The 1,031,719-nt window shown below is 48.5% G+C and overlaps 14 protein-coding genes, 9 long non-coding RNA genes, 2 other non-coding genes and 14 pseudogenes across 116 annotated transcripts, besides 154 other annotated features; 24 read left to right on the plus strand and 15 right to left on the minus strand.

Moving 5' to 3' along the window:
• Window positions 5,797-5,846: an enhancer, noted in NCBI's record as "active region_9075". NCBI's record gives its function as "activates an Ori minimal core promoter by ATAC-STARR-seq in GM12878 lymphoblastoid cells {active_cell/tissue: GM12878}" and the evidence as "EXISTENCE:reporter gene assay evidence [ECO:0000049][PMID:35858748]".
• Window positions 6,128-6,943: an enhancer, noted in NCBI's record as "H3K27ac-H3K4me1 hESC enhancer chr14:103057589-103058404 (GRCh37/hg19 assembly coordinates)". NCBI's record gives its function as "activates a minimal SCP1, AML or CMV promoter by ChIP-STARR-seq in primed H9 embryonic stem cells {active_cell/tissue: H9 hESC(primed)}" and the evidence as "EXISTENCE:reporter gene assay evidence [ECO:0000049][PMID:30033119]".
• Window positions 6,128-7,831: a biological region, named in NCBI's record as "H3K27ac-H3K4me1 hESC enhancer GRCh37_chr14:103057589-103058404".
• Window positions 6,522-7,831: a silencer, noted in NCBI's record as "silent region_6126". NCBI's record gives its function as "represses an Ori minimal core promoter by ATAC-STARR-seq in GM12878 lymphoblastoid cells {active_cell/tissue: GM12878}" and the evidence as "EXISTENCE:reporter gene assay evidence [ECO:0000049][PMID:35858748]".
• On the plus strand, window positions 7,525-145,437 carry RCOR1 (REST corepressor 1). 2 transcript variants are annotated; one of them, NM_015156.4, is made up of 12 exons: window positions 7,525-8,063; window positions 8,142-8,201; window positions 96,771-96,854; window positions 116,154-116,206; window positions 122,227-122,388; window positions 123,341-123,459; window positions 125,811-125,889; window positions 129,299-129,493; window positions 135,883-135,960; window positions 136,196-136,253; window positions 137,063-137,292; window positions 141,344-145,437. In NM_015156.4, exons 1-12 carry the CDS (start codon window positions 7,763-7,765, stop codon window positions 141,380-141,382), a joined length of 1,458 nt encoding a protein of 485 aa, NP_055971.2. In that variant the 5' UTR covers window positions 7,525-7,762; the 3' UTR covers window positions 141,383-145,437. The 2 variants fall into 2 exon arrangements, with proteins under 2 accessions (NP_055971.2, XP_047287104.1); XM_047431148.1 differs by lacking the exons at window positions 136,196-136,253; window positions 141,344-145,437 and having other exon boundaries at window positions 137,063-137,207.
• Window positions 7,892-8,501: a silencer, noted in NCBI's record as "silent region_6127". NCBI's record gives its function as "represses an Ori minimal core promoter by ATAC-STARR-seq in GM12878 lymphoblastoid cells {active_cell/tissue: GM12878}" and the evidence as "EXISTENCE:reporter gene assay evidence [ECO:0000049][PMID:35858748]".
• Window positions 26,325-26,404: an enhancer, noted in NCBI's record as "active region_9076". NCBI's record gives its function as "activates an Ori minimal core promoter by ATAC-STARR-seq in GM12878 lymphoblastoid cells {active_cell/tissue: GM12878}" and the evidence as "EXISTENCE:reporter gene assay evidence [ECO:0000049][PMID:35858748]".
• Window positions 68,144-68,643: an enhancer, noted in NCBI's record as "H3K27ac hESC enhancer chr14:103119605-103120104 (GRCh37/hg19 assembly coordinates)". NCBI's record gives its function as "activates a minimal SCP1, AML or CMV promoter by ChIP-STARR-seq in primed H9 embryonic stem cells {active_cell/tissue: H9 hESC(primed)}" and the evidence as "EXISTENCE:reporter gene assay evidence [ECO:0000049][PMID:30033119]".
• Window positions 77,069-77,604, minus strand: RPL23AP11 (ribosomal protein L23a pseudogene 11; annotated as a pseudogene).
• Window positions 77,612-78,349: an enhancer, noted in NCBI's record as "OCT4-NANOG-H3K27ac-H3K4me1 hESC enhancer chr14:103129073-103129810 (GRCh37/hg19 assembly coordinates)". NCBI's record gives its function as "activates a minimal SCP1, AML or CMV promoter by ChIP-STARR-seq in naive H9 embryonic stem cells {active_cell/tissue: H9 hESC(naive)}" and the evidence as "EXISTENCE:reporter gene assay evidence [ECO:0000049][PMID:30033119]".
• Window positions 111,811-111,960: an enhancer, noted in NCBI's record as "active region_9077". NCBI's record gives its function as "activates an Ori minimal core promoter by ATAC-STARR-seq in GM12878 lymphoblastoid cells {active_cell/tissue: GM12878}" and the evidence as "EXISTENCE:reporter gene assay evidence [ECO:0000049][PMID:35858748]".
• Window positions 122,577-123,776: an enhancer, noted in NCBI's record as "MED14-independent group 3 enhancer chr14:103174038-103175237 (GRCh37/hg19 assembly coordinates)". NCBI's record gives its function as "activates an origin of replication core promoter dependent on BRD2, BRD4, P300/CBP and CDK7 cofactors, and independent of MED14, by STARR-seq in HCT116 cells {active_cell/tissue: HCT116}" and the evidence as "EXISTENCE:reporter gene assay evidence [ECO:0000049][PMID:35650434]".
• Window positions 136,950-138,149: an enhancer, noted in NCBI's record as "MED14-independent group 3 enhancer chr14:103188411-103189610 (GRCh37/hg19 assembly coordinates)". NCBI's record gives its function as "activates an origin of replication core promoter dependent on BRD2, BRD4, P300/CBP and CDK7 cofactors, and independent of MED14, by STARR-seq in HCT116 cells {active_cell/tissue: HCT116}" and the evidence as "EXISTENCE:reporter gene assay evidence [ECO:0000049][PMID:35650434]".
• Window positions 153,010-153,511: an enhancer, noted in NCBI's record as "H3K4me1 hESC enhancer chr14:103204471-103204972 (GRCh37/hg19 assembly coordinates)". NCBI's record gives its function as "activates a minimal SCP1, AML or CMV promoter by ChIP-STARR-seq in primed H9 embryonic stem cells {active_cell/tissue: H9 hESC(primed)}" and the evidence as "EXISTENCE:reporter gene assay evidence [ECO:0000049][PMID:30033119]".
• On the plus strand, window positions 157,593-176,538 carry LOC124903390 (uncharacterized). The gene is made up of 2 exons (XR_007064356.1): window positions 157,593-158,586; window positions 167,810-176,538. It is a non-coding gene; the product is annotated as an uncharacterized LOC124903390 (long non-coding RNA).
• Window positions 161,645-161,818: a silencer, noted in NCBI's record as "fragment chr14:103213106-103213279 (GRCh37/hg19 assembly coordinates)". NCBI's record gives its function as "represses an EF-1alpha promoter that drives an FKBP-Casp9 reporter gene in an ReSE screen in K562 erythroleukemia cells {active_cell/tissue: K562}" and the evidence as "EXISTENCE:reporter gene assay evidence [ECO:0000049][PMID:32094911]".
• Window positions 164,628-165,462: an enhancer, noted in NCBI's record as "H3K4me1 hESC enhancer chr14:103216089-103216923 (GRCh37/hg19 assembly coordinates)". NCBI's record gives its function as "activates a minimal SCP1, AML or CMV promoter by ChIP-STARR-seq in naive H9 embryonic stem cells {active_cell/tissue: H9 hESC(naive)}" and the evidence as "EXISTENCE:reporter gene assay evidence [ECO:0000049][PMID:30033119]".
• Window positions 169,340-169,539: an enhancer, noted in NCBI's record as "active region_9078". NCBI's record gives its function as "activates an Ori minimal core promoter by ATAC-STARR-seq in GM12878 lymphoblastoid cells {active_cell/tissue: GM12878}" and the evidence as "EXISTENCE:reporter gene assay evidence [ECO:0000049][PMID:35858748]".
• Window positions 169,610-169,779: an enhancer, noted in NCBI's record as "active region_9079". NCBI's record gives its function as "activates an Ori minimal core promoter by ATAC-STARR-seq in GM12878 lymphoblastoid cells {active_cell/tissue: GM12878}" and the evidence as "EXISTENCE:reporter gene assay evidence [ECO:0000049][PMID:35858748]".
• Window positions 172,672-173,172: an enhancer, noted in NCBI's record as "H3K4me1 hESC enhancer chr14:103224133-103224633 (GRCh37/hg19 assembly coordinates)". NCBI's record gives its function as "activates a minimal SCP1, AML or CMV promoter by ChIP-STARR-seq in primed H9 embryonic stem cells {active_cell/tissue: H9 hESC(primed)}" and the evidence as "EXISTENCE:reporter gene assay evidence [ECO:0000049][PMID:30033119]".
• Window positions 172,700-172,959: an enhancer, noted in NCBI's record as "active region_9080". NCBI's record gives its function as "activates an Ori minimal core promoter by ATAC-STARR-seq in GM12878 lymphoblastoid cells {active_cell/tissue: GM12878}" and the evidence as "EXISTENCE:reporter gene assay evidence [ECO:0000049][PMID:35858748]".
• Window positions 179,360-179,439: an enhancer, noted in NCBI's record as "active region_9081". NCBI's record gives its function as "activates an Ori minimal core promoter by ATAC-STARR-seq in GM12878 lymphoblastoid cells {active_cell/tissue: GM12878}" and the evidence as "EXISTENCE:reporter gene assay evidence [ECO:0000049][PMID:35858748]".
• Window positions 185,365-185,869: an enhancer, noted in NCBI's record as "H3K4me1 hESC enhancer chr14:103236826-103237330 (GRCh37/hg19 assembly coordinates)". NCBI's record gives its function as "activates a minimal SCP1, AML or CMV promoter by ChIP-STARR-seq in naive and primed H9 embryonic stem cells {active_cell/tissue: H9 hESC(naive and primed)}" and the evidence as "EXISTENCE:reporter gene assay evidence [ECO:0000049][PMID:30033119]".
• Window positions 185,870-186,374: an enhancer, noted in NCBI's record as "H3K4me1 hESC enhancer chr14:103237331-103237835 (GRCh37/hg19 assembly coordinates)". NCBI's record gives its function as "activates a minimal SCP1, AML or CMV promoter by ChIP-STARR-seq in primed H9 embryonic stem cells {active_cell/tissue: H9 hESC(primed)}" and the evidence as "EXISTENCE:reporter gene assay evidence [ECO:0000049][PMID:30033119]".
• Window positions 190,898-191,137: an enhancer, noted in NCBI's record as "active region_9082". NCBI's record gives its function as "activates an Ori minimal core promoter by ATAC-STARR-seq in GM12878 lymphoblastoid cells {active_cell/tissue: GM12878}" and the evidence as "EXISTENCE:reporter gene assay evidence [ECO:0000049][PMID:35858748]".
• Window positions 191,848-191,907: a silencer, noted in NCBI's record as "silent region_6128". NCBI's record gives its function as "represses an Ori minimal core promoter by ATAC-STARR-seq in GM12878 lymphoblastoid cells {active_cell/tissue: GM12878}" and the evidence as "EXISTENCE:reporter gene assay evidence [ECO:0000049][PMID:35858748]".
• Window positions 191,998-192,607: a silencer, noted in NCBI's record as "silent region_6129". NCBI's record gives its function as "represses an Ori minimal core promoter by ATAC-STARR-seq in GM12878 lymphoblastoid cells {active_cell/tissue: GM12878}" and the evidence as "EXISTENCE:reporter gene assay evidence [ECO:0000049][PMID:35858748]".
• TRAF3 (TNF receptor associated factor 3) lies at window positions 192,325-326,376 on the plus strand. 18 transcript variants are annotated; one of them, XM_047431738.1, is made up of 13 exons: window positions 210,998-211,269; window positions 211,542-211,667; window positions 245,210-245,348; window positions 285,061-285,322; window positions 286,793-286,844; window positions 290,500-290,604; window positions 291,234-291,401; window positions 301,065-301,145; window positions 304,436-304,510; window positions 306,201-306,293; window positions 312,137-312,277; window positions 318,131-318,305; window positions 320,089-326,376. In XM_047431738.1, exons 4-13 carry the CDS (start codon window positions 285,078-285,080, stop codon window positions 320,658-320,660), a joined length of 1,707 nt encoding a protein of 568 aa, XP_047287694.1. In that variant the 5' UTR covers window positions 210,998-211,269; window positions 211,542-211,667; window positions 245,210-245,348; window positions 285,061-285,077; the 3' UTR covers window positions 320,661-326,376. The 18 variants fall into 18 exon arrangements, with proteins under 18 accessions (NP_663777.1, NP_001372071.1, NP_663778.1 ...); NM_145725.3 differs by lacking the exons at window positions 210,998-211,269; window positions 211,542-211,667 and adding an exon at window positions 192,325-192,551; XM_017021617.2 differs by having other exon boundaries at window positions 210,981-211,667.
• Window positions 192,818-192,867: a silencer, noted in NCBI's record as "silent region_6130". NCBI's record gives its function as "represses an Ori minimal core promoter by ATAC-STARR-seq in GM12878 lymphoblastoid cells {active_cell/tissue: GM12878}" and the evidence as "EXISTENCE:reporter gene assay evidence [ECO:0000049][PMID:35858748]".
• Window positions 193,108-193,167: a silencer, noted in NCBI's record as "silent region_6131". NCBI's record gives its function as "represses an Ori minimal core promoter by ATAC-STARR-seq in GM12878 lymphoblastoid cells {active_cell/tissue: GM12878}" and the evidence as "EXISTENCE:reporter gene assay evidence [ECO:0000049][PMID:35858748]".
• Window positions 197,874-198,026: a silencer, noted in NCBI's record as "fragment chr14:103249335-103249487 (GRCh37/hg19 assembly coordinates)". NCBI's record gives its function as "represses an EF-1alpha promoter that drives an FKBP-Casp9 reporter gene in an ReSE screen in phorbol 12-myristate 13-acetate-treated (for megakaryocytic differentiation) K562 erythroleukemia cells {active_cell/tissue: K562(+PMA)}" and the evidence as "EXISTENCE:reporter gene assay evidence [ECO:0000049][PMID:32094911]".
• Window positions 204,367-204,467, minus strand: LOC124903426 (small nucleolar RNA U13). The gene has a single exon (XR_007064409.1). It is a non-coding gene; the product is annotated as a small nucleolar RNA U13 (small nucleolar RNA).
• Window positions 205,344-205,413: an enhancer, noted in NCBI's record as "active region_9083". NCBI's record gives its function as "activates an Ori minimal core promoter by ATAC-STARR-seq in GM12878 lymphoblastoid cells {active_cell/tissue: GM12878}" and the evidence as "EXISTENCE:reporter gene assay evidence [ECO:0000049][PMID:35858748]".
• Window positions 213,694-213,743: an enhancer, noted in NCBI's record as "active region_9084". NCBI's record gives its function as "activates an Ori minimal core promoter by ATAC-STARR-seq in GM12878 lymphoblastoid cells {active_cell/tissue: GM12878}" and the evidence as "EXISTENCE:reporter gene assay evidence [ECO:0000049][PMID:35858748]".
• Window positions 220,577-220,666: an enhancer, noted in NCBI's record as "active region_9085". NCBI's record gives its function as "activates an Ori minimal core promoter by ATAC-STARR-seq in GM12878 lymphoblastoid cells {active_cell/tissue: GM12878}" and the evidence as "EXISTENCE:reporter gene assay evidence [ECO:0000049][PMID:35858748]".
• Window positions 224,560-224,719: a silencer, noted in NCBI's record as "fragment chr14:103276021-103276180 (GRCh37/hg19 assembly coordinates)". NCBI's record gives its function as "represses an EF-1alpha promoter that drives an FKBP-Casp9 reporter gene in an ReSE screen in phorbol 12-myristate 13-acetate-treated (for megakaryocytic differentiation) K562 erythroleukemia cells {active_cell/tissue: K562(+PMA)}" and the evidence as "EXISTENCE:reporter gene assay evidence [ECO:0000049][PMID:32094911]".
• Window positions 226,529-226,638: a silencer, noted in NCBI's record as "silent region_6132". NCBI's record gives its function as "represses an Ori minimal core promoter by ATAC-STARR-seq in GM12878 lymphoblastoid cells {active_cell/tissue: GM12878}" and the evidence as "EXISTENCE:reporter gene assay evidence [ECO:0000049][PMID:35858748]".
• Window positions 228,327-228,436: an enhancer, noted in NCBI's record as "active region_9086". NCBI's record gives its function as "activates an Ori minimal core promoter by ATAC-STARR-seq in GM12878 lymphoblastoid cells {active_cell/tissue: GM12878}" and the evidence as "EXISTENCE:reporter gene assay evidence [ECO:0000049][PMID:35858748]".
• Window positions 234,139-234,218: an enhancer, noted in NCBI's record as "active region_9087". NCBI's record gives its function as "activates an Ori minimal core promoter by ATAC-STARR-seq in GM12878 lymphoblastoid cells {active_cell/tissue: GM12878}" and the evidence as "EXISTENCE:reporter gene assay evidence [ECO:0000049][PMID:35858748]".
• Window positions 234,479-234,678: an enhancer, noted in NCBI's record as "active region_9088". NCBI's record gives its function as "activates an Ori minimal core promoter by ATAC-STARR-seq in GM12878 lymphoblastoid cells {active_cell/tissue: GM12878}" and the evidence as "EXISTENCE:reporter gene assay evidence [ECO:0000049][PMID:35858748]".
• Window positions 234,799-234,908: an enhancer, noted in NCBI's record as "active region_9089". NCBI's record gives its function as "activates an Ori minimal core promoter by ATAC-STARR-seq in GM12878 lymphoblastoid cells {active_cell/tissue: GM12878}" and the evidence as "EXISTENCE:reporter gene assay evidence [ECO:0000049][PMID:35858748]".
• Window positions 234,949-235,018: an enhancer, noted in NCBI's record as "active region_9090". NCBI's record gives its function as "activates an Ori minimal core promoter by ATAC-STARR-seq in GM12878 lymphoblastoid cells {active_cell/tissue: GM12878}" and the evidence as "EXISTENCE:reporter gene assay evidence [ECO:0000049][PMID:35858748]".
• Window positions 242,942-243,441: an enhancer, noted in NCBI's record as "H3K4me1 hESC enhancer chr14:103294403-103294902 (GRCh37/hg19 assembly coordinates)". NCBI's record gives its function as "activates a minimal SCP1, AML or CMV promoter by ChIP-STARR-seq in naive H9 embryonic stem cells {active_cell/tissue: H9 hESC(naive)}" and the evidence as "EXISTENCE:reporter gene assay evidence [ECO:0000049][PMID:30033119]".
• Window positions 255,649-256,189: an enhancer, noted in NCBI's record as "NANOG hESC enhancer chr14:103307110-103307650 (GRCh37/hg19 assembly coordinates)". NCBI's record gives its function as "activates a minimal SCP1, AML or CMV promoter by ChIP-STARR-seq in primed H9 embryonic stem cells {active_cell/tissue: H9 hESC(primed)}" and the evidence as "EXISTENCE:reporter gene assay evidence [ECO:0000049][PMID:30033119]".
• On the plus strand, window positions 280,732-280,838 carry RNU6-1316P (RNA, U6 small nuclear 1316, pseudogene; annotated as a pseudogene).
• Window positions 300,542-301,741: an enhancer, noted in NCBI's record as "BRD4-independent group 4 enhancer chr14:103352003-103353202 (GRCh37/hg19 assembly coordinates)". NCBI's record gives its function as "activates an origin of replication core promoter dependent on BRD2, P300/CBP, MED14 and CDK7 cofactors, and independent of BRD4, by STARR-seq in HCT116 cells {active_cell/tissue: HCT116}" and the evidence as "EXISTENCE:reporter gene assay evidence [ECO:0000049][PMID:35650434]".
• Window positions 305,585-306,085: an enhancer, noted in NCBI's record as "H3K4me1 hESC enhancer chr14:103357046-103357546 (GRCh37/hg19 assembly coordinates)". NCBI's record gives its function as "activates a minimal SCP1, AML or CMV promoter by ChIP-STARR-seq in primed H9 embryonic stem cells {active_cell/tissue: H9 hESC(primed)}" and the evidence as "EXISTENCE:reporter gene assay evidence [ECO:0000049][PMID:30033119]".
• Window positions 306,086-306,586: an enhancer, noted in NCBI's record as "H3K4me1 hESC enhancer chr14:103357547-103358047 (GRCh37/hg19 assembly coordinates)". NCBI's record gives its function as "activates a minimal SCP1, AML or CMV promoter by ChIP-STARR-seq in primed H9 embryonic stem cells {active_cell/tissue: H9 hESC(primed)}" and the evidence as "EXISTENCE:reporter gene assay evidence [ECO:0000049][PMID:30033119]".
• Window positions 315,060-315,561: an enhancer, noted in NCBI's record as "H3K4me1 hESC enhancer chr14:103366521-103367022 (GRCh37/hg19 assembly coordinates)". NCBI's record gives its function as "activates a minimal SCP1, AML or CMV promoter by ChIP-STARR-seq in naive H9 embryonic stem cells {active_cell/tissue: H9 hESC(naive)}" and the evidence as "EXISTENCE:reporter gene assay evidence [ECO:0000049][PMID:30033119]".
• Window positions 315,562-316,061: an enhancer, noted in NCBI's record as "H3K4me1 hESC enhancer chr14:103367023-103367522 (GRCh37/hg19 assembly coordinates)". NCBI's record gives its function as "activates a minimal SCP1, AML or CMV promoter by ChIP-STARR-seq in naive H9 embryonic stem cells {active_cell/tissue: H9 hESC(naive)}" and the evidence as "EXISTENCE:reporter gene assay evidence [ECO:0000049][PMID:30033119]".
• Window positions 316,380-316,809: an enhancer, noted in NCBI's record as "active region_9091". NCBI's record gives its function as "activates an Ori minimal core promoter by ATAC-STARR-seq in GM12878 lymphoblastoid cells {active_cell/tissue: GM12878}" and the evidence as "EXISTENCE:reporter gene assay evidence [ECO:0000049][PMID:35858748]".
• Window positions 327,968-328,557: an enhancer, noted in NCBI's record as "H3K4me1 hESC enhancer chr14:103379429-103380018 (GRCh37/hg19 assembly coordinates)". NCBI's record gives its function as "activates a minimal SCP1, AML or CMV promoter by ChIP-STARR-seq in naive and primed H9 embryonic stem cells {active_cell/tissue: H9 hESC(naive and primed)}" and the evidence as "EXISTENCE:reporter gene assay evidence [ECO:0000049][PMID:30033119]".
• Window positions 328,558-329,147: an enhancer, noted in NCBI's record as "H3K4me1 hESC enhancer chr14:103380019-103380608 (GRCh37/hg19 assembly coordinates)". NCBI's record gives its function as "activates a minimal SCP1, AML or CMV promoter by ChIP-STARR-seq in primed H9 embryonic stem cells {active_cell/tissue: H9 hESC(primed)}" and the evidence as "EXISTENCE:reporter gene assay evidence [ECO:0000049][PMID:30033119]".
• Window positions 329,491-329,991: an enhancer, noted in NCBI's record as "H3K4me1 hESC enhancer chr14:103380952-103381452 (GRCh37/hg19 assembly coordinates)". NCBI's record gives its function as "activates a minimal SCP1, AML or CMV promoter by ChIP-STARR-seq in naive H9 embryonic stem cells {active_cell/tissue: H9 hESC(naive)}" and the evidence as "EXISTENCE:reporter gene assay evidence [ECO:0000049][PMID:30033119]".
• Window positions 329,599-329,648: a silencer, noted in NCBI's record as "silent region_6133". NCBI's record gives its function as "represses an Ori minimal core promoter by ATAC-STARR-seq in GM12878 lymphoblastoid cells {active_cell/tissue: GM12878}" and the evidence as "EXISTENCE:reporter gene assay evidence [ECO:0000049][PMID:35858748]".
• Window positions 331,586-331,725: an enhancer, noted in NCBI's record as "active region_9092". NCBI's record gives its function as "activates an Ori minimal core promoter by ATAC-STARR-seq in GM12878 lymphoblastoid cells {active_cell/tissue: GM12878}" and the evidence as "EXISTENCE:reporter gene assay evidence [ECO:0000049][PMID:35858748]".
• AMN (amnion associated transmembrane protein) lies at window positions 337,539-345,718 on the plus strand. 3 transcript variants are annotated; one of them, NM_001425246.1, is made up of 12 exons: window positions 337,539-337,626; window positions 338,587-338,705; window positions 338,811-338,855; window positions 343,302-343,389; window positions 343,634-343,851; window positions 343,997-344,134; window positions 344,304-344,412; window positions 344,531-344,613; window positions 344,800-344,962; window positions 345,041-345,203; window positions 345,282-345,369; window positions 345,452-345,718. In NM_001425246.1, exons 3-12 carry the CDS (start codon window positions 338,811-338,813, stop codon window positions 345,554-345,556), a joined length of 1,200 nt encoding a protein of 399 aa, NP_001412175.1. In that variant the 5' UTR covers window positions 337,539-337,626; window positions 338,587-338,705; the 3' UTR covers window positions 345,557-345,718. The 3 variants fall into 3 exon arrangements, with proteins under 3 accessions (NP_001412175.1, NP_112205.2, XP_011535505.1); NM_030943.4 differs by having other exon boundaries at window positions 337,539-337,607; XM_011537203.4 differs by lacking the exon at window positions 337,539-337,626 and adding an exon at window positions 337,914-338,374.
• Window positions 337,763-337,962: a silencer, noted in NCBI's record as "silent region_6134". NCBI's record gives its function as "represses an Ori minimal core promoter by ATAC-STARR-seq in GM12878 lymphoblastoid cells {active_cell/tissue: GM12878}" and the evidence as "EXISTENCE:reporter gene assay evidence [ECO:0000049][PMID:35858748]".
• Window positions 339,126-339,324: a silencer, noted in NCBI's record as "fragment chr14:103390587-103390785 (GRCh37/hg19 assembly coordinates)". NCBI's record gives its function as "represses an EF-1alpha promoter that drives an FKBP-Casp9 reporter gene in an ReSE screen in K562 erythroleukemia cells {active_cell/tissue: K562}" and the evidence as "EXISTENCE:reporter gene assay evidence [ECO:0000049][PMID:32094911]".
• Window positions 343,175-343,364: a silencer, noted in NCBI's record as "silent region_6135". NCBI's record gives its function as "represses an Ori minimal core promoter by ATAC-STARR-seq in GM12878 lymphoblastoid cells {active_cell/tissue: GM12878}" and the evidence as "EXISTENCE:reporter gene assay evidence [ECO:0000049][PMID:35858748]".
• Window positions 344,894-345,153: a silencer, noted in NCBI's record as "silent region_6136". NCBI's record gives its function as "represses an Ori minimal core promoter by ATAC-STARR-seq in GM12878 lymphoblastoid cells {active_cell/tissue: GM12878}" and the evidence as "EXISTENCE:reporter gene assay evidence [ECO:0000049][PMID:35858748]".
• Window positions 347,256-472,425, minus strand: CDC42BPB (CDC42 binding protein kinase beta). 8 transcript variants are annotated; one of them, XM_005268227.2, is made up of 38 exons: window positions 471,875-472,425; window positions 426,973-427,064; window positions 423,348-423,431; window positions 418,804-418,899; window positions 414,441-414,589; window positions 401,363-401,456; window positions 398,432-398,632; window positions 395,649-395,897; window positions 393,002-393,081; window positions 390,759-390,925; window positions 390,560-390,679; window positions 388,892-389,025; window positions 386,795-387,037; window positions 385,027-385,137; window positions 383,348-383,592; window positions 383,129-383,234; window positions 381,922-382,046; window positions 381,158-381,263; window positions 379,378-379,526; window positions 377,937-378,031; window positions 374,507-374,586; window positions 371,116-371,166; window positions 369,478-369,564; window positions 369,074-369,151; window positions 367,374-367,479; window positions 365,342-365,478; window positions 364,641-364,780; window positions 362,597-362,678; window positions 361,344-361,560; window positions 360,538-360,600; window positions 358,767-359,363; window positions 355,103-355,200; window positions 354,922-355,006; window positions 354,706-354,823; window positions 354,486-354,603; window positions 353,182-353,287; window positions 352,980-353,050; window positions 347,256-348,719 (listed from the first exon to the last, which is right to left on the minus strand). In XM_005268227.2, the coding sequence occupies exons 1-38, from the start codon at window positions 472,047-472,049 to the stop codon at window positions 348,588-348,590; spliced, it is 5,187 nt and encodes a 1,728-aa protein (XP_005268284.1). In that variant the 5' UTR covers window positions 472,050-472,425; the 3' UTR covers window positions 347,256-348,587. The 8 variants fall into 8 exon arrangements, with proteins under 8 accessions (XP_005268284.1, NP_006026.3, XP_005268285.1 ...); NM_006035.4 differs by lacking the exon at window positions 371,116-371,166; XM_005268228.2 differs by lacking the exon at window positions 369,074-369,151.
• Window positions 360,021-361,220: an enhancer, noted in NCBI's record as "CDK7 strongly-dependent group 2 enhancer chr14:103411482-103412681 (GRCh37/hg19 assembly coordinates)". NCBI's record gives its function as "activates an origin of replication core promoter dependent on BRD2, BRD4, P300/CBP, MED14 and CDK7 cofactors, with strong dependence on CDK7, by STARR-seq in HCT116 cells {active_cell/tissue: HCT116}" and the evidence as "EXISTENCE:reporter gene assay evidence [ECO:0000049][PMID:35650434]".
• Window positions 401,318-401,952: an enhancer, noted in NCBI's record as "H3K27ac-H3K4me1 hESC enhancer chr14:103452779-103453413 (GRCh37/hg19 assembly coordinates)". NCBI's record gives its function as "activates a minimal SCP1, AML or CMV promoter by ChIP-STARR-seq in naive H9 embryonic stem cells {active_cell/tissue: H9 hESC(naive)}" and the evidence as "EXISTENCE:reporter gene assay evidence [ECO:0000049][PMID:30033119]".
• Window positions 401,953-402,586: an enhancer, noted in NCBI's record as "H3K27ac-H3K4me1 hESC enhancer chr14:103453414-103454047 (GRCh37/hg19 assembly coordinates)". NCBI's record gives its function as "activates a minimal SCP1, AML or CMV promoter by ChIP-STARR-seq in naive H9 embryonic stem cells {active_cell/tissue: H9 hESC(naive)}" and the evidence as "EXISTENCE:reporter gene assay evidence [ECO:0000049][PMID:30033119]".
• Window positions 413,277-413,823: an enhancer, noted in NCBI's record as "H3K4me1 hESC enhancer chr14:103464738-103465284 (GRCh37/hg19 assembly coordinates)". NCBI's record gives its function as "activates a minimal SCP1, AML or CMV promoter by ChIP-STARR-seq in naive H9 embryonic stem cells {active_cell/tissue: H9 hESC(naive)}" and the evidence as "EXISTENCE:reporter gene assay evidence [ECO:0000049][PMID:30033119]".
• Window positions 416,939-417,038: an enhancer, noted in NCBI's record as "active region_9093". NCBI's record gives its function as "activates an Ori minimal core promoter by ATAC-STARR-seq in GM12878 lymphoblastoid cells {active_cell/tissue: GM12878}" and the evidence as "EXISTENCE:reporter gene assay evidence [ECO:0000049][PMID:35858748]".
• Window positions 423,848-424,142: a silencer, noted in NCBI's record as "tiled region #6354; K562 Repressive non-DNase unmatched - State 7:EnhWF". NCBI's record gives its function as "represses a minimal TATA promoter and a strong SV40 promoter by Sharpr-MPRA in K562 cells {active_cell/tissue: K562}" and the evidence as "EXISTENCE:reporter gene assay evidence [ECO:0000049][PMID:27701403]".
• Window positions 423,848-424,142: an enhancer, noted in NCBI's record as "tiled region #6354; HepG2 Activating non-DNase unmatched - State 15:Elon". NCBI's record gives its function as "activates a minimal TATA promoter and a strong SV40 promoter by Sharpr-MPRA in HepG2 cells {active_cell/tissue: HepG2}" and the evidence as "EXISTENCE:reporter gene assay evidence [ECO:0000049][PMID:27701403]".
• Window positions 434,806-435,361: an enhancer, noted in NCBI's record as "H3K27ac-H3K4me1 hESC enhancer chr14:103486267-103486822 (GRCh37/hg19 assembly coordinates)". NCBI's record gives its function as "activates a minimal SCP1, AML or CMV promoter by ChIP-STARR-seq in primed H9 embryonic stem cells {active_cell/tissue: H9 hESC(primed)}" and the evidence as "EXISTENCE:reporter gene assay evidence [ECO:0000049][PMID:30033119]".
• Window positions 438,171-438,438: a silencer, noted in NCBI's record as "fragment chr14:103489632-103489899 (GRCh37/hg19 assembly coordinates)". NCBI's record gives its function as "represses an EF-1alpha promoter that drives an FKBP-Casp9 reporter gene in an ReSE screen in HepG2 liver carcinoma cells {active_cell/tissue: HepG2}" and the evidence as "EXISTENCE:reporter gene assay evidence [ECO:0000049][PMID:32094911]".
• Window positions 448,728-449,022: a silencer, noted in NCBI's record as "tiled region #14595; HepG2 Repressive non-DNase unmatched - State 23:Low". NCBI's record gives its function as "represses a minimal TATA promoter and a strong SV40 promoter by Sharpr-MPRA in HepG2 cells {active_cell/tissue: HepG2}" and the evidence as "EXISTENCE:reporter gene assay evidence [ECO:0000049][PMID:27701403]".
• On the plus strand, window positions 456,312-457,002 carry RPL13P6 (ribosomal protein L13 pseudogene 6; annotated as a pseudogene).
• Window positions 459,130-459,179: a silencer, noted in NCBI's record as "silent region_6137". NCBI's record gives its function as "represses an Ori minimal core promoter by ATAC-STARR-seq in GM12878 lymphoblastoid cells {active_cell/tissue: GM12878}" and the evidence as "EXISTENCE:reporter gene assay evidence [ECO:0000049][PMID:35858748]".
• Window positions 472,097-472,176: a silencer, noted in NCBI's record as "silent region_6138". NCBI's record gives its function as "represses an Ori minimal core promoter by ATAC-STARR-seq in GM12878 lymphoblastoid cells {active_cell/tissue: GM12878}" and the evidence as "EXISTENCE:reporter gene assay evidence [ECO:0000049][PMID:35858748]".
• Window positions 472,267-472,766: a silencer, noted in NCBI's record as "silent region_6139". NCBI's record gives its function as "represses an Ori minimal core promoter by ATAC-STARR-seq in GM12878 lymphoblastoid cells {active_cell/tissue: GM12878}" and the evidence as "EXISTENCE:reporter gene assay evidence [ECO:0000049][PMID:35858748]".
• Window positions 472,807-472,916: a silencer, noted in NCBI's record as "silent region_6140". NCBI's record gives its function as "represses an Ori minimal core promoter by ATAC-STARR-seq in GM12878 lymphoblastoid cells {active_cell/tissue: GM12878}" and the evidence as "EXISTENCE:reporter gene assay evidence [ECO:0000049][PMID:35858748]".
• Window positions 472,912-473,562: an enhancer, noted in NCBI's record as "H3K27ac-H3K4me1 hESC enhancer chr14:103524373-103525023 (GRCh37/hg19 assembly coordinates)". NCBI's record gives its function as "activates a minimal SCP1, AML or CMV promoter by ChIP-STARR-seq in naive H9 embryonic stem cells {active_cell/tissue: H9 hESC(naive)}" and the evidence as "EXISTENCE:reporter gene assay evidence [ECO:0000049][PMID:30033119]".
• Window positions 489,690-490,281: an enhancer, noted in NCBI's record as "H3K27ac-H3K4me1 hESC enhancer chr14:103541151-103541742 (GRCh37/hg19 assembly coordinates)". NCBI's record gives its function as "activates a minimal SCP1, AML or CMV promoter by ChIP-STARR-seq in primed H9 embryonic stem cells {active_cell/tissue: H9 hESC(primed)}" and the evidence as "EXISTENCE:reporter gene assay evidence [ECO:0000049][PMID:30033119]".
• Window positions 490,475-490,924: a silencer, noted in NCBI's record as "silent region_6141". NCBI's record gives its function as "represses an Ori minimal core promoter by ATAC-STARR-seq in GM12878 lymphoblastoid cells {active_cell/tissue: GM12878}" and the evidence as "EXISTENCE:reporter gene assay evidence [ECO:0000049][PMID:35858748]".
• On the plus strand, window positions 499,086-504,903 carry LBHD2 (LBH domain containing 2). The gene is made up of 4 exons (NM_001330236.2): window positions 499,086-499,223; window positions 500,852-500,957; window positions 502,961-503,117; window positions 504,573-504,903. Exons 2-4 carry the CDS (start codon window positions 500,889-500,891, stop codon window positions 504,671-504,673), a joined length of 327 nt encoding a protein of 108 aa, NP_001317165.1. The 5' UTR covers window positions 499,086-499,223; window positions 500,852-500,888; the 3' UTR covers window positions 504,674-504,903.
• Window positions 506,207-506,676: a silencer, noted in NCBI's record as "silent region_6142". NCBI's record gives its function as "represses an Ori minimal core promoter by ATAC-STARR-seq in GM12878 lymphoblastoid cells {active_cell/tissue: GM12878}" and the evidence as "EXISTENCE:reporter gene assay evidence [ECO:0000049][PMID:35858748]".
• Window positions 506,817-506,996: an enhancer, noted in NCBI's record as "active region_9094". NCBI's record gives its function as "activates an Ori minimal core promoter by ATAC-STARR-seq in GM12878 lymphoblastoid cells {active_cell/tissue: GM12878}" and the evidence as "EXISTENCE:reporter gene assay evidence [ECO:0000049][PMID:35858748]".
• Window positions 508,470-509,039: an enhancer, noted in NCBI's record as "H3K4me1 hESC enhancer chr14:103559931-103560500 (GRCh37/hg19 assembly coordinates)". NCBI's record gives its function as "activates a minimal SCP1, AML or CMV promoter by ChIP-STARR-seq in primed H9 embryonic stem cells {active_cell/tissue: H9 hESC(primed)}" and the evidence as "EXISTENCE:reporter gene assay evidence [ECO:0000049][PMID:30033119]".
• Window positions 509,050-525,435, plus strand: EXOC3L4 (exocyst complex component 3 like 4). Of its 13 annotated transcripts, XM_011537330.3 has the most exons (14): window positions 509,601-509,716; window positions 510,239-510,427; window positions 513,763-513,794; window positions 515,080-515,489; window positions 516,994-517,648; window positions 518,817-518,928; window positions 519,143-519,265; window positions 519,614-519,714; window positions 519,868-519,948; window positions 521,661-521,775; window positions 522,300-522,419; window positions 522,507-522,659; window positions 523,272-523,393; window positions 524,907-525,435. In XM_011537330.3, exons 4-14 carry the CDS (start codon window positions 515,096-515,098, stop codon window positions 525,097-525,099), a joined length of 2,169 nt encoding a protein of 722 aa, XP_011535632.1. In that variant the 5' UTR covers window positions 509,601-509,716; window positions 510,239-510,427; window positions 513,763-513,794; window positions 515,080-515,095; the 3' UTR covers window positions 525,100-525,435. The 13 variants fall into 13 exon arrangements, with proteins under 13 accessions (XP_011535635.1, XP_011535634.1, XP_011535632.1 ...); XM_011537333.3 differs by lacking the exons at window positions 509,601-509,716; window positions 510,239-510,427 and adding an exon at window positions 509,050-509,512; NM_001394941.1 differs by lacking the exon at window positions 510,239-510,427 and having other exon boundaries at window positions 513,494-513,794.
• Window positions 509,610-510,179: an enhancer, noted in NCBI's record as "H3K4me1 hESC enhancer chr14:103561071-103561640 (GRCh37/hg19 assembly coordinates)". NCBI's record gives its function as "activates a minimal SCP1, AML or CMV promoter by ChIP-STARR-seq in primed H9 embryonic stem cells {active_cell/tissue: H9 hESC(primed)}" and the evidence as "EXISTENCE:reporter gene assay evidence [ECO:0000049][PMID:30033119]".
• Window positions 513,223-513,392: a silencer, noted in NCBI's record as "fragment chr14:103564684-103564853 (GRCh37/hg19 assembly coordinates)". NCBI's record gives its function as "represses an EF-1alpha promoter that drives an FKBP-Casp9 reporter gene in an ReSE screen in phorbol 12-myristate 13-acetate-treated (for megakaryocytic differentiation) K562 erythroleukemia cells {active_cell/tissue: K562(+PMA)}" and the evidence as "EXISTENCE:reporter gene assay evidence [ECO:0000049][PMID:32094911]".
• Window positions 519,434-520,184: an enhancer, noted in NCBI's record as "H3K27ac-H3K4me1 hESC enhancer chr14:103570895-103571645 (GRCh37/hg19 assembly coordinates)". NCBI's record gives its function as "activates a minimal SCP1, AML or CMV promoter by ChIP-STARR-seq in naive H9 embryonic stem cells {active_cell/tissue: H9 hESC(naive)}" and the evidence as "EXISTENCE:reporter gene assay evidence [ECO:0000049][PMID:30033119]".
• Window positions 519,434-520,218: a biological region, named in NCBI's record as "H3K27ac-H3K4me1 hESC enhancer GRCh37_chr14:103570895-103571645".
• Window positions 520,059-520,218: a silencer, noted in NCBI's record as "silent region_6143". NCBI's record gives its function as "represses an Ori minimal core promoter by ATAC-STARR-seq in GM12878 lymphoblastoid cells {active_cell/tissue: GM12878}" and the evidence as "EXISTENCE:reporter gene assay evidence [ECO:0000049][PMID:35858748]".
• Window positions 523,704-523,783: an enhancer, noted in NCBI's record as "active region_9095". NCBI's record gives its function as "activates an Ori minimal core promoter by ATAC-STARR-seq in GM12878 lymphoblastoid cells {active_cell/tissue: GM12878}" and the evidence as "EXISTENCE:reporter gene assay evidence [ECO:0000049][PMID:35858748]".
• Window positions 523,954-524,013: a silencer, noted in NCBI's record as "silent region_6144". NCBI's record gives its function as "represses an Ori minimal core promoter by ATAC-STARR-seq in GM12878 lymphoblastoid cells {active_cell/tissue: GM12878}" and the evidence as "EXISTENCE:reporter gene assay evidence [ECO:0000049][PMID:35858748]".
• Window positions 524,571-525,181: an enhancer, noted in NCBI's record as "H3K27ac-H3K4me1 hESC enhancer chr14:103576032-103576642 (GRCh37/hg19 assembly coordinates)". NCBI's record gives its function as "activates a minimal SCP1, AML or CMV promoter by ChIP-STARR-seq in naive H9 embryonic stem cells {active_cell/tissue: H9 hESC(naive)}" and the evidence as "EXISTENCE:reporter gene assay evidence [ECO:0000049][PMID:30033119]".
• Window positions 525,182-525,792: an enhancer, noted in NCBI's record as "H3K27ac-H3K4me1 hESC enhancer chr14:103576643-103577253 (GRCh37/hg19 assembly coordinates)". NCBI's record gives its function as "activates a minimal SCP1, AML or CMV promoter by ChIP-STARR-seq in naive H9 embryonic stem cells {active_cell/tissue: H9 hESC(naive)}" and the evidence as "EXISTENCE:reporter gene assay evidence [ECO:0000049][PMID:30033119]".
• Window positions 528,167-528,216: an enhancer, noted in NCBI's record as "active region_9096". NCBI's record gives its function as "activates an Ori minimal core promoter by ATAC-STARR-seq in GM12878 lymphoblastoid cells {active_cell/tissue: GM12878}" and the evidence as "EXISTENCE:reporter gene assay evidence [ECO:0000049][PMID:35858748]".
• On the minus strand, window positions 535,725-537,785 carry LINC00677 (long intergenic non-protein coding RNA 677). The gene is made up of 2 exons (NR_138038.1): window positions 537,485-537,785; window positions 535,725-535,907 (listed from the first exon to the last, which is right to left on the minus strand). It is a non-coding gene; the product is annotated as a long intergenic non-protein coding RNA 677 (long non-coding RNA).
• On the plus strand, window positions 536,345-552,315 carry TNFAIP2 (TNF alpha induced protein 2). Of its 7 annotated transcripts, XM_047431737.1 has the most exons (15): window positions 536,345-536,475; window positions 538,313-538,359; window positions 539,251-539,382; window positions 541,186-541,568; window positions 541,881-542,505; window positions 544,616-544,730; window positions 544,878-545,000; window positions 545,191-545,291; window positions 545,928-546,026; window positions 546,515-546,638; window positions 547,626-547,748; window positions 548,238-548,393; window positions 548,558-548,679; window positions 550,095-550,227; window positions 550,685-552,315. In XM_047431737.1, exons 4-15 carry the CDS (start codon window positions 541,334-541,336, stop codon window positions 550,877-550,879), a joined length of 2,151 nt encoding a protein of 716 aa, XP_047287693.1. In that variant the 5' UTR covers window positions 536,345-536,475; window positions 538,313-538,359; window positions 539,251-539,382; window positions 541,186-541,333; the 3' UTR covers window positions 550,880-552,315. The 7 variants fall into 7 exon arrangements, with proteins under 7 accessions (XP_047287693.1, XP_011535415.1, XP_047287692.1 ...); XM_011537113.3 differs by lacking the exon at window positions 539,251-539,382; XM_047431736.1 differs by lacking the exon at window positions 539,251-539,382 and having other exon boundaries at window positions 536,345-536,375.
• Window positions 537,268-537,800: an enhancer, noted in NCBI's record as "H3K27ac-H3K4me1 hESC enhancer chr14:103588729-103589261 (GRCh37/hg19 assembly coordinates)". NCBI's record gives its function as "activates a minimal SCP1, AML or CMV promoter by ChIP-STARR-seq in primed H9 embryonic stem cells {active_cell/tissue: H9 hESC(primed)}" and the evidence as "EXISTENCE:reporter gene assay evidence [ECO:0000049][PMID:30033119]".
• Window positions 537,801-538,334: an enhancer, noted in NCBI's record as "H3K27ac-H3K4me1 hESC enhancer chr14:103589262-103589795 (GRCh37/hg19 assembly coordinates)". NCBI's record gives its function as "activates a minimal SCP1, AML or CMV promoter by ChIP-STARR-seq in primed H9 embryonic stem cells {active_cell/tissue: H9 hESC(primed)}" and the evidence as "EXISTENCE:reporter gene assay evidence [ECO:0000049][PMID:30033119]".
• Window positions 537,999-538,278: a silencer, noted in NCBI's record as "silent region_6145". NCBI's record gives its function as "represses an Ori minimal core promoter by ATAC-STARR-seq in GM12878 lymphoblastoid cells {active_cell/tissue: GM12878}" and the evidence as "EXISTENCE:reporter gene assay evidence [ECO:0000049][PMID:35858748]".
• Window positions 538,579-538,628: a silencer, noted in NCBI's record as "silent region_6146". NCBI's record gives its function as "represses an Ori minimal core promoter by ATAC-STARR-seq in GM12878 lymphoblastoid cells {active_cell/tissue: GM12878}" and the evidence as "EXISTENCE:reporter gene assay evidence [ECO:0000049][PMID:35858748]".
• Window positions 543,086-543,851: an enhancer, noted in NCBI's record as "H3K4me1 hESC enhancer chr14:103594547-103595312 (GRCh37/hg19 assembly coordinates)". NCBI's record gives its function as "activates a minimal SCP1, AML or CMV promoter by ChIP-STARR-seq in naive H9 embryonic stem cells {active_cell/tissue: H9 hESC(naive)}" and the evidence as "EXISTENCE:reporter gene assay evidence [ECO:0000049][PMID:30033119]".
• Window positions 547,145-547,715: an enhancer, noted in NCBI's record as "H3K4me1 hESC enhancer chr14:103598606-103599176 (GRCh37/hg19 assembly coordinates)". NCBI's record gives its function as "activates a minimal SCP1, AML or CMV promoter by ChIP-STARR-seq in primed H9 embryonic stem cells {active_cell/tissue: H9 hESC(primed)}" and the evidence as "EXISTENCE:reporter gene assay evidence [ECO:0000049][PMID:30033119]".
• Window positions 547,716-548,284: an enhancer, noted in NCBI's record as "H3K4me1 hESC enhancer chr14:103599177-103599745 (GRCh37/hg19 assembly coordinates)". NCBI's record gives its function as "activates a minimal SCP1, AML or CMV promoter by ChIP-STARR-seq in primed H9 embryonic stem cells {active_cell/tissue: H9 hESC(primed)}" and the evidence as "EXISTENCE:reporter gene assay evidence [ECO:0000049][PMID:30033119]".
• Window positions 550,188-550,689: an enhancer, noted in NCBI's record as "H3K4me1 hESC enhancer chr14:103601649-103602150 (GRCh37/hg19 assembly coordinates)". NCBI's record gives its function as "activates a minimal SCP1, AML or CMV promoter by ChIP-STARR-seq in naive H9 embryonic stem cells {active_cell/tissue: H9 hESC(naive)}" and the evidence as "EXISTENCE:reporter gene assay evidence [ECO:0000049][PMID:30033119]".
• NDUFB4P11 (NADH:ubiquinone oxidoreductase subunit B4 pseudogene 11) lies at window positions 554,551-556,835 on the plus strand (annotated as a pseudogene).
• Window positions 555,193-555,242: an enhancer, noted in NCBI's record as "active region_9097". NCBI's record gives its function as "activates an Ori minimal core promoter by ATAC-STARR-seq in GM12878 lymphoblastoid cells {active_cell/tissue: GM12878}" and the evidence as "EXISTENCE:reporter gene assay evidence [ECO:0000049][PMID:35858748]".
• Window positions 555,273-555,322: an enhancer, noted in NCBI's record as "active region_9098". NCBI's record gives its function as "activates an Ori minimal core promoter by ATAC-STARR-seq in GM12878 lymphoblastoid cells {active_cell/tissue: GM12878}" and the evidence as "EXISTENCE:reporter gene assay evidence [ECO:0000049][PMID:35858748]".
• RPL21P12 (ribosomal protein L21 pseudogene 12) lies at window positions 563,433-564,314 on the plus strand (annotated as a pseudogene).
• Window positions 569,948-570,242: an enhancer, noted in NCBI's record as "tiled region #1324; HepG2 Activating DNase unmatched - State 10:DNaseD". NCBI's record gives its function as "activates a minimal TATA promoter and a strong SV40 promoter by Sharpr-MPRA in HepG2 cells {active_cell/tissue: HepG2}" and the evidence as "EXISTENCE:reporter gene assay evidence [ECO:0000049][PMID:27701403]".
• Window positions 570,967-571,705: an enhancer, noted in NCBI's record as "H3K4me1 hESC enhancer chr14:103622428-103623166 (GRCh37/hg19 assembly coordinates)". NCBI's record gives its function as "activates a minimal SCP1, AML or CMV promoter by ChIP-STARR-seq in naive and primed H9 embryonic stem cells {active_cell/tissue: H9 hESC(naive and primed)}" and the evidence as "EXISTENCE:reporter gene assay evidence [ECO:0000049][PMID:30033119]".
• Window positions 571,706-572,443: an enhancer, noted in NCBI's record as "H3K4me1 hESC enhancer chr14:103623167-103623904 (GRCh37/hg19 assembly coordinates)". NCBI's record gives its function as "activates a minimal SCP1, AML or CMV promoter by ChIP-STARR-seq in naive H9 embryonic stem cells {active_cell/tissue: H9 hESC(naive)}" and the evidence as "EXISTENCE:reporter gene assay evidence [ECO:0000049][PMID:30033119]".
• Window positions 579,070-590,301, plus strand: LOC105370685 (uncharacterized). The gene is made up of 3 exons (XR_944245.2): window positions 579,070-579,241; window positions 585,429-585,629; window positions 589,528-590,301. It is a non-coding gene; the product is annotated as an uncharacterized LOC105370685 (long non-coding RNA).
• Window positions 579,820-580,326: an enhancer, noted in NCBI's record as "H3K4me1 hESC enhancer chr14:103631281-103631787 (GRCh37/hg19 assembly coordinates)". NCBI's record gives its function as "activates a minimal SCP1, AML or CMV promoter by ChIP-STARR-seq in primed H9 embryonic stem cells {active_cell/tissue: H9 hESC(primed)}" and the evidence as "EXISTENCE:reporter gene assay evidence [ECO:0000049][PMID:30033119]".
• Window positions 599,033-599,947, plus strand: GCSHP2 (GCSH pseudogene 2; annotated as a pseudogene).
• On the minus strand, window positions 602,097-603,904 carry LINC00605 (long intergenic non-protein coding RNA 605). The gene is made up of 3 exons (NR_033938.1): window positions 603,468-603,904; window positions 603,253-603,323; window positions 602,097-603,146 (listed from the first exon to the last, which is right to left on the minus strand). It is a non-coding gene; the product is annotated as a long intergenic non-protein coding RNA 605 (long non-coding RNA).
• Window positions 603,973-604,022: a silencer, noted in NCBI's record as "silent region_6147". NCBI's record gives its function as "represses an Ori minimal core promoter by ATAC-STARR-seq in GM12878 lymphoblastoid cells {active_cell/tissue: GM12878}" and the evidence as "EXISTENCE:reporter gene assay evidence [ECO:0000049][PMID:35858748]".
• On the minus strand, window positions 611,071-623,746 carry LOC124903391 (uncharacterized). 2 transcript variants are annotated; one of them, XM_047432044.1, is made up of 2 exons: window positions 621,824-623,746; window positions 611,071-611,351 (listed from the first exon to the last, which is right to left on the minus strand). In XM_047432044.1, the coding sequence occupies exon 1, from the start codon at window positions 622,891-622,893 to the stop codon at window positions 621,967-621,969; it is 927 nt and encodes a 308-aa protein (XP_047288000.1). In that variant the 5' UTR covers window positions 622,894-623,746; the 3' UTR covers window positions 611,071-611,351; window positions 621,824-621,966. The 2 variants fall into 2 exon arrangements, with proteins under 2 accessions (XP_047288000.1, XP_047287999.1); XM_047432043.1 differs by lacking the exon at window positions 611,071-611,351 and adding an exon at window positions 619,763-620,506 and having other exon boundaries at window positions 621,738-623,746.
• Window positions 641,389-641,889: an enhancer, noted in NCBI's record as "H3K4me1 hESC enhancer chr14:103692850-103693350 (GRCh37/hg19 assembly coordinates)". NCBI's record gives its function as "activates a minimal SCP1, AML or CMV promoter by ChIP-STARR-seq in naive H9 embryonic stem cells {active_cell/tissue: H9 hESC(naive)}" and the evidence as "EXISTENCE:reporter gene assay evidence [ECO:0000049][PMID:30033119]".
• Window positions 641,890-642,390: an enhancer, noted in NCBI's record as "H3K4me1 hESC enhancer chr14:103693351-103693851 (GRCh37/hg19 assembly coordinates)". NCBI's record gives its function as "activates a minimal SCP1, AML or CMV promoter by ChIP-STARR-seq in naive H9 embryonic stem cells {active_cell/tissue: H9 hESC(naive)}" and the evidence as "EXISTENCE:reporter gene assay evidence [ECO:0000049][PMID:30033119]".
• Window positions 656,328-656,881, plus strand: RPL21P13 (ribosomal protein L21 pseudogene 13; annotated as a pseudogene).
• Window positions 658,435-659,634: an enhancer, noted in NCBI's record as "MED14-independent group 3 enhancer chr14:103709896-103711095 (GRCh37/hg19 assembly coordinates)". NCBI's record gives its function as "activates an origin of replication core promoter dependent on BRD2, BRD4, P300/CBP and CDK7 cofactors, and independent of MED14, by STARR-seq in HCT116 cells {active_cell/tissue: HCT116}" and the evidence as "EXISTENCE:reporter gene assay evidence [ECO:0000049][PMID:35650434]".
• Window positions 679,697-680,479: an enhancer, noted in NCBI's record as "OCT4-NANOG hESC enhancer chr14:103731158-103731940 (GRCh37/hg19 assembly coordinates)". NCBI's record gives its function as "activates a minimal SCP1, AML or CMV promoter by ChIP-STARR-seq in primed H9 embryonic stem cells {active_cell/tissue: H9 hESC(primed)}" and the evidence as "EXISTENCE:reporter gene assay evidence [ECO:0000049][PMID:30033119]".
• On the plus strand, window positions 694,099-694,831 carry RAP2CP1 (RAP2C pseudogene 1; annotated as a pseudogene).
• Window positions 696,287-697,085: an enhancer, noted in NCBI's record as "H3K4me1 hESC enhancer chr14:103747748-103748546 (GRCh37/hg19 assembly coordinates)". NCBI's record gives its function as "activates a minimal SCP1, AML or CMV promoter by ChIP-STARR-seq in primed H9 embryonic stem cells {active_cell/tissue: H9 hESC(primed)}" and the evidence as "EXISTENCE:reporter gene assay evidence [ECO:0000049][PMID:30033119]".
• Window positions 696,368-696,662: an enhancer, noted in NCBI's record as "tiled region #9453; K562 Activating DNase unmatched - State 12:CtcfO". NCBI's record gives its function as "activates a minimal TATA promoter and a strong SV40 promoter by Sharpr-MPRA in K562 cells {active_cell/tissue: K562}" and the evidence as "EXISTENCE:reporter gene assay evidence [ECO:0000049][PMID:27701403]".
• Window positions 697,086-697,883: an enhancer, noted in NCBI's record as "H3K4me1 hESC enhancer chr14:103748547-103749344 (GRCh37/hg19 assembly coordinates)". NCBI's record gives its function as "activates a minimal SCP1, AML or CMV promoter by ChIP-STARR-seq in primed H9 embryonic stem cells {active_cell/tissue: H9 hESC(primed)}" and the evidence as "EXISTENCE:reporter gene assay evidence [ECO:0000049][PMID:30033119]".
• RPL17P4 (ribosomal protein L17 pseudogene 4) lies at window positions 697,790-698,374 on the plus strand (annotated as a pseudogene).
• Window positions 702,010-702,813: an enhancer, noted in NCBI's record as "H3K4me1 hESC enhancer chr14:103753471-103754274 (GRCh37/hg19 assembly coordinates)". NCBI's record gives its function as "activates a minimal SCP1, AML or CMV promoter by ChIP-STARR-seq in naive H9 embryonic stem cells {active_cell/tissue: H9 hESC(naive)}" and the evidence as "EXISTENCE:reporter gene assay evidence [ECO:0000049][PMID:30033119]".
• Window positions 708,950-732,018, minus strand: LOC105370686 (uncharacterized). The gene is made up of 3 exons (XR_944246.2): window positions 731,843-732,018; window positions 714,581-714,780; window positions 708,950-709,453 (listed from the first exon to the last, which is right to left on the minus strand). It is a non-coding gene; the product is annotated as an uncharacterized LOC105370686 (long non-coding RNA).
• Window positions 716,722-717,222: an enhancer, noted in NCBI's record as "H3K4me1 hESC enhancer chr14:103768183-103768683 (GRCh37/hg19 assembly coordinates)". NCBI's record gives its function as "activates a minimal SCP1, AML or CMV promoter by ChIP-STARR-seq in primed H9 embryonic stem cells {active_cell/tissue: H9 hESC(primed)}" and the evidence as "EXISTENCE:reporter gene assay evidence [ECO:0000049][PMID:30033119]".
• Window positions 725,751-726,727: an enhancer, noted in NCBI's record as "H3K27ac-H3K4me1 hESC enhancer chr14:103777212-103778188 (GRCh37/hg19 assembly coordinates)". NCBI's record gives its function as "activates a minimal SCP1, AML or CMV promoter by ChIP-STARR-seq in naive H9 embryonic stem cells {active_cell/tissue: H9 hESC(naive)}" and the evidence as "EXISTENCE:reporter gene assay evidence [ECO:0000049][PMID:30033119]".
• Window positions 728,540-728,983: a transcriptional cis regulatory region, noted in NCBI's record as "candidate enhancer chr14.2493 targeted for multiplex CRISPR interference". NCBI's record gives its function as "positively regulates EIF5 gene expression in K562 cells {active_cell/tissue: K562}" and the evidence as "EXISTENCE:mutant phenotype evidence [ECO:0000015][PMID:30612741]".
• Window positions 732,019-732,159: 141 nt separating the features above from the next.
• On the plus strand, window positions 732,160-733,415 carry LOC105378183 (uncharacterized). Its single transcript, NR_135269.1, has 2 exons — window positions 732,160-732,210; window positions 733,126-733,415. It is a non-coding gene; the product is annotated as an uncharacterized LOC105378183 (long non-coding RNA).
• Window positions 734,150-734,199: an enhancer, noted in NCBI's record as "active region_9099". NCBI's record gives its function as "activates an Ori minimal core promoter by ATAC-STARR-seq in GM12878 lymphoblastoid cells {active_cell/tissue: GM12878}" and the evidence as "EXISTENCE:reporter gene assay evidence [ECO:0000049][PMID:35858748]".
• Window positions 734,220-734,309: an enhancer, noted in NCBI's record as "active region_9100". NCBI's record gives its function as "activates an Ori minimal core promoter by ATAC-STARR-seq in GM12878 lymphoblastoid cells {active_cell/tissue: GM12878}" and the evidence as "EXISTENCE:reporter gene assay evidence [ECO:0000049][PMID:35858748]".
• Window positions 746,548-749,536, minus strand: EIF5-DT (EIF5 divergent transcript). Its single transcript, NR_158216.2, has one exon. It is a non-coding gene; the product is annotated as an EIF5 divergent transcript (long non-coding RNA).
• Window positions 748,569-748,688: an enhancer, noted in NCBI's record as "active region_9101". NCBI's record gives its function as "activates an Ori minimal core promoter by ATAC-STARR-seq in GM12878 lymphoblastoid cells {active_cell/tissue: GM12878}" and the evidence as "EXISTENCE:reporter gene assay evidence [ECO:0000049][PMID:35858748]".
• Window positions 749,009-749,428: a silencer, noted in NCBI's record as "silent region_6148". NCBI's record gives its function as "represses an Ori minimal core promoter by ATAC-STARR-seq in GM12878 lymphoblastoid cells {active_cell/tissue: GM12878}" and the evidence as "EXISTENCE:reporter gene assay evidence [ECO:0000049][PMID:35858748]".
• On the plus strand, window positions 749,113-759,901 carry EIF5 (eukaryotic translation initiation factor 5). Of its 2 annotated transcripts, NM_001969.5 has the most exons (12): window positions 749,113-749,136; window positions 749,265-749,473; window positions 750,529-750,808; window positions 750,912-750,993; window positions 751,553-751,725; window positions 751,992-752,103; window positions 753,203-753,348; window positions 753,611-753,769; window positions 754,048-754,209; window positions 754,515-754,679; window positions 755,303-755,437; window positions 755,839-759,901. In NM_001969.5, exons 3-12 carry the CDS (start codon window positions 750,737-750,739, stop codon window positions 755,926-755,928), a joined length of 1,296 nt encoding a protein of 431 aa, NP_001960.2. In that variant the 5' UTR covers window positions 749,113-749,136; window positions 749,265-749,473; window positions 750,529-750,736; the 3' UTR covers window positions 755,929-759,901. The 2 variants fall into 2 exon arrangements, with proteins under 2 accessions (NP_001960.2, NP_892116.2); NM_183004.5 differs by lacking the exons at window positions 749,113-749,136; window positions 749,265-749,473 and adding an exon at window positions 749,764-750,061.
• Window positions 749,569-749,618: a silencer, noted in NCBI's record as "silent region_6149". NCBI's record gives its function as "represses an Ori minimal core promoter by ATAC-STARR-seq in GM12878 lymphoblastoid cells {active_cell/tissue: GM12878}" and the evidence as "EXISTENCE:reporter gene assay evidence [ECO:0000049][PMID:35858748]".
• Window positions 749,729-749,968: a silencer, noted in NCBI's record as "silent region_6150". NCBI's record gives its function as "represses an Ori minimal core promoter by ATAC-STARR-seq in GM12878 lymphoblastoid cells {active_cell/tissue: GM12878}" and the evidence as "EXISTENCE:reporter gene assay evidence [ECO:0000049][PMID:35858748]".
• SNORA28 (small nucleolar RNA, H/ACA box 28) lies at window positions 752,725-752,850 on the plus strand. The gene has a single exon (NR_002964.1). It is a non-coding gene; the product is annotated as a small nucleolar RNA, H/ACA box 28 (small nucleolar RNA).
• Window positions 769,408-769,702: a silencer, noted in NCBI's record as "tiled region #8941; HepG2 Repressive non-DNase unmatched - State 12:CtcfO, and K562 Repressive non-DNase unmatched - State 13:Ctcf". NCBI's record gives its function as "represses a minimal TATA promoter and a strong SV40 promoter by Sharpr-MPRA in HepG2 and K562 cells {active_cell/tissue: HepG2 | K562}" and the evidence as "EXISTENCE:reporter gene assay evidence [ECO:0000049][PMID:27701403]".
• Window positions 776,181-777,380: an enhancer, noted in NCBI's record as "MED14-independent group 3 enhancer chr14:103827642-103828841 (GRCh37/hg19 assembly coordinates)". NCBI's record gives its function as "activates an origin of replication core promoter dependent on BRD2, BRD4, P300/CBP and CDK7 cofactors, and independent of MED14, by STARR-seq in HCT116 cells {active_cell/tissue: HCT116}" and the evidence as "EXISTENCE:reporter gene assay evidence [ECO:0000049][PMID:35650434]".
• On the minus strand, window positions 779,091-779,720 carry HMGB3P26 (high mobility group box 3 pseudogene 26; annotated as a pseudogene).
• Window positions 786,925-787,582: an enhancer, noted in NCBI's record as "H3K27ac-H3K4me1 hESC enhancer chr14:103838386-103839043 (GRCh37/hg19 assembly coordinates)". NCBI's record gives its function as "activates a minimal SCP1, AML or CMV promoter by ChIP-STARR-seq in primed H9 embryonic stem cells {active_cell/tissue: H9 hESC(primed)}" and the evidence as "EXISTENCE:reporter gene assay evidence [ECO:0000049][PMID:30033119]".
• On the minus strand, window positions 788,839-789,868 carry RPSAP5 (ribosomal protein SA pseudogene 5; annotated as a pseudogene).
• Window positions 799,116-800,107: an enhancer, noted in NCBI's record as "H3K27ac-H3K4me1 hESC enhancer chr14:103850577-103851568 (GRCh37/hg19 assembly coordinates)". NCBI's record gives its function as "activates a minimal SCP1, AML or CMV promoter by ChIP-STARR-seq in naive H9 embryonic stem cells {active_cell/tissue: H9 hESC(naive)}" and the evidence as "EXISTENCE:reporter gene assay evidence [ECO:0000049][PMID:30033119]".
• Window positions 800,108-801,097: an enhancer, noted in NCBI's record as "H3K27ac-H3K4me1 hESC enhancer chr14:103851569-103852558 (GRCh37/hg19 assembly coordinates)". NCBI's record gives its function as "activates a minimal SCP1, AML or CMV promoter by ChIP-STARR-seq in naive H9 embryonic stem cells {active_cell/tissue: H9 hESC(naive)}" and the evidence as "EXISTENCE:reporter gene assay evidence [ECO:0000049][PMID:30033119]".
• Window positions 800,108-801,227: a biological region, named in NCBI's record as "H3K27ac-H3K4me1 hESC enhancer GRCh37_chr14:103851569-103852558".
• Window positions 800,291-918,707, plus strand: MARK3 (microtubule affinity regulating kinase 3). Of its 38 annotated transcripts, none has more exons than NM_001128918.3 (18): window positions 800,291-800,956; window positions 819,952-820,143; window positions 843,263-843,316; window positions 863,795-863,843; window positions 866,794-866,859; window positions 872,018-872,088; window positions 877,281-877,337; window positions 880,433-880,669; window positions 880,848-880,967; window positions 881,219-881,318; window positions 881,955-882,067; window positions 882,909-883,062; window positions 889,869-890,086; window positions 895,263-895,366; window positions 906,653-906,910; window positions 913,378-913,404; window positions 915,032-915,076; window positions 917,758-918,707. In NM_001128918.3, exons 1-18 carry the CDS (start codon window positions 800,906-800,908, stop codon window positions 918,101-918,103), a joined length of 2,262 nt encoding a protein of 753 aa, NP_001122390.2. In that variant the 5' UTR covers window positions 800,291-800,905; the 3' UTR covers window positions 918,104-918,707. The 38 variants fall into 38 exon arrangements, with proteins under 38 accessions (NP_001122390.2, XP_005267699.2, XP_005267698.2 ...); XM_005267642.6 differs by having other exon boundaries at window positions 882,957-883,062; XM_047431381.1 differs by lacking the exon at window positions 800,291-800,956 and adding an exon at window positions 813,707-813,917 and having other exon boundaries at window positions 882,957-883,062.
• Window positions 800,568-800,757: a silencer, noted in NCBI's record as "silent region_6151". NCBI's record gives its function as "represses an Ori minimal core promoter by ATAC-STARR-seq in GM12878 lymphoblastoid cells {active_cell/tissue: GM12878}" and the evidence as "EXISTENCE:reporter gene assay evidence [ECO:0000049][PMID:35858748]".
• Window positions 801,038-801,227: an enhancer, noted in NCBI's record as "active region_9102". NCBI's record gives its function as "activates an Ori minimal core promoter by ATAC-STARR-seq in GM12878 lymphoblastoid cells {active_cell/tissue: GM12878}" and the evidence as "EXISTENCE:reporter gene assay evidence [ECO:0000049][PMID:35858748]".
• Window positions 814,626-815,425: an enhancer, noted in NCBI's record as "H3K4me1 hESC enhancer chr14:103866087-103866886 (GRCh37/hg19 assembly coordinates)". NCBI's record gives its function as "activates a minimal SCP1, AML or CMV promoter by ChIP-STARR-seq in naive H9 embryonic stem cells {active_cell/tissue: H9 hESC(naive)}" and the evidence as "EXISTENCE:reporter gene assay evidence [ECO:0000049][PMID:30033119]".
• Window positions 816,146-816,265: a silencer, noted in NCBI's record as "silent region_6152". NCBI's record gives its function as "represses an Ori minimal core promoter by ATAC-STARR-seq in GM12878 lymphoblastoid cells {active_cell/tissue: GM12878}" and the evidence as "EXISTENCE:reporter gene assay evidence [ECO:0000049][PMID:35858748]".
• Window positions 817,787-817,886: a silencer, noted in NCBI's record as "silent region_6153". NCBI's record gives its function as "represses an Ori minimal core promoter by ATAC-STARR-seq in GM12878 lymphoblastoid cells {active_cell/tissue: GM12878}" and the evidence as "EXISTENCE:reporter gene assay evidence [ECO:0000049][PMID:35858748]".
• Window positions 826,963-827,668, minus strand: RPL10AP1 (ribosomal protein L10a pseudogene 1; annotated as a pseudogene).
• Window positions 833,348-833,457: an enhancer, noted in NCBI's record as "active region_9103". NCBI's record gives its function as "activates an Ori minimal core promoter by ATAC-STARR-seq in GM12878 lymphoblastoid cells {active_cell/tissue: GM12878}" and the evidence as "EXISTENCE:reporter gene assay evidence [ECO:0000049][PMID:35858748]".
• Window positions 833,468-833,537: an enhancer, noted in NCBI's record as "active region_9104". NCBI's record gives its function as "activates an Ori minimal core promoter by ATAC-STARR-seq in GM12878 lymphoblastoid cells {active_cell/tissue: GM12878}" and the evidence as "EXISTENCE:reporter gene assay evidence [ECO:0000049][PMID:35858748]".
• Window positions 869,929-870,429: an enhancer, noted in NCBI's record as "H3K4me1 hESC enhancer chr14:103921390-103921890 (GRCh37/hg19 assembly coordinates)". NCBI's record gives its function as "activates a minimal SCP1, AML or CMV promoter by ChIP-STARR-seq in primed H9 embryonic stem cells {active_cell/tissue: H9 hESC(primed)}" and the evidence as "EXISTENCE:reporter gene assay evidence [ECO:0000049][PMID:30033119]".
• Window positions 870,430-870,930: an enhancer, noted in NCBI's record as "H3K4me1 hESC enhancer chr14:103921891-103922391 (GRCh37/hg19 assembly coordinates)". NCBI's record gives its function as "activates a minimal SCP1, AML or CMV promoter by ChIP-STARR-seq in primed H9 embryonic stem cells {active_cell/tissue: H9 hESC(primed)}" and the evidence as "EXISTENCE:reporter gene assay evidence [ECO:0000049][PMID:30033119]".
• Window positions 922,276-926,526, minus strand: LOC112268130 (uncharacterized). The gene is made up of 2 exons (XR_002957595.1): window positions 926,401-926,526; window positions 922,276-926,090 (listed from the first exon to the last, which is right to left on the minus strand). It is a non-coding gene; the product is annotated as an uncharacterized LOC112268130 (long non-coding RNA).
• Window positions 932,620-933,507: an enhancer, noted in NCBI's record as "H3K4me1 hESC enhancer chr14:103984081-103984968 (GRCh37/hg19 assembly coordinates)". NCBI's record gives its function as "activates a minimal SCP1, AML or CMV promoter by ChIP-STARR-seq in naive H9 embryonic stem cells {active_cell/tissue: H9 hESC(naive)}" and the evidence as "EXISTENCE:reporter gene assay evidence [ECO:0000049][PMID:30033119]".
• On the minus strand, window positions 934,543-937,706 carry CKB (creatine kinase B). 2 transcript variants are annotated; one of them, NM_001823.5, is made up of 8 exons: window positions 937,642-937,706; window positions 937,177-937,381; window positions 936,899-937,053; window positions 936,694-936,826; window positions 936,139-936,310; window positions 935,345-935,468; window positions 934,998-935,187; window positions 934,543-934,918 (listed from the first exon to the last, which is right to left on the minus strand). In NM_001823.5, exons 2-8 carry the CDS (start codon window positions 937,367-937,369, stop codon window positions 934,740-934,742), a joined length of 1,146 nt encoding a protein of 381 aa, NP_001814.2. In that variant the 5' UTR covers window positions 937,370-937,381; window positions 937,642-937,706; the 3' UTR covers window positions 934,543-934,739. The 2 variants fall into 2 exon arrangements, with proteins under 2 accessions (NP_001814.2, NP_001349460.1); NM_001362531.2 differs by having other exon boundaries at window positions 936,694-937,053.
• Window positions 935,284-936,171: an enhancer, noted in NCBI's record as "H3K27ac-H3K4me1 hESC enhancer chr14:103986745-103987632 (GRCh37/hg19 assembly coordinates)". NCBI's record gives its function as "activates a minimal SCP1, AML or CMV promoter by ChIP-STARR-seq in naive H9 embryonic stem cells {active_cell/tissue: H9 hESC(naive)}" and the evidence as "EXISTENCE:reporter gene assay evidence [ECO:0000049][PMID:30033119]".
• Window positions 935,284-936,314: a biological region, named in NCBI's record as "H3K27ac-H3K4me1 hESC enhancer GRCh37_chr14:103986745-103987632".
• Window positions 935,945-936,314: a silencer, noted in NCBI's record as "silent region_6154". NCBI's record gives its function as "represses an Ori minimal core promoter by ATAC-STARR-seq in GM12878 lymphoblastoid cells {active_cell/tissue: GM12878}" and the evidence as "EXISTENCE:reporter gene assay evidence [ECO:0000049][PMID:35858748]".
• Window positions 936,325-936,394: a silencer, noted in NCBI's record as "silent region_6155". NCBI's record gives its function as "represses an Ori minimal core promoter by ATAC-STARR-seq in GM12878 lymphoblastoid cells {active_cell/tissue: GM12878}" and the evidence as "EXISTENCE:reporter gene assay evidence [ECO:0000049][PMID:35858748]".
• Window positions 936,535-936,584: a silencer, noted in NCBI's record as "silent region_6156". NCBI's record gives its function as "represses an Ori minimal core promoter by ATAC-STARR-seq in GM12878 lymphoblastoid cells {active_cell/tissue: GM12878}" and the evidence as "EXISTENCE:reporter gene assay evidence [ECO:0000049][PMID:35858748]".
• Window positions 937,948-938,833: an enhancer, noted in NCBI's record as "H3K4me1 hESC enhancer chr14:103989409-103990294 (GRCh37/hg19 assembly coordinates)". NCBI's record gives its function as "activates a minimal SCP1, AML or CMV promoter by ChIP-STARR-seq in naive H9 embryonic stem cells {active_cell/tissue: H9 hESC(naive)}" and the evidence as "EXISTENCE:reporter gene assay evidence [ECO:0000049][PMID:30033119]".
• Window positions 943,999-944,048: a silencer, noted in NCBI's record as "silent region_6157". NCBI's record gives its function as "represses an Ori minimal core promoter by ATAC-STARR-seq in GM12878 lymphoblastoid cells {active_cell/tissue: GM12878}" and the evidence as "EXISTENCE:reporter gene assay evidence [ECO:0000049][PMID:35858748]".
• Window positions 944,059-944,228: a silencer, noted in NCBI's record as "silent region_6158". NCBI's record gives its function as "represses an Ori minimal core promoter by ATAC-STARR-seq in GM12878 lymphoblastoid cells {active_cell/tissue: GM12878}" and the evidence as "EXISTENCE:reporter gene assay evidence [ECO:0000049][PMID:35858748]".
• Window positions 944,072-951,949, plus strand: TRMT61A (tRNA methyltransferase 61A). The gene is made up of 4 exons (NM_152307.3): window positions 944,072-944,137; window positions 944,826-945,185; window positions 947,458-947,724; window positions 949,426-951,949. The coding sequence occupies exons 2-4, from the start codon at window positions 944,855-944,857 to the stop codon at window positions 949,695-949,697; spliced, it is 870 nt and encodes a 289-aa protein (NP_689520.2). The 5' UTR covers window positions 944,072-944,137; window positions 944,826-944,854; the 3' UTR covers window positions 949,698-951,949.
• Window positions 947,744-948,243: an enhancer, noted in NCBI's record as "H3K4me1 hESC enhancer chr14:103999205-103999704 (GRCh37/hg19 assembly coordinates)". NCBI's record gives its function as "activates a minimal SCP1, AML or CMV promoter by ChIP-STARR-seq in naive H9 embryonic stem cells {active_cell/tissue: H9 hESC(naive)}" and the evidence as "EXISTENCE:reporter gene assay evidence [ECO:0000049][PMID:30033119]".
• Window positions 951,950-955,190: 3,241 nt separating the features above from the next.
• On the minus strand, window positions 955,191-968,357 carry LOC124903392 (uncharacterized). Its single transcript, XR_007064357.1, has 2 exons — window positions 966,831-968,357; window positions 955,191-966,516 (listed from the first exon to the last, which is right to left on the minus strand). It is a non-coding gene; the product is annotated as an uncharacterized LOC124903392 (long non-coding RNA).
• Window positions 956,982-957,701: an enhancer, noted in NCBI's record as "H3K27ac-H3K4me1 hESC enhancer chr14:104008443-104009162 (GRCh37/hg19 assembly coordinates)". NCBI's record gives its function as "activates a minimal SCP1, AML or CMV promoter by ChIP-STARR-seq in naive H9 embryonic stem cells {active_cell/tissue: H9 hESC(naive)}" and the evidence as "EXISTENCE:reporter gene assay evidence [ECO:0000049][PMID:30033119]".
• Window positions 958,424-959,145: an enhancer, noted in NCBI's record as "H3K27ac-H3K4me1 hESC enhancer chr14:104009885-104010606 (GRCh37/hg19 assembly coordinates)". NCBI's record gives its function as "activates a minimal SCP1, AML or CMV promoter by ChIP-STARR-seq in naive H9 embryonic stem cells {active_cell/tissue: H9 hESC(naive)}" and the evidence as "EXISTENCE:reporter gene assay evidence [ECO:0000049][PMID:30033119]".
• Window positions 961,801-961,850: a silencer, noted in NCBI's record as "silent region_6159". NCBI's record gives its function as "represses an Ori minimal core promoter by ATAC-STARR-seq in GM12878 lymphoblastoid cells {active_cell/tissue: GM12878}" and the evidence as "EXISTENCE:reporter gene assay evidence [ECO:0000049][PMID:35858748]".
• Window positions 962,091-962,140: an enhancer, noted in NCBI's record as "active region_9105". NCBI's record gives its function as "activates an Ori minimal core promoter by ATAC-STARR-seq in GM12878 lymphoblastoid cells {active_cell/tissue: GM12878}" and the evidence as "EXISTENCE:reporter gene assay evidence [ECO:0000049][PMID:35858748]".
• RNU7-160P (RNA, U7 small nuclear 160 pseudogene) lies at window positions 965,221-965,282 on the plus strand (annotated as a pseudogene).
• Window positions 968,358-971,426: 3,069 nt separating the features above from the next.
• Window positions 971,427-977,533, minus strand: BAG5 (BAG cochaperone 5). Of its 3 annotated transcripts, none has more exons than NM_001015048.3 (2): window positions 977,492-977,533; window positions 971,427-976,068 (listed from the first exon to the last, which is right to left on the minus strand). In NM_001015048.3, the coding sequence occupies exon 2, from the start codon at window positions 976,038-976,040 to the stop codon at window positions 974,697-974,699; it is 1,344 nt and encodes a 447-aa protein (NP_001015048.1). In that variant the 5' UTR covers window positions 976,041-976,068; window positions 977,492-977,533; the 3' UTR covers window positions 971,427-974,696. The 3 variants fall into 3 exon arrangements, with proteins under 3 accessions (NP_001015048.1, NP_004864.1, NP_001015049.2); NM_004873.4 differs by lacking the exon at window positions 977,492-977,533 and adding an exon at window positions 976,976-977,196; NM_001015049.5 differs by lacking the exon at window positions 977,492-977,533 and adding an exon at window positions 976,789-977,196.
• Window positions 976,138-976,651: an enhancer, noted in NCBI's record as "NANOG-H3K27ac-H3K4me1 hESC enhancer chr14:104027599-104028112 (GRCh37/hg19 assembly coordinates)". NCBI's record gives its function as "activates a minimal SCP1, AML or CMV promoter by ChIP-STARR-seq in naive H9 embryonic stem cells {active_cell/tissue: H9 hESC(naive)}" and the evidence as "EXISTENCE:reporter gene assay evidence [ECO:0000049][PMID:30033119]".
• Window positions 976,751-976,800: an enhancer, noted in NCBI's record as "active region_9106". NCBI's record gives its function as "activates an Ori minimal core promoter by ATAC-STARR-seq in GM12878 lymphoblastoid cells {active_cell/tissue: GM12878}" and the evidence as "EXISTENCE:reporter gene assay evidence [ECO:0000049][PMID:35858748]".
• Window positions 977,141-977,790: a silencer, noted in NCBI's record as "silent region_6160". NCBI's record gives its function as "represses an Ori minimal core promoter by ATAC-STARR-seq in GM12878 lymphoblastoid cells {active_cell/tissue: GM12878}" and the evidence as "EXISTENCE:reporter gene assay evidence [ECO:0000049][PMID:35858748]".
• On the plus strand, window positions 977,836-1,005,775 carry COA8 (cytochrome c oxidase assembly factor 8). 5 transcript variants are annotated; one of them, NR_126431.2, is made up of 6 exons: window positions 977,836-978,000; window positions 978,091-978,255; window positions 986,499-986,696; window positions 988,983-989,046; window positions 1,002,150-1,002,240; window positions 1,005,057-1,005,775. NR_126431.2 is itself a non-coding variant. In NM_001302653.2 (6 exons), the coding sequence occupies exons 1-5, from the start codon at window positions 977,878-977,880 to the stop codon at window positions 1,002,208-1,002,210; spliced, it is 534 nt and encodes a 177-aa protein (NP_001289582.2). In that variant the 5' UTR covers window positions 977,836-977,877; the 3' UTR covers window positions 1,002,211-1,002,240; window positions 1,005,057-1,005,775. The 5 variants fall into 5 exon arrangements, 3 of the variants coding, with proteins under 3 accessions (NP_001289582.2, NP_001357524.1, NP_001289583.2); NM_001302653.2 differs by lacking the exon at window positions 978,091-978,255 and adding an exon at window positions 996,445-996,532; NM_001370595.2 differs by lacking the exon at window positions 978,091-978,255 and having other exon boundaries at window positions 1,005,057-1,005,772.
• RNU4-68P (RNA, U4 small nuclear 68, pseudogene) lies at window positions 982,281-982,421 on the plus strand (annotated as a pseudogene).
• Window positions 1,003,396-1,003,570: a silencer, noted in NCBI's record as "fragment chr14:104054857-104055031 (GRCh37/hg19 assembly coordinates)". NCBI's record gives its function as "represses an EF-1alpha promoter that drives an FKBP-Casp9 reporter gene in an ReSE screen in K562 erythroleukemia cells {active_cell/tissue: K562}" and the evidence as "EXISTENCE:reporter gene assay evidence [ECO:0000049][PMID:32094911]".
• Window positions 1,005,160-1,005,661: an enhancer, noted in NCBI's record as "H3K4me1 hESC enhancer chr14:104056621-104057122 (GRCh37/hg19 assembly coordinates)". NCBI's record gives its function as "activates a minimal SCP1, AML or CMV promoter by ChIP-STARR-seq in naive H9 embryonic stem cells {active_cell/tissue: H9 hESC(naive)}" and the evidence as "EXISTENCE:reporter gene assay evidence [ECO:0000049][PMID:30033119]".
• Window positions 1,005,662-1,006,161: an enhancer, noted in NCBI's record as "H3K4me1 hESC enhancer chr14:104057123-104057622 (GRCh37/hg19 assembly coordinates)". NCBI's record gives its function as "activates a minimal SCP1, AML or CMV promoter by ChIP-STARR-seq in naive H9 embryonic stem cells {active_cell/tissue: H9 hESC(naive)}" and the evidence as "EXISTENCE:reporter gene assay evidence [ECO:0000049][PMID:30033119]".
• Window positions 1,008,573-1,008,712: a silencer, noted in NCBI's record as "silent region_6161". NCBI's record gives its function as "represses an Ori minimal core promoter by ATAC-STARR-seq in GM12878 lymphoblastoid cells {active_cell/tissue: GM12878}" and the evidence as "EXISTENCE:reporter gene assay evidence [ECO:0000049][PMID:35858748]".
• Window positions 1,022,057-1,022,106: an enhancer, noted in NCBI's record as "active region_9107". NCBI's record gives its function as "activates an Ori minimal core promoter by ATAC-STARR-seq in GM12878 lymphoblastoid cells {active_cell/tissue: GM12878}" and the evidence as "EXISTENCE:reporter gene assay evidence [ECO:0000049][PMID:35858748]".
• Window positions 1,022,147-1,022,546: an enhancer, noted in NCBI's record as "active region_9108". NCBI's record gives its function as "activates an Ori minimal core promoter by ATAC-STARR-seq in GM12878 lymphoblastoid cells {active_cell/tissue: GM12878}" and the evidence as "EXISTENCE:reporter gene assay evidence [ECO:0000049][PMID:35858748]".

Genomic DNA, 1,031,719 nt, shown 5'->3' on the forward strand with positions numbered 1-1,031,719 from the left:
TGAGACCCTATCTTGCAGAGCTTACAATTCGGGGTGGGGGCAGGGGGGAGGGAAACACAAGTAGCCCTAAGCATGGCTCATGACAACTGTCATCAGTGCCAGGAGTGGGGACACCAGGGCCTGGGACAGGGGGCTGAGGCGGTCAGGAGGTTCAGAAGGGCTCCTGGAGAAGGGGGCCTGCGAGCTGAGCTGTGAAGGCCAAGGGGCATGATCTGGGTCGCGTGGCCTGGTGGGAGCCTCACCCCTGGGCAATCCTGGGAAGAGAGGTCCCAAAAGTGGGGAATCTTGAGGCCAGCTTAGGCAGGAGGCCCTCTCCTCTCCTGGGCAGAGACCTGCTTCAGCCTAGGTCTGAGCTCTGCCCGAGCTGGTCTTCCCACATGCCTGCGGCCCCTTGAGGGAGGCCTCACACTGGTCCCAGGCCTGCTGCTGCCGTCCGCCCATGCCTCACGGGAAGCTTCTTAGACAGAGTGAAAAGCATTCCTAAGGGAATGTAAAGAAAGGGCGGGGCGGCTGGGCAGGAAAGGGCCTGGCTCACACTTCCCCTCGATAATCTTATCGCGATGACAAGCTCCCAGCCTGGCCTCCATTTGTTCATCTGGACCGGGAGGGTGCCCTGGCTGCAAGGCTGGAGTTAGGATTGACATAACCGTAAAGTGTGGACGTGACCCACCAGGAGCATGGGGATGAGGACTCCTCGGGGTGGCCTTGTGGGAACGGGGTGGGGCACCCACACTGGCCTTGGCACCCTAGCAAAGGTGTGGGTGTGGAAAGCCAGGCCTGAAGTCTCAAGTCCTGGCAGGGAGGCCATCTCCTCCAACACCCTGGCAAATGAAGGATGCAAAGGAAACGAAATCTACAGAAACGCGGAGACCCTGAATGATGTGTTCTTCTGTGTCTTCTTCCTCCTCATTCTTTCTGTTATTTAATTATCTCTATTTTCCAAACAGCTTCCTTGAGATATAATTCATAGTACATGCCATACAATTCACCCATGAGAAGTGTCCGATACAGCAGTTTTAGTATATCCAGAGTCATGCAACCATCACCACAATCAATGTTAGAACATCTCGCCGGGTGAAGTGGCTCACGGTTGTAATCCCATCACTTTGGGAAGCTGAGGGAGGTGAATCACGAGGTCAAGAGATCGAGACCATCCTGGCCAACATGGTGAAACCCTGTCTCTACAAAAAATTAGCTGGGCATGGTGGTGCGCACCTGTATTCCCAGCTACTTGAGAGACTGAGGCAGGAGGATCGCTTGAACCCAGGAAGTGGAGGTTGCAGTGAGTCGAGATTGCACCCTGAGATCGCGCCACTATACCCCAGCCTGGCGACAGGGACTCCGTCTCATACAAACAAAAAAACAAAAAACAACAACAAAAAGAACATCTCATTACCTCAGAAAGAAACCCTGTACCCATTTGCAGTCACTCCACATTCCTCTCTCCCTCAGCAACCAATAATCTGCTTTCTGCCTGTTGTGGACATTTCATAGAAATGGAATCATACACTATGTGGTCTTTTGTGACTAGCTTCTTCATTTAACCTGTTCAGGATTCATCCATGTTGTAGCATCCTTTTTATGGCTGACCCATATTCCAGTGTGGATAGACCACACTTTGTTTAAACATTCATCAGATGAGGGACATTAAGTATGAATAATACTGCTATGAACATTTGCCCACAAGTTTTTGTGTGGACATATGTTTTCAGTTGTTTTGGGTATATATCTCTGAGTGGGATTTCTGGGTCAAATGGCAACTCTATGTTTAACTTCTTGAGAAACTGCCAGACTATTTTCCAAAGCAGCTGCACCATTTTACATTCCCACCAGCAGTGGCTTCCAGCACTTGTTACTGCATCTTTTTGATGAGTGCTATCCTGGTGGGCAAGAAGTGGCATCTCTTTGTGGTTTTTTCATTTCCCTGACGGCTAACATTGAGCATCTTTGCATGAGTTTCTTGGCCTTTTTTTTTTTTGAGACAGGAGTCTCGCTCTGTTACCCAGGCTGCAATGGGGGGCGATATTGGCTCACTGCAACCTCTGCCTCCCAGGTTCAAGTGATGCTCCTGCCTCAGCCTCCAGGTAGCTGAGATTACAGGCACCCACCACCGCGCCTGGCTAATCTTTTTTTTTTTTTTTTTTTTTGAGACGGAGTCTCACTCTGTTGCCAGGCTAGAGTGCTGTGGCGTGATCTCCGCTCACTGCAACTTCCGACTACCTGGTTCAAGAGATTATCCTGCCTCAGCCACCCCATAGCTGGGATTACAGGAATGCACCACCATACCCAGCTAATTTTTGTATTGTTAGTAGAGATGGGGTTCACCATGTTGGCCAGGATGGCCTTGATCTTCTGACCTCGTGATCTGCCCGCTTTGGCCTCCCAAAGTGCTGGGATTACAGGCGTAAGCCACCGCATCCAGCCACAGCTAATCTTTTTTTTGTTTGTTTTTTTGAGACGGAGTTTTTGCTCGTTGCCCAGGCTGGAGTGCAATGGCGCAATCTCTGCTCACTGCAACCTCCGCCTCCTGTATTCATGTGATTCTCCTGCCTCAGCCTCCCGAGTAGCTGGGATTACAGGAGCCTGCCACCATCTGCAGCAAAATTTTTATCTGTAGGAGAGACGCGGTTTCTCCATGTTGGTTAGGCTGGTCTCGAACTCCCGACCTCAGGTGATCCATCCGCTTCAGCCTCCCAAAGTGCTGGGATTACAGGCGTAAGCCACCATGCTCACCCACACAAGTTTTAATTTTTATGAATTCCAATTTTTCTCTTTTGTTCCTTATCCTTTTGGCATCGTAATCAAGAAGACTTTGCCTACCTCATGGTCACAGAGATTTAGGTTTTCATCTGACAGTTTTATAGTTTTACAATTAGGTCTTACAATTAGGTCTACGATTTACTTGCTTAGTTATTAACATATTAAGTAACAAGTTCTAGCAGTGGGTCTAATAACTTCTGTGATTTTGGAGACGAGTATACGTGCTATTTTGAGGCTGGGCGCGGTGGCTCATGCCTGTAATCCCAGCACTTTGGGAGGCCAAGGTGGGCGGATCACGACGTCAGGAGTTCGACACCAGTCTGGCCAACATGGTGAAACCCCATCTCTACTAAAAACACAAAAATTAGCTGGGCGTGGTGGTGGGTGCCTGTGATCCCAGCTACTCAGAGCCTGAGGGAGGAAAATAGTTGGAACCCGGGAGGTTGCACTGAGCTGAGATCATGCCACTGCACTCCAGCCTGGGCGACAGAACAAGACTCTGTCTCAAAAAATAAAATAAAAATAAAATAAATAAATAAATGCTATTTTGAGATATTTCCAGTGACTGCAATGTGTTGAGATGGAATATCACCTACATTCATAAGTGAAGAAAATGCTGGATTTTGGTTAAAGGTTGATTTTTTTTTTGAGACAGGGGTCTTGCTGGAGGCCTCAAAGTACCTGGGATTATAAGTGAGTGCCACCGCACTTGGTGTTAAAGGTTAATTTAAATAAAGATGTATTTACCAGCTCTGGTTCATGGTCTCCAGAATTCTATCCATGGATTCCAGGTTCAGAACTCTTAGGATGGCTAAAATTCCAGCCTGAAGTCTCAGTTTTCCAATAGTCCTTTGGGGGCTTGAAACCTCCCAGGAATGGCTTTAGGGTGTTTTCCTGACACTTCCCAGCCCTGGCCCATACCCTGCCCTCTGCCTGGCTCCATTCTTGGGAAAGGAATTCCTTGCCAAACAGAATTTTCTAACAAGCCCAAATATAGTAATAATAATAATTAGCAGCAGGAAGAACTATAAACACTGGGGTAGGAAAGCCTGTACCCGTCTCTCCTTTTCCTGATCCCTTCCCTTCATTCCTGAACTGAAGGAGACGGAGCCCCTTTGGGCTTTGATGACTCCATCACTGGGGTATGTTCATTTGATGGTTGATTTTGCTGTACCAGGTACTTCCTTTCCCATTTTCTAATCATTTTATAACACATGCTGACTCTTTTCCCTTCCCTTTTTCTGGGAAAATACAATGAATACAAAATTATAAACACTGTATGTTTAGCATCAGACCAAGCATGTTGCAGACACCCTTGCCCCTGGCCGTCCCAGAATCCCTGGGGCAACTCTGGCCTTGGTTAAGAGGCTCCATAGCTCCTGGCTTAGCTGTGCCCCGGCTCCTCCCCTCATATCATGCCTGATCCTAGGAAGATATTTCACTTCTGGGTGCCTCAGCTTTCTCATCTATAAGGGTGGGGTATGAGATGGTCATGGTCATAGTTTTTGTTTTTTTTTAGGGTGGGGGGACGAGATGGTCATAGGGTCACAGTTTTTTTTTTTGTTTTTGTTTTATACAGACGGGATCTCGCTATGTCACCGGGCGCCATGGCTCAAGCCTGTAATCCCAGCACTTTGGAAGTCCGAGGCGGGCGGATCACGAGGCCAGGAGTTCAAGACCAGCCTGGCCAATATGGTGAAACCCCGTCTCTACTAAAAATACAAAAATTAGCCGGGTGTAGTGGCGGGTGCCTGTAATCTTAGCTACTCGGGAGGCTGAGGCAGAGGTTGCAGTGAGCCCAGATCGTGCCACTGGACTCCAGCCTGGGCGACAGAGTGAGACTCTGGATAAAAAAAAAATTAATGAAAGGAAAAAGGCAAGGAGGAATCCCAACGATGACAGGTTGAAAGCTGCAGAGGAGACTGATGGGGAGTGACCTGTGAGGTAGCAGGACCAGGTGAACTGGAATCCCCAGGTCCAGATAAGTGAGGGTTTCCAGGAGGAGGAGTGGTCGACTCAGCTGCTGCTGAGAAGCTCAGCGAGACCAAGAAGTGACCCCCGGATTGGGCAGCGGAGAGGTTGTAGGTTACCTTAGCAGCAGTTAAGGGGTGGGGACACAGCCCTGCTGGATGGGGTGATGAGAGGCTGGGACGGGAAGGGGTGGAGGAGGTGAGTGTAGGGAAGTCTACAGAAATGTCTGAAGGGAGGGAGAAATGGCCAGAGGCAGGAGAGGGTTTGGGGGCAGGAGTCGGTCCAGAGTGAGGCTGATGGCACAGAAAAGCCTCGAGGGGAGGGCAGCGGGATGGGGTCCTAGGCCTGAGGAGGACGTGAGTACCCGACAGGGAAGTTTGTCTGTTTGGGTACTGGGAGAGGAGAAAGATCCTGAAGGCTTTCGTTTTTCTCTGAAGAATGAGGTAAGGCCACGGGCTAGGAGCCCAGGCAGAAGGGGCTGTGGGAGGTGTAAGGAGAGGGGAGCAGGCATGAGGTCTCACTTTCAGAGTGGGAGTCTCACCGAAAAACATGATAGGGCTGCCGGCTTTGTGGATGCGTTAGAAGTGTGGGATCACAAATTCCCAATCCCAGGGCTGTGTGTGGAGCCCTCTCCCCAAGCGATGGGAAGGCGAGTGTCCTTAACGTTGGGGTTCCCTATGCTGGAAGGATGGACTCTATTACAGTCCATCAGGCCAGGAGGTAGGTACTGTTTCCTGTATTTTACGGTTGGTAAATCTGAGAGCTTCAGGCCAATACAGTATCGGTGTAGCATTAGGGTCAGACAAAATAGAACAGGGCCCGGCACATATTAAGTGTTAATATTCGTTGGAAAAAAAAAAAAAAGAATGCTTGTCAAGTCCACTGCTGCGCCCCTACTGGTAGCCCAGCCTGGCCTCAGCCTTGGGGGCTGGTGGGTGGAGAGGGCGGCCTTGTGTGCTCTGCTATCCCTATTGCCTTAATGACCCAGTATCACCTTTGTGCCCTTGTAGGTTGATCCTTCTAGTCTCGTGGCAGAACTTTGTAGACACCAAGCGAGCGGGGCAGCGTGTTCTGGACCTCATTCCTCACACAGGGCTCACCTCCGGATGAGTCAGAGGCCTTAGCCGGTGGCCCAGCCCCGGGAATGCCACCCCGGTTCTGTACCCTGCCCAGGCCAGCTGACAGGGTGTATTGGGGCACACACCTGCAGCATCCAGGGCACTCCAAGGAGAGGGACGTACTTTTGAGGAGAGTCTAAAAGTCTAAGTCCCCCACCTGAACTTGGTGGGGGAAGGGCTTCTATACCAGGAGGGCTCCCAGCCCTGTTTCTTAAAGGCCATTTAGGCAGAAGTGAACGTGGTCTCTTCAATAAAGTTAATAATGGTTCATGCTGCAGAAAATGTTCAAGACAAAACCCTGCTTATTTACTCAGGCTTTAAAACCATAAAACTCCCAAATTCTCCCTGTAGCTATTTATATCCAGAGCTAGTCCCCAAATTAAGCTCAGGTTTGAAGTAACTTAAAAGAAAAATAGCCTTCCCTGCTTTAAAAAGATTTTCCGTATAGACCTCCACTGGTCTAATTACGAAGGGCGCGTAGTTTCAGGGTTGGCTGGGGGTAGGGCACCGGGACCTCCAAGGCAGTTACACTCCTCAGCCTCCTAACAGCTGTACGGCTGCCCGGTGGTCCCTCTCCAAGGCAGCGGCTCTCAGGCTAGCCTCAGCCTACCCCACCCGCCCGCACCCCGTGTTCTCCCTCGTGGGGGTGCCGGGGGGAGTAGGGAGGCGGGGCGGGCGGCAGGTCCGGAAAAGTGGCTGCCCTCGCCCCGAAAGAAGTTGACCCTCCTCCCGTGCCGAGAGCTTGGGATGAAAATAGCTTCTTCCTCTTTACCCTTCCTGGACCCCCGCCCCAGGACGACTGGGCCCCTTCATTCATCTTTCAGCGGCCACCCAGGCGGCTTGGGCGTCCCCACGCCGGGACTCTGTGCCCCGGGGACCCACGGGGACCCTCCCTTGGGCCTCTGAAGCCGCGGCGCACCCCGCACCCAAGCCACCCCGGGGGCCCCGGCCTCCCCCACCCAATTAGCGGGCAGCACCGCAGACCCGAGTCCCCACGCAGCTCGCGCCAGGGGAGGCGGCCGCCTGGGAAGCCCGTCCCCCGCGCCGCGGCCCCCGCCCCCGCCAGCCCCGCGTCCCCTGGGAAAGGCGGGGGCGCAGCGAGTTTCCCCCAATTAGTTTCCTCTTTGTATGGAGTCTTAGCGCGCCCGTACTCCTCCGCGCAGCGGAAAGTAGTCCCGGCCGGGCGCTCCGCGGCTTCCCAGCGCCAGACACATTTTACTTTGAGAAGTCGACGGGACTCTCAGCGGGGTCCTTCAGATGGGGGGCCAGAGGCTGCGGGAGGCGTGCGCGGGCAGCAAGGGCAGGGGCCGCGGCCAAGGGTAGGGGGCGGGGAGGGCCGCGAACTCCTCGCCGCTGCCTGGAGAGATGGATCATGGGGCGTAGGGAGATGGCAAACCTCAAACCACGTACGGCGGGCGATACGCGTCAACCGAACCTCGCCAACGGAAGCCCGGAGCCGCCCCTCCCCGCTCCCCCGCCCCGCCGCCCCGGACGGACGGGCGCGCGGAGCCAACCCCGCTGCCGCTGGCTGTCCAAATCCCACCAGAGCCAATGGGAGCGCGAGGGGGGGCGGAGCCATCTCGCGTCAGTTGGGCTGCGCGCCCCCCTCCCCCGGCGCCCCTGCAGGCCCCGCCCCTGCCTCCTCCCCTCTCCGCTCGCTGCTCCCGGAGTAGTTGGTGCCAGTGAAGTGAGGGCGGCGATGAGAGCGAAAGTTGCGCTCGGCTCGTCGCTGGGGGCTTGAAGCGGCTCCGCGCTCTGCCCGTTTGGGCCTCCCCCGACTCGGACTCGCGCCCGTGGGCTCCCGCCGCGCCCGCCCGGCCCCGCGCCGGCCCCGCGCCCCCTCCCCCGTCTCGGCGCCCCCTCCTCAGGAGCCGCGGGTCCCCGCCACTTTCGCACGGCCCCGGCCCCCGCCGATGCCGGCCATGGTGGAGAAGGGCCCCGAGGTCTCAGGGAAGCGGAGAGGGAGGAACAACGCGGCCGCCTCCGCCTCCGCCGCCGCCGCCTCCGCCGCCGCCTCGGCCGCCTGCGCCTCGCCAGCCGCCACTGCCGCCTCGGGCGCCGCCGCCTCCTCAGCCTCGGCCGCCGCCGCCTCAGCCGCCGCCGCCCCCAATAATGGCCAGAATAAAAGTTTGGCGGCGGCGGCGCCCAATGGCAACAGCAGCAGCAACTCCTGGGAGGAAGGCAGCTCGGGCTCGTCCAGCGACGAGGAGCACGGTAGGTGGCAGCCGCCCCCGCGGCCCCGGGCCCCGCGCCCCGCGCCGCGCTGACCGCCGTATTCTGCTTCCCCCGCAGGTGGCGGTGGCATGAGGGTCGGACCCCAGTACCAGGCGGTGGTGCCCGACTTCGACCCCGGTGAGTAGCGGCCCCGGCCGGCCGGCGGCGGGGATGAGCGGGAGCCCCGGGTCCCCGGCGAGCCCGAGGGGGCGGGAGCCCGCCGACAACTTTCTTTTTGTGCGTTCGCCCTGCCGTCCGTGGGGAGAACAGCAGGGCGAGGACGAGGAGGCGCACACGCACACGAGTGTTCTGCAAACGTGCCTCTGCACCCGGGGGAGGCCAGGTCGCCCCCAGCAGGGCCGGCGCCGCTGCCCCCTTGCGCCTCCGAGGACTGCGGGTGGCGTCGGAGGTGGCCACACCTGGCCTGGGGGCGCTGGGGGTCCCTGCGTCCAGGTGAGCTGCGCCTCGGCCAGGGGTAAGGGTGGCAGTGCCGGAGAGTTAGTGTCCTGCGAGCGCCCCGGACTTAGGAGGTCCCCAGAGACCCCTTTCTCGGAACCCTTCCCAAAGGCTGCTCCCCACGCCTTTGCTCCTCCTCTCAGCCTCTGGGCTCTTGCTGGCTCCTGACTGCCCTCCCATCCAGAAGGCGAGTAGAAGAACGACCCCCCAAAACCAGTCAATAAAAGAAGTGTGTTTTCCAGAGGGCGCCTGCCTGGGGAAGAGAGTCTCGCGTGTGGCAGTTGGATTTTAGGACCTATTTGTAAATGTGTGTATTTCCTTTTTTTTGGAGGAAGAGATTGTGAAATTGAGAAGCATCAGAAGCTTTAGCCTAACAAATGCTTTTCACCTACAAGAAAGCCCTACACCCTAGAATGGAACACTTAGTTCCCTGGCTGCTATTCTGTGTAGAAGCAAATTTAAAGTGGTACAAGAAAAAAAATCCGATCAGACAAAGGAATTCGTCAGATTTTAATGCATGAGATTCTAGCCAGTGTCTGTATGAGACTGTCTTTAAAGGTTGTTGGTATGGAAAATGTTTGAAAGAACGTAGGATTTATTTCAGAAATAAAATTCAAAAGAGCATCTTGTAAAGCTGGAGTTAACAATCCTCCATGGTTGGAGGGCTTTAGAGCTGGGGTTCTGTATGTGGGTTATACCACTAGTTTATTTGAAAAGATAAACGCATACATGTTTTTTCCTTGGAAACAAGACTGCAGAAAATTGCAATGATCTAGTCCTTGAAAAAGGCGATTGCTCTCAAGCTGTTATTAAGGTACTAAACTGCACTTTGAAGTGAAAATACATAGAGGTCCTAGGTGAGCTCTTGGACACTCTGGAAATAAATGACTTCCTAAATTGGCCTTCTAAATTTTGATTTGTTGACGTAAATCTGTTAAATTTATTTGTCTAATACTCGCGTTTGTGTTTCTTTTAAGTCCATGTTAGTGTTTTTGATAGTTTCCTCTTCTCCCCAATTCTTTTTTTTTTTTTTGGTAGTCACTTCTCGTTTATGAGTGACAGGATAGAACTAGGTGGCCAGGCTATATCTCTTGTATGCTTGGCTCCTCCGTTCCTTGGTTGGCCACCAGGGGAAGCATACTGTTTTTTGGTTACAGTTGACCCTGTCTTCATTTTGTAGGTCAAGTCTATCTTTGCTTTAAAACACAGAACATAAAGCTTGTTACCAAATTTTCCTAATGTATTATTTTTAAAAATCGACTTCCACAAATCTTTGAGTAAGTTGGTAGGCTTTTTGATACATTTTTGTTAACATAAATTTTGAAAACTTTATGTAGATGTGTTGGATGTGACTAAGGAAAAGGGCATATTTGTCAACAACAGGAATTAGATTTCTGACATTCATCGAAATATTGACATCAGCTCTGCATTGTTAGTAATGAGTTTGACTTCTTTGGAGTTATACTTTTCTTTGAAACAGCAAATATAATATTTTGAACTGTCTTTGGGCTTTTTGTTGGAATAGATATGAGCATAAACTTGCTAGTGACCAGCTATTCTAAAATGGAAAACATTTATCAGATTGCAGTAGCTCACACCTGTAGTCCCAACACTTGGGGAGGCCAAGGCTGGAGGATCTCTGGAGCTCAGGAGTTGGAGACCAGCCTGGGCAATGTAGTCAGACTCTGTCTCAACAAAAAATAAAAAAATTAGCTGGGCATGGTGGCATGTGCCTGTAGTTTCAGCTACGGGGGGGTCTGAGGCTGGAGGATCTCTGGGAAGTCAAGGCTGCAGTGAGCAGTGATCTGGCCATTGCACTCCAGCCTGGGTGACAGAGTGAGACCCTGTCTCAGAAATAAAAAGGAAAACATCTAACTGTTTTGCTGCATAGTCTTGCTGCCAATTGGTTGAGTATTGATATTAAAATTTCCAAATTTCTTTTTTTTTTTTTTGAGACGGAGTCTTGCTCTGTCCCTCAGGCTGGAGTGCGCAGTGGTGTGATCTCAGCTCACTGCAAGCTCCGCCTCCCAGGTTCACGCCATTCTCCTGCCTCAGCCTCCAGAGTAGCAGGGACTACAGGCGCCCACCAACACTCCTGGCTAATTTTTTGTATTTTTAGTGGAGACGGGGTTTCACCGTGTCAGCCAGGATGGTCTTGATCTCCTGACCTCGTGATCCGCCCGTCTCGGCCTCTCATAGTGCTGGGATTACAGGCATGTGCCACCGCGCCCGGCCCCAAATTTCTTTATTTTGTGTTTGTTTTAATCTGGAAAGGAATCTAACTGGTGTAAAGTAATTTCAAACCTTGTTTTGCCAACCTAAGCAGGGGGACACAGTTTTCTAGATATGGCAGAAAATTGAGACTTTACTATTTCCTAGTGGTTTTTTATGTGTCTTTTCATTTAACTTAAAAGCTTAAGGGGAAGGAAGGCTTCCATTTTGGAATAGAAATGATACAACATTTTTTTTTTTTTTAATACGGAGTTTCACTCTTGTTGCCCACGCTGGAGTGCAATGGCGTGATCTGGGCTCACCGCAACCTCTGCCTCCTGGGTTCAAGCAATTTTCCTGCCTCATCCTCCTAAGTAGCTGGGATTACAGGCATGCGCCACCATGCCTGGCTAATTTTTTGTATTTATAGTAGAGACAGGGTTTCTCCATGTTGATCAGGCTGGTCTGGAACTCCTGAACGCAGGTGATCCACCCACCTCAGCCTTCCAAATTACTGGGATTACAGGGGTGAGCCACCGTGCCCAGCCAACTGATGTTTGTTTTATAGCAAAATTCTTTCTTAGCTGTTTAAGACTTAAGACAGGTTCTTTCCATGACTGCAATTTAAGAGTAGTGAATTGAGTAATAAATTAAGAATTGAGAGTTTGATCCTTACTAGTTTTTATTTCCTCCTCCTACTTGTTTTTTTCTTTTTTCTTTTATTTTTTGAGACCAAGTCTCACTCTGTTGCCCAGGCTGGAGTGCAGTGGCACGATCTTGGCTCACTGCAACCTCCACCTCCGAGGTTCAAGTGATTCTCCTGCCTCAGCCTCCAGAGTAGCTGGGATTACAGGTGCCCACCACCACGCCCAACTAATTTTTGTGTTTTTATTAGAGATGCGGTTTCACCATGTTGGCCAGGCTGGTCTCGAACTCTTTGCTTCAGGTGATCTCCCCGCCTTGTCCTTCCAAAGTGCTGGGATTACAGGCGTGAACCACTGTGACTGCCCCTCCCCCCGCCTTTTTTTTTTTTTTTGAGACGGAGTCTTGATCTGTTGCCCAGGCTGGAGTGCAATGGCACAATCTTGACTCACTGCAACCTCCATCTCCCAGGTTCAAGTGATTCTCCTGCCTCAGCCTCCCAAGTAGTTGGAACTACAGGTGCGTGCCACCATGCCTGGCTAATTTTTGTGTTTTTAGTAGAGACGGGGTTTCACCATATTGGCCAGGCTGGTCTTGAACTCCTGACCTCAGGTGATCTGCCCCCCTCGGCCTCCCAAAGTGCTGGGATTACAGGCGTGAGCCACCATGCCCTGTCCCTACCTCAGTTTTGAGTGTGTCTTTGTTCTTCTCTTTTACTAGAATTTGAACAGAGAGGTGGACGTGAAACTTAACAGGCAGCTTTTTTTCTTTTCTTTTTTTATTATAGTAAAATAAGTAACTATGGTAGAGATGCATGAATGGAGGAATTTGACTTTGATTTTTTTTTTTTGAGACAGAGTCTCGCTCTTTCACCCAGGCTGGAGTGCAGTGGCATGATCTCAGCTCACTGCAACCTCCATCTCCTGGGTTCAAGCGATCCTCCTGCTGCAGCCTCCTGAGTAGCTGGGATTACAGACGCACACCACCACACCCGGCTAGTTTTTGTAGTTTTAGTAGAGATGAGGTTTCACCTTGTTGGCCAGGCTGGTCTCGAACTCCTGACCTCAGGTGATCCACCCACCTTGGCTTCCCAAAGTGCTGGGATTTCAGGCGTGAGCCACTGCGCCCGACCTTTTTTTTTTTTTTTTTTTTTTTTTTGAAATGGAGTCTTTCTATGTTGCCCAGGCTGGAGTGCAGTGGCACAATCAGCTCACACAGCCTCTGCCTCCCGGGTTCAAGCAGTTCTCCTGCCTCAGCCTCCTCAGTAGCCGGGATTACAGGCGTGTGCCACTATGTCTGGCTAATTTTGGTATTTTTGCAATTTTTTTTTTTTTTGAGATGGAGTTTTTTTCTCTTGTTGCTCAGGCTGGGGTGCAATGGCATGATCTCGATCTCGGCTCACCTCAACCTCCACCTCTCAGGTTCAAGCAATTCTCCTGCCTCAGCCTCCCGAGTAGCCGGGATTACAGGCATGGGCCACCACACCCAGCTAATTTTGTATTTTTAGTAGGGATAGGGTTTCTCCATGTTGGTCAGGCTGGTCGTGAACTCCCAACCTCAGGTGATTTGCCTGCCTTGGCCTCCCAGAGTGCTGGGATTATAGGCGTGAGCCACTGCGCAGCCCTAATTTTGGTATTTTTGGTAGAGATGGGTTTCACCATGTTGGCCAGGCTGGTCTCGAACTCCTGACCTCAGGTGATCCACTCACCTCGGCCTCCCAAAGTGTTGGGATTACAGGTGTGAGCCACTGTGCCCGGCCTGATTTTTTTGTCAGATTTTACTTATTTGCGGTATGCCAGCTTGACCCTATTTAGGTTTGAAAGCAAATGGTTGGAGCTAAGACTATCTGATATTTCCTATGCAGTTCAAAGGAAGATTTAATTCTGTCATGCCTTACAAAGAGTGAATGAGGTGGATAGAGCACGTTAGTCTTAAAATCCTGATTCAGTTCTTTTTTTTTTTTTTTTTTGAGACGGTGTCTCGCTCTGTTGTCCAGGCTGGAGTGCAGTGGTGTAATCCGGGCTCACTGCAAGCTCCGCATCCTGGGTTCATGCCGTTCTCCTGCCTCAGCCTCCCGAGTAGCTGGGACTACAGGCGCCTGCCACCACGCCCGGCTAATTTTTTTGTATTTTAAGTAGAGACGGGGTTCCACCATGTTAGCCAGGATGGTCTCAATCTCCTGACCTCGTGATCCGCCCGCCTCGGCCTCCCAGAGTGCTGGGATTACAGGCGTGAGCCGCCACGCCTGGCCCTGATTCAGTTCTTATAAAATAATTAATACCTAGATTAGATCGGTGTAGTGTGGCATTGCTTGGTAGTTAGAATACCATTTGTGTTTACACTGAAATAAAAAGTTTTACCAACTTTTAAAGAGTTAAAAAAAAAAAGAGTTAAAAACCTAAGTGCAGCCCTACACTTTTAACTTAGGCTTTGTTCTTACATGTGTTGTCCAGACTGCCTTTCCATGCTGTCTGCCGCAGATTATGCTGAGTTGTCATTGGTTTCTTTTAATATTCAGTAGTTACAGAATAATAGGGTAAGAGGGGGGATGCTTATCTATCCTACCTCTGGTTGGTTCTTTCCTACATAAGCAAAGCATCACTTATTTTGAAATGAATAATGTTTTTCTTTCCTTTTTTTTCCTTTTTTTTTTGAGATAGGGTCACACTCTGTCACCAGTATAGTGGTGTGATCATGGCGGCAGTGAACTTGAACCTCCTGGGCGCACACTATCCTCCCATCCATACTTTACCTCGAAAGTAGCTGGGACTACAGATGTCCACGACCATGCCTGACTAGTTTTTTTGTATTTTTTGTAGAGACAAGAGTTTTGCCACGTAGTCCAGGCTGGTCTCGAACTCCTTGGCTCAAGCCATCTGCCTGCCTTGGCCTCCCAAAGTGCTGGGCTTACAGGTGTGAGCCACCGTGTTCAGCCATTATTATTACTATTTTTTAATTTTTTTTATTCTCTTTATACACGTCCTTGGTGCTTCAGAGGCGTACATTGTTAATGATGAATATTTTTGAGATAGTGGCCCTTTAAAAAAGCAACCTTTATTTTGAATGTTTAATCCAATGTATTTAATCAGATCTGAAAATTTGTGGTTGTCATTGGCTTAACTGTCACTTCAGAGTTGACTTCTGTCAGAAAACTGTGTTATGTTTTCATGTGGAATAGGTAATTTTACTGAACAGGGTGTCTTGATATGCCTTTCATTTGTTTTCACTGGTGATTCTATGTTCTGCTTTTTTTATGCTTTAGATCATTGTAAAAAAAATATGGTGAATGCTTTGTGGTTTTGTTTTGTTTTGTTTTTTTTTTTTGAAACAAGGTCTTGCTCTGTCACACAGGCTAGAGTGCAGTGGCCCTGATGTTGGCTCACTTCAACCTCTGCCTCCCAGACTCAAGTGATCCTCCCCCCTCAGCCTCATCAGTTGCTGGGAATACATGTGCACATCACCACGCTTGAGCCCAGGCTGGTCTCTAACTCTTGTGCTCAAGCAGTCTTCCTGCCTTGGCCTCCCAAAGTGCTGGGATCACAGGCATGTGCCTGGCAATGCTTTGTGATTTATTTATTTAATTATTATTATTATTTTTTTGAGACGGAGTCTCGCTCTGTCACCCAGGCTGGGGTGCTGGAGTGCAGTGGCGCGATCTCAGCTCACTACAAGCTCCGCCTCCCGGGTTCACGCCCTTCTCCTGCCTCAGCCTCTCTGAGTAGCTGGGATTACAGGCGCCCACCACCACGCCCGGCTAATTTTTTATATTTTTAGTAGAGATGGGGTTTCACCGTGGTCTTGATCTCCTGACCTCGTGATCCGCCCACCTCGGCCTCCCAAAGTGCTGGGATTACAAGCGTGAGCCACCGCGCCCAGCCAGTGATTGATTGATTGATTTTAGTTTTATTTTTTATTGTATTTTGAGACAGAGTTTTGCTCTTGTCACCCAGGCTGGAGAGCAATGGTGTGACCTTGGCTCACTGCAACCTCTGTCTCCCAGGTTCAAGTGCTTCTCCTGCCTCAGCCTCCCGAGTAGCTAGGACTACAGGTGTGTGCCACCATGCCCAGCTAATTTTTTTTTTTTTTTTTTTGAAGACGGAGTCTCACTCTGTTCCCCAGGCTGGAGTGCAGTGGCGTGATCTCAGCTCACTGCAAGTTCCGCCTCCTGGGTTCACGCCATTCTCCTGCCTCAGCCTCCCGAGTAGCTGGGACTACAGGTGCCCGCCAACACGCCTGGCTAATTTTTTGTATTTTTAGTAGAGATGGGGTTTCACCATGTTAGCCAGGATGGTCTCGATCTCCTGACCTCGTGATCTGCCCGTCTTGGCCTCCCAAAGTGCTGGGATTACAGGCGTGAGCCACCGCGCCCGGCTGCTAATTTTTGTATTCTTAGTAGAGATGGTATTTCGCTGGCTGGGCATGGTGGCTCACACCTGTAATCCCAGCACTTTGGGAGGCCGAGGCAGGCGGATCACTTGAGGTCGGGAGTTCAAGACCAACCTGGCCAACATGATGAAACCCCTCTCTACTAAAAACACAAAAATTAGCTGGGCGTGGTGGTGCATGCCTGTAATCCCAGCTACTCAGAAGGCTGAGGCAGGAGAATTGCTTGAACCCAGGCTGCAAAGGTTGCAGTGAGCGTAGATGGCACCACTGCACTCCAGCCTAGGTGACAAAGTGAGACTCTGTCTCAAAAAAAAAAGACGGGGTTTCACTATGGTGGCCAGGCTGGTTTCGAACTCTTGACCTCAGGTGATTGACCCGCCTTGGCCTCCCAAAGTGCTGGGATTACAGGCTTGAGCCACCGCACCCGACCAAACACTGATTTAATACTAGGCAATATTTGCTTCAGGTACAGCTAAAGCCTCATTCCCGCCTTCTTTCTTCATTAATTCACAGTTGGTTTATATTATTTCTGTGATAGTTTGCATCTTCTGAGAAGCAGATGACAAGACAGAATTAGATGTGCAAGAGGTTCATTAGGGTATGCTTGTGAAGGATAAAGAGAGGAAGGAGGTGTAGGTGGCAAGAGCCTTTACACTGGAAGCATGTGTGACACCTGTGAAAGAAGAGAGGGAAGGAATGATGATTAATGATTGATAGAGGAACCTCAAACTGCAGTGCAGCTTGCAGTTCAGAGAAAATCTCAGCCAGAGTAGATTGTTAGAAGAGTCTGTTGGGCAGGAATGGTCCTTCTTTGTGAACATCTGCTGTGTTCAGTCATTGGCTGGGAGCAGCCTAGAGTAGCCTAGCCTTGGTATGGGTGCTGTAGTAGATTTCTGGTAGCTGGGGCTGTCAGTTAACTACACTCCTTGCAACATTTTCTCTCTTGAAGGGAAATCTGAGTGGCACACTCAAGGCTGTCAGAATTCCCATACGTGTTTTTGTACTTAAATACATGTGTGTAATTCCAGCACTTTGGGAGGGTGAGGCGGGAGGATCACCTGAGATCAGGAGTTCGAGACCAGCCTGGCCAACATGGCGAAACCCCGTCTCTACTAAAAATATAAAAATTAGCTGGGTGTGGTCGCGGGTACCTGTAATCCCAGCTACTTGGGAGGCTGAGGCGGGAGAATTGCTTGAGCCCGGGAGGCGGAGATTGCAGTGAGCCGAGGTTGTGCCACTGCACTCCAGACTGGACGACAGAGCTAGACTCCGTCTCAAAAAAAAAAAAAAAGTGATAATATGTTTTCTTGTTATTGTTAGTGTTTTTGTAAATGGAATAATCTATGCTATTCATGTACTTTTATGCTTTCCAAACAAGTACATTTCCACTAGCAAGGTAAACAACTTTGTTTTCACCTTGTCTTCGTCATGGTGTTAGTTAGGTTATTAATTTTTTTTAAATGCTATCCTTTAATGGCTTATATTAGCATTTTTTTCTTTTCTTTTCTTTTCTTTTTTTTTTTTTTTTTTTGGAGATGGAGTTTCGCTCTTGTTTTGTTCCCCAGGCTAGAAATGCAGTGACGCAGTCTCCTCTCACTGTAACCTCCGCCTCCCCGGTTCAAGTGATTGTCCTGCCTCAGCCTCCCGTGTAGCTAGGATTACAGGCATGTGCTACCACGCCTGGCTAATTTTAAAAAATATTTTTAGTAGAGAAGGGGTTTCACCATGCTGGCCAGGCCGGTTTTGAACTCCTGACCTCAAGTGATCTCCCGCATCGGCCTCCCAAAGTCCTAGGATTACAGACGTGATCCACTGTGCCTGGCCTCTTCTTTCTTTTTTTGTAGACTTGATATCGTTCTGCCTCTTAGGCTGGAGTGCAGTGGCATGATCACAGCACACTACAGCCTCAGCCTCCAGGGCTCAAGTGATCCTCCTGTCTCAGTTTCCTGAGAAGCTGGGACTACAGGCATGAGCCAGTATGCCTGACTGATTTTTGAACTTTTTGTAGAGACGGGGTTTTGCCAAGTTGCCCAGACTGGTCTCCAACTCCTGGGCTCAACCAGTCCTTCTGCTGTGTCCTCCCAAAGTGTTGAGATTACAGGCATGAGTCACTGTGCCTGTAATTAAGTTTTCCAATTAATGATGAGGTTAAGTGTCTTATGTTTTTAATTTTTAATTTTTAATTTTTTTAAGACCTTTTTTTTCCCCTTTTTTGAGATGAGTTCTTACTCTTGTCGCCCAGGCTGGAGTGCAGTGGCGTGATCATAGCGTACTGTAGCCTTGAACTTCTAGGGCTCAAGTGATCTTCATACCTCAGTTTCTGGAGTAGTTTGGACTACAGTTGTTCACCACCACACCCAGCAAAGAATGTGACAAAAAGTACTAAGTGTGTTTTAGCTAAGTATCGATAAGAAAAGAGTGTCTTTTTATTTATTTTTTATTTGTTTATATGTACTTTTTGAGACAGGGTCTGGCTCTGTCATCCAGGCTGGAGTGCAGTTGTGTAATTTTGGCTCCCTGCATCCTCAGCCTCTCAGGCTCAAGTAATCTTCCCACCTTGGCCTCCGGAGTAGCTGGGTTTATAGGCTCTTGCCACTATGCCCAGCTAATATTTGTATTTTTTGTAGAGATGGGGTTTCAGGTTTTGTTGGTCTTAACCCTGGCCCAGGGGTGTCTGTAAATTTTTTTTTCTTTTTTTTGCCACTCAGTTTCCTCCTGTGAATGTATCTTTCTTTTGCTATTTTTCTTTTTTTTCCCCCTTAGGGTCTTGCTCTGTTGCCCAGGCTGGAGTGCGGTGGCTTAATCTCAGCTCACTGCAACCTTCATCTCCTGGGCTCACATGATCCTCCCACCTCAGCTTCCGAGGTAGCTGGGACTACAGGAGTGTGCCACCACGCCTGGCTAATTTTTGTGTTTTTTTGTAGAGACAGGGTTTCACCATGTTTCCTAGGCTGTTTTGCTGTTTTTCTATAGGGTGTTGGTTTTTATAGGTTTTGGTTTTTTGTATGGATTTGTGTGAGTTCTTTTTATTTATATATTTGGATATTCTTTGTTAGAATTGCACATATGTTTTTTGTTTTTTCTTTAATATTATGTGTGTTGCGGGGAGGAGGATTGAGTTTATTTGACTAGGAAGGGATAAAAATACATTCCTGACTGGAGACTGTACTCAGAGATTGGTCTTGGTGTATACCCCTGATTTCTAAGATGAATGTTACTGAGAATTGACAATTTTTTTTGTTGATTGTTGTGTTTCCACTAAGTTATTCATCTCATTTTGGCCTGCTATTAGCTAGTTGACCCAAATCACAGTGCTGGATGACTTGAAAAGCTCTGATTTAATTTTTGCCTAGTATATAGTTATAGTAGCATATAGGTTAAAGGTTAAAGTTACAGCTTTGATCCTATAATGGTCAGTTAGTTTCCCACGAAAGGTTAAAATGCTATAGACTAAAACTAACAGCTGTCTTAGGGATTTGCCACTCCTTATAAGGCAATGGGTAGTGTGTGGATAGGGAGGTACAACTTGTCATCACTAACAAAACCCTCGAAAGAATGATCTATCCAGGTTGCTTACTCTGTGCCAGGCTAGTTTTAACACACATCAAATCATTTGACCCTCACAACAGTCATATGATGTAAAGTTACTATCTCCATTTTCCAGATGAGGAAACAGAGGCATTGAGAGGCTTAGTCTTATGGTTGAACCTAATAACTTGCCGTGGTAATCCAGTCCGAGAGGCCCTCAGCTGTAAGAGGCACCTTTATTTTATGTTTCAGTAAGAAAGGAAAAGGATCAACAAGATAGACTGTTAATTTTAAGTATTATAAGAATTCTGATTTATAAGTATAATCAGAATTCAATTTAGTGTATTTTAGAGAGGGTCAGCCAGAATCCTCTTTAAGAGAAAACACTTAGGCTGGGTGCAGTTGCTCACTCCTGTAATCCCAGCACTTTGGGAGGCTGAGGCAGGTGGATCTCCCAAGGTCAGGAATTCAAGATCAGCCTGGCCAAAATGGTGAAACCCTGTCTCTACTAAAAATACAAAAAATTAGCCAGGCTATAATCCCAGCATTTTGGGAGGCTGAGGCGCGAGAATTGCCTGAACCTGGGAGGTGGAGCTACAGTGAGCCGAGATCGTGCCACTGCACTCCAGCCTGGGTGACAGAGCAATATTCCATCTCAAAAAAAAAAAAAAAAAAAAAAGGAAAAGAAAAAACACTTAGGAGCAAGACTTTATTGGATCCATTGATTAGTTGTTTCCATGTGGCCCCAGGTGTTGGGGAATTTTATGTTTCGGGTTGCCAGAGCCAACTTGTAGTCCAGTTACATTCCTCTTCTTCCTGGCAGTGAGAACACCGGTGAAATGGGAGGTGGTTAGCTTGGTTGCCTGGGGACAAATTGGACTGAGTTGCTTTATTCCTGCATGTATGTTGAAATAGTCATCTTCACAACTTAGAATATAGTTGGAGTTTTTTTTAGAAGAGCCATTTATTTTGATGGTGTGACTGAAGGCTATACATACAGTCATGTATTGCAAAACAAATGTCATTTTGGTCAAGGACAGTGGTCCCATAAGATTATAATGGAACTAAAAAATTTCTGTCGCCTAGTAACTTCACCTTGTCTATAGTGCAACAGCGTGTAGCATTACTTAGGTGTTTGTGTGGTGTTGGTGTAAACAAACCTACTGCACTGCCAGTCTTACAAAATCTAGCACATGGAGTTATGTATAGTACATAGTACTTGGTAATGACAATAACTGTATTACTGGTTTGTGGATTTACTATGCTATACTTTGTATGGTTATTTTAGAGTGTATTCCTACTTATAAAAATTATCAGTTTGCTGTAAAACAGCCTCAGGCAGGTCCTTCAGGAGGTATTCCAGAAGGAAGGCATTGTTACTCTAGAATATGACACCTCCATGGGTCTTATTGCCTCTGAAGACCTTCCAGTGGGACAAGGAAGGTATGGAGTTGGAAGATGGTGATATTGATGATCCTGACTGTAGGCTAGGCCAATGTGTGTGTCTTTGTGGTTTTTTTTGTTTTTGTTTTTGAAATGGAGTCTCGCTCTGTTGCACAGGCTGGAGTCCAGTGGCATGATCTCGGCTCACTGCAACCTCTGCTTCCCTGCTTCCAGTGATTCTCCTGCCTCAGCCTCGTGAATAGCTGGGATTACAGGTGCGCGCCACCATGCCTGGCTAATTTTTGTATTTTTAGTAGAAATAGGGTTTCATCATATTGGGCAGGCTGGCCTTGAACTCCCGACCTCAAGTGATCTGCCTGCTTCGGCCTCCGAAAGTGCTGGGATTACAGGCATGAGCCACCGTGCCCGGCCTAATTTTTGTATTTTTAGTAGAGACGGGGTTTTGCCATGTTGGCCAGGCTGGTCTTGAACTCCTGACCTCAGGTGATTTGCCTGTCTTGGCCTCCCACAGTGCTGGGATTACAGGTGTGAGCCACTGCACCTGACTGTATTTACACCCATACTCTCCCTGAAGGTTGTAGTTCCTGCCCTGCTTTACTTTTACTGGCATAGAAGCTGCTGGGCTTGGTGTTCTGCTTTCAAACTTAGCGTGGATATAGGGAGTTCAGCGGGGAGGAAGAGAAGAGTAGGTGCTTAACTAGTTTTGATCTTACTCAGTACCAGAGAGTGTTCTGGGAGCTAGTGGTGTCATGTATGTCTGATTTCTTTGAGGGTGGTAGCGTAGTTTTTTGAACCACCAAATCAGGTTTTAAGTTTTTTTTTTTTTTTTGGAGGGGAGATAGGGTCTCACCCTGTCCCCCAGGCTGGAGTGCAGTGGCGGGAACATGGCCCACTGCATGCAGCCTTGACTTCTTGGGCACCAGTGATCCTCCTGCCTCAGCCTCCCAGGTAGCTGGGATTACAGGTGTGAGGCACTGCACCTGGCTGTTAAGTATTATCTAGTATAAACTCGTCAGAGCTAAATAGGGGCTGAATTTTCTAAGAATATGTGCTTGGTTTGGGTCTTTTCTTGAATAGGCTTTTGTTTTTGTTTTTTTGATTTTTTTGGGTTTTGTGTTAGTTTTTTTTTTTTTTTTTGAGACGAAGTCTCACTCTGTCGCCCAGGCTGGAGTGCAGTGGTGTGATCTTAGCTCACTGCAGCCTCTGCCTCCCGGATTCAAGTGGTTCTCCTGCCTCAGCCTCCCAAGTAGCTGGGATTATAGGCATGCTCCACCACGTCTGGCTGATTTTGTATTTTTAGTAGAGACGGGGTTTTTCCATGTTGGTCAGGCTGGTCTCGAACTTCTAACCTTAGGTGATCCGTCTGCCTTGGCCTCCCAAAGTGCTGGGATTATAGGCGTGAGCCACCGCGCCCGGCTGAGTAGGCATTTTTTAATGGACATTTGATAAGGACCAAGTGCAACTGTATATCAAATGGAAATCTAGGGAAAAATTGTCTTTTAAATTGCAGTTAAAAGCTGATTATCCCTATTGTCTCTTGCTTTCCTTATAATGAATTTGTATAAATTGGAGATGCACATCTTGCATAGATGTGTTTTCTTTTTTTTATATAAAGTGGTGCAAGTCACATCACAAAATTGACTATTTTTTGGCCAGGTGTGGTGACTCATGCGTGTAATCCCAGTGCTTTGGGAAGCTGAGGCAAGTGGGTCACCTGAGGTCAGGAGTTTGAGACCAGCCAGGCCAATATGGTGAAAACCTGTCTCTACTAAAAATAGAAAAAAGCTAGCCAGGCGTGGTTGCTCATGCCTGTAATCCCAGCACTTTGAGAGGCTGAGGTGGGCAGATCACGAGGTCAGGAGTTTGAGACCAGCCTGGCCAACATGGTAAAACCCCATATCTACTAAAAGTATAAAAATTAGCCGGGTGTGGTGGCACCTGCCTTTAATCCCAGCTACTCAGGAGGCTGAGGCAGGAGAATCGCTTGAACCCGGGAGGTGGAGGCTGCAGTGAGCTGAGATCGTGCCACTGCACACTAGCCTGGGCAACAGAGCGAGACTCTGTCTCAAGAAAAACCACAAAGTACAAAAAATTAGCCAGGTGTGGCGGTGCACGCCTCTAATCCCAGCTACTTGGGAGGCTGAGGCAGGAGAATTGGTTGAACCGGGGAGGCAGAGGTTGCCATCAGCCGAGATCACGCTACTGCACTCAAGCCCGGGCGAAACAGAGAGACTCCATCTCAAAAAAAAAAACAACAAAATTAACCGTTTTACAATGAACAATTCAGTGGCATTCAGTGCACTCGCATTGTTGTGGAGCCACTGCCCTTGTCTAGTTCCGAAACATTTTCATCACCCTAAAAAGAAAATCTCACATGTGTTAGAATGAAGAATGAGTTACTTCTTATTCTCCATTCTCAGTACCAGGCAACCACTAACCTGCTTTTTGTTTCTGGATTACTTATTCTGGAACTTTCACGTAAATGGGTATGTGACCTTCATGTCTGGCTTCTATCACTTAGTGTAATGTTTTCAAGGTTCATTCATGTTGAAGCTTGAGTCAGTATTGGTACTTTCTGTGCTTCATTGCTTTTGTTTTGTGTTGTTGTTTTTTTTGTTTTGCCTTGTTTTTGTTTTTTGAGATGGAGTCTTGCTCTGTCGTCCAGGCTGAAGGGCAGTGGCGTGATCTCAACTCATTGCAACCTCTGCCTCCCTCGTTCAAGCGATTCTCCTGCCTCAGCCTCCCAAGTAGCTGGGATTATAGGTGCGCACCACCATGCCTGGCTGATTTTTGTATTTTTAGTAGAAATGGGGTTTCACCATTTTGGCCAGGCTGGTCTTGAGCTCCCGACCTCAGGTGATACACCTGTCTCGGCCTCCCAAAGTGCTGGGGTTACAGGTGCCTGGCCTAATTTTAAAATTTTTTTTTTGTGGAGAGACGGGGTTTGTTTATGTTGGCCAGGCTGGTCTCTAACTCCTGACCTCAAGCACTCCTCCTGCCTCAGCCTCCCAAAATGCTGAGCTTATAGGCATGAGCCACTACACCTGGCTCATTCATTTGTTGATGGACATTTAGCTTGTTGTTACCTTTTGATTATTGTGAACCGTGCTGTTATGTACATTCATGTACAGGTATTTATCTGTTTTCATCCTTTTAGGGGTATATATCTATTAGTGGAATTGCTGGGTTATGGAGTAATTCTGTGCTTCACTTTTTTTTTTTTTTTTTTTTTTTTAAATTTTTATTTTGAGACAGGCTCTTGCTCTGTTGCCCAGGCTGGGGTGACAGTGGTATGATCTCAGCTCACTGCAACCTCTGCCTCCCGGGTTCAAGCAATTCTCCTGCCTCAGCCTCCTGAGTAGCTGGGGTTACATGTGCATGCCACTACACCTGGCTAATTTTTGTATTTTTAGTAGAGATGGAGAAACATGTTGGCCAGGCTCGTCTTGAACTCCCGACCTCAGGTGATCCGCCTGCCTCGGCCTCTCAAAGTGCTGGGATTACAGATGTGAGCCACTGTGCCTGGTCTGTGCTTAACTTTTTGAGGAACCATTAAATTGTTTTTCACAGTAGCTTAACCATTTTATACTCCATGATTAACGTATGAGGGTTTCAATATTCTACTTTTTATTTTCTGTTTTTTGAGATGGAGTCTCACTCTGTTGTCCAGGCTGGAGTGCATTGGTGCGATCTCGGCTCACTGCAGTTTCCGCCTTCCAGGTTCAAGTGATTCTCCTGCCTCAGCTTCCTGAGAAGATGGGATTGTAAGCATGTACCACCAAGTGTGGCTAATTTTTTTTTTGTATTTTTTAGTAGAGACAGGGTTTCACCGTGTTGGCCAGGCTGATCAGGCTGGTCCTGACCTCAGGTGATCTGCCTGTCTCGGCCTCCCAAAGTGCTGGGATTACAGGCGTGAAAATGCTACTGATGACAGTGCAGAGAGTCCTGAGATGCTTAGAGTAGTGGAGTTACTCGATCCTTCCCTGTGGTGGAGGGTTGGGAGTTGAAGAAACCAGGAAGTCCTATATGAAATGGTCCTTTAAGGCCGGGTGCAGTGGCTCACCCCTGTAATCCCAGCACTTTGGGAGGCCGAGGCAGGCAGATCACGAGGTCAAGAGATTGAGCCCACCCTGGACAACATGACAACATGGTGAAACCCTGTCTCTACTAAACATACAAAAATTAGCTGGGAGTAGTTCCAGCTACTCGGGAGGCTGAGGCAGGAGAATCGCTTGAACCCTGGAGGTGGAGGTTGCAGTGAGCCGAGATTGCGCCATTGCGCTCCAGCCTGGGCAACAAGAGCGAAACTCCATCTCAAAAAAAAAAAAAAGAGAAATCGTCCTTTAAGTCAAGCCTTAAAACGTAGGAATTACCTAGTTAATTTGAATATTAATATTATATGATATATAAGCTGTACATGTTATAAAAATTATTTTGAAAAGTTTAATCTTTAAAATTTTAGTTTAGATTTTCCTTGTAGTTATCTAGAGCTGTGCTGTCCAATAGTGTAGCCACTAGCTACATATAACTATTGAAATTTAAATTAATTAAAATTAAATAAAATTAAAAATTCAGTCCTTCTGTTACACTAGGCACATTTTAGATATTCAGCCATCATATATAGCTAGTAGGTGCCATATTGGACAGCTCAGAATAGAGTATTTTTATCCTCCCAGCAAGTTCAGTTGGGTGGCAATGATCTAGACATTTTGATGAAATGAAAGCTTCATTATTATTGCTATTATTATTATTATTTTTGTGTGTGTGTGACAGAGTGTCGCTCTGTTCCCCAGGCTGGAGTGCAGTGGCGCCATCTCAGCTTACTGCAAGCTCGCCCACCCGCGTTCACACCATTCTCCTGCCTTAGCCTCCTGAGTAGCTGGGACTGTAGGCGCCCACCACCACGCCCGGCTAATTTTTTAGTAGAGACGAGGTTTCACCGTATTAGCCAGGATGGTCTCAATCTCCTGACCTCATGATCCACCCGCCTCAGCCTCCCAAAGTGCAGGGATTACAGGCGTGAGCCACCGTGCCCAGCCCAAAAGCTTCGTTATTATTAATTTTTATAATTCAGACGTTTTGCCTCTTTTGTCAAGTGCATGAAATTTGAGATGGGTACAGCTGAGAAATGTATGATGGCTGTGTGCTGAATTCCTCTAGGGGTGTATTTGTTTAAATATTGCCAATAAGGTGTTCAAAATAAGGTTATTTGAAAGAGCAAGTTGAAATGGAAAGCTTAGGAGAGCTTAGTTTTTTGTTTGTTTGTTTTTTTGAGATGGAGTTTCGCTCTTGTTGCCCAGACTGGAGTGGAATGGTGTGATCTTGGCTCACTGCAGCCTCCGCCCCCACACCATTCAGGCGATTCTCCTGTCTCAGCCTCCTGAGTAGCTGTGATTACAGGTGCTCACCACCACGCCTGGCTAATTTTTTGTATTGTTAGTAGAGATAGGGTTTCACCATGTTGGCCAGGCTGGTCTCTCCTGACCTCTGGTGATCCTCCCACTTTGGCCTCCCAAAGTGTAGGGATTACAGGCATGAGCCACCATGCCCGGCCTCAGCCTATAGTTCTTTTAATGCCCTTGTCTACTAATTCTATCATCTGTGTCATTTCTGGGTCAGTTTCAGTTGCTTGATTCTTTTTTTTCTTCCTCTTTTTGGGTTGTCTTTTCCACCTACTTTGCTTATCTGTTGATTTTTGGATGCCAGACATCATGAATTTTACTTTGTTGGAGGCTGGATATTTTTGTATTTCTATAAATATTCTTGAGTTTTGTTCTGAGATGTGGTTAAAATACTTAAAAATAGTTTGATGAAGTCTTGCTTTTAAGCTCTGTTAGGTGAGATCAAAACCATTTTAGTGTAGGGCTAAGTATTTCCCACTATTGAGTCAAAATCCTTTTGGGGATTCTGTGTGATAGCCCATGGACTATGTGGTTTTCCACTCTGGCTGTGAGGAACTGGCACTCTTCCTGTTCCCATGTGAGCCTTGTGGATTGTTCCATTTGATTCTTTTGGGTATTTTATTTATATTTTTAGAGAAGGTGTCTTGCTCTGTCACTCAGGCTGGAGTGCAGTTTTGTGATCATAGCTCCTTGCAGCCTCAAACTCCTGGGCTCAAGCCATGCACCCCATATAGCTGGGGCTATACCATGCCTGGTTATTTTTATTGTTTTAGAGATAGGGTCTCACTGTGTTGCCCAGGCTGGCCTTGAAGACTCCAGGGTTCAAGCGATCATCCCTCCTCAGCCTCCCCAGTAGCTGGGATTACAGGATTTTGCCATCACATCTGGCTAAGGGGGTGTGGAACCAGGGACAAAGACCAAATACATATTTCATAATATACTACACAAGGTAAATCTGGTTCATGTCACTCTACCTTGACTGGAAGCATAAGTATAGATTTTGCCATGTTGCCCAGGCTGGTCTTGAGCTCCTAGCCTCAAGCGGTCCCCTCTTCCCAAACCTTGGCCTCCCAAAGGTGCTAGGATTGCAGGCATGAGCCACTGCACTTCCTGAGTAGCTGGGATTACAGGTGCGCGCCACCACGCCCGCTAATTTGTTTTGGATTTTTAGTAGAGACGGGGTTTTGGGCCAGGCTGGTCTTGAACTCCTGCTCTTAAGCGATCTGCCCGCCTCAGCCTCCCAAAGTGCTGGGATTACAGGTGTGAGCCACCACGCCCGGTCTGATTTTTGTATTTTTTGTAGGGATGGGGGTTTCCCCATGTTACCCAGGCTGCTCTTGAACTCCTGGCTTCAAGCAATCCACCTGCTTCGGCCTCCCAAAGTGGTGGGATTTCAGGAGTAAGCCACTGCACCCAGCCTTGTTCATTTCAATATTCCTGATGAAGTACTCCATCTGATCTCATTTGCTCTTAGAAATCTGCTTGCTGGTTACCCTGTGCAGTGGCTCACACTTGTAATCCCAGCACTTTGGGAGACTGAGGTAGGAGGATTGCTTGATGCCAGGAGCTAGAGATCAGCTTGGGCAACATAGCAAGACCTTGTCTCTACGTGCACCTGTAGTCCTGGCTACTTGGGAGGTTGAGATGGGAGGATTGCTTGAACCCATGGGTTTGAGGCTGCTATGAGGTATGATCACACCACTGCATTTTAGCCTGAGAGACAGGAGACAGTATCTCTTAGCAAAAAAAAAAAAAAAGAAAAAACAAATCTGACTACCGTATTGATGATTCTAGTCCAGAATTTTCCAAAGGAGTATAGGTGGTTTTTTTGGTTGTTGTTGTTGTTTGTTTTGTTTTTTGAGATGGTGCGAGTCTCGCTTTTTTTGTTTTGTTTTGTTTTTTTGAGATGGAGTCTTGCTCTGTCGCCCACGCTGGAATGCAGTGGCACAATCTCGGCTCATTGCAACCTTCGCCTCCCGGGTTCAAGCAGTTCTTGTGCCTCAGCCTCCCGAGTAGCTGGGACTACAGGCGTGCGCCACCACGCCTGGCTAAGTTTTGTATTTTTGGTAGAGTTGGGGTTTCACCGTGTTGGCCTGGCTGGTATCAAACTCATGACCTCAGGTGGTCCGCCATTCTCAGCCTCCCAAAGTTTTGGAATTACAGGTGTGAGCCATCGCACCTGGCCTTTTTTTTTCTTTTTTAAACATATTTATTTATCATTTTTTTTTTTTTTTGAGACGGAGTCTCGTTCTGTCGCCCAGGCGGGAGTGCTGTGGCGCGATCTCTGCTCACTGCAAGCTCCGCCTTCCGGGTTCACGCCATTCTCCTGCCTCAGCCTCCCGAGTAGCTGGGACTACAGGCGCCCGCCACTGCGCCCGGCTAATTTTTTGTATTTTTAGTAGAGACGGGGTTTCACCATGGTCTCGATCTCCTGACCTCGTGATCCGCCCGCCTCGGCCTCCCAAAGTGCTGGGATTACAGGCATGAGCCACCGCGCCCCGCCATCCTTTTTTTTTTTTTTAAAGAGGTGGAGTATAACTATGTTGCCCAGGCTGATCTTGAACTCCTGGCCTCAAGCAGTCCTCTACCTTGGCCTCACAAAGTGCTGGGATTACAGGAGTGAACCACCGCGCCTGGCTGAGATAGGTTGTTTTTTGAATTAACTATTCTTTTTTTTTTTTTTTTTTTTTTTTGAGACAGAGTTTCGCTGTTGTTGCCCAGGCTGGAGTGCAGTGGTGCAATGATCTAGGCTCACTGCAACCTCTGCCTCCCAGGTTTAAGGGATTCGCCTGCCTCAGCTTCCCAAGCAGCTGGGATTACAGGCATGTGCCACTACACCCGGCTGATTTTGTATTTTTGGTAGAGACGGGGTTTCTCCATGTTGGTCAGGCTGGTCTTGAGTTCCCAACCTCAGGTGATCTACCCTCCTTGGCCTCCCAACGTGCTGGGATTATAGGCGTGAGCCACTGCACCCAGCCATGTTTTTAAGATTTTTAAACATCTGGCTCTTTTTTTTTTTTTTTTTTGAGACGGAGTCTCGCTTTGTCACCTAGGCTGGAGTCCAGTGGCGCCATCTCGGCTCACTGCAAGCTCCGCTTCCTGGATTCACTCCATTCTCCTGCCTCAGCCCCCCGAGTAGCTGGGACTACAGGCACCCGCCACCATGCCCGGCTAATTTTTTGCATTTTTAGTAGAGACGGGGTTTCACCACGTTAGCCAGCATGGTCTCGATCTCTTGACCTCGTGATCCGCCCGCCTCGGCCTCCCAAAGTGCTGGGATTACAAGCATGAGCCACTGCACCCAGCCCTTCTGGCTCTTTTTAAATGTCAGATATTGATAACTCCCAGACTGAATTAAGATTTTATATGTCAGATGATTAACTATCATTTTGAGTTGTTGCTTAGTTCTCTGCTTGCTTGGCAACAGGTCAGTTTCCATGGTATTGCCATTTTTGTACCGCATTCTTAGTGGAGCTGAGAGGTTGGGGGTGAGGCTACAGGGCCGAACTCTATAAACTAGAATAGCTAAACTTTTATCCAGTTTGGTGTATAAAATTTTTTGATATACAGCTCAGGAAAAGCATATAAAAAACAAAAATAAAAATAATTTCTGAATAATTTTTTTTTTTTTTTGAGACGGAGTCTCGCTCTGTCGCCCAGGCTGGAGTGCAGTGGCGTGATCTCGGCTCACTGCAAGCTCCACCTCCCGGGTTCATACCATTCTCCTGCCTCAGCCTCCCGAGTAGCTGGGAGTACAGGCACGTGCCACCATGCCCAGCTAATTTTTTGTATTTTTAGTAGAGACGGGGTTTCACCATGTTGGCCAGGATGGTCTCGATCTCTTGACCTCGTGATGTGCCCGCCTTGGCCTCCCAAAGTGCTGGGATTACAGGCGTGAGCCATAGTGCCCGGCCCCCCCGCCCCCACCTTTTTTTGAGACAGAGTCTTATTCTCACCCAGCCTGGAGTGCAGTGTTAACGATCTTGGCTCACTGCAACCTCTTCCTCCTGGGCTCAAGTGATTCTTCTGCTTCAGCCTCCCAAGTAGCTGGAACTACAGGTGTATGTCGTCATGCCTGGCTAAATTTTTTTTTTTAATATTTTTTAGTAGAGACGGGGTTTCACCATGTTGTCCCAGCTGGTCTCGAACCCCTGGGCTCAAGCAATCCACCCATCGTGGCCTCCTGCAGTGCTGGGGTTATAGGCATGAGCCACCTTGGCCTGCATAATTCTTTTTTTTTTTTTTTTTTGAGATGGAGTTTCGCTCTTGTCGCTCAGGCTGGAGTGCAATGGTGCGATCTCGGCTCACCGCAACCTCCACCTCCTGGATTCAAGCAATTCTCCTGCCTCAGCCTCCCAAGTAGCTGGGATTACAGGTGTGCACCACCATGCCTAGCTAATTTTGTATTTTTAGTAGAGACAGGGTTTCTCCATGTTGGTCAGGCTGGTCTCCAACTCCCGACCTCAGATTATCTGCCCAACCTTGGCCTCCCAAAGTGCTGGTATTACAGGTGTGAGCCACCACGCCTGGCCATTAATTCTTTTTTAAGAAAGAGTTTCATTGCTATTAAACAAGTTTGAAAATCACAGTTTCTGCTTGAGTAGAAAATACAAACTTGGGTTTCTACCACTACACTTTCACAACATGCTTTTGACTCCAGATTTGAGGGGGGATTTCTCCCCAACAGGAGGTAGGCCATCAGTTCTGCAGTGGGCAGCAGCTGGGCATCCTCTAATTGAATTCAGTTCTGACACTGTCTACACTACCCGCTTAGAGATGGATGGTGACACATCACACAGGTTGAGGACTCAGTCCTATCTTTGATAGTGAACGTAAACCTTCATTTATTTTGTCTGTGGTTCTGACCAGCCAGCTGCAAATTTCAAGAGTTCCTGCAGATACCTCCTTGACTTCAATTACTTTGCTAGAGTAACTTACAGAACTCAGGGAAATGTGTTTATCCATTTATTACAAAAGATACATGTGTATATGTGTGTGTGTGTGTGTGTGTGTGTGTGTGTGTGTGTGTGTGTATGTGTGTGTGTGTATATATATATTTAAATTTTATTTGAGTTAGGGTCTTTCCCCAGTTGCCAAGGCTGGAGTGCAGTGGTGCGATCACAGCTCACTGCAGCTTCAACTTCTTGGACTCAGGCTATCCTCCCATCTCAGCCTCCTGAGTAGGTGAAACTATATACACACAGCACCATGCCCAGCTAATTAAATTTTTTTTTGGTAGAGATGGGGTCTTGCTGTATTGCCCAGGCTGGTCTTGAACTCCTGGGCTCAAGCAGTCCTCCGGCCTTGGATTCCCAAAGTGCTGCAATTACAGGTGTGAGTCATCATGTTTGGCCTACAAAGGATATTTGGAAGGATGCAAATAAACAGTCAGGTGAAGAGATACATATAGGGCCAGGATTGAAATGGTCCCTAGCACTGGCACTTCTGTCTTCTTGGAGTTGGGATGGGCCACCCTCCCCTCACATGGCTGTGCTTCTCTTTACTCCTGCAATCCCCCATGTGTTTGGCTCCCTACAAGCCATGTTCAGCTCCCTGCAAGCTCTCTGAACCCAATCCTTTCAGGTTTTTATGAAGGCCTCATTACGTAGGGATGACTGATTAAATCTTTTGGCCATTGGTGATGAATTAAAAGTTCAGTCCCTCTCCCCTCCTTGGAGGTTGAGGTGGGAGTTGAAACCATTTGTCATCCTAAGCTAACAAACGGTTGCCAGCTATTGGTCAACTCATTGGCATACAAAAAGACACATTACTTTGAAGATACCGAGGATTTTAGGAGTTGAAGGGCCAGGAAACAGGAAGGCCAAATATATATTTCACAATATCACAATATGTTATTAAGAGCAAATAGTGATAGAAAAGTGAAAGTGATGATAGCAGAAATGTAAAGTGTAGGTTCTATAAACAGTGCAGATGAGAACAAAGCTAACAGTTATCAGGCAGTCTAAATGCATGCAGTTTTTTACCTTAGACACATTCGTTCGTTGACTGTTTAATTGTAAAGAAAAATCAATTTAAGAACATGTATGAAATTGCATTTATACTCTGGAAAAATGAGATGTAAGTAGGTATTTTGTATTTTTTAGCGTTTCAAGAGCATAATTCCCCTTATGGTATGTCTGTTGCCTTGCTTTCACACATTCCACTTGTGTACATGTTTTTGGGAACTCATTATGTAAGAAAGTAATGGACTTCTTACACTTCTGTTAGGTAAAACCATAGTAATTGGCTGGGCATGATGGCATGGGGTGGGAGGATCACTTGAGGACAAGAGTTTGAGCTTGCAGTACACTGATCTTTGCTGTGAATAGTCACTGCACTCCAGCCGGGGCAACGAAGACACTGTCTCTTTCTTTTTTTTTTTTTTTTTTTTTTGATGGAGTCTTGCTCTGTCGCCCAGGCTGGAGTGCAGTGGCACAGACTTGGCTCACTGCAACCTCCACTTCCCAGGTTCAAGGGATTCTCCTGCCTCAGGCTCCCAAGTAGCTGGGACTACAGGTGCCTGCCACCATACCTGGCTAATTTTTGTATTTTTAGTAGAGACGGGGTTTCACCATATTGGCCAGACTGGTCTCGAACTCCTGACCTTGTGATCTGCCTGCCTCGGCTTCCCACAGTCCTGGGATTACAGGCGTGAGCCACCGTGCCTGGCCCAAGACTCTATCTCAAATAAAAAAGAACACAGTAATTTTTCTCTTTTATGGGATACTACACTTACATAAGTTTCTTTTTTTTTTCTTTTTTTTTTTTTTTTGTGAGACAGAGTCTTGCTTTTCCCCTGCCAGGCTGGAGTGGAGTGGCATGATCTCAGTCACTGCAACCTCCGCTTCCTGGGTTCAAGTGATTCCCGTGCCTCAGCCTCCTGAGTAGCTGGGATTACAGGCGTGCCCCACCACGTCTGGCTAATTTTTGTATTTTTAGTAGAGATGGGGTCTCACCATGTTTTCCCAGGCTGTTCTCAAACTCCTGAGCTCAGGTGGATCCCCCCTGCCTCGGCCTCCCAAAGTGTTGGGATTACAGTCGTGAGCCACTGTGCCTGTCTGGGATGTTTGCCATATTTGTTTCATCAGTATATATTTCTTTGCTTGGGTTGAGTACAGGGACTGATGCCTGTAATCCCAGCACTTAGGGAGGCCGAGGTGGGAGGATTACTGGAACCCAGGAAGTTGAGGCTGCAGACCAACCTAGGCAACAGAGTGAGACCATGTCTTCAGGGGGAAAAAAAAAGCGCTGGGCATGGGCATATACCTATAGTCTCAGCTACTCTGGAGGATGAGGTGAGAGGATCGCTTGAGCCCAGGAATTTGAGGCTGCCATGAGCCGTCATCATGCCCATGCCAATGTACTCCAGCCTGGGCAAGAAAGTCGACCCTGTCTCAAAACTAAACTAAACAAATTTCTCTGGCTGAAGTTTAGTAATTTGCTTTTAAGTGACGTTTGTACATTTTAGAAAATAACTTTGTATATTAGACATCATTTATGGTACTTACCGTTTTCCATGGTCATAAAATACCTAGTCTAGTGTGATAAATGCCAGGTGATAGAGGTATGCCTGGGGCATAAACCTAGGGGCTTGGTGGGATGGGGTGAGATGGTTGAAATAGTATGTAGAAGGAAAGGCTTTCCAGAGTTTACTCTTAGGGTGGCTCTTGAAGGGCAAGTGAAGGAAAGACATTTCAGGCTGAGGGAAGACACGTTTAGATGGAGTCCTGTGGATGGAGAGTGCTGGACTTGTTTGCGAAGTCAGGAGTAGTTTGATATGATCAGATGCTTAGGGAGGTGATTGGTAAAGTGGTGGAAGGTGAGATTGTGGAACAGGTAGGCATGGACCCTATCACAAGCGTCCTGGCTTGTGTATCTAGCTAAAGGATCTGTCTGTCTGTCTGTCTGTCTTTATATTTTTTGAGACGGAGTTTCGCTCTTGTTGCCCAGGCTGGAGTGCAATGATGCAATCTTGGTTCATTGCAACCTCCGCCTCCCAGGTTCAAGTGATTCTCCTGCCTTAGCCTTCTAAGTAGCTGGGATTGCAGGCGTGCACTACACGCCCAGCTAACTTTTTATTTTTAGTAGAGTTGGGGTTTCACCATGTTGGTTAGGCTGGTCTTGAACTCCTAACCTCAGGTGATTCACCTCCCTCAGCCTCCCAAAATGCTGAGATTACAGATGTGAGCCACCCCACCTGGCCCATGCCTCTATCTATCTATCTGTCTGTCTGTCTATCTATCTATTCTATCTAATCTTTTTTTTTTTTTTTTTTTTTTTTGGAGTCAGGTTCTTGCTCTGTTGCCCAGGCTGGACTGTAGTGGCGTGATCTTGCCTCACTGCAGCCTCTGCCTCCCGGGTTCAAGCGATCTTCCTGCCTCAGCCTCCCTGGTAGCTGGGACTACAGATGTGTGCCACCATGCCTGGCAAGTTTTTATATTTTTGGTAGAGATGGGGTTTCACTATGTTGGCCAGGCTGATCTCAAACTCCTGACCTCAGGTGATCTGCCCACCTCAGCCTCCCAAAGTGCTGGGATTACATGCGTGAGCCACTGTGCCTGGCCTGTTAAGTATTACCATAAACTCTTCTCCTATCTGTCTTGTAAGTTATGTACACCTCATCTATGTTCTTGATGTAGCTTGTTACTTAGTCTGTTATAGTAATAATCTCTTTAATTATTAGCTTTTATGTCTTCTCCATTGTCCACTGACAGCCATAACTGCGTATATCTTTTTGTATACCTGTCTACAGACCAGCCATCCTAGGTTGAAGAATAGAATTACTTCTCATTGCTTCCACAGTTCCTGTCTTCCTTTAAATCATCATGTATAACACAAATTATACAGTAGCTTTCTTGTAAATCTCCTGCTTCTGTATTTTATATCTGTTAGGCTGGGTGCAGTGACTCACTTCTGTAATCCCAGCACTTTGGGAGGCCAAGGTGGGAGGATTGCTTAAGGCCAGGAGTTTGAGACCAGCCTGGGCAAAATAGGGAGACACCCCGTCACCACACACTTATACACACACACACACACCCCCCCACACCCACCATGAAAAAAATTAGTCGCGGCGGGGTGCGGTGGCTCACGCCTGTAATCCCAGCACTTTGGGAGGCCAAGGCAGGCAGATCACATGAGGTCGGGAGTTCAATACCAGCCTGACCAACATGGAGAAACCCCATCTCTACTAAAAATACAAAACTATCTGGGCGTGGTTGCACATGCCTGTAATCCCAGCTACCCTGGAGTCTGAGGCAGGAGAATCACTTGAACCCGGGAGGCAGAGGTTGTGGTGAGCCGAGATCGTGCCGTTGTACTTCAGCATCAACAAGAGCGAAACCGTCTCACAAAAAAAATTAGTCGGGCACAATGGTATGCATCTGTGGTCACAGCTATTTGGGAGACTGAGCTAGGAAGATTGCTTGAGCTCAGGAATTCAAGGCTCAGTGAGCTCTGATTGTGGCACTGCACTCCATCCCGGGCCACAGAGACTCTGTTTCTAATAAATAAATAAAATGTAAATTAGCTGTTCCTCTGTGGCTTACAACCTTCCAGTGGCTCCCATTTCACTTAGAGTAAAAGTGAAAGCCCTCACCGTGGTCCCCTCCTTTTTTGCTGCTCCATTACTCTTTCTTTATCTCCTTCACTTCATTCAGATCATTGCTCAATAAGGCCTCTCCTAACCTACCTATCTGCAAGTATCTCTAGAATATGACTTAAAAACAATCTAAACACAGATGTCACAACTAAAAAAAATTAATACTTAGTCCTTAGTGTCATTAAATTTCTGGTCACCTATTGTTAAATAGTTGCTTTGTTTGAAGGTCACTGCAACCTGCATTTCCTGAGCCCAAGCTATCCTCCTGTTTCAGCCTCCCGAGTAGCAGAGACTACAGGTGTGCACCACCATGCCCAGCTAGTTTTTTAGAATTTTTTGTAGAGACAGGATCTAACTGCGTTGCCTAGGCTGGTCTTGAACTCCTGGCCTCAAGTGATCCTCTCACCTTGGCCTCCCAGTATGCTGGGATTACAGGCACAAGCCACTACATCTAGACACGAATTTCTGATTTAAATAATTCTTTGTAAGAACACTTCTTAGGAGGCATTTGAATGGATAACTGTCTTAACTGTCTTGCACACCAGTCTTTGTCTTTTTTTTTTTTTTTTTTTTTTTTTTGAGAAAAGGTCTTGCCCTGTCACCCAAGCTGGAGTGCACTGGTGCAATCACAGCTTACTGCAGCCTTGAACTCCTGGGCTCAAATGATCCTCCCACCTTGGCCTCCAAAGTGTTTGGATTACAGGCATGAGCCACTGAGCCCAGCCTCAGGTTGTCTTTCTCCTGCTTTACTATTTCATTTTTTTCTTTTCGTCTTCTAGCGTACTGTAAATTTACATATATTTTAATGTCTGTACTAGAATATAAGCTCAACAAGGGTAGGGCTCTTTGTGTGTAGACATTGCTCAGTACATAGTTGGCACGAAATAAAATCACTTAAATGAATGAATGAGTGAAATACAAAGGCGGAATTTGACTGTAAAACAGTCTTGTTGGAGAAGGTATATGGGGAATAGGGGAAAGAGAGGGCCTCTTTTCGCCCTCCTACATTGATACAGATAGATCTCAGTTGGTCTCTGATCTTGTTTGTAGGGATTTTGTTGGATGAATGCAAGGTGGGATGGTCTTCAGATTGTACCAATTTAGCTGGCATTGCTAACCAACTGTTGGAATCTCTGAAAATAAAAGATCTTGAAATTCCTCCCCCTCTCCCCGCAAAGAGAAATACGAAGGCAGACAACTGGGTAAATTGTCCTACCCCTAACTGCCATCCACAGAAAAGTAACATTTTGTTTTATTTGATTAACTGTGCTTGACAACATTAGAAACAGTGGAAAATCATCTGGGACTTGGGCAGGTAGAAACTCCAGAGGTAGGACTGGAGGAGGGGCTGTGTAACCTCTCTTTCTTACTCTTAAGAATAACCTTTTTATCTACCCGAGATTTATTGGCTCCTTAAAATCATAACTAAAACCTGTAGCCTCTTTCAGCAGAAAGCAATGCTTAGAGTAAGACTTCTACTACACTGCCAGCCCGAAGGCTTGAACAGAAGGCAAGTGGAAGCCCTAAAACTTTGGCTGTTCCTGGCACGATTCCAGTCCCACTCTCCCTACCCTCACCCACAGCTTCCCCATCACTGTCTGCTTGGGAACCGTGAGCATTGTTCTCATCTTGTGCTTCTTTCTGAGTTATCAGGCAGCCGGAAGGCCAGATTCCCTTGTCTTCCCTCTTTTCATGGACTCTGCATTTTCTTTTCTGATCCTGTTTTTCACCTTGATCTTCTTGGAACTTTTCCCTGAGCCCTTTTAAACTCACGGTATATCAGCAAAATTCCCCTAATCTTCAGTTTCTTCTGTGATTTCCGCCCCCCGCCCCACACATTCTTATTCTGACTGAAAATAGGCCATCTCCTGATGACACTGCCTCCCTGCAGCCCTCCGAAAGAGTACTTGCCTGCCCCTCCATCCCTTTTGTGTTACTAGGCTTCACAGTAGCATGTCCTCTTTTTCTTTGTTGCCATTTCTTTACTTTTCTTCTCGCCTCCCTAAAAACACCTCTGAATGTGATGTCATGAGTTTGTACTATGCGCTCCTGATTTTTGCTGCTTAATCCAGTGTGCTGTGGAGGATTGAACCTCTTATGATGGAGTTCCCCTCTTTAACTCTAGTAATGCTTCTTGCCTTAAAGTCTGCTTTGTCTAATATCAGTATAGCTATGCCAGTTTTCTTTTTGTTCGTGTTTGAATGGCATCTTTTTCTGTCTTTTTTATTTTCAACCTTTCTTTATTCTTGATGTCTTGGTTATGTCTGAACAGGTTTTCATCCACATCTTAAAAGCACATCTTTGCTTTTAACTTGCATTTAGTTTCATTCACAGTTTCATTTAATGTATTTATTGATATATCTGTATTTAGATCTAACTCAGAGATTTCTATTTGACCCACCTGTTCTGTGTGGGTTTGTTTTGTTAGTCCTTTTGATCTTCCTTTGCATTGATTTAGTATTTATTGTTATTCTTCCCTCTTCCTTAGCTTGGTAATTGTGTGCTATTTGGAAAAAATACTATTCTCTGAGTAGTTATCCTAGAGATAACAATTTACTTCCTTTATTTATTTATTATTTATTTATTTATTTATTTATTTATTTATTTATTTTGAGACGGAGTCTCGCTCTGTCGCCCAGGCTGGAGTGCAATGGCGCGATCTTGGCTCACTGCAAGCTCCGCCTCCTGGGTTCACGCCATTCTCCTGCCTCAGCCTCCCGAGTAGCTGGGATTATAGGCGCCCACCACCACGCCTGGCTAATTTTTTGTATTTTTAGTAGAGACAGGGTTTCGCCATGTTAGCCAGGATGGTCTTGATCCCCTGATCTCCTGATCCACCCACCTCGGCCTCCCAAAGTGCTGAGATTACAGGCGTGAGCCACAGCGCCTGGCCAACTTCCTTAATTTATTAATCTCATGTTGACTTGGCTTCTCAAGAAGGCTTAAGAATCCTAAAGGGAAGCTGGGTGCGGTGGCTCACGCCTGTAATCCCAGCAGTTTGGGAGGCCGAGGCAGGCGGATCATGAAGTCAGGAGATCGAGACCATCCTGGCTAACACGGTGAAACCCCATCTCTACTAAAAAAAATACAAAACATTAGCTGGGCATGGTGGCGGGCACCTGTAGTCCCAGCTACTTGGGAGGCTGAGGCGGGTGGATCATGAGGTGAGGAGATCGAGACCATCCTGGCTAACATGGTGAAACCCCATCTCTACTAAAAAAAATACAAAACATTAGCTGGGCATGGTGGCGGGCACCTGTAGTCCCAGCTACTTGGGAGGCTGAGGCAGGAGAATGACATGAACCTGGGAGGCGGAGCTTGCAGTGAGCTGAAATTGCGCCACTGCACTCCAGCCTGGGCGACAGAGGGAGACTCCGTCTCACATAAATAAATAAATAATAAAATAAGGCTGTGCATGGTGGCTCACGGCTGTAATCCCAGCACTGTGGGAGGCCGAAGTGGGCGGATCACCTGACGTCAGGAGTTCAAGACCAGCCTGGCCAACATGGTGAAACCCTACCTCTACAAAAAATATACAAAAATTAGCTGGGCGTGGTGCCACCCACCTGTAATCCCAGCTACTTGGGAGGCTTAGGCAGAGAATCTCTTGAACCCAGGAGGCAGAGGTTACAGTGAGCCAAGATCATGCCAACTGCACTCCAGCCTGGGCATCAGTCTAAAATAAATAAATAAATAAAATTCACACCTAGGACATCACAATAAAATAGATCGCTTGAGCCCAGGAGTTCGAGACCAGCCTGGGCAACCTGGTGAAACACTCTCTCTACAAAAAGTACAAAAATTAGCCAGGTGTGATGGTGCGTACCTATAGTCACAGCTACTTCGGAGACTGAGGTAGGAGGAACACTTGAGCCTAGGAGGTCGAGGTTCCAGTGAGCTGAGATCTTACCCCTACACTCCAGCCTGGGTGATAGGACGAGACCCTGTCTCCTCCTCAGAAAAAAAAAAAAAGCATTACTTAATCTCTTAGCCTCTTAATGGCCCCCTCTGGAATAGGCAAATAAGGGGGAAACTGTGGGGGAAAGCCCAATACCTACACTTCCCTTTTGTTTTTTCTGGAAGTCTTCCCCTTTTTCCCCAGCTGGAATGCAGTGGCACAATCATGGCTCAACTGCAGCCTTAATCCCCTGCGCTCAAGTAATCCTTAGCCTCCCAAGTAGCTGGGACTACAGGTGCATGCTACCATACACCTGGCTAATTAAAAAAGAAAAATTATTTTTGTAGAGATAAGGTGTTACTGTGTTGCCCAGGCTGGTCTGGAACTCCTCACCTCAAGGGATCCTCTTGCCTGGGCCTCCCAAAGTGTTGGGATTACGGGCGTGAACCACTGTGCCTGGCCTGAAGTTCCCTTTCTGAAGGCAGCAGTCTCTCTTGCATTCCAGGTCTATCTTGTTACTTTTTTTTTTTTTTTTTTTTTTTTGAGGCAGAGTTTCACTCGTTCCCAGGATGGAGTGCAATGGCACGATCTTGGCTCGCCGCAACCTCCACCTCCTGGATTCAAGCGATTCTCCTGCCTCAGCCTCCCGAGTAGCTGGGATTACAGGCATGCGCTACTATGCCCGGCTAATTTTGTATTTTTAGTAGAGACAGGGTTTCTCCATGTTGGTCAGGCTTGTCTCGAACTCCTGACCTCAGGTAATCTCCCCGCTTCGGCCTCCCAAAGTGCTGGGATTACAGGCATGAGCAACCGCGCCTGGCTTTTTTTTTTTTTTTAAATAGAGACAGTGTCTCACTATGTTGGCCAGGTTGGTCTTGAACTCCTGGCTTCAAGCAATCCTCTTGCCTCAGCCCCTCAAAGTGCTAGATTACAGGCATGAGCCATTGTGCCCAGTTGTTACTTTTCTGATTCCTTCAAACAGATGTTAATATTTTGTTCACTTTTTCCAGTTGTTCTGTAGTGGGAGGGGTCTGAATGACTTGGTTTCCTAGAAGGGAAGTAGGTAGTTTCTACCTTTCTGTTACGTAGTCTAGTATAATTTCTGTGTCTTTTCTTATTTCAGTATGCCTAATGATATTCTTCCCAGAGCCGCTGTGAATGACTGCATAGGTTGAACACAACAACACAGTGACCCTAATCCTTCCGATACCTTGGCTTCTTAGTTCCTTGACCTCTATTCCTGGGATCCTGTTCTCTGCCCTACCTCAGCCACCCATTCCTTTGAGTTACTGTTACCTGAAATTCATACCCTTTTATCTCTGTTTCAGACTTAGCACTCTACATCCTCCTGATCTTTCCAGCTGATGCCCTTCCAGCATCCCTGTGATCTTTGACTCCATCATGACGTCAGTTCATTGATTATACCACCTTTTCCCTTGATGTTTCTTACGCTTTTGTTCAGCTTAAATTCCAGTCATTAGAACACAACCTCTCCTCCTATTCCTTTGTCTTCTTGTTTCATTAGTTCTTTTGGCTATGCCACAACCTGTGTTTTACTCTCATTCCCCGGAAAATAGAGCATACAACAAAGCTTTTACTGGGCTAATACTTTACTTGAAGTTAGAATGAAGGGGAAAATAGAAAGTGAGACAGGAAAGGAGGGAAAGCAAATACAGAGTGCTACGTTATCCAGCAGGCTACAGCATCATAAGAACCTTAGCTGGCTGCTCAGTCATGTTGGAAATCTCTGGAGAATCATGGCACCTCTCAGAATACTTCTGGGGACAGGTTTGAGGGAGGATGGCTGAGAGATTTATTTGTTGGCTCCCTCTCATATCCTGTCTCTTACTGGTCAGAGTTGCCTGAAGGATCTTAATTATTCTATACTTTTGGGTTTGTTACTTGGCTTCTCTATGCAGCTGCTGGAAAAGCAGCTGATTTGGGGTAACAGGGCTTCTGCCACAGCAGGCACAGTGAGGACCACCAAAGCCTACCTGTTAACACTGGGGAGGTAGAGACCACTAGTGGTAGGCTGAGTTCATATGATCCTCCCAGATTGCAGGATTTTGCTTGTGCTGCTGAGCCTGCTTCAGCTGGGAAGTAGAACAGCAGGCAGGACCGAGTGGATTTTGGAAAGTGTGTATGAGCTGCATTTGTTATACCTTGTGTAATCCAACTTTTTGCCTATTCTTTGCTTGCTTTCCCATAGCTCAATGTGGCTGGAGAAACCATACTGATCACTCTGACTTCACAGTCATGATTACCAAGACCAAGAGGCTTTTATTATAGGTTATAGTCTGTTTTCCTATTCCAATTACTCTTCTAGATAGTTTAAATGTCTTACTTTAATCCTCTAATTCTCCCTGCCTTATCCTCCCTTTATTTCATTGGGGAAAAAACCTGAATCAATTAGAAGAAAACTACTCACTCCCCTTACCAGATGTGCTACCTGTCTACATCTGTGCCTGGTACTCTGCCTTCTGTAACTGCTAGCTAAGGCCAAACCCTGTGCACGTATACTAGGCTCCATGCTTTTCTACCTGTTTAAGGATAATCACTCCAGTAGTTCATCCTTTATTTGCATCATCAAATTTTTCATCTCTGTTGTATCATTCTTATCAGCGTATTAAACGGGCTATTACTTCTTGTTTAAAAACTTTTTTGCCGGGTGTGGTGGCTCACGCCCGTAATCCCAACACTTTGGGAGGCCAAGGCTGGCGGATCACCTGAGGTCAGGAGATTGAGACCAGCCTGGCCAATGTGGGGAAACCCCATCTCTACTAAAAATACAAAAATTAGCTGGGCGTGGTGGCGGGTGCCTGTAATCCCAGTTACTCAGGAGACTGAGGCAGGAGAATCGCTTGAACCCGGGAGGCAGAGGTTGCAGTGAGCTGAGATTGTGCCCCTGCACTCCAGCCTGGGCGACAGAGTGAGACTCTGTCTTAAAAAAAAAAAAAAACACACACACACACCAAAAAAACAAACTTCTTTTGGTTATTCTGATTCTGTATATTCTTTCTTTTCTCCTATTCTTTTACACATTTCATTCAGGCTTTTGCCCCCACTGCTCCTCTAGAGTTGCTCTTGAGGTGATCAATTGCTCCATGTTGCTAAATCCAGCAATCTGTTTGCAGTCTTCACCTTATTTGAAATATCTAACCCAAGAGACATATGTGTCTGTGTGTGCGTGTATATATATATGTATATAATATGTATGAAGGGTTTATATATGCATAAATTTAAAAGGGGTGTGTGTGTGTGTGTGTGTGTAAAATTGACCGACATGACTGTGAAGGCCAGGAAGTCCCAAAATCTGCAGCTGGCAATCTGGAATCCCGAGATAGCTGACAGGGTAAGTTCCAGTTCAAGTCCGAAGGCACGAGAGCCAGGTGAGCCAGTGTCTCAGCTCAAGCAGTGAGACCCAGAGGAGTTCCCTCTTAAACTCAGCCTTTTTGTTCTCTTCAGGCTTTCTGTGGGTTGTATGAGTCCCACCCACATTAAGGAGGGCAGTCTGCTTTACTCAGTCCACGGATTCAAATGTTCATTTTATCTGAAAGCACTGTCACAGATAGACCCAGAATAATGTTTGACCAAACATCTGGGCACTCTATGCTGTAGTCCAGTTGATGCATAAAATTAACCATTACAGAACCTTTTCTTCACTTGACATTTAGAACAGGATGCCAATATAGTCCCTATAAGAGCTAGTCCCTGGCTTCAGCTCCACTACCCGCTCCCCCGCTTTTCTCTCTCTCTCTCTCTTTTCTTTTTTTGTTTTTTTGGAGACTGAGTCTTGCTCTGTTGCCCAGTGACTCACTGCAACTCCAAAAAAAAAAAAAGCCTTACTAATAAAACTCTTAGCCTCTTAGTGGATCCCTCTGGAATGGGCCAATAAGGGGGAAAGCCCAATACCTGAACTTCTCAATGAAAATCCTGGGTTCAAACAATTCTTGTGCTTCAGCCTCCCGAGAGGTGGGATTACAGGCACCCACCGCCATGCCCGGCCAATTTTTGTATTTTTAGTAGAGACGGTGTTCCACCAAGTTGGCCAGGCTAGTCTCGAACTCCTGACCTCAAGTGATCCACCCACTTCGGCCTCCCAAAGTGCTGGGATTACAGGCGTGAGGCACCACGCTCGGCCTCCCCTTTTCTCTACTGCAGTCAGAGGTGCCAACTTGCTCTTTTTTTTTTTTTTTTTGAGACGGTCTCGCTCTGTCACCCAGGCTGGAGTGCAGTGGCATGATCTCTGCTCACTGCAAACTCCACCTCCTGGGCCCAAGCGATCCTCCCACCTCAGCCCCTCCCCAAGTAGCTGGGACTACAGGCGTGCGCCACCACATGCCTGGCTCATTTTTGTATTCAACACGCTGTTTCCTGACCGTAGCTGGATAGGCTTCTGTGTTGGGGGCTTTGCACTCATTCATCTGCCTGAAGTGCCTCCTTGCTGCTGGGCACCTCCTCCCCATCCACATAGCCCATGGCCTTATTCTTGCCACGTGTACTGAAATGTGACATTCTCATGAGGGTTTTCCTCATCAGTCTGTCTCAGTTTTCAGCTGCATCCCCGGCACTTCCTGTTCCCCTTCCTTGTTTTTCTTTTTTCTCATTTACTCTTATCGTCATCTAACACACTTCCTTATTTATCTTGTTTATTGTATGATTCCTTCAACTAGACGGTAAACTGTGAGGTGAGAGGAGAGCTTTTTAAAATCTTGTTGCCTTAACAGCCTCCCCCCCCCCCACCACTGCTTCTAGAATAGTGCCTGGTGCAAATTTGCCTCTCAGTAACAAGTTTTCTGTTTATTTAAAAATACGGACGGAATTTCGAAGCTTTGTGATAGAGATAAAAAAAATGGACAGGAGCTTTTCCCAGGAGGTATACAAAGTATAGGTGTCTGGCCTGGAACTCTCCACAAAGAATACCTTTATTGCTCTACAAATGCTATTTGTAGTCTAAACATGGATGAGCTGATACAATTCTGAAGGCACCTTGCAGCCTTCTCTCCTTGCTTCTAGCTCCACGTGTGTGCGAGTCTGCATATGTGAGTGTAAGGGCAGCACTGTGTTAAAGAGATTTACAAACATCTTTTTAATCCTCATAACAATCCTACACCACACATGTCATCATCCCCTTTGTACAGACCATAAAACTGATATTTAGAGAGCTTAAACGTCTTGCTTGAGGCCTCAAGTGGTAAGTGGCAGAACTCAGCTTGAAGTGACTTGACTATTATTACATTATATGTGACCTCCTAGATAAAGAGATGCCTCCTTATTTTGTGTAAGGCAGAAGTGGGGAGTCTTGGGCAGATTACTTAACCACTGCTATAGTTTGGATGTGGTTTGTCCTTAGCAAACCTCATGTTGAAATTTGATCTCCAGTGTTGGAGGTGGGCCCTAATGGAAGGTGTTTGTGCCATGGGGCTGGAACCCTCATAAATAGATTAATGCCCTCCTGGGTGAGGGGTGAGTGAGTTCTTACTCCTTTAGTTCCTACAAGAGCTGGTTGTTAAAAAGAGCTGGCGCCTCTCTCTTGCTGCTTCTCTGGCCATGTGACCTCTTCACATGCTGGCTCCCCTTCACCTTCCGCCATGTGTGGAAGCAGCCTGAGGCTTTCACCAGATGCCCCATCTTCCAGCCGGCGGAATCATGAGCCAAGTGAATTTCTTTTCTTTGTCAGTTACCCAGTGTCATGTATTCCTTTATAGGAACACTAAAGGGACTAAGACAACCCCTTTAGGTCCTAATCATATACATACTTATAGATTCAAAGTATCTGCTTAGCATGTACTCCATTCAAAGCAACTGTTCAAAGGTAAGAATCCTATCAGGGATCAGTGCAGAAATACGACACCTTACACATTTCTCAGCTTTCACCTTCCCAGAGCTTCCTCGGATTGGTCCTCCTGTTAGTTTCCTGGATCTGAAGGTAATACCTCATCCAGAAGATAAGAAGGGTAGTGGGGACTGTCACCACGAAGGAGCTTTCCTTTTCTGGTTCAAGTTATTTCCCAGCTCCACTCACCTCCGGACTGTTTCATGAAGAATTCCAGAAGTCCCCTTCTCCCTCATAGGAAAGTGCACCGAACCACTCAGATTTAATGGCTTAAAACAACTGCTGGTATTTGAGGATTTGTTCAGGTGGGCAGTTGTGGTTCTGGGCTAATGGGGGCCGGTGTCATCTGCTTGCTCCACTGTGATCTGGAACAGCTGGGCCTTTTTTCTTGGTTACTGTGTAGTCTCACGACCTCTCCTTTTCCAGTGAGGTCTGCAGTAGGACCTGATGGCTTATGCAGTGGTTCAGGGCAAACATTCCCAGAGGAAGGAAACAGAAACTGCCAGTTCTTTTTGAAGTGTAGGCCCAGAACTGGTATATCATCACTTCTGTCACATTTCCCCGATGACTTTGTGTCTCTGACCATCCCAAACTCACTGTGAGAAGTGACTGCATGGGGTGTGGGAGTAGGTCCATTGGGAGTGGACTAGTCCAGACCTTTTTTTTTTTTTTGAGACGGAGTCTTGCTGTGTCGCCTGGGCTGGAGTGCAGTGGCGCAATCTCGGCTCACGGCAAGCCTCGCCTCCCAGGTTCACGCCGTTCTCCTGCCTCAGCCTCCCGAGTAGCTGGGACTACAGGCACCCGCCACCATGCCCAGCTAATTTTTTTTTTTTTTAAGTAGAGACGGGGTTTCACCGTGTTAGCCAGGATGGTCTCGATCTCCTGACCTCATGATCCGCCTGCCTTGGCCTCCCAAAGTGCTGGGATTACAGGTGTGAGCCATCACGCCCGGCCCAGTCCAGACTATTTTTGAGAATAAAAAGGGGCCTATTAAAAATTATGTCAGGTTGACAGACATAAACTGGAACTGTCCTCACCTAGTCTGGACATGTGGGTATCATTATCATCTCTACAACTTGGAGAAAACAACACATAGGTGTGACCTTGAATCTTGAATCTGTTTTCCTGCAGTTCTCCTAATGTGAAAATGTGACTGCATTGAGTATGCATGTGATGTTTTAAATTGAATATAGCTTCTAAGCAGAACCCATCAACTCTTCTTTTCTGTTCTGTTCTTTACTTTTCTTTCTTTTTTTTCTTTTCTTTTTTTGAGACAGGGTCTCACTCTGTCGACCAGGTTGGAGTGCGGTGGCGCGATCTCGTCTCACTGCAACCTCTGCCTCCAGGGTTCAAGCGATTCTCCTGCCTTAGCCTCCCAAGTAGCTGGGACTACAGACTACAAGCGTGAGCCACCACGCCCAGCTAATTTTTTTGTATTTTTAGTAGAGACGGGGTTTCACCATGTTGGCCAGGCTGGTCTTGAACTCCTGACCTCAAGTAGTCTGCACGCCTTGGCCTCCCAAAGTGCTGGGATTACAGGCGTGAGCCACCGTGCCGAGCCACCATCAGATTTTCTTGGTGGGCACTGAATGATGACAGAAAGAGTTTAATTTAACACTGGAGGGAAAAATTGGCTTTGAATTTCCTGAGAAATAATTTCGTTTGTTGGGTTTTTTTTTTTTTTTTGAGATGGAGTCTCGCTCTGTCACCCAGGCTGGAGTGCAGTGGCATGATCTCGGCTCACTGCAAGTTGCGCATCCTGGGTTCACGCCATTCTCCTGCCTCAGCCTCTCCAAGTAGCTGGGACTACAGGCCCCCACCACCACGCCCGGCTCATTTTTTGTATTTTTAGTAGAGACGGGGTTTCAACGTGTTCTCGATGTCCTGACCTCGTGATCTGCCTGCCTCGGCCTCCCAAAGTGCTGGGATTACAAGCGCGAGCCACCGCGCCCGGCCAGTTTGTTGGTTTCTAATAGAGAGCTTTCCTGAAGGATTTTTCGTTCTTTTTTCTTTTTTCCCCCCTGCAAGGGGAATTTTTCAAGACTGATTTTGACTGCATGCTATCCTTTCCTTTCCTTTCCTTTCCTTTCCTTTCCTTTCCTTTCCTTTCCTTTCCTTTCCTTTCCTTTCCTTTTCCTTTTCCTTTTCCTTTCCTTTCCTTTTCCTTTCCTTTCCTTTCTTCTCCCCTCCCCTCCCCTCCCCTCCCCTCCCCTCCCCTCCCCTCTCCTCCCCTCTCCTCTCTCCTCTCTCGTCTCTCCTCTCCTCTTTCTTTTCTTTTTTTTGAGACAGGATCTCACTCTGTCACCTAGACTGAGTGCAGTGAAGTGATTATAGCCCCCTGCAGCCTCAAACTCCTGGGCTCAAGCAGTTCTCCCACTTCAGCCTCCTGAGTAGCTGAGACTATTTGTGCCACTACATCTGGCTAATTTTTAAATTTTTTTTACAGATGGGGGTCTCACTGTGTTGCCCAGGCTGATCTTAGACTCCTGGACACAAGCCATCCTCCTGCCTCAGCATCCCAAAAGTGCTGGGATTACAGGCATAAGCCACTGTGCCTGGCCAGCTGTTTTCAACCTATATGCTGACCTGGATCTAATCCTCTCATAAGATAAAATTTCACTCTGCTGATTAATCAGATCATTTTAAAGGTCTCATCTAGCTCTAAGAGACTCTAATAATCCAATAGAAAGTGGTTACAAACACCGAAAGTACAATTGGGAAGATATAATAAAGGCTTTCACAGTTCATATGTGATCTGGGGTCAGATGGGATTCAGGAAACTCCATACTTTGTGTTTTTCTAATATTAAAAAAATTTTTATATAGAGATGGGGTCTTGCCATATTATATTGCCCAGGATACTGTTGAACTCCCAGGCTCAACTGATTGTCCCTCCTTGGCCTCTTAAAGTGCTAGGATTACAGGCTTGAGCCACCATGCTTGGCTACCCCATAATTTGAAGGAGAGTTAGTTGCAATTAAAAATGGAGGTTTTTTTTTCTTTTCTCTTTGAGACGGAGTTTTGCTCTGTCACCCAGGCTAGACTACAATGGCATGATCTCAGCTTACAGCAACTTCTGCCTCCCGCATTGAAGCGATTCTCCTGTCTCAGCCTTCTTAGTAGCTGGAATTACAGGCGTTCGCCAACACGCCCGGCTAACTTTGTATTTTTAGTAGAGACAGGGTTTCACCATGTTGGCCAGGCTGGTCTCGAACTCCTGACCTCAGGTGATCCACCCACCTCAGCCTCCCCAAGTGCTGGGATTACAGGCATGAGCCACCGTACCCAGTCCTGGAGTTTGTTCTTAACAGAATATCAAATCTTGAGAAGTTGACTATAAAAGAAAATTCTAAAATTAAAAATTCTATTCTCTGTATAATACATAGAAGGTAGATTTTTGAGGTATGACATTTAAGATGTGAGGTGCCTCTAAAATGTACACATACATGCTTGTGTACTCCACGTAATTGTGCCTCAAGGAGGTAGGGTGAGGCTTTCTGTCTTTCCTGAAACATGTTACTCTTGTTCAGTGCTTGGAAAAAGGATGTGGTTAGATGGAGTACTGGCTTGATACAATTCTCTGTCTTGCCCAGGGTTGAGGGTGGTGTCAATGAAAATTCTCAATTTGAATGCCATGTAATAGGCTCCTTATTAATCCTGACTACAGTATAAAAAACAGGCTGGGCTTCATGGCTCACACCTGTAATCCCAGTGCTTTGGTTGGCCGAGGCAGGAGGGTCACTGGAGGCCAGGATTTCAAGGCTTCAGTGAGCTATATGATTATGCCACTGCACTCCATCCTGGGTGACAGAGCAAAACCCTGTCTCAAAAACCAACCAACCAACCAACCCGCAAAACCAAAACAGATCTCTCCAAGCTTCGGCAGATTTGAGTAATTATGTGATCTCTTCTTGACTGAACAAGTCACTTGTCAGATGAATATCTGGTTCCCACTATCTAGGGACAGAAGGTTCCCACTAACATTGATTTCAGGTAATGCATAACAAATAAATACTAAGTTTTTTGACATCTTTCCACAACATGTTTATATTACGTGTGTGTGTGTATGTATGTGTGTGTGTATGTGTGTATATATATATATATGTATATATATATACACACACACGTACATACATATATATATGTGTGTATATATATATATTTTTTGGGACAGAGTCTTGCTCTATCGCTCAGGCTGGAGTGCAGTGGCGCGATCTCGACTCACGACAACCTCTACCTCCCAGGTTCAAGTGATTCTCCTGCCTCAGCCTCCTGAGTAGCTGGAATTACAGGCACGTGCCACCATGCCTGGCTAATTTTTGTATTTTTTTTTTTTTTTAAGTACAGAAGGGGTTTCACCACGTTGGTCAGGCTGGTCTCAAACTCCTGACCTCAGGTGATCCGCCCACCTCGGCCTCCCAAAGTGATAGGATTACAGGTGTGAGCCACCATGCCTGGCCTTTTTTTAAAGAGATGGAGTCTGGCTGTGTTGGCCTGGTTGGTCTTGAACTCCTGGCCTCAAGCAGTCCTCCTGCCTTGGCCTCCTAAAGTGCTAGGATTACAGGCATGAGCCATTGCACCCAGTCCAATGTTTCCTAGTTTTTCTTATGCAAACTTTTAAATTCTTCTCAGTATATATGTCTAAAATCTTCTGTTACAAAAAAATACTGAAGCTGCTGCACACGGCGGCTCATGCCTATAATCCCAGCACTTTGGGCGGCCCAGGCGGGTGGATCACTTGAGGTCAGGAGTTTGAGACCAGCCTGGCCACCATGGTGAAAACCCATCTCTACTAAAAATACAAAAAGTAGCCGGGTGTCATGGCAGGTGCCTGTATTCCCAGCTACTCGGGAGGCTGAGGTGGGAGAACTGCTTGAACCCAGGAGGCGGAGGTTGCAGTGAGCTGAGATCACTCCACTGCACTCCAGTCTGGGTGACAGAGTGAGACTTTGTCTCAAAAAAGAAATGGAAGCAATGTATATTTATTAAAATATGTATATACATATACAGAAATGAGCTAAAAGTAGCTATATTATTATTAAAATTGTATGCAATAATGATTGCATAGCATGTTGGTATGAATATGACCATAATTTGACGCAAGTTGACACATTTTTTTTTCTAATATTCTGTATTACAACTAATCTGCATGGATTGTTTTTCTGCATGTAATCTCTGCTTACTTGGTTTAACTTTTTGGTCGAGTCCTGGAAGTGGAATTGGTGAATTAAAAATTTAGATATAAACTCCCAAATTGAGCCAGGCGTGGTGTCATGCACCTGTAGTCCTAGCTGCTAAGGTGGGAAGATCACTTATGCCCAGCAATTGCAGTGGGCTATGATTGAGCCATTGCACTCCAGCCTTGGTAATGCAGTGAGAAACATAAAAGTTTCTCCCTCCCTCCCTCCCTTCTGACAGAGAGTCTCACTCTGTCGCCCAGGCTGGAGTGTAGTGTCACCACTGCAACCTCCGCCTCCCAGGTTCACGCCATTCTCCCACCTCAGCCTCCTGAGTAGTTGGGACTACAGGCACCTGCCACCACACCCGGCTAATTTTTTGTTTTTGTATTTTTAGTAGAGATGGGGTTTCACCGTGTTAGCCAGGATGGTCTTGATCTCCTGACCTCGTGATCTGCCCGCCTTGGCCTCCCAAAGTGCTGTGATGATAGGCGTGAGCAACCACACCCGGCAGTGAGAAACTGTTTCTAAAAAAAATTTTTTTTAACGTAGAAATCTTTTCCTTTTTTTGAGATGGAGTTTTGCTCTTGTCGCCCAGGCTGGAGTGCAGTGGCGTGATCTTGGCGCACTGCAACCTCTGCCTCCTGGGTTCAAGCGATTCTCCTGCCTCAGCCTCCCAAGTAGCTGGGATTACAGGTGCCTGCCACCACACCCCGCTAACTTTTTGTATTTGTTTACTAGAGATAGGGTTTCACTATGTTGGCCAGGCTGGTCTCGAACTTCTGACCTCAGGCTATTTCTTCCCCCAGGGCCTCCCAAAGTGCTGAGAATACAGGTGTGAGCCACTGCGCCTGGCCATAGAAATCTTTTCATATGTTTGTAGATCATTCTTCTTTGAGTATTCTCTATTTTTTACCTTCACCCGTTTTACTGAGTTTCTTATTGGTTTATAAGAATTTTTTTTGCTGGGTGCAGTGGCTCACACCTGTAATCCCAGCCCTTTTTGGGGCCGAGGCAGGCGGATCACCTGAGGTCAGGAGTTCGAGACCAGCCTGGCCAACATGGTGAAACCCCCGTCTCTACTACAAATACAAAAATTAGCTGGGCATGGTGGTGCACGCCTGTAATCCCAGCTATTTGGAAGACTGAGGCATGTGGATCACTTGAACCCGGGAGGTGGAGGTTGCAGTGAGCTGAGATCGCACCATTGCACTCCAGCCTGGGTGACAAGAGTGAAACTCTGTTTCAAAAAAACAAAACAAAACAAAACAAAACTCTTTGCATATTGAAGGAACTTACTAGCAAGCCTTTTGACATAGACTTTGTAAATGTTTTTCTTTTGATGATTATATATATGGTTAGTTTGGCTGTGTACAAGTTTTTTTTGTTTGTTTGTTTGTTTTTTTATTTTTTTTTTTTTGAGACGGAGTCTTACTCTGTCGCCCAGGCTGGAGTGCAGTGGCACAATCTCGGCTCACGGCAACCTCCGCCTCCTGTGTTCAAGCGATTCTCCTGCCTCAGCCTCCCGAGTAGTTGGGATTACAGGCGCCCGCCACCATGCCCAGCTAATTTTTGTATTTTTAGTAGAGACGGGGTTTTACTATGTTGGTGAGGCTGGTCTCGAACCTCCTGACCTCAGTTGATCTACCTGCCTTGGCCTCCCAAAGTGCTGGGATTACAGACTTGAGCCACTGCACCTGGCCGCATATATATATTTTATTTTTTTATTTAAAAAAATGTTTCTGAGACAGGATCTCACTATGTTGCTGAGGCTGGAGTTCAGTGGTGTGATCATGGCCCACCGCAGCCTTGGCCTCCTGGGCTTAGGTGATCCTCCCATCTCAGCCTCCCAAGTAGCTAGGACCACAGGCACCATCGTGCTTGGCTAATGTTTAGTATTTTTTTGTAGAGTCGAGATTTTTGCCATGTTGCCCAGGTAGTCTCGAACTTAGGAGTTCAAAACGATTTGCCTGCCTTGGCCTCTTCAAGTGCTGAGATTACAGGCTTGAGTCACCTCACATGGCTGCAAAGCGATTTTTTTTGAGACACATTTAGTTTTTTCGGTGATGTCAGTAATTTTACAATTAAAGAAAAAGTTATCTGAACAAAGGGAGAGTGCCCTTAAATTGCTAAGAGGGAGCATTGCTTTGTTTTTTTCTAGTTTCGTTGTGTCTTACAGTGTTCAAACACTGTACTGGAAGTAAATAATTAAGTTTAAAATAATTTTCTTCTCCAGTGTTTGATTATCCATTTCTTTTTGTTCCAATTTCTGTATCTGAAAAACAATATTGGCTTCAAAAACGAACAAAAAAAAATTTAACTTCCCCCAGATTGCAGATTTACCATGTAAATGTGTTTCCACCCTGTTTTCAAGCTAATGTGACAAATTTGCTACATTATAAAGAACAGAAACCTGTGTACAGATTTTGGGGATAGCACACATAAAATAGTCCAAGGACATTATCAACTCAGGTGCAGAAGTTCTTGCTGAAGTTCTATTAACAATTGTGTTTAAAAACACCAGATGGGAGCAGATTTAAAGAGGGAGATTCTAATGGAAGGTTAGTTGGGATTTGTAGGGAAGAGAGAGAAGGATTTTAATTGAAAAGATACTAGACCGTATTCTTACCTTTATAGCGTTGTCTTCTTTTCTTTCTTTTCTTTTTTTTTGAGTCATATTTTCGTTCTTGTCACCCAGGCTAGAGTGCAGTGGTGTGATCTCGGCTCACTGCAACCTCAGCCTCCCGAGTAGCTGGAATTACAGGCCCCTGCCACCATGCCCAGCTCATTTTTGTATTTTCAGTAGAGATGGGGTTTTGCCATGTTGGCCAGGCTGGTCTCGAACTCCTGACTTCAAGTGAGCTACTGGCCTTGGTCTTCTCAAAGGTTGGGATTACAGGTGTGAGCCACCTCGCCTGGCCTATAGTAGTGTTTTTTTTTCTTTTCTTTTCTTTTTTTCTTGAGACGGAGTCTTGCTATGTTGTCCAGGCTGGAGTGCAGTGGCACAATCTTGGCTTACTGCAACCTCTGCCTCCCTGGTTCAAGCAATTCTGCTGTCTCAGTGAGTAGCTGAGATTACAGGTGCGAACCACCACATCCGGGTAATGTTTGTATTTTTAGTGGAGACGGGGTTTCGCCATGCTGGCCAGGCTGATCTCTAACTCCTGATGTCAGGTGCTCCGCCTGCCTCAGCCTCTGAAAGTGCTGGGATTGCAGGCGTGAACTACTGTGCCCAGCCTAGTAGTATTTTCTATCCAAGTTTTGGATGTAATTCTCTTGGGATTTTTTTCCTAATTTGTACAGCTACCACTGTACTGTTCATGACTGTATCCATGGGAACATAAGTAGGATGACATAAGTTTATAACTTGTTGCTAGGCAGATCTAGCTTGTAATGTATTAAGATTTTCCCATTAAAAAGCATTTGGATGGTTTTCTTTTGTGCGGTGAAGGTAACTAAACAGCGTAATTTGGAATTAAAACTGTGAAGTTGTATAAATTCCTTCTAGGAGAACCAACTACTCTTTGTTTTCTTTCTTTCTTTTTTTTTTTTTTTTTTGAGACAAGATCTCTTTTTGTCACCCAGGCTGGACTACAGTGACATGATCAGGTTTCACTGCAGCCTGGACCTCCTGGACACAAATGATCCTCCTACCTCAGCCTTCTCCTCCCCTTTACCAGCTCCTCCCCTTCCCTTCCCCAGCTCTCCCCCTCCAGTAGCTGGGAATACATGTATGCATCAGCATGTCTGGCTAATTAATTTATTTTTTAATTTTTATTTATTTATTTATTTATTTATTTATTTATTTATTTATTTATTTATTTATTGAGATGGAGTCTCGCTCTGTTGTCCAGGCTGGAGTGCAATGGCGTGATCTTGGCTCTTTGTATCTTCCTCCTCCTGGGTTCAAGAGATTCTCCTGCCTCAGCCTCCCTAGTAGCTGGGATTACAGGCACCTGCCATTATGCCTGGCTGATTTTTGTAGTTTTGTGGAGATGCAGTTTCACCATGTTGGCCGGGCTGGTCTTGAACTCCCAGCCTCAGAAGATCTGCCCACCTCAGCCTCCCAAAGTGCTGGGGTTACAGGTGTGACACTGAGCTCAGCCTATTCATTCATTCATTCATTCATTCATTCATTCATGAGACGGAGTCTCGCTCTGTCCCCAGGCTGGAGTGCAATGGCATGACCTCGGCTCACTGCAACCTCCGCCTCCTGGGTTCAAGTGATTCTCTGCCTCAGCCTCATGAGCAGCTGGGATTACAGGCATCTGCCACCACACCCGGCTAATTTTGTGTTTTTAGTAGAGATGGCGTTTCACCATGTTAGTCAGGCTGGTCTTGAATTCCCAACCTCAGGTGATCCGCCTGCCTCAGCTTCCCAGAGTGCTGGGATGACAGGCGTGAGCCGCCACACCCAGCCATATATATATGTATTTTTTATTTGAGTTTGCGTTTTGCCGTGTTGCCCAGGCTGGTCTTGAACTCCGGAATTTCAGATCGCCCACCTCAGCCTCCTAAAGTGCTGGGAGCCGCTGTGCCCAGCCTAGTCATGTTTTTAATTAATTGAATGTCTGAAATGGAAGATAATGAGTTAAAATAATTGTGTCTTAAGCCTGTCCTCTTCAGCTAAAACAGTCAGTATTTAGATATGTATGAACGAGATGTGAACACTTGATCCATCCTAAAGTACATAGCAGATTTCAAGATGATGACAGGTATCTTGGGTAGTTCTTCCGACTCTCAAAGACTTGGTGGACTAACCAAGAAAACCTCATGGAGATCGAGACACCTGTCTTGTATTTTGGTTGCAATTTTTTAAAATTAATTTTTAAAAAATGTAATATTAGTGTAAAATAACTAAATTTCAAAAAAGTTTAGAATGAGATGTAATTGAGGTCACATAGCTCTTTTCTGCAGAGGCTATCACACTTAACACCTTATCTGATTGTAATTTAAAGAATTTTTTGAGGCTGGACACGTTGGCTCACGCCTGTAATTCCAGCATTTTGGGAGACTGAGGTAGGAGGGACACTTGAGCCCAGCCTGGGCAACATAGTGAAACCCCGTCTTACAGAAAATTAAAAAATTAGCTGGCTGTCGTAGTGTGCACCTCTGGTTCCAGGTACTTTGGAGTCTGAAGTGGGAGGATCACTTGAGCCAGGGAGGTTGAGGCTGCAGTGAACTGCCATTGCACTCCAGCCTGGGTGACAGAGCAAGATCCCTGTCTCAGAAGAAAAACAGAAAAGAGGCTGGGTGTGGTGGCTCACGCCTGTAATCCCAGCACTTTGGGAGGCTGAGGCAGGTGGATCACGAGGTCAGGAGATCGAGACCGTCCTGGCCAACATGTTGAAACCCCATCTCTACTAAAAATACAAAAAAAATTAGCTGGGCTTGGTGGCGCGTGCCTGTGGTCCCAGCTACTTGGAAGGCTGAGGCAAGAGAATTGCTTGAACCCGGAAGGTGGAGGTTGCAGTGACCCGAAATTGCACCACTGCACTCCAGCCTTGCGGCAGAGTGAGACTCGGCCTTAAAAAAAAAGAAAACCAGAAAAGAATTATGTAAGCAGTTATTCAATAATAAATAATATTTATGCAGCTGGGCACAGTGGTTCACACCTGTAGTCCTAGCACTTTTGGAGGCTGAGGCGGGTGGATCACTTGAGCCCAGGAGTTCGGGACCAACCTGGGCAACATGGCAAAACCCCATCTCTACAAAAAGTACAAAAATTAGCCGGTTATGGTGGTGTTCTCCTTTAGTCCCAGCTATTCAGGAAGCTGAGGTGGGCGGATCACTTGTGCCCAGGAGGTTGAGGCTGCAGTGAGCCAAGATGTCGCCACTGCACTCCAGTCCCAACAACAGAGTGAGACCCTGTCTCAATTAAAAAAAAAATAATAATATTTATGCCGTTTTTTTGTACCAGCTACTATGATAGGTGCTTTATAGGACAATTTGGGGAAGTAATTGCTGTTAACTCCATTTTACTCATATAAGGAAAGTGACGCTTGCACAAGGTTTAATATTTCTTGCCCACTAACATGTATGCTTCAAGAAAGCAGGGGCTATGTGTTACTTCTGTCTAGCCCCCTCCTGTATCTAGCATAGTTTCTTTGGGGTTTGGGTAGTGTGTCAAATACAGTGGAAAGGCTGGTTTTACAAAGATGATTGTTGTATCTTCATTTATTACCTTTGAACTTGTAGCTTCATAGGGAAATCATGGGAATTTGAGCAGCACTGAATCTGCATGTATTAAAAAAACTTGCATCATTTCTGGATTTCATGTGGTGAATATTTGATAGTACCTCTCGTGATTTGATAAGGTCCATTATTTGGGGACAAGGGTGGTTAACATAGGGATTGATGGAATTGTGACTCCATTCTGTTGTGGCGTGTTTAGTTTTTACCTCTTTCCCTTTACTCCTCGTGCCCCAGCTGCGTCTGTGTCCATTGTCCTTTCAGTTTCTTACTCTAATTGAAAGAATACATAGGTAAAGAAGGAATCTGATAGAAGGAATAAACTTCTTTGACGGTATTAACAAGTGTCTGATCTTGATTAGTGTAAGTTGTATTCAGTGCCTCATGTTTCTTACCTTTGAATTGTAGAAAATAAAATTTTAGATCTGGTTAAGATTCTTGAGATTATTTGGCAGGAGGAAATTGAAGCGCAGTTCAGTTCCATAGAATGTTGTTGAATGCGTTTCTTCATTTGTTAAGAGTGATAATATTTGTCTCATAGGGTTGATACAAGGAGGAAGAGATACTCTTTATAAAAAAGTCTTAGGCCGATTTGATGATAATACTAATAGTTAAACTTGTTCAGAAGTTAATCTGGGCTGGGCATGGTGGCTCACACCTGTAATTTCAGCACTTTGGGAGGCAGAGGTGGGAAGGATCGCTTGAGCCCAGAAATTCCAGACCAGCCTGGGCAACAAAGTGAGACCTCGTCTCTATAAAAATTATAAAAATAAGCCGGGTATGGTGGCACATGCCTATGGTCCCAGGTACTCGGGATGCTGAGATGGAAGGATCACATGAGCCCAGGAAGTCGAGGCTGTGGTGAGCTATGATCATTGCCACTGCACTCCAGCCTAGGTGACAGAGTGAGACCCTGTCTATTAAAAAAAGTTAGTCTGTGTTAGCATAGTATCGGCAGAAAAGTATTCTGACACAGTATAGGAGGGATCAGGGTATGGGGGAATGAGTCAGGAAGGCCATTTTAAAGATTTTACAGTGTCCTAAACTTGATAGTGAAGGCTAAGCATTAGAAATGGAAGAGATTGGCTGGGCGCAGTGGCTCACGCCTGTAATCCCTGCACTTTGGGAGGCCGAGGCGGGCAGATCACGAGGTCAGGAGATCAAGACCATCCTGGCTAACACGGTGAAACCCTGTCTCTACTAAAAACACAAAAAATTAGCCGGGCGTGGTGGCGGGTGCCTGTAGTCCCAGCTACTTGGCAGGCTGAGGCAGGAGAATGGCGTGAACCCGGGAGGCGGAGCTTGCACAGTGAGCCCAGATCATGCCACTGCACTCCAGCCTGGGCGACAGAGCGAGACTCCGTCTCAAAAAAAAGAGGAATGGAAGAGATTAGAAAAGATGTGAACAAACCTTATAGAGCTTCCAGGAAAGGAAGAAAGGTAAAAACATTGAGATTTGGAATGTTGAGTAATGGGATAGTATAAACAGTATAGCAGTATAGAGATGTCACTAATGTTTTAGAAACTGAAATAATAGATTAATGCATGGTAATTACCTTGCCAGAACTGAAAAGCGGTGGTAGTGATGCTGGAGGAAGCAGATTGCTGCTGCAGAACTGCAGCAAGGCCTAGGAGGTGGAGGCACCAGGTATCTTCAGAGGCCCAGGTGTGGTGTGGTTGGCCCTAAGCTGATGGGCTGACTGAAAGTCTCCAGGAATTCTTCCTGTCTCTAGATTATGCTTCATTCCAGCAGTCCAGGAATTAGACTTTCCCTAGCCTAGCACAAGACAAGTTTACTTTTGGTAGAGTTTGAACCAGAGCTGTACCCTAGACTTGAAATGGGGAGGACGGGTGGAAACTATCTGGACGTGGTGGGGGAGACGTATCTATGAAGTGAAAGTTTGTATATTGAATGGTCATTCCAGAATTCTTAATAGCCTGGCTTATACTCTCCAGCAAATTAGAAGGTTCTTCTTTGGGAGAAAACTGGCCCAGATGCTAACAATTGAGTGTTACCCTGTATTCCAGTTATTACCGCCTAACAACTGTTGCTGTTACTATTGTCTTTAAACAACAACAATCGTTTTATTATCTCACACTTTCTGGTGATGAGGATTTAGGAAGACATCAGTTGGGCAGCTCTGGCTTGGGTTTCTCTGACTTAAGTTGTGTTCACATGGTGGCTGGAGCTGAACAGTAGGGTGCTGAAGTGGCCTTGGCTGGCCAGACAGCTTTCTTCCTGGTGTCTCAGCATGGGCTGATTTGTGCTCCTCACAACATTATGGCCTCTGACTGCTTACAAGAAAGTGCAGGCTTCCAAAGCAAGTATCGCAAGAAAACTGACTATTAACTGATTCACTTTTCATGACCCAGCCTCGGAAGTCACATAGGCTCCTTTCCGATGTAGTCACAAGTCTAGTCAGCTTCAAGGGCAGGGAACATAGATTCCATCTCTTGGTAGGAGTACAGAAGTGGAATTGCAGTCAGAGTGTAAGGGGTCCCTGTGGGATGACATGAGAAACATTCTGTGACCACCTTTGGAAAACACAATCTACCACATTTTCTCATTTGGTCACAATAATTCACATTCCTCCTTCTTGTCACTTGTGCTCACACCCTCTCCCATCACATCGCTCCCCCTTCCTGCTATGGCATTAACTTCAAGTTCAGCATCTTGTCACCTGAATCAAGCCCAGTTGTGGCCACCCAAAGCTCCTCAGGTGTGGTTCCTCTAGAGCTGAACTCATGTGACGTCAAGAGAAGGAATCTGTTGCTTCCTCTGACTTAAAATGGCAGGACAAGCTTAGGATAATTGCTGTAGACACATCTGCCCAGAAAAGAGGAAACAGGAGGCACAGTAGTTTCTCATCCATTGCCATTCTGAAATTCAGCAGGGCACACGTTACCAATTCCTTGATTTGGTCTCAGTTCTGGTGCCTGGGAATGATTGTTTCAGGCTCTGGTTTCTGCTGAGAATTTTGTTTTGTCTTCTGAGTTACCCTTTTCCCTAAGAAATGGCTGATTTTTATAGCTGAGTAGTTTTCTTAGCCTTTGTGCTTTCGGTAGTTTTGGAGGAACAAAAAAACCTTCCCCTCATTTTGTACTGTTTTTGTCTCTTTCAGTCCAAACTGGTATAATTCCTTTGAAAATTTTGTGGGCTCTCTCTGTGTCAATTTGTAACCTACTACATTAGACAGGAACCACACTTAGCCTGTTTGTGGTAGGTCCTTCATTTCCTTGGGCTCCTTGTGTGTCACCAGCCTTAGTATTCTTAGAAGCCCTGTTGTTTGATGGAGAGGATCTTAAAATCCTTAGAAGGCTCTTGGTCTCTTGGAAAGGACAGTGCAGAACCTTCTTAGATCTTTTTGAGGTTTTAAGAAAGTATTACAGTCACAGTCTGGGTTTGTTCTTTACCACTGAGAATTTTGAGAATTGTTTCTTTTTTTAAAATTCTGCCTGGAAATATCCTTAGGTAGATCATGGAGTTTATTAGGTGCATTTCCTGTTTTCCACATTTCTAAAGGCCACATTTTCCACTACTTAGACAACAGGGGACCCTTTTCCTGTAATGTACAATAGTAGTTTTCATAGTTTCTATTAAGCTTTTCCTGATAGTTTCCTTGTTGAGGCCCTTCAGGCTTTTGCTGATAGCCTCTTAAAGGCCTTGCAATTTCCACCTGCCACCCAGCCCCAAAGCCAGTAGCACAGTTCTGGGTTTTTGTTGCAGCATCTCACTTCCAGGTGCCAAAATCTGTTCCTTAGTCTTGCTGCCTGAAAAATGACCCCCAAAAGTTAGTGACTTAAAATAATTCCGTGATTTCTGTAGGTCAGGAATTTAGGAAGAGCTTGATTGGGCAATTGTGGCTCAGGTTCTTGCTTTGGCTGCAGTCAGATGGTAGAGCTGAAGAGTAGTGCACAGGCAAGGCAGTGTGCACAGCTGGAGAGGGCCGAGCTGAGCCGCCTCCACAAGGTCTCTGTGTGAATTTGTTTGTGCTGCTTCTTCAGGGCACTCAGACTGCCCACATAGCTTTGTGTCCAAATGTATGTCCTGTGGGAGGATGAGCAGAATCTGTATTACCTTTTATGATGACTTAGTCTTGGAAGTTACATCACATCATTTCTGCTCTAGTCAACAACTTGCCTGGGGTTCTAGGGGAGGAAAACAGACCTCATATCTTAGTGTCAGTTGGCCACACTGTAAGAAGGTGATATGGGGTGGGAGATAATGTGATCAGCTCTAGAAAAATGTAATCCACCATAGCTCTTAGTGAAACAGTTACATCCCTGTCTGATCACCTTGCAGGGGAGTCTTGCCATTAATAAGCACCAGCTGTGTATGTGACATTAAAACTTACTTTTTAGTACTTCCTTCTTAACTGTGACTTAACAGTCAAGGATTATCAGGCACATGAAGAAAAAGCCATAACAGTCTAACACAGACAGATAAAAAGAAACCAAGTGAAGAAATAGGAAATACAGGTTGCATAAGAAAAGCTCAAATTTGAAAAAACAAAAAAGCTTGAAGAGCTAAGAGAAAATGCATGACATAAAAGCAAGAAGGTATAAAGTAGGGGTCCATTCAGAGAACAAGAAAGAGCTCTTGGAAAATAGGATTGCAGGACAAATTTTCAATAGGAAACCAAGGAAATCTTCCAGAAAGTAGTAGGCAAAGACAGACAAAAAGAGAAAGACAATGCCTGATTGGCTTCTTGACTGAAACATATTTAGGTGGGAAGAGGAAGTGTGGAAATGTGAATAAGGACTGTATACTAATGATAATGAATTAATATTAATTTTTGCTTAAGTGTGATAATAGCACTGTGGTTATAGAGGAGAATGCCCTTAGGCTTAGAAGATGCATACTAAAGGAACTGTCATGATATTTGCATTTTTCAGATGGTTGTGTGCACACACGTGCGCTCACACACAGTGGGAGAGGGAGGGAGAAGGGAGAGCGGTTATGTACAAGAGAGACAACTAAAGCAATTATGATATAATATTAGTAATTGATGATGAATACAAAAACAAAACAGAAGGGAATACTTTAGAGTTAATGGATTGGTTCAGGAGCTCCAACATCTGCACTGTTAGATGTTCTAGAGAGAGAAAAGATAATTGAGAGGAAACAATATTAAATCAACACATTAAAAATGTTCAGAAGTGAAAATCACAAATCTCCACATTGAGCAGACCCACTGAGTGCCCAGCGCAGGGAATAAAAGAAAAAATAGATTGGTACATCACACTGAGATTTCAGAACACTGAGAATAGAGAAGATCTCAAAATCCTCCAGTGGAAGCAAGTCAAGTTACAGCAGTGGACTGAGAATCTGTATGACACTAGAATCTAGGTGACAGTGGAGCAGTGTCCTCAGAATTCTAGGAGCATACCCATCTAGGATTTTTTTTTCTTCTTTTTTGAGATGGAGTCTCGCTCTTTCGCTGGGCTGGAATGCGGTGGTGTGATCTCGGCTCACTGCACCCTCCGCCTCCTGGGTTCAACCAGTTCTCCTGCCTCAGCCTCCCAAGTAGCTGGGGTTACAGGTGTGGACCACCATGCTTGGCTAATTTTTTGTATTTTTAGTAGAGACGGGGTTTCCCCACCATGCTGGCCAGGCTGGTCTTGAACTCCTGACCTCATGATCTGGCCACCCCAGCCTCCCAAAGTGCTGGGATTACAGGCGTGAGCCACTGCACCTGGCCCAATTTAGGATTCTATGCCAAACTGTAGTATGAACATAAAGACATCTTTATTTTTATTTATTTATTTTATTTATTTTTGAGACGGAGTCTCCATCTGTCGCCCTGGCTGGGGCCCAGTGGCAAGATCTCCACTCATTGCAGCCTCCGCCTCCCGGATTCAGGGAGTTATCCTGCCTCAGCCTCCTAAGTAGTTGGGACTACAGACGCGTGCCACCACACCTGGTTAATTTTTGTATTTTTAGTAGAGACGGAGTTTTGCCATGTTGACCAGGCTGATCTCAAACTTCTGACCTCAAGTGAGCCGCCTACCTTGTGCTCCCAAAGTGCTGAGATCACAGGCATATACCACCATGCTCGGCCTATTATTTTTAATTTGATGGTCATATTATTCCAGATTTGGCCAATGGGATTTCCTTCAAGCTGACTCCTGTGTCCTTTTGACAAATATCTATAATCCTTTATTTATTTTTATTTTTTTGAGACAGAGTCCTGTTCTGTCACCCAAGCTGGAATGTAGTGGCGTGATCTCGCCTCACTGCAACCCCCGCCTCCCGGGTTCAGACAATTCTCCTGCCTCAGCCTTTGGAGTAGCTGAGATCACAGGCATGCGCCACCACACCTGGCTAATTTTTGTATTTTTAGTAGAGACGGGGTTTCACCATGTCGGCGAGGCTGGTCTTGAACTCTTGATCTCAGGTGATCTGCCTGCCTTGGCCTCCCGAAGTGCTGGGATTACAGGCATGAGCCATTGCACCTAGCCCTCTATAATCCTTTAAATGCTTGTTTATGGTATCTTAGAATATTTCAAATTTATCTTGTATGTTCTCTGCCTCATCCTGGAGTCAACTGTTTGTCTAAGGAGGAGCCATTCTCTTGAAGTGGAGAATAGTATTATAGAAACCAATATCTTGGCACTAGCTGTATTTATTGCTGCCAGGATATTGTTGTTTTCAGCCCTCTTAGTGGGCAGAACAAGTAGATCTATGTGTATTTATTTATTAGACATATTTATTGTCTATATCTCTGCCTACACATATATATAACCATGAATTTTACCACAAATGCCACCATTTTGATCCAACATCATAGGATTCATTTTAGCCCTTTTCCTTTCCTTATTTGTAGCTCTCGTCTCTGACAGTGAGAATCTTGGTTCTCATCCTTAATATAGTTACTCATTTGCTTAATCTCCCTGAAAGCTTGGCCCAGACATGGAATCCAGCAAAGGATAAGGTGAAGGGAATTCTTAAAGAGAAATCTTGGGATAATAGCTGTGTAGGCATTCACCAGTTAGTCCAGATTGGTGAGTGAAGACAGGGCTCCAAAGGGGTGTTGTCAAGAAATAAACAACCAATAGATAGCCTGATGTGTTGAGACTTACACATGTAGTAGAAGTTTGGAGGTGAATTAGTGATACATATACAGAAAACCAAACAAGCAAAAAAAACAAAAAAAAAATAGAATTATTAATTCCAGGTAAAAAAATCACACATAATCACACCACTGAACTCTGGCCTGGGTGACAGAGTGAGACCCTGTCTCTTAACAAACATAAATTAAAAATCAGGTAAAACAAATTGTACAAGAATGGACTTACAACAACAGAATGCAACAGGATTCAGCTATGAATAGTATTTACTAGTCATAAACTACGAGAGTGCCATAACACTGAACTTAGGGAGCAATTTAGGGAATAAACTGAGAAAAAAAGTACACAGGGGCCTTAGGACCTAAGCAGCTAGTGTGATATCACTTGTGGATGTTTAGTATGCATTTTGGGTACCAGCCCCTTTTGAACACTGTCTTTGAGGGGAAATTGTCCACTCCACAGTAGAAGCTATTAATATGTTTTCCCATCCTCTCTTGTAGTTTGTCATAGATGTGTGACTTCTATTCCATGCACCAGGGCAAGACTAGGATTAGGAAGCAAGTGATGTGAAGTAGACAAGCATGGCTGCCAGGTTTCAGAGGCAGCGTTTTCTAGCGGTGGTGTCCACTATGCACTGCCAAGTGTCCTTGTGTTTAACACCTGCAGCAGTTAAGACCTCCACTGAAGCAGTTCTGTGGGGTAATTCTGGTGTTGTCCTAGTTGCATGGCTTGTAAATCTGGTTTGATGACCTTCCTGTAGAGCCATTTAGTTGCTTATATTAGCTAGAATGGGCTTTGTTTACTGTAAAAAATCTGGTTGACGAAATTGGCATTAGGAATGATCCTCAAGAAAATGAATTGGTTATCTAACTTGGTTGTGTATGAAGGCAGTGAAGAAAGGTGAGAGCTTAAAGAATCATAGTGGCCTTGGGCCGGGCGCGGTGGCTCACACCTGTAATCCCAGCACTTTGGGAGGCCGAGATGGGCGGATCACGAGGTCAGGAGATGAGACCATCCTGGCTAACATGGTGAAACCCCGTCTCTACTAAAAATACAAAAAGTTAGCCGGGTGAGGTGGCGGGCACCTGTAGTCCCAGCTACTCAGGAGGCTGAGGCAGGAGAATGGTGTGAACCTGGGAGGTGCAGCTTGCAGGGAGCCGAGATCGCACCACTGCACTCCAGCCTGGGCGACAGAGCGAGACTCCACCGCAAAAAAAAAAAAAAAAAGAATCATAGTGGCCATGGGCATGGTGGCTGGTGCCCATAATCCTGGCACTTTGGGAGGCTGAGGTGGGAGAATCACTTGAGGTCAGGAATTAGAGGCCTGCAGTGAGTGCCACTGCACTTCAGCCTGAGGGACAGAGCACAGAGCAAGATCCTGCTTCAATAAATGGATGGATGGGTGGGTGGGTGGGTGGGTGGATGGAGGAATCATAGTGATCAGCAGTGCTTAATGACTGAGATTAGTCTATTCTGAAGTATGTTAATAAAGCTTGAAGGATCAGAGGAAGAGAGTAGGAAAAAAGCACACACATTCTACAAACCTCGCCACATCCACTCAGTTAAAAGACAGAACAGGATTCCCTTGGATGTTGGGAAAGGGAAGTCAGACGTGAAAGTTGTAGACAGGATTAAGCCACTTAATTTTCCTATTAAATGGACTCTAGAGAGTAAGTTCATGCTTCTCATTTTACTGATGGAGAAGCAGTACCACATACTTGGTGAAATTCCTGTGTCTGCAAAACATTGGTTATTCTGCAATTGTTATATATAAAGGGATAAACATTGAAGTTATTGGTCTCTTCCTTCTCATTGGTATTGTGGGTGTTCTTTACCAACTGAGTTAGGAACTGACTTGAGATATTTTAAACTTACGGGACTTGATTTAGAGCACTTACTCTTAGATGTTAAATATTTGGTTTGCTCTTTATTGAATAACTTAATTATCTTATTACTAATAATTCCTGTATTAGACAATGAGACTTAGACTCATAATAGAATACAGGTATCTTAATGAGAATGTTCTCATTTAAAACACTAACTCCTAATTCACTAGCAGCTAATAAAACTAACATTGTTGCACAGTACATTGTTGACTAGTTAGAAGAATTTGACAGTATGTTTGGTGCTGAGACCAGCTCGGTCGGGGAGACCCTAACCCAGCGGCGCTAGAGGAATTAAAGACACACACACACAAATATAGAGGTGTGAAGTGGGAAATCAGGGGTCTCACAGCCTTCAGAGCTGAGTATTGCTATTAATAAAGGGTGTAGAATTTGAAAATAGGCCAGGCGTGGTGGCCCACGCCTGTAATCCCAGCACTTTAGGAGGCCGAGGAAGGCGGATCATGAGGTCAGGAGGTTGAGATGAGCCTGACCAACACAGTGAAACCCCGTCTCTACTAAAAATACAAAAATTAGCTGGGCGTGGTGGCGGGTGCCTGTAATCCCAGCTGCTCAGGAGGTTGAGGCAGGAGAATTGCTTGAACCTGGAAGGCAGAGGTTGCAGTGAGCCGAGATTGCGCCACTGCACTCTAGCCTGGGCAACAGAGTGAGACTCCATCTCAAAAAAAAAAAAGAAAAAGAAAAAAGAATTTGAAAATAGCTTGAGAGACTAGAGAAGAAGTGAACTGATTTATTTTATATTTATGTATCTTATTTTTTGGCTTGTTGACCAGAAGTGAATTGATATGAATAAGCACACTTGCAAAATAAATGGGTTATTTATTTATTTATAGAGACAGGGTCTTGCTTTGTTTCCCAGGCTAGAGTACAGTGGCACCATCATAGCTCACTACTGCTGCTGGCAACTTCTGGGCTCAACGGGTCCTCCTGTCTTGACCTCCCAAAGTGCTGGGATTATAGGCATGAGCCGTCATGCCTGGCCCCCTAATTATTTAGATAGCCCTGTAGACCTGATTTCTTGTGGCTGAAGGTCTCTCAAATTGATTCTCAGTAGGCTTCATAAATAAAAGGGAACTTACACTGGAGGATCTTTATGCTGAATTGGCTTAGAATAAGTAGAAATTGCTAGGAATGTTTTATTTTTGTTTATTTAATTTGCTAAATCTGCTTTAGATATGAGCCTTGTAACTGGATTTCTTAAAAGTGTCCTTATGATTGAATCTATTTGTGGTGTTTGGATTGATTATTTTAAGTTCCTACTATGTACCAGACGTTTGCTACTTGTTTTAACTTGCTGTTTAATCTCTTTGAAGAAGGAACTGTTTCCTCCATTTTTATAGAAGAGAAAATTGAAACTTAAAGAGATTAGAGAACTCTCCTTCAGTCTAGGCAGAGCTGGGATTCCATTTCAGGACTGTTATGCTACACCAAATAAATGCTTGCTGCGTTAAAGAATGACTTAACAGTGAACACCTTAAGTCTTCATTGCCCAGTTACGTGAATGGAAGAAAGGCTGAGCAGTGAATTACAAACACTCTCTCCTCTAGTCTTCTGGCAGTGTTCCTTTACCTAATTCTGTGTCCTCAAACGCCCTGTTTTCTTTAGGTGATTATATTATTTGTTTCTTTTAAGCTTGCCTGTCTGCTTGTTCTTCTGAACAGTTCCCTTCAAATGTTACACCATCCACCCACATCTGTATTTCAGTATTTTATTGTGTCCTTTCATTGAGACTCTAATTTGGGTGAAAATTCTCCAAACTACATTTCTTTTTAGCATATTCTATTTTTGTCACCTAGAATCAGCCTCCCAGCTGACTTTTTCCCATAGATACGTAACAACCACCTGCTTTAACATTTTCTATCTTCCACTTAACAAAAATATTACTGTTGATAAATAATGAATACTTAGCATGTATAACTGTGCAAATAAAATGGGAGGAATGTGTATCGGGAAGATTTGAGGGGAGTGTGGATAAAAAACTGTTTGAAAATACCAGCTGTTGAATTTTATAGTGTTACTCTTTTTATTTTTATTTTTTAGTTTTATTATTACTATTTTTTGAGATGGAGTTTCGCTTTGTCGCCAGGCTGGAGTGCAGTGACGTGATCTTGGCTCACTGCAACCTCTATCTCCTGGGTTCAAGCGATTCTCCTGCCTCAGCCTCCCGAGTAGCTGGAACTAGAGGCGCGCGCCAGCCAATTTTTGTATTTTTAGTAGAGACAGGGTTTCACCATGTTGGCAAGGATGATCTCGATCTCTTGACCTCATGATCTTCCTGCCTCGGCCTCCCAAAGTGCTGGGATTACAGGCGTGAGCTACTGCACCCAGCCTATTATTATTTTTTAATTGAGACTTGTCTTACTTTCACCCAGGCTGGAGTGTAGTGGTGCAATCTTGCCTCACTGGAGCCTCCGCCTCCTGGGCTCAATCGATCCTCCCACCTCAGCCTCCTGAGTAGCTGGGACCACAGGCACTCGCTACCGTGCCCAGCTAATTTTTTCTATTTTTGGTAGAGACAGGGTTTTGCCACGTTGTCCAGGCTGGCCTCGGCTTCCCAAAGCGTTGGGATTACAGGCATGAGCCACCACGTGCAGCCTATAGTGTTATTCTTTAGTAGTTCCTAAAAGGCTTGTGTTAGATGTTTATAGCTGATAGTTGTGGTTTGAATCTGTGTCCCCAGCCAAATCTTGTGTCGAATTGTCATCCCCAGTGTTGGAGGTGGGGGCCCATGATTGGATCATGGGGGTGGATATCCCCCTTGGTGCTATTTTCATGATAGTGAGTGAGCTCTCGGGCGATCGGGTCGTCTAAAAGTGTGTAGCACCTCCCTCTTGTCTCTCTTGCTCCTCCTCTGGCCATGTTATATGTGCTTGCTTTCCCTTTGCCTTCCACCATGATTATAAGTTTACTGAGGCCTCCCTAGAAGCTGAGCAGATGCCAGCATCATGCTTCCTGTACAGCCTGCAGAACCTTGAGCCATTGAAACCTCTTCTCTTTATAAATTACCTAGTCTCATCTCAGGTATTTCCTTCTTTCTTTCTTTCTTTCTTTCTTTCTTTCTTTCTTTCTTTCTTTCTTTCTTTCTTTCTTTCTTTTTTTTTTTTTTTTTTTTGAGACGGAGTCTGGCTCTGTCGCCCAGGCCGGAGTGCAGTGGTGCGATCTCCACTCACTGCAAGCTCTGCCTCCCGGGTTCACGCCATTCTCCTGCCTCAGCCTCCCGAGTAGCTGGGACTACAGGTGCCTGCCACCACGCCTGGCTAATTTTTTGTATTTTTAGTAGAGACAGGGTTTCACCGTGTTAGCCAGGATGGTTTCGAACTCCTGACCTCAGGTGATCTGCCCGCCTCAGCCTCCCAAAGTGTCGGGATTACAGGTCTGAGCCATTGCGCCCGGCCAGGTATTTTTTTATAGCAGTGTGAGAACAGACTAATACAATAGCCATCATGTAAAATACAGTTTCCATTTTGAGCCAGGCACTTGGGTAAAAATGAAGAGTAGGTAAAAGACAAGATGTAGTTCTAATTTGAGCTTGTCATTTAGTATTTGAGTAATGCCGCATAATGGCTGTGGGTTTCCGATGACACACACCTTTTCATGATGTGGGTGGCCTAGGGAGTAGTGTGTTTGTTGGAACCACAGTTCTCTGCAGAGGGAATATGATTAAGTCTGATCTTTGTAATTTAGAATTAATGAGGCCAGGCGCACTAGCTGACACCTGTAATACCAGCACTTTGAGAGGCGAAGATGGGGAGGATCACTTGAGCCTGAGTTTGAGACCAGCCTGGGCAAGATAGTGAGAACCTGTCTCTACAAGAAAATAAAGAAAAAAATTTTTAAAAAAAGAAAAAAAATATAGAATTGGTATCTTGGCCACACCTCTTTCCCTGTGGTTGAGTTTTTTTTTTTTTTTTTTTTCCTGTTCTTTTCCTTTTTTTTTGAGACAAGATCTCTTCGTCACCTAGGCTGGAGTGCAGTGACATGATCAAGGCTTGCTGCAGTGTCAGTCTCCTGGGCTTAAAGGATCCTCCTGTCTCAGTCTCCCAAGTAGCTGGGACTGGAGGTAGGTGACACTAGCCTGGCTCACTTTAAAAACATTTTTTGTAGAGATAAGGTCTTGCCATGTTGCCCAGGGTGGTCTCAAACTCCTGGCCTCAAGCCATCCTCCCTCCTCAGCCTCCCAAAGTGCTGGGGTCTCTGGCATTCACCACCGCGGACAACCTTTTTTTTTTTTTTTTTTTTTTTTTAAGCTAAATTTTGTTGAATATTTGGATAGGCAATACAGGCATATGGTACAAAATTAAAAGATGCAAAAGGGTTATGCACAAGAGAAGTACATTTCTTAGGCATTCCTGGCCTTCCATTTTCCCTTCCTGGAGGCAGTTTTCTGATTTATTTTCTACAAGGATTCTGTTTAAATACTGGAGAATATCTGACCTGTTGTACTTTACTTTAGAATGGCAGGAAGCTGAATGACTCATGGGCATTTTTCCCTTTGTGAAGCTCATTGACATTCCTTCCTCTCAATACCTTAACTATGGCATGTTTTATAATTTGCTTTTGTTTTTGCTTTATCACAGTATTTTCCTATGTTTTTTATAGTCTTAATTTTTAAGCACTGCTTTAGGTATCTATTAATAGTTCAGAAAGTTGCGAAGATTACAAGCTCATATTTGTGAAAGTGTCTGGCACATAATAGGTGATCAATAAATATTTCCTTCTAGCTTGTCTGTCCCCTATCTCCCACTGGTTGTATGTATGAAACAAAAAAATGAAGGAGAAGGCTGAGCATAGTGGCTCATACCTGTAATCCTAGCACTTTGGGAGGCTGAGGCGAGCGAATTGCCTGAGGTCAGGAGTTAAAGACCAGCCTGGCCAACATGGTGAAACCCCGTCTCTACTAAAAATACAAAAATTAGCCGGGTGTGGTCACAGGCGTCTGTAATCCCAGCTACTCAGGAGGCTGAGGCAAGAGAATTCCTTGAACCTGGGAGGTGGAGGTTGCGGTCAGTCGAGATCGCGCCACTGCACTCCAGCCTGGGCAACAGAGTGAGACTTTTTGTCACACACACACACACACACACACACACACACACACACGTGAAATAAACCTATGAACCAACTAATGCAGTGGATTCCAAAATTAAGATTAAGCTTGTGTAAGTTGTAATGTTTCTTGATGTACCCATTTATTTGAGTGGAAACAGATTCTTTTCATTCTTTGAAATCACTTTGCTGAGATTTTTTTATTTTTTTTATTTTTTTTTTGGAGACAGAGTCTCGCTGTGTCGCCCAGACTGGAGTGCAGTGGTGTGATCTAGGCTCACTGCAACCTCCACCTCCCGGGTTCAAGCGATTCTCCTGCCTCAGCCTCCTGAGTAGCTAGGATTATAGGCATGTGCCACCACACTCAGCTAATTTTTGTATTTCAGTAGAGGTAGGGTTTCACCATGTAGGCCAGGCTGGTCTCAAACTCCTGACCTCAAGCGATCCGCCTGCTCAGCCTCCCTGAGTATTGGGATTATAGGTGTGAGCCACGGTGTCCCGCCAAGCTGAGACATTTTTAAGAAAATGTTTCTGTTTTTTTGTTTATTTGTTTGTTTTGAGATGGAGTCTCACTCTGTCACCCAGGCTGGAGTGCAGTGGTGCCATCACTGCAACCTCTGCCTCCTGGGTTCAAGCAATTCTCCTGTTCCAGCCTCCTAGGTAACTGGGACTGCAGGCTTGCCACCATATACCTGGCTGATTTTTTGTATTTTTAGTAGAGATGGGGTTTTACCATGTTGGCCAGGCTGGTCTTGAACTTCTGACTCAAGCGATCTACCCACCTCAGCCTCCCAAAGTGCTGGGATTACTCCCACAGCACCTGCTCAGAAAAGGTTTCTTTTCTTTTCTTTTTTTTTTTGAGATCAGGTCTCACTCTGTCGCCCAGGGTGTAGTGCAGTCGCGCAATCTCAGCTCACTGCAACCTCCGCCTTCCAGGTTCAGGTGATTCTCTTGCCTCAGCCTCCCAAGCAGGTGGGATTTCAGGCATACACCACCATGCATGGCTCATTTTTGTATTTTTAGTAGAGAGGGGTTTCACCATGTTGGCCAGGATGGTCGCGAACTCCTGACCTCATGTGATCCACCCGCATCAGCCTCCCAAAGTGCTGGGATTATAAGCGTGAATCACTGCACCTGGCTAGAAACATCTTCTAAAGCCTAATCTTTTTTTTTTTTCCTTATATAATTTAGGTTGACTATGTAAACCCAAAACACATAGGGTAGAAACTCGTGAAAAATATTTTTGAGGATATCTTTGCAAAGTGTTGTGCCTCACGGTGCTGGATATGGATGTGTGCTTAGTGTCAGTGCATAGATTTAGGATTTCCCACCTGTATGTATGCTTTTGGTGAGTCCTTTTAGGCGATATGTCCTCATGTTCAAGGAGTAATGGCATACTGGTTCATTTAAACCCATGTTTTAATCCTAATTTAAGACCGATTTACTTCTTCTTGGAGCTAATTTCTTAACTTTTCTGATGATGTTTTTGTTGCTTAAGTTAAGACTAATATAACACAGAAGTCTTACTCATCCTTTTTGATATTAGAGATTTTGGTTTATTAATCTAGTGGAATTTTAAATATCATTTTACATGTTTACTCTCAAGATCTGATGATTGACTGACTGGGTGCAGTGGATCACACCTGTAATCTCAGCACTTTGGGAGGCCAAGGCGGGCAGATCACTTGAGGTCAGGAGTTCGAGACCAGCCTGGCTAACATGGTGAAACCCTGTCTGTAGTAAAAATACAAAAATTAGCCGGACTTGGTGGTGCGTGCCTGTAATCCCAGCTACTGGGGAGACAGAGGTGAGAGAATCACTTGAACCCCAGAGGCGGAGGTTGCAGTGAGCCTAGATCACTCCATTGCACTCCAGCCTGGGCGACAGAGTGAGACTCCGTCTCAAAAAAAAAAAAAAAAAAAAAGAAGATTGAATTAAGGGCAAACTTGGAACAGGCCAGTTTCCCATTATATTGCCTCTCTGAAACAAGTGAAAGAGTTTTCTTTATGAGGGGTGTTCTTTTTAATTTAATTTAATTAATTTTTATTTATTTATTTTGAGACAGAGTCTTGCTCTGTTGCCCAGGCTGGAGTGCAGTGGCATGATCTCGGCTCACTGTAACCTCTGCCTCCCAGGTTCAGGTGATTCTCCTGCCTCAGCCTCCCAAGTAATTGGGATTACAGATGCCCACCGCCACACCCAGCTAATTTTTGTATTTTTAGTGGAGACGGGGTTTCACCATATTGGTGAGGCTGGTCTTGACCTCTGAACCTCAGATGATCTACCCACCTCGGCTTCCCAAAGTGTTGGGGTTACAGGTGTGAGCCACTGTGCTGGGCCTTCTTTTTAAAAAAGGTTTTTCTGGCCAGGTGCGGTGGCTTTAATCCATATGTGTGAGACCAGGCACGGTGGCTCATGCCTGTAATCCCAGCACTTTGGGAGGCAGATCACCTGAGGCATGAGAAGTGCTTGAACTAGGGAGGTAAGAAGTTGCAGTGAGCCAAGATCACACCATTGCACTCCAGGCTGGGTGAGAGTGAGACTCTGAAAAAAATAATAATAAAAATGGTTTTCTTACTTTTATGACTTGAATTATGGAAAGTTTTTAGAATGTGACTCTTTTCTCAGGAACAGGATGGCTACCTACCTACCCCCCATCCTTTTCCTGTATGCTATGGATTATCAGACCCCTCACTTGGGTTCCTCTTACATCACCAAGGTGTGCTTGTCAATACCCAGAAACCAACACTGATACATTACTAAGTTCCACATTTTATTTAGATTCCAATAGTTTTCCCATTAATGTCCATTTCTGTTCTAGAATCCAATCCAGGTTACTGTATGCATTGCATTTAATTATGATGTCTCCCCAGTTTGCTGTTTTTCACATGACTAGACTAGGGTTATGAATTTGGGGAATTCATATGATTGGAGTGGTGGGAGGTGTAGTGCATGCTACTCCATGATTTATTGCTGGTAATGTTAATCGTGGCCAAGGTTGTTTCCCTACTGTATACACTCACCACCTTCCATACTTATTTTTTTGGAAACAAGTTAGTAAGTCCAACCTACACTCAAGTCGGGGAGATTTAAGCTCCATCTCCTAGAGGGGAGTGGGGAATATTTACATAAATTATTTGAAATTCTCCCACGAGGAAGCTGCTTTTTCTAGGAAAGGTCTTTGCCCGTTATTCTACCGACTTACTGGACTTTTTATTTGACTTTTTAAAAAGAAGCTCTTTAGATAAAATCTCCATAAATACTTAGATAAATTACTGCAATTTTATATTTGCATATGAACAAGTGGAGTTTTGTTGATGCAGGGTTGCATTGGCCTTCACTATCAAAACAAATGTCTCATCTGATCAGCATTTATAAATAGTGAGGTACCAGAATCATTAAGGCTCATAAAGTCTTCCGTTTTTATTTTGGCTATTCTGGTGGTGGGTAACAATATTAACAACAATAAAAATTCATCTTATTTTACTGGAGATTCCTGCAAAGTGGCAGAATACCAGGACAAGGAACCAATTCTGGCACACATGTGTCAAACAAGAAAGCTCTGGGAATGTAATAATGTAATAAAGTGTGGTCGAGAGAGCTCTGGGCTGGAATAGGCATGGGGTCCTTGACACTATCACCTCTGCCAAGACACTTCATGTGTATGGTTTCCCCACCTTTAAGTAAACTCTATTTATGAAGTTCTTTGTAGCTTTAATAGTTTCTAGAGTTGCTTGAATTTGGGGTGACTTCTTGCAAGGGTAATGTGAAGTAGTGTCACATGGACAGTAACGGAGAGGTATCTGCTGCTGCCATTTATATAATAAATCTGAATTTGGAGGCAGAGAAAGGAGGCAGAAAGTTTGGTAAGGACGTTATTGCAACCTGAATAAGCCACTTAGGGCCTAGATCAGTGTTTGGGAATGTGGGAGAAGACAGCCATAGTCAAGAAGCGTGAAGTAGTTAATGTTGAGTTATTTTTAGGTGGTTTTTCTGTTCTTTTTACTCCAGACACTGACTTTCGTAATAAGATAAATAATCTGGTGAGTCGCATGCTCATGGTGTGCTGAGGCATTTAGCCAAGCAGCTTATGCATGTATTATCTCATTTAATTCTGTCACTATGAGGTAGAGATTATCTTTAACCATTGGTTCCAAATGAGAAAGCCCTGTTTGAAATAATTTTTCCAGTGTATTTAAATTTTGTAGGTACACACCTAGAATTTCAAACTGATGGTCTGAGTTCTGAGCCCATCTGTTTAATTCATCCTAATGGGTTATCTTGTGGATATGCTGATTATAGTAAAACAACTTTAAGAATGTGATATACATTATGAGTGATACTTGTGGTTTGAATGGGTTTTTTTAAACAACATGAAAATTTGAAGATATTTTGCATAGATTTGCTTTTGGGTAAAACTTTTTTTTTTTTCATATCTTCTGTAATTAACTTCTTTCCCCCCTTTTTTGAGATGGGGTCTCATTCTGTCACCCAGGCTGGAGTGCAGCTTGATGTATGATCATGGCTTACTGCAGCCTTGGACTCCTGGGCTCCAGCAATCCTCCCACCTTAGCCTCCCAAGTAGCTGGAAGTACAGGAGTGCAACACCATGCCCTGTAGAGACGGAGTCTTGCTGTGTTTCCTAGGCTGATCTCTAACTCCTGGCTTCAAGTGGTTCTCCCTACTTGGCCTCCCACAGTTTGATTAGAGATGTGAACCACTGTGCCCAGCCAAAATTAACTTTTTAATCTATTCTAAATCAAGAAGAAAATAGATGTGTCTTTTCTGGGACTAGTAATGAGAAATTGACAGCATCTGGTTTTTGGCTGTTGTTAAAGTGTGATTATTACTATACTGGTATGCTGATAAAGAGATTGCATGGTAATTTTCATCCTTTCATCTAAAAACATAATATTATAAGGATAGATATTTCCTTAGTATGGGGTGACTTGTGTAGATTACTATCTCATAAATTGGTTCAGATTAGTTTTTAAAAAGGGCAAAATTGTATATTAGTGATATTGCTCAGCTCTTTTTCAAAGGGATAAAGCACTGTAAAGAGAGAATGTGGGGGTAGAAGTCTAATAAAATCCTCACAAATCTGGATCAGTAACAGAAAAGTCAGTTATAGGCCAGGTGCCATGGCTCATGCTTGTAATCCCAGCACTGTGGGAAGCTGAGGCAGGTGGATTGCTTGAGCCCAGGAATTCGAGACCAGCCTGGGCAGCATGGTGAAACCCTGTCTGTACTAAAAATACAAAAAATTAGCTGGGCGTGATGGTGGGTACCTGTAGTCCTAGCTACTTGGGAGTCCAAGGTGGGAGGATTGCCTCAACCCAGGAGGCGCAGGTTGCAGTGAGTCGAGATTGTGCCGCTGCACTCCAGCCTGGGCAACAGGGTGAGAACTTGTCTCAAAAAAGAAAGAAAGAAAAGTCACTTATAATTATGTGGGCTTTAAAAAACCTGACTGATAGTGCTCTGTTTTTAGTTTCACCAAAAGATAGGTAGTACTTCCATCCTCTTTCATGAAACTACAGTATGTCTATTCTCAATGTTTCAAAACCTTGTAAGACTCAGAGGGAAGAAATAGTTTCTCATTAAGAAAAATTTAGTCAACAGTATAATTATGTATTAAGTGCTTCAGGAAAAGCAATGGGGGAAAGTATTTCCTACAGTATTAGGTCTCTCATTAGAGGTGAGCAGAGGGAGTTCCTTCAGCGCAGGACGGGCATTTCTGCAGGTGAAGTGGGATGAGACAACCGGCTATAGCAAGATGTTAGCATATGTAGTTAGCTTATGGAAACATAATTTGAATTGGACATGAGTTTTTGTTTGTTTTTGAGGCAGAGTCTTGCTCTGTTGCCCAGGCTCTATTGCAATGGCACGATCATGGCTCACTGCAGCCTTGAACTCTTGGACTCAAGGAGTTCACCCACCTCAGCAACCCAAGTAGCTGGAACTACAGGTGTGAGCCACAATGCCTTGCTAATTTTTTTTTTTATTTTTTGTAGTGACAGGGTCTCACTTTGTTGCCCAGGCTGGTCTCAAATTCCTGACCTCAAGCAATCCTCCAGCCTTGGCCTCTCAAAGTGCTGGGATTATAGGCGTGAGCACTGTGCCCTGCCTATGAGTTGTTATAGACTGGGTGATTTTGTAGTAGGCAGCAGTTTGTTGTCATTTGCATGTTGTACTTCATGTATGGTTTTCCCAAGTCATTAAATGTACATACTTCTGCAACTTTTTATTTTTTATTTTTTCTGGTGAAAAGATATACATATATTTAGAATTAGCCAGCTGGACTCAGTTTAGATGACCCCAATTTTGTTGGCAACATCCAAAGCATCATAATCAGGAGCTAGTTGAACGTATGCCTCCTTCTCTCCATCAGGCCGAATCAGGGTGTTGACCGGGCCACATCAATGTCATAGAGCTTCTTCACAGCCTGTTTGATCTGGTGCCTGTTGGCTTTAACATCTACAATGAACACAAGTGTCTTGTTGTCCTCGCTCTTCTTCATGGCAGACTCAGTGGTCAGCGGCAACTTGATGATAATATGGTGGTCAAGCTTGTTTCTCCTGGGGGCGCTCTTCTGAGGATATTTGGGCTGCCCCTGGAGTCGCAGTGTTTTGGGCCGCTGGAAGGTGGGTGATGTGTGGATCTTTTTTTTTTCCGGCTGTGGACGCCTTTCAACACTGCTTTCTTGGCCTTCACAGCCTTTGCTTTGGCTTCGGCTTGAGGAGGGGCAGGAGCTTCCTTCTTTGCTTTCGGTGCCATCTTGTGAAAAGGGCTCTGCAGCTTTTAATGTGTACAGTTTCCATGATATGATTGTACCAGATTATAAGATTATGTTGGACATTTGAGTTCTTTCCAATTTATTGCTGTTTTCAGCAGCACTTGATGAATAACTTTGTAGATAAGTTTTTGCAAAGCTTTATGAATATTTTCTTTTGGGATAAATTGCTAGAGGCTCGGGTAAACATTGCCAAACTACCCTTCAGAAAGCCTGAACTTATTTACAGTACACTTATGGTATGGTTTGGCTCTGTGTCCCCACGCAAATCTCATCTTGTAGCTCCTATAACTCCCACATATTGTAGGAGGGACCTGGTGGTAGATAATTGAATCATGAGGCCAGATCTTTCCTGTGCTTTTCTCTTGCTAGCAAATGAGTCTCATGAGATATCTAATAGTTTTAAAAAGGGGATTTTCCCTGCACAAGTGCTCCTCTCTGCCTGCTGCCATCCACGTAAGACTGAGTTGCTCCTCCTTGCCGTCCGCCATGACTGTGAGGCTTCCCCAGCTGCATGGAACTGTTAAATCCAGTTAAACCTCTTTGTTTTGTAAATTGCCCAGTCTCTGGTATGTCTTTATCAGCATTGTGAAAACAGACTAATGCAACTTCTCTCAACATTTCTAGTGGACAGGTTTTCTATGTTCCCTTCTAACATCCTGTTTTGCCAAACTTTTGCAAAGAATTTCATATTGTCTTTTTTCCTAATTCAACCTTTTGTAAGGAACTCTTACAACATTGGTGTAAAGGTATGTCCTTAGCTGGTGGTACAGTAGTTAGAAGTTTTCTCTGGGTTATGGTGATATTGGGAGTAATTGTGTTATAGGATAATCTGGGCTCTCTGTATTTCATAAGATTGTGGTGCCTCACCATCAGTCAGACTGTAGCTTCAGGGCTTTTTTTTCTCTTGGATTGCTTGGTGGTGAAATATCAATACAGCCTTGCCCATTCTGATTAGTGTGTTACATTACTGATAGGGCAGTGTTAAGAGAAATAGGAGAAACCTGAGCCTAAAACATTTCACTGTGAAATTAATTGGTCTCTGAAGTGTTTTGTCTTTGTTTAGGTTTGACGATCGTATGTGGCGAAATTACATTGGTGGTAAATGATAAGCTTGTTATATTGATAACATGGAAGAAAAGTGTTTCTGGTTTCTCTTAGAGAAAATCGATTCCCAGTCCAAGGCACCTGTGAGTCCAAGAGAATGAGAGAAGGTAAGATGTTATTAGTTAGAAACTGACTATACAATTCCAGTTTCTAGTGCAGAGTTGACTTCAGTAGCATTTGATTAGCATCTAACTTCCTTCTTGGGGGAATCAGAAAAGGGACATAGATTAGGCATTAGCTGAACTCAGATTACTGGAAAGTGATTGAGTCAGTTCTATTTTTTATTTTTATTTTTTGAGACAGTCTCACTCCGTCACCCGCTGGAGTGCAGTGGTGCAGTCTTGGCTCATGTCAACCTCCGCCTCCTGGGTTCAAGTGATTCTCATCCCTCAGCCTCTCTAGTAGCTGGAATTGCAGGTGTGAGCCACCACGCCCAGCTGGGTTTGGTTTTTTTTGCATTTTTAGTAGAGCCAGGTTTTCACCATGTTGTCCAGGCTGTTCTTGAAATCTTGACCTCAAATCGTCTACCCGCCTGAGCCTCCCAAAGTGCTGGGATTACAGGTATGAGCCACCATGCCTGGCTTTGAGCCAGTTCTAAGGGAAATTATTCATTTATTTTTGTCAGCTTGTAATATTGCAAATCATAGTATTTTTGAAATAACCTTCCCATGGGAATAGAGTTTATGCCCTTAAAGGGTAGAGTGCTATTATAAAGAGAGATACAAGAAGAGAGGGAGTGGGTGGCATTCCAGAGATCAGGTCTACATGAGTTGCTGCCCAGCCTTCTTGGTTCTCAAACTTGTCGGTCTGGATTGCTGTGTTTAAGGAAAGGGAATAGAACAATATACTCCCTTTCTAAAATTTTTCATTAATTGGCTACCTAACCTATGTTATGCATATTAATTTACTTAACATTTATGAAGTACTTATAATATGCTAGACACTGAAGATACTATGGTCTGAAAGATGGCAAATAATAGAGGAGAAAGAAAATCATAATTGCTATTATTTATGAAGTATTAAGTACAGGCAGTTCTTAAGCATTCGACTTAGTATTTTTCAACTTTAAGATGGTACAAAAGTGATACACACTCAGTAGAAACTGTATTTTGAATTTTGATCTTTTCCTCGGCTAGCAATATGTGGTGTAATACCCTTACATGAGATATTCAACCCTTTTTTTTTGTTGTTTTTTGGAGACAGAGTTTTGCTCTTGTTGCCCGGGCTGGAATGCAGTGGCGCAATCTCACTGCAACCTCTGCCTCCCGGGTTCAAGCGATTCTTCTGCCTCAGCCTCCCGAGTAGCTGGGATTACAGGCATGCACCACCATGCCTGACTAATTCTGTGTTTTTAGTAGAGATAGAGTTTCTCCATGTTGGTCAGGCTGGTCTCAAACTCCTGACCTCTGGTGATCCACCCACCTCAGCCTCCCAAAGTACTGGGATTATAGGTATGAGCCACCACACCTGGCCTCAACACTTTTTTTTTTTTTTTTTTTAAATAAAATAGGCTTTGTTAGATGGCCTTGCCCAACTACAGGCTAATGTAAGTGTTCTGAGCATGTTTAAGGTAGGCTAGGCTATGATGCCCATTAGGTTAGGTGTATTAAGTGCATTTTTGGATTACAATATTTTCAATTTGTGATACATTTATCAGGACTAACACTGTTGTAAGCTGAGGAGCATCTGTATGTACCAGGTACTTAATATTAAGGTGGCCTTTCTAATTCTCATAGAAACCCATGCAAGGTAGGCATTATCCTCTCCATTTTTCTTTAGGGTTAGTGAAGCTAAGTAGCTTGTTCGTCATCACTCAATAACAAAGTGGTTAAAATGGGATACAAGTCCACCATGGGATTGAGTCCCAGATGGGAGTTCAGATGCTGACCAGTGTTAGGATCTAAGTGCAAGTCACTTAACTCCTCTTTTCAAATGTGGACTACAACAGTTCTTATCTCATAGGGCTTTTTTGGTGTGTGTTATGTGACAGATAGGTGAAGTGGTTAGCCCAGTTACTGGCACGTAGTAATAGTTAATAATTATATTAGATCATACTGGCTCAAAAGCCATTAATAGTAGTTACTGCTGGTAGTTGAGTCTTACAAAGCCATTGTTTTCTCCACATGTCTTTATGCAAATCATTAATGACAAGAGCCTAAACTGTGATAGAGAAGGTGTCCCCAGTGTTATGAGAGTATTGAAGAGGAATGGACTGCTAACCTGGACTAGGAGAGTAAGCAGACTTACAAAGATGGTGATCCTTGAGGGGTCTTGAAGCATTATTAGGAGTTAGCTGGTGGGAAAAGATAAAGAGAAGGAAGTGGGTTAGAGGAAAGTCATGGCAAAGCAAAAAGGCCCAGAAATGTAATGACTGTGTGAGGGATAGAGTCCTGAGGGTGAGACATAGGTTAGAAAGATAAGCAGGCCAGATTATGAAGGGTCTTGCATGCCATGGGTTTTTTCCCTAAAGACAGCGGGGGAAGCAGCAGAAGGACTTTTTATTTTGGAATAATTTTAGATTTACAGGAAAGTTGTAAAGATAGTACAAAGAGTTTCCATATACCCTACACCCAGTTTCCCCGTTATTAACATCTTACATTAGTATGGTACATTTGTTACAATTAGTGATTGATTGATTTGTAATTATTACCTGAAGTTCATAATTTATTCTTATGTTCTTAGTTTTTACCTAATACCCCTTTTCTGTTCCAGAATCCCATCGAAGATACCACATTACATTTAGTTGCCTTGTTGCTTTAGGTTCCTCTTGGCTGTGACAGTTTCTCAAGATTTTTCTTGTTTTTGATGATGTTTTAGTTTTAAGAAGTACTAATCAGAAATTTTGCAGGATGTTTCTCAATTGGGATTTGTCTGGCATTTTTCTCATTATTGTACTAAGGTTATGAGTTTGGGGTAGGAAGACCACAGACGTAGAGTGCCATTTCATCCCATCCAAGGGTACATACCATCAACATGACTGATGACTGCTCATGTTGACCAGTGTTGCCTGGCGGAGTACTTTACAGTGGAAACGTCTGAGTTTGTCAGAAGTTTCAGCTGTAAAGTACTCTTCCATCTCCTGCTCCGCCCCTTTCCATACAACCCCCTTTTTTGGAAAGAGGTCACTATGCACAGCCCACACTGAAGGGGAAGGGAGTTATGATCCATATCTCAGGAAGGACTTTTAACGTGGAAAGTGATTTGATCAGAATTATGTTCCAGGGCCAGGCACGGTGGCTCATGCCCATAATTCCAGCACTTTGGGAGGGGAGGCAGGAGGATCAGTTGAGCCCAGGAGTTTGAGGCTGCGGTGAGCTATGGTCATATCACTGCACTCCATCCTGGACAAACAGGGCAAGACCTTGTTTCTTAAAAAAATAAAGAATGGGCTGGGCGTAGTGGCTCACACCTGTAATCCCAGCACTTTGGGAGGCCAAGGCAGGTGGATCAAGTGAGGTCAGGAGTTCGAGACCAGCCTGGCCAACATGGTGAAACCCCATCTCTACTAAAAATATGAAAACTAGCCGGGCGTGGTGGTGGGTGCCTGTAATCCCAGCTGCTCGGGAGGCTGAAGGAGGAGAATTGCTTGAACCCAGGAGATGGAGGTTGCAGTGAGCTGACATGGTACCACTGTGCTCCAGCCTTGGCAACAGAGTGAGACTCTGTCTCAATAATAATAATAATAATGATAATAATAAAAAATAATGAATTGTGCTTCAGAAAGATTGCTCTAGCTAGTGGAGAAACTGAATCTGGGGAGACCGAATTTAGCCTGCAACCTTTAAGACAGGACAAGATGAGAAACCATGAAGTTGGAAACTGAAGGTCAGTGGCAGCAGGGTTGGAGAGCGATGGATTTGAGAAAAGTCGAAGAGATTAGTGGATGGGGCTCAGTGGGTTTTGCAGAGTGTGTGTGCTCGAGTGCTAGTAGCAGATGAGGGGACTCCAAGATGACTTGCCAGCCATATTGCTGGGAGTTGGTGACTATACAAGTGATAGTGTTAATTTTTTTAGGTAAACAAGAAGAAACAGCTTGTTGTTGATAGTGGGAAGGGTGAATGAGAGGGCAATAAGCTGTGTCAAGATGCTTTTTGAGTTGTTCTTGGCTTATATGCGTATTCTGTCTTGAGATAAAGATTTAGAAGTCATTACCATAATAAATGTGGTTTGAGAAATTTGCAGTGTTAGATGTTATGGCATAGGAAGAGTAATTAATACCAGATGAAAAAGAGGAACCCAGGGAACACTGATGTTTAAAAAAGTGGTAGAGAAAACGTGGGGAAAGGTCAACTTTTGTTAAAATCTCTTATTCATGTGGCTGTTTAATTCCTCTACATCACATCCTCTCTTCTGTTCACCCTGGAGGTGTAAAACACTATACCAAAGGACAGAACACACTATACACGTTTAGAACATTTCTTCTGAGGATAGTTACTGCTGCGGTAATGCAGGTACTGTTGTGGTGATGCTAATGAGAATAAATCTTGCTAAAATTAAGAATCAAGACAGCTGAAGACCTATGGAAAGCAATTGACCGAACAGTACTACTTCAGGTCAGGTAAGCAGTGGCAGTACAAGAATGAAGAATGGATTCTTTGTTACCAAGCAATTAACAATCTAGTTGGGTATTTACTGGGTAATACAATACAAAGTAAGCAATGGTAATTGGTTATGTGTATGTCAGTTGTGGCATGATAGTTTCTACCTCGGCTATCTGCTGAAGCCCTTTCTGTCTGTCTTCTCTCCCTGTCCAGCTTTGTTCTTGCCTGCCTTTTTATTTTTTACAGTCCCTCTCCTTTTTTGCAGGGGGGCGGGGCGGTGCTAGTGGGAGTATACATACCCCTCGTTAACCACCTGTGATGTAAGTTAAGATTTTTTTTTAAATGTTTCTGTTTTTTAAAAACAAGTGAATAGAGCATTTATTATCATGGAGGATAAAATCCTCAAAGAAAAAATCTGTTTAGCTTTTAAATTCTTCGTGAAATCGCTAATCTTTGAGGCGAAAAATTTTTTCCCGTAAATTTAGGAGAACATGAGATTTGAGTTTTTAAGGACTTTATAGCGTGCCTATGTTTATTGTAGATTTTAATTCCAGAGAGCTGGTGATTGGAAATCATGGACCTATTTGTTCCAATTTAAACTTTCAGCATTTAAAAAGGAAGAGATAAGAGAGAACCAGACAGGAGGTATATAGTTTGTAGAAAGATACAGATATTTAATGTAATCCCAGCACTTTGAGAGGCTGAAGCGGGCAGATCACCTGAAGTCGGGAGTTTGAGACCAGCCTGACCAACATGGAGAAACCCTGTCTCTACTAAAAATACAAAATTAGCCAGGCGTGGTGGCACATTCCTGTAATCCTATCTACTTGGGATGCTGAGGCAGGAGAATCGCTTGAACCCAGGAGGCGGAGGTTGCAGTGAGCTGAGATCGCGCCACTGCACTCCAGCCTAGGCAACAAGAGTGAAACTCGGTCTGAAAAAAAAAAAAAAGAGAAAAGAAAAGATACAGGTATTGAAATACCAAAGTTGCTTCTGACTTCCTCATTTTATAGAGAGTGAACTGTTGTCAGTTGAGAATTCTTAAGCCATTTAACTTAAATGCTAAAATACTTAATGTGGATATCATGGGGAGGAAAAATGTTCTTTACATTCTTTGGTTTTTGATCATAATGTATGGTGTCTTTAAAATCTAGGCATTGTAGCATAATGGTTAACACCACCGACTCTGTCTTCTGCTGTTTTCATACCTCTTCCTTAAGCTTCGACTCAGCTTCACTGCTCATAGGTGTGATGTTGGGCAGCTTACTTCATCTCTCTGTGCTTTAATTTTCTCATCTATAAAATGGATAGTCGTAAGATTGAAATGAACTAAGGCACGTCAAAGTACACAGTGCCTAGCACATAGTAAGCATTTATAACTGTTACAGCAATAGTAATCATATATACTCTTGCCATTCCCTTTGATTTCTATCTTTTTGATTACCCAACGTCAGAAGCCAAAAATTTTGGAGTCATAAAACGTTTTTTGGTCCCTAACATAATTAAGTTAAATTTACTCATGCGTAGCATCTCAGGATATATTGAAAGTATGGGTGGCCAGTCCATACATTTAAGAATAAGAATTATAAGAATTTAGAGACAGAGCCTTGCTTTGTACCCCAGGCTGGAGTGCAGTGGTGTGACCTCAGCTCACTGCAACCTCTGCCTCCTGGGTTCAAGCAATTCTCCGGCCTCAGCCTCCTGAGTAGCTGGGATTACAGGTGTGTGCCACCATGCCCGACTAATTTTTATATTTTTAGTAGAGACGGGGTTTCACCATGTTGGACAGGCTGGTCTCAAACTCTTGACAGCAAGTGATCTGCCTGCCTTGGCCTCTCCCAAAGTGCTGGGGTTACAGGCATGAGCCACTTCACCCGGCCAGAATTTACCTTTTTAAAAAGCTTTATTTATTATCTTTTTGAGTCCTACTGATGAGTAATTTGGAGTTTCATGTGTCCTTTTTATATAGGTATTAGAGTATGACAATGACATCTATAATGGGATAGAATTTAAATTTTAAAGCAAACCAAACAGCTGTCCTATTTATGAGTGCTAACTTAAAGATGGTTTGATAACATGAAGGTAACGGTACTATGAATGTGAATGTAATGACCCTATATATACACAATAAATATACACAATATATATACAGTTCTCTGTTTATACTTTTCAGCTTCAGTTTTCTTGTTCTGAATTTAAGCAAGAAGGTAGCATTTAATTCATAGCTTATTGTGCTACTCCTGTTTTCATACCTCTTCCTTAAGCTTCTGGTAAAATTAAAACATTTCAAGTAGAGTTTAGGATTGTAGAAAACAAGGCATGTTGTTAAAACCTGTAATTGTGAGCGTGTCTTAAAATGACAAGATTATTATATATATATATATATTTATTTATTTTACTTATTTATTGATTGATTTTGAGATGGAGTCTTGCTCTTGTCGCCCAGGCTGGAGTGCAGCGGTGTTGTCTCAGTTCACTGCAACCTCTGCCTCCCGGGTTCAAGCAATTCTAGTGCCTCAGCCTCCCAAGTAGCTGGGATTACAGGCACCTGCCACCATGCCTGGCTAATTTTTGTATTTTTAGTAGAGATGGGGTTTCACCATGTTGGCCAGGCTGGTCTTGAACTCCTGACCTCAGGTGATCCACCCATCTTGGCCTCCCAAAGTGCTGGGATTGCAGGTGTGAGCCACCGCACCCAGCCCTATCTTATAATTATTGATAGCAAGAAAAGCATATTCACCATTTGTTTCAGTTCTCATTGTTTTCGCTTCCCCTTCTGTGTTTATCCATTTGGCCATTCTCTTTCTTGTGTTCATCTTTCTGTTCTGACTCAGGTCATTGAGGATATGGTTGGACCCTGAATGGTAGAAACACAACTCCCTCTTCCCCTCGACTCCACAGACTTAATGTGATTTTTTAGGGTATAGGGGAGGGGGTTATGAGAATGTGGGAACCCAAGCAGGTGTTCTAATGGCTGTGGAGTAACCTGTCTTCTCCTTCCAGTTAGTTTCTGTGTTTTGTTTGTTTGTTTGTTTTAAAGAGACAGGGTCTCTCCCTCTGTCGCCCAGGCTGGAGTGCAGCAGGGTGATCATAGCTCACTACAGCCTTGAACTCTTGGGCTCAAGCAATCCTTTAGCCTCACCCTCTGAAGTAGCTGGGACTACAGGTGCTTACCACCATATCTGGCTAACTTTTAAAAACTTTCAGAGATAGGGTCTCACTGTGTTGCCCAGGCTGGCCTTGAACTTCTGGCCTCAGCTGATCCTCCCACCTCAGCCTCCTGAGTAGCCTTGCTTTTTAAATAACAGCTTTACTACAATAAAATTAACAAAACACGCAGTTCACTTATTTAAAATATGCAAAATTCAGTGGTTTTCGGTATATTCAGAGTTGTGTAACTATCACCACAAATCAAATTTAAAACATTTTATCATCCCATGAAGAAATGCTGTACCTGTTAGCAGTGGCACCCTGTTATTTCAAATGCCCTACAGCCTCTGGCAATCACTAATCATCTTTCTGTCTGGACGGTTCATGTAAATAAAATCATACAATAGGCTGTGGATTTTTGTGCATGTGACTGGCTGCTTTCACTTAGCATAGTGTTTCAAGTTTCATACTGAGCATGTGTTAGTGTTTTATTTTCATGGCAGTATAAAGTTCTGTCATATAGACATACTGCATTTTTTTATTCAATCGGTTGATGGGCATTTGGGTTGTTTCTACCTTTTAGCTGTTGAGTAATGCTGCTATGAAAATTTATATACAAATTATTATGTGGATATATGTTTTTATTTCTTTGGGCTGTATACCTAGGAGTGGATTTTCTGGGTTATATGATAATTTTTTTTCTTTTTTGAGATGGAGTCTCGCTCTGTTGCCCAGTCTGGAGTGCAGTGGTGCGATCTCGGCTCACTGCAAGCTCCACCTCCTGTTACGCCATTTTCCTGCCTTAGCCTCCCGAGTAGCTGGGACTACAGGCGCCCGCCACCACACCCAGCTAATTTTTTTTTGTATTTTTAGTAGAGACGGGGTTTCACCATGTTAGCCAGGATGGTCTCCATCTCCTGACCTCATGATCCGCCCGCCTCGGCTTCCCAAAGTGCTGGGATTACAGGTGTGAGCCACCACGCCCGGCCTCTGGGTTATATGATAATCTTTTGAGGAATGGCACCATTTTATATTCCCAACATTTTAGCCAAATAATCTGACTAAAAACAGGCAAAAGAGCTGAATAGACATTTCTCCAGGGAAGATACTCAGATGGCCAATAAACTTATCCAATATGCTCAACCTCTTTATTCAGGGAAATGCAAATCAAAACCACAGTGAGAGACTACTTCACACCTGCTGGCTAGAATCAAAAAGTCAGATAATAACAAGTGTTGGTGAGGATGTGTAGAAATTGGAACTCTCATACCCTGCTGGTGGGAATGTAAATGTAAATTGCTGTTCTGCTCCCAAACAGTTGACAAGTAAAATATAGCATTATAGAGTGAGAAATAACTCAGAGTTTCAGAGTAGAACTGAAAATATACTAGAAGAGTATTTTCCTTAGTGTTGGACTAGATGATTTTAAATTTGAACACAGACATTGTATCAGGTAACATCAAATCATACAGTGAAGGGTTTCTCACAATGTACACAAAATAGTATTTGTCTGCTTAACACTGGGATTTGCAAAGAACAGTGAAATATTACAGTGTTACAAAGCAAGATCTTCCTCTCTTTAAATGCCTGTTAACCTGATTTTAAGAATATCTTTATTGTATACATCTTATTCTTTAAATGTACCCCATAACTAATAGTACCAATTTTATGTTTTCAACATTTAAGTTATGATATTATACATTTCCTTTAACTTGCTTTTTCTATTCAAACTGGTTGATAGCTGTAGATCTGATTTTGTTTTCTATATTTAATTCCCTTGAAGTCACATACCACGGTTTATCCAATCCCTGATTTTTTTTTTTTTTTTTTTTAAGACAGAGTCTCCCTCTGTGGCCCAGGCTGGAGTGCACTGGCAGGATCTCGGCTCACTGCAAGCTCCGTCTCCTGGGTTCACGTCATTCTCCTGCCTCAGCCTCCTGAGTAGCTGGGACTACAGTCGCCCACTACCATGCCCGGCTAATTTTTGTATTTTTAGTAGAGACGGGGTTTCACTGTGTTAGCCAGGATGGTCTCGATCTCCTGACCTTGTGATCCGCCCGCCTTGGCCTCCCAAAGTGCTGGGATTACAGGCGTGAGCCATGGCTCACGTGAGACAGAGTTTCACTCTTTTTGCCCAGGCTAGAGTGCAATGGCACGATCTCGGCTCACCGCAACCTCCGCCTCCCGGGTTCAAGTGATTCTCCTGCCTCAGCCTCCCAAGTAGCTGGGATTACAGGCATGTGCCACCATGCCTGGCTAATGTTGTGTTTTTAGTAGAGACAGGGTTTCTCCATGTTGCTCAGGCTGGTCTCGAACTCCCGACTTCAGGTGATCCGCCCGCCGCCGCCTCGCCAAGTGCTGGGATTACAGGGGTGAGCCACCGCGCCCAGCCCCCGTTGATGTATTTTAAAGATTTTCCTCTATTTTTGTCCTATAGACGATTCTGTAGTAACTATCTATGTTATTATGTAGATAGGGTTCTTCAGATAAACAGAACTACTAGAATATGTATGGGTGTATCTATGTGTACATATATTCAGAGATTTATTTTAAGGAATTGGTTTATGTAGTTGTAGGGGCCTGACGAGTCTGAAATCTGTGCAGGCCTATAAGAAGGAGTTAGGGCCTTAGTCTCAACTTCTGGAAAAATCTCAATTTCTGCTCTTATGACCTTTAGGTGAACTGGATAAGGCCCACCCACATTATGGAGGGTAATCAAGAGATTATAGATGTTAACCATATCTACTAAATACTTTTCACAGTAACACCTAGATTAATGTTTGATTAAATAACTGGCTACTAGAGTCTAGCCAAGTTGACACAGAAAACTAAGCAACACACTGTCCTTCCATGTGCACCAGAGACTTTCAGACTTTAAAAAACCTCCACCAATAGTTTATACACATACTTAATGAAACCATATGCTGATGTTTTCTGTTCTTATTCTTTTTTTTAAAATGCTGATTAGGAACCCAAAATTCAATGTGAGTAGATCTGACCAGCAATTTGAAAAACATTGCATATATATGTAGTCTAGAAATGGAATTGCTGGCTTGCAAGGTATCCACACGTCCACTTTACTATACATTGCCAGTTTTTTTCTCTGAAGTAGTTGAACCACTGTACAGCCCTACTAGCCGTGTGAATAAACCTTCTTTCTTACCCCCTTGATGGCAACTGGTAATTGCAGTTTCCTTGTAGACCTAATTATTCCAGATAGGTCTGGGCTTATTTTTTAAGGTCTTTAAAACTTGATAAAAATCGACTTTAGGCCGGGCACGGTGGCTCATGCCTGTAATCCCAGCACTTTGGGAGGCCGAGGCGGGCGGATCATGAGACCATCCTGGCTAACACGGTGAAACCCTGTCTCTACTAAAAATACAAAAAATTAGCAGGGCGTGGTGGCAGGCGCCTGTAGTCCCAGCTACAGGCTGGGGCAGGAGAATGACATGAACCCGGGAGGCGGAGCTTGCAGTGAGCCAAGATCTGCACTCTAGCCTGGGCGACAGAGCAAGACTCCACCTCAAAAAAAAAAAAAAAAAAAAAAAAGTCAACTTTAAACAAAGAGACCTGCCTGTGTTGGCACCTTCAGCAAATATTAGTATCTACCCAGAAATTAATGACATTTCTTTATTTTCATTGTATTTATATTTTTTGATTTACATATAGCAAAACTGAATAATTTTTGGTGCACATTTTTGTGAGTGTTAAGACATGTATACAATACTCCTCCCTTATCCATGAAAGGTATGTTTCAAGACCTCTGGTGGATGCCTGAAACTGTGGGTAGTACTGAACCCTATATATATACTATGGTTCTTCCTATGCATACATACCTATGATAAAGATTAATTTATAAGTTAGACACACTGAGAGATCAACAACAAAAAATAATAAAATGAACAATTATAACAATATGCCAACATCGCCAATACTTTGGGGCTGTTAGTAAGTAAAATACAGGGGACTTGAACACAAATGCTGCGATGCTATGACAGTCCAGCTGATAACTAAGATGACCCAAGTGACTAATGGGCACATAGCACCTACAGAGGGGATGTGGTGCACAAATGGATGATTCAGGTACTATTCCTGGAATTTTCATTTGAATGTTTTCAGACCACAGTTGATCATGGGTAACTGAAATCACAGAAAGCAAATTCCAATGCGGGGCACCACTGGAGTTTCATATACCACCACCACAATTAGGATACCAAAGAGTTCCAGCTCCTCCAAAAGCTACCTCAGACTTTCTTAAGCTTCCTCACACTTCTAGACCCTGGAAACCTTGGATCTATTCATTATCCCTGTACTTTTGCCTTTTTCAGAGTGTCGTATGAATGAACTTGTACTGGCTTCTTTCACTCACTGTAATGCTTTGGAAGTAGGTCTAGGTTGTTGAATATATTAGTAGTTCACTATTTTTGTTGCTGTGTACTGTTCCAGTATATGGATGTACTACAGTTGGTTTATCCATTTACGCATTGAAAACATCTGAATATTTCACAGTTTTTTTTTTTTTTTTTCCCCAAGGCAGAAGAATTTTTCTTAGTACAGAACAAAATGAAAAGTCTCCCATGTCTACTTCTATCCACACAGACCCGGCAACCATCCGATTTCTCAATTTTTTCCCCACCCTTCCCGCCTTTCTATTCCACAAAACCGCCATTGTCATCATGGCCCATCCCCAATGAGCCGCTGGGCACACCTCCCAGACGGGGTCGTGGCCGGGCAGAGGGGCTCCTCGCTTCCCAGTAGGGGCGGCCGGGCAGAAGCGCCCCTCACCTCCCGGATGGGGCGGCTGGCCGGGCGGGGGGCTGACCCCCCCACCACCCTCCCGGACGGGGCGGCTGGCCGGGCAGAGGGGCTCCTCACTTCCCAGTAGGGGCGGCCAGGCAGAGGCGCCCCTCACCTCCCGGACGGGGCGGCCGGCCGGGCGGGGGGCTGACCCCCCCACCTCCCTCCCGGACAGGGCGGCTGGCCGACCCCCCCCCACCTCCCTCCCGGACGGGGCGGCTGGCCGGGCAGAGGGGCTCCTCACTTCCCAGTAGGGGCGGCCGGGCAGAGGCGCCCCTCACCTCCCGGACGGGGCGGCTGGCCAGGTGGGGGGCTGATCCCCCCACCTCCCTCCCGGACGGGGCGGCTGGCTGGGCGGGGGGCTGACCCCCCACCTCCCTCCCGGACTGGGCGGCTGGCCGGGCGGGGGGCTGACCCCCCCCACCTCCCTCCCGGACGGGGCGGCTGGCCGGGCAGAGGGGTCCTCACTTCCCAGTAGGGGCGGCCGGGCAGAGGCGCCCCTCACCTCCCGGACGGGGCGGCTGGCCGGGCGAGGGGCTGACCCCCCACCTCCCTCCTGGACGGGGCGGCTGGCCGGGCGGGGGGCTGACCCCCCCACCTCCCTCCCGGACGGGGCGGCTGGCCGGGCAGAGGGGCTCCTCACTTCCCAGTAGGGGCGGCCGGGCAGAGGCGCCCCTCACCTCCCGGACGGGGCGGCCGGCCGGGCGGGGGGCTGACCCCCCACCTCCCTCCCGGACGGGGCGGCTGGCCGGGCAGAGGGGCTCCTCACTTCCCAGTAGGGGCGGCCGGGCCGAGGAGCCCCTCACCTCCCGGACGGGGCGGCTGGCCGGGCGGGGGGCTGACCCCCCCCCACCTCCCTCCCGGACGGGGCGGCTGGCCGGGCAGGGGGCTGACCCCCCCTCCCCCCTCCCGGACGGGGTGGCTGGCCGGGCAGAGGGGCTCCTCACTTCCCAGTCGGGGCGGCCGGGCAAAGGAGCCCCTCACCTCCCGGACGGGGCGGCTGGCCGGGCAGGGGGCTGACCCCCCCCCCACCTCCCTCCCGGACGGGGTGGCTGCCGGGCGGAGACGCTCCTCACTTCCCAGACGGGGTGGCTGCCGGACGGAGGGGCTCCTCACTTCTCAGACGGGGCGGTTGCCAGGCAGAGGGTTTCCTCACTTCTCAGACGGGGCGGCCGGGCAGAGACGCTCCTCACCTCCCAGACAGGGTTGCGGCCCAGCAGAGGCGCTCCTCACATCCCAGACAGGGCGGCGGGGCAGAGGTGCTCCCCACATCTCAGACGATGGGCGGCCGGGCAGAGACGCTCCTCACTTCCTAGATGGGATGGCGGCGGGGAAGAGGCGCTCCTCGCTTCCTAGATGGGATGGCGGCCGGGCAGAGACGCTCCTCACTTTCCAGACTGGGCAGCCAGGCAGAGAGGCTCCTCATATCCCAGACGATGGGGGGCCAGGCAGAGACGCTCCTCACTTCCCAGACGGGGTGGCGGCTGGGCAGAGGCTGCAATCTCGGCACTTTGGGGGGCCAAGGCAGGCGGCTGGGAGGTGGAGGTTGTAGCGAGCTGAGATCACGCCACTGCACTCCAGCCTGGGCACCATTGAGCACTGAGTGAACGAGACTCCGTCTGCAATCCCGGCACCTCGGGAGGCCGAGGCTGGCGGATCACTCGCGGTTAGGAGCTGGAGACCAGCCCGGCCAACACAGCAAAACCCCGTCTCCACCAAAAAAAAAAACGAAAACCAGTCAGGCGTGGCGGCGCGCGCCTGCAATCGCAGGCACTCGGCAGGCTGAGGCAGGAGAATCAGGCAGGGAGGTTGCAGTGAGCCGAGATGGCAGCAGTACCGTCCAGCTTTGGCTCGGCATCAGAGGGAGACCGTGGAAGGAGACCGTGGAGAGAGAGGGAGACGAGAGGGAGAGGGAGAGGGAGAGCTGTTTCACAGTTTTTGATGATTGTGAATAACGCTGCCTATGTGTGCAGGTGCTTTTTTTTGTTTGTTTGTTTTGAGGTGGTGTCTCGCTCTGTCGCCCAGGCTGGAGTGCAGTGGCGCGATCTTGGCTCACTGCAAGCTCCGCCTCCTGGGTTCAAGCCATTCTCCTGCCTCAGCCTCCTGAGTAGCTGGGTCTGCAGGCACACACCACCACACCTGGCTAATTTTTGTATTTTTGTGGAGATGGGGTTTCACAGTATTGGTCAGGCTGGTCTCGAACCCCTGACCTCAGGTGATCCTGAGCCTCCCAAAGTGCTGGGATTACAGGCGTGAGTCACTGCTCCCAGCCTGTGTGCAGGTTTTATTGTGAACATATGCTAATTCTGTAGGGTATATGGCTGAACAGTGGGGTTGCTAGATCAGTCATTTGGTAAATATAATTATGTCTTTGTAAAAAACTGCAAAACTTTCCCAGAATGGCTTTATAATTTTGCATTTACACCAGCAGTGTATGAGAATTTCAGTTGTTCCCATTCTTGTCAGCACTTTGTAGTGTTGATGCCTTTTATTTTAGACAGCCTAACAGGTAAATAATGGTTTCTCATCATGGCTTTAATTTACATTTTCCTAATGGCTAATGATGTAGAGCATCTTTTCATCTAATATACCCCCTTTATATCTACTTTGGCGAAGTGACTGTTCAAATCTTTTGGCCATTTTAAAAAAATTGTGTTATTTTCCTTATTGTTGACTTTGAAAGTTCTTTATGTATTCTGGATAGAAGTCCTTTGTTGCATATGCGATATGCAAATATTTTCTTACAGTCCGTAGTGTATCTCAACAGTGCCTTTTGCAGAGCAAAAGTTTTTAAATTTTATTTTTAGTATACCATTAAAAAATGTTTGGTGGATTGTGATTTTGGTACTGTATCTAAGATCTCCTTTCCCAATCCAAGGTCAAAAAGATTTCCATGTGTTTTTCTTTAGAAATTCTATAATTTTTCAGTTTTACACTTAGTTCTGTCATCTGTTTTGAGATAATTTTGAGGTATGGATCCAAATTTTTTTAAAAAAATGTTTGTTTTGTTTTTGCATGTGAATATTCATTTGTTCCTGCATCATTTGTTGAAAAGATTATTATTTTTGGCTTGATTTTGCCTTCGTGCCTTTATGGAAAATCATTTGATCCTGTATGTGTGGTTCTGTTTTTGGACTCTATTCCATTTATTTCCCTTTTTTTTTCTTTTTTTTTTTTGAGACAGAATCTCGCTCTGTCACCCAGGCTGGAGTGCAGTGGTGCAATCTTGGCTCACTGCAAGCTCCGCCTCTCGCGTTCACGCCATTCTCCTGCCTCAGTCTCCCGAGTAGCTGGGACTACAGGCGCCCGCCACCACGCCCGGCTAATTTTTTGTATTTTTAGTATAGACGGGGTTTCATCATGTTAGCCAGGATGGTCTTGATCCCCTGACTTCATGATCCTCCTGCCTCGGCCTCCCAAAGTGCTGGGATTACAGGCGTGAGCCACTGCACCTGGCCTTTTCTCTGTCTTTATGCCAATACCATACATTCTTGATTACTGATTTTTTGTAATTAGTCTTGATTTAGATAGTGTAAGTCTTCCAACTTTGCTCTTTTTCAAAATTGCATTGGCTGTCTCATTTACTTTGCCTTTCTTTATGAATTGTAGAATATTTATCAATTACGGCAAAAGAAGGTGCTACAATTTTGATTGGAGTTGCATTGAATCTTTAGAGCAGTTTGGGAAGAATGCCTTCTTAATAATAAGTCTATATCTATGATCTATTTCTTCATCTTCTTAGATCATCTTTAGTTTCTCTCAGCAGTGTTTTGTAGTTTTCAGTGTACACATCTTACTTTATCCCTAAGTTATTTCATATTTGATGCTAATGATCTTTAATTTTGATTTTTGATTTTTTTTTTATTGCTGGTATATAGAAATAGAATTGACTATTTACTATTAATATTATTTCCTACAACCTTACTAAACTTGTTTATTCTGGTACCATTTTGTAGATTCTACAAAATGTAGATTTTCTACACAGATAATCGTGCAGTTTTGATTGTACCTTTCCACTGTGGATGCCTTTATTTTTGTTTTACTTTAGACTTTTATTGGAAATACAGCAGGACTTATTTGTCTTTGTATTCCCTTTGGGGTCCCTCCCCACACATACCTTTGATGACTTTTGTTTTAGATTCTTTGTAGCGTTAGCATTGTTCTGAAGTCAGAACTATGTATATATCTATAAAAAAGGTATACTTGGGCTGGGCGTGGTGGCTCACACCTGTAATCCCAGCACTTTGGGAGGCCAAGGCAGGCAGATCATGAGGTCAGGAGTTCGAGACCAGCCTGGCCAATATGATGAAACCCCGTCTCTACTAAAAATAAAAAATTAGCTGGGTGTGGTGGTGCACACCTGTAGTCCCAGCTACTCAAGAGGCTGAGGCAGGAGAATTGCTTGAGCCTGGGAGGCAGAGGTTGCAGGGAGCCAAGATCACACCACTGCACTCCAGCCTGCGTGACTGAGTGAGACTGTCTCAAAAAAGAAGGTAAACTCAAAGGCGGTCACTCCATCTTTTTTGTCATATTTCTTTCTCATCTACATCCTCTTCCCATCTGCAACAGAAATTCAACTTTTAATTTTACCTAATTCATACTTTTCACACTTTGGGTCCTTTTCACTATTCTGTTACGGTTCTTTAAAGTAACTGCCTCTCAGATTTTACTAAAAATGTAAAATTTCCTCTTTATGAAACCTAGAACACATTGGTAGACAAAATTAAAGATGGGAGATCTGGTGGTATCATAAAAGAAGAAATTCGTCAACCAGACTGTGGGTTTCCTAGATTTTTGTTTATAGTAGGTTGTATGTTATATTTAGTTGCATTTTTCCCCCTAGAGTTTAGGTTCCATAACTTTCATCATATTTTCAGAGTAATTTATTTAAAGGAAAAAAAGTGGCCAAAATTAACCTTTAGAATGAATAAGTCTGGGCCTAACCAGTGTGAAGGTATGGTCACTGAACCTCCTGTTTCTCGAGTCTTTGCCTTCTGAAGATATGTGTATTGTAATAGATGACAGCCGCTTGCGGTTAATTCAGTAATACATGTCAGCTCCACCCCTGGCACTTTTAAACCTTTTGGCCTACTATTTTGCAAAACAGATTTTTAAGAATTAGTATGCATTTTAGAAGTTTCCTTTCAGGTTAAACTTTTTAAATAGTTATTCTTTAATAATGCTGTTAAAAGAATTTTGGGATTTCTATTGCCAAGTCACTAAAAAGTAACTCAGGCAGAGAAGGGTAAGGGTGCTGCAAGCACACATGAAGAATTAACATTTTAAAAGAACCTTTGAGCACCTTGGCACCTGTGGATTTCTTCTTGGATGTCTCATGCCTAAAAGCAGAGCAGCATACTGTAAAATCAGTAAAAGTAGGAAAGGACTTGCAAGTAGAAATGTTTCAGCAGACTCTCGCCTCCCCCATCTCCATCCTCACTCTGATGTTAAGTGTGGGGCCCATTGGGCCAGATACAGGTAAAAAGGTGGGTGATGTCATTAAAAGGTATTGTTACTTATAGCTTATTATATGTGTTAAATTTTAATAAGAATTTTCTTTTTTCTTTCTCCCAAGCCAAACTGGCAAGACGCAGTCAAGAACGGGACAATCTTGGCATGTTGGTCTGGTCACCCAATCAAAATCTGTCAGAAGCAAAGTGTAAGTCTTGGAGCACTTTATTTTCCACCTTTCTTGTTTAATGTAAGGTTTTAAAGGTACCTTTGAAGGTAAAAGCTTCTATATGTATTAAATTTCTTTTCTATTTTAAGATAAATAATTTAAAGAGTTTTAAAGTGTATATTTCTTTTTTTAAAATTTTTTATTTTTTGAGATGGATTCTGGCTCTGTTGCCCAGGCTGGAGTGCAGCAGCACGATCTGGGCTCACTGCAATCTCTGCTTCCTGGGTTCATGTGATTCTCCAGCCCCAGCCTCCTGAATAGCTGGGATTACAGGCACCCATTACCACACCCAGCTAATTTTTGTATTTTTAGTAGAGATGGGGTTTTGCCATGTTGGCCAGGCTGGTCTCAAACTCCTGACTTCAGGTGATCCGCCTGCCATGGCCTCCCAAAATGTTGGGATTACAGGTGTGAGCCACTGCGCCCTGTGATCTGTTCCATTTTTGAACATGTTCTTTCTTACAGAGCACTAAAAATCTGCCTCCCTGTAATTTGTAAAAGCTTTGTTTTCCTGAACTTTGCTAAATAAGTTTGCTTCCATATGTGTCCTTTAAATGTTCAGTCATCGTATCTCCTTTACTGTCTGAGTCCAAGCTAGTTGCTTCAGGTGCCTTTTCAGATGGTTTTTTTGGGGATCTCTTTTCATCTCCTGTTGTCCTTCTAAGTGTGTTCCAGTTGGCCACAATGTCCATCTTAAATTGTACTCAGAACTGAATATGAAGAATACTGAGCATTTTTTGAACCTTTATGCCAGCACAGTACTAAAATGTTTTTCATACTCCTGTATCATTCAGTGTTCACAGTAACCCAGGAGGAAGATTTTTTCTCTGTTTTACAGATGGCATCCCATAGTTCAAAGAGTCAGAGGGTTGTAAAAGTAGCACAGATAGTGAGTGGCGGAACCCCAAGTAGTTCACTCCTGGGTCATAATCTCACTTATTTCTCAGGCTGTGTTCATTTAGCCTGTTAGCCACTATCTTTCTGTTATTACAGTTTAAAGTTGTATTAGTCACTTTTCCTATTGTATTGCTTATTGGAGTCTTTGGAGTCAGAATTTAATTTTAATGTTATCTTATTTTTCATAGACCTAGAAGAAAAGGGCAGAATATGTAAAGTTAATTGATTTTTAAACAGTGGTGTTGCCTATAAAATAAATTTACAGTTTTATTGTAAGCCCTGATTACAATCGTTTTAAGTTTAAAGTTGGTTAAAACTTTAAACTTTAAAAAAACTAACCTGTCCACTGAGGCTCCCAGTGGACAGCGAGCTCGGCTTGTGGCTGAGACACACTTGAGCCAGGCCAGAGGCATAGGAGGACCAAATTTGACAGATATCAATACACGATTCTTACTGAGGCCTTTGAAACGGACCCTTGTCCTGGAATTACTGTCAGAAAAGAACCGGCCAGAAAAACAGACTCCCGAGCCACGAGTCCAGGTTTGGTTTCAGAATTGGAGAGGTGGAGCACGGAAAAGAAGCCAGAGCAGCGCCAGCGTGGAGGCCACCTGGGCGCAGGTCCCCCCGATCCCAGACCCTGGTCAGCCTGGGGTGCTGACCCCTACTGTTCCACCAGCGGGGCTTCCCCGGGGGTCCCAAGCAATGTGGGCAACTTCTCTTGGGAATCGGAGGATGCTTTGGGCCAAGCTCTCCTCTGGGGGCGCGCTGATGTTCCGTGCGCGAATGTGGCCCCCGCTGACCTGGAGATGGCAGCCAGTGCGCTCGGCCACGCTTAGGGAGATGTCCCTTGATCTCCGCCCTCGGGCCCAGTGCTGCTTCCGGGTCCCTCTTGCCACCAGCCCTTCCCACAGCTGGAAGCTGGCAGTGCTGGGCCTCAAGTTCATCCCGGGGCACCCGGCCTGCTCCCCATACACCAGTCCCTAGCTCTGCGGGGGCTGGGGCTGCACCCTCCTGCTGTGGAGCAGCAGCCGAGGTGGGGCTGGCAGCTGGGGGAGGCGCCTGGGTGCGCCGTGACCTGGGAGCAGCCCTCTCCGCCCCAGCCCCCGCAGCTCTGACCGTATCCCGCCTCTCTGCCTCTTTCCTGGCCATAGTCACAGCCACAGCCATCGCAGGACCCGGCTGAGCGCTAGGAACAGGTTCCTTGTCTTCCTCCAGAATCCAACTCGCACGGGAGGCCCCAGCACCCCTGCCCCCAACCCGCTGCGGAGTCTGAACCTCAAGCGGCTGCATAGCAAACCCGTGGAAATGACCTGTCAGTGTCAGGCAGTGGAAGACAGATGAACTAAGCAAGGGCTCATCGGTAGTGTTCACGTTATGAAAATTGAAGAGAAATATCAAGATTTATTTACTTTGTCACGGAAGGGCTTCCAGACATACCTTTCAGGGAAATCGAGTTGTTAGGGTGGAAGGGCCTTGGGGTGCATGAGACCTAGGGGTTTTCCTTAGATGGCATAAAAAAGGATTGACTTTATAGAATACATCTGTCTTTCCATTTATTAACCGAGTAAACACGGAGCACTGAGAGTGAACAAAGTCCACTAGCGAGAAGGCAGGATGAGGACGGCTTTGTAGAAATGCATTATTTTCTATCAGGAAAGAGCAATGATTTCTACTCTGGGAAAAAAACAAAACAAACACTTACCTAAAAGTAATATTTACATATTGTTGAAAGTTCATAGATAAAAGTATAAAGAATAAAAAAAATTCACCTATTATTCCATCACCCAGAGGTGATAATCGTTAAACATTTTGGGGTATTTCTTCCAATTTTTTTTGTATGTATTTATATAAGTGAGATGATAGATTATCTGTGTGTGTGTATGTGTGTATTGTCTTCCTGAGCATCGGACCTAAGCAGTTTCCACGTTGTTAAAACTGCTTATAAAGGTTTTAAATAACTAGGTGTAATACTTTATTACATGGATATGTCAGTATGTTTAACAATTACTCTATTGAAAATTTAGGTGTCTCAGTTTTGGAAGAATATGGAAGTCTTGGTTGTCCAGCATTTATTCTGACATTAAGTAGAAATAAGTGATTTAGGACATATTTCTAGCAGATACTAAAAAACTGTGTATAGGATGTCTGGAGATCCCTGGCTTTTCTTGTGTGTGTGTGTGTGTTTTTTTTTTCCTCTTCTTTTCAAAGTGGCTGTTCAGAGTTCTGCCTCTTAGGGTTACTGAAAGCTTATAAAGTTATGTTGTAATTATAAAAATAAATGCTATTTTAGAAAATTCAAATAGTACATAATGCATAATATATAATTGTTTTCCACAAAATGTGAACTGTTATCAGTCTGCTCATAAGTACATCTGGGACTTTGTTTCATCTCAGTATATCTACAGTTATCTAATTTTTTTTTACTGTAACTAGTATGGATGTATCATAATTTAGCCTTTTTTTAAACAAAATTACCTGTATTACCTATTGATGAATATTTATAATCTTAGTTCTTTTTTTAAACTCTGTTTTTTAAAAAACCTGATCCGTAGAATGACTCTAGTTTAACATTAATGAATTGTACATTTCTTTTTTTTTTTTTTGAGACAGAGGTTTATTCTTATTGCCCAGGCTGGAGTGCAGTTGTGCGATCTTGGCTCACTGCAACCTCCACCTCCTGGGCTCAAGAGAGTCTCCTGCCTCAGCTTCCCAAGTAGCTGGGACTACACACGCAGGCCCCTGCACCTGGCCTTGAATTGTACATTTCAGAATAGCTAGAAGAGGGCTGAGTGCGGTGTCTCACCCCTGTAATCCCAACAGTTTGAGAGGCTGAGGCGAGCTGATCACTTGAGCTCAAGAGTTTGAGACCAGTCTGGGCAACATGGTGAAACCCCATGTCTCTCAAAAAGTCCAAAAGTTAGCTGGGTGCGTGGCATGTGCCTGTAGTCCCAGCACTTGGAGGCAGAGATGAGGATGCTTGAGCTCAGGAGTTCAAGACCAGCCTGGGCAACATAGATCTCCCCTCTATTAAAAAAAAACGGGGAGGCGGGGGCTAGAAGAGAATAATTTTGAATGTTCCTAATATAGAGAAAATGTAAATATTTAGGATTATGGATATCCCAGTTACCCTGATTTGATTATATGAATGTATCAAATTATCACATGTACCCTGGAAATATGTACATCTGATATGTATCAGTAAAATAAAATACATACATTTTAAGAGAGGATCTTGGCTCTGTTGTCCATGCTGGAGCTCAGTGGCACAGTCATAGCTCACTGCAGCCTTGAACTCCTGGGCTCAAGCTGTCATTTTAAAAAAAGCAATAGTGAAGATTTTTGCCCCTTAATACATTTCTTATTTTCTTGTTTAAAATAGATTTTATATTTTAGAGACATTTTAGCTTCACAGCTAAATTGAGCAGAAGGTACAGAGTGCCCATTTATCTTCTGCCCCCACACACCCACACCCTCCCCCAGTGTGAACATCCTGCGCTGGAGTCCACCAAAGGGATACGTTTGTTACAATCAAGCAGCCTACAGTGACACATTCTTATCACCCGAAATTCATAGTTTACATTAAGCTTCACTCTTGTGTTGTATGTTCTGTGGATTCCGACAAATGTATAATGACCTGTCCACCAATGTAGTTATCATCGTTTCACTGGTTTAAGAAACCTCTGTGCTCCACCTGTTCATCTCCCTCTCTGCCTCCTAAACCCTGGCAACTGTTGATCGTTTTACTGTTTCTGTAGAATGCCTTCCAGCTGGAATCATATAGTATGTAGCCTTTTCAAATTGGCTTCTTTCACTTAGCAATATGCATTTAAGGTTCCACTGTCTCTTTTCATGGCTGGATAGTTCATTTCTTTTTAGTGCTGAATAATATACCGTTGTCTAGCTATGCCACAGTTTATCTGGTGTATTGTCATGCTAGGAACCCCTCTCCCACCCCCACATTACAAACAGACTGATGTCTTCTGTCGTCTTCTCCTTTTTTACATCGTTGTTTCAACTGAAATTATTGGATTATATTTTTTCCTTCACTTACATTAAACTCATACATACTTTGTGCCTGGACTTCATTCTTTTCAGTGTACCTGGCTCTATATTTATTCTTTTAGGTGAATCTTAGATTTGTGGTAACAAGTTCTGTCCAAAAGTATCTCAATTCAGATTATACGGAATTCGTGTTTATCTACTGAGTTTTCATTTACGTTTTATATTGAACAGCTTTTTGTCTGGGAATGTACCAGGAGTGAAAGGTTCAGGAATCTCATACTGTAATGGAGAGACAGAAAAAATGAACATGTGAGCAAATAATTTATGTGTAGTTTTCCTAGGCAACTCTTCCTTTTTAGAGGTAGAAACACTGGGGTCTACAGAAGTAAAGTCAAGTGTTTAAGGTCCCATAGCCAGTTATTACAGTAGCCAAGTTTTAGCTAGATCTCTTGTCTCCAGACAATATTTACCACACCTGTCTGCCTTTGTAGGCTGCTTCATTTAATAAACTGTAATTCAACGCTTAAAACATTAATACTATACTAGTTTTTTTGGGCTGTGTCTAAGTAAAACCCATTTAATGAGAGATATAACTTATGGGATATGCCTAGAAAATGTGGCCTGTAGAGAGACATTTCATGTTGAGGAAGCGTAAATAATTCCCAATAACATAGATTAGAACAATGAGTTTAAATATTAAGTGATCATGGAAAATTACTTGATGAAACCATGGCTTGAGATTTCAGCAACAAAGGAGTGAATGAAGTACAATCTGCCATCATGTGTAATCTGGAGGGTGGCAGACTGAGAAACTGAAAAATGTTCACTTATTGGAGAAGAGTACAGTTGACTCATATGATTTTTACATCAAGCATCTCCCATGTACCACTGAGTCAGTATTCTGATGTTCCCGTTGGGACTCAGCAGAAGGTGCTAGCTTTCCTAGGTAGAAACAAAGAGTTGAAGATGGTTGACATTTGATTGAAATGTGGAAGAATGAGTAGGAGTTTGCTGGCTGGACCAGGGGCATAAGTGCACACTAGACAGAAGAAATGATAGCATTTCCTTTTTTTTTTTTTTTTTTTGAGATAGAGGTCTCGCTCTGTTGCCCATGCTGGAGTACAGTGGCGTGATCTTGGCTCACTGCAACCTCTGCCTCCTGGGTTCAAGCAGTTCTCCTGCTTCAGCCCTGCGAGTAGCTGGGATTACATGCGTGTGCCACCACACCCGGCTAATTGTGTGTTTTTAGTAGAGACAGGGTTTTACCATGTTGGCCAGGCTGGTCTTGAACTCCTGACCTCAGGTGATCCTCCTGCCTTGGTCTCCCAAAGTGTTGGAATTATAGGCGTGAGCCACTGCGCCCGGCCAGCATTTTCATTTTTAAAGGTGTGAAGATGTGGAGAGGAAATCCAGCACTTAATTTTGGAGATTTGCCTGACTGTGACAAGTGTTGTCCTGGGGCAGAGAGAAATGAAACTAGAAAGGCAGGCCAGCTTCTTAAAGGTTTGGAGGATCTCTTGACGGAGTTTTAGCTAGAACTGATATGATTTACACTGAAAAGCTCTTGACAGTCCTGTGGTTTAGAGAAGAGTAGAGAAGAGGTTTATTGGTGGTAGTAAGGTGTTGATGCAATTCCAAGTCAGAGAAGTTGATTGCCTAACCGGGTCAGTGCTGTTAAAAGGCGGCATGATGGAAATTCAGGAAGTCAAGTCAGGAGTATCTTAACTTGCCCCAAAGAGATGGAGACCATAGAATTGTGGGCTTAGTGACTGGTTCAGGCAGCCTTTAACATGCCTGTAAAGACTATTAAATGCCGTTAAGTATAGGTGCACTGTTCCATCATTTACTCCACACGTTTCTGTTGAACCCCTATGAGGCACTCCGTTGCTGTGATACGGTATCATCTCTCCTCAGTCCCCACTGTGATATTGTGCAGCCACCCTTTGCATGGATTCCACACCCTACCTCTGCACATCCTGTTTATACCATTCCAGGCTGCCCGCCTTTGGGGACTCCATCCTCATTCCAGTTGATCTGCACCCTAAATGCCCACCTTGCTCAGCCCTACCCACCAGCTTTAGGATACCACCTCTTGCCTTCATGCAGACACCACTGCACTGCGCAGTGTACTTTTGACAGTCCCCTCTTGTCACTGTGCTTACGTGTAGACCTACCTCAAGTTTGGACTTCGTTTGTTTAGAGAAGCAGCTGAACGTTAACAAAGTGGGCGTATTAGAGTTTAAAATATATGTAGAGTTTAGGCCAGATTGTAGGCCCAGTCTGGTTCCTTTTACTGACTTAGGAAAAACAAAGTTTACCCAGGCACGTGTGGTTAAATATAATGCAAAACTGTGGTCCAAGGGTCTTAATGAAATGGATAGATTAATCTGAGGATTTTTTTTTTGTTGCTTGATTATTATTATTTTTTTTAAGGTAGGGCTTGAAAAGAAGGGGAGTGGAACTAGAGGGGAAGCTCGGGTATAGCCTTGTCTGTTGTTTATAGTCTGCTTTTTAAAAATATATAATCAACTAAATTGCTCATGCTGAATGATGTTGATAGTTCCCAGAAGGAGCAAATTTCTCAGATGGGCTGCTGTTGCCTTGGGTGTAGAATTTAGCAAGGTGACTTTTGGCTATTGGATATCCATAGAAACAGATGGTCTTGCTCATTTATGCATTATGCATTTTATAAGTTATATATAGTAAGTGTTTGTGCAGTTATTTAAGTGTTTGCATTTTGGGTTTTTTATTTTATAAAAATGAGGAAAAACTGGTCCAGTGGTAAGAATCATGGATCTCTGTGTTAAAATAGACAAAAATGGAAATCGTTAGCTGTGCCAAAAACAAGCTGGCTGATTTTTTTGAGACAGAGTCTCGCACTGATGCCTGGGCTAGAGTGCAGTGGCGCAATCTCAGCTCACTGCAACCTCTGCCTCCCAGGTTCAAGCTATTCTCCTGCCTCAGCCTCCCTAGTAGCTGGAATTACAGGCACCCGCCACCATGCCCAGCTAATTTTTTGTATTTTTAGTAGACACGGGGTTTCACCATGTTGGCCAGGCTGGTCTCAAACTCCTGACCTTGGGATTTGCCTGCCTCAGCCTCCCAAAGTGCTGGGATTACAGGCGTGAGTCACCGCGCCCGGCCTGATTTTTTTTTTAAGCTAGCTATTAACTATATAAGGAAAAAAATTGCATGTAACATGGTGGAGGTAGATAATTTAAAGTTGTGTCAAAAGACAAGTTTAAGTTAGGGATTTAAAAGTAAGTTTTAGCTTTCTTGGAATAAGAGCCGTACCTATGACATACGCACAATTCATTTCTACTTTAGGATGTTTGACTTACTATATTGTACATGAAAGTTTAGAGTAATATGAATAATGTGTAATATATCATATATAATTCTAAACTTTCATGTAGATACATAGTAAATGTCAGGTGTCTCTATTCAGAGCATCCCAGTAGCTTTTCAATTCATTGTAAGTTAAAGTCAAAAGAACCTGACACACCCTGGGCAGCATGGCAAAACTCCATCTCTACAAAAAAATTAACCAGTCATGATGGTGCACACCTGTAGTCCCAGACTGTTGGGAGGCTGAGATGGGAGGATCACTTGAGCCCAGGAGGTCCAGGCTGCAGTGAGCTGTGATTGCGCCACTGCACTCCAGCCTGGGCAACAGCAGGACCCTGTCTTAAAAAAAGGAAAAAAGAAAATAATAATAACACAAAAAAAGAACTTGATGTCCACATGGCTCACCCCCCAGTTCATTCTGGTTATTGCTTAAGTGTCACTATATCAGAGAAGCCTTCTTTGACCACACAAACCACTCACTGTCTTAACTCACTTTCTTTCATTCTGCTTATCATCACCGGACATCGTATTATCTACTTTATGTCTCTCGTCTCTCTCCACTGTAGTGTAAAACTGAGTGGAGGAACTTGGTATGTGTGTTCAGTTCTCTGTCAGTCCCCTCTTGGCATGTGGTGGGTGTATAATAAATAAGTTATTGAATGAATGAGAAGGTGGTGGGAGTGCAGGATTCCCCTGGATAGAGATTTGCAAATACAGGCTTTTCTGCCATTTGCTCTGTAACTTGGGTTGTCTGGAATCTTATAACATTTCCTTCTTTGTCCCTTACCTTGTGGCTATCATTTGTTTACTCAGTAACTTGCACAACTGCTTGTGTACCAAGCGCTAGCAGGCACTGGCGAAATACACGAACAGTCCGACAAGTCCCTGCCCAAGTGTAGCTTACAGTCTACGGGAAGCTGCACTGGTAAATAAGTTCATTGAGCGCCGTGAAGGAGAAGTGTGCTTAAACAAATACCACATATTCTCACTTACAAGTGGGAGCTAAACATTGGGTGCACATGGCCATAAAGATGGGACCAATAAATAAGACACTGGGGACTACCTAGGATGGGGAGAGGTGGGGACAAGGGCTTAAAAAGAACCTGTGCTGAGTGAGTCATGGGTTCATTTGTACCCCAGACCTCAGCATCACGCAGTGTGTCTTTGTAACAAACCTGCACACGTGCCCCCGATTCTAAAATAAAAAGTTGAGGGAAAAAAACAAAACAAAACAACTTATTCTTTGACTTGGGTGTGAGCAGCAGTAGCGATAGGGTAAGCCTATATTGGCCTAGTTTTCAGCTTTTTAAAAATATATGGCTAGAAGAGGTTGAAACTTGTGATTAAAATGAGTCTTTTGAGTGTGTGAAAAGTATTTTCATCACTTTAATTTTTTTAAGTGCTCTAGAACTAGCTAAAATGGGCAAAACGTACTAGAATAAACATAGCTGAATGAGTTGAATTTACAAACTAGTGGAAGCCTTCTATTAAACAGTAATTTACCTTGTAATCATATTAATGTCTAATCTGTATCTTTATACAGAAAAACGTTTCATTGTGTTCAGTTTTAGTTTATCCTTTCTGTTGACAGTGGACATCCATTATCAGTTCTTGACTATTACAAATATTACTGCTGGGGAAGCATTCTTGGACCTATTTCTTGATGCCCATCTAGAATATATATGCTAAGTTCTGAGAGATCAGTGCCAAATTATTTTCAAAGTGGTCAAACTGGTTTACACTGCTACCAGCAAAATGCAGAATTTATTTGCTCCACATCCTCTCCAATAATTGCTGTTGTTGGACTTATACGTGTTAGACCAGTCTAGTGTGAGTATAACACTGTTTCATATACCAAGGAATTTTGCTGTTTTAGTTAGGTCTGTTAATGGCATTGGTGTTATGAAACAAATATTCCCACATTTTAAAAAGAGGTGTATATTGATATATGTAGGGATGAAATGAAATAATTGGGATTTACTTTAAAATTCTTCAGCACATGTAAAGCACATTTTGGGATCAGTTCACCAAATTGTTCTGTGGATGCAGATTAAAGTATTGTTTCCGTGTTTAATTTACTGTCCTGTGGTTATGTAGGACAGTATACCTACCCTTAGAAAACACTTGCTGAATGTTTAAGAGTACTGGGTCATAATATATGAAAGCTGCTCTCAAGTAGTTCAGGAAAAAGTTAACACACACACACACACACACACACACACACACGCTTATTTTTATTATTAAAAATAGCCTCTAACTTACCCCACCATGTGGACATAACCACTATTAAAGTTTGCTTCCGGATCTTTTCGGTATGCTTATATGCACTCTGATTTTAAGCACAAATGGTTACATCTTCTATGTAGTGGTTTTCAACTTTAATTTTCCTGCAATTAAAAATTAAACCGAGTTTTGATCCTGAATAATATCACATCTTGTAGCATACTTTATTCAACTACATCTCTCCTTCCTTCCTTCCTTCCTTCCTTCCTTCCTTCCTTCCTTCCTTCTTTTTCTTTTTCTTTTTTTTTTTTTTTTTGAGACAGTCTTGCTCTGTCGCACAGGCTGGAGTGCATTGGCACAGTCTCAGCCCATTGCAACCTCCGCCTCCCAGGTTCAAGCAATTCTCGTGCCTCAGCCTCCCGAGTAGCTGGAATTACAGGCATGTACCACCACACCTGGCTAATTTTCATATTTTTAGTAGAGTTGGGGTTTCACCATGTTGGCCAGGCTGGTCTTGAATTCCTGACCTCAAGTGATTGACCTGCCTCAGCCTCTCAAAGTGTTGAGATTACAGGCCTGAGCTTCTGCTCCCAGCCCACATCCCATTCTTGAACATTTAGATGTTCTTCTTTTTTCCTCCTATAAATAACACAAGTACACAGGAATTTATAATGTCCTCTCCCCAGTTGAAAAGAAAGCCCTCCTTAATTCTGCAGATCAGGTTTCTCAATTATGTGCATTCATAGTTCTTTTTCTCGGTCACTTACGACAATTGGAATTCATTTGTATGACTATTTCTCTCTCTCCAGTCAGACATGCGGGTTCCATAAGGGCAGAGATTGTCTATTTTAATCACAGCTATCAAAGCAGCACCAGGCACACAGTAGGCCTGAAAGATTTGTTAAATCAGTGGAGAATAATTTCAACATAAACAATATATTTTATAAAAGATCACTGTGTTGCAACTTACTTTGAAAGCTCTTAAATAACTTGTTTGTATAGCAGTGCTTATGGAAGGCTACTCTATTGGATGAAGAATAGAAAACCCTCCACATTGCAAACAGTGGGACTTAACAGTGGGAGGGCCTGCCCCTCCCAACTCCCTCTCACAGGCAGGAGAGCCTGCCCTCTCATACTCAGTCTCACAATGGGGTTTAGCTTCCTTTTCAGAGCTAAAGAACCCACCCAGCCTTCCTATAACACAGACTCTCTTTCATCTTTAATGGACAGAATCAAGATTATTGCTGCCAGAGATAGAAAGTTGGGGAAAAGTCCTCGAGGGTCCCCTTCTTTGTTTGGAGCAATTTGATGCAGGTAGCTTGTATTTCTGTTTATCTGCTTCCTGTTTCGTCTTTTATCTTTTATCCATCACCTTAAGCATTTATGCTTTTTTTTTTAATCTTAAGAAATGGGGGTTCACTGTGTTGCCCAAGCTGGTCTCAAACTCCTGGGCTCAAGTAATCCTCCCGTCTTGGCTTATCAAAGTGCTGGGATTACAGGCTATAAGTGTGAGCCACTGCATCTGGCCAATCTTTTGTTTTTTGTATGAGGGTAGCTGGAGCACTTTTAATTTTCTAAGGTTAAAAACTTACCTTTGCTTCACTTAAGGAAACCATGTGAGAGATCTTGAAAAATGCACTTTTCATTTTCATCACTGCCCTACCAGCAACTACTGGTGTACTCTGCCAAGATAAGCTTCAGACAAGTCACTTCTCTGGGGATTGGGGTTGGAGACTGACTTATTCTGTAAAGTGGGATTTTAACAAACTCCCACTAAGAAATAGCTTTAAAAAATTTATTTTTTTGAGATGGAGTCTTGCTCTGTTGCCCAGGCTGGAGTGCAGTGGCACAATCTCAGCTCACTGCAACCTCCGCCTCCTGGGTTCACGCCATTCTCCTGCCTCAGCCTCCCCAGTAGCTGGGACTATAGGCACCCGCCACCATGCCCGGCTAATTTTTTTGTTTTTGTTTTTGTTTTTGTATTTTTAGTAGAGATGGGGTTTCACCGTGTTAGCCAGGATGGTCTCAATCTCCTGACCTGGTGATCCACCCGCCTCGTCCTCCCAAAGTGCTAGGATTACAGGCGTGAGCCATTGCGCCCGGCCAAGAAATAGCATTTTTATAAAGAACGTACATTTTGTTACCTACTTGGAAGGACGGATTGATGAAATCCTCAGGCAGAGTCTCTGGCTTGGCTTCCTGTGCTGTTTTCCACCCCAGAGAGGGAGCGTTCAGATGTTTACTGTAGTAATGTCTGTACCCACCAGGTGGCACAATTGCTTTACTTAAATGATTTAAGCTCATTTTGATTCTCAGCGAGGTGTGATAACTCATTTCTTATTTTAATAATAAAAGATGCCACAATATTTGTTACTGTATTTTTAAAGAGAATTTTTGCATGTTCAGTTGAGTGATGAGAGAGAAATTGGTGTCATGTTTCCTCTGTGGTACCTAATCCTACAGCAAGAGTTTCAAAAATATTTTTTTAAAAAAGCTCTAAGAAGGCTATAAGCCTTGTCATCAGCCCACCATATGGTGCCAGCCTATTGCTTTGCATAGAATATCCAAGATCACACAGTGTTCTGAATATCTGCAGTATCTAGGGGGAGGGAAGGGTGAGTTAAGGTTACTGTGGCAATTTTCATCTGCATTTCTCCCTTCTTTTGCACTTGAGACTTACTGAGGGTACTAGGGCATTTCGTTCATTGAATTAAAATGAATATAGAAACAATTGAAGTTTAGCGTCCATCTGTTTCTTACCCCTGCTTTCTGTCACTTCATCAACCACAGTTCTATTAACTTCATTCAAGCTAGATACAGTATGTTGATTAGCCTTGGTTCCCTGTACCAAGGAGGCTGTTCTAATCTGAAGAGCCCTTCTGCCTCTATCTTCTCTCCTCAAGAGATAGAACTGTGTTGGCTGGTCCGAAGTAGTGAGTTATCTCAACTGATTCTTCACAATTGCAGATGGAACTCCTTGTTCTTCTCTCTTCCTGCTTCTCACTACTGGACCCAGCTGGTCTTTTTTAAAAGAAGGAAAGGAGGGAAGGAGGGAGGAATTGTGCATAGAGGTTGTTTGTTTTTGTTTTTGTTTTAGATGGAGTCTTGCTCTGTTGCCCAGGCTAGAGTGCAGTGGTGCGATCTCGGCTCACTGCAACCTCTGCCTCCCTGGTTCAAGCAATTCTCCTGCTTCAGCCTCCTGAGCAGCTGAGATTACAGGCATGAGCCACCATGCCCTGCTATTTTTTTTTTTTTTTTTTTAGTAGAGACGGGGTTTCACCATGTTGGCCAGGCTGGTTTCGAACTCCTGACCTTGTGATCCACCCACCTCAGCCTCCCAGAGTGCTGGGATTATAGGTGTGAGCCACTGCGCCCAGTGCATAGAGGTCTTAAACCTTATACCTTATCTGATATTTACCAGCTGTGTGACCCTAGCCAGACTACTTCTGTGAGCCTCAGTTTCTTTGTGAATGAGAGTGATAATGGAACTATCAGAGAAGATTAAAAAAAAGATTGTAAAGAGCTTAAAACAATGGCTCATAAATAATAAATTCTCAGACGTTAGCTGTTGTTTCTGCTTGTCAGTATAGATGCCGAACCTTTAGGAAGCATTCCTTCATTGATCATTATTATCATCTGATGACTTGGCATTCCCATACTGTCCTACATCTGTGTTGTTATTTCGTGTGTTTGTTCTCTTCTGTTGCCTGTGTGTTGTCTCAAGCTACTGTGGGAAATCGGTTCATTTTTGCTTATTTCGGCTTGCTATTTAATACAGTGCTTTGTTCATGGTAAGTTTAATTCAGTACATGCTTGATTAGGCTTTTGGAATTTTATAAATTTTCTTGAAGAATGAGGATTTCACATTCTGTCTTTAAGTGATATTATGAGGAAGCCCATAACTCATTCACCTATGCTCTCCATAATGGTAAAACGCAGTGGATGGATTCTTGTGCTTCTGACTGACAGATTGGAATGTCGGCCAGGTTGCACAGGCAGGCCTGCTTTGCGCACCCTGTACACTGGGGAAGGGTGATGGGTGCAAATGCCTGGGCCCATAGAAACGTGCTGGCATTTTCTTGAGCAGCGTGGACTTTGCTCATTGTCCTGATTAGCGTTTACTTCATGAGTCCCTGCCCTCAGTGGCTCCTCACTTCCAGATTGGTGAATTTTTAATCGATAAGGGACAGAATTAAGATTGTTGTTGCCAGAGTTGGAAAAGTCCCCACGGATCCCTCTTTTCTTTAAGAGCAGTTTTTTGTAGGTAGCTTGTATTTCTCCTGCTCCTCTTCCTTCCTGTTTCATCTTTTATTCACTGACTTTTAAGCATCTGCTTATCTTTTTTTTTTTTTTTTTTTTTTTATAAGGGTAGCTGGGAACACATTTTATTTTCTTGGGTTGAAAGCTTTTTTTTTTTGCTTCAGTTAAGGAAACCACGTGGGAGGTTTTGAAAAGTGCACTTTTCATTTTCATTGCTGTCCTACCAGCAGCTACTGGTATAACTCTGTAAAGGAACAGGGTAGGTGGTGGGAAGGGAATAGCATCAGGGATTCTGAAAAGTATGGCAGCTATGCATGTCCCTTGATTAAAGAAAACAAAAGCTGAGGATTATGTAGAGCAGGAATACAGTAAGAGACAAGGTCTGTCAACAGCATTGCTTGTGCAGATGGCTATATTCTGAGTAAACTCTAGTCCAGAACATTCTGTGAGGAGAGGAGGAGGAGTACCTACTGTGGTGTCATTTTCCCAGTTAGGTGATAACCTGGCTTTATTGGTGAGAACTAATTCTTGGGAAGGTCAGGGCGTTGCTAAAGATAACATAGTCATACAGTGCTGACTGTGTGCCATGCACTGCTAGACAAACTCATTTTATTTTGAGACAGAGCCAGAATTTGACCCGGGTCTTTCTTACCCTGTACATAACCTGTGCTGCCTTTTATCTTGTGGGACAGGAAACCTCATATGTTGACATTGTACATAATACAGCACCCCAGGCATTCATTCAGCAAATGTCTGTCTGATTTTTGTTGGACATTGGGAACAATGAAAAGAATGAAAAAGTGTATATTTGCTAGTAGGTATTAGATGGTAATTCCTTTTACAGGTTAGAGGGCTCCTGGTACATTAACTTACTTCATCACAACCTTCCGAGCACCTAGTAGACACACCATGTGTCTTCATTTAAGTAGTTACTACAGTAGAGTGCTTTCTTCCTTTACTTTAGATTTGAGTCATCAGGGTGATCTTCCAAGAATTTTTTTTTTTTTTTTGGACAGGGTCTCGCTCTGTTGCCCAGGTTGGAATGCAGTGGCACGATCTTGGCTCACTGCAACCTCTGCCTCCAGGATTCAAGCGATTGTCCTGCCTCAGCCTTCCAAGTAGCTGGGATTACAGACACGCACCACCGTGCCCAGCTGATTTTTGTATTTTTAGTAGAGATGGGGTTTCACCATGTTGGCCGGGCTGGTCTCGAACTCCTGACCTCAAGTGATCCTCTTGCCTCAGCCTCCCAAAGTGCTGGGATTACTGGCATGAGCCACCGCACCCGGCCATCCAAGAAAATCCAAAAGTTACATGACTTTAAAGGTTACCTTAGTAAGAATACCTTATTGTTTACAATATGGCAGATGTCCTATATAACCTCAGCTGCAGCATTCGGGATCTACTGTTACTGTCTTGTTGTTCCTGTCACCAGCTGATTCTTAAGATATAAAGCAAAAGAGGAGTTGAAAATGGAGTAGCATTCAACAAATGCTTGTGTGTGTCTTAAAATTTGTAGCTAAATCTGGTTGCAGACAGTGGGCACAGGCATTACAGGCCTTGTTACTGATGTAGCAGGAGGGACTCTGAGCAGATAACATATGCCCAAGAACCACAGGCAGGACTAGCCCCTGTGCTGGGCCACTCCAGGGACTCCTGCATCACTTTTTCAGCCTGTGCATGTGTTTGCTCAAAGATCGTGCTACTGGTGATCATACATACATTCCTTACTCAGTTAAGGTAGATAATAGTGTGCTCTGAGACTTGAGATTTACAGCAGAAGCTTAAGGTTCATTTGTTGTTCATTCACCAAGTATTTATTAAAGGAAGGAACCCTTCAAGCCAGTTTTAAACAAGCAGACCTTCTCCAGAGTTGACCCTCAATTTACCGCAGATTGTTTTCGCCTTCTGTCCTTACATATTCCTGAGTGCATCTCATGACCTGGTTTTTAATCAGCTGGCCTGCTGTCTGTTTCTAGGTCTGGTATGCTGCCATTTGCATCTCATCTCCTCCAGTATGAACCCCCATATTACCTGTGTCTCTCTGCAGGGTTCTGGCCAGGTATACAGAACCACCTGTTCGAGCAGCCTCATCTGACATTTTTTAGAATCTGAGAGCACTTTTATTTGGCATAATCTAATGTATTGTGAAGGAAAAAGCAAGGGACACACTTTGGAGTAATTCCCTGCCCTGCCTTTTTTTTTTTGAGATGAAGTCTTGCTCTGTCACCAAGGCTGGAGTTCAGTGGCACGATCTTGGCTCACTGCAACCTCAGCCTCCCAAGTAGCTGGAACTACAGGCATGCGCCACCACGCCCAGCTAATTTTTGTATTTTTAGTAGAGATGGGGTTTCACCATGTTGGCCAGGATGATGTTGATCTCTTGACTTCGTGATCCACCTGCTTTAGCCTCCGGAAATGCTGGGATTACAGGCGTGAGCCACCGCGCCTGGCCTCTGCCCTGCTTTTTAAAATCACCAGTTATACTTTTGTGACAAGCTATGGTCATTTCATTTGTCATTTGCTGACCTTCAAGTAAATTGAAATTTTACTGTAATCTGAGTGAAGTAACCAGTTTGTAACTATTTTAAATATTAAATCGGAAATTAGTGGCTTAGTATTAGAATTAATATTGAGCTGCAGTATATAATTAGTTATTGTTTGAATTAGGTTGACTTTTTCTTTTGTCAATGGAATATTTTTCCCCAATTTTTAGAATACATGCTTCTATAAGAGTTGGAATTCTTTTTCAAAATTGATTTCTGTTTCCTAAATTGGTTGACAGTTCTCCCAGAGCTGGGAGCATGCTTTTGGTATAATCGCATGGCAAACTAAGTTGTAGAAGCTCAGACTTTTATTAGGACTCCTCTGTTTACTCTTTGTGTCATAGTGGGAAAGTGGATCACTCTGAGCCTGTTTTCTCTAAGTTTGGCCATTGTACCTAGAGAGTAAGATTTAGGAGCCAAGAGGGAATAGGGGCTAGTCAGGATTTTACTGCCTACTTCATACAGTTCTATGCTCCTTGATTTTTTTTTTTTTTAGCTTGTGTTGTTGTTATTTTTTTAATTCATAAAGGAAAATCATGCATGAACATATGGCAGTGCTATTGACTAGTGCATTATTTTTTCTTGTACACTTGGGAAGAAAGACTAGAATATCCTCAGGGAGGAAATTGATTCATCTTTGGGGGTGGCAGCTTCTCCTAGAGGTTGAGTCAATTCATTTTCCTTGGTATTTTCCATGGTTCTTGAAAGCTAGCCACCTTATATTGGAGTAGTACATATTTGAAAGCAAATACCAAGCACTGGGTCACGTAATCTATCTCTTAAGAATTTTTTAAAACATAAAGAATAGTTTGTTCATTATTCAACCTGAGCTGAAACTAAAAATGACGCCCAATTTCATATTTCTTTTTACTGCTAGACATGTTGTTTAAAGTAGTACTTGTTTGTTGTAGAAAGTTTTAAGTAGAACTAAAGATTTTGTCTTCCTTTTCCCTTTTTCTTTTTTTGAGACAGAGTCTTGCTCTGTCACCAGGCTGGAGTGCAGTGGTGCAATCTTGGTTCACTGCAACCTCTGCCTCCCGGGTTCAAGCGATTCTCCTGCCTCAGCCTCCCAAGTAGCTGGGATTACAGGCATGTGCCACCACACCTGGCTAATTTTTGTATTTTTAGTAGAGATGGGGTTTCGCCATGTTGGTCAGGTTGCTCTCGAACTCCTGACCTCAAAGTGATTCGCCTGCCCTAGCCTCCCAAAATGCTGGGATTACAGGCATGAGCTGCAGCATCCAGCCCTGACTAATTATTTTTAAAAATTATTTGTAGAGACAGGATTTCACTATGTTATCCAGGCTAATCTAGAACTCCTGGCCTCAAGGGATCCTCCCGCCTCAGCTTTCCGAAGTGTTAGGATTACAGGCATGAGCCTTTGTTTTTCTCTTTTAAAGAAGACTCATAATCTCATCACCAGGTGATACTGCTGTTAATATTTGAGAATATTCATTCAGACGTTTCTCTGCAGGATCAATAACTATTATAATGGTTCTGTTTTGTTACTGTGTGTTCTTTATTTTTAGTCTTGTACAGGACAAGTGTATTAGTCCGTTTTTATGCTGTTGGTAAAGACATACCCGAGACTGGGAAGAAAAAGAGGTTTAATGGACTTAGAGTTTCACATGGCTAGGAAGGCCTTACAATCATGGTAGAAAGCGAGGAGGAGCGAGGAGCAAGTCATATTTTACATGGATGGCGGCAGGCAAAGAGAGCTTGTGCAGGGAAACTCCCCTTTTTAAAACCATCAGATCTTGTGAGACTTACTAACAGGAGAATAGCACAGGAAAGCCCATCCTCCATGATTCAGTTACCTCCAGTTGGGTCCCTCCTACAGCACTTGGGAATTGTGGGAGATACAAATCAAAATGAGATTTGGGTGGGGACACAGCCAAACCATATCAGCAGGCCTGAAATATACACGTATATCAATTCTAGCAGACCATAGGGTGTACTCTGTCCCTCAGTTTGTTTAATGGCATCTCTTCTTGTTTTTCAGTGGATGAATACATTGCCATTGCCAAAGAAAAGCATGGGTACAACATGGAACAGGTAATATCATGGTTTTCTTTCTTTTGCTGTTAAAAAATGAGTATTTGTAACTAAATAATTATATTTTTTTCTTCTTTGTATTGAGTAGCAGTGTTTCTTCATTAGCAACTTTTTGGTAATTACTAGTAGTGTTACACAAACTCTGGTCTTCTTTTTCTTGTTCAAGATGAATATTAGAGGACCCTTTGATTTGAAAGGCATATCTGTCATCTGCAGATCTACAGCCTTTAGGACACTGATTACTTAGTGATTACTAAGGAGCTGGATGCTTGAGCATAATGCTTTCTCATTTGAATATGTGATTTGTTTGTCATTCTTCTGGTTGTATCATGATGTTTTTTGACGCATGTTTTCACATTCTTACCTAAAGTGTTTTAATATTCACCATTTTGAATCATTTTCAGTTTGAGATGGAGTCTCGCTCTGGTGACCAGGCTGGAGTGCAGTGGCGCATCTCAGCTCATTGCAACCTCTGCCTCCGGGGTTCAAGTAGTTCTCGTAATTCTCGTGCCTCGGCCTCTCAAGTAGCTGAGATTACAGGTGCACACCACCACGCCTGGCTAATTTTTGTATTTTTAGTAGAGAAGGGGCCTCCCAAAGTGTTGGGATTACAGGCGTGAGCCACTGCGCCTGGCCAAGATTTTCTTTTAAATATTGTTTGGAATGTACTAATAAGAAATCCACAAGATTTATTTTTCTGCAAAAGTGTGGTGATACCTTATTTCAGCTTTAATGATTTATTTTAAACACATCAAGTTGGATTAATGCTTTCCATGGCATTAATCTAGATCTTACAACCTGGAAGTTACTGACATTTCTTATTTTTCTGAATGATGGAAGTTACCAAGAGTTTAGATTATGTGAAATTGTACCCTTTCTTTTGGACTTGGCCTTACATTTAATTACTCTATCCTGGTCATTGAAGCTACTTTTGATTGCAAAATATACCTGTATGAATTCTTAAGGATGGTAGTCTTGATCATTTCTCCTTTAAAAATGATCATTAGCATGAAAATTTCCTATATTATAATTCCAGCATAAAAATTACCATTAGCAAAGTATTGCTGGATCTCATCTTACCTCTTTTGTTGCTTATTCTATTTCTACTTTTTTTCTTTCTAAGCTGAGAAGACCTTTATATATCATATATATAACATATAAATATATATAATTTTTAAAATAAAAGAATAACAGCAATTGTTCTTTCATAAATTACTTTTTTCATTTATATATTGAGGCAGTAAAGTGTGATACTTGAAGAGCACAGATCCTAGAACTATGCTGGTTCTGTGACCAGAGGCAGGGAAAGGCAGTGCCTCAGAGAAGACCTTCAGTTTATACTCAGGCTGATCCTCACAATGGAGGCAAGCCTACAACCAAAAGAAAACAAAACTGTAGTAAAAACATAGCAAACCCTGAGGAAGAGTGTGATTATGAGTTTACTACATTATTAGATTCAGATGTCCAGGTTTTAACAGAAAAATCACAGAGCATACAAAGAAATGGTAAAGTATGCCCATTCAGTAGAAAAAAATTAATCAACAGAAACTGTCCCTGGGAAAAGACCTTAGTGGCAGATCTACTAGGCAAAGATTTTAAAACAACTATCTTAAAGATGTTTTTAAAGAACTAATGGAAGATACAGAAAAAATCAAGAAAATGATGTATGAACAAATGGAAATAACAGTAAGGAAATGGAAAACCTGAAAGGAAACCAAAATGAAATTCTAGACCCTAAACACTTGAAATGAAAAATTCACTAGACGTGCTCAAAGGCAGATTGGAAGAGTCTCAACAAAGAACATGAAGAAAGGACAGTGGAAATGATTTGAGTCTGAGCAGCAGGATGAGAAAAGATTGAAGAGTGAACAGAGCCTAAGGTACCCTAGGGACACAATCGGGTGGACTAACATATGCATGTGGAAGTTGCATAAGGAGTAAGAGAGATAGGGACAGAGAGATTACTTGAAGAAATAATGGCCAAAAATTTCGCAAATTTGTTGAAAGATGTGAATATAAACAAACATCCAAGAAACTCAGTGAACTCCAAGTAGAATAAACTCAAAGAGGCTCACCAGAGCACATAATGAAACTTTGAAAAGACAGAGAATCTTGATAGCAGCAAGAGAGAACTAACCTATTACATATAAGGGATCCTGAATAAGCTTATTAGGGTATTTCTTGTCAAAACCTTTGGAAGCCAGAGGCAATGGTCTGATATATTCAAAGCAGCAAGAGAAGAAAACTGTCAACTAAGAATTCTATATCTGAGAAAATTCTTTCAAAAGTAAAGGGGAGAAATGAAGATATTGTCAGTTAAAAGCTGCCGGAGAGTCTCTCTGAAGAGACCACAGTGGAGCTGAACTTGCCAACTGGTAATCCCATGGTCTATAAATTGGACAAGAACTTGAAGCCCATCAAGCCCATGAATAAAAAAAGTTCCTGGGGATGAAGAGACCATTCATAAAGCCATGGAAGCTGTGGCTGCCCAGGGCAAGGCCAAGAAGTGAAGGCCAGCAGGCTGACTGCTCTCTCAAGGAGCACTCTCCCTGCCCAACCCATTCTTCTTCACCTCCCTGCTGCACATGCCACACCGACCACATCTGCAGGCATCTTACGTTGGAGCTGCAGATGGGAACTCATGGCTCCCATTTTCATTGTAATCAGTTTTGTCTCCTGCACCCACTCCCTTCATATAATCTAGTCAGATAGCACCTCTGGTGCAGGGAGAAAGCTCCTCTTATCCAAGAGAGTTGAGAGGTAGTGACTAGGGCTTTTGCCAGGGCTTGTTTACTAAGGACCTTTGTGGGAGGAACCATGCTGTCATGACCAAAGAGGAGAAGCAAAGAGGGCCTGCTTGACCCCAGGACCCAATCCTGTACTCTTCTCTAGTCATGCCACTGTCAGGAGAGCTCTGCTCATTCCAGTGGAAGATGACAGTAACCTGCACGGTGATGTGAAAAAACAACGATTTCCTCCCTGATCCCAGGGTAGGTGGCTCTAGAAGGTTGAGAGCAATCCTGTATTAAGTTCATGTGTTGGATTTACTTTTACAAAAAATTGTATGTATAAATAATACAAAACAAAAACCCTTCTGAGATTTTTTATTTTATTTTTTTGAGATGGAGTCTCACTCTGTCACCCAGGCTGGAGGGCAATGGTGCGATCTCAGCTCACTACAACCTCCGCCTCTCGGGTTCAAACAATTCTCCTGCCTCAGCCTCCTGAGTAGCTGGGATTACAGGTGCCTGCCACCATGCCCGGCTAATTTTTGTATTTTTAGTAGAGACAGGGTTTCACCATGTTGGTCAGGCTGGTCTCGAACTCCTGACCTCGTGATCCACTCACGTCGGCCTTCCGAAGTGCTGGGATTATAGGCGTGAGCCACCGCGCCCAGCCCCCTTCTAGGATTTTTAGTGGCAGTTCAAATAGTCCCACATGTGGTCATCAGAAATAAGCCATTCCATCCTGGACAACATGGCAAAATCCTGTCTCTACAAAAAATTAAAATCAGCCAGGCATGGTGGTGTGTGCCTGTGGTCCCAGCTACTTGGGAGGATGAGATGGGAAGATTTGTTGAGCCCAGGAGGTTGAAACCAGCCTGGGCAATATGGTGACACCTCATCTCTAAAAAAAAGTTTAAAAATTAGCCAAACATGGTAGTGTGTGCCTGTAGTCTCAATTACTCTGGAGGTTGAGGTGGGAGGATCGCGTGAGCCTAGAAGGCAGAGGTTGCAGTGAGCCAAGATCATGTCATTGCACTCTAGATCACAACTCTATATCAACAACAACAACAACAACAAAAAAAAAGAGGGGGGAAAGAAGCCATTCCTCACACCAATATGGGATAAGCTCCTTGACCTCTAAGGGATAGGATTGCATCCTGCTGTGGGTTTTCGAATCTCTCCCCTACCTTGTTTTGTGGCTGTGAAATGCCTCATGATCATGTCCAAGTATGTCTTTCACTGGCTGATTTCCGAATCACGTTCTAATTGCTTGGCCCTGCCATGTGGACCCAGTATTCATTTTGAGCATAACTGTACTAAATCTTTCTTTCTAGATCAGTGTAATAAAGGTGTAATGTGCAACTTAAAATAAATAAAAGCTTGTGTCTTTTTGTTTGTTTTGTTTTGAGACAAGGTCTTGCTCTGTCATCCATGCTGGAGTGCAGTGGTGTGATCATAGCTCACTGCAGCCTCAAACCCCTGGGCTCAGTCAAGCAGTCCTCCTGCCTCAGCCCCCCAAGTAGCTGCAGTTACAGGCGCGCACCACCATGCCTGGCTAACTTGTTGTTGTTTGTTTGTTTTTCGTAGATTCATGGTCTTGCTAAGTTCCCCAGGCTGGTCTCCATGTTCTGAGCTCAAGTGATCCTCTCACCTCGGCCTCCCAGAGTGCTGGGGTTACAGGTGTGAGCCACAACACCCAGCCTCAGAAAATAGCTATAGAATATATACACAAGGAAATAGAAAGGAATTTAAATCTTTCACTATAAATAATCAACAAAACATAAAAAGGAGGCTGGATGTGGTGGCTCACACCTATAATCCCAGCACTTCAGGCAGATCACTTGAGCTCAGGAGTTGGAGACCAACCTGGGCAACATGGCAAAACCCTGTCTCTACAAAAAAAAAACTAGCTGCGCATGGTGGCACGCACCTGTAGTCCCAGCTGCTCAGGAGGCTGAGGCAGGAGAATTGATTGAGCCTGGAAGGGAGAAGGTTGCAGTGAGCCAAGATCATGACATTGCTCCTCCAGCCTGGGCAAGGAGAGTGAAACCCTGTCTCAAAAAAAAAAAAAAAAAAAAAAAAAAAACCTAAAAAAACAGTAATTCAGGAAATGAAGGACATAAAAAACTTTAAGGAATGTACAAAACAAATAGCCAAATGACAGAAGTCCCTCCTTATCAGTGATTACTTTAAATATAAATGGGTTAAACTTTCCAAAGGACAGAGATTGGCATAATGGGTAAAAATTACAGGATCCCAGTATATACAAGAGATTTACATTAGTTCCAAAAACACAATTTTAAAGTGAAAGGGTGGAAAATGGTATCCCATGCAAGTAGTAACCAAAAGAAAGCAGGAGTGATTATAATAATATCAGTCAAAATAGACTTTAAATTTAAACAGGTTGTAAGAGACAAGGACATTCACTGTTGGTGGGAATGTAAAATGGTACACCTGGTGGGGAAAACAGGATGGCAGCTCCTTAAAAAATTAAAAATAGAATTACCGTATTATCCACTAATTCTACTTCTGGCCAAAGTGGGTAGATCACTTGAGCCCAGGAGTTTAAGACCAGCCTGGGCAACATGGCAAAACCCTGTCTCTACAGAAAGTACAAGAAATTAGCCGGGTGTGGTGGCATGTGCCTGTATCCCAGCTACTTGGGAGACTGAGGTGATCAAGGAGGATTGCTTGAGCCTGGGAGGTGGAGGTTGCAGTGAGTGCCACTGCACTCCAGCCTGGGTGACAGATCCAGACCCTGTCTCAAATAATAATAATAATAATAATAATAAATTTTTTAAAATTTATTTTAGAAGAATTATTTATAGTTTCTCTGTGACCACTTCCCTGATGATACATATGTTGCCATACTTAACAAATACCACCTTCCCTTGTTGCTGTACCTAACAAGTTATCACCATCCTGAATTGTATACTTATCATTTCCAAGAAAAATATTTTTATTGTATGTGTAATTTCCAATTAAAACATATTGCATATTGTTTGAAAATTAAATAATTTATTTAAATTGCTTCACTCTTTCTTGATACTTATACCTATATTAAAAGACATTATACCTATAATAAAAATTACATCACCTGAAAAAAAAGTATGTGTATATTACCACAGTTACAAAGAATAGAAAAAGGGGCCTCTGACAGTGTCTGCCACTTAGCGCTGTAGATGAGTTAGTTTGTCTAAATATGAAGTCGTTTTTACTTTTCTTTTGCTGGTCTCATTTCCATTTTCATTGTTTTTTGTTTGATCTAAAATTTTACTGATATCATTTTTGTAGGCTCTTGGGATGCTCTTCTGGCATAAACATAATATCGAAAAGTCATTGGCTGATTTGCCCAACTTTACCCCTTTCCCAGATGAGTGGACTGTGGAAGATAAAGTCTTATTTGAGCAAGCCTTTAGTTTTCATGGGAAAACTTTTCATAGAATCCAACAAATGGTAAGTAGATGAGACCACTGAGTTCTATTTTTTTTCTCCTATCTAACTCTCTTTTGCAGCATACTTGAGATAGGGATATCATACTCAAACATAAATATTCCCATTTTTGATAAAGTTCCCCTTTAGATTCAGCTTAGTACATGCTGCTCTGTGGATGGGAGTTTTCCAGTTACAGGAGTAAAGCACTTCTAGCACTTCCCATCCTGTCGTCTGTGACTGGACCCTCCCCACCCACCCCAGTCCCTCTTGTTGGGACTCCCAAAAGATTAGACCCATACGAAGGACTTTTTTTTTTTAGACGGAGTCTCGCTCTATCACCAGGCTGGAGTGCAGTGGCATGATCTTGGCTCACTGCAACCTCCGCCTCCCGGGTTCAAGCGATTCTCCTGCCTCAGCCTCCTGAGTAGCTTGGGACTACAGGTGCGTGCCACCACGGCCGGCTAATTTTTTGTATCTTTTTTTTTTTTTTTTGAGATGGAGTCTCACTGTGTCGCCCAGGCTGGAGTGCAGTGGCGCGATCTCGGCTCACTGAAAGCTCCGCCTCCCGGGTTCACGCCATTCTCCTGTCTCAGCCTCCCGAGTAGCTGGGACTATAGGCGCCCGCTACCACGCCCGGCTAATTTTTTGTATTTTTAGTAAAGACAGGATTTCACCATGTTGGCCAGGATGGTCTCGATCTCTTGACCTCGTGATCCACCCGCCTCGGCCTCCCAAAGTGCTGGGATTACAGGCGTGAGTCACCACATCCGGCCTAATTTTTTGTATCTTTAGTAGAGACGGGGTTTCACCATATTAGCCAGGATGGTCTCCATCTCCTGACCTCGTGATCCGCCTGCCTTAGCCACCCAAAGTGCTGGGATTACAGGCGTGAGCCGCTGCGCCCGGCCTTAAACATTTGATTTTTAAAGATTACTTTTTTATTTAAATAAACCAACTCATTTTTTATGTTTAGCTTCCAGATAAATCTATAGCAAGTCTGGTGAAATTTTACTATTCTTGGAAGAAGACGAGGACTAAAACTAGTGTGATGGATCGCCATGCCCGGAAACAAAAACGGGAGCGGGAGGAGAGGTGAGCACATGGCTGGGGTGTTGTCTAACCACTTAGGGGACTATCTAAGAGCCCCAGATACACAAAGGCAAGGCAGAATGACTGGTTTTCCCTCCGCGCCTTCCTGGTGGAACCACATGTTCATGAGATGTATTAGAGCGTGTCACATTATTCAGGTATTTTTTCTCACCACTCTTTCCCTGCAGTCAGTGAACTTCCATTTTGAGTCAGTTAACTTTGACCCATTTTTTTTCCTTCCCATTTAGAAGGGGTGGCTCCTTTTAATAAAAAAGAATCTTTTATTTTGTAGTTTGAGGTTTAACGTGGTATATTTTTACAAGATTCATTTGGTGTGTTTTTATGTTTGCCATGTGGAAACAAAAATACAACTTAGAGTTGCTGCTTCTTTTTTTGACCATCTGTTTTTTGTGTGTGAATGAGAAAGAGAAACATTTTATAATCTCTTAGTAAGGATATTAGTTTTAAGGATAGCTCAGTATGGAGAATACTTCTTAACCATCACTTCCTCAGTCTTATATGTAGCATAGAGAAGTAGAAATGGCCAGGTACTCACACTCAGAAATGGGCTCTGGTCTCAGCTCTGAAGATTCCACTTACATGCCACAGGCTACACTGGGATGTTTAAGGTCTTTAATTTATTTTTTAAAATGTGTAAAATTGTACATACTCACAGGCAGGTGACTTCAACATGCGTCTTCCCCAAGCTTCTGTTTTCCTTAACTCTAAAATGAAGATGTTTGAAGTCCAGAAGGCAGCATGCAGACCTAGTGGTTTCCTTGTTAGGGTGGTGAGATATATAGGTGGGTTTTAAAAAATCCTATTTTCCACATTTCCTGTAATATTTTTATCAATTAATAATAAAAAAATAAAATGAAGGAGGATGAAATATATGGTCCCCGGTGTCCCATCTCAGGATGGAATTTTATCATTTCAAATGAAAGAGTAACATGTGAGAACACATTGAAAGTTGAGTATCACTTTTGGAGAATTCAAACCTCTTGGCCCAAGTATAAATTGAGAGTGATGTTAAGAACATCTCCAAAGCTCTTTTAATTGTAAGAGCCTATAAAATTATCGACCATGATACATCTGCATATTTTTGCCTCTGACTTATATACTAGTAGGTTTATTTATGGATGAGTACTCTTATTAACTTTTAATGAAGCTTTTTCATTTCCCTAGTTTACTGTCTATATAGTAAGTCTGTTACTATAAGCAGATGCAGTTTACTAAGCAGCAATCAAAATTAAATAATACAGAGTGGGATTGGATATCCTTGAGTGTGAAATAAGAATACCTGCCAACACTTCCATTCTTACTCCCTGGAGGCTTTTTTTTTGCATTAGTCCCGATGGGGCCAGGAAGTGCTTTGCCTCCACCTCCCATGTGCACCTCAACCACTTTTGGGATGCGGGGATGGAGGTGCTGCAGCAGCACCTGATAAATTGTTGGCTTTCTAACAGGACTTGCCTGTGAAAGTCATGGCAGGGACTGGGACAAAATTCCCTTAGCCGAAGGCTCTTTCTTGTTGTGGACACTCTTTCCTCAGCTAGAGCTTCCTGCTACCTTGGTGGAGGATGGGGAGGAGGTGGCGCGTAGTGGGCATGGTCCCGTGGGATGGATTCCAGAGGCAGTGCGAGGTGGGCAAACTGGGGCAGGCTACTTGACTTCTGTAGACTTAGTTTTCTTTTTTTACAGTTGCATTCCTACCTACATCGGGGCTTTTCTTGTTTCTTTGTTTTAAATTAAATGAAATACTACATTCAGGATATTACAAAAAGCATTTAAAGTGCTATACCAATGTAAGTTTTCTTTTTAAAATTAAACATAATTTTAAAACATCAGTTGTCCAGGACACCAGAAAAGCCTCAGACTTTGTGTGGCCTTGGGTAGAAAGACGGTACTTGGAAAAGGATTTTTTTACTGTTAGCAGGTTTATTCCCAATGCAGTGGAAATTTATTCTCCCATAATTTCTCAGTTTTGTTTAGTAATCATATCCTAGTCCTCAATAGATAATTATGAGAAAATAACATGTAAATGCATTTTCATTTTGATATTTTCAGTTTACAGATATAGAGCAATAGTGTTTTAGATCTGGATTGGGAAGTTAGGAATCTATTTTAGTAGTTTCTCATCACTTAGACTGAAAGAACTATGGAGTTGGTATTCTGTTTGAATTACAAAGATGTTTTTATCTCAGCAGCCTGAAAACATACTAATTTTATATTAAATCAGTTTATTATTTATATTTGGTAAAATTAGTACAAAATTTTCAGTTAAATCAATTTATCGTTTGTATTCGGAAAATTAGTACAAAATAATCATTCAGTAACTTGTTCTTGTCTTCCAGCGAGGATGAACTGGAAGAGGCAAATGGAAACAATCCCATTGACATTGAGGTTGATCAAAACAAGGAAAGCAAAAAGGAGGTATTTTTTCCCCCTAGTATTGTTTAGGCGAATAAATTTTATTACTAGTTTCATAAATAAAACATTCATGTTGCTTGTTCTACTTAATATATTAAGTGCTATGTGGAAAGCAGCATGATATGACTATTTTTCAACAATACTGTCTTTGCTTTATAGATTGTATAATTTTGTTTGCTAATAGATATGAATAAAGGAAGGCTTAAAGGATAGAAAATAGCACTAATGAGTAATGATGTTCCCTAGAACAGCAGTCCTCACTGACTTTCTTCGTAAGCCATTAGCTCAGTAGGTTAACAAGTGGTCTAGTGAATTCCAGGCAGCCTTAGGGTCTCCATTCACGCTATAGATGCCCCAGCGTCTGCCCATCCTAGGCACCCATGCCGTGCCTGGGGTGACTGCAGGGAGCTGGCAGGGACTCGGCACAGCCCTCCTGTTACTCAGAAGCAGCAATTTGGTCACACCAGGGGGAGCCAGGACCATCCTCTCTCACATGGTGACTGTTTCATCTTATCATTTTAAAAAATCATTATACAAGAGATTGTAGTTTCTGGATTCAGGGGGCTCGTGAACCTCTACAATTGCATGTAACTTTTACATAGGTTCATAGAGGTATTTTTCCAAAGACACAGTCTATAGTTTCAAAAAAATTTCTCAGAGAGTTCTCTCTCTCTGCTCCAAATTATAAGAATAGTTATTATTTTAAGCCTATAAAAACAGAAGGGTCTAAATTTATCTAAACTTTAAAATGACATCAGTAATATATGTTTCTTATAGACAAGGTAGGAAATACAGCTAACTGAAAGAAGAAAATTAAAGTGATTTATAATATTATCCATAATCACTGTCAACCTTTTGGTGACTTTTTCCTGAGAACTCTTTCTGTAAAATGTATATGCCTGTATATTCATAATTCTGAATCTAGTCACTTTTTAAAAATAATATAATGGAAGCTTTGTAATTTTTAGAACCTTTTAAATTTACTCTACCTTGATTTTTTTTTTCTCTTTTTTCTTTTTTGAGACAGGGTCTCCTGTGTCACCCAGGTTGGAATGCAGTGGCACCATGACTCACTGCAGCCGCCAACTCCTGGGCTCAAGCAGTCCTTCCACTATGGCCTTGCAAAGTGCTGGGATAACAGGCATGAGCCACCTCCAGCCCTTGATTTTATTTTTTTTTATTTTGTTTTTGAGACAGTCTCTCACTCTGTTGCCCAGGCTGGAGTGCAGTAGTATGACCTTGGCTCACTGCAACCTCTGCCTCCCAGATTCAAGTGATTCTCCTGCCTCAGCCTACCGAGTAGCTGGGATTATAGGCACATGCCACCACGCCCTGCTAGGTTTTTTTTTTTGTATTTTTAGTAGAGATGGGGTTTCATCATGTTGGCCAGGCTGGACCTTGAATTTTTTTTTATGTCAAATATATTTGTATACGTAGCTATATATTATTCTGTCACATGAATGTTTCATAATTGAGTTACCTTATCCTATGTGGATTTCCCAGTTGTTTATTCCTCCTGTTTTTTGCTTTTATAAACAATGCTGGATTGATTCTCACATAACTCACTATCTGTGCTCATAGATTTTTTTCATTAGAACCGATTCCTGGAAGTTGTATTGTTGAGTCAACGTGTTCTAGATACATTGTTAAGGCTTTTTTTTTTTTTTTTGGTTGTATATCACCAAATTGGAAATTGGTCGTTTTTTTCTGCATAATTTATATGAATGCCCAAATAAGATCCTGAGGGTTAGCTAAATTAGATTGTTTGGGAAATCAAATTGTAGTTGTAGTTTTTATTAAGCTTTGTGTTGATGTATTGCTATTTACTAGGTTTTTCAGTGGCACATTTTAAATGAGAGAAAACACTTGATTTCATACATTTTTATAATTCTTATTTATATAATTTCTGATTCAGAAAGAAAATGGCTAAATCATTGTTTTTTTTTTTTTTTTTTTTTTTTGGAGATGGAGTCTTGCTCTGTTGCCCAGGCTGGAGTGCAGTGGTCCGATCTCAGCTCACTGCAGCCTCTGCCTCCCAGGTTCAAGCAGTTCTCTGCTTCAGCCTCCCAAGTAGCTGGGATTACAGGGGCCCGCAACCATGCCTGGCTAATTTTTGTATTTTTACTAGAGACGGAGTTTCACCATCTTGGCCAGGCTGGTTTTGAACTCCTGACCTCAAGTGATCCACCCACCTCGGCCTCCTAAAGTGCTGAGATTACAGCCGTGAGCCACCACACCTGGCCCGTAGTTTCTTTTTTTTTTTTTTGAGACGGAGCCTCACTGTGTCGCCCAGGCTGGAGTGCAGTGGTGCAATCTCGGCTCACTGCAAGCTGCGCCTCCCAGGTTCATGCCATTCTCCTGCCTCAGCCTCCCGCCATTCTCCTGCTTCAGCCTCCCAAGTAGCTGGGGCTACAGGCGCCCGCCACCGCACCTGGCTAATTTTTTGTAGTTTTAGTAGAGATGGGGTTTCACTGTGTTAGCCAGGGTGGTCTCAATCTCCTGACTTCGTGATCCGCCCGCCTCAGCCTCCCAAAGTGCTGGGATTACAGGCATGAGCCACCATGCCCAGCCACCTGGCCCGTAGTTTTTTTAAGTATTAAAATGATACTAGAACAGACGTAGTCAGTTGGTGATCTTTATTAAACATCGTAGTCCCATACACAGCAGTTTATTGCCTACTAATATTTTTGTATTACCCACTTGTTGAAGAAATTATCACTACCATTATAGTTTTGCAGTGTCTTTAGCTCAGTCTTTTAAAATATGAAGCAGAAAGTCATATTTTCAGCTTTATCAGTGAATGCTAATGCACTAACAAGATGGAATTATGAGCAATTATAAAAACTTCTTGTTCTTAAAATGGTTACCAGTAAGTTATATTCTTTAACTTGACAAGATTTTACTGTGTTTCATTTCTGAAAGTTTTGGTTTTACAGAAATTAATAGCCGTCATGCATTTTAAAATGATAAGGTATATTATTTTAGAGTAAGTTATATAAGTTGCCGTAAAAATTGTGTTATCCAAAAATGTGTATAAAAAGCTGTAATTTCATGTAGCTAAATACAGATGTGTGTGTGGCCACAAAACTCATTAGCAGAGAATACAGATTTTTTTCTTTCTATATTACTAGAGGAAGCTGAGAATTCTTATTTTCATTGGCTTGAAACGATAGAGTAAGGAAGTATTTGTACAAGAAGGAGTGGAACACAGTTTCATTGTGTTTAGTCAAAACTCAGTAGCCCAAATTCTGTCTGTGAACTGCCTGTTAGAATTTATAGATCTCATTTGGTTCTGATAGGGCATGGTATTTGTCTTAGATTGTTTTGGTGCCATGTTAAGGAAATAAATATGTTTATTACTGATCATTTGACTTTTTTTAAGTTTCATTCATCACCTGTGTATATCATGCAGGTTCCCCCTACTGAGACAGTTCCTCAGGTCAAAAAAGAAAAACATAGCACACAAGCTAAAAATAGAGCAAAAAGGAAACCTCCAAAAGGAATGTTTCTTTCTCAAGAAGATGTGGAGGCTGTTTCTGCCAATGCCACTGCTGCTACCACGGTGCTGAGACAACTAGACATGGAATTGGTTTCAGTCAAACGACAGGTACTCATAAGCCTGGTCTTGGATGTAAAAGAATTAATTAGCACTTTAGAGGTGTTTCTGTTATTCATATATGTGAATGTTCTCTTTCCGCAAATCTCAAAGGAGCATTTTGTTTCGAAGGAATTGGACAGATCTTAAGTACCAGCCCATTGTTTTTCTTTTTAATGAACATATAAATTGAAGTGTATGGATATAGTGTGATCTGAAAGTATTTCTGAAGTATATAGCAAAGCATATGAATATCATATTTATATTATATATGTGTCTGTGTCTCCATGATTTCTCACAATATGAACATACCCTAGTAACCTGCATCTGGATCAAAAAATGGAATGTTGCCCCCAGGCCCATGCATTTTCCCTCCTGGTCACTATTCCATGGAATGTTGCATTCCCTCAGCAACTCCACCCCTCTTTTATTACCTGACTCCTCCTTGTAGGTGGCCACTATTCTGATTTTTTTTTTTTTTGAGACGGTGTCTCGCTCTGTCGCCCAGGCTGGAGTGCAGTGGCGCGATCCCGGCTCACTGCAAGCTCTGCCTCCCCAGTTCATGCCATTTTCCTGCCTCAGCCTCCCGAGTAGCTGGGACTACAGGCACCCACCACCACGCCCAGCTAATTGTTTTTTGTATGTTTAGTAGAGACGGGGTTTTACCATGTTAGCCAGGATGGTCTCGATCTCCTGATCTCATGATCCACCCGCCTCGGCCTCCCAAAGTGCTGGAATTACAGGCGTGAGCCACCGCGCCCGGCCCTGATTTTTTTTAATTTTATTTTGTTTTTGAGACAGTGTCTTGTCCTGTTGCCCAGGCTGGAGTGCAGCGGTGCGATCTTGGCTCACTGTAACCTTTGCTTCCGGGGCTCAAATGATCCTCCCATCTCAGCCTCCCAAGTAGTTGGGAGTACAGGCGCTTGTCATCACACCTGGCTAATTTTTTGTGTTTTTGGTAGAGACGGGGTTTTGCCATATTCCCCAGGCTGGTCTTGAACTCCTGAGCTCAAGTGATCTGCCCGCCTCAGCCTCCCAAAGTGTACTGAGATTACAGGTGTGAGCTACCACACTCGGCCCTGTTCTGATTTTTAAAACCATAAGTTGTTTTTGTCCATTTTTGAATTTTATATAAATGAAAGTCATGTGGTACTGTTTATTTTATGTCTGGCTTTCTTTCAACCTGAGAGCTAAACAGTTTTTCAAAGTGGTCCTGTCATTTTATGTGCGTTTTGTTTGCACATCAGCGTTTCCCAGCTGTAGCACTATCCTCATGATGGGCCGTTCTGTGCACTGTAAGATGTTGAGCAGCATCCCTGGTCTTGACCCAGTAGATGCTAGTAGCACCCTCCCCTACCAGTTGTGACAACAGAAATATCCCTAGGCATCACCAGATTACCTCACAGGGGCAAAATTGTCCCCATTTGAGAACCACTGCTCTACATCATTGCCATATTTTGGTAGTCTTAAATTTTAGCCCTTCTGATGGGTTATAATGATGCCTCATTGTACTTTTTATTTGGCAGTTCCCTGATGACTAATGAGGTTGCTCACCTTTTCATCCATTTGTTGGTCATTTGGATATCCTCTTTTGTGACATGTCTACTCAAGTCTCATCTGTTTTTTTTCTGTCAGGTTGCGTATTTTCTTATTGGTTTATAGGTGTTCTTTAGGCTCTGAGTTGTTTTCTACAACTTGTATTTTAAATGCTGTAAATATGTTTTGCATTCTGTGACTCTCAATGGTATCTTTTGATGAACAGTAATTCTTCATTTTAAGGTAGTTTAGTTTCTTAGTCTTCTGAGGTTAGTGTTTTTGAGTTCTGTTCACCTTTCTCAAGGTCATGACGATATTCTCTCATGTTAGTCTTAGAAGTGTTGTTTTACCTTTTACATTTTGATCTAGAAATGTTTTTCTGTATTTGTTGTTACATGTCGGATTAATAGTCACTGTTTTGTTTTCATATGAGTATCAATTTGGTCAAGTATTTATTGAAGAAACTGTCCTTTATCCTTTGCAACGCAGCAGGACCTTTGTTTTACATCCAGTGTCTGTATGCATATGGGTCTGGTTTGAGGTTCTCTGTTCCTTTAATCTCTTTGTCCATCCTTCACCAATACATACTGTCCTAACTTTATGTACTTTATTAATTTAGTTATCTGGTGTAATATAAGTTCTCCAAGATTGTCTTGGTTATCCCTGGCCTTTTACTTTCCATATAAAATTTAGAATTACTTTATCAATTTTCAGAAAAATAATTCTATTAGAGTTTTGATTGGGATTGTATTGCATCTATAGATAAAAATGGAGAATTAACATCTTTATTGAGTTTTCTGATCAGTGAACCTGATATACCCCTCTACTTCTATAGGTTTGTAATTTCTCTCAATGTTGTATTGTTTTCTGTGTAAGAACTTAACGCATCTTTTGTTAGTCATTCCATGATATTTGGTACTTTTTTGGTGCTCTTGTAAAGGATATTGTTTTTTAAATTACTTTTTATAATTATTTTTGCCTGCTATGTAGCTTATTATTTTAATCTGATTGCATAGTACATTTAAACTGAAAATTCAACCTAGTAGTTGGGTCCTGTCCTTTCATTCTCTCTCTGGAATTCAGTTTCCAGAAATCCATCAGCAAGTTGTTGACTGACTATTTTTGGTTTTTGCTGCTTTTGATTTATCTTGATGGTTCCCTTGGAAGGTCAAACAGTAGACCAACTGTCATCTCATAGACGCGAAGAGCAGGGCGTGCTGCTGTCTTTCTTGTGGTTTAGGGAGGCAGCCCAGACCAGGACCCAAGCACACTCTGTGTGCTCAGAGGAGCGGCTTCTTCTTGTGGCTGCTGGCACAGCTGCACTCTAATCTTAGGAGAATCACTTAATCTTTCTAGGCCTCTTTTCAAATGAGATTAATCCTGGCCTGCCTGATCTCACAGAATATGTCTGGGCTACTGTGTGAGAGAGCATTTGAAGTTCTGTTTGCACTGGAAGAACTGTCTCGGGCTGTGAGCTCTTGTTGACATTGTCATCTTCCTTTACAAGGATGCTCCTTTCTCCCTCTGCTGAGTGAGCTCCTGGTGGTTGCTGTTTAATATATTGAGAAAAGAAAAAGAGGCCTTCCTCTTGCACCGAGGTGTTATTGACTCCATAGGGTGAGAGAGAAAAGATTCTTTAGTTTTCAGAGCAGGGTCAAGAGCAAGAATTTTTAAAATTTGAAGGTCGCTCACAATTATGAAGAGGGAGGACTCAGCCTCACTCAGAGAGGAGGTGGGTGATTTCCTTTCCACAGCCTTTTAGCGCCACAGTGCAGCAGTGTGTTCATTGCCAAATGTGCTTCTAGACTCAAAATGGGCAGTCAGTCCACTTGGGCCACTTGTTCTGGAGGCCGCCATGTTTGGTATATCAAGGATATATTCTGAAAATAACAGCAAACTCGACTAACAACAGCTTAAACAATTTAGGGTTTATTTTTCTCAAATGGCAAGAAGTGCCAACATCAGTGGCTACTGGTGTTAGTTCATGTGTTCAGTCATGCTCTCAGGGACCCAGGTACTTTTCAGGTCTTCTACTGTGCCATTCTCAGCTGTTGGCTTTTCATCTTGCTTGTTGCCTCATGTTGGAAGCTACTGGAGCCATTTTGCAACCCTCACATCTGCATTCAGGGCAGTATGAAGAGGAGGTGGGGGTGGAGGTAACCTGTCTGTCCCTTTTAGCAGGACAAGCAAAAGCCTTACCGGAAGCTCCTTAGCTGAATTCTGTGTGCCCGTGCGTTGCGTACTGCTCTTCCTCCTTCCCAAGACATCATCAACCTCTACCAGCGAGAAGGGGGCTGGGCATGTCTCTTAAATTAGCCAGTGAACAGTGCTGGTTGCATCAGGTCTTTCTCTGAGTGGAGAATAAAGTGATCTGATGTTAAAAGAGGAATCACTGTGCCCACAGTAAAGTAGAAAACAGAAAGTTCTGTATGACTGAGGGTTGGGTGGGAGGGTGGTGTCTAGGTAGGGCGTCAGGACAAGTGGATGGCTTTTCTTTTTCATCTTGTTTTTTCTTTAAGTGTGATTACCTTTGCATCCTATTTCTTACCTATTTCATTGCCACTCACTTTCCAGTTAGCATGATGGTGGCAGTAATCTCTGTTTTTTTCCTGCTTAATAAACACTAGATGTTTGGCGGGGGGAAGGGGGCGTATTTTGTTTTTTGGAGACAGGATCTTGCTCTGTTGTCCATCCTGGGACTGTAGTGATACAGTCATGGATCACAGTAGCCTCAAAGGCCTGGGCTCAAGCAGTTGCCCACCTCAGCCCCCTAAGTAGGTAGGACTGCAGGTGAGCACCACCACACCTGGCTAATTTTAAAATTTTTTTGGTAGAGACAGGGTCTTGCTGTGTCACCCAGGCTGTTCTTGAACTCCTGGGCTCAAATGATCCTTCCTGCCTTGGCCTCCCAAAGGGCTGTGATTACAGGTGTGAGCCACTGCACTAGCATAATTTTTTTTTGGCAGGGTCTGGCACTGTCACCCAGGCTGAAGTGCAGTGGTGCGATCTCGGCTCACTGCAACCCCTGCCTCCCAGACTCAAGCTATCCTCCCACCTCAGCCTCGCAAGTAGTTGGGACTACACAGCCTAGATATTTCTTCTTCTTCTTCTTCTTTTTTTAAAATTATACTTTAAGTTCTAGGGTACATGTGCACAACGTGCAGGTTTATTACATATGTATGCATGTGCCATGTTGGTGTGCTGCACCCACTTCGTCATTTACATTAGGTATATCTCCTAATGCTATCCCTCCCCACTCCCCCAACCCCACGACAGGCCCCGGTGTGTGATGTTTCCCCATCCTGTGTCCAAGTGTTCTCATTGTTCAATTCCCACCTATGAGTGAGAACATGCGGTGTTTGGTTTTCTGTCCTTGCGATAGTTTGCTCAGAATGATGGTTTCCAGCTTCATCCATGTCCTTACAAAGGACATAAACTCATCCTTTTTTATGGCTGCATAGTATTCCATGGTATATATGCAGCCTAGATATTTCTGATACGGAAAATGCATCAGGAAGAGGGGTATAGGCTACTGAGCATTTAGAGCTAGCTTTTAGTTCAGAATTTTAGATGTTTTGCATTTACTCTCTCTGCTTCTTTTATAACGTTACTTAATCACAGTGCAATATATACCCAGTTTTGTACTATCTATGAACAACCAGCTAGAGTGACAAGAGTGGTCTGTTTCACTGGAATGCGAAGAGGACATGTAATATTCTAAACCTTGACTTTTTCCTGCCAAAAGTTGCTATGTTGCATTTTTAGCCAAAAAGGAATCCAGTGAACATAATCTGAGTACTTTGCAATTTTCCTGGGTTTTCGGTAACTGAAAGACCACTGAGCAAGATCCTAAGAGATTGTAATGTCTAGCATGGCAGCCAGCAGCCCCATGTGTGGTTGTTTAAATTTAGATTAATTACAAGTGAAAAAAATTTAAAAATTTTCGGGTAGCATCTTCTACTCATGAATGTCTTTTACATTTTACTTGAGAAAATCAAGCTCCTCTTCCGTTGGCTTTCTTAGTTGCTTGTGTGATTATTCAAAGATGAAAAATGCTGGAGTTCAGAGTTCCCTGGTGCTTGACACGGATATGCCCTCTACTTGGAGTAGAGAGAAAATAGCATACTTCCGTGACCTGTCTCATTCAAGGGTCCATGGGAAAATTAAGGAGCAGCCATAGCCTGGGAGGTTGGTATTGTTTGTGGTCTTTCTTTCGACTGGGTAAGGACAGTGAAAGATTACCTTGAGCCAAGGCAGTAATGTGGAAAAAGATAATTTGTAGGAAAGTGAAGACGTGACAGTTAATCAAAGTTAGACTTCTGGAAATCTCACTGACATTGTGTTTTCCTCGCCCCCCCATCATTAAAGAAATCTATGCTTGTGCACTTCTGCCCTGTGTAGAAGCGGTGGACAGCACAGTGATCTTGGGGCGCTGTGAGGCTGCACCCGCAGTTCTGTTGTAAAGACTGGGCCTTTTTGGTCCTTACTGTGGCTGCTCTGTTACTTCAGTTCAATCCTATGTGGTAGTAAGCCCAGGGATTTCTTCTGTCTTTTATGTAAGACTCCAGGTAGGTGTTTTGCTGCTCAGGTATCACCTGTTAGGAAGCTGTGGATCCAGGACTGTGTACGTGAGAGCCCTCCGTCCCCTCCTCCTTGGGTTGTACCTTATCTGTTGCTCTGAACAAGCAAATAATAAACCTAGTTAGATGCTTCAAAGGATACCATAGGGATCTCAGAATTCAGCTACAACAGATGTTAGTAACGTCTTTACTCTTGGGTTTTTGTTTCTTTAGGTTTTTAAGTTCTGTTTTCATACCTTTATATAGTTTTTATTTTTAAAATGAAAATTATTTTTTCCTTCCTAGATCCAGAATATTAAACAGACAAACAGTGCTCTCAAAGAAAAACTTGATGGTGGAATAGAACCATATCGACTTCCAGAGGTAGGATTATGTTAACATCATCTTAGAAGTCATATTCAAGTTTTACATGTTTAAGAATTTAATATCGGTGTGATACATCCCCAGTATACATCTCTTGGAAGAGTATATGGACATAATTTTATGAACCCAGTTGATGTTAAAATTCCGATAAGAGAAAATGAAAGGTTCGTTAAGCTCATAAGGACATACTCATCTCTAAATGTAATGTGCTAAAATGACTCATTTGGATATCCAGGTCATTCAGAAATGTAATGCACGTTGGACTACAGAAGAGCAGCTTCTCGCCGTACAAGGTAGGGGGAAGTTCTTCTAAAGAGTTTAGGAGGCCGGCTGTGGTGGCTCACACCTGTAATCCCAACATTTTGGAAGGTTGACGCATTTGCTTGAGCCCAGGAGCTCAAGGCTGCATTGATCCATGATCACACCACTGCATTCCAGCCTGGACAACAGAGGGAGACCCTGACTTTAAAAAAAAAAAATTTTTTTTTTAATGGAAAAAAAAGAGCTTAGGAGCATTGGTAGATTTTAGGGAAAAGTTACGTCCTGCCCTACTCCCAGCACCTAGATTCTTGGACAATTATGTCCTAGTGGATATCATTTTAGCCAAATTACTGTATTCCTTTGGGCTTTTTTCTTTTCCTTTCCCACTTCTCACAAGTTGTAAAAACTTAACCGGGAACCCTGAGTCTTCTAAAGGTGTATTTCATTTTACTAGTTACTCATCGAGCTCTGACTAGCCAGGAAGTACAAAACCCCAAAAGAAGCAGACAGAGTGTTCAGCTTTAAAGGTTGGGGGTGCTCTGGACCTGCGATACCAAAAGATGAATGCAGAATGTCCCCAACCCTAGGGCAATTGCTGGGTGACTTCAGCTGTTATGTGACATGTAATGGGAAGACAGATATCAAAATGACAGGGTCGGTCATCTCCAGAATGTGTCTAGAATTGGCTGGTACTTTTTCCTACTCTAATAATACACGAAATTATTGCCTGCTGTTAAAAGCCTGTATGTTTTCTTATCTGGATAAAGAGGTAAGTGTCACTTGTGGTTTTAAAAAAATGTTTTTCTCTTGTATTTTAAAAAATGCTTTCTTACATCCTTAGCCATCAGGAAATATGGCCGAGATTTTCAGGCAATCTCAGACGTGATTGGGAACAAATCAGTGGTACAAGTGAAAAACTTTTTTGTAAATTATCGACGCCGCTTCAACATAGATGAAGTTTTACAAGAATGGGAGGCAGAACATGGTAAAGAAGAGACCAATGGGCCCAGTAACCAGAAGCCTGTGAAGTCCCCAGATAATTCCATTAAGATGCCCGAAGAGGAAGACGAGGTAAATCTGAAACAAAACAGTCACTTCTCTTGTCAGGTTCACGCTTGATACTCCAGTTTCTAAAGTGATGAATTTTTTCAGCTATAGAGATTTTTAGGTATCAGCTGTATTAGTAACTTCACTCTTACCTGTAAATAGCCGGAATGTGTATGCATTGACTCCAGTTCTTGGTGCCTGTATATTATTCACATGTTAATTTCTGGGCAAATCCTGAATTACATCCTGATTTCCTCCAGCTACAAAATACTCTGCATTATCAGTTTTTCCTTAAATACAGTAAAATCTTGAGTGACAAAGACAGGGGAGTGGGGGCATAAACAAAAAGTAAAAATGCAGTGAAAGCTGTCCTGTCTGTGAGGGATGTCGATGAAGCTCCGTCATCTGCAATGTGCAGTCACATCATCATGACGCAGCACAGCGAGCCAGCCAGGAGCTCCTGAGGCCTCTCCCTGCTGTCCAGATCTTTCAGCCTTTGATGCTCTTTGGGGCTGATTGGCTTAAGTATTGATGGGGACAGTTCTGTGGCTGGCTGGAACTTCTGTGATGGTGGCTAATTTCTGGAATGATAACCCTGGTCTCATCTGTCACCTCCCTGCTTCCTGTGTCAGGGGCACCTGCCATTTCCCCATCTAGCCTGGCCTGCCTTGCTGTTACATTTGTCCCTCTATTCCCAGAGCAGATGAGCCTGGGGCTGGGCATAAGAAAGAGTTACTTGCCAATCACTTTGCATCTGAATTTGTTCACAGGCATGGTAATTTAAGAATTAATTTAGCTTTGTAAGGAAAGTCACTTTCACATCAAAGCCTTTTCAAACCATACTGGAATGTTTTGAGATTACCTATTTTGTATTGCGTGTGCTACCATTTTGCTCCAAGGGCCTGGCTCTGGAAACAGCCCAGAAGGCCCCTCCTGACCTGAGCATGGAAGTACCTCGTGAGGTATTGGCATCCCCTGGGAGCGTGGTGCCGCCACTCCATGCAGGGCCTCTTTGCTGACTGGAGAAAGGACCTCAAGGCACAGCCATCTGTAAGAACACCATTGAAACATATTAAATTTGTTAGAATTAGATTCTTTAGAGCCTTTTGCCAGAAAATCTTTATAATAAGTGTACCACGTCTATAATATTGCCAAGGTCAGTACCCCTGAATCACCCCCATGCATAGCTCTGCCTGAAAAGAGCATGTGAATTAAATGATGGTGTTTTTATCTTTCAGCAGTGATTTTTTTCTTTATTATTATTTCTTTTTATTTTCAGTGATTTTTGTACCAGCACTAATTGCCCCTGTTAGCACTCAGTTTCGGAAGCATTGAAAAGCTGGAGACTGCTGGGGAAGAACCATTAGAATTTGCAGGAATGAAAGCTTGCTTCTTGTGTGTGTGTTTTCCGGCTTCGGTCCCAGGATGACTGGAAGCAGAAACAGTTGGGAACGCTGGCTCTATTCCCTCTTCGCATTTGATCAAAGCCAGTGTTGGCTGGGCTGGCATAACAAATCTCATAGTAAATTTAGGACCAAGAGTCCCTACCAACAGGATGTCAGTTGTTGTGCATATGTTTTTTTCTTCATTCTCTTATTCTTGGATCATTGGTTGACTGACTTAAGTGAGTCAAGTATTTTTTTTTTAACCTTGTTATTAGCCCAGAAGGTTCTTCCGTAATGATCCACTTACCGTGTGGATTGCATTATCAAAGTACCGTCTTTCTTTTCACAGTCTAGTTATGGCTCCTCCAAGCAGCAGATCATAGTTTTTCCTTGGTGATTGATCTTCCATGTCTCTATTTACCCAGCCTTCTCTGCAAAACAAAATGAAGAATGGTATTATCTAACTCGTGTTTAGTTTCATAGTCCTTATATCCCTTTACAAACTTTTTCACTCCGCTAGTCATTTAAAATGTACCCCCTCATACCTTTCTTTTCTTTTTTTTTTGAGACAGAGTCTCCCTCTGTCACCCAGGCTGGAGTGCAGTGGCTCAATCTCGGCTCACTGCAACCTCCATCTCCCAGGTTCAAGTGCTTCTCCTGCCTCAGCCCTCAGCCTCCCTAGTAGCTGGGATTATGGGTGTGCACCACCATGCTTGGCTAATTTTTGTATTTTTAGTAGAGATGGGGTTTCGGCATGTTGACCAGGCTGGTTTCAAAACTGCTGATCTCAAGTGATCCGCTCGCCTCTGCCTCCCAAAGTGCTGGGATTACAGGCATGAGCCACCGTGCCCGGCCTATTTCTTGAGTTTCTTTCTTTTTCTGCTTCTTGTAGTGCCACCCCTGCCCTGCCACCTAGTTTTATGTTCTCCATATGTTAGTTTGCAGAAGGAAATTAATCTAGTGACCAGCTGCTTCTCTGTGTCCAAGGGCCTAAGGGAACTTGTTAGAATGCTGGCTTACTTGTCTGTCTGGTGAGTCCACAGAACTTGGGGTGTGTGTAATTTCACCTTTTTATTTGTCCTGTAGAGTCCAACAGCTGAGAAAGATGTCTGCTGGTGTCTTGCCTGTCCCTTCTGCCCTCAGGTTTTATGTATTATGCAGAAGCCACAGGGAGAACATGAGAATTCCTAGAAGTTCTAGTAACAGAATGGTCTGTCAGTTATAGATTATTTCCTTCAGGGCTTAGAGGCAGGTAGGTAGCCCAAGGCATTTTGAGCTTTTGAAATTCATAGTTATTTGACGTGGACAAGGGTGGGTTGGGAACAGTGTCATATCCAACCTTACACTGAAGAAAGGATGCCATGGATTGGACAGAAAGATGTCACTTAAAATTATGAAATGATTAAGTCTGTTACCAGTGAGGAGAAATCTCCTCCTGTATCTAAGAACAGTTCTTGTACATGGTATGGTTTTTAGCTGAAGGAACAATCACTTTGCGATTTTGGATGCATGGCCCAGTTGTTTCTCCAGCAATGAGATGCCATGAGCATGGCAGAGAGCAGTAAGACGCTATGCAGCCTTTAGGTTTGGGTCTGGGAGTCCTTTTTAAAAAATGGGAGAGGGGAGTTAGGAAATGCCTCATAGCTTTTAAAGAAGATCCTGGGATCGTATGGGCTCCTGTATCCCAGCTAGAACCAGTGACTGGGTGCTGAACGGGCTGGGTGCCACAGCATGCCCTCAAGCCAGTGAGAGGAGTTAGGGCTGCCACTGTGCTTATATGCCCTTTTCAGGTTTTTTTGTTCATTTGTGTTTTTGAGACGGAGTCTTGTTCTGTTGCCCAGAGCAAGTGGAGTGCAGTGGTACGATCTTAGCTCACTGCAGCCTCCATCTCCCGAGCTCTTGATTCTCGTGCCTCAGCCTCCCAAGTAGCTGGGACTACAGGTGTGCGCCACCACGCACGGCCAATATTTCTTTTCAGTAGATAGGTTTTGCCTTTTTGGCCAGGCTGGTCTCGAATTCCTGACATCAAGTGATCCACCTGCCTCAGCCTCCCAAAGTGCTGGGATTACAGGCGTGAGCCACTGTGCCGGGCCGTTTTCAGGCACTTAAATTTAATCCTGGTGAAGTAGGTATTATCACTATGTGTCTTCTGCACATGAAGAAACTGAAACTCAAAAACACTGATAACTTCTTTGCACATATTGGGGTTTGAGGCCAAGACGTCTGGCTGGAGAGGCCACACGCTTGCCCTGCCCTTAAGAACATGGTGGGCTGGGCGTGGGGGCCCACACATGTAATCCCAGCACTTTGGGAGGCCGAGGCAGGCAGATCACGAGGTCAGGAGTTCGAGACCAGCCCGGCCAACATGGTGAAACCCCGTCTCTACTGAAGGTACAAAAATTAGCTGGGCGTGGAGGCAGGTGCCTGTAGTTGCGGCTACTTGAGAGGCTGAGGCAGAGGAATCGCTTGACCCAGGAGGCGGAGGTTGCAGCGAGCCGAGATAGCGCCACTGCACTCCAGCCTGGGAGACAGAGTGAGACCTGTCTCCCCTCCAAAAAAAAAAAAAAGAACTCGGTGTTTGCTCTGCAGGTTTGCTGGCTACCTTCTCTTTTCAGTACACTGGAAATAGCAGCTTGTGTTGTTTACCTACTCTTTGATCCTTTTTTTTTTTTTTTTCCTCTTGGCCTCAGGCTCCTGTTCTGGATGTCAGATATGCATCTGCCTCCTGAGAAACTGGTGGCTTTGAACACTTGGTGTGGACTACTGTGTTATCCGGGATATCAGGTATTATGAGACATCACCTAGCCATCTGCATCACATCTCTCTGGACAAGCAGCTATTACCAAAAAAGGCATATACTTCCAGTCCTGTGCTCCATCTGCCTTAATTCTTTGCTCGTTCCTCCATGTTGGCGCCACTTCCCAGAGAGCTCCACTGCATCTCACACTCTGCCCACGTGCTGGGGAAGTCTCACGGCCTGCACATCTCTTGTGACTCTGGGAACCGCCTCTCCCGCCGGAGCCCCCGAGCCCCACCAATGGCAGCTCTTCCCAGTCAGCAGCTTCAGAGCAGGCAGTCTCCTTGGAAGGCCCGACTCTGTTCCTGCATGGCCTGCAGTTTCTACTTTGTGCATAGAGTCATTTTCAGAGTCACCGCGACCCTGTTGGCCTTCTAGAAAGTTTCTTTTGTTCTTTTCTGAGACAACCACCTAAGTGATAATACGCTTTTTTGGAAACTAATATATATTGCCAGACTGCATCATAACCTTTATCATGCCAAGCATCCTGATGCAACTCACATTTCCCTAAACATGGGGTACAGTTATGATTTATAAATTGAGTTGGCTTAAATCTCCCTCTTCTCCCTTCCCAAGTGTTACAAAGATCATTTACTGCAACTGTCGTTGGACACTGTAGCTTAAAGGGAACGTGGACCTCAATGCTTTCTGCCTTCAACTTTTCAGCATTGTGACCCCAGGGTGGTTGCCACCCCATCTTTTCCTGACCCCCCCCACCCCCCCACCTCCAAGAGGTTCGGCCCACATCACTGTACCTGGTGCTTGTAAATTTGGAATTGGTGCCTTCTCCTTTTGGCAACCATGGTTATCAATCCTTTTTCTGTTTTAGTGTCTTATTTCTTCTTTCAAGTTATTTGCTAGCCAAAGATGACATCACTGAGATTAGGAGACAGGGGAGAGCTTGCTGCAGATTCTGACAGTGCAGATTTTAAATGTCAGGATATTAGAATAGCTGGCGCTGGTTTATGAAAGCTGCGCGTTGTTCCGCGTTCTCTCGGTGTGCCTGGCCTTTTATGTGGCACTCTGTATGTCAGTTTGTGTCCTTCATGTGCTGATGTGATTACACAAACACCATGCACTCTCTTTTCATATCAGAGTACAGGACAGAGAAGTGATCAATGTATTGGTCTAGTGAGACTGAGATGAAAAGAAATAACCTACAGAGTGGTCTGTAATGCCTTTTGGTTGGACTGGGAACAAGTAAAAATTTCTAATAAACATTTTGAGACTTCCAGAATCACTTTTGTTATCTTATCAGACCATGGGCCTGCTGAGGGTTGAGCAGACAGCCTGCATTCTAACATACCCTGTTCCCACCCCACGGCCATTCAGACTGCACTCAATACGCTGAAGTCGCTTTTGTTGTTGTTGTTGTTGTTTGCATCATTTGGATTTTTTTCCTGCTTTCAATACCAAAAAAATGCAGATGCTTTAAGGCCTAAACAGAATTCTGAAGAATTTAAAATATGCAATTAAAGTTTGATATGTTTTGTCTCCCAAGCACCTTGTTTTTTGTTGTTGTTGTTGTTGTTGAAGTCAGCTGATTTTCTCTTTAGAAAGAGGGTCAGCTAGAAACCTAGGTTTTTTGGAATTGTAAATTTTTTTTTAGTATAGTCTGGAGAGAAAGGTCATTCAAAAGGAAAGTACAATGGGACTTGCTGCCCTTCATCATCTCGTTCCCGTGCCAGGTGTGTGTTGGTCACGTAAAAGCCTGGGAAGCATCAGAGGAGTCCCGGATTGCTGCTGCTACCTGGAGACAGGGTTAGCAAAATAACACTAGTGATGAGGGAGAGGCTTCTTTTCACCATAAGCCTGCTGTGTACACCGAGGGCGGCAGGAGAAGCATGGGAAGGAGTCAGCCTAAGTTTGCACATTGCATAAAGGGTACACTAAGGTATGAGCTGAAGCTTTAGGTTCTCCGTGCTTCCCTCAAGACCTCCTTCTTGCTAACAGAAGCAGTAGGCAATTGCTGCAGTGCGTTTCTCACCCTGCCAATAGGTCTGTCTGTATCTCTGTTAAGGAAAATAGCCTGGTCCCTCCTGGCAGTGCTTGGAAGCTTGATGCTAATTTTTATATAGCGTGGCAAACTGACCAGCAGTGCCAGGCCTTGATCTGTATTCTGCACTATCCCTTTACTTGGTTCCTGGCACTGAATGGTCTCCAGCCCTGAAGAATCACGTGTGATCACAGCAGCTGACCTGGGCTTTCTCCCCGAGAGGAAGGGGCATGTCATTTTTATTTGACAGAGGGAAAATGGGAGCTGTCCTTGACTGCCTTTGTTGTGCTTTCCCGCGTAAGATAGCACTGTGTTTTAAACTGTTGCATTACACTGTCTTTGCAATGATGTAAATGTAAGAAATCACTTAGCTTTAAAAGCGCAGTGGTTTGATCTTATTTATATGAAGACTTTTTAACATATCAAGAATTAGGTGCATTGGCAGGTAGGGTTTGGGGTGTGATAACTGCTTCAGATGGAATGTTCACTTAAGCTTTGTCTTCTTAAAAATTATCAATGTGAATGTCATAATTATATATATTTTTGTGGAAAATTTTCTCCTAAGTATAAGTTATTGTGCAAAATATAGTGTCATTGATGCAAATAATAGTTTAACTTTTAGTTTAGAACTCCTAAAAGATATAAATTGTATTGCATATGCATTAAAAGTTTGTTTTATTTAATTTTATGTAGATGTGTGAAGTGTTAGGTAAAATTTTTTTCACTTATCCATTTAAACACCTTGTTACTTGAATATTGTGTTGACTGGTCTGCAACAGTGATCCATTCTGTAATATAGCTCTTTTAACTGGGAAGGAACCACACCCCAGTTGTGCCGATTACATTAGTGTTGGCACACAGTCGGGTGCTAGTGTAACACAAATGCCGCGTTGTCTGGGTGTACAGTGTTTGTGGAGACGCCACTTCCTCAAAATGGTTTTTGATTGTTTTTAACCTATAAGACGTTCTGATGCTCACAAACCTCTATTCAACACACAAAACAAACATGAAAAGGTAGTTAGTTGGGTTGTAACAGCTTACTGGGGTGGACTCATAAAACAGTGGCTTTCTGTTCATCTAAAGTTTCCTCAGATACCACAGACCACTGTTAAGTGTGCTCATTGTCACTTTAAATTTCAACGATACCCTATTTTTGTCATTCTAAATATCAGATGTACTATTGGTATAATTGCACACCAAAAATAAGCCAAACAGTGCATTACGCTAACTGGATCCCTGCTTTTATGTGAGCTAAGGAAAGATGGAGCCAACTCCAACGAGGGCCTCTTTTTCTCTCTTGTCTAGCCTGTTTCTAAACCGAATGATCCAGGATTCAAGCTTCTATTGTCAAGTGAAACTTTCCTCAGATGGACTCCAGGTAGCCAGGTCACCTAAACCTAGTGGTCCTGTGCGATGCTCTTTCTGCCAGTCCCTGAATCTCTGCAGCTTCTCTTACCTGTCTTACCTGTAGTAAAGCACAATTGCAGTGGCGTCGCATTCAGAAGAAGGGAAGGTCAGCAGAGGCTATGCATGTTGTGTGATGATGAGTGTTTACAGCCACCTTCTCCTAAAACGAAATTTATACCGGGGTGGATAGTATTCCATTAGGTAGACTTATCGACTTTGCTAAGTGCTTTTTAGACAGCTTAAAAAATTTTCAAGATTTTAAAAGATGTATAAGGTTAAGTTTGCAAATATAATGGAAATGCTGTATATCTTTTGAAGTGATGAAATCCACGTTGGAATTTTAAAGAAAATATGTTGTAATAATGCTGTTGTAAGTAATATTTTAATGTCTCTTTGCCTGTTTTCTATTTCAGCACATTCATTGTGGTGAATGTTCATAGCATTATAACTGCTTAGCCATTGAATGATAACATTTGTTAGTGGAAATTGGAAAATTTATTTGTGAAATTCTGCAGAATTCATTTTTCTATTTCCAATATTTGCTGAGGTTAAATAAAAATTTTCAAGCCATTGATGTAATAAAATATGAAATGAAAGCATTTTCTGCACCCCCACGCTCCATCAAAGCAGTACCCTTCCCTGTAACAAAGTGGGGTTCTTTCTTTCCTTTTAAGTGAGGCTTGGGGTTTCCAAATGTTGAATTTCTTCCAAATCAGACCCTGTGGAAACACTGCCAGGGATGCCTTTTGTTTTTAGCCTTTTGCTCTACCTGAACTGACATTCTTTTTTATATATGATAATTTTATAGTTGGAATCAAGTTGAAGCACATGAATTCATAAAGTTTGTGATAGTTGTGGGTTTAAATGCAAGGGTTCAGTAAGAGGCATTTTTCCCCCCATGGGTGGATTTTCTTTTTTCAGCCTGACCAGGCTTTTGGCCTGATACCTGGAGGCAGGATGGTGGCAGTGCAGAGGCAAGATCACTGCCGCTGTGGCCTCTGCTCAGCCAAGAGTGCATGCACACCAGTGCCGGTAGTTTCCTGAGTAGCGTGAAGAAGCTGGCGGTGGCTGTGGTCTCATGGTCTTCCCTTTATTAGCTGGGATGTAGAATTTGATTAGATGACTACTGTAGATTGGGGCTAGAAGTCCAGTGCACTATCCATTGTGCCACTGAGCTTGCTCACTAGATAACTTCTATAGAAACCCAATTTCTAGGTCCAGGCAGATGGGGCCCCTGTGTGTGACTGCACAGTGTAGGAGGGTTGTAGAAGGGTGACCGGGTCCAGCCTTCCCAGCGTGGACAGTCTAGTGGAGGACACTGCACATATCCTCCAGGTGACAGCAGTCAGCACCACGGCGAGTGGAGCCACAGCTACAGGCAGGTCTGGGAGGGAGGCTGCAGCTGCCTCGCATCTAATTTAGAGAGTGCCTGTCCCGGAGCTGAGCCTGTGGAAAGGGGAGAGGGTCTGCTTGGGTGAGGGTGGCACCTAGGGGCCGAGGCCAAGAGTGTTGGGACCTCCGCTGTGATTTGTGAAGGTGGCTTGTGGTCTAGAACAAGAGGAAATGAGTGCCAAGGACAGAGAGGAGGAAGGTTGAGGCCAAGGTGGCCCCCTGCCAAGATGCTGCTGGACATCTGCTAGGTTGGGCACTGAAGGTGGAGCCATTTGGACTTGGCCTTTAGTGACTTCAAAGAACCCCGGGCGATGGCTGAGGCTGGGAAGAGGGAGCTATGGAGGGTTGAGGGAGAGCCCCTCTCAAAGACTGGCCTAACTTGAGCGCGTGCAAGGGCACAGGATAGGAAGGGATAGCAGGCGGGCTGTGAGTCCCGAGTCAGACACATGGAGGCCCTGGCTCCAGCTCCCTTTTCTCGGACTGAGGGGGAAAAAAACACCTGTATACAGGTGTAGATGAGGCGCCTCTGTGCCTCACTTCCCATCATCTTGGCCCTCCCCACAACCCCGGCTTCAGACAGGTGTGACTGCAGCACCCTGAGGTAGGTGACCTAGGGGAGCTCAGGAACAGCAGCCTGGAAGTAGCAGGGAGCTCCATCCCCAGGGGCAGCTCTGGGTAATCTGGGTAAGGCAGCCATAGACAGCAGCTCCCCCTCAGCGGCCCCCTGCAGAGACCAGCTCAGAAATGGTCTAGGACTGATTCTCCTTCCCTGCCTCACTTTTTCTGGCCCCCTACTTCTGTTGCCTGGGATTGGTTTCTAAAGCAAACCATTTACCCACAAAGCCTCATCTCAGGCTCTGCTTTTGCGGGGAATCTAGGCCAAGACAGCACCACAGTGAGAATTACAAGGCTCGGGAGAGGCCTGGTGAGGTCCCTGCCAGGCCTGTCCCAGCCTTTCAGCTTATGGGAGGGAGAGATCTTGAGAGCACTTGGTGCTGACACTGCTGGAAAGGCCATAGTACCCACGCCCAACGGGGAGCAGCTGCACTGCTTGGAGGCAGGTGCTGGCTCTCAGAAGCTCCCTTCCCTGCAGCTCCCAAGCACCGTGCTTCCCACGCGCCAAGCACATGCTAGGCACTGACTCTTGGAGCTGACAGGTATTTGAGGCTCTATGCAAATTGCTTGCCTTCTCGACAGATCAGAGGCCATGCCTGGGGCATCATTTGGGCCCAGACTAGCTCATGGATGACCCTGACTTATTCTTTGTTTTGGGGTCTTTTTTTTTTTTTTTTTGAGATTGAATCTTGCTCTGTTGCCCAGGCTGGAGTGCAGTGGCATGATCTCCTCTCTGCAGCAGCCACCTCCCGGGTTCAAGCAATTCTCCTGCCCCAGCCTCCTGAGTAGCTGGGATTACAGGTGCGCACCACCATGCCCAGCTAATTTTTGTATTTTTAGTAGAGATGGGGTTTCACTGGGTTGGCCAGGCTGGTCTCGAACTCCTGACCTCATGTGATCCCCCCACCTTGGCTTCCCAAAGTGTTGGGATTACAGGTGTGAGCCACCACGCCCAGCCGATCCTTTGGTTCTGGGCTGAATGGAACCCACCCCCCAAGAGAGCCCCCCAAGTACACTTTCCTGTTGTCCCAGAAGCAGGAGCACAGTCACAGGCCTTGAAGCATCCGCTTGCCTGCCCGCTCTGCCAGCTCACCCTCCCTTCACCGTTTCCCAACTGCCTGGGTGCTCCGTCAGCACCTGAGGACTCCACAGCGCTCACACCTAAAGCCCTGTTCCCAGAGCTCAGCTGCCCCTGGACCACTCCACCCCCATGCCCATCCGTGCCTCCAAATTACACAAAGTCTGAGACTAAAACCCTTTTCCCCGGCACCTGTTTCTGCATCTTCTGTGGTGTGTGACACTGCTGTGTATCTGGTCGCCAAGTTAGAAGCACTTTGATCGATCACTACTGCCAGGGACAGCACAAGTCCTTCTTCCCACCCGAGGGGGTGCCGCGGCCTCCTAACTAACCTGCCCCTAATCCCCACCATTCCTCTTGCCTTTTCTCTCCCACCCCCCACCTAATCAGGGACCTCTCCTGTGGAAAGCGGAAAGCATTGCATCTGTCTCCCAGAAAATGCACAGCCCTTCATTCTGCCCTAACCTGACTTCAGGGGTGCGGCCAGGCACCTTCCCTTCAGCTCGGCCTGCCCCGGGCCCAGTCATGCGTCCCCGTCCGTCTCTGGTCCTGACGAACCCCTTCCTCCACCTTCTGCAGGGGGACTGATTCTTGGGGCCTCTACAACTTAAGCCTCATTCTGTGCTGACCTCTTTGTGCTAACTGTAATGAAGTGATTTTAAATTTTTATTTTAGAAATAGTTAACTAGCGTTCCTGGTATAAAAGGCCTACGTGAAGTGTGAGTTTCTCATCCCTGTCCTCTGATCACCTAGTTCTCTCCATAGGCGGCCATTGCTGCCAGTTCCTTGCATATCCCTCAAGGGATGATCACACATTTGCGGGCATGCATGTGTGCACACAAATGACATACTCTACACACTAGCTTTGCCCACCTGACACACTGATAGTCTTCTTAGCCTTCCTGCATCAGCACATATGTCTAAAGTCACTGTGGGCCGGGCGCAGTGGCTCACGCCTGTAATCCCAACACTTTGGGAGGCCAAGGCGGGTGGATTACCTGAGGTCAGGAGTTTGAGACCAGCCTGGCCAACATGGTAAAACCCCATCTCTACTAAAAATACAAAAAAAAATCGCTGGGCATGGTGGTGCACACCTGTAATCCCAGCCACTCGAGAGGCTGAGGCAGGAGAATCACTTGAACCCAGGATGTGGAGGTTGCAGTGAGCCGAGATCGCGCCACTGCACTCCAGCCTGAGTGACAGAGTGAGACTGTGCCTCAAAAAATAAAAAATAAAGCTGCTTCATTCCTTTGTATTGGCTTCATGGTATTCCATTTATGGCGGAAATGATTTATGGAAACCATCGTCAATTGACAGGCACAGAAGTATCCTTTGTAACATCAGCAGAATGGAAATCACGTCACTTCACCTATGTGCCAGTGTAGTTGCAGGATAAATAGAATCTCTGGATGAAAAGATCTGGTTCATTTTTCCATTTGATACGTACTGCTCACTGGCCTTCCAGAGCAGTTGCATCAGTTTCTCCTGTCTGCGTGAACAAGGCCGCTTGTTGCCCCACGCCCTTGCTAACGCTGTGATAATTGCACATTTTGATCTGAGGTGTTTGATAAGCTGTCGGGCTCTCTAGATTGAGCTCCTTGAGGTCAGCACTGTTGTGCTCTAGTTCCCCACAGCTGGGAATAATAGGCACATAGATGTGTAGTAACGGAATAGAGAAATCGGGTGCATTGCGGAGGAAAAATAAACGCCTGCTGGCCCCGTGCTTACGGATCAAAGGCCCTGCCATGGCTTATGAGTGACTCCCAGGGAGTGGGATTCCCAGCTGCCAATTCCTGGGTGTCCAGAGAGGAATTAGCTGAGGCTTAGGGTTTTCTGGGCCTTTTTCTTGTTTATTGAGCTGTCTGCTACTTAGGTATTTATTGCCAAAGGACTAGGGGAAGAAACATTCAAATCTGAAGGCCTGGTGATTGTAGATTTTTTTTTTTTTGAAACAGGGTCTTGCTCTGTCGCCCAGGCTGGAGTGCAGTGGTGGGAGCTTGGCGCATTAGAACCTGCACCTCCCAAGTTCAAGTGATTCTCATGCCTCAGCCTCCCAAGTAGCTGGGACTACAGGCATGCATGCACCACCACGCCCAGTTAACTGTTTTTGTTTTTGTTTTGAGACAGAGTCTCACTTTGTTGCCCAGGCTGGAGTGCAGTGGCGTCATCTTGGGTCACTGCAACCTCCACCTCCCAGGTTCAAGTGATTCTCCTGCCTCAGCCTCCCGAGTAGCTGGGACTATAGGCGAGTGCCGCCACACCTGGCTAATTTTGTATTTTTAGTAGAGACGGGGTTTCTCCATGCTGCCCAGGCTAGTCTTGAACTCCTGACCTCAAGTGATCCACCCACCTCAGCCTCCCAAAGGGTTGAGATTATAGGCGTAAGCCACTGCACCTGGCTGTAGATTTTAAATGAGATTGAATTCCGGATTCTAAGTCCTCCCCCTCCCTCCATTCCTTGGTGCCCTTCTTACCATCCACGCTCCTTAATGGGGAGTTGGCTGGCTGATACATGTGAGGAGATTGGCCAAGTTCTGGCCTGGACAAGCTGAAGACACCTTCCTGCCAAGATGGGGCAGGTAGTGCTTCTCACAACTACACTGGAAGCAGGAAGGGATGGTCCCACCTGCGCAGTCATGGGGAAGGCATCCGGGAGGAAGGGACAGTTGAATAAGGACAGCGGCTCGCCCGGGCAAGGGTGAGTGGCAGCACAGGAGGAACTGGCCCCTTGCAGTCAAGTAGGCTGTTTCCTTGTCAATGGAGGGTATTAGAATTTTGTGTGGTTCAGGCCAGGTGCAGTGGCTCACGCCTGTAATCCCAGCACTTTGGGAGGCTGAGGCGGGTGGATCATGAGGTCTGGAGATCGAGACCATCCTGGCTAACACGGTGAAACCCCATCTGTAGTGGCGGGCGCCTGTAGTCCCAGCTACTCGGGAGGCTGAGGCAGGAGAATGGCGTGCCAAGTTGCTACTACTCCGAAGTAGCTGGGTTTACAGGCGCGCCCCTGCACTCCAGCCTGGGCGACAGTAGGACCCTGTCTCAAAAAACTAAATAAATATATAAATAATTTTAAGTGTGTCTTTTGCTATATAGCAAATTATTTATGTTTTTTAGTAATAATTGCTAGATTTATTGGTGACTGCTTTGCCCCTAAGGACCAAGCATGCATTTCATAATTTAATCTTTATGTTAACCTCACAAGTAGGGACTGTCATTATCTCTGTTCTATAGAAGAGGAAGCCAAGACTTAGAGAAACGTGTCTTGCCCACATCATGCAACTAGCAAGTGCCAGAGCTGGGCCAGAAGCACCTAAAACCGTAGCCCACCTTACAGCCTCTGTCACTCTCTCGGATGCTGACTCAAGCCCTCACTCCACTGTGAAATCTTCTTGATCTCATTCACGCCCTTAACTTCTCTAGGCCTGTCTCCTCACATGCAGAGAAAGGATAATGGGCATTTCTTTTTTCTTTTTCATTATTTCTGCCTCCAGAGATAGCAATTTTTTTTTTTTTGAGACAGAGTCTCTGTTGCCAGGCTGGCGTGCAATGGCGTGATCTCGGCTCACTGCAACCTCTGCCTCCCGAGTTCAAGCGATTCTCCTGCCTCAGCCTCCCGAGTAGCTGGGACCACTGGCACGCGCCACCACACCCAGCTAATTTTTGTAATTTTAGTAGAGACAGGGTTTCACCATGTTGGCCAGGATGGTCTCAATCTCTTGACCTCGTGATCCGCCCGCCTTGGCCTCCCAAAATACTGGGATTACAGGTGTGAGCCACGACGCCCTGCCTGTGTGTATTCATTTATAAACTTACTTACAGGCACTGTTCATAACCAGTTTGTTCAACATCGGTCACACTAACACGCCGTTTTCCTCGTGCACCCACGATTCTAGGCCCAGGCCATTGCTGTCCTGAGGCTGGGATGACTATGTGCTGTCAGGCTCCCACTTCTCAGAGTGGGGAACTGAGGCCAGAGAGTCAAAGTGACTTGCCCAGGGTCACTCAGCTCCTACACGGAGGCATGGGCTGGGGACCCAGGTGGACTGGCTTTGAAACAGAACTCCTCCACTGAGCTTGGCTTCCAGGGTCACTGGTAAGTGGAGGGAAGGTAGACCCCTTCAGCTGGGCTACAGCCCATAGCTGAGCCTGTCCTGAACCTCCCCACAGCCAGCTACAGCGACTACAGCCCCTTGGGTCTTGGGTCACAGACCCTAAGGACCACTGCAGGGATGTCCTCTTGATGGGACTGGCTGTGGGGTGCCCCACTGGCGAACATCCCTTATAAGCCTGGATTTCGTCTCATCGCAGGGGTACAGTAGGTGTGCTTCAGCTTTCCTGCTTCTAGCAGAGAGCACCTTACCCAAATCCTGGGTGGTTGCCAGGGCCGACCCAAACTGGAAGCCAGCCCTCTGCAGCTATGCCCTGGTCATTACCCCTCCGTCTCCTCCACCTTTCCACCCACAGCCCCAGGCTGTCTCAAGTGGACCCATTGGCCCTTGAGCTTTTTCAGGCCCTTGTTGACACGCTGCGTAGCCATTGAGATCGACCCCACCGGCCTCTTCCTTCCTGGAGTGTGAGTCTGGGCTCCTCTGCAGCCCTGGGCCACTGAGTCAAAGACCTCATGGGTGCCCACGGAGTACTGGCCATCAGTGCCATGAGGCCAGGGCCTGCAGCACCGAGTCGAAGACCTCGTGGGTGCCCACAGAGTGGTGGCCCACTCAGCACTGCAGGCTGAGTGTACCACTACACAGCCTCCACAGCAGGATTCTGCCCTTGCCCGGCCCTGATTGCAGGAGCGGCTCTAATGACCGCTGCACCCTGATCACCTTTCTCAGAAAGACTGTTACAGTCCTGGTCCCCAGGAATCATGCCTCCAAGTGTCCTTGCCTAGTGTCGTCCCTTTACCCACCAACTCTGGGCTGGGTCATGGACTTGTTTTGATCAATGGAACCTTCACAGGCTTGACATGAGCTTTAGGGCCTGCCTGCTCTTGTTTCTGAAAACTCTGTTACCCTGTAAAGAAGCTTGGGACAGCCTGCTGGAGACAGGTGGTCAGGCTGACAGCCACCACAAACCACCAAACCTGTGTGTGAAGCCATCTGAAGCCAGAAGGCCCTGATGGAGCACCCAGGAGACCACACGAGTGACCCAGGCAAGCCCCGTTCCAACTATTCACCCACAAGATGCGAGCAAGTAAAATGGCCTGTGTTTTCAGCCAAGTTCTGGAGCAATTTGCCACGGCAATAGGTAACTGAGATGGTTGGAGAGGAGTGGGACTCAGGGAATTTGTGGCAAATTTCAGGCTGCAGAAAAGGCTGGGCTCCCAGACTTCAGAGTCCTTGGGTGTGTGCAGGCACAGCCCGCAGTGGCAGGCCACAGATGCCTTCGTGGAGGATGCCAGAGCCTGCCTGGTGAGCACATGGGTGAGTGTGAGCTCCTACCTCAGAGGCTGGGATGCCACCTCCTCTGCCTCTCTGGGGCTGAAGGCACAGGGCTCCCAGTGCAACACCTTCCTATAGAGAACCTGGCAGCTCCTTGGAGCCTCACCTATGAGATCCTGAGCCAAGCCTCAGGACCCCTGCACGGAGTGGACTGAACACATTTAGTTGGGGGTGTACGTGGCTGCCAGGCCTTTCTTGGTAGCTGTCCTCTCCACGGCCCTCCAGGCTGCTGAGCCTCGGTCCTCTTGGTTGAATGCCTTGTTCATGAAGGAGATTCAGAATTGAAATGTGTTCCCCGCTCCCCACCCCTCATTCCTCTGGCCACATCCTCCTGGCCTTCCTGCCCCAGCCTACATTGGGCTGCAGCACCTTCCAGCTCTGTGAAGCTGAATCTTGCCTGGCTAGGAATCAGGGGCTTGGATTCTGTCCCTGAATCACTGTGCTGTGAGACAAGCCCCTCCCGCCCCTGGTGTTCTGTTTCTCCATTTGAGTGGGGCCGGCAAGAGCCAGGTACATGCCCTATCCCTTTGGATGCCCTGGTGAGGAGGTGGCCACTCAGCTGCCTCCCCAACCAAATGGCCGGTAGATCCACAGCTGCCTCCCACATCAGTTGAACTGGGATGGGGTGCGGGGCATATGGGGCTGGGGGAGGTTCCCAGCCTTTCTGGGAGTAGCCAGTAAGGACCGTGTCCCTGCAGGCCTGTCCCAGCAAAGTGCCCGGAGCTGCATGCTCTGCACAGCCCTTAGGCTTTCCTGGGACCCAGCAGGGTGGGGCGGGGATGCCTTGGGGGCAGCCAGCCTGAGGCAGGTTCCAAACCCTGCTCTGCAATGTGAGTCCTTCCAGTTGTTGAGTCCCTTCTTGGTAAAAGGAAATCGTGCCTTTGAGGCATTTGTCAGCAAAAGCATTTCTTGAGCCCCTGCAATGTAGCTTTGGGCAGGTGATGAGCAAGACAGACAGGGTTCCAGCCCTGAAGGACCCTGAATTCCAGTCGGGAGACAGAGAAATGGAAACATCCACACAGGGAGGGTAGCAGCAGGTTTCCTATGATTGGATTAGTTGGCTGAACTGTGCCACCATTCAAGCCTGGGGTGCTGGGATGGGCCAGGAGGTAACCCCAGGCCTCACCCCACCCTAGCCCAGAGACTCCCTCCCTGTGTAGAGTCCAGGAAGGCTTTGTCGGTGATTGATCTGACTTCCAGAGATGCCGAGCCCACCCTGCTAGGGGTCGTGATTCATCCGTGAGCCAAGTTTTACCACTCAGTGGTGGTCCAAGGCTTTCAACAGTGGGAAGGTAGGCCCTGGATGTGCCACATGAAGGCAGAGGCTGGCAGGGGCACTGTGACCTGCACCTTTCCACCTCCCCGCCCCAAAGCTGGATCGTGGTCTCTGAATGCCATTTCCCACGGAAAGGAACCATGTTCTTTGGAGAAGTGACTGGATTTCGCTATGGGAGGAAGGAAGTATACAAGGGGAGCCTGGGAATCTGATGCCAGAGATCAAAGAAGCACCCAAAATGATGGGGTCACGTCCGAGGGACTTGGGAGCCAAACTAAAGGACCTCCTACTGGCCTAACATGCCATTAAAAAAAAGGACATTGATCAAAACAGTAAAGATAAGAATACAAAAATTAATAATGATAGGTTTTTAAAAAATTTTTTTTTTCTTTTGAGATGGAGTCTCACTCTATCGCCAGGCTGGAGTGCAGTGGTGTGATCTCAGCTCACTGCAACCTCTGCCTCCCGGGTTCATGCCATTCTCCTGCCTCAGCCTCCTGAGTAGCTGGGACTACAGGTGCCCACCACACACCTGGCTAATTTTTGTATTTTTAGTAGAGATGGGGTTTCACCATGTTGGCCAGAATGGTCTCAGTCTCTTGACCTCGTGATCCACCCGCCTTGGTCTCCCAGAGTGCTGGGATTATAGGCGTGAACCACCCGCACCCAGACTAAAGTTTCATTTGAGACAGGGTCTCACTGTGGCCCAGGCTGGAGTGCAGTGGTGCGATCATGGTTCACTACAGCCTCGACCTCCCGGCTCAAGTGATCCTCCCACTTCAGTTCCCCTGCTAACCCGCCTACGAGTAGCTGGAAGTACAGGCACATGCCACTGTGACTGGCTAATTTTTAAATTTTTTGTGTGTGAGACAAGGTCTTGCTTTGTTGCCCAGGTTGGAGTGCAGTGGTGTAATCACGGTTCTCTGCAGCCTCAACCTCCTGGGCTCAAGCAGTCCTCCCACCTCTGCCTCCCAAGTAGCTGAGACTTACAGGCACAAATCACACCTGGCTAATTTTTTTTCTTTTAATTTTTTTTTGTAGAGACAGGATTTTGCCATGTTGTCCAGGCTGGTCTCGAACTCCTGAGCTCAAGAGTGCAGTGGCACAATCTCTGCTCACTGCAACCTCCATCTCCTGGGTTCAAGTGATTCTCCCACCGCAGCCTCCCAAGTAGCTGGGATTACAGGCATAAGCCACCGCGCCTGGCCAGCCCAGCTAAATTTTCAACTTTTTTTTGTAGAGACAGGGTCTTGCTACGTTGCCAGGGCTAGTCTGAAACTCCTGGCCTCAAGTCGTCCTCCCACCTTGGCCTCCCAAAGTGCTGGCAGTACAGGTATGAGTCACTGTGCCTGGCCCAAGAACTTAAGTACTTTTTTCAGTGCATGTCTGCTGTTGCTAAATTCTTTCCTTTAAAAAAAAAATCTGGCTGGGTGCAGTGGCTCACGTCTGTAATCCCAGCACTTTGGGAGGCTAGAGCAGATGGATCACCTGAGGTCAGGAGTTTGAGACCAGCCTGGCCAACATGGTGAAACCCCATCTCTACTAAAAATATAAAAATTAGCCAGGCATGGTGGCAGGTGCCTGTAATCCCAGATACTCAGGAAACTGAGGCAGAGGAATTGCTTGAACCCGGGAGGCGGAGGTTGCAGTGAGCAGAGATTGCACCATTGCACTCCAGCGTAGGCAACAGAGCAAGACTCCATCTCAAAAAAAAAAGCCAAAAAAAAAAAAACTAAAGTCATCATTATTTTGCATTTATATTTGATAGATGTAAAATATAAATTTTCTGTTTGTAAAATATTAGGGTTTTATTTTTGTCTTCTGGCACATTAAGGATGTAATTCCATTGTCTTCTAGCTTCCATAGTTTTAAGCAAAAGTCAACACACAACCATTTTACTTCTCTGAAAATAACATTACTTTTTTTTTTTTTTTTTTTTTTCTGAGACAGAGTCTCGCTCTGTCTCCCAGGCTGGAGTGCCGTGGTGCAATCTCAGCTCACTGCAAACTCTACCTCCTGAGTTCAAGCAATTCTCCTGCCTCAGCCTCCTAAGTAGCTGGGATTACAGGCATGCACCACCACACCCAGCTAATTTTTGTATTTTTAGTAGAGGTGGGGTTTCACTGTGTTGGTCAGGCTCGTCTCAAACTCCTGACCTCGTGATCCACCTGCCTTGGCCTCCCAAAGTGCTGGGATTACAGGCGTGAGCCACCGCGCCCAGCCAACATTCCTTTTTTCTCTGGCTGTTTTAAATTTTTTTTCTTTGTCTAGGGCTTTCATCTAGTTGATGATGATTGCCTGGATGTGGCTTTGCATTTGTTCTGCTTCATTATGCTCCTGGGGGGTTCACTGAGCTGCTCAACTCTGTGAGTTGGTGCCTTTCATTTATTATTATTATATTTTAGAGAGATAGGGTCTTGCTTCATCACCCAGACTGGAGGGCAGTGGCACAATCAGGGCTCACTGCAGCCTTGATCTCCTGGGCTCAAGTGATCCTCCCATCTCAGCCTCCCAAGTAGCTGGGGCTAGAGGCACGTGCCACCATGCTCAGCAAATTTTAAATTTTTTGTAGAGACAGTGTTTCACCATGTTGCTCAGGCTGGTGTTGAACTCCTGGGCTCAAGAGATCCACCTGCCTTGACCTCCCAAAGTTCTGGGATTACAGGCATGAGTCGCTGCATCCAGCTGAGTTGATATATTTATTTATTTATTTTGAGATGGAATCTCACTCTGTTGCCCAGGCTGGAGTGCAATGGCATGATCTTGGCTCACTGCAACCTCCGCCCACCGGGTTCAAGCAATTCTCCTGCCTCAGCCTCCTGTGTACCTGGGATTATAGGCACCCGCCAGCATGCCTGGCTAATTTTTTTTTTTTTTTTGTAGAGACAGGTTTTCACCATGTTGGCCAGGCTGGTCTTGAACTCCTGACCTTAGGGGATCCACCCGCCTTGGCCTCCCAAAATGCTGGGATTACAGGTATGAGCCACTGTGCCCGGCAAGTTGACATATTTAATCAGGCTTCAAAAATACTTGGTCATTGTTGCTTTAACTACTGCTATGTCCCTTTCTGTCTTTTGTCACCTTCAGGGGCTGCAGGTCTACATTTCACATATGTCTCTGATGCTCAATTTTTGTTTTCCCCGCAGTATTTTTCTCTGTGTGCTTCAGATTGGATATCTTATACTGACCTGTCTTTGAGTTCCCTAATTCTACCGTCTCTATGTCCTGGCTGCTATCAAACCCATGCAATTAGTTCTCAATTTCAGATGTTTTATATTGCACTACTAGAATGGCCTTTTATTTATTTATTTTTATTTTTTTCAAGACAGAGTTTCACTCTTGTTGCCCAGCTGGAGTGCAGTGACTTGATCTCAGCTCACTGTGCACCCTCCATTTCCCAGTTTCAAGTGATTCTCGTGCCTCAGCCTCCCAAGTAGTTGGGATTACAGGTACCCGTCACCATGTCTGGCTAATTTTTGTGTTTTTAGTAGAGGTGGGGCTTCACTATATTGGGCAGGCTGGTCTCGAACTCCTGGCCTTGTGATCTGCCCACCTTGGCCTCCCAAAGTGCTGGGATTACAGGCATGAGCCACCACTCCCGTCCTAGAATGGCTTTTTATAGACTAAGTCTCCACTGAAATATTTTTATCTTGTCATATATCTTGCCCATTGTTTTCTCTATTTTCTTTAATATACAGAGCTGGAAGAAAAACTGGCAGAAACTCTGACATGAGAGAATTGCAGAAGGGATGAGACCCAAAATCGGCATATAAGCTTTGCTAAATCTCTGGCTGACCGCAAAACTATACATGAGCTGGCAGTGAGCAGAGATCGCGCCACTGCACTCCAGCCTGGGCGACAGAGCGAGACTCCGTCTCAAAAAGAAAAAAAAAGAAAGAAAGAAAGAAAGAAATGCCAAAGCAAATTTGGGGTAAGTGGAAATGACCCTAGATGGCATCTCAGTTCTACAGATAGAAATGAATAGCAACAGAAGGGTACATATGTGGGTAGACATATTAATAAAAAACCAGATGGGGGGCTGGTGGCAACCCAGCACTTTGTGAGGCCAAGGCAGGAGAATTTCTTGAGCCTGGGAGTTTGAAGCTGCAGTGAGCTATGATCGCACCACTGCCCTCCAGCCTGGGTGACAGAGCAAGACTCCGTCTCAAAAAAAAAAAAAAAAAAAAGTTACTATTTATTTATTTGTTATCATTATTTTTTTTTCTTTTTTTTTTTTTTTTTATTTGACACGGAGTCTCGCTCTGCTCTGTTGCCCAGACTGGAGTGCAGTGGCGTGATCTCCGCTCACTGCAAGCTCCGCCTCCTGGGTTCACGCCATTCTCCTGCCTCAGCCTCCTGAGTAGCTGGGACTACAGGCGCCCACCACTGCACCCGGCTAATTTTTTATATTTTTAGTAGAGACGGGGTTTCACCATGTTAGCCAGGATGGTCTCGATCTCCTGACCTCGTGATCCACTGGGAGGACCTCGTGATCCACGCCTCGGCCTCCCAAAGTGCTGGGATTACAGGCGTGAGCCACCGCACCCGGCCTTGTTATAATTATTTTCTTTAAGAAATAATGTTTCAGTCTGTTGCCCAGGCTGGACTGCAGTGACGCAATCATAGCTGACTGCAACCTCAAATTCCTGGGCTTAAACAATCATCCTGCCTCAGCCTCCAATAGCTGGGGCTACAGGTGCATGTCATCATGCCCAGCTAATTCTTTATTTGTTTGTGTTTTTTTTTTGAGACGGAGTCTCGCTCTGTCTCCCAGGCTGGAGTGCAGTGGTGCGATCTTGGCTCACTGCAAGCTCTGCCTCCCAGGTTTACACCATTCTCCTGCCTCAGCCTCCCAAGTAGCTGGGACTACAGGCGCCCGCCACCACGCCTGGCTAATTTTTTTTTTTTTTTTTTTAGTAGAGACGGAGTTTCACCATGTTAGCCAGGATGGTCTTGATCTCCTGACCTCGTGATCCGCCTGCCTTGGCCTCCCAAAGTGCTGAGATTACAGGCGTGAGCCACTGCGCCCAGCCACACCCAGCTAATTCTTTTATTTTTTTAAAAAATTTTTTTTGAGATGGAGTCTCAATCTATCACCCAGGCTGGAATGCAATGGTGCAATCTCAGTTCACTGCAGCCTCTACCTCCCGGGTTCAAGTGATTCTCCTGCCTTAGCCTCCTGAGTAGCTGGGACTACAGGCACCCACCACCATGTCTGGCTAATTTTTGTATTTTTAGTAGAGATGAGGCTGGGCGTGGTGGCTCACGCCTGTAATCCCATCACTTTGGGAGGCCAAGGCAGGTGGATTACTTGAGGTCAGGAGTTCGAGGCCAGCCTGGCCAACATGGTGAAACTACTAAAAATACAAAAAAATTAGCTGAGCATGGTGGTGGGCGCCTGTAATCCCAGCTACTCGGGAGGCTGAGGGGGGAGAATTGCTTGAACCCAGGAGGCAGAGGTTACAGTGAGCTGAGATTATACCACTGCACTCCAGCCTGGGCAACAGAGTGAGACTGTCTCAAAAAATAAATAGGCCCGGTGTGGTGGCTCACGCCTGTAACCCCAGCACTGTGGGAGGCCGAGGTGGGCAGATCACTTGAGGTCAGGAGTTTGAGACCAGCCTGGCCAACATGGTGAAACCCCGTCTCTACTAATAATACAAAAATTAGCCAGGTGTGGTGGTGCACGTCTGTAAGCCGAGCTACTTGGGAGGCTGAGACAGGAGAATCGCTTGAACTTGGAGGTTGCAGTGAGCTGAGATTGCACCACTGCACTCCAGCCTGGTCGACAGAGAGAGACTCTGTCTTAGAAATAAATAAATAAATAAATAGTGGAGATGGGGTTTTACCATGTTGGCCAGGCTTGTCATAATAATAATAATAAAATAATAATTATTATTATAATTATTATGTAATTATAATAATTATTATTATTATTTTGAGATGGAGTCTCAATCTGTTGCCCAGGCTGGAGTGCAGTGGCGCAATCTCAGCTCACTGCAACCTCCACCTCCCGGGTTCAAGCAATTGATTCTCCTGCCTCAGTCTGCCAAGTAACTGGGACTACAGGCACCCACCACAACGCCCGGATAATTTTTTGTATTTTTATAGAGATAGGGTTTCACCGTGTTAGACAGGATGGTCTCAATCTCCTGACCTCATGATCGCCTGCCTCGGCCTCTCAAAGTGCTGGGATTACAGGCGTGAGCCACCGTGCCCGGCCAATTCTTTTATTTTTAGTAGAGACAGGGTCTCACCTGTTGCCCAGCCTGGTCTCAAATTCCTGGGCTCAAGCAGTCCTCCCACCTCGGCCTCCCAAAGAGCTGGCATTACAGGCGTGAGCCGCTGTGACCAGCCCTGACTTTACTATTTAAAGCGAAAATAAGAATGCTTTATTTTGTATGTATAATAAGTAGATGTGGTAGATGACTGCAGCAGCCCTGGCGATGGCGCAGGTGGAAATATTCTACTGCTCTATTTTACTTGAAGTAATTCAATTCTAATTCTGAGAAGACTGGGATTAGTTAAAATGCACATTTTCACCTCCAGTGCCATCACTAAAAAACAATAATGCAAACACATATAGCCAGAAATCCAATAGGAAATTGTGGAATACTAAAAAATATTGTATTAACACAAAAGAAGGCAGGAAAGGAGCAATAGACAAACCAAAAGAGATGAGACAAAATAAATATTAACATGGCGGACCCCACTCTACCTTAACTCCAGCCGAAATCCCACGTGGGTGAAACAAACCCTCCGATTAAAAGATCAAGACAGTCAGACCAGGCAGGGTGGAGGCGACGGTGTCTGGGAAGCAGGGGAAGCAGGCTGAGCCAGGGCTTGGAGGGAAGGAGCAGGGGTGGTCCCAGTGCCCATCTCTGCATGGCCAGGGCCACCCGGGCCACTCTGAGTCCCTGCAGGAAGAGCCGGGCAGGGACTCACGGTCCAGGGAGCCTGCTTCTGGGCTGGGGGAGGAGGTCTGCTCTGGAGGGCCAGGCACGGGTGGGGCAGGTCCTGAGGTGGGGGTTCCGCCTCTGAGCCTGATGTCAGCAGGAGATACTTGTCCTCCCCACCATTTCCTGGGCTGACTCTCGGGGTTGTCTCTACGGCCGGGTGATATGAGGCCTACACAGCGAACATAGGCCCCAGGCAGCTGCCTGCTGGGTGTGTACGTGGCGGTTCCTCGGGTACACGAACTAGCAGGAGTGACTGTGGAGGCAGCCAGGACGTGTGTGCGTGTGTGTGTGTGTGTCTGTGTATGTGTATATGTGTGTGTGTGTCTATGTGTATGTGTATATGTGTGTTTATGTGTGTATATATGTGTGTATGTGTATGTGTACATGTGTGTATATGTGCGTCCCTGGGCGCGTGGATGCGCCCTCCCCTCCCCTCCCCTCTCCTCCATCCTGTCTGCCTCCTCCATACCTAGCCAGGGGCTGGTACGCAGGGAGTCCCACGCCTGCTGGCTGAAGGGTGGGGCTTGTGCTTCCGCCCATGGGCAGCTTTGCCAGCGCAAGGAGTTTCTCACCTGCAGCGGCCCCCGTGCATGAACGCTGACGCCTGTGACACCACGGTTTGTGCTCAATGGATGCCTGATGCCCTGGAGAGGGAATGGCTTCTTGGGGACAGCAAATTAGCCTGTGAGTCAGCTTCTTGAGGGGGCATGTGGGGTTCTCCTGCTCCCAAATCTGCACCTTCTGGTGATGTGCACGGCGCAGCCCTAGCCCCAGACCGTCTGCCTGTGCCCGTTCCCAGGTGCCTGCTGTTTCGGGCCTCTTGACTGTAGACCTGGAGCCGCTGCTCACACTTGCGAAGACAATGGAAGGCCAATCCCCACCCCCACCCCTGCTCTTCTGGCCATGCTAGGAATGGTCATAAGGTGTGATATTTTGAAAACATGAGCTGTATGTCCAAGAGTGTGGCCCGGCCCGCTACACTGGCTGTCTGGCGCCCTGGCTGCTGTATTTTGGTGACTGAGCCTTTTTAGCTTGCAGAGCATGTCACTTCCAAGATGTTTTGGACTGAAAAACCAGCATGCAGAGGCCTATTCTTATCAGCTATCCAGGGACACCGGCTGTGCCTGGGGGGCCTGGATGGGGGTCCCAGACTCTGTCCCCTCTGTGACCTAGGACTGACACACTCATGACCTGCCTCACCCATTCACATGGCCCAGCTCTCGTCCACCTTTCTTTTTTTTTTCTGTTTTTGAGACAAGGTCTCAATCGGTTGCCCAGGCTGGAGTGCAGTGGTGAAATCACTGTAGCCTCAACCTCCTGGGCTCAAGTGGTCCTCCCACCTCAGCCTCCTGAGTAGCTGGGGACCACAGGCATGTGCCACCAGGACTAATTTTTTTTGTTGTGTTTTTTGAGACAGAGTCTCGCTCTGTCGCCCAGGCTGGAGTGCAGTGGTGCGATCTCGGCTCACTGCAACCTCCACCTCCTGGGTTCAAGAGATTCTCCTGCCTCATCCTCCTGAGTAGCTGGGACTACAGGTGCGTGCCACCAGACCAAGCTAATTTTTGTATTTTTAGTAGAGATGGGGTTTCACCATGTTGGCTAGGCTGGTCTTGAACTCCTGACCTTGTGATCCGCCCGCCTCGGCCTCCCAAAGTGCTGGGATTACAGGCGTGAGCCACCGCTCCCGGCACAGGGACTAATTTTTTTTTTTTTTTTTTTTTTGAGACGGAGTCTTGCTCTGTCACCCAGGCTGGAGTGCAGTGGCACAATCTTGGCTCACTACAAGCTCCGCCTCCCGGGTTCCCGCCATTCTCCTGCCTCAGCCTCCCAAGTAGCTGGGACTACAGGCGCCCACCACCACGCCCGGCTAATTTTTTTAGTAGAGATGGGGTTTCACCGTGTTAGCCAGGATGGTCTCGATCTCCTGACCTCTGGTGATCTGCCCGCCTTGGCCTCCCAAAGTGCTGGGATTACAGGCGTGAGCCAGCGCGCCCAGCCCACAAGGACTAATTTTTTTATCTTTTGTAGAGAGAGGGTCTTGCTATATTGCCCAGGCTGCTCAAGTGATCTGCCCGTCTCAGCCTCCCAAAGTGGTGGGATTACAGACAGGTTCAAGCCACTGTGCCTGGCCTTATCTACCTTTCAACTCCCTTCACACTGCTGTCCCTGCCCCGGAAACATTGGCCACAGGGGCTAGTCCTCTGTTGACCCCCTCAGCCAGGCTCCAGGTCCAGCCACCCGCTGTCTGCAGCACACACCTTCCCATCACCCTGGGAGGGCTGCGTGGCACCCATGGTGTGAGAGAGGAGGCTGCGCCTGAGAGGTGCGTTAGTGAGCCTGACACACAGCCTGTGTGTGGCCTGGAGACCACTAGTTCTGGCTCTGAAGTCCACTGGGGCTCTGGGACCTCGGTGGGCCCTTGAGTCCGTGTGGCTTGACCCTTGGTTGTTTGGGGCCTGCTTCCCAGCTGCCAGCAGAACTGGGGCTCCCGTCCTCACTCCTCCTGCAGCTCAGCTCCAGAGCTCCAGGGGCCTGGGCCCTCTGCCCAGCTCATCCTCTGCTCCCAGTAGGCAACCCCCCCACCCTTGAGAGGGGGTTGCCCTATGCCTGTCCCTCTGGGGTCTGCTTGCCTATTCCTGTCCCAGCACCTGCCGGGTGGTCAGGTGGAGTGGCTTCAGGGGCAAGGCCCCCGCTATTTTTAGCACTTTCGGCTCCTGTAAACACCTCTCCCAGCCTCTCTGGCCCTGGAAGCCTCTCCTCCCCAGCACAGCCGGGACCGCGGCTGTCACACGCCCCTGCAAGGCCTGGAGGAGGGTCCCTGAAACTTCGTGCAGCACCCGCCCTCTCCTGCAGCAGAGATTGGCGCTGCGTTCCCAGCCCCTTCAGCTGCTTCTCCCCAGAGCCAGGTGCTTGGGTCCAGCCGTGCGGTGTGGACCAGGCCATGCTTGGGGACGACAATCGAGGCAAGTCCTACCTGCAGGAATCGGTGTGCTGAGAAGCAGGGCTTTGCACACAAGCTATATGTGTTGCCACACAGCCACCACTGCCATCCTAGGGGAGCAGCGGGCCACTGCCAGGCATCCCACACCTCCCTGCGTGACAGCAGCCTGGCCAGCTTTGAGCAGCCCTGAGCCTGTGCGGGGACAGCTCTTGGTGTTCCTGTTTTGCATTACCTTTTCACTGTTTGTTGAGACAGCCCAGGCAGCATCTTGGGGGCTAATCCCGGGGGCTGAGTCGCTGGAGAGGGGTCAAGGGGAGTGGCCTGTGGCTGCCATTAGTGCCTGTCCCTGTGGCCTCGGTCCCCGCGGCCTCGGTCCCTGCAGCCGCAGTGGCGCCTGCATGGAGGGGGCCCCCTAATCATGGTGCCTCGGCTGTGGAATGTTCTGGGAGCTAGTCAGAACGGACATGGCTGCCGCAGCTGACCCTCCCGCCTGGCGAACTCTTTCTGGCTAATTGTTCTGTTTGTTTGCCCAGAGCAGGTGGGGGCAGGGCCTCTTCCATCCATTATCGGCTCACATGGTGCCAGGGAGGCACCGTGTGCACACAGGCTCAGCATTTTGGTTTTGCTTGAATTAGCAAGAAGCAGCAGGGAGTGGGGTTTGAGATATCTGAATATTTGTGGCTGTGCAAACCCAGAATCAACAAATAATAATCAGCAAATCAAGAAAAATTACATCAACAATCAACAAATAATAATACACCAGGAATCCACTGGTTATGAGCGCAGCTCAGCACAGCGACATTTCTCAGCTCGTTGATGTCCCTTCCTCGGTGCGTGCTGAGTCGTTCCTGTGTGCCGAGGCCGGTGCGGGGTGCTGGGGCCCAGTCCCCTGGGTTCACAGCCCAGGCTGTGACAGAGGTGGGTTCTAAAGACTCCCGAGCTGGTGTGCAGTCTCTTCTTACACCCTTGTCCAGATGGCCGCGGGGCCCATCCTGCGCCCTAAAGAGCAGAGTCAGGGCCAGGAGCTGGGCACAGGCGGTTTTTCTGGGAGATGTTCCCAGGGGGTCTCCTGGGGAGAGGCTGGCTGGGGCCACTGCAGGTTGGGGGATGGAGCTGGTCACCTCTGTGGGAACCCAGGGCTCAGTCCCCCCAGGGACCATATGAAATCATATGTCATGCGCCTGAGGACAGCCGGCAGATGGTGGGGGGCTGGGTGTTTATCCAGGAACTCTTGACCCAGGGTTGAGGGTTGCCTTGGGGGTGACAACACTCCAGCACTTTCCACTGCAAAGGGTCCTTGCTGGCTGCAGAGAAACCAGGGAGCTTGGGGGTCAGTTCCACCCCTGGGCTGGTGTGGGCCTGACACAGGACCTGGCCCCGTCGGCACTGTCTGTCATGGCTGCGCAGAAATTGGGGTGCGGGACAGGGAGGCGGAGAGCAGTCAGACCTGGGCTCAGGGCCAGCCCCGCGAGTTCTTCAAACCCCATGGCATCTGGAAAAGGAGGCAACAGGGATCGGGCCTCGGTGGCTGATGTGACAGGTCTGCGGGCATAAGAGGCCCAGGGAGCAAAGGCAGCACAACCCTTCCAGCACCCAGAACGGCATGGCGGGGCCTGCAGACACAACCTTTCCAGCACCCAGAGCAGTGTGGCGGGGCCTGCAGAGAGCCTCCTGCGTGGCCTGTGCAGGGTGCAGCGCCCGCCGGCAAAGCCTGCACGATGGGGACAGAGCCCCCTCTGGACAGGGGAAGAGAAGTCCGGGCTGGGGATGGTCAGGGGGTGAGGCCTGAGGCCCCTGGAGCAAGTTACAGGGTTGTAACAGGAAGCTAGGGAAGTTTGCACTGTGCCACGCGAGTGCTTGCTAGGGCGAGCTCATGTCCTGGAACTGCACCCTGGTGCTGCGGGAGGCGGGAGGCAGAGGGCACAGTTTTGTTTGTTTGTTTGTTTGTTTGTTTTTCGAGATGGAGACTTGCTCTGTTGCCCAGTCTGGAGTGCAGTGGCACAATCTCGGCTCACTGCAAGCTCTGCCTCCCAGGCTCAAGCGATTCTCCTGCCTCAGCCTCCCGAGTAGCTGGGATTACAGGCGCCTGCCACCATGCCTGGCTAATTTTTGTGATTTTTAGTAGAGACGGCATTTCGCCATGTTGTCCAGGCTGGTCTTGAACTCCTGACCCCAGGTGATCCGGAAGGCACAGTTTTGCCTGTGGTTGCTGGAGGTCCCCGAGGGTGGCTCAGATGCCAGCACTGGCCCAGAGCTGTGTGGCCCTGGGCAAGTTACTTCTCCTCGCTGGGCCTCAGGGTTCCCATCTCTAAAACAGAGATGATGGGCCCTGCCCCGTGGGGCTGTAGTGAGGATTCAGCAAAATCACCATGGGGTGTGTGTCCCACAGGCAGGAGTGAGCATGGGGTGGGGGCAGCCTGTCCAGGGAAGCCAATAACAACCATCATCACAAGGCACCGCACCGCTGTGCTTCCCTTAGGACCCTCGTGCAGGGCTCCCGTGTCCTTCCACATCCCCTTCCCCCTTCCCTGCGAGAGCCTGAATCCTGGGAAGGGCCGCCTGGGCAGGCCTAGGCCCTCCTTGTACAGAGGTGGGAACTGGGGTGGGAGGGAGCTGGGGTGCCCCTAAGGGGCCAGTGGGTGGGAGGCGGGGATGAACACACATCCAGGGCAGGGGGAGCAACCCCTCTTAATCCAGGGCCAACACAGTGAGCATGCATGGCTTTTTCCCCCAATTTAAAATGAAAATAACTTTATTGAGACCCACGGACAAAACTTCTGTCCTCGTAATACTGATTTCCTGAGCTTATTTCTCAGCACTGGCTGCTGGGTCACAGTTCTCCTGAGGTGTGACTGAGCATCTGGTGGGCACTGAGCTGTTCTGGGCCCGGGCTGCAACGTGGCTGTGGGCTGCTTGGCCTGTGCGGGCTAGACACCAAGGCAGCCTGGGAGGCCCGCTGGAGTGGGAGGCCCGCTGGAGTGGGAGGCCCGCTGGAGTGGGAGGCCCTGATTCCTTCCCCAAAAACCTCGGGCTCTTGGCAGAGTCGTTTCCTCCCTGATTCGACCAGGGTTGAGTGCCATGGCCTCAGCACCAGAGGGACTCTTGCACTGGACTAGGTCCACGGGGACCCTCCCTGCCCCCGCCCTGCCCTGGGTCCTCCCTGGGCCCCCATCTGCTCCACTGCAGGGCACCCCTTCCCTTCCTCCTAGTCTTTCCCAGATGCCTGATGACTGCCTCACCCCCTCACTTCCTAGGAACAGTCCACCTGCTGCGTGAGGACTCTGGCCCCGCACGCCAGGGGAATGACTTTGTCTGAGGTCACCTGGAACCTCCCACTCAACAAATGCAGCTCGGGCCCTACCGGCCCCCATGGCCCTGAGGAGGGAATTAAAATGGGGCACTCCCGTCCTCAGGATGCTTTGCTCCATGTGCCAGAAGGCAGCCGTGACATACTGATTAGTTACAACACAGGTCTTTTACTATACACAGGCTAAGATGTCTGCCCTGTGCAGTGTCCCACCTGTGTAACCTTACAAGGCTGCCCCTTGTGCAGTGCACCACCTGTGTAACCTTACAAGGCTGCCCTTTGCAGTCCTCCTCCTGCTCTTCCTTGTAAGTGTTGAAGCAGTTGCTCATTAACGGTGCAATTCGGATCGTATCAGTGCATGTTTGTCACTTGAGATGTGCAAAGATCCCTACGCTGTGCTCACCCAGTGCCCTGCCTGGCACCAAGTAGGACACCAATAACTGTAGAATGAGCAACATTGAAATGTAAATGAGACTTTTTTTTTTTTGAGACAAGGTCTTGCTATGTCACCCAGGCTGGAGTGCAGTGGCGTGATCACTGCAACCTTGACGTCCTGTTCTCAAGAGATCCTCCTGCCTCAGCCTCCCGAGTAGCTGAAACTAGGCACACGCCACCACACCTGGCTAATTTTCATATTATTTGTAGAGACGGGGTTTTGCCATGTTACCCAGGCTGGTCTTGAACTCCTGGACTCAAGTGTTCACTCGCTTCAGCCTCCAGAAGTGCTGGGATTATGGGTGTGAGCCACTGTACCCAGCACTCGAATAAGACTCTTGTTAAGAGATGTTTGGAACCAACCCCACCAGGGTGAATGGAAGACATAATATCTATCTATGCCTCAGAATGTGCAGGAAAGAGAACACTGAATTGATTCCGCCAGCCCAGACTTTCTTCTCTTCTCTCTGTTGTCCATCACAACAACCTCACCCCACAAGACATCTCCACTCTCACCGCAAGACAGCAATGGCCACAAAGGGACCCACTTGGAGGACCTTGGCAGGATACTCCCCAGACATGCTGGCTGAGTCCTGCTCCAAACTCCGGCTTTTGGAGGTGATGAGCTCACTGTCGTCCAGCGGGGCCAAGTTCCCCATCCTAAGTATAGATGAAGTTGCATTCTTGGAATATATATAAATCCTTATTTTGGGATGGGCCTATTGGTGTCAGCGTCTGATGTCTGTGTGATTTTTTTTTGACCTGCGTATCAGCAGGATGGTGACACACCAGGAAGGTCGTAAACTGGTCCGTGTCACTGTGAACAACACTGGCCTAAGAGAGGAAGAAAATGCATTTGGAAAGCCCAGCACTTGGAAATCCATCTGGTGGCGGGGAGCATGGAAAGGATCTGGTGGCCCCGAAGAGTCACTCAAGGACACAACGGAGCCAAACACCCTTTTTCATTTATTTGGATAGGTGGAATTTAGTTTTAATTATTTAAGAGAATACTTCATGAGATATTTTCAAAGAGAAATGGGATCTTAATAATCTGGGGCTCATTACACTCCTAGGCCATGAAATCTTTATACATCTCTGCTGGAGGTGCAGAGCAGCAGCCGGGCCTGGAGGACTGTGAACTTGGAGCGTGAGTGAGCAGAAGGTGGTGGCTGTGCTGTGTTAGAGGCTTCATTTCCTTGTCTGGGGTCCTGAGTTCAAGGGTGAGGCCACTTCCCAGGTGAAGTCACGGGAAGGAGCAATTCCAACAATGGCCATTGACAATGAGGAGAACGGAGGCAGGCTGGACACAGTCACCAGACTGCGAGAGCCGGCCTGAGGAGACTTGGAAACTGTCCTCCGCCAACCTGGCTGAATTTCACTCTTACTAAAGTTAACCCCACTCGAAGACTGGGGAATTCCAGCACCTCAGGGGAGAGGCTGAGTTATTTTTGCAACCCCAAATTAAATGATGCATGGTCGCTGGCTGTGCATGCCACGGGGCTTGATTTCCATTCCCCTGATTCACTCTTCCCTCCTCCAGGGCGCTCAGGCTCATGGAAACTGAGGGAAGCTCAGGGCCCTGACGACCCACCAGGCCCTGGCCAGGACACTGCATCCTGCTGGAAAGGAATGCCCCGTGAGGGGCTCACGGTGGATTTTTAATCCCTGTTCAGGTTCCCTGCCCTCACCCGAAAGGCCCCCACCCTTGAGCTCCCCCGGCAGCCCTGCATCTCTCTGGGGTCTTCCCAGGATGTGCTACAGAAGCCCCAAGCTGCACACGACCCAGCTCCTCACAGGCCTTTCTCCCAGACCCACTCTCCTTAGGCCCCCTGCCCTGGGTGTCTGGGCCAGCCAGACCGCTTGCAGCCTCAGCAACCCCCAACAGCCAGCTGATCATCAAATCCTGTCAATGACAGATCCTGAGCCCACCTCAGACCAACCCCTATGACCCACTTGCCAGTTGGAGTCCTGGCCTCTACTCAGACCCTTGACATCACTGTCCTCCGGTCTGACTGGTGGCCACAGTGGCCACCCACTCTGCCTGCGCCTGCCTTGGTCCACACTACCAGGAGTTTCCTTCCTGAAGAGGATCCAAGGATCCCATCACACATCTCAGCAGCCTTTGCCTGGACCCCTCCAGATAGGATTCAGACCTGCCCCTGACCTCCCTACTGGCCCTCTGTGTCCTGAGCACATGGCACCCTGGTATCTCTCTGCCACAGCCCATCTTGGGTCTGCTGCCTGAAGACCCCTCCTCTCCTCCCGAGCATGGAGGGCCCTGGGTGATCTTAAGAGGCGGCGGAAGCATTGCCTCCTTTCAGAGCCTTAGCAACTTGATGGACGTTATGGAATAAATGAATGAGTTCTTCTCCAAAAGAGGGAGCAGGGGTTCTGTGTTCCTTCTGTCCACCATCATCACGGAATCAGAGCACATCTGAGATGGGGGGACACAGCAATCCTTTGCTCCTCTTCATTGATTACAGGGAAACTGAGGCAGAGGTGGAGCCAGCCCCTGGCCTCCTGACTCCCAGGACAGGCCAGAGGCTACGAGACCACAGCCTCCCGAAGGGGACTCCCAAACTGCAAGACCGGACCCTGGGCTCCCCATGGCTGGAGCAAATGCCTCTGTATGTCCTCCCTCTGGAAATTCCTCCCCGAGGGACCCTCCGGAGAGAAGGATGTGACACTAACTCAGGACTCTCGAGGGTTCTTGGGGCACCTTTGAGAAGAGTCCAAGGCACTAAAATAGACTGGGTTCCCAGGAGTAAACAACCAAAAGGCTTAGTTAGACTCCTACTTGGAAAGTATGCCTACCTGTATCCCTATGCTGCTTAAACACCCCACCTCAGCAGAACCCCGCTAGGCACTGGGGCCCGGGTTCCCTGCATCTCGCCCACTGTGTCGGCTAAGACCATTTCAGCTGCAAGTATGAAACCTGACACAAATGGCTTGCGTGATAAGGAAAGTAGTGGCCTTTTCCAAGGAAGGACTCTTGGCTCTAGGCTCACCAGTTTGGCCCCTTGGTGGCATCTGCCTCCCTGCCTCCCTCCCTCCCTCCCTCCCTCCTTCCTTCCTTTCTTCCTTTCCTCCCTCCCTCCCTCCTTCCTTATTTCTTCTTTCTTCTTCCTTCCTTTCTTTCTTCCGGCAGAGTCTTTCTCTGTTGCCCAGGCTGGAATGCAGTGGTGCAATCTGAGCTCACTGCAACCTCCACCTCCCGGGTTCAAGCAATTCTCCCATCTCAGCCTCCTGAGTAGGTGGGATTACAAGGGTGAGACACCATGCCCGGCTAATTTTTGTATTTTTAGTAGAGACGGAGTTCTGCCATGTTGGCCAGGCTGGTCTCGAACTCCTGAACTCAAGTGATCCACCCGCCCCAGCCTCCCAAAGTGCTGGGATTACAGGCGTGAGCCACCACATCTGGCTGGCTCTTGGTGGCATCTTGAAGGCCATTTTCTCACCCTTTATCTCTGCCAAGCTCAGTAGATAGGATTCTGTGTGTCTTCTTTTGACCCAACCATCAGCAGCAGCAGGGAAGGCATCTTTGCCTCTGTCTTTTCTTTCTTTTTTTTTTTTTTAGATGGAGTCTTGCTCTGTCTACCAGGCTGGAGTGCAGTGGCGCGATCTCGGCTCACTGCAAGCTCTGCCTCCTGGGTTCACGCCATTCTCCTGCCTCAGCCTCCCGAGTAGCTGGGACTACAGGCACACACCACCACGTCCAGATAATTTTTTGTATTTTTAGTAGAGACGGGGTTTCACCGTGTTAGCCAGGATGGTCTCGATCTCCTGACCTCGTGATCCGCCCGCCTCGGCCTCCCAAAGTGCTGGGATTACGGGCGTGAACCACAGCACCCGGCCTTGCCTCTGTCTTCTTATCAGCCAAGAAGCCTTTCCCAGCATTCCTCAATAGCCACCCCTCACATCTCATTGGCTAGGATTGGGTCACATGCCCCAGGCTAAGCCAATCATTGTCTAGGAGAATCATTGGCTTAGCCAATCAGAGCCTATGCCTGAGGCACACAGGGCAATGCCTAGACCACAGGACAAAATTGGGCTTTGTCAGCAAGGAAGGAGGGGTGGCTGTTGGGTGGCCTGTGAGGCTGTCACCCATGTCCCCTCGCTTGTTCTGACAAAGGTTTTCATAAAAGAGCCACTTCTAGCCTGTCGTGGTGGGACCCTCAGATGTCCCTGTGCCCTCCAGCGTCTGGGCAACCTGAGGTTCTGGTAGGAGGAGAAGGCTACTTTGTAGAAGTCTGGAGGGCCTGGAAGAAGACATCTCTGCCCAGACAGTCCATTTAGTGTAGCTCGGGCCACCCCTTGCCATCCCGTGTCTAGCAGGTGGCCTGGTGAGTGTGGACTCGTCAGGAGCCGGGCCTCTCTTCCTGCTATCGCCCTCAGTCCAGCCGTGAGCTCAGCCACCACCTCACCAGTGCACACATCGGCCAGACAGCCACCAGCATTGCCTGCCTTGGGTGCCATGGGGGTTTGGCCTGAACTCTTCACCAAGCGCGGCTCACGAAGGAGCTCACTTCATCCTCACACCAGCCCCAGGCGTTGCTGACATCCAGAGCTGGGGAAAGGGCAGGACAGAGGTTGAAGGAAGTCACCCAGAGTCCCACAGCTGGAACGTGGGGGAGCTGGGATTCTAACCCAGGGCTCACACTGTCGCCCACACCCATCCAGGTGAAAGTTTGTTTTAAAAATTACATATAATTCACATGCCATGAAATTCACTACTTTTAAGTGTACAATTTAGTGGTTATTTACAAGGTTGTACAACTACCATCATAATCAATTTTAGAACAAGTTCATCACCCCAAAACGAAACCATGCACTTCTTAGCAGTCACCCCTTCCTCCCCGCAGCCAGCCCCTGTAAACCACGAATCTACTTTTTGTCTCCAGGGACTTGCCTATTCTGGACATTTCACATAATGTGATTTTATGGCATGTGGTCCTGGGTGCATGGAAAATCTTCCTTGACTTCGCATAATGTTTCATCCTTGGTGTGGCCTATGTCAGTGCATTATTCTTTTTTTTCGTTTTTTTTTTTTTTTTTTTTTTTTGAGATGGAGTCTTGCTTTGTCGCCCAGGCTGGAGTGCAGTGGCACAATCTTGGCTCACTGCAAGCTCCACCTCCCAGGTTCACGCCATTCTCCTGCCTCAGCCTCCCAAGTAGCTGGGACTACAGGTGCCCGCCACCACGCCCGGCTGATTTTTTGTATTTTTAGTAGAGATGGGGTTTCACCGTGTTAGTTAGGATGGTCTCAATCTCCTGACCTCGTGATCCGCCTGCCTCGGCCTCCCAAAGTGCTGGGATTACAGGCGTGAGCCACCGCGCCCGGCCTCTTTATTCTTGTTATTGCCAAATAATATCCCCCTGTGTGAGAAGTCCACATTGTGTTTATTTGGTCATCAGTGGATGGACATTTGGATTGCTTCTACGCCCTGGCTCTTGTGAGTAACCCTGATGTAAATATGTGTGTACATGTTTTGTTTTGTTTTGAGACAGAGTCTTGCTCTGTCGCCCAGGCTGGAGTGCAGTGGCACAATCTCAGCTCACTGCAACCTCTGTCTCCCAGGTTCAAACGATTCTCCTGCCTCAGCCTCCCAAGTAGCTGGGACTACAGGCACCCGCCACCACTCCCAGCTAATTTTTGTATTTTTAGTAGAGACGGAGTTTCAGCATGTTGGCCAGGTTGGTCTCCATCTCCTGACCTCGTGATCTGCCCACTTCAGCCTCCCAAAGTGCTGGGATTACAGGCGTGAGCCACCGTGCCCGACCGTGTGTACATGTTTTCGTGTGGACAGGTGTTTGCATTCTTCTAGGGCAGGTGCCCGGGAGTGGGATCTCTGGGTGGAAGTCATTTTGACAAAATGAAAGCGCATCTTTATTTAAGAGGCTATTGAGTGGCATCAGAGTGTCCTGAGCACTGGAGAGGGAGGTGGGAGTTGGAACTCTGATCTGGGCTGTACTGTGTGGTGACTATAGGACCTTGGTCAAAGGCCTTCTCTGAGTTGGTCACAATGACAAGGGGGCAGGAGTGGACAGGCCCAGCCCTTAGTGGATACTCGCATCCCCCAGCCCCTGGGGAAGGAGCTAAGGTTTTTCTGACACCTGTGCTGGGAGAGATGATGATACCCATCTAGAGGGCAGAGAAGGAACAGGACGTGGGCCTGAGCCCTGGCTCCCTGCCAGAGCCTTCTGCTGCTCAGAGCCAGGAAGACAGCATTTTCCTGCTGTAATCGCCACCAATTTTCATTTGCACTTGAATGTCTACCCCGTTTTACTCTATTGTATCTCCTTAGACTTGAAAGTAAACCTTAGCTCATTCTAATGAAAGCCATGCAAAGCTCAGCCAGAAATTTAATCGTATTTACTAAGAAGCTAATAAATATTTACTACAAAATTCATTGCTCCGTAAAATTGAAGACAACACTTTCTGCATGCTTTTTCAGCTGTGAGGCCAGGCTGGGGAAGAGGGGGAGACAGTCTGGGAAGGAGAGAGGAAGGATCCGACTTGTTTCCTTGTTAGAGCTAAACTGTGGTCTTCCCTCCAATGTTTTCTGCAATGGGAACCCATCACTTGCCATGACTTTGATCTGAGCTTGATCGTTTTATTCAGAAGGAAAGCTTTCCTACAAGCAATTCATTTCCGTTGCATTTCCAAACCAGATCTATTTGATTATGCATGGGAAGCTTACAACATTTTCCACTGAGACGGTTTTTGAATTAACTGAAAACTTAGCTGTTTCATAATTTCTGAATTGTAGATTTTTGGCTCCCCTTCTTGGTCTCATAACTCCATCGATGGGTCTTTTTAAATCTGAAATTTGCCATAGGCTGAGTCCTCAAAGAAAGATATATACCCTTGACATTTGAAAGAAATTAATGGAAAATCACTAAATCCCTTCAAATGCTACATCGAAATGTAGTTACAACTCTTTCCTCAGGCCCAGTGAGGATTGAATCATAGCAAAATCTTCATGTTTAATATTGAAATTTTATCCAGGAGACCCCCCCCAAAAAAATGCCTTGCAACGGGCAGCTCAGCATTTCCCAGACCTGCTGGGAGCGCTCTCTGGCTCTAACTTGGAGCTGTGGCAACTGGAAGATGAACCCGTGAACCTGGCTTTTCCCAAACTGCAAGTCTAAGGCTCCAGAGAAGTCAGAGCCCCAAGGGCTAAAGCATGAGCCATGGTTGGGGGTTCTCTGGAAACACACCAACAGCTGCTTCCCATTTGCCTCCAGAATCTTCAGGAGCTCAGAGCCTCTCAGTGTGTGTGTCACACCTGCTCACGTGCCGTTGGCTGAAGCAAGTGACATGGCTGGGCCCAAACGGAAGGAGTGGGGAGCAGATCCTCTCCGTAGAAGGAACAAAGTCAGATGCCAAGGGGCACGGGCGCAGAGATAGGAGGACGGTGCACCACCCTGCAGTCCGCACTGAGCCCTGCCAGCACCACATTCATGGGCTGCTGCACCCATTCCCTAACCGTGGTGAGTGCGGGCTGTTGACAGCACGCCCGCCTCCTTTTCAGAGCACGGCCTTGGCTGACAGGAGCCACACATCCTGGCTGTGCTCTTCCTCACTGCCTGGGAGTCACAGCCGATGGCTGGCCGGGCCCCCTTTCTTCAAGGCGGGGCAAAGCAGTGGTGTGGGCTGTGGTCCAGAGAGCACCTGACTTGAGCCTACACCCTTGCTCGGCTCTTTCCCCTTCCCCGTGCCGCTGTCTTCCCTCCCTCCCAGGCGTTTATTGAAGAGCCTTCCCTCAATAAGCCACGCGCCCTGAATCCCTGCTCCAGCTCCACTTCCCGGGACCTCCAGGGCCAAGGCGGTGCTTTCCAAGGGTGGTCCATGGTGTTTCCTGCCCAGCACGCTTTTCGACACTGCGGTCTGACGCTCCTTCTGAGATAGGGGAGGTCTGTGTCCCCTCCCCTTGAGTCTGGGCAGGCAGGTGACTTGCTTGTAGCCAGTGGGGTATGGCAGAAGTGACACTATGTGACGTCCGATGGTGGTCGTCAGTGTGGCACAGGAACACCTGCTCTCAAAGCTGCCAGACTGCCTGCCTGCTGCGAGGAGGCCGGGGGCACCCCTGTGGGCACACGCCTGGCCAGCCCCACACTAGTCAACTCCAGCCGTTGTCCGAAGGCAACTGCAGGACAGACTCCAGCTAAACCTTGCCCGAGTTCCTGACCCCCAGAAATCTGGAGAAAATAAAAAAAAGATCGTTGTTATTTAAGCCACTAGGTTTTGTTTGTTTGTTTTGTGTTTGTTTTTTTTTTTTTTTGAGACGGGGTTTCGCTCTTGTTGCCCAGGCTGGAGTGCAATGGCACGATCTTGGCTCACTGCAACCGCCACCTCCCCGGTTCAAGTGATTCTCCTGCCTCAGCCTCCCGAGTAGCTGGGATTACAGGCATGTGCCACCATGCCCGGCTAATTTTGTATTTTTAGTAGAGATGGGGTTTCTCCATGTTGGTCAGGCTGGTTTCAAACTCCCGACCTCAGGTGATCCACCCGCCTCGGCCTCCCAAAGTGCTGGGATTACAGGCGTGAGCCACCGCTCCTGGCTGAATGGTCTTTTTTCTCTGTTGGAAACCCTGGAAGCCTGCCCATTTCCAGAGGGCCTGAGGTGTCTCTGGGTCTCCTCTCAGACTTCTGCATCTCCAACCTGCTGGAGCAGGCCCACACCCTGGGCTGTGTGTCTCTGAAAGAGGAGCTGGAGTTTCAAGGACTAGGAGAGTGGGGAGGGGCCAGGAAACACGTGGCCCTGCAGTCAGAGCTCTCAGGAGTTGGGATTCTGTGTAGAGATGTTGGTGTTTATTCCCAGCCCTCAGGGGCTGCCCACTCTTCAGTCTTTGGGGGGAGGCTGAGGATGGTGAGCAGGTTGGGGGAGGAAGGGGGAAGCATGAGCAGGGTCGGGGACTGGTGGGGAAGGAATAGAGTGGTAGGGAATGGCAGGCATGGGGGGAATTGCAAGGGGGTTGTAGGGAGAATAAGGGAGGATGGTGGGGGAACTGGTTGGGGGAATGGGGGTAGAATAGGAGGATGGGGAGGGATGGGGGAAATGCTGGGGGGGAATGGTGGCAGGTATAAGGGGATGGGAGGGGTGGGTAGAGTCAGGGAATGGCTTGGAGGAAATTCCAGCACTTTTGAAATTTTCCCAACTTCAATGCATCTAAATGATGCTACTGGATTTTGCCTCGTTATGAAAAGCATTAGAAGTTGTATGTTTAGGGCCAGGCGCGGTGGCTCATGCCTGTAATCCCAGCACTTTGGGAGGCCGAGGTGGGCGTATTACAATGTCAGGAGATCAAGACCATCCTGGCTAACACAGTGAAACCCCGTCTCTACTAAAAATAAAAAAATTAGCCGGGTGTGGTGGCGGGCGCCTGTAGTCCCAGCTACTCGGGAGGCTGAGGCAGGAGAATGGTGTGAACCCGGGAGGCAGAGCTTGCAGTGAGCCGAGATTGTGCCACGGCACTCCAGCCTGGGCGACAGAGCGAGACTCTGTCTCAAAAAAAAAAAAAAAAAAAAAAAAAAAAAAGTTGTATGTTTAGGCTGATTTTTTATTATTATTATTATTCCTGACCAAATGTCAGAAATTCTATTGCATTTTTAGGGTTTCAGGTCCTTTGACTACCCACTGGCAGCTGGACACCCATTCAAGGGCAAAAAACCCCACAACCCACAGTTCTGAAAACAACGTCAGCGAATTCATGGCTGCCCCTCTTCAGAGTCCACGCAGAGGGTTATGAAGCCTGGGTGCAGTGAAGTTAAAGAGGTGGGGAGGAAAGGGGGCCACCGGCTCACATGTGTGGGGTTCACAGGAGGGCAGTGGCAATGACAGACCCCCAGCCCGGCTGGGCAACTTTGCAGGGTTTACAGTTTAACAGGCTCAGAAAAGACCCCGTTCTTCAACTGTACAGTGGACGGAGTGAACGAACGAATTTTTTTTTTTTTTGAGACGGAGTCTCGCTCTGTCGCCCAGGCTGGAGTGCGGTGGCGCCATCTCGGCTCACTGCAAGCTCCGCCTCCCGGGTTCACGCCATTCTCCTGCCTCAGCCTCCCGAGTAGCTGGGACTACAGGCGCCCGCCACCATGCCCGGCTAATTTTTTGTATTTTTAGTGGAGATGGGGTTTCGCCGTGTTAGCCAGGATGGTCTCAATCTCCTGCCCTCGTGATCCGCCGGCCGTGGCCTCCCAAAGTGCTGGGATTACAGGCGTGAGCCACTGCGCCCGCCCACGAACGAATATTTCAAAGACACACAGCAGACGTTACTCTTGATGGGTCCCAGAGCAAGCTCGATTCTTACTCATCCTTAAGAATGGTGAAAAAAAAATGGAATGCAGGCTGTGGACAAACTGGAGAATTTTTCTTTAATCCTATCCTTTTTTTTTTTGTTAATTTTTTTTGAGACGGAGGCTCACTCTGTTGCCCAGGCTGGAGTGCAGTGGCATGATCTCAGCTCACTGCAAGCTCCGCCTCCCAGGTTCAAGCGATTCTCCTGCCTCAGCCTCCCAAGTAGCTGGGACTACGGGTGCCTGCCACCATGCCTGGCTAATTTTTGTAGGGACAGGGTTTCATCATGTTGGTCAGGCTGGTCTCAAACTCCTGACTTCAAGTGATCTGTCCTCCTCAGCCTTCCAAAGTGCTGGGATTACAGGCATGAGCCACCTTGCCCGGCCTCTTTAACCCTATCCTAACTTTTGTTTTCTTTTGGGAATCAGGAGATGTCACATTTACCCAAATGAGTGCTAGGAAGAGGCATCCAAGTTCCACTTCCTAATTACCCTGGGAACTTGAGACAGCACACGCGTATTCAAATCATTTCCCCAGGGAGGACCAAGGCAGGGGGAGGCCCGGGGATGAATGTCATCCTTTCTGGGGGTGACCTGGAAGTGGCTGCTCAGAGAACTTCTGTTCTGGGGTGTTGGCTGCACAGTTCCGGCATTTGTAGTTGCAGAATGAGGTGCCCTAGTAGAAGAGCAAAATCCCCAAACGAAAGTTAGAGCATCCGATTTTGGTTCCTTAACCATCTGCAGGGAAATTTTGTAGTTTGCCACATACTCAAAAAGAAACAGCAAGGGAGGAAAGGCGATTTCCCGTGACCAAGCCGTCAGGGACAGCCACTCCAGGCTTCCTCCTGAGTGCTCAAGGGCCCAACCTGGCAGGGCCTTACCCTCCTCCAGCAGCTTCCTGGGGTGGCCTCACGCGAGCCTGGTGACTGACTCTTAAACAGACTGGTGCCTACATGATACCCCAAAAGAGGGGATGTGTGTCACCCCAGAGGCATAGGAATGAGCCCAAGACACCTGGGCCGGGGGCCACAGGGTCGGCAGAGAGCCCAGGTGGATGCTCACTCCAGTTCTTGGTCCCTTTAATCATGGCCTAAGGCTCCCTATGCTTCTGGAAGGAGACCTTAGCTTCCGGAAGGATAGCTGGTGTTCAGCAAACTCTTGTTAAACTGATGAAGCAGGGTTATTTCCATAGCTTGCTAATTCCAAAGAGAGTAATTATTTACTTAAAGAAGCTCTTAGGCCGGGCGCGGTGGCTCACGCCTGTAATCCCAGCACTTTGGGAGGCCGAGGAGGGCGTATCATAAGGTCAGGAGATCGAGACCATCCTGGCTAACACAGTGAAACCCCGTCTCTACTAAAAATAAGAAAATTAGCCGGGTGTGGTGGTGGGCGCTTGTATTCCCAGCTACTCGGGAGACTGAGGCAGGAGAACAGCGTGAACCCAGGAGGCAGAGCTTGCAGTGAGCCGAGATAGCGCCACTGCATTCCAGCCTGGGCGACAGAGCGAGACTCCAACTCAAAAAAAAAAAAAAGCAGCTCTTAGACTGTCATTTCAATGGTGAATGCCCCCTGTGACATGAGTTGATTTGGGTACCTTTAGAAAATAGTGGAGGAAGCTGGGTGCAGTGGCTCCCGCCTGTAATCCTAGCACTCTGGGAGGCCGAGGTGGGCAGATTGGTTAAGCCCAGAAGTTCGAGACCAGCCTGGGCAACATGGTAAAACCCCATCTCTACAAAAAAAATACAAAAATTAGCCAGGTGTGGTGGCACACGGCCACCTGTAGTCTCAGCTACTCGATAGGCTGAGATGGGAGGATCGGCTGAGCTTAGGAGGTCGAGGCTGCAGTGGGTCACGATCGTGCCACTATACTCCAGTCTGAGTGACGATGAGGCCCCATCAAAAAAAAAAAAAAAAAAAAAAAAAAAAAGAGGCCGGGCGCGGTGGCTCATTCCTGTAATCCCAGCACTTTGGGAGGCCAAGGCGGGTGATCACGAGGTCAGGAGTTCAAGACCAGCCTGGCCAAGATGGTGAATCCCTGTCTTTACTAAAAATACAAAAAATTAGCCGGGCATGGTGGCAGGCGCCTGTAATCCCAGCTACTCAGGAGGCTGAGGCAAAGAATTGCTTGAACCTGGGAGGCAGAGGTTGCAGTGAGCCAAGATTGCGCCACTGCACTCCCGCCTTGGCGACAGAGTGAGACTCTGTCAAGGAAAGAAAGAAAGAAGAAAGGAAGGAAGGAAGGAAGGAAGAAAGAAAGAGAAAGGAAGGGAAGGGAAAAGAAAGAAAAGAAAAGAAAAAAAAAAAGAGGGAAATTGAAAGTTGGTAGTTATGGAAAATCACCTACATTGCAATCATGCACGGGATTTAACGTCTTAAAACAACTAATTTACCACAGAGGTGCAATGAGACCCCGAATTTGTGAATCCACTGATTTTTTAAATTCTTGCTACCCAAGACAGAGAACACAGGGGATCTCTGTGTTATGGGGCTCATCAGACCCCTTTATTTAGCCTTCAGATGGGAAGCCCCACCCCACCCTGCCCTGGAAGAGCCGCCTTCTTGGGGAGTTGCTTTCATGGACCCAGCTCCAGGGAAGATGGGTGGCCTGGATTCCTTCATTGCTACTCACCCAACTCAGCCCTCCAGGACCTCTCAAGGCCTTACGGCACCCCCGAGTTTGGAAATTCTACTTGTAATTGGGTTTATTAATTAGAGTTCATGCTTCAGGTGAATAAGACACAAATACAATTGGGCTGCCCCACACATAACCTGGGTAAGAAGAACAAAGTCAGAGTTGGTCATTGAAACAACTCCCAGAGACAAACAGCAGCAGGGGTTGAGAGTGGATTCTTTTTTGGGGTAGGGGCAGGGGACAGGGTCTTGCTCTGTCACCCAGGCTGGAATTCAGTGGTGCAGTCATGCTCACTACAGCTTCAATCTCCCAGGCTCAAGCGATCCTCCCACCTCGGCCTCCTGAGTAGCTGAGATCACAGGCACACGTCACCATGGCTGGCTAATTTTTAAATTTTTTATAGAGATGGGGTCTCATTATGTTGTCCAAGCTGGTCTCAAACTCTTGGGCTCAAGTGATCCTCCTGCTTTGGCCTCCCAAATTGCTGGAGTTACAGGCAAAAGCCGCCGCTCCTACACAAACACATACACACACACACACACACATTTTATATATATATAATGTATATATATAGAGAGAGCGCCAGGTTTTTGATTGGCCTGGACTGGGTGGAGGTCTGGCCTTGAGTTTCTTTCATGTTCACACTTGGTGAGGCCAGGGGGTGGCCAAAGACCCTCAGTCTTTTTCTTTTTCTTTTCTTAATTTTGTTTTTGAGACAGGGTCTCAGTCTGTCACCCAGGCTGGAGTGCAGTGGTGCAGCCTTGGCTCACTGTAGCTATGACCATCTGGGCTCAAGTGATCCTCCCACCTTGGCTTCCCAAGTAGCTGGGACTACAGGCAGACACCACCATGTCCAGCTATTTATTTATTTTTGATATTTTGTAAAGACAGTCTCATTATATTGCCCAGGCTAATCTCGAACTCTTGGACTCAAGCGCTCCTCCTGCCTCAGCTTCCCAAAGTGCTGGGATTATAGGCATGAGCCATGGCCCTTGGCCAGACTCCAATTTTCAGCCCCGCAAATGCACTTCAAATTCACATATTAAATAAAGGAATCTTGCTTATTATGGCAATGAGAATTCAAGACAGGTTCCTCCAACTCTTCCAGACAGATGGCCCTACCATAAGCTTCTCCAGTGTGGACATGCCAGAGCCAGCCTCAGCTCTGAGCCCAGCCCCGGGCCACAGTCCTGTGTGGGCAGTTACTTATTATGAAGCATGACACAGTGAAACTGGAGGCGTATGGATGGGACAGATGAGACTTGGGGTGGATGGCCCACTTACTCATTCACTCATTCATTCATTCACTTAGTTGAATGTTCTGAGGGCTGCCCAGGGCTTCCTACCATGGAGAGTGAGCATGGTCTCCACCCTCTCCAGGCTGTGGGCAGCCCTGGGGAGAGGGAACCAGCCAGGAGGACCAAAGCCTCTGGCAGAGAACTGGGTGGCGAGAGGAGGCCTGGCATTCTCTGCTCAGGACAGTTCAGGAGCGCAAGTGAGTTGACCCATGATCATTTTTATTGACTGATTGACTGCTTTAGAGACAGAGTCTCGCTCTGTCGCCCAGGCTGGAGTGTAGTGGTGCAATCTGGGCTCACTGCAACCTCTGCCTCCTGGGTCCAAGCGATTTTCCTGCCTCAGCCTCCCAAATAGCTGGGACTACAGGTGTGCGTCAACACGCCTGTTTAATGTTTGTATTTTTAGTAGACACTGGGTTTCACCATGTTGGCCAGGCTGGTCTCAAACTCCTGACCTCAAGTGATCCGCCCGCCTCGCCCTCCCAAAGTGCTGGGACTACAGGCGTGAGCCACCGTGCCTGGCCCCCAGTGTTATTTTAATTATGTGGGGGTAGATATCATTTTTACCCATGGCAACTGATCATGGAGCCCAGAGTTAAACCACCTTTCACATACTGAGGAAAGACGGGCTGATCCTTCCACAGTATTACAGTGACAGCTTCCAAAAGACCGCCCTGTGCCTTTCTTCTGGATTATCATGGCACCCCCCAGGACACGTTGGCCTCGTTGTCCTCACCAGCACTGGCTGTCTTCTCGAAGCTCCCTTGGGGTAGGGCAGGCTAACTTATTTCCGCTGTACAAAAGGGGAAACCCTGGGTCAGGAGGTACAGAAGTGCCTTCCTAAGAGCATATGGTTAGTCATGAGTTGAGTTCTGCTTTTTCGATTTCTGGTGGAGAATTCTCTTGCTCTAGTGATTCCTCATGGGTTCATTTTTCCTAGGGAGCTCATCACCATTATTTTTTGGGGGGCCTCTTGGCAAGAAGAGCTGGGGGCTTGTCCTCTGGTGTCCTCCATGCTCCAGGCACGAAGCCACTGTGCCAGGCCAGGGGCCCATTTGGGGGTGAATATCACGGGTTTATCATGAATTTGCCTGAAGTTCAACAGATATTTATTGGCTGGAAGAAAGTGGAGATTAACTAGAAGGTTACTTTTGATAGAATACAAGCTGTCAATCAAACTTTACAGTGGCCGCCCCCTCTCAGAGTAAAACCAAAGTCCTGTCAGGACCCAAAAAGCCATGGATGTCCGGCTCCCGACACCCCTACCCCACCCTGGTGTCTATCCTTCGCGCCTCTCTCCCCGCGCACAGGCTGCAGGCACACTGGCCTCGAGGAGTGCTCACCAATTTCAGGGCCTCTGGCCAGGCTGTTCCCTCCGCCTGGGCGCTCTCCCCACTGGTCCTGCGGGTCTGCCCCCTTCTCTCAGGTCTACATTCACAGGGTACCTCCTCCACTGCCCTCCCTGGCCTCTTGGAAATGCACTCTTTGTCCAGAATCACCCCTCTTGGCTCTGACTGGAAGGAAGAGGGGAGAAGGCACACAGATACCTGGGGAGGAGTGTTCTGGGCAGAGGGAACAGCAGGTGCCAGGGCTGTGAGGAGCGAATCAGCGTGGGTGCACTAAGACTTCCTGGAGGCCAGTGTGCTGGAGCAGGTGATCGAGGGGAAGCACAGGGCCTGAGGTGACCATCACGGTCCCCATGGCTCTTCCGGGGACTCCACCACTGCGAGCAGCTCAGCCAAAGCTGCCCTTTGGGAACAGCAGTGACGTGGCCAGAGCCACCTTGGCACACAGACCATGCTCCGTGAGTGCCACGTGCCGTTTTCTCTCCACTGGTTCCGAAGTGGAGTTTTTAAAAAAGGACTAGAGATGTTTCTATGGCATTTGGAATTGACATTGAACAAACCTAATATGTATCCATTTAAAAACTAGATCAGCACTTTGAGAGGCCGACGCAGGCGGATCACTGGGGTCAGGAGCTCGAGACCAGCCTGGCCAGCATGGTGAAACCCCGTCTCTATTAAAAATACAAAAATTAGCCAGGCGTGGTGGCAGGCATCTGTAATCCCAGCTACTTGGGAGGCTGAGGCAGGAGAATCACTTGAACCCAGGAGGTGGAGGCTGCAGTAAGCCAAGATCACACCACTGCACTCCAGCCTGGGTGACAGAGGGAGACTCCGTCTAAACAACAACAACATCAAGCCAGGCACAGTGGCTCACACCTGTAATTCTAGCACTTTGGGAGGCAGAGGCGGGCAGATCATTTGAAGCCAGGAGTTCGAGATCACCCTGACCACCATGGCAAAATCCCCCATCTCTACTAAAAAAAAAAAAAAATAGGTGTGGTGGCGCACATGGGAGGTGGAGGTTGCAGTGAGCCAAGATCGTGCCACTGCACTCCAGCCTGGGAAACAGAGTGAGACCCTGTCTCAAATAAACAAACCAGATCAATAGGCCCTGCCTATTGGGCACCCACCATCACTTCTGTGGCAGCCACCAGATGAAGGGCGATGCCCCATCGCCCCCTTGCTCTGCCTCAGGGGCGGAGGCACCTAATGGTTTCCAGTGTTTGGTGTTATTCCTCTTGAAGAGTCCCAGATGTGGGGTCACTGGGTTGAGAGGGATTCGCCTCTGTTTTGAGCACTCAGGACGCTTGTGTTATCAGTTGCTGTCCACAGCTGCGTGCCGATTTTCACTCCCCCAGCTCCCACTTGCTGGAACCGAGAGTCAACTGTGGTCTGTTCATGACACAAGATAATGTCCCATGGTGGTTCAAATTTGCCTGATGTTCAACAGATGTTTATTGGCTGGAAGAAAGTGAAGATCAAATATGAGGTAGTTTTGATAGAATACAAGCTGTCAATCAAACTTTACAGTGGGTGCCCCATCTCAGACTAAAGTCCTGTCAGGACCCAAAAGGCCATGGATGTCCGGCTCCCCATGCCCCTACCCCACCCTCGTGTCTATCCTTCACGCCTCTCTCCCTGCGCATGGGCTGCAGGCACATTGGCCTCGCGGAGTGCTCACCGACTACGGGGCCTCTGGCCGGGCCGTTCCCTCTGCCTGGGTGCTCTCCCCGCTGGTCCTGTGGGTCCGCCTCCTTCTCTCGGGTCTACATTCACAGGACACCTCCTCTGCCGCCTTCCCTGGCCTCTCCCTCCAAGCCTCCGCTCTCCCTCCCCTGCCACTACTTTCTCTGTAGCTCTCATAGATTCACGTGTGGTGATCTGTTCTATCTCCACCCACGAGAAAGTAAGCTCCGAAAGGCCAGGCATGCAGTTGGTTTTGTGCTGGTGGACAGCTGGGGGGTGGGGCATGCCCAGCAAGCAGCTCTGGACTGAATAAGCACGGGGAAGGTGGGAGGGGTCGCTTCCGTCCCGCAGCCTGTGACCCTGCAGACTTGTCCTCAGCCTCGGGGGATGAGGGAGGGTACCGCATCTGCCCCTGTTCATGGTGGGATGCATAGTGCAATGTTGACAAATTAGATAATTTCTGTACTTTTCAAACATTTTGTTTCATTAATCCAAGACTTAATTTGGACCCAATAATTTCCCCCCTCCTAATTTCCAGTGTGCAGGGAGGACCAGGGCTCACTTCCTTGGCTGTTGCCACATGCGACGAGTTGGGCCCTCCAAGGGCCCACCAACCACTGGCTTTGCTGGCTGAGTGGAGCAGGCTGCTGAGGGCTGGGGCTGAGTTGCTCGGGATTAGGTTGGGGTTGGGGGCCACAGAGGGGCCATTCTGAGCCTGCAGGTCGGGGACAGTGATGAGACAGAGCGGTGCGGCCTCTGAGTGGGATTTTAAGGAAGGCATGAGGTGTTCACAGTGGGCTTCGTGAGTTTTGCTTCATCCCGATCCTCTTCCCGGTCTCCCATGATGCCTTCAGCAGAAGATGCTTTTTCTTAGGAGTATGATGGAGTTGGATCTATTTTGAGAAGGCATTAAAGGTCGAGGTGGGCCAGGTGCGGTGGCTCACGCCTGTAATCCCAGCACTTTGGCAGGCCGAGGTGAGTGGATCACCTGAGGTGAGGAGTTTGAGACCAGCCTGACCAACATGGTGAATCCCCGTCTCTACTAAAAAAATACAAAAATTAGCCAGGCGTGGTGGCGGGCACCTGTAATCCCAGCTACTCAAGAGGCTGAGGCAGGAGAATGGCCTGAACCTGGGAGGCTGAGGTTGCAGTGAGCCGAGATCATGCCATTGCACTCCAGTCCGGGCAACAGAGCGAGACTCCGTCTCAAAAATAAAGGAAAGAAAGAAAGGAGGGAAGGAAAGGAAGGAAGGAAGGAAGGAAAGAAGGAAGGAAGGAAGGAAGGTCGGTCGAGATGGGCGTGAGGCTCCAGGCAAAGCTGCCTGTAGGATGCCAGCCACGTCCAAGATTCATGTTCTCCCAAAAGATTTCGGGAAAATGCCAGAGATGTGTGTGTGTGTGCGTGTGCGTGCATACAAATCCCAGAATGGGTTCCCTAAAATGAGGATGGCTGGGGGCAGTGGCTCACGCCTGTAATCCCAGCACTTTGGGAGGCTGAGAAATGAGGATCATTTGAGCCCAAGAATTCCAGACCAGCCTGGGCAATGTAGAGGGACCGTCTCTACAAAAAAAAAAAGTAGTTGGGCATATGGTGACACACATGGTGACACACACTTGTGTTTTCAGCTATTCAGGAGGGTGAAGAGGGAGGACTGCCTGAGCCTGGGAGGTCAAGTCTACAGTGAGCTATGATTGCACCACTGCACTCCAACCTGAGTGACAGAGTGAGACCCTGTCCCAGAAAAAAAAAAAAAGGGTATCTTCATCTCCCCGAGTGGTCCACGGAGAAAATCAGAGCTGGTTTTCTTCTAATTGATTGTTATTATTATTATTTTTGAGACAGAGTCTGGCTCTGTCACCCAGGCTGGAGTGTGGTGGCACAATCTTGGCCCACTGCAACCTCCGCCTCCCATGTTCAAGCGATTCTCCTGCCGCAGCCTCCCAAGTAGCTGGGATTACAGGCGCGGGCCACCACGCCCAGCTCATTTTTTGTATTTTTAGTAGAGACGAGGTTTCACCATGTTAGTCAGGCTGGTTTTGAACTCCTGACCTCAAGTGAACTGCCCGCCTGGGCCTCGCAAAGTGCTAGGATTACAGGCATGAGCTACAGTGCCCGGCCTCTGATTAATTATTTTTATTTTGATTTTTTTGTAGAGACGAGATCTCATCGTGTTGCCCAGGCTGGTCTCAAACTCCTGGCCTCAAGCGATCCTCCTGCCTCAGCCTCCCAAAGTGCAGGGATTACAGGTGTGAGCCAGCTAGCCCGCTAGAACTGTTTTTCTGTGGCCGGGGACCCCAGCCTCTCACCTTCCCTGTCATCACTGCCCTCTCCTCCCCTCTCGAATATCCCGCGTGAGGGGTTTGCACACCCACGCCCATCTCGACCTTCCTTCCTTCTTTCCTTCCTTCCCTCCTTTCCTTCCTTCCCTCCTTTCTTTCTTTCCTTTATTTTTGAGACGGAGTCTCACTCTGTTGCCCAGGCTGGAGTGCAATGGCGTGATCTCGGCTCACTACAACCTCAGCCTCCCAGGTTCAGGCCATTCTCCTGCCTCAGCCTCTTGAGTAGCTGGGATTACAGGTGCCCGCCACCATGCCTGGCTTGCTCTGCCTCCCCACCCCCATTTCCTCTGCATTTGTTTACAAGCATCCCTGGCCCGAGAAGGGCACCAGCAGCTTGCTTCTTTGCTGGCGACCTCTGCTGTCAGCCAGGGTCTACTTCAAGGACAGGATGGGCTTCCCAGCCCAGCTGCCCCACTGTGCACTCACGACAGAGCGGGGTGCTTTGGCGCCACGACCACCCCAGCTCCCTGAACCCCCTTCGACATCTTCAGCAGCTCTTTCAGTCTAAAATGGTGTTTTCAAACTTCAGGTCATGAATCAAAAGTAAGCTTAAAGGGTAATGGCCACCATTAAAAAATAAACAGAACGGAAAATATCGGAGTGCGCCGCAGGTTTGAGATGATCTGTTGTTACGTGTGTGTACACACACAGGTTATGAACAACTGGGTTACCATGTAAAATGTATTCAAAGGTTCAGAAGCCACTTGTTGGAACAATTAGTAAAACTGTGATTCTGCCGTGCATCAGGGTCCGCCCCCCGAGGCTGGGCACCATGGCTCACACCTGTAATCCCAGCACTTTGGGAGGTTGAGGTGGGCGGATCACCTGAGGTGAGGAGTTCAAGACCAGCCTGGCTAACATGGTGAAACCCTGTTTCTTTTTTTTTTTTTTTTTGAGAGGGAGTCTCGCTCTTTCACCCAGGCCGGACTCTTTTGCCCAGGCTGGACTGCAGTGGCGCTATCTCTATCTCTGCTCACTGCAAGCTCCGCCTCCCGGGTTCAGGCCATTCTCCTCCCTCAGCCTCCCGAGTAGCTAGGACCACAGGCGCCCGCCACCGCACCTGGCTAATTTTTTGTATTTTTAGAAGAGACGGGGTTTCACTGTGTTAGCCAGGATGGTCTCGATCTCCTGACCTCGTGATTCGCCCGCCTCGGCCTCCCAAAGTGCTGGGATGACAGGCGTGAGCCACCGCGCCTGGCTGTGAAACCCCGTTTCTACTAAAAATACAAAAAATTAGCCAGGCATGGTGGTGTGTGCCTGTAATTCCAGCTACTCAGGAGGCTGAAGCAGGAGAATGGCTTGAACCTGGGAGGTGCAGGTTGCAGTGAGCTGAGATCGCGCCATTGCATGCCAGCTTGGACAACAAGAGTGAAACTCCGTCTCAAAATAAAATAAAACAAAACAAATCAAAACCAAGGTCCCCACCCCCCACCCCCAGGCCACGTGTAGCATGTTTGAGTGAGAGAAGTTGCCAGCACCCTTCAGCCCAAGTTGACCCACAGGGGCCAGTGGTTTTTGTGTGGGAAGGCGCCACCTGAGGCACAGACCATCACATTCAGGGAGAGTTATAAGAAAACCCCTTTCCTAGCCCCAAAGCCCCTGGCACTCTGCCACGAATACCTTTTCCTTCTCACTGAAAGACAAACAGGATGGCCTTCTGAGCTGTTGCATGTCTGTGAGTCACTTGAGTATCTGCATGCACTTCTCCAAAAATGCAGCAAGCAGAACATGTAATGCTACATCAACTCCTGTGAGAAATGCGTCCAAAGATGGTGTCGGTTTGTTGTTGGACGTTGCCATAGGGAACAGAGATCTGCCTTTGAAGTACAGCGAGGAGAGAGCTCTCCTTCCTGCCCATCACTGCTGCCCTGTGGCTCTAACTGCAGGGGCGAGAACACCCGCCACCAACCCCCAAAGCAGTTGCCCTGCTTGGGGCAAACTTCTTTGTCCTGTCCCCCTTCAATTCCCCACAGCAGAGGATCTTCAGAACTGCTCAATTGGAGAAGAAAAAGGAGGAGGAGGGGAGGGAGAGAAAGGGAGGGAATAGGTCTCACCAGCAGAGGGCTCAGCCTGGTTGTGCCTGACTTCATTCTCAATGTTGCTTTCTAATGCTAGGCTGGAGCATGAAAAGAGCCGCAGAAAACCCTCTCATGGGTCTTTGGACCTTCTGCCTTGCTTCTTCTTTTCTTTTCTTTAATTATTTATTTATTTTTATTTTTTTGAGACAGGGTCTCGCTCTGTTGCCCAGACTGGAGTCCAGTGGTGCCATCATGGCTCACAGCAGCTTCAACCTCATGGACTCAAGCGATCCTCCCGCCTCAGCCTCCCAAAGTGCTGGGACCACAGGCATAAGCCACCATCCTACTTTTTTTTTTTTTTTCCAGACAGAGTCTCACTCTGTCGCCCAGATAGGAGTACAATGGCACAATCTCAGCTCACTGTAACCTCCGCCTCCTGGGTTCAAGTGATTCTCTTGCCTCAACCTCCTGGGTAGCTGGGATTACAGGCACACTCCACCACGCCCGGCTGATTTTTGTGTTTTTAGTAGAGACGTGGTTTCACCATGTTGGCCAGGCTGGTCTCGAACTCCTGACCTCAGGTGACTTGCCTGCCCGCGGCCTCCCAAAGTGCTGCAATTACAGGTGTGAGCCACCATGCCCGGTCCATGTCCTGCTTCTTTTAAAACAACCAAAAATAGTCCAGCCTAGGAAAGGGAGTCTTTCCTGATTTTGGCAAAGTTAAACCAGGCCATAGGTAACACACAGCATAAGGCAGGCGTTGGGAGTGGGCCCCAGTCGACAGGGTGCCAGGACTGTGGGCTAAGCAGGGCTGGGGACATGGGAGGCCTCAGTGCCTGGGCTATGGGAAGTGGTTGGGACCCTGAGCCTGAGGTCAGTAACATCCCAACTCCTGACAGGCAAGAAAGGGCACCTGAGGCTCCCAAGGGGAGTCCACCATGGGGGTGGGGGAGACCGCTGGAGTCCATAGGTCCCTGTGAGGGACGGCGAAGGCGGGCCTGTCACCTCTAAAAGAGCTGTGCCTGTGGCGCAGACGGGGGTGCCACTGTGGCCTGGTGAGTGTGGCTGTAGAACAAGCATCTGTTGGGCTAATGGAGCCAGAGACATGGTCCAATGTCTCTGATGTCCAGATAGACTTCCAGCAGCCAGGTCGGACTATCTGGGGTTCTGGAACGTTCCATGGGTGAAGCTGTAGGAGGAGATGCTGGACTTCCTGCCTCCACTCACATGAGTCACTGGAGCAATACAAGAAGGCAGACTGGCCTTGGCTACTCACACTGGTCTCAGCTCTGGGGTAGGGCTCTTTATAAGCCTTCTTGAGAAGTGAAAAATGCAAAGTCCTTTCTGTCCCCTCACCACTGACTTGCAAACTCCAGCGAAGGCCTCACCCCTCAGCTGGCCCAGAGCCTCCCAGAAGCCCTCCCTTCGCTTCCCACCTCGCCAGGCCCAGCCAGGCTGGGTGCTGCCTTGGTGGGCCTAGGTGAATCACTGACACACCACTGATGCCTTTGGGGCAGAAGGCAGAGGCCTCGGGAGAAATGCGCAGGCCCCAGCGGCCTGGTGGAGGGTGCAGGGGGCGCAGGGGCAGCCAGGACCGCCGAGGACGCTGGGGGCACGTGGCAAACTGGCTACCCTGTCCACCCGTGAGCAAGACACCACTCCGGGGGCGTGGGAGGGTCCAAGGGAGGGAGAAAGGAAAGTGCCACCAAACTAATGTGGAGCCCTGCCCTCTGCATGCGAAAAGGGGCTCCACGGCCTGAGTCACCCTCAGCCCCACCTGCGTGTGCGCGAGGGTGCGTGGCCTGGTACGCGTGCGCACGGTGTTGGTGAGCGTGTGTGTGCGTGTCCGCTTGAGGGGAATGTGACCGTCGTGTATGCGTCCGCGACAGTGCGGGGGGCCGCATATCGGACCCGTGCGTGTGCGTAGGGGTCGCGTGTGGCCATGGGCACACGGGCGTGCACGCACGGGGGCTGCGTATGCTATGCTGGCGTGGGGGGTGCGGGCGAGGTGGCCGCGGGGAGGAGCGGCGCCAGCACCTCTCGGCCCCCACGCGGCCTGCGTGGCTTTTTGACCCGGAAAGGCGGGGACGCGGGGACGCGCGGCGGCGGGGGCGCGGCGGGGGCGGCGCAGAGCGAGGAGGCCCGCGGGGCGCGCGGCGGGGACGGGAGGGAGGCGGGGGGCGCCCGGGGCCGTCCCCGCCCCGCGCCGCGGCGCCGCCGTTGCTAAGGCCGGGCGGGCGGCCGCCGGGCGCTAGGGCCCTTAGCAACGGGTCGCGGGCGCGCGCGGGGGGCCGGCGGGCGCGTGGGGCCGGCGGCGCTCGCGGGCTCCTGCCGCTCCCACGCGCGCGGGCGGCGGGGGCGGGGCGGCGGGCGCGCCGGGGATTTCCAGCGCGCGAGAGGAAGTGCCTGCGCGGGGCTGCGTGAGGGAGCGAGGGAGCGAGGGAGCGCGGCGCGGCCGCCGCGTGCGCGAGCCGGGGTTGCAGCCCAGCCGGGACTTTCCAGCCGGCGGCAGCCGCGGCGGCCGCCGGCTCTTCCCCGCCCCCCGCCATGGGGCAGCCCGGGGAGCAGAACGCTGCGGACCGCGGCGGAGGACGCGCCCGGCGCCCCTGAGCCGGCCGAGCGGCGACGGACCGCGAGGTAAGGGGCCGCGGCGGGCGGGCGGGCCTCCGGCGCGCGGCCGGGCGCCTCCATCCCCGTCGCCTCCATCCCGCGCCCTGGGCGGCGGGGCCCGGGGGCCTCGGGGCTGCCCGGCGCGGGCCCGGCGCGGCGCAGGCCCGGCCCGTCCCAGCGGCGACGGCGGGGCGCGGCTTCAGCCTGGCCCCGCGCCCCAGCCGGGCTGCCTCCCGCCTCCGGACGCCTCAACTTCGGCAAACTTTGTCCCGGAGGCCGGGCTCGGGGCCCGAGGGGGCCGGGGCGCCCGCACCTTTTCAGGAAACGGGGCGCGCAGGCCTCGCTACGGCCGTGACCCCCGCTGGCGTTGAGGACCCGGCACCCCGCGGGGCCGCGGGTTTCACGCGGGGGGACGGGCGGCTCAGGGGCTGCGTGGCCGAGCGCGCTGCCCGGGCCGGCCGGGGGGGCCCGGGCGTTATTGGAAAGTTGGTCCTGAGTCATTCCGCCTCAGAGGCGCCTCCGACCGCTTGGCGGGCGGCGCGGGGGTCCGGGTATGGGCAGAGGGCGCGAATCCCCCTCGCGCGGCCGCCGAGGGCCGGCGACTCCCGGGGCACCGGGCGGCTCCTGGCCGCGGGCTCTGCGTCTTCCCCGCGGGCGCCAGGCGGCTCTCGGCGGGCTGGCCGGTTCCACGCCGCCAGCCAGCCCCGTGTGGGGACTTCGGTCTAGTATTTGGACCCGAGGAGATAATTCTGTGTGGAAAATTCTCTCCCTTCGGTTGGAAACAGTAACAAACTGGAAACGGATGAGGTGTTATGGACGTGCTTGGAAATGCAAGAAACCTTCAGATTACGAGCTGTTGACGGGACCAGTTGTATTTCACGTTTTTCGAATTAAGCTCAGAATCAGTTTTCAGAATGACATGTGATGCGTGGTGCGTGGTGTGTGTGCCTGTGTGTGTGTATGGATATAATTCATTCATTTTTGTGGCGTCAGAAAGGTTATGTCGAGCGTTGTAGCGGCTTCTTAATTTACATTCACGGCATACAACTGAAGAGGAGCCATTATTTATTTTTTTTCCTAGCATTTGCTGCGACTACACACTGCCGGAGCGTTTGGAAATGTTGTTTGCTGTTACCCTGTATTTGTCTATAAAATTCTTACTGTAGGGAATGGCCAAGTGGACCATCAGTTCGTCCTGAGATCTTCTCATGTCTCTCACGTCTTTGAAAATGGCCTGTGAACAGACTGCATCATATGTAGGATGTCTGGCAAAATAGTGTACAGCGTTCTTTTCTCAAATGAGAGGAAATGTGTACCTTTTCGCCGCGTTGTGACAATGTAAATGTTAAGAATTAGTCTAAAGATGAAAATTCTTTGGCCAAAACAAGATAAGCCTTATCGATATGAAAACTGGAAAACATCACATGGGACTGGAAATCCTGTGAGTGGGTGCTCATGACGGAAACCCTGACAGACCTTGGATTCCAGCATCGCTGGTGAAAATCAGACCTTATCATGGATAAGGGTTAAGATGTAAGGTGTCTCACCCAGACGCCATCTGTTCCAGCTGTCAATGCAGAAGCCAGGAAAGGAGAGAGAGCTGGCCAGGGAGAATTCCAGCTTTTTTTTTTTTTTTTTTTTTTTTTTTTTGAGACATTCATGTGAATTTCTCTGCGAGGGGAAAGAAGACCAATTATTTTCCTTGGATGCTGTCCCTTCTTTTGGAATTAATAAGATGGCTTCACTCAGTGAGAGGCTGTAAAGACATTTCACTGGAAACAGGCAGTAACAGTGGCCAGTTGTTTCTGTTAATACCATCAAAATATCCCTACTCTTGTTTGTGCCTTGAAGAAAGTCCTTCATTTAACTGAGACATCTGAGCCTGCGTTGCGGATTCTGATTCTCTAAATACTCCTGCAAGAATCCCTTTAATTTTTCACTGTGCAACTCAAGAAGGACCTTTCTAGGGTATTGTCAGGATACGTATGCTAATGATATTGTCAGGTTAGGTGAGAATGATTGATCACTCCCTTAAAATCCTTTTTTATGATGTTAAAGCTGTACTTTAAGAAAGATAAAACTGCCACTGTGGCGTTGCAAGTCTGAGCTAGCTCAAGCAAACAAAGGAAATTGCGTTAAATTTGCCCAACTCTATTTTCTCATCTTCATATAGCAAGACTCTCCAAACAGCAAGTGATCTAACCTATCAAGTATTATGCAATAGCTGAATTTCCTTGCAATGGTCAGTTTAAAGAACTGTTAACTTAGCAGAGGCGACGTCTCGTGGCCAAGGCCCTTAGGGTCCACTCCATGGAATCAGGACCCCTTGCTGCTGCTTTGCGAGTGTTCATGGAGGAAGAAAAATCACTTGGTGTTCTTTTTTTGCATGGAAGAGTCATAATAACTGACTTCAGATACAGAGAAAGTGGGAAGAGTGAGAAAGAAGGAGGTGAGGCCAGAGGATTTGGAAGGCTACCAGAGAGAAGCAGCCGAGGCCTGATTGTGGAAATGATGCTTAGACTTGCTTTCAGCAGGAGTGATGAAGCCAGAATGAGGGAGGCCCAGACGCCCGGGAGAGGTACAGGGGATAGGTGCCATGTGGTTTGCACCACCGCAGCAGGCTTTGGGTCCCAAAGACGCGAATGGAAATAGAAGAAAATGCAGTTTTAAATAGAAAAGAAAAAAAAAACCGAGAAAATGTTATGTGTGCTTGTGTAAAATTTATTATTCATAATTAAAATACAAAATGGCTTTCTCATTTGAGAAAGCCTTTATTGACTAAGTTCTGCACAACACTATTCCAGGAAAGGGGGTGGGGAGACAGACCACCCTAGGGAGAAGGCAGAGTTTTTTACTATTAAGCATAATACCTTTTTTTTTTTTCTTTCGGTGAAGCTTATTGTCGGCCTGTACAGATGACTTGGAGTAGGCTGGCAGGTAGTGGGATGTCATAAATGTTGATGCCTGTTGGTTTCTATCAACTTTAGGAATCAGGTTGGAATCGATGCTGCATTCTGTATTCCTCGAGATAAGTGGATTGTTAATTGGGACTTGGGAGTCTTTTTCTCATTTAATTAATATTCAGTTAATGTGCCCTGAGTTCTCATAATGTTCTGGTTACCGTGCTGGGAAGAGTGAGACACAGCACCCATCTGCTAGGGTGTGATTTGCAGGGATATAGGCCATCTTGGCCCCTGTGCACAGTGAAGGGACATGCCAGAAACCAGCAGATACTTGACTGAGACAGACCAGGACAGGAGCTTGTGGCAGGAAGGATAAGGAAAAATGCAAATCTACCATCCTGCCCTCAGGGTGCTAACCCTTCGGGGGAGAATACTTTCTCCCACCAGGAAGAAACCAGAAAGTAAAAATGTAGGATGAAATGAATTAGTGGATTGTGTAGAATTCTGGAAGCGTGGTGGGAATCCACCATAAGGGAAAGAGAAAGTCTTCTGGGAAGCGGCGTTGAGTTGAGGCCCAGTGTCAGGAAAGCTCTGGTATAGTGGGGCCATCTGGTCCCTCTTACAGGGCCCCCTCCCACTTTGTTTTGGTAAGATGGGATCTGACGGCTTGCCATCCTGTCACTCCTTGCCAGTAGATGCAGTGCTGGCCATGCTGCTGGTCATTGGGTTTCCAGTTGGGAAGTTGCATGTGCTGGCCTTTGGCTCTTGCCAGGCAGGGCCTTTTGTGACTGGGAGCTCATGTGGGTCATGCATACTGTACTGTGAAGGGCATGGTCTGTGGAGGGGAACAGAGCAGCAGGCCCTAACCTGGGTGGCACCACTTTGCTGTCCCTACCATTTTTCATTGCAGGTTGAAAGTCTCCAAAGTGGCAGGGGAAGGGGTGTAAATGTTAAACAGCCCCTTCCTAGCCTGGCATGCGCACCTGTGGTCCCAGTTACTCCAGAGGATGAAGTGGGAGGATCATTCTAGTCTGGGTAACACAGTGAGATCCCTGGCTCTAAAATAAATTTATTTATTTATTTTATTTTATTTGAAACAGGGGCTCACTCTGTTGCCCACGCTGGAGTGCAGTGGCCCGATCTCGGCTTGCTGCAACCTCCGCCTCCTGGGTTCAAATGAGTCTCCTACCTCAGCCTCCCGAGTAGCTGGGATTACAGGCGCCTGCCACCACGCTTGGCTATTTTTTTTTTTTTTTTTTGAGACAGAGTCTCACTCTGTCACCCAGACTGAAGTGCAGTGGCGCGATCTCAGCTCACTGCAACCTCCACCTCCTGGATTCAGGTGATTCTCCTGCCTCAGCCTCCTGAGTAGCTGGGGACCACAGGTGTGTGCCAACATACCTGGCTAATTTTTGTATTTTTAGTAGAGATGGGGTTTCACCATCTTGGCCAGGCTGGTCTCAAACTCCAGACGTCAAGTGATCCACCTGCCTCGGCCTCCCAAAGTGCTGGGATTACAGGTGTGAGCCACTGTGCCCAGCCTTCCCAGCTGATTTTTGTATTTTTTAGTAGAGACAGGGTTTCGCCATGTTGGCCAGACTGGTCTTGAACTCCTGACCTCAGGTGATCCACCTCAGCCTCCCAAAGTGCTGGGACTACAGGTGTGTAGTCCCACCACACTCGGCCTATTTGTTTTTTTTGAGATGGAGTCTTGCTCTGTTGCCCAGGCTGGAGTGCAGTGGTGCAATCTTGGCTCACTGCAGCCTCTGCCTCCTGGGCTCAAGCAATGCTCCTGCCTTAGCCTCCTAAGTAGCTGGGACTACAGGTGCTTGCCCCCATTCCCAGCTAATTTTGTATTTTTAGTAGAGAGCGGGTTTCACCCTGTTGGCCAAGCTGGTCTCAAACTCCTGACCTCAAGTGATCCACCCATCTCAGCCTCCCAAAGTGCTGGGATTACAGGCGTGAGCCACCGCACCCTGTCTTGGCTCTAAAATTTAAAAAAAGTCCTTTCCCCAACCTACTCCTCTGTCATCCATGTTTAAATGACCTAAGTCTCCTTAATTCTCAAGAACTGAAAAATTGGGGGCCCTACATTTCATTTCACAATTTACTTTTTTACTACGATTTGTTCCATGCTGATTTCGAGCATTAAAAAAAAAAAAAAATTAAATGGAGGCTATTTGGTGGTAACTTCTCATGAGGCCATTCTACCAAGAAAGATATGGCGACCTGCTGCTTGGACATTCTGATTTCCTTTCCAGCTGAAACACTGATTCTGTGGCAGAACCCAAAAGCGTATTTATTGGAAACTTGATTTCTTTAAGTGGAAAGAAAAGCTAAATTGATTAACCAAGTGGGGTAATATAATCTGTAAGGCAACAGTAGCATCAAAGTGGTGAAATGTGAATCTCCAGGAGTCATGAGAATTGTAATGAAGGTTTCCTGAGATTAATTTTGTGTTCTGGAAGGTTAATGCCCGTTAGGAGGCCTGCGTACACAAGGTAATGAGGTGCTCGTTAGGCCTTCCCTCCTTCCACCAAGGGCCAGGCACATGGTAAGCTCTGGGTCAGTGTTTGTGTCCAGATTCTGCAAGCCGGGGAGACAGGAGGGATGTGCCAGATGCCCACAGTGGTTCCATGTGTTTGGAATGTGTGTCGGCACTTGGGTGTGCCTTGTAGCTGCCTCCTTTAACGGTGTGTTCCTGGAGGTCAGGCTTCCATCCTCCCGTTCTGATAATGCTTAGCTCCAGGATTTGTTGCATTATGGGGGTTCTTTGATGGAAAGTTTTATTTGACAATGTAATTTTCTTGGATGCTTTTAATGACTTAAAAGCTGGAAGAACAGGAAAACTAGTTCTCTTGAGCTCTTTCATGTCCAGTAATTCCCAGAAATTATAACTTTATGCTGGAAATTAAACCTGCTATTTGAAACCTTATTACAGGGTGAATTAAGAGTTTAGGTTTCAGAGGCTTTTCTGTGTGACTTTCCCCTTAGTGGGAGGGGGTTTGGTATGCCCATTAAGTTTTATCTTAAAATTTAATGTGAATTTTACATTGTACTCAGTAACGTGGCTGATTGTTTTAATATAAACTTACTTCGTTCCCTAAATCTTTCAAAACTGTTGATTCTCCAAAAGATGTATTGTGTTTCTGGAATCCCACTGTGTATCCCTGGAGCTGTCCACCCCACAGCTGGAGAAGTGTGGCATGGTGGAGGGTACCAACTTTGAGGATCTGAATTCCAGTCTGCCCTCTGTATTTAGTGGTAGAATGACCTTGGGCAGGCTGCTTGGCCCCGCTGAATTGATGTCCCTATCTATAAAATGGGGCTACTAGCACCAGGGACATCACTTGCTTATTATGAGTAAGATGGATGGGAAAGCATTGTGCAAATGTTAATTTTCATAGTATTAGGGGATTGAGATGTAACAGAGTAAGAATGTTAAGATCTTACAATGTAAATATCAGATCTTGTTAGTTAGGGACCACAGAAGTTTTCTAGTTGAGGTCTCTTATTTTATGTGGGAGGCAGCTGAGGCTCTCAGTGTTTAGGTAAGTAATTCTCCCAAGGCAAATAATGACAAAGCAAGGGCTCTTCACGCAGGATAGGTTTTTCCCTGCATTTTTCCTGTTCCCAACGTTTGCTCCTGGGAAGATGCTTGGCCTTTTTTTTTTTTTTTTTTTTTTTTTTTGAGGTGGAGTTTTGCTCTTGCCCAGGCTGGAGTGCAGTGGCACGATCTCGACTCACTGCAACCTCCGCCCCCTGGGTTCAAGCTATTCTCCTGCCCCAGCCTCCTGAGTAGCTGGGATTACAGGCACCCGCCACCTCGCCTGGCTAATTTTTGTATTTTTAGTAGAAACAGGGTTTCACCACGTTGGCCAGGCTGGTCTTGAACTCCTGACTTCAGGTGATCTGCCCGCCTCGGCCTCCCAAAGTGCTGGGATTACAGGCGTGAGGTACTGGGCCCCTCTGATGCTTGGCTTCTGATTCCAGCTAGGGTCAATTGAGAATTATTGAATCACCCACACTTTCTTTGAGAACTTTCTAAGTGCTAGGGGCTATGCTCGTTGCTAAAGCTAAAAAGTCAGATAGGATGCCGTCTGATCTCTGTTTTCAAGGAGCTTCCATGTGATGAATGAGCCAGAAGAATAATTTCATTATGGCACCATGTAGTAGGTGCCACAACAGTGGAACAGAGGCTCTGGTGCATTGTGGAGGCGCTGTGCAGTTTCAACCTGGGTTAGGAGGAGGCGTTTCCCAAGGAGGTAACTCTTAGGGAAGCTAGCAGCAGGAGTGGGGAAGCCTGGGCTGGCAGGGAGTCGCCTGGCAGAGGGCCCGTGAGTCGGAAGGGGTTCTCCTGTGGCTGTCCTTCAGGGGAGAGGGTACAGGAAAAGGCACCCGGCCACTTCTGGGTGCTGCCTTTGTGACAGCCTAACTTCTGAGGCAGGAATTCTCCCCATTTTGCAGATGAGGAAAAGGAAGAGCAACAGGCCTGTTGGACCCCAGAGTTCATGGTTTCACCACAGCTGAATTACAGTGCAGTTTTAGATTTTCTTCAGATTCTAAACTTCTTAGTTTTGCTTTCAGAGTAGACTTAGTTTTGCTGCTGTAGAGTGCTTTTTAAACAAATTGTGTATTTTTCATGCAGCCTTTCCCTTCCATCCAACATCTGTTTTGCCTATATGGCTGATACTCTAGGCCGCACTCCGTTCCATCTCTGGCGTAAGTTCCTTTCTTACAGCAGCCTCCTCGGATTCACTCTCCTTTGACACATTTGGATGGGAGGTTCTTTACGCAGTGGCTCAGATGCTTCTTACAGCTTGCTGAGTAACAGTCCCTAACCTGATTTGCTAATGTGTTTTCTTTCTCCTTTCTCTCTTAATTTACATTTAAACTGGTAGTCTAGTAATAATGATAGTATTTAGTCATTGTGTCTTACAGGGTTTTACAAACATTAGCTTGTTAGTGATGAACAAGTCCCCAAGGCCTGGTCACTCTGCAGAGAGCATAATGGTTGCAGGCTAGTACCTATTCATCTTGAATTTAATTATAACTGCAGATTGCCTGTGGAAATATGAGTTAAAGGCATGGAAGCCCTTACCACTGTTAGCAGGGAAATGATGTTTGGCTATTTTGGAGAATACTTTAGCTCTTCTGTGAGAACCACTGTCAAGGTTTTGAACGTGCAACCAGGAGGGGTCAGTGGTGGCTGAGCAGAGATGTAGGGGCTTGTTTCATGGCCATTTGTACCTGCTCCAGGAAGGGCTGTGAATAACGGAATGCAGCCAGACACTGAGGCCACTAGGTCAGGTCCTTGGGATGACAGAGGGTAGATTTCTTTGTTCTTAGACCTAAGTTGGCCCTTGTTGGGTGGAGGTGGTGGCGTGAGAGCCTTCCCTGCCTTCTCCAGGTTGAAGGATATTTCTGTGCATCTGGGATAGGTCTCTAGGGTTGAGACGACAAGCTTCTCAAGGGTTGGCTCACTTCATTCTTTCTATTTCTGCAGTCTGGTCTATGATGTACACAGTAAAAAGGAGATCAGTTTATGTATGGAAGGAATTAGACCTGCTTTGAATTCTGGTCTGTCCTTCAGCTAACTATGCTGTTAAATTACTCTTCCTTTCTAAGCCTCAGTTTTCTCATCTATGCAAAGGTAACTGTAGAGTTCACAGTCACGTGGAAAAGCCTCTGAAACCTAAATTCTCCCTCTGGAGATGGATGGTGGTGATGGTCGCACAACATTATGAATGTATTTAATACCACTGGACTATACACTTAAAATGATTACAATGATAAATTTTATGTGTAATTTACCATAATAAAAAAGTAATTGTGAGACTTAAAAGTGAGCCTGGGCTGGGTGCGGAGGTTCATGCTTGTAATCCCAGCACATTGGGAAGCCGAGGTGGGTGGATCACCTGAGGTCATGAGTTCGAGACCAGCCTGAACAGCATAGTGAAAACCCATCTCACCTAAAAATACAAAATTAGCCGGGCGTGGTGGCACATGCCTGTAATTCCAGCTACTTGGGATGTTGAAGCAGGATAATTGCTTGAACCCGGGAGGCAGAGGTTGCAGTGAGCCAAGATCGTGCCATTGCACTCCACCCTGGGCAACAAGAGTAAAACTGTCTAAAAAAAAAACGAGCCTGTGCCAGGTGCAGTGGCTCATACCTATAGTCCCAGCACTTTGAGAGGATGAGGCGGGGGGATCGCTTGAATCCAGGAGTTCTCAACCAACCTGGGCAACATAGTGTTATAAGACCTTGTCTCTACAAAAAATTTAAAAATTAGCTGGGTCTGGTGGCGTGCTCCTGTAGTCCCATCTAACTACTCAGGAGGCTGATGCGGGAGGAGTGCTTGAGCCCAGGAGGTCGAGGCTACAGTGAGGTGTTACTGTGTCACCATACTTCCGCACTTTAGCCTGGGTGACTCAGTGAGATCCTGTCTCAAAACAAGAACAAGAAAAATCAGAGCATGTGAGAGAATATAAGAACCTAATATTTCAGAAGTGATCATTTCTCTTCCCCTTTCCTTTCCTGAGTGGTTTGATAAAGGGAATGACTTATTAGCAATGTGGATGACAGGCTGTCTTGGAAGTATGGCCTGTCCCTGGAAGAAATACCGGTGGGAGTAGAAGGACATTATTGGACTGCAAATAAATTATTTATAAAAAGGGTAAAATGTCTAGAAACTGAAATCACAGTATATTTGCACAAAAGGAACATCTATAGATATCTCCCTTTTTAAAAAGCAATTTTAACATATGAATTTTTATATATTTAAATTCGTATTTTAGCACTTTTTTTTCTGTTATTTAGCAATAATAATATTCTTCAATTTGGGCTGGGCGTGGTGGCTCACGCCTGTAATCCCAACACTTTGGGTGGCTGAGGTGGGCGAATCACTTGAGGTCAGGAGTTCGAGACCAGCCTGGCCAACATGGTAAAACCCCATCTCTACTAAACCAAAAAAAAAAAAAAAAAATTAGCTGGGTGTGGTGGCACATGCCTGTAGTCCCAGCAACCTGGGAGGCTGAGGCAGGAGAATCGCTTGAATTCGGGAGGTGGAGGTTGCAGTGAGCCGAGATGGCGCTACTGCACTGCAGCCTGGGTGACAGTGAGACTGTCTCAAACAACAACAAAAACAACAACAACACTTCGATTTATTCAGGCCTCTGTTCACATTTTACCTCTTCAAAGGGGTCTTCTGAACACCCTAATTAAACAGCCCATGCTGTTGCTGTGGTCACTTGCCTTGCTTTTTTTTTTTTTCCATAGCAGAAAATGGTTTTCCTTTCCTTTTTCTTTTTTTTTTTTTTGAGATGGAGTCTCCCAGTCACCCAGGCTGGAGTGCAGTGGTGTGATCTTGGCTCACTGCAACCTATGCGTCCCAGGTTCAAGCCATTCTCATGCCTCAGCCTCCCGAGTAGCTGGGATTACAGGTATGCACCACCCCACCTGGCTAATTTTTGTATTTTTTTAGTAGAGACAGGGTTTCACCATTGTTGACCAGGCTGGTCTCGAACTCCTGTGCTCAAGGGATCTGCCCGCCTCAGCCTCCCAAAGTGCTGGGATTACAGGTGTGAGCCCCCACACCCGGCCTGCAGAGAATGTATTTCTATTACCTTAACCTGTGTACTAGGAGTGTGCCTGGCATATGGTAGGTTCTCAAGTATTTGCATAAATGAACCAGTATATTATAGCCCAATGTTTTATTGAGGCAAAATTCACATAACATACAATTAAGCATTTTAAGTGTGCAGCTCAGCCGTATTTAGTGTATTCACAATGTTCTGCAACCACCAGCTCTCTCTAGTTTAAAAATCAGGCCAGGCATGGTAGCCCGCACCTGTAATTTCAGCATTTTGGGAGGCTGGGGTGGGAGGATCACTTGAGTCCAGTAGTTTGAGACCAGCCTGGGCAACAGAGGAAGACTCCATCTCAACAAAAATAAAGAATTAGCTTGGTTGGGTGTGGTGTCTCACGCCTGTAATCCCAGCACTTTGGGAGGCTGAGGCGGGCGGATCATGAGGTCAAGAGATCAAGACCATCCTGGCCAACATGGTGAAACCCCGTCTCTACTAAAAATAGAAAAATTAGCTGGGCGTGGTGGCGCATGCCTCTAGTCCCAGCTACTCAGGAGGCTGAGGCAGGAGAATCACTTGAGCCCAGGAGGCAAAAGTTGCAGTGAGCTGAGATCACGCCACTGCACTCCAGTCTGGGAGACAGAGCAAGACTCCATCTCAAAACAAAACAAAACAAAACAAAACTGGGCACAGTGGCTTGAGCCTGTATGTAGTCCCACCTACTCCAGAGGCTGAGGCAGGAGGATCGCTTGAGCCCAGGAATTCGAGGCTGCAGTGACCTATGATCACACCACTGCACTCCAGCCTGAAGGACAGATGGAGAACCTATCTCTTAAAAAAGAAAAACAACTTTTCATCCCCCTTTACCCATTAAGTAATCACTCCCATTCCCCAATCCTCCCATCCCTTGATAACCTCTAATCTGCTTTTGGTCTCTGTGGATTTGCCTATTTTAGATATAGCATCTAGGAATCATATAACTTGTTTTTTGTATCTGGCTGCTTTCACTTAGCATGATGTTTTTGAGGTACATCCAAATTGTAGCATGTGCCAGTATTTGTTCCTTTTTATTGCTGAATCATAATCCATTGTATGTACATACATGCCACAATCTGTCTATTCATTTGTTCATGGGCATTTGGATTATTTTCACTGACTATTAAGAATAATGCTGCTATAAACATTTGTGTACAAGTTTCTGTGTAGGTATGTTTTTATTTCACTTGGGTATATACCTAGGAGTGGAATTGCTGGTCATACGGTAATATCGTGTTTAACTTATTCCCACCAGCAGTGTTCCAATTTCAGGACATCTTTGCTAAATTTATTTTTTTTGTTTTGTTTCTTTTTCATGTCATATGGGTAATGTGCCGACGTCATAACAAGGTTTCAGAGTGGCACCTCTCACACCTTCATTTGAATACCCAATCACACTTATGAACTACAAAAGGATATATGTGTGTGTGTGTGTGTGTGTGTGTGTGTGGTATGTGTATATGTATGTATATATTTTTGTTTAAAGCTATTCTAGTTAAAGTGGTATCTCGTGGTTTGGGTTTGTATTTTCTTGATGAGCAAAGATATTGAATGTCTTTTCATGTGACTCTTGGCCATTTGTGTATTTTTGGAGGGAAGACAATGTTTGTTGAGTTCTTTATATATTCTGAATGTTAAACTTTTTTTTTTTCTTCTTTTTTTTGAGACCGAGTCTCCTTCTGTTGCCCAGGCTGGAGTGCAGTGGTGCAGTGGCATGATCTTGGCTCACTGCAATCTCCGCCTCCTGGGTTCCAGCAATTCTCATGCCTCAGTCTCCTGAGTAACTGGGACTACAGGCACACGCCACCATGCCTGGCTAATTTTTGTATTTTTAGTAGAGATGGGGTTTTGCCATGTTGCACAGGCTGGTCTAGAACCCCTGGCCTCAAGTGATCCACCCACCTCAGCCTCCCAAAGTGTTGGGATTATAGGTGTGAGCCACTGCACTCAGCCTCTTCTGAGTTTTATTGTTTTAGTTTTTACCTTTAGGTTTTTGATCCATTTCAGTTAATTCTTGTATATGGAATGAGATAGGAGTCCCAATTCATTCTTTGTATGTTCTTATTTAGTTTTCCCAGCACCATTTATTGAAAACACTATTCTTTCCCTATTGAATCGTCTTGGCACCCTTGTTAAAAATAAATTGGCCATAGATGTTTGCATTTATTTCTGGACTCTCAGTTCTATTCTGTTGCTCTGTAAGTCTGTTACATCAGTACCACACTATATTAGTCTGTTCTCATGCTGCTAATAAAGACATACCTGAGACAGGGTAATTTATAAAGAAAAAGAGGTTTAATGGACTCATTGTTTCACATGGCTGGGGAGGCCTCACAATCATGGTGAAAGGCAAAGAAGGAGGAAAGGTATGTCTCACATGGCAGCAGGCAAGAGAGTCTGTGCAGGGGAACTGTGCTTTATAAAACCATCAGATCTTGTGAGACTTACTATCATGAGAACAGCACCCCCACGATTCAGTTACCTCCCCCTGGGTTCCTTCCCATAACATGTGGGGATTATATGAGCTACAATTCAATATGAGATTTGGATGGGGACACAGCCAAACCATATCACACACTGTTTTGATTACTGAAGCTTTGTAGTAAGTTTTGAAGTAGTAAGTTTGGGAAGTATGAGTCTCCCAACTTTTTCATTTTCTATATTGTTTTGACTATTTGGGGCCAGTTGCAACTTTATATGAATTTGAATATCACCTTTTTCATTTCTGCAAAAAAGGTCATTGGAATTTTAATAGGGAGGGGATTGATTCTGTAGATTGCTTTGGGGGGTTGCAATCTTAACAGTATTGTCCTCCAATCCATGAACGTGAGATGTCTTTTCTTTTCTTTTTTTTTTTTTTTTCGAGAGGGAGTCTCGCTCTGTTCCCCAGGCTGGAGTGTAGTGGCACAGTCTCGGCTCACTGCAACCTCCGCCTCCCGGGTTCATGCCATTCTCCTGCCTCAGCCTCCCGAGTAGCTGGGACTACAGGCACCTGCCACCATGCCTGGCTAATTTTTTGTATTTTTTGTAGAGACGGGGTTTAACTGTGTTAGCCAGGATGGTTTCAATCTCCTGATCTCGTGATCCACCCACCTCGGCCTCCCAAAGTGCTGGGATTACAGGTATGAGCCACCGCGCCCAGCTGAACTTGGGATGTCTTTTCATTCAATTATGTCTCCTTTAATTTCTTTAAGCAATATTTTGTAGTGTTAGTGTACAAATCATTCATCTCTTTGGATAAATTTATTTCTGGGTGCTTTATTTTTGTGGGTTCTATTGTAAATGAAATTATTTTCTTACCTTTCTTTTTGTATTGCTCATTGCTGGTATATAGAAACAACTGATTTTTGTATGTTGGTCTTATGCCCTACAACCTTGTTGAATTTATTACCTCTAGTAGTTATTTTGTGGGTTCTGTGGGATTTCTTTATACAGAATCATGTCACCTGCATATATAATTTACCTCTTCTTTCTAATTTGAATGCCTTTTATTTCTTTTTCTTGCCTAATTGCTCTGGCTAAGACATTTAGTAAAATTTTGAATAGGAGTGATGAAAGTGAGCATCCTCATATTGTTCCTGATCTTAGGGGAAGCTTTTCACCATTGATTATGAAGTTAGCTGTGTTTTCTTTCTTTCCTTTTTTTTTTTGTTTTTGACACAGGGTCTTGCTCTGTCACCCATGCTGGAGTGCAGTAGTGCAATCATGGCTGACTTCAACCTCTGCCTCCCAGGCTCAAGCGATCCTCTCACCTCAGCCTCCTGAGTAGGTGGGACCAAAGGCACATGCCACAATGCCCTGCTGTTTTTTTTTATTTTTTATTTTTGGTAGAGATGGGTTTCGCCATGTTGCCCAGGCTAGTCCCAAACTCCTGAGCAGTCAGCCCACCTTGGCCTCCCAAAGTGCTGGGATTACAGGTGCGAGCCACTGTGCCTGGACTTTTTTTTTTTTTTTTTTTTTTTTTTTATCAGACCAGGTCTCACTCTTTTGCCCAGGCTGGAGTACAGTGATGTGATCATAGCTCACTGCAGTCTTGAACTCCCAGGCTCAAGCAGTGCTCCTTCTTTAGCCTCCCCGGTAGCTGGGACTACTATAGGTGCAAGCTGCCACACCCTGCTAATTTTTTAATTTTTGTGGAGACAGGGTCTTGCTGTGTTGCCCAGGTTGGTCTCAAATTCCTCACCTTGAGCAGTTCTCCTGCCTTAGCCTCCCAGGTAGCTGGGATTACAGGTGTGCACCAATATGCCCAGTTAATTGATTTTTTTTTTTTTTTTTTTTTTAGTGATGGGGTCTTGCTGTGTTGCCTAGGCTGATCTCAAACTCCTGGCCTCAAGCAGACCTCCTGCCTCAGACTCCCAAAATGCTGGGATTACAGGTGTGAACCACTGTGCCTGGCCACTGACTTTTTTTTTTTAATGGAAGGTTGTTGAGTTTTGTCAAATGCTTTTTGTGCATCTTCTGAGATGATCATATTTTTTTCATTGTTCTAGTAATGTAGTGTATTGTATTGATTTTGTTTTGTATGTTGAATCACCCTTGCATTCCTGGGATAAATCTCACTTTGTCATGGTATATAATCCTTTTAATGTGTTGTTAGATTGAGTTTGCTACTATTTTGTTGAAGATTTTTGTGTCTATGTTCATTAGGAATATTAGTCTGTAGTTTTCTTTTTTTTTTCATTTTTGAGACAAAGTCTTCCTTTGTCACCCAGGCTGGAGTGCAGTGGTGCGATCTCGGGTCACTGCAACCTCAGCCTCCCCAGTAGCTGGGATTACAGGCATGCACCATCATGCCTGGCTAATTTTTGTATTTTTAGTAGCGACAGGGTTTTGCCATGTTGGCCAGGCTGGTCTCGAACACGTGGTCTCATGTGATCCACCTGCCTTGGCCTCCCAAAATGCTGGGATTTACAGGCATGAGCCACTGCACCCTGCCTGTAGTTTTCTTTCCTTGTGATATTTTTGACTTCGGTATCTGGGAACCAATCTTTTTTTGAGACAGGGTCTTACTCTGTTGCCCAGGTTGGAGTGTAGTGGTACGATCTTGGCTCACTGCAGCCTTGGCCTCCTGTGCTCAAGTGGTCCTCCCACCCAGCTGCCTGAGTAGCTGGTACTACAGGCACTTGCCACCACACCCAGCAAGTTTTGTTCATTTTTTTTGTACAGATGAGGTCTCACTGTGTTGCCCAGGCTGGTCTTCGACTCCAGGCCTCAAGTGATCCTCTTGCCTCAGCCTCCCAAAGTGCTGGGATTACAGGTGTGAGCCACTGCTCCCAGCCCCCAGTTGTATTTTGACTGTGCATCATGTTTCTTCAGAATTTTGAAACCTGCCCTCTCCTAATTGAGAAAATTCTAAGAGGGTTTCCAAGCAGACAACCCTAACATCTCTGGCTGGGATGATGATGATTGTACCATGTACTTCCCCTCTTCTCAACACAGACACATTCATGTTGTAGTGCCAGCTGTAAGCATAGGAGTTGCACTTAATGGCTTACAGCTGGGGAAAATCATGGCTGATAGCACACCACCAGTGCAGGATCAGGGAAGGGAACTCTATTCCTGATGCCAGGACAGGAAAGAGATGTGCTTCCTTCATTTCATGAAAAAGCCACAGATTGTTCCGGATAATGGTTGCTGAATAAGAAACCACCCTAAACATCAGTGATTTAAAACAGTAATCTACTACTACATCTCATGGTTCTGTGGGCTGATCAAGCAGGGCTCAGCTGGGTGATTCTTCTGCTCCATGTGGCCTTGATGGAGGTAATTTATTGGTATTCATCTGTTGGCTGGTCCAGTCATGAGGGTCCAAGAGGGCCGTACACACATGCTTGGATGGTTGGAAGGCCAGGCTCAGGGGATCCTCCCTCTCCTTGTGCTCTCAGGTCCTCTGCAGATGGCCTTTCTCCTAAGGTGGTTGTGCTTCTTACATGACAACTCAGAACTCTTAGAGTGAGTGTTCTAGGAGAGGAAGTGGAAGCTGCCAGTCTCTCTCTCTCTTTCTTCTTTTTTTTCTTTTGAGATAGAGTCTCACTCTTTTGCCCAGGCTGAGTACAGTGGTACCATCATAGCTCACTGCAGCCTCAAACGCCTGGGCAGAAGTGATCCTCCCAGCCCAGCCTCCCAAGCAGCTGGGACTACAGGTGCATGCCACCTTGCATGGCTAATTTCTTAGTTTTTAACTTTTTGTAGAGACAAGGTCTTAACTACGTTGCCCAGGCTGGTCTTGAACTCCTGGGTTCAAACGATCCTCCCACCTTGGCCTCCCAAAGTGTTGGGATTACAGGCGTGAGCTACTGTGCCCAGTCTGGAGCTGCCAGTATCTTAAGCCTGGGCTTGGATATCAGTGTAGCATTATTCCTGCCATGTTCTAAAAAGACACAGAGTCCTCCTATATTTGAGGAGAGGGGACATGGACCCTAACTCTTGATGAAAGGAGGGTCGAAGAATTTGTGACTGTCCTTGATCTGGTATACGCATGGTGGCTAGATTCCATAGTGCTCTCAGTAATATATGTTAGATACCCATTTGAAAACTGTTGTGGATTAAAATGGAAATGCCAACTGTTGTGTGTTACTCATTTTCAGTGAGTACATTCTGTGTTCTGAATCAATAATTTCTAAAAAACTTTTGGAGTATACCTATTCATAAAATAATTACCTCTATAAAATGTATGTCTTATCAGCAGCCATCCTTGATCATGTGTTTGTCAAGTTTTTCAAGTACAGCTTTGGGTCCATACGTTTTTTCTTCCTATTACTAGTTCATTTTAAAAATTTGTTGAAACCTTCCCTTTTATTTTAAATAATATTGTGGGGTTTTAATATTTCTCTCTGTTCTTAAAAAAAGCTTCATTGAGAAAATATAAGTAAGCCTATATATCCTAAAGTTCCTTTCCTTTACTCTAGATCATTCTAGTAAATCCCCTAGAGACAGTTCTGGCTGTTTATATATAAAAGTGTGGTATAATTTGACAGTGTGTGCAGAGGTGTGTATGGATGTGCTCTCACATAGAAACCCTGCCTCCCCAGCCTGTCTCAGCTGATTGTTGCAACACTGAGCCGAGCAAACATGATGAGGTCACAGAGAAGTGAGGGAGTGGTTTTAAATAATGAAACAGGAAATCTCTGTCTTTGGCTCCAGTGGTGCCCCAGTGTTTTGGGATTAATGAGGGAAGAGCTATGTCTGCCTGTGTTCCATGAGTGCCCCTTGCTTGTACCTCTATGGAGAACCCCAACAACCCTGGCTGGAAAGCCACCTAATCCTGTGTTTCCCAAGCATAACCTCCCTTTGTTCCCAAGTAAGTCTTTCCTAGACACCTGAACTTCTGTGCAACATAGGCATGAATGAGGAGAGTGAGCTACTGTGGTGTTATATATATACACACACATATATACATGATATGTATGCATGATATGTATATATGTGTGTGTGTGTGTGTGTGTGCATAGTTTTCATCCATTGTTTCTGACTCATAAGTCCCATAGCCCTTGTTACAGTCTTTTGTTGTAATGTTGGGTGTCTTGCCTCCTTTCAGCTGCCCAAGGCAGGACTCTAATCTGACTGTGAGTCAGAAGACCCTTATTCCAGAGAGGGCCCTGCCTCATTCCCTAGAGGCAGGAATGCTGCACAGAGAGGCCAAGATAAGTCCGAACAGACAGGCCTTGCTGGGTTTAGATCATGGTTTTTTGTCCAGAAACATTTCTAGATGATTGTAAGTCATGCCTGTGTAATGAAGCCACCATAAAAACTCAAGGACAGGCCGGGCATGGTTGCTCACGCCTGTAATCCCAGCACTTTGGGAGGCTGAGGCGGGCGGATCACCTGAGGTCAGGAGTTTGAGACCAGCCTGGTCAACATGGTGAAACCCCATCTCTACTAAAAATACAAAAATTAGCCGGGTGTGGTGTCGGGTGCCTGTAATCCCAGCTACTTGGGAGGCTGAGGCAGGAGAATTGCTTGAACCCGGGAGGTGGAGGTTGCAGTGAGCCGAGTTGCACCATTGCATTCCCACCTGGGTGACACAGCAAGACTGTCTCAAAAACAAACAAACAAACACTCAAGGACAGCGTTCAAGAGCTTCCAAATGGCGGAACACGTGGAGGTTTCTGAGGATGGCCCGAGGGAGGGCATGGAGGCTCCCGCCTGGCCTCATACCTCGCCCTTTGCGTCCCTTCATCTGTGTCTTCTGCAGTATCCTCTACGATATACCGGTAACTGTAAGTACATATTTCCCTGAGTCCTGTGAGCCACTCTGGCAAATTAATCGAATCCAAAGAGGGCTTGTGGGAACCCCAACTTGAAGCTGGTGGGTCAGAAGTTCTAGAGGCCTGGACTTGCGACTAGTGTCTGAAGTGGGGATGGGGGGTGGACAGCCTTGGCGACTGAACCGCCAACAGCTTTGTTCACGCAATTCTTCTGCATTGGCGATTGTTGTCAGGTTGTGAGAGCAGGGGAAAAACACAGGTTGAGAGAGTTTTTCCCCAAACAGCCCCTGGTCGATGCCCCGGAATGACTGGCTGCTGCATGGAATTGCAGAGGCCTGAGTGCCTCTGCTTCTACCGTGATTCCTGAGGCCAAGACCTCTGGTCTGCATGGTCTGAAGTCTCTTACGAAGGTAAAATGTTATGTATATATTTTGAATAAGGGTACCTGTTCCTCATTCTGTCCTTTTGAATTCCAAAAGTGTGTTGGCCTGTGAGATAGCATAAGGGACAGAATCATTGCTCTCGTGAGCCTTTGGGCTTGCTTCCTTAGGCACTACGTACTTTCTCATTCCCCATTGCCTTCAGGATTCTTTCTGTCAGAATGTAGTGGCTGTGGCCTGGGGGTGACCAGCATAGGGGCCAAAGAAGGGTAATGAGTCTTGAGGCCTACAGAGGGTAGTAGGCAAGGCGGGAGGGCAAGGGCCAGGGGGCAGCATCATTCACACAGTTGAAAACGTGCCCTTGGCCTGTCTCCTCTCTGTGTTCTGCATCTTAGAAAATAGATATTGTCTTGTGTTAAGATGAATCAATATAGTTACCCCTTTTTATATTGTCTTAAGCTTCTTAGGAACTGCTTTGTATTTTAGTCACTCAGGCTTGGAGTGAAACATGTAATGTGTAGTTCAACCTGAAAAAATTGGTCTGAGAGGCGTCTTCATAGAGTCCCCAATTCTATATATGATGAGGTCTCATCAAGCTTTGACATTCTGCTCTTTTACGTGTAACACTACTAATGTAAATGTTTCTGGATTGTAAAGAATGGTGGGAAGCGTAGAGATTATCTGTTGGTAAGCCAGAGGCAGGAGGAAGAGGAGGAGGAGGAGGAGATAGTGGCGTCCCTCCTGCAGAAACCCCGCAGTGGAAGGACAAGATTGCAGGAGGAGTTAGAGACCAGTGGTCTAGTCCCCATCTGTCTTTGTGACCTTAGGCAAATCATTGAATCTCTTTGAAAGCCTTGTCTCCTTGCATGGCATATGGAGATTATAGTTGCTGTGAAAATAAAATAATCAGTTTTTAAAAATCCATAAAAATGAAAAATGGTATTTAAGGTTGAAGGCACTTGTATTTCTTTTTCTTTCTTTTTTTTTTTTTTGAGATGTAGTTTTGCTCTTGTCACCCAGGCTGGAGGTGCAGTGGCGTGATCTTGGCTCACCGCAACCTCCGCCACCCAGGTTCAAGCGATTCTCCCGCCTCAGCTTCCCGAGTAGCTGGGATTACAGGTTTGCACCACCACGCCTGGCTAAGTTTGTATTTTTAGTAGAGACAGGGTTTCACCATGTTGGTCAGGCTGGTCTCCAACTCCTGACCTCAGGTGATCTACCTGCCTCGGCCTCTCAGAGTGCTGGGATTACAGGTGTGAGCCACCACGCCCAGCCTAGGCACTCGTATTTCTTAGTCGGGAAAGAGAGGACAGGATATGTCCACCACACATTCACCAGTTCAGCATGTATTAACTACTGTGTGCCTGACTAAGCTTAGGTACTCAGTGTATTTTCATGTAAAGAAAAACAACATTTAAAACATTTAAGTGAGCACTGACCAAATCTAGCTTAGTTCAGAAAACCCTTTTTTTTTTTTTGAGACTGGGTCTTGCTCTGTTGCCCAGGTTGGAGTGCAGTGGTGCGATCACAGCTCACTGTAGCCTCGACCTCTCAGTCTCAAGTGATCCTCACTTTCTAAGTTTCCAACATTTTTTGGGCCAGGTACGGTAGCTCACACCTGCAATCCCAGCACTTTGGGAGGCAAAGGTGAGCAGATTGCTTGAGTTCAGGAGTTTGAGACCAGCCTGGGCTTTATGGAGACCTCATCTCTATAAAACAAATATAAAAACTAGCCAGGTGTGGTGGCGTGTGCCATTAGTTCCAGCTCCTCAGGAGGCTGAGGTAGGAGGACAGCTTGAATCTGGGAGGCAGAGGTTGTGGTGAGCTGAGATCGCACCACTGCACTCCAGTCTGGGCGACAGAGCGAGACCCTGTCTCAAAAACAAAATTTTTTTTGTAGAGATGGGGCCTCTATGTTGCCCAGGCTGGTCTCAAATTCCTAGGTTCAGGTGATCCTCCTGATTCGGCCTCCCAAATGGCCGGGATTATAGGCATGACCACTGTACCCGGCCTCAGCAGACCTTTGTAAAGCACTTCATGGGTGCCAGTCCTGCTGTTACAGTGCTAGGTAAATGCATAAAAATGCTCCATGAGGCATTCTGTGTTCTCAGGAAATTCAGACTGCCAGTTTCAGTCTGGAACGTGACACTTTATGAAGGAGGCAATAGAACAAAAAAAGGACAAATTACAGGATTAGTAATTATCAAAAGCTAATACCGAGGTCAGAATAGGACTCTTGTTCAGTTTACATGAGGAATTTAACCAAATGAGCTTCTGCAGAGAACCAGCATTAGGGTGGTGACCAGGCTGGGGTACATACATGTCATATCAGAAGTGACCTGAGACTGGGTGTGAGAAGCAGTGGCTGATTTGGACTACTGAAAGCAGAATTAAGAGTCTGGTGGCATTGGGGGGAGATTAGTGCTGTGGAAGTCCTGCTCAGAGTCTTTCTCATGATGGGTACATTTGGGAGGAGCTTAGCAGACATCAGAGGACCTGCAGAGAGTTGACACAGCGGGAGGAACCAGCTGCACTACCACTCATGTTCTTTTCCATCTTAGCATCTCGTGAGCATAATTCAGAATACACAGTTTGATTAAGTATGTGCAGATTCCATTCAGTTCATGAATTCATTCCCACAGTGTAGCCTAGCCCAAGTGTTAGCACTTCTTTACTTGTTTTTGTTGTTGTTGTTGTTTGTTTTTTTGAGACGGAGTTTCACTCTGTCGCCCAGGCTGGAGTGCAATGGTGCGATCTCTGCTCGCTGCAACCTCCGTCTCCCAGATTCAGGCAGTTCTTCTGCCCCAGCCTCCTGTGTAGCTGGGACTACAGGCACATGCCACCATACCTGGCTAATTTTTGTATTTTTAGTAGAGATGGGGTTTCACCATGTTGGTCAGGCTGGTCTTGAACTCTTGCCCTCAAAGGACCTGCGTGCCTTGGCATCTCAAGTGCTGGAATTACAGGCTGAGCCACTGCTCTTGGCCAAGCACTTCTTTTCTCATAGTCTTCTGCTAAGTATTTCCTTCTGTCAGCTGCCAGGCAGCAATAGTTTTCACATTTGTTTGTGGTTGTCCTCTAGAACTTGGCCTTTAGTGTGGTATGTGTAGGATTTTGTTGATTCCAAGGGAGGGTGAAAAATGCTGTGATCCCCAGAACCTGGGATGGCTGGGGTATGTTGTCTCTGAGGAATTTAATAACATTTTGTGGTCATTGCTGGAATCTTCCTAGACTCCTTTGATGGAAAGTAGGGACTCCAAGGGGAACTCCTGACTGGGCTTGCGGGCTGCCTTCTCAGAGCCCTACTTTATTAGTGATTTATTTCTCTTAATGGGCTATTAGAAATGACCACAAAAACTGAGGCCCCCACCCATACAATTTCTATCAGTTAAGACCCTGGAAATTCAGATTTAGAGGGAATTTTTAAAGAACTCCTGGGAGTGCTGATGCCCTGCTGGACTGGGAGCCTCTGGTCCAGTGGAAGCAGCACATTCCCTCCAGGAGCCCCAGTGCTTTAGGAATGCAGTTTCCCAGGCCCTGCCTCAGACCTGCCGACTCACAGTCAGCTCTCAGAGAGGCTGTTAGGTGATCATTGCGTTCATTTAAGTGTGAGAAGCACCGTGCAGGCTTTGGGTGAGAGAGTCGGGGTTCATACCTTGCCTCTCTTCTTTCCCAGCTGCATGAACTTGACCAAGTTATTTGGCCTTTCTGAACCAGGACCGTAGCACATAAAGTGAGTGCGATGGTGCAGGCCCCAGTTCCTCAGCCACAGTGCTGAAACCCCAGAGCCTCTGAAAATGGAATGTTTTTTCATAGATTTGGTGCCACTTGGCCTGAACTTATGTGAGGCTATTTATAATCTCTATTCCACTTAATATGAATATTTCATTATTTTACCACAGATGGTTAATTAACATGTTTCCTGTTCTTTTCCTTTTTTTTTTTTTTTTTTTTGAGAAGACTCTTGCTCTGTTGCCCAGGCTAGAATCAGTGGTGTGATCAAAGCTCTCTGCAGCCTTGAACTTCTGATCTCAAGAGATCTTCCCACCTCAGCCTCTCAAGTAGCGAGGACTACAGGCTTGTGCCGCCACACCCAGCTGATTTTTTAATTTAAATTTTGTAAAGAAAGGGTTCTGGCCGGGCGCGGTGGCTCACACCTGTAATCCCAGCACTTTGGGAGGCCAAGGCGGGCGGATCACGAGGTCAGGAGATCGAGACCACGGTGAAACCCCGTCTCTACTAAAAATACAAAAAATTAGCCGGGCGCAGTGGCGGGCGCCTGTAGTCCCAGCTACTCGGGAGGCTGAGGCAGGAGAATGGCGTAAACCCGGAAGGCGGAGCTTGCAGTGAGCGGAGATCGCGCCACGGCACTCCCGCCTGGGCGACAGAACGAGACTCCGTGTCTTCTCACTTTGTTACCTAGGCTAGTCTCAGACTCCTAGACTCAAGTGATCCTCCCACCTCGGCCTCCCAAAGTGCTGGGATTACAGTCAAGAGCCACCACACCCGGTGAATTAATGTGTTTTCTTATGGTTACTGCCTCAGACTTCCCTGGAGTGTTATATAATATATAATATATAAAATATGCGTACAATATTTCCTTTCTAAAATTCAAAAAATTCTGAACTCTGAAACACATCTGGCCTCGGTTTTGGATAAGGATTGTGGTGCTATAGATACCCAGCTTATAGGTGGGTCAGTATATGCCATGTTAGTGTGTTGGTATGTGTAGAAAACTCTTGGCAGTTAGCAGGCACCCAACAAATGCAGCTATTTTTGTTTGTTTGTTTTGAGACAGTGTCTCACTCTGTCACCCAGGCTGAGGTGCAGTAGTACAATCACAGCTCACTGCAGCCTCGATTTCCTGGGTTCAAGTGATCCGCCCATGTCAGCTTCCCAAGTAGCTGGGACCACGAGTATGAGCCACCACACCTGCTTAATTTAAAAAAAATTTTTAATTAAAAAAATTTTTTTTGGTCTGCTGCAGTGGCTCACATCTGTAATCCCAGCGCTTTGGGAGGCCGAGGCGGGCAGATCACAAGGTCAGGAGATGGAGACCATCCTGGCTAACACAGTGAAACCCCGTCTACTAAAAATACAAAAAATTAGCCGGGCGTGGTGGCGGGCGCCTGTAGTCCCAGCTACTCAGGAGGCTGAGGCAGGAGAATGGCGTGAACCCGGGAGGCGGAGCTTGCAGTGAGCCGAGATCATGCCACTGCACTCCAGCCTGGGCGACAGAGCGAGACTCCATCTCAAAAAAAAAAAAAAATTTTTTTTTTTTGAGACGGAGTCTCACTATGTTGCCCATTCTGGTCTTGAACTCCTAGTGGTCGTCCCACCTTGGCCTCCCAAAGTGCTGGGATTGCAGGCATGAGCCATTGCACCTGGACTCATTTTTTTTTTTTTTTTTTGAGATGGAGTCTCTCTCTGTCGCCCAGGCTGGAGTGCAGTGGCGCAATCTTGGCTCACTGCAACCTCCGCCTCCCGGGTTCACGCCATTCTCCTGCCTCAGCCTCCCGAGTAGTTGGGACTGCAGGCGCCCGCCACCATGCCTGGCTAATTTTTTGTATTTTTAGTAGAGATGGGGTTTCACTATGTTAGCCAGGATGGTCTCAATCTCCTGACCTCGTGATCTGCCCGCCTCGGCCTCCCAAAGTGCTGGGATTACAGGCGTGAGCCACCACGCCCAGCCAACTGTTTAAAGACATTTCAAGCCAAGAGCAGAAGTTGTGTTAGAAGGTGGCTGTATTAGTCCAATTTCACGCTGCTATGAAAAAATACCTGAGGCTGGGCGCGGTGGCTCACGCCTGTAATCCCAGCACTTTGGGAGGTCGAGGTGGGAGGATCATGAGGTCAGGAGTTCAAGACCAGCCTGGCCAAGATGGTGAAACTCCATCTCTACTAAAAATACAAAAAAATTAGCCGGGTGTGTGGCGGGCGCCTGTAATCCCAGCTACTCAGGAGGCTGAGGCAGGAGAATTGCTTGAACTTGGGAGGCGGAAGTTTCAGTGAGCCGAGATCGTGCCACTGCACTCTAGCCTGGGCAACCGAGCAAGACTCTGTCTCAAAAAAAAGAAATACTCGAGACTGAGTAATTTATTAATATAAAGAAAAGAGGTTTAATTGACTCACAGTTCAGCATGGCTGGGGAGGCCTCAGGAAACTTACAATCATGGTGGAAGGGGAAGCAAACACATCCTTCACATGGTGGCAGCAAGGAGAAGTGCAGAGCAAAGGGGGAAAAGCCCCTTGTAAAACCATCAGATCTCGTGAGAACTCACTGTCACAAGAACAGGATGGTGGAAACTGCCCCCATGATTCAATTACCTCCCCCCAGGTCCCTCCCATGACACATGGAGATTATGGGAACTACAATTCAAAATGAGATTTGGGTAGAGACACAGCCCTATCAGTGGCTTACGCTCCTGGCTTGGCCTCCTGGCAGGCTTTTTATAGAGGGAGTGGGATCCTTGCTGGTTATGAAGGACTTGTGTTCCTTAGAGTTACAGTCTTGGAATGTCAGCCCTCAGCTTCTTGTTTTTCTTTTCACCCAGATGGTGCACATAAGGAGGCAGCGTGAGGTGGGGTGGTGGCTAAGGGCGTGAGTGCTGGTGGCAGGCTGCCTGGTCTGAGTGACCCTGGGTCTTGGGCAGTTACCTTCCGTGTGTCTCAGTTCTTTTACCTAGAAATAAGGATAATGGTACTTACCCCCTGGAGTGTGAGATGGAAAGCATTTAGCATAGGTAAGCTCAGTAAAATTTAGCAGTTTTAGTTATCTAGGACTATAATGGAGGTTAAGTTGGCCAGAAGTATAATTTTTTTTTTTTTTTTAAGAGACAGGGTCTCGCTCTGTTGCTTTGGCTGGACTCAAGCTCCTGGGCTCAACTGATCCTCCTGCTTCAGCCTCCTGAGTAGCTGGGTGTGCACCCTGCACCCAGCCAGAAGTGGAATATCTTGTTGGGGCTGGGCTTAGAGCTGGAGCTGGTGGCCGGCTCTGCTCGCTTACAGAATTCTGTACGGTTTCTGATTTCTCTCAGCCCATCTGTCCTTCACTTGCAAGCATCTGATGACTGCTGCATGTACCATAAAAACATGCAAATATATAATTCTTGGCTTTGAGGAGGTGACCCTATGAAATTGACTTAAAAAAGTTGGGCTGGATATAGTGGCTGGCGCCTGTAATCCCAGCACTTTGAGAGGCTCAGGCCGGAGGGTCGCTTGAGCCCAGGAGTTTGATACCCTGTCTGAGAGAGAATTAGCTGGGCATGTTAGTGTGCGCCTGTGGTCCCAGCTACTCAGGAGGCGGGGCGAGAGGGATCCTTCCAGGCTGAGATGTGAGGGTTCTTTGAGCCCAGGAGGTCCATACTGCAGTGAGCCATGATTGGGCCACTGCATTCTAGCCTCAGTGACAGAGTGAGACTGTTTAAAAAAAAAAACAAAAAAAACTTCAGAGGAGTCATATGATTGACTTGTGTGTGTCTACGCAGACTCCCTTTTCTCTGTAGAGACTTACAATCTTCAGTTCTCTGGAGCGTTCTTCAGATTCCCTTGCTCCATGACTGACCTTGGCTAGGAAAATAATTGGGCCGTTTTTGGTGCACAGCAGATGAAAATTATCAGTATGTCCCTAGCTTTCCACTGTGAGGCCGCCGTAGCAACAGAGGACAGTGGATGTGTGACTTGTACCCTTTCAGAGGGCCAAGAACGCAATATCCTAAAGCAGCCTTTTCTTTTTTTATTTTTTGAGTCAGGGTCTCACTCTGTTGCCCAGGCTGGAATGTAATGGCATGATCTCAGCTCACAGGAGCATCAACCTCCTGGGCTCAAGTGATCCTCCCACCTCAGCCTCCCAAGTAGCTGGAACTACAGGTGCAAGCCACCACACTGGATAATTTTTGTATTTTTTGTAGCGACAGGGTTTTGCTATATCGCCCAGGCTGGTCTTGAACTCCTGGCCTCAAGTAATCATCCTGCCCCAGCATCCCAAAGTGCTGGGACTACAGGCATGAGACATCACACCTAACCCTGTTCTTGATACCTGGTTTTTGTGGTCCTTTTTTTCTAAAATTCATATGAATTTTGAGTTCTGCTGTATGATATGTAATATATATGTTCTAATATTACAAACTTCTAAAAATCTTTCTGTGCACCAAAATTGATCCTCCAGGACAGAAAAAATGCCAGTGGTTCTTGTCTATACCACCATATTTTGAGGAACACAAGGAAAGATTTTGACCTTCCCTGGACGTAGAAGAATTTGTATTGTGATTGACACATCTTTAATGCCTTAATTACTTGCCTTCAGTTTTCTTTCCTTTTGGTGCTTAAGGGAGTATTTGTTCTCCATGCATATTTGGTACCCTTTGGTTTAGATAATTTAGATAATTAGCAACTAGTTTTGGTCTCATTATCAGACATTTTACTCTGGACACCCCATCACCACTCCCATCATGGGGGAGTTTGGAGGCCAGGAGATTCACTGGATGCTTCTTTTCTAGTGTGTGCTCTTCTTAGATGGGAAGGAAAAAGGTAAAACCTCAAAAACTCTGTGGTAAACTGATGTGGGAATCTGATACTAAAAATGTCCCAAGTGATTTAAAGTGTGTAAGAATTACTCACTTTTCTGTGGAGAGCGATGTGCATAAAGACAGTGACAAGTGGAAGAAGATATCCAGATGAGACCCTCACTGCCCTCGGTGAGTGGATTGCAGGATGCTGGGAGCCCCCTTGCGTAGAGACTCACCGCTGGACTCCAAGCCCTCTGTGGCTTCTGCTGTGGCTGAGTCATCGCTGCCCAAGACTACTGTTGGGTTCTCCTCCCTGCTGGTGAGCAGTGAGGCACCAGGGAGCCCCTGCCTGCAGCCAGCTCGGTGATTCCATGCAGTTTTACATAGGGAAAGAATGCTCTACCTGGCTACGTTTTCCTGTGTCCTGTTGAAATGAAGAGGTTAGTCATGCATTCCCTCAGCTAGAGCGTGAGGCAGTCCTTCCGAAGATTGTCCAATTTAGACCCAGACTCTTCAAAGGAAATGTCAGCATGTTTTGATGTCATGGTTCAAAACCTCACTGGGATGGTTTGTGTGAGTACATACCTGTTTTACTTTTAGTTTCACTAGAGGATGTCATTTGGACTAGTTGTTTTTAAGTGAACATTTCAAACTTAACTAAATTTGATTCCTGTTTCCTTGGTTGTAGTTACATGGAAAGACCACTGGGTCTGGGACAGTGGTTCTCATCCAGAGATGGAGTTGGTGGGGTGGGGGTGGGGTGCAGTTTCGTACCCTAGGGGGCATTTTGCAGTGTCTGGAAACCTTCAGAAGTGGGGTGGGGGATGCCACTGGCATTGGTAAGTAGAACGAGGGATGCTGTGAACACCCTGCAGTGCTCAGCATATCCCTACAGCAAAGAGTTTTCGGGTTCAAAATGTTAGTTGCGCCAAGGTTGAGAAACCGTGGCTTGGAAATTGTTCATTCACCATACTCTTCTTGATTTCTAGTGAATGTATGACTGTTAAGATTTTATGTTTTCATAAGGTGAGGTACTTTCTACAGAAATTCAGTCTCTTTAGTCATTAAACAGCAGAGGGCACTTGGAGGCTAGAGTGCCCAGAAGTCCATCAAGCCAGTCTGGATAAACCCTTCCCAACATGCCATAATTTACATCAAAACTTTGGTTAGCAGAATGGGAATTTTTGAGTAGATACCATTAGAAAAATAAAATAATTTTCCAGCTGTGGTTCCCAAGTTCCCCAAACTTATGTCTTTAGTCCAAGCTGCCCCTTGAGCTTCAGCTTCGGACCTGCATATTTATTTAACAGCTATTGAGTCCTTGGTATGTGCCGGGCACCCTCCTGTGTACCAGGGCATGGCAGGAAATGATATGGGCAGCTCCCTGTAGTCATGAGGCCTGTGTTCTAAGGCAGACCTTGAAGACAGGGAAGTCCATGTGCTGATTCCAGAAGAATAGAGGGGGCCTGGCAGGGCTGGGGGGAGGTCAAGAGTGGAGTGCTTCATACAGCTGGTCTCAGAGGGGCTCATTGTCCCGGACCTGCAGGACAAGGAGGCGTTTTGTCCACAAACCTTGAGAGTGAGTGAATGGGGCATGACTGGGGCCACTGGGTGTTATTGCTTGAATGACACCTAACCTGTCTCTAGTGAAGCTCTTGATTCCTCCCTACCCCCATCCAGATGCTAGAAGACTGGGGAGCATTTCTTGGTCCCTCTTCTCTCACAATCTGTCGTTGGTGCTCACTTCTGCACCCTGTTTTCCCACGTCCCTGGTCCCCAGCCCAGGCAAGCCTTCTGCTGATGCCGGTGGCCCCAACTTGTCTATCCACTTCACCCCAGTTTTCTCCAGGCCTTTCTCCATGCTGCTGTCAGAGAGATCTAAACATAGGTGGCCTCCTGCCCTTCCCTGAAAACCCTTTACGGCCTCTGACTGCATTCAGTGCACCCTGCATTCCTCCTGATAAGGTCTTGCGTCTCCCTGCTGCCCCAGCTTCAGCCCCAGGAGCCTGCCTGCCCAGGAGGCCATCATTGTTCCCCCTGGACACTGCCTGTCCTGCCTGCTGCCTTGTCCTCCTTTCTCCAGGGGCCTGGGGCCTCAGTCTCTCCATGCCTGCACCTGGAGTCCTGTTGCCTGTGTCCTACAGTTTCCTCCTCAGCCATCCCCACAGGGCTGTGTCCCTTTCTACTAGCCATGTTTATTTTCTTGTGGAGATGGGGTCTTGCTATGCTGCCCAGGCCGGTCTTGGTCTCCTGGCCTCAAGCAGTCCTCTTGCTTTGGCCATCTTTAGATGATAACTCACTCACCTGTGCTGCCTTTCACTTGGAGGATGGGTGGATGATTCACAGGGACCTGCCCTCCTTCCCGCAGAGTTGGGGTTTTTGTGTAGGGGATTTTTCTGTCAGTTATTTTTTCCTCACCTTTCAGAGTATTAAAAGAACTAAGCCATTAGTGGTGAGGCATGAGGGCAGCGACCACAGCTCCAGGGGAGCTCTCTTATCCCTACAGCTGGCAAATGTTCCACCCTGTTTTTATGGCACACAGAAAGGTAGGCGCATAGTGATGTTGTTAGTAAGCTTTTGAAGTAGAGCATGGTGAGTTAGTTGGCCTTTTTACGAAAAAGGAAATGGAAAACTAGCACCATGGCCTTGGCATAATTACTCCAACATGCAAATCAGTACTGGAAGGAAGTTGAGGCAGCATACCTCTATGCTCCACTAGTCCTTAAGACACGTCTGAAAGAAATGAAATTTTATTTTGTTAGAGGTGAAGGAATGCATGGATGGAATGCATGGTCCAGGTGTTTATAACTGTGCATTTATTTGGCGGTTGTTTTGGATGGACAGGAAGTGGGAGGGGAGGGCACAGAGAGTCACTTTGGCCACGTCCCTGGTTTGCCACAGGCTGATACTGGAGCATTCCTAAGTTTCGCAATGGAGATGGATGTGAAAGAAGAACACACTAGGCCAGGTGCGGTGGCTCACACCTGTAATCCCAGCACTTTGGGAGGCTGAGACAGGCGAATCACCTGAGGTCAGGAGTTTGAGACTAGCCTGGCCAAGATGGTGAAACCCCACCTTTACTACAAATACAAAAATTAGCCGGGTGTGGTGGCACATGCCTGTAATCTTAGCTACTCAGGAGGCTGAGGCAGGAGAATTGCTTGAACCCAGGAGGCAGAGGTTGAAGTGAGCCGAGATTGTGCCACTGCACTCCAGCCTGGGCAACAGAGCGAGACTCCATCTCAAAAAAAAAAAAAAAGAAAAGAAGAACCATACTAGTCAGGTGCTAGAGGGCTTCCAAGGCAGCCTCCAAGGGAAGGAAATGTCTGAGAAGTTATTTAAGAGGATTTGTTGGAACAGAAAAACTTCCAAATTGGTCTAGAAGGTGGACCCTAGCTATAGACGCATTTTACAGGACATAATGTAAATATTAAAGGCACATTTTCAGTATTTGGGGAAAATATGTCCTCTGAGTCGAATGACCAATGGCTGTTTCTAGAAAAATTTTAGTTGTAGTTTTAATTTGATTGTCTTGAGCATGGTGATAGATTGACTTTTTTTTTTTTTAAGACAGTCTTACGCTGTTGCCCAGGCTGCAGTGCAGTGGCACGATCTCAGCTCACTGCAGCCTCCACCTCTTGGGTTCAAGTGATTCTCCTGCCTCAGCCTCCCGAGCAGCTGGGATTACAGGTGCGCGCCATCACACCCAGCTAATATTTATTTATTTATTTATTTTGAGATGGCGTCTCGCTCTGTCACCCAGGCTGGAGTGCAGTGGCGCGATCCCTGCTTACTGCAGCTTCTGCCTCCCAGGTTCGAGAGATTCTCCTGCCTCAGCCTCCCAAGTAGCTGGGACTACAGGTGCGTGCCACTACACGCGGCTAATTTTTTGTATTTTTAGTAAAGACTGGGTTTCACTGTGTTAGCCAGGATGGTCTTAATCTCCTGACCTCGTGATCTGCCTGCCTTGGCCTCTCAAAGTGCTGGGATTACAGGCATGAGCCACTGTGCCTGGCCGCACCCGGCTAATTTTTGTATTTTTAGTAGAGACGGGGTTTCACCAGTTGGCCAGGCTGGTCTGAAACTCCTCACCTCAGGTGATCTGCCTGCTTCAGCCTCCCAAAGTGCTGAGATTACAGGCGTGAGCCACCGCGCCTGGCCTAGAGTGACTTTCTTAAAGCTCTGTGTCTCCTGGAAATGGAATGTATCCCAAATGAGGATTATTTTTAAGCTTTATAATAAAATCTTTCACAGCATAGACTTTTTTTTTTTTTTTTTTTTTGAGACGGAGTCTTGCTCTGTTGCCCAGGCTGGAGTTCAGGGGCGCAATCTCGGCTCACTGCAAGCGCCGCCTCCCAGGTTCATGCTATTCTCCTGTCTGTCTCCTGAGTAGCTGGGACCACAGGCGCTCGCCACCACACCCGGCTAATTTTTTGTATTTTTAGTAGAGATGGGGTTTCACCATGTTAGCCAGGATGGTCTCAATCTCCTGACCTCGTGATCTGCCCGCCTCGGCCTCCTAAAGTGCTGGGATTACAGGCATGAGCCACCGCGCTTGGCCCACAGCATAGACTTTTAAAGACCATGTAGGCAAGAACAGATCTTTAAAGGGAAACCTCAGTTTGGCTTTTGAAAGTTCATCTGATTGAAGTTAAACTGATGAAACATACTCCATCCATGCATTACCAAAAACGTTGGAGCACGGCATGGCAGTAGTATCTAAAACAGATTGGCAAACTATGGGTCTAAGAATAGTTTTTATGTGTTTAAAGGATTGTAAAAATAAGCAAAGAAGAATATGTGACCCATGAAACATAAAATAGTTACTGTCTGGCTCTTTATGGGAAAAAAGTTTGCCAACTCTTGGCTTAAAGGGTCAAGAATGCTTTACCAAAAAACAAACAACCCCCTCCCCCCTACAACTGTAATGTTTGAGCAGGAGTTTTACAAGATAAAGAATTTTGATCTTGAGGGGATTTGGGTGAGGATGGGGCGGTGCAGTGGGAGAGAGAGTATAGATACTGTTCATCACACCCAGTGCAGTCGGCTCTGGTGGGAACATAGGGTGACCTCAGTGTGTGGTGAGGACAGTGATCATGGCCCCTTTTACAAGTTGAAGCTTAGTTCTGGAGTGGTGGACCATCAGAAGCTTTTAAGTAGGAGAATGTCAATGTCATAAATTAGAGTTAATTGTGAGAAATTGAAATAAGTATTCCATTTTTTTCTGAGATGTGCTCTCCTGAACTTATAAAGTAGTTCTTCAGAAGTGTTTGCAGTGTTCACAAGACACTGGCTCTGTGGTATTTGACATGCAGATGGGCCCAGAATTCCTGACTTAAGGCTAAAGATTTATCTTGAGCTTATCATGATGTGGGCTTATGATTGTTTTGATCAGCAGCTGACATCTGTGAAGCCTCAGTGATCCTATAAATTGAGGAACCTGAGAGAATCAAGAGAAAGACAACAATTCTTGCTGATGTCAGTAACTGTATTTCACCTGTTAAACTTCTGCATGGAGGAGGTCAGTGTTGTCTGCTGTGTCAGCATCAGCCTACCTGGGTGTGGACGTATTCTTTGGGAGATGAAACGTAGAAAAGGTACCCCGAGTCCATTACACATTCTGGATTCCCAGAAATAAGACATCTCTGAGGGCAGAACCTTTACAGTCACTTACATCAAGAAGGAATTCTTCAGGAGAAAGCTCGGTAAAGGTATCTTAACTTTGTATGTATACCCAGAGAAAACACATAAAGATAAAAATAAAATAATTTTCCTCATTATCCCCACACCATTAGCATCTTGGTGTATAGTCTTTGCATCTTTTTTCAGTATGTATGCACTTAGATCATCTTGTAGGACGCCAGTCCCATGCATTATACACTTTGTATCTCACAGTGGAGTGGAGGACAGCCTGATCCTTAAGGGGATGCCGAATTGCTGCATCCCCATGATTTTTGCTGCTTTGATTCTTCTCATGAGCCCCGTTGCTGCTGTCTGTATTAGCGTCCTTCTGAGCAAACAATGGGTACCTTTTTTTTTTTTTTTCTTAAGAGAGAGTCTTGCTATGTTGCCTCAGGCGGGAGTGCAGTGGCTATTCACAGGTGCTGTCGTACTGCCCTGGATGATAGTACACTGCAGCCATGAAGTCCTGGGCTTAAGCAGTTTTCGCCTCAGCCTCCTGAGTAGCTGGGACATTAGGCCCGTGCCGCCATGCCTGGCTCTTGACCATTCCCACAAGCCACACCTACAAGGAGCTCAAGGAGCTGTTTGCGCTGTAGGCGGTTTTTTTTTTTTTTTTTTTTTTTTGGTTTTTGTTTGTTTTTGTGCAGAGGTCAGATCTCTTGTCTCATAGTGCAAAGGCGATGAAGGCCTTCATTACAGTCTCTCAATTTGACTCTCAGTTTGATCGGAAGTTGCTAAGATGGGCTGACATTGTGAGGAGGATACTGCTACAGCAGTAGTGTGTGTGTGTGTGTGTGTGTGTGTGTGTGTGTTTGTACAGACTGTCTCACTCTGCCACCCAGGCTGGAGTGCAGTGGTGCAGTCATAACTTACTGTAACCTTGAACTCGTGGGCTCAAGTGATCCTCCTGCCTCAGCCTCCCGAGTAGCTAGGACTGTAGGCTTGTGCCACCATGCCTGGCCCTTTTTTTTTTTTTTTTTTTTTTTTTTTTTTGTACAGACAGGGTCTTGCTGTGTTGCTAAGGCTGGTCTCAAACTCCTGGCCTCAAGTGGTCTTCCTGCTTCAGCCTCCCAAAACACTGGTATTACAGGAGTGAGCCAGAGCACCTGGCCTGAAGCTATATATTATTGTTAACTGCAGTCATCCGACAGTGCTATAGAACACTAGACTCTGTTCCTGTCTAGCTCTCTCCCCATTTTTCCCATCCTCCTACCCTTCCTAACCTCTAGTATCCTGTGTTTACTTTTGACTTCTGTGAGATCAACTTTTTTTAGCTTCCACATGTATTAGTGAGAACATGTGGTGTTTAACTTTCTGTTTTTGGCTTATCTCACTTAATATAGTGTCCTCCACTTCTATCCATGTTGCTGTGAACGACAGGATTTCATTCATTTTTATGGCTAAATAGTAGTCCATTTTGTATAGATACCACATTTTCTTCATCTGTTGTTGGACACCTAGATTGATTCCCTGTTTGGCTATTGTGAATAGTGCTACGGTAAATATGGGGTATAGATGTCTCTTTGATGTCATGATTTCCTTTCCTTTGGATAAATTCCCAGTAGTGGGATTGCTGGATCATATGGTAGTTCTATTTGTAGCTTTTGAGGAAATTCCATACTGCTCTCCATAGTGGCTGTACTAGTTTACATTCCTACCAATAGTGTGTAAGAGTTGCCTTTTCTCAGGCCGGGCGTGGTGGCTCACGCCTGTAATCCCAGCACTTTGGGAGGCCGAGGGGGGCGGATCACGAGGTCAGGAGATCGAGACCATCTTGGCTAACACGGTGAAACCCTGTCTTTACTAAAAATACGAAAAATTAGCCGGGCACGGTGGCGGGCGCCTGTAATCCCAGCTACTCAGGAGGCTGAGGCAGGAGAATGGCGTGAACCCAGGAGGCGGAGCTTGCAGTGAGCCGAGATAGCGCCACTGCAGTCCGGCCTGGGCGAAAGAGCGAGACTCCGTCTCAAAAAAAAAAAAGTTGCCTTTTCTCTGCATCCTGGACAGTATTTGTTATTATTTATTTGTTTATTTATTTAGTTTTGAGGTGGAGTCTCGCTCTGTCGCCAGGTTGGAGTGCAATGGCACAATCTCGGCTCACCACAATCTCCGCCTCCCAGGTTCAAGCAATTTTCCTGCCTCAGCCTCCCGAGTAGCTGGGATTATAGGCATGTGCCACCACGCCTGGCTAATTTTGTATTTTTAGTAGAGACGGGGTTTCTCCATGTTGATCAGGCTGGTCTCGAACTCCTGACCTCAGATAATCCGCCCGCCTCAGCCTCCCAAAGTGCTGGGATTACAGGTTTGAGCCACTGTGCCTGGCCTGTATTTTTGATAATAGCCATTCTAACTGGGGTGAGATGATACCTCATTGTGGTTTTGTTTTGCATTTCCTTGATGATTAGTGATACTGAGCATTTTTTATGTATTTGGCCATTTGTATGTCTTTTGAGAAATGTCTGTTCAGGTAATCCCCCTGCCCCGGCTTTTTTCTTTTCTTTTCTTTTCTTTTTTTTTTGAGACGGAGTCTCACTCTGTCACCCAGGCTGGAGTGCAGTGGTGTGATCTTGGCTCACTGCAACCTCCACCTCCAAGGTTCAAGTGATTCTCCTGCCTCAACCTCTTGAGTAGCTGGGACTACAGGCGCACACCACCACGACCTGCTAATTTTTGTATTTTTAATAGAGATGGGAGTTTGCCATGTTGGCCAGGCTGGTCTTGAACTCCTGACCTCAGTTGATCCACCCGCCTCGGCCTCCCAAAGTGCCAGGATTACAGGCGTGAGCCACCCACCTGGCCAATTTGCCCATTTTTTAATTGGATTTTTTTTTTTTGCTGTTGAGATGTGTGAGTTCCTTGTATATCAATCCCCTGTTGGATGAATAGTTCGCAAATACTTTCTCCCATTCTGTAGGTTGGCTTTTCATTCTATTGTTTCCTTTGTTTTGCTGAAGCTTTTTAGCTTGATATAATCCCATTCATTTATGTTTGCTTTTGTTGTCCGTGCTTTTCAGTTACTCATCAAATCTTTTCCCAGACCAATGTGATGAAGCATTTCCCCTATGTTTTGTAGTAGTTTTATCATTTGGGTCTTATATTTAGGTCTTTGATTCATTTTTAGTTCATTTTTGTATAGGATGAGAGGTGGAGGTCTAGTTTCTATTTTCACTCTTCTGCATATGGATATTTAATTTTCACAGCACCATTTGTTGAAGAGACTGTCCTTTCCCCAATGAATGTTCTTGGCGCCTTTGTCAAAAATCAGTTGGCTGTAGATATGCAGGTTAATTCCTGGGTTTTCTATTCTTTTCCATTGGTCTGTGTATCTGTTTTTATAGACACATACCAGTTGTTTTATAGACCAGTACCGTGTCGTTTTGCTTACTACAGCTTTGTAGTATATTTTAAGGTTTGGTAGTGTGATACCTCCAGCTCTGTTCTTCTTGCTCAGCATTGCTTTGGCTATTTGGGGTCTTTTGCAGTTTCATACAAATTTTAGGATATTTTTTCTATTTCTGTGAACAATGTCATTGGTATTTTGATGGAGATTGCTCTTTTAATTATCTTGATTTCTTTTTTTCCCCCCCAAGACAGGGTCTCACTTCGTTATCTAGGCTGGAGTGCAGTGGCATGATACAGCTCAGTGCAGCCTTGACCTCCTGGACTTAGGTGATCCTCCCACCTCAGCCTCCTGAATAGCTGGGACTGCAGGCACATGCCACCACATCTGGCTAATTTTTTGTACTTTTTTTTGTAGAGACGGGGTTTTGCCATGTTGCCCAGGCTGGTCTCGAGCTCCTGAGCTCAAGCGGTCCACCCACCTCAGCCTCCCAAAGTGCTGGGATTACAGGCATACACCACTGCACCTGGCCTCTTTTCAATTTCTTGATGGTGTTCTTTGATGTACAAAAGTTTTTAACTTTAAATGAAGTCCAGTTTATCTACTTTTTCTTTGGCTTATTGTGCTTTTGGTATCCTTTTCTTTTCTTTTCTTTCTTTTTCTGAGACAGAATCTCGCACTGTTGGCCAGGCTGTAGTGCAGTGGCACAATCATGGCTCACTGTAGCCTCGACCTCTAGAGCTCAAGGGAGCCTACTGCCTTAGCCTCCTGAGTAGCTAGGGCTACAGGCGGTACCATTATGCCTGGTTAATTTTTTAAATTATTTTTTGTAGAGACAGAGTTTTACTATGTTGCCCGGGCTGGTCTCAAACTGCTGGGCTCAAGCAGTTCTCCTGCTTCAGCCTCCTAAAGTGTTGGGATTACAGATGTGAGCCACTGTTCCTGGCTTGGAGTCATTTCTAAGAAACCATTGCCTAATCCAAGGTCGTGAAGATTTACATCTTTCTTCTAAGAATTATATAGTTTTAGTTCTTTTCTGCTGTGATCATGTGTGTATGTGTTGGTTTTTTATTTTTATTTTTTTGAGACTGGGTCTTGCTGTATTGCCAGGCTGGAGTGCAGTGCTTATCCATAGCCATGATCATAGTGTACTGCAGCCTTGAACACTTGGGCTCAAGTGATCTTTCTGCCTTAGCTTCCCAGGTAGTTAGGACTACAGTGCATACCACTGTGCCTGGCTTATTGTGTGATCTATTTTGAGTCAATTTTTGTGGTGTGAGATAGGGGTCCAGTTTCATTCTTTTACATGTGTATATTTACATTTTGTAGTTCATTTGTTGAAGGGACTACTTGTATTAGTCTGTTCTCATACTGCTATAAAGAAATTCCCCAGACTGGGTAGTTTTTAAAGGAAAGAGGTTTAATTGATTCACAGTTCTACATGTCTGGGGAGGCCTCAGGAAACTTACAATCAAGGCAGACGGGGAAGCAGGCACGTCTTACATGGCAGCAGGCAAGAAGGAGCGTGTGTGAGTGCAGGAAAAACTACCATTTATAAAACCATCAGATCTGGTGATAATTCACTCACTGTCATGAGAACAGCCTGGGGACACCACCACTATAATCCAATCACTTCCTTCCCTTGACACATGGGGATTACAATTCGAGATGAGATTTGGGTGGACACAGAGCCAAACCGTATTACTATTCTTTCTCCATTGAATGGTCTTGGTGCCCTTATCAAAAATGTATTTTCCATAAAAAAACACCAATTGACCATAAATATAAGGGCTTATTTCTGGACTCTAAATTCTATTTTTTTTTTTTTAAGAAACAGGGTCTCACTCTGTTGCCCAGGCAGGAGTGTAGTGATGCCATCTCAGTTCTCTTCAACCTCCGCCTCCTGGGCTCAGGTGATCCTCTCACCTCAGCCCCCCAAGTAGCTGGGACTACGAGCACATGCCACCACCCTCGCCTAATTTTTGTATTTTTTGTAGAGATGGGGTTTTACCATGTTGGCCAGGCTGGTCTCGAACTCCTGAGCTCAAGCAGTCCACCCTCCTCAGCCTCCCAAAGTGCTACGATTACATGCATTAGCTACCATACACCGATTGTACAGGCCACAGGCTAGCCCCACACACCAGATTTTGAAGATTAAGTGTGGTTTAAAAAAATGCAAAATATCCTGTTAATAATTTTTGATAATATTACATGTTGAAATGATAAAGTTTAATGTTGTGTTAAATAATACACAGTAAATTTTACTGACTTCTTTTTACTCTTTAATTGTAGCTGCTAGGAGATTTAAAATTATTTTTGTGATTCTCGTATTTCTGTTGGACCAGAGGTATTTTTTAATAGCATGACATTCTGTTACATGGTTGATTATATGATGATCATATGATTGTGGCAGTTTCTTGATTCGATTCTCTGTTGTTGGACACTTAGGTTGTTTCCAGTCTTCTCTGTTTTCCACGGTGCTGTGATGACTGACACTGTGGATGGGTAGTCATGCACTCCTGTGCCCGCTGCCAGGAAAGAGCTCATAAGGAGGACCTGGGAAGCATTTGCTGCACTTCTGAATCTAGCGCATGCAGACTCGACCCTGTGGGTCGAGCTTTGGTGAGAAGTGGTTGGATTTGGAACGTATCTTGAAGACGAAGCTGACTGTCTTTGCTGATGGATTGGATGTATGGCATGTGAGGAAGGGGGTCCTTTATGATCTAAGGAATTGGATGGTGCCATTTCCTGAGCCAGGCATTGCCAGAGGCAGATCAGAGAGGAACGGGTACCAAGGGCTCAGTGTTGGACCTGTTAGGTTTGAGATGCCTTTTTGATGCTCAAGTGGAGATGTTGAGTTGGTTATTGGATATACAGGTCTGGGGGAATTACAGGGAAAGGGGTGCTGGAGATATATTTGAGAATTATGAAAAGCTGTTTGAGCATCAAGCAGGATGGGTGAGACTTGACCACTGGATTTTGCAACTTGAAGGTCTTTGGGGACTTGGACAAGACTGGTGTCAGGAGGCATGACAAGTGGAAGTTTTCAGGGGAGAATGGGATGTGTGTGTTAACAGCTTCTTGAAAGAGTTTTCTCTAAAGTAGAATGATGGGGGAGTGGGGGTGCTGGGGACACATTAGCACTTACCGTGCTCTGGAAGGCAGGGTGTTCAGGAGGGAGGTTGACAGAGGAGGGCCTGGGATCCAGTGCCAGAGTAGAGGGTGGACCTTGCCCATGGGATCTGGAGGGAGGGCAGAGTAGACAGGCAGGCCTTCCTTTCAGCAGTGGGAGGAGGAGAAAATACCAGCTTGCCCCTTTCCAAAAGCTGAGAGTAAGGGTGACAAGGGGGAAAGAGGTATTATAGGTATGCTATGGAGTTAAAGGTAAAGTTTGCATGAATTTCGAATACAAAATGTAATACTTCATATCCATTGAGTTGCTTCAAAGTGCTTATCCTCAGGGTTCTCTCTCCTGTGCCTTTGGGGGTACTTTGGTGAAAAAGTTTGAGAAGCCACTTCATTATTGTAGTCTATTGTTACGTTGTTAAGTCTCACCCAAGTGAGTATTTAACCTTAAAGAGTTTGAGATTCACTTGCCTATTTTGTTATCCATAATAGAGCTTTTGCAGCTGCTCCAAATATCCCTCCATTTGTGCATCTTAATAGTTGTTTGGCAATCACCTTATTCTGCACTGGGAAGGCTGGAGAGGGGTGGGGAGCTGCGGGGTGTCTGGAGGCAGTATGGCGAGCTCGAGATTCCCACCCTTTCAGAGATGAGGTGGTGGAGGCAGGCAGGGCCTACTAGGCTTCTGAAGCAACACTCGCCAGGGACATTTTAGTGACCTTTTCCCCGTGTTCTCAAAACACTTTACAAATACACCATTTGTCTTTAATTCTGGCAGGGTGGTTTGGGTGAGCTGGGGGTAGTGCTGTTAGCCAACCTTTTACAATATTTAACAATCAGTAGAGATTAAAAGCTGTTTGGCCTCTTTCCCATTGATCACATAGCCTTTTTCTTTTTGTACAATTTTAGTATGATTAACCCTCCCACCCCCATTAAAGTTCTTCAGCCTTCTTAGTAGAAAGCTCTGTGAAGTTTGATTCACCCACGGAAGTTACTTCATGGAGTGGAAGCATTTGAGAAATCAGATCTTGGCTTTCTTCTTGTGGACAGATCAGGTGGCTGAGGCCTGGAGGGAGCTTGATTTGAGATGAGTAGTTTGTATGCCTGACTAAGTCAAGTAGCCACTTACTTCCCTTCACACTTAATCAAATCCTAACTCTCTAACTGAAACTTTGTACCATTTGACCAGTACCTCTCCTTTCCCCATTCCCCCGCTCCCAGCCTCCGTAACCACTGTTCTACTCTACGCTTCTTCACCTTCTACTTTCTTAGATTCCACATATAAATAAGACCATGTGGTATCCGTCACATATTTCACTTAGCATAATGCCCTCCAGGCTCTTCTGTGGCCATGGATGATAATCATGTATTGTATATTTCAAAATTGCTAAAGAGTAGATCTTAAATGTTTTCATCACAAGAAAAGGAACTTGGTGAGGTGATGGATAGATTAACTAGTTTGATTTAATCATTTCACAATGTATACATAGATCAAAACATCCCATTGTATCTTATAAATAAATACAATTTTTTTTGTCAATTAAATTTTTTAAAAATTACAAGAGGCTGAGGTGAGGTTACAGTGAGCTGTGATCATGCCACTGCACTCCAGCCTGGGTGACGGAGCAAGACTCTGTCTCTAAAAAAAAAAAAAGTGAAGTTAAAAATTAATTAATTTAAAAAAATCCCAACTCTTCCATCACCCCAGCCCTGCATCCTTCTCCCTTCCCCCAAGACCCCCTCCCCTGCCACTATGCTCTGATTCCTAGAGCGGTGTGTCCCTGTCCTGCCACTCTTGCTGTGCCTGTGGCTGTCCCTGTTCCTTGGGTAGCTTCCCTGTTACTCCTCAGGGGCTTCCCTGGCCACCCTCTGCTCGGGCCCTTCCTGAGTGTTACATCAGCACCTTTCTTGCCCGCACCCACCACCAGCCACAGCTTGTGTTTGCCGTGTGAGCCGGAGCACTTGTTTGTCACCTCACGGTCTTCCCCTCCATGAGGGCAGGCACGGCAGTCTTGCTTTCATTCTTGCTTTCATGCAGTCTACCCAGCTGTGGGCGAGATGTGTGCACATCGCTCAGCATGTTTGTAGAATGAACACATGTATAAACTAGACTTGAATGGAGATTATTGTTCTCTCCTGGCCATTAAAGGTGCTTCTTCCTGCTGCTCATTTACATCTCAGGTGTTACCATCTCTGGCCAGTGCCTGCCCTGTTGTTGTCATCTAACAGTCATGGGACCACACCTTTGTGACTCTCAGGGCCAGAGGTGTTTGGGAATGTGGAATTTTTGAGATTTTTAGAACAGAAATAGTGAAAGTACCGTATAGTATAGGACATCCTAGGCAGCACCATATAATCAAGCACATTAAGATTTTTGCAGCAAAAAGTATATGAATATTCACACTAAGTGGGACAGTGAGACTATGAATAGCTTCACATCAGATCAGGGCATACCGCCAAGTGAGTTATGAACATGCTTTCAGTTTTCAGAGAGCTTTTTGGATTTTCAAATTGCAGAGAAGGGATTATGGACCTGTCTTAGTGAGCATCTGCTTGTCACGCATTATGCAGCGTGCTGAAATACAAAGGAAGAAAACATCACGCCTGCCCTCCCGTGTAGGGGGTGGGTGGTCACCACATGCGGGTGGTGAGCCCATGCTGGGAGGGCACTCCCGGCAGGTCCTGTTGTTCTCCCTGTCATCTCCCCCTTTCCTTTGCGAGCGTCCTCTACAGGTGCGGTTTCAGGTGAGCCACATGGGGGGCTGGCAGAAGGGGCACTGCATTGTGACGCAGGGTCAAATGTGTCCCTCTCAGAGTGTAGGAGGTAACCGTTCTGGATCGCCTGGATCCTGCCCTTGGGTCTGGCTGCCCGGGTCCAAGGAGGAAAGGGCCGACTCCAGGTGATGCTGCAGACCAGGAGCGCTGCCCTCACTTCCTAACCTTCTGCACTTGGGTGCCGGGGCCCCCTCTCTGCAGTCACACACTCTGCCCTCTTAGCTGGGCCTAGAGCTTTAAACATTAACTGGATTCAACATACGTTTTTCTGACTTTTTAAATATAATGAGTATAGTTTTATTTTAATGTTTTTCAGATGCATTTTGATGTAGGTAGGTACCTTTACATTTTAAAAATTTATTTGCTTTCTGAAATGGGACCAGCATATATATATATATATATATATATATATATATATATATATATTTTTTTTTTTTTTTTTTTTTTTTTTTTTTTGACAGGTTCTTGCTCTGTCACCCAGGCCAGAGCACAGTGGTGCAATCACAGCGCACTGCAGTGCAGCCTCAATCTCCTGGGCTCAAGCGATCCCCCACCTCAGCCTCTTGAGTAGCTGGGGTTATAGGCACCCACCACCACACTTGGCTAAGTTTTAAAAAATTTTTTTATAGAGACAGGGTCTCACTATGTTGACTAGGCTGGTCTTGAACTCCTGGGTTCAAGCAGATCCTCCTGGCTCAGCCTCCCAAAGTGCTGAGATTACAGGCATGAACCACCACACCCTCCTGGTACCTGCATTTTGAAAATGTTTCATTGCCAAGCCTGCAGGGAAGTCTGCCCTTTTTTTATTAGAAAATGAAGAGCTAATTCTGAAATATGCCTACTAAATATGCATATCTCAAGCACTTTAAAAGGATGTAGGGTGAAATAGTCTGTTCCTGAAGCAAATATCACTGTGTGTTCATTCCATTATTTCCGTAGCTTTTCTGTGGCTTTTGATAAGTTGTGTAGAATGTATTAAGTCTCATCTGAAAATGTATATTAAAGATTGTTCTTTTAATTTAAAATGATTTGTCCAAGGTACTTGACTTAATGATTCAAGATTTAATGAGCCGTGACACTTTTAGTAACACCGTCTCAATCTTTCAGATTTTATAAAAGATATTAAAGTTTTCAGAAAGTTGAGAATGGTCTTTTGTAATGTATTTTAAGATAGTTAAGAATAGAGTTTATATAATTAAGATTAGGATTTGTATTGCAAAAACTCCCTTCAAGACGCATTTTGGGCCTTTATGAGCGAGTAATCATGACAGGACAGAGTGGCTTCACCCACAGTTTTGTGGTTAATATTTGCAAGTCGTTTATTTAACAAGGTTGAAAAGAGGCTTCCTGGTGTCTTTTATAATTATCCTTTTCTGGGGACCAACTTATAAAGTAAAAAATACCTGGTGGCATTATCTTTGCTTCAGATGTATTATGTTTATGGAATTGGAAATGTTTGATTTCTTAGTGTGTGTGTATCAGTGGATTATGTAGTTTAAAATGTTTGCATCTGTATTGCATGCATAAACATGTCCGTTTCCAAGTGTGGCCTTTAAATACTCAGGGTTTTGTGGCCGGGCACGGTGGCTCACGCCTGTAATCCCAGCACTTTGGGAGCCCGAGGCAGGCAGATCATGAGGTCGGGAGTTCGAGACCAGCCTGGCCAATATGGTGAAACCCAGTCTCTACTAAAAATATAAAAATTAGCCGGGTGTGGTGGCGTGTGCCTGTAATCCTAGCTATTCGAGAGGCTGAGACAAAAGAATTGCTTGAACCCTGGAGGCGGAGGTTGCAGTGAGCCAAGATTGTGCCACTGCACTCCAGCCTGGATGACAGAGTGAGACTCCATCTCAAATAAAATAAAATACAATAAAATAAAAGACTGAGGGTTTTTTAAAAGGTCATAATAGAAAAATTTTATGTGTTTTAATTGTTTAAATGTTTTCTTCGGGATTAAAAAAACCTGAATGTATTCTGGGAAAATGTTAAATGGATGCAACACTATAAGATTTTCCACAGAAATATGTTATTCACCGTGAAGCACAATGGGAAGGCTCCATTAGCACTTTAGATGGTATCATAACTTTGGAAAAACCATTTCACCATGCGAGTATTTACAAAAACTGAAGCTGTCCCTGTCAGGTTTTGACAGAGCTTAGCTATATAGGTAGTAAGTGACGCAGTGCCAAAACCAGTCTTAAATTACCTATGTTGTCAATATGCAGATTTTCTCTATTTAGTATTTAAGCTATGAATTTACCAATCTGAGTAACTTGAAATGCAGTATCATAAAAAGAATCAGATCTACCAAACTGAAAATGTGTGCGTATCTAAAGTAGTTTCTTTTCTTGATTTTGGTTAAGTTAACAGGAGTATCTTCACATCTGTAATTTCTGGTAACTTAATGAGAACACACTGAACTTTTGGGTCACAATAAATTTTCCCATTATGTAAAATATTTTACACACCGGTTGACTCATTGTGAATTGTGAGTCGACATGATTCTCTTCCTGCGGAAAACAGAAACACATGCTGGCCGGGCGCTGTGGCTTATGCCTGTAATCCCAGCACTTTGGGAGGTGAAGGCGGGTGGATCACCTGAGGTCAGGAGTTCGAGACCCAGCCTGACCAACATGGAGAAACCCTGTCTCTACTAAAAATACAAAATTAGCCGGGCATGGTGGCACATGCCTGTAATTCCAGCTACTGGGGAGGCTGAGGCAGGAGAGTTGCTTGAACCCGGGAGGCAGAGGTTGCGGTGAGCCGAGATCACGCCATTGCACTCCAGCCTAGGCAACAAGAGTGAAACTCCATCTCAAAAAAAAAAAAAAGAAACACATGTTATTGTAATGATGATTTGAGCCAATTACAGGATTGTGCTTATGTTACCACATTGACTAGGTGCTTTCTGTGAGTTGGGTTGTTGAAGAGTTTGAGGTAGACAGATGGCAGTGGGTGGGAATGAGCGGGGAGCTTTTGTTAGGTTTAGGGAATGTGGTCTTTCCACCATCATTTAGTTGTTTATTTTATGCATAGGCTTATTTTCGTTCTTGTGAGCATTATGTTGAGTTAATGTGTTTTCTTTGACCTCAAACCTTCTGAAATGTTTCTGGGTCTTAAAGATTCAGGTATTATTTATTTCATAGTAGACAGAATCAAGTAAATGAATACTTTCTTGGGGGAGAGTGTTGATAAGTTCCATAGCGACACCTCTCCCTCATGATTAAAAGTGCTACATTTGCACAAATATGTGACTTATATTTTATATTAAAATTAAGATCAACTTTTTTCTTGAGAAGTTGTTGAACTTTTAGATTTGGGAGAGGGGGAGTTCTCACAGGAATTATGAATTGTTTTGACTAGTGAGAAGCTTATTTAACATTTTTGGAAGGAGTACCCCAAAAGTAATGCATCTTTTGGCATAGTGGAAACTTGCAGTAACGTTTTCTTGTTGTTTTTTAATTGATTGGGTGACCTGCATCTCATTAAGTGGTGTCTATTGGATGTTTGGCCTTTGGCTTGATTGTGTCCGCTTTTAAAAAATAACTTTATTGAAATCGTCACATTCCATACAATTACCTATTTAAAGTGTCCATGTCTGTGGTTTTTAGTATATTCACAGAGTTGTGCAGCCATTGCCTACTTTGGACATTCTATGGAAATGCGGTTGACAGGATGTGTTTTCTGTGTGCAGTCTCTGTCACTAAGCACCATATTTTCATTCATATTGTGCATGTATGCATCGGTTGTTCCTTGTTAATGTCGAATATTATTCCATTGTGTGGATGTTCCACATTTTATGTATTTGTTAGTCCATTGATAGACGTTTGGGTTGTTTCTACTTTTTGGCTGTTGTGTGATAGCGCTGCTGTGAACATTCATGTACAGGTTTTTGTGTGGACATGTCATTTCTCTTGGGAATATACCTAGGTTGTTTGTATCTGCTTTTGCTGCTTCTTTTACCTACAGTTCAGATTCCCATTTATGTTTGTACAGACAGTTTGCTACTTGTGACTGGGGCTTGTTTGACCTTTGTTGCTGACCTAGCGACTTCTTGTGTCATGTTTAAAGCCCCTGAGACCCTCTGTTGCCTAGAGAAACAGGCAGAATTGCAGTCTCTTTCCTTCCTAAGACCAGATCACATCTGGTGGTCATGAAATGGTCTTATCCTGTATAGATTTTTGGTAAATAAGTATGTATCTAAGCCAAATAAATTTTGTGTGTATTTTATATTATTTTTCTTCTCTCTGCTTCCTCTTGGGGACATCCTTTGTTCTGTGGCCCCAGTGGCACCTAGAGTGAATATGAATGATTTGTCTATGTTTTCCCTTCAGGCGGAATGCCGATTACTTGGATTTTTTCTTGTTAATTTTGGTGACTGAGTTGCCTGTTTTTGAAGTGAAAAATACCTGCAGATAGTAGGGTTGCCCTTTAGCATTTTAAGTGTCTAAATGAGACCTATTGGGATGTTTCCATAGTTTGCATCAAATTCATGTAAATGCGCGTTAATGATGTTAGCTAGTCTGCCTGAGCTAAATTACTAATTTCATTACTACTATTTAATAAAGGGGCAGGATTTGCCATGGTCATTCTAGTTAATGGTAAGAGCCCTGTAGGTCTCTCATCATATATCTAAGCTGAATTAAGGTTGAAAATATTACTGAGTGCCTTGTGGCTCTATTTGGTAACAGTCATGCCTTACATTTTGAGACAGCTAATCCTTTTACACACCAGGTGACTCATGTGAATTGTGAGTAGACACGATTCTCTTCCTGCAGAAAGAGAATGCATTCAGTCAGTTGAAAATCAACATCATGTGGTTTGTAGGATAGGTCTTACTCCTTTCTTAGACAAGGAATCTGGGATCCAGAAGGAGTGAGCGGTTGGTTAGGAGGAGTCAGTGCCAGAGGGAGGCAGCATGCCCTTTCTGCTCTGCCCACGCTGTGAGGACACCGGGCCGTGCCTTCGCCAGGAGGAGGTCATGCCAAGTCCAAAGCGTCAGGCCGCTCAGAGCCAAGCAGCTTTGCTGGAGCACCCACTGGTGCACTTGGAAAGTGATTTCTCCTGTTAAAGCCTCGCTGCCACCTCAACTGTAAACTGGAGACAGTAGGAAGCCACCTTCACAGGCCTGCGGGGACCTGGCACCCGTGCACCAAACCTTGCTGCCCTTAATCAGATGGTCGAATTGAGAGGCAGTTGGAAGGGTCCTGTGGTGTGCTCCTTCTGGGACCTTCTGCCACCCCTTGGAGGCAGGTTGCGCCCCTGCCCGTCTCTTCCCACCAGTGGACACTCCCTTCAGCCCTGGGCCAGCTGTGGGGCCCTCCTCTGTAGGCGCTGGCTGTTCCAGGAGGCACAAGAGTGTTGGTGTGGGACCTTCCCACTGCTCGAGATCCCCCACGGAGAGCCCACTCAGGCTACGCTTGGGCTTCTGGCCGTGTGGGTCAGCGTCACAGGACGGACAGATCAATGGGGGAAGAGTCATCCTGCAGCGCTGCCACCACTGGAGGCTGGTGAGAGTGGCGCTGCCACAGAGAACAAGCCTTGATCCCTGACTTGAAAGTCAGAGTTCTTCTGGAACTTCTGTGGGGAGTGCCCAGAGTGGCACCTAAATACGTCTAGAAGCGCTTGATGAAAGTTCCTCTGAGGCTTTTAAACTGCTTGAGTGAGTCTCTCTGAAGCACGGTGATGGCAAAAGGAAACCACCTCACGCTACCTCTTTGTGCCTTCTCTTCTCTCCTCATCTCCTGTAGGCCGTAGGTGTTCCCTGTCAGGAATTTACGCGGAGGCATGTCTGCTGTGGCCAAATGTGTTCATTCATTCATATCTCACAGTAAGAGGGAAGGATGGGGGAGGAAGACTGCTGTATTTCCTTAAAAGTTTTTCTGTAACTCGAATCCCTCCCACCCCCGTGAGGTAACAACGTCTTTTCCAGTTGGTGTCAGTGAACTCTGTTTTGGGTATCTACAAAAGCAGAAGGGGAGGTTAGGATGTGGCTGGAGGAGGCTGGTTCCTGGGTGTAAATCCTGGCTCTTCTGCTTGAACTGACTGTGCCTCAGCATCCTCGTCTGTCTGGTGGAGCCGCCTCACAGAGGAACAAGTGAGTTGTGCGTGTGGAGCAGGTGGCTGACATGTGGTGAGTCCTCCAGGAATGTGGCAGCAGAAGGAACACGTTGAGCACCGCAGATACCACCCTGACCGCCACTGCAGGGCTTCTGTGCGGGGGCAGCTGCAGAGCCGCCGCTTCAGGACAGCATGGGAGCTGCTGGAGGTCGGGGGAGCTCAGGGAAAGGGCCTTGCTGCCAGGGGTGGGAAGGGAGTCAGTGAAGACGTCCTGGAGGAGAAGATTCCAGAGCCTGAGATGTGAAGTAGGTTAGGTAGCCAGAGACAAGGCAAAGAAGGGCCATTTTCATCAGAGAACAGCATAACATTGGCAGAGGTCTGACATGTCATTTCCTGTTACTAGAATTGGGGAGTGACCAGTAGATTCTTTAATTTGTTTATTCATTCGTGCAGTCCTTCACCTCACACCTGTTCAGGGTCCGGCTGGGCTCTGGACATAGGGTGGAAGAAAACCATCTGAGCAGAGGCCGCGTGGACTGTCACCTCTGTCAGGGGTGCCAGGGCTGCCAAAGGACAGCTGTTACTTATGGGTGGCGGCGTGGTGAGGTCGCACAACACAGAGCTGCCCTGCTGTGTCCATGCCCTGGTGCCTCCCCGTGGTCACCATGTGCCTTGGGCAAATGGAGGCCTCAGGTCCCAGACATAGGCTCTGTCAGTGGTGGTGGCGGTGGCTGTACCTGCTCCGGGCTGCTGTGAGGGAGGGACGGGCTCCGGCCACAGGCGTGCAAGGTCCCCTTGCAGAGGACCTCCCGCACCTGCTGAGGAATGTGTACAGCCATCTGGAGGGTGTTCTCCCCCTGGCCCTCCCTGTAGTCCAGCTGAGTCCACGTCCTTCAGCCCCTTTTCAATGTTCCTTTCTCACAGAACCTTGTCCTGGAGGTGCACTCGGGCCCGGGTTCTTCCTCCTGTGCGGTGCCAAGCCCTCCTCCACCACGCATGATGGTGTGTTTTCCATGACTCTTCCTCCTAGAGCACCGGTGCCCGCCCTGACGGCGGTTCCCCACAGTCAGATTGAGTATCCCTTATCTGAAATGCTTGGGACTAGAAGTGTTTCAGATTCTGATCTTTTCGGATTTTGGCATATTTGAATATGCATAATTGGATATCTTGGGGATGAGACTTAAGTGTAAACACAAAATTCTTTTCATATACACCTTATACACATAGCCTGAAGGTAATTTTATGCAATATTCTTAAATATTTTGTGCATGAAACAGAGTTTTGACTGTGACCCGTCACGTGAGGTCAGTTGGGGAATTTTCCTCTTGTGGTGGTATGTTGGTACTCAGAAAGTTTCGGATTTTGGAGCAGTTTGGATTTTTGGATTAGGGATGCTCCATTTGAATATTCTTTTTATATACAGCACATGGTCAGTGCTCACTAAACTTAGTATTGCATGAATGAATGAAAACCAAAGGTCATTTACTAAGCGTGCTACTATTTCAGAAGCCTCTTTTTCCTGATTTGGTTCTATGGTCAGTGGTTTAATATTTCAAGTGCTCTGACCACGTAATGGTTGTTACCACACTGTGAAGGTGGCTGGGTGTTCAGTGATTGCTGCCCACAGAGGACCTGGAAGTGCTTGCTGTACTTGGTTTTCTGGAATGGAAATCATGGCTCATTCCCAGGAGCCCCTCAGCAGGGGCTTTGAGTCTGGTGCTAAGCAGCAGATGTGCAGATTCCCGCAGGGCGTACCTGAGCCCGGAGAGGGGGCGTCGTAGCGCACAGCGCACTCGTTTCCGCATTCCCACCCCGCACGGCCAGTTGTCACAGCCATCCTCCAGTAAAAAACACAAACCAGTCAACCTCTAGGAGACAGGTAGGAAATCTAGAAGAAGCCTCAGGTGTTCACAGCATTTTTTAAAGATTCTTTAAAAATCTTCGTGATTGGAAAGACTGCTTCCTGTGCCAGAGAGTCTCTCTCCAGCGCTTTTGCTTCTGAGGTTGGTAGCTTTCAGAAAGACTGCAATGCAGCGGTTACCAAAGTCCTTGTTAATATGGAAACAACTCGTGGTGAAGCCTTTTGCTCCCCTTCACAACTGCTGACTGTTGCCTGCAGTCGGAAGGAGGAGATAATGAAGGTAATACTCCTCCGGACCTGGCAGTTTAGTGATTAGAACGTACGCGATTCTGTGAATGCTGTGGCTGGCACAGCATGTCCTGCAGCAGCTCTGTCAACTTACTGATGCAGTGGGCTTCCTGGGAACGTGAAGCTGAAGATGTCTTTGCAGTTTGTGCACGATAATTTTGTTTTCATCTCTGTGTTCAGATGGTGGATTATAAGAAGGTAAGGGACTTTACAGATCATGCATATATGTATTTTAAATGTTTATGAATATCCCTAATCAAGGTAAAGAATTATGATTGAATAGACCTCTTTTGAACCTAAGAAATAAAACTTTATTTCTTGTTAATGACCCTTTTGACGTTTGAAGACTTATCTTATTTAGTCTTGACAAATGCCCTATATAAGTGAATTATTGAAGATGTTCTTTGAAGAGATCTGCTTTTTCTTTGATTTGCTAAACGTAGTTGGTTTCAGAGGTGTAGATACGCATAGAATATATTCATTTCTTTAACTTAAGCAATGACAGTTACATTAATCTGGATGGAACTTTTCGTCTTAAAAAATCTCAGCCACTGGCTGTAGATGATGAATTCTAATCTCCTTAGTTCTTATTTTGCCTTTAGAAGAGCATTTTCAGATGTGTGGAGCTCTGTGTTTATCCGTGGGGTGAGCTGGGTGCTACCTCCAGCTGCTGCTCTTCGTTTATCTTAGAGGGAGGCCAAGAGTCAGAGCGGAGATTTATTTTGCAATGAATTAGTGGCCCCAAACGGTATTAAATGCATTATGGGTGGTAATTTATATGTCCAATGCCAAGAAATATAATGTTGGGGTTACCATGGCAACTGCTTGCATTCTGAAAAGCTTGTGAATGGGTTCTGAACCTTCTGGCATTGGAAGTGAGCTTTTCCAGCTGAGGGCCTGCATTCGTGATTAGTGTAAATAAATTCAGCTTTCCATATGAAGCACATCCTTTCTCTTTGTTTACCAGAGTAGTCCATTGAGCTCAGTTCTTTCTCTGGTGATGTCTGCCTTGGTCTCTTGGTTCCTGGCAACAGAATATGGTTGAGACATAGTTTTCAACTTCAGGCTGAGGAACTAGCCTGTGTGTGTGTGATGACCTGCCACCTCAGTCCATGCACTGTGTAGAAGGGGCTGGCTCATCTGTACCTCCTGAGGGCTGGCAATGCATGATGTCTCCAAAAGCACAGTTGCAGCCGCATGTGCTGGTGGGCTCCTGGCACAGCTTTCTATCCATCTGAAGGGCTTGTTTCCGGTAACACTTGCTAGGGCTCTTCCTGGGAGGCAGCCCTGCCTGTTTCCAGGGTATCATGGGGATTGGTTTTGGGGAGGGAGGCCCAAGTTAGAAAGACCCATGTTTAAAATGTCAAGCTTGTGAAAATGATAAACGAGGGCCTATTGTCTTCATTGCCGAAGATCTGTTTGCTGTTTGTTAGAAATATATGTAGCATAGGCCGGGGATGGTGGCTCACACCTGTAATCCCAGCACTTTGGGAGACGAAGGCAGGAGGATCGCTTGAGCCCAGGAATCTAAGACCAGCCTGGGCAAAATAGCAAGACCTCATGTCTACAGAAAGATAAAATAAAATAAATAAATAAATAAAACTAGTTTCCCTTGTGCATTTAAAACAATGTTGACATCTTGATGGCCAGAGACTGAAATGTCTGTGTGTGATTTCAGGGGCCTGAGGTCGGAAGGTTGGAGCCTGGTGGTTGCTGCCGAGGCGGCAGCTCCTAGAGGGCCTGGCCAGACACTGGGAGAATGTTTTCATGCTCTGTAGAATTCATTCTCTTTGTTAATAAGCATTGAGATTATAGAATTTAAATGTTGAGCTTGAGGATAGACTGGCCTTGAGGCACACAGCGGGCATGCTGCTGTGGCTCACCTGTAGGCCTCAGTTAAGAATCTTTGTCTAATCCAATCCCTTTATTTTACAGATGAGGAAAATGAGGCCCAAAGAAGTGATGCCACTTGGTTAAGGTCCCAGAGCAGGTCAGAATCAGACCTAGGATCAGAAACCTGGCTCCTGGCTCCTGGCTCCCTACTCTTCTAAGGATCGCTGTCCTGACAGAAGAGGTTTGCTCTCAGTTAATTGATGTTGTTGTTGTTTTGCTTTCCTTTTGTCAGAAAGAGGCCTGTAATAACAACAGGCATCTAATTTAGACTCTGTAATTTAGAATTTTAAAAATTCTTGTCTTCCCTTCTTCTGGTTATTTATAGAATTTCTACTCAGTGTGCTGGAGTCACCCATAGGAGGGGCAAAGGGCATGACCTCTGCCCTTAACGCTGTGTGCTGTGATGAGAGATGGGTGCATAGCCGAGCCTGCAAACTGGAATGTTGGGATAAATTCTGGCTTGACATCTCCATTTCTGCCAGGCTGTGGTATTCTGTGTTCTTACAGAGAAGCTGCAGTGCCCAGCAGTTACCCAGGGGTGAATCTGAATCACCACCTGTTAAATCAAGGTCATGATACTGTATTTACTAAGGCAGGACAACATAGTAATTTAGGCTCAACTTACAAGTTGCAACTTATTACAAGTAATAAGAGGTTCGGCTTACAAGGTTTGAAATACAAATTGATTTTTTTAGCCAGATTCCATTGAACCCTGGTTTTTAATTTTCCAATCTTGAAAGAAGACTGAGATTTTACTGTATAACTCACTTAGGGTGACATTGTGTTTTCCTAAGTATTCTCAGTGATTTCTCCCATTCTCCCTATTCTTCTCACATGGGACTTTGACAGAGAGCTGCACCTGGGCTGGGTGTGTGGCCTCCCTCACCCAGCAGTATGGCCCAATGGTGCTATGTGACTGCTGAGTTAGGTCCTTAAAAGGGTGCAGTTTTTGCCTGGATGTTCTTTTTGGGGTACTTGTTTGCCATCCCTATGGTGAGGAAACCCATGTCGCCCACACAGGAGGACCACACAGTGAGCAGGGCATTGACATAACAAGGTGACTTCTGTTTTCTGAGTAACTTCCACCACAGTGGTGAAACTGTGTCCCCAAGCTCAGCAGGCGGAGGTAAAACATTTTTCAAAGAAAAGGGTAAGATAGGCTCTTGGTTTACCACATGGTGAAGAGAGGCCTCTGGCTCTTCCAAACTGTTGCAGATAGAGCGTGGAGTGCTGGGACTTCGGTCAGGCCAGGTCCTGCCGCCTCACTGTCCAGCTCTCCTGAGTGCTCCTGGTCTGCCTTGCTCTCTGCCCAGTGCTGCCTGCTGCCCGCTGCCCTTATGTGGAGTGACCTTCTGTCTCCCAGCCCCAGCCATGGGTCCCGTTGCCCAGAATACAAGAGCCTTTCTTGGCTTAGAACTTTAATTCAAAACCCTCAGTTCTTAGAGGGTTTGTTTTCCCTTTTTTTTTGGCCTGGGATTTTGAGAATATCTAATAGTGCTGGGCAGTTTTATCATTCATCATCATGGGTAGTTTGGTTTATTACAACTTGCAGCTTCATATCTTGTAAAACAAATTCATTTCTTGCTTTCAGATTTGCTTATCTAAAAGTTTTGTTCATAATAGTAACTTAGCACAAGGCTTCTAATATATGAGTTGATGAAAAGCACCTCCTGTATCACCTTTAATAAGGATAATTTTGAAGTGTAATTTAATGCCTGGAAGCCAGTTGGTACTGAGGTTTAATTTTGTACTTGGGAAAGAAGTGTGAGAAGAAAAGTATCCTTTTTTCCTTAAATTTATTTTTCTTAGTTGACATATAAAATTGTATATATATTTATCATGTACAACATGATATTTTGAAGTATATATATTATGGAATGGTTAAGTCTAGCAAATTAGCAAGTGTAAAGATAAACTCACAGTTATCTTTTTTTGTGGTGAGAACACTTTACATTTTTTCTTTCTTTTAAACATAAAATCTTTCAGAAAAGACGTCTACTTTCTCAGCATTTTTCAAGAAGAAAAGTATCTTTTTAACAAATACATTTTCTAAGCCCTGGTCTGCAACCCACTCCATTCAGTTAATATTTATCAAGCACTGGCCGGGCGTGGTGGCTCACACCTGTAATCCCAGCACTTTGGGAGGCCGAGGCAGGTGGATCACCTGAGGTCAGGAGTTCGAGACCAGCCTGGTCAACATGGTAAAACCCCGTCTCTACTAAAAATACAAATATGAGCCGGGCATGGTGGCAGGCACCTGTAATCCCAGCTACTTGGGAGGCTGAGGCAGAATTGCTTGAACCCGGGAGGTGGAGGTTGCAGTGAGCCAAGATTATGTCATTGCATTCCAGCCTGGGCAATAAGAGTGAAACTCTGTCCTCCCACCAAAAAATATATATATTTATCAAGCACTACCTACACACACACCCACTCTCTCTTATACACACACAAACACACTAATAGACATAGCAGTAATATATATTAAGCATGAATACAGCAAGAAGTTTGGTACCCTAGAATTAGAACGGGTTTTTTTTTCGTATATAATCTACAAAATGAGATGTTGAATTGATGTTTAATACTAAGCTACTTCTTAAGCATTTGATTTTTCTTACTGCATTTACCTATGTTTATAATTTTAAAATCTGAGAATTATAGAAAATACGTAATTTCTACTTATCTTTCAGATTATAGCTTAAATGTCCTCTCCTGGGGTGGGGGAGGTCCCCATATCCACATAAATGGGTGTGACCTCCATGTGCACTGTGCACTTCCCTTTGGTACTTTTCGTCTCACACACATGCACACCCTGCACAGACACACACACTCTTATTGCTGGTGTTCTGTCTTCTTGCCTGTGGACTGTCAGCTCTGTGAAGGGGAGGCTTCTGTCTTTCTTGTCCCTCTCCCTTCTGTGGCACTCAGTACATGTTGGGTGAATGAATGAATACTGGACACAGACGCTTTCCTTGAAGGTGGTTGGATGATCTACCCTTTCCTTATAGGACTTTTTCAGATGTTTTCAAATTCAACCAAGAAATCTTTTTTTTCTATTACTAAGTTACTGTTTTTCCAAATTATTGAATATTTCTATTTTCTCCTGCCTTTAAGGAGTAGGAAACAACTAAGAACAGATGATGTCTCATGTTGCGAATGGATCCTTCCTTCCTTTGCTTTTCCCTCAAGTTCTTTCTCATGCAAGCGAACACCCATATTGTGAGGGGTAGCAAATTTAAATGAGTCCTTTGCATTCGAGTATAGAGATGACTGAGGAGAATGAGGTAGTTTGGAAACACTAGAAAAATCTGCCTCAGTGCTTTTGATATTTTAATTTATAGGCAATTCTTTTAAGTTTCATTTTTCTCAAGACAAATGCCAGACTGTGGAAAGGGTGCTGTCATTTAAAAATATTCGGGCATGTGGCCGGGTGCGGTGGCTCACGCTTGTAATCCCAGCTCTTTGGGAGGTCGAGGCGGGTGGATCACGAGGTCAGGAATTCGAGACCAGCCTGGCCAACACTGTGAAACCCCATCTCTACTAAAAATACAAAAATTAGCTGGGTGTGGTGGCACCTGTAATCCCAGCTACTCAGGAGGCTGAGGCAGGAGAATGGCTTGAACCCGGGAGGCGGAGGTTGCAGTGAGCCAAGATTGCGCCACTGCACTCCAGCCTGGGCAACAAAGCTAGACTTTGTCTCGGGGGGAAAAAAAAGAATATTTGGGCGTGCATACTGCCCAAAGCGATTTACAGACTCTCTGCTATTCCTAGCAGATTACCGAGGACCTTCTTCACAGAACTAGAAAAACACTGCTTTAAAATTCATATGGAACCAAAAAAGAGCCCAAATAGACAAGGCAGTCCTAAGCAAAAGAACAAAGCTGGAGGCATTCTGTTACGCAACTTCAGACTATACTACATGGCTACAGCAACCTAACAGCATGGTACGGGTACAAAAGCAGACACGAATGGAACAAAAGAGAGAGCCCAGAAATAAGGCTGCACACCTACAACCATCTCATCTTCGACAAAGCTGACAAAAGCAGTGGGGAAAGGACTCCCTATTCAATCAGCGGTGCTGGGACGACTGGCTAGCCACATGCAGAAGATTGAAATTGGACCCCTTCCGGCTGGGCGCGGTGGCTCACGCTTGTAATCCCAGCACTTTGGGAGGCCGAGGTGGGTGGATCATGAGGTCAGGAGATCGAGACCACAGTGAAACCCCGTCTCTACTAAAAATACAAAAAAATTAGCCGGGCGTGGTGGCGGGCGCCTGTAGTCCCAGCTACTCGGAGAGGCTGAGGCAGGAGAATGGCGTGAACCCGGGAGGCGGAGCTTGCAGTGAGCCGAGACTGCGCCACTGCACTCCAGCCTGGGTGACAGAGCGAGACTCCGTCTCAAAAAAAAAAAAAAAAAAAAGAAATTGGACCCCTTCCCTACACCATGCACAAAAATCAACAAAAGATGGATTAAAGACTGAAATGTAAAACCCAAAACTATAAAAACCCTGCAAGACAACCTAGGCAATACCATTCTGGACACAGGAACTGACAAAGGTTTCATGAAGAAAACACAAAAAGCAATTGCAACAAAAGCAAAAATTGACAAATGGGATCTAATTAAACTTAAGAGCTTCTATACAGCAAAAGAAATTATCGACAGAGTAAACATACATCTTACAGCATGGGAGAAAATATTTGTAAATTATGCATCTGACAAAGGTCTAATATCCAGCATCTATAAGGAACTTAAGAAACTTAAGAACTACAAGAAAAAAAACAACCCCATTAAAAAGTGGGCAAAGGGCATGCACAGTTAGTTTTCCAAAGAAGATGCACATGCAGCCAACAGGCATATGAAAAACAGCCCAAATCACTGACCATTAGAGAAATGCAAATCAAAACCACAGTGAGATAGCATCTCACACCAGTCAGAATAACTATTATTAAAAAGTCAAAAATAAGATGCTTATTTTGAGGGTATGGAGAAAAGGGAATCCTAATACACTGTTGGTGGAGTGTAAACTAGTTCAACCATTGTGGAAAGCAATATGGTGATTCCTCAGCTAAAAATAGAACTACCATTTGACCCAGCAATCCCATTACTGGTTATATATACTCAAAGGAATATAAATTGTTCTACCATAAAGATATGTACACATGTGTGTTCACTGCAGCACTATTCACAATAGCAAAGACATGGAATCCACTGAAATGCCTGTCAGTGGCAGATTGGATAAAGAAAATTTGGTACATTTATATCATGGGGTACGATGTAACTGTAAGAAAGAATGAGATCCTCCTGTCTTTTGCAAGAACGTGGTTGGGAGCTGGAGGCCATTATCCTCAGCAAACGAATGCAGGAACATAAAACCAAGTACCGAATGTTCTCACTTATAAGTGGGAGCTAAGTGATGAGAACACATGGACACAAAGAAGGGAACAACCGACAGTAGGGCCTACTTGAGGGTGGAAGGTGGGAAGAGGGAGAGGATCAGAAAAAATAACCATTGGGTTCTAGGCTTCGTACCTGGGTTACAAAGTAATCTGTACATCAAACCCTGGTGACAGGAGTTTACCTGTATAACAAACCTGCACATGTACTTCTGAACCTAAAATAAAAGTAAAAAAAAATAATTTGGGCACGATGACTCATGCCTGGAATACTAGCATGTTGGCGGGAGGATCGCTTGAGGCCAGGAGTTTGAGGTTACACTGAGCTGTGATTGTGCCACTGCACTCCATCGTGGGTGACAGAACAAGACCCTGTCTCTAAAATATTTATCTACATGATATATACATTTGGTGGGTGCTTTGGTCCCAACTGTCTGTGACCATCTGGGGCAGAGCCAGTGCCGTGTGCAAGGTGTACTGCCTGCACACAGCACAGGAGGCTGGGGCTGGCCAGGGCCTGTGCACCTGCTCCTCTGTGCCTGGCTTGTGGATGCCCCTCACTCGCTGAGTCTTTTCTGAAGTCATTTAGCAGCACTGCCACTGCTCTAACCTACATTTAAAGATTTATTTTCATAATTTTCTGGCAGAAAATTTTATTAATGTAGCCATTTTATTTGTATAATGATTGTTGAGAATAGAATATTTTATGTTCAAGATATTGATTAATTTTTGGAGAAACTAAGAAATTTGATGTTGCATAACAAATCTCTATTTAAATTCACGGTGTAAACTGCAGTGAATCATTAGTGTATTAGGTAAAAGCCAACATTGCAGAATATAGTTTATTTGAAAGGCCGCTTAGATGAAAATTCTAGGGTGATCTGGAAATGTTTTACACTTTTGTATATGTGATCATTGGATGCTACTTAGGAGAGTTTGTACTAGTGTGTCTAGCAGTTGTAGCAAGGTGAGGTGGGTGGCCACATTTGATTATGAAGTAAATTTATTCTAGAGAGTTTATATAGCATGAAGAATATTACAATCAAAGAAGTGTTACACTACATATCTTAAACTTTTAACATGACTCTTATCTAGCTATAAAAATATGTCTGACATTTTGTGTTTTAGGAATGAAGTAAGTATGCAGTGGTAATGAATGTTTGATCATGATTTCAGGTGAGTAAGACGTCAGGGAAACCTATCACAGTTCCATAAGCAAAAATGAAAAAAACTCACTGAGGTATATTGCTACAAAATGGCTTCTTTCCCCCAAGAATAGCTGTAACTGTGACAGAGTAGCGCAGCACAGTCCTTCCATTCTCCCCTTGCTCTTTCCTCCTCCTCATCCAGATGCATTTGGATGATACTGTTCAAAAGTAAGATAAATAATTGTACTCAATTTTCATATTAGAGTAGCTAGAAATTAAGCAAGTAATTTGTGTGTGTGTGTGTGTGTGTGTGTTTTTTTTGGGGGGGGGTGAAGGTCTTGCTCTGTTGCCCAGGCTGGACTGCAGTGGTATAATGACAGCTCGCTATAGCCTCAACCTCCTGGACTTAAGCCATCCTCCCGCCTCAGCCTCCCGAGTAGCTGGGACCACAGGTGCATGCCACCACACCTGGCTAATGTTCACATTTTTTATAGACATGGGGTCTCACTATGTTGCCCAGGCTGGTCTTGAACTCCTGGCCTCAAGTGATCCTTCCACCTTGACCTTCCAAAGTCAAAGTGCTGGGATTACAGGTGTGAGCCACCGTGCCTGGCCTCCAAACAATAATTTAAATGATGTGATAAATTTTATTTTAGCCTAGCCGAGATCTTAAAATCTATTTTGAAGTCAGGCACTAGCCTTATTTGGTTCAGCTAAAGGTGCTCCCTGGTGCATCAGGTTGTGAATGTCATATATGAGTCCTAAGGGAGTAAACAAACTCTGGCTGTGTCAGTGCTGAAATTCAAAACAGTAAAAAAAAAAAAGATACTTGGTTTTAAAATGGGGTGGATGCATCTATTGGGCTTTATTGATATTTTGGAAATTTTGAGATATGTATTTTGCCTCTTGCTAAGGAATTAGATAATCGTGCAGGGTTTGAATTGACAGTTGTCAAAGTCAGCAAAAATACTATGGTCAAATTGCTGGGTCTTTGAGACCTAGGTTTTAGTCCTGTTAGCTCTGACTTTGGGCAAGTTGTTTGATGTAATTGTTTTAGTTCCTCAACAATCCAGACCCTGGCCAGCAGAGTTGGAGCATTGAATGATCTTTCTAAGATAATTTGAGCGTACAAATGGCAAATCTGATTTAACAGCATAACTGTTGATTCTTACGGCACAAGTCAGTGAGCCTGTCTTTGTTGAGGTAGTCGCGGTGTGATAACAGACATAGTAGTTAAGAACACTGACTCGAGGTAGACCGCTGTGCCGCTTAGTAACGTATCGTGTTGTGAAGCTGCTGAATCTTCGTACTCTAGTTTCCTCATCTCTATAACAGGCAAATTTGTAATTGTGACAAATAATAACTACAAGAAGTAAATTAATAACTAAGACCAAATGCATACTGTGTGGCCAGCACCATTGTAAGTGCTGAGGATACAAACCTGAACAAGACACATTGCTGTCTTCAGAAAGCTCACAGTCAGATGGGAGAGAGAGAAGGAAGCAAGGCAAGTACAGGCTTGTAAGTGTTGTGATGGGTGTCCTTACAGGACCAGGATTTCAGGAGGTAAGGTCAGTTTCCCTGGGAAGGGAGAGTTAGAGAAAAGATGCTCGCAGTTTAATTCAACAAACAAGTGGTACCTGCTGGGTGTGCCTGCCGTCCTGCTAGGCATTGAGACTACAGGATAAATTTAGCATGATCCCTGCTCTAAAGGAGCTTAAAGTTTAGTGGAAAACCATGAGTCTAGTGATAAATAGTAGTTGTCAAGATACTTGAATGGAGTCTTGCAGATGAAGTGTTTGACAGGCAGTGGAAGAACAAAAACACAGAAGGAGACAGTCGTTGCGGCTGGAGCAGAGTTTGCAAGTCCACTCCTGGTGAGGGAGGGGATGCTGAGCCAGCAGGGCAGGGTCTACTCACACCCAGAGGCTGGCTCGGAAGCAGCAGATGTAAAGGGAAGTGTGTATTGGAGGGGGTATGTTGTGAATTTGATGACGTCTGATTGTTACATTGAATTCCATGAGTTCTAGACAATTTCTTCATGATAATTACCCCCTTAAATTTCATAATCTTCATTCCCCCACTAAATTTAATACCATAACATTTTTAATTTAAAAAACACCTTTTTTGTCGGTACTTTTGAAAACATTTTCCTGCACCTGTGCCTTCTATGAAATGAACGCTGTAGAGAATCTGTGGAAATCGGCTCATGGTAGAAGCTTTCCCTGTCATATGGATGAGTCCTTTTGCTTGCCCAGTGCCCTCCTGGCATATTGATGAGGTAGGATTGGGAGTTCGGAACGCCTACAAAATGAGCAGGCTAATTTCGAACGGATGCTAATCCTGCAAAACCAAGAGAGATGCTTATTGGTTGATTTGCCTTTTTTTTTTTTTTTTTTTTTTTTTTTTGAAACAGTCTCACTCTGTCACCCAGGCTGTAGTGCAGTGGCGCGATCTTCGCTCACTGCAACCTCTGCCTCCTGGGCTCAAGCGATTCTCCTGCCTCAGCCTTCTGAGTAGCTGGGACTACAGGTGCACGCTACCACTTCTGGCTGATTTTTTGTATTTTTAGTAGAGACGGGGTTTCACCTTGTGGGCCTGACTGGTCTCAAACTCCTCACCTCAAGTGATCCGCCCATCTTGGCCTCCCAAAGTGCTGGGATTACAGGCGTGAGCCACTGTGCCCAGCCATTATTTGCTTTTAGTTGAATTTGTGTGTTTGGAGACTGAGCACTTACTTTCAACAGTGAAGAAATTGACTTGGCAGCAGTTGCTGCAGGTGGCTGTTTTCGGTCTACCTCATACTGTCAGTGTGTCGCCCAGATACTATATAATTACTCAGTTATTTTGCAGTCACAACATCTTTGTGTGTTTGTATTTATTTAGTAATTAGAAGAAAGTTTTTATGTTCTCATAGTATCTTCCTGTCTACACAGTGCATTTGTTTACTAATTTATATCCATTTGATACACATCTAATGATTGCCTCTGATGGGTATATGTGGGAACATGTACATTCCCTACTGTTAGCTGCAAATAGTGAGAAGTAGTTAGAGCATAATGTTTCACATCGAAGTAATCTCTTTTTCAAAGACATCTCTGAGAATGAAAACATTAAGTTTGGCAGTTCCGACAAACTCTTATAGTGATAAGGTATTAGTCTAATTCTACTTAGTAAGAAAGTTATTCCCGGAGACTTCCATTTCCACTATGATGGAATTAGAGGTGATTTACGCCCCCCAACCCAGGACTAGGGTAAGGCAAGTGAGGCACTTGCCTCAGTGCAGAATTTAAAGGGACACCCAAAATCTCAGTAATCGAGATTATTAATATTTTAATGCAGTGCTTTAAAAAAATCAAATTTGATGCAAAAAAAATCCATGATGAAAAACAAAATTATTTTTTACTTTTTAAGACAGGGTCTTGCTCTATTGCCCAGGCTGGAGTGCAGTGGAGCAATCATAGCTCACTACAGCTATGGTAATACAGATGGGTGGGCTCAAGTGATCCTCCAGCCTCAGCCTCCTAAGTAGCTGAGACTACAGGCACATGCCACCACGTCTGGATAATTTTTTATTTTTTTTTGTAGAGTGGTGTCTCACTGTGTTGCCCATACTGATCTCAAACTCTGAGCTCAAGCAGTCCTCCCGTCTTAGCCTCCCAAAGTGCTGAGATTATTGGAGTGAGCCACCACGCCTGGCCCAAAACCCAAATTTGAAAGACAGGATCAGTATTAATGATTTTTCTTTTTGTCTCAAGCTCCAGCATGGCTTGGCAAGACACCATTATCGATATTATATATAAAACTTTGGTATTTTGTACCTCGTGGATTTTTTCATTAATTTTGATTTTATCTCTATTACTGAGTTTTTTTGACACTCAATTAAGATTTGTGCCTAAGGCAAGTACCTCACTTGGCTTGCCCTAGTCCCAAATTGACTTCTATCTTAAACAACTTGAAAACCAGACAAAATATATGAAGTAATAGTTTTCATACATTTGACAGAAGGCTGGTTAGGACCATGTTCCTTGAAATAAGGGGAACAAACAAAACAAGCCCTGCAGTATTCCAGCTTATACCCCACAGCATGAGACTGCACTTTTTTCTATAAAGGGCTGTATAGTAACCATTGTAGGTTTTGGGGGCCGGATGCTGTTAATGTCACAACTACTCTGCTATGCTCTGTGCCTGCTTTCATCCTAAGTATGTAAGTGAATGGACGTGGACGCATTACAATAAAACCTTTCTGACACAAACAGCCTTAGTTTGTCTCGAGAGGCAGTTTCCATGTTTCAGGGCAGGAAGAGAGAAGTCAAACAGAACCCACTGGCTTCACTAAAGTGATGATACAGGAGAAATTGGGGAGGACAAGACAGCTAGAATTTGTGGAGGAAAACATAGGAGAGGAGGGAGCAGGTTAGAGAGAGAGCTCTAGAGATCTGCAGAAGGGCCCCCTTGAGGCGTTGGCTGCATCCTGGTCTGCACGTGGCCAAGAGGAAGCACCTCAAGGCTGGGAGGAGAACCACCAAAAAGGAGAAGGCCAAGCACTTCTTGGACATCAGTTGCACAGGGCTGGGAATAGTTTGTGTTCCCACCACCCAGGGTGGTCTCAGGTAGATCCTTTGAAGGGTTGCCTTTTCATCTTTGTTAGCGTGGGTTCAGAGCAGCTTTTTCATCTATGGTGTCAGGACGATTCCTCAGAAGGGCTGCCTTAGCAGTGGGGCTGAGTTATCCATAGACCAATGGGCTGCTCCCGACTTGCCCTAACTGATTACAGATAGCTTGATTACATTATCAGAACCAAAGCCCCGACTATATTTAAAAAGGATGTAATAAAACTAGCACCCAAAAATGTAAAAAGAAATTGTGTCTAGCATCTAATAAATAATTACCAGGTATGCAGAGAAGCAAGGAAATGTGATATTAACCAGGAAGAAAATCAAGAGAAACAGAACCCAGAAAGACAAGGGATGATGCAATTAGCACACAAACATTAAAATAACTTATAAATATGTTGCACACTCAACATAAAACGTAGAGAAAAACATAAGCATACTGAGTGAAATGAAAGACTCAAAAAAGATTGAAATAAAACTTCCAGAGATGAAAATAGAATATATACAATATATAAAATGCCGGGCGCAGTGGCTCACACCTATAATCCCAATTCTTTGGGAGGCTGAGGTGGGCAGATCATTTGAGGTCTGGAGTTGAAGAGTAGCCTGGCCAACATGGCGAAACCTCGTCTCTACTGAAAATACAAAAATTAGCCGGGCGTGGTGCAGGCGCCTGTAATCCCAGCTACTCGGGAGACTGAGGCAGGAGGATCACTTGAACCCGGGAGGTGGAGGTTGCAGTGAGCCGAGATCACACCACTGCACTCCAGCCTGGCGACAGAGCAAGACTCTGTCTCAAAAATAAATAAATAGATAAAAATAATATATATTTTATTTATATAATAAAATATATAATAAAATAAATTTATATATAGTAAAATAATATATACACATGTATATGTATATATAATGCAGTAGAGGGATCACAACAGGTTATTACGACAGAAGAAAAGAGTTCATGAGCCTGAAGACGTAGCAGTAGAAGCTTTCCAAAGCACAGCACAGAGAATCCAGACTGCGCGAGATCACAGAGCATCAGCAGCCTGTGGGACAAAGTCAGCTGACTTAAGATATGTATAACCTAGTTCCAGAAGGAGAAGAGGAGGGAATGGAAAAAATATTTGGAGAAATAATGGCTGGAAATTTTCCAAATTTGATGAAAAATGCAAACTATGAAGCTCAAAAACTCCAAACAGAGCAAATATAAAGAAATCCAAGGTACCTCATAATCAGATTGCCAGAAAACCAGTGATCAAGATCAAAAGCTTTCAAAGCAGCCAGAAGAAAAGACACATTACAGAGGAATACAGTTGCTAATAACAGCGATTCCTGGTCACATCTTGTGTGAACCAGAAGACAACAGAGCAACATATTCAAAGTACTGAAAGAAAAAAACCTGTTAGAGTTCTGTATCTGGCAAAAATGTCTTTCAAAAATGAAGGATAAATTTTTATTTATTTCAGAAGTAAAGAAATTTTTAGGCCAGGCATGGTAGCTCACACCTGTAATCCCAGCACTTTGGGAGGCCGAGGTGGGCGAATCACCTGAGGTCGGGAGTTTGAGACTAGCCTGGCCAACATGGTGAAACCTCGTCTCTACTAAAAAAAATTAGCTGGGTGTGGTGGCAGGTGCCTGTAATCCCAGCTACTCAGGAGGCCGAGACAGGAGAATTGCTTGAACCCGGGAGGCAGAGGTTGCAGTGAGCCGAGATCGTGCCACTGCACTCTAGCCTGGGCGACAGAGGGAGACTCCATCTCAAAAAAAAAAACCCAAAAACAAAAATAAATTTTTAGGCCAATAGACATCAGAATTTATTGCCAGCAGAATGGCACTAAAGGAGTATTAAAGGAAATTCAGATAGAAAGAAAATAATATTTGATGGGAAAAATTTTTATTTATATATATTTTGGAGACAGGATCTCACTCTAGTGTCCAGGCTGGAGTGCAGTGGGTGTGATCTCGGCTCACTGCAATCTCTGTCTCCCGGGCTCAAGCAGTCCTCCTGCCTCAGCCTCCCTAGTAGCTGGGACTATAAGCGTGTGCCACCATACCCAGCTAATTTTTGTATTTTTTGTAGAAACGGAGTCTCACTGTGTTCTCCAGGCTGGTCTCGAACTCCTGATTTCAAGCAATCCACCCATCTCAGCCTCCCAAAGTGCTGGGATTACAGGCGTGAGACACTGCACTCAGGCTTAAATAGTCAGTTTCCATCTGGGGCCAGGCATGGTGTCTCACACCTGTAATCGCAGCACTTTGGGCAGGAGGAGAGGGCAGATTGCTTGAGCTTGGGAGTTTGAGGCTACAGTGAGCTATGATCACACCACTGTACTCCAGCCTGGGTGACAGAGTGAGACCCTGTGTTTCTAAAAGGAAAAAAAAAAGTGGTAAAATTGACAAAGCTCCAGTGAAACTGATAAGGAAGAAAAAACAGATATAAATAATGAAATGAAATGAAAAAGGTGAAAACACTATGGATTCAGTAGACTGTTAAGATATCATAAAAGGATATTAGAATTAGCATCACGCTATATACATTTGAAAATTTAGATAAAATAGACAAATTTCTTTCAAAATGTAACTTAACTAAAAGTAACTGAAGAAATAGAAAACCTTAACCAGTCCTATGACTATTAAAAATGTTTAGATTTAAACAAATGTATGATTGAGGGAATGCTGGGAATGTGTGTAAACACATACATATGTTGTCATGTGTTACCTTAATTGACCTATACAGTTCTTGAGTACAAGATTAAAACCTGTTTCTGAGTATGTGATTGTATCAATGAGGGCTCTTTCTGATGTAAATTTTGAGAAATTCAACCTTAGTTGTTTTAAGTAAGTAAAAAGAAGGTTTATTGATCATCTGATTGAAAAACCTAAGGCAGGGCTAGCTATAGATGGTTCACTTGGGCCAGTTTCTTCCCCAGCATCCTCCTTCATGTGTTCAGGTTCTTTGGGAAAGAGGGAGAATCTCTATAAGTCCCATAGTGGGAAGAGGAGACCCATTAATCCTGACCTGGGTTGTGTGTTCAGAGATGAGCCAACTCTGGGCAGGAAAATAAGATGCTCTGAATGACCAGGTGCAAATCACAGGCTTTACCTGGGCCCAGGTGTTGGAGTCAGCGCCCCTGGAAGCTGTGGACTGAGCTGGGAATTTATACCTGACAAGGATCAGGGTGCAGGAACCATGGGGAAGGTGAACAAATATTTGGCTACAAAATTAAATCTCCATTGCAGTAATTGCCAGATGTAAAATTTCATGAATTCTTTATTCAAAATTATGATGAAATTCTATAATAAAGAATTCTTAGTTGGCCAGGTGTGGTGGCTCATGCCTGTAATCCCAGCACTTTGGGAGGCTGAGGCGGGAGGGTTGCTTGAGGCCAGGAGTTTGAGACCAGCCTGGGCAACATAGTGAGACTCCCACCTCTAAAAAAAAAAAAAAATGTTGTTTTTGTTTTGTTTTTTTTGAGACGGAGTCTCGCACTGTTGCCCAGACTGGAGTGCAGTGGTGCAATTTTGGCTCACTGCAAGCCCTGCCTCCTGGGTTCACACCATTCTCCTGCCTCAGCCTCCTGAGTAGCTGGGACTACAGGTGGCTGCCAGCACGCCGGCTAATTTTTTGTATTTTTAGTAGAGACAGGGTTTCACTGTGTTAACTAGGATGGACTTAATCTCCTGACCTCGTGATCCACCCACCTCGGCCTCCCAAAGTGCTGGAATTACAGGCGTGAGCCACCATGCCCGGCCCTAAAAATTTTTTGTTTTTTTTTTTGAGATGGAGTCTCACTTTGTTGCCCAGGCTGGAGTACAGTGGTGCAATCTTGGCTCACTGCAAGCTCTGCCTCCCGGGTTCAAGTGGTTCTCCTGCCTCAGCCTCCCGGTTAGTTGGGATTACAGGCGCACGCCACTAGCTCTGGCTAATTTTTTTATTTTTAGTAGAGATGGGGTTTCACCATGTTGGTCAGGCTGGTCTCGAACTCCTGACCTCAGGTGATCTGCCCACCTCAGTCTTCCAAAGTGCTGAGATTACAGGCATGAGCACCGTGCCCAGCCTAAAAATAAAAAAAAAATTTTTTTTTTTTTTCAAGACGGAGTCTCCCTCTGTCACCCAGGCTGGAGTGCAGTGGCGCCATCTCGGCTCACTGCAAGCTCTGCCTCGCAGGTTCATGCCATTCTCCTGCCTCAGCCTCCCGAGTAGCTGGGACTACAGGCACCTGCCACCATGCGTGGCTAATTTTTTTGTATTTTTAGTAGAGACAGGGTTTCACCGTGTTAGCCAGGATGGTCTTGATCTCCTGACCTCGTGATCTGCCCGCCTCGGCCTCCCAAAGTGCTGGGATTACAGGTGTGAGCCACTGCGCCCAGCCAAAAAAAGTTTTGAATTTGCTGGGTGTGGTGGCACATGCTTGTAATCCCAGCTACTGGGGAGGCTGAGGTGGGAGGATCTCTTGAGCCCAGGAGTTTCAAGGCTGTAGTAAGTCATGATCATGCCACTGCACTCTAGCCTGGGTGACAGAGGTCGACCGTGTCTCAAAAAAAAAAAAAAAAAAAAAAAAAAAAATACTATTATACCGCTGTTCAGTTAGCAGGAATTAAAAAGTTTGGCAATTGTTGTTGAAAAAGTTAAGCAACAGAAACTCTCTCATACCCTTCTGATGGGAGTGCACATTACAGCTGCTTTGGGAAATAGTTTGGCTTTAGAGTATAAGCTAGCAATCATACTTCTAGGTATGTACACCAGAGAAACACATGCCTAAAGTGATTGAGATAGCTGTACCAGAAAAATCTTAAGTCGTGTTTATATTTGCTCCAAAGCAGAGACCACCCTCGGGGATGAGAATGGATAACTAAATTATGGTATATTTACTGAGTAGAATATTACACAGCAATGAAAATAAACTACAGACACAGCAACAACAAAAAAGGCAAAGAAAAAAGCAAGACAAGAATATATGTAGTATGATTTTGTTATTTTCATCTGCTTCTGGTTTTTATATAAGTTATGTTTGGTAGGGCTGCACACCTAGGTGATAAATCTCTAAAGAAAAGTTTGGAAATGATAAACCATAAAAGTTAAAGCACAGTAGCTCATGCCTGTAATCCCAGCACTTTGGGAGGCTGAGATGGGAGGATCACTTGAGCCCAGGAGTTCCAGACCAGTCTAGGCAACACAGGGAGATCCAGCTTCTTAAAAAAAAAAAAAAAAAAAAAAAAAAAATTTTCCGGACACGGTGGCATCCTCCTGTGGTCCCAGCTACTTGGGAGGCTAAGATGGGAGAATTGCCTGAGTTTGGGAGGTCGAGGCTGCCGTGAGTTGTGGTTGCACCACTGCACTCCAGCCTGGGTGACAGAGCAAGATGCTGCGTCAACAAATCAAACAAAATCATTTTGTTAAAGCTAGTACTTACTTACGTATGTGGTGGAAGGGTTTTGGGGTCAGATAGAGGCACCCAGCCTTTCTGGAGTTCTGGCAATGCTCCATCCCTTGGTGGTAGTTGGACTGGTATTTATGTAATAACTTCATGAAACGGTATACATATGTTTTCTATGCTTTTCTATAAGTAAGTAATACCTCATAGTAAAAGCAGTTTTAAAATAATCAGATTTTATAGTGCATGTTCCATTAAAAAAATGTGGAAAATCCCCAAAGCACATGCATATACAGTAGTTAATCATGTTTTATCTTAAATTTATTCATATTATAGAAATTTACCTTTTGAAATTTCATTTTTATTTATTTGAGATGGAGTCTCGCTCTGTCGCCCAGACTGGAGTGCAGTGGTGTGCATGATCTCAGCTCACTGCAGCCTCCGCCTCCTGGGTTCAAACTATTCTCCTGCCTTAGCCTCCCAAGTAGCTGGGATTACAGGTGTGTGCCACCACGCCCAGCTAATTCTTGTATTTTTGGTAGAGATGGCGTTTTACCATATTGGCCCGGCTGGTCTCGAACTCCTGACCTCAGGCAATCCACCCTCCTCGACCTCCCAAAGTGCTGGGATTACAACATGAGCCACTGCGCCTGGCCTTGAAATTTCATTTTTAAAAGCTCTAAAAATTTTCCAGGTGAGAATTGACCAACTATTATTATTTTCTGGGTAAGGGACTCCACTACAGTAATTAAAGAAGGATAAGGTTGGCGTTGCTTTGCTCCTTTTTTTATTGAAGTCCTTCCTTCCTGATCAAGCTTCCATATATCTCCTTAAAACATATGACACACAGGTATGCCACTAAAAAACTTAATTTGTGTAGATTTCTTTCTTCAGCTGTTACTTTTTCATCTTGCATAAAAATCAAGTAATTAAATTTTAAAACATCCTGAACATATTCATTTTTGGCTTTAGCAATTTCATTCTTCAGCAGATGTATTTGACTTTCTATATACATGGCACTTTGGTTTGGTTTGTGTCTGACCTTATTTTTATTTTTCATTTTTTTTCAAACCAGTATTAAACTGAAAATAATAGACGTCATACCTCATGGCCCAGGAATGAGTGAATAAGTTGGAAAACCAAGAGTAGTGGCCTGCATCTCTTTGTCCAAGGCCTACTTTCCAAAATCTCTCGGCCCTACCCTTCCCTAGAAGGTTCCCCACTGCAAGGAAGGCACAGGCAGCCTGGGGGTGTGACCTGCCTCATGGAGTATTGCATTTTTTGATACAAGAACTATTTGCTCCTTAACATCTTTCTCTAGGAGTTTGAAAGAAAAGAAATTACTCTGTGTTTCAGTCTCTAACTTGTGATTGAGTGGCTGAGGTGGGAGGATCTCTTGAGCCCAAGAGTTCGATACCAGCCTGGGCAACACAGTGAAACTCTGTCTAAAAAAATAAAATAATTAACTGGGGGTGGTGGTGTGTGCCTGTAGTCCCAGCTACATGGGAGGCTGAGGCAGGCGGATCACTTGAGCCCAGGAGTTCCAGGCTGCAGTGAGCTAGGATCATGCCACTGCTGCCCAGGCTGGCCATAGACCAAGACCCTGTCCCTTTAAAACATAATAATAATCTTTCATATGTTAGAATGTTAAAAATAAGTATAAGAAGTTTGAAATGTTTGCATCCAAAGTGAGATTTAATACATAGCTATTTTTGATAAATTGAAAAGTGTCAAGAAAACTGCTGTTTAAATTTCATTTATAATCATGATCTCATAATAGTACCATTCAATTTTCTCCAATAGTCTCTGGTATTTTTAGTTTGTTTGAAGCAGCGTCCAAATAATTGCAGTTAACTGATAGGTCTGTTAAGTCTCTTAATCAATAGAATACTTTTCCCCATCCCTTTTTTCCTTGCATTTTATTTGTTGGAAAATCCAGGCTGATTGTTCAGTAGTCAGAAGTTCCCTCATTCTGGCCTTTGCTGTTTCCACTGGACATGTTCTTCTGCCTGTGGGTGGATATAGAGGCTCGATCGCTTTCTGGCTCAGCCTTTCAGCACAGGTACTTCAGAGGTGCGTGATGCCCTCACCAGGAGGCACACATCTGCACTGATGTGAGATCCAGTGTTGTTGTTGTTGTTTTTTCCTTTTGTCTTTTTTATTTAAAAATCATGGGGTCTTGCTATGTTGCCCAGGCTGGTTTTGAACTCCTGGCCTCAAGCAGTCCTCCCACCTCCGCCTCCCAAAGTATGCTGCAAGCTTAAGCCATGGCGCCTGGCAGATCTAGTGTTTTTTGAAATCTCATGTTTTATTCTAACAATTGATCGAAACATTATAATCTGCTTCTCAATATGGCCATGTTTTATGCTTTTCACGTCTTCAAATACAGTTGACACTCCAGGAAGATGAACCTTATCACATTTGCAACTTCTGCCCCTTATACAGCCCCGGGGCTCCAGCCCCATGTGGCAGGCGTGACCTAGGGGAAGCCTCCATCTGGAGAAGTGCTGCCTGCACTTGGTTGCATATCGAGTGGACTGAGCCCTTGGCTCCTCTCGCTGCTTCCTGTCCAGATGGCAGGACTCTGGTCGTGGGCCAAAAGAGGCACAGTGTCTTTGCATATAATAAGGATTGAATGAATACTTTTTAAAAATCCTAACTCTTATGAACCAAGGGATACTGACAATGCTGGGCCCCAAATAACTATTGTTTTCTCAAAGGCTTTAAGACCATGTGTTATACTGTGATTTAATCAGGTTCTTTCCTAGGAGTCTGCCTGAGTCACTTGGTCTGTGTGTCTCTCCCTCCCTGTCCTAAGGGGGCTTTTCATGTGTGACTGTGTTCTGCCTGCCTGTCTGGTAAGAATCCAGCCTCCTGTTACTTGCCCAGGATGCTGACTGTGGGCCCTCTCCCGCAGTGGAACATTTGGCATCAGGTACCAGGAACAGAGTCAGTATGCTGAAATGTTTGCATGAATGTGGATTTTCAGAAAGCTTTCTTATCAGCAGGGCACACCTGTCTGTTCGTGATCTTTGCCCTTCTCCCTTTATTGGCATCACTTGGACGATACCTTTAATTGCCCTGCTGGGCTTGATGTTGAGCTGCTTTTCTCCATGTGTGTCGTGTTTTGTGCTTTCTTGCGGCAGGAGCCTTTTGCTTTGTTTATCTGATGCTTCCCTTTTTTGGTTTTCCCCGGGCTTTCCAGCTCTTGGAGCACCCTTTTGTCAGCAGATGTACTTTTGTTTCCAGTTTTTAAATTCTAATTACAGTGTAACTCAACTAAAATCATGGAACTGGGGAACATAAAACAAATCATTAGGGTAATGGAGGCATAGAAGAAAGTGAAAGGAATCCAGTCCACCTCTTTGCTGTACTAGGTATGGATATGCCTCAGCTGTGAGTGAGGGCCTTCCTGAGTAGCTGACTACAAACTAAACTTTTATGAAAGAATTTTCTTAAATAATTAGAGATGCCTTTCATTTAGCTAAAAACAAGACCTCAAAATACAGTAAATTCATGTCTAAGACTGTAGCAAACAGTAAGTAAAGTAATAGAGTAAAAATTCTGCTTAAAGAAGACTGCAGAATAAGAATTGCAGGCCGAGCGTGCTGGCTCACACCTGTAATCCCAGCACTTTGGGAGGCCGAGATGGGTGAATCACTTGAGGTCAGGAGTTCAATACCAGCCTGGCCAACATGGTGAAACCCTGTCTCTACTAAAAATACAAATAGTTGGGCATGGTGGCACACACCTGTAATCCCAGCTACTCAGGAGGCTGAGGCAGGAGAATCGTTTGAACCTGGGAGGCGTAGGATTGAACCAAGATTGCGCCACTGCACTCCAGCCTGGGCGATAGAGTGAGACTCCGTCTAAAAAAAAAAAAAAAAAAAAAAAAGTTACAGCGCTCAGAGTGCCAGATGCTGCGCTCCTGGTAGTTTCTGGTCTTGGCCCTTCCTTAGCTCAAAGTGCACTGGCATAGGTGCCATTTTTTAGTCACACAATTCCCTTCATTGTAATTTTCTTAGCACTGTCTTTGCTTAGTGGATCTGTTGTTGCCATTCAGCAGTACATTTCTCTCTGTGTGGAAGCAAACATCTTCTCAAACCTGATGCTCAGTGAGGATAGGCAGTGGGCTATTAAATAGGCAGTGGCCTCAGATTCCCAGCATGTGTATGATTGCCGTGCTAACCAGAGGCGCATGTGTCCAGCATCTGGGCATTGGAACCTGCAAGCTGCTCCCCCAAATCAGGATGCCAAACATTAATTGGCAAGTTACTAAAAGTTGCCTCAAATACCATCTTTAATGCATTTAACTGAATTTGCATAATTTTTCTTTATCAGCACAATAATTATTATAAATATTGTAGAATTGCCATTAACTTATAATTGTCATATCTAAATTTTAGGATAAAAATAGAACTTAACTATTTTTATACCCATATATAAGCAAGTGAAGTAAAGGTATTTATGTTTAAATCAAGAAATCTAATCAAAGGTTTTTACAATCCTTCCAAATATGCAATCTCACTTATTTCTTGCCACTTCTGGTGATAGGTCTGTGTGTGGAAGACACGGGATTCCTGCCTGTCCACAGCTCAGTGTGAACGGACCAGATATGGTCACAGATTAGAATTTACCATCACAGGGCCGGGCGCAGTGGCTCAGGCCTGTAATCCCAGCACTTTGGGAGGCCGAGGTGGGCGGATCACGAGGTCAGGAGATTGAGACCATCCTGGCCAAGATGGTGAAAGCCCGTCTCTACTAAAAATACAGAAAATTAGCCAGGCCTGGTGGCGGGCACCTGTAGTCCCAGCTACTCAGGAGGCTGAGGCAGGAGAATGGTGTGAACCCTGGAGGCGGAGCTTGCAGTGAGCCGAGATGGCGCCACTGCACTCCAGCCTGGGCGACAGAGCAAGACTCTGCCTCAAAAAAAAAGAAATTATCATCACAGGCCTCGTGGGTGGTTCGTGTAAGAGGCTGAGGCAGGAGGATTGCTTGAGCCCAGGAGTTCGAGACCAGTCTGGGCCACATTGGCGAGACCTACCTGGGCAACATGGCGAGACCCTGTCTCTACAAAAAATAGAAAAGTTAGCGGGGTGTGGTGGTGCATGCCTGTAGTCCCAGCTGGTTGGGAGGCTGAGGCAGGAGGATCGCTTCAGCCTGGGAGTTCAAGGCTGCCGTGAGCCATGTTTGCACCACTGCACTCCAGCCTGGGTGACGGCAAGAAAAGAAAGAAAATAAAAGAAATAACCTCAAAAGAAAAAAAAGAAAAGAAATTACCTCAAAAGAAAATAAATTACCCTTACAGACATTTTATTTTTATTTTATTTTTTTTACAGACAAGGTCTCTCTCTTGCTCAGGCTAGACTCAACCTCCTGGGCTCAAGTGATCCTCCTGCCTCAGCCTTCTGAGCAGGCACTACAGGCACACGCTGCCATGCCCGACAACCACCACAGATAATTTAGAAAAAATTAGCCTTTTAGTTTTAGGAGCTTTCTTTTACAGTGATATTTAGTTTGGGGCCTTTGAACTTGGTCTTTGCTTTTGGAGCTGTACTTGTAGGTGTTGTTGTTCCAGCCTGGGAACGAGACATGACCGACTCCAGTGCGGCCTGCTTGCTGTCCTCACCATCAGTCAGTGTGGTCCGTGTGTGAGGCTGCAGTTGTCCTCTTGGCCACTTATTTCTCCTTAATTCTCTGCATGTAATTTAAAACATTATCCCCTGAAACTTAGTTTTTCATTGACTTCTAATATCTTTACTTCTCCTTTTAATTTTCCTATTGAGATACTTAGGATGACATGAAATTCTTTGGATCTACATATGGACAAACAGAATTGTGTCACATAAGGTTCAGTGTGCTAGCTGTTTAAAAAAAATTAAAAACAGTTTGTTTTTTTTAGAGACAGAATCTTGCCCTGTCACCCAGGCTGGAGTGCAGTGGCGTGATCGTAGTTCACTGTAACCTTGAGCTCCTGGGCTTAAGCAGTTCTCCCGCCTCAGCCTCTTGAGTAGCTAGGACTCACAGGCATGTGTCACCATGCCAGGCTAATTTTTATTTTATTTTTATATTTTATTTTTATTATTATTTTTTTGAGACAGAGTCTCACTCTGTCGCCCAGGCTGGAGTGCAGCGGCACAATCTCGGCTTACTGCAACCTCCACCTCCTGGGTTCAAACGATTCTCATATTCTCCTGCCTCAGCCTCCTGAGTAGCTGGGACTGCAGGCTCACACCACCACGTCCGGCTAATTTTTGTATTTTTAGTAGAGACAGGGTTTTGCCATGTTGGCCAGGCTGGTCTTGAACTCCTGACCTCAGACGATCCTCCTGCCTTGCCTCCTAAAGTGCTGGGATTACAGGTGTGAGCCATTGCACCTGGCCTTTATTTTTTTTTAGAGGCTGACTGAGTTTTGCTGTGTTGCCAAGGCTGATCTCAAACTCCTGGTACTTCAAGCAGTCCTCTTGCCTTGACCTCCCAAAGTGCTGGGATTACAGGTGTGAGCTACCACGTCCTGCCTGCTAGCCATTTTTTTATGTTCGTGGTGGTGGTAAGGAGTGGCTACCAGGCTGTGCGGGATTCAGGAATCTGGATGTTCCCCCCACCACCGTTTTTTACCCCACGAAAAAAATTGTAAACACTTTCTAATTGAGATAAAATTTACAAAACAAAATTCACCACTTAAACCACTTAAAGTGTACAACTCAGTGGCTTTGTGTATATTCAGAATGTTACGGCCGGGCGTGGTGGCTCATGCCTGTAATCCCAGCACTTTAGGAGGCCGAGGCGGGCAGATCACCTGAGGTCAAGAGTTCGAGACCAGCCTCGCCAACATGGTGAAACCCCCATCTCTACTAAAAATACAAAAAAATTAGCTGGGCATGGTGGCACACTCCTGTAACCTCAGGCAATTGGGAGGCTGAGGCAGCAGAATTGCTTGGGCCCGGGAGGCGGAGGTTGCAGTGAGCCGAGATTGCGGCACTGTACTCTAGCCTGGGCGACAGAGGCAAGACTCCGTCTAAAAAAAAAAAAAAAAGAATGTTATGCAACCATCACTACTATCTAATTTCAGAATATTTCATCACCCCAAAAAGAAACCCCATACCACTAAGCAGGCACTCTCCATTCTTCGCTTGCCCCAGCCTCTGGCAACCACTAATCTACTTTCTGTATCTATGAATTTGCCTATTCTGGACATTTCATGTAATAGGAATCATACAATATGTGGCCTTTTGTTTCTGACTTCTATAACTTACATAATGTTTTCAGGGTCCATCCATGTTGTAGCATATATAGTACCTCATTTTTTTTTATGCCTAAGTAAGAGTTCATTGTATGAATAGACCACATTTTGTTTATCCATTTACCAGTTGACCATTTGAGCTGTTTCTACTTTTTTTTTCGCTATTGTGAATAGTGCTGCTGTGAACGTTTGTGAACAAGTTTTTGCGTGAACAGACTGGTTCTCTTGGTATATACATAGAGATGGAATTGTTGGGTCATACGGTAATTCTGTGTTTAACTTTTGGAGGAACTGCCAGATTGTTTCCACAAGGGCTGCACCATTTTACATTCCTGTCAACAATATGTGAAGATTCCCATTTCTCCATATCCTTGCTAACACTTGTGATTTTCTGTTTTTAAAATTTTAGCCATCCAAGTGACTAAGTGGTTATAGTAGGTTTTGGTTTTGGTTTTGAGACAGAGTCTTACTTTTGTGTTGCCCAGGCTGCAGTGCAGTAGTGCAAACATGGCTCACTGCAGCCTCACCTCCTGGGCTCAAGTGATTCCCACCTCAGCCCCCCAGATAGCTGGGACTACAGGTGTGCACCACCACACCCAGCTATTTTTTGTATTTTTTTGTAGAGATGGGGTTTTTTACTGTGTTGCCCAGGCATGTCTTGAACTACTGGCTTCAAGTGATCTGCCCACCTCAGCCTTTCAAAGTGCTGGGATTATAGGTGTCAGCTGCCGCACCTGGCTGTTTTTTTTTTTTTTTTTTTAACAATGTTTTAAAATAAATTGTGGTGAGATACACATAACATTAGCCATTTAAAAGTGAATGATTCAGTGGCATTTTGTACATTCACAGTGTTCTGCACCATGATCTCTATCTGGTTCCAACACATTTTTTTCGTTCCCAAAAGGAAACCCCATACCCATAAGCAGTGAGTCCCCATTATGCCTCCTTTCAACCACTGGTAACTACCAGTCTGCTTTCTGTCTTGTGGATTTCCCTATTCTGTATGTTTCATGTAGATGAAATCGTAGTGTGTGCCCTTTGCTTCTGACTTACTCACTTAGCATGTTTTCAGGGTTCATCCATGTTGTAGCATGAATCAGAACTTGATTCCTTTTTAAGGCTGAATGGTATTCACTGTCTGGATAGATTACATTTTGTTTATTCATGTATTGATGGACATTTTGGTGGTTTCTACCTTTTTGGTTGTTGTGAAGAGTACTGCTGTGAACATGTGTATACATGTGTTTCTTTGAGTACCTTTTTTCAGTTATTTTGAGCATGTACCTAAGAGTGGAATTGCTGGGTCATATGGTAAAATGTTTTAACTTTTTGAGGAACTGCCAGCCTCTTTTCCTTAGTGGCTGAACCATTTTGCGTTTCCACAGCAGTATATGAGGGTTTCAGTTTTTCCACATCCTAACACTTGTTATTTTCCTTTTTTAAAAAAATTATAGGCCAGGCGCAGTGGCTCACACCTGTAATCCCAGCACTTTGGGAGGCCGAGGCAGGCAGATCACCTGAGCTCAGGAGTTTGAGACCACCCTGGGCAACATGGTGAAACCCCATCTCTACTAAAATACAAAAAATTAGCCAGGCGTGGTGGCACCAGCCTGTAGTCCCAGCTACTAGGGAGCCTGAGGCACGAGAATCACTTGAGCCTGAGGGATGGAGGTTGCAGTGAGCCAAGATCATGCCACCGCACTCCAGCTTGGGCTACAGAATGAGACTTTATCTAAAAAAAAAAAAAAAGGCCAGGTACGTTGGCTCATGCCTGTAATTCCAACATTTTGGGAGGCCAGGGTGGGAGGATCACTTGAGCCCAGGAGTTTGAGAACAACCTGGGCAATATAATGACACCCCGTCTCTACAGACAATAAAATAACTAGCTGGGCATGGTTGTGTATGCCTGTATTCCCAGGTATTCGGGAGGCTGAGTTGGGAGGATTGCCTGAGCCCAGGAGTTCAAGGCTGCAGCAAGTCACGTTCACACCACTGCACTCCATCCAGCCTGGGCAACAGAGTAAAACCCTGTCTCACAAAAAAAAAAAAAAAAAAAAAAAATTACAGCCATCCCAGTGGGTGTGAAGTGGGAACTCACTGTGGTTTTGATTTGTATTTTCTTTTTTAAGTGAAAGCAAGTTTATTAAGAAAGCAAAGGAATAAAGAATGGCTATTCCATAGGCAGAGCCCATTGCCACTCAGCTGCTTATACTTATTGTTACTTCTTGATTGTATGCTAAACAAGGGGTGGATTATTCATGAGTTTTATGGGAAAGGGGTGGGCAGTATCTGGAACTGAGGGTTTCTCCCCTTTGTAGACCATACAGGGCAACTTCCTGACGTTGCCATGGTATCTGGAAACTGTCATGGTGCTGGTGGAAGTGTCTTTTAGCATGCTGATGCATTATAATTAGAGTATAATGAATAGTAAGGACAACCAGAGGTCACTTTCATCGCCATCTTGGTTTTGGTCAGCTTCTTTACTGCAGCCTGTTTCATCATTAAGGTCTTTATTACCTGTATCTTGTGCCGACCTCCTGTCTCATCCTGTGACTTAGAATGCCTAACCTCCTGGGAATGTAGCCCAGTGGGTCTCAGCCTTATTTTACTCACCCCCTATTCAAGATGGAGTTTCTCTGGTTCAGACACCCCTGACATGTTTCCCCCCTCCCTTTTACAGCAGAACCCTTAATCCTAACAGTCGTAGAGGGACAAAGATCCATCTTCTGTAACTTCTTCAGGCTGAATGGGGCGATGATATTCCTGCCTAACTATGAGGGTCTCTTGTATTCAGGGTAGAGAAGAGCTCAGTCAGAAAGCATCAATATGGTGAGGGCCATTCATAGCTCTGAGTTCCAACAAAAGGTGGTATCTGGAAGATTAATAAGTGTTCAGTTTAAGAAAACATTCAGTAAACTTATCCTGCATTCCTACACAAAGAGTACAACAGCAATATATTCCACAACAGTAAAGTAGAATAACTAAAATTATCCTGAGTAAACTAAACAAGAAGGCTTTCCATGAACTGGGCAGTTGTTGAAACCAAACTGATACATCGGGTTGCTAGCCGACTCCAGTATGTGCCCAGAATTAGAATATTGATCCAGATTTTTACATTACCCATCTCTCTTGTTTCTTGTGAGCAGCAGCCAGAGATCACTGATTGGTTCACAGGAGTAAGCAGGGTTAGCCTAAGTTGCAGAAAAAAAACTTAAAAACAACTGATGAGACTAGAATCTAGTAACAGGTGTACCAAGTTCCTGAAACATAATTTATTTTCTCTCTCCGGTCTCCCATTTTTACTGAAGACAAATCATGGTACAACTGATTTGCTTTATTATACTTGGCCTGATTATTTGTATAAAGTGCAGCAAGAACAGTTATTTTTCACATAGGTTTTTAAAATTGGCTTTGATGAAACTTCATTCCATAAAAGGAAGCTTAGATAAGACTTTTTGTTAAAGCCAAGCCCAGCCATGGGTTTGTACCCTCAAATAACCTGTGAGTTGGGAAATTCCTCTCCTCTTGAGGTCCCAAGATGGCGTGGGGTTCCTGGGCCTGTCGGAAAGTGACATTCTTTACTAACCACAGGTCAGGAACCCTGCACAGGAACTGTGTAGACAAGGTATGAGGCCAGTTTTCCCAAGGAACTTTTATTGGCTCCATAAGTCAAGTTTGAGTCCTTAAAGGAAAGCACACCATTCCCATCAAAGTCCTGGTAAAACAACTAGTTTCTCTAATTGTGTCCTGTTGCAAAAGAAAACAGATTCTTATTGCACTTGTGCAAATAACTATATTGCCATAAGTTAATACTCACAAATAGTTTCCAAATTCCAGAGAAAGCAGGTAGAGAAAAACAAATATGCTCCAAATTTTGTTCACAGGAGTATACTTTACTCAATTGTCAAAAGCTGTAAGTAGCTCAAAAGTTTTCTTGGCTCTGAAAAACAAAAATGATCAGCAACGTTTTAAGCAAAAAGTCAGAAAAGATTACTTGAGTCTTTTGTTCAGTCCATGCAGTTAACTCCTGTTCTACTTGATATTCATAATCATTTCAGCTCTCCATGAGAGTCCTGAAAGAACCTCTGTTCTTCTTTTTTTTTTTTTTCTTGAGACAGTCTCACTCTGTCGCCCAGGCTGGCATGCAATGGCGTGATCTTGGCTCACTGCAACCTCTGCCTCCTAGGTTTAAGCGATTCTCCTGCCTCAGCCTCCTGAGTAGCTGGGCTTACAGGTACGCACCACCACGCCCAGCTAATTTTTGTATTTCTTAGTAGAGACGGGGTTTCACCACATTGGTCATGCTGGTCTCGAACTCCCAACCTCAGGTGATCCACCCACCTCGGCCTCCCAAAGTGCTGGGATTACAGGCGTTAGCCACTGCACCCGGCCTAAGAACCTCTATTCTAATGTCACAATCTCCAAAGTTATTAGAAACCTGCATCCAAGAGCACCTGTTGAAGTCCTATAATAGCTGACTATAAACCACCTTTTGAAGAGGATCAACACAGCAGTTGTCTGTGGTTGACAGAAAGTCTTAAGGCAGCCACTATTAAAGGCACAATTGACTAGGAATTTTGATTACTTTTGTGGCATACGATTTTACATAATAATTGTAATTATTAGTAACATATGCTAAGTCATATCACAATTCTAGGAGTTTCCCATTACTTTGGAACACATACCAATAACATATTTATATAAATACAGGTCAAAGAAAGCCAAACACCATTTCATATTTGACAGTGCTTCCTGTATGATTTTTATACCAAATAAGCCAAATTTCACCATTGCATTAGTGTACTATTAATGTTAAACCCAATTCTTAATAAAACATTATAGACAAATCTACCCAATTTTAATGTCAGACCAGAAGGTAAGATTCTTATAAACCTTTTATAACCCTTTACAAATTTTTGTTAAAGAGCAGATCAGTGCTCTAAGAAAACCTTGTTACGCTTTTATTCCAGTGTTCAATTTACGGAACTGTATCATACCCCTTTAACTTCAGCCAGTATGTTCACACACAGAATTTCTTTTAAAAGATTAATTTTTCACAAAATTTCCACAACTTTTGCAAACCTTCAGCTTTATCCTAACTTAAAACAATCCCTTAACCCTTTAATTTAGGCCAAAAAAAAAAAAAATCCACATTCACATGTCTCCTTCTCTTTTACCAAAAACACATTTCACTTTCCCTACACACCTTGCATGTAAAACTGTTTTTCCAGTAGTCTCAAGTAGATGTTACACTGTTAACTCTTAGCAGTGTTTATTTTTAGTGAAAAACTTGGTAAGCAATTTTAATTATGTACTAGGTATGGAGCCTAGGACACCAGGCAGAAGTGCAGATAAGGTCTGACACTTACTAGCATAGCTAGGAGGCATGGCTAACTCCACATGTCCCTAGGCCTTACCTAGAATCTAATGGCTGTAGGTAAGTTTAACAATTTTCAAAAGTCAAAGAGGCAGTTTATAAAGTTAAAGCGTTTAGCAAACCTAAAATTTGACCTGCCTGATTTAGACCGAATGTCTTTATTTTACCAATAATCTTTAAAATTTTCTTTACTTCCCACAGCTTAAGTCACACGAATTAAAAGGCATTACGCTTTTTATTTTTCTGACAAAATATTTGATTTAAACACTTATTTTTAAGCCAATTAATCAAAGCCTTTTATATCACACACACAACACATATAAATACACAGACAGAAGAAAATGTAGTAGTTGTAAGGTTTTTCCTTTGCCAGTTTCTTAATTGGATTAGTGGCTTTATGGTGGAGCCCTGGAGGAACAGGGCAAGGAAAGCATGCAGTTTCTATGGCCTAATAAGCAGGCACAATTGGAAGGCAAGACAGAGCCCCAAAACTTGAGGGTCCCATTTTTATATTGATCCTGGATCCCCCAAAGAGAAACGCTACAGAACACAACAGTGCAATGATTTTACCACATATTTCATTGCCAGGCAACCCAGAGCCAATCAGCCCTTTCTGAGATCAGCCCATCCCCCATGGGAGTCTTATCTCTCAGTGGGGAAGGGTGAGGACATCTCCATACCTTCCAGGTGGCCAAGAGCATGCTCTTAATCCAGACACACAAAGATCCAAGTATCCCCCACAGTGCCATTTAGCCATCCCCAAAAGTATTAAATGTATTTCCTACCTAGTTATATTACACACCAAAGTTCTCTCATAATGTGAAGTAATTTCTGATACCCCCAAAGTAAAAAACAGATAATGCAGTGCAAAACAGAACAGAGCCATAGATTTTGAGAGGGATCTATCCACTTTTAATAATTCTCGGGGTTCCATGAGGAAAATAGAGGTTTTTCCCAAAACAGGGTATGTGGTGCCTCCTCTGTTTTTCCTAAGAAGTCCCAGGCTGTTAGAGCTTGAATATCGACTTTTAATTAAGCTGACTTTTAACCATAGCACTCTTTAAAAAGTCGTTTTAAATATCTTATTACCCAACTTTAGCCACGCCAAACTGCCAATATTCCTGGCTTTTTAACTTTTCCAAATGTAACCTCCCAGGTGCTGAGAGAAAGGAAAATTTAAGACAGTTTATGAAAGGGAGGAGAATCAACAAATGGCACAGGTCACCCAAATGCCAACCAGAAAGTGCTCATTTTCTAGGCTAAAAATTGAACCTGAACTCAGGCCACCATTGTGAAAAGACAAAGCCTTAACTGCTAAGCTACAGCATTGGGCAGTTTCCACTGCTTTTCCCAGAAGGAGCCCAGAGCAGTAAATTTTGAGCTTGCAAAGGCTTTTAACTGCTCAAGATAATTTGTAGAGCTAACTACTACCCCAAAATCCCTGTTGCCTGGAAGGCAGAGACAAAGAGAAAGTACTGCCATATGATTACAAGGTCAAGCTCTCAGGGACATTTCTCAACATGTGGTCTTTGGGCAAGATGGTGGCCCTGAATAACAGAAAAGATAGGAAAGGGAAAGGAAAGAAAGGGAGAAAAGCATTGCCTGCAGCAGGCTGGGGAATGCAAGAAGCTCAGGGAGGCCAGAGAAAGACCCGCCCATTGCAGCTGACACTGAATCAGAAGTTCAGGTGGCTGCTTTTTGGGAGCGTAGGGATCTTTCCCAGCATTCCCATCAGCTCTAGTTTCCCCTTTTGGGGAGGAAAAAGCTCCCCATGTCCCATAATCTTGGACATGTCTAGTTCTGTCACCCACAGCCATCAGCAAAGAGTGCAAGGCAGATTAATCCAAAGAGAATAGCAGTTAACATCCCATAGTGCCAAACTGGTTCTTAGTCGAGAGGGACTCTACTGAGAGGGGCCTCCAACCCCCTAAATTTTAGGAAGGACTCTAACCTTCCTAAGTTGGGCATCAAACCCAAGTTCAGTCAAGCGTGCTTGCCTTTTATTAACAGGCACCTTTATCCCTCTCTTAGGAGAGACTCTAACTCTCCTAAGTTGGGCCTCTAACCCAATCCCATCCTTTACCCAGGTAACTGCATCCCACTTACCCAAGGTCGGCCAATCAGTGCTGCAGTCTATTTCCTTTGGGTTGGGAGTCTCCTCAGTATCATCCCTTTGGGGCTTGCCAGGAAGATGTTACCGGAAAGGGGTCCCAATCCAGACCCCAAGAGAGGGTTATTGAATCTCATGCAAGAAAGAATTCAGGGTGAGTCTATAAAGTGAAAGCAAGTTTATTATAGAAGTAAATAAAAAAGTGGCTACTCAATAGGCAGAGCAGCCGATTTGTATTTTCTTAATGATATTGATATTGGACATCTTTTTATGCGCTTGTTGAATATTTCAGTATCTTCCTTGGAGAAACGTTTATACAGATCCTTTGCTCATTTTAAAATTGGGTTGTCTTTTTGTGGTTGAGTTATAAGAGTGCTTTATATATATCCTGGATGCTAAACCCTTATTAGATATGTGATTTGCAAGTATTTCCTCCCATTCTGTTAATTGTCTTTTCACTTTATTGATAATCTCATTTGGTGCTCAAAAGTTTTTCATTTTGATGAATGAAGTTCAGTTTATCTAGTTTTTTATTTTGTTGCTTATACTTTTGTTGTTGTATCTAAGAATCCATTGCCAAATTCAGGGTCATTAAAGATTTACCTCCTGTGTTTTCTTCTAAGAGCTTTCTAATATATTTTTTGGGGATCTCATTCATTTTTGAAAGATAGTTTTACTGGATATAGAATTCTTGGTTGAAAAATAGCCAGACATGATGGCACTGGCCTGTAGTCCCAGCTCCCAGAGAGACTGAGGCAGGAGGATTGCTTGATCCCAGGAGTTGGAGACTGCCGTGAGCTATGATTGCACCACACTGCACTCCAGCCTGGGTGACAGAGTAAGATCCCTTCTCCAAAAAAAAAAAAAAAAAAAATTATTGGTTGACAGATTTTTTTCTTTCAGCCCTTTAATTTGTCACCTTTCGGCCTCCATGGCTTTAGATGAGAAATCAGTTGTTAATCTTACTGAGAAATCCTTGTACTTGAAGAGTCACTTCTCTCTTGCTGCTTTCTACAGTTTGGCTACAGTGTGTCTGGGTGTGGCTCTTTGAATTTATCCTACTTGGAGTTTGTCGAGCTTCCTGGTTATGCAGATTAATGTTTCTCATTAAATACAGGACTTTTCTACCATTATTTCTTCAAACTTTTTTTTGTCTTTTTTTCTCTCTGTCTTTCTAAGACCCTATAATATGTATGTTGGTACAATTGATGGTGTCCCACAAGTCTCTGAGGCTGTTTATTTTCTTCATTATTTTTTCTTCTGTTCCTTACACTTTATAATCTCAATTATCCTATCTTTAAGTTCTCTGATTCTTACTGCTGTTTATTTCTGCTGTTGAGCCCCTGCAGTGAATTTTTCATTTCAGTTTTTGTGCTTTTCAACTCCAGAATTTTTGTTTGGTTCTTTTTTTAAACTATTTTTTTCTTTATCAATATTTTCTATTCAGTGAGACATTGTTCTGATGGATCTTGTAGATTTTTGAACATGGTTTTCTTTAGTTCTTTGAACATATTTAAAATAGCATATTTAAAGTCTTCATCCATACGTCTAATGCCTGGGCTTCCTCTTAAACAATTTCTGTTAGTTGCCTTTTTTCTGCATGTGAACCATACTTTCTTGTTTCTTTGCATGCCTTGTGATATTTTGTTGAAAACTGGAACTTTTGAATTTTTACCGTGGCAACTCTGGAAATGAGATTCTTCCTTCTCCCCCAGGGTTTATTGACTGCTTGTTACAGTCATTGTTTGTATAGTTACTTTTCTGAGCTAATTTTATATAGTATATATTCTTTATCATGTGTGGCCTCTGAGTTCTCTGTTCCATTAATATAGTGGTCAGCTTGTGATTAGACAGAGATTTAAGCGCCTAGAACAAAAAATGTCTCCCAGTCTTTTGAGATGAGGTCTGTGTGTATGTTGGAGCACACCTTCAACACTCAGCCAGGCATTTGACGGTGATCCCTGAGCATTCGCTGCCTGCTTGCACAGATCCTGAAGGTCAGCCAGAGGTGAAAGCCTAGGGCCTTTTCAGGTCTTTCCTGAACATGTACACAGCCCTGGGCATTTGTGGAGCCTTCTGGATTTCCAAGAATGTGTCAGAGCTTTTCAAACCTTTATTTTCCAAAACATCTTACTCCTCAGCTTTTCTTCCCAAGCTTTTGGTTAAATCTATTGTTTGCCTCAACTGTTATTCAGTGCTTCAGGCAGCAGCAAATATGTTTGTCTGTAAATGTTTCCAATAACCTTTTCCCATCTTTCCCTAGTAGATGCCTCAGCACTGGGAGGTAAAGTCAAGCCCTTTGAGCCAGTCTTCCAGGGACTCAGTAGACAGGTCGAAACAAACAACTGCAGTTCTTTGCCGATGAGGCCCATTCTGCTCCCTCTGGGACCAGTGCATGCACCGGAGTGGCAGCCTCTTGTCTTCTAGGCCACTGCGGCAGCCAGGATGGGACCAGAGAAAGTTAAAATGCCATGGAACTCGCGGTTCTTGCTGAGATTCACCTGGTTTTTCTTGATTAAGCATTCTTCTGATTGCTGCAAGTTTTTAATTAGTTTTCCAAAGTTTTAAAATAGTAGATTCTAACGGTTTTTGCCTTTTTCTTTTTTTTTTTTTTTTTTGGAGACGGATTCTTGCGCTCTCACCCGGGCTGGAGTGCAGTGGCGCCATCACGGCTCACTGCAAGCTCCGCCTCCCAGGTTCACGCCATTCTCCTGCCTCAGCCTCTCTAGTAGCTGGGACTACAGGCACCCGCCACCACGCCCGGCTAATTTTTTGTATTTTTAGTAGAGATGGGGTTTCACCGTGTTAGCCGGGATGGTCTCGATCTCCTGACCTCGTGATCTGCCCACCTCGGCCTCCCAAAGTGCTGGGATTACAGGTGTGAGCCACCGCGCCCGGCCTAGTTTTTGCCAGTTTTTAAAATGTGTATATTGAAGGATGGACTTTGAGTTCCTTACTCAGCCATTTTTGTGGACATGATTTACTAGTCATAATTTAAATTGAATATTTTAGGACATATTAAATTATGATCAGTTTCGAGGTTGCCAAATTTACGTACACCTTACTTGGTTACACAAGAGATTTAAGATGGCTTACAAGGATAAATAGCATAAGAGATGCAATAAATTATCATTGTCAGTATTTGTTGGGTTGAGGGCATGTTAGTAAAAACTGCCCTCCCTGCTGTTAAGAACTTGATCCTACAGACAGAAATGTTTCCTTGGCAGCCTTGAGATTCTTGCCCTCTCTCTGTTACGTCAGTGGTGGGGAACCTGGGGCAGATTCGCCTCCGTGGCTTCTCCTGCATGACTGCGTTGGGCTGAGGGAGATATGCCAGGTTAGTGCCCAGCAGTAGGGATGGTTGTTACTGTCTGCCTCTGAGTTGATTGTGAGAAATGTGTCTCCAGTGTTGGTTTTCCTAAATCTAAAACTCTCCTTTGCTCAGGACAGGACAGGTAAGTGTTTATATCCTATTTGAGGACTTAAGACATCATGTCTATTGTCCTATTTGCTTCAGGAGGTGATCAGGGGATTCTTACACTTCAGATCAGAAGTGACTGCTCTTGGTGGCTGTTGATCACTGGGAGAGTCAAGAGTCATCAGTAAACCTGAGACTTGTCCATCCCCTGGTTCTGGTGCCTGTTGAGGTGTCTGTCTCCTGCTTTCCCAGGAGCCAGTTCAGTCCTGTGGCCACCTCATTGATATAGAAGGTCACGGGGCTGCCGGCTGGGCTCTGCTCAGGGTTCGTGTCATTTCTTTCTTCAGCTTTTGTTTAGAAAGCATATTTTCCTTGAGCAATGTCTGTCAATTTGACATAGTGGCTCATTTACTAGTCTTACTTGAGAACACCTCCTTTTGACATTGCTTCTGTGATAGAATTAGAGCTGCTTTCTGTTTTTATATATTGGATTGTCCCTTTTTCATCAGCATCACTCATAAGTTAATCTGAATTTTTTTTTTTTTTTTTTTTGAGATGGAGTCTCATTCTGTCACCGAGGCTGGAGTGCAGTGGCACGATCTCGGGTCACTGAAACCTCTGCCTCCCAGGTTCAAGCAATTCTCCTGCCTCAGCCTCCCAAGTAGCTGGGACTACAGGCATGTGCCACCATGCCCAACTAATTTTTGTATTTTAGTAGAGACGGGGTTTCACCATGTTGGCCAGGGCTGGTCTTGAACTCCTGACCTCAAGTGATTTAGCCGCCTCAGCCTCCCAAAGTGCTGGGATTACAGGCGTGAGCCACTGTGACTGGCCTAATAAAATTAAGATTTCTCTTCATTAAAAGACACTATAAATAAAGTCAAGCCATAGTGCTGGCTTTGGCAGCACATATACTAAAATTGGAATGATACAGAGAAGATTAGCATGGCCCCTGCACAAGGATGACATGCAAATTCATGAAGCAGTTCCGTATTTTTAAAACACATGCACACATATGTTTATTGCAGCACTATTTACAATAGCAAAGACTTGGAACCAACCCAAATGCCCATCAGTGATAGACTGGATAAAGAAAATGTGGCACATATACACCGTGGAATACTATGCAGCCATAAAAAAGAATGAGTTCATGACCTTTGCAGGGACATGGATGAAGCTGGAAACCATCATTCTCAGCAAACTAACAGAGGAATAGAAAACCAAACACCACATGTTCTCACTCGTAAGTGGGAGTTGAACAGTGAGAACACATGGACACAGGGAGGGGAACATCACACACTGGGGCCTGTCGGAGGGTGGGGATAGCATTAGGAGAAATACCTAATGTAGATGACGGGTTGATGGGTGCAGCAAACCACAACGGCACGTGTATACCCATATAACAAGTCTGCATGTACTGCACATGTATCCTAGAACTTAAAGTATAATAATTTAAAAAAAAGTCAAGCTATAAATAGGGAAAAGACATCTGTAATACATAAAACTAACAAAGGATTAGCTGTTAACATATTAAATAGATGGGGAATCTCCCCAAATCAATATTACGAGACAGGAACCCAATTAAAAAAATGACACCACCAGGCGCAGTGGTTCATGCCTGTAATCCCAGCACTTTGGGAGGCTGATGTGGAAGGATCATTTGAGGCCAGGAGTTTGAGAGCAGACTGGGGAACATAGCGAGACCCCCAGCTCCTGAAAAAATAAAAAAATTAGCTGGGCATGGTGGCATGTGCCTATAATCCTAGCTACTCTGGAGGCTGAGGTGGGAGGATTGCTTGAGCCCAGGGGGTCGAGGCTGCAGTGAGCCATGATGGCACCACTATACTCCAGCCTGGGCAACAGAACGAGACTCCATCTCTTGAAAACACACACACACACACACACACACACACACACACACACACACAAAACAATGACAAGAAGGCACAATTTGGCATTTCACGGAAGAGAAAACAAGTGGCCTCTCAGCATATGAAAAGATGCCAAACCTTTCTAATCAGGATAAGGGGCATAAAGACCATAGTCCTTGGTTGGTAGAAATTAAGATGACTGATAACTGTAAGTGTTGGTGAGAGTGTGGTTTCATAGAAATTCTTGTGCTGCTAGTGGAAGTATTTGTTGTTACCTCTGCTTTGGAGAGCAGTTTGGCACTCATTTACAAAACTGGCCTTTCGTACAACCTACACACCAGCGACTCCTCTCTGCTCTTTAGATGTAGAGTCCAGAGCAAGGACTGGTAAACTCTTTCTGTTACGGGCAAGAGAGTAAATATCCTAGGCTTTGTGGACTACATACACACTTAGTCTTTGTTTTTATAACACTTAAAAAATCTAAAAAGCATTCTTAGTTCAAAGACCTTACAAAAATAGGCTGCTGGCTGGATTTGATTTGCAGGCTGTAGTTTGCCAATTCCTGGTTCTCTGATCTAGGGGACGCATCCTGGAGAAACTTAGTTACATGCAGTCTTAGTGGCAGGAGGGCCAGGGGAAAAGCACAGAGCGGTATGGGGGAGTTGAGAGAGACTGGGAGGGTGGCCTCCTGGAGAAGGTCGGGGGCTGGACTGCATGTGTCTGGGTAGGCTCAGCCATGGCCTGGCTGGGTGGGCCTAGGGGAACGTAGAGCTTCTGAGGCACAATAGGCCAGTGTGGAGAGCAGAGTGGCAGGCAGGGCTGGGGGCTGCAGGTCGAGGCTGGTCAACCCTTTTACCTGGCGGGCAAGGCTAGTACCAGGTGCCCTTGCTACTTAGCTTGGAAAGATTAGTGAGCATCATAATGGACCGGCAAGTTTGTAAGCAAATGACATCTATAATACATATACTTTAACATTAATGTTTTGAAAACTTTGTTTTCACAAATAAGTAATTTCCCACATTTTGCCACAGTTATGTTCTATGAAGCTAACCCAAGTGTGGCTAGAACGCCAGTTCATCCATCTCTCAAATTGTCTGCTGCCGGCGTTCATTCCTGTTTGCTTCTAGCTGTAAAGTCAGGCTAGGAGTCTGTCAGCTCATGTGCCTGTCAGCTTCATGCAGGCAGCAAGAACGGGGCTCGGAAGCAAGGGCTCCGCCCGCCCACCCAGCAACTACCTCCCCAGGATGCCCAGGAGCTCAGGGGTGGAAGGAATTTGGCTCTTATTTTTCTAAGTAGCAAAAATAGATGAATTGGGTACAGGAACGCAGTGTATTTTTGAGGGAGCTGGTGAGTTGTGAAAGAAACTTCCTCTGTTCACCTGAGGCTTACCGTATCGTGAGAAAGGATGGAGGAGGCATGGAGGTGGGAAACTCTACACAAGAAAAATCCTATAGTGCAGCAGCTACTGATGTGAGGCGGCTGGTCTAGGCAGCGGTGTTCCCTGAGGCTCCTGAGTCTGGTTCTCACTGGGTCCCTCACCTCCCTTCACAGCCACTCCCTTCCTTACCAAGGTACATGGGAGTACAGGGCTGGCCAGGGGCTGTTGACAGTGGGGGAGTGGTGCAGGCTGAGCCTTAGAGACAGGAAGGGCATCTGTGCTGGAGCTGCCCTGCAGAAGCCTCGTAAAGGTCGTAAGGCACTGGGCAAAAACTTTTCCAAGAAAGTTCATGGTGCACACGCTGACCTAAACACTGGCCGACATTCCCAAGGTTTTTTTCATTATGGAAGTGCATGGCCATTGCATGGTATCCAGAAAACAAAGACCAGAGAAGCCAGACTTTATACCACCATCTGGAAACATTTAATTTGTGCTTTAGGTAAGTGTTAGCAAATATTTAGGATGATTGATCAAATCATTAGTGTGTTTATGAGTGCATGGTGTAATTTTTACTAAAGCTCACATTTCTTCAGGAACTCGATTCAACTCCTTTACATTCCTGGTTATTTTCATTTACTTGATCTTGAGGTCTCATCTGGCAGAGCTGTGCAAGCTGGGACCTTTGTGGCTTATTTTGAGGAGCTGTTTACTTTACCTGTTGATGGGAACTTGCAGGTGGGAGGCAGCCAGTCTTAAAGAGTACCTTGTTAGCAAGTGTGGAAGAGAGTCCGCGCAGACAGACTTGCCCTATGTGGTGTCCCCTCTGCCAGCCCAGCCCTTGGGCACATTGGCACCTACCTGAACCCGAGCCCCCTCATGCACACAGGGAGCCGCACCTCCCTCACACGCTCCTCACCAGTGTGACATGGTGTGACGTGCTCTGTGGGTCCACAACGGGCCCACTCCACAGCTCTGTGCACAGCATGCTGGGTCAGGGTGGTGCTAGATTAATAAGATGAGGGTGAATGTCAAAACTGAGCACTTTGAGTACTGTGGGCACACTGTCACAGGGTTTACCCAGGAAGGAACAACCCCTGGGCTCCAGAAGCAGGTTGACCAGGCCAGTCTGAGTTGTAGCATTGAGACTCATCTAGCGGAAGTCAATGAGGAAGGAAAACTGGCTGAGAACAGCTGTTGTTTCAGTTAAAATCTCAGAATGATGCATTGAATTCAAAGTTACAACACAGCAAAATAGTATATGTATTTTTTTAAACCTCAAAAATACTGTATTATTAACTTTAAAACATTTTTGGCTGGTGTGGTGGCTCACACCTGTAATCCCAGCACTTTGGGAGGCTGAGGCAGGCAGATCACGAGGTCAGGAGATTGAGATCATCCCGGCTAATGTGGTAAAACCCCGTCTCTACTAAAAATACAAAAAATTAGCCAGGTGTGGTGGTGGCCGCCTGTAGTCTCAGCTACTCGGGAGGCTGAGGCAGGAGAATGGCATGAACCTGGGAGGCGGAGCTTGCAGTGAGCCAAGATGGCGCCACTGCACTCCAGCCTGGGCAACAGAGCGAGACTCCGTCTAAAAAAAAAAAAAAAAAATTTTTGGAGACAGGGCCTCGCTCTGTTGCTCAGCCTAGAGTGCAGTGGTGCCATCATAGCTTGGTGCAACCTTCAACTCCTGGGCTCAGCAATCTTTCCACCTCATCCCAATTTATTAAGTATACTTTTTAGGAAGTTTTTTGAATAATAATATCAATAGTTACTATGTGTTTGGGTAAAATAGAAAGGATGGAAGCATATTTGATCATGTTTTGTTCCCAACACATATTAAAGTTGGGAAGGATTCTTGTGTTGCCTAAAACTGAAAGACAGCAGGTCTCAGGCACTTTTGCTTTCCCAAAGCTGTGTTTGTTTCCTTGCATGAGAGGATATGATGGCACTCTACTGTTTTTTCCCGACAGAACTCCTCTTTCCTAAAATGGAGTCGAGTAAAAAGATGGACTCTCCTGGCGCGCTGCAGACTAACCCGCCGCTAAAGCTGCACACTGACCGCAGTGCTGGGACGCCAGTTTTTGTCCCTGAACAAGGAGGTTACAAGGAAAAGTTTGTGAAGACCGTGGAGGACAAGTACAAGTGTGAGAAGTGCCACCTGGTGCTGTGCAGCCCGAAGCAGACCGAGTGTGGGCACCGCTTCTGCGAGAGCTGCATGGCGGCCCTGCTGAGGTAGGCGCCCTCGCCCGGCCCGTCGCCCGGCCCCTTCTCAGCCCTCGGCCTCACCCTCTCCTTCATTCGTTTCTCTAAAAATAAACCTCTAGAGGTTTAAAGCCCTAAAGAAGTCCATAAAAGCCTCCGGGCCCAGCTTGTGAATCCTTTAGGGAGGTGCAGTGGGATCCCACGTGTGGGTTTACTGAGGCCTCTGCGTGTCTCTGACCTGCCCCGCCCGTGTCTTCCCACTCCGTCTGTAGAGCCTTGGTGCCCCTCATATGTGTTGCTGTATTTTATTGAGGAACCTCACAGTTCCATGGAGGAGATACACCAGGAAATGACAAGCCAGTCATTTAAGGGCACGTGTGCTGGTGTGCAAGGATGCCGCAGAGAGGAGGGAGGATGGGGTCAGCTTAAAGGACTGGACAGGTCCCTACCCGAGCAGAAACCTAGGCCGCATGCTTACTCAGCAGGCGTGTGTGGAACATGCACCGAGCCCATGGCAGCCCTTTGCTGCTGAGTGCCAGTGCTGGTACCGCTGGTGGATCATGAAGGCAGGCTGGAGCTTTACTGCAGAATAGCATCGGCCAGAAGAGCACCTTGATTCACCCTGCAGGCCTCATGTTTTCTGGCATTGTGCTGGGTGCTGGGGTCGCTGCGGGATGCCCTGGTCTTGGCCACTGCCGTCAGGGCATGTCGGCCTGGGAAGGTTGCCAGCTCCTCCTCCCACAGCACTCAAGCCTGGGCTGCACCCGAGCCCCAGCCTGGGCACAGCAGCCAGCCCCCTGCCCTGTCACCTGCCTTCACCCTCCCCCTTCTCCATGCTTCCCTCTGTGGTCTTACCCACTCATCCCAAATAGTCAGCTAACCTTTGCCCACTTGGGGGCAAAATGACACTTGAGCTTAGTGACAGCACAGGAGACACAGAACACCGTGTCTCCTAACACAAGAGCCTGGACTACACCTCTGGGCCCAGGAGAAGCTTCCCGGTGGAGGAGGGGCTGGAGCCCCCATATATGGTGGGCCACAGGGGAGGGAGGCTGGTCCCCCTGTGCAGGTGCCATTGGCCTTCCAATAGACAGTGAAGCCAAATGGCCTGTGGAGAAGGGCTGGCTGCTTTTACAACGCAGGAGCAAGGCTCTCCAAGTAAACAGGTACTCACACTGAAGAGCTGCTCTGCAGACAGCTAGCTTTGGTTTCTGAAATAAAATTTCACTTTTACATTAAGTGGAAGGGGCTTTCCAAGTGGGACTGAACTAAACTGTTCTACTTGGTAACTTCCTTTTGAAAAATCAGCATTTTAAAAAATGTAGCCCTTTTCTCCCATGGCTTCCTATGTAAAGTGAATCACCAGGGCGTCCTGAAGCTCTGCTGGTTGCTGTGAGCCACTGTGCAGACCTGACCATAAAGTGAATGCTCCCAGAATCTCCTGAGTCCTCTCAAGAAAGGGACTTCCACTCTAATGCAGTCACTTGTGTTTCCCTGCAGCTCTTCAAGTCCAAAATGTACAGCGTGTCAAGAGAGCATCGTTAAAGATAAGGTATTCTGGGGTTTTTTTTAATCATTTTGTCACATGTTTTCAGCTGGGTAATACTTTTCACATAGTTTGCATTCGGCACTCTGGCACAACACATTCTCTCAGTTTTGGCAGCTGATGCGGCAGGCTCCCAGGCAGGACACTGTGCCATGTGATCACCTGGGCAGACAGTGGATTCAGATCCACTTGGCCACTTCCCTACTGTGTGAACTCTGTGAGCTACTTCACCCCCTCACCTGTAATAATCATATCACCTGCTAAGACCGCAGGGAGCTGGTGTGAGGAGTAAGGGGTTGATGTGAGCAAAGTGCTGAGATGCCTGTCTGTGGCAGGGCTGTCTGTGGTTGGGTCACTTCCGTCATTGCAGGTCTTTATCCCAGACAGCTTCTACTCAACTCTTACACTAGGTTTTACCTTCAGACTCGCTAGGCTGAGGGGTTCATTTGAGTTTGTGCTCCCTGCCCCCCAGGCCCCCTGTGATATCTTTAAGTCATTAGACATGAGTGAGATTAGCCCCTTCTCGCCCCCTGTGGCTGTCCTCAGCTAGAGCCCGTGGGCGTCTCTGCACATTCAGAGGATGGGGCTGCCCAGCCTGCCACCAGCTTCTCTCCTGGGGCCTGGTCCTTCTCATGGAGACTGACAGTCATCCATGTGCTGCTGTACCCTGCCAGGTATACTTGGAGTTTGAAACAATTCTTTTCTTTTCTTTCTCTCTCCTTTCTTTCTTCTTTTTCTTTTTTTTTTGCGACAGAGTTCACTCTTGTTGCACAGGCTGGAGCACAATGGCACGATCTTGGCTCGCTGCAGCCTCCACCTCCCAGGTTCAAGCAATTCTCATGCCGCAGCCTCCCGAGTAGCTGGGATTACAGGCACGAGCCACCACGCCCAGCTAATTTTTGTATTTTTAGTAGAGACGGGGTTTCACCGTGTTGGTTAGGCCAGTCTCGAACTCCTGACCTCAGGTGATCCACCTGCCTCGGCCTCCCAAAGTGCTGGGATTACAGGCATGAGCCACCGCACCCAGCAATTCATTCTTAAAGTGCTTAAAATATCAATAAAAATGTGTGTTTCCCTACTTTGAGTAATATACCTAACCATTTTTTAAATGCAGGTCACTAAGTTGTACAATAAAATTCTTACTCTGGGGTTTTCCTGTCTAAAGCACCTTGCAGATTGGGTTTGTTGGTCAGAGCAGCCCAGGTGAGTGCAGTGATTTGAGGATTGCTGGTAGTCAGTGTCCCTGGGCTGCCAGGCACACAGGCATCCAGTATAGCCGCTCTGGAAGGGGGAGAGATGGAATTGGCCACCTGGCCCTGTACCTTTTCTTTCTCTGCATTTACCTGCTGCTGCTGCAGGCTTGGTTAGTTCCTTGAGTGAAAACAGCCCCTCCCCTCCACTCTGTGCCTTGGCCTAGCATGGTACTCGGCCGCCTTGTTAACATGTGCCTAACGTGTGAGTGAGAGAGAAGCTCGCGACGATGGCTGAGATGTTTTTTTAGTATCTCTGTTTTGTTATGCAGAATCATTATCCCTATTTTTTAATGACATAAGTAGCTGAAGAAAAATGGCTAGTTTTATCAAAGAATCATGAACGAGATGCACTCAAGTTGTGGACCCTCATGGAGAGAATGGAGCTGTCTGGGCCCCGGGTGACCCGGATCCTCACCCGTCAGCAGGTCATCCAGGGGTGGGCGGGCCTCTGGTCTTCATCTGTAAACAGAGACATTTTGAGTAAATAGTCTCAGATCCTTTCCATTCCAAAGTTCTGTTGACTTTAGTATCTCAAGTCATGACCTTCTTTTTTTTTTAGTCATGTTTATGAAAGATAAGCTTTGGCTCCAAATTAGTTTATTTTTAACTCTTAACAGCTGTTGATTTTATTTCTCTCAGCAGTCCAAAAAGGCACATTAAGCTCCTGTTATTCCACTTTCATAGAGCAACAGGCAGGAGTTTCTTAGAAATAACCTTTGGACTAAGATGTTGTAGATCGTGTTGTTAGAAAGAGTGAGAGGGAGCTGGGCATGGTGCCTTATGCCTGGGATCCCAGGACTTTGGGAGGCTGAGGCAGGTGGATCACTTGGGCTCAGGAGTTCGAGACCAGAGTGGGCAGCATATGGAGACCCCATCTCTACAAAAATGAAAATTAAAAAGTTACCTGGGCTTGGAGGCATGCGCCTGTAGTTCAAGCCACTCAGGAGGCTGAGGTGAGAGGATCGCTTGAGCCCAGGAGTTTAAGGGTGTAGTGAAGCCATGATTGCACCAGTGCGCTCCAGCCTGGGTGACAGAGTGAAACCCACCCTGTCTCTTTTTGAGACAGAGTCTCACTCTCTTGCCCAGGCTGGAGTACAATGGCGTGATCTCAGCTCACTGCAACCTCCTCCTCCCGGGTTCAAGCGATTCCCCTGCCTCAGCCTCCCGAGTAGCTGGGACTACAGGCATGTGCCACCACACCCGGTTAATTTTTTTGTATTTCTAGTAGAGATGGGGTTTCACCGTGTTGGCCAGGCTGGTCTCAAACTCCTGACCTCAGGTGATCCACCCACCTCGGCCTCCCAAAGTGCTGGGATTACAGAGGTGAGTCACTGTTCCCAGTCAACCCTGTCTCTTAAAAAAAGAGTGAGAATGAGAATACTTGTGTTTTCTAAGGGAAAAATAAAATTAAAAGTTGAAAGGTTTTTTCTTCTTCTTTTTTTTTTTTTTAAAGAAATGGGGGTCTCCCACTGTCGCCCAGTCTGGAGTGCAGCAGTGCGATCATGGCTCACTGCATCCTCTACCTGCCAGGCTAAAGCAGTCCTCTTGCCTCAGCCTCCTGAGTAGCTGAGACTGCAGGCGCATATGCTGCCTTGCCCAGCTAATTTTTTAAAAAAATTTTTGTAGAGATAGGGTCTCATTGTGTTGCCTAGGCTGGTCTCAAACTCCTGGACTCAAGCAATCCTCCTGCCTCGGTTTCCCAAAGTGCTGGGATTTTAGGCTTCAGCTACCACGCCCAGCCTCGTTTTCATTTTCAAAGGGAAATCTTTTCATTATTAGACTAACTTCAGACTGCAATATATGTTTAAAGAGAGTGTTTTTCAACCACAGGCTAATGCTGCTTTTTTTGGTGAAAAATGAGTTTTAACAGCATGACCTTTAGAAGGAACCAACAGTTTTACAAATCATTCCCCAAATATGGTCTCTTATGTGGTCTCTCCATTTCTCCAGCAAGCGATCTATACAATGTATTCAGTTGTGTCCAGTTCTGCTCTTGTCCTCTGGTGACAGCTGCACCATAATGGCCACCTGCTCCGTGCTGGCTCCCGGAAGGCCCCAGAGTCTGAATGTGAACCTGGTCCTCCTCTGCCCTCATCCTGAAATTATGTCAAAGTTAATAGAAGATGTTTAGATGCTCCAGAGTGATCGTTAATTATCAAGTCTAATTCATTTTCTTTTGGCTTAACTAATAAAAGATAACAGTTAATGTTATTTAAATTGTGTCTCTTAGTGGGGGCAGCTTCTTCATTCTACTTCTAGAAATCAAGATGGTCCTTAATGCTTTCTGAAGTTCACTTAAGAGTTCCTCTCTTGTTTTTTTTTTTTAAGTGGTTTTGCCTTGTCCAAAGTAGCAGCATGTGGAGATTAAGAAATATTAATCCTCCAAAATAATGATCTTTCATTTTCAGGTGTTTAAGGATAATTGCTGCAAGAGAGAAATTCTGGCTCTTCAGATCTATTGTCGGAATGAAAGCAGAGGTTGTGCAGAGCAGTTAATGCTGGGACATCTGCTGGTGAGTAGCAAAGGGACACTGGAACCTTTTACATGAAGGAATTCGAGTCCCTTACATCCAGCTGATGAAGTGGTCAGTAGGATGTGGCACTTTAAGACCATGTTGACATTAGTTTTTCAAAACACAGCCAAATAGGAAAGCAGTCAGAACCACTTGAGTATAAGTTGTTATTTTTATGACATCATTGGCAGAATTGTCAACTGGTTTTTAAACACTCCCCCCCCTACTTAGAATAGAGAAAATCTGAATTGGATTTTAATTTTGGAAGGCCCATTAAAACCTTTTTTCACCATGAAATTCTACATAACTTCTTATTTTTTTAGTTAGTACCATATTTTAGCTTAGAAAATTATTTGAACTGGAATAAAACAAAGTTCTTAGCAGATATTCATTTATCCTGGAAGCAGAGTTGACTTAATTCTTCAACAACAATATGGTTTGAGTAATCATGAAATAGAATATGAAATTCAGTGTCTCTTGGCATACTTGTTACTCTTTGCTGTGGAAAACTGGTCTAACAGCAGATGAGAAACATTTCTTTAGGGTTTCATTGCATAGAGATTAGAATCTGGTATTTCAGATTTAGGGTTTTTTTCCCAATTAAGAACATTGAATGGTCTGTCTTACAGGTGCATTTAAAAAATGATTGCCATTTTGAAGAACTTCCATGTGTGCGTCCTGACTGCAAAGAAAAGGTCTTGAGGAAAGACCTGCGAGACCACGTGGAGAAGGCGTGTAAATACCGGGAAGCCACATGCAGCCACTGCAAGAGTCAGGTTCCGATGATCGCGCTGCAGGTGCGGGTCCTCCCATTCCACAGGCCTTCCACTCAATTCCTATATGATACATTCCACAGGCCTTCCGCTCAATTCGTAGATAATCCGTTCCACAGGCCTTCCCTCAACTCATAGATAATCCGTTCCACAGGCCTTCCACTCAGTTCATAGATATTCCGTTCCACAGGCCTTCCGCTCAATTCATAGATAATCCGTTCCACAGGCCTTCCCTCAACTCATAGATAATCCGTTCCACAGGCCTTCCGCTCAGCTCACAGATAATCCGTTCCACAAGCCTTCCGCTCAATTCGTAGATAATCCATTCCACAGGCCTTCCGCTCAGTTCATAGATAATCCGTTCCACAGGACTTCTGCTCAGTTCGTAGATAATCCGTTCCACAGGCCTTCCCTCAACTCATAGATAATCTGTTCCACAGTCCTTCCGCTCAATTCATAGATAATCCGTTCCACAGGCCTTCCCTCAACTCATAGATAATCCATTCCACAGGCCTTCCACTCAATTCATAGATAATCCGTTCCACAGGCCTTAGGCTCAATTCATAGATAATCCGTTCCACAGACCTTGTGCTCGATTCATAGATAATCTGTTCCACAGGCCTTCCCTCAACTCATAGATAATCCGTTCCACAGGCCTTCCGCTCATCTCGTAGATAATCCGTTCCACAGGCCTTCCGCTCAGCTCATAGATAATCCGTTCCACAGGCCCTCCCCCAACTCATAGATAATCCATTCCACAGGCCTTCCGCTCAGCTCATAGATAATCCATTCCACAGGCCTTCCGCTCAGCTCATAGATAATCTGTTCCACAGGCCTTCTGCTCAGTTTGTAGATAATCCATTCCACAGGCCTTCCGCTCAATTCATAGATAATCCGTTCCACAGGCCTTCCGCTCAGCTCATAGATAATCCATTCCACAGGACTTCTGCTTAGCTCATAGATAATCCATTCCACAGGCCTTCCGCTCAACTCATAGATAATCCGTTCCACAGGCCTTCCGCTCAGCTCATAGATAATCCATTCCACAGGACTTCTGCTCAGCTCATAGATAATCCATTCCACAGGCCTTCCGCTCAGCTCATAATCTGTTCCACAGGCCTTCCGCTCAGCTCATAGATAATCCGTTCCACAGGCCTTCCGCTCAGCTCATAGATAATCTGTTCCACAGGCCTTCTGCTCAGCTCATAGGTAATCCCTTCCACAGGCCCTCCCTCAACTCATAGATAATCCATTCCACAGGCCTTCCGCTCAGCTCATAGATAATCCATTCCACAGGCCTTCCGCTCAGCTCATAGGTAATCCCTTCCGCAGGCCCTCCCTCAACTCATAGATAATCCGTTCCACAGGCCTTCCGCTGAGTTCATAAATAATCCATTCCACAGGCCTTCTGCTCAATTAATATATACTTCTTCCACTGTACAGCTTCTTAAAGACTATTCTAATAGGACTAAAGAGAAAAGATAGGAATAAATAGCACTTTTTATCTGACTTTATTTCAGAATTAAGCTTTGTTTTGCCTATTTTGATTTATGTAGTTAACATTTTCCATTGCCTTGATTGACTATCATTTAGTATGTCAAAAAATGAATAGTTATTCAAAAAAGGTAAAATTTTTATCTTGTCCTAGGGAATTGCCTCAAAATGTTGATAGATTGCCTGGTCTTATTACAGCTCTGTGACATAACCATCACTTACAACAGGCTAATTTGTCCTACAGCATTGAAATGCAGCTGTTTATCTTGGAGAGAGACAGCTTCTCATACTTCGGTTACTTTGGCACAGTTTTGCATTGTGTGTTTCTGTGGGGGTGAGTGTGTGAATGTGGGTGAGTGTGTGGGGGTAAGTGTGTGTGGGGGTGAGTGTGAATGTGGGTGAGTGTGTGGGGGTGTGTGAATGTGGGTGTGTGTGTATGGGTGAGTGGGTGAATTAAAGAGGAAAGCAGAGATGTTGGGGGTGGAGGACACACTTAGAAAACAATGCATTTGTTGAACAAACACCTATTGGGTACCTACTGTGCGCCGGGCAGTATTCCAGGAGCTGGGGACTCAGTGGTGAGGCTCCTCTAGTGGGAAAAAATACTAACAAATGTGTAACATCGGGTAGTGATCAGTTCCATGAATAAAAATCAGGTGGCATCAAGGGAAGAGAGGTGATCAGCACTGGCTTGTCTGAGGCAGCCAAGGGACAGTGGGGGAGCATGTGGACCCTAAGCTGGAACTGGCAGGGCTGTGGGGTTCAGGAGCTGTGTGGAACACAGGTCAGATGTGAGGGCAGTGGGGCAGCCAGAGGGTGAGGGGAAAGGCACTGGGCAGCCCAGAACTGGGAGGGTGAGAGGGGCCCCGGGGCAAGGCCTGGTGTTGCTGGGGTGGGGGAAGGTTGTACTGGGGTGTGCCTGAGGGTGGAGCGGTAGGATTGGCCAGCAGGTGGGGTATGAGGTAAAGGTGACTCCCAGTGCTTGTGGAGAACCTAGGTGTCCTGCCGAGGGGGTGCCCAGTGAGTGGAGGGTGATGGGCTTGGGGGAGAATGGGGAGTGGAGCCATGCAGGCTGCAGATGGGGGTGAGTTTGGTGGCTCGCAGGATCATGGGGCTGGAGCGAGTGGAGAGGAGGACAGAGCTCGTGGGGGCCTGGGCACACCCTCAGAGGCTGCCTAGAGGCTGGGGTGGGCTTGGCCATGAAGTGACTGAAGGGAGGCACCAGGGCAGCTCAGCCAGGGCGTGGGCCATCATCCAGTTCCTGGTAGATATTGTGGAATGGTTTGTTTTGTTTGAGAGAGAGTCTCACTCTGTCATCCAGGCCTGGAATGCGGTGACACAATCTCAGCTCACTGCAGCCTCTTTCTCCCAGGTTCAAGTGATCCTCCCACCTCAGGAACCATAGGTGCATGCTACCATGCCTGGCTAATTTTTGTATTTTTTGTAGAGACAGGGTCTTGCCATGTTGCCCAGTCTGGTCTCAAAACTCCTGGGCTTAAGCCATCTGCCCACCTCAGCCTCCCAAAGTGGTGGGATTATAGGCGTGAGCCATCGCACCCAGCCGTGGAGCTCTAATGACCAAAATTTAGGGAGAGTTTCTTTTGCTTTTTTCTCTATGAAATGAGTTGTAGTCCTCTTAGGTTGGTGCAAAAGTAATTGCGTTTTTTGCCATTAAAAGTAATGGCAAAAACGGCAATTACTTTTGCACCAACTAAATACTTTATAATCTCTGAATTTGCCTTGCTTTCTGTAATTTTCCTGTGTCCATGTCTTTCTTCCATTGTGAAATCTTTTTCTTGTGTGGTACTTCAGATGTTTCCAGTTATTAAGAACTCTTGAGGCTGGGTGTGGTAGCTCACACCTGTGTGCCCAGCACTTTGGGAGGCTGAAACAGGAGGATCACTTGAGCTTTGGAATTGGAGACCAGCATGGGCAACATAGCAAGACTCTGCCTCTACGAAAAATAAAAATTTAGCCGGGTGTGCTGAAGCATACCTGTAGTTCTAGCTACTAGGGAGGCCAAGGTAGGAAGATTACTTGAGCCAGGGAGTTTGAGACTGGTAGTGAGCCATAATTGCACCACTGCACTCAGCCTGGGTGACAGAGTGAGACCCTGTCTCAAAAAAAAGAACTTTTAAGAACTGTGCCCTCCCCTTTGGAAAATAGCAGTAGTGTTTTTTTGGAGTCAAGTAATTCCTCCAGGCTGTGCATAATGGCTCATGCCTATAATCCCAGAACTCTGGAAGGCCAAAGCAGGAGGATTGCTTGAGGCCAGGAGTTCAAAACCAGCCTGGGCAACAAAGTGAGACCCCATCTCTAGAACGAAAATAATAATTTCTCCAGTTGTTAAATTTCAGTGAATGAGACACATGCCTAATTAACAAGACTTCAGGCTTTACATATGTTAATATGTTGCCATCTCATGCCAGTCAGAATGGCGATTATTAAAAAGTCAAAAAACAACAGATGCTGGCAAGGTTGCAGAGAAAAAGGAATGCTTTTACACTGTTGGTGGGAGTGTAAATTAGTTCAACCATTGTGGAAGACAGTGTGACGATTCCTCAAAGATCTAGAGGCAGAAATAACATTTGACCAAGCAGTCCTATTACTGGGTATATACCCAAAGGAATATAAATCATTCTATTATAAGGATACATGCACATGTATGTTCATTGAAGCAGTATTGACAATAGCAAAGACATGGAATCAACCTAAATGCCCATCAGTGATAGACTGGATAAAGAAAATGTGGTACATCTATACCATGGAATACTGTGTATCCATAAAAAGGAAGGAGATTGGCTGGGCGCCGTGGCTTACGCCTATAATCGCAGCACTTTGGGAGGCCGAGGTGGGCAGATCACCTGAGGTTGGAAGTTCGAGACCAGCCTGACGAAAATGGAGAAACCCCATCTCTATTAAAAAAACAAAATGAGCCGGGTGTGGTGGCAGGTGCCTGTAATCGCAGGTGCCTGTAATCCCAGCTACCTGGGAGGCTGAGGCAGGAGAATCGCTTGAACTCAGGAGGCGTAGGTTGCAGTGACCCAAGATCATGCACTCCAGCCTGGTCAACAAGAGCGAAACTCCGTCTCAAAAAAAAAGATCTGCCGGTCACGGTGACTCACACCTCTAATCCCAGCACTTTTGGGAGGCCAAAGCGGGTGGATCACCTGAGGTCAGGAGTTCAAGACCAGCCTGGCCAACATGGTAAAACCCCATCTCTACTTAAAATACAAAAATTAGCTGGGCATGGTAACACATGCCTGTAATCCCAGCTACTCGGGAGACTGAGACAGGAGAATCACTTGGACCCGGGAAGTGGAGGTTGCAGTGAGCCAAGATTGTGCCACTGCACTTCAGCCTGGGCGACAGAGCAAGACTCCGTCTCAACAACAAAAACAAAAAAAAAAAAAAAGAAAAAAAGGAAGGAGATCATCTACTTTGCAGGGACGTGGATGGAGCTGGAAGTCATTGTCCTTAGCAAACTAACACAGGAACAGAAAAACACCACATGTTCTCACTTATAAGAGAGAGCTGAACAATGAGAACACATAGACACATTTAGGGGATCAACACACGCAGGGGCCTGTGGGGTTAGGAGAGGGAGAGCATCAGGAAGAATAGCTAATGGATGCGGGGCTTAATAATACCTAGGTGGTGGGTTGATCTGTGCAGCAAACCACCATGGCACACATTTACCTGTGTAACAAACCCACGCATCTTGCACATGTACCCTGGAACTTAAAATAAATAAATATATAGCTATCAAAGTTATATTTTGCTTCTTGCCAAAATCAGTTACCTTTATTTGCAGAATAGAATCCAACAACTGATTTTTGTTTAAGAAGGAATCGTAGCGTATGTCTGTTAAACACCATATAAGTAACTGACTCTGAACACCAGATGAGGCTGTAACAGGTCAGGTTTAAGCACAAGCATATAGATTCACGAAATGGCGTCAGACCCTGCCCTGGTTGCTTAGGATGCACAGGAGAATAAATTGCACTCTCTCCTTCAGTTTGCAGTCTGATGAGAGAGACAGCCAGATGTACAGTTTAATTCATGTTAGTATGGGAAGTACTGGGACTGTAATATTAATAACATGCCAACAAGGAAGGACCAGTTACAATAGCTTAGCCGGAGTGTCAAGGAAGGCTTTAGTGAGGAGGTTGCCTTTCATTTGATCTGGGCCTTGAATTTGTCAACTAAAGACAAGGGAGAAAGAGAATAGATGGAAAGCACAGAATGATAATGAGTTTGGGGCCTGATTTGTGCAAACATTCCTTATAAATTGCACTTCATGCTTGAGATGAAACAAGTTGAAAACCGTTTGAGCAGTGTTGACAGTAGAGTGCATTTTAAGGTGTGTGTCAGCTTCTCTCAGGGCCTGCAGACATTTCAGCAAGCACGCGTGTTTGGGGTCCTGCCAGTGCATCTGCCCCTGCCTCTCAGCCTGACCAGGGGAGAGCAGTTGCTGGTTGGCTGCCTTTGCTCCAGGCCTGGTTCTGTGACTTGCCCTTGCCCTAGGCCACCTCTCTTTTCAGTGATGTGATTTAATTCCCATGTATTTTGTTTTTTTTTTTTTTCAATTTGAACACCCTTATTCTCATCCCCTGAGGCCTTCGTTGAGTTTATTTCTAGGAAGAACAGTCCTGATGTAGGGAGACCTAAAGCCCAGGTCATTCTAATTCTCCTACACTCCCTGTGTTCTGTGGTGTGTCACAACATCAAGTGTTGATAAAATGTGCTGAGGATGCATGGAAACCCTGGACCATTGCAGTTCATATAAGGATTTCTTTTCTACGTTTAAACTGTGGTGTAGACAGTATGCCAGCTATTTTCAGGTTTTATTATTACTTTTTAAATTTATAGGTTAGCATAATTTAAAGTGTCAGGAAACAAACCTTTTAGATTTAATCTAGAAATTCTGGACCATCATTCTTTAAACAGCTCTGTTAACTTGTGAAGGTCAGGATGATAAAGATCTCACCCTATGGGAAAGCATACGTGGTACAAGTCTGTAGGTATGACCGCTTTGGAAATCAACTGTCAGTATCCTACTAGGTTGGACATTCAGGCACTCAGTTAACCAGCAGTTCTTCTCCTGGATGTGTAGGAGAAACACACACGCCAGGAAATGTGGCCAGGTGTGACCAGAGCCGCAGAAATCTGGAAACAGCCGGAGCACCCATCAGCAGGTGGAAATTATATTACAGTGTTGTTATACGACAAGGAGATGTGTCATACAGTAGTGAAAGTTAGAGGCCTGCAGTTATTTGCAATAGGCAGATGAGTCTAAGAAGTGTAATACTGAGCGAAGTCCAGAAGACTCCTATGGTAGAATTCTGTATTAACAAAATTCAAAAACAATCAGAATGAAACAGTGTTTCATTTGGCACACATATGTATAGTGAAACCTTTTTAGAGGCAGAATTACAAAACTCAGGGTTGTGGTTTTAATGGGTACTCCTTGTGGGAGAATGAGGGTGAGATGGGAGAGGTAGGTGCAGAAGATGGATGTTATCAGTCATGCTCTTGGACCTGGGTGTTGGCTTCATGGGTGTTCACTATGTAGTTATGCTTTTTTTTTCTTTCTTTCTTTTTTTTCGAGGCAGTGTCTCACTCTGCCGCCCAGGCTGGAGTGCAATGGCACGATCTTGGCTCACTGTAACCTTCGCCTCCCAGGTTCAAGCAATTTTCCTGCCTCAGCCTCACGAGTAGCTGGGATTACGGGTGCCCGCCACCGCACCTGGCTGATTTTTATATTTTCAGTAGCGACGGGGTTTCACCATGTTGGCCAGGCTGGTTTCAAACTCCTGCCCCCAGGTAATCCGCCTGTCTCGGCCTCCCAAAGTGCTGGGCTTCCGCACCCGGCCTGTGCTTTTCAACTCACACATGTGTGCACATATATGTTTGTGTGATCAGAATTACATTTAATTTCATAGATAGGACTGATTTCATTAATAGACAAATGAAAAAAAATCAGCAGCAGATTCAGGGTTTTTTAAAAAATGAATGTGTTATTTTCCTTTGGCTTCTGTAACAAAGTAACCCAAAGTTGGTGGCTTGCAAAAAACAAATTTATCCTGTCATAGTTCTGGGTCTGGAAATGCAAAACCAAGGCCCTGCTGTCTCTTGACAACTGTAGGGAAGGCTTCCCTGCCCCTCTCAGTTTCTGGAGCCACCAGCAGTCCTTGGCCTTCCTTGGCTCATGGCTGCACCACTCCAACCTCTGCCCTCCATGTTCACGTGGCCGTCTTCCTAGTGCATGTCCTCACCTCTTCTAAGGGTGGCAGTCTTTAGATTTAGGGTCTGCCCGACGCCAGGGTGTCTTCGTCTTAACTGACGCCATCTTCAGAAATCTTATTTCCAAATAAGGTCACATTCTGAGGTTCCAGATAGACATGAATTTTGGAGGACATTATTGAACTCACTGTAGTAGTCAAAAGCTGTGAAAATGCCTTTTCACAGGAAAAGAAATAGAAATGATTAATAGAGAAATAGAAATGATTAATATCAAAAATATGCTTAAGACTGGGTGCAGTGGCTCACACCTGTAATCCCAGCACTTTGGGAGGCCGAGGCAGGTGGATCATTTGAGGTCAGGAGTTCGAGACCAGCCTGGCCAACATGGTGAAACCCCTCCTCTACTAAAAATACAAAAAATTAGCTGGGCACGGTGATGTGTTGCCTGTAGTCCCAGCTCCTCCGGAGGCTGAGGCAGGAGAATTGCTTGAACCCAGGAGGCGGAGGTTGCTGTGAGCCAAGATTGCACCACTGCACTTCAACTTGGGCGACAGAGTGAGACTCCGTCTCAAAAAAAAAAAAAGAAAAAGCACATATATATGTGCTTAACCACACATTACTAAAGAATTGCAGGTCCCACTCACCCCATTTTTTTACCTATCAGATTGCCAAAGATTGTGCGATAGAATTGGTGAGGATGTGGAAACGTGCATCCCCTGATACTGGGAGTGGAGACTGGTGTGGGCTTGTTGAAAGTCGAACACAGAAAGTTACTGAGTGGCCTTCTCTTCCCTGGCCACAGTGCTGCCCTCCACTCCCTTCTTTCTCAGCCTCCCTGCCCTGAGCCCCATCCCTATTCTGCCGCAAAACCACTGTGGGTGCCTGCAGAGTTGGGCCTTAGAAACATGCCGAGGAAAGCAAGCTCCTGGGGGAGAGGAGCAACCACGTTCCGAGGACGAGCTTCCCTCGGGTGGGCCGCTGCCCTCCTCAGCCCTCAGACCCGCCAGTCAGACTCTGGCTCTCAGCAAATCCCTCCCCAGTTCCTTCAGCAGAACAGCAACATAACTGGAGGCCAAAAGAGGACCTGAAAAGATGGATGGGGGAGGATTGAGGCATCCTGTGGCCACTGGGAAACCGCTGCCACAGTCTTCTGCTCAGCAGGGACTGTTCAGCGTGGCTCCATCTCTGGCTCTTCCTCATCAGTCTCTCCCCAGGGGCCCTGCAGTTGATGTCCTTGTGGGGAGTCCTTGCCCTTGCTCTGCTCATGGACAGGCACCCAGCAGGTGCCCATGGGATAGGGCTTAATAGTCGCCATCATCCAGCCTTAGCAAAGGTGAAGTTTGTGCTATTAGGGAAGGCCTAACCCAAAACCTATCCCAATTTTCTATGGACTAAAGATAATGTAGATTAAGGTTCTAGGTTAGTAATGTAAATACTCAGTAGGTTATGCTGCTCTGACATACTTGGGAAGCATCATTTCCAGACTCCAAACTAAGAGGCCAAGGGAAACCCTCCGTCTCTCAACCAGCAGAGGCAGACACCAGCTGGGTCCCCAGCTCCACTGTCCACCTGTGCTGTGAGTGCTGTGTGAGTGGCCATGCCTGCCTGAGCATTGCACGATAGGGGCTGTGTGAACCAGGAGCAGCTCTGGCACAGAGGAGGCGTGCTAAGGGGAAACCCTTGTGGCGAGGCCCCCACCAGCAGACTGTTCTGAGGCAAGCCGCCCTCACTGGTCAGATCTGACCAGATCTTTGGAGATACCTGTGGCATCCTGAGACACTCACACTCCGTGACAATAATGACTCAGCCATACGTAATGTGAGTGCCATAACTTAGAGGACAGCGATGGTGAGCAGAGCCATTCCTGGGGGCCCCATGGGGATCTCAGCGGGACTGAAGGAAGACAGGTTGTGTGTTTAAAGTTGATAGTACTTTCTCTCTCTGTAGAAACACGAAGACACCGACTGTCCCTGCGTGGTGGTGTCCTGCCCTCACAAGTGCAGCGTCCAGACTCTCCTGAGGAGCGAGGTAGGGGCGGCCGGGCCCGGCCGGGAGTCTGTGGAGTCCTCAGGGCTGCGTGCCTGGCTCCCCTTCCCTGCATAGCCGAAGCCTCACGTTTTCCCAGTTCGTGAGAGTCATGTGTATGGCAGACAAACAAAAACCACAGCAAAAAGCCTTATGCCATTTTTTGGAAGTCAGAAGCAAGCATTAGGGTTAAAAGCTACAGTGTATGGCCGGGCACAGTGGCTCACACCTGTAATCCCAGCACTTTTGGAGGCCTAGGCAGATGGATCACCTGAGGTCAGGAGTTCAGAACCAGACTGGCCAATGTGCTGAAACCCCGTCTCTACTAAAAGTACAAAAACTAGCCAGGTGTGGTGGCGCGCACCTGTAATCCCAGCTATTCAGGAGGCCGAGGCAGGAGAATCATTTGAACCGGGGAGGCGGAGGTTGAACAGAGCCGAGATCACACCACTGCACTCCAGCCTGGGCAACAAGAGTTAAACTCCGTCTCAAAAACAAAACAAAACAAAACTACACTGTGGTAAATTCAGAGCAAAGATTGTGAAGCATTAAGAAAATGGGAATATTTTACATACAGTACAAGCAAAGGTGACGAGGGGTTTTTAAAGCAATTTTAACTCTATAGAATAGTAATTGCTGTAAGATTATCTCAAGAACATGAATTAACTTAGAGACACTTCAGAACCATTTTGCTCACACATGCCGGGTGGAGGACAGCTCCCACATTTTAGGGCTGCCAGAAGGGCCCCTGTGTGGCCTCTCCCAAAGGTTGCACGTCTCACATTGCGCTTGGCACTCTTTCTTTGAGACAGGTAGATTTTGCATTGACTTCACTTGATCAGGATATGTCCAGTTGGGAAAATTTCAAGGATTCTTAATGTTTCTGCATCTGTCCTGACGGGGAGCTCCTTTAGTTAGTATTCTGGGAGTCATCTGGGGCTACCCTGGGCTCCCTGGATGTGTGGTACGCTGATCTAAGGAGCCGGCTCACCTTTTCACCTCAGCATTTTTCAACAGCCTGAAATTTTACCACTGGATACTGGGTAACAGGGAGAACCAGCCTCGCATGCCCCTGACTGAGCAAGAGGGCCCATGTGGGGCTAGGGCCAGGGACTCAGGGTAGAGGAGGGCCCAGAGAGCCACTCTCCCCCAGGGTGTGCCCTCCCAGCACCTTGAAGCTGATGGGTGAGGGCAAAGTCTTGCCTGATGACAGTGGCCTCTGGGCCCTGAATCTGCCCCTGGGAGGAGCTAGGGAAAAATAAATGTAAATTATTGCCACAACTGGACAATCCTCTGTTAATGTATAAAGAGTCTGTGCTGTTGAAATAATTTCTTTTTTTTTTTTTGAGACGGAGTCTCGCTCTGTCACTCAGGCTGGAGTGCAGTGGCGTGATCTCGGCTCAGTGCATGCTCTGCCTCCTGGGTTCACACCATTCTCCTGCCTCAGCCTCCCGAGTAGCTGGGACTACAGGCGCCTGCCACCACGCCCGGCTAATTTCTTGTATTTTTTAGTAGAGACGGGGTTTCACCTTGTTAGCCAGCATGGTCTCCGTCTCCTGACCTCGTGATTTGCCCGCCTCGGCCTCCTAAGGTGCTAGGATTACAGGTGTGAGCCACCGCGCCCGGCCAATAATTTCTTATTTAAAACATTGTTAAACCTGCATTTCTGTTGGGTTTCTGATGAAAGGTGCTTTTGAGCTATAGATTATTCTTGCCCCTATTCCAGAGATCCTGTAGATTCCCCGAGACTCAGAATACTGATAATAAAACCAATTTAGAAAAAGACCCAACACCGAATTTACTCTAGTACACTGAAAATAACATACATCAAACCCAGTGTGTCAGTGTGTCCCTGGCTTAACATGTAATAGCGTTGACACTCAGGTTTGTTATTGCAGTAATGACACTGGAAGAATACATTCCAAGTTTTTAAATGAACCTGGTTCTGCGCAGTCTTCACACTGCGTTTCCTTGCCAGTCACCTGTCACGTGCCTTGTGGGCGCTTCCTGCAGGGGCAGCCGGTCTGGGTTCTGAGGAGCAGCAAGGGCGTCAGGCTGCCAGGTTCCTACCACCTTGACTCTGCCCTGGCTCTGAGACCTTCCTTGAAGGTTGACCCTAGCAGTGGCCGCATGGGCCCCTCAGTCCCTTCCCGCAGTGTCCCTCCTCCTTAGTTTCGCAGCAGGGATCCATTTTCCCCTCTGTTGTAAATATCCACCTAGAGGGAAGGACCGCCTTTGTCCTGGTAGACTGAGAAGTTGTAGAACTTAGCTGCGCCCTCCAGGAGGATGTGCTCTATGAGCCTTGGGAACACATGCATGCTGGCACACAGAAGAACACATTCCCGGCTGCTGCACCCACACACCCATCCTCCCAAAAAGAGTCTGTTTTCTGTGAAGAAGATCTATCCCTAGAGTTTCCTGATGGGAATTTCTTCAATAAAAGACAAAACTTCTGCTCAGTCTTGGGGCATGATAAAGAAAAAGACCAAACTATACCTCATTTGTATTAGCCTAACACATGACTCTAAGTCCTTAAAATGTAATCCTTTCCATTCCCTTTTCTCTTGTTAGGGCATCATAAGTAATTTTTATTTGATAACTCACCAGCATTTGAGCTGAGCAAGGGACTTTTTTCTTGCAAAACGAGTTACCTGCTCCCAGCCCCACCTAATTTTCCTGCCATCAATTAGAGTTGACAGTAGTAAGAGTGTATGGTTAGACTGATCTTAGAGGTCTTTGAAAAGCTACCTGAGTTTCTGGCCCTTACAGAGGGAAAAAGTCTTTTCAGATGAAGGAAAAACTCATCTGCACTTATCTCAAGTATTATGAGTAATGGTACATTGTGTAAGCTTGCTTTGAAAATATATTTATTTTTGTGTACCGTATATTAGGTGTGTGACCCAGTTGCATTCTGAATGCTTTCTATTTTTTTGTGTTTTCATGCAATTTTTGTTTATGGTCTTTAAATGTGCATTTCAGTTTATGTTTTTTCTTTCTTTTTTAAATTCTGGCACTACAGATGGCATGTCACATTGAACAATTTGTTCTAAAGAAACTGGAAGTTTAAGAAATGTTATAGTAAATGTATTCTTGTATATTGGCGTATATGTGTATACACGTGACTAGACCGTATATTTACTGCATAGAAGTCTAGGCAGCAGATGATATATACACACCTGTAGCGATAAACACCATTCTTAATAGTACAGCTCAGATGCTATCTGTGCCCTAATATGTTTGAACATTTTCATGCAAACGTTTGTGCCACAACTCACGTCTCTTTCCCGTTGCAGTTGAGTGCACACTTGTCAGAGTGTGTCAATGCCCCCAGCACCTGTAGTTTTAAGCGCTATGGCTGCGTTTTTCAGGTCAGTATCCGACATTTGTCCTTCCCAGTCACTGACATTCTGCCATGAGAGAAAGTTATTATATTAACATTTTAACATGCAAGCTCTGGACTCCTTATTCTTTGTCATGAAACTGAAACACCCTGTTGCATGGGTGACGAAAGCCACATGCAGCAGGTGGGATGCTCGCTTTCCAGTTGGTGGTGCTTTGAGACTTCAGGGAGACACTGTGCTGAGGTGGAAGTTAATACATTAAGAGAAGTACTACATCCAAAACCAGCTAGTAATGCAACAGGTAGACTTGACATTTGGTGGGGTTTTCAGATAGATTGTTACGGAAATTTTAGCAGTTACCTGAATATAAGCGAATATCAAACTGAGCATAGTTTCAACAGCGTGTGTGTCAGTACACAGCCATAACGATCACACACGTGTGTATCCATAAATGCATTTGATGTACATGTCTGTGCTGACTCTGACCCCAACGGGGGACAGACGCAAAATGGAGCACAGCTCATAGAGAGCACACCTCCCCGAGAACAGTGTGGGGAGGGCATCTCTGTTGCTGCCGCACATGTAGTGTGAGAAATCTGCATCTGGTGTTTTGTTGTTGTTTATTTTTTAACACATCTGAGATTGCTAGTGAATTGGAACTGAGTTTTCATTTAAATATATGTATCTTAAAACTATCAAGAGGCAGTATATGTTACAATTAAAGTATTTTATATTTTATGTAGCACCAATACATTATTATGAAGTCAGTACAGAGAGATTGGCATCTTAGTATTTTCTGAGGAAGAGAACAGCCAAAGAGTAAGAATGACTGTGCCTTCCTTTGCTTTAGTCTCTAACAAGACTGAGCCTCCCCTGTTCTGTCGTACGTAGTATCATTCATTCTCTCTGTGTATGTGTATATATATGTTTATATATTGCAACACTTATATCAACATATATATATGAATATTCTATGTACAGAGTATATGTTTTGGAGATCATTAAAATGCTTTCTGTGGCTTCTTAATTTTCTAATAGCAAAACAAATTATATTTCAGACAAATTATTTTCTTAAATATATGAAGTACAATTTCATGTGCTTATTCCTGACTCTAAAATGGTCTACATCTTATGTACTCTGTAGATTGTATTTGTTTTGTATGTAACTTTTCTAAGAATACTGGAATGGTGAAGAGCAATACATCTTTGGATACAGTGTATTTGAACTAATACATTAATACTTTAGTAAATTCTTTTGAATCCTGCTTTGCTTACGTGTTTACTAGACTGTTGTGGCAGTATCTCGCTACAACTACAGGTATCTAAACATTTTCCACTTATGCTATATTTTAATGGGAAAAATAGCTTATAATAGGTCAAGAATGAGTTTAAAATTTAATTTCTTGATATTACAAGTGTCAACCCTTGATAAGAAGCCACTTGAGATGAGCTGAAGGGATGCGGAGATAACCCTGAGATGCTCACTGTGGCACTGCAGGGTGCTGGCTCTGCTGCTCCTGGCGGCCTCCTCACCTGCACGCAGTAGCCAGGTGGCCCTGAGCACAGCCCTCCTTAGGCGCAGAGATTCCCTGTTCACTTGACGCAAATAGGTCTCCCCTCTTTGTGTTTAGTGCTGCTTTTAGGGTCGTATGTTAGCCGTTCTGCCCTTTGAAATGCAGCGAGGTTCGCTGAATGCCTCACATGTTTGCTCTCGCAGGGGACAAACCAGCAGATCAAGGCCCACGAGGCCAGCTCCGCCGTGCAGCACGTCAACCTGCTGAAGGAGTGGAGCAACTCGCTCGAAAAGAAGGTGGGCTGCACACTTTCCTGCTGCTATGGGATTTGTATCATCTCTTCAGATTATTTAAAGACAAAACCTTTTTGTAGTTATTAATGGGTTTTGGATAAAAGAAACTATCAAGAGAATGTCAAAAAAAACTCTGTGTGATCTTGAGCTTATAAATGAAGGTGTTTTATTTTTGTTATTTGTTTTTTAATTGCCAAGCAAGTGTGAAGTGCTTTTTTAAAGTCAATCACATTGTGATTATTTTAGCATCCATCCAGCACAGAGATGATCAGATGCCCAGTCCCCACCCTGCTGTTTTTTTTTTGTAAACAAAGTTTTATTGGAAGACAGCCATCCTTACTCACTCTGTGTTGTCTGTGGCTTCTTTTGCTCGAAAGCAGCAGAGTTAAGAGACATGTGGACTGTACCGCTTGAGATACTGACTACTTGGCTCTTTACAGAATAAGTTTGCCAGCCCGGACCTGGGTGGTTACCCCTCTAAATGCGTTAAACTTCTGTGTTTTTTACAAGAGACAAACAGGAAAAAATATTTGATATGATTACAATTGATTTTGTCATTTGACACCTTGTGAAACTTGGTGCGCTCTCCACATAGACAGGGCCACTTCCCAAAGAGACTCTCCCATGCTGTTCTTTTTTTTTTTTTTTTTTTTTCCCCAAGACGGAGTTTTGCTCTTGTAGCCCAGGCTGGAATGCAGTGGTGCGATCTTGGCTCACTGCAACACCTCTGCCTCCCTGGTTCAAGCAATTCTCCTGCCTCAGCCTCCCGAGTAGCTGGTATTACAGGTGCGCACCACCACACCCAGCTAATTTTTGTATTTTTAGTAGAGATGGGGTTTCTCCATGTTGGTCAGGCTGGTCTCAAACTCCCGACCTCAGGTGATCTGCCCACCTCGGCCTCCCAAAGTGCTGGGATGACAGGCGTGAGCCACCACGCCCAGCCTCCATGCTGTTCTTAAGAGGCCTTCATTGCAGGCCTATAGGCGCAGGAGCAAGCACCTTCCTCCAGTAATGCTGGTTCTCAGTGGAGTTTGTTCTGTGATGTTCAGCTCAGTGGGGCCTTCTTTTCATGAGAAGATGAAAACCTCTAAGAATGGATAGAGAAGAAGTTGTTATAGGATCTACCATTGTGGCTTAATTACAAAAATATAAACTTAATTCAATATTCAACAAACGTCTATTGAGAACTTGTAGTAGGAGGATACTATGGTGAATTAGAACAGCCAGTGGAGTTGACATTTGAGTTTCGTAAAGATTTGAATGTCTTGTTTCCAGTGTTAAATCCCAGCAATTTAAAATGTAAATATACTGCAAGGAGTCTAAAATTTTAAATAGAAAGATTTCCCTTTAATCTGCCATAAGAGAGTGTTTCATGTAAATGCGTGAGCTGAGCTTGAGAAGCAGCAGGAGGATCGGCATCCTGTGCACACACACGGAGCAGAACAGCGCTGATGAGCAGCAGTGCCGGACTCATATTCGCAGAATCCTAGCCATCTTCCCGTGAGCATAGAGCATCTGCTCTGAGTTCAACAATGGTTTACCTAGGAATCTTTTTTTTCCCTCTTTTTGAAGCTGGCATTTTATTTCTGTCTTTTTAAAATTATAGGCATAGATCACAGGCTTTTTATCTTTCATAGATGCTGTGTTTCTCATTTAGAAGGTTCTTCCTTTCATTTTAAGGATAGGCTTTGTGGCCGGGCATGGTGGCTCATGCCTGTAATCCCAGCACTTTGGGAGGCCGAGGCTGAGGCTGAGGTCGGGAGTTCAAGACCAAGCTGGCCAACATGGTGAAACCCCGTCTCTACCAAAAAAAAAAAATACAAAAATTACGCCAGCATAGTGGCAGGCGCCTATAGTCCCAGCTACTTGGGAGGCTGAGGCAGGAGAGTTGCTTGAACCCGAGAGGTGGAGTTTGCAGTGAGCCAAGATCGCGCCACTGCACTCCAGCCTGGGCGACAGAATGAGACTGTCTCAAAAAAAAAAAAAAAAAGGAATGGGCTTTGTTACTGCTGTGTTAGATACACAGTAGTTGAACAGGTCTGCAGCACATGGTTATCCAGCAGGATGGTTGTGGACCGTGGTGTCATCTGGCAGCCTTTCGGGGCCTAATCCCTGTGGGGATTTGGCTCCTTCCTTCCTGTTCTGTGCTCTTTTCCCCACTGAAAGTGAATGGTTTGCATCATTGGAAACCCCAGGACATACCAGAGCAGCCTGCCCACACACAGTGCAGCAGTTTCTCACTCTGTCAATGCCTCATGTGTTTAAACTATCTCCAGCCAAGTCACGATGGAAGCCCCGAGAGTGCAGGATGCATAACTGTGCACTTCCCTCTTGGACGTTGCCAAAGGACTGATCTCTCCCGGACTCTGTCCATCAGAGCAGAGTCCTCGCCCTGTTGTCAGGCCAGCCAGCTCGGCTCTGCACGTTCTCATTGTGCTCACGAGAAGGTGTATGGTGCCCTTTGCTAGGTCCAAAAGCAAAGGCTGGACAAACAGCAGAGATATTTATGTTTACTTAAAATGGGAATTTATTTCTTATTATAGAATTATTTAGTTGGAATTTCTTAGGTTATTTTGTTCATCTGTCTTAGAAAATAGAATGTTTGAGCGGGTTCACAAAGACTGATCCTCAGCTGGGCGCGGTGGCTCATGCCTGTAATCCTAGCACTTTGGGAGGCCGAGGCGGGCAGATTGCCTGAGCTCGGGAGTTCGAGACCAGCCTGGGCAACACGGTGAAACCCCGTCTCTACTAAAATACAAAAAATTAGCTAGGAGTGGTGGTGTGCGCCTGTGATCCCAGCTACTCGGGAGGCTGAGGCAAGAGAATGGCGTGAACCCGGGAGGCAGAGGTTGCAGTGAGCCAAGATCATGCCACTGCATTCCAGCCTGGGTGACAGAGTGAGACTCGTCTCCAAAAAAAAAGACTGATCCTCACATTCATAGTCAAACTAAAGAAAAACTGCAAAATCTGGACTTAAAAACACCCATTTTATATTTTAAGAGAGCTTAAATGGAGGGGAAATGTAAAGCCCACCAAAGTGGGCTGGAGTAAAGGATGTTCTCATTGCAGAGAACCTCGGACCTCCTGGGCCGGTGTTTTGCCGGCTCCTTGGAACACACCTGCCAGGTGGACTTTCCTGTGCCTATGGCATCTCCCTGCTAGAAGAGTGGAAGCAGTGATCTGCAGGACCTGGGAGTTGGATTCTTCGATTAAATAAATAAATAAGTAGTTTAAATAAGGGAAGTCCTAAAGTGAAAGAAGTTGAGTTTAGTGTGGCATGATGTGTGTTCATTGCTGTAAGCTGCTTCTGCTCATACTCAACTGCTTGATTTGTTGGAGAGCAGTGGCGCAATTATGGCTCACTGCAGCCTCGACCTCCTGGGCTCAAGTGATCCCATCCAGCCTCCCCAGTAGCTGGGACTGTAGGCGTTTGCACCACACCTGGCTAATTTTTGTGTTTTTTTGTAGAGATGGAGTTTCGCCATGTTGTTATCCAGGCTGGTCTTCAATTCCTTGGGCTCAAGTGGTCCGTCTGCCTCAGCCTTCCAAAGTGCTGAGACTACACGTATGAGCCATCACAGCTGGCCTATTGACAATGTTTTGGAGACATTACTGAGATTTTTTCAAAAGAGTTGGCATACATGTCATCTTTTTGCAGGGATATGAGAATAAAGAGTCTGAGAATTCTGTCCCGTCTTTGACAGATGGAAATGAATGAATTGTTACTTTCAGAGGGACACAACTACCACGCGATGCTGCATATGGCCCGCTCCACATTCGTGCAGGTTGATCACTTGTAGGAGTTCATGGACGTATGAGGCAAGGAAGGAAGGAAAGCCTTTGCGGAGTAAAATCCTAGGAAAGTGAAGTTATATTTTGCCCATGAGACATTGCAAGTTTTGTATTCCTTAGTAAATACATACTTGTTTTAAAATAAGACGGTGATTGCTTCAAAAGATGTCTCTTGACTTGGCCAACTGTGCCGAATATGAAAAGGACACCCATCTTTAGGCTGGCTACCCTTTAGATGGACAGCATCGGGAGTCAGCTCTTTATCACATCTGGTTTTGTGCCGAGATGCCCTCGGGCCATCACCTTTGTGACCATTGGTCCCCACGCATTGGTGGTTTTAGAGCGTACATCGTTGGAGAGGCACACATCGGATCTGGCACAGAGCTTAGGGTCTTCTGGGGTGGAGACCACCACCCCAATGGATAGACAGAGACACTCGTTAATAGATGGGGGATCAAGATGCCCTTTGTAAAAATCTTGTGAGAAAGAAACCCTCGTTGGAGTTACCCTTGAACTTTTCATCTTTGAGACCAGGTGTTAATTTGTCTTTGGGAGCTAATTATCTTTCAGAAAGATTTTGGAAAGGTCAAATGTGGGGTTGGAAATGCTCACTCAGCAAGCCCTCCCTTTGGCTGATGTGGGTTGCAGGGGCTCTTCTGCGCTTCCGTGGAAGGGTATCCTCAGGCATCAGCTCTGCCTCTCCGTGTTGAGGGTGAGCAGGCTGGCCCCAAGGGTGTAGCACCCATGTAATTTTTTGTATTCTCGTCACGCTCTCATTATGTTGGCAGAGCTGTTCAAACTGCAGGGTGTGGCCCCTGGGTGGATGTGAAATAATTTAGTAGGTTGTGACCAGCATTGTTTATATTTATGGGGTACAGTGTAATGTTTTGGTATATACACACACACATTGCGGAATAATTAAATCGAGCTAATTAACATATCCATCACATCACTTTGTTTAAAATCTGCTCCCCCAGCAGTCTTGAAACACACGTTAGTATGAATCACAGTCACCATGCTGTTCAGTGGGCTCAAAAACGTCCGCCCCTCTGTCTAACTGAGGCTCTGTGCCCTTTGCCCAGCAGCTCCACAAGCCTACCCCCACTACCCACCTCCACCAGCCCGGGTAACCACCATTCCCTGCTTCTGTGAGCTTGACTTTTTTAGATCCCACGTCTAAATGAGAGTGCATCGTGTTTGCCTTTCTGTGCCTGGCTTATTTCAGTTAGCATAACATCCTCCAGGGACTAGTATTTTCTTAAATGAAATGGAATAAAAAAAATCAGGGTGCATTGTAAATTATTAGGGCAAGTACAGCTTTATGACATCTGTTTTCAGGGATACACACACACGTTGGTATAAGTGGGGTGATACATAAGCATCTGTTTCTTACTATGTTACCTGGTCAACAATTGAAAAATACTCTGATAAAAGATTTGCTAGTTTTTAGCAAAAACTTGAAAAAGCATCTGATTTATTCTGAAATTCAATCAGCCGCTGCACTTTGCCTCACCCTAATTACTGGAAGAGATTCTGAGAAACACTGTTTATAGCATTCCCTATTAAATTAGGACTGGCTGGGTATGGTGACTCACACCTCTAATCCCAACTCTTTGAGAGGCTGAGGTAGTAGGATCACTTTAGGCCAGGAGTTTGAGACCAGCCTGGGCAACATAGCAAGACCCTATCTCTAAAAAAATTATTTTTTTAAAGCCTAACCAGACATGGTGGTGGCATGTACCTGTAGGCCTAGCTTACTCAAGAGGCTGAAGTGGGAGGATCACTTGAGCCCAGGAGGTCAAGGCTGCAGTGAGCTATGATTGCACCACTGCACTCCAGCCTGGGGACAGAGCAAGACCCTGTCTCTAGAGGGGAAAAAAAAGAAAGAAAGAAAAGTACCAGGACTGTCATTTTCTGTGTGAAGGGATTTTTTTCTTCTGAAACTCTGTCAATAAGCTAACAGAAGGCCTATATTGTGAAAATTTAATTGATATTGTTGTTAATTAATATGAAAACCACTTTTGGTTACATTAATTAAAGAATTTCTTTTTTAGGTTTCCTTGTTGCAGAATGAAAGTGTAGAAAAAAACAAGAGCATACAAAGTTTGCACAATCAGATATGTAGCTTTGAAATTGAAATTGAGAGACAAAAGGAAATGCTTCGAAATAATGAATCCAAAATCCTTCATTTACAGGTAAGAATCTTAGGACTACGGCCAGATCAAAGGGTGGAGGAGCTTGCCTGTGTTCCCCTTAAGGGTTTCTTAGCAAACTCTTTGAGCTGAGTCCTTGACCTTTGCAAGCAGAAAGGCAACTGATTTCTCTGGCCTAAGTGAAGGCTTAGAAAAGGCAGCTGGACTAGCACAGGCCCGGCCTGGGAAGCCGCAGGTCAGCGTTTTCAAACTGCCTTTTCTCTGGAGAGCAAGCCTCCACCCCTCTTCCATGCCTTTGATCTACCGTTGGAGAAATAAGATGCGAAGCTTGTATTTGTTAAATTAGCTGTTTTTATTATTTAAGATTTCATATTGTTCATGAGTAGTTGCTGTGTGCAAAGTCTCACTTCCTGCAGTGAGGTGCTGTGCAGCCCAGCTACTCTGTGTGAGCTTTCCAGTGACACGCGCTCACCCGCTGGGTTTCACTGTGGAAATCCACACGCACCTCCAGAAGAACAAACCAGTGAACCTTTGCTCCCCTGAATAGAGGCGATGATGTAAAGGGGACTGATGAAATGTCGCTTCTCCTGTCTTCTGTCGTCACAGGTGTCTGTGGGGTGCTTGTTAATAGATGATCATTGTAGATGCTCTCTGCACATTCACTTACTCGTGTGCATTTGTGATAGCACTTCCCATGGGTGTGTCACACACCGTGGAAGAATCACTCATGTCACTGAAGGGCCTGAACTTAGACGGTGTGTCCCTAGATTATCTGGAAGAGAAACTACTTCTAATAGCACAGAGTCATGGCATCTTTGAGAATGCCTTTTCTCCAATTTTTGACATTGGAGATGAGTCATAGTGACTTGAATTGCGTAGGGATTTATTAAATTAATTTCATTTTTATTATATTTTGTAGTTATCCAGAGAGAGAAGGAGAAAACACAATGAAACATTAGATTGTATTAGAAAAGGCACAAGTCATTAGCATTAAATCAAGCCAAATAAAGTACAATGTTTCTTAAAACACCAAGCCTCCCGCTGGAAGCCCCTAGCATTTTGCTGAGGGCCCAGTGATGTGTCAGTCATCAGACTGGCCAAGGCGACTGGTCAGGCCACTGCTGCGGGGCCCTGGCCATCCTGTGGCCCGCCTGCACCTGCGCTCCCTGGCAAGCAGCTCTGGCTGTTCATGAGATTATTGCTGTGTTTTGACCTGGGGCTCAGAGAGGCACTGGAAAGGCCGGGGAAATCACCTCTTAAAATAGCCACAACAGAAGGAAGAATGCACAAGTACTGGATTCATTTACAACAAAAAGTTAGAATATACACAGTGATGTACCAACGCCCCATCCCAAACCTCACATTTCCTCTGCATTCATCTTCAGTTTCTCCCCTTCCAGTCAGGTGTTGTCATTTACTTTCCTTTTTAGTCGAGTTTAATCACTCTATGGTATGTGATTTCTACTTGAAAACTTTTGTGATTGGATGAACCAATGAAGCATAAGTCAGAAAGAAAGGGGGAAGCCAAGTTGCCAAGGGCAGAGAAGTGAGGATGGAGTGGTGACGGCAGCGGTCAGTGTCCCTTGACCTGTGACGAGTAGAAGGTGATGGCGCACCTGCCTCTTCCCCACAGGAGGCTGGGCGTGGCGGAGAGCAGGTTGTGTTTAGGGAAGGGACTCAGAGCAGGCTGCCCGCGCCTGATTCCCCTGAGTGCAGGGACACGGCTCTGCCTGAAACATGTGAAAACTCTTCTCCATGTGACCTGTTGAGCAGGCGTGGTCTACACAGAAGGTCCTTCCAACCGTGTGGTTTTTTGAAAGGGGAAATTCAGTGTTACCTTTGGGACCACTGTGGGGTTGGTGGTCTTTGGCCAGGAGGATTCTGCACTGTCCATCCTCAGGAAATGCTGATTGAAAGCCTTCTGATGCCCAGAGGTGCTGGCTGTGTGGGAGCTGCACGGGGCCAGGCCATCCCTCTGCTGCTGCAGGCCCCGCCTACCCTCTTGAGCAGCAGCCCAGCTCAGCCGTGTTCCCCACTGTTTCATCCTCAGAGCCCTTCCTGTTGCCCCAGGAAGGGTTTATCGTAAAATCTTACTGTGGCCCAGAAAACCTCTGTGCCTGGCCACCGGTCACCTTCCCAGCTTCGCCCCACTCCCTGCGCTAAAGTGGACCCGCTCATTGTTCCTTGACAAGCTCCATGCTGCTGCACAGATGTCTTTTTCTCCTGCTTCCCTTCCTGGCCAGCTCCAGGCACTCCTCCAGCCATGTTTGTGGACCAGCTAGGTGATGAGGGCACACGTCACTTGGGGTCTTCTTCTTTCTTCCTTGTCTGATTCTCCAGTAGACCCTAAAGCCCTGGTGATGGCGGGAGTCGAAGCACAGAGGGCCCGATGGCCTGGCTGTGGCAGTGGGGGTGCAGGCAGGGGGTCAAGGAGTGGAATTCAAGAGTGTCTTTGCTTTTTTGCCTGTCCGGGGAACGATGAGTTCTTAATATTTTACTTCTTAAATATCCTGTTTTTCTTTATTAAGAAGACAGCCAGGCCGGATGCAGTGGCTCACATCTGTAATCCCAGCACTTTGGGAGGCCGAGGCGGGCGGATCATGAGGTCAGGAGATCGAGACCATCCTGGCTAACACGGTGAAACCCCGTCTCTACTAAAAATACAAAAAATTAGCCAGGTGCGGTGGTGGGCGCCTGTAGTCCCAGCTACTCGGGAGGCTGAGGCAGGAGAATGGTGTGAACCCGGGAGGCGGAACTTGCAGTGAGCCGAGATAGCGCCGCTGCAGTCAGGCGTGGGAGAAAGAGCAAGACTCCGTCTCGGAAAAAAAAAAAAAAAAAAAAAAAGACAGCCTAGGCCGGTAGGCCGGACACGGTGGCTCACACCCATATTCCCAGCACTTTGGAAGGCCGAGGCGGGTGGATCACGAGGTCAGGAGTTCAAGACCAGCCTGGCCAAGATGGCGAAACCCCGTCTCTACTAAAAATAGAAAAATTAGCTGGGCGCAGTGGCAGGCATCTGTAATCCCAGCTACTCGGGAGGCTGAGGCAGAAGAATCACTTGAACCCAGGCGGCAGAGGTTGCAGTGAGCAAAGATTGCGCCATTGCACTCGAGACTGGGTGACAGAGCAAGACTGTCTCAAAGAAAAAAAAGAAGATAGCATAGGTGCGAGCATGACCCAGGCTTCTGGTGTCAGTGGACTAGATGAACTGGTGGTTCTTACAGTCAGGGGGTCCACAGGGCACACGTAGAGGAGCACGCACTGGGACAGAAGGCAGGGACGTCCATCCACGCGGCCTTCACTCAGGCTGCCGGCACCACCGGGCTTCTCACAGCGCCGGGCTTGTGTGCCAGGGTCGCAGTGGCCTGAGAGTGAGGCATCACAGCAGGTGACACGGTTGCAGCCCTGGCATGCAAGTGTATAAGGCTCACGGGCTGATGCTCCCTGAAGGCAAACCTTCTGATTTGGATTGTTGATGTGGAGTGCAGTCTGTCTCTTCAGCTCTGTGTCGGAGTCTTTTTTCTGTACAATTCCATACCTGCACTTGAGATTTATTTTTTATAGAAACTGCAGTGACTGAGTGTAGACCGTTCTTCAAGGATGAAATCACGTTTGCTGCGTTTTAGAGAACACTTGATGTGACTCTGCGTTCTGCTTTGAAATGGTGCCATTGATACAGATGAAGTGCCTGTTTTAAAAATAGCCCGAGTTCCCTTGCTGCTCATGGAGACGCCTTTTATTTAGTCGTGCTGGTCTGTGCATGCGGTGCACGCATGTTGTGTGTTCCTGACTCGGGGGCCCCTGCTGTGTGGGGGAGTCCTTGCTGGAGACTCCCCGTTCTGTGCTTGAGGTCAGGCGTGCCCTTGCGTAGCACAATCGCGGGGAGGGGTGGCTCGGTGCCATCCCCCTCTTAACCTCGGGGGCCTGAGGCTCAGCGTGAGGCGCAGCTTGTCTTGGGCCACCCTGCCTGGGACTCATGCTTCATTTCGGGGTTTGCTAAGTTACAAAGGGCGTCTCTCAGACCTCTGTTGATCAGGTTTTCATTAACTTTCCCCTGCCACTCGCGAGCACCCCTGCCAGCTCAGTGTGCGTGTTAGAAGGTGGAGATGCGAGAGGCTTCCGGTGCTCACTAGAGGAGCCGTGTATTTGGATGTTCAGTGTCGTCAGTGGTATTGTCCCCCAGCAAATAGACTTGGTGAGCTAATTAAATATCCTTCTGAACATGTATGATTGTGTAAAATAAAGGGACAGTGACAGTGTCAGTTTAAAGGGACAGTGACAGTGGAAAGAGGTGTTCTTTAGAGAAATTATCCTTACTTTTTAGAGGTTAACTAATATCATGTTTCTTGGAAAGAACAGGAAGAATAACACTGCTTTTACGCCCAAAAAGCCACCCAGACCTGTCATGTTTGTGTCTTTGTGGTTAATAACAGCCAGCAAAGGTGCTGAAACCTAGATGTTTAAAAATAGACTTCCAAAAGGAGAAGTGAATTCAGGGGGCCCTGGGGCCCGCCCCTCGAGCACCCGGTGTGGCCCTCAGCTTGTGAGGTGGCTCAGTCATTCCACAGCTGCATTGAGCACTGAACTCTCCAGCCATCACAAGCTGCTTGAAAATGCACATCATTTTTTGAAGTGAAAACCCTTTAAGTCCCTGGCTTCATCTCACAGGTGGACACTCCAGCCCCTTAACACAGACTGGGCCACCAGGGCGGAGTACAGCTCCCACCCCTCCAGGTAGTGACAAATATGAGCAGCCTGTGTGTTTTGGGAAAGGGCTTTCTGAATTAGTTAAATGAAGTAGCATAAAGTCAGGCCTGGTTACTGGCAGCCTCGTGTGTTCGTGGCAGGGTTTCTGCGTTCCTGCCTCCCTCGCTGGGGCCTGGCAGCCTGAGTGTGGAGCTGGAGGGGGAAGACCCCTGCGTCTGCAGCATCGGCCCACTGGGTTTCACCTAGGGCCTGAGGACATGCCTTGGGGCCCTTTCCTGCCACCATCCAGGTGGGAGGGGTCTGAGGAGTGGGAGTCTTCTCCTGGGACCCTGGGGTCGTTCTGGGGAACCCCCTGCAGCCACAGAGACAGGACTGTGCTTCTGCCCCAGACCCAGCAGCAGGGTAGGAGGCCTTTAGACGTTCCAAGGGAAGATGAGGCCACATGGGCATGATTCTGGCATCCTAAACCTGAGACCCTGTGGCAGCCATGCAGGGCCACCTGTCCCGTGGGACCTGCACTTACAGGGGTGAGGCCTCTCTGGGAAGCAGGGACCCTCTGTATTATGGCCCCCGAGGTATACGAGGGCTGCAGAGGAGATGTCCATGGGAGCCTTGTGGCCCCGCACAGGTGCTGTGGCCTGGGAGAAGAGCTGGGAGGGACACATGGGAGTGTGAGGGTGAGGTCGGATCCTGGTATCTGAACAGGAGAGCTGGTGGGGTTGGCTGATGCCAGGGTGTGGGTGTGTGAGAAACAGGCGGGCAGGCGGCACCAGTGCCACTGTGAAACAGGGAAGCCTGCTGTGGGCAGCAGAAGCATGAGCTGCTGCCTGCCCCAGAGACAGTGGAGACCTCTCCCCTGGTCTTCTGAACACTTGCCACCTGTCACTTTGCTTTCCTGATGGCTCTCTGTTGACAAAGCAAGCTGACTTAGTGGAGCCTCCTGTTGTTTTCTTCCATGTGGCTTCATGTCACCTCGAGTGCTCCCTGCCGGCACAAGCACTTGATCCCAGGGAGCTCCCAGGAGGCCTGATGCAGAGCCCCACTCCTGGAGTCAGAGCCGCGGGTGGCAGGCCTCATACAGGGGCCTCTGACTGTTCTGCTCCTAGCCTGTCTGTATTTGATGGAAGGTGGTGCAGCATTTTCCGAGTCCTAACTGTGTTTTGCTTTTTAACACCTTTGGTTTGGAAGCGAGTGATAGACAGCCAAGCAGAGAAACTGAAGGAGCTTGACAAGGAGATCCGGCCCTTCCGGCAGAACTGGGAGGAAGCAGACAGCATGAAGAGCAGCGTGGAGTCCCTCCAGAACCGCGTGACCGAGCTGGAGAGCGTGGACAAGAGCGCGGGGCAAGTGGCTCGGAACACAGGTGAGGCAGGGGCCGGGGCCGGGCCAGCAGTGTGCATCTGGGCCCCGGGCGAGTGCTGGGGCGGGGTCCGTGGGATGAGGGCTATGTTAGGTACATGTGCCTTAGGACAGTTTTTTCTAATTATGGGTAACACGCAGAGGTGTGATGACTTTCCTACTGAAAGTCCCCCAGCAAAGACAAACGTTTCCCGCGCAGGCTTGTCCCCTCCGTGTGAGGCCCTACATGGTGTAGAAAGTAGGGGCAGCTGCAGCCACGGGAAGCTGCAAAGCCCTCCTGGGAGAGACTGGCCGCAGGGTGACCCACAGGACAGGCCCAAGCGCAGATGGCAGAGGCCAGGACCTGCTGGTCGGGGCGCCCCAGACCCCACTCCTAAGGGCCAGGGGGCAGCAGTCCCACCGCGCTCTGCCAGCATGTTTCTGATCCACAAGCAGATGTGGGCCTATGGCTTTGGGGACTGAAAGAGTATTGGGAATATTTACATGAGGAGGATTAATGGCAGAAAGGAACACAGATTACCGGTGTGTGTGTGGGGCCGGATGAAGCAGGCAGAGAATGAGGTTGGAGGAGAGGGGAGCAGCTTCGCCTCCAAGAGAGCAGAGGCCACCTGTGGGTGCTGAGGCCGGAGGGAGGAGTGGGGAGAGCACAGCTGTCTCCTGCTCCCAGGAGCTCCCACCAGCGGGCTTCCCAGGAAGCCACAGTGGAGCACTCTGTCTTGGACCCTGCAGTGAGGTGTCCTTTGACACACAGGCAGGTCAACCGCCCAGGACATCCCCTGTCAGCAGTCTGTGCCTAGTAATGTGTCCAGACAGACAGGGCTGTGGGCATGAGAGCTGTGGTAGAACTGGGGCAGGGACCTGGGCTCTTCCCTGGGAGGCGGTGGCCTCAGGACATCTTCTACACAGTTTTGCTGGTGTTACCCCCAGAAACCACAGTGATTTTTATATTGTTGCTTCAGATGCTGGTATGACTGGGCATGGTGGTGTGGCCTATAGTCCCAGTGCTTTGGGAGGCTGAGGCAGGAGGATTACTTAAGCTCAGGAGTTTGATGCCAGCCTGAGCAACAGAGCAAGACCTTGCCTCTTTAAAAATTAAAAAATGAGGCCGGGTGCAGTGGCTCACGCCTGTAATCCCAGCACTTTGGGAGGCTGAGGTGGGCAGATCACGAGGTCAGGAGATTGAGATCATCCTGGCTAACACGGTGAAACCCCATCTCTAGTAAAAATACAAAAAGTTAGCCGGGCATGGTGGCGGGCGCCTGTAGTCCCAGCTACTCGGGAGGCTGAGGCAGGAGAATGGTGTGAACCCGGGAGGCGGAGCTTGCAGTGAGCCGAGATTGTGCCACTGCACTCCAGCCTGGGCGACAGAGCGAGACTCCATCTCAAAAAAAAAAAAAAAAAAAGAGCCAGGCACGGTGGCTCACGCCTGTAATCCCAGCACTTTGGGAGATCGAGGCAGGTGGATCACCTGAGGTCAGAAGTTCGAGACCAGCCTGGCCAACATGGCGAAACCCTGTCCCTACTAAAAATACAAAAATTAGCCAGGCGTGGTGGCAGGCACCTCTAATCCCAGCTGCTCAGGAGGCTGAGACAGGAGAATCGCTTGAACCTGGGAGGCAGAGGTTGCAGTCAGCTGAGATGGTGCCACTGCACTCCAGTCTGGGCAACAGAGCGAGACTCCGTCTCAAAAAAATGAAATAAAATAACGAGTGCTGGTGCAGCTTTGCTTTCCTAACCTCTCTGACGTTCACCTGTCTCATTCACCAAACCCTCCTCACCTGTGGCAGGCCTGCTGGAGTCCCAGCTGAGCCGGCATGACCAGATGCTGAGTGTGCACGACATCCGCCTAGCCGACATGGACCTGCGCTTCCAGGTCCTGGAGACCGCCAGCTACAATGGAGTGCTCATCTGGAAGATTCGCGACTACAAGCGGCGGAAGCAGGAGGCCGTCATGGGGAAGACCCTGTCCCTTTACAGCCAGCCTTTCTACACTGGTTACTTTGGCTATAAGATGTGTGCCAGGGTCTACCTGAACGGGGACGGGATGGGGAAGGGGACGCACTTGTCGCTGTTTTTTGTCATCATGCGTGGAGAATATGATGCCCTGCTTCCTTGGCCGTTTAAGCAGAAAGTGACACTCATGCTGATGGATCAGGGGTCCTCTCGACGTCATTTGGGAGATGCATTCAAGCCCGACCCCAACAGCAGCAGCTTCAAGAAGCCCACTGGAGAGATGAATATCGCCTCTGGCTGCCCAGTCTTTGTGGCCCAAACTGTTCTAGAAAATGGGACATATATTAAAGATGATACAATTTTTATTAAAGTCATAGTGGATACTTCGGATCTGCCCGATCCCTGATAAGTAGCTGGGGAGGTGGATTTAGCAGAAGGCAACTCCTCTGGGGGATTTGAACCGGTCTGTCTTCACTGAGGTCCTCGCGCTCAGAAAAGGACCTTGTGAGACGGAGGAAGCGGCAGAAGGCGGACGCGTGCCGGCGGGAGGAGCCACGCGTGAGCACACCTGACACGTTTTATAATAGACTAGCCACACTTCACTCTGAAGAATTATTTATCCTTCAACAAGATAAATATTGCTGTCAGAGAAGGTTTTCATTTTCATTTTTAAAGATCTAGTTAATTAAGGTGGAAAACATATATGCTAAACAAAAGAAACATGATTTTTCTTCCTTAAACTTGAACACCAAAAAAACACACACACACACACACGTGGGGATAGCTGGACATGTCAGCATGTTAAGTAAAAGGAGAATTTATGAAATAGTAATGCAATTCTGATATCTTCTTTCTAAAATTCAAGAGTGCAATTTTGTTTCAAATACAGTATATTGTCTATTTTTAAGGCCTCATCTGGTCTCTGTTTTAATAATTTGTTTGTCAGAAGACCCTGAAGTATATACCTAGGTCTTTTTTTTGAAAGTCTCTAAATTCAGAATCATTTTTTAATTTAAAGTTCTACAAATAATTGTTACTGCAAACATTTTATTTTAAAACGTTGATAGACTGATATTTCTTGGAAGAAAATATAAAATATCAAACACTGGTTATCACTTGTGATAGGAAAGAGAATATTCAACCTGTTGTTATTTCTCGTTAGAAATGTAAACCTTCAAATATCTGTCGTAGTTAATGACACGACTTCACAATTCTGAACGGAGCCTCGCTCATGGATGCTGTGCATCATTTTCAGATTTATAATTGTTTTCACCCTAAAATAGGGCATCCGTTGAACTTTGGAGTTCTAAACAAAATCCTGTAGGTGTTTGGATTCTGCCCCATGTGTTCGGACGAGCTCTCTGTTGCTGACAGCACCGGCCTTCGGTCTCCATGTCAGGGGTGGGCGGGTGACTGCTGAGGGAGGCCCGCAGGTGTGTTTCTCCATCCCGTCATCTTGCTGCATGCCGTCAACGGTCTCCGAAAGCAACGTTGTGCGTAGAGCTGGTGGCATACGGCCCACGTGCCTTAGATGGGACATGCTGCTTCTCCACCCTGGGTTTGCATTGAGCATCATTCTAGAAAGTGCTAGTTTAACCAGACTTTTCTCTCCACCACTAGATCTTTGTCTCTACAAGGGCCCTCAGACACCTCTGCACCTGCTGAGGGGAAGCCAGGCTCCACCGTCGGCTTCTGGAGCCTCCGCTGCTTAATTACCACAGATTCCAAATCTCTAGGCCCCACGAGTGAGCCGCCTGGTCCAAGTACGGCCTGGTCCCACCCTGAGGGAGGCAGGTGTGGAACAGAAGCCGAGCCTCTCCGTGTCCCCACCGGGGCCGTGGGCACCCCCACAGCCCGAAGCAGAACCCTCTGAGCATTCCAGAGACCGCTGCTCGGGGGCCTGCCCAGGCTGACCAACGGGCGCTCCTGACCACCACCCTGGCGGGAAGGGTGGCCACGGGGCCCGTCGTCCCAGCCTGTGCCTGCCCAGATGGCATTTTCTCAACTCACTGTTTACTGTCTCTCAGTGTCCAACTGTGATTAGAAGCCTGGAGCCTGCCCCCTGCACCCCTTTTGCTATGCACCACGCTTCATGGTGCTCTTACCACTGATGGGTGCTACACGCGACGGGTGCTTCTTAGGCAAAACCAATGTGTGCGAACTGTCACACCTGTGCCACTCGCCCACAAGCCGCGCCCACAATTGGCCAGCTGGGCCGTGCACGTCAGACTGCCTGCCTCGGCTCTCCCCGTGGCCGCGCGGGGACAGCTTGGTGGGTGCCCGGTGGCCCACCTGTCTCTGGTGCTGCCATCTGTCCTGGGTGTGCCTTCGCCCCAGTGCCTGCTGGAAGTGCCCTCCGTCGCACCCCTGTGCCCTGAGCTCCCGTGAGGGGCCCGCCGCGCCCTTTCGCGGTCGAAGCGTTCCGTTGTTCTTATCTGCCTTTCCTTTCCCCGCTCTCCTGGGATTACTTTGGGGGAATGAGTATCCTTGGTTCTGCCCTGTGAGGGAGTCGTGTGTCCCTGCTCATAAAGGAAGGACTTCCTGCAGAAGCTGCGGAAAACTACTGTTCCCTCGAAGGTGTCCCCCACCTGAGGCCTGTCCCCTACCTGCCCTCAGGTAGTTTTCCTGAGGCCAGGGGTTAACAACAGGGACATCCCTGCAACTTCCCCTTCACAAAATGTATAATATTAGATGAAGGATATGCAACATCTTGGTCTAGTAAGAACCGTTTCCTCCCCTCTGGGTTGAAGTCCTGGTGTGGCCCCCAGAAGCAGCAGTGCGTGTCACTGGGACGTCTCCAGTAGCCCTTCCCAGGCAGACGCTCCTGGCGGGACGCCATGGGGCCCACCTGAGGGTCCCACAGACGTAACCTGAGTGACAGGAGTCCTTGAGGATGGGATGGCCTATGTCACACACTTTGTCCTTGAACCTGAGTGATGGGGGTCCTTGAGGATGGGATGGCCTGTGTCACGCGCTTTGTCTTTGTGTTTGGTTGTATCGGGGTCTCTGTTCTGAGTGTGTCTTCCTCTCATGTACTCAACACAGTGGGCAGCAGCCTGGGACGGCGTCCCCTCTCCCGGCGGCGGGCAAGCCTTGCGCTGCTCCACCCTCGGCCTGGGCACCCTCACTTGGCGCTGGCCACCTGGGCCAGCCTGGGGCCATGGTCTCTCTGCAGCTGAGGCCCAGTGGCCCCTTGGGCAGTGATCGGCCCTCCCCGCATCACAGGGCCCTGGCAGCAAGCGGGAAATGGGGGCGCACACTGTGTGCTTGGGGGTGCTGCTTGTTTACCACACATGACCAGACTCCCAGCAGGACAGAGCTGCTCAGTACTTTACAGAAACCAACTGAGTCGTTTGTGCATGAATTAAGCCGGTCTGCTTCCCCGTCACCTTCGTAACAAAACAACGTCCCCTCTCCCCTCGCCTCGAGCAGTTTCTTCAGGACACCGTGGCTCGGGCTGCTCCCTGCTGCCAGGCACGCTGGTTGGCTGGCCTGGGCCCGGCTCACGTGAAGGGCACTGGCTCTTGTGACCACACTGAGCCACGTGCAAGCCGCAGCCGGGCCTGGAAGCCTGACCCTCTGGTTCTAGGGCTTGTCCCGCGGAGCCTGCAGAGCTAGACGTTGGGGTGTGTCCGTGATGATATGGGGGCCAGGCTGGGAGTAGGGCCTTTCTAGCAGGGTTGGGTGGCTCAGTGAGGGTGTGGAAGTGGGGGACCCACGGGGCCTGGCTTTGGGACTAGACATGCCAGCCCCAGCTGGGCTGGAGGGAGCCTGAGTGAGCCCCGACATACGCTGGGCCTTTCAGCTCGCCGTGCTCTGGTGACACACAGGCGGCCAGGTTGGGATTTGTGTCAATTCTAGGAGCCATCAAGCATGAATGTGGTTCTGTCTCCTGAGCGCAAGCCTCGCCGGACCCCTGGGCGAAGGCCTGGACTTGCAGATGTGTGTTCCCTGTGCGGGTGGACAGAGGGGGCCCTTATGACCCACATTGCAGCCCCATTCCACCACCCCTTCCTCCCCAGAGCAGTCTCTGCCGAGGGACAGCACCTGTGTCCCTTCGATGCCACAACAGCCAGTTGAACAGGGGAGCCCTTTGCTCAGGCAGCTTCTCCTGCCTCTCCCTCCTTTCTCCTTCCCTGCCCCATCCCCGTGCCCTTCTTGGCCTGTGGCGCTGGGGAGCCATGGTGTGGCATACTGGGGCTCCTGCTCCTTGGGCCACTTCCTCAGCCCGGGCCCCACAGGCCCACCACCTGCCAGGGCTCCCACTGCACTGGCTGTGGCAGGAGGCTTCCCCATGACCCCGTGTGGCCCAGCTCGGTGAGGATGCAGTTCTAGGCACAGCCCCTGGGACAGCCAGCTGCCTCCCAGACCACGTCAGCCTGCTCCAGGGTCCTCAGTCACCCTGGGCCAGGGGCCACGTGTCCCATGGATGTCGACCATGCCAACGTCACATTCCAGCACCCCTTTTGCTTGATGGCGTCTGGTGGTAGTCAGCATGGTGGACCCACATCCTACAGCCAGAGGTGATGTTGGACAAAGGAAGGGGAGTCTGGATGGGTCCTTAAACGACCATTCTGTCCGCAGCGGGGTCATTCCTTGTCAGCCCAAGGGAGGGCCGGGGAGTACACTGATCCCAACAGCTGGGCTGACACCTCCTTTCTCCCCTGCACGGGGAGGATTGGCCTGAGGACCGTCACCCTGTGCACAGCCCCAGTAGGGTGGCAGTGCCACTGTCTCCTTGGGCCGTTGCAGGATTGGGCGGGTGCAGACTCCCCTTGCGGGCCCCTTGCTCAATCCCCGGCCCTCCCAGACTCCTCCCTCTACTGGGGGTAATTTGTGTGTCAGAAGGGCTCTGGCAGAGCTGTAAAATACTGTTTTTTAAAAATTTTAGTCCAGATCTTTACTTATTAGACTGCAGAAGGAGAGCTAGGGAGAGTGGGGGAAGCCCCCTTGCTTTTGTATCTGTGAGGTGAATGAGGGTCTGTCACCCAAATCTACTTCTCAGCCCATGACCATAGTTCTGTTTTCCGTTTGCAAATCTCAGTAGCTCTGTTTTCTCCAAAGTAGAATGTGCGCACCGGGGTCCTAGCCAGGCGAGGTCAGTGTCGGCAGGCTACCTGGTCATTATTGCTGCCTCGTCCAGGCTGATGCTGATGGTCACAGGCACGGTGGCATCAGGGAGCCGGGCCAGCAGGCGGCGTGAGGCGGGGCCAGCAGCTCACTGCAAGGGCATTTTCCACCTGATCCTGGTGTGCCCCACATGCGGTGGCAGGGCAGACGTGTGAAGCCTCGGCCGTCTCGGGGCTGGCAGGTGTGCGGGTGAGGAGGCCCCGGTGGCCAAGCAGAGCCTGCGTTTCATTTCTCCTGCTGCACTGTGTCTAGTCTGTCTTGTGAACTCTCACCGTGAAAAGAGGCTAGAAGTCCAGGATCGCTGTACCGCTCCTGTAATTAGGTGATGACTGGATTTGACAACTTAGTCCCCTCAGACAAGTAAGATACCCTCCAACAGCAAATTCAATGACTTAATTGGAAAACACACAAGCTGGCATGATGTCCGGTGATTTCTGTAAGAAATGCCTGTAGGAGAAGGTCTGTGAAGTGTGGAGGGCAGTGTCGACGCTGCACAGCATCTGCAGATTCGCAGCCTCTTCTCTGCCGGTGCCTCTGTTCGGTTCTGTTACCCAAAAACAAAGACCAAAGAAGGCCAATCTCTCATTTGACCCTGTCTTTTTAATCTGCCTGTTTTAAAAGTTGCGTCTGTAGTAGCCGCTTGCTGTGAAGACACATCTTGACAGTCCAAGTGATTTTGTGACCAGTGATTTGGGTCCTGTTTTCCGCTCTTCTAAGAAAAAACAAAAAGACCGTGAGTTATTGCCCAGCAATAATCATGTTGTTACTGTGAGTTAGCAACATGCCTGACTTCCTGATAGCATTACTGTTTTCTAGTTTTGTTTATTGTATATTATGTGTGGTTTTATTTGGTATTTATTTGTGTTTTGAGGTCTTGCAATGTTTTTGTGTTTCTGATGCTAATAACTAAAGTTTGTAAGACTGTAGAATGCAAAACTCGGAGATGCTAAACTGTCTTATTAGAGGAAAATAAATCTGATTATGGAGTCTCAGTCTCTGATCACACCGTCTCTTGCAGGCTGGGCCCCAGGTGAGTGGCTTCCCTCCTGCCGGACTCCCCGGGCTGTCCTCTCAGTGGCTGGGCCCAGTATGGCCGCCTGGCCAAGACCTGTGTGGCCAGAGGCCCGTGCTTGGTTTGCTGCCCTCTGTCACCGTCTTGAAATACTTTGCAATTCTCAGCGAGGGGCCTGCCGTCGCCTTTTCCACTTTGCTTACAGTTTTGCCTGCGGCCTTTAACCTGAAGGGAATCCCAGGGGCCAGGCTCGCAAATCTGTGTCTTGGTCCAGAGCAGATAAGGCGGAGCTCTGACCTCCTGCCCGGACACGTGCCCGCCATCTGGCATGGTGGAAAGGGCGTGCTGGACCCACAGGCCTGGGGTCAGTCTCAGCTCCACGACTTCGTGGGACTTTGGAATCTTCGAGCCTCAGTTTCCTCCTCTGTCCGTTGGAAGGACAGCACCTCCTTCCACGCCGAAACAAGGTGGTTAATGAGGAGTGACACCAGTGCTGATGTGCAGGCGGCTGCAGGGTCTGGGCAGTGTCCTTCTGGCAGCTGCTCGTGGCAGTTAAGGGCTCCTGGGCTGTCACCGCCACCATGGCCTGCCTTCCATTTCTCCAGGAAGTTGTTTGGGTCAGGCCTGGTAGCAGGAAGCCCTGCATCTCCCCCAAAATTATCAGATGGGGAGAACCGCTCAGCCCTCCCCCACTGTCCTGCCACTCCCAGGGTCCCCTGCAGCCACCACAGCGCCCTGCTCAGTCCCTCCCCATCCTTCAAGGCACTGCATGGGGCCACATCCAGAACAGATGCCATCGGTCCCCACGTGTGGCCCACTGAGCAGGGAGGAGTGGACCTAGGAGCAGCACCCCAGGGTCCTCCCTCAGGGTCTCAGGGCCTCTCCTGAGGGTCCCTTGCCAGCGCAGCACCAGCCCCGCCCTCTCTGCGGGCCCACACCACCCCTGCCGTGCCCTGGCTGGTGGCAGTAGTGGGGCGCTGGAATCCTGGGACTGGCAGCCTCCACCCCACACACGATGGGGAGCCTGTGGTACCTTGGCTCCCGGGAGCTGCCCCAGGACACAGCCTTGCTGGTCCTTCCGTCTGGGGGATCCCAAATCCTCACACCCCTGTGGTGGGGGCCTGCGCTCCATCCATCTCCCTGGGCGCTCAAGCCCAGGGTCCTGCCGCAGCCTTGAGGACACCGGGACACCTATGGAGACCAGGCAGTGTGCAGTTGTCACCGCTGACCGCAAGTGTGAGCTGGGCCGGGGGTGGGATGGCGAGGACAGCCAGCGCGATGTGCCGATGAATGGGGAATGTCAGCTGGAGGCTTGAGGGATTGCAGAAACTGGATTCCTTTTTTTTTTTTGGAGACGGAGTTTCACTTGTCACCCAGGCTGGAGTGCAGTGGCGCAATCTTGGCTCACCACAACCTCTGCCTCCTGGGTTCAAGCAACTCTCCTGCCTCAGCCTCCCAAGTAGCTGGGATTACAGGCATGCGCCACCACGCCTGGCCAATTTTTTGTACTTTTAGTAGAGACGGGGTTTCTACCTGTTGGTCAAACTCCCGAACACAGGTGATCCGCGTGCCTTGGCCTCCCTTTTTTTTTTTTTTTTGAGCTGGGGTCTCTCTCTGTCACCCAGGTTGGAGTGCAGTGGTGTGATCTCAGCTCACTGCAGCCTCAACCTCTCAGGCTCAAGTGATCCTCCCACCTCAGTCTCCTGAGTTGCTGGGACCACAGGCGCATGCCACCATGCCAGGCTAATTTTTGTATTTTTAATAGAGACGGTTTCGCCATGTTGCCCGGGGTGGTCCGGAACTCCTGAGCTCAAGTGATCCCCCCGCCTCGGTCTCCCAAAGTGCTGGGATTACAGGCGTGAGCCACCCCCGGCCTGGATTCTTGCACCCTCCTGGGAGTCCTACAGGAGAGGAGATGGGCGGCAAACCCCAAGACCTGCTGGACTGGCCTGGGCTGAGGGTGCTGGTGGGGACATCTGCAGAGCTGGCCTCAGATCATGCAGCAAGAAACGGCGGGGGGGAGGAAGGGGAGCTTCTGAGCTGCTCCCCCCAGGGCATTGGGCAGGGACTCCCTGCCCCCAGCCTGACGTCCAGACCTCAAGGGGGTTGGAGGGACTGAGTCCAGCCCTCAGGTGCACACCGGGCCATCACCTGGCTCCGTCCTGCTGTGGGGCAGCCCAGATCTTGCAGGGAATTGGGAACCAGGGGTGTCACAGTCTAGGCCTAGGGAAGGAGGAGGCCGTGGCCCTCGCCTGCCTCCCCTCAGCTCAGGGGGCTGCTCTGTTCTGGCCCAGATGAGTGATGCCGGAAGGGGAGCGGTGCAGAGCAGGGAGGCACACGCTCAGAGCCCTCCGTGGCCCTGACTCTGCACTGCAGCAGCCCCCACGCCCAAGAGTCAACCCAGCATCCAAACCAGGGAAGAGTCTGGACTGAAAGCGCAACCGTACTTGGTGAGAGGCCGGTAATCTCGAGTTCTGGTAAGGAAAGCAAGGCCTGGGGCGGAGGCTGGGGCTCGGCTGCTGGGCTGGATCAGGCGGCACACCCGGCTCACACTGCCCTGCAGTCCTGTGGGAGACAGCGGCACTCGGACCCGCTCACAAGCCCTGCAGGACACCAGTGGAACCACATGGGTGGAAGCCTAGAAATCAGATTCTGAATTGAAGTCCAGGGGGTTTTCTGTTTTCTGAAAATGAGTAGTTGCATAATCTAACCCTAAAATCAACCATTTCTTGTTAAAAGACCAGAAGAACCAAAGTGCTGTGCAGGGGAGGTGTCCGCGCCGCCTATGCTTTTTGTCTTAGTTTTTTAATTTTCAAGGTCATCCTTAAAGCCTCTGCCTTGACCCTGCAGCCACAGGTGACTTGGAGGCTGGAGGCCAGGCCTGGGGTCTGTGTCCTTCAAATAAATGCCTCAGTGCCGCTTGGGGGACTCGGTCCTGTGCCGGAGTTACTCGATTAGAAGTTAAAGGTGGAGGGGAAAGACACCTGTGGGGCCATCCCAACCCACTTCCTCCACTCAGACCACAGCTTTGAATGGGCTCAGTCCCCAGGGACCCCCAGGCCCCAGGGTCAGCCTCGCAGGGCAGAGCTCAGAACCCCCTGCCCAGACCCCAGGGAGCCAAAGGGGCCCAGATCTGGGCACAGGGCAGGAAGAGGGCTGGCACCTGCTGGGAGGGGTCTAGGAGCCAGGGGCACAGCTCACATGAGTGCATACCCAGCACCTCTGCTTCATGTCAAAGGGAGATGATGCTGGCGTCCACCCGAGAGGCCACATGGAAAGCACTCGACATGGACAGGACATCGCCCACAGGAAAAACCCCTGCAAGGGACCTTGGACCTTGGGGAAGGCGGCTGTGCCCTCCCGGGCTGGGCCTTGCACCCTGGCCTGCAGCCATTCGGCTCGGAGGACTCCCGGCACCCACAGGCACTTGGCTCCCGCCACTTCCCTGGCCCCTGTGGCACTTGGGGCTCCACAGCTCTCCGACTCCCTGCTGAGGGTTGAGCCGTTTGCAAGCATGTGTCCCCATGTGTGCTTGAGGGCCGGGGGCACCTGTGCATATGGTCAAGGGCCTTCTGTGCACACATGGCACCTGCAGTGTGGTCCCAGCCGTTCCTCAGCACCCGTGGGCCCAGCTCCATCTCGGGCGGCCTGCTTGGCGCAGCTCTCGCTGGTCACCTCGTGCCGGGTGACTGCTCTCCATCAGCTGTGCCCGGGCTCCACATACATAGCCCGGGTCACATCCACTCACGTCCTGGTCCAGCCAGCCTTGCGGGGACTCTGCCCAAGGAGGGACAGTAAGGGTTTTTGAGTACCAAGTCAGTGACCCTGACTGCCAGCAGCGGCTCCTCTTGACCCGGAGGCCGGTGAACACCTGACAACATTTCCCTCCATACAGCGCAGGGGCAGGGGCAGATTAACCCTCCGTGCGGAAGGAGGAGTGGAGGTGGAGGCGGGACAGTGGCTGGCCCCTGGTCCAAGTCTTGCAGAGCCCTCCCCATCTGGGGTGGGGTTGAAGCAAGTCACTCAGGGGCAGCTTCCTAGCTGGTGCTCCCGAGACCCTCAGCTCCCCAACACCCTGATGTCCTCCTCCTTCCTCCCATTGTCCATGGATGGAGAAGGGACCAACGGTTCCTCCGGGGCTGAGCTCTCGTCTCCTGGTGCTCCTGCTTCCCTACCCCCCAACCCCCAGGCCAGGGCTGCAGCCTGAAGGGGCACTGGGTCCCTGCGCCCTGTGAGATGGGCGCTGCCACCCTTGCTCTGCAGGTGACGAATGGAGGCGAAGTGAATTGCAGTGTCATATGGCATTTGAGTCCTAGACAGCGCCCAGGACTGGTCCGACCACCGCTAGATGCCACCAGGGGGGCTCTGCCTGTCCCCCACCCCAGCAGACAGCAGGCCCAGCCCCATCCAAGCTAGGTGGAGACCCCTGGTCCATACCCTCCTGGGCTTCCCTCTGAGTTGTATCCAACCCACCCAGCAACAGCTGCTCTCAGCAAGCCTCCTGGCCTCACCTGCACTCTCTTCCCTCCTCTCCTGCCTCTTGCCTTCCTTTTTTTGTGAGACAGATCTTGCTCTCTCGCCCAGGCTGGAGTGCTGTGGCGCAAGCTCAGCTCCCTGCAACCTCTGCCTCCTGGGTTCCAACAAATCTCCTGCCTCAGCCTCCCAAGTAGCTGGGATTACAGGCACCCATCACCACGCCCAGCTAATTTTTATATTTTTAGTAGAGATGGGGTTTCACCATGTTGGCCACGCTGATCTCGAACTCCTGACCTCAGGTGATCTGCCTGCCTTGGCCTCCCAAAGTGCTGGGATTACAGGTGTGAGCCACTGTGCCCAGCCACCTTCCTTTAAAAACAAAAACAAAAAACCCCAAAAACCTGAGGTCTTGCTCTGAGGCCCAGGCTGGGGTAATCGCAGTTCACTGCAGCTTCAACCTCCTGGGCTCAAGCAATTCTTCCTCAGCCTCTGCGGCGCCGGGACCACAGGCATGAGCCACTGCACCGGGTGTTCTTGGCTCCCTCGAAGCATCCCTCATGTTCCCGTCTCAAGGCCTTGGCGGGCTCTTTCCCTGTCTTGCTGATGTCCCAGGCCCACCCCACCTTTTCCCTGGCCCTGCCATGTGCAGGAGGCAGGGCTGTCACTCTTGCTGCCTCCACACCTCAGGGGAGGCTGTGAGCCAGCGTGGCCAGTCAGAGCACAGCAACCTCAGGCTACAGGAACTGGTGCAGAGTTGGAGACAGGAACCAATCAGAGACCTCACTGAGACCCTCCTGCCATGGCCTGGTCAAGGAGGTGGTGAGTCTCACTCTCCCAAGACACCTTCCCTGCCACGTGGAGAAGGCCGTGCACACGGAAACCAACACAGGAGGGCCGCCAGCCATAGCGGAGACAGACACAGGGACCAAGAGACTGAGACAGCCTCTAGATGCTGAAGCCTGCGCTGAAGCAGTTGGGCCGTGAGAGGTTCTTCTTACTGGAGGAAACTCCGGGGCTTTGCATTTCTCCACGTCCCTGCTGAGGTTCTGAGCCATTTGCAAGTTTGTGCCCTCATGTGTGCCTGAGGGCCGGGGGCACCTGTGCATATGCTCAAGGGCTTTCTGTGCACACATGGCACCTGCAGTGCGGTCGCAGCCATTCCTCAGCTCACATCTTTGCATGTGAGTGGTTCTGGTACCGCTTGTCTGCCCAGCGCCCTGGTGCCTATCTGCTGCCTCATGTGAGCTCGCTGGGCCACCCTCTGACTGCTGGACCCACCTCCAGAGGCCACTCAGGGCAAGAGAGATGGATCCCAATACCCCACCCAGCCAGCCCCAGCCCCCTATGGTCTGCCACCTTCAATTCAACCTCCTCACTGTGGCTGCAGCTGTGATCTCATCCTTCCTGTCTCATTTTAATGCCACCTTTTTCAGGAAGCCTCCCCTGACCAGGAAGCCAAGTGGCCTCACTACCCTCTCCACACAGCACAATCTAGGAATGGCCTGCCCAGGTGGAGCAGCAGTAGTCAAAGAGGCTCCATTGCTGCCCCAAGTCCTGGCCGTCCAGCACTCTGGACTCCCCTGAGGCCCCACCATCAGGAGAGGGAGCCCCAGCCTCTGGGCCCTTTCAGTCCTGGCTGTGGCCCTGAGCACCAGGGGTGAAGTTTGCTGAGCCTCACCTGGCCCTCTGCATTTATGGTGGCGGTGGGGATGGGGGGCAGAGCCAGACACTCAGGGGTGAAGCCCAACGCAGCCCTGTCAGTCAAACTGCCTCCTTCCCACTGAGAAGCAAGACAAGGGGCAAAACAGTTGTGACCCCCAAGTATCCTGTTTGTTCCTGGTTGAGGACATGTGAGTCCAGCAAGGGGCAGCCAAACTCCAGGACCGTGAGGACCCACCCTCCCCGTCCTAGGCTGGGCCAGCACCACAGAGCCACTGAGCGCAGGGACCTCTGCTCAAGGCGATCCCTCCAAGGTAAGGGGCAATGCTGGTGGCATCAGAGATGTCGAGGCAAGGCGCCCACCCGGGACACAAAAAGAGGCAGAGCTCCCCCCAGTGGCGGCTCCTTCCTCCCCGGATGCAGCATATCACTCATGAAAGAAGCAAATACCAGGCCAAGCAAAGGGGTGCTCATGGCAGAGTCTGCAGATGAGGGGTGGGGGTGCAGGAAACAGCAGGATGGCCTGGAGGGTGGAAGGCCCTGGAAGTCTCCAAGACTGAGTAGTTTCCCTTTCACCTTCAGTCCTCTGCCTACATACCCACCTCCACCATCCTTCCTGCACCCTTCCCTAGTCACTCATCCACCATCCTGCCATTGGAACCCAGTGTAACCATCCACCATTCTCCCCCTTCCATCAGCTACAACCAGTGTCTCCCCAATCCACAAGGCACACCATCCATCTCTCCACCAGTAATCCCCTAATGACCAATTCACCACCCTCCCAGAAACTCATCTCCCCATCATCAAATCATCCAAACATCATGCACAATCCATTTGCTGTTCATCTTTCTACCTCTCTGCTTCCCAACACCCACAAATCCATCCTCCATTCACTCACCACCCAGCCATTCCAACGTGCATGATGCAGATCCAAGCATGCACTGCAGACCCATTCCCCCAACCCCCATCAATCATCCATCCATCACCTAGCGCACATTCATTCACAATTTATCCACCATGCTCTGTCCACCCACCCATTGATTTATATCCAGTAACTCCTGTACTCTTATCCATCTACCTACTGTCTCTCTACTTACTACTATCCATTCACACATCATCTAAAATTCATTCACCATTATTCATCCACCATCAATCCATCCCTCCACCATTTGGTCTTGTCCACCATCCATCTACATCCAAAATCCACAACTTTTTCTCACCCACCGTGCATTGCAACAACTATCCATACATACACATCTGTTCAACAGCTACGATTTCTCTTTCACCCATCAACCATCCACTATGCAACCATGATTCATTTTGCCACCGTCCGCCCTTTCCCTCGTTCTCCTTTATTCAACTACCATCTACCATCCATCAACCATCCTTCCATAATCACTCTTCTATCCATCCATCCACCAATAACATTCACCATCTGTGAGCTGCCATCCATACACTTACCCATTCACCATCCACAATCAACTATCTACTCTTTTTTTTTTTTTTTTTTTTTTTTTTTTTAATAGAGTCTCACTCTGTCGCCCAGGCTGGAGTGGAGTGGCACAATCTCGGCTCACTGCAACCTCTGCCTCCCAGGTTGAAGCAATTCGGCCCCAGCCTCCCAAGTAGTTGGGATTACAAATGTGCACCATCACATTTGGCTCATTTTTGTATTTTTAGTAGAGACAAGGTTTCACCATGTTGTCCATGCTGGTCTTGAACTCCTGACCTCAAGTGATACTCCATCCTCAGCCTCCCAAAATGCTGGGGTTACAGGCGTGAGCCACCGCGCCCAGCCAACTATCTGCTTTCATCTACCATCCGTCATCTGTCTGTTGATCAACTGTCCTTCTACAAAATACTATATCAACCCACCACCCATCATCCACCATTCATAACGCACCACCCATCTATCCCCATTCACCATCCACCATCACCTTCCATCTACCTACCATCCACCATCCACCATTCATAACACACCACCCATCATCCCCATTCACCATCCACCATCACCTTCCATCCATCTACCATCCATCATCCACCACCCATCTATCCCCATTCACCATCCACCATCACCTTCCATCCATCCACCATCCATCATCCACCATCCATCTATCCCCATTCACCATCCACCATCACCTTCCATCCATCCACCATCCATCATCCAACATCCATCTATCCCCATTCACCATCCACCATCACCTTCCATCCATCCACCATCCATCATCCAACATCCATCTATCCCCATTCACCATCCACCATCACCTTCCATCCATCTCCCATCCATCATCCACCATCCATCTATCCCCATTCACCATCCACCATCACCTTCCATCCATCTACCATCCATCATCCACCATCCATCCCCATTCACCATCCACCATCACCTTCCATCCATCCACCATCCATCATCCAACATCCATCTATCCCCATTCACCATCCACCATCACCTTCCATCCATCCACCATCCATCATCCACCATTCATAACGCACCACCCATCTATCCCAATTCACCATCCACCATCACCTTCCATCCATCTACCACTCATTCATTCACCATTCATTTATCCACCGTCCATTCATGCATACATCCACCATCCATCTATCCACCATTCATCCATCCACCATCCACTCCCACTATCCATCCATCCACCATCTATCCATCCACACATTCACCATCCACCCATCCACAACCTACCATCCATTCATCCACCATTCACTCATCCACCATCCATTCTCCACCATCCATCTACCCATCCATCCCTCTACCCATTCACATATCCACCATCCACTCATCCATCATCCACAATTCACTCATCCAGCGTCCATTCATCCATCCACCCATTCACACATCCACCCATCTACCATCCACCATCCCTTCATCCACCATCCACCCATCATTCACTCACCCACCATCCACCATCCATCCATCCACCCATCTATATGTCCATTCACCCATTCGCCATCCACTCATCCACCACCCACCATTCATCTATCATCCCTCATCCACTGTCTACCATCCACCATTCATCCATCCACCCATTCACCCATCCACCATCCATCCATCCACCATCCACTTATCCACAATCTGCCATCCACCATTCGCCATTCATCCATCCATTCATCCACCACCCATCACCATTCACATCCACCATCGGCCATTCACCATCCACCATCCACCATCCACCTATTCACCATCCACCATTCACTCATTCACCACCCATCCTTCCATCCACCCACCATCCACCACCCACCATCCACCAACCACTATTCATCTTACCATCCACCATCCACCATCTATCATCCACTATCTACCATCTGCCGCCCATCCATCCACTTAATATTCACCATCTACTCATCACCATTCACTTGTCCATTATCCACCACCCACCAACCATCATCCACCTACCATCCATCATCCACCATTTATCCATTATCTACTTATCTACCATCCATTACCCATCCATTTATCATCCTATCCACCATCTACTATCCACCCATTATCCACTATCCACTGTCTATTCACTATCCACCATCTATTCACTATCCACCGTCCATCTCCATCCACAATTCACCATTTATGCAACCATCATCCACCATCTATCCATTTACCATCTATCTATTCACCATCCACCATCCATCCATTCAGCATTCATCACTCACCAAACATCCACCATTTAACACCCACTTTTTTTTTTTTGAGATGGGGTTTCACTCTTGTTGCCCAGGCTGGAGCACAGTGGCGTGATCTCCGATCACCACAACCTCCGCCTTCCAGGTTCAAACGATTCTCCTGCCTTAGCCTCCCAAGTAGCTGGGATTACAGGCATGTGCCACCATGCCTATCTAATTTTGTATTTTTAGTAGAGATGGGGTTTCTCCATGTTGGTCAGGCTGGTCTCGAACTCCCGACCTCAGGTGATCTGCCCGCCTTGGCCTCCCAAAGTGCTGCGGTTACAGGCGTGAGCCACCGTGCCCCGCCAACACCCACTCTTTATGATCTACCTGTCGGCCATGTATCCATTTATGCCATTATCCATCCACCACTCCCTGATTACCATCCATTCCTTTTCCTTTTTTTTTTTTTTTTTTTGAGACGGAGTCTCGCTCTGTCGCTCAGGCTGGAGTGCAGCGCACGATCGTGGCTCACTGCAAGCTCCACCTCCTGGGTTCACGCCGTTCTGCCTCAGCCCCCCAAGTAGCTGGGACTACAGGCGCCTTCTACCATGCCCGGTTAATTTTTTTGTATATTTTTAGTATAGACGGGGTTTCACCGCGTTAGCCAGGATGGTCTTGATCTCCTGACCTCGCGATCCGCCTGCCTCACCCTCCCAAAGTGCTGGGATTACAGGCATGAGCCACCACGCCCGGCCATTCATTCATTTTTCACTCACCATCCTCATCCATCCATTCATCACCCATCCACCCTCTATCACTCACCATCCACCCCGTCAACCATTTACCATTCATCTGCCATGCGTCCATATGCCGTACACCATGCACCATCAATGTTGCTGTCCATCAGCTGTCCCCTACTCACCATCCACTACTCTCCACCATCATCCACAATCCACCCTCCTATACCATCCACATACCATGTTCCATCCAGGATCTTCCTTCTATCATCCAACCACCACCCACAGCCCATGGGACAGGGGCACTGCGTGGAGAAGTGGACACCCAGTTCCAATGGTGAGCAGACTAGCTCAGCCCTAGCAGCACACAGGACAGAGAAAGGGGTGAATTCAAAGGTCGTTTATTCCCCCTCCCGGCAAGACACCCATTTTACAGGGTAGGTCAGTCTCGCCAAGCCCTTCTTCTTTGCCCTTCTTCCTGAGAACCTAAGGTGTTCAGGCCCTGCAGGGGCGGGTAAGGGGAGGCTGAGAAGGTGCCTCCCAGGGGCCTGAAGAGTCGGCCCTGGGCGGGTCTGGAGGTAAATGTGTAACCGACCCTGGTGCCCCCACCCGACCTGCCTGGTCACGTGGGTCCAGTGGGGCAAAGTCTCCTGGTGGGGTGCAAGGAGCCGAGGCGAGATGGGCGTCCTGGGCCGGGTCCTGCTGTGGCTGCAGCTCTGCGGTGAGCCGGGACCACACCGGTGCGGGCCCGGACGGTAGCGGTCTGTCAGGACCCAGGGCCGAGGTCGCTCTAGGCCTGGAGGGTGAAGATCTTCCGAGGAGTGGGCAGGGAGGGCTTTGGAGGGTTGGGGGCGTGAAACTCGGCCCTGCCTCCCTCGTCTGGCGAGTGCGCAGCCCGGAAGTGCGCGGCCAGTGCATCGGGCGGTGCGGGAGAGGAGAGGAGGGGCTCCGGGAACCTCGGCCAGCCCCGGCCTCCGGCGGCTCCTGCCCTCGCGGTTTTTCCGTCTGCGAAATGGGCGCGGTCCCCAGAACCTGCCGAGAGCAGCGAGTGTGCGCCTGCGGGGCTCGGCAGACCGCCTCAGCTTCCCGGTCCCCAAGGGAGCACTGAGCCCTCCTCCGCCTTCACACCAGGCCGGCGCGTGTCCCTGGCGCCCCCTTCCCTAAACCCCTCGCGGCTCCCTCAGGACAACCCCACCCACCACATTCAGGGCCGGCCTGACCTGGTCCTGCCGCCCCCAGCCCCTTCTTACTTCTCATACCGGGTTGCGCTCTGTCGCAGCTCTTCCCGGCCCAGGTAGGACTCCTCCGGGAAGCCTTCCTGATTCCAAGGCCGAGAAGAGGTCTGTGCTGCCCCATCCTCCTCCATGCCCCAGTTGTCACTGTCCTTAACAACGCTGTCCTCTGCTCCAGCGCCAGGCAAACTGGGGGCAGTGCCGGGAGGCTATCTAGGCAGGCGTCCTGCAGGGCGCGTTTGAGCGGGCTCTGCAGGTATCAGTAGAAGTCCGTTGGAGAGCGCCCGGGCAGGGCGCCCACAGTCTGGCCGGGAGGGACCAGGGTCTGGGTCCGGGCCCCCGGGGATGGGGTTCCTATGCGTCCCGGGTGATCCGCGCGGACCTTCCGCACTTCTCTGGGTGGGTGGCCTTCCCTGAGAAGGGAGCATCCCGGAGAGCATCCCGGGCACTCAGTCGCCTCCTCCCCAGCACTGACCCAGGCGGTCTCCAAACTCTGGGTCCCCAACACGGACTTCGACGTCGCAGCCAACTGGAGCCAGAACCGGACCCCGTGCGCCGGCGGCGCCGTTGAGTTCCCGGCGGACAAGGTGCCTGGGAGCGCCGGCGGGGTCGGTGATGGGCCTGGACCCCTGAGACCGTGTGGCCCCGGTGGGGGTTGCTCCCGGCTCGGCTGAGGCAGCTTCTTCCTGCAGATGGTGTCAGTCCTGGTGCAAGAAGGTCACGCCGTCTCAGACATGGTAAGGCCGGGCTGCTACTGCCACTGGGCTGGGGGTTCACAGAGTCTCTGAAGCGCCTTCAGGGACTGCTGTGCCTTGAGGGCGGACCCCACCGGCATGGAGGCACTGCAGGACTGGGACTTTGGCCTCTGGAGAATATTCTAGGAGGCAGGGAGTGGGGGGGAACCTAGGGGAGCTTGGTCCCATGGTCCCAGCCAGGCTGTGTCCTGGGAGGGATGGGAGGCACCCCTGTCCCCACAGCCCTTGTGATGCCCAGCAGTGGGTGGTCTTCCCAGGAAGCGCCTGCTCCATGCCCTTCCCCCAAAGCCTTGCCTTGTCCTGGTGCCTAAAGCTCCATCTTTAGAACACTAGGGAAAGTGTCCCCAACACCCCCCCCTCTACCCACCATCCGGGTCCCTGGCCTGTTAGGAAGTGGCCGCCCAGGAAGAGGCGAGCCCACTCCTGCCTGGCTCTGCCTCCCTTCAGATCAGATCAGATTCTCCTAGGGACCCCTATTGTCACTGCGCCAGCGAGGGGCCTGGGTGGGTGTGCACTCCTTAAGTGGCTGACATCTGAGATGGGACAGCTTAATCCTGAAACCTTCCCCACTCCCATCAGTCCATGGAAGAACTGTCTTCCACAAAACTGGTCCCTGGTGCCAAAAAGGTTGGGGACTGCTGCCCTAGGGGACCTTTTTCTCAAACTGCTTCACACAACACTCCAAGAACATGATGGGAACTGGGAGGAAAGCGGGTTCCATGAGTAGGTAAGTTTGGGAAATGCTGCAGCCTGCACTTTCCTGGAGCTTCATCACGTATTAAAGGCTCTGATAAGGCCCCAGAGAAAGAAGCTAATTTCCTTGTTTAAGGTGGAGTTCCGCAAGCTACAGGCCAAATGCAGCCCCTACGGGTGGAGCAAGGAACGGTTTTTACACTTTGTAATCGTTGGGGAAAAAAAGAACAATCTTTTGTGGCACTTGAAAAATATATGACATTCACACCTCAGCGACAGTAAATACAGCTTCACTGGCACACAGCCTGCCCGCTTGGTTGAGTATCCTCGGTGGCCACTGTCCCATTGCATCGGCAGCCCACCAGCTTCCAGGGTGACTGTGGGGCCTGCAGGCCAAGCCTCTGGGCAAAAGCTTCCTTCCAGCCCCTTCACAGCCACTCCTGGGCTGCGTCCTCATCCTGTCACCTGCACACCTGCCAGCTCAGTCACTCCTGAGTGAGGGTCACTGGTGAGCTGGGTCGGGGTGTCGGCTCCAGATGTGGGGTCCAGGCCTGGGGCCCCCGCGTGTGCGGGTGGGGAGGATGGCTCAATGGGCTTGGCCTGGCCCATTCCTGCCCCATGCGGGGTCAGGGACCCTGGGCCTCATTTCCACCCCAGGGCCGCTTGGTTCCTTCCTTCAGGTTTTCCAAAGCTGCCTTAACCCAAAAGCTGCCACACACTGGGGAGGGCACCCACAGCAAGATGGCGACGCTCCCACCCGGGAAACAGGAGGAGGGCAGGGAGAGGGAGGCGGTTGCCCCTTGTGGCCCGGCCCCCAGAACCCACGCATAACCTTGGCAACCAGGCAGCCCGAGTGAGGGGGGCACTGGGAGCTGATGGGGGACCTGTGGGCAGAGGAGTCAGGCTGGGCTGGGGGTTCCAGGGCATGGATTTCCCCCTACTCCCCTCCCCTGCCGGCCTCCTTACTTTCATGATCTCCTTTGGAAGCACTTGGGCTCTGAAAGGAGGCAATACTCCATTCATTCATCTATTCAATAATTCATTCATTGATCATCCATTGGCCGGTGGGAACAGCGCAGGGGCAGGGGACAGTGGCCCCAGGGTCCCAGCCTGCAGAGGCCGAATTCACCCAGAGCCGCCCAAGCACCCCCATCCCCTGCCCGCGTCGGCTATGTTGCCCTCCACACCCCTGGCTCCCAGCTTCATCCATCTGCCTAGATGAGGCCCGAGTAACAGGCCGTGCACATCAGTGCCTTACTTTGTAATTCTGTGGTTGGGAGCGTCCCTCCCTGCGATTTTCCTTTTCCTTGCCCTTCCTCCCATTTCTACCTTTTGCCTGCTTTCTTGTTGGGGGAGTCTCCTGTCTTTCACCCATCCCCCTGCCTTGGCTGGAGGCTTTGCAAGTCTGCTCACTGTGGACTTGCCTGCAGTGTCCTGTGCTGAACAGAAACCTTCATTTTAATCGACCTAATGCAAAACGCCTTACCTTAGAACTGTGTTTTTTCTGTTTCGTTTGAGAATCGCGTCTGCTCCTCAGTCACAATGGTAATGGACTGTGTACCTATGGGGCACGTGCACCAGCGAGGGCTCCTGCTGTGTTTCTCTCCTTAGAGTGAACCCAGCTTCCAGCATCCTCCGCCTTGCCCTTTTGTTCTAGCACTGCTGGAATCCGTCGTGTGCCTGGGTGTTGTGGGTCTCTCTGAGCCTTGTCTTCAAGTCCACAGGCCGCTTTGCCGACCCTACACTATCCACACAGTGGCTCTGCAGGATGGCTTAATATCCATCCCCTTCACTCCTGCTCCAAGGTTCTTTGTGGATCTCATTGTTGCAGATAAATTGTAGAATAGGTTTGCCAGGTAACAACTACCACCACCACCACCAAAAAAACCCTGGATTTTTTTTTTTTTTTTTTTTGAGATGGAGTCTTGCTCTGCCACCCAGGCTGGAGTGCAGTGGTGTGATCTCGGCTCAGTGCAACCTCTGCCTCCCGGGCTCAAGCGATTCTCCTGCCTGAGCCTCCCAAGTAGCTGAGACTACAGGAATTTTGATTGGGATAAATAACAGCCTTATGCTGTCAAGCCATCCATTCAAGAGCATGGACGGACTCTCTCTAAATATTTCAGGTCATCCATGGCCTCTTTAGCATCTTAAAGTTTTCCCTGTAGAGGTCTTATATTGTATTGGTTAATTCATCAATACTTTGTTAAGTTTGTTTTTTTGAGACAGGGTCTCACTCTGTTGCCCAGGCTGGAGTGCAATGGCGTGATCACGGCTCACTGCAGCCTTGACCTCCCTGGGCGCAAACAATCCTCCCACCTCAGCCTCCCGAGTAGCTGGGACTACAGGCTTGTGCCACCACGCCCGGCTAATTTTTGTAGTTTTTGTAGAGATGGGGGTCTCACTATGTTGGCCAGGCTGGTCTTGAACTCCTGGGCTCGAGTGATATGCCCGCTTCGGCCTTCCAAAGTGTTGGGATTACAGGCATGAGCCACCGCTCCTGGCCTTAAGTTTGGTTTCTATTATAAATGTTGCCCTATATTTAAAAATTATATCCTCTTTTTATTTTTAAATTTTTTGTAGAGATGGAGTCTCACTATGTTTCTCACCAGGCTGATCTCAAACTCCTGGCCTTACCTACTGTGCTCGTCTGTTCAACTATTATGTTACGTTTCTATTTTTCCCCTTCGTTCTTTAAAAAACGGTGTTCTTGGTATGCTTCCTCCTGGGAACCCCTCCCTGTTCCTGAGGCGCTTTGAGCTATGACACATTCCGTCCCCACGGCTCCACCTCTGCACCTGTGGGGGGACTTGCCCTGCTGGCAGTGCCACACCCTCAGGTGTGCACGGAACTGAAGTGTGACCTCACGTCGCTGGGGGTGTTGGCCTCTTGCTCAGGTGCAGTGCTCCTGGAAGGGCCGAAGAGTGGGTCCTGCCTCGGGTGGGCGCGCCCTGCTGTGCTGAGCCCCTCACAACCTGGCAGCAAGGGTTGCCCTGGCCCAGCGCTCACCCTCAGCCCCTGAGGGAGAAGTGCAGAAGCAAGAAGGCAGGAGGCTGAGGTCCTGGCACTTGGAGGAGAGGGGGAGTGAGGGGCGGCCAGTCAGACCCCCCGTATTTCTGCTGACACCCGAGACTTGGGCTGTGGCCCCACTTCTGTGGTGCGGGAGCTGCACGGCCCAGCCCAAGCCTATAGGAAACAGCAGGGGCAACTCCACCTCCCCGCTACACTCCCTGCCTCCTCCTGCACCCCTGGCCGCCAGATGCAGCCTCTCCCTCCCTCCCTCACACACCAAGAGCGCGGCCTCAGACTCCCCAGGAGCCGGGCAACTTTCGAAACTTTAGTTCCTGGAACCTGGGAGCCCTGGGCCTGTGCACGTTCTCAAGGGGCTACGGGGGGAGGCGACAGGCCCTGGCCAGAGTCACCTCCGCCCCAGACTCCCCACGGCTCCGTCTCGCTCCCCGGCTCCGGCTCTGCCCCTGGCCTGTGAGACCTCCAGCTCAGGGACAGGACACTGGGCTGTGCCCGCTTCGGGGCCTTGCCCACGCGGCCCCATCTTTCCCAGGCCAGATCCGCTTCCTCTGCCAGCCTCAGCCAGGCCGAGGACCCCGGGCCTGAGCTCGCCCGGGCTCCTTCCGTGCACAGGGTCTCGGCTTCTCGTCCCAGGGGACTGGGGGCGGGGTGGGCGCGGAGCAGGCCCGGACCCCCGCGTGGCGCCGCCTCAGCCCGTGTCTCTTGCAGCTCCTGCCGCTGGATGGGGAACTCGTCCTGGCTTCAGGAGCCGGATTCGGCGTCTCAGACGTGGGCTCGCACCTGGACTGTGGCGCGGGTGAGGCGGTCGGGCAGGGGCGGGGCTCTGGAAAGGCATGTTCAGGGGCGGGGACTGGAGGGAAGGCGCGTCGAGGGGGGCGAGGACCGGAGGGAGGGCGCCTCCGGGGGCGTGGTTTAGGGAGTGGCGGAAGTGTCCCGAAGCGGGGCTTGGGAGGTCGTGCTCAGACGCGTGGCGTGGCGTGGCGTGGCGTGGTGTGGCGCGGCGCTTGTTCCGTGGAGCTCAGGGATGTGCTCCGGCTCAGGCGAACCTGCCGTCTTCCGCGACTCTGACCGCTTCTCCTGGCATGACCCGCACCTGTGGCGCTCTGGGGACGAGGCACCTGGCCTCTTCTTCGTGGACGCCGAGCGCGTGCCCTGCCGCCACGACGACGTCTTCTTTCCGCCTAGTGCCTCCTTCCGCGTGGGGCTCGGCCCTGGCGCTAGCCCCGTGCGTGTCCGCAGCATCTCGGCTCTGGGCCGGGTGAGCACTGAGGGGAGGGAGGCTCGGGTCCCCTCTCCCCACCTCGGCCCGACCCCGCCCCTCCTGGTCTGCACACGTTGGGTCTGAGCACTCAGGTGAAGTCTCTTCCTCGGGCTGGCTCCGGTGGGGACCCGGCTGCCCGCAGACGTTCACGCGCGACGAGGACCTGGCTGTTTTCCTGGCGTCCCGCGCGGGCCGCCTACGCTTCCACGGGCCGGGCGCGCTGAGCGTGGGCCCCGAGGACTGCGCGGACCCGTCGGGCTGCGTCTGCGGCAACGCGGAGGTGAGCGAGGCCGCAGTGGAGTCGCGGGGGCCGCGCGAGGGTCGGGACTGTGCCCGGGACAGGGCCGCTGCGCTCCCACGGTCTCTCGCCGGCTTGCTTCTCGGAGGCATCGCCCTTCTCGCTGCGGTCCGCTCTGGCCCTCCGCGCTGACCACCGCCCCTCGCACCAGGCGCAGCCGTGGATCTGCGCGGCCCTGCTCCAGCCCCTGGGCGGCCGCTGCCCCCAGGCCGCCTGCCACAGCGCCCTCCGGCCCCAGGGGCAGTGCTGTGACCTCTGTGGTAAGCGCCCCCGCCGGGCCCTGCTTGCTGGGAAGGCCTGGAGGACCAGGTTCGTCCCCCGCCTCAGTTTCCTGCCGGGCCCGGATCCACGGCGCTGACCCCTGCCCTCCCGCCGCAGGAGCCGTTGTGTTGCTGACCCACGGCCCCGCATTTGACCTGGAGCGGTACCGGGCGCGGATACTGGACACCTTCCTGGGTCTGGTAATGGGGCCGCGCGGGCAGCTGAGGGGAGTCCCGACCCCAGCCCTACCGCCTCCGCCTAGGACGCCCCTTCTGCAGGGTCCCTGCGGCTGCTCACTTGCCCACTATCTGCCTCTGCCCTTAGCGTCCCCATAGGCTCGGGGAGGGCGGGGGGCTGAGTCAAACCAACCCCGTCCCCCTCCCCAGCCTCAGTACCACGGGCTGCAGGTGGCCGTGTCCAAGGTGCCACGCTCGTCCCGGCTCCGTGAGGCCGATACGGAGATCCAGGTGGTGCTGGTGGAGAATGGGCCCGAGACAGGCGGAGCGGGGCGGCTGGCCCGGGCCCTCCTGGCGGACGTCGCCGAGAACGGTAACCGCGCCCGCCCCATCCCGCCCCGCCGCGCCTCGCCCCGCCGCGGGGAAGACTGAGCCGGCCCCTCCGTCGCAGGCGAGGCCCTCGGCGTCCTGGAGGCGACCATGCGGGAGTCGGGCGCACACGTCTGGGGCAGCTCCGCGGCTGGGCTGGCGGGCGGCGTGGCGGCTGCCGTGCTGCTGGCGCTGCTGGTCCTGCTGGTGGCGCCGCCGCTGCTGCGCCGCGCGGGGAGGCTCAGGTACGCGGGGCGGGGGCGCGGAGGTGGGGCTGGGGGTTGCTCCGAGGGGCTCACGCTGCGTCCCCGCTACGCCCTCAGGTGGAGGAGGCACGAGGCGGCGGCCCCGGCTGGAGCGCCCCTCGGCTTCCGCAACCCGGTGTTCGACGTGACGGCCTCCGAGGAGCTGGTGAGGGGGCTGGAGGGGGGACCGGGGCCTCCTCGGGGCCGGGACTCGGCGCCGACCGCCGCCTGACCCTGTCACCCCGCAGCCCCTGCCGCGGCGGCTCAGCCTGGTTCCGAAGGCGGCCGCAGACAGCACCAGCCACAGTTACTTCGTCAACCCTCTGTTCGCCGGGGCCGAGGCCGAGGCCTGAGCGGCCGCCTGACCGTCGACCTTGGGGCTCTCCACCCGCTCTGGCCCCAGTCGAACTGGGGGCTAGCCACCTCCTCGTCCAGCCCCCAAACCTCCCCTTCCTTTCCCCCTCCTCCGGGGGCCAAGGACAGGGTGGCCTTACTCAGTAAAGGTGTTTCCTGCACCTGCTGTCAGCCTGGCTATGCCGCCACCGGCCCCGCCCATGAGGACTAGGAGCCCAGCCTTGCGCCGCATTCGCACTGGGGGACATGGGAGGGGTCTAGCTGGCCACTGCTGGAGGCAGCGCTGGTCGTCACCTGGGCGGCCAGAGGCTGGGATCTGCGAAGTTGAACCCAGAACTAGGAGTGGGGCTTCCCCCGCCTTCCGGTGAGGGGAGGGTGAGGAGCTGGAGGGAGGGGCGGGAGAGAGGCAAGGGGTGGACGGAGCCAAAGGCCGTGCCTGGTGGGGCGGACGGAAAAGGGGTGGGCATCCCTCCTGGTACCAAGCTGCTGGGTGCGAAGGCAGATCATATGGGGTCACCCATGTGCAAGCGTGCGCCACTGCACCGACACAGACAAGGGTCCAGCCCTGTGTGTGCAGCTGCAACTGTGGCAGTGACCACTTCTGTGAAACCAGCATCTGGGGCTGGAGATGTCACCGGCATCCCCAGTCATGGCCTGGCCCCCATTTGGAATCTTCTGCCCAGGGGCCCAGCTTAGCCACCAGGACACGTGCTGTAACCCAGATCAGGGCCCCGTGCTTCGAGGTGCGGCTGTGTTGTGGTTGGAATGAGTCACTCTCAGTGCTGTGCAGTGTCCCGTTGAGTGACCGCCACAGTTCACGTGTGTGCTCCAACAGCTACCATCTCGCATTTTTAAAAGAAGTGGCCGATACTCCCACACGCACTTTTTAGCCACAATTTTCTTTAGTGTCAGGTGCAAACTGGAGAGCAAGCCTGAGCTGACCAGACACCACCTGCCACCCACTGCTCACCCGTCACAGATGGACTGTGCTGGCAGGGACCTGCCTCTGGTGTGGACTGTGGAAGGAGAGATGCTCTGGGCTTCCAGGGGAGCCGCCTGCTGCAGCAGCAGCCCAGGCCATGCTGCCTGGCACAGAGCTCAAGGTCCCAAGTGCCCCCGCTGGGTGCTGGGCTGCCTGCCCTGGCTTGCAGTCTTCTCCCAGGTCCGCACTCTTCTGCAGGGGCCATCACTGCCCTTGTCCTACCAAGGACAACTAGGTCTCAGTGAGTGGCAAATAGAAGCCAACTCCCTGCATAACTCAGGAAACTGACTCCGAGCATTCCCTCAACCAGGGACCACTCACCCTGGCCCAGACCTCCCCGAGAACTCCTGCCTCTTCCTGGGGCCTCTGGCCTACCCCATCCTGTCCCTTGGGGCTGCTGGCAGGGTTGGCGTGTATGGGTGTGGACAGGCAGACCCTCGCGGGCAGCCTGCTCCTGGGGCCCTGGCACTGCCTGGCTGGGGCTCACAGGCACGCTGCCCTCCTCCCTTCACTCCTGCCCCAAGGATGCCCTCTGTTCAGGCTGAACACCCCAACAGCAGCCTTTTGGGTGACCTCCGAGTGAGTTACCCAGAATAGCTTCTGCTGGCGAATAGCATCTTCTGCAAGGTGGCTCCTTCACTGCCTTTTGGAGCTCAGGCACTTCTGGGGCCCAGACACACGGGTGACATGTTACCACATCCAAACGGACCACTGGGAACTTTAAAACTGCCGTCTTCTGCTTTATTGACAGGTAAATTGTTCAAAAATGTTCTCACAATTCAATAATTAATTACAAAGACTGAGACTTACATTAAAAAAGTAAAAACCAGAACCCCCCAGGTGCCCATCCAGCAGAAGGCCCAGGAGGGCAGTGGGGTGGCAGGGCTAGGCGGTGCTGGGCCACTCAGTGCCGACTTGGGGAAGTGCACGTCCTGAACAGCCTTGCCAAGCAGCCGACCGGTGGGAGGACAGGGGAAGCCTGGCCCAAGCTGTGGACAAGCTGTGTCTGCCGCCACAGTTAATCACAAGCCTCTGACGACACAGGGCCACAGAGCTGGTCACTCAACATCTGGTACAAAGGGTGAGGTGAAATCCACGCGCAGGGGATTGCTGTGCCGTGGGCCGGGGCCAGTGTGCAGGAGTGTGTTGGGTGGGTCTACGTGATCATACGGGCTACTAATCACGGGGGCTCCATGCGGGGGCAGGACTGGTGGGGGGGGGGGCGGGCAGGGCGGGGCGGGGTGGGGTATCCCAGTGGCTGCTTCGTGGCGCCCTGGGGCTCTGACTTCCCTCAGCCCAGCAGGCCACAGGGCCTGCCTGCACCACGACACTCGCTGGTTTTATGGCAGGAGGCAGAAGCCGTGGAAGCGAATGGAAAACAGCACAGCTGACTTCACAGTAGTAGATACTGGTGACACTTCATGGCTGCGACCCAGAATGAACTTAATGCACACAGGGACGCAGGGTGTCACTGGTCCTGGGCCTTTGTCCATGACTAGGTGGTCAGCAGGACTTCTGCAGCTGACTGTGCAATGGCTAAATGAAAAAAAGGCCACAGACTAACCTCCACTTTCCTGTCTTCAAAATTCTAGTGACACTGGGAATGCTATAGGACCTCCTACTATTCTCTTAAGGTCCTAGGAAAGTTTCAGGAACTAGGGAAAAGACTGGGTACTGAGGCTGTGTCCCCAGATGTCTGCTTCCGAAGCAGCCGCGTCATGACGGGTTTCTGCTGAGGAAGTGGTGTTGGCAGGGCCCCATATGCCCTCTCGGGTTGTCAGGGGTGGGAGACAGGCTGTATGGGGGTCCTTCATGTGCAGATGGAACAGCATCGCCTCACAGCTGTGCAGACGAACAGATGTGGTCTACTGCCACGAACAATGCGGCATAAAACTGATCAATATTATAATAAAGATTTGTCTTCTTCATCTCCATATCTACAAAGTGATTCTACATTTCCTTGGACAACACTGGAGGGCCCGCTCAGTCTTGGCACTGACGCTGGAGGCCATCTCCAGCTCCCTGGCCCCTGTGGCGAGCTGGCGGCTTCAGGTGTCACAGGCCGGCTGCTCCAGGCCTTCGAGGGGGAGCTGGCTCCTGTGGGGGGAGTTGGGGCTCGGTGGGCCGCTGGGGTTGGAGCTATTCGATGGAGTTGAGTGTTTGGTGGAGTCCGAATCAGGCTGTGAACAGGAAGAGGGCAGGGTGAGCACCCGCTGCCCTAGCCTGGGGAGGCACGCGTGCCCAGCTGGATGCAAATGTTTGCTCAGGGACAACTGTCGCAACTGCTCTTCTCCCTTCATGTTATGAAAACACACACGCTCTACACCAGCGATTCGTGGGGCCCTTAGGCGTGCTGGTGAGAGTCACAAATTGATGTCTAATCCCACTCAAAAATAACATGGTAATTATCATTACAAAAGACAGCAACTCTGTAGTGAAGAAATCAGATGGGGCCGGACGCAGTGGCTCCTGCCTGTAATCCCAGCACTTTGGGAGGCCAAGGTGGGTGGATCACACTTGAGGTCAGGAGTTTGAGACCAGCCTGGCCAATGTGGTAACACCCCATCTCTACTGAAAACACAAAAATCAGGCCGGGCGTGGTGGCTTACGCCTGTAATCCCAGCACTTTGGGAGGCCAAGGCAGGCGGATCACAAAGTCAGGAGATTGGGACCATCCTGGCTAACATGGTGAAACCCCGTCTCTACTAAAAATACAAAAAATTAGCCGGGCGTGGCAGCATGCACCTGTAGTCCCAACTGCTGGGGAGGCTGAGGCAGGAGAATGGCGTGAACCCGGGAGGCGGAGCTTGCAGTGAGCCGAGACTGCACCACTGCACTCCAGCCTGGGCGACAGAGCGAGACTCCGTCACAAAACAAAACAAAACAAAAAAAACAAAAATCAGCCGGGCACAGTGGTGCGCACCTGCAACCAAGCAGTCAAAGTCACAAACGCGACACTCTTTCCTGAGAAAAGCACTAGGAATAGAGGGGAACCTCCTCAACAAAATAAAACAGCTAACCATACCCAATGGTGAGAGACAAAATTTTCCCCTAAGATCAGCCACGGGCCGGGTGCGGTGGCTCACACCTGTAATCCCAGCACTTTGGGAGGCCAAGGTGGGCAGATCATGAGGTCAGGAGATTGAGACCATCCTAACACAGTGAAACCCTGTCTCTGCTAAAAATACAAAAAAAAATTAGCCTGGCATGGTGGTGGGCACCTGTAGTCCCAGCTACTCGGGAGGCTGAGGCAGGAGAATGGCGTGAACCCAGGAGGCGGAGCTTGCAGTGAGCCGAGATCGCATCACTGCATTCCAGCCTGGGCTACATGTAGAGTGAGACTCTGTCTCAAAAAAAAAAAAAAAAGAAAAAAAGAAAAAAGATCAGCAACAAGGCAAGGATGCCTGCTTTCACCACTGCTATTCAACATGGGGCTAGAGGTTCTAGGCAGAGCGATCAGGGAAGAAACAGAAATGAAAAGGATTCCAAGTTAGGAAGGAAGTAAAGCTATCTCTCTTTGCAGATGACATGATTATACACGTAGAAAATCCCAAAGAAAAGAATCCACAAAAAACTAATAAGCTCAGCAAAGTTATAGGGTATAAGATCAACACACACAAGTCAGTTGTGTTTCTATACACCAGAAATGAACACACTGAAAAGGAAACTGAAAAAAAAAATTCAATTTACAACAGCATCCAAAAGAATAGCTAGGAATAGTTTAACCAGAGAAGGGAAAAATGTGTACACTATAAATTACAAAACATTGCTGAAAAAATAGCTTAAATAAATGGAACACATCTCATGTTCGTGGAGTAAAAATATTGTTAAGATGGCTGTACTAGGCCGGGTATAGTGCCTCACGCCTGTAATCCCAGCACTTTGGGAGGCCAAGGCGGGCAGATCACTTGAGGTCAGGAGTTTGAGACCAGTCTGGCCAACATGGTGAAACCCCGCCTCTACTAAAAATACAAAAATCAGCCAGGTATGGTGGCGGGCACCTGTAGTCCCAGCTACTTGGGAGTCTGAGGCATGAGAATCACTTGATCCCAGGAAACAAAGGTTGCAGTGAGCCAAGATCGTGCCACTGCACTCTGTCTCAAAAAAAAAAAAAAAAAAAAGACATTAATTATGAGGAATGTAAATAACGACAACCCATAGAACAAGAGAAGACATCTGCACATCACATCTCTCACAAGAGCCTGGTACTCAGAACATGCCAGGAGCTCCTACAACCCAGCCACAAAAGGACAAACCACCCATTTCAAAAATGGGTAAAGGCCTTGAGTAGACATTTCTCTAAAGAAGGTACGGAAATGGCCAACAAGCATATGAAAAGATGCTAAACATAAGTCTTTAGAGAATGCAAATCAAAACCACAATCAGGTACTACTTCATAGCCACCAGGACGACTATTAAAAAGAAGAAAAACAAGAACAAGTATTGGTGAGGATGTCGAGATATGAGAACCCTCACATTGCTGGTGGAATATAGAATGGTACAACTGCTGCAGAAAACAATTTGGTGGTTCCTCAAAAAGTTAAACATAGAATTACCACATAAATCCAGCAATCCCACTCACAGGCATAAACCCGAATGTGAAAACAGGCACTCAAACACATATGTGCACACACGTGTTCACAGCAGCACCACTCACAACAGCTGAAGGACAGAAACAGCCCAAATGTGCCTCAGGGGAAGAATGGGAAAACAAACCGTGGTCTAGCCATACAAGAGAATATTATTTAGCAATAGAAACGCCAGCACTGATGCATGCTACACAACGGGGGTGAGCCACAAAACAGTATGCCAGGTGAGAGCTAGGCACAAAAGGTCAAACACACTGCCATACGAGAGGCTGGGCATTCCATTTCCACGAAATGTCCAGACAGGGAAATCACAGGAAACTACTGGCTGCCCAGGTGCTGAGGGGAGGGAGGGACGGGGAGAGAGTGCTTAAAGGGCAGGGGGTTTATTTTGAAATGATGAAAATGTCTTTTTTATTATGTTTTAGAGACAAGATCTCACTACACTGCCCAGGCTGGCCTTGAACTCCTCAGGCCATCCTTCCACCTCAGCTTCACTAGTAGCTGGTACTACACACGTGAACCGTGGTGCCCAGCTAGAGTGGAAATGTTTCTGAATGAGAAAGAGGTGGTGACTGCATCTCTGTGGATGTACCAAATGTCACTGAGTAGTTTAAAGTAACTTTAAAGTAGTTATTTTGGGCCCGGTGTGCTGGCTCACGCCTGTAATCTGAGCACTTTGGGAGGCCAAGGTAGGAGGACAGCTTGAGCCCAGGAGTTGGGAGACCAGCCTGGGCAACAAAGTGAGACCCTGCCTCTATATTATTATGAAAATAAAAAAAACAAAAAAATTGTTGTTTTGTGAATTTCACTTAAATTTAAAAGAACAAACAAGGTCATGCAGACGAGACAGGCACTGGCTGCCTCAGGACACAGTACCCTAAGAGGGACACCATGTCCTCTGTATAATGTGACAGCCTAAGACACACTTCAAATCCCATGACCAGGAAACAGCGGACAAACTCAAACTCAGGAGCGTTCTGTAAAGTAACAGCAGTGCTTGCTACAAAAATGTGACTGTCCCACCAGACAAAGACAGGCTGGGGGCCTGCTGCAGAATAAAGGGTGGAACAGTAGGATGGACAAAGGATGGAGAAGACAAAGGACTTCCAGAGGAAGAGACGCTGACCTTGGCAGAACCAGCAACATGTGCAAGGCATCTGCCCGTCCGTTCGGCAGCTGATGTTAAAACATCTCAGTGCTGGGGCTGAGATGTGTGGTGGAGAGATGAGCATGGCCCCTCCGCCTGCATCCCTCCCTCCCTCCCTCCAAGGATGGCGCCGGGGGCTAAGCCCTCAGCTCACTCCTCAGCCCTCAGCACTGCAGCTCCTCGCCTCCCTCGACTGCATTCTCATCCCCATTCCGCACAGGGGAAACTGAGGCCAGAGCAGTGTGGCTGAGCTGCGCACAACAGTGGCGCTTGTCCTGGAGGTGGTCCCCACACTCTGACACCAAGCGCCATCCCAAGGGAGGGGCAGACAGACCAACCAATGTGGAAGGTCAGCCCAGACCAAAGAGACTGCTGATGTATCACATTGAAGTACATAAAACAACACAGGGAGTCCAGAGGAAAGAGGCAGGTTGGCGGGAAAGCTTCCATTCCTCCTGGGGCAGTGTGACAGCCCTGTCCCTAGTCAGCGTTCCCAAAGGAGCTTGGGGTCTGACCAAGAGATTGCTGCACGAGCCTCCTGGGGGAGGGGACAGCCACCCCGACCCCTGCCCCCGTCACCCTCACACCGCAAGTGGGGTGCTCCAAAAGGGCTGTGACACCACCCAGGGCCCCAGATCTTCGGGCTGCTTTTCCTCCTGCAGTGGTGGCTCATAGCCTCAGCACTGGACCTGGGCAAGTCTCACCTCTTTGTCAAAGTCCTGGTCTGGATCAGACATACTTCTCAGAGGCACAGTCACGCTAGGCTCCGATCCACCTACAGAACAAGGACAGCTTTCCTCTTAGGGAGAAAGTCAAGAACGGAATCAAATGCCTGGGGTCTCCCCATTCCAGCACCCCCTACCCCCCACCTCCCCCAGGGCTGCGGGGGCCAGGCTTCCCCTGTACCTGATGAGGGCCACGAGATGTAGGGCTTGTTCCTGGATGGAGGCTGGCGAGCCAGGTTGGTGGGAGCGGGGCCCGGCCTTTCCTCCTGGGAGGGGGGCACAGCACTCTGGGCAGAAATAGCAACACGTGAGCATGCTTGGTTGACACCCGGCAGGGCCGGCTGCGAAGTTTGTGCAACCTACGGTGGCTGTGGCCTCGTGACCTTGATGAGCAAAATGGGGGCCAAGAGGGCTCTCTGGATTGGACAAGGGTTCTGGACAGTCTGGAACTAAGAACTGGCAATAGCAACTTCAGGGCAGGTCAAATCCTATAAAAAGCGTACTTTTTTTGTTTGTTTGTTTGAGACTGAGTCTTGCTCTGTCCCCCAGGCTGGAGTGCAATGACGTGATCTCGGCTCACTGCAACCTCTGCCTCCTGGGTTCAAGCAATTCTCCTGCCTCAGCCTCCTGAGTAGGTGGGATTACAGATGCCCACCATCACACCCAGCTTATTTTTGTAGTTTAGTAGAGACAGGGTTTCTCCATGTTGGCCAGGCTGGTCTCAAACTCCTGACCTCAGGTGATCCACTCACTGTGGCCTCCCAAAGTGCTGGAATTAAGAGGCATGAGCCACCACACCCAGCCTAAAATACATAATTTTTTTTTTTTTTGAGACGGAGTCTTGCTCTGTCACCCAGGCTGGAGTGCAGTGGTGCAATCTCGGCTCACTGCAAGCTCCGCCTCCCGGGTTCATGCCATTCTCCTGCCTCAGCCTCCCCAGTAGCTGGGACTACAGGCACCTGCCGCCACACCCAGCTAATTTCTTTTTGTATTTTTAGTAGAGACAGGGTTTCACCGTGTTAGCCAGGATGGTCTCGATCTCCTGACCTCGTGATCCGCCCGCCTCGGCCTCCCAAAGTGCTGGGATTACAGGCATGAGCCACCACGCCCAGCCAAAAACATACTTCTTAAGTAAAAAAGAGAAAGTATGCTATCTGTTGGTACGAAGGTGTTACTGAGAAATCACCACCTCATGGCAAACGTCCTTAGGAAGCCCTCACAGGCCGAAACGTGGTGGACTCTCACAAGTACCTGCAGCATCACTGCCCAGGGCGGCCCGAGGCCTGTGCACAAGGCCTTGTGACAGGGTAAGTGCTCGTGAACAGAGCTTCAGCGGAGACGGGCTTGTGTGACAGGAGCGCCAGGTCAGAGCACAGCGCCAGCCTCGCAGGCACTGCCTTTGGGACAGTCTCAGCCAGCATGGCTGCCTGAGCGGGGAGGAGGAGATGGGGTGCCCTGCCCGCCCTATCCCGGCCGTGCACGCACCAGAGGCAGGTCCATGAGCACCTGCATGCCGTCGCCTGGGCCCATGTGGGCCACGTGGTTGAAGTTGGTTGGGTTGGATATCATTTTGGATCTCAATTCTGGGTCTCTAAGCATCTCTCTGGGGAAAGGACACACTTTTGAGATTCATGGATACGTGAGAATCCTCTTGGCCCCCTCCCTAGAGCGAGGCCCAGCAGGCCCCGTGAGGCCCCGCTCCTACCGCCTCTGCTGCAGTCTCTCTTCCTCTGGGACCTTGAAGACGAACCGCCTTTTGCTCCTGGTGCGCAGCATCTGCTTCTTGCTGTTGTCGGAGGTGTCCGGCACGTTGAGAACCGCTCCTGCAGAAGCAGAGCGCGCGGTGACGGTGCTGCGGCACCAGGGACACACGCCCCTCCAACTTCCCTTCCCTCCACTCCCGGTGCAGAGGAAGGCTCACCCGAGAACTTGCTCTTGAAGTAGATCAAGCGTGGAGGCTCGCAGTTGAGGAGGTTGAGGGTGCCTTCAGAGTTCAGGGGCCTTATCTGGATTGGAAACCAGGGAGGGACAGTAAGCGCGGCCACGCACAGACTGCACCGGGAGAAGCCCGCCCGCACAGGAGGGCACCGAGGCCGCCTTACCCTCCGCAGGCCGATGGTCTGCACCCACTCCATGGTGCGCACATCAAAGACGTCCACGCCATACTCGCTGTACACCGTGACGTGGGTGGGGCTGCAACCTAGCGCAGACGGAGCAGGGCGGGGTGAGCCACAGTGGCTCAGGAACTCACCTGCCCTCGGGCCGGAGGCCAAGCCTTGGCACTTGAACAAGTGCAGAGGCGGCAGCACTGCCCTCAGCTGGTTCACGTCACCAAAGACTTCATGTTCCCACTCTGGAATTCATCTTCATTTCAAAGTTTAAACAAACACAATCCAATGTTTAAATGCTCCACAATCACTTCCGTAACTAATATTTTGAATACTACAGTACAGATGTTGAAGGTGACTTTTAAAAAGTCTGGTTTTTCATTTAGCTCTCATGAGATGTGATTATCCTGAAAGCTACTAATTCAGGCTCAACACTTTGGAAATTCAGGTAGGGGCCGACTGTTCAGTATGGTGAGGCTAATTCTTCCGTAGGAGATGGCAAGTCCGGTTTCCAGGTAGGTATTAAAAACCACACAGAAACCACTGCTGACCTCTGGGCAACAACCCTGCCTGTCTGCCCTCCACACTAATGACCCTAGACCCCTAGGAACCCGTGCTATGGGGGCGTGGGAAGCCCCTCTGCAGCCCGGTCTGAGGGCATATGCAAGCGAGGCTAAGGGCGTCCTGCAGGGAGCTCTGGGGTCCGCGCTGTGCTCCTCACCTGCTCATCTGTTGGCTTACAGAAGCAACTCCACCCAAGGTGCCACGGATGTGAAACCAAGGACTGCAAAGCCTTTGGCCATTTGGAGTTTAAGGGGCTTTCTCCACGTTTAGAAGAGCAGTGACACAGCTGTGCCACACGACAAGGGAGCGGTGTGCGTCTTCCGCTCAGTCCCTCTGTGTGGGTGGCACGCTCACTGCCCCCACAGCCCCTCAGCGTAGCTTGGCTCCTGGCCATCAGCTTGCAGAAACGCAGAGCTGGGAGGCGGCAAGCCCCAAATGCAAGAGAGCTCCAGCTCAGTGCTCCTTCCTGGCTCTTCTGCCTCCGGAGTTCAAGGTTAATCCTGCATCAGGACACACCTCACTGTCTGAAGATGCATTTTAAAAGCCTTCTGCTCTGTTTCTATCACAGACTCCAAACAGGCTACAAGATCAGGACTTTTCTTCTGAATACAAAAAGGGAAATCAAACAGGGTTTGCAAGAAAGACAAAAGATACTGGCCTGGTCACCAAACTGTCTCAGAAGGAGCATTTCAGATGCACCTGTGAGGCCTCTGAGAACCAAGTCAAAAGCAGCCCCAGACACTGCCCTTCAGGGAACCACTCTCCACACGGGCTTCTGGGAAGGCCCTTGCCTGCCGAGTATGTGGGGATTCGCTTGCAAGGAAGCAGGAAGAAGTCTAGTTTGCTGACTCAGTGATAAACAGATGCCCAGTGAAAAGATTCTAGTGAAACAGATTCTAGTGAAAAGAACATGGGCTCTGGAGCCTGACAGATGTGACATGTGACTGATACAGAGCACGCGGCCCCTGTGGCCTTCAGCTGCCTCCTCTCCAACAGGGCTGATAACACCTGCCCTAAGGGATGGGGAGGGGCAGGGGAGGCCACCCACACAGGGCACTAGCAAAGGGTGCAGAATGAGCAGTTCTGCATCCTACAGGTGATGGAATTACTTTTGACCAGCTCTGAAACTCATCTGCATCTGCACTGTGCCCGCAGGAGAGAAGACCCACCAAGGCGGAGAACCGAGGAACTTCAGGTGTCTACGCCAGACACGTGTGGCCAAGATTATAAATACATTGCACTAAGTGACCTGGGCCCTCTTCAACGTTACGCTTTGCAAAAATGTAAATCCTGTGTGGTTTTAAACCCTGTGCTGGCTGCCTATGAAGAGGACAGGGTGTTGGGGGGTAAGAGTCCAGGACAAGGGGTGCTGAGGCAGCGGGACTGGCCCCTTCCTGCACCTCACCGCAGGCCCACGGCCCAGCCCCACTGCCCACACATGTCTGCTGTGGTGTGGCCATCGGGATGGAGCCGGGACACACTGCAGTAAGCCCGTGGGTGGAGCTGGCCGTGCACCTCACAGGCCTGGTGTCTAGCCACGACGCCCTGGGTATGATGCCGTCTCAGCAAGGCTGACAATGGGGCAGACAAAGGGGTTTAGCTTCAGGTAACTGAGGGAGAATGTCATTCCCCAACTCTTGGCCTGTTACCCCCATATGCGCGGCTCGTCTTCCTCCCGGCCTCCTCTTGATCTGTGGATTTGATGGTGCAGGCCACTCTGATAGATCAGAGGGATTCTGAGGTTTAAGGTTTCCTTTCTGTTTTAAAAGACAGGGTCTCACTCTGTCTCCCAGGCTAGAGTGTAGTGGTGTGATCATGGCTCACTGCAGCCTCCATCTTCTGGGCTCAAGCAATCCTCCTGTCTCAGCCTCCCAAGTAGCTGGGACTACAGGCATGTGGCACCGTGCCTGGCTAGTTTGTTTGTTTGAGACGGAGTCCTGCTCTGTTGCCCAGGCTAGAGTGCAGTGGCGCGATCTTGGATCACTACAACCTCTGCGTCCCGGGTTCAAGCAATCCTCCTGTCTCAGCCTCCTGAGTAGCTGGGACTACAGGCATGTGGCACCGTGCCTGGCTAGTTTGTTTGTTTGTTTAAGACGGAGTCTCGCTCTGTTGTCCAGGCTAGAGTGCAGTGGTGCGATCTCAGCTCACTGCAACCTCTGTGTCCTGGGTTCAAGCGATTCTCCTGCCTCAGCCTCCTGAGTAGCTGGGACTACAGGCGCCCGCCACCACGCCCGGCTAATTTTTTTTTGTATTTTTAGTAGAGATGGGGTTTCACCCTATTAGCCAGGATGGTCTCGATCTCCTAACCTCGTGATCCGCCCTGCCTTGGGCTCCCAAAGTGCTGGGATTACAGGTGTGAGCCATATTTTGTTATTTAGTAGAGATGAGGCTGGTATTGAACTTCTGAGCTCAAGTGAGCCTCCTGCCTCAGTCTCGCACAGTGCTGGGATTACAGGTGTGAGCCACCGCTCTCCACCCGGTTTAAGGTTTTAAAAGCAATCGGACAGCGGGCCAGTCGGGAAGTGTCCACTGGTCCTACCTGTTCCCCAGTGCCACCATTCATAGAGAAAGTCATGCCAACTAGGCGAATTCAGTGACCCAACTGTTTGAAAAACAGCCCCTACCACTTTCAGAAAATACTTGTCCTTAGAGGGACTGTAACTTAAGACACCAGAGGTGAATTATTTTCTGGCCACCAAAACCCCTCAAGCTTGTCTTTACTACTGTGTAAGTTTCTGTATTATCACGAGGAAGGCCTTTTAAATGAGAGATGAATGCCACGCCCCGTTCTCGGTTCGCCGAGCCCTTCTGCCCAGGGGCCTATGCCCGCCGACGGGGTCCTCTGCTGAGGCCTCTGGAAGAACCGGCCCCATGTGCTCAGGGAGAGAGGTTGCTGAGCCCGCCTACTGCTGGTCTGAGACGTGAGATCTGAACCATGCTCTCTGCTGCGGGCTGGCATGGGGCCCACCTCTCCCGATGCTCTGTGACTACTCAACTAAGGGACTGGAAGACAAACCAAAGCAAAATCGAACACATGCTGACTGTCGGTGGGAAAAGCAGCAACAGGGATATGCAACAGAAAACATATACATACTACAGGCGACAGGAGCCGCAGGCCACATGAGCTCCTGCGCGCGTGCCCTCCGGCCTTGCGGGTCCACGTACAGTCCCATGTGGCTGAAGCAAAGCAGGTACTCCTCGCTTTCGAGCTCCACAGCACAAAGGGCATCAAAAGACTGTTGTGAGAGGAACGCAAGCGAGGGGTCATTGGGATTTACCAGGTTTAGAGGCTGCCCGTCCCCCTGGATGCTCAGCAGGCAGAACCCAGAAGGGTAGCCCACACAGAGCCTGTCCCTGAGCACCGCCAGGCACTGCACGCTGCCGGGAGCCACAATCTCATTGAACTTTCTGTGGAATGGCTTCGTTCTCTGGATCTCATAGCAAAGGATCAGCCGTTTCACGGCCACAAACAGGCAGGTGCCAGAGTTCCTCTTGAGTGTGGCCGTGGCCATGAGCTGGCAGCCTTTGGTTTCCGGAAGCTTGATGTCAAAGCTGCCTTCCGCTCCATCAAGGGACGACCACGGATAGAGGTGCACATGGTGGTTCCGGCCACAGAGGAGGATTACGATCTTCTCCCTGGGAGCAAGCTCGATCTGGTGTACCTTCTTACAGTCAGCGGCACGGACGATCACTGTGGCAAGGAGGACAAGAGCGTGAGGCCGACGGGACAGCCAGCAGCTCCCAGGGGCTGACGGCCTTGGCTAAAGACTTGCCTGGAACACTCTGGGGCCCTCCCCTGGGCTCCCTTCCTGTGTGCACAGCCTGAGCCCGGCCCTGAGCCCGTCTCTGCCCACAGAGCCAGTGGCTTGAACGCCCCCCGGAGAAGCTGCCCCACATCCACAGCGCGCTCCTGGGGCAGCCTCGGGGGCTGGTCCAAAGGCTCCTCTGCCTCTGCTGCTGTGCACACCCCTCAGTGCACCAGGGCTCCAGCTGGGCAGCGCTTCCACCTGGGTCCTCGCGCAGCAAGGCCCTGGGGTGATCTGGGCCTCCTTCCAGCTCATCCCCGAACCAGAGGGCCCTCACGCTGCACATGAGGGACAAAGAGCTGTCCCCAACCCACTGGGACCCTGAGACAAATCCTCTGAAGACGCTGCCCTCACAGGGCCCCCAGTGAAGACACTGCCCTCACACTCACACGGCCCCCAGTGAAGACGCCGCCCTCACACGGCCCCCAGGCTAACCCAAGCCCCTCGCTTGCTCAGATCTCCCCACAGAGCTGCCAGGGTACGGCCTCGCCCAGCGGCTGCCCCGCCCTTCTCGCTCCACGGCCATCACATGCAGAGATGCTGGGTCTGTCGGGAAAGGACTATGGCTCACATGAAATGTCGCTGGATTCCTTGAGGGATGCTCCCCTGGGCCCCTGCCCCCTGCCCATGGCCAGTTCCAGTCTCCTGACGTTTCTGCTCCTAGACCCAGGGCTGTGGAGCGGGTGCATGCCAGGATACCTTTGCCCTTCCTCGCTGGGAAGACTGAAGTGTCAAAATTGGAAGCAAAGAAACTAAAGCTTCTCAAGTGAAGCCTCAGCACATGTGGGAAAGCTGCAGCTGTTCCTCCTCCCAGGGGGCTTTCCTTGACCCCCCACCCACTCCCGCTCAGTGCTCCCCTTGAAGAACTCGATGGATGTGATACGCAACTTAGCACCGCGTCGCCATGCACTCGATGCCGGTCTTCACGGCACGCTGGCCCCTCCGGCGCCTTCATCAAGCGCATTTGTCTTAACCCTTAGGAGCTACTGACCCTGTGCTGTCTGCAGAGGCCAGGCTGGGCCTGTGACATCCCAGGCTGGAAACGCCCTGCTCACTCACCATCTCGGGTGACCTCTATGACATAGAGCCCTTCTTCTAGGCCGACTGCAATCCTGTCTGCATCTGTGGAGGGGTAAGTAACATACACAAAGTCAGTACAGCCGACCGTGAACAATATGGGTTTGAATGCGTGGGTGGGCTCATTCACAGATACTTTTCAACCATATGTGGATGAGAATACAGCATTCCAGGGATGTGACACTTCAGTATCGGGGGTGACTTTCTCTCTACACGAACTCCACAGGGCCGGCTGACTGTGGGATTGAGTCTGCAAGGATTTGGGTGTGTGTGGGGCTCCTGGAGCTGACCCTCAGGCTTAGCCGGGGCCAACTGTACTGTCCGCACAGGTCATCTGCTTTTTTTTTGAGACGGAGTCTCGGTCTGTCGCCCAGGCTGGAGTGCAGTGGTGTGATCTCGGCTCACTGTAAGCTCTGCCTCCTGGGTTCATGCTGTTCTCCCGCCTCAGTCTCCCAAGTAGCTGGGACTACAGGTGCCCGCCACCACGCCCAGCTATATTTTATTTTTATTTTTATTTTTTTTTTTAGCAGAGACAGGGTTTCACCGTGTTAGCCAGGATGGTCTCAACCTCCTGACCTTGTGATCCGCCCGCCTTGGCCTCCCAGAGTGCTGGGATTACAGGCGTGAGCCACCGCACCCGGCCTCGTCTGCTTCTTAACATGCATGGAGAAACTGTCTACAAACCCAAATGGACCTGTGACCTTCATCTGATTTTCAGATGGGCACTGCAGCGCCGCCGGAAGTGCTGTTGCTTCAGACACCTGAAGGACACAACCTTTGGGACGTACCCACGATGGCAGCTGTCAGGATGGCCTTGATGAGAGGCAGCGAGCTGTCGTAGGCTTCCAAGGGAACATGCACGACCTGATTCCTCAGCCGGTTTTTATGAAGGATGGACTGGAGTCCTTCTAGAATCCCAACCCACTTCCTCTTTTCATTCTCATTTTCTGTCAGAATGAGCAGCGAGCTGGTCTTAGAAGGTGCACCTAAGAGAGAGGCCGTCACCTTCATGACAGGAAACAGAAGAGAAGAGAGAAGTCATCAAACGCCAAAGCCGCACGCAGCTACCACGGCCCTGCTGGAGCCACGCACCCCAGGAGCAACGGGGGCTGATGTGCTTCCCAGGCAGGGACCCCTGACTCCACCTCGCTGGGCGCCTTGCAGAGGCTCCCGCGGCAGGACACGGAAGGGGCGGGGTTCTAAACAGCCCCGTGAGATCGCTTCCTGGTCCCATTTTCGTTAATTCTGCTTTTGTCAAAACTACGAGTAGCTGCCTACTTTAAATCTGCTTTCTTGAATAATCATTATAAAAGTAGATTCTGAAAATGTGTCCAGGAAAAGCAGATCTCAAAAACACTGGCCCAAATCATGCCTCCCTGTGAGCAGCCTCTGAGCACGCATGCTACCAAATGACCATCGTTCCAGTAACAATGATGGTAATTTCCTGTACTGTGTATGACAGGGTTGTTTCTGAATAGAGCTGTGATTTAGTAAAAGCTAATTTATAGACTTAGTTTTGTTATCAAAATTTTGCTGTTTATAAGAAAATTCCCAGTGGAGGGGGCTGGAGGGTTTCTTTCCCCAATTCAGTCTTCTAGGAACGTCCTAATGCTACAATGTCTAACACTAACTCAGTGAGGGAGCACTCACTCAGTCAACAAAAACGCTGGCTCCAATTGGCTGGGGGGCACTGGAGAGGCACCTTCATGCCTAACCTGCCACAGCGCCCGCCTGGCAGTGCACACGCTGTGAGGACAGTGGCCGGGACGTGGACTGAGTGGAAGAGGAGTTTCAGATGTAGGAGAAGGGAGGGTCAGTGAAGAGGGGTGTCTGGGAAGAAGCCAGCCAGGAGGCTCCCCGAGACGGGCACAGGCTGCTACTTGGCCAGGACGGGACGCACAAGGACCTGGAGCCAGGCTGGAGGTTGAGACCCTAGGGCCACACTGGAGGTGCGCTGATGGCTGCCGCAGCACAATGACATGCCTAGAACAATCAGTTTTAACCATGTGCTTTGTTAAAAAGATTAATGAAAAATTCATACCCTGAATATACATGGAATATCTCGGCGTGTAGCATGAATGACATCTGAGGCCAGGACTGAGCTCACGGAAAACTCGTCATCTCTGGTAAGGAAGAAACATTGACCCCGCTGGGAGACACGCGCACAGGACCCAAGGCCCTCCCACGCCCTGCCCTGCCCTGCCCTGCCATGTCCTTCCACCACCGTGTTCTGCAGTGGAGGGCGGGTCCCTCGCCTCCCCAGATGTAAGAAACACGGGCAGGGCCAACAAACTCAAGACTCTGGCAGGTGTTTCAGGGCTTAGGGATGCCGCAAGGGAAACCCCGGAGCCTCATCCCCACTGTGCTGGTGCCTCCAGACTATGCCAGTTACAGAAGACTCGGTTTGCACTTGGCACAGCCAGGCAGTCCCTCCAACAGCCAAGTGCAGAGGACAAGTGGGGTGAGGGGTGTGGAAGTGAGGGGGGAGTGGGAGGGAGTGGGGGGTGGTGGGGGGTGGGCGTGGAGGTGACAGGGGAGTGGGGGGTGGGTGTGGAGGTGGAGGGGAGTCGGGGGTGGGGTGGGGGTGGAGGTGAGGGGGAAGTAGGGGGGTGGGTGTGGAGGTGAGACGGGGAGTAGGGGGGTGGGGTGGGTTTGGAGGTGAGGGGGGTGGGGGGTAGGTGTGGAGGTGAGGGGGGAGGGTGGGGTGGGTGGAGAGGTGACGGGGAGGGTGGGGTGGGTGTGGAGGTGAGGGGAGGGTGGGGGGTGGGTTTGGAGGGAGGTGAGGGGGAGTGGGGGGTGGGCTTGGAAGTGAGGGGGAGTGGTGGGTGTGGAGGTGAGAGGGAGTGGGGTGGGTGTAGAGATGAGGGGGAGTGGGGGCTAGGTGTGGAGATGAGGGGGTGGGGTGGGTGCGGAGGTGGGGTGGGTGCAGAGGTGGGGGGGTGGCTGTGGAGAGGGGGAGTGGGGGGTGGGTTTGGAGGTGGGGGGGTGAGGGAGTGGGGGTGGGTGTGGAGGTGAGGGGGGAGCAGGGGGTGGGTGTGGAGGTGAGAGGGGGAGCGGGGTGTGGGATCAGTGTGGAAATGCTGTTCTGAAGAGGTTCCCTAAAGAGTGCTGAGCCCTCCGATGGGGCCCCTGACTTGGGCTCATGCCAACTTTTCGTCTACCAGTGGCCCTTCACCACCAGGCCAGGGGCACACCTGTGCACAGCCAGGGACTGGCGGGTGCCCCGGGGGAAGGGACATGGAAAGTGGAGTATGCTGCCAGGTGATGCCGACTCACCCTCGCTGTCCTCAGGGTACCCACCCAGCAGCCCTGCCCCCAAGAACCAATGCTACAGATGGAGTACCCAGCCCCGGCCTGAGCCCAGAGCAGTCCCGTGTGCACCACACAACAGACGGTGCACGGGCACAGCACAGAGATGACACAAAGGCAGTAGCATGGCTCCGTGTGCAGGCCCCGGGCTGAGCTAGGCCTCTTAGTGATGCGTTTACCTTCACAACAACATTCCACATGCCAGTAACATGACCACTGTCCTCTTCTCACTAACAGATGAGCCACAGATGTCAACTCTAAGAGGAAGTGGGAAGGAGGCCCCGCCTGCTCCTGCAGCTGACACTGGGTGGCACTGAGACAGGGTCACATAGCAAACGCTACGGCCACGCACACCCACATGGCCCACGGCTCCAGACTTCTTCCACACACCAGCACCTGCTGCGGTCTCTAAAACGCACAGACGGCTGTGGGCCGCGTGGCTTTTCTCTGGGATATCTTCTGCTTGTTCTTGGGCATGTGGTTTTCTTATGTTAAATTAATTCCCCTGTGGCAAACTTCTCAACGCAAACACATGCGAGGCAGGAAGCGTCTACAGCGCTCCCGTTCCTGCGCACGCAGGCCCGTATGCATGTCTGTTCATACGCATGTGAGCGCCTGAAGTCATGACTAAGCTGTACCCATTTTTGCAACCATACAATAATGAAGCAGGTGAAGTACTAATGAGGTGAAAGACTACTAAGGAACACACCGTCCTTTTGGCTAAAGATAGCTGAGGAAGATTCACAGAGCAAGGACAGTGCTGCCCAAACGCAGACCTGAGATCCAAGACTTGGCTCGCAATGACACCAGGCTGGGTGGATTTTCCTTCAGGCAGATCATACAGGAAGAGCTTGCAGTCACAGACGACTGCATATGCGCGCTGCCATCCCTTCTTCACCCCCGTGGGCTTTGGGACCTATGAATAAAAACAAACAGTGGCCACGTTCCACCAGGCCAGGCAGGCCGCCAGGCCCCATTACACTCGTTCACAATCTCCTTCCAGCTGCCAGGCTGGCGGCAGAGCTGTTTGGACAGAGGGATGTTTGCCCAAGAAGGCTCAAGGCGTTGCTGGGGAGGGGTCCATGCGTGGCAGCAGACGGTGCCAGGGAAAGCTGGCAGCTCAGCCAACGCTGTGTCCACCCCATGCAGGGTGCTGTGGTACACGCAGCCCGACAGTCTCGTAGAGGTGGGCCTGGCACAGTGGCTTTCAGACTGAGCTTCTGCCCACTGGCTGGACACTCAGCCCAGGATGGACTCTGAGTGAGCGTCTGCGTGGAGGCCTCAGGATGCCCAGGCCATTCAGAACAGCGGCTGCGCCGACCTGATGGCCTCAGTGCCCAGGAGGGTAAGCCCCCTAGGACTGGCACCAGGGCCACCTGCCGCAGCAAGGGGCTGCTTTCAAGAGTGGCTGGGCATGGCTATTGGTCACTGCACCTCACAGGCACCGAGGGCTGAGGGCGGAGATGAAGCCGCCTACCTTGACATGGCCTTTGTAGGCTGTTCCGATGCCTCGCTGCACGTCCACGCCCAGAGGCCTCTTGGACTGCTCGGGAGGTATTGGGCACACCTGGGGGGCACCGTCTTTGCAGGACACGTGGCAAGCAAAGGAACACACTGGAAGAGAGCAAGAACACTGCCTTCAAAGCTTGCTGCCTACAGAGAAGTCACTGCAGAACCTATGCCCTGAGGAGGCAATTTAATAATCACCAGGTCTCGCCTGGAATCCCAGCACTTTCGGAGGCCGAGGTGGGCAGACCACTTGAGGTCAGCAGTTTGAGACCAGCCTGGCCAACATGGTGAAATCCCGCCTTTATTAAAAATACAAAAATTAGCCAGGGGTGGTGAAGCGCACCTGTAATCCCAGCTACTCGGGAGGCTGAGGCAGAAGAATCGCTTGAGCCCGGGAGGCGGAGGTTGCAGTGAGCTGAGACCACACTATTGCACTCCAGCCTGGGCCACAGAGCGAGACTCCATCTCAAAAAAACAAAATAAAACAAAACAAACAAAAAATAATGATCAAGTCTCACATCAAGTCCAGACACCCAAAAAGGTAAGAACAGTTGCAAGGCAGAATCCACACAAAAGCTCAGGGTTTCTGGCATGAATGCGTCTTCAGCATGCGCACAGGGAAAGGGCCCATGGCAGAAGCCTGCTTCCATGCTGTCCCTGCCAGCCCGGGCCGCCTCCCACACGTGGGAGTTTCTACACGGCAATTCAGGCCAGCGGTCATGGGGACGTGGGGTCTTGGCAGCCAATCAAAATGTGCATGAGTTGAAATAACAAAAAACAATGCTTCTGCTATAATGTAGAATGAAGGGCATCTCTGTTCACAGACCCATGGTCAGGAAGGCGTGAGTGCTCAGAGCCAGTGCGAGTCTGGGCTCCAGGACCCTCCCACAGCACTGGGTGGCTTGGGGTGGTTGCTCATCTGTGAAATGGGGCAATCACTGAGGGGGTAAGAGCATGTCGAATCCCAGCACAGGGCAAGAGCACAAGATATAGCCTTAAAAATATGATGGGCTGGGCGCAGTGGCTCACACCTGTAATCCCAGCACTTTGGGAGGCCGAGGCAGGTGGATCACTTGAGGTCAGGAGTTCGAGACCAGCCTGGGCAACATGGCGAAACCCCATCTCTACTAAGAACACAAAAATTAGCCAGGCATGGTGGCGTGGGCCTGTCCCCAGCTACTTGGGCGGATGAGGCAGGAGAATCACTTGAATCTGGGAGGCAGCGGTTGCAGTAAGCTGAAATTGAGCCACTGCACTCTAGCCTGGGCAACAGAGTCAAACTCTTGTCTCGAAAAAGAAATAGAAAAAAAGAAAAAAAATACGAATGACGACCAGAAGCAGAGACAAATAATTGTGGTTATCTTTAGATAATTTGACAGTGGAAGGTTTTACACAATTACTTTTCCTCTCTGATTTTCTAGAACAGCTGCAGATGATCTACTTCGTAGTAATTCTCAGTAGATGAGTTGAGTCACCACAGAGGCGCACAGCACAATGGAGCCCCCAGCACAGCAGGGATCCACGGTTCCACAGACCTTTACTGAGGATTTGTAAAAATAAACCTGCCAGGCTGGGTGCAGTGGCTCATGCCTGTAATTCCAGCACTTCGGGAGGCTAAGGCGGGAGATCACTTGAGTCCCAGAGTTTGAGACCGGTCTGGGAAACAAAGTGAGATCCCTCAACTCTCTACAAAAAAAATTTAAAAATAGCCAGGCATGCTGGTGGTGTGTGTGTCTGAGGTCTCAACTACTTGAGAGGCTGAGACAAGGGAATCGCTTGAGCTGAACTGTGATTGCACCACTGCACTGAAGTCTGAGTGACAGAGTGAGACCCTATCTCCCCACTCCCCCTAAAAAAAACCCTGTCCTCAAATCATGCCAATGACATTTCACTTTAGTTTGGTTTGCTTGCATCAGGGCTGCCCTGGAGCCGGCTGGTGCCCTTAGCTGCAGGGGTGTGGGGCTGTGCACGCTGACCCCAGGAGCTGCAACGACACTCACCCTCGCAGGCGTAGCCCTGCCGGATCAGCCCAACCATCAGGGAGGTGCAGTGGCTGCACTGAGTAGGGCTGGAGAAGGACTTGATGCTGAACTGGTGAGCTTTTGGCTGGAAGGAGAAAATCAAGAACACTGAGGTGAACCATGGACTCTTGAGAGTCAGATCCATCTGCCTGTGATCCAGTTTATACACAGCTTGGGCATTATCCTGAAAAGGTGGAAATGTGCAAGTTCTGGTCTTGGTCTACGTGTTCCCTAACAGGGCTCATCAAATAGTGGTGAAAACCACCTACGAGCCTGAGCCAGAGAGAGGCCAACAAATACTTCCTTCAGTGGGAGAGCACTGCTACCAAAAAGCGAGGTCAGCTGGGCCAGAGGGCCGAGGTGGCATGGCCAGTGCTCTTTCTGGCTCATGCTCCTGGCCTCCTGGAGACCAGCACCAACTGGCTCTTGGGGGCCGACCTGGGGCCACATTTAGGTTGGGCTGCACACAGGCCTTGCATGTGTCCAAGAGACACCCAAGAATCACCGACAGGAGGACAGTTCATAACAGCAAACGCCTGGAAAGGCTCACGGTCCCTCATCAGGAGTGGACACATTGTGAACCCAGCGGCAACTGCAGCAGCCCCAAGGCTGAACAGAGGGTCGTGGTGCAGGCCATGCGGGACCGCCTGTTTACCAAGCTCAGGCGCAGCAGAGACCAATACGATCCTCAGCAGGAAACAGATGTGGGTGAGACCACTTGCAAGAAGTAGGGGAGTGACCGACACAAACTCCAGAGAGCTGTGGGGGAAGAGGCTGGCTGAGGTGGGCAGGGAGGCCGTGGGGCGGTGGCCGGGCCATCAGGACTAGGAGTGACACACCAGCACTCTGCAGAGTTGCTATCAAATATGGTAACCAAATAAACGACCTCGCGACTTGGTCCCTGACTCTGCAAGAGTCTTAGTCCAAAAGCCAAACCCTTAGGTAGCCTCATAGAAGTTTGGCTTCTTACGTCCAGCCGGCATAGCTGCCTGTGGCAGGAAGCACAGGCAGAGGCCGTGTCTACATTAACAACAACAAAAACCACCTTAGGCCACAGGGCTACGTACTCGCAATGCTTGGAACTCAGGGGCCCGTCACCCTGGAGACTTTCTGATCTGCGTTGATGTTTATATGAAAGAAAAGGGGATGTTACAGAAGAAGCCGAGGCCAGGACAGGGGAGCAGGGGCCCAGTGGGGCCGCTGTGCTGGCTCTCCAGGATGCACTTGTGGAAAGGATGAGGCTCAGAACCGCACATGCACTGCAGGGCCGTTTATGCTGGGAGTCATTCTCACCCACCAGCCACATGGTTCTGTAAGGTTCTCTAAGTGCAGGCAGACAAATGAAAATCAATGTGGAGAAGTAAGCTGCCTACCTGTGGAGAGGGGAATATGGCTTGGGGAATGAGAGAAGGAGAGTGGGGAGACTGAATGCTGAACTTTTCCAATTAAAATATATTTGTGTAGCACTGGTATCATTAAGAAAACACAGGGTCCTGACAGCTTCCTGAATTACACACCATTCTCAACAACTTTCCTACAGAACATGAGGGTCGCTACTGTGTGTATGCAAAAATGACTAAGTATGTTTTATTTATACAAAACTTATTTTCTAAATAACTGAGAATAAATAAACAACTAAATAACTAAGAAGGCGCCCCGGGTGAAAGCAAGGCCCCTACCTTCGGTCCAGCCAGAGCCAGGGCCTGCGTGGTGGGCAACGGCACAGCGGATGGCCTCTGCGGGGGCCGAGCCATGTCCTGGGAGACAAGCAGGACAGGTGAGTGTCGGCCCAGCTCAGCATGGCTGAGACACCTGGCCCTACGGGGTGCACTTCTCTCAAGAATGTGTTAACAGTGAACAGTTCTGCATTTTTAATTTGCTACAATGTTGAGACATCTGCGGAAGCCTCCCTCATCTAGGGGAGGGACTGACAGTTAATTCTCAAAATGAAAGGTGGGCTTGAGCACCTGGGCAGAGGCCCTCGCTGCAAACTGTTATGCAGGGGCCAGGTGAGCAGCATCTGGTCACCTGGACACGAGGGCAGACCCCAGGTGGGAGCATCACCAGGGCAACGCTGTCTCACCTCCTGCTGCTCTGATGCAGCCACAGACATCGACGGGGACGCTTCTGGCTTCGGAGCTTGTGTTTCTTGCTCACTAGCTGAGCTGGTCTGTGAGAACCAAGAAAGAAAGAGTGGGGTGAAAGGACATATTCTACATGATCCAGACTCTACTTACAAGTTCTTTACTAATAAAAGCAGATTCTGTCTAGCCCAGAAGTCCCAGCGGTTCTTACTCCTGGATCCTATCACCCCTTGGGTCTCCTCACAGACCCCTGCTCCACTCCCAGCTGGCCGGCCTGCCCTGAGGACCCCTGCACTTGGCTTCCTCAGCTGAGTGGTGATTGCGTGGGCAGGTGGAGTCTGACAAGTCACAGTCACCCCGCTGAGGTGAGAATTTGCCTGGAGACACCTCTAATGCACAGCCCTGAGCATACCCGCCCCCTCCTGCAGCCTCCTTGCCCCGGTCACTGAAAGGGCAAGACCTGGAAATGCTGATCCTTCCTGACCTTTATTCATAAGTAATGTTATCTAAGCCTAGCAGCCTTAAGATCAATTAGCCAGGCCAGGCACGGTGGCTCACGCCTGTAATCCCAGCAATTTGGGAGGCTGAGGGGGGCAGACCACCTGAAGTCAGGATTTTGAGACCAGCCTGGCCAACATGGCGAAACCCCGTCTCTACTAAAAATACAAAAATTAGCCGGGTGTGCTAGCACACACCCATAATCCCAGCTACTCTGGAGGCTGAGGCACGACAATCGCTTGAACCCAGGAGAAGGTTGCAGTGAGCCGAGATCAAGTCATTGCACTCCAGCCTGGGCAACAAATCAAGACTGTCTCAAAAGAAAAAGAGAAAGAAGAAAAGATCAAATAGCCAAATGCTTCTTAACCTCATTTCAAGGATCAAGAAGAAATTCGAACATCAACAGAGGTCGGTGGGCCCATGAGTAGATTTAAGAATTTCCTTGAAAATTTTATGACACAGGGAAGCAATGTTTTGTTTTAACAAATTAAGAGTTCTAATTTCACAGTGATTTATTTGAAGCTAAAGCTACACTCTGAAACCACTTAAAAACAACTCTATTTCAACAAGTATTCCTGAAACTAATAGTTTATCATCACAGGCCACTGCTGTTTACAGACGCACATGTAGGTATGCTGAGTAGCAAGTGTTAGCACCAGCAAGCAGTGTGATGGGACACAGACATGGCTGGGTAGGCGCCTAAAGCATTGACAGCTGTATTTTGTGTTCCACATCAGAATCCCAATGAACCAAATCAGATAAACACTTTCCAACAGTTGCAATTAATTAGGCCACTGAGGAAGGAGCCAAATTCAGATGGGATGGCAGCATACACACATAAAACACACACACAACTGTGTACTGCAAATTCACAAGGGAAAGGCTAGCTCGACTGGCTAATTACCAAAGCTCAAAAATGTAAGCAAATCTGCCCCATAAACAAGGTATGTTAAGTGTTACGGTTCCATCTTTAGATAAATGAGAAAAAGAATATTAATTTTAGGCATGTAAAAGCCCCACTCGTTTCATTTAGTTGGTTAATTAATCAAAGGGATGCAGATTCAGGAACAGGAACATTGAGGAGGCTGTGCACTAACAGGAGTGAAAGCTGCGGGAAGCCAGCGCTGGCAGCCACTTACTTCTTCCCAAAAGGCTAGCAGGGAAGATGCAGACGAGGAGGAGAGAGAGTCCTTGGAGGTAACAGACAGGAGGAACAAACATCATTTCCCACCCAGTCAACACTGGCATGAAGATATATTGACTTAATCTTGGTGACAAACTGTTTCTAGTAAAAACCAACATGTTTCATGCAGGCAGCGTGGGATAAGAAGTTTCTCAAAGACAATTTTCAAAAGAGTCTGGAAGCTCTAACAGACCCAGCCCCTGATGGAGGGTTTTTTCTGTTCAACAATAAATGCCTTCCCATTTAAATCACAGAGGGATTAGCGGCCAGGCACGGTGGCTCATGCCTATAATCCCAGCACTTTGGGAGGCCAAGGCGGGCAGATCACCTGAGGTTAGGAGTTTGAGACCGGTCTGGGCAATATAGCAAGAATCCATCTCTACAAAAATTTAAAAATTAGCTGGGTGCGGTGGCGAGCACCTGTAGTGCCAGCTACTCAGGAGGCTGAGGCAGGAGAATCGCTTGAGCCCAGGAGTTTGAGGTTGCAGTGAGCTATGATGGTGGCACGGCACTCCAGCCTGGGCAGCAGAAGGAAGCCCTGACTCTAAAAAATGGTTAAGATGGTAAGTTTTATGTTATGTGTGCTTATATCACAATTTATAAATCAATTATGGGCCAGGCATGGTGGCTCACACCTGTAATCCCAGCACTTTGGGAGGCTGAGGTGGGTGGATCACCTGAGGTCAGAAGTTCAAGACCATCCTGGGCGACATGGTGAAACCCCATCTCTACTAAAAATACAAAAAAAAAAAAAAAAAAAAAAAAAAATTAGCCGGGCATAGTGGCGCGTGCCTGTAGTCCCAGCTACTTGGGATGCTGAGGCACAAGAATTGCTTGAACCTGGGAGGTGGAGGTTGTGGTGAGCCGAAACTGCACCACTGCACTCCAGCCTGGGTGACAGAGTAAGACTGTCTCAAAAAAAAAAAAAAAAAAAAAAAAAGGGAGGGATGAGGGATTAGCAAGGGCAGGCGTGCTGGCTGTAGAGAATGAGGCATGAAGATGCCGCCTCTGTCTCCATCTCTGCTGCCCACTCTCCACAGCTGTGACTCACACACTCATGGACAGTACTGGCTGTAAACTCACTTGCTACCGGGCCCTCTACTCTGTTAATGTTACAGAAAGCTACCGCTTTCCTGGCCGCCTCCATTCAGTGATCAAGCACCATCTCTGGTTCTCTGGAATCCACTTATTCCTCCCCACAGCAGTGCCCGGCTCCGCAGCAACGAGAGAGGCAATGACTTGTGCAGAAACAGGCTTATCAAAGATCTGGCGGGCACTTACCGGTTAAATAGATTTGCTTCTTCAAAACTGTGGATTTCAGGGAAAAGACAAGCATTGCCAGTTTGATAAAACAAACAAACATTTTGACAGGTGAAGGTGAACAGGTGTGCGTCCAGAGTGGCTGTGAGCAATGCAAGCCTGCTTGGGTGTTGTAATGACAGACACAGGCCAGGATGCTAAGAGTCCACCCCAAGGGAGGCTGCTACGGGCAGATGCCCACATGGGCACCTGCTGACTGCCCCCTACTCACACAGGCAGCAACCCTAGCCAACCCCACCTCAACCCAACGATCAGACTTGGCATCACCCACCCTGGGCAGGCCGGCCTCTGTGCGTGGAAAGGGCACAGCTCCTCCTGAGGAGAGTTTGTGCCAAAGGTTCAACCCACAACTGATGAAGATGAAACATCAGACAAACCCAGAGTGGACATTCTGCAGGACAACTGGCCTGGGTAACACCAAAATATCATTGTCATAAAAGGGAACAGATGGGGAACTGTTCCAGATTAAAGGAAACAAAAGACTAAATGCGATTCATGACCTCCAGATGGATCCAGAACTAGGAGGAAAAGCCAGCAGGAAAGGGCATTCCTGGGACGACAAGGGACACATGGATATGGGCTGTCCCACGGCATCAGCACAGAATGCCTGATGACAGTGACACTGTGGTTATGTGAGAGAATGCCCCAATCGTAGGAAATAACTGCTGAAGTATGTTGGGGTCGCTGATACCTTCAAGTCGCTTTCAAATACTTCAGAGGAAGAAAGTCTCTTATGTTGAGAGAGAGAAAGCAGATGTAGCAAAACCCCAGGTGAGGGACATGTACACATGCACCCTATTCTTCCCACTCGCCTGCAGGGCTGGAGTTTTCTAAATCAAAGGCTGGAACCACCTTCCCCACCCTGCACCCCATCAGGAGTTCCATTAGTGAGCTCCACTCTCCCTGCTCCAATATGCTTTGCGTGCTGCTATCAAGGGTGCATCCCTACAGGTTTCAAAGAGGAGGAAAGGCTGTCCTGCCTCCACGGAATGCCACCAAGAACCTGCGGCCCATGGAGGGAGGCAGTGGGGTCTGCTCCTCACTCGACAGCTAATTCCCAAGTAGATGACCAGCGGCTCCGACTGCCTGAGGGGGTTGGCCTCCTTGTGAGGGTCTCGGCAAGGCACCTGGTGCCAGACTGTTCCCATCAACCACCTTTCCCATCGATCCCCAATGCCGAACTCTACAGCTACACAGATGGAAACACAACTAAAGTATTTTTATTCGCTCTAGTGTGGGATTTTTTTTTTTAAGAGATAGGGTCTCGCTATATTGCCCAGGCTCGTCTTGAACTCCTGGGCTCAAGTGATCCTCCCACTTCAGCCTCCCAAAGTGCTGGGATTACAGGCGTGAGCCACTGCACCCATCCCAGTGTGAGAATTTGTATTATTTTCTTGAAATAATCGCTACAGGCTGGGCGTGGTGGCTCACGCCTGTAATCCCAGCACTCTGGGAGGCCAAGGTGGGTGGATCACCTGAGGTCAGGAGTTCGAGACCAGCCTCGCCAATATGGTGAAACCCTGTCTCTACTAAAAATACAAAAATTAGCCGGGCGTGGTGGTGGGTGCCTGTAGTCCCAGCTACTTGGGAGGCTGAGGCAGGAGAATCACTTGAACCCGGGAGGCAGAAGTTGCAGTGAGCCAAGATCATGCCACTGCACTCCAGCCTGGGTGACAGAGCAAGACTCCGTCTCAAAAAAAAAAAAAAAAATACTCACTACACAGCTGAGGCCAGTGCAGATTTCTCCCTGAAGAGGCTGAGCACTTTCTTAATCTCATCTCTACTTAATCTGAGTTGAGAAAGCTTCTCTGGGAGCACCTCAAATACCCTAAATGTCTGTCACCTGATGCGTTTAATGTGGGTTGATTACATGTGGGTCAATTACACAGTTAGCACAACGCTGAGATAAACACTGAATGTATATTTACTGGTGTGTTTGTGGCCCCATGAGTGGTAAAATCATATATGACACTATTTCTAACTTATCATAAACTCATCTGTCACTTAAAAAAAAAACAATGACTTACTCTAAATGTCAGGTCATGTGCAAGAGGAGCAGTGTTGAAATACTCAAAAATGGAATCCTGAAAATCTGGAAGTTTGAGCCCTGCAAAAAGAAACAAAGAATAGTCAAGGCAAAAAAACTAAAGTCTACATATTATTTTCAGACAGACTCAGTGTCTTCAAGATGTCAATTCTCCTTGAGTAACTGATACATCTGACATGATCACAATTAAAAAAAAAAAAAAAAAAAAAAGGGGTCAGGCTTTTCCCCAGAGAGTAACAAGAATCAAAAAGTTCACTTGAAAAAGTAACCAAGGGACTGGGTGCGGTGGCTCACGCCTGTAATCCCAACACTTTGGGAGGCCGAGGTGGGCGGATCACCTGAGGTCAGGAGTTAAAGACCAGCCTGGCCAACATGGTGAAATCCCATCTCTGCTAAAAATACAAAAATTAGCTGTGCATGGTGGTATGTGCCTGAAATCCCAGCTACTCGGGAGGCTGAGGCAGGAGAATCTCGAGCCCAGGAGGCAGAGGTTGTGGTAAGCCAAGATCATGCCACTGTACTCCAGCCTGGGCGACAGAGCAAGACTCTATCTCAAAAAAAAACAAAAACAAAAAACAAAACCCCTCAAAACCACAGGGGCAGCTGGGCTGGGCGTAGGTGGAGGAGGAGCAGATCTACCAGATATTAAAGCAGATTCACTAAGGCCTCTACAATAAGAATCATGGCCAGGCACAGTGGTTCACACCTGTCATCCCAGCACTTTGGGAGGCCAAGGTCGGAGGACTGCTTGAGGCCATGAGTTTGAGACCAGCCTGGGCAACACAGAGAGACCCCATCTCCATAAAAATTAAATAAATAAAATTAGCTGTGCATGGTGGCATGTGCCTGTGGTCCTAGCTACTTGGGAGACAGAGACAGGAGGATCACTTGAGCTGGGGAGATTGAGGCTGCACGTGCCACTGCATTCCTGCCTGGGTGACAGAGTGAGACCCTGTCACACACACAAAAAAACACATATCAAAAAACAAGAATCAAGTGGTTCTTCCCCATGAACAATGGAACAGGGGAGAAGATCCAGAAACAGACCCAAGCCCATGGTGATCCTGTACATGACAACAGTCATACATAAAACCAGCAGGAAAAATAGCTTAATAACTGGTATTGGACAACCAGCTAGCCATTAGCAAAAGATAAAACTGGATACACTCCTCGAACCGTATGTCAGAGCAAATTTCAAATGGATCAGTATTCTAATTTAAAAAATGAGGCTGGGCACGGTGGCTCACGCCTGTAATCCTAGCACTTTGGGAGACACGGCAGTCAGATTGCTTGAGTCCAGGAGTTCAAGACCAGCCTGGGAAATACGGCACAACCCCATCTCTAAAAATAAATAAATAAATAAATAAATAGCCAGGTGTGGTGGCACGTGCCTGTAGTCCCAGCTACTCAGGGGGCTGAGGTGGGAGGATCACTTGAGCCCAGAAAGTTGAGGCTGCAGTGAACCCTGATCGTGCTACTGCACTCCAGCCTGGGCAACAGAGCAAGACCCTGAATCAATCAATCAATCAATCAATCAATCAATCAATCAATCATGAAGCCACACAAGTATGAGAAGCATGAGGGAATCCCTCCAACAACTGGGAGTTAGGTGTATTTTCCTATTTATGACTCAAAAAAGGAAGAAGACTGAAAACTTGACACACAAAAAATTTTGAAAACCACCTTTTTTTTTTTTTCTTGACAGACGGAATCTGGCTCTGTCACCCAGGCTGGAGTGCAGTGGCGAGATCTCAGCTCACTGCAACCTCTGCCTCCCAGGTTCAAGCGATTCTCCTGCCTCAGCCTCCTGAGTAGCTGGGACTATAGGCATGCCCCACCACGCCCAGCTAATTTTTGTATTTTTAGTAGAGATGGCAAAACCCCCCCCACTTTTTTTTAAGACAGCGTTTTGCTCTTGTTGCCCAAGCTGGAGTGCAATGGTGCAATCTCGGCTCACCGCAACCTCTGCCTCCCGGGTTGAGGTTCAAGTTCAAACAATACTCCTGCCTCAGCCTCCTGAGTAGCTGGGATTACAGGCATGCACCACCACGCCCAGCTAATTTTGTATTTTTACAAGAGATGGGGTTTCTCCATGTTGGTCAGGCTGGTCTCGAACTCCAGACCTCAGGTGATCCGCCCACCTCAGCCTCCCGAAGTGTTGGGATTACAGGCGTGAGCCACCGCACCGGCTGCAAAACCACTTTTATTTGGCAAAAAAATAAATAAATGATAAGCAAAGACAAACTAGGAAAAATACTTGCAACTTACATCACAAACAAAAGGCACTAATCCCCAAAATGCAAAAGGCTTTTAGAAATCCGCAAGACTAACAACCTGAATTTTTAAAAGCGGGCAAACAATAAAAACATATAATGCACAAAATACAAAAGTCCCTCAAACATATAAAAAGATGCTCAATCTTACTTATGAGAAATATGCAAGTTAAACCTCTACGGAGATGCTATTTCTCACCTATTCAGAGCGGCAAAAATCCAAAAGTCTGAAATCCTACTTTGTGGGTAGGCTGTGGGGCAGAAACCCCTCATGCAAAGTGGGAGGAACGTCACTGCACAGCCTCTGGAGGCCTGTCCGTCAGCATGCAGCAAGAGTGTACAGGCATGTTTGCCCTTTGCCCTGGCAATCCCACTTCTAGAACTCTATCCCGAAATACACCGACAAAAACAGGAAATGTTCTATCCATACAGCCACTCCTGGCAGCACTTTCTGTGACAGCAAATGCCAGGGAATAAACCATCCCAGTGGCTGGCCAGCCCACGGCAGCGCACAGTGCAGCTGCAGAGGAGGCCGGGGTGGCCCCTCCAGCACAAAATGATGCCTTTTGTGTTATCAGGGGATACAAATGTGTGCCTAGATTTGTGTGGATTTGCCATATGCTTTCAAGATGAAAGGAAGGATAGGCTGGGCACGGTGGCTCACACCTGTAATTCCAGCACTTTGGGAGGCTGAGGTGGGTGGATTGCCTGAGGTCAGGAGTTGCAGACCAGCCTGGCCAACGTGGCAAAACCCCATCTCTACTAAAAATACAAAAATTAGCCAGGGGTGGTGGTGGTGTGCACCTGCAATCCCAGCTACTTGCGAGGCTGAGGCGGGAGAATCCTTGAACCCAGGATGCAGAGGTTGCAGTGAGCCGAGATTGTGCCATTGCACTCCAGCCTGGGTGACACAGCGAGACTGTCTCAAAAAAAAAGGAAGGATAAACCAAAAACAATGGCTACCTTTGGGGAAAATATATTTGAAGATGTTGTTTGAAAATGCTGATTTTGGAAAATACTGAATTTGGAATTCTGTAGGTGCTTCTAAAGTAACTATTAAGTCGAAAAGAAAATAAAAACATTCATTTGAAAAATACTTATATTCAAATAATGCAGAATCGCACAACATTAATTTACCAGTATCTGCTCTGAATTTTTCTTCCATCTTTTTCTTCAAAATTTCCATTTCTTCTAATAATTCTCTGTTTTTGGCTTCGGAATCCTTTAGTTTGCTAAAATAAAAAATAAATGGCTTTAAGTGCACTGAGAAGAGGTTGTCTGTGAGCTGGTATGGGGCAGGTCAGGATGAGAGAGCCGGGATTTCTCCCCAGCACTCAGGACTGTCCAGAACACGGTAGCTCATGCTGGGCCTTTCTACTGCAAACACCATGAACAGTACGAATATTTCAAATATAAACATTCAAACAGGAATTTAAAAAGTCATGGCTTAGGAAGGCGTGTCTCATGAAGGCCTAATGGAGCTCTTGACCTTCCTAATCTTGTTCCCAGGCGAGTCCTCTGTTCTTCAGGGACACAGGGCCCAGGCCGCTCAGCCGTCAGCCCCATCAATATCTTTCCCATAACTGGCAAGATGGTGGCTGCACCAAGAAGCACCAGCACCACCCGCACGGGTAGCCTTGCAATTCCAGCAACTTCGTGCAGGGGACAGAGGAAGTCAGGCTGCCACGGGGAACACCTGGCCGGGAGGGATGCAGTTTGTGGGGGCTGGTCCACTCATCAGTGGGGTGACAGTGGGCAAATCACCTGCGGAGTGTGTGTAAGTGGGAGTAACAAGACTGCCTACCCTGTTGGGCTGTGGGAGGGTCACAGGATTTAACAACAGAACAGTCTTACAGCAATTCCCAGTATAAAGAAAGTCAATTTAACTGAAACCTATTACCATTAATTTTTTAGCCCCAAACTAACAGGATTTGGGACTTGGTAATTCTGTTAGAGACACTGTCCCTTCCAGGTCCTCGCCTGCCTCATGGCACAGCAGAGCTGGCCTGGTTTTTATGAAACTGACGTTCATTATCGTATCCTCGTAAAACCAGATCTGCAAAGAGGAGACTCTCAGCAAATACTGACTGAATCACTGCTGTGTGAAAATGGCGTTCTCGTTACTGCTTGGAGTTAGGGAAAAATTTCAAGTGAGAATGCCATCTTCAACCTCTGTTTTAAAATATTCACGTTAGCTTGAAAGGAACAATCTTGAATTAGTGAATGGAGCGGCACGGAGGTGACTAAGCAGTGAGAGGGGCTCCTGTCAGACAGCGGTGTGAGTCTCGCTACCCAGCGTGGGGGCACAAGCACCCGCTGCCGTCAAAACACGGCTCGCACCGCACCACACCCCCCCGCGGCAGGCAAGGCCCTGCACCCTCGCGGCCACCTCAGTGCCAGAACGGCCTGCTATTCGGGGCTCCTGCAGGTGAACCCGACGTGCTGCCTCCTAAGGCTCCAGCAAACGCCGTGGCCCCGATTTTCCAGGCGAGGAGCATCGGAGCCCGTGAGGCTCAGGGCGGGCTCGAGGCCACACAGCCACTGCTCCTACCTGGAGTCAGACCCTGGCACCAAGTACCTTTCCAAGGTGAGGTTGGCGTCCTTGACCTTCCTGAGCTCCTCCTGGACAAGCTGCTTGGCCCGGATCTCCGCCTCCAGGGCCGACTGCAGCTCCAGCCGCGCGGACATGTCCAGCTTCTGGCTGCGGCGCACCTTCCACAGCGGGTCCTTGAGACACGGTCATGGCGTTAAAAATGCATTTTCAGTTATCCGCTTGTTAAACTAATGTTAACAAATAAGTTATCTTTGTCTAACCTTAAGCCATTACGGTCTCATTTAGATATTAACTCTAAATTATGGAGGTGCCTCAGGAGTTTTAGTTTTGATATTTTATGACTTTTTTTACTCTTCCTCAGAAATCTTCTAAAAAATAACTAAATAATTTACTTTATCTTTTAGAAGAATAAAAGTGATTCTGTAGTGCAATTTCTTTTCTTTTCTTTTCTTTTTTTTTTTGTTTGAGATGTAGTTTCGCTCTTGTTGCCTAGGCTGGAGTGCAATGGCGTGATCTCAGCTTACCGCGACCTCCGCCTCTTGGGTTCAAGCGATTTTCCTGTCTCAGCCTCTCCAGTAGCCAGTAGCTGGGATTACAGGTGCCGCACCACCATGCCTGGCTAATTTTTGTATTTTTAGTAGAGACAGGGTTTCACCACGTTGGCCAGGCTAGTCTCCAACTCCTGCTCTCGTGATCCACCCCCCTTGGCCTCCCAAAGTGCTGGGATTACAGGCATGAGCCGCTGCGCCTGGCCTCTGTAATGCAATTTCTATATGGGTCCACTGGACCCTGGACCCTTTTACAAACCTAAGGTACATTATAGGGTTCGGTTATCTTTTTCTCATAACTTGAAACGTTTTGCTATTTCACCATCCTGGGAATTATGTCATTACTCATTCCTACCTGTGATTAAAAAAAAAAAAAAAAAAAAAAGACTAAAATAATAAGGGAAGAATGACAGAGTGACCTAGGATGAAGCAACAGTGGAATAAGCCAGTTCACTAACATCATCCTCCTGTTTTCTTACTGAGTTGCCCAATGTATGACATCAACTTTCGAGAGGTATCAAAGAAGTCCAGAGATGCCATCTTGCTGTTTTTTCTTTTTTAAAACAAACTGAAAACCTTTCATTGAACACAATTGAGAATGCTTCATTTTCCATCTATAACAGTAAAGAGAAGAAAATGGACAGAGGAAGGCCAGGTGTGGGGGCTCATGCCTGTAATCCCAGCACTTTGGGAGGCCGAAGCGGGCAGATCACCTGAGGTCAGGGGTTTGAGACCAGCCTGGCCAACATGGTGGAAACCCGTCTCTACTAAAATACAAAAATGAGCCAGGTGTAGCGGCACACGCCTGTAATCCCAGCTACTCGGGGGGGCTGAGGCAGGAGAATCACTTGAAGCCGGGAGGCGGAGGTTGCAGTAAGCCGAGATCACGCCACTGCACTCTAGCCTGGGCAACAGAGTGAGACTGTCGCGGGAGGAAAAAAATAAAATACACACATCACTAAATGAACCAATGAAATTAATAAAAGCAAGCTCTCTGAGGGCAGAATCCAGTCTTAACTTGACACCACGGAGCTCAGTGCTCAGTAATTATTTGCTAAACGAATGAATGCTGTCGAGAGAAGCCATGATGATCTGAGAGCTGGCAAATGTTGGCGTTCCTTAAATTGGGGAACTGGTTACACAGAAGTCTCTTGCATCACTGTAATTCCCTAAATAGTACTTATATGTCACATTTATACTTAAAACCATTAGCGAATTATTCAGTAATAGAAATGCAGGCATTACACAAAACCTACCAGTGTTCTTGACCCCAGACTAGAACTCCTCAAAGCCTCGAGCTCTTCGGTCATCTTGGAAGCAAGAGCTTGAAGGTAACCCCGGGCATCTTTCTCGTCACTGACCCTGGAGGAGGGAACAGATGTTCTATCTCACGAAGCATGGCTATCAGGGAGAAGCCAAACAAGAAGGGGACGTTCCCGCCTTCCTCGGCACACAGTGACACAGTGTCACGTCAGCTAGAGTGCCCGCAGTGTACCCGTTGTATACACGGGATCTCATTGATGGATGCGTCGTTACATTGCACATGACTGCAGTTTAAAAAGACACCAAACTTCCAAGACTCAAGAATGAAAAAATTCTATTACTCCATAAATATATATACCTACTACGCACCCACAAAAATTAAAAATAAAAACTCTTTTTTTAATTACAACTTCACACCTTAGGAGCGGAGGGCCAGGTCCCAGCTCGCTCCAAGTCTCCCTGCTGCTTCTGCAGCCGCTTTGGGAGGGCTCTGCCTCCCCTGTCTCTGAGAACGCAAGGGGTGTGAACGGTTTGCCCCAAGTCCTTCAGTGGGTTGGTGGGGGCGTATCTCCACCTCTATTCCAACAGAACCACTGCCCCAGACATGAGAAGTTCTGGGGAACAGCAGTGAGACCTGCACCCCAGCCTGAGAGGCACGGCCTGGCGTGGAGCACAGGATCAGGCAGAAGAGGCGGGGCAGACCCCATGGACTGAGCAGGGAGCGGATTCACGGCCGCTAATGGGGCCGCGCACGTACCACTGAATGATTTCCGCAATCTGAGCTTCCCAGTGGGCCACTGACTCCTTCTTGGCTGCCAGATCCTGCAGCTCATCCTCCAGCTGTCTATTTTGAGCTGTGAGTTTATCCACAAAGGAACAGAGCTGAAATGAAACAATTTCACCACAGAACTTGTTAATCGGGCATCCTTTAAGTATGCTGGATTTAACACTGGAAGTTCTTTTGAAGACTCTGAAAGTTTTCTTTAATCGTCATGAGATTTTTCCAAACTAAGTTCATGATATGGATTTTTTTCACTGTATCTAGCTTAAGTCACATTTCAATTCAAATCTAAACCTAAACTGATGGAGCTGGAGCTAGTGACTTCAGGCAATTGGCATCTTTTCGCTGAATACAAACATCCTATTTAAAAGACCAAACACATGACTCCATTCAAAAATTAAAACAGTCACGTGTAGTGAAACAGCAAGAACACGGTCTGAGAAACGTGTCCTTGCACACACAGCGTGAATGCACTCACGCAAGCCTAGACGGTGCGGCTGCCGCACACCAGGCCCTGTGGTACAGCCTGTCAATTCCAGGCCCCAAGCCTGCATACCATGTTGCTGTGCGGGACGCTGCCGGCGGCTGTAGCACAATGCTAAGTATCTGTGTATCTCAACACAGAAGAGGTAGAGTAAAGTACAGTATTATGATCGTACGGGACGCCTGTTGTACACACAGTCTATCATTGATGGAAGCATCGTTATATGGCACATTACTGCACTGTAAAAAGACACCAAACTTCGGCCGGCGCAGTGGCTCATGCCTGTAATCCCAGCACTTTGGGAGGCTGAGGTGGGTGGATCATGAGGTCAGGAGATTGAGACCATCCTGGCTAACACGGTGAAAACCCGTCTCTACTAAAAATACAAAAACTTAGCCAGGCGTGGTGGCAGACGCCTGTAGTCCCAGCCACTTGGGAGGCTGAGGTGGGAGAATGGCATGAACCTGGGAGGCAGAGGTTGCAGTGAGCCAAGATCGCGTCACTGCACTCCAGCCTGAGCGACAGAGCGAGACTCCATCTCAAAAAAAAAAAACCAAACTTCCAAGACTCAAGAATGACGACATTCTACTCCCCCATAAATATATATACCTACTATGTACCCACACAAATTAAAAATAATTTTTTTTTAAATTACAACTTCCACACAAAGTGCTAACTCAGGTACTTTGAATTAATTACCTTTTCATTTTCAGCAGTTAGCTTCTTGTTTTCATCAAACAGCATCGCTCTTTCTCGTTCGTATTTATCTTTTATTGTACCTACTGCCTCCTCCATCTCGTTATGCCTGCCAAGGTGAGCGAGAAACAGTTTTAAAAGCTCGTAACTTCACTGATATTCGTATCTATGGCGTGGGTATCAGCTTGCATCTTCTGAACTGAGAAGCTCATGAAAACCTACCGTTCTCGCTTTGACTTTTCTAACTTATCTTTTAACATCAAGATTTCTTTCTGCAGGGCCAGCTGGTGGCTTTCTGAATCATGCACCTCCTTCTTCACATTTTTCACTTCTAGCACATGGGAGGCCTCACGTCTGACCAATTCCTCTTCATAAAATAAGACTTTCTTCTCCAGCTCGGATTTGATTTTGGAAATCTCTTGCTGGTGCTCTAAGGTGGCACCCGCTCCCCGGCCTCCTTGCTTCACCTGAAGACAAAGGTTAACATAAATTGACAAACCTCTGTGTCCTCAAGGGTCACACTGTCCTTTCAACCCCTTTCATCCCAAGCAAGTGCAGACACCTTCCCAAGGACTGTGTGTGCCTGGTCTACACCAGATGACGTAGCTGACCTGGCTAACGTGATCCAGGTTCTAGGGGGTCACAGCAGGAGACGGCCTTGCAGGGGGATGTGCCCAGGTCTGCCTGGGACCCCCGAAGCTCTGCCCCACACCCTGTTCATTCATGCTTGCAGCATTCTTCTGAGGGCTGACTCTGTGCTGGGCCCCCTCCTTGTGACTGGGGTGACACTGAGGTCTCTGCTCTCTTGGGGCTGGCGGGAACTGACAGCAAACCAGTAAAGGGGCAGAGGGGCCGTGCACCCCAGCCAGGTTGTAGGGAGTGGAGGGCGTGCCAGGATGGCTGGGGCGGCTTCTGTAAGGTGCTGGCCTATTAAGTGAGGTGTCAGGCTAGGGGCAAAGAACAAGGGCACAGGCTGGAGTGAGGTGGGACGTGTTGGCAGTGTTTGCAGCATGCAGAGAGGCCAGTGTGTCTGGTGTGGCGGGGCAAGGAGGGGCAGGAGAGGCACTGCTGGGCTGGAGCAGGCAGGAGGGTAGCTGCTGGACAGCTGCGGAGCCACGGAGGCCCTGCCGCACAGGAATGTGATCCGGCTTTGGTCTGCCAAGCTCACTCTGCCTGCTGTGCAGAGAGGAGACTCAAGGGCTGAGAAAGGGGCAGGAGCCTCGGGCACCACATGCCGAGGTCCAGCCAAGCCCGCTGCCAGGGAGGAACAGCATCTCAGGCCCACGTCCCAGAGGAAGAGTTGCCAGATCACTGAGGCGAAGGGAGAGGGCAGACCCATCGCACGCGGCTCACACATGAGGAGATCCAGGCCACGCCATACTGCCAAGGAGATCCGCCTCCGGCCCCTTGCCCACTTGGCCACTGTGGCCTTCCCCACTCCCGCCCTCCGCGGCCTCCCTGCTACCCTCCAGCCCCACCAGTGGGCCCCGACTGATGGCCAGCCTGTCTCTTCCCCAGTCAGCAGCAGGCTACGGGCTTTAAGGAGCTTTTCCAAAACTCAACTGCACCGAATTTAGAATACCACGATGTGAAGAAGGCTATGAATTGATGGGGCTGGAGTAGGAAATGAGCCAATTAGATATTCGTTTCCTAGGACTTACTGTGAATTGCCTGAAACTTTTATATAACAAAGGAAAAACATGAACTTGGCCTTTAAAAATGAAAGCAGTCACGAAGGCAGGGGTCACACCCCCCACCTCTCCACATGTGGGTCTTGTCTGAACAGCCTCGGGTGACACTCGGCCCGGACCACACATTACACAAGGTGACTTCCATGTGGTGGCGTCAGCAAAGATAAGCATCCCTCTCAGTTAAGGGCAGAGACCCCCGCCCAGCACTACCTTGAGGGCCTCCAGCTCGCTTTCCATTTGCTTGCAGAAGTTCTCGCTGTGCTCACGAAGCTTGCGCTCCTTGGAGGCCTCAGCAACAGCATCATCAAGCTGAGCTTCCAGCTACAAAAGGAAGATCCAGTTTCTATTAACAAAAAGCGAGCCCTGCTTCACCAGTTACAGCAGCACCCACGGGACCTCCACAAGAACAAGACCTCGAAGGAGCTCTGCGCGTGTTCACCCTTCATCAAATCTTATCACAAATTAAAGTTTGAGAAATACACTTCTGGGTTCAACTGGGATGGTTGGTTACTAATAAAACAAGGTTCAATTCTAGCTTAAATTGACACTTAAATTTCAAGAAAGGATACATTTCTTGAAATTTAAATTTCACTGATTCGTGAAAACCAGTACTTTTGATATCTGTAGAACTTGAATTCATTTATTAAATGGGCCATTTCAAACACGCACACGAAGAACGAGCAGAATAGCGAACACACGTGCCGGCACCCAGCTTCAACAGTGAGCTCCCGAGCCAAGCCCGCTTCATCTCTGCCTGTGCCCAAACCACTCGAGGGCAATCCCAGGCACTGTTATCACTTCCCCCATATGTGGAATGCTAATTCCTCATTAGGGGTATCACTAACTTCAGTTTTAACTGCCTGTAACTACAAATATATTTGGGTTGCAAAATAGACTAAGAAGAAAACAAACAGGTCCTCTGGGGCTAAAGAACAAAGAGCCCTGAACTTGAAAGGAACAGGAGCATGTGCTTCCAGGCCTTCTCATTTATGGGATTTATCAAGGAAATTTTAATAGAGTTCTAAACTAAGCATCGCTTACAATATGTCAACCATTCACAGCAGAACACTCAGAACACCCAGGGCGGCACAGGGCTGCAAACCCTGGGGTCCTGAGACATCAGGGGTGTGCAAGGCCCTTCCTTTCCTAATTAGCTATCTGTGGGGGCCAGGATTTCTTCATGTACTTTATCCAGAACGGTGTAGCAAAACGGATTGAAGAAACAGCCATGAGAACTCAACTGTTTTCCATTCAGCCAGATATTAAAGAACAGCTAACAAAATGTAAAAAATGCCATTCTTCCTGCCAAATTTTTAAAGAAATAGTTACTTTTCATTAAACATGTTACTTATGTTAACATGAAATGGGTTTTCATTGTATTAACAAGATTTTGTTTTAATTTCTGCCATGGTGCATGTTGAGAGCTGTAGCCTACATAAGAAAGCTCTTTGGGGTTGTAATCATTCCAACAGTGTCGAATGGTGCTGAGCCAAGACACTTCAGAAGCACTCACCTAAGCGGCGGCCTGAAGTGTGCTGAAGGGTTTTGCCATGTTGCTCAGGCTGGTCTCAAACTCCTAAACTCAACGATCCATCTATCTTGGCGCCTCCCACAGTGTTGGGATTCCAGGCGTGAGCCCCGTGCCCGGCCCGTGATTTGCCTTTCTACTGCCACCTGCCCTGTGTGGACTGCAGGTGTCTTATTCACATAAGCCAGGCTGCATCACAGCACAGCATAAACACCCTCTATTTACTTAAAAGGGAATTAAAGAAAATCAGCACCACAAGAACCTTATTGTAATTTCACCAATATTGAGGAATGAGAACAACAAAATAAATGCTCGGCCGATCAACTTACTTGGCTCCACAGAAAATTTCTGACCCCTTTTACAGTAATGCAGCCCAAGATTTCAAAGACGTTTTATAAAAGTCACACAAATGTCCAGTCGATACCATCCCTGAACCATCTCCACAGCTACCTCTTTCCTGAGCTTCTCAGCTCTCCGCATTTCCTGCCGCATGGCGTCCACCTTCTGCGTGGCCACCTCCATCTCCTCCTCCTTGTCTCGCAGCTGCCGGGACACCTTCTGCTTCTGGGCACGGAGCTCTGCCATGCGCTCGTTCAGCTCCGAGAACTCCTGCAGGGCCAGCTTTCGCTGCTGATGGGCATCTTTGAGTTCCTTGGCCTGGGATTTCAACCGCTCTGAGGCTTCAACCAGTTGCTGAACAAAAACAATTATAGATGTTTTACGTTTGCCTAACAAAGGCTTGGAAGGCTGGAGGTTCGGTCTTCCATGATATTGAGGAGTTAAAAGCGACAGCCAATGCTGGTTACAGATTAGAGCCACAGATCTGAGCTGCTTGGAAAAAGACCTGTGCTCTGTCTCGTGCCAGCCACACAGGCAATGGGAAGGCCGCCTGGGCTCAGGTGCTGAGACCAACTGCACACCAAGAAAGGCCCCACAGGCCGGGCACAGTGGCTCACACCTGTAACCCCAGCACTTTTGGAGGCCAAGGTGGGCGGGTCACCTGAGGTCAGGAGATCGAGACCATCCTGGCTAACACAGTGAAACCCCGTCTCTATTAAAAATACAAAAAAATTAGCTGGGCGTGGTGGTGGGTGCCTGTAGTCCCAGCTACTTGGGAAGCTGAGGCAGGAGAACGGTGTGAACCTGGGAGGCAGAGGTTGCAGTGAGCCGAGATTGTGCCACTGCACTCCAGGCTGGGCGACAGAGCAAGACTCTGCCTCAAAAAAAAAAAAAAAAAAAAAAAAAAAAAAAAAAAAAAAAAAAAAAAAAAAAAAAAGCCCCACAACCACATGGGGGCAGCGTGCTTACAGGAGGACGCTCCGTAATGTCAGCCTCTGCCCAGTGTCACCTGCACAGCCGCAAAGCTGAATGAAGCATTTGGGCACTCAATCTAGTTACTTAAACATAAGCAAAATCAAAAAGAACACATATGACACAAAGTGCTGAAGGTGAAGTCACAGTGAAGAACTGTATAAAAACAATCGCTGGACAGCCTGCCCTTCAATGCAGACTGATGTGCGGATACTGGCTGTCACTCTGCACTCACCACGCTGATGACCCTGACCTCCCTGCAGCCAATCTGGTCAACTATCTGGCAGTTCAGTCACTGTCACACCTGCTGGTCTGAGATGGAAGTGACAAGACCCTGAGCAAGCTGGCAGGGCAGCTCCCACACGTGAAGGGGAGGCCTCCCCAGGCCTCTCTGGGCCCGCTGGGAGGTACTATGACCCTGTCAAGCAATGAGATGCCATGTGCCCCACACTGCACTTCTAGACAAATCACTCACGTGGATGACCCACAGATTATCTTAAGAAACAATCTGGGTTTGATACCTGGCACATTTTAGAGAACAGATCACAAACTACAGGTTCAAGAATAACATGTATCAATGAATGTATTTTAGAAAACACGCATATAATTGTGTTAGTAACATGCTGACACCTGAGCATAAAAGTTTCCCATATATTACTAAAAATGAAATTTATAAACGAATTATGGGGGGAAATCACCCAGATTTTAACACAGGGTCTCTGCTGCAGTTCCCTGTCATTACTAAGGGTCCCCTTCTAAGAGCAGAGGCCTGGTGGAGAGAAGGGGAGGGCCTGGCTCGGGACGCAGCGTGTGTTGCCACAGCCACCATGCCCTATGCACAGCCACCATGCCCTGTGGACGGCCACCATGCCCTGTGCACGGCCACCATGCCCTATCGACATCTTTCCTCGCTTTAGAATGCAGTGGGGTGCTGCTTTCTCTGTGGGTCTGAAGTGGAGACTGGAGAGGCTGATTGCGAGGTGGATAACCGCTGGGGGCAAGGGGGTGGAAGGCACCTGCCACTGGGAGCCAAGCTCTGCCAGCCGACGCGGGGGCTGTGCAGCAGGCAGGCGTGGCAGGGGCCCCGGGGCCAGGCTTGGCCCTGGCGTCCTGCATGCAGCAGGGACAGCCCATGGGCAGGAGTCCCAAGAGGTCTTCCATCATCGGCATGAACGTGACCTTACAGAATTCTGCAAAGTCCCGTAAGCCTTTCTCACCCCAAACTGAGCCACCTACCTTGTGCAGCTCCTCCTTCTCCTGCCGGACCACGCGGTGCTGCTTCTCCAGCCCCCGCAGCCGCTGCGTGGAGTCCTCACGCTCTTGGCGAAGCGCCACTGTGTCCTCAAGCTGTCGCTCGAGCCTGTTTGAATCTGGACAAAAGAGGAAATAAACTCTGTTCCTTTATGTGCAATGACTATATGTAAACTTTATGTTAGCTGACTTACTGACAGGAAATTATTTAATAATTCACAACACTTTTTCATTCAGAGGTTTTTTTACTTACACACACACACACACACACACACACACACACACACACAGTGTCATAGGCACAGCTACCTGCATGCCTGTGCTGAACAGGCTCCCTAGACTTTACTCTGATCTGACAGCGATCTCCCCTGAGCACTGGGAGCCCTTGGGTGGCGCACACACTCGTCTGCTCAGTCCCTCTAACCTGTGTCACCCAGCACAGTGCCTGGCCCTTGTCCTTTCTCAGCGTGCAAGAAAAGTTTTAGTTAGTAAGTGACTCAATCAAAGAAGTCTGTTTTTGGATCAGGACAGTGGGGTTCCTGATAGGAAATGCAGAGAAGGTGAGATTCAAAGTGTGCTTTGGAGGTGAAGGTCAACTGCAGAGCCAACCTGTGTGAGGTTAAGGCTTAAAAGTGATTGGAGCCAGGCCAGGCGCAGCGGCTCACGCCTGTAATCCCAGCACTTCGGGAGGCCAAGGCAGGCGGATCACGAGGTCAGGAGATCGAGACCATCCTGGCTAACACAGTGAAATCCTGTCTCTATTTTGTAAAAATACAAAAAATTAGCCAGGCGTGGTGGGGGGCTACTTGGGAGGCTGAGACAGGAGAATGGCGTGAACCCAGGAGGCGGAGCTTGCAGTGAGCCGAGATCATGCCACTGCACTCCAGCCTGGGTGACAGAGTGAGACTCCGTCTCAAAAAACAAAAAAACAAAAAAACAAAAACTGATTGGAGCTTTTAGGGAACTTTGATAACCTAGGAACCGCCAAAAGAAAGTGGTGACAGCAGGTCTAGCACCTACAACACCAAGGAGCAGGCAGAGTCACTGATTAAGCTTTAGGAGGAAAGCAGCTCTAGGAACTGTCTGAAAGCCACAAAAAGGAAAACTGTAACAGAGAAGCAGAAAATAGCCAGAGAACGTACAGATAAAATATCAGGAACTGATTCTAGCTGGTGACTATAAAATAATATCATTAGAACTAAGCCAATTGGGGCTGGGCGCAGTGGCTCATGCTTGTAATTCCAGCACTTTGGGAAGCCAAGGCAGGCAGATCACCTGAGGTCAGGAGTTCGAGACCAGCCTGGCCAACATGGTGAAACCCTGTCTCTACTAAAAATACAAAATTAGCCGGGTGTGGTGGCACATGCCTGTAATCCCAGCTACTTGGGAGGCTGAGGCAAGAGAATCGCTTGAACCCAGGAGGTGGAGGTTTCAGTGAGCTGAGATCGCACCACTGCACTCCAGCCTGGGTGACAAAAGTGAAACTCCGTCTAAAAAAAAACAACTGACCAAAATTTGAGAACTCTAAATAAGCTTGCTAAAGCCTAAGCTTTTTTTCTGCTTTCCCACTTTATGAAAAGGACTCTGAAATTCCCTTTTAAGACAGTAATGACCAAAAATAGAGACTAAGAAGTCACACTTTTAAACACATACCTGCTATTTTATTCTTCAAGCGTTCGATTTCTTCATTTAGCTTTTTGATTTCTTTATCTCGGTTTGAATTGCTGAGGGCCCGAGATGAGCCGTGGAGGGACTGCACGGTCTGGGTGGACTCTGAGGGATGGAGAGACAGCGTGAGGTGCAGCCTGGCCGCAGCGCCCCCGCCTGGCCCCGGAGCCGGCGCTGCCCTCACCTTGCAGCTTCCTGCTCAGCTCCAGCTTCTCCTGTTCCAGCCTCCGAATCCTCCTCTCGTAAGCTTCCATCTGCAGGCTGTGCTCCAGGTCCCGCTGCACATCCTCATCTTTGGTTAATGTGTTGGACTGCATTATGCTCTTCAGAGAGCCTCGATCAGAAAAACAGCTGGGAAACCAAGCAACAGGTTTTTTTGATCTACTGAAAATTTAGCGATTTCATTAGCATTTTCAATCTTCCTGAGGTGAAAGATAGTCTTTTTAAATCAGCAAACAAAAACACCTGAGATAAGACTTTATGGTTTATGGAACCAAAGTTAGACAAGTGACCAGATGGTCAAGGAGACACTGACAAGGGCCCTCCCCATCGCTGGTCAAAGAAAGCGCCTCTGCAAAGGAGGGGAAATGGCATTTCTAAATCATCCCCCACACTTAACTATAAATGCAAAACCAGAAGGCATGGATCCTGCGTAAAGCAAGGCTTAGGGGGCAGCCCCAGCTCGTCTGCAGGTCAGCGGTACGCATGGACCACTGAAAGCTTCCTGGTTTGGCCACCAACTGGCCAAGCAATCCAGGACAGCTCTTTCAACTCTTCTTCCCCTGCAGGCTAAGCCACCAATTCTAGCACTGACCAGCACACTAAGCCCCTTACCAAGGACCAGACCACTCGATGACGCACACAGCCGAGGCACAGGCTGAAGCCCAGGATGGCTCTCATTTAATAGCTTAATTCTTGGGCTGCTTTAGGAGTTACTTAGTTCTGCTTAGCTCTTTATGTGACAATGAAGTCAGGGAAATTTTGAGCTCCTACGCAGAGTTCCATAAAGGCACCCAGCCCCCTTTAGAGAAGACCTGGTCAGTGTTTCTCCACAGGTGGTCTGAGGGTGCTGGGCTGCTCCAGCCCTGCGGGATCTGTCAAGAGGAGAGCTCTAGGCCTATCTGGCCAAACTACAGCCATGGGCTTGGGACCTGCAAGTGTGACAAGCATTTGGTGAGCTGGCATGTATTAGAAAGATCAAGAACCTCTGCACTGGGGGCTGGTAAATCAATATGCCCACCCAGAAAGCCTCCTGTGGGCTGGAAGACAGCAGCTGCCACTTTGGCTTATGGGCTGTTTAACCCTGGCCTCTCACACCAAAAGAGATTTCTTCCAAGCTCGAGCAGAAGTATGGGGATATCAGCCGGGCGCGGTGGCTCACGCCTGTAATCCTGACACTTTGGGAGGCCGAGGCGGGGAGATCACGAGGTCAGGAGATCGAGACCATCTGGCCAATATGGTGAAACCCTCTCTCTACTAAAATAAAAAAAATTAGTCGGGCGTGGTGGCGGGCGCCTGTAGTCCCAGCTACTCAGGAGGCTGCGGCAGGGGAATCGCTTGAACCCGGGAGGCAGAAGTTGCAGTAAGCTGAGATCGTGCCTCTGCACTCCAGCCTGGGCGACAGAGCGAGACTCCGTCTCCAAAAAAAAAAAAAAAAAAAAAAGAAGCATGGGGATATCTCCCTCCCAAGACATTTTCAACTGTGGTTCCAGCTGCCAGAGGACGCCAGGAATCAGATTCTGTGGCACAGTGGGAGCTTCCATTGTCTCATTTCACCTCTCTTTCTTCCTAACCCCTCTCCTCTTGGCCCCAGTTTCCTTTTAAAATCGAGGTGGACCATCTCAGGCGACACAACTTTGCAAAGAGGCCCATTTGGGACAGGGGCCCACAACACACAATCCTTACAAAAGCCAGCAGAGTGCTCTGATGGAAGCCAGCTCTCAGCTGAGTGCGCATGGCAACTGCTCTGCTTGCTGTGGCCACCGACTGGATCAGAGCTAACCCTGCCAATGCTGGCGGCCTATTGGTCAGGGGTTGGCAAACTACGGCCTCTGGGAGAAATCTCACCCCCCTGGCCTCTGGGAGAAATCCTGCCCGAGGCCTGTTTCTGCACCATCACGAGCATGAATGGTTTTAACATTTTTAAAGGGTTGTAAAAAGAAGAACATACAACAAAGGCCATGAAACCTGAATTCTTTACGACCTGGATATCTGTAGAGAAAAAGCCTGCAACCTTGCTATGGTATCACCTGTAGTCATCAGGTGTGCATATTTTAAGACCAAAAACCCATCTCCATCTCCCTTAAGTAATGGCCTCCCAGCGCACACACCACCCACTAGCCCGCCCCCAGGGACAGACTGTGGTGTCTGACTGTTCATCTACCACAGGGGAAGTGTCTCCCTGGGGAATGATAAATCCAGACATACCTTTCCGTTGTGAATGTAAAACCAATGAATGGCAAATGTAATCCAGAAAAGCCTGTGTGAGAACCAGGAGGTAATATTTCCTGCATAAGAACATATACAACACAAATGAAATCTACATTCAAACAAACAGGTAAAAAGAGGAAAGATGGTTACAGTCATGGTGACAGGAGGCACTGGGCAGAACATGTGGCCTTGGAGAATGCGGATTCCATGGTGTCCTCTGCAGGGGAGATGAGTATAGCAGATCTGTCTTTCTCAAGCCTGGCCCTGTACGCTGTATGTACAATAAAGCTCACAGGAGACACACTCTGATTTCGATGATGACAGTGGCACAGGCCGTCACCAGGTTAGTGATTTTCAAAGACTTCTTAAAGCCACAGAATTCACTGCTTAACACAACTGTGTGCAGAGTCCAACAGTGTGAACAGGTATGGTCCCTCTGAGGACCCCGGACAGAGCCTGGGGACTCTCAGGTTCTTGACCTAAGACAAGAGGCCCCAAGGCAAAAAGGAACCCAAAGGTAGATTATTTTAGATAAGTTTATTATAACTCTATTTTTCATTCTGAGGATCTTTCTTTATTAAAAACTATAACCAGGGGCCAGGCACAGTGGCTCACGCCTGTAGTCCCAGCAATTTGGGAGGCTGAGGTGGGTGGCTTGCTTGAGACCAGGAGTTCAAGATCAGCCTAGGCCAACATGGTGAAACCCCGTCTCTACTAAAAATACAAAAATTAGCTGGATGTGGCAGCACGTGCCTGTAATCCCAGCTACTCAAGAGGCCGAGGCACGAGACTTGATTGAATATGGGAGGCTGAGGTTGCAGTGAGCTGAGGTTGTATCACTGTATTCCAGCCTGGGTGACAGAAGGAGATCAGTCTCAAAAAATAAAAAATATAAGCAAAGTTCTTTATCTGGGAAATTTCAGTGTGGAAGGAGTTGGAGTCTGGAGTCAGAGTCTAGGACAACAATCCTTTCAACAATGACAATACTTTTCTCAGCATTTTCTCCATGTGGTCTGAAGTTCAGCCTTTATTTTGAATGTGAAGCCATCAAAGCAAGTATTCGGTGCAAATAGATTTAACTTTTCTTGTTTTTTTTTTTTTTTGAGATGGACTCTCGCTCTGTCACCCAGGCCGGAGTGCAGTGGCGTATTCTCAGGCACTGCAACTTCCACCTCTTGGGTTCAAGTGATTCTCCTGCCTCAGCCTCCCAAGTAGCTGGATTACAGGCACCCGCTATCATGCCCGGCTAATTTTTGTATTTTTAGTAGAGACGGGGTTTCACCATGTTGGCTAGGCTGGTCTCGAAATCCTGACCTCAGGTGATCCGCCCACCTCAGCCTCCCAAAGTTCTGGGACTACAGGGGTGACTCGCCGCACCCGGCCCAGATTTACCTTTTCCATGACCCTACAAGGGGTACTTCATAGTTTCTAAGAACCTCTGCTCCTCCCACTAAACTACTAGGAGTTTCCCCAGGTTCATGGTCATTCATTTCCAGAGGTCCTGGGGATGAAACATACAGAGTGAATGATGATGCTTCGGTGTAAGAAACTCTCTAAATTAATAAGCAACGAAGAAGATTTTCCTTTTATTTGGTTAAACCTCAGCTTGTCTATCCCCAAACGAAGTCACACATGTATGGGTTTGATGAGAACAAAAGAATTTTACGAGATATGAGCAAAATTCTCCAGGACCAAAGGTACTGGCTAGTGTGTCAAAGAGGCCCTGTCAGAGCCGACTGGAACACCAAACAAGTCCCACAGCTGGAACCCAACTCGGAAAATCCTGATCTTAAACATCAGTGCGGAGACTCAAAATCTGCTATTATCATCTTTATTCTGAACTCTTGCTGTATAAAGAAACACCAATGCAGACACAAAGCGCTGTAATGTTAGAAAGATTTAACGTGCTCTCACATGTAGGGAAAAGACCAGTAACTGAGAGGCCGCCACACTGCCTATGGGACTGTAGGCTAAGCCCATGTCTTGGTGTCTTTCAACCTAAAAAACCTAAAATGTGGTGACAGGGTCACAGTGAAGCTCTAATACAATGATGTATGTGACACTGCTTTGAAAAGTATCAAGTAGGCTGGGCGCGATGGCTCACGCCTATAATCCCAGCACTTTGGGAGGCAGAGGTGGGCGGATCATGTGGTCAGGAGATCGAGACTATCCTGGCCAACATGGTGAAACCCCGTCTCTACTATAAATACAAAAATTAGCTGGGCATGGTGGCGCATGCCTGTAATCTCAGCTACTCGGGAGGCTGAGGCAGGAGAATGGCTTGAAACAGGGAGTCAGAGGTTGCAGTGAGCTGAGATTGCACCACTGCACTCCAGCCTGGCGACAGAGCAAGACTGTCTCAAAAAAAAAAAGTATCAAGTACTGTGAAAATAAAAGCAAAAGTATTTCTGTTGAGTTGCAAAACAAATGAGCTGTTTAACTGAATTTTACTCAAATTGAGTCATCCATCATTTTTTAAAGGAATATTAAGGACCCAGCTGAAGGCTGGAATAAAAAGCACACTGTCTTAAGTGCCAAATTTCACAGCTTTATGGTGTACTGACTTGATAAGCAACGCCCTCAACACAGCACTGCATGTCAGACCCACAGCCAGCAACCCTGAGAACGGTGCTTTCACACTCACCGTGTTTCTCAGCACGTCGTCATCCACGTCGAAGTTGGATGTGTCAGAGGGACTGCTCACATCAGGAATATAAGGTGCTTCTAGGTTTCGTATATTTTCCCAATTTAGACCTTCAAAAAACGCATGCTTTTTGAAATCCTCTATTCCATTCTGCCCCAGCCGGCGTTCTCTACTGCAGATCAGTCTCTGGATGAGGTCCTTCGCTTCTTCAGATACATCCGTGACATGGGATGGGAACTGGAATCGCTCCTGCAAGGGGTGGCAAAAACACCGGTGGACAGGTGGACGCATTCAGAGAGTTTAAGGTGTACAGATATGATAGGAAACAAAGTAGAAATGGTAGCTTCAAAGCAGGTCACTTCATGGGAACTAAATGCAATCCAAAGCTAATAAATTTCCATTCCCAAAAGGCAAACAAGAAAACCAGTGGTCCTTCTGGTTTTACTCATTGTAGACTTGTGACCACACTGCATGTAAATGACACATTTTACCTATGGAAGTGGCAAGGAATGTGGGAAACATGCCGTGCGCGGGAAGAGGGACAGGCGCAGCCCCGTCAGAATGCACAGTGCACGCGTCACGGCAGCTCCGCTTCTGGAAACTCACACTAAAAAAGCAGTTACTAAGAGGAAACACAACATGCTCAGGACTGCACTGTATTTTGACCAAGAAAACTGCAAATTACCTACATGCCCATCAAAAAAGAGACTCGTTAAAAAAGATACCGGCTGGGCACAGTGACTCACGCCTGTAATCCCAGCACTTTGGGAGGCCGAGGTGGGCAGATCACCTGAGGTCAGGAGTTCCAGACCAGCCTGACCAACAAGGTGAAACCCTGTCTCTACTAAAAATACAAAAATTACCGGGCGTGGTGGCGGCCTGTAATCCCAGCTACCTGGGAGGCTGAGGCACGAGAATCGCTTAAACTCGGGAGGTGCAAGTTGCAGTGAGCCAAGATCGTGCCACTGCACTCCAGCCTGGGTGACAAGAGCGAGATTCCAGCTCAAAACAAAAAAGATGGGGCACAAAGAAAAAGGAACATGTCTGTGTGCTGCTATAGAAAGACACCACAGATACAATGACAAAAAACTGTTGATATGTAACATGATGCCACGTATCTAAACACACACATGCGCACGCACACACACGAGCTGAGGTCTGCCGAGGCCACACACCCTCATGGTAGAGTGGGCTGAGAGCTGAGCCACCACCTCTGTCATCTACAGAAAGGAAGAACAATGTCACCTGCTTCACGGAGTGCCTGACCCAAGAGCCCACAGGTGGTCGGCACTCAGTGACTGCTGGCAGGCTCTTAGTAATAACGAAGTCCCAGTTGTTACTTTAACAGAATTTGTCACTAAGAAGTGGATGAGACAATTTTCATTATCTACAATATGCATTTTTGCATTGTCTGAAGTTTTTATAGGGGGTATATATTAATTTACAAATAAAAATATGCTTCTACTTTGGGAAAAACGTTTTTTAAAACTGTAACTTTTGCTTTGCTTTGGAGTTAAATGGAAAACCAGTTCCCGCTTCAGTGTTAATCTGCTCCCTGTGAGAGCGAACTGTGGGAGGCCCTGGCTGGAGGACAGGCCAGCACTCAATCAGGATCATTCTGGGATCTGTCATGTGCACAGGAGACAGCGGGGAGGGAAATGCTATGAGCACGCTGGTAGAGAGGGTGAAATCGGCATTAGGAAGACACATGACTGACTGGGTGCGATGGCTCACGCCTGTAATCCCAGCACTTTGGGAGGCCAAGGTGGGTGGATTGCCTGAAGTCAGGAGTTTGAGACCAGCTTTGCTAACATGGTGAAACCCTGTCTCTACTACTAATACAAAAAAATTAGCCAGGTGTTGTGGCAGGCACCTATAATCCCAGCTACTCAGGAAACTGAGGCAGGAGAATCGCTTGAACCTGGGAGGCATAGCTGAGATTGCACCATTGCACTCCAGCCTGGGCGACAAGAGCGAAACTCCGTCTCAAAAAAAAAGATAAAAAGACAGGCAGGAGAATCGCTTGAACTCGGGAGGCAGAGGTTGCAGTGAGCCGAGACTGCGCCACTGTACTCCAGCCTGGGCGACAGAGTGAGACTCCATCTCAAAAAAGAAAGACACATGACTAAGGAAAATTTTTAAAAAGAAATAAAAAATATCAGACAGAAGAGAAAATGATAAAAAGGAAAACAAAGGAGGTGGAGAGAGGTGACATGGAAGTGAGAAAGTGAACAGTTCGGAAAGGGAAGGAGGAAAAGAGGAAACAGGATGGGGAGGATGAAGGGCTCCACCATCTGGAGACACATGATCATTTACAGGGACTGATTTCTGGGGAACAGACTTGAGAATCAAAGTTGGCACCTAACCAGTGAATCTAGAGCCACAGGTCAAAGGGCCCACCTGGACCTCCCCACTGGCTACCCCCGGGCGCCTCACTCCATGCGCCTGTGCAGACGACGCGTCTGTCTACAGAAACCTGCCTTCCCTCCAGGAAGCCAGCTTGGAGCAGGCCAGCGTCCTTCCCCTGAGAGTGGGGGTGGGGGTCACCCTCAGAACCTCCTTCCCCTTCCTCTGGCGCCCACATCTCCTGGTGCCGACCCCGCCTCTGGATGCCCTCTCCAATGTCTACTCCAATCTGCCTGTCCCCAGTTTGGTCCAAACCCCGTCACCTCTTCCTCAACTACTCGCGTTGCTTCCTAACGGATCTTCCTGCACTAGTTGTGCTCTCTGTACTTTAGGCCTGAGCCAGGTACCAAAAAAAAAAAAAAAATGCAACGTCTTACTTCATGGTTCATGATCTTCCCATAGGTCTCCACGAGTGACTCCGCATAAAACGGCGTTTCTCCATAGAGCATCTCATACATGCAGACACCCAGAGACCACCAGTCACACTCAGGCCCGTATTTGCCCATGCCGTCCTCCATCGCCTGCAGGATCTCCGGCGAGATGTAGTCAGGTGTGCCCACGGCCACGGAGGACTGCACCTTAGGGGAGAAGGAGGTGCTGAAGGAAACCCTAGGGCATCTCCAATCACATATTTCCAACTACTTTCTCTAAAATATAGCGGAGGCAGAAAATGAAATAATCATAGAATAAAACTGATGAATGATCGTGTTTTTTAAACCCAGTAATTCAAGCTGAGTATAGTGCCTCGAGCCTGTAGCCTCAGCTACTTGGGAGGCTGAGGCCGGAGAACCGCTTGAGCCCAGGAGCTCAAGGCCAACACGGGCAACATGGTCCCCAACCCTGTCTCTAACGAAACAAAACGGAATTTAAAAACCTCAATAATGCAAAATTCAATGCAAATAAATATCCTTTTGAAGCACTAAACATTATGCGGCTCCCAGAATGCATGAAACTCTTGTACACATGGTCTGTCAATACCCAAATACCAGCCACAGCCCCAAACAGTGCCTCTCCAATCCCCCAGGGTTGGCATTTCCCACTCTCTGTCACTGCTCCCAGTGTGATGCAGGGGCCACATGTGCACAGGCCAGCCTTTCTGATTTTCATGTGCAGCACGCAGGGAGTCTTGTGTAGGGTCTGTTTTTAGAATAAAGACTCCAGTGGGGCACAAGAGGCTGCATTTCTAATAAGCTTCTGGGGGTACTAAGGCTGCTCACCTGCAGCCGACCCTGTGGTCTTCCTCATGGGAACATGCAGAAGTTGGTCCAGGCATTAGCCGGGTGCTCAGGCATTCCCTGGACAGCGCACCAGGAGGCTAAGACCGCTCCTACCCCCGCAAGGGAGAAAACAGCTCCCCTGCTATCTACATCAGCAGGCAGGTGCCAGAGTACAGTGACACCTCTGCAGAAAGCTGCGAGGGCACGGGCCACCTCAGAGCAAGCGGGAGGAGCCTGGTGAAGCTGAGAAATCATCCAAGCAGAGAGAACGATGGAGAGTATAGGGCCATCCTGACGGGCTGAGTCTCTAAGACTGAGGCTCAGGCAGGAACTGGAGACAACAACCACAGGCCTGTCTGGGGAAGGCCAGGCTCTCCCGAGGGTCCCCTCTGGGAAGAGAGACACAGGGTCCAAGCAGCACCCCAGAGCCAGTGGTGTGAGAACTGCTCAGGCTGAATGGATCAGCAGAGAACTCCACCTCTATCACTTCCCTGCACGAGTGCGTGGCCAGCCCACAGGAGCTCCTACAGACAGCGGGACCACTGGGGTGTTGGGCGGTGACTCCACGATGAACAACTACTGTGACGGGGTGGAGTGGAGGTGAGGAGGGTAACCCATGCTCTGGTTAAACCATGACGGGGTGGTGTGGAGGTGAGGAGGGTAACCCATGCTCTGGTTATACCATGACGGGGTGGTGTGGAGGTGAGGAGGGTAACCCATGTTCTGGTTATACCGTGACAGGGTGGTGTGGAGGTCAGGAGGGTAACCCATGCTCTGGTTATACTGTGACAGGGTGGTGTGGAGGTGTGGAGGGTAACCCATGCTCTGGTTAAACCATGACGGGGTGGTGTGGAGGTGAGGAGGGTAACCCATGTTCTGGTTATACCATGACGGGGTGGTATGGAGGTGAGGAGGGTAACCCATGTTCTGGTTATACCGTGACAGGGTGGTGTGGAGGTGAGGAGGGTAACCCATGCTCTTGTTATACCGTGACAGGGTGGTGTGGAGGTCAGGAGGGTAACCCATGCTCTGGTTATACTGTGACAGGGTGGTGTGGAGGTGTGGAGGGTAACCCATGTTCTGGTTCAGACCTGTTCTAGTCACTGGAAGACTGGAGTGGAGGACAGCACCCGCCTACCAATTAATCAATATGTGGTCAAGACTATTAAAAACAAGAGACTGGCTTTGTGGAATGAAAATGAGCAAACTGCTTTATTTCTTATAAAACGCTGTCAACTGAAGCCAGTCACATGGGTGCTTCCACTACTGCTTGAAAATCCGCCAGTAGGCAAGAAAGGGATTGCTCTCTCGGAAAACTATTTGATGTTAGACCTTATGATAAGTGTAGGTTTCAAAAAAGAAAAGACTCCAAACATGTAAGAACAAAACTGCAACAGTGGCCACAGACGCAGTGAAAGCAGTTTGCTGCAAGCAGCTGCCAACAGGGTGTGAGCAGAGCTGGGACTGCCCCCATCAGGCTACTCGGCCATGACGCTGGTCTGACTGCGGGGTGGAGACCACAGGGCCTGTGGCCTGAGCCTGGGTCTCCTGGTGATAGCCGATCCGGGGGCAACCTCCTGTTCTTTCCCTGCTGGCGGGAGTGTCAGCTGGCCCCGTAACACTGAGCACCTAGGACTCTATTTCTAGGTCTACAACACCCATAGAGAGGAAACCCCTAGCAGGAAGTTACCTGCCCCAACACAAGTGAGAAAGTACAGTTACATGGTTAATGCCTGCCCACCCGACCAGCCTGGACAGGGCCCTTTAAGGAAGAAGCAGGGAGCGCCCTCGATCTGCTACAGGGCTGGCATGCTTTTAGCCACCTTGGGATTGAGGAAACCTGACAACTCCCATTCTGGAAGGCACACATATTACTTTTGTAAACATAAAAAGCAATAAAGATGCTTTCCAACTTAATTTTTATTTGGGAAACAAAACTCCCCAAACAGAAAATTTCAACTATCTCCAAAATGGATTCATTTTCTGAATTAATATACTTGGTTTCTTAATTGTACCTCAAATTGAAAACTTCCCTTCTGACTATATGCCAAACCCAAAACCAAATGGAAAATCTCCAACAAAAATACCTACAGTGCCATCATCATTCATCTTCAAACATGATCCAAAGTCAGCCAGGCGGATATGACCATTCACGTCCAAAAGGACATTGTCAGGTTTAATGTCTCTGTTTGTAAAATAAACACACAAATTAACCATCTCCATGCAACACATTAGGTAGATCAAAGCCCTTAACTAGTGGTGATCAGATGAATAAATGCTAATATCCTCTTGTGAACAGCTGTCACCATCCAGTACAAATGCCTCTGTGTGACATTCAGCTGGCATGGTGGCAGCCGAAGTCGTATCACTGCCCCTCGTTTAGTCCCCAGTTACCCTGGCGAGGCCCTGTGACGATTCCTACTCGTCTGCCCACCCAGCTAACGAGCCCCTCCTGAGCATCTCCTTGGTGCCAGGCACTGCTCTCCAGCCCACCCACCTATGCACGTGACAACGCTGCCCCTGCCTTCATGAAGCCTGCACACGAGCTGAGGTCTTGCAAACACAAATAGGCACTGCTGTCTCAGGCAGGCTCACACGGTGCAAGCTCTGTGCTGAGTACCACGGAAAACAGGAATGGGACAAAGGGACAGAGGGACACGTGTGGAGGAAGCTGGCTGGGGGCTGCCACACAAAGAGACGGCAGTGGCCAGACGAGGTCCAGGAGGCAGGTGGCGATCTGGGGGAAGACTGCTGCAAACCGCCCCATACCCCCAAAACTGCACTTTATAGATGAAGACATGGAAGCTGAGCCAACTGCCCACAGTTACAGAGCAGCACGTGCTGGAGCAGGAACATAAACACAGGTCTGTCCCACTAACGCCTGTTTCTAAACTACTTTCTGTGCGCTCTCAAACACATGTGCGGGTGCAGGGCACCTCAGAGCATGAATGCTTTTTTCTGGCACAATAAGCTTACATGACTCAACAGTATGAATGCAAACAAACTTTAAAAACAAAGACAGACATTCAGCAAAAGACAAGTACAAGCATGTTCCCAGCGGCACCACTTCTAACAGCCAAAAGGCAGAAACAATCTAAATCTCTGCCTCCAAGAGAATGGGTGAGTAAGCTGGGCTATACTCGTGTGATAGACACCACACCCCAATGAAAACAGACGGGTACCAACTCCCCCAGCCACATGAATCAATCTCACACAAACATGGGCAGATGATAATTCTTACCTCAAAACCAGAAACAAAACACAAAACCAGAAACAAAAACACAAGGCAAAAGAAACTCTAGCATGTAACACTCCAAACTAAAATAAAATATCCTCAAATAAACATTCAGGAATACGAAAAAGAAAACAAAACAAAATCCCACAAACACACAAACACACACACACACACACACACACACACACACACACGGCCAGGTGCAGTGGCTCACAAACTATAATCTCAGCACTTTGGGAGGCTGAGGCAAGAGAATTGCTTGAACCTTGGGAGGCAGAGGCTGTAGTGAGCTGTGATTGCGCCACTGCACTCCAGCCTGGGCGACAGAGCAAGACCCTGTCTCAAAACACAAAAACACACGTACACACACAAACACACACGCACGCACTAGACAAAAGCATGCAGAAAAGAAGAGCTGATTTAACTCAGGGAAGAAATAGAAGAAACAGATAAAATCTTATCAGAAATGAAATTATAAGAGGACCAAACAAGAACAAATTGAAACAAAAATCTAATGAAAAATTGAAGAAAGGGAAGAAAAGATCTAGAAGAATAAAATGAGGTAAAGAAACAAGGAAACGCAGTCAGATAGGAAGCAGCCAGAGGCTAAAGTGGGAGACAGGCAAAGAAGGCCCAACAGATGCATAACTGGAGTCCCTGAAAGAAATCAAAACAAAACATGACTAACATTTGACTACAATCCAACAGAACTTTCCAGAAATTAAAAAAAAAAAAAAAAATACCTGAATCTAGAATGAGAGGGCCCATAAGATTAAAAAAAAGAAAATATCAATGTCCTCTTTTTTGAAGCCAGCCAAGTTGATATTGATGCTCATATGAAAAGAAAAGCCAGAAAAACCCTGAAGAGTGAGCTGTGATGAGGATCAGGCCCAGATGATTTCAAAACACACTACACAGCCTCCCTAATTAAAGCAGTGTGGTGCTAGTGTGTGCAGAGGCAGAGAGAAAATGGAATAGAGTAGAATGTCTAGAAACAAACCAACTACATAAAGAAATCAAGTACAGGACAAAGATAATACGAATCACTGGGGTAAAGATAGACTTAAATAAATTGGTGTTGTGACAACTGGAGAGCCATTTAAAGATAAAATTAGAACTCTTCCTTGTGCCGTATATAAGAATAAACCTGAAATGGACCCAAGATCCACATGGAACAGATGAACCTATATGAATGAAAAAGTAAAAATACTAAAAAACAAAACAAAACAACCCCCCCTTCCAAAAAAAAAAAAAAAACAAACAAACCAACACGTGGGTTTTCTTTTTCTGGGAGTAAGGATTTCTCATTCGATTATGTACAAAAATGTTTAAAAATCTGTGTGGCAAAAAACCACAATGAACCACATCAAAAAACAAATGGCAAATTGGGGAAAAATATTTGTAATATATATTACAGATAAAAGGCAAATACTTCTTTAAGAATTGGGGGAAAAAAGCCAGAAATCCATAATAAAAGGGTAAAACCAATGAAAAAACTCACATACACACACACAAAAATACAAACATGATGGTCAACATCACGAGAAAGGTGAAAAAGAAAACTACAATTGTGTACCACCTGTCACCCATCAGAGGGCAAAAATACAAAAGTCTGAAAATGCACGGTTGGCAAAGCTGCAAGGAAACAGGCACTTTCATCCACTGCTGGTGGGAATACAAATTGGTAATGTCTATGGAGGGAAACTTACAACATCAAATAAACCTACGTATGTAATTTATTTCTCTCTTGATCCAGCAACCCCACTTGTAGAGATTTACCCTGAAGGCACACAACCAAAACAAAAACCACCTTGCACAAGGGTATTTATTTCTACATTTATAATTGCAAAATATTGGAAACTATCTAAATGTCCACTCTTAGGAGACTACTTGAATAAACTATGGTAGTTACCTATGGTAGTTCGCAGTATTATGCAAACATAAAAAAGAATGAAGAGCAGGCCGGGTGCGATGGCTCACGCCTGTAATCCCAACACTTTGGGAGGCTGAGGTGGAAGGATCGCCTGAGGTTGGGAGTTTGAGACCAGCCTCACCAACATGGAGTACCCTGTCTTTATTAAAAATACAAAATTAGCTGGGAGTGGTGGCGGGCGGCTACTCAGGAGGCTGAGGCAGGAGAATCACTTGAACCCAGGAGGCAGAGGTTGCAGTGAGCCGAGATCGCACCACTGCGCGCCAGCCTGGGCAACAAAAGCGAAACTCTGTTTCAAAAAAAAAAAGAAAAAAAAAAGAATGAAGAGCTCCATGAATTGATATGGAATGATTTACAGGATACATCACTAAAGTTTTTAAAGGTATCACCTTTTGCTTAACAAAGGATAAACAAGAAAACGCCTGCATGGACGATAGCAGAAGACAGCAGACTGGCTACGGATCCTGGGTTGCCAGCGGAGGTGGGCAGGATAAAGAAGGGGCGACGCTTCTGAGTACAACTTCATGCAGTTTTGGAAGCACGCTAACGTCCTACGTACTCAAAGAATAAAACTCAATCAACAAAGGCGGAAGGGAAGTCTAAAATGGAAAACTGATTCAAACCAATGAATCCAACTGTATTTCAAATAAATAACAACACTGAAGGGGGAGATGGGGTTAAAACAAAACAAAACAAAACAAAACAAATCCAAGTGACTTATGAACACAGAACTTGAATTACTGCAGGTGAGGGGTGCAGTCCCAATGAGATGGGGGAGAACCGCAAACAAACCCGGAATGCCTGCGGGCAGGTTTGCTTCTGTGGTGTCCTGGGCAGAGCAATTCTAAAGCTTTTTTAGACACATCTCAGGACTGAGTGAGTGCACGTACTAACGGTGCTGGGAGTCACAGTTTCAGTAGGAGGAAGACAAAAGTCTGGAAAGGGAGGAAGTCAGGAAGTTAACTCATGATTCCTGAGTATGCACAGGTAGACGTGTGTGTCCATGAGTGTGTCTATACCTCTGTTACTACCTCTGTGCACTGAGGGGCCTAGAAGCAGGCAACCCCATAGTAATGCGCATGCCCAGCACCCAGAACTTGGTCTTCAAAGCCGCTCCCCACTAAAGGGCCTTGAGCTCTTCTGAGAAACAACGGAGTGGGGACAGAGAAGGTATAGGATGAGCCAGAAACTAAGGGCATCCTCAAAAAGTGAAGAGGCACAGCGCAAACACAGGAGTCGGCTAGAATGCCAAATATGGGCCAATTTCAGCACAAAAATAACTAAGATAGTGAATTAAAAACCACTGGGAGAAAGAAGGATCCATGTAGCCACACTGATCACAAACAGACCAATACACAGGGAGAAAGGGGTTGCTTCCTTAGAGGAGAAAGCCGGATGACGACTGGTCAGCATGGTGGGTCTGGAGTTTGTGAGTCAATCTGCAACCATGCAAAGACTGGTCTAGGCAAAATTCATTAATGGGTACTAAATCTCTGGAGGAAATTTTAAAGAGGAAGAGGATATTTGCATGGTCTTAAAAGTATCTCCCCACAGGGAAAAAACTATATAGCAGAAAAATCTAACAAAATCTTAACTGCGTGATGGGTTTATCACCACCAAGGGGCTGATGGATATTGTACACCTGTGGAAATGACACCCTGAGAAGGACACAATATAGCTATACACACACATTCCAAGAGGAAGGAACACATCATCTCAATCTATCAGAAGGAAACATCAGACCAAACCAAAGAAGTCTTCTACTGAAAAAGCAAGGGACACTGTATTCGCCAAACACATCAATGTTCTTCCAACATGCCAATGTCACAACAAAGGAAGGATGAGGAACTATTCTAGATTAAAAGAGATTAAAGAAGACATGACAATAAATGCAACATGTGATCCTGGACTGGATTCTGTACTGGAGGGAAGAAAATACTGTAAGAGATGCTCCTGGGTCAACTGCTAAAATCTGAGTAAAGAGGGTATGATTAAGCATGAGTAGTGTAAGTAAGAATTTTGGGGTAAATGCTCTTGGTACATGCAGCTTATTCTTAGATGGGTGAGGAAAAATCTGTACGTGTGTGTACACATGTGGAGAGGGAGGGGGATGTATATAATAGGAGCCAAAATATTAACAATACGTGAATCTGATTAAAAGTATATGGGTGCTTTTTGTACCGTTCTTGCAACCCTTGTATAAGACTGAAATTTTTTAAGTTTGAAATTATTTGAAACATTATTTAAAAAGAAAACTTTTAAAAGAATGCACATGTAATATGATTCCATATATATAGTATTTTAAAACAGGCAAAGCTGATTTATGCTTTCAGAGCCTCACTGTCTAACATGGTAGCCCCTAGCCACAGAGGGCTATTCAAACTCAAATTAATGTAAATTACATAAAATGAAGAATTTGGTTCTTTTGTTGCACCAGCCACGTTTTGAGTGCTCATGAGCCACATGTGGCTGGGGCTACCGTATTGAGCAGTGCACATCTAGAACATTCTGTCACTGTGGAAAGTTCTGCATAGCACTGTGGGGGGGATGAGGGGTGGTGACCCCTGGGGAGGGAGTGATGGGGGAGCCCCAAGGGGGCTTATCTGGGTGCTGCTGTGAGCGTGCAGTTTTGAACAATCCACTGAGTTGCACCCCTCGGTTTGGGAGCTTTACTGAATACCTGTGACATATCTCAGTAAGATTTACATAAAGAAGTCAACTGAAATGGACTTTAAAGTTACAAAAAGCCCTCCTATCCCAACTACAGATAACAGTGATTTAAAGGATGTTTTTGCTGGGACCCAGAAATAAAACAGCCACCAGTTATAAATGGCAGACACAGTACCTGCCATGCATAAATTGTCACAATTGACCCTCAGGCCAGCCAGTGTGGTGGGGTAGAGACGGTGCTCCTCTCGTTACGGAAGAGGCAGCTGAGGAGCAGTGACTGCTGCCGCCTCCCAGCCTGCGCTGACAGCACAGTGACATCACGAATGCCAGCACCTGTGCTCACGTCACACGCTGCAATAACCTAAGAATCCACTCACCGCCTCACCAACTGTTTCAGCACATCAGAATTCAAAAACAATTTTTGTCTCACATTACTTTAGCAGCTTTGACACAAAATCTTTAAGTCTGAAAGAAAAAAATCAAAAGGAAAACATCTGCTGAATATACATATATTCAAAAATATATATATTCAAAAAATATATATTAAAAATATATATATTCAAAAATATATATTAAAAATATATATTTTATTTATTTATTTATTTATTTTTGAGACAGAGTCTCACTCTGTCACCCAGGCTGGAGTGCAGTGACACAATCTCAGCTCACTGCAACCTCTTGACTCCCTGGGTTCAAGCGATTCTCATACCTCAGCCTCCCAAGTAGCCGGGATTACAGGCGTGCACTACCACGCCCAGCTAGTTTTTTGTATTTTTAGTAGAGACAGGGTTTTGCCATGTTGGCCAGGCTGGTCTTGAACTTGTGAGCTCAAGCAATCCACACACCTCGGCCTCCCAAAGTGTTGGGATTACAGGCGTGAGCCACTGCACCTGGCCCATCTGCTGAATATATTATTTTCACTAATAAAAATCCTCTTTTCTTGGAAGTGTCTACTATACATATTTAAATACATCTCAATTAAATTTGCTTCAGAGGAACAAATTCTTCTTCATACGTTATATATACTACGTTCACTTCCCAACAGACTCCACCAGTGTTGGGAAGAAAGGCAGGTATCTGCAACTCTGAAGGCTGTGTGCACAGGGCATGCCGCAGGTGGGTTCTCAATGAGCCGCTCCACATGGGATGCGAGGCTTCTGGCCAAGAGCACGTCTATTAACAGCACTTTTGGGGACATCTAACAGACTCTCCCACGTCCACCAGTTTTTCTGCATTCTTTTCTCATGAAAAAAGAGTGAAAGGCAGAAAGAGAGAGGGAGAGTTGGAAGGATGAGAGGATGGAAGGATGGAGGGAAAGAGGGAGGGAGGGAGGGGAAATGAAGACCAACACTCCTGGAAGCAGAAGCAGACCCAGCCCTTCCCCTACCCTCCCCATGACCAGGGCACTCAGAAGCGCTCACTCGACCTCACAAACTTTTCACCATGGCTTCCTGCCTCCACTCCCTTCTGTGAGTCACCCATGTAAATAAAAGATGACCAGTTTTATGACAAGGAAGACTTGAAGCAATGCATACAGGACAAATGTATGAAGAGAAGCTCAAGGAGGTTGTGTAACAAGCTCTATACCTGGCTGCCGGGAAGAAATGGATTAAAGACAAGGATAATTACACTACTTTATTTAGACTGGAACAAACTGGTTCTTCTCCCCAAAAATCTCATCATTTAGGCTTAACTTTTTTGGTTTGGGAATGGAAGGCAGGGCAATTCAGAGAAATGGAGAAATGATTATATAGGAAAATGTTTAAGGCAAATAACCATAATTTCACATACACACGAAAAATGTCCCAAGTGGCCTGAGACAGGCTAGGAAGACACAGAAGAGAGTAAGGAGGCGCCGAGACACGCCACAACAGGTGTTCTATGGACCGAGTTAGCAGGAATGCAACGACCAGAGTCCAGGCTAAACAGGACCTGGTTGCCAGGAATTCCCTATAAAACAGGGATGTTTTTCCAGGGGCCACCCCAGGACCACCAACACAGTACACTCTGAGAAGACAGGCCGAGGAGGGGTCTCCGGAAGGCCATCTTCCTTGTATACCTTCCAGGGGCCATTTGCACGCACTGGGGGTCATCTGCGCCGTATAATTCTGTATTTAAAACATGTGGTGGTGGTTGATTTTTTTTTTTTAAGTGAACTTGCTGTTTGTGTGAGGAAAGCTCTCCTGACAGAAGAGCACTGGAGGTTCAGGGCAAGGGCTGACCTATGGCTCCCAACCGCCGAGGCCTTTAGATGGGCAGATGCCCAGGCCAACTGAGAGAGCTGACGGTCCCCATGGGCCACTGTGCTGGGACTGCCTATGTCCATTCTCCTCTAATGGCACAGCGGGGAGCAGCGGCGTCTTCAGGGGAGAGTCAGGCACAGCGCTGAGAAGCAGCTCTAGGCTCCCCCAAGTGCATTTTCTCCCAGCTGCTGAGATTCTGGCTAAAATCAGTGGCATCCAGCAGGTGTGGGTGAAAGAGCCATGGTGAATTGCAGGCTTTATGTCTCCCTTCCAGCTCTTCCTCTGACACTGAAAAGGGAGGCTGCTTCTGTCCCTCACCGTACCATTTCTGAGTGATGTCAACTCCCACTTCCATCCGTTCCCCTTGTGGAACTTCCTGCTGCAAAACCAGCAGAGGTCTGATTCCCACAGCAGGTGTGCCTCAGCCTCCAGAGCACAGTCCACCACCTGGGGTGTGGCTCCAGAGCCACTCTGACCGCCAGATCTTCTCTCCGAGGTTTTCTTTTCTTTTTTTCCTTTTTGTCAGATTTCCTCTACTTCATCTTCTGCCTCTTCTACTCAACTTTCTACTTTAGCTTTTATTTTCCAAGACTTTTTGTTTTCTACATATTCTTTTTCTTAAAATTTGTACTCTGTTCTTATTTTGTTCATACACTATACTCTCTGCTCTCTCTTTAGGGATGTGATGTTCTCTCTCTCTCTCTTTTTTTTTTTTGAGACAGAGTATCGCTCTTGTTCTCCAGGCTGGAGTGCAATGGCGCGATCTCGGCTCACTGCAACCTCCACTTCACGGGTTCAAGCAGTCCTCCTGCCCCAGCCTCCCGAGCAGCTGGGAGTACAGGTGCTCATCACTAAGCCTGGCTAATTTTTTGTATTTTTAGTAGAGACAGGTTTTACCATGTTGGCCAGGCAGGTCTCAAACTCCTGACCTCAGGTGATCCACCTGCCTAGGCCTCCCAAAGTGCTGGGATTACAGGCGTGAGCCACTGTGGCCGATGTTCTCTCTCTGAAACCCTTTGTGTCATTCATGATCTCTGCCTTTCCGGATATCATCAGGGGCTGACCTCTCAGGAAGGAGCTGTACCCACCTGTGAGGGGCACCCACAGGGTCCTGGTCTGCCACTGATTTCCTCACCCGGAAGGCTTTTGGGGTCCAGCTGCGGAAACCAGGCAGCAGCTGTGAAACCTGCAGACCCCCGCCTGCGGGGTGGGATCCCCACAGCACCCGACTAACCCCAGGAAGGGGCCCAAGCGGCAGCACAGTGGCACGGGCTCCAAACCATGCTGTAACGTCAGCCACGCCGTAAAGTTGGCCACACCGTAACATCGGCCAGCGGCACCACTCTGGCGCCAATGACATTTCTTTCTGACCCTACCAAATGTTCACAATGCCCCCACCTGAGACTGGGGTAAGACAGGCCTCCTAGAAAAATCTCTGTTCTATTTTTAGATTGCATCTGGGCACTCAGTCTGAATAATGAGTTAATTTGGGGGGAAAAATAAAGTTTTAAAATTACATATTTTGATGTCTACTATGCCCGGACGTCAAACGACTGAGCAAAGCTTCTACACAGCCAATTAAGAGAATGAGGATGGCTCACGCCTGTAATCCCAGCACTTTGGGAGGCCGAGGCGGGCGGATCACGAGGTCAGGAGATCAAGACCATTCTGGCTAACACGGTGAAACCCCATCTCTACTAAAAATACAAAAAAATTAGCTGGGCGTGGTGGTGGGCACCTGTAGTCCCAGCTACTCGGGAGGCTGAGGCAGGAGAATGGCGTGAACCCGGGAGGCGGAGCTTGCAGTGAGCTGAGATGATGCCACTGCACTCCAGCCTGGGTGACAGAGCAAGACTCCGTCTCAAAAAAGAAAAGAGAGAGAGAATGAGGAGAACGCTTTCTATTTAGGGGGAGAAAAACAATTTAAAAGGTGGTCAAACTAATTTCCCTGGAGATCTGTGATAAATACAAAGACATTTATTTCTCTATTGTGAATTAAGTTCTACCAAGAAGACAGTATAAAATCTAAATGTTAAAACCTATACTAACTTATGGGCCGGGGGAGGTGGCTCATGCCTGTAATTCCAGAACTTTGGGAGGCCGAGGTGGGTGGATCACCTGAGGTCAGGAGTTCTAGACCAGCCTGACCAACATGGAGAAACCCCATCTCTACTAAAAACACAAAATTAGTTGGGTGTGATGGTGCATGCCTGTAATCCTAGCTACTCGGGAGGCTGAGGCAAGAGAATTGCTTGAACCTGGGAGGTGGAGATTATAGTGAGCTGAGACCGCTCCATTGTACTCCAGCCTAGGCAACAAGAGTGAGACTCCATCTCAAAAAAAAAAAAAAACAACCTATACTAATTTATAAAAGCAAGCATAACTATGTTAAGAAATGTATTTTTTAAAAAGAAAGAAAGAGAAAGCAATGTCCACAACCTCATCACACTAAATGAGTGTCTGTTCTATCGGGACAGCTCCCTGTGTGCTGGGAGGTGCGAGCCATCAGCAATGAGGCTAAGGAAAGGCGCCCACCTCTCTAGCCTCAACTTCCTCCTCTAGCAACGAAGCAGCACTCCAGCAAGACGGAAGAGCTATAACTCAGCAGCGCCCTTGCTCCCCACACAGGAGGGGCTGTGTCTGCTTGGGAAAGCCTCCTGATCACCACGGAGGGGGCCCGAGCACAGGCCTACAGCTCAGAACACAAAGCCATGGAGACCACAATGGCCTCACACCTCTCGAGAGCAGCCTCAAGGTGGAAGACACAGACACATGTGATGCCTGCGAAGTCCCAAGGGGAAAGTGGTTTCCAACTAAAATCTCCACACTGGATAAAGCACCAGTCACAGACACACATGGAATAAAGGCACTGATTTCAAAAAACTCTCTCATATACCCCCCTTCCAGCCACCACTGGAGGACACGCGCTACCAAGCCAAACTAAAAAGCCAAGAAAAAGAAAAATGAACGGCTCGGAAAAGCTGGGAGCCAGTCCCAGAAAGGGAGAGGGGATCTCTGCACTTGAAAAGCCATCTCAGAATGAGTGCAGCACAGGACAAATGAGGAACCAACGTGGAAGAGAGGAGGGGAACGATGGAAGGGACAGCGCCAAGGAAAACCAGATCGAGACTACCCGATGCATGTCCGGTACGGAGCTTCATAACGTGGCCACAATATCTGGGGACAAATTAGTGACAGCTACAAAGAAAAGCTAATAAAAAGCAAGGCAATTATCAACTCCAGAGAAAGCAGAAGTTTATGTAAGTGTAGTTCTCAACTACAAGGCTGCTGTCATAGTTACGCAGTCACAGTATTATCAACACCAAATGCTGACTGAACCATAGCTGAAAGGATGGATTTTAACCATTCTAATCAGGATGACGTGGAGCCGGGCGCGGTGGCTCACGCCTGTAATCCCAGCACTTTGGGAGGCCGAGATGGGCGGATCACTTGAGGTCAAGAGTTCAAGACCAGCCTGGCCAACATGGCGAAATCCCATCTCTACTAAAAATACAAAAAAATTAGCTGGGCGTAATGGCTACTCAGGAGCCTGAGGCAGGAGAATCTCTTGAACCCAGGAGGCAGAGGCTATAGTGAGTGAAATCACGCCACTGCACTCCAGCCTGGGTGGCAGAGCGAGACTCCATCCTAAAAAATATATCAAAATAAAAATGAAAAGGATGATGTGGGAGAAAGGAAGACAGTTTGGAAGTATATGTGAGAGAGATGGGTGACAGAGAGAAAGAGGTAATTATGTAAAAGAGTTAAAATTTCAATTTCATAGATGTGATCTAAAGCCAAAAAAGAAAAGAAAGAAATTAGCAATATAAACCTGTGACTTAAGACACATGAAGGCAGATGCTGGAAAAATAATTTTACAAATTTACAATAGTTACCTGACCAAGTGTAATCAGCGGGGCCAGGGCTGGGCTTGGTTTTGGTTGGAGGCTCTATAGAACTGTTTGACTTTTTAAACCTATTACCATAAAATTATCTTGTAATAAAAATACAAGTAAAACTAGTTTTTAAAAACAACGAAAACCAAAACAAACCACAGGACTGAATCTTTGAGTCTCAGGACAAGAGGGATGTGAAGATGTGGACTCAGTGGCTGAGTCACTGGGGAGCTGCCCTCCCAGCCGAGAAGGCAGAGGGGGCCCCTGAGAGCAGGAGACGGAGCTGCTTTAGGCCTCTGCCCCACACGCTCTCTCAGCTCAACTCCTGCAAGTCGCAGTGATGGAAGCCTCTTCCTCAAGCCCTATTTCCTTTGTGAGTGTCCTGGGGCCCTTCAGGGGTCAGCACGGCACAGAGAAGACCAGAGTTGAGAAAGAATGTGGGGACAGAGGGCCCCAGGCCCCACACGAGACATTTCAGGGTGGTAAGGACAGAGGACCCTGAGCCCCACGTGAGCCCCAGGGAGCACAGGCATTTTAGGGAGGGGGTCTTGGGCGGTAGAGACAGAGGACCCCGGGGCCCACGTGAGCCCCAGGGAGCACAGGCATTTTAGGGAGGGGGTCTTGGGCGGTAGAGACAGAGGACCCCGGGGCCCACGTGAGCCCCAGGGAGCACAAGCATTTTAGGGAGGGGGTCTTGGGCGGTAGAGACAGAGGACCCCGGGGCCCACGTGAGCCCCAGGGAGCACAGGCATTTTAGGGAGGGGGTCTTGGGCGGTAGAGACAGAGGACCCCGGGGCCCACGTGAGCCCCAGGGAGCACAAGCATTTTAGGGAGGGGGTCTTGGGCGGTAGAGACAGAGGACCCCGGGGCCCACGTGAGCCCCAGGGAGCACAGGCATTTTAGGGAGGGGGTCTCAGACGGGGAGAAGTTGAGTCAATGTCAAATAAATATCAAAAGACACAGTGGCTTCGGCTGACAGCAGACCATGACAACTGCAACAATGAGAGCTGGGATCCACCGGCTGCTGGGGCTGGAAGACGGTGATGTGGGCAAATCAGTCTGTGCTGCGGCAGCTCAAAGTGGGGACTCGCTACCTACATGGCTTCTTGGGACGGCCTGGACTTGGGAGCTCTGAAAGGAGTCTTTTAACAATTAAACGTGGTTTCCATAAAATATATCAGAAGCCGGTTACCTGTGCACGTAATGAAGCTGATGGATGGAGTCAATGGCCAGCACCATTTCACCAATGTAGAACCTCGCCATATCTTCCGGAAGCTTGTCTTCAAATTTGCTGAGCAGGGTCAGTAAATCACCACCCACATAGTAATCCATGACTAAGTACTACAAATTGGAAAGAGAAGGGGAGAGAATACCACATTTAGTCACCACTAAACCTGACAGTTACAGGCCAGTCTTCCATGGCGAGGTTCTCAGGCTCCAGGTCTGGCTCGTGGCATCTCAGCTGCTCTTCTGTCACCCAAGACCCTCCTTCTGGAACATGCGCCCCGATGCGTCCACGACGCCGCCATCTTCAGGGGTGCATATGGCAGAGAGTGGACTTCAGTAAGTGATGTATTTAATCAATGGGAGGAATGATGAAAGGGCTTGAGGTTGGAGAGGGCACTCTAAAAGCTAGTGACCCAAAGCAGAAGCACAGTTAATAGCCCATCAATCCTATGGGTTTAAAAATAATTCTCCAGGCCCTCATGTTATGTGAGGACGACACCAGACCAGAGAAGGGAGGCAAAGTAGTTAACATCACACATGGTATCAGCAGTTCTTATTGGAAAGATTATATCATAAAAGAGCCGAAAGATAATTACTTATAGGTTCACTCCAACAGAAACCTCAGAAAAGCTCCTACTTAAGTAGAAATTGGAGTAATGGGAGAAAAAACATCTGCTAACAGGGCTGAGCCCGTCACTTCCCCGCGAGTTCCCTCGCCACCGGGCCAGCCGTGTGCTGGGAGTGGGCGACCCCGAGGTGAGCCTGCGTAGAGCTCTGCCTGAGGACAGCCTGTCTCTTGCAGCACTCAGAAAGCTCAGACCACAAAGCCCACAGTCTGTGGAGGCCCCAGTGGGGAGATCTCACAGGTCAGAGAGGCCCAGGACAGGCAAGACCATCACAGCCAGAGTCAGGGTGGCAGCCAACACCTCCATCTCTGGGGCCGCTGTGCCTCAGTGAATGCTGGGGAAGCACGTGGCCTGAACCTCACAGGAGCCGCCTTCCTTGGTGCAAATTTCCTGTGAAGAGATGGATGCTGTGGTCTGGACAGCTAGCTTTTAACTAACCCGCACAGGGAGTAAACGCCCTGTTTATCAGCCGGGGCAGGGACCCTGTAATATTTATGGAGAACCTAATCATATCAGCTGCTGTCACCATGAAGGCCCACGCTCGGGCCCAGGCTGTGAGACACAGGCCAGTGCTGTCCTGTTCACGCTCCCACCTGCCCTTGCCTCTGGCACCAAGACCCCATCGACACGGGAGGCTTGGGGATGGGCCCGGGGTCTCCCAGCAAGCAAGGACAGAGCAAAGACCTGGGCCCAACAGTCAGACTCCACGCCCATCACATTCAACCAGACTGCAGTGTCTCCAAAGGAAGGGAAGCACCACACCGGTGGGCTTGTCTGAGGAAGGGAGCGGCCCAGCTAATCAGAGGAAACGACAGAAGCCTTCATTTTAGGTCCCTGCTCTCAACAGAATCTTTACCAGCAAACTCTCATCCCTTCCAAGCCTCTCCACAGCTGTCCCACCCTGTGGAGTCTTCCTCAAGCCTCCCTGCCACCGCCAAGGGCAGCCCCAGCCTCCCCGCCCTGGCTCAGGCACTGCCCGTCCTTCCCCGCCGAGTTTTTCAATTTGTTCATTCGCTCGTGCACCCTCACTGTGGCCCCGCCAGCCCCTCTGGCAACAGGGGTGCTGGCATGCACGAGACAGCGAGGTCCCTGGCTCAGCAGAGCTCACACTGGGGGCGGGAGAGACCGTGGCCAGCATGGAGAGCAGGCAGTGGTGAGCGCCAGCTGACCGCAGGCCGCCTGGTGAGGTGCCCAGGCCAGAGGTTGCCAAGCAGAGGCCTGAGGGGAGCCGCGGTCGTGCTCCAGATGAAGGGGTGCGTGCAAAGCGGCTAGGAGGAAAGTGGCAGCGGCACCCTGGAGCCTGCCAAAAGGGGAGGGCCGGCCACAGTGGGGGCTGCAGCCCCACACTCAGAGCAGTGAGTGGGTGATGTTCCCCAGCTACGTTCAGAAGCCCAGGCACCGAGGTGCCACTGCGTGTGGAGGGCGATGCAGAGGGGGCGGTGGATGCACACTGCAGGCATTCCAGAGGGAGCGGCCCCGGCAGCTGACGGACACACACGGGGCCAGGGGAGATGCGGTGAACGAACGGCCAGGCCCTCGGGCCCCTAAGGAAGGCCGTGGGGTCGAGTCAAGCCCTTACTAGCTGAGCCCCAGCCGCGTCCACGTCTGCCGAGAACTCTAAGAGGAGGAGCTTCCTACAGCAGCACTGGGTCTGATCAACGGTCTCCTGGAGCATGGTCTCTGAGGAAAGCTAACGCGGGAGCTCGTGAGGCAGACGGCGGAGGCCCACTCCAGAATGAGAATCAGACCTAGTCTGTCCTGTCACAGAACGCGGGGTGCTGAGTTAAGCCAGTAAGTTTTAGTTAGCAGTCAAACAGGTTTAATTTTGATAAAACTCTGTGAGATAGCTCCAATAGAAACTGTAGCAGAACCCGCTCTGTGGGTGGTCAGAGGAACCCACGTTTCCATATCGCTATGAGAGGCACCTGACACCAGCCTGCACTCGGGCCAGCCTCACAACCATAGGAAGAGGAACTGGCCTAACCCTCAACGCCCCCGCTCAAGGTGGCAGGTGTGCACCGCAGAAGCCGGCCCCGCAGTCACGGGCCAGAAAGCTTCCAAGGCCTCGCCTTCGTTTTCTCATCCTTAATTTTCATGGTACGTCTACCTGGGCAACTCCAAAATCTCAAGAACATGGAATCTTCACAGGGGCTCCTAACTGACGTGTGTTAACTTAGAATAAACCTGGCAACACCTAACATTTCAGATGGCAGCACGCTATGCTAATTTAAAAAAATATTAGAAACAAAACAAGCATCATCATCTTCCTTTGTACAGATCCCAGTTGCCTGTACTCCCTGGAAACTTCACTCAGTTCTTATCGAAAGTGGAAATGAACTGGAGACAGTCCACCGGGGTCCTGGGAGCAGGGACACTGAGCAGGAAGCGGGGGGGTTTATGTGGAGGTGGCCCCAGAGCAGGGGATCCGGAACCTGCTCGCCAGGCTGGGGCTGGGTCTTGGTCACAGGTGCTGTCATCCATGTGGTCACTTTGGGCAAGTGACTTCGCCTCCCTCTGCCCCAGACACCCCCTTATGAAACAGTGGAATCACTGGGTCGTTGGGAAGACGGACGGGGACCCCTGTGGGCCTGAAACATCCTAAGTGCTCAACAAACACCAGCTGCCCCCTCTGCTGGGCAAACACATATATATAAAGTCTACATAAGTACACATTTTTCCCTAATCCTGGGTGTTCAAATCTCAGGGCTTTCTCTGATGCTTCAAGGGCTCCTTTAGGGTGAATGGAAGGATCCCACACTACTCCATCTGCTGTGAACCAATGGAGCGCACAACCCAGGAGCTTCAGGTGGACACGCACGTTGGCTGCCAAGGAAAAGGAAGCCTCGGGTCCCTGCTCTGAGGCTTGGTGACCACAGCGACCACGCCCCTCTCGCCACCACTGCAGAAACAGTGCCATTGGGAATGAGTTGGGCTGAGACCTCCTTCTCTGAGGTCTGCCCGCGTCACGTCCACCCAGAGCTCCAGCAGTGGACACTTTCAGGTTCAGGCAAACCTAGAGTCACTCTAGGAATAAAAAGTCCTGAACAAGGCGGTCTGCGGGTCACTCAGCGGCCAAGACCAAGGGCTGGTTTCCCCTTCACCGCCAAGTCAGCTGCCTTAGAGTGCCGTGGAGGCGAACACGCTTGACAATGCACATGCATGTGCGTCACGAGGCTGGTCCATCTGTCCTGAAAGCAAGCCCTGTTTAAATCGGAAAAATACACAGGCAGCGTGGAGACTAAGAGTCACCTAAAACCTGTCGAAAGGGCCTGGGGCACCCCCCCCACCGCGGGAAGACAGGAGGACTGCAGGCCCACGAGAGGCACTCCCGGACTCAGCCCTAGCTGAGATGGAGGCAAAAACATCCACGTGGCTTAATCCCCACTGCGGTTCCTTATTCTCAATAATCCAAGATTGAAAGTGTTTCAAACTCCCAGCTGATTTAAATGTAATAAACCCAGCAAACAAACGAATCAGCTTCTCTAGTGATTAGAAAAAAACAAAGTCCTTACTTCCACATGTGTATTTTAAAGAAGTTCTACCTGACAATTACTGCATGAAAACAAGCCCCGCCGTTTTATCGAGTCCAATACACATTTTTTAAATGTCAGTTCCACATTGTCTGACTGAATTTTTAGTGACAGCATAAAGGAATAAAGCCGGAGCGAATGCCCTGACCGAGTCTCTGGCTGTGCGACCTACCAGGTGGTTCTCGTCCTGAAAGGCGTAGTGCAGCGCGGTGATCCACTGGCAGTCGCCGTTCACCAGCACATCGCGCTCCTCTCGGAAGCACGCGGTCTGCAAAGCAACGAGGGGTGTCAGTCTGTGTTCACTGGGAAGCAGGCCAGAGAGCGTACTGCCGGTCTCGGGGTCCCTCCTGGGACAGTGGCTCCAGCCACGGTGTCCCTGCCTTCCGGGCTCCTCCTCGTGCACCACCCCGAGGCTGCTGAGGCTGAGCCATCCCTCATCCCTTCCTCTCCCAAGCCCCGTGCAAGTGCCAAGGGCTGCTGAGGAGGCACTTGCACCCTGCTGTCCCACGGGCACCATTTCTGTGGCTGACACTTAGATTCACCCCACCCTTATGTGGATTCCTGACTGGGCTCCTCCCACCTGGCACCTCCTGACTCCTCTACCAGATCAACCTCTGCCAAGTATCGATGGCATGGGCAGCCCCACGTGTCTGCCCTCTCCGTCCTATACCCACTACTGAGCTGCTGTGCAGCTGGCAGAAGGCGCACACGTTTGCTGAAATCACAGTATAGTGATGACACAATTGTCACAGATTCCACTAGGGAGGCCTACAGCCAGCAGCACAGGGCAAGAGGCTGCCCTCTACCCTGCTACGTCTTCCAAAAGAGTTTTAATGCCCAGGTGGCATCTCCGTTTAAAAGTCACCAGGCCTGGCCGAGCACGGTGGCTCACACCTGAGGTCAGGAGTTCAAGACCAGCCTGGCCAACATGATGAAACCCTGTCTCTACTAAAAACTAGAAAAACTAGCCAGGTGTGGTGGCAGGTGCCTGTAATCCCAGCTACATGGGAGGCTGAGGGGGGAGAACTGCTTGAGCCCAGGAAGCGGAGGTTGCGGTGAGCCAAAATTGCATCACCGTACTCCAGCCTGGACGACAGAGCCAGACTCCATCTCAAAAAGAAAAAAAAAATGGCTGGTCACGGTGGCCCACACCTGTGGTCCCAGCAGTTTGGGAGGCCGAGGTGGGTGGATCACGAGGTCAGGAGATCAAGACCATCCTGGCTAACACCGTGAAACCCCGTCTCTATTAAAAATACAAAAAAATTAGCTGGGTGTGGTGGTGGGCGCCTGTAGTCCCAGCTACTCGGGAGGCTGAGGCAGGAGAATGGCATGAACCCAGGAGGCGGAGCTTGCAGTGAGCCGAGATCATGCCACTGCACTCCAGCCTGGGCGACAAAGCGAGACTCTGTCTCAAAAAAAAAAAAAAAGTCAACAGGCCTTTGGCATAATTTTAACATGATTTCCTCTTTATTGAGCACAGAACAAGATTCAAACTGTCTTACATTTGAACTTGTCAAGCTTAACAAAAATATAAGTACATTACGGAGAGCTTGCTATGTGAGGCACGAGGGCACAGTTCTGACCGGCTCTCAGCTGAGTCTCACAGTGACCTCTGAAACTTATTTCTTCTACAAGGTTTTCTTTTCTAAACTTTAAAAAGTTTTCCTTTCAGGCTGGCCATGGTGGCTCACGCTGTAATCCCAGCACCTTGGGAGGCCAAGGCGGGAGGATCACTTGAGCCTAGGAGTTTGAGACCAGCCTGGGCAACATAGTGAGACTCCGTCTCTACAAAAGAATCTTAAAAATTAGCCGGGTGTGGTGTCACCCGTCTGCAGTCCCAGCTACTCAAGAGGCTGAGGTGGGAGGATCGATGAGCCCAGCTGAGATCATGCCACTGTACTCCAGCCTGTACAACAGAGTAACAGAGTGAGACCCTGTCTCTAAAACAAGAAAAAAAAAGTTTTTCTTTCAAAATGAAATGGTTGGCTGCACACGGTGGCTCACGCGTGTAATCCCAGCACTTTGGGAGGCTGAGGCAGACGGATCGCGAGGTCAGGAGTTCAAGACCAGCTTGGCCAACATGGTGAAACCCCGTCTCTACTAAAAGTACAAAAATTAGCTAGGCGTGGTGGCGGGTGCCTGTAATCCCAGCTACTCGGGAGGCTGAGGCAGAGAATCGTTTGAACGCAGGAGACCGAGGTCGCAGTGAGCCAAGATCGTGCCATTGCACTCCAGCCTGGGCGACAGGGAGAGACGTCTCAAAAAAAAAAAAAAAAAAAAGATGGCTGTTGCAGCTGTGTCCCAGTTCTACTAATGACAACATGACAAGCGGTCAACATTCAGCTTGCTAATGTCCAGACATGCAGAGACCAGCAATTCTGGAATCATCACAACCCCTCTGCCAACAGCCACCTCAGCCACAAGGGCCTGGTGAAGGGACAACTAAAGAAAACCTGAGCCTCAGTGTGCCTGACCTCCTGTCTTCCAGAACGCGCCCCCAAAAAGAAATGGTGATGGAGTGCTGAGTCCCAGGTGAGGTGAGACCGTGGGCTCAGGAGGCCGGGGCTGCCCCGAGGATCTGCGGCACCTGTGCCAACGCCTCCAGGAGACGCTCCCTGAAGCTCTGCCTGGCAGCTAGCTGCCCAGAGCATTTAGGAAAAACCCATTCTTAAACTGGGGACTGCCTGCAAGGTGACCTGCTGACAGGAAACTTATGTATTATCCAGCAGTTTTGTTTAAGGAGCAGAGAGAGAAACTTTTAGTATTTTTTAACCAAGTAAGATGAAATAAAGACCTTGCCTGGTAGAAAAATTATAAACTACACTGCTTAGCAACTCTTCTACTGACCAACCTCTTAATTCATGCTTTTAAGAAAATTTTTTATAAATCAGTATTATAAAATTTAATGCTTAAAATAAGTCTATGATATAAAAATAAAAAGATAAATTATTTGCAACTAGCACCATATTTATTTTTATATCTCTTACACACATATACTCTAGTATAATCACCGCGACTGGCAAACATTCTTGAGCTTTTCTGAGCATGCCAATTAAACTGGATCTGTGTCACCAGATTCAAATTAAATCAGCAATATTTACTCTTTTTAAATGTACTCATCCACCATGACATTTAGGTAAATACCAAACACCTGATACCTCTCTACACTTTCATGTAACAGTAGCTACTTTTTCCCCTAAAAATTTGCTCCAATAACATTCCTGTGTTTGCCACTGTTTGGGGCGGGGAAAGGGCTGCTGGGGCTGAGGGCAGGCCCAGCGGAAGCACACAGTGAGATGACTGAGTGAAGATGGAGGAAAAGAGAGCAAAGGCTTCTCCCAAAGAAGGAAGGGAGACCGTGTACACCCCAGAAGCTGGGAGACCCAGGGGGCCGAAGCAATCACAGGCCACCGACATTTTGAGACCAGGGTAACTACAAAATGGTGCTAACTCTGTCAACCAACACGCGTTCAGTGAGCAACAAATGGTTGTGAGACCTTGTGCTGGGTGCCATAGCAGGGAAAGGGGAAATGGGTGCAGAGCGGGGGAGGGAAAAGCCAGAATGACTGAGTCACGAGGAACCGATAACACCCACCAAGTTAATAAAACCCAGGGCCCCAGAGAGATCTGGCCCGAATCGATGGTTGTACTGTTGTCGGCCCAAGGTGGCAACCATCATGGGCAGCACAGGCACAAATTCCAGGACCAAAGAGGAAAGCGTCACCTCAAATTACTAGAAGGGTGAGAGGAGTAAGAGGAGAGGGTCTAGAAACCCAAGAAGGACTTCCCAAAATGAGGAGGTGGCCACGTCGAGAGGTTCAACTCCAGAAGCAAGCGCTGACCGCAGGGCTGAGCAGCCTAGAGCCACCGCAGCGCTGCCAGGCACAGGCCTCGCTCAGGGCGGGTCAGAGACACACGGGGCCACAGCAAACCATTGTGATGAATGGCAGCCTGCAAGGAGGGGACTGCCAAGTGCCTTCTGGCAGAGGCGGGAGTCACGGGAGAGGATGGAGCATGATGGACGGAGCAGATCTGAAGCAGGAAGCAGGTCAACTGGCCAGGAAGGGCCTGGGCTCTGAGTGCAGGGGAGGGGAAGACAACAGGGCGGGTGAGGACAGAAACTCAAGATGGCCAGAGAGGAAAAGCGTGGGCTCCCCAGCAGGCCTGGCCTGCCTTAGGCAGGCAGGAGGGAGACCAATGGCAGAGCACGCGGCTGTAGAGGTGGGGTCAGAGGCATGGAATGGCCACCAAGAAGACTGACACGGAACTAAGAAAAAGGAGCTGATCAAAGCCTGCTGGGCAGTGGTCCACTTCATTTCTAATCGTGAGGATCCTCTAGGTGGGAATCTAAAGACCTATTCTGTATGTGAGCAGGGTCCAAACGTGTTAATTCCTTTTGTGTATGGAGCAGAACTGCAATCAATGCTGAAACTCTCCCGATGCTTTTTATTTGCCTTTACAGTAAACAGGACCCGCCAACATTCTCGAGGGTGCACTCTCAGGAACAGTGTCCAGCAAGCAAGTGGTCGCTGAGGCGGGGAGCAGCAGGCGCCAGGGAGGAGACTGAGACCTCCTCAAAAGAGAGTGCTCGCTCTGTCCGGGGGGCAGGGAGGCCCAGGGCTGTGGGGTGGCTGCAGCTTTTCCCCAGCTGGCTTCACAGTCACTTTCTGCTCACCCCAAGCCCCATTTGTATGGCTTTTCAAGCTCCATACTTACCTCTGCTCTTTTCAGCATCTCCCACTTGTTGAGGATTTTCATTGCATAAATTCGTTCAGTATTCTTCATTTTGACAACAGCAACCTGCAGTGCAAATGTGAGTTGAACAAAGATGCGGTTCTTGAACAAAAGGCTAGCACGCTGGAGCTAAACTGTAGTGAAATCCTAACAGCCCAGGAGCCTGTGAAACCAGCAGTGACCGAAAGCCAAGTTTCCCACCTAGCATGTGCCAGTTCCTGCATCAAGAACCTTTTCTTCACAGAGAAAGGGACCGGCCACGTGGGCTCCGGAGTTTCACTCCTGCAAATTCACCCCTTTATGGCTCGGGTTCCACCACTACAGGAGGTTAATGGCAGGACCGGACTCCTGAGACACCTATGAGGACCCATGAGCACTGACAGTTAATGTGCCCAGCACACTGTGGGGCACAGTCAGCACTCAGCGCGCGGCCACCAGCCACATTCTTTAAAGAACAATTCAAGTGCCACCTCCTTCAGGAAGTCCTCTTGGACTTTCCAGTTTCTACCAAATCTTGAATAAGCTCTGCCATCACTACCAACACCCGTCAAGATGTCTGCACCATTGTCTGGTGCATTCCACCCTACGTAAGTCACTCACACACGGGCCCAAGTCTCCAACTCAGCACTTCCTGTAAGCTACTCACTGGCAGTGACAGCGGCTTCCATACCTTCTGGCTGCCAATGGCAAGCAGCCAGCATGTCCCCGTGCCTGCAGCAGCCATGGCCTGAAGAGGTCTTAAATGGCAGTATCATCTACCTGCCTGTTTCTAACATCAAATACCACACAGTCACATCGTAGAGTCACTGTGAGAGCTGCCATTCACCAGGCACATTCTGCGTGCCAGAGACGGTGTTGAGCCGCGCATCCGCACCCCCACTTCACCCTCACAGCGACCCCAGCTGCGGGGGATTTCTAAAATCCATCTTGTACAGATATGGACTCTGAGGCTCCAAGGGAACAAGACCAAGGAGGGAATCCAAGAAGCAAAGGCCGCATGGAAAGGACAGGCTCCCTTCAATCAGAGGAGCTCAAAAAGCGATCAATGTTATCTTCTTTGAAACTCACACAAAACTGAGTTTTGCATTAAGTTTTTGGCAAAAAAGAGTACTAAAAATAACCGTAAACCATTCTGTTAAAACAATTTTCTCTCTCATTCCTTCATTTCCCTTGGTCGTCTCTCTGCCCTGGTGTGCCTCTCCCTCCCTCCTAAATGCATTCTGGAAAGTCCTGCCATGGCTGAAGGGCTCTGTGTGGCCTGGGCCCTGCTCACCTCCAAAGCCCCCATGCCTGGCACAGCTCAATGCTTGGTAGCAGACAGACAGGCAATCACTTAATGCAATCTGTTTTTACTTTTAAAAGGCTTTCTCAACTAGGTACAGTGGCTCATGCCTATAATCCCAGCACTCTTGAAGGTGGAGGCAGGACAATCACTTGTGCCCAGGAGTTTGAGACTAGCCTGGGCAACATAGCAAGATCCCTGTCTCTACTAAAAAGAAAAAAAGAAAACAACTAGCCAGGTACAGTGGTGCATGCCTGTGGTCCCAGCTACTTGGGAGGCTGGGGCGGGAGGGTTGCTTGAGCCCAGGAGTTCAAGATCAGTCTGGGCAACATAGTGACACCCCATTTCTACAAATAATAAAAAAAATTAGCCGGGCGTGGTGGCACATGCCTGTAGTCACAACTACTCAGGAGGCTGAGGAAGAAGGGTCACCTGAGCCTGGGTGGTGGAGGCTGCAGTGAGCTGTGATCATGCCAGCACACTCCAGCCTGGGCGACAGAGCAAGACCCTATCTCAAACAAAATAAACAAACTCTCTGTCCCATCCTGGCCTGTGGTAAATTGACTTTGGCTGGTGAGGCCTGGATCCAGGGTCTGTACTGAGATAAACTGGGAGCTCCGGGCACGATGGGACGAGCCTTGCAGGGGCTGCTCTCCTCCCCTATCCCTCTGGTGAGACTCACTCATGGGGATGGTGCTGCGAGAGGGGGGCTATTTCCCTAAAGTACTGATTTGCCTTCTTTCACGTCTGCACACTGGAAAATGCACGCCCTGCACAGCAAAGGCCATCTCGCTTTGTAGTGGTGTCCAGTAGGTTTGCTGTGGGCAGAGCACACCTGCTGCTGGGATGTGACACAGGGCGTTTCCTTGTTTGATTTTTCCTCAGTGAACCAAAAGGCACAGTTCCCCAGCCAAGGAGAGCTTAGATCAAACCTCAGCATAGGTGCTAAGGCACTGCACAGTTTAAGAAGCAAAACTTGGCCAGGCGCGGTGGCTCACGCCTGTAATCCCAGCACTTTGGGAGGCTGAGATGGGCGGATCACGAGGTCAGGAGATCAAGACCATCCTGGCTAACACGGTGAAACCCCATCTCTACTAAAAATACAAAAAATTAGCTGGCCTGGTGGCGGGCACCTGTGGTCCCAGCTACTCGGGAGGCTGAGGCAGGAGAATGGCATGAAGCCAGGAGGCAGAGCTTGCAGTGAGCGGAGATCGCACCACTGCACTCCAGCCTGGGTGACACAGCGAGACTCCATCTCAAAAAACAAAAAAAGCAGCAGCAAAGCTCTTCCGGTGACTCACTGTCAAACCACCCGAGGCGGTACCGCGGCCGCTGAGGGAGCCTGACCTCTCCCTTGGTCTTGGCAGAACTGTTCTGCAAGGCCGAGGCAGGTCTGTGGAGATGGCCTGGAAGGCGAGGCCACACCGTGCCACGGGCCTCCTGGGGCAGGGCTCCCAGCCCCATACAAGGGACCTGGTGAGCCTCTCCAGCTGCACCTGCATGACTGGCCCTCCTCCCCTAGGCAAAGCCAACCGGACCCAGAGCCACACCGCGTGTGTCAACAGCAAGCAAGTACAGAGCATGAAAACAGCTGCTATTCGACCCTCTCTGTGTTTTTTAGAAAATGCCAAGAAGTCAAAATTCAATTAACAAATGGAGTTTTAGAAACTACGTCAGAAGGCTGGGCGTGGTGACTCACACCTGTAATCCCAGCACTTTGGGAGGCTGGGCGGGGCATCTGGGCAGGTGGATCACTTGAGGCCAGGAGTTTGAGACCAGCCTGGCCAACATGGCAAAACCTCATCTCTACAAAAAATACAAAAATTAGCTAGGCACAGTGTCAGCACCTGTAGTCCCAGCTACTCGGAAGGCTGAGGCATGAGGATAGCTTGAACCCAGAAGGCAAAGGTTGCCGTTAGCCAAGATCGCGCCACTGCACTCCAGCCTGGGTGACAGTGCAAGACGTCCATCTCAAAAACAAAAACAAAAAAAACTACATCTGAAGAAACTATTTTTGGTCCCAACAATCTCCCAGGTCAGTCAGAAGCTTTCGAGTCTCCTTTCTCTTCATTCTATCTTTCAGATTTTCTCCCCAGCTCCTTGGGAGGCCGAGGCGGGGAGATCACTTGAGCCCAGGAGTTCAAAGCCAGCCTGGGCAACATGGTGAGACCTCATCTTAGAAAGAGAGAGAGGAAAAAACAAACTCTCCAAATAATACTAATTACCTCATCCCCAAACCAATGTATAGGTGCACAAAAAGGTGAAATGGAAGCTGCTGATGTTTTGGCAATTTAGGCAAAGTTAACAAAATGAAGTTTATCTTACCTCACCAAAAGCACCTCTTCCAATTACTTTAATTATTTCAAAGTCTTCTCGATGAAGCTGCATTTCTTTCACCAGCTGTGTAAATGGTTTAGCTACAAGTAAAACAGTAAAACCAACAATTTAGTCTAATCAGTTCATACTATATAAAAATTTAATTGAGTGGGGTGTTGCACTAAGTTATACTTTTAAAAAAGTTTGTTTGAAAATATTTAATATCTGACATGTTTTGGAAAGTGAGCACTTATACCAATGGACACAGATGTGGATCCTGAGCAACTGCAGCCACGCACTGGGTAACACTGTTGCAGCCACGCACTGGGTAACACTGTTGCAGCCGACGACGGACCACATACAGAACAGTGATCCCACAAGATTTATACTACTGTATTTTTACCAAATCTTTCCTATGTTTAGATACATAAATATGGCCAGGCGCGGTGGCTCATGGCTGTAATCCCAGCACCTTACGAGGCTGAGGCAGGAGGATCACCTGAGGTCAAGAGTTCGAAACCAGTCAGACCAACATGGTGAAATCTCGTCTCTACTAAAAATACAAAAATTAGCCGGATGTTGTGGCGGGTGACTGTAATCTCAGCTACTCAGGAGGCTGACACAAGAGAATCGTTTGAACCTAGGCGCCGGAGGTTACAATGAGCCAAGATCGTGCCACTGCACTCCAGTCTGGGCAACAAAGCAAGACTCCATCTCAGAAAAATAAATAAATAAAAATAGACACACAAAAACCACTGTGCTACAGCTGCCTACAGTGTTCGGAACTGTCGCACGCTGCACAGGTGTGTAACCCAGGAGCAGTAGGTTGTGCCACATGGCCTAGGTGTGGAGTAGGTTTTGCCATCTGAGTCTGTGACGTGCTGTTGTCATGTTCGCACAATGACAAAAACCACCTAACCATGCATTTCTCAGGAGGTATCCCCATCGTTATGCAACACACAACAGTATACTTCAGTATCTATCATAGCAAACATCATCACACAAAAGTCTCCTAGTCAAAGCCAATAGGTGAACACCTATCGAGAGAGCAACTGATGGGTGCCCAAAGCCCACGTACAGGACACAAGTGCGTGAGGTGAGTGAGAGCTGAGCTCCACCTGCCTGCACGCAGGAGCCACGGGGCAGCTCAGGGAACACAAGACATTCTCCAAGGCAACACAAGTGCTGGAGTCTCCCTGGACACCCATGGCGGTCCCGAATAGGTCCTGTGGCGTCTGTAACAGTAATGTCCACCAGTCAGGCACCTTACACTGCTCTTCCCGGCCTCCTCACGCGGACTCTCTGAGACTAATTCTGTTATTATCCACACTTCACAGATGAGAAAACTCAGCCAGGTTTCTGTGGGCACTGTACTGGGCTGGATAGTGTCCCCAGCAAAACTCATGTCTGCTCAGAACCTGTGACTGTAACCTCATTTGGAAACGGTCCTTACAGACGTAACCAAGTGAAAATAATGGCACCTGCTGGAATAGGGTAGGCCCTAAGTCCAACAAGACTGGTGTCCTTCTAAAAGGAGAGAAGTCAGACTCAGACAGAGGTAAAAAGAGCCAAGTGGGGATGGAGGCAGAGGCGAGAGTGATGCGGCCGCACACAAGGAGCGCCAAGCATTGCCAGCACCCCCAGAAGCTGAGCGTTCCCCGGAGCCTGCGAGGGACATGGCCTGGCTGACGCCCTGCCTCTGGACTTCTGGCCTCCAGAGCTGTGAGATAAATATCTGTTGTTTAAGCCCCCCACTTTGTGGCAACTGGTTACATCCCCCACAAGAAGCTCCTAGAGGCCAGGCGCAGTGGCTCACACCTGTAATCCCGGCACTTTGGGAGGCCGAGGCGGGCGGATCACGAGGTCAGGAGATCAAGACCATCCTGGCTAACACGGTGAAACCCTGTCTCTACTAAAAATACAAAAAATTTAGCTGGGCGTGGTGGCGGGCGCCTGCGGTCCCAGTTACTCGCGAGGCTGAGGCAGGAGAATGGCGTGAACCTGGGAGGTGGAGCTTGCAGTAAGCCGAGATCGTGCCACTGCACTCTAGCCTGGGCGACACAGCGAGACTCCGTCTCAAAAAAAAAAAAAAAAAAAAAGCTCCTAGAGAGAGGTCAGGTCAACTCTTCCCAGGAACACAGAGCACAAGGCAAGGCCAGGACTGGAGCCCACACTGTCTGACTCCAGACCAGCTCGTGCCCGCCATGTATCCTGCCAGTCTGGCATCCGTGCAGTCAATTGTCTCTCTTGCACCTGTCTCTATTTTCACCTTCAAGCCCAAATCTGCATGTTTTATGCTAGGTTTTTTTTTGTTCTATCTGGTTCTTTTTCAAATTATCTATCACTACAGTTTTATGAAAGGTGCCTCTGGGGGAACTGAGTGAAGTGCACAGGGCCCTCTCTGTCCTATTTCTTACCACTGCAGGAGTGGCTACAATTAGCTCCAAAACACATGCGATCTGACACTTCCTGGGCTTCTGACTGAGTTCCATATTATTAATCTGACTAATCCTGTGGGTTTTTTCTCCTTTAATAGTTGCTCAACACCACTGAGGTTCGATCACCACAACTGCAAGAGCCACAGAAGGTTCCAGGGGCCTGGGAGACAGTGAGTTATGAACAATGGCCCCCATCACAGCAAATACACATCAGCAGAGATCAGGAAACAGAACAAATGAGTCCTGAGTTATTAAAAAAGAAAGAAAGGCCAGGCTGAAGAAAACCCTTGAGCTGCACTCCAGCCTGGGCGACAGAGTGACACTCTATCTGAAAAACAAAACAAAACAAAAAACAGTGAAGACAAAGACAGATGAGACGCAGGAAGCAGTTCGCACCAAGGCTGTGCCCGGAACGTCCTCTCTTTTCTTTCCACATTAATTACTCTCAAGTCACCCGGGCTTCCTTGTCAAGTTTCCCCCTACTCTTTTGATAAAACACATTTTGTTAATTACGTAGTTTAATAGTTGTGTACACATTTCCCTAAAGCGGGCAGACACAGATGATGGTGGCCAGGCTGGAAGTGGGAGGAACTTCGAGGCAAGCCTGGGGTGAAGGCTTGGAGAGGCAAAACCACAAAAGCAAAGCAGCAGGGGACCTGTGTGCAGGCAGGAGCAAGTTCCCAAATCAGAGGGCAAAGGAGAAAAGGGCCCAGAAGGAAAAGCCTAAGAAAAACATTATTTCTCAGAAATACCAAATATTTTCAAACTGCTCCGAGAACACTAACAATTTTGTACTGGTGTATAAAAATAATTAGGCTGGGCATGGTGACACGCGGCTGTAATCCCAGCTACTCAGGAGGCTGAGGCAGGAGAATCGCTTGAACCCTGGAGGCAGAGGCTGCAGTGAGCCAAGATCTCGCCACTGCACTCCAGCCTGGGCAACAAGAGCAAAACTCCATTTCAAAAACAGAAACAATAAACATAATTAAGACCGCATTAGCTACAACTAGAAAGGAAAGCCGCATCACAGTAGCAGAGCACCCTGCTAACCACACAGGTACTGAGAGCAGGGGACAGAACATTTAACATGAATAACTGCCAACTAGGTTACTAAGATGGAAATACCACATGGAGGTGGCAAATGCAGGAAGCACCTTCTGCCATTAGGATCAGGAAATTAAAGAAGAGGCTGGAATTTTTATTTGAGACAGAGTCTAGCTTTGTTGCCAGGCTGGAGTGCAGTAACAATCTCAGCTCACTGCAACCTCCGCCTCCTGGGTTCAAGCGATTCTCCTGCTTCAGCCTCCCGAGTAGCCGGGATTACAGGCACGTGCCACCACACCCAGCTAATTTTTGTATTTTTTTTTTTTTTAGTAGAGACAGGGTTTCACTATGTTACCCAGGATGGTCTCGATCTCCTGACCTCGTGATCCGCCCACCTCGACCTCCCAAAGTGCTGGGATTACAGGCGTGAGCCACTGCGCCCGGCCGAGGCTGGAATTTTTAAAACTTAGAAACCTGGACAAAGGGCCCTGTAAAACTGAAACTCAGACCCCTGAGGATGGGGTGCTGCTGGCCGGCACTGGGTCTCTGAGCTCAAAGGCAGCCCCACAGGCTGGGTCCCCAGTGACTGGAAGGAGTGCAGCCAGCTGACGCTGGGCTCTCTGAGGTGACTGTGGCAGGGCTGTTCTGCTGGCGTGGGGAAAACTCCAAACTGGCACCAGTGGCCGACTGCCAGAAGGAACTTCGCTGCCAGGATGGTACTGCTAGGGTGTCACTCTAGGAGGGAGCGGGCAGGAAGCTGCAAGTCGTCCTCCCGCCTCCCAGCCTTGTAGTCTCCCTCCAGCACCTGCTTCAGGCAGAGCTCAACAGGGAGTGGGGGGGTCAGAGCTCCCCAGGATTGGCTGGGGTGTGGGGTGGAGTGAGGAGGACATCAGTGCCGGTGAAGCAGGTGAGGGGAGGGAACCAGGTGAGGGGAGGGAACCAGGTGAGGGGAGGGAACCAGGTGAGGGGAGGGAACCAGGTGAGGGGAGGGAACCAGGTGAGGGAGGGTGGTCCTCTTGTTACCTACAGGAGGACTGATCAGATAAGCAACATTCAGGATGATGGGGCTGGGTTCCTCACTGTCCAAGTGAGGAGTTATAGATAAGGAAGAAAACGAGAATAAACCGTACAACACTGGGATAGAATTGGGTTATTGGTATGAACTTGCAGCTTCAATATAGACAGACAGATACAGGGATAAACACAGCCATATATGGGTGTGAACATACAGAGTCCTAGCTCTGTCTACCGAAGAGTATCCGGAAGCAGCAGCAGTTCAGCTACAAGCACACCCAGTGTGGACCATGGTCTCTAAAGACCATTCTCCAACATAGGACAGGGCTCCTCAGGCAGCTCCAGAGCTGGGTCAGGAAACCGCAAGGTGAGCCTGCAGCAGCCGGTGCCCAGAAGTGAGAGTGTGCTCAAAATGAACACAAGCAGTCACAGATCATAATCTATTCAATAAAACAGGGCTGGGTGCGGTGGCTCATGCCTGGAATCCCAGCACTTTGGGAGGCTGAGGCAAGAGGACTGCTTGAGCCCAGGAGTTCAAGACCAGCCTGGGCAACATGACAAGACTCTATCTCTACAAAAAATAAAATCATGAACCAGGGTGTAGCGGCACACACCTGTGGTTCTAGCTCCTCTCAAGGTGGAGGCGAGAGATCGCTGGAGCCCGGGAGGTGGAGGCTGCAGTGAGCTGTGTTTGCACCACTGCACTCCAGGCTGGACAACAGTGAGAACTTGTCTCAAAACAAAAACAAAAAACACCAGGAAATCAGGAGTCCACACTGATATTAACATATAAAATTTAAAAATCTGATGAAAAATGGGATATTTATATAGTTTCAAAGTACATCCAAACAAAATACCTATCAATTACGCAGGGAAAATGGTGACTTTACAGTGAAGTCAGGCAGACATCACCTGAAATCAAGCAATCAGAGCGGCCAGCATCAGTTACGTGATGAGACGCAACCGCACATCCCACAGGACACGAGGGGGAAACCATAGCCTCACTTCTGTGATTTTCCTGCAAAGATCCACAACCCAAATCCAACCACCGGGAAACACCAGGCAAACCTAAACTGAAGAACAGTCTCCAAACTGTCAGCCTGAAACCTTCAGCAGTGTCGAGGTCATGAAAGTCAAGGAAAGACACAGAACTGATCACACAGAAAGGAACAAGGTCATGGTGTGTGTGGCTCTGCAGCAAACCCTTCCTTCTGCTACAGAGCAGAGTACCAGAAAATCCGCAATGCTTCAGTGGAATCTGAAGGTTAGATACAGCAATGTATCAATGCTACATTCCTGATTGTGTTGGTTACACCGTGGTTATGTAGAATATCCCTGTCTGCAGGAAATACATGCTAAAGCAGTGGTCCCAACCTTTTTGGCACCAGGGGCCACTTTCATGGAAGACAATTTTTCCACAGACCCGTAGGGGGGTGGAGGAGGTGAGGTGATGGTTTTGGGATGAAACTGTCCCACCCTGGATCATCAGGCACTGGACTCTCATAAGCAGCATGCAACATAGATCCCTCAAATACACAGTTCACAATAGGGTTCGTGCTCCTATGAGAATCTAATGCCACGCTGATCTGACCGGAGGTAGAGCTCAGGTGGGAATGCTCACTCATCTCCTGCCGTGGAGTCTGGTTCCTAACAGACCATGGAGCTGTCCGTGGCCTGGGGGTTGGGGATCCCTGTGGTAAAGTATTCAATGGCAAACAGCTGGGGGAGGAGAGTTCTTCTGTTATTTGCAACTTTTCTGAAGTTTCAAACTATTTCAAAAATGTTTTAAAAATACTTTTAGAAGTTCATTTGTTGCTATTTGGAAAACTTAGAGGGGCAAGGAGGGAGGGCCCACTGGATACAGCCACCACCGCCCCATTAAGATAACAATGGTGGCTTAGAAATGAATGGGACAGTGGTCCTGGAACAGAGGAGGAAGTCGCATCGATAGTGTTGGAACTAGAGTGGATTGTGGCATGGGATGAGCAAAGAAGATTCCAGGATGTGCACTAGGTTTCTAGCCACAGCAGCTTGATGAATGGGGTGCTACACACCAAAGCAGGAGAGGCCAGGAGAGCAGCAGGTTGGGGTGAGGAGGGGAGTAGGGCCTGGGGCAACGGAATCCAATTACATCACGTAGTTAGTGCTACAGTCTGAAATCGTGAAGAGACCATCTCAAAAAATTGATTTTTCTTACAGGACCCTACTGCTGTTTTATATTTTCAAAAAGTGATCACTTCGAAACCACCAGCTTCCATGGGGATGGGGAGAGGTGAGGCGTGAGAAGTGGGAGAACCAGCCTGTTGTGAGGCAACTAGAGACAGACACAGCTTCCAGGGAGGATGCAGGCCATTCGGTTTTTTGGTTTGTTTGTTTTTGAGACAGGGTTTTGCTCTGTCGACCAGGCTGGAGTGCAGTGGAGTGATCACAGCTCACTGCAGCCTCCACTTCCCAGGCTCAGGGGATCTTCCCACCTTGGCCTCCCCAGTAGCTGGGACCACAGGCATGCTCCCATGCCAGCTAATTCTTTTTTAGAGACGGGGTCTTGCTGTATTGTCCAGGCTGGTCTAGAACTCCTGGGCTCAAGTGATCCTCCCGCCTTGGCCTCCCAAAGTGATGGAATTACAGGGGTGGGCTACCACACCTGGCCATCCTGAAATATGCTAAGGCCCTAGAGACACGGCCGCCCTGCAGCTCAGAAGCTGGGCCAGGCTAACCAGCCAGCACTCACAAGGCTCCAAGTTGCAGCAACTGGGAGGCTACTGTCCACCACGCCTTGCATTGCCCACACCATCACCCACAGCGTCAGCCATGGCACCTGGGCATCATCTCAGACTTCTCCTGAAGAGCCCGTAGCCCTCACCCAGCACAAAGCCACCTCTTCCTGCCCGTCTTCCTCACCAGGCTCTAAGGCAGGGTTGATCGCTGCTCCCCTGGACCTGCCACGCTGACAGGACTCCTTCAGCACAGCTGCCTGTGTCTATGGCATGTGGCAACTGACATTCACGAGGAGTCATCACCAAAGGGCGGCCTTCTCTACACAGGGGGTTCGCACCCCTCCTAAGATAAGGACATTCAACATCTTGGGAGATTTTCCATCCAAAAGGCTGAATAAAGCTTTAGCCTTTAGACAGCTTAACTTTTACTGGAGAAATTTTCTCCTCATCAATCTCTTCATTCCTCCTACCCCGAACTGTCCCCTAAAGAACTTCTCTTGATGCTCTAGAAAACAATGGATTAATCAATCAAGTGTAACCACCGACAAATATGAGATCTAAACTGTAAGGCAAAATGGAGCCCAGTGCTCCCTTTAAATAGGAAAAGCTTTGCCAAGAAGAACTGCAGGCGGAGGGAGGATCTTTGTCTAAAACTGACAGAAAACCATTGTGAAATCAAACAAGATGAGACCAGCTGGAAGGAGTGCCCAGGGTGGGAGGGTCTGAGGAAAGAGGACGGTGTCAAGAGCTGAAGCCTGAGGCAGGCGGGCAGGAAGTCCTGCTTTCCCCTGTCCGGCAGAAGCTCTCCGCCTCCCCCTGGATGGTTCTGTTCATCCGTGCCACCCTGACTGTTTGGGCCTCAGCTGCTTTGTGGCCACAATCAATACATTTGGAATTGGAAAGAGTCTGACAGGTTATCCATTACGAATAATACCTTTTACCAATGAAGGTGAACAGGGCCCCAATGGCCAAGCAACATGCAGAGGACACAAGGGACAGACGTCTCGCCCCCGAGTCGTCAACTCCACCCACAGCGTGGTTCTCTCCTGAGGTCCTCTCCTTGTAACCGCCAGCTACCACTCCGTCCCTTCAAGAGATGGCAGGACCCACACCTGCCTGGAGCAGCACCTCCACAGCTGCTGGAGCGCGGGGGCAGCTGCAGGGGAGGCACCTACCGACGGCCCAGCAAGACCTACGCGGAGGCCGAGGGCCAGAGGCCAGGCTAGAGAAGGTATGGATGTGTGCGAGGGCCCAGGCACACTGACGCGCTATGCATCCGGACCTCCTGCAGAGAGAGAAGGGGCCAGAGCAGCACCCCAGGGACCAAGGAGTGCAGCCACAGTGGACGGGGCACATGCTGAACCCCCGTGAGAGAGAGAGCACAGGGCGTGTGCCAGGAGTCAGCGCCTTGGCCCGCACGTGGCAGGGAATGCAGGCGCCTTCACAGGACCACCCTGGAGAGAGTTCACAGCTCCAAAGGCTTGGAATTTATTCTTACGGTTCAGACGGCTGACGCAGCTACGGAAGATTAGTACCTATCACAAAGTTTTAGAAAAATGTGTTCAAATTACACAAAATGTGTTTTCTTTGTTTCACAATAACTAAGCTCTTTTGTAAGATGTCAGAATACTGCCTTTGCAAGGAGCCAGCCACAGACCCCTCTCATCAGGAATCACGAGTCTGAGAAAAGTGACTCTTCCCACAAGCCCTCTTAACCCCAAATACAGTTCTCTAAATAGGAGCTCTAGCTGATATAGGAGCACAGGCTGATAACCAGGAAGTATAACGCTGTAAAAAGAACAACCATTAAATTTTAACTTAATGCAACTTGAGACTTTAGAGGATTAAAAAGGGAGCCCTTTAAGAACACGTGGATGTGGCCGCGTGCAGTGGCTCACACCTGTAATCCCAGCACTTTGGGAGGCCGAGGCGAGTGGATCACGAGGTCAGGAGATCGAGACCATCCTGGCTAACACAGTGAAACCCCGTCTCTACTAAAAATATTTTTTAAAAAAATTAGCCAGGCGTGGTGGCGGGCACCTGTAGTCCCAGCTACTTGGGAGGCTGAGGCAGGAGAATGGCGTGAACCTGGGAGGCGGAGCTTGCAGTGAGCTGAGATCGCGCCACTGCACTCCAGCCTGGGTGACAGAGTGAGACTGTCTCAAAAAAAAAAAGACATCAAGGCCATCCTGGCCAACATGGTGAAACCCCATCTCTGCTAAAAATACAAAAATTAGCTGGGCATGGTGGCGCGTGCCTGCAGTCCCAGCTACTTGGGAGGCTGAGGCAGAATCGCTTGAATCCAGGAGGCAGAGGTTGCAGTGACCCGAGATCGTGCCACTGCACTCCAGCCTGGGCAACAAAGCAAGACCTAGTCTCAAAAAAAAAAAAAAAAGAACATTCAGATGCAAAAGACAGGAAGACAAGTGAGACCACAGATTGAGTCTGAGAAAACCTGAGGAGCGGGGTGGGCCAGAGCGGGGGTCGTGTGGTACAGGCGGGGATCATGTGGTGCAGGCGATAGCAGTCTGGTCAGAAGCAGCGGTGAGATCCTGGCTGTTCCTGAAAGTGAGACGAGCGGATTTCCTGCTGGATGGGGCGTGCAGGTTGACACTCGCACAGAGCACTGGCCAAGCACTAGGACGCTGGAGTTGCCTGCATGGGAAGGCTGACAGAGGCTGGTGGGCTGAGTGGCAGGGAAGCAGCTGGACAGGTGATGCAGTTCCAGAGAGAAGCCCAAGGTGCCCAGTGTACAGCTGGTATCGGATGAGATCACCAGGAAGTCAGCAGAGAGAGGGGAGGGGCCAAGGACAGAACCCTGGGGGGCTTCGACATGAGGTGGCTGCGGGGAAGAGAAGCCAGCAGGGTGCAGAGAAAGCCAGGACTTCCATCCTGGAAGGTGGATGACAACCAGGAATTACCTACTGGCTTTTGCCACGTGGAGACCACAGGTGGCCTTGACAAAAGCAGCAGTTTTGAGGGAGGCAGGGGACAGAAGTCTGATTGGCCTTTTGAGAATGAGAGAGGTGGGGTGGAGACAGAAGAGAGAACCCTGAAGAGTTCTTGTTGCTGTTGTTTTTGAGACAGGGTTTCACTCTGTCGGCAGCCTGGAGCACAGTGATGCCATCACGGCTCACTGCAGCCTCCACCTCCTGGGCTCAACGGATCCTCCCAGTCTCCCAAGCAGCTGGGACTACAGGCACATGCCACCACGCCCGGGAGATGTTTGAAATCATTTTCACCAAAGTGTTTTGTTTAAAAAACAAAACAAACAAAAACACCACTCATCTTGGCATAGACGGAAAGCTGGCCCATTCCCCACGGGTGCTCACATCACACTCGTCAACTGATCCAGCTGTTAGGGGGCAGGGTATCACCCAGAGATCACAGAGGCTGGAGACAAGTTCATTCTCACTGGCTTAAGTGTTAACAATAAACCATAAATTAAATTCTAGGGTGACAAAATAAACGCCCCAAGCTTCAATAAGCAATTGTGAGAACACAGCCAATTCCTTGAAACGAACATTATTGGTGCTTGCTGCATCTGTGCCTCCACCCAGTCAGTAGGGGGTGTTTCTCTGGAATGGGCTCACCCACCCCCCTCAGGCTCCCACTGCACCAGTCCACACCAGTTCTCTTAAGAACTGTTCATTTACACACCATGAAAAAAGCAGCAACCCACAGATATAGCTATTTTTTTTCTTTTCTTTTCCTTTTCTTTTTTTTTTTGAGGCAGGGTCCCCCAGGCTGGAGAGCAGCAGTGGCGTGATCACGGCTCACTCCCTGCAGCCTTATCTCCTGGGCTCAAGTGATTCTCCCCTCAGTCTCCCGAGTAGCAGACTACAGGTGCGCATTATCATGTGGCTAATTTTTTTTTTTTTTTTTGAGATGGAGTCTCACTCCATCACCCAGGCTGGAGTGCACTGGCGCGATCTCGGCTCACTGCAACCTCTGCCTCTCGGGTTCAAGCATTTCTCCTGTCTCAGCCTCCCGAGTAGCTGGGATTACAGGTGCCTGCCACCATGCCTGGCTACTTTTTCTATTTTTAGTAGAGACGGGTTTCACCTTCTTGGTCAGGCTGGTCTCAAACTCCTCACCTCAGGTGATCCACCTGCCTTGGCCTCCCAAAGTGCTGGGATTACAGGGATGAGCCACCATGCCTGGCAGTGGCTAATTTTTTATTTTTTGTAGACACGGGGTCTTGCTATGTTGCCCAGACTGGTTTCAAACTCCTGGGCTACAGTAATCTTCCCACCTTGGCCTTCCAAAGTGTTGGAATTACAGGCATGAACCACTATACCTGATCCTAATTGTTTTTTCTTTGGTAGAAATTAATAATTTTACTCACTGGTTTTTCTTAATTTTTTCCTTTTTTTAACTGATTTTCGAGTAAAAACTTTAGTTTTGACAAAGAAAATATATTCATAAACATATACACTTTTATTAAGTCAACTACTGGTATTATATTAAATATATATCTTCTAATATGCAGAATATATATATTCTAATATGCAGATTTTGCAGCTCGCCAAACAGAGGTATTTAAGATCACGCACAGATCAATTTTCAAAGACAAAAGGCAGCACACAGTGCAGGGAAATCTAGTCCCAGAGGGAGCCCCCATGTCAGCTGGGCAGGACCCTTCACACCAGCAGCACTGATGGGGGCGGTGCCCACCCCGGCCCCAGGAACAGGATCACAGGAAATGAGCTCAGCTGCTGCACTGGAGCAGGATGAGAAATCGAGAATGAATCCTCACTCCTTCCTAGTACAACGCCAGAGTAGTCCTAAATATATACAGAGACGCTCTCCCACACACTCCAAACTGGGCTGGGACCGCCAGGACAGGAAGGACGACGTGACAGCCAGGAAGAGAACCGTCTACGCATCTTCCTCCTGGAAGGCCTCGGACTTGTCTCTGTTTAACTGAGGCGGAAGGACAGAAAGGAGCCCCAATGCTCTGGCCTCTAGAGTTCTGTAACAGAGTCCGTCCTAACTTACTCTTCCTGGCTCTCTAACCCTTGAGACTGAGACTTGCTAATACACTTCTAGAAGACAGTGGGCACAGCACTCATAACAAAGTACAGTGATTAAACGGTATCTACAGTGATTAAATGCTTCCTACCCCGCATTAAGAAGCAGGGAGGAAGAGTTTTGAATGTAAGAAAGTAAAAAGTTTGCAAAGCATCAGTAAATAAGGTTCAAAGGAGAGCAACTTAACTTCAGTAATTAGTAATTTGGGGAATTTTTAGCAACTATTCGTAACATCCACCAAACTCTTAGGATTAATTCAAGCTTATAACATAGTCCTTCCTATTTGACAGACTTGAGAAGGCAGGATCTTTTAATACTTTCAATTTGCTTTTTATTCTCTTATACCCTAAATATTTGATGAAATATTCAACCCACCCATTGCTAATGGCAGCTTCCACTTTCTGAACATCTACATATGGGTCAGGGATGTTATATAATAATATCTCTACAGGCATATGGTCTCAAAACTCCTGGGCTCAAGTGATCTGCCCACCTCGGCCTTCCAAGGTGCTGGGATTACAGGCGTGAGCCACTGGGTCCAGTCTAAATGTTTGGTATTTTTAATCCCTTGTTATTTGTCTTTACTCCCCACATAAGACTTTTTACGTGTCAGTTTTAAAATTCAGAGGCAAAAATTAACTCCACTCATTTTTCTTGTTGCTCTTAACTTAATCTAGTAGACAGTATATTTTGAAATTTCTTTGTGTCACTGCTGTGAATTCAGAAAAGTCTGGTTTTCTTTCTGCACAGTAAAATACCAGCTGCTCCTAATGTCATGATTAGTACCATCTTCTGAAGAATTGACAGTCCATGCAGCAAGTATCATTTTAGTTTAAGGTGAACTGTGTCTTTCAAATTACTTGAGAACTGGTAATTCAAGTAAGCAATTCTTTCACTCTCCTGTAAGCAAGCACACTGTCCGATGTGCCACCCCTCTCCCCCACCAATTGCACTTGGATCGCTTAGGCTAACATATGTGTACCCTACGGCACAGAAATTCCCTCCCAGGTAAACACCCAAGAGAAGTGAGCAGGTATGTCTACCAAAAAGACACACACAAGAATGTTCAAAGCAGCTTTACTCATAATTATCAAAAACTGTAAACTACCCAAATGTCCACTCACAGAAGAGTGGATAACCTGTAGTATTCATGTAATGAACTAGTACACATTAAAAAAAAAAAAAGAAAAAAAAAAGGAGGAGCCAGGTGTGGTGGCTCATGCCTGTAATCCCAGCACTTTGGGAAGCCGAGGCGGGTGGATCACCTGAGGTCAGACGTTCAAGACTAGCCTGGCCAACATGGTGTAACCCTGTCTCTACTAAAAATACAAAAATTAGCCAGGCGTGGTGGCACATGCCTATAGTCCCAGCTACTAGGGAGGCTGAGGCAGGAGAATCGCTTGAACCCAGGAGGCAGAGGTTGTAGCAAGCCACTGCACTCCAGCCTGGGTGACAGAGCGAGACTCTGTCTCAAAAAAAAAAAAAAAGGATGAACTCCTGTCATACACAACACTGATGAATCACACGGATGTATGTGAAGCTAAAAAAAAACCAGACACAAAATACTGCAGGATTCCATTACATGAGACTCAGAAACAGACACAACCCCAAGATCATGCAATGGGGGAAAACAGCATCTTCAAATGGTACTGGGGTGGCTGGACAACCACATGCTGAAGAATAACTGTGCGCCCCTACCTCACACCATATACAAAAAAATTAACTCAAAATGAATTGAAGGCCTACATGTAAGAACTCAAACTACGAAACACTTAAAACACGGCTGGGCGTGGTGGCTCACACCTATAATCCCAGCACTTTGGGAGGCCGAGGTGAGTGGATCATGAGGTCAAAAGATCAAGACCATCCTGGCCAACATGGTGAAACCCCGTCTCTACTAACAAAAATTAGCTGGGCATGGTGGCACATGCCTGTAGTCCCAGCTACTCAGGAGACTGAGGCAGGAGAATCGCGTGAACCTGGGAGGCAGAGGTTGCAGTGAGCCGAGATCACGCCATTGCATTCCAGCCTGGTGACAGAGTGAGGTTCCGTCTCAAAAACAAAACAAAACAAAACAAAAAACCACATGTAAATCTTTGTGGCCTTGGATTAGGCAATGGATTCTTACAGGTAAAACATGAAAAACAGGTAAGTTAAACTTCACCAAAATAAAAATCATTCTGTTTTTTAACTACAAACACCAAACCTGAACAAAAAAATGTTCAAAAGAAGCCATTAAGAAAGATGGCTGGGCATGGGTGGCTCACACCTGTAATCCCAGCACTTTGGGAGGCTGAGGTGGGCAGATCACAAGGTCAAGAGATCGAGACCATCCTGGCTAACACAGTGAAACCCCGTCTCTACTAAAAATATTTTTTAAAAAATTAGCCAGGCATGGTGGCGGGTGCCTGTAGTCCCAGCTACTCAGGAGGCTGAGGCAGGAGAATGGCGTGAACCCGGGAGGCGGAGCTTGCAGTGAGCTGAGATCGCGCCACTGCACTCCAGCCTGGGCGACAGAGTGAGACTCCGTCTCATTAAAAAAAAAAAAAAAGTGAGAAGACAAACAACAGAAGCGTAGGAAATATCTGAAATCACATATCTGATAAGGGACTTACATCCAGAATACACAAAAAGCTCTCCCAACTCACTCATAAAGACAAATATCCCAATTTAAAAATGGGCAAAGGATCTGAATCATCATTTCTCCAAAGAAGATATATTAATACAAATGCCCAATATGCACAGAAAAAGATGCTCAAAGTCATTCGCAATCAGGGAAATGCAAATCAAAACTGTAACCAGACCTCACTTCACACCCACTAGGGTAGCTACAATAAAAAAGACAAATCATAACAAGCGTTGGCCATGAGGTGGAGAGATGAACTCTTACACACTGCTAGTGAGATTGTAAAATGATGTAGCCTGGCAGTTCCTCAAAGTGCTAAACACAGTTACTACATGACCCGTCATTCCACCCCTAGGTATATAAACAGGAGAAATCAAAGCATGTCTGCACCAAAACTTGCACACTGCATGTTTACTAAGAACCAGGTTTTAAAAAATTTAATATAAAAAAAATTTGTACATGAATATTCACAGCAGCATCATTCGTAATAGTCAAAAAGTGAAAACCGAAATGTCCATCAACTGATAGCTAAATAAACAGAATGTGGTCTACCTAGACAATGGAATACTACTATTCAGCCAGAGAAAGTAATTAAATAACAATACAACATGGATGAACCTTGAAAAGATTATGCTAAATGAAAGAAGCCAGCTACAAAAGACCACGTATAGTATGATTCCATTTATATAAAATGTCCAGAATAGGCAAATCCATAGAGACAAAAAGTATATTAGTGGTTGCCAGGGGCTGGGGAGAGGGAATGCTAAGTACTGCTAATGGGTACAAGGCTCAGGGGCAATGAAAATGCTCTAGAATTAGACAGCGGTGAGAGCTGCACAAATGTGTGAATAGAGTAAGAACCAATAAATCATACACTTAAATCAAAAAGCCAGGCGTGGTGGATCACGCCTGTAATCCCAGCACTTTGGGAGGCCAAAGCAGGTGGATCACTTGAGGTCAGGAGTTCCAGGCCAGCCTGGCCAACATAGTGAAACCCCATCTCTACTAAAAATACAAAAATTAGCCAGGCGTGGTGGTGCGCACCTGTAGTCCCAGCTGCTTGGGAGGCTGAGGCAGGAGAATTGCTTGAACCTGGGAGGCAGAGGTTGTGATATGCTGAGATTGTGCCACTGCACTCCAGCCTGGGTGACAGAGCAAGACTCCTTCTCAAAAATAAGTAAATAAAACAATAATAAAAAACCAAGCACAACGAATCTGTGATATGGGTCACAACAGTGTGTACCACACATGAGGGGGTCACAACAGAGACTACTTGGGTGCACGATTCATTAATTTATTCAAAAAGTATTAAAGGTATTTAAAAATATTCCTGAAATGAAGCAAGACATTGTGGCTACGAGTAAGCACCTGAGTCCTTCAGACTTCACCGCTTACTGTGTTGCAAAATACTGAGCATGAACTCCAGTTTCCTTGTGGGTAAATTAAGGATAATCCCAGAACTGTGGGTGAATGTGACAGTGGATGTCAACAATGAGCAGTGCCAGGCTCTGAGACAGCCCCAGCACGCAGAGCCAGCCTAATCGTTTTGTGATCACATACGCATCACAGAAGATGTGCTGGGCTTCCCCTTTCCCACAGAAACAGCATGGAAGCCCCTCCCAGGAACACGCCCGTCTGCAGTGCAGCTCAGTGCCTGGTGCACAGCTGGCGCTCAACAGGTGCATGTGAGTGAAAAGAAACCCACAGCTTCCAGAAGGTTCTTCCTACGTCACCTGCCTCCTTCTATATTCTGTGCCCATGAACTTGGACATCCAGAACATACTCTCCTATCTAAATACAAGTACATGCAATTCTCCCTTAATAGGGCTGTTATTTATTTGTATTTTATCTTTTATTATTTTTAAACTCATTCAACTGGAAAATACTAGTGACAAGAAAAACAAATTCATGCCAGGGACTTTTTTTCATCCTAGCATAGATCCTGAGATCAGCAGAGTTGATCTGAGTTGCTGAAACCTTCTGCATATAAACCATTTTCAGCAGGGTTCTTAACAACTGTCCAGAGCCAAGTACTGAATTATCTGAGTCCAACTGCCAATCTTTCTAAATTGAATAGTCAATATGTCAGGAATACTATGGTGTTAAAAAAGAAAAAAAGGATAAAAGTAAACATTTTTATGGGAAATTTTCTCTTATCCAAAATTCCTTCAATCTTTTACCTTATTTAGACATTGACTCTGCATTTCTGCATGAGGAATAAGTATGTCTCTGGAAGAAAAAATACTGTTGCTAATTATATGAAACTTCTAGGACCTAATCCAGCACCAGAGAAGTGAGGCTAAAGAAATGCTAAATTACGCTTGTAATCCCAGCATTTTGGGAGGCCGAGGTGGGTGGATCACGAGGTCAGGAGATCGAAACCATCCTGGCTAACACGGTGAAACCCTGTCTCTACTAAAAAATACAAAAAAATTAGCTGGGCGTGGTGGCAGGCACCTGTAATCCCAGCTACTGAGGAGGCTGAGGCAGGAGAATGGCATGAACCTGGGAGACGGAGCTTGCAGTGAGCCGAGATTGTGCCACTGCACTTCAGCCTGGGCAACAGAGCAAGACTCTGTCTCAAAGGAAAAAAAAAAAAAAGAAATGCTAGATTGGCCAGGCGTGGTGGCTCATGCCTGTAATCCCAGCACTTTGGGAGGCTGACATGGGCGGATCACGAGGTCAAGAGATCGAGAGCATCCTGGCCAACATGGTGAAACCCCGTCTCTACTAAAAATACAAAAAAAAATTAGCTGTGTGTGGTGGTGTGCACCTGTAGTCCCAGCTACTTCGGAGGCTGACGCAGGAGAATTGCTTGAACCCAGGAGGCGGAGGTTGCAGTGAGCCGAGATCGCGCCACTGCACTCCAGCCTAGTGACAGAGGGAGACTCCATCTCCAAAAAAAAAAAAAAAAAAAAAAAAAGAAATGCTAGATTGGAGCCCTCAGTGGCCAGACACGCATGTGAGCGGGAAGCAATATTCAAAACAGCAATAGCAATCCATCCAGCAACTCCAGCCCTCCCAGCACCTGAGGGGCTCTCCAGCCAGCAACTCCAACCCTCCCAGTGCCTAACTGGCTCTCACAGGGTGGCTGCTCCTGAACCAGAGGAAGGGCCACCAAGCAAACCGCCCTCAGAGTGAGGCGCTCACTTTCCTTCCTGAACAGAGGAGAAGCGTGGAGCGGCCAGCCCGGCCTCACCTTGCCCGACAGGAGTGACCAGTAGTCGCCCATCTCCATGGGGCGTGCCCAGCACGGTATCAAAGCCCTCTCATGGCCAATGAGGTTGAAGGTGGAAATGGTACCTCTTTTTAAAACATTTAAGAATGTTTAGAAGAATCTGGTTCTTTTAAAAAAGAGGCAAAGAAAGTTTGAGGAGCATAGTTTGGATAACAATGGCTTCACTCATTTTAAATGTTATTTATTTCAGCCTCAACAATTAAATGTGTTCAGGTGGCCAGGCACAGTGGCTTATGCCTGTAATCTCAGCACTTTGGGAGACCAAGGTGTGTGGATCACCCGAGGTCAGGAGATCAAGACCAGCCTGGCCAACATGGTGAAACCCCATCTCTGCTAAAAATATAAAAATTAGCTGAGTGTGGTGGTGCACGCCTGTAGTCCCAGCTACTTGGGCGGCTGAGGCGGGAGGATCACTTCGACCTGGGAGGTGGAGGTTGCAGTGAGCCCAGATCCCATCACTGCACTCCAGCCTGGGTGACAGAGGGAGGCTCCATCTCAAAAAAAAGTGTTCAGGGCTGGCTCACACCTATAATCCCAGCACTGTGGGAGCTGAGACAGGTAGATCACTTACGCCTAGATGTTCCAGACCAGCCTAGGCAACATGGCGAAAGCCCGTCTCTACAAAAAAATTCACAAAAATTAGGTCAGTGTGGTGGCATGCACCTACAGTCCCAGCTACTCGAGAGGCTGAGACGGGAGGATGGCTTGAGCCCAGGAGGTGGGAATTGCAGTGAGGCAAGACTGAGCCATTGCACTCCAGCCTGGGTGACACGGTGGCACCCTGTCTCTACACACACACAAAAGTGTTCAGATTGGCTGCCAGACTACCCACCTCCAATATGTCACATATCCAACTGAACCTAAGCATTTCTGAGTTACTTTTTTTTTAATTAAAAAAAATATTTTATGCTGATATTTTTCAGTATTATAAAAACGCCGGCATGAAGGAAATGAAATAAAAAAAGTACATGACCCAGACACCAAGCAGAGAAAGATGGCCAGTGTGCTCCTGTATCGTCATCTTTGGCTCACCATCCCCACGTAAACGCAGTAATAAACAGGAAGGAAGGATGTTTTCACAGAAGACTTGAAAATGTTCTTCTGATTTCATGAAAGTAATTGGTAAGCCAGGAAAACTACCCTTTTCACCAGATGCCTAGAGATGAGACACTAAAATCAACAAATGAAAGAGCTTTCCAAATAATCAATAAAACTTTACGGCAAAGTCAGCAAATGTTTAACATTTTGCAAAAGGACATCTAGCTTTGTGCAGTCTGCATTTCCTTTCACAAGCTACAAGAGCTGTCAAAAATGCTTCTCCTTAAACAAACGCTGCAGTAAAAATACAAGATTTATACTACCAGGGTTTATTTGATTATGAAAATTGTACTTTTCCAGAACGTCTGGCGATTTCCAATTTGGGATGAGCCTGGTATTTCTCTACAGGCGCCCACACGCAGGCCTTTCCCCAGTGCTCTCAGCAGGAAGGGCCTGGGGCTCCCAACAGCACCAAGGCCCAGCCTCTGTGCAGCCTGATGTGCAGGTAGAATGCCCAACCCGTCTGGCTTCTAAGGGCTGGATTCCGGAAACCAACTAAAAAGCTGATGTACCAGAGACTACAGCATCACTCACATGGGTGGACAAGTATCAACTAATTTTTCTGAACTTCAATTAAAAAATCAAAAAGCTTAAGATCACATTTTAAAAAGTTGAGTCCTCACTAATTGTCAACTCCAAAGTGTCTCCAGTGAACAACTACTATAAGACCTGCCTTCTATTATTATTATTATTATTTTTTTTTTTTTAAGAAAAATGCCACAAGCCCAGGGCATCCTCACCCAGCAAGCAGCAGAGGGAGCCAAGAGCACCAGCCGGCGGCCAGCCTTGTGGCCTCAGGGCAGCGGCAGGTGTTTCTGATATGAAGGCCTGGAGAAGCAACACGTATTTCATTCACTTCTCCTTGTCCCCCTCTGCTGTCTCAGAGTGACAGATCCAACCTCTCATGCCCACCCACGAGGACCAAGGAGAAGGGAGGTAATAACGCACTTCTCGGCCTCTCTGCAACCCCGCGTGGGTGCACACTTGGGCCTCAGGCCTCACCAGCTCCTGACTGGAATATACTTTACCACTGCAACATCTGAAATGAAATCAGAAATGCCTATTTTTTTTTACATCGATTGAACCCCCAAATAGTTTATTTCCCACAAAATATACTGGGCCAATAGTATAGGAATGATCTGTCAAATGCCAAATTTGTCCAGCTAGGAAAACACTAGAAACCAGTTAAAACTTTTGAACAGGACAGGACAAATGCCAATTCTTCCACAAATAAACTGCAAAAAAAAAAAAAAAAAAAAAGGAGAGAGAAAGAGCTTACAGATTAAAAGAGATTAAGGAGGTGTACAATCCAAATGCCTATAAAACAAATCCACTTTTTTTTTTTTTTTTTTTTGAGACGGAGTCTCGCTCTGTTACTCAGTCTGGAGTGCAGTGGTGTGATCTAGGCTCATTGCGACCTCTGCCTCCCGGGTTCAAGCAATTCTCCTGCCCCAGCCTCCTGAGTAGCTGGGATTACAGGCATGCAGCACCACGCCTGGCTAATTTTTATATTTTAGTAGTTTCATCATGTTACCCAGGCTGGTCTCGAACTCCTGATGATCCACCTGCCTCAGCCTCCCAAAGTGCTAGGATTACAGGCATAATCCACCGTGCCCGGCCACAAATCCACTTTTTTTAAAAAAAAAAAAAAAGGAAATTTAAACAATGACTATTTTATGATATTGAGAAATTACTGTTATTTTTTAATGTCATATTATTATGGCTATGTTTTTAAAGAAAACCCTCATCTTCTTGAGACACACACTGAAATATTTACAAATGAGATGACAGATTTCTGGGATTTTCCTAAAATAATCCTTTTTGGGGAAAGGGAATAAAAGTGAAATACAACTGACTGTGAGTTGATAACTGTTGAAACTGGTGGTTCATTATTCTATATGCTCTACCTCTTTTTGTTTTATTTTTGTTTTTTTGTTTGTTTTGAGACGGAGTATCGCTCTGTCACCCAGGCTGGAGTGCAGTGGCGCCATCTCTGCTCACTGCAAGCCCCGCCTTCTGGGTTCACGCCATTCTCCTGCCTCAGCCTCCCAAGTAGCTGGGACTACAGGCGCCCACCACCATGCCCAGCTAATTTTTTTGTATTTTTAGTAGAGACGGGGTTTCACTGTGTTAGCCAGGATGGTCTCTATCTCCTGACCTCATGATCCACCCACCTCGGCCTCCCAAAGTGCTGGGATTACAGGTGTAAGCCACCGCACCCAGCTGCTCTACTTCTAAAGGTATCTGAAATTTCCTATTTGAAATTTTAAACTTTGAAATTTGAATAGGAAATATTACCAATTACTATCACTTTTATTAATACTCATTACACAAATACCACCATATAAAAAACTCAAGAGACTCCAAAAAAGGAAGAATGACATTTTCATACATGAGCTCATCACTATTTTCAATAATATTTAAATAGAGGATGGCTGAGTGACATGGGATACCAGCTAGAAGTTTCTGAAAAATTAGTTTCCTTTTACAAATACCCAAAACAGGAAGATTGAATCGAAATCACTACAAGCTCCTGCCCCAAACCACACAGCAGTTTCCTCACTGGAAGTGCATTGCGGCAGGAAAATCAGCCCCACGCCTGGTGTATTTGCCATGAGTACGTTTGTTTTATTGCTGGCATTCCTTCTGGGTCATAAAGCAGTTTTATGAGCTGATAAAACTTCTGTACGGATTCTACAAAGCTGCCATGGCAAACAGCTTCAGTATTCAGCGTAACATATCTGTCTCCATCTCCTGCATCTGATTGATACAGGCCCTTTGGACTGACTGGACTTTCAAAAAGTCTAAGATGGCGACTCTCTTACTGTTAAAATGTTTATCTAAGTCTTCCTTTCCAATGTGGTACTGGAGAACGCTTTAGGACAAACAAGAAACATTTAAAATTCTCCATACCAAACTTTATTTTTAAAAACATTTAAGGCCAGGCGTGATGGCTCATGCCTATTCCCAGCGTTTTGGGAGGCCAAGGTGAGAGGATCACTTGAGGCCAGGAGTTTGAGACAAACCTGGGCTCAACTAGTGAGACCTTATCTCATTTTAAAAATACACATTTAAAAAACAGTAAAAATGAAAACATTTAAAGTTCATTTTACTGAGAATATTTCTCTCAAATTATAAATGCAGTATTTTAAGCATCATTAAACTTGCAATACAATCAACAACAGGAATTACCATAGCCGGGAAAAAAATAAACTGTTAAGAAAAGGGAGGTAGAGGCTGGGTGTGGTGGCTCATGCCTGCAATCCCAACACTTTGGGAGGCTGAGGCAGGTGGCTCACATCACCTGAGGTTGGGAGTTCGAGACCAACCTGGCCAACATGGGGAAACCCCATCTCTACTGAAAATACAAAATTAGCCAGGTGTGATGATACACATCTATAATCCCAGCTACTTGGGAGGCTGAGGCAAAAGAATCCCCTGAACCCGGGAGGCGGAGGTTGCAGTGAGCTAAGATCGTGCCACTGCGCTCCAGCCTGGGCGACAGAGTGAGACTCCGTCTCCAAAAAAAAAAAAAAAAGAAAAGAAAAGGGATGTAGAGGGGACTATGAAATGGATACTAATTCAGAATAGCCTGGATTTTTAAAGTTTCTTTCCTTAATATTAAACAAAGTTTTATTTATATTACAAACCAATTATTATTAAAATGCTATTGGAGAAAAACTATAAAATCTGATCAACTGAGGATCTAGCAGTATTCAAAAATACCACCATTCAATAGGGGCAACTAGCAATTAATTCTATACTTTTTTTTTTTTTGAGACGGAGTTTCGCTTTTGTTGCCCAGGCTGGAGTGCAAGTGGCACAACCTCAGCTCACCACAACTTCCGCCACCCAGGTTCCAGCAATTCTCCTGGCTTAGCCTCCCAAGTAGCAGGGATTACAGGCATGTGCCACCATGCCCGGCTAATTTTGTATTTTTAGTAGAGACGGGGTTTCTCCTTGTCGGTCAGGCTGGTCTCAAACTCCTAATCTCAGGTGATCCGCCTGCCTCGGCCTCCCAAAATGCTGGGATTACAGGTGTGAGCCACCGCGCCCAGCTCAAGTGGTTTTATAAATGCATACTTTAAAATTTCACTCTCTAAAATATTTTTCAGGGGTCAGGTGTGGTGGTTTACACCTATAATTCCAGCACTTTGGGAGGCCTGCCAGGCAGGAGGATCACTTGAGCCCAGGAATTGGAGACCAGCCTGGGCAACATAGTAAGACTTCAACTCTACAAAATACTAAAAACAAGGCCAGGCAGCCAGGTGCGGTGGCTCATGCCGGTAATCCCAGCACTTTGGGAGGCCAAGGTGGGTGGATCACGAGGTCAGGAGATTGAGACCATCCTGGCTAACATGGTGAAACCCCATCTCTTCTAAAAATACAAAAAACTAGCTGGATGTGGTGGCGGGCGCCTGTAGTCCCAGCTGCTCAGGAGGCTGAGGCAGGAGAATGGCATGAACCCGGGAGGCGGAGCTTGCAGTGAGCGGAGATCACGCCACTGCATTCCAGCCTGGGTGACAGAGCAAGACTCTGTCTCAAAAAAAATAAAAAATAAAAAAAAATAAGGCCGGGCACAGTGGCTCACACCTGTAATACACCAGCACTTTGGAAGGCCAAGGCAGGAGGATCGCTTTAGCTCAGGAGTTCGAAACCAACCTGGGCAACATGACGAAACCTCATCTGTACAAAAATACAAAAATTAGCCAAGTGTGGTGGCACGCACCTGTAGTACCAGCTACTGGGGATGCTGAGGTGGAAGGATCACCTGAGCCCAGGAGGTCAAGGCTGCAGTGAGCCATGATCATGCCACTGTACTTCTGTCTCAAAAAATAAAAATAAAATAAAATATTCTTTTTTTTTTTTTTTTTGAGTGGGAGTCTCGCTCTGTCGCCCAGGCTGGACTGCAGTGGCGCGATCTCAGCTCACTGCAAGCTCCCCCTCCTGGGTTCACACCATTCTCCTGTCTCAGCCTCCCGAGTAGCTGGGACTACAGGCACCCGCCACCACGCCCGGCTAATTTTTTTTTGTATTTTTAGTAGAGACGGGGTTTCACCATGTTAGCCAGGATGGTCTCGATCTCCTGACCTCGTGATCCACCTGCCTCGGCCTCCCAAAGTGCTGGGATTATAGGCGTGAGCCACCGCGCCCAGCCTAAAATATTCTTAAACACAAGACTGAAAGCTTCTTAATTTTTCCTAAAACTACAGTAATTCTGACGCCAAAATATTCCAAAGATAACATACAAAAGTTAAAACCACAGACTATCTACAGACTACTCCTCATTTGGAAATACAGATTTAAAAAAATAATAAAAAAAATGAATACGATAGGCTCAACTGTGCAGTTAGAGAATAAAATGCCACAGCTAAGCATGTTTTATTCTGGGAATGCACATATGATTCTATAGCATGTATATCAATACAGACAATAAAAAATAGCCAAACTAAAATCACAGTTCTGATACATGCAATAACCATATTTCAACATTAATTTCTCATTAAAAGTCGTGACTTTTTATTTTATTTATTTACTGAGATAATGTCTGGCTCTGTCGCCCAGGCTGCAGTACAGTGGCACAATCATGGTTCACTGCAGCCTCGACCTCCCAGGCTCAAGCAATTCTCCTGCCTCAGCCTCCTGAGTAGCTAGGACACAGGCCCACACCACCACGTCCAGCTAATTTTTGTGTTTTTTTTTGTAGAGACAGGGTTTCGCTATGCTGCCCAGGCTGGACTCAGGTATATCTGCCCACCTCTTATAGGCGTGAGCCACCACGTCTGGCCATCTCAGACTTTTAGACTTATCAAAATCAGCTTTTAATGTTTAAAACAATCTTTCAAATTAACATTCAATTTTAATGGAAAAAGACTAGAACATGCTTTAAAATAAAAAAGCAAGAAAGACAATTATAATAAACTCGGGGGAAGGAGACTTTCACTTTTCGTGGCATACCTACTTCTTGTACTGCTTAAATTTATTTTATCATGAGCACGCTTTTCTTTTTCTTTTTGACAGCGTCTCACTGTGTCACCCAGGCTGGAGTACAGTGGCACAATCATAGCTGACTGCAGCTTCGACCTCCCCAGGCTCAAGCAATCCTCCCATCTCAGCCTCCCGAGCAGCCGGGATTACAGGTGTGCACCACCATGCCCAGCTAATTTTTGTATAATTTGTAGAATCGGGGCCTTGCTATGTCGCTCAGGCTTATTTTCATAATTAAAAAAAATTAAAATAAAAATAGTACTTGCCAAATGTACCTTTTGTGATTGGTATTCTGATACTTTCAATACATGGTATGAGGGGCAATCCCAAATCACAGAAAACCGCAGCTCAGCTTACCTACAACTGCCCTCCAAGGACGGGCCCAAAGCTAAGGGCTTTGTAAAGCCCAAAGCTAAGGGAGGTGGCTCAAGAGATATGTGGAGAGGAGTTTTTAAAGAATTTTAGGCCGGGCGTGGTGGCTCACACCTGTAATCCCAGCACTTTGGGAGGCCGAGGCAGGTGGATCACAAGGTCAGGAGATCGAGACCATCCTGGCTAACACAGTGAAACGCGTCTCTACTAAAAATGCAAAAAATTAGCTGGGCGTGGTGGCGGGCGCCTATAGTCCCAGCTACTTGGGAGGCTGAGGCAGGAGAATGGTGTGAACCCGGGAGACGGAGCTTGCAGTGAGCCGAGATCATGCCACTGCCCTCCAGCCTGGGCAACAGAGCAAGACTCCGTCTCAAAAAAAAAAAAGAATTTTAAAAACTGGCTGGGTGCGGTGGCTCATGCCTGTAATCCCAGCACTTTGGGAGGCCGAGGTGGGTGGATCACGAGGTCGAGAGATCAAGACCATCCTGGTCAACATGGCGAAACCCCGTCTCTACTAAAAATACAAAAATTAGCTGGGCATGGTGGCACATGCCTGTAGTCCCAGCTACTCGGGAGGCTGAGGCAGGAGAATAGCGTGAACCTGGGAGGAGGCGGAGCTTGCAGTGAGCCGAGATCACACCACTGCACTCCAGCCTGGACAACAGAGCGAGCGAGACTCTGTCTCAAAAAAAAAAAAAAAACCAAAACAACTTCAGCACTCCTTAATAGCCCCAAAGCGGGCAACCCAGATGTCCATCAGGAGTGGACAAAGAGAGGGTTGTGAATACAGTGGACACTACACAATAACCACAAGGAACTAAGCTGCAGCTATACCCAATCATGTGGATGGATCTCAGTTACTCTTACTTACAATTACTTTTTATTTTTTGAGACACAGTATCACTCTGTTCCCAGGCTGGAGTGCAGCAGCATGAGCTCGGCTTACTGCAAACTCCACCTCCTGGGTTCAAGCAATCCTCCCACCTCAGCCTCCCGAGTAGCTGAGACTACAGGTGAGCACCACCATGCCCAGCTAATTTTTCTATTTTTTGTAGAGACGGGGGGGGGGGGCGGGTCTCATTATGTTGCCCAAGCTGGTCTCGAACTCCTGGACTCAAGTGATTCGCCCACCTCAGCCTCCCAAAGTACTGGGATTACAGGCTACAATTACCTTTTATTATGGTAAAATATACGTAACATAAAATGTACAATTTTAACCGTTTTTTGAGATTGACCAAGAAAAAAAACAGCAGCAACTCAAATTGCTAGGATGGAAATAAAAGAAGGGACACTACTGACATTAACAGAAGTAAAGAAGATTATTAAGAAAAACTATGAACAACTGTATGCCAACAAATTAGATAATCTAGGTGAAATGGACGAATTTATAAAAAGACACAAACTACCAAAATTGACTCTTGAAGAAAGAGAAAATGTTAATAGATCTACAACAGGCACAAAGATTGAACTAGTAATCAAAAAAATACCAAGAAAGCTATCCAGGCCTGGACAGCTTCACAGGTGCATCTACCAAACATTTAAATAAGAGTTATTACCAATTCTTCACACTCTTCCAGAAAAAGGAGAACACTTCCTAAATCATTCTATAAGGCCAGTATTATCTTGATACCAAACCAAAAAAAAAAAAAAAAAAAAGACATACAAGGAAAGAAAACTAGAATCAATTACCTTTATGAATAGATGCCAAAATCTTTAACAAAATACAATACTAGCAAACGAAATTCACAAACACAGAGAAAGAATTATATACCATGATCAAGTGGGATTCATCCCAGGAATGTGAGGTTGGTTCAACAAACAAAAACCAATTAATGCAATACACCATATCAACAGAAGAAAACGAGCCACACAACTATCTCAATGGATGCAGAAAAATCACGACAAAATCCAACACCCTTTCACATCAAAAACTTAACAAACTAGAAATAGAAGGAAACTTCCTCAACCTGAAAAGGGGCATTTATGAAAACCCGCAGCTAATGCCACACTTAATGGTGAAGGCTACACGCTTTCTCCCTAAGATCAGAAGAAAGACAAGAATGTCCCTAGTGCTGTTTCTACCCTACACTGTACTGAAGGTTCTAGGCAGGGCAAGTAGACAACAAAAAGAAATTAAAGGTATCCAAGTTGAAAAGGAAGAAGCAGAACTATCTGTACTCACAGAGATAATTTTATATATAAAATTTATATGATTTTTTATGTAAAAATTCTAATGAATTCACTAAAAAAACTACTAAAACTAATTAAAAAGTTCAGCAATTTTGCAGGATAAAAGATCAATATATAAAAATCAATTTACCTCAGGAATAAATTTAAGAAAGTAAGTGCAACTCTTACCCCTGCACTGTGAATTTAATTAATGCCACTGAATTGAACACGTAAAAATAGATAAAGTGGCCAGGCGCAGTGGCTCACGCCTGTAATCCCAACACTTTGGGAGGCCAAGGTGGGTGGATCGCCTGAGGTCAAGCGTTCGAGACCAGCCTGGCCAACATGGTGAAACCCTGTCTGTACTAAAAATACAAACATTAGCCAGGCGTCGTGGCGGGTGCCTGCAATCCCAGCTACTCGGGAGGCTGAGGCAGGAGAATCGCTTGGACCCGGGAGGCAGAGGTTGCAGTGAGCCAAGATTGTGCCACTGCACTCTAGCCTGGGCGACAGAGCAAGACTCCGTCTCAAAAAAAAAGTTAAAGCAGCAAACTTTATGTATTTTTACCCCAATTAAAAAGAAAACTAAACAACTCTCACTCTGAAAACTGAAACTTTTTTTCAATTAAATTTAAATTTATTTATTTATTTGAGATGGAGTCTCACTCTGAAGCCCAGGCTGGGGTGCAGTGGCGTGATCTCGACTCACTGCAACCTCTGCCTCCCGGGTTCAGGCGATTCTTTCACCTCAGCCTCCCGAGTAGGTGGGATTACAGGCGGCTGCCAACACACCCAGCTAATTTTTGTATTTTTGTAGAGACAGGGTTTCACCATGTTGGCCAGGCTGGTCTTGAACTCCTAACCTCAGGTGATCCGCCCACCTCGGCCTCCCAAAGTGTTGGGATTACAGGCGTGAGCCACCATAGCCATTCTTTATTTGAATTTTAAAAGTTCTAAATAAGTGGAAAGGCATCTTATGATCGTGGGACAAGAGACTTTAATACTGTTAAGATGGCAATACTCCCCAAATTGACCTACAGATTCAATGAAATCCTTGTAAGAATCCCAGCTGGCTTACTATTAGAAACTGACAAGCTGTTCCTAAAATGCATATGGAAACTCAAAGAACTTAGAAAGAATTGTCAAAACAATCTTGAAAAACAACAAAGTTGGAGGACTCATACTTCCTAATTTGAAAACTTACTACAAAGCAACAGTAACCAAGACAGTGTGGTACTGGCATAAGAAGAGACACATATATTAATGGAATACAACCGAGAGTCCAGAAAGAAACTCATACATTTATGGTCAACTGATTCTGACAAGGATTCTAAGACCATTCAACGGGGGAAAGAATATAGTCTGTTCGACAAACATTGTTGGAACTGGTTATCTGCGTGCAAAAGAATGAATGTAACCCCTCTACCTCGTATCATAGCAAAAATTAATTCAAAATTGATCAAAGAACTAAACGTAAATGCTAAAACTAAAAAACTCTTAGAAGAAAACACATGTATAAAAGAAAACACAGGTATGAAACTTTGTGACCTTGCACTGCCAATGGATTGTTAGATATGACAGCAAAAAAAACAACAAAAAATATTTAAATTTGTTTTCCTGCACAGAAGGGGCTCTAGGCAGCCATGGCGCCCAGCCAGAATGGCATGGAAGCCCCACTTCCACAAGGACTGGCAGCTGGCTCGTGGCCACATGGTTCAACCAGCCGGCCCGAAGATCCGCAGATGCAAGGCCGGGCAAGCTAAAGTGCCCCACATTGCCCTGCACACCGCGTTGGGACCCATCCGGCCCATCGTGTGGTGCCGCACAGTGCGAAATCACACCAAGGTGCGCACCGGCCGCAGCTGCAGCTTGGAGGAGCTCAGGGTGGCTGGCATTCACAAGAAGGTGGCCCAGACCATTAGCATCTCTGTGGATCCAAGGAGGCAGTACGAGTCCACCGAGTCCCTGCAGGCCAAGGTGCGGCGGCTGAAGGAGCACCACTCCAACCTCACCCTCTACCCCAGGAAGCCCTCGGCCACCAGGAAGGGAGACAGTTCTGCTGAAGAACTGAAACTGGCCACCCAGCTGACAGGACCGGTCATGCCCATCCCAAACGTCTGTAAGAAGGAGAAAGCCCAAGTCATCACCGAGGAGAAGAATTTCAAAGCCTTCGCTAGTCTCCACATGGTCCATGCTGACGCCCGGCTCTTTGGCATACCGGCAAAGAGACAAGGAAGCTGAAGAACAGGATGTTGAAGACAAAAAATAAAGCCCTCTTGGGACTTGTAATAAATCAGCAGTTTAAAAAAAATAAGTTAAATTAGACTTCATCAAAATTAAGAACACCTGTGCTTCAAAGGATACCATCAAGATAGTGAAATGACAACCCACAAAATGGGAGAAAATATGTGCAAATCGTATGTCCAATATGGGGCTTGTATCTAGAATATACAGAGAACTCTTAAAATTCAACAAAAACACAACCCAATTTTTTTTTTTTTTGAGACGGAGTCTCACTCTGTCACCCAGGCTGGAGTTCAGTGGCGTGATCTCAGCTCACTGCAAGGCTCCGCCTCCCGGGTTCACGCCGTTCTCCTGCCTCAGCCTCCCGAGTAGCTGGGACTACAGGCGCCTGCCACCATGCCTGGATAATTTTTTGTATTTTTAGTAGAGATGGGGTTTCACCATGTTAGCCAGGATGGTCTCCATCTCCTGACCTCGTGATCTGCCCGCCTCGGCCTCCCAAAGTGCTAGGATTACAGGCGTGAGCCACTATGCCCGGCCAAGACAACCCGATTTTTTAAATGAGTAAAGAACTTGAATAGACATTTATCCAAAGAAGATATACAAATGTCTAATTAACACATGAAAAGATGTTCAACAACATCCGCTATTAGGGAAAAGCAAATCAAAACCACAATGAGAAACGACTTCACACCCACTAGGACAGAAAACAACAAGTGCTGGCAAGGATGCGGAGAAACTGGAACCCTTGTGGGCTGCTGGTGGGAATGTAGACCACTGTAGAAAACAACCTGGCAGTTCCTCAGGATGCTCAACACAGAGCCTTCACACGACCCAGCAATTCCACTCTGAGGTATACACTCGAGGGACATGAAAACATATCCCACAAAAACTTGTACATTAATGTTCAGAGAATAGGTATTAAAAATAAACAAAAGGTACTTTGGGAGGCCCAGGCAGGTGGATCACCTGAGGTCAGGGGTTTGAGACCAGCCTGGCCAACTAGGCGGCCAAAAGCCACCTCTACTAAAAATACAAGAATTAGTCAGGCGTAATCCCAGCTATTTGGGAGGCTGAGGCAGGAGAATCGCTTGAACCCAAGAGATGGAGGTTGCAATGAGCCAAGATCACGCCACTGCACTCCAGCTTGAGAGAGAGAGCAAGACTCCATCTGAAAACAAACAAAAACACCAAATAAATAAACAAAAGGTAAACAGATGTCCATCAACTGATGAATGGATAAACAAAATGAGAGCTGTCCACACAACGGAGTACTATTTGGCCATAAAAAGGGATAATGCACTATATACGCTACAACATGGGATGAACCTTGACAACATGATGTCAGTCATGAAAGACCCATATTATATGACGCCACTTACAGAAAATACCCAGAACAGGCAGATATATAATGAAAGTAGATTTGTGGTTGCTCAGGGCTGGGGTGGGGGTAGAGTTGGGGATAATAGCTAAAGGTTACAGGGTTCCTTTGGCGGTGATGGCGAAGATGGTTGCATGACTCGACGAATATACTAAAACACACCAACACTGAACTGTATGCTTTAAACAGGTAAATCATGCATGACTTGAATCTCGATAAAGCTGTTACAAAAAAAAAAAGGAAAAAAATTATCTGGTAATTGTAAATGGCAGAGAAGCCTTTCTTCTTCACTAAAATAAACTATTAGCAGTATAATTCAACTTAAATTTCTCTATATTGCTGACAGCTGGTTTCTGTTTAAAACTCCTCCTAACATATTATGTCACAAGGATTATCAAAACTTCATAAACACAAATCTTGCTTTTTAAAAAAAATAATTAAATATTTGTAGAAGGAAATATATCCAGGCTTATCATTTTGGTTACATAAAACCATGTCAATGTCTGATGTTTTGAGAAATATTTCTTGTTATGACACAGTATAATATCAATGCCATCCCTGACACCTTAATTAACTGGTAAAACTGGAAATAGAGCATTTCCAGTAACTTCTCAATTCGCTGCTAGTCAGACAGTATTTCCCACATATTTGAATTCAGTTTCATTTTAAAGGTACATCAGAAAGCTGCTCTATTAATAAACAAAGACTTTTCAACAATTTGGTTTCAAATACTTCGGGTTAGAAAACAAATATCCATTTAAGACAGAGCTGCAAAATTATTATTATTACTTTTTGGAGACAGAGTCTCACTCTGTCGCCCATGCTGGAGTGCAGTGGTGCAATCATAGCTCACTGCAGGTTCAACCAATCCTCCCAAGTAGCTGAACTACAGGTGCACACCAACACAGCCGGCACCTTTTTTTTTTTTTTTTTTTTTGAGACAGAGTCTCGCTCTGTCACCCAGGCTCGAGTGCACTGGTGCAATCTCAGCTCACTGCAACCTCCACCTCCCGGGTTCAGGCAATTCTCCCGCCTCAGCCTCCTGAGTAGCTGGGACTACAGGCGCCCGCCACCATGCCCGGCTAACTTTTTGTGTTTTTAGTAGAGATGGGGTTTCACCAACTTGGCCAGGATGGTCTCGATCTCCTGACCTCATGATCCGCCAGCCTCAGTCTCCCAAAGTGCTGGGATTACGGGCGTGAGCCACCACGCCTGGCCCTAATTTTTTTAATTTAATTTTGCAGAGACGGGGGTCTCACTATGTTGCTGAAGCTGGTCTTGAACTCCTGGGCTCAAGCAATCTTCCCACCTCGGCCTCCCAAAGTGCTGGGATTGCAGGCGTGAGCCACCGTGCCCGGCCTCCAAAATTAACCTTTAAGGATTGCTGCATAACCACTGATAAAATCAACATCTTTCTCAATAGTAAAGCATCAGTAGAAATGGTATTTCAAATTGAAGTATAAGATGGGTCAGGTGTGGTGGCTCACACCTGTAATCCCAGCACTTTGGGAGGCCGAGGCAAGAGGATCCCTTGAGCTCTGGAGTTCAAGACCAGCCTGGCCAATATAGGGAGACTCTGTCTCTAAAATAAATAAATAAATAAATAAATAAATAAATATTGAAAAATAAATTCGGCTCACCAGTTTTTTAAACAAAGTGATAGACTGAATTATTTTAATTCAATGATTTTGCACTAACAAGGGTGAAGTACAACACAGCAAGGACCCTGAAGTGCTGTTTTGGGTGCTGTGGCAAGGGAGTTCTAGTCACCTTTGCACCTCGCTACGTTATTTATGTTTTTAGAGAATGATGAGGGGCAAGAATATTTCTTATTCTGCTCTGGTTTATTTTCAATGGGTGATTTCCTACATACCAAAAGCTCTGGAGGTTAAACACAGCTCTATGACATTTCCAGAAAGATGAAGTTTCTATAGGCAACTCCTGCATCACAAAAGCCCAGCTGTGAACAGCCCCACATCACGTGGTCTCCACAGGGACCCCTGCACCCTCCCAGCCCCGAGGAGCAGGCGCTGTCCAGCCACCCGAGGAGCAGGCGCTGTCCAGCCACCGTATTTCCACTTTCAACACTTCCTTCAGGTACTCCCTGCTTCTTCACATTCTCATAACCCCCTTCTCCTCTCCTCCAATGCTTGTACAGCCACGAGAGAAAAAAGAAAAACCTGCTCTCCTGTCGTCCCATTTCCTCCTTCTATTCATGGGGGACTCTTTCAAGTAAGTAAGTGTAAGAATAGAAACAGCAACACATCCAAATCAAAACAAAGAGGAACTACACTCTGACTTCGTGCAGAGTTGAGAGCTGGGGCGTCTCGCACACCTGGAAACCACAGCGGCGCATAATCACACTGCCACGAGCCTCAAGGACAACGTGAGCTCCAGGAGAACAGGAATTTTGTTTTCTTCACTGCTGCAGTGCCTAGCACATCTTAAGTCCTTAAAAAATATTTGCTAAGTGTACGACAAGGGATGACAGCAGACTAGAAATGTCAACACGATTTTGCAGAGTGGGAAAAAGCAAATGGACGAGTGGTATCTAACTCAGCAAAGCCAGAAAACCAGAACTTAACTGCGCAGCAGGGGCAACGAGGCTGGGGAATGAGAAGAGGCGCTCAGATCTCTGAAGGCCTGAGGGTAATGGGCACAAAAGAGCATCCGCTTCAAGTCTGTGGGAGAAGCAGTCAGATCCTCCCCCACCAGCCCTCCTCCACCTCAGCCACCTTCCCAGAAACTGACAGCTATGCCCCCCAACCCCTAAACCCCAAGCAGGAGACTGGAAACTCCTCTCTAGGGAGACTTACAGCCCCAAAATAAAGAATTCTATCACTAACTTCTGGCAGTGGCCCTCAAATTGGCAGGGTCCATGCTCTATTTCCTCATGGTGAGACTCAACACTTAAAGTCGGCCCTATGCATACAGGGAGTTTCCAATCGTCCCATTCATAACCATGGAAAGACAGCCAGTAATCACCAGAGTTTCGGAGAGAAGCCTCTAACAAAGAGAATGACCAAAGTAGAAAACAGGTGAAAAAGAACGCACAGGAAACAGACAAGGTAGGAGGCAAAGGGAAAGAAACATCTACGTAACAAACGTGTGCAGGAATCAATAAAACATTAAACAAAGAAATGTGTCTAAAACGCACTGCCTTCATGAAACAGAAAGAGGATGTTACAAAAAGGAATACTGAGAACAACAACACTTTTTTTTGGAGACAGTCTCTCTCTGTCACCCAGGCTGGTGTGCAGTGGCGTGATCTCGGCTCACTGCAACCTCTGCCTCCTGGGTTCAAGCGATTCTCCTGCCTCAGCCACAAGAGTAGCTGGGATTACAGGCACCTGCCACCATGCCCGGCTAGTTTTTGTATTTTTAGTACAGACGGGGTTTTGCCATGTTGGCCAGGCTGGTCTCCAACTCCTGAGAGTTGATCCACCTGCCTCGGCCTCCCAAAGTGCTGGGATTACAGGCAGGAGCCGCCGCGCCCAGCCTTACATTGAATTTTTGTTTCTGACACTGTATCTTTCATTTTTAAGTGTTCTTGGCTGGGCGCGGCAGCTCATGCCTATAATCCCAAGCACTCTGGGAGGCCAAGGCGGGTGGATCACGAGGTAAGGAGTTCGAGAACAGCTTGGCCAACATGGTGAAATCCCATCTCTACTGAAAATACAAAAATTAGCTGGGCTTGGTGGTGGACGCCTGTAATCCCAGCTACTTGGGAGGCTGAGGCAGGAGAATCACTTGAACCTGGGAGGCGGAGGTTCCTGTGAGCTCAGATCACGCCACTGCACTCCAGCCAGGGCAACAGAGTAATACTCTCAAAAAAAAAAAAAAAAAAAATTAGAACAAACATTAAAACTACAGTATTATCAACAAAAGTTCCCCAGAGCTGAAGGACCCAAGCGTCCCAATCAAAAAGACCCACCAAAGAACATTAGAGATAAACAAGAGTTCCCTGAAAGCTTCCAGAGATTTTACAAAAGAAAAGTCCCACACAGAGACTTGGAAACCATCGTGGTCTCCGACTTCTCATTACCAACACTCTCAGTGTAGACAGCAATGCCTCCATGCTTTCAAACTTCTGAGGAACAATGACTTCCAACCTAGAATTCTGTACGCAGGCAAAGTGCCATTCAAATGTGAGGGAAGAAAGGGCATTTTCAGCCAGGCATGGTGACTCATGCCTGTAATCCTGACACTTGGGGAGGCCGAAGCGGGCAGATTCCCTGAGCTCAGGAGTTCGAGACCAGTCTGGGCAACATGGTGAAACCCTGTCTCTACTAAAATACAAAAAATTAGCTGGGTGTGGTGGTGTGCACCTGCAGTCCCAGCTACTCGGGAGGCTGAGGCAGGAGAACTGCTTGAACCGGGAGGTGGAGGTTGCAGTGAGCCAAGATTGCACCACTGCACTCCAGCCTGGGCAACAGAGCAAGACTCTGTGTCCAAAAAAAAAAGCATTTTCAGACAGACCTGGTTCAAAAAATTCACCTCCGATGAATTCTTTCTCAGGAAGCTACTAGAAGATTCACTCCACCAAAAGATGAAAGACACAGAATCCAGAAAGGGGAATTCAACAGAGGAAAGAGACACGAAGAATCCCTGCAAGGAATGAAAAGCACTCCAAGGAGGACTGCTCAGTAGCAGGCCCGCAGGACACCCGGCCCAGGCTGAAACAGAAAAGTGGCAGGCCTGGAAGGGATGAAGGTGATAAGATTATGTGAGGTGTTTAATGGAGGAGTTCTAGTTAAAAGCCTGGCACTAAATTCATGACTGTACATTGAAAACCAAGCTAAAGAAAATTCGGCCGGGAGCGGTGGCTCACTCCTGTAATCCTAGCACTTCAGGAGGCCAATGCGGGCGGACTGCTTGAGGTCAGGAGTTCAAGATCAGCCTGGCCAACATGGTGAAACCCCATCTGTACTAAAAACACAAAAATTAGCCAGGCATGGCTGGGCGCGGTAGCTCACGCCTATAATCCCAGCACTCTGGGAGGATGAGGCAGGTGGATCACGAGGTCAGGAGATGGAGACCATCCTGGCTAACACGGTGAAACCCTGTTTCTACTAAAAATACAAAAAAAAAAAAAAAAAAAAAAAAAAAAATTAGCCAGGCATGGTGGCGGGCGCCTGTAGTCCCAGCTACTCGAGAGGCTCAGACAGAATGGTGTGAACCCAGGAGGCGGAGCCTGCAGTGAGCCGAGATCGGGCCACTGCACTCCAGCCTGGGCGACAGAGCAAGACTCCGTCTCAAAAAAAAAAAAAAAAATTAGCCAGGTGTGATGGTGGGTGCCTGTAATCCCAGCTACTCGGGAGACTGAGGCAGGAGAATCACTTGAACCCGGGAGGCGGAGGCTGCAGTGAGCCAAGATCATGCCACTGCACTCCAGCCTGGGCAACAGAATGAGCCTCCATCTCCAAAAAAAAAAAAATTTACTCCATGGGATTATTATAAGAAAAGAAAATAAAGAAAATTCACTCCAATAACACAAAACTATTTCCCTTAGTAAACTGTATCTTACATGGCTTAGCTGTGAAGACAGTTACCTAACAATAAGAATGCAGACACTGAATTACCAATTTAAACAAAATTATATAAACATATTTGGAACACAGAAAAAGAGCAAGGGGTGAATGTGTTTCAGGCAGTGGAGGGACAATGTAGAACAGTTCTAAGGCCTCTTCTACAGCAGAAGTCAGCAATGTCTAAAATGGTAAAATCAGAAATTAGCAGTACCAGCATGCTACACAGAAATATGAAATTTAAGGCAGGCATTGCTAAGCACCCACCAATATCCAAGGATCTTCTATAGTAACATCCCACCCCCGGCCTGCTTGGCTGAAGGAGGGTGGGATGGCCACCGTCTCAGATGGTGGCCTGAGGGTGGGAAAAGGCCACAGCCCCGGAGGCCTCTTGGAGCAAGGCTGTCCAACTAGCACTGACTGCTGACACGTCAACTTCACGTGAGAGAAATCAACCTGATTTTATTTAAGTCACTGTCACTTTGTTCTCCATTACTGGCAGCTAAATGTGATCCTAACTAAAATGATAAGTAGAAACAGAGCAGTTAAAAGTGGTAGTCTGTGGGAAGTTGGAGCGCGGAGCAAGCGACTGGTAGAGGGACTGCTGTCTTGCACTACAACCCAGTAGTACCGCTTAGTTTCCAAAACTAAGTAAATGCATTACATTGATAAAAGTTAAATGATGTTAAAAGAAAATCACCCCATGGGGCATGGTGGGAAGTGCTGTTAACCTTAACTTTTTTTATTTATTTGAGACAAAATTTTGCTCTTGTTGCCCACGCTGGAGAGCAATGGCACAATCTCGGCTCACTGCAACCTCCGCCTCCCGGGTTTAAGTGATTCTCCTGCCTCAGCCTCCTGAGTAGCTGGGATTACAGGCGTGCGCCACCAGCCCGGCTAATTTTTGTATTTTTAGTAGAGACGGGGTTTCACCATGTTGGCCAGGCTGGTCTTGAACTACTGACCTTGTGATCCACCCGTCTCGGCCTCCCAAAGTGCTGGGATTACAGGCATGAGCCAACACACCCGGCCATAACCTTAACTTCTAAAGCTAAGATTAGATGCGTCTTTTGGGGTCAATTTCAAATTCTAATACTGAATTGTGGATATCAGACTTTTTATTTTAAAGGCAACAGAATATGAAGGCATTGTAGTTTTGGAAAGGCAGAGTGATGAAGAGAGTTTGAGACTGATCTGGCAGAGGTATTTAAAACTTCAAGTGGGAAAGGCATTCATTTAGGCCTGAGGACCTGAGAGCTTTACCTAGGTCCCTGACAATGAGAATAGAAAGAAAAGGCTAAAATAAAATAAAGATATTTCAAAGCAGGCACCTGCAAGGAGGCCTGAGGCTGACCGCAGTCCTGTGAAGGACAGAAATGCTGGTTAGAGGGCTGTTTGCCCAGAAACGGTTAGGGAAAATGCTCAGAACCTGGTTTACCCAACCTGAGTGGGGAGTGGGCTGGAGGGCAGGTTAACATGACCTCCCCAAATTCCTAACATAGCGGAGCGCAGTGGCTCACACTTATAATCCCAACATTTGGGAGGCCAAGGTAGGAGGATTACTTGAGCCTGAGTTCAATTCCACCCTGGGCAACACAGCAAGACCTCGTTTCCACAAAAAATAAAAAATTAGCCAGGTGTAGCGGTGTATGCCTATTGTCCCAGCTATTCAGGAGGCTGAGGCTGGAGGACTGCCTGAGCCTGGGAAGTCAAGGCTGCAGTGAGACATGACAGAGCCACTACACTCCAGCCTGGGTAACAGAGCAAGACCCTGTCTTGGGGGGAAAAAAAAAAATTCTTAACAGTTTTCCAACCTATGACTCTGCAATTTTGGAGGTCAGGGAAATCATCACCTAAATTAACACTGGGAATCACCTTACAATAGGTCCCAAATGTTCTCCAAAGACTCTCCAATCCAAGGACCGAATTTGAATGAAATTATATCATTCCATTCAAATTTATGTTTGAATTTCTAATTCCTAAGAAAAACAAAAATCCAAAGAAGTTCTCTATTACACATCGATTTTTTGCAGTTTTAATCAAAAAACAATTTTGTTGCCACTGTTACCTACCAATCAATAAAACTAACCAAAAACCTAACCCCCAACACAGATTGTTTAAAATCAAACTGAAACTTGACCTTTATCTCCCAGTTAGTGGCTAGTGTATTTGGGGCGGGGGGGCGGGAGATTACTACACGCAGTTCACATTGCCAAAACACTTCTGATTTTAGATTTAAGGAGAGGGTGTTTCCTCTCATCCATTCTCATTAGCAAGAGAGGCTTTCTGTGAGCTTCTCACACAAATTTAAGGTAACCATAACATACCGTCATCCCATAACACTAAGAATCTAAGAAAAAAACAAACGTGGTCAAGGACTAATAGGTATTATGTTATGGGTTTTGGGATGAGATTACATGGTAACATTGTTTTTAGTCTCTTCCAGCTAAAAAAAAAAAAAAAAAAGCTTTGTCTCTTTTCAGAGAAAAGCATTTGACAGTTTCACTGTATTTAATATAGTTTGGAATTAACAGTCCTGTGTGCCTGCCTGTTTATCCAGTATCACTAATGTCAGCGCAACCAGGAGACATCTAAGGGCACCTGGCTTGCGACAAGAGGCAGGGCGGAGGCAAGCAGAGGAGCTCTCTGTCAACCCTGCAGTGTTGTGAGTTCTGTAATTTACATGCATTTGAGTATTTTGCCTGAAGGGCAATTCACTGCACATTTTAAACTTTTTCAGGTAGCTCACACAGTGGTATCCTGAAGTGAGAACTATTTCTTCAAATCCAATTTTATTTCTTTGAAGTCTAGATTTAAGAGAGACACTGCTGCTCACTGTGAAGCCCAACTGTCATGGAAGGAAGAGGTTTTTTGTTTTTTTTTTGGAGACAGGGTCTTGCTCTGTTGCCCAGGCTGGTGTGCAGTGGCGCAATCTCAGCTCACCGCAACCTCTGCCTCCTGGGTTCATGAGATCCTCCTGCCTCAGCCTCCCAAGTAGGTGGGACTATGCGTGCCACCACACCCGGCTAATTTTTGTATTTTTAGTACAGACGGGTTTTCACCTTGTTGGCCAGGCTGGTCTCAAACTCCTGATCCACTCACCTTGGCCTCCCAAAGTGCTGGGATTACAGGTGTGAGCCACCACACCCGGCCTGAAGTTTTAAGACAGAAAAGGTAGGGCTGGGTTGTTAATGTTTAATGGTTTCAGCTGTCCTATCTCATGCTATTATAGTCAGTATCAAACAGCTACCATAGAATCTACATGATCTAAATTAGGTTAAACTAATTTTTATCATGCAATCCTAACATTTCCCTATAATTCAGATCTTACTCAAAAGATCTATTTCTTAAGTCTGTTATTTTTAAAAAGTGTTCCCATGTTATGCAAATATTCTATCCAGAGAAATCATTAAGATAAAAATGTATTTGAGCCGGGCACAGTGGCTCACGCCTGTAATCCCAGCACTTTTTATTATGAGATGTTTAGCACCGTGTCAGTTAAGCCTTACTTATTAAATTCGGTGGCATCATCCCACTCACACCTTGGGCTGGCCATTCCCACACTAACAGCTATGGGCATTCACATCCATGGAGGAGGACCGTGAGAAGATACTATCACACTCATGGTGAGAAAAGCCACAAATGAGGAACCACCCAGAAGACTAGGAGGATTAATTCTATTCATGAAGAGGAAGCACATCTCGAGAGAAGATGCCCGGACTGGGGACTGGAAACCCACGGTCCGCCTCTGTGACACCAGCATCAAGCCTGAGGCCTCCCTCCTGGTCTGACGGCCACACAGCAGCCAGGGCAGAGGACCACTGTGGCCTGTCCAATGCCCATAGGCTAGGATTTCAAACATCAGCTCCATCCAAACGCAACATTAGCTGTTACAAATAAGCTGTGGGAAAAATATTTAACACATAAGACAGTATTTGTATATGACAAAGATGAAAGACAACAAATTCATCTCACTGGGTTGTCCGTATTTGTTGCTATTTACTTTTGGAAACTGTAAAGTGTTTCATATGTTCTGCTTCAAATGGTATCAAGATATTTTCAAAATAGCTTAAAGAAATATACATGCAAGGCCAGGCGTGGTGGCTCACGCCTGTAATCCCAGCACTTTGAGAGGCCGAGGAGGGTGGATCACGAGGTCAGGACTTTAAGACCAGCCTGGCCAAGATGGTGAAACCCCGTCTTTACTAAAAATACAAAAATTAGCCAGGCGTGGTGGCAGGCACCTATAATCCCAGCTACTCGGGAGACTGAGGCAGAGAATTGCTTGAACCCGGGAGGCGGAGGTTGCAGTGAGCCAAGATCGCACCACTGCACTTCAGCCTGGGCAACAGAGTGAGACTCCGTCTCAAAAAAAAAAGAAAAGAAAAGAAAAGAATACACACGCAAAGCTGGGCATTAAGGTTCAAGATTTCATAGAGGAAACCAATCAAGCTATAGGAAAATTAAAGACAAAAACCTACAATGAAAGTTGAAATGACTCGGCCAGGCACGGTGGCTCACACCTGTAATCCAAGAACTTTGGGAGGCCAAGGGGGGCAGATCACGAGGTCTGGAGATCGAGACCATCCTGGCTAACACGGTGAAACCCCGTCTCTACTAAAAATACAAAAAAATTAGCCAGGCGTGATGGCGGGCGCCTGTAGTCCCAGCTACTCAGGAGGCTGAGGCAGGAGAACAACGTGAACCCGGGAGGCAGAGCTTGCAGTGAGCCGAGATCCCGCCACTGCACTCCAGCCTGGGCGACAGAGTGAGACTCCGTCTCAAAAAAAAAAAAAAAAGTTGAAATGACTCTTGTCCCATGCGACCACTGTGGCAATAAGAAAATATGAGCCAAAAATAATCATATTTTATTTATTTTTGAGACAGGGTCTCACTCTGTTGCCCAGGCTGGAGTGTAGTGGCATGATCATTGCTCATTGCAGCCTTGACCTCCCAGGCTCAAGTGATCCACCCACCTCAGCCTCCAGAGTAACTGGGACTACAGGTGTGCGCCACCATGCCCAGCTAATTTTTATATTTTTATAAAATTTTATTTTGACATTTATTATAGATACTGGGTTTTGTCAGGTTGCTCAGGCTGGTCTTGTCTTCCTGAGTTCAACCAATCCTCCACCTTGGCCTCCCAAAGTGCTGGGATTACAGGCATGAGCCACTGCACCAGGCCATAATCTTCCTTTAAAACTTAAAAAGTTTACTACCTATACTTTCCAAATTTCCTCACATATTCCCCATTAAGCCTCCAAATCTGGGCTGAATCAGCTACTTTTCTTCCTTAAGTTTCAAGAATTCTCCATAATTGTCATTAGATACCTGGCAAGATTTGGGAAGTGGGGAAAGGTTGGCTTTTCCACGTGACAGGAATCGACATATCAGAGGTTTCAAATGTCATGGAGTGGTGAATCCAAAAACTGAACAGTCCACTGATGGACAGCCTATATGTGTTTCCTGAGCAGAAGTAATTCCACTTGGAAGTTAGAGTACCTAATATTGCTCTATAAATAGTTTTATTCAAAAACATTATTCTGTGCTTTCCAATCGAAACAACCAGGCAATTCCAAGCAACATTAAATACTAACTGCACACATGTTAACTAGAAATACACCACTTTAGAGTTACAATGACGTATATGTTAACATAAATGAGTTTAAATACTTGTAAAATATATTGATATTTCATTAAAACACCACCTTCTAAGTCCATTCTTCCCTATAATTGAAAGTTTATACTTTTGTGCAAACTGAGTTCCTGAGAATAATGTAGTTTGTAATCACAATTTCCAAAGAGCCAGAATACAACTTTGAAAATATGTCTATGTTACAGCACAGTTCCCGTTTAGATTTGGAAAGGCCAGATCTCATAAAATATGACCTCCACACATGCTGACAAGAGCTTCCTCCAGGGAAGCCCACCAGTAATGCCTGGTGGAGAGAGGTGGCTGCACAATGGCCCCCAGGGCCCCCGCCCTCAGACTAATCTTCTAGGTCCCAGGCCAGAGGCCAGTGGGACCACATCTTCCCAGCAAAACCAACTTTCCCTCTGCTTCCTCTTCCCAGTCACACTCACAGGTGGTGCACCAAGTTGAACCTGACAGTGGAACTGTGTGGGTTTCAAGATCGAGTGATCAGAAAGGAACGGTAAACAAGCTGGGTGCAGTGGCTCACGCCTGTAATCCCAGCACTTTGGGAGGCCGAGGCAGGTGGATCACCCGAGGTCAGGAGTACAAGACCAGCCTGGCCAACACTGTGAAACCCCTTCTCCACTAAAAATACAAAAATGAGCCGGGCATGCTGGTGCGTGCCTGTAGTCCCAGCTACTCGGGAGGCTGAGGCAGGAGAATTACTTGAACCCAGGAGATGGAGGTTGTAGTGAGCCAAGATCATGCCACTGCACTCCAGCCTAGGCAACACAGTGAGACTCGTCTCCAAAGAAAAGAAAGAAAAGGTAAACAAAATATTCAGATTTTAACATGCACCAAAGACCTCACTTTCAAAGCAACGGTGAAGTCAATTAATTATTCAGTTGGAAATCGTGTCACTGACAAAGGACGCTAGAAAGCAAATACTCTTAATTTACTGATACTATAAGTAACCAAGAATGGTGGTTCCCACGGAAATAAAGCATCACAGGCTGTCCTTGATCTCAGGACCTCTTTCTACTGCTGCTCTCACAAGATACCGTGTAACATTTCACTACAGAGTAATCCAACAGAAGCCCTCTAAAGAATATTGCAACTTAAGTTTTATTTGTAAACAAAATTCCAAATTCCAGTCACCAATCTGGCAGAGTAGAGTAGGAGGCCTGGAGGCCTCACTGTGGAACACTTTCATTTGTTTCTTCGTATAAATATCAGCTTTATCAGCCCCAAAGATTAGAAATTACTGGTTCGAACTGAACAGTCCTAGCCCAGTGACGCAAATGACCCAAGGATAAGGTTTTCATAGGTTTGGCCTGAACATACGCATTTCCTCCTCCTACTCAGTGGTTTTAGGTGAGACAGTCTGAGGGTCTTGACCGGCACACCCGTTAGGGAGAGATGAAGTAAAAGAGTTTCACGCTGCACTTTTACCTGTCTTTAGGATCCTAATTATCGTTAAATGGTTTAATCAAATTTTTGTCCTAAAAAAGCATAATAGGTTAGCTGACCAATGATTAAAACATTATAGATCCGGAACGAACTAGAGAAGGCATGCAAAATTCAGATGAGAAAGTTTCTAAGTGATAGCTCCAGCTACCCCTCCAAATATCACAAAGGTCTAGCAGAATTGGAATTAAAAAAAAAAAGTCCTCTTGCACGGTTTATTTAAAATAAAGCCTTAACCTTAAAATTCCCTTGAAGGTGTTACAGCAAAGTAGGTATTCAGGCTCTGACCAACAAGGGGATGTAGACAGGCTGTCACCCAGGAGGGGCCGTTAGAGCTGGGCTCCCTGGGGATGCAAGGGGGTCCCACGGGGCAGTGGGCGAGGCAGATGCAGAAAGCACACCCAGCTGCCCCCACAACGCAGAGAAGCGTGGGGTGGGGAAAGGGAACTAATTCCACACTGCCTCCGGACCCCAAAGGCGAGGTGCGGGGGCGGGGGCGGGGGCGGGGGCGGATATCCCAGTGAGTGCTGCAGGAAATGATATCCAGACTCGGAGGGTGGATCTAGGAAGCCGCCAGGGCGAGGGCCCGGCGGGGGGGAGGGGGTGGGAGTGGGAACGTAGGATGTGGCTCCAAGGGGCAGGATGAGGGGGCGGGACGATCGAACGCGGATGTCGAGCCTAGGGAGGGCAAGGAGGGATGAAAAGCTAGCGGAGGGACGAGGGTGCAAGGAGCGGCTGGAGAGAGATGGGCTGCGGGCCTGGGGGCGCTGCCAGAGCGAGAGGAGGCGAAGCCCACGAGCTGGGTGGGCAGGAGGGCGGCAGGGTCTGTCCGGGCGGGGATGGGCGGGCGTGGGGATGCGCGGGCTGGGGCGCGGGGGTCGCAGAGCCGCAGGTCCGGCCCTGCCGGCGCGCACTTACCCCACTCGAGGAACTCGGCCACGTACTTGTCGCGGCGCAGGGCCGAGTGGCTGCACTCGGTGTACAGGCAGACGAGCACGTCGAGCAGCGTTTCCACGCTCAGGGCGCTCTCGTTGCGCCAGGGCCCGTCCAGGAGCAGCTGCTCCAGCTTCTTGAGCCGCACCTTGGCCGACATGGTGCCGCGCGGCCCGCTCCCGACGCGCCGGCCTCTCACCGCCGGCTCGGCCAGTCCGTCAGGGCGCGCCCTCGGGGGCTCGGCGGCTGCGAGCCCCGGCAGCAGCGGCGCCTCCTCGCCGCCCCGTCCGCGTCGTCGCGCCCCGGCCTAGGCCGACATCTTGGGCTCCGTCCCGACGGCGCAGAGTCTGGGGCGCCGGGCCCCGCGGGTCCATGGGCCGCTCTCCTCCCCTCGGCGCCGCCGCCCTCCCAGCTCGGGCGGCCCGCCCCCGCCGCCCTCAGCCCCGCCCGCGGCCGCGCCCTCCCCGCCGCCGCCGCCGCAGACTAGGAGCGGCGAGGAGCCTAGCGCTGCGCAAGCCCGGCCGGCGCCCGAGCCCGACCCCAGCCCCGACCCGGCGGCCCAGCCCCGCGGCCCGCAGCCAACCAGGGCGCGGCCAGCACCAGCGCAGCCAACCACTACGGGGCCGGCCGCCGCCGCGCTGACCTCAGCGCGCCGCCCCGCCCCGCGCCCGGCTCCCTGCTCCCGGCGGGCTCGGGCCTCGCCGCTTGCCGTAGGGAGCCGGGATGCTGGGAAGGCAGGGCCGGGCCTGGGGAGCGGCGCGGGGTGGGGGTGGGGGGGGCGGGGCGGGGCGAGTGGGCCGCTGAGATTGCGGAGCCCGCGCATGCGCAGAGCGCGCCTGGTGGGCGTGTGCGCCTTCGCCCTGCGGACCCGGTGCCTTCAGTATTCGGGGTCCGACCGCGCGCGTCGCGGATCCCGGGGCCGAAGACGACCCCAAGTATCGGAGAGGCAGAGTCGCGATCTCAGGCCGTCGAGCCCCGTCCCGCAGTCCGCGGGCCCATGTTGCCTGCGGGGCCTCGGACCTGCCCGGCCGAGGTGGGGGTCGAGGGCGGCCCGGCAGGCGCAGCTCTGATGGCCTCGGCGGGTTGTGGGCTATTTAAAACGGCTTGTCCCAGCTCGAAGCGGTCCTGGAAGACTCGGGCCCTACCCCTGACTTTACCGATGAGAGACTGAGGCCCAGACGGTGTGGGGTCAGGGCCCAGGCTTCTGGGGGATGCTGCCAAGGCGGGAGCCAGCGTCCCCAGTGCCCGGTGGATTCGTGATGGCTTGCAGAGGGTTTCAGTTTCCACTGTCCAGCCCTCCCTGCAGACCAATGCCTAGGTGTGACAGTTTGGTAGGAAAGGGGCCGGATATTTGTCTCCAGGCTGGGTTTGCCTAGCGAGTCGCTGCATTTACTAAGATTGTTGGTTAATTTGGGTGGCTGGGGGAGGGAGGCTGATGGAGATACCCCCCAACCCCAACAAACCCTTGGCGTCAGGAGAGGAGGGGCTTTTCCTGGAGCTTGCGGAAGGTCACCGAAATCGTGGGGGTATCTGAGAGCTTCTGGGGCGCGCGGGTGCAGGGGAAGGGGTCATGCTTCCGTGGAAGCGGTGGCCTCCAGGTGGAGCCGATGAAGGGGCAGATAGGGGTTTGAAGCAGGACGTTAAGGGAGCCTGAAGCAAAACTAATCTCTGGAGCTAAAAATAGGAGTGGGCCTGGCGCGGTGGCTCACACCTGTAATCCCAGCACTTTAGGAGGCCGAGGTGGGCGGATTGCCTGAGCTCAGGACTTCGAGACCAGCCTGGGCAACACGGTGAAACCCCGTCTCTACTAAAATACAAAAAACTAGCCGGGCGTGGTGGCGCGCGCCTGTAGTCCCAGCTACTCGAGAGGCTAAGGCAGGAGAATTACTTGAACCCGGGAGGCGAAAGTGCAGTGAGCCAAGATCGCTCCACTGCACTCCAGCATGGGCAACAGAGCACGACTCCGTCTTAATAATAGTAATAATAATAAGAAGAAGAAGAAGAAGAAGAGGAGTGGCTGCCTATGCCGGAGTTGTTGACTGGAACAAGAGGAGGAACCTTCTGGGCTGCTGGTAATGTTCTATGCCTGGATTTGGGTAGTAGTTACATGGGAGCACGCATAAGTAAACATTCTTCAAACTGTCTTCTTAAGATGAGTGCATGTCACTGTGTGTATGTATATATAATACCTTCATTTCTTAAAGGCAGGTGAGAACAATCTGGCGTTAGAGGTGAGAGTACTGGTTGCCTTTGGGGTATCAACTGGAAGGAGGCACAAGGAGAGGCCTCTAGGGGGCTGGGAACATTCTGTATCTTCAGCACAGCCGTTTTGTAACGTTGGGTCTGTAAATGTGTATAAATTCATCAAACTGTATTCTAAATATTTGCATGTTACTATTTGTGTATGACACCTTAAAAGTTTTTTTTAAAAAGTCTGAGCAGATCACCTGGCTCAAAATCAAAGTTAAATCTTCCCCCTTGGACCCCTTAGGGCCTGAGATGAGCAAGGGGAAAGGGGGCTGTGCCTGGTGCCATCTCCTTCCCCAAACCTCCCTCGGCTCGCTCAGCCCACTTCCACCCATCTAGAACCACCACCGGGAAGGGAGAAAGGGAGAAGTGGGGAAGGGCTCCAATCCCATCTGGATTGGCAGAGGGTAAAGCTGACCCTGTCTCTCCTGGGAACATTCATGGGCTCCTCGGTGGTTCCCTGCTGCTTTGTCTCCTGAAGTCCCCTTAACTCAAGCAGATGTGCCACTGGGTGGATGCTTACCTGGTGGCTGTGGAGGGGAGGGGCCCTCTGCCCTTCCTGAGGGACTTTTGGACAGGACCTAAATGGATCCATGGGTCTTGTGCTTGCTCATCCACCCAGCTCACATCTGTCCTCAGGAAACACTGGCACACTCCTCGCCCCAACATTAGTGAACAGGTGGGTCCCAGCACAGCAGCATAGCTCTGCCTCTGAAACAGCACATGAGCCCTTCCTGCCACTGTGCCCTCCAAATTGAGTGCCAAATATTGAGCTCTCTGAGAAATCCCTTGGAAGCCACCCTCACAGGCTTAAAGTGAAGGAAGGAGTGCCTGTCCTCTGTGTCCCCTGGCAGGATCACCTGACCAAACTTTCTCTTCCACTCTCATCTTTTATTCCTGAGTGTGGGACAGATTCCCAAACATTTCTCTTGACAATCTGCCCATGGCGATCTGACATAGCATTTGAGAATTCCACATCTGCTCTCTCTTCTTGCCTCCTGGAAATTTCCATTTACTGTTCTTATACATTTACAAATGTACAACAAAGGTCATCGTGCCTTTGGTGGACAGTCCTTGTATTCGTCTGCCCTCGCTTTCTCTCTCTCCTGAGCCCCATGCCCTGTGAGTCTGTGCTCCAGCTCCACTCTGATCATAGGATTCTAGAGGGGCTGGCACCAGGGTGGACATGTGACCCAAGACCCTAGCAGCACTTCATCCCCCTTCAGTCATGTGACTGAAGCCAGGCCAATCAGAGAACTTATTTGTTTATGTATTCATTTATCTATTTATTTTTTAGAGACATGGTCTTGCTCCGTCATACAGGCTGAAGTGACTTGGCACAATCATAGCTCACTGCAGCCTTGAACTGCCAGGCTCAAGTAATCCTCCCATCTCAGCCTCCACAGTAGTGGGGACTACAGGTGTATGCCACCACATCTGGCTAATTTAAAAAAATTTTTTTAGAGAAGGAGTCTTGCTATGTCGCCCCGGTTGGTCTTGAACTCCTGGTCTCAAACAATCTTGCTCCCTCAGCAGATAACTTATTTAGAATGTTTTATACTGGCTGGGTGTGGTGGCTCACACATGTAATCCCAGCATTTTGGGAGGCCAAGGCGGGCAGATCATTTGAGGTCAGGAGTTCGAGACCAGCCTGACCAAAATGGTGAAACCTTGTCTCTACTAAAAATACCAAAAATAAAAATAAAAAATTAGCTGGGTGTGGTTGTGCACACCTGTAATCTCAGCTACTTTAGAGAATGAGGCAGGAAAACTACTTGAACCCAGGAGGCAGAGGTTGCAGTGAGTCAAGATGGCGCCACTGCACTCCAGCCTGGGTGACAGAGCGAGACTCCATCTCAAAAAGAAAAAGAAAAAGAAAAAGAAGGCCGGGCGCAGTGGCTCACGCCTGTAATCCCAGCATTTTGGGAGACCGAGCTGGGTGGATCACTTGAGGTCAGGAGTTTAAGACCAGCCTGGCCAACATGGTGAAACCCCGTCTCTACTAAAAATATAAAAATTAGCGGGGCATGGTGGCGCATGCCTGTAATCCCAGCTACTTGGGAGGCTGAGGCAGGATAATCACTTGAACCCGGAAAGCGGAGGGTGCAGTGAGCAGAGATTGCACCAGTGCACTCCAGCCTGGACAACAGAACAAGACTCCATCTCAAAGATAGTAATAATGATAAATAAAATAAAAAATAAAAAGAATGTTTCATACTAAAACTGGGAGAGAGAATTTCTTGTCCTTTCCTTTAGACCAGGGGCGGGTAAACTTTTTCTGTAAAAGGCCAGAGAGTAAATGTTTCAGGTTTTATGAACCCTACAGTCTCTGCATCTACCATTATAGCAAGAAAGCAGCCATAGACAATGTAGAAACAAATGAGCATGACTGTGTGCCGGTAAAACTTTATTTACAAAACAAGCAGCAGGCTAAATTTGGCCTGCAGACCCGTAGCTTGCTGCTCCTTGCTTTACAACACAAGCTATGATGGTGAGACTTCAGCTCAACAGCCACAACACCTGTTAGAGAAAGAAAGAGAAAAATGAGAGAGAGATCTGGTTACATGAAACAATAAATTTTCCTTTTCTCTTGGCCAGGTGTAGTGGCTCATGCCTGTTAATCTCAGCATTTTGGGAGGCCAAGGCGGGCAGATTGCTTGAGCTCAGGAGTTCAAGACCAGCCCAGGCAACGTGGCAAAACCCCGTCTCTACAAAAAATGCAAAAATTGGCCAGGTGTGGTGGCGTGTGCCTATGGTCCCAGCTACTTGGGAGGCTGAGGTGGAAGCATCACTTGAGCCCAGGAGGCAGAGGTTGTAGTGAGCCAAGATCACACCACTGCATTCCAGCCTGGGTGACAGAGCAAGCAAGACTCTGCCTCAAAAAGAAAAAGCAAATTAATTTCTGCTTCTAGCCTAGATGGTGTGATCAGGACCAGATTTACTCTCTTACCTGAAACAATGAAAATAAAAGAGAAAGAAAATGGACAAAACACTTAAAACAAGGATTTTCATGACACTAGAAATCAGGCATCAAAGGACAGTAATCAGCCAGGTGTGGTGGTATGCACCTGTAGCTCCAGCTACTCTGGAAGCTGAGATGGGAGGATGGCTTCAGTCCAGGGGTTCAAGGCTGCAGTGAGTCATGCTTGCACTACTGCACTCCAGCCTGGGCGACAGAGCAAGACTCTGTCTCAAAAAATGCATAATTTTGAAAAAGGACAGTGATCCCTATCCCCGAGACACAGGAAAGAGGTGGCTCTGTGACTGCCCTGCCAGGAAGGGTAAAGAGGTGGCTCTATGACTGCCCTGCCAGGGAGGATAAAGAGGTGGCTCTATGACTGCCCTGCCAGGGAGGGTAAAGAGGTGGCTCTATGACTGCCCTGCCAGGGAGGGTAAAGAGGTGGCTCTATGACTGCCCTGCCAGGGAGGGTAAAGAGGTGGCTCTATGACTGCCCTGCCAGGGAGGGTAAAGAGGTGGCTCTATGACTGCCCTGCCAGGGAGGGTAAAGAGGTGGCTCTATGACTGCCCTGCCAGGGAGGGTAAAGAGGTGGCTCTATGACTGCCCTGCCAGGGAGGGTAAAGAGGTGGCTCTATGACTGCCCTGCCAGGGAGGGGCAACTGAGGTGGAGCTCAGTGGACTCCCTGAGGCGAGGAGACAGAGCAGAAACTGAAGAGACCAAGGCAGCTAGACCTCTCAGGACAGAGTACCATAAATGAGTGAGCTGCACAGAGAAAGCCCTGGAGATGGGTAGAGAGTCTCCTCAGGCATCCAGCAGCACACTGGCCAGTGCTCACGCGGATGGAAGCTACCGCAGGCTGGATTAGGGGAAATAGTGCCAAAAAAGATTGGAGGAAATGGTGCCTGATGCTCACACAGACTGAGAGTAGTGTTGTTTTCCACTGGCCAGACTGGAAAAACTAATAATTCACAGGCATTGGGTAGAATTCTCAAGAAAGTTGTACCTTGGTAATAGGATTCTACCACTAGGAAGTCATGCACTTGCCTTTCCCCCAGCATCCCAGAAAAAGCTCTAGACTGAGCACTGCTCCGGCTCTGCCTAACGAATTACAAATATGAGACACAAAAGTATTAAACAGTTTCCAAGTAATTTCATCCCAGAACAAAGCTCAAGAAAATGTATAGGAATACAAAATATTTAGCACCCAAAAAGGTAAAATCACAATGTCTGGTATCCAGTCAGAGATTACCAGACATTCAAAACACAACCTATGATGAGGATGCCGTCAATTAATCAAAACCAACCCAGAACTTACACAGATGTTAGCATTATCAGAAAAAGATATTAAATGTTATTATAACTGTATTTCATGTGTTTGAAAAAGCTAATAGAATTATGAAAATCATTTTTTAAAACTGTAATAGAATTTCTAAAGATAAGAAAACTATTTCTGGGATTTAAGATATACTGTATGGGATTCATGGCAGATTAGACATTACTTAACAAAAGGTTAGTGAATTTGAAGAAATAGCAATAGAACTTATCCAGAATAAGACAGTGAGAGAAAACAAAAACAAAAACATGAACAGAGCATCAGTGAACTGTGGGACTATTTCAAGTGGCCTGATACATGGATAATTGGGATCCTGAAGGAGAAGAGCAAGAAAGAGGAGGAACAGAAAAAATATTTGAAGAAATTACTGAAAAATTTCCAAACACAATGAAAATTACAATCTCACAAATTCAAGAAGTTCAGTTAATCCTGAGAACAGGAAATATGAAAAACAACAACAACAACAACAAAGCACCGAAGCACATCATCATCAAATTGCTCAAAACCAGTGATAAAGAAACAAAATAGGCCAGGCATGGTGGCTCATGCCTGTAATCCCAGCACTTTGGGAGGCCAAGGCAGGCGGATCACCTGAGGTCGGGAGTTCGAGACCAGCTTGACCATCATGGAGAAACCCTGTCTCTATAAAAAATACAAAATTAGCCAGGCGTGGTAGGCACATACCTGCAATCCCAGCTACTCTGGAGGCTGACACAGGAGAATCACTTGAACCCGGGATGTGGAGGTTGCGGTGAGCCAAGATTGCACCATTACAGTCCAGCCTGGGCAACAAGAGCAAAACTCCATCTCAAAAAAAAAGAAACAAAACAAAACAAAACAAAAAACCAAACACATCCAGAGAAATAAGACACATTACATACAGGGAAACAGAGGTAAGAGTGACACCAAATTTCTTATTGGGAACCACTAAGTGAGAAGACATTGAACCACATCTTTATTTATTTATTTATTATTTTATTTATTTATTTTTTTGAGATGGAGTCTCACTCTGTCGCAAAACACACACGTACACACACACACACACACACACACACACACCTAGCAGCATTCCATTGTAAGATGAGAGTAGGCCCAAACATTTCTGGGAGGAACAAGTAAACTTCCTGAGTAGGTGCCTTAGACTCTAATAGTATTTGCTCCTACTGTTTTGCAACATTTCTTTTCTTTTTCTTTTCTTTTTTTTTTTTTTTGAGACACTGTCTCACTCTGTCATCCAGGCTGTAGTGCAAAGACACAATCTCGGCTCACTGAGACCTCCGCCTCCTAGGTTCAAGGATTCTCCTGCCTCAGCCTCCCAAGTACTGGGATTACAGGCGTGTGCCACCACACCTGGCTAATTTTTGTATTTTTAGTAGAGATGGGATTTCACCATGTTGGCCAGGGTGGTCTCGAGTCAACCTCAGGTGATGCGCCCACCTCGGCCTCCCAAGCATGAACCACTGTGCCCAGACATTTTGCAACATTTCTTTTTCTTTTTCTTTTCTTTTCTTTTTTTTCTTTTGAGATAGAGTCTTGCTCTATCGCCCAGGCTGGAGTGCAGTGGCGTGCTCTTGGCTCATTACAACCTCTGCCTCCCAGTTTCAAGCAATTCTCACTTCTCAGCCTCTCGAGCAGCTGGAATTACAGGCATGCACCGCCACGCCCAGCTAACTTTTGTATTTTTAGTAGAGACAGGGTTTCACCATGTTGGTCAGGTTGGTCTCGAACTCCTGGCATCAAGTGATCCGCCCACCTTAGCCTCCCAAAATGCTGGGATTGCAGGTGTGAATCATTGCGCCCGGCCCTGCGACATTTCTTAACCTGCAACTACACCCTAATGGAAAATACTTTGTTGTGATCAGTCAACAGAAAATGAAAAAGTGGGTCTGGCCCACAAATTTTTCTGCCTGGAGTGCTAGCTCCCGTCAGAGGTAGACAACTAGTGCTTTACAGACAAAGGAGAGGCCCAGAAAGCCAGCATTGAAGAAAAATCCTTGCAGAAGGCAAAACTTGTACATTGATTCACAGGCTATAGCTAATGGGTTGGCTGGACAATTAGACACTTGAATAAAATTCTCCAGGTGGCCTAGGGGACAGGCAAGGGGATGGACTTCTCAGAATGGGCACAGAGTACCCATGGGAATGAATGCTTATTCATTCATGGGCACTTACTGGGGAGGAGGCTCTCAGTACCCAGGTGGACAAGACAGCCTCTTCTGAGGACATCCATTGGCCTCCTCCCTCCCCTTCCCAATGCTGCTCAAACAGCCCGTGGGCAGCTGACTGAGGCAGCAGAGATGAAGGCTATGTAGGGACTCAGAAGCATGACCTTTCCTCACGAGGCTGATTTGGTATCCATTTGGCTGAGTGATTTGGTATCCATATGGCTGAGTGCCCAACCCTCACAGCAGGGACCCACCCTAAGCTCCTAATGTGGTGCCATTCCCACAAGGTGCAGTTGCCCGGTGGCCAGCTTGATGACATTGGACCCCTTCTGTCATGGAAAGGGCAGTGATTTATCCTCACGTGTTTTATGTAAGGACTTGTTTTTCCAGCCACATCACTTCTCTCAGCACTACCATTTGTGGACTCGGACAACGCTTTATTTATCCCTCATCATGGCAACACAAACACCATCACTTTGGACTGAGGGACTCATTTCGTGTTGAAGGAAGTGTGGCGGAGAGCTCATGGCCATGAAATTCCCTGAATTTACCATGCTCCCCATTACCCAGAAGCAGCTGGTTTGGGAGAATGGAGGAATCATCTGCAGAAGACTCCGTTAAGGTGCCGGATGAGAGCCAATAGCCTATGAGGTTAAGCTGCCATCCTACAGGGTGTGGTGCATGCCTCAACCCAGCAAATGGTATGCGGTGCCATCCCCCGACACCTCAAATGCATGGGTCCAGGAACTGAGCAGTGGAGGCAGGAGGGGCCCTTCCCATTATTACACCAAATAACATACTGGAGGAATTTTGCCTTCCTTCCTGTGTGTGACCTTGGGCCAGTGTCCAGGAAAATGTTTCCATCAGGAAACACAGTCATGGTTTCGATGGATTACGGTGGAACTGCCCCTCCCCCAACTGGCAATTTCCGGTTCCTTGTGCCGCTGAACCAACAGGCAGAGAAGGGATCACTGTGCTGGCTGGGATGACAATCCCCATCCTCAGAGGGAGTTTGCATTGAATTGATTCTCACACCGAGGGAAGGCACGACTTAACCACAGTCATGCACCACGTAATGATGTTTTGGTCAGAGACTACCGCATCCATGACAGTAGTCCCATAAGATTATAATATTTTACGTATATATTTTTTTCTTTTTTTTTTTGAGACAGAGTCTCGCTCTGTTGCCCAGGCTGGAGTGCAGAGGCGTGATCTCGGCTCACTGCAAGCTCCGCCTCCTGGGTTCACACCATTCTCCTGCCTCAGCCTCTCGATTAGCTGGAATTACAGGCATGCACCACCACGCCCAGCCAACTTTTGTATTTTTAGTAGACACAGGGTTTCACCATGTTGGTCAGGTTGGTCTCGAACTCTTGGCCTCAAGTGATCCACCCACCTCAGCCTCCCAAAGTGCTGGGATTACAGGTGTAAGCCACCGCGCCCAGCCAATATTATATTTTTACTGGACCTCTTCTATGTTTAGAGACATAAATTCTTGCCATTGGGATATAGTTGCCTACAGTGTTCAGTACAGAAACGTGCTGCACAGGTTTGTAGCCTAAGAGCAAGAGCCTGTACCATGTAGCCTGGGTGTGTCCATCTAAGTTTGTGTAAGTTCACTCTCTGATGTTCACACAACAACACTGCCTAATGACACATTTCTCAGAATGCATACCTGCCACTAAGTGACGCATGACTAATTTTTTTTTTTTTTTTTTGATACAGGTCTTGCTCTGCCGCCCAGGCTGGAGTACAGTGGCACAATCTTGGCTCACTGCATCCCTGACCTTCCGCACTCAAGTGATCCTCCCACCTTGGCACCAACACCCCACCCCCTGCCCCTTCTCACGTAGCTGGGACTACTGGTATACACCACCATACTTGGCTTTTTTTTTTTTTTTTTTGCATTTTTTTGCAGAGTTAGAGTTTCATCATTTTGCCCAGGCTGGTCCCAAACTCCCAGGCTCAAGTGATCTGCCTGCCTTGGTCTCCCAAAGTGCTGGGATTACAGGCATGAGCCACCACACCCAGCTGTGACTGTACTTCTTGCTCAATGTTTTTTATTATCAGGAAAAGGGAAGGGAGCTCATTAAAGACAAGTCATAAAGGAATCAGATTCTGAAGGAACAAAAGTTTGGGTTATCTCACTAAGGCTGTAAAAAAACAAAAAGGGCTGGCCAGGCGCGGTGGCCAGCACTTTGGGAGGCCGAGGCAGGCAGATCACTTGAGCCCAGGAGCTAGAGACCAGCCTGAACAACCTAGTGAGACCCCCCTCTCAAAAAAATACAAAAGCTAGCCAGGTGCACTGGCTCATGCCTATAATCCCAGCACTTTGGGAGGCCGAGGCAGGCAGATCATGAGGTCAGGAGTTCAAGAACAGCCTGGCCAACATAGTGAAACCCCATCTCTACTAAAAATACAAAAATTAGCCAGGCGTGGTGATGAGTGTCTGTAGTCCCAGCTACTCGGGAGGCTGAGGCAGGAGAATCGCTTGAACCCGGGAAGGCTGAGGTGGGAGGATCACCTGAGCCTGGGAGGTGGAGGCTGCAGTGAGCCGTGATTACACCACTGCACTGCAGCCTGGGCGACAGAGTAAGACCCTGTCTCAAAAGAGAGAGAAAAAAAGTGTTGCTGCGGAGCCAGCCGAGGGGAGGGGCCATAGGATGGCGGCTGAGGAGCGCTGCCTAGGCAGCATGGCTGGGGGGCATCCGTCAGCGGGCTGCTTCCCTCCTGCCCATTCCCACCCCCTCCCACCTTAGTGAAGAGGCTGGCAGTGCCGGGCTCTCAGCCTTCAGGTTGGTGCACACACAGTCGAGGGTGATGGGACGTCATTTGCCCTGGGTGCTGAAGACACAGGGCAAGGGTGGAGACCAAAGGTCAGCAGGGTGGATAGCTGCTGGATAGCTGCCTCTGCCCCTCCAGACCCACTCTCCATCCTGCTCTGTACCCCAGGTGGGCTGCGCCCACAGGCCACCTGGCCCCCTGACTGCTGGGTTTGGCCAATGGGGCCTCTGGCATGTGGCTGGGAGCTGGGGGAGAGGGAGGGAATACTCGTTCCCCACGTTCCCCAGGAGCTGCGCCTTGGCCACATCTTTCTTCTGAAGTCTGGGGTCCCTCTCCTCGGAGCTCCTCTCTCCAGGATCCGGCCACTCCTCCCTCTTGCCGTCCTCAGAGGACCCAAAGGTGGAAACAGCTCCCACCCCTGCCTGACTTGCTGGCACCCTGCCCACACCTCGGTAAGGTGGCCTCTCTCATCCTCTCCTCCATCCCCTGCGTCAGTGTGACCCCTTCTGGGACTGCCTAAGACGCGACATGCACAGTGACACTCATAGCGGTGCTCCTCGTTTTAAAAACGAAAGCTTAGGCCAGGCACGGTGGCTCACGCCTGTAATCCCAGCAATTCAGGAGGCTGAGGCAGGCAGATCACGAGGTCAGGAGTTCGAGACCAGCCTGGCCAATATAGTGAAACCCCATCTCTACTAAAAAATATGTAAAAATTAGCCAGGCATGGTGGCATGCTCCTGCAGTCCTAGCTATGCGGGAGGCTGAGACAGAAGAATCGCTTGAACTCGGGAGGCGGAGGTTGCAGTGAGCTGAGATGGAGCCACACTCCAGCCTGGGCGACAGGGCGAGACTCCTTCTCAAAAAAAAATAAAGGCCGGGCGAGGTGGCTCACGCTTGTAATCCCAGCACTTTGGGAGGCTGAGGCGGGCGGATCATGAGGTCAGGAGATCAAGACCATCCTGGCTAACACGGTGAAACCCCGTCTCTACTAAAAATACAAAAAAATTAGCCGGGTGTGGTGGCGGGCACCTGTAGTCCCAGCTACTTGGGAGGCTGAGGCAGGAGAATGGCATGAACCCAGGAAGGTGGAGGATGCAGTGAGCTGAGATTGCGCCACTGCACTCCAGCCTGGGCGACAGAGCAAGACTCCATCTCAGAAAAATAAAAATAAAAATAAAATAAATAAATTAAAATTAAAATATATTAAAATAAAATAAAAATAAAAACAAAAAGCTAAGTGTCCATTGATAGATAAACAGGTAAAGAAATTACGGTGCATCTATCACATGGAACCCATGTAGCACTAGAGACGTAAGGCAGGGTCACTTGTTCCAGCAACCCAGAGTGGCTGCCACCCACGGCGTGCACGGTTCTGGGTGCTGAGGACTCCAGGGTGTCCCTTCTGGTCTAGGGGCGACAGGCTGTACACCAGGACACAGGGGAGTAAAAGAGAGAATCTGGGAGAGGGATGAGGGTTGCGAGGACAGCGGATGGGGCAACTGGTGTGTGAGGGGTGCCTGCCTTACAGATGGGGGACGCCAGGAAGCCTCTATCCAGCGGCGACCTTTTAGGGAGATGCAAACAGCCAGGAGGAGTCAGCCCTGTGCGGCCTTCCAGGCACAGCAAAGCTCAGGACACAGATGGGAGCAGAAGGTGGCTGCCCTGGGATGCTGGGGAGGTGCGCAGGGCCAGTCCCGCAGGCCTGGACGAGCACGGCTGGGCCTCACAGGTGGGAGTCTCTGCAGCTCCCCCTTCCCTGCCCGGCATGGAGGAGTCCCCAGGCCTGCGGCCATGTGACCCTGCCATTGGTTCCTAGGGTTTCCTGCTGCCTGACTCTGCGGCACTTCTGAAGGGTGTCTCTCCTCCTCATTCTCAACATCCATGCTGACCACATTGAAGGTCAAGGGCGTGGGCCAATACCCTGCCAGGGCCAGGTACAAAGAGAGTGCCCACAGAAATGTCTGTGAGATGGAAGGAGGCAGAGAGCCAGTGATGAGGGAGGCAGGAGGGGATGCAAGGGGCCATAAGTGCTGCGGGAGGTGGGGGGCCATCTGGAAGGTGGCTGGGTGCATCAGGTGGTGGGGTAGGGGGGGCGACAGCCTCTCTCCTCCTCTTTGTTCTGCTCTGCAGTGGTGGTGGTGGGCCAGGGAGTCAGGGGAGCCATTATCTTGGAGGCCCAAGTAGCCAGGGACAAATGCATAGTCTCAGAGAGCCAGGAGGCCGGTCCTGGAGACCCCACCAGGGCCCAGGAGAGGGGAGCCAGGCTGGAGACAGCCTCGGAGCAAAGCTGGACTGTGGGCCAGTGGCCCTGCATGCAGGCTTAAAACTTTCCTGTCAACCAGGGTCCCAGTAGGAAAGAGCTGGCACCCTCAAATTAGGGTAAGTCTAGGTGGGTCTATTTGGAAAGAGCCCAATGAGGGGGACCACCAGGGCTGGTGCAGGAAGGAGCTGGCAGCAGCACGGCTGTCACCACCCATGTACCACGTCTTCCAATGTCCCCAGGGCCACTGCCACCTCTCTCCTGGCTGTGTGTCTGGGAGGCCACCTGTGTGGGCGCCATCGGCCTGGGTCGTCTGGTTTGCACTTGGTGTCAGCTCCTGCAAGTCCTGATGGAGGCCGGGAGGGAGGGAGGAGACAGTAGAGGGTGTCGGTCTCCTGGCTCCTTCCCTGCTGCATGGCGCCGGGCAGTGACCCCGGCCAGAAGTCACTGTCCTGTCCAGACAGCCAAGAGTCAGCGACGCTGTCTGCTCTGTGTTCCAGTCTCTGCGGCCTTCACTTCTTCCTTCCAGCCGAGGGTGGGGCCAGCCTGTTCTCTCCCAGCCCCAGGGCTGGCGGCGCTGCCCGGCCTACGCTGTCCTTTCTGAGCCTGCTGCCTGTTGCTTCTAGGCACCCTGGTCTAGCCCTGGCCACAAGCCCTGCCCTCATGATCCCCTCGCAAATGTCCTTCAGGGCAACGCCCCACTGCAGCCAGGAATGTTCCCTGCATTGAAGAGCAGTGAAGCCAGCAGGGCCCACCTGAGACGCCCTGTGGGTCGGGGAGAGGGCTCACCCACTGACTCTGTGACCTCCGTGACCTCCAGTGCCTCCCCTGAAAGGGGAGGAGGAGCTGGAGGTCACAAAGTCTCCCGAAAGGGGAAGAGGAGCCTCTATTGTCATCCTCGTGAGGCTTCACGGAGGTTGCGGGTGCAGCCCGCAGTCACACTGGGGACAGAACGTACAGACAGCCTTCTGTGGTGCTAACAGGCAGCAGCCGATGACATGACGCAAGGTGAGAGGCTGGAGGCACTGACCAGCGCCGCCTGCGCAACCCGTCTGAGTGCCACTGCGCTCCCCTCCCCAGCGGCCTCGCCCAGCTTCCCTGGGCCGCCCGAGGCATCTTTCCCGAGGCTGGCGAAGCAGGCTTCTCTCCTGCCCAGAAGCCTGCCTGGGTCCTCACTGCCTTGGGGATAAAGCGGGGCTCCTGGGCCTCCATCCAGGCCCTTTGGAGCCTCTGATCTAGGATTTCCCTTCCCAGAGCCCACAGCACGACCTGAGGGAATTACTCACGCCCGGGTGGGGCGGGTGTGGAGGCTGGGCCAGGAACTCAAGGAGGGGCAGATGGAGAGGGCCGTTAGGAGGTACTAAGGATTCAGTCATGGCTGCAAACACTGCACATCAAGCCTGTCCAACCTGCCGCGGCCGAACGGGGCTCAGGATGACTTTGGATACAGCCCAACACAAATTCGTAAACTTCCTTTAAAAAAGGCCGGGCACAGTGGCTCACGCCTGTAATCCCAGCACTTTGGGAGGCTGAGGTGGGCAGATCACCTGAGGTCAGGAGTTTGAGACCATCCTGGCCAACATGGTGAAACCCCGTCTCTACTAAAAATTCAAAAATTAGCTGGGCGTGGTGGCACACACCTGTAGTTCCCAGCTACTCGGGAGGCTGAGGCAGGAGAATTGCTGGAACTTGAGAGGCGGAGGTTGCAGTGAGCCGAGGTCACACCTTTGCACTCCAGCCTGGCAACAGAGCGAGACTCTGTCTCAAAAACAAACAAACAAGCAAACAAACAAACAAACAAGAGCACTCATCTCAACAGCCTCTGTGTGCCCAGCGCTTCCCTCTCACCTGCTCAAATAGCTGCACGTGGCCTTGCTCCCCTCCTCACTGTGCAGATAAGGAAACTGAGGCTCAGAGTGGGCGAGAGACTCGCTCAGGGGCACACGGTGAACTGAGGGAGGTGCCTGGACTTCATCTAAGCTGGCGTGGTTGGCAGAGGCCGGGCATCGCCCCTGAGCATGGAGATGTCCACAGAGGCTTCAAGGCTGGCATATCCTGTCTGGGGTGCGGACTGAGGAGGCCCACTCTCTGGGAGAGGCGGTCTGAGGACACTCCTGTCCCTCTGGCCACCTTGTGCTTCTCAGAGAGTCGTCTCCAGATAGGACTGGCGGCAGCAGCGCCTGGAAACTTGTTTGAAATGCACCCCAGACCCACTCACCCAGAGTCACTGGGGCTGGGCCAGAGGGCTGTAGGCGATTCTGCTGCACACTCCAGGTTGACAGCCCCCGCTGTGGGCTCTAGAGTGACACCTGCGGTGCAGTTTCCCTCGAGGGCCTCTGCTGTTGGCCAGGACAGGCACTCACCTACCTCCTATTCCCAGCACCACCCTCCATCTCTGGTCAGGGCGAAGCAAGAGTGGAGGGAGGGAGGTTTGGGGACGTTCAGGGTGATATCAAGTCTGGACAGCTGCCATGGCCAGTCCACCACCTCCCTTGTCTGAGCCAGGGGCAGATCATACACTCATCAGCAGATTATTACTCATCTGTTAATGGGTAACACCTCGGCCCCACCATGCAAGGCTGAGAGGCCAGCGTGAGATTCTGCACTGAGCGGGGGTAGGGGTACTCCACACCCCAGGTCTCCATCAGTCACCACCATCGTGGGTCTGGCTCCTATCCCTCCCCAGCATTCAGAGGATAATCTCCCTACATGGCCTTGGACACCCAGCTCACTGGGTCGGGTAGCCTGAGGCCGGGATGCCAGGCCTTTGCACAGAGACTGTCTCAGAGGCCACCCCTCCCACCAGCGCTTTGGACCTTTCTCCACCTTTACACCCCACCCAGCCAACCCAGGCTGCACACCCCTCGGGCGCAGTGTTGGCACTGAGTCTGGTGACCGCTCGCTGGGAGGAAATGTTGGCCTGCATGACTGAGTGACCTGACTGCTGGGAGGCCGGGGCTGGGGGAGACGGGATGCCGGGGAAATGGGTGCCCAGGCCAGGACAGAGTGCGCACAAGCAGCCTAGCCTCAGGCATCCGTTCTCCCTGACTGCTCTGGGGCACAGAGGCAGGGCAGGGCCCAGGATGTCAGGCCCCACCCTGCAGCCATGATGCGGGACTGAGGCTAGCCGGGCCTTGAATCCTACCCCAAACCCCCGCAGGTGGGGCCAGGGCCATGAAGGGCTGGACCCCTATCTCCCTGGCGGCCACAGTCACATCTTTGCCCCTAGGGCTCAGGGGATTCCCTTGGAGGCTTTTAGAGCTCAGCAAGAATCAGTTCAACCTGTGGCTGCTGGGGTGTGGGCGGGTTCTGCATGATTTGCGGGCCCAGCACCCATCATGCCTGTCCGCAGGGCTCAGCGCCCCTGGTGCAGGAGGAGAGGGAGGGCAACAGGGCTCCCCTGTGGGCCGCTGGCCTTGGGGGTTCCTCCCTTGGCTCTGGGCTTCTCCAGCTGTGGTTCCAGGGCAAGCCTCTTTCCCTCCCAGTCTCAGTATGTGTTCCTGTACCGCCCCAGTGCTGTCCTGGGACTGGAGGTCTCCAGGCCCCAGCTGGGGTGTGGCCAGTGTCAATGTAGCTGCAGTGACGGGGTGTCTCCCCACCCCGGCACCTTCCTGCCTCCGGGGCCCCGCAGCCCAGTGCACAGTGTCATGGTGCACTCCAGGACGGAGCTCTCCCCTCACAAGCTCTGTGACCCCAGGCAGGCTCTTCAGCCTCTCGGTCCCTGGTTTCCTCCCTGTAAATGGGATACTACGCCATCTTTATAGGGCTTCCATGATTCAGTGAAGCCATCTGGTTTCAGGCCAATTGCCTGGAGAGTGCCTGCTCACAGGACATGCGGTGTGAGCTGAGCTAGGATTATGGCGTAGCTCTCCAGCACACTTGTGCACTATACACACACATACCATTTCCGTCTTACCCACCACCGTACTAAGGAGGACTTTTTAAGAAGGGGCACACACTTTAGAGTTAATGTTTGTTACACAAAGGTGGCCCACGACAATTAGTGCTCATTTAGCACGTGCCTGGCAGCAGGACCTTGCCCACCTCTGTGAACAGGAGCTGCCCCTTAGTGAGGTGAGACTGTGCTGGCCACACGGCAGGACCTGGCCATCCCCAGAGCTTCCCAGCTGGAGGCTGCCAGCTGCTGCCCTCAGCAGTGAGGAGTCCTCAGAGGCTCTGGAAGTTACAACCCTGACCCTCCGCCTGAGACCTGAGCCCTGCCAGGCCTGTCTGTGTGCACAGCACCAGGGTTAAAGTGGGGCCAAGTAGGGCAGGCGACAAGCAAGGTCCCCTGCGGTGGGCGGGCTGAGGGTGGGGCAGGCTGAACTCTGCCAGCCCAGGGCGGGCCGGATGACCTCAGCTCCGGGTGACACCGGTGGGCGTCGGGTGTGGCCTCAGACAGCTCCCTTCCTCCCCGGCTGGTTGCCAGGTCAACACCGGGTGGGACTAGCCTCTGGTGTCGGCAGTAGCCCCATGCTCCCGGCCTTTGGGTTCTTGCATGCGCCGTCCCCATCACCTGGCTGCCCCTCTCACTTCCGTCTCCACCTGTCCCGGGTCACCTGTCCTTCAAGCCAGAAATTAAGGACAGCACCCCCTCCCAGACCGCCTGGCTGCAGTCCCGGGATGGGCGCTCCTAGTCGCCTAGATCGGGCCCCCGCTGAGCCCGATCCCCCTCCCCGCTCCGCGCCGGAGCCGAGCTCCCTGCGCCGGACCAGCAAGCGCCCGGGCCTCGACTTCCCCTTCCGTGCAATGGGAAGCAAGCCTCGCTTTCCTATGAGCAGGGTGTCGGCTCCGCGCGGGCCCCGGCCCTGGATCCTGCTTGGCTTTGCCTGGAGCCTCATTCTCTCCGGCTGTGCCGGGGGAGGCTGGAGGCGGCGGCGAGGGGGACAGGAGTGTCGCCCGGCTCCTCCGCCCGCGGCCGCCGAGGGACGTGGTCGGGCGTTCCTCTCTCGAGCCGGGAGGGGGCGCTGGAGCACCGGGAACCCGGGGCCGTTAGCACCGCCCCTCCTGCCGACGCCCCGCCTCCGGCCGCGTTTCCCCGGGCCTGGTCCCGCTCCGCTCCGCGGCGCCTCCTCTCCGCAACTCCCACTAGGAGGGCAGACCCTCAGCCGGAGCCGAGGCCGCGCCCCGCAGCCGCGCCCCGGGGCTGCCCCTGTGGGTGGAGCCTCTTAGGACGACATCCAAACACCCCGGGCGGGCGCGGGACTCACGCCGGGAATCCCAGCACTTTGGGAGGCCGAGGCGGGCGGATCACCTGAGGTCAGCAGATCGAGACCAGCCTGAGCAAGATGGTGAAACCCCGTCTCTGCTAAAAATACAAAATTAGCCTGGCGTGGTGGTGGGTGCCTGTAATCCCAGCTACTCAGGAGGCTGAGGCAGGAGAATCGCTTGAACCTGGGAGGCGGAGGTTGCAGTGAGCTGAGATCACGCCACTCTGCACTCCAACCTGGGCGACTGAGCGAGACTTCGTCCCAAAACAAACAAACAAAAAAACCCACCAAAAAATAAAAAACTGAAACCGTATTTTTTTTTTCGACAGGGTCTTGCTCTGTAACCCAAGCTGGAGTGCAGTGATGCGATCACGGCTCAATGCAACCTCAACCTCTCCGGGCTCAAGTGATCCTCCCACCTCAGCCTCCCAAGTAGCTGGGACTACAGGCGCCGCCACTCCTGGCTCCTTTTTTTTTTTCTTTTTTGAGACGGAGTCTGCCTCTATCGCCCAGGCTGGAGTGCAGTGGCTCGATCTCGGCTCACTGCAACCTCCACCTCCCAGGTCCAAGCAATTCTTCTGCCTCAGCCTCCCGAGTAGCTGGGACTACAGGCGTGTACCACCGTGCCCGGCGAATTTTTGTATTTTCAGTAGAGAGGGGTTTCACCGTGTTGCTCAGGCTGGTCTCTCTCTCGTGACCTCCAGATGATCCGCCCGCATGGTCCTCCCAAAATGCTGGGATTACAGGCGAGAGCCACCGTGCTTGGCTAATTTTTTTTTTTTTTAGATGGAGTCTCTATCTGTCGCCTGGGCTGGAGTGCAGTGGCGTGATCTTGGCTCACATCAAGCTCTGCCTCCTCGGTTCACGCCATTCTCCTGCCTCAGCCTCCTGAGTAGCTGGGACTATAGGCGCCCACCACCACGCCCGGCTAATTTTTGTATTTTTAGTAGAGACGGGGTTTCACTGTGTTAGCCAGGATGGTCTCAATCTCCTGACCTCGTGATCCGCCCGTCTCGGCCTCCCAAAGTGCTGGGATTACAGGCGTGAGCCACCGCGCCCGGCCAATTTTTGTATTTTTAGTAGAGACGGGGTTTCACCATCTTGGCCAGGCTGGTCTTCAACTCCTCACCTCGTGATCCACCCGCCTCCGCATCCCAAAGTGCTGGGATTACAGGTGTGAGCCACCGTGCCCAGCCTACTTTTTAAAAAAAATAATAATTTTTTAGAGATGGGGGGGATCTCACTATGTTGCCCAGGCTGGTCTCGAGCTCCTGGGCTCAAGCGATCTGCCCGCCTTGGCCTTCCAAATTACAGTCGTGAGACACTGCTCCTGGCCATAAAAAACCCCTCTGAAACTGGGTGATTTGTAACACATCCAGAGGGAAACGTCTGGAAACTGCTGTCAACCAATACTTAGGGGCTGGGGATTTAGTGTGGGAGAAGACAGCTGGAAGTCCTTGCACCAGGGCTTCCTAGCAGGGTGAGATAGTCCCAGGAGAGGCTGGAGGCCTCTTCCAGTCACCTTCTTCTTTCACTCTCCATCCACCCGCCTGGCCCCTCCAACCTCCACCAGGGTTATTTATTTATTTATTTATTATTTATTTATTATTTATTTTTTGTTTTTGAGACAGAGTCTCCCTCTGTCGTCCAGGCTGGAGTACAGTGGCGCGATCTCCGCTCGCTGCAAGCTCCGCCTCCCAGGTTCACGCCATTCTCCTGCCTCAGCCTCCGGAGTAGCTGGGACTACAGGCGCCCGCCATCACGCCCGGAGAATTTTTTGTATTTTTAGTGGAGACGGGGTTTCACCGTGTTAGCCAGGATGGTCTCGATCTCCTGACTTCGTGATCCACCCGCCTCGGCCTCCCAAAGTGCTGGGATTACAGGCGTGAGCCACCGCGCCCGGCCCCAGGGTCATTTATTTAGGACCCCCTGCCTGCCAGTCTGCCAAGGGGCACAGGAGTTGGTCCTGGACCTGCCCTGTCAGAGGATCATCACGATCCTGTGGCATAGGGCCACAGTGCTCACATGGCCCAGCCTGGTGGCATGAGCCTGTGCAGTCCCAGCTACTCCAGAGGCCGGGGTGGGAGGATCTCTTCAGCCTAGGAGTTCGAGGCCAGATTGGGAAACAGCAAGGCTGCATCTGTTAAAAAAAAAAAAAGAAAGAAGGGAAGAAAGAAAAAAAGGAAGGAAGGGAGTAGCAGAGAGGAAGGAAGGAGGGAAGCAGAGGAAGGGGAGGAAGGGAGGAAGGAAGGAACGATTATATGTAGCAGAGACATGCATATAAAACACCCAAAGGAAGGAAGGAAGGAGGGAGGGAGGGAGGGAGAGAAAGAAGGAAGGAAGGAAGAAGGGAGGAAGGAAGGAAGGATTATATGTAGCAGAGACATGCAGGTAAAACACCGAAGTGGTGTATTGTCACTGCGCAGTCCTTGATGTTGCCCAGGCAGTCTGCGGTGTCTTACTCCAAGACGGCCACAAGAGGGTACTGAGAGCAAGCCTTTCTGGCCCAGGGCCAGGCTTTCCGCTTCCAGTGGAGCACCCCAGTAGATGCAGATGCCGCCCTCACCTCCGTTCTTTTTTTTTTTTTTTTTTTTGAGATGGTCTCACTTCATCGCCCAGGCTGGAAAATGCAGTAGTAGGGCAATCACGGCTCACGGTAGCCTCAACCTCCTGGGCTCAAGTGATCCTCCCAACTCAGCCTCCTCAGTAGCTGGGATTACCAGCATGCACCACCACACTCAGATAATTTTTTTCGTATTTTTTGTGGTCCACTATATTGCCTAGGCTGGTCTTGAACTCCTGGGCTTAAGTGATCCTCCTACTTCAGCTACCCAAAGTGCTGGGATTACAGGCATGAGCCACCGTGAGCAGCCTGTTCAAGCTTTGGAAGGTGTGGAGGCTGGGGAGCAGGGCTGGGAGAGGGTAACGATAGCCTCAGTGCAGCCAGAGGATGTGAGGGACGCTGCTTCTTCACTTAGTCCACCCCATGCCTTTACTGCATTGGCAGGGATGGGGAGGCCCAGAGAGGGCCAGGGGCTCCATAGACACACAGCAGACGCTGGGCATGGCCAGGCACAGCTCCTGCCTCTGGATCTGCCAGTCTCCTGTAGAGAAAGGCCCATGGCAGTGGCAGGAGAGAGGGGGAGAAGCAGCGTATCCGAGGCTCGAGGCAAAAACGGGCCCTGAGGCCAACTGTGCAGCTCAGCTATGAGCTCCAGGCCTGTCTTTACAGATGCTCCCTGCCCCAGACTCAATGGCTTGGTGGCTCAAGGGACTTGAGCATTTCCTGAGTACCCTATGCCCCATTGGGAGCAAGCCCTAGAAGCTGGGAGGCCCCTGCCTACCAACACCTTGGATGACAACTAACACCTTAGGTGATAGTTACCACTTGCACTAACAAGTTGGGAGAGCAATTTCTGCCCAAGTGGCAAGGGGGCGGGGTGGCCTTTTGGGGGATAGGGCGATGGAAGGGGAGCATGCCAGCTGACTTTCTGACGTGAGGGTGTCTGGGTCTTCAGAGGGTGCGGTTGCAGCCACAGTGATAAGGGTGTGAGGTGTCTGACCTACTCTGGCATTGGTGTGTGACACTAGGCCAGGCCCCTGTCCTTCTGGTCTGTGCTCTTGCCTGGAGCAGTGTACAGATGTGGGGAGCCCCTTCTCAGAATGTAGATGACTGGGGTTCTTGTCTGCCTCAAACCCTCCCAGAGCTCCTTGCTGCCCCCACATCAGGGATTGACCCCTCTGCTGGGCATTCTCAGCTTTGCACAATCTCTGCTACCTTCTTTTTCCAGTCTCACCTCCCGCTATGCCCACATCATCAGATCTCCTGAGCTGCAGCCACAGTGCCCAGGTCAGGCCTCCACCTACCCTGCTGTGATGCCCCCTTGCCCATCTTCCTCCTGGAGAACTTGTGCAAAGAGCTCTATCCATCCCACATCCAGGAGAACCCAATTCGCATTTTCACAAAGACACTTCTCTGCCTGACCTGGTTCTCCGTTTTGGACCATTGGATCGTGAATTTGGATTGGGTCTTATTTCTCTCAATGATCCCAGAATCCAGCATTGACATGGAGTCAATAATGCTTAATATTAATATTTATTAATACATGAATGTATTGTTTATGAATGAATGGGCAAAAGAATGGTGAGAAGATGGATGGATGAATGATGGGGATGGGTGGCGGTGAGATGAAGTGAGGACAGTGGACTGATGTTTATGTATGTGGATAATATAAGAATATAACTTAAGGGTAATAGATGAACACATGGACGAGTTAATTACTAGGTGGCTGGCTGATTGGTGGGGGATGAATAACTGTCTGTGTGAGTGATAGTGGATGAACGATGGACATAATGATGGAATGAGTATGTGGTGGGTAGAAGAATGTATGGCTAATGATTGGATGGGCACTGGAAGCATGGTAGAGGGTGATCCTAGATGGTGGATGGATATAATATGATGGATGGTAGATGCATCTATGTAGTTGGTGATTGATTAAGTGATGAAGAATAGATAAATACACAGTAGATTGATAGATGGAAAATGGACGGACGTGGATGCTGAATTGTTGGATCGATGGATACCACATGAATCCATACATAGTGGATATAAACTGCAGGCAATAAGTATTAATAGTAGATGGTGGATGCTTAGTGGGTAGATACATCATGGAAGTGTGGATGGATGGTGGATAAATAGTAGTGGATGATTGTGATGGATCTATCCACAGAGAATGGATGGGCAGATGGGACAGAAATACCAATGAGTATATGACTGATGGATGGATCATGAGTGGTGGACAAGTAAATGGTGGCTGCCTGGTGCATGAATGGGGACTGGATGGCAAATAAATGAATGATTGCTAGCTGGATGAATAATGGGTTGTGTGCTGTGGAGGTACAAATGGAAGGTGGATGTGGATAGATAACAACTGGATGGAATCTGGATGACTAATGATGAACAGGTGCTGAGCGGATGGATGAAGGTTTAAACAGTAGGTGGCTACAACTTGGAAAAGTGATGCATGAAAGATGAATGGTGGGTGTGTAGATGGAGAGGTGGTAAATGGATGCTTTAATGTACAGATGGAGGAAGATGGATACATAGCAAGTGGGTAGAGTGGATGATGAATGAAGATGGATACCGAATGGAGAAAGAATAACGAGTGTGGGATGGGCATGAATAGTGACTGGATGGATGGTGAGTGGATTGTAATGGTCGATGGATAATGGCAAATAAATGCTCACTGCTGTCTCTCTACTCTGTCCTCAGCACCTAAAACAATGTTTGGCACATAGAAGGCAGTCAATATTTTTTTCTAGAATGGATGAATATGAATGGATGCTAGATGGTACTTGGATGGATTTTGGATGAATAGTGAATTTTGGCTGGATGATGGGTGGATAGATAGAGGATGTTGTGAGATGGATAGTGAATGAATGGATACGTGGTGGATATGGATAAGAGATGGTGATGGTAGGCTGGGTGTGGTGGCTCACGCCTGTAATCCCAGCACTTTGGGAAGCCATGGCGGGTGGATCACCTGAGGTCAGGAGATCGAGACCAGCCTGGCCAACATAGAGAAACCCCGTCTCTACTAAAAATACAAAAATTAGCTGGGTGTGGTGGGCACCTATAATCTCAGCTACTTGGGAGGCTGAGGTAGGAGAATTGCTTGAATCCAGAGGCAGAGGTTGCAGTGAGCCGAGACTGCGCCATTGCCCTCCAGACTGGGTGACAGAGAGAGACTCTGCCTCAAACGAACGAACAAACAAACAAACAAATAAACACCAAAAAAGAGATGGTGATGGTAGATGGTTGGTGGATGGATGGAGGAATACAGTTAATAGAAATATGAATGGATGGCAAATGGTGAATGACTGGTGGGTGAATTGTAGATGGGTGACTTGTTGCTGATTGGATGGAGGTTAAGGGATAAATCAGGACAAATGAATAGTAGAGTGATGATTCACAATTAGATATGTGGATGGAGATGTGAATGGTAGATGGATGTGTTAAATATCTGATGGAAAGCTGTTACATAGTGAGTGATGGATGGATAGGTGGTGGATGGATCGATGGTGAATGAATGTTGGATCAATGGGTATTTAGTGGTGTATTGATGCTTGGTAAATGGTGGGTGCTGGTGGTGAATGGATGGGTGCATGATGGATGGGTGGTGGTTGCATATGGGATGGTGACTGGAGATGGATGGTTAATGGACATTGGATACTGGACGGTGGTTGAATGGTGGATTGTGAATGGATGGCTGGTGGTTGCATGGGGGAAGGTAGATGGTGGATTGTGGATGAGATGGATGTTGGGTTATTGATGGTAGATGGTGGACTGTGGATGGGATGGATGTTGGGGTATTGATGGTAGATGGTGGATGGTGGACGGGATGGATGTTGGGTTATTGAAGGTAGATGGTGGACTGTGGATGGGACGGATGTTGGGTTATTGAAGGTAGACGGTGGACTGTGGATGGGATGGATGTTGGGTTATTGAACGTAGATGGTGGGCCGGGCGCGGTGGCTCACACCTGTAACCCCAGCACTTTGGGAGGCCGAGGCAGGTGGATCACGAGGTCAGGAGTTCAAGACCAGCCTAGCCAAGATGGTGAAACCCCATCTCTACTAAAAATACAAAAATCAGCCAGGCGTGATGGTGGGTGCTTGTAATCCCAGCTACTCAGGAGGCTGTGGCAGATAATTGCTTGAACCCGTGAGGCGGAGGTTGCAGTGAGCCGAGATCTTCCCACTGCACTCCAGCCTGGGGAACAGAGCGAGACTCCATCTCAAAACAAACAAACAAACAAACAAACAAACAAACAAACAAACGGACGTAGATGGTGGACTGTGGACAGGATGGATGTTGGGTTATTGAAGGCAGATGGTGGACTGTGGATGGGATGGATGTTGGGTTATTGAAGGCAGATGGTGGACTGTGGATGGGATGGATGTTGGATTATTGAAGGTAGGTAGTGGACTGTGGACAGGATGGATGTTGGGTTATTGAAGGTAGATGGTGGATTGTGGACGGGATGGATGTTGGGTTATTGAAGGTAGATGGTGGATTGTGGACGGGATGGATGTTGGGTTATTGAAGGTAGATGGTGGATTGTGGACGGGATGGATGTTGGGTTATTGAAGGTAGATGGTGAATTGTGGACGGGATGGATGTTGGGTTATTGATGGTAGTGGTGGATTGTGGATGAGGTGGATGTTGGGTTATTGATGGTGGATGATGGATGGCAGATGGTGGGTCTCAGATGGTGGCGGGATGGCAAAAGATAGATGAATAGCTGTGAATGGTAGACGGACCGTGGCTGGACTGTGGGTATTGAATGGAAGTGGGATGTTAGATAACTGACGGTGGAGGCTTCCTGGTTGCAGGGTAGGAATTACATGGACCAGAGATTATGCACCTTGGCTCAGGTGTCAGGTCTGTGCACTGGGCTGAATGAGACAGCTTGTCCCAGGGCTGTTTTGCTCCTTTTTGGGAATGGAACTGGAAAGATGAGAGGGGGGCTGAGGGGTGACCCCCTCCCCCCCCCCCCCCCTGCTTCCTGCAGCGCATCCCAGTTTGGGTTTTTAGGTTTTTTTTTTTTTTTTTTTTTGAGACAGAATCTCAGTCTGTCACCCAGGATGGAGTGCAGTGGCACGATCCCGGCTAAGTGCAACGTCTGCCTCCTGGGTTCAAGAGATTCTCCTGCCTCAGCCTCCCAAGTAGCTGGGACTACAGGCACCTGCCACCGCGCCTGGCTAATTTTTTTTTTTTTTTGTATTTTTAGTAGAGACGGGGTTTCACCATATTGGCCAGGCTAATCTCGAACTCCTGACCTCAGGTGATCTGCCCGCCTCGGCCTCCCAAAGTGCTGGGATTACAGGCGTGAGCTACTGCGCCCGGCAGTTTGGGTTTTTTTTTTTTTTTTGGTCCTTTTTACTCCTGTCTTTATTCCCCAATAGGAAGGAGTCCTCTTTCCATGTATCTGGCCCCACCGAATTCTGCACCTCAAATTTCTGGACGCCAATCTTGAGGCTCAGTCTCAAGTGGCCAGGGGCAGGCCCTGGGGGAGGGGTCGGCTCAAGGGAAGATGAGGCCGGGCCCTTGCTGGGGGCTGGAGCTGGGAGGGCGCGGGCGCTGAGGACCGGCGGCCAGCCCCGCGGTGGGCGTGAGTGCGAGGGAGGCCGGGAGAGCGCGTGTGGGCGGGGAGCGCGAGAAGGAGAGCGAGCCGGGAGAGCGCGGAGCCAGCGGAGCGCGGAGGCCCCAGCGCCAGCACCCGCGCGGGCGGTGAGCGTGAGTGTGGCGCAGGGTCGCCCCTCCCCAGCCTGGCCCCGGCAGTGCGGGCCCCGGGAGCGCCCTGACGGCTAGGTGCGGGGTGGTTGGGAGCGGGAGGAGCATGGGGGGGGATTTGGGAGTTTTGAGTCGAGCTCCTTGGGGAACGGGACGGCGTGGGTTCGCGGGGTCAGCCCGGCTGTGGAACGCCATGCCTCCGCGCGCTTGTGTCCCCGGGGCTGTGCCCAGCAAGACCTGGGATCCCGCGGCGCTGGGGGTGGTGGGTGCCCTCGATGTGTGGTGCCCCGGCTGGCACTGGACCCTGGCGCCGGGCAGGGCAAGGCAGCCCTTGGGCACTTGTTCCCTGCTTGCCTGCCCCCGCCTGGCTCAAGCTGACAGCTCTATCATCTGCCTCTGTCATCCCTCTCTCTCTGGGCCAAGTGTCATCTGTGGGTCTGTTTCTGTCTCTCTCTCTCTCTCTCTTCTCCTCTGTCTCCAGCTCAGTCACCTCTCGCCTGGTCTCTGTGGCAGTATTTTTCTTGCCTCTCCCTCTGCCTCCTTCCCAAGGCTGGCTGGGTCTCTGTCCTGGCTGCCCTGGACTCTAACCTGAGTTCTGGGGTCCTGGGATGGGATCCAGAAGAGGCTTGATGGAGGGCCGGACCTGGGAGCAGTGGGGCACTGAGACATCCCTGGGCTTTGGGGTTGGGCAGAGGAGCCAGAGGTTGTGGCTTCACTGCCCGCTGCCCCGAGAGGCCTCCTGCAGTGTGTGCCCCTCCTAGCCCTCCCTGGGCCTCAGTGGGACCCCAGCTGACCTGAGTGGGGTGTTTGGTGAAAGAAACCTCATTTCTCAGAATAGCAGCCCTCTGCTTTGCTGGCGGCCACAGGACCACCCTCACCCACCCCAGCAGGACGTCACAGGCATTCCATCCTGCTGGTCTCTGCTCTCCCACTGCCTTGTCCCCTTCCTGCAGGGCTGCCCCCGCCCGTGGCCCCCTACTGCCTGCATGCCAGCCACTGCCACACCCCACCCCCATTTCTACCTCTGACCAGGGCGTAGCCCCAAGAGCCCACACGGCCCGAGCGCAGGTGAAGGGTCTGGCTGGTGCCAACTCCTGCCAGGGGCTCTCTTCCCAGAGCCCTTGCTGCCAGGGCTCCAGTGGGGCTCCCCCTGCTGTGGCCAGCCTGAGTGGGTGCGGCCAAGTGCAGGGGCAGGACTTCATTTCCCCCTGGGCTGTGGGTGCTGAGGGCCTGGCCCGGGGTGTGCAGGGTGCATGCTCTCGAGGAGGAAATGGGCACCTTGGCCTCTGGCTGACTTGAACCCAGTCCCTACTACTCCCAGCCTCCCGTCTCAGGAACGTTTAGGTCCCTAGGACACTCCGTGTCCTTCCTGCACTATTCCTGTCTCAGAATGTGCTTCTGTCCTCCCAGCTGGCCTAGCTACCTCCTGCTCACCTCTCAGGCCTCAGATCAGCAGACTTCTTCCAGGAAGCCTTCCCAGGTCTCCCCTCCTGCCTGTGCCCTCTTGCAGGCACACTGTGCGGCCAGGGTCCAGTGCCCCCTCTGGCGGCGGGCTCAGGCAGGGAGCAGTGCAATATAGGTCCAGCTGGAGCCATGGGCACTGGGCCTGGGCTGGGGTGGAGTGGGGTGGGCTTAGCACCTGAAGCCTTCGGGGGAGTGTGGATCCAGCATCAGGCCAACAGCAGACACCCCATTTCTGCTCCCAGTCCTCGTGCAGCTTAGTGGCGCAGTGGCGGCAGCAGCATGAGCACCCCCCGGCCTGCTCCACCACAGCCAGGCGCTGCTGAGGGGGCTGGAGGCCCAGAAGGGAAGGTATGCGCTCGGGACCCTGGGGGGGTCGGGAGGGAGCAAGCCTCAAACTCTGTCCCATGACTTGGGGCATGCCTTGCCTTGCTGCTGGCCTCAGTTTACCCATCTGGGTGGGGGAGATCATTGCTTATTTATTTATTTATTTATTTTTGACACAGAGTCTTGCTCTGTTGCCCAGGCTGGAGTGTAATGGCGTGATCTTGGCTCACTGCAGCCTCCGCCTCCGGGGTTCAAGCAATTCTCCTGCCTCAGCCTCTGGAGTAGCTGGGATTACAGGTGCCCACCACTATGCCCAGTTAATTTTTGTATTTTTAGTAGACTCGGGTTTCACCATGTTGGCCAGGCTGGTTTCCAACTCCTGACCTCAGGTGATCCACCTGCCTTGGCCTCCCAAAGTGCTGGGATTACAGGCGTGAGCCACTGTGCCCGGCTTGTTGCTCTTTTATAAAGGTATAATGGATAAAAAAAATTGAAGGCCAGCATTCCTGGCTTACTTAGCACTCCTTCCTGACCTGAGGACCCCAGGGATTGTCCCCAAGGCACGCTTTGCTCTCTGCTGAGTGAGGAAATGCCAGGGTTCCCTGCCCCTAGTGTCACCTTTTGGCAGGGGATGGGGAGGTGCTGATGAAACTAAAAAAAAAAAAACAAGCTCCCTACACAGGGTCGCAGCCTTAGTATTCTGAGTGCTAGAGCCCAGCTAGAGCCCAGCCATTCTCCTTGTTGGGGAGCAGTGGGGCTAGAGAGGGGGACCAGCCTGGAGTCATATAGGGACCAGTCTGGAACTTGGGGTTGCAGACACAGCCTCCCAGGCAGGGTGGACAGAGGTGAGCACCAGGACTCCGAGCTGCAAACGCTGCTGGCCTGGACCTCGTTCACCCCAGTGGGCAGACTTGGAGAGGAGCACCCTTGGTTGGGGGCAGGAAGGAGAATGGCACGTGGGGAGGGAGAGCAGGCTGGGGGATGAGCCCCCCTGGCTGGCAATGCCAGCATGAGGGTGGCCCCTGGGAGGATCCAGCCTTTGGGGTAGGGATGGGGTCCCTGCTCTGCTGTCCTCTGACAGCTCCTTCATTCCACAGACATCCCAGTCCAGTGACACCTGTTCTCACACTTGAGGGTCACATATGGTCCGTGGTTAAAAGAGAGTCTGGGCTGGAGCTCAGGAATGTGCACTGTTCAGGGATCTTGCTGCAGTGGCCGAGGGCCATTCAGCTAAGTCCCCCCTGCTGCGTGGCTGTCCTTCCTCGAGGCCCTTGTGCTCTTTTGGGAAGGTGGACCCAGCAGCTTCCCTTCTAGGTGGAGAAATGGGAGACAGGGAGCTCCAGGCAGGGCCATCTGCCCGAGCACAGGCGTGGGGGTGGGACAGGGCAGGCAAGTCAGGGCCACCGGGGCGCTGAGGGACAGAGTTCTGCACGTAGCACTGCAGCCTCAAAGACCTTGAACGGGAGGTGGAGATGCTGAGGGCACCGGGAAGGCCTGGGGACGCAGCCCCCGCAGGCTCCTGTGGGCACTGAACAATGAGCCAAGAGCAAGCCCAGAGCCAGCCGTTTGGGTTGCCATGGCAACTGCTTCCCAGCTCCTCTGAGCCTGGAGGAGGCCAAGGGCCCAGCAGGGAAGACCCCAGGAAGGGACTGGCAGGAGTCTGGGTGCAGGAGGCAGCTGGGGGTGCGCAGAAGCCTGGGCTCATTCCTGGTGACCTTGGCCTCTCCGGCCTCAGGCTCTGGCTGTGCAATGGGCTTCTGGAGCTGAGCACAGCTGCGTCCTATGGTGCCTCCTGAGAGCTGTGACCCCAGGGGCTGAGCACCCTACCCCCAGGGTTGGGACTGGGTAGGGCCTGGGACCTGTCTCAGGGATGTTCCTGTGTGAATACACATGTGCCCATCCCTGCCCTGGGGACTGGGTGGGAAGGGTCTCTGATCTCCCTAGTGGGGCAGTGTGCAGGACAGGGGTAGGGGGGAATAGGAGTGCCAGGCCTGGCATGGCCATGATCCTGCCCATCCTCCTTGCAGGCTGTGGCAGGTGCCTGGGAGAAGGGCCCTCGGCTGGGCCAGCGGCTGCCCTCAATCGTGGTGGAGCCCAGCGAGGCGGACCCTGTGGAAAGTGGGGAGCTGCGCTGGCCCCTGGAGAGTGCCCAGAGGGGCCCCTCTCAGAGCCGGGCTGCTGCTGGTAAGTGAGGGTGCCTGTGGGGGTGCTGAGAGGAGGAAGTGGCCACTGCCAGGGTCAGAAGCGGGGCGTGCTTCCTGCGGCTCCAGCAAGCAAGGCCTTCCCGCCTCCTGCCTGTTCACACTCCATCCTCCGCCCGCCTTGGAGTCTCTGCCTGAGACTCTAGGTGCTGCCTGGCCTTAACCCCCCTCCCTAGCACCGTCCTCCCTCCCACCTGCAAATGAGGTCCCTCATCCACTCTCAGCCGCAGGCCTGGGCACGGGAGGTGCACGGTGCATAATTGTTGAATGAGTGATGCCACATTCTCGCCCCTCCTTATCCAGTGCACCCTCGTCATCACCTCTGGAGCAAGTGTGCCTTGCTCACTAGGGCCTGGGAGGCTGTGAGCCTACAGGTGCTTGTGGTGGGGGGATGGGCTGGCCTGTTGGCAGGCTCCATCCCGCTGCAGGTGCCCTGTTTAAAGGCTGAAAGCAGGCCAGGCGCGGTGGCTCATGCCTATAATCCCAGCACTTTGGGAGGCTGAGGCAGGTGGATCAGTTGAGGTCAGGAGTTCGAGACTAGCCTGGCCAACATGGTGAAACCCCATCTCTACTAAAAATACAAAAATTAGCCAGGCATGGTGGCGGGCGCCTGTAATCCCAGCTACTCTGAAGGCTGAGGCAGGAGAATCGCTTGAACCCTGGAGGCAGAGGTTGCAGTGAGCTGAGATCGTGCCACTGCACTCCAGCCTGGGCGATAGAGTGAGACTCCATCTCAAAATAAAAGCTGAAACTTCTGGGAGGATTGTGTGAGCAGGAGGGGGCAGCCGGCGCCAGGCCCAAGGAACAGGAGAGGCAGCAGGCTGGGCTGTGGGGGCCTTGTGAATGGCTCTGAGGGCCACTGGGGGCTGGGCAAGGGGCATGAGGTGTGCCCTGTGCCCTGGGAGATGTTGTCCCCTGGAGACCCCTGGGAGTCTATTCCCTGAGGAGGAAGTGAATTCAGCCGCAGCTGGGGCCGCTCAGCACCTTGCCTGCCCTCTTCCCATCCCCAGACCTCAGCCTGTACTGGCCAGAAAACCCCCTTTTCATTGTGGCCAGAGGGGTTATCTGTCTGGACCCATAACCCCCACCTCTGCCCAAAGCCTCTTGTCAGTTTCTGCCCAGGGCCCAGGACAGCATCAGGGACCACCACTCGGGTAACCCCTGGGACTTGGGCTCTGGGGATATCCTTGAGTCTGCCCTGGACTTCCCTTCCCTCTGCCACCCCATCATCTGGTGGATGTGGGAGCTGCCCCTGCTCGCAGAGCCCAGCCTCATTCTGCCTCCCTGGCCGAGCACCCCTCCCGCTTCTCATCACCCGAGGGGACCTCCTGGCCTGCCCCAGCCCAGTTGCCTGCCAAACGCTCATTTCGGGCCCCTGGGATCCTCTCAGGCTGCACTCCCCCCGCCGACCAACACGGCCGCCTTTATGTTTCTGCAGCCCCCTCGCCGAGTCTGCCCGGAGAACCAGGGAAAGCTGCAGATAACGCTGGCAGCGAGTGTGCCTGCTCCGAGGACCCAGCAGCCCCGGCCCGGGGATAGGACAAGGACGTGGCTGGGCTCTGCTGTCTGACTGCTGAGGGCCTCTGCCCCAGGGTGGCCGGGCTGATGCACAGGAGGGCCGGGCCTGCCCAGCCTGGAAAGCCCAGAGGCTGCTTCCTGTGTCACAGGGTCTGGACCGCAGCCCTGCCCTCTTCTGCCCATGGCCCAGGTCTGGATCACACCCCGCTTTGTTCCGTGGTTTGAAGCAGAAATAAAGGCACTTCCTGGTGGCCAGTAGGCACACTTGATGGGGATGCAAGGGACTGAGGACAGTTTGGGCTCTGCCTGTGGCCTTCCAGGTGAGGGCCTCAGCTCCCAGCCCAGGCTGGCCAGTCCAGAGCGCCTCTTGGGTGACCACTTGGGCCTGGCACTGGGGCAGGCTGGGCAGGGCTGAGCTGGCTCTGTGGCTGGTGCCTCTGCCCAGGGACCCTCTCTCTGCTTTGGCCAAGGCTGTCCAGGGCAGAACCAGCCTCCTCCAGGTGGCCTCCCAACCCTCCGTGGGGCCTTCTTGGGGCCAGGGCCGGACCCTGAGGGCCTGCTACCCACTTGCCCCGGGTGTAGGAAAGCACAGCGATGGTGCCTGGGGTGGGCCGCCCCATTCCAGGTTGGATCTCGTTAAATCTTCGTGAAGGTCCCATTTTACACGTGTAGGAACTGAGGTGCAAAGCGAGGTGCTCAAGGCAAGCGGCTACGGAGGGAATTCCTGAGGTCAGGAAGCCACTGGGCTGCCACAGAACCTGCATCAGAGGCTGGTGGAGCAGGCATCTCTTCCTGCCCCATGTGGGGGTCCTGTCCCTCCACTGGGTCCATCGACATTGTCTCTGGACTCTGTTCTACTACAGGAGGGGAGCCCTGCTGCCTGGTTGCAGCTGGCATGGGGGCAGAGCCCCGAGTGTAACCCAGGGCCCCCTCCCCAGGTGTGTCCCCCCAACCTGGCCCTCTGCCCTTGGCCAGCCTGGGCCAGGATGAGGAAGCTTAGGGCCGGGCAGTGGTACACTCCATAAATGTCAGCTGTGCCAAGTCCATGGCCTTTCTGTGGCCCGGGCAGGTGTGCCAGGGGCCCATGAGAGGAGGGAGGCAGGAGACACTGCCCCTTTGTGCTTTCCCGCTGCCTCGCCAGCCTCCAGGACGAAGATGCACTTTTCAGATGCACTTTCTCCCACCGCCTTCCTTCTAAAAATAGCCAACCCCCCAATGCGGGAAAGGTGGGAGGTGAGGTGCGGAAGCTGGCCTGGCAGCCCGCTTCAGTTTTAAACCGCAGGACCCCGTGGGCCCTCCCCGGACTATAGCTCAGGTGAGGGGTGGGGCGGCCCTTCAGTCCTCTCCGTCCTCCTCCAGTCCTTCCCATCGGTCCTGAAGCCAGGGAGGGAGAGGCTTGACCAGGCTGGGGGACATGGGGGTAGTGTTGTGAAAGGGGACAGACATCTCGCAGGATGCCTTGCAGGCACGTGGGATGTGGGGTGCAGGGAGGCCGGCACGTGGGTGGGCGATGACGCCATTTACTGAGATTTGATCCCCACCACACGGCTCCGGGGTGAGAATTATGACATCTGGCTCAACACGGCTGCCCGGGACCCACACAGCCGAGCGGCCGAGCTCGGGCGGAGTCCCAGGGCGCCCACAGCACCCCGCCAGCGCGCCCCGTCCAGCAGGGCAGCTTTTGGGCGGAGGCGACCCCCACCGCAGGTCCCAGGACCCTGCGTGCTCTTGAGCCAGGGGTGGAGAGGCCCGACCGCGGGGGGCTGCCCCACCCCGCCGCCCTTCACCGCGAGCCGGGGCCCAGACCGCCCAGCCACGCCCAGAGCCCGCGGGCGGAGACGCCAGGGGCGGTGCCAGCGAGGTCCCGTCCCCGGTACCCCGTCCCGCCCCCCCACACGCGGTGACCTGGGGACGCCCCGCGGGAGTCGTTCTGCGGCTCCCCCTGGCGTCGGCTGGGGCCACCGCCCGGGCTCCCACCTCAACCCTGCAATATGGGGTTGGGGCAGAGTGGTCTGCTGCCCGCTGCCCGCAGCCGCTTCCGGTTAGGGAGGGAGCCTGGGCCTCTGGGTGCTCACGCTGCGCTTAACGCTGGTCCCGGCAGCAGTGAGGGTGGAAGCGGCCGCCTCTGGCTTCTACACCCCGGGTGTGACAGCCTGGCCTCTCAGTGAGCCCCAGATCAGGCAAGCATTTGGTGGTGGGGGTCCTGCTCCCTGGCCTTCCCTACCTGGGAGCCAGGTCCTCAGCCAAGGTGAACCCATTTGATCCCGACGACAATCCCATTTTCTGGAGGAGTAAACTGGGGCTCAGAGATTGAGGTGCCTCTCCAAGGTCGTGGGGAGCTGGGCTTGCCCTCTGGTGGGTGTCCCTGGCTAGGCCTCTCCCTCCTAACGGCTCCCCACCCGGCCTTCTCCTGACCCCAGACCAACCTCGTGACCCAGGCTTCTTTGAGATAAGGCTGGGGTTTTTCCAAAGGGATTTTACTGAGAAACTTCGGGAAAACATGGACATAGCATGAAAGAAACATTGCAACCTCATGCTGAAAAGCGGGCACAGGCTCAGGTGCCTGTGGAGAGCAGATGGGAGTTGAGGGGACTTCCAGGAGCAGTCCCCAGGCCCTGGGCACCACCAGCTTTTCAGGCACCTGTGTATTGAATGGAGCGACCCATAATTGGAGGTCCCAGGACCCCAACATGCCCTGGGAGCTGGGGGGCGGGTGGGAGAATTAGACCGGGAAGTCTCCAGTCCACCAAGGCCTGGCTGTATGGGAAGACCCAGTCCACAGAGCCAGAGACCTAGGTCGCAGTCCTGGCCTCTCTGGGCACCTGTGTGGCCGAGAGCAGGTCACTGAGCCCTGGGGAGCCAGCCACCTTGGACCCCGGCTGTCTCTGCTCAGTTTTGCTTATTCCCTGTTACCCCTCATCTCTGCCTGTTGGAGACAGGTGGGGTGGGACTCAGGCCAGCAGGTGGGACTGGGCTGGGAGGAAGGGCCTATGGGCTGCTGGGCACCTCTCGGGCTTGAAGTGGGACTCTTAGCACCCCACTTCACAGAGGGAACCCAGGGCTCAGGGTAGTGACTCAAGTGGTTAATTGGAGGGCTTCCTGGAGGAGGTGCTGGCATCTTTGAGTCTAATTTGGCCCCTCTGCAGATGGTGCTGCAGCATCTCAGGCACCTTCCAGTCTGTTATGGGCTGCTTTTCCCCCATAAAATTCGTATGTTGGGCTGGGCGCGGTGGCTCACGCCTGTAATCCCAGCACTTTGGGAGGCCTAGGCAGTCCAATCACCTGAGGTCAGGAGTTCAAGACCAGCCTGGCCAACATGGTGAAACCCCGACTCTACTAAAAATACAAAAATTAGCCGGGTGTGGTGGTGCGTGCCTGTAATCACAGCTACTCAGGAGGCTGAGGCAGGAGAATCACTTGAATCCAGGAGAATCACTTGAATCCAGGAGGCAGAGGTTGCAGTGAGCTGAGATCGCGCCACTGTACTTCAGCCTGGGTGACAGAGAGAGACTCCGTCTCCAAAAAAAAAAAAAATTCGTATGTTGAAGTCCCAATCTTAGAATGTGACCTTATTTGGAAAATTCCTTATAAAAACACGTGACCTTTAAAGAGGTAATAAGTTAAAATTAAGTCATTCGGGTGGACCCCAACCCATATGAAGAGGAAATATGGACACAGACACGAAGTGGGAAGGCCCTGTGTTGACCCAGGAAGAAGGGGGGGCGCTACCCACAGACCCAGAAAACAGCCCCAGGAGAAACCAGCCCCACACATGCCTTGACTGTGGGCCTCTGGCTTCCAGAACTGGGAGAGAATAAACGTCTGTTGTTGAGGCTCAGTCCCTGGTCCTGTCGTGGCAGCCCTAGGACACTGGATGCATGGGGCCGTCCCTGCCCTCAGCCCTAGGATGCTGGTGCACTGGCCTGTCTCTGCCCTCAGCCCTAGGACAGTGGGTGCATGGGGCCGTCCCTGCCCTCAGTCCTAGGATGCTGGTGCACCGGCCTGTCTCTGCCCTCAGCCCTAGGACACTGGGTGCATGGGGCCTTCCCTGCCCTCAGTCCTAGGATGCTGCTGCACGGGGCCACCTCTGCCCTCAGCCAGAGGATGCTGGTGCAGGAGGCTATTTCTGCCCACCTCAGCACCCTGCAGCAGCCCCATCACACACCCTGGTGGCCCCAGCCCAGGTTGGGACAGGCCTGGATCCGTTCTCCTTGGATTTTCCCTGAGTTGTTTCCTAAGACGCTCGCTGCGGAATCCCCCTATGCAGGGGTGAGGCTGCCTCTTCTGGGAAGTGTCAGTGGCCCTCCCTGCGGCACGTTGCCCGCCTGACCCCCTGGTGTGGGGAGTGGGGCCCCGCCTCCACATCTTTGCCCCTGCCCAGGATGCCGTCCCTTCTCACTTCTGAGTGTGTCCTGTCTGTCCCTAGGGCCCCATCCCTTTCTCTAGCTCCTGAAGCCCCCAGGAATGGCATGTGGCTCTCAACTGCTGCCTTTGCTGTCACCGTGAGCTTCCCTGACAGGCAGGGTGCAGGGGTCTCGGGATGAACTCGATGGACTGGCCCAGTGCTAGAGCCTCTGTCCTGGAGGGAGGGGTCCTTCTGGGCTCCGGCACTGTGGGCTGAGTGTCCCCCGAGGCCAGCGCCTGCTTCCGCTGGCCTCTGAGCAAAGGAGAGGTTGGTGGTGTTTTGGGTGGCAGGCAGCGTCCACCCCCTGCTGCCTCGAGACCCTGAGTGCCGAGCTCCGCAGCCTTCCCCTCCCTTGTTCTCTGACCCTTGGACTGAGCCCTGAGCTGTCTGGAATGGAAAGCTGGAGTGACTGCCTCCGGAACGAAAAGGAAGTGGGAACTTCTCTGAAAGTGAAAGTATGGGGTCCTGGTGGAGGGTAGGGCTGTGGGTGGGGCCGGGTGGGCCTGGCAGGCGCTGACCATGGCTGGGAAGTCCCAGCTGTTGGTCACTCGCTCAGGCTGCTCTAGAGGCCCCATAGCCAGGGCCCGGCTCTGAGGGCCCCACGGGCCAGCTTCTCAGGGGGCTGTGTTCTTCCTGGGCCAAGGCTGCGTGCTCAGCAGGTATGTTCTGGGCAGGTGGAGCAGGAGGGCATGGGGTGCTGTGGGCGGGCTTGAGGACCATTCCGGCTCTGCGTGTGGCCTTCCAGGCCAAGGGCCTCACTCAGAGCCCAGGCCGACCAGGCCAGAGGGCCAGCGCAAATCACAGTGGACACACACACACCCGATACACAGGCAGACACACTCAGGTAGAAAGCACAGATAGACAGACACAGAAGACACCAAGATGGGCATGCAGGCACAGACACAGACTCAGAAGCACTGGCAGACCCTCTGGGGACACTCCAGGGCAGAGTCATGCACATACAGGGAGACACTCTCAGGCCAACACACAGATGTGCAAAACCGACGCCCAGAAAAGTGTGTATATGCCCGCGCGCTCAAGCTCAGGCATCAGATTCACTTTCCTGGTTTCCCCGGGAAAGTGCCGAGTACTAGCCATGGCTGGGGGCTGAGTCAGGCTCACTCCCTGCCTTGCGGGTCTCCTGGTCTCCAGGCTCTGTAACTGTCCCTCCGTCATGGCAGGTGTGCCCAGGGCTGGGATCAGGCCCACAGCAGGAGGTGCCGAACATGGTATGGGCTCAGCTGGTCCGGGAAGGCTTCTTGGGGGAGGAGCCATTTCTGCTGAGCCTTCAATGAGTTGACAACTGAAGAAGGAGGGGCTGAGGTCATTGTAGGCAGAGAGGATGGCCTGTGCAAAGGTGTGGAGGAGAGGTGGGTACTTCTGAGTGATCAGAGTGAGGGAATGAGTTGGGACTGAAGCCAGAGGGGTCATTAGGAGAGGCCTTGAATGCCAAGCTAAGGATGGAGCTGTGCTTCTTCCGAGGGCAGCAGCGGCTCAGGGGGCTTATGCTTTGTTGCTACTGTGAAGGGAAGTCTTTTAAGTGTCTCTTTCTAATAGGCTTTGCTAGGGTATAGGAAAGGTGTTGCTTGTATTTACATAATCAATGCACAAAATTTACTAAACCCTTTTATTAGCTCCAATAATTTTCAGCCTCAGATTTTCTAAGCCAACAATCATATCACCTATGAATAATGACAGTTTAATCTGCTCCTTCCCAGTGTTTACATCTCTTATTTATTTTTCTTTCCTTATTGCCTTAACTAGTTCTTCCAGCCAAATGTTGAGGAGTAAGAATGGTGAGAACAAACATCCTTGTCATTTTCCTTATTTGCAGGGGCTGGAAGGAAAAGGAAAGCTTGCAAGGAAAGCTTTCAAAGGAGGTTTATAGGGCCGGGCATGGTGGCTCACTCCTGTAATCCCAGCACTTTGGGAGGCTGAGGCAGGAGGATTATTTGAGGCCAGAAGTTTGAGACCAGCCTGGGCACACATAATGAGACCCCTGTCTCTACAAAAAATATAAAAATTAGCCAGGCATGGTGTTGCGCACCTGTAGTCCCAGCTACTTGGGACGCTTAGGTGGGAGGACTGCTTGAGTCCAGGAGTTTGAGGCTGTGGTGAGCTATGATCGCATCCCTGCACTCCAGCAGTGGGTGAAGTGACACAGCGAGACCTCGTCTCTAAAAACAATAAACAAAGGAGGTTGACGTTTTGGCAAGATTCTTTTTTTTTTTGCAATTGTAAGATTTAGTAGAGTGAAAACAGAGCTCCTATACAAAAGGAGGGGACCCAAAGAGGGTAGCTGTTGCCAGCTCAAATGCCTGGGTTTATATCCCGATCATTGTCCCTCCCACTGTGCTCTCAGGCGATAGATGATTGGCTATTTGTTTACCTCCTGTTTTTGCCTAATTAGCATTTCTGTGAGCTCTCTTTAATACCTGATTGGTCGGGTGTGAGCTAAGTTGCAAGCCCCATGTTTAAAGATGGATGCAGTCACCTTCCCAGCTAGGCTTAGGCATTCTTAGTCGGACTAGGAAATCCAGCTAGTTCTGTCTCAGTCCCCCCTCTCAACAGGAAAACCCAAGTGCTGTTGGGGAGGTTGGCCAACGACCGTCTAAGTGCTAGGCAAGATTCTTATGACTGATCCGAGGAGGCAGCATTGAGGGGGCCTGGGAAGGAGAGCAGCTCGGAGGCTGTGATCAGGTGAAGGTGGATGGCAGGTGGGGAAGTGAGAGGGGACAAGCCCCGCACAGGGCTTCGGCCCAGGGCACAGTACAGGCAGTCACCTGCAAGAGGCTCCTTTGGAGCGTTGAGGAGTGGAGCGATGGTCCAGTCCCAGCGTAGTTGGGGAGGCTGGGGAGTGGGTGAGCACTGCAGAGTGATTGGGAGGATGAGGAGCAGCTACGGGAGGGAAGGTCTAGGGGAAAGCGGGGAGTAGAAGCTGAGGCTGGGGGTAGGGAGGGTGGGGAAGTTCGGACTTGACTTCTCGGACACAGCTAGGGTGGCCCAGGGTGGGAGCTCTCAGTGACTGTGTCTCTGGGTGGTTTCTTGCCCCTGCTGCTGGCCCCACAAAGGGTGTATTAGCCTGACCTGGGGAGAGTGGGACCCGGGGCTCAGGCCGGGCGTCAGTCTCTGGGGCCTTGCAATCAGGGAGCGGCAGCATAGGAGCCGGGGCCCCCTGGACTCTCCGGGCACTGGGGACAGAGAGACGCAGAGAGAAAAGAGAGCCAGAGAGAGTCCATGGGGGTGTGGGGAGGCAGGCACAGGGACAGGCCAGGCGAGAGCCTTGGGAGGTGGAGGGGGGAGTTGAGAGGGGCCTTCAGGTCTCAGCCCCGCAGGCGCCAGCATGGCAGCAGGCAGGCCAGCCGGGGGTGGCAGGGCGACCCTGATACCGATGTTCCGCCTGCTTCCAGGCTGTGCTCAGGGGTGACCGGGGTAGATGGACAGAGGCTGCCAGCCCAGTGCAGGAGGGCCACATCATCACAGGGACAGTGCCGAGTACCCACTGAGCAGATAGATGGTGACGGCCGGTGGTGCAAGGCATCTGAACCCCGAGGTCCTGAAACCCAAGTCAGGTTTGGAGAACAAACAGGGGCCAGGAAAGGGAATGGCCGGAGGGGAAGCTGGAGGCTGGGCGTGCAGCCGGGAGGACAGAGAAGAAGCTGGGTGGGGTGCAGGTTGTCCGTGAACCCCAGGGGAAGCTGGTGAGGTGTCATCAGCGGGAGGTGGGGGGTGGAGGAAGGAGGTTCCAGGATGGATGCCCGGCTGTGGGGCTCGGGCAGGAGGGAACCATGGAAGGGCTTAAAGCAGGGGAGTGACCTGGCTGGACTTTTGCTTTGGGAAGGTCGAGAATAGCTTGGGAAGCTGTTGGGAGCTGCAGGGTCGAAGGTGGCATGGCTGGAGGCTGAGGGGCCATCTGGGGACCTCACTGGCCCTTCAGCGAAGTTCTGGTTTGGGACAAAAGCAGGCTGAGTGACCCCCAAGCCTCTGCCTATGTAACCTCCTAAGAGATTCACCGCACAGCTGCCCCTCCTTACCCGGCGCTCGTCTGGGCTTCCTGGGAGAGAACCTCCACATCTGACCCCACTCTGGGACCTGCTGACACCTTGGGTCTCTCCGCCGGGAGGGGAGCTTCTGGGCGGCAGTTCTGAGTCCCTGGGGGTGGAGACGTGGCAGGTCCCGCCTCTGCTCCCAGCTCCAAGCAGGCTCCCCAGCCTGAGTGCGCGGCCAGGGGCAGACTCTGTCCCTCTGTGAGCCTCAGGTTCCTCATCTGTGAAATGGGCAAATGACAACCCCTAACTTTGATGTCACAGTAGCTGATCTGTGTCAGGCATCGAGCTGGGCACACAGTAGGTGCTTACTAAGTGTGAGTTCTCCCAAACAAGAAGGCGGGGCCTGGCTTGTCCTTCCCCACATCCCCGCCTCCGTCCTCTTGACAGCGGTGGATGCAGCATGTGCTGAACCGTTCTCTTCACAACACCCCTGCCCTGCTGGGCGCCGGCCCCCATGCCAAGCATGAAGGGGCACCGGGGAGAGAGAAGCGAGTGGAGGCTGGGACAGATGGTGCCCTGAAGTGTGGGTCAAGTCCGAATCAGGCAGGGTCCCTGAACCCTGGCGCTGGGGGAAGTCGCCGACCTGTGGCCAGGGCGGGGCTGATAAAGCTCCATCAATCACTTGACTGTCTCTCCTTCCTCGGGCCTCCATCCAGCTGCTTAGCCGCCTCTGGGAACCTCAAGGAAGGTAGGTAGGCTGCAGCTGGGCCCAGCAGGCACCTTGCTGGAGGGCGAGGGTGGGTGGGGGTCTGGGCCCTGCCCACTTTGGTGTCATTCCACCGCAGCAAACTGGGGCCTGGGGAGGCACACTTCCTGCCCGATGTCACCCAAGGGTTGGGTGGTGGGTCAGGCGGGTGCTTTGGTCCTGGCACCTGGGTGGGGGGCCCTGGGGCTGGGCTAGGGGCAGGTCCAGCCCTTCTTTGGCCCCAGTTTCTCCCAGAGGAAAGTGAGGTTTTGCTGGCCTAATGCCCTCCCCCACCCATGGCCCAGCTTGTGCAATGGGGTGGGTGGGAGGCCCCTCCCCTCTCCCAACCTAAAGCCAGGAAAGCAAACACAGCTCCTAACGCTGGAAGGGGGTGTGGGTGGAGCCTGGCAGGCCACGGTGCCGAGGGCCCTGGGGGAGCAGGAGCAGCCGCAGCTCAGCCACCCCCATGTCCCTGGGACACCCCCTCCATTCCCTGTGTTGGGGAGGGGCCAGAGCATGCTATGGTGGAGAGGGAGAGGAGTGGGGGGAGGAGGAGAGGCAATGGGTGGGAAACAGCATTGAGAACCCCCCCAGTCCCTGGTTAAATATAGACCCGAGGCTCCTCCTTCTGCCGCCCCTGTGGCTGCATGGCCATGATAAGCCGCAGGGTGGCCTTGGCCACTGCCCTCAGGCCCCACACCTCCTCGGCGGGCTCTGTGACACCCAGGGAAGGGGGTGGGCTCCCATGGGGGTCCCTGCCCTCCCCGTTGAGCCAAAGTAGTCAGGCCTTTTGGGCTGAAGGCGGGTGAGCTGAGGGACCTGGAGGGCAGTGAAGGAGCTGGTGGGGGCTGGGGGGAGGGTTTTAGGCCTCAGGACCTAACATCTGGGAAGGCCTAGATGTGGCTGCTGGTCCTGCCCTCGGGTGTTGTGAGCTGTGGTCTGGACTGGGCCCCAGAACTGCATGTCAGTGCCCTCCTCCAATTCTAATGGGAGGGTCTGGCCTGGCAGAGGCCGAGTGACGGTGGGCACCTGCGGAGACCCTTTTTGGGGGATGGTCTCAGGAAAGGCTCCTGATGGAAGCAGCTGTCTATATCTCCGTGCCCAGCTGCGGCCTGGCACACTGAGGGCTCTCGCCAAGAGAGTGGCCTGGTGATGCTTCCTTTTGACAGCCTGAGGGCTGCCTCCTCTGGAGAGCCTTCCTTGACCAAGCCCCTGGGTGTGGCCAGGCCCCACAGGGCCACAACAGGTTTCTGCATCTGCTCCTATGGCCACTCCTTCTTGCCCCCAGCTCTCCTGCTGCCAAGATGCCATCACCACAGACAGACACTCCTGGGCCGGAGCTGCAGAGTCCCAAGGAGGCTGAGGAGCCACAGACTCCAGCTCAGGGCTCCCGGCGAACAAGCAGCAGGAAAGAGCCCAATGCCCACCGCAAGGATGGCACAAGGCTGGGCCTGGGCTCCCTGAGGCAGGCCTTCTCCCGGGCCAGCCAGCGGGCTTTGACCCAGGTCTCCAAGGAAGATACGGGCCTGTTCCGGCGAAGCTCCTGCTCCCTGTTCCGGTCCTTCCGGCAAGCCCTGAATGACGGCCCAGCTACCGGCCATTCCCAGGCCACTCCTGAGGTGCCCTCGGGGGTCATGAATGGTGTCAGCCAGCAGGCATCCACTGGGGCAGCGTCTGAGGAACTGAAACCCGAGGCAGGTAAGGGCCTCAGAAACAACACGAAGCATGAAAGGAAACGGGCCAGAGGTCAGGGCAGCTCAGCTGAGGTTTCCGGAAAGGCTGTCCTCCCTAGCTCCCCAAACCCTGCCCCCGAACATGTGCAATTCTTTATTTATTTGAGACAGGGTCTCCACTCTGTCACCCAGGCTGGCATGCAGTGGTGCAATCACAGCTCACTGCGACCTTGGCCTCCTGGGCTCAAGCGATCCTCCCACCTCAACTTTCTGAGTAGCTGGGACTACAGGTGTAAGCCACTGCACCCGGCTAATTTTTTTTTTTTTTTTTTGACACTGACTCTCACTCTATCACCCAGGCTGGAGTGCAGTGACGCAATCTTGGCTCACTGCAACCTCCACCTCCCAGGTTCAAGTGATTCTTCTGCCTCAGGCCCCCAAGTCACTAGGACTACAGGTGCGTGCCAACACACCTGGTTAATTTTTTTTTTTGCATTTTTAGTAAGACGGGGTTTCACCATATTGGCCAGCCTGGTCTTGAGCTCCTGACCTCGCGATCCGCCCCCTCAGCCTCCCAAAGTGCTGGGATTACAGGCGTGAACCACTGTGCCTGGCCTAATTTTTTAAATTTGTTTTTATTTTTTTGTAGAGATATGGTCTTGCTATGTTGCCCAGGCTGGTCTCAAACTCCTGAGCTCACCCAATCCTCCTGCCTTGGCTTCCTGAAGTGCTGGGATTACAGGCGTGAGCCACCATGCCCAGCTGGACAATTGCACTTTAAATTCTTGCAGCATCTCTGCAATGGGAGCCCCCCCATTGGGCAGATAAGAAAAGTGAGGCTCAGAGAGGTGGAGTGACTTGCCTCAAGTCTCACAGCGTGGAGAATGGGACCTGAACCCAGATATGCATGGCCCTAGATCCCCACCTCTCCATGGCCTTTCACAGCCTGGCTCCTGGTCAAACTAGGGCCATGCACACAGCTGATCACAGGGTTGCAGAGGGTGCAAGGCTCGCAGAGGTACCAGGAGGGGAGGTCAGGGGGATTGCCCAGAGGAGGATACACTGGGGTGGGAAGAGGGGGACATGGAGGTGGAGAGCTCTTGTCGGGTGGAGGCTGGCGGAGAGTGGGGAGCAGCAGGAATGTAAAGCTGGACACGGGCAGGACACGCCCTGCCTGAGCTCCGACCCTATTAGACCTGCAATCAGGGCTGAGCATGAGGCTATCAGGTCCGGCTCAGCCGGGAGTGGAAGGTGGGTGTGGGATCCAGGCGGAAGGTAGGGGTTGACCCAAATTGCTCTGTTCAGCCAGGCTTGGGGCCCCAGGTTCTGCCTCTTCAAAGGTGACTCTAAGGGAGGGCTCCTGGCAGCTGGGGCCTGTTGTTCCTGGAGCAGGCCTTCAGCTGTGCTGGGGCATCTGGCAGAGGACAGACAATCCAGCCCCGATGGATTGAGCCGTGGCCTGCAGGTCTTCGTCCAGGTTCGGGTCTTGGGGCGGTCCCTCTCACCGCCCTTCTCGCCCGCCTGTGCAGAAGGCAAATCCGTGGCCGACCTCATTACTGAACGGCAACTGCTGGCGGCCTTCGAACAGCTTCTGCGCCTGGAGACGCTGCTGGTGGCCGAGAAGGCCTCGCGCACCTTTGAGCAGGACCCTACGGCCTTCGCGCGGCGCGCTATGGACGTGTGCCTGCTTTACGACGGGCTGGCAGCCGAGATCGGCGCCATCGTGCGCGAGACGCTGGACAGCGACGGTGTGGACGCGGCCGCGCTGGCCGAGCTGGCCCGCGTGGTGAGCGCGGAGGAGGAAGCCCACCCTTCTCCCCCCGACGACGGCGACTTCCTGCGCACGCCGCGCCGCTGGCGCCAGCACTGGGAGGAGGCGGTGCGGCGAAGCGCTCAGGAGCGCGTGCGGCGGCCGGGCGCGGGGTGGGCCTTCGGGGAGGCGGAGGGCGCGTCGGGTTTGGCCCAGCTTCTGGCCGAGCTGGGTGGCTTGGTTCGCCGCGACCTGCAGAAGGTGCGGCAGGAGGTGCAGCCCGCGTATGCGGCGGCCGGCTTCCCAGCGTGGGAGGTCTATCTGCGTGCCTTCCACAGCGCCGTGGCCCAGCGCCTCCAGGAGCTCGCGCGCGACGCCCGCGGCTGCGAGCAGCTCTATATCCTGCTGGACTGGGCCGCCAACGTCTACGGCAGGTGAGTCTCGGCCAGGGCGCCCAGTGGCGAGGACAGCTGCCGCTTCCTCCGCAGGCCTTGGGGAGCCGGCTTTGAGGAGCACCGGACCTTTCTTCTCTGTTCCCTCCCTGGGAGAGGGCTGAGAGCCGAGGGCTTCGACATGCTTTCCTCGGCGGGTTAGGCCGTGGGGCGCTCCCGCCCCAGGTTTTCTAGGGGTCACCCATACACAGTTCCAGAATTTGAAAAGTTTCCGCGGGGAGGTTCCCATGGGAGCAGGGCCTGTGCTGGTTCCACCAGGTGCCTTTGGGCGCATCAGAAAAGGGCACATCTTGGCCAGGCGCCATGGCTCACGCCTGTAATCCCAGCATTTTGGGAGGCTGAGGCGGCCGATCACCTGAGGTCAGGAGTTCGAAATCAGCCTGGCCAACACGGTGAAACCCCGTCTCTACAAAAATTAGCCGGGCATGGTGGCACGCACCTGTAATCTCAGCTATTCCGGAGGCTGAGGTAGGAGAATCGCTTGAACCCGGGAGGCGGAGGTTGCAGTGAGCCGAGGTCGCGCTATTGCACTCCAGCATGGGCGACAGAGCAAGACTCTGTCTCAAAAAAAAAAAAAAAAAGAAAGAAAGAAAGAAAAGAAAAAAGAAAAGGGCACCCCGTTAGGCCAGACGGGCATCTGGGTTCAGGGTACAGCCTGCGGGGAGCGGCCACCTCCCGCTCTCTGCCTGGGATGAGGATGGATTGCCTTCCCCGCGGAGCGGTTCCCAGCCCCACCGGCAGGAGCGCCCACGGAGGTGGGGGAGGTTGCCTGAAGTCCCGCACTCCTTAAATTGCTCCTTAAATTGTGTGGGGTCAGACCCGTGTCCGCCCTGCTGTGGGCCTCCGTGCTGCGGGTTGGAGGGTGGCCGATTCCTGAGCTGTGTTTGAGGAGAGGGCGGAGTGCCATCTGGGTAGCCGTCCTTCAGCGTTCTGCAGGAAGGCAGGAACCCAGCTGTCAGAGGCTTCCCGGGAGGGGGTGTGGCATGGCAGCCTAGAGGCGCGCGCGCGTGTGTGTGTGTGTGTGTGTGTGTGTGTGTGTACAGATGCCCAGGTTCGGGATTGGCGTTAGACTTTGAGCCTGGCCAGAAGAGGGGCAGCGGCTGCCGCATCAGAGCCGCTCCCGCCCCCAGCCCCCTGCCCTGTCTTCCAGTCCTGACTTCCTGGGCGCCCCGGGGCTGGCGCTGCCCGCCGAGCCGCTGCCTCCGCTCCTGGCGCCGGACGTGTGGGCCCGACTGGAGAGCGACTACACCAGCTTCCTGGAGGTCAGGCCGGGCGGGTCAGGCTGGGCGGGCCAGGCTGGAGGGGGCGGGCCCTGGGGGGATGTGCGGCGCCCAGGCTATCGGCGGCCAGAGCTGGCTCTGGTTCACCCTGTGGCCCCCGGCGCGGGCTTGTGACCCGACAGGGCGGCCCTCATCCCGGACGGCGCGGGACGGGGTCTGGGAGGGTCTCACCACGGCCCATCCCTTCTCCCCCCAGGCCAAGATCGCAAGCTGCTTCGACAGCATCTTGCAGCTGGAGCAGAGTCACTGGGCGGCCGCCGAGGTCCCCGAGGTGCTGCAGGGCCTCTACCAGGCGCCGCTGTCCATGGACGTCCATATGGTGCGGCCCGGGAGCAGGGGCTGAGAAGGGGCGTCTGTTCAAGCCTCACGCACACGGTGGCGATTTCCAGAACGAATTCCTATCCAGTCCCAACCAACCCTTCCGTTAGATGGGAGCCTGAGGCCCCACGCGGGGGGAAATCGGGGACCCCCGGCGCGCCGACGGGCAGGGAGGCTGCTGGATGGGAGTTTGCGGGAGTTGACTCTCCAGTTGGGCGGCTGAAAGCTGGAGGGGCCAAGACTGACAGGCACAGCGGGGCGGGCTGGAGGCGCAGCGGGGGCTACCAGGGGACCCGCGGCCTCAGGTCGGGGGCTGGGAGGCACGCTCAGTGCGGGGCTTCGCTCGCAGCTCGTGGCCGAGCACGTGAAGGCGGCCGGCGCCATCTCCGCGGAGCTGGAGGCCACCACCCTGCGAATCTGCACGCGGGCGCTCGGCCTCTTCGTGCCCAGGTGCGGACGCATCCTCAGTAGGGGAGCGACCTGGCCGGGTGCGCTCTGCAGGTGGGAGGGAGGAGTCTGCGTAGGGACCTGATTGGGAGGGTGGACCCAGGGTCATCGCGCAGCTAGGGAGGGTCCCCAAAGGCTCTGTGTATCCCGCCCCAGGTTTGAAAAGGCTTTTCTGGCGTCGGAGGCGGTGAGCGAGCCGCACCTGGGCGCCTACATCAACGCCTGCGAGGAGCTCAGGTAGGGCTCGCCCGCTCCTGTGCGGGCGCAGCGTGGCCAGCAGGGGGCGCGCGAGCGCCGGGAACCTGGATGGAGGGGAGTGCGCGCGCGTGGAGGGGGCAGAGGTGAGGAGTGTGTGTGTGTGTTTGTGTCTGTGTGTTGGTGGATCTGAGGGGTGTGTGTGCGTGTGTGTGTAGCAGAGTTGGGGGGTGTGTGTGCGTGTGTGATGGAGCTGAGGGTGTGTGCCTGTGTGTGCATGCGTGGAGAGCTGAGGCTGTGTGTGTGCGTGTTTGGCAGAGCTGAGGGCTGTGTGTGTGTGTGTGTGTGTGTGTTGGAGCTAAGAGGTGTTTATGCATGTGCGTGTAGGGGTGGAGCTGAGTGGTGTGTGTGTGTCAGAGCCTAGATGCGTGTGTCTTGTGTGTGTGTGTCCATCCGAGCAGGGGCCCTGGGGGAGTGTGGATGGCTCTTCAAGGCTGAGCAGAGGCCGAGGGGTTCCAGCTCCCTGCCTGCTGCCCTGGGCTCCATTTTTCCCTCCCTTCATCCCAGGCAGCATTTCTTCCATCTTGGGACACCTCCTTCTCTGGGAAGCCTCCCTCAGCCTGCACCCTGGGCTTTGCTGGGGTGAGGTCTGGGTCTCTGTGTCCCCAGAAGGCAGACGCCCTCCCTGTGGGCTGGCAGTAGCTGTTGGCCTTCCGTGCCCTCAGCTCCAGGCCAGGCCTCAGCAGATGCGGCAGCGCCAGAGGCACAGACTGAGCCTCCCCATCTGGGTTTATCCTTTTTTAAAAGTGTGTAAATTTTAGTGTCCCGAAGTACTTCTCATTTGTCTGACTTCAAAGAACAGCTGTGCCACCTGCTGGCTGTGTGCTCCGGGACAAGCCACCTCCCCTCTGTGGCTCTTTTGCCACCTGTCAAATAGGATCAGAGCACCTGCTCCCTGGGGTGGTGTGGGACCTCTGTGCCTCAGGGGACTCAGTTCCCATTGGCTCTTTGTGAGCACTTCTCAGTGCCAGGCACTTTGTGGGTGCCTTCCCTGCCTGACACGTCTCATCCCAAGCGCAGTATACCCACGCACAGGTGCAGAGCACAGGCCTGGAAAGGAGGTGCCACTTGCCCGTGGCCACGTAGCCAGGAAGTGGTGGAGCTGGGACTTGAACTAGGCCTGCCTAAATCCAAAGCATGACCATCAGGCACTGCTTCTCCAACACTCTCGTCCTTAATCTGTGCCAGGCTTGTCCTTGGTGCTGGGACCCTGGGGTTTCAGCTCCAGGGAGCGTTCTCTGCCCCTTGGTAGGCAGCCTCTGGCCAAACCCTTGATGGAACTCCAGCCTGCTCTACTGTGTCCCTGGCTGCGGGGACTGCGTATAGCCTGGCCCTCAGTTTCCTCAACAGTGAAATAGGGACATGGTCACCTTCAGGGGGCAGTTATAAGGCTCAGGGTAGGGTATGTTCCAGGCATGGCTATGCCGCACTGTTTATCACCAAGAGGGATGGAAGGTCTGTCCCAGAGCTGCCAGAGGGGAACGGGTCAGCCACCCCTGACCCACCCCTTTGTGACTGGCTCCCTGGGCTTCTGTGCTGTCCCCCACTTGACTCTGCTCGCAGACAGCTACAATGGGGAGCCCCACGGGCTGCCCTTCACATTGTAGTCTAAGTGAGTGGAGCTGTGTGCCCGGCTCTATTCCCCAGCCTGGTCTCCCTTGCCCACCTCATCGCTGGTCCTGGCCCCTCCCCAGGACCAGTCTTCTCTCCAGGTTCCCAGGAACCCAAGAGGAGCTGGAGAAGCCCCTGGTGACGGCCACCTGCAGCTTCCAGAAGCACTTGCTTCAGGGCTTGCAGCGTGAGTTGCAGGTGACTGTGATAGGCCCTCTCTCCCTACTTCCCATGCCCAGCAGGCACCCCCTATTTCCTAGAGCCTGGGGGCCCAGGTCACAGCATTCATTTATTCCAGGGTGAGCTCATGGGTGTGTGTGTAGGGTAGTGGGCAGGGGACCCAGGTGAGGTCCCAGCTGAGCAGGGGCGGCTGGGAGACGCCTGCCTTCTCACTTCAGTCTCCAGCTCTTAGTGGTCACCCCCGAAGCCTGGGATGGTGGGTCCACGGATCCAGGCCCAGGGTCCTCACCCAGTCCCTCAAGGCTTCTCCAGGGCATGCCCTGAGCAGATCTGACTGCACAGACTCAAACCCTGCCCCTAGAGCTTGGGGCCTGGGAGAGGCATTCTGGGAAAGGGCTCGTGACATAACCTGTGGCTAGGAGAGGGAATGGCACCCCAAACCCAGGAGGGAAGGGGTCAGGAGTGGCACACTGGGCTTCGAGGGAGGGGTTACGTTGCGGGCGTAGTGCACATTTGCAGACTCCCAGCCCCTCTGTCCCCAGCCGCTCTTCAGGGTTGTGTGCACCAGGGACTGGCTGACGCAGGACTGGCTGCATCCCCTCATGGACAAGGTGGTGACCTTCGCCGGTCATCTCCAGCGTGTGGCCCGGCCGCGGGCACAGGTACCACAAGGGGGAGGGCCCTGGCAGGGCTGTGCCCAGGATTGGGGCTGTTGACCCTGACCCTGACCCTGACCCTGGGCCGCCCAGGAGACTCTGCAGGAGGTGCACCGGTTCGTGGTCCGCGAGTACCTGGCGCGGGCGCTGAGGCCACGGGAGCGGTTCCGGGGCATGGAGCGCATGCATGGCTCCCAGAAGATGAGCCTGGATGCCCAGGCCATCAGCGACACCTTCCAGGGCCTGGTAGGGGCGGCATGACTGCCCTTCGGTGCTCGCCTCTGTGTGGGGAGTGGTGGCAGTGACTAGGGCCTTAGCGCCGGGAGGGCTTTTGGCAGGAGTGGTTCTCCCCACTCTGGATCAGGTGGAACAGGGACTGGGGCGCCTGTGGGGCTGGGGGGTGGAGGGAACCAGGTGGGAGGGCGGCACTTTGCATACATTTGCATACAGTTTGCAGGGGTGCGGGGAAGGGGCGAGGGTCACAGCCCCATCTCACGGTCAGGGCCTTTGGGAGGTGTCCCCCACCTCAGGCCAGAGCCCTCAGAGTGGAGGCACCAGCGCCCCTGCACACCCCTCGTCTGCCCCCTAGCAGTGCTTTCAGGCTGGCCTCGGTTTTCCTGTCCAAGCAGGATGGGATCGGAGGGGAGATGAAGGCTGTGTAGCCAGCCCATGAGCCCTCGGTGCCCAGGCACGCTCCCGTTCTGTTTTGGGGGAGGCAGTCCCGGCACCGAGCCAGAGTGACTACAGGAGGGCTGACGCTGCGGGAGGGCTGACCTCGCACTGACCTCGCGCTCTTGCAGGAGTTGGAGCAGCGGTGGGGAGAGGGCTGTTGGGGCAGGCGGTGGCTCTGTCTCGCAGGGTTCCGAGGCCACATGGTTGGACCAAGCCATCCAGTGCGTGGCTGAGATCCTGGGCGAGACCTACAAAGATGACATCCAGCGGCACCTGGAGACTCTTATCCGGAGCTACCCCGACATCAGGTGTGTACCCCACCTGCTTCCACTAGCTTCCTACCAGAGCTTCAGGGCCAAGGGGGCTGGTATTGGAGCAACCCCAGCCCAGACCTGACTGCCCAGGGGCCTGAAGACCAGAGGCAGGAGGTAGGCCTTGGACCCTCAGACCCTCAAGGCTGGAGGGGGAATGGAGAGAGCCCCTTCTCCTAATCTGCTCTTGGCCATCCTCCATCAGCCCCACCAGGGGTGGGCACGCCTCCAGTCCTGGAATCTGAGGGGGAGGCGGACCCCCCACCCCTGGGGAGAAAGCCCTCTCTGAAAGCCAGGGGATTCTGAGACCTGGTCAGGAGGAAGGAGGTTTTGATCCCGGGTTGTGCTGGGGGGTCGGTGAGTCATCCAAGCCTTTGGAAATCCCAGCTCGAATCTCTCCAAGTCCATTCTTTTGGAGATTCTGGGATGTGGAGCTCACAGAAAGCCCCTGGTTCATCCCCTTCCCCAGGCCACCCTGCCATGGGGTGGGGAAGGATTCCCCATCCCCAGCAGGCCTGTCTTCCAGGCTGTGGCTCAGAGAGAGTGGCCCTTACATCACCCTGGGAGTTCCCCTCCAACTACTCCCCAACCCCGTTGGCCCCGTCACCCGCAGCTGCATCACCCCCTCCCTCCCTCTCCACCACCTGTCCCCCGGTCTCCCTCTCTCCCTCGCCACCCTGTCCCCATGTCTCCCTCCCTCCCTCCCTCTCCACCCTGTCCCCGTGTCTCCCTCCCTCCCTCCCTCTCCACCCTGTCCCCATGTCTCCCTCCCTCCCTCCCTCTCCACCCTGCCCCCATGTCTCCCTCCTCCCTCCCTCTCCACCCTGCCCCCATGTCTCCCTCCTCCCTCCCTCTCCACCCTGCCCCCATGTCTCCCTCCTCCCTCCCTCTCCACCCTGCCCCCATGTCTCCCTCCTCCCTCCCTCTCCACCCTGCCCCCATGTCTCCCTCCTCCCTCCCTCTCCACCCTGCCCCCATGTCTCCCTCCTCCCTCCCTCTCCACCCTGTCCCCATGTCTCCCTCCCTCCCTCCCTCTCCACCCTGCCCCCATGTCTCCCTCCTCCCTCCCTCTCCACCCTGCCCCCATGTCTCCCTCCTCCCTCCCTCTCCACCCTGCCCCCATGTCTCCCTCCTCCCTCCCTCTCCACCCTGCCCCCATGTCTCCCTCCCTCCCTCCCTCTCCACCCTGTCCCTGGGTCTCCCTCTCTCTCCAGCCTGGGTCTCTCCACCCGGTCCCCAGGTCTCCCTCCACGCCTTTGCGTGGGCTCTTTCCCACTCTGCACACCCCTCTCCTGTGCCCCTTCAAGCCCAGCTATGGTGTCCCCCAGGCCCACGCCCTGCCCCCTCCCCCAGCACAGCTCTTCCTGGCCTCAGTCAATCTGACCTCCCTGACCATCCTGGAATGCAGAGTGACTCATACTAACTCCCAAGCCCGTGGGTTCGCCTCATGCTGGGGCTGGGGGTGTTGCGGAGGTGTAGGTCTGCAGTGAGTGCCCGCATGTCTCTGCAGGCGGGACCACATACTGGCCATTCTGGCGCTGCGCCGACTGGGCCGCCAGCGGAACCAGCATCTCTTGCAGCACACTCAAGACCTGCTGAGAGCTGCGGCCGGGGCGGCGGGTGCGGAGGCCCCTCGGGGCCGCGTGCTCTTCGAGGAGATCAAGGTGCCCAGTGCCATGGCTGTGCTGATCACCTGCGTCTAGTTCTCTCTGGCTCGAGGGGGGGCCGGCCGCTGGCAGGGAGCTGTGGTCAGTGGGGGTCAGCCAGGAGCCCAGGGAGTCACTCTGGGCCCTGCCCCCAACTCTGACACTGCAGTTAGGGAATTTTTGTCGTCAGCAGCCAAGCGCAGCTGTCAGGCCAGAAGGAGCAGCCGTGCAGGAGGCATTTCAGGCATCGTTGAGGGGAGTGTTTTGGGGCCGCAGAGCTCTCAATGCTGCCTATCGGGCGGGGGGGGGCCTCCCGCCCGACTGTCCAGCTTCACCCTCCAGTCTGAAAGTGAAGAGCAGAGTATTTATTTAAAAAATAAATGTGAATTAAAATGGTGCCTCCCTAAGGAGTGGGCAGGGGATGGGAGACCTGGGTCCCGGTGTGCTGAAGGGCCAGGCCGGAGGCTGTCTGGTGACACTATTTGGTGGGTGGCCCTCTCATGCCTGTGGAAGCCACGGGAAGACTGAGGCAGGTCCAGAGCAGGGAAGGCCCATGCCTGTGGCTGCCCCCACCACGGCCCGGATCCACTGGCCTTGTGCCTGGTCAGCCTTGTCCCAGCCAAAGCAGACTCGGGGCTTCCTGGGAACAAAAAGAGGATAAGGCTGGTTCTGCAGCTTGAAGAATTTGGGTTAGATGTAGGAGGGACTTCTCAGCAGTGGAAGTTGTCAAGTTACTGCAGGGGGTGTGTCACCCATGGAGTGTGTGTCCGGGGGTGACCCTGAGGTGTCAGCAATGGAGGCAAGCGTAAGGAGACTGCTCCAGCGTGCACCTGCGTCCCCGCTTCTCTCTGCAAAGCTGCCGCTGAAATTTGGCGGCAGCTGCGGGCTGGGGTGCTGGGAAACCTATTTGCATTGGCAGCCGGGCTGGCTGGGGAGGCTGAAAGTTGAGATGGGGAGATTTCCAGAGAGCAGCTGAGACAGGTGGTGACAGGTGCCCCTCCCAGCCCTCCACAGTGGGCCCCCATAGTGTCTCTGGGCCTGACCCTGACCCTGGCGGGAGTGGGGGGCAGGTGACTGCAGGTGGGCCAAGGTTCCAAGAGCTCCACAAACTTGGGTCGCCTGAGGACAGGGTAAGGAGTCTGAAAGGCTGTGGTGCCAGGCAAGCAGGGGGCGTGTCTATCCCCACTCCCTCCAGGCCCCCTCCCTGCACTGTGGACAGTCAGGGGGCAGTTCCCCGGGCAGACCTGCCCCGGTTCCTATGCCAGGGCTGGGGCCTGGAGCCTGAGTCTTGCTGGGGCCTAGAGCCTGGGGGTTGAGTGCCTGGGGCTTGTCTGTCTCTTCTGGGAGCAAGTGCTGGGGCAGTGCCCTCCTCCATGGGGGCACCAGGGCTGGAGGTCAGGAGCAGGGCAGGCCAGGGCAAGGGAATATCCAGACCTCCCCTGGCAGGGTGGGGCAGGTGGGGCAGGAATGAGGAAGTGGGAGGGTTGGGGTTCCCCATCTCCAGGGCTGGGGTGGGGGCAGGTATGTGATGCTGGTGCCAATAAGCGGTCCCGTCCCTGATGGGAAAACAGGCTGGCAGATGCTCAGGATCCTCCCAGCCAGGGGCCAGAGGGGCATGTCTTTTCCCAGGGGAGGGGTCCAAGAGGGGGCAGGTGATTGACAGGTCAGCCTGTCCCCTGCTTGACCCCACCCCTGACCTGGTGGCCATGAGTGTCCCAGGCAGGGTGCATGGGAGGGGAGAAGGGAGGGCTTGGCCTGGTCTGGTCCTGGTCAGGTTCTCCCCAAGGAGCCCCTGCCACCCCCTTCCCCACCCTTCTGTCTCAAGCTCCTCACTGAGCCACTTGGCTGGAGCCAGAGGGTCCTGGGGCAGGGCTGTGGGGTTAAGGAGGGGGTTCCGTCCTGGCTCTGCCACTTCCCACCTGTGAGAATGCAGGCAGGTTCTTTTATCTCACTGCTTCATTTTTTTTCCAGCTGTGAAATGGGGGTGCTGTTAGTGCCTCCTCGGCTGGGGAGGGTGAAGTCAGAGCCAGCCATAAGGCCGGGGGCCTGGCCTCCCTGTGACCCCATGTTCCCAGAGGCCCACCTACGGGAAGGCCTTGGGCACCCTGGGGTTGGGGTGGTGGGGTGCTGAGGCTGGAGCAAAACCTGAGTTGAGTGGAGGTCACTGGGAGTGGGAGGCCCCAAGAGAGGCTGGGAAGAGGTGCTGAAGGCTGAGCGGCTTGTGGCAGAGGGAGGGGGCCCGGCTTAGACCCTGAGGGTTCCTAGGCCCGGAGACAGGAAGTCAGGGTTTTCCTGGCAGGAACTGTGTGCACATGTGCACCTGTATCTCCATGCCAGGAGGGTGTGTATGCCATGTGTGCAGATCCTCCTGAACCCAGCGGTGGCTGGGGCTGGGACTTCCCAGGCCAAGCCAGGCCGAGCTGGGGGTGGGATGGCAGCTCCTAGAGGATGCAGTCAGGGAGGCTGGGGGCAGAGGCGGGGCTGAGACCGGGGCACCCTGGGTGCCTCAGTCCTGGGGTCTGGCCACTGGCCTTTCTGCTCTAAGGGGTGGAGGCTGAGCCCATGAGACCTTGCAATGAGCCTGCAGTGCTTCCTTGGCCATCTGTTGTCCAGGCCAAGCCTGCAGGGTGCCGGTGGGGGTGGGGCTGGCTCTCAGAGAGGTACTTGGGTTCTCATTGGCCAGGTCACCTGGCTGATAAGTGTGTGTGTGTGTGTGTGTGTGTCTGTGCACGTGTACCTATGTGCACCAGCCCCTGTCAGCACCCCCAGGATGGAGGCCCTTGCCTAGTCTCCTCACTCCTCTCAGAAAGCAGGACAGCCTGGAACCATCCTACTTGCCCCCAAGCTCAGCCCCCAGGCCCTGCCTGCCGGCCCCTGGCCCGCAGCCTTGGCCAGTGCCTGTTCCCTGCTGCATGGCCCAGGTCTCCTCCCTCTTCAGGGCCAGCTGGGCTTCCCCCAGTGCCACCGTGGCCTGGGGCTCCTGCATGTCCTGGGGTTCCCTCTGGTCTCTGTCCCTGAGCTTGAGGTCCTTGAGACTGGGTCTGCTCTGTGAATCTTCTGGGGCCCCACCCCAGGCCCAACTGGGAGGGCAGAGAGAAACCACAGAGAACCCACATGCCCCAGACCCGCACACTCTGGTCTGCAGAGATGATCCACTGTGTGTGTGTGTGTATATATGTATGTATGTGTGTGTGTGTGTGTGTGTGTGTATGTGTGTGTGTATATGTGTGTGTGTATGTGTGTGTGTGTGCACACACACACACCTGCTGGCCCAGCGACAGCGTGTGTGGGGTGAGAGGAGACTGGGGAGCTGCCTCCCCCAGCTCAGGCTGGGGCCCAGCAGCCCTCCGAGGCCATCTCTCCCTCCTGGTGTCTGGGCCTGGCCCCTGCTTGAGTGTGTCATGTGGGAGACACACGAGGCTGAGCCATGCAGGCATGTGTTCCAGTCTCAGCTCTGCCCCTTCTAGCGGGGGACCCAGTTTTCTTGTTGGTAACATGGGAGGGAGTGCCCAGTAGGGAGCCAGTGAACCTGTTCACAGCGTTCCTGACAAGAGGGTGTGCTGTGAGTGACGGTCCGTGTGTCCCCTCCAGGCCTGCACAGCGTGCCCTCTTCCTTCCTCGCCTGGTGACCCCAGCCCCTCCCTTCCTGGCTTCAGTACCCAGTGGGCCCCTATGCGTGGGGGCAGCATCCCCAGCGGCTGGAAGGTTACTGCAGGACCCCTCACTGCTGCCCACATTGGGAGAGGAGGCTGCAGGGTCCCCAAGGCTACCCCCGTCCCCAAACTTCCTTCCTTTGCCACCGCAAAGAAGCCCCAGGGCCGCCGTCGGCGCATGCAACTCACAGGCCATCATGAGGCCCAGGGGGGTGGCCAGGAGTGGGCTGCCCCACAACACTGCCCGTCCCCCCCCTTCCCTGTGGAAGGCTGGTCAGTGGGCACCTGCCGGCCACTGTGCTGCAACAAGACTGCCGCTGCAGAGGGCGGGGTCCACAGTGCCCCAGGTCACAGGATCAGATCCTGCTGGGAGCCACCCAAATCTCAGCCTGGCCTCCTGGGACCCTGGTCTTGGGAAACACTTGGAGGGGAGTGAAACTTGGACAAGTCACACCCACCCCTCGGTCCATCCTCTCCTGGGCCCTGGGGGCCTGGGCCTCTCCAGGGACACCCTCACTTCTGTCTGCACATATGCCCACCCATCTATTAGCAGCCTTAAAAATGTGTTAAATGCTTAATAATGTGTTGGGTAGCAATACGTTCACATAGGTCAAAATTTAAAAGATACGCAAAGGGTATAGGGTAAAAAGTCCCCTTCTTATCTCTAGTCTTCCTGCTCCCATTCCCAGAAGTGACCGAGGTTCCTTGCGGGACACTTGAGTTGTTAAAAAGGGATTCTTGCCCAAGGGATTTATATGAATGGTGACATTCTGGGCATTGGTGAGGAACCTGTTTTTGCTGGAGGTGGTTGACAGGATAGGGCAGTCGTTTCTTTTTTTCTTTTCTTTTTTTTTTTTTTTTTTGAGATGAAGTCTTACTGTGTCACCCAGGCTGCAGTGCAGTGGAGTGATCTCAGCTCATCACAACCTCCACCTCCCAGGTTCGAGCGATTCTGCTGCCTCAGCCTCCCAAGTAGCTGGGATTATAGGCACCCACCACCTTGCCCAGCTAATTTTTTGTATTTTTAGTAGAGACAGGGTTTCACCATGTTGGTCAGGCTGGTCTCAAACTCCTGACTTCAAATGATCCTCCTGCCTCAACCTCCCAAAGTGCTGGGGTTACAGGTGTGAGCCACTGTGCCTGGCCTGGGCAGTCGTTCTTGATCCCTATAAACATCAAATGAGGAACTCAAGGCTCTTAGACGGATAGAATCCTCAAATAATGGGCTCTTAGAATCTTGGGGAAAACAAAAGTCACCAGTAGAGGGTCGTGACTGCAAGTTGTCCATGTTCTTGGCGTTTTGAACAAAGAATTGGACAAAATGCCCAGCAAAGCAAAGAAAGAATGAAGCAACGAAAGAACGAAAGCAGGGATTTACTGAAAATGAAAGTACACTCCACAGTGTGGGAGTGGCCCGAGCAGCAGCTCAACAGCCCAGATACAGAATCTTCTTGGGTCCAAATATCCCCTAGAAGTTTCCCGTTGGCCACTTCATGCTCACCTCATGTAAATGAAGTGGTGGCCTGCAATCAACCTGATTGGTTGCGGAAAGCAGCCAACCAGAGGCTGAAGTGAAGTTACAAAGGTCACACTCCTGTGCAAACATCTGATTGGTTGCAAAAAGCAACCAGTCAGAGGCTAGGGTGAGGCCGGGCGCGGTGGCTCACACCTGTGATCCCAGCAGTTTGGGAGGCCAAGGCAGGCAGATCACTTGAGGTCAGGAGTTCAAGACCAGCCTGGCCAACATGGTGAAACCGTCTCTACTAAAAATACAAAAAAATTAACTGGGCATGGTGGTGGACACCTGTAATCTCAGCTATTCAGGAAACTGAGGCAGGAGAATTGCTTGAACCCGGGAGGCGGAGGTTGCAGTGAACCGAGACAGCACCATTGCACTCCAGCCTCCCTAGCAGCTGGGATTACAGGTGCCCGCCACCACGCCCAGTTAATTTTTTTGTGTGGGTTTTCCTTTCAATATAGTTCTAGGAAGTAGGAACGAAACAGCCTTAGGTTCCCTGCCTCCTATTCTCCTGCCTCATCATGAGAAGCTCTGCTGTTTGTGGGGCGCCCACCATGTGCTTTACTCTGGTGGTGTATGATGTTCCTGCTTTCCCTGGACTCAGGGCTGGCATTTCGAATCAGCTTCTGGACTCAGACACCTCTGGGCTGGAATCCTAGCTCTGCGCCTTCCTAGCTGTGTGACCTGTGTGAGTCACTCCACCTCTCTGGGTTCCATCTCCCTGTGTAAACTGGGGAGGATTACACAAGAAAATGCAAGAGTTGGCTGGAGGAGGGCCTGGCTCTCCAAGAGCATCCTCCTACCTGTGGCATTCGTTGTTATTTATCTGCACTACCTCCTTTAAGCCATCCCTGCCAACCCTCTGAGTGTGCCAGTGCCATCTCCAGGAGGTCCCAAGGAAATGTCACTGTCCCAAGCAATGTATGGAAAGACACAGCTCTAAGCAGTGGAGTACCAGGGCCCAGGTGGTCTCCACGCCTCAGCCCACAGTGGGATGCCCTCCTTCTCCAAAGTCTGGAAGTCAGAGCTCCTGGCTGTCCGGCAAGGAGGGGGCTCCCAGAACCTGGGCTGGAGGCAGTCACAGGGCCTGCGTGGTTTTTGAGCAGCCTCTGTTACAGTAGACAGACGTGAGCAGGGCAGGAGAGCACCTAGGAATGTCACGCAACCATCAGGTGATAGGCAGTTGTTACACTGTCTCTCTAAAATAATAATTGGTCGCAGCCAGCACCAGGGAAAGGCAGTTTCCCAACATAGGTGTTTCTCTTACATAGAAGCACCTAGTACTAGTGATCAGCAACTTCCCGATAAGATCTCAGGAGTCGGGTGAGTGGGCTCAAGCATAAGCACTAAGAGGCAAAATGGCAGAGCTTAACTCATGTATGACCTTCCTCGGGAAACCCTCGACGGGTAAGGGAAGAGCGCCTCACATGAGCATGTGCACCACTTCAGTAAACACACCGCGCATGCGGCCCCTCCCAGGTGCTGGCATGGCAGGCCATGGCGGCGCGTGCGGACAGCCCAGCCCAAGGGAAGAATCCTCAGAAAGAATGCAATGGCCCCCCGCCGGAAGTGGAAGCATGTCAACGTATAAAACCCCAAGTCAAAGGTCAAACCACACACTAGAATCCCTCAAGTCACCCGCTTGGCCTTCCAGGTGTACTTTCCTTCCTTTCATTCCTGCCCTAAAACTTTTTTTTTTTTTCTTTTTTTTTTGAGACAGAGTCTTACTCTGTCACCCAGGCTGGAGTGCAGTGGTGCCATCTTGGCTCACTGCAACCTCCGCCTCCCGGGTTCAAGCGATTCTCCTGCCTCAGCCTCACAAGTAGCTGGGACCACACCTGGCTAATTTTGTATATTTAGTAGAGACAGGGTTTCACCATGTTGGCCAGGCTGATTTCGAACTCCTGACCTCAGGTGATCCGCCTGCCTTGGCCTCCCAAAATGCTGGGATTACAGGCGTGAGCCGCCACGCCCGGCCACTTTTTTCTTTTTCTTTTTTTTTTGAGACAGTCTCACTCTGTCGCCCAGGCTGGAGTGCAGTGGCGCAATTTTGGCTCACTGCAACCTCTGCCTCCCGGGTTCAAGCCATTCTCCTGCCTCAGCCTCCCAAGTAGCTGGGACCATACCCGGCTCATTTTTTATTTTTAGTAGAGACAGGGTTTCACCATGTTGGCCAGGCTGATTTCGAACTCCTGACCTCAGGTGATCCGCCCGCCTTGGCCTCCAAAAGTGCTGGGATTACAGGTGTGAGCCAGCGATCCCACGATCCCAGCCTTTTTTTTTTTTTTTTTTTTTTTTTTTGAGATAGGGTCTTGCTCTGTTGCCCAGGCTGGAGTGCAGCCACATGATCTGGGCTCACTGCAACCTCCACTTCCCGGGTTCAAGTGATCCTCTCACCTCAGCCTCCTGAGTAGTTGGGACCACAGGTGCCCACCACCACGCTGGCTAATTTTTGTGTTATTATTTTTATTATTTGGTAGAGACAGGGTTTTGCCATGTTGCCCAGGCTCTTTCTCTAAAGCTTTTAAATAAACTTTCACTCCTGCTTTCAAACTTGTTGCAGTCTCTCACTTTGCCTTAGACTTCTCAGTTGAATTCTCTTTTCTGAGGAGGTAAGAACTGAGGTTGCTGCAGACCTGGATGGATTTGCTCCTGCTAACATACTTCAGTGCTTCATGACTTGGATATAGTCTCTCCCGGTAACACCTCCCCTCCCCTCCTCTTCCCTCCCCTCCCCTCCCCTCCTCTTCCCTCCCCTCCCCTCCCCTCCTCTTCCTTCCCCTTCCCTCCCCTCTCCTCCCCGACTTCCTTCTCCAAACAGCCCCATGAAGCAGCACTGGGCTTCCCAAGAGAGGTCCTGCCACGTGACTGGCCTCTGTCATTGGCAGAACCCTGCATAGGCCGTAGCTCTGCAGCTGTTTTCCTGGAAATTATGCCGGCTCCGAGAAGGGCCCATGTTCTACAGGAACCCCAGGCAGAAGGGACCGGAGCTGCACTTAGGCATTTTGCATCAGTACCAGAGAGCTGTGGTGAAAGACTAGAGTTTTAGGAGAGCTGAACTTGGGGAGGAGAGTGGCCGCTTGCAGCTGGCATAGAGAACTTCCTATGCCCATGAGTTCCACCAGGACCCACTCCTCCAGGAAGCCCTCCTACACCACACTATTTGGAAGGCCACTGGGGTTGGGGTCCTGCTGCCCCATAGGCCCTGCTTTCTCTCCCATGGCCCTTCTCCAGCAAGGACAGTGGGTCAGGCTCATGGAATAGCTGCAGAAGCCATACCTCATCAGGCCTCGGTTTCTCCATCTGCCAAATACGAAAAGGAATCCTTGGCCTGGCTTCCTCCTAGGAGGAAAGGGGCAGGGGGGCTATCAACAAATCGACAGTGTCCCGTGGGGCTGGGGTGGGGCACCGCCTGATGGTACATGTCTGGGCTGCTGAGGGTCCTCATGCTCCCTCCTTTGCAGGAGGGGATGTGCCGTGAAAGTGGCTCCTGGTCAGCTGTCCTGGCCATCCCACAGTCCCGGAGGAGGTCAGCAGACTTCAGCCAGGGTCTCATGGAGCTGTAGGTGATGCTGAGCAAGTCACTGCTCCTCTTGGGGAAGGCTGGGTGGCAGCAGGGACCTCAGGCTTAAGGCCTCAACCTCTGTGCCTGCTTCTCTGAGACTCAGTTTCCTCATCTGTCAACAGGGAACACAATGGCCCCACCCCATGCAGACAGTAGGGCATCCCCAGGAAGAGTCTCAGGGCTGGTGACAGCCTGAGAAGTGAAAGGGAGAAGCAGGGTGAGTGTTGGGGTCCTGGGAACCAGGGTTAGGGCAGTGGGAAGTGCAAGTCATCATGCAGAGGGAAGTGGGCCCGGGCTGCTGGGGGAGGGGCTAGGTGACCCACCCTGAGGTCAGCACCACTCTTGTGACCAAGGCTAGCAGCTGCAGCCACGCCTCTGGCCAGGCCCAGCCACCTATAGGCCCTCTGCCCCTCGTGATCACCCACCACCCTGGGCCCTGCTCCAGGTTGCTCTCCCTTCTGCCTTCGACTGCCCTCTTCTTCCTTTTTTTTTTTTTTTTTTTTTTTTGAGATGGAGTTTCACTCTTGTTGCCCAGGCTGGAGTGCAATGGCGTGATCTCAGCTTACCGCAACCTCTGCCTCCCAGGTTCAAGTGATTCTCCTGCCTCAGGCTCCCGAGTAGCTGAGATTACAGGCATGCACCACCACACCTGGCTAATTTTGTATTTTTAGTATTTTGTATTTTGTATTTTTAGTAGAGACGGGATTTCTCCATGTTGGTCAGGCTGGCCTCGAACTCCCGACCTCAGGTGATCCGCCCGCCTTGGCCTCCCAAAATGCTGGGATTACAGGGGTGAGCCACCATGCCCAGCCCCAACTGCCCCTCTTCTAGAGAGCTTTCCTCTAGGTGCCTTCAAGAATGCAGAGAGAGGGCCAGTAATGTGCCTCCCTGTGTTATTCTCTGGTCCGTGCTGAATCGGCCTTTTCTGCTGCCCTACAGGGCGCAGGTGGAGGTTTAATTAATGGACTAAATGAGGTAATGAAAAAGATTGGGAAAAATTTTTTTCAAGGTGAAAAAGGAGTGAAGGATAGTACCTCCCATTTCTGCATCTAAACTCCTTGGTCTAGAAGTCCTTTCTTGTGTCTGACTTAAATACATCAAGCTGAATTTCAGACGCTGAGCAACGTTGGAGGAGAAGCAAGATAACACTGTGCTTAGTGAAGGGGCTCCTAGCTTCACCACTGGCTGGCACATGACTGGACCGCTCTGTGCCTCAGTTTCCTCATCTGTGAAAAGAAGAGAGTTAGTGCCCACTTCATTAGGCTGTCCGATGAAATCGGCTAATGTATACAAAACACTTAGAACAACGCCTGGCACCGGTGGAGATCAACAAACATCAGCAGTCTACCCAAAAGAATTGAAAGCAGGAACGTGAACAGATATTTGCATACCCGTGTTCTTTTGTTTGTTTGTTTTTGTTGTGAGACAGGGTCTTACTCTGTTGCCCAGGCTGGAGTGCAGTGGTGCAATCATGGCTCACTGCAGCCTTAACCTGCCAGGCTCAGGTGGTTCTCCCACCTCAGCCTCCCAAGTAGCTGGGGCTACAGGTGCACCCCATCACACCTGGCTAATTGTTTGTATTTTTGGTGGAGACAGGGTCTCACTATGTTGCCCAGGTTGATCTTGAGTTCCAGAGCTCAAGCGATCCACCCGCCTGGGCCTCCCAAAGTGCTGGGATTACAGGCATGAGCCACCACACCTGGTATACACACCCATGTTTTATAGCAGCACTGTACACAGCAGCCAAGAGGTAGCAGCAATCCCAGTGTGCACAGAGAGATGAATGAATGCACAGTGTAGCCCATCCATACAATGGAATATGATTCAGCCTCAAAAAGGAAGGGAATTCTGATACCTGCTACCACATGAATGAATCTTGAAGGCATTATGCTGAGTGAAATAAACCTGACAACGCCCTCCTGGCAGATGCAGACACAAAAGGATAAACGCTGTGTGACTCTATTTATTTGCAGTACATAGAATAGTCAAGACCACAGAGACGAAAGGTAGAATGGCGGTTGCCAGGGCCCGGAGGAGAGGGAAAGAGGAGTTAGTGCATAGTGGGTAGAGTTTCCGTTTTGCCAGGTGACGATTTCTGCAGGTGGAGGGTGCTGTTGGTTGCACGACCCTGTGAATATACTTAATGCCACTGAACTGTGCACTTAAAAGATTATAAATTGCATTATGTATATTGTACCATAATAATTTTTAAACAGTCAGCTGTCATTGCTCTGGCAGACAGAAGGGAGGGAACATCCCATGTGTCGTAGCCTCTGAGGCCCTGGGTTGCGTGCGAGGAGCTGACCGTGGCTCCTGGCCAGGTGCTGGCACACTCGCCTTCTAGGCTAAATGGAGAGGTCATTGCCAGTCTGCTCCTGTCTGCTGCCCTCCCCACCAGGCAGAGCCCCCTGCTCACTGCCCCTGGCCTGTGCCCTGGGGAGCTGGGGAATGGGACAGCCGCTGGCCACTGGTCACAAACATCGCCACCCAGCATGTGATGCTGGCTTCCTGCTGGGGAGGAGCCGTAGGCTGGCCTTTGGCTCCTCTGGAAGTGCCTGGCCTCTTGGGAACTGCTTTCTGCATCTGCGAGAAGAGGGTAAGGACTGCTCCTGCCCTATGGGCCCCATTGGCTGTCATCCCTTGGGCCTCCATGCTGCCCCATTTTCAGAAGACTTTCCTTGTCTTGAGGACTTCACGTATGTTACCATTGACCCTCATGCCTGAGCTTAGAGAGGGGAAGTGACTGGTGCAGACACAAGTCCAAGGCAGCAGCCTCGTTTCCCAATCCCCAGCCGGTGCTCTGGGCGGGCCACTGCCGTCAGTGGGGGACAAGGGTGGCAGCCCCGCCTCAGCCCTGCAAAGCCCGTGGAGACCAGGGGCTGCCTTCGAGGGGACAGTGGGGCCTAAGGCCTGACAACGCCCTCCTGGCAGATGCAGACTTCCCGAGCAATTTCCCGATCTGCTTGGGAATGGGAGGGGGGGTGAGGGGGTGGGGTGGGGGAACAGAGTCTGGCAGGAGAGGCTTGTGGGGATTGCACAATGAGGCCACAGCAGCCAGCCGTGAAGGCAGCCACCGGCCAGGGCCCCTCAGCCCGTATCCTCATCGCCCCTGTGTGGATGAACTCCATCTGCGCGGTGCCGGTGGAAGGACCCTCCCAGCCCCGGGACACCGCGGCTCTGTGGACTCATCTGAAAAATGTCATCCCTGGAGTCCTAGGAGAGAAGGGGTGGGGTTGGCAGCCTTAACGCCCCATCCTGCATCCTGGCGGCCTCCCGCATCCGCTCCCCCACAGGTTCCCCAGAGACAGGATGATGGATGGCAATCCGAGTGCAAACCTGGCGCTTGGCCAGCACTCTGGAAGAGGAAGTTCTCAGTTCCCAGGGCACCTGAACCCACAGCCGCCCCCACTCCGCTGGCCCCCCTGGTCCTGGAAGACCTGTTACTAGGCTGCAGAAGGGGTGGCGGAGTGATCAGGGGGCGGGGAAAGAGGCCAAACAAAAGAGGGGAGGAGCAGAGGCCCCAGTGAGGCAGGAGGGAAGCCCCTGCCCAGCGGGAAATTCCTAAATGTCTGGGTCCTTTCCAGAGGGCAGGAATTCCTAGCCTAGAGTGTGAAATAAGGAAGGAAGTGAATCTCCAGTGGGTTCCCTTCACAGCCCCTTTCCATCCTCCCCACATGCCCCACCCCCACATCTCCCAAAACAAACCCTGAGAGACGGTGTGGATGGGGAGACAGGCCTGGAAACGGAGGCCTGCGCTGAATGGGCAAAGCCGGGTTGATGATCCAGACGAGGCCCTGGAGTCTGGGCCTTGGGCCCCTCCCCTTCTGCCTGCTCCGGCAGCCTGTGGGTCCAGCCCCAGCCCCAGAGGGGGAAAGGCTCCAGTGGGAGTCCCATAGGCCTGGCTAGGAACCCCACTCCGCTACTTAAAGTGGTGTGAGCCGGGTCAGCCACTTCACCTTTCCGCATTTACGCATTTCAAGCAAGGCTTGACGACCGGAGGGGCTCAAGGCCCTGTGCACAGCCGCGCGGCCAGCACTCTGGCCAGCCTTGTAGCCCCCTTCCCCTTAGGGGGCCTCCTTCAGGAAGCCCCCGTCCCCTGCCTCCTTGTGGCCACGGTGACACCGGAACACTTCAGAGGGGCGGCTGGGGAGTTGGGGTGGGACGGGCTCTCCCGCAGCTGGAGCCGGTGTGTGACGCGGGAACGCGGCCAAGCGCGCCCCATCCAGGCGGCCTATCAGGAGCCGTCGTCGGACAATGGCTCCGCGCCTGACAACCCCGTCGTCCCCGTGCCGTCCCCCGAACTCCACATACCATGCGACGCGCGGCCAGCCCCCCGCCCCTGCCCGGCTGCTGGGAGGAAGTGACAGCGCCCCGCATCCCCCGCTGGGCAGGCCGGGCGCGCCCAGCCCCTGGGACGCAGGGACACAGCCGGGCCGCGCTGGGCCTTGGCCTCCGCCCGCGGGTTTTCCGCGGTTGCGGCGGGGCGGGGAAGGAGGGGCGGGCGGGGCGGGGCTGACTCTGCGACTATTTCAGGCCTTGCGGAACCCGGGCCAGGACAGTGGCGGCCAGGCCGGGACACGGTAAGTGACCTCCGCTTCCACACGTCCATTCCCCGCCGCTCCGCGCGGCTTCTCGCCCGCCCCTACCCCGAGGCCAGGCCGGATTCCCCGAGGAAAGAGCCTGTCGCCGCGGCGGGGACAGGAGGGGGCTGGACGCTTCCAGGGAAACTGAGGCCCTGGCGCGCCCAGCGTCCGCGCGTCCGGGCGCAGAGGGGCCAAGGCTGGCTGAGGGCCCGGGCCTGCCAGAGGCAGGGAGGGCGGGGCTGGGGCAGGCGCAGGGGTCTCCCCTCCATTACAGCAGAAAGGCCCCAGGTCCGGCGTGACTCCCCGGCCGGGCGACACAGGCCGAGTCACTTCCTCGCCCGTGCCCGGGTGTCCTCATCGGGGGATGGGTGCGCCTTCCACATCCTGCCCAGGACTGAAGGAGCCGGGCCCAGCGAGCTCCCGGGAGGTGTGTGGACATCAGCCCTGACGGGGAAGGCGAGCCAGGTCAGTGGACCTGAGGAGAGGCCGGGCAGCAGGAGGCTGGGGGGCGCTGTTGAGCCACTGGCTGTGACCCCTCTACGAGCCTCCCAGCAGGCCCCTTCCTGCCTCAGTGGGCCCAACCAGCGGCAAGGCTCAAAGGAACGCCCCTCCTCCCCTTCTTCCTTTCTGGCTGCACCGGCTCGCTGCTGCCTGCAGGACAGACTCAGGACACAGGAGACTCACCCCCACTGAGGCCCAGCTAGGCGCCCAGCACTTGGCTGTGCGGTTTGGCCACATCCCCTCAGCAGCACTGTGGGGTGGGGGTCCTCATCCCCTTTTCAAAGACGGGGAAACGGCGGCTTGTGAAGGAAGGAGGTGTGCAGTCCACACACTAGTGAGAAGTGTGCTGAGCCCACACCGAAAGCGTTTCTCTTTCCATGGCACCAGCTGCCTCGGAGAGCGGAGACCTGGGGCGAGGCCCAGGGGGCTGCAGCAGGACCTTCAGGCGCTCTGGGTTTCGTGTCACAGAGGGGAGAAGGCGGTGATGCTGTGGGGGTCCTGCGGGAGCTGTGCCTGGAGGTGGGACAGAGCCTAGTACATGTGGGGTGGGACAGGGAAGGCTGAGGTGAGGCTGGCAGGGAGCATTGCTGGTAAGGGCCACCCTCCCCCACCCCAGGAGAATGGCAGAGGTGGGGCCTGGGCACCCAGGGTGGGGCTGAGTGGCCCTGCCAGACAGACCAGCTCCCGCGGGTGCTAGGCATGCACCTGAGAGGGGCTGGGAAGCGAAGTTGGGGCACCGGGTGGGGAGCAGAGGTGCCCCATGGCCTTGCCCCTGGGGCTCCCTGGAGCATGCCCCTCTTGGTCCTGGAGTGGAATGCTCAACCCAAATGGCACTAGGGAGGCCAGTGCCATCCAGGAGTGTGGGACTCTGCCCAGGGCACTGGGTGAGCATGGCAGGGGCTGGGGGTGGGAGGAGCCCAGGCTTCCTGTCCCTCAGGTGGCTCTGGCCAAGCCCCTCCAGGATGGGGACAGGGTAGTGGGGCTGGTGGAGGCAGCGGGGCCATGGGAAGAGTCGGATGGGCCCAGTCTGAGCCTCCATGGCTGCTGTGCTTGGGGCAAACACCTCCTACTCAGCCTCAGTTTCTCCTTCTGGATGGTGGATCATCCTGCCTGCCTTGCAGGGCTGTTTCAGGGGTCACTTGAAGTTACCATGATACATGAGACAAGGCTGCATGCATTTAGTCTTGGGGTGGGGCAGACAGGTGGCATCAAGGTTACAGGTCACCCCAGTTCTTGGGGAGGCCCAGCCCCTGCCTGCTTCCCCCTTTCAGATCAGCCATGCTCTTCTCCAGTGGACCTGGCCTTGCTCTGACAATGGTCAGGTGCTGGGCAGGGACTCTGGGGAAGCTCGGGTCTTGCCTCTCTGGATGTAGCTTGCAGGATAGCTGGGGATGTGGAGGCAGGGGAAAGCTGGGCTCTGGGACCGGGTGGCCTGAGTTCCAAGCCCAAGCTATTGACTATAGGGACAGTTTAAGCCGAAATAACACCCTTCCAGATGAGAGAAAGGAAGAGATGGGATGGGCACCCAGGAAGGCTGCAGAAACTGGAAGCCTTTGTGATGATGCTACGATCCCATTTGGGAGGGGGTGGGAGCCAGGAAGCCTGGGTTCTGGACCCGAGTTGCTGTGTGACTTCAGGCCGCCCTGTGACTTGCTGAGCCCCTTGCCCCAGTGATGTGTGAAAGGCTGTCTGAGGTCCCACCCACTGTGGCTTCTGTAGATCCTGGTCAGGCTCTGCCCCTTTCATGGCCCAGCTGGAGCAGCTGTGTTTCTGTGACCCCACCGCTGGATCAGAACTGGACAAGATGGCAGAGGGGCTGGGTCTGGGCAGGAGGAGGCTGGGTTCCAGTCTCAGGCCGGTTCTGGTGTTCTAGACCCCGGCATGTCCCAGACCTTTCTGGACCTCTGTTCCTGCTCTGTCCAAAGGGACAGAGCCCATGCCCCGCCTCTTCCCTAGGGTCCCGTGGGATCCAGGGAGGTGTCCATTGCCTGCTTCCTGCCCAGAGGGTGGGCTGGCAGGGAAGGATTTGCCCAAGTAAAGTGAAAGTCCCCCTCTGTGTGGCGGGCTTGGCGTCCCCAGCCTCTTCCTTGCTTCTGGGGCTGTGAAGTATTGGAAGGGGAGCTGTAGATGGTGAGATGCTCGTGGCCAGGGAGGAAGCACAGTTGTTGGTGCTCATCTGGGCCAGGAGATGAGCAGAGCCCCGGTGGCTGAATGGGTGAAACAGACTGAGTGTACTCAATGCAGCCAGCATAGCTGTGTGTCCAGCCTGGGAGCCAGGGCCGGTCCATGGTGACCACTGATGCCTTCACCCCCACCCCGCAGGAGCCTGCAGGCCTGAACCAGGGTGATGCTGAAGATGATGACCTTCTTCCAAGGCCTCTAGAGCCATCAGCCTGTGCCAGGCACCCTCGACTTGCCTAGAGGCCCCCAAAAGTTGCAGTCCACATCAGAGGCAGAGTCAGAGGCCTCCATGTCGGAGGCCTCCTCTGAGGACCTGGTGCCACCCCTGGAGGCTGGGGCAGCCCCATATAGGGAGGAGGAAGAGGCGGCGAAGAAGAAGAAGGAGAAGAAGAAGAAGTCCAAAGGCCTGGCCAATGTGTTCTGCGTCTTCACCAAAGGGAAGAAGAAGAAGGGTCAGCCCAGCTCAGCGGAGCCCGAGGACGCAGCCGGGTCCAGGCAGGGGCTGGATGGCCCGCCCCCCACAGGTGCTCTAGGACCCTGGGTTAGAGCTAGTCTGGGGCCTGGACGGGGTTGGCGCTCATCCGCGTGAGTGAGCCACTTGCACAGTGGGCCGGCAAGTGGGGCTGGAAGGCGCGTCTGTCTCCCTGCTTTCACCTGTGCCGCAATCTGGGGGGCTGGGAGGCCTTCAGCCTAGTCAGGGACACCGACATCACCCTTTAGGGTGTTGGCCGCCGGCCCTGTGCGCGTCTAGGGGAGGACGGTCCCGCTTGGCGCTGGCCGCCCCGCCCGGTGGGCGGTGGGCTGGGGCCGGGGCTGACGCGGCTTTCCCGGCGCAGTGGAGGAGCTGAAGGCGGCGCTGGAGCGCGGGCAGCTGGAGGCGGCGCGGCCGCTGCTGGCGCTGGAGCGGGAGCTGGCGGCGGCGGCGGCGGCGGGCGGTGTGAGCGAGGAGGAGCTGGTGCGGCGCCAGAGCAAGGTGGAGGCGCTGTACGAGCTGCTGCGCGACCAGGTGCTGGGCGTGCTGCGGCGGCCGCTGGAGGCGCCGCCCGAGCGGCTGCGCCAGGCGCTGGCCGTGGTGGCGGAGCAGGAGCGCGAGGACCGCCAGGCGGCGGCGGCGGGGCCGGGGACCTCGGGGCTGGCGGCCACGCGCCCGCGGCGCTGGCTGCAGCTGTGGCGGCGCGGCGTGGCGGAGGCGGCCGAGGAGCGCATGGGCCAGCGGCCGGCCGCGGGCGCCGAGGTCCCCGAGAGCGTCTTTCTGCACTTGGGCCGCACCATGAAGGAGGACCTGGAGGCCGTGGTGGAGCGGCTGAAGCCGCTGTTCCCCGCCGAGTTCGGCGTCGTGGCGGCCTACGCCGAGAGCTACCACCAGCACTTCGCGGCCCACCTGGCCGCCGTGGCGCAGTTCGAGCTGTGCGAGCGCGACACCTACATGCTGCTGCTCTGGGTGCAGAACCTCTACCCCAAGTGAGCAGACCAGGGGCTGGGCCCGGGCCGGCAGGGAGGGTGTCCTCTGTAGGAGGGGTGTCGAGGGGTGTCGAGGTGTGCCGCCGGCAGCTTTTAGTGAGGTCGGTGTTTGCAGAGTTTTGGGTCCGAGAATGCAGGGGTGGGACTTGGACTCCCTGGGGCAGAGCCTGGACAGGCAGAGACTGGGCCTGGACACAGGGATAAGGCTGGGGCTGGGTCTGCGTTGCTCTTGGAATCCTTAATTTCCTGGGCCTCAGTCACATTCTGCTGTTGGGGAAACTGAGGCACAGAAAATGGTAGGGATTTCATTCACGAGCGCCCAGTCTGAGGAGGGGGCAAAGCAATCAATAACCATCCAGAGCTGGAAGGGCTGTGGCAGCAGAGGCCAGGCCCCGTGCAGAGCATGGGCCCAAAGCAGGCCTGGAGAAGTCAGGGAAGCCAGCCTGGAGGAGGTGAAAGCCAGCGGTCCTTCTCTGAGCCAGGGAATCAGGCCAGGAGGCAGGAGGAGGGGTGATAGGGCAGGTAGGGGAGAAGGTGAGAGGAAGGTCGGTGCTCCTGAGCATGTCCTCTTCCAGGGCACTCTGGAGCTGAGCAGAGCTATGCGGGCACCCCCAGGCAGGAGAGTTCCAAGTGATGGGCTAGGGCCACGTGTCTTGTTAGACCCCCATTGTGTAGGGTTACCCTGTGAGCCCGCCGCAGAGCTGGAGCCCCTCAGGTGGGAGGCTGGCTGTGCAGCTGGTACCCCTGCTGAGTACAGCCTCAGGCGTCCCTTGACTCCATAGATCCCTGGGCGTGCCCGTCATTCGCACGGTCTGCATGGAGAGAGGCTTACTGCAGTGTGGAAAGGCCCAGGGCGGGGGAGTCCAGGGGCTGTTATTGTGGGGCTTGGCCACTGCTGGCCCCAGATCCTAGTGTGAAACTTTAGGAAGGAAGCCTGGAGGTATAGACAGTGTGGGCAGTGTCTGCCGTCTCGGGGGCCTTGGGTGGCCTGTGGGCTCAGTTCGTGTTGAAGGGTCAGCCTCTGGCAGAAGGATAGAGAAAGGGTCCAGTGGAGAGGGTGGGAGAGGAGTCAGCAGGGCATAGGGGAACTGGCACAGGGCAGGGGCCACGGGAGAGATAACCCAGCCCAGAGCCAGTTCCCGCTTGCTCGTCCTGACTCACCAGGAAATGCCGGGCACCTGCACCCCTGCCTGCCAGTCTTTCTGTCCCAGTGACCTCGGGGTCTGCTGGCCTGGGGTTAGCAACAGGCAACTAAAGCCAAGCTGGGCATGGAGCCCTGGTGAGAGGGTGCCCAGGGGGGCATCGTTGAAGCCTGTGTGCCAGAAATGTGGGGAACGGAGGGACACAGCTGCATCTGGATTGGGTGAGGGGCAGAGAGAAGGTCATTTGTAAACCTCTAGGCAGACAAAGGGCCCTTAGGAAGTGCCAGGGCTGGGCAGTCCCCTGGGAGCTCTGGGGCGCTGCAGAGGCGCCAGGACAGTGAGCCAAGATGCGTCTGTGGAGCAGTTTGGGGCAGCCCTTCCTGCCCATTCTGGCCTACCCCTGGGATTGGGAGGTGGCCGGGGCTGGTGAGATGCCCAAGACCTGCAGGGCTGGAGCGCAGTGGGCTGGGAGCTGGCTGGATTCCAGGGCTGCTGTGAGTAGGAGCAGGGTTTTATCTGGGTGACAGGTAGTCTTGGAGCAGGAAGAAGATCAGATCTTAAAGGTGGCTCTGGCTGCTGGGTGAAGAAGGAATTGTTGGAGGTGAGGGAAGGAGCAGAGAGGCCGGGAGGAGGCTTTTGCAGTGAGCCAGCGGGGAGCTGATGGGAGCCGGCCAGGGCGCCAGAGTGGCATGAGGCTGCTGATTTTGGGGGCTATTTTGGAGCAGGACCTAATGGGGGGGGGGTGGTGAGAGAGTCAGAGGAGGCATGATGACTTCAGAGTTTCTGTTCCAAACCAAACTAAGTAGATGGAGGACCCATCATCTGAAATGGGGACCGGGTGGGGGTGCGGGAGGGTGTGCTGGGCAGTCTGGGCCTGCCAGAGACCAAGGCTGAGGGCCTGGGCTCTAGCTTGAGTGGTGGTGCTGATTTGGTATAGTTGTCCTCATGCCAGCCTCCCCTGCCTGCAGTGACATCATCAACAGCCCCAAGCTGGTGGGTGAGCTGCAGGGTATGGGGCTCGGGAGCCTCCTGCCCCCCAGGCAGATCCGACTGCTGGAGGCCACATTCCTGTCCAGTGAGGCGGTGAGTCTCCACCTGGGCCAGGGAGGGGCAGGGAGGCAGCAGAGGAGAGGCTCGGAGACAGACAGGACATGGGCAGGGAGCTTGACGGGTCTTCCAGGTGAGCGAGGTGAGGGATAGTGCCCCAGTGACCTGCCCCTCCTCCTCCAGGCCAATGTGAGGGAGTTGATGGACCGAGCTCTGGAGCTAGAGGCACGGCGCTGGGCTGAGGATGTGCCTCCCCAGAGGCTGGACGGCCACTGCCACAGCGAGCTGGCCATCGACATCATCCAGGTACTGCAATCTGCCCCAGGGCACACGTACCGCCCGTGCACGTGCATGGGGAGCCCCACGCACATTCCGTCCTGTGTGCATACCCATGCCCACCTCGGGGCACCCCCTCTGTTCCCGCCTGTTTCCTCCCCGTCCCCTGCCCCCTTGTCCAGGCGAGCCCCTGCTCAGCTCACCCACCACCACCCTGCAGATCACCTCCCAGGCCCAGGCCAAGGCCGAGAGCATCACGCTGGACTTGGGCTCACAGATAAAGCGGGTGCTGCTGGTGGAGCTGCCTGCGTTCCTGAGGAGGTGGGTGTGTGCCCAGGATGGGGTCCCTGTAGCCACCGCTCTCAGAGCCACGGCCCCTCCCTAGTGCCTCAGGTGGGGAGCTGAGCTGGATCCCCGCCCTCTACCCCTGTCCCTGTCATTCTGAGCCAGGAGTTGTTTCCCACTCAGCCAGGGCACTGAGAGCCTCAGGTGGTCTGACCTCCACCAGGATTCAACGTGGGAGCCTCTTGCGCCCACCCCATCAGCAAAGCTCTCAGCAGAGCAGCCTCTAGCTTCAAAGAGGATACCCCAGGAGGGACTGAGACCCCGCCACCCCTTCATACAACACTCCTAGTCTCCACCACCTGAATTCTCTCTGCTCTCTCCCTCTCGACCTCTGAGGGCTTCTCCAGCCAACCACACGCTCACTCCTACCTGGTCTCCCAACTCTAGAGAGGGCCTGGGAGCAGCAGAGATGGGCTGGTACCCTCTTCAGGAGCCCAAGCCTTAGCTTGTGAAGCCAGTTCCATGATGCCCAGGGGCTAGCGGCCCCTCCCTTGGCTATGGGCAGCCAAACAGAAAAGTGAACCCCAGGAGCTGGCAGGGAGGGCAGGGAGGCTGCTGCTGTGGTCCCAGTGTTTGGGCTGGTCCTGAATGTGCCCCTTCTGGTTTCGCCAGCTACCAGCGCGCCTTTAATGAATTTCTGGAGAGAGGCAAGCAGCTGACGAATTACAGGGCCAATGTTATTGCCAACATCAACAACTGCCTGTCCTTCCGGTGAGAGTGTTGGGAGGGGCTTGCGGGAGTGGGAGTCACTCAGCGGGCAGGAGAGGGGAGCTGGAAGGTGGAGGGAGGAGGAGCTGCTTAGGCCAAGAAGTGGAATTCAAACCAGCAACATGTGTGAGGACTCCACGGCCTGCAGCAGCAGCAGCAAACATTTCCCAAGTGCTGGCTGGGGCAAGCACACAGGCAGATGTTTCACCCATTATCTTATCCTTAAAGCAACCCTGTGAAGTAGGTATAGTGATCTGTCTATTAGGCAGATGGGCAAACCACTGGAGGAGGCTCACTTGCCCCCAGTTACAAGGGGATGTAGTGGAGGAGTGTCCTGAGGGCATGGAGAACATGGATGGGAGGACTTGATCCCATAGAGAATGGGGAGCCATTGAGGGTTCTAGAGTGAAGAGAGGGGGCTGTCTGGCTCCCTGGGTATGGGGCTATAGGCTGAGCAGGGCTGGGGTGACCTCTCTGCCTCCACCTTCCAGGATGTCCATGGAGCAGAATTGGCAGGTACCCCAGGACACCCTGAGCCTCCTGCTGGGCCCCCTGGGTGAGCTCAAGAGCCACGGCTTTGACACCCTGCTCCAGAACCTGCATGAGGACCTGAAGGTAGCGGGAGCCTCTTGCCCTCAGGAGCCCAGTGTTGGGGGGTTCCCAGGGAGGGACTGGGAGGTGCCCCCAGGGAGGAGTGGCAGAAGCAAAGATGTGGGGAAGACACGCTCCAGGCCTGTGGACGGCACCGTGGGCCAGCTCTGGTGCAGCGGTGATGCCCGGTTGGGGACCCTAGCAGGCTCTGAACTCCGCCGATCATGTCCTGGGGTTTCACCTGAGAGGGGCCGCCTGGGGCTGGGAGGGGCCGCCTGGGGCTGGGAGGGGCCGCCTGGGGCTGGGAGGGGCCGCCTGGGGCTGGGAGGGCCTGGAAAAGTTTCACTGCCCCTCCCCGATTCAGACACAGCCCAGTCCCAAGCCTGCAGACACCTTTCCTTCAATCCCCTCAGCCCCTCCTATCCACCCCCATCCCCGCGCCTGACTCCCAGCAACTGAGGCTCAGGGTCATCGGCAGCTGGGGTTATATCTGTTATGGGCCAAGAAATCCACAGAAAATGCTGTGAAAACAAGTAGTTCCTTTAGCAGGGTGTAAAGTGGGGGGTCTCTCAAAAGGAAGGGGAGAGGTTCTCTTCCCGGTGTCAGGGACTAGCGGCCATGGGTGGCCTGAGTGTGGTGGAAGCCCGAGCGGTGACCCCACATCCCCTGGTACTGATCTCCCTGGCCCAGCCAAGCACAAGGTCTTGTTTATGAAGGAATTTATTTATTTAAGTGGCAGTGGACTTGGCCTCCGGGCCGGCAGACAGGCTCTCCTGGCTCCTGAGCCGCACTGGGTGACCTTGGATAAGGGTGCACAGAGCCGGCTCCCACTTCCTGTCTGTGAGCAGGGACCTGAGGTTGGCCCGGGTTCCCTGGGAGTCCTTGAGTGCCCCCCGCCCCTCCACCAGGCACATGTGTCGGTGTGTGTCTGTGTCTGCGTGTCTGCGTGTCTGCGGCTGGCAGCCCTTCCTCTCCAGGGCGTGACTAGACATCCTGCCTCTCCTGTCTCAGCCACTGTTCAAGAGGTTCACGCACACCCGCTGGGCGGCCCCTGTGGAGACCCTGGAAAACATCATCGCCACTGTAGACACGAGGCTGCCTGAGTTCTCAGAGCTGCAGGGCTGTTTCCGGGAGGTGAGGAGGCTCTGGGCTGGTGGCTGGGTCTTGGGGAGTTGGGGGCAGCCCGGACACGCACACTAGCACGTCTGTGTACACTCACGCACATGTGCTCACACGCGCACATGTGAACACACGTGAATGCACGAGCATGTGAACACGTGCACATGTGAACACACGTGAAGGCACGAACATGTGAACGCACGAGCATGTGAACACACACATGTGAATGCACGAGCATGTGAACACATGCACACATATGAACACACGTGAAGGCACGAGCATGTAAACACACACATGTGAACACGTGAACGCATGCACATGTGAACACACACGCATGTGAACGCATGAGCATGTGAACGCACACATGTGGACGCACGAGCACGTGTGCAGTCTTTTGCTCTGGCATCTGCCTCTCTCTGGAGGCCTGGCTACAAGGCTTCAAGGGAGGTGGCGAGCTCCCCATCAGCAGACAGCTCACACGCCCCTGGCTGCTTGCCCTCCCAGGAGCTCATGGAGGCCTTGCACCTGCACCTGGTGAAGGAGTACATCATCCAACTCAGCAAGGGGCGCCTGGTCCTCAAGACGGCCGAGCAGCAGCAGCAGCTGGCTGGGTACATCCTGGCCAATGCTGACACCATCCAGCACTTCTGCACCCAGCACGTAAGCCGCTGCCCACCTCTCCCAAGCCCCTCTGAAATGGCTGCCTCTTCTCCCCTAGCCCTTTCAGGGTCGGAGATAGGCCGCTGGTGCCTCTCTAAGCCCAACGAGTCGCTGACCCGAGCCTCTGGACCCCTGGGTCCCTCCAACCACACCCACTCCTGCAGGGCTCCCCGGCGACCTGGCTGCAGCCTGCTCTCCCTACGCTGGCCGAGATCATTCGCCTGCAGGACCCCAGTGCCATCAAGATTGAGGTGGCCACTTATGCCACCTGCTACCCTGACTTCAGGTGAGAACCTGGGGCACCTCAGGACCACTGTCACATCACTGTGGCCAAGGCCTCACAGGGCTGGCATTGGGAACCCAGATCCTGGCAGCTGCCCACGTGCCAGTCACTGTGTGAACCTCACCAGGGGCTCATTCTTGTGGCCTTCACCACAGCACTACGAGGACAATACTTCCCATTCCCGTTTCACAGAGGAGGCCTGGAGAGCTCACAGGATGTGTCCAAGGTGACACGGCTAGTTAGTGTCTGGCTGCATGGCCCACACTCTTAGCTTTACCTGACACTGCCTCTCACAGGGGAGACTGAGACCAGAGAGGCCAGCTTCACCCAGCCTGGGGGGCCTCTGCGGCCTAGGCCTATGCTCTGGGACCAGGGCTCATATTCGGGAGTGGAGGCTTAGCCCTTGGCTGCCTGAAGTTCTGGTGGGCCAGGGACATTGTTTCTTCCTGGGCTGGGTCCTCTGACATGTTAGGGTAAGTTTGAATGGGTCTTGACAGGGTTGACCCCAGCTTCGCCAAGTCCAGTCCCTGTCTGATCCATTCCACCCATTCATTCATTCACCCACCATACAAGCACCCATCTGCTCATCCACCCATTCCTTCACCCATCTGGCTATCCGTCTATCTTCTCACCCACTCATCACCTGTCTACCCATCCACCCACCCACCCACCCACCCGTCTATCCATCCATCTATTCATCCACCTACCCATGTAAGCACCCATCCACCCATCTACTCATCCATCCACCCCTCCACCCATTTAGCTATCCATCCACTCAACCACTCACCCACCCACCCATCCACCCATGCATCTACTCACTCATCCATGCTCCCATCCCTCCACCCATCTAGCTCTCATCCATCTGCTCACCCACCCACCATCCATCTACCTATGCCACCAACAATTATGGAGAAGTCTGCTAGGTGTCAGCCTCTGTTCTAGTTACCAGGATGCAATGAAGTACAAGGGAAGCCAGGTCTCAGTCCTCCCTTAAGTAGCTCATTCTGTTGAGGGCCAGCAATACTAATGACATAATCAGGCAAAGAAACAGACAATTACAAGTTGTAAATAGGGTTTAACCAAGGTTGTGAATGATAGGAGGTGCCGACTTTAGAGACAAGAAAGCCTTTTGGGGGTGGACATCTTAGCGGAGACCTAAGGGGTGGGAAGAGGCGGTCATCTCAGGGCCTGGGAAGAACATTGCAGGGGAACAGCCGGTGCGGAGGCCTGAAGCAGGCTGGGGCATGGCTGCTCTTGGGACCATCAGGTGGAGGGCATGGGTGAGGGAGAGTGAAGTGCAGCCCCCTCGTGGGCCGGGCGTTGGCTGTCGGGCCCTGTGGCACTGGCCGGGAGTGCAGGGAGCTGGTGAGTAGGGGTGTGGGTGACAGGCTGGGCTGACAGGATGCTCTCTTTGCCAGCAAAGGCCACCTGAGCGCTATCCTGGCCATCAAGGGGAACCTATCCAACAGTGAGGTCAAGCGCATCCGGAGCATCTTGGACGTCAGCATGGGGGCGCAGGAGCCCTCCCGGCCCCTATTTTCCCTTATAAAGGTTGGTTAGCTTTTCCTGTGGCCTGACCTGCCTGTGAGTGCCCAGCAAGCCTTGGGCACACCCCGCTGGGAGCTGTTAAGAGCAGCGCTGGTTCTCGGTTCCTCCCGGGTCTCCTGTGCTCTGATGCTACTTCTGCCTAGCCCTGGCGGAGGTGCAGGCCCTGTCAGCTGGAACTGGACAGACCTTGGTTTGTTTACATGTCCGATGGGGGCAGGAGCTCCCATCCTGGGCAGCCAACCAGGCAACACCAAGGACTCTTTGTAAACGATAGCTGATCGTGTGCACGCAAGGAAAGAACCAGGAGGGAGAGTGCAGCCAGGCTCAGGGATCCCCGGACACCTCTGTCCAGAGCCCCTCCACAGTCGGCCTCATGACTGTCCTCCTCGTGGGTGGGGCCGAGGGCCCTCTTCAGCTCTCTGGAGACAGGGGCCGAGCCTCACCCATCTGCCCTCTGCAGCCCAGGGCCGCCGTGAGCGGGATTCAGCAATGGTGGAATGGAAGACAGAACTGGAAGAGAAAGAAGGAAAAGATGAGCTCTCGTCTGGCAGGGGCTTTTAGGGTCCTGTGGCGAGCTGTGAGCACCGCCAGCATTAGACGTCACATCCAGGTGGCCCCACGGCCCCTACAGGCTGGCCCTGCAATGGGGCCCTGAGCCCTCCCTCTTCATCCCCCAAGGCCTCAACTAGAGGGTGGTCCCCCGAGGGCTTGGTGTCTACTACCGAAGGGCCCAAGACCTCCTGGGTCCTCTCAGGCTCCCCCTTCCCCAAGGCAGGGACAGGCCCTGGGGGTGCCACCGTGGGCCCTGCCACCCAGAAGTCTGGCTGAGGTCTGGGCAGGGGCAGGGCAAGCTTGACCTCTCACTGTTGACCCTTTGGCCTCTGTATTTGTTTCCTATTGCCGTGACAGGTTTCCACAAACTTCGTGGATCAAAACGAGGTCTTCCAGTTCTGCGGGTCAGAAGGCTGACCCGGGGCTCAAATCTGGGTGTCGGCAGTCCTGCACTCCTTCTGGAGGCTCTAGGGGAGAATTCATTTCTGGCCTTTTCATTTTTAGAGGCTGACCGTAATTCTTGACTTCAGGCTCCTCCATCTTCAGAGCCAGCTGTGGGTAGTTGAATCTTTTTCCCGTCACCTCATTGAGGCCTCCCCTCTCCTGCCTCCCTCCACCACTTTTTTTTTTTTTTTTTTGAGACAGGGTCTTGCTGTGTTGCCCAGGCTGGAGTGCAGTGGCCTGGTCATGGCATCAAGGCTCACTGCAGCCTGGACCTCCTGGTTCAAGTGATCCTCTTGTCTCAGTCCCCTGAGACAATCCCCCACGCCCAGCTACATATTTTTTGTGGATACAGGGTCTCATTCTGTTGCCTAGGCTTGTCTGGAACTCCTGGGCTCAAGGGATCTTGTAGCCTTAGCCTCCTAAAGTGCTGGGATTATAGGCATGAGTCACTGTACCCGGCCTGCTCTACCGCTTTTAAGGACGCTTATGATCACATTGCGCCTACCCAGAGAACCCAGGTCGTCTTTCTATTTTCAGGTCAGCTGATTAGCCACCTTAGTTCCATCTGCAACTTTAGTTCCCACTGGCTGTGTAACCTAACATAGTCACAGGCTCTGGGGACTGTCACGTGGACATCTTTGGGAGGCCGTTATTCTGCCCACCGCACCCTCCGTTCATCCCCTGCCCTGCCGGGCACCTCGCTCTACCCCAGGAAAATGTGAGCTCGTTTTCCTGCTCGGCATGTGCTCCCCCTAAGGCTCTGCTCCTCCCTGGGCCTGAAAGTTCCTTCTCAGCCTGAGAGGGGGCCCTTCGGACTCAGGCATGACTCAGCCCGGCTGATGCCTCTGCAGTGCTGAGTCAGGATTTGGGGCCGGCTCTCTTGGGTCCGTCCCCTTTTCCCAGGTACTGCCTTACAAAGCTGTGGCCAGGAAGTGGCCGGTATAAAGGATGCCCAAGGTCTTTGTACGTGTGTAGGAGTTAGCGTGTTTGATATTGTTAATATAATAATAATTATTTTTTAGAGTACTGCTTTTGTATGTATGTTGAACAGGATCCAGGTTTTTATAGCTTGATATAAAACAGAATTCAAAAGTGGCTGTGGAGTGATTTATTTTGGGAGCTGCACAATGATGGGGGGCCCAGCCAGGCAGCCTTAGCAGCTTTCTGAGCCTCTAGGGGTCCGGGCAAACCTACCTAGGTTCTGTGTCAATCCCCAGCCTGTCCCAGCCCCCAGAGCACCTCATGTGGTCCAGGCAGGAGATGGCCCACCATCCCCTCACTGTGAGCAGGAGCTTTGGAAGTGTCTGCCTGTAGGGCATGGACAGTCACTTCACCCTTCCGTGCCTCAGTTTCCTCATCTGTAAAAAGGGGACTGTGACCCTTTGGGGCTTCCTCCACCGTCCTTTACTGAGGAAGAGGGTGGGGTGGACACGGGGCAGCCATTTCAACCGCATGCACGGGACACAGAGTGGGAACTGACTCTTACCATGCTGGCATTGACCTGAAAGCTACAGCTGTGGACACAGGAGGTCTGGTTTGTATTCAGAGACGGGCTCAGCTGCCACGGAAGGGTGGGCCTCTCCGCAGCCAATCTGGCCTGGAATTTGGGAAGGAGCAGAGTCCCTGGAAGGGAAGAAGGGTACCTTGATGAACGTTGCACAGAGGCCGGGGAGGGCCCCAAGGGGAGCCGTGTGCACCTGAAGAGGGGTGTGGGCTTCAGCAGGGCCTGGGACAGCCCGGAGCTGGGGGTGGGGGAGGGCAGGCCCTTTCTCCTGAGTTCCATTCTTGGGGCCAAAGCGGATGGCATGAGGCCACCGTGCAGTGAGAGAAAGGAGGGAGACGAGGGCCAGGGGCAGTGCGGCTTGGCACGGAGACCCTCTGCCCGGCTCCTGGACCCGCCGGTCCATGTGGCTGCGAGGTCCTGGCCTGGTTGAGCCACGTGGGGAGCGTGGGCCTTGGGCGGGCGAGTTCCCGTTCCTCTCCTCGGAGCACAGGGTCAGGGGGAAGTGGGGGCAGCGCGACTCTCCCCTGCATGGCCCCCTGACCCTGGGCAAACGTGGGGAGAGATGGCGCCTGAGCCCCGATGGAAGCTGTCAGTGGGCCCTGGCACACATTCTCCCACGGGGGCGGACTTAGGTCCCAAAGTGACCCCCAGCCTCGCGGCGGCCAGGGCGGGCCGAGTCGTCGGAGCGCGGCGGGACCTGGGGCCAGGTGGACCCCCCTCCCCGGGCTGCGTCCACCCCTGGCAGAGGGGCGGGCTCCGGGCGCGAGGCCCCAGGCGAGGAGGAAGAGGGTGCGGGCGGCGCCTTGGAGGTTCCTGCTGTTCCTGCTTTTCGGGGCGGGGGCCTTCCGGGTCACTGTCCCGCCAGCTGTTGGATCTGCACCAGTAACTTCTCCAGGAAAATCCCCCGGAGAGGAGGATCTGCCCGGCGGAGGGGAGCGAGTCCCCCAGCGCGGGGACAGGGCGGGCGGAGCGGGGCCTGGGCCAGGCCTGGTGCCTTTGTGCAAGGACGGGCCCCGGGCTGCCCAGGCTCCTGTGAGCAGGGGTGGAGCGGGGAGGCCGCAGCCCCCGCGGAACACCGGGCGCCCCCGGCCTCCAGCAGTGGGAAGCAGCCCGGGGGCTGACGCTCCCTGCAGGAGCCAGGAGCAAGCAAACAAGCAGCTTGAGTGCAGGCGCGGGGACGGGCCGGGGGTGCCTGCGGGTGAAAGGGCGGCTCAAAGGGACAGTCGCTGGAGGCCCGGTCTTGAGGAGGTGCCTGGAGCAGACCCGGGCTGGGCGCTGCGGGGGAGGGAGGAGGTTGCGGAGGCCGGCGGGCGGGAACGGGGAGGAATTCCAGGTTTCAGGCAAAGAAAGACGGCAGGACTGGGGAAAAGGGATCCTGGACAGGAGACTCCGCAGGAGGAAGGAGGGGGCCGGTAAGTGGGCTCCTTCCAGCTGGGGAGCGGGGCTGGAAGGGGCTGGAGACGCGAGTTTCAACTCATGGGATTTATGGCTTGGAAAGACCCCTCTGCCCTTCGGGGGCGCTGGGGTCCCCAGGGGAGAGATGAGGGCGGCAGCGAGGGCCCCCTCGTGCAGTGAGATGGAGCGAGCTCTCGGTGGGCTGAGGGAAAGAGCAGCCCAGGGGCTTCTAAGAGACCGGGAGGGAACCAGGCTGCTTCCAGGGACAGGGAGGGCCTGGGAGGGGAGAAAGGGCTGAGGAAGCGCTTGGTCAAGTTCAGGGGGAGAGGTCCCTCCGCACTCGCAGTTGTGCCCTGTGTCACCACGATGTTGTTCCCAAAGTATTCTTCTGGTGTTTTTTTTATTTTTATTTTTTCCTTCTTTTCACAGGTGTTGACCCAAAGTATTTTCTCTCATGCCTGGCCACTCTGCCCTGGACCCTCAACCCAGCCGAATATGACACATCTCCAGAAACCCAGCAGGCGCAAGCCGCAGGGTTGGCCTTAAAATCCTGCTTAAACAGGAGACCCTGGAGGCCTGCTTCAGTGCCACCAGCCTAACCGCCAGGGCTCATCAAAGACGCTGCCCAGATGCATTGAACGTAAGCAAGATCAGCAAAGGTTTATCTCAACTTCAGACTCACTCCCAGAAACTCACTCTTGGGAGCTCTCTGTGGAATTGGGCCCCCCTTCTTCTGGTATTATGTTTTCAAAACTGACAGGGATATGAAAGAAAAACTTATCCAGGAAAGAAAATTGGGTTGAACATTTAACATCTCATTTAAGTCTTGCAATAATGGCTATATGTATTTTTGCTAAATAAATCTTCTATTAATCTTTTTTTTTTTTAAAGTTTGAGATGTCTGCAGAATGGGCATGTGGTTCATTAGAGTGACCAATACCCCGGTGAGTGACAACACTTTGTGTGCGAGGCTGCCGGCCGCCAGGCCCTCTCTCTCGCTCACTGCTTTGGGGGCATCATTTTGCACAGCCCCTGTGGAGGGTGATTTGGGCTTCCGGGTCAGGCTGACAAATGCAGGAACCTGTGAGGCAGCCATTCTCCTTCCAGGAATGTACCTTATCCATGCTCTACCAGCTATGCAAAGCAACTTGAGTGCCAGACTAGTCACTTCAGTTACAGTAGCAACATACTGGAAACTCCCTAAATGCCCATCGGCAGACACCAGGGAAATCACTGCAGTGCACCCAAACAATGGAGTACTATGTGGCGGTGAAAAAGAATGAGGAAGTTCTCTCTGTTCTCATGTTGACATTCAGGACACATAACGTTAAGTGGAAAAAAGCACAGTGCAGAGCAGAGTTTGTGGTGTGTGTGTGTGTGTCTGAGAGAGAGAGAGAGAGAGAGAGAGAGAGGTGAACAGGGTTGGATGGGGACAGAAGTTAGGAAGGAGGTATTTGGCCGTATAGCTTGTAAATTTTCATTATGAGGCATGTGAATGTGTTATATTATTAGCATTTTATAACTGAACATTTAACTGAGAAAATGAAAGTGGTGTTGCTGGAGATGGGAGGAGAGAGGAGGAAAATACTTTAGTGTCTCAGGGGTAGGCTCAACCAGCCATGTCCAGCGCCTCTTTGAAGTGGGTTCATCAGCAACCTGTGACTTGGCGTGAAGCCAAGTTCAGCGCTGAGGTGCAGACTGTAATCACAGGGCTGAGTTTAACCAAGACTCTGGTTTTGTCAGGCGATCACTATGGAGGATGATAGCTGAGCCGTGGGAGGGGCTTGCCAGGGAGAAGTCATACCGATGGGCGATACCCATACTGACTGCTGCTATACCCAGCAGTCCCTGGTCGCCCCCAGAACTCCCATCCTCTGACCCTGTGCTGCCTTGCAGCCCCTCAGCCCCCCATGCATGCCCCCCATGCATGCCCCCACCATCCCTGCAGTGAGACCCCGCAGCCTCCTGAGATGCCAGGTAAGCCATGCACAGCCAGGTGCTGTGCCTCAGAACTTGCTGCAAAGCTACTTATGCAAGGCGGGGGAAGCCGTCCTGGGAGGCTGTGCAGGTGAGCAGCCAATAAACAAGTGAAAAGAAACCCCCCTCCCTCCTTGTTTGTCTCTCCAGCGCCCTCTACTGACAGTGCACAGCACCGTGCCAGCAGGAGAGAGGGAAAAGTTCCAGAATCCCCAAGTAGGGCAGTGAAAGATGGGCTTGGGTCAGAGGCAGTAGATGGATAGCAGGCAGTTGCTTTCCATATGCACCCTTTTACACACGTTTAACCTTTTCTAAAAATTCCAGTAAATGCAATACATGTATCCTTCCCACAAGTGAAGATGCACTCACGCTGTCTCCAAAATGAGGAGACAGTGAGGACAAGGTGCCAATGGTTACTGTAGCCACTGTTGGCTCTGTTAATTACACCACAAATTCAACCACAGTCCACTGAATATCTTGTTACCTGAAGACTGAATGGTAACACTAACCTCCAAAAAATTGTGTGTACAATACAGATGCCAGCGAGAGAAAACAGGAAAATGGTTGGCATGTGGAAACAAACACGTGAAAACAAGCAAAGGAAACTAAGCAAAACTACTACACTCCTTGCTTCCGTGACAGTTGGGAGCCGAGGCTTGAAGTCCATGGTTCCTTCTCCCATCACTCATCCTGGATTTTCCCCTCCCTCAGCCGGGACCTCAGCTAGTTGGTGATCTTTACTTGATGAAACAACTAAAACTTTCATTTCAGAAGGTTCTGAGTCCTCAATTTTCCTGCCTTTCTATGGCTGGGGTAGTTTTCCATGAACCTTTTCTATTGGCCATGGAAATAGTCAGAAGTGCCGCAGAGAATGAATGCCCTGATTTCCAGACATAGTAGCAGCTGCCTGGTCTCCCAGGAGAATCAGAACCTATCACTGCAGTCAAGAGAGCAATCATTTTTTAGGTCTTTTGGTGTCATGACAGAATGAGCCCCAGATGGCCAGGTGGCGGCATCATCTTTCAATTTAATGAAACCATTGCTGTGTCTCCTGGTTGAAGGATGTTCCTCTCCGGGACTAAGACCTTCACATTAGCAGAGCTCAAAGTTGCTGCGACAGGAAGCAAAAATCCTGCCAGCTGGTTGTTATTGGGGGTAATAGTAAGTGGATCCCCCTCATATCAACTGGTTGCATGGAGTTCTAATCGGGGAAGAGGAGTCAGGCTGGGGGGAGCAGGGAAAGCAAAACAAACAAACAAAAAACAGATAAGCTATAAGCCTGCCTTTCTACATGGCCCAGGACACACAGAGCCCTCCTAAGCAAATAACTCACAATCTTCCTGTGCCCATCTTATCGCCAGATCCTCAGCCGATAGACAAGTGTCAGTTAGCTCGCTGCAACCTGGGCATTATCAGCACTGCGCGTGGCCCTCTCCAGCACAAGCACCATCCTATAAAATCCCCCACAAGTCTTTGTCTCCTTGTAGTCAGCTCCCCTTTTGCTGATCTGCCCATTGCTTTCTTGCAATGTATTTTCCTGTGTTCTCTAATAAGCCTGCCTGTCTTTACCTACAACTCTCTTGGTAAATTCCTTTATTGCATGCGCCACTGGTCCTAGTTAGTCACTACCTGTGACAGCTTGGTTTCTGGAGCCATGCATTTTGGCTATAAGGGAAGTAGAACCATGTGGTGGCCCCTGATTCAAAGCGTATATGGAATCCTGTAAAATAGAGTCCATCTTTCCTGGGTATTGCCACTCAGTCTTTTGCTGAGGCTAGCTCCTTCTGGGTGATAGAATAAGCAGTAAGATCAGTGAATTCCACGGCCACGAGCCACTGTGGCATTTCCTTGGTGGTGAAATGGGTTCCTTGGTCAGAAGCAGCCCTGCATGGAAGCCATGATGGTGAAAGGCATCACGTGAGGCTACAAGCAGCAGTGCTGCAGAAACACTCTGGGTAAGGGAGGCAAAGTGTGTCCCTTCCAGGAAGGTGAGTCTGTGTCCCCTCCATGATGGAAGAGACCAGGACCCACCTGCTACCAGATGCTGGCTGCTCTCTGTGGGGGAAGGTGCCATCAGGCACTCAGTGCTGCTCTCTGGGGTTGTGAGAGGGGGCTGCCAGCAGTGAGATTAGTCAGACCAGCCTGGAGAGATGAGCCCGTGTTGCTGGGCCCATGCGTAGCCTCCATCTTGGTCACCATAAATACATTGTTTGTGGGTTCATTGAAAAAGCGCTGGTGTGGCTAGGGAATTGTGTCCCCCCAAATTCATCTTAAAATCGTAACTCCCAATGTGGCCCTACTTGGAGCTAGAGTGTTCACAGAGGTAATCAAGTTAGAATGAGGTCATTGGGTGGCTCTAATCCAATACGACTGGTGTCCTAAAAAGGGGAAATTTGGAGACAGACACAGGGAGAATGCAGTGTGAGGATGGAGACAGATCAGGGTGCTGCTCCTGTCAGAGGCATTCGAACCAGAGTGACTCCATCTTGAATAGGGGCTGGGAAAAATGAGGCTGGGGCCTGCTGGGCTACATTCCCAGGAACTTAGGCATTGTTAGTCGCAAGAGTTTACGGTTGAGGGAGCAGATTAATAATGTTTACTAACAGACCTGGAATGTCCTGATGTCCCAATATCTTGAGAACGCAAGCATTCCTAGTTTAAGACGTTTTGTTTTAAAGATAATATCGATTCTTGTGAAAGATGGTAATTACAAAGATTAATCCTCTATCACAAACCCTTGTAGTAAAGCACATCTCCTATGATTTTCGTATCTTAAACAGGCATTGTACTTAGGCTGGGCTTGGTCCTCCTTTTACTTTAAGGAATGCCCTTCTCTGTCTATAGTCATTCTTTTTTTTTTTTTTCTTAAAAAATATATGTATATATTTTGGGGGCTCTATTTTACAGGATAATATATATATGTATGTATCTTTTGTATATATATTTGTGTTACAGGCCGAAAGAATGAGGGTGGTGATCAGTTCAGTATACCACTGGAGGCTCTATGAGTAAACAGCAAACTGTTTCTCATAAATGCGGAATGTTGGCAAACTGACAAACTGTGTCTGCCACCCAGAAGGGATGCTGAGGGCAGTCACTCCCCAAACGCAGTGTTTCTTGAGATTAGGTACATCTGAAGCCTGTTAGTAATAACATGAACCTGTTATCAATTAGCAGCCGACCAGTCATTACCTCCTCCTCCCTGCTCTTGCTACCCAATAAATATGAAGGGCTATGGAAGCTCAGGGGCTGCCTTTGTCCACTAGAAGCAGGGAGCTCTCTTCATCCTTCCCTGGACAGTTCCTTTCAAACAGTTTCTTTTGTCTTCAGTTTTCATTTCTACGTTTGTCTCTTCGTTCAGTCTTGTAATGACGGTCTCAAGTAGTAAAAGTAGTAATTGTTGTGGGGATGATCTCAAGTAGTAACCGTGGCAGTCAGCCACATATTTGTATATATATATTTACAGGATACAAATTATATATATATATATTTTAAGACAGAGTCTCACTCTGTTGCTCAGGCTTGAGTGCAGTGGCACAATCCTGACTCACTGCAACCTTTGCCTCCCAGGTTCAAGCAATTCTTGTGCCTCCGCCTCCCGAGTAGCTGGGATTACAGGCACACACCACCACACCCGGCTAATTTTTGTATTTTTAGTAGAGATGGGGTTTCACCATGTTGACCAGGCTGGTCTTGAACTCCTGACCTCAGGTGATCTGTCTGCCTTGGTTTCCCAAAGTGTTGGGATTACAGGCGTGAGCCACTGGTCCTTGTCAAAAATATATATATATATAATATATATTTTATATTTTATGTTTTATATATATAAATATAAAATATATATATTTTATATTTTATGTTTTATATATATAAATATAAAATATATATTTTATATTTTATGTTTTATATATATATATATAAATATAAAACAGGCGTGAGCCACTGGGCCTGGCCAAAATATATATATATATTTTATAGAGACAGGGTCTTACTATGTTGTCCAGGGTAGTCTCAAACTCCTGGGCTCAAGCAGTCCTCCTGCCTTAGCCTCCCAACATGCTGGGATTACAGGCATGAGCCACCATGCCCATCCAGGAGTAGCTATTCTTTCATTCCTTTACTCTCTTAATAAACCTGCAGCTAGGTGTGGTGGCTCACACCTGTAGTCCCAGCACTTTGGAAGGTCGAGGCGGGCAGATCGCGTGAGTCCAGGAGTTTGAGACCAGCCTGGGCAACATGGTGAAACCCTGTCTCTGTGAAAAATTTAAAAAATTAGCCAAGCATGGTGGTGTGCACCTGTAGTTTCAGCGGAGGTGGGAGGATCACCTGAGCCTGGGAGGTGGAGGTTGCATTGAGCCAAGATCACGCCACTGCACTCCAGCCTGGGTGACAGAGTGAGACCCCATCTCAAAAGATAAAATACATAGAATAAAACAAACTTGCTTTCACTTTGCACTGTGGAATTGCCTCTAATTCTGTCTCGTGTGAGATCTGAGAACGCTCTCTTGGGGTCTGCATTGGGGCCCCTTTCCAGTAACACTTCTACAAGCCAAGAAAGGCCAGAGATTGACAGAAAACTCCCACAGCTGGGAGACGGGCTGGGATGGAGTCTCCCTCACTTCCTCAGAAGGAGGCAATTCTGCTGACACCTTGACCCCAGACTTCTAACTTCCAGAACTGGGAGATGGCACGTTTTTAGGGCCTAAGCACCCGCAGCTTGCGGCACTTTGTTGCAGCATTCCTAGGAAACACACAGGGTCTGGCTGATGACTTCACAGAACTTCCTTCTTTTACCTGATTCAGCCTCTTCTGAAGGGGACACCCTTTGCTGAGCATTTATATGATGCGCAAATGTTCCTGTAGTCTGTGTCCATCTCGAGAGGCTGACCGCATACTTCTTCCTCAGACATCCTTGTTACCAAACTTCCAATCCTTTTCTTCCAGGTCCCCGAACATCCAACCAAACTGTTAGCAGCTGTTTCTAAGTGGGCACGGATTTGTACCTCTGGGCATCTCTCTGTCTGCATGTAGTGGACAGCCGAGTGAATGGCTCAAACTGTGCGCCTAGGGAGGGTTCCTTCGCTACCGGGGCTCGGCCGGTGGAGCTGTAGTACTCATGTCTACTTTTGTGGGAACTGGCATAGCATGCCGAGCCCTCTGTCACCAGGCTCGAGTTTCTTCCTCAGCCAACTGGGTGTGAGGAGTACCCGGGGAGGCTGGAGGCATGGATGGGGAAGGGAGACAGGGCAGCAGGGGTAGGTGCTGAGGGAGTCTGGGCCACCTGCCTTCCCTGTGAAGTTCCCATGCCGTCTGGACCCACCCCAGCTTGCCTCTACTGCGTACATGGACTGAGAGGCCACCGCTGCAGATCCCACGCCTGGTGGCTGGGTGGGTCCAACCATGCCCGGCCCCTAATGGGAACTAGGCTGAATGATCACCTAATGACACAGGGGTGGGCGTTCAGACTCGAATCCCAGTAGAAAGCGAGAAGCAGTTTCTCAGAAGGAAACTAGTTATCTACAGAAGAGAGCACAGAATTGCTCCACAATTCTAGAGGTCCGGACTGCAATTTTCCCATTGGCGCTTGTCATGGATATGTTGAGCAGCAGTGGCTCACAGGGCTGGGCGGCACAGAGGCTTGTACGCATAGAGCAGCCCAGGCCTGCAGAACCTCCTCTTGCTCAGCCTCTTATGGAAACTGGCTGCCTTATGGGGCACTCGGGAGATGGGTCATGGTAACACACTAAAATGTGTTGGGCCAGCCTGGTGGCTGACACCTGTAATCCCAACACTTTGGGAGGCTTAGGCACAAGGATTGGTTGAGGCCAGAAGTTTGAGATCAACCTGGGCAACATAGTGAGACCCCCAAAAGCCCTTCCAAGCATTTGCCTCTTTCTTCATAGTAGGTAGTGGGAGGTGTAGCAACTTGCCTTCACCTTAGAGTGAATATTTCAAAATTCTCCAGCCCAAATAACCCCCAAGAAGCTTAGAAATCACAGGTCTCAAATTTGGGGGGATTTATCCCCCATCTTCTAGCTGACATATGTTTTATTAAAGCTTCTAGAGGATGTGCTATTTCTTATCAGATCCAATCAGCTTTATATCACCAATGCAGGGGGCCAGTGTAGTGGTGTGTGGAATGTTAAATAATAAAGATCAATTTGGCCAGGCGCAGTGGCTCACGCCTGTAATCCCAGCACTTTGGGAGGCCAAGGCGGGCAGATCACTTGAGATCAGGAGTTCGAGAACAGCCTGGCCAACATGGTGAAACCCTGTCTCTACTAAAATACAAAAATTAGCCAGGTATGGTGGCCCACGCCTGTAATCCCAGCTACTTGGGAGGCTGAGACAGGAGAATCGCTTGAACCCAGGAGGCGGAGGCTGTAGTGAGCCAAGATCCCGCCACTGCACTCCAGCCTGGGTGATAGAATGAGACTCCGTCTCTAAATAAATAAATAAAGATCAATTCATAGAGATGGAAAGTAGAATGGGGGTTGCCAAGGGTTGGGGACAATGGGGATTTATTGTATGATGGGTGCAGAGCTCCAGTTTTGCAAGGTGAAAGGAATTCTGAAGATGGATGGTGATGATGGTTGCACGACAATGTGAGTGTGCTGAATGCCACTGAAGTGTAGACCTAAAAATGGTGAAAATCGTGAGTTTTATGTTATGTATGTTTCACCACAATTTAATAAATAAATACAAAGTATAAAGGAAAAAAGGAACTGAAGCATGGATTAAAATAAAGGATTTTCATGTTGTTTGACTACATTTTAGAAAGCAGTGTGTTAGGATCTTGATACTGTAAGAATGGTTAAGATACTAGCAGCATGGGTACTGCCGGGAAAGGTTTTAGAAAGTCAGAATGCCTGCCTCAGCTGGGTGCAGTGGCTCACACCTGTAATCTCAGCACCTTGTTAGACCAAGGCAGGCAGGTTGGTTAAGTCCAGGAGTTCGAGACCAGCCTGGGAAACACAGTGAGATCTCATCTCTACAAAAAATTAGCCAGCATGGTGGTGTGTACCTGTAGTCCCAGCTACTTGGGAGGCTGAAATGGGAGGATCACTTGAGCCTGGGAAGTGGAGGCTGCAGTGAGCTGAGATGGTGCCACTGCACTCCAGCCTGGGTGGCAGAGTGAGACCCTGTCTCAATCAATCAATCAATCAATCAATCAATCAGTAAAAAGAATGCCTTCCTCAGACCTACTAGATCAGAGTCTGCAATTGTACAATCCCCAGGTGACTCATACAAATTAAATATTTATCTGAGCTTTTTTTGAAGTATAAGATACAAACAATAAAGCTTACTTAAATACAAAAATAAAAGATAACAAAGCCCTTTCAGCCGGAACCGCCGTTTTCCAGTAATTCGCCAAAATGACGAACACAAAGGGAAAGAGGAGAGGCACCCGATGTATGTTCTCCAGGCCTTGTGGAAAACATGGAATTTTTCCTTTGGCCACGTACATGCGAATGTATAAGAAAGGTGATACTGTAGACATCAAGGGAATGGGAACTGTTCAAAAAGGAAGCCGCACAAGTGTCACCATGGCAAAGCTGGAAGAGTCTACGATGTTCCCCAGCATGCTGTTGGCATTGCTGTAGACAAACAAGCTAAGGGCAAGATTCCTGCCAAGAGAACTAATGTGCGTATTGAGCACATGAAGCACTCTAAGAGCCGAGACAGCTTCCTGAGACGCGTGAAGGAAAATGATCAGAAAAAGAAAGAGGCCACAGAGAAAGGTACCTGGGCCGGGCACTGTGGCTCACGCCTGTAATCCCAGCACTTTGGGAGGCTGAGGCGGGTGGATCATCTGAGGTCAGGAGTTCGAGACCAGCCTGACCAACATGGTGAAAACTCGTCTCTACTAAAAATACAAAAAATTAGCCAGGCATGATGGCACGCACCTGTAATCCCATCTACTTGGGAGGCTGAGGCAGGAGAATCACTTGAACCTGGGAGGCGGAGGTTGCAGTGAGCTGAGATCACGCCATTGCACTCCAGCCTGGGCAACAAGAGTGAAACTCCATCTCAAAAAAAAAAAAAAAAAAAAAACAAAAAAAAGAGAAAGGTACCTGGGTTCAACTAAGCTCCAGGCTGCTCCACCCAAAGATGCACACTTTGTGAGAACCAACAGGAAGGAGCCCGAGCTGCTGGAACCTATTCCCTGTGAATTCATGGCATAATAGGTGTTAATAAAATAAAAGACCTCTGGACTGTAAAAAAAAAAAGATAACAAAGATACCTGTGGACTATATTATAGCAGAAGCCAGGATTCATGTAGTTAAGACACGAAGGTGTACTGTTGGCCCTGACAGGTAAAAGCAAATTGTTTTTGCAAATTAGTATGGAAAATAAGACATTAGCTAGGCCAATAGCTGCATACCAAGTGCCAGGGGCCAGGTGGATTTGCACCAGTAAAAGTGCTACGTCTGGGACAGCAGCCGCGAGTGCAGTCAACCACCTGATCACGTTTATTACAGGTCACAGTCATTCTCCAAGGTTTGTCCAGCATTTGCATGGGTTGAGCTGGTGGGTTCTACGGCATGGGAATGTAATAGATAGCCACATCTCTGCTTCTTTCAAGCCTTTAGTGGTGGCATTAATCTCTGCAATTGCCCAGAGATGCAGTCAAGGCCAGGATGAGAGGGAAGCTAGTGAGGTACCAGGGCACAAAATGGAAGGATGTCAGGATGATGCCAGAGCTGAGCCTGCACTACATTCTGTGCCCAAGATGCCTTACTATTTTTTTTTCTTTTTTCTTTTTTTTGAGACAGTCTCACTCTGTTTCCCAGGCTGGAGTGCAGTGATGCAATCATAGTTCACTGTAACTGCGGACTCCTGGGCTCAACAATCCTCCCTCCTCAAAGCTCCCTCCCGCCTGTAGCTAGGGCTACAGGCCTGTGCCTCATTGTCCAGCTAATTAAAAAAATTATTGTAGAAATGGGGTCTTGCCATATGGCCCTGGCTGGTCTCAAACTCCTGGCCTCAAACAATCCTCCTGTTTCGGCCTCCCAAAGCACTGGGATTACAGGTATGAGCCACCATGCCAGGCCTATATGTTACTGCTAAGGAGACCCTCACTCCAAGGCTGTGCAAGTGCAGTGCTGAAATTTAACACACGAATTCACCGTTGGTGGGACTGTAACCTAGAACAAACTTTACAGAAGGCATTTGATAGCTTATTTTAAAAAAATTAATTCCGGCTGGGCACGCCTGTAATCCCAGCACTTGGCGAGGCTGAGGCGGGTGGATCACGAGGTCAGGAGTTTGAGACCAGCCTGGCCAACCTGGTGAAACCCATCTCTACTAAAAATACAAAAATTAGCTGGGTGTGGTGGCGAGTGCCTGTAATCCCAGCCATTCGGGAGGCTGAGGCAGGAGAATCGTTTGAACCTGGGAGGCAGAGGTTGCAGTGAGCCGAGATTGCGCCATTGCGCTCTAGCCTGGGTGACAGGTAAGACTCCATCTCAAAAAAAAAAAAAAATTAATTCCAAGGTTTCAAATTGTCACTTCTCACAAATTTGTTTTTTTCTGTGAATTTTAAATTTTTGATTTACGTTTTTGCCAGAGTAGTACATCAACATAGTTTCAAAAATCAAATAACAGCTCTAGAACTTATATTACAATGTCCATCCTGCGCCCCCTGCCACCACCACCCCAGGCAGCCCCTTTCGCCTCTACCCGTGTCTCTGGTCCTTCTTGAGTTTTAGTTTTGAATGTTCTGTATTGAGTTGTTACTATGTAGGTCTTGAACAATTCTTTTAAAACATATTACCAGGTTTTTCATAGTTTTAGGCAATATTGTGAATCAGACCCTTTCCCCCTAAAAATTATCTAACTAGGTCCTCAGTGTAAAATGTAAACCTACTGAGTTTTTCATATTTGTATTATAATCAGTGACCTTTCCAGATTGTGATATTTGTTCTAAGAGGCTTTTGGTTTAGTCTCTGATTTTCTGGGTGAACAATCCTGTCATTTGGGGGATTATACATTCATATATGCACTGTGTCACGTCTGCATAAGACACATGTACCCTGTCTAATGGCACGTATAAGATGCGTATAAACTGCTGGTATGCAATCAATTGTTTGTTAGGGGTGCCAACAAATGACCTACCGAGGCACAACCTGAGAGAGGCAGGCAGGCGAAGATCAAATATAATCGTCATTCCTGAAAAAGCCACTGTGAAGAATGTGGCTGTCATCTGCAGCCCTCGGCTATGTGAGCACCACCAGCGACAGACAGATGATTTAACGCAGATGTGGGCAGCAGTGCTTCCCCCCTTGGAGACATAAGAAGGAGAAACACTGAATAAATGTAACAAGTTAAAGCACAGAGAAATGGGCTTAATACCTTCACCCATCTGCCAGTCAGGTGAGTTCTCCTTCGCCTGGGATAGGGGTTGGAAAGGGAGAGACAGACGAGGCCAGGTCACGGCTCTGGCGGATCCTACACAGGGACAAAGCATGCTGGCACCCCGCTCTGCCCATGGGCTTCGTCTCCACATGGCATCTTGGAGCAATTCCTGTTTTTCTTTCTGTCTCTCTTTTTTTTGTTTTTGAAAGCAGCTGACAGTACTCCATTGTTTGGGTGCACTGCAATCCTTTCCCTGGTGTCTGCTCCTGGGCATTTAGGGAGTTTCCAGTATTTTGCTACTACAATTGAAATGACTTAGCCCGGGACTGAAGTCAGTTTATGGGTTTTTTCTGTGTGTGAGTTTTGTGTTTTTGTTTGTTTGTTTGTTTTGTTTTTTGTTTGTTTGTTTTGAGTTGGAGTCTCGCTCTGTAGCCTAGGCTGGAGTGCAATGGTGCAATCTCAGCTCACTGCAACCTCCGCCCTCTGGGTTCAAGTGATTCTCCTGCCTCAGCCTCTTGAGTAGCTCGGACTACAGGCACCTGCCACCATGCCCGGCTAATTTTTGTATTTTTAGTAGAGACCGGGTTTCACCATGTTGGCCAGGCTGGTCTCGAACGAACTCCTGGCCTTAAGTGATCCGCCTGCCTTGGCCTCCCAAAGTGCTGGGATTACAGGAGTGAGCCACTGCACCCGGCCACTTTGCATAGCTGTTAGAGAATGAATAAGATACATTCTTGGAAGGGGAATGGCTGGCTGACAGGTTCCTGCATTTGTCAGCCTGATCCATGAGCCCAAATCACCCTCCACAGGGGCTGTGCAAAATGATGCCCCCAAAGCCGTGAGTGAGATGGCCTGGCGGCCGCCATTATAAATATTAACTATTCAACTAAGATCAGATGGTAGCTGGAGGTGGGGGAGCAGGGAAGGATGAGAGGGATGGGTCACCCAGGCGCATGGTGAATCCTTTGGTGGTGGTGGATATGCTCATTATGCTGATTGTTGTGATACTTTCGCAAGTATATACACATGTGCAAATTAATTAAACACATACTTTACATATGTGCAGTTTATTGCATGTCAGTTATATCTCAATAAAGTTGTTTAAAAATCATAAAACATTAGTTTTTTGGTCCCATCAGATTGTCAAAAAAATAAACAAACAGGGTGGCCGGGCACGGTGGCTCACGCCTGTAATCCCAGCACTTTGGGAGGCCAAGGTGGGCGGATCACGAGATCAGGAGATCGAGACCATCCTGCCTAACACGGTGAAACCCCGTCTCTACTAAAAGTACAAAAAATTAGCCGGGCGTGGTGGCGGGTGCTTGTAGTCCCAGCTACTCGGGAGGCTGAGTCAGGAAAATGGCGTGAACCCGGGAGGCGGAGCTTGCAGTGAGCGGAGTTCGTGCCGCTGCACTCCAGCTTGGGCGACAGAGCGAAACTCCATCTCAAAAAACAACAACAACAAAAAACCAAGCAAGGTAATTGCCTCTAGTCCTGGCAACTTGTAAGGAAGCCAGCTCCCTATCTGTGAAAGAATGAATTGGCATATGGAATTAACTTTTGAACTATTCATTTGAAAAGTGTTTCTGTTCTTTGCGGAAGAAAAATTATATTGCTCGTCCTTCAGCTGTTATAACTAAGATCCTATTAATGCATTTCATTTTTGACTGGGTAAAACCGAATTCCATGGGTTTGCTTTTTGCTTCTCAGGTAACTAATGAATTTTCAGATCCTCTCCTTAAAAATGAAAATGTGCATTAACAAAAAAAAATCTAAGAGAGGGTTAAAGATTTCTCCTTTCCCCTGAAACCGTGGAGGAGAGATATTCCAAATGATAAAGGTTGATCACAGAATTTGATTGGATAAGGTGTGGAATTAAGACCATTTACAAGAGTATAAATCTTGTTTTCCTATAGGAAATTAGAACTTGTGTGAAACTTTGTAACTGTTATCAGCTTTCCAATCTCTTGATTACCATGAACTGTTATTGAAACAGAAGAGCCTTGCAGTGTTTCTAAGGCTTTAGAGTCTGAGGCCATGGTTTTTGAAAATAACTTCAAATAAAAACCTGGAATTCTGGCTGGGGGCGGTGGCTCTCACCTGTAATCACAGCACTTTGGGAGGCCAAGGCGGGTGGATCACCTGAGGTCAGGAGTTTGAGAAACCCTGAACTCCTTTAGTAGAGAAACCCCGTCTCTACTAAAAATACAAAATTAGCCGGGTGTGGTGGCAGACGCCTGTAATCCCAGCTACTCGGGAGGCTGAGACAGGAGAATCGCTTGAACCCGGAAGGCAGAGGCTGCAGTGAGCCAAGATCACACCATGGCACTCCAGCCTGGGCAAGACAGAACAAGATTTTGTCTCAAAACAAACAAACAAACAAACAAATCCTGGGATTCTGCTTGATTGTCTTGATAACCTGCTGCCTTAGTAGCCCTGTTATAATCACATTTCTGGATTCTTAAGCCATACAGGTCCCTGGGAGAGTCCTCAGAAAAACGAGATGGTTTGCATCCCTGCTGAAATGTTTTTACCTTAGTAAAGAGATTTCTTATCCTAGGCTGGGTGCGGTGGCTCACGCCTGTAATCCCAGCACTTTGGGAGGCCGAGGTGGGTGGATCACCTGACGCCGGGAGTTCGAGACCAGCCTGACCAACATGGAGAAACCCCGTCTCTACTAAAAATACAAAATTAGCCAGGCATGGTGGCGCACGCCTGTAATCCCAGCTACTCGGGAGGCTGAGGCAGGAGAATAGCTTGAACCCAGGAGGTTGTGGTGACCCAAGATCATGCCATTGCACCCCAGTCTAGGCAATAAGAGCAAAACACCTTCTCAAAAAAAAAAAAAAAAAAAAAGAGAGAGATTTTGTATCTTAATAAAGAGATATTGAACAGTATCTTTGAGGTAATAATTCTACTTGTAGGGAATGTATGTTATCAGAAATAATAGGACAAACCTTTGTCATTATTCATACAAGGATTCTCGTTGTAGGGAAAACTAGAAACTCCCAAACTATCCAGCAAGAAGGAAAGAGGAAAACAGTTATACTACACAATGCAGTGTGGCCATTCACACAAGGAGGCAGATCTGTTTCCACTGATCTGGAAAAGCATCCGTGACATGACATTAGTGAAAAATGCAAATTTGTAGAACAGTATCTGTGCAGAATGGCTGTGCTAATATAGATGCGTTGGCACCAAAATGTTCAAGGGGAAGGGGAAGGTGGCAGGATCCAATCTGTACTTCACGTAATCCTTTAAAATGTGTGGGATGGTGGGTGAGTCTTCTCTGTATAGATTTTTGCAAACAAGATGGTATTTTGCATAAATATAGTGGGGAAAGGCATTTAAGACATATTCATGCCTGTAGTGCTTGAGTAATTTAAAATTTCTTATTTTGATATTTAATTTGAACATTTTCTATAAGAAGTGCTTTTAAAACTAGAAAAAAATTTTTTAAAGTCTATATAATAAATTCCTACGGCTTTACTTAAATAAGGGTGCCTAGGATTTTTCTTGAGTATGAACCTGTCACATGGCTGGTTGTGTGCTGAGGCCAGAGGGTGGGACCTTCCCTGAGGGCCGGGCTGGGACATCTCCCCACGAGGTTGGTCAGTCCTTCTGCCAGCTCATCCATGAAGAGTTCAACCCAGGTCAGGGCCGGGCCCTGGCAGCCTGGAGGCTGAGCCTGGCAGGCCCTTCCCTTTTCAAAGGCCAGCACTGTCAGGCACTTTGGTCCAGACTCCAGGCCTGCAGAGGCACAGAGCGCACCAAGGGGGGCAGTGGGAGGGGCCAGTGTGCGACCCCCAGGACAGGCTGGGACCCCAGGACAGGCTCGGACCCCAGGACAGGCTGGGACCCCAGGACAGCCTCAGACCCCAGGACAGGCTCGGACCCCAGGACAGGCCGGGACCCCAGGACAAGCTCGGACCCCAGGACAGGCCGGGACCCCAGGACAGGCTCGGACCCCAGGACAGGCCGGGACCCCAGGACAGGCTGGGACCCCAGGACAGGCTCGGACCCCAGGACAGGCTGGGACCCCAGGACAGGCTCGGACCCCAGGACAGGCTGGGACCCCAGGACAGGCTCGGACCTCAGGACAGGCTGGGACCCCAGGACAGGCTCGGACCCCAAGACAGGCTCGGACCCCAAGACAGGCTGGGCTCAGGCTTCACTTGTCCTGTGTCCTCTGGGTTGCTCTGTTGTTCCACCATCCCTGATCCCACAGTAAAATCCTGTCACCCTCACTGCCTGGTTTCTGCCCCTGTTGGGGGTGAATGAGCAGCTTGTCCTGGGTTTGGGGCAGAGAGGCCTGAAGGAGGAGCCTGGGCTGGGGGCAGCCATGCTCATTTGGGGACAGGGCAGGCTTGGTCAGCAGAGGGGCTCCCCCCCCGGAAGGCAGCTGATTCTCAGGGTTGGGCAGAGTCTGGAACTTCAAGGGCAGGACCCATGTCCTAGGACCAACTCTGTCCACCCTCCCACATCCTCCCGTTGCCATGACCTTGGCCCCATCTCCGTCAAATAGCCTGGCCCTCATACGTGCAGGAGCCCTGGGGTCCTTCCCGAGCCCAAACATTTTTGCAGTGAAGGGCCCTGCCTAGCTTCACCCCATGCAGGCCTGGGCAGGGGCAACTCTGTCAGGTGCCCTCGGCCCCCAGGTCTTTCCCCTGAAAGCAGCGAGCATCTCAGTCGCTCCCACTGCATGGGTGGGTGGAGTTCAGAAGAGTGGGAGAGGAAGGGGAATGCTTACTTTTTCCAAAGCGATCCAAGGATTGTTCTGGAATTGTTTGGCAAGGGCTGTGTGGCCATGTGTTTTTCTAGATTCACTTAAAGAAAAAACAGTGTTGGGGTCCCCAAGGAAATAGGGCATCCAGGCTGCAAGGACAAAAGCCAGGTGGGCTGAGGGGCCGGCGGGGCCAAATCTGTCACGAGGAAGGGGAAACTGAGGCCTGGCCTTGCGGGCCCAGGACCTACCCTGCCCCTTTGCACTGAAGGGAGGGAAGGTCTGAGTCCCCGGGAAGCAGAACTGGGGCCAGCTGGGCAGGGGACAGAAGCTGGGTCACCCCTGGGATACCCAAGCAGAGTGACACAGCCCCTGGGACGGACTTGGCTGGGTCTCTCGTCGGCTCTTTTCTCTCCTGTAAGACGAGAACATGGAAAATCCTTCCCCAGGAGCGGGACGGCCCAGCACACTCCCCCATAGCTGGTGGCAACGCCCTGGAAGTCCCGGCTGTCACGGCTCTGCCTGCCCCTTTCAGATGCTGTCTCAATGACATGTGTCCAGGTCGAGCCTGTTCACCAAGCTTCAGCCCTCCCATCCCTCACCCTGGGGACCAAGAGACAGCTCCAGACTAGCCCAGTCTCTCCCGAGTGCTCAGGTGCTTCCCAGCTTCCTCCAAAGGCCAGCAGTCCCAGCGAAGTCCTGGGAAAGGCAGGACAGCCTCAGGCAGCTCCAGCGAAGGCTGTGACCACTACAGGGAGCACCTCTGCCAGGTGGTGGCCCCAAGGACTGCCCAGGACTGTGGGACACTCAGCTTCCCAGGGGGAGAGGCCCCGGCCCACTGTGGGCAGCACAAACTGGCTGTAGAGGAAGCTCTGGGGGCTATGGGAGCCCCTACCCCAGGGCACGCGGGGACTCAGCCAGGTCCAGGCCTTGCGGGAGGCTCTCTGGGGAGTTGCAGAGGCGCAGTTTCCCTTCCGCGGAGCTGCTTTCTCACCCTAGTGGTGGGACAAGCCCTCTCCCGGGTCCATCCCTTCCCTGCCCCTTCACCCAGGTCCTGAGTACTTCTTCTGAGCCACGGGTGGGTGATTTATGACCCACTTCTCACTACAGAGGAGGCGGGGCAGCTCGCTAACACCAAGCAATGCAAAAAGTCAGTGCGAGGGAAACACAGACTCCAACGTTTTTCACCAAAGTGCTGGTTGAAACACTTTTGAAATCTGGGAAGTCTTGTAATCATGTCAACATATAACCTTCTTTTTAAAAAGCACGAGTTTAGTGGCATGGGCCTGTGGTCCCAGCTACTCAGGAGGCCGAGGTGGGAGGATCGCTTGAGCCTTGGAGCTTGAGGCTGCAGTGAGCCACAGTCGCAGCACTGCTCTCCAGCCTGGGTGACAGAGCGAGACCCTGTCTCTGAAAAAAATTTAAAAACTTGGAGCTTCCGTCGGACGATCCCCTCAGATCAAGGCACCGAGTTACTTTTTCCAAGTTACTTGGAAAGATTGGCCCTTTGGGTCTTGCATGAGAACTCCATTAGATGAGACCCAAGCAGCATCAAGCCTAGGGTTAACTTTCCCTACTCCTGAGCTGAGACCCCTCTGAGGACCCTTACCAATGCCAGGTGAAGCACGAGTTCTTCCACTCTGGCTGATGGGAACAGGCAACTATTCCCAGCCTTGGGTGAGCACCAGACACTGCGACTTCTAATCCTTTGCGGTGGTTCTTTCCCCAGGCTCAGGCAGGTTCCCCTTACGCACGTACTGATCGGTTCTCGGCTGAACACTCGTGGGAACCTTCTGCAGACCTCCGGCTCCCTCTGTGCAGCGCTCTGTCCTCCTGCTCCGCCCTGTGGATCCTGCCACCTAGGCTTGCCTGGACTCCCAGCTGGCTGTGCTCCGCTCAGGAGGAGGCTGGTCCCGTCTCCTTACCCCATGGCCTGGAGACTCTCCACGCGGCTAGCCGGGCATCTCAGGGCTCACCCCACTTGATTCCCGTTTTCCTTCATTGCCTGACGCTCAGTGTCACGAAAGCTCGTCTTGTAGATTTTTCTCTTTCTCAGGGTTGTTTTTTTTTTTTTAGAGAGAGAGTCTCGTGCTGTCACCCAGGCTCTTGACAGAGTCTTGACAGAGTCTTGTTCTTTTACCCAATGAAGTGCAGTGGTGCAATCTCGGTTCACTGCAACCTCCACCTGCCGGGTTCAAGCAATTCTTGTGCCTCAGCCTCCCGTGTAGCTGGGACTACAGGAGCACACCACCGTGCTCTGCTAATGTAGAGATGGGGTTTTGCCGTGTTGGCCAGGCTGGTCTTGAACTCCTGGCCTCAAGTGATGTGCCAACTTGGCCCCTCAAAGTGCTAGGATTAGAGATGTGAGCCACGCCCAGCCTCAGGTTTTTCAGTTGTTTCAGAGCAGAGGGTAAACCTGGTCCTTGTCCCATTTTGACCAGAATCAGAAGTCCTCTTTGTAAACCAAAAATACAATTCTGAGGCTCCCCATCCATCAGAATGGACCCCACCTCTCAGCCAGGGCACTCCAAAGCTAACCTGAAAAACTGGTTCAGACCATGCCAGGAAGCAGGGTGGGACATGCCTCACGATGCCCTCCTCCCTTTGTGAGTTCTGGAAAAGCCAACCAGTGTTTAAGATCAACACAGACCTTAAGCCTGATAAGAAGTATTTACAAGCTATTCTCTCTGAAGCCTGCTACCTGGAGGCTTCATCTGCAGGATAAAAGCTTTGTCTCCACAACCCCTTATCATAACCCAGACATTCCTTTCTATTGATAATAACTCGTTTTTTTTTTTTGAGATGGAGTCTCACTGTCACCCAGGCTGGAGTGCAGTGGCTCAATCTCAGCTCACTGCAGCCTCCGCCTCTCGGATTCAAGTGATTCTCCCGCCTCAGCCTCCCAGGTAGCTGGGATTACAGGCGCCCACCACCACACCCAGCTAATTTTTGTATTTTTAGTAGAGACAGGGTTTTGCCATGTTGGCCAGCCTGGTCTTGAATTCCTGACCTCACGTGATCTGCCTGCCTCAGCCTCCCAAAGTGCTAGGATTACAGGCATGAGCCACCACACCTGGCCGATAATAACTCTTTCAACCAATTGCCATCAGAAAAATTTTAAATTAAGTCTACCTATAACTTGGAAGTCCCCCACTTGAAGTCGTCCCGCCTTTCTAGGCTGAACCAACGTATTTCTTACATGAATCTGATTGATGTCTCAGGTCTCCTGAAATGTATAAAACGGAGGCTACGCCCTGGTCCCCTTGGGCACAAGGGCTGGGTCATGGGCCATGGTCACTTATATTTGGTTCAGAATAAATCTCTTCGAATCTTTCACCGAGTTTGACTCTTTTCGTTGACATCTTATGTGGTTTAAAACTGTGAGAGACTGTCTTAAAATCTGAATTGAGTCTGTTTAACTGAACTGTCAGAGATTACCAGTGACTTCTGTTGCAACAGGAAGATAAGACAGTGAACCGTTTTGTTTTTAACTATTTCTTTCTTTCTTTTTTTTCTTTTTTAGACAGAGTCTTGCTCTGTCGCCCAGGCTGGAGTGCAGTGGCACGATCTCAGCTCCCTGCAACCTCCACCTCCCGGGTTTAAGAGATTCTCCTGCGTCAGCCTCCCGAGTAGCTGGGATTACAGGCACCCACCACCAAGCTTGGCTAATTTTTGAATTTTTAGTAGAGACAGGGTTTTTTCATGCTGGCTGGGCTGGTCTTGAATTCAAGACCTCAAGTGATCTACCCGCCTTGGCCTCCCAAAGGGCTGGGATTACAGGTGTGAGCCACTGCGCCCGGCCTGTTTTTAACTATTTCTAAGTTTTCACAGGTCTGCGAAGAACAGGCATTTAAGGAGAGAAATGCAAGAGTTCTCTGCCGCTGAATTCCCCCACCTGGCACATGATATGAGGTGTGTGCATGTCGGGACAGTTACAAAGCCTCACTCAACACGAAGTCAGGATCTCTTCCTTCTCCTTGGCTGCCAGGAGTCTGGGAGAGCCGAAATGACAATTTAGAGCAAGAGTCCATCCACTTTTGCGTTCCCTCCTGGCCACTGAAAATCCGCCGTGTTCTCCCCACAGGAGCAGGGGATCCCAGTGCTGGGTTGTGCTGCAGAAACCCCCAAGGGGTCTCCTCCAGGGCCCAGATGCTGGCGCAGCCCTAGCCCCAGCCCCAGCAAATCAGAATAATGGGGATGTTGAATAAAGACCCGAGTTTTCAACACCCCGTCCCTGCCTGCAGTGATTCCGATGATCAATCAGGCGCGAAGCCCAGAGACCCAGGAGGACGAGTCACTGACTGGGCCATGAGACAGGACCCCACAGCCTGCATCCCCACAGCCTGCACCCCGACAGCCTGCACCTCAACAGCCTCCTGCCTGCACCCCTACAACCTTCTGCCTGCACTCCCGACAGCCTCCTGCCTGCACCCCCCACAGCCTGCACCCCAACAGCCTCCTGCCTGCACCCCCCCACAGCTTCCTGCCTGCACCCCCCCACAGCTTCCTGCCTGCACCCCCCCACAGCCTCCTGCCTGCACCCCCCCACAGCTTCCTGCCTGCACCCCCCCACAGCCTCCTGCCTGCACCCCCCACAGCCTGCACCTCAATAGCCTCCTGCCTGCACCCTGACAGCCTCCTGCCTGCATTCCTGCTCACTTCTCCAGTTCCAGTGGAGGCAAAGACTCTGACCCGTGAGTTCTCCAGCACTGAAACCTGTGCTCCCAGCTCCCTGGGGAGGAGGCTGTCCCTGCAATGACCCCATCCTAGCTGGGCTGTGTCATTCTTACAGAGGGTAATGGCTCTACCTGCATTCCTGAGGTTTCTCAGGCTCAGGACCTGTGGAAAGTGAGCCATAGAATCTGCTGGCATTGCAGAGAGGAAAGCCAGACAGCCAGGGTCACAGCCACTGTGACGTCCACCCTCGGAGTCCTCTGTCTGCCACTCTGAACACAGGGTAGAAGCAGTTATTGCAAAACAAATGCCACTGTCCTGTCCAAAAGTGAGATGGGTTTGGTTCCCTACAAAACCTCCCGCAGTGCATGCTAGGAAATTTTGGAGGAAATACCAAACGTCCTTTCATTCATGGCTGAGAGCCTAATCAAGGGAAAACTCTATTGGCCAAAAATGAAAAGGAGCTGCAAAGCAGGCACTAAGCTGACACAGATGCTACAGTGGCCCTGGGGAGATTTGCTAGGCCAGGTAACCAAGACACTTCCATTTCAACGGCCATATTAGGATGGGGAACCAGGCCTTGTTCTGTGAAAGGTTAGCACTGACACCCCTGAATGAAGCCCGTAATTGTGAAGGGCTCTACTCACAGTGGAACTGGTGGATTAAGAGGGAAAAATTCCTTTTTCTTTCAAAAAGTGTCAAGGATGAAGCTTGTCTTGGTTTGATCTCTGGAAAGAGAAAAGTCTCTGTAACTTGGAAGCCAAGGCCAGTCTTCATGTCAGCATGCAGCTCAAACTCACCCCATGTGCAGTTTTAGGAACTGCAAGCTAAGACTCTGACAGGGAGGTGTGGGTAGCCGAGATGACCCTGTTTCTAGCTTCTGCACATGATGCTTTACATCTGGGGTCTTGATTAGCCCGTTCCTAGAGAGTAAAGGACCAGCCTACACGCACGCCACCATACGGCAGCCACCAAACCAGAGCTCCTACCCAGCCACCTCCTCTACTGGCTCTAACACTCTGGGCCCGTCTCCACCTGTCCTGAGCACCCTAGAACCAGGTACCAGACATCTAGGGGCAGTCCCTATGTGCCAGAGCCCGTGAAATTATTTTATTCATGCGTGGCAGTCTTAAACCATTCATCCTGCCTCACGTGTTCCTTCCTGCAGAAACCCTGATAAAGGCTCTTGCCCATGTTTTTCTGCCCTCTCTGCCTCCTGACAGATCCTGGTACTTCCCTGTGTGGCCCCTCTGTGGCATGGCCCCTGCTCTTGGTACCTGTGAGTATAACAAACTATCTTTTCAATAGTATTGATGTAGGATATTTTGCTCCTTAGTTCAGCTAAATCCAGGTTCTTGTCTCACGACCAGGAAAAATTAGGCACATGGACATATTGAAGGGTGAAGAGAGTGGAATTTATTAAGCAAAAGGGGAACTTTCAGCAGAGAGAGGGGTCCCACCAGCCAGCTCCTACCTCACAGATTGAATACCAGGCCACCATGCACAAGCTGAAGAGGCCAGTCTCCTTCCCAGCATAGGGCATGGATTCCTGAAGGCTCCATCCCTTTCTTCCAGTGCGCATGTGAGCCGTTAGTCTGAGCCACACCACATTGATTTATTTCCCTTACTGCGCATGTGTGAAGGGATGGAATTTTTCACTGAGGGCATGTTTAGGTGAGCCCCCTGTGCACAGTGACCTGGACGGGTCGGAGGGTCTCTGAGGACCTTTCCTTATCGGCCTAGGCATTTGGCTGTCTACTGCTTCTATCAGTATAACAAGCTATCTTTTCAATTTGTTTGTTTTCTAAAACAAACAACCAAAAATCTCCTACATTTTAAAGCAGTAAGAAGTTCCCCAGGAGCTTCACACAAAGGGTGAAGTCTATGGAGCAATGTATCTTCAGTGTAGACAGGCTGCCAGGATGCCCTTGGGCACAGCTCCAGTGAAGGGGAACCCATGAGCCATGTTATAGATCGGAGAGGGCACAGACACCTGAGTGACTGCCTTTAGACAAAAAAATGGACTGGGGACGTCTGAAATTTCCAACTACAGGATGACTTGATAGATACACAAAGTTAATATTTAAAGGACAAAATACTATGTTTCATTTGTCATGTTTAAATTCTATTAAAATACTAGAAAGATGGGAAATAACTAAATAAGACTTTTAAAAACAAAAAAGTATCATCACTGAAATCAAATACTTCTGGACACGTAGAACATAATTTTGGACACAGTGAATTTTGGACACATGAACTGCAAGAAAGATCTGAAGTGAGACTCGGGATACAGAATAGAAGTACCGGGGCACAGAGTCCAGTCCAGCAGAATGGAGACTAATTCTGTGGCCCGGTGGGTGTGTTTCTGTTGTCTCTGGCCCCTCTTTGTCCTGGCTTCCGTCCTTGGTGTTTGGACAGAAGCCCCACCTTGTACTTGAACATAATCATGATAGGGACAGGAGGCGGGGAAATTCTGGGCAGAAGAGGGTGAGTCCCCAGTGAGGGCCTCACCCTCAAGCCTGGAATTATAGCCCAAAGTAAGAACATGCATTCCTGTTTTCCCACTCAAATGTTGCTTTTTCCAAAACCACCCATGGCCCACCCCCACCCCCATCCTGCACCCATAAAAACCCCAGGCTTCACTGGCTCCACCAGCAAAGAGCAGAGAAGAGGAGAAGCAGCTGGACATTGGAGACTATGGTTGGACATCAGAGGGAGGCAGCTTGACTTCAGAGGGGCAGCTTGATGGTGTTGCTTTGGAGAGGAGTCCAGCTGGAGATGGCTAGACTTGGGGAAAATCACCTTCCAGCTCCATCCCCTTGCCAGTTCTCCTTCCTGCTGAGACCCACTTTCACTGGCAATAAAATCCTCCATGTTCACCACCCTTCCATTTGTTTGTGTGACCTGATTTTTCCTAGATTCTGAACAAGAGCTCAGATACCACGAGTGCACATGCAAAAGGCTGTCACACTGACCCTCTGCCCTCACTGGTGGAAAGCAGCCGCCTCATGCGAAAAGGCAGAGGGTCCACTGAGCTGTTAACACTTAAACCATCTACGGATGGCAGAGCTGAAAGAGCATTGACTGTAACACTCCTTCAGGGACTTTGGGGGTCATGGGTTCCCCCCACAGATGCTGCCACGGGGCTCCCATGGGGTTTTGCTCCTGCTGGCACCCAAAAGCACTCACCCCGGCTCCTGCACCTGCTCACCTGCATGCTCCCTCCCACGAGGGGTTGAGCACAATGGGTTCGAATGAGTGGAGTTTGTCCCTGCCGGCGCCAAAGTGGCCAGCTAGCTCCAGTGCCCACACTCCAGTTCCCGCCTGTGAAGGGGTCAGGGGAAATTTCCTGCTCATTTATGGGGCCTCATTTGGGATACGTCAGCAGGGTGAGTAAATGCGAATCTGCCAGATCTGTCTCTTCTTGTCCTCAGACTTTGCTCTGAGCTATGCCACTTGCAGGGGAGAGGATGCAACCCTGCCATCTCTCTCTTTCTTTTACGTAAAAGGAATGTTGGCTCTGTTCCCTTCATGGAGATCTAGCCATTGCCTGGGACTGGAATAAAGTCCTGGGGCCACTGAAGGCATCTGGTCGAGGCCATACCTCGGTGTTGCCAGAAGGCCCCAAGACTGTACCCAGTTCCTGACTGCCCATCAGGGGGCTGGCCAAGACCCCCAGAATTTTCCATGGTATCTTTCCTTTCTTCTTTCATGGTTTGAAATAGCTCCTATCTCTTCTGTCATAATGTTAAGGGTTTTGCTGCAAACTGCAGAAATATTGCTAGAGCATTTGGCCCAGCAGTCAGATATGCAATTCAGGACAGTGTGATTTCCACTTGTCCTTAGAGGTGCCGTCCCCATCCCCAGCCCAAAAGCCACAGGCACGTGTGGCACATGGTGGCCCCCTCCTCACCCCCCTCCCTTCCTGGCTGGGGTGCTTGGGCATGTCTGCGGCATGCACATGCCATGCCACCAGCCATGGGCAGTGAGAGAGAACCATGGCTGCTGCCAGGGCCCCAGGGCAGTCTTGAGGGCAGGGACCCCGTGCAGCCTGCTGGCCAGTGTTTGCCACTCGCCGCCCCCCCTGCCATGTGCCCATAGAGTCTTTCCTCCCCTGGCCAGGGAGTTCATCTCGGTCCAAACCGTGGAAGGGATACAATGATTAAAGGAACCCGTTTGCAGAGAGCAAGAGGTTCCTCCCACAGCTGTTTTTTTCTTTCCTTTTCTATGCAAGAGGGTTATTTTCCTGCCTCAGCACTCCGCTTATGATGGGGAAACAACCAAGGAGCCACCCCCACCGGCTAATAACTGCAAGTTTGGCAGGGCCCATCGGGGAGTCCATCTAAAGGGACCCATGCACCCCCTCAGACACCTTTTTGTTCCAAACTCGATTCCAAGTTTTGGGCTGAAGCCCTAGAAAGAAAAACCAGATCTGAGGGATCCAAAGCGAGGCAACGGGCACAGTGTAAATGGTCAGGACAGATTCCTGCTGGCTCAGCCCATGCTTCATGGAAGGAGGCCATGCTCCATGGCATAGATAAGGCCCAGGGAACCTGAGGGCTGCCGACAGTAGTGGGGGGTGGAGATGTGGGTGAGTGCAGACAAGTCCTGTTGTGTAGGCACCCCCTGCTTCACAGGTGCGGGCCATAGTGGCACCTGTGGGTGGTATCTGTCTAAAGGTCGATGGGTCTCAGGGATCAAAAAACAGAAGAGAAAAGGGGGATGCTTGCTTTCTCTCTCCCTCACACCCCAAGTTTTTGCCGAAAGAAGGAAGGGAAATGAGGAATGCCTATTTCCCTGTCTTTCCCTGTCTTTCAGAACCAGCTATCTTCACCACCCCCAGTCTATACTCCTCTGGAGTGTATACTGAATCACTGGGACTGCTTTGACCCTCAGATTCTGGAGGAAAAACACCTCATAGTCCTCTGTACAAAGGCTTGGCCAAATCATGATCTGCAGGAAGGTCTGGCTTGGCCTCAGGAAGGAACCATTCATTTTGATACCATCCTGAAGTTGGAACTTTTTCCGTAAACATGAGGGCAAATGGTCTGATGCCCCATATGTGCAGGCTTTCTTTACCTTGCAGGGTAATCCAGACCTTTGCCGACAGTGTAGGATTGATCCATCCCTCCTCTTTGCCATCTCAGGAGAGGCTGCAAGGGGCAATCCCAGGGAACTATAGAAATGAGCCCCGGAGGCACCTCCAGCAGGGGAGCCAGCTCCCACCAGCCCTGCTCCTCCCGATCCACCCGGTCCTCCCTCTTCAGCTTCTCTCTCTCACTTGCCCCCTCCTAGAAATCCTCACCCTGGGCAAGCCCCAGTGTCACACTTGCCCCTCCAACAGATGCTTGGTGAATTTGGCCCCCATGAGGTCCAGGTCCCCTTCTCTCTACAGGACTTAAAGCAAATCAAGGGAGATCTTGGCAAGTTTTCAGATGACCCTGACAGATATATATAAAGGCTTTCCAGAATTTAACCCAAGTATTTGAACTCTCCTGGAAAGATGTTATGTTAGTTTTCAATCAAACCCTGAGTAACAGCTGAGAAGCAGGAGGCTCTGCAAGTGGCAGAGGGGAGGGATTTGGGGATGAACTTTGTATCACATATAGTGTCAGGGAAGGGGTCAAACTTTATCCAACTGGAAGAGAAGCAGTAGCATTGGATGACCCTAAATGGGATCCCCATGATGACATGGGAGAATGGAAGAGGAGACACTTTCAGGAGTGCATAATGGAGGGCTTACATAGGACTAGCACTAGGCCTCTCAATTACACCAAGCTATCCATGATTGAACAGGGATTTGATGAGAATCCCACTGCCTTCCTGGAAAGGCTAAGGGAGCCCTTGGTAAAGCACACCTCTCTATCTCCTGATTCAGTCAAAGGAAACTAATCCTAAAGAATAAATTTATTACTCAGGCAGTCCCTGCAGAAACAGGCCCTGGGATCAGATAGTACTTTAGAGAACCTCCTGAAAGTGGCCACTTCAGTCATTTATAATAGAGACAGGGAGGCTCAGGAGAGAGAGAGAGGACGCGCAGGAAAGAGGCAGAGGCTTTAATGGCCACCATGCAGGTCCACAAACCCCAGAATTCCTGAGGTTCAGCTGTTAACTGCTACAGACGTGGCAAGCCAGGGGATTTTAGAACGAATTGCCCTGGCAGCATGAGGAAGCCACTTCGTCCCTGTCCAATCTGCAATGGGGACCACTGGAAAGTGGATTGTCCCTGAGAATGCTGGTCTCTGAGTCCAGAGCCAATCTCCCAAATGGTCCAGCCAGACTGACAGATCCTGGGGCTCCTCTCCCTGGCTCTGGTGGTCTAGACCACCATTAGCATTCAGGAGCCCTGGGTAATCCCGGAAATCGAAGGAAGGAAAGTGGACCGCATTCTGGACACCAGGGCTGGTCTCTCGGTTCTCCTCTCCAATCTGGGTCCCTTTCCTCTGTTAGCACAACCGTGAGAGGCATCTCAGGAAGACCTTTAACCCAATAGTTCTCCCAACCCCTTAGTTGTAGTTGAGGAGACCTCTTGTTCACACATACTTTTCTAATTATGCCTGAAAACCCAACTCCTCTGTTGGGCAGGGATATTCTGGCCCATATGGGGACCACCATCCTGATGGCCCCAGGACAAACTCTTTATCTCCTCCTTGTGGAGACCAATATTAACCCAGAAGTTTGGGCAATTCAAGGGAAAATGGGCCAAGTTGGCTGGGTGCCGTGGCTGACACCTGTAACCCCAGCACTTTAGGAAGCCGAGGCAGACGGATCACCTGAGGTCAGGAGTTTGAGGCCAGCCTGGCCAACATGGCGAAACCCTGTCTCTACTAAAAATACAAAAATTAGCTGGGTATGGTGGTGCACACCTGTAATCCCAGTTACTCGGGAGGCTGAGACAGGAAAATCGCTTGAACTCAGGAGGCGGAGGTTGCAGTGAGCCAAGATCATGCCACTGCACTCCAGCCTGGGTGACAGAGTGAGACTTTGTCAAAAAAAAAAAAAGAAAAGAAAGAAAGAAAGAAACTTGGCCAAGCCACAACTGCCATACTGGTCTGGGTCCACCTTAAGTTCTCCTTTTTTAACCAGAAATAATATTCCCTGAAACCAGAAGTTAGAAAAGGACTAGAAGCCATCATTGATAACTTAAGGTTGCAGGGCCTCCTCAAACTCTGCAACAGCCCTTGTCATACCCCAATATTGGGGGTACAAAAACCCAACGAGGAATGGAGACTAATTCAAGACCTCCACCTCGTTAATAAGCCTGTGGTTCCAATTCACCTGGTGGTTCCCAATCCATATACCCTGCTAGGTCAAATACCTGAAGGAACTAAATGGTTTACTGTCCTGGACCTAAAGAATGCCTTCTTCTGCATATTGTACACCCTTTCAGTATTTGTTTGCATTTGAGGAGCCCTCTAACTAAACCACTCAGTTGACTTGGACAGTGTTACCTCAGCGGTTCTGCCCACTTGTTTGGGCAGGCATTGTCAAGAGACCTCTCCAAGTTCCTTTATCCTCAGGTTAAAGTTTTACAATACATAGGTGACATTCTCCTCTGTGCTCCAACTGAGGCAGTCTCTCAGGAGGGCAGAAAGGCTCTTCTTAATTTTCTGGCTAACAGAAGATATAAGGTTTCAAAATCTAAATCTCAGCTCTGTCAGACTTCAATGAAGTACCTAGGCCTGGTCTTATCAGAGGGGACCAGAGCATTGGGTGAAGAGAGGATTAAATCCATCTCCTTCTTTCCCCTCCCCCAAACCCTCAAGGAACTAAGGGAATTCTTAGGCATTACAGGATTCGTAACTGGGTACAATGAAATAGCTGGGTATAGTGCATAACTGGGTACAGTGAAATAGCTCGTCCCTTATATCACCTAATAAAGGAGACTCAGGCAGAAAAAACTCACTGTCTAATTTGGGAACCAGAGGCTAGAAAGGCCTTTGACCAACTAAAGCAAGCCCTGCTTAAGGCACTGGCTTTTAGTTTCCCCATAGGGAAGATGTTTAATCTTTATGTGTCAGAAAGAAAGGGAATGGCCCTGGGAGTTCTAACAGAGGCCCACAGTCCAGCCCAGCAGCCTGTAGACTACCTAAGTAAGGAACTTGATTTGATAGCCAAAGGATGGCTAGCCTGCCTCTGGGCAGTTGCGGCAGTAGCCTTGCTGGTACTAGAAGCTACTAAGTTAACCATTGGGAATAACGTAACTGTTTATACCCCACATAATGTGGAAGGACTGCTGTCTTCTAAGGGGAGTCTCTGGCTAACAGACTACTGCTTCCTCAGGTATCAAGGTCTGTTATTAGAAGGATCTGCAGTCAAATTAAGAAACTGTCTCTTCCTAAATCCAGCCACCTTCCTCCCAGAGGAAGCTGGGGAGCTTGAACATGACTGTGAACAGATAGTAGTACAAATCTATGCAGCCAGGGAGTACCTCAAGGAAACCCCCTTAGAGAACCCTCACTCTTTATGGATGGAAGTTCTTTTGTAGAGCAAGGGATCCATAAACCAGAGTATGCAACAGTTACTCTGAATGATATTGTTGAGAATGCGTCTCTTTCCTTGGGCACAAGTGCTCAACTAGCTGAGCTAATCACCCTGATGAGGGCACTAGATTTAAGCAAAGGGAAAGCAGTTAACATTTATACTGATTCTAAGTACACTTTCCTAGTCCCCCATGCCCATGCCGCTACCTGGAAAGAGAGGAACTTCCTCACAGCTAATGGGTCTCCCATTAAATACCATCAGGGAATTAATAGACTATTATCCTCAGTTTTCCTTCCACAGGAAGTGGCAGTAATACAGTGTAAAGGCCACCAAAAAGGGATGGATGAAGTAGGCGAGGGAAATAGGTTGGTGGACCAAGCAGCTAAATCAGCACTGAGAGGGCCTCTGATTTCTGATACACTTGAAGCCCTACTGATCTGGGAGGGCCCCATAAGAGAAATAAAACCTCAATATTCTCCTACAGAAATAAATCGGGTCACCTCTCCAGGATATATCCTTCAGCCCTCAGGATGGCCACAGTGTTGGTAGAAGAGCTGAGGCAGGACTGGCTTGTCCGTCATAATATAAAAGAGTTTTGGAAGATGTCCAGGGTCCAGGGTCTAAAACCCCTCGTGGCCTTTGGAACACCAAGCTCTGTGCCAAAGTGTGGAAGGCTGCCTTGCCGCACCACAAATCTAAGCCCATGGCTTGGATGGAATCCAGGGCTCAGGGCATAAAACCCCTTGTAGCCTCCGGAATGTGCACAGACTTGTTGCTTGCTCTCCCAGGCGTGAAAACATGTTCTCCATTATCTCAAGCAGCAAAGCATACTGTATATGCGTCAAAGAAAATGCTAAACCATCAGAGCTGTATTTGATGCACCCCTACCTTTCTACCCCAACGTCCTCACCTGTTTACCCCCACATCTGCACATCCTCACCACCTGCTTTTTTGTTTGATCACCGATAAATAGTGTGGGCTCCGAGAGCTCAGGGCATTCGCAGCCTGAATACCAGCGTTGGCCCCCTGGACCCACCTTATGCACTCTTAACTTGTCTTTTCTCATTCCTTTGACTCCACTGGACTTTGTAGCCCCCATGGCCTGGTGTTTGGTCTGATCACCCCAACATTTCTGGCACCCAACGTGGGGCTATGAAGACCCCAGTGAAGGAACACTAGAGCATGCGGAACTGGAGGACGCATTGTCAGAGGACACCCGAGGATGACTGAAAGAAGCTCGGTGGGAAAGCTGAGCACTCGGAAGAAACAGGGTAACAACAGGACAGAATGAAAGTAAATATTCTGTTTATTTAAATTTCTTAAGGCATTTATTACGGAGAGGGGGAGTGAAAGTTAGTACTCAGAATTTATTAACACTGTTTAATACAGTAGAGCAGTTTTATCCATAGTTCCCAGAACAAGGGACAATGGAATTAGATGAATGGGAAAGAATTGGCAGAGATTTTTAAAAGGCGCATAAAGAAGGAGCCAAAATTCCAGTTTCTGTTTGGTCAGTGTGGGCGTTGATAAAGGCAGCTCTTGAACCATTTCAAACAGATGATGAGGCAGATTCAGATGAGAAAGAGGTAGATGAGTGTAAAAAATTAACTTCAGACTCTGAATATGAGGAACAGCAACCGGAGAAAATTAAAGAAAAGAAAGGGACGCTGGAAAGGGTATATTTTACTAGCCTGTCGGTTCCACCTGCTGAATTAAGTGAATGGCCACCTCCTCCCTCTTTCCTTAATGGGCGAGAAGATGAATTAGCTGTAAAACGTACTGCTTCTGTAGTGGCAACATTAAATATGGGGAACAATTGCTGGTGCTATACAAAATTCTTTTCAGAAGGCTGGAGCTGAAGGAGAGCTAGAAGCATGGCAATTTCCAGTTACTATAATTCAGCAAGGAGGACAGAACATTGCTAATTGGGCCACTTTTCCTTTTAAGATGTTAAAGGAATTTAAGCAAGCCATTAGTCAATATGAGCCAAATTCTCCTTTTGTACAAACTTTACTAAAAAATGTGGCTCTTGATAATAGATTAATACCATATGACTGGGATACTTTAACAAAATCTGTTCTCACTCCATCTCAGTACTTGCAGTTTAAAACTTGGTGGGCTGATGAAGCTCAAACTCAGGCAAGAGAAAACACACAAGCACAGTTGCCTGTGCCTGTTTCCTTTGAACAGTTAATGGGGTTGGGCCCTAATTGGGGCCAATTAGACAATCAAGCAGTAATGAAAAATGTCGCCATTGTTCAGTTACGCACTGTGTGCTTACGGGCATGGAAAAAAATAAATGTTACAGGGAAAAAATATCCTTCTTTCATTAGACCTATGAGAGGGAAGTCTCATTTGGCTGAATATATTAAGGCTTGCCATGGCATTGGAGGTAACTTACATAAGGCTACTCTTTTAGCTCAAGCTATGGCTGAATTAAAGGTGGGGAAAAATATGCCTTGTTTCTCAGGCTCTTGTTTAATTGTGGGCAATTTGGACACACAAAAAAAGGAATGTAAAAAAAGGAAATCAACAGGCAAGGGCTACTACCAGTAAGCAACAAAAAAGTCCTGGTATCTGTCCTTGACGTAAGAAGGGCAATCACTGGGCAAATCAGTGTCATTCTAAAGTTAGCAAAGATGGGCAACCTCTTTCAGGAAATGGGAAGAGGGGCCCACCTCGGGCCCCTCAACAAACTGAGGCATATCCAGCACAGTCAGTGTCCTTACAAACGTACAGCAATTGTCCCCTGCCACAGCAGGCAGTGCTGCCATAGATCTCTGCAGCACAATTCCCATTTCCTTACTTCCTGGGGAGCTATCAAAGAAGGTCCCCATGGGAGTTAGGGGCCCTTTACCCTCAGGAACAGTTGGTCTGTTGCTTGGAAGGTCTAGCTTAAATTTAAGAGGCATCACTGTACATACAGGAATAATTGATTCTGATTATACTAGAGAGATTTAATTAGTTATTAGTTCCTCAATTCCATAGTCTGCTTCCCCAGGAGAAAGAATTGCTCAGTTGTTACTGCTACCTTATGCAAAACTGGGAAGCAGCACAGTAAAAAGAATAGGAGGCTTTGGTAGTACAAATCCAGCAGGAAAAGCTGTATATTGGGTTAATCAAGTGTCTGACAAAAGACCTATTTGTACAGTAACTATTCAAGGTAAAGATTTTGAGGGGCTAGTAGATATTGGAGCTGATGTTTCTATTATGGGTTTAAATCAATGGCCCTGGCATTGGCCAAAACAAAAGGCATCCATTGGTATTGTTTATAGAGTAAAGGCTGCCTCAGAAATTTTTCAGAGTTCTTTAATTTTGCCACGCTAAGGGCCAGATGGCCAAGAAGGGACAATTCAACCTATTATTACACCTATTCCTGTCAATCTATGGTGTAGAGACTTATTACAACAATGGGGTGCTGAAATATCTATTTCTATGGATCAGTATAGTAATAACAGTAAACAAATGATGAGAAAAATGGGATATCTCCCAGGAAAGGGACTGGAAAAAATGAAAGTGGCCAAACAGAACCTTCAGAACTAAAAGGGCAAACAGATCGAACTGGATTAGGCTATCATTTTTAGGAGTGGTCATTGCTGAGCCTCCGGCTCCCATTCCTCTTATTTGATTAACTGCCAAACCGGTTTGGGTGGAGCAATGGCTGCTGAAACAGGAAAAACTGGAGGCTTTAAAAAAATTGGTACAGGAACAATTGCAAAAGGGACACATAGAGCCTACTTTCTCTCCTTGGAATTCTCCTGTGTTTGTTATTAAGAAAAAATCAGGGAAACGGAGAATGTTAACAGACTTGAGGGCTGTTAATGCTGTGATTCAACCCATGGGCGCACTGCAACCAGGGCTGCCCTCTCCAACAATGATCCCAAAATACTGGCCTCTCATAGTAATAGATTTAAAAGATTGCTTTTTTACCATTCCTTTAGCAACTCAAGATTATGAAAAATTTGCTTTTACTGTTCCCACTAAAAATAACAAAGAACCAGCGGACAGATACCATTGGAAAATACTGCCACAATGCATGTTAAATAGCCTGACTATTTGTCAAACTTATGTCAGAAAAGCTATTAAGCCAGTTAGAGAACAATTCAAAAAATGCTATATTATCCATTACATGGATGATATTTTATGTGCAGCTGAAACTAGAGAAGAATTAATGCTATGCTGCAAACAATTGGAAAAGGCTGTAACTGCAGCGGGATTAATCATAGCCCCCGATAAAATCCAAACTTCTACTCCCTTTCAGTATTTAGGAATGAAAGTAGAACAAAGTACTATTAAGCCTCAAAAAGTTCAAATTAGAAGAGATACTTTAAAAACTCTAAATGATTTTCAAAAATTATTAGGAGACATAAATTGGATTCGTCTCACTTTAGGCATTCCTACTTATGCTATGTCTCACCTCTTTTCTACCTTATGAGGTGATTCTAACCTTAATAGCAAATGCTCTCTATCCAAAGAAGCATTAGAGAAACTTCAATTAATTGAAAAAAATTTCAACAAGCCCAAGTGACTCGAATTAACCCTATGCAGCCATTACAGTTTTTAGTTTTTCCTACTAAACATTCACCTACAGGAGTTATTGTTCAACAGAATGATCTGGTTGAGTGGCTTTTTCTACCTCACAATACAGCCAAAACGCTCACTCTGTACTTAGATCAAATTGCTGTACTAGTAGAACAAGCAAGGCTGTGCACAACAAAGTTAATGGGATATAATCTAAATCAAATTATGGTTCCATTAAACAAACAACAAATTCAGCAGGCTTATATTAATTCCCAGGAATGGCAAGTTAATTTGGCAGGTTTTACTGGTGTTCTTGGATAATCATTATCCTAAATCCAAAATATTCCAATTTCTTAAGTTAATATCATGGATATTGCCCTCCATTACTCAAAAAGCCCCTATTGAAGGGGCCATTACTGTTTTCACTGATGGATCTAGTAATAGAAAAACCTCATTTGCAGGACCTCAACAGCAAGTTTTTCAAACTGACTTTGCTTCTGCTCAAAGGGCTGAACTTATGACTGTGATAACAGCGTTAAAAACTTTTAAACAACCAGTAAACATTGTTTCTGATTCAGCCTATGTAGTGCAAGCCATGCAAAATATTGAATGTGCCTTAATTCAAAATGTGACTAATGACCAACTTAATCTTTTATTTCCTTCTTTACAGCAAGCAGTACAACAAGGCATTCCCCTTTCTATATCACTCATATGAGAGCACATACTAACCTCCCTGGACCTTTAACTAAACTTAATCAAAGGGTGGATAATTACATGGGGAAGAGGATTTGTTTGTGTTTATCCAGGTGACAATCAGGTGCCTGTGTGGGTGCCCACCAAACATCTGAAGATCTATTATGAGCTACAGCAGGAAGAGAGGACTCTGGGAAGAGCCAGATATAAGCAATGTCACAAATAAACATCTCAGAGATGAAGGAGAAAACCAATCTCCCCAAAACAATGCCCCCTGTCAGCAAGAAGTAGCTATGATCAGTCATCGTTCATATTCCAACAGCAGTTAGATGTGCCTCTTCTGAGGCAGGGAGTGATAGGGACAGGAGGCAAGGAAATTCTGGGCAGAAGAGGGCAGGTGCCCAGTGAAGGCCCGAACCTGAAGCCTGGAACCACAGCCCAAAGTGAGAACATGCATTCCTGTTTTCCCGCTCAAATGTTGCCTTTTCCAAAACCACCCATGGCCCGCCCCCACACCTCATCCTATGCCCATAAAAAACCCAGGTTCCACTGGCAGACAGCAGAGAAGAGGAGAAGCATCTGGACATCAGAGAGTACAGTTGGATGTTGGAGAGAAGCAGCTTGACTTCACAGAGACGGCTTGATGGCATTGCTCCAGGGGAAGATCACCTTCCTGCTCCATCCCCTTTCCAGCTCCCCTTCCCACTGAGTGCCACTTTCATCAACAATAAAATCCCCTGCATTCACCACCCTTCAATTTGTGTTACCCGGACGCCAAACAAGAGCTGAGGTACCATGGGAGCAGATGCAAAAGGCTGTCACACTGACCCTCTGCCCTCACTGGTGGAAAGCAGCCACCTCATGAGAAAAGGCAGAGGGCCCACTGAGCTGTTAACACTTAAGCCATCTGTGGATGGCAGCACTGAAAGAGCACTGACTATAACATTCCTTCTGGGGCTTTGGGCGTCATGGGTACTTCTCCCAGATGCTGCCGCAGGGCGCATGCAGTTTTGCCCCTGCTGACACCCAAAAGCACTCACCCTGGCTCCTACAACTGCTCACCTGCGTGTTCCCTCCCACGAGGGTTGAACACAAGGGGTTCGGGTGAGTGGAGTTTTCCCCTGCTGGTGCCAAAGCTGTGGGTAGCTCCAGTGCCTGTACTTCAGTTCCTGCCCACGAAGGGGTCAGGGGAAATTTCCTGCTTCAATGGTAGCAATATTTTGAGGCCTGCAAGGTGGGCACCTTCCCCAGAGGCTGAGCATGTGCTTCTGCCAGGCCCTGGCTGGAGTCAGTTTATTACACTTAGCAGTGAAGGAAATAATGTACACAGTGGTCCATTTCCAAGACAATGTGCCTTGAATCAGCTTAGGTCAGCAAACTACAGAAGAAACAAGATATACTAGGCCCCTGCCTGCTTTTCAGCCTCCCCCTGCCCCCTCTCCCACTCCCCTCTTAGTTGCCCTCACCCAAACCAAAAAAGTTTAGTCTAAAATGAAAGTTTACTACCCTGCAAAATAGTTTGCTTTGTCTGTTCTTATCAGCCTGCCCAGCTACTTAGGTCATAAGTCAAATACTTGAAGAGCCCCTGAGCTAACTAGGATTGCAATGCATTGTGGGCTGCAACAGAATGCAACAAGACAACCCTAAAGAAAACGTCTAAAGCCCCTGCCCAACAACCAATAGGTGACATCCAGGAAGGTTGTGACCCCATAGTACTCAGCCTATGAGGAACCAGGGGAGGGACCTGCACACTAGGGGATAAATTGCTTGTTGAAACTGTGCTGGGTGTGCCTGCTCATCAGGCACCCAATCTTGCAAGACCGTCATTAAAATCTCACTTTCGGGCCAGGCACAGTGGCTCACGCCTGTAATCCTAGCACTTTGGGAGGCTGAAGTGGGTGGATCACAAGGTCAGGAGTTCGAGAACAGCCTGGCCAAGATGGTGAAACCCCATTTCTACTAAAAATACAAAAATTAGCCAGGCGTGATGGCGGGCACCTGTAGTCCCAGCTACTTGGGAGACTGAGGCGGGGGAATCACTTGAACCTGGGTGGCAGAGGTTGCAGTGAGCCCAGATGGTGCCACTGCGCTCCAGCCTGGGCGATAGAGTGAGACTCCATCTCAAAAAACAAAACAAAACAAAACAAAACAAAGAACAAACCGTCACTTTCGTTGTTCTCTGGGTCTCTGAGTCCATTCTTTGGGTTTGGACAGATGAGTTTATTTCTCACATTTCTCACACTAGGAAATGTGAGTTCCAGGGGAGCATTTGCGAAGCGTGGGTTCACTCTGGGTGACCCAGCTGTGACTGTGAGACTCTTTGTGCGCCCAGTACAATGTGGAGGGGACTTCCTTGGGGACACCCCACTCGGGCACACAGGGGTTTGTGTTCTGTTTCCCCCAGAGCCCATGGCAATCAGTGTTCTCATCCACCCACTAACTTTCCTGGGCTGACCCCACAGAGTCCTGCCTCCCTTCTCCCGGGCCTGGTGATTATCTTGCCAGCTCTCCAGTCTTTTAAAAAGACACATTTTAAAACACTGAGTCCACCGTATGATCTGGTTTCAGTGGGAATATTGGTCTGACCATACGGACCCTCCCATCCACTCTTCTCCCACTCATGTATCTGTGGCCCAAGCCCACTTCCTGGCTTATTCTCCTAAGAGGCTGAAATCTGAAGCAGAAAGGAGCTGGGCCCAAGAAATTAACTTGGGGCATTTTTTTAATGCTGCACCCAAATGCTCCCGTGTGACCGGTTATTGGAACCTGCACAGATGTGTCCAGGGGAGGGCCCTTCCCGCTGCCAGGGGGATGCCGCCACATGTAAGCAAGGGCAAGGGTTCCACCCCTCCCTGCACCCAGGAGGCCTTCCAGAATCGACCCAGGGCTGCAGTGGGGGGTACAGTAGAGACCAGGAGATGCAAACACGGGCGGGGCTGGGTGTGGAACCCCAGGATTCTGGCCCTGAGCTGCAGTAGGCAGGGTGGGGAAAGGGCATGGTGTGAGGACCCCACCCACCCCAGGGGGGTCCCTGGAGGGAGCCAGTGCCAGGAGTCCTGGGATACAGGAGGCTCCACCCCAGGGAAGGAGGCCCCAAGGCTCCCTCAGCACCCAGGGCCTCAGGTGTGTGTGCTGGAAAATGGGGCCAGGGTCACTTTTAAATATTTTCAATGATTTCCCCAATTATTCAACTGGAGTTACTAAATATTCAAATTGTGATTACCTAATGATTTTTAAAGCTTTATATTAATATTTTGAAAAAGTATAGACTCACAGGAAGTTACCAAAATAGTAGAATCCTGTACTCTCCCCAGACCCCTCAATGGTGACATCTTACTAAGGATCAAAACCAGGAATCTGTGCTCTTTTTATTTTTTTATTTTATTATTTTTTTGATACGGAGTCTCACTGTATCACCCAGCCTGGAGTGCAATGGTGCAATCTCGGCTCACTGCAATGTCTGCCTCCCAGGTTCAAGCAATTCTCCTGCCTCAGCCTCCCAAGTAGCTGGGATTATAGGCGCCCGTCACCACGCCTGGCTAATTTTTGTATTTTTAGTAGAGACGGGTTTTCACCATGTTGGCCAGGCTGGTCCTGAACTCCTGACCTCAGGTGATCTACCTGCCTCAGCCTCCCAAAGTGTTGGATTACGGGCGTGAGCCACTGCGCCCAGCCTTGTGCTCTTTTTAAATAGCACCTTATTCAAATATAATTCATGCAGAGTGCACAATTTCCTGGTTTTTATATATCCATAGAGCCGGGTGTCATTTTTAAAGAAAGTCACAATGGAGAATGGGCTGAGCCTCTCTCTGGCCAGGGGTTCCATGAGTGCATGGTGGGGTTTCATGGTTTCCTGGAATGGTATCTGGAGGCCTCTCCCCTCTGCTGCCCCACGGCAGGGCTGCCTGAGCACCGCAGATCGTGCTGAAGTGGGTGGGCAGAACAGGCCCCTCCCGCAGGGGCGCTGAGTGCTGTGATTTGTGCGGACTGTGTTCTGAGAATTACTTTTGCTATTTGAAAGACTATTTAGCCAATTTGGCACAGAATTCCACCAGATTTGCATGTTTTAAGTCATTTATAGCATTGTATGTAACAGTAACATTTAATTTCCATGTAGTTCTAAATATATTTATGACCTACTTATCAAAGTTTTTTAAAAAAGAGATAGTGTTTCCTGGGTAACTTAATTTGATATAGAAACAGAGGGAGCCCAACTCAGTCAGTCTCATAATTGACATAATTAACATACGCACTTGAAAATTGAGTGCAAATAGTTTAAAAACTTTCTGGGGCCTCTTATTGGATTCTCCTTCTTGGGCAGGTCCTGGCTGTCAAATTCTGTCCCCAGCACCCCCAAATCTACAAAGTAGAAGCTCAAGATCTGCAGAGATGGGTAGAAGGCCTCAGTAAGACAGCTAGGTTGACCAACTTGTTCCAGCTCACCTGGGATCTTGCCGGCTTTGAAGTGGAAATCCTGAGGTCTGAGAGCACCCTCAGTTCTAGGCACCCTCAGACTGTTGGTTGTCCTTCCGGCAGCATGCCTGCTTGACTTTGATGTAAACATTTCTTAACACACACACATGCTTCTTACTGTCAACACACTCCAGCTAAAGGCCACTGGACCCACTTGTAGCTGAGCAGTTTGAGCTCATTATGCATTGCAGAGAGGAAGAGCAGCCACCACGGGAAGCGCCAGACACACGCTCAGAGGGGTTAGAAAGAACTTGTGCCCACACTGAGCCAGAGCTGGGGGCTTGGGGGAGGGTGCAAAGAAGCAGAGGTTCTCTGTAATGTGGATGCTGTCAGAACTCAGGGTGGTTCTGTGATCAGGCATCTCGACAAAGCTCCTCTGCGGTGGGCAGAGAAGAATGGAGAACCCATAAAGCAGCTGCTGCCACTCATTTTTGCCAACAGAGGGGCTGGCTGGGAATTTGAGGGGGGCACACTGACCTTGCTTTTGTCTGTGTTCGGACAAAGTTAAGAGTGGCCTTGTCTTGTCTCATTCTGTCACCGTCTCAGAGACACCTCGTCTGATATTGGTGGTCTCTGAGGTGGCTCCTGTCCTACAGGAGAGTAACTCAGCCCAGCTGGGTTGCCACCAGCTTCTGGGGACAGGGCTGCACCTTTTTTCTCCCCCACGAAGCAGGGAAAGGTAAGTAGAATACTGTTAAAATGGGCCAGGCACGGTGGCTCATGCCTGTAACACTTTCAGAGGCTGAGGTGGGCTGATCACTTGAGCCCACGAGTTCAAGACCAGCCTGGGCAATATGGTGAAACTCTGTCTCTACAAAAAATACAAAAATTAGCCAGGCATGGTGGTGTGCACTTGCAGTCCCAGCTACTTGGGAGGCTGAGGTTGGTGGATCGTTTGAGCCCAAGAGGTTGAGGCTGCAGTGAGTGGAGATTGTGCCATTGAACTCAGCATGGGTGGCAGAGTGAGGCCCTGTCTTAAGAAAGAAAGAAAGAAAGAAAGAAAGAAAGAAAGAAAGAAAGAAAGAAAGAAAGAATACAGTTAAAATGAAAACCTGTGTTCCTCAAAGTCACTAATGTCAAATGACAAAATACAACAAATTCAGTTAAGATTGAATAGGTTTTTATCTGCAATTCCAGACTTAGGCAACCCCTCATTCTTAGGAAATAAAAGGAGCATTTGGATGAGCTGAGCAGGAGAGGTTGGCTTTGTAGGCAGGAAAGGTGGAAGAAAGCAGAGACAGAGACCAAAAAGCAGATTGGTCATCTCAAACTTACTTTCCTTGTCATGGTTAAAGCACAGCGGACTTCCCTTATCACACCGGCTAAAACTGGCCTATTTGGGGATTTGGGGGCTCTCTCTCTCTCTATCTCCTGAAAGAGGGTCAGATAAACAACTTAGTTTCTGCTTGGTGGTATGAAACTCCCCGCATGAGTAGCTGCATTTCAGCTTGGTCTGTTGGTCCTAGTGCAGAAGCTCACTCCAAACCAATGGCATCCTCTCCATTCATTTAACACCAGCAATAAAGTAAAAAGAGAGGTTGCACAATTCCAGGAGATACCGTAATACGTGTATCTGAAAAATACTAGTGTCCAGAAAACACAAAGCACTCCTACAAATCAATCATACCAAGGCAGAGACCCAGTAGAAAAACTGGCTTCTTAAAAATTTAAATGGGAATGTCAAAAAAGTAGACTTCTGAATGGCTCATAAGAGTATGAAAAAGTGTTTGACTGGCCAGGCGCGGTGGCTCACTCCTGTAATCCCAGCACTCTGGGAGGCCGAGGCGGAAGGATCACAAGGTCAGGAGATTGAGACCATCCTGGCTAACACAGTGAGACCCTGTCTCTACTAAAAATACAAAAAATTAGCCGGGCGTGGTGGCACACACCTGTAGTCCCAGCTACTCAGGAGGCTGTGGCAGGAGAATGGCGTGAACCCAGAAGGCAGAGCTTGCAGTGAGCCGAGATCGTGCCACTGCACTCCAGCCTGGGCAACAGGGCGAGACTCTGTCTCAAAAAAAAAAAAAAGAAAAAAAAAAGGAAAAATTTCTCAGATGTATATCTCAATGGTTCAACTTTTACTGTATCTTGCTTCATACGATTTATTTTCATTGACTTCAGCTGTTTCTTCCCTGGAAAGGCCTGGAATGCTAACTCTTCCCTTCAGTTTTTTTAGGTCAACTCCTGTAACTTTTTTTTTCAAGAGACAGGTCTTGTTATGTTGCCCAAGCTGATCTCAAACTCCTGGTCTCAAATGATCCTCCCACCTTGGCCTCCCAAAGTGCTGGGATTACAGGTGTGATTCACTGTGCCCAGCCTCCTGTAACTTTTTTCTCTGGTTCTAACTCTGCTTTTACAGACTGTCACTAAAATGTTTATCTGAAAGGCCTAAAAAAGCAATGTTTTCTTCTAGTATAATTTAATTTTGTACTGTTGGCTTTTCTTAAGGTATCTAAATTGTTACGCTAATAACCTTGGACACATTCTTTTTGTGTTTGATTAAATCCAAGTCCCTTTTTCATCAGGTTTGACTTCCAAGTTATCTAAATTAGCTCCTATAAAGAAAAACAATCATACTACAAAAGGTTTTTCTTTACCTTTTGGTAGCTGGTCTAAAACCACAAAAATTTTATGTTTTATCAAGATAATTTTCTATGTTGTCTTTATTAGGCTTGTAATTACTTACAAAAACCTAAGCTTTAAAAGGGTTAAGGTTTTTATATCTATATAACTTTCTGCATTGCTTTCAAAGTCTTTTAATTATCACTCTGGTTAAATAAATATGATTTTACAATGCAACTCTGTTTTGATCAAGTGTTTTGAGCCTTTTAACGTCTTTGACAAACTTCCTGAAAATCAATCCTAAATTCAAGTCTCTTTTGCCTAAAATTAACTTTGAAATTTTTTAGATGGGGCCCTGAAAAGCCTCAAAAAATCTCTCTCTCATCTTATAGAGATACTAAATGATTAGGCTGATTTGGCAAATTACATTTTTTAAATGTCAAATAATAATTCATATTAGATCTTTTAGCTACATAGATGAGTATGTTAATATAAATATTTCAAAAAATATATAACTTTATAAAAATCTAATATGCTGTCAGTCATAATTCATAATTCTGGTTGTTATCGGTTGTTATCTTAAAGTGCTATCTATATGTAGTAGAAATAATTAAGTATCCTTTTCAATTGGAAACTTTCATCAGATTTTTAACCCTGGTGATGTGGTTTGAATATATGTTCTGGCCATATCTCATGTTGAATTGTAATCCCCGGTGTTGGAGGGAGGACCCGTGGAGGTGTTTGGGTCATGGGGGCAGGTCTGTCATGGCTTGGTGCTGCCTCACAATAGTGAGTGAATTCTTCTGAGATCTGGTCGTTCAGTGTGGCAGCCCCCGCACCCTCTCGCTCCTGCTCTGGCCACGTGAGATGCCTGCGTCTCCTTCACCTTCCACCATGATTGTCAGCTTCCTGAGGCCCTCACTAGAAGCTGAGCTGATGTCAGTACCATGCTTCCTGTATCGCCTGCAGAACTGTGAACCAATCGAACCTCTTTTCTTATAAATTACCCAGTCTCTGCTATATATTTCTATACAGCAATGCAAGAACGACCTAACACACATGGCTATGCTAAGTTTTTGTCATTCACTGTTATTATTTTAAACTCTTCTCTAAAAACGTTCACAGTCAGATTCATAGAAAAGACTCCAACAAGTACTCTTAAATACGGATCTCTAATAACTTTAAGATCGATGGACTAAATAAAAATTTCTAAAACTCTTATAAAAATTAATAGATTCATAAAACTAATAAAAATCAAGCAGAACAAAAGTTAATGACATAAAATTAAAGAATAAATGATAAAAATGATAAATAATAAATGATAAAAATATTTTTATAATTTTTATTTAAAATGTTATTGGCTCTTTACTCAAATGTTTTGTCTTCCAGATTTAAGAAAATCTTCTCTTTTAAGCTATCTATAATTTACTACAATTTGATAAAATACATTTTTTTAAACAAAGATAAAAAATTTGTTTTTTCTCCTCACTTGATTCCTCCAAAATGTGAAAACTATACGTGAGTATACTTATGACAATACGGTTATTTATATAAGTCCAATAAAATCTGCTCTGTTTATAACAAAATACAATGAAAAACACCGGTTACATTACCAAGACTGACTAAAATGGCATATTTTAAAATATACATAAAATATCTGACTTCGAGGGTCCTCAGACTTACAGTAAGTTAATAAAAACTGTCATTTTCTGGCAGGCCCAAGAACCTTAGGACTATGAGTAAAATCTAAAGTCTTATTTAGTTTGACTTTCTAGCCTCAAGAGATTTTTCATCTGAAATTCCTATATGATCAAAGTAAAAAGAAGAGTTATAGTCCTTAAAAAAAAAGCTATAATACACCTGTTATTAGATTGTAACTCTATGCACTGTTTTTTTAGTTCTTATCTACTTTAGACTAAATCCTAAATTATTCTAGGTTCCTCCAATCCAACTTTCTTCCATAAAATTAGCAAAATGAAAACTGCTCTGTTCCTGAAGCCCACTAAGCTAAAACTAAACTGATATTACAAAACAAAGTCCAAGGTGGGAGGATCCCTTGAAGCATCACTTGAAGCCAGGAGTTTGAGACCAGCCTGGGCAACAAAGTGAGACCCCTTCTCTGCAAATAATAAAATAAAACGAATTAGCCAGGTGCTATGGCATATATTAATACCTGTAGTCTCAGCTGCTTGGGAGGCTGAGGTGGGAGAATCACTTGAGCCCAGGAGTTAGGCTGCAGTGAGCTATGATCATGTCACTGCACTCCAGCCTGGGCAACATAGCGAGATCTCTGTCTCTACAAAAAATAAGTTAGCTGGGTGTGGTGGCACACGCCTATAGTCCCAGCTACTTCAAGCCTGCAGTAAATTAGGATTGCACCACTGCACCTCCATCCTGGGCAACAGAGCAAGACCCTGTCCCTAGAAAAACAAAAACAAAAACAAACAGTGACCAAAGTGCAGCGTGGAGACCCTCTGCACCCCTCCCTACGAACATGGCACTGAGTGGCGCAGTGTGGGTGGGCTGTGGGCTGCAGCTTGAGCGGGGCCTTGGCACCTGCCATGCCTCACCGGCTGAGGCCTTGGTGGCTGGGGATGGGCACGGTTTGTGCGTGGAACCCGCCCTGCTCTCGGTGCATGAATTCTCGGGGAAACGTGGTTGGAGAACAACAAGAAATGGTATGGGAACCGTGGGAATCAGGCATTTTGCACAGGAAGTATTGGGAGATGTTTTTACTGTAGTCTGCCTGAAGCTGGGACAAAATTGAACAAACAAGATGAATTTGGTGCTTTGGAAAGTGTGAAAGCTGTTCATGAACTCCATTCTCCTTTATCAGGAGAAGTAACTGAAATTAATGAAGCTCTTGCAGAAAATACAGAACTTATTGACAAATCTTGTTATAAAAATGTTTGGCCGATCAAGATGACACTGAGTAACTCTTCAGAACTAGGTGAACTTGGCCGGGCGCAGTGGCTCACACCTGTAATCCCAGCACTTTGAGAGGCTGAGGCAGGTGGATAATCTGAGGTTAGGAGTTTGAGACCAGCCTGGCCAACGTGGCGAAACCCCATCTCCACTAAAATACAAAATTTAGCTGGGCGTGGTGGCAGTTGCCTGTAATCCCAGCTACTCAGGAGGCTGAGGCAAGAGAATCACTTGAACCCAGGAGGCAGAGGTTGCAGTGAGCCAAGATCATGCCACTGCACTCCAGCCTGGGCAACAAGAGCAAAACTGTCTCAAAAAAAAAAAAAAAAAAAAAAAAAAAAGAACTAGATGAACTTATGAGTGAAGAAGCTTATAAAAAATACGGAAAAATCTATTGAGGAGTGAAAATAACCCCTAAATAAACTAGTATGAAATAATTTAAAATATAAAAATAAAAAACAAAATTAATAAAGTAAAAAACAAGTCTTATGCCTGATATATGAACCACACCAAAAGTTCACCAAATTGCACGATGCCGTAATCAGAGACAATCAAACCACAAACCAAGAGGAGCAGTTGACGTTTTCCCTGCTAAAAACAGCTGTTCCAGCAGCCATGGTGCCTGTAGTCCCAGCTACTTGGAAGGCCGAGGCGAGAGGAGTTAAACTTCAGCCTGGGCAACATGATGAGACCTCACTATTTAAAAACAAAAATTGAAAAAGAAACCTAAAAAAGCAGGTTTTCCGAAGACGTTGTTATAAGGCTCCATATAATAATGAGACTCTCACCCTCTCAATGCCATTCTTCATTTGGCAGGATAATGCTATAATTAAAATTTCACAATAAGTAACTGCTATAGGTAACTTGAGAAAACCTGACCTAAAAAAAAAAAAAAAAGAAATCCTTTTAGTCCACCTAGTGGGCAAATTTGGCATTTTCCCTAACACAGTTTTTTGTTCAAATTGTACTGGTGGTCCCTTTTATAAACCTGGCGTTCACAAAGTAGTGATTAATTCGATCCTGTATGAAATACTTCTCAGTGGCTATCACAGGCCTGGCCCAGTCTCCTCCATGGCCTTTTGTTTAATTTGTTGCCCTTAGGCTGGGGCTGTTAGTTCAAAACCACTTCTACGAACTAAGTTTATTATATTGTTGCCAATTTTTTCATTATAATTTTTAAATGTTGTTCTTAGTGCCTGTCTAATCTCAACGAAGCCAACTCTCCTAACAGGATAATACTTGCTCAACACCTCCAGATAATGACTAATGCCTACAAAGCAGATGAAATAAAATGTAATACTGGACTCCAGATGAAACTGCTTTGAGGCCAGGTGCAGTGGTTCACGCCTGCAACCCCAGCACTTTGGGAGGCTGAGGCGGGCAGATCACCTGAAGTCAGGAGTTCAAGACCAGCCTGGCCGACATGGTGAAACCCTGTCTCTACAAAAAAAAAAAAAAAAGAGAGAGAGAGAGAGAGAGGAAAAAAATCAGCTGGGGGTGGTGGCGCATGCCTGTAATTCCAGCTATTCAGGAGGCTGAGGCAGAAGAATCGCATGAAACCAGGAGGCAGAGGTTGCAGTGAGCCAAGATAGTGCCACTGCACTCCAGCCTGGACTACAAGAGCAAAACTACATCTCAAAAAGGAAAGAAAGAAAGAAAGAAAAAAAGTAACTGCTTTGAGACATTTTTTCCTTCTGGCCTCGTTATTACACAAATGTGGCCCAGGTTGCTGACTTAGACCCCGCCATGTTCCCTCCAATGTGGGACAGAGACAGCTGGCACAAGCCCATTACAGCCCCAGGGACAGATAAGCCTGGCTGCAGAACGGCTGGTTAGCGATGCTTTCAGAGAAATATCTTGATCAAAAGAGAAAAATGTAAAGCTAATCACACAAATTGGGTCATTCTTGTCCCACCCAACCAAGGGTCAAGAGGCCAGCGGGAAGGAGCACTCAGGGCACATAGAATTTCTCCAAGAATGTCATTCTCTGTAAGACCGGCTGCTGAAACTGCTGCCACCTGAAACCAGTTTACCTAATGCCTACTAAACAACCTGCTGACACGACTCGTTTTACCCTCTGCCCTCACTCATCAGTCGGAGCTTGCCAGCTCCCCAAACTCACCAGTGCCAATGAGCTTTCTTAAAGAGCAGTAGTAATATTTCTCCTCTTTATAAAACCTCCAGCCTTTCTTCATTCTTTGGACATCCTAAAGACCACTCACGCTACAGATATCCACAAATTACACTTCTTTCCCCAAATAAAACATTTTAATTTTGAGGATTCATCTCTGTATTTAACTTCGACACTGATAACAGGGAAATACGCAGCAAAGACACCTCAACCCCCAGGGGTCCCCTTCTAAGCACTCCCTCCCCCAGTCAGCCCAGACTTCCTAGGGGCGGGGAATGGCTGGGCAGCTCCACCTGTGACAATGGACTCTGCCCCGTCCCTGATCGAAATGACTGACAGCAAGCTCTCCTTCAGGCCTGGCCTCCCCGGAGTTCTCACTTAGCAAATGGCTTTCTAATGAGAGCACAGGAATTTGTCCCTATGTGTGGACTGACAATGAATAAAAGAAGCAGAAATCCATGGTGAACTTTATTTCAGCGAATAGAGGACAAAGATCAGCGACAGCTCCTGTGGGATTCGGGAGATTTGTCAGCCACGTAGGCATAGAAGATGGGAAAATGGGATCCACTTTTTTCCCCTTTGGGGCCAACCTGGCAATTTGTGTGCAAAGCACAGGAATTCCACACAAGGAATTTGGCGTAATAGAAGTAATTAGGGCTGGGCGTGCTGCCTCATGCCTGTAATTCCAGCACTTTGGGAGGCCAATGCAGGAGGATTGCTTGAGCCCAGGAGTTGAAGACCAGCCTGGGTACCATAGCAAGATCCTATCTCTACCAAAACAAAACAAAACAAAACAAATTAGCTGGGTGTAGTAGTGTACACCTGTCTAAAAAAAAAATGTAATTAGTAACAGGAATGCTCCAAACTCAGGAAAAAAAACAAAACAATATTTTTAAACTGCTAAGAAGACCAAAAATTATTTCAAAACCATGAGGTAAAATGACAGAGGTCCTGGTGAGGAGAGGACTTTATCAAGGGTGTAATGGAAGACGCTGGGCATGATTCACATGTTGTGGAGACCCCTGGAGAAGGGGGGCTAGAGTCAGGCAGGGGTGTGAGTGACCCAGGCACAGAAGTGGGGCAGGAGGGACTTGGGACCCTCCTTCTGAAGCTCCCCAGGAGGCTCCTCCTTTTACCTGCCCTTGATCCTGGAGTCCTCTCTGCCAGAGACAGGAGGCCACATGGTTCTCACCACCAGGCTAGTGGACAAATCCCTTTGTTTCCAGGGTGGGCCTGGAAGGGATTAGGTTACTTTCTGGTCCACACCAGAGGCTCCCCTAGAAGGCAGACAGCCCCAGGGACTGACTCAGGGACCCAGAGGCTGGGATGGGGGAGGCCAGGGAGTGAGGCCAGGGCAGGCAGCTGTGGGGGCTGGGCTGGGGAGAGGAAACAGTACTGGGGCAGAGGGGACGCCTGTAATCCCAGCACTTTGGGAGGCCGAGGTGGGAGGCTCATTTCAGCTGAGGAGTTCAAGACCAGCCTGGGCAACATAGCGAGAACGGTTCCTGGGGGAAAAAAAAAAAAGAAAAAAAGCATGAAATACAATGTGTCTATATTGAAATCTGTACTGTAATTGAGATGAAATACTGTGGAAAAACTCAAGGAATTTACCTAAATGCTCCGCAATCTAATTCCAAATACCAATGGTAATTCTCAATACCTAATTAGGAAAACATCACAACCTGCATTTGAAGAAAAGAGTAACGTTCAACTTCTAACGAGGCGTGCGATCATTTCGGCACTTGGAACATGAAACAAAGTCAAAACATTTTCAGGCAAGGTGAATTGCTGATCAAGTATCAGATGTCCAGGTCTGCTCCCCTTACCGTTGCGATTGATTCACCACTACATCTCTTCTGAAAGTACCACACGGTGTGGAATCCTCAACTTAAGTACAAAACACGACGAAACTGATTAGGAAAATCCATTTGTCAACTGTGGGAGGCTCTGGATGTGTAGAGTACCTAGACTGTGGTAACCCCTCCACCCTGCGTGCCTCCATCACATCATCCAGCTGTTCACCTTAAATAAATACAATTTCTATCCATCAATTACACCGCAATAGAGCTGGGGGCCATTTTTTAAAAACTTCCTCTGGCATGCAGCAATTGATAAGAACTTGCAAAGCTGAGAAGGCACCGATTTAAAACTCGCGCCAACGCGGCTGCGCGCCTTGTCCTCCGCCCAGGAACCCTGGAGGCCACGGCCTCGCCCGGCTCCTGCGCTGGCACTGGACGTCCCGCCGGCTGTACCTGGCGCCCCGTGGCCTCGCTCCCGACCGCTGCCCCGCAGAGGCCTCCCGACCGCCGAGGCCCTCGCCACGCCCGGGTGCCCCCAGGGGGCGCCGGCTTCCACCCACAGAGCTCCCCAGGCCTGGGCGGGCGCAGGGAGGGCGCGACCGGGGCGCACCCGCGCGGGAACTTGGCAGAGACTCGCGGGACGTGGCGGGGGCGCCTCAGGAAACGCGCCGCGGGGCTGCGGGGTCGAGGGGAGGGGACTAGTGTGCAGGGGCCACCCTCTCCCCAGCCCCGCCCCCCGAGTCCAGCTCCGCCCCTGATGCGTACCTGGCGGGACTGGGTCCCAGGGGCTCTCCGCGCTCCTTCTGGGGGCGCCACGTCCGGACCTTGTCCCCTGCTGAGGACTACCTCGCGGGCCGGGCGGGGTGAAGGGCGCTGTTAAGAAGGACAGTCCCGGGGAATGAGGGGCGAGGGGGAGAACGGGGTCGCCGGGTCGGGAGAAGATGACAGACGGGGCAGAGTAGAGGCTGCAGAGGGTCGCCCGGAGAGCGCGGGGGTCCCCCCACCAGCATCCCGTCGCCGCTTCCCGTCTGACCCCACCCGCTCCCCGTCCCCGCTTCCCGTCTGACCCCACCCGCTCCCCGTCCTCGCTTCCCGTCGGACCCCACCCGCTCCCCGTCCCCGCTTCCCGTCGGACCCCAGGGCAGGTGGGAACGAAGAAGTGAGTTGGGTCCCCGCTGTGGGCCCTCGCCCTCTCAAGCCGGGCCGTCTCCAGGGCTTCAGGTTGGGGAACGGGCTCCTGTGGCCTCCAGCAGGCTCTTCCACTCGGGGCCTGGGTTTCAACTCAGTCCTCTCCCACCACCTTTTCCATGTGTCTTCAACGCCCTTCTTCAGCCGGGGTGACCCGAACTGCCCAGAGGGCTTGCAGCCTTCAGGGACGCAGTTTCCAGTTTCTGGGCGCCCATATGGACACTCCCCTGAAGCCCGCCTCCCCTTCCCCTGGGAGCAGGGGCCTTGCAGGTTCTCCCACCGCTCACCTTGCACTTGCTTCCTCCGCCTGTACAGGGAAAGGCCCACCCAGCTCAACCCAAAGGCCCAGGGCCCCTTGGTGGAAAACCCCAAGGGGGACAAACAAAAGACCTCTGCAATCTGGTTTAGAGTAGACAAAGCTTCCCTTAAGCAAGTGATCTGTTAGGTTTTGTGTCCCCACCCAAATCTCGTCTGGAATTGTAATCCCCATAATCCCCACGTGTCAAGGGGGAGACCAGATGGAGGTCATTGAATCATGGGGGCGGTTTTCCCCATGCTGTTCTCGTGATAGTGAGTTCTCACGAGATCTGATGGCTTTATAAGGGGCTCTTCCCATTGCTCAGCACCTCTCCTTGCTGCCTTGTGGAGAAGGTCCCTTGCTTTCCCTTTGCCTTCCGCCATGATTGTAAGTTTCCTGAGGCCTCCCCAGCCATGCTGAACTGTGAGTCAATTAAACCTCTTTCCCTTATAAATTACCCAGTCTCAGGCAGTTCTTTATAGCACATGAAAACGGACTAATACAGCAGTTCACCACAAACCCAAGGCAGGCTTCAGTCTTTTTCCGTCCTGTACCTAGTTCATTTAAGAACACACTTAGAGTTAGAAACTGGATACTTTGGCCCTCGTTGAGGATACGGACATATATGTACACACATATGTACACTCACACATCTATGGTGTAAAGTGGCAGCCATGACAGTCCCTTCACCTGACTTGTCTAGAAATGCTCAGCTCCTGAGGCAGTGACCCTAGAGGGACAGAGAGCGTGTCTGGGAGAAATGTGGAAGGGTCAGCTGCGTCCAGTGGGCTTCGTGAGGCACCGCACCTGCCTTTTCCAGGTCGAATATTCCAAGTGGAACTCAAGCAAGATGGATCTAATGGGGAACTTGTGGGGAGTCTCCGGGTCTGATGCTGGAGTCGTGTCCACAGGGTAGGCCACGAGGAAGGGAACTTCAGGAGCAGCTGCCGCCCCGAGAAGACAGACTGAAACCCATATCAGTTCCTGTTCCTTCTGACCTTGGGTGCTAGGGTATTCTACAAAAGTTAGTTTAGTTTTGTTTTTGAGACGGGGCCTCAATCCATCACCCAGACTAAAGTTCAGTGACAGGATCATAGCTCACTGCAGCCTTGAACTGCTGGGTTCAGGTGATCCTCCTGCCTCAGCCTCCCAAGAAGGTGAGATTACATGTGCCAATGCACCCTGTCAGTTTTTGTTTATTTTTGTTCAACGCCTTTAATGTAATCAGCCTGGTAATTTTTAAAACCCTTTTTTTTTTTTTTTTTTTTGCAGAGAGGGGGTCTTGCTATGTTGCTCAGGCTGGTCTTCAACTCCTGGGCTCAAGTGATCCTCCTCCCTGGGCATGCATAAGCCACCGTGCTGAGCCCAAGCCAGTATTTTTATTTAGTAACTCATTGTTTTTAAATAATATTTATGTTATATCTTCTATCTGCTAATCTTACAGCCTGAAAATGAGGTTGTTCTGGCTTGCTCTTGGCCTCGAGGGAAGGCGGACCACTCCAGAGCAGCTGGCTTCCATTGCTGTGTGGCCCTATAAGCATCTTTCAGCCTGGGCACTTAATATTGATTTCTTAGCTTGTTGGTTCCAGGGCCTCAAAAAAAATGATGTTCAGTTTAAATCCAAACACACAAGAGGATGGGGAACCTGTCACAAATCTTAGGGGAGACACTTTTATTGTTTGTCTTAGTGAGAGCCCTGGGTAGAAAAATTTCTTTCTCACCTCTGCTTGCTGATGGTCGCAAAATGAATTCACCTTTTCACTGAGTGTGTGTATATATATATATATATATATATATATATATATATATATATATATGTATATATGTATATATGTATATGTATATATGTATATATGTATATGTATATATGTATATATGTATATATGTATATATATATATATGGCCCTTCTAGGATGCACACCTGTGTGGAAGTCCTAGTCTCCTTTACAGCCAGAGCTCAGGGCTCCTGAGATGAGGAATTCCTCTGGGGCAGCAGCTGCATCAGCGTCAGTGGCCACGTACGTTTCCAGCAGCTTTGTTGTTTGGAAGATTTCCTTTTTTTCCCCAGTTGCATCTATGCAAGAATGGATTTTGTAATATTTAATTCAGAATGTCTAGCCTCAAAAGATTTTTCAAGTTATCTGACCTACTTTATTGTTGGGAAGGAAATAACCACTTGTCTTGTGGTGGTTCCATCCTGTTTGTCTACACTGTTGTGCCGTTTGTCTACACTGTTTTGTCTACACTGTTGTGCCCATTGGCAGAAACTCCTCAGCATGGTTGTGGCATTTCCAGTGTTCCCAGAGCGGGCCTCTGTCTGGTCCTCCCAGAAGTCTCTGCAGTCACTCCCCACTGACGCCAGTAGCAGCTGCTTATTTCCCAGGAATGCCATTCCCTCCCCATGCCCAGAGGCACTAAGACCCCAGTTTCCTCCCAATTGGGAAGAGACCTGGAGGGCAGAGGGATTCTCTCTGGCATAGGGCCAAAGGCTCAGAGAGGAGTCCAAGGCTTCCTGGCCCAGCCAGGCCTGTGGAGTAAGATGAGGTCAGGAGATAGGGACAGAGGAGCCCCTGGGATATGGGTGGCACTTGCCGCCTGCAGGAAGCTCACGTTCTGACCTGCAGTTCCCTGTGATGAACTTCAAGAGGGAACTTACTGGGGGAACTCACCACCAATATTTCAACGTAAGTTCTTTCTATTTTCCACAAGTGTCAGCCAGCTGAGAAACATAGAGGGACAGTACAAAGAGAAGAATTTTACAGCTGGGCCGCTGGGGATGACATCACATATCAGTAGGACTGTGATGCCCGCCTGAGTCTCAGACCAGCAAGTTTTTATTGAGGGTTTCAAAAGAGGAGGGGGTGTAAGAACAGGGAGTAGGTACAAAGATCACATGCTTCTGAGGGAACAGGACAAAGGGCAAAAGCAGAACTACTGATGAGGGTCTATGTTCAGCGGTGCACGTACTGTCTTGATAAACATCTTAAACAACAGAAAACAGGGTGCAAGAGCAGAGAACTGGTCTGACCACAAATTTACCAGGGTGGAGTTTCCTAACCCTAGTAAGCCTGAGGGTACTGCAGGAGACCAGGGTGTATCTCAGTCCTTATCTCAACCGCATAAGACAGACATTCCCAGAATGGCCGTTTATAGATCTCCCCCCAGGAACTCATTCCTTTCCCAGGGTATTAATATTAATATTCCTTGTTAGGAAAAGAATTTAGTGATATCTTCCCTACTTGCATGTCCATTTATAGGCTCTCTGCAAGAAGAAAAATATGGCTCTTTTTGCCCGACCCTGCAGGCAGTCAGACCTTATGTTTGTCTTTCCTTGTTCCCTAAAAATCGCTGTTATTATGTTCTTTTTCAAGGTGCACTAATTTCATATTGTTCAAACACACATATTTTATAATCAACTTGTACAGTTAACACAATTATCACAGTGGTACTGAGGTGACATACATCCTCAGCTTACGAAGATAACAGGATTAAGAGATTAAAGTAAAGACAGGCATAAGAAATTATAAAAGTATTATTTGGGAACTGATAAATGTCCATGAAATCCTCACAATTTATGTTCCTCTGCCGCGGCTCCAGCTGGTCCCTCCGTTCGCGGTCCCTGACTTCCCGAAACAGGAATTCCCACTGGGGCTGCCTAACTCTGGTCAGTGAGACCAAATCTGTGATGTAGGAATAAGAAGATCCATGGTGCAGCCACCAAAGTTATCTGCTCCAGCCCAGACGTGATCTGTGACAAAGCTGGCGCTTTCATGTGCATGTTCTTGAGTCCCGTTTGTCATGTTATTTCTGGACTGGTTGGGTCTTGGGCAGGAGGAAGGAGGCTGTCACTTACTGGGTCTTTCCTCTCCTTACATTAACACTACATTGTTCCATGTTATGCTGTAAGCTTTTCAGCTGTAAAGAGCCTCAACAAGCAATTAGCAAATTCATTTCATTAGAATATTAGAAAAATAGGCCAGGCAGCCTGGGTATGGTGGCTCACGACTGTAATCCCAGCACTTTGGGAGGCCAAGGCAGACGGATCACTTGAGGTCAGGAGTTCGAGACCAGCATGGCCAACATGGTGAAACCCCATCTCTACCAAAAATACAAAAATTATATGGACGTGGTGGCAGGTGCCTGTAATCCCGGCTACTTGGGAGGCTGAGACATGAGAATCACTTGAGCTCAGGAGGTGGAGGTTGCAGTGAGCCAAGATCATGCCACTGCATTCCAGCCTGGGTGACAGAGGGAGACTCTGTCTTAAAAAAAAATTATATATATATAAAATATACCAGCCTAAATTAGGGTTTAATTCAGGAAGACGAGCATTGGTTCAGTCACTCAACAGATCAGATATATCAACTTGGCTATGATGCAACAAACACATTCCTAAAATGCGCTGGGCTATGCAAAATTGCACAATAAAAACCACAGGACTTACAAGGAAAAAACGAGGTTGGGGAAGGACACTCAAAACACCCCATCAGTGACACAATTTTTTTAAATGATAGGAACCTAATAAAGAGGGTAGAAGGGTTTTACATGCTAAATTGTTGAGGAATACATCAATACTACAATGAGCATGGCACTTTATTTGAAGGCCTGAAGTTTGCTTGTGGAGTAGATGGAGGAAGGGGTATAGCCTGTGAGATGCCCGAAGCAGGGAACAGGGTCCCCTGGGTCACTGGAGAAAACATGGTTTGGCTCTGTGTTGCCACCCAAATCTCATCTCGAATTGTAATCCGAATGTGTCAGGGAAGGGACCGGGCGAGAGGTGATTGGATCATGGTGGTGGATTTCTCCCTTGCTGCTCTTCTGATAGCGAGTGAGTTCTCATGAGATCTGATGGTTTAAGAGTATGGCACTGGCCAGGCGCGGTTGCTCCCGCCTGTAATCCCAGCACTTTGGGAGGCCGACGCGGGCAGATCATGAGGTCAGGAGTTTGAGACCAGTCTGGCCAATATGGTGAAACCCCGTCTCTACTAAAAATACAAAAATTAGCTGGGTGTGGTGGTGTGCGCCTATAGTCCCAGCTACTCGGGAGGCTGAGGCAGGAGAATTGCTTGAACCGGGACCCCAGAGGCAGAGGTTGCAGTAAGCCAAGATCGTGCCACTGCACTCCAGCCTGGGCTACAGAAAGAGACTCTGTCCCACCCCACTGTCTCTCTCCTGCCACCATGTAAGACATGCCTTGCTTCCCCTTCACCTTCCTGCATGATTGTAAGTTTCCCAAGTCCTTCCCAGCCATTTGGAACTGTGAGTCAATTAGACCTCTTTTCTTTATAAAGTACACAGTCTTATGTAGTTCTTTATAGCAGTGTGAAACTGGACTAATGCTCAATGGGTATGGCTCACAACCCAGCGGGAAACTGAGGCCACTGGCGGATTCTGAGGTGTGTGCACATGCACTGTGTGCATTCCTGTGCACCTCAGTTCCACTGGGGGTGTTTCTGGTGTTCACCTGGTGTTTCCTACAGACAATCACACATAAGCAATTGCAAAATTCATGTTGTGCTCAAATTGTTCCCTAATTGTCCAAATGCATTGGAACGAATTGACATTTTCTTTTTTTCTTTTTTTTTTTTTTTGAGATGGAATCTCATTCTGTCACCCAGGCTGGAGTACAGTGGCATGATCTCAGCTCACTGCAACCTCCACCTCTGGGGTTCAAGTGATTCTTCTGCCTCAGCCTCCCAAATAGCTGGGACTACAGGCGCACACCACCACACTGGCTAATGTTTATATTTTTAATAGAGATGAGGTTTCACCGTGTTGGTCAGGCTGGTCTCAAATTCATGACCTCGTGATCCACCCGCCTCGGCCTCACAAAGTGCTGGGATTACAGGTATGAGCCACCGCACCCAGCCGAGTTTACATTTCAAAGCAAGCACTGTAATAGAATTGCAGTCATGTAATACCCACCATGTGATAGGCGCTGTGCTAGACGCTGCAGACGCAGCAGCGAGCCATGTGCAGCCCCACCCTCGTAGGAGTTACCTGGCAATGGGGGAAGCAATCAACAAATCAATAATCTCATTTCAGGTGATGAGAAGTGCTGTAAAGGAAAAAGGAACAAGGCAGGACAGCAAGGGATGGCTTTGTGGTAGCATTTTTTTTTTTTTTTTTTTTTTTGTAGGTCTATGTATTTGCTTCCTGGGGCAGGCGTTTACAAAGTGCCACAGCCTTGGTGGCTTCAACAGAAATGATTATCTCCCAGTTCTGAAGGCCAGATGTCTGAGATCCAGGTATCAGTAGGGGTGGTTCCTTCTGGGAGTTGGGAGGAAAGATCCGGTCCGGGCCCCTCCCAGCTGCGTGTGATCCGCTGGCAGTGTCTGGCTCCTGGCTGGTGGACACGTCTCTGCCATCCCTGCCTCCGTCTTCATGTGCTGTTCTCCCTGCGTGCATGTCGTTGTCCAAATTCCCTGTTTTACAAGGACGCCAGTTATAGTGGATGAGGGGCCCAACAACTCCAGTATGACCTCATCTTAACTAATGACATCTGCAATGACCCTGTTTCCAAATAAGGTCACATTCCGAGGTACTGAGGGCTGGGAACTCAACGTATGAATTTTGAGGGGATATGGTTCTACCTACAACAGTTGGTAAGGGAAGCCCCCTTTAAGTAAGTGACATTTGAACAAGAGGCCCCCATTCCTGACCCCTAAACCACTTCCAAAACTAAACTACTTGCACACCAGCCTATGGCCCACATCATAGATTCTGCTTGTGGAGGGGATCCGAATTTAGAGAGTACAGAAGTGGCCCTAAAAGGCAGAACCTCAGGGCAGGAGAGCACACACCCTGCAGCCCCACTGTCAGGACCCTGTTGCTGGGGGGAGTGAGCAGGTGCTGAGCCTCGGCCTGCAGGACAGCTGCCACGGCTCCCAGGGCGGATGACGATATGCACGTTGGGAAGTGAGGCCTGGGTCCATGTGGTAGAGGGGTGCTTTTTATTTTATTTTATTATTTATTTATGACAGAGTCTCACTCTTGTCGCCCAGGCTGGAGAGCAGTGGCACGATCTCGGCTCACTGCAACCTCCGCCTCCCAGATTCAAGCGATTCTCCTGTCTCAGCCTCCCGAGTAGCTGGGAGTACAGGCACCCACCGCCACGCCCAGCTAATTTTTTAGCAGAGATGGGGTTTCACCATTTTGGCCAGGCTGGTCTGGAACTCCTGACCTCAAGTGATCTGCTTGCCTCGGCCTCCCAAAGTGCTGGGATTACAGGCGTGAGCCTCCACACCCAGCCGGGGCGGGGGTGAGGGGAGTACTTTAAAAGCACTGAAGCAATAGTCAGAAGAACTGTGGGGTTGGCCCACTTAATGGTTTTAAAGGCCTCAAAATAATAATAATAACAGGCTCAAGTGAGCCAACTATCAATGTAAGACACTCTATGAGAGTCCGAAGCCTTCGGGGCAGCATGAAGAGCTCTTAGCTCTGCGGGTACAGGGTGGTTTATGATGAAAACCAGGCCCAGGAGTATTCACGACTCTGAATAATGTTCATTTCATCTCTCTCTTCAGCCATGTTTAATGTACTGTCTAATCTATTAAAGACAAACTATTTCTCACATTTCTGACACTAAATGAGGGGGGGGATGTCCCACACCAACCGATCATCCAACTCTCCGCACGCCAACTGGGTGACCTGCAATTCAATTTGGACATGAACTCCTGGGAGGTAACCCAGACCCTACAGATTAACGGCTCAGTCCCACCAGACCACCCCCAGTTCAGAAGCCAAGTGCACGTCTCAGCCTCTCATTTGTTTGTTTGTTTGTTTTTTAAAACTGAGTCTTGCTCTGTCACCCAGGCTGGAGTGCAGTGGCACGATCTTGGCTCACTGCAACCTTGGCCTCCCGGGTTCAAGCGATTCCCCTGCCTCAGCCTCCCGCATAGCTGGGGTTACAGACACCTACCACCATTGGTCCTCCCATACTCTGACCAACTGGCTATAAATCAAGGGTTCCCACGGCCCCTCCCCAGGTTCAGTAATTTGCTGTAGGGCTCACAAAACTCAGGGGTACACTTACATTGACCAGTTCATTAGAAGGCTGCAACTGGACAGTCAGATGAAGAAGTACATAGGGTGAGGTCTGCAGGTCCCTATGGCAGGGGCTTCTGTCCCCAGGGAGTCAGGTGCACCGCCCTCCTGACACGTGGATGTGCTCTCCAAACCCCTCCGTTTAGGGTTTTCATGGAGTTTCCATTATGTACATGGGCATGATTAACTTACTGACCATCAGTACTTAACTCAACCCCAGCCCTCTCCTCTCCCTGGAGGTCAGGTAGGACTGAAGGTTCCAGCCCTCCAATCACATGGGGGCCTCCTCTGCAGCCCCCAGCCTGCAGCTACCTAGGGGCTTCAGCCACCAGTCCTCTTGTTAACAGAAATTCAGCTATGGCTGAAAGGGGCGTGTTATAAATGTTAATGTAAAAACTAAACTCTGTAGAATGTTTTGCAGGGATTTATTCTGAGCCAATATGAGTGACCACAGCCAGGAGCAAACACAAACCCAGGAAGCTTTGAGTAACTGTCCCAAGGTAGTCGGATTACAGTTTGGTTTAACACATTTCAGGGAGGCAGGAGTTACCGGCGAAGACATAAATCAACACATGGAAGGTATAGGTTGGCACAGCCTGGAAAGGCAGGATATTTTCAAGCGGTGTCAGGGTGGGGATGTTATAAGGCACAGGAGCATTCGGAGATTCTTTAATTTGCAGTTGGCTGAAGGAACAAAACTTTGTCTAAAAACAGAGTTAGCAGAAAGGAATGTTTAAGGTAAGATGAGGATGCTGTGTCAGAGTCAGCCACCGTATACCAGGTCAAAAATGACCTAGTTAGCAAGATTGATGGCCTGCAGGAGTGACCTCATCCTTGTTTTGCAAGACCTTCGGTCCTGTTTGTAATTTGGTCTGTTATTGCACAAACAGTCTGCTCTTCGAATCTTATGATCTCTGTTTTAACATTAGCACTAGTCGGTTCTATCTAAACTGCAAAAGGGAGAGGTTTGAAGGAGGTCCGTCCCCTCCTGGCAGGAAACTCAGTTTTTAGTTTCTCTGGGGTCTCCTTGGCCAAGAAGAGGTCTGTTCAGTCAGTTGAGGGGCTTGGGATTTTACATTTAGTTTACGTGAATATCAAAAGATGCTCTTCTCATCCCTATCATTCAGGAAATTCCAAGGGTTTTAGATGCTCTTGGGTCAGGAGCCAGAATGAAGACCAAATATGTGATTTCTTTTCTGGGAAGTATTTATACACTCCTCCCTCGGTATCTGTAAACCATTGGTTGCAGAACCTCCCATAGTTACCAAAATCCACAGATGCTCACGTCTGGTAAAAGAAAAACTTTAGGCCGGGCGTGGTGGCTCATGCCTGTAATCCCAGCATTTTGGGAGGCTGAGGCTGGCGGATCACAAGGTCAGGAGTTCAACCTGGCCAAGAGACCAGCCTGGCCAATATGGTGAAACCCTGTCTCTACTAAAAATACAAAAATTAACCGGGCATGGTTGCGGGTGCCTGTAATCCCAGCTACTTGGGAGGCTGAGGCAGGAGAATTGCTTGAACCCAGGAGGCGGAGGTTGCAGTGAGCCAAAGATTGTGCCATTGCACTCCAGCCTGGTTGACAGAGTGAGACTCTGACTCAAAAAAGAAAAGAAAAGAAAAGAAAAACTTTAGGTAAATTAAATTTAAAAAGAAAAACTTTAGGCAAATTAAATTTATCAGTATAGGCTGGGCACAGTGGCTCATGCCTGTAATCCCAGTAATTTGGGAGGCTGAGGCGGGTGGATCACTTGAGGCCAGGAGTTTGAGACCAGCCTGGGCAACACAGTGAAACCCACAGTGAAACTCTACTAAAAATACAAAAAAAAAAACTTAGCTGGGCACAGTGGTGCATGCCTGTAATCCCAGCTACTTGGGAGCCTGAGGCACGAGACTCACTTGAGCCTGGGAGGCTGTTATCTTTGTTTTAAACTATAAACTATGAACTAAGTTTCTCCCAAAGTTAGTTCAGCCTACACCCAGGAATGAATAAGGATAGCTTGGAGGTTGGAGGCAAGATGGAGTCCTTTAAGTTGGACCTCTTTCATTGGCTCAGTCATAATTTTGCAAAGGCGGTTTCAATATTTGCATATAACCTATATACATCCTCCTGTATGCTTTATTTTATTTTTCGACACAGAGTCTCACTCTGTTACCCAGGCTGGAGTGCAGTGGCGCAATCTCGGCTCACTGCAGCCTCCGCCTCCTGGGTTCAAGCGACTCTTCAAGCTACTTCAGCCTCCCGAGTAGCTAGGATTACAGGCATGCACCACCAGGCCTGGCTAATTTTTGTATTTTTAGTAGAGACAGGGTTTCACCATGTTGGCCAGGCTGGTCTCGAACTCCTGACCTCAAGTGATCCACCCACCTCAGCCTCCCAAAGTGCTGGGATTACAGGCGTGAGCCACCACGCCCAGCCCCTCCTGTACACTTTAAATAACCTCTAGATTACTTATGGTACCTAATACATTGTAAATGCTATGGAAATACTTGTTATATTGTTTAGGGAATAATGACAAGGAAAAAAATCTCTGTACATGTTCAGCACAATTTTTTTCTACGTACTTTATCTTTTCTTTTCTTTTTTTTTTGGAGACAGGGTGTCTCTCTGTGGCCCAGGCTGAAGTGCAGTGGTGTGATCACAGCTTACTGTAGCCTGGAACACTTGGACTCAAGCAATCCTCCCGTGTCAGCCTCCTGAGTAGCTGGGACTACAGACATGCGCCACCACACCCAGCTAATTTTTAAATTATTTGTATAGATGGAGTTGCTATGTTGGCCAGGCTAGAGGTTTTTCAAATATTTTCCATCCTTGATTGGTTGAATCCACAAATGTGGAACCCATGGATATAGAGGGTCAACTAGTTATTTTTATATATTATAGTTATATATTAAAAAGAGAAAAAACTTGACTGAAGAGAAACCCCTGACTTCGGTGGCTCAGGAAGTTTACTGCTCCCCCACCCCACCTAATTCTTCTGTAAAACCTTCCAGCTCAATCTTCAGGAAATCCCCCCTCCCCACTATCCCCCTGATGAAGTGGCATCGCTGTCTGGAGTAAATACCCAGGGTTCATTGTCTCACGCCAAGAAGATTAAGGACATGGACATACATGAGGAGTGAGCTTAGGAGCAGAGGTTTAATCGGCAAAAGAAAGAGAAAGGAGAGCAGCTCTCTCTCTCTCTTGCAAGAGAGAGGGGGCTCCAAAAGGGAAAAGCTGGCCTGCAGGGACAGCAGCAGATTTTATAGTCCAGCTTGAGGAGCAGTGTATGATTCACGAAGGGCCCACAGATTGGTTCAACCAGGTGTGACATTTACATAGCATGTGGGGAAGGCTGGTCTCCCCACCCTAATCTTATTATGCAAATGGGCTTTCCACTTGGCCAACACCATCTTGCCTGCTTCTTACTGTACACCTGGCTGGCAAAGAGAAGGGAAGATACAGCCAACATTTTGATCATGCCTAGTTCCAGGTAGCCTTTTCCTATCGGCACAACTGCTGGCATTCACCCGTGCAAGCTTCCAGCTTGCTTGTCTATGTCTGCAGCTCGATTTTACAGGCTGCCCCTTGTTACAAAAGAAAATGATTTGGGGGCTTCTTTTCATTAAAAGGAAAACCTTACTGAGAACTTCTTTATCCTTACTATTTGCCTAAATAATTTCTTTTTAACCATATATCACTACCATGGCTTTCTGCAGGGTGTCCCCTATTGTGCTGGGAGGGCACATGGGTGGTGGAGAAGGTAGAAGCTATCAATTCTTGGAGAGGAAGGTGGGATTCAGGCCACCTGGGGGCTGTGGGGAGGGGAATGAGGCCTAAAAGATGCCGAAGTTTGCAGGAGGAGAGCAGGCTACCGCCCACATGGGGCTGTTTGTACTCTACAGGACTACGGAGGAGGGAAGCTTGGAAACGTGGCCAGTGCAGGGGAAAGTCAGATGATGTGGATGTTCCTGGGAACATCCCTCATCTGGTGACTGCTGGGAATGCTGACGTCTTGGAAAAATGTGCTCTGAGTGGTCTTCACAGTGGGCAGGCTCAGTGTACCTGGGCCTCCCAAAACGCCAGCTCTGAGACCCCTCCTGAGCAAGGACCCCTGGGTGGATTAAGCCTCAAGTATAGATTTCTTATGGTATCACAGCATGACACCTATCAATAGGTGTTTTAATTATTTATTTTTACTTTTTATGTATTTTTGTTTTTGAGACAGAGTCTCACTCTGTGGCCCAGGCTGGAGTGCAGTAGTGCCATCTCAGTTCACTTCAACCTCCATCTACCGGGCTCAGGTGACTCTCCTACCTCAGCCTCCCAAGTGAGTAGTTGGGACTACAGTCACAGGCTACTATGCTCAGCTAATTTTTCGTTTTCTTCTTTTTTTGAGATGGAGTCTCACTCTTGTTGCCCAGGCGGGAGTGCAGTGGTGCAATCTCCGCTCACTGCATCCTTGACCTCCAGGGAACAAGGAATCCTCCCACTGAAGCAGCTGGGGTATAAACCCAGGGTTCGTTGTCTCATGCCAGGAAAATTTAGGACATGGACACACCCAAGGAGTTTAGGAACGAGGTTTAACAGGCAGAAAAGAGAAAGAAAAGCAGCTCTATTGAGAGAGAGGGGTCTTCCAAGCAGAAAGACCAGCTGATGGCAGATGCGCCAGATTTTATAGTCCAGTTTGAGGAGGTGGTGTCTGATTTACATATGGCTCACAGATTGGTCTGATCAGGTGGGACATTTACACAGCCTTTGGGAAAGGCTGGTCGCCCCACCCTAATCTTATTATGCAAATGAACTTTCCCCTTTGCCGATGCCATCTTGTCTGTTCCTTACTGTACACATGGCTGGCAGGCAAGGGAAGATGGAGCTGCCATCTTGAACATGTCTATCCCCTAGTTCCTGCCTGCATTCACCCGTGCAAGCTCCCAGCTTGCCTGTCCATGTCTGGAGCTCAACTTTATGGGCTGCTCTTTTTTAGAAAATGATTTGGGGCTGCTTTTCATTAAAAAGAAAAGCCTAATGGGGGACTCCCATACCCTATCTGCCTAAGTGATTTGTTCTTAACTCCTATATCACCACCTCAGCCTCCCAAGTAGCTGGGACTACAGGTATGTGCCACTGCATCCAGCTACTTTTTGTATCATTTAAAAAATTGGGCCAGGCACAGTGGCTCATGCCTGTAATCCCAGCACTTTGGGAGGCTGAAGCGAGTATATCACTTGAGCTCAGGAGTTCGAGACCAGTCTGGCCAACATGGTGAAACCCTGTCTCTACTAAAAATACAAAATTTAGCCAGTGTGGTGGCACATGCCTATAATCCCAGTTATTCAAGAGGCTGAGGCAGGAGAATCGCTTGAACTCAGGAGGCAGAGGTTGCAGTGAGCCAAGATTGTGCCACTGCACTCCAGCCTGGGTGACACAGTGAGACTCTGTCTCTAAATAAATAAATAAATATTGATTTCTAGTTTTGTTACCTTGCAGTCTGAGAAATAAATCTTATTTCTCTTTTTAGAAATCAAGTTGTCTGTTATGTCCAATATACTGAGAAATAAAAATGATATCCTAAGCCCCAAGCAACTGAACAGACCTCCCCATCCTGGTCAAGGGGACCCCAGAGAAACCTTGAGTGCCAGGCCATGACAGGATGGGAGGTCAGACACGCCTGGTTCTGCCCTCTCCCTCTCTAACTGCCTTGAGGGTTTCTTCCCTGAGGGCTGAACAAAAACCACTGTGGTTCCAACCGGCCCTGACACTGGCCCTCCCTTTCACAGTTCTGACAAAACAACCGATCAGCATTCCTTCCTGATAAGAGACCACCAACCTCAGAGTGCTTGTGGCCAGTCTACAAAGGATGCGCAGGGAGGGTTATTGTGTCCTCTGCTTCGTCTTTTGTCATCAGGTAGCTGAAAACTCCACTCTCAGATCAGGCCAACACTGCCATTTTTTGTACATGCAACAGACTTATGAAGGGACATGAAGCTCAACTTGGCATGTGCATGTTTCTCCTTTCGTGAATATTCACAGCTCCTCCTGTAGCTTATTCAATATGTATATTCAGTCACCCAGCTCAGCATATATTTCTGTTCCCTTTGCCCCTCCCTCGAAGTGTTTGTTTCTGGCTTCCACCTGGAGGCTGTGCTTCCCAGCCTATTGGATTGCCACCCTGCAGGATGCAACACTTTATGAGAAATAAGGCTGTCCTTTCTTCATCATCCTTCAGCTGACAGTATAATCGAGATTCCATATTGAGGATGTTCTATGCATTATTTATAGAAAAGTACATTCTGCAACAGCCACAAGCACCACTCTTTGGGGAGGCAGGAAGTTCAAGCTCAGCTAGTATTGGGGCCCTGCCCCTTGAGAGTTGTGTTGGACTGAGGAAAGTTCAGTGATACCCCATGCACAGGGAGAGGGAAAGTGTGACAGCCCCACTCTCAGCTCAGGCAGGGAGGTCCCCTGAAGTCCTGAGGCATCTGATTCAGCACCAGGCAGAGGGTGGCAGAGTTCACTCTGGAAGACAACCCCAGAACTTGTGGCCCAGCCCCCACTGTCCCACAACCTGCCCCTTCACCCTTGAAATCAAGAACTAGCAAGAAGGCTGGGTGAAGTGCCCCAGCATGGTGGCTCACGCCTGTAATCACAGCACTTTGGAAGGCTGAGGTGGGAGTATCACTTGAGGCTAGAAGTAGGAGACCAGCATGAGCAACATAGCAAGACCCCATCTCTACAAAATTTAAAGAATGTAGCTGTAGTCCCAGCTACAGGCTGCGGTTGTTGTGGGAATCAGGAGACTGGAGAGACAGGTAGGTGGGACATGAGAATTTTATTGAGTGCACTCAGACCCAGTGGATTAACATCCAAAAACTGGGCCCAGAACAAAGACAGCACTTGACTCATATACACACCTTTGAACGGGAGTGGGCTAGTTTGAAACAAGCTTACAGTGGCATGAAAGCAAGGATACAGAGACAGAACATAGGCAGTTAATCAAATTGTGACAGGTGCATAACCCAGGGTTACATGTAATTCTTGCTATGCAGTCCAGATGGCTGTTATCTAGGCTTGCTTAAAAGAGCCTTGCACAGGCTTATCTCATAACCTTCGCTATGGGGCCCAGAAGGCCGCAGCCCAGGCCTGCTCAGGCATGTTGTATAACCTTCACTGTGCTGCTTAGATAAAACAGAATACTTGAAGTTTCTAGTTACAGAAAACAAGAATCTATAAATTCATAAAACTTGCAGAGCAAGGTACAATCACATGGAGGGGGTTGGGGTTCGAGGGGGAACTTTTTCTTATCCTTATGTTGAGGGAGTGCTGGGAGAGTCTCCAGAGCACACTCCTTTGAGCCTCTGCTTCTTTGATGATGTTATCAAGACTTCGTCTGGGTCTGGGCTTTGTCTGTTACTGCCTTTGGGATGAGTCAGCCTAATATAGAAAGCTTATTTTTCTCTTTTTAAAATTTTATTATTCTTTCTTTCCTTAATTTCCTGCCTCACAGTGAGCTATGATCACACCACTGCACTCCAGCCTGGGTGACACAGCAAGGCCCTGTCCAAAAAAAAAAAAAAAAAAAAATCTGTGAAGTGAGAAAGATGAAGGCCCATGGGAGGAAGGGGGTGGGGAGGCCAGAACCTGAGGACCTTCTTTTTAAGTAGGGTGGCCCCAAGCTGGCTTTGCCCGGCTTCCCAGGTTCATGCCCACTGTCACGTGAATGGGCACTCTCTCACTTCCGAAGGTGACCAGGTTTGGATGGTGAGTTTTGTCATCACTCTGCTCTTAGGCCATGGTGTGAAGTCATGACTTTATCAAGTAGAGAGGGCTTAAGTGGAGGAGGGATGGGTGATTTACATTTTATAAAGTGCCCCGGGGGCTGGAGGGAGCTAGAGTGAAGGCCTGGGTATGAGCGACTCCAGGGGGACAGGGAGGGGAGTACCCGTCACTTAGGACCTCAGTCTGAAGTTCCCTGGCAGGTGTCCCCTTCACCTGCCCTTGAGCCTGGGGGCCTCCCTGCCTGGAGAGGCCCCAGCAACCCAGCCAAGCCTGACCTTGAGCAAGGCCTGGAGGCTGGATCTGAAATGGAGAAATTCCAGCATTTCTCAGGTTGGCCAAGAAGAGATCAGGTTACCTTCTGGTCCAAAGACAGAAAGGGCTCCCTTTGGAAGGGGGAGCAGAGCCACAGCCTGATCTAGGGACCCAGCTGGTGGTCAGGCCCAGTATGGGTGACAGGCCAAGCAGGCCTGGCAGTTCCCTGGGCCACCCTTGAGCCAGGCCTGGGACCAGGAGCTGGCGGGGCTGACCCGGCACCAGGACCCCCAGGAGCAAAGGCAGGGCCCAGACAAGAGGAGTGCAGGAGGTAAGGGACTTGGAGCGTGCCAGGCCTAGACTCCCGGGATCCCTGTCTCGGTGGCAGTGTGGCAGGCCAGGTCTCACTAACGCAGGCCTCCATTACAACTGTCCCAGCACTGACTGAGTAGCTAGATTAAACATTAAAAGCTGATAGAGCCAGTGCCCTTATACAAAGGCTGGAAAGTAACAAAGAGCCCACCGAGAGTTTTGCCTAGGCCTTCCCTGGGCCTTAAAGCAGGACAAAATAACAAATTAATTCTTATCAGGACCCTTTTAGGGTTAAACGAGTTTTTTTGTGGGTCTGAAGAAGCTCCCCACGCCTCCAGAAACAAGTTTATTGAGGGTCTGAAGGCACTCCCCAAACCTCCTGATTTAGCAGGAGACAAGATAAAGGTAATCCCCCCAGCATCTGGACCCATTTAGATTCAGTAACCTTATTGAGGCTCCAGAGGAAGGTCTTCAGGACTCACAGATGACCGTAAGTTCATCACTAATGTCTTCAGATGCATGCACACTTACACGTAGACATACCGCTTAGAAGGTATGTAAGTTCTGGAAAACTGTAATTTTGAGTTGGTCCGGTGATCATTTCCAGGCCTTTCTCCCTGTAACCAGTTGCAGAAAATAAAAACGCTCTTCCTCCTCAGTTCATCTGCATCTCGTCATTGGGCCCCGAGAAATAGCCGCCCCACTCTCAGTTTGGTCCGAGAACAGCGCGACAGTGGAGTTGGAGCCGCCCCGGGCGGGATTAAGCCGGGTGGAAGCAAGTCCAGGAGACGCCCGCCCCTCCCCCGCGCCACAGGACTCGCCAGCCCCGCCACGCCCTGACCCCTCGTCTCTCCTCCCCTCCCCTCCTCCTCTTTTCTCCTCTCTTGCCCTCCCCCATCCCCTCCCTCCTCTCCCCTCCCTGCCCCTGCCCGGACAGTCCTGGTACGCCGTTCCCTGCGCTCCCAGGCCCCTTCCCCTTCCTCCTTCCCCTCCCCTTCCTCCCTCTCCTCCCCTCCCCGCCGCGTCCCGGACACTGCGGGCTGGTCCCGCGCCCCGCCAGGGCTGCCGGGGTGTGCTGCTGGGGAGCGTGACGTGGGCAGGACCACGCTGGACACGCAGTTCGCGTGCGGCCGCTCCCCGAGCAGTGCGCGGCGTGGGCGGAGGAGCGGCTCCGCGAGGAGATCGAGGCAAACGCGGCGCCCGCGCTGCTGGAAATCGTGGACGCGGCGGACGCCGAGCACCTGGTCACGCTCCAGGACCTGGACATCCGCCACGGCGACGGCTTCGCGGTGCTCCGGGGCGTGTGCAGCGAGGCCTCGTTCCCGGCCGTGAGGCCGCTGCGCGAGCGCCTGCGCGGGCTGTGGGAACCCGGGGCCGTCCTGCTGGTGCTGGTGGGCACCCAGGCCGACCGGGACTCCGAGCGCCAGGTGCTGATGGCGCGGGCCCGCGAGGGGCCCTGCCCGTTCCCGGGGGTCACGGCCAAGATCCAGCGGAGGATGGACCAGGTGTTCACGCTGGCGGTGCGCGAGACGGAGGCCCTGATCCCGCCCGAGGTGCCTCCCCGCCAATGCCCAGCACACGAGGCTGTCGGAAAGGTTCATTGGCTAATTTGCCACAGTTGGTTTTCAATATGTCCATCCCTTTTCCTGATTTCCAGAGCTCAGTATTTCTACCCAGTGCCTATTTATTTATTTATTTATTTATTGAGACAGAGTCTCACTCTGTCGCCCAGGCTGGAGTGCAGTGGCGCAGTGTCGGCTCACTGCAACCTCTGCCTCCCGGGTTCAAGCGATTCTCCTGCCTCAGCCTCCCGAGTAGCTGGGATTACAGGCGCCTGCTACCAGACGCAGCTGATTTTTGTATTTTAAGTACAGCTGGGGTTTCATCATGTTGGTCAGGCTGGTCTCAAACTCCTGACCTCGTGATCCGCCCGCCTCAGCCTCCTAAAGTGCTGGGATTACAGGCGTGAGCCACCTTGTCCGGCCCTGAAGCTTATAGTTTTTAATATTCTATAATTCCTGAAGTTTTCATAGTCTGCCTCTTTGCTTCTTATTTTTCAGGAAACAAGTTAGTAACTGAGGGGAAAAGCACCACGATCTCCCGGTGCGTTGTTTGCAAGAGTGCTTCAGCAGTCAGTGTCTTTCTTGTTGTTTGCCAGATAAAGATATTTTGTCTGCATATCTGCATAGCTTAACAGTAACTCAGGTGCTGACGTAGAAGTAAAGCATGTGAGAATGCTTTTGGATCATACACTTTTCACATAATAACAAATTTTTCTCGAATTGGTTTAACAGTATCGTTTTATGCTTTTTAAAATGTATCTTTGATATGAGTTGTTTGTCATTTGCACAAGTTAATGATTTTACCTCCCCAGCTGCAACATATTTTTCAAATTTAGGAACCCAACTTAACCATCTGAACATCCTTCTTAAAAAAAATAAAGAAGAAAGCTCACAACTATGCCTGTGATCTGAACTAGTTGATTTTGTTAACGGAATGTTATTTATATAGTGATGGTTAGAGAAGGCTCTGGTCATTTCTATTTATATTGTATGTGATGTTTTACTAGAAAAACAAGTTTTACCTTAACATGAAAAAAATACATTTTAGAACCTAATGGCAAGTTCACCTCCGAAGAGGGCTAGGCGGGGACTGTACCCTGGGTTTTATCTCTTCCTCTCCCTCCTAGGACAGGTTGGGGGTTGGGATGCTTACTTTTGAAGCTGGAAACCCGGCTGACTCACTCCCCTCCTGACCTCTGTCTTCTGGGGTCCCTCCTGGCAAAGCCCTTATTCATCTCTCTAAGGGGGCATATCAAATGTGGGGAGGGGCCAGTGATGGGTGGGGAGCATCTTCCTGGTCTCAGCTGTCGTTGTCCAGAGCTGCCCCCTCCTCCTGCTGGAGCAGAGGAGAAACACAAGTTTGTTCACTGTCTGGATTGGGCTGTGCAGAGAAAGCCCAGGGAGAAGAAACAGCCTCCTGTTCCCACCACCACGACAGCAGAGAGCTGGGCCCCCATGACTGCAAGCTGGGAATTCCCTTAGCCCCCACCCCAACAGTCCTGCCCTTCTGACTCTCCACCTGCTTGTGCTGAGGAGGGCCTCTGGAGAGGTTTTGTGTCCTTGGATCCCAGTCCTTCTGGATATCAGGCCTCGATCCAAGAAAACATTCCCAAATAGCCGTTTCTGCCCTTAGATTCCCTGGAGGAACTCAGACACTCCCACTCAGATTCAAGTTTTCAGCTTAGAGTGCAGTGGGTTTCTGGCTGACTAGTCAATGTCAGGGATGGCCAGAGCCACATGGCCAGCTCCTGTGACCTTGCTTTCTGAGTGAGCATGGACGCACACAGGCACACATGAAATTAAAGCCCTACATGCTGGATTGTCCTGCTTTTCCTGTGTGTCAAATTTCTAGACTTTGTATGTCACACACACATTGTCTCAGTCCCTCCAGAGGCAAGGAAGGCTGCAAGAACTCCAAAGTGAACTTGCCAGCATCGAATACAACCACCTGTCAGAGCGCTCGGGGACCTGGAGGCCCCATTCACAGCCGATGGACCTGTGGAGCAGGGGCAGGCTGACTTGTGAGCTTGCGGGTGGGCAAACCTCAAGCCCTCCGCTGTTCTCTCCTCCTGGCTGTGGGCTCTGTCTGCTCAGCACCACCAAGGAACGCCAGGCCAGGAATGAAAGTCAAGGAGGCTGCGACATTAATGACCCACAGTACGGGTGAGTCTTCTGCCTCTCCCAGTTATCCACAGACTTCTGACCAATGTATTTGGTTTCTATTTGTATTATTCAGATTGCTGCTGATACTGAGAACTCATGGGGAGGGTTTAAAATTACATGTGTTTTCCTTTTCTGTGAAATGTATGCTCCTTTTGCCAGCTTTGAAAATTTTGTGAACCACATTAACAACCCGTCTATAAAATAACGGGGGAAAAGGAGAGAAAGAAGATAGTTTCTATGTGTACACATCCACATAACAAGGAAGAAACTGCTCATGGCTGCTACAGTCCTTGTCTCTGAAACTGATCATGAGGCCATGGTTGATTTTTATCACTTATTTATTTATTTATTTTTGAGACAGAGTCTCGCTGTGTCACCCAGGCTGGAAGGGTGCGATCTCGACTCCCTGCAATCTCCACCTCCAGGGTTCAAGCGATTCTGGTGCCTCAGCCTCCCAAGTAGCTGGGATTACAGGCGTGCGTCACCATGCCTGGCTAATTTTTGTATTTTTAGTAGAGACGGGGTTTTGCCATGTTGGCCAGGCTGGTCTTGAACTCCTCCTGACCTCAAGTGATCTACCTACCTTGACCTCCCAAAGTGCTGGGATTACAGGCATGAGCCACCACACCCGGCCCATAGTTGATTTTTTTTTTTTTTTTTTTTTTTGAGACGGAATCTCGTTCTGTCACCCAGGCTGGAGTGCAGTGGCACCATCTCAGCTCACTGCAAGCTCCGCCTCCCAGGTTCACGCCATTCTCCTGCCTCAGCCTCCCCAGTAGCTGGGACTACAGGCGCCCACCACCATGCCCGGCTAATTTTTTTGTATTTTTAGTAGAGACAGGGTTTCACTGTGTTAGCCAGGATGGTCTCGATCTCCTGACCTGGTGTTCCACCCTCCTCAGCCTCCCAAAGTGCTGGAATTACAGGCGTGAGCCACCGTGCCCGGCCCATAGTTGATTATTAAATTGTGTAGTATAAGCACACATAACATAAAACTTACCATCTTAATCTTTTTTTTTTTTTTTGAGATGGAGCCTGGCTCTGTCGTCCAGGCTGGAGTGCAATGGCACGAGCTCGGCTCACTGCAACCTCTGCCTCCCGGGTTCAAGCAATTCTCCCTGCCTCGGTCTCCCGAGTAGCTGGGATTACAGGCATCCGCCACCACGCCCAGCTAATTTTTGTATTTTTTAGTACAGATGGGGTTTCGCCATGTTGGCCAGGCTGGTCTTGAACTCCTGACTTCAGGTGATCCGCCCGCTTCAGCCTCCCAAAGTGCTGGGATTACAGGTGTGAGCCACCGCACCCGGCCACATTGTTCTTTTTCAAGGTTACTTTGGCTACTCGAGGTCCCTTGAGAGTCCATATGAATTCTAGGATGGATTTTCTATTTCTGCAAAAACTGCCATTGGGCTCTTTGATAAGAATTGCCTTGAATCTGTAGATTGCTTTGGGTAGTATTGACATCTTAACAATATTAAGCATTTCAATCCATGAACATGAGATGTCTTTCATTTATTTGTGTCTTCCTTAGTTTCTTTCAGCAATGTTTCATAATTTCCAGTGTACAAGTCTTTTGCCTCTTGGTTAAGTTTATTCTTAGGTATTTTATTATATTCAATGCTATTGTAAATAGAATTGTTTTCTTAATTTCCTTTTCAGGTTGTTCATTGTTAGTGTATAGAAATGCAACTGATCAGCTGGGCACGGTGGCTCACGCCTGTAATCCCAGCACTTTGGGAGGCCGAGGTGGGTGGATCACCTGAGGTCAGGAGTTTGAGACCAGGCTGGCCAACATGGTGAAACCCCATCTCTACTAAAAATACAAAAATTAGCCAGGTGTGGTGGTGGACGCCTGTAATCCCAGCTACTCCAGAGGCTGAGGCAGGAGAATTGCTTGAACCCAGGAGACAGAGGTTGCAGTGAGCTGAGATTGCCCCACTGCACTCCAGCCTGGGTGACAGAGCGAGACTCCATCTCAAAAAAAAAAAAAATCTGATTTTTGTGTGTTGATTTTTGTATTCTGCAACTTTTCTGGATTTATTAGTTCTAACAGGATTTTTTGGTAGCGTCTTTAGGGTTTTGTACATATAAGATCATGTCATCTGTGAACAGAGATAATTTTACTCCTTCCTTTCTGATGTGGACACTTTTTATTTCTTTTTCTTGACTAATTGCTGTGGTTATTATTTTCAATATATGTTGAACACAAGTGGCAAGAATGACTGAGGATCTTTGTCCTGATCCTAAGCTTAGAAGAAAAACTTTGTCTTTCACCATTGAGTATGATTGTTAACTATGGACTTTTCGTATATGGACTCCATTATGTTGAGGTAGTTGCATTCTAGTCCTATCTTGTTAAATGTTTTTATCATGAAAGGGTATGATTTTTTTTCAAATGCATTTTTCTGCATCAATTGAGATGATCATGTTTCTTTTCCCTTCATTCAGGTAATGTGGGGCATTATATTGGTTGATTTTCTTATGTCGAACCATTCTTGCATTTCAGGAATAATCCCACTTGGTCATGATGTATGATCCTTTGAATGGGCCGTTGAATTGTTTGCTAGTATTTGATTTTTAGATTTTTCTTCTTTCATTCCATGTTTTCTTTGCCCTCAGCCAGGCCCTGGTTGGTTGGGGTTCTTCATCTAGTAGTATGACCCAAATGTTCATTCATGAAAGATCTGAACTTTCAGTAGGGTTCTGCCATTTTTTTGTTGGCGTTGTTTGTGATAACCTTTTACTGTTGGAATGGGAGTACCAGGAGGTGCCTCAAACAACGTACTGAGTCACTAAGTATAATAGTGAAACAAACCAATTCCCCTCTATCACCCCTTAACTCCCAAACTCCTATATTCTGGCTGTGGGAAAAACACCACCATATATTAATCACTGAATAAAGATTATATCAAAACCGTAAGATGGGGGCCTATCCATTCAGGGTGGTATCTCCCAACTGGTGCTAAGATAAGTCTTTGGTAGCCCATCCAACCATTCTATCAGGCCAGCTGCTCTTGGGTGATTGAACAAAAAGCAGGATCATTGAATTCCATGGCCATGAGCCTAATGCTTCACCTCTTTTGCAATGAAATCAATTCCTTGATCAAAGAAATGTTTTATGGGATATGATGAAGGTCCACAGGGCATTCTATAATTCTGTGGATGGTGGTGCTGGCAAAAGCATTACACGTAGAGACAGCAAATCTATATCCAGAATAAATTCCAGTGAGGACAAATTGCTTTTCCTTCCGTGATGGAAGGGATCTAATGTAATCAAGTTTCCACCAAGTGGCTAATTATTCTCCCAGGAAATGATGCCATATATCAGGGTCTCTGTTATTGGTTAAATATTCAACAGTGAAGATAACCAGGTCGGACTTGTGAGGCAAAGTCCATGCTGAGGCCATGCACAGCCTCTTCCCTGCCTCCTTGGTCACTCTGTACACAGGCCCATTGAGCAACCATTCTGATGGCTGGGGAAAGAGGCTGACTGCAATGCACAGAAAAGACTGTCTTGCCCACCTGATTATTGACAGCCCCCTCTAGAAGATGCTTTTGGATGAGCATTCACATGTGACAAGGTACCCTCAAAGTCTGCCTATCCAGAGAGGTCCGTCCTTTCCCAGACCACCTCAATACCAATCTCCCAACCTGATTTCTTCCAAGTCTCTGATGATCTAGCCAAACCATTAGCCTCTATACTAGTCCATAAGCCAGTATAGAGCCATACTTCTGGCCATCTTCCAGTCCAGGCAAAGTATAACAAACAAATGCGGCACATGAAGTAATGACATGACAACTGAGAGGACTCTCCTTTACCACTGTTCTTTTTTTTTTTTTTTTTTTTTTTGAGACAGAGTCTCGCTCTGTTGCCCAGGCTGGAGTACAGTGGTGCAGTCTCAGCTCACTGCAACCTCTGCCTCCCGGGTTCAAGTGATTCTCCTGCCTCAGCCTCCCGAGTAGTTGGGACTATAGGCACATGCCACTATGCCTAGCTAATTTTTGTATTTTTAGTAGAGACGGGGTTTCACCTTGTTGGCCAGGCTGGTTTCGAACTCCTGACCTCAGGTGATCTGCCTGCCTCGGCCTCACAAAGTGCTGGGATTACAGGCATGCGCCACTGCACCTGGCCACCACTCTTCTTTAGGGCCACCCTGAGTGGGACTGGAGTGCTGTAGCCACCTACTTCTGGACCATCTCTAAGCCAGGATGAGATTTTCCCCCCTCAATCAACTGGTCATAAAGACCTCCCTGTGTGGACATCAGTTTGGGTTGTAGGAGAGGAGACAGTGCAGAGTGGGGAGGGGGAGACGCTGTCTATCAGTGCATTTTGACAACTGCATTCGCTACATGGTCTACCGTCAAAGCCGCTGAAGACAAGAGTTTGGTCACATGTTTTCCTGTGGCAGTGCAGGGCTCACCAGCCTCCCAGCCTGCAGAGATAGCTTCTTGCTGCCGCTGACATCTGGGAGCTGGCCTGGCATCTACATTTAGGCCACGGTGTTCTCCTGCTGAACATAAATAATTTCACAGAACGTCAACATCAGACATGGCCACTCTGTGACTATGACGGATGAAGATAAAATAAGAGCATTCTGCAGTCATGTCGAAACATAGATGGAAATACCAACACTGTCCAAACCACGTCAAATCATCGAACCTTGGCCAACAGGAGTGATGACTGCTTCTTTACCAATGACAACTTCAGCTTCTCTCTAGTCTGCCTTCCTTCCAGATAAGATTTATTATGATAGGCCGGGTGCAGTGGCTCACACTTGTAATCCCAGCACTTTGGGAGGCCGAGACGGGCAGATCGTCTGAGGTCAGGAGTTTGAGACCAGCCTGGCCAATGTGGTGATACCCCGCCATTTCTACTAAAAATACAAAAATTAGCCAGATGTGGTGGTGCATGCCTGTAATCCCAGCTACTCAGGAGGCTGAGGCAGGAGAATCTCTTGAACCCAGGGGGCAGAGGTTGCAGTGAGCTGAGATCACACCATTGCACTCCAGCCTGGGCGACAAGAGTGAAACTCCGTCTCAAAAAAATAAAAATAAAAAAAGATATATTATGATAGTCAATCATGTAACCTCCTGCTTCCTAAGCATCTAATCCAGTGCAATCCCTGTTTCCTCGAGCTTCCTTCACTTCATGCAAGCCCAAAGCGAAGCCCTTTATTTTTTTAATTTTTGTGGGTACATAGTAGGTGTATGTATTTATGGGGCATATGGGATCTTTTGATACGGGCATACACTGTATAATAATATCAGGTAAGTAGGGTGCCCGTCACCTCAGCATTTATCCTTTGTTTGTGGGCCCCCCAAGGTGCCTGCGGTTCCCTCATGTTGTTGCAAATGACAGGATCTCATTCTTTTCTGTGCCTGAATCGTGCTCCATTGTGTACATGCACCACATTTTCTTGATCCATTCATCTGCTGATGGACGCTTAGGTTGCCTCCAAATCTTGGCTATTGTGAACAGTGCTGCAGTAAACGTGGGCGTGCAGACATCTCTTTGATACACTGACTCCTTGCTTTTGGGTATATACCCAGCCGTGGGACTGCTGTATCATATGGTAGCTCCATTTTTAGTTTTTTGGGGAACCTCCGAACTGTTCTCCATAGTGGCTGTACTAATTTACGTTCCCACCCACGGTGTACGAGGATTCCCTTTTCTCCCCATCCTCGCCAGCATTCGTTATTGCCTGTCTTTTGAATAGAAGCCATTTTAACTGGGGTGAGATGATATCTCACTGTCATTTTGACCAAATCTAAGCCCTTTCTAACACCTTTTTACTGAGACACCCTGTGGCTCCCTGTGGTGGGTGCTCTCCCTCCCTGTGATGAGCGGTGAATTGATCTTGTTCAACCTGGAGGTCTGTAGCTGCAGGTGCTGGCCCGGCCCCAGCCTGCTGCCTGGTGCTGAGGCCGCTTCTTTCTGGAAGCCAATGCTGTGGCAGTCGGGGTGCAGGAGGCAGAACCCCTGCAGGGAATTTAAGCAGGGCCGATTTACCAGATGTAACCGGGACTTACAAAGCTACCGGAAGGGTTGGAGGAGTCGGTTCTGGGCCTAGCCTCTGAGCATAACTTCCAGAATCAATTCGTTAAGCCGGTCCCAACTCCAGAGGGGACTGTAGGCAATGTGGGGGGACTGCATGCAAAGGATACAGACATATATATACACACATATGTACACTCACACATCTATGGGGTAAAGTGGCAGCCATGACAGTCCCTTCACCTGACTTGTCTAGAAATGCTCAGCTTCTGAGGCAGTGACCCTAGAGGGACAGAGTGCATCTGGGAGAAATGTGGAAGGGTCAGCTGAGTCCAGTGGGCTCACATGGAGAAAGATCAGGATCTGTGACTTCAGGGAAACGGGACGGGGTTCGGGGGCTAGGGGAGGTGGGCCTGGGTCCCGTGAGCACAGGTGGGTCCAGGGGTGGGTGTGGGAGGAGGCGGGCTGTGGAGGAATAGCTCACGCAGGGAGTTGGTGCATTTTCCCCAGTCGAGGTCTGACATACTGAGAGGCCGAGACCCAGGCCAGCAAGGGAGCCCGGGACACTGCCGGTCCCATGGGAATCCCCAGCCTTTTCCCTGACAGCCCAATGCCCTGTCAGAGAACAGCAGGGCAGGGGACAGCTTTGGGACAAAGATTCACTATTGAGGCGTGGATGTGTCTCCACCCCCCACCCCCTCCCCTCTCCGACAGCAGCAGGCCTGGAGCCTCCAGGGCCACTTGGGAAGGCAGGACTACAGGGAGAGGTGAGAAAATCAGCTTTTTTCCCCTCACACACCCCTTCTGGCACTGAAGAAGGTCGTCACTGGAGGTGTAAGGTGACACCACCATGCAGGAGAGGGGAGGCCTTCACCCAGGTTGCAGTGCAAAGGTGCAATCACAGCTCGCTGAAGCCTCAAGCTCCTGGGCTCAGGCGGTCCTCCCACCTCAGCCTCCTGAGTAGATGGGACTACAGGTGCTCACTACCGTGCCTGGGTAATTTTTTTTTTTTTTTTTAGTTTTTGTAAAGGTGGGAGTCTTGCTGTCTTAGCCAAGCTGGTCTCGAACTCCTGGCCTCAAGTGATTCTCCAGCCTCAGCCTCCCAAAATGCTGGGATTATAGGTGTGAGCCACTGCGACTGGCCTGCGCTGCACTTTTGAAAGCTCCAAAGGCTTACAGGTGTAAACGTTGAGGTTTGTGGTAGACAGTCTGCAGAAATGACCACCAGCTATTCCCCCTGCACACAAAAGCTGCAGCTCCCATAAGGAGGTGAGTCTATTTCCCGTCCCTTAGAATCGGACCTGGCTGTTGACTTCCTTTGAATAATAGAATGCGATATTGTGTCAGCTCCAAGCCAAACCTTTAAAAGGACTGACAGTCTCCTCTTTTGTCCTCTTGCAACTCATCCACCACATAAATAAGCTCAAAGCTAGACTCCTGGATGACAAGAGAGGATGCAAAGAGAAAGAGAGAGTTTCCTAGCCCCAAGCTAATCCAGCCATCCCTGATGAGGCAGCAGCTGTGTGAGTGAACGCATGGATATTCCATCCCCAGCTGGGCTCCTAGCTGAATGTAGGGCATGTGTGGCCTAAGCCAAAACCATGTAAACCAGAAGAACCATCCAGCTAAGCCCAGCCAACACTCAGATTCATAAGAAATAATAAATCTTTTAAATTTAAGACTGCTAAGCCTTGGGTTCATTATATAGCAACAAATAATCAATACAGAGTCCACAGCTCACCAAGATTAGGAATCCAGGTAAAACATCTGCTGCTGTGGGCTGGGATCTCAAAAGTTGCATCCTGGAAGTGAAGGTAAACTAAGTAAATCAGCCTTCAGAGAGACTGAAACCCACTTTTAGGGAGATTTTTCAGGAAAATCTCAAGCCCTGAAATTAGATTAAGGTGCTCTTTTATTGTTAGTGCTTCCAGGCATCTGGATGAAACCATTGAAATTCTTCTGGAGGAAGAGAATAACCCAAGTTTCAAGTTATTTCTACAGAGGATTTATCTAGTATATAATAAAAGATAAACAGGTCCATACTGAATAAGATTTAAAAAAAAAAAAAATCCAAGCAACAACAAAACCAAACAGATAACAACAGACCCATAGAGACCCAAGATACTGGTTTAATAAGACACAACAGCTTTAAAACTGCTATGCTTAATTGATAAATGAACTGTAGATTAAACACAGGTGAAGAGAAATATCAATGAACTGAGAGATATAAGATACATTATTCAGAACAGACCAAAAAAGTAATAAATAGAGAAGAGGGAGAAGAGACAAAGGTAGGGGAGTCTCACATAGGTGGAATTTGAGGCCCCCAGAAGGACAGAAACTGGACCAGAGCAAAACATTTGAAAAGCAAATGGCTGCAAATTTTTAAAAATGAATGTGGCCGGGCACACTGGCTCACGCTTATAATCCCAGCACTTTGGGAGGCTGAGGTGGGTGGATCACTTGAGGTCGGGAGTTCAAGACCAGCCTTGCCAACCTGGTGAATCCCCACCTCTACTAAAAATACAAAAATTAGCCAGGTATGGTGGCGCGTGCCTGTAATCCCAGCTACTCGGGAGGCTGAAGCAGGAGAATCACTTGAACCCGGGAGCTGGAGGCTACAGTGAGCCGAGATGGCACCACTGCACTCCAGCCTAGGTGACAGGGCCAGACTCTAATAAATAAATAAATAAAAAATAAGGGCCAAATAAAGACACTTGCAGCACAAAGGAGTTTGTCACTAACATTTACACTAAAGCAAATTGTAAAGGAGGTGTTTTAAGCAAAAGGAATCAGGAACTGACATGGATTTCTGTCTGTCTTGCTGGGGCTGCAGCTGCTCCTGAATTTCCCTTCTTCATTACCTGCCCCCGTGGACATTCCACTCCAGCATCAGAGACGGAGACTCTTGCTTGAGTTCCACTTAGTAGACACGACCCGGACAAAGCAGTTGCAGTGTCTCAGGGAGCCCACTGGACGCAGCTGACCCTTCCACATTTCTCCCAGATGCAGTCTCTGTCCCTCTAGGGTCACTGCCTCAGGAGCTGAGCATTTCTAGACAAGTCAGGTGAAGAGACAGTCATGGCTGCCACTTTACACCATAGATGCGTGAGTGTACATATGTGTGTATATATATGTCCGTATCCTCAACGAGGGCCAAAGTATCCAGTTTTTTTCTTTTTTTTTTTTTTTGAGACAGGGACCTTGCTTTCTCACCCAGGCTAGAGTGCAGTGGCACAATTATGGCTCACAAGAGCCCCAACCTCCTGGGCTTAAGCGATCCTCCTGTCTCAGCCTCCCTAGTAACTGGGACTACAGGTGTGCACCAGCAGGAGCTGATTGTGTGTGTGTGTGTGTGTGTGTGTGTGTGTGTGTGTGTGTGTGTGTGTGTAGAGGTAGGGTCTCACTATGTTCTCCAGGCTGGTCTCAAACTCCTGGGTTCAAACAATCCTCCCTCCTTGGCTTCCCCAAGTGCTGGGATTACAGGCCTGAGCCACTTCACCCAACTACAGTATCCAGTGTCTAAGTTTGTTCTTAAATGAGCTATGTGCTGGAGGGAAAAAGAGGAGCTTTGTCTACTCTAAACCAGATCGTAGAGGTCTTTTGTTTGTCGCCCTTGGGGTTTTTCACCAAGATGCCCTGGGCCTTTGGGATGAGCCGGATGGGCCTTTCCCGGACAGGCGGAGGAAGAAAGTTCAAGGTGAGCAGTGGGAGAAACTGCAGGCCCCCTGCTCCCAGGGGAAGGGGAGGTGGCCTTCAGGGGAGAGTCCATATGGGCGCCCAGAAACTGGAAACTGCGTCCCTGAAGGCTGCAAGCCCTCTGGACAGACAGGGTCACCCCCGAGTGAAGAGGGGCTTTGAAGACACATGGAAAAGGTGGTGAGTGGGGACTGAGTTGAAACCCAGGCCCTAAGTGGAAGAGCCTGCAGTTCCTAGGGTGCCTTCCTTCTTCCAGTCAATTCATCAATCAATCCACACCAAGTCAGTGCCTACCCCAGGGCAGACACTTGCGAGGCCCGAGGTCAGGAGGCCACAGGAGCCCCTTCCCCAACCTGAAGCCCTGGAGATGGCCTGGCTGGAGGGGACGACGGCCCGCAGCGGGGACCCGACTCACTTCTTCGTCCCCACCTGCCCTGGGGTCCGAAGGGAGCCGCGTGGGAAGCGGGGACGGGGAGCGTGTGGAGGGACCCCCGCGCTCCCGGGCCGACCCTCTGCGGCCTCTGCTCTGCGCAGTCCGTCCTCTTCTCCCGACCTGGCGTGCGTCTCCTGTTCCCCGGCCCCCCATCCCATGGGACCGTCCTTCCTAACGGCACTTCACCCCGCCCGGCCCACGAGGTGGTCCCGGGCCGGTGACAAGATCTGGACGTGGCGACTCCGGGAAGGGGCGACCGGGCGCGGAGAGCCCCTGGGACCCAGGCCTCAGGGACGCATCGGGGTCGGAGCTGGGCCCGGGGGCGGGGCTGGGGTGGGGAGGCTGAGGTTCCTTCGCCCCTTCCCTCCCCTCGCCCCCCGCAGCCTCGCGGCGCGTTTCCTGCCCCGCCCGCCAGGAGGGAGTGGCCCCCGCCAAGTCCCGCGCGTCTCTGCCAAGACCCCGTGCGGGTCCGTGCCGGTCGCGCTATCCAGGCGCCCGCCCAGGCTTGGGGAGCTCTGCGCGCGGGAGCCGGCGACTCCTCGGGGCACCAGGGCGTGGCGAGGGCGTCGGCCTCGGCGGGGAGGCCTTGGCTGGGCCGTCGGGGTGGCGCCGTGCCCTGGAGGTCGTGGCTGGAAGCGAGGCCGCGGGGGTCCAGGAGCGCTCATCGGGGCGCCAGATGCAGCCTGCGGGACGTCCAGTGCCCGCGCAGGGGCCGGGCGAGGCCGTGGCCTCCAGGCAACGCGCAGCCGCGTTGGCGCGAGTTTTAAATCGGTGCCTTCCCAGCTTTGCAAGTTCTTATCAATCGTTACATGCAAGAGGTAGTTTTTAAAAAATGGTTCCCCAGCTTTATTGCGGTGTAATTGATGGATATAAATTGTATTTATTAAGGGTGTACAGCTGGACGATGGGATGGAGCACACAGGGTGGAGGGGTTACCACAGTCCTGTTTCCGTCGTGGTTTTACTTAAATTCAGCGTTACCTATGTGGTGTCCCTGGACACTCCCAGCAGCGAGAGTCCTGGTGGATGGCATCTCTTTCCCTTCTAACCATGGCCGGGGCCCTGGGTGACGTCCCTTCTAACCATGGCCGGGGCCCTGGGTGACGTCCCTTCTAACTAGGTCCGGGGCCCTGGGTGATGTCCCTTCTAACTAGGTCCGGGGCCCTGGGTGATGTCCCTTCTGACCACGGACGGGGGCCTGGGTGATGTCTCTTCTAACCATGGCCAGGGGCCTGGGCGATGTCCCTTTGGGCTTCGTTTGCATTTCCCTGCTGACTGAAGACGGCTTTTGTGCAGGTCCTATTTTTTTCTGTCTTTCCGTGTGGAAATTGTGAAGACCACCCAAATGAGGACCACGGGCCTCTTAATTCAGGGCCTGTGGAGCAGCGGCCTGGGCCCCTCCCTTGGGTGTGGCAGAGGCCAGCAGGCGGGCAGGTGGGAGGGCTTTAGAAGGGAAACCGGGAGGCTCAGGCAGGCTCCGATAGAGGTGGGGGGCTGGGTGAGGGGCCTCCCAGGTGCTGTGCTTGGGGAACTTGGTCTGCTTTCCTGGTTTGTGTAATTTGGTCCCACCGAGGCAGGCCACAGACTGGGGGGGTGTCATCCTTGCCCAAGCCCTGACCACCCCGCAGTAGCAGCTGGAAGGGTGTGCTGGGAGACTCCGGTCTCCAGCTCTGGCTGTTGTCCCTTTCTAGACTCAGCCTCTCCTTTGTGTCTCTAGAGGCGGGAATTTTTGCTATTTTTCCATGTGTTTCATTGAGCCACAGTCACCTGTTTTGACATTGTCCCTGAATGTGACCAGCAGAGCCTTGGAGTGAATTCTGGCTCCCTCTAACCTGCCCTCCTGAGTCTCCGGGCACCGCCCCGGCTTCTGGGCAACGCAGCAGCCCCAGCTCCTTTGTGACTTTCCCCCAAGACCGTGCAGCGGGAAGGGTCTTCGGAAACCAGCCACTGCAGGCGGCTGTGCTTGGCATACCCGAGGGCTTGAGGCTTCTAGGCCATGCAGTGGACAGAGTTGGAAAGTACAGACTTGTTTTGGTATGTCAGTGTTAGGTTTTCATTAGGAATGGCATTATAAACTTTTTTTTTAATATGTAGAGGCAGGCCAGGTGCAGTGGCTCAGGCCTGTAACTTCAGCACATTGGGAGCCTGAGGCAGGAGGATAGATTGAGCCCAGGAGTCTGAGACCAGCCTGAGCAACATAGAGAGACCCCGTCTCTGCAAAAAATAAACTTAGCCCAGTGTGGTGATGCATGCCTGTAGTCCCAGCTACTTGGGAGGCTGAGGTGGGGCAGGAGGGATGTGGGGGAATCCCTTGAGCCTAGGAGGTTGAGTGTCAAGGCCACAGTGAGTTGTGACCACTGCACTTCAGCCTGGGCCACAGGAGGAGTCCCTGTGTCCAAAAGAAAAAGAAAAGAAAAGAAAAGAAAAGAAATGGGGTTCTTGCTATGTTACCCAGGCTGGGCTGGAGGAATCCTCCCACCTCGGACTCCCAAAGTGCTGGGACTATAGGTGTGATCCTCGCCTGACCGAAATCTAACATTTTTACTTCTTTCATAGTTCTATTACCTTATTTGCTGACAACTTCGAGTCGTAGTATTTTTGTCTATCTTATATCCCTGAGTTTCAGATTTGTGTCAAAATTATTAAATCAACTCTGAAATGACCTTTATAATTTGCAGTTCTTTGTGCCTTGGAATATATCTAAGAATGGTTAGAACAGCAAATGTTATAGACAGGTAAATAGAACAACAGAAGAGGGTAGATAGAAGATGCCACCACTGGTCCCGTTATTTCCCACAGTATTAGAGCTCCTTGCAAAAACTGTGGTGTAGGGATTGAAGCGGGAGGGAAAAAAAATCCCATTTTTTTGGAAGATAATCTTACAGACCGAAAAAACAAAACCCACCGGACAAACCTTTAGAGAGAACAGTTCATCTTTTTCCTTTACTAGGCTGAGCAGCAGCTTGCCCCTGCCAATCTAGAAACTTCCATCCTTCAAGAATGGGAAATCTCAGGCTGGGCCCGGTGGCTCATGCCTGTAATCCAAACACTTTGGGAGGCCGAGGTGGGTGGATTGCCTGAGCTCAGGAGTTTAAGACCAGTCGGGGCAACATGGTGAAACCCCGTCTCTACTAAAAATACAAAAAAAAAAAAATTAGCCTAGCTTGGTGGTGCATGCCTGTAATCCCAGCTACTTGGAAGCCTGAGGCATGAGAATCGCTTGAACCCGGGAGGTGGAGGGAGACTTCAGTGAGCTGAGATCACGCCACTGCATTCCAGCCTGGGTGGCAGAGCGAGACTCTGCCTCAAAAAAAAAAAATTAGCTGGGCGTGGTGGCACATGCCTGTAATCCCAGCTACTCGGGAGGCTAAGGCAGGAGAATTGCTTGAACTCGGGAGGCGGAAGTTGCAGGAAGGAAGTGCAATGAGACGAGATTATGCCATTGCACTCCAGCCTGGGCAACAAGAGCGAAACTCTATCTCAAAAAAAAAAAAAAGAAGAAGAAAAGAAAAGAAATCTCTCCAGATGCATTTGTTCCTAGTAGTCTGCATCCATTTCCTTCAGGAGACAAGGTGGTTGATTGAAACACAGAGGACTCCGTGCCCTCAGAGCTGAACCCGGGAATGGCACCACGCTCGGAGCGGTGATCTGGGCACCTGTGCTCCAGCCCGTAGCAGTGATGAGCAACAGAGGAGGGACCAGTTGCCCACCCAGGATCCACCTCCACCTGCAGTGCTTGCACCCAAACCACAGGGGCCCCCGCTGTCTGGGATGCCCCCACCCTCCAGGCTGCGGCTCCAGACTGCAGAGGAGAGCCCGGCCAGGCTCCCGGGAGAACCTCGGGCCGCATCTCCACACAGGACACAAAGTCTTTGTCCCTCCATCCTCAGAGCAAGGGGGACAGCTGGTTTACTCTCCACGAGCTTAGTTAGGAGTTAAGCAGATTTCATGAAGGCACCGTGATAATATTACCAATGCTCATGGCTTGGGGTAATTGTGTCAAGGCCAATTTAACAGTATTTGCCGCAGAATCATCCTTAACTTTCAGGCTGTGAATTGGCTGTTGATCTACATAACAATCTGAGAACTTGGTGAGGTGTTTTGGGATTCTGATGGGCCTGTCGGAACACAGAACCATTTTTGAAATATTTTATTTTATCCAGTTTCTACAAGTAGAACTTTTAAACCATGGATTTAAGATTAAGAAGAGGCTGACTGCAAGCTCATAACAAATAGAACATCGAGGCTGGGCAGGGTGGCTCACATCCATAATCCCAGCACTTTGGGAGGCAGAGGCGGGAAGATTCCTCGAGTCCAGGAGTTCGAGAGCAGCCTGGGCAACATGGCGAAACCCCAGCTCTACCAAAAAAAAAAAAAGGAAAAATTAGCCAGGCGTGGTGGAGCTGCAGTGGGAGGATCACTTGAGCCCAGGAGGCAGAAGATACAGGGAGCCAAGATGGCACCACTGCACTCCAGCCCTGGGGACAGAGTAAGACCCTGTCTCCAAAACAAAAAACAAAAGAACCAAAACAAACAAAACACCCACAGAGGATCCTCCCGCCCCCCAAGCCCAAATAGAACATTGAAGTCAGCGTGAGGTCTCTGCGTTTGGTCTGCTTAGTGGCTTAGTCTGATGAGGCTGTTCTTAGTTCTGTCGTTCAGAACTATGTCTGGGCTAAGAATCCAGGAAGGCGTGGCTTGGTCCACTGCGTCCCTTCGTGGTGATGGGGGCAGAAGACCTGGGCAGCCTGTGTCCCGAGCCCACTCCCCACATCTCAGTGGCTGAGGACAGAGTCCTTGGAGGGTCCTTGCGTATTTCCTGTTGAAAGATTCCACTTCCGATCTGTAGCTTGAAGTGCAGGTCCTCAAGGTAAGCTCGAGGGAAAAGCAGAAACCACCTGTTGATGATGGGCACCCGAGTCATGAGTTACAGTCAGAGCCCCCAACGTTGGCAGGGACGAGGACGGGCCTGGAGACACAGCGTCAGCCTCAGCGCTTCCTCAGCGACGCCCCTGGGAGGGGACGCTGGAAGAACTGGCAGGTCACTAGATTCTCCCACAGAGCTGGTTTCATCATCACCAGGTGATAGGCACGTTAAACCCAGAACTGTTAACTGTTAACTAACTATAACTGTTAAATAATACCAGGCTTGTCTCTGAACAGCAGCGAGAGTGCACTTCCTCTGAGGGGCACACGAGAGTGAGACCCGCACATCCTGTGTTGCTTGACCGTCGGGACTGACCAGGGACAGAGGACACTTAACTGGCCAAATTCCCTCCTTGCCATCAGCCACGGGGCAGTTCCCCAAAGCGCTAAAGCCTGGAGAACGCAAAGCACATCCAGTTACTTAAAAGCAGCCTTTGTTTCCTACAATGAGAGAATAAATCCTTGATGTAGTCCAGTGGCCACCCGGGAGTTCCCAGAAAGACACTGGCCTCGAAGAACTGTTTCTGTCTGTTTGCCTTGAATATGGGACAGACAAGATCAGAGCAGCGATGACGAGAGAATCGCGCACAACACTTAGAGTCTGGGGCCGAGGAATGGCTCTGTTTACTCTTAACTATAAATAAATACACACACAAGTACGCACTTGGCTTTTTCAAAGTAAGACTTAAAAGGACTCAAGAATGTAACAAAGGACAAATATCTTCCCTGTTTTCTAAGAAACCAGCTTCAAGATCTGTCATAGTAACGGATATAAAAGATAAAACTCGCTTTTTATTTTCTCCCAGTGGGCTTGGTAGCTCATACCTGTAATCTGAGCACTTTGGGAGGCCAAGGCAGTGGATCATTTGAGGCCAGGAGTTCAAGACCATCCTGGCCAACATGGCAAAACCCCATCTGTACTAAAAATACAAAAATTAGCTGGGCGTGGTGGCAGGCGCCTGTAGCCTCAGCTACTTGGGAGGCTGAGGCAGGAAAATCATTAGAACCAGGGAGACAGAAGTTGCAGTGAGCCGAGATCCTGTCACTGCACTCCAGCCTGGGTGACAGGGTGAGACTCTGTCCCAAAACAAAACAAAACAACACTAGCTTTGTGTTTTCTGTCGAAGAAAATATTTTGCTCTGAGGGATTCATGAGCCTGAGACATCTCAAACCCATCCACACTGAGCAGCCTGTGTGATGTTAATTAACACTGTTTTTTTTGCTCTTGTCAAACTTCTTTGCAGGAACTGAAGACCCCGGCAGACACATGTCACTTCCCCTCAGAATTGCTGCCCGGCTGAGCTCCCGGAACCCTGGACCTGTCCTCTCTTCCTCTTCACTCAGGCCCAGCCTTGAGGACGAGCTTCTTCTCTTTTGGTTATTCCCAGAGCACGCTTGTTATCACACAAACACCATTTTCAGTTGCTCCATCTCTTCAAAAATAAGACTCTCCTGACAACACAGTACACTGAACAACCCTGAATGTCCTGTGCGGCCACGGCCACTCAGCCCTACCTGGGGAGGCAGGGCCCTGCCAGGGGGTGACCCAGAGTTTCCTGCTCTTGGGTCGTCCAGGAGGCGTCTGAAGAATGTTCTTAGGCTGCTAGTTACACATCAGTCCAAAGCCTCAGGGATGATGAGGATTTTGAAGCTATTCAGGCACCTGAGGCTGGGCTAAGACTCCCACTGTCACCTGTACCTACTTCCCTGTCACCAGGAGGGCCTGGCTCTGTCCCACGCACACCTGGTCTGCACACTCACCTGCAGGCCTGAGCTCCACCCGGGGCTGCTCCACTCCAGCCCGAAAGCCTCCCTAATGAGGGAGGTTGTTCAGTCTCACCTGGGGCTTGGGGGTGACCAGGTGGAAGGTTATTGGGGGCATCTGCGCACCTGGTGAGATGGGTACGTGTTCTCCCTGAGAGCACAGCTCATGAGCAGCCAGGCGATTCAGGAGCAGACCTGTGTCAGATGGGATTTCAGGCCACTCCGGAGAGAAAGTCACCCCTGCCCTCGCCATCATATACACACACTCCCCTCGCCCTGGGCAGCCTCTCAGCTGCTGGTCCAGAGCCCCCAGGGCTGCAGCAGTGACACCTCCTGCAGGGCCAGCCTGAGTTGAGGCAGGATCTGGGGCCTCCCCCAGAGCTCGACCCAGCCCACCCCTGCAGGAGAGGCCCCCGTGGGGCTGGAGCCATGTGAAGGGCCTGCTCCCTGGAGACCTCAGAGTGTCCAGAGGAAACAAAACTACACATAGGACTCCCAGAGGATCCGGCAGTCCCAGCACCGAGCATTATCAAAGGAAACGAGTCAGCACACAGGGACGCCTGCATGCGTGTTCACTGCAGCGCTGCTCGGTTGCTGAAATCCGCCTAAATAGGCGTCAACTGGAGAATGGATAAGGAGCGTGGTGCACACGATGCAGGACCATTCAGCCATCAAGAGAAGGGAATCCTCTCATGCAGCCACATGGATGGAGCTGGAGGTCATGACGTGAAGTGAAATCAGCCAGGCACAGAAAGACAAAGCGCATGTCCTCATACTCACAGGGAGCTAACGTGGCTCTCAGGGAGGTAGAGAGTGGGGTGATGGTTGATACTGACACGAGGCTGGGAGGGCATGTGGGTGGGAGGGGAGCGGATGGAGAGGATGCTTAATGGTACACACACAGGTACAGGGAAAGGCCTCACATTAACTGCTGTCACCGACTCTGCCATGGAACAACTATATTTACTGTATTCTCCAAAATAGCCAAAAGAGAAGATTTGCAGTGTTCCCACCACGTAGGGATGATGAGTGCTCCAGGTGAGGGATGTCCTGAACATTCCCACTTGATCACTACACATTTGATGCGCGTAACAGAATGTCATGGGTGCCCCATAGGTCTATATACCTATCAATGATAAAAAGGAAAAAGTGCCCTGGGACCCAGGCAGCCAATGACTCAGTGCTGGGCCTTGATCACAGCCACCACCTGGAGGGCATTGGCCACAGGGGCCTGATGGGCTTGGCTGATGCAAAGGTTGTGCTCTGGTCCCCAAACCTCCCCCTGAGCAGAGCAGGCCGGCCAGGGTCACCCCACCTCTCACATGAGAAGGAGTTGTTGATATGGAGGCAGCCCCAGGCAGAGGGCAGACACCGCTGGGAGGGCCGGACCCCTGCCCTGAAGTGCAGCCTTTGCAGGGATGAGCGGGACCCTCACAGACAGGCGAACCAGAGCTGCAGGAACAGAGGCCTGGACATCAAGGAGCCAGAACTGGACAACAGGGACTCAGCAGGGGCCCAGGAGACAGAATGGGCAAACAGAAGGAACAAAGGAGGGGAGGAGTCTGCACTAAGGGTGCTGGGGAGAGTTTGGGACAGAGGGAGCCACAAGATCGAAGACTTCCTGGAGGAGGTGGCACCCATCACAGGGAGGCCAGAGGAGCAGAAGGGGCAAAGGACAGACAGGAGGCTGGGAATGGATCCCAAGGGAGTGAGCCACAGGCAGGCCCCAGCACCAGTGAGGTCTGATTGCAGGAGCCACTGCAGGAGTCAGGAGAGAGACGAGGCCCGGCTGAGGCAGGAGGATGCAGGGGAGGGGGTGGGAGGGAGGGAAGAGCCTGGAGGAGGCAGCGTCCACTGGGGACAGTGACCAGGAGGCAGGCCCAGGGAAGGTCCCTCTCATTCATGAGGGTTTCAGGCCAGGAGACCCTACCTCCCTAAGCTCCACATGAAGCTGGGTCTGACACAGCCCCTCCCCTAGCAGGCAGGGGGCAAGGGGACAGCGGGGTCCCTGTCCAGAAGTCACCCAGGCCTACTGCTAGCTGGACTTGAGGCCTCTGTGTCCCCAGCAGGCAGACATGTGCTTGGGTCGGGGTGGAGCCTGCCTGAGCAGATATCCCCAGCCTACTCCATCCTTCTGGGCCTCCCGAGGCCACAGGAGACACGACAGGTACCAAGTCCAGGGATGGGAGGAGTTTGGGACCCAGCACTGCCCCAGGTTGTGGCCCTGAGCAAGACATCAGGGCTCTGAGCCTCAGTGGCCCTCCCTGGGGTCAAGCAACTCTCATCTGCTTGGGCCCAAGTCCCACTGTGGTGCCCACAGCCCTCCAAGGGACAGTGTCTTCCAAGGGACAGTGTCTTCCAAGGGACAGAGGGGCAGGGAATACAGGGTCCACTCCTCTCCCTCCCTTCCTCCTGCCCCACACCCTACCTGGGCGGCCACAGCCGCCCTGTCTCAGGCCCACAGTCCACACAGGACCCCCTTCTCTCATCTGCCCAAGGTGACCAGACCCCAGGAACAGGGTCACCTCTGCCTACTCCTAAGAGCACCTCAGGTCCCCAAGCAGGGCCAGGGTGCACCTGCTCTCCATCCCTGGCACACAGGCCCTGGCCTGCACACACAGGTGGTCCCCAGCTCTGTCCCTTCAGGTTCATTACAGGGGACCCTAATCCTCTAGGCCAGCAGTGGGGGTGTTGCCATGCCCCCAACCCAGCAAGAAATGTGAGACCAGGACAGGCCATCCGGTCCCTGGGTAGAGGGCCTGCCTGGATGGCCTTCCCTCCCGCACCTGCCCCACTGCTGACTCACCTGGAAGGATCCAGAAGCATTGGTGGGAGGGCCTGGGGCCCCCAGGAGTTGGAGGGAAGGGGCCCAAGAGAGTGCCCGGAGTTGTTAGACTTAAGTGCTTAGCGTTTGTGGAGGGGATGGGACAGGGCCCTAACAGGGAGGGGTGGGGGGAACTTCTAGAGGGTACAGGGGCAGCAGGGCCAGGCGGCCCCGTGGGCAGGGACATAAGACTAAATTGCTACAAGTCAAAATGCGACCAGTCAACCCTGGACAAGTCCTTGCTCAAAATGCTGAGTGTTTGTGAGAGAGAGGAGGGGGAATGAGGTCCTATGGGGAGGGGAGGAGGGGGGGACCTTCTAGAGGGCACAGGGCGGGATGGCCGGGCGGCCTCATGTGCAGGGACCTGGCATATAGAAGGCTGCCATGAGTTGCAGGACTGACTAGGGATTAACCCTAGACAGGGCCCGGATGGAACAAGTGACGAGCATCTCTGAGGTCAGAGGTGGGGAGGGCTGCAGGCCTGGGGTCCACTAGGTCCTGGGGCACAGGGGAGGATGGAGGCCCGGGGTCCCTGAGGCCTCTCCTGCAGATGCCGTGGAGTGGCCGGCCCTGTAGACCAAAAGGTGTTGTGGATGGTCATGGAGCGGAGAGGGGTGATGAGATCCCTGGGTGCAAGCAGGTCAGGACAGGGGAGGCGGAGCCAGGTCTGTGCCCACAATGGGGGTTCCTGGAGCCGCTGCTGGGAGCAAGTCCCCCTTACTGAGTCTACCTGCCATGACAGATGGGGATACTGAGGCTCAGAGAGAGGCAGATGTTTGCTGAGGGTCACAGCCATCAGGAAGGGGCAGGAGCCATGGAGGGTACAGGAAGGAAGGAGAGAGGTGGGGAGAGCCTCACGGGAGACCACAAGGACTCTGCTGCCACCATAGCCCAGAGCCAGCCCCTGTCCCAGGAGGACAACTGTGCTATGGGCCAGCCCCAGGGGAGTCTGTGTCCCCCAGGCAGAGCTCCAGAATCTTGGAGCCACCTGGCTGGCCTGAGCCCCAGGTCACAGCCACAGCCAAGGTCATCCCATATCTTCCCTTCACCAGGACTGAGGACCGCGATCCCTGCTGGAGGGGCCCTGGCTGCGGTAGGCTCCCTGGCAGGGGTCTGGACACATCAGACATTCTTCACACACCTGAGGTCCCCGGAGGGAAAGACCAAGCCCCAGACCCGTCCTCTCTCCTGACCTGACCCAGGGGAGGGGCAACCGAGATCCCTGCAGGGAGGGACAGCACAGACCTGGAGCAGACAGGGGAGCTGGGAACTAGCGAGGGGCCCCTGGGCAGGTCCCCCAGGAGGGCCAGAGAGGGGCAGTAATCAGAGGAAGACGGCTGCGATGGAACCAGGCTCAGAGAGAGCACCTGAGAGCAGGCAGCGCCTCTGCCCACCCGGCCCGGGGATGACGGCGCAGGACAGACACCTGGGGGGCTCCAGCTGTGATCCAGATCCAGACCTGGACGGCCCAGGAGGATGGAGGCAGAGCCCGGGCCCACAGATCTGCAGACTCAGGCACCTGCAGGGCAAGTCCTCAGAAGATGAACAGTCCCCTGTCCCAGACACACATTGTCCTGGACACCAAAGCGGGACCCCCAGATACAGGAGTGGACCAGGAAGCGTCCCAGGAACTGCCCTGTGCTCGGGCCCTGGACTGAGACCACAGGGGTCCAGGCGGTGCGAGGTGGGAGAGACTGAGGAGTCCCGGGTCCTTGAGCGAGGAGACGGGCGCCGTGTCAAGAAAACAGCCCCCCAAACCCCTGGCCCTGGCCCAGGCGTGGGAAGCATCCGAGAGTCATCAGGGAGAGTTTCCGACCGCCCAGGATACCAGGATGCAGTTGGCTCAGGTGGGAGCAGACAGGGCTTCTTGCCTCAGCCAGGTGAGGCTCAGGTGGGCCAAAGGAGAGGGCCCAGGAAGTAGGGGGACAGCAGGGGCTCTCCCAACACAGAGCCGCGATCTCACCCCAGCAGGACGCAGGTGCCAGTGCAGGAGGGGTGGGCATCAGGACGTCAGAAAACTCGCCGGGGGCATAGGTCACGGGAGGTCATTCACACAAGCAAGGCACAGAAGATTCTAGTGCAAACCACACCACAGCCAAGCACCCACCCCTGGCAGAGGAACCTCTGGGGTGGAAGAGCTTGTCCCCCACTCCAGCAGGGAGCAGCCCCTCCACTCCCGGGAGCTCCCTGCCTCCAGGTACAGCCCCTGCCACTGCTCCCTGGGCTGCGGTGTGCTCAGCACCTGGCCCTGCCCTCTTGGAGCAGATGGCACCCAGAGCCTATTCAGACACCCCGGGTCCCCTCTCCCTCTACTGGGCTCAGGGCCCAGAGAAGGGAGAAACCAGGGTGCGGATTGAGGGACTCCACCTTGGGCCTGGAGCAAAACAGGACAAAGAGCCCTGGGGTGGCAGAAATGGGCTGGGGAGGAGGCCTCTGGGCCAGGGAGGGGCTCTGCCTCCCACGTGCTGGGTTTTCTGGGAGCCTCCCAGGGCAGGAGGCCAAGGCCTAGGCCTGCTTTAACATTTGAGGGGGGCAGGCTCCTTGGCCTGGGTCTCCGCAGTGCATTTGGGCAGCAAGACCAAGAGTGGCAACCACCAAGGCACCGTCAGGGAGCCCAGCCAGGCTCTGGGGCTTCGCTCCTTATCCCCCTCCCCCGGCCAGGATTAGGCGCTGCCAGGCTCACCTGCCGGCCTGAGTGAGTCCAGCCGAGAGGGCTGGGAGGCCGGAGGGCAGGGCTGGGAGGCAGGAGGCTGGGGTTAGGAGGCTGGAGAGTGGGGCTGGGCAGCAGAAGGGTGGGGCTGGGAGGCAGGAGGGTGGGGCTGGGAGGGTGGCGGGTGGGGCTGGGCAGCAGGAGGGCAGGGCTGGGCAGCAGGAGGGCAGGGCTGGGAAGGCAGCCAGCTCCAGGGCCCCCTGCCTGTGCCAGGCCCAGTGGGAGCAGCAGGGGGATGGGCAGCCCCTCCCATAGGTGCCAGGGCTTGGTGAGGCTGGGGCAGATGGGGACCATCCCGGCACAGGCCATCCCCCAGGCCCCTCCCTTCAGGCGCCTTCACTCCTTCTGAACCTGAAGCCTCCCGCAACACCAGCCTCCTAAAATCTTGCTTCCGGGGGCCACACTCAGAGACTCCATATCCCTCCCCACTGACCGGACCTCAGGTGCTGACCCCTGGGGACCGGGTCCCCCGGATCAGAAGGCACTGAGGCGCGGAGTGTGGCAGGAACCGCTGAGGTTCCCCTACTGTCAGCATCACAGCTGGGCCCCTGGATTGAGCACAGTGGGTGTCCTGGCCCTGTGCCCAGCCTGCCCAGAGCCTCCCCTTTCCTCCTCACCTGCACCCCCTGGAGCAGCAATATCACCACTCACATTACTCAGAGGAGAGGAGCCGAGGCCGAGAGGCTGAGGACCTGTCTCGGGTCTCAAGTTCGGAGCTGGCAGCCAATGCCCCAGCGCCCCCAGCAGCCCGGCCCACTCTCTCCAGACTCCCTGCCCGGTAGAAGAGCACATGGGGCCAGCTCCCCTTTGCGGTTCCAGGAGGCTCCTGTGGTGCATACTTGCTCAAAGTGACCTCACAAGCTCAGTCTGATGCAGTAATCCCACTGCTAGGAAGATAGTGCTTTAGGTAAAATCTTTTGGTTGCCTGTGCTAGACAATCCAACTTTAAAAGGTCTTTGGAGAAAGAAGACATAGTGGGGCATCTTAGTGGTGCGTTTAGATGAACATCCCAGGACAGCTTCAGGTAGGGCTGGATCCAGGGCCCTACCACATTCACCAGATCCCCAGTGCCGTCATTCTAGGGGCTGCTGTGCTGACAAGCTGTCTGTGTGCAGCTCCAGCAAGAGGATGCCTCTGTCATGCAGGCCTCCCTGATCCTGTCTAACCTTCGCTGTGGCTCTTGGGAACCCAAGGTCCTGCCAGGGCAGACTCTTTCCTTTCCCTCAAAGTGTCCTGTGTCCTGGGTGAGGCTGAGGTGCTGCCTTTACTAACAGGCTCTCAGGGACGTGGATGTCTCTGATCCTGAAGTAACAAGGCTCTGCCACCCCCAGGGGCCTGTGACCCAGGCCTGGCCATGTTAAATGTTTGTCTAATCATGGAATGGAACTGATGTCTCAGGTGAACTGAAGGATGATATAAAATGACGGGAATCTCTTTTTCCTTCCAGGATAACTGATGCTTTCAGTAGGAGGTCCTCTCCCTACTCTCTTTTTCTCTATACATTCTGTTGGGAACAGGCCCCCCAAAATCTGGCCATAAACTGGCCCCAAAACTCTCCATAAACAAAATCTCTGCAGCACTGTGACAGGTTCATGATGGCCATGACGCCCACGCTGGAAGGTTGTGGGTTTACTGGAATGAGGGCAAGGAACACCTGGCCCACCCAGGGCGGAAAACCGCTCAAAGGCCTTCTTAAACCACAAGCAATAGCATGAGTGATCTGTGCCTTAAGGACATGCTCCTGCTGCAGATAACTAGCCCAACCCATCCCTTTATTTGGGCCCATCCCTTCATTTCCCATAAGGGATACTTTTAGTTAATCTAACATCTGTAGAAACAATGCTAATGACTGGCTTGCTGTTGATAAATACGTGGGTAAATCTCTGTTCGAGGCTCTCAGCTCTGAAGGCTGTGAGACCCCTGATTTCCCACTTCACACCTCTATATTTCTGTGTGTGTGTCTTTAATTCCTCTAGCGCTGCTGGGTTAGGGTGTCCCTGACCGAGCTGGTCTCGGCAAGTGGCGTCCATTCGTGGGGGCTCGAATCCAGGTCAAAGGGTCGCCGGAGCGATGGTTGGAGAACGTGGAACTAAGCTGGAGGACACCAAGTACTCTTAAAGCAGTCCCCGTGGTGAGTAAGAAGGGGAGCTCAGAAGCATCAGGGTAACAATGGGGCAGGTGTGGGGTGTGGTTCGTTCCACTGTGGAACTTCTTCACACTGGTAATGAGGAGGAAGGAGAGTATAATGAAGTAACAGAAGAGTTTACAGAGTAGGTTTATTTGCCAGCTAAAGCTAAAGCGGCAAAGGAGGGAGAGGTTCATCCCTACCCTTCTGCACCCCCTCCTTATTATTTTGAAGAAAAAGACCCTCCAGATCTTTCTTTTCCAGAGGACACTGGGCGAAAAGTAGTTGCCCCAGTGACAGTTTGAGCAGCGCCTCGAGCGACCGCTCTTAGTTCTATTCAGGCAGGAATTCAGCAAGCTAGATGAGAGGGTGATTTAGAGGCTTGGCAGTTCCGTTACAATACACCCCCGGATCAACAGGGAAATATTATAGCTACATTTGAGCCTTTTCCTTTTAAATTACTCAAAGATTTTAAACAAGCTATAAATCAGTATGGACCAGGTTCTCCTTTTGTAATGGGACTGTTAAAGAATGTTGCTGTTTCCAGTCAGATGATTCCTACTGACTGGGACGCTCTTACTCGAGCTTGTCTGACTCCTGCTCAGTTCTTACAGTTTAAAACTTGGTGGGCAGATGAAGCTTCCATTCAGGCTGCTCACAATGCCCAGGCCCAACCTCGAATTAATATAACTGCAGACCAGCTTTTGGGGGTTGGCGGCTGGGCTGGTTTAGATGCCCAAGTGGTCAGGCAGGATGATGCCATAGAACAGCTTAGGGGAGTGTGCATTAGAGCTGGGGGAAAAAATCACTTCAAGCGGAGAACAATACCCTTCCTTTAGTGCAGTAAAACAGGGACCCAAAGAACCATATGTTGATTTTATAGCTCGGTTACAGGAGTCTCTTAAAAAGGTGACTGCAGATTCGGCTGCTCAGGAGATAGTGCTGCAGTTATTAGCTTTTGACAATGCTAATCCCGATTGCCAGGCTGCTCTGCGACCTATTAGAGGGAAAGCACATTTAGTTGATTATATCAAGGCCTGTGATGCTATCAGAGGTAATCTGCATAAAGCTACTTTGTTGGCACAGGCAATGGCAGGATTGAGAGTGGAGAAAGGAAATGCTCCATTTCCTGGAGCTTGTTTTAACTGTGGGAAGCATGTTCTGTTGGGTCATACTAAAAAATAGTGTAGAAAAAAGTCAGCGAGTCAGGCTGCCAGATAGGGAAGAAAGAAAACTGCTGAGCCTGAAATACGTCCAAAATATAAAAAAGGAAAACACTGGGCTAATCGGTGTCACTCTAAGTTTGATAAAGATAGGAACCCGATTTTGGGAAACACCATGAGGGGCCTGTCCCGGGCCCCATTCCAAACCGGGGCATTTCCAGCTCAGGCCATTCCCTCAACCCTGTACAATGTCTGTCCCCCGCCACAGCCGGTAGTGCCGCAGTAGATTTATGCTGCACAAAAGCTGTGAGGCTTCTGCCTGGGGAACCCCCGCAAAAGGTCCCAACAGGAGTCTGTGGACCCTTGCCAGCGGGGACAATAGGATTAGTTTTAGGAAGGTCTAGTTTAAGTTTAAAAGGGGACAAATACATACAGGAGTCATTGATTCAGGTTACGATGGGGAAATTCAAACTGTTATATCTACTTCTGTTCCCTGGAAACCAGAGCCAGGAGAGCGCATAGCACGGCTCCTGATCGTGCCATATGTGGGAATGGGAAAAAGTGAAATTAAATAAACAGGAGGATTTGGAAGCACAAATAAACAAGGCAAAGCAGCTTATTGGGTGAATCAAATTACTGATAAACATCCTACCTGTGAAATAACTATTCAGGGAAAGAAATTTAAAGGTTTGATAGATACATGAGCGGATGTTTCCATCATTTATCTACAGCACTGGCCGTCGACGTGGCCAATTCAACCTGCTCAATTTAACATAGTTGGAGTTGGTGAATCCCCCGAAGTATTTCAAAGTAGTTATATTTTGCACTGTGAAGGGCCCAATGGACAGCCTGGCACTATTCAACCAATTATAACTTCTGTACCTGTAAATATATGGGGGAGAGATTTATTACAACAGTGGGGAGCACAAGTTCTAATTCCAGAACAATTATATAGCCCTCAGAATCAACATATGATGCGTGAAATGGGGCATGTCCCTGGTATGGGACTAGAACAAAAAATTTGCAAGGTTTGAAAAAACCGCTTCAAGCAGAAAGACAAAGTTCCTGCCAAAGATTGGGATGTCATTTTTGATGGTGGCCGTTGTTAAGCCTCCAGAACCTATACCTTTAAAACGGTTAACAGATAAGCCAATTTGGATAGAACAATGGCCGCTAAGTAAAGAGAAGCTGGAGGCTTTAGAGAAATTAGTTACTGAACAGTTAGAAAATGGGCACATAGCTCCAACATTTTCCTCTTGGAATTCTCCAGTTTTCATAAAAATAAAAAGTCAGGTAAATGGGGAATGTTAACTGACTTAAGAGCCATCAGTTCAGTTATACAACCTATGGGAGCATTGCAGCCTGGCTTGCCTTCTCCTGCTATAATTCCAAAAAACTGGCCTTTAATAGTTATAGATTTAAAATACTGTTTCTTTACTATCCCTTTAGCTGAGCAAGGCTGTGAATGGTTTGCATTTACAATTCCTACGGTAAACAACCTGCAGCCTGCTAAGAGTTTTCATTGTTTTAGAGATGGGTCTAGTAATGGTAAAGCTTCTTATTCTGGATCAAAAAGTAAAGTTTTCCAGACGTCCTATACTTCAGCTCAAAAAGCGGAGCTTGTAGCTGTAATTGAGGTGTTGACTGCTTTCGATATGCCTATTAATGTGGTTTCTGATTCTTCATACTTGGTTCATTCCACACAGTTAACTAAAAATGCTCAGTTACTATATCATACAGATAAACAACTGATGACAAAGACAAAAAAGGAGGAGAAACAGGGATTATGGGACAGCCCATACACAATTGAACCTAGCATTATTAACTTTAAATTTTTTGAGCCTGCCCAAAGGCCAGATGTTATCAGCAGCTGAACAGCATCTACAGAAACCAGCTGCAAAGACAGAAGCAGAACAACTGGTTTGGTGGAGAGATCCAATAACAAAAAGTTGGAAAATAGGTAAAATAATAACTTGGGGTAGAGGTTGTGCTTGTGTTTCTCCAGGACCGAATCAACAGCCGATTTGGATACCATCAAGACACCTGAAACCTTATCATGAGCCAGATGATGAGGAAGAGATTCTGGGAGGATCCCGAGGACCCCCTGGTTGCAGCCATGTTGAGGCTGACGCTGAGGAGGACCCCAACTGTCACAAGCAACACCTGCTGAACACAGCCACCCACCTGGGGACAGACCAAGAAGCTGTCACAGATGGCAGAAGAAAACCTGAGGAAAGTGGGACAACCAGTAACAATGAGTAATTTAATGGTAGCTATGATAGCGATGATCACCATTGCCATGAGTATTCCTTCAATAAGGGCTGACACAGAGAACAATTATACTTATTGGGCATATTTATCAATCTTGGCTGGCAATAATGCCTGAACGTAATCACTCTATGACGCAGTTACACATGCTTTCTGATCTTGGTATTTACCATAATAAATCTGCTCCTATAATTGAGGCATACCGTCCTCAAAAACCTATTTGTAAACAAAATAGAACCTGGCCAGAAATAATGAACATACTTGTTTAGGAAGACCGCATTGCAGAACAGGCAGAGGTGCTGCGCAGAGATTCCTATGGAATCATTATGGACTGGTCCCCTAAGGGCATGTTTAGCTTAAATCGCACCTCTCAGTCTGCGTGCCACAACCACACTATGTTCAGCTGATCTGAACAAAATGATCAGATGGCAGAAATGATAAAACATATGACAAGAGTTCCTATTATCTGGAACCATGGCAGTATAGTGGCACCTCAACCTCAAATGATATGGCTCGTTGTAGGAGCTAAACATAAGGATTTGTGGAAACTATTAATAGCTCTTAATAAGATCGAAATTTGGGAAAGAATAAAAAAGCATCGAGAAGGACACCCTACAAACTTGTTTTTGGATATTGCAAAATTAAAAGAACAAATATTTAAAGCATCCCAGGCACACCTGACGTTAATGCCAGGAACTGGAGTGCTTGAAGGAGCTGCAGACAGATGAAAAGCTAGTAACCCATTCAAATGGATAAAAACACTTGGAAGCTCTGTGATTTCAATGATGATTATGCTTTTAATCTGTGTTGTTTGTCTTTGTATAGTCTGCAGACGCGGATCCTGACTCCCGCGAGAAGTAGCTCACCGTGACAAAGCTGCCTTTGCTTTTATCACTTTGCAAATCAAAGAAGGGGGACATGTTGGGAACAGACACCCCCCTCCCAAAATCTGGCCATAAACTGGCCCAAAACTCTCCATAAACAAAATCTCTGCAGCACTGTGACATGTTCATGATGGCCATGACGCCCCCGCTGGAAGGTTGTGGTTTTACTGGAATGAGGGCAAGGAACACCTGGCCCACCCAGGGCAGAAAACCACTCAAAGGCGTTCTTAAACCACAAACAATAGCATGAGTGATCTGTGCCTTAAGGACATGCTCCTGCTGCAGATAACTAGCCCAACCCATCCCTTTATTTGGGCCCATCCCTTCGTTTCCCATAAGGGATACTTTTAATTAATCTAACATCTATAGAAACAATGCTAATGACTGGCTTGCTGTTAATAGATACGTGGGTAAATCTCTGTTCAAGGCTCTCAGCTCTGAAGGCTGTGAGACCCCTGATTTCCCACTTCACACCTCTATATTTCTGTGTGTGTGTCTTTAATTCCTCTAGCGCTGCTGGGTTAGGGTCTCCCCAGCTGAGCTGGTCTCGGCACATTCAGTGTGTTTACAGAGTGAAATGATACCCATAACTGACATTACTTTTCTCGTGGCTACAGATGGTATTTTCCCTGGAAATCTTCCTCCAGCTTTGGGAGTGGTCTCAAGTGTGGGGGCATCAGAATTGCTTGGGGTGCCTGGGAAAACACAGATCCAGGCTGTAGATTGTATTAGCTCATGGATGATTTGATTCACCACAAGGTCTGAGAAGCATTTGCTCTACAATGTTATTTTTTAAATTATTTCACTATAATTGTTGATTTTTGTTTTTGTTGTTTGAGACAGGGTCTCACTGTCACCCAGGCTGGAGTGCAGTGGTGCAGTCATGGCTCGCTTCTGCCTTGAACCTCTGGGCTCAAGGGATCCTCCTCTCTCAGCCTCCCAAGTACCTGGGACTACAGGTCTGTATCACCACACCTGGCTGAGTTTTTTAGTTTTGTAGAGATGGGGTTTAACTATGTTGCCCAGGCTGTTCTCGAACACCTAGGGTCAAGCAATCCCCCTGCCTCGGCCTTCCAAAGTGCTGGGATTATAGGCATGAGCCGCTGTGCGTGGCAGATAGTTTGATTTTTCATTTGCCATTGAAGTCATTTTACCTCATGGTTTTGAAATAATTTTTGGTCGTCTTAGCAGTTTAAAAATATTCTTTTGTTTTTTCTCCTGAGTTTGGAGCATTCCTGTTACTAATTGCTTTTTTTTTTTTTTTTTTTTGACAGGTGTACACTACCACATCCAGCTAATTTTTGTACTTTTTTATTTATTTATTTTTGGTAGAGATAGGGTCTTGCTATGGTACCCAGGCTGGTCTTCAACTCCTGGGCTCAAGCAGTCCTCCTGCATCAGCCTCCCAAAGTGCTGGAATTACAGGCACAAGGCAGCACGCCCAGCCCTAATTACTTTTATTAGGCCAAATTCCTTGTGTGGAATTCCTGTGCTTTGCACACAAATTGTCAGGTTGGCCCCAGAAAGGTGGATCCCATTTTCCTCTTTCTGTGCCTATGTGGGTGACCAATCTTCCGAATCCTACAGGAGCTGTGGTTGATCTCTGTCCTCTATTGGCTGAGATAAAGTCCACCATGGATTTCTGCTTCTTTGATTCATTGTCAGTCCACACATAGGGACAAGTTACTGTGCCCTCATTAGAAAGCCATTTGCTAAGTGGGAACTCCGGGGAGGCCAGGCCTGAAGGAGAGTTTGCCGTCAGTCATTTCGATCAGGGATCAGGGCAGAGACCACTGTCATGGGTAGAGCTGTCCCGCCATTCCCCAGGAGGAAGGCAGGGCTGATGGCAGGGGTGGGGTGGGCAGTGGTGCTTAAAAAGAGGAGAGGCCCCAGGGGTGGGCAGTCTCTTTGCTATAGATTTCCTTGCTGTCAGCCCCAAGCACTTAGCAATTCTTGCTGTCGGATTCTCATTTGCTCTCATCTGTGCTACAGGAAATCAGTGTCTTGAGCCAGATGGGGTGGCCTGAGCCTCGGGCCCCTCACAGCATCCAAGGGCAAAGTCTCAGCAGAGCCATTGCCTAAAGATGTTAAGATTATTAAATGAAAGCACAACATGCCTGCAGAAACGTATACGAATCATCAACCTACAGCTGGAAACATTTTTACAAAGCAAGCCCACCCACGGAATCAACACCTGTGACACCGCTTCCCACCCCTTCCCAACTTCCCCCACCAAGGTAACGGCTGTGTTTCACGTCTTCTAACTCCATGAATCGGTTTTACCCATTCTTGAACTTTATTGCATCAACATAAAGGAAGAAACTGAGGCAAAATTAACATAAATAGAGAGTTTATTTGGGCCACGTTTGAGGACTGAAGCCCAGGAGACATAGACTCAAGTTACCCTGGCGATAAGCTCCAACAAGCAGCAGATGCAAATGGATTTTTAAAGGAAAATTGAAGGAGCAGTTTGGTCGTTTACCAGGAATGTACATTGGTTCTTTAAAATGGCATCAGTGCCTTTTGGCCAGAACCGCCATCTTCCAGGAATTCGCCAAAATGATGAATGCAAAGGGAAAGAGGAGAGGCACCCGGTACATGTTCTCCAGGCGTTTTGGAAAACATGGAGTTGTTCCTCTGGCCACGTATATGTGAATCTATAAGAAAGGTGACACTGTAGACATCAAGAGAATGGGAACTGTTCAAAAAGGAAGCCCCGCAAGTGTCACCATGGCAAAGCTGGAAGAGTCTACAGTGTTCCCCAGCATGCTGTTGGCATTGCTGTAGACAAACAAGTTAAGGGCAAGATTCCTGCCAAGAGAATTAATGAGCGTATTGAGCACATTAAGCCCTCTATGAGCCGAGATAGCTTCCTGAAACGCGTGAAGGAAAATGATCAGAAAGAGACAGAAGCCACAGAGAAAGGTACCTGGATTCAACTAAGCTCCAGGCTGCTCCACCCAGAGAAGCACACTTTGTGAGAACCAACGGGAAGGAGCCTGAACTGCTGGAACCTATTCCCTATGGATTCATGGCATAATAGGTGTTAATAAAATAAAAGACCTCTGGACTATAAAAATGTTTCTCTTCATTGAGAAGTGTGGTGCCCCCTCCCCCAAAGAACTATTTAAAGTAAATTTTAGTTGTGTCCTAATTCATTATGTAATGTCTTCACCATTCAAACGTAATGCATTTCCTGCTGAAAGACGTGAGGTAGCTTACTGTGCAACAAATTACTCAATGAGTTAGAAAATGGCCAGGTATTATGTATGAAATATTTGTACTGGTTTGAAGATAGTCCCTCTAAATCATCAAGGAAGAAATAAAATAATTTACAACAAAAAGCTTCAGTTATTGATTGGCTGAACGTTGTTGTTTGTATCACACATTTCAGAAACATGAAGATAATGGGCGAGGACTAAGCTCTGATTTTTTATCTTGCCCAAATTCCTTTCTAAGGGGTCTGGGGAGTCATGCGCTACAAAGCAGAAATTCTCATCAGATGGGTTTTATTTAACTCTGTATATCGTGACTTACTTTCCAACCTGACTCTGGCATAACAACGAAAAAAAATCAAAATATTTTACCCCAAAATACATTTCCTTGCCATACTTTGAAATTGTCCTGCAAAGTCTCTTGTGGGAAAAATCCAGATTCTATTGGAATCCCCTTTCCCCTTTGTTTTCCTTCCTTTCTTTTCAGATCCAGGAGATAATCAACTAGAGCCAGGTACACTTTTAGGTCTGATAAGAAACATTTTACAACCTGCTCTCTCTGAAGTCTGCTATCTGAGAACTTCCTCTGCACAGTAAAACTTGGTCTCCACAATCCTTCATCTTAACCTGAACATTTCCTTTCCGTTAATCCCAGGTCTTCAGATAAACTCAACCAATTGTAAACCAGAAAATGTTTAAACTTACCTACAGCCTGGAAGCTCCCGCTTTGAGAGTTGTCCCAGTTTTCTGAACCAAACCGTTGTATTTCTTTCTTTCTTTTTTTTTTTTTTCGTTTTAAGGAGTGGAGAGTTTAATAGGCAAGAAGGGGCAAGAAGGATGGGAGAAGGAAGAAGCTCCCCTGTACAGAAACAGAGGGATGGGGGGCTCCAAAGCCAAGAGAGGGAACCTCCAAACCCATATATTTCATATATATATATATATATTTTTTTTTTTTTTTTGAGATGGGGTCTCACAATGTCACCCAGGCTGGAGTGCAATGGCATGATCTCGGCTCACTGTAACCTCCGCCTCCTGGGTTCAAGCAATTCTCCTGCCTCAGCCTCCCGAGTAGCTGAAATTACAGGCACCCACCACCACGCCCAGCTAATTTTTTGTATTTTTAGTAGAGATGGTTTCACTATGTTGGTCAGGCTGATCTTGAACTCCTGACCTTGTGATCCACCCGCCTCAGCCTCCCAAAGTGCTGGGATTACAGGCATGAGCCACTGTGCCAGTCCCTCTTAAATATATTTGATTGATGTCTAATGTCTCCCTAAAAATATATAAAACCAAGCTATATGTGCCCCGACCACCTTGTGCACATGTTCTCAGGACCTCCTGAGGGCTATGCTATGGGCCATGGTCACTCATATTTGGCTTAGAATAAACCCTGTAACATATTTCACAGAATTTGACTCTTTTCATTGACATGGATAAGGATCACATTGTACAATTTGTGGTAACTTTTAGGAAGTCTAGACAGTCAGCTAGCCTGGAAACTACAGGGAAGGAAAGAAAAAGCCTTTGAACAGTGAACCCTAGGCACAGCTGCTGGCATCATTGTTCTCTGGGCCTGATAAGTTTGCAGGTCTCACATTCCTCAGGCTGCTCTGAGCCACTTCTCTTTCTTATTTCCTCCTTTGGATCAAGATCTTGCTCTCTGAAAGTATTGATGATCAATATTTTATTTTATTTTATTTATTTTTTGGAAACAAATGCTCGGTGCCTCAAAGAAGAACCAGCACTGAGACTAAGGATCTCTCAGCAAGGCAAATTTACTTCGGCAGAAGGGTATGTGCATCTCACATGTGAAGTAATGGCAAAAGCACACAGAACAAAGGAAAGCAGGGGTTTTTATTATGTCTAACACAGCTTCTGCTTCTGTGTCTTTCCCCTATTGGCTAGGGTTGGACCACACAGTCTAAACTAGTCCCAGTTGGCTAAACATTTAAACTTTCTTAGATAAGGTAGGCACGTAAGGGAGGTGAGAAGGGAGAGAAGGGGGGTCATTTACGGAGGGACTAGGAGGGTAACCTATTCCCTAATAAGGAAAGAAATGTGGACTGGGGTTGTAGCAAGTTCAGGCATGCCTAGGCATATTCAGACAAGCTGCGGTGCAGCACAGGCAAGGGGGTATTTGGAATTGTAGGATAGAGAATGAGGAAACTGGATAAGCTGTTTGAAGAGGAAACCTAACTGCATCTAACATTTTATTTATTTATTGAGACAGAGTCTCACTCTGTTGCCCAGGCTTGAGTGCAGTGGTGTGATCTTTGCTCACTGCAACCTGTTTCCAGGGTGCAAGCAATTCTAATGTCTCAGCCTCCGGAGCAGCTAGGACTACAGGCATATGCCACCATGCCTGACTAATTTTTGTATTTTTGGTAGAGATAGGGTTTCAACATGTTGCCTAGGCTGGCCTTGAACTAACTCCTGGCCTCAAGTGATCCACCCTCCTTGGCCTCCCAACATGCTGGGATTATAGGCGTGAGCCCCTGCACCTAGCTGATCAACATTTTAAGTGTAAATTTGCCCAGCATCACTGGGAAGGCTCATTCCCATGGGGGGGGGGGGGGTAAGAGGAGAGGTGCTCTGGCTCATGAACTCGGTGAGGTCTCCAGGCAGAAGATATTGGCAGCACAACGGGACAGAGCAGCGGGATCCCAGGCCGCCTGCTTGGAGAGAAGCTGTGGTGTCGCGGATCATTCCTAAGTGTTCTAGCTATCATGATTTTCGTTTTTATTCTTGACTTTAGACATCTAGAAATACAAAGCCTAATCAAGTGAAGAATAAAAAATATGATGCAAATAAAATCCCAATCTGGAAAGCATTCCTATTCCTAAAGGTAATCAATCATGTAAATCACGTGAGGGGTCTGTTTTTCTACCATCTTGCAGCCATTTTGCCTTTTTTTTTTTTTTTTTTTTTTGAGACAGAGCATCACTCTGTTGCTCAGGCTGGAGTGCACTGGCGTGATCTCAGCTCACTGCAACCTCTGCCTCCTGGGCTCTAGTGATACTCCTGCCTCAGCCTCCCAAGTTGCTGGGATTACAGATGTGTACCACCATACTTGGCAAATTTTTTTTATTTTTTATTTTTTTTTATTTTTAGTAGAGATGGTGTTTCGCCATTTTGGCCAGGCTGGTCTCGAACACCTGACCTCAAGGGATCCACCAGCCTTGGCCTCCCAAAGTGCTGGGATTACAGGTGTGAGCCACCGCACCCAGCCCATTTAACTTTTTGAGTGATTTCTAATTAATTTCCCACTTCTCGTCCTGGTCTGAAGAATAAGGTAACTGGCTGCAGATCAGCTTCAGCTGGGGATCTCCAGGTGGAAGGTACCCATGCATGCAGGACTGCCTTTTTATTTATTTTTTTTAATTTTACGTTAAGTTCTGGGATACACATGCAGAACGTGCAGGTTTGTCGCATAGTATACATGTGCCGTGGTGGTTTGCTGCACCTATCAACCCAGCATCTAGGTTTTAAGCCCCACATGTATTAGGTATTTGTCCTAGTGCTCTCCCTCCCCTTGCCCTTTACCCCCTAACAGGGCCACGGTGTGTGTTTTTCCCCTCCCTGTGTCCTTGTGTTCTTATTGTTCAGCTCCCACTTATGAGTGAGAACATGCGGTGTTTGGTTTTCTGTTCCTGTGTTAGTTTGCTGAGAATGATGCCTTCCAGCTTCATCCATGTCCCTGCAAAGGACATGACCTCATTCTTTTTTATGGCTGCGAGGACTGCCTTTTTAAAATGAGAAATGTGAATGCATGAGTCAGTGCCTTTGAGTTTAGCTGCACAAGGAATTGGTAAACAATCCCCAACATGGGCCCTTCTGGTGAGCTGGAGGGAGTCCCTTATTTGATAGAAAGAGTCCTTGATTTGATGTCTTTTCCAAGAATCAAAACCTCCTAGTTGCAGGCCATGACCTCTGATGTCTTCGTCTCCTGGGTGCTGACTCTTCAAAGAATCTTTAATTTAGAGTTTTTAGTGAGAAGCTGTATAAGGCCTTGCAATCATGAAGAATGTCACCTTTAGGGTGAGCTGGTTCACTGGGCTCCTTCCTCCAGGCACATGGGGCTTCCTGCAGTTATTTCAAAGGGAGAAAGCTGAGGTTTTCCAAACAGGTAGAAGGTAATTTAAGCAATACCAATGGAAGAGCCTTAGGCAAGACAAGGTTCAAAGTTTCTGTAAACTTTGCCATTTGTTCTTGTATCCATTGTGGCAGGAAAATAAGGTCTGGAGGCAGGGAACATAAGGCCAATTCACACTTCAGCTATAACAGGAAATATCCTCTCCATATGGCATCACTTTACGTCATCCTCTTCATTTACACAGGGTGTACCCCAAGTAGAGGGTATTTAAACTCACATAAACTCACAAAAACTCTGTAACAGGGCCTTTGAGCCCCTATGCTCAGGCCCACTACCACACTGTGGAGTGTACTTTCATTTTCAATAAAACCCTTCATTCGGCTGGGTGCAGTGGCTCACGCCTGTAATCCTAGCACTTTGGGAGACGAGGCAGGTGGATCACCTAAGGTCAGGAGTTCGAGACCAGCCTGGTCACCATGGGGAAACCCCATCTCTACTAAAAATACAAAAATTAGCTGGGCGTGGTGGCGGATGCCTGTAGTCCCAGCTACTCGGGAGGCTGCGCACGACAATCGCTTGAACCCGGGCGGCAGAGGTTGGCAGTGAGCCGAGTTTGCACCACTGCACTCCAGCCTGGGCGACAGAGCAAGACTCCGTCCCAAGAAAAACAAAGTAAGACAAAGCCCTTCATTCTTTCCTTGCTTTGTTTGTGCGTTTTGTCCACTTCTTTGTTCAAGACACCGAGGACCTGGACACCCTCCACTCTTAACACCGTCTATGTGTTCCGCCAGGCCAGAGGCTGAGGGTGGCATGCATAGTGCAGTGGTGAAAAATCGCCGTATGTCACAAATAGACCGAATTGTCTGACAGGTGAAATGGGTTCCTCGGTTGCTGTGCAACTTGGAGGACTCCCCAAGAAGGAATAATTTTCTCTAGCGAAAATTTACCTACTGTTCAGGCCATGGCTCTACGGCATGGCAATGCTTCAACCCAATGAGAAAACATGGAAATCATGACCAGGATGTACTTGTATCCTTGAGATAAAGGCAGTTGGACAAAATTCAGTTGCCATTTTATCTCAAAAGGTCCTGATGGGAAATGTCTCAGGGAAATGTCCTTGAGGAACGTGGAGTGCTTTTCAGAATTGTGTTGGGACAAGCAGGATGGGGGGAGTACACTTTTTTTTTTTTCTGAGATGGCGTTTCGCTCTTGTTGCCCAGGCAACAAGTCTTGTTTTGTTTTGTTTTGTTTTTGAGACAGAGTCTTGCTCTGTCACCCAGGCTGCAGTGCAATGGCGCAATCTTGGCTCACTGCAACCTCTCCCTCCCGGGTCCAAGCTATTCTCCTGCCCTCAGCCTCCCAAGTAGCTGGGATTACAGGCGCCTGCCACCATGCCTGGCTAATTTTGTATTTTTTTAGTAGAGATGGGGTTTCACCATGTTGGTCAATGTGGTCTCGAACTCCTGACTTCAAGTGATCCACCCACCTCGGCCTCCCAAAGTGCTGGGATTACAGGCATGAGCCGCTGAGTTCAGCCGAGAGTACACCTTTTGAGCCATCATGGGTGATGGTTTCCAGGAATATTATTTTTCCATGAAATTGTTTTTCCATGAAATCGTTTTATCTGACTCCAGTGAGTTGACTCATGAACATATTGTAAAAAGGGTAACCAAAGTCGCGAGAGAAGAATTGGTCTATCACTGAACTGTACCATAAACCCATTTCAGGAGAGGACGTGACATCCCCCTCTTACTTTTCCAAAGCTTTAACTCTTTTTCAGGGCCTTTCTCTGTGCTTTCTTCAGCGAGGTTTTTTTGTTTTGTTTTGTTTTTGAGATGGAGTCTCACTCTGTCTTCCAGCCTGGAGTGCAGTCGCGCAATCTCAGCTCACTGCAACCTCTGCCTCCTGGGTTCAAGCGATTCTCCTGCCTCAGCCTCCCGGGTAGCTGGAATTACAGGTATGCACCACCACGCCTGGCTAATTTTTGTATTTTTAGTAGAGACAGGGTTTCACCATGTTGGCCAGGCTGGTCTTGGACTCCTGGCCTCAAGTGATCTGCCCGCCTTGGCCTCCCAAAGTGCAGGAATTACAGGCATGAGCCACCGTGCTTGGCCTCCTTCAGCAAAGTTTTAATTGGAGCATATGCTTGCAGGGATAGCTCGAGATGTATAGTTTTTGGGTGAGGAAAGACACTTCAGCAACAGTTTTGGTCACAGCCTCTGTGAAACAGTTGCTCTTACCATCAAAAGTGTCTGGCTTCCGATGTCTAGGAATTTTGATAAGGGCCAGTGATTTCAGTTTCTGAATGACCTCCAAGAGATCAAAGGCCTGTTGGCCATTTTTAAGGGATTGTCTGGAAGAAGTCAGGAATCTACGTTATTTCCGGAGCATCCCCAAATCACGTGCTGTTGTAAATGCGCCTCTGCTCTCTGTGTAAACTTCAGCAACCTTGCTTTCTGCGCATCGACAGGCTCTGGCTAAGGCAATCAGTTTTGCTGGGTGGGCCAACTTTGCCTCTGGGAGAGGGTTGTCTTTTAGGACTTCAGTCACAGAGACAGCTGCATCACCTTGCAGTGTTTTCCAGAATTGCCATTTAATTAGGGGCCATCAGTAAACCAAATTACATCAGCATCCTCTGTAGGCATCTCCTGTGAGTTCTGCCTAGGAGTGAGAATTTGCTGGGTCACGGCAATACAGCCAGGGAGCAGCCCATCAGAAGGCAATGGCAGCACAGTAGCAGGGCTAAGATCCCTACAGTGAGAGAGTAATGTGAGGTGAAGGCAAGGGAAGAACTCCACATAAAGAAGCCTGTGGCAAGAGTGATGCTGCAAATGATGAGTGGCTGAAATTATTCTCCCAATGTATGTGGGTGCTTGTGACCGTAAGTGGTGAGGCAGGGTTTGCCATAAGTTGCTCACATCATCCATTGGTTCCGAATTCAAAATATTTTCTTTCTTTTTTTTATTTTTTTGAGACAGAATTTTGCTCTATTGCCTGGGCTGGAGTGCAGTGGCACAATCTCAGCTCACTGCAACCTCCACTTCCTGGGTTCAAGCGATTCTCCTGCCTCAGCCTCCCGAGTATCTGGGATTACAAGCACGCACCACCACACCTGGCTAATTTTTGTATTTTTAGTAGAGATGGGGTTTCGCCATGTTGACCAGGCTGGTCTTGAGCTTCTGACCTCAGGTGATCCATCTGCCTTGGCCTCCCAAAGTGCTGGGATTACAGGCGTGAGCCTCCATGCCCGGCCTCAGGCATTTCTTTGCAGCAATGCAAAAATAGTCTCATGCAGTCCCTATTTGAAATTCTGAAACTTGGGCCTTACAGTCATGGGTGGGTTAGGCACTCCCACCATTTCAGTGGTTTCGTTCCTCTGAGGAAGGGGACAGTTATATATGATGGGGTTGAGAACAGAGAAGACAGCTCTGGTGTCAGTGAGAGCAGGAGTCTCTTCACTCAGCAGTGGATCCACTCCTCCTAATGGGAGAGGAAGGAGAAATAGAAACGCCCCCTTCGGCTCCCCAGAGCAGCTGTTTCTCTTGGGTGGTTTTTCTCTCCTGTTGCCATTTAAGTTGTTTGCAATCTTTTTAAAGGTGACTTTGTTTCTTGCAAGAGAAGCAGACCCCTCTTTGGTCATGTGGGCTTATCTGCATCTTCTTAAGAGGTTGGGTCTGGCAAGTCAGCTGCTGGAGCTGCCTTCGTTGAAAGAAGCGGGTTGACCAGAAGATCTGCAAGAGTGCTGTGGGATTTGCTGAGCCTCTTCCTCTGGCGGAGGAGGGATAGGAGAGATGGTAACCAGAGCATGGAAGGCCTGACAAAAGTGGATGTAGAGGTGTGGGAGGAGGCAACAGGAGAGCAGTGGAAGGAGAAAGAGAAGACATTTTCAAGGTTTTCTTTAGTTGTGAAATTGTTTCTGACAATTTTTTGCTTATCTCCTGGACGGAAGCCATTTTTTCCATACCTCTCTTAGAAGCTTCTACCTACCGTTAAAATAGGACTGCTGTTCAATTTGTCTGGTTCTAAAACCTGCTAATTGTATGCACAAACATATTAACTTAGAAATTTCCAAAGACCCCGATTTTGGCCATTGAAATTTGGGGTCATCCTGAGTCATGTGGGTGCATCTGGCTGGGTGTCCACAGCATGGCGCTCTACAGGGGTGACCCACAAACCCGGCTGGTGCTTCCAAGGGGGATTGCCCCTTAAAGGAAAGCTCAGTTTTTGACAACCATTTTCCCATACTTTTAGAAATTCCTTCTCAAAAGTGATCAAGGCTGGAACAGAGCTTCTGGTTGAAGTGTGCTACTTGCAAGCGTCACTCCCTAAGGTCCCAGTGACACCGTGATTGACTGTCTTATGTGTCTCAGAATCCCTGGTCCCCTTGCAGTGGTAGAGTGCTAAAGGCGCCAGGTGACCAGCCCTTATGTGCACCTTCCAGCTGGGGTCTGTCCTGCAGGGAGGCCCTCTCAGACTGCTACACATCATGGACAAACATCCCAACACCCCCATAAAATCTCTAGTCCCCTGCAGCACCCAGCTGGGTTTGGAGGGAGCAAGTGTCTCTTAACTTCCAGGTGAGAGAACTCACCCTCATGCACCCTTTGGTTTGAAACTAGCAGGAATTGGTCACAATTGAAAAGACGAGTCCAAATTACCAGCAATAGGAAACAGCTACAATTTTAAAATCATGCTATGTAACTTTAGGTCAAAAAAAGTGAAATCACCAGTGCTAGTGAAACCACCTTTGCAAAAAAGATAACAATGAGGAAATTATGATGGTGAAAGAGATCTGACCTAACCAGCTCCATCTTACCTTTCACCTCCAAGCTGCCCTTGTTCATTCCTGAGTGTAGGCCAAAGGAGGAAGGGAGGGATTTATAGCTTAATGTTGAAGCAAAGATAACAGCCTCTCCCCAAAACAAACCCTCTCCTTGCCTGGGGATCAGACAGCCTTTGTAGAACTAACAAATGAGCCACAGATGAGAAATTTTGGCTCAGGAGTCACGCGGCCAGAGGCCACAAGATTCCTCACCTCCCCAGTTGCCCCCATAGGTAACGTTACTATTATGAAACCTAAGGTTGGTGTTTGAGGTGTTTTTCAGACCCTGCATTCTGATGGGTCAGCTGAGGCTACACTGACTGGTGAACTGGCTCATCTCGTCTTATGATCCCCACTCAAGAACCAACTCAGCCCAAGAGGACAGCTTCGACTCCCGGCGGTTTCATCCCCGACCCAAGCAGTCAGCACTCCCACTTCCCATCCTCCTGCCCACCAAACTATCTTTAAAAAAATCCTAAACTTTGAATTTTCAGGGAGGCTGATTTGAGTAGCAATAAAACTTTAGTTTCCTGTTTAGCCGATGACAACATGTATTAAACTGTTTTTATTTATTTATTTATTTATTTATTTATGAGATAGAGTTTCACTCTTGTTGCCCAGGCTGGAGTGCAATGGCGTGATCTCGGCTCATGACAACCTCTGTCTCCTGGGTTCAAGTGATTTTCCTGCCTCAGCCTCCCGAGTAGCTGGGATTACAAGCATGCGCCACCATGCCTGGCTAATTTTGTATTTTTAGTAGAGATGGGGTTTCTCCATGTTGGTCAGGCTGGTCTCAAACTCCCGACCTCAGGTGATCTGCCCCCCTCAGCCTCCCAAAGTGCTGGGATTACAGGCATGAGCCACTGTGCCCGGCCTTAAACTCTTTCTTTCTCTGTTGCAATTCCCTGTCTTGATAAATTGGCTTCCTCTGAACAGTGGGCAAGAGGAACCCATTGGGCAGTTACACTAGACTCCAACACTGTAACCCAAAACGCTGCCATGAGGCTGAGGAGAAGACAGACATTCTCTGCAGAGCTTTTGCCTAAATCTCCTGTCCAGAGACAGAGACAGAAGCCCTCACTCTTGCAGGAAAGAAAGGATTTGGAAAACAGCCCAAATAAAGTTTCAACTTCTTCACAACAGCCAAAATTTGGAAGCAACCTACATGTCCATCAACAGAGGTACTTACACAATGGAGTACTATTCAGCCATAAAAAAGAATGAGATCCTGTCATTTTCAAAAACATGGATGGACTAGAAGTCATTATGATAAATGAAATAACCCAGTCTCAGAAAGACAAACATCGCGTGTTCTCATTTATTTGTGGGATCTAAAAGTCAAAACAATTGAACTCGTGGAGACAGAGAGTAGAAGGATGATTACCAGAGGCTAAGAAGGGTAGTGGGAGGGTGAAGGGGAGGTGGGTTCATGGATACAAAACAAATAGTTAGAAAGAATGAATAAGACCTAGTATTTGATAGCACAAAAGGGGGACTATAGTCAATAATAATTTAATTTTACATTTTAAAATAACAAAAAGAGTATAATTGAATTGTTTGTAACATAAAGTATAAATGCTTGTGGGACTGGATACCCCATTTTCCATGATAAGATTATTACATGTTGCATGTCTGTGTCAAAACATCTTATGTTCTGCATAAATATATACACCTATATGTCCACAAAAAATAAAAATTAAAAATTAGAAAAAGATCTAGACCTCAACCAAAAGGAAGGGAGGTCTGAATTCAGGACTCAACCTTTGCACGCAAGGAAACCTCTGGAGTCAGAGGAACACAGAGTGTTTATACTGGTTCGGATTGCTGAGTGTGAGAGGGAATGCCAGTTGGCTGCAAGGGAGGAATAGAGCTGAATCCTCCAGACAACACCAGAAATGCCAACCAAAATTAAGAAACTGAGGCCCCAGGCACGGTGGCTCATGCCTGTAATCCCAGCACTTTGGGAGGCCAAGGCAGGAGGATCACCTGAGGTCAGGAGTTCAAGACCAGCCTGGCCAACATGGTGAAATCCCGTCTCTACTAAAAATACAAAAATTAGCCAGGCATGGTGGCGGGCACCTATAATCCCAGCTACTCGGGCGGCTGAGGCAAGAGAATCACCTGAACCTGGGGGGCGGAGGTTGCAGTGAGGCAAGATCGCGCCACTGCACTCCAGCCTGGGCGACAGAATGAAACTTTGTAAAAAAAAAAAAAGAAAGAAAGAGAGAGAGAAAGAGGGAAAGAGAGAGAGAGAGAGAAAGAGAGAAAGAGAGAAAGAAAGAAAGAAAAGAAAGAAAGAAAGAAAGAAAGAAAGAAAGAAAGAAAGAAAGAAAGAAAGAAAGAAAAGAAAGAAAGAAAGAAAAGGTATCCCATGGTAATCCCATGGTGAGATCCTATGGTGAGATCATAGCTCACTGCAGCCTGGAACTCCTGGGCTCAAGTGATCCTCCCACCTCTGCCTCTAGTCCTAGTCTTTGAGTAGCTAGGACTGTAGGTGCATGCCACTATGCCTGGCTTTTTTTTTTTTTTAATAGAGATAGGGTCTCACTCTGTTACACAGGCTAGAGGGCAGTGGTATGATCACAGCTAACTGCAGCCTGGAACTCCTGGGCTCAAGCCCTCCTCCCAATCCTTGGCCTCACAAAGCACCGGGATTACGTGTGCGAGCCGCCAAACTCAGCCACAAGTCAGTATTTAAAGGAAAAATGGGGCAGTTCCTAAGTTGTTTACCAAAAATTTTTATTGTTTCATTAAAATAACCTATTGATTTATTAGACATCGTTCTTTGTATCACAAATTCCAGGAGCATGAAGATAATGGGTGAGGCTCACATTGTGCAACTTGTGGTAATATTTTAGGTAATTTATTAGCTAGCCTGGAAACTACAGGGAAGGAAAGAAAAAAACAAAGCCCTTAAACAGTTACCCCTGGGCATGGCTGCGGGGGTGTGACTGAGGTCCCATGCTCCTGTCCCTCTGGACCTGATACATTTTGCAGACCCCCCCCCATTCCTCAGGCTGTTCTGAGCCACTTTTCTTTATCAGTTGACAAGGATGCACACCCATGTACTCTTTGTGTCTGGCTTATTCACTCACAATTAAACTTATTCACTCACTTGCTGGAAGTTGCCAGGTCATAGGGTTTGGGTAGGTTCAGCTTTAGAACACACTGCCAAACAGTTTCTCCAGGTGTTTGTACAAAGTGCACTCCCGGCCGGGTGCGGTGGCTCACGCCTGTAATCCCAGCACTTTGGGAGGCAGAGGCGGGTGGATCACGAGGTCAGGAGATCAAGACCATCCTGGCTAACATGGTGAAACCCTGTGTCTACTAAAAATACAAAAAAATTAGCCGGGCGTGGTGGCGGGCACCTGTAGTCCCAGCTACTCGGGAGGCTGAGGCAGGAGAATCACCAGAACCCAGGAGGCGGACGGTGCAGTGAGCCAAGATCGTGCGCCACTGCACTCCCGCCTGGCGACAGAACGAGACTCTGTCTCAAAAAAAAAAAAAAGAAAAAAAGTGCACTCCCACCAGCAAAGTGAGATGCCTCTGGGTGCTGGGTATCCTGGTGAACACTTGGTATTCTCAGTTGCTCAGCTGGTGGCGGGTGCGTGATTGTATCACTGCTTTGTAGATTTGAGGCTGCTGGGGATAGCATTCGACATCCAAGACCTGCCTAAGGAGAGGAATCTAATAAGTCTCAGAAAGTTTCAAACTCTTTATTTTCACTCAGTTTTCAAAGACATATGTTAATTAACTGTCCATTACACTGCAGACTGACTGAGCTGGGCTCCCTCTGTTTCTATATGCAATTAAGTTACTCAGGAAACACTTTCTTTTTTAAAAGCTTTGATAAATAGGTTATAAGTATATTTAAAACTACATGGAAATTAAAATGTTATTGCTGTATGCAATGCTATAAATGAGATAAAACATGCAAATCTGATGGAATTCTGTGCCAAATAGCTAGTCTTTCTTTCTTTCTTTTTTTTTGTTTTTTTTCCCGAGACAGAATCTTGCTCTGTGGCCCCGGCTGGAGTGCAGTGGCGCAATCTCAGGTGACTGCAACCTCCACCTCCTGGGTTCAAGCAATTATCCTGCCTCAGCCTCCCAAGTAGCTGGGACTACAGGTGCGTGCCACCACACCCCGCTAATTTTTTGTACTTTTTTTTTTTTTTTGAAACAGAGTCTTGCTCTGTTGCCCAGGCTGGAGTGCAGTGGTGCGATCTCGGCTCACTGCAAGCTCTGCCTCCCGGGTTCACGCCATTCTCTTGCCTCAGCCTCCCGAGTAGCTGGGACTACAGGTGCCTGCCACCACGCCTGGCTAATTTTTTGTATTTTTAGTAGAGACGGGGTTTCACCGTGTTAGCCAGGATGGTCTCGATCTCCTGACCTCGTGATCCACCCGCCTCTGCCTCCCAAAGTGCTGGGATTACAGGCGTGAGTCACCGTGCCTGGCCATTTTTTTGTATTCTTAGTAGAGACAGGGTTTCAGCATATTGGCCAGGCTGGTCTCAAGCTCCTGACCTCGTGATCAGCCTGCCTCGACCTCCCAAAGTGCTGGGATTACAGGCATGAGCCACTGTGCCCGGCCAATATCTTTCAAATAGCAAAAGTAACTCTCAGAACACAGTCTATGCAAATCACAGCACAAAGTGCTCCAGCAGGAGGGACCTGTTCTGTCCACCTATGTCAGCATGATCTGCAGTGATCAGGCAGCCTTGCCATGGGGCAGCAGAAGTGAGAAACCCTGCCATGGGGCAGCAGAGGTGAGACACCATTCCAGGAAATAGATCGAAACTCCAGTGTGTACTAATGGATACTACCCACTGGCTGAAGGCTTGAAACTACCTTTGCAAAATTCTGACAGAAAGGGAAATCTGACATAGCTAACTCCATCTTGCTGTTCTGTGCAGGAAAAGTGCGAGGGGAGAAGAAAAGACACACACACAATACCTTTAAGTGTAAACAACCTTCATCTTACGTGGCAATGCAGATATAATAAGCAAATTATATAATAAGCAAATAATATAATAAGCAAATTCATATAATAAGCAAATTGCAGTGGGAAAGGGAGAAGGCAAAATATATATCCATATGTGTGTGTATATATATATTTTTTTTTTTTTTCGGAGATGGAGTCTTACTCTGTCACCTAGGCTGTAGTGCAGTGGTGTGATCTCAGCTCACTGCAACCTCAATCTCCCGAGTTCAAGCTATTCTCCTGCCTCAGCCTCCTGAATAACTGGGACTACAGGCGTGCGCCACCACACCCAGCTAATTTTTGTATTTTTAGTAGAGACAGGGTTTCCCCATGTTAGCCAGGCTGGTCTCGAACTCCTGACCTCAGGCAATCCGCCTCCCAAAGTGCTGGGGTTACAGGCGTGAGCCACTGTGCCCAGCCAAGATAGATATATATATTTACACTCACCAGGCTATGGAGGATTCACTGCCAGACCGGGAAGCAACAGCCTGGGCTCCAGAGTTGGCCACCCGTCTGTGCACAGACAAGGAGAGGTCTCATGAAGCTTCGATGTGGTCTGGGGTCCTAGCTCTTTTTGTAACGAGCTGTTTGGCGTGAGGCCCAGTCACGAGGGGCCTTTGTGACTGGGCTCAAGGAACACAAAAGGGCCAACTTGCTTTTGCAATTTTCTATTGTTTTTCAATAACTAATGTATAGGAATAGATTGAATTAGAGATTTCTCCAAAACAGCGCTGGATAAACGCCTCAAGGGGCTCACACAACCCGTTTGGGGACTTGGTGGCCATTGTTTGTGTCCATGTTCAATTGAGTTCAAATTTAATGTTTAACTTTTCCTCCACACTTGCCTCTAACCTCCAAGTTGTCCTTGTTCATTTCTGGGCAAAAGCCAAGCTAACTTCGGGAGGAATTTAGTTTATAGTTTAACACTGAAGCAAGGATGATAATAGCCCTTCCAAAACTATCTCCTCTTCATTCAGGAACCAAAACTGTCTTTGTAAAACTAACGAAAGACCCCAAGATTAGAATTATGGCTCAGGAGTCAGGTAGCCAGAGATCACAAGACTTGTAACCTCCCCAGTTGCTCCTATAGATAACATAATTGAAAAACTAAGATTCGTGTCTGATGTATTTTTCAGACCCTGTATTCTGATGGATCAGTTAGAGCCACCTGGATCAGTAGCCCATACCAAGAAGCTGGCTCATCTGGTCTTGTGATCCTACCCAAGAACTGACTCACTGCAAGAAGACAGCTTCAGTCGCATGATTTTTATCTCTGATCCAACCAATTGTTATCCCCATTCCCTAGCCCCATGCCCACCAAACTATCCTTGAAAAACCCTAGGCTCCCAGCTTTCAGAGAGGCTGATTTGCATAATAAGCTCTGGTATACCACATGGCTAGCCTTGCACTGATTAAACTCTTTCTCTACTGCACTACTACTGTCTTCATAAATTGGCTGTCCTGTGCAGCTGGCAAAATTCCATTGGGCAATTACAGGCTCAGCTCATTCTCCATTATAATTTTGTTTAAAAATGGGCCAGGCGAGTGACTCATGTCTGTAATCCCAGCACTGTGGGAGGCCAGGATGGGAGGATCACCTGAGCCCAGGAGTTCAAGACCAGCCTGGGCAAATAGTGGAATCTCATCTCCACAAAAAATTTTGTTAGAAGTTAGCCAAGTGTGGTGGCATACAACAGCTGTCCCAGTTACTCAGGAGGGTAAGGTGGGAGGATCACGTGAGCCCAGAAGGTCAAGGCTGCAGTGAGCCATGACTGCATAAATGCACTCCAGCCTGAGTAACAGAGTGAGATCCTGCCTCAAAAAAAAATTATAAAAAAAGGTATAAAAATGACAGCCGACTCTATGAATATACTAAAACCAGTGAATTGTACACTTTATACAAATGAAATAGCACCAAGTACGGGTGTTGCTTAAAAGGACACCTTTGGATCCTTCATAGGATGTCACCATTAGAGGATCTGGGGAGAATATAGGACTCTATTATTTGCAACTTCCTGTGAGTCTATAATTTTTCAAAATAAAAGTTTAAAAATGGGTTAGATAATAACAAATCTCAGTATTTACTAACTCCAATAGAATAATTGGAGAAATCAGTCAAAATATTTAAAAGTGACCCTGGCCCCATTTTCCAGCACATGCCCAAGGTCCTGGGTGCTGAGGGAGCCGTGGGTCCTCCTTCCCTGGGGTGGAGCCTTCTCTGTCCCTGGGCTCCTGGCACAGACTCCCTCCAGGACCCAGATGGGGTGGGCGGGGTCCTCACACTGTGCCCTCTCCCCACCCTGCCCGCCCCAGCTCAGGGCCGGAATCCAGGGATCCCAGGCTGGGTCCCACCCACGGTCATATCTCCCTGTGGCTCCTGGTCTCTACTGCACCCCCAGCCTCGGCACTGGGTTGACCCTGGAAGGCCTCCTGGGTGCAGGAAGGGGTGGGACCCTTGTCTTTACTCGCATGTGGCGGCATCCCCCTGGCAGCGGGAAGGGCCCTCCCCTGGACACATCTGTGCAGGTTCCAATAACCAGTCACACGGGAGCGTTTGGGCGCAGCATTAAAAAAATGCTCCGAGTTAATTTCCTGGGCCCAGCTCCTTTCCACTCTGGATTTCAGCCTCTTAGGAGAATAAGCCAGCGAAGTGGGGTTGGGCCGCAGACACAGGAGTGGGAGAAAAGTGGAGGGGAGGGTCCATGTAGTCAGACCAATACTCCCACTGAAACCAGATCATATGGTGGACTCAGTGTTTTAATGCTGTGGTTTTGGCCAGGCATGGTGTCTCCCATCTGTAATCCTGGCACTTTGGGAGGCTGAGGCAGGTGGGTCGCTTGAGCCCAGGAGCTCGAGATCAGCCTGGGCAACATAGCCAGACCCTGTCTCTAAAAAAAAAAAAGTTTTTAATTAGCCGGGTGTGGTAGTGCACACCTGTAGCCTCAGCTACTGGAGAGGCTGAGGCAGGAAGATGGCTTGAGCTCAGCAGGTCAAGGCTACAGTGAGCCATGGTCACACCACTGTACTCCAGCCTGGGCAACAAAGAGAGATTTTGTCTCAAAAAAAAAAAAAGTGTCTTTTTAAAAAACTGGAATGCTGGCAAGATAATCACCAGACCCAATGGAAGGGAAGCAGGACTCTGTGGGGTCAGCCAAGCAGGAGGACCCAGGAGAGTTTAGGGGGTGAATGAGAACATTGATTCCCATGGGCTCTGGGGGAGGGAAAACAACACAACCCTTGGGTCCTGGAGTGGGGTGTCTACGGGAAATCCCCTCCACGCTGTACTGGGCGCACAAAGGGAGTTCGCCCAGAAGCACGTGCACAGCCTCTGGGGCGGGCGCCTGCATTGCACCCCTCAAAATATTGCTACCATGATGTGCAAGGACAAGGTGGGGCACAAAGGTAGCCAAGCACCAAAGACAGAAGCCAGGACAAAGAGGGGCTCCAGACCACAGAAACATGCCCACCGGGCGGCAGAGCAGGGGACAGACTCTGTGCCCCCGTACTTCTATTCCATGTCCTGGGTCTCACCTCACACCTTTCTTGCAGTTCATGTGTCTCTCACTGTGTCCACAATGATATTCTACACATCCAGAAGGGTTTGTAGTAATTATAGGGTTTTTTGTTTCTATAACTCATATTTATTTATTTTTATTGGTACACAATAATTGTACATATTTATGGGGTACGTGGGATATTGTAATACATGCATACAATCTGTAATGATCAGATCAGGGTATTAGGATATTCATCGTCTCAAATGTTTGTCACTTTTTTTTTTGAGATGGAGTCTTGCTCTGTCACCCAGGCTGGAGTGCGGTGGCACGATCTCAGCTACTGCAACCTCTGCCTCCCAGATTCAAGTGATTCCCCTGCCTCAGTTTCCCAAGTAGCTGGAACTACAGGTGCGCGCCACCATGCCCAGCTAATTTTTGTGTTTTTAGTGGAGACAGGGGTCTCGCCGCATTGGCCAGACTGGTCTCAAACACTTGACCTCAAGTGATCCACCCGCCTTGGCCTCCCAAAGTGCTGGGATTATAGGTGTGAGCCATGTGGAGGAAAAGTTAAATATTAAATTTGAACTCCATTGAACTTGAACACAAGGAATGGTTATGTGCCAGTAAATAGCCTCTGGGCATCTGCCTGGGAGCTAATAACCTATACTGATTGTTCTGGTAAGGTACATTTTCTACCTTAAGGCAAACAAACAACAGAATCTACAGAATAGGCTAACCTTCCTGTATTCCCTGAGTCCAGTCATGAAGGGCCCTCGTGCCTGGGGCTCAGGCCAAAAAAGGAATACTACAAAAGGGTGAGGGTCCCAGACCCCGCCGAAGCTCCGCAAGAACTCTCCTCGTCTGTGCGCGGACGGGCGGCCGACTCTGGAGCCCAGGCTGCTGCTTCCCTGTCTGGTGATGCTTCCTCCATAGTCCAGTGGGTGTAAATATATACAGATATATCTTTTCTTGTCCCTTTCCCACTGTGATTTGCTTATTATATTTGTGTTGCCATATACTTGGGATGAAGGCTGTTTGCCCTTAAAAGTATCGTGTGTGCCTTTTCTTCACCCCCCGGGCATTTCCCACACAGAAACTTTTGGTATCAGGAACAGGATTCGAAAACGAAAGTATGCCACTTTCCAGTCGCAGGGACTGGGCTGGAGGCTCGGGGACTTCCCACATCCCGGGATGGGAACTTCCCCAGTTCTCCCCCTCGGCGACTGAATAGTCCAGGGGAACTGGCTTTTGTGAAAATTGGGAATCTAAGTTAGTGCATTTTGAACTGTTGGCTGTGTGTGAGGTGCTGCAGGAAATTCTAGTTTGATAAGGGGATGCCGAGGGAATTTCCTGGCATGGATGCTGCTTGCTTACTGCTTATAAGTTAATGTGTCAAGATAGGGACCGGTTGCTACAAAAGAAATGTAAGCTGGAAAAGGAAAATGCTAATTTGACTTCCAGACTGGCCCTGGCCCAATGCCAGGCCTATGTCTTGACTGATCAAGCTCAAAGCTAGTAATGCTTCCTCCATAGTCTGGTGGGTGTAAATATATATAGACATAGCTCTTCTTCTCCCTTTCCCACTGCGATTTGCTTATTATGTCTGTATTGCCATATACTTGGAATAAAGGTGTTTACCCTTAATAGTATTGTGTATTGTGCCCTTTCTTCTCCCCTCTCGCGTCTCCCACACAGAACAATGTCCAGCAGTATTTTTTAGTAACTACAGTTTTTTTTCTAGAATTCATATTTATTTTGTTGGTACACAATAATTGTACATATTTATGGGGGACATGGGATATTGTAATACATGCATACAATTTATAATGATCAAATCAGGGTATTAGAATATTCATCACCTCAAATATTTGCCATTTCTATGTGTTGGGAACATTTCATATCTTCTCTTCTAGCTTTTTTTTTTTTTTTCCTTGAGATGAAGTCTTGCTCTGTCTCAGACTGGAGTGCAGTGGCGCGATCTCGGCTAACTGCAAACTCCGCCTCCCGGGTTCAAGTAATTCTTTTGCCTCAGCCTCCCAAGTAGCTGGGACTACAAGCATACACCACCACACCTGGCTAAGTTTTGTATTTTTAGTAGAGATAGGGTTCCACCGTGTTGGCCAGCCTGGTCTCAAACTCCTGACCTCAAGTGATCCACCCGCCTCGGCCTCCCAAAGTGCTGGGATTACAGGTGTGAGCCATGGTGCCTGGCCATCTTCTAGCTATTTTGAAGTATACAAGAAATTATTTTTAATTATACTCACCCTACTATGCTATCAAACACTAGAACTTATTCCTTCTAATTGTATGTTTGTACTCAGTAATCAATCTCTCTTCATCCCCACGCTGCACCTTTCCCAGCCTCTGGTAACTTATCTTTCTACTTTCTATCTCTATGAGATCCACTTTTAAAACTCCCACATATGAATGAAAACATGCAATATTTGTCTTTTTGTGCCTGGCTTATTTCAATTCACATAATAACCTCCAGTTCCATCCATGTTGCTGCAAATGACAGCGTTTTATTTTTTATGGGCAAATAGTATTCAAATTGTATACACATACACATATATATTCATCTGTTGCTGGACATATAGGTTGATTCCGTATCTTGGCCACTGTGAATAGTGCTGCACTAAACATGTGAGTGCAGGTATCCCTTTGATATACTGATCTCCTTTCTTTTGGATAAATATCCAGGAGTGGGATTGCTGGATCACATGGTAGTTCTATATTTAGTATTTTGAGAATTCTCCATACTGTTTTTCATAATGGCATGCTAATGTTCATTCCCACCAATGTTGTATAAGAGTTCTCTTTTCTCCGCCACCTCACCAGCATTTATTTGTTGTCTTTTTGAAATAGCCATTCTAACTGGGAGGAGATGATATCTCACTGTGGTTTTAACTTGTAATTCCCTGATGATTAGCGATGTTGAGCATGTTTTCATATACTTGTGGGTCATTTGTATGTCTTCTTTTGCTAAATGTCCATTCAGATCATTTGCCCATTTTAATGTGGTTGTTTTTTGGCTGTTGAGTTGTTTGAATCCTTGTATCTTCTGGATATTAGTCCTTTGTCAGATGAATAGTTTGCCTTCATTATGTTGAGGTATGTTCCCTCTATACTTAATTTGTTGAGAGTTTTTATCATGAAGGGATGTTGAATTTTATCAAATGCTTTTTCTGCATCTATTGAGATGATCATATAGTTTTTATTCTTCATTCTGTTGATGTGATATATCACATTTATTGATGTGTATATGTTGAACCACCCTTGCATCCCTGGAATAAATCCCACTTGATCATGGTGTATTATCTTTTTGATGTGTTGTTGGATTCAGTTTGCTAGTATTTGTTGAAGATTTTTGCGTCTATGTTTATCAGAGATACTGGCCTGTAGTTTTCTCTTTCTTCTTTTGTCATGTCCTTGTCTTATTTTTGATATCAGGGTAATTCTGGCTTCATAGAATGAGTTAGGAAGAATTCCTTCCTCTTCCACTTTTTGGAATAGTTTGAGAAGAATTGATGTTACCTGTTCTTTATAATTTTAGTAAAATTCAGCAGTAAAACCATTTGGTCCTCGGCTTTTCTTTGTTGGAAGATGTTTCATTACTGATTCAATCTCATTACTCATTATTTGTCTGTTCAGGTTTTCTGTTTCTTCCTGGTTCAATCTTAGTAGGATATATATATTCAGGACTTTATTTCCTCTAGGTTTTCCAATTTATTAGTGTATAGTTGTTCATAACAGTCTCTAATGATCCTTTGTATTTCTGTGTGTTCATTGTAATGTCTCCTTTGTCATTTCTGATTTTATTTGGGTCTTCTATTTTTTTTGTTAGTATAGCTAGTGGTTCATCAATTTTTCTTGTATTTTTTAAAAACTAACTTTTTGTTTTGTTGATCCTTTGTATTGATTCTTCATCTTTATTTTGTTTAGTTCTGTTCTGATTTTATTTCTTTCCTTTGGTTGATTTTGGGTTTTATTTGATTTTGCTTTTCCAGTTCCTTGAGGTACATCATCAACTTATTTATTTGAAATCTTTCTATTTTTTAATATAGGCTTTTATTGCTATAAACTTCTCTCTTCACACTGCTTTTGCTGTATCCCATAGGTTTTGGTATGTTGTGTTCCTGTTTTCATTTGTTTTAAGAAATTTTTGGATTTTTATCTTAATTTCCTCATTGACCCAGTGGTCATTCAGGAGCATGGTGTTTAATTTACATGAGTTTATATAGTTCCCAAAGTTCCTCTTGTTATTGACTTCTAGTTTCATTCCAATGTTGTCTGATAAGATATGTGATTGATTTTGACTTTTTAAAATATTTTGAGGCTTGTCTGTGGCGTAACATATGATCTGTCCTGGAGAACGATCCATGTGCTGATGAGAAGAATATATATTCTGCATCTGTCAGGTAAAATGTTCTGTAGATGTGTGTTAGGTTCATTTGGTCTAAAATACAGTTTAAATCTATTTTTTTTGGTTGATTTTCTGTCTAGATTATTTGTTCAATCCTGAGAGTAGGGTGTTAAATTCCCTAACTATTATCGTATCGGAATCTACCTCTCCCTTTAGAACTAATAACATTTACTTTATATATCTGGGTGCTCCAGTGTTGGATGCATATATATTAAGAACTGCTTTACCATCTTGCTTAAATTGATCACTTTATCATTATATAATGACCTTCTTTGTCTCTCTTTATAGTTTTTGACTTAAAGTCTGATTTATCTAAGTATAGCTATTCCTGCTCACTTTTGGGTTTCATTTGCATAGAATATCTTTGTTCATCTCTTCACTTTCAGTCTATATGTGTCTTCACAAGTGAAGTGAGTTTCTTGTAGGCAACATAGAGTTGGGTCCTGTACTTTAATCCATTCAGCCAGTCTATACATGTATATCTATATTTTTTGAGACGGAGTTTCTATCTTGTTACCCAGGCTGGAGTGCAGTGGCACGATCTCAGCTCACAGCAACCTCCTCCTCCCAGATTCAAGAGGTTCTCCTGCCTCAGTCTCCCAAGTAGCTGGGATTACAGGTGTCTACCACCTTGCCGGGCTAATTTTTTTTTTTTTTTTGTATTTTTAGTAGAGACAGGGTTTTGCCATGTTGGCCAAGCTAGTCTTGAACTCCTGGCTTCGGGTGATCTCCCTGTCTCGGCCTCTCAAAGTACTGGAATTACAGGCATGAGCCACTGCACCTGGCACAGTCTATATTTTTTAAATGGAATAGTTTTTTTTTAATGTACAGAGTCTCACTCTGTCACCCAGGCTAGAGTGCAGTGGCACAATCTCATCTCACTGCAACCTCTGACTCCCGGGTTCAAGTAATTCTCATGCCTCAGCCACCTGAGTAGCTTGGATTATATGCATATGCCACAACGCCCAGCTAATTTTTGTAATTTAGTAGAGACAGGGTTTTGTCATGTTGGCCAGGCTGGTCACAAACTCCTGGCCTCAAGTGATCCGCCCACCTTGGCCTCCCAAAGTGCTGGGATTACAGGCATGAGCCACTGCACCCAGCCTTAAGTGGAGAATTTAATCCATTTACTTTCAAAGCTATTATTGATGGGTGAGTACTCATGCCTGTTATTTTGTTAACTGTTTTCTCATTGTTTTGTATATCCTTTCTTCCTCCCTTACTGTTTATCATTGTCATGTGGTGGTTTTTCATAGTGGAAACATTTGACTCCTTTCTCTTTCTCATTTGCATATCTACTCTACCAGTGAGTTTTATACTTTCTGTGTTTTCATGATGATAGGTATCTTCTAGATGTTAGACTCCCTTAAGCATTTCTTATAGGACCAGTCCAGTGGCAATTAGTTCTCTCTGTTTTTGCTCATCTGACAAAGACTATTTCCCTTCATTTTTGAGGGATAGCTTTGCAGGCTATACTATGCTTGACTGGCAGGTTTTTCTTTCAGCATTTTGAATGCATCATCACGTTCCCAGCTTGTGAGGTTTCTTCTGGGAACTCCACTGTTAGTCTGATGAGTATTCCCTTATATGTGACTTGACACTTTACTCTTGCTGTTTTTAACATTCTCTCTCTCTCTCTTTCTCTCACTCTCTCTCTCTCTTTTTGAGACAGGGTCTAACACTGTCACTCAGGCTGAAGTGCAGTGGTATAATCATGGCTCACTGCAGCCTCAACTTCCTGGGCTCAAGTGATCCTCCTGCCTCAGCCTCCCAAGTAGCTGGGACTACAGGTGCATGCCACCACACCCAACTGATTTTTTTATTTTTGTAGAGATGGAACTTGCTCTGTTGCCCAGGCTGGTCTTGAACTCCTGGACTCAAGTTAACCTCCCACCTCAGCCTCCCAAAGTGTTGGGATTACAGGCATGAGCCACCATGCCCAGCCTCTCTTTGCCATTGACATTTGACAGTTTGACCATAATGTGCCTTGAAGAAGACCTTTTTGTTGTGTATTTGAGAATCTTAGAGCTTCCTGTATCTGGATGTCCATATCTCTTGTAAGAGTTGGGACATTTTCAGCTCTTATATCATTAAAAAGGTTTTCTACACTTTTGCCCATCTCTTCTTCAGGAACTCCAAAAAGTTGAATATTTGGCAACTTACGGTGTTTCATATATCATATAGCCTTTCTTCTTATTTTTTACTGTTTTTCTTTTCTTTTCTTTTTTGAGACAGGGTCTTGCTCTATCACCCAGGCTAGAATGCAGTGGTGCAATCTGGGCTCACTGCAACCTTCATCTCCCAGGTGCAAGTGATCCTCCCACCTCAGCCTCCCAAGTAGCTGGGACTACAGGCATGCACCACCACACCTGGCTAATTTTTTGTAATTTTTGTAGAAATGAGGTTTCGCCGTGTTGCCCAGGCTGGTCTCACACTCCTGGGCTCAAGCAATCTACCCACGTGGCCTCCCAAAGTGTTGAGATTACAGACATGAGCCACCACACCCAGCACTCTTTTATTTTTTGTTTGACAAGGCTATTTCAAAAGCCGTGTTTTCAAGTTCCAAAATTATTTCTTCTGCTTGATCTAGTCTATTGTTGAAGCTCTTGATTGTTTTTATTTTATTTTATTCTTCAAACCTGGAACAGAATTCTTCAGTTCCAGGATTCCCATTTGGCATTTTTTAATGATGGCTCTGTTTTTTTTTTTTTTAACTTTTTTCATTTATATCATGAATTGTTTCCCTGATTTCCTTTTTTCTTTTTTTTCTTTGAGATGGAGTCTGGCTCTGTCACCCAGGCTGGAGAGCAGTGGCATGATCTTGGTTCACTGCAACCTCTGCCTCCCCGGTTCAAGTGATTCTCCTGCCTCAGCCTCCCGAGTAGCTGGGATCACAGGCATACGCCACCACACCCAGCTAATTTTTGTGTTTTTAGTAGAGATGAGGTTTCGCCACATTCGCCAGGCTGGTCTCGAACTCTTGACCTCCAGTGATCCACCCGCCTCAGCCTCCCAAAGTACTGGGATTACAGGCTTGAGCCACTCCCCCGGCCCCTGATTTCTCTGTATTGTTTATCTTTGCTGTCTTGTATCTCACTGAGTTTTTAAACTTATTTTGAATTTTTTTGAGCATTTCATCATTTCTTTAGGATCTGTTCCTGGAGAAATATTGTGTTCCTTTGGAGGCGTCACGTTTCCTTTGTGTGTGTGTGTTTCTTGTGTCCTTGTGTTGATATCTGCGCATCTGGTGTAACAGTCATTTCTTCTAATTTTATGGATTGGCTTTTGTAGGGAAAGACATTTTCCTGTAGATACACCGATAATGTTGGTTGGTATTGTAGTCTGTTCTCACATTGCCATAAAGAACTGCCTGAGACTGGGTAATTTATAAAGAGGCTTAATCGGCTCACGTTCCCACAGGCTGTCCAGGAAGCACGGCTGGCTAGGCCTCGGGAGACCTTCCATCATGGTGGAAGGTGAAGGGGAAGCCGGCACATCCTTTGAGGCTGGAGCGGGAGGAAGAGGGTGAAGGGGGAGGTGCCACACACTTTTAAACAACCAGATCTTGTGAGAACTCAGTCACTATCACGAGAACAGCAAGGGGGAAATCCGCCCCCTTGATCCAATCACCTCTGTCCAGACCCCTCCTACAATTTAACATGAGATGTGGCTGGGGACACAAATCCAAACCATTCCATTCTGCCCCAGCCCCTCCCAAATCTCATATCCTTCTCACACTGCAAAATACAATCATCCCTTCTCAACAGTCCCTCACGTCTTAACTCATTTCGGCATTAACTCAAAAGTCCACAGTCCAAAGTCTCATCTGAGACAAGGCCAGTCCCTTCCACCTATGAGCCTGTAAAATCAAAAACAAATTAGTTACTTCCAAGATACAATGGGGGTACAAACATTGACTAAATACTACCAATCCAAAAAGGCAAACTGGCCAAAACAAAGGGGCTACAGGCCCCATGCAAGTTTGAAACCCAGCAGGGCAGTCATTAAATCTTAAAGCTCCAAAATAATCTCCTTCAACCCTGTGTCTCGTATCCAGGCCACATTGGCTCAAGGGGTGGGCTCTGCCCTGTGGCTCTGCAGGATGCAGCCCCCACAGCTGTGGTGGCAATGGGGAGCCAGGTGTGCTGATTTGCAGGCCCCTGGGTGGCATATGCAGGTGCTAATGGTGGTGAGTCCAGATAGGCCAGTCCTTGGGCCTCCAGCTTGCTCAGGCGCCACCAGTAGGCAGGGCAGGTGGGCTCCTGGGCAGTGTGTGTGGCAACAATGGTGGCAGAAGTGATGGTGGGCCAACCCTGGAGCCATCAGGCAGCATGTAGCAGTTGGGTGCTTTTCCATCCATCCCAATCACGGAAAATTCCCGATTCCTGTAGAATTAAAGGAGAATTACGAAGAGAATATCAAGATATGCAATGACAGAGCCTTCTGGGTGTAGCTGCTTCCAGCTACGGGGTTTACGCAATAGAGATATGACCAACAACAATTAGCATCACTTCAGAAAAAGTACTAAAGAGACCACAGAAAGCTTTGTGGAGGCGCTGGCTCACACCTGTAATCCCAGCACTTCGGGAGGCCGAGGCAGATGGATAGCTTGAACCCAGGAGTTCAAGACCAGCCTGGGCAACATGGCAGCAACATCCCCTCTCTACAAAAAAATTTAAAAATTAGGGCCAGGAGCGGTGGCTCACCCCTGTAATCCCAGCACTTCGGGAGGCCACGGCGGGTGGATCCCGAGGTCAGGAGATCAAGGCCATCTTGGCCATCATGGTGAAACCCCATCTCTACTAAAAATAGAAAAAATTAGCTGGGCATGTGCTTGTAGTCCCAGCTAATCGGGAGGCTGAGGCAGGAGAATTGCTTGAACCCGGGAGGTGGAGGTTGCAGTGAGCCGAGATCGTGCCACTGCACGCCAGCCTGGCGACAGAGCAAGAATCTGTCTCAAGAAAGAAAAAAAAAATTAGCCGAGTGTGGTGGCACATGCCTGTAGTCCCTACTACTTGGGAGGCTGAGGTGGAGGATCACCTGAGCCCGAGAGATTGAGACTGCAGTGAGCCGAGTTTGCACCACTGCACTCCAGCCTGGGTGACAAAATGAGACCCTGTCTCAAACAATGAATAAATAAAAGCTTTGCAGCCCAACTAAAGTCTCCAGATTCCTTACTTTAAATGGTTTTAGCAAAATGCTTAGGTTTTATATAGCTAATTGCTTAGGTTTTATATAGCTAATTGCTACAAATGTAACTAAAACCAAGATTGCAGTAGCTCAATGTATAGAACTTACAGATAAGCCAATTTTGTAACCTTGCATTTTGGCTTTGGTTTTTGGCTCTTACATTGCTTAAAGTTTTTCAGGTTAATGAATGTCTGGCTGCCTCCATTCCCATCTGGCCTAAAATGTTTAATTGACTGCAAGTCTTTTGGCTGTAAGACCCTTGGCCATGGGGTTCCGCCGAGGGCCTGGATGGACCTGGGGCAGGGAGCCACACCACCCTGGCAACGATATGGGACAAAATTAAAGTTTAGCCACTGATGCTGCCTCTGGAAAATCTTGACCAAAGTGAGGAAAAGAGACATAAAAATTATATCCTAAGCCCCCAACCAACTGAACTGAGCCCTTCTTGGCCAAGGGGACCCCAGAGATACCTTGAAAACTGAGTTCCAGGCCATGATGGGAACGCAGGTCAGACACGGGAGGGCAGGTCAGACACGCTCCCCTTTCCCTCTCCAGCTGCCCTTAGGCTTTCTCCCCTGCGGACTGCGGTCCACAGACCCCACCCCGACATCAACCAGACTCTGACGCTGCCGCTTCCTTTTGCATTTTCAATACAACCTTACCAACCAGCATCCCCTCCTGATAAGAGACCACCGACCTCAGAGTGGTTCTGGCCAGTCTACGGAGGATGCACAGTGAGGGTTTTCTCTGCTTCCCCTTTTGACATCAGAGGCCCAAAAACTCCACCCTTGGACCATGTGAAGGCTACCATTTTTTGAACGTGGGTCCCATGGAGAGGCATGAAGCTCAACTGTGTATGTTCATATTTCTCCTCTCATAAATATTCATGGATCCTCCTAAAGCTTATTGAATATGTATATTTGGCCACCCTGGTCAATATAAATCCCTGTGTTACCATTCCTACCCTCCAAATATCTGTTTCTAGCTTCCAGCCAGAGGCTATGCTTCCCAGCCTGTCAGAACGGCCACCTTCAGGCTGCAACCCTTTAGGAGGAATAAAGCTATCCTTTCCAAACTAGAAAAAAAAATTACTTGTGGGAGTACTTTGGGTTTTGGGGGGTTGTTTTGAGACAGAGTCTCGCTCTGTCACCCAGGCTGGAGTACAGTGGCGTGATCTCGGCTCACTGCAACCTCCGCCTCCCGGGTTCAAGTGATTCTCCAGCCTCAACCTCCCAAGTAGCGGGGATTACAGGCACATGCCACCACCCCTGGCTAATTTTTGTATTTTTAGTAGAGACGGGGTTTCACCATGTCAGCCAGGCTGGTCTCAAACTCCAGACCTCGTGATCCGCCTGCCTCAGCCTCCCAAAGTGCTGGGATTACAGGTGTGAGTCACCGCGCCTGGCCCAGCAATTCAATATTTTTAAGATTTTTAAAAATATGTATTTTATCCAGTTAGTTGTTCTCATTGGGAAATAGTTTAGCCCAGAGTTACTGGAGACAAGAGTTTTACTCCATGCCTGTCCCCCACCTGATTGCCTAGCTGGAAATAGAGGTCTTTGTTTTTATGAGCTGCCTGAAATCCTAAACAGAAGGAAGTGCCACTCAAAGCTTCCTTTTATAACCAATCCATATCCCAAACTGGCATATTTGGGGGTGGCATTTCCTGAACTTCAGTGTTAAGGATTTCTGCCACAGATGAAGGGGGTGTTCTGCCTGGGGGGTGTCAGGTCGCAGGGCCTGAACACCCTCTTCCCAGCCACCATCTGGGGAGACAGTTCTGCTTTCCAGGTGTTACTGAAAGTACTGAAATTCTTGTGGGGAAACTGAAGAACTGCCTGAGGCCTAAAAGACATACAGCCAGTCCCCGAAAGGAGTGTTGAGGACTGAAGTCTTGCCGGGTCTCAGCGCAGTGAAAGGTTTTTTGGTGTTTGTTTCTTTGTTCATTTTGAGGGGACCTTTTATTCTACCACAATATCACACACAATATAAACTGAATACCAGGGTCCTCCACAAGCCACTGCGCGGGCTAGCATTTTCCCTCGACAAAGCTAGGAAGCTTATACAGATAAAAGTTAGTTTTGAGTTTTCACATTTGATTTTGAAAAATGTTCAAATGCCTAAGGCAGAACTAAAGTCTCAGCTCTGCGAGTCCATGGGCTGTAGAGAATAATAATGCCTGGAATTCACATACAGACACACACACACACACACACACACACACTCCCACACACACCCCCCCACACCCCCCCCACACACACAACCCCCCCCACACACACACACTTCCCACACACACCAAAGCCAAACACCAGCAACCTTCCCAAGGTTTTGTTTGTTTGTTTTTGAGACGGAGTTTCACTCCTGTTGCCCAGGCTGGAGTGCAATGGCGCGATCTCGGCTCACAACAACCTCCGCCTCCTGGGTTCAAGTGATTCTCTTGCCTCAGCCTCCCAAGTAGCTGCGATTACAGGCATGTGCCACCATGCCCGGCTAATTTTGTATTTTTAGTAGAGACAGGGTTTCTCCATGTTGGCCAGGCTGGTCTTGAACTCCCGAACTCAGGTGATCCGTCCACCTCAGCCTCCCAAAGTGCTGGGATTACAGGCCTGAGCTACCACACCCAGCCAATTCCCAAGGTTTTACAAACACAGCTAGAAAGGCAAACAAAAAGAGCATCTTTTCTTTACATAATTTCATTCTGTTTAACATTTGCATTATTGTCAAAATATTCAGGTGTTCAGGGAAAAAATGTTGCTTCAATAAACTACAGGGGAAATAATGCTGTTAGTTGTAGAAGCTGATTTTGCTCCATTCTGACAAAAAAAAAAAACAACACCTTTTGAAAGTACAGGGACATTTCAGCAAGTAGGTCAGGCATTTTATATATGTAAATGAAAAAAAAAACAAATCCACCCAGAAAGCTGCAATTCTAGGTTGTAAATGAATCTAAAACGTGTGAAAAACTGTTCAGTTCAGTGCCCTGAAATCTATTTCAAACATAACTGTAACTCTTACAACATTAAGGCTTAGGTCACTGCCAGGCACAGTGGCTCACGCCTGTAATCCCAGCACTTTGGGAGGCCAAGGCAGGAGGATCACCTGAGGTCAGGAGTTCAAGACCAGCCTGGCCAGTATGGTGAAACCCCGTCTTTACTAAAAATACAAAAATTAGCCGGGCGTGGTGCCGCGTGCCTGTAGTCCCAGCTACTTGGGAGGCTGAGGCAGGATAATTGCTTGAACCCGGGAGGGGAGGCAGAGGTTGCAAGGAGCCCAGATCGCACCACTGCACTCCAGCTTGGGCGACAGAACTAGACTCTGTCTCAAAAAAAAAAAAAAAGTATAAGGGTCACATCATACACAAAAGAGAACACCCATCTCTACAGGAGTGCCGGCTCCAGAGTCTTCGGGGTCTCAGAGAAGACCCAGAAACAAGGTCTCCACGAATTAAAGCACCATCAGGAGAGAAAGACCATCCGGATATAGTCAATCAGTGCGAGGCAGCCACATACACAAGTAACCCTTGTTTAAGCGTCAGTGTACGCATTTTCGGTTACATCTTATACGGCACTATGTACGTGAGTAACGCTTAGCTTCAGTTTAAAAAATACAAGGACGGACACTGATTAAGAAAAGCAATTTTTGGCCGGGCGCGGTGGCTCACGCCTGTAATCCCAGCACTTTGGGAGGCCGAGGCAGGCAGATCACAAGGTCAGGAGATCGAGACCATCCTGGCTAACATGGTGAAACCCCGTCTCTACTAAAAATACAAAAACAAAATAGCCAGGTGTGGTGGCGGGCGCCTGTAGTCCCAGCTACTCGCGAGGCTGAGGCGGGAGAATGGCGTGAACCCGGGAGGCGGAGCTTGCAGTGAGCTGAGATCGCGCCACTGCACTCCAGCCCGGGCGACAGAGCGAGACTCTGTCTCAAAAAAAAAAAAAAAAAAAAAAAAAAAAAAAAAAAAAAAAAAAAAAAAAGGAAAGAAGGAAAGGAAAGGCAAGGAAAAGGCAAGGAAAAGGCAAGGCGGCGCAAGGCGGGGCAAGGCGAGGCAAGGCAAGGCAAGTGGGGCCTGTCCTCCACCTGGGCTCCAGCGGTGACACAGGACGTCCCGCCGCTTCCAGCTTCCGCGTACCTGCGCGCACACCGGGTCCCCCGCGGCCTCGCCCTCGTCCATGACCTCCAGAGCCCCGCGCCGCGCCCCCGCCCGATCCGCGGAGGCCTCCAAGCAGCCGATGCCCTCGCCAAGCCTGGGTGGTCCAGAAGGACGCGCCCGCTCCGGGGCGCAGAGCTCTTGAGGTCGTGGGCGGGCGCAGGGCCCCGGCGGATACTTGGCAGAGGCTTGGGGTCGTGGCGGGGGCGCCTCCCTTCCGGTGCGCGAAAAAGCAAACGCGACGCGCGGGCTGCAGAGACTGGGCCGGGCGGAGGAGACCCCCAGCCTGGGTTGAGCGGGGCGGATCTGGGACTCCGAGGCTTCCTACGTGGGGCGGGTTCCCAGCGGACGCCTCTGCCGCACCCCTGGCGGGGACCCAGCTGCGCCCCTTCCCGCGGCCCTCCTAGGGCCTGGGTGCTTGGAGGCTCGAGGCCCCAAGATCCATGTCGCCCGGAATCCCGGTGCCTAGGCCTTGTCGCGGGCCCTGGGACCAACTCGCGGGGGTCAGGAGCTGGGGGTTGAGAGAAAGATGATCAGGTGGGTTGGAGAAAGGAGACGCTTCCCGCTGGGCGAGTGAGCCCAGGACGCGGCAGAAGAGGGCAGACCCTAGGGGACCGCCGCGTCCCCAGGCGCGCACGCGACCCCTCCCCGCGCCGAAAATCCTCTCCCCGCCTCAGTCTCCCCGCCTCCGCCTCCCCACCCATAGTGTCACTCCGACCCTAGCCCTGGGTCCAAACGGGCAGGAGAGGTCGCTGGTGCCTCCGCGGTCCCCGCCGCGCGCAGAACTCGGCCGAGTGCACCGGGGTCTCCTGGCCTCTGCGCGCAGCTGGTCCTGCAGCGTCAGGACCCGAACGACCCCGAGGCCCCAGGGGCTGGGCCCTCCAGCAGCCCCGCAGCAGCCCCGCAGCAGCCCCGGCAGGCACCCTCCAGCGGCCGTGGGCGCCTGGTAGCTATGGAGGCGGTAGAGGTGGAAACCAGGCCTCTGTCTTCACACAGGAGGAACTCCAGGCCCTCGTTTAGGACTCCAGGCCAAAGGCTGTGTCAGCCGCGGGTCCCCCGCCACCCCACGCGCACAGGCGCAGGCCTCACACCGCGTGCCCGACGACGCCCCGAGGGGCCCCGGTCGCAGTTAGTTTGAAGGGAATCGGTGGTACAGATCGTGGCTTGGAGAACGCGGCTTGACCTGCGGCCAGAATCAGACTCATTCCGAACACGCGGCGGCCCTGGCCCAGCTGGCCCCTCCCACGCTCCCGCGGGGATTCTCCTGCAGCCGGAGCCCCTCCCCCCACTCGTGCCCTCTTCCCATCAAGCCCTGGTCCCCAGGTGACCGGCATAGGAGACTCCTGTCCCTTCAGGCGAAGCCCAGCGCCTCCCTCTTCGGGTGGTCTCGCCTTTTGGCTTCAAGAAGTCAATCTCAGACAGTCTAGTTTGTTCAGCTTGCATGAATTTTAAGGTATTTTAAGAGCACTTTTCTTTATATTTTGATAACATTTATTTCTTAAAATTACAAATGCAGTATATTCTGGTTTTGAAATCAGTTCATAGTAGGAGATGTTCAAACAAAAGAATAACCAAACAACCAAGTAAATTACTGAGTCGATCATGGGAGCCACCATTTTTTCTCCAGCCTTTTTTTTTTTCCAGAATGCCTTTTCCTACCAGATTTTATATAATTTAATGTTATCCCTCCCCCCAAATAATTTTTAATAAAAATCAAAAAGAACCACCATCACTGTTTACAACTTGTTTTTTAAAAATATTGAAAACCACCCCCTACCTCCACCCTCCACTTCCAATCCCCCAGGAGTAACTAGTAGTAACATTTTCCAAATATACATATCTATATTGATAAATATGTGACCTTATTTTACATATTCTTATGAGGTGACTGTTCAGGTCTCTTGCCCATTTTTATATTCAGCTGTCTTTTTCTTATTGGTATGTAGTTCTTTCTATATTCTGGATAGGAATACTTTGTCAGTAATATTGGACTGCAAATCTCTTCTCCAACTGTGCAGTTTGCCTTTTTACTCTGTCAATGGTGTCTTTTGATTAAGAGAAACTCTCAGTGTTAACATAATCAAATGTATTATCCTTTCCTTTATGATCAATGCTATGGTCTATGTAATAAGCACTTCTCTTCCCAGAGTTCATGAAAATCTTCTGTTATGTTATCTTCTCTAACCCTTGTTGCTTTGCCTTTTGCAGCTAGAGCTACCATATATCTGGATTTTGTTTTTGTATATTAAGTTTTCTTTGTGTCCACCATCTGTTGATCAACCATCCTATTACATTTGTTGAAAGGACCATTCTTCCCCTACCATCATTAGGCAGTGCCCTCTCTGTTCTATTTGTCTGTCTTTCTACACTATTTGCTGTCGCTTTATTGTAAATCTTATAACTTTATTGTAAATCTTGATGCCTCTGGTGGACCAAAATCTTCCCACCTTATTATTCTTTTTAAAGAATATTTTGCCTAACTTTGGTCCTATGCATCTCTATACAAGCTTTAGAATCAGCTTGATGGACTGCAATCAAAATACTTGCCAGAATTTGATTAGGATTACATTGAAGCAAATTGGTTTCAGAAAAATTAACATATTTTAAATATTGAGTCTTTTAATCCATGAACATGTTTGTCTGTTTCTCTTTAATCTATCACAATAATGTCTCATAGTTTTCTGCATAGAAGTCATGTACATCTTTTGTTAGATTGTTACCTAGGTATTTGCTGTCTTTTGATGCTATTAAAATGCATTTTTATTTTGCTCTTGCTTGTTATTTTTGTATTGTTGGTCTATAGAGTTGCAAATGATTTTTATGTGTTGGCTTTGTAACCAGCAACCTTGTTAAACTCTCTTATTCATTTTAACAATTTATGCCAGGCACAGTGGCTCATGCCTGTAATCTCAGCACTTTGGGAGGCCAAGGTGGGAGGACTGCTTGAGCCCAGGAGTTCCAGACTGGCCTGAACAACATAGTGAGACTCAGTCTCTACAAAAAAAAAAAAAAAAAAAAATTAAGTTAGCCAAGCCTGGTGGCACACGGCTGTGGTTCCAGCTACTTTGGAGGCTGAGACGAGAAGATCACTTGAGCCAAGGAGGTCGAGGTTGCAGTGAGCTATGATCGTGCCACTGTGCTCCAGCCTGTGTGACACAGCAAGACTCTCTGTCTCAAGAAAAAAAAGAAATACTAGATTTTTCACCTGGTTAGATGATTAAAAAACAAAGAAGAAAGAAAAAGAAAATGTAAAAAGAAAAAATTATTAGACATTTTTATATTTTCAATGAACATATATCAGCTACATAATGAGAGTATTATGCCTTTTGTTTCTTTTCCTGGCCTTAGTCACATTGTTGAAAACCTCAGTGCAGCGTTAAGTAGAAGTGGAGATAGTGGGAAACTTGACAAAAGTGTGTATAATATTTATTATGTACGGTATGATATTTACTAGAAACTTCCTGTATCTATCTTAAATAGACTGAGGACATTTTCTTTTATTCCCAGGTGGCTAACAGTCTTTTTGTCATGAATGGATGTTGAATTTTATCAAATGCTTTTCCCACAGCTACTCAGATGGTCATATGATTTTTCTTTTCTATTCTTTTACATGACCATTTAAATTTATTTTTAGCATATTAAGTTAATCTTACATCCCTGTGTTAAAGTCCACTTAATCGTAGTGTGTTATCTTTTTTAATTTAACACTGAATTTATTTTATTTAGGATTTTCACACCTGTGAATGTGTGAGTGTATGTGAGACTGGCCTGTAAATTTCCTTTTTCATGATGTCCTTGTCTGATTGATAGCAAGGTTACCCTGCTCTCATAAAACAAGTTCCCTCTTTTTCTAGTCTCTGAGAGAGGTCTTTTCTTTTTTGTAAAATGAACTCTTTTTTTCTCCCTTAAATGTTTGTTACAATTAATCAGAGAAGACATTGGAACCTACAGCTTTCATGTGGGAAGTTTTTAATTATATACTCAATGTATTTAATAGATATGGAACTATTCTGATCTGTTACTTTAATTTTAGCTTAATTAGTTATATATTTTAGGAGTTTTTTCTTTTCATCTAAATTTTCAAAGACCCAACATCTGGCTTTGTTGATCCTCTCTGTTCTTGTTTTCAAATAATTTGTGCTTTATTTTATTTTTTCTTTTCTTTTCTTTTTTTTTTTTTTTTTTTTTCTTGCTAGAGACAGGGTCTTGCTCCATTGCCCAGGCTGGAGTGCAGTATCAGAATCTCAGCTCAGTGCAGCTTTGACATCCTGGGCTCAAGAAATCCTCCCACCCCAGCCTCCAGAGTAGCTGGGACTGGGACTACAAATGCATACCACCTTGTCCAGCTAATTGTTATTTACTTTCTTCTACTTTATTTGGAATTAATTTACTGGATATTTTTCTTCCTTTTTTTTTTTTTTTTTTTTTTTCGAGACAGCCTAGGCTGTCGTCTAGGCTGCTGGAGTACAGTGGCACAATGACAGCTCACTGCTGACTTGACCTCCCTGGGCTCAGGTGATCCTCCCACCTCAGCCTCCTGAGTAGCTAGGACCACAGGCATGCACCACCATGCCCAACTAATTTTGTATTTTTTGTAGAGATGGTGGTGTGGTTTGGCCGTGTCCCCACCCAAATCTCATCTTGAATTGTAGTTCCCATGATCCCTGTGTGTCATGGGAGGGACCCAGTGGGAGGTAATTGAATCATGGGGGCGGTTACCTCCATGCTGCTGTTCTCAGGATAGTCAATGAGTTCTCACAAGAGCTGATGCTTTTATAAGGGGTTTCCCCCCCTTTTGCTCAGCACTTCTTCCTGCCCCCATGTGAAGAAGGACTTGTTTGCTTCTCCTTCCACCATGATCGTAAGTTTCCTGAGGCCTGCCCAGCCCTGCGGAACTGTGAGTCAGTTAAACCTTTTTCCTTTATAAATTACGCAGTCTCGGGTATTTCTTCATAGTAGCGTGAGAACAGACTAACATAGACGTGGTCTCACTATGTTGCCAGGGCTGGTCTCGAACTCCCTGGGCTCAAACGATCTACCCACTTCAGCCTCCCCAAGTGTTGGGATTACAGGTGTGAGCCATCTCACCCTGCCTCCTTTCGACTTCTCGAGATGAATATTTATCTCACTGATTTTTTTGGCTCCTCTTCTTTTCCATTATAAAAAATGTGAAACTGAAATTTGCCCCTAAAAATGGCTTTAGCTGCTTCTCACAGATTTGATGTATGCTTGTTTTTCCTTTTTTTCTTTTTTTTTTTTTTTCTTTTGAGACGGAGTCTCGCTCTGTCGCCCAGGCTGGAGTGCAGTGGCGCGATCTCAGCTCACTGCAAGCTCCGCCTCCCGGGTTCCCGCCATTCTCCTGCCTCAGCCTCGCGAGTAGCTGGGACTACAGGCGCCCGCCACCACGCCCGGCTATTTTTTGTATTTTTAGTGGAGACGGGGTTTCACCGTGTTAGCCAGGATGGTCTCGATCTCCTGACCTCGTGATCCGCCCGCCTCGGCCTCCCAAAGTGCTGGGATTGACAGGCCTGAGCCACCGCGCCCGGCCAACTTGTTTTTCTTTCTCACTGGAGCTGGTTCCAGATTAGATCTGGTCGGACCCGGCAGGCACCTGGCGGGCACTGTGCGGGCAGGGAACCAGGGAGAGCAGGAGGGCGCGGGTCCGGGCCAAGGCTGGCGGGGGTCGCCGCGGCGCGACCGCCTCCTCCGCCCCGGCTCCGTGGGATGCGCGTCCGCCCTCCCAGGCCCCTTCCTCCCGCCCTCCCCCGCCCCCCGTTTTCCTCCCCTCCCCTCCCGACCCGCCCCAGGCCAGACCCCCGCGCGGGTCCTCGCCCTCCCAGGACCCTTCCTCCCTCCCCTCCCCTCCCCGCCGCGTCCCGGACCCTGCGGGCTGGTCCCGCGCCCCGCCAGGGCTGCCGGGGTGTGCTGCTGGGGAGCGTGGAGTGGGCAGGACCACGCTGGACACGCAGTTCGCGTGCGGCCGCTCCCCGAGCAGTGCGCGGCGTGGGCGGAGGAGCGGCTCCGCGAGGAGATCGAGGCGAACGCGGCGCCCGCGTTGCTGGAGGTCGTGGACGCGGCGGGCGCCGAGCACCTGGTCACGCTCCAGGACCTGGACATCCGCCACGGCGACGGCTCCGCGGTGCTCCCGGGCGTGTGCAGCGAGGCCTCGTTCCGGGCCGTGAGGCCGCCGAGCAAGCGCCTGCGCCGGCCGTGGGAACCCGGGGCCGTCCCGCGGGTGCTGGTGGGCACCCAGGCCGACCCGGACGACGGGCGCCAGGTGCTGACGGCGCGGGGCCGCGAGGGGCGCTCCCCGTTCCCGGAGGTCATGGCCAAGAGCCAGCGGATGGTGGACCGGGTGTTCATGCAGGCGGTGCGCGAGACGGAGGCCTTGGTCCCGCCCGAGGAGGAGGTGGAGTGTTGGGAAGTTTTCTGTTGTCCCCTGGACTCCATCCAGAAAAAGATGGCCCTGGTGGCAGCCTCGAAGCGCGGGGAGGGAGGCTAGGACTGGGGCCGCGTCGGGAACTGAGCCTGCCGGGACGCTTCTAACCCGCGCGCTGCCTCGAGTCCCTCCGGTGCCCAGGCCTTGTTCCCCAAGACCCACGGGTGCAGAGCAGAAGCGCGGCCCCAGCGCCCGAGGCCTGAAAGCTGTTCTTTACCTTCGCAGCTTTCCAAGTTACTATAATAGGTAAAAGGCAAGGGCTAACGTCTTAAGTATTTAATCGATTTCCTTATGCAGATTCTGCACTCGTAATTACTAAACGTGAGAGCCCAGGATGAACTATTCGGTGCATTTTTTATTTTTTTGAGACTGTCGCCAGGCTGGAGTTCAGTGGCGATCTCGGTGATCTCAGCTCACTGCAACCTCCGCCTCCCCGGTTCAAGCGATTATCCTGCCTCAGCCTCCCAAGTAGGTGGGACTACAGGCATGTGCCACCACGCCCGGCTAATTTTTGTATTTTTAGTAGAGACGGGGTTTCACCATGTTGGCCAAGATGGTCTCGATCTCTTGACCTCGTGATCCGCCTGCCTCGGCCTCCCGAAGTGCTGGGATTACAGGCGTGAGCCACGGTGCCTGGCCTATTGGGTGCATCTTAAAGCAGCGATATACAGGATAGTAAATGGAAACGGAAACGACTACTTCTGTATTTTAACTAACAACAGTGATTCATTCTGTTGGCAGTTTTTCTTCTTTAAAAGATGCCTTACTGCTTTAAGCCTGAATGGGCAGAATGTGCTTTCTTCAAATGCAATTTGTGGTATGTTTTTTTGAACTACCTGGTTCTGAGAATTACAGTTTGGATTTGGAGCACTTCGCCGAAGTTTAGATCTTAGTTCCATGAAGTTTCCATCTCATTTTCAGTGATGAATTGAGCAATCACTTTTTCCTTTCTGTGTGGTCCTAAATATAGTTACGACCTACTTAGCACAACCTTGCAATTGGATATGTGTCGCTGGCAAATTAATTTTATACCTAAAGTGAGCCCAGCGCTGGCTGTCAGTTTTGTAATTAACATCTGGTTGACTATGCTATGCACAGGAAAATGGAGCACAAATAAATTGTTTTTAAACTTTGCAATTCTTACCATTTGACTTTGTGAATCATATTTAAAGCACTATGTTCCAAGATTTCTAGATGCTGTCGGATGGCTTTACCATTATTTTTCAGGAGTTTGTTTGTTGTAGAGAAAACTCCAGGAGGTGAGAGGAGAGAAAGCACCCGGTTATGCAGCAGGCATTGCACCTGTGTTATTAGCGGCAGCTGCCTTCATACTTTGCCTGAATTCCTGGAATTTTTAAATAGTGAAATAGGTATGGAAACCTATGAAGAATAGGTCATCTTTTTGTTGATTTTTAGCGCAGCAACCTTTATCCAATTCTTTTTTTTTTTTTTTTTTTTTTTGAGACTTGCTCTGTTGCCTAGGCTGGAGTGCGGTGGCGCAATCTCGGCTCACTGCAACCTCCACCACCCGGATTCAAGCAATTCTCCTGCCTCGGCCTCCTGAGTAGCTGGGATTACAGGTGCCCGCCACCATGCCCAGCTAATTTTTCTATTTTTAGTAGAGACGAGGTTTTCCCGTGTTGGCCAGGCTGGTCTCAAACTCCTGACCTTGGGTGATCCACCTGCCTTGGCCTCCCAAAGTGCTGGGATTACAGGTGTGTGTCACCACGCCCAGCCCTGATAATTGTTTTTAAACGCAGTAAGTTTTATGACATTTTGGTTTGGGTGTTTCTTCGCCTTGGGTTGGATAGCTGTTCTAGGAAAACCAATTACTGCAGCTCACTCCGGCAAGGGAGGTGGGGGGTGCTGATCACATTTCCCTGCCTCAAGGGCAAGTTGTCCTCACCAAGCTGCTCCCTCCCTCTGCTGGAAAGGAAGCAAAACACCAGCTGCTTTCTGCTGTGCTCTGGGCTGTGTGGGGAAGTGCAGGGGCAGCAAATGGAAATCAGCAACATCTTGTTCCCAGTCCTGACACCCCTGGCCAGCAAGACCCTGCTGAGCCATGCTGGACAGGATGGGATGGGCCTCACGCAGATGCCACGGCTCTACCCTGCTCGGCTGCTGGCTTGTGGGAATGCTCCGGGAGAGCTCTGTGGCCTGGTCCCTCTGGATCTCAGCCTCCATCCAGGAAAAAGCACCCCATATTCTCTAAACAAGCCAGCTGCTCCTTTGAACTCCTGACGGCATCACACCCTCCCACTCCCATCCAGTTGCTCAGCGGTGAGCTGGCTGCCAGCTGCTGGACAGGCCGAAGGACAGGGCAGTCACCTTCTGCTCATGTGGGCATCTAAGCCACACCCACCCCTTTCCCCAACTTACACCATCTTTCCCTCTCTCTGTCTCTCTCTGTCTCTCTGCCTTTGTCTCTGTCTCCCCGCCCAGACACCTCCCTGCCTATGGGTGCACGCACACACCAGTGGCAGGCCCTGAAAGTGCTTCCTCATTGAGTCAAGATAGTAGATGGGAAGCCATGCCGGGTGAGAGGGCAGAGAATCGGGCCATCCTCAAAGACATGAAGATGCATTTCTATTTATTCATCTCCCACAGTATAAAAGAGGCTCATGGCAATGAGAGTGGACGGCCATAAACTTAACCAAGTGGTAGCCTCAGTCACAGCCGCTGCAGCAGAGGTGGCATCTACTGGAAGAGGTCCACCCTGGCTGGCGCTTGGCGGACGGCCAACCGAGCTAAAGAATGCAGGCCGGGCGTGGTGGCTCACGCCTGTAATCCCAGCATTTTGGGAGGCCGAGGCGGGCAGATCACCTGAGGTCGGGAGTTTGAGACCAGCCCGACCAACATGGAGAAACCCCATCTTTACTAAAAATACAAAATTAGCCAGGCGTGGTAGCGCATACCTGTAATCCCAGCTACTCGGGAGGCTGAGGCCAGAGAATCGCTTGAACCCAGGAGGTGGAGGTTGTGGTGAGCTGAGATCATAGCGCCATTGCACTCCAGCCTGGGTAACAAGAGCGAAGAGCAAAACTCCGTCTCAAAAAAAAAAAAAAAAAAAAAAGAATGCATCCACTCCCACTGGGGATGGAGGATGGAGGGTGTCTGCATTCACCTAGGACAGACAGACGTGCACATTTTTGGGTTCTCTCTTCCCCTAAACCTCCTGAGGTAATCTGTGAAAATGATTCGCTATTCACTTAACCCGGAAAACCCCACAAAATCATGCAAAGAGGTTCAAATCTTCGTGGTCACCTTGGAACACTTGTGAAACTGCCCAGGTCATCAGGGGTATGCATATATGAAAAGCCACTAAGGATCTGAAAGATGTCACTTTACAGAAGCAGTGTGTGCCATTCCAACGTTACAGTCAGGGAGTTGGTAGGTGTGCCCAGGCCAAGCAGTGGGGCTGGACACAACGTTGGTGGCCCCAGAAGAGTGCTGAATGCTTGCTGCATATGCTTAACAATGCAGAGAGCAATGCTGAACTGAAGGGTTTAGGTGTAGATTCTCTGGTCATTGAGCACCTCCAAGTGAACAAAGCACCTAAGATGTGCCACCAGACCTCCAGAGCTCATGGTGGGATTAACCCATACATGAGCTCTCCCTGTCGCATCGAAATGATCCTTACTGCGAAGGAACAAATTGTTCCTAAACCAGAAGATTGCCCACAAGAAAAAGATATCCCTGAGGAAACAAAAACTTATGGCACAGGAATAAATTCAGCACTAAAATAAATGCAATGAAGAGTTTTTTGTTTTTTAAAGTGCACTTCGTGATCTTGTTAACTACCCTGCTCTCGATCACTTCTTCTGAAGGAACTTTAAGGTTCTTGACACTCCACAGAACAGTGTGCGGGCTCCTGGTAGTGAAGACACCGTGTTAACCCATCTGATGGACAGGAAGTGCTGCTCCCGTGCCTGGTGATGGCAGGAAAGGAGCCGCTGCAGCAACTGTGGTCACCGGAAGCTTGGACCCTTCGAGGATAAAGGTCTGAGCCATCCCAGAAACCAACAGCCTAGCCCAGCTGCGTTGCCGTCCCAGAGTAAGGAGGGTCTAAAATGAGTGGTGAGGAAGGAGGTGAGGGACATTACTCACAGCCTTGAGATCAGCGCCAGGGTGGAGACTGTACTTAGACTTGTCCCGCCAACCCCACTGTGTATTTTTGTTTAGAGAGGGTGCAACCAGCCACCGAGGTGAAGAATCAGTCACAGGACAAGGTGGATGCGGGGCTGAGTGGATCCGAGTCGTGCAAGCAGCAGGCACAGAGTGGGCCTCTTGCCTCGGGAGCCTTTGTCTCTGCTGCTGGCATTCTCTGGGCAGAGCTGCCTGCTTGGCCAGGGCCGGAGAGCTTGCATCCCCAGGAACAGCCCACAGGAACCAGTGGCCATGTACCCCAGTTTCCTGAGCCTTGGTGGGGCGGTTCAGAGGGAGATCCTGACCTGATGCTTTTGAATCTCAGCAACCCTGAGGCCGAATCGCTCCTGCTGTTACTTGATTTGGTTGTGTAAACCAAAACTAAAATTCTAAGCCACCCGACGGACTGAATGGACCCACGGACCCCCTTCTTGGCCAAAGGGACTCAAAGAAACCTGAAAAATTAGTTCAGACCATGATGGGAAGGGAGGGGTCAGACACGCCTCGTTATAAGCCCTCCTGCCTTTGGAGTTCAGGCACAGCTGACCAGCATTACATTAAAACGGAGACCTTAAGATGGACAAACAGACTCTTTGCAGCAATAAGATACCAAAATTCCAACCTGACTCTAATATAGTGTCACATGACAGATAGCAGACCCTGAAGGAAATCAAAGTATTTACCCCAAAATATGTTTTTGACATGGTCCTGCACAGCTGCCTCTTGTGGGGGAAATTTGCCTTTTTAGAGAAACTCTTTCCCTTACTGGGTCTTTTCCAGAGAGCCTGATAATCTTTGAAAGGTCTCAACAGGAAGTATTTGCCATCTATTGCCTCTAAGGGCAGCCACCTATGAGACTCATCTACATAATAAAAACCTTGGTCTTCACAACCCCATACCTTATCTGAACCCAGACATTCCTTTCTACTGATTCCAGGTCTTTAGGCAATAACTTAACTCTTTCAACCAATTGCCAATCAGAGCCTTTGAAGCCACCTGTGATCCATAAGTCCCCTGCTTCAAATTGTCCTGGCTCTCCGACCCAACCACTGTATACCTCATATGTATTGACCGATGTCTTCTATCTCCCTGAAACTGAAACGTGTAAGGCCAAGCTGTAGACCAACCCCTTGGGGCACGTGTTCTCAGGAGTTCCTGAGGCTGACTCACAGGTCATGGCTCTCACATTTGGCTCTGAACAAATCTCTTCAAATATTTCACAGAATTTGGCTTTTTCTGTCAACAGTGGTGTGAGCAATTAAGTTCAAAGGGTAGCAACAACTCTATCCCCTTCAGTTTCTCTGAAACCTCTTTTGCTTCTGTAATAGGAAATGTTTATTTGAAAACGCAAGGAATGACGCACTTGATGTTGTGTATGTTGGAGCAAGCTGATGGCATAAAATGAGGAGTGGAGGACTATGTCCCAGGGTCTACTAGAATCTGTGCCCTCTAACCTGGAGGAAGATTTTCAGGACCCATACTTGGGGTCGTTCTGTCTTTACAGAACGTGTCCCAGGCGTGTATGGAAACACACTGGAAACAGAGATCACCTGTGTTTAGGCTCTGACTATATAGCTAGTCATGAAATTTCTCAGTGATAGGGTATAGATATATATGTTCAAATTCTCTAGGAGGCTGGGCACGGTGGCTCAAACCTGTAATCCCAGCACTTTGGGAGGCCAAGGCAGGTGGATCACCTGAAGTGAGAAGTTGGAGACCAGCCTGGCCAAGATGGTGAAACCCCGTCTCTACTAAAAATACAAAATTAGCCAGTTGTGGTGGCACACGCCTGTAGTCCCAGCTACTCAGGAGGCTAAGGCAGGAGAACCACTTGAACCCGGGAGGTGGAGGTTGCAGTGAGCCAAGATCGCACCACTGCACTCCAGCCTGGACAAAAAGAGTGAAACTCTGTCCTAAAAAAAATAAAATAAAATTATCTAGGAGACGCCAAGCTGTTCTCCAAAGTATTGTTCTAATTTACACTTTTATCAGCAGCAGAAGAAAGCTCATCGCTCTTCATCCCTGCCAGTTTACTCTTTTCTGACTTAAAATTCTTGCCACCCTGATGGGTTGGAAATGACATTTCATTTTGGTTAATTTGCATTTCCCTTATCACTAATGCAGTTGAGCATCTTTTTCATTCATTTATTTGCCATTTGTGCTATTTCTGTGCATCTCTGTTTATTTCTTTTGCCCATTTTTCTGTTTGGTTTTTTATCATTTTTATTGTGTCATAGGATTCTTAGGAAAGACAACATGTATAAAAATGTGTATGTCTTTTGTCAGTTATATGTATTACAAATATTTTTGCATAAGTGTACATTCCTTTTTGTAATGTAGTCAAATGTATCAACGCTTTCTGTTACAGTTTGCATTTTTGCCCTATTAAAGATATCCTTTCTCTAGAACCAGAAATACCATTCCACCCAGCAATCCCATTACTGGGTATATATGCAAAGGGTTATAAATCATTCTACTATAAAGACACACGCACAGGTATGTTTATTGCAGCACTATGTACAATAGCGAAGACTTGGAACCAACCCAAATGCCCATCAGAAGAATTTGGAGGCTACGGTTTCTAAAGGATGGTTTGACAGGTGGGGCTTAGGAAATGGAGAATGCTGATTGGTTGGTTCAGGGGTGAAATTGCAGGGTCCAGAGCTGTCTTCTTGCTCTGAGTCAATTCCTGGGTAGAGTCACAGGACTGGGTGAGTCCATTTCTTTGTATGGGTTATGGGTTTGGGCGGCACCAGCTGGTGCCTCAGAATGCAAGTTCTGAAAAATACCTCAAACACCAGTCTTTGGTTTTATCCTAATGATGTCATCTATAGAAGCAACTGAGGAAGTTACAAACTTGTGATCTCTGGCTACTTGACTCCAGAACCATAATTCTAACCTTGTGGCTAATTTGTTAACTTTACAAAGGTGGTTTTTGTCCCCAGGCAAGGAGGGGGTTCATTTCAGGAAGGAACCGTTATCATCTTTGTTCTAAAGTTAAACTATAAACTAAATTTCTCCCATAGTTAGCTTGGTCTACGCCCAGGAATGAGCAAAGATGGTTAGCTTGTGAGGGTAGAAGCAAAATGGAGCCAACTGTCAGGTTTCTCTCACCGTCATAATTTTTGCAAAGGTGGTTTTACCACTAGTCTCTAGTTTACATGGAGCTGATGGTGACAAGCCATAGCCTGGCAGGGGTGGGGGGCAGCTGCAAACTGTGTTCCTCCTTAACACTCGGCGTTGTGGCGGCTGTCCAGCTCCAATTCTGGATCCATTATGTGGCCTCCACCGAGATGACTGGCCTCTCTCAGCCTCAGTTTCTCCCTCCTCAGGAAAACGAGGGTGATAATGATAGCGCTTTCCTGGGGAGCATGAGGCAGGCAGCACAGGCAAAGCTCCATGCAGAATCAGCACTCAATTCAGCGACGGTGGTGGCAGGAGGGGTGCCATCCTCACTCTGTGCTGTGTGGCCCTGGGCTCCTTAGGCCCCTCTGGACTTTGTTTCCTCCTGATGTATCAAACACAGACTCAGCATCCCGACACCAGCTCCCAAGAGCGTCCAGGGAGTAGGCAGGGGTGAGGCAGCCCTGGGGCCCAGGGCATGTGAGGTTGTGCTGGGGGGAGGGCCTGGATGCCCTCCCTCTCTGTACTCACGGGGACGCTGTGGCGAGGTGAATAAGGGCCCCCAAAGGTATCAGTTCCTAATCCCTGGAACCTGTGTACGTTACCTTATATGGCAAAGTCTTTGCAGATGGGATTACATTAAGGATTTTAAAGTGGGAGGGGACCCTGGATCATCCAGGTGGGCCCTAAATCACTTGTATCCTTATGATGCAGGTAGAGGGTGGCTTGCACACAGAGCAGAGAAGGCGATGTGAAGATGAGGCAGAGATCGGGACTACACAGCCAAGAGCACCAGCAGCCGCCGAATCCGGAGGAGGTGGGGAAGAGGCAGGCTCTACCCTAGACCCCCAGGAGGGAGCGAAGCTCTGCCGACCCCTTGATTTCAGCCCATTGATACTGATTGCAGGTTCTGGCCTCTGAAACCGTGAGAGAAGACTTTTTTGTTGCTTTAAGCCACCAAGTTTGTGGTGACTTGTTATAGCAGACACAGGACCTAATACAGACACATGCTGTTCCCAGGAAACACCGTGGCCACCCCCAGGGCCAACACACACACACACACACACACACACACACATCCCCCAGGGCCTGGCCAGAAGAAAGAAGCCCCGCCCTATGGCCCCCCATCACACACAGACAGATCCCCTCTGTCCTCTGTAGGCTTGGCGTGCCCCAGGGAATACCCAAGCCTGACCTGCAGAGGGAAACTGAGGAGCTGGGCCAGGCCTCGGGGCATCTCCTGGGGCTGCTGCAGTCCTGAGTGCACCTCCCTGGCTCAGCCCCGCCCGGGGCCGCAGGGGCAGCTCCACCGGCCTCAACCCTAGCAGCCTCCTCCTGGGTCCCACTGACCCCAGGCTCTAAACAGCCTGTGGCTGTGGCTGCCTGGAGAACCTGGCGATGGGGGGTGCAGACTCCTCCCTTACCCTGGCTTCGTCCCTCCGTCAGTCTTGCTGACTCACAGACGCTTCTGTTCATTCTAGAGCAATTAATTGCATATCTCTTTTAGATACTGCAATTATCGTTGCCTTTTCTCATATCTCTTTCCGATTTGTTCCTGGTGTCCCTGGACAATAGCATCTTAGTTTCGATGTAATTTACAATGATTGTGGCCTTATGGATTATGCATTTGATACGACACTTGATCTTAGCCAGAAGCCCGAGAAGCAATGGGTTAGGCATTTGAATCCTGGTATAACAAGACCTTCTCTGCCTGTATCTTACAAAAATTCTTTTACATTTTCTTCTAGCTTCCTATTTTTACCTTTGACATTTGGAACTTTACTTTCTCTAGAGTCCTGCTTTGTATGTGAGGTTAAGTAAAGATCCATTATTTTCCCACTAAGTTAGAGATCCAGTCTTCTACACCAGGTGTTCCCAACACCCAGGCTGTGGACCAGTACCAGTCCATGGCCTGTTAGGACCCAGGCTGCACAGCAAGAGGTGGGTGGCAGGCGAGTGAGCATTCCCGCCTGAGCTCTGCCTCCTGTCAAATCAGATTCTCATAGGAGCACAAACCCCATTGTGAACTTCACATGTGAGGGATATAGGTTGAGTGCTTCTTTTGAGAATCTAATGCCTGATGATCTGAGGTGGGACAGTTTCATCCTGAAGCCATCCCCCACACCCTAGCAGTCATGGAAAAAATTGTCCTCCATGAAATCAGTCCCTGGTGCCAAAAAGGTTGGGGACTACTGTTCTACACCATTGCTTAAGAGGCTCACTGCTGGCCAGGTGCAGTGGCTCACGCCTGTAATCCCAGCACTTTGGGAGGCTAAGGCAGGTGGATCATGAGGCCAGGAGTTCAAGACCAGCCTGGCCAAGATGGTGAAACACCGTCTCTACTAAAAATACAAAAATTAGCCGGGCATGGTGGCAGGCACCTGTAATCCCAGCTACTCAGGAGGCTGAGGCAGGAGAATCACTTGAACCCGGGAGGTGGAGGTTGCAGTGAGCCAAGATCACACCACTGCACTCTAGCCTGGGTGACAGAGCAAGACTCCATCAAAAAAAAAAAAAAAAAGACTCATTCGTTGGCCAGGCACAGTGGCTCATATGTGTAATCCCAGCACTTTGGGAGGCCGAGGCAGGTGGATCACCTGAGATTAGGAGTTCGAGACCACCCTGGCCAATGTGGTGAAATCCCATCTCTACTAAAAATACAAAATTAGCCAGGCAAGGTGGTGGGTGCCTGTAATCCCAGCTACTAGGGAGGCTGAGGCAGGAGAATAGCTTGAACCTGGGAGGCAGAGGTTGCGGTGAGCCAAGATTGTGCCATTGCACTCCAGCCTGGGCAACGAGAGCGAAACTCCGTCTCAAAAAAAAAAAAAAAAAAGATTCACTCCTTGCCCATGGTGGGATCGTGTGATATTCTCACAATGCTCGCCCTGCTCCGGCCCCACCCCACTCTGCGGGTGGCTTGCTCCTGTTCCCAAAAGCTGCTCCTCCGAGGACGCTTCCTAGTGTGTCTTCACATCTGGGATTCCGCGTTTTCAGCTGGCTTAGCTATTTGTGGCTGTAGTCTTTCCTCCATTTTTAGAGTATTTACTGAGCTCATCAAAGAACCTGAGTGGTATATTGATAGGGAAGACTTTGACTTTGGATTTGTAGATGACTTGGGCAATATTGTCAGGATTCTGTTGACTCACCAGGAGCAGGGTGGGCACCGCAGCACTCTGGTTATGCAGCTGGCCTTGTAGGGGGTAAGCCCCCACCAGCAAAGTGAGTCCGTGGGAGCGGTAGGGTGTTGGGGCACCTGCACCCCTGAACCATCTCCCTGAGTGAGAACATGCCTCTCCAGGATGCTTTCACCACCAGGAACTAACCAGGTGGTCTTGAGACTGGTGAACTCCGTGGACCAAACAGAATCCAGGCTCCAAGCCTCTCCCTGGCAAGCCTCTTGCCTTTTGGTTCATGGCAGGAAGCAACACCTCATGTCATGCTGGGACTGCAGCCCAAGGCAGGAAAGCACCAGCCTTTCTTAGGACCCCATGGGTAGCCCCCAACTTCACCAGCCCCTTTCCTGTGATGTCTCCACACATCTCTTTGGCCAGAGTCCTGTCACAGCCCAGTCCCACAACGTGGACCTGGGAGGGGCTCCAGGGAGGGGTATGGAGGGGATGAGCCCTCTTGTCCACCCCAAAAGCCTGGTCACAGTGGGGACAGCAGCAGGTGCAGTCCAGCTCTGCCCATCTCCCAGCTAGAGCGGGAGGGAGGCACCACAGGGCTCCTCTAGTCCTGAGGAATGAGCATCCTCTGTCCTCCCAAGGCCCAGCCAGGCCAGCTGATATGTGCTGCCCGGGGGCCGGGGTGGGAGCCAACAAACTCCCCCTGACCAGCCACTGTCCAGTGGGAAGCTCTAGCCAGACCGTGCTTAGATCTAGGCAGCGGCTCCCCACAGACACAGGGCTCCAAGTAGCCACACTCCAGAGCCTCTCCAGGACTTCGAAGAGTTTCGCAAAAGTCTAGGGAGAGAAGGAGCACCAAAGCCTCCTTAGTCACAGCCTCTGGGCCTAATGCACTCCCTTCTGTGGCCAACCTCACCTACCCTGTCACCTCAGACTCAGAAGGAGGGCCGCAGAGCCACCTGGACCTGAGCTTCAATTCTCTTAAGGCTCTACCAGGGTGACCCTTCAGCGGAGAATCCAGAGTGGGGGCTGCATGTGAATGAAGCTCAATCATGGGGGGCTGCATCTGAAGCTCTCAAGCAATGGAGGCTGGATCTGAAACTGTCAATCACTGGGGGCTGCATGTGAAGCTGTCAATCACTGGGGGCTGTATCTGAAGCTCTCAATCAGTGGGGGCTGCTCTGGGGCTCTCAATCAATGGGGCTGCCTCTGAGGCTCTCAGTCAATAGGAGCTGCATCTGAGACTCAGTCAATAGGGCCTGCATCTGAGACTCTCAATCAATGAGGACTGCATCTAAGACTCTCAGTCAATAGGGGCTGCATCTGAGACTCAGTCAATGAGGACTGCATCTGAGAGTCAATCAATAGGGGTTGTGTCTGAGACTTAATCAATGGGAGCTGCCTCTGAGACTCTCAATCAATGGAGGCTGCGTGTGAAGCTCTCAATCAATGAGGGGTGCATCCGGGACTCTCAAGCAACGGGGGGTACATCTGAGACTCTCAAGCAATGGGGGCTGCACGTGAAGCTCTCAATCAATGGGGGTGCATCTGAGACACTCAAGCAATGGGGGCTGCATGTGAAGCTCTCAATGGAGGCTGCATCTGGGGCTCTCAATCAATGGAGGCTGATTCTGAAGCTCTCAATCAATGGGGGCCGCATCTGAATCTCTCAATCAATGGAGGCTGCATCTGAAGCTGTCACTCAGTGGGGGCTCCATGTGAACCTCTCAGTCAATGGGGGCTGCATCTGAGACTCTCAATCAATGCGGGCTGCATTTGAGATTTCAATCAATAGGGGCTGCATCTGAGAGTAATTCAGGGTTGTGTCTGAGAATCAGTGCGGACTGCCTCTGAGACTTTCAGTCATTGGGGGCTGCATCTTAGACTTTCAATCAACAGGGGCTGCATCTGAGACTTTCAAGCAATGGGGGCTACACGTGAAGCTCTCAATCAATGGGGGATGCATCTGAGACTCTCAACCAGTGGGGGGTGCATCTGAGACACTCAAGCAATGGGGGCTGCATGTGAAGCTCTCAATGGAGGCTGCATCTGGGGCTCTCAATCAATGGAGGCTGATTCTGAAGTTTTCAATCAATGGGGGCCACATCTGAATCTCTCAATCAATGGAGGCTGCATCTGAAGCTGTCACTCAGTGGGGGCTCCGTGTGAACCTCTCAGTCAATGGGGGCTGCATCTGAGACTCTCTATCAATGGGGGCTGCATCTGAGACTATCAATGGGGGCTGCTCTGGAGCTCTCAATGGGGCTTCCTCTGGGGCTCTCAGTCTATGGGGCTGCATCTGAGACTGCCAATCAATGGAGGCTGCAGTTGAGACTTCAATCAATAGGGGCTGCATCTGAGAGTCATTGAGGGTTGTGTCTGGGAATCAGTGGGGACTGCCTCTGAGACTCTCAGTCAATGGGGGCTGCACCTGAGACTTTCAATCAACAGGGGCTGCATCTGAGACTCAATCAATAGGGGCTGCATCTGAGACTCTCGATCAATGGGGGCTGCATCTGAGACTCTCTATCAGTGGGGCTGCCTCTGGGGCTCTCAGTCTATGGGGGCTGCATCTGAGAGTCAATCAACAGGGGCTGCATCTGAAACTTAATCAATGGGAGCTGCCTCTGAGACTCTCAATCAATGGGGACTGCATGTGAAGCTCTCAATCAGTGGAGGCTGCACCTGGGGATCTCAACCAATAGGGGCTGCATCTGAGACTCAATCAATGGGGCTGCATCTGAGACTCAATCAGTGGAGGCCGCATCTGAGACTCTAATCAATGGAGGCCGCATCTGAGACTCAAAACGGTGTGGGAGTGCACGGCAAATCTGGCCTTTGGTGCCCTCTGGTGGGCATTGCATGCCCTGCTGACCAGTCTGAGGACAGAGATGAGGGAAAGAAATCAGGGTAGCGTGGGGCTGTCCAGGGTTTTCCCCACCGACATGGATGACAGGGTGACCCTGAAGAAGTCACTCTTTTCTCTTAGCCTTGGCTTCCTAATCTGCAAAGATGGTGACAGATACATTCCATTTCAAAAGGCTGCCAGGGTCTAGGCGCAGCTGCTCATGCCTGTAATATCAGGTGCACTTTGGGAGGCTGAGGGAGGAGGATCACTTGAGCCCAGGAGTTTAAGACCAGCCTGGGCAAGATAGTGAGACCCCCATCGCTACAAATAAAATAAAATAAAATAAAAATTAGCTGGGTGTGCTGGTGTGTGCTTGTGGACCCAGGTCCTCCGGAGGCTGAGGTGAGAGGATCACCTGGGCCAGGGAGGCCAAGGCTGCGGTGAACCATGATTGTGCCACCACACTCCAGCCTAGGTGGCAGAGTAAGACCCTATCTTTAAAACACAAACAAAAAACAAACAAACAAAACTGCCAGGGATGAGATAGTTCAGGCAAGACTGTGCAAGTCCACAGCCCTGGCAGTTCCTTCCTGTGTCTCCCAGACAGAGGGGCTGAGTTCCAGAAGAAGAGGGTTTCACCGTCCCGCGCCCTCCCCTCCATCCTGTGTCTGGCTGCCAGGGGATGTTCCTAAGCCCTTCAGGTTCCTGCTGGCCATAGGACAGTCCCCGAGTGCTCTGGCCTGGCTCTCGAGGACGGGGATGCCCTGCCTGTCCCTTCCCCAGCCTCAGCTGTGCTGACACCTTCCATCCCCACACACACCTATACTGTGACCACCTCCTGGCCTTTGCCCCTGCTGACCCCCTTGGTCACTCCCTCCCGCTGTCCCCTTGCCCTCTGACAAATTCCTATCTTCCTTGTAATCCCAGTGTGGGTGGGCATCTTCTCCTCTGAGAACCTTCCTGGATCCCACTGCTCACCCCCACCCCGCCCCGGCCTCCCCTCTCCCCGGCCCCACCCCGGGTCTTCCCTCTCCACAGCTCCGCCCCAGCCTGCAGTCCACTCGCGTCTTGTCATATGAGACCCTGGGTGTCTCACATCCGACACGGCTTTAATTTTTATCTTCCTTACATGTTGTTCTCCCTTGTTGAACTAGGAGATCCCCTGACCTTGGTTTTCTTCCAGGCCCCGGAGACGCCTGGCCTGTGTTGAGAAGGGTACAAGTGTGTTGAAACCTCTGTCCGACTGAGGCGGCACATCAGCAGAAAGGAGCCAGGGAGCCCAGGGACGCCTGCGGGCAGTCCCTCTGCCCTCCTACCCACACCTGCTTCTGGGCAGCCAGTGTTCATCTCTCGGAGGCCATGGGCCTGGGGACTGGGTTCAGGTGAGCCATGCTGCAGGTGCTCCCCACGCCTCGCAAAGCTGGCAGGAGAGGACTAGCAGCCTGCACTCCCGGTGCCCACCCCGGGTCCAGCTGGGCCAGAACTTTTTGTTCAGAAGAAAGCCAAGGCTGTTCTTTCCAGAATCCATGTTGAAGGGTTTCCTCTTCTCCCGGGACTGCAGCTCACAGGGACCTTCCTTCAGTTGTTTAATTTACTCTATAAGTTATAGCAAAAAGAACATTGATTCAAGACAATCCCCATCAGAGTCTCAGCTGGCTTCTTTGTAGGAATTAAGCTGATCTTAAAATTCATGTAGAAACTCAAGGAACCCAGACAGCCAAAAAAAAATCTTGAAAAAGAGCAAAGATTGGAGGATTCACACTTTCTGATTTCAAAATTTACTACAAAGCTACAGTAGTCAAACCTGTGTGTGCTTGTATAAAGACAGACATATAGACCCATACAATAGAACTGAGATTCCAGAAAGAAACTCACATTTAGGGGTCAGTTGATTTTGATGAGAGCCAAGGCACTCTCATCAAAATCAATTGACCCCCAAATGTGAGGGTGAAGTGGGGAAAGAACAGTCTTTTCTTCAGCTGGGAGAGCGGAGAGCCACCTGCAGAAGAACGAAGTTGGAGCTCTACTTCACATCATATACATAAAGTAAATGAAAATGTACAAGACCCTTTCAGTTTAAAGATTATAATCTCGAATCCACATTATAACTAACCTTTAATCCACATTTTAACCAATCTTTGATTATAACTCATCTTTTAAAGAATCTTTAAATAATCATGATAACTAATCTTTAAACATCTCCAGTTTTGGTGTGGTATCAAAGAAGGATAGTCACAACTATCTAAAGACTGTATTGAATTACTCATCCTTTTCCAACAGCATGTCTGTGAGCGGCTGAATATTCCCCACAAACTTCAACCAAAACAACGTATCACAACAGACTCATGCAGAAGCAGATATGAGAATCTACCTGTCTCCTATCAAGCCAGACCATAAAGATATTGACAAAAATGAAAACTAATGCCACCCTTATTGTTAACTTTGTTGTTGTGGTTTCAGAACATACTTATTTTTCATTTAAAAATAATGACTAATGTTAACATGTTATGGCTTTGTCATTCTTTTAAAATAAATATTATTTCTAAACAAATATTCTTTTTAAATAAAAATTTATTTTCAAATGTATCTATGTATACAGTCATGTGTTGCTTAACAACAGGGATACATTTTGAGAGGTGTCATTAGGCAATTTCGTGGCTGCGTGAACATCATGACAAAGACCTAGATGAGGCAGCCTACTACACACCTGTACAACGTGGGACTGTACTGAATACTGTAGGCAATTGTGACACAATGGTAAGTATTAATATTTGTGGATCTAGGCCAGGCATGGTGGCTCACGCCTGTAATCCCAGAACTTTGGGAGGCCGAGGCAGGTGGATCACCTGAGGTCAGGAGTTCAAGACCAGCCTGGCCAACATGGTGAAACCCCATCTCTACTAAAAATACAAAAATTAGCTGGGGATGGTGGTAGGTGCCTGTAGTCCCAGCTACTTGGGAGGCTGAGGCAGGAGAATCGCTTGAACCCAGGAGGTGGAGATTGCAGTGAGCTGAGATCATACCACTGCACTCCAGCCTGGGTGACAGGGCCAGACTCTGTCTCAAAAAAAAAAAAGTATTTGTGTATCTAAACAGATACAAACATAGACAAGGTACAGTAAAAGTATGGCATAAAAAGTAAAAAATGACACACAGGTTTAGGGCACTTACCATGAATGGAGCTTGCAGGACTGGAAGTGGCTCTGGGTGAGTCACAAGTGGGTGGTGAGTGAATGTGAAGGCCTAGGACATTACTGGCCACTACTGTAGACTTTGTAAACACTGACACTTAGGCCACACTAAGTTCATAAAAAATATTTTTCTTTCTTTGATAACAAATTAGCCTTAACTTACTGTAATGGTTTAACTTTATATACCTTTTACTTTTTAAAAAACATTTGGACTCTTGTAATAACACTTAGCTTAAAACACACATTGTACACCTGTATAAAAATATTTTCTTTCCTTTTTTTTTTTTTTTTTAATTTTTGAGACAGAGTTTCTGTCTTGTTGCCCAGGCTGAAGTGCAATGGCGTGATCTCGGCTCACTGCAACCTCTGCCTCCCGGGTTCAAGCGATTCTCCTGACTCAGCCACCCAAGTAGCTGGGATTACAGGCATGCACCACCACGCCCTGCTAATTTTGTATTTTTAGTAGAGATGGAGTTTCTCCCTGTTGGTCAGGTTGGTCTCGAACTCCTGACCTCGGGAGTTCTCCCGCCTCGGCCTCCCAAAGTGCTGGGATTACAGGTGTGAGCCACTGTGCCCAGCCATATATTTTTTCTTTATATCCTTATCCTATAAACTACATACTGTTTTCTGGGTTTTTTGTTTGTTTGTTTGTTTTTGAGATGGAGTCTCACTGTCGCCCAGGCCAGAATGCAGTGGTGCGATCTCGGCTCACTGAAACCTCCGCCTCCTGGGTTCAAGCAATTCTCCTGCCTCAGCCTCCCAAGTAGCTGGGATTACAGGCACGTGCAACCATGTCAGGCTAATTTTTTTTATTTTTAGTAGAGACAGGGCTTCACCATGTTGGCCAGGCTGGTCTCAAACCCCTGACCTCAGGTGATCCACCCGCCTTGGCCTCCGAAAGTGCTGGGATTACAGGCGTGAGCCCCCGTTACTCCCCGGGCGCTGTTAAGCGGCTTTGCGGCAGCCTCACACGTAGCCCTCACAACCACTAGGGACAGCGGCTTCTCACTGCTGGCTCCAACCCACAGTTAAGAAACACGTGGGTATTTACAATACATGCCCACAAATGCACAGGCAATCACATTTCCCCTGCACGCCCTGGCCCCTTCCCACACTTTCTCTTCCATTCTACTTAGGATTGCCAGATTGAGCAATACAAATACAGGACACCTGCTATTTGAATTTCAGGTAAATACTTTTTTTTTAGTGTGTTCCACCCCATAGAATATTTGGGACATACACACTTTAAAAAAGTTACTTATCTGAAATGCAGATATGACTGGGTATCCTGTAATTCACCTGGTAACCCTAGTTCTACTCCGTTTTTTTAAAACTGCTGGTTGTAACCCCCAACCCAATGTTACAGCCTTCAGTGAGTCCCAGCCCCCGCTTCCTTAGGCCAGGAGACCTGGAGTATCCCATTCCACAGGGGAAGCCACAGCTGGGAGGAATTCAGCCTCCTCCTTCCAAGGCCCACGGGTGAGCAGATTCGGATGAGCATCTCAAGGGCCTGCGGATGCCACAGGAAGAGGTTTAAAGATGTTTAAAGATGACTTCTGGCCGGGCGCAGTGGCTCACGCTTGTAATCCCAGCACTTTGGGAGGCTGAGGCGGGCGGATCACAAGGTCAAGAGATCGAGACCATCCTGGCTAATGCGGTGAAACCCCGTCTCTCCTAAAAATACAAAAAAAAAATTAGCCGGGCGTGGTTGTGGGTGCCTGTAGTCCCAGGTACTCGGGAGGCTGAGGCAGGAGAATGGCGTGAACCCGCCAGGCGGAGCTTGCAGTGAGCCGAGATCACGGCACTGCACTCCAGCCTGGGCGACAGAGCAAGACTCTGTCTCAAAAAAAAAAAAAAAAAAGACTTCTGCAGGCCGGGTGTGCTGGCTCACACCTATAATCCCAGCACCTCGGGAGGCTGAGGCGGGAGGATCACTTGGGGTCAGGAGTTTGAGACCACCTGGCCTACATGGTGAAACCCCGTCTCTACTGCAGAAATTAGCCAAGCATGGTGCTAGACACCTGTAGTCCCAGCTACTGAGGAGGCTGAGGCAGGAGAATCGCTTGAACCCAGGAGGCGGAGGCTGCAGTGAGCCAAAAAAAAACAGAAAGAAAGACTTCTGTGCACATAAATGACTAGTGGCAGTTACTTCGGTTTTAAAATATATATATTTAAGGTATTAAAGTTCTACACTTAAAAACCTAGTTTTTCCTTAAGTGTTGAAGATCAGCTTAAAAACCTGACCATGCTGTGGATAAATCCAGCCAGTTCTAACAACTGTTTACAGAGGGGCTTGTGGTTTACGTTCAGTCTCATTTACAAGCTGGTTTAAATGAGAACTCTTAAACCTTTTAAATTATATATTTAATTGCTTCAAATACTGCAATTGAATAACAAACAAAACATTCCCTAGGTCTTTGGTCCTTAAACATTGGCCACACTCCCTTTACTAAATTCCTTTTAGTTTCAAACTAAAATATCATAGGACTAAATTAAAATACTCAATTAGGCATTGCAAATCCATGTCCCTTTCTAGGTGGGTTTAGTTCCCTGTGGGTCAGAGTCACTGACTGGGAGCCAGGCCTGGAGCTAAGGACAGCCACCAGATGGCTTTTTCATGACAAAAAGGGACAAGTTTTATATTCTCCATAAAGCCAATAGGGGGCCAGGTGTGGTGGCTCAAGCCTCTAATCCCAGCACTTTGGGAGGCCAAGGCAGGAGGATCACTGGACCCCAGGAGTTCAAGACCAGCATGAGCAATGTAGCAAAACCCCATCTCTACCAAAAAAAAAAAATTAAAAATTAGCTGAGTGTGGTGGTGCACGCCTGTAGTCTCAGCTACTTGGGAGGCTACAGTGGGAGGATCGCTTGAGCCTGGAAGTTAGAGGCTGCAGTGAGCTGTGATCACACCACTGCACTCCAGCCTGGGTGACAGAGTGAGACTGTCTCAAGAAACAAAAAAAAAAAACCCTGTGTAAGGCTCCTCCACACAGTGAAGCCTTCCTGACATGCCCTGCCTGCCCCACAAAGGAATCCTTCCCTTCCCCACCAGACGGATTCTGGATCTTGTGCTCTGGACCCCTTTGCCAATGTAGTAAAAACTATAGAGCCCTTTTCAGGGTACCATTTATACAGCATAACATAAAATACATAAGGTTACAAATGAAACCAAATATATTGAAAATATTACCAAGTGTTTTTAAAACAGTAACTGGGTGATATAATGATCTTTACTGTTATTAGGCAGGTCTATGGCTGATCTAATAGCTGCTATGGGTTCAAATGGTGAGCCTCACTGACACTTCTAGATCTGCTACAACTGAAACGCAGCAGGACAATGTCTGTGATGGTAACAAACTCAGGGACCCTGCTAATACTACTCTGGTTTGTTGCCTATGTTCGTGATTAAAGAAAATGCTAGATTTCAGGTAGAAATTAGTGAGACTAAAGATACAAGTTTCCCCTGCACTCATGGAACCCCTGAATTCTGTCAACAGACCCCAGGACAGGAAGCTCTGCACCATTTCCATACCTTCTGTGAGCTCTGTTCTTCTCTGGATATTCCATCTCTCCCTGGACGATGGTGGGGGCGCTCTTGTTAAGAATGATGGCAGGACCGGACGTGGTGGCTCACTCCTGGAATCCCAGCAATTTTGGACATTGAGGCAGGCCCATCACTTGAAGTCAGGAATTCGAGACCAGCCTGGCCAACATGGTGAAACCCCGTCTCTACTAAAAATATAAAAATTAGCCAGGCTTGGTGGTAGGCAACTGTGGTGGCAGCTACTTGGGAGGCTGAGGCAGGAGAATCGTTTGAACCTGGGAGGCGGAGGTTGCACTGAGCCGAGATTGCACTGCACTCTAGCCTGGATGACAGAGTGAGATTCCATCTCAAAAAAAAAAAAAAAAAGAAAGAAAGAAAAAAAAGAAAGAAAGAATGATGGCAACCAGCGTTTGCAGAGGGCTTAGTATAGGCCAGGTACTACGAAAAGCCTTTCATATGCATTATTTTCTCCAGTCCTCCCAGCAACTATTAGCTTGGTGCAAAAGTAATTGTGGTTTTTGGCCAGGCACGGTGGCTCACACCTGTAATCCCACGACTTTGGGAGGCTGAGGCAGGCAGATTGCTTGAGGTCAGGAGTTCGAGACCAGCCTGGCCAACACAGTGAAACCCTGTCTCTACTAAAAATACAAAAATTAGCCGGGAGTGGTGGCGCATGTCTGTAATCCCAGCTACTGGGGAGGCTAAGGCAGGAGAATCGCTTCAACCCAGGATTGCGGTGAGCCGAGATCATGCCACTGCACTCCAGCCTGGGACACAGAGTGAGATCCTGTCTCAAAAAAAAAAAAAAAAAGCAAACAAAAAACAAAAGCAATTGCGTTTTTTGCCGTTGGAAGTAATGGCAAAAACAACGATTACTTTTGCACCAACCTAATAGTAGGCTTTGGATGCAGGTTAGTCTGACATTCCATTCTGCTGTTCGTCAACACCAAGCCAGTGTGTCCACATGCCTGCTTCTCCCATTAGACAGTAGCCCTTCAACAGCAGGGATGATCAGAGTCATCTTGGTGTGTGCAGCTAACACAGATGCCTGGCACAGAAGAGGCACTTGCTTTCCACCTGCTGGCTGGTCACGAAGACGATGCACACACATGCACAGACATGAGCACACAAGCACACACAGGAGTGGACCAGGCCGAGTGTGGGGGGACACACGCCTACCCTCTTTAGAGCCCAGCCATGCTGACCTCCAATCACACATCCTATTCACTCGCCTACTTCTGCTGCCACCTAACCAAACTTCCTGGCTTTCGGTATAAACAAATCCTTTCTAGAGAAATAAAGCATTCCTAGTTCACTTTTGAGAAAGGTGAGCCCCCTGGGGAACTGCAGTGCTGAGAAGTCTGGCGGGAAGGGCACATTCATGGGACTTGATGACAGGGAGGGACTGGCTGGATCTGCTTTGAGCACAGTCCAACCATCTTTATAGTTCATCACAACCAGCCTTTAAAATGCTTCGGGAACATCAGGATAGTGATCACCAGCAGGGCACCGAGCACAGGGCGTAAAGGGGGCTTCTGAGAGGGGGTGTGATGTTCTGTTTCCCGATGTGGGTGCCAGTTCCTCCAAAGTGGTCGGTGTATGAGTGGTCATGGGGCCACACTTAGGTACCTGCGGTTCTCTGTATGTATTTCATATTCCAATACAAAGCTCCAAAAATTGCTTCAGAAGTCAGTTAAGCTTCTCTTCCTCCAGATTCCAAACTCATATGCCAAAAGTTCATTTCTCTGCAGGCCAAAATGGAGCAGCCTTTTATAAACAGGCTTCCTAGAGTTTTGCCCCAAAATATTCCTGTATCCCAGCAGCAAGCACCCTGATGCCCACCCAGTGGTCTGTATCTGTGTCAACCAGCGGTTCTCAGCCTGGCCTCATCCAGGGCCTGAAGCCTACTACAGAACCCCCAGCAGCACGTGGGGTGCACAGCAAAGATCAGCCCTGGACACAGCCGGGTGCTCAGGGCGGGGTGAGGGGGCAGGAGGCAGGACGCAGGAGGTGAGCTGTCCGGGCGGGGCAGGATGAGGGAGTCCTGCATTGCAGAGCTAAGGGGGAGAATCATCAGCACCCTAATTAGCTCTTGATGGCTTCCAAAGCCTTTTAAGTCCTTTTTTTTTTTTTTTTTTTTTATCCCTACAAGAACTCTGAGTGGTAAACAGGACAAGTAACATAATTCCCAGGATACAGGTAAGGACACTAAAGCCCAACCCAAACTGGTGGGTAGCAAGGCCAGGCCCAAACCCAGAGCTCTGGGCTCTAAGCCAGCACCTACTCCCCAACACAGAAAGGAGGTGGGAGCAGCCGGGCCCTAGCCAACCACTCCCGGCCCCTTGGCAGATCAGGCAGAGTGAGGGCACAGGAGGGAGAGAAGACCTCTATGCAGACCAGTGCAGCCAGGCAGGGGTGAGGAGCCCCTGCCACCACCACCAAAGACAAAACTGAGCCTCGATCCAATGCAGACTCCAGGAAATATGGGGCAGGTCCATGACCTTGTGAGAAGGGAATCAGTCAAATCCAAAATGTGGGACATGTACGGGACAACTGACCCAGTTTCTTTAATGAGTCAATGGCATTAAACTAAGGAGGGGTGACAGTTCTAAATTAAAAGACACTTTCAAAGGACCTCAAGACGGCAGTGCATACCGTGAGCAGATCTTATTTAGATCCTGATTTAAGTAACTCAACTATAAAAAGACGTTTTTTTGAACAGAGCAATTTAATTTGGTACTTGGTACATTTAATGTGGCAGTTGGATATTCAATGATATTAATCTTCAATTTACCAGCAGGGTCCAGTGAGTTCTTTTTTTTTTTTTTTTTTTTTTTTTTGGAGACAGAGTTTCACTCTTGTTGCCCTGGCTGGAGCGCAGTGGCACAATCTTGGCTCACTGCAACCTCTGCCTCCCAGGTTCAAGTGATTCTCCTGCCTCAGCCTCCTGAGTAGCTGGGATTACAGGCATGCAACACCACACTCAGCTAATTTTTTTGTATTTTTAGTAGAAGTGGAGTTTCACCCTATTGGTCAGGCTGGTCTTGAACTCCTGACCTCAAGTGATCTGCCCGCCTCAGCCTCCCAAAGTGCTGGGATTATAGGCGTGAGCCACCACTCCTGGCCTATTTTTATTTTTTTAGTTTACTTTTTGAGTAGTTCTAGCACTGTATAAGGATTAATAGTTTGTGAATTTTATTCTGTCTTAGAGACCTTCTACAGAACAAAACCCATTCTGTCTTGCAATTCCTACAGGGATTGGTTCAAGCCTTTTGTAAATCTAAGATATATTTTGGAATCAGGAATCTTATTTTTCCTGTATCTTGAAATATTTTTCTATTTCATCATCCTGAGAATTATTTCATCATCACTCATTTAAGTATTTCCAGTTATGCTAAAAGAGACTAAAATAACAAAAAAATGAAAAGCTGATGCACTTGCCTAAAAAGCAGAATGAAATAAACCATCTCTGCCACAGTATCCTTCCGTTTTCTCACTACATTGCTAACAGTATTGCATCAACTTTCAAGAAGGTAGAAGATAATTCTGGAGATGACAGGCTTTCCTTTGTTTCACTCTTATTGAACAATACAATCAAGCATTCTGAATTTTTCATTTTTCACCCATAACAGCAAGGAGAAGAAAGTTGACTGAGGGAGACATTCATAATTATAGGCAATTAGAAGCGGGGGAAGGCCCAACACAGTGGCTCATGCCTGTAATTCCAGCACTTTGGGAGGCTGAGGTGGGCGGATCACTTGAGGCCAGGAGTTTGAGACCAGCCTGGCCAACATGGCCAAACCCATCTCTACTTAAAATACAAAAATGAGCCAGGCGTGATGGTGAATGCCTGTAATCCCAGCTACTTGGGAGGCTGAGGTGGGAGGATTGCTTGAACCTGGGAGGCAGAGGTTGTGGTGAGCTGAAATCACACCACTGCACTCCAGCCTAGGAGACACAGCAAGCCTCCATCTCAAAAAAAAAGAAAGAAAAGAAGAAGAAGAAGAAGAAGCAGCTAGGGGAAGGCCAAGCTCCATGGCTCAGGCCTGTAATCCAGCACTTTGGGAGGCTGGGGTGGGTGGGTTGCTTGAGCCTAGGAGTTCGAGACCAGCCTGGGCAACATGACAAAACCCCACCTCAAAAAAAAAAAAAAAAGAAAGAAAGGAAGGAAGAAAGGAAGGAAGGAAAAGAAAAATTGTCCAGGTGTGGTGGTGCATGCCTGTAGTCCCAGATACTCCAGAGGCTGAGGTGGGAGGATTGCCTGAGCCTGGGAGCTAGAGGCTACAGTGAGCTATGATCACACCACTGCACTCCAGCCTGGGTGACAGAGCAAGACCCTGTCTCTTTAAAAGAAAAAAATATATATATATATGGTAGAAGGGACAGACAGCCACTCTGTCCCATTAGCCAGAGGCTAATGATGATGGTGAAATCAATCAAATGGGATAAATTTCAGTGAGCATTCAGATGACCATATCCCAGACAAATTTTCTCAAATCCATATTTCTAATGACACAAAAAATTTGCATTCAATTAACAGGCAAGACTTCACTCAATATTTTGTAATAAGAACTTGGACCACTGCATTTTTTCTAAAAGGATGTATGATGGTATACTTTCACATTTTTTGATGTTTGTGAACAAAATGGGATACATTTCATAAGTGGACAAATGCCAAAAGCAGGTGTTTATACAAAGATACTGAGAGGAAATAGATAATGCAAAATTTTAAATTAATTGATCATTCTAATGGGTGTTTATAGATCAAAAAATGAAAATGTTTTGCAATCATGGAACAAAGAAAATGGCCACACTGTCTCCAACAAAATTGTAAGTGTCAACGATTTCAAAAAGTTCATCCAAATATCACATTTTGACAACATCAGTGCAAGAAGAAGGAAAAGTAATGTTAGCTTAGACACCCCTAGAAGTGCAGTTGAAACCTGGAATTAGCACTTTTAAGGTGGATGAGTTCCAGGCTCATGCAAGGCAGGTGATAAGTAGCCAGTTGCATTCAAAGGATGCTACCAATATACCTTCAAAATCACAAACATGGAATAAAAAGTTCAGTTTGCTATGTCTTCATTCTAAAATGTCTAATGAAGTTGTATTTCACCATCCCTTTATTCTTACTTCTGCAAATGACCAACAGGGACGCCTCAGAGATACTGCAGGTTCTGTTCCAGACCACTCAATAAAGCTAATACTACAAGAAAGTGAGTCACAGTTTCCCAGTGCATATAGAAGTTATGCTTACGTTATAGTATAGTCTATTTATAGTCTATTAAGTGTGCAATAGCATTGTGTCTAAAAAAACAAAGTACATACCTTAATTTAAATATTTTTATTTCTGGCTGGGTGCAGTGGCTCACACCTATAATCCCAGCATTTTGAGAGGCTGAGGCAGGAGGATCATTTGAGGCCAGGAGTTTGAGACCAGCCTGGCAACACAGAGAGATCACATCTTTATATATATATATATAATTGCTAAAAAACATGCAGACAATCACATGAACATTCAGTGAGTGGTAATCATCTTGCCGGTGGGGGTCTTGGCTCAATGTTGATGGCTGCTGACTGATCAGGGTGGTGGCTGCTGAAGGTTGGGGTGGCCATGGCAATTTCTTAAAATAAGACAGCAACGAAGTTGGCTGCATAAAGTGACTCTTCCTTTCATAAAAAAATTTCTCTGCAGCATACAATGCTGTTCGATAGCATTTTATCCACCGTAGAACTTCTTTGAAAATTGGAGTCCATTCTCTCATACCCTGCCACTGCTTTATCAACTGAATTTATGTAATATCCTAAATCCTGTGCAGTCATTTCAACAATGTTCACAGCATCATCACTAGGAGTAGTTTCCATCTAAAGAAACCACTCTCTTCGCTCATTCATAAGAAGCAACTCCTCATCTGTTCAAAGTTTTCTCATGAGATTATAGCAATTCAGTCACATCCTCAGGCGTCATTTCTAATTCCAGTTCTCTTGCTATTTCCACCACATCTACAGCTCTTTCCTCCACTGAAGTCTCAAACCCCTCAAAGTCATCCATGAGGTTGGAATCAACTTCTTCCAAACTTTTGTCAATGTTGGCTGGGCGCAGTGGCTCATGCCTATAATCCCAGCATTACAGGAGGCCGAGGTAGGTGGATCACTTGAGCTCAGGGGTTCGAGACCAGCCCAGCCAAAAAATACAGAAATACAAAAATTAGCCAGGTGTGATGATAGGCACCTGTAGCTACTCGGGATGCTGAGCTTGGAGAATCATTTGAGCCAGGGAGGAGGAGGTTGCAGTGAACTGAGATTGCGCTGTTGCACTCCAGCATAGGCAATGGGAATGAAACCCTGTCTCAAACAAAACAAACAAACAAACAAACAAAAAACCCAATCAAACTCTTGTCAATGTTTGTTGATATTTTGACTTCTTCCCATGAATCACAAATCTTCTTCATGGCATCTAGAATGGTGAATCCTTTCCAGAAGTTTTTCAGTTGACTTTGCCCAGATCCACCAGAGGAATCACTATCTATTGCCTTATGAAATGTATTTCTTAAATAACAAGACTTGAAAGTCAAAATCACTCTTTGCAGAGTGGACGTTGTGTGAGGAGGCATGAAAACAATATTAATCCCCTTGTACATCTCCATCAGAGCTTTTGGGTGACGAGGTGCATCGTCTATGAGCAGTAATATTTTGAAATAATTTTTTTTTTTTTCTGAGCAGTAGGTCTTACCAATGGACTTAAAATATTCAGAAAACCACACTGCAAACAGATGTGCTGTCATCCGGGCTTTATTGTTCTATTTATAGAGCAGAGGTAGAGTCAATTTAGCATATTCTTTTTGTTTGTTTGTTTATTTTGAGATGGAGTCTCACTCTGTCACCCAGTCTCGAGTGCAGTGGCACAATCTCAGCTCACTGCAACCTCCACCTCCCGGGTTCAAGCAATTCTTCTGCTTCTGCCTCCCCAGTAGCTGGAACTACAGGCACGTGCCACCACACCTGGCTAATTTTTTTTGTATTTTTAGTAGAGATGGGGTTTCACCATATTGGCCAGGCTGGTCTCAAACTCCTGACCTCATGATCCACCCACCTCAGCCTCCCAACGTGCTAGAATTACTGGCGTGAGCCACCACGACTGGACATTTTTTTGGAGGGGGGGTCGGGGGGCTATGGGGTCTTGCTCTGTTACCCAGGCTTTAATGCAGTGACACAATCTCAGGTCACTGCAGCCTCTGCCTCCCAGGTTCAAGAAATTCTCCCACCTCAGCCTCCCGAGTACCTGGGATTACAGGGGTGCACCATCATGCCTGGCTAATTTTTGCATTTTTAGTAGAGATGGGGCTTCGCTATGTTGGCCAGGCTGGTCTTGAACTCCTGATCTCAAGTGATCTGCCCACTTCGGCCTCCCAAAGTGCTGGGATTACAGGCGTGAGCCACCACGCCCGGCCAATTTAGCATATTCTTAAGTGTCCTAGGATTTTCTGAATGGTAAACAAGCACTGGCTTCCATGTAAAGTCACCAGCTGCATTAGCCACTAACAAGAGAGTCAGCCTGTGCTTTGAAGCTCTGAAGCCAGACATTGACTTCTCCTCTCTAGCTATGAAAGCCCTCTTTCTATGAACCAACCTCTGGTGGCTTTCAACTTTTCTTCTGCATCTCCCTCACCTCTCTCAGCCTTCACAGAATTGAAGAGAGTGAGGGCCATGCTCTGGATGAGGCTTTGGCTTAAGGGAATGTTGTGTTTGGTTTGATCTATCCAGACTCCAACTCCCTCCATAGCAGCAGTGAGGGTGTTTCACTTTCTCATCATCCATGTGTTCACCGGAGTAGCACATTTAAATTTCCTTCAAGAACTATTCCTTTGTGTTCACAACTTGGCTGTCTGTCGCAAGAGACCTAGCTTTTGGCCTATCTTGGCTTAAGGAGGCCTGAGGAGTTGGAGAGAGATGGGGGAGCGGCCGGTCTGAGGAGCACTCAGAACACACAACGTTTATCCATTAAGTTCACTATCTCAGAAGAACACGGTTTGTGGTCCCCCAAAACAGTGATGATGGTAACATCACAGATCATCGTAACAGATATAATTCTAATGAAAAAGTTGGAAATACTGTAAGAATTAGCAAAACGTGACAAGACAGACATGAAGTGAGCACATGTTGTTGGGGAAAAAATGATAGATTTGCTCACAGACCTTGAATTTGTTTAAACATTAAAACAATATCTGCAAGATGCAATTAAGTGAAATGCAATCAAATGAGGTTTGCCTGTATTTCTAAAATGACTTAAACGTTGAAAATGTAAAGGGTCCTTTGGACCCACAGAGCCAGTGGTGACGCTGAGGGGGAAGCAATTGCTGTCGATGCTGTAAGGTGTAACAGGGGCCCTTTAGTTACTTAAGAAAATGACCTTGGCCAGGCGTGGTGGCTCATGCCTGTAATCCTAGCACTTTGGGAGGCTGAGGCAGGAAGATCCCTGGAGTCCAGGAGTATGAGACCAGCTTGGGCAACATAGGGAGGCCCTGTCTCTTAAAAAGAAAGAGAGGAAAGAAGGAAGGAAGGAAGGAAAGGAGGGAGGGAGGGAGAGAGAGAGAGAAGGAAAGAAAGAAAGAAAGAAAGAGAGAGAGAGAGAGAAAGAAAGAAAGAAAGAAAGAAAGAAAGAAAGAAAGAAAGAAAGAAAGAAAGAAAGGGAAAATGACCTTCTTTGGGCTGGGCGTGGTGGCTCATGCCTGTAATCTCAGGACTTTGGAAGGCCGAGGTGGGAGGATTGTTTGACCTCAGGAGTTTGAAACCAGCCTGGGCAACATAGCAAAACCTTGTCTCTACTAATAATACAAAAATTAGCGAAGCACAGTGGCAAGTGCCTGTAGTCGCAGCTACACAAGAGGCTGAGGTGGAAGGATCACTTAAGACTGGGAGGTAGAGGCTGCAATGAGCCATGATCATGCCACCATGCTCCAGCCTCAGTGACAGAGTAAGATCCTCTCTTGAAAGAAAAAGAGAGAGAGAAAGAAAGAGGAAGGGAGGAAGGGAGGGAGGAAGGGAGGGAGGGAAGGAGGGAGGGAAGGAGGGAAGGAAGGAAGGAAGGAGAGAGAGAGAGAGAGAAAGAAAGAAAGAAGAAAGAGAGAGAAAGAAAGAAGAGAGAGAGAAAGAACAGAAAGAAAAGAGAAAGAAAGAAAGAAGAAAGAAAGAAAAAAGAAAGAAGAAAGAAAAAAGAGAGAAAGAGGAAGGGAGGGAGGAAGGGAAGGAAGGAAAGAAGGAAGGAAGGAAAGAAGGAAGGAAGGAAAGAAGGAAGGAAGGAAGGAAGGAAGGAAGGAAGGAAGGAAGGAAGGAAGGAGGGAAGGAAAATAAATGACCAGGATGCTTTGTTGAGATGCTGGGCAAAGCGAGGGTGGCTGGCAAGGCCGAGTGGTTGCCGTGAGTGCTGCTGTTTGCTCTGCTCCTGTGAATGTCGGACCTCTCCATAATACTTTTCTTCAGAAACGAGAACAGGAGAATGCTTCAGCAATGCAGCTGTCACTCTGCACAACTGGGAGTGCAAATGACATGCCCTAGTCAGGCCCTGGCATGGAACGTGTCCACCTCCACACTGGGAATAGCAGAAGCCCCACCGGCCGGTCTATCCTGGCTGCCCCAGAGCCTGAGACCCAGTCCTAGCCCAGCAGGTGGTCCAGAGGGAGAGGAGCTCAGGCCCCCAGGGAGGCTCCAAGGCGGGTCTTATCAACACCACTCAGTCAACCGGCCTTGAGAAGGTCAGTCTGAGGGTAGATGGAATCCCAGCTCCTGTCCATCAAGGCACAGGCCTTGATCTTAGGACAACTACTGGTGGGGGGCTGTTCCCTCCCCAGCACAGCAGCTGACAAATGGGGATCCCAGCAAAAACTGCCAGAATCCCTGAAGTTAAAGCTCCATCAGTGCCATGTTTTTGGGTACCTCCTTCCCCAGGCAATGGCAGCAGAAAAGTTTGTGAGAAACCAAGGCTGGCAGGTGCCCAAGAAGGCCAAGAGTGGATGCCATAGGAAGGCTGGGGAAGCCATGGAAGGCACTGCCTTCTCTGCCAGGCCACCACAGTGGTCCCCAGGGCCAGGCTTGATGACAGGCCCCTACATGCCCTTACCCAGCTCCAGCCAGGGTGCCGGGGGGTCAGGCAACCCATCCAGGCCGGTCTCCTTCACAGCTCTGCCCAGAGTCTCTCCAAGATGTGCAGCTGCTTTCTAAGCTGAAACGTCTCCTGGTCCAGTGGGGCCCACTAGCACAACCAGCTCGTCCTGGTTTTAGCAGCGAAAGCCCTGTGTGCTCATCCTGGGGCCTGCTTGCCCATCATTTAAATAACCAAGGAAGGCTGGGTGTGGTGGCTCACGCCTGTAATCCCAGCACTTTGGGAGGCCAAGGTGGGCGGGTCACTTGAGGTCAGGAGTTTGAGACCAGCCTGGGCAACATGGTGAAACCCCATCTCTACTAAAAATACAAAAATTAGCCTGGTGTGGTGCTGCACGCCTGTAATCCCAGCTATTTGGGAGGCTGAGGCACGAGAATCGCTTAAACCCAGGAGATAAAGGTTGCAGTGAGCCGAGATCACACCACTGCACTCCAGCCTGGGTGACAGAGTGAGACCCTGTCTCAAATAAATAAATAAATAGATAAATAGATAAATAAATAAATAAATAACCAAGGGAGGCTGACCCAAGCAATTCTTCCCAACATTCTTCTAGCCTTTCCTGATCACTCTTGAAAACTGCTGGAAAATTCTCTACCTTAAGAACGCTGGGAAAATCTATCTCCACACTCCCCCTGCCCCATACATACCCACATATGGATGGAGCCTCTCTGAAGGCTTCTCAAGCTTTTGACTGTGACCCCACTATAAGAAATAGGTTTACATTATTGCCCAGTGCGCACACACAAGTACACACACACATGCACACACTCAGGAGTCATAATAGTAAGTACTTAGAGACAATGATAACAGAGACAGGTTGGAGTCAAATAACCAACCCTTCTCACCAGGGACCCAGGAATAGATGCGGCAGCCCCTCGCCGCAGCCTCCGCCTGGGGACAGCTTTTCTGGGGGAAGGCCTCAGGGCAGAATGCAGCCTCCACCTTCCCAGGGCTCAGCTTGGGGGTCAGTGGGAAAAGTCAGAAAGCAAAGATGCAGGGCCAGCCTCTATTCCCCAATCAGGAAGAAACACCGAGAGGGAGAAGCCTCTGCCCGAGACAGGAGGCCCCGGCTGTTTTGTGGGCTGTGCCAGGAGCATCCGGTTTCCAGCCTTGGTTCCCAGGAGTGGTTTCTCCTCCCAGGGCCCCTCTGGCCTCATCTACAAAATAACCTGCAACACCGTGGCACCACTAAGCGCTGTCTTCAGATTCGGAGAGTTTACAAAGATCGTTCTCTCCCTCACTTATTCTACAAATCTTTGTTATGTTACCCAAAAACATCAGACACTGAGCCAAGCACTAGAGCTTAAAAAGACAAAGAAGTCACAGTCCCAGAGCCCACAGAGTCTCAGAGCCCAGCCCAGAGGCACGGGCTCCCCGACCCAACACGCTGCACACGGATCCATATGTGCGCCTGTGTGTTGGGGACGGGGGTGTGGGCAGGGCACAGAGCTGCTCATGGTGGCCAGGTCCCCTGTGCTACAAGTAAGGCAGCTCCTGCCATTGCCACCTCGTCCTCTAGAGAAGCCTTTCCACGAGCCACGCTGTGGTGTTGCCTTTTCCCCGGATGGTCCACGGAGGTTGCAATGCTCAATTAACACGCTCTGAGAATGGAAGTGACAGTGTAGCACAAAGCAGAGGTGACACGCGTGAGCTCACGGCCGGGTCCCCTCCAGCGTCCACCCCCCAAGAAGTCCCCCGCTGTCTGGGCCACCAGTTTCATTCAGCAAATACTATTCTATAAACAGCTGACCCAGATTCTCCGCTTGAATTAGGACGTTTCCCAGGCAGTTGAGGATGTACAGGGATGAATTTCAATGTTGCTTAAAAGCATTAAAGCTTGAAGGCACACTCAGGCCACTCTTCCATGGGGACAATGCTGCTGGCACCATCCGAAGGCCACAGCCCCCAGGCAGCCAGGACCCTCCCAGCGCCTCTCTCGCTCAGGGTTGACTCAAGGAACCTCTGCGGAAAGAGGCGTTTTAAACTTTAATTAACCTACGTTCTTCCCTACGCCTCGTGACCTGACTTTCCATCCTCTCTCCAAAGGGACCTGCAGCAGCAATACAGTCACATTCCATTTTAACCCCAACGCCCGTCAAACGTGGCTTGGCCCCCAGAGCAAAAGACAGGAGCATCAGCAAGTAGGGAGGAAGCGGGGACAGACGCACAGGCCAGGGCCACAATCCCCTTGACCCTCCATGCATCCTCACGGAGGCAAGGTGAGGGAGAGGTCCAGCTGTTCACGCTGGGGGAGTGTGGAGGCTGTGAGAATGCACCTCCCTCACCCCCCACAGCCCCAGGAAGTGTCATCGGCCCTGGTCCCAGGTGCTGGGCTCTGAAATCCATGTTCCCCCAGGCTGCTCCCAGCCAGTGGTCTGGCACGGCAAGGGTACCGAGGCAGGCCCATTCCCAGGGGACAGGAGATTTGCCAATGGCCCTGTGGGCCCTTTCCTCAGGGCCGGACCTGCAGCACAGATCCATAGCCCTCCCCAGCTCCTTCTAGGAGGGCCCAGGTTAACAAACAGACCAGCCACCGACACCACAGCTCATGCCGCCGCCATTCCTCACCCAGTGGTGGCACAGGCGTCCCAGCTGGCAGCCCCTGACACCCTGGCCCCCAGGCTCCATCCTCCATGCAGCGACCAGACCAACCCTTCGAAAACATGAATATGAGGCCAGGTGTGGTGTAATCCCAGCACTTTGGGAGGCCAAAGTGGGAGGAGAGCTTGAGCCCAGGAGTTTGAGATCAACCTAGGCAACCAGAGTGAGACCTTGTCGCAACAAAATAAAGTTTTTTTAAAAAAGTAAGTTAAATTAAATGATTACAAAGACTTGTGACCGAAAGGCTCACAGAGCACCAAAAAGAAGACCCACGCCCGCAGACTAAGAGGAAAAGAAAATCTAAACAGCCAAGACCAAGTGGAGAAATCTATGTCTGAAACAATACAGAAGTAAAAGACCAGAAGTTGTTAGTACAAGAGGAATCAGGGCATCCTGGGAGACCAAAGGATGCGGGCAGCTGGTGTGTCTGTGTCTGCTCAGGAGAGCACACAGAAGTTAATTCAGAAAACAGACAGCATTGAAAAGAAATACAGGGCCGGGCATGGTGGCTCACACCTGTAATCCCAGCACTTTGGGAGTCTGAGGCAGGCAGATCACGAGGTCAGGAGATGGTGCCCATCCTGGCCAGCATGGTGAAACCCCATCTCTACTAAAAATACAAAAATTAGCTGGGCGTGGTGCCGCATGCCTGTAATCCCAGCTACTCGGGAGGCCCAGCCAGGGGAATCGCTTGAACCCAGGAGTCGGAGGTTGCAGTGAGCTGAGATCATGCCACTGCACTCCAGCCTGGGCAACAGAGCAAGACTCTGTCTCAAAAAAAGAAAAAAGGCTGGGCGCAGTGGTTCACACCTGTAATCCCAGCACTTTGGGAGGCGGAGGCGGGTGGATCACGAGGTCAGGAGATCAAGACCATCTTGGCTAACATGGTGAAACCCCGTCTCTACTAAAAATACAAAAATAAAAAAATTAGCCAGGCGTGGTGGCGGGCGCCTGTAGTCCCAGCTACTCGGGAGGCTGAGGCAGGAGAATGGCGTGAACCCAGGAAGCGGAACTTGCAGTGAGCGGAGATCGCGCCACTGCACTCCAGCCTGGGTGACAGAGCAAGACTCCGTCTCAAAAAAAAAAAAAAAAAAAAAGAGAAGAGAAAAGAAATACAGAAAAAGTGGGACCAACTGATGTAACAGATTAAAATGGTAGAAACGGGTCTAAATAGATCAACAATTACAATGAAAGAAAGTGGACTAAATCTATCAGTCAAATGACAGACACAGATGCTGTGGATTTTTAAAAACATCATGACACACACAGTTTCCCAAAGACACACATAAAGCCTAAGGACACACAGAGGTGGAAACAAAAGGCGGAAGTGATGAAGCCGTGAATGCTTGCCAAGGGATGATATGATCAGCTGAAAGAGACTCTGAGACAAAGCTTCATTGGGGATAGAGATGGCCACTAAGTAAGATAAAAGGTTCGATTCACCCTGATGACAAAGCGATTTTAAACCTAAGTGCCCCTGACAGAGTGGCCTCGAAAACCATGACATGCACAGAGAAACAGGCGAGCACCGATCTTACTGGGGGGGGTCTCAACACATCCCTCAATATATTGATCGTTCAAATATCAACAGAAAAGCAGCAAGGGCTGAGATCTGAAACTCAGTCAACAACGTGCATATAGTGTTTTGCAGCCCAAGAAGAAAAAATGCTCACAGGGGCCATTTTCGGAAATCTGTCACGGACTACCCCTGGCCACAAGAAAGGGCTTCCGTGCCCTTCAAAGACCAGGTCTCCCCCAGACCATGAGCCTGGACCAAGCACACGAAGACAAGATGTTCCCAACAAAAGGGAGAGATTTTAAAAGAAGATCTCGCATGTTTGTTTTGGATAGCATAAAACACCACTAAGTCATTCACGGGTTAAAGAAAAATATCAGAGTGGAAATACCTATAACATAGTTGGAATTCTGGAAGGAAATTGGCAATGGCTAAGTTTTCTAGAATTGAGAAAAGAAAGATATTGGCATCCAGCTTCAGAGAGCCCAGCTCTTGCTCTCGGGAAATGAGGCAGAAACAAGACTCGGTACCAAACATGTGAGGCCAGGAAACAGAACAGCAAGTGGAACCTACAAGTGTGCCCTATAGGTCCTGAGAGTGAGAGCCCCCAGGTGGTGAGTGGGGCAGCTGGGCAGCCAGGGGTCAGACGTCTGTTTACACACAGACACACACGACAACACGCACACAAGGAACCGCCCCTCCTGCTCCGTTCTCTGGCATGCACGGCCTTGATATCTGTTTTTCAGGTTGACTGGAGATTGTTGGCCACATTTGCCAAGAAAAGATAAGCAATCCTCACCACGGGCTCACCCATGGTGCACAGAACTCCCAGCCCGGAGATCCAGCCACTTCTGAGAACAGAATCAACAGCCACTTAGAAGGCTCAGCCTAGGCTGGGCATAGTGGGTCATGCCTGTAATCCCAATACTTTGGGAGGCAGAGGATCACTTGAGCCCAGGAGTTCAAGACCAGCCTGGGCAACATGGTGAAAGCCCCTCTCTACAAAAAAAAAAAAAAAGCCAGGCATGATGGCCTGCACCTGTGGTCCCAGCTACTCGGGAGGGGGAGATGGGAGGATCGCTTGAGCCCAGGAGGTCAAGGCTGCAGTGAGCCGAGATCAAACTGAACCACTGCACTCCAGCCCGGGAAACAGGAAAATACCCTGCCTCAAAAAAAAAAAAAAAAAAAAAAAAGAAGAAGAAGAGAAGAAAAGAAAAAGAAAATGAAAATGAAAAAGGAAAAGAAGGCCCAGTCTAGGTGCAACTTAAGCCCACCAGCATCCTTCGAACCATAGCAGATCAAATTAAAACAAGCCATTGGCCCAATTCTAACTTTCTTATGGGCAAAATGGAAAAACGTCTGGCCTGAGAAGGAAATGCCATGTTACTCCTAGGGTGGGCTGATTAAGTCACTCTTCCCATCCGGGGCCAGAGCAGGATCCGTCAGGACTCAGCTTGTTGTGAAATGAGGCCTTTCCTGGAAATGCTGTTCATAGAACGCGACGAAGCAGCCGTGACATAAGAGCTTGGCATTTTGCTGTGTACAAATCCAGACCTTTCAACAGGATGTTGGGGTGGCCAGCCTGCTCTTTGGAAACACGGGGCTGGCAGAGGCTGCCCCTGCCCCTCGTCCTTGGCCCAGCACTATATTGTCTTTGTGTCATGGACAGAGACCAACACTTCTCCTACGTCCCCTCCTACTTGGAGTTAATCCCAGCCCAGCCAGTGCAGGGGAGACAGGTGTCGCCACAGAATCACAGTGGCTCCACTCTCTGCCCTCCTGAGCCTCTGGGCAGTCCCACACTGCCAGGTCATCTGCCCAGGAGCCTTCCCAGACCCCGGGCCCCCTCTCCTTCATCTGTATCCAGGCACGTGCCTCGTGACAGAAGCCTTCCCAGACCCCGGCCCCCTCTCCTTCATCTGCATCCAGGCATCAGCCTCGTGACATCTCTTTGGGTTTCAGGCTAATATTAAATACACTAATCATGGTGTGGAAAGAGTTTCTGGGTCAACAATAACCAAAGGCACACAGAGACAAGGATTCGAGGCAGGCACCGCGCTGTGTCCGTCTGTCCTCCACCTCTCCACCCCTGGGTACTTCAGGGGCCCCCTCACAGACTACGGGGTCCTAGGGGGCAGGACAGTGGCCAGTTTACCTGGGATTTCCCAGCAGGGCCTGGCCTGAGGCTGATGGCGCTCAGAGACTGTTCGGGATGAGCAAGCCGGTGCCTCCCTGTACCTCTACATCTGCTCAGCTCCCCGCCGCCAGCCTGACTGGGGCCTCCTTCCTTGGGCTGGCAGACTGCTGGCCTCCCCTAGTCCCCCCACGGGCCTGGCAAAGGGCAGCCTGCCCAGAGCACTGTCCCCAGGGCCACCACTCAGAGCCCTGGGGTGCTCACTTCCACCATGGTTTTTGCTTGTTTGTTTTGTTTCGTTTGAGACAGAGTCTCGCTCTGTCGCCCAGGCTGGGGTGCAATGGCACGATCTTGGCTCACTGCAACCTCCACCTCCCAGGTTCAAGCGATTCTCCTGCCTCAGCTTCCTGAGTAGCTGGGATTACAGGTACCCGCCTCCATGCCCAGATAATTTTTGTATTTTTAGTAGAGACAGGGTTTTGCCATGTTGGCCAGGCTGGTCTCAAACTCCTGACCTCAGGTGATCTGTTCATCTCAGCCTCCCAGAGTTCTGGGATGACAGGCGTGAGCCACCACGCCTGGCCCCACCATGGTTTAAAGTCTTCTTCTTCCCGTGCCACAGAGTCCTTGTGCCGCGAGGCCCAATCACTCCCCAACATCTGTACGTCGGACTTGGACACCCCACCTTCACGCCCACCCCAACTTCACGCCCAGCCACCTTCACGCCCCGCCTCTGCAGCCCCTGTCCCGCCTCTGGCACGCCTCCCACTCCAGGAGCCTTCACAAGCGCTGCTCCCTCTGCCTGGAAAGGCTTTCCTATTCTCCCATCCAAGTACTAACCAGGCCCGACCCTGCTGAGCTTCCGAGATCAGAGGAGATGGGGTGCGCTCAGGATAGTATGGCCATAGACAACCCTCCCCTATTCTGTTCATCTGGCCGCTTCCTGCTCAGCATTTGGGGCTTCATTTAACTGGCAGCTTCCTTAAGGAGGCCTTCCCTGACCCCCTTCCCTTCCCATTCACCCCGGCCCACAATGCACATTGATTCCCTGAACTCAGGGTACTCCTGAAGTACCAATCATCACGTTGCATCATAATTGTTGGTTTCCTTGGAGGCACAGGGTCAGGCTCCGCATGGGCAGGAGAAGTCTTCAGGGTGTGTTTGCTGGATTAACGACAGGTCGATGCCAATACAGGACACCCCTGCAGGTGAGGATCCCCCTCCTCAATCTGATCCTGAGAAGACGCCTTCTCCGGCCCTTTGGTCCCACCCACCCTGACTCTCCCAGGTGAAAAGCAGCTGTTGGTGATATTTGCATGACTGTGCCAGCTGGAACTTTTACTGTAGGGCCGTTTCCTAAGATCATTTCCTAAGACTCTCTCACCACTCTGATGGGGACAGGAAACTGCTCTGGGCACAGCACTTGTGCGATCTCCAGCCACAAAAAGCCGTTAATCTGGCCAAGAGCAGAGGCTTGCGGGTGAAGGGAGTGGAGGGGCTGCTGAAGATGGAGATGGTGCTTAGTTTTTTTTGTGGGTAGAAGAGTGCAGAGAGGCCCCTGCTCATCCCAGGAGAATGAAGTAGGCTTTTTGTTCTAAAGGGCCAGGTCTCTAAAAGCAACGGATTATATTGTTCAGGCTGCGTCAGTGGTGTTTGTGTTTTCAAAAGCAATAGTGGGACGGGCGCAGTGGCTCATGCCTGTAATCCTAGCACTTTGGGAGGCCGAGGTGGGTAGATCATTTGAGGTCAGGAGTTCAAGACCAGCCTGGCTAACATGGTGAAACCCCATCTCTACTAAAAATACAAAAATTAGCCAGGCATGATGGCGGGCACCTGTAGTCCCAGGTACTTGGGAGGCTGAGACAGGAGAATCTCTTGAACCCAGGAGGTGGAGGTTGCAGTGAGCCGAGATTGCACCACTGCCCTTCAGCCTGGGCGACAGAGTAAGACTCTGTCTCAAAAAAAAAAAAAAAAAAGCAAGAGCAGAAAGCTACCAGGCAGTTGCAGGGGGCTCCCTAAAGCCAGCTTATAACCAGGAACCAAAAATAGGGCTTGGCACGAGGAGGGGAAGAGGGGTGTGTGTCTCAATGAGGGGAATGGCAACATCTCTTTGTGCTCTACAGGTTTAAAAAACAAAATGGCCAAGGCTCTCCCCAGGTGTCGATGGGGTGGGAGGCATGGCCCAACTCCTGAAGATGTCATGGCACAGTGGGCAGCCACCATGGGGAATCCGGCCGGGATGACAGAGACAGCCCTGCAGCACGGCACTGCTCATAGTGGGGCCAGGCCCTGGAGGAGTCTCCTGAAGCCACAAACATACATAGTCCGCACCCTCCCCTGCCCCAAACTCAGCGTGTAGCAGATCAACCTCTGTACTATCAGCCAAGCCAATACAACAAGCACAGTGATTGTGGACTACTCCCCAAGAACAAAACATCGAAGAACAGCCAAGCTAGCACGCTGGCTCACGCCTGTAATCCTAGCACTTTTCAAGGCCGAGGCAGGCGGATCCCTTGAGCCCAGGAGTTCGAGACCAGCCTTGGCAACATGATGAAACCCTGTTTCTACAAAAGGCACAAAAATTAGCTAGGCGTTGTGGGAGGATCACTTGAGCCAAGGAGGTAGAGTTTGCAGTGAGCCTTGATCGCACCCTGAACTCCAGCATGGGTAACAGAGCAAGACCCTGTCTCTAATAAATAAATAAATGAAAATAACAGCCATTCATCAGAACAGCCATTCATCAGAACAGCCATTCATCCCGGCTCTCAGCACCTCCAATCTGCACCCTGTACTGGTCAGCCCAAGCTATTCTAGAGAGTGCTACCCCACAAGTCTCCCTAAGCAGTCTGACCATAATTACAGCTAAAGATAGGTGCCTCTGATACTTCATATACTGTGCCAGGGGAATCCCACAATTTACTCACCTGGCACTGGCACCAACCCTCCCAGACGGGCACCATAACTGCCCCCATCCCACTGCTGAAAAACAGGCATAGAGAGACTAAGTAAGTGCTGGGGTTTACTCATCCAGTAAGCAGGAGCACAGGTTCAGACCCCAACCCCTCCTCACAGCCTTCCAGGGCTCCACCCCGCCCATGGTCTCACCACCCTTCCGGTCACTGCCACCCACCTGCCCCCTCCCGGGCATCCTCCACACTCCTCACTGTCCCCTCAATCCCTCCCCCAATACTCTTGGCCTCTGTTGGGTTTTCTCCCTTCTTTCCCTATCTTCCAGGGTACCTGACCCCAAAAAGCCCTTCCAGGCTCTCCCTAACCTGATGTGCCTCTTCATCCCTTGAACTCCCAAAGTCTCTCTCAATCTTTTGTCACCACAACTCACAGTTAGGGAAGAATTTTGCATGACAAACAGCACACACATTCAAATATGTAACTGAAACAGAACGTTTCCCAGAACGATACTGTACTTACCGTCACCAGATGCAAAGCACCCTGACCTACTCTGTGCTGCTTTTATTTTTAAAAATGTTTTGCTGCATAGAATGTGCGACACCAAGAGTGAGCCCGAATGTAGCATGGACCAGGTGGTTACAATGTGTCCATGTTGGGTCATCAGGGGCAATCAATGCGTTACCCAGGGAGACGCTGATAACAGGGCAGGCTCTGCATGTTGGGGGTGCTGGGGGCACTTGGGATAGTTTGTATCTTCCTCTCAATTTTGCTATGAACCTGGAACTGCTCTAAACTGCTCTAAAAAATAAGATCTTTTTTGTTTTTTGAGACAGAGTTTCACTCTTGTTGCCCAGGCTGGAGTACAATGGCAGGATCTCGGCTCACTGCAACCTCTGCCTCCCGGGTTCAAGTGATTCTCCTGCCTCAGCCTCCCCAGTAGCTGGGATTACAGGCACCCTCCACCATACCCGGCTGATTTTTGTATTTTTAGTAGAGACGGGGGTTTTGCCATGTAGGCCAGGCTGGTCTTGAACTCCTGACCTCAAGTGATCCACCCACCTCAACCTGCCAAAGTGCTGGGATTACAGGTGTAAGCCACCGCACCTGGCCAATAAATTTTTTTAAGAGATAGGGTCTTGCCCTATTGCCCAGGCTAAAGCTGGGCTGTTGCCCATTTCCTCCGTACTTCCTGATGCTCCTGTCTTTTGCTCTGGGGGCCAGGCCAAGTGCAGCTCACTGCAGCCTTGATCTCCAAGGCTCAAGAGATCCTCTTGCCTCAACCTCCCAAGTAGCTGGGACTACAGGCACACAACACCATGCCTGGCTAATTTTTGTGTTTTTTGTAGAGGTGAGGTTTCACTATGTTGACCAGGCTGGTCTTGAGCTTCTGGGCTGAAGCAATCCTCCTGCCTCTGCCTCCCAAAGTGCTGGATTACAGGTGTGAGCCGCTGCGCCTGGCCAAAAAAAAATTTAAATGCTCCTCTGGCCCCACTAAATTGATTGTACATCTTGGCTGCTCCCTGCAGTGTGGACATTCCCTAGAGAACTTGATCATTCTTTTGGGCAAGTTTTTTATTTTCTCATTCCACTTTATTTATTTATTTTTATTTGTATTTTTATTTTTTTTTGAGACAGAGTCTTACTCTGTTACCCAGGCTGGAGTGCAGTCTCCAGCTCTCCAGTGCGATCTCAGCTCACCGCAACCTCTGCCTCCCGGGTTCAAGCGATTCTCCTGTCTCAGCCTCCCAAGGAGCAGGGATTACTGGCATGTGCCACCACGCCCGGCTAATTTTTGTATTTTTAGTAGAGACGGGGTTTCACCATGTTGGCGAGGCTGGTCTCAAACTCCTGACCTCATGATCCACCCACCTCAGCCTCCCAAAGTGCTGGGATTACAGGCGTGAGCCACCATGCCCGGCCTGGAAAAAGGTATTTTGAAGCATAGTGCTGGCGAGCATGACATGCCTACAGAGGCCCTGCTCATCCCAGGCCTGCCAGTTTGTGCCCCGGGTTAGAGTTCTACTAAAACAATCTAAATTCTCACAGTACATGTTAATAACCTGAGAACCAAAGATAAAAATCCGTCTGTCTCAAGACGTGTAAAATTTCATAGAAGGCCAACAGAATCAGAGATACAATAATGTTCACAATAAATTCTTTAGACAATTTAATCCAAAGAACCAAATAAAAACACTGTCATTGCAATTTTAAAAGGCTCGTAGGCACATAGTATGCATATCAGAATTTCTGTTGAACATTGAATGCTGGGTTTTGTTGGGAGGTGGCAGCTATCATTAAAATAGAAAAGTACTAGGAGCTGACTTGATCTGGGCAGTAACACAAAATTAAACAAATGTATCTACGTTTAAAAAAAGATTCAAATTCAAACTTGGAAGGATACATTATCTGAAAATAAAAAATGTTTCTAGCTGGCAGGGAGGTAGAAGAGAGCCCTGAAAATAATTGTCTAACACCTGGATTCTAGACCAGCTCTTCCTAAAGCAGCCCATATATTAGTCATGGTTTCTCTTCTGAAAAATAGGGGTTGGGACCAAAAGGCCTTCCATGTCCCTTCTAGATCTAAGCATCTCTCACTCTAAAACAGAAATTGCAGGCTGGGTGCAGTGGCTCACGTCTGTAATCCTAGCATTTTAGGAGGCCAAAGCAAGCAAATCACCTGACCTCAGGAGTTCAATACCAAGACAATGTGATAAATACAAAAAATTAGCCAGGCATGGTGGTGCATGCCTGTAATACCAGCTACTTGGGAGGCTGAGGCACGAGAATCGCTTGAACCCAGGAGGCCGAAGTTGTAGTGAGCTGACATTGCACCTCTGCACCCCACCTTGGGAGACAGAGTAAGACTCTCTCAAAACAAACAAACAAACATATAAAAATTTAAAAATATATATATATACAAAATTAGCCAGGCATGGTGGCCCATGCCTGTAATCCCAGCTACTCGGGAGGCAGAAGCAAGAGAATCAATGGAACCTGGGAGGTGGAGGTTGCGCTGAGCCAAGATTGCACCATTGCACTCCAGCCTGAGCAACAAGAGTGAAACTCCATCTCAAAAAGTAATTAATTAATTAATTAATTAATTAAATTAAAAAGTGAAGCAGAAATTGCAAACCGGTGGCCCACTGGCCAGATAAAATCCGTCCAAGTTTTGTTTGCCCTGCATGGAGTTTTTGTTTTTTTCTAACTGAATATAAATGCCTCTAAATTGAGGCCCTCCGGTTTGCCACAATTACTGCTGTTCCTTATTGCCTTGCCCCAGCCTGCTTCCCACTTTGCCATCACCTGCTTGGCCCCTGAAGGACTCGGGCTTGGGACTGCCGTGCTATGGGGCTAAGAGATTTCCAGCACTGCACTTGTTCCCATTACCACTTAAACCCTACTGAAAGATGATCTCAATTTACTTTGGTTTCTACCTGCGTTGCTGAGCAAATTTCACAGCTTTACAATTTGGACAGGGGTGGGCACCCTGTAGAGTACTATCATTCCTATTATACAGGACACTAATAGCTCAAAATACAAAAGAGACTTGTTCAAAGTCACAGAGTTAGTAAGTCAGAGAGTTAAAATAATTTCTGTTTGCCAAGGAAAGTTTCAATTTGAAAAATCTGGAAATATACAAACCAAAAGCAAATTTCATATATACATGATTATAATTAATATTTATGGCATACATCATGTTTAATTGCAGAAATGTAATCATTTATATATTCACCATTTTGTATATATTTGCTTTTTTTTTTTTAAGAGATGTGGGTCTCACTCTGTTGCCCAGGTTGGAAATAAGTGGCTATTCACAGGCGTGATCATAACACGGCACAGCCTTGAACTGCTGTGCGTGCAAGTGGTCCTCTTGCCTCAGCCTCCCGAGTATCTGGGACTATAGGTGTGCAACGCCATGCCCAGCTTTTATGTTGCATATATTTGGATGTAGTCACTTAGGCTATTATTGTAGGGTAGTGGCTTTTTGTTATTGTGGTAAAATAATGGTTAAAGTTTACCATTTTAACCCTTTTCAAGTGTACAGTTCAGCGGCATTAAGTCTATTTACATTATTTTCAACTCTCACCAACATTCATCTCCAGAACTTTTTCATCTTGTAAAACTGAGACTCCGAAACATTGAACCATGACTCCCTCTAGCCCCTGCCCCAGCCTTTCTGTCTCTATGAATTTGCCTGCTCTGGGTACCTCATACTAATAGAATTCTATAGTAATTCTCCTTTTGAAACTGGCTTATTTCCCTTAGCTTAACGGATGAACCCCGAAGACATTATGCTAAAGGAAATAGACCAGTCATGGCTTTAAATTCTGACTGTGATTTTATCGCAGCAAAGGTGTGTGTTAAAAATGGCTATGAACTTTGTAGATGCCTAGCAAGAGAGCATGGAATGTGAATGACCCAGCCCGGAAGACTTCCTTCTGCATGAAATACCCAAACATACAAGTAGCCTTTATGAGCGAAACTAAAAAAAGGATTTCTGAGCACAGGCTCCTGGCACATAAAGCTCAGAATAGCTGAGCTTCACTTACCAACTATAACAGCACAAAATGTCACGCCGGGAATATTGAATGTGGGAGTTCAGTGCTCAAGGAAAAAAATCGCTCACCTAATTTAAGGAAACCCTAAATGAATCAATTTTTTTTTGTTGTTAAAAACTCTGTATTGCAACAGTCCCATCTGGTGCTAACTATATTTGCTTAGAGAAAGCAGTACCACAAAAGAAAGGTTATTTAGAGCATGCAATGGTTTCTGGATGGTTCTTCCATCTACTAGAGAACATGACAGAGACCTAAGAAATTGACCCTAAATATGGACATAAATTTGTGTAAACGTAAGGTTAGAAACATCACATTCTGGGCCGGGTGTGGTGGCTCACAGCTGTAATCCCAGCACTTTGGGAAGCCAAGGTGGGTGGATCACTTGAAGCCAGGAGTTGGAGACCAGCCTGGCCAACATGGTGAAACTCTCTACAAAAAATACAAAATACAAAATACAAAAATTAGCCAGGCGTGGTGACGCATGCCTGTAGTCCCAGCTACTTGGGAGGCTTCGATCACTTGGACCCAGGAGACAGAGGCTGCAATGAGTCTAGATCAAGCCATTACACAAGACCCTGTCAAAAAACAAACAAACAAACAAAAAAACAAACGGGCACAGTGGCTCATGCCTGTAATCCCAGCACTTTGGGAGGCCGACGCGGGCGGATCACAAGGTCAGGAGTTCGACACTCCTGACCAGGAGCCCAGCCAATATGGTGAAGCCCCTGTCTCTACTAAAAATACAAAAATTAGCTGGGCATGGTGGTGTGCACCTATAGTCCCAGCTACTCAGGAGGTTGAAGCAGGAGAATCACTGGAACCTGGGAGGCGGAGGTTGCAGTGAGCTGAGATTGTGCCACTGCACTCCAGCCTGGGCGACAGAGCGAGACTCCACCTAAAAAAAATAAAAATAAAAAAAGAAATATCACCTTCTGGGTCAAGAAGATAATCAGATTCGTTTTACCTTATACCAGAAGCCCTTGCTTCTGTACTGTCCGTCTCCTTGTAAGATGGTCACCCTGGGAAATTGGCAGGATAGCCTGTCCTACCTTGTGAGGGTATTTAAATGACGGCAGACTTGATTTCAGGAGAGTGACCAAAATATAGGTTAGTTTCCTGCTGTCCACATCACAAGAGAGGAGTCTGATGGGAAACAGAACGCAGCCTGCTGGGCTTTACCAGGAAACACACGCTGTTCATCTCTCAGGACCCAGCCTCCTGCCCGTATCCACACACCAGCTCTGCTCAAGTGATCCTCCTGCCTCAGCCTCCAGAGTAGCTGGGATTATAGGTGGGCAACACCGTGCCTGGTTTTTATTTTGCATATATTTGGATATAGTAACTTAGGTTTTAACTGTAGCCTCGGTCAAGCTGTATAACCCCTCTGTGCCTCAGTTTCCTCATCTGTGCAGAAGTGGAGCAGCAACAGAATCTCTGTCAGAGGACTGCTATTGTGGGGATCCAGTGATGAGTGTATCTGAAGCAACAAGGCCACCAAACCACAGCTGCCGCCGGGCACTGGCTGACGCTTTAGGAGTCTCCCAGAGTGGATGATGAGCAAGGGCCATGCTCTACATTTCGTGTGATTTGAAGTTTTTTTAAATCATGTCCCCAAAGCGATATGTTCTCTCACTAGACCCTCCAGAAGAAAAAACAAAACAAAACAGAATCTAATATGTTTAACACCTAACCCCAGGTACCTGTGAACGAGACCTTATTTGAAAATAGGGTTATTGCAGATTTAATTGAGTTACAATGTGGTCATGCTGGAATAGGGCAGGTCTTCAATTAAATATGTCTGGTGTCCTTATAAGAAGAGACACAGAGGCCGGGTGCGGTGGCGAGGTGGCTCACACCTGTAATCCCAACACTTTGGGAGGCCAAGGCGGGTGGATCATCTGAGGTCAGGAGTTCAAGACCAGCCTGGCCAAAATGGTGAAACCCCATCTCTACTAAAAATACAAAAATTAGCCAGGCGTGGTGGCGGGCGCCTGCAATCCCAGCTACTGAGGAGGCTGAGGCAGGAGAATCACTTGAACCTGGGAGGCAGAGGTTGCGGTGAGCCGAGATCGCATCACTGCACTCCAGCCTGGGCAACAAGCACGACACTCCATCTCAAAAAAAAAAAAAAAAAAAAAAAAGAGAGAGAGACACAGAGAGGAAAACGCCAAGTGAAGATACTTTACGCAAGGGCAATGAAACCAAGTGATGACAGAGGCGGATTTGGAGCTCTATGGCTGCAAGCTGAGAAACGCCAAAGACTGCCGGCAGCCACCAGATGCTGGAGAGTGCATGCAGTGGCCAACCCAAGGATTTTGTACCCTCTGGACTATGGAACTGTGAAAAAATGAATTTCTTTTTTTTTTTTTTTGAGACGGAATTTCACTCTGTCGCCCAGGCTGGAGTGCCGTGGCGTGATATCAGCTCACTGCACTCCAAGGTTCAAGCGATTCTCATGCCTCAGCCTCCCGAGTAGCTGGCATTACAGGCATCCACCACCACGCCTGGTTAATTTTTCTGTTTTTAGTAGAGATGGGGTTTCACCATGTTGGCCAGGCTGGTCTCAAACTCCTAAAGTGATCTGCCTGCCTCGGGCTCCCAAAGTGCTGAGATTACAGACATGAGCCACCGTGCCCAGCCAAAAACTAAAACTGAATTTCTGTTGTTTTAAGCCACACAGTTTCTGTTGCTTTGTTAACAATAGCCCTGGGAAACAATGTCTTAGCTGTTTAAATCCTCTAGGGCTGGCAGATAGAGGGCATGTGGTACATATCCATTGAATGAATGAATAAATGAGTAAAGATAAACACAGAGGTAAGGCAAGCAATGGGGAATAAATGATGGGGCAGATGTGGGTGCACACACACACCTGGAGGGGGAGAGCCCACACACACACCTGGAGGGGGACAGAGCACATGCACACCTGGAGGGGGACAGAGCCCACACACATACCTGGAGGGGGACAGAGCACATGCACACCTGGAGGGGGAGAGCCCAAACACACACCTGGAGGGGGACAGAGCACAGACACACCTGGAGGGGAATAGTGCATACCCACACCTGGAGGGGGGACACAGCACATGCACACCTGGAGGGGGACAGTGCCCACACACACCTGGAGGGGGACAGAGCCTACATACACACCTGGAGGGGGACAGAGCACACGCACACCTGGAGGGGAACACTGCACACCCATACCTGGAGGGAGACAGAGCCCACGCACACCTGGAGGGGGAGAGTACATGCACACCTGGAGGGGGACAGAGCCCATGCACACCTGGAGGGGGAGAGTACATGCACACCTGGAGGGGGACAGAGCCCAAGCACACCTGGAGGGGATACAGCCCACGCACACCTGGAGGGGGACAGAGCACACGTACACCTGGAGGGGGAGAGCACAAGCACACCTGGAGGGGGAGAGCACACGCGCACCTGGAGGGGAACACAGCACACGCACACCTGGAGGGGGACAGAGCACACGTACACCTGGAGGGGAGAGCACACGCACACCTGGAGGGGGAGAGCACACACACACCTGGAGGGGGACAGTGCACACGTACACCTGGAGGGGGAGAACACACGCACACCTGGAAGGGGAGAGCACACACACACACATGGATAGGGAGTCACTCGTTCTTTTCTATGAGCATTCAGTCCCCAACTTTGGGTCTAAAAGGTCAGCTGAAACTTGGCTCCTGGAAAATCTATCATGTCGGTATGTCCCAGAGTACAAGGGCTTCCGACTGTCCAAGGAACCAGAAATCTGAATTTTTAGGTGAAATCTTCCATGTTTTTCTTTTCTTTTTTTGAGACGGAGTCTCACACTGGCGCCCAGGCTATAGTGCAATGGCACGATCTTGGCTCACTGCAAGCTCAGCCTCCCGGATTCAAGCGATTCTCCTGCCTCAGCCTCCCGAGTAGCTGGGATTACAGGCACCCGCCACCACGCCCGGCTAATTTTTTGTATTTTTAGTAGAGATGGCGTTTCACCGTGTTAGCCAGGAAGGTCTCAATCTCCTGACCTCCACCCACCTTAGCCTCCCAAAGTGCTGCAATTACAGGTGTGAGCCACAATGCCCGGCCTAAAATCTTTCATATTTTTCAATGCTGTCTTACAAAAGAAGTCCCCACTCTGGGGTCCATTTGCATCTCCAGTGTCTGGCGCCCCCCGGGCAGGATATGCAGTGGCTAATGAAAATCTGTAGCATAAAGGAAAACGCATCCTCACAGGTCTGAAGACAGCACACCTGAGTGGATCTTCTGGGATAGTGTTAGCTATCAGGGTTATGACTTGGATCCTGCCTCCCCTCATGTGAAACTTTCAAAAGCACTGGAGTAAAGGAAATCCAGCTGAGGGAAGAGAGGCAAATCCCTGGGACCCAGATGCACCACACAGGACTATTAGTCCCTAGTCAGGGGGAAGAGCTCTGAAGCTGGGAATCAGGACACCTGACCCCCCAACTGGAGGCAAATCATCTCTCTGAGTCTCGGCTTCCTCGTCCATAAAATGAAGGAATAAAATGTATACTTGCCACCTCCCAAGGTGTGAGGAGGACAGTGAGAGAGCATGGGTGACGAGGCTTTGTCAGCACGGCAAGGCCATTGGCACCTTCCTAATTCTAACAGCCATGATCAGTCTAATGCCACTCCCATCACGTCGCCATTAGACCCGGGGACCACTTCTCCAACACACCCATTGGGGCAGAGATTTTGTTCTTCTTATCCACAGACTATCTAAATTAGGGCAGCTCGAATATCTCAAAAGAAAGCTGCTGAGACTATGCTGACGGGAAGAAGGGTATTTGGGTTCCAACATCATGGGCGTCCCCCAGTTTTAAGGCACAGGACAGTCCTGGGATCAGCAGCTCCTGCAACCCCTGAGAATTTGTCACTGGGGTGCTGTGTGTGTCTTCAATGTGACCAAGACAACACCAATCCAATATTGTAGGGCCTGCTCTGATCCATCCACATTTCTCTGTCATCTGCTACACGTAGGACGCTGCGCAGGCAGAATCAATGCCATTTTGTGTTTTTTTCTTTTTCCAGGAATGGGACAATGCAGGATGGCTGCTGGGTGGGATCACAGCTCCACACTTCGGAGGAGGAAGACTTTGTGTCAGTCTCCAGTGATCCCTCACCTGGACCCCTATCTTTCCTCAAACACCTCTGCTTCCTGCCTCTGTCCCTTTTGGAACTAAAGGCCTGTTCCTCAGCCAAAGTCCAGAATCCTTTCTTCTCAAGCATGAGTCCCCTGCCCTCCAGTTGCTTGGCCCAGTAAGGAAGTCAGAGAAGGAAACAGGCAACTGCAATCAAGTGACATGAATGCCAGTGGTGTGGCGTAGGTGCAGCCTAGCCATGGGATGGGCAGGTCACGAAGGCAGGGAGACATGCTGTTCAGAGCATCAGAGATTTCACGAAGGGCAAGCTTCAGTGGGGTGTCCAGCAAGCAGATATTTGCCTCTACTTGTTTACATGTGACCTCCTGGGCAGGGTCTGTGATGTAGGCGGGCCTGCACCCTCACTGCCTAGCACAGAATTATGTATTGATAGGGATGCACTAGATTACCATGGTTTAGGACACCAGCCCTCACGTCAGCCGATGCCTCTGTACTCACCAGATAACCTTCAGTTCCCTTCCAGCAGCTTCAAATGTCTGCTCTATGAACACCCCTGTGACTGGCTGGTGCTAGAAGAAAAATTATGCATATACCCTGTAGCTTGTCCTGAAGTAGGGGGGACAAGAACTTCAGTTAACAGTGTGCAGCTTTAAAAGTTGAGAGGTTGGGCACGGTGGCTCACACCTGTAATCCCAGCACTTTGGGAGGCCGAGATGGGCGGATCACCTGAGGCTGGGAGTTCGAGACCAGCATGACCAACATGGAGAAACCCCGTCTCTTACTAAAAATACAAAACTAGCCGGGCATGGTAGCAGGTGCCTGTAATCCCAGCTACTGAGGAGGCTGAGGCAGGCGAATCACTTGAACCCAGGAGGCAGAGGTTGCAAGAGCTGAGATCGTGCCATTGCATTCCAGCCTGGCAACGGAGCGAGACTCCATCTCAAAAAAAAAAGAAAAAAAAAAAGTTGAGAGGTGGGTGTCACAGAGGAGGACCACTGCCCCTCACAGTGTACAATATCTGAGTCCATTTGAGAGCTCACAGCTCAGAAACACAAGGCTCTCAGTCCATGCAGAGTTGATCTTGGTGGGGGGTGGGAGGGAGGGGACACTCATTCACATTCAACAGAGTCACAGCCAATGTGTAAACAACCAGAAGGCCAGTTTACCAATCTACCTTTCCAGCAGCTATTCCTGTCATCAGGGCATGCACTGAGGTGTGCAATTCATGCACTCATTCAGCAAGGTTTTGACAAGCACCAAGTGTCCATTAGTGCACGGACTGTGAGCACCTGACTGGGGAAAATAATGCAGCCAAATGAGGTGGAGATCCAGAAACGGGAAGTGGAATTGTGCAATGAGCTTGGCGTCACACAAGCTGGAGTTCAAACGCTGTCCATCATTTATTAGGGAGGCGACTTTGGGGAAAATTGCTTAACCTTCCTGAGTCTCTTTCCTCACCTGTAAAATGGGTATAACAACATCTCCTTACATGATTATTAAAGAATGGGATTACATATGTAAAATGCCTAGTTTTGTTTGTTTTTGTATTTATCTGGAGAGGCCATGCCACATAATTTTTAAGGGAACAGGCTTTGGGATCAGACAGAGCTGTCTTTAAATCCTAGCTCTGCCACTTACTAGGTACATGATTTGGGTAAGTTGCTTAATTTTTTTCCACTAAGCCTTGGTTCGCTCATTTGTAAAATGGAAATACGAATTCCTCATAGGGCCTGGGAAATAAGATAATGTATTCCAAGAACTTAGAAAACTCCTAGGATATGATAAGCATTTAACAAATGGTATGATTAAGAGTAATTTTTAGGTGCCAATATCCAGAATAAACAAGGAACTCAAACAACTCAGTGACAAAAAATAAATAAATCTGATTTTTAAATAGACAAACGATCTCAATAGATATTTCTCCAAGAAAGACATACAAGTGGCCAACACATGTATGAAAAAATGCTCAATGTCACTAATCAACAGGGAAACGCAAATCAAAACCACAAAGACAAAAAATAGCAAATGCTGGCAAGGGTGCAGAGAAAAGGGAACTCTGATGCACTGTGGGTGGGAAGGTAAATTAGTACAGCCATTAGGGAAAACAGCATGGAGGTTTCTCAAAAAACTAAAAATAGATCTTCCATATGATCCAGCAATCCCACTACTAGGTATTTATCCAAAGGAAATCAAATCAATATTATCAAAGAGATATCTGCACCCCCATGTTTATTGCAGCGCCAGTCACAATAGCAAAAGATATGGAATCAACTTAAGCGTCCACCAACAAATGAATGGACAGGCTGGTTGCAGTGGCTCATGCCTGTAATCCCAGCACTTCAGGATGCCGAGGTGGGAGGACTGCTTGAGGCCAGGAGTTCGAGACCAGCCTAGGCAACATAGTGAGCCCCCCCCCCACCCCTCCCGCGCCATCTTATTATTTAAAAAAAAAAAAAAAGGATAAAGAAAATGTGTTATAGGCTGGGCGTGGTGGCTCACGCCTGTACTCCCAGGACTTTGGGAGGCCAAGGCAGGTGGATCACACAGGAGTTCAAGACAGACCAGCCTGTCCAATACAGTGAAACCCTGTCTCTACTAAAAAAAAAAAAAAAAAATTAGCCGGGCTTGATGGCACGCACCTGTTGTCCCAGCCACTTGGGAGGCTGAGGCAGGAGAATCGCCTGAACCTGGGAGCCGGAGGTTGCAGTGAACTGAGATCAGACCACTTGCACTCCAGCCTGGGTGATACAGTGAGACTCCGTCTCAAAAAAAAAAAGTTTTACATATACTGGAACACTATTCAGTCATAAAAAAATAATGAAATCCTTTTATCTGAAGCAACATGGCTGAGACTGGAGGACAGTATCATATTAAGTGAAATAAGTCAGGCACAGAAAGATAAATACCACATATTCTCATTCATATGTGGGAGCTAAAAAAAAATTCGAGTTCATGGAAGTAGAGACTTGAATTGTGGTTTATTAGAAGCTGGGAAGGCTAGTGGGAGGAGAGGAGAGGGAGAGGTTGATACAAAATTGCAGCTCAATAAGTTCTAGTGCTCTGTAGTATTTCAAGGTAAATATACTTAACAACAATCTATTGTATATTTTCAAAAAGCTAGAAGAGAGAATTCTGAATGTTCCCAACACAAAGAAATGATAAACATCTGAGGTGATGGATATGCTGATTACTGTGCTTTGATCATTACACGTTGTATACATGTACTGAAATATCACTTTGTATCCCACAAATGTGTTATTATGTATTAACTAAAAATAAAAGGGAGAAAAAGAACACAAAAGTATTTTTTTAAGTTGTCCATGGTTGCATACAAATGAGTGGTACACATATTAAAAAGCAGTTAAAATTATTACAAACTTCAACGAAATTAAAAATTGTGCCACTAAACATACAAAAAAGCTAATTACTTCGTGTTTCATTAAAACTTTTCTGAAAAGGCAGGCCTCTCACCTCAGACTAGTTTCATGCCTATACTTTCCAACAGAGTTTCTAAAATAACATCATTTTTGTGCTGCCAAGCAAAAAGTCAGATCTGTTTCAATACTGCTAAGTCATGCTCCACAGTGAAACAGCAGCAGCATGTCTGGGATCCCCTTTTCTAGTTTGTCTGATGGGAACCCTGGTACTCACAAGGCACTGTGCACTTGGCTTAACAACTATACACCAAGGTACACACTGCGGGATTATAAAAGTCCCTGCCCTAAAGGACACAAATCACCTCTCAATTCTGGATTGTGCCTTTATTTCTTCCTACCAACACTGCCAATTTTTAAGTTGTTTATAAAGCTTTTAGTTATGGAAGCACGATCTTGGATTTTGATATAAAAATCAACATAGCTGCCAATTCTAACCTCAGTGCAAATGCAACTGGTCCAAAACAAAGGGCAGCCCCTTATCTACCTCATCCTGTCCTCAGCAACATTTCTCTTTTCCAGATCGGGAAACCTGCACGGCCGCTCAGGACTTCTCGATGACTGCACCTTAGAGACCAGAGTGCAGGTTAGCGGGGCTCTCGCTCCATCAGTCAAGTGAGGTCTTCAAACTTCAGGGTGAACTATGGATGTGTTTTTAAGACTCAAGTTTTCACAAAAAAAATCCAAGTTTCAGAAAGAATGGGAGAGTTTCAACAGAACTAAAATATGAGAGCCTCTCTCTAAATAATAAAAATTTTCTTTTTTTTTTTTTTTGGAGACAGTCTCGCTCTGTTGTCCAGGCTGGAGTGCAGTGGTGTGATCTCGGCTCACTGTAACCTGTGCCTCCCGGGTTCAAGGATTCTCCTGCCTCAGCCTCCCGAGTAGCTGGGATTACAAGCGAGCCACCACGCCCAGCTAATTTTTTGTATTTTTAGTAGAGACAGGGTTCCACCATATTGGCCAGGCTGGTCTCAAATTCCCGACCTCAGGTGATCCGCCCACCTCAGCCTCCCAAAGTGCTGGGATTACAGACGTGAGCCACCGCGACCGGCCTAAATAATAGTAATTTTCAACGGAATACATTGGAATCTCATTATAAATGCCTGCTCTGGGCTACGATTTGCTTATCAAAGAATTCACAAGTCATAAACTAGAGGGGGTGGACTCGACGTGATGCCCACTAGGAGAAAGGTGACAAGAGAAGCACGAAGGATAGCGCTTTTCAACCCTGGGAGAGCAGGGAGGCCTTCACCAGAAGGTGGGAACCCACCACGAAGCGCCTTCAGGAGGCCCCAGGATTCCAAACCAATTAAGGGCCTCCTCTTCCGAAAACGGGAGGCGACGCGCTGAGCTAAGCGCGCAGGCTGGGTTGCGGGCCGACACCGAGGCGGCGCGGCCTCGCGACCGCCCTGGGCGGTCACTGGCGAGTCACGGACTCGTTCCGCCAGCGGCCAATCCACCCCGAGTCCGAAACAGAAGACGTCCCTGGGATGAAAGACCCAGGCCTGGGGCTTAAGGTGGAAAAACAACTCATTCCTCGAGGCCCGGAGTCGGGCGTCCCGGGAGAACGGGAAAGGGAGATGAGCGCCCGCTGCGGGGAGAACGCGGTCGGGTTCCTCTCCCCGAAGGTGGCAGCCGCAAAAACACGGCCTCGAAAGCAGTTTCGAGGACGATGGCTCCTGCGTCCCGGGAGTCGCCATGACGCCGCGGCCTGTCCCAGACCCGGCGAGGGAGGGGACCAACCACCATCTCCCCCTCAAGGCCCAAACCGACAAAGAACGGCCCCCGGTACCCCGGCCCCGCCACCAGGGCCACTCCGGGTCTCGCGAGACCCAAGGGCTGCGCCGCGAAGACCTCTGGGAAAGGCGGGGGGAGGGGAGAGGAAGGAAGCGAGACCGGGGCTGGAGGCGGGCCGAGGCCGCGAGTTGAGCCTCAGGAAGCAGAAGGGGCGCGGAAAGATGCGATTGACGTCGCAAGCGAACCAATGACGAGCGAGCTGTGGCAGGCCTCCAGCCAATGGGCAGTGAGGCCTGACGCGGGGGGCGGACGCTGGGGCCGAGGGTAGCTTGAGCGCGGCGGCGGCGTTGTTCAGTCAGAGCGAGAACATTCCAGAGGTGAGTCCGGTGAAGGGGCGGCCCCCTGCCCGGTGCTTCCCGCCCCCTCGACCCCTCGGGCCGCTGGCTGGCGGGGAAGGTGCACTCCCCGACCGCCCACGGCTCACGGCGCCGTCTCTCCGCGCCAGGTCGCCCAGCTCCGGCGCTGACGGGTGTGGACCGCGGACGTCGCTGGGACAGCCCCTCCCCGCTGCTCGGCGGCGGCACCTGGCCCGGCCGCTCCTCGCTGCGCTTCGCCTCCGCCTCCTCGGACTCGGACTCGGGTTTATATCGCGCCTCACTTCATCCCAGTCCCGGGCGAGCAGCGTTGGGTTTATGTCTTTATTTGACGAAAACGGTGAGTCGCGGGCGCGGCGGGCCAGGAGATGGCGGCCGCACAAGATGGCGGCGGCCGCCGCGTGACCCCGCCGCGGCGTGTGGCGCAGTTTGGGCGGACGGCGGGCGGGCGCGGGCCCGGGCGCCGGCCGCCCCCTCCCCGCGCGCTCCCCGGCCCGGCCTCGCCCCCTCCCCGGCATGGCGGGAGCGCGTCGCGCGTGCCCGCCGCTCGGGCTGACTCAGGCTTCAGCTGCTGCATTTGTGAGTCATCGCGCGCTCTGGGGCGGGGGCGGCCCGATCCCGGCACCCCTCGGCCGTGTGTCGCTTCCCGGCTGTGCACCCTCCGGGGCCGCCGGCTCTCGGGGGACGCGCTGGGGATGGGGCCAGACGCCCCGGTCGCGCGCCCCCCTCCTTCGCGGAGCTGCCCGGTTCGCCAGCCCCCGCGGAAACGCCTCGGAGCGCGGTAGCCATGGGGACCAGGGCGAAGGTTAACCGAGTATTTGAATAGCGAGGAAAAGGGAGGCCGGGGCGAGCCTGGCGTTCGCTCGCGCTCTCTTGCTTAATGGCAAATTGTGGGCGAGCGCTGCGTTTAAGGAAGTGCTGCTTTGAAGTAAGCCATGGTTGCCGAAGCAACGATTAGTTGTAGAGAACAGTTCCCTAGGTTGCCCTTAAAAATGAAGACGAACGGGGGTGTGCCTGAGAAGTTTGCTTATCCAGGCGGGGTGGGCGGCGGAGAGGGCTCGGGTTCGTTCTTCAGCACTTCCAGGATGGCCGCAGAGGCAAACCTGCTGATTGCCCTCGGTCTGATGGAATCTCACGGCGGCTGAGGCAGCACAGCTTGTGTTTTCTTGTCAGGCATTTCCCTACCAGTCACAGCTTAGTCGAAATGGAGGCCTTTTTATGTTCCCGCAGATTGTACTGTGTTACATGAGAATGGCTGTTTGCATGTGATCTCAGATGCTTTTTAAGGTGGAGTTAAGCAGAAGCATAACTAGGATGTAAAAAGGAGGCGTTTCCATCCAGCGATGATGTTAAACCTGGGGGGATTTTTGTGTGTTCTTTCCCTTTTTCTTTCAGAGCTGTTGCGCAGCCATTGGTACCTGTATTGGGGAAACATAGCATACAAGCAAGAAGCTTACAGCCTCAGTGGCGAAAATTTTTTCATGTCAGAGACCGAGAACTCTTGCAGTCGTTTATGTCATCCCTTCTTCTCCAGACAGAAGATACCAAAAAGTTGCAATCAAAGATCTCTTCATCTTATTGATAAAGCCACTAATAAGCCAAAATGTCTGTCAATGTCAACCGCAGCGTGTCAGACCAGTTCTATCGCTACAAGATGCCCCGTCTGATTGCCAAGGTAATAAACTGCTCTTCAATTTAGTTGATAGCTCTTTTTGTAGAATTTTGAAGTTTGCATTTGTCAGGGGAAACTGCACAACTAAAATTCTTATTTCCTTTAGGTTGAGGGCAAAGGCAATGGAATCAAGACAGTTATAGTCAACATGGTTGACGTTGCAAAGGCGCTTAATCGGCCTCCAACGTGTAAGTAAAGCTTGGAAAAGTCCACAGGGCATATTATGGATAGAGTCTTCAAAGTCTTTGAGCTGCAAAACTTGTTCTAATTGTATGCTAGCTAATTACCTTACAAGTTAAGTGAGGAACCGTGGTTTATTGGTTGCCATGAGTTTACAAAACTACCAGGGGAACGCATTTAAAGAGTGGATGGCTGGGCGCGTTGGCTCACACCTGTAACCCCCAGCACTTTGGAAGGCTGAGGCAAGCGGATCGCGAGGTCAGGAGTTCTAGACCAGCCTAGCCAACATAGTGAAATCCTGAGTCTACTACTAATACAAAAATTAGCCAGGCGTGGTGGCATGCGCTTGTAGTCCCAGCTACTTGGGAGGCTGAAGGGGGAGAATCGCTTGAACCCCGGAAACGGAGGTTGCAGTGAGCTGAGACCACGCCGTTGCACTCCAGCCTGGGTGACAGAGTGAGACTCTTGTCTCAAAAAAAAAAAAAAAGTGGTGTTCGTACAAATGTGAGTGAGTAGCCAGAGATCTAGTTAACTGTAACGATCCAAACTCCTTTTTCATTCAAATAGATCCCACCAAATATTTTGGTTGTGAGCTGGGAGCACAGACCCAGTTTGATGTTAAGAATGACCGTTACATTGTCAATGGATCTCATGAGGCGAATAAGCTGCAAGACATGTTGGATGGATTCATTAAAAAATTTGTTCTCTGTCCTGAATGTGAGAATCCTGAAACAGATTTGGTAAGTGCTTTTGTGGTTGTCGAAAGAAAAAGCCATATACCTGCTTCTGTGATACCGCTAAGTCACCTTCCTGAGAAGGCAGAGCAAATGTAATTTTAAATCAAACACAAAACTCCAGTTTTCGAGATATTTCCATTCTTTTTTTTAAAGTAGGTCACTGTGTGAAAAAAGTTTTCTTTGCATGTGAAGCTGTCTGTGGTTTAGATGTCCTCTGATTAGATATTTTCATGTTATATTATGGATAACATTTGTTATTTTTTTGGCAGCATGTCAATCCAAAGAAGCAAACAATAGGTAATTCTTGTAAAGCCTGTGGCTATCGAGGCATGCTTGACACACATCATAAACTCTGCACATTCATTCTCAAAAACCCACCTGGTGAGTCTTCCATGATGAACTCCTAAGATCCTAAGATAAGTTACTAACTGTTGGGAACAAAATAGAAGGTTTTTTTGTAATAGGAATGTAAGGGAGACTGGGCACGGTGGCTCATGCTTGTATTCCCCGCATTTTGGGAGGCCAGGGCGGGCACATCACTTGAGGCCAGGAGTTCAAGACCAGCCTGGCCAACATAGTGAAACCCGTCTACTAAAAACACAAAAACTAGCTTAGCATGGTGGTGTGCTCCTGTAATCCCAGCTACTCCGGTAGCTGAGGCATGAGCGTCGCTTGAACCTTGGAGGCAGAGGTTGCACTGAGCTGAGATCGTGCCACTGCACTCCAGCTTGGGCAACAGCGACTCTGTCTCAAAAAAACAATATAAGGAACCTTTTAGTCCTTGTACTATATTTTATCAAATCTAAGACATCTTTCAAAAGTGTATTGTTAATTACCATTAAAGGTGAAAAATAGGCTGCCAATTAAACTGTGCCATATCAATTAAGACATTATCTGAGGGTAGATGAAGTAATGACTAAAATTCTGCTGGAAACCCAGCAAAGTTTCTTTTACTGGCATTGTTTGGTAAAGAGGGCCCCCTTCATTAAACTTGAATATTGCAAGCAACACTCTGTGGCAGATGATCAAAACTGTCTGACACAATTTGAGCTTGCTATAGCAAGAAAGTCTAACCTATTCCGGTGTTCTCTCTCCCATGAGACAAGCCGTTATATAGACTTAAACAGTGTTCCACCTGTTGGCTAAAGCTGGGTTGAGTTAATGACTTTGTTCATGAGGGATGACAGGGATCCTTAGGGCCACCTCTCCCTAGTGGAGGCATCATCACTTCATCTTACTCTTTCTTAGCAGTTACAATACCCCTAATATTTTGTGTCACTCCATTCTTAGACTAACATTCTTACGTATGAAATACATGATGAATTTGATCTGTGAAGCCTCTTAGGTAGCATTGTGTGTGCTGTGTGGTTTTTCTGAGGGGATCCATAGGAAAATAAGGGCAGGGTTTTAAACGTTAATGATGGGCAATGAGGTAATGTAAGTTATGGGGTTAAATTTTTATTTCCCTTTTTTTCTGTAGAGAATAGTGACAGTGGTACAGGAAAGAAAGAAAAAGAAAAGAAAAACAGAAAGGGCAAAGACAAGGAAAATGGCTCCGTATCCAGCAGTGAGACACCACCACCACCACCACCACCAAATGAAATTAATCCTCCTCCACATACAATGGTGAGTGCAGGGTTGATGGCCTAGTGGGCACTAAAGTTGTGTAAAGTATATGGCATTTGGTTGAGGTGGGTGGAAATGTTGAAACTAGCCTTCAGTGTGTAATACACTAATATTGTGGATTCCAAGTACTGTTTGTTGTTTGAATTAAGGTGAACCCAATTTTGGATGGAGATGGACTTGATGCCATTAACTTGGCAAAATCTGAACCTTTTTGTTGTTGTTTTTAAGGCCTTTGATCAAGTAGCTCTGTTTTCATAAACAGGAAGAAGAGGAGGATGATGACTGGGGAGAAGATACAACTGAGGAAGCTCAAAGGCGTCGAATGGATGAAATCAGTGACCATGCAAAAGTTCTGACACTCAGTGATGATTTGGAAAGAACAATTGAGGAGAGGGTCAATATCCTCTTTGATTTTGTTAAGGTAAAACATTTGCTTGGTCTGTAAATCAGCTTCAACCCAGCCTTGTTTGTGCCTTTAGATATATGATACTTTAGCAGTGTAATTAGGATTACTCTAATGCACGACTTTTTAGAACTCTTGTTCATTTAAATATTTTTTGCGCGTGATTCCAGGCACTATGTGTCACAACTGCCAAATTAGGCAGGAAAAATATGTTCATCAGAGCAGGGACTGGCTGGTGTCTTGAGCCTGGCAAAGTGTGCCTCCATTGCACTGAATTGTTTTCCTTTTCTTTGCAGAAAAAGAAAGAAGAGGGTGTTATTGATTCATCTGACAAAGAAATCGTTGCTGAAGCAGAAAGACTGGATGTAAAAGCCATGGGCCCTCTTGTTCTAACTGAAGTTCTTTTTAATGAGAAGATTAGAGAACAGATTAAGAAATACAGGCGCCATTTCCTACGAGTAAGCAAAGTGCTCTGGATTCATAAATGAGATTACAGTTGTGTGGCTTTCGAGATGGTCATATTAACCACTTTTGCTTGTCCTGTCATGCTTGAAAGTGGGGAAATTGACCCACCTTACAAGCCTCTGAGTATCTGAAAGTGCCATACCTAGGCCCTTACAAAGTAACAGGGATGTTTATGCATTGACCTTTTTGAACAACTATGGTATGGGCCATGCACTTGCAGACACTCTTATTTGGGTAATAGAGTTGTCAACTTAGAACACATAAAAAAGATTGTTAACACCAAGGTGTCTATTTGCAGTTTTGTCACAACAACAAAAAAGCCCAACGGTACCTTCTTCATGGTTTGGAGTGTGTGGTAGCAATGCATCAAGCTCAGCTTATCTCCAAGATTCCACATATCTTGAAGGAGATGTACGATGCAGACCTTTTAGAAGAAGAGGTCATCATCAGCTGGTCGGAAAAGGTGGGGAATACATAGGTGGGCTCTTAAAGTTCACAGGTTTTGGGGGGTTTTTTTGTTTGGTTGATTGTTTTTGGAGACGGAGTCTCATTCTGTTGTCCAGGCAGGAGTACAGTGGTATGATCTCAGCTCCCTGAAACCTCCACGTCCCGGCTTCAAGTGATTCTCCTGCCTCAGCCTCCCAAGTAGCTGGGATTACAGGCACCTGCGATCATGCCCAGCTAATTTTTGTATTTTTAGTAGATGGGGTTTTACCATGTTGGCCAGGTTGGTCTCGAACACCTGACCTCAGGTGATCCACTGGCCTCCCAAAGTGCTGAGGTTACAGGTGTGAGCTCCTGCGCCCAGCCGTTCACAAGTATTGAGACGGCTTTGAGATGAAGAAAAAATGTCTTAATATCTATAGCTAAAGTTCAGTGCCTGTGCTGTAGATTGTGATTCGCATCATGTCAGATTTGTAGTCATAACAGACTGCTGAGACTAACGTGTTCACTGAGTACATTGATTCTGTTTGAGGATTCAGACTTGTTAGGACCCAGTCCCCTCAGCTCAGTAAGGGGGATTGTATAAATAATCAAAAGTTGTTAAAATTCCTCAACTAAGAGACTTGTACTCACATTTTTTAGGCCTCTAAGAAATATGTCTCCAAAGAACTTGCCAAAGAGATTCGTGTCAAAGCAGAACCATTTATAAAATGGTTGAAGGAGGCAGAGGAAGAATCTTCTGGTGGCGAAGAAGAAGATGAAGATGAGAACATTGAGGTAAACATTGGGGGAGGAGGGTATTGGATACAGTGCTGGCATGGGTGTTTGAGATTTAAAAAGGTTTGTGAGGAGTGATATAATGGCAGTTTGGGGTAATTTCAGGTTTAGAATTTAAGATGCAGTAAAATACAGCCTCTCAATAATTTGGAAAATAATAGAAAGGGTGATGGAAACTGTGTTCCTACTCCTACACATTATAGTCTATAAAAAAACTTTAAAAATGCTCTTAGACTGGAGCCTGTGTAAGAGAACTTGCAGTGTTTGCATAACAGAGCTGTTCCGTGAAGAAGAAATAGCTGCATCTAGGCAGTTTCCTCCTCTGTGACCACAATTTACATTGATTTGTTTTATAAACAGATTTATCAGCTTATGTTGAATAAAATCATTCCTCTTAACAGGTGGTGTATTCGAAGGCTGCCAGTGTACCGAAAGTTGAGACTGTAAAGTCAGACAACAAGGATGACGACATCGATATTGATGCCATTTAAAGGGATGGATGCAACCTAGCTTAACAGTATAATGCTGCAAATTTTCCTCCATTATCAGCCAGAAGTGCAACATGTATGTGCAAAAGCTAAAATGGCTTAACATCATGCTACACTTTACACTAAAAATCTATTACTGTGAGTGGTCTGTTATTAAGCCCAATGAGACATCTAGGGAGTCCATACACATCAGTGAGCAGATGTAGTTTGCTTATTTATAGCATGTTTCTTTTTGAAAAACTAGTGGTGGACACATTTGGATCACATTTATACAGTTATAAAAATAAAGGTTTGATTTTGGTCGTTCTTCAGATGTTTGGCTCTGAATGACTTAAGCTGAAGTAACTGGCTCCTTACTTTAAATGTTCTGCCATCATTTCACCTGATGAGCATTCTTGGAGCCTGCCAGATATTGTTAGGTCCTGGGGCTGCAAAGAGGTCCTCAACAGGATGTAAAGCAAACTTAATTGTAATTAATTTATTCAGCCCATTAAGAAAGTACTAAAGTTTTATCTCTGTAGTTCCTCAAATTGGCATCTGGTAATGTACATTGTGAGGTAGACTGATAATGAAATGACAGTGTAACATCTTAACCAAGAAGTAAATATGACCTCAGTGTCCTATAAATAATGTAAGAGCAGGATTTGAAACTTGGAGAGCTGTTTTCTCATTTCATGTACACTTGCCCCAAATTGTCTTTGAAGTCGTGTGCATTGCACGTTGGATGAGCCAGGGAAATTATTACATTAACAAGCATTTTGTGTGTACGTAGTAGTTACTTTGTACTGAGAGAACTTGCTTTGGGGTGCAATTAATAAACTGATTTTATTTGGGAGAAACAAGGAAGGGTGCACTTAACTAGCAACCTAAGCATGATTTTTCAGCTTTTGCCCTTAGGGTTTAAATTACAATTCCAAAATGTTAGACATACTGTATTTTTTCGTTCAGTGTGGCTTTAATTTTCCCCTCTTGCAGTTTGTTCTGTAATGCCTTTTACATTTGGACACATAGTTTATGCTTTTTAGATTTTGGTTGCTTTCTTGCCAAAATAAGTGTTAACTGTGTTTCAAACTTGATTTTCTTTCCTTTTTCTTTTTTTTTTCTTCCAGAATGTCTTATTTAAAAAGAAAGCTAAAAGCATACTTCTAAGTCAGAGCCTCTATTTTGGTGTAAGACTTGGGATATTTTTTACTTCACATTGAATATAGCCAGGCACCCAAGAAGTCTGATGGCCACCTGAGTGCAGGTGACAAGGACCTGACAGAGCCCATGCAGGGCTTTAGATTTGGACACACAAGAGTTGATAACTTCCTCATGAACTCCTTGCCTGATCTAAACTCATATTATGGGTTCTGACTGTTTGAGTAATCATCTTCAAGGTTAAACCTCTTGGCAGTTACCCTTTTCACAAAGTGCACAGTGGGAATCGAGAATCGATAGGGTTAATTTTGGAGCAGTGGCTTATACCATTCACCTCTGTTTTTTTGTGATTATTTCACAGATAATGAGACCTTAATAACAAATAGGCGTAAAAAAATTTTCACATTGAAATGATAGAAACATTTGATGTAATAAAACTTGGTTGGCTTGATATTTTAAGGAATTGAAACCTAGCAATCTTATTGGAGAGACAAGAATTGGTCTCCAGCTGCCTTTGATCAAGATTCGGGTGCAAGTGGAGCAGGAGCCATATACCTGGAGGGAATGTGCTTTGTCACACCAAAGAGGATTTTTTTTTCTTCAAACTTGTATGTTGCCTAGGTTTCAAATTCTTTGCCGCAAGGCTGATCTGCTTTCATTAACTGGAATTCTGTAGGAGATACTGGTGACCTAAGCTAAGTTGCACTCAGCATACTCAGTGTCAAGCTAATGAGGTTCTATTATAAAGGTTCTACTTTTAATCTGAGGGAAAACATGTTCAGGGCTTCTAGAACACTAAAAAATTTGGCTTAAACCAGTGTTCAGTCTGGTGCCAAACTTCGAATGGAATACAAATTCACATAATCTGAACTTTGTTCACAGGTTATCCTAATAGAGTAATTCTTCACTTTGCTCTATTGAACTGTCTTAAGGATTTGTTTAAACAGCTAAGTTACTTGATTAAAATAATGATAAAATTGTATTTTGTCTTTGCTTTAATATTAAAGTTAACAAGTTTTCATTTTATAATGAGATCAAAGCATTGGAATCTGCCCTGTTTTGTAGCCGTTGCTTTGGATTTGTGTTGGATGTATCCTGCAGTTACACTTGCCAGCCCCACTCACAAAAGTTGTTCATTTCATTGGGTCACTGGCTTTATTTGCTAGTCTTGTCTGTGAACTGAGCATCTGCCTCAGTTTTATTACTTGAAATCTTGGCAGGTGCTTAATAGGGAACATACATACAGCTATGTAACTGTGAATAATTGTATATATCTCTAGTTAAGAATGAGGGAATGGGGAGGTTTGCTTTCTAAACAAGTGCATTCTGAAATTGACTTAAAAATTTTTAGTGTGGGTCCTAAAGTTTAGAGATGGGCAAGGAGGTCTCTAATCCACCGCTTCCCGCTTGAGAAGGGAGGGGTATCAAAATTGAGCCCCAAGCTGTTTGTTCCAGTGTACCAAGCACTGACTTTATGCCTTTGGCCTGGAGATGGCAGAAGTGAAAGCTGGCCATCTGCAAAAAGCAGATAAGTGAGTTTGAACCTTTTGCATTTTGTTAGCTCAGTCAGTCCTCATCGTGGTCCTGAGGCATAGGTACTGTTGTACCAAGGTCACTTATCTAACAAAATAACCCTTCATGTATTTTAAATTTATTTGACAAGTCTGCAGACAATCCTTATCTAACCAGCTATTTTCTTAATTGCTACAGCTTGACCTACCAGTATTCCGGAGTAACCAGCAAATGCAAAGTTGACCTTGTTCCTGCATCATCTTTTTGATGGTTCAAATTTCAGCCTCCCTGACTACTACAAAGCCAGAGCAGTCTTAGTACCAGAAACAGTGTTGCACTTTCGTTGCATGTGCTGTGTGACCCCAAGGGGACAGGGAGTCACTTTGGTCATCTCTGTCCCCAGTACAGATCTTGATTCATAGTGACATTCCATAAGTGGGGTGACAGCAAATGACTTGCAGGTAGTCTCATTGTAGGTTTGTGCACCAGAGTGACCCTGTGAGCCTTTGTTAATAGGTTGGGAGCTCAGGGTGTTTATGTCCACCTGTCTGGTCTAGCCAAACAGTTTTTTTCTGGGAATCAAATTTCTGTGGTTTTTATGGCCAGAAATTTTAAGGACTTGTGTGTGCTGGGATATGAGAATAGAAGCTACAGAGTTCTTTTCTTGGGACCTAGACTGGGAGGTGCAATGTCAGGACCTCCAGGTGAATGGTAGGATCTGAGTTGACCCTGCAGTTCGGTTATGCAGTCAATTATTTCTTTTTAAGAGGAGGAGGATTCACTTGGGTGTTGGGATCAAATTTGGATTCTGTCCCAGGCCTTACTGTAAAACTAGGGGATTGCCTTTCCATATCTGCTGGGGGTGGAGACCCTTATGTGCAGCACTCAATCCCACTGGAAGCCTAATGCTGCAGTCAGAAGCAATGCCTGGCTGGGGCAGTAGGGGAAATTCCACCCAATTTTGCTATGAGCCTAAAACCTCTTTAAAAACGGTCAGTTAACTAAAAAATAAAAATCAAGTCTTTAGGAGAGTAGAAAACACAATTAACTAAAAAGCAGGGACATCTGAAAGAGACGTATTAAGTTAACATTTTTAAAAATCCAAATGAAAGTAAATGGAATAAATGTATCAGGTAAAGGACAAGTTGTAAGCTTGGATTTTTAGGTCTAGCAATACACTGTTTACAAGAGCATCACCTAAAATGTGACAAAAGATGTTGAAAGGATGAAAAAAGGTATAGTAGACATACACTAACCAAAAATGTAGCTCTTTGAATCTCAGAAAAAAGTAGATTTTAATAAAGTGTGAAAGTTGTCAATCAAAGCGGAGTCACTTGTGTTCAAGAAACAAAAAAACAACCCGAACAAATAGAGTAGGGTTTGCAGTCTTGCGATGGTGAAGGGTCTCATGCTGGTATGCCCAATAACGAAATTATCACAAAAGATTGCAAAAACCACAGCCTTGCACAAAAAGCATCACAGCCTTATGCAAAAAATACTTCAAGGACATCTACCCAGCAACAGCCTGTCCAGCTGTGGACTTGCATCGCCCTTGTTATGGATCTTTGTAGCCACAGGTGGTAATCTCAAAACAGTTATGTAATCTTCATTTATCCTTTAAAAACCATTCTCGGCCACGCGTGGTGGCTCACGCCTGTAATAACAGCACTTTGGGAGGCCGAGGAGGGTGGATCACCTGAGGTTGGGAGTTTGAGACCAGCCTGACCAATGTGGCGAAACCTCATCTCTACTAAAAATACAAAAACTTAGCCAGGTGGGGTGGTGCATGCCTGTAATCCCAGCTACTCGGCTGAGGCAGGAGAATCGCTTGAACCTGGGAGGTGGATGTTGCAGTGAGCCGAGATCGTGCTACTGTGCTCCAGCCTGGGCGACAGAGTGAGACTCCATCTCAAAAAAAAAAAAAAAATTCTCTCCCTTTACCTCCCTAAAGTACACACACAGCTCACAATGACGTGTATTCCCATTGCAATGCCCTATTCCTGAATACATATCTTTCTTTTAGAGAGCTCGTCTCTCTCATTTAATTGACATAAATGGGGTCAGAAATGGGACCTAAAGAAAGATGACTATCAGAAAAAAATACTCTTTTTTGGCCAGTATGCATGAGCCCTTTGCGCTGTAGGCTTCCATGGCTCAAATTTTTGTCCCTGGTGAGTCTTCTCTCAGGCCAGCCCTCCCTGTTTTTGGTGGAGGCTTTGTTTTTCTTTTCTTTTTTCTTTTTTTCCTTTTTTTTTTTTTTGAGACGGAGTCTTGCTCTGTAGCCCAGGCTGGAGTGCAGTGGCGCAATCCCGGCTCACTGCAAGCTCCGTCTCCTGGATTCACCCCGTTCTCCTGCCTCAGCCTCCAGAGTAGCTGGGACGACAGGCGCACGCTGCCACATCCGGCTAATTTTTTGTATTTTTAGTAGACACGGGGTTTCACCATGTTAGCCAGGATGGTCTCGATCTCCTGACCTCGTGATCTGCCCGCCTTGGCCTCCCAAAGTGGTGGGATTACAGGCGTGAGCCACTGTGCCTGGCCTATTTTTTTTTCTTTTCTTTTTTTTTTTTTTTTGGTAGAGGCTTTTTGATATTCAAGATCAGGTTTGGTTATAAGGCCACCTTAATAAAGAACCTTACATCCCTCCTGAGATGATAAAAGACTGACTTTTCTGGTAAGTCCTTTCTGGTATAAAGACAGAGGTCTCTAGCTTGAGTATTCTGGTTTCTATTGAATTCACATTCTATCTGTGAGGCATGTCATTTCTGGTGAATTCACTTTTGGTCTGAGCGTGTAATTTGATCTGCATGCCTGGGTTAAAATTTTGTGAACACTCATCTCTTGGTGTCCTGTGATTTGGTTTCACTCGTTTCCCTGGGTTTTTTTCTAAACACCTTCCACGTTTTAAATAGTGGGCTCAGGATGTCTAATTAAAAGCCACTAGGGCAGTTGCCACCATCTAAAACACCAATCCAAACTCCTGACATTCTCTCACAGGATAAAAAAGATATTCTGGTCGGGCACAGTGGCTCACGCCTGTAATCCCAACACTTTGGGAGGCTGAGGTAGGAGGATCACTTGAGACCAGGAGTTTGAGACCAGCCTGGGCAACAAAGTGATACCCTGTCTCTACAAAAAAAACTGAAAAATTTAGCCAGGCACAGTGGCCTGCACCTGTAGTCCCAGCTACTCAAGAGGCTAAGGTAGGAGGATCCCTTGAGCCCAAGAGTTCAAGGTTGCAGAGAGCTATGATCGTACCACCGCAGTCCAGCCTGGGTGTCAGAGCAAGACCCTGTCTCAAAAAAAGAAATTTTACAGAAGTACAACTCCTAACAGAATAATGCTGGCCTGGCGCTTTGAAATGATTGCAAAAAAACTATGGAACAGACAAAATTGAACTCAATAATGGACTCTAAGTAGACTTAGCTGACAGCCACTCCCTTCGAACCTCCCTCGTTGTTCACAGGTGGCTAGAAGGTTTTGACACTGGCTCCTAGTCCCCAATCACTCCCTGCAGTGTGGGACAAGACTGGCAGCCAGGACAGATCCACCCTGGTATCAAGGGACAATCAAGACCCAGCCACAGGATGACTGACCAGCGATGCTTTCAGAGAGAGATGCTGACCAGAGGCGGAAACGTGAAGGCTGTCAGAATGAGAATGGAGTCATTTGTATTTTAAAAGGCAAACACCAAACAAAAAAAAACCCTGAGAAATAGAGCCAGGTGAGGCTGTGAAGAGAGCATTCTCATGCTTGTTTGTCCTATCACGACTGTCAACGATCACAAAAGACTGCAAAAACCACAACCTGCACAAAGGCCGTCACAACCTTCCACAAATAATACTTCTACAAGGACATCTACCCAGCAACTGCCTGTCCAACCTTGGACCGGCGTCGGCCTTGTTATTGACCTTCATGGCCAAGGCTGATTATCTCAAAACAATTATGTAATCCTCCTCACTTTTCCTTTAAAAGCTATTCTCTCCCTTTACCTTCCTAAAGTACACACATAGCTCACTATGACATGCATATTCCCATTGCAATGCCCTGTTCGCAGATACCTTTTTCTTTGAGAGAGCCTCTCTCTGTTTATTTTGTTGACAAACCAAGAAAAGTCATTAGGAATAAAGAGGATCAGCACAATGTGATGAACAATTCAACACATCAGAAATAAAAGTTCTGACTGGGCACGGTGGCTCACGCCTGTAATCTAAGCACTTTGGGAGGCCAAGGCGGGTGGGTCACCTGAGGTCAGGAGTTCGAGACCAGCCTGGCCACTACTAAAAAATACAAAAATTAGCCAGGCGTGGAGGTGAGTGCCTGTAATCCCAGCTACTCAGTAGGCTGAGGCAGGAGAATTGCTTGAACCCCAGGAAGCAGAGGTTGCAGTAAGCTGAGATCGCACCACTGCACTCCGGCCAGGGCGACAGAGCAAGACTCTGTCTCAAAAAAAAAAAAAAAGAAATAACAGTTCTATCACTGAATGCACCGATGAAATACTCTCAAAATATATAAAGCAAAAGTTTACAAAAGAGCCGTAGTGAAATACCACTACACACCCACCAGAACAGCTGAAATTTGAAACTTGACAACACCAAATAGATGGTGAGGAAGTGGGGCCACTGGAACTCTTACATACTGTGGGTTGGTATGTAATATGATACCAACACTTTAGGAAAAGTTCTAACAATTTCTTACAAAAACTGAACATACACCTGCCTTCTAAACCCACAATTCCACTCCTAGAGAACTCCACACTTAATAGAAATGAGGCCAGGCGCTGTGGCTCACGCCTCTAATCTCAGCACTTTGGGAGGCTGAGGGAGGTGGATCACGAGGTCAATAGATCCAGACCATCCTGGCCAACATGGTGAAACCCTGTCGCTACTAAAAATACAAAAATTAGCTGGGCATGTGGCACACGCCTGTAGTCCCAGCTACTCGAGAGGCTGCGGCAGGTGAATCACTTGAACCCAGGAGGCGGAGCTTGCAGTGAGCTGAGGTCGTGCCACTGCACTCCAGCCTGGTGAAAGATCGAGACTTTGATGCAAGAAATACATAAATAAATAAATATGAAAGCAAGCGTTCCTGAAAACACTTATGAGAATGGCTATTGCAGCTTTTTTTCATAATAATCCCAAACTGTAAACATCACAAGGACCTATTAACAGGAGAATGGATAAACAAACTGTACCATATGCTCAAAATTGGATATTAACAATAAAAAGGAATGAATTACTAATGTGCACAACAAAAGTTATGAATCTCAAAAATGTACTAAATGAAAGAAGCCTTAACAAAGAAGAATACGTATGTACAGTTCCATTTATATGAAGTTCTAAAACAGGCTACACTGATCTGTGGTGAAGAAATCAAGACAGTGATTGCTTCTGTGGATGGTGTGGGGTGGGGATTGATGGGAAAGGGCACAGGGGAACCTTCCACGGTGACAGCAATGTTTTATATCTTGATAGAAGTTTGGGTTACATAGGTGTATGGGTATATGCATTTGTCCCAAATTTGTTCATTTCATTGCATGTAAATTTTACCTTAGGCCGGGCACGGTGGCTTATGTCTGTAATCCCGCACTTTGGGAGGCCCAGGTGGCTGGATCACCTGAGGTCAGGAGTTCGAGACCAGCCTGGCCAACATGGTGAAATCCTGTCTGTACTAAAAATACAAACATTAGCTAGGTGTGGTGGCAGGCATCTGTAATCCCAGCTACTCGGGAGGCTGAGGCAGGAGAATCGCTTGAACCCAGGAGACAGAGGTTACAGTGAGCCGAGATCGGCCATTGCACTCCAGTCTGGGCGACAAGAGCAAAACTCTGTCTCAAAAAATAAAACAAAGTACAAAAAACTAGCAGTATGTGGTGGCACATGTCTGTAGTCATAGCTACTCAGGAGGCTGAGATGGGGAACTCGCTTAAGCCTGGGAAGTTGAGGCTACAGTGAACCATGATCATGCCACTGCACTTGAGCCTGGGGGACAGAGTAAGACCCTGTCTCAAAAAAAAAATAGATAAAATAGATATACAAGATATATATTGTATATACAGATATTTCAATTAAAATATATAAAATATGAAATTATGTATTTCATTACATGTCTAAGATTCTCAGAGTGGCCATGGCAACCAGTGTCTCTCAAGATGGCAGCTGTGGTGTCAGCATGGGTCCCAGAATGGGTGGAGCAGAGCGCCCAGTGGACCCTCAAGGGAGCTGGAACATCAGTGAGAAATCACCTTTGTTGTAGGAAGTCACTGAGACAGGGACAGTGTGGTCAGCAGAGCCTCCTTGACTGAGGTGTGCCCGACGCTGAGCGTGTCCTTTTCTAAGTTCTCCTTTCAGTCTACGTCAGTCTGCATCAGTCTATGTCAGTCCATGTCAGTCTATGTCAGTCTACGTCAGTCCACGTCAGTCTATGTCAGTCCACGTCAATCTACATCAGTCTATGTCAGTCTATGTCAGTGCATTTCAGTCTACATCAGTCCATGTCAGTCTACAACAGTCTACGTCAGTCCACGTCAGTCTACGTCAGTCTACATCAGTCCATGTCAGTCTACGTCAGTCCATGTCAGTCTACGTCAGTCTACGCCAGTCTGTCAGTCTATGTCAGTCTATGTTAGTCTATGTCAGTCCATGTCAGTCTATGCCAGTCTATGTTAGTCTATGTCAGTCTATGTCAGTAAGTAAAAGGGATTTTTGCTGAAACATTTCTTTGTCATGCCTGTGGCTAGCCGCCCAGATACCCTCTACAGAAAAGAGTCAATGTTATCAGAAATAGTTTATGCATATTCAAGCAAAATCATACTTTTTCTCCTTTTTTATAACACAAACGATTGCATGTTTTACATCCTGTTCTGAACCCTGTTTCTTTCGCTTTATATTTTGGAAATTATTCCATAGTAGTACATGTATATTTTCCTAATCAGTTTTTATAGCAAAATAATATTCCATTGCTAGAAGGTAGCAATATTTATTTATTTAACCAGTGCCCTATTGATGGACCTTTGAGAAGTTTCCAGTCTTTTGCTATTACAAACAATACTGGGTTAACCTTTAGTATACTGGAAAAAAGAATTATATAATAATTTACCTCGGGTCCAAAGGACCCTTTTAATTTTATTTATATTTTAAGTAGCCTCATAATAATTTACAGAAGAATAAAGGGATCATAACAAACAACCTTATTAGAAATTATAATAAGAATGTAAGTGTAGGAAACCCAAATTTCAATCCCAAATTTTCCTGTTTTGAAAGTATATATACCAAGAAAGGGCTGGGCACGGTGGCTCACACCTGTATCCCAGCACTTTGGAGGCCGAGGTGGGTGGATCCCTTGAGGTCAGGAGTTCGAGGCCAGCCTGGGCAACATGGCAAAACCCCATCTCTACAAATAAAACAAAACAAAACAAAACAAAAAAAATAGCTGGGCATGATGGTGCATTCCTGTAGTCCCAGATACTTGGGGGGCTGAGATGAGAGGATCACTTGAGCTGAAGAGGCACAGGTTCTCAGCTGAGATCGAGCCACTGCACTCCAGCCTGGGTGACAGAATGAAACGCTGTCTTAAAAAAAAGAAAGAGGTGGCTGGGTGCAGTGGCTCACGCCTGTAATCCCAGGACTTTGGGAGGCTGAGGCGGGCGGATCATCTGAGGTCAGGAGTTAGAGACCAGCCTGGCCAACGTGGTGAAACCCTGCCTCTACTAAAAATACAAAAATTAGCCGGGTGTGGTGGCGGGCGCCTATAATCCCAGCTACTTGGGAGGCTGAGGCAGGAGAATCGCTTGAACCCGGGAGGCAGTTTGTGGTGAGCCGAGATTGTGCCATTGCATTCCACCCTGGGTGACAAGAGTGAAATTCTGTCAAAAAGAAAGAAAGGAAAGAAAGAAGGAAAGAAGGAAGGAAGGAGGGAAGGAAGTAAGGAAGGAAGGGAGGGAGGGAGGGAAGAAAAGAGAAGAGGAAAGAAAAAAAAGAAAAGAGAAAAGAAAGAGAAAGAAAAAGAAAGAAAAAAAGAAAGAAAGAAAAAGAAAAAAAAGAAAGAGGCCAGGAGTGGTGGCTCACACCTATAATCCCAGCACTTTGGGAGGCCAAGGCAGGTGGATCATCTGAGGTCAGGAGTTTGAGACCAGCCTGGCCAACACAGTGAAACCCCATCTCTACTAAAAATAAAAATTAGCCGGGTGTGGTGGTGGGCACCTGTAATCCCAGCTACTTGGGAGGCTGAGGCAGGAGAATTGCTTGAACCCGGGAGGCGGAGGTTGCAGTGAGTCAAGATCGCGCCACTGCACTGTAGCCTAGGCAACAAGAGCAAAACTCTGTCTCAAAAAAGAAAGTATATATACCAAGAATGGACTGAATACAATGACTCACATCTGTAATCCCAGCACTTTGGGAGGACAAGGTGGAAGGATTGCTTGATCCCAGGAGTTCAAGACCAGCCCAGGCAACATAGCAAGACCCTGTCTCTGTTAAAAAAAAAAAAAAAAAAAAAAAAGACTAGGCAATGTCCTTTGCTTTCCACTTACTGCTCATGCCCTGTCTTGTATGTTGAATCTAGAACATATCCATCTTGTAAAAACTGCTTCCAGATTTCAACTACATCTTTAGTAGGTTTTAGCTTATCATGACTTCTCACTCTTCTCTTTGAATCTGTGAAACCCAATACTTTTGAAAACTTTGACACTCATAATTTTGTTGAGAGGATGGCCATCTTCTTTGTTCCATAATTGTGAAATATTGTCATGGTTAGATTTATAAACCCCAATTAAATGGTCAATCCAATGAATTGTTTTCATTTCTTCATCATCTATTTCCTTCCAATCACCCCCGTGTATCCAACTTTATCATCCACTTACTGAATGTATCAAGTAAAGTATGTACACAAACATCGTAAAAGATGAAGAAATATTATCATGCATCCTTTTAACAAAATGTATCCCATTTCTTGTCACAAAACGTTGTGTTGCTAGTTCTTCCTGTTGAAGGACTGAATATGGATATGAGAATCCATAATTCAGCCGGGTGCGGTGGCTCATGCCTGTAATCCCGACACTTTGGGAGACCGAGGTGGGTGGATCACTTGAGCCCAGGAGTTCGAGACCAGACTGGGCAACATGACAAAACTCCGTCTCTACAAAAATTACAAAAAGTAGCTGGGCATGGTGGCTCGAGCCTGTAGTCCCAGCTATTAGGAAGGCTGGGGTGGGACTGCTTGAGCCTGGGAAGTCAAGGCTGCAGTGAGCCAAGATCACTCCACTGCACTCCAGCCTGGGCAACAGGAGCAAGATCCAGATTTCCTTTTTGTCCTCAGATGCATATTGTTCACTCTTTGATGCTTGCATTTAAGAGAACTCATCTAGGGTATGGTCATCTGAAGAGTCATGGAGGGTTTTTTGTTTTGTTTTGTTTTGTTTTTTAGGTGGAGTTTTGCTCTGTCGCCCAGGCTGGAGTCCAATGGCACGATCTCGGCTCACTGCAGCCTCCACCTCCCAAGTTCAAGTGATTCTCCTGCTTCAGCCTCCCGAGTAGCTGGGATTACAGGCACGTGCCACCATGTCTGGCTAATTTTTGTATTTTTAGGAGAGATGGGGTTTCACCATGTTGGCTAAGCTGGTCTCAAACTCCTAACGTCAGGTGATCTGCCTGCCTCAGCCTCCCAAAGTGCTGGGATTACAGGCATGAGCCACTGTGCCCGGCCAGAGATTTCTTTTCTATGATCCATTTTACCATCACAATTGGCATCTTGACACAGTGCTGTTCTCTGTCTCTGCACACATCTCCTGATTGTCTAAGAAGCATGAGCCCCGTGAGTGTTGACTGCCAGAGTTCACGCCCACCTTCTCTCCAGCCAATTGCCTTGGAAGAATAGGTACTGCCTTGTCTGATAAGTCAGCAGCGAATGACAGACTCACAATGTGAAATGCCCATCCCTTGCTTTGATGTGGGATGAACCCAGATGCAATTTTTGCTCCAAGCTTTCCATGGGACCAGACTGAAGCCACACGGACCCCACCCGAGACCACAGCCGTGCTTACCCTTTTTCCTTTGCCCTCTCCGATTTTCCTCACTCTCTTCTCCTTAGAAAGCTGATATAGTTTGGGCCGGGCGCGGTGGCTCACGCCTGTAATCCCAGCACTTTGGGAGGCCGAGACGGGCGGATCACGAGGTCAGGAGATCGAGACCATCCTGGCTAACACGGTGAAACCCCGTCTCTACTAAAAATACAAAAATTAGCCGGGCATGGTGGCGCGCGCCTGTAGTCTCAGCTACACGGGAGGCTGAGGCAGGAGAATGGCGTGAACCCGGGAGGCGGAGCTTGCAGTGAGTCGAGATCGCGCCACTGCACTCCAGCCTGGGCGACAGAGCGAAACTCCGTCTCAAAAAAAAAAAAAAAAAAAAAAAAAAAGAAAGCTGATATAGTTTGGATATTTGTCCCACCCAAATACGTTTAAATGTATCTCCAGTGTTGGAGGTGGGGCCTGGTGGGAGGTGACTGGATCATGGAGGTGGATTTCCCATGAAATAGTTTAGCATCATCCTCTTGGTGCTGTTCTCATGATAGTGCATGAGTTCTCACAAGATCTGGATGTTTAAAAGTGTGCGGCACCTCCCACCCACTCTCCTGCTCCCGCTCCTGCCTGGTGAAACACCTGATCCCGCTTTGCCTTCCGCTTTTGCTTCCTGAGGCCTCACCAGAAGATGCTGGCACTATGTTTCCTATACAGCCTGCAGAACTAGGAGACAAATCAGCCTCTTTTCTTACAAATTACCCAGCCTCGGGTATTTCTTTATAGCAATGTAAGAAACGGCTGAATGCATGCACACTGTAATAAATTACTTTTACAAGAATCCCCATTGCAGGTGCCGCTTATAGGAACTTGACCTAGGATAGCTGGAACCAGAGCCATCCCATGAAGGAGACCGCAAGGATGGAATTCCTTAAGGGTGACTCACTGGCTGAATGGTAGTGAGGACCCAGCAGGTGGAATATTGACAGTCCCTGAAGTGTCCGAGCCCTGCAGTGGCTAAAACTTTCACCTGTGCTGCCCCGGGGGCACAGCAGCATCCGTTTATGGTCTTCCCAACAGCGATGTGAATTGTGCAGCTCTCTGTCACAATAGAATTCAAGACCTGAACCCTGGCTGCTGCAGATGTCCTGAGGCTGGATGTGATACTCATCATCTCCCTCCTCCCACTATGAGGCCATAGGTGTAGCTGAGGGAGAGGTGTTGGTACAATACTAGCAGATGACTCGGGTGTCTGAGCCACCTGCTGTGCAGCCCATTGCGCCCCCTGGTCCTGCCATGCTGTACTGCAGATGTACCACTTCCATCTCACTGTGGGTTACTGTTGGGTCCACCTGACCTGAAGACTTGGTGGGTCCAGCAGAATCAGCTCTTTTATTTATTTATTTATTTATTTATTTATTTATTTATTTATTTTTTGGAGATGGAGTCTTGCTCTGCCACCCAGGCCAGAGTGCAGTGGCATGATCTCAGCTCACTGCAACCTCCTCCTCCTGGGTTCAAGCGATTCTCCTGTCTCAGCCTCCCAAGTAGCTGGGATTACAGGCACCTTGCCACCACGCCTGGCTAATTCTTGCATGTTTAGTAGAGATGGAGTTTCACCATCTTGGCCAGGCTGGTGATCCTTCAGTGATCCACCTTCAGTGGTCACTGACCACTGACCTTCAGTGATTCACCTGCCTCGGCCTCCCAAAGTGCTGGGATTACAGGCATGAGCCACTGCGTCCGGCCAGAATGAACTCATCTTGGGAAGTTCTAGCCATCAGACAGTTTCTAGCAGGGTCCAGGAGCGCATCAGGGCTGCTTTTTGAATGGTTTGTAGTTCTCTGTTGTGTAAGGCACAGACTTTCTCCAGAACCCAGGGGGTCTGTACTGGGAAGTAGCATCTTTCCCAACCACAGCCCCCTCTAGTTCCATTGCACCTGCTGAGTCATGGGTGCATGCAGGAAGCTGCTCTTGTGGCAGCCTGGGCTGCTGGAGAGCTCTTTCTGCTCCTGGCCCAACGCAAAACCAGCAGTCTTCCATGTGACCTGATGAATGGGTTAAACTGTCCATGTGGAGGCTCCTGAGTCTCCGTAGGCTTTATCTCCAGTCCCCTGGATGGCATGTGTCTTACCACGGCATCTGCTCTGATTAACGTGACGCCCTCTATATGGTGGCCAACATGCTGTTTTGCAGAATGTCTAGATGGTTCAGGGTGGAGGAAGATAATGAGTATCAAGTACAGCCTCAGGGCATTGGCAGCAGCCAGACTGTGGTTCTTCCCACTAACTCTCGTCTTGTAAATGTCCCCAGAAAAGTGTGACCAACCAGAGTCACGGAGAAGTCGTGCCTGGTCGGGACCACCTGGCAGTGAGAAGTAAGTGGGTCTGAATGGGGCAGAAAGGTCAGAGGCTGGCCCCGGATGCTGTTGAAAGTGTCATATCAACACTGTGCTGATTCCCTTCAGGGTTCTTTTAGAGGAGGGAAATAAACATTTGCCTTGTTTTGCATATTTTTTCTTATGCATGCAGCCAAAACTCGTCAAAGCTGGTATATAGGGGAAGATAAATACCCCCAAGAACAACGTGAGTGTCAGAGAAATCTCCCGCCCAACATCAGAAGAGATAGCCTAGCCAGAGCAGCCCAAACACACCATGAGCAAAATGAAAGTAAACAGCTTGGTAGATATGCAAGCATACACAGGGCCACTACAAGGAAGCAAAAACGTCAGTGTCATGAAGCACCAAAAAATAAATAAATAAATAAAATAAAATTTAAAAGTCTTCTTTAATCTAGAAAGAAGGTTGCTATGGACTAAACAGTATCCTCCCAAAATTTCTATATTGCAGACCAAACTCCCAGTGTGATGGTATTTGGAGATAGAGCCTTTGGGAGGTCATAGGGTTAGATGAGGTCAAAGGGTGGGGCCTTCATGAGGGGATTAGTACTCTTATAATAAGAGACACCGGAAAGCACTTCTGTTTTTCTTTTCTTTTCCTTTTCTTTTCTTTTTTTTTTTTTTTTTGAGACACGATCTTCCTCCATTGCCCAGGCTAGAGTACAGTGGCCCAATCTCAGCTCACTGCAGCCTTGACCTCCCGGGCTCAAGTGATTCTCTCACCTCAGCCTCCCAAGTAGCTGGGACTACAGGCATGTGTCACCATGCCCAGCTAATTTTGTTAATTTATTTATTTTTTGTAGAGACAAGGTCTCATTATGCTCCCCAGGCTGGTCTTGACTCCTGGATTCAAGCAATCCTCCTGCCTCAGCTTCCCAAAGTGCAGGGATTACAGGTATGAGCCACCACACTTAGCACAGAAAGCATTCTTGAGTGTGTTCTCTCTTCTCTCTCTTCTCTTCTCTTCTCTCTCTCTCTCTCTCTCCTGTCTCTCTCTCTTCTCTCTCTTCTCTTCTTTCTCTTCTCTCCCTCTCTCTCTCTCTCTCTCTCTCTCTCTCTCTCTCTCTCTGTCCCCTGTGGGGGTCACAGGAAGAAGACAGCAAGCCAGGAAGAGAGCCCTCACTGGGAGCTGATCATGCTGACACCACGATCTTGGACTTTCCAGCCTCCAGAAGGACAAGAAAATAAATCTCTATTGTGTAAGCCAATCAGTCTATGGTATTTTGTTATGGCAACTAAAGCAGACTAAAGATACATTTCTGCTAAATGCAATGTGTGATCCTCAGTTGGAGTCTGATTTTTTAATTCAACCTGCAAAGGAAAAAACAAACAAGGACAAGTATAAAAACAGATATGGTGAAATTCAATCCAAGGCAGAAAAGCAGGTGTCCCCAGATCCATCTCCCCATAAAAGAGCTCATAACAGTGGCTCACGCCTGTAATCCCAGCATTTTGGGAGGCCGAGGCAGGTGGATCAGTTGAGGTCAGGAGTTCGAGACCAGCCTGGCCAGCACAGTGAAACCCCATCTCTACAAAAATACAAAAATTAGCCGGGCATGGTGGCAGGCACCTGTAATCCCAGCTACTCGGGAGGCTGAGACAGGAGAATTGCTTGAACCTGGGAGGTGGAGGTTGCGGTGAGCCAAGATCGCGCCACTGTGCTCTAGCCTGGGCAACGGAGCAAGACTCCATCTAAAAGAAAAAAAAAAAAAAGAGCTCATAAGACTGTGACGTGGTGAGGCAACAACTCAGAGACAGGGCAGGAGCAGACAGAACCAAGATAATAACACTGCACATCTAATGGATAATGAAACAGCAAGAGGCCAGGCACGGTGGCTCACACCTGGCAGCTCCCACCTTCCAGCACTTTGGGAGGCCAAGGCGTGCCATCTTTTGAGCTCAGGAGTTCGAGGCCAGCCTGGGCAATATAGTGAGACACCGTCTCTAAAAAATATACAAAAATTAGCAGGACATGTCTGTGCATGCCTGTAGTCTCAGCGACTCTGGAGGCTGATGTGGGAGAATCACCTGAGCAAGGATGGGGAGGCTGTGGTGAACCAAGATGGGGGCAGGAGAATTGCTTGAACCTGGGAGGCAGAGGTTGCAGTGAGCCGGGGTCATGCCACTGCACTCCAGCCTGGGCGACAGAGACAGAGTCTGTCTCCAAAAAAAAAAAAAAAAAAAAAAAATACAAGCTTTGGAATTGGCCTGTAGTAACTGAACTTTCTGTTTGAGGTTTTTCTGGTGATTAACCTCTAACTACTATATAACACGGGTACATAGCTATAAGTTGCTGTCACTTTGAGACATTATCCCTTGGGGTCTCAGGTGACACCTGTAGAGGTGACTCACCACCCCATCCCCCCACATCTTCCTCTCAATGTGGTTATTACTATTTTCTATTATTATTTTCATTTTTTTTTAAACCGAGTCTCACTCTGTTGCCTAGGCTGGAGTGCAGTGGTGTGATCCCAGCTCACTGCAACCTCCGCCTCCCAGGTTCAAGCGATTCTCCTGCATCAGCCTCCCTAGTAGCTGGAATTACAGGCATGTACAACCGCTCCCAGCTAATTTTCGTTGTTGTTGTTGTATTTTTAGTAGAGATGGGGTTTCACCATGTTGGCCAGGCTAGTCTCCAACTCCTGACCTCAAGTGATCCGCCTACCTTAGCCTCCCAATGTGTTGGGATTTCAGGTGTGGCTCACACCACGCCTGGCCATTATTATTATTTTCAATCCCTCTATTGGTTCCTTCCATAAGCTTAAACATAATATTTGCGATTTTATTACTGGTTCTTCTATCCATAGAGGCTTCTCTTGATTCCCAACAAGGGAAGATGAAGATATTTGTTTCTCTAACCTTGGCTTTATAACCTCCACCTTCCAACTCCCAACTTAAGTCGTCTGTACTATTACTTTTATACTGTCAGAATTGATAGTATTTATAATCTGCTTGCAGTAGAAATAAACTGGTTTTTTGTTGTTGTTGTTGTTGTTGGGTTTTTCTTGAGACAGGGTCTCACTCTGTCACCCAGGCTGGAGTGCAGTGGTGCCATCACAGCCCACTGCAGCCTCGACCTCCTGGGCTCAAGGGATCCTCCCACCTCAGCCTCCCAAGTGGCTGGGACCACAGGTCAATGCCACCACACCTGGCTAATTTTTTAATTTTTTTGTAGAGATTGGATCTCACTATGTTGCCCAGGCTGGTCTTGAACTCCTCAACTCAAGCAATCCCCCTGCCTCAGTCTCCTAAAGAGTTGGGATTACAGGCGTGAGCCACTGCACCTGGCCCAGAATAAAGCTTTCTGTCCTTTACTTATAGGTCGATTCTAAAGGCGAAGATTGGGGCAACACTTTTCTTTTTTCTTTTTTTTTTTTTTTTTAAGATGGAGTCTCGCTCTGTCGCCCAGGCTGGAGTGCAGGTGGCACGATCTCAGCTCACTGCAAGCTCCGCCTCCCAGGTTCACGCCATTCTCTTGCCTCAGCCTCCTGAGTAGCTGGGACTACAGGCGCCCGCCACCACGCCTGGCTAATTTTTTGTATTTTTAGTAGAGACGGGGTTTCACCGTGTTAGCCAGGCGATCTCCTGACCTCGTGATCCACCTGCCTCGGCCTCCCAAAGTGCTGGGATTACGGGCGTGAGCCACCGCGCCCGGCCAACACTTTTCTTTATAAGATAATACAAAATGTCATCACTGTAGAACCAAGTTGTGCAGTGCCACATTTTTCTTTATTCAACTTTTGCTTTTTTCCCTAGAGTTGGAAGTTGCCTTTTTTGTTTTGTTTTGTTTTGTTTTGAGACGGAGTCTCGCTCTGTCACTCAGGCTGGAGTGCAGTGGCGCGATCTCTACTCACTGCAACTTTCACCTTTGGGCTCAAGCAATTCTCCTGCCTGCCTCAACCTCCCGAGTAGCTGGGATTACAGGCACTCGCCACCACGCCTTGCTAATTTTTTGTATTTGTAGTAGAGATGGAGTTTAACCATGTTGGCCAGGCTGGTCTGGAACTCCTGACCTTGAGCGATCTGCCCGCCTTGGCTTCCCAAAGTGTAGAGATTACAGGCGTGAGCCACCAAGCCCGATGGCAAGTTGCTTTTCTTTCTGTGTTGCGTTGTCTTCCTTTACTGCATCTCAAGCCTCTTCCAGAATCTCAAGGGTGCTCTGGCATCTGTGGAATCACCTTGTTTTCAGGACGCCTCTCTCCCGCTGCTGTCGTGCCCTGCTCCAGTCCGAGCCTGCACCCACTGTCTCCCAGGTCTTCCTTCATTGCTGTCTGAGTTGAATCTTCTGTTTCCTGGATCCCATGTGTTCCCCTCTCTGCCATCGCAAATCACCAAGGAACCTCTCCAGAAAGGGTATGTGGGAGAGAAATTATTCTGAGTCCATGTGTCTTAGGTTTTGCTGTATAACAAACTACCACAAAGCACAGTGGCGAAACAACCATTTATTTCTTCCTTACATATCTGCAGCTCAACTGTGGTTCAGCGGGTCCAGGCCAGGCCTGGCTGGGCTTGACTCTGGACTGCGGATCAGCTCCCAGTCTGCTCCAACCATCTTTTGTCCCACGTGAACCAGCAGCTACCAGACTGATATCTCTCTTGGTGAAAGACACAAGCCCAGGCCCATGGCAAGCATATTTCAAGTTTCTGCTGGGTCACACACATCTGCTTCCATCTGATTAGCCAAAGCAAGTCACACGGCTCAGTCCAACAGCAACGGAGCAAGGAAGTCGGCACCTCCCACAGAGCTCAGGGGAAAGGAGTGAATATTTGCTAGGTAATAATAGAATCTTCCACAGCATGTAGTTCTAAAAATGTCTTTATTCTAGGCCTGGCACGGTGGCTCACACCTGTAATCCCAGCACTCTGGGAGGCCGAGGTGGGCAGATCATCTGAGGTCAAGAGTTCAAGACCAGCCTGGCCAACATGGTGAAACCCCGTCTCTACTAAAAATACAAAAATTAGCCGGGCATGGTGGCAGGCACCTGTAATCCCAGCTACTCGGGAGGCTGAGGCAGGAGAATCACTTGAACCCAGGAGGCAGAGGTTGCAGTGAGCTGAGATCACACCATTGCACGCCAGCCTGGGCAACAGAGCGAGACTCCATCTCAAAAAAAAAAACAAGTTTTTATTCTGCCCTAACATTTTGTTGGTAAATTAGCTAGGTATAGAATTTCAAGTTTCAGATTATTTTTATTGAGAACATTGAAGGCATTGCTCCAGGGTCCTCAAGCATCCAATGAGGCTGATAAATTTGATGTGATTGGATTTTCATTCCTTAGTAGGTTAATTTCTCTCTCTCTGAGAGCTTTTAGAATTGTCCTGCTTTTTACATTTTTCTTTGCTTTCTTTCTCAAAGTACTGTTTTATGTATGTTAAAGAATATATACAGTCGGGCTGGGCAAGGTGGCTCATGCCTGTAATCCCAGCACTTTGGGAGGCTGAGGCAGGCAGATCACCTGAGGTCAGGAAAAAAAGAAAAAAAGACTTGATTACTATGTATATAGTATTTTTTTGTATACCTACATACCCATGATAAAGTTTAATTTATAAATTAGGCACAGTAAGAGATTAACAACAATAACTAACAATGAAATAGAACAATTATAATAACCTACTGTAATAAAAGTTAAGTGAATGTGGTCTATCTCTCTCTCAAAATATCTTATTATACTTTATTCACCCTTCGTATGATCATGTGAGATGATAAAATGCCAGCATCACTACTCGTGCCCTTTGGGGCCATTATCAATGAAAACAGGAGTACTTGAACACAAGCACTGTGACACCGTGAGAGCCGATCAGAGATGGCTGCTGAGTGACTAATGGGGCAGGTAGCATAGAAAATGTGGATACGCTGGACAAAGGGATGATTCACATCCTAAGCAGGATGGAGCAAGCTAGCAAGAGATTGCATCATGCTCCTCAGAATGGTGCACAGTTTAAAACTTATGAATTGTTTACTTCTGGAATTTTCCATTTCATATTTTTGGGCCACAGTTGACCATGAGTAACTGCAACCACAGAAAATAAAGCCTTGGGTAAGGAGGGGCTGCCGTATCATACTCTGCCCCTATACGGCTCTGCCACCACCCTCTCAGCTAATGATGTCAGAAGTTATACCTTTATACATTGGGTGCCAAAAAACATAGACTTATTACTGGCTTTTTACTATTAGTCTTTTAAATCATGTATAAAAGGAAAAGTGGTGTTACAACCCAAAATGACAATAATACTAGCTTTTGTAATTGTCCATGTATTTACCTTTATAGAAGATCTTTATTTCTTCATAGGACTTTGAGTTATTGTCTAGTGTTCTTTAGTTTATTTTTTTTTAATTTTTGCTTTCTTCCTTCTGCCTATATAATGGCAAATATCCTTTAATTTCAATCTGCAGAAGTCCCTTTAGCATTTTCTGTAAGACAGATCTAGTGGTAATAAACTCTTTCTGCTTTTGTTTATCTGGGAATACCTTCATTTCTTCTTTTCTGAGGGCAGTTTTGCCAGGTATAGGATTACTTTTGTTTTGTTTTGTCTTCTTTTTTAAGAGACAGAGTCTCACTCTGTCAGCCAGGATGGAGTGTAGTGGTGTGACCATAGCTCACTGCATCCTCAAACTCCTTAGCTCAAGTGATCATCCCTGCCTCAGCCTCCTAAGAAGCTGCAACTACAGTTGTGCACCAACATGCCTGGCTAATTAAAAAAAAATTTTGGGGGGGGATGAGGTCTTGTTATGTTGCCCAGGCTGGTCTTGAACTCCTGACCTCAAGTGATTCTCCCACCTCAAGCCTCCTAAGTAGCTAGAATTACAGGAAGGAGCTAACTTGTCCAGCAGGATTCTTGATTGACAGTTTTTTCTTTTATCTCTTCAAATGTACCAACACATTGCCTTCTTGCTGCCAACGTTTCTGCTGAGAAATCTGCTGTTAATCTTACTGGAGATCCCTTATATGTAACAATTTGTTTCTCTCTCCCTGCTTTCAAGATTCTCTCTTGGCTCACACCTGTGGCTGGGTGCAGTGGCTCACACCTGCAATCCCCATACTTTGGGAGGCCAAGGCAGGAGGATTGCTTGAGTCCAGGAGTTTGGGACCAGCCTGGGCAACATAACAAGATCCTATCTCTATAAGATTAATTAGTTAGTTAATTAATCTATAAGATTAATTAGTTAGTTAATCTATAAGATTAGTTAGTTAATCTATAAGATTAATTAGTTAATTAATTAATTACTTAAAAATTAAAGATTCTCTCTGTTATCTGTGGTTTGGGCAGTTTGATTACAGTGTGTCTCTGTGAGGGCCTCTTTAAATTCATCCTACTTGGAGTTCACTGAGCTTCTTGGATGTTTAGATTCATGTATTTCACCAAATTTGAGATGTTTTCAGCCATTATTTCTTCAAATAATCTCTTATTATTTATCGATTAAAAACAATAATAATCTCATTTTCTTTTTTCTTTTGAGATGGAGTCTTGCTCTGTTGCCCAGGCTGGAGTACAGTGGCACAATCTCAGCTCACTGCAATCTCTGCCTCCTGGGTTCAAGTGATTCTCCTGCCTCAGCCTCCCAAGCAGCTGGGATTACAGACACCTGCCACCACTCCTAGCTAATTTTTGTAGTTTTAGTAGAGACAGGGTCTTACCATGTTGGCCAGGCTGGTCTTGAAGTCCTGACCTCAAGTGATCTGCCCACCTCAGCCTACCAAAATGCTGGGATGACAGTTGTGAGCCACTGCACCCAGCCAATAATTTAATTTTCTCTTTCCCTCTCTCTGTTCTATTTCTGGCACCCTGACAGTGTGCATTCTTCTACTTGATGGTGTCCCACAGGTTTCTTGGACCCTGTTTACTCTTCTTCAGTCCTCTTTCTTTCTGTTCCTCAGACTTAATCATTTCAGTTTTCTTATCTTCAAGTTTGTTGATTCCTTCTTCGGCCTGTTCAAATCTGCTTCTGAATCCCTCCATGAATTTTTCATTTCAGTTATTGTACTTTTCAGCTACAGAATTTCCTCTTGGTTCCTTCTTGTGTTCACTATATTTTTATTGATCTTTCCATTTTGTCCCTAAATAATTTGCTTGGCTTTGTCTGCGTCCTTCTTTTCTCTTTTTGACAGTTAAACGATTTTTTTTTATTCATGATCCTCCTCTTTCTTCTTCTTCCTCATCTTCTTCATATTCTTCTTCCACATTTTTCCAGGCAACTTTAGCAGGACCCTTTGTGCCATCAAAGTTTCCTTTAGACTTAAAGTCAACAACATCCTTCTCATACTTCTCCTTCAGCTTTGCCGCCTTTGTGATGTAAGGCTGCTTTTCACTGTCGTTTAAGTTATTCCACATCTCACCCAGCTTTTTGCCACATCTCCAGTAGAGATGCCAGGGTTTGTGGATTTGGTCTTGGGGAGGAATTCTGAACAGAACAGAAATAATATAGAGGATGGCCTTTTGGGGGCATTAGGAAACTTCTTCTTGCCTCCCTTAGCTGGTCTGTTATCCTCCATTTCCCGATCATAGCATACTTTATCTGCCTTTGCAATTTCATCAGATTTAGACTTCTCTTTCCCACTGTCTTGCACCTCTCAGAGGACTTCTTGGAAAATTCTGCAAAATTGACAGGGACCTCTGGGATTTTCTTCTATGTCCTTCTCTGCACATCTGCACAAAGAAGGCATAAGCAGACATTTTGTCCTTTGGTTTCCTGGGATCACGTTTAGCCATCCTGACTGTATTGTTCACTAGTCTCTATCTGCATCTTTCTTTAGCTCTCTGAGCATTATTAGTCAGACAAAATGCTTTGTCTAGTAAGCATTAAAGACAAAGCCAGCCAGGTGCGGTGGCTCACATCTGTAATCCCAGCACTTTGGGAGGCCAAGGCGGGCAGATCACTTCAGGTCAGGAGTTCGAGACCAGCCTGGCCAACATGGTGAAACCCCGTCTCTACTAAAAATACAAAAATTAGCCGGACCTTGTTGCAGTTGCCTGTAATCTCAGCTACTCAGGAGGCTGAGGCGGGAGAATCGCTTGAACCCGGGAGGCAGAGGTTGCAGTGAGCCAAGATCATGTGACTGCACTCCAGCCTGGGCAACAGAGCAAGACTTTGTCTCAACAACAACAATAATAGCAACAAAAACAAAGCCTCAGAAAAGGCTGAATAAGTTTCAGGCCATTGTTATAATGTCTTTGTCTAGTAAGTTTGCCGTGTGGTTCTTCCTTAGAGATGGTTTCTATATATTTTTTCCCTATGAATGAACCCACTTTCCTGTTTCTTTGTATGCCTGTGATTTTTTTGTTGAAAACAGGATTTTGAATGTTACAATATGGTAACTGTGGAAATCAGGTTCTCTCCTTTACCCACGTCTGTCTGTCTGTCTTTTTCTTTCTTTCTTTCTTTCTTTCCTTCCTTCCTTCTTTCTTTCTTTCCTTCTTTCTTTCTTTCAAGACAGAATCTCACTCTATTGCCCAGGCTAGAGTGCAGTGGGACTATCATGGTTCACTGTAGCCTCTACCTCCTGGGCTCAAGCAATCCTCTCATCTCAGCCTCCCACCCAGCCAATATTTTTTTTTTTTTGTAGAGACAGGTTGTCACCATGTTGCCCAGGCTGGTCTCAAACTCCTGGGCTCAAGCAATCTACCTGCCTCGGCCTCCCAAAGTTCTGGGATTACAGGTGTGGGCCACCATGCCCAGCCTGTTTTTCTTTTTAAATTGTTGTAAGGTGTCTCTGTGCAGGGGATGAACTTGAGGTGTAAACTTGAGATTGTCTCGGGTCTTTTCTGAGGCTTTGTCTTTCCAGGCATGAATGGTGACTTTCTAAATTCTCCTGTATACGTGGTTGCTTTTGAATGTCCTAGTCCTTAATTGTTTGGCCACTAAAAGGAGAAAAGGGAAAAATTAAGGGTAAAAAAATAAAAAACAGGCCGGGCGCGGTGGCTTGGGCGTAAGCCTGTAATCCCAGCACTTTGGGAGGCTGAGGCCGGCGGATCATGAGGTCAAGAGATCAAGACCATCCTGGCCAACATGGTGAAACCCCGTGTCTACTAAAAATACAAAAATTAGCTGGGCATGGTGGCACACGCCTGTAGTCCCAGCTACTCAGGAGGCCGAGTCAGGAGAATCACTTGAACCCAGGAGGCAGAGATTGCAGTGAGTCGAGATCACGCCACTGCACTCCAGCCTGGCGACAGAGTGAGACTCCGTCTCAGTAAATAAATAATTAAGTAAAAAACAAAAAAACCTCAAAACCCAGCCTCTATCTCTTTCAATGCTCTGGAAGCTGCTTTAGCCAGTGGGGTTGTAACAATGGCAGTCCCCCCTGTGTCTGAACCTCTGCAATCAGAAGCAGCAGCCAGTGATGAGAATACACATCTCTTCTGGGCACGGTGGCTCACGCCTGTAATCCCAGCACTTTAGGGGGCTGAGGCAGGCGGATCACCTGAGGTCAGGAGTCCGAGACCAGCCTGGCCAACATGGTAAAACCCTGTCTCTACTAAAAATACAAAAATTAGCCAGGCATGGTGGTACACACCTGTAATCCCAGCTACTCTGGAGACTGAGGTGGGAGAATTGCTTGAACCCGGGAGGCGGAGGTTGCAGTGAGCCGAGATGGCACCTCTGCACTCCAGCCTGGGCGACAGAGCAAGACTTCATCTTGGGAGAAAAAAAAAAGAATACACATCTCCAGTATTTGGAGGACAAGGTTATGTGCTAACCCTGGGTGCTGCAAGCTATTCCAAGAATGACTGCATGTAGGGCTGAGGGGCTGGGGAATGCATAGCCACTACCATGAGAGGACACTGACCGAAATTAACCAGGATTCACATTCAAGCTGTTCTGGTTTGGATATTTGCCCCTTTCCAAACTCATGTTGAAATTTGATTGCCATTTTAACGGTATTACGAGTTGGGAGGTTTAAGAGATGATTAGGGCCACGTGTGGTGAGTCACACCTGTAATCTTAGCACTTTGGGAGGCTGAGGCAGGAGAATTGCTTGGGCCTGGGAGTTCAAGACCCGTCTAGGCAACATAGGGAGACCCCCTCGCTACAAAAAATAAAATAAAAAAATTAGCAGGACATGATGGCACATGCCAGCTACTCAGGAGGCTGAGGTGGGAGGATACTGGGGCCTGGGAGGTTGAGGCTACAGTGAGCTGTAATCATGCCACTGCACTCCAGCCTGGGAGACAGAGCAAGACCCTGACTCTAAAAATAAAATTTAAAATAAAGAATAAAAAATTTAAAAATTAGCCAGATGTGGTGGCACACACCTGCAGTCCTAGCTACTCAGGAGGCTGAAGTGAGATGATCACTTGAGCCCAGGATTTCAAGACTGCAGGGAGCTATGATCATGTCACTGCACGCTAGCCTGGGTAACAAAGCAAAACCGTGTCTCCAAGAATAAATAAAATAAAATAAAAATAACAGATGATTATGCCCCGAGAGTGGAGTGAATTAATTAATGCCATTATCTTGGGAATGCATTTATTATTATGGGAGTGGGTTAATTATAGTACGGAGAAGGCTGGGCACAGTGACTCATACCTGTAATCCCAGTACTTTGGGAGGCCAAGGTGGGAGGATTGCTTGAGCTCAGGAGTTTAAGACCAGCCTGGGCAACATAGTGAGATCCTGTCTCTACTAAAAATAATAAAACTAGCCAGGCATGGTGGCACATGCCTGCAGTCCCAGCTACTGGGGAGGCTGAAGTGGGAGGATTGCTTCAGCCCAGGAGACTGAGGCCTCAGTGAGCTATGATCACACCACTGCACTCCAGTCTGGGTGACAGAGTGAGACTCTGTCTCAGAAAAAAAGAAGGGGGAAGAGTTAAGCCCCCCTTTTACTCTCTCTTTCTCTCTCTCTCTTCTCTTTGCCCTTCTGCCATGGGCTGACACCATAAGAAGACCCTCATCAGATGTCAGCTCATTGATCTTGGACTTCCCAGCCTCCAAAACTGTGAGCCGATGGATTTATTTTCTTGTAAATTACCCAGTCTGTGGCATTCTGTTATAGCAGCACAAAAAGGAGTAAGATACAAGCCTTCCCCTGGAAACTGCAGGCCTTCAGATGGACTCCAGAGTTCCAAAATAGTTGCATCAGACAGATTCTGCCAGATTGTTGTCTAGATGGGGGCGACAGATTCCTGGCACTTTCTACTGTGTCATCTTCCATGATATCACTGCTATGTAAATAATTCTTACAACTCAATAATAAAAAGACAGCTCAATTAAAAATTGGGCTAAGCGTCTATATACACATTTTTCCAAAGAAAATATACAAGTGGCGGGCTGGGTGTGGTGGCTCACGCCAATAATCCCAGCACGTTGGGAGACTGAGGCAGGTGGATTGCTTGAGCTCAAGAGTTTGAGACAAGTCTAGCCAACATGGAGAAACCCCGTCTAAAGAAAAAAAAAAGAAGAAGACTGTTCTCCAGGCTCTGCAATGCCCTCTGTTGTCAATCAGGTATCCATGTGTATTGGTCTGCTTCGGAGTTTTTCTTGCTGGTTCACTGGACGATTTTTGTATTTGTGCACTAATCACACTGCCTTAATTACCATACTTTATAATAAGCCTTGACAGGCAGTGAGGTAATTGTCCTGACTTGTTCCTCTTCTTCTTTTTTTATTTTTATTTTTTATTTTTTTTGAGACAAGGTGTCACTCCGTCGCCCAGGCTGGAGTGCAGTGGCGTGATCTTGGCTCACTTCAAGCTCCGCCTCCCAGGTTCATGCCATTCTTCTGCCTCAGCCTCCCGAGTAGCTGGGATTACAGGCGCCCGCCACCACGCCCGGCTAATTTTTTGTGTTTTTAGTAGAGACGGGGTTTCATTGTGTTAGCCAGGATGGTCTCGATCTCCTGACCTCATGATCCGCCCACCTCAGCCTCCCACAGTGCTGGGATTACAGGCATGAGCCACTGCGCCCAGCCTGTTCCCCTTCTTTAGGAGAGTTTTTGGATATTCTCATTCTTTTGTATTTCCATATACTATTTATTTATTTATTTATTTATTTATTTATTGAGACAAGGTCTCACTCTTGCCCAGGCTGGAGTGCAGTGGCGCGATCTTGGCTCACTGCAACCACCGCCTCCCGGGTTCAAGCGATTCTTCTGCCTCAGCCTCCTGAGTAGCCGGGACTGCAAAAGCGGGCCACCACGCCGGGCTAATTTTTGTATTTTTAGTAGAGAAGGGATTTCACCATGTGGTCAGGCTGGTCTCGAACTCCCGACCTCGTGATTCGCCCCCGCCCCCCCACCCCGCCCCCGACCCCCACCCCGACCCTTGGCCTCCCAAAGTGCTGGGATTACAGGTGTGAGCCACCGCACCCAGCCTAATTTTTGTATTTTTGTAGAGATGGAGGTCTTGCCATGTTTCCCAGGTTGGTCTCGAATTCCTGGGTTCAAGCGATCCACCCGCCTCAGCCTCCCAAAGTGCTGGCATTACAGGTGTGAGTCCCTGCACCTGGCCTTTTTCTCACTCTTGACTTTTTTTTTTTTTTTTTTTGCAATTTTCTCTTTTTCTTTGGTCAGTTTCACCAGGGATGAGACTTTTAGCTTTGTTGATTCTATTATATGTTTGTTTTTTATTTCATTATTTTTCCTCTTTATTATTTCCTATCCTACACTTTCTTTGGATTTGGTTTGCTGTTCCTTTTCAAGTTTCCTGAGATGTTTGCATAGTTCATGGATTTTCAGCTTTTCTTCTTGTCTGAAAGAATTTGTATAGAACTGAAATAATGTCTTCTTTGATAATTTGGTAGAATTCACCTGAAAATTATTTGGGTTTGCTTTGATTTCCTTAAAAGTAACAGAGCTATTAACGTTCTATTTCTTCTTGGGTTGTTATGATGATACCGTTTTCAAGGAACTGATTGGTTTTGCATAAGCTTTCAAATTTATTGATGCAAATTTGTTCACTGAATTTCCTTATTTTTTAAATCTCTGAACATCTGTAGTTATATCTCCCTTTGTGTTTTCTAATGCTTACCCATGCTTTCTCTGTTTTATTCTTGGTTAGCCAGGCTAGAGTTTTGCCTTTTTTTTTTAATGAGTTTTTACAAAGAACTGTTTCTTGGCTTTATTGATCTAATTATATCTTTGGGATTTCATTAATTTCTGCTTACTATGTCCTTTTAACACTCTTTGGGTACACTGTGTTCCTCTTTTTTTAATTTATATTTATTTATTTATTTATTTATTTACTTATTTATTTATTTATTTATTTTTGGAGACAGGGTCTCCCTCTCTCACCCAGGCTGGAGTGCAATGGCTCAACCTCAGCTTACTGCAACCTCTGCCTCCCAGGTTCAAGTGATTCTCCTGCCTCAGCCTCCCGAGTAGCTGGGATAAGAAGCGTGCCACCACGCCCAGCTAATTTTTGTATTTTTAGTAGAGACAGGGTTTCACCCTGTTGATCAGGCTGGTCTTGAACTCATGACCTCAGGTGATCCACCAGCCTCGGCCTCCCAGAGTGCTGGGATTACAGGTGTGAGACACCACTCCCGGCCTGCATTCTTTTTCTTTATTATTATTATTTTTAACTCTGTCACATCTCAGGATGTGTTCTTTTTCTTTTCTTTTTCTTTTTTTTTTTTTTTTTGAGGCAGAGTCTCGCTCTGTCATCCAGGCTGGAATGCAGTGGCATGATCTTGGCTCACTGCAACCTTTGCCTCCCCAGTTCAAGTAATTCTCATGCCTCAGCCTCCCAAGTAGCTGTGATTACAGGTGGGCACCACCACGCCCAGCTAATTTTTGTATTTTCAGTAGATACAGGGTTTCGCCATGTTGGCCAGGTTGGTTTCGAACTCCTGACCTCAGGTGATCCACCTACCTCGGCCTCCCAAAGTGCTGGGATTACAGGCGTGAGCCACCTCGCCTGGCCCATAGATGCCCTTTATACAAAGTTCCTTTCTATTCTTAGTTTAAGGGTGTTTTTTTGTTTTTTGTTTTTATCATGAAATTGTCTCGGGGCCAGGTATGGTGGCTCACACCTGTAATCTCAGCACTTTGGGAAGCCAAGGTTGGAGAATCACTTGAGGCCCAGAGTTCGAGACCAGCCTGGGCAACATAGCAAGACCCCATTTCTAATTAAAAAAAAATGTTTTTAAAGAATGAGCCAGGTGTAGTGGTGCATGGTGGTATTCCTAGCTACTCAGGAAGCTGAGGCAAGAGGGTTGCTTGAACCCAGGAGTTTGAGGCTACAGTGAGGTATGCCTGTGCCACTGCACTATAGCCTGGGCAACAGAGCTAGACCCTGTCTCTAAAAAAAGGTGTTGCATGGCCAGGCATGGTGGTTCACGCCTGTAATCCCAGCACTTTGAGAGGCCGAGGCAGGCAGATCACCTGATGCCAGGAGTTCGAAACCAACCTGGGCAACATGGTGAAACCCTGTCTCTACTAAAAATACAAAAATTAGCCAGTCGTGATGCCACGTGCCTGTAATCGCAGCTGCTTGAGAGGCTGAGGCATGATAATTGCTTCAACCTGGGAGGCGGAGGTTGCAGTGAGCCGGATCCCGCCAATCCCGCCACTGCACTCCAGCCTGGGCAACAAGAGCGAAAAACTCCGTCTCAAAAAAAGGTGTTGCATTTTGTCAAATGCTTTTTCTGGGCCTATTCATATGATTATATTGTTTCTGGCCAGGCGCGGTGGCTCACACTTGTAATCCCAGCACTTTGGGAGGCTGAGGTGGGCAGATCACCTGACGTCAGGAGTTTGAGACCAGCGTGGCCAATATGGTGAAACCCCGTCTCTACTAAAAATACAAAAAGTTAGCCAGGTGTGGTGGTGGGTACCTGTAATCCCAGTTACTCAGGCAGCTGAGGCGGGAGAATCACTTGAACCCCGGAGATGGAGGTTGCAGTGAACCGAGATAGCGCCACTACACCCCAGCCTGGGTAACAAGAGCGAAACTCCGTCTCAAAACAAAACAAAACAAACAAACGAAAAACAGAGTCAGGAATGACAGTGTGCTGCTCAGGGCCAGGCCTGAGGAATGGAAGACAGTGGCACCATCACACACACACACACACACACACACGCGCGCGCGCGTGCGCACACACACACATGCACACACACGCGCGCGCACACACACATGCACACACGCACACACATGCACACATGCACACACATGCGCACACACGCGCGCACACGCACACACACGCACACACACGCGCGCACACAGACACACACACATGCACACACATGCACGCACACACACACATGCACACACACACACACACACACTAAGTCCTTTTAACATTTCAACCCTAAAATTGTAATTTTTAAAATAACATGCTTATAAAAAAAGAATCTCTTCCAAGTAGGTTTCTGTTAAAAACAGGGGGTTCAGGAAGTTTAGAGGTGTTGTTGTTTACGTGTTTTTTTTTGTTTTTTGTTTTTTGCTTTTTGTTTTTTTTTGCCTTCGGTGTAGATTGGAGGATTTGCTTTAACAGAATATCTTTTTGGCTTTACTGGCTAAAATAGCCAGTTCCTGCTTATTAATACTCAAACACATCAATTATTCATCTGCACTTGGGTATATTACACACGCCGAATCATCCATCCTCCTGCCCTCTTTGTTAAAGGAGGCTTTGAGGCCAGCAGCCCCACGGGGAAGGCGTATAGTTGGGACTCAGGGCTGACTCAGAGGGCCAGCCCTGGCCAGCTCATGTCTGAGGTCACATCCGAGGGAGAGGAGGCAGCAGAGCTGAGTGAACAGAATCTTGTTCTAACAACTTCCCAGGCTCCACACTGCCTTGCCATGCTGAGCTGTCCATGTGAGGTCAGGGATTTGTCAAGATGAAGGGCTAGACCTTTGAGGGTTTTGCTCTTTCAACTCTGCTCTTGTCCTTGACCTGAAATTATACTAGCGGCAAAAAAAAAAAAAAAAAAAAAAAAAAAATGATGACAGCTGATGTGTGCTGGGGAAAATGATGGACAGTCAGAACCATTGTGATCTTCAGATGAGGAAGCTCAAGTTCAAGGTGGGAAGGAAGGCTATAGGCAAGGCCGCTTGGCAGCCAAATGCAAAGTCACGGTAGAATCTCCGTCTCCCGGTGACCATCCCCCATCAGCCTCCTGCATGGAACCCATAACGAGGGCCAGAACAGTGAAGGGTCTGCTGTTAGCTATGCCCTGGTGCACTGACTCCCAGGTAAAACCAGATCCACAGAGGAGAAGGGAGTGAGGATTATTTATTTATTTATTTGAGATGGAGTCTCACTCCGTCACCCAGGCTGGAGTGCAGTAGCATCATCTCGGCTCACTGCAACCTCTGCCTCCCCGGCTCAAGCCATTCTTGTGCCTCAGCCTCCCGAGTAGCTAGGATTACCGGCATGTGCCACCACGCCCTGCTAATTTTTGTATTTTTAGTAGAGACAGGGTTTCACCATGTTGCCCAGGCTGGTCTCAAACTCCTGGGCTCAAGCGATCTGCCCTCCTCAGCCTCCCAAAGTGTTGGGATTACAGGTGTAAGCCACTGTGCCCAGCCACCACTACCCTGATTTTTGTGTTTTTCATCCCCTTGTGTTTTTTTCAATAGTTTCATTCTATACGTTTGCATCTTTAAACAGTATGTTGTTTGGTTTTGCACGCTTTCATTTCTGAATCACGCTATGTGTATTCTAAGAATTGCTCTGGTTTTTTAAATAATATCTCAAGATTATGATACTGAGATGCATTCACATTGTGTGTAGCTGTAAAAATTATTCTCTCTGTTATATACTATTTCTTTGTGCTAATATGCCATTTTCTGTATTCGTACGGATAATGGACATTTGAATTGTTTCCAGTGTGTTTCTATAACAAACTGTAGTGTTACGACTATTCTTATACATGTTCCCGTGCATATGTTTGAGAGTTGTTTTTTTTTTTTTAGAAACTGATGTCTATTTTCCATCAACCTTATTTCCATGTTGCTGAAGAGCCCGTGCAAGAACAGCTTAAGACTATTCAGTGGTTGCTCCTACCCCTTCAGTGGCCTGAGCAGTGGGAGCTGCAGACCAGTCTTCCGTGGCAGGCTGAGCCCTCCAGTCTTCAGTAGGGAACTTCTGAATAGGCACAGAGGGCACCTAAACGCCGTCAGACCAGTCTGCAACCTCAGGCTGAGTAGCAGCTGAGGAGCTGGAGCAGTCCATTCACCCTGAAATTCCTCTTTCGTCTCAGCCTTTTCAGCAGCAGCCTGCTCTTCTTTTTTAATCTCTTGAGGATCTCTGTAGAAGTAGAGATCAGGCATGACCTCCCACGGGTGTTCACGGGAAACGGTGCCACGCATGCGCAGAACTTCCCGAGCCAGCGTCCACCACATCAAACCCAATGAGTGAGCTCCCTTGTTGTCACATGGGATGGCAATGTCCCCATAGTGCAGAGGAGAATCTGTGTTACACAGAGCAATGGTAGGTAGGTTAACATAAGATGCCTCCATGAGCGGCCGGTGGTCAGCCCTGGGGTCAGTAACCACAAGAAGCCGTGGCTCCCGGAAGGCTGCCTGGATCTGGTTAGTGAAGGTTCCAGGAGTGAAGCGGCCAGCAACTGGAGTGGCTCCAGTGGCAGCAGCAAACTTCAGCACAGCCGTCTAGCCAGTATTCCTGAATGATATGGCACTAACATCAGCAGGGTTTTCAATGGCAACAATGGCACGAGCTGCCAGCAGAAGCTTCTCCCAGGTCCTCCTCAGATTTATGATGTAGATGCCATCACTTTTCCTTTTACAGATGTACTGTTCCATCTGGAAGTTAAGCTTGGTGCCACCTAAGTGGGTTCCTGCCACAAGGAACTTAAGGACATGCTCCTCCTTCATTTGCAGGACATCAAAAGCTCCGGACCTTGTGAAAGTTTCCCTTTAAGTTACAGTGAGAATCCAGAACAACGCCGTATGGACCCCTCTGTGGGTAGCGCGGAAAGCGGGAGTTTCTGTTTTTTTCTCTTTTTTTTTTTTTTTGAGATGGAATCTTACTCCGTCACCCAGGCTGGAGTGCAGTGGCGCCATCTCGGCTCACCACAGCCACCGCCTCTGAGGTCCAAGTGATTCTGCCTCAGCCTCTCGAGAAGCTGGGATTACAGGCGTGGGCCACCATGCCCAGCTAATTTTTTTGTATTTTTAGTAGGGAAAGTGTTTCACCATGTTGGCCAGGCTGGTCTTGAACTCCTGACCTCAGGTCATCCACGCCTCGGCCTCCCAAAGTGTGAGGTTATAGGCATGAGCCACTGTGCCCAGCCGAGAGTTTCTTTAGGGCAAATATTTTGGGTGGAATTGCTCAGTTGTAGGGGCCACACAACTTCAACTTTAATTGCTAATGTCAGATTGTTGTCCAAAATGTCAATTTTACTGGCTTTTGCCAAAGAACTAAGTTTTGGCTTTGTTGAGTATGTGATCTTTGCACTGTGCTTCACTATTTTCTGCTCTTACCTTGAACTTACACTCCCAAGCAGGGTCTAAGAGTGCCCACTGAAGCCAGGGGCAGCAGCTCATGCCTGTAATGCCAACACTTTGGGAGGCTGAGGCTGAGAATTGCTCGAGCCCAGGAGTTTGAGACCAGCCTGGGAAACATAGTGATATCTCATCTCTACAAAAAACAATTTAAAAAAAATTAGCCAGGTATGATGGCTCATGCCCATAGTGCTAGTTACTTGAAGGTTGAGACAGGAAGATTGCTGGAGCCTAGGAGTTCGAAGCTGCAGTGAGCTATGATCATGCCATTGCACTCCAGCCTGGGTAACAGAGTGAGACCCTGTCTCTAAAAGACAATAAAAAGTTCCCATTGTTCCATATTCTCAGCAGCACTTGATATTGTCAGACTTTTTCATTTTTGCCAATCTGGTGGCCAGTACATGGTAACTTATTATGGTCTTTGCGCTATAGATTGTTTGTGTCCATCCAAATTCATATGTTGAAAACTAAACCCCAGCTGGGCACAGTGGCTCAGGCCTATAAACCCAGCACTGGGATGCTCAGATTGGAGGATCACTTGAGCCCAGGAGTTCAAGACCAGCCTGGGCAACATGGTGGAAACCCGTCTCTACAAAAAATATAAAAAAATTTGCTGGGCATGGTGGTGAGTGCCTGTAGTTCTAGCTGCCTGGGAGGCTGGGGTGGGAGGATCACCTGAGCCTGGGAGATTGAGGCTGCAGTGATCCATGATAGCCCCACTGTACTCCAGCGACAGGGTGAGACTCTGTCTCAAAAAAAGAAAACTGAACCCCAGTGTTTGATGGTATCGAGAAGTGAGGCCTTTGGAAGGTAATGAGGTCAGGAGGGTGGATCCCTCCTAGAAAAGAGCCCCAGAGAGCTCATTCGCCCCTTCTGCCATGTGAGGACACAGTGAGATGATGGCTATCCATCTGTGAACACAAAGCCAGCCCTCACCAGACACTATGTCTGCCAGGGCCTTGATCTTGGATTTCCCAGCCTCCAGAACTGTGGAGAATAAATTTTTGCTGTTTTTAAGCCACCCAGTCTACGGTAGTTTGTTATAGCATCCAAAATGGACTGAGATAGCTTGCATTTGCAATAACAGACGACTTTAAGTATTTGTTCTTATTATTTATCAACCCCCAAGTGCCTGTTGTTGACTTTTGCCTATATTTCTATTGGGTTGTTGATCTTATTAAATTATAGATCTTTCTTTCTTTCTTTCTTTCTTTTTCTTTCCTTGTAATGGAGTTTTGCTCTTTTTGCCCAGGCTGGAGTGCAATGGCATGATCTCGGCGCACTGCAAACTCTGCCTGCCAGGTTCAAGTGATTCTCCTGTCTCAGCCTCCTGAGTAGCTGGGATTACAGGTGCACACCACCACACCTGGCTAATTTTGTATTTTTAGTAGAGGTGGGGTTTCACCATGTGGGGCAGGCTGGTCTCGAACTCCTGACCTCAGGTGATCTGGCCTCCCAAAGTGCTGGGATTACAGGTGTGAGCCACCGTGGCCAGCCAATTATAGACATTTCTTATATGGTATGGATTTAAATCCTTATCAGTTATAACTTCTCCCAGTTTGAGGCCTGCGTTTTTACCCTCTTTATGGTGTTTTTGAAAAACATAAACTGTTAAAAAAGCTTTAACTGTGTATTCCTTTGCAGCTTTTTATTTTGCACTATGTGTACTGAGGAACAAAAGAAAAAAATGAAATTTGAGACCAGACGTGGTGGCTCATGCCTGTAATCCCAGCACTTTGGGAGACCGAGGCAGGCAGATCACAAGGTCAGGAGATCGAGACCATCCTAGCTAACACGGTGAAACCCTGTCTCTACTAAAAATACAAAAAATTAGCCGGGCATGGTGGCGGGTGCCTGTAGTCCCAGCTACTCGGGAGTCTGAGGCAGGAGAATGGTGTGAACCCAGGAGGCGGAGCTTGCAGTGAGCCGAGATCGCGCCACTGCACTCCAGCCTGGGTGACAGAGTGAGACTCCATCTCAAAATAAATAAATAATAAAAAGAAAGAAATTTGAATTAAAACCAAAGAGCTTAGTCTGTATCACCCTCCCCTGATTAAATTTTTAAATTACAGTTCTCCTGTCCTGAAATTATATTATGCATGAGTTCTGCTATGTGTGTCCTGTGACCTGAGAGTGGGCAAGAACTTTCTCTGTTCACAGCTATGTCCTCAATGCTTCAAACATAGCTTTGCCCAAAGTAGGTGCTCAATAAACACTGTGGATGGAAGGAACAAAGGAAGGAGAGAGGAGTAGCGGGGCAGCCACCGAAGGCTGATGTGGCTTTTCATGACTCCACCCAGTGAGGCCCAACTGGCTCCAAGGGTAGGGCAGCAGCCTAAGGAATGGAGGAAATGGTCTTTCCTCAAGCAGAGCTTAGACTTTATTGTCTTGGAAAAACCTGTTTGTATTTGGGAGATGTGCTTACTTTAATAGGTCAACCCTGCAATAATGGGCAGGTCTGAGGCTCCAGGAGTGCTGGGGTAGTCTATTCACCCCCTTATTCTTTCTCTCTATCCTTTTTTACCCACCTGCCTTGCAGCCAGTGGGTGTCAGAGCCAGCAGCAGACTGGAGTCTAAGGGCACTGCTTTCTGTCCGTGAGCTTGAGAAGGCTTCTTGCCCTTCTGAATCTCCAAGTCCTTGCCTGCAAAGCACAGGCAATGATAAAAACACTAACGCCTTATCTGGTGTTGCAGGATCCCTTACCAAGGGCTTCTACGTCTCCTATCGTGAGCTCAGTACTCAGTGAGGTAGGCAAAACTGGAGGAGGAAACCGGGGAGGAGGAGTGAGTCTCTAACTCCCCACGCTGTGTGGCCTAATAAGCCTTGATCTGTGTTCTACAGACTCTGAGCTCTGTGCTCCTCTCTGGGGAACAGGTGGAAAGGGCAGCCCTCCAGGAGGTGGTGAGTCCTCTGAGCTTTGGAAGGGTGGACTCTGCACCTGCTGCGCTGGTGCTCTCTGGGAATTTTCTCCACGGACCTCCAGAGCAACTGTGAGTGGTAGCTGTTACCATTCCCATTTGACTGGTTCAGAAACCTTGCCTGAGGGACATGAAGTCACTTGCCCAAGGTCCCCCAGCATTCAGCGTCATAGTCAGAGTTCAAACTCCAAAGCCCTTGCCTCTGCCTCACCACTGTGGTCTCCCTAGACCTTTAGATATAGTTCCAGACAGTGGGTTTTCCCAGCTCAGAGCAGAGTGGGTCATGGGACAGGGCAGGCTCCAGAGGGCTACGCTACCAGAATCTGGTAATGACAACTGTGTATGTGTGCGTGAGAGGCGGCTGACCGATCTAGATGGGGACTGACCGATCTAGAACTAGATGGGGATCAATCATCTTCAGCAGATCCGAGAGCTGGAGAATTACTGCAGGGGCAAATGGCTCTTTCTCTCCTGCATCCCCCAGGGCCATCTCTACACTGCGGTGAAGCATGGGACGTGGTAAAAGGACACCTTTGAGCTGTGGGAAAAGCTGACACGATTTTTCAGAATAGTGTGTTTAGGAAGGCGGGGGCGCCCATGTTCTTCCCGAGAGGCGTTCCATCCAGAGCTATCTGGAAAGGCTGGGGTACTGGAAGCCAGAAGGTGGAGAATCACTGATGCAGCTCTACTGAGTTTTCAGCTGGGCCCCACCCACACTGACCTAAGCACAGGAGGTTCGAGGGCTCTCCACTGACCAGGAATGAAAGGATCAATTGCAGAGTTTCGGCCTTGGAGCCCAGTCCTGGCTCTCCCTTTGCTTGCTCCTGACGTTGGAAGAGTTACAGCCCCTCCTGAGTCTCAGTCAGTCGCCTCTCACGTGCCCATTGACGTCTCACAGGCTGTTGGAGAGTTAGGGGGTCCTAGCATAGGTGTCTTGTGCCAGGTACACAGCTGGAGCTCAATAAATGTACTGTGACCTCAGGCAGGAAAAGCCAAGGAGGGGCGGGCCACCCTGGGGGCTGGTCTGCAGAGTCTTCAGGGAAGAAGCCAGGACAAGGACAAGGACCCTGGATGAGGACAGGATGAGAGGATGGCTGCATAACAGCAGGGAGGCTTTGGGCAGGCAGGGGAGCCTTTCCAGGTGAGTGAATGGCAGGAACACAATCTTGGAAGTGAGAATTCCTGGGGTGCCTTCTGGGCCTTGAAGCAGGGCTCACAGAGGGCAACAGGACCCCGCTGGAGTGAAGAAGGGGACTGGAGGGTAAATTAAAAGAATAGCAGCTTGTCTGCCCTCATCCCCGGTGTGGGGGGAGCAGCCTGGCATGGAGTCCAAATGGACCTCATATTTCCCAAAGACTCAAAGCATCTGGGGCCTACCTGGAATGTCCCAGGAACACCTACTGCCCGGCCCCTCCTCTTTCCCCTCACCAAGCATGATGACTGCAATGTCTCATAATTATCACACTCTGCTTTTCTCCATCTCTGTGGCTTTACATATTCTCAGTGTTCAGCTCTTGGTCTGCAACATATCTGCGTACAAACACGCACACACACACACACACACACACACACACACACACACACACACACTGAGGAATGGCTCCCGGGTCCCAGTAGTTCCCACTCTCTGGTAGAGGAGTTGTGTTTGTGAGGGCTGTGATGGGGTGACAAGCCTGCAGCAGCCTTTCCATGTTCGTCCAAACTAGATGTGGTGCAGAGAGCACAGGCCTGTGGATCAGCAGATGTGACACTTAGCATGATGGTACTGGTTAGGATCAAGCTAGGCAGTAACACACAACCCAACTGTAGTGGGTGCAACAAGCAGGTGCTTATTTTTTTGCAGAAGAAATCAGGAGGATGGCAATCTCACTGCTAGTGCAGGTGCTTGAAGCTGCCATCGGGGACCCAGATACTTTCTGGTGATAGTGTATATGGGGGGCGTCTGCTGGAGCTTGGGAGATTTGGACCCCCATTCTGGCTCTGTTGCTAACTAGTTGTGCAGCTTCAGACAAAGCTTCTGAAGCTTTGACTTCATTTCTTTATTTGTTTTTAAAATTGCAGGCTGAGTATAGTGGCTCCTGCCTGTAATCCCAGCACTTTGGGAGGCTAAGGTGGGAGCATTGCATGAGGCCAGGAGTTCGAGACCAGCCTGGGCAAAATGGCAAACCCTCATCTGTACAAAAAAAAAAAAAAAATACAAAAAATTAGCTAGGCATGGTGGTACATGCCTGTGGACCCAGCTACTTTGGAAACTAAGGCAGGAGGATCACTTGAGCCCCGAAGTTTGAGGCTGCAGTGAGCTGTGATTGTGCCACGGCACTCCAGCCTGGGTGACAAAGTGAGGCCCTATCTCAAAAATGAATAAATAAAATTGTGGTAACAACATATAACATAAAACCATCTTAACCATCTTAACCATTTTTAAGTGTACAGTTTAGTGGCATTGAGTACATTCATACTGTTGTGCAATCTGTCCTCATGTCTCTTTTCTTTCCAAACGGAAACTCTCCCTATTAAGCAAGAACTCTCTATTTCCTCCTCCCCACTGGCACCACCATTCTGCTTTCTGTCTCAATACATTTGACTGCTCCAGGTAACTCATAGAAGAGGGATCATACAGAATTTGTCCTTTTGTGTTTGACTTATTTCACTCATCATAATGTCCTCAAGTTTCATCTGTGTTGTAGCTAATGTCAGAATTTCCCCTCTTTTTAAGGTTGAATAATATTCCATTGTATGGACATACCACATTTTGTTTAGCCATTCATCTATGGATGGACACTTGGTTTGCTTTCACATTTTAGCTATTGTGAATAATGCTGCCATGAACATGACTGTGCAGATATTTCCTTGAGACTGTGTTTTCAATTCTTTTGGGTATCTATCTGGATGTGGGATTATTAGATCCTATGGTAATTCTATTTCTAATTTTTTTCAAGAAGCATAATACTGCTTTCCATAGAAGCTGCACCATTTTACATCCCCACCAACAGTGCACAGTTTCCAATTTCTCCACGTTCTTGCCAAAATTTGTTATTTTCTGCTTTTTTGGTAGCAGCTATCCTAATGGCTTTGAGACTCAGTTTCTCGTCTGTCCCACAGGGACATAGTAGGGCTAGATTATCTCTAGCTTCTGATGTCTCATGGTGCCTTCCTTCTTGCCATGAAAGTAAGTATTGCTTATGCACATATACATCTTAGTAAATTTAGTTATATCTTTTCAGCTTGGGGCCCCAAGGTAGAAACTATTTTAATATGAAGACAGGAAACAAGAAATATGAAAAGGGATTGAAGAAGGCATTCCAAGGACAACTTCCAAACCCTCCTCTCTATTCCTTCCAGACCATAGATGCACATAATTCTGGGCCACAGAGAGTCCTTTGGACAGAACAATACTTTACTGTTTCTTCTCTTCCTCTCCTTTTCTTTTTTGCTTGTAATTCACACACCCAGGTGGCTAGGCGCAGTGGATCACACCTGTAATCCCAGCACCTTGGGAGGCAGAGATGGGAGGGTTGCTTGAGGCCGGAAGTTCAGTCTGGGCAAGACTTGGTCTCTAAAAATAAATTACCTAGGTATGGTGGTGCATACCTGTAGTCCTAGCTATTCAGGAGGCTGAGGCAAAGAATCACTTGAGCCCCGGAGTTCAAGGCTGCAGTGAGCTATGATCACACCACAGTGCCCCAGCCTGGACAAGAGAGCAAGACCCTGTCTGGCTCAAGCAACAACAAAGGAAGGAAGGAAGAAGGAAGGAAGGAAGGAAGGAAGGAAGGAAGGAAGGATGGATGGAAGGGAGGGAGGGAGGGAGGGAGGAAGGAAGGGGAAAAAGAGAGAGGAAGGGAGGGAGGGAGGGAGGAAAGAGAGAAAAAGGCAGGCAGGCAGGGCAAGAAAGAGACAAAGAGAAAGAAAGAAAGAGAGAAAGAAAGAAGAAAAAAGAAACACACACACCCATCTCCCACTCTTTATAGTGTCATGATGTCATTTAACATAAGTGCAAGGAAAAGTTCAAGGCGTTTAATTCTAGCTTTTACAAAACCCAGAAGCATCTTGAGTTAAGTACTATTATCTTCATTTCCTAACTTTTGGCATTCGCTGACTCATTATTTCATATGTGGCTTGGGTGAGAAAAGCATCTGGGTGGCAACCTCCTCCCCCAGCTACTTCTCTGGCCAATGGGGACTGTTCTGAACTTCCCATACACTTTCTCGCAGCTTCTGCCTGAGGCTGAAACCCTTTCTGGGGTGTTTTCCCAACTGTCATCAGGATGGGATGCAGAACCAGGTGCCATGCTCTGTCCAAACCCTGCCTGGCTCCGGCCTTCTGCAGTCTCACTTCTCACCGCTCACTCTCCTGATATTTACCCAGACCCACCGTGTGGCTTCTCATTGCGGTGCTCATCAGGCCATCCTTCTGCTTGAACTGTCCTTTCTACCCATCCTCCCACAGCTAACTCTGCTCATGCTTTTAGACTCAGCATAAACATCCTCTCCCCCAGGAAGCCTTCCCTGATCCAAACCCCCGAGTTGAGCTAAATGTCCCTGCTTGGGTCTCCCACAACACTTATGCTCACCCCGTCTTATCATAACCAACATTGCAGTTGAAGTGTGTGAAGCACACATTTAACTAATGGAATTCCACTAACTCCTCTTGGCCAGAAGGAGAAAGAGAATAACTTTATTTATTTATTTACTTATTTATTTATTTCTGAGGCATGTTCTTGCTCTGTCTCCCAGGCAGGAGTGCAGTGGGCATCATCCTTCTGCCTTTTTTTTTTTTTTAAGTTTTTGTAGAGACAAGGTCTCACTCTGTTGCCCAGGCTGGTCTCCAACTCCTGGGCTCAAGTGACCCTCCCACCTCAGGCCCCCAAGTAGCTGGGATTACAGATGTGCATGCCGTCTCCCTATTCACATTTTATTTTACTTTATTTTGTTTTTTGAGACGCAGTCTTGCTCTGTTGCTCAGGCTGGAGTGCAGTGGGCTGATCTTCGCTCACTTCAACTCTGCCTCCCAGGTTCAAGAGATTCTCTCACCTCAGCCTCCTTAGTAGCTGGGACTACAGGCACACACCACCGTGCTTGGTTAATTTTTTGTATTTTAGCAGAGATGGGGTTTCACCATGTTGGCCAGGCTGGTCTGAAACTCCTGAGCTCAGGCAATCCGCCCACCTCGGCCTCCCAAAGTGTTAGGATTACAGGCGTGAACCACCGCGCCCGGCCCCTATTCACATTTTAAATAGAACCACTCTTGGCCCCCTGACCACTCCTCTCTGAGGGTTAGATGGGAGCCCTGAGTGTTACCTTAGTCCTCAGGTGTTTTAACATTGGGAGCCTCTGGCCTCTCTGGGAGTGAATCTGGCGTTTAAAGATACATATATTTGGCCGAGCGCAGTGGCTCACGCCTGTAATCCCAGCACTTTGGGAGGCCGAGACGGGCAGATCACAAGGTCAGGAGATCGAGACCATCCTGGCTAAGACGGTGAAACCGCATCTCTACTAAAAATACAAAAAAAATTAGCCAGGCATGGTGGTGGGCACCTGCAGTCCCAGCTACTCGGGAGGCTGAGGCAGGAGAATGGCGTGAACCCGGGAGGTGGAGCTTGCAGTGAGTGGAGATCGCGCCACTGCACTCCAGCCTGGGCGACAGAGCGAAACTCCGTCCCAAAACAACAACAACAACAACAACAACAACAAACATATATTTCGTGGAGCAAGAAATGTCTCAAACATAGCAAGAGAGTTGGGATGCCAACGGACCAAAGGGAAAGCAAGCATGACATAGCCCCCCACTACAAGGGCTTACCTATTATCCAAGCTTTGGGAGCTAGGTTAGAATCCCAGCTCTGTCGCTAACCAACCTGTGTACTTTAGCCAAGTCACTGTACCTGTCTAGACTTCGGATCGCATGTGTGTCTGCCCATCTCATAGGGTTACCCTGAGGCTAAATGAGGTAACAAATGTCATGAACCCACAAGGTAGACTCGACTCTCGGTAACAGTTCGTGTCACCCCCATCTCACACTACTCTCCCTCTTCGGACCCTGCACCCATGGATTCCATCCACCGCTGGCCAGGAGCTGAGTAGAGGCACCGAGCACGTGAAGAGGTGAATGGGCAAGGAAGGCTTCCAGGTCAGGTAGCATTTCCAGTGTTCCAGCCTGCAGGCATCTACCGAGCCTGGCCCGAGGCTGGCACCCAGAGATGCTTCCAGTCTTCCAGCAGCAACGCACTGACTGTAAGAAAAGCCTGCTTATAAACCCCCTACAGGCATTTGGAAGCTGGTCCCTGGGGTCCTCTACAGATTCATTTCGCCCCCAAACCCATCCCCTTTGTGCCACCCTCGTTATTGCACTCTTCCATCCGGATGGCATTTAGCTGGGTCCGGGTCTGTCACCCGTCTGACCACCAGCTCCTTGAGGGCAAGAGGCGCCTGCTGCCCTCAGGGTCCGCGCCCAGCCCGCAGCTGCTCAGATCCGGAGACGGGAAGGTTTGTTGGCGAGAACCTGACTCCCGGGTCACAGTTAAGGATGCAAGAGCCCGGCGCCTTCCCGTAGCCCCGGCCCTGTCATTAATTAATGCTGGGGCTCCATTCGGTGCAGCGCAGTCCCAGGGATGCAACCGCAACTTTTGCGCACAATAGGCTCTCGATCTGTAATCCAGCCAACCCAGGCCTGTAGTGTGTAAATGCCAACTCAGCGGGAGGGCTCTGGCTGTCGCCCAGAGCCGTTTCTCGGCTCTTTCGCGGTTGCCGGCGCGCTCGGGACAGGAGGAACCCGCAGCCCGCGGGAGTCAGCGGAGACCCGACCAGCACTATCCAGCCCTCTGCACCGCCCCCGCGGCGAGGTCTGGACCAAGTCGCCCCTAGCAACAACAGCCGGGCCGGCTTTCTCAGGCCATGCTGATTGGCGGGACTCCGGGTGGCGGCCTGTCGTCACTTCCGGCAGCCGGAGGCAGCAGAGGAAGCCGAGGGGCGGCCATCTTGGCTCCGTGAGGCTCTGAGGTGCCGGGGTGCGGCGGCGGCAGCGGCGGCCAGCAGGGCGGAGGCTGAGGCAGCAAGCTCGCTAGAGAGGGAGAAGCAGTCGGGCGCAGGCGCCTCCTCCGCAGCCCGCTCCATGGTCGGCGCCCACAGCCCGCGGCGGCCTGTCTTGCGCTCCACTTCCTTCACATCCTCCTCCGCCTCCTCGTTTTCAGGCGCCGCCGGCGGCGCTGTGTGGAGGCCCGCGAGCTGAAATTCGCGGTGCGACGGGAGGGAGTGGAGAAGGAGGTGAGGGGGCCCAGGATCGCGGGGCGCCCTGAGGCAAGGGGACGCCGGCGGGCCGAAGCGCAGCCCGCCGCCCGCAGGCTCGGCTCCGCCACTGCCGCCCTCCCGGTCTCCTCGCCTCGGCCGCCGAGGCAGGGAGAGAATGAGCCCCGGGACCCGCCGGGGGACGGCCCGGGCCAGGCCCGGGATCTAGACGGCCGTAGGGGGAAGGGAGCCGCCCTCCCCACGGCGCCTTTTCGGAACTGCCGTGGACTCGAGGACGCTGGTCGCCGGCCTCCTAGGGCTGTGCTGTTTTGTTTTGACCCTCGCATTGTGCAGAATTAAAGTGCAGTAAAATGTCCACTAGGACCCCATTGCCAACGGTGAATGAACGAGACACTGAAAACGTAAGTAACCTGGGCGTTGTAGTTGGCGGACCTTCGGGGTGGCATTCGTGCTCCTCGGGCAGTGCCTTGCAGTCGGGTGTTCCCCCCAGCCGAACGCTCTGGAAATAGAGGGCAGGCCGTAGTCACCCAGGAGGCAGCCAGGTCGGACCGTTTCCTCCAGAAGTCTGCCGTGTCCCGCTGTTCGCGGGCGGGTCTGCGAAGTACATCGATTATGCCGGCAGTCTAGTCGGTTAATAAAGCCCAGGAGTTGCAGCGTTACGGATCGGTGCTTTGAGAGGCCAGGTTGCCGCGCAATGGATTGTGCAAACGTGTGTGTCAGATCACTGCAGTGGTCAGTGCTTATTTTAGCCGAACTCTGCTTTTAACTTGGTCAGGCAGTTCTTGAGAGACTGTCACATTAATAACATATGTTACCGGTGCTGATTAAGAGTAATCGATTGGGTCAAGTGGGCGGTCTCGTTCTTTAAGATGGTCTGGAACTAAATTTAATCACAGTCACTAAGTGTCCACTGAGGGATCTTTGCGGTCCCCTTAGGAATTCCAAAACACTAGCGCGCAGCCTTTATTAAGGCAGTTTCCTTTCCATACAAATCTTTTTTGAAGGAGTTGGTTAAACATTTTGAAAAGCAGATGTATAGTGAAGCTCTGCTCTGCCACTCACTGCCTAGCTGAGGGACACCCGCTGGGGGCTTCGCTGTCCTCCTTCCTAAAAAGAGATTGGCTTAGATGAGCTCTTAGGTCCCTTTCAGCGCTCACAGGCTATGGTTTTATAAAAGGAACCTTTGATTTTGTTCATGTGAAACTACAAAATGCCAGGAACAGCATTGCTAGAGAATGAGAACTTGTAGTAGAAATTCCATTGAAGAAACGTTTGACTCTGTTCGTTTTCTAACTCTGTTCTCCTCTAACACTGGGTTCAAAAGTGTTTCAATCTAGTTGTTGACTATATTCTGTAAAACATCTAGTAAATAATTTGTAAAGAAACTTCACTGGCCTTTCATTAAAAGTGTTATGAGGTAATTGCTGGCACGAAATGTCTTCTCTTAGGGAATGCTTCCTTGCTTTGAGTGTTTTCATGCTTTCAGTAATGTCCTGAGATGTTGTGGCCTAGTGGAGTTAATGCTTTCATTTTGATCTTCAAAAATGCCGCTTGTTTGCTGGATAGCTGTTTGATAATTTAATCCGTAAACGTAAACCATAGCCTAAAGCATCCCTGTAGCATATTAGTATACAATATTTAATGCTCTGTGGCCCTGAGTAAGTAGAACAGTGATGTACCTTTCTCCACCTGAGATAGATTAGAAAATTATATAAAGAGTGAGTAATAGAAACTCTTAGACTAGGTGAGTCAGGGAACTAATTTCCTTATAGTCCTTTTAAAGAAACCTTATTTATTTGTTTATTTATTTATTTATTTACTTATTTATTTTTTGAGACAGACCGAGACTGTCTCCCAGGCTGGAGTGCAGTGGTGCGATCTTGGCTCACTGCAGCCTCCACCTCCCAGGCTGAAGTGATTATCATGCCTCAGCCTCCCGAGTAGCTGGGATTACTGGCGTGCACCACCACGCCCGGCTAATTTTTGTATTTTTAGTAGAGACAGGGTTTCACCATGTTGGCCAGGCTGGTCTAGAACTCCTGGCCTCATGTGATCCACCCGCCTCGGCTCCCCAAAGTGCTGAGATTACAGGCATGAGCCAGTGTGCCCAACTGATTAGTTTTGATCATTGATCTTCACTCAGAGAAGCAAAACCTTACATTGAACCAGAGTAGGAGCTCCATGCTTTCTAAACTGAAGCCAAAAACAGTCATAGCAGATTTGTGATAATGAAGGATTTCAAATGGGTCTTTTTTCTTTCTTTCTTTTTTGAGATGGAGTCTGGCTCTGTCTCCCAGGCTGGAGTGCCGTGGCATGATCTCGGCTCACTGCAACCTCCGCCTCCCGGGTTCAAGTGATTCTCCTGCCTCAGCCTCCTGAGTAGCCAGGATTACAGGCATGTGCCACCACTCCCGGCTAATTTTGTATTTTTAGTAGAGACGGGGTTTCTCCATGTTGGTCGTGCTGGTCTCAAACTCCCGACTTCAGGTGATCCTCCCGCGTCAGCCTCCCAAAGTGCTGGGATTACAGGCGTGAGCCACCACGCCCAGCCATGTAGTGTATTTAAAATGAATTTTTGACTTTTTTTAAAAATCAAGTTTATCACACATCGTTGCATTAATTTACCATGCCCTGTTACATTTTTAACTCTTGCATTGGCATGTTCTGGAAGGAGCTGTGTAGCTTTCACAGTGTGGAGCCCTTGTGTCAGTGTTATAACTCAGGTATAGTCCATATTAATTACCTACATTACTGCACTGCTAAGTATTAGACTTCCTGCCAATTGAGTGGTGAATGTACAAGAATGAATGGGAGCTCTCATTCTGTTGAGAACCTTTTTTCTTAAAGTTAGGTTTGTTGAGATGTAATGTTCATCTGTTTTAAGTATACAGTTTGGTGAATTTTGACAAGCGTATAGTTATGTAACCGCTATCACAATCAAGATGTAGAACACTTCCATTGCCAGAAAGGTCCCTTATGGCCCTGTATAGTCAGTGCCCTCTCCCTTTCTTAGCCCCTGGGTAACCACTGATCTGCTTTCTGTCCCTGTAGTTTTGCCTTTTCTAGGATGCTATGTAAATGGAGTCACAGTGTAAATAATCTTTTGTGTCTTCTTTCACTTAGAGTAGTGCTTTTGAGATTTATTTGAATGTGTATCAGTATCAGTAGTTCATTCCTTTTTATTGCTGAGTAAGTATTTCCTTGTTTGGATGTGCCACAATTTTTTTTAATCCACTCACCAGTGATGGACATTTTTGGCTATTGTGACTAGAACAGTTTTCTTTTAGTATTCTGTAAAAATACTTTTTATTGTGCTTACCCCAGGAATCTTATTTAAATTTTAAGTAATTGTATATAACTGTGATAAGAATGTCGCTTATTAGATCAAGACTAAGAAAAGGCAGGCCGGGTGTGGTGGCTCATACCTGTAATCCCAGCACTTTGAGAGGCTGAGGCTGGCGGATCACGAGGTCAGGAGATCGAGACCATCCTGGCTAACATGGTGAAACCCTGTCTCTACTAAAAATACGAAAAATTAGCCGGGCGTGGTGGCAGGCACCTGTAGTCCTAGCTACTCGGGAGGCTGAGGCAGGAGAATGGCATGAACCTGGGAGGCAGAGCTTGCAGTGAGCCGAGATTGGGCCACCACATTCCAGCCTGGGCGACAGAGCCAGACTCCATCTCAAAAAAAAAAAAAAATTAGCCAGGTGCGGTGGTGCATGCCTGTAATTCCAGCTACTCAGGAGGCTGACGTGGGAGAATCACTTGAACACAAGAGGTGAAGGTTGCAGTGAGCCGATATCATGCCACTGCACTGCAGCCTGAGTGACAGAGTAAGACTCTGTCTCCAAAAAAAAAAAAAAAAAAAAGCAGACAACTTGCAACATTATCTTCATCCTTGTACACTAATTTGTTTTTGTTTGTTTGATTTCCAAATATTAATGTCCACCCTTAGTGAATGGGTATATAAAAGTTTACTGTTGGCCAGGTGCAGTGGCTCACGCCTGTAATCCCAGCACTTTGGGAGGCCGGGGCAGGTGGATCACCTGAGGTCAGGAGTTCGAGACCAGCCTGACCAAGATGGCAAAACCCTGTCTCTACTAAAAATACAAAAATTAGCCGGGTGCGGTGGCGGGCACCTGTAATCCCAGCTACTTGGGAGGCTGAGGCTGGAGAATCGCTTGAACCCTGGAGACGGAGAGTGCAGTGAGCTGAGATCAAGCCATTGCCCTCCAGCCTGGGCGACAGAGGGATACTCCGTCTCAAAAAAAAAAAAAAAAAAAAAAAGGCCGGGCGCGGTGGCTCACACCTGTAATCCCAGCACTCTGGGAGGCCGAGGCGGGCAGATCACGAGGTCAGGAGATCGAGACCATCCTGGCTAACACGGTGAAACCCTGTGTCTACCAAAAATATAAAAAATTAGCCGGGCGTGGTGGCAGGTGCCTGTAGTCCCAGCTACTCGGGAGGCTGAGGCAGGAGAATGGCGTGATCCCGGGAGGCGGAGCTTGCAGTGAGCCAAGATGGCGCCACTGCACTCCAGCCTGGGCGACAGAGTGAGACTCCATCTCAAAAAAAAAGTTCACTGTTGCTGCATCGTGTTATAGCTCAAAAGAACTACTCAATCTGATCCAGTGAGGTTGCTGAGACTCAGAGAGGTGACAAAGGCTGCTAGTAATGACAGAAGACCACTAACTATTTAGTAGCAAAGCCTCTACTGGGCCCCAGATCTCTAGCTTAGGCTCCACAAGGAGATGTAGTTGTACCTGTACATAGAGTATTTCTAAAACTTTTTTTTAAGCTTGTAGATCAGGGGTGTCCAATCTTTTGGCTTCCCCGGGCCACATTGGAAGAATTGTCTTGGGCCACAGATAAAATACACTAACACTAACAATAGCTGATAAGCTTTAAAAAAACTGCAAAAAAAATCTCACAGTGTTTTAACAAAGTTTATGAATTTGTGTTGGGTCACTTTCAAAGCTGTGGTGGGCTGCATGCAGCCCTAGGGCTGTGGGTTGGACAAGCTTGCTGTAGATTTTATTTTGATTTTGAGACAGTATCTCGCTCTGTCACCCAGGCTGGAGTGCAGTGGAGCAATCACAGCTTGCTGTAACCTTGACCTCTTGGGCTCAAGCAATCCTTCCGACTCAGCCTCCTGAGTAGCTGGGACTACAGGCGTGCCCCACCACATGCATGGCTAATTTTTAATTTTTTCGTAGAGATGAGATCTCCCTGTATTGCCCAAGGTGGTCTCTAACTCCTGGGCTCAAGCAGGCCTCCTGTCCCAGCCTCCCAAAGCACTGGAATTACAGGTGTGAGCCACCACACTCAGTCAAAACTATTTTTTAAAATATTTTATTATAGGAAAATTTAAAAAAATAGAATGTTATTTATCAATGCTTCTCAGCCACAGGGTGATTTTGCCCTCTAGTGGACATTTGACAATGTCTAAAGACATCTTTGGTTATCACAGCTGGAGAAAGGTTTGGCTGACCAGGAATGCTACTAAACATTTTACAGTACGTAGGACAGCCTTCCACAGCAAAGAATTACCCGGCCTAAAATGTCAGTAGTGCCAGCGTTGAGAAACCCTGGTATGTACTTAGCCCCCCATGTACTCAACAGCGCAGCTCAGTGGCCAATCTTATTTCATTTATAAATGAAGAAGCAAATGCAGTATCATTTCCTCTCTAAAGCTTTTAGAAGAGATAAAGCCTGTTTTAAGAAAAAAGCAATACTTTTATCATATTTTCTTAATATCAAATATGCAGTATTTAAATTTTCTCACATTTCTAATTTTTAAACTGTTCAAATTAGAATCCAGCTTGAATTCATACATTATAGTTGGCTGATATGTCAAATATGCTTTTTTTTTTTTTTTAATTGAGATGGAGTCTTGCTCTGTCGCCCAGGTTGGAGTGCAGTGGTGCAATCTCGGCTCACTGCCAACCTCTGCCGCCCGGGTTCAAGCGATTGTCGTGCGCAGCCTCCCGAGTAGCTGGGATTACAGGCTCCCGCCACCATGCCTGGCTATTTTTTTTTTTTTTTTTTTTTTTTTTTTAGTAGAGATGGGGTTTCGCCATGTTGGCCAGGCTGTTCTCAAACTCCTGACCTCAGGTGATCCGCCCGCCTTGGCCTCCCAAAGTGCTGGGATTACAGGCGTGAGCCACTGTACCTGGTCAAAATATGCTTTTTAAAGGCAACCAAACAGTTTGCATTTCAGTTTATGTTCTATAGTTATATGGAGCCACGGATACATCCTTTTTCTATACTGGCAAAATGAGAAACATATTTTTCACCTGAATTTCAAAGGATATGACACTTCGTAAGCCTGGTAATGTTATTGGCCAAAGTACCAGAGGCCCAGGGCTTTCCCAGTTATTTAACAGTTACTGATATGTGTGCATCATGTACTTATTATTAGTTAATGCAAATAGTCCCCCAAATTTCTGACCTCTGTGAAACTGATGATGCTGTTGTCTAGTCAGTCATCGGTTATGTGAGACTGAATTAACCTATTCAGCAAGTGTGAATGCCTACCGTGTGTATGATACTGTGCTAGGTGCTGTAGAGGCCATATACCTGGGACACATAGCTTTCCTGCTCTTTAGGATTTCCTGCTCCTTGCAGGACAAAGCAGCCTGAGCTTTATGAAACTAGTCTGTAACTCTCAAACTTAAGCAAACATTAGAATCACCTGAAGGGCTTTAGAACCGTGATCACTGGGCCCTACCCCTAGACCTTGATTTTACCCGTAGAATTGGAATTTCTAACAAGTTGCCAGGTGATGTTGATGCTCCAGGTCCGGGGACCACTCTTAAGAATCACTATAGCAGGAATTTCTGATGTTTATTTATTAAGAAAAAAAAATCACTGCCTTAGTGTGCAGTGAAGGCTTGCTAACTAAACTATACTCCTTTTAGATTGTACTGTGACTATCAAAGGAAGATTTCCAGACCATTTAATTGAGTTTTCAGGTTCCATGAGTTTAAAAAAAACTGTTTATTAAAAATTGTGGTTCTGGAAAATAACAATAGTTGCCATTTGGTGATCACTTAACTGTATACCAGCCAGCAATACTTTGTAGAGTATCTCATTTAAAATATGTAATATGGTTTTATTTAATTAGCTTTTTTTTTTTTTAAATTTCCTGAGGCGGAGTCTCACACTGTTACCTGGGCTGGAGTGCAGTGGCACGATCTCGCTCGCTGCAACCTCCGCCTCCCGGGTTCAAGCGATTCTCCTGCCTCAGCCTCCCAGGTAGCTAGGATTACAGGCAGCCGCCACCACACCCAGCTAATTTTTAAATTTTATTTTATTTTTTGAGACAGAGTTTCACTCTTGTTGCCCGGGCTGGAGTGCAGTGGCATGATCTTGGCTCACTGCAACCTCCGCCTCCTGGCTTCAAGCAATTCTGCCTCAGCCTCCCGAGTAGCTGGGATTACAGGTGCCTGTTACCATGCCCAGCTGATTTTTTTGTATTTTCGGTAGAGACTGGGTTTCACCATGTTGGCAGGCTGATCTGGAACTCCTGACCTCATGATCCTCCCACTTCCCTCCTCGGCCTCCCAAAGTGCTGGAATTACAGGCGTGAGCCACTGTGCCCCGGCTTAATCAGCTTGTCAACTTCTAAGCACAACCTGTTGAATCAAGCTGTTTGGGCCTTATCAGAAAAAAGTTGGCCTATAGTTTCAGCTACTCAGGAGGCTAAGGCCAGAGGATCACTTGAGGCCAGGAGTTCCAGTCGACCTGGACAACATGGTGAAACTATGTATCTTAAGAAAGAAAAAAAAAAGTTGATCTCTGAAGAATTCATGAAAATATTTAGTCAGTTTTCAGGGAAAGATCTTATAGACTTCAATTTGAGCATCCTTATCTTATGTATGTAAATGAGGTAAAGGTTGAAATTTGCAGTAAATAGAATTTTGGTCATTTAAGTTATGTAGCTCATGATATATACATTGTATAACTATTTAGACTTACATGGTGCATGATTTACATTGTAATTACATAGAGGCTTATACAGTCTAATAAAAATTAATATTAACTATTTGATTGCAAAGAGGATTGTTCTGCATTTTATTACTTTTTTTTTTTTTTTGAGACAGAGTTTCACTCTTGTTGCCAGGCTGGAGTGCAATCTCGTGACCTTGGCTCACTGCAACCTCCGCCTGCCAGCCTAAGTAGCTGGGGTTACAGGCACACACCACCATGCCCAGCTAATTTTTTGTATTTTTAGTAGGGATGGGGTTTCACCATGTTAGCCAGGCTGGTCTCAAACTCCTCACCTTGGGTTATCCGCCTGCCTTGGCCTCCCAAAGTGCTGGGATTACAGGCTTGAGCCACTGCGCTCGGCCTGCATTTTATTATTCTAAGATATAGCCAAATTTTATGCCTGGAATTTTTTCCTGGGCTGGAACAAATTCCTAGTAAGAGTCAGGGAATATTCCGTGACTTGTGGCTTTGGTTAAAAAAGAAAAAGGAGTCAGGGAATGCAGTACCCTCTGATCACCACTGGGAGGACTAAAGCAGAAAATTCATTTGTCTCATATCCATTTTCAAATTTCAAATTAAACATGAAGGAGAAAATAAATCTCTTACCTGGGAAGCTTTAATGTCCTGTCTCACACAAGAAGTTAAAGGTTGTGCTTGGAGTTGGTCTGCAAAAGTAATAAGGAATTTGTACTCACCCGTCTGCACCTGCTTGTACAGAACAATTGGAAGGGCAGAAGTTGGCTTTGAAAGAAAAGGCCTTTTTTTGGAGGTGGGAGGGGCATCCAATTTTGTCTTCAGCCGAGAGTTCGCTAGCACTACACTCTAGCCACTCAAGCTGCTCAACTATGGTTGGTCTTGTGTACTTCTGTGTGCACTAGATAAGACATTGTTTCTGTGGGTTATGTGGGACCTTGAAGTTCAGTGTTGAAGCTCAAACAAAGCAGGTGTTTTTTCTGTATTTCTTGTTGACAGGCATTTGCTTTTTGTTGGACCTAAATATTGTGGGGTTTGTGTATGGACATTTGACACAAAAATCTGTATTGGTAGAATTTAATATAAAATCAGAGAAGTTGAATTCACAGGTTTTGTTCATAGAATTTTACATAACTCTAGTCTTTTTTCTTTTTTTGTGATGGAGTCTTGCTCTGTTGCCCAGGCTGGAGTGCAGTGGCATGATCTTGGCTCACTGCAACCTCTGCCTCCTGGGTTCAAGTGATTGTCCTGCCTCAGCCTCCCGAGTAGCTGGGATTACAGGCACCCGCCACCACGCCTGGCTAATTTTTGTATTTTTAGTAGAAACGGGGTTTCACCATGGCCAGGCTGGTCTTGAACTCCTGACCTCAAGTGATCCACCTGCCTCGGCCTCCCAAAGTGCTAGGATTATAGGCATGAGCCACAGCGCCTGGCCACAATCTTACACTACTTTCCTGAAGGGATGTGTGATGGAAAGAGTCTGGGCTTGAAAGTGGAAGACAAAAATGAGAGTCTAAGACTGATCGAGATAAAGATTCTGAAGAGGTAGAATGGACCTCATAAGATGGAGCAAAAAAGAAGGAACAACATATAAAAGGAGAAATTAGAATTTAGAGTTATAGACTGGAATTTGAAACTAGTCTTGAGATTTAACTGTGGACAAATTCACTCGGCTGTGCCTCATGGTTTTTTTTTTTTTAAATCAAAAGAGAATAACATCATTCAAGTTGTGTCTTGGTTTTTTTGTTTGTTTACTTAGATTTTTATGACTTCACTTTCTCAATTTCCTCTGTGGCCAGATTCATCAGGCATTCAGTCACTTTCATCTCTGTCAGGCTGGCCTTGTGTTCTGTCTGTCTGTTCTGCTGCATAGTTGTCATCCTGAGATCTCCCTTCACCCATATCCTAGGGATTCCCTTTGCCTTTCCTGTTCGATCCATTTTCTTCCCCTTGGTTCACTCCCAGGTTTCATTGCAGCAGTTCCTCCAGTGATTTTCTGAGAAAGTTGCTCAGAGGTAAATTTTTAAAATCCTTTCATATCTGCAAACATCTTTATTCTGTTCTCATACTTGATTGATATTTTGGCTGCATATAGAATTCTAGACTGAATGCCCTTTTTCCTCAGAATTTTGTTTTCTGTCTTATATAGCATCTGACACTCCGATTTGGAGAGAGAGAATGCTATTTTGAGTCTTGCTTATTTTTCTGTTTGTTTAAGGCTGATTGGAAGTTTTGTGCATTTGGATGGATCTTGAATACAACAGTGGGACACACTGTTATTTCTTTGTGGTGCTCTTGATACCAATATATTTAGTCTTATCACTTGGCCTAGGCAAGCACGGAATGCCCATGTTCCAGGGAGCTGAGTCGGGAGAGGGCAGAAGGAAAGATCTGTGGCTTTCTGCTTTCTCTGCTTGTTTTCAGTGTCCCTGCCCTCAGTTGTGCCCTGTGTCCCCAAGCCCAGAGACTTTCCATTTTGCCCTTTCTAAAGAACCTCCAGTTTTTTGCCTGAGTGGGAGAGGAGACCCGGGGGTCTGTTATTTAACAGACTGATAGATCTTCTTGTTTCAGGCTTACTTCACTCACACTTCTAGAGGTACTTGTACTACCAGTTCCTGAACCTTTTGAGAGTTCTATAATACAAATCAGGATTTTCCAATATCTCCATAGCTGGCTTAGGATTAATCTTTCTTATATGTGTTAAGTCATTTTCCTTCTTTTTTTAGTTTCTGAAAGTATATCTGTTACCACTTTTATTTTCTTTGTCTTGTGGCTTTTTTCCTTATGCCTTATATTTTTTTCCTTTACTTTCATATTAATGGAGTTTGGAGAGGGAGGGGAAGTAAATGCAGCCATGATTTATAACCAGACTTGGATTAGGTGTTTACATATGTCAATACATGTCTTTAAAATTTAGCTAGTACTTGTTATTATAAATAACAAACTAAGATTGATAGGCTTCTTGAAAAATTGGCGGTAAATTTGGCTAATGGTGGGTTGTTGTAGTAGAGTAGCGTTTCCCCTTTTCACCCAAGCTTTGTTACCTCTTCTTGGGTGGTGCCTGGCCTGAGATGTCCTTCATCTCTCATAAGAACTCTCCTACTTGCCCTTTGAGGACTCCATCCCTTCACATCTTGGGGTACCTTTTTTCCTTCATCTCACCCAAATGTGATCATGTCCTTTGGGTGCCTAGAGCTGCATTATCCAGCACAGTAGCAACTAGCCACATGTGGGGCTACCAAGCACTTGAAACGTGGTTAGTTTGAATTTAGGTGTTCTGTAAGTATAAAAGATAAACCAGTTCAAAGACAGTATTTCAAAAATAGGATATAAAGCCTTTTTATATTATGCATTGAAATATTGGGGGGTATATTGAGTTAAATAAAATGGTATTTAATTTAACGTATTAAATATGTTTCTTTTTACATTTTTTAATGGAGCTACTAGAAAATTGAAAATTACATATGTATGTCACATTATACACCTATTGGACAGCATTAGAGTATTCACTCTGATTTTCTCTTGGGGCAGGAATTGCCCCTTGTTTCAGTTGCTATTCCCCCGTTAGCACCCCGTGTATATCATGAGTGCCTTGAAGGTTTGACACCACACTTTTCTGTTTCTTTTATTCCCTGCTAATGCCTACCATATAGTTGACTAGCCGAAAGTTACTGAATAAACATTTTTTTTTTTTTTTTTTGAGATGAAGTCTCACTCTGTCACCCAGACTGGAGTGCAGTGGTGCGATCTCGGCTCACCGCAACCTCCGCCTCCCAGGTTCAAACGATTCTCCTGCCTCAGCCTTCTGAGTAGCTGGGACTACAGGCACCCGCCACCATGCCTGGCTAATTTTTTTATTTTTAGTAGAGATGGGGTTTCACCATATTGGCCAGGCTGGTCTCGAACTCCTGACCTTGTGATCCTCCTGCCTCAGCCTCCTAAAGTGCTGGGATTACAGGCGTGAGCTACCGCACCTGGCCTGAATCAAGATTTTTTTAGCCACAACTTGTGCCTTACAAGTTTTTTATTCTAAGGATTAGACAAGTAAATTATTTTTCACCGTATTACATTAGTTCACCTACTATACCAGTAACAATTATTTTATTCAAAAGTGAAACAGATTTTACTATATTTATGGGACAATAACAGTTCCCCCTTCCTATTCATATTCTTAGATGCTTTCTCATAAATTCAGCTGTGAAGAGTCACATTATCTTTGATCCATGTGAGACTATCTTCTTGTTTTATCTACTCCTGTTAGTCTCCATATGTCATTACTCTTACCCTCCACCCCACGTTACTGTTTTAATGTGTTTAGTATGTGTATGTGTTCTTACATAGTTTATTTTGGTATGTTTGGTACTTTATGTAAATATTACATATGTCTTATCTGTGCGCTTAATATATTGCATCTAACTGCTGAATAGCAGTGAGATGTATGCATCTACCACATTTTACCAGTCTGCTCGCCAGAGGTGCACATGTTAATTTTCTCCAACTCTGTCACCACAAAAAAAATGCTTCAACATCTTCATGCATGTCCCCTTATGGAGCAATGTAAGAGTTTCTTTGGGATATATAGCTTGGAATGGACTTGATGGGTCACAGGAAATGTCAGATTGTTCTTCTAGATGGCTGCTTCCATCAATAGTGCACCACAGTTTTTGTATTCCCGTTTCTCTGCCAACATTTCAGAGCTTTCTGCCTTTTCCCTATCTAACAGGCCTAAGGTGATACTACATTGTGGTTTTAACTTGTATTTCTCTCTGATTTTTAGAATCTCTTTATACATTCCTTGGCTTTGGGTGCATTCTTGTTTTTTGCGGGGGTTGGTGATTTTTATCAAATCAAGGACAGACATCCCATTCTAATCCTAGTTTGCTATAGGAATTTTGTGGGGGCTTTTTGGTAGAGACAGGGTCTTGCTATGTTTGCCCAGGCGGGTCTCAAACTTCCGGGTTTAAGCAAGCCTCTTGCCTCAGCCTCTGAAGGTGCTGGGATTACAAGCATGAGTCACCATGCCTGGCCAAGAGTTTTTAAATTATAAATTGTTCAATCTTATCAAATCCTTTTTCTATGTTGAATGAAATAATTGCCTAGCTGCTTTCAAAAGTGAAACGTGACTTTGTGAATATTTCTAAAGTACAAAATACTTGGAGGACAGCCATTTATTGTCACAACTTGGCTTTGTAGTTTGTTTTTGTTTTTGTTTTTTAACATTTGGAAACCATACCTATGTGTTAAGTAAGTGGCTTGTGATTTAAGGAATAGAATGCATGTAAGGGCACACTTCTTTTGTTTTACAGAAGGGATCAAGTTCTGTTCAGGAAGATTTGAAACATAGTGTAAAGTTGTTGCTGTTTTAAACTTGTAAACCTGATTCTTCTCATGTGGGAGGTACGTAAGTAGGCCTCTCAGATTTCAGGTTGGTTCTCTGCCTGGTAGATACAAGGGCAAAACTATTCTGGAACCATATTGATGTTAAAAAAATTTTTTACGGACTTCCTGCCGGCAAGGATTTTTTTAAAAGATTTTTTAAATGTGTCTAAGAAATGTTTTAATTTGTCTTCTGATTATACAGTGATTTACAATTCATGCTTCTTTTATATGTGGGCAAAATTAAGAACTAATATGTAAAACAAAATGGAGCACATTCCCATTTTTCTTATTGCTTTGAGTTGATATGGCCCCTATGTCAGTAGTGCTTTGGCTGAACGTCACAAAGACCTAACACAGTGCCCTAAACAAATAGGGGGTTTGTTTTTCTCCAAAAAGAAATTTGGGGTAGGGTGCGGTGGCTCACACCTGTAATCCCAGCACTTTGGGAGGCCAAGGCGGGTGGATCACGAGGTCAGGAGATCGAGACCACGGTGAAACCTCGTCTCTACTAAAAATACGAAAAAAATTAGCCGGGCACGGTGGCGGGTACCTGTAGTCCCAGCTACTCGGGAGGCTGAGGCCAGAGAATGGCGTGAACCCGGGAGGCGGAGCTTGCAGTGAATCGAGATGGCGCCACTGCACTCCAGCCTGGGGCAACAGAGTGAGACTCCATCTCAAAAAAAAAAAAAGAAAAAAAAAAAAAAGAAAGGAATTTGGAGGTATGCAGCGTCTAGCTTTGGATCAGCAGTTCAGTAATATTGGAGTTGGTGGTATTTTAAGGTAGTTTTGTCTTTTCTGTCATGTTTGAGACCCTGTAGCTACAGGATAATGTTTTACAGTTACAGCTACATGGTTGCATTCAAGGAAGGAGGAAGGAACTGTACTGGCAACTCTGTCCTTACCCCCCCACCCTCCTTTTTTTTTTTTGAGATGAAGTTTCTGTCACTCAGGCTGGAGTGCAGTGGCGGAATCTCAGCTCACTGCAACTGTCGCCTCCCTTGTTCAAGCGATTCTCATGCCTCAGTCTTCTGAGTAGCTGGGATTACAGGCATGTGCCACCATGCCTGGCTAATTTTTGTACTTTTAGTAGAGATGGGGTTTCACCATGTTGGCCAGGCAGGTCTCAAACTCCTGACCTCAGGTGATCTGCTAGCCTTGGCCTCCCAAAGTGCTGGGATTACAGGTGTGAGCCACAGTGCCCGGCCTCCCCTTTTATGATAAACAAAGGCATTACCAACCCCTACCCCCTACTACATTGCCACCTAGTAGACTTTAACTAATGAGAACTGGCCAGAACTAAGCCAGATGGCTATCTCTAGCTGCAGAGAAGTTTGGGAAAACAAGTATTTGGCCAATGTGGTCTCCCTAAACACGTGTTCAACTTCTTGAAGAAGGAAATCTCATGTCTTTGGCTGTATTCAGCATTTTTCAGTAGCAGTTACATATTCTAGTTTTCATGGTGGATGAAGTGGTACCAGCTTAGTTCCACAGGAGGGAGAAGAATCAGGACTCATTTAATCCATAAGAATTAAACTCAGCAGCTTTTGAGTACCCATTATGTGCATAGTCTGCCATGAAATATTATAAAGTAGTCCAGGTATGGTGGCTTACACCTGTAATATCAGCACTTTGGGAGAATAAGACAGGAGGATTGCTTGAGGCCAGAGTTTGAGATCAGCCTGGGCAACATAGTGAGATCCTATCTCTACAAAAAATTAAAACATCAGCCATGTGTGGTGTACGCACCTGTAGTACCAGCTACTAAGGAGGCTGAGGTGGGATGATCCCTTGAGTCCAGGAGTTCGAGGCTGCAGTGAGGTATGATCGATCACACTACTGTACTCCAGCCTGGGCAACAGAACGAGACCCTGTCTCAAAAAAAAAAAAAAAAAAAAGTTATCAAAGAATTATATAACATTTTGTGTGTGTGTGTGTGTGTGTGTGTGTGTGTGTGTGTGTATGCAGGTTGTTTATTGGCTCCTTAGGAAGAAAAAAATACGTGTATGAAATAATTGATTAACAGTACAAGAACTCATAATTATTTGTTTAAATGTTTAATGTTGGTACTGAGTGCTGTGGCATAGGAATAGGGAACTTTTTCTTAGGGTCGGTGATGGATTCTTGGGAAAATAAAATGAAGGGCAAATGGAAGCAAAAGACAATTTAATTTGCTTCTGTTTTAAGGGAACTTTTAAAAAGTTAATTCTTAAATTTTTTAATTTAAGGACTTCGTCAAGAAACATCGAATTAAATATATTGAGTTTAACCCTAACAAGCATCAGATCTTTCAGTCTGCTGTATGAGGAAATACAAGTTTCTTTCTGCTTTCTATTATGATTGTTGATTTGCATGAGCGTGTTTTAGGTTAGGCTGTGTTATGCTGTGGTAATACATACCACCAACATCCTCATGATTTAACACAATAAAAAACTTCTGCTCACACCAAGTCTGCTTGAGGGCTCATTGGCTCCGTGGAAACTGATCTCCATGTCCAGGCCAGTTTGGTCTTGTGGCCGTCCGTTTTAGGGCAGTGCTTAGGGTCAGGAGAGCAAAACACAGGGCTGGAGAGTTAAGCACAGGCAACTAAATGCTTCAGCATGGGAATGGCATTCATTTTCACTCACAGGATGTGTTCAGCTTAGTCACATGGCTGTCTATGCCTAACCTCAAGGGAAGGGAGTGCAGTCCTCCAGGAACTCAGATGTAAAAAAGCCAGTATGATGGATATAGTATTGTCTACAAAAAAAAGTAGCATAATAGAGTTAGATACAAGCAAAGTACTCTAGGATCCCAGTAAGGAGAAGTAAGAAATTCTGATGAGATGCAGGGAGAGCCTTAGAAGGGTTCATGAAGATGGTGACAGATGATACAAACTCAGTAGAATGAGCAGGTTTTTCTTAGATTTGAAGAGAAGAAAGGACATTCAAACTAAGGGAACAACACTGACTGAGTCAGAGCTAGACTCAAAGCTAGAGTCTACTGGCTGATGTCGTGGGAGAGGAAGAAGAGATGAGCGGGCCTTGAATTCGTTTAACATTCAGCAAAAATGTATTGCATGTCTACCATGTGTTAGGCACTGTTTCAGGTTTGGGGAATATCTGATAATGAACAAAACACAAAAAGCCTGTCCTTGTGAAGGTTACATGCTAGTGGAAGAAGCGCTAAGGAGTTAGTATTTTATTATAAGCACACTGGTGAGTAAGCAAAGATAGGAACATTGGATGCCTGTGAATCTTAAGATTTTCCTGGCCGAGCGCGGTGGCTCATGCCTGTAATCCCAGCACTTTGGGAGGCTGAGGTGGGTAGATCACTTAAGGTCAGGAGTTCGAGACTAGCCTGGCCAACATAGTGAAACCCTGTCTCTACTAAAAATACAAAAATTAGCCGGGTATGGTGGCGCGCACCTGAGTCCCAGCTACTCATGAGGCTGAGGCAGGAGAATTGCTTCAACCTGGGAGGCGGAGGTTGCAGTGAGCTGAGATTGCGCCACTGCACTCCAGCTGACAGAGTGAGACTCCATCTCAAAAAAAAAAAGGATTTTTCTAAGATTTCTATTTTACATTAAATAGAAGGCAGTTGGTTTGCATGAAAATTATTATTTCATCAATTTGACTGCCTCATTATAGAAAACACATATTGAAGTCAAATAAAACGTAGAGATGAATCTCTGAAGTTAAAATATGTTATTTGGGACGCAAGAATTGCAATTTGGGGCACACAGACCACAGGGTGGTCTTCAGTATGTATGAAGAACAAAGTAAAGGATGGAGGTTTTATAAAGAGAAGTGTTACATATTTTGAAAGACAGGTCATTGGCACTAGTAAAGTTTTGGGGAGGTGGCAAGCCCTGATTGGTGAGTGACAGTGGTGGGTAATACTGGTCTTAGAGTCAGCAACAAGTTGTTTCAGTAGCCATTAGATAAACTGGTTTCAGGTTACAATAGGCAGTTTCAGCAGCCAGGCTTACAGAGAATTATAATCTTGGAGCAATGTTACATCCCTCCCCCTCCCCTGGCCCCCCACCCCATCCCTGCCCCTCAGCTCTGATTTAGTTGAGTACGAATAGGATGACCCAATTAGTATGATCAGCTTTCACACATGAAGGTTGAATTTATGAAACATGTAAATTTGAAAATACATGTTTACATTGCAAAAAGCTTTTTTAACAAAAATTTTGGCCAGTAGTATAAATTCAGTGAATATGTTTTCATTGCACAGATAGTAAAACCACTTGATACATACCTCATGGGGATATGGACTGCTTTATGCGCTGCTTTTTACCACACCTTAAATAGTGCCTGGTTGTGTGTGTGTGTGTGTGTGTGTGTGTGTGTGTGTGTGTGTGTGTGTAACTCAGTAAATATTCAATGAATGAATGAAGAAATTCAGAAGATAAAAAAGAGAAATTTCCCTTATTTTTAACCTTCTGAACACTATAGTGGTTAGCATTTATATCATTTATTCAGCCATTCTAATATTTATTGAGTAGCAGTTTTGTACCAACTGCTGTTCTAAGATATAAGGAATAATAAATTCCTGTTACTGTTTTCATGAAACTTAAATTCTAGTGTAATTAAAATCATGTAGAAATAAACATAAACATGATCACCCAGCTTCTTTTAAAACTAGACTGCAGTTGATGTAATAATTTGCATTACAACAGCATGCATCTTGTGCACAACAAAATCTACCTGTTTTTGTATTAAAGCCTTAGTGTCAAAGCTTTATTATCATTTTAGTCTTTTATCAACTCCATATTTATAAATGGTCTATTTTCCCAAAGTTCTAATATGGAAATCAGAATCATTTTTGTTAGAGGAACAATGTTTACAAGTTGCCTAGATTTGCAGTGAGGTCATAAAAAGCCTGTTTAATCTAAAATAGACATTTGCAATAAAAACAGAAATTGTTGTTGAGATGCCATATTATGTGATAACTGAGTAAAACAGACAAGAGCCTATCCCCTAACCTGGTATGTGAATGTGAAAATATTAGAGAAATAATGAAGAAGTAGATGGAGACTAATGAGGAAATTCTGAAAAGGACATCTTTTGAGAAATTCAGAGGTAGATGGCGCAAGTTTTAAAGCTTACTTTCACTTTAAAACACCTGAGTTTCATTTCCTTTGATTTGAGTAAATTACAAAGCAGTTTATTAGTTAAATCAGGCTTGTTTTGATTTATAGGTATATAGAGAAAGACAGGACATTTTCCTGGACAGAAAGTTGGAAAAGAGAAACGTGTAAAGGGGGTGGAAAGTGGCTGTGAGTGCATGTGGAATGAGAAGCCTCCCTTGGGCAGGAGTTAACAGCCACAATGGGGAAAGGATTGGGACATCTAATCCTTTGAGTGTGTGTGGGGGCCAAGGGAGCAGTAGTAGCAGGATGCCTGCGCATACAGCCATGTACACAGTGTGTACACAGAAGTGTAATTCTTGGGCCTGAATATTTCATAGGGTAGAGACATATTGAGTACTTTATTAAGTAAGCATATTGAGTACTTTATTCATCTATACAACAAGGGTCGTCTATTAAGGGCCACACAGTCTAGCTGTTTCTGTAAAGCACATTGTTTTGAATTACTGTTAGCAGTGTAGTATAGAAGGAAATCGGGAATCCAGATTCTCTATGGATTTCCCCCTGAACAGTTATGTGGCTGTATCCTTATCTAGTGAATGGTGACATTAGCTTTTCCCCTGCTGCACGGGCTGTAGTGAGGCTCAGGTGTGCAGGTGCACTTACTAACATATGGAAAAGTTAAGCACTGTATAACCAGAAGGTAGCCCTTTTACTCCTATTTTATATGACAGCCACGTATGCAAAATATCTAATTTCTTCCTGAACACTCAATTGAACTTCAACACTTCGTATTTTTCGTCTCAGAATTTTTATTTTCCTCAAATTTATATTATGTGGTTAAATTCCTTTGAAGTGCTAGATACTTTAAGATTAAAATTAAAGTAGGAATGTTTTTTCTTCAATTAGAAGCTCTTAGAACTTGGCAAGTACTCTGTGTTCTCTCATTTCCTTATCTTTGTGTATGCTGTATTGCAGCACACGTCACATGGAGATGGGCGTCAAGAAGTTACCTCTCGTACCAGCCGCTCAGGAGCTCGGTGTAGAAACTCTATAGCCTCCTGTGCAGATGAACAACCTCACATCGGAAACTACAGACTGTTGAAAACAATCGGCAAGGGGAATTTTGCAAAAGTAAAATTGGCAAGACATATCCTTACAGGCAGAGAGGTAAATACCAGTTATGCTTATTTCTGTTATGACAGTTGCTCTGTTTATTTCCATGTAAGAGAAAGAAAAGAATATAGATATAGGCCTTATTTCTTTTTTTTAAGATGGAGTCTCGCTCTGTCACCCAGGCTGGAGTGCAGTGGCATGATCTCAGCTCACTGCAAACTCTGCCTCCCGGGTTCACACCATTCTCCTGCCTCAGCCTCCCGAGTAGCTGGCAGTACAGGTGCCCGCCACCACACCCAGCTAATTTTTTGTAGAGACAGGGTTTCACCGTGTTAGCCAGGATGGTCTCGATCTCCTGACCTTGTGATCCGCCCGTCTCGGCCTCCCAAAGTGCTGGGATTACAGGCGTGAGCCATAGCGCCTGTAATATATAGCTACTATGTATTACATGTATTACATGTCAAGTTCTAACCACATAATATAAATTTGTAATACATAGCTGGGATTACAGGCGCACACCACCACACCACGCTAATTTTTTTTTTTTTTTGTATTTTTGTATTTTTGTAGAGACGGGGTTTCACCATGTTGGTCAGGCTGGTCTCGAACTCCTGACCTCGTGATCCACCTGCCTTGGCCTCCCAAAGTGCTGGGATTACAGGCATGAGCCACCGTGCCCAACCTATTTTATTTTCAAGACAGGGCCTTGCCCTGTCACCCGAGCTGGAGTGCAGTGGCTCAATCATGGCTCACTATAGCCTCAACCTCCTGGGGTCAGGCAGTTCTCCCACCTCAGCCTCTCGAGTAGCTGAGACTACAGGCATGCACTGCCACACCCGGCTAATGTTTAAAAAATTTTTTTGTAGAGACAGGGTTCTCACCGTGTTGCCCAGGCTGGTCTTGAACTCCTGTGTTCAAGCAGTCCTCCTGCCTCAACCTCCCAGAGTGTTGGGATTACAGGCATGAGCCACCATGCCTCACTAATTAAGCTTTTTCTTTTTTGGGGGGTTAGGGGGGTGTCGGGGGTTGGGACGGAGTCTTGCCCTGTAGCCCAGGCCTGGAGTGAAGTGGCATGGTCTCGGCTCTCTGCAACCTCCGCCTCCCAGGTTCAAGCGTTTCTCTTGCCTCAGCCTCCTGAGTAGCTGAGATTACAGGCGCACACCACCACGCCTGGCTAATTATTTTTTTTTTTTTTGTATTTTTAGTAGAGGTGGGGTTTCACCATGTTAGTCAGGCTGGTTTCAAACTCCTGACCTCAGGTGATCTGCCCGCCTCAGCCTCCCAAAGTGCTGGGATTATAGGCATGAGCCACCACGCCCAGCCTAATTAAGCTTTCTCAAAAGAACATGAAACATATATTAGGTGTCTGGGAGTTTTTTGTTTTGTTTTTGTTTTTGTTTTTTTTCTGAGGCAGAGTCTCACTCTGTCACCCAGGCTGGAGTGCAGTGGTGCAATCTCGGCTCACTGCAAGCTCCGCCTTCTGGGTTCAAGCCATTCTCCTGCCTCAGCCTCCTGAGTAGCTGGGATTATAGGCATGAGCCACCACGCCCAGCCTAATTAAGCTTTCTCAAAAGAACATGAAACATATATTAGGTGTTTGGGAGTTTTTTGTTTTGTTTTTGTTTTTGTTTTTTTTATGAGGCAGAGTCTCACTCTGTCACCCAGGCTGGAGTGCAGTGGTGCAATCTCGGCTCACTGCAAGCTCCGCCTTCTGGGTTCACGCCATTCTCCTGCCTCAGCCTCCCGAGTAGCTGGGACTACAGGCATCCACCACTGCACCCGGCTAATTTTTTGTATTTTTAGTAGAGACGGGGTTTCACTGTGTTAGCCAGGATGGTCTCGATCTCATCTCGTGATCCGCCTGCCTCAGCCTCCCACAGTGCTGGGATTACAGGCGTGAGCCACCACGCCTGGCCCATCTGGGAGTTCTTTTGCTTTCCCATTACTTTAAACGTTGGAAATATCATAGAGTGTTTAAATAGTCTTTACCTTTAAAAATAGGTAATGTTTTGTTCTTTTTCAGTAGCAAATGTCTGCTACCACAGTAAAAATTGTCTTTAACTTCAGGTATACACTTATGTGTATGAGCTCATGTTACTTGCTAATCAATATTATTGTCAATATTTACAGATTTATCTTCAAGAAGTTTCTTAATCTCTCTACTTTTCTCATAGCGTATGTTTAATCGGTTATTGTGTAGGAAGGCACATACTTTCCTAACCTTTGTGAAATGGCTTTCTGCTCAGCCCCGTTCCTATTAATCAAAAATACATGCATTAAAACCACAAAACTAACTCCCTCCTCTTGTTATACTCATATGGTACAGAGCCTGTTTTGCCTCTTTTTTTTTTTTTTTTTTTTTTTTTGAGACGGAGTCTAGCTCTGTCGCCAGGCTGGAGTGCAGTGGTGTGATCTCAGCTCCCTGTAACCTCCGCCTCCTGGGTTCAAGCAATTCTCCTGCCTCAGCCTCCTGAGTAGCTGGGACTATAGGCGTGCGCCACCATGCCCGGCTAATTTTTGTATTTTTAGTAGAGATGGGGTTTCACCATGTTGGCCAGGATGGTCTCAATCTCTTGACCTGGTGATCTGCCCGCCTCAACCTCCCAAAATGCTGGGATTGCAGGTGTAAGCCAGCGTGCCCAACCTTTGATGTAGTTTCTTGCATTTAGGTCTTTGCGCCTGCTTTTCCCTGTACCTGAAATACTCTTTACTCTTCTGTTTAGGGAACATTTCTGAGAAGTAATCATTGACAAATCCCCTTTCCCCAGGCATGGGATTCCATAAAAATCCCGATACTCCCCTTATATGGCACAATTTACATTGTATTGGAATTGCTCGTTTGTCTGTCTCCTTCTCTAGTTTGTAGGCTGTCTCCAGTCTGTAGGGGAAGATGACAGAACTTAACACAGTGCTTGGAACCTGTTAGGTACTTAATAAATATTTGCTAAATGAATGCAATAATACTGTTTTTTGGCGGGGGGGAGGTGGTGTTGGCAACAGAGTCTCACTGTTGCCCAGGCTGGAGTGCAGTGGCGTGATCTCAGCTCACTGCAACCTCCCGCCTCCTGGGTTCAAGCGATTCTCCTGCCTTAGCCTCCCGAGTAGCTGGGATTACAGGCACACGCCACCGCACCCAGCGAATTTTTTGTATTTTTAGTAGAGAGGGGGTTTCACCATGTTGGCCAGGCTGGTCTCGAACTCCTGATGTCAGGTGATCCACCCACCTCAGCCTCCCAGAGTGCTGGGATTACAGGCGTGAGCCACCATGCCTGGCCTGAATGTAGTAATACTTTTGAAGGAAGCTTTTAAAACAAATGCTCTCCCTGTGCGAGACCCTTCTGATAGATGTGCCAAGACTGTGACACATATGGCGTAGCATTCATGCCTGCAGCCCACCAGGCCTGGGGCTGCAAGAGCATGAGCCCTGGGTCTGTCATCTGTCAGCATGCATCCTCTGTTTGCAGCAATGTGCCCTGTAAATATTTTCATTTCCTGTGTGTGCGGAGACTTGGAAAAGGTTGGGAAGCACTGGACTGTGCTAACTGGAATTTTAAAAGACTGTTGCCAGAAATTTGCCTTTTGACAATTCATTAATTTTAGTGATAAAATTCTTGTGGATTTTTAGTTAAGACTCCTTGTTGCTGAGCTGCCTTATAGACTGCTTTTGGAATCTGTAAACAGCTTGTGTGGGCGGAGCTGTCCTTGTTGTCCTTGATTAAAGCTTTCTTGAGATAAGGAACGGTGAGACCTCTGAGTTTCTTAGTTCCCACCAGTTCCAGGTGGCTACTTGCCAGCTTCCTCATGTGGGCAGAGATGGTGGGCCAAGAGAGCGTTGAGACAGACGAACCTCTTCCATTTACCTTACCTGATTTACATTATCTAGAGTCTGGCCTGTGGTGTTTACTTCTAGTAGGTTCTTTCTCTAGAAATGCTTGAATATGACTAGCAGAGTGGTTTAATTTAAAAACTTTCTCAGTTTCTCAGTTTTTTTAAAACTTTGAACAAGTTCTCACTCGTAAGTGGAGTTGAACAATGAGAACACATGGACACAGGGAGGGGAACATCACACACCAGGGCCTGTCGGGGTGAGGGGCAAGGGGAGGGATAGCATTAGGAGAAACACCTAATGTAGCTGATGGGTCGATGGGCGCAGCAAACCACCATGGCACATGTATACCTGTTTAACCTGCACGTTCTGCACATGTATCCCAGAACTTAAAGTAAAAAAAAAAAAAAAAAAAAAAAAAAAAAAGGAAAAACTTTGAACAAAATCATTTTACTCTTGTGGGGTTTTTTTTGCCTATTGTAGATATGACATATAAAATGTAAACATTATAGAAATATAGAAATTCATTATGTAGAAAGTAAGTTCCTTGAAATTTGTCTCTTCAAAGACAATCACTTTCAGCAGTTTGGTGTATATTCCCAGAGTTTTTTATATAGACATTAACTTTTAAAAAATTTTAACAGAAAGGGACTCATGGAACATGATGACAGTTTTTTTACTTAGTAATGTACCTTGACCATGTCTGGGTCTTAGTACTCATAGATCTGACATATTAGTCTAAAGGCAGCATAGTCTTCCTGGCTATGGTGGTACCATAGTTTATTTCCTATCAGTGGGCATTAGGGTTGTTTCTAAATTTTTGTTGTTACAAACAGATCTGCAGTGGACATTCTTTAGCATTGCGTGTCCTTGTTAAGTGTTTCTGTAGGATAATTCCTAGAAATGGAAGTCCTGGGTGAAAGTGGATGACTATTTGACATTGTAATAGATACTACTAAATTGGTTTTGAATAAAAAGTGATGTACCTACTTTATTATTCTACCAAAATGGAATAGAGTGTTCATTTTCGTACATGCTTCTACACTGTAGATAATTTTTGTCTATCTGAAGGTCTCAATCTGTTTTTGCTGCTGTAACACAATACCAGGGACTAGGTAATTTATAAAGATAAGAAATTTATTTCTTACAATTGTGGAGGCTGGGAAGTCCAAGATCCAGGGGCTGCATCTGGCCAGGGCCTTCTTGATACATGAAGGGCGTGATGGAAGGGCAAAGAGTGGGGAAGGAAGGGAAGAGGAGGAGAAAGGAAGAAAAGAGGGCAGAGCCCTTGCAATCTGATTGCCTCTCCAGGGCCCCATGCCTTAGTACTGCTGCAACAGCAATTACGTTTCACCATGAGTTTGGGAGGGGACATTCATTCAAACCATAGCACGTATGGACAAAAAAAGGGTGTAGAGAAAACCAGAAGTTGCTTTTTCCCTTTTCACTACTTAGATTTATGATCTTTTTATATATTTTTGTCATTCATAATTTCTTTTTGAGGCAAGTTCCCTGGCCACCCGCAGTAGCTCATGCCTGTATTCATAGTGCTTTGGGAGGCCAAGGCAAGGAGGATCACTTGAGCCCAGGAGTACAAGACTGCATTGTGCTATGATTGTACCGCTGTACTCCAGCCGGGGCAACAGAGGACACTCTCTAAAATAAATAAAAATAAAACAAGTTTCCTGTTTATATCCTTTATTCATTTTTCTTTTTTTTTAATCTTAGTGATTTAAACCCTTTATGTTTCAGTCATCTGTCTGATGTGTCTGTTAATGTAGGTTATGAATATCTTTCCCTAGATTACTCCTTTTAACTGTTTATGATGTCTTTCTTGTTTTAGGGAAGTTTTTAAGTATTTATGTGGCAAAATCATTTAATCTTTTTCTTTATTACATTTGGGTTTCATGTCTTCTTGAAGATTTGTCCCGTGACTTAAAAAACAGTTCTATAGGCCGGGTGCAGTGGCTCACGCCTGTAATCCCAGCACTTTGGGAGGCCGAGGTGGGTGGATCACGAGGTCAGGAGATCGAGACCATCCTGGATAACACGGTGAAACCCTGTCTCTACTAAAAATACAAAAAATTAGCTGGGCATGGTGGCGGGCGCCTGTAGCCCCAGCTGTTCAGGAGGCTAAGGCGGGAGAATGGCATGAACCCGGGAGACGGAGCTTGCAGTGAGCTGAGACTGCATCACTGCACTGCAGCCTGGGTGACAGAGTGAGACTCCGTCTCGAAAAAACAAACAAACAAACAAAAAACCAGTTTTGTATTTTCTTCTAATACTCCTCCTATGGCTCACATTTTAACGTTTAATTCATGTGGTATGTATTTGGGAAGATTAGTATTAGGTGTAGGGATCTGACTTTTTTTTTCCACTTGGATTACAATTGTCCCAGAACCATCAGTTCTCTCCCAACAATTGAAGATACCTGCGTTAACACATAATAAATTCTCATATGTGTCCTGTTATTTCTCCAGTCTGTTTATTTAGTCCTATACCCATACTGTGGTGTTTTTATTACTGCAGCTGTGGATTGTATGTTTTAGGTCAAGTTCCCCTCCTGATGATTCTTTTTTTTTTCTCTCTCTCTTTTTTTGGTGAGATGGAGTCTCGCTCTGTCGCTAGGCTGGAGTGCAGTGGCGGGATCTCGGCTAACTGCAACCTCCACCTCCCGGGTTTAAGCAATTCGCCTGCCTCAGCCTCCTGAGTAAGTGGGATTACAGGTGTGTGCCACCACGCCCAGCTAATTTTTGTATTTTTAGTAGAGAGGGGATTTCATCATGTTGGCCAGGATGGTCTCGATCTCTTGAACCCATGAACTGCCCACCTCAGCCTCCTAAAGTGCTGGGATTACAGGTGTGAGCCACCACGCCCGGCCAATGACTCTTATTTTTCAAAATTTTCATAGCTTTTTTTTTTTTTTGGTCATTTACTCTTCCACATGAATTTTAGAATTAAGTTGCCATTTTCTAAAAACAGAGCATGAAATTTTGATTAGATTAGTTTTCATGGGATTAGTTGGTTTTTTGTTTTTTGTTTTTTTTACTAGTAGCAGTAGAATCTTTTCAAATATGCCTTAATATAGGCGCTGGGGCTTGCCCGTGGTGCTCTTGATATATAAGGCCCGGACATTCTGCCAGTTTTTTCTCGAGCAGTGACACCAAGAAGTTAACAGCCAGGTGAATGTTATGCACAAGCTCATCGTCTGTCATCTTCACGTGGCCAACAGCCACAGCCAAACATAACATGTTCATATGAAACTTGATTGTGGACTTCGCCTCATCCACTTTGGCCACCGTGTTTTCATCGTGTGTGAGCAGGGAAGGGAACTTTACTGCCTTTGTTAGGCCTATGCCGAGGATTCGTGGGATTTGCTTTATCAGAGACTCTGAAGCCAAAAATGCATCATACTTCTTGGCCAGCTTCTTGACCAGATTCTTATTCTTGAGTTTTTTTGGCACCTCAGTGTCCACTTGGGGGGATATCCGTGGCCTTGGTCTCGTCACAGTGCTGCTGTTCCCCCAGGACCCACACTTGGGACAGGGAGTGGACTTAAGCCTGACGGTGCCCGAGAAGCGCTTGTCCTTCTGGGGGTCATAGTTCTTCAAGCTGATCTGCAACTCCACCATCTTCAGGAACTTGGGGCACTTTCACTGGTTCCCGTGCAGGACTTCCTGCACCGCCTCATCCAGGGTGTCGTGAGAGACTTTGCTGCTTATGGGTTCTCATGCCACGCTAACCAGAAAAGAGGGTTTAGTTGGTTTTATAAATTATTAATAGTTTGGGAGGAAATTGATATTTTAATGATGCCAAGTCTTTCTTTCTTTTTTTTCTTTCTTTTTTTTTTTTGAGACGGAATTTCGCTCTTGTTGCCCAGGCTAGAGTGCAGTGGCGTGATCTCAGCTCACCACAACCTCCGCCTCCTGGGTTCAAGCAATTCTCCCACCTCAGCCTCCCGAGTAGCTGGGATTACAGGCATGCACCACCATGCCCGGCTAATTTTTGTATTTTTAGTAGAGACGGGTTTCTCCATGTTGGTCAGACTGGTCTCAAACTCCCAACCTCAGGTGATCCACCCGCCTCGGCCTCCCAAAGTGCTGGGATTACCAGTGTAAGCCACCACATCCGGCTAATGCCAAATGTTTCTATTCAGGAATGTGCATGTGTCTCAAATTTGTTTTCAGGTTTTGTAACTTTTTTCATCTATGTTTTATATAATGCTTGTTAAATTCATTTCAAGCTATTTTATAATTTTTGTTGCTAATGTAAATGGAACTTTTTTTTCCTCAAGAAGGCAATAATCATATAACTTCTTGCATTTGGGAAACTTTTGATCTCTCATTTGGAATGTCGAAAATTAAGTTTATATTGTTTTTTAATAGCATGCTTTTTTTTTTTTTTTGAGACAGAGTCTGGCTCTGTCGCCCAGGCTGGAGTGCAGCGCGATCTCGGCTCACTGCAAGCTCCACCTTTTGGACTCAAGCAACCTCCCACTTCAGCCTCCCCAGTAGCTGGGACCACAAGCACACAGTACCGCACCTGGCTTATTTTATTTTATTTTATTTTATTTATTTATTTTATTTTATTTTATTTTTGGTAGAGATGGAGTTTCACCATATTGCCCAGGCTGGTCTTGAACTCCTGAGCTTAAGCAGTCCGCCTGCCTCGGCCTCCCAAAGTGCTGAGATTACAGGCGTGAGCCACCACGCCTGGTCAGTTGTCTTTTTTTGAGAATGTCAAATAAAATGGGATCATATGGTATGTAACCTTTTGAAACTGGCTTCTTCTCACTCAGCATCATGTCTTTGAGATTGATTCAGGCTGTTGCATATATTGACAGTTTGTTCCTTTTTGTTGCTGAGAAGTATTCTGTTGTATGGCTGTGCTACAGTTGGTATTAGCTCCCCCACTGAAGGACATTTGAATAGTTTCCAGTGTTTGGCAATTATGAATAGAACTCCTGTACAGGTTTTTCTGTGAACATAAGTTTTAATTTCTCTAGGAGTGACATTACTGGATCGTGTGGTAAAGAATTAAGTGAATTGTTAACTAGAAAACTGATTTTATATAACAGTATAATATTCCTAGTAGAAAGAAACCTAAAGCCTCTGGTCTGGTCTGTGAATTGGTGTATTTTTATTACTTAGTACTTTTCTTTTCTTTCTTTTTTTTTTTTTTTAAAGATGGACTTTTGCTCTTGTTGCCCAGGCTGGAGTGCAATGGCTCAATCTCAGCTCACCGCAACCTCCACCTCCCAGGTTCAAGCGATTCCCCTGCCTCAGCCTCCCTAGTAGCTGGGATTACAGGCATGTGCCACCATGCCCAGCTAATTTTGTATTTTTAGTAAAGACAGAGTTTCTCCATGTTGGTCAGGCTGGTCTTGAACTCCCGACCTCAGATGATCCGCCCGCCTTGGCCTCCCCAGGTGCTGGGATTACAGGCATGAGCCACCACACCCAGCTACTTAGTACTTTTCTCAGCTAAGATCTTTATTTTTGTCAGCGTTCTCTTGCCCTGTGATGGGAACGTGATGTATCTTGCCTATTGAAGAACTAAAACCTCTGAAGAAAACCCAGAGGGTTGTGGGAAGAGTGGCATTGATGATTTGGGGACTTAATTTGTTCTGAGTCAGTATAAGTTAAAGGCTTATTGTGTATTATGTTGAGAGTTTTAACTGCTATCCTTGGGGTAAGAACAGAGATGTAGAATTATATCGTGAAAAGAATTTTCTGAAAGAAGGGAGTAGGGACAATCTATATCATGCATTTAAGTCACAAGGATGTCGTGAACATAAAAGATACTCACGAAGGCCGGGCATGGTGGCTCATGCCTGTAATTCCAGCACTTTAGGAGGCCAAGGTGGGCAGATCACAAGGTCAAGAGATCGAGACCTGAGGTCAGGAGTTTGGGACCAGCCTGGCCAACATGGCAAAATCCCATCTCTACTAAAAATACAAAAAATAGCCGGGGATGGTGGTGTGCGCCTGTAGTCCCAGCTACTCGGGAGGCTGAGGCAGGAGAATCACTTGAACCCGGGAGGCGGAGGTTGCAGTGAGCCAAGATCATGCCAGTACACTCCAGCCTGGCAACAGAGTAAGACCTTGTCTCAAAAAAAAAAAAAAAAAAAAAAAAAGATACTCATGAAAAACTATATGTTCGTTGGAAGAAAGTTGTTTTAATTTAACAAACATGTTGGAATAAGAATTATAAACAAGATACATTAATATGTACACTCTGAAGACCATTTTAAATCAAGCCTTTAAATAGCCTAGTTATGGTGTAAGTTCAGTTTAGATGAGACTTCCCACAGGATGACCATGAACCAATCAGAAATGGATATCAAAATGCTCATTTTATATATTTTTAAAATACATGTACCAGTTGTGAAATTCATCTGATTTAGCTCTTAAATGAAAATGCTACCCATTATCCATATTGTCCTGGAAGCATCTATCCCATATTTACTATGAATCTGGGGATGTTAGTTGCATCTGCTGTCTTGCTTTTGACCAACTTTTCATAGCTTATGGTTATTTTGGTGTGAAATATTGCCTGTTTTACACCACAGTTTTCTTTCAAGTTCATTATTTTCCCCCCACTAATTTTCATAGCCTCCCAGAGACCTTTCCCCTCACACGAACTACAGAACTCACTTGTTTCAGTCATTTGTACTTTATTGGAGTTATTTATTGTTTAAAAATTATTTTCCTAAAGTAATGCATGCACATAGCTTAACAAGTCAAATATACTAAAAAGTTCTAATGACAATCAGAAGTTTCTTTTCTTATCCCTCTTTTTCCTCAGCATTATTACTCAAAGGCCCCAACTTTTTTAAGCTCTTTCTTCTGTTACTCCAATAGCTTTCTCCAAATTTATCATTTTAAACATCATTGACTTCCACTTCCCACTTCCATATCTACATTTCTTTCCCTAGCTTTTCTATTGCAGTGATATATTTGGCTTATTTACTTAAATTACGACTGTGTAAGTATTGTTGAGCTTTGGCTATGATCATTTATTTTCTTATATAATTGTAAAGCTTTGTCTAAAATTAATAGTTGTTTCTTTTTCTATAAACTCTTAGGTTTTATGTGTTACTGCTAATTGGCCAAAATGTTCTAGCTTATCTTTCAAATATTTTGCAGTACTCACACATATAATATAATGTATTAGCTCAAGAGAGAATCGGTGAGTATAAATTAGAGACAGCAAGGTAGCTCTTTCTAGGCACAGATAAGTGGGATGGTAGCTACAGGGAGACATTAGGCCAAGGTATTTTTTAGAAGATGGACAAAATATCAACATATTTCTCTACTAATGGGGATAATCTCATAAAAAGGAGGAAATTGGTGCTGTCGAAGAGATTTTGGAATAGGTGAGGGGATGGTGGAGGCATTGGTCTTTGGATAACATGGACAGTTCTTCCATAGAAATAGGAGGAAAGCAAGCCAGGCGTGGTGGATCACGCCTGTAATCCCTGCACTTCGGGAGGCCGAAGCGAGTGGATCACCTGATATCAGGAGTTCGAGACCAGCCTGGCCAACATGGTGAAACCTCATCTCTACTAAAAATACAAAAAATTATCTGGGCATGGTGGCGTGCCCCTGTAATCCCAGCTACTCAGGAAGCTGAGGCAGGCGAATTGCTTGAACCCAGGAGGCAGAGGTTGTGGTGAGCCGAGATCGCACCACTGCAGTCCAGCCTGGGCAACAAGAGCAAAACTCTGTCTCAAAAAATAAAGAAAGAAAATAAAGTAAAGAAATAGGAGGAAAGCAGAGGGTGCCGGCATCAGTGCAGGTGAGGGGATCCTTATGGTAGTAGGAGCTTGTAGAAATTTTCTGAGTGCAAACTGTTTTTTCAGTAAAATGGAAAGCAAACTGATCTGCTACGATGAGGAGATGTATTAGAGATGTGAGGAGGTTAAAATAATTGCCAGATAAGCAGGAGAGTGAATGGACTAGAGAAATGTAATAGAATTGCCAGGCAGCCTTAAGGCTTCCCTGAGGTTGGTGACCAAGGATTTAAAGTGGGAAGAGTCAGCATGGCGTTGTGCTACTCTCCAGCCACATTCAGTTGCCCAGCTGCAGGCATGGCATTTGCAGAGATTGGGGTTTTGTCACATTAGTATAGTGAAAGGACAAAGGAGCATTGTTATACAACACCCCAGGAGCATTGTTATACAACAACATCACAATGAAATTAGTGATATAATTAGGAACTAAGAACTTGAGGAGGAAGACTGACCCTATGAAGGTGTGGGGTCAGTGAATTACAGATCCTGGTAAGTTCCAACAGTTATTAGAGTACTAGATTGAGTGAGCAGGAAGGTAGAAGAAGTTAGTTAAAGAATGGGAAGCTCAAACTTGGATCATGAAAGGTTTTCAGATATTGGGAATGTCAAAGACTGGAGTATAACCATGTAAGTAGCTTAAGTATGTAATATTTTTTTTCTTTCTGGAAGTTTATCCTTGGTTTTTAGAAATTAGCCATTGAGGTGCCAAGGGTTAGTCTTCATTCATTGTTCTTGGTGCTCATTGGACCCTTTTAATATAGAGGTTTTTGTCTTTCAGTTCTGGAAAATTGTCTCTTTTTTAACTTAAAAATCTTCATTCTGGAATCCTTAAGCAGAGACTGGAGTGCTTGAAAAGAGCCTCAAAATCTATCTTCTATCTCTATGTTTTTACTTTCTGGGAGATATTTTTAACTTCATCTTCCATTCTTTCTGTTAAAAATGTGTGTGTGGGCCGGGCACGGTGACTCATGCCTGTAATCTCAGCACTTGGGGAGGCTAAGGCAGAAGTGTCACTTGAGGTCAGGAGTTTGAGACCAGCCTGGTCAACATGGTGAAACCCTGCCTCTACTAAAAATCCAAAAAAATTAGCTGGGCGTGGTGGCGCGCACCTGTAATCCCAGCTACTCAGGAGGCTGAGGCAGGAAAATCTCTTGAACCCGGGAGGCAGAGGTTGCAGTGAGCCGAGATCGCGCCACTGCACTCCAGCCTGGGTGACAGAGCAAAACTCTGTCTCAAAAGAAAGAAAGCTGTGTGTGTGTCTCCTCTTCTCTCCCCAGCTCACTCTTTGATCATTTTCATCTGTTTGTTGTTACTGTCTTTACAGCATCTAGCCCTGGTATTATGAATGTTGTTTCTTCTGCTGACTCCCTGAGAATAGTAAAGGCTTTTTTTTTTTTTTTTTTTTTTTAGCTCTTTTATAAAGTAGATTTTTGTTCCCTGCATTGCTTCTCTTTTTTTCTGGGGTTCTTTCTTGTTACCGCTCTTTCATATAGAGACTTTCTCTGGATGTCTGGTAGCCTCTGGTTGTCTGTACCTAATGTGGAGCCCTAAGCATCTGATCACAAGCTGTGTTTGTATGAATAGGACATGTTTGACCACAGAGCTTTCCTATTGGGAGTTGTCTGGTGCTTTTATTGAAGACCCCAGATATTTGTGTCCTTAGATTTCTGAGAGTATCCAGTTTCTCTAGATAAGAATCTTCTCTTCTGCCTGGGAGGAACTGATGATCCCACCCCTCAGTCACTTAGTCCTCCCCCGCCTGCCTTTTCATCTGTTGCTTCACTCCTGAAACCACGTTTCTTCATCCTGGGGTGTGTGAAACTTCCTGAGACTTTGCATAAATGCTTATGTTTAGTCACGAGTTTGTTGGTGAAGACTATGTTAACAACTTTACAGAAAGTTTGGAGAATAGAGAAGAAAAACCCCACAATCCTAATATTCTGAATACCATTTTTGTTTTTGTATATTTTCCATATACATGTTTTTTCAACATATTTTTGATTATAATTTTGTATCTTGTTTTTTCCGCCCTCGGAATTTTATCCAAAGCAGTTTTCTACGTTGCCACTAATCGTCATAATTGTTCATTTCAGTGGTTGTGTACAATGCCATTGATGAGAACAGCAGTTCTCAAACGTTTCTGTCTCAGAACTCCTTTAAATTGAAAATTGAGGCTGGGCGCGGTGGCTCACGCCTGTAATCCCAGCACTTTGGGAGGCTGAGGCGGGCGGATCACGAGGTCAGGAGATCGAGACCATCCTGGCTAACATGGTGAAACCCCGTCTCTACTAAAAATACGAAAACAAAATTAGCTGGGCGTGGTGGCGGGCGCCTGTAGTCCCAGCTACCAGGAGGCTGAGGTGGGAGAATGGCGTGAACCCGGGAGGTGGAGCTTGCAGTGAGCCGAGATTGTACCACTGTACTCCAGCCTGGGTGACAGAGCGAGACCCCGTCTCATAAATAAATAAATAAATAGAAAATTGAGAACTCCCCAAAGCTTTTATTTATTAGGGTTATATGTATTGATAGCTGCTGAATTGGAAGTTATTACTTAGGAAACTTAAAATATATATTAATTCATCAAAAATAATAATCCTGTTACATGGTAATGTAAATAACATATTTTTATGAAAAACAACTATTTTCCAAAGCAAATTATTGAAAAGAGTGAATTGTTTAAATTCTTTGCAAACCCCTTTAATATCTGGCTTAATAGAAGTTAGCTGGGTTCCTGTGTCTGCTCTGCATTCACACTATTTAAGTATGTTGTTTTGGTTGAAGTGTATAAAGAAATGTAGCTACAAAAGGAAGGGAGCATATTAATACCTTTTCAGGTGATTGTGGATATTGTTCTTTGACATTATACCAAAACTCAGCAAGTGGTTTCTTGGGGGTGGGTAGACAGTGATGAATTTTTATTCAAAACAACTGTAGTGACTGACAAAAAAAGTTAAAACCCAGAATGATTTGCTTCAATTAAAAATTAATTATATCCCAAGAGCAGGGGTCTACCAGGTTGTCTGAGGGGAGGGGTGAACTGGCCCAGAAACGGAGCAGGTCAAAATTCCTCTGCTGATCAGTGGGATGGGGATTGGGATCAAGATTGCTTCTGTGAATAGCCACTGCCTGGGGAACATAGCGAGATCCTGTCTCTTAAGAAAAAGAAACAGAAACTTTTGGAAACAAGCAGACAAGGGTGAAAGAAAGCCTTGGTGTAAGATATAATTTATATATTCCATATAAGATATAGAATACATATGTTATATAACTAAAAAGCATAAAAACAGTCAGCATGCTTTTAGTACAACCTGGAGGTATGGTTAATGTGCAGGAAAAAAGCTCCATATAAGCCTAATCCCTATATATAAAAAATCACGGAATTCCACAGTTTTGAACATTTTTTTTTCTTTTTGAGACAGAGTCTTGCTCTGTCGCCCAGCCTGGAGTGCAGTGGTGCAATCTTGGCTCACTGCAGCTCTCTACCTCCTGGGCCCAAGCAGTCCTTCCACCTCAGCCTCCTGAGTAGCTGGGACCAGAGGTGTGTACTACCACATCCGGCTGATTTTTTGTATTTTCTACAGAGACAAAGCATCCCCATGTTGCTCAGGCTGGTCTCGAACTCCTGGGCTAAAGTGATCCTTCTGCCTGGGCCTCCCAAAGTGCTGGGATTAAAGGGATGAGCCACCACACCTGGCCAACACTTTTTTTGTGTGTGTGGTAAAATACATACAACATAAAAGTTATAATTTTAACCATTTTTTAAGTGTGTAGTTCAGTGACATCAACTATATGTACATTATTGGGCAACCATCACCACTATTCATTTCCAGGCAGATAGTTAATACTCATTTTTTTGTGGTTTCTATATTTGCAAATTTACCTGTTCGAAAAAATTTATTTGTAACACCCAAATCAGTACAGCGCTTTGGTAATCCTTTTCGGACATATGCAGAACGGTGAAAAAATATGCACATCCCTAGTTGAGGTTCAACAAGGGGACACTTTGCTTTCTTTTTTTCAGTCTTTGTGCCGTAAACCAGTGTCTTTTTTGTGATCTATTTAATGCCTTTTTTTTCATTTTTGTACTTTTTGTTGATGATTTTGCCATTTAAAATGGGCCCCAAGCATAGTGCTGAAGTGCTGTCTAGTCTTCCTAACGCACCCTTGAGTGAAACTTACCTAACACCTGCATTTTCTTTGTAAGGCACATCATAGCCTTGCCATGGATAAAACTCTGGACAGTTGAGTTTTTCCTTGCACTGCACATGGCTATGGTGCTTTACAAAGAAGATGCACGTGTTAGAAGTTTCACTCAAGTGTGCGTTACAGTGCTGTGGCTGTGAATTCAGTGTTAACCAATCATATATAGTAAAGAAGGTGTTCTTAAACAGACACACACATAAAACAAACTTATGTATTAATCTGCTGTTGCAAAATGTTGTGACCAGAGGCTTGCAGAAACCTAACCCCCAGAAGCAATGATTTCGTATTCACTAATTCAGTGAGCACAGTAACTGCATAGAATGAACAATGAGAATTGACTGTAGCTCCTTTTTTGAAAGAAGAGGCTTAATTATGGAGCAAGGCATCAGGAAAAATCACAGGCTTTCCTCATTTGTGTGATTTTTTTATTTTGTTCATGTCTTCAAGAGTGGAGCCCTAAGAAGAAAGCTGAGAGCTCCCAGTAAAGGGGTGACGAGTGCCTGGCTTAGCCTCATAGAGGCCAGAGGAACGTCGGTCTTTACACTGGGACATTCCACACACGCAACACAGAGTTATTTTCTATGGACAGTTGAGTTTTTCCTTTTCCAAGCATATTCTAGGGTTGTCTTTCTGTGCCCTGCTACATGTTCCACTGTACTGCTGTCAGATTTTTATCTCCCAGAAATTCTTTGAAGTCACTTGTCTTCTGGTGGCAGCCCTTCCCTTCTCTTGGCCATTCTTTGTCATTTGGTCTTTGTTCTTCAGTGGGCCTATCAGGTGGCAGGACAGAGAAATGCATGTGATCAATATGCCATCTTTAACCAATGTCCTCATTATGGTTATGAAAATAACTTTTCATGTAATTATTTTTATTCAAGTTACATATTACACACAGTTTAAAGAGTCAAGACTTGTTAAAAAAGAGTCCCCTAGACTCACTGGTTTCCTTGTCTCCCAGGATGGCCACTTTTAATCTTTTAAAGTGATTCTTTAGTCTTTTAAATGATTCTTTCATACTTTATAACATGCTTGTAGTCTTACTTGTTTTTCAGGTTTAGGCATTATCTATTGACATTTTATTTAAAGTCATCATTGACTTTAAAAACACAAAAACTCTTTACTGAAATGTAACACAGGTTGGGTGCAATGGCTCATGCCTGTGAATCCCAGCACTTTGGGAAGCCGAGGCAGGCAGATCACCTGAAGTCAGGGGTTCAAGACCAGCCTGACCAATATGGTGAAACCCTGTCTCTACTAAAAATACAAAAATTAGCTGGGCATGGTGTGTGTGCCTGTAGTCCCAGCTACTTGAGAGGCTGAGACAGGAGAATTGCTTGAACCCAGGAGGTGGAGGTTGCAGTGAGCCAAGATCGCGCGACTGCACTCCAGCCTGGGCGATAGAGCAAGACTCCATTTCAAAAACAAAACAAAAAGAAACGTAACATACATAAAAAGTGCCCAAATCATAAGTGTACAGCTTGATGAATTATCACAAAGTAAACACATTTGAATAACCATGACCCGGGCAAAAAATATACTGTGACCCACACCCTAGAAGCCTCCCTTTGGCCTCCTTCAAATCCCTTCACTACCCCACCTCCTCAAGTGAACCACTGTGCCACCTTCTAATACCATAGGTTTTGTCTGTTTGTTGTTTTAACATTGTACTAATAGAATGTTAGAGTATTTTAATAATAGTGTATTATTTTGTGTCTATTTCTTTTACTCTACTTCATGCTTGTGATATTCTTCCATGTTGAGGTTTTCATTTGTAACCAACTGTTGTAGTTGTTTGACTTGGCCTCCATTTGCTATGGATTGAATCGTATGCCTCAAAATTCATATGTGTAAGCCCTAACCCCCAGTGTGACTGTATTTGGTGATAGGGTCTTTATAGAAGGTTAAGTGAAGTCGTAGTATGAATCCTGATTGATAGGGTTAGTGTTATTACATGAAGAGACACCAGAACGCTAGCTTTTTCTACCACATGAGAACGCAGGGAGAGGGTGGCCATCTGCAAGCCAGGAAGAAGGTCCCCTCCAGAACTGTGAGAAAATAAATTACTGTTAAGTCCCCCAGTGTGTGGTATTTTGGTTATGGCAGTCCAAGATGACTAATGCATCATTCTTCAGGCCACTCTATCCCCCTAGAGGACTTGCAGTCTTTTTTTTTTTTTTGCCTCCTCTTTTACTGACTGAGAATGTTGTTAACACTTTCAGAAACAGGGTGTTAGGATCTTTTGACCGTTGGTGAACCAACAGAAAGTGGAAGATAAGGATTTTTCTCCAGTGGGTGTTTGCTGTGGATTTGTTGGGAGAAGCCCATCTCATGTATGAGCTGTCCCATCCCTATTTTGTAATATTCCACTTTGCTGCTGGCATCAGAGTGAATGTAAATGGAATTTCCCAGAAATTTCCACAGCAAGTGGCTTTCTCACTTAGTGAGCCCCCTTGGTGTTTGTTGAGTCTCCCTTTACCCAACCCCACAATCACTGGAATAAAGGGGTGGTCTTCTCTCCAGTCTACACCTTTCTGAGGCACTGCAATCGGGGATACCCCAGTTACCACCTCTTTTGGTGACCCCAAGGTTTCAGCTTTGCCTGAGCTCTCCAGGCTCCAGCTCTGGGCCAAGGTGATTTTGGTGGAGTCATCCCAGCGGGGAGCTAGGAGGAAGAGGGGATTAGGAACTCCCGCTCAGGCTTCCTTGCTGCACGTACACATGTCACATCAAATGATGGTGTTTCACTCTGGGGACATAGTTGCTTTTGATAAAATGACTTTTCTGCAGTTTGGTTAAGCTGAATGAAACATATTTGAGCTCCTATTTTTGCTTCAGAGGCTATTGAATAGCAGTACCTGAAGATGAAAGTGTATAAGAACAGAATCAGTCCGGGCGCGATGGCTCATGCCTGTAATTCCAGCACTTTGGGAGGCCGAGGCGGGTGGATCACCTGAGGTCAGGAGTTCAAGACCAGCCTGGCCAACATGGCAAAACCCTGTCTCTACTAAAAAAATACAAAAATTAGCTGGGTGTGGTGGCACGTGCCTGTAATCCCAGCTACTTGGGGGAGGCCAAGGCACGAGAATTGCTCGAACCCGGGAGGCGGAGGTTGCAGTGAGCCAAGATCACGCCACTGCACTCCAGCCTGGGTGACAGAGCGAGACCCTGTCTCAAGAGAAAAAAAAAACGCAGAATCAGAATCTTTGGAATAGTGACCGGATGCCGTGGCTCATGCCTGTAATCCTAGCACTTCGGGAGGCTGAGGTGGGCAGATCGCTTGAGCCCAGGAGTTTGAGACCAGCCTGGGTAACATAAGGAGACCTCATTTCTACAAAAAATTAGCTGGACATGGTGGCACGTGCCTATAGTTCCATCTACTCGGGAGGCTGAGGTGGGATGATCACCTGAACCTGCGGAAGTCGAGGCTGCAATGAACTGTGATCATGTCACTGCACTCCACCCTGGACAACAGAATGAGACCTCGTCTCAAAAAAAAAAAACAAAAAAAAGAATCTTTAGAATAGGAGGAGGATATTGAGCAGAACCATAAGAAACTAGTGATTAAGAGTCCAGGTGTGAAAATAGAAACCACGTCTCAGAAGCTCAGAGAGAAGAAGAACTGGAAAGGCAGCATCTTTGATGGATTTGGCCATGAAGAGGAGGAGGAATAAAGCAGAATGGAGGCCAGAAAAGAGTGTGTATGTCTAACGGTTTCATTGGAATTGGGAGATCTAGGTATACCATGTAAAATTACTTATGAAGGTAAAGTTTGAAGAAAATTCATTCGACTTTGATTTATATAATTTTTAAAACCTCATTATCTGTTAAAACACCAGAAGCCCTGTTTTTTGGTTACTGATTATGAGTGTTCAAGGCCTCAGATCAACTCAGCATTTATTTATTTATTTATTTTTATTTTTTTGAGAGGGAGTCTCGCTGTCTTGCCAGGCTGGAGTGCAGTGGCATGATCTCGGCTCACTGCAACCTCTACCTCCCAAATTCAAGCAATTCTCCTGCCTTAGCCTCCCGAGTAGCTGGGATTACAGGCCCATGCCACCATGCCCAGCTAATTTTTTGTATTTTTAGTAGAGATGGGGTTTCACCATGTTGGCCAGGATGGTCTTTGTCTCCTGACTTCATGATCTGCCTGCCTTGGCCTCCCAAAGTGCTGAGACTACAGGCGTGAGCCACCACACCTGGCCTATTTATTTATTATTTATTTATTTATTTATTTATTTATTTGATGGAGTCTCATTTTCTCGCCCAGGCTGGAGTTCAGTGGCACCATCTTGGCTCACTATAACCTCCGTTTCCAGGTTTCAAGTGGTTCTCCCGCCTCAGCCTTTCAAGTAGCTGGTGGGATTATAGGCATCCGCCACCAAGCTCAGCTAATTTTTGTATTTTTAGTAGAGACGGGGTTTCACCATGTTGGCCAGGCTGGTCTCGAACTCCTGACCTCAGGTGATCCACCCACCTCCCAAAGTGCTGGGATTACAGGCATGAGCCACCTCACCCGGACAACTCAGTATTTATTGAGTACTCCTTATGTGCCAGTTAGGGCTATAAAGATGAATAAGATGTCTTTTCCCCAGTTGAGATATGCATAAGACAGTTCGTGTTTGCCTGTTTCAGTAGTCAGTATTTTCTTTTGCTTATTCAGTTTCCACTGAAACTTATGTTTTCCAAATACAAAATTAGAATTCCAACTTTGCGTTTTTCAGGCGCACACACTCGTTTTCCCTCCACTCCTTCCCCAGTTCTGATTTGCTTCCTCCTGAAAATGGGGGTTATAGCCCATCCACTCCAGGGTCAGAATTGCTGGATACCTTGTTGCAGTGATTTTTTCTGTAGCTCCTCTGGAGGTTATAGACTCATAGGGAATAAATAATGTGGTCAGGTGGAGGCTTTAGACCAAGTTAAGCAGGGTTTTTAAAACATGGTGTTAATGTACATAATGCAGCCATTCTCAAAAGTATGACATGGGGAGACCCCTGGAGGTTTTCTGAGACCCTTTTAAGGAGTCTGCCGAGTCAAAACTATTTTTGTGATACTAGTAAAACATTTGCTTTTTTCATTCTGTCTCTCACAAGTGTAGAGTGGAATTTTCCAGAGGTTACATGATGTGTGATATCACAACAGATTGAATGTAGAAGCTTGTATGAAAATTTCATACAAATATATTATTTGTGTTATAATGTGCTTATTGTTATTTTGAAATCAATTGTTAAATACTTTTTTTTTTTTTTTTTTTTACAGTTTCTCAGTTTTTATTTGTATTTTGGTAGATATTCGTTGATACAACCCACATTTGGGGGAATGAGTAATCTTTAAAAGTGTAAAAGGGACCAAAAAGTGTGAGAATGTTTGATGTAGAGAAACTCCAAGCTCATTCCCTGGACTTTGGCTATAGATGCTTTCTTCAGGGGTGGGTCTTCTGGGCCTGTGTCCTGCAGGATGCCCAGTAGGAAGCACAGCCTCTTTGATCTTATGGGGGTGGGCTCATTTGCTGTTTTGGAGCTCAGGTGCAAAGCCGAGTTACTTGATATTCCCTGGTCATGGCAAAGCCTCTCTCCACTTTTCTTCCCTTCTATTGTCACTTCCATTCTTTTTCCATAGTCCATAGAAATCATTTTTACGTGACAGTGATGAGCTGACCAGAAGCTATAGAAGCTATAGTACTTCCTATATCCTAATGGGTTTTAAAAACACTGGCTGGGGCATACTCACCCTTTCTGAACAAAGGCTGCTAGGTGACCCTGCTGTTGCCGCTCTGTATATTCACTTGGTTAGCCCACAGATTGGTTTGGACCTAATTCCCTTTCCTTCTTTAACTGCCCAAAGGGCTTTTCTATTTAAAAAAAAAAAAAAAAAATTTTTAAAGTTTTCAGATTCAATACCCACCTATTTGTATGCTTACCCATCCCAGAGTCAGCTAAATTTAAAGTGTCAGTAAATTGTAAAGAAAAGATTTGCTACATTGCATATGTTTTTAGAAGTGCTTTCTGTGTATAATCTCTCTCTCTCTCTCTTTTTTTCTTGGTTTGGAGGAGACTTTCCCCTTGTCTATAAGTAACTTAAATATAAAATGTTATAACAATACGTTTATTAGTTTGAAGCCCCAATTTTCTTTTTTTTTTTTCTTTTAAGTGAAAACAAGTTTATAAAAGAAGTAAAGAAACAGGCCAGGCGCTGTGGCTCACACGTGTAATCCTAGCACATTGGGAGGCCGAGGCAGGTGGATCACCTGGGGTCAGGAGTTCGAGACCAGCCTGGCCAACATGGTGAAACCCCATCTCTACTAAAAATACAAAATTAGCCAGTCGTGGTGGTGCGCACCTGTAATCCCAGCTACTCCAGAGGCTGAGGGAGTAGAAACTATGAAAACTTGGGAGATGGAGGTTGCAATGAGCCGAGATCATGTCACTGCTCTCCAGCCTAGGCAACAGAGGGAGACTGTTTCAAAAAAAAAAAAAAAAGAAACAAAAGAATGGCTGCTCCATAGACAGAGCAGCAGTATCAGCTGCTTGACTGAGTCTACTTATAGTTATTTCTTGATTATATGCTAAACAAGGGGTGAATTATTCATGAGCTTTCTGGGAAAAGGGCAGAGATTTCCTGGAACTGAAGGTCCCTCCCCTTTTAGGGGACTATTTAGGGTAACTTCCCAAGGTTGCCGTGGCATTTGTAAACTGTCATGGTGGTGGTGGGAGTGTCTTTTAGCATGCTGATGCATTATAATTAGCTTATAATGAGCAGTGAGGACAACCAGAGGTCACTTTCATCGCCATCTTGGTTTTGGTGGGTTTTGGCCTGCTTCTTTACCACATCCTGTTCTATCAGCAGGGTCTTTGTGACCTGTATCTTCTGCCAAGCTCCTCCTATCTCACCCTGTGACTAAGAATGCCTGACTTCCTGGGAATGCAGCCCAGTAGGTCTCAGGCTTATTTTACCCAGCCCCTTTTCAAGATGGAGTTGCTCTGGTTCAAACACTTCTGACATATTTCCCCCCTCCCTTTTACAGGGGGACCCTTAATCCTTAAGAATTGTAGCGGGACAAAGATCATCTGTAACTTCTTCAAGCCAAATAGGGGTGATGATATTCCTGCCTATTAGGGTCTCTTGTATTTAGGGTAGGGAGAAGTTTAGTTAGAAAGCATTGTTATAGAAGCCCTTATTTTCAGTTACACAATTTTATAAAGTTACAATTGCTTATTGTAACCAGCTGAGTTTTAGGTTTTGTGGTTTGTTGCTTGCTTGCTTGCTTGCTTCTTAATGCCATATATCTTGGCATTTATCAGTCCATAATTACTAAATTCTTAAAATCCATAAATATTTATTATTCTTTCTAGGTTGCAATAAAAATAATTGACAAAACTCAGTTGAATCCAACAAGTCTACAAAAGGTAAGATTGGTTCAATGTCTAGTACTTTTTAAAAAATTATCGGTGCTAATTGCCATCTAATTTGTCCCTTAAATACCCCAACTGTTATTTTATGTTTAATGCCATAAAGCTTCCTATTCCTCAAATGAATGCAACTTAATGTAGTATTTCATGAAAAATTGTTGGGTTATCTTTGGTCGGAGATTATTTTTAAATGTTCTTAACAGCACAAACTAAAGGCTGTGCTTTTTTTTTGTACTTTTTTATTGATATAGTTGTACGAGGCTGTACTTTTTATTGAATATTCTTAATATTGACTAGAGTTTTTTTAAAAATAATACAGTACAAAAATATTTTCATGTAATTGATATTGTGCAAATTTGTACCTTATAGCTAATACTGAAAATTTTAAAGTGAACACTTTGGCTTCCTTAAACTCTTGACACACCACATCTGATTAAGGACTGATGATTAATATAAAAGGGAAATGTTAAAGTAAAACTGAAAGTGGAAAAGCATGTTCATAAAGCAGTATTGCCATTAGTATCATTTAACATAGATCAAGTCTTTGCCCTAGTGCCTTTTAGAATCACCTGGGCAGATTTTTGAAAGTCTTAACACTTACATAATAATGCCTAAGCAATTAGGTTGGGCCCAGGCATAGGTATTTCAGTGGTAGGACATCAGCAAATAATTAATGATCTTCATAATAAAATCCTTCTAGTTGTTTTTAGCTTCGCAGAGTCTTTTTACATACTTCATTTGATTTCTAGATTTGACCTGTAGTAGTTGAGGGGGGTACAGAGACCATGAAGTAGGAACAGGAAGTACTGAATTTCAGTCCTGGCTCTGCCACTTAGCCGAATATCTGACCTTGAGCAAGGCACTTAACTTTGCTGGACCTTGGGTTTCTCATCTTTAAAATGGAGATAATTTCATCTTCTTATGATGGATGTGAGTATTAATGAAATAATGCATATAAAAGGGCTTTGTAAACTGCACAGCACTGCACAGTTGTGCGATATTTTGATAAGAGCAGTGCTCTATATACATTTCTAATGTATTCCTCATGGTTATTTATATCCTGGTAATTTTGAAGCCCTGTCCCTGTTTTGTGTTTGGGAGGTGGGGAGGGAGATAGACTTTCTCTGCACTAAAAATGTTATTTCAACAAGTGGTTCTTTGTGATCTGCAACCCATAATGGGCCTTAAGGCTTCTCAAGGTGGGCATGAAACATCTAAAAATTCCAGTCCTTTGTCCTGAAGAGTAAATTTTATCTATTTCCTTAAACTTCCATATCTTCAGCTATCTAAGGATTTGGTACTAATAAATACATTAGAGTTTAATACAATGTGGTATTCAGAACTAAAATTAACATACAAGGATGTTTAATGAGGACTCTAATTGAGTATTCTATGATGTTACATACCTTCCACTATTCATGTGTACCTGGATATAATTGTAATCCTAACAGTTTTCCCGGAAAAATTTTTACCATGGTGTTGTATCAAGTTGGCTGCAGTTTTTCCTTCTTGTTTGCTTGCTTCCTTTAGTCATTTTTTATTTTATTTTATTTTTTTGGTAATGATTTTTCATTGCTGCTCTTCGTTTATTATTTGTCACATCATTATCAGTTTAGTGCATGGTAGTTTGGTTAGCCCATTAGTGTGATTATGCATATTTGCATCTGAATTAATTTTGACTTATAATAATAATTAAAACTTTAAGATTTGTTTTTGGTATTATTCAAGTATGAACCATTCACTGAAGACTTATTCTAAAGCCAGCTCTATCCCAAGTTAAATAACTTGATAAGTATAATATTTTCAGTTTATAGGCCATTGTTTAAAATTGTGTATATAACTTCATATGCTTATGAAGTAAATTAGAAGCATTTTACATACATTTGTTTCCAATTCTTTTTCACCAAGTATCTTATCCCCAGCCCCCCCATCTTCCCCCACCCCCAGCAATTTTGCAACAATGTAGAATGTACCAGGCAACTTTGTCAGCCCCCTTTGCAGTCATTCTTGCATCCTTTTTTCTTCTCAGCACCATTCATAGTTGTATCACACTTGCTTCAGGAACAGCTCTCTTAGATAGTGATTTAAAGCTGTGGAGCATGCCCTAGCAGCTAACATTCATCATAAGGAACATTCTGCCATCAGCAGTGTGCAATCTCTTTTTTACCACCACTACCGAAAAAGGTGGACTGGCTCATTCAGGCAGTATTTTAACAGTGAACACACGTGTTAAAATATCGGTTTCATGATATTCAGGCTTGCATACTGGGTCATGAACATTTACTAAATGCACATATAAGTAAACCTGAGTTGACTATGTTTGCAAATTGATATTATTTTCACAGATGAGTCTCTTCATTTTTCCTTTGTATTTTTGCAGCCATTGAATTAATAAACGTTAGATTCTGGTGAGAGATTTATTTTTCTCCATTGTTTTTTAAGAGATGGGTCTTGCTCTGTTGTCCAGGCTGGACTCGAACTCCTGGGCTTAAGCAGTCCTTCCACTTTAGCCTCCCAAGTAGCTGGGACTACAAATGCACACCACAGCATCTGGCTATATACCTTCCAATGTCTCACTAGTATATCTGGAATACTATTCTATTCTTACGCATCTTTTAGGTCAATTTTTTGTTTGTTCGTTTGTTTTTGTTTTTGTTTTTTTGAGATGGAGTCTCGCTCTGTTGCCCAGGCTGGAGTGCAGTAGTGGGATCTGAGTTCACTGCAGTCTCCCTCTGCCTCTTGGGTTCAAGCAATTCTTCTCCCTCAGCCTCCCAAGTGGCTAGGACTACAGGTGTACGCCACCACACCTGGCTAATGTTTGTATTTTTAGTACAGATGGGGGATTTGCCATGTTAGCCAGGCTGGTCTGGTCTCAAACTCCTGACCTCAGGTGATCCACCTGCCTCAGCCTCCACTTGCTGGGATTACACGTGTGAGCCACCATGCCCAGGCCAAGGTGTGTGGATCACTTGAGGTCAGGAGTTCGAGACCAGCCTGGTCAACATGGTGAAACCGCGTCTCTACTAAAAATACAAAAATTAGCTGGGCGTGGTGGCACATGCTTATAATCCCAGCTTCTCAGGAGGCTGAGGCAGGAGAATTGCTTGAACCCAGGAGGCGACAGAACAAGACTTTGTCTCAAAAAAAAACAAGAAATTTGTAACATGTAATGAAATAATTGATTTTTTGTAATGTATTTATGATAGCTGGTTAGTTAGCCAACCTTGAGCACATTCAGGGATGGAGACACACTCCTTCCCGTAGCATCTTGTTCCAGTGTTCAGTGGCTTTGCTATTAGAGCCTTTTCCCCTTACTTCAGACTAGCATCTGTCTTCTAGAAACTTCTACAACACTGTTTACCATTTGTCATATGGAGTTATAGTTACTCCAAACATAACCAGCCCTTAGAAGTTGCTATTTTGGGTCTTGTTGATTTTCTCTTATGCAGAGTAAATCCCCTCAGCCTCCTTGGGTACTCCCACAGGAGTTTCGCTGAACAGAAGCCTACTTTATTCCATACTTGGAATTGTTTCCCCCCTCCCACCTGAATTTGTTTGATTCCTGCTAAAATTCATTTAATTGATTTTCTGCCTTAATTCCAGTCTTTTGGGGGATTTTGGAATAATGGGTCATTTGTATTAGCTGCTATGTAAATTAGATATGGATGTCTCCATCCAATTAAAATATTAAACAAGACAAGAACAAGACTTTTCAATGGAGAATTCATCCAAGTTGATACTGCTGACCCAGTAGTAAAGCATTTTTTGAGTAAGATTTAACCACCATTCTTAAATCTAGACTGAGTAGGACAGAAAGGGAAATCCCTGTGTTTTTAAATTTTAATGAGATTTACAGAGGAAGAAAAAAAGGAACATTAAACACAAATATATGCAAAATACCCAGTAGGATTTATTAAAGCATTATTGACTATGGATTTCATCAGGGTCTTTGTGGGGAAATCCTGCTTATACCCACCTCAATCTTCCTCCCTCCCTTCCTTCCACTGGCCTTATCGTGATTGTAAAATAGGGCAACACTACATTCCATAAAATAGAATAAGTGTCCCTATGAGCTGAGCAGAAGTTGGCTTTAGAGACAGGCAAAGGCTGAAGAAGGCTGAGGCAGGCCCGGCACAGTGGCTCACTCCTGTAATCCCAGCACTTGGGGAGCCTGAGGCGAGAGGATCACTCGAGCTCAGGAATTCGAGATCAGCCTAGGCAGCACAGAGAGACCCGTCTCTACCAAAAAAAAAATTAAATAAATTAACCAGGTGTGGTGGTGTGTACCTGTAGTTCCAGCTACTTAGGAGGCTAAGATGGGAGGATCACTTGAGCCTAGAAGTTGGAGGCTGCAGTGAGCTGTGATGGTGCCCCTGCATTCCAGCCTGGGCAACAGAGCAAGACCCTGTCTCAAAAAAAAGCTGAAGCAAAGAACAAAGAGTGTATTGGTCCTTTCAGAATTCCTTTTTTTTGTAAGGCAGGGACAGGGAAACAGAACAATAGACCACAATAGACTATACCACATAGAAAAGTAACCGATTAGTTAATGTCAGGTTACTTCACACTACATTTTTTTCTGTAAGGATTAAAGCAGTAGGAACTTTGTTATTGTGCCAATTGAAGTTTTTTCTTTTCTTTTCTTTTCTTTTCTTTTTTTTTTGAGACAGAGTCTTGCCCTGTGACCCAGGCTGGAGTGCAGTGGTGTGATTTTGGCTCACTGCAACCTCTGCCTCCCGGGTTCAAGAGATACTTCTGCCTCAGCCCCCTGAGTAGCTGGGACTACAGGTGTGTGCCACCACGCCTGGCTAATTTTTGTATTTTTAGTAGAGACAGGGTTTCACCATGTTGGTCAGACTGGTCTCCCAACTCCTGGCCTCAGGTGATCTGCCTGCCTCAGCCTCCCAAAGTGCTGGGATTACTGGCCTGAGCCACCGTGCTCAGCCAGGACAGTTTAAATCTTCAATCAGGGGCTGGACGCAGTGGCACACGCCAATAATGGCAGTACTTTGGGAGGCCGAGGCGGGTGGATCACCTGAGGCCAGGGGTTCGAGACCAGCCTAGCCAGCATGGTGAAACTGCATCTCTACTAAAAATACAAAAATTAGTTGGGCGTGGTGACATACCCCAGCTACCCAGTAGGCTGAGGCACAAGAATCGCTTGAACCTCGGAGGCGGAGGTTGCAGTGAGCCGAGATCACACCACTGCACTCCAGCCTGGGTGACGGTGAGACTCTGCCTCAAAAAATAAATAAATAATAAACTGTCCTGTTTGGGAAATTAGCTGTTATCTCCTTTTCTTCTGATTTCTAGGAAGGTCAGATAACAACTTAATTTAGGTTTGGGAATGTGGAATCTTAGCAGGGATTACTCCATTTTTAATTTTAACCTGGTTTCCTGGGGCCTAATGCAGGAGTTTAGTCCCAAACAATGGCTTCCTATAATTTTTATTTAACAATTCTTCCCTTTTGGTCAGGCTTTCACCTAGGTAAGAGTGTAACCAAAACCTAGGATATCCCTGCTGTTCTCAGTTGCCATCATTTTGAGTTTCCCGTTTCAGCATGCCGTTGACAGGGTGTTCTCATTATCGTGTGTTTCTTTTGAGTTTTTGTTGTTCTAGCCAGAGAGAACCATTTGACATCTGATAGGTGGCTACATGGAGACACTTAACACTCTGGGAGGATACAGCGTACCAGAGAGACTACCATTATGACTATCATGAGGATCACACCAAGCATTTAGAGTATGCTCCTAAGCCAGGGTTTTTATGAACCAAATCAACTAAAATTGTATAGCCAAACAAGGAGTCTGCCAATTTTAACCAAGTTGTCCGCTCTACCATACCCAAATCGCAACGAGAAGTGTCATGAACTGCACAGATTCCTCCATGTTTAGTAGGCATCCCAGCATTCCGTGACCGGGCTAAGTATAAAGCAGGGAGTGCAAGTTACCCACAGAAGCTACTGACTGTGAAATTTTAGCTACAGCATGATCCTGCCAAACTGAAAGAGGTAGGCATTAGTAAGGAAAAATTAAGAGGGGCAAAAGCATTGTTATGAAGTCTTGTTATTATGACAGTCTTGGGAAAAGCTGTCCATAGCATGCAGTCCACAACTTCTCGTCCTGGTTCGCAGTTTGAATGTCTCTGGTTGTGGCATCTGGCATTCTGGTGAATTCTCTGTGTGGCCTACACATCAGGCATGAGACTCGAAATTTACATCAAGCTGTCAGCTTTGGTTTATAGGGCTTCTGAAATTGAGCAGCTCATTCTTCATTGGCAAGTTGTAGCCAGATATTAAAGAAAACTAGAAGAATTCAGAATCTAGTTCAGTCAGGAATAATCTTATCAGGTCATTTCTGGAAGTCAATTCTGTGAATTAATATTTTAGCAGCGTTTTTTGCTTCTAATTTCAAATTGGAAGGTATAGGGTTATTCATTGTGCCCCTCAAGCCTGGTCCACTCCGATACCCCTCAAGCACCAGACACCTACCCAGGAAGAGGGAGGCTGTTTTCTTTTTAAAGCTAGTATTTGCTTTGGAGCCACTGTTAGTGCTTAGAGCTCTGTAGCAGTAGCAGTAGTGGCCTTTTTTGGCGTCCTAGGGAATCTTGGTCATGGGATGTAGCAGGGAAACTTATAATTTGAAAGCAAGGAGAACCAGTTCATGCTTTTCATGTGGTCTGTCGTGTAATGACTTTTACTGCTGCCACCACTGGGTTATTTTGGGCACTGTTGATTTAGTTTTCTTAAGCCAGTACTTTTCAACCCTTCTTGTGCATTAGAAACATTTGTGGAGTTTGAAAAAAGCATATTTCCTTCACAGTACTTTCCTCCCTAGAGGTCCTATCTTGGCGGGTCTAGAAATGTGGTGATCTCAGTACACACCCCAGATGAGAATGGCTCCTAGTCTGTCTTCACTTCCCCCAAAGTTCTTAATTTCTCTCTTCTTCCAATTTTACTTATTTTTATTTATTTATTTATTTTTTTGAGACGGAGTCTCGCTCTGTCACCCAGGCTGGAGTGCAGTGGTGCGATCTCAGCTCACTGCAAGCTCTGCCTCCTGGGTTCACGCCATTCTCCTGCCTCAGCCTCCCGAGTAGCTGGGACTACAAGCACCCGCCACCACGCCCGGCTAATTTTTTGTATTTTTAGTAGAGATGGGGTTTCACCGTGTTAGCCAGGATGGTCTCAATCTCCTGACCTCATGATCTGCCCGCCTTGGCCTCCCAAAGTGCTGGGATTACAGGCGTGAGCCACCACGCCCGGCCTATTTATTTTTTATTGATTGAGTGATTGATTGATGGGGTCTTGTCCTGTTGCCCAGGATGGAAGGTAGCAGCAAGACCAGAGCTCACTGCAGCCTGGAATTCCTGGGCTCAAGTATCTTTCCACCTCAGCCTCCTGAGGTAGCTGGGACTATAGGCGCGCACCACCACACCCAACTAAAGTAACCTATTTTATTTATTTATGAGACGGAGTCTCCCTCTGTTGGCCAGCCTGGAGTGCAGTGGTGCCATCTCGGCTCACTGCAACCCCTGCCTCCCGAGTTCAAGTGATTCTCCTGCCTCAGCCTCCCAAGTAGCTGGGATTACAGGCACCCGCTGCCACACCCAGCTAATTTTTGTATTTTTAGTAGAGACAGGGTTTCACCGTGTTAGCCAGGCTGGTCTCGAACTCCTGACCTCAAGTGATCCACCCGCTTCAGCCTCCCAAAGTGCTGAATTACAGGTGTGGCCACCGTGCCCGGCAAAGTAACCTATTTTAAAGATGACCCCTTCCCCAAATATTCTAAGTTTCATAGACAGCTGCTACTGCCACTGCCACTGCTGAATATTTTCTCCCTCTCTGGAACTCTTCCTAGGAATGCCTTAGTACCCAGTTCCTGGCCTCCTTTCTCTATTGGGTGAAGCACAAGTTATTTTGGAAATCCTTTTCATTGAACAACTCTTTTCATCTTTTTCTTTTCTTTCTTTTTTTTTTTTTTCCAACTATCTTTCTCTTTCATTTTCTTATATTGACTTTTCAGGCCATTAACAAAAGTAGTAACCACTGTAAAAATAGTTGTTACAGTCTTGTCTGTTATTTAAAATCCAGTGTCTGCATTCACATCAGTGTCATAAATCTGATAAATTAATACAAATAGGAGATGGCAAATGAAATCCAAGACAGGCACTTCTTATATTGATTGATTGAGGCTGGGTCTTACTTTGTAGCCCAAGCTGAAGTGCAGTGTCATGATCATAGCTCACTGTAGCCTGGAACTTCTGGGCTTAAGCAATCCTCCCGTCTTGGCCTCCCAAAGCCTTGGGATTATAGGCATGAGTCACCACCCCCAGCCTGATTATACATATTTAAAATATTGAGAATAGACTGGGCACGGTGGCTCACTCCTGTAATCCCAGCACTTTGGGAGGCCCAGCTGGGTGGGATCACCTGAGGTCTGGAATTCGAGACTAGCCTGACGAACATGGTGAAACCCCGTCTCTACTAAAAATACAAAAAAATTAGCCAGGTGTGGTGGCGCATGCCTGTAATCCCAGCTACTTGGGAGGCTAAGGCAGGAGAATCACTTGAACCCAGGAGACGGAGGTTGCAGTGAGCCAAGATGGCACCACTGCACTCCAGCCTGGGCAACAAATGAGAAACTCTGCCAAAAAAAAAAAAAATTGAGAATAAAACTGTATATATGTTTGTTTATTTTTAGATTTCAAAAGAGAAGAAATAGAAAAACCGGCTTTCAGTATTGTTGCTTCTTTATTCCTTATAAACTTTTAAATTTCTTGCCAGACTTATTTTTGTTTTGGCAATAAATAATACGGGTTGATATTTAGAATACATTATAAACTCGGGAAGCTGAGGCAGGAAAATGGTGTGAACCTGGGAGGCGGAGCTTGCAGTGAGCCGAGATCACGCCACTGCACTCCATCCTGGGCGACAGAGTGAGACTCCGTCTCAAAAAAAAAAAATACATTATAAACTGAGAATAGTAGAGTGTATTTTAGAGATTGATTGTTTGTTTTTAGAATTGAGGTCTCACTATCTTGCCCAAGCTGGTCTCAGACTCCTGGGTTCAAGCATCCTCCTTCCGAGGATTCCAATCTGCCTTCCAAGGAGCTGGGATTACAGGCACACACCACCATACCCAGCTAAAGTATATTTTTCATTGTACCAAGGACTTATTATGCTATTTTAGAAAAGTCACCAAGGAACCAAGTATTTTAAGTGGGTTAAACTTAGAGCATAGCCTGGACCCATTTGCAGAAAATATAAACTTGGGTGCAAATTAGGCCTTTGTGAGAGAATTATAACAGTAACATCAGCCAGAATCACAAACACATGTCAGGAGTTTATTGTGTGCCAGGTGCTGTTCCATGCACTCTGTATGTCAAGCCATCCTTTCATTGTAGAGGTGACAGGGTCAGGGAGGTCAAGTTACCTAGACTTAGTGAGTGGTACAGCTGGGTTGGGATTAGGTAGTATAGCTCCTGGAATCAAATTCTACACACACTTTATCTTATAGCATTGCATGTACTTTTCACAACAGTCCTGTGAAGCAGTTGTTTTCTTTTTTTTTCTTTGAGACAGAGTTTTGCTCTTGTTGCCCAGGCTGGAGTGCAATGGCGTGATCTCGGCTAACCGCAACCTCCACCTCCCTGGTTCAAGTGATTCCCCTCCCTCAGCCTCCCGAGTAGCTGGGATTACAGGCACCCGCCACCACGCCCAGCTAATTTTTTTGTATTTTTAGTAGAGACAGGGTTTCTCCATGTTGGTCAGGCTGGTCTGGAACTCCCGACCTCAGGTGATCCACCTGCCTCAGCTTCCCAAAGTGCTGGGATTACAGGCGTGAGCCACCACGCCAGGCCGAAGTAGCTGTTTTCAAAATCTATCTTATAGGTAAGTAGGTTAAAGCTCTCAAGATTTTGTGGTTTGTTCACTCATCCAGTGAATAAGGGACTGAACTAGCCTTAGAACCTAAATTTATAACATCAAATAGCTTTCTTTGCATAAGTTCCCTTGGAGCCAGTCACTCATAGTACTTTCCATATGGGAAGGATAACAAAGGAACATATGGAAATTCAGCTTGCATGTGGTAGATACCTAGTAAAATCTGATAAGTTAATTTTGTTAGTACCAAATTCATTTTAACACTAAATTAATTTTTCCTGATGTTGCTCTGATTCTAGGAATCTTGACCACCAGAACCTTGAGTTTGGGAGATGGGAAGATTCTTAGTTTGTCTTTGAAATATTTGATCATAAAAAACACATTATTGGCCAGGCATGGTGGCTCAAGCCTGTAATCCCAGCACTTTGGGTGACCAAGGCAGGCAGATTGCTGAGCTCAGGAGTTCAAGACCAGCCTGGGCAACATGGCAAAACCCTGTCTCTACATACAGAAATTAGCCAGATGTGGTGGTGCGCACCTGTAGTCCTAGCTACTTAGGGGGCTGAGGCTGGAGGATTGCTTGAGCCCGGGAGGTCGAGGCTGCAGTGAACCATGTTCATGCCACTGCATTCCAGCTTGGGTGACAGAGCAAGACTCCTTCTCTAATTAAAAAAAAAAAAAAGCACACACATTGTTGCTACTCTTATTTTACATTTTTAGAAAACTGATTTGTTGTATTACTCAGCTAAAGCTAAGCAATTTTTTAAAATTTAGTTTTTAATTTTTATTAAATACTGACTGCATACAAAAGAATGTTCCATGTTTAGCATATAAATATGTATATGAGATGAGCACCCTTATACTACCTGCTTCAAGAAATAGATCTTCAACCATACCTTTAAACCAGTCCCATATTGTGCCCCTCCTCAACCTGATTCCCCTTCTTCATTGCCCACCTACTGGGTAAACACTAACAAGGATTTTGTGTTATTATTTTCTTGCTTTGTCCGTGTAATTTTACCACATATGGATCACTCATCAATGTAGTGTAAAGGTTTTTTTTGGTCTGTTTTTTGTTTCTTTTGTGTTTGTTTGTTTGTTTGTGACTGAGTCTCGCACTGTCTCCCAGGCTGGAGTGCAGTAGTGCGATCTCAGCTCACTGTAACCTCTGCCTCCCAAGTTCAAGCGATTCTTGTGCCTCAGCCTCCTGAGTAGCAGGGATTACAGGCGTGCGCCACCACACCCAGCTAATTTTTGTATTTTTAGTAGAGACCAGGTTTCACCATGTTGGCCAGGCCGGTCTTGAACTCCTGACCTCAAGTGATCCACCCACCTCAGCCTCCCAAAGTGCTGGAATTACAGGCGTGAGCCACCGCACCCCACCAATGTAGTGTAAAGTTTAAAAAATTGTATAAATGGACTCATGCTATGTGTATTCTCCTATTGGCTTTTGCTTTGCTTCCTTTTTTTTGTTTTTTTGAGACGGAGTTTCGCTCTTGTTACCCAGGCTGGAGTACAGTGGCGTGATCTCAGCACTGCAGCCTCTGCCTCCTGGATTCAAGTGATTCTCCTGCCTCAGCTTCCAAAGTATCTGGGATTACAGGTGTGCACCACCACACCCAGCTAATCTTTGTGTTTTTAGTAGAGACGGGTTTTCACCACGTTGGCCAGGCTGGTCTCGAACTCCTGACTTCAAGTGATCCACCCACCTCAGCTTCCCAGAGTGCTGGGATTACAGGTGTGAACCACCATGCCCAGCCGCTTTTGCTTTCTTTTACCTACATTGTGTTCCATGTTGATGTATTTTGCTGTAATTCACCTTCACTGCTATGTCCATTTTCAAGAATATGTAGTATCCCATTATGTGAATATGCCACTCTGTATTTATTCTGTGATTCAGAGACATTTGGATTGCTTTTTGTATTGCAAACATGACTGCTGTGAATTGTCCTCTGTGTGTCCTGGCACACTTGTGAAGAGTTTCTTAAATATATATACTTAGAATTCTTGTATCACAGAGTCTGTCTGCACATCCTCCTTCTTCATTAGAGAAGGCCAAATTATTTTCAGAGCAGGTATGCTAATTTATATTTCCATCAGTAGTGTGTAAGAGAGCACAAGTAATGTAGCATCCTCATCAAAATTTGATTTTCTCTGATTTTTTAAAATTTGTGCCATCACAGGAGAATTGCTTGAACCCGGGAGGTGGAGGTTGCAGTGAGCTGAGATTGCGCCACTGCACTCCAGCCTGGCGACAGAGCAAGACTGCATCTCAAAAAAACAAAAAAATTGTGCTATCAATTTGGTAAATATAAAAGTGATATTTGGCCAGGCATAGTGGCTTCCTCCTTAAATTCCAGCACTTTGGGAGCCTGAGATGGGAAGATCTCTCCAAGCCAGGAGTTCAAGAACCAGCCTGGGCAACAGAGCAAGACTCTGTATCTACAAAAAGATTTTTTTTTTTTTTAATTATCTGGGCATGGTGGCACATAGCTGTGGTCTCAGATAATTGGGAGGCTGAGGATTGATTAAGCCCAGGAGTTTACAGCTGCGGTGAGCTGTGATTGCACCACTGCACTCCAGCCAGGGTAACAGAGCAGGAGCCCCTCTTAAAAAAAAAAAAAGAAAAGAAAAGAAAAATCTCATTATGGTTTTAATGTAACATTTTCCTAATTACTGATGAGGTCATGCATTTTTTCATATTTAGGTTTTTTGTTTCTTCTGTGAAGTACGTATTCATCTTTTGTTTAATTTCTAGTGGATTTTTTCTTAGTTATTTTAGGATATCATTATATATCATGGATACTATTATATATGTGGCACACACCTTCTACTTGATGGTATATCTTCACTCTCTTGATACTGTCTCTCAGTGAATAGCAGAGGCTCCTAATTTTAAAGCAGTTACATTTATCAGTCTTTTTTTAATATGCTTTGCACTTTTTATGTCTTTTTTGTTTTTTTGTTTTTTTGTTTTTGAGACGGAGTTTCGCTCTGTCACCCAGGCTGGGGTGCAGTGGCACGATCTCGGCTCACTGCAAGCTTCGCCTCCCGGGTTCACGCCATTCTCCTGCCTCAGCCTCCCGAGTAGCTGGGACTACAGGTGCCTGCCATCACGCCTGGCTAATTTTTTTTGTATTTTTAGTAGAGACGGGGTTTCACCGTGTTATCCAGGATGGTCTCGATCTCCTGACCTCGTGATCCACCCATCTTGGCTTCCCAAAGTGCTGGAATTACAGGTGTGAGCCCCCACGTCCGGCCTTTTTTGTGTCTTCTTTAAGAAATTCTTCTCTACCTGGGGTCATAAACATATTTTTCTCTGTTGTCTTCACATGTTTAAAGTAATCTTTAAGCCACCAGCAGTCATGTGTTACGAGGTAGGGATCCAGTTTCATGGTTTTTCGTATGTATAATCACTTGCTGCCTCACCTCTCCTTTCTTTGCTGATCTGCATCGTGGACAGAGTCTCCGTGTCTAAACACACACTTTGTTCTTCAGAAGTGGTTATTCTGGTTCACTTAACAATTGCCATTTGAAAAGCAATTATTTTTATTTTATTTTCATATTTTTAAATTTTATTTTTAATGATAGGACACCAAATGATAACCAGAACCCCAAAATACATAGGTGAAAATCTGAGCTAAATTAATAGAAACACAGGCATGACAGAGAAGACTTTATCACTTAACTCTCTTAGGCCATTCATTAATTACACAGTAAGTAGGGGGAAAAGGTACATATCTTAATATACAGCACCTCCATGGCCAGGTGCGGTGGCTCACACCTGTAATCCCAGCACTTTGGGAGGCTGAGGTGGGCGGATCATGAGGTCAGGAGATTGAGACCATCCTGGTGAACATGGTGAAGCCCCGTCTCTACTAAAAAATACAAAAAAATTAGCTGGGCGTGGTGGCGGGTGCCTGTAGTCCTAGCTACTGGGGAGGCTGAGGCAGGAGAATGGTGTGAACCCGGGGGGCGGAGCTTGCAGTGAGCGGACATCGTGCCACTGCAGTTCAGCCTGGGTGACAGAGTGAGACTCCGTCTCAAAAAAAAAAAAATAACAGCACTTCCATTAGCCCATAGTATAGCTGTTTTAATCCCCTTTTCAGGATACATAACAGCTGTGTGCTAGGATATTATCGTCATAACTATTCCAATGTGTGATGACTATGAGGTATATTATTTTCTCAGAGTTGGGCAATACATAACATTTGAATAAGCCAGACTAACATCTTTCTAGGCTATAGTTCTAATGTAGAGCAATAAAAATAGAACCAAACAAAATATACAAACATGTGGAACCTAAAACACACAGAATTCTTGGATCAAAGAAAAATTGCAAACAAAAATTACAGTATATCTAGGAATTAATGATAATAAGCTGTGTGTCAGAACCTATGTAATACTGCTTTTTGGTGCTCCGGGAAATTTGTAGCCTTAAACACATTATTAAACAAGAATGACAAGGAATGCATTAAACATTAAACTAATAGTTTAGAAAAGGGAACAAAATAAATCTCAGGAATAAATAATAATGTAAGGAGTCAGTAAAGCTAAAGGCAGAAAATAATGAATTTGAAAACAGTAGAAATGGTAAATCCAAAACTTTGGTGGGTGTCCCCCCCCCTCCCACCGACAAGGAAGTGAGAAGAGAGGCAATGAAATAGATAAGCTACTAAGTGCTGCCAGGGGGAAGGGAGAGAAAACACAGAAAAATGAGGGGGAAATACCAGATACTGAAGAATTTAAATTATTATAAAGGAACCTTTTCTGCAACTCTGAAAAATGTTAGAATATCCAAAGAAATTGATAATTTTCTAGGAAAACATGACTTACCAAAATTAACTCTAGAAAAGAATCGATACACATCAGTAACAACAGAAGTTGAGAAAGTAGTTAACATATTGCCAAACCTGGAATTCATGATTGAATTCTTTGAGATCTACTGTGAGTACATACTCTGCCTCTGTTCAGCTGTTCCAGAACTTAAGAAGAGGAACTTCCAAATTCTTTTCTCAAATTCAGAAACAATGCTATTGAAATATATTGGAAACAGGAACGAAAACTACAGTTCAGTTTCACTTATAATATCCATTCTAAAATTGGGAATTAAAAATACTAGCATATAGGACTAAATACTGGTACATTTATCTTTGTTTCCCCAAAGATTCACTAAATGATGGTAACGGAATTAAAAAGGAGGGGAAAAGAGTCCAGGAATTGAGTACTGAGGCATTCTCAGGAAGAGCACCAAGAGAGGGAGGAGATACCCAGCGGTCACAGTGGAAGTCGTCTTTGAGACTTAGAGCGTTTGAGGAAGGGGTCGTCTTTAAAATAGGTTACCTACCTAGCACTTGGGAGACCAGACCAGCCTGTGGCAACCAGTGACATCAGTTCCTTTGAGTCTTTCCAGAGATACTCTGTATATTAAGAAGCAAATTTTTTTTTCCTTTTTTACACAAATGCATTTTCTTGAAAATTCCTTCTCATGAACTTTGCCAGCCTCTCTGTCTTGGTTTGTCTGAGAGGGCCTTTGATGCACTCTTCCATTTAGGTGCTGTGGTAGTTGAGGCAAAGGGACAGTTTCTGTAGAGTGATGAGGGAGTGACTTAGGTGGCCTGGTCTTCTGTCCCTTATCTGTGTATCTGGAGAAGGGAGCCTGAACACCTTCATTGTGATGGTTTAGATCAGTTTTATGTCTGTAACCCCCGTGTTCTCTTTTACATACTCATTTTACTTTCGTATCGGTTGGTAAAATTGTCTTTTTTTTTTTTTTTTTTTACTAGAGACTAAAATTCTCTCTCTCTTTTTTTTCTACTTGTCAAAAGGTAAAATTTTATTTTTCCAGTGGTAATACTTGACAACCCCCAGGTCTTGGCTATTGGGACATGTTTCTTTACTTCTCTGATACCGTAGATTTAGTGTCCTTGATATCCCCATTGCCAGGATTCCAAATCTTTGCCTTCAAAGGTATTTATTCTCCTCTTGTGTGCCAGTTCCATAGAGGATGTATAGATGTGAAAATGTGTGGAGGATATAGATTGATCAGTAAGGAGAGAATTCTTTCAATTTATACGTTTCCATGTAATTTGATTTCTTTTTTCCAACTAACATCTATTTAAGATTGAAAAGGGAATGTGGAGAAATAAGTTGTATTAAGATAGTAGAAATAGGCTGGGCGCGGTGGCTCACGCCTGTAATCCCAGCACTTTGGGAGGCCGAGGCGGGCGGATCACGAGGTCAGGAGATCGAGACCATCCTGGCTAACATGGTGAAACCCCGTCTCTACTAAAAATACAAAAATTAGCTGGACATGATGGCGGGCACCTGTAGTCCCAGCTACTAAGGAGGCTGAGGCAGGAGAATGGTGTGAACCTGGGAGGCGGAGCTTTCAGTGAGCCAAGATGGCGCCACTATACTCCAGCCTGGGCGACAGAGCGAGACTCCATTTCAAAAAAAAAAAGTAGAAATAAGGTGAGTTTCTCTTATTTAAATGGCCTTTTACAATTACAAAACTTTAAAATTTTTCTGGTATAGTCCTTATAGGGACTTTCCTTAAAGTTCACATTTGCCTTTCAGTACATTATTCCTATCCAAATTTAACTATCTTTGGTCATCAGATTCTGAGATTATGAAGTCTCTGGCATTTTTATCTCACTTGTATGCAAATTGTCAACTTCGTAAAAAGCTCTGTGCCAGTACCCACCTGTTGCTCTGGACTTTTCTATATCAGCAGCTTATAATTTGTTGATTTTTTTTTTTAGTTAAATTTCTAAGGTAGCAATGTGGAATCCTGAGATGAACGTAGACTTTGGAGTCAGGCAACCCACAATGAGAATCCTGGCTCCAGCATATATTAGCTGAGTCTTTGGATGAGTTTCCTAACCTGTCTCAGTCGTCTGTCTCTGTATACTGGAGATGATCATACTCAGCTGATAGAGTTGTGAAAATTAAGCTTAGATAAGACTGTGAATGTGAAGCATCTGGCTCTATGCGTCAGACACAGCAGGCACTAGATAACTGTTAGCTTCCTGCTTCCTCCCTGTCCTGCTTGTTTAACTTAGCATAAAGCTTATTTACACATTTGCTGCCTGCCAGTATCTACCTAATACATAATTCCAATAGAGAGGTGAATACATAAAGTTATTTGGGCTAATATCCTGCCACTACCTCTCTTGGGATTCTTTGGCTGCTCTTTTTGCCTACGGAATTAAATTTTTACTAGTCTTCTATCTGGTCCCATTTACCTGTCCTTTTTGTTTTCACATTGCATCCCTGGTATGACCTCTGCTGTAACTCAGGAGTTCTCGCATTTTAATATGGTGTCTGCAGAATATTAGTTATCCACTGCTGCCTAACAAATTCCTCCAGAACTTAGCAACTTAAAGCCAAATCTTTTGAATTCCTGTAATAGTCCATCTTTTTCCTGCTTTTTGGCTCTAATTCACTTTGTTTCATTTCTGCTGTACTGTTAGTAGAGACTTAAAAATGATTGCCTTCATTTGACCTGCTCCCCTGTCATCAGAACTGTGACAACTCTGTAACAAGCATTGTGCTGCGGAGGATTTAAAAGCTATGTGGTCATTAGAATGCTGAGGCTGGCTCAGACCGCAGTTGTTGGTAGTTAGTGCTTTCATGCAGGCATTTATCAAACAAATGCATTTCAGTTGTGTGCCAGCCTTGGTTTCAGGTATACAGTAGTGAAAGGAGACAGGCATGCTCCCTGTGGGTGACACAAGGATAACAAACAGGTGCACAAAAATGTGTCTTCATAGCTTGAAAGACATCCCAGGAAAGAAGTGAACAGATGGGCTATGATGTAAAACAAGGAGACCTACTTAGATACGTTTTCAGAGAATCTGCCTGAGACTTAAAGGATGAAAAGGGAGAAGACATTTAAAGGAATTTAGTATGTTCTGTGGCCAGGCGCGGTGGCTCACATCTGTAATCCCAGCACTTTGGAGGCCAAGGCAGACAAATCACCTGAGGTCAGGTGTTCGAGACCAGCCTGGCCAACGTGGCAAAACCCCGTCTCTGCTAAAAATACAAAAATTAGCCAGGCATGGTGGGACCTACAATCCTAGCTGCTCTGGAGGCTGAGACAGAAGAATCCCTTGAACCTGGGAGGCGGAGGTTGCAGTGAGCCGATATTGTGCCACTGCATTCCAGCCTGGGCATCAGAGTAAGACTCCGTCTCAAAAATAAATAAATAAACAAACAGTATGTTCTAGTAACTAAAAGGAGTTGGGGTGACTAGAACGTACCTTTGAGGGGTATGCAGAAGTTGGCAGGTTGCAGGGATGCCATGGCCATGGTCAGGGTTTCATTCTCAGTGCTGTGTATCCTGAGCTATATTGATATGGCATCCAAAGTGGAGATTGTTGTCTTTTTTTTTTTTTTTTTTTTTTTTTGAGTTGGAGTCTTGCTCTGTCACCCAGGCTGGAGTGCAGTGGCATGATCTCAGCTCACTGCAACCTCCAGGAGGTGTTGTAATTTAGCAGTTGGGAAGTAATTGGGAGATTTGAATTCTAGCTACCAATTCAACTATAATGGATTGGAAAACAAGATTTCTGTGTTAGTTTAACAGAGGAGAGCTAAAAAAGAACTCAGGCCTGAATGGTTGTCAGGAATTTACTTGGGTGACTATCTTCTCATCTCAGAACATAAAATGTAGGAATTACCACAGTTGCAAAGGGAGATGTTTATGTTGGAGATAAAAATGCTCCTCCCTTCAAAAATGAGACAGTATTTTAGATAGGAAAGGTTATTTATCTGATTACATGTTTTAAAATTCTGAGCGTAAGGTTATATGTCAAATCCTGTCCATGGGCTGGGCACAGTGGCCCACACCTGTGATCCTAGCACTTTGGAAGGCTGAGGGGGAGGATTGATTGAGCCCAGGAGGTCAAGGCTACAGTGAACTATGATCACACCACTGCACTTCAACCTGGGCAGCAGAGCGAGACCCTGTCTCAAAAAATAAAAATAAATTAACAAAAAAATCTGGTCCATGTCCATCTCCTCTTAGCTGCTAATTCAATTTTAGATTAGACACAGTGGACAAGGACAAGTATGGTGAGAGTCCTGTGATTTCTCACCAGCTTCCTTTCCACATAGGCCGCTGCTTCTCTTCTTCCAAGGTTTTTCCCCGCTTTTGCCTCCTGGAGGTTGTATCCTGGGTGTTAGGAGACTGGGTTCCGGACACATTCCCCACAGAAGGATAGCAGGACCTTAGAAGATCTTTTTCTTTCTTTTCCTGGTTTCCTCTTGTTTGCAAGAGGGTTGAATAGGATGGTCTCTAAAATCCTGTTGTTTTTCTGGGTTATATTAACCCAGGCCATAATGATAAGAACCTGCTCTGAATTCACAACATGTATTTATACAACAGCAATTTAATATTTCTTATTCTGTGGAATGGCTAGGAAGCTCTGCTGGTCTTGGTTGGATGGTTTTTTGTTTGTTTTTTTTTGAGACAGGGTCTCGCTTTGTCGCCCAGGCTGGAGTGCAGTGACGCCATCAGCTCTCTGCAACCTCCACTTCCCAGGCTCAAGTGATTCTCTTGCTCAGCCTCCCGAGTAGCTGGGACTACAGACACATGCTACTGCACCCAGCTAATTTCTGTATTTTTAGTAGAGATGGGGTTTCACCATGTTGCCCAGGCTGGTCTCGACCTCCTGAGCTCAAGTGATCCACCCACCTTGGTTTCCCAAAGTGCTGGGATTACAGGTGTGAGCCACCGTGCTCGGCTGGTTTTTCTTAAGGTCTCACCTGGGTTCACTTGTGTGGCTGAATTCAGCTGGTGGTTTGGCAGGGGCTGGATGCAGTTACAACAGAGGATCTGTCTCTTTAAATAACTACCCTTCATCCCCAAAGAGGCCAGACCAGCTCCTTCACAGTGCTCCAAGAGAGCAAGCCATGACGCCCAAGCATTTTATCCAGCCTCTGCTTGCTTCAGTTTGCTAAGGTCCCACTGGCCAAAGCAGATTACATGGCCAGGTCTAATGTCAATATGAAGGGGGCACTCCACAAAAGCGTGAACATGTAAGGCATGACTCATGAGGGTCACTAATGTAATAGTCACCACAACCTCCATGCTAAGTTACCTATATTCTCCAGTGAGGATTTCTCAAGGTGGTTTTGTTCATAGTCTTCTAATAGAATTATTTGGAATTATCAGTTTAATATGCTTATGATGTATTTCACTGGAACCATACAGGTTTTGATTCGCAGAGTTGGGAGCCCTGGGTAGATACTGAATCAGACTAAGTTTAATCACAGAAATTATTCCTGCGTAAGTCTGATCTTATGTTTTCAAGATAGCATTGTAAAATTCAGAGTATGTTACCATCCCCCTTTGAGACCTCTGCTGTTTTTAATAAATGGAAGCATTTGGGAATACTATTTGGTAATAGTTTATTAAAACTACTTCAGAGATATTCTGGACTTTCATATTAGTCTTAGATATGGATTAATAAACATTAGCAATGAATCTGTTATCTAAGAGAAAAATTTAAATTTATATTACAACAGTGGAATATAATGTTTAATAACTTGTGTTGGGGGGATTATGTGTTTTGTTTGTTTTTTTTTTTAGCTCTTCAGAGAAGTAAGAATAATGAAGATTTTAAATCATCCCAATATAGGTACTTTCTGCTTTTTTAAATATTTTGGGGTCTAAATACGTACTTGAAATTATGTCATAAAGCTAAACACGTATTCTAGAAATGGTAGAGTACACTTCTAGTAAAATATATATACAAGTTGTTGATCATTTGTATTAGCTTTTTGAAATTGCTGAAGACAGGTTAAAAGCTTAGGTATTAAACGTTGAATTTAAAGCTTTAATCTGGTAGAAACATCTGTACTCTGATTATAATTTTCTAATTTTTAAGTATATTAGAAAATATAATTGTATTGCATGAGTAGATAGAAGGGAATTATAGGAAGTCAGAATTAATATTTTCAAAGGGGCTGGGCACAGTGGCTCATGCCTGTAATTCCAGCACTTTGGGAAACCAAGGCAGGAGGATTGCTGGAGGTCAGGAGCTCAAGACCAGCCTAAGCAACAGAGCGAGACCCCGTCTCTCCAAAAAAAAAAAAAAAAAAAGTAATAATAATAATAAACTTAAAAATTTGTAAAAAGAATATTTCAGAGGTCCAATACTTTTTGCTGTGTGCCCTAAGAAAATACTTATTTGAAAGATGGAATACTTGCTATCTAATGGAATTGTGATAGGAATTATTTTATAAATCAAAGATTTGTTTTCTGTGTCCTCTGTGTGCACAACTCTGTGCTGGGTGCTAGTAGGTGTGTTTAAAGATGAGGAAGGAGCGACATGGTCCTACCCTTAGAGTAACTGTAGAAACAAGAAGAGAATAAGCAAATGACTTAATACTGACCCAAGAAAAACTTTTGATCCCATATGCATTGTAATAGGGCTTTTAAAAAATTACATAACTGCTTTTTTGTATAGTGATAGATCATACAATCTAAAAATAATATTTCAAGAATGAAATCACTCTTAAGACAGCCCATAATCAGCTTAACTGTCAACATCAGTTTTAGGAAATGAAAGGATTGATGTTTAGTATCAAGGATAGCCTATCAAGAATGCATCAGGCACAAGAATAGAAGAGTAACACAGAACCACCACAGGAAGAAAGAAGCTTTTACAGAGAGCTGCTTTTTTAACAAAAGGCGTATGCCCTATTTCATCAGTCTAAACCACCATTACTTTAAAGGTGTTCTTGTTTCCTTGTTTCATATACTACTAAGAGAAATGCTAGCAAGCCTTCATCCTGATATCAGGGATATTAATTAAAATGTGAAAAAAAAATTTAGAATCAATAAGTATGGTTGAAGAAAAAACCACGGAACAACTTCATAGTTGGATTAAAAAAAAATCACAAGGAATATAATAGTGGGAAGAAAATCTTGTTTCCTTGATTTTCATTTCAATCCTTTGGGGCTAGCTAGCCAACTCTGGATTTCAAATTCCAACTTTTCACACCCGTCCTCCCGCCCCCCACAAAAAAACTTTATCACTGTTGCCTAGAACAAGCTAACGTAAACATGTTTATTTTGTCTTTTAATTACTTAAATTGTGACCTGATTAGAGTTTTGTACTTAAAACTTGACATATCTTTGATAATAAATTGAACTTTTAAAAAATTCCTATTGCATTAACATAGTTTTCCCAGAAGACCCAAAGTTTCGTTGGAAGATTAGAAGAGTTTTATTTTCATGCAGCTTACCAACACATGTGCCTTAACTTTCTGAAGTGGCTTTTCTTCACAGTCTGAACGTATCAGAGTCTAGGGAATGGTATGATAGCTTTATTCATCAGTTCATCAAACATTTACTGACTGCTATGTTAGGCATTTTGTTTGGCCTGATACTCTATTAAAGCCTCAGAAAATTGCTTGAAATATAAAACACTAGCATACCCCCCAGTTTTGGGTAAACTTAAAGTAAATATTAACATAATAAAGTAGATATGCACAATGGTGATTTGATAGCTTCAGGGATTTACTCCAGTTTCATTTTTAAAGTGTGTGTGTGTGTGTGTGTGTGTGTGTGTGTGTGTGTGTGTATTCTTTTTTTTTTTTTTTTTTTTTTTTTTTGAGACAGGGTCTAGCTCTGTTGTCCAGGCTGGAGTGCAGTGGCATGATCTCAGGTCACTGCAACCTCCACCACACTGGCTCAGGCCATTCTCCCACCTCAGCCTCCCGAGTAGCTGGGACTACAGGTGCATGCCGCCATACCCAGCTAATTTTTGGCATTTTTTTGTAGAGAGGGAATTTTGCCATGTTGCCGAGGGTGGTGTCCAACTCCTCAGCAGAAACGATCCACCCGCCTCAGCCTCCCAAAGTGCTGGGATTACAGGTGTGAGCCACCATACTCAGCCAAAAATGTATATATTTCTAATAAGGTTTTATGAATTAGCAGTGATAGAAATATTTCCATCTGTAACAAAAGACTGCTGTAGGAAAATCACCCTGACCTACTGAAAATGATTCTTATAAAAAAGATTCCCCCCCTCAATTAATTGCAGTATAATCCCTCTACTTCTTTCCATCTTTGGCATCAGAAAAGTAACAAAGGAACCTTGTTCTTTGAAAGTTGTCATAAGTTTCCCAAGCAATAAAGGTCTCAAATAGAATTACATCCTTAAAGCCATAATCATAAGCAGCTAGATTTGCATTTGTTGGAGCAGAGTAGAACTGAGCAGTTGCTGCAGGCTGACCACTTTTCCTGGGGTGCTGGGAGGGCAGCTAGCCAACACAGACATGCTGAAGGACAGTGAGGGTGACAGAGGAAGTGAGCTCAGGTACACCTTGCTGGACTGCTGAGCACATATGGAAGTCACACTGAACATTCAGAAATTATTTTTATGGAATTCCATGCTTTCATAGACTCTTTTCTGTTGTTGTGGTATTTGATAAAATTCCCTAAAAGCATTTTTTAGAGGGCCAGCTATTAAAATCTTTAACAGGGAAAAGGTTGCTTTTCATAGTTAGAGTTTATATGTGCATGGTTTGTGCATACAGACATTTGTCTCTTTTTCTTCCGTGTCCTCTCCTCTCCCGCAGTGAAGTTATTCGAAGTCATTGAAACTGAAAAAACACTCTACCTAATCATGGAATATGCAAGTGGAGGTAAGAACATTTTTATATATATTGGGTTTTTTTTCTTTCTCCCTTTTAAAAAAATACACAACCATACTGCCCATATGGGTCATCATTAAGGTCTCATTTAACGTCCAGAGCCATAATACGCTAGGATGAGAGTCGGAAAAGCTGACTCTTAGCACTTCTAGGGGTTGCCATGAAGTGTTTCACTATTAGCATTGTTAATTGGTAATATCTAAATACCTGGATATTTTTTGTGGTAAAACATGCATCACTGAAAATTATCGTTAAAATCATTTTTAGGCGCACAGTTCAGTGACATTAGCATGTTCACGTTGCCCTCACCACCACCCATGTCCAGAATGTTTTCATTTTCTAACACGAAACTCTATACCCATTAAACACTAACTCTCCATTTCTCCTTCTCCCAGTCCTTGGCAACCATTCTCCTTTCTGTCTCTATGAATTTGACTACTCTTGGAACCTCATACAAGTGGAATTTTACAGGATTTGTCTTTTTTTTTTTTTTTTTTGAGACGGAGTCTCGCTCTGTCGCCCAGGCTGGAGTGCAGTGGCGCGATCTCGGCTCACTGCAAGCTCCGCCTCCCGGGTTCACGCCATTCTCCTGCCTCAGCCTCCCGAGTAGCTGGGACTACAGGCGCCCGCTACTACGCCCGGCTAATTTTTTGTATTTTTAGTAGAGACGGGGTTTCACCGTGTTAGCCAGGATGGTCTCGATCTCCTGACCTCGTGATCCGCCCGCCTCGGCCTCCCAAAGTGCTGGGATTACAGGCGTGAGCCACCGCGCCCGGCCAGGATTTGTCTTTTTGTGTCTGGCTGATTGATGCAGCATAGTGTCCTCAAGGTTCATCCATGCTGTAGCATGTGTCAGAATTTCATTCCTTTTTAAGGCCGAATAATACTCCATTGTGTGTGTGGGACACACACCTCACATTTTGTTTATCTTGAGTATGTGGCTATTTAAACATATGAATGCTTAGTCTGTTTGAAACAAATGTGTGCTTTGGTTTAGATGCTTTTCTTTACCAGATTTTAATGTCGCTGGTGTCTGTCTTCCCCAAGGCCAGAAATGATGGTTACAGTACACATCACTAGAGTTTCCTTAAAATAAAGATTAATGACTAGTAACTATTTGCCTATGGTTTTGTAAAAATGTAGACATTTTCTGAAATGCGTGTTTATAGCTGCTGTCTTTTATAATGATTTGTATTTTATGGTTGAGATTGGGCTGGGTTTGTAGTTTGCGACCACACGTGAGTTTCATTGTCTGTGAAGGGCAGAAGCTTTCTTGTTCATCTTTTTGTGTCCCCTGCCTCTAGCACACTGCCTGGCACACAGCAGATACTCAACAGATAAGAATTAGACTGCATTTAGGAATTATAAACTACTGGGTACACATTCTGTTAAACTCTATCGTAATTTTATCATTAGCACTTTGATCCATGTTACAAAACCTGAAGATAGAAAGTTGGATTATAGTCTCATTTGAGTGAGTTTACCATTGAAAATAAAAAGATTGTAAACCTGTTGTGGAAAACAATGAGTTGTAGTAAGCATACCTTTGACACCACTTTTTTATACTCCTAATTCATTATTAGTTGTGTATTTTATACTTTATATATGTCTAGTTTGGGAATTTCATTGGGATTTTCAAAACTTCAGGGGTAGTAGAAAGAGGGGAAGGTTAATTTCAGGACCAAAAAGCTTTATGGAGTTCTAATACTTTCTGTGGGCAAACAACACAGAGTAATGTTCATAGCCCTCACGTTGTACAGCCTCTACAGTGTACAAGGTGCTTTCTCTTACCAGATCTCCTTTGACCTTCACAGCGACTCCATGCTGTGGCCAGGCAGTGAGCGATGGGCTTTTTACCCATGAGGAAATGGAGGCTGGGAAGTCTCACTGTGGGCGCTCTGGGCCTGGACCGCCAGTGCTCTGACAGCAGATAGCCTTTCTAGTTTGTTGGTCAGTCACGGCTTTCTGTTCCCATCTGTTTTAGCTACCCAGGTCACAGAGATTACTCATATAGGGGCAAGACAAAAACATCTAAGAGTCATCCAGGTTTAGTAGAAAGAGGATGGGCTCTGGAAGAGACAGACATGGAGTGAATCCAGCCAGTGGCCCTCATTGGCCATGTGACCTGGCAAGTAACATGTGCTGAGCTGAGCTTCACGGTGAGCATAGGAACCCCCTCTGAGGGCTCAGTGCACTTGGCAACATTGTAAGAGCCTTTAATCATTTAATCGAAGGTGGTGGTTCTGTATTACCTTGGGTTTTTTTTTTTTTCTTTTTGGAGACAGGGTCTCACTCTGTTGCCCAGGCTCAAGTGCAGTGGCGCCATCTCAGCTCACTGCAACCTCTGCTTCCTGGGTTCAAGCAATTCTCCTGCCTCAGCTTCCTGAGTAGCTGGGACTGCAGGCGCACACCACACCTGGCTAATTTTTCTAATTTTTATAGAGACAAGGTTTTGCCACATTGGCCAGGCTGGTCTTGAACTCCTGACCTCAAGTGATCCACCTGCCTTGGCCTCCCAAATTGCTGGGATTATAGGTGTGAGCCACAGCACCTGGCCTCTTTAACAGTGTTTTGTTGAGTTTATTAAAACAATTTCCGGGACATATGTTTTATTGTTGATGTGTTTGCCATTGTGAAAAGTTTTATTAAATTGGCCACCCATTCCACCATTGCATCTCCCCCACCCGCCAGCCTGCTGCCTTTTGATTTGGTAAACTCATAGAATTTTAGAATTGAAAATAATCTTAGAAATTTTAGGGCAGCGGTCTAATTTTTACAGATGAAACTGAAGCTCAGAAAGTTTGTTCTATGCCAAGGGGTCCATAGCTAGTTAGTTTCAGGACCTGAACTAGAACTAAGGGCTTTCTGAACTGGCCTGTCAGTGTCCTTCCATCCAGCCACCTGTTCCTGCCCAGGCAGGAGAGCCACTCTTTGCTTCTTGTTTCTTTTATCTCTAATAAATAGCCTTAGTATTTTTCAGTTCAGCTGCTTAACCTGAATGTTAATACATTTTTAATAAGGAAAAAAGATCTGGATTGAATTCCTGGTTTAAAAGTTGAACTCCTGAATTATAATTTAGTAATTATGAGTGTGACATATGGTTCCACAAATCTCTTAAGAGGTTTGTATTGAATTCAAATTTAGAAAAAAAAATCTGTCAATTATATTGACAGACTTGGATTTTATCTGTGTTACTCTACAACAGCTGGTAGGCTTAATCGTTTAATTTTTTTAAGTGAAAACTCTCCTATATGATATTCACTCATGTTTAGTTGTTTTTGCTTATTAACCACTTGTTTTGACATTGTGTGCTTTTCTGCAAATAGGTCATTCGCATAGAAAATGCTGACACTTTACCGAGCTGACATTTAACTTCATAATTCATCATAGTTAAGTGAATTGTGTCGTGTAAACTTGACAGTATGTAATGCCTTTTAAAAGATCATTATGCAGGCTGGGCACGGTGGCTCACGCGTGTAATCCCAGCACTTTGGGAGGCCAAGACGGGCAGATCACTTGAGGCCAGGAGTTCGAGACCAGCCTGGCCAACGTGGTGAAACCCCCATCTCTACTAAAAATACAAAAATTAGCCGGGTGTGGTGACGCACGCCTGTAATCCCAGCTACTCAGGAGGCTGAGGCACGAGAATTGCTTGAACGTTGGAGGCAGAGGTTGCAGTGAGCCAAGATCGGGCCACTGCACTACAGCCTGGGCAACAGCACAACTCTGTCTCAAAAAAAAAAAAAAAAAAGCATTATGCAATCAAGTAATAACATGAAAATATTTGTGCCCATTCATTATGTAAAATTTATTCTTTCAGAGTTAGGGTTAATAAGAGTTTCAAAGTCAGATAATTGTGTAATTCATGATGACTTTCAAGTATCAAAATATTTTAGTTTAATATTTTCACTAAGCTGATGGAGGTATTCCTTATTTGTATGAAGTAAAGATGTTTCCTGAAAACACTTATATCTAATTTTCTAAATTAGTATTCTTTTCTATTGATTTCAGAGGTGGTGATTCTTTATTCTACATTGATAAGCAGTTGACAGTGCTAATAATATATTCCTTGAAGTGTCACCTTTCTTCCCTAAATAATTAATGTTGTGTAAACTGCCACCTAGGCGTGCATCAGCTGGTTCTGTTGTTTTCACCTCCATTGTATCCTGAGCTCCTACTTCTCACCACCACTGTGCTTCCCACTCTAGTCCCCGTCACTTTCATGATTGGTTTGATTATTGTACTGATCTCCCTCTTGGTCTTCCTGTCCCTTCCCGTCATTGGAAGCCTCTTCCCCGCTAGCAGCCAGTGATCCTTTTAAGAGGTCAGTCTTTTTTCATCTCTGCTTCTCATCTCACTTGTAGTAGAGCCAGAGTCCTCACCACGGCCTACAGGACTCTTCCTAGCCTCATGAACTACCCTCTTCCCCTCATTCACACTTCTCCAGCCCTGTGGCCTTCTTGCTCTTTCTCTTAATTACTGTGGAATCTTACCCCAGATAACTACATTGTCCACACCCTCAAGTAGTCAGCAAAACACAAGGGTGTGCACACACAGGCTCACTTGTCTGTCTCTCCTACTTTTTCTCCACAGCACTTACTGTCCTCTGATACACTATATGTTTATTCATTTATTGCCCCCTCCCCCAACTAGAATGTAAACTCTATGAGGAAAAGGATCTTGTGTTCACTGCTGCATCTCCCCAGAACCTACCTAGAACAGTGCCTTGCAGTTAGTAGACATTCAGGAAATATTTGTTGAATGAATGAATATACTCAGGAAATGCTTTGTTGTCATAATCCTGCAGTGAGGATGTCCTCTTCTAACACAAATAACTTCATCCATTTTAATTTTCTGTTTTAATTGCTTAGTTTTTATTAAAGCCTATTGAAAACGCTCTTTAAAATAAGAGTTATATAATTTAAGTATAGGGAATTTAATTTTAAGGCTTTTCTTCAGCTTAAAGATTTTGTTGGTGAATTTAAATGCCTGTAGTTAAAGCCAGCTTAGTTCAAATTCCACATATTTCTGGCTAACTTTATATCTATATTTAAAAATTAGAGCATTGCTAAAAGTGAAACATCAATTTATGGGAAAATTAATACTCAGAAGTAGGATTTCTACTTACTTTTATTTCTCTCACCTATAGGTGAAGTATTTGACTATTTGGTTGCACATGGCAGGATGAAGGAAAAAGAAGCAAGATCTAAATTTAGACAGGTATGAATTAATGTGTCTTTACTATGTCAATTTGATAATTTATCTCACTTAAACCCTGAAGCAAACAAGTGTTTGCCTCCATAAATGCTTATAAGGCCTGTTGGATGGCAGGGGTTGGCCATTCAATTCAACAAAAATTGATGAAGAACTTTTCATACCTAAGGCACTGTGCTGGAGGCAGCCATGGTTCTATTCCTAGCTTTGTAATGGGAGCATTAGTCTTATACTTAACCTTCCCTTTTTACAACTGAGCCTTAAAAATCTAGAGCCTTTCAAAAACACCTGTGATTACATTAATTAAAGCCATTTCAGAGTTTTTAGCAAGCAGAATGTCAGAACCCCAAAATTCATTATTAGCTTTGTCTGACATAAACCAAGGCCAAGTGTAACTGAAACTGTTAATTAGTAACTTTACTTCTTGCTTTGTTTTTACTCTGCTTTTTAAAGAGACTCGGGTTTTAATAAGCAGGTTTTAAGCAAACAGGTTACTTGACTCTCCTGTCTTTATTAATAATAATTACTGTTATCTATTGACCATGCCACACACTGAGATAAGTACTTTACCAACATTAAGGTAAATCTTACAGCTGCCTTGTGAGTTAAGGACTGTTATATCCATTTGCTAAAAAATAAGACAACTGAGACATGGGAAGATTAAATAACTTGCCCAGAATTGCCTTTCTTTTTTTCTTTTTCCCCCTTATTGTGGAGAACGGGGTCTCGCTGTATTGCCCAGGCAGGTCCCAGAATTGCCTTTCAAGTAGGAGACCTGCCATAGACTCAGAGTCCCAAACCCTCTGACCCCAAAACTCAGATTTGCAATCATTATATTGTGCTATTATTTAGACTGGGAATCAGCAAACTTCTGTAAAGGGCCAGATAGTGAACATTTTAGGCTTTGTGGGCCACACTGTCTCTGTCGCAACTATTTAACTCTCTTGTTGTAGCTTAGAAGCAGTCGTAGGCTGGGTGCGATGGCTCATGCCTGTAATCCCAGCACTTTGGGAGGCTGAGGTGGGCGGATCACCTGAGGGTCAGGAGTTCGAGACCAGCCTGGTCAACATGGTGAAAACCCTGTCTCTACAAAAACACAAAAATTAGCCGGGCATGATGGCAGGTGCCTGTAATCCCAGCTACTGGGGAGGCTGAGGCAGGAGAATCGCTTGAACCTGGGAGGCGGAAATTGTAGTGAGCCAAGACCGTACCATTGCACTTCAGCCTGGGTGACAGAGACTCCATCTCAAAAAAAAAAAAAAAAAAAAAGAAGCAGCAGCTGTAGACAATACCAAATGAATGAACGTGACTGTGTTCCAACAAAACTTTATTTACAAAAACAGGGATGGGCCGGATGTAGCCAGAGGCCATAATTTGCCAACCCCTGATTTAGACGAAGGAAAGGAGCAGTGCTTCACTGCTTTTAAATTAATTCTGTATTCTCACAAGGCCTACATTGAAATGGAATTATAGCCTCATTTTTTCTTAGAACCTTTATATTTTGTTTTATTCATATACAGGGTTGTCAAGCTGGACAGACTATTAAAGTTCAAGTCTCCTTTGATTTGCTTAGTCTGATGTTTACATTTGTAAGTGATAGGACTTATTAAGTTTCTTATAAACGTTGCTTATATTTTGCTGTTGCTTAAATACTAATGGTACTTTGAATTCAAATCTAGTAAAACCAAAGTAAAAATCAGCTTTGGCTATCATTTAACTTCTCTGATCCTGTTTTTAAAGCTATAAAAAAAAAAGAAATTATTCTTGATGAATTCCATAGTTCTTTGCAATTCTAATATAATTTGATTGTATGGTCTATTAAAGGAAATTCAGATTTTTATTAGAAAAAAAGTGTGTGGCTCTTTCCATAACTGTACTCTTAATTTTTATAAATTGGCCACCTAAAAGGGAACATTTTTTTGCTTCATACAATTTACATTCCTTCCTACTCAGATGAATCTGACTTGCAAACATGTGTGAAGATGGCTTATTGACTATGAGGAAGGGGCTGGTGTCACCCAGCAAGAGCTTACTAACCTAAATCTTGAGGAAATTACTCTAATTTTTATTGTAAATTCCCTGCAGAAATTCTGAAGCCTTTATTTGAGGAGCCTGTTAGTTGGACTAGGAAAGATGGTTTGTATGTATGTGTTTTTTCAATTAGCAAATTGATTTAGAGTGCTTTAGAATTGACCCTTTCTTCCATGGTATTTGCCTAAAACAGCTCCATTAGACTTGGAAGGATACGCATCATATTGGTGTTTCCACTTTTCTGTTTCAAATGCTGTGGTTTCTTTGTTTTTTCGTTTTTGAGATGGAGTCTCCCTCTGTCACCAAGGCTGGAGTGCAGTGGCCCGATCTCAGCTCACTGCAACCTCCGCCTCCCAGGTTCAAGCAATTCTCCTGCCTCAGCCTCCCAAGTAGCTGGGATTACAAGTGTGCACCACCACGCCCAGCTAATTTTTTATTTTTTTTTTTGTAATTTTAGTAGAGACAAGGTTTCACCAGTGTTGGCCAGGCTGGTCTCAGACTCCTGATCTCAAGTGATCTGCCCTCCTCAGCCTCCCAAAATGCTGGGATTACAGATGTGAGCCATCGTAATGTGGCCTCAATTTCTGTGCTTTCTAGGAGCTTATAAGTCATAATTACTTTGACTAAGTAAAACAAGTTTTTCTATTTATGACAAAAAGGAAGGTATGCCACACACAAAGTACACTGTGTGTGATCCCTTTTCCATATTCATCACCAGATGGGTTTTCCCCTTCTGCTTCCTTCACCATGCCCATCCTAGTTACTGCTTATGACATTTTAATTTTTTGGTTGAGCTCATTCTTTTCCAAGAAAAAGAATAGATTTCCAGCTCCATCTTTTTTTTTTTTTTTTTTTTTTTTTTTTTTTGAGACAAATCTCGCTTTGTCGCCCAGGCTGGAGTGCAGTGGCGCGATCTCGGCTCACTGCAAGCTCCGCCCCCTGGGTTCACGCCATTCTTCTGCCTCAGCCTCCCAAGTAGCTGGGAATACAGATGCCTGCCACTACGCCCGGCTAATTTTTTGTATATTTAGTAGAGACAGGATTTCACTGTGTTAGTCAGGATGGTCTCGATCTCCTGACCTCGTGATCCACCCGCCTCGGCCTCCCAAAGTGCTGGGATTACAGGCGTGAGCCACGCGCCCGGCACAGCTCCATCTTTTTTACTTACCTCTTTATTGGTGGGCTGGTAATATTGATGATTTGACGCTCTTTTATGTATGATTGAAAGTGAATTAGGTTAAATCATAGTTTAACCTAAATAACATCTGTTAGAAATCACCATTTCTACCTGGTAATAGAATGCAAAAAAAGCAGTAAGTTCAAGTTGAGTCTTTTCAGCTTATTGTGGCATCAGGTTAGCTTTGAGCTGTTTTGGAGCTAAAGAGAGAGAGAAATCCTTTGATCTCTTTGAGAAAGGGCAGGAAATCAAATCTGCTTCAAAAGCAGAATTTGAAAATAACCTGTAAGAGAAATCTCAATATGAGGAAAAACTAATATAAATTCTGAATGAGAAAAGGAAAAAGATTAGATAAAATTTACCTGTGTCCTAGGTGACAAAGCTATGACTTTGTTTTGGGAAAACAAAGCTATTTTACTTTTCAAGTTTTCATGCTGACTGAATAGAACAATAGTGATAAATCCAAAGTAACAGATGCTCTAAAACCCGTTTTTTGGCATTGGAATTTTTGTACCTTTTGTTAATTATAAGTGGGTCTGATATTCTGAATGTTAATTTTAAATAATGAAGCTGCTTAGTAAAGTGCTGATTTTTGTTATCATCTCATCCTAACCCCAGTTCACCTTGTCCTTGCTGCTTATTCTGAACCAAAATATTATACAGCCCTCTGAGATTTTATGTCCACGGGTGGGTCCATGGGGCTTAGAGCTAAGAGTTGATGATGATTTGGAGGAACCAACAGTAATTTTATTATAACCTCAGTTTTGTGTATATGTAATCATATGTGTCTAAATATACATGCAGAATACCAAAGAAAAGACTAGATGCAAGTACAGCAAAATAGCAAGACATGTTACCTCTGCTTAGTGGTAATGCAGGAATATATTTCTATAGACTTTTCTGTATTTCCTGAAATTTCTACAATGACCATATAAAGCTTTAATATTAGAAGACTTTTTTTAAGTGACCGTAAGTGTGAAATTTCAGTAAAACAATTGTTTAATCATAGGCATGACTGCAAGTTGACTAAATAAAAGCATACTATTTACTGAAAGTGGGAGGAATCCTTAATAGTGCACGTAGTAGTTTTCATAGTTCACGTACGTCGCAACATTCATTCCTCCATTTTAATAAAGGAAGAGGAAACTGACCCTCAGAGAAGTTAACTAACTTTTGCTTTCCATGATCCACATCAGTTAGAAGGAAGACTGTTGCAGGGAGCAGGCTGAGAAGGGCACTTACAGAAGAGAGCCAACCTGGATTAACACCTGGGTATGGGCAACTCTCTAACCGCTGGTTTGGTTTGGAGTTGACTCTATGGGTATGGAAAGGTTGCACCAGGCCGGGCGCAGTGGCTCACACCTGTAATCCTAGCACTTTGGGAGGCTGAGACTGGCGGATCACCTGAGGTCAGGAGTTCGAGACCAGCCTGGCCAACGTGGTGAAACCCCATCTCTACTAAAAATACGAAATTGGCCGGGCATGGTGGTGCACACTTGTAATCCCAGCTACTCGGGAGACTGAGGCAGGAGAACTGCTTGAACCTGGGACGGGGAGGTTGCAGTGAGCCAAGATCATGCCATTGCACTCTAGCCTGGGTGACAGAACGAGACTCTGTTAAAAAAAAAAAAAAAAAAAAGTTGCACCAGAGCCATCGGAGCCTAGGGGCAGCCAGGGTCCTCCAGATCTAGGCAATTTGTTGGGTCCTGGCACTACACTGTAAGTGGAATGTCAACGGATAGGGTCCAAAAAGAGACTTCAGTTAAAACAGTAGAAAACGGAAGAACGTCCTCACCTATTTGTTTTTGCCCTCACCCATGAATTTCTCCAGACTGGAAAGTTCAAGGCATAGGAAAATTGTTTTTAGAAATCCACACGGACATTCGAGCGTATACTGAGTATTCATTATGTGTGAACATTAACAAAGTTATTTTCATCTTAATTACGAATCTGCACCAGTGATGACTGACTCTGCGTCTCTCCTATTCAGATTGTGTCTGCAGTTCAATACTGCCATCAGAAACGGATCGTACATCGAGACCTCAAGGTGAGTAGAAGTGCCTCACTCAGTGTATGCTCTGTCTGTTTGTGTGCAGTTCTCTCAGTGGTCATTACACAAATGAGGTATAGATTAGCCTTATTAGCATTTTTTAAAATCCCACAATAATTGAATCCTCTTAATCAAGTTATGGGAAAGAGCATTAAAAATAAAGAAAAATAAAGGTTATTGAAAGTATTTTACATTTCAGTTACGGTGACTGGTGGTTGATCTCTGGAGAACAGTCATCACACAGCCAAACAAATGTGGGCCTCCAGAAATGTATGGTCACGCCCACAGCATCCTCAGTGCCACCCGGCATTCATTTCTGCTGCTTTCATCAGTATTCTCTCCCGTTAACAGCAGTGCCTGTTTGAGACCTCTTTCAAGGTCCTCAGCCTCTGCCCTCACTCTGGCATAGGATGAGGTTTCGTATCGCACAGAGAAAATAGAAACACCATGCAGAAACTCTCATTTTCTACCAGGCCCTCAAACCTAGCAGCACCTACCCCCATCCATCACTTCTTTCCTCCTGTTACAGGAAAGTGGGGTGCTTCTGCTCTGAGCTCTGGGTCCTGATTCCCTCTGGGGGCTGTGCTCTGTCTGATGCCTCTTTTCTCTCCGTTTGTTTATTCACTCTCCTTCTCTACTGGCTTTTCACCAGCAGCATTTACACATGCTCAAGTCTATATACCTTTTTTTTTTTTTAACTAAAAAGCCATGCCTGTTCCTCTTTCAGATACACGCTTTTTCTCTCTTCCCTTTCATAGCCATATTTCTCTAAACATTTCCTAGATTCTGTGTCTTAACTTGGCACTCACTTTCACTCTCCCCTTACGTAATTGCCATTGACTTGCTTGTTCTCTGCACCCGCCCCTAGAGCATTCACATTCACTCTCTCAACTGCAGTGGCCAACTGTATGCTGATGGCCCCAAATCCATTCCTACGGCCAGAGCACTCTTCTGGGATCCAGGACCCAGCTGAGCAAAGGGTGTCTTCATATAAGCATCCCTTGGGTGCAGCAGGTTCAAATCCTATAAACATGAATGTTCACTTCTCATTCAGGTGTCTGATGTCCCTCAAGTACCTTACTCTCCTGTGCTACCCACTCAGTCACCAGGTCCTTTTGCTGCTGTGTTCCAAGTATCTCTTAAGCTCACTCTTTTATGTCCCTGTTACACTATCCAAGGCCAGACCACCATTATCTCATAGGTGATTCCGACACTACTTTCTTATATGTTCTTCTCTGTTTCTAGTGCCTCTTCCTCCCATGTATGTTTTCTACACTGCACCCAAAATGGTCTTTTAAGGAAACACAAATAAGATGGTCATTTCTCTGCTTGAACAACTCTTCATTGGCTTCCCATTGCTCTTACGATGAAAACCCAAACTTCTCAAGTACAATCCTTTGTGATTAAGCCCTGACCATCTCCCCAGCCCCCTCTACACATCTCTATCTCACATACTGTCTTTCAATTTCTTGTGTGAAACATACTGTGTCTCACATGGGTTCTCAGACTCTTTATTCTGCCTGAAATACCCCTCATCAACACATCCATTATGATCAGATGCACCTTCTGGTGCTTTGATTTCACTTCATCTGGGAAGCCATTCACACCTTTCAGTGCCAACCCACAACTCCCTGTGCCTCTTCAGTTATGGCATTTTGTCTCAGGACAGCTGCTTATCATTCTCCTTCTTCCCTTCTAAACTGTGAGCTACTGAGGGTAGGGCTTTATCTGTCTTGTTCATCATTATCCATCCAGACACTAATATAGCATCTGCTGTGGAGTAGCCACATAGGAAATGTTTCTTAAAGTGACTGTGATTTGTCTCTTTTTTTTTTTTTTTTTTTTTTTTTTTGAGACGGAGTCTCACTTTGTTGCCCTGGCTAGAGTGCAGTGGTGCGATCTCTGCTCACTGCAACCTCCACCTCGCAGGTTCAAGCGATTCTCCTGCCTCAGCCTCTCAAGTAGCTGGGATTACAGGCGCCCACCACCATGCCCAGCTAATTTTTTGTATTTTTAGTAGAGATGGGGCTTCACCATGTTGGCCAGACTGGTCTCGAACTCCTGACCTCAGGTGATCCACCCGCCTCAGCCTCCCAAAGTGCTGTGATTACAGGCGTGAGCCACCGCACCCAGCCATGATTTGACTCTTGAATGAGGTTTAGGATTCTCCCCTCCTCATTAACAGCCGTTTTATAGCTATTTAGCCGTTTTTATGAAATGCCCCTTTTTAAAAAAAGTTATTTATGTTTTGAGACAGGGTTTTACTCTGTCACCCAGGCTGGAGTGCAGTGGCACAGTCATAGCTCACTGCAGCCTCAAACTCCCAGGCTTAAGAGGTCCTCCTACCTCAGCCTTCCAAGTAGCTGGGATTGCAGATGTGTGCCACCATACCCAGCTAATTTTTAAAAATCTTTTGTAGAGAAAGGGTCTCACTATGTTGCCCAAGCTGGTCTTGAACTCCTGGGCTCAAGTGAGCCACTGTACCTGGCCCTGCCCCATATTATTCTTGTTTTTTGGTTTTGAGATGGAGTATTGCTCTGTCGCCCAGGCTGGAGTGCAGTGGCACGATCTTGGCTCACTGCAACCTCTGCCTCCCGAGTTCAAGCAATTCTCCTGCCTCAGCCTCCTGAGTAGCTGGGATTACAGGTGTGTACCACCACACCCAGCTGATTTTTGTATTTTTAGTAAAGACAGGGTATCACCATGTTGGCCAGGCTGGTCTTGAACTCCTGGCCTCAGATGATTCGTCCACCTCGGCCTCCCAAAGTGCTGGGATCATAGGTGTGAGCCACCGTGCCCAGCCCCCATATTATTATTATCAATTGAAAAACTCAAGGCTTTTCTTGATCTTGGGACATTGATGTTTAAATTAGTGCTAGAATTAATCTGTACTTCATGTTTGTTATTGTTAATATTATAAAATAAGGAGTTCTGACTTGTCTCCTGTTTTTTTCTCTAGAAAGAATGTTTTCACATTAATTAGGAGGTAACTTCATATCATTACAGAAAGCTTTTCTAAAATGCCTAATCCTGTCATAATTCTAATTCTATTTTGGCTAAATTTCATTTTTGTCTTGATGTTTTCCCTCTAGGCTGAAAATCTATTGTTAGATGCCGATATGAACATTAAAATAGCAGATTTCGGTTTTAGCAATGAATTTACTGTTGGCGGTAAACTCGACACGTTTTGTGGCAGTCCTCCATACGCAGCACCTGAGCTCTTCCAGGGCAAGAAATATGACGGGCCAGAAGTGGATGTGTGGAGTCTGGGGGTCATTTTATACACACTAGTCAGTGGCTCACTTCCCTTTGATGGGCAAAACCTAAAGGTATAAGAAGCTGCACCCATGTACTTCACTAAACTAAAAGAAGTTTCCTAATATTACATGGCTTAATATTTTTAACATTATATCAGTGCGGGGGGTTTCAGGGGGTTTTTTGTTGTGTTTTGTTAACTAAACCTAAAGGTTGACTTACTCGTTTTCTTTCCTCTGTACCTCTCCAAAGGAACTGAGAGAGAGAGTATTAAGAGGGAAATACAGAATTCCCTTCTACATGTCTACAGACTGTGAAAACCTTCTCAAACGTTTCCTGGTGCTAAATCCAATTAAACGCGGCACTCTAGAGGTAATCATGTAGGTGGAAACAAGCAGTAACTTTGGAGAGTCTTTAGAGTGACCTTAGATCTTTGCTTGATTTGTATGCCATACTGGATATATCCTGCGGCTTTTTAAGCAAGAATTGAAACATTAAAAAATATTTTTTGAGTTTATGCTTTGAACGATAGTCAATGAAATGTTGAAAATAAATTTTTGTAAATATTACGGTTATCAGAATATTTCATTTTACTCTGCTAATGAACAGTTTACCTTTTTTAGCAAATCATGAAGGACAGGTGGATCAATGCAGGGCATGAAGAAGATGAACTCAAACCATTTGTTGAACCAGAGCTAGACATCTCAGACCAAAAAAGAATAGGTAATCACTCCATGCCTGCATGTTCATGTGTTTTTGTCTAAGTAACATATTTCTGTTTTGACTCATGTCTGTGCCTAAAATGTGAATAATGGAAAGTTAAGCACAAGTCATATGAACAGTTTATCTGTTCTGTCATATTTAGGAACGTAACTACCTGCAGTTTCCTATAATGGCACCCAGTAACTCTGAAACAAGTGCCCATTTATGTTACAAAATATATGTAATATGTCATCTTTTAGGTCAAATGAAAATTATTTTACCCTACAAAAGAATGATTTCTGGCCGGGCGTGGTGGCTCACGCCTGTAATCCCAGCACTTTGGGAGGCCAAGGCGGGCAGATCACCTGAGGTCGGGAGGTCGAGGCCAGCCTGACCAACATGGAGAAACCCCATCTCTACTAAAACTACAAAATTAGCCAGGCACGGTGGCTCATGCCTGTAATCCCAGCTACTCGGGAGGCTGAGGCAGGAGAATTGCTTGAATCTGGGAGGTGGAGGTTGCGGTGAGCCAAGATCGCGCCATTGCACTCCAGCCTGGGCAACAAGAGTGAAACTCCGTCTCAAAAAAAAAAAAAAAAAAAAGGATGATTTCTTACCCAAACAAAACACATAAACTGTATTATGCCCTTCTTTTAGATATTATGGTGGGAATGGGATATTCACAAGAAGAAATTCAAGAATCTCTTAGTAAGATGAAATACGATGAAATCACAGCTACATATTTGTTATTGGGGAGAAAATCTTCAGAGGTAAGAGTAATCAGAAAGAGCTGAAATACCCTGTATGTAATTATTAGTTTATATAAACTGTTTTCTTAGTTTTTATCTTTTGAATATTTGTAACATTTGATACATCATTTTTTAGATTTACTTGCAAATAGCAAATCTAAATCCTATGACTATTATAAGCTATTTTAACTTAACCCTTAATGATGGATATTGGCCAGGCGTGGTGGCTCATGCCTGTAATCCCAGCACTTTGGGAGGCCAAGGCGGACAGATCACTTGAGACCAGGAGTTCGAGACCAGACTGGCCAACATAGGGAAACTCTGTCTCTGCTAAAACAAACAAACAAACAAAAAATTAGCTGGGCGTGTTGGCGCTTGCCTGTAATCCCTGCTCCTTGGGAGGCTGAGGCAAGAGAACTGCTTGACCCTGAGAGGCAGAGGTTGCGGTGAGCCAGGATCACGCCACTGCACTCCAGCCTGGGTGACAGAGCGAGACTCTGTCTCAAAAAAAAAAAAAAAAAAAAAAAGATGGATGTTGTCATAAACCTGGTCTTTCATAAATTAACCTGTAGTCATTAATAGCTTAGAAATGACGTAAAGCATCAGATGAAGTAAATACAACATTTAAAGTTATTTGAGAAAGCCTGGAAAGAAAATCATAAATACCTTACCTTTAGTGTCTTTCCAGCCGTCAGAAAACTACTTTTGCTTGAGTTTAGGGTTGTCATTTTTGTACGTTGTGATTCCTCCTCTCTCTGAATGAACGGTTTATGAGAGGTCTGTGTTAATGAAAAGTTTAACTTCCTAATAAGCCATTTGGGTTCGTGTTGTGGTTTGCTCTGTTTTTCTCATTTTCTCTTAGCTGGATGCTAGTGATTCCAGTTCTAGCAGCAATCTTTCACTTGCTAAGGTTAGGCCGAGCAGTGATCTCAACAACAGTACTGGCCAGTCTCCTCACCACAAAGTGCAGAGAAGTGTTTCTTCAAGCCAAAAGCAAAGACGCTACAGTGACCATGGTAAGTTTTGGAGTATCCCAGTGCCTTCTCTTAGAGTCCAGGCAAGAGGTCTCCTAGCACTGGGAAGCATTCTCTTGCTCAGAGCCTGGCTTGATGTCCTTTCTTGGCATTGCTTTCTTTCTTTCTTCTTTTTTTTTTTTTTTTTTTTTTTTTTTTGAGACAGAGTCTCACTCTGTTGCCCAGGCTGGAGTGGAGTGGCACAATTTTGGCTCACTGCAACCTCCACCTCCCAGGTTCAAGCGATTCTCCTGCCTCAGCCTCCTGAATAGCTGGGACTACAGGTGTGTACCACCATGCCTGGCTAAGTTTTGTATTTTTAGTAGAGACGGGGTTTCACCACATTTGGCCAGGCTGGTCTTCAGCTCCTGGCCTTAAGTGATCCACCTGCCTTGGCCTCCCAGAGCGCTGGAATTACAGGCATGAGCCACCGTGCCTGGCCAGCATTTTTTCTTAGTGTTCCTGCAGGTGCTGCCATGATTACATATTACTTCAAGGCTCTTATCTTCTTTATACATGCAGTAGATTTTTGCTGGATAAAGCTTAGTTGAGTGGAAACCTTACCATTTGCCCTTCTAGAACCTCTGCTTTAATCTGTAGTTTTCCTTTTTTTTTTTTTTTTTAAATGGAGATGGGGGTCTCGCTATGTTGCCCAAGCTGGTCTCAAACTCCCAAGTTCAAACTATTCTCTCACCACAGCGTTCTAAAGTGCTAGGATTACAGACGTGAGCCACCATGCCCAGCGCTAGAACTGGGCGCTGTACCGAACTGAATAGAACTGCTAGTCTGTAGTTCTATTCACTCTCTTCACCTCTGCATTGGATTTACTTTGTAGAGTAGCACTGTCCAGTAGAACTTTCTGAGATGATTACAGTTTTGTGTATCTGTGCTGTCCAGTCAAGAAGCTACTGGCCACTTGTGGCTATCAAGTACTTGAACTGAGGAAATGATTTTTACCTTTTTTATTTCTATTTATTTTTTATTATTTTTATTTATTTATTTATTTATTTATTTTTCAGATGGAATCTGGCTCTGTCGCCCAGGCTGGAATGCAGTGGCATGATCTTGGCTCACTGCAACCTCCACCTCCCAGGTCCCAGCAGTTCTCCTGCCTCAGCCTCCTGAGTAGCTGGGATTACAGGCATGCACAACCACACCCGGCTAATTTTTGTATTTTTAATAGAGACAGGGTTTCACCATATTGGCTAGGCTGGTCTTGAACTTGGGAGCTCAAGCAATCCACTCACCTTGGCCTCCAAAAGTGATGGGATTACAGGTGTGAGCCACCGCGCCTGGCCTTATTTATTTGTTTATTTTTTGAGATGGAATTTTGCTCTTGTTACCCAGGCTGGAGTGCAATGGCATGATCTCCGCTCACTGCAACCTCAGCCTCCGAAGTAGCTGGGACTATAGGCACACACCACCACACCTGGCCAATATTGTATTTTTAGTAGAGACGGGATTTCACCATGTTGGCCAGGCTGGTCTAGAACTCCTGACCTCAGGTGATCCACCCACCTTGGCCTCCCAAAGTGCTGGATTACACGTGTGAGTCTGTAATTGGCCTGGCTGATTTTTACCCTTTTAAAATTTTCCTGGCCGGACATGGTGGCTCATGCCTGTAATTCCAGCACCTTGGGAGGCCGAGGCGTGTGGATCACTAGGTCAGGAGTTCGAGACTAGCCTGACCAACGTGGTGAAACCCCATCTCTACTAAAAATAAAAAAATTACCTGGGCATGGTGGTGTGTGCCTGTAATTCCAGCTACTCAGGAGGCTGAGGTAGGAGAATCGCTTGAACCTGGGAGGCAGAGGTTGCAGTGAGCCAAGATCGTGTGACTGCACTCCAGCCTAGTGACAGAGTGAGAGTCCATCTCAAAAAAAAAAAAAAAAATTTGTACTTAAGTGTAATATATAGCCAGTTGTGGCCAGTAACTCTCATAATAGACAGGACAGCCCTGGAGAATATATGGAACCTCAGTTTTGCCTTAATTGGTTTAAATGTTGTACTGTGTCATTCTCATCCATACTCTTGCTGTTAGTGTGGTTAAGCCACTCTCCCTTTTAAACTTCACCTAGAAGCCAGTCCTTTATGAGACATAAGACTCCCAGTGGGTAGGCTTACCAGGCTCTACAGTTGCTCTGCCTTCAAGGCAGCCTGTGTGTCAGAGTCCTGAGGCTAGCGTGTGTGTTTACTTGCCCATAACTATAAATGTTAACATTGCAGATATTTCCTTTAATTCTACTATTCCAGGATTCAGGAACTAAATCTATTTTTTTTTTTTTTTTTGAGATGGAGTTTCACTCTTGTCACCCAGGCTGGAGTGCAATAGCGCGATCTCGGCTCACTGCAACCTCCGCCTCCTGGGTTCTAGCAATTCTCCTGCCTCAGCCTCCCGAGTAGCTGGGACTACAGGCATGCATCACCATGCCCAGCTAATTTTTTTATTTTTAGTAGAGACGGGGTTTCACCACATTTGGCCAGGCTGGTCCCGAACTCCTGAACTCAGGTGATCCATCCACCTCAGCCTCCCAAAGTGCTCGGATTACAGGCATGAGTCACTGCGCTCGGCCTCATTTTATTTCTCTTCTCTGGACATTTTCCATCTTAATACTTTCATCTTGAGATTTGACACTTAGGACTGCACAGGGCATTTTAGGTGTGGACAGCTTTGATTTTGTACTAAAAATGATTACACTTGGCTTGATTTCCATTTCTCTTCCTTCTGTTGCTTGCCTTTCTACATGGTTTAGACTGAAGCAACAGTGTACTAATATCACTAGTAAACCATCTACAGTGCCTGCTATTCTAGGGTGTAACTGAGAGCTCAGAACTCATTCTCACATCAGGATTTGTGCTCCTAGCATTTGTAGGTGACGTGTTGATCTAGGTCTGCCTTTTTTGTGTTCATGTTAGTCACTAACAAGGGGGGTTTCTAGTGCTTATGGACCACATGGCAATTAAATGCCCATATATTGCCCTGAAACCATCTGGTTTAACTTGTCCCTCAATCCTAGAAGAAACCTGACAATGGGATTTTCACATTTCTCTAAGGAATATGTTAGTAAGTTATTCCTTAAGCACATAGATTCCATCCAGATTATTAGTGCCTTTTTCCCCCCAGCTCAATTTTAGAGATAAAAAGAGCTTTAGACATGGTATTGTACACTCACCAAACCTCTGTTTTATCCCTAAATAGACCAAGAGAGATTACCAAGTCTCCCAAGGTTACATAGTAAATGAGAAACACCTGGGGCAGAGCTCAGGCCTGCTGGTCCAAGCCCTGTGTTTTTTCTCCACTGAAGCACCTCATTGGAGTAGCTTTTTCATAATCCTCATCTTTCTTGGAATTTCTGAAGGCAGGCAAGCCTGTATAGCCGGGCTAACTTTCACCTCATCCTCCTGCCTCGTCTCACCTCTCCCTTCCCTTTTCCTTGCCTGTGGATGCTGACCTCTGCATGGGTGCCTGCTTCTCTAAAGCTACGATGTAATCTGTAGCTGTCCTTCCTCGTTTGAGACCCACATGTGAACACCCCATATGTGTGCACTTTTTCTGCGAATGGTGATCATCTGATTTTCAAGGGGTTAGCTTGTTTTTTAAAAAATGAAAAAAAAAATCACTGTTTACTAATCAATGAGTGGTATTGGGGCAATTTGGTAGTTCTCAGAAAAAAAATTAATTTGGATCAATTTCTCACATCTTATACAAGGATGAATTCTAATTGGAGTTAAGATACAAATATAGGGCTGGGCGCAGTGGCTCATGCCTGTAATCCCAGCACTTTGGGAGTCCGAGGCAGGTGGATCACGAGGTCAGGAGATCGAGACCATCCTGGCTAACATGGTGAAACCCTGTCTCTACTAAAAAATAGAAAAAATTAGCCAGGCGTGGTGGTGGGCACCTATAGTCCCAGCTACTCAGGAGGCTGAGGCAGGAGAATGGATGAACCCGGGAGGCGGAGCTTGCAGTGAGCCGAGATCGAGCCACTGCACTCCAGCCTGGGCGACAGAGCGAGACTCCGTCTCAAAAAAAAAAAAAAAAAAGATGTAAATAAAACTCCAGAAATATTGAAAGAAACCTTGGGATTATTTGCTTTGTAACTTGGACTGGTGAAGGTGTTTCTGTCACCCCAAACACCAAACCCATGAAATAAAAGACTTACAAATTTGATTACATAAAAATGAAATTTCTGGCCGGTCGCATAATCCCAGCACTTTGGGAGGCCGAGGTGGGCGGATCACGAGGTCAGGAGATCGAGAACATCCTGGCTAACACGGTGAAACCCTGTGTCTACTAAAAATACAAAAACAAAATCAGCTGAGCTTGGTGTCAAGTGCCTGTAGTCCTAGCTGCTCAGGAGGCTGAGGCAGGAGAATGGCGTGAACCTGGGAGGTGGAGCTTGCAGTGAGCCAAGATCATGCCACTGCACTCCAGCCTGGGCCAACAGAGCGAGGCTCCATCTCAAAAAAAAAAAAAAAAAAAATGAAATTTCTGTGTGACACATCCATACCATGGACTACTACTCACAATAAAAAGGAACAGGCTGGGCGCGGTGGCTCACGCCTGTAATCCCAACACTTTGAGAGGCCGAGGCAGGCAGATCACGAGGTCAAGAGATCGAGACCATCTGGCCAACATGGTGAAACCCCGTCTCTACTAAAATTACAAAAAATTAGCCGGGCATGGTGGCAGGCGCCTGTAGTCCCAGCTACTTGTGAGGCTGAGGCAGGAGAATCGCTTGAACCTGGGAGGTGGAGGTTGCAGTGAGCCAAGATTGAGCCACTGCACTCCACAGCCTGGCCACAGAGCGAGACTCCGTCTCGAAAAAAAAAAAAAGGAACAAACTATGATGTGCACAACTCAGATGGATCTCAAGGGAATTATACTGCATGAAAGTACACAAAAGGTTACATTCCATGGATGCCCATTCATATAACATTCTTGAAATGACAGAATTCTAGAGATGGCGAGCAGGTTAGCGGTTGCAGGGGTTTAGCAAAAGGGAGAGTAAGAGGGAAGTGGCTGTGGCTATGAAAGGGTAGTCTACAGGGTCTTTGAGATGGAAATGTTCTGAATCTTGACTGATGGTGACCACATGAATCTGAACATGTAATAAAAGAGTATAGAATGAGATACACAAACATACAAATTAGTGCAAGTAAAACTGGGGAAATCTGAACGAGGTCAGTGGATTAGATCAAGGTCTGTTTCTCTTCAGAATCTCAAATCTTAAAAGGTTTTGTATTTTCTAAACACAAATAAAAGCTGGAAAGCCAATCAGTAGTAATCTGAAAGTTCACAATGTCAGTAGACGTCTCATGGTATTGGGAAGAAAGATAAGCATTGAGGCTAATATCACCCTATGCTTGATTAAGTTTTTGTTTTATATGTTAAAATCACTAAACCGAAAGCTTAGTTGTTGTTCTCCCACAAATAAAATTAAGCCCTCATTTACTTTTAATTCAGTTCCAAATAGGTTTGCCATTTAGATTTTTGTCCAAGAACTAACTCCTCCCCACTCCCGGTTTTTGTTTGTTTGTTTTTTAAATTTATTTATTGAGACAGGTTCTCACTCTGTCACCCAAGCCACATGTAGCCTCAAACTCTTGAGCTGAAGCCATCCTCCCACCTCAGTCTCCCAAAGTGTTGGAATTACAAGCATGAACTACCACACACCTCCCACCTTTAATATATCTAAAATATAAATTCTCTTCTGCCTTAGAAAAAACAGGCTGGGCGCAGTAGCTCATGCCTGTAATCACAGCACTTTGGGAGGCCAAGGTGGGTGGATCACGAGGTCAGGAGATCGAGACCATCCTGGCTAACACTGTGAAACCCCGTCTCTACTAAAAAAAAAAAAATATATACAAAAAAAAAAAATTAGTTGGCATGCGCCTGTAGTTTCAGCTACTCCGGAGGCTGAGGCGGGAGAATCCCTTGAACCCAGTAGGCAGTGGTTACAGTGAGCCGCGATTGCGCCACTGCACTCCAGCCTGGGCGAGAGAGCTAGACTCCGTCTCGAAAAAGAAAAAACAAGCATTTGACTCTGTCTTTTAAGATTACCACTGGATTATCATATCTGAGGCATATACTAGTTATCATGTTCATTTCCAAGATTCTTTGCCCTCTGAATCTCCTGTGCTGCTATTGGAGTCTCTATATGGTTTACTACAGGACATTAGTCTGTCATCCACATGTCCCTAGGCACATGTCCCTGGACACACTCCTCCTGGAGTGGCAGGAATGACTAGTGACCTCCACCGACTTCCTCCCTGTCGCTTGCATGATTCCTCTGCTTCTACACCTTCCCCTGTCTACTCAAACTCCGGTTTATCTAGAAGATTATGAGTGCTTTTAAAAAGATCCAAGATAAAACTTCAAAAGAAGTGGCCCATAAAATCTATACTTTTCTCTTCCAAAAGGTGATGGCATCTCTCCTACAAAAGAGGATGTAATTCACTCAGATGTACAAGATGAACTGGTTCATTCTGCTTGTTACGTATGCATCTAATTAGTTTGAATCTATGCAGTACCACCACCTTAAGATGTTTCCAAAGGACAACTCTAAACTCTTACTATTAAAAAAAAAATGTTTTAAGTAGAAAGGAGTATTAAGTGAAATTTCAATATTGAATTCATTGCATAAGGCAAACATTAGATATAAGTGGGAAACATCTTAGAGGATTTTACTGTTTTACATTTTTTAGGTGAATAGCAACCTTAGATCATCTTACAAAATATGGTTACTGTCACAAAATAAAACTTGAAACTATATTCAGTCATTTAAAAAATGAACTCTTTATTTTAGCTGGACCAGCTATTCCTTCTGTTGTGGCGTATCCGAAAAGGAGTCAGACCAGCACTGCAGATAGTGACCTCAAAGAAGATGGAATTTCCTCCCGGAAATCAAGTGGCAGTGCTGTTGGAGGAAAGGGAATTGCTCCAGCCAGTCCCATGCTTGGGAATGCAAGTAATCCTAATAAGGCGGATATTCCTGAACGCAAGAAAAGCTCCACTGTCCCTAGTGTAAGTGTTGTTGAACTATAGAGTGGTCTTAGGGTGGTAGGGTTGGAACCAGCTAGACACCAGGTGTTCATTTTACTCCTGTGGTCTCTCGTACTGGAATGCCCTCTCTACTAGGCAGCCATGCCCAATCTTAACTTACAGAAATCCTACCTGCTGCATTGTAGGTATTTATTGTTGACACTCTCTTAGTTCATTCTTGCTGCTGTAACAAAATACCTGAGACTGGCTAATTTATAAAGAAAAGACATTTATTTCTTAACAATTCTGGAGGCTGAGAAGTCCAAGATGAAGGCACCAACAAGTTCCGTGTCTGGCAAGGGCCCTGTTCTCTGCTTCCAACATGATGCCTTGGTGCTGGCATCCTCCAGAGGAGACAAATGCTGTGTTGTCATGTGGCTGAAGGGACAGAAGGGGTGAACTCACCCCCTCAAGCCCTTCTATAAAACACTAATCTGGCCGGGTGCGGTGGCTCACGCCTGTAATCTCAGCACTTTGGGAGGCCGAGGTGGGTAGATCACGAGGTCAGGAGTTCAAGACCAGCCTGGCCAAGATGGTGAAACGCCATCTCTACTAAAAATACAAAAATTAGCTGGGCGTGGTGGCAGGCACCTGTAATCCCAGCTGCTCAGGAGGCTGAGGTAGAGAATTGCTTGAACTCAGGAGGCAGAGGTTACAGTGAGCCGAGATCGCATCACTGCACTCTAGCCTGGCGACAGAGCGAGACTCCTTCTCAAAAAAAAAAAAAAAGATACTAATCCCTTCATGAAGGCGGAGCCCTCGTGGCCTAAACACCTAAAAGACTCATCTCCAAATACTGTTTTCTCCTATGGGAGATAAAGCTTAAACATGAGTTTTGGAGGGGACACATTCAGAGCATAGCACACCCACCATAGACACTAGATGGTGATAGGTCCTTTATTTCAAGGCCTGGTTCCAGTTATTTCGGACACCTGCTGAGCCTTAGGTTGTCAGGTGCTGAGACATGGAAAGACCTCACAGTCTAACAGGAAGTGAATGAAAACAGTGACAGTGCAGATGGAAGCCTACGTGCACACACGGGGAGGTCTGACTGCCAGTGCCCCAAAGATGTGGTGTTCACACTGAGTCTTCAAAGAGCTCTAATGATGAAGAGTGTTGGCTGAGTTCTTACCATGTGCCAAGGACCATGCTCAGTGCTTTTTCATGGATTAGCTACATTTTAAGGTGAAAAAAAAGTTGGGTAATTGCCTAAAATTACACTGCCAACCTGAATCCAGCTCTTAATCCCTATCTGTAACAAAATCTCCCCAGTAAGTAGATAATATTTACTAAATTAAATTGAATCCATTCAGCTTCAGAAACTTTTTTCTGTGTATTGAAGTATGTTCTATCTAACCTAACATATTAAAGAATTTGCAGAGAAGTAAACAATCTTAAGATTATTCTGTAAGCACGTTTTTCCCTACAAAATTAACAATGATGCAGCCCTGCCTCCAACTCCAGAAAAACCCTGGACTGAGGAGGCTGTGGAGAAACCCTGTTGCTCTCTGAAAGCCCTTCATTGTTCCATTCTGGGGACTGGGTGCATGAAGGACCCCAAGGGGCTTTGCATGTTTCATCCTCTGACCTTATGCTTAGTCGAAGTAAACCCTGTGTGAAAAGTTTATTTTGGCCTCCAAATGCCATACAGTAGGATTATTGTTTCCATACTCCTGCAGTTAAAATTCCGTCTCCAACGTTTGTTGACAGTTACCAGAGAAGATGAGGGCATTATTCCCTGCCTTCATGACTTCTCTTCCCCTTTGCTCTTGTCTACACACGCTGCCCTTCTGAAAGTGAATCATGAGTATTTTCAGTCCACCCATACTAAATTACTTACAAAGGAAAAAAGGTAGTTAGCAACATTATTATTTTCTCCCATGAGTCTTTGGGATTTCTCTGTAGATGGTCTGCTCAAGCTGTAGTAAAAGTGACTGCTCTATCTTTGTTTAAAAATTATCTGATAAAATTCCATAGCTATGGCCAGGCACGGTGGCTCACACCCGTAATCCCTGCACTGTGGGAGGCCAAAGTGGGCGGATCACTTGAGGTCAGGAGTTCAAGAACAGCCTGGCCAACATGGTGAAATCCCATCTCTACTAAAAATACAAAAATTAGCCGGGTATAGTGGCGTGCTCCTGTAATCCTAGCTATTCGGGAGGCTGAGGCAGGAGAATTGCTTTAACCGAGAAGATGGAGGTTGCAGTGAGCTGAGATTGTGTCATTGCACTCCAGCCTGGGTAACAGAGCGAGACTCCATCTCAAAAAATAAAAAAAAAAGTCCATAGCTGTGACTTGTTCCTTGCTTTTTAGTTTTTTGTTTTGGAAGTTAAATTCATGTGAATCCACATGACAATGATTAACCATTTTAAAGTGGGCAATGCGGTGGCATTTGGTACACTCACAGTATTGTGCAGCCAACACCTGTCTTTAGTTTCAGAACTTTTTCAGCTCCCCAGAAGGAGCATCTGTTTAGGCTGGGCACAGTGGCTAACCCCTATAATCTCAGCGCTTTGGGAGGCTGAGGTGGGAGGATCACTTGAGCCCAAGAGTCTGAGATCAGCCTGGGCACCAGAGTGAGACCTCATCTCTACAAAAAAAATTAAAAAGAAAATAGCTGAGCGTGATGATGCACACCTGTAGTACCAGCTACTTGAGAGCTTGAGAGGCTCAGGTGGGAAGATCATTTCAGCCCAAGAGGTTGAGGCTGCAGTGAGTCATGGTCACATCACCATATTCCAGCCTGGGCAACAGAGCAAGACCCTGTCCTTAAAAAAAAAAAAAGTGGCCGGGCGCAGTGGCTCACGCCTGTAATCCCAGCACTTTGGGAGGCTGAAGTGGGCAGATCACAAGGTCAGGCGTTCAAGACCAGCCTGGCCATCATGGTGAAACCCCATCTCTACTAAAAATACAAAAATTAGCCAGGCATGGTGGCGGGCACCTGTAATCCCAGCTACTCGGGAGGCTAAGGCAGGAGAATCGATTGAACCCAGGACGCAGAAGTTGCAGTGAGCCGAGATGGTGCCACTGCACTCCAGCCTGGGCGAAAAAGCGAGGCTCCATCTCAAAAAAAAAAAAAAAAAGAACACCTGTATCCCTTAAGTAATCACTTTCCATTCCTCCTCTCCCCTCTGCCCCCCTCCCTTCCCCCTCATTCCCTGGCAACCACCAGTCTGTGTTCTGTCTCTGGATTTGCCTGTTCTGAATATTTTATATAAATGGAACCATTTCACATGTATCCTTTTGTGTCTACTTCTTTCTTTGACTCAGCATAATGTTTTCATGGTTCATCCAATTTGTAGCATGTATTTTCTTTTCCCTTTTTTTTTTTTTGAGATGGCATTTCGCTCCTGTTGCCCAGAGTGCAATGGCACGATCTTGGCTCACTGCAAACTCCACCTCCCGGGTTCAAGCGATTCTCCTGCCTCAGCCTCCTGAGTAGCTGGGATTACAGGCGTGCGCCACCATGCCTGGATAATTTTGTATTTTTAGTAGAGACGGGGTTTCTCCATGTTGGTCAGTCTGGTCTCGAACTCCCGACCTCAGGTGATCCACCCGCCTCGGCCTCCCAAAGCGCTGGGATTACAGGCGTGAGCCACTGTGCCCAGCCTGCAGCATGTATTAGTACTTTGTTTCTTTTGGGGGTAATATTCCATTCTGTATATATACTACAATTTAACTGTTCATCTGTTGATGGACATTTATATTATTTCCATGTATTGGTTAAAATGAATAATGCTACTATAAACAATTGTGTACAAATTTCTATGTGGACTTAAATGTTTTAATTTCTTTCCTTCTTTCTTGGGGAGGAGACGGTCTCACTCTGTCACCTAGGCTAAAGTACAATGGTGCAAACACGGCTCATTGCAACTTCGACCTCCCAGACCCAAGTGATCCTCCCACCTCAGCCTCCCAAATAGCTGATACCACAGGCATGCATCACCATGCCTGGCTTATTTTTTCTGTTTGTTTGTTGTGGTAGAGATGAGGTCTCCCTATGTAGCCCAGCCAGGCTGGTCTCAAACTCCTAGGCTCAAGCAGACATCCTGCCTCAGCCTCCCAAAGTGCTGGGATTATAGGTGTTAGCCTCTGCACCTGGCTGTGTTTTCATTTTTCCTGGGTATATATTTAGGAATAAAATTGTTGAGTAATATGGTAACTCCATGTTTAATTTTTTGAGAAACTGCCAAACTGTTTTCCTCACAACTGTACCATTTTATCCAGCAATAGTGAGAGTCCCTGTTTTCTTCACATTCTTTCTAACAATTAATAATTATTTTATTATTTAAAGCTTTCCTAGCAGGTATGAAGTAGTACCTCATGCTTTTGATTTGCATTTCTTTAATGACCAATGATATTGGGCATCTTTTCATGTGTTTCTTGGCCATACGTATAGCTTTTTTTTTTTTTTTTTTTTTGAGACTGAGTTTTGCTCTTGTTACACAGGCTGGAGTGCAATGGTGCGATCTCAGCTCACCGCAACCTCTACCTCCCAGGTTTAAGTGATTCTCCTACCTCAGCCTCCTGGCCTCCTGAGTAGCTGGGATTACAGGCATGCACCACCACAGCCAGCTAATTTTGTATTTTTAGCAGAGACGGGTTTTCTCCATGTTGGTCAGGCTGGTCTCGAACTCCTCACCTCAGGAGATCCGCCCACCTCTGCCTCCCAAAGTATTGGGATTACAGGTGTGAGCTACCGCGCCCAGCCGTTGTATAGCTTTTTTAAAGAAATATCTATTGAAGGTGCCGATTTTAAAATTAGGTTGTCAGGCCGGGCACCTCAGGAGGCTGAGGCAGGAGAATCGCTTGAACCCAGGAGGGGGAGGTTGCAGTGAGCCGAGATCGCACCGCTGCATTCCAGCATGGCGACAGAGCAACACTGCATCTCAAAAAAGAAAAAAAAAATTAGCCAAATGTGGTGGCACATGCCTGTATTCCCAGCTACTTGGGAGGCTGTGGTGGGAGGATTGCTTGATCCTGGGAGGCAGAGCCAAGATTGCTCCACTGCACTCCAGCCTGGGTGACAGAGTAAGACCTTGCCTCAAAAAACAAGTAAATAAAAGACTGACATTCCTATTTATGTAGATAAGTTCATTTTTTCTCATTGTACTGTATTTACCAAATAAATTTAAGACAAAAATGCCCTTTTTTATAGAGTAACACAGCATCTGGTGGAATGACACGACGAAATACTTATGTTTGCAGTGAGAGAACTACAGCTGATAGACACTCAGTGATTCAGAATGGCAAAGAAAACAGGTAGGAGATTCTACCTGTTTGTAAGAAAAGTTGTTTTTCCCAAGAGAAATGGAAGCATGTTATTTACTGCTTTGTTCTTATAATCATTTTCAAATTAAAACTGTAAGTATTCTCTGAAGGTAAGTTAAATTTGTATACTAATTTTTAGCAAGATACTAGAATTCTAAATTCTTTTTGTTGTCCAGAGCATCATCCTCCTGCCTGGCTGTGTATGATGATTAAAAGGCTTGAGTTAAACCCAGGGGGTTTCCTAGAGGAAGTAGATAGTAAGCTGTGGTTATGTTGTAGAACAGTGAATAAGGAAATGGAGATTGTCTTGTGCTCATTAATAACTTGAACAAAAGCCGAAAGTGGGGGAAGATAAGGACGTGAGGCAGAGAGTCATACCTCAGGAGAATGTACAGCACCAGGTAGCATTAAAGGTCCGCAGTTTACCAAAGGGTCCAGATGGCTGAGTCTAAATAGAAACACTGGAGAAGCCAAGAGAAGTGGAAAGTCCAGCCTTCTGAATGCTTTTAATTTGGCTACATAGCAAGCATACATAGGATGAGCGTGACTTTAAAAAGACAATGATGTTACATGTCAATAAGGAGAGCATCCTATCATGCACATGATTTTCTTGGGGTTTTGAAATAAAATAAGTAGAGTCAGTAAAATGGGATTGGATAGGTGTAGAGACTCTGAGGTGGGGTTAGTCTGGGTGGAGAGAAAAGAGAAGTTAGATTGGTAGAGAATAGCTAAATATGCTATATTCTGTTCAGAACAAATTTCCCAGGCTGGCATGGATTTTCCTTCTTTGTTTTTGGAAGAGCAGTAAGTGTACATCATTCTTTTAACTTGAACATTGTTTGCATCAGAATTGTTCTGACATTTACTTTCTGCAGTTACGGTGTGAGGTTCTGTTTCTTAATCCTAACCTATGTTTGATCTCATTAGTCAAACAAAATGTTTGATCACTACATTTTGTGACAGCCTAATCAAAAATTCTCTCCTCCTTCATCCTTAGTTCCAAACTGCTTATCACTTCCCTGTTCCATAGGCCACTTAGGATTGAGTTGATATGAGGAGTAACATTTGTTCTGTAAGATTATGGTTATTATTCGTTGAATTTTTAGCAATATTTACATTCTCTTGTTCTCTTTTATGACTCGTGTGTGTGTGTGTGTGTGTTTCAACATTGTCTTTTCTTATGATTAAAAACTACTAAGAACTTGAGTATAGCAGCTGGGGTAGATAGTTTACAGATAATGATTGATATAGGTATTTCTTTTTTTTTTTTTTTTTTTTTTTTTTTGAGACAGAGTCTCACTCTGTCACCCAGGCTGGAGTGCAGTGGCCTGATCTCGGCTCACTGCAAGCTCCGCCTCCCGGGTTCACGCCATTCTCCTGCCTCAGCCTCCCGAGTAGCTGGGACTACAGGCGCCTGCCACCACTCCCAGGTAATTTTTTGTATTTTTAGTAGAGACGGGGTTTCACCATGTTAGCCAGGATGGTCTCGATCTCCTGACCTTGTGATCCACCCACCTCGGCCTCCCAAAGTGCTGGGATTACAGGCGTGAGCCACCGTACCCAGCCAGGTATTTCTTAATAGTAGTCTACTCTCTGGTAGATTTGTATTATAGTTCAGTTCTTAACTTTCAAATTTCTTCTAGTTCAAAAGTGACTTAATAGAAAATATCAATAGAAGACTTAATTAGAAGTTTCTGGTGTTACAGATTGTAGTCTACAGGACTACAGAAATGTTTCATGGTCAGGCACAGTGGCTCACACCTGTAATCCCAGCACTCTGGGAGGCCAAGGCAGGTGGATCACTTGAGGTCAGGAGTTCGTGACCAGCCTGGCCAACATGGTGAAACCCCGTCTCTACTAAAAATACGAAAATTAACCATGTGTGGTGGCACGCGCCTGTAGTCCCAGCTACCAGGGAGACTGAGGCAGGAGAATTACTTGAACCCAGGAGGCAGAGTTTGCAGTGAGCTGAGATCGCGCCACTGCAGTCCAGCCTGGACAACAGAGCAAGACTCATCTAAAAAAAAAAAAAGTTGTTTCATTACCTTTACTACTTCTAAATTCTGAAAATGCACTACCCAGCTCCTTCTGAACTTTAGGATATGTGACTGTCTGAGGTGCAGAGTCAGTCTCCTCAAGGGTGTTAAGACTAAGATCTGCTCTCTGCTTCCATCCTGTGCTACACGTATCATACACCAGGCACATGCATATATGCCTGTGTCTTCTGATTCTCTTTTCCTAAAATTTTTCGTTTCACTCTTTGGAAATAATATTTAAGACTTCTTTAATTTCTTTGGCAATATTTCCTTTCTGCATTCCCCCTGGAGACACCTGCCTTGTTGGGGCCAACTCTTTCATATCCTGACCTGTCTCGTTGCTTCTCTTAGCATCAGTCATTGAAATACTTTGCTTCTGAAGGTGTCGTCTTTCTCTTTAGTCAAAGAGAGTCTCACCGCCAAACCTTAAAAGACAGGGCCCATTGTTTTAATAATATTTGGACTTTCCTTTCCTATCTTATAAATGAATTAAAAGACTGGAAAATTATTGGGTTTAACTTCTTTAGTTAAGGCACTAAATGTGACAGCTTTCCCTTAAAATTGATGCTTGAGTCTTCAGTGAGATACAATTAGCTTTCCCTGCACAGATGACTTCTTCGGCAAATTGTTCCTTTTCCCTCTCTTCACCCACCCATATATCTTATTTCTTCACTAATTTAAAATATGAGTGAGCTGTAGGATGCCTGGACCTATGTTAACTTCTGAAACAAACATGTTAAGTTCCAATTTTAGCCTTAAATATTTTCGACATTTAGCCTTAAATGTTTTCTTCTTTATATGAGTGTTCATACGGAATTTCAACATGAGAATAATGATGGCTGATTTTTTAAAAACTGTGTGAAGGTTTAAACCAGAGACTCCACATATCTTAAGCCCTTACTACCTTCAAAATCCTACTGTAAACAGGATATTTTAAAGGCTTACTAAATGCAAGGCTTTTTCTCGTCATAGGCAATATAATTAATTTTAATTATTTTTTCTTTTGAAAATTAGTTTTATTAATTGGTTCTTACTAGGCCAATCTTTGTTTTATCAGCTTTCCTGTGGGAACAATAAAGTTAATGACACAGGGAGCATAGGTTAGGGCCAGTTGTTACTTTGGCACAAACACCTGTGATTCGTTTTCTGAGACTAGTTTTAAACTGGTCGTGCTGAAGGCCAGCCCACTTTCTGCTGTAATTATTCTGCCTTCTGATGTTATTCTCGAAAAATGGCCAGATTCCAGGCGTGACTAATGGTTGGTGTAAACTAGGCATGAGAAGGTTTGATTACACCTTCAATTGTATGATTCTATCATGATGGTATAGGTTTGCAGTGAGTCTTAAACCACATAGCACTGACACGTAGTGAGTGCTCAAACAAATGTTAGCTTTCATTATTAATTATAGACTGTTCAGACAAGGTTATGCAGAATTTTCTTAGTTTGCACTGACTAAACCTAATCTTTCAAGTTAATAATGTTGCTAAACCACCTACATAGCAGAGACACTCTGCTCCTACGATTTCATATGCTTTAGATACCCGGACGACACTGTTTAGACTACTTCATTTAAAGACCCCAGAGAAGTGACGTGCTGGTGTTACAGTAATGCAAACAGAATCTTTTCTTTTTTTTTTTTCTTTTTTTCTTTTTTTTTCTGCGATGGAGTCTCGCTCTTTTACCCAGGCTAGAGTGCAATGGCACGATCTCGGGTCACTGCAACCTCCATCTCCCGGGTTCATGCAGTTCTTCTGCCTCAGCCTCCCAGTAGCTGGGATTACAGGCACACACCACCACACCTGGCTGATTTTTGTATTTTTAATAGAAATGGGGTTTCACTAGGCCAGGCTGGTCTCAAATTCCTGACTTCAAGTGATCCACCTGCCTTGGCCTCCCAAAGTGCTGTGATTACAGGCATGAGCCACTGCACCAGGCCCAGAATCTTTCAAATAAATTTTAGATATTGGATATTACTGTAAAGTTTCAAAATTGTGAAGTGGCTTATTATTTTATCCACTTTACCCTGCATCAAGTCACATAGAGATTGAGCAGAGAAGGATTGAGGACACTTAGCGTATGTATCTTTGGACTACATATAAAAGTTGCTTTTTTTAGGCTGGGCGCGGTGGCTCCCACCTGTAATCCCAGCATTTTAGGAGGCTGAGGCAGGTGGATCATGAGGTCAGGAGATCAAGACCATCCTGACCAACATGGTGAAACCCTGTCTAAAATTAATTAGCTGGGCGTGGTGGCATGCGCCTGTAGTCCCAGCTACTTGGGAAGCTGAGGCAGGAGAATCACTTGAACCCAGGAGGCAGAGGTTGCAGTGAGCCGAGATAGCGCCACTGCACTCCAGCCTGGCAACAGAGCAAGACTCTGTCTCAAAAACAAAAAAAAAGGGCTGAGCACAGTGGCTTACGCCTGTAATCCCAGCACTTTGCGAAGCTGAGGTGGGCGGATCACCTGAGGTCAGGAGTTTGAGACCAGCCTGACCAACATGGAGAAACCCCATCTCTACTAAAAATACAAAAAAAAAAAAAAAAATTAGCCAGGCATGGTGGCGCATGCCTATAATCCCAGCTACTTGGGAGGCCGAGGCAGGAGAATCGCTTGAACCCAGGAGGCAGAGGTTGCGGTGAGCCAAGATTGCACCATTGCACTCCAGCCTGGGCAACAAGAGCAAAACCCCATCTCAAAGAAAAAAAAAAAAGGCTGCTTTTTTTTTTTTTTTTTTTTTTTTAAGATGGATGGAGTCTTGCAGTGTGGCCCAGGCTGCAGTACAGTGGCTAGTCACAGACATGATCATAGTGTACTGTAGCCTTGAACTCCTGGGCTCAAATGATCCTCCTGTGTTGGCTTCTTGAGTAGCTGGGACTACAGGCATGGACCACCACACCTGGCTAATTTTTTATTTTTTGTAGAGATGAAGTCTTCCCATGTTACCCAGGCTGGTCTCAAATTCCTGGCCTCAAGGGATCCTCCAGTCTCAGCCTTCCAAAACACTAGGTTTACAGGCATGAGCCACCATGCCTGTCCTTGGACTATATTTTTAATTCTGCTTTTGCCCAGTCACTTGAGTATGCTTTTAATCAGCAGCCAATACATTTCTTATCAGAATGTTCTGATAGGGGCTAGAGGTCATAGCAACAAATTCAAAGTGCCTATCCTTTAGTAACCTTAAGTGGATTAATGTTTTAGAAAAGATAGTCAAGACTGGGCACAGTGGCTCACAAGCCCTGTCATCCCAGCACTTCGGGAGGCCTAGACAGGAAGATCACTTGAGGCCAAGAGTTCAAGGTCAGCCTGGACAAAGTAGCCTGAGACCCCCGTCTCTATAAAAATATATATATTTTTTAATTTTAAAAGATAGTCATGAATACAAAACAGTTGGGAAGATTAATAGGAACTCTCTTCATGCAACTTGAATTTTAAGAAAAACATTGCTATTTCTATCAATTAAGGTTTAAATGTAGACCAGGCATGATGGCTCACGCCACCATGTAATCCCAGCACTTTGGGAGGCCATGACAGGAGGATTGCTTGAACCCAGGAGTTCAAGACCAGCCTGGGCAACATGGTAAAATTCCATCTCTACCAAAAATACAAAAAAATTAGCTGGGTGCCAGGCACAGTGCCTCACACCTATAATCCCAGCACTTTGGGAGGCCGAGGCAAGTGCATCACCTGGGGTCGGGAGTTCAAGACCAGCCTGGCCAACATGGTGAAACCCCATCTCTACTAAAAATACAAAAATTAGCTAGGTGTGGTGGTACATGCCGGTAGTCCCAGCTATTTGGGAGGCTGAGGCAGGAGGATGGTTTGAGCCTGGGAGATGGAGGTTGTAGTGAGCCGAGATCACACCATTGTATTCCAGCCTGGACGGTAGAGCCAGACCCAGTCTCAAAAAAATAAAAATAAAAAAATTAATGTAATACAGCTACTATGAACCCACAAAAACTTTAAAAAAATTTTTTAATTATTAAAAAAATGTAATGCTGCTACTGTTTTGCTTATGTAGATTGTGGGCTAGAATAGGAAATAAAACTATCATTTTTAACACTTTTCTGGGGGGAAATATTATTCGAATTTCATAACAATTAGCTTGATGACCTTTTAGAATATATATGTAGACCATTGTGATGTTGGGGCTGCCTGTTGTAAATAGGATTTTTGTGAGCTTGATTGTACAAAATTGAAATTTGCAAACATCTTACTGAGTTTACTGTTTCCTTCTGGGTGTTAGGCCTACTGTAGAAATCAGAAAAATCGGAAATATTTTGTTGCTTGCTTTGTGAAACTCATGATGTGACATGGATTAAATTTCTAAAAAGTTTATTTAATTGCCTTTAAAATTAGTATGTCAAAAAGTTTATTTATTTATTTATTTATTTATTTTAATTTGAAACAGTCTCTCTCTGTCACCCAGACTGGAGTTTAGTGGCATGATCTCAGCTCACTGCAGCTACCACCCCCGGGTTTAAACGATTCTTATACCTCAGCCTCCTGAGTAGCTAGGATTACAGGGGCCCGCCACCACACCCAACTAATTTTTGTATTTTTAGTAGTGATGGGTTTTTGCCATGTTGGCCAGGCTGGTCTGGAACTCCTGGCCTCAAGCAATCCACCCGCCTCAGCCTCCCAAAGTGCTGGGATTACAGGCGTGGGCCACCACGCCCAGCCTCAAGTTAATAATTTATAATCCCAGCACTTTGGGAGGCCAAGACGGGCGGATTGCCTAAGCTCAGGAGTTCCAGACCAGCCTGGGCCATGACGAAACCCTATCTCTACAAAATTTTTTTTTTTAATTTATAATGAGAAAATAAATTTACATTTCCTTCTTAGGTCTCTAGAGGATCCATTTTTTTTCTGCAAAGCATCTGTCCACACCCTCTTACCATGCTTGTATGCCTTAAAGATCTAGCTTGGCCTGTCAGCAGTGTGCTTCATTGGGAATCGATGCAGCACCCTCCTGCCTGCAAGCTGACTAAAAGCCTTTTCCTTCTCCAAAGACTTTGGGACCATTTGTATTCACCAGGGAAAGGGTCAAACAACTCCTGCATCTTCTTCCCCTGCTTTTCTTGGCACATCTACTGATACTAGCTCCTAATTTGGGCAAGAAAAAAGTCAACAACTGGAGGTAGAGTGTGTTGACCCTGGACTCACCCTGAAAGGTAAGGGCACAAGAGATAGTTGTATTTAGCTGTATCTTGTTAGAAAAATACATTTGTGTAGCCAGGCGCGGTGGCTCACACCTGTAATCCCAGCACTTTGGGAGGCTGAGCCGGGTGGATCACGAGGTCAGGAGTTCAAGACCACCCTGGCTAACATGGTGAAATCCCGTCTCTACGAAAAATACAAAAAATTAGCCGGGCGTGGTGGTGGGTGCCTGTAGTCCCAGCTACTTGGGAGACTGAGGCAGGAGAATGGCGTGAACCCAGGAGGCAGAGCTTGCAGTGAGCAGAGATCACACTGCACTCCAGCCTGGGCGACAGAGTGAGACTCCGTCTCAAAAAAAAAAAAATAAATAACATTTGTGTGCATTCATGTGTACGTGTGTCTGTACACATGTACAAGAAACAACCGAGCATTTCTTTAAAAACCTTAGTCAGTTAGAACTGTCTCTGTTGCAGGTGACAGAAAACCCAGTCTAAACAGGCTTAAATATAAAAGGGCTGTTAGTTCATATAACTAAAAAAAGTCCAGGGCTAGAGTTACGGTCCATCTGCTTCTGCCTCCTTGGCCGTAGTTCCATGATTGGGCTCGGCACCATCAGACATAACTTCTTCCCACACACAGCTGTGCTCAAGCAGAAGCCCTCAGGTGGTCTCCTTGATCTGTGTGGGGCCTAGAGTTACTTCCACCACAGCAAAATCTCATTATTGTTGCTGCAGGAAAAGAATGGATACTGAGTGGCAGAAATACGAAACTGGATAAATTTTTGCCTTTATAAGACATTTGTTTCCAGTCCTTCTCAGACTGTATAAATTCTCCCAAGTCAGAGAGCAGAATTCTCAAACAAAAATGCAGGGACAGAACCAGGCACAGTGGCTCACAAGGCCTATAATCCCAGCACTTTGGGAGGCTGAGGCAGAAGGATCAGTTGAACCCAGGAGTTCAAGACCAGCCTAGCCATCATAGTGAGACACCATCTCTACAAAAAATTTAAAAATTAGCCAGGCATAGTGGCACACTCCTGTGGCTGAGATAGGAGGATCGCTTGACCCCAGGAGGTTGAGGCTGCAGCAAGCTGTGATAGTGCCACTGCACTCTAGCCTGGGTGAATACAGCAAGACCCTGTCTCCAAAAATAAAAATTTAAATAAAAATGTTTTAATTCAGGGACAAGCAGTTCTTGATTTTAAAGACGTATCTGCTTTATGTTGGGGCTATCAGAATTCCAGTTGCTAATTGATTAATCTGCTCTGTTAGGAGAACGTTTGTTGAATACCTGCCCTGCCAGGCTTTCTGCTTACACTGGTGGGGGGCACATTGACAAGATTTTGGGCTGTGTTTTCAGGGACCTCCAGCAGAGAAGGGTCACTAGGATACAATGTGGCATGCATGAGCTAAAAACAGAAGTGATTTAACTCTCAGAGGGAAAATGGATCAGATAACACTTCATAGAGATGACGACATCTGGTTCATTTTTGAAGAGTGAATAGAAAGATCCCAGCCCTCCATACCAAGAGAATAACTCCTGCAAACATTTTCTGACCTGGTGCCTGACCAATGGACCACACATCATCAGGAAGGCTAGAAAGTTGAGTTCCAGGAGGGAATGATAGAAGGCAAAGCCTAGAGAGATGGCAGGGGCCAGACTTCAGGGGCCTGGGGATGTGTACTTGCACTCCAAGTCGAGGAGACTGAACTTTTTACCAAAGACTTGGTGTTCTGTAGAAGTATGAGCAGATGAGTGACAAGATCTGGTTTATATGTTAAGAAGTTCTCAGCTGTAAGGTGAATAGATTGGAGGTGTTGGGGCAAAGGCAGGGGACCCAGTGAAGACAAGGAGCGAGGCTCTATACTGAGGCCCTGGTAGAAGTGGAGCAGATGGGCCACCTGAAGAGCTACTAGGAAGTTGACACCAATAAGATGTCGTTAGTCTGTGTATGGGGAGTGAGGGAAAGGAAGAACTTGCCAGTTTCCAGGTTTTAATCCTTCCAAAGGATTTCTGCAGAAAGACACTGGAAGAGCTGTATTCCTACTTATCCTTAAAGGAAAGAAACTGCCCTTGAATTCCAAGGACATGATTACTGAGCTGGAATTCCAAATAATGTGTCCCAGTGAGACTCCTGGGGGTAGTTTTGTCCGGTAACTGTGTGTGTTAGATGAAACTGCAGACTTCCAGCCACTCTATCTTACCATGTCTGTTAACAGTTAATTTGCTCTGATGAATTTGCCCATCTTGGAGAAGGGGGCTCTGCTGACTGTTTTTTATCTTGGAGTAAATGTCCTTTGATTAGGAAGGTTCTAGACTATATTGTTAAAACAACATTGGAAGGCTGGGCATGGTGGCTCATGCCTGTAATCCCAACACTTTGGGAGGCCAAGGCAGGCGTATCGTTTGAGCCCAGGAGTTCAAGACCAGCCTGGGCAACATGACAAAACTCTCTCTACTAAAAATACAAAATTAGCCAGGCATGGTGGAGTGCGCCTGTATTCCCAGCCACTTAGGAGGCTGAGGTGGGAGAACCACCTGAGCCCAGGAAGTTGAGGCTGCATTGAGCCATGATCGTACCACTGCACTGCAGCTAGGTGACAGCAAAACCCTGTCTCAAAAAAACACCAAACAACATAGGATACTGTTATATAACAGCTAGTTCCTATACCTGTAATCTTATTAATTCATTTAAAATACATCAGTGCGGGCCGGGTGTGGTGGCTCACACTTATAATCCCAACACTTTGGAAGGCCAAGGCGGGAGGATCACTTGAAGCCACAAATTTAAGACCAGCCTGGATAATATAGCGAGACCCTGTCTCTACAAAAAAAATAAATAAAGAAAAAATAAAATATGTCAGTGTGTTTTGGGAACAGGTTGAGAGCATAGCATGCTCATATTATATATTCATTTTACCACTTAGATTTGAATTGAGGCATCTCTTAGAATAGGTTTTATTTTGTGCATACCCTCAGAGGACATTGTCCCTCTCATAGAAACAGATATTCAAACATGTAATCTGCTATTTTATTTTAAGGTAATAGATTTTTATGATTACTGTTTGGAAAAAAAAAAAAGCAACTATAGGTTAGCAGTTGCTCCAGAATCTCCAAAACAAGCTTAGGAGATTTTTATTCTTTACCAGAAATGAGATGGCTTGGGAGGAAGGTGTGTGCATTACACACAGGTTGCTCTGTGGTCACTGCTCCTTCATACTGTGTTTCTGCCTCTGCCTGAACCCAAACCCCTCCCAGCCTGACAGAAATGTTCGCTTACGCAGCTAGCCCTGCCTCAGTTTGTACATCTACCTGTCGGCTGAGACATCAGAAGTCGATGTCCATGTCAGCCTCTGGGCACCCCAAGATGATGTTACCTCCAATAGACAGTGAAGGAGATAACTTCAAGGCTATGTAAGAAAAATGCACATTCTTTGTGAAACTAATGTGTACCCACTGCTTCTTAATTTTGTGCTGTGGATTTTATAGTCTGAGATTTTGTTACAGTTGTCCACAAGGCGTCCTTCCTCCATGTGATTTTAGTTAAGCACATCTTTTGTCATGATGTCCTCGGTTGTGTATTGTGTGTCTTCGTGCCTTCGCGTACTACAAAATGTATAAGAAGTTCCTGCTCCTCCCAAGTTGCTTTCAGCATGTGGAATTTTATACATATATCATTTGTTTACTTCCAAAACTTTTTAGTTGCCTGTTCTTCAGTTACGCCAGCATATCCTTTATTTCTTTCGTATTGGCACAGTTCTCTATGTAAGCAATTTGAGAGGGAAGCAAAGGGGAAAAGTTTGAGTTAGCTGTTCTCTGTCCTAGAATTTCCCTGCATTAATCTTGTCCTTGAAAATATATATAATACTGGTCCCTTAAACTCCATGAGGCTTTGTCTCATTATGTATTGTTCTTTTGGTACCCTTTCCCACTTAACTTACCTTTTGCTCCTAAGTCCTATAAAATACCCCTTGGATCTGGATTTTTTATACCCGATTTTCTCCACTGTGTATAAAAGGTATATTGTGACTGTAAATTTTTGTATATCATGTTCTGAGAGCTTCTTACTTTCTGATCTCATAGCACTATTCCTGATCAGAGAACTCCAGTTGCTTCAACACACAGTATCAGTAGTGCAGCCACCCCAGATCGAATCCGCTTCCCAAGAGGCACTGCCAGTCGTAGCACTTTCCACGGCCAGCCCCGGGAACGGCGAACCGCAACATATAATGGCCCTCCTGCCTCTCCCAGCCTGTCCCATGAAGCCACACCATTGTCCCAGACTCGAAGCCGAGGCTCCACTAATCTCTTTAGTAAATTAACTTCAAAACTCACAAGGAGGTAAGTGCTAGGTGCTGGTTGTTTTGGAGTGAACACATAGAGCAAAAGGAAAGATGTCTTTTTTGTTGTGTGAAGCCACTGCTACCTGGATGCTTTTCAGTCTGCCTTCAGCTCATGGTTTTCTGGTTTTATATATATCTAACTTTATACTTTAAAACCTTTAAAGTAGAAATTGTAGAGCTCAGAGTCTTCATAACACTAAAAGTTAACTAGCATTTAGGAGGTTTTTGTTACTGTTCTTTAATTATTGTTCCTTTTGCTCACGTATCTGTCTGCATGGCATGTTCGTTGTTGTTGAGCAGGCAGACCTCGAGTTCTGGTGTGGGGTGGGGGGCTGGCACTCTGTAACAATCAGCAGGAAAGACCATGCATGTCTTTCATAATCATCTCCAGCCCCAGAGGAAAGAGACAGCTTCTCTTTTCTCACTTTATTGTTGTTAAGGAGCAGTAAATTTCTTAAGAGTCCAAATCTTGAAAGTTTCTCTCTCAGTCTTAGTAATTTATATTGAGAGCAAGGTAATGTCCTTAAATGGTATAGTTTTGGAGATAAAATCTCTGGTTTATTATCAAAAAATAATGTTACTATTATTAAGTTATTTTTATTAAATGCTGCATGATTCTTGGCTGATGGTCCTGGAAATTTTTTAAAATGTTCCATGTGTCTAGTAGGCTAGCATCTGGGGCCTCAGTAAACTCTCAAGGGTCCTTTGAGATTAACTTCATTTCCGTAACCTTGTTACCTGTTACAAAAGCCCAGAAATACTGGCTGCTTCAAGAGGAAAAAGAAAGGATACCACTTTGAACCGTAAACAATAGTGAAAGGCACCTTTCCGAGAAGGAGCCCAGGAAACCCAAGAGCCCCTGCAGTTTCAGGACATCCTTGGAGAAATGTTTTGAAATTAAGCCTAGCTGTGGATGAGTCTGTCTGTGGTATCTTGCAGGTTTGCCTAGGACGGACCCTCTTATTTGTCATCTGTAGCTTACAGGACAGCAGTAGGAGTCTTTCCCGAGTCTGAAATGATCAGTACCCTCCTCTGTTTTTCTGCATTCCCTATGGCCTATAGCCTATTACTTCATTTCACTCCATCTCCATTATTTAAACTAAGCTAAATGTAATCTTGTATTCGATCATCTGAAACTTCGGTGAGTCACATTAAAGTCTGATCTACTTATTATTAGGACATGGAATAGATTAGGGAGTATTCCTTTTTTTTTTTTTTTTAATTTTTTTTTTTTTTTTGAGACGGAGTCTCACTGTCGCCAAGGCTGGAGTGCAGTGGTGCAATCTTGGCTAACTTCAACCTCCGCCTAGATTAGGGAGGATCTCTGACATCCATTAGCATTAACTAGAAGTCAGACGCATCAGAAGGTTTCTATTTACCCTCTTACTCACTTCTTAGCCCCTTTATTAAGCCACCTCATTTTAAACTGGGCAAAACAGAATCAGCCAAAGAGCTTTGCCAGGTTTGGGACACCCATTCATGACCAGCCAGCAAGAGAGACAGTGAGTTCAATCTGAGAAGAGTCTGGTGACTCCCAGAATAAACCATTCCTTCCTGGCCAGCCGTGGTGGTTCATGCTTGTAATCCCAGCACTTTGGGAGGCCAAGGCGGGTGGATCTCCTGAAGTCAGGAGTTTGAGACCAGCCTGACCAATATGGTGAAACCCCATCTCTACTAAAAATACAAAAATTAGCCAGGCATGGTGGTGGGCGCCTGGAGTCCCAGCTACCCAGGAGGCTGAGACAGGAGAATTGCTTGAACCCGGAAGGCAGAGGTTGCAGTGAGCCGAGATCGTACCACTGCACTCTAGTCTGGGTGACAAAGTGAGACTGTGTCTCAAAAAAAAAAAAAAAAAAACTTTGAGTTTATTTTTCTTCTTTGTACTCTTTTTTCAGTCATTTTAAGACTAGTATTGGGCTGGGCCGGATGGCTCATGCCTGTAATCTCAGCACTTTGGGAGGCCAAGAGGGGCGGATCACCTGGGGTCAGGAGTTTGAGACAGGCCTGGCCAACATGGCAAAACCCCATCTCTACTAAAAATACAAAAATTAGCCAGGGGTGGTGGCGCTCGCCTGTAGTCCCAGCTACTCTGGAGGCTGAGCCAGGAGAATCGCTTGAACCTGGGAGGCGGAGGTTGCATCTAGCCAAGATCGCGCCGCTGCACTCCAGCCTGGGTGATGACAGAGCGAGACTCCATCTCAAAAAAAAAAAAAAAAAAAGACTAGCATTGATTGGCCAGGCATGGTGGCTCACGCCTGTAATCCCAGCACTTTGGGAGGCCGAGGCAGGTGGATCACCTGAGGTCGGGAATTTGAGACCATCCTAGCCAACATGGAGAAACCCAGTCTCTACTAAAAATACAAAATTAGCCGGGCATGGTGGCACATGCCTGTAATCCCAGGGAGACTGAGGCAGGAGAATCACTTGAACCTGGGAGGCAGAGGTTGTGGTGAGCCGAGGTCACGCCATTGCACTCCAGCCTGGGCAACAACAGTGAAACTCTGTCTCAAAAAAAAAAAAAAAAAAAAAGACTAGCATTGATTTTATTACATGTATATAATGGAAAAAAGGAAACAAGATTATCATTGATAAAAATATCAGCTACCTCTTTTTTTTTCCCCACAGAGTCTCACTTTATCGCCCAGGCTGGAGTGCAGTGGCATGATCTCAGCCCATGGCAATCTTCGCCTTCCAGGTTCAAGTGATTCCTGTGCTTCAGCCTCCCGAGTGGCTGGGACTACAGGCGCCCACCATCGCGCCTGGCTAATTTTTGTATTTTTAGTAGAGACCCGGTTTTATCATGTTGGCCAGGCTGGTCTTGAACTGCTGACCTCAAGTGATCCACCGCGCCCAGCCAAAGCTACCATTATTTGAATGCTTATTATGTGCTAAGGTAGATGTCTATATACATAGATACAGTCATATTCATTTTATACATATAAATATGTATGTACATTATATATATGCATATTTTATGTATAAAATGAGTATCATATATATACACTTATATGTGTGAAATGAGTATATTTATACACATGTACAAGTGTGCACACACACTCATTTAATTTAATCTCCATAGTCCACCCCATTTTGTAAAAGAAACTGAAGGTGAAGTTTGGAGAGATTAAGGCACATATTTTAAAAAGTATCAGGGCCTGGTGCAGTGGCTTACGCCTGTAATCCCAGCACTTTGGGAGGCCAAGGCAGGTAGATCAGGTAGATCACTCAAGGTCAGGAGTTCAAGACCAGCCTGGCCAACATGGTGAAACCCCATCTCTACTAAAAATACAAAAATTAGCTTGATGTTGTGGCACATGCTTGTAATTCCAGCTATTTGGAAGGGTGAGGCAAGAGGATGGCTTGAACCCAGGAGGCGTAGGTTGCAGAGAGCCAAGATCACACCATTGCACTCCAGCCTGGCGACAGATTGACACTCCATCTCAAAAAAAAAAAAAAGTATCAGGCTGAGCCAGGTCTATCTGACCAGACTCTGCCCTTTTAGCCACTACACTGTGCTCCCTTTAGAAAAAACAGTTGCAGGCGTGACAGTTGCATTACATTTATTTCATATATTTGAATTAAAATTGGAGACTCAGGCTTGTTGTTTAAAAAAATTCTAAGTGGTCATCTTGTTTACAATTTCCAGGCTATTTCCACACCCCCAGATTTTTGCAGAAAGATAGTCTTTTATCCTGTCTTGTTAAAGTTTATTAACTGAGGTCTGTTGTCTCCCTTAGTGCTATACTTAATCAGCTACTGACAGTTTGTTCTTAAAAACAATCAAAATCCTTGCTAGAGTGGTTGAAAGTTCTTATCCTCCTTTAGCAATAATTGGTAGGATTAAAATTGCATTGCCTGAAAGGCTGAGGTGTTTGCACTTAGATGCTGCAAGGGAGACCTGGTGTGGCCAGGTCTGGAGAGGGCTGCAGTCAGGAAGCCTGCACTCTGCTTGGAGAGCACATGGCTTTGGAGAGCTATGGGCTATTTGTAGTCGGGAGCAAAACTCTCTCTCCTTAGGATCAGGCCTGGCCTTGCTCAGAGACTGCAGAGTCACCCATACCCTGCAGGCAGAACAGCCAGGCACACGCAAGTGCCTCTGCCCTCAGGTTGATCCATGTTGCCATGGGCAGTGTGAAGGCCTCCTCCTGCAGCTGCCTCCTTCCTCTTTATACCTCAAGGGATTATAGGAGGAAAAGTTAAGAAAAGCACTTCTATAGTAATTGACCAGTAACCCTGATTTTTCCGGTGGAAGATTAGGAAATGTCCAGGCACCATGGCTCATGCCTATAATCCCAGCACTTTGGGAGGCTGAGCCACATGGATCACTTGAGCCCAGGAGTTCAAGACCAGCCTGGACAACATAATGAGACCCCATCTCTACTTTTTTTTTTTTTGAGACGGAGTCTCGCTCTGTCACCCAGGCTGGAGTGCAGTGGCACGATCTTGGTTCACTGCAGTGTCTGCCTCCTGGGTTCAAGCGATTATCCTGCCTCAGCCTCCCCAGTAGCTGGGACTACAGGTGCATGTCACCACGCCCAGCTAATTTTTGTATTTTTAGTAGAGACAGGGTTTCACCATGTTGGCCAGGCTGGTCACAAACTCCTGACCTCAAGTGATCCGCCCACCTCAGCCTCCCAAAGTGCTGGGATTACAGGCATGAGCCACCACACCCAGCCTTTTATTTTTTTAATAAAAAGAAAAAAAGTTGGGAAATGGGCCAGGCACTGTACATGGCTCATGCCAGTAATCCTGACACTTTGGGGGAAGGTGAGGCAGGAGGATCATTTGAAGCCAGGAGTTCAAGGCTGACCTGGGCAACATAATGAGACCCCCATCTCTACAAAAACATTTTTTAATTAGCCAGGAGTGGTGGTGCATGCCTGTAGTCCCAGCTACTTGAGAGGCTGAGGCAGGAGGATTGCTCAAACCCAGGAGTTTGAGGTTACAGTGAGCTATGATCACACCACTGTACTCCAGCCTGGGTGATTGAGCAAGACCTTGTCTCTAAATAAATAAATATTTAAAAGTAAAAGAAAATTAGGAAACGAAAATATATCTTAAAGACTTTTAATCATTTTCAACTAAAATATTTTGGATAATACTGCCTTATATTTAGGCAGTATATATTAAAGATTTTCACATGCATGATTGTACTGTCGATGACCCTGCTGTATACTACTGATCTGATTATGAAGTGGTTGGCAGTTATTTATAGTAGTTAGACTTTTTTTAAATTGGTAGATTAATACCTAAAGCAATGCCAAAGTTATCCCAACCAAGGATTTCATTAATTTAGTCATTCAGCAGATATAGATGACTGCCTGCTATGTACAGTTACAGAACTGGACTTTACAAATAGAAATTAACAAACTCAGCCTATTTTTGCCCAGGGAAGCTGATCGCATTGATCATAAAAACCTCATTCGTAGTTTGAAAAATATTTTGTCAGATTATTTTCAGCACAACCTGCACATCTCCTTAAATTTTTTTAATGACCAGAGTTACCCCTTTTAAATAGAATTCTTCGTGTTTACTACATAAAAGTAAAATTCATACTGTTGTCTTGACACTTAGTTTTTATTCATTTTGAGATCTAAGACTGAAAAGTCTACTTGTTTAAATCCCCAATCACCTATTTTTTTCTTAAAAAGTGATTTATGTCATACCACTGTAGCAAATAATATGTTAATGTTTGTTTCATTTTCCTGAAAGAAGTAATGATTTTTACTTAGTGGTTAAATATTTTATAATGAAATTTTTAATGTTTATGTAATAAGGCAAGATTTTTGTTCATAAGGTATTCTGAAGAAAATTGAAAAATGTTTTATTACTAGTACATTGCAAATGTCTTGTCACTTCTTTAACATAAGACATAAATTTTATCTTAGAAAGTGTATCTGGCCATTGCAGTGGCTCATGCCTGTAATCCCAACACTCTGGGAGGCCGAGGTGGGCTGATCACTTGAGGCCAGGAGTTCGAGACTAGACTGGCCAACATGGCAAAACCCTATCTCTACTGAAAATATAGAAATTAACTGGGCATGGTGGCGCGCGCCTGTGATTCCAGCTACTCAGGAGACTGAGGCACAAGAATTGCTTCAACCCGGGAGGCATAGGTTGCATTGAGCTGAGATTGCACCACTGCACTGTGACAGAGTGAGACTCTGTCTTTAAAAAAAAAAAAAAAGTGTGTCCATCTGAAGAACTTTTAATTACAGCTAATGTCAATATGTACTGCTAAACCTTTTCTTACTTTTTTTTGATATATTAAAAGATCACATACTCATTTAATTACCTGTAATAATTTTACTTTTTCAACAAATGTCAGCATTTCTTTGTTCATTGGCCAGAGAAGGAACCCTGCTTTGTTTTTTTTCTTTCTCTCTGTAATTGATTAGATTTTCTGTTTAATTTGTGCGAGTTATTTTTGTTAATTTTTTTTTTTTTTTACTTAATTTCTTTTAGAAACATGTCATTCAGGTTTATCAAAAGGTAGGATTTATATATACACATTTATTTTTCAATCCTCACTCCCAAATGGCTCCTGCAATTAACATTAGGTTTGGCTTTCTGGCCCTGTTTTTTCCTTATAAACTAAACTTTCTGCTGATAACTAAATACTTAATTCCTTGAAAGGAAATTGAAAAGAAATAGATTAACTCTGTCAGGCATTTTAAAGGGACTATGGTACCCATGCAACAAAAGGCTGATGCATGCTCTGTGTATTTTCTTTCTTTGGTAGAATTATTTAGCATCCAAATAATTCTGTCTTCATACTAATAACACTTAGCATGCTCCTGTTTGAAGAATGAGATGCTCAGTAATGTTAATGTACAATTAATGATTATCCACAGGCATGCAAAAGGTAAGTATTAGTTGTGTTATTTTTATTTCACTGAGGATGGAATTAGCAAAAGGCTTTAAAATGACAGGAAAATTAGCTAATACAGAAAACAAGCATAAAATTCAAAGCTACAGCCTCATTTGATTTGGCTTTTTCAGAAATTAAAATGTGAACAGCTGCGTAGCAGAAATGTTTTAATATTTTCAGAGTTGAAAGCCACTTTCCAGCAACCACTGAAGAAAGAGTATCTCATTATTTTTACTTAAAGCACTACAGAAAGTGGTGTTCTGATTTTATTAATATTTTTTAGGCCAGGCATGGTGGCTTATGCCTGTAATCCCAGCACTTTGGGCGGATCACTTGAGCCCAGGAGTTCAAGACCATCCTGGACAACATGGCAAAACCCCGCCTCTACAAATAATATAAAAATTAGCCGGGCATGGTGGCACGCATCTGTGGTCCCAGCTACTCAGGAGGCTGAGGCAGGAGGATCACCTGAGCCCTGGGAGGTCAAGGTTGCAGTGAGCCATGATCATGCCACTGTGCTCCAGCCTAGGGGAGTGAGACCCTGCCTCAAAAAAGAAAAACATATTTTTTGATGGTGATAATCAAGAAACCAAAAATATTGCTTTCTTAATGCACACATGAGGCAGGAAATCTTTCCTGAAGGGCTACATTGTACCTGTGCCTCTCAAGTCACCAGAAGGCCAAGCTGCAGGTCAAAACTGCGGGAAAAGCACTTTCTTCCTGTTGGCAGTTCCATTCTATTATTATTTTTTAATTGATCTTCCCACTTGTCTGATTTTTCCTTGGACAGAACAGGTAATAACTGAATATAGAATCCAGCTGATAGCCTCATTGGCTTTTAATTGGAAACCCATTATACTGTGTGGCACAATTAGAAAGTGAGAATAACCCCATTCTGAGGCCGAGTGTGCTCAGGCTGAAGAGCCAGCAGGAGTGCCCGCTGTGCGTGCGTGGTGTGCGGTGTGTGCAGTGTGCAGCGTGCAGCGGTATGGCATGCAATGTGTGTGATGTATGCAGTGTGCAGCATGGAGCTGGCCCCTGTGCACACCCCTGCAGCCTTGTGGAAGAAGGTAGCGCTGGCTCAGTCAAATGAGAGGAAGAGTTTTCATAAGCCCGGCTGGTGTTTAAAACGTGTTTTGGCTTTGTTCATTTTATGGTGTTGGTGTTGGTATTGGTGGTCATGTACTGGCATGTAAGATTTCTTTTCTCTTTCCCTCTTCTCTCTGCTTCTACATTCTGTTCATTGAGGCTTCCAACTGAATATGAGAGGAACGGGAGATATGAGGGCTCAAGGTGAGGGAAATGATTTTTACTTAAAATTTTTTTCAGGTGTTTACTTCATTTCTGTGGCAGAGGCGACTATTTTCTGAATGTTCCCTACTGTATTCCTGCTGTCTCTGTAGGAGTTACGTAGAGAGGGTGGCCACAAGGGGGCGCCAGCCTGCCATGAGCACCGTCCAGATCCAGCTTGGCCTCCGCTCTACATTTGTGTTTGTGTTCAAAGCACGGCGAGGCCTTCAGCCTTCCTGCCTGGGCGTTAACAGCCTTTGGAGGTCTGGGTTGGGTAGCAGTGCTCAGAGAAATAAGCCCTCAGTTCATCACTGACCCCTCACATGGTTCTCTTCACAAGGAATAAAAGCAAAGTACTTAATAGAATGTCCATATTTCAAACTAGATATGTTTTCTTCTAAGAATGGTGATTATATAGTTGAGTGTTTTGCTTTTCTTTTTTTTTTTTCTGAGACACGGTGTCGCTCTGTCACCCAGTCTGGAGTGTAGTGGCGTGATCAGGGCTTACTCGAGTTCCCAGGCTTATGCGATCCTCCCACCTCAGCCTCCTGAGTATCTGGAACCACAGGCACTGCCACCATGCTGGCTAATTTTTGTATTTTCTGTAGAGATGGGGGTCTCGCCATGTTGGCCGGGCTGGTCTCAAACTCCTAGGCTCAAGTGAACCTCCCACCTCAACCTCCCAAAGTGCTGGGATGACAGACATGAGCCCCCGCACCCAGCCTTGCTTTTCCATTTTGTATAGTTATCATTGCATGGATTTGAGGGGAGGCAATCACCAGGTAGCCTTAGGACTCTATGTCCCTTGTTCTAGGTCTCTTCCACTTGTGCCCTTTTTTTATGCCAGTCACCAGCAGGCTATTTCAGGTCCTCATTCACCGTTTGTCCTTTTGGTCTTTCTAAAAGCCCGCTTCTGGTCATATGACCTTTCTGAATTAAAACCTTCAGTGACCTCCACTATTTCACCTGGCCACGTCCCTGCGAGGCCCTGAGTGGCGTGGTCCAGGCTGCCCCAGCAGCCCCAGCTCTGCTGCCCCATCAAGGCAGAGCACTAGGGTGAGTGCCAGGCAGCATTCCCTCTCCAGGCCTACCCATCCCAGCCAGGAGCAGGCTCTAGATCCTGGTTTGTTTCCCCACCCATAATAGGAAGGTGACATAATAGGACCTACGTGGGCATCAAGTAAGTTGGGGCCTGACCACCACAAGTGCTCATTAAGTGCCACCAGCTGTTGTGGGGGTGATGACACTGTGCCTCCAGTTCCACTCAGTCTGTGTACTTTATTATGCCACAGACACATCCTGTACTTTCCTACCTCCCCTTTGGCTGTGATCCCCTCTACTCAAAACAAACACTCTTCCCTATCTTCATTGCATTTTGTTGAAATCCCATGGCTCTTCATAGCTCTCCTCAGATGCAGGCCCACCCCCACCCGTGCTGTTTCCTCCTTGTCTCATCCTGCCTGTCACGTTCTCCTGCTCGGCGGGCTCCACCTCTTCTGCTGCCCTCTAGGAGATGGCCAGCCTTTCCTGTGCTGCCACTGTTGTCTCACCTTACAGTCTTCCTGGCTCCAGATGAGTTTGAGAGCTTTTGCTTATCTTTGTAACCCATTTAGTATCTAACGTGGCATTTTATACATAGGAAGCTTCTCTCATCAGTATTGGTGGATGTGAACCAAATTGAATACTGGCAGGTTGGTGACACGGAGAGCTATGTGCATATGCAAAAGCTGTAGCCCCTCACCTCTGGTTAGTTGGCCATAGGATGGAGTGTACTTAAGGTACATAGACTATTTTACTCCCAAGAATGCTAGGCACTCACTGTCTTAATTGAGGCCACCAGATACACACATGAGAATATAAATAACGGCTTGTGGCAATAATGACTAAATGCCAAGGAGTGGCTGGTAAACCGCGGTGTTCCCTAGAGACCCCGGCCTGGGCTCTACTTAGGCTGCCTCTTGGACATCAGACCAAGGCTTACATTCTGAATCCACAGGGCATCCACATGGGTGGTGTCAGTCCCCCACAGACAGAGAAGTGTCCCGTTGCATTTTTCCATCTATTCCAGTAGTAAGATTGTGTCATTTGAGATTTTCTTTAACTGTATAATTGGACGTTTAATTAACAAACCAGAGAGGAGGAAAAACAATGAGGTGGGTAGAGCATCATGTTCAGCCTCAGGGCTGTACAGCAAAGCAATTTTAGACTGCGGATGTTGAGTCTCCAGTTACCCTGAGTGCCAGTTACAGTGATTCACATCTGAAAGAACAGTACTGCAGGAGAGGGACAGCCCAGGGTGGATGGGTGGGGTGGGCAGGAGCTGGCTGGCAACTCCTTCCCTGAGCTGGGCCTGCAGAGCCCTGAGGAGTGGGGCATGCTGTCCTTTTTGCCTGATTTCCAAGGATTCTGCTTAACGAATTACTTCGTTCATTTTAGTAAGCACAGGTGGCTGGTGAAGATTTTCCAGCTAGGTAGATCTTTTTGTGTGTGGCTTATGACTTTTAGGGGGTGAGGGAAGAAAATAGACGAAAATAGACTTAGTTACAAATGTGAGTCTGTGCAGGAAAATGTGGAGGTCAGTCGTTAGTTGTGTTGTATCAAAGACGTGAATGAGGAACTAGCTGAAGTGTAAGAGGTTGATTTTCCTGTACGATTAAAAATAAACCTGCCTCTATGCATTTCAGTCGCAATGTATCTGCTGAGCAAAAAGATGAAAACAAAGAAGCAAAGCCTCGATCCCTACGCTTCACCTGGAGCATGAAAACCACTAGTTCAATGGATCCCGGGGACATGATGCGGGAAATCCGCAAAGTGTTGGACGCCAATAACTGCGACTATGAGCAGAGGGAGCGCTTCTTGCTCTTCTGCGTCCACGGAGATGGGCACGCGGAGAACCTCGTGCAGTGGGAAATGGAAGTGTGCAAGCTGCCAAGACTGTCTCTGAACGGGGTCCGGTTTAAGCGGATATCGGGGACATCCATAGCCTTCAAAAATATTGCTTCCAAAATTGCCAATGAGCTAAAGCTGTAACCCAGTGATTATGATGTAAATTAAGTAGCAATTAAAGTGTTTTCCTGAACACTGATGGAAATGTATAGAATAATATTTAGGCAATAACGTCTGCATCTTCTAAATCATGAAATTAAAGTCTGAGGACGAGAGCACGCCTGGGAGCGAAAGCTGGCCTTTTTTCTACGAATGCACTACATTAAAGATGTGCAACCTATGCGCCCCCTGCCCTACTTCCGTTACCCTGAGAGTCGGTGTGTGGCCCCATCTCCATGTGCCTCCCGTCTGGGTGGGTGTGAGAGTGGACGGTATGTGTGTGAAGTGGTGTATATGGAAGCATCTCCCTACACTGGCAGCCAGTCATTACTAGTACCTCTGCGGGAGATCATCCGGTGCTAAAACATTACAGTTGCCAAGGAGGAAAATACTGAATGACTGCTAAGAATTAACCTTAAGACCAGTTCATAGTTAATACAGGTTTACAGTTCATGCCTGTGGTTTTGTGTTTGTTGTTTTGTGTTTTTTTAGTGCAAAAGGTTTAAATTTATAGTTGTGAACATTGCTTGTGTGTGTTTTTCTAAGTAGATTCACAAGATAATTAAAAATTCACTTTTTCTCAGTAAAATCTTGCATTGTCTCCTAATGCTGTATTTAACACATCCTCAAGTTGAGCAGAAGTAATGTGTATGAAGGCTTGGGGCCACGTGGACCTTCGCAGGGGTCCCAGCATTTTGTGATTACCAGCATATTTTTTCTCCCAAGGCAATAAAGAGAGAAGATGGCCCTCATGGTGACCCAAGAAGGAAGGGAATCCAGAGCAGCTGCAGCTTAACCCTGGGAGTTGTGGCACAGCCCTATGGAGAAACACCAGGTCTTGACAGTTCTGGGTTGGTTCTCTGTGAAGTATGTAAATTTCCTTTCTCCTTTCTTGTGATTCAGTACATGAATCAGACCTGCAGCTTTTGTCCAACACCTACATGGTTGTGTAGGGGTAATGAGCTCATAACTCATTGTGTTGCTTTATTCTCACAGGGAAGTTGTCACACTGATTGGTGTGCTATTCTGGGTTCTGGGTTTGTTGTTGGTCAGAGTATGAAAGTCTGGAGGCCGGACACAGTGGCTCACACCTGTGAACCCAGCACTTTTGGGAGGCTGAGGCTGGAGGAACATTGAGTCTGGTAGTTCAGGACCAGCTTGGACAACATGGTAAGACCCCATGTCTTCAAAAAATAAAAACATGGGCCAGGGGCGGTGGCTCACGCCTGTAATCCCAGCAATTTGGGAGGCTGAGGCAGGCGGATCACAAGGTAAGGAGATCAAGACCAACTTGGCTAACACGGTGAAACCCCGTCTCTACTAAAAATACAAAAAAATTAGCCGGGCATGGTGGCGGGCACCTGTAGTTCCAGCTACTTGGGAGGCTGAGGCAGGAGAATGGCGTGAACCCGGGAGGGGAGCTTGCGGTGAGCCGAGATCGCGCCACTGCACTCCAGCCTGGGCGCTAGAGCAAGACTCCGTCTCAAAAAAATAATAATAATAAAATAAATAAATAATAAAAACATCAGCCAAGTGTGGTGGCACACCTGTGGTCCCAGCTCTTCGGGATGCTGAGGTGGGAGGCTTGAGCCCAGGAGGTTGAAGCTGCAGTGAACTGTGATTGTGCACAGCACTCCAGCTTGGGCAACAGAATGAGACCCTGTCTCAAAAAAAAAAGAAAGAAAAAGGAAAAAGTCTGGACAGTCAATCAGAAATATTGTTGTCTCTCTCTAGCGTGGGCAAGGCACTGTTGTGATTGAGATCCTCAGCAAAACAGACACCTCTCTCCTTGAGCCTGACATTCTAGGCAGTGGATAAACAAGTAAGTTACCTAGTATGGAGCACAGCAGCACGTGTGAGAGAGCGCAGAGCAGGCACGGGTTTCATCAGCACTCTGGGTGTGAAGAGTGCTGCTTGGGCAGAGGCCTGGGTGGGCACGTTCACACAGATTTCTGGGGAAGAGCACTGCTTGGGCCTGAGGCCTGAGTGCATGGCGTGCCTGGAGCAGAGCGTAGAGATGCTTCTCCTACATGGCAGCAGCTGAGGGGATGACAAGGGCCTTGTGGCCTTGGGCTTTCAGAGGATCACCAGGCAGCTATGTTTGGAACTCACTGAAATGGGGCAAGGAGAAGCTGGGAAAGCCGCCTGGAGGCTCTCAGCAGTAATACAGGCAAGAGGTAGTGCAGCCTTGGGTGAGGATGGGCCTTGGCGCTGATGGTGGTTGGGTTTTGGACATGTTTTGAAATAAGAGGCAACTGCATTTTCCCTGGAGTTGGATATGAGGTGAGTAGAGCCAAGGACAGCTTCATGATTTTTGATCTGAACAGCAAAAAGGCCGGAATTGCTGTTTGTTGAGATGCGGAATGTGGCTGGGGAGATGTTTGGGAACAGGAGGGGAAGAAGATGAAGAGAGCAAGCTGGAATGTGCTGAGTTTGAAGTCCCTTTAAACACTGAGTGGCAACGTCTAGTGGGCAGTTGGATAAACGTGAGGGGTTCGGCCAGGCGCAGTGGCTCACTCCTGTAATCCCAGCACGTTGGGAGGCCGAGGTGGGTGGATCACGAGGTGAGGAGATCGAGACCATCCTGGCTAACACGGTGAAACCCCGTCTCTACTAAAAATACAGAAAATTAGCCAGGCGTCGTGGCAGGCGCCTGTAGTCCCAGCTACTCGGGAGGCTGAGGCAGGAGAATGGCGTGAAGCCGGGAGACGGAGCTTGCAGTGAGCCGAGATCGCGCCACAGCACTCCAGCCTGGGCAACAGAGCGAGACTCTGTATTAAAAAAAAAAAAGTGTGAGGGTTGGGAGAGGTCGGGTCTGGGAGAGACCATAGGAAGCCCTCAGCAGGTGGAAGGCTCCTGCTCAAAGCTGTGAGACAGAGGAGAAACCAGGACTGAGCCCTGGACACAGCACGGGGAGAGGCCCCGGGGAGAAGAAGTGAAGCTGGCAAGGCAGCAGCAAGGAGGGAGGGCCCTCCAGGTGTCAGGCAGGTGGACATCATGACCTAAGGCTCACCTTGCGGGAACTTTCTAACTTGACTTTTAGCAAGTAAGTCCCCTTCCCTCTCTCTGTCCAGTGCCTTTCAGAGTGGAGTCCTCTAACGGAGCTGATTGTGCCCAGTCACAGACAGTGAGGACTTCCCCAGCTTTTTTTGCCTGGTGCAAGCTGGTTTTTATATCCCATTAAAGCATCATAAAGCCAACCCGGACAAGAGAATTGGGATGTCTCTCTGCACACATGAGCCTTTTTGTTTGTTTGTTTGTTTCCCCGGAGACGGAGTCTTGCTCTGTTGCCCAGGCTGGAGTGCAGTGGCGTGATCTCGGCTCACTGCAAGCTCCACCTCCTGGGTTCTTGCCATTCTCCTGCCTCAGCCTCCTGAGTAGCTGGGACTACAGGCACCCGCCACCATGCCTGGCTAATTTTTTTGTATTTTTAGTAGAGACGGGGTTTCACCATGTTAGCCAGGATGGTCTCGATCTCCTGACCTCGTGATCCACCCGCCTTGGCCTCCCAAAGTGCTGGGATTACAGGCGTGAGCCACTGCGCCCGGCACACATGAGCCTCTTTAAGGAGATCTACACACAGACTTCTCTCCCCCTTTGCTGTCCTTGTCTGTCACTGTCCCTTCTGCTGAGCAGAAAACCAAGGAGATGTTCTGCCATAAATTACTTCCTCCTCTGGGTAGATGTTTCTGAGCTGTTCTATGAAATTCATGACTACGAAACTGACTTCCTTAAGATTCCTACCCCAAGGCCAGGCGCAGGGGCTCATGTCTGTAATCCCAACAATTTGGGAGGCCGAGGCGGGTGGATCACCTGAGTTCAGGAGTTCGAGACCAGCCTGGCCAACATGGTGAAACCCCGTCTCTACAAAAATATAAAAAAAAATTAGCCAGGCATGTGGCGCACACCTGTAATCCCAGCTACTCGGGAGGCGGAGACAGGAGAATCGCTTGAACCCAGGAGGCGAAGGTTGCAGTGAACCGAGATCTTGCCATTATGCTCAAACCTGGGCAACAGAGCAAGACTTCATCTCAAAAAAAAAAAAAGATTCCTACCCCAGAAACACCCATCACAGCAGGTTCCTGTGCATAATTTCTGCAGAGGTGGAGCAGAGCCCTGCCAAGCAGAGGCTGGGCCACAGCGGACTTCCTCTTCCTTATCTTTGTAGCTGGGACTGATTTTGAATTGTTTTCCATTTTTGCATTCTCAAGGACACATTGAGTACTAGAAGTTAAATTCCTTTAAGAAAAATGAGTTTCTGGAATGCCCTGATGCAGTGGCCACTCTTTATGCTCGTATTTTCTTGAGGGGCTCACTTGTCATAAGCAGTGGCTGCGTTTTAATGTGTTACTTGGTCAAATAAGGAGTGCGTGTCTCAGAGACTAGTATTCATCCACAGAAAGTTACCCAAGTGCGTTATGTTTATAAGACTATGTTACTAATTGATCTTGGCTTGATTTTCATGGCAACATGGGTAGTATTCCCTTTACGAAGGTTAAAATGTGAAAACTCATTCATTACTAAGGTTCCAGGCCCTTTCTATAGATTCTCCATTCTCAGAATGTGACATTTTTATTCTGCATACAATGAATTTTGAAAAGGGATATTCTACGACCATTGAAAATCAAAAGAGACTGCATTTTTCCCTCATCAACCACCTGGAAATCTCTCAGAAGTGAGGTGAGACACCTAGTGGGGCTGTGCTGCTGGTTTGATTTACCTGCCAAGCAGAGCATTCTCCTAATCCTGACAATGGTGTTCCTCTTCGTTGAGTGCCGACTTCCCTCTCTTCTACATCAGGCACATTAGAGGAACCAAAACCATACTCCTACAAGTAAGTGAGGTGCCCAGCTCTCAGGCCACCTTTGCATTTCTGAAAGTGAGGGTCCATGCAGAAAACTGTTACAGAAACATGACTGGCTTTTAGGAGCACAGCCGTGATCATTTTCACAGCATATGCTTCTCCAAAAGCCTAGACAATAATGATTTCTATTTTATTTTATTTTATTTTTTTATTTTTTTAAGACAGAGTCTCACGCTGTGGCTCAGGCTGGAGTGCAGTGGCGCGATCTCGGCTCACTACAAGCTCCGTCTCCCGGCTTCACACCATTCTCCTGCCTCAGCCTCCCGAGTAGTTGGGACTACAGGCACCTGCCACCACGCCTGGCTAATTTTTTCTATTTTTTAGTAGAGACGGGGTTTTGCCGTGTTAGCCAGGATGGTCTTGATCACCTGACCTCGTGATCCTCCCGCCTCGACCTCCCAAAGTACTGGAATTACAGGCGTGAGCCACTGTGCCCATGATGATGCTTAGAATAATGATATTTAGAAGAAAAACCTCCATACATGGGCCTGTGAATAAATTATAGTCACTATGGAAGCTGCGTCAGGCAGCCCCTACCCAGTAAGCGACCTTCGTGCTGACCTTCAGGTCTGCAGAGCAGTTGCCCCTTCCATGGGTGTGGCACCAGGCAGAGCAGGGGCAGAAGAGGGGTGTTTCCCACGCACTGTCCCTTCCAGTCCGTCTCAGAGGGGCATCAAAATGAGAAAGAGCTTGTGCTCAAGAGTTGAAACCTTACGACTCTGTTGCAGGTTTTTTGTTTCTTTCATTGCTGGTTTGCCACGCAGCTCAGGGGCCCTTTAGACGGGAGAGATTGTTGCTCTTCAAGGGAGTGAAGTGAAGATGGTGCCTTAGAGGTGTTCTGACAGTGCACGGGGAGTCCCGGAGTGACTCCTCCATGAGTGGAAGGAACTCAGTGTCATTGCCAGTCGAGGAGAAAGGAAACAGTTCAACAGCTATTTTTGTTTGTTTTGTTTGTCTTGGGTTTGTTTTGTTTCGTTTTGTTTTTGAGACAGGGTTTCGTTCTGTCACCCAGACTGAAGTACAGTGGCGCAATCACAGCTCAGTGCAGCCTTGACCTCCTGGGCTCAAGTGATCCTCCCACCTCAACCTCCTGAGTAGCTGGGACCACAGGCTTGTGCCCAGCTAATTTTATTTTTCGTACAGACAGGGTCTTGTTCTGTTGCCTAGGCTGGTTTGAATTCCTGGGCTCAGGCAATCCTCCTACCTCAGCCTCCCAAAGTACTGGGACTACAGGCGTGAGCCACCTCACCCAGCCCCAACAACTATTTTTGAATGGTTCCTTGAAAAGTTCCATTAAAGGCCAGGCACAGTGGCTCACACCAATAATCCCAGCATTTTGGGAGGCTGAAGTGGATGGATCACTTGAGGTCAGGATTTCAAGACCAGCCTGGCCAACATGGCAAAACCCCATCTCTACTAAAAATACAAAAATTAGCTGGGCGTGGTGGCATGCACCTGGAGTCCCAGCTACTTGGGAGGCTAAGACACGAGAATAGCTTGAACCCAGGAGGCAGAGGTTGCAGTGAGCCAAGATTGCACCACTGCACTCCAGCCTGGATGGCAGAGCCAGACCCTGTCTCCGAAAAAAAAAAAAAAAATCACACACTAACCCTCTTCTCTTCCTCCCTCTCCTGGCTTAGCCAGTGCAGTCAAGTCCTTGAATGGCGTGCTCCCTGGCCCTCAGGAGAGGACATTGCCTATCGAGTGGAGACTTGGTAAGGAAATTGTTCCCATTTCTAAGATGGAGAGTTCTGGACTCTGGACCTTCTATTAGGAGTTTACAGGCCTGTACTGCCACCTCCCTGGGCCAGAGCTTTTGCAGATATTCCTAGAGAACAGGTAAAAGCAATGAGCTTGGGGTAAGAGCTTAGACCAACTGAAGGCTCTCTGCCTCCCTCCTCCTCTAAGAGGCCTGCCCTGGCTGTGACACCAAAAAGCGCACTCGGGCCTCTGTGCCCAACTCTGCCCTTTCACCATCTGCCCCTGTCACACCAACGTCAGCATGAGTTACACAGTTGTGTTGCCCTTTGTGGCTACTCTCCCCACACTTACTAGAATGTGAGCCCCATGCGGCAGCGATCTTCATCCTTTTTCTTTTCCTCTATTCCAAGTACCTAGAATAGTGCCTGGCAAAGGCACTTAGTGCACAATTAGTGTTTTTTAAAAAAAAAATGATAGGAAGCAAGCAGGAGATACATAGCAAGTACAAGACATTTTCAGTGGCTTGCAGTCAAAAGTGTCACTGAGGTCCCCCCAGCTGCCCCTGCCCCGGCTGGCCCAAGGATGAGATAGGTGGCTGCTCTGGGGTCATGTCTTGCTTTATAGCCTGGCCTGTTGGGTCTCCAGGAGCCTTTTGAGTCTTGCCTGTTTGACAGAGAAGACTGAGGCCCAGAGGACGGAAGGGATGGGACTGGCACCCAGTGAGCTTTTCCCTTCATCAAGATGCTTACACAGGTGATGTCCATCATTCAGCTTGGGTCAGGTGCAGACCATGCACGTGGTGGTGGTGCGTGCGATGGACATGAAGTAGCTGACCCTGTGTAGAGATGACATTTCCCATCGGGTGTGGAACTGGGAGTTCAACCCTTTGGCTTACCACCCTAATCTGCATCCACACTAGAGAGTCACACAGCCCAGGTAGTATTTGGATTTCAACCCCGGGAAAGAATAGCAACCTGCCGCTTGGTGGCAGCATGGGAGCTGGGGTTTAGTGAGGAGGGGAAGCAGTTGTGTAGGCATCAGCAGTCATAGCACCAGGCCGAGGCGAGACCCTCCGAGCGGAGTCCGGCTGGTTAAAGGGCCTGCACGGGTCTCTCACAGAAGAAGGAAAGCTGGTCCTGAGGGTGGAGCCAGGGGAATCTGGGGGCCACTTCAGCATTCTTTGTTGCCATTGGCTTTGGTTCAGTAAGCTTTGTTGATTTATTTTGTTGTTGTTATTGTTGTTAGAGTGATGGGGCTGATTGCTTATAAGTTCTGAGGTTCTTATTTGCGTTTCCAGCTCCCTGGGTATTCATTCATACCTGGTTTCTGGCTGTGGTGAAATGTCTTCTGACCAAGTGGGTTGATAAACAGGGGGCTTCGCTGGAGCGGGGGCAGGGGGCGCGGTCACTGAACAGAGAAAAAACTCAACTCATCCTCATCTCTGAGGGGACTCTTTCCCCCAGCCAGTGCCTTCTGCAGTTTCCTGCTCTATCTATATTCCACCCACTTAACCCACCTCTAAGAGTTATTTTAAAACAGCATTCTAGAACCCATCTCTCAAGCAAGAGGGAAGTCTCCAATGGCTCATCCTGTGCCCCGCCTGCATCTGCGGGCACCTGCAGTGCCGGGACGCTCACAGCCCGCCCCCAGGACCTGTGGGGGGAGTTCAGCTGCTTCGGCTGCTTCTGCTGCTCCGCGTGCACATGGGCCTCCTTACCACCCTGGCAGTCTCCTCCTCTTGGAAGTTTTAACTATTCAAGACTCAATGGCCAGGCGCGGCGGCTCATGCCTGTAATCCCAGCACTTTGGGAAGCTGAGGCAGGAAGATCACTTGAGGTCAGGAATCGAGACCAGCCTAGCCAACCTGGTGAAACCCCGTCTCTGCTAAAAATACAAAAAATAATAATTAGCCAGGCATAGTGGCAGTGCCTGTAATTCCAGCTACTCAAGAGGCTGAGGCAGGAGAATCACTTGAACCTGGGAGGTGGAGGTCGGAGTGAGCTGAGACCACGCCACTGGACTCCAGCCTGGGCGACAGAGCAAAACTCTATCTCACAAACAAAAACAAGGCCGGGCACAGTGGCTCACGCCTGTAATCCCAGCACTTTGGGAGGCCGAGGCGGGCAGATCACGAGGTCAGGAGTTCGAGAGCAGCTTGGCCAACATAGTGAAACCCCGTCTCTACTAAAAATACAAAAATTAGCCGGGTGTGTTGGCACGTGCTTGTAGTCCCAGCTACTTGGGAGGCCGAGGCGGGAGAATCGCCTGAACACAGGAGGCAGAGGTTGCAGTGAGTTGAGACCACGTCACTGCACTCCAGCCTGGGCGACAGAGTGAGACTCCGTCTCAAAAAAAAAAAAAAAAAAAAAAAAAAGACAAGTATTTGAAGATTAAAAATGTGTTCCCTCTCTGAATTCTTTTTTTTTTTTTTTTTTTTTTTTTCTTCCAGACAGAGTGTCACTCTGTCGCCCAGGCTGGAGTGCTGTGGTGCGATCTCAGCTCACTGCAACCTCCGCCTCCCAGGTTCAAGTGATTCTCCTGTGATCTCAGCTCACTGCAAGCTCCGCCTCCCGGGCTCAAGCGATTCTCCTGCCTCAGCCTCCCAAGTATCTGGGATTACAGGCGCCCACCACCACACCCGGCCTCCTCCCTAAATTCTTGCTTCTCCAAGTTAAGCTGCCCCAGTTATTTTCAGGTGTTCTAGAACAAGACAGGAAGACTTCTCATCAATCATTTGTTCATGTGTTCATTCATTGTAGCCATATTTTGAGGGTTAAGGTAGGAGAAGCACCTCTGTGCTGACCCCTGGAGATACAAAAATAAACAAGGTAAAACCTCCTGGCCTCGACTACCTCATCGCACAGGGAGGCGAGGGGCACTGGTGTGATACTAGGATGGGCTGATGCTGCGTTCAGGAAGGCCAGGGCCCTGGCCGAAGGGAGTCAGGCCTGGGTACAGGGGAGGCACGTAGAGGTGGCGGTGCACCGAGTCCGCTCAGTGGGAGAGAGAGGAGTGGCACGTGCAGAGGCAGGCGCCAGGGGCCTGGCTCATCTCCAACTCAGGCGTGGGGGCAGCGGCTGGGCCGCCAACTCCTGGGCAGGCTCTTTCTTGTCACTAGCCCAACATGTTATGTCTCAGACTCTGAGACACTGCACTTCTGTGAAGGGGCCTTCATTCCCCAGTACTTCATTAGGGAGTGACCTAGCAGGCTTTGGGCAGGGTTGTGCTGCTGCCAGACCAAAGCAGACTAATGCTGCACCAGACAGCCAGAGCCTGGCGAACCCAGAGAGCCTGGCATGAGACTGCCTGTGCTGGCGCCTACCAAAGCAAGGCCTGCTCTGACTCGCCTCAGCCTCCTCTCAGGAGGAAGCTGCCAGCAGGCGTGGGTAGGCGTGAGCACATTCTCAAAGCAGTTATGTTTTGCATGGAAGTCAGCTGGGAAGTAGGAGCATATGTAGTCATGTTCATTAATGTGGCACCAGAAGTCCCTGGGTGGAGCATGCCTCAGAGAGCATTTCCAACCCGCCACCACCCTCCACTCCACCCCTTCCCAAACGCACCTGTGCACTCCGCGAGTTCTGCTCTGCCAGTCACTCCCCTGCTACAGGCTGGCCTCCGCTGCTCTTTAGTACACAGCTCGGCTGTCTCTGGGACATGTGGTTCTCGTGCTCTCCACCCTAATCCACTGGCCACTCCTCTGCTACCTCCATTCTGTGGGCTCTAGAGGGCTCCAACAAGCTTGTCCCATGCTGCTCGGACATCTCCTCAGCCTGTCGCTGTGGGTGGGAGTTGCTGCTCCCCAGAATGGTGATGCTGTGTGTCCTTTTGTGTTGATATCACTAAGTACATAGGGCACATTTTGCTGGCTTGCATTTCCTGGTTTGGGAATACTTTATCTGAAATGCTTGGGACCACCCACAGGTGTTTCGGGTTTGGGGTTTTTTCAGATTTTGGAATATTTGCATTATACCTACTGGTTAAGCATCCCAAATTTGAACATCTGAACTCTGAAATGCATGAGTGAGCACTCCCTTTTAGCATTACATCCGCACTCAGGTTCAGGTTTTGGAGTATTTTAGATTTCAGATGTTTGGATTTGGGATACTCCACCTGTATATTTCATTAATTTAACCAAAACACTGGAACTTTGCTGACAAAGTTAGTCATGTTATCCTGTGTCAAGGCCAAGAGAACAGAGGAAAGCAATCCCCATGCTCCTTTCTGATCCCAAGGAAGAGTGAATAGGGTCAGGCCAGACTCTGGCCCCTCTGCCACAGCGTTTTGTCCCCCAGGTAGGTGCTGCTGCTGTGACTTGGGTGGGGGCTGCAGCACAGGGGTCCCTCAGAAGCACAGCAGTTTTGGGGCCAGGCAGAGTGGCTCACACCTGTAATCCCAGCACTTTGGGAGGCCGAGGCAAGAGGATCGCTCAGGCCAGGAGTTCAAGACCAGCCTGGGCGGGCAACATGGCGAGACACCCCGTCTCTACAAAAAAAAATTTTAGAATTAGCCAGACGTGGAGATGCGCTCCTGTGGTCCCAGCTACTGGGGAGGCTGAGGAGGGAGGATCACTTGAGCCCGGGAGATTGAGGCTGCAGTGACCTGTGATCCTGCCCACTGCACTCCAGCCTGGGTGACTTCAAGACCCTATCTCAAAAAAAAAATAAAAAATAATACATTTTAAAGGAACAATTTTGGGTATAGATGAGTAGCACCACCTTTATTATTTCTTTTTTTTTTTTTTTTTTGGTTGAGTTGATTGCTATATTTCTTTTCTTTTTGAGAGTGTAACACATTTGAAGTGCCATTTAATATGTTGGGTAGTCGATGGGTCAAAAGTATTGACAAAACTAGACTTTTCATTTTAATTTTAATGGGAGTTTCTGTCTTTTTGCTATAAGTTGTATATTTCCGGAATAGCTTTGATGTGTGTTAACACAGACCACATATACCAGTAATGGGTGCAGCTGAGTATAGGTGGAATGAGAGTAATGAAGCAAGACCTAAGCCCTGCCCTGGGAGCAGGCCGCATTCTCAAGAGAGAAGGCTCACCAGCCCAGCAGTCCTCTAATGGGGAAGAGACAGGACAGAGCCGGAGGGGAAGAGGGATGCAGAAGGAGGCCCTCCGGGAAGGAGGCCTGGGCAGGCAGGGCAGTCCTCCCAGAGGGGATTCGGGCGATTGTGGGAAGCAGAGAGCAGACATGCAGGTGGGAGCCCTGCCCCAGGTTAGGCAAACAGGCAACAAACACGTCTGGAGGGGTTGGTGCCGTCCTGAGTGCAAGTGGGTGTGGAGTACCTGGAGCCACTGGGCCAATTCCTCTGCAAGCCCAGCAGGATCCCAAGCCGAACCCCACGCTGCATGGGATTCATGAATGGTAGAACAGGGTTGCAGCCCCTTCACCACAGCAGGAATGTTGCCAGCACCTCAGGAGTTGGTGCCAGGCTGCACACACGCAGGCATTTCGCCCCACAGCACCGAGGACGGCCTTGTCCTCACAGCCTGGGCAGCTGCTGGAGCACGTTGATACCTGGCCACCCCTAGCTGCATGGGAGTCTTGAAAGTGTGCTTTCACAGCCAGGCAGCTGCGTGCAGGCTGGAAACCAGGGCGCTGTCACTCAAGCAGAGGGGAGAATGGCTGCTAGGGGACCACCAGCATCCGTGCCATGAAGGTGAATCAGAGACAGGTGCCACTGGCAGTAGCACTTTTATCTTTTGGGGGGCCTTAATTTTTGTTAAGCCTTAAATTTTGGTAAATCCCCAGGCCTGAAAAGGGTGTGAAAATCAGGACTTCTGAACCCAAGCAAAACAATACAAAGTTGGGTTTGGGGAAAAAGGTGGAAAGAGTCCAACCAGCTGGGCACAGTGGCTCACACCTGTAATCCCAGCACTGTGGAAGGCTGAGGCAGGGGAAAGGCTTGAGCCCAGGAGTTCGAGACCAGCCTGGGCAACATGGCAAAACCCCGTCTCTACAAAGAAAAAAAAAATAGAAAAAATTAGACAGGTGTGGTGGCACGTCCCTGCAGTCACACAGCTACTTGGGAGGCTGAGGTGGGAGGATCACCTGAGCCCAGGCAGGTCAAGGCTTCAATGAGCCGCGATCGTGCAACTGCCCTCCAGCCTGGGTGACAGAGTGAAATCCCGCCTCAAAAAAGTTCAGTCACTGCGAGTGCAGAAAGCCTCTAGCCAGACTGAGAAGTCTGCGTGTAAAAAACCTCAGCCTGGCCGGGCACGGTGGCTTACGTCTGTAATCCCAGCACTTTGGGGAGGCTGAGGTGGGCGGATCACCTGAGGTCAGGAGTTTGAGACCATCCTGACCAACATGGAGAAACCCCATCTCTACTAAAAATACAAAATTAGCCAGGTGTGGTGGCACATGCCTGTAATCCCAGCTACTCTGGAGGCTGAGGCAGGAGACTTTTCTTGAACCCAGGATGCGGAGGTTTCTGTGAGCCAAGATCGTGCCATTGCACTCCAGCCTGGGCAATGAGACCAAAACTCCGTCTAAAAAAAGAAAAAAAGCCTCAGCCTTCTCAGCAGTACCAAAAAAGCCTCACTTATCTAAGCTGAAATGCTGTCATCTGCTCAGTGGAAACCTCACGGCCAAAAGACTTCTTGCCAATCAAATTACTGTTTTCTTTTTACCTGTAGAAAAGGAGACTCACTTCACATCCATGTGGGTCCAATGTGCAACCCCTGAAGGGTGCTCTGGGAGGCTTTAGGAAGTGCCCGCTGGCTCGAAATAGAAATGCAGAAGGGGCAAGTGCAGCCTTTTAAGCCACTGCTAAGACAAGCAGGTCCCAACTGTGGGAGGCTAGAATGTTCTCAGAAGAGCAGTGAAAAGAGCCCAGGAGTTAGAGCCGGCGAGGCCGGACCGGTCTGTCTTCCTCTCTGAACCTGAGTTTCCCTGTCTGTGAGGCCTCAGGCCGTGGTAGTGGTAAAGTCTTGCTGCTGCTTGGTGGGCTTCCGCAGACTGGAACACATGACAGCATTTTCTACAAAACACCATTAAAAACATTATTTTGGCTTATATAAGTAATACATGTGCCCTGTAGAAAATTTGGAAAATATAAAGAAGGAAATCACCTGTTACCCCACCACCCACAGTGACTACTGTTCTTTGGGGTTTTTCCATACATATTCTGTGTGGGATCTCAGAGCACAAGCTGTTTTATAACCTGCTTCTGCTCTTGAGCTTTTCTCAGCATGTCACCACCTCACTAGATTCCTCACACTGTCCTCCCTGTCTGCACAGGACCCCAGAGGAGGGGTGGGGCTGTAGCCACTCTTCAGTGTCAGCAAGCCCTTACAGTTTCCCTGTTCTCAGTCATTGTTCACTTATATTTCTGTAGGGCAACGGGACTCGAGGAAGGGGGGCTGTTTTGCCCCCTAAGGGGCATTTGTGAATGTCTAGACATTTTTTATTGTCATAAGTTGGGGAAGCGAGGACTACTGGCATGCAGCAGTTGGAGGCCAGGGCTGCTGCTGGACGTCCTGCAGCGCACAGGACGGCCCCCACCAGAGTGGTCCGGCCCAAGTGTCTGGAGCGCCACTGCGGAAACCCCGCCGTGGACTCCTTCCCTAGCTGGGAAGTCCCTGAGTGGACAGGAGGGACAGCTGAGGTGGGGCTTGGTGCAGCCAGATTGCCCTGCAGGGAGATGTGTCCAACAGCCAGAACATCTCCCTGTGTCCCTGCCGCCCCTAGATACTGTCCTTTGCTGTCCATGTTTGACAGTGCTTTCAAGGAGAATTGCCTGTTAAAGTCTGCGGAGTCTGAGGAAAAAGGAAGGCTGTCTAGACTGTGGTTGGAGGCTCCGTGGAACTAGTGGCACAGGCAGACGACTGTAGCTCCCCCACTGAGGGGAGTGTATTTTAGGCCCTGCCTGGTCCCCAAAAGAATTAATGCAGTAAGATAAAATACGTGAGGCACAGGGAGGAGAGTGGGGCCCGGAGAGCTGGGGGTCCAGGCCCTGTGGGCGCCACAGGCCAGCCAAGGCCCCACCCACCTTCAGAGTTTTACTGCCTCAGAAGTGGTCCTGAGCCAGGCCCAGCCTTCTCGGCCTCCCCGGACAGTGCGTTGAGAGGCCTGCATGGGGTGATTAGGGGTTCCGCTTGTTTGACCACCGGTGGTTCTAGGAGTGCCCCACTCTGAGAGTCAACATGGGAAAAGGGGAGCGTTGAAACACAAGTGTTAGGCCTGCCCAGCCATGCCCTCAGCCCTGTGTTCACCTCGGAGTGGGGCCCACACCACCCCAGCGATTGTCAGGCTGGCTCTGCCCAAGCCGTGATGAGAGGGACTGAGCCAGCAGGAGGGGCTGCCGCTGTTGAGCGGGAGGAGGGCAGCACTGACAAGGCCCCCTGGGGGTGGGGCTTTGCTGGTCAGGTCCCCACTGGGTCTGCACCCCTTCCTCACTGCCCTCAGCCTCCCCTTTCTGGAGGGGCTCACTTCCTGTGCTCACCTCGGGCCCTTCGTCCCCGCCCTTCTCCCAAGACTCTCGATTGTACAGCTCGGCCTATCCTGGCCCGGGCCTTCCTAGCAAAAGGCTAAGCCAGAAACTGGCCTTGTGCCCAGGCTGGTCAGCCAGGGAGGGCCCAGTCTAGGGTCCAAAGGCTGGATGCAGAAGTCCCCCCAGCCTTCTGCACCAGGGGACCTGCCCCCTATGCCCCTAGCCTACCAGGTGTTCACTCAGGGAGGTGGACACTTCAACCCTGCCCTTAGGACCCCCCACAAGCCAAGCCCAGCAGCAGATTCAGGGATGCACCCCACTGCTGCTCCTGGGCCCCAGTGTCTAGGTTGGCAATCCCCTCGTGTCCCAAGGAGGTGAGAGCCCAGTGATCCGCAGCTTTTAGTGTCCAGGTGGGCATGGAGATGCAGGATGAGGCCTGTCCCAGACCCTGATCCCCAGGGGTGGGGCAGAGGAGGCCCTGGCCAGCAGGTGGCAGCACAGGCTGCGTCCTTGGCGCTTAGGAGCTGGAGGAAGGTGGGGAGCAGGATTCCTAGCCCCCGCTGGCTCACCTATCCGCCTCCACTCCCTGAGCTGGCCGAGCCCCTCAGGGTGCCCAATCATGGTAGGAGCCCTGAGCCAGAGGCTGGGCAGGGACAGTGGCAACTGGCAACTAGGGTGAGTTGGCGGGGGGGTTGCACCAGGGACCAGGGCGACCAAGCCCTAAACAGCCCCAACCCCCCTTCTGCCCAGGGTCCCTACCTTGTGGTTCCACCTTGAGGCCAAGGGGCTGGACACCCAGAGGCCCCTGAAGAGGAGCCTGCCAGTAAAGGGGGGACCAGTGGCTCCCCAGGGCTGCTAGAGGGTCTTGAGGACTGAGCCCAATGACCAGTGGAGCCAGGGGGGCTGTTCAGCCTGAAGGCCGAGGCTGGGAGGGAAGGAAGCAGGGAAGAGAAGATAGAGAGTAGGTGTTGGCGGGGTAGGAAGGAGGCAGGGAGATGCCTGCATCTGATAGTGTTGCAGCTTGGAAGACTGGAGGAGGAAGCCAGTTGGAGGGACCGGAAAGCTCTCAAGTTTCTGAGGTCAACCCCCCACCTCCACTATCCCTACCTCCCCCACCCTGCAGGATGGGCCTGAGGAACGTGCCAGGCTCCACACCCAGGCCTGAATGCCCTCAGATGCTCAGGCCTGGAGCTCCTCCCTCGCTCTCTCCCATGTTCCTGCCTGCACAGCCCGATAGACACGAGGGAAGGGGCCCATGGACTAGGTAGGGCAGGCAGAACAGAGTGGCCACCTCCTGGCTCTTGTCCCATCTCACAGAAGGCGAGGCCCACAGCAGGCCCAGGACTCAAGACTCCTGGGGCCTGGCTGCTGCCCTTCCCCCTCCCCCCTGGGAAAGGAGAGGCACCACTCAGACGCAGGCAGGCCAAAACCCTAGTTTATTTCAGCATCAGCAGTATCTTAGCCATCAAAAAAATAAACTCTACCAAGGGTGACGGAAGTCTCTACAGCAAGGCTAAGGGCTCGCCAGACGGCGAACATCAGGGGTGCATGGTGGGCACTGCCCAGGCAATAAGTTAGGAAGCAGCAGGGCTGGTGTCGGGTGTGGGCCGGGCTTCATTTCTGGGCAGGCATGAGGTCGTCGATGGCCTGGCCCTGCTCCAGCCGCTGCTCCATCTCGATGAGCAGCTTCACTCCGTCCACCACCATCTGCACCAGCTCCACCTCTGAGAAGCCCAGGCGGTCAGCGTTGGAGACGTCGAAGACCCCGCCCACCGCAGCCGTGTCCACACCGCCTGGGGAGACAGCAAGTCAGGGCGGAGGAAACAGGGCTGCCCAAAGGCCACGGGAAGCCGCAGCACCTGCCCTGCTCACCTGTGCCTCGCTTCTGAAGTCGCAGCCGCTTAAGCACCTCCGAGAACTTCTCATGCTTGCCCAGGTTGGGCAGCTTGATATGCACACCTGCCCGCAGCCCGGTGCCCAGGTTGGATGGGCAGGTGAGGATGTAGCCCAGGTGAGGGTTCCACATGAACTCATAGTCCTTAGACTTGAAGAGAGTTTCAATCTGCAGACGGAGAAGAGGGTATGAGGGAGAAGGCCTGCCTGAAACCCCTACAGGCCCTGAGACTCCCCAGTGCCGGAAATCCCCCGGGGGGACTGATGCTGGGGCACCCACATCCCTGCTGGGGCCCTGGGGTCTGGGCCTGCCCCGTCCCTGGCACCTGGGTGAGGCCGGTGCAGAAGCGGGTGAACACCTCCTTCATGTTGCCCCCCTTCTGCATGGAGATGACCCGCAGGTGGTCCTCCTCGTTGACCCACACCAGGAAGGTCTTATTGTCATTGTGCCTGCGGGAGGGCTGGTCTCAGGGCATACCCAGAAAAAAGCCCCAGGCCGCCCCCAGACCAAAGGAACTTCCCAAGTCCCTGAGGTGCTGCTCCCTGCCATGCCCAGGAGTGGAGGCTGCTGCCAAGACTCCACCCGCCAACACGGGGCGGGCGGGGGAACCGGGACGCCTCACAGCAGGAGAACCCCAGCTGCCATCATGCGCTGTGGCCTGAGGTGGGGCGGGGCCAGGGACCGCCAGGACAGCCCGACCCGCCCCCCACAGTGGGGGTAGGAGCCCTGCCCCTGGAGAAGCTTTGGCGTCACCAGCCCCTGGTAGAATCCCAGCGGCGGAGGAGTGAGAAAAGAAAACAAAGAGCTCCAGCTCCCAGGGCCGTCGGGGAGAGGCGCCAGAGAGCCCCGCCCCCACCTCACGTCTCGGGGTGGGGAGGTGTTGCTGAGTCCTGAGCCCCCACGGGCCGGGGCCCAGTCCCTTAACGCACCTGCTCGGCCAAGGTCACCGGCGCAGGAGGAGGCGCGGCACGGAACCCAGACCCGGAGCGCGGCCGGCCCCTCCCTCCTCCTCCTCCTCCTCCTCGCCGCGAGGGGCCCCACCCCCGCGAGGGGGGCGAGAGGGAAAGCGGAGGTAGCGGGGAGGGAGGACGCCGCGAGAGGGCGCAGAGGGACACGCACCAGATACCGCGGGCGTCGGGCCAGTCGCGGGCCATGCCCGAGGCCAGCAGCAGGGGCGACACGGGCTTGTCGAAGAGGAAGTGGTCGTCGATGAGCTGCTGCTGCTCCGCCTCCGTCATGCTCTTGAGCGCGTAGTATCGGCCCGCCAGGTCGCCGTCCAGGCTGGACAGGGCTGCGAGGGGTGCGCTCAGGACGCTCGGCTCCCGCGCCCGCCCCTCCAGCCCGCAGCGCGGACCCGCCCGCCCCCGTGCCCCACCTCGGGGGACGTCAGAGGGCCCCACCCGCCCGGATCTGCGGGCGTCCAGTCCTCACGGCCCGGGCGACGGTCCCAGGCGGTGACCCCGCGCCAGGACCCGCCCTCCCTGGGCCCCAGGCCGCTGTGGGCGCGGGGCTGGGCCTCCGTCCCTCGGTCCCTCCGGGAAACTGAACCCGGGCGCGCGCAGATAAGAGCGCGACGGCGGCTGCCGCTCCCGGGCGACGTAAACAAAAGCGGGCGGGGACCGCGCCGGGAGGGGGACGCGGCCGCCGCCGCCCCTCGGCCCGCCCGGCCCCTACCTTCCACCGCGAGCTTCTCGATGGCGCGGCGCTCCCCGCGGCTGCAGTGCGGGGGGAGGCAGAAGCCACGGATGCTGCGGCCCGTGCGCACCCGCGAGCTCAGCACGTAGTTGGGGTCCAGGTCGTCGCCGCCCTGGGAGGCGAGACGGGAGTGAGCGCCCGAAGACCCCGGCCCCGCCCGCCCGGCCCGCCCGCAGCCCCGCACCTGCAGGTTGTCGGGGTTGAGGTCGGTCTTGTGCTCATCGCTGGGCTTGTAGCCGCCGTGCCGGTCCTCGATGATGGGGTCGAAGAGATCCTTGAACACTTCGTAGGACTCCTCGTCGCCCGCCACGCAGCCCACGGTCATGATGTACGGGTGGCCTGGGGGAGGGGGCGCGGGACGGGGACAGTGACGTCACTGCCGGGCCCGAGCGCGCTGCTGAGGACCCTGCGGCTGCGCGGGGGGAGGGGGGGCCGGGACCCCGGCCCCGAGGGGTCGCGTACCCGGGTTGTCCACGCCTGTCTGGATGACGTCGTCCAGCGTGAAGCCGCTCGGCGTGCTCTTGGCGCGCAGCTCCGCGTACAGCTCGGGGGTCAGCACCTTGGCCATGTGGTTGTTGTGGGCGCTCAGGTCGGGGAACTCGTCCTCGGCCGGGAAGCGCAGCTTCAGTGCGTTGTGGCTGTTGGAGAAGGGCATGGCGGCGGCGGGCTGCGGGGAGACGCGGGGTCAGAGGGGACCGGCACGCCGGGGTTCCCGGGCTCCCGCGTACCACTCAGGCCCCCGCCGCCGGGCCCCCCGGCGCCCCCCGGGACGCGGCCAAGGTCAGCGGGGTCCGCAGCGCGCGCGGGGAGCGCCATCATCGCCGGGGACCCCCGGCCGGTCCGGCGCGCGCTCCAGGCGACGCGCCCCCTTTGCACGCAGCGCCCCTAGCCCGGGCGCGGACGCCCCCGGCCCCCGGGCCCACTCACCGGGCGGCCGGGCGGGGGCGGGGGCGCTCCGTCCGTCGGCAGCTCCCGGAGCGACGCAGGCGAACAGCGGCCGCTCCGCGCTCCCGCGGCTCTTAAGGGGCACAACGCGGGCCGCCCATTGGCGGCTATTTATAGCCCATTCATTCCATTGGCCCGCGCCGCGGGGTGGTGCCGCCGCTTTGTCCGCCGCCCGCAGCCCCCAACACCCTGGCCGCCCACCCGAGCTGTCCCCTCGCTGGGACCCCGCGCAGCCTGCCCAGTCCCCCGCCCAAGACCTCGAGGCCGAAACCTCAGGTCCTTGGATATCTGGATCCCCTCGCACGCCCTTGCCTCTGGGCGGGAAACTGAGGCGGAGAGCCTCCGGGCACTCGAGGACGCTTGGGTTCATCCGCATCCTCGAGCCTGCCCGCCTAGTCCAGCCAGCCCCCGCGGCGGCGGCGAGGGGCCGGGCGAAAGCTTTCGGGGCTTCCGCAGCAGGTACGGCCCCCGCCCCACCCCCGGCCAGTGCGAGCTGGCCCGGAGCCGCCGACCTTCCTCAAGGTGCCCGCAGGCGTTTCCTGGGCGATCCTGGTGCAAAGCGAAGGCGCGCGGGAAGCGCAGTCTGGCTGCGGCCCAGCCCGGGGGCACCCGCGGTGCCCTGACCTTGGACAAGTCCTGGGTCTCGGGGGGCTGCGAGCCAGAAACCACGGGGACGCTGTGGCCTTAAGAGGCCGCTGGCAAGTGCAGCCTCGGAGTTTCCAGACCCCAACCCTGGGCCCTCTTCGCAGGGGACAAGTTTACCCGACCCCCAAAGGCAGTCCCCGGAGACTTCAGGCAAAGATGGGAGGAAACGCTAATAAACAATAAGCATAAGTGCGATTAAAAAAAAAAACTGATCTCACGAATAACCAGAATCATGCAAATTAAGCAGTGACTCCACCTGCCCCTACCCCCAACACTCCCAGATCGACCCCAGCCATTGCTGGCTTTGAGCTGGAATGCGGGAAGACAGGCGTCCACACGCTGCCTGCAACTTAAATTGCTGCATGCTTTTTGCAAGATAATTTGGCAGAATCTATTAACGTTAACAATGTTCGAACTCCGTGACCCAGCAATCTCCCCTTCTAGGAATGCAGCCCTTAGAAAGGATGTCTCAGTTCTCTCCACTAATGGACCAAGAGATCTGTGGAGGGAAAAACAAACATAACTGGATACAACCCGATGCCCCATCAGGCGGGAGTGGCCAAGGGTAGGGAGGCATCTGCTTGCTGTGGAATATTATGCAGCTGTTAAGAGGGGGAAGTGGAGGATGTGGGGTTAATATCCATCAGGGACCCTCATCTGTTGCTCTGTGAATAAAGCAAAGAAGGGGGGAACTCTTATCTGTGGGTATATTTGATACAAATCCCTCCAGCAGTGGCACAATGAGCACCTAACAGGTGCCAGCCGCTGGGGATACAGCAGGCAGCGAGGTACACAGCGCCTGCTGCTGGAAGAAGACTGGCCATGAGCCAGCAGCCCAACAAACCAGATGACATCAGATCGGTGCTGCTGGGGCCAGGGGGACACAGAGCAGTGGCGTTCCAGGTATAAGGGACCCCGAATAGGTGCCTCAGAGCAGAAGGCACCAGAGCCAAGGCCCAAAGGCAGGGGAAGCCTGTTCGCCTCTGCCTATGTGAGCATCGGTGTGGGGGCCTTTTCTCCTGTCTCATCCCCATGGTCACTGCAGAGGAGACACATGCCTCTTTGCTCCTTGGCATGCTTCGTCCTGTTCCAAGCCAGCATTTTTTAGACTTAATAAAACCAACCCATGTAAAAAGGCAAACGGCCCCTCTGGGCTGGCCAGACAGCAGGTGTCCCTTAAGCCTGGAATTCCTGCACTCTGTGCCCCGTGCAGCCTCTTCGCCCAGTTTTAGAAATTTCTGCAGCTGCCCACCTGCTACCCCACAAAACCTGAAGGGCTTAAGTTTCTGTTTCTGGAAGGGATAGCTGCAGCCCCTGGAGGCAGACTTGGGGGGAGGGAGAGACTTGGGGGCCACACTCAGGACTTCCTCTGTCTTCAGCAACTGCAGCTTCTCAGAAGGCCAACCCTCCCCTCTCTCACCCTCCTGGCTGAGAGCCTAACCTGCTTCCCAGGTCCCCCATGGGAAAGGACCCCCTTTCCCCTTTCCTGAAGGGGGCAGCCCCTCCCCCCAACACCTGTGGTTATTTCTCGTCAGGTGGGATGAGACTGAGAAAAGAAATAAGACACAGAGACAAAGTATAGCGAAAGAACAGTGGGCCCAGGGAACTGGTGCCAGCATATGGAGGACCCGCGCCGGCACTGGTCTCTGAGTTCCTTCAGTATTTATTGATCACTATTTCTACTATTTCAGTGAGGGGGATGTGGCAGGACTTTAGGGTAATGGTGGGGAGAGGGTCAGCAGGAAAACATGTGAGCAAAGGTCTCTGTGTCATAAATAAGTTTAAGGAAAGGTGCTGTGCCTGGATGTGCACGTAGGCCAGATTTATGTCTGACTTTACACAAACATCTCAGTGCAGTAAAGAGCGGTATTGCCGCCAGCATGTCTCACCTCCAGCCATAAGGCAGTTTTCTCGTATCTCAGTAAATAGAATGTACAATCGGGTTTTACACCGAGACATTCCATTCCCAGGGAGGAGCAGGAGATAGATGCTTTCCTCCTATCTCAACTGCAAAGAGGCCTTCCTCTTTCACTAATCCTCCTCAGCACAGACCCTTTACGGGTGTTGGGCTGGGGGATGGTCAGGTTTTTCCCTTGTCACGAGGCCATATCTCAGGCTGTCTCAGTCGGGGGAAACCTTGGACAACACCCAGGCTTTCTTGGGCAGAGGTCCCTGCGGCCTTCCGCAGTGCATCGTGTCCCTGGGTACTCAAGACTGGAGAATGGCGATGGCTTTCACCAAGCACACTGCCTGCAAACACATTTTAACACAGCACGTCCTGCACAGCCCTAAACCCATTAAACCTTGAGTCAACACAGCACATGTTTCTGCGAGCACAGGGTTGGGGCTAGGGTTACAGATTAACAGCATCTCAAGGCAGAAGAATTTTTCTTAGTACAGAACAAAATGGAGTTTCTTATGTCCACTTCTTTCTACATAGACACAGTAGCAGTCTGATCTCTTTCTTTCCCCTACACTTTCCCTCCACAGGCAAGGTCAGAACTGCAGATATGAGATCCAGAGGGCAGGGCTGCCTATGGCAAGCAGTGAGCCTGGCACTGGGGCGGCTCCGGCCTGGCGCCGCTGGTAACCCTCAGCTTTCTGAGGTGGGTGTTTTTGTCCCCAGTGTGCAGACAGAAGATCATTTTATTTTTGTTTTTATTCTGTTGAGACAGGGATCTTGCTGTGTTGGCCAGGCTGGTCTCAACGTGCAGATAGATCAGAAGTTGGGTGACAGAGGTGTCCAGTCATGGGCCCAGCAATCCTTCCACCCTCCCAGAGCGCCGGCCCTGTGCGAGCCTGCCTGGGGCAAAATGACAGTGTACGGGGGCCAGGCAGCTGTGACGGGGACAGCAGCAGCAGATAACAGTGGGGAGGTGGCCCTCAAGGCCTTCAGACCTAAATGTCAGGGTGAGACCCCCCAGGCAGGGGCTGATTGGGAGCCTTAGTGTCCCCCAGAGCAGGTGCACAAGGAGAGGGGCTTGGAAGGTGCCAGCCTCCCCTCCAGCTGACCTCCCCTGTCCACAGCCCCTGCTCTCCCTGGGGCCCACAGGGGCTGCTTTGGCAGCATCCAGGCAGGAGGCTGCATGACGTTACCAGGCCAGTGTTTGGTCCAGGTTCCTCAGAAATCACACCTGGTTACACGTGAACCACTGGGCCTGGAGGGGGCTTCAAAGGAGGCCCAGGTCTTTTATCCACAGAACATGACCCGGCTCAGCAGGTCAGGCACAGGGCAGACTCCAGGCAGGGCACTGGACTCTATCCTTGTAGTCTGCTCCTCTGCAGAGTGCAGCCAGAGGCAGCATTGCTTCCTCCCAGTGCCCTGCCCCTGAGTTCTGCAGAGCCCGAAGAGGAAGCGGGCTGAGGTCAGGAGAGGGACAGGGGCTGACTGGGGATCACAGAGCACAGTGGGGTAGGAGGCTGTGCTGCTTAGAGGGGAGGGACTGCAGTCACGTGGTCCCTGCCAGGGATTTGGGCACAGCAGCCTCCCCAGTGGGCATCCTTCCTGCCTGTTCCCACCTTTCTTCAAATCAGCCATTGGTTCTCTGAAGCCGGTTTACTGGCTTTAATTCTTAATTAAGAGATAGGGTCTTGCTATGTTGTCCAGGCAGAACTCCAACTCCTGGCCTCAAGCAGTCCTCCCTCTTCAGCCTCCTCAGTGCTGAGCTTTGGGGGTTTATTGGCTTTAAATCCTAATCCCACTTTGACCTCACTGGCTGTGACTTCAGGCAAGTTATTTAACATCTCTGAGTTTCAGTTTCCCCATCTGTAAAGTGTTCCCTCCCTCCTAGGATCCTGGGGAGAAGTCAATGAGATGGCACAGCTGGGCATATACAGCATCAGCTCTTGTTAGGGGAGCCCCAATACAAACTCTGCACAGGGAATCATCAGCTGAGGTAGGGGGGATTGGTTCTGCTTGAGGACTCAGGCTGGGGACTGGGGCAGGCTCAGATGGAGCAGGTGGGCAGGGCTGAGGAGGCTGCCTGGAGGAAGGGGCACTGGAGGAGTTGACCAGCCAGTAATAGACAGAGAGGCAAGAGGGAAGTCGGAACCAAGGGAAACCACCGCCGAGTCACCAAGTCCTACCTTAGGCCCTTATAGGCACCCGGCCCTGACTCCACACCAACCACAGCTGAGAGGCTGGGGAAGAGAAACCCAAGAGAAGTGGAAAGTCAGAATCCCCCAGGGGAGAAATTAGGGGGTGACTCAGGCGGGTGCATCATCAAGGGAGAGAAGCATCCGCTGGAACACAGGTTCGGGAGCTGTGGAGGGGGCTGTTTCAACGTTGAGAGCAGAAGGCAGGGAGGCTGTAAGGCAGAAGTAGAGGCAGCTGGTGGCCAGCGTGGTGGCCCCACAGGGACAGGAGCCCACAGAGAGTGGGAGGCCATGGAAGGCCTCTCACCAGCTTACTCCTGGGGGCTCTCAGCCGCAGCTAGGGCAGGGACACAGAGGGGCTGAGGTTGGACCCCTAGGTTTCCATGATGGACCCTGAGAAGCCAATGCAAGGGCCACAAACAGCCTGGCCTGGCCTGCCCCAGAGGCGAGAGAGTTGAGAGTGCTCTACAGGCTGCCAGGGCTCCAGAGGGGAGCTCGCTCTGCAGGAGCCTGGCCACCTCATCTTACCAGGCTGGAGTGGCTGAGTGACTGGGGAGGGTGCCCTAGGGTCATTGCTAACTGGCTTGGGTTCGGGCGCAGGCTAAACCCTAGGCTGGGTAGGGGGGTCTCTGTTCCTCTCCAAGCTCTGGTCCTGAGAGCTAAGAGCTGGAGGAAGAAAATCCGTGTCCCCTGCCCCCGCTCCCCTGCACACACACTCCACAGAGGAGCCAGCTGGGAATGGTGTTGCTGAGACAGAACGCCACTCCCGCTTCCCTGTTCTGCCCATCCTCCAGCAGCACCTCCTCCAGTCTCCTGCCCAGGCTGCTCACCAGACCCAAAAGTGGGCCCAAGTCATCCAGTTCTCATTATGCCTTGGTTCGCAGGAGGGGACACAGGACCCCTACTCCCTCCTAGAAGCAGCTCTGCACTCAGGACAACGTGCCCCCGTCGGGGGAGGCAGGGCCTGGGCGGAAGGCCACTTCTGCAGACTTTTCCAGGCCCCCATCTGCTGCACAGAGCTCTGGCTGACCCTAGCCCAAGCCTTTTAGAACCGCCCCTTGACCTGCGATTCCTTTTCTGGAATTCATTTTAGGGCCCAGTCAGGGGTGTTCCCAGAGCAGTCTGCAATAACAAAATGTCTATGGCGAAGTGTCCTCATAGAGGACTGGGCAGTGAGCCACGGGCCAGCCCTCTGGTGAACCCCCAGGGGCCGTCAAAGGGGTCCGGGACAGCAGTGACAGCCAGGCCTTGGCTCCTGCCGCCCTTCAAATGTGCCTGGGTGCGACGGCAACCCGCGGCCGGCGGGGCGGGGGGACCTTTTGTTTGTTTGTTATTATTTGTAGAGATGGTGGGGGTCTCACTACGTTTCCCGGGCTGGTCTCGAACTCTTCAGCTCAGAAGAACCTCCCGCCTCGGCCTCCCAAAGCGCGGGATCACAGGCGAGAGCCACCGCGCCGGCCGGCCGCCATATGGATTTTGTCCAGTCTTTCGATCTTCCAGCGACCAGCAAATGTAAACAGAGCAGCTCACATGAGGGAAGAAGTCGCCCAGGAAACGTCCTCTGGGAGGGGCGGGAAGGGCAGCCTGGCGCTCCCAGGATCCCGTGCGCGGAGGGGGGGAGGGGGAGGCGGAGGCGGGGCGCGACGTCATCAGCGGGCGCGGAGCCGGAAGTGTTGTGGCCGCCGCCGCCGCGCGTCGCGGAGGCACGTGTGGAGCCCCGGCAGCAGGAGCGTCGCAGGTGAGACTCCGCGGGGTACAGGGTGGCAGGGCGCGGGTGAGGGTGACCCGGGCCGGGCACGGCGCGCAGGGCCTGTCCCTCCAGCCTCGCATGGGCGGCCCCCGCCGGCCCGGCCTGGCCCCTTGTTGCCTCTGCATCGGCTGGGCGGTGTTTGCGTGGACGGCCAGCTCCGCGTCCCCAGCCCCTTACTGGGGAGCCCTGAATCCTCTGTCATACCCTGCCACCTAGCCCCCGTGGGGGAGACTGGGGTGAGGAATCAAGCCTGGCTTGGAGGTGACCTCATTGACCATTTGCCTCTCCCCCGCCGGTGGACACCTCGCAAAGGCGCTTCCTCATCTCACATCTTGGGAATGGGAGTCAAGCTCCTGGAGAAGGGTGATGGGAGGGTCGGGTCCTCACTCCGGGAATCCTTGGGACCGAACTCCGCCATTGCCAAGCCTCAGTCTTTTCATCTCTGATTTAGGCTCATAGTCCCTGTCTCTTGTCCTAGACCAAGAAAGGCTTCAGAGGCCAGGCCAGAGTGCAGCGCTATTGGGCTCCCTGTCAGGCAGTGGCAGAGACTGAGGCTGAGCTAGCCACACCCCGCCCATGCCCACTGCTGGGATGTAGGCCTCGAAGCCTTCTACCTAGACCCTAGGCCCTCATCCTGCCTCCTGACTTGCTCATGCCTACACACACCCCTCCCCAGGTCCTTGGCCCTTGCCAGACATTAGCACCATGAGCTTCGTGGCATACGAGGAGCTGATCAAGGAGGGTGACACGGCCATCCTGTCACTGGGCCATGGTGCAATGGTGGCGGTGCGTGTGCAGCGTGGGGCACAGACCCAGACCCGGCATGGTGTCCTGCGGCACTCAGTTGACCTTATCGGCCGCCCCTTCGGCTCCAAGGTGACGTGCGGCCGAGGTGGCTGGGTGTATGTGCTGCACCCCACGCCCGAGCTCTGGACGCTGAACCTGCCGCACCGCACGCAGATCCTCTACTCCACAGACATCGCCCTCATCACCATGATGTTGGAGCTTCGGCCCGGCTCTGTGGTCTGTGAGTCTGGTGAGTTCCTCAGGCTGCCTCAGTTTAACGCAGAAATTGACACAAAGGTGGAGGTCAGAGCCTCCAGCCTGCCCTTCCTACAGACACATGTGGCTCCTCAGTTTCTATTTTCACATCTTTCCGGGATGCTGACAGCAGGGAGTGAAGGTGGAGGCAGAGAAGCCCGTTAGGAGGCTGGTGCTGTAACTGGAGTGAGAGGTGGTGGGAAATGGACCAGGAGGAGCTGGGGAGGACTGGTGCTCTAGTGAGGGTCCTGCTTGCCTTGGTGGGGCGTGGCCAGCTTGATGCTTGGCGCTGTCCTAGGTACTGACCGTCAACCTCTAGTCCTCCGTGCTGATGGTGAAGCAGAGAGAGTTGCCCCTTCTGGAAAGAGGCCAGGGCTACCCCGAGGAGCTCACTGTAGGTGGGGAGCCTTCCCCATCCTCATCCATGATCAGATCCTCACCTGCTACCAATGAATGTGAGCACCATTGTTGAGTCCAGGGCCTGGGCTGTGGGAACCCCTGCACATATACAGGTGCTGGGGCCGCCCAGTGTGGCGATTGAAGCCAAGATTGGCCCCAGGCGCTGATGCATCTAGGTTGTTGGTGGCGTGTTCCTCCCGGGCAGGAGAGCTAGGGTCCAGGTTCACGAAGAGTGCCTAGCACTGCCATGCTGGCTTTCTGAGGGCTGCAGGTCACCATGTCCCTCCCTGGGGTGTCTGGGTGGGAGGGGTGGAGAGCAGGACTTAGCCAACTCCATCAGCTGCTGCTCCTGTGCATCCTGTGGTGGGTGCTGGCCTCTCCGCCCCTGCCCCACTCTCGCGAGAGAGCTCAATCAAGCAGCACCTTCTCCTGGCCTCCTCAGATATGCCAGGTCCCCTCCTAGGAACCGTGAACTAGAGAGACCAGGTTCCTGCCCTCGAGGAGGGGGACACAGCCTAGGTGAGCATCTCAGTGCCGCTGGTTGCTGTGAAGCCTGTGAGACAGGGCTGCGTGTCTGAGGGGTACCCAGAGTGGGGACTCTCCAGCTAGGCCAGGCAGGGAAGACCTCTCTGAGGAGGGGACATTTGAGTTGAAAATGATGAGGAGGGACCTACGAAGAGCCAAGGGACAGCTCTGCACCAAGGAGGAGCCGTGCCGAGGCCCTGCAGTTGGAGCATGCTGCCGAGTCAGGCTCAGTGGGGGAGGCAGAGGGGCTGGGAGTGAGGTTGGAGGGGAAGCGAGCTCCACCCCGGAGGCTAACAAGTCTGACTTGCCCCTTAGTGGGAAGGGGGCATGGCCAGGCTTTGCAGAGGGGCGAGGCAGCAGGCTGGGGGCACCCAGGGGAGGGGCTGGACAGGTGGGGAGAGGGGCTGGCCCCTGAAAGGAATGTGGGAGGTGGCAGGACGTGGGACGGGATAGAGGGAGTGGAGGCACCTCCATGGGTCTGGCCCAAGCACTTGCGATGCTCAGCGCTATTTGGGTTCCAGGCATGGGTGGCAAGTGTGCAGTGGCTGCTCTAGCAGGAGTCTCCAGTGGAGGGGCCTGGGGATGGGAGTGGCATCAGGTAGATGGCCCCTGAAGCTGGAGTGGGAGGAGGGATGCAAGCCTTGACCCTCTCCATAAGACAGGAAGTCAAGCAGAGGGGCCATCTTGAGGGAAGCTGGGGAGGGAAGCTGGGGGCAGGTGCGCTGGGGAGGACTGGGGCCGTGTGGCTGGTGGCCAGGCCCTGCGTCCTGAGTCCAACCAGGCCAGGGCAGAGCCCCAGCCCCTGTGTGGTGGGGGCAGGTTTGGGCAGGCTTGGTGGGGGTGGGCTGTCTCAAGGGGACCAAGGAGCTTCTGGGGAGAGGTGGGCATGAGGACCGGCAGGGTGGGCCACTGTTGACGGGGATTGAGGAAGTGATGGGCCATGCATGGAATAAGACAGGGCTGAGTGATGGGATGGCCTCCCTGTCCCCCTTGCACAGATTTCCCCGGAGGCTCCAGGCAGCTGGGCTGCTCTCATTCCCTATACCTGCGCTAGGCAGGATAGGGCAGGGTTGCCACTGGCCTCGCCTGTGCCCACAACAGACAGCACGGCATACACAGCCTGTCAACCCCAGCTCACCCCTAGACAGGGTGCCCAACCCAGGGCTAGCCTGGGGCTTTAGGCAGCCAGGACCATACAGCCCTGGAATGACGCCCACCTGTAGCTTGGGGTCCTCCCAAGCCCTGTGTGGGTCTCCAGGGTGAGGTGGGGGTTGTTTCCTGGGAGGCTGTGGGTCCCGAGCAGTCCCAACTGATGCCTTGCCCATCCCTTCTTGTCCTGCCAGGCACCGGCAGTGGCTCTGTGTCCCACGCCATCATCCGCACCATTGCACCCACGGGTCACCTGCACACGGTGGAGTTCCACCAGCAGCGGGCAGAGAAGGCCCGGGAGGAGTTCCAGGAGCACCGTGTGGGCCGCTGGGTGACTGTGCGCACCCAGGACGTGTGCCGCAGTGGCTTTGGCGTGAGCCACGTGGCCGACGCCGTCTTCCTGGACATCCCATCACCCTGGGAGGCCGTGGGCCACGCCTGGGACGCCCTCAAGGTCGAAGGTGCATCCGGGGTTCCGGGAGAGGTACAGCCTGGGTGGGGGTGGGGCAAGGGTGCAGGACTGAGCTCCTGGGATCTCAGAGGGGTCCAGAGACCAAGCCACACCATGGCAGTGGCCAGGCCAGGGCCCCACTTTGGCCTGAGGTGAGGAGTGGGTCAGGCTGGCCAGGGGAGGCAGAGCTGGGGAGGATGGTCCCTGGCTGGGCCCTGCTCCTGGTCTCTGGCCTCTCCCAACCCCCTGATGGAGGAAGGTGGCAGCGCCACCCAAGTGCAGGGCAGGCCCGGCCGGAGGAGTCTGGAGTCCCCTCCCTGCTGTTTCCCAAAACCTCTCCTCCCCCAGGCTCTGGAGCCCAGGGAGCTGGCCCCTTTTAGGGAAGATGCTGGGTGCGGAGGCGGGGCAGCCCTGGGGAAGGTCGGGCCTCAAGCCAGGGAGGTGGCTGGGAGGCCCAGGGTTTTTCCCTTTTCTGGAGAAGGAGCAGCTCAGGCAGCAGGGGCCCCTTCCTTCTTCCCAGCTGAGAGTTGTATTCTGAGAGGGTTGAAGGGTGGAGGTGCTGGGCGCCCCACCCCACCTCAAAGATGAGCCGAGGCCTGGTGCGAACAGCAAGGCTGTGGCCGGGGGTCCCCTGCTGGCTCCAGCCCAGCCCTGACTCCTGGGTCCTGGTCTCTGCTGAGGTGGGTAGCTGTGGGGATCTCCACACCCTGCCTCCTAGGCTTCCTGCTCTGGGGACACTTCTGGGCCTGGACCATAGTCCCAGGGAGGCTGAACCCGGCAGAGCCTCCCCTGGGGCCCCCCTGCTGCCTTTGTGACTCCTTCCTCCAGCGTGGCTCGGGGAACCCGCGCCTGCCTCTGGGACCTGTCCCTTTCCCTGCGAGCTCCCCCTTCTGGGTCCAAAGGCTCCTGGCTCATTCATGGGCCCGGCATCTCCTGCCGGCCACGGGAGCCCGCTGGGGAGGATGCGGCATGCTCAGCCTCTGTGCCCTGTCTAGGCTGTTGTCACACAGCAGGTGCCTCCTCTAACCCCGAACCTCCTGGCGGCCCCGTGTTAGGGTACAGCTGAGGAGACCAAACCTCAGGGACGTTTGAGGACACTTGCCTGGGCCACATACCTCTACCCGGCCCTGGCTTCCCCAGGTCCTCCCTGCCAGGACAGGGACCCGGGCTGGGTTCTCATTCACTGCAGGCCAGGCCAAGTGAAGCCCGTGGCTGCCCTGGTGGGAGGCGGCAGGGAGGGGCTGTCATGCTCGGGCTCTGCTTCGAGTAGGCGCCTCCTGTTCCCGGGAGCAGCGACAGCCTCTAATTTCCTGTGACAGCAGCGGCCCCCGCACCGCCCCACGCTGCCGTGCTGTCAGAGCTGCTCCGGGCCCAGAGCTCCAGCAGCCCTGTGGAAGGCAGGAGAGCAGTGCCCGCTGTGGGCCAAGTGAGACAATGGCAGCGCGGGCTTGACCCGGTGCCTGGCACATGGGAGGGCCTGGCATGGCTAAGCTGGGTGACATGAACAGCGGCGCCAGGCCCCATGGGGGGCTGTCAGTTGAGGGCCAGGCCCCTCTGCCCTGCAGTCCCAGCTCTTGGAGAGCTTGCAGTCTGTGTTGGGGCTGTCTTAGGCTGGCCTCAGACCCTAGGGTGGGAGTCCAGGGATGCTAGGGCCAGACGGGCCAGGCTCTGCCACCCCTGCCCTCTGACCCTCGGGTCCTGTTTCCCACAGGCGGGCGCTTCTGCTCCTTCTCACCGTGCATCGAGCAGGTGCAACGCACATGCCAGGCGCTGGCAGCGCGCGGCTTCTCAGAGCTGAGCACCCTGGAGGTGCTGCCACAGGTCTACAACGTGCGCACTGTCAGCCTGCCACCGCCCGACCTGGGCACAGGCACAGATGGCCCTGCCGGCTCCGACACCAGCCCCTTCCGCAGCGGCACGCCCATGAAGGAGGCCGTGGGCCACACCGGCTACCTGACCTTCGCCACCAAGACCCCAGGCTAGGGGGCCGCCTCCCAGGGCACCAGGGAGCTGGGAGCACTGAAGGGCTGGGCAGGGAGGCCAGAGGCACCTTATATGGTCAGCGATGCCTGCCAGACACAGACGGTGGGGTGGGGCTTGGGGGCCTCCTGGGTGGCCAGAGTGGGACAGCAGGAAGGGCGGCTGTGATGGAGGAGCAGTGCTGGGGCTGGGCCTCAGCCATTCCTGTCCAGCCCTGTGGCCCATCCCAGCTGCTGTTTGTTGCCAATATGAAGTATCCACTGCCACAGGCTCCCCTGGGTGTTGAAGCCAAAGGGTGCAGGTGGGGGAGTCTGACCCCCTCCCAGGTGGGCCTAAGCAGGAAGGGGGTGGAGGAGGGAGGGGGGCATTGACCCTGAGACCACGCTGCGTCTGACCCCTGGGCCCCCACGGCCCTGGCTGCCCCACGGGGCCTGAGACCATCTCGTGCTTCTCCAGTCCCCGGGCCGAGGCTCCAGCCTTGGCCAGAAGCTGGGGTGAGCTGACCCAGAATCCCTGCCCTGCTCTCCCCAGCGCTAGGAGACCAGGCCAGCCCAGGAACCAGGGAGGTGACCCTGCTCTCTGGCCTCCTGGCTGATGTCACAGCACTGAGCTCAGCCCAGGCCTTCGTCCACTCATGTCCAAGAGGCGGGGCATCCCCCACCCAGCCAGAGCCCCTGACATGGGCTGCACTCGCTGAGGCCAGGCAGCGCTGCGGAGAGGAGCGGCAGAGTGGGTTGTCTGCCGCAGGCAACCAGGCAAGTGTGTCGGGGCTGGGGTGTGAATGCCAGCCTGTGAGTCCCGGAACTATGTGGGTACCCCTACCCCTCACAGAAGCCAAGGGCATGGAGGAGGTCCCTCCACAGTGACAACGGTGTGGGGTAGGGGAGGTGCATTCAGGACACCACCCAGGGACAGTGCCTATGTGATCACCTCTTAAAGGCTAAGCTTAGGGGCATTTCCCAAAGTGGGGACAGAGGGCAGGACGCCCAGGCTGGGGGCTCTCCTCGCCCGCCCTGGTGTCTGACAGCCTCAAGGAAGGAGCAGTGCCTGTGTCAGCCATGGGGCCCTTGGAGCTGCCGCTGGTGCCTAGGGGGCCTGGGTTTCTGCCCAGGCAGCCAGTGGCTGTTGGGAGCCTCTGTTTCCCCTGTGCTGGGGGCCTTGAGTGCTATGCTAGCAGGGGCCTGGCCCCAAGTGTGAGTGATGAGCAATAAACGTACCGTCCCCCTCTGTTCTGAGTGATCCCTAGCAGCCAAGGCCACCCCCAGCTGCTGTCTAGGCCAGCCCTACCTGCGCTCTGCCCCTGGTCCCTGCTCCTCCCTGTCCTGGTTTGGCATGATAGGCGCTCCAGTCTCCAGGACAAAGGGGCAAATGTGTGGCCACCCCCATCTGGCTGCAGAAAAGGCCACTCCTTCCTGGGGTTGGGGTGGTCCAGGAGTGCTGGGCCTTCTTCCACAGTCCTGGGCTGGAATTCAGTGTGGCTGCCTGGGTTACTTGTATGCGCCCCTGAAGGAAGGGTCCACTCCAGGCCGCCTGGTCCCTGCGAAGTGTCACACTGTGGGTCACCGGGGGCTGTGGCTAATGTGGTCCGGGAGGCCTGTGTCCCTGAGAGTTGCTCAGCCCTGCTCCGAGGGCTTGTCCTCTCCTTCCAGGACCCAGCTTCCCTTCTAACCTTGTTACTCACCTGGGGCACAGAGGAGGGGCCCCCAGTCAGGTTCAACATGGAAGTGGGTGACCCTAATGCCAGGAGCTTTGGGGTCAGGCTGTCCCTGGGGTGTCATGAACTGGGTGACGCACACCCCTGAGATCTCAGTTCCCCCAAGCCTGCCCTGCCCCTCCTGGCCACAGCAAAGGCCTGCATGGTGTCTGATGGGTGGACACCGGGAGGTGTTTCTTTGAGGCGCAGCTCCATGGTTTATAGGACACATAGGCCTCAGGCACCGTAGGGTCCAGGTTGTGCCCATTTTCCAGCCGGGGCTGGTTGCCCTGGTGGCAGCCCTGGGTGAGTCACCAGGGTCCGCACATGGAGAGCGGGAGGTCCCAGCCCACCCTTAGTTGTCACATGGGACAGAGTTGCTGTGTCAATCCCCTCGGCCCTGCTGCTCTGCCCTGCACACAGGCCCCCATGATGACCTTGAGCCTCCAGGCATCCACCCCCACCGTATGGCCCTCTAGACCCAGCTGGGCCTCACCCCACTCCCTCAGCTTGGATCCTCACGTGGCCTGGAGCCAGCATTAAACTCCTGTATGTCCTTCAAGACCCCTTCAAATGTCCTTTTCTCAGCATGCTTCCCCAGACATCTAATGCCCAGGCGGGAGAGTCCTGCACACCATGTCCCGAAGGAGTCCCCATAGCAGAGGAGCAGAAGGCAAGCAGCGCCCCAGTTCTGTGATGGGGAGCCTGACTTTCAGAGGTAGAGCTGGGCCCATGGCCGTGAGTGACCGATGAGCAGGCCCGGATGGTCAGCGCGAGTCAGCAGCACGGGCTCATCATGGGGCACGGATTCACCAGAAACTCCCTGCCTGGCCCAGTGTGTACTCGCCTGTGGCCCTCAGATTTTCCCTGGCAATTCCTCCCCGCTCACCCTGCTGTCCTGCACTGAGACAGTGGCACATGACTCCCAGCTGCCCAAGCCCTGGAAGGTCCCAGACCCTGGCTCTGACTCAGCTGCTTGGAGGGTCCTAGTCCTGGGAACTGCCCTAGAGCCGAGATTAGAGTACCCCTCCCTCAGGAAGCCCCGGGGTGTCAGCTGCTCCTGGGCCTCACTCTGCCCCACCCATGCCTGCCTCAGGGCCCAGCCCCTCACCCAAGAGCCCCAGAGGCCTGGGCCCAACCTGGGCTTCACGGGTGGGGACCAGGGCAGGGTTTCTGGGTGGGTGGAGGGCAGCAGGCCGGTGGGGGCACACCCTGTCTAGTAGCATGTGATGAGGCAGGGTTGCCCCTGAGGGCCCAAGAGGCCCTCACCCCTGCAGCCTAGGTCTGGGGCTGTCCCCTCCACTCCCTCTTCTCTGCCTCCATTGCGGCTTTGCTCTCTCCACCCACCACCTCTGGGCCAGAAGATGGAGGATACGTGGGCTGCCAGGGGACCCGAGTCCCCCAACAGTCCACTGCACAGGTAGGGAAACTGAGGCACAGAGCTGCAACTCCGGAATCCTGGCCATAAGTGGTTCCCCAGTGCATGACCCTAGAGGGCAGAGAGTTTTCAGGCAGAGTCCTGGAAGGTTCCTCAGAAAAGGAGACACCTGTGCAGGTGGACATTGGAGAAGGGTGGGCAAGTCATGCAGGGGGGTGGGAGGTGCCCCAGAAGCAGTGGGTGGAGAGGGTGCACTTCCAGCCTCTGGGCTGGCAAGTGCCATTTCCAAAGCTGCTCTAAGCAGGGTGGGCACTGGACTCAGTGCCCCCACAGCCCCGGGGCTGTTGGGCTCGCACGCCAGCCTGGAGGGGCCTTGAGCGAGAGGGTCCCCAGAGAGGGGCCTGGCTCCTGATGCCCTCAGGAGGGAGTGAGCAACTGCCGGGCCTCGCGCCCTGTCCTCACCAGCCACAGAGGGTGGGCGCTGTCATCAGTATGCATGGGTTGAGTGCCTCCCACGTGCCAGCCCCTGCCCATTCAGGACGCCCAGGCCTGCCCTTCGGGGCTCCCAGGAGCCAGACCCAGATCTGGGCACACAGTGCAGAGTGAGCTGTGGCTGCGGGAGCGGTGGTGGCCTGGACCCTGTGTGGCAGGTGTGGGTCGGTGTGGAGTGGGGGAGTGGACGGGCCTTTCTGTCTCAGGAGCTCTGCGCACTGCCCACTCCTGGACACTGGAACTTAGCCTCGAGAGAAGTCGCTTCCCGAGGTGGCCAGCGGGTTGGCAGCAGACAGGCTGGGTGCCAGGTGTGTGCACCCCGGAGCCAGCGGGTTGGGCCCTGCCCCCGGTGGGTCATCAGTGAACAAGGAGGGGCACAGTGGGACCAGCCTGCTGCCCTGCCCCAGCAGTGGCCTTGCCAGCCCATGGGCCCTCCCCACGCGGAGCCTCTGTGCCCAGGGGAGCCTGTGTGGCCCAGCCCGGTAGCCAGGACGAGGGCGTTTCAAAGTCAGGCCGCCTCCAAAGCAGTGGCGTTGGTGGGAGGGAATAACTTGCTCCCACCAGGCTGAGAATAGCTCAGAATTGGGTCACGCTCACCGAGATCTCCGGTCACAGCCTCCAGCCTTTGACAATAATCAGCTTTCTCCCCGACATCTGTCCCTTCAAAGAGGGGGCAGGCCAGTGCAGGCACTTCTAGAAGCAGCAAAGCAGAGGGGACGGGAGTGGGGAGGGGCGTCCTCACCTCCTGGCCCCCCATGGCAGGCCCCCTCCCTCCCATGCTCCCACCCCATGCTCCCTTCCGTGCCTCAGGTCCCACCAGCTTCCCGCGCAGGGCCAGGTAGGGGAGCAAAGCACGGCAGTGCCCCCTGACAGATGAGGACACCAGCTAGGGGCTGCGGGGAGGGTGGCGCCTGTGCCTGGCCCTCTGGTGCTCTGCCACCCATGCCCCTCAGCTCCTGAGACTTAGGGGCCTGCATGCCACTGCCCCAAGCCGCCCTCCTCTCGCCCCTCCCGGTCTGTCCTGGGCTCTTCTAACGTGGTTGAAGGGCATGGGTCAGAGCAGGCCGTCCTGCTCCGCCAGGCTTTTGGGGGCTTGTTTCCCCCAGCCCAGGACTTCACCCCGTGTCTTGTTTCCTATCCATTTTCCCGTGTCGGGCCCTCCTCATCCCAGAGCAGCCTTGAGAGGGCTGAGGTGGGTGGTGTCACAGGCCCTCAGAGCCTGCATCTGTGCTGTCACCTGCGTATGCTGCCACCAGGTGGGTGCTGAAGCCATCCTCGTAGCAGCATAGTAGGTGCCTCCTGCACAGAGAGATAGATATGCCTACCACATGCCAGGCACGCTGATTTTGGTTCTTTAATCTTTTTTTTGGAGACCGTCTTGCTTTGTCGCCCGGGCTGGAGTGCAGTAGCGCGATCTCGGCTCACTGCAAGCTCCGCCTCACGGGTTCACGCCATTCTCCTGCCTCAGCCTCCCGAGTAGCTGGGACTACAGGTATCCGCCACCTCGCCTGGCTAATTTTTTTTTTTTTTTTTTTTTTTTGTATTTTTAGTAGAGACAGGGTTTCACCGTGTTAGCCAGGATGGTCTTGATCTCCTGACCTCAAGATCCACCCACCTCGGCCTCCCAAAGTGCTGGGATTACAGGCGTGAGCCACCGCGCCCGGCTGGTTCTTTAATCTTTAAAAACCCACAAGGCAGTTCCCGTGTTCTAGGTGACGACACCATTGCTAAACTTTAGCCACAGGTATGTTCCTGAAGTGCCCGTGACACTAAGCATCTCAAGATGTGGCCCCTGGACCGGCTGGTCAGCGTCGTCCCCACCCCACCCCTGCTGAGCCGAAACTCCAAGGCAGGGCCCAGGGGGCCCCCTTTCCCCAAGCCTCCAGGTGCTCTGGTACTCAAATTTGAGAATCACTGCTGGAAGACCCGGGAGTCTCGCAAACATTTCTTTTTATTTCTTAAATAAAAACCCCCGTTATTAACTGAAGCGGCAGCTCTCTGGCAGCTTCCTGCAAGCAGCTGGTTGATCCTCTGAGGCTGCACTGTCAGTTGCAGCTCAGTTTCACCCGGTGTGGCTGGACTGTCTGCTTCTGAGCCCCAGACCCTGTCGCTCCCTGCTGCTCCCCTGTGAATGCCCTCGTGCTCCCAGAGAGAAACTGAGGCAGCAACAGCAGGTAGCTGTGCGCAGACCCCGCTGGGCCCCAGTTTGAATAAACCAAATGTCTTTTACAAAATAGGACAGTTGGGAAGCTTGAAGCTTGAGTGGCCGTTTTGTGAGTTTAAGGAGTGGCCACATTTGCGAGCATGCTGACAAAGTGCTGGGGAATGACAGGGTGGCTGAGATCCAACTCTGAATAACAGGGTTGGGGAGGAAGGGGAGTAGACCTCAAACCAGGCTGGCCACAGACTCCTGGGAGCTGCGTACAGGATTCTTCACACGATTCTGCTGGTGCATTTCTTTGACAATTTCCAAAAGTTTTTATTTTTGAAAAAAGGAGACTGGGTGTGGTGGCTCATGCCTGAGGCCAAGATGGGAGGATCGCTTGAGCCCAGCCTGGGCAACACAGGGAAACCCTGTCTCTACAAATGATTAAAAAATAAAAAAAGGAGAGATGCCCCAGGCCAGTGGCCAGCACTGGTAGCTGGCAGGACCCAGCCTGTCACCCAGGGTGCTGGCATGGCACATGTAGGCTGAATGCAGTCCGGGGCCTGGCCCCTGCCTGGAAGCCCTGGGCCTGCAGAGACACGGGCCCTGCAGAGGAATGCTGGGCCAGCTGTGGGCGGGGGGCTGGCCATGGATGGGGTGGGGACAGTGGGGGCGACAGGCACAATAGACATTCTGGGTGCCAGGCAACGGGGAAGCAGACGCTTCTTGGCGGGGAAACCCTGAGGGGCCCAGGCCACACCTGTCCCTCAGCAATGTGGCGTGCACCCCCACCCTCAGGCCATTGAGGCTCACTGGCTGCCTGGCCCCTCAGGGTGAAGGGCAGCCACCCTCCTGGTGGGGCTTCAACACTCCCTGATGCCAGCCCCCACCCAACTGAGGACCTGGTCGGAGGGTGCCTCGATGGCTCCTGCAGCCCCGAGCTCTGGCCTGCTCACCTCTTCGTGGCCTCTGTCTCGGGGCCGCCGGCACTCCCCGCCTCTCCTGCCTCTGACTGTGCCTGCCTGGCTGGTGCCCCCAGGTGTAGGCAGGCCCTCATGGGGTTCAGAACAGGGCTTGGAGTTCTGGTGGAGCCTCCATCCCCTGCCACCCCTCTCCTGGCCCCAGACTCAGTAGCCCCCAGCCCTGCCAGCCAGGCTCTGCCAGAGCCACAGGGCCCCTGTGGCTGTCCCTGTCCAGTGGCTCCCTTCAGGCTCCACATCCTCCCCCTCCGTGGATGGCCCTGCTAAGGAGCTCTGGGCCCAGCTGGTGGCCAGGAGGAGGGAGGCTAGGAGGTCGCCGTGCCCGGTGGCCTTCCCCACCTCACAGACGGTTCTTGAGCTTCTGGGCACAGCGGCCAGCCCTCGCCCTCCCCCAACACACGCCCTCCGTCCCTCTGCCTCAGCCCCTGCCTCTTGCCCCAGCCCTGAGGGTAGAGGTCGGACCCCAGCTGCTGTCTGCAGTGGCACCCAGGGTCCCGGCTAAAGCACACATTCCGTGTGGGCCAAGAGTGTACACAGTTCCTTTCCGTCCTGGGTGAGCCAGGCGTACAGTAGGCGCTCCGTGAACACACAGTGGAACCCGCCGGGCAGTGCCGCCACCCTCCGGTGGTCTCAGCCCCCGCTGCTCTGTTTGCATGGCTTTTGCCACTCTGGTCTCTGCCACCCGTTCCTCGCTGGCCTCACTGGGCCCTTTGCCCCACACCAGGAGGTATCCAGTGCCCTCCATGGGGAGGGACGCCTCCTTTGTGCTCTGCCTGGGGAAGGCAGGGAGGCTGGGGCAGGGGCGGGTCCCAGCCCTACCACCCTGGGCGGGGCTTTGGCCAAAGGCCTTGCCCTCTCTGAGCCTCAGTCCCCTGCCCGTCCCAGGGGTACCCTCAGGAGCTCCCGAACTGGGCTCGTGGGAGTCTCCTTGAGGCTGGCATTGGAAGTGCCCAGGAGTGCCCCAGGCCTGCCAGCCCCTCATTCCACCGCGTGCACGGCAGGGAGGCATGGTTTTAGCAGCTGGTCCACACGTCTGGATGGTTGCCCCAGAGCCCCCATCACCAGGGTCACACTGCCCAGGCAGCTCCTAACACCTCAGGTTCCTCACCCCTTCCTGCAGCTGCCGTCCCCACCCCCAGAAGCCTGCCTGCCTCTCCTGGGGACCCGGGCGGACAGCTGGACACAGCCCCTCCCCCTCTGGAGGGGCTGCCCCTCAACAGGTGTTGCCACTTGATCAGGAGCAAAGTCAGGGTTGGGGTTGCTCCTGCTGCTCCCCCGCTCTGTGCCCCGCCTGGGATGGAAGCCCAGGCTCCTCCAAGGCTGAGCTGGGGCCCCTCAGCGTCTCTCCTGGGGACAAAGAGGCAGCTGCCAGCAGGGCGGGGCAGGGAGGGCGGCCTTTGTGTGCGCCAGGCCCCTCCTGGTGACCTCACCACCGGCCGGAGAAGGGCCCTTTCTTCCCAAAGGCAGCCGTTGGGAATCCGCCTGGGGACAAAGCCGCTGCCAGGCAGGGGACCAGCGAGTGGCTGGCTCCCCTCGTAGCATAAATTAGGGGGGGCCGAGGTGGGGGAGGGGACGGCAACTACTCTGACCCTGGGAGAGGGTCACTTGGTGCAAACAGATAACCAAGCCCCCAACTTACACATGGGGTGCATGGGGCCGCCCCTTCAAGCTTCATTCGTTCATTCAGCCCATTCCTTCATTCTGCAGATGGCTGCTGGGCGCTGGCCCAGGCAGGCCCTGTGAGGGCCCTGGGGACACAGAGGGGATGCATCTGATGGGTGAGGGAGCAGTGGGTGAGGGGCGGGGGTGCCCAGTCTGGAGGGGGAACTAGGACAGACGAGTCAGAGCTGCCCAGAAGCCCCAGGGCCTGGGTTGGGGCAGGCGGGAAGATCCCTGCTGAGCATGGTCACCTAGCAGGTCACCCAGCAGGGCAGCGGCCACAGCCGCCAAGCCCAAGTGCACGCAGCAGGCCACCCCAGGCCTCCAGGAGAGCTCAGGAAAATATCTGATTTTCAATGCGTGGTGTTGAGTGACACCCACCCCCCATGTGTGGCCAAGGGCTTCCCGTCCCCAGGGTCCAGGTGACCCACAAAGCGTCCTCACAGCCTTGTTGGCCCTCGGCCTGGCTTCCTGGCCCCCCGCAGGACACTGTTCCCCCCCCACCACCTCCCTGTACCCTGTCTTGAGGCCTAGGGCCTAGTGGCCCAGGGTGGCCAATGCAGAGAGCAGTGTGGCCAGCACAGAGAGACAGGTGGCCTGAGAGTCCCACAGATGTCCACTGCTACTCAGGCCCAGCTCCCAAGGCCTGTTCCTCTGCCTCCCAGGCACTGGGCACGTGCTCCATCCCCAAGGCGCTGAGCACATCAGGCCAGACCACGTGGGCTTCCTGCAGGAGGAGGCAGCAGGCCCAGGTCAGGCTGGGTCCGGGAGGCAGGCACGGGGTGTGCTGGTCAGCAGGGCTCACTGCCAGGCCCAGAGGTGTCCTGGCCATGCGGATGACAGAAGGCCAAGTGCGTAGGGCAGAGGGTGTGAAGGGCCTCGTCCTGTGAGCAGGGCATGCGAGCAGCTCCTGGCCTGACCTCCAGCCCCGACACCTGAGGCCTGAGCTTGCCTTGCAGTCATCAGCAGAGCCAAGACTCCCAGATTTCCGGGGCTGGGAAACCGTCAATGCCTTACAGAGCCACTAGGTCCACAGCTGCCCAGGGCGGGGGGCACCTGCTGGGTGCTGGACCTCCCTGCACCCCGTCTTTACCTCCGTGTGTGGATGGGCAGGAGTGTCTGCAGGCCTGGCCCAGGCCAGGAGGAGGCCTGAGGCTTCTGGGGCACCGAGCGACCACAGGCCGGGGTGCGTGGCTCCCCCAGGAGCTCCAGAGGCCCTATGCCCCCTCCCCCAGGAGCCCCAGAGGCCCTATGCCCCCTCCCCTGCAGCGAAGCGAGATGGGCGGGGGCGGGTGTAAGTAGGACAGCGCTTTGTGCGCGTTGCTATGGCGCCGCCGCCGCCCGTGCAGGCTTCCTCTGGGCGCGTTCCCAGGACGCAGAGCCTGCCAGTTGGCCCTCCCAGCCCCTGGCAGGGCCCCATCCCAGTCGGGGGGCCTCAGAGCTTTCTCCACCCACAGGCTGCTGGGGGGCAGACTAATTGTCCCACTTCGTTACACCCTCAAACCCGCAGCACACATGTGCTCACAGCCACGCAGCACACACGTGCTCACAGCCACGCAGCACACACACACACACAGGAATGTGCACATGCTCACACATACATGTACACATGCCACACACATGCATACACCCCACAGCCACAGGCAGGCGCTCAGTCCTTAGCGTGCCCTGGGGCTGCAGCCTCCAGGTTCACACCCAGGCCCCAGGGGCCCCAGGCCAGTGCGCGGCCTCCGAGCAGAGCACACGTGGTGGTGGGCATGAACGTGCAAGGCCAGGGGCTGCCCCATCTCAGCCACCTGCTGAGACTGAGAGGTCATTGCTGACCTTGAGGAGGAGGCTGGGGGCCTAGAATTCAGAGGACAAGCCAACCTGAACCCTACTCCCCACCGCTGGGCCTGTGGGACAGACTCAAGGCCCTGTGCTGGGAGGACTGGGACTTCTGATGCCGGCGAGCTGAGGCTGGGCCCTTCCTGCTGGGCCAGCGCCTCGCCGGCCACTGGATACCAAGCGCCCCATTGGATGCTCACAGCCCCACAGTGGGGTGAGCACCACCAGCCCTACACGCAGGACAAAGTGGCCTAGAGATGGCACGGAGGGGGCCGGGCAGCGACGCTTTGCCGGGGTGTGGCAGGAGGGTATCTGTCTCTTGAGGCACAAGAGGCCTTGGGTGGCCCAGCCTGGCTCCTGTTGTCAGCTGATGTCACAGGGTGGAGAACCTGGGTGTCCGGGGAGACAGATGGCCCCGGGTTCCCTGGCTGCCCTGAAACCTGCTGATGACGACCCCACCAAGGGGCGGGACGGCTTCCTTGCACTTGGCGTCCTGGAGAGGTGACGGGCTATAGGCTGCAGGGTGGGAATGCAGGGAACACCCAGGCCCTCTCTGAAGACCACAGCTGGGCCCTCTGACCCATGCCTCAGCCTCCAGCCCAATGGCACAGAGCTGGCCGAGGTCCTTGCCCCACGCGTGCCGCCACCGGCTCCTGAGGGGCCGGTGGACAGGGACCCGGCGGTCCCTTTACCAACAGGAGGCCCATGGCTCTTGGCACTGCCGCAGAGGCTGTGGCTTCCTCAGGAGCACATCTGTCCTTTGGGGTAAACGCTGCTGCCTCTTAGAATCTGAGGCCCCTGGGACAGGCTGGAGCTGAGGCTGACAGGCAGGGCCCTCGTCACAAAGCCGCTGAGTCCCCCCGAAGCCCTCCTGAGCGCGGCGCTGTATGAGAGGTACCCAGAGGTGCTCTCAGAAGGCAGGGCTGGGTTTGGGGCAGGGCAGGAGTGGGTACCGAGAGGCCCCAAACAGCTTCCTGAGGGAGAGGGGGCTTCACAGAGGCAGCTGCCTCAGTGACCCTGTGGCAGGTGTGTCTGCTGGCACCGAGGTCTTTTAGGGCAATGAAGGAGAAAGGGCAAGACAGGGAGAACTCGGGGGCATAAAGGCCAGGGCGCGGGGGCCTGGCTTGTTCCTGCAGCTGCAGCGACATGCGCCAAGGCTCGCTGTGGGCAGAGGTCTCCGCCACCAAGAAGCGAGGCTGGAGGGCAGGCACTGATTCTCCATCACCACACCCAGAGCCCCCACTGGGACCAGCGAAGCACAAGGCAGCCAGTGCCACAGCCCCACACCCCGCCCGCCAGCTGCCCTGTGTGGTGTGGAGGCGGCTCCGGGGGCGGCTGTTCACAGCAGTGACCCCCGCCTGCTGCACGGCCACTTGAGCTGTCCTGGCTGCTGCCAACGCCACTGTGAAGTATGGTGACCCCATTGGCCAGGGATGGGGTCAGCACCCACGGACGTGGTCGGGGAGGTCACCAAAGCCTTCTTGCCGGAAGTGGCATTTGGCTTGGGGTGTGGAAGAGGAGCACAAATTACCCAGGAGGGCCGGGCCAGGGTCCAAGGAAGGGCCACCTGTGCAGAGACGCAGGGCTGATGGCACAGGCCTTGCCCACAGGCCCTGCCACGGGGAAGGACAAGCCCCTGCCAGCCGGCTGTGAGCCACCACCATCCTGATGACAGACCCACACCGGCAGGCAGGGCAGGCTGCCTGTGGCAGAGTTAGGGGGGTTGGGGGGCGTAGGTTAGAGACTGCCAGATCTGCTGGGGATCCGTACCAACCCATGATGGTAGCAGGTGGTCACTGGATGCCCCGCGCAAGCGCCATCCACCCCCAGAACAGAAGCGCAGCTCAGGCGATGCCATGGCCACCTGTCCACCATTGGCCAGGGCAGGTGCACCTGGCGTGGCCCAGGCAGGACCACTTCTGGTGTTCTGGGCTCGGCAAAACCTGGCCTTGGGCGCCACCTGGTGACCAGACATGGGAGAACCAAGCAGGCAAGTGGGGGCCTGGAGGGGCAGGTGCGTGGCGTTTGGGGGACCTCCAAGGTCAGGGAGCCACGTGCTGTGCAGGTGAGCCACCCTGCAGGCCAGGGGCTGTGTGGAGGGCGGCAGGTAGCAGGGTCTGTCTGGAGTCCTCCCTCCACCCAGCCTGGCCAGTGCGGATGCTGAGCTGTGTGGGGCCCATGTGCACTGGGACTGGTTGAGGGAACAGGCCAGCCATGGTCCCCACTGCAGCAGGGACAGGCCTCGCACGTTCAGCTAGAGGCACCCCCTGGGGCGGGCTATCGGGTCTGCCCTGGCACAGACCTACTGCCGGTGTGGGGTCCATGGCAGTCACTGGGCCAGACTTGGTGGGCTGCTGTGGGGCAGGCCTTGGGGGGCTCCCCAAAGAGAACCCAACCCAGGGGAAGCCTGGGACTGGTGCTGTGCTCTCTGTGGGAGCCACTGATCTCCAGGATGCAGTCCTGCCCCTGTAGGGGCCCGCTGCCCCAAGGCTCTGTGGGATCTGGCCCTGCAGACTCTCACCTGCCTGCCAGGCTCCAACCTGGGGGTCCTTGCTCCAGCCGTCCAGCCTGCACACTCTTCCCCAGGCCCCCATGGCCTGCTCCACAGGACCACCTGCATAGCCACATTGGTGCTGGGATGCCTGCTTTTCCTTTCAGGGGCTGGGTCAGGATTAAGGGCTGGAAGATGCCCTTTCCGGGGAGATGAAACCAGGATGCAAGAGGAAGGGGCACACACGCCCAGGAGCCCCAGGCTGCCAAGAGCACCCTGGGCCTGCTGTGGCCATCTGCAGGCAATGCCCAGACCAGACCACAGCTCAAGAAGGCAGCTGGGCGCCTCGCTGCCCCACGCCTGCACCCTGACATCCCCAGCACGTTTTTTAATTTTTTTTTTCCATTTTTTATTTTTTGCGTGTGATAGTCTTGCTCTGTCGCCCGGGCTGGAGTGCAGTGGCACGATCTCGGCTCACTGCAACCTCTGCCTCCTGAGTTCAAGCAATTCTCATGCTTCAGCCTCCCGAGCAGCTGGGACTACAGGCGCCCGCCACCACGCCCAGCTAATTTTTGTACCCCAGCACCTTTAATAAGCAGCTATCGGCGAGGCCCAGTGGGTTCTGCTGCCCATGCTTCTGTGACCCCGCCCCCATGGCTCACCCCTCCTCCTGCCAGCCAGGCCAGAACCCTGGGTGCCCGCATCCCCTGGTGCCGTCCTCACTGCCCCCAAATCCTTTCCCACCCCCCTCCCCCAACCCCACTGCTGCCCCCAGGGGCACTCAGCAAAGCCTCCAAACCTCCCTTGGCTTGTGGGGCCCAGGAAGCCCTGGCAGTCCTGGCGCTGTCCCCTACCCGCTGCCTGAAGTTCTTCCAGGGCCTCCAGTGTGCCCGGCCCTGGCTCTGGGCTCTGCTTTTGAAAAGTCTTCATTTTCCTTTACATCCCCACGTGCAGAGAAATGCCGGCTGCGCCCGAGGAGCAGAGTTGGAGGGGCCCCCGGGAGAATCTGAACATCCCAGTTTCCTGATCTCTTTCTGGGTCTCACTTTCATCTCTGGCCATCAGCAAGGGCATGCCCCTCCACCCGAAGGCCCTGCCTCTGTGCCAGGCTCCAGGTAAAGGGTACACCCAGCGGGGCCCTGACTCCCCCAACATGGGTGATCCTGGTGGCACACGCACAGAGCTCATGTACACCCAGCCACGCCTGAGGGTGCCGGTTCCTGCTGACCCCCCGTGCCCCACAAGACAGGTGCCCACAGAGCTTTGCAGCATGTTCCCCGACTCAGGAGGCAAAACCGTCCCCCTGGGCTCTGCTCCTGCTGCCCCCGGGGCCCACGCCACCTGCAGAGTGCACCCACAGGTGTCAGCGTGTTGAGCCAGGTGCTGCTCTAGGTACTGGGGATACAAGCAGGAACGGAACAAGTTTGGCGTCTTCAGGGTCTCAGGTGGCGGGGCCCCTGGCATCGTGCTAAGCCCTCTGAGGACGATGAGGCAGGGTGGGGCAGAGCGCAGGCACTGTGGTTGGAGACTGACTGCAGCTGACATCTGGCACGTGGTGCCCGCTGGGGTCCACGTGGCCCACTGGGCTCTCTGGCTTCTCTGAAGCCAGGCGTGGCTGCTGGTGGTCAGAGGATGGCTTGGTCATGCCAGAGCTGGGACACAGCACAGAAGCCAGTCCTTCCTGTGGGAATGGCCATCAGGTGGCCTGGCCATGAGGCTGTTTCTGCCCGTGACCCAGCACCAGACAGCGGCCGTTCCACTCTCACCCTCTCTGGGTGACTGGTACACCCAGAGACAGCAGAAGGGAGAGGGACCTCAAGGAACCCGGCTGGCCCTCCGCATCCATTTCTGTCCCTGTGAGCAGAGCCCTGGTGCCTCTCTAGGCCCAGCCTGCCCAACCTGGGAAGGGCTGGCCTGGGACCCAGAGGCGGGAAGATGGCTCTGTCCTGGCTCCCAGCCACACTGAGCCTCGGGCACCATGCCCTTCTGTCAGCCTGCAGATGCTTGCTGGGCACCCTCCCTGCCCCAGGCCTGGCAGGAAAATGAGGTGACAGAGGCGGCCCTGGGGAGCTCCTTCTGCTCACCTGGCCACCCCTCACCTAGGCCAGAGCCAGATCCCGGCCCCGCCTGACCTTGCCCCGCAGCGGCCTCTGCAGGCGCAGGGCCTCCGAGCTGCCAGGACACGGCTTCTGGTCTTCTTCCTCCCTCCTGGTCCACGCAGCAGTCCTGGGTGCCCCACCCCACACGGCTATGGCCCTCTGTGGGTCTGCCCTTCCCAGCCCTCACCAGTCTGTGAAAGCACTGGGGATGCGGCGAGTTCACGTGCCCGTGGGGAAGGGGCCAGGAAAGACACCAAAGTGGTAAACCGCAGGAACATGAAGCTGTGAGGGCTGGTGACGCCGGGCGGGAAGCCAGGTGGGGAGGCAGGCTGGTGCGTGGCCTGACCCCACCTCGCAGCCGGGAAACTGAGGCACACAGAGATGTCTTGCACATGTCAGGGCCCCAGGTAGGTGGTGGCAGGAGTCTGGGACCTTGGGTGGGCCTCACCAGTCACACAGCCTTGGCTGACCTGTCTGTCCTCCCATCCAGCCAGAGGGACACAAAGACCTCTTTGTCTCTCCACCCTTCCGCCCAGAGCCTCCCCAGCCAGTGCAGCTCTGAGCGTGTCCCCCAGGGAGGGAGACAGCCCCTGGTGGGGACTGGCAGTCCTGGCAGCTGCCCTGAGGCACAGGCCCTGGGGGACTCGGTGCTTTGAGGGCAGGGGCAGGTGATGGAGATCGGCTGGGGAAAGGGAGGCCGAGAAGGCGGCAGTGTGGAGCGTGTGAATTTGTTCATGAACTTAGCTACAAAAATGTCTTTTCCAGTGTCACAGCTCTTCTAGAATTTGACTAGCAGGTTTTCCGATTTTTACTGGAAAGCCCTTTAAATAAAGAAAGAAAAAGAAAAAAAAACGTCTTCCTCAATCAAATCCGAGGTGGTTCCTTCCCCCACCAGGCTGGCTGGGTGGGGAGAGAAGGCTTGAAGCCCAGGCTCCTAGGGAGAGGCTCTGCTCCCCACCCCAGGGCTGGGCTGGGACACCGGCCCTTCCTGGCAGGGGTGTCCTACTCCACAGAGGAGCCTTGGGAGGTGGCCACCACTGGGCCACTGCCCCTCACCAGGCCCAGAGGCCCAGTTCTCAGCCTGAAAAGAAAACCTGCCCTGGGCCCCTCATGACCAGGGTGAGGCTTGTTGGGCACAGAGGGCCTGTCGGGAGCACTGGAACCCAGCGGCCTGGGAGGGGCCCAGGTCTGACGCCTCATCCTGCACCAGGCTCGCTGCAGGCCTTCAGCTCCAGAACTGTGTTCTCAAAATCCTGTTGATGCTGCCACAAGTGGGCTCTCTCCTCCCCCATTCCGGGAAGGTTCTGGGTGAGTGGCTAGCCATCCCTCCCACTGGGAGCTCCAGTATCTGAACTGCCAGCCACCTGCAGCCGCCACCTCACCCCAGGCGGTGCTGCACCCTGGGCTGGTGGGACCAGCCTGGAGGGCCCTCCTGGGGCTCTGGGGCTCATGGACAGCCTCCCACAGAGTGTCTCGGCTGGTCTCATTTCTGTCTGGGAGGGAGTTGGGTGAGCACCAGGGAGAGGCTGAGTGGATGCCCGCCCACCTGGAACAGTGCTAGGTGGGGATGGGGGGGGGGCATCACGGGGCACACACAAGCTGTCGGAAGGGCCGATGTCCACAAGGGACGAGAGTCAGGGGCGCGGCTGTGGGGGTGGAGGCGGCCTGGAAGAGCAGGCATGGCACAGCGGCCGCTGGCTCATGTGGACTGGCGAGGCACTGTCCTGCTGGGGCCGTCCCAAAGGGAAGCATGGCCCGTCACTCCCCAGGCTAAAAACCATCCACGGCTGCCCCTCCTCATGGCTGAAGTGCAGCTCCTAGGCCCTACCCCGACGCTCTCAGGTCCCCTTCTCTCCCTCACCCTGTGGAGAGCGGACCTGCCTCCTGTCCCTCGGAGGACTCTCAGGCCCCAGCCCTGCCGCAGCAGCTCGTGGTCCAGCTTGGCTGGCCCTGCCTGGCCCTCCCGGCTCCAGCAGCAGTGGTGGCTGCCAGCACTCTCACTCTGATGAAGCTCCCAGCCCGCCGACTGGAACAGTGTGTTCACCACTACGGTCTTGCCTGGGAAGAGACGAACTCCTGCACTTCCTGTCACGTTCCACTTCTTGTCCGTGACCAGCTAACCTCCCACCTCCGCCAGGAAGCCTCCCTGGGCTTCTCAACCACCCCATCACATCCGGCCAATGCTTCTTGCGATGGATCCCTCAGAAAGCCACGTGACCTCTGCAGGGGCCCTTGCCCCAGGTCCACGCCTTTGCCCCCAGCACCTCACAGGTACTCGGCAGATGCTAGTTAAATGGAGACTCCACCCCAAGGCTCAGCTACCCTCCCTCAGTCCTCCTCACCCCATGGGTTAGTGGGTTTCCTTCAAGTACCTCACCCAGCAGCCAGGAAGATTCCTCTTCATGTCAAATCGGTCTGAAGGGCACACTAGGCACGCGGTGGCCCTGACACTGCCCCTCCCTGGTCCTTTCCAACAGCACCGAGGACATGGAGGTCGGCCCAGGCTCAGGAATCACAGAGCTAACTGCTCATTTCGGCATCACAAGCACGAGCAGACGAATTTCAGAGACAGAAGCCAACATCCCCACCCCTCATCTTCAGAGGCTCCAGCCTGCCTGGCCTCTGTGGCTGGGTGGCCAGCCAAGGGCTCTGGAATTGGAGAGGCCTTGCTTCTCTACAGCAGGGTGTGACCCGCTCTGGCCTGCTGGCCCTCCTGCCCCAGGGACCGAGTAGGAGGCACTTTTGATTCCACCCGGGCTCTCAGGGGGATGAGGTGGCCTCAGGTGAGAGATCCTGATTGGCCACCCCAGAGCCCCGGTGGAAGGTGCAGCAGAGAGAAGGTCCTTTGGATCCGATAAGCAGAAGGATTTTAAACACTCTCTGAAGCTGTCTGAAGATCTGAGATTTTTCCACTCATTTATTCAGCAAGTATTCGCCGAATGCCTATTACATGCCAGGAGCTAAGGACACTATTTCCAAAGAACAGCTCATCCAAAAGGCATGTGAGTGCCCATTACTGCCAGGACCTGAGGCTGCATGGATGAAGAGACAGATCTTGCCTTGAAAGGCACTGTGGCCTGGCATGGGAGAGACAGGTGAGCCACTGTGTTAGGAGAGCTATTAATAGGGTACAGGAACAGAAGAAACGCTCCACGGCCCAAGGGATGGGCAGGGAGGGCTTCGGATGAGAGCACCAGAACCCAGGGCCATGAACAGCAAAGTCATCTGATGACCTTACTCTCCGCTCAGCACTCAGAACCACCCAGCTCCATGTCCCAACACCCACAGAGGACTGAGGTGGGGCAGACACCAGTGTGAGATGGAGACAGAAGGTGGGGAACTGGCAACATTCATCTGAAAATGCAGCCACAGGGAAACGGCTCGAGACTGAAAGGGTTCTAACACACACTGAAAACCTACCATTCGCTGTGACCGCAGCGGGGACCAGAGATGGAGAGGCAGTGTGCGGCACTGAGTCCTTACCAAATGGGGTCACAGACCCCTGGCAGCTCCGGAAAGACCAAAGAATCCGAAGCGGGGAAATAGCTTCACTTCACTTCAACCTTACTATAGAAAGATACATTTTTGCAGTTGTAATTCACAAGTGGAAGACGTACGGACAGAATAAAGCACTCGTTTAAGACAGTCTTTCCACGATGAGGGATGCCGGTTCACTGACACAGTGACTTTGAGACATAATACTGGAGCTGAATGTTTCACATTAACCAGCTGAATCCTTTAAACCTAAGTGCTAAGTACTGCCCACCTTTCAGAAGAAACTGAAGCTCAAGGGCTCAGCTTTGAAAGTGGCACAGCTCGCCGGTCACGGTGGCTCACACCTGTAATCCTGGCACTTTGGGAGGCTGAGGTGGGCAGATAACGAGGTCAAGAGATGGAGACCCTCCTGGCAACATGGTGAAACCGTGTCTCCACTAAAAATAGAAAAATCAGCTGGGCGTGGTGGCGCACGCCTGTAGTGCCAGCTACTTGGGAGGCCGAGGCAGGAGAATTGCTTGAACCCAAGAGGCAGAGGTTGCAGTGAGCCGAGATTGTGCCATTGCACTCCAGCTTGGGCGACAGAAAAAAAAAAAGAGAGAGAAAGTGGCACAGCTGAGATGTGAACCTAGCAGTCTGGGCCCCAGCCTGCTTTTAGCCACTTGGCCAGCATTCCCTGAGGTGGGAGCTTTCAGAAATCCTGATGTCCAGACTGTACCCTATCCCGATGAAACCAGAATCGCTGGGGTGGGCCCCAAGCACCAGCCATTTCTTCAACTCTCCAGGTAAGTCCATGACTCATGAACTGTAACCAAATTGTCCTTCCCTCCTTTGCCAAGTGACTCTGGGCAGTTCCCTGGGCAAGGGACCACCTGAATCTCAGAATCACCTATGAAACAGATAGTATGAAAAACCTGCCTCAAGGGGTGCTGAGAGCTTAAAATGTACATAGAACATTTTGCACAGATGGCTGGGCAGTGGAGATGGGGCTGCTGGGGCAGCCTGGACCACACCACTCAGGGCCTCGCAGGGACGTGGCTGGGTGAAATAGTGGAGGCCACTGAAGGTTTTCATTCAGAAAAGCCATATGAGCAGAGCCGTGCTTTTAGAAAGACCAAGAGGGCAAATAGGTGAAATAGCCTGAAATAGCCTGCTGGTGACTGGCATAAAAAAAGGGCACAAGCTGAAGAGACCTAGAACTAGGGACACAGAGTCCTAAGGCTGCCTGGTGACCCCCACCCCCACCCCAAAATCTGTGCAATGATAACTACACAAAATGGAAAAGCAAGGCCAAGTGCAGTAGCTCATGTCTGTCATCCCAGCACTTTGGGAGGCTGAGGCAGGAGGATCGCTTGAGCCCAGGAGTTCGAGACCAGCCTGGGCAACATATTAAGACCCTGTTTCAATAAAAAAACAAAAGAACCCAAAACATTTTGTAAGATGCCCTCAGACATGTCCTGACCAGCAGGGGCGACCCCAGACCTGCATATAAGAGGCCTTCAATTAGGGCTCAGCTTGTACCCAGAATCAAGAGCCAAGCTTGCCAGGGCACTGCCCCTCAGCCCCTGCCACCTCGTTCCAGCTCAGCCCACTCCAGGGTTTCTTCTTTAAAAAAAAAAAATTATATTGATTTTTTTGTAGAGATGGGGTCTGTGTTGCCCAGGCTGGTCTTGAACTCCTGGGCTCAAGCAGTCCTCTCACCTTAGCCTCCCAAAGTGCCATGATTCCCGGTGCCACACCCACCGTCTCCTGTCCTACTTCTAACCAGCCTTGAAGGGCCAGTGAGACCCCTCCCTAAGCCACTGGTCTTTTTCCGGCTTGCACTTGACACCTGACCTGACACCAGACATTCACACCTGAGACAGACCAGGCGCAGCTGACTCCCCTCATCCCTTCTCTGACTAAACTGGAATTTCTCCATGGCCACTGGTGGCATGATGGATTCTTCAATCCTCAGCGCAACACGAGGATACACTAGGAGCCTGGTTAATGCTGTTGCCAGTATAAGTGATAAGAATCCTCACGTGTGGCCAAGGATTTATTCAAAAGCTCACATTTCCCCCAGAGTGTTTCTCTTCAACCTATACACATCGTTGTTCTTGGCTCTGGGCCTATCATGCGTTTGCAAGGCTTGCAAAGGCTGCCCCTGTTTGGATCACCTGGAAGATAAAAGCAGGCAGAGAAGACAACAAAAATACAATGGAAGGCCGGGCGCGGTGGCTCACGCCTGTAATCCCAGCACTTTGGGAAGCTGAGGCAGGTGGATCACGAGGTCAGGAGATCAAGACCACAGTGAAACCCCGTCTCTACTAAAAATACAAAAAATTAGCCGGGCATGGTGGCGGGCGCCTGTAGTCCCAGCTACTCGGGAGGCTGAGGCAGGAGAATGGCGTGAACCCGGGAGGCGGAGCTTGCAGTGAGCCGAGATCGCGCCACTGCACTCCAGCCTGGGTGACAGAGAGAGACTCCGCCTCAAACAAACAAACAAACAAAACGCTCCCCCCAAAAAAACAAAAAACAAAAAACAAAACAAAAAATACAATAGGAAAGGGCTAAAAATAGGAAAACTTATTGCTGTCACATAGCGGACTTAAAATAGACAAACAACTGCCCGAAGTGAGCCAGGCACGTCTGCAGTCCAAGCACACGGGCTTCACTAGACTTAGGGCTGGGAGAGGGCCGGAGGCCGGAGTCAGAACACCTCACACAGCCGGGAAGGGCCGAATAGACAGAAAGACTCCCACACCTCCGTCACAAAGCAGTGAAGACGGTTTCATAGCACACTATCACAACTCTCCTCTGGAGAGTGGATCTTTCAAGAACTGTCTCAGAGGTTCTTCTTTCTAAAAATAAAGTCAATTCTTATTTGAGACCCAGGCATCCTCCTGAGGGAGCAGAGCATGAGGCCCCCACCCCCATCACACACATACTTCCTAGGCTGTCTCAACAAGAGCACAGTGACCTGGTCACCTGGGCCTGGGTCCTGGCCCACACACAACCACCCTCACCTCCTTACAGCATGGCCACCAACTGCAGCCAAGGAGGCCACCTGCCCCCAGGCCTGCCTGCTGTGGGCTCCATTAAGGAAGGACTCCTCAGCTGGGCACGGTGGCTCACACCTGTGTCCCAACACTTTGGGAGGCTGAGGCGGGTGGATCACCTGAGGTCAGGAGTTCGAGACCATCCTGGCCAACATGGTGAAACCCTGTCTCTACTAAAAATACAAAAAATTAGCCAGGCGTTGTGGCAGGCACCTGTAATCCCAGCTACTCGGGAGGTTGAGGCAGGAGAATTGCTTGAACCTGGGAGGCGGAGGTTGCAGTGAGCCGAGATCGCGCTATTGCACTCCAGCCTGGGTGACAGAGCCAGACTCCGTCTCAAAAAAAAAAAAAAAAAGGGCTCCGCACCCAGGTCAGACAGTTCATGAAGGTGATAATATATAGAGAACACACACCTCAGACTCACAGCCTTTCTCCACTGCAAGCGTAAGAGACTGGTTTTATTTCAAGAATAACTAAGGGTATATTAACACATGTATCTCAAAGTAACATTGAATTATTGAAGACATACTGTTCCAATACTCAAACAGTTCACAGAGAGGGGACAGGAACCAATGTACTGGAAAAACACACTTGTATTATATGTAAAAATCGATGGCCAATATTTCTCTTATTAAGAGAAAAATACCCAACAAATTAAAAGGTGAAAAGCTGTGCTCAAAAAAAAAATAAAAAAACCCAAAACCTTGCATGCACAAGCTAAGCTCAGACCCTTAAAAACCAGATAGAAATTGACAAAGTCAAACAAAGGAGAAAAACTAGCTGAACTTCTCAAACTAAATTATATCAAATATATGTGCATTTTAGCAAAATAAACCACTAAACTATACTTTGTAGACATATTCATTACATTTATTTTAATAACTACTTCATTATAGGCTGACTGGCTTTCCTGTGTGGATAAAGTGTGATCTGAAAGCAACGCTGACTGAATGTAAATAAAGCAAACGTTCCCAGCCATTTTTGGCATGAACATGGACTACAGCGTTTAATGCAGACCCAAAGCCACACATTTTTGGGGAGTAGGTTTTACTTGCAGTACAGATTCTTTTCATTACAGATCACAAAAATACAATACAATGTGACAAGCCCAGTTTAAGAATTACATGCAGTAGCTCATATTAACACAAACAGCTCCCCACGAAGGCCGACAAGAGCTAAATCCGGTGTCAACAGGGTTCATTGCAGGAGTAGAATAATCCGGTACAAGGAACGAGAACAGATTGAAACCAGAAACAAAGCCATGCCTGACAGTCAATCAAGGTCAATCTGATCATTTCCATGACCAATTACCCATGTGAACAATTCAAAATGACGGTGGAAGAGCTGAGCACCCTGTACTCACACACGATGCCCACAGCTTGGCAAAAGGTACACAAACACTTGTTTGAAAAGAATGACTGAAACGTCTACTTTCAAAGAACAATGGACACTTTTAAAGGGAATGCTGACATTTAACTTTACAAAATGAAATTTAAAATGTAAGTAGTACTCTGGGGAAGAATATGCCTGAAGCGTAACCATGATTTCCCAGTGGTATAATTAAACAGAGCTCTAATTTAAAAACTCTTCCTGGGCTGGGCGCCGTGGCTCACACCCGTTAATCCCAGCACTTTGGGGGGCCGAGGCGGGCGGATCACGAGGTCAGGAGTTCGAGACCAGCCTGACCATCATGGTGAAATCTCAACTCTATTAAAAATACAAAAATTAGCCAGGCATGGTGCCACATGCCTGTACTCCCAGCTACTCAGGTGGCTGAGGCAGGAGAATCGCTTGAACCTGGGAGGTGGAGGTTGCAGTGAGCTGAGATGGCACCACTGCACTGCAGCCTGGGCAACAGAGACTCCATCTCAAAAATAAATAAAAAATAAAAACTCTTCCTCAAGATTTTAAGAGCATTCTAAAATTATGATACAGAAAAGCAATCCTACAACTACTGTGGCCAAAACGTGGATTCCAATGACCTGCCTTGAGCCCGCGGTTGCCAGGAGTTGGACCTGCAGTAGTATGGGAAGCTCACGGCCTAAATACCGACTGCCCTCTGACCCCACCGTCCAGCGATTCTAGAACATTTCTAGTAGGAAAGACATAGCAAGGGATTTTCATGATTGGGAAATACTGAGAGACAAGCTGAAGATTTGTTAAGGGCTATGCTTCTGTCATCTTTTAGGTATTTAAGGCTACTCCTTTAGCTAGCTACTTTGAGCTGTTTAAAGTGACTATCTCCCTACACAGAGTTACACAATGAGCATCTCTGAAAGAGAATATTACCCTGGATTTCCAAAGATGTACTCTAACAGGATGACCAGGCAAAAGGTGACCCGGGGGAGGAGTCTGTTATAACACTCGGACCCACATGTTCTCAAGGCACTTCAGAACTTTGGGAAATCATTTTGTACCGGATCCTCAGAAAGCATTTATGGAAATACACATCCTTTAGAAGAGAGATGCTTCACGCACGACTGACTTTAATGGCTCTTTCAGGCAACAGAGAAACCACCACATGCCCATGACATGAGCTCAGTTGTTCAGCAGGCACCCAGAGGAAGCCTTTAATTCCGAGCAGGTTTCACTGATTGGTCCTGGAGCAGGTGTAGTTATGACATTTACTAAGTGAGTGGTTAACAGCTGACTGCCTAGAAAACCTAGGAAGGCCTGGTCCCTCTGGGTTACTGACAGCGTCTACCCTCACGTTGTAAAACAGCACCGGGGAGGTGTGACAAGGCTGTCCATTTTACAGCCTTGGACAACAGAAGAGAACCATTATGTGCTACATTCAGACTTTCTGATTTAGTTTTAGTATAACCTGACATTGGTAACCCGTCTCCAGTATTCATCCTCCAACTACAGGTATGAGTGTTTCCTTTTTTTTTTTTTAAAGGCCCATTAACTTAATTTAAATGTTCCCATCCTTATGAATTTACTCACTAAGGAAAACTATAAGCTCAGATTTTACAAACAAAAGCAACTTACAAGGTATTATTGCTGGTCCTTTATCCCTTCTCTTTAATGCAATCTCAAAGGTTTTTTGGCTATTAGTTTTCATAATTTTCTTATGTTGCACACAAAAACAAGATTCCTCTCTAAAACGTAGAGGATGGGGAAAATGCAGATGCTGTTTTTCCAACTAAAAATGTTTACAAAAGAACAGACTGTCTGAACAAACAAAAAAACCCCACCCCGTTAAGCTGGGTAGGACCAATCAGGCCTTATAAGTGAAAAAAAAGCCTTCTATCGAGCATAATGAAACAGAACATGTACTGCTTGTGTTTGAACCTTACTCTTATTTAACCAAAAATTTCCCCTTTCTCATAATTTTCCTAGTATTATGTAAGGTTATGCCTAGTTCTAGATTCTGAAAGACCTGCATTTTAATGCTTGCACAACCCATTTAAAATCTACAAAAGCTGCCTCTATTTTGTTTTCTGATTAAAAACGCAAAAAAAAGGACAAACCAAACAAACCACACCACATCATACAGATAATGATCCGAATGGAAAAGTTAACGTGCTGTAATGATATTTGTCTTGCAACATCAAAAGCAGCAGATACTGAATAGAATTTGCTTCAATCATAAATACTGAGACTGAAATATGCACGTATAAATCAATGAACTGAAAGCTCTCTATACATAGAAGCACATATGAAGTGCAAAACAGTATCAAAAGTGAGATCTCTGGTATTTCAGTACTCCCATTCATCAGATTTCAGGTCGAGATAGCTGAGAATATTCTGCGCAAGCCTCACAGCTTGTTTCCTGGCAGCCTTACACTTCTCTTCTCCCTGCGGATCAACAGCATCCAGGGCTAGCAGCTGCTTGGTGAGCAGCTCTTCCAGCCGGATGTAGTTCTTATCGGTTCGATTTCCATCAAATGAAAGAACTTCTCCCTGGATCTCAGACAAGTTTCCAAGGACGTTCCAGACGGCTTTATGGGATGGGTGCTCCTCACAAGCAAACAGCTTTCTTTTCTCAAGGGCCTCCTTCAAGTCAATATATGTGATCAGAGTTTGCACCTCGATCACTGCTCTTCTCCTGGCTTCCCGGATGCAGGGGTTTTTTTCAAGACTTACCTCATCCAACTGTCCAATTAAACCCTGCAATTCTGTTTTGGAGCTCAGGTACAATTCAGAAGGGTTTTGTGCTTGGAGAAGTTCATTTTTTATTTCTCTCATTCTCTTGAGGACCTTTTCTATTTTTAAAATGGAATGATTCTGTCTCAGGTCAAATGCTTTAGTTGTGTCTGCTTCCTCTTCCAAATCCAGATATTTCAATAATTTGTTGATATCTTCTACTACCTCCCTCCGATAATTTCTGATTTCTGTCCGGCCGCACACATCTAGAGCATCCAGGTCAGCGATCAGCCCCGAGAGCACACAGGATAAGTGCCTGCAGGTCTCATTGTTGTTCACACCCATCAGAAGTGCAATCAGGACCCCTCGGGCCTTGTTCACCTCACACATCACGAAGTTGATTTTGGCAACGGAAGGATGTGCATCCTCGGAAAGCGGCAGGGAAGGCTGCTTTTTCATGCAGTCTTCGATTATCTCTTGCACCGCACAGATTTTGGTTAAAGTGTGATACCTTGCTTTCCGCAAGGAGATTTTTCCTCCAGTTTTAACATGTGTCAGCCTCAGAATGATATCTTGGATGCCTTCTTCAAACTCATCAGTTACGCAGTTGCCTCCATTATAAAATGGCACAATTTTCTCTCTCACGAGGGACTGGGCTTCCTCAAAAATGTTCTGTATTTCAATCCGGTGTGGGTGGTTTGCATTCTGCTCCAACTCTTTGAGAAGACGTTCTGTCTCCTGTGCTGCCCGCTTCCTAGCTTGCTGAATATCTCCTTTTCCTTCAGTATCTACAGAGTCTATTTCAAAAAGCTGTTTTGTTAGAATCCTCTCCAGTTTCTTGTAATTCTTGTCATCTGACAGACCACTGAAGCCGATAACTTGCTGTTCTACACTTTTTACTTCCTTTTGGATTTCCTGAAGCCTACTAATAGAAGGATGTTGGTTTCCCATATCCATACTTTTGTTGTGTTCAGTTTCACAAGCACTAAAAGACGACAAGAATGATAACTTACTACAGCACAAGGCTTCTGCAGAACACTAATGGTATATTAAGTCATTCTAAAATTCTCATTTTAAAAAGGTATACTTCTGAGCAGTCATCCCACCTCAGCCTCCCCAGTAGCTGGGTCTACAGTCGTACACCACTACGCCCAGCTAATGTTATTTTTAGTAGAGACAGGTCTCACTATATTGCCCAGGCTGGTCTCAGACGATCCGCCCGCCTCCGCCTCCCAAAGTGCTGGGATTAAGGTGTGAGTCACCGTACGCGACACAAACTATTTGGAACCAGCAGGGCACCTTTATGAAAGGTGAAACAGTAGCTCTTGTAACCTTCCGAACACTAACAGTACCCCGCCCCGCCACACAGCTATGCCTAGTTTCCAGAAACTCTAAGCAAAAGAAAGAACCAGAACAAAAACCAGTGGCTCTCAGACATCCCCAAGGTCCCCGCTTCTTCGTTTCTCTCCATCCCTTTGTGCACTTCCCCTCCCCACCCTTTTAGCTCCTCACACATCTTCCCTCACAGAAGTCTCCCTGAAGAGATTAAAACCCCACAGGTAAAGAAGAGCGACCGGGACAGCGCTGAAGGGCACCACCTTGGGCTTTCGAGGCCCAACACCTCCTCAGCCCCCAACATGCTCCACTCTCTCAAAAAAAAACAACCCGCGAAAACGTGGTAACTATGAATAATTCATTCACTCGCCTCCCACTGGGAGTCCACAATGGCCTAATGCACGTTTCAAGCTCTTGGTTTCTATCAAACGGCTCGCTCAAGGTGGGTAACCAATGGAAACGCATAATCTATCCCCGGCGGATGTCCTGGAGGCCACGGAGGGAAGGCGGCCCGAGCTGCTTCCTCCCCGCCTCGCCCTTCCCTCTTGGCCCTTTACCCAAAAGAAGTCTGAATTGGATGCGGTCTTGGCGTCCCGTGGCTGAGGTGGCGAGGTGGAAGATCAGCCCTTTACGGGGTGCGGCACCGGAGCTGGGCCCCCAGCTGCATGCCTCGCACCCCTCCCGACTAGGTCTGAGCGGGGCAGCCGGTGAAGGGGCCGCTACTGGCTGCAGCAGCCGCTCCGGGCGTCTTGGCCCGGGTGCCAGGGCGCGCCTGCAGGACGTGACCTCACAATGGGCGCGCGAGGGGAGCTCGGCCCGGCCGGGGGAAGCCGGGGGAGGAGGGGAACCGAGGCCCGGCCGGAGACACCAGAGACCAGGCCCGGCCAGCCCCGGTCGCTTCCGACCCCAGGGGCGGGGACAGCGCCGAGACCGACTCTGCCCTGCCTGATCCGACAGGCCGCACGGGGCTGGGCGCTGGCGAAGGGGTGGCCCAGCGGGGAGCCCCGCGCGGAGGTGGTGCCCCACTCGTCCCCCCGAGAGAGGGAAAAGGCTACAAGCCGCGCTTCGCTCACCTGTCCCGCCCGCGCCATCGCGCGATGCGTCGCCGACGCTTCCACGACTTCCGCAGCTCCGGCAGTCGCCCGGGCCCGGCAGCCCCGCCCCTGGCCGAACACCCCTAAACCCGGGGACACCTCCTCCGGCGTCCGCGCCTAGCCGCCGGCAGCGCCACGCCCACCGCCAGCGGCGCAGCGAGGCAGCCTGGAGTGACCGCGACCAAGGAGCGGCCGCCCGGGTCAGCCCGCGCCGCCCGCCGCCCCCTCACCCCGTCGCACCGCTGGGAAAGCGCACGGTCGGCCGCGCCGCCGCGCTTCCTCGGGCTTCGCGACCCTGCCGTAAAGCGGCCCCTCGCGCCGTCGCAATGCTGCCGTGCGCCGCGGGAGCCAGGGGGCGTGGGGCCATGGTGGTCTTGCGGGCGGGGAAGAAGACCTTTCTCCCCCCTCTCTGCCGCGCCTTCGCCTGCCGCGGCTGTCAACTCGCTCCGGAGCGCGGCGCCGAGCGCAGGGATACGGCGCCCAGCGGGGTAAGCAGGGGCCTGGGGACATTGGGCCGGGAGGGGTGACCGGAAGGGAAGACAAACCCGGGCCTCGGGGCCACTCCCTGTTCTGCACAGCCGCCTCAGGCCTTTGTCCAGGTGCTCTCGCGTCCTATCCCGAACAGTCCCGCAGCCCCGAGGCTCCCGCATCAACGCCCTCAGTCGGATGGGACTGAGGGTGCCGCCGCCACCACGCCGGGGACTGTTGACAGCCAGAACCTTTAAGCGTAACAGAGTCACCTGGCAAGTTTGTACCTACCTTATTTGTTCCCGAGAATGATTATTTTTTATTTTTAAAGAGCTCTTGGCTTACCGTGCGTTTTTTTTCGTTGTGTGTGTGTGTGTTTTGGCTTTGTTACAATTATTAGTGCTTTTCTTCAAGCGGCGAGCACTTTATCATCGTACTTTTGTAGCACTTCACGTTGAATAGTTGTTATTTGCAAACTATGTGTGGGTATATGCATGTTACTGGCCAAAGATCCGCAAAGAATGTCTGTAGCAAGAATGTCTGTGGCAAGCAATTTTTATAAGTGGTACTTTTGGGAGGGATGTTTTGTTTAAGGGAGGCCTAGGCCTTGATTCCGTCTGTCAGATGAAAATGTTGACTAACGGTGTGGAATGGGCTGGAGATAAAATATTCAAGCAAAGCATGCAAATACCAAACAGGCTAATGAAGGAGGCTGGAAAACTTGGTTTAAACAATAATTAAAGAAGTATTAAAAAAGTGTTAATTAAAAATTGGACGGGCTCCGTGGCTCACGCTTGTAATCCCAGCACTTTGGGAGGCCGAGGCAAGCGGATCACGAAATCAAGAGGTGAGACCATCCTGCCCAACATGGTGAAACGTCTCTGCTAAAAATACAGAAATTAGCTGGGCATAGTGGCGCGCGCCTGTAGACCCAGCTACTCGGGAGGATGAGGCAGGAAAATCGCTTGAACCCGGGAGACGGAGGTTGCTGTGAGTCGAGATCGCGCCACTGCACTCCAGCCTGGCGACAGAGGGAGACTTCATCTCAAAAAAAAAAAAGCTAATTAAAAATTGCAAATGTACTTGCTTGTACATTTTCATTTCTGTTGGGCTGTGGCTGTTAGTACACTTTCATAATTGTAGCTTTGAAGGTCTATCTAGTTTACAATTTAAACAAGGAGTTACCAGGGCAACTTGCCAACCAGACACCCAAGTGGCTAGCTCAGTTCTGTGTTACAGTGACCAAGTCCTTGCCTTCTATCCCTAGAACATAGAAACCCACCCAGCATCTCTATCTTTGGGCAGAAAGATAGAGCAGGTGTCTGAAAATGCTCTAAGAGAGCAAACGGGAAATCAACCAAGACATTTCCCGGGCGGGGGGGATTTTCCCTAGCTTATTTTGTGAACTTGTGCTGGAAAGAAACAACAGCACCCAAATAAGGATTTCTCTATTGTCATATACACTTCTTTTTTTTTTTTTTTTTTTTTTTTTTGAGTTGGAGTCTCCCTCTGTCGCCCAGGTGGGAGTACAGTGGCGTGATCTCAGCTCACTGCAACCTCTGCCTCCCGGGCTCAAGCGATTCTCGTGCCTCAGCCTTCCGAGTAGCTGGGACTACAGGGGCCCACCACCATGCCCGGCTAATTTTTTTGTATTTTTAGTAGAGACAGGGTTTCACCTGTTGGCCAGGCTGGTTTCAAACTCCTGACCTCAAGTGATGCGCCTGCCTGGGCCTCCCAAAGTGCTAGGATTACAAGTGTGAGCCACCACTCTCAGCCTTAGACTTCTTGTTAAAGTAAAATAAATCTTACCATGGGTCTGTTCTCAAGATGAGAGACCTCTCTGCCTTGTTCGTTTTTTCTTTTTTCGAGATGGAGTTTTTGCTCTGTTGCCCAGGCTGGAGTGCAATGGCGCAGTCTCGGCTCACTGCAACCTTTGCCTACTGGGTTCAAGCAATTCTCCTGCCGCAGCCTCCTGAGTATAGCTGGGATCACAGGCGCATGCTGCCACGCCTGGTTAATTTTTTTTTCTTTTTTTAGTAGAGATGGGGTTTCACTATGCTGGCCAGGCAGGTCTCGAACTCCTGACTTCAGGTGATCCACCCGCCTTGGCCTCCCAAAGTGCTGAGATTATAAGTGTGAGCCACCATGCCCAGCCAGCACCAGCTTTTAATTGAAAAATATTATAGAACTTAAGAGTCAGGCACCATTCTTCCTTCCAAATCCATCTTTAAAACTCAGCTTTTCAGAAATATAACTGCTTTTGGTAAAGAAAAAAAAATTAAGACTTTTAAATTCTGTTCCCTAGCCACTTCATGCCTGCTTATGTCTTACCTATGTAGTTTGCATCATTGGTTCCTAAACTTGTTTGCACGTAAGAATTAGTCTGACTCTTTTAGTTCTTTTTTTTTCTTTAATCCGGAAGTTCCTGAACCAGAATAGGTTCAGAGATACTCCCTTTTAGTTCTTTTTAATCCATAGGTTCTGCCTCCATCACCTCCCCACCTTTTTTTTTAATTTTTTTTTTTTTTTGAGATGGAGTCTTGCTCTGTCACCCAGGCTGGAGTGCAGTGGCGTGATCTCAGCTCACTGCAACCTCCACCGCCCGGGTTCAAGCAATTCTCCTGCCTCAGCCTCCTGAGTAGCTGGGATTACAGGTGCCTACCACCATGCCCGGCTAATTTTTGTATTTTTTGTAGAGACGGGTTTCACCATGTTGGCCAGGGTGGTCTTGAACTCCTGACCTCAGGTGATCTGCTCACCTCAGCCTCCCAAAGTGCTGGGATTACAGGTATGAGCCACTGTGCCTGGCCCAAAGTCACTTTTAGCTTCAAAAATGAGCTGTAGGGTATGCCTTCTTTTCCTGTTTCCGTGGATTGTTTACTAAGGTTTGAATTTTTCTGTGACTGGTAGAACCTACAAGTCATTTGAACCTGAGTTTTCATAAGAACAAGCCATTTTAACCCCATCTTCTTTTTGGTTAGAGTTTAACCCCATCTTCTTTCTGGTTAGAGTTACTAAACTGGTAAATAAGAGTGATCCGGCCAGGCATGGTGGCTCACACCTTGCCAGCACTTTGGGAGACTGAGGCAGGCAGATCACCTGAGGTCAGGAGTTCAAGACCAGCCCGGCCAACATGGTGAAATCCTGTCTCTACAAAAATACAAAAATTAGCCGGGCATGATGGTGGTACCTGTAATCCCAGCTAGTTGGGAGGCTGAGGCGGGAGAATCGCTTGAACCCAGGAGGCAGAGGTTGCAGTGAGCCGAGATCGCGCCATTGCACTCCAGCCTGGGCGATGGACCAAGACTCATTCTCAAAAAGAAAAAAAAGAGTGAGCCATTGCATATTGATTTAAACAAGACATCTGATAAAGTCTCATGTATTTTTGAAAACCGTGTCCTGTATTGTGGTGCTTAAAACACCAATGGAAACATTTGTCTCAGGGTGGTTGGCATTTCCTGCACAGGTTCTTCATGAGGTGCCAGAGATACAGAAATGAATGTGTGTGCCTCTTTTCACACATGCACAGATGGCTCTCCAGGCAGGAGCTCTGCATGCTAACACATGCCTCCCTGGTGCCTAGAGCAGTGCTTGGCCTTTGCATGGTGGTGCAGGGGCAGGCAGGTTGATGCTTATGGAGAATGGCTGAATCCACCATGTCCATCTTTGGAATCTATCAGAAGTTTATTGTTTGCAGCTCCAGGCAGGGTCTCCTGAGGATGCAAGGGAGCACCACCCTGGGCCTGCCTGTTGGGCACCTAACTTCTGAGAGGAGGAGGGTTGGAACAAGTCCACAAATAACCATATTTTTCCCTTTTTTGGACATAGGGTCTTGCTCTGTTGCCCAGGCTGGAGTGCAGTGGCACAAACATAGCTCACCACAGCCTCAACCTCACTGGCTCAAGTAATCTTCCTGCCTCAGCCTCTTTAGTAGCTGGGGCTACAGGCATGTGCCACCGCACCTGGCTGATTTTTAAAATTTTTTTGGCAGGGCGCGGTGGCTCGTGCCTGTAATCTCAGCACGTTGGAAGGCCGAGGCAGGTGGATCATCTGAGGTCAGGAATTCAAGACCAGCCTGGCCAACGTGGTGAAACACCGTCTCTACTGAAAATACAAAAATTAGCCGGGCGTGGTGGCGCATGCCTGTAATCCCAGCTACTCGGGAGGCTGAGGCAGGAGAATTGCTTGAACCTGGTAGGCGGAGGCTGCAGTGAGCCAAGATCGCGCCACTGCACTCCAGCCTGGGCAACAATGCGAGACTCTTTCTCAAAAAAAAAAAAAAAAAAAAATTTTTTTTTGTAGCTTTGCACAGCGGCAGTATTGTAGCCAATGAGATTTATCTGAGGTGTGATTATTGATAATTGAAAACTTTTCCCAATACCCTGCCGTGATGACTTGCAATATAGTCAGCACTGGCAATTTTTGACAGTCTCTACAGAGACTGAAAACAAAAATTTTTTTTATAGAGATGGGGTCTCACTTTGTTGCCCAGGCTGGCCTCAAACTCCTGAGCTCAAGCAGTCCACCTACCTCGGCTTCCCAAGGTGCTGGGATTACAAGTGTAAACCACCAAGCCCAGCCCACAAATCATCTTTAGACAAATTGTCTAATCATCTTTAGACAATACTGAGGTGCAGGCCTTGTGTCTGTTGGTGGTGGGAAAGAGATGGTTGACTAGGGCCTTAAAGATAATAAAAATAATTAACGTATGTATACAGCAGGGGTGGCTTCCTGCTGTGGTCACTCCAGCGTTGGGTGAAAGTGTTCCAGCCTGGATAGCTCTCCCATCTCGTTGGCATTCCTGAAATTAGGAGACTGTTTTCATTGACTTTCTAGTGTTTGCCCTTCTGGTGGATTATCCTTCTTTTATATTGCTGGATCGGGTTTGCGGATTTGTCTAGCATCCATGTAGAATAGGGGGCTGGGGACCCTAACCCTCAGTAAATATGAAGTTCCTGACTCCTTCTCAGATGGGAACTCAAAGCCTTTATAGAACTGAGAGTTAGAACAGGAAGCAAGAACGCTAAGAGCTTGCTAACATTTTTCTCTTCATTATTCCCTGGTGGTTTCCCCATGGTAGCTTTGTGTCATGTACGGGCACTTCCAGGAATAGGGTGCAGGAGAAACGTCTCAGTGTCTCCCCTTCCGAATCTTGGCTTCTGGAGGGAGAGATGCTGGGGTGGGAGTGCTCCTTGGTGGAGTACTCAGGAGCTTAGTAAAAGCAGAGGGGGCTGGAGAGGCAGGCCTGGCCTGCAGAGCCAGCATGGAGAAGCCTGGTGTAGGGCTCTCCAGCCTGCCAATTTACAGTTAAGAAGAAAGGAGATATGTATATATATATATACACACACATACATACATACATACACACACACATATATACACACATATATATACACACATGTATACATATATATACACACACATACACATATACACACACATGTACACATATACACACATATATACGTGTGTGTGTATATATATATATATGTATACGTATATATATATGTGTGTGTGTATATATATATATATATATATATATAGTGACAGGGTCTCACTCTGTCACCCAGGTTGGAGTGCAGTGACACGATCTTGGTTCACTGCAACCTCCGCCTCCCAGGTTCAAGCAATTCTTGTGCCTCAGCCTCCCAAGTAGCTGGGATTACAGGTGCACACCACCACGCCCAGCTTATTTTTTGGTATTTTAAGTAGAGGCGGGGTTTCACCATGTTGGCCAGGCTGGTCTCGAACTCCTGACCTCAAATGATCCACCTGCTTCGGCTTCCCAAAGTGCTGGGATGACAGGCGTGAGCCACCGCGCCCGGCTGAAAAAAGATTTTCACAAGAACCGGAAGGTTAACTCCCCTCCCAGACCCAAAGATGCAGATTCGGCCTGACCAGTAGGAATGCACATGTGCCTCTCTGTGACAAGGGCAGAACTGAGGCTGCTTCTCAGGAGACTGTGAGGGTCTAGCGTGCCCTCCCCGCAGACATGAGGGCCGGATGGAAGAGCCTTCTGTCCCCAGCATAGCCAATGGGACACCATGAATCATAGGCTTGTACTGTGGAAACTAGCAATTATGGTAATTATTCGCACTACAAAGGGCTCTTCCTCTTACCAAAGGACATTTTCCTCCCCCAAGCTGCTTGTCCTCGCTTTTAAATAGTAGCTCCTCCGTGAATAAAGGCAGAAACATGTGGTTATAGGGAAGAACAAAGGAAGATAACATCTCTCACATTATAATGGCAAACAATGATTTGAAAATATCGGTACACCAGCTTTATCCGTAAAGCAGTTTATGTGAGTGATAACTGGTAGATAAATATGGAAAAGTAGCCGAACACACTTGACACCTCTCTGAGCTTGCTTTGTGATATGTGGGCAGCTAGAAAAAGCAGCTAATTATTAGGTGGCTCCTTTAACATTTCCTGATGGGGAGCCTGTGAGCAGAAAAGAGCGGGTGCAGCCCTGGACAGTGGTCATGCACGGTTAGCGCGAAACCCACTGAGCTGCAGACACCCGGGTCAGCTCGGAGGAGGGAAGGAGTCGCCGTCCTGGGCCACAGTCTAGGGGGGTGGACCGTGGTGCCGTCCCTTTGGTGGGACTCACCTTAGTTTCTACCAACAGCTAAATATCACAGATGCAAAGACTTGGGGGAGAAGCCCATGAACATTTTCTGAGTCCTTTAATGTATGATAAGGAAAAAAATAATAAAAGTCAACATTTGTAGAAATCTAGGTTTTGGTTTTTTGTTTGTTTGTTTTTTTTTGAGACGGAGTCTCGCTCTGTCGCCCAGGCTGGAATGCAGTGGTGCGATCTCGGCTCACTGCAACCTCTGCCTCCCAGGTTCAAGCAATTCTCCTGGCTCAGCCTCTCATATAGCTGGGACTACAGGTGCCGGCCACCACGCATGGCTAATTTTTGTATTTTTAGTAGAGATGGGGTTTCACCATGTTGGTCAGGCTGGTCTCGAACTCCCGACCTTAGGTGATCCACCCACCTCAGCCTCCCAAAGTGCTGGGATTACAGGCGTGAGCCACCGCACCTGGCTAGAAATGTAGGTTTTATTTTTTTAATGGGATATTTGGTGATTGTATATAGTTTTTAGACTGATGGGTAAAATGTTGAAGGTCTGTATTGCAATCCTGCCTTTACTTTCTAAAAAGGATTCCTAAATTGATCCAGCATCAAATCAGTGTATTTTAACCCTGACGATGAGCAGTATAGTTTCAGGTCTTGAATAGCAGGGTCCCCCCACTATAACTCCCTGACAGTTCTTCTTGCCCATTGCACAAACAAAACCAGTTCATGGAGACCATGGCATTGCAGTAAAGAAAGAGTTTAGGGCCAGGCACGGTGGCTCACGCCTGTAATCCCAGCACTTTGGGAGGCTGAGGCAGGCAGATCACCTGAGGTCAGGAGTTCAAGATCAGCCTGGTCAACATGGTGAAACCCCATCTCTACTAAAAATGCAAAAATTAGCCGGGCGTGGTGGCATATGCCTATAATCCCAGCTACTCAGGAGGCTGAGGCAGGAGAATCGCTTGAACCCGGGAGGCGGAGGTTGCAGTGAGCCAAGATCACACCACTGCACTCTAGCCTGGGCGATAGAGCGAGACTCCATCTCAAAAAAAAGAAAGAGTTTAATTGATGTGAGGCCAGCCATGCTACATGGAAGAGTTATTACTCAAATCAGTCTCTCCTCGCATCTGGGGGCTAGATTTTTTCAAAAATAGTTTGGAGGAAGGGGTGGAGGTGGCTAGGCAATGGGTGCTTGCTGCCGATTGGTCTGGGTGCAATCACAGGGGTGTGGGACTCATCCTCCTGCATGCCGAGTGGCTTCTGGGCGGGTCCAGGAGGAGCCATCACGTTGGACTTGCAAAAAACCTGAAAAGATATCTCAAAAAGCCAATCTTAGGTTCTGCAATAGAGATGCAGGAGTAATTGGAGAAGTTGCAGATCTTGTGACCTCTGGAATGATGGCTGGCACCTTACCAGAATTCAGACTCCTCACCTCCTCCTAGCCTGGTAGGGTCTCTCATTAGCTTAAGAAAGCTTAGCTCCATCCTGGCTAACAGGGTGAAACCCCATCTCCACTAAAAAATACAAAAAAATTAGCCGGGCGTGGTGATGGGCGCCTGTAGTCCCAGCTACTTGGGAGGCTGAGGCAGGAGAATGGCGTGAACCTGGGAGGCGGAGCTTGCAGTGAGCCGAGATCTCGCCACTGCCCTCCAGCCTGAGCGACAGAGTGAGACTCTGTCTCAAAAAAAAAAAAGAAAGCTTAGCAAAGGTGGTTGAGTTTCGGGAAAGGGCTGTTATTATTTAAACCAGAAACTAGGCCCTGTGTGGTGGCTCCTACTTGTAATCCCAGCACTTTGGCTGAGATCACGCCACTACACTCCAGTCTGGCAACAGAGCGAGACTCCGTCTCTAAGTAAATAAATAAATCCAGATTGTACATTTTATAATACTAGAGATTCATTTTGTCATATGTTAATCCAATTTACTTTGTTAAAGGTCTCAAGATTCTGCCCTCCAAGAAAGTCTTGCCATGATTGGATAGGACCCCCAGATAAATATTCAAACCTTCGACCTGTTCACTTTTACATACCTGAAAATGAATCTCCATTGGAACAAAAGCTTAGAAAATTAAGACAAGAAACACAAGAATGGAATCAACAGTTCTGGGCAAACCAGAATTTGACTTTTAGTAAGGTAAGTTTAAGTTTTAGATCAGAACGGAAGGGTGCGGTGGCTCACGCCTGTAATCCCAGCACTTCGGGATGCCGAGGTGGGCAGATCACGAGGTCAGGAGATCGAGACCATCCTGGCTAACACGGTGAAACCCTGTCTCTACTAAAAATACAAAAAATTAGCCCGGCGTGGTGGCGGGCGCCTGTAGTTCCAGCTACTCGGGAGGCTGAGGCAGGAGAATGGCGTGAACCCGGGAGGCAGAGCTTGCAGTGAGCGGAGATTGCGCCACTGCACTCCAGCCTGGGTGACAGAGCCAGACTCGTCTCAAAAAAAAAAAAAGAAAAAAAAGTTTTAGATCAGAATGAGAAATAACACAGTTGGCCACTTGAGGGTGCTAGGTGTTTAGTATATTGCTTTGCTATTTGTTACGTGGTAGTACTGGGTCTCAGTCCATCCCCCGCACTGTATGTACATATATGCATATAGTTTTAAAAACTAATATGTAACTGTATATAAGAAATGGTCATTCGTAGAACCACAGATCTTGAGACTTTGAAGGATGCAATGTGTGAGCAGCAGAGCCAGAACTAGAAGTACATGTTTTACACACATAGGTGTGTGTGTTTATCTTTATGAGAATACCGGTTTTTTTAGGTGGGGCATGATGGCTCTGCAATCCCAGCACTTTGGGAGGCTGAGAGGGGTGGATCACTTGAAGCCAGGAGTTTGAGAGCAGCCTGGCCAACGTAGCGAAACCTTATCTCTACTAAAAATATAAAAATGAGCCAGGTGTGGTGGCATATGCCTGTGATCCCCATGACTTGGGAGGCTGAGGCACAAGAATTGCTTGAACCCAGGAGGCGGAGGTTGCAATGAGCCGAGAGCGCGCCATTGCACTCCAGTCTGGGTGACAGGAGTGAGACCCTCAAAAAGAAACCCGTTTTTGTGATGTGTTGTCATTCTTCCTGAGAATTCAAAAAAAAAAAAATTTTTTTCTTTTTTGAGACGGAGTCTCGCTCTGTCACCAAGCTGGAGTGCAGTGGTGCGATCTCAGCTTACTGCACCCTCCACCTCCCAGGTTCAGGTGATTCTCTTGCCTCACCCTCCCGAGTAGCTGGGATTACAGGCACACACCTCCGTGCCCAGCTAATTTTTGTACTTTTAGTGGAGATGGGATTTCACTCTGTTGGCCAGGATGGTCTTGATCTCCTGACCTCGTGATCCGCCCACCTCGGCCTCCCAAAGTGTTGGGATTACAAGCATAAGCCACCATGCCCAGCAGAGAATTCAAAATTCTTAACAGGATACTTATAAATAAACTGTGTAAGAAAGAAGTATAAATAGTCTAAACCAGAAGAAAAACATTTAACTTTTTTTTTTTTCTTCTGAGATGGAGTTTCACTCCTGTTGCCCAGGCTGGAGTGCAGTGACATGATCTCAGCTCACTGCAACCTCCACCTCCCTGGTTCAAGCGATTCTCCTGCCTCAGCCTCCCAAGTAGCTGGGATTACAGGCGCCCGCCACCACACCCGGCTAATTTTTGTATGTTTAGAAGAGATGGGGTTTCACCACATTGGCCAGGCTGGTCTTGAACCCCTGACCTTCAGGTGATTCGCCTGCCTTGGCCTCCCAAAGTGCTGGGATTACAGGCATGAGCCATCGTGCCCGGCAACATTTAAACTTTGACTTTCCATTTGAGTGGGCTATGTCTGGTGGGGTATATTTATCATATTCTGTGGAGGGTTTTTTTTGTTGTTGTTGTTTTTGTTTTGAGACAGAGTCTCACTCTGTTGTCCAGGCTGGAGTGCAGTGGCGTGATCTCGGCTCACTGCAACCTCCGCCTCCTGGGTTCAAGCAGTTCTCCCGCCTCAGCCTCCTAAGTAGGTGGGATTACAGGTGCCCACCATCACATTGGGCTAATTTTTGTATTTTTAGTAGAGACGGGGTTTCTCCATGTTGGCCAGGCTGGTCTGGAACTCCTGACCTCAGGTGATCCACCCACCTCGTCCTCCCAAAGTGCTGGCATTATGGGTGTGAGCCACTGTGCCTGACCTATTCTGTGGATTTATAAACAAACAGCGTCTCCCAAAGTTTATTGAACATCTTCTCAAATCCTGTTTCAAGCACAAAACTTTTAACCACATTCAGAGGGTTTTAAACGAGCTTTGAGATGGGTCACTAGCTTCTCAGAAAATCCACATCTAAACTTCTCCAGTACACCGTGAGCTGTGCTCTAGCCAAAGAAAAATGGAAAGACAGAGAAAGGAGTTCTGAGAGCCTTTTTTTTTTTTTTTTTTTTTTTTTAAGGAAAAAGAAGAATTTATTCACTCAAGACTAAAAACTAAAGGCCTGGGCCTGAGAACTGAATCAGGTTAGTGTGTTTGTTTGATTGTTTTTTTTGCTTTCTTTGCGTTTGAGCTAGTCCATGAAAAGGGAAAGGAAGGGCGGTGAGAGAGGTGGGGAAGTTCAGGGCGGTCCTTGGCCTGCTTTGGGGCAGTGCTCGGCACACCCCTGTCCAAGTTCTCTTGCACACCCAGTTCCCAGGCATGGCTCTCCAATCTCAGCTCCCTCCTTTCTCTCCGGATTTTAGGTGGTTATGATGGATGACCAACCTCTGACCTTTGACTTTCGTACTGAGGTCTCAGCCTTTGCAGCTTCTCCCTCCAAAGCAGCTTTTCTTCTGATTCCTGATCTCAGTTCAGTGCTCAAAATAGCCTCTCCTTATTTTCTCCTGGTGTCAGTGTTAGGCCTGAATAACATCTCATGCTGTTCGTTAAACAGATGTCTGCTGCCAAAAAGTTGTTCTGATAGAAAATCCAAAATCATCGACCCCAAAAGCCAAGTCTGTCATTGGGCTAAAGTGCCATTCCTACTAATCCTTTGCCTCACCTGATTCATTTGGAATAAAGGGCCAGGAGCTTGAGTCACCCCCATGCCAGGACCTCTGTTGCTATTTGCTGGCTGCTGGAGAGGTGGGGTCTTGCGGGCCCTGGAGAGGTGGGGTCTTGTGGGGCAGAGCTGGAGCAGATGCTGCATCCAGCAGTAAGCATGAGAATGAGCACTCACAGTTTTGGGTCCTGTGCTGGACACTGTGCAAGTCCTGTGCATATATCACCTGTTGCATTTCCCACAGTGACCCAATGAAGTAGATACTGTTATCTTTACCATTTTATAGATGAGCAACCTGAGGCTTCACCAGAATTGCACAGTGAGAATGTGGCGTGGCCTGGATTCTCACGTCGGGAGTCGGATTGCAAAGCCTTACTGGGCCTCGCCGCGCCCCATGGCTGTCAGCGCATTCCATGCTGACCTGGCCGTGTATGCGTGCGTGTGTACGCATGTGTGTGCGTACGTGCACGTGTGTACATGTGTGTGTGCTTGTGTGCACACCACATGTGCCGTGTCCATAGGTCTGTCATCATATCAGGTAGGACTAGGTCGGCTCATAGCTTGGAAGGGCTTTGGAGACAGCCACTCTCCTAACAGATGGGAGAAGTTGTTTTGATTCTTACTAAGGTCCCAGAATCCTATTGATGGCTTTGCTGAGTATTGAAAGGCTGGCCTTAAATTAGGTTTGAAACTGAATTTGGTAATAGGACAGGATGTGTTAAGGAAGGGAAACATACAGGGAGCTGCCTGCTCTGGCAGCTGTTGAAAGTGAGCAGGCCACGGTGCCTGCAGTGGGAGTGGGGCAGCAGGCGTGTCACCTTGGGCCAGAGCACATGTCTTGTACACGGTTGCACCAATGCGTGAGGATGTAGGTCCCCAAGAGCCAAGAGAAGGGGAGCTTTGTTGAATACGTGATATTGGAGAAAGCTTTGGCCCAAAAGAACAAATTTAGATTCGTTCTCTCTGCAATACAAATGTATTCCAGTGGGTCAAAATGTTAATTATTATTAATTTCTTTTTTTGTTTCTTGAGTCAGGGTCTCACTCTGTCTCCCAGGCTGGAATGCAGTGGCACCATCTAGGCTTACTGCAGCCTTGACCTCCTGGGCTCAAGTGATCCTCCCACTTCAGCCTCCCAAGTAGCTAGGACTGCAGGTGCACGCCAGCACCACACCTGCCTAATTTTTGTGTTTTTTGTAGAGACGGAGTTTTGCCGTGTTGCCCAGGCTGGTCTCAAACTCCTGAGCTCAAGCAGTCCACTCACCTCATCCTCCCAAAGTGCTGGGATTACAGGCGTGAGCCACTGTGCCTGGCCAAAAAGTTAATTATTAAAAGTCAGGCCGGGCGCGGTGGTTCACGCCTGTAATCCCAGCACTTTGGGAGGCTGAGGCAGGGGAATCACAAGGTCAGGAGTTCGAGACCAGCCTGATCAACATGGTGAAACCCCGTCTCTACTAAAAATACAAAAATTAGCTGGTCGTGGTGGCACTTGCCTGTAATCCCAGCTACTCAGGAGACTGAGGCAGGAGAATCACTTGAACCCAGGAGGCGGAGGTTGCGGTGAGCCGAGATTGCGCCACTGCACTCCAGCCTGGGTGACAGAGCGAGACTCTGTCTCAAAAAAATAAAAAAAGAAAGTCGATTGTTTATGGATTAAAGAGTTAGATACATAGTTCGCAGCTGTAGAGCATCTAATAGGATATAACAGACTCACCATTATCTGGAGGAATGATACCGTCCTGAGCTTGAGGGTGAAGACAGAGATATTCAAGAACATAAAAGCTGAAAACGTCTGTGTTAAGACTCCTTTTGATCCAGGTTTCTGGACAGGAGAGTTTGCTGAGCATATGTGGAGGTGGCTCAGTACCCAGAGGCGGGTGGAGCTGGCCCCAGTCATGGCCTGTGCTCAGACGCTAGGACCAGAGCAATTTCTTCCTCATGTTTAAACTTTTCTCCTAGGCCACTGCCTTACCTTTCTCATGCTATAAACTGGCTTTCTCTGCCTCCTTGTTTATCCCTCCTAAGTTCAAAGAAGCAGTCAGCTGAGGAGGCTGCCTTTCCTCAGGCTGGCTCCAGCCCGGTTGGGAGGTGCCCGGATTAGCTGAGGCAGAGGTGGGGCTTGTGCAGAGAGCCTGGCTGCTGCCATGGAGACGGGAGGAAGCAGGCAAAAGAGCAGGCCTGCTGGCAAAGGATCAGAGGGCTGGGTAGGCGCAGGGATCAGTGTCCCGGAAATGTGAGGAAGGGCAAGTGCTGGCAGCAAAACAACATGGGCAATTTGGACTTCAGGAAAAGCTGCCACAAATACTCAGAAATAACACACATTTATAGACAAATAACGTGACTACAAGAAGAAAAAATTGTTCAAACTCTAAATTTTACAAGGCATATTTGTTTATTTTTTTGAGATGGAGTCTCACTCTGTCACCAGGCTGGAGTGCAGTGGCGTGATCTCGGCTCACTGCAGTCTCCACCTCCGGGTTCAAGCAATTCTCCTGTCTCAGCCTTCCAAGTAGCTGGGATTATAGGCACCCGCCCCCACACCTGGCTAATTTGTGTGTGTGTGTGTGTTTCGTAGACGGAGTTTCACCATGTTGACCAGGCTGGTCTCAAACTCCTGACCTCAAGTGATCTTCTCATCTCAGTCTCCCAAAGTGGTGGGATTACAGGCATGAGCCACCGCGCCCAGCCTACAGTGCATATGCAACAAGAAGTCATCATTTCATGCTTACTCAGTTCATGGGGGAATGTTTTCAGTCTTGAGACTCAGTGCTGGCGGAGTTACATCAAAGGTGGATGGCAGCAGAAAATCCTCAGCCCCTTTTCCAGAAGAATTTAGCTACACATATTTACATATACCCCAGGAAGCAGGCAAATGATGCTCATGAATCATCTCTAAGAATTCATGTGAGAGCCAGGCTTGGTGGCTCATACCTGTAATCCCACCACTTTGTGAGGCTGAGGTGGGTGGATCACTTGAGCCCAGGAGTTTGAGACCAGCCTGGGCAACATGGTAAAACCCTTTGTCTACAAAAAATTTAAAAATAAAAATAATTAAGGCCGGGTGCGGTGGCTCATGCCTGTAATCCCAGCACTTTGGGAGGCTGAGGCAGGCGGATCACCTGAGGTCAGGAGTTTGAGACCAGCCTGACCAACATGAAGAAACTCCATCTCTACTAAAAATACAAAATTAGCCAGTCGTGGTGATGCATGCCTGTAATCCCAGCTACTCAGGAGGCTGAGGCAGAAGAATCGCTTGAACCCCGGAGGCGGAAGTTGCACTGAACCGAGATTGCACCATTGCACTCCAGCCTGGGCAGCAAGAGTGAAACTCCATCTCAAAAAAAAAAAAAAAAAAAAAAAGCCAAGTTTGGCAGTATGTGTCTGTAGTCCCAACTACTCGGGAGGCTGAGGTGGGAGGATCACTTGAGCCCAGGGGGTGGAGGCTGCAGTGAGCCGAGATTGTGTCACTGCACTCCAGCCTGAGTGACAGAGCCAGACTGTCTCCAAAAAAAAAATTCATGTGGGGAAACATGGGAAGAGTTCAGCTGTGTGTTCCTTGCAGCACAATCTTTCATTGCAGAAGAATGGGAAGAATGGAAATGCCCAGTACTAGAAGAACGGATAAGGCTGTGGTGGCCTACGCACTTACTGGCCTTCACCGGAATATTCTGCAGCAGTGCAGAAAAATGAGTGATTGAATTTGAAGTGCAAGCAGCAGAATACTGTGATTTCAGTTCTGCCAGTCTCAAAATTAAATCTCATTTGTAAGGCAGGCAGTATTGTGGGAGAATTCCTCTAATGTATTTCATTCCCAGAGTGTTTATGCAGTGGCAGGAAGAGTACCATCAAGATGGGTTTAGTTTAAGTCAGTCTCCTAAGTATTTATGAAACACCCACTCGGTTTTCAGTAAGTGTGGTGAACTCGGTGTTTTGCCTCTTTCCCTGAACTTAGCGGTAGGTTCGGTATTAAGCTGCAGTGCTGCAGTGTGGATGGTGCCCTGCTTAGCAGATATTACAGTGCTTCTGCTGCTTGTTGAGCCTTGGCCTGGGGGTGTTTGAGCCAAATGCAAGGAGACCTGTCCTGAGGGACGCCCATGTCAATGGAGTCAGGTGGCAGCAGCTGGTACCCCTGCCTTTGGGATACTCCCGTGGTCACCCTAACAGCAGTGACCACAAGCAAGCACTTCTGTGCCAGCCGCGCCCCTCCTGCCACACTGACGGAGTGTAGCTTCATGAGGTGCGCGGTTGCTGTCACACACTAGAGAGGAAGAAACTGAGATGGAGGTAAGTCACAGCTCTGGGGCCACACAGCCAGGTGGGGACAGTCTTGGCCTCTGTCCATCCCAGATGAGGTCTCGCTATGTTGACCAGGCTGGCCTCAAGCAGTCTTCCTGCCTCAACCTCTGAGTACGGACACAGTTTTGAGCGCCCTATATGTGTATTAACAGTAACACATGAGACAGAGTAGGCCCTCTTTATCCGAGGGATACATTCCAAGACCCCCAGTGAATGCCTAAGACTGAGGCTAGTACCAAGCCCTGTATGTACACTAGGTTTTTCCCTACACGGTTGTCCCTCCCCTATGTCCTCAGTTCAACCAACCACAGATTGAAAAATATTGAAAACAATAAACATATAAACAATAAAATATTGAAAATAAAAAATACAATTTTTTCTTTTTAGATGGAGTCTCACTCTGTCACCCAGGCTGGAGTGCAGTGGCACGATCTCGGCTCACTGCAAACTCTGCCTCCTGGTTCAAGCGATTCTCCTGCCTCAGCCTTCTGAGTAGCTGGGACTACAGGTACACACCACCACACCTGACTAATTTTTGTATTTTTAGTAGAGGCAGGGTTTCACCATGTTGGCCAGGCTGGTCTCAAACTCCTGACCTCAGATGATCCACCCACCTCGGCCTCCCAAAGTTCTGGGATTATAGGCATGAGCCACCGCGCCCGGCCAAAAATAGAAAAATTTAGAAGTACAGCATAACGGCCGGGCACGGTGGCTCACGCCTGTAATCCTAGCACTTTGGGAGGCTGAGGCGGGCAGATCACCTGAGGTCAGGAGTTCGAGACCAGCCTGGCCAACAATGTGAAATCCCGTCTATACTAAAGACACAAAACTTAGCTGGACGTGGTGGCGTATGCCTGTAATCCCAGCTACTTGGGAGGCTGAGGCAGGAGAATCATCTGAACCTGGGAGATGGAGGCTGCAGTGAGCCGAGATCATGCCACTGCACTCTAGCCTGGGCAACAAAGCAAGACTCTGTCTCAAAAAAAAAAAAAAAAAAAGTACAGCATGACAACTGTTCATACAGCATTTACATTGTATTAGGTATCATAAGTAATCCAGGGATGACTTAAAGCATATGGGAGGATGCGAGTAGGTTATTTGCAAATATTTGGAGACAAAGCCTTGCTCTGCCACTCAGGCTGGAGTGCAGTGGCGCGATCGTGGCTCCCTGGAGCTTCAACCTCCCAGGCTCAAGCCATCCTCCTGCCTCAGCCTCCCAAGTTGCTGGGACTACAGGCACATGCCACCATGCCTCGCTAATTTAAAAAAAAATTTTTTTGTAGAATTTTTTTCTATGTTGCCTAGGTTTATTACAACATTATATTTTATTTTATTTATTTTTCGAGATGGAGTATCAATCTGTCACCCAGGCTGGAGTGCAGTGGTGCAGTCTCTGCTCACTGCAGCTTCCGCCTCTGGGTTCAAGCAATTCTCCTGCCTCAGCCTCCCAAATAGTGAGGACTACAGGCATCTGCCACCATACCCAGCTAATTTTTGTTTTTTGTTTTTTGTGGTTTTTTTTGTTTTTTGAAGCGGAGTCTCACTCTGTCGCCAGGCTGGAGTGCAGTGGCCCTATCTTGGCTCACTGCAACCTCCACCTCCCGGGTTCAAGCAATCCTCCTGCCTCAGCCTCCTGAGTAGCTGGGACTACAGGTGTGTGCTACCACACCAAGCTAATTTTTTTTGTATTTTTAGTAGAGATGAGGTCTCCCATGTTGGCCAGGATGGTCTCAATCTCTTCACCTCAGATCCACCCACCTCAGCCTCCCAAAGTGCTGGGATTACAGGCGTGAGCCACTATCCTTGGCCTGTTGTTTTTTTTTTTTTTTTGAGACGGAGTTTCATTCTTGTTGCCCAGGCTGGAGTGCAGTGGCGCAATCTCAGCTCACTGCAACCTCTGCCTCCTTGGTTCAAGGAATTCTCCTGCCTCAGCCTCCTGAGTAGCTGGCATTATAGGCATGTGCCACCACGCCCGGCTAATTTTTTTTGTATTTTTAGTAGGGATGGAGTTTCTCCATTTTGGTCAGGCTGTTCTGGAACTCCCAACCTCAGGTGATCCGCCCGTCTTGGCCTCCCAAAGTCCTGGGATTACAGGCGTGAGCCACCGCGCCCAGCCTGTTACACCATTTTATATAAAGGATTTGAGCATCCTGAAATGTTGGTATCTGTAGGAGTCCTGGAACCAACCTCCTATCGATACCAAGGGACAACTTTTCATTTTTAGCTATGATAAAGTTTATAAATTAGGCATGAGAGACTAGCAATGATAACTAATAAAATAGAACAAGTGTAACAATATGCCAGCATCTCTAATCTTGTATTTTGCAACCATTACCAAGTAAATAAGGGTTACTCAGACACAAGCACTGCTGTACGACGACAGTGGATCTGATCACCGAGACGGCTGCTGAGTAACTAACGAGTGGGGCGCGTCTACACTGTGGAGGTGCTGGACAGAGGGAGGAGTCGCCTCCTGGGCTGGTCGGAGTAGGACCTTGGGAGGTTTCATCACGCTACTCAGAACAGCATGCAGTTCAAAACTTATGACTTGTTCATTTCTGGAATTTTCCATTTAATATTTTCAGACCCCACTTTACCTCGGGTAACTGAAACCATGGAAAGAAAAACCATGGATGGAGGGGACAGCTGTGCTGCCGCCATCTCCCTTACACAGTTGAGTAAACCGAGGCACAGAAGAAAATGAAGTAGCCCCAGATGACGTAGGAAATGGCAGAACTGAAGGGAAAAGCAGAGCAGGGGGCTGTAGAGTTAAACTGTTCTTCATTCCGGTGGCACTAGACCTGCCCGGGCGGCCAGAGGACACGTGGCTCCTGTCCTGTCTGCCGTGTGGCTAGGGGACAGCCGTGCTTGTGCTGTGCCGTCTGAGTGTTTGTTTCTGTCTGTGGGAATAAAGGGGTTGCCAGACACCCTCCCTGCTCTGTGGAGGGAGGGTGGAATCATGCCTTTGGCCACTTTGCCCACTCCCCCTTGGGCCGGAGCATCAGCATTAGCTGTGCCACAGGGTGGTATGCGCTCTGCTGAAGGTGGCACCTTCAGGGAAAGGCAGTCTGCCGGGGAGGCTAGCGAGCACCCTGGGTAGGAGCTGAGCGTGGCCTCCGCGCCTCCTCATGGGAAGTGCTGGAGATGCAGGAGCCCCTGAGCCAGAGCCCAGCGCTCTTACAAGAGACCTCACTTCCTGTTCGGGGACTGGGGCTGCTAAGTCAGAGTGCGCCTCCTGCACCCGCCACCCTGGATGTGGTTCCATTCCCTGGTCCCTGAGCCATAGCTGGGGGGCATGAGACTGTCCCCTGGGCTGCTTTGGGGACCCTACTTCAGGGCAGCCCTGCCACTCCCTGTAACGGGCTGTGGGTCCTGCCCTGTGGCCTTCCTACCTCTCTTGCGTGTGGGTGAGCCTGAGCGTGGCCACCGCCCTGGGAGTGCCACAGAGGCAAGCGGCACTGGTCCTCATGTGTAAACAGCCCCACCAGCACGCGGGGCTGGAGTAGTCAGGCCGGGACCTGTCCCAGGAATGGGCAGGCTGTTAACCTAGGATGCATTCAAGTTAGGACACATTTCATTCCCGTGTAGCGGTGGCTCCCAGTTCCTCCGCAGAACCTGCAGGAGTGTGCGTGATGAAACCCGTCACTCGTTGTGTATGGTAGACATACCTGCCTGGGTCGTAATCACTTGTGAAGAAAATGAATTATGCTGTGACCTTTAGATACGATTCACATACCATAAAATTCACCCTGCCTTTTTTTTTTTTTTTTGAGATGGAGTCTCCTTGTCGTGCCCTGCCTAAATTCACCCTTTTAAACTGTATAATTCCATGGCTTTTAGTAGTCACAAGATTGTACAACTACATCACTAATTCTGAACATTTTCATCACCTCAAGAAGAAACCCCACACCCATTAGCCAGTCTCAATTCCTGCCTCACCTAACCCCGGCAGCCCACTTTATATCTCTGGATTTGCCTATTCTGAACATTTCCAGATAAATGGAATCATACAATATGTGGTCTTTTGTGTCTGCCTTTTTTTCACTTAGGTTCATAATGTTTTCAAGATTTATTTATATTGTCTCATGTATTAGCACTTTGGAGATTTTTTTAATGGCTGTATAATATTCTATACGGATATACCATGTTTTGTTTATCCACTTACTAGTTGATGAACATTTGGATTATTTCTACCCTTTGGCTATTATGAATTATGCTACTGTGAATAATCCTGTGTATACCTACAGGTGAACTGCTGAGTTAAGAGTCTTTTTGGCCTGGCGCGGTGGCTCACGCCTGTAATCCCAGCTCTTTGGGAGGCCAAGGTGGGCGGATCACTTGAGGTCAGGAGTTCATGACCAGCCTGGCCAACATGGTGAAACCCGATCTCTACTAAAAATACAAAAAATTAGCTGGGTGTGGTGGCGGGCGCCTGTAATCCCAGCTACTCGGGAGGCTGAAGCAGGAGAATTTGCTGGAACCCGGGAGGTGGAGGTTGCAGTGAGCCGAGATTGTGCCATTGCACTCCAGCCTGGGCAACAGAGCAAGACTCGATCTCAAAAAAAAAAAAAAAAAAAAAAAAAGAGTCTTTTTTCCTCCTGAGACCAAATACCTGGTGTCTTCTCTAATTCCACTTCTCCAACTCCTCAACACCAGCTATAGGTGTCCAGCAATTCAGTTCAATTCTGACACTGTCTACTTGGAGTTCATGTCTGATGCCACAGGTTAAAGACCCAGTCCCACAAGATTGCCTCCACTGAGGCAGTCTTTCTCTTTGGATAAATTCCTGTTTACATCCTTTGCCGGTTGCCAGTCCTGGGCCACTTGTCCCTCTGCCTGACAGGCTATAAATCAGACTATGACCCCCTCCACAGGATTGATAATTTGCTAGAATGGATCACAACATTCAGAAAGGTGTTTTACTTACTCTTAGCGGTTTATTATTAAGGATACAACTCAGGGACAGCCAGATAGCAGAGATGCACATGGCAAGGTATGGGGGCATGCGGAGCCCCTGCGCCCTCTCTGGGCATGCCATCCTCCCAGCACCTTTTGTTTGTTTGTTTGTTTTTTTGAGCAGGTCTCACTCTGTCGCCCAGGCTGAGTGCAGTGGCATGATCATGGCTCACTGCAGCGTCAGCCTCCTGGGCTCAAGCAACCCTCCCTCGGCCCCACAAAGCACTGGGATAACAGGCGTGAGCCACCGTGCCTGGCCTCCCAGCACCTCAATATGTTCAGTAGCCCGGATGCTCTCTGAACCCCATGGTTTAGGGATTTTTATGGAGGTCTCATGAGGTAGGCATGGTTGATTAAATCATTGGCCGTTGGTAATTAGCTCAATCTCTACTCCCTCTCCTTTCCCCAAAACTGAAAGTTTTGAGCTTCCAATCAAGGCTTGGTCTTTCCGGCCCCCATCCCGAAGCAGTACAGGAGCCCACCAGAGCTGCCCCATTCGAACAGGAGCAGCTGCTATCACCCTTCATCACTCAGGAGATTCTGAGGTTTTAGGAGCTCTGTGCCAGGAACAGGGGACAAAGACCAAATACCTCTCTATAATGCCACGTGGGTCTTATGATCACGAACTCTGTGTTTAACTTTTTCAGGAATTACAAAGCTGTTTTTCAGAGTGGCCTGACCTATTTTTTTATTTCCACCAGCAATGTATGAGAGTTCTAATTTCTCTACATCCTTGTCAACACTTGTTATTGTCTGTGTTTAATAATAGCTATCCTAGCGGGTGTGACGTGGCATGCCTTTGTCTTTCTGATTTCCCGTGGTGTTGAGCATCTTGTCATGTGCTTATTGGTTGTTCGTGTATCTTTTTTGGAGAAATTCCTGTTTAAATCCTTTGCCCATTTTAAAAGTGGATGATTTGGCCAGGTGCAGTGGCTCACTCCTGTAATCCCAGCACTCTGGGAGGCCAAGGCGGGCGGATCATGAAGTCAGGAGTTCAAGACCAGTCTGACCGATGTGGTGAAACCCCGTCTTTACTAGAAATACAAAAATTAGCCAGGTATGGTGGTGCGTGCCTGTAATCCCAGCTACTCAGGAGGCTGAGGCAGGAGAATCGCTTGAACCCAGAAGGCAGAGTTTGCAGTGAGCCGAGATTGCGCCACTGCACTCCAGCCTGGGTGACAGAGCAAGACTCTGTCTCTAAATAAATAAATAAATAGGATGATTTGTCTTTTTGTTGCTGAGATAAAAAGAGTTCTTGGCCAGGCGCGGTGGCTCACGCCTGTAATACCAGCACTTTGGGAGGCCAAGGCGGGTGGATCACCTGAGGTTGGGAGTTCGAGACCAGCCTGACCAACATGGAGAAACCCGTCTCTACTAAAACTACAAAAAATTAGCTGGGCGTGGTGGCACATACCTGTAATCCCAGCTACTCGGGAGGCTGAGGCAGGAGAATTGCTTGAACCTGGCAGGTGGAGGTTGTGGTGAGCCGAGATCGTACCATTGCACTCCAGCCTGGGCAACAAAAGCGAAACTCCGTCTCAAAAAAAAAAAAAAAGTTATTTACATATTCTCGATACTAGACCTTTATTAGATGGATGATTAGCAAATGTTTTTCTCCCGTTCTATAGGTTTTTTCTCTTTTTTTTTTTTTTTTTGAAACAGAGTCTCGCTCTGTCGCCAGGCTGGAGTGCAGTGGTGTGAACTCGGCTCACTGCAACCTCCACCTCCCGGGTTCAAGCAATTCTCCTGCCTCAGCCTCCCGAGTAACTGGGACTACAGACGCACGCCACTACACCCGGCTAATTTTTGTACTTTTAGTAGAGACGGGGTTTCACCATGTTGGCCAGGATGGTCTCGATCTCCTCACCTTGTGATCCACTTGCCTCGGCCTCCCAAAGTGCTGGGATTACAGGCGTGAGCCACCATGCCCGGCCCGGCCCTTTTTTGTTGTTTTTTGTTTTTTTTTGTTTTGTTTTTGGAGACGGAGTTTCGCTGTTGTTGCCCAGGCTGGAGTGCAATGGCACGATCTCGGCTCATTGCAACCTCCACCTCCTGAGTTCAAGCAATTCTCCTACCTCAGCCTCCTGAGTAGCTGGGATTACAGGTGCCTGCTACCATGCCCGGCTAATTTTTGTATTTTTAGTAGAGACGGTGTTTCAGCACGTTGGCCAGGCTGGTCTCGAACTCCTGACCTCAGGTGATCCACCCACCTCAGCCTCCCAAAGTGCTGAGATTATAGGCGTGAGCCACTGCACCTGGCCTTTTTTTTTTTTTTTTTTTTTTAACGAGACAGGGTCTGGCTCTGTTGCCCAGGCTGGAGTGCAGTGGTATGATCATGGCTCACTGCAACCTTGAACTCCTGGGCTCAGGTGACCCTCCTTCCCCGGCCTCTTGAGTAGCTAAGACTACAGGCATGTACCACCATACCTAGCTAATTTTTTTATTTTTTGGAGAGATGAGGTCTTATTATGTTGCCCAGGCTGGTCTTGAACTCCTGGTCCCAAGTGATCCTCCTGCCTCAGCTTCCCAAGTAGCTGGGACTACAGACGTGCACCACCACGCCCAGCTAATTTTTGTATTTTTAGTAGAGATGAGGTTTTACCATGTTGGCCAGAATGGTCTCTATCTCTTGATCTTCTGATCGGCCCAGCCCGGCCTCCCAAAGTGCTGGAATTACAGGCATGAGCTATCACGCCTGGCCTTTTTTTTTTTTGATTCGGAGTTTTACTCTTTTGCCCAGGCTGGAGTGAAGTGGCATGATCTGGGCTCATTGTAACCTCTGCCACCCCCCACCGGCCCCAGTATTTTTAGTAGAGACGGGGTTTCACCATGTTGGCCCAGCTGGTCTCAAACTCCTGACCTCAGGTGATCCACCTGCCTCGGCCTCCCAAAGTGCTAGGATTACAGGCGTGAGTCACCACATCTGGCTAATATTTGTATTTTTAGTAGAGATGGGGTTTCACCATGTTGGCCACGCTGGTCATGAACTCCTGACCTCAAGTGATCCTCCCACCTTGGCCTCCCAAAGTGCTGGGATTATAGGCGTGACCCACTGCACCTAGCCTATTTTGTATTTTTCAGTGTACACATCTTACACGTCTCCTCTCAAATTTATTCCTAAGTCTTTTATTATTTTTGATGCTATCATAAGTAGAATTGTTTTCTTGATTTCATTTCAGACTGTTCATTGCTAGTGTATAGAAATACAATTGATGTTTGTATATTGGTCTTGTATATATCCTGCAAGCTTGCTGAACTCATTTATTAGCTCTAATAGTTTTTTGTTTATCCTTTCTCCTTAAGTCTTAATGTTTAAGCTGAAATTACCTTTCAGGTCAGAAAGCAACATTGAATGCAGAAGAAATGGCGGACTTCTACAAGGAATTTTTAAGTAAAAATTTTCAGAAGCACATGTATTATAACAGGTAGGTGTTTACTCTTTTCCTGAAAATTTGAATAGCACATCCAGATTAGGTAGGAGTGTTTTCTTACCTGAATTTAACAACATTCATGTTTATATCAGAGGTAGAAGTTGCAAGACTTTATCAACTTTTTTTTTTCTTTTTTTCTTTTTTTTTTTTTTTTTGAGACGGAGTTTCGCTCTCTCGCCCAGGCTGGAGTGCAGTGGCGCCATCTTGGCTCACTGCAAGCTCCGCCTCCTGGGTTCACGCCATTCTCCTGCCTCAGCCTCCCGAGTAGCTGGGACTACAGGCACCCGCCAGCACGCCTGGCTAATTTTTTGTATTTTTAGTAGAGACAGGGTTTCACCGTGTTAGGCAGGATGGTCTCAATCTCCTGACCTCGTGATCCGCCTGCCTTGGCCTCCCAAAGTGCTGGGATTACAGGCATGAGCCACTGCGCCTCGTCTATCAACTTTATTTTTTAAGTGACTGCAGTGGCTTAAAAAGATACCAATTTTTTTAGGTCGGGTGTGGTGGTTCACACCTGTAATCCCAGCACTTTAGGAGGCCAAGGTGGGCAGATCACCTGAGGTCAGGAGTTCAAGACCAGCCTGACCAACATGGAGAAACCCTGTCTCTACTAAAAATACAAAATTAGCCAGCTGCTCCGGAGGCTCAGTCAGGAGAATCGCTTGAACGTGGAAGGTGGAGGTTGCGGTGAGCTGAGATCGTGCCATTGCACTCCAGTCTGGGCAAGGAGAACAAAACTCCATCTCAAAAAAAAAAAAAAAAAAAAAAAACGGGTTTTAGCTGGTTACAGATAATAATGACCTGTATTTACAGGTGAAATTAATAGGACATGATATCTGAGATTTGCTTTAAAATATTTGTAGGCTGGATACGGTGGCTCGCACCTGGAATCCCATGACTTTGGGAGGCCAAGGTGGGTAGATCACTTGAGTCCAGGAGTTCAAGACCAGTCTGGGCAACATAGTGAAAGGCTTGAGCTAGGAGGACCACTTGAGCCTGGGAGGTTAAGGCTACAGTGAGCCGAGATCCGGCCACTGCATTCCAGCCTGGATGGCAGACAGAGTAAGACCCTGTCTCAATAAATAAATAAATAAGTAAGTAATTAAAAAAATATATATATATATATAAAACAGTTCCAGAGTTACAAAGCCTGATGGGCAGGTGAAGCCAGACTTCAAGAATGTCGACATGGGCCAGGCACGGTAGCTCACACCTGTACTCCCAGCACTTTGGGAGGCCAAGGCAGATGGATTGCTTGAGCCCAGGAGTTTGAGACCAGCCTGGACAACATGACAAAACCCTGTCTCTACAAAAAATACAAAAATTAGCTTGGTGTGGTAGTGTGCACCTGTAATCCCAGCTACAGGAGGCTGAGGCAGGAGGATCCCTTGAGCCCAGGAGGTGGAGGTTGCAGTGAGCCGAGATCCCGCTACTGCACTCCAGCCTGGGCTACAGAGTGAGACCCTAATAAAAAAAGAGAATATAGATACAGTCAAAGGCTGGATGGACTCAGTGAGGGACAGTCTGACCTAAAGATTAGTCCTGAAATATCTGGATTCCATTTCTAAGGTTGTCATGTATTACTCTGAATTAGTTAAGTCATTCAAACAAGCGAGTATAATCTTTCCCTGGTCTTTGGACACGTAGCTTGTTTGCACGGGGCACAGTCTCTGATGGGCTTCATGTTTTCTCTGTGGCACTCGGGTGAAGAGGACCAGCCTTACCCAAGATCAGGCCTTAGAGGAGCCTGGCCCCCACCACCACCTCCTGCCCCTGCCTTCCCTGTGGCAACAGCAGAAGTGTAGCTTGCTTTTACATGTCATAGAATCAGGTCGTCTGTATTAGTGAAATGGAATATGGCTTTTCCTTGAAGAACTGTAATCCCCATGGGCTACCGGTTTTCTTCTCCTGGAAGCGCTTATTTACTTTGGGCACTGCTCCTCATGACAGCATTGCTTAAGTAGGTGGAGGTGTAAAGGTGGTTTGCAGGTGGAGAGGAACTTTCTGTCCTGCCATGCAGAGCCTCCAGAGTGGTCGTGGCCCATCACATCCCTAAAATGCTGCCAGCTCGGCAGGCCTGGGGTTTCCAAGGGCTCTCTTGGATCTTTTAGCAAAAATCAAAGGAGTACTTAAGAGGCTGAGGCAGAAGAATTACTTGAACCCAGGAGGCAGAGGTTGCAATGAGCCAAGATTGTGCCACTGTACTCCAGCCTGGACAACTAAGCAAGATGAAAAAACAAAACAAAAAAAACTCCAAAGGAGGGGCCGGGTGCGGTGGCTCACACCTGTAATCCCAGAACTTTGGGAGGTTGAGGCAGGTGGGTCAGGAGATCGAAACCATCCTGGCTAACACGGTGAAACCCTGTCTCTACTAAAAAAAAAAAATACAAAAAATTAGCCGGGTGTGGTGGCGGGCGCCTGTAGTCCCAGCTACTCGGGAGGCTGAGGCAGGAGAATGGCGCGAACCCGGGAGGCGGAGCTTGCAGTCAGCCGAGATCGCGCCACTGCACTCCAGCCTGGGCGACAGACCGAGACTCCGTCTCAAAAAAAAAAAACACCAAAGGAGGATGGTGGCGGCCTCCAGAAACAGGGCTGGAGAGGACTCCAGGCGTCGCCAGTGGGCCTCACTCTCAGCCTGAGGAGAGGCAGGCCTCTATGAATAGTTTAGCTTTAACAAGGGCAGGGAAAGGGCAAAGCAGTTGAGGCCTGGTCAGTTGAACTCATCCTCAACTGGGAGCCACTTCTGGGCCAGGGCACCAAGCCTCAGTCCCTGCCACCGTGTCACCTGTGCATCCTCTGTTTCTCTACAGAGATTGGTACAAGCGCAATTTTGCCATCACCTTCTTCATGGGAAAAGTGGCCCTGGAAAGGATTTGGAACAAGCTTAAACAGAAACAAAAGAAGAGGAGCAACTAGGAGTCCACTCTGACCCAGCCAGAGTCCAGGTTTCCACAGGAAGCAGATGGAGCTCCTTTCACAGGGGCTCTGAGAAAAACTGGAGCTGATCTCAAGAAGCCCCACATCTTCCTAAGGGGCCCCATGGCCTGTTTGGGGGCAGGGTAGGTCCTGGGGCACTGTGGGCCGCCTGCCTGCTGATGTGGGCTCTAGGCCAGCTTGTTGTCACGTACGTGGTGTGAAATAAAGCCCAAGCACTGGGTGCCCGTTTCCTGTGTTTCGAATTATACCAATTCAAAACAGAACTATTTAAAAATATTGGCCAGGCACGGTGGCTCACACCTGTAATCCCAGCACTTTGGGAGGCCGAGGCGGGTGGATCACTTGAGATCAGGAGTTCAAGATCAGTCTGGACAACATGGCAAAACCCTGTCTCTACAAAAAATTAGCTGGGTGTGGTGGCACGCACCTGTAATCCCAGCTGCTCTGGAGGCTGAGGCATGCGACGCTTGAACCCAGGAGGCGGAGGTTGCAGTGATCCAAGATCGCACCACTGCACTCCAGCCTGGAAGACCAAACGAGACTCTGTATCAAAAAATAATAATAATTAATAAAGTTTTACTGGAAAAAAGAAGTCTGCTGACGGGAATGATGTGGAAGCTGACTGCCAAGCGATCGGTGTGCTGGCCGTGGAGTCAGCACCACCCTCACTGTGAGTCGTCAGCTGGTGGGTCCTCACAGGCTGCGTCCTGAATGCAGTGCGGTGTGAGGACATGAAAGCAAATGCAATTTTATTGCATGCCAAAAAGTTTAACTTGATTCTTGGTGTTAACTATGTTAGTAGATTCTTCAATGCTATAAGCAAATTAACAAGAAACAGCAGCACTATTTTCCTCTTTTCTTAAACACGAAGGTTAAATGGCCAGGCATGGTGACTCATACCTGTAATCCCAACAATTTGGGAGGCCAAGGCAAGCAAATCACTTGAGCTCAGGAGTTCGAACCAGTTTGGGCAACATGGCGAAACCCTGCCTCTACAAAACATGCAAAAATTAGCTGGGCATGGTAGCATGCGCCTGTAGTCCCAGCTACTCGGGAGGCTGAGCTTCGAGGATTGATTGAGCCAGTGAGGTCCAGGCTGCACTAAGCCAAGATCCTACCACTAGGCAACAGAGCCAGACCCTGTCTCAAATAAAAATTTAAAAAAATAATAAAAAAGGCCGGGCGCACTGGCTCACGCCTGTAATCTCAGCACTTTGGGTGGCCAAGGTGGGCGGATCACCTGAGGTCAGTTCAAGACCAGCCTGGCCAAACATGGTGAAACCCTGTCTACAAAAATTAGCCAGGCATGATGGAGGGTGCCTTTAGTCCCAGCTCTTTGGGAAGCTGAGGCGGGAGAATAGCATGAACCAGGGAGGTGGAGGGTGCCTGTAATCCCAGCTCCTTGGGAGGCTAAGGCAGGAGAATAGCATGAACCCGGTAGGTGGAGGTTGCAGTGAGCCGAGATCGCGCCACTGCACTCCAGCCTGGGCGACAGAGCAATACTCCCGTCTCAAAAAAAAAAAAATTAAATGATTGTGATATGTGTTACTTTTGGTCACAAATAAATTGTAATTAAGATTATTCTGGCCAGGTGCGGTGGCTCACGCCTATAATCCCAGCACTTTGGGAGGCCGAGGTGGGCAGATCATGAGGTCAGGAGATCGAGACCATCCTGCCCAACATGGTGAAACCCCGTTTCTACTAAAAATGCAAAAATTAGCTGGGTGTGGTGGCGTGTGCCTGTAATGCCAGCTACTCGGGAGGCTGAGGCACGAGAATCACTTGAACCCAGCAGGCAGAGGTTGCAGTGAGCCAAGATTGCGCCACTGCACTCCAGCCTGACGACAAAGCGAGACTCCGTCTCAAAAAAAAAAAAAAAAGATTATTCTAGGCCTGGCACGGTGGCTCACGCCTATAATCCTAGCACTTTGGGAGGCCGAGTGGGTGGATCACTTGAGGTCAGGAGTTTGAGACCAGCCTGGCCAACATGGTGAAACTTCGTCTCTACTAAAAATATAAAAATTAGCCAGGCGTGGTGGCACATGCCTATAGTCCCAGCTACTTGGGAGGCTGAGGCAGGAGAATTGCTTGAACCTGGGAGGCAGAGGTTGCAGTGAGCTGAGATAGTACCACTGCACTCCAGCTTGGGTGGCAAAGCAAGACTCCATCTCAAGAAAAAAAAAAGATTGGCCTAGCGCAGTGGCTCACGCCTGTAATCTCAGCACTTTGGGAGGCCGAGGCTGGCGGATCACGAGGTGGAGAGATCAAGACCATCCTGGCCAACATGGTGTAACCCCAGCTCTACTAAAAATACAAATATTAGCTGGGCATGTTGGCGCACGCCTGTAGTCTCAGCTACTCGGGAGGCTGAGGCAGGAGAATCACTTGAACCCGGGAGGCAGAGGTTTCAGTGAGCTGAGATCGCACCACTGCACTCCAGCCTGGGTGACAGAGCAAGACTCCATCTTAAAAAAAAAAAAAAAAGATTATCCAGCTGGGTGTGGTGGCTCATGCCTGTAATCCCAGCACTTTAGGAGGGCGGATCACCTGAGGTCAGGAGTTCGAGACCAGCCTGGCCAACATGGTGAAACCCCGTCTCTACTAAAAATACAAAAATTAGCCGGGTGTTGTGGCAGGCGCCTGTCATCCCAGCTACTCAGGAGGCTGAGGCAGGAGAATTGCTTGAACCTGGGAGGCAGAGGTTGCAGTGAGCCGAGATCGTGCCACTCACTCCAACCTGGATGACAAGTAAAACTCTCTCTCCAAAAAAAAAAAAAAAAAATTAACCCAAAAATTTGTATGCTCAAGTTTTTTTTTAATTAGGTTAATATAATTGTAACAGCCATATTCAAATAAAGTATTTCTGTGGGCTTTTAAATAGTTACAAAATAAAGCTTATCTCAGTGATGTGGGTTTTTGGTTTTTTTGTTGTTGTTGTTTTTTGAGACGGTGTCTTGCTCGTTCGCCCAGGCTGGAGTGCAGTGGCGCGATCTCAGCTCACTGCAACCTCTGCCTCCCAGGTGCAAGCGATTCTCCTGTCTCAGCCTTCCAAGTAGCTGGGACTACAGGTACGTGCCAACACACCCAGCCAATTTTTGTATTTTTAGTAGCGACAGGGTTTCACCATGTTGGCCAGGATGGTCTTGATCGCTTGACCTCACGACCTGCCCACCTCAGCCTCCCAAAGTGTTGTGATTACAGGCGTGAGCCACCGCGACCAGCCCACTGATGTGTTTTATACCACTTTTCCCACAAAATGCATGTTTGTTAAAATTCCAAATATTTTAAATATTTTAATTTGGAGTTTAAAAGCAAAATAATATTGAGTCTCTTTCTCCCACTTTGTGTGTTGGGTGGTCTTTGTAGAAACTGATTTTTTACCTGCTCATATTCACCCAAAAAAAGGAGCCGGATGTGGCTAACAGAAGTTCAGCAGGACTCACGAGGGCTATCTCAGGTCAGTGAAAACAGGATATCTAATGCCTTTTCCTCTTTCTGTTTTGTTTTGACACGGAGTCTCGGTCTGTCACTCAGGCTGGAGTGCAGTGGCATGATCTCTGCTCACTGCAGGCTTCACCTCCCGGGTTCAAGCAATTCTCCTGCCTTAACCTCCAGAGTAGCTGGGATTACAGGTGTGTACCACCACGCCTGGCTAATTTTTGTATTTTTAGTAGAGATGGGGTTTCACCATGTTGGCCAGGCTGGTCTCAAACTCCTGACCTCGTGATCTGCCCACCTCGGCATCCCGAAGTGCTGGGATTACAGGTGTGAGCCACCGAGCCCGGCCTTCCTTGTTTTTATTTAATCCTAATAATGTACCGGAAGCTGCACCTGCCTGCAAGCCTCAGCTCCCTTGAGGCCATCCCGTAGCTCTGGCAGAGCCCCCAGCAGGGCTCCAGTTGGCGTCAGGTACAGCATTTGCTCTGCACAAATGCTGGAGTTATAATGATTAATAGAAGCATCTTCAAGAAAAACCTCCCCAGGGAAAGGCCGCCGTGTGGGGAGCATCTTTAGGAGCTGCAGCTGGAGGACCCGGGCCTGCCCACACACATGCTGCTCTTTAAAGGAAGCGGAATTGCATCAGGGCTACGGAGAAGCCTTGCCTTGGGGCAGCAGTGCTACCCTGCTTCGATCTTTTGCGCCTAAGAGGACAAAGCTTGAGAGCTGTTTTCTGACAAGCCCTTTAGTCTGCTTCCAGCACGGGGAAGTGGCTGCTTCCAAGCCTTTGTGCCTCAGGCACACGCTGAGCCTTCCGCCCCCAGCAGAGGAGTGAGCCACAGAAGGCCCTTTGTTCTGTACATTTGCAAGGAGTATTTTAGACTTCTGATTAATGGAGAAACCACGCAACTCCTGGCAGATTGTATGACAGTTTTCTGTTTGCTGATTTTTTTTATTTTTATTTTTGCTACCAGCACTTTTTTTTTTTTTTTTTTTAAGAAAAACAGCAACAAGGCCGGGTGCGGTGGCTCACGCCTGTAATCCCAGCACTTTGGCGTGACCCCCGCACGAGGTCAGGAGTTTGAGACCAGCCTGGCCAGTGTGGTGAAACCCCGTCTCTACTAAAAATACAAAAATTAGCTGGGCCATGGTGGCGCATGCCTGTAACCCCATCTACTCAGGAGACTGAGGTAGGAGAATCGCTTGACCCCAGGAGGCAGAGGTTGCAGTGAGCCGAGATCGCACCACTGCACTCCTGCCTGGGCGTCAGAGTGAGCCTCCGTCTCAAAACACAATCAAACAAACAAACAAAAAACAGAAACAAAAATAGCTCTATTCTGCTGAGATTTTTAAAGTTAAAATTGTAACAGTGTGTCTGGTTAGGAAATCGGAGCAGCATAGGAAGGAGTAGATGACAAAGGAATAGGCTTCCTTTCTAAATCCATAATTAATTTTCCTGAAGGTGAGGCTGGAGGTTCCTGTTCTGAAAGCCCCCTTATTGGGAGGCAGCCAGTAGAGTTTGGGGTCTGGGTGCTGCTGGCATTTTCCTCCCCGTGGCCCACTGGGTTCGCCTTCCCAGAGTCTTATTAGATTCCCTCTCAGGCTCCCCCATGCTTGCATTATTTTTTTGCCTTTTAACATAGATCCCTTCTGAACGGTGTGCTACAGCGCCTTCATTCCTTTCCAGAGTATTTTCCTCTGTGATGCATGCTCTGCAGTGGATCAGCTTTTGTCGTGGATGGCTGAGCGTGAGGCTGAGCCACCCCTGCCTCCTGGTGGATGTGGGCCGCACCCCTCCAGCTGGTCCCACCTGCCGACCAGCTGTTCTGGTTGCTCCCTCATCTATAGGCTGCAAGCGTTTGAAGGGAGGAGATGTGGGGAATGGTTAAAATCTGTCAATGTTTATTCAGCCGAGAAATACTGAGCACCTGCTCTGCTGGGCACAAGGGCCCCGATGTTGGTAGTTCATTGTTGCTCCCCCTGCAAAGACTAGCAAGATTTAAAGTAAGAGAAAAAAGCCAGCCACATAATGTAGACCCCACCAGAATGTTTTACAGAATCAGCTGATCTGACTCATGTTTACATTCCCAGTTAATCATAGATTTCAATTATATTCTTTTTTTTTTTTTTGAGACCGAGTCTCGCTCTGTCCCCAGGCTGGAGTGCAGTGGCGCGATCTTGGCTCACTGCAACCTCCACCTGCTGGGTTCAAGCGATTCTTCTACCTCAGCCTCCCGAGTAGCTGGGACTACAGGTGCGCGCTACCACCACCAGCTAATTTTTGTGTTTTTAGTAGAGACAGTGTTTCACCATATGGGCCAGGCTGGTCTCAAACTCCTGACCTCATGATCCGCCTGCCTCGGCCTCCCAAAGTGCTGGGATTACAGGCTTGAGCCACCGTGCCCAGCCTATTCTTAACTTTCAATTGCAGAAGGCTCTCTACTCACAAGGTCCAGCAATTACATCTGAGTGCTCATTAATAAAAATGATTTCTTGCTATGTCACAATGAAAGCACTGTGAAATTAATAGCCAAGTTTTAAGACATGAAATTTCTTTTTTTTTGAGACAGGGTCTCACTCTGTCCCCCAAGCTGGAGTACAGTGGCGCACTCTCCGCTCACTGCAACCTCTGCCTCCCAGGTTCAAGCGATCCTCCTGCCTCAGCCTCCTGAGTAACTGGGAGTACAGGCACTGGCCACCACACCAAGCTAATTTTTATACTTTTGTAGAGACGGTTTCACTATGTTGGCCAGGCTGGTCTCGAATTCCTGGGCTTAAGCGATCTTCCCACCTCATCCTCTCAAAATGCTGGGATTACAGGCATGAGCCACTGCTCCCGGCCAAGACATGAAATTTCAAGTAGGGATGTACATACAATTACAGGAGCCCTTCAAGTCACCTGTCATACTCCGTACCTGGCCTCATCTATCTGGAGCCTCAGGTGTAGCCTAGAATGCCCTCACAACCACTCCCCACTGCACAAAGACACGGCTCCCCTATGAAACCGCAGTCTCCCCTGGCTGGACAGGTGCTCCTGCTCTGTGCCCCTCAGTGCTCTGGACAAGCCTCAGTGATTTACAGAACTCTGGCCAGGCAAGGTGGCTCACGCCTGTAATCCCAGCACTTTTAGGAGTCTGAGGCAGGTGGATCACCTGAGGTCAGGAGTTGGAGACCAGCCTGGCCAACATGGTGAAACCCCATCTCTACGAAAAATACAAAAATTAGCCAGGTGTGGTGGTGGGTACCTGTAATCCCAGCTACTTGGGTGGCTGAGGCAGGAGAATCATTTGAACCTGGGAGCCAGAGGTGGTAGTGATCTGAGATTGCGCCACTGCACTCCAGCCTGGGAAACAGAGAGAGACTCTGTCTCAAAAAAAAAAAAAAAAACAAAAAAGCCTGGCACAGTGGCTTATGCCTGTAATCCCAATACTTTGGGAGGCCACTGCAGGCAGATCACGAGGTCAAGAGATCAAGACCATCCTGGCCAACATGGTGAAACCCTGTCTCTACTAAAAATACAAAAATTAGCTGGGTGTGGTGGCACACATTTGTAGTCACAGCTACTCGGGAGGCTGAGGCAGAAGAATCGCTTGAATCCGGGAGGCGGAGTTTGCAGTGAACCTTGATCGAGCCACTGCACTCCAGCCTGGCGACGAGCAAGACTCCATCTCAAAAAAAAAAAAAAAAGAGTCTGGATGCAGTGGCTCACGCCCGTTATCCCAGCCCTTTGGGAGGCCAAGGTGGTTGGATCACCTGAGGGCGGGAGTTCGAGACTAGCCTGACCAACATGGAGAAACCCCATCTCTACTAAAAATACAAAAAATTAGCCGGGCGTGGCGGTGCATTCTTGTAATCCCAGCTACTCAGAGGCTGAGGTAGGAGAATTGTTTGAACCCGAGAGGCGGAGGTTGCGGTGAGCCAAGATCACGCCATTGCACTCTAGCCTGCGCAACAAGAGCAAAAGTCCATCTCAAGAAAAAAAAAAAAGAAAAGAAAAGAAAAATTCTAGATTTACAGAACCCACTCGGCCGTCCTGTCATTGGTAATGTGTCAGCCTCTCCACACACACCAGCATCTGCCTGGCGGGGGTGAGTCATACTCATCTCGGGTATCCAGGAGCCTCCCACTCAGAGCACTTGCTCCATGAATGAATGCAGAGGCTCATGAGAAGAGGAGTGTAGTGAGGATAGACTTGTGCTTGCCTGGCATTTCTGGGGCCCAGGCCTCCCCATTCTGTGCCCATGTGGCTCTAGAAAGGCCAAAGCCACCTCCTCTACAGAGCTGGGCACACTAGCCAGCATCGCTGGCCAAAGCTAGCCCAGGCCTTCCCAGAGCAATGAGGAAAAAAGACCCAGCACTTTCTTCCCAGGGGGTTCTGAAGTCAAGGGTGTGAGTCTGGTAGTGATCCTGCCCAAGGATGAAGTCAACTCTGCAGAGCAGTGCTGAGAAATGGAAAGAGGAAGATTCCAGACAGGAAGGGTGGAGTGCCTGGATCCAGCCATGCCTGGGGCCTCAGATCACCCTCCAACTTTGAGGTATTTGCTTGAAATTTGATTCAAGTTTCTTTACCTGCACCCCAGAAGCCTGACTGACCCAGATTACCTCAAATAGCACATGCCTAGAGTGGCCTCTGAGGTCTCAGTTCTTGGGGTGGGGGTAGTAAAGGGGGTGGTGTGATCCGAGTACATTTCAATCAACATCCAGTTGGCTCTGAGTCCTGGGGTCCACCTGAAACCAAGCCAGGCTGGCAGAGGCCATGAGCCCATCTCTGGGCCTGACCATCAGAGGCATCCCCAGTTGATTTCGAACAGCCTGAGATACCCTCTGGGAAGGGAGTGTGGGTGCCAGGAGTCTGTAATGAGATAATCATCACACAGTGAGAAGGAGAGGTCATCCCAGTAAGCACCTGGGGGGCTTGGGATGCTGGCACAGTGCAAGAGGCCTGTCCCTCGGGGATTCTTAGCGAATGAGCCTTGTCACTTGAAAATGAATGTGCCATTGTAAAGAACTCAGGCAGGGGCAGTGGTTCATGCCTGTAATCCCAGCACTTTGGGAGGCCGAGGCAAGCAGATACTTGAGGTCAGGAGTTCCAGACAATCCTGGCCAACATGGTGAAACCCCTTCTCTACTAAAACTACACAAAAATGGCCGGGTGCAGTGGCTCACGCCTGTAATCCCAGCACTTCGGGAGGTCGAGGCAGGTGGATCACCTGAGGTCAGGACTTCGAGACCATCCTGGCCAACATGGTGAAACCCCGTCTCTACCAATAATACAAAAAATTAGCTGGGCATGATGGCAGGCGCCTGTAATCCCAGCTACTCGGGAGGCTGAGGCAGGAGAATCACTGAAACCCGGGAGGCGGAGGTTGCGGTGAGCCGAGATCGTGCCGTTGCACTCCAGCCTGGGCGACGAGTGAAACTCCGTTTCAAAAAACAAAAAAATTAACTGGGTGTGGTGGCTCGTGCCCATAATCCCAGCTACTTGGGAGGCTGGGACGGGAGAATCTCTTGAACCCCGAGATGGTGGTTTCCATGAGCTGAGATCACGCCACTCCACTCCAGCCTGGGCGGCTGAGCGAGACTCCATCTCAAAGCAAAAACAAACAAACAAAAAATTAGCCAGACATGGTAGTGGACACCTGTGGTCCCAGCTCCTGGGGAGGCTGAGGCATGAGAATCACTTGAAACCAGGAGGCAGAGGTTGCAGTGAGCTGAGATCTCACCATTGCACTCCAGTCTGGGCGACAGAGCGATATCCTGTCTCAAAAAAAAAAACAAACAAACAAACAAAAAACTGATGCCACTACACACCTGTTAGAATGGCTGCTGACATACAAAACATTGACTGCTGGGTGAGGTGTCAAAGCTCCAGCATCAGAAAGTGGTCCACTCGAGGGTTGGTAAGAAAAATTTACTGGCGACAGTATAGGTTTGAAAAAGGAACGTTTGGCCTGATGTGGTGGTTCAGGCCCGTATGTAATTCCAACATTATGGGAGTCCGAGGCAGGCGGATCACTTGAGATCAGGAGTTCCAGACCAGCCTGGCCAACGTGGCAAAACTTTGTCTCTATTAAAAATACAAAAATTAGCTAGGCGTGGTGGTGGGCACCTGTAATCCCAGCTACTCGGGGGGCTGAGGCAGGAGAATCGCTTGAACCCAGTAGGTGGAGGTTGCAGTAAATGGAGATCACACCACTGCACTCCAGCCTGGGTGACAGCAAGAATCTGTCTCAAAAAAAAAAAAAAAAAAAAAAAAAAAAGAAAAGAAAAAGGAACGTTTTATTGGAAAGAAAGAACACTGAAGAAGAGGGCATCAAGGTGCCTCAGTAACAGAGGACCGAGTGAGCTTCGGTGGATTTTTCCTTAGGGGCATTTATGGACCTTAAGGTGGGAGCTTAAGGGTAATTTGAACCATATTAGCGATGTAGGTCATGATAAATAATTACATTTGTAGACATTTGGTGCCTTAATGTCAGCAAGGGTTGCACAGTGAGTTCTGACATGCATGCATTCTGGAGAGCTACAGAAATTGTAGTTACTTAGATATTTTGGGGAAAGGGCCGGGCACAGTGGCTCATGCCTATAATCCCAGCACTTTGGGAGGCCTAGGCAGGTGGATCACCTGAGGTCAGGAATTCGAGACCAGCCTGGCCAACATGATGAAACCCTATCTCTACTAAAAATACAAAAAATTAGCTGGGCATGGTGGTGAGTGCCTGTAATCCCAGCTACTCAGGAGGCTGAGGCAGGACAATCACTTGAACCCGGGAGATGGAGGTTGCAGTGAGTCGAGATTGTGCCATTGCACTCCAGCCTGACTCAAAAAAATTTAAAAAAAAATTTAAAAAGAAATTTTTGGGAAAGAAACCTAGGACCAGATCCCTGCTTTAGATAATAGGGAAGCCTAATTACTTTTGAATTCCTCAGATAAGAAGTTTTGTTTCTGGATGGCCTTCCTGATGATCACCACCAGGTGATCTTTGCTCTCCAAACAACACCAAATGCAGGTGAGGATGGAGCAACAGGAACGCTCGTTCATTGCTGGTGGGAACGCAAAATGGCACAGCCACTGTAGAAGAGTTTGGCAGTTTCTTACAAAATTAAACATACTCTTATCATGCATTCTAGCAATCATGCTCCTAGGTATTTATGCAAATGAATTGAAAACTTATTATTATTATTTTCTTGAGACGGAGTCTAGCTCTGTCGCCCAGGCTGGAGTGCAGTGGTGGAATCTCGGCTCACTGCAAGCTCCACCTCCCGGGTTCACACCATTCTCCTGCCTCAGCCTCCTGAGTAGCTGGGACTACAGGCGCCCGCCACCGCGCCCGGCTAATTTTTTTGTATTTTTAGTAGAGACGGGGTTTCACCGTGTTAGCCAGGATGGTCTCAATCTCCTGACCTCGTGATCTGCACATCTCCGCCTCCCAAAGTGCTGGGGTTACAGGCGTGAGCCACTGTGCCCAGCCAAACTGAAAACTTATATCCACACAAAACCCTGTACCCGGATGTTTATTGCAGCCTAATTCATAATTGCCAACATTTAGAAGCTATCAAGACAGCCTTCAGTTGGTGGTACATCCAGATAATGGAATATTATTCAATACTAAAAGGAAACAAGACATGGAGTAATTTTTTTTGAAACAGGGTCTCACTCTGTTGCCCAGGTTGGATGCAGTGGTGCCATCTCGGCTCACTGCAACCTCTGGCTCCCGGGTTCAAGCAATTCTCCTGCCTCAGCCTCCTGAGTAGCTGAGTCTACAGGCGCATGCCACCATGCCCTGCTAATTTTTTGTATTTTTAGTAGAGACATGGTTTCACCATGCTGGCCAGGCTGGTCTAAAACCCCTGACCTCAGGATCCGCCCGCCTCAGCCTCCCAAAGTGCTGGGATTACAGGCGTGAGCCACCACACCCGGCCAGGGGAATCTTAAATGCATATTACTAAGTGAAATATGCATTTAGCCAATCTGAAAAGGCTACATACTGTACAATTCCAACTGTATAACATTGTGGAAAAGGCAAAACTATGAAGACAGTAAAAAAATGAGTGGTTGCCAGGGGTTAGGAGGGAGCGGGATGAACAGGCAGAGCACAGAGACTTTTTAGGGCAATGAAAATATTCTGGCCAGGTGCAGTGGCTCACCCATGTAATCCCAGCACTTTGGGAGGCCGAGGCGGGCAGATCACCTGAGGTCAGGAGTTCGAGACCAGCCTGGCCAACATGACAAAACCCCATCTCTACTAATAATACAAAAATTAGCCGGGCGTGGTGGTGCACACCTGTAGACCCGCTACTAGGGAGGCTGAGGCAGGAGAACTGCTTGAACCCAGGAGGGGGAGGTTGCAGTGAGCGAGATTGTACCACTGCACTCCAGCCTGGGCAACAAGAGCGAAACTCCATCTCAAAAAAGAAAAACAATTGCCTGGCATGATGGCATGTGCCTGTAGTCCCAGCTACTTGGGAGGTTGAGGTGGGAGAATCAGTTGAGCCCAGGGAGATTGAGGCTGCAGTGAGCCAAAATCATGTCACTGCACTCCAGCCTGGGAAACAGAGTAAGACCCTGTCTCACAAAATAAATAAAAGTGGCCGGGCATGGTGGCTCATGCCTGTAATCCCAGCACTTTGGGAGGCCGAGGTGGGTGCATCACCTGAGGTCAGCAGTTCAAGACCAGCCTGGCCAACATGGTGAAACCTTGTCTCTACTAAAAATACAAAAAATTAGTTGGGCATGGTGGAGGGTGCCTGTAATCCCAGCTACTTGGGAGGCTGAGGCAGGAGAATTGCTTGAACCCAGGAGGTGGAGGTTGCAGTGAGCCAAGATCTTGCCATTGCACTCCAGCCTGGGCAACGAGCGAAACTCTTGTCTCAAATAAAATAAAATAAATAAAATAAATTTTGGCCAGGCACAGTGGTTCATGCCTGTAATCCCAGCACTTTGGGAGGCCAAGGTGGGCGGATCATTTGAAGTCAGCCAGACCAGCCTGGCCAACATGGTGAGACCCCGTTTCTACTAAAAACAAAAATCGGCTGGGCATGCTGAGGTAAGAGAATCGACTGAACCCAGGAGGCAGAGATTCCATTGAGCCAAGATCACACCACTGCACTCCAGCCTGCGCAACAGAGTGATACTCTGTCTCAAAACAAAACAAAACAAAACAAAACAGCGGCTGGGCACCGTCGCTCACACCTGTAATCCCAGCACTTTGGGAGGCCGAGGCAGGCAGATCACTTGAGGTCAGGAGTTTGAGAATAGCCTGGCCAACGTGGTGAAACCCCATCTCTATTAAAAATACAAAAATTAGGCCGGGCACAGTAGCTCACGCCTGTAATCCCAGCACTCTGGGAGGCCGAGGCGGGCAGATCACGAGATCAGGAGATCAGGAGATCAAGACCATCCTGGCTAACACGGTGAAACCCCATCTCTACTAAAAAATACAAAAAATTAGCCGGGCGTGGTGGCAGGCGCCTATAGTCCCAGCTATTCAGGAAGCTGAGGTAGGAGAATAGCGTGAACCCAGGAGGTGGAGCTTGCCGTGAGTCGAGATTGCAACACTGCACTCCAGCCTGGGCGACAGAGTGAGACTCCGTCTCAAAACCAAACAAAACAAAACAAAACAAAACAAATACAAAAATTAGCTGGGCATGGTGGTGGGCGCCTGTAATCCCAGCTACTGGGGATGCTGAGGCAGGAGAATGGCTTGAACCCAGGAGACCCAGGAGGCGAAGGTGCAGTGAGCCGAGATCATGCCACTGCACTCCAGCCTGGGTGACAGAGCAAGACTCCATCTCAAAAAAAAAAAAAAAGCTGGGCACAGTGGCTCATGCCTGTAATCCTAGCACTTTGGGAGGCCGAGGCGGGCAGACCACCTGAGGTTGGGAGTTCAAGACCAGCCTGACCAACATGGAGAAACCCTGTCTCTACTAAAAATACATAATTAGCCGGGCTTGGTGGCACATGCCTGTAATCCCACCTACTTGGGAACTTGGGAGGCTGAAGCAAGAGAACCGCTTGAACCCGGGAGGCAGAGTTTGCAGTGAGCTGAGATCACCCCACTGCACTCCAGCCTGGGTGACAAGAGTGAAACTCTGCCTCAAAATAATAATAATAATAAATAGGCTGGGTTTCGTGGCTCACACCTGTAATCCCAGCACTTTGGGAGGCTGTGGGGGTGGATCACTTGAGGCCAGGAGTTCAAGACCAGCCTGGCCAACATGGCAAAACCCCATCTCTATTAAAAATAGAAAAATTAGCCGGGCATGGTGGCACACTCCTGTAGTTCCAGCTACTTGAGAGGCTGAGGTGGAAGAATTGCTTGAGCCCAGGAGGTGGAGGTTGCAGTGAGCCGAGATCGAGCTAGTGCATCCAGCCTGGGGGACACAGTGAGACTCTGTCTCAGAAAATAATAAGTAAATAAATAAATATGACAGTGCGTGTGTACAGTTTTCCATTCTAACCACTTTCCTTTTTTTTTTTTTTTTTTTTTTTTTTTTTTGAGACGGAGTCTCGCTCTGTCACCCAGGCTGGAGTGCAGTGGCGCAATCACGGCTCACTGCAAGCTCCGCCTCCCGGGTTCACGTCATTCTCCTGCCTCAGCCTCCCGAGTAGCTGGGACTACAGGCGCCCGCCACCACGCCCAGCTAACTTTTTGTATTTTTAGTAGAGACGGGGTTTCACCGTGTTAGCCAGGATGGTCTCCATCTCCTGACCTCATGATCTACCCGCCTCGGCCTTCCAAAGTGCTGGGATTACAGGCGTGAGCCACCGCGCCCCGCCCATTCTAACCACTTTCAAGTGCACAGGCCACTGTCACTGAGCACGCTCACACTGTTGTACAAGCACCGTCCATCTCCAGAAATCTTTCATCTTCCCAGACTGAAACTCTGTCTCCCTTAAACAACTCCCCAGCTCCCACTCCCAGTCCCTGGCAACCACCATGCCACTTCCTGTGTCTATGAATTTGCCTGCTTTGGGGACCTCAAGCCTAGTGTTTGCCTTTTTGTGGCTGGCTTATTTCACTAGCTTATTTCAGCACAGGTCCTCCAGGTCCATCTGTGGTGTAGCAGGTAGACACCTGTTGCAGACAGATAAGCCAAGTCCCAGTCTCGGCTATGCCACTTGAGCCCTCTGAGCCTCAGACGCTGCTGTAGACTGGGAATAGTGACCCTTCACCACAAAAGGTACATGAGGGGTCCACTTACGTTCCTGGGAGGACAGCAGGGTCCTTGGTGACTTATTCTCTGGATACTTCCGAATACCTCCTGCGTGCCAGGCCCTGCTGTACCCCTAGGAATAGAGCCGTAAAGAAGAGGGCCACCACCCCCCCTCTCCACCCACTTTCCTTCCGCCCAGCAGTACCCCAGCTCAGACACTCCGCTCACCTCACTGGTCTGCCAGGAAAGTCATCTCTTTCCTTTTATGCTGTTGAAAATGGGTTGGTCAATATCCCAGAAGTGTTCAGGGTGCTTCAAGTTGCATTTTGAGCTCCTCAGCTATTGATTGGGAAGAATAATTGTCTTCACTTTATCCTGAGTCAGGCCTTTGGTGGAAAAGTGCAGGAAAGGCTATAGGAGGAGGTGGCCAGGGGGCCTTCTGTCCAGGTATTTAGGGGTTATGAGCTCCTCTGGGCCCACCCCCGCTGACAACATCACACCTCCAGCCAAGCACACACTTGACCCAAAGACCTGAGTTTGCCATCAAAGCAGATCCAGGGTTTGGTTCGGAGTGGAAAGATTAACATGAAAAAAGCTGGAGTGGTAGGCAGAAAGGCCTAGAGAAGATCTGTCTGTCTGTCTGTCTGTTTTATTCCCCCAACCCCTCCCCACCAGCCACACCCAGATTGAGGAGCACCAGCAGCCATGGGCTGGCATGTGACAGGCTGGTCAGTGTGCTGGGAACACAGTTCTGGGCAGAGGATCTGATGCTGAAAAGAGCCTCAGTGTATCTTCAGTGCCTCCTCCCCTGTCCCTGGTGGTCTGGGTGTCCAGTGCAGCCCTGGTCTGGCCCAGCAATCTCTCTGATAGGGTCATGGCAGGATGCCTGTCAGGGTGTGGTGGCACGTGCCTGTAGTCCTAGCTACTTGGGAGGCTGAGACAGGAGAATTGCTTGAACCCAGGAGGCAGAGGTTGCAGTGAGCCAAGATTGCGCCATTGCACTCCCACCTGGGTGACAGAGTGAGAATCCATCTCAAAAAACAAAAACAAAAACAAAACAAAACAAAAACCCAGCCTGGGCAACACAGGGAGACCCCATCTCTACAAAAAATTAGAAAATTGGCCGGGTGCGGTGGCTCACACCTCTAATCCCAGCACTTTGGGAGGCCGAGGCAGGCAGATCACGAGGTCTGGAGATGGAGACCATCCTGGATAACATGGTGAAACCCCGTCTGTACTAAAAATACAAAAAAATTAGCTGGGTGTGGTGGCAGGCGCCTGTAGTCCCAGCTGCTGGGGAGGCTAAAGCAGGACAATGGCATGAACCCGGGAGGCGGAGCTTGTAGTGAGCCGAGATTGTGCCACTGCACCCCAGCCTGGGCAACAGAGCAAGATTCCATCTCAAAACAAAACAACAACAAACAAACCAGCCTGGGCAAGACAGGGAGACCCCATCTCTACAAAAAATTAAAAAATTAGCTGGGCAGGGTGGCACGTGCCTGTGGTCCCAGCTACTCAGAAGGCTGAGGAGGGAGGATCTCTTGAGCCTAAGGGGTCGAGGCTGCAGTGAACCCTGATCACGCCGCTGCGCTCCAACCTGGGTGCCAGGAGCCAGAGATTGCAGTGAGACGAGGTCGCACCACTGCACTCCAGCCTGGGCAATAGAATGCAACTCCGTCTCAAAATAAATAAATAAAAATAAATAAATAAAGTGTGCAGTTCAGTGGCACCAAGTACATTCATGGCAGCCTCGCCACCGTCCATCTTCAGAACTTTGTCATCTCCCCAAACAAGCGCTGTACCCATTAGGCAGGCACTCCCCATCCCCACCCACCATTCACTTTTCTCTCTTTCTTTCTTTCTTTCTCTCTTTTCTTTTTCTTTCTTTCCTTCCTTCTCTTTCTTTTTCTTTCTTTTTTTTTTCTTTTAGATAGGGTCTCATTCCGTCACCCAAGCTGGAGTGCAGTGGCACTATCTTGGCTCACCACCACAGCCTCAGCCTCCCCAAGTAGCTGGGACTACAGGTGTGTACCACCACACCTTGCTAATTTTTAAATTTTCATTTGTTTTAGAGACAAAGTCTCACTGTGTTGCCCAGGCTAGTCTAGGGATGAGAGCCTCCTGGATTTGGGGTGGGGCCCTGAAAGACACAGAGACACACAGCAGGGAAGAGCAGATGAGGTGGAGGCAGAGGCTGGAGGGACGTAGCTGCAAGCGCAGGAGCACCAAGGGCCGGTGGAACCGCAGAAACCGCAGCGAGGGAGCCAGCCCTGCTGACACTTTGATTCCGGACTTCCATCGCAGAACTGAGAGAGAGAATCAACCCCTGTCGTCCTGAGCCCCCAGCGTGTGGTGCTGTGGTGCAGCCGCAGGAAACACGTGCTTTCCAGAATGACAGCTGGTGTCCGCAAGAACAGCAGGAACTCATCAGCATTTGGAAGTGAGACTGGGTGGATGTGCAGTCCCGGAAAAAGAGGCGGAGATTTATGTCTGGTGGCGGGGAGCCCGTGTGTTCAGCAGCTTCTGGAAGGAATTGATAGATGGAAGCTGCTAGAGGCGTTGCTGACAGCCTCTCCTTGAGGCCAGACTCCAGAGCTGGAACCTGGTAGAAGCCTTAGTCTCCTCATTTACCGCAGCGGTGACGGGTGGGGCAGTGTGAGATCTGAGCCGAGGGCCCGCATCAAAGTCCCCTTTCGGCTTCTCCATCTGTGACATGGGTTGCACCTGCTCTGACTGCTGCTTACGAGAGATGGTGAGCAGTGTTCTGTGCTGCGTGGCCGTGACTGCCGAGGTTCTGTGAAGACGGGAACCACGGGCTGAAAGCAATAGAGACCCCAGACCACCAGGGTCAGCTCGCCCCCGCCCCCACCCATCTTCTTTCTGAAGGCTGCGCTTTTCCTTTTCAATATGACCTAAGCCCTTTGCAGGATATCTCCATTCGCACATTTCCTTACTCAGGGTCTGGGTCTGCCCTGCAGAGCTGAGCTGAACGGCACTATCAGGACTTTCTACTGGGACAATTGAATGCGACCCCCCTCCCACCGTCGGCTCTGCCCTCCTCCTGTTTCCACAGGTCTGGAGACGTTCCCTCTGCCCAGGTGGGGGCCGTGGCTGGAAGTCCGCCTCTGCTGGAGGTGCCCGAACCTCATGCCTCTTGCCCCCAGATCGCCTTTCCCTTGGACGTTGCCCGAGGCGTGTGGTCCCAGTTGGCCAACATGGAGCTTAGTTGGGAGGATGTGAGTGGCCCTCTCCTCCCAAAGATGATCGTGAATCCTCGGGGGCTGAGAAACCTGCTGAGAGAGAAAGAAAACAGTGGGAATAGTGCCTACAGCTGCGCTTCCTCAGTAGACAGGAGGCAGGGCTGCTGGGGGAGGGAAAAGGGAAGCCGGCCGGGGTGGGGGTGGAGAAGGTGGGGTCTCTGGAGGAGAACTCATCCTGGAGGAGTTTAACAATAGGAGAGGTGGGTGGGAGCATGGAGGTGTCTCCCATACACCACCCCTGCCTCTGGGGGTAGAGGTGCCACCCCAAGGAACAGGGCTTGTGAACTCAAAGAACACTTGAGAGGATTGGGCCGCCCCAGCCTGCATGCCCATCCCCAGCCTGCTACAGTGTGTTCCTGGGGGGGCCTGTGGGCCTAAGCCAAGCAGTGCCTGGCATTCTCTTGGCCACAGACAAGGGTCCAAGGTGGGCTGGTAACCTTGGGAGGTGGAATCCAAGTGAAGCCTGGGGCATTATCGATGCTTTGGGGGACAAGCTTCTCCTGCTGGACAGTGGGGACTGCAGATACAACGTCTGGAACTGCTCTGGCCATTTCTGCCTCTACAGAGGAGCCAGACTGACCTCCAGCCACACAGCCATGCAGACACTGGGAGGCAGAGCCAAGAAAGCTGTAGGGACCCCCAGTGTAGGGTCCGGGAGCTCAAGGGCAACCACAGCCTGCTCATCTGGGTGCCTACATGAGCCAACAGCCCTTCTGTAGTTTAACCAGTTGAATCATCTAGGATTCCAGCAAGAAATAGGATTCCTGGGCCAGGCACGATGGCTCACACCTGTCATCCCAGCACTTTGGGAGGCTGAGGAGGGTGAGGGTGGATCACCTGAGGTCAGGAGTTTGAGACCAGCCTGGTCAACATGGTGAAACCCCATCTCTACTAAAAATACAAAAATTAGCCAGGTGTAGTGGCGGGTGCCTGTAATCCTAGCTACTTGGGAGGCTGAGGCAGGAGAATCACTTGAACCTGGGAGGCAGAAGTTGCAGTGAGCTGAGATTGCGCCACTATACTCCAGCCTGGGCGACAGAGTGAGACTTTGTCTCAAAAAAAAAAAAAAAAAGAAATAGGATTCCCCCCAGAGGGATTGAAGGAGACTTGACTGAAAGGGCCAGATGGGTGAATAGGGATTTGGAAACAAACCAAGGATATCAGGGTGCCCAGAGACTAGGAACAGAGAGAAGCCAAAGGGACAAGGGGAAGGCATGGCACCTGATGGGAGCTGCCTGGTGAGAGAAACAGTCAGGAAGGACTACAGGAGCTAGGACACCAGGGGATCACATCCTTCCCTAGCACCTTCACGGGGAGTATGGTCCTGCCAACACCGTGATCTAGAACTTCTGGCCTCCAGAACGGTGGAACGATACATTTCTATTGTTTATGCCACTCTGTTTGTGGTACTTTGCTACAGCAACCCTACAAATTAATACCCACCTCTTGGGGCAAACCCAATCAGAAGCCAGGCATTGAAGGAGCCTGGGAGAGCAGTCTGCAGGGAAGGCCTCCCAAGGCATAAAAAGCAGGATTGAGGAGGGGCAGTGTGGCAAAAGGAGAACAGCCAGAATGCCAGATGCCCCTTCGGCTGGAAATGAGGAGAGGGGAGGGGACTGAATACATGGACTGCTCTCTCCTCCCACCCAGGCCTCCTCCTGGGCTTCCCTGTTACAGGTTGAATTGTGTGCCCCCAAAATTCATATGTTGAAGTCCTAACCCCAGTTAGTACCTTATTTGGAACTAGGGTCATTGCAGATGTGATTAAAGTGGGGTCCTACTAGAGTAGGGGAGGCCCCTAATCCAACATGACTGGTGTCCTTATAAAAGGGGAAATGTGGGCCGGGCATGGTGGCTCACATCTGTAATTCCAGCAGTTTGGGAGGCCGAGGTGGGTGGATCACCTGAGGTCAGGAGTTCGAGACCAACGTGACCAATATGGTGAAACCCTGTCTCTAATAAAAATACAAAAATTAGCTGGGCGTGGTGGCATGCTCCTCTAGTCCCAGCTACTCAGGAGGCTGAGGCAGGAGAATTGCTTCAACCTGGAAAGCAGAGCTTGCAGTGAGCCAAGATGCGCCACTGCACTCCAGCCTGGGCGACAGAGCCAGACTCCGTCTCAAAAAAAAAAAAGAGGCAGGGGGTGACGTGAGCTGGGCATGGTGGCTCACATCTATAATCCCAGCACTTTGGGAGGCCGAGGCGGGTGGATCATTTGAGGTCAGGAGTTCAAGACTAACCTGGCAAACATGGTGAAACCCCATCTCTATTAAAAATACAAAAATTAGTGGGGCGTGGTGTCAGGCACCTGTAATGCCAGCTATTTGGGAGGCTGAGGCAGGAGAATTGCTTGAACCTGGGAGGTAGAGGTTGCAGTGAGCGGAGATTGCGCCATTGCACTCTAGCCTGGGTGACAAGAGTGAAACTCGGCCGGGCACAGTGTCTCACGCCTGTAATCCCAGCACTTTGGGAGGCTGAGGCGGGCAGATCACTTGAGGTCAGGAGTTCAAGACCAGCCTGACCAAACTGGTGAAACCCCATCTCTACTAAAAGTACAAAAATTAGCCGGGCGTGGTGGCAGGTGCCTGTAATCCCAGCTACTTGGGAGGTTGAGACAGGAGAATTGCTTGAACCCAGCAGGCAGAGGTTGCAGTGAGCTGAGACCAGGCAATTGCACTCCAGCCTGGACAATAAGAGTGAAACTCTGTCTCAAAAAAAAAAGGAAAAAAAGAAAGAAAGAAAAAAAAAAGGGAAGTGTGGACAGAGCCATGAACACAGGGAAAATGCCATGTGAAGATTTTGAGTTATGCTGTCACAAGCCAAGGAACTATAGGAGCTAGGACACCAGGGGATCACATCCTTCCCTAGCACCTTCACGGGGAGTATGGTCCTGCCAACACCGTGATCTAGAACTTCTGGCCTCCAGAACGGTGGAACAATACATTTCTATTGTTTATGCCACTCTGTTTGTGGTACTTTGCTACAGCAACCCTACAAATTAATACCTCCTTCTTAGGGCAAACCCAATCAGAAGCCAGGCATTGAAGGAGCCTGGGAGAGCAGTCTGCAGGGAAGGCCTCCCAAGGCATAAAAAGCAGGATTGAGGAGGGGCAGTGTGGCAAAAGGAGAACAGCTGGAATGCCAGTTTGGTGGGTTGTCTGTTGACTGCAACCAGAAGTCTCCAAACCTCAACACAGAATTTGGTACCAGGAGTGGGGTGTTACAAGTGAAGAGACTAAAACATGGAGTGGTCTGAGCTAAGGGGGTAAAAATGGAAGATGGTAAGGACCCCACTCTACCGAGTTGGGAAATGGCCATGGGGTAGCACAACAGCTGGTTGTAGCTAAGGTGGGAGGATCACTTGAGCCCAGGTGTTTGAAACTAGCCTGGGCAACATAGTAAGACGTTGTCTCTAAAACAAATAAAAACTAAAAAATTAGCTAGGTGTGGTGGTGCACACCTGTAGTCCTAGCTACCTGGGGAGGCAGAGGCTGCGGTGAGCCAAGATAGTGCCACTGCACTCCAGCTTGGGCGACGGAATAAGACCCTATCTGAAAAAAAGAAAAAGAAAGAAAGGAAAAAGAAAGTGAATGGTGGGTGCCAGGGACTGAGTGAGGGGGATGGGGAGTGCCTGCTTAATAGGTAATGGGAACAGGGCTTGTTTGGGGAGATGAGAAATTTCTGGAGATGGATGGTGGCAGGGCTGCCCAACAACATGAATGTACTTGGTGCCACTGAACTGCACACTTTATTTACTTATTTATTTTTTAATTTTTATTTATTTATTTATTTTTTAGACAAAGTCCTTGCTCTGTCACCCAGGCTGGAGTGCAGTGGCACGATCTCGGCTCTCTGAAAGCTCTGCCTCCCAGGTTCACGCCATTCTCCTGCCTCAGCCTCCCGAGTAGCTGGGACTATAGGTGCCCGCCACTGCGCCTGGCTATTTTTTTTGTTTTTAGTAGAGCCGGGGTTTCACCGTGTTAGCCAGGATCGTCTCGATCTCCTGAGCTCGTGATCTGCCCGCCTCGGCCTCCCGAAGTGCTGAGATTACAGGTGTGAGCCACCATGCCTGGCTCTATTTTTATTTTTTTGAGACAGAGTCATGCTCTGTCACCCAGGCTGGAGTGCAGTGGTGAAATCTTGGCTCACTGAAACCTCCACCTTTCGGGTTCAGGTGATTATCCCACCTCAGCGTCCTGAGTAGCTGGGATTACAGGTCCCAACACTACGCCCGGCTAATTGTTGAATCTTTAGTAGAGGCGGGGTTTCACCATGTTGTCCAGGCTGGTCTTGAACTCCTGACCTCAAGTGATCTGCTTGCCTTGGCCTCCCAAAGTGCTGGGATTATAAGCATGAGCCACAGCGCTCAGCCTAAACTGCACACTTTAAAGTAGTTAAGATGGCACATTCCATGTTGTGGGTATTTTACCACAATGTTAAAAAAAAAAAAGGAAGGCCAGGCACAGTGGCTCACACCTGTAACCCCAGCAGTTTGGGAGGCCGAGGCAGGCAGATCACCTGAGGTCAAGAGTTGAGACCAGCCTGACCAACATGGAGAAACCCGTCTCTATTAAAAACACAAAATTAGCCGGGCATGGTGGCACACGCCTGTAATCTCAGCTACTCGAGAGGCTGAGGCAGGAGAATCGCTTGAACCTGGGAGGCGGAGGTTGCAGTAAGCTGAGATCATGCCATTGTACTCCAGCCTGGGCAACAAGAGCGAAACTCAATCTCAAAAAAAAAAAAAAAGGAAAAGAAAAGAAGCAAGACACTTGTCACCTAAGATCCTATCAGCTAAACATGGTTTCTTTGTACAAATCTGTGTTTTCTGGCTTTTCCACAATAGAGATATATTATCTGTGTAATAAGATAAACACGTGGCCGGGTGCAGTGGCCCATTCATGCCTATAATCCCAGCATTTTGGGAGGCCAAGGTGGGAGGATCACTTGAGCCCAGGAGTTCAAGACCAGCCTGGGCAACAAGGTGAAACCTCGTCTCTACAAAAGACACAAAAGTTAGCTGGGTGCTGTGGCGTGTGCCTGTAATTCCAGCACTTTGGGAGGCTGAGGTGGGAGGATTGCTTGCATCCAGGAGTTGGGGACCATCCTTAGCAACATAGCAAGACTGCATCTCATTAAAAAAAAATTTGGCTGGGCGTAGTGTCTCACATCTGTAATCCCAGCACCTTGGGAGGCTGAGGCAGGCGAATCATCTGAGGTCAGGAGTTTGAGACCAGTCTAGCCAACATGGTGAAACCCCGTCTCTACTAAAAAGACAAGCATTAGCTGGGTGTGGTGGCACACGCCTGTAGTCCCAGCTACTTGGGAGGCTGAGGCAAGAGAATTGCTTGAACATGGGAGGTGGAGGTTGCAGAGCTGAGACTGCACCACTGCACTCCAGCCTGGATGACAGAGACTCTGTCTCAGAAAAAAAAATGTAAATAAAAAAAAAAGGAAAACATTTAATAAAACATATGATTTTGTATCTGTATATATCATGTCTCTACTCTTCAGGAACATCAATGTCCTGGTAGACACACTGGGGGCGCTGTTCTACAATAAAAGAAGTGAAAAAACATGACAAGTAAATGCCATTGGATCCAGACTTAAGGAAAATTGTTCTCCAGGACATTACTGGGACACTTGGTGACATTTAATCAAGGACTGACTGTAGACAGTACTGTGGTCTCAGTGCTGTGTCTGCTGGGTTTGATGATACGCCGTCGTTCTTAGCAGAGGTAGGCTGAAGCATTTAGGAGTGAAGGGTCATTATATTTGCAACTTATTCCCAAATGGCTCAATCAAATCATAATGGCCCCTTCTAGCTCTTAAAAGTCATGAGGCGGCCAGGCCTGGTGGCTCCCATCTGTAATCCCAGCACTTTGGGAGGCTGAAACAGACGGAGACCACAGAGTGGGGAACCGGACTGGAGTCATCAGCTCCTGTTTCCCAGCCCAGTGTGGCTCCTCATGGGCCATGATTCAGGACTGAATTCAGTTCCTTCCTTTTTCCTTCCCTTCCCTCCCTCCTTCCTTTAATGCCAACCACCCTGTGTATCATCACAGGGGCCACAGAGATGAGCCTGACCTCGGCTGTGTGGGAGGAGGCAACACTCACCTAAGCAGGGACGTGAGGCAGAAGTGCTAGTGCTTCTAGAGATAACGATACCTCTCCATGCCCAAGAAGCAGGGCTCACAGCAGGCCATGCATGCTCCAACGAACAGGATCATGCCGGGAACTGAGAAGACCCCAGGGGATGTGCAGGCCACCACTGCAGCTTGATGAACCACCCCAAGATGTAGCGGCATTTAAAACACTATTTTATTTGTAATCCCAGCATGTTGGGAGGCCGAGGTGCGCAGATCATGAGATCAAGAGATCGAGACCATCCTGGCCAACATGGTGAAACCCCGTCTCTACTAAAAATACAAAAATCAGCTGGGCGTGGTGGTGCGTGCCTGTAGTCCCACATACTCGGGAGGCTGAGGCAGGAGAATTGCTTGAACCTGGAAGGCGGAGGTTACAGTGAGCCGAGATTGCGCCACTGCACTCCAGCCTGGGCAACAGAGCGAGACTCCGTCTCAAAAAAAAAAAAAAAAAAAAAATTAGCCAGGCGGCTGGGCACAGTGGCTCACTCCTGTAATCCCAGCACTTTGGGAGGCCAAGGCGGGCAGATCACTTGAGGTTAGGAGTTCAAGATCAGCCTGGGCAACATGGTGATACCCCGTCTCTGCTAAAAATAAAAAAATTACCTGGGCATGGTGGCACAGCACCTGTAATCCCAGCTACTTGGGAGGCTGAAGCAGGAGAATCACTTGAACCTGTGAGGCAGAGGTTGCAGTGAGCCAAGATCGTGCCACTGCACTCCAGCCTGGGTGACAGAGTGAGACTGTCTCAAAAAAAAAAAAAAAAAAATTAGCCAGGCATGGTGGCATGCACCTGTAGTCCCAGCTACTCAGGCGGCAGAGGCAGGAGGATTGCCTGAGCTCAGGAGATTGAGGCTGCAGTGAGCTATGATTGTGCCACTGCATTCCAGCCTGGGCAACAGAGCGAGACCCTGTTCAAAATAAATAAATAAATAACAATTTCATTATGCTCAGATTCTGTGGGTCAAAGATTTGGACAAGGCACATCAAGGATGGCTTGTCTGCTCCTCAATGTCTTAAAGACTGACACAGTGGCTAGGGTTTGGAGTGCTCCAAGGACATGTTCACTCACAGCTCAGCCGGTGATGCTGGCTGTCACGACTGGGCTTCTCTATGAGGTGTTGTCGTGTCCCCCACCCCAGCCCCCCAGTGGCTGTTTGGGCTTCCTCACAGCATGGCAGCTGAGATCCAAGTGTGAGCTTCCCAAGAGAGCCAGGTGGAGGCTGTATCACCTCTTTGTTTTTTTTGGAGACAGAGTCTTGCTCTGTCACCCAGGCTGGAGTGCAATGATGTGATCTCGGCTCACTGAAACCTCCGCCTCCTGGGTTCAAGTGATTCTCCTGCCTCAGCCTCCCGAGTAGCTGGGATTACAAGCATCTGCCACCACACCTGGCTAATTTTTGTATTTTTAGTAGAGTTGGGGTTTCACCATGTTGGCCAGACTGGTCTTTAAACTCCTGACCTCAGGTAATCCACCTGCCTCGTCTTCCCAAAGTGCTGGGATTACAGGCATGAGCCACCGCACCCGGCCTGTATCACCTTTTAAAACCTGGCTTACGAGATTGTGCCATTGTACTCCAGCCTGGGCAAAAAAGAGAAACTCCGTCTAAAACAAACAAACAAACAAACAAAACCTGGTTTAGGGCCGGGTGTTGTGGCTCACGCCTTTTATCCCAGCACTTTGGGAGGCCAAGGTGGGTAGATCACCTTAGGTCAGGAGTTCAAGACCAGGCTGGCCAACATGGCGAAATGGTGAAACCCCATCTCTACTAAAAATACAAACAAAAAAAAAAAATTAGCTGGGCTTGGTGGTGGGTGCCTATAATCCCACCACTTTGGGAGGCTCAGGAGGGTGGATCACCTGAGGTCAGGAGTTCGAGACCAGCTGGCCAACATGGCGAAATGGCAAAATCCTGTCCCTACTAAAAATACAAAAAAAAAAAAAAATGAGCTGGGAGTGGTGGCGCACACCTGTAATCCCAGCTACTTGGGAGGCTGAGGCAGGAGAATCACTTGAACCTGGGGGGTGGAGGTTGCAATGAGCCGAGATCATGCCATTGTACACCAGCCTGGGCAATGGAGTGAGACTCTGTTGCATAAATAAATAAATAAATAAACCTGGGCCTGGTGCGGTGGCTCATGCCTGTAATCCCAGCATTTTGGGAGGCCGAGGCAGGCAGATCACGAGGTCAGGAGTCCGAGACCAGCCTGGCCAACATGGTGAAACCCTGTCTCTACTAAGAATACAAAAAATTAGGCAGGCGTGGTGGTGGGTGCCTGTAATCCCAGCTACTCAGGAGGCTGAGGCAGGAAAATCGCTTGAACCCGGGAGGCGGAGGTTGCAGTGAGCCGAGATGGCGCCATTGCACTCCAGCCCGGGCAACAGGGCGAGACTCCATCTCAAAAAAAAAACAAAACAAAAAAACATAAACCTGGCTTAGTCCTAGAGTGTTACTTCCACTGTAGTCACAGGCCTGTCCAGACTCCAGGGGAAGGCATATTGATTCTACCTCATGTGGGAGAACGTCGAAGTCTTAC

This window comes from Homo sapiens, chromosome 14 (assembly GCF_000001405.40).
Source record: "Homo sapiens chromosome 14, GRCh38.p14 Primary Assembly".
Classification (NCBI taxonomy): Eukaryota; Metazoa; Chordata; class Mammalia; order Primates; family Hominidae; genus Homo; species Homo sapiens.

Excerpts from the sequence above, each read along its gene's own strand:
- TNFAIP2 (XM_047431737.1), top strand. The coding sequence starts at position 541,334 with ATGTCGGAGGCCTCCTCTGAGGACCTGGTGCCACCCCTGGAGGCTGGG. Across the intron at positions 542,506-544,615 it reads GTGCAGAACCTCTACCCCAA|TGACATCATCAACAGCCCCA; the intron begins GTGAGCAGACCA and ends CCCTGCCTGCAG. Across the intron at positions 548,394-548,557 it reads AGCACTTCTGCACCCAGCAC|GGCTCCCCGGCGACCTGGCT; the intron begins GTAAGCCGCTGC and ends CCACTCCTGCAG.
- EXOC3L4 (XM_011537333.3), top strand. The coding sequence starts at position 509,450 with ATGGAAAGCTGGAGTGACTGCCTCCGGAACGAAAAGGAAGTGGGAACT. Across the intron at positions 519,949-521,660 it reads AACGCCTGCGAGGAGCTCAG|GACCAGTCTTCTCTCCAGGT; the intron begins GTAGGGCTCGCC and ends GCCCCTCCCCAG. Across the intron at positions 521,776-522,299 it reads GCTTGCAGCGTGAGTTGCAG|CCGCTCTTCAGGGTTGTGTG; the intron begins GTGACTGTGATA and ends CTCTGTCCCCAG.
- RCOR1 (NM_015156.4), top strand. The coding sequence starts at position 7,763 with ATGCCGGCCATGGTGGAGAAGGGCCCCGAGGTCTCAGGGAAGCGGAGA. Across the intron at positions 116,207-122,226 it reads ATGGGTACAACATGGAACAG|GCTCTTGGGATGCTCTTCTG; the intron begins GTAATATCATGG and ends TCATTTTTGTAG. Across the intron at positions 123,460-125,810 it reads AAACGGGAGCGGGAGGAGAG|CGAGGATGAACTGGAAGAGG; the intron begins GTGAGCACATGG and ends CTTGTCTTCCAG.
- TRAF3 (NM_145725.3), top strand. The coding sequence starts at position 285,078 with ATGGAGTCGAGTAAAAAGATGGACTCTCCTGGCGCGCTGCAGACTAAC. Across the intron at positions 285,323-286,792 it reads TGCATGGCGGCCCTGCTGAG|CTCTTCAAGTCCAAAATGTA; the intron begins GTAGGCGCCCTC and ends GTTTCCCTGCAG. Across the intron at positions 306,294-312,136 it reads GCAACTCGCTCGAAAAGAAG|GTTTCCTTGTTGCAGAATGA; the intron begins GTGGGCTGCACA and ends TTTCTTTTTTAG.
- TRMT61A (NM_152307.3), top strand. The coding sequence starts at position 944,855 with ATGAGCTTCGTGGCATACGAGGAGCTGATCAAGGAGGGTGACACGGCC. Across the intron at positions 945,186-947,457 it reads CTCTGTGGTCTGTGAGTCTG|GCACCGGCAGTGGCTCTGTG; the intron begins GTGAGTTCCTCA and ends TTGTCCTGCCAG. Across the intron at positions 947,725-949,425 it reads GGACGCCCTCAAGGTCGAAG|GCGGGCGCTTCTGCTCCTTC; the intron begins GTGCATCCGGGG and ends TGTTTCCCACAG.
- CKB (NM_001362531.2), bottom strand. The coding sequence starts at position 937,369 with ATGCCCTTCTCCAACAGCCACAACGCACTGAAGCTGCGCTTCCCGGCC. Across the intron at positions 935,188-935,344 it reads TCTGCACCGGCCTCACCCAG|ATTGAAACTCTCTTCAAGTC; the intron begins GTGCCAGGGACG and ends CTCCGTCTGCAG. Across the intron at positions 934,919-934,997 it reads ACTTCAGAAGCGAGGCACAG|GCGGTGTGGACACGGCTGCG; the intron begins GTGAGCAGGGCA and ends CTGTCTCCCCAG.
- AMN (NM_030943.4), top strand. The coding sequence starts at position 337,565 with ATGGGCGTCCTGGGCCGGGTCCTGCTGTGGCTGCAGCTCTGCG. Across the intron at positions 338,856-343,301 it reads GTCACGCCGTCTCAGACATG|CTCCTGCCGCTGGATGGGGA; the intron begins GTAAGGCCGGGC and ends TGTCTCTTGCAG. Across the intron at positions 345,370-345,451 it reads TGACGGCCTCCGAGGAGCTG|CCCCTGCCGCGGCGGCTCAG; the intron begins GTGAGGGGGCTG and ends GTCACCCCGCAG.
- COA8 (NM_001370595.2), top strand. The coding sequence starts at position 977,878 with ATGGTGGTCTTGCGGGCGGGGAAGAAGACCTTTCTCCCCCCTCTCTGC. Across the intron at positions 978,001-986,498 it reads GGGATACGGCGCCCAGCGGG|GTCTCAAGATTCTGCCCTCC; the intron begins GTAAGCAGGGGC and ends ACTTTGTTAAAG. Across the intron at positions 989,047-1,002,149 it reads GGGCCTGAGAACTGAATCAG|GTCAGAAAGCAACATTGAAT; the intron begins GTTAGTGTGTTT and ends ATTACCTTTCAG.
- CDC42BPB (XM_005268227.2), bottom strand. The coding sequence starts at position 472,049 with ATGTCGGCCAAGGTGCGGCTCAAGAAGCTGGAGCAGCTGCTCCTGGAC. Across the intron at positions 354,824-354,921 it reads CTTCAAGAGCAAGTTCTCGG|GAGCGGTTCTCAACGTGCCG; the intron begins GTGAGCCTTCCT and ends CTGCTTCTGCAG. Across the intron at positions 348,720-352,979 it reads ACCAGGACTTTGACAAAGAG|CCTGATTCGGACTCCACCAA; the intron begins GTGAGACTTGCC and ends TCCTGTTCACAG.
- BAG5 (NM_001015048.3), bottom strand. The coding sequence starts at position 976,040 with ATGGATATGGGAAACCAACATCCTTCTATTAGTAGGCTTCAGGAAATC.
- EIF5 (NM_001969.5), top strand. The coding sequence starts at position 750,737 with ATGTCTGTCAATGTCAACCGCAGCGTGTCAGACCAGTTCTATCGCTAC. Across the intron at positions 751,726-751,991 it reads AGAATCCTGAAACAGATTTG|CATGTCAATCCAAAGAAGCA; the intron begins GTAAGTGCTTTT and ends TTTTTTTGGCAG. Across the intron at positions 754,680-755,302 it reads TCATCAGCTGGTCGGAAAAG|GCCTCTAAGAAATATGTCTC; the intron begins GTGGGGAATACA and ends CACATTTTTTAG.
- LBHD2 (NM_001330236.2), top strand. The coding sequence starts at position 500,889 with ATGAGCACCCCCCGGCCTGCTCCACCACAGCCAGGCGCTGCTGAGGGG. Across the intron at positions 500,958-502,960 it reads CTGGAGGCCCAGAAGGGAAG|GCTGTGGCAGGTGCCTGGGA; the intron begins GTATGCGCTCGG and ends TCCTCCTTGCAG. Across the intron at positions 503,118-504,572 it reads TCAGAGCCGGGCTGCTGCTG|CCCCCTCGCCGAGTCTGCCC; the intron begins GTAAGTGAGGGT and ends ATGTTTCTGCAG.
- LOC124903391 (XM_047432044.1), bottom strand. The coding sequence starts at position 622,893 with ATGAACCTTTCCGACAGCCTCGTGTGCTGGGCATTGGCGGGGAGGCAC.
- MARK3 (NM_001128918.3), top strand. The coding sequence starts at position 800,906 with ATGTCCACTAGGACCCCATTGCCAACGGTGAATGAACGAGACACTGAA. Across the intron at positions 872,089-877,280 it reads CAAGATCTAAATTTAGACAG|ATTGTGTCTGCAGTTCAATA; the intron begins GTATGAATTAAT and ends TCTCCTATTCAG. Across the intron at positions 880,670-880,847 it reads TTGATGGGCAAAACCTAAAG|GAACTGAGAGAGAGAGTATT; the intron begins GTATAAGAAGCT and ends ACCTCTCCAAAG.